At 38.6% G+C, this 1,139,318-nt stretch overlaps 8 protein-coding genes across 21 annotated transcripts; 3 read left to right on the top strand and 5 right to left on the bottom strand.

The window, feature by feature from the left end:
• Nucleotides 1-535: 535 nt before the first annotated feature.
• LOC103821893 (carboxymethylenebutenolidase homolog) lies at nucleotides 536-8,138 on the bottom strand. The gene is made up of 6 exons (XM_009096872.4): nucleotides 7,969-8,138; nucleotides 5,346-5,568; nucleotides 4,461-4,568; nucleotides 3,246-3,388; nucleotides 2,010-2,101; nucleotides 536-1,032 (listed from the first exon to the last, which is right to left on the bottom strand). Exons 2-6 carry the CDS (start codon nucleotides 5,558-5,560, stop codon nucleotides 853-855), a joined length of 738 nt encoding a protein of 245 aa, XP_009095120.1. The 5' UTR covers nucleotides 5,561-5,568; nucleotides 7,969-8,138; the 3' UTR covers nucleotides 536-852.
• Nucleotides 8,139-23,975: 15,837 nt separating this feature from the next.
• Nucleotides 23,976-33,120, bottom strand: LOC103822065 (carboxymethylenebutenolidase homolog). Of its 2 annotated transcripts, XM_009097054.4 has the most exons (6): nucleotides 32,891-33,118; nucleotides 29,194-29,407; nucleotides 28,458-28,565; nucleotides 26,445-26,587; nucleotides 25,972-26,063; nucleotides 23,976-24,372 (listed from the first exon to the last, which is right to left on the bottom strand). In XM_009097054.4, the coding sequence occupies exons 2-6, from the start codon at nucleotides 29,397-29,399 to the stop codon at nucleotides 24,193-24,195; spliced, it is 729 nt and encodes a 242-aa protein (XP_009095302.1). In that variant the 5' UTR covers nucleotides 29,400-29,407; nucleotides 32,891-33,118; the 3' UTR covers nucleotides 23,976-24,192. The 2 variants fall into 2 exon arrangements, with proteins under 2 accessions (XP_009095302.1, XP_050827515.1); XM_050971558.1 differs by lacking the exon at nucleotides 28,458-28,565 and having other exon boundaries at nucleotides 32,891-33,120.
• Nucleotides 33,121-49,757: 16,637 nt separating this feature from the next.
• On the top strand, nucleotides 49,758-92,224 carry MARCHF6 (membrane associated ring-CH-type finger 6). 6 transcript variants are annotated; one of them, XM_050971548.1, is made up of 26 exons: nucleotides 49,758-49,880; nucleotides 54,598-54,694; nucleotides 55,498-55,571; nucleotides 62,264-62,407; nucleotides 63,274-63,346; nucleotides 65,039-65,207; nucleotides 66,574-66,766; nucleotides 66,991-67,124; nucleotides 69,066-69,098; nucleotides 70,145-70,196; nucleotides 72,875-72,933; nucleotides 73,556-73,636; nucleotides 74,816-74,884; nucleotides 75,002-75,076; nucleotides 75,895-76,029; nucleotides 76,523-76,642; nucleotides 78,740-78,840; nucleotides 79,521-79,658; nucleotides 81,185-81,386; nucleotides 82,790-82,859; nucleotides 84,052-84,248; nucleotides 85,595-85,729; nucleotides 87,772-87,861; nucleotides 89,240-89,372; nucleotides 90,526-90,661; nucleotides 91,830-92,224. In XM_050971548.1, exons 1-26 carry the CDS (start codon nucleotides 49,862-49,864, stop codon nucleotides 91,918-91,920), a joined length of 2,820 nt encoding a protein of 939 aa, XP_050827505.1. In that variant the 5' UTR covers nucleotides 49,758-49,861; the 3' UTR covers nucleotides 91,921-92,224. The 6 variants fall into 6 exon arrangements, with proteins under 6 accessions (XP_050827505.1, XP_030094427.1, XP_030094422.1 ...); XM_030238567.2 differs by having other exon boundaries at nucleotides 49,847-49,880; nucleotides 67,063-67,124; nucleotides 84,067-84,248; XM_030238562.2 differs by having other exon boundaries at nucleotides 49,847-49,880; nucleotides 54,595-54,694; nucleotides 67,063-67,124; nucleotides 84,067-84,248.
• Nucleotides 92,225-94,059: 1,835 nt separating this feature from the next.
• On the top strand, nucleotides 94,060-110,973 carry ROPN1L (rhophilin associated tail protein 1 like). Of its 4 annotated transcripts, none has more exons than XM_050971562.1 (8): nucleotides 94,060-98,833; nucleotides 99,870-99,899; nucleotides 100,799-100,948; nucleotides 102,762-102,885; nucleotides 103,056-103,217; nucleotides 105,569-105,744; nucleotides 106,711-106,806; nucleotides 110,830-110,973. In XM_050971562.1, exons 3-7 carry the CDS (start codon nucleotides 100,818-100,820, stop codon nucleotides 106,772-106,774), a joined length of 657 nt encoding a protein of 218 aa, XP_050827519.1. In that variant the 5' UTR covers nucleotides 94,060-98,833; nucleotides 99,870-99,899; nucleotides 100,799-100,817; the 3' UTR covers nucleotides 106,775-106,806; nucleotides 110,830-110,973. The 4 variants fall into 4 exon arrangements, with proteins under 4 accessions (XP_050827519.1, XP_030094459.2, XP_018762638.3 ...); XM_030238599.2 differs by lacking the exon at nucleotides 110,830-110,973 and adding an exon at nucleotides 107,913-108,275 and having other exon boundaries at nucleotides 94,060-98,102; XM_018907093.3 differs by lacking the exon at nucleotides 110,830-110,973 and adding an exon at nucleotides 107,913-108,275.
• On the bottom strand, nucleotides 108,394-116,359 carry SNRNP48 (small nuclear ribonucleoprotein U11/U12 subunit 48). 4 transcript variants are annotated; one of them, XM_050971554.1, is made up of 9 exons: nucleotides 116,240-116,359; nucleotides 116,053-116,166; nucleotides 115,871-115,931; nucleotides 115,056-115,130; nucleotides 112,558-112,746; nucleotides 111,529-111,650; nucleotides 110,980-111,095; nucleotides 109,590-109,765; nucleotides 108,394-108,674 (listed from the first exon to the last, which is right to left on the bottom strand). In XM_050971554.1, exons 1-9 carry the CDS (start codon nucleotides 116,297-116,299, stop codon nucleotides 108,493-108,495), a joined length of 1,095 nt encoding a protein of 364 aa, XP_050827511.1. In that variant the 5' UTR covers nucleotides 116,300-116,359; the 3' UTR covers nucleotides 108,394-108,492. The 4 variants fall into 4 exon arrangements, with proteins under 4 accessions (XP_050827511.1, XP_050827512.1, XP_050827513.1 ...); XM_050971555.1 differs by having other exon boundaries at nucleotides 109,590-109,754; XM_050971556.1 differs by having other exon boundaries at nucleotides 109,590-109,751.
• Nucleotides 116,360-156,208: 39,849 nt separating this feature from the next.
• On the top strand, nucleotides 156,209-200,498 carry ANKRD33B (ankyrin repeat domain 33B). The gene is made up of 4 exons (XM_030239765.2): nucleotides 156,209-156,643; nucleotides 185,152-185,281; nucleotides 190,690-190,830; nucleotides 197,495-200,498. Exons 1-4 carry the CDS (start codon nucleotides 156,209-156,211, stop codon nucleotides 198,343-198,345), a joined length of 1,557 nt encoding a protein of 518 aa, XP_030095625.1. The 3' UTR covers nucleotides 198,346-200,498.
• Nucleotides 200,499-214,380: 13,882 nt separating this feature from the next.
• Nucleotides 214,381-270,184, bottom strand: DAP (death associated protein). Its single transcript, XM_050971564.1, has 4 exons — nucleotides 270,024-270,184; nucleotides 263,153-263,249; nucleotides 218,898-218,940; nucleotides 214,381-217,179 (listed from the first exon to the last, which is right to left on the bottom strand). The coding sequence occupies exons 1-4, from the start codon at nucleotides 270,076-270,078 to the stop codon at nucleotides 217,060-217,062; spliced, it is 315 nt and encodes a 104-aa protein (XP_050827521.1). The 5' UTR covers nucleotides 270,079-270,184; the 3' UTR covers nucleotides 214,381-217,059.
• A 77,674-nt stretch (nucleotides 270,185-347,858) lies between these two features.
• CTNND2 (catenin delta 2) lies at nucleotides 347,859-981,837 on the bottom strand. 2 transcript variants are annotated; one of them, XM_050971546.1, is made up of 22 exons: nucleotides 981,743-981,837; nucleotides 862,186-862,319; nucleotides 735,704-735,816; nucleotides 647,957-647,991; nucleotides 647,347-647,463; nucleotides 624,269-624,441; nucleotides 614,666-615,230; nucleotides 593,372-593,566; nucleotides 573,644-573,896; nucleotides 507,135-507,267; nucleotides 485,388-485,601; nucleotides 470,132-470,315; nucleotides 441,459-441,576; nucleotides 438,280-438,465; nucleotides 428,439-428,612; nucleotides 416,163-416,313; nucleotides 382,522-382,732; nucleotides 379,189-379,273; nucleotides 360,184-360,310; nucleotides 355,935-356,066; nucleotides 349,773-349,846; nucleotides 347,859-348,422 (listed from the first exon to the last, which is right to left on the bottom strand). In XM_050971546.1, exons 1-22 carry the CDS (start codon nucleotides 981,777-981,779, stop codon nucleotides 348,162-348,164), a joined length of 3,672 nt encoding a protein of 1,223 aa, XP_050827503.1. In that variant the 5' UTR covers nucleotides 981,780-981,837; the 3' UTR covers nucleotides 347,859-348,161. The 2 variants fall into 2 exon arrangements, with proteins under 2 accessions (XP_050827503.1, XP_050827502.1); XM_050971545.1 differs by having other exon boundaries at nucleotides 614,666-614,798.
• Nucleotides 981,838-1,139,318: the final 157,481 nt, after the last annotated feature.

The raw sequence follows: 1,139,318 nt of genomic DNA, 5'->3' as shown, positions 1-1,139,318 counted from the left end.
GAAACAGGGTAATGCTCCCCCAGTCACTAGGAATGGGCTGTACCTTACCAATAACAACACCCAAATAAATCACAGCAGAGAGAAACCTCTGATAAAGGAATGATTTGTGGAGGTGAGAGGAAACGGTGGAGGTTGGCTTAGCTCAAAATCTAAACTAGGTTCAGTAGGTAGGGCAACTGCCTGAAACCATGAGAGATGGAGGTTTTGCACCAAGGTAACTGTGAAATGATATGACCTCCTCTAATCTCTTCACTTTAGTAATGGTTCCCAACTTTTTGCAATTCCCTTTCTGTTCACATGCATTTCTTTCCATTGTCTTTCCCCTTCCCTTTTCTAGCTCTCTTTTCATGAATTCTGAAGAGGATATTCTATTTCCAAGAAAATCTCCCAGACTTCCAACCCAGAACTAAATAATAATAATAATATACCTAATATAGTTTAGGTAAACAATATTTACTTAAAATCCTGGAGCTGAAAATCTCACAGCTAAACAATGCTAAACACAGCTTTAAGGAGATAACCTCTCAAGCATGGGCAGAGTTTCAATGGTTTTTAATCATATTGACATTGATGTAAAAAAATTAAATTTTCAGGTGCCAGAAAATATGCCATATGAAATTCTAATAATTATAAGATATACAAGACCAGTGTTATAAACTTTCTTTACATTTTTAGCTTTCAGCATTCCAAAAGCCATTTTAAGCCCCTACTTAGAAGATAAGTACAAATAAGTAGTGTTAGAAGAGTTTTACAAAATATTTTTATGGTTGTAAGAACATTTTAAGCAATACAGTCTGTATTATTTTCTGATTTCCTACAACAATTGATTTTGTTTATTGGCATTATTTTAACCTAAATATATTTATTCAGCCAGTTGATCATATCCTTTCGTCCTTCCTCAATATAAGGTTTATCTTGAGGATTGATATCTTCTCTTTTGCGATGCACAAACCCATGTGTCTGTCCAGGGTAAATTTTAACTTCATAATCAACTTTACAGTTTTGTTTAAGCTTCTGCTCCAGCAAGGTGACCTGTAACACAGAACATTCTATGTTGGCTGAGTACAAAGTTAACACATTCTATATTTACAGTCCCAAAACCATCCTCATTTTTTACTTTCCTGAAAGACAGACATAATTAATCCTTGCCACTCTTTTCTCTTCTACTAATTTTATACCTAAATGCATTTCTTTTACTGCACTTACTTTATTTAACTAGGCTTTTTTTTTTCCCAGTAAAATACCAGCATGCAACTGCATAAAAGGTAAAAAAATATTACATGGATTACTATTAACACCTGTAAAGGTGAAAAACCTACTGCTCAGCACAAGAATGTAGTGTTCATGTAGTGAACACTGTTTGAGTTGCTACTGATAGACCACACATTAAAAAAACTGGGGCAAGAGTTTGAATTAGAAGTTGAGGAGGGGCAGAGAGAAAATCAGCAGTTAAAGGTGACTGGAATTTTTGCTCTGAAAGTTAAAGCCAACATCACTCAAAAATGTGTTTCCCTTTGATCCCCTGGGCAGATAATCGTCTTTCTCCAACCACTCTCCACTCAGGCTCCAGAGAAAGGCTGTTGGCAGAGTGACAGAAAGGAGAATCTCTGCAGGACAGGAGAAAAAGGAAAAGGATAGCCACAGGATCTTTTTAATTCTCCTACAACAAGTGATTCCATTGGAACAGGCAGATTTTATGGACCACTGTTATCACTAAAAAGGGTCTCCTATCTTAAATTTGTCAGAAGGCTTTCTTTGGATTCTTGCTTTTTTCCTAGGAACTGAAAATCACCCTAATTTTGAAACAGGAACAGAAAATGCTTTTAGTGTCATGGTAAAACTTTTTTATTTGTGGATAAACAACAAAAATTTGTGTAGAAGTACTGTAAGAGTTAGTGAAAGAGAAAAAAAAGTACAAATTATTTTTCTACTTTGTGTTGATTAAAACCAAATTACAAAACAAGCATGAAAAGCATTAAAAAGACAAATACCTGTGATGGGAAACCCACCTGCTCCAATGGAATGATGTCATCCTTCTCACCAAAAATGAAGAAGGTAGGATGCAGCAAACTGTGTTTGTCCTCAAAGCGGCTGATCACTCCTAAGGAAGAAGAAAACATACAGACAAGAAGTTATGCTACCTAAAGTAGCTAAAACACTACAAAATCTGTACAGTGAAACTTTGAGACATTTTCATCAGTTTCAGATGATCAGTTTGCAGTGGAATTTAAACACACTCTGCTTAAAAGTCCCTTTTGTTGTGGAATGTTTGCAATGTCATTAAAAATGACATCAGCTGTGTGAAAAAAAGACCAGAGACCACTTCTGCGGGAAAAATCAAGAAAGAATTGTTACACTTGCCCCATTTTTGTGGGCTGTTTTCAGCAACTGTTTCTGACCACTGTCAGAGACACGGTTCTGTGAGAGATGGACACTTTCGAACTGCTCACCTCTTGGGAAGATCATTTTTAAGATAATTGTTACTATGCAACATTCCACATACATGGCTACAATTTCAATGTACATATATTTACATTGATATGATTTCATAACAAATTGACACTGTAATTTTGACTATTCAAATGTATTTGAATAAAAGTTACAGTAGAACTAACCAGCTGCCACCCAAGCTAACCTGGCTACTCTTCATTCTTGAGATTATTACAACAGAAAAGTAAAATATTAACACTGTTGTAACAGCAACACTGTTGAATTGACTCAACTGATCAGCAAATCAGTGCAGCAAAACAATCCAAATAATCCTTCTGGAATAATATCTTCAATTTGCTTTCACCTCTAATTAATATAAGTTGGGCTGGGTTCTGTAGAAGTACAGAGGTTAATAGGAAAAATATCAAAGGCAGCATAAATGCATTGTGTGAGAATACAGGGTTAAAACAGAGAGCTAAAAATGGGTCCTATTAGTAATGAGGGACCACTGTCTAAAAGATGTAAAAGATGCCTCTAGAAGCCCTTTTGTCTTCGCCACAAAATGAGTGAGGCCATGGCATTTGGCACTATGTTCACAGATACGATCCTTGTCATGCCACTCCTTAAATACACAGATCTTGCTGGGTTACACTTAAGTGTAAAAATGTGCAAAATCAAATCACTTATGAATTATTTATAATAAAATCACTTTGTTCCACTAGAAGTCACACTGAATTTTGTTAGAGCAATAGCCCTAAAGAATTGCTTCCTGCACTGGTGTTCTGCTCAGAATGCAGTAGGTATTTCAGGCTCACCATAGAGGGACACTCCAGTCTTTAAATGGGGATTTTTCAGCATCAGATGTTGCACTGCTGCTCCACCCCAGCAAAACCCAATGACACCAATCTTCTTCGCACCACATTGCTCCTTTAGATACTTGAGGACGACATCAACTTCTCTGAGACATGCAAATGAAAGTGAGTTAAGGCCCTAGCCCATTTCTCTGCCTCTTTGGTGGCTGCTGCTCAAAGTCTGGGTGGGCATCAGTCTACTTCTGGGACAAAGAGACTTTCTTGGCATCACTCCTGGTTTTTCTCTTTCCCTTACTCATCAAATTGTCTTTATCTCAACCCATGAGTTTTCTTACTTTGTTTCCCTTATTCTCTCCCCTGTTCCTCTCATGGGAGCAACTGAGTCCAGGTTGTTGGCTGCCAGATGGGGTCAACCCACAACACTACTTCACTATTATTAATTTCTAAAATACAAGACAAACCCCAGAGAAGAAGACAAAGGAGAAAACCAGTCTTCCTAGATCATTGTTACTAGGACATGACGTGATTTTATGAACAGCAGTCCAATTAATTCCACAAATATCAGTAGTTATCATGTAGGGGAACACAAATAAAAGTTTGAGACCCACAGCCAGTCAAGAGCATCCTGTTATCAAAAATGTGACTTACATGCAAAACATCTCTCACAAGGATGACAAATACTTTATAAAATTGCGGAAGCAAATTTCCAATTGTTTTTACTAAATCAGGAGTTACTTTATGCAGTCATCCTATGTGGCAGATAAAAATGGGAAAAATACAGAAAAGTGGGAAAGCAGTATGCTTTGAACTAGCTGTGATCTGATGGGGAGCAGAAGATATGATCCCTTGTTACACAGTGTTTGCATTTGCACCCTATCTAAAATCCATGGAATCTGTGCCTTCCTGAGGGATCCAAGTGGATGGAGTGAGGTGCATTTTCTAGCCTTTGCTGTCTCTTTCCTTTTCATTCATTCATTTTGCTTCTACTTTCTGTACAAATACTGGGAACCTTTATGCTTCAAATGTCTACTTTTATCTGTAAAGCACCACTCACATAACCATGAGCTTGTCCCATGAGCTGCATGAACTTTCTATTTGTGGACATTTAGCTATATTTGACCCACTAATAATTTAGGATCTAATTTTACATTTTTACTGAGGCGAAAATTCCTATGAAATACAGATGTCCCCTTGGTGGACAAGGAACAATGGCTTTACTTGTCTGTTTTGCCAGCATCTCGTGTTTTCACCCAGTCATTGAAAGATGCCCAGTCATTAGAAGGTTTCCAAGCTTCTTGTCCCACAAAAAAATCTGGGCAGATGGCTCTGCAAAAAAAATGAGAGTACTTTATGTCCATGAAATAATTCTGGAAAGGGATTAAAGGTAAGGCCACAACAAATTCTTTTGCTGACTACATAGTACTTAACCCACACCAAAGCAGTATACCAGCAACCGTCAATAATTTTCTACATCTAATAACGAGACTTAGGATGATTTCCAGTTACATTTTACCCTGTTAAAATTCATTACTTAATTTGATAAATAGTTAACTGTAAATGAAAATCCTTGGTCGTTTCCTACCAAACTTAAAAAAGAAATTCAAAACCAAACTAAAGAAAACTACAATTTACATGGTACATATGTTTAGCCTGGAAGGAACACTAACCCAGTAATATAGGAAAGAGGATACTCAATATGCTTTTCACATATTTGAGAATTTGTTTCTCTATTTGGCACAAGCTAGTACACTTTCCCTTCCTAGAAAGAGCTTCAGCATCTTTGGAATTTTTACCATAACAGCCAAGTTACACTGAGGAAGGGAGGAAGCAGGCTGCTAGAGACTCATGAGGATGAAGGATGCAGAACAAGAAAATTTGCTGCTTCTCCCCTTTTCTTCTGTGCTTACCTACTAACTCGTTATGGTAAGACTACTCAATTATTTTAGATTTCTTTCACTGTTTTACCAGGAAGCTCCTTGGAAAAGGGGTAAAGAAAGACTGTGAAATTATTTGTGTTTCTATGGTTTATATGAAAAAAGGGAACAGTTGGTTCAACAAACTTTCTTATTAAAAAGACACTTTGAAAACAGTAATATTTCTTACATGTATCCATTAGTTGCTAGCATATCAGCTATGTATCTGGTGTTTGGGAGTTGCCACCCAAATATGTCATGGATCACAATGACAGCTTTGTCGGTGCTGGCAGAAGGTTTGCAGACGTACGCCTTGATGTGCCCAACTTGTACCTCCTGCCCACGGCCTCCATAGTCAAACCTGTCTCCAATATCACATGGGCAGGGCCTCGATTCGTTGGCCATGTGTGATACTAAGGAAAAAAAAAACATTCAGTAGTGAATACTAAATGCCACACTGAAAACATCAGAAGACAGTAGTATCATTGGCTATTGAATTATTTAATCATTACAATAATAGGATTAACATGCTCATTACTGTTTGATCTAAAATGAAGCATTAGTCAATAAACCCATTGGATTATTTGACTTATATGTTTCTTGTTAGAGTTTCTTATGTTATGAAGTCTTCAGCAGGGACCTGGTACATGCTAGGATTTCCATGCCCTACAGTGAGTAGTACAATAAAAATAAAGTTATGAGCAAGCAGCAAGGCAACCATCACAAACTATTTACATAGCGATGAAGCCAGTCCTTCCACTCTTCATCATGTGTATTTCCTGTCAGGAATGCATAGCTTTCTTTAGTAGACAGTAAAGGCTTAATACAAGTCTCAGCATTTTGAAAGAAAAAAACAACAGCTACTGTGTAGAAAGATATAACTATACATAGATTAAGCATTATATTTTCATCCAGGGACTTTAAATATTACATAGCTGAAATTTTCAGTGTCAATAAATCCTTTTCCTAAACAGCTTTAGCCTCAGGTGTTGCAGACTTTTGAAGAAGGATACTTAGGAAAGATGCAAAATAAAAAAGTACCAGCACTGAACATAAAAAACCAAATTTCTAAAGTTGAGCCAATCTTTCATCAGGAAGGTAAGAGTAGGGTATGGTTATTTTTCAAACTATTGCTTAAATGAAAATAAACAAGTAATTCACAAAGGTCAAAAAGTACCAGCAGAATCAAACACATCTGTAAGTAGCTCCTTGGACTCAAGTTAATGATTTTCTGCCATCAAGCTTAAGTTAACCAACTGAGTGAACAGACCTGAATAACTCCTTTGAATATTCACAGAGCATTTTGAATCAAATTATTCAAGAACATGGAAAGAATTTAGATAAAGCTTTACCCAAGCTGTCTACAGATAAATCATGTGTATTGCCATAGAAACTTTGCTAGTAAGGAAAGAAGGATCTTCAAACTTGACTGTGTCAAAAAGACAGAGAGAAACAGTAAACAGCAGATTACTGAACTGTCCCTGGACAAGCAGGACTTAAAGATTTGTGGCAGTAAAGAGACAGTTTTAGGAAAGCCAACAAACAACTTGGCAGACAGAAAATTTGGACAGAATTCTAGAGACCAATATATACTGGATTTGCAGACTTTAAAATTTAGAATCTCCCAAGCAGTATCACCAGGGCTAGACTGCAGATACCAGCAGATTTCATTTTTGCAGATCAGTTCAGATCAATTGGGTGTATTTGAAAGCTGTATTATCTCTGGGCACACACCTATACAAGTATTCTACCTTTTCTTTTTTAAGGAAGCCTAACCCATAAGAGTACTTTTTTGTCTACCGGTTGTGGTCTCACATATAGGACTTCTAATTTAAAATATGTTTACCAGGAAAAAACGAATGAATGATCATATAAGGCAAAACATAGTGCAAATATATAATAGGAAGAAGTTCATATAAATTTCCATTCACAAACTGCTTCCTTTTGATTAGACTAAATCAGAAAATAAAAAAAAAAAACAGGGGTTAAATATTGAAGACACATATACTTCAGAACTCCAGAAACAAATACAACACCCTTACCCGTATATCCTCAAAAGCTTTAAGTGAACACACTGCATACTATCTGATAAAATGTAAAGCAACACATAGAATATGAAATATTTAAAGATGTAGATATATTCACTGATGAAAACATCTCGAGATGCAAGACTGTGAGGGATAGCATTGGCTTGTATGGTTTATAAACCACATACACTTGCAAGCTCTGTAGCATAGGCAAGACACTTCAGTGTTTTTGCACCTGCTGTACTACATACAAACAGCATCTCTTCCCATTCCTAAGATGCTATTGAAACATTGCTTAAAAATTAATTTCCCCCTCTTACATTTATCAAAGCTATCATTTTAGGAGGATCTGAAAACCCACAGCCTTGGTGTACCACCACTTCCACCTGCAACCTCTTGAGAATTTACTGTAAGACCGAACAAAATTGATTTTCAGATACTTGAATCGACAGCTAGTAAAAATGTAAAGATATTGCTGTGTGGTACCATCACTTTAAACATACTCTCCTGAGTCTTCCTCCTCAGAGGTCTTCCCTACCTCTGGATGGAAAATAACAGGTTTCTGAACGATCATCACAAAAACTAAAAAAAAAAGGGGGGGTGGGGGGGGAGAGAGAGAGAGAGAAGAAAGTAACCCCCAATTGCAATTAAATGAGCTAGCACTCCGCCTGCAAACAAAATGAAAGCGTCCCGAACATGCTGAGTCACACCTCGCAAGCACTTGTTTACGTTTCTGAGGGGAAAAAAAGCCATGATTTTTAAAAACCCCAAGAAACCCGCACATACCTGTAGCCGTGCGGGTGTGCGAGACTCTGGGAGCAGGATGCAGGAGCTCAGCGCGGCTGAGCTGGATCCCAAACGAAGCGCTGACTCCCCAAACGGAGGGGGAGAGCGCCAGGACCGCGTTCCTTTAAAAGAGAGTTACATAAGCCCCCGCCTTTATCTTTGTGCCTCGCCCAGTGACGAAGGGCGCTCTTTTTAAAGCTGTTCATTTCACTGCCGCCCTGGGCGGGGTGTGCTGCCAAGGCTGAGCACCGAGCCGGCTTTTGAACTTGCACGAAATGGTACTCACCCCCGGAGGGCTTTTTCTTTCATGTTTCCAAAACATGTTGATTTAGCTGAACAATCCAGCTAGATTTTTTTTTTTTAAGGGTGTTCCTTTGTTTTTAAAGGTTGGGGTCGATCGACTTTTGAACACTACATTGGCACAATTAATTCCTGAGACTATTTCTCCATGGGTAAAAGGCATATTTAAAGTCATCAGCAGGATGAGGTAGTGAAGTAGAAATGTCTTTTCAAAGCTCTATACTAGACAAAGGTTATGCACTACAGGAAAAATATTTTCTCTTCAGAATGAAAATAAGTAGCATGTAAGAAAGTAATAACTTTCTAGATTGCTGTACCTCTGTGCCATTCAATAAGTGCTTAAAATGGAGACATTTTTATCCTACCACAGGATACTTTATGCATTTATTTTCTTTTTCGTTTATAGTTTCTGCCTGACCCTTGTATCCTTCCCATTCTCCCAAATTTCTTTTTATGGGATTGTTAGGATTATTTTGTAAAGACCTTTAGCTAAATATATTAGCAATCCAAAATTTCCAGTTTCCTCAAAGGTGCATCTACGAAGTCGATAGTGTGTTAGACTAGCACTAAGTGTGTGCTAGTCTAACACACTTTTGCCTTACAGTTTAGTCCTCATGTATTAGGTGTTTGCTCATATTTTAACTTACTTCTTTAGTCCTTTTTGTTTGCAATCCCTAAAATAAACTTAAACAAATGAAAAAAAAAGCCCATCCAAGAGTTCCAGAGCAAAGTCACAAGGCTCAAAACCCAGCCCTTTTGTTTTGCATTTTTTGGCTCTTCCCATTTGTGTGTGACAAATCATAGCACACAAGGACATTAGGTCCTCTGTATCAACTTTAGAGAACAGCAGTCAAATAAATAAGAGAACAATTGTGAGTTTTCAACATTCACAGAAAACAAAAATGGCAGCAATGCTTGCAGAACCTTCTCTGCACTAGAGCTGTTTAACCACATTTCCATCTTTCTTAGTCATGTGAAAATAATTCTTTATATGTAAGACTATTCCACTTTACCTTATTATTAAGGTTAAACTTTGGAAACTAAGCTGCTTTTTGATTTCCTGTTGTTTCATGTTCCTTGATAGGTAATCCATGCTGATTTTTCACTTAGAGGTCATAACTTAATTCAATGCATCCACAATCTCAGTACGTGCACTTGGCTGCACTTCACAATGTAAACACATGCCTCTTTCAGATCTTACATTCCAGCTCCTACTCAGGGACTTACAGTTTTATCATGAATATTTGGCTTTACTTGTAGGAACCATAATATTATATGTTATATATATTATACATATATAAAAAATACACATATATAAAATACACATTTATAACATAACTATGATAATATGGTTCAGTAGCTGCCCACCCTTTCATTTCATAAAAATACTGCATGTCAGTTTGTTTTTTTTTTTCCTTTTTGCTTAGTCACAGTGTTAGTGTTGCAGTTCAAATGCCATTCCGGGATTTATTAATGACTGCTGTTCTCTAAATAGACGTCCTGATCGTCCTCTCCCACTTTAACAAACCTTCCAACGCTAATGGAACACCATTAATGTGGAGTTATCCATGTTTGGCACTGGGGCAAATTAAGGCACAATACACTTCCAGACTTCTGCATTCTTCTCCTGGAAAGTACGTGTTATGACAGCTGTATCACCCAGGAAACAGCTGCATTTACATGTTACATATAGGTGGTGTCACACAGAAATCAACAGTTTCAGGTCAGAATTCTCTGAGGACCTCCCCATGAGAAAGATGGAGGGCCATTAGCAGCATATAAAGTAGGAACACCTTAACAATCCCATTAGGAGAAATACAGGTCATTAGTACTGTTGACTATCTTTACATGAGAGACACCACAATAAATATTTCTCTGATGGTATATTTAATTTGAGAGACTGTCATTAGTAAAATTAAGACTTCCCTAAATTACATTTTTCTCCCCATTTAAATGATATGCAGTCTTTATCTGTAGCACTGAAAAGGTGAAAAGGGACATACACTCATGTTTGGTTTTCTAGTAGCTTTAGATGTGCCTGATGAAGATATGAGGCAGCTGGGTTCAAACTAATGATCACGAGCTCATCTTCTCCCTCTTTAATTATGGGGCATAATTAAGCCATGGAAGTCACAGTCACAAGGTGAGCTAGAGCTCAGCAGTTCAATCAAGTTCTGAAAAGGGTCTGGCAAATCCACAGACTCTTGGTCCACCAGTGGCCATTTGACACAGTTGCAGGACTGGCATTAGAAATTTTTAGCTCAGAAATCCTCTGAAGCACAGGTTGCCAGGATGTTTAGCAAGGGGGGATATTCCTTACTGCTGGTCACAAATGGAGAATGGGTGCTGAGGTGAATGCAGTATTGAGATGATGAGACATGGAGAATTGTGTCATATCACTGACAGAAAAACTAAGGAACAAGATATATCATGCAAAAACATGGATTGTTTTTGAAATGTGAGATTTCTTCTTCAGGGAGCAGCCATGGTTGTAAGCTTCACATTAAAATGTCCCATCTGCACATTGCAATGCACACTTTGACTCCTACTAAACTGGTCAGTTTAGGAATCTATAGTGTTTCACTGAGCCACAGGGAATCCAAGAAAGTAGAACCACCCCCCCTGAATAACCTTAGCCACAGATTTTGAAAGATGTGTGCTCCCTTACATCGCCTGCTAAACACACATCTGCCACCAGGCTACGAGTCAAAAAAGCTTCATCTCTTCAAATGAGCTTCACCAAGCAATGTGTTTGTGTCCCTAAATTTTGAGCTTGTGATTTATTTGGAACATAGATGAACAAGGGCCATAATACACAGATTAATTTACCTTTAGTCTAACTTCAAACATTAATATGAATCTCAAGGAACTGGAGAGTATTTACAAGCATGTTAAAGCATGGCATCCACTTTTGCATTGAGATTCTAGAAAATTTGTTAAAAGGAGGGCTCCCAATTGCAAAGACATGGACATAACAAAGGTATTTCCTATGTGAAATATATGGCAGAGCCACATACACCATAACTGAACAAAAAACCTCTAACAGACACATTTGGGTGCAATTTACCACATCCTACATGGTTTATGGGTTCCTAGGACCAAAGAAAAAGTGTCATACAGCAAAGGATAGGTCCCTAAGTAGAGTACTCCAAATCAGCAGTGGAATTCTGATGAAACTTTTCTACTTGGGTTAGTAACCATGTTTTTACAACAGAAAGAGACTTAAATATATATAGATAGATAGATAGATTTCATTCTTTGCTAGGTTACATTAGCCCTTCTATGTCTAGTTCTATTTTTCTGCTTGTTTTTTTTGATCTTCAAGCACTATTAGGAGGCTCAGTTTTAACTTACAATTTAGGATGGAAATTAAAACATGCAGAAACCAAAGATGATAGAGGCTATTAGCATATTTGATGAAGGGAAATTAAGTCATCTTTTTCATCAAAAATGAAAGATTTAGGGTTCATGAGATTGAATATATCATCAAAATCTTGGATTAGTCCTAGAAAACATGAAAATAAACTCTTCAATTGACATTTTAGGGGAAATCTAGACTCAAATAGAGCATTCTGCTTCTGCAGTGAGAAATTTTCATATCTCACACCATATGTAGCCATACATACAAGCTTTATTTTGAAGCTACTGATATCATGGCTCCTCAAAAGATACATTTCTAGAATAAAACTCTATTTAAGCCAGTTTCTTAGTATAGACAGAATATCTGAATTAAGACTTGAAAGATATTTTCTGTGCATACAAGCTCGAGTTCTTTCAAATTGATTGGGAGAAACAATGTTTTAGTAAGCAGTCCAAAATGTACATTCTGAGAACATCAGGAAAGGGCAGCTCATCTATCCCAGCTTCTTGAGCAGGGCACAAAAGGAAAGCTGTTGTTAAAATAAAGGAAAGCTGGTGTTAAAATAGCTGCAATCTAACTTTACAGAGCAGCTACAACAAAAATAACACTCTCTGGGTGAAGTTGTGGCTCTGCAGTATGCAGAGCAGTAGTAAACAGGAAAAAGGAAGCTAAATCGGGAAAGTGACCCAAGGACAACATGTATGTCTGTCCAGATCCAAATTAAGGACATGTCTGCTATGAGCCCTTCCAAAACTAGGAACGAATATCCTCACCACCCTCTTCTTTGCATAGTATCCTTCCAACTCTGCTAAAAATATCTCTCTTCATCAGGTGATAGCCTCATTTGAAAAAATGATGCTGCATCAAGTGTTTAGGCTACACAACACGCTCATGCATGTGTACCTGCTTGTAGGACATCCTTGGATCTCTACCACAGAGAGATGCACCGGCCTTTAATTCCAAGTGTGTGATCATCAGGTGGCCTACATCAGCACCACCCACTCTAAAACCAGTGACCCCTAATTTCTTTGCACCACACTGCTCCCTCAGGTATTTCAGGACAGCATCAGCTTCTCTGGAACATGTAAGGAAATGCAAATCGAGCAACCATAGTAAAACCAGTATCTGAAAATACAAAAATACAGAGATGCATCTATGACTGTCACTGTTTTATGCTGCTACTATATTTTCTTTTGCATACTTCAAATAATTAATTATTTCAGATAAATCTGATATCATCAGAAAGAGAAAAAAAGATATTTCAATGGGATTCAATTAAAAAAGCAACATAACTACATCAAAGAAAACCTAAAAGGATGGATTGGAAAAGAATGGATATTGATTACACATCTACCTAAGGGGTAAAAAAGCTTGTCATTCTGGGAGAAGCTGGACCAGTTTTTGCTTTGTAAATTTTGATAGAAAACTAGTAGAAACATCTCTAGAAAATACTAATACTTATTAGCCAGTGAAAATGCTGACAATAACTGTAGGTTGTCATCTGGGATGTTTGTTGCAGGGAAGTCAATGTAACAAACATGGTAGATGTTTTCAGAACCTACAAGGTAGCCTGAAATACATCTTGCTGAGATGCTGTGCTATGAAAACACCCGTTTACCCCTGTAGCATGTGTCACCATGCAGAGATAATAAAGAGAAAGTATCGCTGGGAGCTTTGTGGCAGTTCAGGCTTTTCTATCACCTCCAGGCTGTTCCCAGCCCCAGCTCCTCACCCCTTTGGGCACCAGTGAAATTCCCCAACAAACCAGCCTTGAAAACACAGTGTTATCTGCCAACACACAAACACACACAACAAGCAAATTAAGTGCCAAGAAATTCCTTCCTGACCGAAGCTGACACTTGAAACGTGTGAATTGCCTGTAAGAAATGCCAGGCAGCACCCAGCCCTGCCTTCCCATTGCAGCAGACAGGGGACAGATTCCAAGCTAAAATGTTTCCAAGACAACTGACCCCTGTGAGACAGAAGCACTCTGGAAATGGTCCAGTTATGTCTCCCATAACCTTCTCACCAAATACCCAACCTCTGCAACGTTCGATGCAGCTACTCCCAATAATCCAAGATATTTGCTCTCCCAGGAAAGTTAATTAGTTTGGCCTCTAATTAGTCTGACCTCTTCTCAGGGTTGTCTTGCCAGCAGCTTCCCTCTCTGTTATTAAGGCAGCAGAGGCTGGTAGGGAAAGGTCTTTGCTGATAAATGTGCGGGCAGTGCTGCACACAGGAGGGGTGTGATACTTCTCCTGGCTCCCAGCTCCACGTTCCTAGGAAGCCACTGGCCCTCACTCTGCCTGATGATGCAGCCATCACCTCCCTGGGGGCAATTACACGGGGCTGGGAAAGTTCTCTGGCACAATCAATAACTCCTTTCTTCTTTCCATACAAAGCCTTAAAGGATCAGTCTGTTAAACGCAGTGAGACATCAGATCAGAATTATTGTTTCTCATGATTTGAGTCAATGAGCACTTTTAAACTGGGCTTTTTGAAGGAGAGGAAGCAACTTTTCTCAAAAGCAGATGATAAAAAATCTTCACCAAGCCACTACTAAGAAAGTTGTCCATGAATTATCTTCATGGCAAAATCATTGATTCCATCCACTTCTAGGAAATCATTTCAAAAGGCCACTTTTGCTATTGTAGCTAAAATAGCTGAATCCAATCCCAAACAAAACAAAACCAAAAGAAAGCCCAAACCAAACCAAATAAAAACAAACCAAACAAAAAAAGTGGGAAAAGGCGGTTTCTGACAGCAGCAGGCAATGTGATATCCAGCTCCCTGACATTTTACTTGGTATTTTCCTGCCATCTCAAGTTTTCAGCCGATCCTCAAATTCCAATCACTCATCAGAAAGTGTCTAAACTTCTCTTCCTCAAAAAAGTCTGGGCAGCTGGCTCTGCACACACAGACACAAAAAACAAAATTGAATAAATTAATCAAACACTGAGAATTTTTTTGGCCCTTCATTGCATGGAAGGTTTCTATCCAGACGTAATTTTGATCTTTTTTCCTGAGAAAATAATGTTCTTAAATAACATTGTTACCCATTCCACAGAAATACCTATGAGCATTAGAAAACATTAAATATACCTATAAATGCTTTTTTCAATGACTAAACCACAAAATACATTCTGTGATACAAATCTGAAAAATATTAATACTCTTATAGGTAGTATTTAACCTGTTTTTCCTGGGTTTGGGTACATAATTTGAAACAATACATAGTAAAACAACGCATGAGCTTGTAAAAATTCTGTCCTCATTTCAAAAAATTTACATTTTGCATACAACAAATAGCATTTAACTTAAATCCATCATTGATGGGTTCCATGTGAACCAAGACAATTACATAAAATAGTTGTTTACTGCAGAGCACATGGTGAGGCTTACTTAAGAGCTAGGAAGGAACCAAAACAACAGACGCCTGATGGACTGAGGTCAGCAAAGAACAAGTGAAGGGAAACTGTGTGGGAAGAAGGGGAGCAGTGTTTTACCCATCTGGTGACTGGAAAAAGGGAAGTGCAGTAAGAGTCCACTCAGTACTGAGCTCCTCCTGCATCCCGGGATGCAAACCCCAGCTCAGGATGACCTTGGCTGAAATGTGTCTCATGACCAGCAGCAGTTGTGGCTTACTAGTGGAGGGCAAAGTTTCCTGGTGCAGAAGGGACTCTGGAGGCTGCCATCACTGGGTCACCACCAGGTGTTGCTGTGTGTTCTCCCAATCCCATCCCAGTTGGAAGCAATGGGATCCCTAGGAAACAGCAATCATCTTTCACTTATTAAAATGTCTTTGGCTCTCTCCATCCCCAGACACACCTCATGGATGTTATTGAACATGGTGAAATGACTGGATCATTTTGGCCTAAATCAGACAGAAGTATGTTGCAATCATTTCTTTTTTTTTCATCTTATTTGATAATTTCTATAATTTCTATTAGAAGAAAAACAAAAACAAAACAAACCAACAGTGACATCCAGAGCATAAATGTGTTTGGAAATGTATGGGCAAAACTCTGCAGCCTTTGCATAAGAATCTGTCAGAAACACATAGTGCTCTGAAAGTGAACCTTCCCAAACCCACGCAGAAGAACAGTTTTTCCCACTCAAACTGATATAATAAGGCAAGAATAGCCATCAGGCTTAATATGGTCTCTGAAATGGAGCTCCCATAGCTCCTCACCCCATACTGCACTCGGAAAAATCTGTCTGTTTTCCTCTCAGTAAGCATTGATGCACCAGTTCAGCAGCATCTTGGAAGATTCATACGACTTCTCTTCATTCAGACACTGCTGCCTGTAAACGCTCAGTTCTCCTGAAGCCTTCTTCCCTTGACCACCACATTCTTAATGGTTTGGGTGGAGGGAAAGAAGGTATCCCAAAAACAAGTATGGCAGAGCACGAATCACAGGGGAAATTTGCAAGGTGGTATAGAAAAATACCAATTGATGAGACACTGGGCATTTTTGACAGAGCAGACTCTTGCTGTAACAAAGCAGCATATTGTCAAAGCAGTGATTTGCCAGCATCCTGCACAGAATGAAGACTGTGGGTCCAGTCTCACACTGACAACATTGGTGTTTGGTCACCAGACACACAGACTTCAAACATGGAGCAGAATAGGGAACATCAGGAAAGACAGGGAGCAGACAACAGACCCTTGCATTGTTCCAGTGCATCAGTAAAACCCCAGTGCTTGCAAAGGTAGAGTTTTTTTCTCCAGAGACAGTTTCTCCTCCTTGCAGTTCCACAAGCAGATCTCAGCCACACCACACCTGTCTGCTGACATCTGGCTTCCCTCGTGCTCCATAGGCTCAGGGCATTGAAGGCACCCTCTCTCCAAACTAGACTTCTACAGAATCATGTGGAGGTTTGCCTTTTTATACTGCATGCCTGTTCAAACCCCATATGAATGTCTGTAATGTATAAAGCAAAAATTGTACATTGTATCATATACAGTTGTTGCAAGATTTTTCTGCATTTTGGAATTTAACTGTTGCAGGACATTAACTGAAAATGAATGTGAAAGCTTTGAAGGGGGTAGGAGATTGTATATAATATCCATGTGTGCATATGGACCATTCATATGCACATATTCAATAGCATATTCAAAATGTATGACATTCATTCATATTTCTGCCGATGGAAATTTTTAAAAATCTCATCATATAACTCAGATTTAATTATTTTATTTTAACAAGGCTTACAAAAACAGAATACTTACTTGTGTTTCAGAACGCGCTATTTTTAAAAGCCATCTCACTTTGCTGGGAAAATAAGCAAAATCACTTTTTACTGCATCATGTTTTCAATATCCTACACGTTCTACATGTGCAGTCACTTCTTCTGTCATAAGCAAAGACTGAAGGAAGCATGCTATACTCTACCACACTACACAGCAATCTTCCTCTTTGGGTCTGTATTATGGAAATATATTGTTCGAACCCCCCTGGTAATAGTTTCCTTTCACATATAACAGTTCTAATGTAAGGCTAGAAATCATAAAGAGTGGGATTTCTTGGAAAATAAAAGATTTCTTACATGTATCCATTAGTTGTTAGCATATCAGCCATGTATCTGGTGTTTGGGAGGTGCCGTCCAAATATATCATGAATCACAATCACAGATTTGCCTGTGCTGGCAGGTGGTTTGCAAATGTACACCCTGATGTGCTTAACTTGTACTTCCTGCCCCACAACCCTCATAGTCAAATCTGCCTCCAGTATCACACGGGCAGGGCCTCATTCATCAGCCATCTAGGAATCTGCAGGAAAGCAGAAATGCAAACCAGTTGTTATCTGCAATAAGAGCTATGATTATGAGTCAATCTTCATGCAGTCCTCCCCAGCCCCCTCCAGACACCTAATGATATCCACTTGGTATGGCAAGGTTGGAAGGAAATTCCAGGTGTTTATTGTAAACAGGCTGTTGACATGTTTATGACATAAATATTCATAAATTTCAGGTCAGTCAGCATAACCCATGAGAGTGTTAAGGGCAGAGGAAGGGCTTGTGTCAGTCCACCAACCCTAGCTCTGTGCCTGGAGCAATTCAGCATGTGATAGCTACATTTCCATGTGATGTCCCCACACACCACTTCTCTCATGTGGTCTTACAGTTCCTCCTCACACACTGGCACCTGGTAACCTTTTGCTGTAACTCCTGTGGGACCCCACTGTCATCATGCTGTTTTTCTGACTATCATTCCCTTCAAGCTTTCATTCTGTATGTCCCCTTTCCCTTCCTTTTTAGGGACTCCAAAGCTGCTGCTTCCATGCACTTTGCTGGTCTCTTGTACCTCCTCCATGCATAATCCTTTCCCAGGGAGCCCATCATTAACTGGCATCTCTAAAGGTTCTAATGAGTCTACTGAAGAAGGTAAATCAGCAGAGGGTTTCTTTGCAAAGTTATAAACTGTGCAGTCTGAACTGAGTGGTCAGAGGAATAGATACATACACCAGTGCTGTGCCCATAACACATCCTCATACAGCACAGATACAGAACTTCTCCAGAGGTATGCATTTTAAAGGACAAGCTGGAAACCAGTCCATTTCTCCTCAAGTGAAGAAAGGTTCTGTAGAGTTTATGACCGAGGAGGTCTTCTCAGATGAAATCCTCATGCTCAGTTTGGTTTCTTGTATCTTTCAACAGGAGACAGGCCACTGTAGCATCTTTTTAAAGCAAACTAACATTTGGTGATCCCTCCTCTTCTCCTTCACGGGTATTAAGTCATACAAAGGGCATTTATTTTACCCTAGTCTAAGAAGCTGTTTAATACCTTGCTCTGCTATCTCTCTTCACTGATCAAAATGGAACTGTTTGCTTATTCCCATGTAAATGCATGTACTGGAACAATATTCCTTGGTCTGGCTGGTCCCCTACTAAAGTAAAATGCAGCATGCTGGCAATAAAAATCAAATGTGCTCTTAAACGCTGAACTGTTTTTTGTTACTTATTTTAGTTACTTATCCCATTCTAGATTTTCTGACTAATTAAAATAGATACTCAAATACACTTCCAATAATCCCTCTTCAATTTCTCTGCTACAATTGTAATGCAGTAAATGGTATTAAAAGCAGTTTCAAGGTTAATTTATCACATAAACCCTCTCTAGAAAATAAAACCAAATAGCAAAACAATTTGGGTAAGACCCAGTTTGGGCAGAGTCTTATCTGTGAACTCCTGATATTGCAGCCAGAGCATAACAGCATCTATGCTGTTCTCCCACCCACAGCAATGAGCCTGGGGCTATAGCATCAACACAGAAATACATAACAAGACTCCAAACAGAACTAGTTTGAAATGCTTCTCTGCCTCCTCCTTCATCCATCTATCTATTCTTCCCATTGCTCATCAATCCTTGTCCAGTTTTATTCTATGGCATCAAGGTGGCTACTCCCCATTTTCTCATGCAGCACAGGAGTGCCAGACACAAATCTGTCTCCACAATACTTCATTCTGTAGCAGAGGTTTCTCCTACCTGAGCACTGGTGCTGCTTGGATGGCAGAAATTCAGATTTACCAGCTGCTATTCTTTGAATACTACTTTTCCAGTGATAAATATTTGGGCTGCCCCTCTCAGTTGAGTTCTAGTTTGCCGAGGAATTTTAAAGCGATTTTGCACTATTTGGCCAATTAAGTTTAACAGAGAATTGCAAGGAGATTAACTCAGCATTTTGGCACTAATACCGTTTGCCACAGTTAAAATTTCTTTAAGCAGCTTAATGTAACTCTATTTATACTTGCTTATGTTGGAAAAAGAAAGGTCTTGCTCATCTAGCTGATGATGAGCAAGCATAAAGAGAATACCCTTGGGTTAAAATTCAAATCATGCATCTTCCAACTTATTGGCTTATCAAGCTTTAATGATATCCCAAGGTAATTTGATTTTGCTACATACAGGAGATAAACTGATAAATATTCAGTAGTGTGATGATGCTGTATGACAAACCAGGGTTTTCTCTGAATAACTACAGACTCCTAATGAGGAGATGACATTCTGCCTTTTATCACACCCCAACAGGCTGGTGCCTTGCTGCGTGCAGAGACAACATTCAACAACTTTGCTTGCTACAGCTTCCACTTACTGGGAAGCCAGGTTTCCTCTGACACTGGTGTACTTTTACTGCAGGATTTGACAGGGACCATTCAGAGTGTTGATTACTGTAATTAGAGCCAAAGTCCCTAAAAGTCTTTTTGGTGGCTGTCAAGGAAAGGGGCCCCATCTTGTGGACATTTCCTGGAGCTAGTATGGTCTGGCTGTGAAGCTGTTAACCACGGTGCTGTTAATGCTGAAAACAAGCTGTGATAACCAACTGCAGCACATCTCGCCTAAACCGGAGTTATGTCTGGGCTGAGAAGTGCAAAACCGACCTCATTTCCTTCTCTCAAGGCAAACCTTCCTCCAGTTCCTGTAGGTATGAGGCATCCTGCCTCAATACAGCTTTTAAAGAAAGACCTGAAGGGCACTTTTGCGTACTACCTGCAAACTCTTTACCTGCTCACTGAAGAACGGCAATGAGAAAAGAGGAGGGTGAGCAGAGATGAGGTCAGGGCGTCCACCACCAGTGAGATCAACCAACCAACCAACCCAAGGAACAATTTCTCAGGCACCCCAGAGGCCATGGCGCATGTGGCCACATGCTGTGAGCAGCAGGAGAAGCTGGATGCCCAGAATAGCTGGAGACACCCTGTGCCAGCCCTGATGACCCACGTCTCGGTGCCTTTGGAGAAGAGTACAAGCAGGCTTTCACATCTCTCCTATAAAATCTGTTTACACAACATGTGGCTGCATCCCACACATGCTATCCCACACCCACAACACCTGGATCATAGGGACAAGTGTCAAATAAAGAGGCTCCCCACTGAATGCTATTTTTTAAGAAGATGAGAAGTACTTGGGATAGCAGTTTCTATCCCACTTCCAACAGGTTTTAACACCAATAATGCAACCAGCATTTTTCACTTCAGGACAAACTACAGCAGACACTGCTTTTACAGCTCCCTCAAATTGCTATTTTCAAGACCTTCATCACCCTTGTCCTTTGTCTCCTACAAAAACAACATAGTGTTTGGTGCTGCCTTCACAAAGCCATTCACTTGGAGAATTTTTCCGAGGTTGTGTAGGTACAGGAGTGGTGCCAAAGGCCTGGAGCTCTCCTTGGCACACGTGGAAACATTGTGGGACGGGGGCCTCAATCTTTGGCAACATAAGATACAGCTGTGGGGATATCATCTGGGGACCCAGAGATACCCTCTGGGGACACGGGTAACAGACTTGTACTGAAAGCACCAGGTCAGGTCATCATGGGGATTTTAGGGATCAGGGGAGGTTGAAGGCTGAAGGTGCCCTTGGAACTCACCTTGTCCAATCTCCCATGGGCCAGGACAAGACAACACCACTCAAAGTTTCGCTCACCCTGAAGGTCTTGAACCTCTCCAAAGAGGGAGATTCTGTCACTTCTCTGGGGAGGTTGCCCCATGAAGCATCTCAGAGCTCCATGGTTCATTAGTGCCTGCTGCCTCCTCACCTTCTGCTGTGCCCTCCCAACATGACCTTCTCCACTGCAGCCGTGGAGGGTGAAGATGGAGGCAGCCCCTCAGGCCAGACAATCCCAACTCTCTCACCCTGTCTCCACAGGAAAGGTGCTCCAGCCCTCTTGCCATCTTGGTGGTCCCAAGGTTATTTTGGCCCACAACCTGCTTCTGATGCCTTCCTTCATTCCTGAGAACCATGAAGGCAGCCATTGGCTAGGTCTAGTATGTTATTTATTTGTGTCAACACACTGCCAGCCACCATCTTCCCAGGGCAAGTCAGGAGCATTTCAGGACCTGTGTGGCCTTTTTGCAGCAAATTAAGCCTGCTTAGTCCTAGGACTGTGATCTAGGCATGTCTGTATTGCACCCATTTTTCAGTCATCTCAGGCACATTCATCTCCTTTGCCTTTGGAAAACATTCTGTTCCTAGTTTGTCCGGAAAATTTGAGCATTCATTTTCTATGCTGTCCCTAAGAATTAAAAAGCAAAAGCTAAAGTGCTTGAATGTAGCGAATCTAAAGGAAAACAAATCTAACAATCCCCTGCGTGACTATGGACTAAGTGCAAGTATTACATAAATAATTAATGTCTTCAGTCCTAACTCTTCGCCATGCACAACAAGCCAGTAGACCAGGCTTGTTTATTAGTACTGGAAGAACAAAAGAGTCTCAGTTCCAGCATTTTTTGGATGGCAAAGGAGCAAGTCACAGTGATGATACATGTATTGCACTGTACCTTACAGTGTACATTTTAATGTACAGCAGTGACCTTGATTGTGTAATTTTGTCAGTCCCTGAGTTTAAGAGATAACCACTTGTGTCATGGATTTCAAGGTCCCCAATACAACTGAAAAGAAAAATTACTGTGTTTGCATACCTTAAAATGCCCTTATTTACACACACACACACACACAAAAAAAAAAAAAAATCCGTCTTTCTTCTTCCACCTGAAAACTTATTGACTGCAAAGCTGTACCTCAGACTTGGGAAATAAGCAGCATAGATTCCCTTATTAGTTATGTTCATGGATATAAATATTTTCCATCTGAAGTGGTGCCACAATATAATTTTTGTGACAGTGGCACATGGTTACCCAGAGATAGCTCACCATCTTCACCAAAGATGAAGGCAGCAAATAGTCTTAAGAGACACTTCCCTGGCAAAGCAAGGCAAAGCAAGGCAAGGCAAGGCAACTGCTGACAAATCCGAGCTTTCACTGTCAGTGTTCTATTCCATAAAGGTTCTCCAGATTTCTTATGGCACAGTAGTGATACTTCTTTACACACCCACACAAGATGATTGCATATGGATCAAACTGTGTCTGGCTGTAATAGAAGGTGCAAGGAAAGGGGTACTGCAATGTCAGCTCTTTTGCAAGCAACAGAGTGCTAGAGAAGCTCCTGCTCATGTCAGAAGGAATAATTATCAAAAATCAGGACCTCATACACAGAAATGGCACCTTTCCTGTAATTAAACAGGACCAGCTACTGACATATTGAATAAGGACTCTGAAATAATTAAATGCATTAATACAGCTGGCATGCAACTGTGAGAGACTGAACACTGCTGGAACTAGGAATGGTAGCTATACTTGTTCTTTTATATGTCTTTTTTTGTCTCTTTCTTCTTCTAATTCCCTCTTCTTGGAGTTTTGAATAATTTAAGATTAGAGGGGTTCGTAGTTTGATAAGTTGAATAGACAAGTGAATAACACTTAGTGAGATGTTTTATGTTGATAGAATGCTGCTCTAAACTTTTTGCCAAAGTTCTCTGATTTTCTATAGATGCCAGTGAAGTTTTTTTTATTTTGGCCTCTTGAAAATATCTTGTTGGTATTTCTCCCATGCATCTAACTCAGAGTACATAAAAAAGCCCTTTTAAGAGACTCATCAAGCAAGTATTGTTTACATACTCGGTCTGCTGAGATGTTTGGGCAACCAGCATGCCGTGACCATATAGTTACACTGACAGGATAACAATGTGTGAAGCTGCCAGGCTGCCTGATATCAAAGGGAAAGTCATATCAATGTAGCTTACTAGCCTTAACTTATGGCAACATTAACAAGGTGACAAGGTGAGAAACTGACAAATGCAGAAAATAAAAAGGGTGATGGGTTCCTTAGAGAATGTCTGAGCAGACATTAATTACAAAGTCATTACCAAAGCAATGAAACTCAAAAAATAAACAAAGGTAGAGTGTACATGGGGATGCTTTTTTTTTTTTTTTTTATATTATGTTGTTAGGAGGCTATGAGGGTGATAAAGGGGAAGAACTTGAGAGAGGAACAAGGATATAATGTGAAACAAAAAACTTAATCAGGATTGCATGAGCCCTGTGCCTGATCACCATAATTTCACCATGACGTAAAACCTGCTGTTTCTGCAGCGTTCATGTCTGGATACTTCCACAGGAGAGACTGTTGATGTTTTTCCTTGATGTTGATGAAGGAATACCAGAAATACCCTTCTGAATATTGCCAAGGGAATACCTGGAGGGTGCCACCTAAGAGCATAATTTCTTCCTAACTCCTTAGTATAGCCAAGTGCTTGTTTCCTGCATGGGGAATTCTGCCCAGCAGAAAAAGAAAAATACTTTGTAGGTAATGAAAGAAAATATCTGTATGCAAACCAAGGGTACTTCCATGTGAACCAATGACCACCAATCATCATACCAAAATAAAGCCTGAAATTACTCAAGTAAAGTCATGATGAAGTCATGCTTACTAGCAAAGAAAAAGGGATGAGCACTATCATGAGTATCAAGGTCATAATGTAAAATAATGAAGCAAATAAAATGCAAGAAAACTTCAAAAGACTTTTTAATGCCTAATCATCCTTTAGTCTGACTTTTATTTCACAATCTTCTGTAAATATTGTCAAAAATAATTTAAAGCTATAAATTAAAATGTTCCTATTTTAGTTTATGACAACTTTCAAAATGAGATCAGTTTCCCTTGACTGTTTTCTTCTCTCAAATCAGTCACTGATCTTGAAGCCTAACATTTCTTTCTGCTATTGTCAAACAAACATTTTGATCCAATCAATCATATCCCTTCTAGCTTCTTCAATATAAGGTTTGTCATCAGGTTTCATATCCTCTGGCTTCAGTTGTGCAAACCCATGAACTTGCCCAGGATAAACTTTAATTTTATATGGAACTTTACAATACTGTTTCAGCTTGTCCTCCAACAAGAAGATCTGTTAAAAAAAAAAAAATTCCATTACATTATGGGATTTTTTTAAGTTTGCCAAATTTGCTGTTTCTCATAGAGAAAATGCCTCTTTAGGTATAAGACTGACACTTTTTTTTTAAGTATGGGTGAGTCTAACAGCCTCAACAGTTAAGCAAAGATGGTTTGGTAAATCTCATTGCCATAAAGGAACGGGTGTGTTTCTGGTCAGACTCTCAGCCTTGTAACTTGCACTCGAACTCTGATCTTGAGAGAGCATAGACCCTAAACCTGAGTGACCATCAGTCTAAAACATTTTGATAGACTTAGTAACAGCATTTCAGAAAACATGGAGGGCTTTTTTTTCCTTTTGTTAACTGAACAACCAAAAGACATTGCTATTGCACAATGTTTGGTGATTAGTTTGCAGACAAAGTACTAACAACGTGTTCATGTACCCATATACATTTGCTGGTACACTTTGTGCTTTTTTCCACTAAAAGTCAGAAAATAGAAGAATGAGCACTTATTTGCCCTGAAAGCTTACTTCTACCCATTGTGCAGATTAGAGAAAGTATTGTAATTTATTTCAGGGTTTTTTGTTGGTTTGGTTTGGGGTTTTTTCATGCAGCCCTTTTTTTCAATACAGAAAATGATGTATTTGAGGGTTGTTTTTTGTTTAATGCAGGAATTTTTACTGGTACAGTCTGCACAGAAAGAAAGCTTCAGGAGAAAAGGGAGTGATTTCAGTAACACATGACATAAAAAATGCATTTGCCAAAATTGTGCCCCGGGGAGAAAAGCATGTTCACCATAAAATGAGGACAGAGGGTGAAGGATTTGTTTTCCTCTGCAGAGGAGACACATATGAGGTAGAGATGAATATGCTGACTAAAGCAGTTAGAAGTAAATATTGCATGACTTCTGCATTCCCAGAGCACACTGCTGGTTCTCCAGTCAGACCCTACCCTAAAGCCAAGCTGTGCTGCAGGTGGTATGTTATCCTTGTCACTGAAGAAAAAGAATTTATGCACAGAAGAGGGCACCAGTTTCCTACCCATATATTTATCCAGCCTCTGACATATGGTTACAGAAGGGGTTATATCAGAACATAGATGGCAGCCAGGAGTCAAAACATTCGAGTCTATGAGTTGTTGTTGTCTCAGCTAAAGTTCATGCCCACTTTTTTGACACAGGTAATTTTGAATTCTTGTAGCAAAAGCATTTATTCATGGCTCCCCATCATCAGAAAGTTCAGTTATTAAGCTGAAAAGACTTCTTTTTTTCCATTCAGTGTCCAAATTCAGTGGTTTAGCTACCTGATTTCTCACCCATCACAGTAGTATACAAGTTTTTGAGATGCTTGGCTCATACTAAGTTGGATATCCCTGCCCAATTTCACACTCTGCTTATCTAACCACTCAGAGACTGATGACTGTTCTTTACTGTATTTCTTACCTCAAAAAAGAAGCTTTGAATCACCTAAACAAGATAGAGGGGAAGTTGAACTATAAACAGAACCATCCAACCTGTCTATTTTTTGTATGTGAAAATAGTTTCTAACAAGGATTTCTGTGTAGAATAAATGAACGATGGGAAAAAAAGTCTTTCCAGAACAACATCTTACCTGATCCAAAGAAATGGTGTGGTCTTTCTCACCAAAAATGAAAAATGTGGGATTTAGTAAACTGTATCTTTCTTCAGAGTCTCTAACTATTCCTGTAATGTTTTGAGAAACAGTCCATTAGTGAGGTTAGCATTACTGCGAGATAAATGGCAAATCAAAAGAGACCATTTCTATTTAGATTTAAACATTAGGTACATTACTTAGATCAGGACATTGGCTATGTGGATGGAGAATAAGCATTTGGAAAGCATCTTTCCCTGCTCTCCTAAAACAAGGAATTAATTTTTTTGTTTGTTTACAGTATCCTTAATATTTTTATACCAATATAGCTTATGGCTGAAATAACCATAATTAAAATCTACAACTCACCTTTGAGTTGAGTATTTCTAGAAATTGTTACAAAGCAATAAGTAGAATTACAAACAATGCACAGTCATGTGAACCCAAGTAAGTTTTCATGTGTTCTACACTACCATAGAGGGACACCCCAGCGGCTAATTGAGGATTTTTCAGCATCAAGTGATGTACTGCCATTCCACCCCAGGAAAACCCAACGATACCAATCTTCTTTGCACCGCACTGTTCCTTTAGATACTTCAAGACAACATCAGCTTCCCTAAGACATATAAAGAAAAGTAAACTAAGGAATCTATTGCAGAGCCAATACTTGACAATTTAAGAAGTAAATTAAAAGACATACATGGTATTTTTTCTGTGTCTGCACCTTCAATTGTTTAAAACAGAGATTACTTTAAAAAGCACATTTCAGGCTAGAGCAGTGGCTTCTATTATTAAATGAGAGGTAACATCTCTGGTCCTAGTTTAAAGAAGTACAGGTGTAGGCACTTAAATACTTACCTGAATTGTCACCTGCTCCTTTGTTTTCAAAATTAGTAAATTTTTATTTGAATCACTTTGTCTAGGACAGGACAACTAAAGACAAGACATATCTGCAAGTAGAACAATATCTTGCATTATGGACTGTAGGAGTAGATAAGCTTCATTGTACTATCTCTACAGAGCTCACCTATTTAGATAAAGATTTTTCCTGTCATTCTTGTTATATGAGCTAATACTAAAATATCTTACCAAACCTACGTGCAAGAATGTTACGCTAAAATGACATTAACTCAAATTACATTGTCAGTAACTACAATGTTTAAAAAATAACTTTTTCATGAGGTGCAATGAAAAAAAACCATGAAGAATATTTTCATTGTAGATAAGAACAAGCAAGTTTTTTAAAAATTGCTGACCTCTGAGGTCTCAATAATTTTATCTTCTTCATTACCTAAAGAGTTTTAAATTAAGCTTAAATGGAGAGTTCATAAACTATTAACTGCATTTTCGAATATTAGGTAGAGTTGTGTGGTCATTCAGGTTTGGTTAGGCTGACCAAAAAAACCCCAGTGTGACAGTGACATGAAGAGGACATTGTGTCCTGGGCCTCTGGCCATGCTCTCTCAGATTTGGTTTCTCTCTCAGAAAGGATACTAAGAAAGCCATGGATATGTTGGGTTCCATGCTCTCTAAAAGACCAATGGATCTGAACTGGAATGTTCATCTACAAGTGATCCCTCAGAAGACATCAAAGGCATGTCCTGAGATCTTAATTTTTTAAGACAGTGCCCATATATCTGCTCCTCTTTGGAGGGGGATTTTTTATAGTTGTTAGTAATTTGTGTCTTAAAAAATTTGGTCACAGCTTCTGAATTTTATTGTCAAAATCTTTGCTGAGAGACATTGAAGATAGACTGGCTGCTGAATGTCTGGACAGGGTCAGAAGAATACTTGTGGCTTGCAGGATGGTAGCTGAGTAATAGGGTGTCACCATTGCCTCCCTATCATCTGAAGTGTTGAGCTGTGGTGAGAGATGCTGAAGAAACAGCAATGCCTCCCATAATTCAGGGAAACCTTGTTACAGGCACTGTTAAGTTATACAGATAATGATCCCTCTATTTCACAGTGAAAAAAACAGCACAGTTGATCAGATGTGTCTTGGGTTTTGGTCAGTCTAGCAAATTTTTATGTAGTGCTGCTCAGGAGAATCTCATTCGTATCCATCATAATCTGCAAGGCAGAAAGCAAGATGGGCATGTGACAGCTGGCAGATAACATCTGCAGTTGTAGAAGAATTTTCCTCTTTATCTTGAGGAACTGAGGGCAGAATCAGCACTAGTGGGTGAGAGTGCTGGGTATTTTGTAGCCTGTGAAACACTGTGAGACTTTGTGGCCTGCATAAAATAGTCGGAAAAGGGCTCAGGAACACAAGATGGGGACAATAAGCAGAGTGATGGGCAGAACAGATGATCCTTTTCAAATCCCAGCCAAGACAGTGCCCAGAACCACAGAAGAATCATCCAGAAGAAGAAACTGTGGTTGGGCAGCAGCTTGCCCTGCTGTGAGGTGCCATTTCTAACATTTCACATAAATTCTCTTTGTTTGCTAGATGCTTCCTAAAGTTCAAGTACAAATATGTATCTTACTTGTCTACTTTCATAGGATCATGATTTTTCATCCAGTCAGGAAAGTCAGCCCAATGATCAGTAGATGTCCAGGGTTTTGTCCCCTTGAAGAAGTCTGGGCAAATGGTTCTGTGTGAGATATGGAATTCAGTCAATTTTCATTAAAACTGTGCATATCTAAAAGTCTCTTAATATCTTCTAGTCCAGGGTACATGTCTACATGATCACTGTCTCAGTCATGTTTTACTTGTCCTGTTCTGGTAATCAGCTAGCTAAAAGTAAATGTCTTTGTATGGAAAACAAAGACACAAATTGTTTCCTTATTATTTTCTTAGACACACTTAGTACAAAAATAAGGGGATTAAACAAACCTCCTGATTCCATATAAACACATATATACCTCTTTGCTGTTACCAGGTAAAGCAAATGTTCAAAAGGTTTGGTTCTGAAAAGCTTATACAACTTAAAACAGATACCACTGTTTCTCTTTGGACAACCCATGATGCTTCATAAGCACAAGCACAGGCACTTCAAGACTCCTTGTGCCCTTGTGCTCAGCTAGCCATTTTTTCCTGAGTCAGTTTTAGCATCTTTGGTGGCTCCATGGAAATATTTTGTCCATTTTCTTTTGTATTGGCTCAGACTGAAGTGGTATGGTTGTCTTATGTCTGTTGGAAACATAATATGCTATGCCTAGCATTGGGCTTGGTGGTCTATCAGTGCATTTAAGGGGAAGGTAGGAAAGAAAGTTGCTTACATATATCCATGACCTGCTATCAAATCGACTATGTATCTAATGTCTGGGAACTGCCATCCAAACACATCATGAGCCACAATCACAGCTTTGTCCGTGGAAAAAGATGGTCTACAAACATATGCCTTAAGGTAATCAATTTGTACTTCATGGCCAAGGCACCCATAGTGAGACCTTTCTCCAGTATTATATAGAAAAGGATCAGCCATTTGAAAACCTAAAAAAAAAAAAAAAAAAAAAAAGAAGAAGAAGAAGAACATAGCAAGAATGTAAAAATAATTTGTTAACAAAAATCATTTAGGGCAAAAAGGCAAATATGATCTTCCAAAAGTAGTTTAACAACTTCTGTAAATAACATTGACATCCTTCTATGAAGAAAGTAGAAACAAGCAAAAGTAATGTTCCAGTGCAGAATGCCTCTTCGTCTACTATGTTATTAAGCTGAGAATAAAGAGAAATACAAAAATCAAAGTTATCAAACTACAGACAACCTGGACATGTAGGTCTTGACACTCATGTCACATTTGTTTTGCTGCCAGGTGGCTTTGTCAGCGCTGGTGTGAAGCATTATGGCTTCCCATGTCACTGTCTCCTGAGGCGTGGGGCCATCACCCGTGTCCTCATGGGGAATCCTGTGCTGGTTCCTCTGAACTGTTTGCAAGGACCACAGCACTCAACTGCTGCATTGAAGTGTTCAGTGCTTCTCTTGGTGCTGGTGCCTGGTAGCTCATCTGTGCTTTCTGTGGCAGCATCACAGCTCTTCTGAGAGCAGGAGTACAGGGCACAGTTAGTGAAAGGCTGCAGTATGGATTTGTAAACTAGATTCCAGTGCCATGTGCCCCTATGCCCTTGAGAGGGATTGCAAGAAAACAAGCTTATGTGCAAGCCTCATTCAGAATATTTGAGTATATGGTTTTGTCCCTTCTGCAAAAGTAGCAATTAGAGACAATGAGCCAGTAGATGTACTAGACAGATTAAAGTCAAAAGTTGCTCTGACTCTCTGTGTCAGGAGCTTGGAATGGACTCTGTGCGAGAAGTAGATTGTGATCCTGTAATTAAAAGTGGTGTTACAATGCATCTGTACAAGGAACCCAATTAAGTCTGCAGGGGCAGTGATAATAGTAGCACTTCCTAGCCATATACTGACTTTGTACTGACTTTGAGACTGTCCTTGGGCGTGCAGTACACAGGCACCTACACTATGACTGTCTCCACTTCATCATTTCTACATCAACTTATTATTTTAGTTTGCGTTGTAACGTGTACTTCATAAAACTATCTAATCTTCATGGAAGGGCAGCAAATTCCCCCAAAAATACATGCCTTCCTCAGCCCTCCATTAACAAGAGCAGCAGAGGGCTATATTTCACAGAGCAATGGGGAATTTTGCCTAGGCAATGCAGGCACATTTGGAACCATGTACAGACAGACTGAAGAACAGAGTTGATGCCACAGAGACTCACCACTTGCTTATGCCCTGCACAACACTTCCCAGTTTGCATGATTCACTCTGGCACAATAAAAGGATCCATATTTTATATGCATTTAGACTGCTTTATACCCAAGATAACCCAAATTTTATATGCATTTAAACTTATTAAATGCTCCTTAATGCATAGTGCAGAGACAATGTTCTTCCCCATCCTCTCCCAAGCCTGGGGCTGCTGTCATCAGATCTGGCAGGGCCAGCACTGAGTTTGAGCAAATATGCTTGATTACAACCATAACCCTGGCTAATAGTGGTGTAGACATACAAGAACTGGGCAGACATGGCTTTACTACTCTAATCAAGCTCTTTCAGATAAATCCACGAGATGGATGATCTTTCATCATCAGTAATCCCCTGTGCTGATAAATGAGAATTGATTACATGTGTAATTTTCATCCCACCTTTCTCAACATCTGTCAGGCTTGGTTCTAGGAAGCACGAAGTAGCCTAATCTTCAGGATTAAGACCTCCATTGTTTTGGCATTATATGAAAGTGGAAGGTGTGTCACACATGGGAGATTATCTCCTAGTTTAAGCCCCCCCATAATTCCTGAAATGCCTGAAAATGCTTGAGAGAGGTCTGTTCATACAAAAGTGCTTCCTACCTCTCTTTTTTATAACCTAAGGTGAATGAGCTGGTTGAAGTACAGGAGGCTGCTTGGAGAAGCTGCAGGCAATCCCAAAGATAGCTAACACTGCTGCCTTCTGAGATAGCAGCCACAGTCTTACTCCACTGTGGTATTTTGCTGTGAAGGACACAACCTGTGTCCCCTTCAAGGAAGTGTTGCTTAGGAGGCACTAAGCTGTGCAATAGTTGTGAACCAGCCTACTCCCTCTCCATTGGTTGCTTCCCAGAAACCATTTCTTTGGCCTGTGCTGACTGAGGCCGGGCCAGCTGGCTCCTTTCCAGGCACTAGGCAGCAGAGAACGTTAGTAAATAGTCAGCCACACCTGAACTGCTTAGAAGTTTGATGGGATCCTGTTCAGTCAGAAGATTTATTTACTCCCGCCTGCTTTGTCCCACGCAATGTGGTGTGGCAAAGCAACACGCCAGGATATTTCCTACTTTTCCAGTCTCACCTCATTCCCTCTTCCCACCAATTTCATCCATTACACTTTTCCTTTTCCTGCTTTCCCCATGGCACAGCTCCAAGCCAGCAGCATCTCGCCTTTATGTCCCGCTCCTCATCACTGTGCTGCAGCACAGAGGAGGTGCAGGGTCTGCTGGGAACAGGGGGAAAAGTTACTGCTGCTCATGGGGGAAACCACAGATATTGATGAGTCTTGTGATATCCTACTGCTCCTTAAGAGAAAGGCTTCTTACACCTTCTCCTTCTCTCCTGTGGTCCTGCCCTTCCTTGGGTGTCTTGGTATCACTCAGCTTTCATGCAAGTGACTTAAAAACTGAGGAGAGTTATTGACACAACACAAAGGTGGGCTCCACAAAAGGTGGTACGACAGACCCAAACTACTGCATTTTTAGGAGCAGCAAATTACATGGTTACATTCTGCTGAGTCTTAGTTTTCGTCAGGAAAAAGCAAATCTCTACTTGAAAAGTGAGGTTAAAAATATTTTTTAAAACAATCAGGTTAAACAGAGGCAAAGATTCTGCTAAGGACAATCTCCACTTCTCAGAAAGTGAGTATGAGCACGTGATCTCAAAGTGCTGTGCTGTTTGGCAGGACCTTGAACTATTGATGCCAAGATGTGACATCTCTGCCCTTTTCCCGGGTCGAGTGATAACATTTTAAGCTACAGCAGCATTTCATTTCAATGCTAAGAGCTCAGTGGACCAAACCAGGAAAAGAATGGAAATTCATTACCATAAGGGTGAAAAAATATTATAGTCCTTTAATGTGAACTTGATACTTGATGTACATAAATTATCAGTGTCCTCAGAACTCTTGCTGTACCACAGTTTGTAGCAAAGACTCAAAATGAAATTTAGTCTTTCCCAAAGTTGACAGCCTTTATCTTCATCTAATCTGCCCCTTGATACTTGTCTTTGTGCATTTTTTACTGAAAACAAAATAATAGTCTCTCTTTAAAGGAGTAGGTTTTGTTAATTTTGCTTCATTTGTTTCATGCCTTTTCAAAGAGCTATATCAACTTGCTTAGCAATATCAGATTTTCCCTTTCAGCACAGATAAAAGTAGTTATGCTTTTCTGCTGTCAATTCAGTCTGCATGGACCAGTTTGCCCTCACATACCTGGAGTGCAGGATCCTGTTTCAGCCCAGCTCACTTCTTCTGCTCAGTGAGACAGCAGCTAGATTTCTCTAAACAGAAAAAGAAGAAAACCAGTTCTTGCTGACAGTTTTGCTCCTGGTGCTTCCCATCCAGTTTTCAGGTGCTCTTCAACTCTTCTGCAGATTTTGGGATTGGGAAGTGAGGAGGAGAGGCTTCACTCAAGAGTCATCCCGAACGGAAGGGGTGGGGACAGATCATGCAGAGAGGCAGTCTGCAGCAGGCTCCACATCATTGCCTTTACTCCACCTTTCATTTATTTTTTATCTAAGGAGTTTAGAAGGAAAGATGCACCCAAACACTGTAATACACTATGATGTGTGTGATGCAGACATTGAAGACACTGCAAAGGTTTTAGACTTCAGTATTGATAACTGAGACATTTAGCATCCGTGGTGTGTTTGCTGATGCGTTTTCTTGAAGAATATTCATATGCTTTCTTGACTATAATAAATGTCATTAATGAAATTTGAGGTGAATTAAGATGAATCTGTCCTGGTAAACTTGCAGGTTAAAAAACTTACTAAGTCTCCCTAGCACACACATTCAACATATTACAACCACACCCATACGTATTCTCAACAAGTTGAAAAGTGTTCCAGGTTATTTGTGATTAGACTTGCATTTGACAAGCGAGAAAGGCTGGAGTCTGTGGTGCCTCACTGAAATTTTCCATTCCTATTTCCACAATAGGAATTCCTATTTCCACAATTTCCTTTCACTGTATGCAAGGAACATTAACTTAGCCCTCGGTGTGACATACACTTGTTTTCTCTGTGTGTACACGAGATCTGGGTGTGTGTGCAAGTTGGAGGGTGGGGGGGTATGCAAATGAGAGAGACAAAAGAGCTCAAGAAAATTATAATGTAATTTCATGACGAAGGTCAGTAAAGAAATTTTTATTCTTGGTGTACATGACAAACAAGTTCCCCAATCACCCAGCAGATGCTCAGGAGTACTCTGTGAGGTAGGGACCATAATCTGAGGACTATGTTAAATAGGTGATAGATGGACTCAGTTCACCAAACTTCAGACATTTACAATGATGATGTCTTCATGTCAGCAAGGTGTCTACACTCCCACAGTGTCATCAATATTTAGAGTATGACTCATACTCCATGGGTGTCTTTTTTTGAATGAAAATAGGTAGTCCCCTAGATGACCCAACTAGTGCAATAAGATTGCTGTGCTGAGTGCATAATAACCCAGACAAAAAGAGTCCTGCCTCTCTGTGCTCTGGCAGCTGCACACAACTCAAAATTAAGGTTTGTCATGACCAGAAAGAGGGTGTTTGTCCTGTTACACCCGTCAGTAGATTTGCACATCAGGACTGTACAAGAAACCATTAAAAAGATTGCTCGTGTTGCAAGGGAGGGAGTGGGGAGACTTGACTGAAAAGATCCGGTTTGTACTTTGATATGAATGGCATCTTGCTTGCCCTTGTGTAACCCCTCCCAGATGGGGTCACACCTTGTACTTAGATCCACAAGACTGAAGTATTGTCTTCCTACCTTGCCCCCACAGAACGTGGATTCATCCAAGCTGCAGTCCCCTGGAACAGACTGGGTCAGCAGAAGCGTGTACCTGATCCCACATGCATCTCATGACTCTAAACTCTGCCCTGGTGCCCAGCCTTGGGGGTGGTTAGGGTATAAGGAGAGCGAAGGACTCACTCTGCTCTAATGCAAGCCTTTGCCTGCACATGGTGTTTGTGTTTGACCTGCAAACCCTGTATCATTCAGATCTCCCATACCTGATGAGACTGTCTTTTTCCCTGTAACATGCAATCCCCTATGTAATGGACTCAGGATTATGCAGATCATTGCATTCATGAACTTCCTACAGTCTCAAGGAGCTTATGTATTTAATTTTTTATGCCTGCTGTGAACATTTTTATTTTTAGGGTTAAAAAAAAAAAAAGAAAGAAGGCACATAACTGAGTTGGAATGAGCACAACAGATTTACTTGTTCAAACACACAGTGGTGGAATTTCTCATTCACCTGAGGCACACAGCTGGTTTTTGTCTGGTTTGACTTCTTTTGCTCCTTAAGGCTTGCACCAATACTTCTACAACTGCTCCTCCTGGTTTAATAGAAATAGGCATAGAATAAAGCCCAAAAGTTAATCCTCACAGCTGTTGACTACAATTTTAGTTCTATGTCAATAAAAGAAACAAGATCCTAGGAAATGCAAGCCTGCTGCCCTGAGGCAAAATAGAAAGGTATTCTCTCTCAGATGACTACTGATATCTAAAAACCAAGATAGGCAGGTACTCTGGTGGCATCTAGTGCAGAAGTGAAACACTCAGATGGAGAAACCAATGAGCAGGCTAAAACATGCCCAATCTACAGTCACCCCATACAGTATTTGGAGTGGTGCTGGTAACAACAGACTCGCCAGGAAGCTGAAATCATCGCAAATATTGTATTTATGTTGTGAAAAAACCCGTTCAAAACATCTCTGTTGAGTGACAGGATTGCAGCCTAGAAGCTGCAGATGAGGCAAGAGGGACAGCAGGGCTCTCCTCTACTCTTACACAGCGCCAGCCGGCAATAGCAGCCTTGTTAAGGGGTAACCACTGCCCAGGTGTCTTGGGAGGAACTGGTGGGGAGGCTCCTGGGAAGGACTACAGCAGAGGCACAGTGGGATGGAGTCAAAATGCAGCTCTGGGGAGCCAGCTTAATGCCATGGTGACTCTGTACCCAAGATCTGCCTTCATAGCAAAAGAAATCCTTTGGGATTTGGGTCTCTTCAAGAGGGGAGCATAGCTATTCCTTCTAATAAAGTTTCACTGAAAGAACAGCCTTACTAGTGAGCTTGTCATTTGGAGCTTTGTTTGATGCTTTTTCTTTTCTGTATGTTAACCCAAGTCCTTTCCCTCCATCTAGTAAAATGGTTTATATCTAAAGATAGCTACTGAGTCATCACATAGGAGGGAAGAAACATTTTTTAACAAATCTTTTTTTGTTAAAAGATCTTTTTGTTTTGGATTTAATACTCCAGATTTCTGTCTTGAGTGTCCAGTCAGTGTTTGAATAAAGGCCCTTGGAAATCAGGCCAGCTCTTTTTATTGCAAATCAAGGCTTGGCAGGAGGTTTACATGTACAGATACCTTCTTTATCATCAGTGAGAGCTAGTCTTACACTTACAATTCTGTTCTTTACCATTTCCTAGCATGGTACTCTGGAGTTGGCAGCTGCCTTTGTCTGGAGCACAGCAAAAATTCTCCAAGAAATCCTCTGATTTGGTTAGTAGTGAGCCATATCCCCACTGTTTCCCATGTTTTCCCATGTGTCTAAGAAGAAAGGCTCCGAAGTCTGTCCTCTGTGGGAGTGAGTGACCTTATCTGCTCCATCTGGTGCATCATTGGCAGGCATGACCATGTTCCCTGCACTGATCAGAGCACCCGCTGCTCCTCACAGGGCTCCAGGACAAGGCTGATTGCTGCTTCTTCACCATAAATCGTCGCATCTCTCACCATGCTTCCACTCCCTTGTGATTTTATTTGCTGCTAAAAAATTATAGGCTCAGTCTGTCGTCATCTCTCCTTTTGGCCATCTCCCCATTGCATCCACCCCTTCTTCCTCCTGTTCCACTCTGTTCCATTTATGTAAGTTATTTGAAGCCACTGGTCTCAGTTGGTTTTTGATTATCCCTTTCAATGTTCCAGGGTTTTTCTGGGGTAGGCTAGGGTCAGCTTTCAAAGCATACAAGTACTTTTCTATCTAAAAGCAATATTATGACTTTCACCACAGGATGATCTGCAAGTTATAGTTTTCCGTAGGTATGTTGCTAGTTTGCAATGTAGAATTGGTTGACCCAACAGCTTCTGGGTTTCTTACACCTGTCTTGGATTAATTTTTACTTAAAAATAAATTGTTAATGTTTATTCTCAAATTTTCTATTTTTCCTGAAAGAGTTTGTGGGATTACAGAGGGCGCGCATTGTGAACTTTATAGAAATTGGGTGGAGTACTTTAATTATGCCAAGCAATAACAGGAAATCTATTCTAATGTTGTGGGTGACATGCAAAGAGGGGTATTAAAATCACTTATCATTGTGCAGATGTTTCTAGGTTATGCAGTTGCTCTTCACTTTATTAAGGAACACTTTCAATGGATTTTCAATACAAGGCAAATTATTCCAAATAATAATAAATATTAATAACAGTATACAGGGATAATAGTACATTCTGAAGCAATGGCTCAAAAACAGGTACCCCAGATCAAACATGGCATCTGTTTTTCACTGAACACTATAAATGCAGACATGAGCAAGACAATAGAATTAAGAGTACATGGACAACTGTGTGGACTAAGGACGGATTTCCTTCTCTGAAAAACTAAACATCTATTTTGTGCATGATTTAAGAATATGTCTTTTGTCTTTCTCTTACCAAAAATTTTGTCTTCTCTAAAATAACAAAAATTTTAAATCCAGTAATTTTTAAAAAACACTTCTTTTTTTTTTTTCAATTATCTACCACTCAGAGTACTACTTTCAATGATTCATTAATTCAATGCATTTAGTCTTTGAAACAGAATTTTATATCCAGAATTTTTCTCATAAAAGACATGTATTTGATCAATTTTGTTCTAGGGCATAGGTCTTTTTTTTGTTGTTTTGTTTTGTTTTTCTTCTGTTCCTTTATTTTTAATGTGTTGTCACATACAAAACTCATCTGATGTTCATTTTATATTTCAGGAACTTTCTGGGATTAATCAGATGGAAGGGAGGGATTTTGTTTCCTTGTATTTGAGGCCATACTTGCATGGAGATGTCGATACTGTTTCAATCTTCAGTACAAATAAGCTGTCCTGGACAAAAAGCTGCACTTTGTGCCCACTGAATTTATCTTAATTTTCAAAAGAGGTAACTTTCATGTATAGAAATCTGGCTTCTTCTCTGAAAACTCCCAGCATGCACTTGAACAGCTTCATTTAACTGGGATTTTCCAAGACATCCTTTCTGAGGCCAAGAGGACCCCAAAAATTCCACCTGCATATGATCCCCTGATATGATCCCCTACATCTTTCAGATGAACCTTTAGGTTTTTTTTCCCAACTGGAGAAAGGGAAACAATCAGGAACACTGATTGTTCAGCAATCAGTGAAAGCTACTATCACTGACTATTGAACAAATCTGCCATAAATTATTTTACTAATCAGTGTTTTAAACTCCAAACTTTTAAACAGAGTACCAGGAAAAAAACTTTTACCTAAGTTTGCTCTTTAAAAACATGACTTTAAAAGTCCTGTTTTGCAAATATGTCTATGCATTAGTAATCTTGGAATGTATCCAGAGAACTTTGGACTGTATCCCACAAAGTAATACAGACGCCCAAGTGCAACATCAAAGCAACAAGTTTAAGGAAAGTATATTTGAGAGCTTCTAATTATATAACAAGATAATTACCATACATAATTCAGAGCAATCAAGGGGCTTCATTAAATATGTTTGCAGAGAGCACCTGTCTCACCCTTTTTCTAAAATGAGATAATGAACTTTGCCCTAGCATTAAAAAAAAAAAAAAAAAAAAAAAATTACATTTTAGTGTAACCCTGCAAACGCTTGAGACTGTGCTGGAACTATTCTAAGTCTGTGCCAGCTGAAGAGAATGAGTTTCTAAGACTCCCTGAGCTGCTGTAAACATGTAATGGGGCATCTCAGGAGACAAAAGGGGTTCAGGCAGGAATGAGGCCAGCCCCCCGTGTGCATGCTGACCTGCACTGCCCCATGCAGGTACAGGAAGGCACACAGGCAATGTGCATCTCATCTGGAAGGCAGCACTTGGGCCAGGTAAGCCAACCAGATTGCAGTCACTGCCCACCCTACCTGGTTCAGATCCTTGTGGCATCAAACATCATGGTGTGGAAGAGGTTCCCTTCCCCTGCTCACCCGGACAGTTCAAACATTTGCTAGCACTGTGTGTGCCAAAGCAGGTGTGCCAAGAGTGAACTCCCAGGCTTGCTCTTCCACAGCTTGGTTGTGAACTAGCGAGTTTCAAACTGGATGCTACAGCAAGTAGAAAACATGAGCTTAAGCAGGAAATTCAAGGCCTGATCAGATTTGCTCTAAAAGTCTGATATTAGTACTTGCAGATTGCTATTTCCAGCATGGTGCTTCCTTCTGGTCTGAAATTGGATCTCAGTTTCCTGATAGACCCACAACGAGATCACAGAGAGCTGAGGTGTTATAGGCCATGAGACAAAAAGTTTAGGCCCAACTTATTTAACCTTTTGCAAGGTTCATCTCTAAGGTGCTTTGATTTTTCCTTTGTTCCCTGGAAGCTGTGGAGATGATAGCCTGTCTTCACTTGACACAGCAGGTACCATAAGGGAGATTCCTTCCAAAGACCTGTCTTGAGCTGCAGCTTAGACCTCAGGACAAGCTCAAGTGTTCATTACAGCCTGTTCTCCTGGTTCAGGGGGAAAAACCAATCCAAGCCCTAAGCCTCAAGCTGAAATCAAATCCCCAGTCACCTGCCTCTTCAAAGGGAAATTAGTCATCTTCTCTGCAGAAGGAATTCACAATGTGGCTCTACCATCACATACTTTCTCTTGAGTGAGATACTGACATTCATGGGAAGCATTTGTCTGAATGTCCGTACAAAATATAAAACTCAGATATAAAAGCAGGTGGGAAAAACATTTTGAGAAGAAGTCTTGGACAGGCTGGTTCTGAAAGAAGGACCCAGGACTTTGTACCTAAGACATGCCCTCAGTGTAGACCTGAAGATTTAACATAAATAGGCTGGGTCAGAGATCTGTGCTCAAACTACTGCTCCACCATGCTCATTTGTGCAGAAACTGCCATACCCACATGGCAGTGTCTCTGCTTCTGTCTTCTCTGGAGGATTCAGCCTTGGTACAGCCACTTCTGTTTTTATGTGAGCCAGAATCAGAAACCTGATTCTTCTTGTTCCAGTCAGATACCAGTACTATCAGCTATTCCAACACTCCCTCTCTGGTTTTAAGCAGAAATCACTGCCTGCTGAAGATCTCTTCTCCAGAAATTTGTTCAAAAGTGTCACCAAAACTGAATTTTGACTATCTGGATTTTTCTGATGATGCATATTCATCCTAAATAATCACATCTATGTAATTTCAATTCCTCAGGAGTTAAACCCCATGATTTAACTGATCACAACCATTGCTGTGTGTTGTCTAACAATTGTGAAAAGTTCTTTCCTGTGAGAAAAGACAAAAATGTCAGTGTTTTCAAACTTCAACCTCTGAGAACTAAATTAATTTCCAGGGACAATTACATATGTGAATTGAGAGCAAACAATAAGCATGGCCTGACTCAGAAGAACAGCAATGAAACTACACATTCCTCAATGAACTCGTAAATTATTTCTGTAAACAGAAAATCAGAAATTAAACAGGCTCCTTCTTGGCGTGGTAATTAAGGCTCTTGGTTACCATGCAAGATGCTGTTATAATAAAGGTTTGTTAGGAGGCATATTTTTGTTTCCTGCTTTGATGGGATAAAAAGATTTTGTGAAGTTTGGGAAACAACTGGCTTTCCTAAATGCAATCTAGATCTTGCACGTTTCACCCGGGTACGCTTCAAAGTAATTTTTTGTGTTTATGTTCATCTTTCAGGCAGCTGAACTACTGGCAGTTGTGTTGATTACTCCTGGAAACCTCCCAGAGAATCAGTGAGCTTCTTTAAAAGGTTGTTAGGAATTCTTCAAGTATGGTTTCTTTCCAAGGAATTCTTCTTTAAATGCTCTCCAAACAACAACTGAAAATAAACAGCTATAACCTCCTCATCACTCTTGTAACTTTCTTTACTTTTGTACTAAATTACTCTCCATTAAATGGCTCTCTATTTATCTTAAATGCAAATTTTACAAAGAAGAAAATACATTTTTCTGATTTTTATTAGGAGAGGGTATATACATGGGGTTTTCCAGTTTGTTTTCTCCATATTTAAAAGAAATACAAACATGACTGGGATGCTGAAGAAGAAACCATGTTCAAGTCAAGCTCAGAAGAGCCAAGTCAGTACAGGTCCCAGTTTTACAACACACAGCACTTGCCTAAGGTTCCAGTGATTTTATTCCCTGGGCTCCAGGGAGAGCTTTCATTTGTTCATGAGCACAGCACTAAATATATTAACAGATTTCTAAGTACAATGGATCCAAGTGAGTGAGAACTTATAACTTTAAGCTTTCAACTTTCATTAAAATATGGTCATATTAAATAACTGAAAATGAGTAGGCAAATAATCTTATTAAATATCTGTGATTATATATGATACTAAAGCATAGGACATTATAGTTATGCATGTTATAAATACAGATTTTCAAAAACAAAAAGAGATCTTTAACGTCTTCCTTCTCATGTGTCTTCAAGAAACAATCTAAATTCACACCTTTTATTGGTTGTGATAGCTGCTCTGGAATTGATTCCATATCCAAAACCTACAAGCCAATCTGAAGCATGCTGCAGGTCTAAGAATACTTCAGATATAGTCATTAAAGATATGTGAACATTGCTAAATTGGAGTACCTAATATAAATACAGACTTTCAACGCCAAGTTTTGGACTGCAGTTAGAAAATCTGTAGCAGAAAATCAAGCACTAGCACTTCTTGATCTACAGGTTTCCAACTCACCAACATTAACAGATCCTTGTTGCTGAGATGATTGGAGAGTTCTGGGTCACCTCTCTTGGGCCCTTGGCCTTTCTCCTGTTATTGCAAGGTGCAGGCTGCTGCTGAGAACACACCGATTCACACAGGCATGCTGCCCCACAGGGCTGGGCTGACATGCTGCTGGACTAGCTCCCACCCTTCATGTCCAGGCTCACACAGCAGGCTCCTTGCATGAGACCATTTGGTGTGTCAGTGCTGAAGCATTCCCATACCCCTTCCTGCCCATTGTCCCCTTCCTGGTGGAGAGATAAATCATATCTCTTTCCTCTTGGCTTTAGACCATTTGATAGTGCAGACAGGACATTTCAGCAGTTAGCATTTTGCATAGAATTTCCTATGTTTAGACCAAAAATTCACTAAATGTCATTGGAGTGACAGGTACCCCTACCTGGATCCTCACCAATAAGGCCAGCTTAGAGATTTATGACACGTTCTTCTCCACATCCCCCTGAACAGAGGGTTAAGGGCCGGTCCTTGGTATAGGAGCTGGGAATGGTCACCTCTGGGGCTCAAGGAGGGCAGCATTTTCTGCAGCTGAGTGGAGGCAGAGGTCATCAGCCATTGTCACATCACCCCTGGGCTCCCAGGGAGAACCCTAAGTCCCCACATCTTTCTTCCAAACCACTCCAGCCCCAGCTGAGCACAAGGCAGTGACTGACCCAACTCAAGGGATTCTGGCAGTCATGGGATGTGATCTGGAGACTATTCCAGTGATGATACAGGAAGATATGGCAGCCTGAGACAAGACAGCAGATTGGCAGCCCCTGGTGACTCTGTCATTCAGCTGCCACCAGTGCTAGTAGCAAGGTGCAGGGCAGCTGTGCAGGATGCTGCTGTAAATGTTGAAGGCTTTAGACACCTGGAAATGCCCTGGAGCCTCACAAGTAGAAGTCTTCCTTAATCAGATGGCAGCATTCAAGGCAATAAGTTTCCCAAAATCAGCAGCTGCTTGTTTGATGGCCCATCCCATTGTCAGGTGTCCCCAGCCTGGGTGCAAGCCACCATGCTCCCTGCCTGACTGGGCACTGCAGGCCCCAGAGATGCTCCATCTCCTCTGCCACCTTCTTCTCAGGGTCCCCAAACTCCTCCGGGGCCTGGAGTAGAGGTGCCCTCTGGTGGCACCCTTGGAGCTCTGTCACCCCTCTGGATCGGTCTATGCTCCTGCTCCTCGTGTCCCGGTCCCTGTTGCCATGAGATTCTTTCAGTGCACACTGCATAATCTTGCTGCAGGTTGAGATGAGGCTGACTGACCTGTAGTTCCATGAATTCTCTTGTTTTGCCATGCAAATTGTTGTGACACTTCCCTTTTCCTTCTTTCCAAGGATCTCTCCCTATTGCCATTTTTTTACTTCACAGATTCATGGAATGGTCTGGGTTAGAAGACACTTTAGAGATCATCTACTTCCAACCCCTCCACCATGGGAGGGGACACCTTTCACTAGACCAGGCTGCTCAGTGCCCCATCCAGCCTGGTCTTGAACAACACTTCCAGGGATGGAGCATCCACAACTCCTCTGGGCAAATTCTTCTAGTCTTTCTCTTAGCCCCACTCACACTCCTCCCATCTTGCCCTGCTCATCTTGGCCATGCTATTCACCATGATCCTTTTCTCCAGCTCCTGGCTGTTCTTTCTGCACTCTTGCATGGTAGCACCCCACCCACAGAAGAAGCTGTATTTGCCCAACTTCCCAACCCTCACTGGGAGTGAGTTTGAGGGAGAAAAAGAGTTGTCTATGAGCCTTTGCTTTCATTGAAGCTACTGTGAAGTTGAGGCCTTCCAAAGAACTCCCTGCCCTTTACTGTATAAAATTCTCCCCCGCCTTTCCACAGAATCAGGATCAAGAACTTGGCTCAACATGACCAAGAATGTAAGGAAAGCAGAAATAAGTCAATCCCCTCAAGAATCCATAAATAATTTGAAGACCCCTGATTTCCTTCCTATAGAAGATCAGTAAAAGAAGAGGTAAAAGGAGTAGAACAAAACTTGGAGATCCAGAGAAAAATGAAAGAGAAGAGCCCAGTTAGTCACCCTGAATATGTAAGACCTTACTGGGAATTTTGGCAGAAATTTTTGACAGCAGTTTCTGCTCTCAGGGCTGATGTGATAATGAATCAGAAAAAACAGGCTCTCAGAAGACTTTTCCACCTTAAACAGTGATAAACTCCATACTGACTTTTAAGGTAGGAGTTTTCCCAGATGTTCTCGATTGAAAAGTGCATATTCCAAACAAGGTTGTTCTCAGAAGCTGAATGGTGATACTGAATGCTGCTGCTGAAATAGTCTTCAGACCCTCTGAGGACCAGGCCATCAGAATGAAATATCATGCGTTTCCATTTCTCTCTGTGTTGTCATCTTTGTGAGATTACTCTTTCTTTAGCACCTCTCACCAGGCTGAGGCCCTGGCAGAGGCCCATATTACATGACTACGCTTAAAAGTGAGTCTAAAAAAAAAAAAACAAGTATAATTAATACACAACGGGGAGTGAAGAGAACGCACCTTTTGAGTAGCAAGCATGTTTGACATTCCATGCCAGTCATCCAACTGAAAATCTACTTCACTGAGCCAAGCATTTTCTTTTAGGCAGCAAAAACATTGAGTGGTTTCTTCACTGTATTCTTTGACCCTGCATTGAAGGCAGTGCACACAGCAAATACATTCTTACCATAGGGAAATGAGCAAAAGCTGGGGGTTTTGACAGCCCCGTGATGCACATTCTGTGTGCAAGCTACTGTGAAGTGAAAGTCACCACATAAATCAGACAACCTCACAAAACAGAGGTCATTGACTCTGATCAGCCTGTAATAACTCTGACCTTTAGACCATATCTCACAAACATTTGAGGAAAAGTAATGACAAAGTTATTACAAATCCAAGCCCTTCTGTACTTCTTTCCTAGTCAGTGCTGCAGAAGTGCAGGCAGTAACACAGGTGTTGTTACAGAACTTGTAACTATAGTGACTATGTGTATCATTCTCCCTAGCAGATACATTTTCTTTTTGGCAACACTCTCGGTTTTAAATGAAGAACTGAACCTTGCCCTGAGGAATTAAATTTAATTTGGTTGGCAGTCACAACATTTAATAACGCCTGGAAGGTCAAGATAAAGGTTTCTGGGAAAATAAGATTGCTTCTTCTAAATACTGAGGATAATCCCTAACTGCTGTCATCTGCAGGGATATATTCACAGAATTTTAAAGACATGAGAACCAAAATGTCCTCAGAAGCACTTACACACAGTCACTTGACGATGATGATGTTTCACACCACACCCTCTATTGCCCAGGAGATCAAAGTTCTAGAAATAGAAAAATAAAATCTTTCTAATCTAATGACACAAATATCTAACTATCTAAAAGGTTCAGTCGGACATGATGAAAGTGTTTTAGGTGAAGAACTGTATACTTCAAATGATATGACAGGTTTTTGGTTTTGGTTTTTGGGTGGTTTTGGTTTTGTGTTTTTTGTTTGTTTGTTTTGTTTTGTTTTGTTTTGTTTTGTTTTGTTTTGTTTTGTTTTGTTTTGTTTTGTTTTGTTTTGTTTTGTTTTGTTTTGTTTTGTTTTGTTTTGTTTTGTTTTGTTTTGTTTTTAATGCAGGGGGCCTCCATCAAGTAACCACAGCCACAGAGCTCTGAATCCCAAGTAGATTAATAACAGCCATTGGCTCCATTCTCAGCATGACGGCAGCATCCCAACCAAGCTGATAGGGCCTATGTTTCAAATAAAAATCCCCTGCAACATGTGTGAAAAGATCCCTGCTGTGCTTAGGAAAAATAATTTGGTGAAGCACATTCTGCAGATCTTGATAAGAGCCATGAAGTTCAGCAAATACTTCTTTACGCCATGGACATGGTTTGTGTTAATTATTGAAGTATTGCCTAGATTCTTAAAATCTAGACATATATAAACAGCCTTGTTTGTCTTTTCAGTCAGATTCATTAAACAGTAGCATCATTTAGACTGGGTTTATTTACCTCATTTCTCCCTTAAAATGCTAGTGGAAATAGGTTGGGGTTTTTTTGGTTGAAATGTTAATAATCCATAGAACAAACCCCAGTGCATAGCCAAGCACCTCCTCAGAAACAGTTTCTGAAATAAACAGGTCTGGAGCCTATGTCATGGCTGTGACTGATGATGCTTAGCCATTATCCTCATCCTTTAATTTATGTTTGGTGCAGTACTGCTACACATTTCATAGCATAAAACATGAACCACAAGTCACTTATTCATTCAGGAAGTTTGACTCCTCCATTAGCTACTAATCATAGCCCAGGTTTAGTAAGAAGCAAGCACCAGCTGAAGGGAAACACATTGTTCAGTACTTCATATACTGAGGTGTCAGCATCACTATTTAGCAGCAGTGCAGCAGCCTGGGCCAATCTCCTGGTGCAGCAGCAAACACCATTGCATTGACAGTACAACTGAGAGTCCTTCTCTCCATCTCCATTCCAGGAACCCATGGCCACAGCAGCTACCTGCTGGTTAGGGATGGTTCAGGAGATGTCATGGCAGAACAGCCACTGGCCAAGAAGCACATGCTCTAAAGCCCCTGCAGTGCACAGGGAAGATCCAGGCTGGCAGTGTTTTTCACCATGTGTTTTTGTAGTCCACAGACCTCTGTGCTTTCTGATTGTGTCAGGCCAATTTTCTGTGGGCCATACTTTGTGCAACACACCAAAGAGCCTGTTCTGACAGTTTTTCCCCCACCATGGAAGCTCTGGGCGTCCCTAGTGATGGTGCATCATTTAGGTACCAGATACATGTTCACTCCAAATACTGCTTGGTTTGTCAAGATAGGCTGACATCTGCTTCATTTTACTTAAGATAATCCACTATGTTTTCCACATTTCTGCAACTTGCTGTTCATAACTAACTGAATCAATTTTACAGTGAGAGTCAGGTGAACAGCTGAGGGAAAAAACTAGGACAGCACTGGAAAAAATCCAAAACTACTGGTTAAGAAAATAAATGCATTTTGAAGTGTTCATCTACAGAAAAATTTAAAAGCAGTAGAATTGGTTTTTGGTTTTTTTCAATGCTCTAAACTTTCAAAATAACTAAAAGTGTAAGGGAATCATTTTTATGAAGCCATTTTAAAATGACAGGAAAGATGGAAATGTCACAGTAAAAATGCTGGAGAGTTTTCATTTTGCAATTATTATTTTGTATTCTCTTAATAGAACTCTTGAATAAAAATGTATTATCTAGGCATTTAAGTTATGTAAAACCAAAACGAGACCATGTTGAAAAGAACCTTGTCTTTTTTTCTACTCTTACTATCCCCACTTATAAATATGTCTTTCCTTTTGCCATAACCTTCTGTCATTTGGGTTTATATCCATCACTGTCTTCAGTTAACACCTGTACAGTTTCCATATTTCTCCCATTATCTCAATAATAACTTATATGGATCAGAGACTTTGTTTTTTCAGCATATTTGTTCAGTGCCTGTTGGCAGTAATTATTGACCTTGTCGAGAGTCAAAAGCTAACAATAACCTTCTAATGTCCTTCTTTACCAAAAATTAAAAGCTGCATAAGCCATGGGTACTTCTTAAGCAAAAAACACCTAACGTATTACTAAATAGACAGGGCTTAATAACATGTTTGTCAAAAACACCAAAAAGGCTGCTTAATTTAATTTAACCTACAATAACATACTATAGGTATTTTATTTCATTTTTATACTGTTGAAATTATAATGGTCTGCCTCCAACTCACGTTTACTGGTAAGCTATTGTATAGCCTATACGGAAACACTAGGTGTGAACAAAATTTTGGGATAAATTCTCTCTAAATGTTGAGAAGATGGTACACATGTACTGTTTGGTAGGTAATTTAAGTGGCTGAACAAACAGATATAGACAGGAATGAAATTATTCACTGGCAACATACAGCAACTCCTTTCAAAAGCTTTAACTGAATTTCAAGAAGCCTACCATGAGAGACTGAAGTTGAAGAATTATATGCGTTTATCTTGCCATGGTCTTTGAATGCAAATTATAATTTAGAGACTTTTATTGACATGTAATTTACATTTACCACAATGTTGTAATGAAGAATGGTTAAATGTTTGGAAAATAAAGAGTGGGAATTAGGAATATACTTGGAAATTGAAATTCTTAATTTCTTGGCTTTTTCTCCTGTTTTTTTTCCATTGATTTTTCCTTGCTTTGACAAAATTAGTATTACAGCACTTCTCACATCCTCAGTACAATGCTGGCAGATTTTTAACAGGCCAAGATAATTTGCTGACACTGAGAAAAGCGAAGCTCAAAAATGAGCTTATTTTTTAAACACACAGATTTTTTTTTTTTTTTTAAAGTTATAAGTGGGAATTTTTCCACCTTGCCTTTCAGAGCAGAGGGACACAGAAGAGCTGAGTATGGTAGTCTAGACCAAGTGTATTTATTGCAGGACTTAATGTACTTTTTCAGCTATTGGAGAGCCATAGGCCAGTATCATACACTCCACCAGCTTGAAAAATGTAATTTTGAAGGAACTAACACGGTTACAGGTTAGGAAAATAGAGTTATAAAATTGCAAATTGGGCATGTGCCACCTCTGCCCTCTAAGTTCACACTTGAACTCCCAACCACTCTGCTGCTTGCACGGAGCCCCAAGGCTGAATACAAAGGATTTAATGACTGCCTGGGCACAAAGGGTCATGTGGTAAAGAGAGCTGAGGGCTGCTACGACTCATTGATCAACTATAGGGGTTGAAACAGCTGCCACAATGGAACATTAAAACAAGGCACGCATACCTTTCATCAGGATGGAATTCCTCTCTACCCTGAGTAAAATTAAATTGTTTTCTTCCTTACCAATATTCCTGCCAACTCAGCAGGGCCCGAGAGACAGCTCTCAGCGCACGTGGCAGAGTACAAAGTTTTAAGGCATGCTGCCCCGGCTATGTAGGGCAGCAAGACATGGAAACATAAATGATTAAGCTAAGAGAGAATTTTGTGCTTTGCTGAGTGGTTTATTAGCTCTGTTGGAAAGCCCCAGCTCTGGAAGGGGCGGTGAGATTTGACAAACAGCACAGGTAAGCGCTTAACACTGAGCAGGAGGTCAGCTGTTTCCAGGGCTTACACATCCCTGATCCCTGGAACATTGACCCTTCTCAAATTTTGGCAGACTTCACCTAGGGATGCAGCGTTTCTCTCCGGTTTGGAGCGGAACTCAAAACCAGTTTTGGCTACATTTGTCCGACTCCCGTGCTCTTCCCCCGTACTCCCGCTGCCCTCTGCACGGACCCGCCCGCTCCCGCCCGAGCGGCGGGGCCCGGCGCTGGCCTAGCCGCAGGGACGAGTGCCGGGTCCTGAACTCGGGTCACAGCAGCCCCAGGCAGCGCTACAGGCTGGGGGAAGAGTGTCTGGAAAGCTGCCCATTGGAACAGGACCTGGGGGTGTTGGTCAACAGCTGGCTGAACACGAGCCAGCATGTGTCCAGGTGGCCAGTGGCATCCTGGAACAGTGTGGCTAGCAGGACCAGGGCAGTGATTGTCCCCCTGTGGCCACAACGTGAGTGCCGTGTCCAGCTCTGGGCCCCTCAATTCAGTTCGCTGAGGTGCTGGAAAGTGTTCAGAGATAAACACCGAAGCCGGTGCCTGGCCTGGAACACCAGTCTCTTGAGGAATGGCTGAGGCAGCCGGGGTTGTTTAGCCTGGAGTAAAGGAGGCTCAGGGGAGGACACAAATTATAACTCTGTGCAACCACATGAAAGGAGGCTGTAGCCGTGTCGGGGTCGGCATCTTCTACCCAGACAACTAGTGATAGAAGAGAGCACATAGTCACACGATGAAGCAGGGGGGGGGTTCAGATTGGACATTATGAGGAATTTCTTCACCGAAAGAGTGATTAGGCATTGGAATGGGCTGCCCAGGGAGGTGGTGGAGTCACCGTTCCTGGAGGTGTTTAAGGAAAGCTGTAGGTGGCAGTTAGTGCCATGGTCTAGTTGACATGGAGGTGTTCGTTCACAGGGTGGACCCGATGATCTCGGAGGTCTTTTCCAAACCAACTGACCCTGTGTTTCTGTAGATAAGAGCGGGGCACTCCCGCAGCAGAGCCCGCCCGGCCCGCCCCGTCCCGGGCCTCCCAGCCGGTGTGCCCGGCAGGCGGCGCTCGCGGCGGGCGGGCGGCGCTCCGTCCCCGCGCCGCCGCGCTCTGTGGCCGCGGGCTCGGCGGCGCGGCCGGTCCGTCCGCTCGGCGCGCGGCCCCGCCCCCCCGCGGTCACACCACCCGCCCGGCCGGCGCTGCGTCAGCCCGGCAAGATGGAGACCGCTGAGGAAGGTACGGTGCTCGCCCCGCCACCGCCGCCAGCCCCCGAGCGGGGGCTTGCCGGGGCAGCCTCGGAGGGTGGAGGGGCGCGGGGGAGGAGGAGAGTGTCACTGGGCCCGCTGGGCGGGCTGGGGGCTGTTCACGCCCGGAGGGGCTTCTCGCACCGGGGCTGCAGGTGCCCGGGCCCCGCGCCCCGCCCCCACCGTACCGGGCCCGCCGTGCCGCGGGTGTCGGGCCGGGCCGGGGCGGACCGACCCGAACCGAACCGAGGGGGGCAGTGTGTGAGGTGGCGCGCGCGGGTGCCCCTTACATAACCACGGGGAACGGGGAGCGGGGGGGGAAAGGAAAGGGGGGCGGTGCTGGCAACACCCGGAGCGGGGCTGGGATGGGCCGTGCCGGGGCACCGGGGCCCGCCGGAGCCTTCCGCTGGCTGCGGCTTTGCCTGAGGAAGTGGAGGCCCGGGGGAGAAATGAGACCCCGGGGCGGAAAGCAGCAGGCGGGGTGCGCACGCTGGGGCAGCGGGAGAGGCGGCGAGGAGGGCACTGTCCCCGGCTCCCTCCTGGCCAGCGGACCCTGTCGCACCCGGCCGGCCCTGTGGCCCTTGGAGCCTTACATTTCCGCGTTTAGCTGAATAGTAATAGCTGCTCCTTTCGCAAAGCTGACTTTGTTACGTGTGCTGGGCAATCTGTTTGAAAAATTGAAATATGCAAGAGCTGACATGTTTCTCTGTCTCTAATACGTAGTCACTTATCTAACTTTAAAAAGACTAATACGTAGTCACTTATCTAACGTTTAAAAAAAAATTGTCAAATATATCGTAGTCATGAGGTGGGTTTTACGTGTAGTATCCATTTCTAAGGGTATTGCTTTATTTGAGATCAAACATGGGTATGTTTTGTCAGCACTTTTGTTATGCTTAGATAACCACAAAATCACAGAATTTTTAAGGTTGGAAGGGACCTCTGGAGATCATCTACTCAAACCCCCCCCTGCTAAGGCAGGGTCACCTAGAGCAGGTGACAGAGGAATGTGTCCAGTGGGTTTTGAATGTCTCCAGAGAGGGAGAAGGGACTATGTAGTCCAAGGAGATACTGGGGAACTTTGACAGATCAGCACTTCATATTGTAGCGTAAACCAAACTAAATAAAGCATGTTTGTTGTGCTATGTTTCCTGCAGTATTTGAGCTTTGTTTATCATCTCAGACAATGAGTGCAAATACATATTGCAGTGCAAGGCAGTTTCAAGGAAAGCATTTTGTGTCTTGGCCTTTGTTACTTTGGCATAATTTTGAATGTAGCTTTTTATCAGGTGCTTGAGAGGAAAAAATAGAAAAACATGAACCACTGGATGAAATAAGACAGCACCTTTGTAGTAGTGTCCTTTAGGTTGTGCTGTAGACATCTTTAATACCCATTATCACTGATGGCTTATCAAAATATTAGTGTTTCTTATATCTAACATTTAAAATTGCTTGCTGCAGCTCTGTAGACCTAGTCACTTACATCGATGAAATCAACAACAAAGCAAAACTTTGATTGCTTTTCCTCTGATTGCCCAGAAAAACTGGGTTTTTTTGTAAGCTGTGAAGTGGATACTCAGGAATGACCTCCTGATTTTCCACCACTCCAGCAGCTGGTAAATCCATCTCGGTGGATTCAATTCAAACAGCATAGTTGATAATTTGTTACAGGCTGTTACCAGTGGTAGACTTTGATCATACCTGACTAAAGTAGGTGAACAGACTAGCAAGACAAAGAAGAGGTTTATAGTTACATCTTTAAAGCATTGTCTTCTTTAGCTAACCTTTGTGTTAAATTCCTCACTTGAAATTTTGACTTTTCTGGTTTTATATGCAAGCACACACAAAGGCATATATGTATGCAGCCTTAGATATTATATTGTGGCCTTATCAGTGTTGTCCTCAAAAGCTCCCAGTGGTAGCATGAAAGTAACCGGTCTATATACTCACTTTCCATAAATACCACTAGAATGTTACAACTTCTTCTACAGTTTCAAACCTCAGATCCTACTATTAGAACTTCATGCGGCTTGCCAGAGCGCTGAAGAGACTTCCCAAGGTTAGAAAGCTCTGAACACCACCAGCAGCAGCAAAGACTGTTTTAGTGCCTTGAGGAAGAGGAAATGTGATATTACTTGCTTGAGCTTCTGCTACAAGGTGTCAGATGTACTTTCTGAACTGGTGATTGTCTGATAGTGGTGTTACGGCCATTGTGGTTCTGATGGGCTTTGTGCTTGACTGAACTGTATTGTGGAGCTAGAAAACAGAATGGCATGGTGAGAGCTTAGATAAGAGAGACAGTCTGGGGTCATGGTCAGACCTAAGTGTAAGCTGTTTCACTTCAGAACGAATGTGAAAGTTGCTCCTCTGCAGCCCCTGAAAGCACAAGATACCAGGTTTTGCTAAAGAGGTAATTCTGGTTCTTTCTAGATAAATCACTTTGTTGCTAAATAACATAATCTTTACTTTTTCATATTCCAGTGTTGGATTCAGTTGGAGAGATAATAGGCAGTGAATCATTCTTGGGGGGAACAGGAAAGAACTTATTATTCAAGGACATTTTTTTTCCAAAACATGTGCCTGAAGAACAGGATGCAAAGTGTGTTTGCACATAGAAAAATAGTGACTCTTGCACAGTGCAATTCTTTTTGACCATGGCTGTAGGTCATAAAGTGCATAGTTTAACACATTGACCCTCAGCAGAGTTTATTGACTTGAAGTTATCAGTTGCTTACAAGTCCAAACAAGTACACTCATAATATGTTTATTTGAATTTATAAAACAAGTGAAAATATCTGGAAATTATCATAGCTTTGAAAAAATAAAATTTAGGCTTATTTTAGTAAGCTAACAGGCAGTCTTTTCTCAAGTAAAGAATTATTTTGCTCACAGTAATGCAAATTGTTTTCTCCCAAAGCTTTTGACAATAAGTGAACAGTTTTCTGTGAGAGTCAACAGGCCATTAAATGGACAGATTCAGAGAGCCATGGGCATCCTTCATGTGCTTTTAGCTTGCTTTCACTGGTGCCAGTGTATCCTTAAAGCAGTGGTTTCATGTGCTGTCTCGTGCTTGTCTGACCCCTTGTGAGGCTGATCCAGCCTACAAAGCTGTCCACTTGCTGCAGTGATACAGCTCTGTTGGAAAGAATGCAGGAGGAGGTGGGCATGCCACAGCGAGTGGGTAGGGCAGGGCCCGCCTGTCAGTTGGAGAGACGAGACCTGTCCTGTGCAGCCATCTAGAAGTGCTCTCTGGGATAGAAGAATCATTTGTTAAGAGAAGTAGCAGTTCTGATCATTCTTGTCAGCAGAAGAACCAGGGACTCCTGATGTTTGCAGCAATACTGCAAATTATCGCTGCTACACATGGAAGTGCTGGAAGTGCTCTTTATGGAGCATCACTGACATGATACTGAATACCTGTTTTGTTAATTCTAAGTCTTCATGCTGCATAATGAATTCACTCAAACAACACGTTCATAGATAGAAAATTGTTTGAATTTAATAATTTGAATTCCTATGCTTTATGTGTAGAGACTGTCCTAATAGTCTATAAACTATCGATATGGTCATAATGTGACTTCTTTATAGAAAAAAAATATCGGTCTTTGGTGCCTTTTGGAAGTTTTTGTAGAAAAGCATTAACTTTTGAAGATTCTGGCCAAGAACAAAGATAGGTGATTCAGACTTGAAATTGCATATTTACAGTATTCTCTCATCAGCTGTATTTTTCTGACAAAGATCTCTGATAGGGATTTGTTCCACTGGAACAAATATGCATGTTTGCCGGATAGTGGTTGATATAGAAATAATTAACAAAAGATAAAATCTCAAACATATATTCTATAAAAATGGACATTTTATGTTCACTTCCTTAGTAGAAGTAAAAGGAAGAGTCAAGGGAAGATGTCATGCATCTGTCCATAAACAGATAAAAGTTGATTTTTATTTCTATTTAATTGTGTGTTTAAAGCTCTAGCTAACTGAATGGTATTTAAAATAGACATCTGTTTTTTAGAGGGAAAGGTTTATGCTCACTTCTTTATACACAAAACCTCTTGCAACCTTTAGTTTAGTTCAAGAAAATGTTAAAAATAGGGAATAAAGAAGGTGCAGGACATATGGAAATATTACTGAAATTACAAAATAAGAAATAGAAAGTGGCTCTTACTGGACACTAGGCTATCTCCAAGTTGTGTAGCAAATTGCAAAATACCTGTGTCTGTTATTCTGGATTTTTTTCCTTTCATTAAGAAAAATATGTGTGTTAGGTTTAAGAGTAGCAAATTATTTAAGTCATTATTGGACATTATTAAACATCCAACCTGAGATGGAAATTTTCTATTTCAAAGTATCCACATTCAAGAAAATTATCCCGAACAGTTTTTACGTTGTTTTAGTGATAACTCTTAAGGTAGAAAATGCATCCTCTGTAGTTTTACTGTGTCTATTTCCTAGAAATCCTAAAAGTCTTTAAGATGTGTTTTGAGTTTATGTAACATGATCAGGCAGATAATGTTCATGTTGCTCTTTCTGGTGATCTCCCAGTCTCTTGTCTTGCATCAGATGACATCTGTCTTTCATCCTCTTTCAGTTTATTCTGACTTCATTTTGCTACACAGTAAAGTTTCTAGAATGTAATTGTGTAATTTGTCTTGAAAATGTAAGTTCTTTAAGCAGTAGTGTAGTAAGCGTTTTGTCCTTGTCAGCAGATATATGCAGAGTCTGTCGGTCGGAAGGAACTCCCGAGAAACCCCTCTATCATCCGTGTGTGTGTACTGGCAGTATTAAATTTATTCATCAGGAATGGTGAGTTCTGTGTCTGTGTGTTTCTTATTTTTTTTTTCCTAATGAAAACATATTAACATGTTTCTAAAAATACTTCAAGTCTTGAGGTTAACTTCAAGTCTTGAGCGAAAAAAACAATTTTCAGTGGAAACATGTTTGGGGTTTTGATGTTGTTTACATGATAATTTCTTACAAATCAGGAAGAATTTCGTAATTATATATGGAAAGAAAGCACTGATAAATATTCGTGTTTGGGACTGCAGTTCTGATTGTATGTCAGCTTTATGAAAACTAAGCAGAAAAAACAGTATGTTGGGGTTTTTATTTACCCACTTATGGTTGTGAATAGAAAGAACATCAAACCTCACAGAAAAAAAAAAAACAAACATCTGCTTTTTAGGGATTTTGAGGTTCTGGTCTATATGGTCATTTCTGATGGTATTTTAGTAGTCCTTCTTCCACAAATACAGCAGTTCTAAATCTTAACTGTGTGCATCCGTATGTCATATCTTGAAGTATTTATAAGAACTGGTGTCACTGGTGGATGTCCGTGCCAGGATGTCTGCTTTGATCAATAACGTACTTAAAGAATGTTCTTTATCAACATTGTGGCACGTGTCAGTTTGCCTTTTTCTACTGTTTGAAACTTAGTTCATGGCCTAAATGGACTTAATAAACATGCTAATTTAAGTCCTGCTTGACAGTACAAATATCCTGATTTAAGTGTGAATGCAGAGAATTGGTGTGTTTTCCTTAATGGGGGGATGGGGGGATAGGGCTGAGAGATGTATAGCATGTGTTAATGTGATCACTTTTTATTGCAGCTTAGTTCAGTGGCTTAAACACAGCAGAAAAGAATACTGTGAATTATGTAAGCACAGATTTGCTTTCACACCAAGTAAGTATGTTTTACTTGCTCTTATTTTTTTCAGAATTTTTCTCATTTAGTAGCTATGAAGTGATTACTTTTTCATTCAGTGTGGTAGATCCAAACTTGTGGCCTAACTTCTGTATTCTTGTTTTAATTGGAATTTTTATGCATGTTATTGCAGACTGTGAATTGCTTAAATGATGGATAATTTCGTTTTTTCATATTCTTAAGTGAGACACAGAAGTATTATTCTGTATTATACCTTTTTTAAGTATTATACCTTTTTCTGACAGCCTCAGTCCCATTCTTTTCTTGCCAGCATTACAACATGTAATGCATATTTTCAGCTTCATTGATAAATTCGAGTTTTTTGAAGTCTGGATGGTAAAGTGAAACAGTGGCAAAACTTGAATTTGAAAGGCAGTCTTCAGTTATCTGTAAAGGATCTACCTGCAACATTAATATTTGGCTTCTGTCAGTTTCAGTTCAAGTGATCTTGACAGATAATAAAAATTATGATTATTCCACTTACATTTCAGTAAAGATACGCTACCTATGCAGTATTAAATTGCCTTTTATGTTAGATACAGCTAAATAGAATGATGAAGAATATTCATATTATGAATCCCAGAGGATTCTTAATTACATTTTGGCTGATTGTAGTAGGAATAGGTGAGGTGGCAAGCTAGTATTATTTAGTGTTGTCAGTTTATTGCCTGTTGAGCAGATAAAGTGGGTTTTATGCTACATTTTTCTCTTTGAATTTACTGATTTATTCTTGCTCCCCTCTCACCTTTTTTTTGTGTTGGGGTTTTTTTCCTCCTAGTTTTGTACTTTGGTAGAGAAAACTGAGGCTAAGGTGGTTTAGTTCATGTATTTTCTGTTCCAAAAATCCCTTAATGCACCTTCTTTCTATATATTGAACCTTGGTATAATGTGTTTCTGTCAACAATTAATTAAACACATTAGACCACCAGTGAAATATGTGATATTAACTCTGTCTTGGGAGGGTAATATAGTGTATTTTATGTTGAACACAGCAGTGCTTTCTGGTATTATTCTTAAATACTACAGTGACCTGTGAGGAATGGTAGAGATCATCCGCTTGCAGGTTTTTTTTGTTATATATTTTTAAAAAGGCATTATATTACTTCTCTATGGAACTTGCACAAACTAAAAGTGATATGCAGTTCTGAATCTCCCTTCCAAGCTAATTAGCCACTTTAAAAATTTCATACTGTGACCAGGTCCTCTACAGAATTTAATGTGCAAGACCAGAAAATGGCATTTCAGTTATTTATTAGTTGTTAAGAAAGAGGACTTTCTACTTTTGTATGAAAAGGAAAAAGCAAAAAAATAAAGTTTATAGTGTTTTCCTTGGGATCTAGGAGAAGAAGGTGAGCCATTCTAAACTAAATACACTTTATATGCATGTTATTCTTTGATAAGAGGGAGCTTAGTTACTGCCCTTATCAACAGAGGTGTTGCTGCAGAAGTTAATTCTTTACTGACACTGCTGTTGCCAGCACAGCTTGTAATGTACTTGCAGGTTATGAACAGGGGAGAAAACTTAGTTGAGTTAATGTGGCTTAAAAAAATGACCATTTTTAATAGGAGCTTTGAAATTGGTAATAAGCAATCCCTTTCTTCCTCATGCAATAGAGTGTGTCCTCCACATTCAGCCTCTGCTTATCCTCTGCCACACACTTGTCACTCCCCTGAGTGAGCAGTTCAGCTGATAAGGTTTCCTTCTCAGCTTTCCACGTTGCAGTGTGCTTTTTCCTACCAGGCTTCAGACAGTGGTAGCAGGTCAGGCACCCTGCACAGATTCCTCCTGCCCTCCCTACCCATGGGGTCTTGTTTCATTGTTTCCTTCACACCCAATACTCATGCAGTTATGGTTTCCTTAATTTCTCTTATCCCTCTTTCTTGGGAAGATAATGTGGCTGTGCAGTCTGGAAACTGGATCTGCTTGTGGGAGCAGGGAAGGAGTCCACGGGTGCTGGAGAGAGAATGATAAGGCAGAAAAAAAAGGGGACTTATGTAAGTGACAGTCATCCCAAGCAAAGCTGGATCTGGCCTGTAACCATGCCAGGTGAAACATATTTTCAGATAAGTCGATTCACCACCGGATGTGGTCAAATAAACTCGTGCATGTAAATATCTGTGCTCCACCAGACAGGCACTAATGGTGTAATAGAGTATTAGTGCAGTAATACCAGCAACTCCTCTCTTGTTTAGCTTGGTTTGCTTGCTAAGGCTGTTGATGTCATTTTGTCAAAAATGCTCCCTTGCTAGTATAACTTCTCATGTATGGAGTATTCATAAACTATTTCTAGTGCATTATTCTCTAAGTTCTGTAATGTTTTGGGATTTTTTTAGCACCTGAATTACTAGCTTAGTTATTGCTTGGAAAGAAGGAAAAACAAGAAGATTCAACTTGTATTTTGGCTGGAGTACAAAGGAACAAATTTTTCTTTTGAATAATACCATCATTCTCTAAATACGTTTAGTCATGTAGGTAAATTACTTGATTTCAAATGTATTCCTTAAAGCTAATTTTTTAATGTTTAAAAATTGATTCCTTTTCTGCAGTTCTACAAGTTAAGAACTAATACAACTATGAAAAAAATAGGTTTTGACATTTTTTGATTGTCAAGATACTTGTTCATTTTTAATTTGTGAGTTTTCTTCCTGGGTTTTTAAAGACACATGCACTTCATTTTGTCATGTGCAAGGATATGCTTCTATTAGTGCTACACTAAACATAAGCACTGACACATGAAAGATGCTGAGACTGTATTTCCCGAGAAAATACAGTTGTCAAAACTTCTCCATTCTGTAGGAGGTAATGTTAACATAAATACTGTCAGAAGCACAAAAGCAGAAGCAGACTAGGCTGATTTTTGTCTGAGGATTGGGATGGGTTCATTTCTGCTCTTCCTGTGCAGCTTCATTTCTGGTATGTGGTTCATACAATGTCAAAAGCTTAGTTAAAACAAAGACTGTAAAACTAAAGAAAGCCATATGAGTAGGGTGTTCCTTGTCATGTAATTTGGACATTACATTATTGAAGGATATATGAAACTGATTTCTCTACCTGTTTGTTTTGATAAACTTTTAACACAGTAGTCCATAGCTTCAGCATTTCTAGAAAGGCTAATTTAAAAAAATAAACTTCTGGAAAAAAATACTACATGCTGGCACAGAATTCAGTGTGTCTTCTGCCAGCTCCAGTGTGCAGAGTATACACACAGCTGAGCTTTATATGAATGGTATTTCATATATTTGTTAGAGCTGTGCTTGCTTGAGAAGGAGTGGAGTTTTTCTCCTTTCACCTTAGTGGTCTGAAGCAAAGTCTGCATGTGTTTGAAGGGTGTAAAACACAGAAACATAGAATGGTTTGGGTTTGAAGGGTCTTATGAAGATCATCTAGTCCAACCTAAAGAATAACTCACAAGCCCTGTTTTACAAAACCCGTGTTTTCACCCAGGAGCTGTCAAGTATATGGTTTTTATTTACAAGTTGCACAGTCTTATTTCATGATCAGTGCACAAGGATGACTGAGGTGGCATATATGGCTTGCAAATGTAGTAGTAAATAAAGAAACTATGGGTAAGAGGGTTGCAAGTGTGATGATTCTGTGAAGTAGGTTAAATGGCAGCTTCTAAAGGCAGCCTTGTGTTTTTCCTACCTTATTTGTGTCAGTGTAAGAGCAGATTTTTTTGTCATTTTGTCTGTTTTGGAGATGTAAAAATACTAATTGCATTCCTGGAAAAGTTAGGCTTACGGGAGGGGAGGGGTGGGTAGAACAAAACCCCACCTCCTGAAAACAACCAACTAAACAAAAAAATCCAACCTAAATTTAGGATTCACAACTGAATTGGCAGTTACACTGCATAGGTGTGACCTAAGTATCCAAAAAGCTTTTTAGTAGTTTTTCTATAACCTGTACAGCTCAAAGGAGTTGAGCTAAACTTATGAAAAACTCACCTAAAATCTGTTTGAATTTCATGCTGTAATAGAAAAAAAGACAAGCTATTGTTTCAATTGGTCTCTAGTAGAAAGATTTTTATTTGGAAAAAAAAGTGTGGTAAATAATGCAGGAATTTGCTTTCTCAAACTGAGTTAGGAAAGATTACTGGGATGGAGAGTAAGGAATGGAAGTGCAGTGAGGAGAATGCATGTGCAGAAGCAGGTGAGGAGGATGGATGCTGTGGTGGCAGGAGTCAAGGTCTCAGGCCTCAAAGTGGGGCCTGATACTGGGGAGGGGGTACAGGGAGCTGCAGTGTGGGCAGAAAATGGCCCTGGGTGACAGACACAGGTATGGAGATGATAAGCTATGAAAATCACTGGCAGCAAGCTGCAGTGATGTAGGGTGCTTGCACACCAGGGGTTCCTGTCATGCTAGGAATTCCTGCATTTTATGCACCTGAGTGTTGCAGGACATAGAAGGATTTTACCTTATCATCATGGTATAAAGCTTCTAGTGGAAAAAGCTGTACATATTTTGAGGTGTGCACAGGACAGTACACAGAAAAAAAACAGCTTTCTTCCCACCCTCAGCTTCTGAAATCATCAAAAATCACCAAATTGTTAAAATTTGGGGGATATAGGTTGTGTTCTCTGAGTAGTAGCTACAGTGTGCTTTTATTTGAAAAGTTGTAACTCTAAAGCCTTCAGAAAAGTGAGCCCACAAAAATGCCAACCTTGATAAGTACTTTCTGCTTTAAGTTAGGATGGACATTCATTCTTACAGTCCTTGTGTGTGTTCAGTAATTCCTGGAAGATACATTTTTAAATTCTTTAACTTGAAAATATTTTTAACTTAACAACTTGTCCCTAACAAATAAATCAATAATACAAAGTTAATGTTTTCTGTGAGGTCCTTGTTGCAAAGTGTTGATCAAAACATATTTTTTGAAAACGAGAAAGTTCTTAAAGTATCTGCTGAATTTTCTATGAGTGGTACCATAAGTATTTAACAGATATACTCTAAATAGACATTCTTTTGCTCTTTTGCACCTTTGACAAAGCTTTTTTGTCTCCTGTGGCAGAAGTCTTCCAGGATGTTTGTTCAATGTGAGCTGAGATCATTAGTTAGACTTCAGTTGGCATTTTCTATTGTTCCAAATTGTGTACTAAATTCTGTTTCCGTAACAAGAAAATTATAAGATGATGTCAAAATATGCTTGTGTCCTGCGTTCAGTTCACTGCTCTGTTCTCACAGCTACAGTTCCCTAGTGTTATACTTTTAGTCCTTTGTTTCTTGAATTCCATTTCCCTGCCAGATACCTGGCGAATAACAAGCTTTGAAATTTCAAACCAGTTACTACTTGTCTCAGGGGTAGTGTTTTGTTGTTACTTTGTGTCAGTTATAATCCACATATTGCTGAAATGCACCAGTCTCTCCCCGTTCTTTGACTGCTTCTCGATGTTGATACTGTTTGTCTGTGATCTTGAGTTCTCTTTACAATACAGAAACTGAAGGAAATAGCTCTGGAGAGAAAAGAATTTCTTGCTCCTGTAGAGGCTGCTTCTCTGAGACTAGTAAAAGGATGATTGGGAATGTAGGTAAAGGGGCTGCAGGTAGATAGCATAAAGCAGTATTTGTTAGACTCTTAAAGGATTGCTGAGAGGAATCGAAAACTTCTTTCTTTCTATTTGTTCTTATAAAAATTGAGTTTCCTTTTGTAGTTAGAAGTATGCAAGGTTTTAAAAGATAGTCCATAATGTTAAAGTCTTCAAGCACAGATGTTTCCAACATAACAAACATCCAGGCAGAAATGTCTTTGTGAAACTCCCAAATATAGTTTATCTTCTTTATTCAAATCTGTTATTGATACTGTGCATTACTTCTTAGTATCTATGTAAGTGTGTAGGAACTAAGTACATGTAATGAAATTTTTACATGTTTTCTAATTGTTTGCAAAAGAAAACCTCACCACTGTTTTTCTTGACTTTTGAGTAGGGATGGGCCTATGCAACATATAGGTGTTGAGTTTAAAAAGTCAAAATTTAGTATATGAGTATATCTGTGCAGGATGAGAGATTTGCATTGTGCTCTGTAATAGGAGTGCCCTTAGAAGAAATTCTGGCTCATTTTCATCAGATATCTGTTGAAAGTAAGTCATGGTGTGTAAAATTCAATGTCTATGGATACTAAATCAGTTCTCTCCAGTTTTCCTCCCTGTGTGCTGCTTTTGTTTTGCTGGATTAATTTTTTTTTTTGGTCTGTGCTGTTGGATGTCAAGTAGGATCTAAATTATCTAGCACAAATAAATGCATAGTGTGCAAAATTGCTAATTGCTGTTGTTCCTCATGCCCTGTCCATGAACTAGGTTTATAAATAACAGACAGAGTAATCTTTGAGGTAGTGTTGAGAGAAAGTTACACTGACTTTAGAATCTGTTTTTTCTTGAGCTTATTTTGAGGTAATTGGAGTATACAGTTAACAAATAAAGCTATTAAAAAAACTTCTCTTAGGTCAAAAACTGGCATGGAGCTTATTAATTTTCCCATTCCACTCAGTACACACTGAAACAAATGTGTTATGTGAATTTTTTTTGTTGCTTGTTTGAAGTTGTCTCTTGAGAATATAAAATATGCTTATTCTTCTAATAAGCTTTTGTCAGATGCAAACAGTTTGTAGTTGGCAGGACTTTACATAAATGCTTCTCTAAAGGGCAAACTGTTTCATAAGTGCCTTTTCTACACAGTTTATTCCCCAGATATGCCTTCACGGCTTCCAATCCAAGACATCTTTGCTGGACTGGTTACAAGTATTGGCACAGCAATACGATACTGGTTTCATTATACACTTGTGGCCTTTGCATGGTTGGGAGTAGTACCTCTTACTGCATGTAAGTATTAATTTTCTGTCCATAATGCTCTTATACACAGGGAAATGTGCCACTTCCTGCAACAAAGTTTTCTGAGACCATTATTGTCTATTAAAAAAAAAAAAAAGATGCTATTTCATTTATTTTCACTCAGAAATTCTACCTGTTTGACTCTTAATCCAGTAGTGCAATGCAAAAAAGTGTTGAGAAATAGGAAAGAATGCATGAAAGAGCTTTTAATGTCTTACTCCAATAAAATGCCTCTTCTCAATTATCTTCTTTAAAATCTACGTGGAAGGTTTTATTTTATGCCATTTATTATTATTAGGACAGAAGAGTTGTCCTATTTTATTAACCATCTCTAAATGAAAGTGCAGGGGTTTTTTATGTGAAAAGTAAAATTCCCTTACAGTCATGGACAAATTGATTTGTGAAACTCTTAAATCTCAAAGTCATGTAAATAGTAAAGGAATTCAGTAGAAAAGAGAGTGCACATTTAAATTACTCTAGTATCCAGTTAGAAATTTACTTTCCAAATAGATACTTGCAGTGATACTTCTTCTGTCTTTAACTTGCTTCCATATTCTTCCTTAGGCATCCGTTAGTGTGACCAGTGCTGGACAGATCTAGATGAATCTTGGGTCTAATATAGCATGGCAGTTCTTACACTTTGAATGTATACTTTTAAAGATGTGCAGCTAAAATACAGCTTTGTTCCACGTGGTTGTATATGATCTTGAGTTCTGTTCATGCACTGAAAGTTGAGATTTTCTTCCATGTCATAAATTTAGTTGGGCACCAGGTGAAAAGAGGGTACCTGGGGGTCCTTTCTAAGTGAAGCTGTAGCCAAAATCAAATTAATATCAGGCTTCTGTTTATTCATGCAGGTCGTATCTACAAGTGCTTGTTTACTGGCTCTGTGAGCTCACTACTGACACTGCCATTAGATATTCTGTCCACGTAAGTACTTCAGCAGTTTGATACAAAATCCTGTTTTAGTCAGATTATCCTGAAAACAAGAACTTTGGAACTTAGTGTCCCTTTCATCCAGTTACACTTGCTATCTTTTACCATCTTGATAAGCAACTGCCCATTACCCTTTGCACAACTAGATGAATAGACAACACTATTACAATAGAAATAATTTCACTTTGGAGTTCCATTATTCAGGATCTTTGGAGCTGGAAAATAGAATTTACAAAGCAAGCCCTCGTTAATGAAAATTTGTATTTTATGTCAAAAAAACTTATGCTGAAAAATTACACTTAATAATTAAAAAAATAAATTTCCTATGGTTTAAATCAGATACATAGTAGAATATTAAGAAATATGTCACTAATAATGTCAATTTGTTTTCTCTGTTGCATTTTTATTATTTTGTATTTAATTTTAAATACAAAATAATAAAAAGAGACTCATTCTGAGTCTCTTATGTGAGAGGGATTATGTTTTTATCAGATTTCCTTCTAGCTGTTACTTGGATTTTTAATGTTTCAATCACCATCTGCTATTGCACATTGTCTTGCCTTGTCCTTTTTAAATCAATTTTGCCTGAAGAATCAATAAATACCAAACAACAAAATTCCAAGCTTACTTAAATTCAAGCCTCTTACTTTCTCCTTATCTTGAACATGAGGAACTGAAACTGAGTTTAAGTAGAATCAGCTGCACATCAAGCAAATTTGGAATGAATGTTCTCTGTGGTTCATCTAAATCATCTCAATTGGGCTATTTGATTTGAGAAATCAGGACAAGTTGCATTTAACTTATTTTCATTATTGGAGAGAGGTGCTTGTTTCAGTCTAATAACAGTATATTTCCTGTTATCTCTGTAGTGTAGATTCTATTTTTATTTTTTGGAGAAGAAGCTCAAACAACTGAACCTAGAGCACCTCATGTCTATTACAGTCTAGGGAGAAAATAAGAGACTCAAGTATTTGTCAGATTTTAATGGTGCATGAAACTGTGTTTTGACATTTATTTCTTTGGCAGAGTCAATTACAGTAGCCTCTTGAGTCATCTTTTCATTTTGGACTTGATGTCCCCATGGTATTCACTGTGCTGTGAAAGCACAAGTTTGCAACTTCAAGGGAGACCACACTGGTACTTCTTTGGGGATGGCAGAGTACTATGATGCCATCTTTCTTACTTATTTTTAAGAACATATTGTAGTTTTCCAAGGAGGAACTGGAAATTAGGGATGAGAATTGCTTAAGATGATTTAAGTACTTCTTGCATTGCATGAAACCCTAGTTTTGGTTGGCTGACTGAACTTTGCTTTGCTGCTGCTGCTATACAGTTATGTATGATCTGATTGATTAAGATTTTTAAAGTATAGAGACAATATCTGAGGTAAAATGCTACCTGAAATGTAGAGCAGTTGAAGGGGAAGCCCTACAGTTCAATTCTTCTGGTTCAGGTAGCTCAGCAAATAAAATGCTTTCTCTGGATGGCCTGGTGGACTGGATATTATGCATTTTGCCATTTAAGTAAACCTCTTACTATATCAAACCATTTACTTAGTGACTATTGTGTTTCCTTTGCTCTTCTGGAAGATTGTTTTTTCTGAGCAACTCTAGTGTTACCAGCAAAATATTTTCAAAAAAATGTTTTCATTAGGTTTTGGTTTTGTTGTTTTGTTTTTTTTAACAGGGAGAACTTACTGGCTGACTGTTTGCAGGGCTGTTTTGTGGTGACATGCACTCTGTGTGCATTTATCAGCCTTGTGTGGTTACGTGAACAGATTGTCCATGGAGGAGCACCACAGTGGTTGGAACAAAATCAGCAACAGCCACTCAATGGTGTTGGTCAACAAAATGAGGTAAAACTTAGTGCTCATATGTTCACAATTAATTTAGAAAATGTGGTTCTGGGAGTAAATACTTTATCAGAACACAACAGTAATGTTATTTTACTTCATGGTATCTTTATTTATTAGCAGAAGTTGAACAGTCTTTTCCTATATAAACTCAGTGACACCACTGTTATGTTTTTGAAGTTGTTTTATTGTGTAGCATTGCATAGAGTCTTAGCTCTGTATCGGTACCATTTTTTAAGATAACTTTATGCACATAAAGCTGAATTCTCAGGCATAGTCAATGAAGATGCAGCTCGCTTTTATTTTGTCTTTTTCATAAGTGTGCTGGTAGTTCATGAGGTAACAATTCACTGTTCTCAAAGCAAATGGAAGTTTTGTTGACGCCACTGAAGTTGGAGCTTCTCTGCCCTCCTCCCACTCCCCACACACACATGTACGCTCCTTCAGTGCTTTTCGGAGCCTCTTGGGTGAAGAAGTGATCATATAATCAATCCATGCATAGGGAAAAATAATTCAAAATGTTGGTTTCCTTTTAGTAAATGTCAGTTTTTAAAAGACAGAATTTCTCATCTTGGTGACTGACTTGAGCTTGCCTTAAATTAATGTCTTTCTCATATAATGATAGTTTCAGTGAGGGAGATCCCCTCTATTAAGCACTGGTGAAACCACATCTGGAGTGCTGTATCCAGTTTTAGGGTCCCCCAGTACAAAAGAGGCATGGACAAACTGAATTGAATCAGTGAAGAGCCAACAGAAATGATTAAAGGACTGAAATGTCTGACATGATGAGAGGCTAAGAGAACTGGAATTATTTTGTTTGAAAATGGGAGTGCTCAGGGTGGACCTTAACAGTCTGTATGAATGCCTGATGGAGGGCTGTGAAGAAGACAGAGCTGGGGTTGTCTTGCTGGTATTGAGTGACAGGACCAAAGGCAGTAGGTTTAAATTAAAATGCAGGAAATCCCAAGAAAAAAACCAAAAGTGGGTTTTGGCTTTTATTTTAATATACTACTCCTGTGATCACCTACTGGGGAACAGGTTGCTTAGAGAGGTCATAAAGTTTCCACCTCAGGAAAAGGTGGCTCAAAAGCCAAGTGGAAATAGCACTGACCCTGCCATAGCTGACCCTGCTTTGAGTAGTCAGATTGGCTACATGATCCCTAGAGGCCCTTTCCTACCTCAGCTACTCTGTAAAGTTATCTGAATGCTTCTTTCCTGTTTTTAAAGGTTTAGTGGTCCCAAGTGTAATTCTTATCTAGAAAATATATTATTGACTTTTTTTAATACTGTTTAGTTTCATATACATACCAGATAAAAGCATGAAGAGTGCTCTATCAGTTTAACCAAGTACTAAATCCTGTTTCTGCAGGCTCAGGCTGCTGTAAATGGAGGTGTTGAAAATGCTGTGCTTGATCAACCTGCTAACCCAGCTGCTGAGAATGTAGTTGTAGGTGAGAACCCTGAAATTCAAGAGGAACAAGTAGATGAAGAGGAGGAAGATAATGAAGATGAAGAGGATGCTGTAGTAGAAGATGCAGCAGATGCAAACAATGGAGCACAAGGTAACAGGTGACTCAAAGCATTAATGTTCTAGTTCTTACTAAATATAAATTAATTGAATACTGAGCTGTTGTAATTGAAGGAAGTTGTGCAAGTTCCCACTTCAGCTTATTTATCTTGCCTCTGCAATTTTCATGCATTTTGAGTACTGAGGCATCTGCTTGCTGAAAAGCAGTCGGCAGTTACAAGATGCATATTATGCACTCAAGTCTTTTTGTTCATTTAGAACATAACATGGAGTGGTTACATCTTGTTTTGAGTGATCTTACAGCTGTAAAAATGGCCATTGTCTCCTCAGATGACATGAACTGGAATGCTTTGGAATGGGATCGAGCAGCAGAAGAGCTTACTTGGGAGCGAGTGAGTAAGAATCATTTTCTTGAATTTAATAATTCAGGCTCATACTTGAAATTATTTGTAATTTGAAATTATTTTCTGTGTTAAAATGCATCTGGGATAGATTTGGAAATTATTCTTTTCTAAGAGTCTTTAGTGACCTAGAAAAGTTGTTACATTATAAACAAAATGTTATTATGTTCTTAACCATTAAAGAAAGCATTTTTTTTCAATTTTAAGTATAGTACCAGCTTAAGTATAGAGTAGCAGCATAAATTATGTTTTACTAGACTTTTCTGAAGTCTTCCACTTGCTGATGTATACAACTGGCTTGAAGCTTTCTTTGAGGACAGTGGGCCAGATTAAACTACATCTAATGCAAAGATGTTGCATTAGATGTAGTTTAATGCTTAATTTTTGTGCACATGAAAGCATTAGACTAACAAAAAGAGAAATGGAATGTGCTTCTCTAAAAATGATGGAGCATTTTAATATAACATGGTTTCTGTATTGTTTATGGATCATCATTTCCATAACTGGAGTGTGACATGCATGTACACTGTAATCATGGAGTAGTGTAGAGACTTGAAAATTAGGTTTTTGTAGCTGGTCTAGAGGTAGCCAACATCTTGAGTTCTAAGCTCACCACATGCAACAAAATCTGCCTGAAGGTAGTTGCAGCAGCTTCATGGGATTTACCAGCATCACTACTAGGCTGTTGTTGTTGCCTTGATTGCAGGGTAGCAAAAAAATCGAGTTTTCATAATGAGTGGCACATCTTGATATTTATTTTGTATCTATTGAAAGCTTCTTAGTGTGTTTTGAAAGATATTTCATAAAAAAGGACACACATAAATTCAGGTTCCTGAACCATTCTGTTTATTTCAGGATGGAAGTGCTGTATTTCTTAACCTAACTTATTTGCTAGAAAGTGCTGACATATTCCTAACTGATGACATTTTGTTGCTTTTCCATGAATATAGAAGTCAGTTTCAGCATCCTTTCATAATCACTTCCAATGTTATGTGCTGACATAGGCAATAGATGTGTAGTTGACATTTACTATCAAAATGGGGGTAGGCTCTTCTATTATGTCATCTTATAAAAATACCATGCAAGTTTTCTGAATTTTCAAACATTTTTGCATCTTAGTTTGATTTGTAAAATATGGGCAACTCTTACATCTTGGAACTTAGTGCAAAGTTATCATACAAAAGAGCCTTGAACATGGAACTTTACAGCAGTAACTGTGGATTAGGAGTGTCTCAATTGAAATAGTAAGATAGACTCAAAGTGGGGGGAAAGGAGATTTTTATTTTTTTTGTAAAGGATGCTTTATTTTTGATTGCTCTGTGGATGCTTCCCATAACAGCTGTGCTGAGTGATGAAGAATTTGTTTTCCATCTTTCCTAGCTGTAGAACAATTCTGTTCAAAGGTTAATAGCATACAGGGTAGCAAATTACCCTGTTAGTAGTTGCTTTTACACATCGAGGGTAAAATACTAACTTTTCTCAGTGCAGCATAAACTGACATTTTGCAAGTAGAATGAAACAAAAATTTGCCCTTATATTTAAATATTGAGTTGATTAAACATGTACTTAAATAGCCATTCAATCACTACAATATTTTTTAAATACAAAATCTTTGTCAAAGTCTTCAAAGTCATGGAGAGAAACAGCTTATAAATTAATTGATTCTGTGTTTGGTTTGACCAAACACCTATAGATATATGTGTATTCAGATATTCCACATGTATATCACTGCCTTTGAACACCTGAGTTTACTGTGTTGAATGAGAACTTAGTTTCTGTCTTTATCGGTAAGAATTTATGTGCTGAAACTGTTGGTTGAGCCATTCAAAAACTCTTGACTGCATTGGACAATAAAGGTCAATGTGAAAGAGGTTTATTTTAGATTCAGTTTAATTTTTCTGATAAGTAAAAATAACTTTCTTATCTTTACAGATGCTTGGACTTGATGGATCCCTGGTTTTCTTAGTAAGTGCAATCCTGCTTTTCAAGAATTTCTACAGAATTTTTTTAAGTACCTGTATTTTTTAATATGCATAATTGCATTTAACGTCCTTATTTTCATATCATATATATATATTTCTTTAAAGAGAATTTCATATGATGTCATGTTTAAGCAAACTTAGGGATTTTAGGAGTTTCACAAATTAGTGGGGTGTGTGTGTGGCATAAAAGTGGAATTTCTTAAAAGACTTAGGTAACTTGGGATCTCTTACTCCACTGTAAATAAAAACTAGACCTTTTAAAAAGCACACACGGAAAATATATGTGTGTTCTAACCTCATGTTTTGATCTTTGTTATATTAAAATACAGTTCTCATTTAATTTTTTTTTTGTCCTAATACCACCATAACACCACTACATCTAGTGTAGACTAGATTTTCAGTTGACTCTATTTTCAAAATACTCTATCTTAGAATCATTCAGTTTGGAAAAAAATACCTCAAAGGTCATTAATGTCTCTTATTTAAATGTGATGCCTTAGGTTTACAATTATGTTATTAGTCATTTACCTTAAATATTAATACAAAAAGTAAAAATCCAGTGTACTTGTGGCTGAGTCACTTTTTAGCTAAAAGTAATATTAAAAAATGGAGACGTGCTGTCATTTCTAGAGTCAGAGCTGTCAGTTTTGTTAATGCATTTGTTGTGGCAAAGACTAATTGTTAAAAGTTCAGGTGAACATTTTCTCATTTATAAAAAAGTATCCACACACATTTCATGTAATTCTTTTTAGAGATGGAACTATTTGTATAGATTTTAAAATAAAAGCCTACTTTTAAAAAATATAAGCGAGAGTAAGTGCACTTATCTAGATAAATGTTCGTGAATGTAACTGAGCTTCATGTTTGAGCACAAACCTCCTGACTCTAACATGAGATGTGCAAGTTCTGGTGATGATAGACTTTTGAAATAAGTTGAGGTACAAAAGCCAAGTCACTTATTTAAAAGACTGACATTTATGTACTGTTTTCTTGTCATCATCCTTCCTCTTTCCCCCATACTCCTTACAGGAACATGTCTTTTGGGTGGTGTCTTTAAATACTCTGTTCATACTTGTCTTTGGTAAGTATTGTTTGCTCTTAGGTTTTAAAATGATTCTTCTTTGTGAATTGGTAGTGCAGGTCTATTTTAAGGCTGTTCTAGAAAAATGAAGATGTGATCTCTAAAAACAGAACCAAAAATGAGCTGGCAATATGAATAACAAATATTTATTATTTTCTAGTTTTGTAATTTTAATTTCTTTAGGTGAATAGATTTAAAATAGGAAACCTGGCAGCACCTTAGCCATGTCAACTAAAGCACAGAAGATATTTATTTCTAATATTATTAAATTAAAGGAGGAATCTCAGGGAATTTAATTTGCAAGGAAATGCAGTACTTTGAGGAATAGCTAGGATTTTTTTTTTCTCTTCATAGTTTTTACTAGATAGAGTTATACAAATTTTTCCATTAGAATCCATTCTTGAAGCTCAGACTGAAAGGGAGGGAGGTATACAAGAATGTAGCATTTTAGTGACACATGAAGCATGTTACACACTTCAAAAAATACCAGACAAAAATACCACAAAGTTTCGCTTGCTCTGAATGACCAGTTTAGAAAAGAAATTTTTGTTGCTTTGGTGTTTTTTCTGTGGTCGTTCTTGCCAGAAGGGTTTGAGATTGAAAAGCTGAAGTTGTACTGTAGATAAGTTTTTACAAGGTAAAGCTCACAACACTGAACCAGTGATTTGAACATCTAGATACTGAAACAGAAGAGCAAATCAAAAGAAAATAAACATAAGTACATTGTATGTTTAGTTCATGAGAAACTATAACTGTTCTAAAATAAGAGGTGGAAAATACTTGAATTATTTCTTTCTGATAATTATTTTATTTTAATACATAGTTATCATAAGTTAATTGGATTTTTTTAGCTGCTATAATATGTAGGCTTTTTTACAAAGTAGATAATAACCATGGAGTTTCTAAAGCATAGATTAAAATTCAATTATAAGGAAGTAATAAGAATGCTTAATGAGGCTGTTGTATAGAAACATTTTCAGTAGCTGCTTTGCCAAGGGGAAACTCACAAACAGAGAAGAGAATTACTTTCCTAAGTAAGCAGGAGGTCTGGGAATTTAATATGTGCCTTTCAAGCCTATTTTTAGTATCTTTCCCATTAAGTAATACTGCTTAATTTGCAACTGCCAAATCTCTAGTAATTTGTGATTATAGTACTTGTGAGTTCAGATGTCACAGGAGATACTTGATAAAATATAAAACAGAAGGAAAGAGTTTGTAACCTTAATTAGTGGTCCAGAAATTCTCCTTCGACAAATTAATTCATTTCAACTTAATTAATATTTTCTGTAGCTCAGTCTAGTACTCACAGAGGAGTTTGTACTCCTTTGTGCCTTTTTTTTTTTTAAGGAATCCATTAGAAAATATTTTAAATAATGTTATTTAAAAAACATGACAAACTGTGCGCTATATTCTCATAAAACGTCAAAAATGCAATTTTTAAGTTATTAGTCTGATATCTTTAGGAGTTGTGAGAGTGATCTTTTTCATCTCACTTTTCTTTTGTTCTTACTGGTCAGGGAAAGTTCAGTTCCTCCTCTTATCTTTTACATGTTTGCTTCTCCCAATAACTGCTGATTTTCCTAAAAGAGACATAAATTAAAATTTTTATTATCACTGATTAGAGTAATATGAATCCTGCTAAATTTTTCCTGTAGTATTTTTGTTGGTTTGTTTGTTTGCTTCTTGGGTTTTGAAATTGGAATTTATTTTGTGTTGGTCATACAGAAATGAGGAGAGAGGAAATCATCACACTTTTCATTTGAGGGAATGTTTAGACTGTAGTAGTTCCCAGGGTGGGCTAAGATGATATAGTGAAGACAATATAGGTGAAAATAAAAGCTTGCCACTTCTGCAGCCCCTTCACTTTATACTGACACACTCCACTTCTATAAAAAATTGATGTTGAATTCTGTAGTCCTTCATAACTTGCTTGGAAGACAACAGAGTGAGATAAAGTAACTAGAAAATTGATTTTGTTGCAAATATGAATGTTTCTAAAAATGGGGAAGTGCTGTGTTTTCTAATGCATTTCCCCTGAAACCTCAGAATGGTCAGGAGTGAGTTCTCAGGAATAATGAACAGTTTTTAGTGCATTAGTTCAAAGTAACAGACTTCTCATTTGCTCCTCATCCCTTCACTGGGTGTCATCGTTCTCCCCCTCCTCTTCCCTCTGCAGAGCTTGTATTTTTCACAATATTTTAAGTGTTCTTAAGAATTAAAGCACTAGAACTGAAGCCTTGCTAAAGCAAGTCTCATCTCACCAGGCTGTAAAATGGCTACTGAAGTCTTTTAGTGCATGGGAAAGAACGAATATACAGCATAGGTTCCTACAGGAGTCTGAGACAGATGCCAGCCTAGTACATAACTCTGAGAACTCTTGAGAAATGGAATTAATTTACAGAGTGCAATGTGAAGTAAGAAGGAAAAGACTGTCCTCTTATTCTGTGTAGTTTTATATTGTTTTAGTCCTTAAGTGTAAATTCTGATCTGATTTTCAGTGTTTGTAAAATTATAGGAAACTAAAACTTGCAAATATTTGCACAGAAATTAATTTTTGTATTTTTTTATGAAATTTACAAGAGGTAGAATAATACCATGTTATAATATTCATCCTGCAAATAAGGCTTCATTACCAGTTTTCATGGCCTTTTTTTCTCCTTTCTGCTCACATTATACAGCATTTTGTCCATACCACATTGGTCACTTCTCCATTGTTGGCCTGGGCTTTGAGGAATATGTAAGTATTCTTTTATAATTTCAAAATGAAACATAAACTACTATTGTTTATTCAGTCACAATATTTAATCATAATATTTTTGTAGCATCTTTCCACTTCTATTTTGGTTGCAAAAGTAACTTCAGGTCTGTCTTCCTATTAGTCCTTCAACCTTTTTGAGTATATGGTTAGAAATGTTGTCCCACTCTTTTCCACTTCCTTCATTATTTACATCTCAAGTGAGATTTTTACTGTTTATAAAAACTATGCGTGTCTTCAGGGTTTTTTAACAGCCTCTAGTTCCTTGTGTACATTTTAAATTTGTTTACTTATTTCTATAGTGGATGATACTGAGTAGGGGAAACTAGGGGATGAATGAAACAGTGTAAGATGGCACTTTTTGTTTCATATATTGAGGTTGTTTTGAGTTTGAAGAAAGTAGTTGTAATGTAAATATAAACATTATTGATTCTTGGTGAATCGATACAAAAACAGTAATAGATTATTAAAATATGTAAAAACTAGAGAAACTTGTCAATTTTCTTGAAAAGTTGAAATTTGGAATTTATCTTAGTTGCATAAAAAGGAGATGTAATCTTGTAAGAGACTGATAAACTTTCACCTTTTTTCCTCTCTGCTCCAGGTCCAAGCATCTCACTTTGAAGGCCTGATTACAACTATAGTGGGATATGTTCTTCTAGCAGTGACTCTAATTGTTTGTCATGTATCCTTTTGTCAGTAGTTACCTGGTTCAGATTTACATGTAAATAATTTCTGTCTATGCTTTGTGGAGGTGCAGACATAATGTAGTTGCACTTAACTTACCATTTTTCTCTGCTCTTTTGGTGAAATTGGAAGGAAAGATCTCTTCTGTTCTCTTGGAGATTTAGGAGTTGTCAGTGACTGCCTGCTTTCAAATACTTCCACATGCTTAACAACACAGTCAAGGGCTTTTATGTTTGCTTGAAGGTTTGTCTGAGGAGAAGAGTGTGGAATCATTTTTTCCTCACTATCCATAGGCTTCTGCTGTGGACTCTAGTTGCAGCAGAGAGATAATAAAAGGAGGTATGATGGAAAATTTATTCAAATACTTTTGATCTTGCCAGGTTTTTTTTAATAAGAATTATTTTAGTTTCTTTACTATGTCTCTGAACTACTGAGAGTTTGTAGGAAGAATTTCTTTCTCATTATTGCTTTTCCAGAGAAAACTACTTTCTCTTAGTTATAGAAAATAAAGAACTGGAAGCTGGAAGGATATATTTGGTCACAAGTAAGAAGGCTGCATTCCAGCTGCATGTTTTTTTCATCAGCTTCAATTTGAAAGAATATACACTTGTTACCAGTTTTCTGTGCAAAAGTAAACAAAGTTAACATCAGCTTTCTACATCAGTATATTGATGTGCAGTGCAAGTGTAAAACATTTGTAGATTAGCATGTGGGTTTTGCCTCCTGAAAAAAACCCACAAAATAAACTCCCAAAGTGCAATTGCATCCAGTTTTTCTTGGAAAAGGTGAGAATTTGTTTTAGACAGCAGTGAAAGGAAAGCTACTATTTAAAGTAGGTCTTCTATTTTTAAACTTACATATTTGTGGCAGATGTTTTCAGAGACAACTATTTATTTCTTGAGAAAACTGCTGGTTGTTGAATTTAAGAAGGGTCTTATTATTAATAAATATTTATTTACTTTAGATGCATGTTTGGGGATGTTACTCAGCACACCGGATTGTGGCTACTGGAGTAACAGCCAGTTTTGAAAATAGAACCCTGATAATACCCATACTTGGTATTTAATTTTTCTCTTTTATAAAATTTCCTGTTGATAAAAGTAGCATAATATAGTGTTTGATGTTAGACTGTTAAAAAAATGTTTTCCAGTGTTATTTTCTTGACAAAACTATTCAGGGTTTGGCAGCTCTTGTTAAGTTTCAGCGATCACGTCGTTTACTAGGAGTTTGCTATATTGTTGTCAAGGTAATCCTAATTTTTGTGTGTGGGAAAAAAAACCCCTTATAATTTAAACTGACATTATCAGTTTCTTAGCAATTTTTGTTAAACTAGTGAGATGTTATTTTCTGTCTTTTCCTAAAGGTTTCCTTGTTAGTGGTGGTTGAAATTGGTGTGTTTCCTCTCATCTGTGGCTGGTGGTTGGATATATGCTCCTTGGTAAGAACAGAAACAAATAACGATAAAATCTTTTGTAGCTGTTTATATTCGAAGCAAAAAAAAAAAAGTTCTGATGAGAAGAGAGCTGTCAATATGAGTTTGACAGCACTCTTCTGTTTTCAGCATTTCCAGAGGGAAATTTCCAGGGTTTTTTAGGTACTGCCTAATGCTAATTTTGGGGTTTTTTATGTTACTAGGTACAAGTTAACATGCTATTACTAAAATAACAAGATCATAATCCATTTTAGTGCTATTACAAGACCACTGTGATAATGAGCTTGCTTATAGGCAAACTTGTGCTATGAATAAACCTCTTTATGTAGCCATCTTATGTGGAATGGTAATGACTTTGTATTTTAAGTTGTCCAGTCTCTTTCTGTTTTGAAAAAGATCTTTGCTGCATGTGTTTGGAATTGAGGACAGTTTTTCTGTCCTGAAAAATACTGAGTGATAAATTTGAAATGGACAAAATTAGTGTCCTCCAGCCTTGGTAGAAATAGAACTTTACTTAGGAATTATTTGCTTCCATCATAATGCCACTTTGCTTGAATTGATTTATAACTTATCTAGAGTCTGTTAGTGATTGAGTTGACATAATTCTTCTTTCTGTCAGAATAAATAAATTGATCAGATACTGGTCTTTATTTGCTGTTCTTATCATAAATAATCCCTTTTTTCTCTAATTAAATGGTGTATTTATGTGTTAAAGCAAATATTTAAATTATGCTTAGTGTATATGGACTAGGGTAAACAAAATGAGTACTTGTGGATGTTTGACAAACTTTATTCAAGTTTGTTTACTACTTACCTCCTTCTAGGAGATGTTTGATGCCACTCTGAAAGACAGAGAATTGAGCTTTCAGTCTGCCCCAGGCACCACAATGTTTCTGCATTGGTTGGTTGGAATGGTTTATGTCTTCTATTTTGCATCCTTCATCCTTTTGCTAAGAGAGGTGAGTCTGTAAGAACAAGATTGGTTGTTCTAGAGGTGAGTCTGTAAGAACAATTAGAGGCTTACATACAGAACTGTTAACTGTGTGGTTATTGCTGCTACCATTTTTTGTGTGTATATTGGATTCAGTTTTATGTAAAAAGGGCCATGCTGGTACTTACTGCAGTGGAAATATCATGATTCTGAGTACCTTTTACTTAGACATTTTTGTTTAGCTGTTAAATCTGAGTGTTGCCTTCACATGAATCCAAATATGTTTTAGTTGTTTAAGATCAATCAGTACTTGAAAATTAAGCTCTTATTTAGTTATTGATTCTCTAGTTCCCTGTGGTAATACTTTCTTTGTTGTATTTCTGGGCAGTTTTTGGTGAATCTTGTTCAACCAATATCCCTATTATGGTAAATCTTATTTTCTGCAGCAGTGTGGTTCAAAATGAAAAATAAATACAAAGATTATATTGTCCTCATATATTGTTTTCTGTTTCCTTCTTCAGGTATTGAGACCTGGTGTCTTATGGTTTCTCAGGAATTTGAATGATCCAGATTTCAATCCTGTGCAGGAAATGATTCATTTGCCCATTTATAGACATCTCAGGAGGTTTATCTTATCAGTGGTAAGAACTTATCAAAAAGATTTCTTTATTTGGAAATAAAGCTTCATATATAGTGTATATTTAAAGAAGAACATACTCACCATGGAAGTGAACTGGTACTGGAACAGGTTGCCAACAGAATCTGCATCTTTCAATTCTCAAACTCAACTAGAGAAGGTTCTGAACAGCCTGATGTATCTGGGTCTGCTCAGAAGCAGGGGTTTGGGGAGAGTTGGTTGGACTTAAGAGCTGTCTTCTAAACCAAGTATCTTATGCGAAGTCCCAGAAAATGTTTGTATATTCAGAAAACAAATGTTTGTTATAATGGATATTGTAAATCCCATGACTTTCATGATGCCCTCAGTTACTGCAGTAAATCATTGTGTGTCCAGTTCAGCCAAAGTAGTGCAGCAAGGGAGGGTAATTTTCTAGATAGATTTTGGACTGGATTCTACTGCTGTAGCCAGTGCTGGCTGTTAGCAGATTATCATTGTAAGATAGTGAAAACATTGAAAGTTTTTTCCCTTCAGTTGTTTGAGGTTTGCTGAGCACTGCTGAACACGCAGTGACGGAAGGGTCGCAGACTGTGTGACATAAATGTTACATGAACTGCCTAAGCTGACACACCAGAAACATTGTTTGATGTACTGTGTTGTTACACCTGAAGTGCTTTGAGCAGTGAAAGCTCAGAGAGATCCTGGTTCTGTTAGAGAGCCCTTCAGTATCTGAGTGAAGTTGACCTTTCCACCTTTATGAGCATTCTGTCCTTAGATAATGGTAATTCTCCAGCTGCCTGAAATTTCATGGTACATCAGGTGGCCCAAATACAAGCCAAGATCTACTGGTTGCTCATGTCTCATTTATGTTGTCACACATAAGTGTTGAACAGGCAGTTACTTGAATTTCATCTTTTGACTTGCTCAACTAATTACTTCAGAATTTTCACTAGCCTCATGCTAGAATATGGGATCCAGAAGGGTAATCATTTCAAAGAATAAATCACACCTTTCAAGCTCTGTTTATCTTCTGTATTTTAAAGAAATGCCTTGTGTATGACACAAAGTATTATTTTTCAGGAAGAATGGGATTCAGTTTTTCTTTTTGACATAGTTAAACACAATTTTTTTTTGACATCCTTAGTCTCTATTTCATTTATATGAAATGGAGGAATGTGTTTAAAATGTACTTAATTTTTCATCGGGTTCCTTAAGGAAACAAGAATCATAAAAGTGCATTGTCTTCAGGCACTTGATGTCCCCAACTGAATTTTGGTCTTTCAGTCGATTTGAAATGTGAAGAAATAGGAACTGAAAGGACTTCTGATGCTTCAGCAAGTTGCTTAAGAAGTCAGCCACTTAGAAAAGAGAGCAATACAAAATAAGGAATCCTGGTGTTGGGGAAGGGGGAAGAAAGAACTCTCTGACATTGCGCTAGCTGTCAGCAGGGTTATGCTGGTGCTTATTCAGCTGCAGTCCTGTTTGGCGAGGGCATCGTAGCGTACCAGTCTGCCTGGGATGGAATTGATTTTCTTCATAGTGTCTTCAAATGTCCTTCTGCACTTTGAATGGGCAGCTGAAACAGTGTTGCTAACACAGGCCTGTTGGCTATGGCTGGACAGTGCTTGCACAGCATCCAAGCATTTTCTTTGCTGCTCTGCCCTGCTCCCTCACCTCCAGTGAATAAGCTGCAGGCTGGAAGTAGGGTATTCCTGAAACAGCTGACCCAAACTGACCAAAGGGATATGACATCATGCTTTCTCACAGCAGTAAAAGCTGTGAGAAAGGAGGTTGGGAGGGGATGTTCATGGTTATGGTGTTTGCCTTCCTGACTTCCCAGGAAATTGCTGATTGTCTGCTGATGGGAAGTAGAGAGTGAATTCTTACTTTTTGATTGCTTACTTGGTGCTTTCTCTATTAAATTGCCATTATCTCAATTTCACCTGCCTTCTGTTTTGCCTTTCCCTTCAGCTGGAGAGGGGAATAAGCAAGCAGCTGGGAAGGTATTCAGCTGTTAGCCTGGGCTAGCCCACCACACCCAGGGAACATGTCAGAGATGGGTGGGAAACTAGGTTTGGTAGTTTCTACTGTTTGGACTAACTTGTTTACTTTATAATTGCAGATTGTCTTTGGATCAATTGTACTGCTCATGCTCTGGCTTCCTATACGCATTATTAAGTATCTCCTGCCTAACTTTCTTCCATATAATGTTATGCTCTACAGGTGAGCATTTATTTTTAAAAAGATGGGGTTTTTTCAGTGTTTCTATAACTGGAAAAAGTGTATTTGCACTCCCTGAGCATTAAAGTGACACTTTTTGTTATGTTATTTTGTCTTCAATTAATCTAATCTTCATTGTTCTAAGAGAAGTAAAGGGTAAAGGACATGGCTACATCATACAATGTGACAAATTACTACTTTAAAAAAAAGCATTTTGTATTCCTTCCATAAAGATAACTGTTTGGGGCTTTGTGCCGTCAAAACATTTCAACTTTCTGATAGTGAAGTTCCTTTTGTGTTTGCTTTTTTAACACCCTCGTTCCTGATTGTCATTGCTTCAGGAGGAAAAGAATATCTGTAACCGCGTTTTTTTAAATTATAGCAGTTTTTTCCTATTTCTGAATAATAATTCAAAACAGTAATGATAGATGCAAATAGATTCATACTGTATTCTTAGATATAATATTTCTCAATTTTTTTTCCTAAATTTATTATATGCCAAAGTGGCTAACCTCTCTGCTCAGGGTAATATATACGGAAAAACCTTAGCAAAAAACTAGGAATTTTCCTTTTTGGCATCTGATGTATTTTTGTATTGTGGTGGCATTCATAGGATTCAGTGTAAAAGATTTCTATAAGAATGTTCCTTATGTTTGATTTCATGCTCTTCCCATTGTTTCCAGTGATGCTCCAGTAAGTGAACTTTCCCTAGAGCTGCTTTTGCTTCAGGTGGTGCTTCCAGCTTTGCTAGAGCAAGGACATACAAGACAGTGGTTGAAAGGTCTTGTACGAGCATGGACTGTTACTGCTGGATACTTGCTGTAAGTACAGAAATCCAAAATCAGCTACAGCCACTGTGCCCGGTTTGGCCTTTAAACATGAAGGCAGCTTTCCTGAAGGTTATCCCAACAAGCAGGTTTAATAGCTCTTCTACAGATAAATACATTATGAAAAACTTCTATAGTGATTGCTTTCTTCTAAGCAGTAGATGTATGTACTTCTGGACTAGCCTTTGACAAGTAATTCTTTTGGTACACCATTACAGATTTCTTTCACTAAGCAAATGCTGTAAAAGTATGACTGACATCATCTTCACTCCCTGTGATATGAAAATAAGTAGATAAATGTCAGCAGTGTGTTTCCATGAATCATCTAAATAAAATTCATGTGCACCTCTTGGATTTCTTACTATAAGAAGGAAAAGAAAATAAAAATAATTTAGTACATTAAGCTGAAGAAGTAAGCAACTTAAATTAGGGATTTTAAAGTTACAAGTTCAAGCTTAAGAGAAGGATAAAACCATTTCTTTGTCAAATAAAGTAAATTGCCAAGTTATGTCTGAGGAAGTGAGTGAACGAATTAAAGATTTTTTCTTCACATTAATCCAAAATATTTTAGTTTCTCATAAGGAAACTCTGCTCACCGCATCTTCTCTTAGTTTGCATTTTGAAGAAGTGTTTAATTATTTTCCAAGTTTTGAGTGTGTTTAAGTATAGCAAACTTAAAAAAAAAAAGAGAGTTTTAGAGGATACGCTAGAAATGGCTTTTCTTACTTCACTGTTGCAACTCTTTAGGACAATTGCAAATTACCTCTTCAGCAATTTTAGTTTAGCACAGATGAAAATCTTTTGCTCTGTTGTTCCTAAAAAGCAAACTGTTGGGTAAATTTCATTGCTAATAGAATATCTACACAAATCTTATTCTGCTAAAGCTGAGGAAAATTAAGTTCTAAATGTTCATTTTTAATCTGACTCAAATTTTGCTAATTGTGTATGTGGAAAACATCAACAGAATAATTTTAAAGTAGATTGATTTTTTCCTAGGATTGATATTCTTAAAAAGTTGTGAACAGGTCTTGAGTAATTTAGAATCTCCTTGAAAAACTCTGCCTGCCTTGTACTTCTGACAGCACATCCATAGCAATGCAGCACTGTCCTTGTATGGTTTAGGTTTGAAGGCCCTTGTTTCCTATAGAGCTTAGTGACAGTAACATAAAATTTGTCAGTAGAGCTGTCTGTTTACATGCATTGAAATATCTGTGTAATTTTCCTTTCATGTGCACAACAACTTTAATACCAGGTGGTGTTTTTAAACCAGTCAAACAGATGAGTGATCTTTCCTTGTGATTGTATTCTATCTGCATCCACACCAGCACTTTCCTTCTAAATTGCGTTTAGGATGACTTTGAGTACGTTACCAAAAAAAGTTTATTTTACTTAATCAAGATTCTGCCAGTACTCCTGTATTAATTTTGTACAACCTGTATGGATTCTGAGTAGGCCTATATTTCTCTAAGTTTCTCATTCATACCAAACAGAAAAAAAAATGAAATTTTAATTGTTAACAGGGATCTTCATTCTTACCTACTTGGTGATCAGGAAGAGAACGAAAACAATGCAAATCAGCAACCTAACAACCAGCATGCTCGCAATAATAATGCCATTCCAGTTGTGGGAGAAGGTCTCCATGCGGCCCATCAAGCCATACTTCAACAGGGAGGACCTGTGGGTTTCCAGCCTTATCGTAGGCCTTTAAAATTCCCACTCAGGGTATGTATACCTAACACATCAAAGGCATTTGAGAAATTTTTTTCTAAGAAAGATTTGGCCCACGTTGACAGAAGTCACATGGTGGGTCCTGTTTTATATGGTTTGCAGCTTTCAAAAACGTAGAGTTGCAGTTATGCTCATATAAGGCTTTTTTCAGCCTTTAATGTAAGACCTGCAATTACGATTTTATTTATAGATCCCATATATGTTGAGTATTATGTGTCAATTGACATCTTACTTTCTTTACACTAAGTAATGGAGAGAAAGATAATAAGCACTTCTCAAACAGGTAGTTCAGGTGTGCGTCTAACAAGTCATGGCTTTCAAGGGGGCATACTTTGGTCCTGTGGCTGAAGTGTATTTAGAGCTATTTTGCTTCATTAAGAAAATAAACAAAGAACTTCTGTTGCTTCTGCATCTGTATTAAACGTAGAAAGGGATTGTATAATATTTGAAAGTTCTAAATCCTTAAAATTAGAAAGGAAATTTTATTGGCAAATACTTCAATTTCTAGAATGATACACAGCTTGAACTGTGTATCATTCTAGAAATTAGCTGTTTTGGTTTTAGTAGAACTCTTGAGTTAAATATAAGCTTCACCCCAGCTCACTTATTTTACTGTGGTTTCAGGTATAGCTGAAGAATGGAAGTAATGGCTAACATTAGGTCCCTGTGGTATTGCATCTGAAGGTTCCTTCCTTTATACCCAAATGTCCCGTCAAGGAAAGCGTGTGTTCCCGATTGAACTTTCTCTCGGCAGTCTGTTGCGATAAGGTGTTAGCTTTCCCATAGCAAGCTTGCTTGTTGTGTGGCTTTGATGGTTAGTAAAGCAGAACTTCATAGTGCCTGGTGCTTGAGAAATATTTTAAAAAGTCAAGTACATGGTAATTCTCTGGTAAGATGAAAACCTGGCTCAGGAGTAATCAGCTTCACTGTCAGCTTCTGGTCACAGAAACCTGAGCACATCTGGAAGATCTTTGTCAGCAACATTTTCCTTTTAAAACCACTGTCTTGCTCATATAGCATAGAGAGCTAGAAGTATTTCAGGATTAAATGGGAGTCAGTTTCTGCACTGAGCAGCATAAAAGATGGTCTTTTTTTATGTGACAAAGAAGGAACTTAAGTCTTTAAACTTAATTCTGGATTCAAATGTTAATTTTTACTCTTGGAACAGTTAATGGAAAGTCTTAGAAATACACAACACTGCAGGTATTGTGGATGTGCTGTGATTAGGTTTCTTTTTGCTGATTTATTTATACAGTGAAACATCAGTTAGTATTTGAACACCCTAGTTTAGCTGCCTGTCTAGAATGATGTATTTTTTTGTACTGGGATTTCTTGGGGTTTGGTTAAATAACTTTCTTACAAATTTCCCCTCCTTTCTTTGTTTTTCCCTTTTTCAGATATTTCTTTTGATTGTTTTCATGTGCATAACATTACTGATTGCTAGTCTTATCTGCCTTACCTTACCAGGTGAGTCTATTATGGTAAACTGTCATTAAAAACAACTCAGTATGCTGCCATGCCCAACCATAGCAGATGTTTTGAAACCATTGTTTGAAGTCAAAAAGCAAAAATATGGAAACTAGTCTCATATTTAATGATTTGTCATCAAATTGTAATCTAAAAATCTAAATGGCAGAGATTGCCATTCCCTTTTTGTTGTAGAATAATTTTCCTCTGAGGACAGGGCTTCAGGTGCTTCAGTCTCAGTAGTATTGACTGGAAAATAATTGAAACTCTTGCACCTGTTTTACTGTTTCAAGAAGGAAAATACATAGATGGTTTCCAGGTCTTCTACAGTATTTTCTTTAATTAAATATTCTGAAGGTATCATTGTTCAGTACTGCAAGGAGCAGGGAGTTGGATTCTCTGATCCTTAGGGGTTCCTTCCAGCTTGAGGTACTTGGATTCTGTGATCTTGACATGTCACTAGGAGATTTTGTGAAGTGGCATGTATATCACTTTAAAATGTCTGAATAAGTACTTCAAAAGCAATTGGTATTTTTTGAAATAATTTGGAGGAAATGAAGCCGTGTCAACCAGCATAAATTTCATAACCTGTCTGCTGTAATACCATGTAATTTATACTTCTTTCTGTTAATGATCCTAAAGTCAATAATGTGTTGAGATCCAAGTTAAAAATTCTGTGATTGTTTTAGTAGTAGGACATAAAATAATTCCACTGTAATACTAGGGAAATGAAAGCACTATTAAAAAATGAACTGTAGCAAATCAGTCTCCCATTTTTGTCAGAGAACTTCTGAAGCCCCATCAGTAAGTTAAAAAATTACATGAGGCAGTGAAACAACCCAAAGATAGCTCATATAATTTAAGTTCAAGCTTACACACTAATGCATGATCACTGTTGCAGCTCTGAAGATCAGTGTTCAGGCTCTGAACAGTGCTTTGTTTTGCTGTAGCTTAGGTCACATTGCTGTCCTAATAAAAATTTAGGTGGAAAAGGATTTCTATGTGTTTATTTGGCTTCATTTTTGAAGCCCTTTGCATAGTGCTTCACACCTTTATGCATTATGGGTATAGTACCAAAATAACTGTTTTAATTAATAAGATTTATGCAGGAATATTTCGGATAAATTTGATAAGTACTTTTTAAATAAGCATCCTTCCCTAATGCATCCACAAGCATTACTGTATGTAACAGTGCTTGTGTTTTCAGTGTTCGCTGGCCGGTGGTTGATGTCGTTTTGGACGGGGACTGCCAAAATCCATGAGCTGTACACAGCTGCCTGTGGTCTTTATGTCTGTTGGCTGACTATCCGAGCTGTGACAGTGCTGGTTGCCTGGATGCCACAGGGTCGTAGAGTCATTTTCCAGAAGGTCAAAGAATGGTCTCTCATGGTGAGTCTTGAGAAAGGTTCTACTGAACTACCAAAAAATTAGCTAATGGGACTTCTTTCATTTTTTGCTTGTAGGCTTTACTCTGTCATGCATAGATTTTGCTTTTCAGACCATCTGAAACTTTTGCAGCTTACATTCCCATTGCCTAGGCTAACTATTTTTGGAAGGCAAACAGTGTAAATATGCTTGTTTGTTTATATGTTTAAATATATATATGTGTATATTTTTCTGTTTTCCTTTAAAAGTGAATATATTGCATTATTATGACATGTGTTATGTGTTCTCAAAAACATTCATATTTTCACATAAACCTGGAAGCTTGACTATTTACTTGTTTGGTTACAGGAAATTATCAAATGGGAAAACCTAAAAAAGCTGATAGATGATGATGACCATATCTCTACAAAGTAACTTGATGCATATGTTCAGGAAGATCTTTATTAACTGTTGAACTTGCATTGTTCAAATAAAGATATTTTCCTGAAAATATTAACTATAAGGAGTTGAGATTCTCATCATGGAAACAAATTCATACCCCAACTTTTTATCTTGGTTTTGATTTTGAGGATTTCTGCAGTAGATTTCTTGCTAGTTCCTTTAAACATCACTAGCATAAATGTATCTTGTTATGGACTTTTTAATGTGCTTATTGAATTGTTACACTGTACATGTTCTTCATGTATTACCATGTTTCCCAAATACCTCATCCATCATTTTGATTTTAGCTTCTTTAAGATCTTAGCTTCTTCAAGAAAATTCAGCTAAAGAATAATTTCTACTTCTTCTTTGCCTTTTCTTCTTGTCATGTTAATTAAGTCAGGCTACTTTGTATGATGCAGTTAAATTAAGAGAATTTTAGAATAAATTAAGATTCAAATACGGTGTTCTGAGTCATCCATTTAAGTCAAATATTTTATAATGAATGAATTTTTAAGGTTTGTTTCGTTCCTCGGTAAAATTGGCAGTTTTGGAAAATTTTTTTCAATTTCCCAACGTATGAGTGAGCATATGCAATATATTGAGGTGCCATTGGATAGTATTCCCTATTGATAACAGTCCATGTGATTTTTATGGTTTAGAACTATACGAATACTAGTAGGCATAGTCACGATTTTTTCTAGAATTCCTATTCCTATGAAATAGGACCCAGTCTTGAAAACTTGCATTGAAAAACTATGTACATAGTAAAAATTGTTTCTAGGTGTGTATATGTGTGAAATAGAGGTCTGTGTAGTTTTGGGGTTTATTTACCAGAGCTGTGTGTTTATGTAGTTCTAATTACATTTTTGAATGTAAACAAAGAATTCTCTGGTAAATATATTAATTAAATGTCTTGGGTTTTTTAGATAATGAAGACATTGATAGTGGCTATACTGCTCGCTGGTGTGGTTCCACTTTTGCTTGGTCTTTTGTTTGAACTGGTCATCGTCGCACCTTTGAGAGTTCCTTTGGATCAAACACCTCTCTTCTACCCTTGGCAGGTCAGTTGCTCCCACTCTTGCTGCTGTTGATGTAAGGAGTAAGGATTATGGGCTGCCTTGCTTCATGTGGATTCAGTGCTTCAGAGCATTTTCCACAAATATGTTTGTTTGTGGCAGAGAAAATGCAGCCAGTCTGGATGTGAGAATTATTTGAACCAAAAGGATATGCTGAGGAATTTAAACTACAAAAAGCTGAACTGTTGTGAGATAACATCAAAGGTTGCATTTCAGTGATCAGCTGTTTTTCCAGTAGCATAAATGTAAAGTTATGTGAGAAGTTAGTATATCTATATATATGTATGCACAGATATACGTACTCTAATCCTTCTGGAAAGCTTTCTGCATACAGTTATGCAGCAAGAGGTTCTGGTATTTTTTTTTCCTTGTAAGACTTTATTAAGTGATGAGGCACATTATGAATGTAATTTTTAAATTATTTAGGGTCATGCTGATTTTGGCCTGAGTTATAAAATCATTAATACAAAATTTTGAGGTAGTTGTGTTTTATTACTCTTCAGTCATGTCCCACAGACTGAATGCAAATTTCTATCCTGCAAGTTGGGAGATGAAATGAAGATACAGCGGATTGAATGACAAATGTTTCCATCACATAGGCCAAATTATGAAAGAAGTCATAACTCAAAGAAACCCATCTATGGGGACCATAACTCAGAGCATCTAGAATGCCATTACTAAATAACAAGAAAAACAGGGACAGTGACTTTTTAAGCTGCTCTAAGCTTTCATTTACTTTCAATATCCAAATGTTGAAAAGCCATAAGACAAAGAAGAATTTGGCTACTAATTTAATTTTTCCATATTTTAAAATCCAAGTATATGTTTGAGCTGAGTAGCTGACCAGAAAATCAGGACAGAATATATTTATAGTGGTAGATGATCATGGTTTCCAAACAATTTTGGAAAGAGTTTGTAATGCTAGAGATTATAAAAATTCTTTACTTGCACATTAGTTCTTGCACATTAGTTCTTTAAAAGTTTTAAAAGAAGTATACTGAAAAGTTTTATTTTCATGTAGCAGAACTTCTTCAAAATATAGGATAAGTGGGATTTGAGACTTGTTCTAAATGAACAAGGAACTATCAAAATTGAGACTAATTTCCATTTTTCCCAAAAGAGTTATGCAGAGGTTACATCCTTAAATAAACATGAATCAACTTTAACACTGGTGCTTTTTTTGTAACAATTTTTAAAATCCTTTAGAATGGTCATTAACAAAAGTTGTCTTTTTAAATAATCAGTAAAAGAAAATGAATTTCCCCAGCAGGTTAAGAAAGTTAATTTGTCTATGAACTGGTAAGTCTGTTTAGTCTTACCAGTTCTTAGCTGTTTATTCCACTTTATCAGCCTATGTTTTGCATCCTATTTTTGGTGGGTTTTATTGAAAGTCCCTTACAAATATCTGTAAATCCAGAAAGGATGGACTTATGATATGAAATGTTTACTAGAAGCCAGTAGTTATAGTGTTCTAATCCCATGTCTTAATAATTACAGTTTATATTGAAACATAAATTTTCCTCTGACTAGTATGACTTTATTTGTTAAGAGCATTGCCTTGCTTTAAGCTTTTTTCACATCAGGTAGGGTTTTGGGAATAATTAAACTTCAAAAGAAGGAAAAGAACTTGTTTCTTGATGGGTGTGAACATCTTTGCATCTTTTTTCCTATTCTTTTATAAAGAAAGGAAATTAACTTCCTTTTATGTAAATTAGTTGTACCAGACTGTTAGTCAATTGCTTGAAATCTAATGCTTTTATTTTATATTTGCCTTTGGTTTAATAGTAGAAGTGATTTTCCTGGTCCCAGGGAGCTAAATTTATAGATGTCAGTTAATCTTGAGAGCATCCTCTTTTTCATAGGAATTTGCAGAAGATGTCATCTCTTTGGAGCAAAGTCCCATGTAAATAGAAAAGTAATTATATTTTCACTTATAAGTAATATTAACACATTGCTCTTAAAGCTTTTGGTTGTCAGACTTTTTAAAGACATGTAAATGCTAACCCTATAATTTTTTATAAAATTAGGACTGGGCTCTTGGAGTTCTGCATGCCAAAATAATTGCTGCCATAACATTGATGGGTCCCCAGTGGTGGCTGAAAACTGTTATTGAACAGGTAGGGAAAAATTGTTCATATGAATTATCTGTATAATACATTTTTTATGTTTCTGATTGTGTGTCAGAAAACAGTGTTACTCATGCAGTAATGGAATAATTGAGTAGAATTTAACTAGTGTTGTAAAAACCTTTTAAATTGTGTGTACCTAATCCATTAAGGTACATTTAACAGTAAAACAAAAAATAAGAAATCTGAATTCAAGAAAATGCTTTGTATACATATATGTATTTTTCTCAGGTTTGTAATAAAGTGAGAAAGAAACACGATTATTTCTTCAGATGAAGTCTGTGCTTCCAAATCCTTGTCCAAATATTGGACAGTATTTACATCCACAAGTCAAGAACACAGAATTCTGCTTTCTCTGCAGCTGTAGGGATTACCCCATTCATAGATCAGCAGATGAAAGACAATTTCCGTTCACCTTTGATTATTAAGCAACACAGAGCAGTTTCTCTGAGCAGTTCAGAGTCACATGACCTGTTTTGTTAGAAGTATTTTTTTCTTGATTATAACTAAAATTCCATAGTTGTCATCTCAATGAAGTATCTGAGTTGTTTGTCAGAAGGTAATTTTTCAGCTCTGCGCTGTATGTGATGTCTGAGATGCATGTCCCAACCTCTGTACACAAGGTGCCTCTTGTGAGTAAGTCTAGCACATAGCCCATTATTAAATCACTTCAGCTGTCACACTGCAGAAATATAGTCTAAGTATGGGATTATGTTTGATGCATACCACGGCTCCGTATTCTATTCTGAACGCTCTCCATGGGCTGTTTACACACTCTCCTGAGCCTTCCAGGCTGTGGCACAGAGGCCATTGTTTAGCTGGAGCTGGTAGTCATTCAAAACTGGGTTTTTCCCATGCCTAATCTGGTTACATTTTGACCTTAGCCTCCGGTGGAAACTGCAGAAGCTTAAGAATTGCAGAGGCCTTTTTTTTCAAGCACAGACTCTATGTACAGAGGCTCTGGTCTGCCCCACAAGTACAAAATAGGATCCTATTTTCTGCCCATTACAAAATTTAATTATTATTCTATTAGCCTGTACAGGCTCCTCTCCTAGTAAGTTAACAGCACAGAGTGATCCACAGAACCATTGTCCACAGCTCTATTAAATGACCTTTCAGAAGGTCTCTTGCATTCCTGCAACTGAATCACAACTTTCCAGATTAAGTTGGTCTCTTAGGCATTGTTTGAATGGTTTCCTGGAACCTTCATGATGTAAATTGGCAGAGTTTTTTCTTCTTCAGCTGTGGCCATGGGAACACCCATTTCCTTTCATAAGAAGAATTGTGTAAAACCTTCTAATTATTACTGTAAGTGCAAAGCAAGGCTTTCTTAATTGATCTGTTTTACTTCTAACTTGTTCCATTTTAGGTATATGCAAATGGGATCCGTAACATTGACTTACACTTCATCATCCGTAAGCTGGCAGCACCCGTAATCTCGGTCCTCTTGCTTTCCCTGTGTGTGCCGTACATCATAGCTTCTGGTGTTGTACCTTTACTGGGTATGTATGCATTCAGAACACCTGTTTGTCATCTTATGGTTTACAGCAGGGTAAATATGTTTGTGGAAATAAAACTTCAAACTTTAGTTTGTTTAAAAAAAAAAAACAAACCAAAGAAAACCCACAAAACCCAAACAAAAAACTCCTGCCGACAAATGTAAATGTTTAAAGACTTCCAAGAATCACACCATGTTCCAGGAATATTGTCCAAATGCTTCTTGAACTCTGTCAAGCTTGGTGCTGTCCACTTCCCTGAGGAGCCTGTGCCAGTGCCCAACCACTCTCTAGGTGAAGAACCTTTTTCTAATACCCAATCCAAGCCTTTCCCTAACACAGCTTGAGGCTGCTCCTTGGGTCCTGTAACTGGTCACCACAGTGAAGAAATCAGTGTCTGCCCCTCCTCTTACTCAAGAAGAGGGGCAGACACTGATTTCTTCTCTTTGCATTTTAGGTATCTAGCTAGTTAGGGAAAGGAATGATTAATTCATTTCTTCTTGGACAATCAGCCTTTGTTTTTAGTCCCTCTAGGAGCTATACTGAGCTGAGCCATCTTTTTCTGACTTGTCAGATTCTAAATAAAGCTTAGAACAGGTGAAAATCCTGGGTTTTTGAGGTTTTAATAGTATTAAAATGTAAATTTTAAGTATATAGGATTTTTTCAGACTTTCCTATCTCCTCACAATTGAGGTAAATAATTTGATTAGAATCAGGGAAGATAAGCTTTTTCATCAAGACCTGTCTTGTACTAATTAGTTTTGATGTTGACAACATGTTCAAAAAGTCCTATTTATTCTTCAGTCTCACTTGAATGCTGACTTTTATTGCATTGACTTTTCTGATACAAGAAGTCAGTAAGCAGATAAACAGAAGTTAATAGGTAAAAAAAACTGATAAGCTCTTTTATTTTTCTACTGTGGATTTTGACTCTGTTAATGGAAAACTTTCCACTTGTAGTGCTTCAGATTAAAAAGAACAGTAGCTATCAAGCTATCACGTTGGGTCTTTGAAGTAAATGGACGTGTTATTTATTTCACAGCCCTTCTACTGAAGTTACAGTATAACAAAAAGTATGAAAACAAGTAGAGAAGCAGAAATACATGAGTTAGTTCAGCAATATTATTACAATGTCTAAGGATTGTGTCTTGTTTTGTAGGAGTTACTGCTGAAATGCAGAACCTCGTTCAGCGACGCATTTATCCTTTTCTGCTTATGGTGGTGGTTTTGATGGGAATTCTGTCCTTCCAAGTCCGCCAGTTCAAGCGCCTTTATGAACATATTAAAAATGACAAGTGAGTACATAGTGGGTTTTTAAAATTTTTTTCCCCTTTATATATCTATATATGTGTGTATATATATATCTATATATATATATCTATATATATATCTATATATCTATCTATATATCTATATATATATATGTATATATATATAATGTGTGTGTGTGTATATGTATATATATATATCTATATATCTTCAGGTCGAATTCAGGTGTTGTAGATACTTAGGACTAAAAGAGTTTTAAAGAAGTTTTCTAGACAAATGCCTCTTTAAGACAGACAAACTGGTCTTGGCAGATGTTTTATCTGTGGTTCAGGAAGATAAATACAGGAATAGACTGTCGTTATAAAGGAAGACACTCCCCCATGTCTAACATGAGTGTGTTTTCCCACAAATGAAGCTGACTGTTAGTCTCATCTGAAGTCTTGAATGACAGATGAATGTAATTAATTACAACATATCTGGAAGTAAAAATCATGTCTCAAGCTACTGCTTATAAAACCATTTCTTCAACCTTTTCTGCATAATTGTTTTTCTTACTCTTTCTACTTATTAGTCCAACTAACCTGTTAAAGAATGTTCAGTTGTTTTGATAGTTTGTCGTTACCAAATTTTGTGTGATTTTCTGATGTTTTCAGTAATTATTACTCAGAAGCCTGATAACAAGAAAATAATTGGAAAATTACTATTTTTATCTTGCTTAGTTGAGCCTTTTTTTGTGTGTTATTACATTATTTTTGGTGTGACCCTAATTACCTTTTTTTATGAGTTATTAAGAAGATTAGCAACTAATCTTAGTGACTAATTCATAGGTGTGTAGGGCTCTTATACACACCCAACTAGCATGCAGATAGGAAGCATGAAAAGGAATTTAGGTGGCAAAAAGTGTGGAACAATGATATAGAGGAAGAAAAGAACAATGTGAAAAGTATGAAAACTGTTAAGCTGCTGAGATTGCTAAATTCTGTTTCAATATCACACTGAAGGAATCTTGCAGCCCTTAAGTTTTCCATGGAGTAGCATCAGGATATTTTATTTCCCTTTAAGAAAGCTTAAGGACCAGCTAAAGTTCTTCCTTTACAATTTATAGAAGAACTTTTTATGGAAATGAAAACACTACTTTGGCAGCAAAGGAGATAGAGTGGATTTGTGTTAATTTCTGTTTTTACTGTGATCCAGGTACCTTGTTGGACAACGACTTGTGAATTATGAACGGAAGTCTGGTAAACCAGGCACACCAACAACTCCACCTCAGTCTTCACAAGAATAGATGGTCATATTAAACATCTTGACCTTCCCTTTGCCTTTACATGTCCTTTTTTCATAGACTCTTCTCATCTTTGGATATCTCTCCCAATAATACTCTCAGCAGTGTTTTGGCTTCTGTTGGTAGCATCCAGATAGCAGTTAAGGCTCTGTTTCTTATCTGCATTTTCTGATGTTGTAAATGCTGTCTGAGGTCTGTATATGTGTATATAGAAGTGTCCTGACACCCTAAAACCTTGGATTAAAAAGAATGTGCATTGTACATCTTTAAAAAGTATATTAATTTATTAAATCTAGTTGTCACTTTATTTTGGACTGCTGTTCTGTTGACAATGTGCCACAAAGCAATAGTGCGAAGAGGCAAGATGTTTTTATAAAATTTGGAGCTTACTTTATGGTGTTCATAACAGTTCTTATTGTAGTAATACAGTATGATTTTTCATGAGTGGAAAGGCCACGTAGAGAATATCAAAAGTAAATACCTGTCTTACAGTCAGCAATGAAGTTGCTGTGTTGAGAACATAATGAACTATGTATCTTACTGTCCAGTCTTTTTTATTATTTTGTATAACACCAAAGCTGTTGTACATTTTTCTATTGCCTGATTGTTTTTCATGTGTCAGAGTTTGTAATATTGTACAGTTGCTGTTAAATCAAGAAAATATTTCCTCTTCTGAGAATTCAGATGTACTTGTTGAGGCTCAGCTGGATTTTTCTATTTGGTTGAAGGGGGTAGGTGGGTGTTTGCTTTGGGATCAGGATTCCATTAATTAAAACGGTAAGTAAAAATTTACTAAGGCTAGGTGATGGAAGTATTTAAAGGTACCAAGAAAAATTAAATAGGTTCACAACTTAAATTTTAGCCAATTTCTTATCAATATTAGAATTTTTCAGGATCTCAAGAAAAGGGATGAACCTTAACTGATGTGCTTGCACAGCACAAAGAGTGTAGTGTAAGCAACATCCTGACCTGATCCTTAGTTAAATGGCATGAAATCTTTTTTTTTTCTGTAAGTTACCAAAGTTGAAAATTGTAGTATGAATTTTATATTGCACAATTACTTTTAAAAAAACCAAACCCAACCAAAAATAATTCTCTCAGAATTGGTCACTGTGAATTTTTACAGGAATAATAGTACCATTTATGGCATGAGGAGCAGGGAAATACATATGCTATTAAACAGGCAAGGGAAAGTTAGCAGATTTCTTTGCAAGAACACAGTCAAACAAGAGCCACCAAATCAAGTCTGTGTTAATTCTATATGTAGATAGAGTTCTTTTGCAGTAATATTTGGGGGTGGGGGTTATGTAGATAAAGAAAACACATAACAGTATCTCAAAGCTTTAAGTAGCATCAAATCATGTGCTTAGATTGCAGTATCTTTCCTGGACCAATGTGGAAAATGTGAATATCCATTGCAGTAATGAGAAAATGGATGGAACATTTAACTTGCTATTCAGTACACTCTCCTCCAGTATTCTGTACTTTACCATGTGTGTATATAATTAATACTTGAGAACCTGGCAGGTGCTTTTAAAGTGTCATCTCTTTTTATTGATGTTGCATCTCTGATCTGACATGGTATGAGCTAATGTGGTCCAGGCTGTGATGGTGATAGTTCATTCTTTGGTGTCTGGACTCATGTGCTAAGGCAGCGAGCACAAGCCAAATGCATCTGAATCTAGTGGCAGGAGGATTGGGCTGTCACTCTCAGATCCATACTATTTTACAGAATTACTGTTGTCCTGATGGTTTTGAACCACAAATATTACCCTTTGGAGTGATTTATTAGAAAATTTCCAGTGAAATGAAATCATAGAAAAATAGCCAAATATTTTTTTCATTTACTGTTGCTGATTTAATGCTGAACTGAGTATATATTCGCCCCATATATTTTTGATGTGCATAAATATTGCATTTGATTATTTACAGTGGTGTACATTGTGGGACAGATATATTTTCACAATAATAAATTCACTGGTAACATACATTCTTATTTATGCCAAGATTCTGTTTTTGACATACCTTTCACAAACAGTTCCAAAATGGTCTTGCCACGCAAATGTTCCGAGCACTACTGTGCATCATGCAGAACCTGCAGTAGTGTGGTACTTGTAACTGTGTTTTTATCCAGACAAACTGGTCTTAATATTAAAATTTATTAAGAAAAAGCCTTTGTGCTGTTTCTTACTACTGGTATTTTACCAGTCATTAAAGAAAATAGCAAATCAGGCCAGTCATGCAATGTGAACTGCAGCTATTTTGATGTAGCCTACAGTACCTGTATTTGCTTTTTTTTTTTTAAGGGAAACTGGTTTCAAATCCAACTGTTGTGCTGGTATTTGCACTGCTTTACAGATCCAGGTGAAGTTTGTTTCCAGAACTGTCCATTGTGAACTTCTCAGAAATCTCATCTCCTCATCTTATTTTTACACATTTTTGAAAGAATATGGAGGTTGTAGAGAACAGGAATTAAATAACAGTACTTTATAAATTGTTTGAAATTTCAGTGGTTTGCCTTATTGTGTGCTGTGTACTCCCCTGGCATAGAAACTTGATAAGTAAGCTTGTAAGTGGCTGTTTCTGACACAGCTGATGAGCCCTGTACCAGTGGCTTCCATCTGTGCTGGAATGATGCAGAGTGGTGCGTGCTCCTGTTATTTTCAAGCGGGAAACTGTGTCTCTGTGTGTGTGTGTGTGTGTGTGTGTGCGTGCGTGCGTGCGTGTACTCTTCCACCACAATTTGTGTTGACCTAAGTCTTGACTGGAGGGGTTTGAGGTGTGTACTGGCTCAATTGTACCCCCGATGCTGTTGTTAGTTCCACAGACCTTCATCCAAGAACTGTCAGATGCTCTGTAGCTATCTTGTGCATATTGAAAAAAGGTAATTGCAGCATAGCTTTGACTGTTTTTACACAGGTTATTTTATATTGATTAAAAATAGTTAAAACTCTATCTTTTCTGCCCCTTCTATATTGAGTGAAGCCAAAGTTACTTGATTTTGTTTTTGAGAGCCCTTCAGTACCTGTAACTGCTTTGTGTCAGTGACTTCCTCAGTAAGAAGCCAACTCCAACCTATTACAGTGCTCACATCACTTTTCTGCTGAGTGCATAAATTATTTTTTTGCCTTCCCCTATGCTTGCGTAAAGGTCATCATAAAAATCTTCACAGCAGCCGTACTGTTCTTCAGAGAACTCTGTAAAAAGCTTCACAAAGGCATGTACCTCACAAAGCACAAATGACTGGGGTTTGATTGCCTGGCATGCTGATCAGCATCATTGTGTTTCCTTGGACGTCACTGTCCATTTTTTTTCATCCAGATTGAAAAGGTTTTGTGGTAGGATCAGTGTTCTTGTTCTGCTTGCCTTGGGAATAATGGCCACAGTGCAGCCTGGGCAATGAGTGAGGTTCTTGGCAGAAATTATGATACAAATAGTAAAAACAATAAACAAGGAATTGAATATTGGTAGTGTAATGTAGTTCTGGGTGCAAAATTAAAGAAGCTGTTTTCTGAAAGAGATGAGAAAACAACTTTTACAAAGCATAATGGTAAGTTAGAGCTCTCTTACTGTGGCATTTCAGTTCTTAATTAGTAGCTGGAACTAAAGAATTGCATAGTTACCAGCAGTTTTTAAAAACTATGCATCTGTTTTTAATTTCTTCATTAAAAATAACCATAAATTGATAAATTATATGCAGAAATCAAAGTTACTCAATAATGGAAAATTTTTAAAGATTGTATTTCTAGAGGTCAAATATCATTTCAAACTGAATGTTTTGAGTTTAGTATAATATCGAGAGATGGAGCAATGGCAAAATTATTTCACAGCTCTGCATATCAGTTTTTCAGCTTATCTGCTTACCTGCTGTTATCTCTTACCTGTTGAGTACTGGCCAATACCAAAGCTGCAGAGGCATTTTCCCCTATATAAGGTGAAGTCAAACATCTGGAGGTGTCTACATCAGGCATGGGAAGAGGGGGTGGTATTTACCATTACTTGCCTTTCAAGGGCTGTTTGTGTTCCTGAAAAGGACACTAGTTTTACTTAGAATTCCTTGTTGCTTACAAAAGCAGACAACACTGCAAAGCTCTTTTATTTTTATTGGATAGAGTTTCTGTATTAGAACCTAAATTATGCAGAGCTGCACTGGTGTGCCATGTTCAGCAGATACAAATTGCCTAAGTGGCTTGCTAGGGTTAGGTAAGGAATGTGATGGATCTAAAAAATAGTGCTGGATTAGAATGGAGAGTCCATGGGATATTTTAACTAGTTGTTAGCCGGAGTCATGGAAGTAGGAAGCAGCAGAAATTCTAAGGTATGCTGCTTTATAGCAGCATTTCTGGCAGTGCTGCTATAAAGTAACAATTACTTTTAAATGTTCTTTATATACAAGACTTTGTATTGCACCGTGAGAGGAAATACTTCTAGGAAGCAGCATAGATTCATATAAAGAGAGTATTTACAAGAGCATGAAGTGACAGGACAAGGGGGGAGTGGCTTCAAACTGAAAGAGAGTAGGTTTAATTAGATGTTAGGAAGACATTCTCTACTGTGAGGGTGATGGCACACTGGAACAGGTTGCCCAGAAAAGATGTAGATGCCCCACCACTGGAAATGTTAAAGGCCAGGTTGGATGGAACTCTGAGTAGCTTGGTGTAGTGAAAGTGCTCATGCCTCTGTCAGGAGGGGTGGAACTAGATGATCTATAAGGTCCAACCCAGGCCAGTCTATGATTCTATGAAAATACATTTTATTAAATACAGAAAAAATTTCTACCTACATGCTGCTGTTTCCTATAATGCAGTGTGGCAGCTTTATGCATGATTTCACTGCACTGGACCAAATTGCTGGAAGAATTAAGAGTATGACATCTACTTCTGGAGCATTTTAGGGATAGTTTCGAGTGTGTGCAAGGACCACAGATGAGAGATAATATGCATATTGCTGTTTATCTGTTATCACTAGGCACCTTTGAGAAACTGCACAGTTTAATTGAATTATATTCTGTAAACTGCAGGATAATGTTTCCTTCATGTTTTTCTTGCTATAGCGAAGATGCTTTAAAACAACTAAGGGATACAAATGTATGTCATATGTCAGAAGTTTGCTATTTTCATTAGTTACACGAATCTGCAAAGTATTTTGAGGCCAAATAATTAGCCTGTAGTTTGTGCTAAGTATTCCTGGTTTATGAAAGATTAAATAGTTGCAAAAATGTGTGCTTATTGCTTTCCAGAGCCCACCATTTTATCTTTGTCCTGCGTGGCCTTGCATGTTCATCAGCAGGGACATCATGTGGATTAAAAAGGCCTGGCTTCAAATAGGATTGTGTGCTTCTGCTTGGCCTGTTTTGAGCATGCAGCACTCAAGTTTCATGGAGCAATGGCTTTAGAAGGCTTTCTGAAGTGAATAATCCTATTACCAAGTTGATCTGAGTGCTCAGGCTGTGTACAGTCCATTTTAGAAGGTGCAGGAGGGGTATTGCTTTGTAACTAAAAGAGATGTGCTGGCATCTTTACAGGGGATGCCAGTCAGGTTACCTCTGGTGCTGTTTTTATCTGCAGGGGAAAGAAGACTGGCAGAGAGAGCACTTTGGTTCCTCACATTCTGGAGCAGTAGAAGAGCCCACACTGATTTGTGGTGTCAATTTGGACCAGCAGGTGCTGAGAAGCTGCTGGCACTGGCTGTGCTGCTCTCCATGGTGGCAGACTCTCAGTGGTGCTGCTGTCCTGAACGTCCAGGACTGTGGAGCCTGACCAGCAGAGGGTGATTGTGGCTGAGCTGTCCTTGGAAGCAGCAGCTGCTCTGAGTAAAGGGAATTTTTGGGGATACATTGCCCTGTCTCTTTTTCAGTTCACTCAGCATTTCTTCTCATTTCATCCAAGCCAGGAAAGGAGGTGTGAGGATGCCAAAGGCAAGATGGACATGCCACCCTAACACTGCTTGCCCAGTAGAGCATCCTTGTGGGGGCCAGCAGGCTACAGGGAACCCAGGCACCTGCAGGAAGCAGCCTTCCCAGCCACGGACTCTGCCAGTTACATGGGGCTAAGATGTTCACAGAATCAATCAAGTTGGAAAAGATGTCTGAGATCAAGACCAGCCTATGACCGAACACCACCCTAGCACCTAAACCATGTCACTACGTGCCACATGCAGTCTTTCCTTAAACACCGCCTGGAATGGTGATTCTATGACCTCCCTGCATCAACCCTTCCACTGTCTAATCTCCTCTTCTATGAAGAATTATTCTTAATGTCCAACCTAAATGTCTTAATGTCCCCTGCCACAGCTTAAAGAGTGTGCCCTCTTACTCTGTCACTGGTTGCTTGGGAGAGGATGCCAACCCTCACTTACCTACAGCCTCCTTTCAGGCTGTTGTAGAGAGCAATATGGTTACTCCTGAGACTCTTCTCCAGGCTAAACAACCCTACCTTCCCCAGCTGTTCCTCATAGGACTTGTGTTCTAGGCCCCTGTCCAGTTTGTCACCCTTCTCTGCACACCCTCCAGCACCCTCCCATTCCTCCCTGAATTGAGAGGACACAGAATTCGAGGTATAGCCTTACCAGGGCCGTACAGGGGAAGAATCACTTCCCTCATCCTGCTGGCAACACTTACTGCTGTTACAGCCTGGGATGCCGCGGGCCTTTTTGGCTACCTGGGCCCACTGCTGGCTCATGTTCAGCCGCTGTACCCTCCAGCCTACTCCGACCCACCCTGCAGGCTGCGTCTGTGACTTTACTAATGGTGGACTCAGTCCCCTCATCAATGGTTTGGGCCTTTTCGAAAGTTTGTACAAAGCAGGCGTTGCCCTTGCCCTTTAAAGCTCGCCGCCATTAAGTCTTCCCCCGCCCAGCGCCCGTCCCGGCTCGTCTCTCCGCGTTGCCGGGGCAGCGGGGCTGCGGAGCGGGGCAGGTGAGGAGCCGCGTCCGGGCCTTCCCCGAGCCCCGGGGCGGCCTCCGCGGGGGTGTCCGGGGCGCCGGGGCCGTGGGCGGCCCTGAGGCTCCCTCCGGCCGGCGAGGAGCCGCTGTCCGCCGGCGGTGCCTCCCCACAGCTCGGGGCGGACGGGCCGCGGGCAGCCGGGGCTCGGCCGGTGCCATCTGCGTGCGGACACGCCTGGGCCGTGTTTCCTGAACACCTGGGGCTGGCTTGGGGAGCGTGGAAGGAAAAGCACAGAAAATTAGAGCTAACAGGAAATTAAAGTGATGAGCTGATCTTTGTCTCTAGCGAGAGTCACCCATGGTGAAGGTGTGTGGGGGGTGCCTGACCTAGCTGTGCTTTTCCTTGACTATTAGGTGTGGATGTGTGTATGTGCAGGAGGTTCCCCCTGAACATCAAGAAACCTTTTTTCCCCGTGAGGATGACCAAGCACTGGCACAGGTTTCCCAGGGGGGTATGGAGTCTCCATCCTTGGAGATTCTTGGAATATGCCTGGACATGGATCTTTGGCACCCTGCTCATAGGTTGTGCAGGTGTTCACACCAGCTGAACTCCAAGAAGTCTCTGGCCACCTCTGCCCTTCTCTGAGACTCTGTGACTAATGGCTTACTGTAGAAAAGCAACTATTGCGCTGCATTTTTTTTTCTGATTTTATTTTTATTCTTTTATTTGACTACTTCCCAAGAGTATGTGCACACACAGCTGTATTCCTTCCTCAGAGTTTTTCAGGAAGTTGTCCTGAAATCCTCAGCTTTTTTGCCTACAGTTTCTGTTCCTTGGCTAGAGCTGTGTTTTGAATCATTACTGAAAGCATGTGACCAATGCGGTAATTAAATGTGCACTTTGAAGTCTGTTCCTGATGCAAATTGGCTGCATTGGAGTGATGAAGATGCTGTACCCTGTCTGCGTTTAAATAAAGCTCTAAGTATGGTTTGATCCTCAAAGGAGCCTTGAGCCACAGCAGTTCCATTGCTCTATCACTGACTTTTAATTTTTTTCTTTTCCGCTACAGGAAAATTCACGTGAGAAAGCCACCTGCCAGGTACTCTTATCTTTAAGAAGTCTAAAGGAATAGAAGATTCTGTTACACGATTCCTCATCACTTTCTTAATGCTGTTGCTTTTAATGCTTCTCTTTTCTGCAAATAATTAACCATTTTCTTGTTGCTAGATCAATTTACACATGCCATAGTTTGTCCTGGAAATGAAGAGTTTCCCACCAAATGTGCTTCATTGCAATGGGAGAAGAACCATACAATAGCCTATCTCTGTCCCTTCTTTTGGATCCTGGGGAACAGGATTCCTTGCAACAAATGAGTTAAATCCCAAATGAGACAGACACACCTGTGGAGCTGGATGAGCCAAGTGTGACATGTGCTTGCAGCACACAGGAATGTTCTGTTTGTCACTGTAGTTGTTTGATGTAAAGTCTGTCACGAGCACAAATTAGTAACTTTTTGCTACAGCATTTTTGAATACATAAACACAGTACAGACTTGGTCATCTGCGTATTCTGGTATCTGTACAAAAATGCCAAGATTTTCCTTGGCATGCAGTAGTGAGTTGTCAGTGTAGGTACCTTTCATGTTGGCATGTGTGGTGTGACTTGTCTCGACTGCTTATTTTACAAATTTTTGTTGTGGTAAGTTTGAGGAGAAAAATCAGTTTGAAACTATCTGAAGTCACCTGTTAAAATAGTAGTTCTCCTCACCCAGCTGTGATTGGTGCCCAAGCTGACATGTTTTACTTGTATAGCCACAAAGTGTTTTAGAGCCACACAGGGCTTGTCTGTTTACCCTTCCAAGTCTGTCAGCACTCCAGAAGCCCCAGCTATCATGTAGAACAGGAGAGAATCTGGGCACAGGCACTATTCACTCCCATGTGCACACACAATTTTTCATTCACATCCTCCATCTGTCAACTGCTGTTTTATGTCTTTCAGGTCCTCGTGACTGGACACCATGCCTCTTCCAGAAACCATGTTCTGTGCTCAGCAGATCAAAATCCCCCCGGAGCTTCCCGATATTCTGAAGCAATTTACTAAAGCTGCTATTAGGACTCAGCCTTTTGATGTTTTGCAGTGGGCAGCTGCGTGAGTATGATGTTCACCTAACAACAGAGAGTTATACATGTGGACCCTCAAAACCTCACTCTCCTCTTTACTGTATAGTGGACAGAGCTTTGAATATTGCATCAGCATATACATTGCAAATACACTTCTGTGTATTAATGCAGCATGTAAGCCTTTAAAAATAGTGTGGTATTTTATTTCTTTTCTGTTTGCTTGAGGTTTGGGGCTGGCTTACTTCTGAAATAGCTGTATTTCCATACAGAAAAATGCATCTTAATTTGATTTTTGTTATTAGTTTTTCTATCTGAAAGACCAACTCTCTTTTCTTTTGGTTTGGTTTGGTTTGGTTTTTCTTCTCTCATCTGAGGTTCAGTTCTTGTAATTTAAAGGAAAAAATAGACATTAGCTTTCTAATTCTTAAGCCTGGTCAGGTTTCTCTTCTTTCTTTCTGGGAAAAGTGCCTGAAAAATTGCACCTTTAAAGTGATAATCAGCATAATAAATCTCTTGCCTTAAAGTTGATTTTGATGTTTAAATGTTTCTCCTTTAACATTTTTTTTCTTTTACCTCAGCTGCTCACTATAATTTTTTCCTGCCCTATGGGTTGTGTGGGCAGGCTCTTGAAAGGTATCTGTGAGATGTTCTCAGGTGGGGGGATTGGAAAACATCTGTAACGTGTGAGGAAGGGGAGGCTGTTAACACAAGCCAGGCTGGAGTCCTGTTTGTCTGTTAGAAAGAAAATAGTCTGAAGCTGAATTGGTACTGCTGCAGTGTTGGAGAAAGCCAGCAGGACCACCTTTAAATGGTGTGGCATTTCTTAGGAACATGATGGAGGTGAGGTGCAGCTACCTGTGTCGCTGGAGCCTGCTGGGACTGGGGCTGTGAGAAGAGGGGCAGCCCGGCACTGCCAAGGCCTCGGTGGGGGCAGCCCCGAGCTCTGCCTGCACACTGCAGCAGCTCGGCGGGGACAGCCCCCAGGTGGGAGCGCGGCTGCTGCCCCTCGCAGCCCCTCTCTCTGGAGCATGCTTCCGACCTGGCAGAGCAAGATCTGTCCCTGGGAGCCATGCAACACAGAAGCAAAGCTATGGCTTCACACGTGCTGCTGGTGTTGTGAATAATCAGATGAGGAACTGGATCTGGCTGAAAAATAGCCTGGGTGTTATTTGTGCATGCATACTGTGCATCTGTTTCTATAGTCACACTAATTCAGTTCTGGAGTGCTGCTTGCTGTATTTTAGCAGGTATTTGCACAGCATGGGATAGCCTGGACATGGACAGGGATTACCAGGGCGGATGAGGCACGACAGGTGGAGAAACTTGTAAATTAGATGCACCTGAATAAAAACTGAGTTTTCCCTGCACAATTCAGTTTGTTGGCCAGTTAAGGCAGAGGCAGCTCTTAGGGTTGACAGCCTTATAATTAAAAGGATGTGCATCCAATGCCATTTGTGGCATTGCTCTACTCTTAAATTTTATTTTGGAGTGGACAGAAATGCTGAGTGGCAATGTGAATAGGCAGAAGTACATTTTGGGTAGTGCTCGAGGGGAATGTTAAACAGATAAATCCTCAGGCTCATCCATCAAAGAGGTGAATATATCATGCACAAAATAAGTTAAATGCCTTAAGAATTATTAAAGTGTAATGAAAAGGAGCAAGTCTAAAGATTGTGGGTTTTGGGCACAGGAATATGGGAGTTCAGCTTACCAGGTGCTGCTGCTCCTGTGGGGGAGCCTGCAGATTCTTAATTCTTACACTGAACTGTAAGAACATTTGCTTCTGTGCAGTTTGTAATGGCCATGGGCATTGAGGTGTGTTGTTCTTCCCATTCACTTAGGTATTTTTCAGCCTTATCTAAAGGTGAACCCCTTCCTGTGAAAGAGAGGCTCGAAATGCCATTAGCAACAGGGAAAAAAGATGCTGGTTTGACCCCAGGACTCCTTAAGGTCTTGCACAAACAGGTACAAGCCGTTCTTCATCAAATGCACAATGCTATTGAGGAATGCTGATGTGTTTGGGATGGCTGGGGAGAGAGACTGTCAGGTATTTGAAGTATTTTGGGGAGACACTGTGTTTTAAATTCATTCTGGTTTTCAGAGTTCTTACTGTGGTACGATGATTTTGTTCAAAGCTTTCTTCCAAAGGCACGGTGACTGTTGCAGAACTGAGGGAAAAATGGAAGCATTTGGGCTTGCCAGAGGAGCAGCTGGAAGCTATCCTGCAATTGGACAGTTTTGGCGAGCAGCTGGAATGGATGAAGTTCCTGGCACTTGGGTGCAGCGTGCTTGGCGGGGTATGTTCACAGCAGGAGCCCTCATATCCAAACACAAGCGGTTGCCTAGGATCCATATACAATATAGACCATAGAACAATTACTGCAGATGGATTTGGGGAATGGGGATTGCTTTTGCAGCAGCTGGTAAAGTGGCTTGCGTGTTTACTTCTGTTGTCTATCAGATTTTGGTCTAAGGAACTTAACCAGAAGGATGGCTAAGTCCTTGGTGGAAGAGCAAGTGTGTCTGCAGGGAGCTTGTACTGTGTGAGAGAGGATGATGGAGGAATGATGCTAATGGCAGTGTAAATATCCATGAAAGAGAACTGAAGGGAGAAATTAAAGAACCAATTTTTAATTGATTGTGTAGCCAATTAAATTTTCTCAGCAACACTTAATGTTACTACAGCTGTGCTCAATTCTTTTAATGTCAGTAATAAAATCTTAGCAGAGCATTTCAACAGAATGAAAGATTATAAAATGCATTAAGCCGATGTTTTTATAAAGTGTAATACTTCTAATGATTTCTACAGTAGGGAAGAAGAGGTACTAAAAAGAAAATATATGTGAAAGAATTTTTTGTGAATGTTGCAATATCTGGAAGCCCTGAATGTTAACCTGGCCTTGTGATGCAATTTTCTGTCTGTCTATCTGTCTGTCCATCTGTCTGTCTTTATTTCAAATTTGTATTTTTTCATTCCAGTCTCCCTCCCAAAATGATCTTGTCATTTGGGCTCTTTTCTTCATTTAAAAATAGCAACATTATTTATTTAAAAAACAACAACCTCTCTCTCCTGAAAAAAAAAAACAAAACAAATAAACCAAAACTAAGAATGGAGTCACAGGACCATCATTTTGATGGAGCTGGACTGTATTTCATATCTCACCATCCTTTTGGATATTAAGTGAATTATTTGATTTCAGTACTACATAATGAAATGTAGATCTCAGTTTCCTGAACCAGAGAGAAAGACATACACAAGAAATTTACATTCATTTCCTGCAGCTGTAAATTGTGTTCACAGTCAAACAGGGTCGTGGTGGAGATACAAGAGTAGACAGAAATGAACTTCTTAAGAGCACCAGTATGAAGTATCTTTTTTGTAAAGCATCAGTGCATTTTCACAAAAGCCTTTACAAAAGGAGAAATGACCACACAGGTAGCCTGTTAAATTGTCATTCAAAGCTGGCAAAATGGATATGAATAACTTTGCTGTGTTGTGAGAGAGACCATGGCAGTTTGGGGTGGCAGGACCAGAAAGGGCAGTAGAGGGGTAGCCAAATGCAAAATGTAGAGTTGGCCATCATAGAGTCAGCTGCCTCTCTTTTCCCTGAGAAGCCTTCCAGGGGAGGAGATCCATTAAGTAAAACTGCTAAAGGATTATAAAATGACGTTTCTCTGGCGTGTGTTCTAGATCTAAACAGATACTGCATTTATTTTAAATAGTGCTTGCTTGTTAATGAAGATGTTTTTGAAAAAGTTGCAGTTAAAAATATTAAGACTTAGGTGGAAGAAAGCCTGTGTGGGTTTGGTTTTGTGCTTTTATATTTTGGATATATATGGTGCATGTGGTTTTACTTGTTTGTTTCTTTAATGGCATCCAACGAGTCTTTGAATGAAACTCAACGCTGAAATTTTCAACACTTTTCCCAATATATCTCAGCATGCACAGGGCACTGGATTGTCAACACCATATTAAAGGAAGTATTTTTTCAAAGTATTTTTGGAACTAATAATTTGAGGCATTTTTTTTTAAAGGTAACTTGGATTTTATTGGCCTTTGACTAAACTGAAATATTCTTTAAATGCTTTTTGATTCAGTACTTTTTCTACTGACTATTAAAATGGAACTTGCATAGAGATAGGGGAAACAGTAAATATCAGCAAAAATATAATCTAAAAATTATGTAATAAGATATCATTATAAAATCACCAAACCTGTATTCATTTTCTGGGGGTTGTAGATTTGTCTGTCTTAACTGCTGCTGAGAATTCATTTAGAGCCATTGAGGTAATACACACACACACAAAAAGATCTTTTACTAGATACAGTGATGTTGGAGCTTTTACAGTAGCAGAACAGAGCAATTTGGCCCTAATGGAGAGAGAGCTCAGACTACCCTATGCAATCTTTAGCCATGACAAGATTCTGGTAGTTTTTACTCCTGCCTCTACTAGAACTACATTATTGTTTCCATCCTTGGGCCTGCACTAGAGAGTAAATTTAGGGTTTAAAGCTAGGCAATGATAATAACACCTTCATCTCATTTACCCTCCCTTTTAATGGCTTACAGTGTGGAATTTGCCATGATATGCAAGGATGTTCATGGCTCTGATACTTTTCCTTTCATTTCTTGCTGGAACCCTGCAGTCTTTACTGAGTTCAATGAAACAGGCCTGTGAGATCCTAACAAGAGACCCAGAAGGCGGAGCAGCTCGAATTCCCTTCGAAACATTCTCGTTCCTTTATTTGTATTTGGCCAGTATTGATGGAGAGATATCAGAGACAGAAACTAATGTATTCCTCCATGAAATTAAAGAACAAGCGTAAGTAAAAATCTGTGCAAGGAATTTTAATGTATCAATTGCCTTTGGGTTCTCCATAAGCCTTTAATTTCAGGTGAATCGTCCATTTTCTTTTGGGCATAGCCATGATAACAGGAGTAAGGATTGACTAAGATTGTATCAAAAATATGCAGAGTTATTTTTTGTCAACTTCAGTGTTTGCACTGTTAAAAGATAAACTGTTATTTATCCATCTTTCTCTGAAATATTGAAGTCTCTGCAGGGTGGTATAATTTTCCCTGTAGGAAGCTATTATATACAGGCTTGTAACATCTGCATATTCCTGCTTCTGGAACCAGCAGCATTTTCTGGGCTGTTTCTTTGATTTAACAGATCATAAATCAGAGAGAGAGACTGGGAGTTCTCTCATTGTATCCATAGTCACACATAGGTCACACAAAATGCACTTACACCAATTAAAAAACATCTGTAACAGGCTTGTTCTCTGCGAGATGCCTGTGTAGCATATTTGCATACAGACAGCTGTTCCCACCGTCTCTCTGGAACTGTTCTTTCTGTGCATGGCGGGCTGACACAACCTCAGAGGCGCTGCCACCATCACTGCTGGGCTCAGCCCTGGCCAGCAGCAGGTCTGTCCTGGAGCTGTCTGGCATTGGCTCTCTAGAACACGGGGGAAGCTTCTCTCAGAGGCTCACAGAAGGCACCACTGTGACCCCCACCTGCCCCCCAAAAAACATTACTACGCAAATGCCATACAGTGTCTTAGATTGTCACCAGCTCCAAGTCCATGGGAGCTCCAAAACAAGATCACACAAATGAACTTTTTCATCATTAGTTATCAGATTGACAGTTTTTAGTAAGAACCACTTTTTAATCATTGCCCCTTTTTCTTGCATTTCATATAGCCCTAAATTGTATCTTTTCCAGCATACTAGGATTTACCATGTGAAAGTGCCATTTCAAAAATTTTGGTTTATTCCTTTCCAGGGACAAACACTCTGGCATGGTGCTGATCAGACACTTCCTGCCATACTCCTTCATATTTTATTGATCAACCCTACCAACCCTACTCTTCAGCATGAGGTGAGAAGAAAAATAAAAGAAGGAATAAATAAGTTCAATAAAATAATTTGTGTTCAAAGTACCATAATTTGCTCATTCCCGAACATGATCCTCTTCTCTGGCATTTCCTTTTCTTTGTCCTGCTCTTGAGATGGCCCTTCAGGGGATGTTCATTGAATAATACATGGTTAGATTGTTCTCCAGCCTCTCAGATGCTGATGGCCCCCCCTAGGGAGTGACCCCTTCACTCATCTGCTGATATTGAATTGAGTGAAAGTTATTTTGTTACTAAGCTTCCTCCCTACATTTGATAACTGATTAAGCAAAACATGGAATTGAGTTAAGCCAGGGCAGTTGTAACTGGAGCATTTCTCATTGTGCTTCTGGTAGCTATGACTTCATTTTGACTCTGGCACAAATACAGCTGGTCCTCAGACTACCTTGTCTGCCTGGACATGCTCTATTTAAACTGTTTTACCAGGCCCTACTGAAAGAAATTAATGAGAACCCTGTGGTTGAGCTGGTAGACAAAAGCAATGCAAGAACTGCAGTGGTTCCATATTGTTTTCCCTCTAATTAGAAGCTTTTTAGAACTTAAATACCTTTTTTTCATTTTTGGATAAGCTTGTCTAAATAAAGATGTTTTAAAATATATTTTGTTTTCTGTCAGGTAAAGCTACTGTTTTTGTCACATAGATGAGGAATACCTGGCACAGAGTTGTTTGGTTAGACTGCTGTAGCAGAGAGAGAAGCCTAAATCCATCAAAACTAGACCAAATATTTAGTGACAAATAATCACACTTAATTGCAGAAACAACTAAGATATGAAAGAGGATAGTAGAGGCTACAGTAAAACTGGAAAGATTCCCTTTGACTGAGAAGGCCACAACCAGGAGCAATATGAAGTGCCCTCTCTTGGCACACTGAACAAACAGAAATACTTCAGGAACGATGGATCTTGTTCTCTTATAGTTGTTTACTTTGTTGAAGCAAGAAACTTGGCTGGTGGTAACTAACCTTGCTGAAGTAGATTGTGTGAGGAATTAACAGAACTGTACATCCTTAATATCTGCGTGCATGTTTTAAGTCTGTTTTATCAACCTCTATCACAAACACTTGTATGTTAGTCCACAGGATGGGAAGTCTTCCTAGTTATTGCTGGAAGAAAAAACACCTGCTGTTTGAACATGGTACTCAGTCAGCAATATTCCAAGTGTCCTTGGTGCCTCACCCCTTGCTTCTGCGGAGAGCTACATTCTCATCACCTGTGCCAGATTATATTGATCCGAATTTTCTTTGAGCATGAGCTTGGGAACACTAACTTTTGTGTTATTGTCTTTGTAACACCAGCTGCGGCTGAAGATGTTTTATCCTGTTGGAGAACTCTGAAATGTGCCCTCTGGTACATGCTGTAAGTAGGCAATGTCACCTAGAGGTAACATTGTTAGGTAGGAGGGGGAGCTCTCTTTATGCCTTCCCTGTTTGTAACTGATCTGGACTCCAGTGATTAGCTCTGTTCTATATCCACTATTTACAGGCCAGGAAGGCCAGTAAGTACAACCTCTTGTAAGTTTTATTCTTCAGCCTTGTAAGAATAACTCAAATACATGAGAGATCAATATAATTTATTAACAGATGTATAAATGTTACAGATTTACATGTTATCTGAAATATACTGCTTCCATCCTGACAAACTGTAGCACTTTTTCATCTCCAAGCAGCACAGGTGTGATGCAACACCAATATTATGTGCACACCTTTACTGTCTTGGAAAAAACAGCAGTAACAATAGTTCTTGTGGAAGTTATGTTTTGAGCAGCTGACAAACAAAATCATCAGGTTCTTGTTCCTACTTTCTTCTTTTATGATTGTAATACTTGTCTTCATCCCTGCAACAAAATCATAAACATTGTGTAGGCTGTTAGGCTCAGAGTGAGACTCTGAAGAGAAAAAACAGCTTGGAAAATGGAAAGTTCTCATTAAATGCAGTCATGTCCTCCTCTAAGGAAAGAGAGTAAACTGCTTTTAGACAGTTTATTTTCCATGCTGCTTTAATCAAGCCTTGTCATGCAGTGCCAGAGTGGCAATTAGTTTAGGATGAATGGCATCACGGTGTAATGAAGCCAGCTTTGAGACAAGCCATCACTGCCATCCACGCAGTTATGTAATGCATTTACCCAAACACAAGGGGCAAGGCAGCATTTCTTCTGCACAACAGTCCTCATGTCTGCTCAAACACAGGTCCCACACATCTGTGGTCCTGAAGATGTAGATTTCAACTTTGTTGATGGTATTACAAGCTGTGGCCTAGATTTGTTTTCTTTTGCTAAATTGTATGTCCAGCAGTACTGAAGAGCAACAGCATTGTTTTGAAGCATCCAATGTGGAAAGGTTAATAATACTGTTTATTAAGGTCTAGAGCAAACTAGAGCAGAAATCAGCATTAGCCATGACAGGCACTTAGTTGTGGATGAGAAACATACTGTCTCTTTAGCCATATTGACCAAGGAGTAAAATCAACAGCCTGTTACAGTACTGTTGAAGCCCTACAAGCATGCTGCAGAAAGCGCCACCTTTCAGATGTGCCAGTAAATTCTGAAGTCTGGATCACAGTTTGTGATCTCACAGTTATGTTTTGTTTAGTATTAGTAGCCTCATACCACTGGCTTGTCACACTGCACATGAGGTTAGCCTAGCTTTTTAATTGGATGAGACATTTTCAACCTCTGCACTAAATTCTCATAGAAAATGGCTACAGCTGCCTGATTGGGAAGCAGGAGTCAGCTGTCATTGTTTCTGCTCACCTCTCTCTTTTTCTCCGAGAGTCTCTGTCTTTGCCTCTCTCACGACTCCTCCTTCGTTTACTTGGACTCCTGCTGGTGTCTCTCCTGTGTCTTGTGCACTCCGTATCCTTACTGCTCCCCCCAGACTGCCGCGAGTCCACTGAAGCTGACCGCCTGTCTTCCCTTCTGAAAATAAACTTAAGTGATTTTAATCAATAAAAACAGTTTCACAGTCACTGCTTCCAGTACCAGTTCTGTAATATAGTGACATACTACTGATGTAAGACAGAAGACATATCTTTTATTAAGCCTATCTCTCTAAGAAATACAGTACCTCCCAAAAGAGGCCCAAAGTCCATGTGCATATCTCAGCAATCTATTGAATCCAATTATTTCCTATGAACACTGCTCCTTAACACCTCTGCTTGTGAAACAGGAGGGAGTAGAAGGGGTTCACTCTGTTTTGCTTCAAATCTTTAACTCTTGAATCACCTGCCTTAAGCTGCAACCTACAGCTGGAGGACCTAAGTCCTGATCTGAGAGAATCATAAAATTGTTACGGTTGGAAGGGACCTCTGGAGATCTTCTAATCCACTCCCCTTGCCAAGGCAGGGTCATCTAGAGCAGGTTACACAGGAATGCATGTCCAGGTGGGTTTTGAATTTCTCTAGACAGGGAGACTCCAGGAGCTCCCTGGGCGGACTGTTCTAGTGCTCTGCCACCCATTCATTATATTGCTGGGAACAGAGTGTCACTTTCTAGTGTGTTTCAAAAACATTCTCAAAGACCTGCTGAAGAGGCACAAATAGGCAATCCCTAGGTCATGACTCCATGTTTACTTGAGTGACAAACATTTGAAGGATGCTGTCAAGCAGTGTTGCTTGACACAGCAGAAATATGTATAGCTACAACACCCTCCCAATTAGCATACCAGCATTTGCAGGGATAAGAACTGTAAAGCCTCCCCATATTTACTATGTTATGGAAACCTTTACTCTGAGGTGTAATATATCTAGCACGTGTCATGTGGTAGGGAAGGGTATGAAATTGTGTACTTGTATTTCCGTATGAAATTGTGTACTTGTATTTCCAAGTATCCTTCTGTAACCAGCTACAACATATATATACATTTGGGCACAGAGGGAGCACTGTTCATCCCCCAGCTCTGCCAGAAACTACCTGTTCAGCTGAATCACTTGCAACTAACCTATTTACCTTTGAAAGAAAGATACTTATTAATTTTTCTCCATCCTTCATGCAGGCAGAGTTTCTCAAGCAAGACTTAACAGAATTAGCATAAAATAAACCGTGCATATGACTCAGATAATGTTGGTATGTGCTGTTAGAAGAAGGTGGTAAGATAAAATTACAATCTGCTTCATGCCTGAAGAAGCTGTTAGCTGTGGCATACCTTCCTGAGGACTTTGACTTCCCTCCTTCACATATCTCTGCATTATCCAACCTGTTCTCCTCCTGCCACTGATTGCTGAGTTCTTCCATATGCACACCAATCACATCCCGAATCACCTGGGGATTAAGGTATGTTCAAAACAAACATGTCATGGTAGTGCCTGAACTAGCACTAAACAAACTGTAAACATCTCAAAAAAAACCCTAACCTGACAAAAATCTCCCCCAAACCCTGTACATCAGATGTTTGAATGGAAAGTCTTATTTGCAGAAAAATGTTTCAGCATAAATTTAAATAGCACCATTTTATGATAGAGAGGTATATCTTGCTGGCATTTTCACATTCAAACCTTGGCAGTTAGAAATGCTCATTTATTTGTAACTTGCCTGCAACAGACCAAAAACATTCCTCTATAGTTTGCAAAAATAATAAAGCAGAATACAAGAAGCAGAAAAAGACACATTGTTTGTCTTTGAAAGCATATCTAATTGTTTATACTGATATATAATAAACACTTTTGTGCACAAAAGCCTTTTTTTCCCATCTCACCTCAGTGTAGGACTTCTTTGTTATATGAACATTCTTAGCTCTGTATGACTGCCGCCGCCTTTTGTAATCTCGCATTTCAGCCAGAATTTCAAGATGGGACTTTGGACCTTTCTGACTATCATCTAGCAAAAAATTGGGAGTAAAACAAATGGTCATTAGCAGGATGTTACCACCTGCACGTATGCAGGCCTCATACATTCAGGAACATAAAATAATTGTGCTCTTTCTCAAGTTCCTCCTGTATTTAGTAACTGTGGTGAATTTATCTCAAGCTTCCTCCTCCAACCTTCTTGCTGGCTGTTTATACACAAGTAAAAAACCACCAAGCAAACGCTGTTATGTGATCTCAGTCTCCAAACTGTGATCCACACCAACATACAGGCTTGTGATTTGGTCAAACGCCTTCTAAATACAAGTCATGTTTTCAAAGCCAGTATTACAGTACACAGAATGAGAAAACCAGATGCTGTAAAAAAGTTACCTGCATAGATGACAAGCACTGTCACACCTCCTGGGCACAGCAGGGCCTGCAGGGTGACACAGATGCTTTTGCTGCACTTGGAAGTTATAAACTGGCATGACTCAACAGGGATGAGAGGTCCCAGACCAACACCAAAGTATGTTGCTTAAGAGCTCCACCTGGATGACTGCCAACCTCTCCTGTTCAGCTTTTACTCTTAAGCAATCTTTAATCTCATGTCTTACAGCAAATAACTGTTCTAAGCTGCACAGCACATTGGCAACATTAAGCAACCTGGAGACAGCTGCAGCAAAGACAGATACACACAATACATGTGCCAAGAGCAGAGCACTGAGGCTTTCCCTAAAGGAAAACATCATAAAAGAACACCAAACTAGCATTTTGTGATGCCAGGTCTTTGTTGTAGCTTTTAAGAACAATATGCTTTCCACAGGAAAAAAAAAAAAAAAACCAGCAAAGCGCAATCAATTCTGTTTGGTTGGCTATCAACAAAACACATGTAACTGAAAGTTCTGAGCCATAAATTCAACACGGATCATTCTTCAAACCTTGGGTGATTTTTGCTGCTAAATCCACGAAGAGATCACTGTCATTTTCTGTTATCTGCGATCTGGACCTCTGTTTCTTTGTCTCCTCAACAACATAATCGTAAAGAGCAAGGCGGTCAGCCTGGGTCAGGTCACAGGTGAAACGCTTGTGGTTTTGAGGAACTTCTATGGGCAGTAATGAGTAAGAACCTGGAGGTTGGACAGAGAGCTGTTACTTGTAAAGTAGCATAATTATGCAGGAAAACACTAAAAACTCATCAAAAAAATAATGCAATAAACTCCCAGGCTGTTTTCATCCTTCCCCTATGTATCTGTAAGAAGTTTCAACCTTCTTAATTTGAAAAGATGAAAACTGCTCAAAGATCCCTCCCAAGCCCCCCTCAGGCTGTAAAACCCCTCATGATTGCTTACACAGATACAGTTTTCATATGCCAAAAAGTAATCATACTAGATTAGATCGAAATGACCTCTGTAATTTTCCATGAGTTTCAGGTCTTGACTTACAAGCTAAATCAAGAGAGGCTGCAGCTCTAACTTGTGGGTTTATCTTACTCCTAAAGTGTTATGTAAAGTGCTAGCTGAAAAATACCTGTTCTGCCAACGAGAATGAAAGCTTCTAGGAGACTAGATAACCAAGTGCTGTGTAAATCAGTCTCACTCACACTGTCACCTTCTCTATAGAGCTTTTATAGCAGACTGACACAGGAATTTATAGCTGAAAGGACTACAAAGGCACTTTCAAAGTGCTCCAGATCAGATAACTGACTTAAAGCCACGGAAACAAACACACTGCCTGAACAGTCTTCTTTCCCATTCCCCAGTGGAATGGGAAAGAAGAGTGTTTTCCTGCATATAAAACACATATGACTCCAAACAAAATAATCCATTCTCAATCCATTGCAACAGCAGTTAAGTGACTTCCACAAAGATACAGGATGCAATCCTCTAGGATATTGCCAGAACACCATTTGAGTCAAAAACTTTCCATTTTCCTGCAACTATTGATCTGACTTCCATAATCCTGCTTCCCCCAACACAATCCCACATATGTCCAGGCAGACACCACAAGAAGGGTGTATGCAACAACAGCAAACCTAGAGCTTCTCTAGATTATTCAGCTCTTACTGGAAGCTGGGCAATCTTTCACATCCTACTATCATTAAAGACACCAAAGAAGAGGAAGAGAAACCACAATAACTCTACAAACAGACCTAAAATACAAGATTTCATCATTACTGTACTTGGAACCTAAACCAGAACTGTTCTAACATGAACAAAAAAATTTAAACACAGAAGCTAGAAGTCCATAAAAATGCACTGATAATTACATGCTTGTGATTTTAGAGGAATTACACAACTTGTGATTAAGACAAATTTTTGTTTTCAACAATGTAGCTATGCTAATATTCTAAATATGGTTAGAATTGAAAAAAGAAAACAAAGAAAGAAAATCTCTTCCTTTGAGACAGTAACTTAAAAAGGAAATTTATAAAGAAAAATTATTTTTCATTTGTTTCAGTTGCCAAAGCCTTTACTAATCTTACAACAGGCCAAGTTGTCACAATGAAAACCACCAATCCAGTTTTAGTGTTATCCTCAGAGGAAGGCAAGCTTGCAGGGCAATCTGGGCAGTGAACACTGGCATCTAGTGGCTCAATGGTGCACCTCTGCAATGAGCCACTCCACAAAGGGTGTATCTGCTGCTTCTCTGCTTGGATGCGGTTGTGTCAAATTAATGAGTTCCCACTTCCCTTCAGAGGAAATGCACCTGGCATGCTCAAAACACAGTGCTCATGCCAGGAGAACTCCTTCCCAAGCAACTGTCCATTAAGCCTCTATTTGCAATGCCAGAGAAACAAAGAAAACATGAAAAGCTGTCCGAGGAAGTGCTGCTGTATTTCACTGTCAGAAAAGTTTCAGTGTTACTTTTCCTTCTGCCTATATTTGTTTAAGAAACCAAAGTCTAGAGAGATCCAGAGTTCTTTCAGGTGTTGCAGCAATTTCTCAACCATACACTAAAGCTCTACAGATTCCACAGGGAGCCCTATTTTTCTACTTGATCTAAATCTTAACCTTCAAAGACTCCATCCTAGCCTGGTCCCCTGTCTGGTCACAAAACCCACTGAAAAATGAAACGTAAAGAAATTAGTGAGCTTGAAGTAGTGACAAAGGACAACACTGCATTGCAAATGTGCCAGCAGAGTTCTTACACAACTTCTTAGTTCAGTCTTGAAACAGTCCAACATAGCAACCACCATGGTTTTTACAGTCCTGAAGACAATAAGAGATATGGGCACAACAGACTCAAAGTCTCTCATCTAGTCGCCGCAAGTATAGAAAGTAATCATGCTCCAAGATGTGCAGGGAAAGGACTATTAAAAATAAATTAATTCCTCACAGCAGTTCTCAGTGGAACAAAGGAAGCAGCAAGGAGGGAGACAAGGGCAGCTCTCCACATGAGGCTAGTGAAATCACGACAGTATTTGCTTGCTCCTTACCTTCGCTATAGCCTGCACCTTCCTTTGCACTTTGGGCTCTAGCCTGCTTAACAATGTGAAACTGTAGATCTTTATCTGCAGGCAGAGAAGAAAATAAAATCATACCACTTTTACATCAAGTTCTCGAGTACTTGACTGGGTTACTCTTTAATCCCCAACCTCTATTATGAGACTTATGGTATGGTACAGAACATCATTGTTTCATTCACGTACAAGTGGACATTTGAACTAAAAATGTAATTTTCATCTATTACATATTTGAAATGAGGGGAGAAAATTAAGGAAAAAAATTGTATTTCTGGGTTACAAGGATATGGAAAAAGAAATGTATGTACATTGCTCTCTGTACCATTGCTTTGTACCAAATTCTACAGACAGCTTCCCCACCTTCTAAGCATTCATTTTAATACACTTTCTGGATTTGATGCAGAAGTGAAGGCTGAGAACATAGGAAGAAACTCCTAAGAGGACAAAACTGATCTTCCTTCAATTTTAAGACGAAAATATAAAAGTGATCTACAGAGTAGAATTACACAGTGATAGAAGCATAAAAACAGTAACTTAAAGCAAATTGCAAATTACAATTTGAGAAAACTAACCTACTGATTGAAACACTCAATATTTTCAGGAGGTCTTGAGGAATTTACAGCTGCCAAGGCAGCGGAGTTGCGCTACCGTGAGGACCCGGATCCCACTTCTCTGTCCTTCCCCGGGATCTCCCCATCGCCCCTCATCCTCTGCTCCTCCCCGGGGGTCCCTCCTCAGCCCCAGCCGTGTGTACCGCCCCGTCAGGCGGAGCCCCCGCTGCCGCTCACCCATGGCGATGGTGGGAACCTTCAGGTTTTCGTAGAAAAAGCTGGAGTCGTACATCTCGGCCTGCGGGACCAAAGGGCTCGATCAAGGCCCGGCCCGGCGCCGCCGAGCGGTGGTGGCAGCCCAGTGGCGCCGAGGGCAGCAGCGCCAGCCCCGTGCCCCGCTTCCCGAGCCGCGCTCCCACCTCCTCCTCGGCGGAGTATCCCATCCTGCGGAGCCGGCAGGACGCCGCGTGCCTCTCCAGCGACGCGCGGGGAACGCGGTGATGGACGTCGTAGGGGCACAGCACCCATTCCACCTGCGAGGGGACACGGGTCAGCCCCGCCACGCCGGCCCCGCCGCCCTGCCCCGCGCAGCCCCCGCCGCCTCACCAGGTCCCCGCCGAGCCACACGGCGCTGGGAGCCGCCATCGCTGCGCCGGGCGCCGCCATGGCCGTACCGCGCAGCCCCGTGACCGCGGAGGGGCGGCCCCGGCGCCGCGTTCGCTGAGGGGCTCCCGCCTCCGTGGGGGCGGCACCCGGCCCTGCAGGCGGTGCGGAGGGGTCGGAGTCAAGCTTTGCCTTTTATTTTTTAAAATTAGTATCCGGTAGCTGGACAGTTACGATTAATCAGTTGCATTGTAAGCATCGGATGCTTGGTTAGAATTTTAAGGAATAGGGAAGACAATCCCAAATTGGATGGGCTGTCCGGACGAGAGCCACCAGGAGCAAAATCGGCGGGGTTGAGGATTATAATCCCGGCAGTGGGCGATCGCGACCTCCGACTCATTGGCCACCTACTCAGAAGGGAGCCCAGGCTCAGATGGAGGGCAGGACCGCGCCGCGGGCTGATTAACATGAACAGCGAGAGACACAGCCAGCAGATAGGGGTTGAGTAGCAATTAACACAAAGGTTACGTAATTTGCAACCAATGACTGCTGGTGCCCCTGCTTGCTGAAATGTGTAAACAGCGTGAAGTTCCGTCGCTCGGCAAGGCAGCCGTGTGCGGATCACCCCCAGCTGACTGCCTGGCGCGAACGGGAAGGAACACCGGGAATGCCGCGGTGCCTCAGGGCGGCGGGCGCCGCCTGCCGGCGGGAGGCTGCGGGGACACCCCCGGCGCGCCCTGCCCCGGGGGACAGCGGGCTTTGCCTTCCCTGCGCACCGGCCTGCGTGCCCGCCCGCCGCACCGAGGGCTGCTCTCCTGGGCGCAGGGAGCCGCCACAGCCCTCCCCCTGATCGTGGCGAGGCAGGAGGAGCATCAGCCCCCACCGTCACCATCCAGGCCCTGAGGCCCGATTCCCTCTTGGAACACGAGGAATGTGGTGCGAGATGACAGCAGGCTCCTGCCGCAGGACCGTGAGAGGATCCCCAAGGAGCAGGATATGCAGTGCAGAACAGGATGGGTTTGTTCCCCCCGGAGCACAGGGGTGTTGCCAGTGTGGGGGGAGCTGCATAGCTGCACCGGGATACCCCACGGGTCGTGCCCGGTACTTGGCCTTAATTCTGAGAGCATTTCGCTGAGGGACTGAGGGAGCAATGGGGCTCAGTCAGACTGTAGGGCAGGATGAGGAAAGGACTATCATAAGGGATAGATTTCACGCGATTGACATTCGTGCTTGCCTATTTGTTGTCTCTGAAAAGCACACGACTGGATGGAAGAGTGGGTCTATCAAGGCAGGGTGGGGGAGAGGCAGAATGACAGATGCAGCTGCCAGAATGACTTTTGTACATCTGCTTTTCATTAGCAGATTACAGCCCTTCCCTGCACAGTGAATTTGAGACTCAGCTGGGATTTTAGCCCTCTGAGAGATTTGGTGCCTCTAGCTATGTTTGCCTGGAGATCTTTGACATCACGTGATACAGAATACTTGTTATGAAGATTCTTCCCAGCTGCCCTTGCATTTTCATCCATGCTGTACTGAAGTACACTCGTTAGCATTAACACATTTTATCAAAAGAGTACTGAGAAAAGCTGTGCAAAACTGTTTTGACCATCTCCACTGGAAAAATACATTTATTCAAAATTACGAAAGTCAAGTTCAACAAAGTATCCAAGCAGATTTAAGACTAAAGATTAAACAAAAAATTGATTTTGTTTATTTATAAATTAAGTTGATAAAAATTATGGTAGATATTTTGTTCAGCTAAACAACAGCATTTTGAATTATTCAAAATTATCTTAGGGGCATATTTTCCTCTAAAAACCTCAGTTCCTGTTATCATGGAACAATCGTGGCTACAGACTTTACAGGAGCAAACTGGCTGGATAGGAGAAAAATATCATCAGCTTGCAAAAGTTCATAGCACCACTTTTCCTTCCAGGCAAAATCACAGTTAAGTTGGCTTCCCATTAGGCAAAGAGTGGGATTGTCACATTCTCAGCTAAAACTCTTCCCCAGCTGTTGTCTCCAGTCTGTGGCAAACCCTCTTCTTCTGCACCCAGCAGTGACTTTGTCATCAAACATTAACACGTGGTTAATGATGTAAGTTTAACACTCTCAGTCTCGTGGTCCCTTCTGAGAAGGAGAGAGGAAACTGCACAGCTGCATTTCCCCAGGCAGGAATGCTGCCTCGTCAACAGCATCCTGCAGCAGGGGCACTTGAGAATGGTCCAGCGCCTTTGCAGAGCTGCAATTCATGGCAAGGAGTGTGGTGCTTTTGTAGATGCTCTTTCTGGACAACAATGATCTGTGGAAAAAGTCTCTGTGGAAATCAGCCTCAAATATCCTCACAGTGCAGCAGAACAGTCCTAAACTGCTGGACAAGCAGAAGGTACAACAGGGAATCAGTGTATACATTAAGCCAACATAAAGACCAGACAGCCCTTCTGGACAACTCCTTAAATGTACCACCTTGTGCCTTCCTTCAGATGGAATTTATATTGCCAGATACTCCAGATGTTGGCACATCAGAAACCACCACTTAGGACCATACCCTGGGGCACAAAGCTTAACCTAGCTTGAATGATCCCAACCCAAGAAAGTCACTTGGTACCTCCAAGAGTGCTAGGTTGAAACCACACTGAAATTACACAGCTCTTAAGGTCCAAACCTTCCTAATGGTGTTCCAGAGGAGTGGGAGGCTCATCCTATGCAGCAAACCCCTTCCCCACAGCTGACACAGGGAGGAGCATCCCATGGCTTGTGTTAGTTTTTTCCTCCACTACTAAAAAAACCTTACAGACTTTCTGCAGCCAGATATTTATTTAGAAGTATACTGAATTTTTCTCTAACATGAAAGAAAGACATTTTTCATATTTAGCATTCCTTCTATTCCTTAGATTCAAAGCACTACTTAACAGTTTTATTGTGTTCACTGTTACCCCTAGAAACAAGGGAAAAAATGTGAAGGCTCAATTTATTAATTTTTTAAAACATACTTAAGGTAAAGAGAAATAAAACAAGCTTTGTAACAGCTTTCTCGATCCTTACCACCTTCAGCATGCACATTTCTGGATGCAAAAGGGCCATGGAGCCAGGCAAAACAAGCTGTAGAATGAATAGAAACCTCATGGGACTACCCAAAAGCCAAAATGGAAGCAGCCTGACTCACAGACCCAGAAAGCCCATGCAGGCCTGGGAGATAGAAAAGGCAGCTCTTGACCTTCAACTGTGACAGATTTTTGCTGGTTCCAGCCCAACATGTTTGGCAAATTTAGAACAAGATCTGTGCATCTTTGAGAAGGATATGGACTAAGCAGCCAGCACCTGGCAGATCACAGTCTATCCTGCAGCAGGGAATGGCTCTCCCAGGACATATGCCATGCAGATCCCTAGGGCAGTTTAAACTGCAGCTGCTTCTTTAACACTCATCTCTTGGACTGCAGGGGAAGGGGATGTTGAACAGGAAGGTTGGGGGTCCCACCCTGGGTGCTAAGATTGACTGTACTCACCTCAGAGCAGCTCTGGCAGTTGCCACCTCTTCTCCCTTGCCCCTGGAGCCCACATGTCAACCTCATTTTCTCCAGGGAAGGAGTTGTGATATCCAGGCTGGTAGCACCAGTGTCACTCTCAAAACTGAGAGAGATTTGTGAAGATGAAGCACACTTGCATTTCAGACACTTAAATTTCATTCTTTTTTTGGTCACTGTTGGTTTTAGTCTCTTCTACCTTAGACTTCAGCAAAGATGCCACATTCAAAATCTGTAGCGTTGATTCAGCTGAACCAGCTTTTTTATCTAGAGGGACATGATGTGAACTTCTCTAGCACATAAGAATCAATTTTTAGAAGTATCATTTATGCCATAGGCATATTTTCCAAAATTGCCTTTACCAGACCACTGACAAGAGGTTAATTTTAATCTTTTGCTGTCCAAGTTCTAATTTTGTTGCCTTCCAGTTCATCTAAAGGTGACAGTGTGGAGCAGTACAGGTGCTGATGGCAACCAGAGAACTCAGAGAATGCTCAGACCTCACTGCTCTCTCTCCTGGGGGAGTGCAGCTGATTTATTGCTTCAGCTGTGTAGCACTCAGAGCCTGCTGCAACTCCTTAGCTCCTGGATGTTTATTCCTTTGTAACTTAGTCCAGTTCACAATTACAGCCTGTGGTGTATTTTATGAACTGCAGCGCACTGGACAATTCCAAATTGATTTACAGGCAGCAACTCTAGCATCTATTAATGCTTTATTGATTCTTCTCTCTGTATCTCTCTGTGATCTCTCATGGATTCATCAGATTTAGATCAGTTTAATCAGGCTGGTATCATTCTCATCTTTAAAGATATAGCAGGGTGTTCTCACTTGATGGAGCTGGGAGTTCACTATTAAACAACCAGAAGTAAATCCAATGCCCTTTTGCACACTCAAGTTTTAGCATTTATTTTGAAGTCTTCACGGGTTTTTCTTTTTAGGCCCTTCACAGTTTCTGCTCTGCAACTCTTGATTCTTTGCCTGTTCCCTTCTCTGCCCTTGCCTTGCTGTGAGCTTTCCAACAAGCTAGTACCTGCCACCTGCTTGGAGCCAAGGTTTCTTCCTTGCCTTTTCCTCCTTGCTTGTTAATGGTCTGGTGGGCATCATTTATTTAATTATTTTTTCATTAACACCTCTTGTGATTAAACATAATCTGTGAAGAATGAAAGCCTTTTCCATACTTTTTGTTACAAATACTGTTGAGAAGGAAAATGGCTAAACTGAAATATGGCGATGACTGTGGAAAGTGGCAATTTCTGGCAGGTGACTTGGCCCCTGCTTGTTCTTAGCTGTGCCAGTGCCCTGCTTGCCAGAAATGTGGAGACCCTTCCAGCACAGCGCTCCTTGTGTTCTTTGCCAGGAAGCACAGAAGAGCCTGTGCTTTTCTTGTAAAAGCATGCTATTGATTTCTAATTGATGCCTGCTTGAAATGCCACACAAGGGAGCTGAAACAGCACAGACCTTGCCACGCTTGCAGCACTTGCACTACTTGGGAAGTTTTAGAGCAACACAGAAGTCCTGTGCCAACTGCATCTTTCAGCTGGTGCTAAAGTTTCCCGTACATTTATCATGTGGGCATGTCTTAAATGTACCTCATTTTGCACTGGCCTAGGGAACGTCATCTCCTCTGTTGGGCCCCCAGTGTATCCCTTAAGGTGAATCCTTGGCATGAGGCTGATGCTCAGCATTTGGGCACATGGATCAAACCACCTACTTTTGCTGTAACTGCAGGCCTGTGCAGCCTTAGAGGTTGCTTCAAAAATGTGGCCTCTCATGTTCAGCACTGTTAGTGCAGTAAATAATGGTAGCTGTCCCTGGATGCTGCCATTTCTTCTCATACGTGAAACAAATATTACCTTTACCTGAAGCATTTCAAAGGAGGAACTTACGCCCAACAATTTCCTTGGAAATGAGTCAGCAGATGCAAGGACAGGCCAAGTGTTATAACGAGCTTAATATTCTGGGTGTGGATCTGCAAGTGCTGCCTACAAGCATCCTTCCTCTTCCAGGAGGATTAGCGTAGGGGATTACGGAGAATCTTTGAAGAGATTGGCATGTGCTCAAATGGTCACACACTGCAGCTTCCCAAGCTCATGGGGGCAGGGAGGAGAAAGCAAGTGCAAGGGAGAAACAGATCCTGCTCAGTAATTGCCAATGGGGAGAACACACAGTGGCTTTAGCTCTCACAGGGACTCATAATTCAAGATCAGCATATTTGCTGAGCTCATCAGTGATAGCGTTTCATCAGCACAACTCTGTGTATCCCAGTGTCATCACATTTGGAAGCTCAACCTCTCGTCTGAGACACAAAGAAGAAGTGCTGCTTGCTTGTGATCAGAAGTGGTCCTCAAGCACTTGTGAATGTCTCAATTACAATGTCAAATTCCACGCCTTGGCCAGTTTCTCTCATCTCTGCATGCACACAAGTCATTACAGTTTTGCAGTTAAGTACTGCACTCAGACACTGTGGTTTCCACATCCTGCTGTTCCTTGGTGCAGGCTTCCTTCCATCCTGTTACTTTTTTGCAGGCTTTCCCCCATTTCCTCCCCAGTCAGACCTGTGGTTTTGCAGGCATCCCCACCCATTATGTCAGATGCTGCACAATCCCAGGTCTTTCTAACTCCGTTCACTGATACCCAAAACCTTCACTGAAAACCATTTTGCTTACCAGTGTGTCTGCAGATCTGCCCAATCCTGCTGTCTCTCCTCAGCACATGCTTTGTCTGTCCTTGCAAGGCAAAGAGCAGCCTGGCTGCAGTGCAAAGGAAAAGCACCTACCCTCACCCACTTGTCCAGGTGCATCTTCCATTCCAGTGCACACAGCAGCCTGGCACATACTTCCCTGCAAGTGCGCATGAAGAATTAGGTTATTTTCTTTGAGCACTTGTTTGTTCCAGTTTCCAGACTTTCAGGCAGAGCTTTGCATGTGTTGGTCTCTGTGCCTGTCAAACTGCTGTGCAGTGAAGTGCCTTGCCTCAGATCTATCTCTTGCCCTCCAGAGCAAAAGCAGTATAGAAGCACTAATAGGATGTATCTTACATAGGAGGCAAACAGCCCCACTCCCATCAGCAAAAAGCTGTTAGCAAAGCCAAAGCATGTCAATAATCAATCCAGAGTCCACCTAATACACACACACAGTCATAAGCTGTGTAAAAAGAGCTGGTTTAAAACTACATGGTTTAAATTGCAAACTGCAGCGGAGCCCGCAGGCGGTGCTGATGCCTCTCACACCTCCAGCACGTGTGGAGAACACTGCCTGGTGGGTGGGCACCAGATCGTACCTGTGCATGTTGCACAAGGCAATGCCTGGCAGAATGAGCTGAGTGAAGATGACACACACACATGGCTGCGAATTACAAAACTCTCTGTAAGGATGCTGGGCACCAGGATTACTCTGGTCTATTCCTGGCTCCGGCAGCAGACTCTTAATGGGTACAGCCCTGATTAGAAACAGGATAAGCAGGAGCCTACAGCTGAAAGGGCTCCCTCTAAAGATCTTCGTGGCTGCCTCTGGGGAGCAACCATGGATTTGAGGCTGTTCTGTAAGCCATATCTCCAACCCTAAACCTGTCCTGCTAAAGAGAGAGAGGAAGGCTATTTACACACCTTACAGGAATGGAGATACAGCCAGGAAAGTCAGAATACCTCAACTCAGTTTTGCCTTTCCCTGGCTGTAGGCAGCTGCACAGGGAACCAACTAGATGAGAAACTGGGTAGAAACACTGATTTAGAAACAGATACCAGTGCAAGGTATAGTAGCATCACCTGTGCTCTGAAAGTTCCTCACTCAGTATTGGAACAAAACCCCAATGGCTACTGTGTACCAATGAAAAAAACAACATCCTCCAAACCCCGGTTTATTTTCTGGTTGCAGACATGTACCCCAGAGGGGTACCCCTGAAGATCCCATTCCCTGATATCTAGGTTTCCCCCTGGCTCCTCATGGGGTTGCTCAGGTACAATTGCCCAGGCAGGAGCTGCAGGGTGGGATTCAGAGAGCTCCCTAACTACCTCCTCTCTCCTCAGCCTGAGATCTGCAGGGGCAGCAGGGCAACAAGTTGTAAACACACAGTTACTAATAAAAGCCTTTAGCTGTGGCTGCTCTTGCCCACAGAAGGTGAGCCTGGTTGGCTGCAATGGTGCATTTGTTTTACCACAGCAGCCAGCGGTGCAACAGCACACTCCGGGTGGCACCTGGGGTTTGTCACTGTTCACAGCCTGGTCACGCTGATAAATGAGAAGGCCATCAACAGTTTATCCCAGTAAGTGATACTTGGCATAAAAGACCCAATCGATCCTTTCTTAGATATCCACTCTAGAACACGGCAGCTGCAAAGCTAAAAGGTGTCGGGTACCAACGCTGCTCCTGGCAAGGGGCAGAGCCACAGTAGGCAGGAGGGGTGGTACTCACCAGGCATCCCGGGAGGCCTTCCCGGGAAAGCAGTTTTGTTAAGCACAGAGAGAAGGGCAGCGGGGGTTTTGGCATAGGAGCAGTTTGGGAAGCCCTTCCCTGCCGCGGCCCGACACCAGGTGGTGCTGTGGAAAGCAGCGGAGTCCCGTACACCGGCCGGCACCGGGAACACGAAGGGGCTCCTTGTCCCCAGACAAACACAGTCCACAGCTTAGCCTTGCGACCCTGGCTCTTCCTTGTCGCATCCACGCCTGCTGCATGTAGCGACTGGGGATCTTCCGCCCCGCTGCCGGGGATGGAAGATCAGAGGCAACACGCAGTGATATTTCAGTAATGGAACGGCTGCACGAAGCCTTTCCTTATCTCCTAGAGCGGGCTGGTGTCTTTACATCACCAGGGGAAGCCCTCACTCCTCCCGTTATAAACGTGGAGCACATCCTTCACGCTGCCTTTTCCCAGTTTTATTTGGGGGCTTTCTTTACCAACCCCACGAGGAATCCTCTGAACCTTCCCTCCCCCATCGGCAGCTCACTTCTCTCTCTGTCTCACATTCTCCACTGTTCCCGGGGCACGCATCGGCTCCGGGAGGAAACAAGGACAGCAGAGGCCAGGGCTGCAGGCTGGCACCTGTGATCCATCTGCAGGAGTGCAGGCAGGGGAGACAGAGCAACTCTCCGAGCCCCCTGCTAACCCAAGCCGTGCAGTGCTCCCCTCCCAGCCAAAGAGGAAAGGCTTCCAGGCTGACATTTTCCTGCATTTTTCCTCCTTGGGGCTACAAAATAAAGATACAAGAAAATTTCAACTGGAGAAGCTTGTGCCAATCTCAGACTGAAGGCACCACAAGACGGGCAGAGCTGTTGCACTCAGACAAAGCCCACAGCAATAACATGCCATGAGCAGTTCTGCAAAACCCCTGTTTCCTGCAGCCAGCGGGTGGATTTTGTGCTTTGAAAGGTAACATCTCAAATTAAGAGAGTTAAGATTGCTCCTATGCTTCCCAATGGTGAGGCCTATTGCAACTCTGTTGCAAAAGCACAGAATATATTAGAATTTGTCAGCTATTCCTTGATGTGTGCTCATCTCAGTCTGAAATGAGAATTGTTTGAAACCCAGGGGATTGCACAGGATTCTCTTCATTATGACAAAATGACAGGGGAAGCAAGACAGGGCTCCTCCAACCTGACATTGCCCCTCTGCTTCTGAACTATTGCTTCCAAAATCCTCCCCACAGCAGCAATTCCCCATTCCACCATTCTGGAACTCTTGCTCAGAGTCTGAAATTACATTTAAAAAAACTCACAATACAATTTCCAGAAGCAAAAGAGGCCTTCAGGTTCATCTGTCTGGAGATATATTTCAAGAGGCTTCTAGGAATTTTCTAATATCTCTTCATTCCCCTTATGCTTCTCCAGCCTCACTCATGACCTGTATGAATTGGAAACCAAAAGTTTTTAAATTAAAGAAAAATTCCCTAAGGAAGTGAGATAAGTATTTTTATATTACATGCACATATATAATGTGTATTTATAAATTATATATTATTTATGTATAAATTTGAAAGGTCAACAGTGTTTATATATACATATTTATATGCATGAATATATGAACAGATATACCTAAAAGGTCAACAGTATGATTAAAGAAAGTGCAAAATTTTTAGCTTTTTTTTCTATTCCTTTTTTCTATTTTTAGATTTTTTTCATTACCCTCTTCTTCTGCAGGTTTTACAGGCTTACCTGCAGAAATCCTCCAGCTTTGGAGAAAATCCCCACAGAGTCTTTTTCCACCAAGCGTGGTAAATTCAACAACATTCTTCATCATGGAATGTTTTTCATCTAATTGTGGGGGGATGAGCAGGGTGGGACAGGGACAACATACACATGACACAACTGCAGATTATAGTATGATCTTCTACAAACTACCCTAATTGAAATGAACTAAAGGGCTTGTGTGAAACCGGTCAGGGAGAGAAAAAAAAGTGAGTGGATAACAGATGGCCCACAGATAGGGGAAGCTATGAAATGAGCTCAACTGGACTAAGTCATTAGAGGCTTCCAAACAAACAAGCAAAAATAGCTGCTGCTAAATACTGGAATAATTATCAAAGATACAATTGTATCTGTAAATGACACATTTCTGCTAAAAGCAAGGCTAAAAAGTACAACCTCCTTATTGTACAAATTTACCATGCGTGCCTTTATGAAAAGCAGGCATTCCTGTTCAAGCACCAATAGTGAGCTTTTGTAACATATTAGTGTGACCTGTCAGCACAGGTGTAAAAACAAGAAATGCTTGGTTTGTTCTCACTAGAAGGCAGGAAAATCTGGTTGCAGTTCATCTTACTTGTGTTCCTGTGTGCACACCTCATCTGAAGATCAAGGCCCTGATCTAGCAAAGCAGAAATGCACACTCAGCTTCCAGCAGACCTGGCTTTATAGCTCAAATCAGTGGGAAGAACTACTCACTAACAGCAGATGCTGGAGCACATCTGGGGGCAGCCCACCAAGTTCTCATGTTCCAAGATTCTCAGGAGAGCTTTGAACTGCATGGACAACCAAGAACAAAAGCAGTATTCAGCTGTGACTGATTGTGATGGAGGACACAACTTTTAGATTAAGTTTGTAGTCAGAGTTTTCCCCCCTACTGCCAATGTAGGACAGTCAGTGCAAAATGTCAAGTCTTGAATCCCCTTCTTGTTGAAATTTTTACCAGTTTCCTAAGGATGTGTGGCTAATGTCATCCTATTCAGTATATCACTGGTTTTATCTCCTTCCCACAAATATACCAGAGGCAGAATTTGAAATTGAGAAACTAGAGGAACAGAGAGCAAAAAAAAATTATGAAATTTTGTCAAGACAAGTAAAAAACACTGCCTTTGGGCAGGAGTAATTAGTTTCACAAGTACAAATCAGGACCAAATAGTTAGGAAGTGTTGGAGAACAGTTTCTGGGGTTTATAGTGGACCATGAGCTGAAAACAAGCCTGCGGCAGACTGCTGTGCAATACAGGATCATTCAAATTGGAGATGAGTGAAAAAGACCAACAAGTAATCCTGCAAGTATTTCTTGCATTCTGTTGAGCGTTTTTAAGGCCTCTGCAGGAGACATTGCATAGATTGAACACTGTCTTTCAAAAACAAAATGGATCCAGAATAAACTGAAGTCAGAGGCTGTGGAAACTCAAGTGCTAGAAACTTGTAAGTACAATTTAGCTCAACTTTTAAGTACAATTTAGCTAAACTTTTATCAGTAATGTTTTTTTCTGTACTCAGGCAAATGATATCATAGAGTCCACGATACCTCATGACCAACCAACAGGGTGACAACATTCCAAGCTACGCGTGGAAATTCTTGCTTTTAGCTGGTAGTCAGAGCACAGTGTCTTTGTAGCTCTTTGTTTCAGCTTCAGCACAGTGTTATCCAGGTAACTAGCACCACTGTGCTTATTTTAAGGGGGTCAGAGAATCCCTTAAGTGCAAAAGAAAAACATCCCAAGTAAGGTTAAAAAGGAAAGTGGCAAAAAAAATGTATTGTAGAAATCTGAGAGCAGCATCAGGGAATAAATTCCAGAGGGGAGGGGGTGGGGGGGAATGCAATGCTTTATATCTCTTGGGTGGGATTTTTTTAAAATGGAAAGCCTTTAGAGGATAACAGAATGCTTGTGGCCGACCACTGTCTGTTCTCCTTTCTCTATTTCACATGTGATTTGTTACAATAAGGAATAAGGAAGATGTTGTGCTGTCCTCTGCACAGGCATCGATGACAGGGTTCCTTGATCCTCTGCAAAATACTGCAAGTGAAATGCAAAGAAGCAGCAACATGGTTTAGCCAATGAGATTATGCCCTTGGGAAGGGTCATGGGAGATCAGGGACATGCCTACCTGACTGTGCATTGCTAAAGAAGACTGCCACAAACCCATCAAAATGGTTTCTTCACAACATGCCAGTCTATCATTGATAGGCTTAGCTTTACCCTTCTAATCTTCATAGCAGGAAAGAAAATATGACTGCAATTAATATTACTTGACAAATGAAGAGGAAATCCAGAGAGATAGCAGGGTGTGCTGACAGCAGTGATGAAGGTGGGCAGCAGAGCTGGGATCAGAATTCACTCTGACCTGAGTGGAACTCCCCTTGGGGGGCATTGCCTGAGGTGCAGGTGGGTTATACCTCCCTTTGCAGCTCTGAGTAAAACCACCATGAATGCCTGTTAAAAACACATGCTTTTTCAGTTCTTGGTCAACATTTACCACCAACAGAGACAATAAATATTCTTATCACTTTTACAAATGAGTCATTCATGACATACCGAGTTAAAGTGCTGTCAAAGTCTTTTCCTCCCATGCTGCTCCACACAGAGTGGCACTCTGGCTATCTCACACTGAAAAAGAGATATTTTGGTAGCAAATGAGACTTGGTGAACTGACTTAGGGAAATGAGAAAACCAGTCAGAGAAGAAAGCAAAATATTGCACAGTACAAGTAGTACTCAGATCTTGTCTCCTACATATTTAGCAGCACAAATAAGTTCCAAGTTATGAAAGAGAGGAAAAAGTCAATGTAAGAAAGAATATTTTTATCTCTTGTTCATATATATGTGCATAGAAGGGCTGAGATAGAACATCACCATGTAGTACAAAGTAAACTGCAGTAGATTTTTCAGAGGAAACAGACTGGTATTATACCTACACTTTTATGAAAAGACCATGGAAGAACCAACTGCTTCACCATTCATCATGCTCATCTTAACACTTTATTTTCTTTTGAATGCACACAGTTTAAGATACATAGTTGCTTTGTGTACTTTTTACTGGTCATATTGGAAGGAAACTTGCCCTGGAATTATTATCTTACCTGTAAATAGCACAAGGAATACAAAAGTTTTGCACTTTTAAAGCTGCAATGACCAAGGTGACAGCTTTTTCTAAATTGCTACTTTAATGGCTTACCTATTTCAAAACACATTTAACTTTTTGCTATCTAAGTTTTGAAACTCCTTACTTGCCAGCTGAAAATAAAGCAGACTGTGGGTTGAGGCAGGTGGCAGATGGACAGAGAGGAAGAACTGCCATCCCTCAACAGGCTACACCCACGCTTGCTAAGGAATCAGTTTCCTCAAAGCACAGTCCTAATTTAGGTTAGCTGGCATCAATTCAATTTTGAAGTAGTCTTATGATACCCAATGTTAAAAGAAAGAATCAATAAGATGTGTTGTTGCATCTCACACACCTCTAGAACAGCAAAAACCTTACAACACATGATAAACAAAAAACTCTGAGAAATAAAGACACTGATTTTCTCTCCTCACATGTCTTATGTTTTAAGCTATGTACATTCAGAGCTAGTGGAAAATCCCACAGAGTAATTTTTATTTTCACATGATAGCTGCATGAGACACTTAGTATGGTGGAAATACCATTTACTGAAGTCACATTTTCCTGGGGGGAGGAAAGAAGAATGTCCAAGTAATCTCTTTTTTAAAAGAATAAGAAAATAAGTAAACAGGATGGACTTTTGAATTATGAAAGATGGGGATTCCCAAGGGGTATTGTAATTGGTGCTATCTACAACTGCAGCAATAAACAGAGTTTATTCTTCCATGTCATAAACTATTTGACTAGACATCTGGGAAAGAAAATTTCTTGTGTCTATGTGCCCTGCGTCCCAAAATACTCAAGGAAGTGCTCATGATTCTTGTGGGACTTGACTGCACAGTTTTCACACAGGCAGGAAAACAAAGGAGTGAACTGAAGGACCACAAGGCTGGGCCATAAACACCACTGCTGAACAGGGACTACTTTGGTTTTGTCTGCCACTGAATACCCTGAAAAACACTGTCCTCACTGGCCCACTCTTTGTCCTTTCCAAGGGAGGCTTCATTCAGCTGGTGTCAAGCTGGGGTGACAGTCTAGCAAAGTGCAATTGCAAATTTAAAACCTGACAAATAAAACATCAGGTCACACATGACAAAATTCTACTGCCACTGGCCTGTTAGCATAAAAGAATTCAGAATGCTGGGCCTCCAAAAGCATTAGCCACTATGAACAAACAAAATGCATGACTTCTCTTAGACATTTATCCTGCAGTAAAGTTGGTACAGCTAAATTATGATAATTATTTGCTAATGATAGTTTTTTGACTACTAGCAAGGTCAATATTTTAGGGGCTTCTATCTGTCCAGTCAGAGGGCAGAAACTACAGGCACTTTCGGTGAGTCGCTTATTTCTCTGTACCCAGTGTGGTTGCTGGCTGTAAATAACTCTTTCCATATTAAGGGAAAGGAAAACATTCTGGGATTTACAGAGGCTCATCACAACAGTATTCACTTGGCAATCACAGTGAGTTATGGGAGCTGCCCTACACTGCCCTGCACTTCCTAAAGTGAAAGCTGCTTCAACTTTACAATAAAATAAGACTTATTAGCTAAATTAAAAAAAAAAAAAAGCACTGGATCCTCCCAGGCAATATTCAGTTTTGCTCTAGGAAAACCATAGCCTGTGACTGACTGCTCCCATGCAACTGACTGCATTGGCAGTGCATACAGATTAAGACATGCACTCATATACTGCAAATTACAGGACTAGAACCTTAGACTTTAAATTCTCCAGGACAGAATGCCCTTTTTAGCAGGAGTTATATGCAATATACAATAAATATTCGAGGCATAATTTAAAATAGCGTAATACGCCTACTCATTATTATTATTATGATTGCATTACAGTTTAATTTACTTTATACCCAAATTTTCCCAGAAAGAACCTAGGTTGTTAAGCTTCCTAGAAAGTTTTATTTTACCATCCTAATTCGTAGCCCAAATATAGAACACTAAAACCTTGTTAAAAAACAAATCAAAACAAACACAGAAAACACCCCCAAACACTAGCATTCTTCATCCTCTTACTAAAGGGTACTTTCTTGAGGGAGCTTAATTATTTAACAAGCAGTTTAATTCACCTCATCAACACAATCTGCTTGGTCTTTCTTCTGCAGCTGGTTGCTCTGGGCTGCTGTACCTGCTCCCAAACTGCCAGCTCCACACAGCCTCAGCATCCACAGCATGTGGAACTAGGATTTTCCCTACTCAGTGCCAGCCACCAGCCCTGCAAAGTTCCTGCGCGGCTCCCAGCACATCACTCATCCAAAGCTCTGCCAGGCATTGGACAGGTACAAGTGAGGGGCTGCTCCTGGCATTTTGGATGCAGCCATGTGGTTCTGGGTGGTGGGAGGGGAGAACTGTGTGCCTGCGCACTGCTGTGTTAGTTCAGCTCAGAAAACAGGACTTGACCTGTTTTAGTGGCTTCACAGGTGTTGCTTGTGGGTCTCAATGGCCAGCAGCACTCCCTCCTTTCACCTCATCACATATGAGCACACAAACCCTGACTGGAACCCTCACCTTCCCAGATGTTCAAATCTGGGACAACTTCCCAACCATCCAGACCAAAGGATTATATTTAGGCAAGCATTTTGAGCCCCCCACACCCCTAGTCACAGAGTAAAGGGATGGATTAGGCAAAGGATTACCTTTCAAAGAGAAACTGTGGTTTGAAACAGGGTAAGTATTGAGACTCCAAATTAATACCCAAACTGGACATAAATGCGTTTTCTAACCCACTGCACTGTATTCTATTCCTAAACACATTGCAAAAATTATGGAGAGGAAAAGATGCTTAAACAGCCATTATAGACTGTTAAGCATAATTTAACAAGACAGTATTATGCCTAAAAGACAACCAGAGTCCTATGAAAGAATCAAGGGAACCATTAACAGCACCAGAAAGAAAACTTGCTGCTGTGGAAATTGGTGATTAACAATATGGCAATACTGCAGCAGTTCAACCAAACAATCCAATTTGACTGTCAGTCTGCTGGTTATGACGATTTTCAGGATGTGCCTGGTTGTAATAACTGTGGTTTTTTAACACTATAAGTTAAATCCTAGTCACTCTTAATATTGGTAAAGAAATACCATACCTCAAATAATAAAAATAAATTCTTAAAATGTTTAAGATTAATTAGTCATATTTTCAATAGTATCCTAAATTAAGTCTTCAATGTTATTTTTACATAAAAGCACGTTAACTGGTGGTGATCAGAACATTTGTTCCAGCTTAGTAAATAACAAGTGGGCTTGATTAAAGTGAAGATTTCAACAAGTACTTTTTAGTCAGAAATTTCATGTCAATTGTTTTAATACATCAAAGATCAGGAGAAATGGAGATTTACTGATTAGCTTATTAGCAGCATTCAAACCTTGCCTGTGTTGGTGTTACAAGCTTTGCTTTGGGAGATTAAAAAAATGCTTGACTCCTAATCCAGACACTATTTTTTCAAGGAACTTTCAGGAAAGGGGGGCTTGTAACCAGTAGATAGGTTTTATCTGTATTTCTGAAAAGAAGATGAATATATTGTATGACCTGGGGAGCACATTACACTGTAAGTTACTTTACTTTCCTCAAAGACACTGAATAAATATTTTATTTACAGTGGGGGTTATTTCATCAATCCCTGTAAACAAAAGAAATCTTAAGTAGATCCCTCAAGGAATATTTCTTTCCTCTTTAGAAACATTTTGGAGCATAATGATATCAAACTAAACTAAACAGATAAAAATGTGTAATTTTGCTTCTGGATCAAGTGTATTTTTCTGACATGGCTCCATTTGCTGATATTGGCCCCAGGTGTCGGCCCAAAATTAAAGTAAACTCACTGTACCACTGACAATATGGCCACCTCTATTTTTAGGCTACTGTGTGCACAGCCAGCATTCTAAGTTAGCCATACAATGTAGCCTCCTTTCCAGCTGCTGAATTAATTAAATTAACACATGTACCACCATAAGATAGTGTTCATCTCGCTTCTAACTCCAGCCAGACCGCTGGGGCTGCTGAGTGGCTGCCCATCTGATGTGGTGTGGTCATCCATAGCATGTTACATGGGAGGCTGCACCTCTGGGTTTGTGTCTGAGCTTGTGCCATAATCAGGCAAAGGTTTTTAAAATACTCTGAGGACTGTTTTTCAGACACGCTCTTCTCTACAATTAATGGGTTCAGACAGCTCCATCTGTAATGAGCATATTCTCATTAGAGTATTGTCTCAAGGTACCACTCTGCAAATTTACTTTTCTGGTGCAGTGAAAATCTTGCAGTGAAATATCACAGTAATATTTAGACAGTTCTAGTGTTGCCATCAGAAAGCCCTGTGGCAATAATAGGGAGAATCACAGAAGGGCTGAGATTGAAAGGGACCTCTGAGGATAGTTTCATCCAACTTTTCCCCACCCCTATCAAGACAGGATCAGCTGGAACCAACTGGCCAGGACTATTTCCAGGCAGCTTCTGAATATCTCCAGTAAATCCACCACCTCTTTGGGGAACTTCTGCCAGCACTCAGCCACCCTCACAGTTAAAATGTGTTTTCTGATCTTCAGAAGAAACATTCTGTGTTTGTTTTTATGCTTTTCTCTGACTCTCTCACCAGGCACCACTGTAAAATGTCTCACCTCATCTTAACAACCTTCCTCCAGGTATTTATATACACATATTGAGAAGTTCAACCATGAACCTTCTCTCCTCCAGGCTAAAGAGTCCCAGCTCTCTCAGCCTTTCCTGAGATGCTCTAGCCCATCATCATTGTACCTGGACCTTATATGGACTGGAGAAATCCAGTGCACTGATGTCTCATCCCCCTTACACTGAGGAACTCAAACCAGCAGTGTGCCAGGTGTGGCCTCACCAGTGCTAAGCAGATGGGAAGAATCACTCCCCTTGGTCTGCAGAGGAGAGCGGCCAGAGGGTTGGAGGAGTTTGAGCACTCCCTCCATGGCATCCCCAGCCATGGCACAGGCAGCAGACCACTCCAGGTGATGGTCAGATCAGCACATGGCTGCCTCTGTCCCCTGCAGCAGGGAGGTGCCTGTTTGCATGGGCTCATCATTTCATCCCCATAGTCTTGCAAGGTTTAGGGTCAGATGGAGCAGATTCTTTGTCTGAAGGCATACCTGACTCCTCATCAGCTTTGAGGGCAGGGAATGCACCTCCCAGTTTTAAGTATTTAGATGAGGGCAGGAACATTTCCTGAGTGATAGAAGTCATGAACTTCCATCCTTCCCATTCTCCAGCAGTTACACTTACCTCAATATTAGTGGTAGACAGTGCCAGCTTCTCTGCTGCAGTTGGAGTCTAGGGTTCTTCACACTACTGAGAAGACTTTTTTTTTCTTTCATAAAAATGTTAATCTATCTCTTTTTTTGGCCTCTGATGCTGCACAGCTTGCTCACTCCCACCTGTAACTCCTCCATTTGATTTGCATATCTTCCAAGAGAGCACACATCTGGCAAGACAGCAGGCATCAGAGAGAAGCTTCAGGTACTCCCCATAGCCCAGGGCTTGGAGGCCTTCATCTGCTATCCTGAGTCTGCCTCAGGCCACTGCCCTGGCAGGAACAGCTGCTCCAGCACCTGCCAGGCAGGCTGCCCTGTGACACATCACTACCATCGCTGAGGCTGTCACAACACTCAAAACCCCACAGAAGTCCCCTCCCTTGTGGTCTGCTGCACAAACTGCTGCCTTGGAGCTGTGCTCCAAGACAGGGCTCTTGTATAGTCCTCACCTGAGCACTGGCCAAATGGGCTTCACCCTTCTAAGGATGGGCAGCTGCTACAAAGGCTCCAGGCATGCTGGGTTAAGGGCAGCTGATCATGATCAGAATGAATGAATGAACTGCCAGAGTTTCCTTGAGCCCACCCCTGGTAGCTCCCCTTCCCTTGCTCTTGCCTGACAGCAGCAGGCACTCTCTAGTTTTTCTCAGTGCTTCCCAGGTGTATCCAATGATCCTGGACCTTGCCCCTGGAAAGTCCAGAAGCTCCCAAAGCAGAATGCAGAGGCTGATGCCCAAACAGCTGTCTCTGTTGGCTGCACACAAGTATGCATTTAATCTGTGAATAACCTTCAATTTTATTGTGTCTATAGATGTATACATTTCAGGCTCCCTTTGTATTTGAGATGTTAGCAGCCTAAATCACTGATTGGTCTCCCTGATGTCTTTGACTGCTAATTGTTAGAACTGTGCATAAAGAATGCTGGAGAGTGTGTCTGAGTTCCAACATGGCTGAGTACGCAAAAGGTGAAACTCTTAGGGAGTTTAGGCATAGAGGCATCAGAATAGCTGCATGACATCAGACCAGTTTTGCCCCTGAAGATGTCCCATACTGGATACCTAGGTGCTTCCCCTGTCTCCAGAGGTCTGTGTAGCAGAGGGACTCCTTAACTCCATGACCCCTCTGCCAAACCACAGATTCAGGCTGAAGTAAGTTAAGGTTTACTCATAAATTCAGCTTCTTTGAACATGTGAATTACTCAGGGTTTACTGACAGCCATTAAACCCAAGTGAGTTAAATAGCTCAAAGTTAAATAGCTAAAAGAGCTATCCTTGGGGTTTTTAATTAAAAATAGGCTCCTGACCAAAGGTATTTCATCAGATTATCTTTCATGAAAGCATTACTGTGAAAGGATATAATTGCTTGGGAAAGACATCACATAGCATGTTCTTCTATTGTAAAAACTTTTCCTTCACATTCCAGGTATTCTGCCAAGAAACAAAGGACCATACCTGTGTATGTTTTTTTTCTCTCTGTGTAATGTTTTAAGATTATTTGACAAGAATTTGCAAAAAAACATTTTTTGCTTCTTTATTAAAGCAAAAATCAAGATCCTGCCTCTCATGGGAGGCTGTTTTGACCAGGTTAGCAGTGAATCATCAGTAATTTTCTAGAAAACATGGTTAAAAAAACAACTCTAACTTATTTTGCATGTCAGAGGTTTTTCTGATTTTTATTAAGCTTTCTTAAGTAAAACATTAAAAGCACCATAGAGATGGACCCAAGGCTGGAGCAGGGGAAGAGTGTGAGGAATCTTTCCCCTGATGAGGAAGAAGTATCTGAGACAACATGGGAAAAACTGACTGCAGCTTTTTGTTTTAGTACACCTTTTCTGTTCCGCGTGTAGGTTTCAATGTTGAAGGGATACAAATAATTGGAAGGGTCTTAGATTATGCTCATCTGACACCCCTCCTCAGTTTTTACCATCTCTTCCACCTTCACTGCCTGTGGAAGCTGAATCATGGGTCATGGTCCCTGCACTGATGAGCAGTTCCATCCCCTCTACCACTGCCTTATTCTCCAGTGAAACTTGATGCAATTTTTCATAGTGGAAAACGGAATCAGTAACCCAGTTGAAGATGGGATAATTTTAACCTCCTGGGGAGCATGTCATTTGAGACAATATTTTTCCCAGACAAACAATTAACCTCTATGGAGCATGGAAAGCACAGGTTGTATGCACTGAAGCCTTGCTCAGATGTCAGACGCTTTTTTTTTTACATCCCTTGGCTCTTAGCCCATTTTATTATGTTGAGCCCTCTAATGGTGCTAGTCTGAGACCAGTGGGACATCAGGGCTAACACAGTCTTGCCCTAACACAGCCTGTGCTGTGAAGAAATAAGATGTCAAGATCTTAGGAGTACAATGTAGCAAAAGGCATCATTGTGTAACAGCACACCCCTCCAGTTAGGCTGAGACTGACCTGATCAGAAGAAAGAGAGCAATATACATTCATTGGAAAAAAGTTATTAAGGTGGAATATTTAACACCATGACACTGTCCTAAAATGCTGCTCACATTCAGAGTTGTGGCTGAACTGCCTGGCTGGTAGGAGGCCAGATATCCTGGGTACAGGTTCACAACACTCCTGAAGTGGTCTATGCCCACAAGTCATAATGAAATCTGGTTCATAAGTGATTTAGGTATTTTGTTAAAACCTCTCTGAGCCTGTGGGAGCACTTTATACTCTTTTGCTATCCCCAAAGCACTGAATATTGACACCAAAAGCAATCAGCTTGGCTGGTTGCTGTGATTAAGGCATACAACTCTTACAGTAAGCACACTCTGCTTGTTCTCCAGAGAGCAGTACTGTGGATAGCCTTGTCACCAGACCTCCCTCCTCTTTGTATCAGAAGCTGTGAGTTCAGCTACGTTACATTAACCTTGGCTTAATCCATCACCATCACTTGAGTAACAACACAGCTGGTATCAAATGCTCTGTGTGGTCCTGTTTCTCCTGGAAAGAGATTTTTGCTTTCTTAACTGGCCCCTTGGTGGATATAATTCTGTAAGGGCCTGGAATAATATGTTCTTTGCTAAATTTGCTATATAATAACCTTGGCAACATTGCATCAGATCAATGTCAGTTTCCCTCAGTTATCCCCCCAAAACAGTGCCTTTGGGCAAACTGTCTTTTGTCATTCAGCATTTGACAATGGTGACTTTATTCACCCTACTGAGAAAGAAATGCTTTGTTTACTCCATATAAAACAAATATCCCAAGAATTATTCCTACATTAAGCATTAGGAAAGATGGTAATGAAAGATCTTGTTTCACTGGGCAGCTAATTACACTTGCTGGGGATGACAGCTTAAAGAGTAATGTAAACAAACCCAGTGATGCAGCAATTCCCCTCAGGACATGCCTTGTGTTATTCTGTAGTAAATAAAGTCAGCTGAGACCCTCTTGGCCAAAATGTCATTAGTGACATTAAGAAAATGCCAATGCTTGCTGATTTATACAAAGTCTGGGGATGCTTCAGAACTAGAGAAAATGTTCCCTGTAAATGTGAAGTTCAACAAAGCTGCAGTTTTGTTCAATTTTTGCAAGTAATTTTGTCATTCACACTCATTAGCTTAAAACAAACAAATATAATTTTGTGATTTCATACCTGATTCAGCACCTGAACTCAGAATATAACTGGATCAACAGATATCACACTAGAAGGTTGCTAGAAGATAAAAAAATAACCTTTTAAAAGAAAATTAAATTCCATGTGCCTCTACAGGAGATATCTAGTTTCACCATCTCTTATTCACTCACAGCTCACATGTGTAATCTTTAAGCAACTTTTCTCTCTACCCTTTAATGAGTTCTGAGCAGCTCAGACCAACAGTAGTGTTCAAATAAGACAGTGTCCAATGGTACAAGAAATATGTAACTATCCCTCTTTTGTGCCAACGAGTTCTGCAGCACTGGTAGAGCTTTAATGTTCAGGCTAGCTGCTGACAAGCTGGGTAGGGCTTTTGTTCCTGAATTTTGGGTGGCCACAATGCAGTAGCTCTATCTGGGGCAGGTGGAGGATCCATGTAATGCTGTCAGTGGACAGCTGTCACACCCAGTCTCCACTGCCTCCCCTTTTAAGACTCCACTGACTGCAGCTGGAGCCCACACAAGTGTCTCAATGTACATGTAAGAATCTCATGCCCTTGGAGTTTTTTGATATGGACAGAGAGTGCCCCACCTCCCTCCCTACATCAGAAGGGTGCAGGAATGCTGTGGGCCTTGTGTCATCCTAAGCTTCCAGCAGCATGGATTTAGGGACCTCATCAATATTTAGGGTTGCTCCAAGACAGTATGTAATTTTTAATGTTGACATGGCCTATGCTGTTTGCTTCCCTAAGTCAAATTAAAAATATCCCATCTGCCTCTGCTCTATTATCAATCATGTGTGGCCACAAGCAATCTAGAAGGATTTGCCACACCTGTCATTGGAGCTGATTTGTGTGCACTGTGTGGCAGTAACAGGAATGTTGCAGGTGCCCTGCCCTCAGTAAAACATACATATTTGCAAGCAGAGAAAACTGAACCTCAGAGCAAATTTCCAGGTCTTTAAATTCCTGCTCTAGCCCTGTATCCCAGTCCCAATTTGACAGGTCCCACTAGATCATGCACAGCACCACACTGTTTCAAGCCTGAGTAGCTGAGTGGCAAAGGTGTGGGCAAGCCACTGGCCCAGCAAGACTCCAGGCTTCTATGTTTGCAGGTTCTGCCACCTGAGGGGTAGGAAGTCTTTTAGGGGTATCAAACTGATCAAAGCTTTGTGTCTCTTTTTGAAAAACCTATGGCTCCTGATCCAATAAATTTTTTATTCAACATTCATTGTACTTCTTTGTGACTTCATGCCATAGCTTACTTGTTTCTGCTCTATACCCACAGGGCTCAGTTCTTTCCAGATGTTTTTACTTGCCTCTAGACTGACCACTGGACACTTGGCCATAGTGCTCCCACAGTTAACCACACCAGGGACTTGCCAGACATCACTAAACCCCCATCTGACCTACAAAATCTATGGCTATTTCACTGGTTGCTACATATTTTCCTTATAAAAACAAAACAAAAAAATTCCCTTTTCTGTTCAGCTTCTACAACCCAAAGCAGGGAATCTGCTCTTCTTTTTTCAATTTTCTCTGACTGTCATTTACCCATGATTCTGTTAGGAATAAAGCATAGTTAAATGAATTTCTTTTGTCTCTGGTTAATATAAGCAGAATTAATATAATTGAGATGGGAGTACCAAATCCAACCTACGTTTCAATTTCTTTCAATTAAGTTTCATTAAAATTACCCTGTGTCATTGGGAACAGTTATGTCAGGTTTATATGCTAAGGAAAGAAGCCAGCTTCAAATGACAGTTTCCTACCACATGAAAATAATAACATTTCTGTAACTACTAAGCATCTTTATTATCATTCATGCAATTTTCTTATAGATGCAAATTTCTTTATAGCATTCCGGAATAAATGAATGCATTATTCCTGAGCAAAACCCTTGGATGCACCCCTTTCTTTGTGCACAATTTGCTTATAATGTTTTAATTTATAATCAATAAAACACCTCTGCATCTTGGTGTTCAAATGAGAGACTATTTTTGGCTCACAGGCAGGGATTGCACATCACTTAATTCTGCTCTAATAATATTTGAATCATTTAAGGAAATAGTCATCTTGACAAAAACTATGCAAATCTAATCCTTTTGTGGTGTGAGGAATTCCTTTCTAGAGATGTCAAAGTCATCAGAAGATGTGTAATTAGCAACATTGATCATTTTTGTTCTTCATGTTGCTTACACTTTAATAAAAATCTTTGCAAGAGCTCTCCTTAACCTGTTAACAAAACTTACAGGCAATAAGATTGTATGCATGTAAAATGAGTGTTCATTCTATTGTTTTCTCTGGTTTTATCCCCTGAATCCTATTTCCTCTGAACTTTGTGATTTCTAATTTTGTTTACTGCTGTGGTAAATTTTCTCTTTTAATTACTTTCTCTCTACACAGCACAAAGACATCATTGAAAAGCTCAATATAGAGAAGCTTTGCAAGCCATTCTAAGATGAAAACTCTGAAAATGATCCAAAATCCAGTGAAGTCTATGAAAAACCTCCCTCCCCCTGTCCTTTGGAATCTGTCCCAAATGAGGAGCTGCACCTTTGTGCCAGGCTCCCCACTGTCCCCAAGGGAAACAACAGTGACTACCTGGCTCCAGCTTTTGTTCCTCATACAAAGCACTGGAGAAGAGGTGGCAGCAGCTCAGCTTCTCACTGAAACAGTCTAAACAATGAGGCCAACATGTTTATGCAGGAATGTAGGGGAGTGTTTATAGGCCAGCTCTGTTCTTAGAGACTCTCACTGTAGGAAAATGAGAAAATAAAGTACTTAACTGTGCAAGTAATTTCAGCTGAAGCCCATTATCCATCTGCTAATACAGTGCAGCCTGGAAGCTTCGTCAATGACAGATTAAGGTCAAACAAATGATCATTCCTCCAATAGACACTCCTCTTCCTAAATGGATTTTTCTTTTATTATGTTGTGAAATTCTGATCAAAAAGCATATAACAATATTATATTAGTACAAATTTCTTGCAGTGAAGCTACAGCAAGTTTCTTGAGTAACATTTGGGTCCAGAAAAGCCATATAGTATATTTAAGACAGGCACTCTGGACTCAAGAGTTTGCAGGCCAAAAAGGCAAAACACGGGAGGAACTGCATAAAGAAGGTGCTGTTATTTCCTTTTACAGGGGCAGAACCAAAGCAGAGAGCTTGTGGGAATAGGGTATGCAAGGATTGCAGGCACAGAAGTAATAGTGGCAACTTTAAAGCCTGCATCTGGTGTCAGGGTGAGACTGAAAATCCCCCATGATGTGCCTAAAAATATTTTCCCCCAAACATCAATTGGTGCTGATTTTTTTTTTTTTACAGCAGCACTTCTTTAAAAGATTTTTCAAGATCAGCTGTCTTTAAAGATAAAGCTGTTCAGACAGCTTTGAAAATCCTAACCTGCACAGCTGTGCACACACACAGACTACTTGCAGCTAAAGACAAGGTCTTAGTGTGAAGTGTTAAGCAAATCAATCTATAGGGACTGCTTGCTCTGCAGCCCAAAATATAACACATCAGAGACAGGAAGGTAATTAGCAGTATTTAATTTTATGACTGCAAAGTTACACAAGGATAATTTAGGTATGTTTTGGATTCAGCCACAGGTCTTAAGCACTAAATAGATAAGCCTCGTTCACTCAGGCACATTGCTCAAGTTTTTTAAATCTTTACACAAGCTGTCTTGTCTTTTACCATTGCTCTGACCAGGAGAAAAATGCCCTTTCTTCAAAGTCAGACTCAGAATATGTAAATTGAGGATGACAAAACTGATTTTTTTTTTTTTTTTTTTTTTTTAGAGAGCATTTTATTATCTACTGATGAGAAATGCTGCCTGGATGCTGGGTACCATTATGTAAACTGCAGATGTCTCACCAATTCTTGTGTAACAGAGTGAGAGAGGTGGTGCCTGCTTGCCTCCTCCCCAAGAAGCTGCTTTGCACAGAGGATAAGACTTGACTTAGCCTGTCCCACAGCAGCTGAGCCCTGGCAGTGCCCCATCTCTGCTGCACACAGCACAGGTAGGAAAAGCTATGGCATGTCTCTGCCTCATCAGGAGCCACAGCAGAATGCCAAGCACATGAGCAATCATGACTACAAAAATGTTTCAAGCAACACTTTTGAAGGGGAGGGGGGCTGTTAAAAACTGGAGTCTGCTAAAGGCAGTCAGGAAGAAACTCAGATTTTTTTAAGATAGTCCAGAAACTACTTTACTACTCTTCTCTACTTAAATTTCATATTTCCAGGCTAAAAAAAAAAATAAAATAAAACAGTAGGAGAAGTGAAATCTGACTTTTTAAAGAGAATTTTTTTTGCACACTTAAATGGCTTTTTCAAAGGAGATAAAGCACAGAGTTTTGAGTGTGTACTACTTTAGAGCACAGCACAGGAAGGGCTTAGGGCCTGGATTTTGCTAGTTCATACAAGGTAAACAATTTTAATATTTAGATACCTAATACATGTGCCTATTTACCTTCACTTTTCTCTTAAGAATTTCACAGGTGCTCTCCCTGTCCAGCATAGGTATGTTTCAGCTGCAGTAGTGAATGATCAGCATTTTTGAAAAAAGGATCAAGGACTTTGGAAAGAAGAAATCAAGGCTCTCTGAAAACCAGAAACACACAGCTGGTGATCACTAGTCAGCTTGATTCAAAGGGCTGAAATATGATATTGCTGGAAGAAAAGAATTCATCATAATATTTACAGAATAACCACATTCAGTGATGACACCAGTTGTTTTAACATGCCACAAGAGCACAGTTGTTCTGGTTTTTCCCTTCTTGAATGTAACAAAATGAATTAGTTAAAAAAAAACAAAATCAAAGTCACAGAAGCACCCTTCCTAAAATCTAAGGAAGTTTTCCTAAAGTGTAATGAACTTTTAAGTAAGAGTACAGGGTTCTATTTAATGGGAAAATGTTAAACTGACTTAATTACATCAGGCCCCAAGTGGCTGAACCTCTGTCATGGAAAGATTGATATTGATCACAAACTGCAGAAACTTCTCTCTTAAATTCCAGCACAGATCTACAGCTGATGATGCTGCCTCTCCACTAACAAGAGGCTTCTTATGAAATCAGTTTTTTATATCCTTGAGCCACATGTGAAAAACTTCCAATACGGGAATGAAATTTAAAAGCACATGCAGAAAGTAGCCAAGAACTTGTTGGGTTATGGACTGGATTGTCCATTATTTCTGAAAGGTTTTTTTGACTCTGTATCAGAATAATAGGGCAATAAAATGTGGGAGTGCCTCTTGTACTACTAACCTGTTCCTCCCATGTTAGGTGTGTACTTCACAGGTTCCTCACATATCAGTGAGGTTCCAAAACACTGATCCCAAACAAGAAACTTTCAGATCAGGCAGAGTTTTTACTAATTATTTGCTAGCTTGTGAAGTCATTGGGATATTACTGCACTGTATCCATCAGCAAGCATTGGGATAGTGGGATCTGTATCCCAGATTGTAGAAAAAATTAGCTCAGACAGGTGATGAACCTGGGGACTGTTCCAAATTTGTGCATTTAGTAGAAAATGCATGACAGTGGATTCACAGATTTCAAGGACTGCCACACTCAAACTTTCAAAGATCTTGTACTCAGCAACATAAATCACTAGTTTATCTCCAAAATCACGAGCTGTGCAAAGTGACAGATTCACCATTACTTTTACTCATCTTTTTAATTTAGAAGTGACACATAGAGCTAAGCAGATGATTTCAGGGACTCCGGCTTTCAGCAAAATGGGAACATCATGAGACATCAGGAGAAAAACAAGACAGTTGGTTACTCAGGATCATGGCCTATTCTTGTTATTCATAACATATATCTTGTTTTCAAAAGTTACTCCCAGTGGATCTCAAAGCACTTCCGAACCCTTCAATGTGTCTCTCAGCAGCAGCCTTTGCTAAAACTTCCACTGTAACCTAGTTGTGTCAGCAGCTGCCCTGGCAATGTGGACCTGGAAGGTGATCCCTATTCCATAGTCTCTGGCCTGGGCACATTGTTGGCACTGATCCTCCTCATGCTCTCCAGAGGAATGAGGGACTTTGCTCACACCCTGCCTCACTTCCCAGCCAGACCAGAGGAGCACCACCAGAGGAATGTGCCCCTGCTCCACATTTGTAATTAGCTCAAATGCTGATGTAATATTTAAATGTAATTTAGACAGCATGTAGCTATTGACTTAATGAAAAGTCCAAATTCCTTTTCTCTCATACCCTGCTGGGAGTCACTGCCTGGTGTCATTTTGAACTGCAGTGCTGGGCAGAGGAGGCCCCCTTACTCGGCCTGCCCCTCCTGCTCTTCCTTCATCCCTGAAGGAAGCAAACCCACCTGTTGCACAAACCTGGTGATTCTGCTGGGAATTTGCACCATCTGTGCTGAGCTGACACCACCCCGCAGGAAGAATCGCTGCCTCTTTTGCAGCACTGATGCTGGTGCACTTGGCACACACACCCGAAAATGACTCACTGCAAAACCTTCAAATGGGCAAATGATGTGTTGAACTTGGCTGTCACAGCTCTCAGCTCTGTGTTTCTTGCAGTGCTGAAGTGGTTTTAAGTGTTATTAATACATTTGTCTTACCCGACTAGGGATTTACTAAGCAGAGGTAAATAAAATGGGGTGAAGAGCATGCAGGATGTCACTAGAAAGAATCCTGAACCCAGGAAACACCTGCTGCTGTCACCCCAGGAGAGAAGGAGGATAGGCACAGACCAGCGAGGTGATGTGGCTCTCCCCTCTGGTGCATGTGCTCTGCTCCTCTCAGTGCCCCTCACCCAGGCCAGCCCCCAGCCTTCCTCCCCATCCCCAGAGGGATGGTGTTGGCCTCACTCCTCAGCCTCCCAGCTGTGAATCACCTGGAAAGCTCATTCACTCTGCTCACTTTATGAGTGTCAGGACCCTGTTATTCAAATATTTACCGCTGCCTTGTGTGATATAAAACCAGTGGCATCTGCTGAGAACATTCATTTGATCCAAGATATATTCATTAAACAAGACTCTGCTCATTTTATACCTTTACCTCTTGTTACAGAAGTCATTAATGCCATCAGCAAAGGATTTTCTCCCCAGAAAAATGTTGGTGCTTGCACACATAAAAACAACTGAATCTTTCCAAAATTGCTAGTAGCAAGGCTCATTTAAATGACAGTATTTTTTAGTTCTTTAAAGAGCATTTCATCAACTTTCACAACTATGATTATAAACGCTGACTTTTTTTTTACAGAAACACAGGAGCTGGTTTTGGCTCTGACACAAGGAAAAGTTTATTGGTTCCAAAGGTAGGTTTGATGTGGCTAAGCAAAAAGATAATTTGTAAAACTAAATGTTAGATCTCCATGGTTTTTTTTGGTTTTTTTTCAGTATTGGAAAAGCTATTTTTAATTTAGCTAAGAGCAAGAGAGAGGTGCAGCAGAAGGGGTTTTAAGTTGAATGCCATGTCACTATTTTTGATTGGCAAAACCTTATCTATTGCAGTTAGCAAACTGCACAGCAAGATCTTATAGCTGTGCTGATAGGTTTTTTTGTAACTAGAAGGGGTTTCCCTCTCTCAGTACCCTTACTTGTATGTATTTACCTTTACAACAAAAACTAGCAGCAATTTCTCTTTTATAAACATGATGTATCCTCTTATTCCCAAACCAACATTTTCAGCAGTTTCCAATCAAACACAGCTCAATACAGAGGTCCCTGCAGGTAAATATCCTTGCTGGGTGATAAGCAAGATGCCATTTTTATAAACCAATCTACAAAAATTAAAATCAACTTGCTAGCAAGTTCTCAATTCTATCTTAATATTTTATAAATAAAATCCCTCCTGGAAATTTCTAGGAAACATCAAGGCTTATTTTTCTTGTTTGTATTATGAAATGTCTTTTTATTCCAGATCAATTAGCTCACACTGAACCCTTGTAGCAATTATGCTTCATTATGTTGCTTGTAATGCTAATATGCTAACTAGTGTAATGAAACTTTCACCAGCAATATAACTGTGTTCATAATTAAGGCAAAGCATGTACCTTTCCCAAGCTGCCAAAATACCATTCAAGGCTTCTGATCTGAGAGTTATCATCTGCCTCAGCAGCATTCCCCTGCTCGTGCTTCCCATGGATTGGCCACATGTGGGGCAGTACATGATCAGGATGATCAGTGCCTCCAGGCAGGACATGCCTCCTCCAGGCACTAATGAGAAGGGAGATACCTGACTTGACTCCTCCACTCCTCTGCCAGGAGAAGAAATATGCAGCATGAGAGGGAGTCAGATCATGTGCTAAGTTAAAGGAAACACCTGTTTTCTTCCACTGCTGATTACTAAGTTAGGCAGCACATCTGTATTTTCTGTGCCATGTGTGCTGAAAACAGAGAAAACCTCTGCTTTGGCATGTGCCTTGATGTAAGGGAGAGCACCAATCAGTGCAAAACATTCAAGTTTTGCAGTTAACTTTCCCCTCCTCAACTTTTAGGAGCCCAAATTGATGAGTACAAAATCGATGCATTGATGCAATAGCGGGACCATCTGGTCAGTGCTTCAGTAACAAATCACCGGGATGTGGTGCAAGCACCGCACAGCTCGTGGGCTGCAGCAGCACCTGCCCCCATGCCTGGAGTGCCCTTCAAACAGCATGGACTTGGAGAAGAGTCAAGTGTAAACCCTCTTCTAGAGAGCTGCCTCCTCTGGCCCTGTCCCTTCCCTACTACTCTCCTCTGGGAAAGGAAGATGCTCTTTCTTTCCTTCCTCTTTTCATGAGGAAAGTGCCAATTTTCTTCTTTTCCACAACCACCCACAGAATAGATGATAATTTTTCCTTCACTTAGTGTGCAAGTTCCTTCATGAATGTGAGACAGACTGTAGTGGAGCAAACCAGAGAAATCTAAGTACAACTTAACTTTAAGAGCAGCCATGGTCTTTAAGGAAAATTTCCTCATGAGATGTTAATGCTGCGTAAGTGCAAATAAACAGACAGGGCAAATGCAAATGCAGTTATCTACAGCTGTACATAAAACAAAACTCTAAAACCTAAAATGATTGACCAAGACTTAACATTGCCCTAATAATTGGAGCAAGAACTTTTAACTTGGTTACAACACTTATGGCATATAAATAAGTGTTCAGATTTCCACGATTCCTGAAAATGTGCAGTCTTTTTGATTTTGTAGGCTTCAAAAGTTTGCAATTCATGTCATTAATTTAGCCATCGAAGTCCAACCATAAATTTTAAATTGGAAGACGTTGACCTTGACCTCCTTATTTCAATTTCACCAGCTGAAAAGCTGAGATAACAATATTTACCTATCTCAGTGTCTTCTGATTGTTAATTGCTGCTTCTGAAGTGGCTTGACTATGGAAATGTCATCCCTTGATGCCATCCTTTTTACAGGGGAAGTTAAAAAACGTACTTGTTGCTGGACATGCAAGAAGCAATCAAAAGGAAATCATGCTGGACCCATAGGATGTTTCAAAAAAAAATACAACTACACAGAAACATCTGTGTCCTTTCCTGAGTCAGTAGCTGACTTTACACAGAGTTGTAAAGGAAATGCAGGCAGTGAGAACATCACAGGAAGGAGATACTGCCCTCTCCATTTGGCACTGCTTGTTAACTAGCACTGTAAAGGGGGTCAGCAGGACCCTCCATACCTGCCCTCCGTGGCAGAACATGCTCTGAGCAGGGGCAGCTCTTCAGTTCCATGTTCCATATGCACACAGGGGGTATGGGCACAAACAGAACTGAAATGGAACTGCAGAGGATTTACCACCACCATGCAGTAAGAGTTAGCTACTGACTTACCCTACTAATTCCTTCTCCAGCAAATTAATGGGAATATACTTTCTTAAGTGGAAGAATTCTGATAAAAAGGGATGAAACAGAGGGAGCAGAATATTTAAAATCGCTTAAATGACTATCACATGAGAGGTATGATTTCTAAAGGGGAATGTTTTACAGAAAATCTACTTTCACTTGAACATCTCCTGGGATGAGTCCCATGATGTTTGTGATTTGTGAAAAATCACATTATGAAGACACCAAGAAACAATGGAATCATTGGGCTAGATAAGCATCTGTTTATTTTAACTTGTCAGTATGGCAATTTTAATGATTCCAAGATAATATTAAATAACTCATGGGAGAACACTGCATTTCTGCAAAAATGAAAATGAGTATGATCCTATTACAGACAAGGACGCCTAATAGATAATGCACACAATAGGGAAACAATAATAGCCCCACAGCTATTCTGTGAGTTTCTAAAATGTTTTCAAACCACACATCTTATCAGGATACTAATTATTTAAATCACTTAAATACATGCACAACGCTTTTCCCAGAACATGTAAGTATATTTGTCTTTCAATGAAAGCCTCTGGTTATTCACATGTTTACCTAGTCTAGTGAAACACCAATGATCTCAGGATGGGGTAGGAGAGGAAAAATAAGAAATCCTCATAGCATGACTCATTGCACATACAAGGAATCACATTTCCAAATATAGGGCGTTATTATTTTGATACTGTATGAAGAAACAAAAACAGTCTCTGAAATCCAGTACTAAGGCAATAAACTGGACTTGTATCCACACGACCTTGCTGGAGACCACTTTGTATCTTGGTATCCTGGTTTATGTTTAAGAGCATAGAAGAAACAAGTGGAGAAAAATTCAATGCACTGATTATAACAACTCTTTGCCCTAAAGTGCTACTTGTAATTTTCTGGCCAGTGTTCATTATGTTCTAAATAGAGAAATAGTTCCAAGATGACCATTTGTAGCCCTTGATGGAGCTACACCACATGGACTCAGATGGATTTCTCTAATGGTCCCAGTTGGTAACCACACCCTATACCCCATTTGCCTAATTATGTAGGTATATGGATAAGCCATTTGAATCATGAGTCATTTGAAGCATTTGAGTAATGCCAAAATAAGACATCTGTATGTTTGATATATTATACTATGCCCTGCTGCATTTGAGTAGTCTGCAATTCAATTTCAGCATCTATAAAATGGCTATGACATTCACCTTTACAGCATGAGATCTTTTGCTGAAACCTGTCATTCAATGCAAGCTAAAGTCTAAAGCACTCCAAATTCTCACAGAAGAGTGGATAATAAAATAAGATGGTATATATTAATAAATTATGGCAGCAAATTCTAGATTTTCCTTTTGTTTTCTTTGCTTTTTGAAAATATTTCTGGTTTTGCTTTTATACCAATGTTTTTCCAGTACTGGACTGCATTACATAGCAGTGTCCAATCCCCAGTTTGAATTAGACAAAATTGAAATAGAAAGAGGATTAAAGCCATAGTATTTCAGAAATAGAAACTGGGTCACATATGAAGGCTGTCTCTAGGGTTTGTCAGAAAGATTAAAATTAGGATGAATTTATCACTGACTTCTTTACAGTTTCCTGATGCTGGGCAACAGTAGGGATAGATGGACACGTATCTGGGCTATTTTCAAAACTTGAATACAAACATCATCAGAAACAAACTTGAATACAAACATCATCAGAAATGTCCTCAGGTCCCAAACTTCCTAGAAGTAGAGAGAAGTACCATTATTGTTATTCAGGAAAAAAAAAACAAAAACCACAGGGATGGAGAGGCTTAAAGCTCTTTCCAGCCACACAGGAAATCCTGTAGAAGGGGAGTGAACTGATCAGAAGTGCAAGTGTAGACGTGCTACATGCTTTCTCTATATGGAATGGCATCAGCAGGCTTACTCATACCAGCATCAAACCAGCCTATTTTTGGGTGCATAATTTCACAATAAAGGAAGAGGAATAATTTTAGGAAAATGTGAAGCAGATACATAGTTTATCCCCTGTATGTAGAAAGAATTCCTTTAGGGAGGAACAAAAGATTTTGGTATAAAAATAACATTACTTATTTATTCTAGATACCCAACTGAGGGACACATTTTTACACATATATGTGGGGAATCTTCTTCTTCAATAGAGTGCAAAAATAAGATAACAATTCCCAAATAAATTTTCATGTACACTAATCCAGTCAACCCCCACCCGCAGCCCCAGTGACCTGATAATTATAATTTTGCAATGGAATATATATGGGAATATTTTCCCTTATAATTTTATACACGTATTAATGTCTACTATTGTGTTATTTTGATAAAATATATCAAAATATAGAAAAATAAAATTAAACTTATAGTTTGAGAAACATTTTTCTCCCCTTCTCTCAATCTTTGTTAACCTTCCTCCAAGAAAAAGCAATACACTGACATTTCAAGCCATGGCTGTTTCCCTATTATTATGTAGTTTTGTGGCAGTTTAAGAATTAATATGCAAAGTTAAAAGGAAAAATAATTATTTTAAAGAGGTGATTTTTAAAATGTGCTCTTCGGGGACAGAAGACTCCCAGACAAAGATTTTATGCAACTCTCTGGTTTTCATCAATAAAGCAACATTTGGACAACAACAAACTTTCAACAGTTTTCTCCCAAGAAATTCCCTACAACAGAAATTGAGAGAAATGTGAAAACAGAACTTCCATGCTGAAGAATTTTTGAGAAGCCTCAAGGATATTCAGCATCACAGTCTACAGCATGTATTTGAAAAGAGCAGCTCTGTAGGAGCTAGAGTACTCTCTATCTCTCCCCTCTTCACTTGCACAGCCTCCTCCACTTCTACCTACCACATTCAAAAATATCAAACCACACGTAAAAGCAAACTGTTAGCATATTTGGTGTGCCTTTCTTGTTCTTTACAGTCTTGAGGAAATAATCCAAAAATATTTAAGCATCTTCCATACTTCAGTGAAGCTGAACCCCACCAGGCAGTGCTTAGGTGGCAGGTGCCCACCTCCCAGGTGCCCCTGGCTATCAGGGAGCAGCCCTACATGCCCAGAACTAGTACATTTTACCCTGAGAGACCTACCTGCTACTAACCACTGCTGTCCTCAGCACTGACAGGGCTTGCAAGCCTTGGCTACAACTAAGTCGAGATTAGCTAGACCCAAGACCATGCCTTGAGGAAGTAATCCTTTTCTGGAAAGGGCTATGCTTTAGATTTCAGTGCAAACAAAATCCAGGTTCATACTGAAAGCAGAACATCGATTATTTTCAGTCATAGCTAGTGAATGAAATTAAATGAGCTGGTATTACACTTATACTTTTATAACCCTTTATTTTATTAACTGCACAGAGATACCAATAAACTGGTACTACAGATGCTTTAAACAGCAATTAATTTGACAGAGCAAGTGCTGGAAAAATACTAGCAACTGAGAAGACACTAACTTTTAACAAGATTGTTGCTAGTATTTTTTATTCTCTGTCTCTGCTCTCATCATTCAGCTCAAGCCTTTGGTTTCTAGGAAACATATTGCAACTTCCACTCATGGCTCCTTAGCAGCTGTTACTATTGAGATCAACCAGGATTTCACATCAAGTCTTGGCCAGAGCATAGGAAAACTGAGACTCCAACCTTTCTCCATCCAAAGAACTTTTTAAGTGGGGAAGTCTTAGCAAGTGCTGCTGAATCTGTTAGTTTATAAATGTTCTCTACAACACCTCGGATCAGGTAAATATGAAAACAACTCTGTCTCTCTTTGGCTCTTTAGAGTTGAGAGGGATCATTTTCTTAATCATTTATTTAGCTTAATTCTTTACCTTGAATGCCTTCTTCACACATACCTTGCCAAGAGCACACCACCTGATGTTTTTTGACTATCTTAATTGCACTTTGATACTAGCAACTGAGAAAACACTAACATTTAACAAGATTGTTGCTAGTATTTTTTATTCTCTGTCTCTGCTCTCATCATTCAACTCAAGTCCTGCTACAGCCCCAGAAAATCACCCCAGTCAAAAAGACATTATTATTAGGCATGATAAACAAGAGGTTGGATTTATTAGCCTGCTAGCTCTGCCAAGAACTCAGCAACCCCAGAAACCAGTTTGCTTACATGTGTACCTATAAACTCTCTTGAGATTAACTTCAAGCAGTTTTTGAAGATGCAGGCACTCTGTTTTGAGAACTGATGCGAAGCTTGGATGTACTAATTCTGAAAGTCTCTCCCCAAAATTCCAAAGGATGGTATCAGTAAAAAGCAGTATCTTCTCTCTTTCAGCACCTTGTTTCCCTCAGTGCCTACATTTCCTCCATGGACCACCTGTGGCGACCTTTGGCATGGCCCAGATCAGCACTGGGATGATGCTGACTTAGGTCATGCCGCCAAACCCACTCCCCACTCTGGCCTTTTGGGGGCTTCAGCTCCTCTCCCATCTGTGAAGATAGGAGGCTGCTCAAGAGGTTTCCTTGTGCTCTCAGTGCTTCCTTTAGTGGTGCTGGTGGAAATGCTGGGAAAGAGAGCTGCAGTGTCCACAGAAACCCCTTCTGTGAATCTCAGAGTTTTTACCAGCTGCTAAACAGAGAGGGGGTGAGTGAGCTGGCTCTCATGTTTAACACTGTGGTATTGCTACTACTGCAAGTCCTGCCAGGTGAGGAGATGCTGCTCCATCCTTTCACCTGCTGCCAACACAAACCTGCAAAGCAATGGGTGAGGAGCCAGATGGAAGCAGAAAAACCTGCCGGGTGTGCCTCCAAGAGTTTGTAAAACCCCTGGATCACTGAAGTGGCTGAAGTTGCCAGTTGGTAGGAATAGATCAGCAAGGTGCCTAAACAGCCTAAATGTCTTACCAACAAATGCTCACTCAGCCTCAGATTGCCTAAGAGATTTTTCAGGTGGATCAACTAAAGAAGAAAAAAATACACCCTGAATTTCAAAAGAGAGTGTTTAGATGTCAGATGGGTTAAATACCAAACAACCAGGCTTCTTGTTATTCAGAAATTTTAGACACCTGAGTAATGGAAACAAACAAAACCAAACATTTTATTTTATTTTATTTTATTTTATTTATTTTATTTTATTTTATTTTATTTTATTTTATTTATTTATTTATTTTATTTTATTTTGTTTTGTTTTATTTTATTTTATTTTATAACCAATGCTTTTGAAGTTACTAGATTTCATCTTTTAAGAATACTGGTAATAGCTTTCAGTGTGTTATGATTTTTTTTCATTAGGTTAAATCATTGACTATAAGAACATATAAAACTCACTGGGTCTTACTATTTATCTTACTCTTGTATTTATTATTGCACATAACTCTCATTAAATCTCAATTTCAGAATGTTTTATAAATGCAATGGCTTACAAACCTTAACAAGGCAAATTGGGGTCATCCCATGATATAGTCATTCCAAAAATTGGTTTTCTTCAAGGGAAGCTTTGTCTGCATAGGGCCAGGTATCTGCTCTGAGTATTTTAATTTCCTGCCTTGGTAATTCCCAGCAATAGATTTTAATGAGATACGGACGGTGATAATGACTCATAATTCTGGGGTATTTGCTTTGAGATTTTGATTCAAAGTTTAGAAATATTAGCATTTAAATTCAATTGTATTGAGTGGTTTCTTTTCCAGATGAAAGTTTGATGCTGTCCTCATACAAATGCCATGAAAACAGTGAGGTTTTTTTGGATAATTTGAAAGAATCTGCAGACTTACTCTATGGCCTTTCCTCACATTCTTTTGTTTTGATTTACACGCTGAAGCACAAGTGACAAGAAGTCCTGTTTGTCACATACAAGCTGTGTCACTGAAAGAATCAAGAAACCAGACATCATCTGCTTTGCATCTATGACTGTGCCCTAGCAGAGCAGCCTTGGTGGGCACCTGTGTGTGACAAGATAAATGGCTGCATCAGCATCTCAAGGAGTCAGGTAACAGTTTATGCCTGATTAGCTGCACCAGCTTTTTTGTCAAGATGTATGCAGGTTAAATAATTTGAAATACAGCCTCAATACCAGTTGTAAAAGTGAAAAATTCAAGGGGAAACACCATGTCTGCCCTGTTCCAGCCTGACACCTTGCTTTGAAAGCTTAAGCAGTATAGCACTGTTCTTTGAGAGAAGAGATGAAAGTGACAGGCTGAGGTAAGAGAAAACAGTTTTCATCTCCAAGGTCCCTGCAGAATTACTACAACTGTGGGAGAATACGGATTCATTTCTCCTCTATTAATAAGCTGATAAGGTAACCTGAACACAGGGAGAAAAAAGGATGACTTTCCAGAGTCAAACTTTTTTTTCCTGCATGACTGTGTTTTCCCTCTAGTTAGCATTAAGGTTTTTCAAGGTTGGTTTGGTTTTTTGTTGTTTTTTCTTTTTTTTTGTTGGCATTGGTTTTCTTTATATTCAAAGTTACTGGTCCCTGCCTCTTTGCTAATAAATTCCACATAACATTTTAAAAAACAGTCAGGTAATGTGGTAAATATTTATTCTTCTGAATTGGTTTTATAAGAAAGAGACAAAGCATGTATAATTGATTAATGAATTCTTACAGATGAGCTGAATTTTCATAAAAAAATCCCTTTGTTCCCCTGTAGTAGAATTATTTTGGGGCTTTTTTCTGCTATTTGAAGTTACTAGAACCAAGAGTCTTACTGGGCTTTTCTGATGAGTTCAGGCTGAAAAAACTCAAATGCTCCCCACCAGCTGCAGGATCTCAGGCAAAAATGAAGTTTTCTCAAAGTACAAGTGCTATTGTAAGAGGTAGCATTCTGTTAGCAGCTCATTGGCCACACTTACTGAGCAAAAAACAAGAAGTTGAATGAATGGAGTCCCTAAATTCTGTGAATGCAAATACTCAATAAATGGATAGGCAATAAGTGTAGAAAGTGAATCCTACAGCGCTGCCGTGCAGCAGCTAAAGGCAGCTCAGAAGTGTTTGATTTGGGAGCAGACACACCCAGCAGCAGTGGAGAAAGGGCCCGTCTTTATCCAAGCAAATAATGGGAGACAGGCAGCATGAGCAAGCTGGTAATCTACACCAGCTATGATCTCAGAGGTGTCTGGAGGTGAGGGGATAGTTTAATCTCCTTCTTTCCCAGTTTAGCTCCTTTGCAGAAGCAGCCAATCAGGGAACTATTTAATACTAATTCTGCTTACAGATATCCTCCTGCTGGGCACTGGGATAACCCTGCCAGTTAGGATTCAGCAGGAAGCTGCTGGGCTTTGTATCACCCATCATGTCTGGTTTACACAAGGGTTTCTTGTAAGACTGTAAACACCTACTATTTGGAGCCCTTTACTCACAGTTACATTTTACTTTTCCTTCCTATGCTCTTTTAGTGTAAAAAATGTGGCTCTGCCTCACCTCCTGCAGAAATACCACCTCCTTTCTCTCCCATCAGACAGACATGGACATGGACCTTGGACATTCACTTGCTGAAGGATGTCAAATATAGGAGATTCACTTCAAAAAGCTGTTGAAGAAAGCAAATACACTATTTTGTTGGCCAAAGGACTTCTCCCCACTGTTTCCCTGCCAGACAACAGTGCTAATCCGTGGCATTTGAAAGGGAAAAGAGATTTTAGAGGAACTGTGACAAAGCAGGAACTCAATTTATACATTCATTATTCCTCTCAACCTAATCTCCAAATGCTTTCCATAAAAAGTACGTGCCTGGTATCTCTACAGCTGGTAAAGCGTCAGGGCTGATTGAATGAATTACTTGCTTTTAGAGCTCTGATTCGAAGCACGGGGATTCTGTGCAGCCATTCCCCTTAGTTTCAGTGTTTATTTTAAAAGACGAATTCCTCACAGGACGGTTGTATTCCTGAAAAGTTTTGCGTACATCGCTGCAGCCGCGGCTCGGAACCACGCAGTTAGAGCTGAAGGACCAGCGGCAGGGGGGCCGCTCCCGCCTCTGCCCCCGCGGGCGGGCTCGCCGCGGGCCCCTGCGAGCCCAGGAGGCGGCGGAGCCCGGGGGCGCTCAGGGCGCTGCGGTCCCGCACCTGCAGCTCGGTGCCCGCAGGGAGCAGCCGCGGCAGCCTCCCGCTCCCCCCGCACGCCGCCCCGGCACCGCGCCCCGCTGCTAAACCCCAGCCCCAATCTCCTGACAGCGATGCTGAGCGGATTACGGGCCCGGAGTTTGACAACTGCCTGCGCTCCCCAGAGCCGCCCTGCCCGTCCGCAGCCTCTCATCGCTCCCCGCGGCGGCGGCAGCTCCCCCGGGCCGGGCCGGCGGCGGTGACCGGCCCCGCGGACCCTCCCCCGCAGGCGGCGGCATGCCCCGGCCCGGGGGGCGGCCGGGCTGCCGCGGGGCCACCCGCGGGAGGGGGCTGACACTTGCGTGAGGGGGCAGCGGTACCCGAGCCCGGCGAGGCAGAGCCGCGGCTGCCGGCGGGGCAGCGCTCGGCGGGCGGCGGCTGCCGGGCGCCCTGAGCGCCCCGCGGGGCCCGGCGCGGCCCCTGAGCCCCGGCATGGTGCTGCTGTCCGGGCACGGCGAGCAACTGCCCGGGGAGCGAGTCTGCCCCGCGCCCGCCGCCGCCAAGGAGATGCCCGGAGCCGAGGCGGAGAGCAGCCCCGAGCAGGGGGCGGCGGAGGCTGCCGCCGAGGAGCCGGACGAAGAGGAGGAAGAGGAGAAGGAGGTGGAGGAGGAGGATTGCGAGGAGTACGAGGACTTCTCCGAGCTGCCCGACACCTGCAGCATCGCCTCAGACGATTCCTTCTACCCTCCTAGGGGGCTGGACGACGACGACGAGGACATCTGGTCCCTGGAAGGGGACGAGCGCGACAGCCCCGAGGCGCTGAGCCTCTTCCGAGCCTGCTGCACTAACAACAGCATCGTGCTGAAGGCGCTCATCCGCCAGGGCCCCCAGGAAGAGGAGGTGCGGGAGGCCGACCGCAACCGCAGGGTGAGCATCCCGCGCCGCGCCCCCGCCGCCCCGGCAGCCCGGGCACCCCGCCCGGGGCAGGGCGGCTCGGCTGCCGCCGCCTCCGCCCCCAGAGCCGAGCCCAGCCGAGCCGAGCCGGGGGCAGCAGCCGTGCCGGGGCTGAATGACGCCCCTCCCGTTTCCTGGGATGCTGCTCTGCAGCCCCGCGGGGGACGGGACCCCAGGCAGCGAGGAGCAGAGAAAGGTGTGACAGTACGCCTTGCCAGTCCTGATTTTCCACCTTTGGCTAAGGAAGGGTCCGGTTTATGGGATGAGACAGAGGTCGAGATTCCGGTTTTCCCGCGAGCAGTTTTGAATTGAGTCTTGTTTTCCCTCTGTTTATTGGGGACGAGAGTGGCATCGCTGGTAATGGTTGTGTTCAGCATCAAAAAACCTTCCTCTTGTCTGGGCTGTTCATCCCCTGCAATACTTTATGATATTCACCTTGAAATTTTGAACTGATGGTAAATATTTTAAATTTTTTTTTTTATTTTTCTTTTTCCTTTAGCTCCCCCAAAAACATAAGTTTTTTCCTTGTTCCTAGACTGCCAAGCAGGGTTCAGGGTATTCCTGTGTTAAAATCAGCATTTTTCAGAGTTCCCCTTGTATTTATTTTGTTGCTGATAATCTATTTTTGGGGCTTGTATCACTACAAGTTTTGTGGCTCTGTTTTTTCCTGTTACTCAATTAATTGCAGAGACAGAAGTGTACTACTCTAAATCAGAAGGTGAAAACTTGGGAAAGGTTTTCTGGTTAATGAGTTTCTGGGACATTTGAACAGTAGTATTGAAGATTACTAATATTACTACAGTTTGTTTTAAACCGAAGAACTTATTTTGCATAAACAATCTGTGACTAATCCATGACAGCAGTGTTTTGAAAGGAAACCTATATTATTTTAATTGGGCAAGTAACTTGCACATTCTGGTAACATAAGTTGTCTTTGCATCAAAAAGAATGCCATGATTTGTGTTGGTTCTGTCTGGAGAGGGGCTTTTCTTGTGGCTTAGATATGCGTACTTCTAGGATTTTCCCTAAAAATATCTTTACTTCTTCTCCAAAGGATTGATTTTAATACAGATTTTCAGTGATCAGACTTATTGTAAATTTCTTAAAAGGACAAAAAGGTCATATTAACATGTCTGAGGGAGAAGCAACCTATGGAGTGAGGCTGGGAATGAGCAACACAGGACAGAAATAAATTGCATCAACTCTTCTGCCCAAGCCAGGATATGATGTGGTTATACTTTAGCTGGTAACATGTGAGATCCAATTGTACATTACAGGATATTTTGAATATCCTGCAGATACACCTATCCCATATATGAGGGCTGTGCCTGGGCTGGAGCCCAACCCCAGCCCTGCCACTGTGTGGGGTTTGGGCTCCAGCCTCTGCTGAGGTCCATTCATTCAGCATGTCTCAAGTGTGTGATGATGTGGCAGCTTTGCCAGCCCAGACACGTGGCATTATGGGCCAAGTGCCCCAGAGCTGTCCCTTCTGAAAAGGTGGCCTTCCTGCCCAAGAGAGGGGGAGAGGCTGCAGGAACTCTCCCTCTTGGGGCTGGGGTCCTGTAGACCTCAGCCAACAGGAATGACCAAGCTCAGCACAAGCATCAGCCCTCATCCTGCAGCTGCTCTTTTGGCAAAGGGGATCAGATCAGGGTTGTGAAAGCAGCAAATTCTCCTGTTTGGGCAGCCTTCTCTTCACCATCCTCCTCCCAAAAAGCAACTTGTTCTTTATCTCATCAGCTTCAGCGAAAAGAGATAAAATTTTAGTTTGAATCTAGAAGTTTATTTTCTTTGTTCATACTGTAAAATACCAAAACCCAACAAAACAAAACAAAAAGAACATCTACTTTGGCAAATATTCAATTTGACCTGAAATTAAAAATTGGCATAAAATTCTGGGTTTTTTTTGTGAATACAATGTAAAAAAGTTCTGGAATTCAGCACCTTGTGAAGCTGCAGGAATGATGTGGTAGACGTTAGTTCACTTTCTCTCTGCCTTCCTCACAGAAGAGCCCCAGTCACAGCAGAACAGAGCAGGACAGTTGGTCTTTTCCAGATGTAAATGGGGTGGGAGAAATCTTTTGACTAGGGTGCAGAAACTTTACAGGTAACCTGAGCAGGTGACTTCTGCTCAGGGATATCGAGGCAAATTCTCATTATTTTGCAAAGGAAAACCATCTTTTTCAGAGCACTTTACCTAATAAATGGAAGTTTCACTCAGGCCTTTTATCTCCCTTTCTGTGGACTTTTTCTTTGCATTTGAATTTCATTATAAAATCATTGGATGTTATCCATGAACAAGACAATTTTGCTGCCACAGAGTAAAGGAAAAAGTTACACATACCTGTTGTTCTCATGAAGATTTTTAGTTGCTGAAAGTAAAACTACTGTTGGCTTTCAGCATCTTCTTTTGCCAGGATAATGTTTATCTACAATGCTATCTTATATGCTTTTGTCAAAAAGCTCTATTTTTTTTTTCTTATTTAAAAATACTTTTTTACCTTTCTTTTTTAAACTTTTTTTCTTTTCTTTTTTCTCCCCACACTGTGAACAAATAAGCTAGACTTTTGTGTCTTCAAAGTTTTAATTTCTTTTCCATGAGACAAGGCAGAGAATGAAGAATAACTTCCTTTTTGAGAAATGGGGCGGTGAAGGGGAGGGCTGTCCATCTGAGGATATTAACTATTTTCACCATCCTGATCTGATAACCTCTGGTATGTAGGTACATTACAGTTTCATTTTCACAACTTCAAAATCAAGTTTTCTTCAAAACAGACAAAATAAGTAACAAGGTATTGTAGTAAGACAGCACCATATTTTGATTCTGAAAGTAAATAAAATCAGCTCACAAAATGTAACATGAAAAAAAATTCCAAATGCCCTAAACTGGGCACCATGAGCCTGCTTTGTTTTTAATTTGTTTTACCTTGTTCCTGAAGTGTAAGTGTATAAATGTGGGATGTAGAAGCAGTTCTCCAGGAAATGCTAGGATCCAGAGGTACCCTTACCTTTGTGCCAAAACACACCAATTGTCTCTTTAGAGTCAATTTGCCCAGCCTGGATAGTGCCTTTTTGTGTCATTTCTCCAGAAGCATATTTTCCCTATAGTCTGTTTGTGAGCTGCAGAACCTCCTGGCAGGCACAAGTTTTCATTAAATCCACCTTCCTGCAGTAAACCAGACTCCACAACATCTGATCTATTAGTCACCACATGTAGCCTGAAGATCTGTACCTTCCCTGTCTTGTTTTCATTACTGCCAAGATAAAGACAGTTTCTATATCATTGACTGCAGAGGATCCCCAGGTGGTTGATCCCCTCATCTTCTCCTGCTCTGCTGTCTGTCCATGGAATTCAGAAAGACTGGATTGGTGCTGCTCATTTCCTCTCCTTGCCAAACTAACACTGAAAATAACTATGACAGCATATAATATACTAATTGTACATTGTGCAGGGTGACCTCTCATTCTTCAGTGTTTATTTATCCTAGCAGTAAAGAGGGATTTTAAAATGGACAGGGGAAAATAAAATCATGGCTCTGGTGAAATTTCCTGACCTGATTGAGACCTTAGTAGCACCTGGCTAATGGTGCTGCTTTTCACCTTACCACATGGGGGCTGGTTCTCCTTCCTCAATAGCCAGATTTCTAAAATTTCCTTTATTTTATCTCATCATTTTAACATTACTTAATATCAAATTTTGCCTGGTGACCAGGATGATATATATATATATATATATATATATATATATATATATATATATATATATATACTTAGAAAGACAGAGTTTCAAAATCTGGTGTTACCTAACTGCAGAATACAAGCAAATTTAGAAATTTGCCATGACAATAGAGAAAGCACTAAGAGATGGGGGAGAGAGAAAAGAAGGCAAAGAATGTTTCCTTGCCAAATTGAAAATAATCACTGCAGTTGATCTGCAGAAAGGTTTTGTGCTGATCTTACATGTGGTATAGCCCATATTAGCAAGAATATTCTGTTGTAGTCTTTTTCAGTTTTTCTTTTTTTTTGGTTTGGTTTTTTTTTTTGTTTTTGTTTTTGTTTTTTGTTGTTGTTGTTGTTGCTCAGTGAGTCTTTTGTCCAGTTCCATAGTGAGCTATGGACAGAACTGTGGGAATGTTTCTCTGAATGCAGCCTAGGCTTCTTTGTGCACTGCACACTGTGAGGGGATGTTTTGGAATGGCATCACTCACCTGCTTTCCACACTGGATCCATGACAGTATCCAAGGCATCAGACCTGTCACATTGTTCTCCTTTCACAGTGGTGCAGGCTGCTCCTCAGGCTCTGTACTGCCACAGTGAAACTGCTTTGGGAAACTCACCCAACTTAGGGAGCATTACCCTTCAGAATTTTTCACAGAGCAATGCACAGTGAATCCTCCATGGAGCTGACACCTGAATTTGTCTTTGCCAAAGGGCTGGGCTTCTGAAATTGCAATTGGTTGTGAAGGACAGAGAGCCATTGGTTCAATTCCCCCTTTCTGGGTGAGGGAACTTTGTGTTGGATGATGCTTTTCTAAAAAGTCATGTACCACAAAAAGTGCCAGAGCTTGTGTAACACTCCATTAACTCATTTTACATATATATATATATATTTTTAATCTTCAGAATGCTAACTTGTAAAAATAAAAAATCAGGAGTCTAACATTTTCTGGTAAGGGATGAAGTTCCCCCATCACATGTTGCTTTTCAGTTTTCATGGCACATAGCTAACCCAAGTTAACCCATGTCAGAAAAAGGATTTTAAGAACATTATCTCCTACAGTGCTCAAAATTTTTTTTTCAGTATTATTTTCATAGGCAGCTTCAGTTCCTTCATATTATCTTATACAAGGCATTCTTGTGGAAAAAATTGTATTGAAACTTAACATCATGACACTAAACCATGACATGGATTTTTTTTGTGTGAAAGTAGTTTTTTTGTGTGAAAGTACTTTTAAAAAGACAACAAAAGTAATATAATTTAAATCCTTTAAAAAGTACAGAAATCCTCAAAAGCAGTAAAAAATGTCCCTGGAAATACATGTTTGTGCTTAAAAAGGAAGTGAGCAAAGTAAAGAATTATAGATGTCGAAAAAAGGGGGAATCCTTCAAATGCAATAATTACAGCTCAAGATTAGCCACCAGAAAGGAATAGATAAAGCATGGAAAATATGAAGTGAGCTGGCTAAGAGGGAATTTGGTGAGGTAACCAGAGCATGAACCAGGCTGATACAGGTAGGCACTCAGAGGCATTATCAGAAGAGCGTGGGCAGGTTCGCTGTCTGCCTCCTCTTGTCTGTACTCATCTGCAGAGTTAGGTGACTAATGCCTACGTAACCCTGGCACAAAAGATATCCTTTAAAATAACTTCACTGGAGAAAAAGCATGTGCTCAGAATGTAATTTCTACAGATTAAAGAGAACAATTAATAAAGGCCCTGAGTGTGTGCAGACATAAAGAATGGCAATGCAGGTCCTTAGTGTACTGAAGAAATGCATGGCCAGAGCAGGCTGTGTCCTCCATGGAGCTGACAGGTAAGATGACATAATTTGTACTTAGTGTCAAAAGCAGCATTAGCTAATAGATGTAGGTCCTACTGGAATCGACAAATACAGACTTGAAGACCAGATGAGAAAGTTGTACAAGTTTAATCTACTTTCAAGTGATAGTTTCCACTTCTAGAGAAACCAGATGAAGAGTAGCTTCCTTGAAGAATTTTGACAAATTGCTTAATGTGAAGTGTATGGAACAGGAGAGGTGTTTTTAGTCTGACAGTAGTACAGGAGTAAAGGTCACATCAATCTTCTGTTCTGCTTTAAGCAATGTTTCATGTTAGTGTCTTAAATCAAGTGTGTGGCTTGCAGGGCTCCTCAGAGATGCAGGGATGATCCTGGTTACCCATCTGAGCACAAGCTGACTGCAGATATTTAAAAATACAGCTGCATTTAAAATCCTGTGATAGCCTAACAAGACTGGTTGTCCTGGACAGCTTTCATCAGTAATTATGACAGACATATAATGTGTTTCTAGCATAACATGTCCGTAACACATGGAACTTTGGGATGCCTTACTGCCTTTTTCCTAGGAGAATAGCAGAGATTTATTTCAGAGTGCATAAAGTGACATTGATAATGCCTTCAACCCATTAGGAAATTCAAACTTATGTTCTCATGGAGGAATTGCTCAAGAAGGAATATTGGCACTAATTTCATTTTGTAAATCTTCCAAAGATTCCTCAGGGAAAATTTATTGAGGAATCATAGGAAGTTGAAGCAGAGTGCGCTGCTACAAAACACCTGATTGCTCCGAAAAAAATGGGTTCCTGTTGAGTTTCAGCAGCTTATAGGAGGTACTAGGCTTCAAGTCTGCTGGGAAAGGAAGTGGTCCAAAAGCCCCAATATTCCCAAATTCTTCAGCTCCAAGCTAAGTGCCAGTAAGGCAACAGTGGTACCTTGTTTTAACAAGGCTTTAGGTCTCAAGGCAAGGGCTCTGAGGAAGAAATAAAAAATGTTCCTGTCTCAGACACCAGGTTCAAAGCTGCCTGGTGGTGGAAGTGGTGATCTGGGCTGTGGCTCTTGGAGGCTCCCAAGTCAGTGCCGACGGATGGAAAGGCAGGGACAGGGATGTCAGCCCCTCATCAGGGAGTTCCGTTTTCAGAGGTGTGAGACTTGGTTGTCTTTTACTCAGTCTGACTTGTTGGGTTTCAGGAGACATTTTCAAAAGGGCTTTAAAGAGGCATTGATGCTCCCTTTTGTGTGTGGCACAGAACCTCTTGCCATCATCTTAATTTTAGTCACACACTCTTGTGTTTATGCTTGGGAGCATAAACTATGACAATAAGTTGAAAATAAAAAAAGTTGAACAAGGAGTACAAGCAATCAAAACATCTAATTGGATCTACTAATCAAGAAGAAATTGACAGAAAGATAGAACCCCCAAAGCCCCAAATACATTTTGGAAAATGTCACTGTGTGACAGAGACCAACAAAAATCAGGTGTTTTACTGTAATATTTCTGTATGTTGGTAGTACTTCAGCTTCACAGAGGAGTAGTAACTCTTGTATGACTTTACAGGTGTTGGTTACTTCCCACCAGAGGACCCGAATGTACATCAAGTTTATGGCAAATTACATTTCATTAAAACACATTTTTATTCCTCTAAAGAGAAGTGATGCATGGTCACCAACTAAAAACTAATGGTAGAGTTGCTAAGAACTGCGGGTAGATTTTTTAAAAATAGAATAGAAAATCTCTGGAGAATATGAAAGCAATGAAGAATTCCCAGAGGCCTTATTTGAGACAGGAATTCACCTTTCCTTTAATGTTTTCATAAATAAAGTTTCTCTCAGAAGATTACCCTTCTAAATTATTTTAAATATTGTGCCACATTGGTTTGAATTTACCTGTTTCTGACTGTTCTTTAATTAAATACACGAATGGAAACTCTCCAACCTGGGCTAGATATAATCCTGTATATAATCCTGATATAATCCTCAGTGAGTCACAAGAAGAAATAATCAAGTGCTGTAGGAAGAGGATTGTTGTTGCAGTGCCTGTGGTTGCACATCTGGCAGTGAATTAGCAATTCAAATTATATCCACTGTGGGAAAAACCCACTATGTGGAAATAGTTCCCATTTTTCAATTCTATTATTTTCTATCATGTCTGTTAAATTCCATGGGGAGCAATTTGAAAGCAGGATGATGCAAAATGGGAATGACTCACGGTTGGGCTTTTGTTGGTTCACACGTTTCGGATGTACAGTGTTCCGAGACTGATCCTGTAATATCCTCTCACATATGAGGATTGGGGATTTTTTTTTCTTTTGCCTCTCAGTACATGAGCCCTCATCTTTGGGACAGCTTGTGGGTAGACAGACCAACTGCTGGCAGCAAGAGATGCTGCCAGCAGCCACCGGAGCTCAGAACTCATGGAGAAGTTTTGAGGTTTTGTTTCTATTACTGTAGGAGGGAAGCTTATGCAGAATCCTTTGTTATTAGTTTTCTGAAGTTCAAAAGTAGCCGATAATGGGACATATTCAATCTGTTCATAAAAAGAGCCTTTCAGGCAGTATTTGGCTTCTTTTTTTCTTTTTTCTTCTTTACAAAACCTAGATATCTTGCTATTTGGAGCTAATAGTAAGAAGGCTCAGCTCAACTGTTTAGCATTTGATTGAGAAACACAGGAAGGGTACCCATGTATTCATAAAAGTGTCTTTAAGTGTGGATGAAAGGAAAAGGAAGACTTTCTTTGAAAGTTGGTGTGGTACTTCTGTGTATCTGCAAGTATCATATGAGTTTGATAAAGGATCCAAGAGAAGACAGAGTCAAAGCTCAGCTCCACAAAGGAAATAATTTAAAATACTTTTCTTTCTGCAGAGTTTTCTACAGATTTTCTATAAAAAGAATGACTTGTTAGACATAATAACAAGTCATTAAAATAATAACTTGTTAGACAAAGAATGTAGGATAACGTATATTGGCCAGTTCTGCAAAATGAAATATCACAAGTATTAGTGAAATACCACAAACACTAATGAAATATAAGTGTTTAGACTTAAAACACTGATGAAATATAAGAGCCCTTCTGAGCTAGTAAAAAGTATAAACATAGTAGAGGAGTTTTCTGGTTACACTGAGACAAGCTGTAAATGCCTGGAAGCATGGAACAACACCATCCAGAGGAAACCTGTTTCTGGGAAGAAAACCTGTTTTCCCTGCTATCCTACAGGCACTTTGCAGGCTCACTGCTGTGTTAGGTGAGTCCTGTCTGCAGGGAAAACTGGACAGCACAACCATATCAGAGACACTGCTCTGCCATACTGCTTCAGCAGAGCTGCCAGCCTCGAATAAAACACACAGGGCTCCTGGAGGAACAGCCTGGCCAGTGGTTTCAGGGGGGAGTGAAACCATTCATGGCTGACAGGGCAGAAAAACACTTAATTTCAAGGTCTCTGGGAACAGAGTGAAAGCCCCTTTCCTTTACCCCAGGGACAGGTTCAAGGTCCCAGGCAGAGAGTGTCCCACAGCCTGCAAGCAGTGGCTGAGTGAAAGGCTCAGGTGGTTCTGGGATCCCCCATTCACCTCCTGCCATCACCAGCCAGTGGGACAGAGGCCAAGCTGTGCTGAGTCCTGCTGTCATTTCTGTGGGGTGGGACTGAACCTTCCTTGCCACCTATTTATGGCTGTGCTCTCTTTTGTTTTACTGCACTGATGCTGTAGGGTCTGCAGGAATTTTAGAGTCCAGAAAATTCTTCCTCTTGTCAGGATGCAACAAGGGTGCTCCAAGTGTGAAGATAGCCATGAGCAGAACTGCCTGTGGAATAGGAACTGGAACTGAGTACTTGGTACATGCCAATCTTTTTAGTTCCTTACTTGAATTAAAATAGTGTGTTTATTGAAGTCAGATCTCTCAGTGCATTTACAGTACTTCATAAAAGTTCCCAGGGAGTGATCCTTTACATATATGTGGATATATTAAGCAAATATTGAAATTTTGAATACTCAAGTCAAACATTTTAGAAGCAGTAAGTTTCTAAAGCAGCTGAAAGGAGATTGTGGTAGGGTGGAGGTCATCTTTCTCCCAAATAACAAGTGACGGGACAAGGGGAAATGGCCTCAGGTTGTGCCAGGGGAGGTTCAGGTTGGGTACTAAGAAAAATTTATTCACCAAAACAGTGGTTAAAAGGGGAATCTGTGTGAGGAGCTGCAGAAGTCACTTTGTTTTTTCAGCCTAGAGAAGGGGAGACTGAGGGGAGACCTCATTGCATTTACAACTTCTTTGTTAGAGGAAGAGGAGAGGCGGGCAGTGATCTCTGCTCTCTGGTGACAGTGACAGGACCCAGAGAATGGCCTGAAGCTGAGTCAGGGGAGGTTTAGGTTGGATATTAGAAAAGGTTTTTCACCCAGAGGGTGTTTGGGCACTGGGACAGGCTCCCCAGGGCAGTGGTCACATCACCAAGTCTTACAGTGTTCAAGAAACATTTGGACAGGCGTCTGAGGCACAAGGTGTGATTCTTGGGCTGACCTGCCTAGGGCCAGGAGTTGGACTTTATGATCCTGATGGGCCCCTTCCAACCCAGCTTATTCTGTGTGTTTCTGTGTCATTCTGTGATTAAGTGTTGGAAAAGGTTGTTCAGGGAAGCGGTGCAGTCACCATGCCTGCAAATGTTGAATAATGAGTGGGTGTGGCACTTCACAGTGTGGCTTAGTGAGCATGGTGGCATTCCATTGAAGGCTGGATTTGATGATCTTGGAGGCCTTTTCCAGCCTTACTGATTCTATTCTTCTGATAGCAGCAGCCCAGAATCAAAAAAAAAAAAAAAAAAAAAAAAAAGAGAGAGAGATGGTGAAAATATTTCAACCTTATTTTTTTCTTTCTGTGGGGGTTTTTAGCTTGACCTAGTTTATGCTTGTTACAGTCAGCACAGCTGATTTCTGAGCAGAGGCTCCATTCACAGATGGGTGCAGGCAGAGCTGAGGTATTCAGGTACACATCTATGGCAATGTTCACAGATCACAAATGCATTTACCATCCTCTCAGGATCTGAAGTCAAATGAGGGGAAAAAAAGCTCAACCTGGAGGTTTCAAGTAAAGTAATGCTGGTTCCCAGGGCTTCTCATATCTCAGGTCCATCACTCTCTTTTCTGCTGTTGCTAAAATTATGAAACCCATCCCAGCTATCAGGTGTCAGCAAAAAGTGCTGTGATATCTCTTTGGAGCTTCAGTACCTGATGTTAGATCAGTAGGAGCTCCCTCCTGCAGTGGATACACAGAGAGTAACCATGGGGAGAAAGAGATCAACACTGCCAATAAATGTCATAAATATGTGTGATATGGGTGAAGATATCACAGAGAGGAAGGGTTTTAAAAATTACAGGGGTTCCTTTAGTGTCAGTGGAAAGAAAGAGTGAGTCCAGGGCAGGCCATGGCAGTGCAGGAGCAGGAGCAGGGTGCCCAGGGCACAGGCACTGAACCCGCCGGGACGCTCTTGCCCCGCAGCTTCCAGCTCAGGTGCCAGCTGCTGTGTCTGCTGGAGCAGGGGATCATACCCTGCCTTACCTGCTCACCAGGCCACCTTCACAGATACTAACTAGTTATGTGCAAAGCCCACTTTGTCCACCTGCTCTGCATTCGTTCCTGAGGTACATCTCCCCAGCAGAGTGAGCTGAGGGCTGGTGGCTTCAGGCTGGACTGCTTAGAGGGCAACACAGACATTCTCTTTGAACACTGCACAAGCTGGGTGTGCAGAGCAGCACAGTTCACAGTCTTGTAATGAGTATCCCTGGTGAGCTAGCCTACTGTCATTTATCTGTCGGTCTGCAGAGTATGAAAATTTAGGTCAAATAAATCCAAATTCATGCTTTGAGAATTTATAAAAATAAATTAATTGTTTTGAGAATTAAAAAAAAAAAAAAAAGTGCTGGTTTTTCTGTAATGTAAAATAGTGAATGTAATTGCAGTTGTAAGTTTAATGTGTATATTGGCCCTTTTTTCTGTTTACTCCCTGCCATCCACAAAACATATTCCTCTGGGGAAGAGGTTTTTAAAATAGTGCTTCGTTACCCTGTTTAGATTTTGAGAACTTGCCTAAAAATACTGTATTTTCCTCTTTCTCATGTAATTTCTATTTCTAGTACAGTGACTTCATCAGTTGTGATTTATTACTAAATTGTTAGTGTGTATCATAAAGGAACTAAGAACCAGAGCAAAGCCTGTACAGTTTGGCAGCTTATCAGCCACAGGGGAAAGGGCAAGTGAGCATTGTTCATGGATGTAAACCCTTACAAAAACATTCAAGTGTTGTCAGCATTGCTCTCACAAACTTGCTTCTCTTCCCAGAGCTGTGTCCTGCTATTTCCTTTCAGATTTTAAGTTCCCTAGGGAGTGCATCTGGAATGATTCTACTTCATTACTGGTGGTACTGCAACCAGTAATATTCCAAAATACATGATTTTGGAATATTTCTACCTATATTGGTTGAGCTTTCAGGACTATTGCTACAAAGCAATATCAATTAGTATAACCATGTTATTTACAGAAATTCTACGGTAAATTCAAAAATCCAATGTGAGATTTACAAATGTTAAGGGGAAGAAGGTGATTTTTGGCTATAGGGTTTTGATACCAATGTTAGTTAGAATCAGTTAATTGCACTTAGCCTTCATTTTGGATATGTGTAACTGTTTGTTTCTTTCCAGAGATGGATTGAAGGAGTCAGATTCTGAAGGCAGCAGGAAACAGCCTGCCCATAATTTTCAGGTAGAAATGAAAAAAAACAGATCTGGACTTTAAAAGATTTCTATATTACCAAGTAGCATTCTCCCATTTTATGTCAGAGAAATAGAAAAATAACTGCAAACACTGAGAAAAACATTCAAAAATATTCTGCTACTGCTTCTAGGTGCCTGAATACTGAGGGAGAAAAACATGAGTTTTACCATTCTTCCACTACTACTTTGTGGTCTCTTTAGCTAATGGAGATACAGAGTTCTCAGAAAATCTGGGATGAGAAATTGCAGCATTTGGTTAGTAAGTGTAAACTCTCTAAGGAAGTCAGCTTCCACTCCTCAAATAAGAGAAAAGAAAACAAAACCCAAACAGTATCTTCTGAAGTCATGAAAAAGATGAACTGTTAATTGGAACAAGACCATATTTATTCTTAATTTTTTATTCCATTTCTTTTCTTTTTCATAAAAATTTGCCTTTTTCATTGATGTGAGTGAAGGAAGATCTTAGCAAACCTTCCTGTTGCTTTTACTACTACTTCCTGCAGCTTTTCTACACAAACCTAAGTGACCCTAATTCCTATTGAACTAGAAGTAAAAGCCAGTGGAAACTGACAGCTTCACAGCCAACCTCCAGATCGAGGCATTTTGAAAGAGTGAAGAAAATTTTAGCAGTAGTGAAAGGGGAAACTAGGAATTACTTAAGAAATTGATTATATAGTCTCTGAAAAGATCTTAAGTTAAGCTAACATGAGGTATTTTTCCTAAAGCAAATATTTAGGCTGGAGATCTATGATGCAGAAGGGCACATATTGATGGGGTTATTCATGCCACAAAAATGTGATATGAATGAAGATATACAGAAAGTAAAATACTGTAAAACCAACAATTTTCAAATCTGGGTCTACAAGTTTTCCTTGCGTGGAATTTAAAAAGAGAAGGAGATTTTAAGTTGTTAGTCTTCCAGTAGAGGCAAGATCTGGATATTTCCTCCCCGTGCTTTCTAATATTCAGCTGTGTAGGATAGGTTAGAACACACTTTTTAAAAGGGTAGATGGGAGACATGACACTCCTGAATCAAAAATAGAAAGGTTCATAACCTGTAAAAGAGTCTTTGAAGTCATTAAGGCCCACATGTCCTTCAGTTTACTGCTCCATGAGTCATTGCTTTTGTGCAGCTGATGCAATCTCATCTGACCTCTGGCTTCTAACTGAGGTATGGAAGGGGTTTTTGGCTCTCATTTGGCACAGCTGGGCAGAGCCTGGTAGCCTTCTGTAGCAAGTGGAACGTTCTCTGTGGAATAAAGGGCTCAAAGGCTTTGAAGTCTGCACAGCTAGAATATCATCTCTCACCTCTTCAGAACTGAAAGTGTCACTTGTACATTTCTCTGGCCAAAGAACAAGGTGGGAATCCTACCTAGGAAATGAGACATTTAGCACTGGATGATAAAATACACATTAGAGGAATTAAAAAAATGAAGAACAGAAGGTGTAGCTCTCAGTGCCTCTGCTTCTAGAGGCTAGGGCTGAAGACCCTGCACCTTAGTAGATTTGGTGGTAAGGAAGGAGCACATTTGTTGCTGCCGAGCCCTGTGCCCATGCCCAGGGCAAGAGAAGAGCAAGATTTGTCAGCAGACTGTGCTGCTGGTTTGCCTCAAAAGCTCCTGTGGCTGAGCTGCTCTAGTAGAGGGCTCTGTCTGAGCAAACAGGCTGGCAAGCTGAGGCTCCCTGGGGAGTTCTGCATGGAGCTGGGAGGTTTAATGCTGCTGAGATTTCCTGTCCTCAGACCTCGCGTAGATGGATTTAAGGATGCTCCTTAAAGGTCTGCTGCTGAAGGAGAGCAGCTAGTGCTCCTCATTCTCAGTGGTGATGAAATGGAAACAAGTGCCAAAAAAAAAAAAAACCAAACCTGGGCATAATATTTACCATTTAGCATCTTAATTGTGGTTGAATGTATTAAATCATCGATCAAATCTAGAAAAGCAACTCTTCTGGTGTTGTCTTCATCTCCTCTAAAACTGCTTGATTTGTTCTTGAGTATAGCTTGTGAGTGACTGCTAGATGGACAAGGACTAACATTAGAAAAAATATTATTATTCTCTATGGAGTAGGTACAAAGTGGGTTTTGTTCAGTGTAGTGTATGCAATTATATTGCATGGCTAAAAGTCTGCGTTGTCATACACTGCTAGTAAGAGAATACCAAATTTATGATAGAATAGTTAATTACACCAGCATTTACTATCTTCCTTTGAAATATGGAAATAGCTCTTCATCCCAACTTTTTACTCTCATTATTCCTATTTGCCACTAACCACTCCATGCTTATCTAATGGTAAAAGAATTTCCTTCTCTGTCATGCTCTTCATCATTATGAAATGTAAGAATGGCACAAATAATAATGGAATCTTCTTTGTAGTACTTCTTCAAAGCAAGTGTCCTTCTTCTCATCTCTTAGGAAGTTCCATCGCTTTGGAGTTGGGCACCACAAAAATGAAGAAAATTGTGTTTACAAGTCACCTCTACTATTTCAATGAGCAAGTCAATGAACCAATCTTTGCAGTTACAGCTTCCTTGTGAGGGGGAGAGGAGAGGCAGACACTGATCTCTTCTCTCTGGTGACAGTGACAGGACCCATGGGAATGGCCTAAAGCTGAGTCAGGGGAGGTTTAGGTTGGATATTAAAAAGGTTCTTCACCCAGAGGGTGTTTGGGCACTGGGACAGTCTCCCCAGGGAAGTGGTCACAGCACAAAGCCTGACAGATTTCAAGAAGTGTTTGGACAATGCTCTCAGGCACATGGTGTGACTCTTGGGCATGGTGCTGCGTAGGGCCAGGAGCTGAACTCGATGTTCCTGATGGGTGCCTTCCAACCCAGCATGTCCTGTGTGATTCTGAGTTTTAGTTTCCACCTGTACACTGAAAACTTCCTATAAGCCAGCTATCTTTTCTTTGCTCCAGGGCCTGCAGCATCGTTCGAAGGTCCCATCGTGTGTTCAGATACTGCTCTCATTAGTGAGCTGCTATCCAAAAAAATGCCATCCTGCAGTCAAGCAAAGTCTTGACATACCCAAAGACTCTTGTAATTCAGCTGCTGCGGTACACAGAGATCTGTCAAGATCACTGCAAACTGCTCTGAGAAACCTCCATCAGATTGACACGTGCTGGGATTTTTGTAGAGTGCTTCTTTTCAGCAAAAGTTATTGTTTTGTTGAGAAAGCTGTGTTCTAAATGCCTACCATTTCTCCCACAGGTATAGGTCCCTAAATTAGAAAGCAGCACACTTATATGAATTCCTGGACTCCTGTTTAGTAATGTTTGTTTTTCAGTTTAGCTAAGTATTCTCCAGTTTTATGGAGTAGGAGAACTGTTTCTGGATTGCTTGACTGAAACTGTTTTATAAAGTATATGTATTGTATTAATGATTTAGCTGTTTTAACAAAGGCAAATGATCTCTAGAAATTCCAGCTCTTTGAATATAAATGTGAAATTTCTTCTCCTTCTTTTTTTCCCGGATATTTAATTCTGTCTTCTTCAGATTCAATGGTATGTTAATGTTCAATTACTCCCTATGTTTCTTTATTACTTAGGTGAATGGGGTGTATTCATTAGAAGAGTGGGTTTTTAGATCCAAGCACAGAGGCAGAAGATGCTTTCCTACCTTTCATTGCATGGAGCTGGGCTCTCAGCTGAGATAAACAGGGTGGTCACAGGCTCTACAGAAGAGGAAAGACTCACTCTGCTCTTGCCACCAGGCAAGGACATGCAGTAGCAGTGTGTGCTGCATTTGCTTTTTAAACTCAATAATACTGTAGTTAACTTGAGACAGGTATGATGGTGATGCTGCTGTGTCCCACCTGGATATTCCAAACATGATTTTTATCTTTCTTGAACTGTCTACTCACACCCTGATGCCTGGTACCTGTTACAGCTACAGTGAATTCTTATCTAGCCAACTGAGATAATAAAAGGGAAATCCAAAATGGGAATGCACACTTAAGAAAAAAAATGAAACCCAACAGCAAACCCCAAGCCTGCTTTTGAACCACATTATTCATGATTTTTAAAAAGTTGAGTATAAAAATCCAGCGAGCTACTAGAGGAAAAAATGTCCCTCTGGACAGATTGATTGTCTGTCACAGTGTGTGCTTTCTCAAACAAAAAATGCCAGGCTGAGCCTGTTTCAGATTAATAAGGCGGATGAGCCTATTCCCTGAATACATCACTAAATTACTGTGAGGCTATTCACTAGGACCTGCAAGCCAGTAGCAGCAGCATTCTTGGTTTAGCCAAGTGCTAGTCTCTGATCTCACAAAACTGTAATTCTGCCTTTTCTTAAAATAGATGTATTTTTCTCAGGGTGATGCTAAACCTTCAGGAAGGAACCGTTTCTTAATGAGAAGCCCGAGGCTTGCTGGATTTCCTCTCCAGTGGCTGTGTGCAGCCCATCAGTTACTTTGTTACTTAAATAGACAGAATTGCAGGTTTATGGGTTTTATAGTAGGAGTCCTTGCTCTCTAATCAGCTGTGAACATTACAGAGCCAATGTTGTAGGTGTAAGTCACAAGAGCACAACCCTGTTTGCCCTTGACCAGTGAACATTTACATTTAAAACAGAGATCTTACTGAAACACAGGTCATGTGTTCTGCTGTAATTTAAAATGTGATCACAGTCACCAATGATTCTAACAGCTATAAAAGATGAAAACAATGAGAATAAAATTTATAGTGCTCACGAGCCATGCATTACTGCAAAATTGCATACTTTGTTTGAAGGTAGTGCTTTCACCCAGAACAGAAAATCTCCAGGATTCAGAAACTGTGAATTTTTCAAGATTGTGTTTAGAAAAATAGTTATTAGTGCCTCTTTTCTCTCTCTCCCTCTCCCCTTTTTTTTCCCCCCTTCTTTTTATGGAGACTCAGTTTCAGTGCAATTTTTAGAGCACTACTAATAAGCCATGCATCGGTGGGAAAGAGCAAAAAACTTCCTATGAAGTCAGGAACTGCGGTACTTTCCTCTGAGTTTCACACACCTGAACACTAGGAGTAATACCTATAAAAATACATTTTTTTGCCTCCAGCATGGTCATCTGTGATATTCCAGCAGCTGCATTCCATAGAGTTGTAGGATTACAGGATTGCAACCTTTTAGGATCACATGAGTTGACACTAATCCACACATACAAAAATCCACTTTAGGTCTCTGAGTGAAAAACTATCCCATCCATTCACCACAGATGCATCTGTTGCTCAAAACCACTTGTTTTCTAGTTTTCTAATTAAAAAGGAGACTTTTTTTTATATTTATGCACAAAAACCCCAATATTTTGCTTTGTTAGAGCTAGGGAAATAAAAAGAAGGGGCATAAATCAGTGGAAAACTAGTCTAGGTAAAACCAGAAGCATAACCAAGGTGAAGGAAATTTTTCCTTGTGGAAAGCATAATGAAAAGGGCTTTTAAGAACCTGGACCCTTTGACATCCAAAGAACCATTGTCACTTGCAGTAGTTGATGATAAACTGAAGGGCAAGATAATGAGATCCCATCAGTGGGATCTTTGCTTGATAGAAGTAAAATAGTAATGTCTGGTCCAGGTGGAGGATCCCTTTCATATCTACCAGTACTATTTCAACACACCTCTCTTTCTGAACATCAGCATTAACCTTGCATTTCCATGAGCAGCAAGGTTGTTGTTCCCATGTTATCCGCTTGTTTGAAAAGAGGATTTTGGCTGTTGCTATGGGATAGCACTTCTAGACAGAAGGATGTAAGGTGAATCCTGTGGGGGAAATACTAACACTCTCAGCTGAGAACCATGTGCCCTTCTGCTGTGCAAGGGCAGCTGCTCCCTTTCCCCTGGTTTTTTTTTTCACTGGGGAAGAAATTTTACCCCATTTTCCTGGTCCATTGGGGTCAATTTCAGGATCAATAAGCTTATTATCAGAAGATCCAAGACCAAGAAGGAGGTTATTATTAGAAGTGCTAGAGAAAAGGAAGCAATGAGGTTCAAGAGGCGGAGCACAGGATTAGTTGGGAAGAAGACACAATGGGGGAGTTACATATCCACTGATGCCATTATGAAACTCATTGTCAAAGGACACTCTGATATGGAGACTGGGCTCCCAGTGCTCTTGCAGCTTCTTTGGATCAAAGGGTGAGGAAATAGGCTGGCACTATTGTGTGTGGTGTTACTGAATCATACAGCGGGTTGGGTTGGAAGGGAGTTTAAATCTCATCTAGTTCCAGCTCACTGTGCAGCACCGTGAGTAGTGTGTGCAAAGTTCCCCCCTTTGGAGTCATGAGAAGGGTGTACAGGAGTTGCTCTTCTTGGTGAGAACAGGCTTCTGCAAGGAAGAGATTCCACCCTGATGGGTATTTTGCTTCATCAAGATGATTTTCTTCTGAAGAAAAAAGAGCTTTCAGGCTTTTGAATGTTTGTTTTTTGGGTTTTTTAGTTGGTTGGGGGTTTGGGTTTGTTTCCCCCCTTGTGTCAGATTAGCCACTGATGGACAGAATTGCTCCTGGGCGCTTTCATTACAAGGTTTGGGTCTGGTGTGATTTCACAAAAGAACAGTAGCAAAATGAATTTACAGAAGTTGGAGGAAAACTTGGGAAACATCTTGGGAAGGTCTTTCCTAAAGAAAACTACAGTACCTTACTGCCACAAGAGGGCGCTTGCAAGCTCATCACTGGTCAGTTCAGAGACTTTCACAGTGAAAATGTTCTGGGGGCTTTAAAATATTCTTTACAGAAGAGACAGATCAGATACAGTGATAGATTCTGATGGCGTGAAAGGTTGTACTTCCATCTTTTGTTCAGTGTCAAGCTAAAATTTATCTTTATGAAGATTTTGTGAGAGGTCTCCTGAAAAAAACCTGTGCATTCAAACACTCTATTAAGCTTCTTGCAACAGATCTCAACTACAACCTGCCTGCATCTGACAGAACATAACAAAAAGGAAAATGCAGCTATTAAACAGAGAGAGGAGTTGAATCATATGCTTTAAAGCCAAAGGGAGCTCTTTTTGACAGAGTTATGTCAGTGCACACAATGCATTTCACATGGCTTCTGAATGCCCTACAAAATGCTTTTTAAATGATGCAAACTCTCCTTTTCATCCTAAGTGTGTATGAAGGTGTACATATATTTAAAGGCAAGGAGAGAAGTTGACAGCAGAGTTTTTCAGGCACAGGAGCTGAAGTTCACATCTAAACTTCTTTCTGAATGTTCCCAGAGGTCTTATGTGCTGAGAGAGTGCACTGCATACAGGTCACACCAGGTTTGGTTATGCTGTTAGATGACCCAGCTTTGACTATCACTTTGTTTACCTTTTGCCTTTCTTTCTGAAAACAGAGTAAACAAAATGCTTCAGTGACAGAATTCATGGGAAGGCTACAATTTTCACATCAGATTTTGAAGTAATCTGGCAATTGAGAGACTCTCCAAAATGTTTTACATATAATTATATCCACGAAAGGTACAGTTTGAGCTTTGTTACAAACACTCTTTCTTCCAGTGATGCCCAAACCCACTGCAGCTCTTTGCAGCAAGCAGCCAAAGCAGCAGGTGATCCCAGCCTCAGGTGTCCTCAGGAGGAAGCAGTCAGCACTTTCCTGCTTTGAATCTATCAGTAGCTGGAAGCAGCTGTTCCAAGCAAAGCACAGTGAGGTACTGTTTATTTAAGCACCCAGAAATACATTATCCTTGTGCACAGAATGGTTTCCAGCCATTGGGAGCCTTTGTGAACATTGCATATCAAGCCAGTGAAAGAAAAAGAAAAGAAATTAAAATCCTCTCACAGTTTGCTGTAGCAGGACCCTGATGCTGGCAGGAGTCTGTCACCTTGCCTCCCCAGCCCTCTGCAGTTAATGGTTTGAGTTGCTAATGTTCAAAGCACCTTGAAGTAAAGACCTGGGGTTTATGGTAGAAATGCCTTCAGGGTTTATATCAGGATCCCCTCATTAAATAAATTACAGGATCACAGAATGGTTTGGGTTCAAAGAGGCCTTAAGGATCATTTGGTTCCAGCCCCTCTGCAATGGGCAGGGACACCTTCCACTAGACCAGGTTGCTCAGGGCCCATCCAACCTGGCCTTGAACACTGCCAGGGATGGGGCATCCACAGCTTCTCTGGGCAGCCTGCTCCAGTGCCTCACCACCCTCACTGTACATCATTTACACACTTTTCTGAAGCCAGACCTCTCGTTTCTTTTTAAGCAGAATGTCCTGTGTCTAGCACTGATGCCAAAGCAGGCATAACAAAGAAGATTGTATAAATTTGGCTGCTATGGATCTTGTGTTACTACCACCAACACTATGAAATCTGAGCACTAATATTTGACAGTACTAGCACTTGGTACTATGTGCAGTACAAACAGGTAAGCTAGGATTAGTAAAGGCTGCATTATTTATCAGGGATCATCACTATTTATTAGTTGTACCCAACATGACATTCTAAATAAAGTTAAAATATGAAATTTCATCTGATAAAATTTGTGTTGCTTCCCCTATCATTTTCCCACACTACTTTCTCTTCTTTGCAGCCAGGCACCTCATAAACAGAGCAGAGAACTCTTTCTCAAAAATGGAATTCTGGGCTGTTTTGCCATGCTATTGAATCCTGATACAACTTCCTTTTATCTTATATATAATGATGGTAAGCTCCACCTGTCACTTCATCTGAAGGAAAAGTTATTTGTATTAAAAAGTATTTCCCTAAAGTTTCCTTACTTAGTCCTTCTCTAAAATTATGCCCTGTTTAGATCTGCTGTGACCAGAGATCAAGCATGCATTGCAAAGCTTTATTTTGGACTGATTGCACACATCAAATATCACGCTGTGGGAAAATGATCCCAGTTTCCTCTCTTTCCATATAAACTTCTTGATTCTGTGTATTGCTTTGTTGCACAGCATTTGGCAAAAGATTTTTCATGTGATAACATGGATCCAGTTGCTGCAGTTTCAAGAAGTGTCATCAAGTGTCAGCATAAGTCAGAGGAAAACAGCTGGCAAGGCAGCCCAGGCCTCCTGCCACCCAATCAGCACAGCATCCCTTGGCTCATATTTTTTCTGCAGGGTTGTTCCCACTGTTAGATGTAATCCCGAGTGTCCTCTGCTTCTGGCCTGCTTCTGCCATGGAAATGATTGTCCAGAGGATGTGATGCAGCCAGGAACAAAGCAGCCCTTTTTCCTGGTGAGGTGCTGGCCACCATGGGCTGCTGGTCAGGTTGTACAGTCCAAAAATATCTTCTGTGCTTCATCAGCCCTCCAGGACATGGTGTGATTTGGGGTGAGAGGTGGTGGCAGATGGAGCAGATAAAGAAGTGTGAGAGAGAAGTCACCCTGCACAGCTCCTGGAGCATCCCTGGGATGCAGGATGAGGTGTGGGACTCCCGAGCACCCAGCTGTTGTCTTACCTGGACTTTGCCTCATGGGAAGATTAGGACTCCCTGCAGGAGCAAGGAGGAAAGAAGGATCACTATTTTTTGGTGTAATTCTCCTGTTCTCCTCCCATCAGGCTTCCCATGGGCCGAAGATCATCTCTTCAGCTATCCTTTCCCCCAGACTTTGGTCTAGAAAGCTGTGTCAAGAGGCAGCTAGATGGCTGGTGTTGTGTTATGTGGGGCAGAGCAGGAGATGCGCACATGTTCCAGCCTCCCATGGAACAGTGTACAACCCTTAGGTCCCCATCAGCTCATGGGGTTTAGATTTCCTACTAAATTATTTGCTTTTATTATGTATCTTGATATTATTTAAAAAAAATAAATAGAGAAGGGTTAATATCTCATAAGCATCTCTCAGAACTGCCATGTATTTCTTATATATCCCACCCAGTGGAATATCTCTGACTACTCAGCATGTATTTATTTGCCTTGTAAGTCCCCTCTGGCTCTTAGCAGTTACTCACGAGGTTTCTGCCAGCTGCTTGCATCACCAGTGATGCTGAAACTAATTCAGATGATGCACATCTTAGTAAATAAGGAAAATCCCACTATTTTTGTTACCTTTTCCTGTTGTCTGCTTTATTACACAAGTGGCACAGGTTCTCTTTGTTGTGTAATGCAAGCTTCTGCAGGCGTAGTAAAACGAACTTTCCTGGCACTATTTTTAGAGGTGATCATGGGGATTTGGATTAGAGTAGATTAAGTAAGGATTTCTGCAGAGTTGATACATATACCTTTCCTTAAAGACATGTGACCTGACTGATTGAAGAGGTGTTTATGAAATAAGTGAAGCTGAACACATCCCAAAAATTGGAGCAGAAAAATAATGGGTCATCATCTGTGTGTCCACGCACTGGACTGTGTTTTATGTAGTGGAGCGTGGTCCATACTGGGAAATGGATCTGTAAATGCTCATAACTCTGGAAAGCAAAGGTGGCAATTTTGTGCCTGCAGTATTGAGGCACTGGCAGGGGCAATGCCATTTGAACTGGATTTTGGATGCAGGATTAGGCTTTGGGCTACTCTGTTCCTCTGCAGAGCGGGCAGAGAGTTTTGCACACTGACGCTCCGTCCGTGCTTGGATACCCTTTTGTACTTCTCTGACCACTTTCCCTGGCAAAATTAACCTCTCCCCCCTTCCCTCTCCAGGCATGTGGAGTTTTCATCGAGCAACTGTTGGACAAAATTTATTTAATTTTCCAGTTCTTTTTTTTGTCACTTTCCCAATACAAATGTGCATGTGACTAAGCTGTTGCAGTCCTTTCTTTAAAAGGTCAGCCTAAATTATCTTCTGCAGATAATATTAGGGCTTATGTGCTTGATGGATTTCTGTAGCACATAAACACCACTTCTCGTGGGACCAATGACCTGAATAATTACCTCGTCTCTGTCGCTGTTGGAATAATCAACCTAATCCAAACACAAAACAAGCTCAAGCCACTTTTGAAAGTGTCTCAGATTGCCATTTTTATACTGGAAGGTTTTGTGCATGACACAAAAATTAGTATATAGCAGATCATGGTGCTCAGTGCTACATTTTGCTCTTTTCTAATACGACATAAATGTAGAATCTCTGTTAGAGTGAAGTTTCACATAGTTGCAGAGCTTTTAGTGGAGATCAGAATTATCAGAATTACCCTGAAATTATTTTGAGAGATTTGTTTTGAAATACCTGACCTGAGTTTAATTTTTTTTTCTTTGTACAAGAATCATAGTTATATATATAATTCTGTCATTGCACGAGTTTTGTATAAGACAAAATATTAAACACATTAATTATTATTTTTATGAATCAACAAGAAAATGCTTCAGCACAACTTTCTATTCCTTTATTTTTTTTTATTCTTTCATTTCTAATACTTTTAATATTTTTAATATCAAGTTTTTAACTTAAACTCAATTTTCATTGTTGTCCTTGCATGTGATTATGGATTACAGTGAATCATTATCTGATTTAATTCAATTACATGTGGTTTTAATCACTGCTAGTGAACCAGCCTTGCAGAATTGTCATTAGTACTTACAGATGCATGCAAAGCAAACTGGACAGTTGTTTATCACAATGCTTGTGGAGAGCAATGGGTAATATCAATTTAGCCTTTTGCCAGACTCATTTTGTCTGGGGTAATTGGCAAAAAACTATAATAAGCTGTTTTCATTCTCAGCATCTTGGTGGAAAATAAGTTGCCTGAAGAGAACTTTTAAAAAGTTAAATTTATTGCATGCTGTATGTGATTTGCTTGTTATTCAGCTTGAGTTCAATATTGATCCTTGAGTATTTCTTGTGATCCCTATTATCTGTAATGATCTAGCCTACAAATAGCCTTACATCAGTAATTTTGTCATAATATCCGATTTATAAAATTGTCTCCTGAGATATCCATGACCTCACTTAATCAGACATGTTATTATGTCATTAGCCAACACAGCTGAGCAAAACAGAGTTTATTTTCATAGTGGCAGCACTATTCCAGTCTTGCATGAAATCAAAGGCACATGGAGAATTATTATTTTAACAGAATCAGAAGATTCACTGCTTGAGGAAGGCGTAGCAACAGCTGAGTAGCTTCAGGTACTCCCATGCCTGTTATGTTAATTTGTGTACTGTGAGAAGAAAATAAGAAAATAAGTTATACTTTATTTAGAACATATGGAAAACAAGGATTTTGTCGGGGACTGTTTTGTCATATATTCTAAATATTTTTAATTTTGCTGACACTTCAAAGCAAAGGGGGATCTTTCAAAACCGTGATGGTTACACAAAAAATCAGATATATCATATACTACAGAAAAACTGTGGGAAAGCTCTGTGTAATGCCAAATATTCCCCAGAAAAAAGATAGAGCCCCCAACACCCGGAAGTATTATGGCTTCTACTTGGAAAAATCCATTACTGAGCTGACTTTCCACTTCCCCTTCTGTGGGAAAACGACAGTAAATGTGAATGTAGTTGGAGTGATGGATGGCTCACGCTTTCTTGTTTGTCACACAGGGCCTGTGTGTGGTGTTTGAAAGATTAAATAGGATTGGTGGCAAGCCTTGTTTCATATTTTAAGTCTCTTATGCACAGAGGATCTCTTTCATTGGTCTGGGAGAATGATGGGCAGCAACCCTGGCCACTGACTGGGAGAGAGCAAGTCAGATAACAGAGTATCCTTGAAAAGCGAGGATGCTGTGCTTGCACCTTGTGACATATGTACAGTTACACCAATAATTGATGCTTATTATTGTATATTGATGGGAATGGTTTAAGTTTTATTATTATTTAAAATAAGTGGTGTTTGAGGACCTGCAGAAGGGAAGAGAGGGGAAAGGATGCTGTTGAAGGAGAAAAAGTCCTTTTAGGCAGAGATATTCTTTGAATAATTATCAATCATTGAAGAAGATATTCTTTGAAGAATTATCAATCTTTCTTTCTCCTAAAGCCTTCACAAGTAGTGAGTACTTCTGAGAACTGATTTACTGACAAAAATAATGGAAAGATTGGTAAGATTCAATTTAAAAAATACTTTTTTTTGCCATGTACACTGACCATTTCGTAATTGCACTGTGGCCTTTCATAGGAGGAGCAGAATAATGGATGCCTTTGGTAAAATATTAATGTCATCTCTCTTCTCAGGGTAACCAGATTGTTCAGGTTCAGTATTTTCTAACTAAAACTCATTTATTTTAGATTTTGAAAAGACATTAAGTGCACAGCTGTATTTTCCTGCACACTGCTGTGATAAAGGCTGCTGCTTTACTGATCTCTTCAAAAGGCAATTTCCTGGAGGCGATTTTGTATCGCTTATTAATTGAGACTGTTGGAGGAGTTTTTAATATATGGAAGTATTTATTGGTACATGAATTTAAAGATTCTAGACTAAGTCACTTTGATAGTGACTGATTTCACATGCTGGCTGATCTATTTGTGCTAGCTTTCAGCAAGCAGAATATAGACAGGGTCGAAAATGCATGAAAAGGAAAAAAAATAGGAAAAAGAAAAGCAACCTTATAGCACAAATTATCATTGTATCATTGCATGAGGATTTGGGAAATAACCATCAAATCCAGAAGTTTATTGCAACTTTCATCATAAAGCTGCAGCCTCCTGCACCCCATTTCATCATCTGACACATTTGGAAAGGTTATGCAAAGTAAAGCAGTCCCTCAGCAAGAAGTCTGTCTCACCCACCTCCCACAGAACTGCAAAAAGGGTGAAAAAAACCCACATCAGCTTTACAGAAGGGACTTGTTTTTATTTTCTCATGTCATAGATTGTTTTGCTTCTCAGCCAGGGACTGCTGGGCATATACTCCACTGAATATTGGTTTCTCACACTCTTATCTGGCCCACTTCAGATTTGTAAAACTGTTCTTCAAGGATGATTTTCTGTGCTACTGCATCATGTAATCCCTCTGAAAGCTCCTGGTCTCTCTTACCTTTCTTTATCCTTAAGCAAGCAGTCTTTGATAGCATCTTTGGAAAATAAACTTCAGAAAATGTTGACACCTAAGTAATCCTTCTGGTTTTTAAACACAGAATGGTGAGTGAATTTGATTGATTTGAAGATAATTTGTGTCTTGTATCTGCTGAAATCAGAATGCCAGTGTTAGATGTATTAGTTCCTATCTGTCCACTAAAAGTAGGACAAAATCCCTCCATACTGTAATGGAAAAACCTCTTGCAAAACCCCCACCAGCCCAAAAAAAAAAGCCCCAAACCAAAAAAACCTTCTAATGTTTGTTATTATTTTTTTTACTACACTTTAACAATATTTTAACTTTATACTTATACAAAAAGAACAAAAAAACAGATTTATTTTAAGCATCTGGTAACTATTTTTAGAACAAAAATATGTTCTGTGAAAATATATTGTGAAAATATCCTCCAGATATTGGGTGAAACAGGTTGGGTTTTTTTTTTCATTAGAGGTAGAGATAGCTACTTTTTGTTATTCTTACAACCTTTTTGAAACTATCTTCAAAATGCCATTTTTTCCAGTGGATAATAGAATCTCTTTTGTTATTGTCAAAAGCTTTTGATCCCCAAACAATTGTAAACTTAATTTTCTGCTATCGTAAGTAGCGGACATTTTACCGAATGACTGCGTGGTGTTTTAAATCTGCACAGCTTTTGGAGTTGTAAAGACCTATACCCTGATCATCAGGTGAAAAATTAAATTATTAAAGAATTGAAATAATGCCCAAGCCCTTAGAAAATGGACATTGACACATTTTTCTTAAAAGCTAAAAACTATTACATTACAGCAAACTTGGATTAATCTGTACAATCTCACCAGGAAAGTACATACGTTCAGTAAAAAAAAAAAAAAAAGCTGAAAATAAATTACTTTTGGCAGAATCCTCTGTACAATTTCAATAGAAGGCTTTGAAGTATTACAGGTACTTCACAAGGAAATGAAGATGCCCTTTATAAAGCAATGGTAGGTGTTGCTTCATGCTGAGGGCAAGAGTGAATTGAGAACAAAAGAAAGGAGAGTAATTATTTTATTGAGGGATATGATTGAGAAATAACCTACATAGCCTGTGAACAGCCTGAAAAGTAGCTATCATTCCTGTATCTCAGTGAAGGTATTTGCCACCTCAGCCAAGAAAACTATCCAGAACAACAGTGAAACAGGACACTGAATAAGTAACTAACTAGTTAAGGTGACAATAAATAAGAAACCACTGTTGTCATCTGCTGAACGTCTCTGTCTTAGTAATGTCCATAGGGGGAAAATAAATGAAGGGAATGTGTAGGCAAGAAAACAACGATGGAGGAGTCAGGGTGGGCCATTCTGTTTCCATAACCAGGTTCTCCTTGCAAGTCTCTCGTGCGAGTGCCTTTCAGGCAGGCAGGGCAAGCAGGCAGTCTGAGATGTGTGTCTCTGCCCGCATCTTTGGGGCAGCCAGATGCTCGCACCGAGCTCAGGCTCGCTGAGCGGCGCTGGCAGCGAGGAGGGAGCGCAGCGAGCGCTGGGTCGTCCGCGCCTGCCCTCCCCTGCACCCATCCGCCCCAGGCAGATGAACGAGGGCTGCCCCAGCAATCCTGAAGACTGGAGATAATGGCTTTAATCCTAGTGGTCAAGAGAGCAGCCAGGATTAAGCACTGTGGTTCCATTTAATTAATGACAAGTGTATTTTGCAGTATTTTAGGGAAGCTGTCAGTTTGCTGCTGTGGAGTGAAACACTATCTGGGTACCAAGCGTAGTTACAGGGTTTACCTCCTGGCTTGGCTTCCTCCTGGAACTTTTACAGCCTCTAGCTGTTGTAAAACACGTTAAACAGGACCTCTAAAAGCAATTTAATTTTATTTATGATTATAAAAAAAGGAGGCATAGTTCTAATGGGAAATTTGAATTATTTAAAGATAACAACAGGCAGTATGAACACAACTCCTGCCTACCACTTTCCCTTCATGGAACAAATAGCTGTTTTTCAGAGAATTAATATTCAGAGCAGGTCCAGTTCATCTTACCTGCTGGGTTCATTTTATTGTATAATAAAATCAGATTTATTCTCATTTGAGTATAGAGTATATAGCCATATAAGCATAAGCCATTTATAAACAGTTACTTTGCATGTAGTATAATGTAATACCTACTCTCTTAGGTATTTATGAGGAGTATCAAACATTACTTGCCAAAGGGCAGAGATAAAAAGAAGTGTATGGATCTGAACATTGTGCCTGGAGGTGATCACTAGTTGTGCTGGTACCTTTTCAGTTCTTCAGTCTGGAAGAAAAAAAAAAAATAAACAGCTGTCTAGTAAGCTTCTTCAGTGAATTTTTCCCAGTCTGGCAAACCTAAGTCTCTCTTTATATTTTACTTGCAGAATGGTCTTATTGTTGCCTGTTACCAAGGTTATGTGGATATTGTAATAGCCTTAGCACAATGCCCTCACCTCGACGTGAACTGGCAGGACAACGAGGGGAACACAGCTCTCATTACAGCTGCACAGGCAGGTAAGGCTCTCTGTATCACCTCTTACATGCAGGGTCTTGGGAAGAGCGTGTGGTTAGGCTACTTTATTTTAGGATTTTTTTTCAAATCCCTGAAAGAAATTATTCTGTATAAAATAATTCTGGCTAAGCCCACTCCCAAATAGGTTTGTCGTGATTTTCTTTGAACTAATTAATCTACAATAATATTTATCCAGCTGATTAAGGGAGCAAAAGCTATAGGTTTTTAGTAGATGCCATTAATTATTTCAACTTAAAATAAAGAAAGTCTCATCCCAAGTGTGCAGTATTATAGTGCTTTTTTCCTTTAAGCTGATTTTCCAATGTTTGCTCTGTTGAGCAACAATTGAACACTGTGGAGATATAATGTGCTGCATTAGTGCTTTCCTCCCATACTTGCTGCACCTACCTCAGAGGGTCTGTAGGAACTGATGACTGTAGGAAAATATATCACCATTAAGAAATACCTTATCTGCTAAGACATCCTTCATCCACTCCACGGCTGAAAAGCAAAAATTCTCAGCAGGATTTAGGATTTGCCAATGATCCTTTTGTAACAGCTGATATCAACGTTGACCATGTTAATCCTGATGCAGGCTGGAGTTTAGCACAAGGTTTTTCTTTTATCCCACCCAGCATGGTAATATTCAGTGAAGGAGTCTTACGGATCACTTAGAAGCAAGAGAAGCTCCCAGAGGAGTTCCTTGCTTCCAGTGTTCAGTTAGAAAACAATCATTTGATTATTTCTGTTTAAACTGAAGGGCTGTGCTTCAGTCTTTAAGGGAAAGTTTAGATTCCTCTAATGAGTTAAGAAAGTGCTAAAGCATGTAAAGGCCATGCTTTTTGGCATCGTGTCTGCTGACTGGTGAAGAGTCTGGGATGTTTGTGGAGCTCGTGGGACATAGTCCTCACTCCTGGACACTGGCTGCCTGAAAGGAACAAATTTCCATCAGGGAATATCAATGGGGATTACAAGCCACATCTAAAGTTTGGATCAGTTCAGTTTCCACAACAATTTAGTAATAGTGCCACTGGACATTTCTGGGTAGTACCTAACCTTGCTTTGTGGTGCACCAAAAAGTGAACTCCGCCAAAGTTCCTGCAAGATGGGTCTTGAATACTGGAAGAATAGTCTGTAACCACATTCATAGCAGTCATGAGCACAGTAGCTTTCCAAAGAAGGTGGAAAAAGTCCCCAAAACACTAATCTACTTTTATTTATCTGCCCTAATATAAATTTGAACTAAAAAAGGTTTAAGACTGTCTCCTTGACCTTTATAACTCATGATAATGAGCTCAGAATCAATCCAGCGGGCTGACATTGACTTCACAAGCTCTGCCAGTACTTGCTATTGATCCCAAAAGCAACTGGAAATTACTGTTGTCAACAGAAACTTATACAAACCCCCAACAACTTGGATGCTTTCCCCTGCCTGTGCTAATCCTGAGCTACATGGTTTACACCAGTTATTTAATAATTATCACAAGATACTGCTGCAGTGTTAACAAAGATTACTGCAAGGCTAACATTGCAACCAGAGGAGTTACAGTGCAATAGATGCTGCTTAATTATTGCTGGATGTTAAGTAGTAACATTCAGCAGTGTATTATAAAGACCTGAAAGCAAAGCTTATGCAAGCTTGCCTTTAGTGGAGAATTTATTTGTTGGGGGAGGGGTTAACTTTAGGCTGTGGAAGTAATCACACTTTTGCAAAATAAATTATTCTGAGATCACTGTCGTTCATACCAAAACTATGGGCTTTCCTGTAGAAAGTCTAATAGCAAATCCACCTTATTTCATGTATCTGTGACGTGGTATTTGAAGGTTTTGGAAAGTGCTGCCATTTTTGTTATGATCCACAGCCAGGTGGGCCATTGTGTATGGCCAGGCCCCAAAGAGGAGCTGGATGGGAAAAAACATGTGGTCCTGAGGAGCTGTTCCTTGTGTTTTAGACTCTGCATCTGCATTATGAGGTATAGATACGAAGAGAGATGACAGAGAGGTCTCTTCACTTGTGCTGAGGAGTTTAAAATTCACACTTGCCTATGCCACTTCATGACTGCCCAGACATGATGCTCAAATATGAGCACCAGCTTGAAATAAATAGGATTAAATTAAAGAGCAACTAGAGCCTCAGAAGATGAGGGAATTCAGTTCCTCATATTGCTTTTGATGATTTGAGATTCTCATCCTCCAACAAAAGTATCTAAGGCTGAAGTTCTCTGCATGGGCTGACCAGAGAAAGACAGGTTGGAAGGATCAGTGAAAAGCAGTTCTGTCTTAACAAGCTTATTAATATAGAAAAATAACCACAAAGTGCTCTGCTTTGTGTCACACTTGAAAATTGGTCTGTTTGCCTGCTTTCTCTATGTTTCTTATTTCTTATATCCTTTTTCAATGACAGCTTGCCTTCCAGAACTGTAAATGCATTGCAGTCTGCAGCAGGTGATGCCCAGAAATGGGTGGCAATGCTATTGAAGCAGAAGCAAAATCATTAAACATCATTACAAGGACAATGCAGAAAAAAAGAGGGAGATTGATACAAAGATGTGGTTGAAATAACAAGTGGAAAAGGAAAAGAAGGAAAATTACTTTTTTTTTTTTTAAATTCTGCTGCTGATGGAGACATAGCCACATCAGTGTATAGTAATTGGCATGCACTGGTGTTCAGAGGGAGTTGTATTTGCTTACAAAGTATCGATGTTTTATGTTACAGCCACCAGTTTGAGAGCCTTGCTGGGAACACAAAATTGGACGTTATCCCAGTTTCTGTTTATTAAGGAAGACAAGAGAACACAAACACCTAAGACACCCAGAGGACAAAGCCTTCTGGGTGTCTTTGGTTCCATCCATCTGTGAGGAAGCATTTGCTACCCCCAGGCCAAACATAAGCGTTTTTCAGGTACAATTCAGGAGTGAGAAGTTATTTGAGAAAGGGTCTTCCTTACTGTGCAGCTTATCCTTCTGCCTGCATTACACAGATTATTAGGTAATATTGTCATCGTTATGGGCCTTTCCTTTGTGGCAGCAATTAAATGAATTAAGCTATTACAGACATCTGTGCTGATCTCTAAATATGGCTCACAGGGAGAAGAAGGGAGCCCTTGGCATGCCAGTTCTGGTAGGAAGTAGATCTGGCTTGCAAACAGCAAGAACCTGCTTTGAATTCAGTATCACCAAACAGGCTGAGCCCAGGCTCGTTTATTTTAGAGCTGCACAGGGCTTTCATAGCAGACTTTACATCACAGGAGGCTCACCCAGTTAATAAATTAGGTACAGGCTGCTCCTTCACACAGACACAGGAGAACCAAAGCAAACTTCATGGCATTAAATCAAAAGTGCATGGCAGGGTTGTTTGAACTAAAACTTGGCAGCTCTCAGTTTTGCTTTGAATTTGATATCTGTTTGAACTGGAAATCTAAAGCAAAACCTCAGAGGACAGAAGATCCTCCAGATTAAAATTGGTTTTCAGGAATCCCTGAGAAACAAAACTTCTGTGAATCACAAACATCTTAATTTTCTTTCATATTTTACTGCTGTTATTTTTTTTTTTTTTGTGTGTGTGTGTCTAATTTGAGGCCATTTCTAGTCCCCTGGAGATTTGTGGTTAAGGAAGGCTTTCAGGATTAATTCTTAAGATCACCCCAGATTTGCAAAACGTCTCTTACTGTAATTATACTTTTGGCAAAGGGAAGAACATCTTTAGTGATGTAATAACTGCTTGAAAATCTTCAATTTTATTATTTCTGCTTGTTTCAGCTTGTCTCCGATCTCTGCGATCAAAAAGCAGGATATCAACTGTTTCAAAACCTTTATGAAAACACATGTTGTACATCACTGAATCAGAGCATGTCCCACAAAACAATCTGGGCACAAAGATTCTCCCAGTAGCAACTAACTCCTTTCTAGGATTTGATTTTATGCCATAGAATCAGCGAAGCTGAATTCTCTGCATTGAGTAAGCAGGACCAGGTCACTTTGTCCTGCCCTGATCACAGTTCACTTTTGCTTTGTTCAGCTTGTTGTGGTTTTCTGAAACTTTATATTTCATCCTCATCTGAGTGCTCAAGGTACAGGGAGCTTTTTATTTGGTTTTCTCTGGCTCTGGAGTTGCTCATCTGATCTGCATTCTCTCTACATCTGCTCAGGTTTCATGAGAGTCTCCAGTTATGCAGAAAGGTAACAGAGTAAAAAAAAATAGGAGAGAGAGAGTAACACCAGCAACACAAATTAATTGGTGAAGACTTTCTTAACTTGCTTTTCAAAATGAATGGAGGACTGTGTTGGTACAAAGTGGATGCTGGTGAAATCTACAGCAGATGTGATGCTACAGACTTTTAAAATTGTCCTGTATGAATTATAATCTGCTTCAGTAACATTTCTAGATGAATTTGAATGGCATGCATCACAGAATAGTCATCTGGTCTACAGAGCAAAATGAGAGAATATTTTTACAGCTCTTACTAATTAAATTGTGATTGTTGCAGCTGCCTGACAGACGGCATTATTTTATAGAGCATCAAAGCATCATAAAATGATTGACAAGTGAAGGGAAAACTGTTTTGAATGAGTCATAATGGCCCTAGCTATTCATCTGATAGTCCAATTATAAAGATTTGGTGTCAATTGGTCTACCAACCACTTAGCCAGAGATGTGCTCAGTTCCTCCATATAGCCTTGTGGACACCAGTTATCCTGGCATGCAAGGCACATGAATGGCAACAACAGTTGCTTTTAGAAGCAGGACTTAAATAATTTATTTTAATACCAAAACTGAACATCAATCCCATTTCCCAACTGCAGGAGAGTAGACAAGTGGCTTTACACTGTCAGATAGAAAAATAAAAATGTGGGATGCTACACAAAATATTCCTTTCTCTTGTATCAGGCCTGGCATGGTTTGAAAGCATTATTGGCCGGAACAACTATGTGCAGTCATCACTTTTTAATGAAGCAGCATGATTGTAAGGCTCAAATTTACCAGGGGAGGGAAAAAGCTGAACCTTTGCAATCAGTTGCTCCTGGTGATGGGGCATAAGGTGTAGGGATTCCCTCTGCAGTGCTACTCACTGGGTCACAAAACTGGGGCCCCTTGCAACATCAGAGTTGAAGTCCAGTTCTGGTCTCCAATTATTCCTACCTTAAATTGACTTTTCAGAAAGGAGAGCAATTCGAGAGATGGTGGGAACCCAGATTTTCCACCTCTTATCCAAATATTCTGGTCAAAAATCAGGGCCACTGAATCCTAAGGCTGATGATTGCATTGAGTGGAAGAGGGCACAAAGAAAAGATATCTTATTAATCATCTGCATTTTCCAGTTATCAGACCTGCAGGAGTAAATTTTTGGTTAATCCTTGAGACAGTACCTGCATTGTATGACATTTTCTCTGCTTTTTTGTTTCTTTAAAGGGCACATAACCATCACAAACTATTTGTTGAACTATTTTCCTGGGCTTGATATTGAGAAGAGGAATGCATTTGGATTCACAGCCCTGATGAAATCTGCAATGCAGGGCCGAACAGAATGTGTGAAAGCCTTGATGATGGCAGGTATGCAAAGTGCTTTTCGTCTCCTTTGTCACCATCTAACAACTACCAAGAATAAAACTGGCTCTTGGAATGTTTGCTCTGAGAAATGGGTGCAGCTTTTAAATAAGCCATAGACAAGGCAGTGAAGGCACGTGCTGCAGGAGTTTGCTTGTACAACCTCACCCAGGACCTCTCCTAGAGCTCTGAGGGTGTGATTGATTGTCTCCAGGAGAGTCTGGGGAGCAGGATCACCAAAATTTGTACAACATGAGTTGATGAAATTCATGACAGAGGTGGGAAAGACATGCCGGTCGCTGGCTGCTGTTTCCATGTGCAACAGACACTGCAAGGGTGGGATCACAGCCAGACTTCCATTTCTGCCTTGAACTGGGCTGGGGACTGGAAGGCTTTGGGGGCTCCAGTTCCTGTCAGGAGTGTTGGGTGTGGGAGCCACATCCCACCAGGGAACACTGGTGGGAAATCTGGTCACTTACTTTTTTGTTAATGCTGCCTCTGTAGCTCTGAGTTTGGTCTCCAGGTTTATGAGCAACTGGGCACCACCAGGTCTGTGTCTGCTGCAAGGAGGGAGATGTGGCACAGGGAGTGAGCAGGTCTCTGTCTGCCCACCTGTCTCTCCTCACATCTGAGAACAGGAATTATGTTTCTTGCTCTTGGCTCTTGTCTGCTGTTGAATTTCTGGCTGTGTTGCATTGCAAGGTGAAGGGGTCCTGGAGAGGAGATTCAGACCTTGCCCTTGAGGGGCAACAGCCTCTACGAGAGCAGTCCTAACATGCAGCATTTTTCAGCCACAATATTGTAGGGGTTTTTTATATGAAGTAATTGGTATATAAACTGTTAGACAACAATTAAATAACTAGCTTATATTAGTATATATTTTAGTTTTTCAGATGCAAATATGAAAACACAAATATAGTGGAAATAATAGCAAATGGCATGTGAATATTGCTACCGTCTAGATCAAGAGTCCTAGGGGTCCATCTCACAGAGAGAGATCTTGAATAAGGAGTTCATTTCAGTGATTTTGCTGTCACAAGAGTCTAACCCTTCATAATCAGAGTATTTTAAGTCAAATGATTTTATCAAGCACAGTGATATTACTATCATTCATTCCATAATATCCAGTTTCTAGACATTGATATGACACAGAAAACATGATGTGGTAACTGGTGTGTTATTTTCTGCTAGGTTCTGTAGCCTCTTACCCTGGAAAAAAGGCTTAGGAATTGGATCACTCGTTTTAAATTTTCATGACAAAAAATTATGAAACTACTGTCAGAGCTCGAACACTACTAGAAACAGATGCACTTTCTGGACTCACACACACTTCATGCAGATGCTAGTTCAGAATTTTCCAGTGAGTGTTATAAATCATCACTTAAAATGAAACTTCAATCCTATGATTTTCTGACTTGTCAAATTTGCCTTATGGTGTCATGGCCTATTATTAGCACTAGAGATCTGAGGCAAGTTTGTTCTTTCTGTTTGGGTCACTAGAAGCTGTTTCACAGCCTTTCATCTATGTAAATAACACAGTACTTGTTATTATGATTCTTATACTAAAATATTATTATTAAAGTTCACTGCTGTGGTTGCTGCCCCTGGCATCAGAATAGCCATTTCTTGTTTCTGTGATTAATAAGAAAACAGAATACTGGGGAGAACAAACCTTTAGACTGCCAGAAAATGGCTTTTTTTAGCCTCCATCTCGAGTTTGCCTCCAGAAAGCTTTATCAGCCTGTTTTTGCATCAGAGATAGAGAGGATACCAAAGGTCGTCCACCAACCAAAGACATGGCAAGTTAATATACTTTTGATTTTCTAAATTGCAGTTTTGGGGAGTACTGCCAGTTCCTTACATTTTCAGGTCAAAATAGGGGCCACAAAGGAAGTGCAATAAATTGCCTGCTCCCATTTTAATATCTGAGTCACTGCACAGTCTAGTGAAATGGAGGGAGGGAAGGAGGGAAATTCTCATTCAGAATGGATTGAGAAGTAGTTTGGGATTTAAGGGACACTGAGTGGGTGCTGACAAGTCCTAGTGAGCTGAAGAAGGTAAAAGAAGTTATTAAAAGATCTGGTGAAAAAATCCATTTCACGAATAAAGCAGCAAAATTTGATATTAAAATGTAAAAATGCATGGCAGCATAGAGGGGAAACACCCATAATCAGCTGTGGGTCTCCTTGCACAGCTACAAAGCAGTCATGTGTGTTTAGAAAAGTTACAGCCAGGAGGTTTTTAAACCTGGTGTCTGTTCAGTGGCTTGGGTAAGACCTCTGCTGATGGCCAGCTACTTATGGCAATGCAGGAGGTCAGCAAAGCAAAATAACTCACCTTCCTAGCTGCCTTAGCATGGATGCAGCACAGTCAGATGGGGAAAGAGGTAACAGCATCGTGTGACAGATGGTCGGGGCTGGATTGCCAAAGTGACTGCTCTTTCTGAAATTTGAGTTCGTGGAGGGGGGCCAAGGTCAATCACTACAAGATTAAGGCACTCTGAGACACTTGGCCATAGCGCTGCTCTTTCAGAGGGAGCCCTTGGAAGGCGAGTTTGCTGAGTGTGAGCGCACAGCGGGTGCAGGGGCCGCTCTCGCCCCGGCAGTTCGTCACAGGCTGCTGCGCTGCCAGCGCTCATCGGGGCAGCCAGCCAGAAATGCTGCTGGCTATTCACCTGTCGAGCCCTGCTGTAGGCTCCAGTCTAAACTCAGTGCTGCTGTAGTAATGCTGACAGAGTGGCCCTGGAGAGTGGATCTGGAGACTGGGCTGTAAACACCCCCCATAAATGAGCTGGCAACAGATGCCTGAGCCTCCTCAGCCCCATCTTTAAACTCAAGATGCCAGTTCTGCACCTCAAAAGGACTTGAAGTCTTAATAAAATCGGATATTTATATCCTAAAGGAGCATGTGTGTTCAAATTAATTGTGCTGAAAAAGATCTTCAGGGAAACTTCTAGGAAAAGCAAGGCAAGTGGCAAGTGCAGTATTCCTGAAAGAAAAGTTGTAGGCTATAGTTACACTGAAATGACAATTAGTTCAATAAGACTGCTATCACATTTACAAAGGGGCATGACTACTCATGTATATTCCAGATAAGGCATTCTGCTGAATGACAAGTTTGTTCAGGAATGTATCCTGATTTGTGCAGAAAAATCAATAAAACTATGGTGAATTACACCTTAGAGGAGATTTTGTGATACAAGGTACAAAGTCAGCATTGATTTCTGTTGGTAGGTTGGGATTTCAATACTCTGTGGTACTGTTTTCTGAGACAGCATTCCCAAAACACCTGGGGACCCATCTGTCAGAAAGAATGGGATTCTCCTCAGAGGAAGGTGAGCCAAGGGTGACAGCAAGGTCTCAGCCCCAGACTCATCAACAAAGGTGGTCCTTCAAGGAACATGGCAGGGCTGGTGTCACTAACCTGGGTCAGGCAGCACTGCAGGCAAGTCCATGATGACAAAGGCAAGTTCATAGAGACAAGGTAGGTCTGAGGAAAACAAGAAATTATATCTGTGGGTCAGGGTCCAGGCCAGCAGGGCACAGGCATAGCCCAGACAAGGACCAGAGCTGAGTGGAGCCCCCAGTGAGCACTTTCTCACACTGCTCTTTTTGAACTACTCTGCTCCAAATTCTCACAGCTGCACCATATCAGAACTGAAATGACTTTTTCTTGAAGATAATGGTAAACAGCTGTCTAGACCTCTTGCTTGTAAACACACTGAGAATTAAATTTTTTATTTGAAGACAATTCCTTTAGCTGCTGTTCTTCCTGTATTAATTCCTTGCCTGTTATCTGTACATCAAGAAAATAATTTGCCACAGTCACAGTGAGCTCTTTTAGGAAGGAGTTGAGATTCAGGCAAATGTTAAGAAGGGACCATGGAAAGAGGCTAGTGTGAGATGAGAGAAATCCAAAGATAGGAAGTTTGGGTAGGGAGGTTCAAAAAGAGGTTAGTGAAGCAGGAGGTATATGTTGGTATTTCTTTTTCCCTCCCCTCACTGATTAATCTGTAATTTCTGCAGTCATGGACTTCATCAAACCATTCTGCCTCTCAGATCTTGCAATCTTTTTGTCAAATCCATAGCTTGTGACCTCTTTGATTTGATTGCTTCCTCTCTTTGGCTCCTTTCTGCCTTCCAGTCCGGGTCCCATGCTTGACTCCCTGCAGTTCCATGGTGCTCTCTTTCTGAGTGTCCTTTCTGCAAATTTCACTTAAATTACACTTAAACTGTTATCAGCAATTTTGCTTAGGGTGTCTCCTTCCACATCCATTCTTGATCTATGTCTCCAGCATCTTCTCTTTAGGGATTTTCTCAGAGACTTAGGAACTAACTTAATAAAGCTGAGGTTTTTGTCACTTTCCCCATGCTCTCTTTTTGCCTTTGTCTTCCTGTAATGACAAAACATCATTTGTGGGAAAGGTTATACTGAACTCACCACAACCTGGTTTGTGGTTGCTTTTCATTATATCAAGTCCTCCTTATTCCAATTTGAAATGCTGTCTCCAAGATAATCCACCTGGAAAAAAAAAATTATTATTCTCTATACCAGTATTCTGGTAAAAGTCTCATTACCAGTATTCTCTGGTCTTTTCCTCAGATCTCTGGACATCTCCTTCTTGCAAAGCAATGGGATGGACTGTCACTTTTGTGACAAGATCTGTGTAGGTCAGTTTTGTGTTGACTGTTTGAAAATGGTCCTTCATCTGTTAAAGAAGCCCTTCAATAAATCAAATGTTCTTTGTATCCCAGCTTTAAACTCTTTCAAGAAGCCCAGAAACTATCTTCAGGGACAGAGATATGAGTAAACCATGACTAAATGTTGCAGAGCTCAGTATGTTGAAGGCAGCTGGGCAAAGTGCCCGTGCCTGTCCCAGGGAACAGATCTTCTGAACAGTCTGCAGACTGGAGCGTGCAAAGCTCCCTCTGAGATCAGTCAAAGCTCAAAGGCAGAATATAAACCAAAGGATTTTCAGTTTAAGAACCGGTCTGCCTGACACCAGAGAGTATCCCCTCATTCTCCCATTGATTTCATTCTTTCATCTTCATGCCCATGTACTGTGGAGCATCAAGGTGTGTGTGCCCAGGTGGTGCGCCCAGGATCACTTGGATGCAAAGCACAGGATATGGTGCCAATTGTCAAGTCCTTGACATGTCTCTGAGATTCTTTTTAATTGGTGCCATCAAGCCAATTTTTTGACAGGTCTTTTGTATCCTTTATCATTCACCAGCTGTAATCTGCTGGCTATTTGCAACAGTGTCCTGCTAACTTCAGCTTCCAGAACCACTCGCTGCTGTTCATTGTTCTGCAGCAATTCTTCCACAGGGCACTTTGAATTGAGCTTCCTGTGTCCTTTACAGAGCTCTTTTCTGTCAGCAGGACTGGGCCCATGCCACCCTCATTGACAAAGGCCCACAGCCCCACCTCAATGTCATGGGAGGACTTCCCTGCAATTTTCTGGTTGCCAAAGAATGTGGGTAAAAGTACTAAGGAAGTTATAAAGGATACCATGGGGCAGACTAGGATGCCTGCTTCTCCTGATACTACTGTATCCTCTTCTCGAGCACCCAAGTGCCCCCGGGGAGAAGAGTGTAACTCCACTTGAAAACAAAAGAGTGAAGAACAAGGGCAAAAGCCAATGTGTGGGGTCTTATAGGAAGATGGGGAGATCAAAAGAAATGCAAAGATGTAAAAGGATGCAGAAATATGTGAGAAAAAAAAGAATGGTGAGGGGAACAGATGTCAGAATTGGAGAGATAAAGACAATAGACTGGGAATGGGAGGAAGATAGGCCACTTGAAATAATTTCCTTCCAGGAGAAAACACTTCAAATGTCTAAGCCTCTGCTGTGTAACCTGTACCCCAGCTGCCTCTTATGGCTGGTTCACTTAGCAATAACAGAATGTTTTGGCTAACAATTACTTCATTTCCTTAGGGATGGTAATCTCAGGTAGATGAGAACGCTGTTCTGGGTTCAGACTGAAGGTCCATCTCACCCATTATCCACTCTTTGGCATTTATGAAAACTTTCCTTATATTTGATCACCCTTGTTACCATCTTCTCAACATTTCCTAATTCTATGGGGTCATTTCAGACATAAGAGAGCATGAATTGCACATTTTTTACTTTCTTTTTTCCCCCATTTTAAATGGAGATACTTTTAAAGAAATTAATTATATTTTATTTGCTGTTTTTACCCCTAGTGAGCAGTGAGTGGATACGTTCATGGAACTTGTGATCAGTAGTCTAAGACCTTTCTTCCAAGTGGAAGTGACCAGTAAAAAGTCCACTATTCTATATGGGGATGGATTTCTTTGTAGAGTATTGTTTCTTTCCGTGTCTGTAACTCTTTTCTTGTGAGCTCAAGTGAATGGATATTAAAATGGCAATCAAGATTAAATGCAAGGTGAAATTCATTATTTCATTATTTGTAATTTTAAGAGAATTTCATATCTGCAGTCTTAATGTCTTTTACCTTGTTTTAAATAAATAAGGAGTTCATAAAGTCAGGAACCAACCAGATCTATCCTTATTGCATGTTCATTTTGACAGAAATATTATTGTGTATTTTATGTGACATTTTCTTGTTGGGATCTGCCTGACTCACCTCTGATAACAGGAATGTGGGTGTTTCAAATAATTAATGCTAATTGTTTTTCTTTTGAGGGGCAAATGTTCATGCAACTGACCCAAGCCGTGGACTGACTTCATGGGAATGGGCTTGTTTCACAGGAAGATCAGAGTCTGCCTTCGTCATGCAGAAGCTGATGGACAGGCCATGCCCAGAGCAGTTTTCTGATCAATATAAACCAGAATGGCCAAAAATGAAGGAACTTCTTGCCAAGGCTGCAGAGCCAAAAAGCTGCTTGCAGAAAATTTCTGAGTGTGTAAGGGCAGCTGTCTCCTTCCGGTCTTTCTACGGTCCGGAAGAGGACGGGGTCCTCGACCACATGGTGAAGGTGACAACAAGTTTGGGAAGTCCCTTCGTCGCTCTGGGGTGCCGGACTGTGTGCCCAGGCAGCCCGCCTTGTGTGGGGAAACGCAGACTGGCAGTGCAGGAGATCCTTAGGAAGCAGAGAGCAGAGGAGATCCGATCTCAAGACAAAGATCACGCGAGCAGCTACGAGAAGTTCTTTCAGAACTCCAAAGTCACCGTGGTCCCCAAGAAGAAGGAGCGTCGAGCCAGCCTGCAGCCCATCAGCGTGGCCATGTCCCAGGTGACCACAGTGGCCACGAGGAAAGCAAGCCTGCTGCCGCTCCACCTGCTTCGGCGGAGCAGTGTCCGGCCGGGATTTGTCATCCCCAAAGTCCGTGTCAGCAAGGCTCCCCCGCCCACCTTCCAGCCAGAAAAGGCCAGGAGGAGGAGCAGCGCCAAGGAGGACCCCTATCTGCAGATTCCCAAGTGGAGATACAAGGAGCTAAAAGAGGAGCGGAGGAAGGCAGAGGAACTGGAGAAGAATAGAGCAGCAGAAGCTCAAAAGCCCAGGCAGGTGTCTCCTGCCCAGAGCAGGACCTGATTTGCAGGTAGCTGCTGAGAAGGTTCTTGAGCTGCTAGTCTTGTTATCCTAGCAAGGTAACAGACTGAATGCCTTTGTGCATGCCCACTGCTCATGGGGCTGGAATACTGAGTCATGGCCTTCAAGGAGCAGAAATACAGCAAGGGCTATGCCACAGCAAGGCTGATGGTGGAGCAGGAAGGTATTTTGAGCTGGAAGACTTACTAGGTTTACTGGTCTGCTGTTGGCAGGTTGTTCTAAGCGGTGCAGTCCTTTGTGGATTCCTGTTCTTCCAGCTCCTGGTGAATGACTGTGAAACAGCTCGGAAAATGTGTTTGAAAGGATCGTATTTTGTGTTTGTTCATTTTGTAATGGACAAAATTAAGGAGTTGTGCTTTTGACACTAGATATTCCTCCTTCTTCTTCCTTAGGTAGACATATTGCAAAGGTTTATAGTAATAATTAAAAGTTTAAAATTTACCACAGTGTTGGTTGCCAGTGAAAATCCAGGTCTACAATTGTTTTGGATATACTAAGCACTTTATTTCTATTCCAGTAAACAGATTTTAAGTACAGGTCTATACAGTCTCTATGGATGCAGTTCTTATTGCTATTGTTTGCTCTCTTGAACCTAAAAAGGGCTTAATATGAAATATCTGTGCAGTTGAGGTATTCACGTCTTCTGCAAGTATAAATCAGGTGCAGGGACTAATTTCTTTGAAGAAATATAGAAGATGAGAAAATTTTTGATTGCCACCCTCACCTAAGATTTGCCTCCTCCAATAGATTTCCCTTTATCCATTATTCGTTGTCTCCTTTTTAGTCTCAGGGAATATTTTGTCATTGCTTTTGACTGTGAAATAAGGGAGATGGTGAAGCACAGTGCATATTTTTTCAAGTCAATATTTAGGTTTCTTTTCAAAAAACTCACCAGGTTTATAGTCAGCCTTTCCAGAATACATCCAGGACAAGAATATTATGCAGCTTTCAGAGGTTCAAGCAACTTTCCCAGGTGCCCAGTGCAGCTACACGCTGTGAATACCCAGTCAGAGGTGCAGTACCAGGCAGCTCAGCCACTGACGTGGCCAGATGTCACTGTAAGCTTTGGTACCACACATCTGGGTGCCCAAAGTACCTCACCCCCTGTCTCCACACTGGGAGAAAACCTTCCCTAGTATGGAAGTGCATCTCCAAGTGGCAGCTCCCACGGGTTGCTGCAGGTTCTTGTGCTCCACATTAAGGGTTCCTCTGGTTGTACCAGCAGTCAGCCTGAGCAGCAAGCCAAGCCCTGGCAGTTTCTGGTAAGGCAGGGCTGTAAACCTGCTGCTTGCTGAAGAAAGACCACGCTCATGGAAGTAGAGGTCCAATGCAAACAGCATTGAGCAATGCTCAGGGTAAGGTTTTGCTCAGGCTTTGCACACATTTGAACTGAAATGTGCTGCAGTGTGTCCTCCTGAAGGTGTTGCTGGAGCCCAGGCAGACCCCAGCAGCTGCTGCTGTCACCGCTTTCTCCCCTCAGTTAAAGAGAGGGAAAACTTTTCCATCCTTTAGTCTCACAGCACAAAGGCTGGCCACAGTCTCGCTGAATTTGTAATGAAACTGTGCATGTCATGGGAGAAATAAATTCAGTTGATTGAAAACTAGAGCCCAGATCAGCACTGCCATTTCCTGTCTGCGGGGTCTGACAGAGGTTAGGACAGATGTGGGAAACCAGGATTTCTCCATGCAGCCTGTTCTTTGTACTCCTGTGCTGGCCAGACTGCAGTGCCAGGTGGCCTCCTAGGTCAGAGCTGGAGGATTATGCACCTGCCAATACACCTGCCCAGTCCTGGGAATATGAATAGCATTTTAATCTGCAAGTGCATCAGTGCTGTGCAATTCATAGGCACCAATTTTGTAATGGCTTTGGGGTGACCAGGATACAAGCTGAACTCATTTCTTCGGAAAGCAGGAAGACAATCTTCTGGCTGGCTGTGGCAAAGGTATCAGGATGGATTTCAAATTGGTACACTGGATCGAATGGGTTAACTGTTAATTTTTGCTTACTGCCAACCCAGGGTTTTGAAGATTTAGCCCTCAGATTTGGTTCTGAAAAGCAACCTGTGCTACAGCTGAGCACTTGAATTTGCACTTTCAGTACCACCTGCAAGAGACCAACAGCTGACAGGTGCACTCAGGGATTAACGTACAGTATGTTAGAAATAGGGGCTGGAAATTAAGCCTATTTTCTAATCCTTTGTACTTTACTGTGTTTATGTGCATAAATGTGATATTTCCATTAAAAGAGGCACAAGATGTTAAACTTATTTGGCACTCTCATTCTTCAAAGGGGTTTGGGGATGCTGCCTTTCCCTTTCCAGTGGATCTAAAAGCCCATTCTCTTTCACCAAAAGACTCATCAGCATCACCTAAAAGCTGTTTGGTTTCCCTGGAGTTATTGTGGGCTAACTTTCACTCCTTTTGAATTTTTCCCTCGGAGTTAAGGAAAACTATTGCTTTTGTTTCCCATCAGGTTTTCACTGGTCATCTTGCTGGAGAGAGACCCCGTTGCTTTGCTGCCCTGTGTCCATGTTGCTCTGCTGCAAGCAGGTGGTCTCCCAGTGTCCTTGCTGAGAGTGTGACTCCACTTGGGGCATCTGTGTAAAGCTTTGCACTTGCTAGTTTTGGCAGTGCAGGCCAAAGGTTTCTGTGTCCTCATTGCCTTCCTCCCCTGCTGCCTCACTGCCCTCCAGCTATCTTCCCCTCTTCATCATTGTCCTCGCCCTAAAGGCTACACCCCTCTCTTGCTGTTTGTCTTACCTGTCTGAAGCTTGCAGTGGGCAAAGCTCCCACAGAACACTTCCTGACACCTGTGGCAAAGGGACCACAGTGGAGGAGGAGGAGAAGGCACACCTGGCTTGCTTTCAGCCATCTGTCCCCTTGAGCTGCTGCTGCCAAGGAGGATTTGAGTTCTGTTGGATTTCAGCACAAATAGAGTGGCTTGGTCTGTGTTTTGCTGTGGATTTTTTTCCCCCCAAGAGATCCATAACTATGAAATGCCAGGCAATACTGGCTGCACTTCAGGTTGCTCCTAGTCACTCAAGCAGCACAGTTTACCTGCTAAAAAAGAGCAAGCAAACCCTTGGCAGCACCTCCTGGCAGCTGGAGCCCCTGCGGGGAGGCAAAGGAAGATGCTCCTCAGAGGGAAAAGGGACATTAATTCCTAGGGCAGAGGGAGGTTTTCTACCTGCCTTCAGTGCCAGGCTGTAGTGTGGCACATTAGTGGGAAGAATGTCCTGGAGTGTTGTAACTGGAGCAGGGGCTGTTCTGCCAGCACAGCCATTCCTTGTCTCGGTACCCTGGGAAAATGTCACCACCGTGCTCCCAGGAAGCTCCCAGCCCCATGGGCCAGCCTAGTTCTGCAGTAATTGTACTGACAGGGGTTTAATGACAGTGCCAGTGGAAGGTGGAAGTCCAACTGCTTCCCAAAATTCTCTAAAATTATGTTGTTCTCTCATCTCTGCTAAGGAAGAGTTTCAGCATGGGGGTTCCCAGTAGCCTGCCTCCCAGAAGGCACCATCTTCCCCATCTTCCAATGCCAGCCGCTGTGCTGGGCATCATCCAAGTAAGGAAAAATCCCAAAAAGTATTCATAGATACCTCCAAAGGTATCACAGGCTGTCACAGAATTAGAAAAGAAGCCTGGAAAATGAGAAGGGCCAACTCATCTTATTCTGGAGAACAGGAATTTTATTCTGTTTGGTGAATTCCTCTGTACAGCTAAATGTAGCATTTATGGAAAAACTTTGTGAACCCTGGACCCTTTTTTCTTTGGCTGTGAAGCTGCTGTCCACTGGGAAGTATAAATGATATCCACCACCAAATCCATGCTGAGACTGAGATGTGCTTTATAATGCTAAATATGCTAAATAAGGATATCCCAGAGTGGGCAAACTGGATGCTCCAAACCAGTTCCCCACCTATGTAAACACCTATATCATTAAGTTATTTTAATTATACATGGTATTACACCTAACCATACCTATAAAACTGCCTGCAGGTAACACAGGCACACATAAACACCATTCCTACATAAAGCAATAATGAGATACATATAAAACACGTATATATACATACATAAATTTTTAACATATATTATTAACACATATACATATAAAAAGCCTTTTACCTCCTAATGATAATGTGGAGCACTTATATATGTTACTGATGACCATCTCTCAAAAAGCCAGTATTAAATAATTCTTCTGTAAGAGGAACAAATGATTCGGGGTATATTGTGGAGGCTACAAAGGGAAAACAGACCAGCTGCCTTTTCACTGAACTCTATGGAGCACTTGCACGAGAAGAGGCAGGGAAATATGTGAAAATTGTACTTCATTGGATAATTAGAGTTGTTATGCACATTAATTTTGCCTAGTCAGGTTTAAATTTGCCACTTCTCCTGGCACATTTGAATTTACAATGGTTTTGGGTGCTTTTATATCTATAAAATTCTGCACAGGTTTGTGGATAATTAGTGGGCCAAATGCTCCTGCTTCAGTTGTCTCTCAGGGAAACAGAAGAGGTTGGGAAAATGGATTCAGGTGGTTCATTTTCCCCTTCCAGTCGTAGCAGCTTCCCACACGAATGACAGTTTGCTTCTTTGCCCAAGCCCTTCCTCCCAAACAGACAGAACATGAACAGAAACCCTTCAGAGGCAGAGGTGCAAAATCTGGGCTGGCGGGTGCCGTCCTGGATGCATCCAGGGATTTCTCACCAGGCACTGATGGAGCAGTGAGCTCCTGTAAATGTGGATCAGGAAAGGGGCACTGCTGGAACGTGTCTACTCCGTGTGTGTGCGTGCCAATGGGGTTTGTACTCTTGGTGCCATAGTAACTGAAGTCAGCTCAGAGAGGTGTTAACCACCAAAGGTGCTTCCTGAGCCTCTGTGCACAGCTTTCTGCTGACAAAGGTGATAAAATATTTACTTTCACACCACATGCAGCAGCAGGGAGTTAAGGTTTCCTTGTGCTTGCTGCCACTATACTGAAGCCAGCTTTTTGCAGAAGCCAGTAGAGTGGGGGTGTTCTGCATTTTTGTGTGAGAGTGTTAATGGGACACCAATCAATAAGTAAATGGAGAATTTAAGTAATAGCCCCACTAAAAGTTCTGTTCCAAACCGAAGTGAAGTAGTGTTTGAAAAGAATATACAAACATGTACTGAGAGCAGACATGCTGCATTATCAGCTTGGCTGCTTTCACAGGGAAGTCTAGTGGAATAATAGTCATGCAGCATTTACCCAAGTTCTGTGCAAGGGAAATGTGGTCTTTGACCTCCTGGTATCTTTTTCAAAAAGCTGCAGTTGCAGCCTCCTAAGTGTATTCATGTGAGTGAAATAAAATATTTGTTCTGTGAGGAACAGAACTGAACAGACCAGCCATATTAAAATAATTTTTCTTTGTTTCAGTCTCAAAAATTTCTTTAGCAAACAGAGATTCCACTAACATGATCATAAAAATGTGCTTTGTGGGTGTTTTACATGATCAGTTTCTCACCTGTGGCTCTTGAAAAATGTAGGGTTTATTCTTTGCATGATTGACTGCATTATCCTTTTTTTTATGCTCATGGGCACAATGAGCAGTGTTTGCCTGTGGTTTCCAGGTCTTCTGCAAGAGCCTTCTTAGGCTTCTGAAGGGTTTGCAGTCCTCGTGAGAATCTGCATGACTGTCTAAGATACTGTGCTCAGAGAAAGCCAAGGGAAAAGTGCTGTATGTCAGCTGTCCAAAGAAGAGATAGCCAGGCACCACGGCGAGGTCTGGTCTGTACTTAAAAACAACACAAAAAAACCCCAACTGAGCCATTTTAACTTAAAAGTTAAGCTGAACTAATGTGCACGAACTCTCTTGGGATGATTTTAATCAGGCTTATATTCACTTGACTTAAGCAATCAGAAGCAGTTTGTGGTTAAAGAGATATAAATCACTCATCCTGAAACTGGTTTCCGTGCAGAGAGCTGCGGCAGTTCGTGTGTTTAAGTGTGCTGTTTCCAGGGAAGAGGGCTGCCCCGTCACATCCTTGACCCAGAGGAAGGCTCTCACCTGGGATCTCTGATGACCCAAACGGGTTTCTTGCAGCTTCCATTTTTCCAAGCAGGGACTTGTTGCCCTTTTACTCATTGTTGATGAGTTCTCTCACACACAGCAGTCAATGGCATCTCCTGGAGCCGCTCAGTGCCTCTTCCTCACCTTTAGCTAATTACCAGTGTCACTTTCATTAACATGGCTCACAGCTGCCAGGGATCTTCCCTTCACACCATCCCCAGCTGCACGCTGCAGCTTTGCTCTGTCATTTGGATTTGGGAAGATCCAAACCCCCACATGCAGCGCTGGGTAAGAGCCGCATTGTCACCATCCTCCACAGAGAACCGCTCTCTTCCCATCAAGTAAAACACTGGCTTAATCTTGAATTCAGCACTGTCTTTTGAGCATCACAGCCCCTGCTCAGGAACAAAGTGAGCCTGACAACAGTCAGAGGCAGAAGATGAAATATTAATCCATGCTTTCATGACATTCAGGCTGGATTACAGTAATTCCCTGTCTGCAGGTCTCCCAGGGCGGCCTCCTACAAAACACAGTTTGTACAGGAGCCAGCTGTGGGATTTAACCACTGCAGACAACCAGCCCACCTCCCACACTCCAAACCTAGGGCTTGGCTGGAGACCTCTCTTCCTTCTTATCTCCAGGTATGCTCTTCCGTTCCCACTTGCAGATCACATTCACAACTGTAGCTATTTTTAGTCACTAGAAAAAAATCCCAGGTTCAGGATGTGTCAAATTAAAAAAAATAAAAAGGTGTAAAAGCTATAAATATGATAGGAAGATTCTACAAATATGATAGACTATCACTCTGGCTCTTTTTCTCCTAAGCCCATCATCCCAGGGCACAGAACATATTTTATATGGGTCACTCTTCTCTTAGGGCATTGAATGGCATTTCCTCAGGGCAAGAATAAGTTAAATTAGAAAAGCAACAAAATGAGGCCATAGTGAAGAGCTGAGTGTTGCACACCAGTCAGCTCAGATCTGACCAAAATAAAGAGAATGCAAGGTTGAATGAGAGAAAGAAATCCACCACAGAGGGATATAGCTGAAGAAAACACTGAGAGAAGAAAATAAGTTTAAGCCAAGCTCACCATCTGGTATTTCCATGAGCATCAAAGATGCACCTGTTCCTGTGCTGGCATGTGTTGGACCAAGTGCAGGGCTTGTTCTAGTCAGACTTGCTCATTTCCTGTGTGCCTCAGCCTACCTCTCAGTTGGAGAGAAATGTTTTCCTCAATACCAAGTTAATCCATAAGGTCAGCTCTTGGCTATCAGGTAGAGAGGGAAAAGAATGGATGGGAAAATCCACAGAAGCAAAACCATGTGACAAAAACTATGTCAGTCAAGCAAAGTGAGAATGTGTCATCTCTTGGCTTTGCAAAACCAAACAAAATTCTTCAGAGATGCCAGAGGCAGCTGGGACAGCAGGGGCCAGAGTGGAGCCTGTGGCAATCCCAGTGGCAGTCTTCAGATGTCAGGTGATGGTGAGGCTGGACACATCCAGGACACAGATCATCTGCTGCTCCTGGCTGCAGAGTGGCTGAGCCCACCCAGCTTCTGAAGACAAAGAAGGGCAAGAGTGCTCATGCATTCCCTACAGCACAGATATGCAACATTAAAAGTGCCCTCCCTCAGAACACATTTAAAAAGTATGCTTCCCTCAAAGCAACAAGAAGCCAACCGTGCCCTTGGCCTGGTTTTTCCACCAAATGACTTCCTTAGGTAAATGAGTATTTGCTGTGAAGGAAAGCTTAGCCTAAAATGCAAGACTAAGAAAGTTTTGCATCATATACCACCATCATGCCCTACTTTGCTGCTGAAGAATTCCAGCTTTTGAAGATTCCAGTGGGCTATTTAAGAGATTTATGAAGTTATGAAAGCAAAAGTCACGCCCGTGCAGTTTAAATGCCATAAAATCCCTGTGTTGCTATTTCCCATTAGCTGGGTTCTTCTGAAAGCCTTGTGCCAGCTGAGAAGGCTCATCTGAGAATGACACTTAGGGGGAATTTAAATGAACCCAGGGCAGAGAAGAAAAGGAGGGAGAGGTGGCAGCAGCAGCCCAGCAGCAGCAGCAGTAAGTCTAACAAAGACAAGATCTAATTTAACAGTGATCATCCCTCAGTTATTTAAAAATCACATTAATGTATGGACATGAATCTTCCTATAGAATTGTGGGTTTACACACACCCAAAACAGCCTTTGGACTCCTAGACCCATGGAAAAGTGAGGAAATCCTTGTGGCCTGAAGGTCTCTTCCTCAGGCCAGAGAAGGCAACACTGCTCACATTTTCAGAGTAGTGTCAAGAAAACCATAGTGGTGGGAAGGAGTTGAAGTGAGAGTTCTTGAGTACCATGCCACACCCACTGCTCTTCAGGAAGGTCTACACCTATGAAATATTTTGAGAGCACTCATACCTTTCCTAGGATTCCTTGCAAAGTGTTTCTGCTAATTTCATTTTTATCCACATCTTTCATTTGAGAAAATATCTACTGAGTCGGGCAGTGAATGCTGGGATGCTGGCAGGGCATGTAGCTATTTAAGGGCTTTTTCACATCTGTTTTCACAGGCAAACCCTATTAAATTGTAACAATAAACCGCATGGATTTTACTGGTAAGCAATCAATTTCCATGAAAGATAACAAAAGCTTTCACTGAAATGAGCTAGAAATCCAAATCCCTTAAAATGTGAGCCCATATTAAGAGCACCACGCTGCAGGCCCTGCAGTAAACACTGCTTATTGGGTGCTCAGGGTGTGGCTTTCTTAGGTTAAGCATCACCAGCAGGTGCAGTCACCTGTGGTGGGGTAACCCCACACATTCCAAACTCCAAACACATCCAGTGGTCCAGAACAAAATGCTCTTTTTGCCCTCTCTTCCAGCAGCTGCTCAGCGGCACAAGAAGCTCTCACGGCCGCTCCTGGTGGCTGGATGCCTCTGCTCACCAGAGATGCCTCATGGGCTGGGACTCTCTGAGGTGCCTGGCCCCCAGAGATTGTGCAAGGCAGTGTCCTGAGAAGGGGCCCTGGCAGTGGCCCTCCAATCTCCCACGTCAATAACATCTGGGGATAAACCCCAAAGACCCTCTCCAAGGAACTCTGGTCTTCCATGCTGGCCTCTGGCTAAGAGCAAAGGCTGTCCTCTGCATCATCCAGAGAGCTGACTGTGACAGAACAACACCAGGAGACTCACCTCTAATAAAAAAGGATCTTGAGAACACTTAAAAATGATTTCTTATACTGCATAACACCTTCTAGGATTTGTTGATGCTCCAAGGCATCAACATTTCCAAGGTGCATTTCCAAAAAGGCTCTAGCATTTTCCTCCCAAAATATCAAGGCTAAAACAGCTCAGTTGCTGTAACCTCACACCACTGATTTTCATTAATATCTTCCCCAAATTCTGTTCATCAGCTAAACCATCCCTCAGTGAACCTACAGAAAAGGCCCACCTGATGCTCAGCATCCCCTGGCAGTTTTAGGGAGTGAAGATACAAATTCAGCTAGAGTTCTCTCCCTGGATGCTCTTCCAGCCACCGCTTTTAGACACTTCCCCACACCTGAGTAAGTTCCCACCTCTAAGCAGCCCAGTGCACCAAGAAATGTTACCAGTGGCCACATCAAAGTTAATCTGTGGCTTTGCAAGGCACAGGCAGGAGCTGGGGTGTGAAGTGTTGTGACAGGTTGTCCTTGAGAGTGGCAGCACTGGGGGGCAAGAGGCCAGCAGATGACACAGGCTGTTAGACACTGCTGCCCCTCCGTGACTCCAGCACACGAGGACTGAAGATTTCACTTTAGGGAGCATTTCTGTTAAATGTGCTCAATAAAAACAAATTCACCTCTCCTTTTACACTTGAAGAGCTTCTGCTGCACAGCTGATGAAAGGCAAAAAGGCTTCAGCTCCATGGTTATTAATGCCAGCAAATATGGCTGAAAAAACATACAGGGCTCATATTCATTCCTTGTAGCTTGTATTACCTATTAGAACTATAATGCTGTCAAAGTGCTGTTCTCCATTTACATGGGCCCTAGCATTTCACCTTGAGTACAAATGCTAAGCTATCAAAATAGAGTGCTCAAAATGAATATGAAGGTGCCATCTTTACTCAGCCACCTTTTGGAATACTAACACTGGGTCACTAATGCTATTTAGAATTGTTTCTGGGGTAATTGGTTCAGCTCTTCTTGCTCAAGTGCTGCGCTTTAATCTTTTCACTCTATAATCTCAGCCATAGAAATATTTGTATTTTCAGAACATAAAACACAATAAATCAAGAGCGAAGTTCTTGTTTGATTCTGACTATTGAAAGCATTTCAATAGCACCTGCAGGCTGAGCTGACATCTTGCCAATTCTTTTGCAATTTTGTTTGATTATAGGCAAAGCAACAGATAAGTAAAAGAGAAACTGCAGAGCGGTAACCCTGGGACTGCTTTTGTAAATAAACACAGGATATAATTTTTAAAATATACATTTATATATAATGTTTATATAATTCCTCAAAAAGGCTGTGGTTGTGCTTATGCTTGTTGCTGCTGAAACAGACTGTACACTTGTTTACTAGTAAATGAAAAATTAGGATCTTTTCCCCTTAGTTATTAGAATCAGGTATACTGAATTATGCAACATGTATATGTTTAGATGTGCATGTACACCTGTGTGTTACAACATTGATCCCTCCCCTTCCATCTCATAAGCTAATTTACTCTGAAACATTTTGTTCAACTGTTTTCAAAATAACTCATATTCTCACTCATATAATATTTTCTTCTAAACTTGCTGTTCCAGGAAGGAGCACTGCACAGACCTGTGCTGCTTCTTCCAAGAAGCTCTGTTGAATTCCAGCCCCCTATTTTTGAAATCATGGGACCTACACAACGATAGGGTCATGTTTTTCATGACATATTTCATTTCATGCCCTGAAGCCAGAGCTTCATAACACATTTGTGAGTCAGGAAAAAGGCCAGAAATCAATGTTTAAGAAGTGGCCTAGCAGTGACCAAGCTGCAGAACTGAAGATGGGACACAGCCGTGTAACACCAGCAATCCTCTGCAGAACTCCACAAACACAACTCACATAAAGGAAAGGATCTGCCCACAAGTCTTCTCCACCACTTTGCAGGTTGATAGGTCATACAGTGCTTGAAAAGAGGGATGTTTGGAGGTCTCTACCTCATGTAAAATACCTAGTGTGACTCTCCAGTCCTGCAAAATAAATCTGAATTTACCTTAATTCCTTGGAGAGTATCACTGAAGTTAACAGGACTATAAACACAAAGTAGAAATCCTCTAAAAGACCAGTGGCCTGCATGGCATGGGAAAATAACCTGCCTTGAAGGATCCTACACTTGTAGGAATCCTAAATCTCCCAGGGGAGATCTGCTGAGATGACATTGGTAACATTTCCCATAATTTTCAATGTACAGATTCTGCCTTTTAAGATTCTGCCTTTTAAGATTCTTTTTTATCCTGCACCCACTAACAAAGTTATTGCTATTGTAAAGGACCAGCCACCAGAGAGTGACACACACCACAGCCAGGAACAAAACCAGGTGCATAAACAAACTAAACATATGCATCTGGGGGAGAGGAATCTTATGAGTCATGATAAATAGTTGGATGAAGCTCAGTGCTTTCTTGAAGTATTTACCTGAACCACTACTGGCTGGTGGTGAGCCAGCCACCAGCATGCAAAGCACAGTTCTAACACTGTCAAGTTTTCAGTGTGGATGTTGTAGGAGCTTTTTGGGGCCACAAAAAACAAAGTCTTAACCAGGATCCTCATAACAAGCTCAGTTGACAGGCTTATTTAAGGCTTCAGCCTTTCATTCCAAACCCCTCCAGCTGTCACAACTGTCACATCAGCAGCAAGCTAATGTTTATTATCTTCTGGGTTACAAATCAGGCCCTAAAAGGAGAATTCTTGCATTTGCTATTCATTATCTCTTGTCCAGAGGGAAGGAATTAGCTTCTGATGTGGGTCTTTTTTATTAGCAACTCAGATGTACCACTAGCTACCTGCAAAAAGGATGTTAAAGGTGTTCACCAAAACTGCATGTTCCAAAGACTCTGATCTCCCATTGCTTAATACCTCTGGGATGAATGAAATCTTACATCCTAGTTTTTAAAATGGACTGTTCTCTCATTGTAGGGACATAAACTACATACACACACACACACACACACATGAATATTAATTAGGTCTCAGTTCAACTAGAGTATGTCTTAGTTCTATACCCTATATCCACATACATGCTGCCTTTTGCAGTGAAGAGAGATAATATATATTTCTTTATGCTTAACCTTGTAGGCTAGAAGAACCAGAATTTATTAAAATGTATTTGCATTTGCAGATTTCCCTCATCCAAAGGCCTCTTCCAAGCAAAAAGATTCAAGGACATGTAGATTTACGAATCAAAGAATTGTCCTCTCAGTATGTAATTAGGCATGGGAAATTGAGGTCAGTATAAGAAATGGCCAGTGTACAGTTCTGAAAGAATATGACAGCTCTGCTGCTTTTCTCTTATCATCCTCTAGCAACAGCTTTACAGAGCACAACTGAATCCACTTCTGTGCTGATCCATTTACTGTTCTACTTTTAATATTTAAGGCTTTACTTCTCTGATCACAGCTCCTGTTCATCATTGATTTAAGTATACCAGAAAGTAAAATGAAGTGTGCAACATTCCACTGGCATATTCCCCAGTCTGGTGATCTTCAAGAGACAGAGCCAGATGACCTTTATGGCCTCAGAGATACCATTTGAAAAATTAAATATAGCTTAAAGTGAGGTGCACATCTCATCCTAGATATAAGGCTTAGAAACAAAGCTTTTTTTTTTTTAATACCAAGTGAAGTTTTCAGTTAAATACATTAGGTTCACAAGTAAGCATAAAACAAGCTAAAAACATTATGCCTCTTTTCCTTCAGATCCAAACACTGGCACACTTGGTGCAATTTTACTCCAAAAGGCAGTATGTGGCTTCAGTCACACCTGAAACATGAGAAGATAATTGTCATTTCAGCTGCTACCATTTCAGCATACAGAAACAAGTGGCTAACTCTTGCTTTTCATTTTAACTAACTCCACTGTTCTGTATTTTAAAAGGCACTTCTGGTTTAAGAGAGAAGCCAAGTGGGTTCTGTTGTGACCTTGAGATTACCTCAGCTGGCCAGAGCATGGTGCTAGTAACACCAGGGCTGTGGGTCCAATCCTCCTAGGGGCCATTCACTCAGGAATTGGACTCGCTGGGTCCTTGTGAGTGCCTTCCAACTCAGAGTATTCTGTGATTTGGAAACTGATCTCATGGCTGAGCTCTCCAGTTCACTAGCTCCTCTGTGTGTAACAAAGTGATGTCACTACCCATCTTAACCTGGTACCAGATACCCAGTGACACCTGAGCAGCTACCACACATGGCTCATAAGAACCCATTTCACACACCTTCATAGCCTGCCACTTGCTTCTCTGCCAGAAAGGAGGATAAAAACCATTATGCTGAACCAGCTTTAGTCAGGACAATGTGAGACTATACTGAAGGTAACAGGATGTTACCTTACTGACACTGATGTGAGCTGCAGTGTCATTAGCAGCTAACCAATTTTCATAATCCTTAAAATCACTGTGGATTACTAATGCTTTTCTTTTTCTAAAGCTACGAGTGACCTATAGAATGCCAGACACTCACGTTTTCTAAAAATACCTCCAATGTAAGCTGGGCAGCAGGGATTATGTTACAGGGCTTCTTTCAAGGTCACTTGCAAGATCTATGCTTGCTGTGGCTTTAGTATCCTTAAATTCAGTTTTGTCACTGACAGCATTCTGTGTTTTGCAAAAAACATCAGCAACCATGCATGCCTGTGAGCTCCAAATAGTAATAAATTCCATTCCCAGAATGAGGTATCATACTCTTTTTTTTCACCTCTGATCAGCATTCTGAAGGGAAGGAAAACAGCCATTGCAATAGAAATTACTTCTTTGCTCACAGACTGCTTTGTCAAATACAATGCACTCCAACTCTCCTCTCAGGCCTCATATCTGAATGCTAGTGCTTCCATTTTAGGATTCAAGAAATAGTATATACTAGCTGCAGTCTCTTCTCTGACAGGGGATGAAGAAAATCAATAAAGGCACATTCTTGAAGGAGACCCAAAACCACAGGGACAAACAAAATACAAACCTCCACCTTCTTAAGAAACTACTTTTACTAATTTTATATAATAGAATCATGCACAGCACTTACCAAAGGTTACAGCTACAATGCTGATTTATTTTACCCATCTGCTGCAGAAATCCCATGATTTACTGTTGCAGACTTGACTCAGTTTCTTTTTGAGCCAACTAGTCACTATGATCTCCTTATCTGGCAGATAACATTAGCTGTAACCAGCTATATTTAAATGTCTTTCTCTTGTGTAAGGTTTGTGTGCAGAGAATTTAAATTAGGACAAGAGATTTGTCTTAATTCTTTACATCATTGCGGCCTCTGACCAGCAACATATCCCCCCGTTGTAAAAGTAACTGCACCCATACTGGCATCCCCACATTTTCTAAAATGCAATTATGTGTATTAATCTAGCATCTTAAGGCATTAGCTTAGACTTAAATAAATTTTAAACTAATTATACCCAAATCCGAAGTGGCTTACAAAGCCCACACCTCCCTCCCCTATGAAGATGGCGAGTATTCAGAATAAAGTTATTCCAAAGGGATTAAAACGTATGTCTGTCCATTCCCTTCACCCTTGCCTGGAAAACTGCTGGGAGTATTTTCATTAAACAGCCAGGAGCATACAGTGATCACACTACTGTGGAAAAAAGTACAAGCCTTCTGTTTCAAGGCACTGAGTTACAAAAGGGTAGATCATACCATTGACATAGAAGTAAATAATTTCTAATTACTAATAACATTTGCAATACTACTGATAACAAGGCCATGAAATTTGGAGTAACAATGGACAATGCAATCAACAGCATGCTCGACATCACGCACATGTATTGTCCCAAAATTTTAATGAAAGAAGATATCTTTTAAATAATGTAGCACAAAAAGGAGGCTGAGATGAGACCCTGTTGCTCATTACAACTACATGTTAGGAAGTCATAGCAATGTGGGGTTGGTCTCTTCTCCAAAGTAAGTGACAACGTAAGAGGAAATGGCCTCAAGTTGTGCCAGGGGAGGTTTAGACTGGATATGAGGAAAACTTTCTTCACCAGAATGGTTGTCAAGCTTTAGAACAGGCTTCCCAGGGAAGTGGTTAAGTCATCACCCCAGAGGTATTTAAAGATGTATGGATGTGGCTCTTGGGGACATGGTTTAGTGGTGAACTTGATGACTTTAAGGGTTTTTTCCAACCTAAACAATTCTATGATCATGTGAGTGCAGAGTCTAAGGATGAAATGCTGCAATAGTCCCAGGGCAGTAGCCATCACCTCTGTGCTGTATCACACACATTTGCTGCATTACATACACACTACACATGCACTAAACATGACATGCCCAAAGATCAGAAAGAGCCCAGAAACACTGCGGCAATTTCTCTGTATTCCTCAGCAAATCACTTGTGTTATGGTCTGCATTGTGTAAACTGCAGCTTTATGAAAAGCTTGCCACCTCTTCTGATTACAATACTTGCTTTTTCTGAAAGACTAGAACTTGCAAAGCAATGGAAAATGTTACATTTAGTTTTCTTTACCATCCTGGTTCATTACCAGGGTTAAATTCTCCAGCTTCACAGGGGCTGAGCGAGCATCTCCAATTTCACAGTGGAAAACATCTAGCTGGTAGCATCTACTTTTTATTTTACATGAGACTGGACTATTCAAAACAGCTCATCCACTGTGTCATAAAACTTCATAATAAATTTCACTATCTATAAAATGTTGATTAGTCATGCAGCAATCTGTAATAAAATCCCATAAATGCCAAAAATCTGCACCCTGCTGATTTACATTGCACTTACAGAGAAAAAAGAGCCCAATATCCAACTTCATGCTTTATTGTTGCGTTATTGCCACATTGACAATTACAGCAAATTTCTTTTGCAGTTATTTCAAGGTAACATCTGAACATCTCATGTGCTTATATGCTATTGCAACATATTTTAAAAGTATCAATAACCATCAGTAAGAAATCCAGTTCACCAGTTATGATTATTTTGGAAAAGGTAATGCTTTGGTAAGGACATCTATGTATAAACATGGATACCTCCCAACAATATATAGCTTTCATACAGAGACATTTTCTAATCATATAGGAATTTCTGTGCTCTAAAAGCCACTAAAGCTATCTTAAGAGCCATACTTCATTGTACAAATGTACATATCTATCTAAGTAATCAAAGACAAAAATCAAGTATTGTCTATATATGCTGTATATATTGCATTAATAACCAGGAGCAGTAGTTTGCAATTTGAAAGCATCCATGCTCCTAACTTTTACTGTCAGAATGGAGATGTGGTGTGGCTTTCAAAACCATTTTTACCTATTACAAGACATGGAGCAGAGGTACTCAGCCCCACCTCACCGTGTGCCTCCACACTGACGTTTAGTTTTCCACTGCAGTCAGTGGAGCAAAGAGTGACCCAGCTCATCCTGAAAGACTCTTCCCTTTGGGCAATGGTGCCATACCTAAGCTCTGCTGACTCTCCTGACTGCACCACCACTGACTACACCAAGCTCTAGGCACTGCTTCAGATGCAGGCACAGCAGGAGGCAAAGCTGAATCCCCCCCAGCTCCCCCTCAGGCCAGCAGGTACCAGAGGTGACAGCGATGATCTGCTCCATCAGTGACACAGCACACGGACAGCTACGGCGGCACCACCAACCACCTCCTGTCCCATGTCTGCAAACATTCCTGCCAGCAAATCATCTCCTGCACAGATTCCAAGAGGCTCAACCATGCTGCCCTTATGAATGAGTAGCTCAGCTGTGAATTACTTGTACACTCACAAGCAGCTACAAACAAGGCCTCTGCTGCACCGACATCAGAAGCAGAAAGGAGATTTGAAAAGTTATGCGTACTCTAATACAGAATAATTCTTACAAACAGCACTCGTTCCTTAAGGCAAGTATGGTTCCTCATCAAATTGAAAATAAGGAGTGCATATGTAGATTGTACATCCTTCCTTGGGTTTAGAATAAATATGTCCACGCATATAATTTGTAACACATCATTTCCATTTCAAGCCTACGAAGAGATGGAAATGTCAGGTCCCTTGCACCCACACGAAGTGAGTTGTTCCACTTGTGAAATGGGCCATATCTCCCATTATTTTGTTGCTGTTGTTTTAAATTAGCTACACGGGAAATAATTATTAAATCTACAGAATTTTAAAAAATAATAATTTCTAAACTTTCAGCACTGTTTTTTAACCATAAATGAACTGGTAAAGCCCCCAGTGACCTTAAAATTTCACTGATTTACCAGGTGAATGGCTGCAACATTAGCTCCCACTTTTTTGACATCATTAGAAACTTTATAAACCCAGAGGCTTTATAAACCAAAGGCTGTATTGTATTTATAGTCAGTTAAAAACAGAAGGACACTTTAAAATAGGTACAATGTATAAAACTTTTTTCCTGGTTTTTACAGAAGTTAGTTATGGAAGGAAAATGACAGAGCTAAGAGATTTTGAACTGAGAAATCAAATTATTTAATTACCTGGTAAAAATAAAATGATTGCTCTATTTGGAAAAACTTTCTTTTTACTCCCTCATATCACTACTGTATTTCAGAATAAGATGACTAGGAAAAAAAAATGATGTACAAAAGACATTGGATCATAAACATATTTGCTAATGGTACCGCTTAATTTCAAAAGGTGATCTCAAATTCTAAATTAAAAACAGGATTTTTGACCAACTTATTTAAAGTTCAATATGGAGCGTGATGAACTCCTTCAGCTTGTTATTGGAATATGAAATCATCACCTCAAAAATACAGCCCCCAGTGAGACCCATGAGATTACAAATGAGTTGTCTACAGCAGCAGTGTTCTTGTAATTCTGATTTCTCTCTCCTCTCCATGCCCACAGACCACCAGCAGGAAGAATCGCAGCAAGACTGTGCGAGTGCAAAGGGGTGTAAAGAAGACTCAGCTGGATCTCTGCCCACCTGAGAATGTATAGGGGCCCTATCATCATCTCCCTGGCTGAAGCCAGAGGGCACTGGGGTGTAATGCTGTAGGATACTGAAGGCTGCAAGGGTTCTAATAAAATCAAGACAACCACTGACTTCTATCTCAACACACCCAACAAACTCCCTCCAGACAGTAAAGGTACCAGCACAAAAGGGCTGCTCTTCCTTACTGGCTTAGCATAAAAACTACATTAACTATCTGCTACTGTGAGTCCACAACTAAAAGTACAAATTTAAAGCCCATTAATCACATTATTCATACTGAAATTTTTATCTTGGCAATAAGAAAATCTTATAAAAAAGCACCCCTGATCAACAAATACTCAATTCAGAATTTTCAATCTGGGATAACAACTGAACAATGTCTTCATTCTTATTAACCTTTGAGAATTAAAGTAAAAGAAACAGCATATTATTTCAGATGTCAATTTTACAGATTTGACAGTGTGAATACTAAAGGGTTTTTGTCTTCTCTTGACACCATTCACTGAGAGCAGGCTGGCAGAGATCCTGACGGGGAGCTCACTTGCGAGGCTGGTGGATGTGCTGTTTGACGTGCTGTGGGTGAGGAAGCTTCTCCACAGAAGGATGGGGCTTCTGATGAGCCACCTGAGCTGCAGCTGGAGGGAAGTCCTTATCACCCTGTTTGAAGAAAAGTTTAAGGAATTTTAAAAAGTTTAAGGAATTTTAAAAGTGTACTTTCCAGTTCAAATTGATGTAAATTTCTAAAAACTGTGAAAATCAGATGAAAAACAGTGTCACACGTTACTCTGAGGTCTCCCTGTACACATTCCATGTTTTTATTCTTATTAGCCAACTTCAAAATTTTTCTTATGCAAGCTTCACTTCTTCCAGTTACACACACTATCCAATAATGAGGTATCTTAACATGACCATAGGGGAAAAAAATCAAGATATTCCTATCTTCAGATGTTTGGTTTCCAAGAAGCCACTAGAAAAACTGGACTATTTTAAAACTAAGTTAAGGCAGCATGAAAAATACCTACATAAAAAGCCTGCTGTAGGAATCAGAGTTGTAGAATGGCCTGGATTGGAAGCAAACATGAATCATCCAGTTCCAACATCAATGCCATGGGCAGGGACACCCTCTACTAGACCAGGTGGCTCAGGACTCCACCCTGAGGGATGCAGTTAAGTCACCCCAAAGCCTTGTCTTTTCCAAGCTAAACAATGCCAGCTCTTTAGGAAGAAAGCAGGATCTAAAACAACTTATACTCAAATCTTAGGGATGGCTGGCTTTTAAGTTTAACACGCTCTTTTAACCAGGTCTGCTAGTGTTAGCTCTCAGGTGCTGCTGCTGGGCAGTCTCAGCCTAGGTGTAACCCATATGTCACCTAATTACCACTGCCATTTCTAGGGTCAGTCCCATGAGGTTTTCAAAAGCAACAGGAAACAAATACTATCAATGCTCAGTGACAGGGGGACAATAGTGAAGAACACAACTTCCCCCTTCAGAAAGTAGGACAAACATATCATATGCCAGAAATTCTGGGTATTCCACTGGCTCAAAGGGCAACAACCTCACACTGTTTTGTTTTGGTTTTTTTTTTAATCACAATGTTAACTTGTTACATTTTATAATTTCAACTCTACTACAACTTGCTTCCAGTGTTCAAAGATCTGCTCTCCTCAGACTTGACATTTTCTGTCTTCTCTCCCCTGATGCTGCCAATTGCCCATTCCTTATGGGCTAAGGAAAATGACACCAGCTCACTCTTTCCTATGGGATCTGATATAACCACAGCATCTTACAGTAAACCACACTACAACCCCCAGTGATGTAAGGCAATCACCACATGATGCCATGACAAAAACCCTGCCACAATGCACGAATTACTGATCACATGATTAATGGCTAGTTAATACTAAGGATTTACAGGTCCTGGCCTCTCTTAAAGTCCAGGGAATAACACCCTAAATCCCAAGTACCTCAAGGCTCATATGGCAGCTGAAACACAATATCCTCAAATATGTAACCTTACAGGCAGGAAGGCTGCTTCTCATCACAGAGCAAGCTACAGCAGCAATTTAATATGCAGCCACTTCCAAAGGAAATGAATACAGTAATATCTAGCTTAGATATAAAAAGATGATCCAATAAACTTAAAGTGCTAAGATTCAAAGAAAAACGGTGGAAATAATGTCAATGAATAATTTCAATTTCACACAAATCCAGAAAGAATGCTCAAAGGGCCTTACACGAATATAGAAAACACAAAGCCTGCTCTCACAAAAGAGGAAGGGGTATGAAAAAGATTAATTTTGCTCTGATTGGAGGTAATTCTGAAAAGCTTACAGTAATTTTGCTATGACTGAGAGAAATTTACTGATAATCTTACCCTAGCAATGACACCGGAGATGAACACCGCTGGCTTAGGTGGGCTGAAAAAAATAAGAGAGATTATTTGTATCACTTATTTAGAAGGTAAAAATGAATTAGAAGGTAAAAATGAAAAGAGCAATGAAAAAAAAAAAAGAGGCATTTTTGGAAACTGATTAATGTTTCAAACAGACAAGACAAATTTTCTCTTCAAATGATTGTTGCTTTAGAAGTACTTGCCTTAGTGGTACTTACTGCAGCCAAAACCAGACCTTTAGGTTTTGGCTGCTATTACTTCACAATGATTGTGATAGAAGTAGGAGGCTAGTCCAACAATACTGCTTCTTAAAGCTGAGTCTTTGTTTGCATTGGTTTCTTAATCCTCAAATTTTATACACAGACTGCCAGCAGTACTTCAGACTTAGTGTATTTGTATTGCACAATGACAACTGGACTGACTTTAGCTGGACTAAAGTCACTGCTGTGTTAGAGAATAAAATAAATTTCAAGTTTATATCTGTTAATCGAACAAATGAGGATTCTGAGTCTCAGAAAGAGCAACAGACTGTGCTTTGACTCACAGATTTTCAGATTTTTGCAGGTAGTCTACTCTATTACAAGAAAAAAGAAACATGTCTGCAATCAAACAAATATTAAAAAACATAAAGCCTTTCCTGGTTTCTCATTTGCAGACCCTCCATCCGCACCAACAGGAACAGACTCTACCCAGCCAGAATTCTCTGTAGCTTGGTCACAACGAGCCATTGGTTTCCCTGGGTCACTGATCTCCTGAACTGACCACCTCTACCTGCAGGCTACAGCACAGCCACGTCCAACTGCTCGCCTTGTCGGCACTGCCAGAGTCTGAATTACACCCAGCAACCTTAGTGCCTCTGGGGCAAGTAAAACCACACATCTGCATGGAGTCTGCAGAAGGGTTGGGACCTGCGGCTCCAGAAAATCTCCACAACAGAGGTAATTCTCCTGTAAGAGAACTATGTAACCTGAGGCACTAGAGAGGGAAGCAGAGTGGAGAGCTGAAGGTGTCCCTCCCCCGGAGAACATTTGAAACTAAGGACTCAGAGGAGGTCCATTAACCTGGACCACAAGAAGGGCTCTACCCTGAGATGTTACAGCACACACAAATCAAATGACTTATTAGAGGAATGATAGTGATTACTATGATGCACTTTACAACTACACAGCTTGTAAAAATTTATTAACATGATGTTGTGTGAAGTTAAGATAACAAGCAGCACAGTATTAGACTTGTTATAATGAACTCATAAATATTGCCTGAGCCCTGTTTAAGTCATGATATTGCTACTCAGTCTCTGAACAGCTTGGTTATTTAACAAGGCTCAGCATCCCTCCTAGAAATTTTTAAAAATTCAGAAAGACAAGGTTTGGAAAAAAGGAGAAAGGAACAGAGTTCTGCTCTAAAATACTTCCACGGAAGAATAACAGTGATATTTCCTGCCATGAGAAATAACATTTTAATAGCTGTATTAGACTTTTTCAATCCAATTTTCTGTCAGTACAAACTAATAACAAGCAAAGATCAATAGCAAAACACTTCCATTTCATTCTAATTATACTGAGCCAATTAGTATGTTGCAGTCTGCATGAGACTTACTGGATGCTGAGTAACAAACTCAAAGAAATAACTCTGACTGAGAAAATACAGATGCACTGCAGTGGCTCAAGGTACAATTCACACATTTACACCATGACATTATAAAGGAAATGAACATTAATGGGAAAAAAAAAAAAAGTGTGGCAATTTATTCTTCAACTATACGTGGAATCTGCCTTTAGTCACACTCAGAGAAACTGTTTTTTGCTTGACATTATATTATTAACAATACCGGATGGTGAAAAAGTCAAATCAGATGGATTTTTTAAAAATATTCTTAACATGACCTTTCAATGTTCATTATGCTTGGATGATGCATGACATTCAAATCAACATTTCCCCAACAGAGCCTGTATTTGCTGAATGTGCCATGAGCTGTTCACCAACTACCACACTGTATTACCTGCTGTGCAGTTCACAATTCTTACTTTAAAAACAAACGCAATGTTCTATGGCTTTGGCCAAAAACGACAACCAGAAGGAATCTCTTGCATAATGGTCATTTGAAGCACATCTTTTGCCACTGCAAATTACAAAAATCTGCTAGGAAACCCCAGCCTCCTGGTGAAAAGTCATGCTATTCACATTCACAGGGCCCAAACTTGCAAGTGTTAAGTCTCCCAAGTACACGATAGAGCTGGATATGGTTAGACTATTTGGCAGATTTTTGTATTTATTTTAATTGTATGTTCTTTTGTCTCAGGAATTAGGCTGAAGATCCTGTAAAGATCATTGTCATTTCCAGGTAAGCTAAAATCCAGTCTGAGGTTTATGCTGCAGATAGTACTTCAAAAGCAGCTAGCATGTCTTTATAAAGATGAAATTCCGCAGCACTATTTTCCTAGTAAAAGCTGTATTTTTCAGACACAAAGCATTTATCTTGAGTGCTATCACGACATAACATATGCAGCCTTGTTTGTATGCAGTGGGTTCTATGACTGTCTTTAGTTACACTGCCTTGGAAACAGGACACTGATTAGGGCTCTCCCATAGGTGTGTGGTAGGCACCCAAACACCTCACTTAGGGTTCACATGGCACATTCTAGGATAGTGCTGACACACAGAGAACAACCTAACAGGAAATCCGAGTTGCAAACAGTATCTACTCCCCAATGCAGCTGGAACAGTTTTTACCTTGACTTTCCCCCCTTGTTTGTCATCTCCATGGATTTTTGACTCAACTCTCCCTGCTCCACACTGGACTTCCAGCTTTTAAATGGGAGAACTAATGGGAATGCTGACCCAGCTTCCAGCTCAAGCACCTCTACCCTCCATCCACAAAGATCTTGCAGAAACCCTGGCATTTGTTTCTGGCTGCCCCAGGTTTCCATGATCAGCTGCAGGCACGCACGGTAATGAGGCTTCACCACGCTATTTAACTTGTTACACAGGAAAAATGCTTCACTCCTACAGAAGACATACCAGCTTAATAGGAAGCTCATTTCCATGTATTAATTATCCTGCAGCAGGGAAAAAGACCAAAAGCTGGCCAGAAATTGGAATGATTGAGTGTGTCCGTATTTATGTCCTATGTCAAGCCACTGGCTTTCCTTACATTTTTACTAGATCACATTGTTTCAGAAAAAATCTTTAAAAAAATTAATATTGTTCATTATCTTTGATGATCTATCGAACCAGAACCAGGCCAGAGCATATATAATCACACATCTATACTAATGAAGAATTCAACAGATCAGAGAAAGGCCTGGATAATCAGTCACTGATTCATGCTGTAATTTCATTCCTAATGAGAGAAATCTTTCCACAGATGAACTTTGTCATAATAAATTGAATCTCTACTGCCAGACTCCCAAATCATGGGCTTTTGTGGACCCCGATTAGCTGCCAGGACCATAACTCTGTAATTGCACTCTGAGACATCTACTGGGATTGCAGTGCTGCAACATCACTCATTATCTTTCCCAAGAACTTCCTGAAAATAGAAACAAAAATGGAGAACGGGCACAGGCTATCATTGCTACATTTATAAAACACTTTTAAGTGCTTTAAATTCTATTGATGTTTTATACAAGGCACAACCTACATTTCCAGTATTTTGTAAGCTCTGATGGTTTTTCTGAGGATATACTTAATCTGATGAAAATCGGTTTGACAGATGTTGTTTTGGAGATGCAGCATTCCTTTGTCTAGGCATCAGTAAACAAGAAAGCAAAAAAAAATATTTTCTGAAAAAACCTGATTTTGTTTATACATATATGTGCTTTACAGCTATTTAATGCCCATATTTATTTAAAGTTAATGAATAGTCACAGCTGATACTGTGTAAGGAACACAGTTTTGAGTTTGCCAAGACTGGTTAGTGTTTGTGTCAATACTTTCAGAGCAAATCCTTATTTTGTTCTAACATATGGAGAAAAAGAACACATCTGTTAAGATCTAAGTGTTCAAAGAACTTACCCTGATTTTACATGTGCAATGCACCTGTTTAACATCAGATTCTCTACTGGATTTGTCTTGACTGTTCAAATAGAATAGATTTCTATTATTCCATAATACTTAGCTCAAATAGGATCTTTATCTGACATGGAAGGTAAATCACAAAGAAGATGAAATAACTTGAAAAGATCATTAACTAGATGAAACGAGGCATTAATAGTACTAAAATCTTGTGCCTTCACCTCAGAGGGATTGGTTGAACTGAGGTATGACAGACATACTAAAAAGACAAACACAGTGACACAGGAGTCACTGTGAAATCTCCAAGAGGCCACAGAACGCACAAAAGGCAGATGAGTATTTATCCAACTCCATTAAAGCAGAGAACCTGACTAAATCATTTTTCTAATTCAACAGGGAAATTTACAGTTAACTGTATCTATAAATGCAGTGAAGGTGTGCACAGATGTGCAGGGGCTGTGCACGTATGCACACAGAGATGACACAAATTCACAGCTGTTTCAGAGTGGTCCCAAATGCAGAACAAAGCAGAGCACATTGTCATAGTGGGGGGGAAAACACCTGCAGCCACTCTGGTGTTTGGTGTACCCAAACTACCTACTGCATCCCTTATGTGATAGGATGGAATGGATATAATGCTGGCTTCCAGCAGAAGTTTGAACAGCAGATCCAAACCAAAGGGCTCCATTCAGAGTTGACAAAACCAGGAAACACCCCCAAGCATTGTTGCTGTCCACACAAACATAAAAACTCCTAAAATGGGAAGTGGGTCTCACTGCAGCCAGACAGTGCAGAAGGTGAGTGCCCTATGTACACTGGCGATCAGAAAAATCAAAATAACATACCAAGACAAAGAAAAAATGAGAAAAAGCAATAGGAAAAATAGTAGCTCACAGTATACCTCTATTAAAATATGGTATGCAGACCAGGAACACCATTAGTGAGAGCAAGAGCAAAAAATATAGATGGAAAAAATAGCTGAGAGAGCACAAAGAACCCACATAAGGAGACAGCTAAGAACTCTTAGCATACAGTATACAAAGGAGTAGGTAATATTGCTCTCTACACTATAAGTAGAAAGTGTCACTTGCAGAAGACTAAATTTAAGATTATTAATAGCAGATGCCTTTAAAATAGAATTAAATGTAGAACCTCCTGAAAATAAGGCATCAATCTCAAAATTTCCACTACACCAACATTCAGAACAGGTTAGCCTACTTTAAAAAGGACAAAACTACATAGATGCAAGGCTTTTGTTAGACTGGATGATTTTTTTGGTCAAAATATGTTAGACTAAAGTTAAATCATTAAAACTGCATTAAACTAATCTTCTAGATGGAATTATTCATATTTATGATTAAAGAATGGGAATGATTCATATTTATCTTTTCATATTTGTGGCAATTAATGGCATATCTTAACACTGGTGATCACCTTTTGCTCTTTTAAGTAAGCCTGGCAAACAGATATATGGAATCTATAAATACGTGGTTTTCAAAGACTTTGGAACACCATCATTTTTAACGACCCAAGAATAATGCTGGAGTTTGTGACTTGATGTTGTTTCCTTGATTTAATCAAATCATCCACTAGCATGTACTGTGACTCATAGCTGGCCTATAGCTGTGGAAAGCAAAGGAGCAACTTCTGTGACAGGCATGGAGAAAGCAAAGGAGAAATTCCTGCAAACCAAAGAGATTACAACACAGCACCTGCAGCTACACCCAGCTCCCTGACCCTTCAGGCAAAAGTAGCACACAGACAGCAAACCCTTGCCCCTCCAGCACCCCAAAACAGCAAGCACTTCAAAAGTGAGCACTGCCACTGATCAGCTTGCCTTTATTTCCCTGCTCATCTCTAAATAAACACCATTCACTTTCCTCACAATTAACTTAGGTAAGCAAAATGAAAACCCTATATGAAATACTATGATCTGTAGTTACTCATTGATCCCCCCAACTGCTCCCTAATAAGAGCAAGTTTTGTGGGGTTTTACTTTTTCCTGGCATGATATCCACTCCCTGAATAGGTTCCCCAAGTATTCTGAGCACAATTTCCTTTTCAGTCAACAAAATTTCATACTTTATTACTGCTCTTCTGTTTCTGCAATTGAAAGTATTGTGCCCAGTTGTTCAAATCACTCACCTTAATCTTCAAGGTAGTTTGTATTTTCTGGTTATGAAACATGAACATTAACTAGTCTTAGTTTCCATCTAATGCTTCTCTAAAGATGTCCAGATATGTCATTACACGGGTGCTTATTTGAATTTACAGAGTTGCCTTTGATTTTGGCATTGTCTGCAAAAGTAAATTCCAAGATGATTAAAACCACACTGAGATGATTAAAATCACACTTCTCAGCAACAGAATAACACTAACAAGCACCCTGCTCATCAGCTTGCTTGAAATAACTTTCTATTGGTTATAATACATTTAAGTTATTCATTTTCTGGACAGAAAAGTAACAATTAGTCTGACTACCAGAGGGAAATGTTTTAGCTGATTGCATGGGGACATACAGTATCTGATACTCTACGATAATTTATTGTGTTGAGGTCATTTATCTGTCAAAGCTTTTAGATCTTTAAGATCATCCACAGGATGGCACTGTTGAACCTCAGAGTCTCCTGAAGGAGGGAACAACCTCAAAAACATCCCGGTGCTGCAGCAAATACTAAAACAAATCAAAAGCAGCATTTCCCCTTGCTGGCAAATCTTGACGAAACAAAGTGCATACACAAATACACACGAAATTCTTACACATACCTACAGGTGCTACTTTGGGATACATCTTTCCTGTCTGCATGTCTTAGGCTGTGCCCTGATACACCCCAAGAGAATGCAATGCCCTATAAGAAAATATTAATTACTGTTTGTTTTGCTATTCACATACTAGCAAATCGGGTCTTCTGATCTTTTAATGAGGTGGTAAATGACTGGCCATTACATTTAATAGCAACTGATTGACATTCATTATTCTTACATTCACTATTAAGGCATTGCACCATATGGCCTGATTAATCTCACCAGCCTCTTATTCATCTTTTGTTTTAGTTCATGTATAACCTATATAAATAAATTATTTAAGAAAGAGATCCACCATCTCTTATCTATATTGTTGTACATGATATTGCTATCAGAGAATAAATTTCTCTTTCAAGCTGCCTTCTGATCACAAAATGAAGATTTAAGTATCTCACCTTTTCCACAGACTCAGAGGATTTAGAAATAGTCCACAATTCTCCAACTGCTGGTTGATTTATAAAGGTTCCATCCTGTTATTGCAGTATCTCCATTAGCTCTTAGTGAACACCAATGACCAACTTTTCACATTCAGCTACTGCAGCATTAGCCCACTTAATAATCTGTAACTACTTAACTGTGGAAAAAAGAGAGCTATGAAAACTGACATAAAGTAAGTAGTGCTTAAATGGTGATGCAACTCCAAGGAAACTACAAAATAAGGAATGAAATAGGGTAGACTTCAAGCATTTGCAAAATTACCAAAGACCGTAGTTCAAAAGGGAGAGAAGACCAAATCTTCCATGTGTTTGTCAGGTGCCGAAGTGCATCCCTGTGCACATTCCTATGACACCAATGCACTTCCATGCTGAGAATATCACGAGCATGGGCCTGCACTGCAGTGTCTTGGCTACAGAGATGTAGGAGCCAGTTGAGGCACTGTTGTATTCCATCTCTCAGCAGATGAAAGATGGAGTGCAACTGGAAGAACAGCATGATGCTGTACTAGGAATAGAGGATGTCAGTGCAGTGAGAAAAACACAAGAAGATAGAAGCTGAGAAGGTGAAAATCTTATCATTTCTGCCCAGGTGAAGCTGTGTTTGTCTCAGAGCCACACAGCAGTGGCCCAAAATTTCCCAGCCTTTCCCGTTAAGAGTTCATAACCTGAATCTTGCTTTCCAGTGTTTCACAGTATTATCCAGTCAGTAGATGTGCACCTTTCACTCTCCTACTGCTTTGAGCAATTGCAGTATCATTTGTTATCCCCAAAACCAGTGCAGACATGAAGTCACATATGCAGGTGTCTGCACATGCATAAATACCACATCACCTTCCACAGCCATGCAACTGCAGTGGGGAGCCTTCTCAACCCAATTTTACACTGTGCATTCTAAATGGTTTCCATTCTCCAGTCGCACCCTACTGTTACGTGAAGCTCTCCAAAGCAAATGTCTCTGCCCATAGCACAAGGAAGTTCTTGACCATTTCAATAGGCCACTTCTGCGGAAGCTCTGAACACGATAAAGGATGCTGTTGGAAGGTCATGAAGATACTCTGGTAGTATCCAGATGCCAGCTGAAGATTGTGTAAGCTGACTGTTCTTAGCCAAAAACTTAGTTCAAACCCTGCCAAAGTTATTGACACAATTTTCCCTATTCTCCAGTGGCAAGTGGAGCCATAAATCATGTCATCCAGACACAGCGAACATTCTTTCAGTACGCAATTTCTTATTCAGAGCTCACATAGGAGCAACAGAAGATAGAATTAAGAAATGTTTTTAACTTAACAGCTTACTTCTAATAGCAAGAAACCCCCTAGTCCCTAATACACTTAGCCCAGATAGGTTTTTACTGTGACACAAGACAAGGAACGAAGTTCTCTCAAAAGGATTCAGACACGGGTGCATCTTCATTTAAATGAACTTGTTGAAGTATAATTTCTCCACAGAGAAGCTGACCTCCATTGACCTGAGAGGAAGCAACCACTTGATTCCTCTACTACCGTTACTGTGCCTGTGCTGAGAGGTGACAGTTGGAAAGGCAGCATCATTTTCCATCTAGAAACATCCAGTCCCCTGAACACTACCAGAACAGGCTGCTTCTTCCTTCCATATTAATCTTATGGGTTCAATCTGGAAGGTCAATATCAGATATTACTACAATCATCTGCAAAACTTACACTGTCAATGGGACTGGGACTTGGTGCTATGAAAATACACAGAAAATAACCTTCAGGAAATCAATATCAATGGGATTCAAAGCATTGTAATCTGAAGGATGTCAAGAGGAGTTCTTAGACACTAAGCTTTCACTCTGTGTGAAATAAATGTCTAGCTTTGTAAAGTGATAATAGAAGCCATGACAATTCAAATGGATAACAGATCAATGTGCTGTTAAATCTGAATATAGTATTAAAGTAGTACCCATTCATTTAAATGGGATGTAGAAATCTTAAAGCAACTACAAACTCCTGAATGTCAATACCACTAGTGATTTTTCTGTTAATCAAAGAAGAATGACTGCTACTTTTCTAGTTCAATCTCTTAGATCTGCCACTTCTTGGTTTTCTATTTGTTTGAATGGCTTTAGTAACAGCAAAAGCAGTTCATTTCCTTAAAGAAGCACCGTAGCACCTGCAGGATGGCAGCTGACTACCTGGCAGCATTACCTTCTACCATACAGAGCAGGGTTAGACTACATTTTTTCTGTTTGTGATGCACATCTTTGTTTCTTCACTTTGCTTCCATGGGACAAATAGGCCAGCCTCTCTGAGGAATGAAAATAAAACATGCATGCACAGACTCAGCTGAGCTTACATTTATTAAGCAGCAGCAGTACTAGTGGTACTTTATGCTGCGAGTTTGTACTAGTATTTTATACTGGTCATTTCCACACACAGCACAACAGAAAAGAAAAAAGATGCACTAAAAGTTACTAATTTTACTTTATCCACTACCTTGTGGGACAGATCTGACTAGAGTGCTGCCTAAAGCTACATTTCTGTTCTTCCAGCTGAAGGGTGTCCCCAGAAAGAACACAATTTTTACAAAATAACTGCCTGGTGGCAGTACCTTTGGCCACTGTCTGAATGTTATAACAAGTGACAATATAATAATGGGAACTGACTTAAGAAATCATTACCCTGCTCACCTTTGAAAAGTGTACCTATCTAAGTATCAGCTTAGGTTGGATTACCAAAAATAACAATACCATTCCTCTGTATGCTTCAAGAAACTGTTTCTGTCATTCTGTGTCATTCATTTGGACATAAAAGCATTTTAATTAATGGCTGTTTATTTAGTAATGAATTGTGACATGCTTTGTAAAAGCCTATTAACATGCAAATGTAGAGATTTCTCATGATTCAGGTCATTTTTACTTTTATGTAGTTCAATGGAGACCCAGTACATCAGTGTGAAGATTAATGAAAACATACACCACCACAATCAGATTTTCAAATAATTAAAAAGTGCAAATAGCAATTGTCACAATAACTGCACCATCTATCATACTCACAACTAATTTGTAAACACTACTTTTCATAACTTTTCATAATGTGGTGTGACTCACAGCCTATTCTTTTCAAATTTTCCTATCTGGAAGAAACATTTTGTAAATAGGTGCTATTTCTACCATCTTCTATTATTTATCTCTTGATTCCATTACATTTCCTTATTTCCCCTCCCACCTTTAAGACTCTTCAATATGCTGGGACACAGAGCTAAACATGTGTGGAATGCTGACGATTTTAGGAGTTCTGTATAAAACACATCCCTGCTGAGTTTTCATTATGAAAGCAAGTGGTTAGAGGGAGCTCAAGGTCTGCAGGAGCAAGAACCAGAGGAAATTTTTCAATGGTAATTTTTTGGCAGAGGATACAGGGAAGGTAATGATCCTGTCCTTCTCTAACAGCCTTTTAGCCTGCAAGGACTTAATCCCAAACCAGTAGTTTTTGTGGTTGTTTTTAATCGCGAGACATTAACTACGCAACAGAGGCAAGTTAATCGCCAAACTCTTTATCCTATGATGTGATGACTTTGGATAATATATTTCCAAAGTCAGTGCTTTCCTGAGAAAGCATCTCTGTAACTTGCAGCATAATCACTTCACATGTAAATACATCAGAAATTTGAACTTGTAGCAACCAAATTTTGGAGTGTAAGATGATGCACTGCCTGACTCAGCTGAACTCTTCTGAATTCACATGATCTTAGACACAGCTGAAAACCTTTGCAACAAGAAGTCCTAAAAATACTTTAGAGGAACAACAGCGCCAATTTAGATCTTATAGTTCTTCCTCTTTTTTAAATCAAAGACTCAGGGAGAAGACAGAAAATATACTGGTCTGGGATTGCTAAGTCAAAGAACACAGGAAAGGATTCACATGGTTATCCTGTTTTCATCAGAAAAACATCCATGAAGAGTGTGAGACAGAGTAGAAATCATACTGACAGAAATGCACGTATCTGAGAAAGGCCTCAGATTCCATTAAAGCTCTACATTCTGGTTTGATATCTTACAATACAGATAATCTTAAAAAACCGAGCCCCCCCAAAAAATCAAAGTTTTCATTTAACTGAAAAGTAGAGGTATTATTTGAATATTTTATTTAGAAGAGATCTGCAAAACATAAAATAGCAGAGGTCGGCTGAATGCAACAATGCTACAAGTAGCAATAACATATTTTTGGTGTCTATTTGTTGTCACTTCTCAGTCTCTGAGCGACTACCAGAGCACCTACTCATGGCAAGTGCAATTAAGTCATGAGGCCAGACTGCATTTGAGGCTGCTCAGACACAAAAAGCTGTGGTTCAGTGAAAATCTATTCTCTGGACAGGGGCTGAAAAAAACCCAAAACATGCGTTACTACAGGTTTTTGGTAACAACCAGATAGCTGTGACCTCAAAAAGCTCAAAATAAGAACACAAGAAACCTCTAATAAGAACACAAGAACCCAAATCAATGTCTGAGATATTTACTGCTTGTACTTGGATTCACTTATAATCCTCCTTTTACATTATATTCTGAGATCACATTTTATAGACTGATACATGTAAATTTTTGACTAAGAAACAAGTTTGTGCACTCCTTTCACATCAAATGCCTACCCATTCATTCTATGACCACAAAAAAAGCAAAAAGAGCAGGAGTAAAGTGAATGTCCTTAATTTATCAAAAGGACAAATAATTTTCTAATTTTCATCCTCCATATTTATGGAAAAAGTTTCCATTAACCAACATGGCATTCCTATTATTAACCTGCACTGTCAAGAGAGGAGACAGATTCTCTTGTGTATTCTTGCTCTGAGTACTTGCTGCTACCACATTAAAATTGACAGAAGGGTATTGGGCTCCTGTCATATTTATTTAAAATCTTCATACAGAAGAAGCCCACAGAGACATACCCTAGGCACCCAGATGACAGCAATGCTATTGCTGCTACATAATGGCCAGCTGCAAACTGAAGTTTAATTTCATTTTTGCCTATCAGAGGGATCTCTTCTAGCTACTTCCAGTTGTGAAGAAACGTCCATGAATTTTACAGCACCAATGCTCATTCATAACTGTAGCACATCAAAAGGAGTAGAAAGTAAAGCATGCAAGAGCTTTAAGGGAGAATAGCAAGTTTTGTTGAGAAGCTCTGCTACAGAGAACAGCAACACTTCCTGATGCAACACAGAGGGGATAGTAGCACAATCCAGAGCTCAGAAAAAACACGGTGCAATCATGCTACTTGACCTCTAAGTAGAAGTAAGAAGAGAAGGGCCCATTCCTCCTAGGTTCAGGAGTTTTTTGAGTATTGGGCAGAGGTACAGTAGGAAAGAAAACTGCAAGGAGAGGGAACAGAAAGGGAAATGGGGAGGGGAAGGAAAAAAAGAAAGGAAAAAAGAACATCTCCTTTGGCAGTGCTGCTGAATATGCATCAGGAAAAATTTCCTAAAACACAGTGGAAGTGTAAGCTCCTATGACAGGCCACCCACCATAACAGGACAGGAGAATTATCCAGGGATACAGTGGATGTCAAGCACAAGCTATCTTGTTTTAGTAAGTAAGGCTAGGGAAAGCCCATGAAGAGACAATGCAATGATGCCACTGATCCGCCTATAGAGTGCCTTGATGTAGGTACCCCAGGGTATCAGTGACATGTTGCCATGGACTTCCCACCTCAGGCAGACAAAGGGCTTGGCCATGACCTTGCTAAGCATACAAAGAGACACAACACTGGTGCACAAATATTCTTTCTTCTACCCCTCTTCTGTGTGGGTGGGCTAAGTATAATGACATTATGCAGTTCTCATCCCCCATCCCTTTCCCCCCCCAGTTTTATAGCTGTGACATGGAGAAATGATCCAGGTGTTTTGTAGCCTATGCAGAGATGAGAAACACTGCCATTTTTCTGAAAGACCATCAAAAGACATATTTGCAACTCATATGTAAAGCACTAATAAGCTATCAGCAGTAATGAACTACCAGACATGGGTTAATTTTGGTACCTCTGCTATTTCCTGAAGCCCAGTTTCCATAAAGACCACTGAAGAGCCTCAGTCTTTTTTAATCAAGACATTACAACTTCCACATATGAAAGAGGAAGGCTACAACTCTCCACAACAGAAGAAAAATGAATGGAGAATTTCCCACTCTCTGTATCTGCCTGTGCTGGCATGACAGACCACACTGTGTGACAGAAAGCAGCTACCTAGCATTATGTCAAAGGGAAAGCTATGATCACCCTTGGAAGTGGCAAAGTCATGCTGATTTTAGCCTGCATTCGCTTTGCAGAGCTTCAAGTAACAGTAGGGTGTTAACAACGAATGGAAACACTCCAGAAAACACGAGCTAAGGCAATTCACTCTTGCAAAAGTCCAGCTTGAAGTAATTCCTGTCTTTCTCTAGGTATCACAGACTGGCAAGCAGCCCCTCATAACTTTCTCACAAACCACTCAGTGCTCAGAAAGTTTCATTTTATATTTCACCAAATGTTATCCCACTGTCACTCTTGGCACTTGAAGCAATTTCATCATGTTACCATTTCTTTTAGGTATGGTAATCTTGAGAAACAAAATAATTAAAAGCTTAAACCAGACTGACAGGTGTGACTTCAGTAGCAGTTCTTTAATGGAAATGCATATTTAGAACTTCAGGAAGGTAGTAATTATTTCAGGTAGGTCAGGTTTTAGACCAAATCAAAATATTAATATAGCAATGGGAAGATGTAATTTGTTGATGTTTATGTCCTCAGAAAACCTAAGGAAACCTTTTCAGCATCTCAGCTATTGTGCACATAACACAACAGTTTCAAATGCAGTTTGTAAACTTGAACTCTGGCTATTTTCATTAATATACCCTGCCGCATTTTTAAAGGGCTTAGGCCTTCACAAATGTGACTGATTTAAACAGGAACATCTGTACCTCTGAAAATTGAGTGAAGATTATTAAATGCGGTACTTTCACTTGAGAAACCACTTCTGAATTTTCAGTAGAATGTGTGACTGAGCCTGCAGAACCACTATCACAGAAGCATGAGAGAAATGAAATATCTGATATAATCCTCAGGGAAAATATGAAAAGAATTTGAGCACAAATTCTTTAAGCATAACAGGATAGTGCGAAAGAGCTGGTTGTTCATTCTTCTCACATGGGCTTTTTTACTATTAAAAATTTGATTATAATGACCAGGAAATACAGTACTGTGCAAAACGTGGACTTGACAGCCCAGAAGATCATAATCCTTTTAAGCACAGAACAGGCAATGCAAGCAGAGGCCAACTCAAACATCATTGCTAGTGTGACCTTGTCCCCGGACCTGCACTTCAGTGTCTTCCCTAGCGGTTCATCTGGCTGCAGCTCAGGCTCAGTTAGCAGTGCCCATAAACAGATGCCAAGCCACAGATAACAACAGTCCCATCACTGCAGCCTGTGCTGGGTCAGTGCTCAGGGCAGGCTCTCTCTCTGGAGGTTCACATGCCCATGGCAGCTGTTTCGCTCTGAAGATCACCAGCTTTTTCTGCCTTCATGGAACATTTCACTGTGAATGTATAAATTTTTTTTTGCACTCATCTGACACTGGCAGCCTACTGATCAGAACTCTGGTCACTTTGGAACAACACAGCTGTACAGACAGCCAAGACCAGGTTCCACATTGTCCCATCAAATAATTTCTAAGATGTGGGGATGGCTGTACAAGGCCACATTTTGAAAAGGCTAGATGGCTCTCCTGGATTATCTAGTCTCCAGTATGTGCTGCTTGGGTAGCTCCTCCTGGACAGCAGCACAAAAGACAAGGGCTTCCTCTAATATCCCTCTTAGTAGAGGTCTGCCACTACACTTCAGATAGAAATTGAAAATCAGTCTTAGATTACATCACTTCTTCAACCTAAGAGAGACTTGGAAACACTCATTCCTAACCTATTCTCTGGACATACTATATACACAGTTCATAAACCAAAACTGCCTTCAATGATTTGAGAGCTAAGAGAGTCTAGTCTAGGCAGTCTAAAAGTCTGAGACAAACAACACTGAAAAAACTAATAAAACAAATTACAGAACTGTACTTATAGAGCACTCCAGAACAGAACCACAGAAGGGCTGAGGTTGGCAGTGACCTCTGGAGATCATCTGATCCAAGTCCCTGTTCAAGCTGGGCAATCTAGAACACCGGCTGCGCAAAACAATGTCCAAGCAGCTTTCTATTATCTCCAAGGATCAAGACTCAAATATCTCTTTGGGAAATCTGTGCCAGTGCTCAGTCACTCTCAGAAGAAACACTGGGTTTTTTTTTTCGACTGATGTCCAGAGAGAACCTCCTGTATTTCAGTCTGTGCCCATTGTCTCTGGTCCTGTCACAAGGCACCACTGAAAACCACTGTCTCCCTTTGTGCCCTACGCGCAGGTATTAATATATACTGAAAAGCTCTCGCTGGCTCCTTCAACCTCTCTTCACAGCAAAGGTGCTCCAATTTCTTCATCGTTTCTGTGGCCCTTCACTGAGTTGACCTTCTTCAGTAGCTCCAACTTCCTCTTGTACCAAGGAGCCCGGAACTGGACACAATCCTCTGGCATATCAGCCCTTCCTCCCAGTTTTGTGGCATATGCAAACTTGCTGTGGGCATAGTCTGCCCCATCACCTGGATCATTAATGAAGATGCTGAAGAGGATTGGACCAGATCCAGTACTGACCCCACGGGTACAGCTAATAACTGGTCTCTAACTAGACTTCCTTTAAATGATCAGTTCTCTGGGCCTGGCTATTCAAACAGTTTTCAACCGACCTCACTCTGTTCATCAAGCCCATGCTTCATCAGATCCTCTCTGAGGAGATCTTTCAGCTGACAGCTTTGAAGACCTTTCTGAAGCCTAGGTAGAAAACATCCAACTCTCTCCTCTTGTCTATCAAGCTGGTATTTTCATTGCAGAAGTTTATTAAGTTTATCAAATATTACTTCCCTTTGATGAATCCATGTTGACTTTTCCATCACTTTCATGTCCTTCTAGTACCTGAAAGTAGTTTCCCTGATTTGATTACCTGCTCCATCAGGAAGTGAGGTAAGGCTGTAGTTCCTTGGCTCTTCCTGACTGCCTTTTCTGAAGTGCTTATAAACACTAGGATTTTTCTTATTATTCCAAGAGTTTCTGTTAGGTACTTCAGGAAAACAAAAAAGCTATTGTAAGGGTGGGACTGAAAAGTCAAAATTATGAGTAAGTTATTTTATTCTTCAAAAGATTTTAACTTAGCTGAATCTTTTTAACTGTCAAATATAGTTCCATATAAAGCATTCAAAACTTTTAAAGTTGAGACACAGACATCAGATTATGCAGTGATTATTCTGAAATAAATACCAAAGATAATTACAGAACTATGAACTCATGAAGTGATCAAGATATCCACATTTACATTTTATAGTTCAGAATTAACCATGTACATGTACATTCCTCTAGGAAATACAGCCGAATAGTGAATTTCAGCTGTATTACATTTTGCTATGGATACGGTCTTAAGAGTTATTATCTACCAAAATAGTTTTTATATAGCGCCATTGCCGAGTAAAATTCTATTTCCTCCTTTCCTTCATTTATGAAGTCAACTTCTGCATAAAGCAATTCAACCATTCTAATATAATCATCTAACAACTGAGAGAATTCTGGGGTATGGAAACTTCAGGAATTATTATATGAAGCCATATTTGAATTAAGCAGCACATGTAACACTAAAAACGTGTTGTAGCACTGATACAAAGTCTAGGCAAATCTTGAGCTCCTAAAAATGGAAGATTCATGTAAAATTTCTAGAACACAGACAAACTAGAAAACAATGGGCCTCTGCAGTCAACGCTGTTCATCTTCACAGAAAATGTGTGGATTAAGAGACATTAAAAACCTAACAGAAGATTGGTGAACTTCTGACTCGGGAGCAACTTAGTCAAATCCCATGAAAGTTAACTTATAAACTGGGCTTTTTTCACCCATTAGCCTTTTTACCCTAAAATAAAGATGTCCAAAGGTTGGCTTGTTGCTGTTTAATCCCCTTTAATGCAGTTCTGAGAACAGAGAATAGGGAACCGCTGATAAATGTGACCCCCCAAAAATAATTCTGCAACTGCAATATGTAAACAAAGGCAAACAAATGAAATTAGATCTTAGGAACTGCCTTTTATTTCAGTGGGCTTGAGATGCTTCATCCTGTCCAAGCTTGGACACAGGAACCTGCAACATCCCCTTTAAAAGGAATACCTAATGCCCTTTACATCACAGTTTGCTTTGGCTGACATGAATTCCACAGCCAGGAAGAAATGCACATTTCATATGTAAGGCTAATATCAAAACTTCAAGTAACAAGTTTCTCTTATTCTGAGACACAGGGCCAATCTTTTTTCTATTGAAAACACAAAGCTTGTAACAATTTTTCTTTTCCATTTTAGATATCTAAACCTTTTTTACATTTATAGATATCTAGACCTTAGGCCTTCTACTTGTCTGTGTACCCAGGTCTATTCATCTAATTAAAAAAACCCCTCCAATGCATATCTAGAGGGCTATTCCTGTGCTGTAATTTGACAGCATTTCTTCATTCATTGCAGACAATTTCAACCATGAAAGCTTCATCCAAGATAATGTCTGTCTCAGTAAGAATGAACCCCTTATCCATGGCAAGAAGTGCTCTCCAGCTCTCCAGGATGCTGAGCTGCTTGGTTGCAGCAGACTGATGATAATCTCACATGTTCCATATTACTATCCTTTGCATTTAAAAAAAAACCAACAAAATTAACTCTGCTTCTCCCAGGATACCTTAAGACCAGCAACCTGATTAGCTAAAGGTCTGGGATCAACTGGTTCTTGCAATTCAGCTATAAATGCAAATGAAGATCTTGAAGAGAAGCACAGCAGAAGTCACAAAGTGGGACTCACATGACATTACTTATTTGAACACCTATATGTAATTCAGAACATATTTAGCTTATTAAAAATTCATCCTGATACTTCTTGAAATATTCCTGTGTGATAGATAGCTGAACTAAAACAGTTCCATCCAGGACTTGACTTCCTTCACAGCAACAAGACTGTCTACCCTCTGCAAGTAGAAGTATCTACTCCATAAAGTGCAGATCCTCTGGAAAACAGGGATGTAGCCTAAGTCTTTGAATAACTATCTTCAAAGGAAGATCAGCTGCTCTGCCATACTGAGAGTGAAAGCAACTTAAGGAAGATGTGGCAATGCCACAGCTTATCAGGGACTCTCAATTGCCATTTGTTTGTCAAGAACATTCTCTGTGGCATTTGTGCATGCGGCAAAAAAATGAGGCATTGAGGCCACAGTCCCACTAATGGGACCACACATGATGGTTCCAATGATGTGACATAGGTAAAACAAAATGTGCAGGAATCTTCAGGCATGAAACAGAAGTCTGAGTATTTCAAATATATAAAGGTTCACAAGACCAAGTGGTCATCCAAAATTTCAGCTCTGCTAGGAGGTCTAATGAGATACACCATCTGTGCTTGCAGATAAGGTATTTTTGCTTGCAGGTATTTGCTCTGCATGGCTAAGGCCAAGAAAATACAGCTTCACCTGCACAAGATTTCTCAAAGCTTCATGAGCCAAATGAGACTGTCCTGCAATTTTGGCAGACAGCAATATCCCCAAAAACAACACATAAAACACCAGCTATTCTTTATCACCACTGCTTCTATTTGTTGTCCCTACTATACACAGTTACAAAGCAAAGTCCCAGGAGATCCAAGGGCAGAAAATATGAGCTTCACAGGCCAAGCAGGCACAGATGAAGATAAAAAAGACAAAAGATTGGGAATTGTGAAAAAAGAGGTAAGAAAAGCTAAAGCTAATCTGGAAAGAAACTTGACATAGAGTGGTAAATTATGAAATACAGGCTATAGACAATGAGGCTGATGAAGAGATCAGACTAAATTTTACAACTAATATAACTAATTTCTCTCCTGTATTCCTGGTGAACAGCAAGCTGAACATGAGCCAGAGGCATTTTCTAGTAGCCTATAAAGCTGGCTTTATTTTGTGCTAGAGATTAACCCTCTCTGCTGAGTGCTCACTAGACCATGTTTGGAATAATGTGTTCAGTTCTGGGCCCCCCAAAACATCAATAAAGTAGTGTGAGCTCAGGGAGAGCCATCAGGATGCTCCCGGTGTTGGACCACTTATCCTCTGAGGAAAGGCTCAGGGAACTGGGTTTGTTCAACCTGCAGAAACAAAGGCTTTGGGAAAACCCAACAGCAGCTTGCCAATGCCTGAAAGGACGTTACCAAGAAGCCAGGCTTTAAACAGCGGCGCATGGCTGCAGGATGAGACAGCAGGGATAAGCTGGAAAAAGGGAGGTTCTGTGCAATCAAACTTGCCATGAGGACAGTGGAGCAGAAGAACAGGTTGCTTGTAGGGATTGCACAGCCTCCACTGCTGGAGATTTAGAAGACTTGGCTGAGTACAGCCATGAGTATTCACTCTGGTCTGAGCTCTGCTCATCCCTTTGAGCACACACTAGAGATCTCTCAAGCCATCTCCAACCTGAGTTATCTCACGATCCAGAGCCTGGACTGTGTCCTGAGATGCTATGGTTTGTAAGAAGCTTAGAACTTTAAACCAGGCAATCTGCACTTAGCAATTGGTTTCTAATAGCGACCAACTGCAAAAGTTTAGCAAAAGTGCTAATGACTAAACTAAGTTTAAAGTGATCACTTCCCTGCTATTCATCTCACCAACAGCTCTTCCTCTTAATCTGTTCCCATCCATTTGGGCAATTGGATAAGAGATTTCCAAAGTCTCACCATGGTCTTGGGTGGCAACACACATCTGAAATCATCTTCAACTAATGTACACTCCCATCTAGCATGTAACCAGTAGAAAACAAAATTCTGCTAATGGTATGTAAATCGTTTTAAAATGAAAGAGGCTGAGAAACTGAAAGAAAAGTAGCATGAAGGTGTGGATGACCAGATGTTACTTACTGGAATTTACATGATTCTACTTAGTTTGTCTACCAATAAACAGAGCTCACAAATTGTACTGAATGCTCAACTAATTTCTCTTATGTTACTCTCACATAAACACTGCAAACAGAACAGATCTCTGGTTATCAATAAGGATTACACAAAAGGTGCCCTTGCTGTAACAGCTGGAAAGGATTTAGCAAAAAAGCTAGTGAATGCTCAAGAAAGAAGACATCTAGAACTAAAGAAGTCTAGTAATTTCCCAGAAAATATTCCCAAGCTATACTTAGTAAATCACATAATCAAAGTTTTCATAGACTAAACTTTCTTATTTTTTTTTAAATAGTGCCCAACTTGAAATGCTCAATTAAATGCAGGAAAGGCCAATACAAATAAAGGCAATAGGAGCTATAGCTGAAAATACCAAGTGCTACATGCAAACTAAGTATTCTAATATGACTGCACCTTAGGGTCAAGCTGGCCAGCCCATTAATTATACTTTAACTTCAAACTTGACTTCCTTATACCCGAAGAACATTTTAAAAATAAAATTATTCTGAAAGCACCACTTATAAGCACCATCAAAAAGCCCATAAGGAAATTATTCAGAGACTGCTGTGAAAAAAGATTTTTAAAGTGTAATAAATAGGAACTAGAACCACAGGAAATTCAATGGGTATTATAAAAAGTTGGGCAAACACCTTCTTAATGGCATAAATTCTGTGGAATAAAGCTAGTTCTGAAGAAAACCTGGAGAGTTGATCAGGCAACTAAAGCTTTTCATTGAATATATAGATGGAAAGATTTGATCCCAATCCTTAGGTTTGAGGGGATTTGTTTGCTTGAATGAAGTCACACTGTTATTTTAAGACAACTATTGCACATATGGAGCTTCTGATTGGTATAATTTCAGTGTGATGGTCTAATAATTAAGAGAAGTTAAATCTGAAACAGTTGTTATTGAATTCTCAAGTCTGAAAGAACTGACAGGTTTTTTGCAGCCCTCATTGCATTTAAAAGAAAACACCAAAACAAAGATCAGTGAAGGTCAAGTTGATTTCTTTTTTTTTTTGAGCTTAGCTTAGCCTACCCTAGTAATATCATTTAGGCTGAAGTCTTTCTTGCAGCAGGGTAAGGAAAAGGGAGAATTTTGCTTTTTTTGGTCTTCTGAAGATTGCTTTCACAATGGCTGAAGGGCTGCACACAGCTCATTAGATGGTAAGCCTGCATGGGACTAAATCTCCAAGTCTGCCTTTAACAAGTTAAGTTACAAAACAGAGTTCATCATACTGATCATCACACTGATGAAGGTTAGCTACTTAAGCCAGAAGGGTAAGTGATTATAGTAATGAGCCCTCTGCACTGGCTAGCACTGCATGAGGTAAGGACACTGCTGACATCTTGTGTCTAGTTCCAGGCCACAAAGGAGAATGAGCAGAAGCATTAGGAGCAAATACATTTTCCTGCACTCCCTTCTGTTTCTCAAGTTTAATCCCTTCTGCCATTCTAGTAAATCTTGATTTTGATCTCTTCCTTCCTCTTCCTCTTTCTATCCAGCTCTTTCTTAATTTCAGTAGGCCTATCACTCAGTTTTCAGCCCTATCTAGAACAGTTCAGGGGTCTCTCTCACACTCAAGACAATCACCTTCCCACTGTCTTTTCAAAAAAATAGTAATCTTTTCTTCCTAGAGTCTTCTACTCCTTGACCCTCCCTTCTTTGTCCTAGAAAGACATTCATCCCCTCAGGACCTTTAATTCCTTTCCCTTATTGTCTAGCTCTGATAAATTACTGCTTGGAGACATTAGTCCCTGGATGTTTCTACAGCAAGAATCCTCTGCTGATTTACATCTTGTTGCAGGATCAAAAAGGAACTTCAGAAAACAGAACATTTCCCTGCTGCCACTAACCAGTACCCCTCCAGAGATGACAGCAGATTGCAAAATGAGAGGAAAAAATCAATTCCTTAAGAAAGAAACAAATGCTTACACATATTTAGGAGTCAACTCAACTTGAAAGCTTCACTGAAAATCTTTCTGGTACTGTTGCACAGTTTTGGCTGCTGTCAACAAGGCAAGAGCCAATAAATGTTAAGTGACTTCTTCAGAAAATCAAAACAACTGCTGGAACAAAGCAAAGAGAAGAAACTGGTGGCAGCAGTAAAGACAGCTGCCTACAAAGACAGTGCTTAGCCCAGATTCATGCCTGAAGTCCTACCTTCCTGACAAACCACTGCCTTTTCTATTTCAAAGCCAGTCTCACAGCAAGCTGCTTTTAATTTTTGAGAGGGAGACTACATTCTGTGTCTGCCCAAAAGGTAATGCCTAATTACACTGGTCTGAAGCCATAACAATAAAACTTTGATGATTCGTACAATTGGTTCCAAGTTTATCTATGTGATTTGCCAGGCAGTTATTTTCAGTCTTCACTTTGATCAGAGAAAGTGACCTTGCTGTCCTTTTAATACCAGCTGTAAAAAAGCTTGCAATTAGTTCTTTAAAGTTCAAGTGATTCTAATGAAATCTCTTATGACCAAAAATGCAAATTAATTCTTTAGTTCTACATCTTGGTAGTTTAGGGAATTCAGATTGCTCTCTATCCTGGATATGCTTGAGTAGGGAAGTAAAACAGGATAAACATACTAACATTACCAGAGCTAGCAATATTTTTATGCCTATGTTAATTAGCAAAGATTATGAAACAAGAGTACAACAGTTTTTAAAAGCATTTGATGAAAAGAGCACAAAAATCTTGCATTATTTCTACATAAGCAAAACTTATAGGCAGCTGTTCCTAAAAACATTCATGTTTCAGCTCTTCCTTTCTCATTAAGTCAAACAACAGTTAGATAATAGAGCTGAAAACGACTTTTGGTACCAATGTATTTATCATGTTTCCCAGCACATCAAGCTGTCAGACTAACAATTAGTTTCATTTCAAATTAGACCTGACAGGCAATCCCTTGGTGACAGAACACACACTAATTTAACTAAAACACATACCTCTTCTCTTTCAAAATACTGCTTCCATCAAGCACACAGCTTTCTTGATACTCTTCCTGCTAGGTGGGACTGCTCTTCCTATCATTCCACAAATTCTTACAGTGAATACAGGAAACCTTTTAGTTACCCTTAGGTGGTAAACAAAACAAAGGTTTTCTGTGCTCCCTAAAGAAGCAGCCATGAAATCCAGACTTAGGTGTCACCATCTAGTGACCCTGCTAATAATGTACAGGAAACAAGACAACTTCTCCTGTATTACACCGCTAAATAAGGATGGCAACCCCTCTGAGGAACTGACATTCAATAAGCAAAATACCCTCTACACTTCATTGCTTTTCCTCAGACAGACTCTTCATTTATCCACGCCCTTATCCTTTTGCAGCTGAGGTCTACAAAGTGCCTCCAGGCCTGAGGAACAATAGCCAAAGTCACGCAATGGGAACACTTGATGTTTAGCTACCAGAAACCAAAGGACACTGAAGGACAGCTGTCTTCCCATATCAAATGAAAAGAAATACTCAAAGAAATGCCAGGAAAATCATCCTTGAAGACTTGGTATTTTTAATTCAGTATCAGTCAGTGTTCCCTTTCCTTCACAGTCTCATCTTGCCTGAGGAAGAGGTGTCAGACATACAACAGCAAGCAAACTGTACCAGAATCTGCTTATAAGGAAATTTCTTTCTACTGTATCATATGGAGGCTGGTATTTTTTAACGAAAATGGTTTATACATAAATGAGACTATAAACATTGCTACTCTAAGTCTTTTTTTTTCAAACCTTCCATAGCTCTTGTTTGCAATAACACCAAATCTCTATATCAAATGTGCTTCAGTTAAACATTCTTTTTTTGCTTGGACTTTTAAAAATACAGTCATAAGCTTGTCAAGGGTCTGAAATTCCCTCCTCTCAAAATATTAAACAACATAGGCACTACCTGTAGACACAGAACCACCAAATGGCTCGGGTTGTAAGGGTTGTTAAAACGTTATCTAGTCATGTTTAAACATGACTCTCTGCCTTGGGCAGGGACATCTTTAAGGTTGCCTTGAACAGACTGCTCAAGGTCCCATCCAACCTGATTTTGAGTACTTCCTAACAATGGAGCATCCACCACTTCCCTGGGCAACCTCTTCAAGCACCTGATGACCCTCACAGTAAAGAATTTCTTCTTAATATCTAATTTAAATCTACCTTCTTTCAGCTTAAACCATTGCCCCTTGTGGTAAATTGGTCCTATTAAAAAGTCTGTCCCCATCTCTTGTAAAATCCCTTTAGAAGATGAAAAGCCACAAAGAGGTATCCTGAGAACCTCCTCTTCTCCAGGCTTAATAACCAAAACTCTCTCAGCCTTTCCTCACAGGAGAGGTGCTCCAAACCTCTCACCATTTTTGTGGCCTTCCTCTAGACCAGCTCCAATGGGTCCACATCTTTTGTATCTTGGGAGTCCCCAGAGCTGGATATAATACTCCAGGCGGGTGCAGACCAAGGTACAACTTGCCTTCTGGGCAGCACGTGCACATGTTGAGCCCCTCATCCACCAGAATCCCCCCAAGTTTTTCTCTGCAGGGCTGCTCTGAATCCATTGATCACACAGCCTGCATGATGGCAATTGTCCCAACCTAGGTGCAGGACTTTGCGCTTGGCCATGCTGCACTTCACCATGTTCCCACTGGCTCCCCTCTCCAGCCTGTAAAGCCTGCCAATCAACCTCAACTCCGTCCTTCTGCTCATTCAGGCAGAAAGTGCCAGATTATCTGGCAAAGCTCATTCTTTTTTTTAAGAGACTTGGAGTGTGTCAGATATTCATAACCTACTCACAACACTCTTGCAGCATGTTTTGTTGAGGACACTCAAGTTCAGCAGCTGTGTTTATTGCATGCCAGGTAATGAAGAACAAATATGAAGGACTTGCATTTAAAACCCAAAACTCCACAACTGATTAATGAACTTCAATAAGAACCAGCAGAGATCTCAACAGAACAGTGGCACAGATGCAGAATATTACTTCATAAATATTTTAAGGAACTGTGCACTGGATACTGCTTCTCAGTGGGCGCTGACAGAGCACACAGCACCACCTGCACCAGGGGTCAAAGATCCCATGTTTAAAGGCAGGTAAAAAAAAGTTTTTAAAGCTGGTGCCTCCACACTTGCTTACCCTAGGAGTGCAACACCAACCTGACTGCCTTGCAGGGCTCCTCAACAATATCTTATCTCAGCTGCCCTGAGTACAACCCAGCTTGCAGTCTTTAAAATGTGCCTTAGAAGAATTTTTCCATATATTACCCAGAACAGGAAACAGATACCCATAGATAACAGCTCAAGTGGCCCCTAGGGCAAATACCCAATTGTCTGCAATTTCTCTCGGATGATCACAGACAGGCAGGAACACAATCAAACAGTTTTCACAACCAATTTTTTTTTCTCAGGGATTGCTTACAGAAATGAACACTTATGTGGCTTCATTTTTTTACTATGACAAGATCATAAATTTACAGTTTGTAATTTCTAACTCACAGTTGGGCTTATATAAAGCAAATCATTCACCTCTACAGAAACATGAGAGAAGAAGTAGTCAACTTTGTTGCCTCACAAATTTCTTTTCTCCTCAAGAAGGTATTTCAAATTGGAGTTAGAGGGTTAGCAGTATAGTCTGCAAACCCAAAACCACTACAGGCTTGTTCCCGGATAAGTTGATAAGTAAGCACAGAGCTCAAATGCTCTGTAGATAACCTCAGGCAACAGATTATTCCTCCTAGCTGGTGGAAGTAGGAGAAGTAGGTTATTTTTCACTCTGGCTGCAGCCTAGACTTCAGTCATTTTGTTTGTTAACCAGCACAAAACTGTGTTAGCCCACGGCCAGGGCTTGCAACAGCAGCAGAGCTTCCACCACAGAGAAGATGCTTAACTCTTACTGTCTGACCTCACTGACAACATGCTGTCCCCACCTCCACCCTTCTGTCGCTTCCTACCACCATGCCAGAGACAGGAATCTAGTCAAGATGCAAAGGTGCCACATGAATATTTCAGACAGTAACAAGACTGCCAGCAGCCTGAAAGTGTTTCAATCTGCAAGGCAAAGCAGGGATGACAGTGCAACTGAAGGGATTTTCATCTTCTGTTTCTCATGATGTTGTGTATTTGATCACAAAAAACCCTTCCATATCCAAAACTCCTGGATTAAGACTGGGGGAGATTAGCAAAACCAGAATAATGCAGGTTTTTGCTTATCATGAACTTTGTAGGAAAGAGCTCCAAACCAGGGTGGTCCAAGAATGGAAGTGAACGGGAAGGACAGGACTTCTCAAGCTCAGACTAATCTTCCAGCTTCAAGTTGGGTTTACACTGGGTGCTTGTGACCTTGTTCCCTAAACACAGTACCACCTACAGCCCAGGCACCAATGCCACTCACCAGCCTAGCTGACAGCCCTTCAGTTAAATGCCCTACCAGTGGAGAGGAATTCCAGAATGGCATCAAACTCTGCAAAAAAGTTTGGATTACAAAGGCCACTGAAAAATTAATTGAAAATGGTTGGTTGAAGGCTGCTATATACAGGGATACAAGAGGCTTCATGCTTTCAAAAGTCTCCTCTTGCCTCAGGAACTGCTGCTGTTGCTCCAGTTTAAAGAGATTTACTTTTGAGCACTGCAGAAGAAGGGTCTCTGGTCCCAGCTACTGCGTGGGCACGTGACAGACGTCAGTTTTGATCATCTCCGGCTTGCCTGTAATTACCAGCTGACGAGCACCACAGAAGTCAATATTTATGCTGCCAATAACACTCCCACCAAATGTGAACTCTTCCAGGACATTGTATCTAAAAGAACATCTCCTACAAACGAAATATTTCAAGATGCCTAGCAGCAGATGGACCACAGACTTGCATCCTAAATGAAAACCACCAGGGCTGCAGGGGCAGGTGGGTGAAGAGAAGTTTATTACTGAATATGAAAAGTCATGAACACCAAGTACTACACACTGAATTAAAGCAACTCGATTCTGCATAAAGATTTTCCAGGCTTCTTTCCATAAAGCAATACTTCGTATCTTCCAATGGTTTGCTTTAGGGAAGTGAAAGTAAAAGATGGATGCACAGAATCAAATTAACTTTTACAGCAAAACCATCCATATCTTGATATTCATCCATAGATTGTCTGATCTTACTAGAATTTATATGCAGAGACTATGCTAGTTAAACTAACACGTGGTACTTAAATTTTTCATCTATATTTACCAGGTTGTTTTCTCAATTTTCATCTGCAAAAACACACACACTTGTCTGCAAAAATGTCTGCCAAGTTTGTGGTAAAATTCTTTTTTTCTGAGAACGCTTACATTTCCTTCCTTTTCCATATTTTGAAAGCTAAAACATGACTTTTAGGTGGGGTTTTTTCCCCCTCCTCTTTTAGTCAAGCTTATTTTGGCAGATCATGAATCACCAACTAACACTGCAACTCTTACCTTCCTTCATCTTAAGAAAGAAAAAAATCAAACTGAAAAATGTATAAATTGAGGCTCTTTTCCTCTCTTTGCTTTTTATTCTTTTCTTGTATCTGCTAGAAAAGCTCAGGGCATATTTACATCCATGACTATAGTCTGAAGAAACCAGAGAAGAATTACTCATTGAATTTATGCCACATGTTAAAGATAACGGATAAAAATCTAAGGAAAGCCTAGGAAAATCAAGGTGCTAATTCATACACTGTAATGCCAAAACTGAACTTCTGGAAGCACTTCCTGGCAAGGACATGTTAAAAAACAAACAAACATATTGAATTCACCCTCCCCCAAACTAATTCTCAGAATCTAGCCAGGAGACATTTTCTGAGGTACTGTAAACACAATCAGTGCTATGGCTGAGCAATTAAGATTTAGAATTTTTTTCTAGCCCTTTTCGCCTAGGGAATCTTGCGAGATTAAAGGTATTAATAATATGTACAGCAGTGGTGAATCCAGAGAGCAACACTGCTTTGAGTTCTTCCGTGAATTTGCTATAGAGCCTACAGACAGTGCACACAGCATAGGATACAGATAATGCTCATGTAAGGCTGTGGAGGCAGGCCTGTCACTGCTTGAGACTCTAGCCTATTTATCCTACTTCCAGCATGGCTAAGAAAAGCAGCAGGTTATTAGAATAACTTAGAATCAGTTTTAAAATGCCTTCCTAGAAAGTGCTTCTGATTTTTCGAGTCCCTAAAAATCCAGCGTAAACGTTTTGCAATCTAACACAGCAGTACTGGGTTACCTCTGTAACCAACCAATACCATCACAGCTACTGAGAAGAAATTCCCAAACATTTCCCTTACTCAGTTTCACTACATAAAGCTTCCATGAGATCACCACTTCTTCCCATCACATCTCTCTATTGAAATAGCAACTCAGCATTAACCCAGCCTACAATCAGTTGGACAGTGTGGGACCACATACTCCCCTCACCGCCTCTCAGGGGGCAGCAGTGAACACTCAGGGCAGGAGATAAAGATGGAGCATGCAGAAGTGTGCTCCTGAGAGCACCCTCCAGAAATCTGCAACTAACAACTTCCCAAGCCAGAGGCTGTGTCCTTGTATTGTCCTATAGCACCAACTGCATTCCATGTATTTTGTAATCCAAAACTTTTTTTTGTAGACTTTACTGATGCACTTCTGGAGTTCCTCACCATTGGTGTGGCATTGTGGTAAATAGCAAAACAGCTTTCTACCATCAGCACTCTTGAAGATTCACTGTTTACTTCCTAGGTCACTGACAACAATCAGTGCTACTGCTGCATAGATCAATATGTCCACCATTCCCATAAGCACAGCTTTTGTTTATTCATTCAAATCCTAATGCATGACTGTTTGCCCAGAAGCTTGGCTCAGCATTGCCTTCTCTACTGAAAGGTGCGACACACTATGGAATCTCATGGCTGTAAACACCCGCTGAAATTATGGCAGACTAAACATCAACTGTGAGGATTCAGTAACTCCAGTGTTAGCAAACATCACTAAAAAGGCTTTGAAAACCCAAGGGGATGTCTGATGGAAATTTTGCTGCTAGGTTCCTTGCACAGACACTTTGTCCCATTTGATGATAATATTTTTCACTACATTTTGTAGTAACATAATTAAGTTCAAATAAAAACAACTGAATGTCACTTACCTCACAGAAGCTATTTATTTTCCAAGGTTTCTCTCAAGTTAGCTTAGAAAAGGAAATACTAAAAACAAACAAATAAAGATTTCTCTTTTTTTTAACAATATGAATGCTAATTTAGATTCAGCAGATGAATCTATTACTTAATAGCTTTGTTTGCATATTTTTGCATGCTATCTAACAAGTGTAGTAGTATTAGGAAATCTTAGCTGAGGATTTTCTACCGAGAGAATGAGTGTTTAAGGTAAAGTTACTGTAAAATACCTTTTCTAAAATAGGGGTTATATTTGTTGGCTAAATATTTAATAGGATTGGTATTAAAATGATCAAGTGAAAAAAAAAAAGGTCAGTCTATTTGGTGTGCACAGAATTCCAAAAAATGCACACAAGGCTCCTCAGTAGATAAACTGAGTTAACATGGGATATGGCAGAAGACACTCTCGAGAATCACAAACTGAAAACAGAGCAGAGGAATAAATCAAATATCATAATGATGGAGGTTAACAGTGGGATCCTGCAAGAAACTTGAAAACAGGTCTAAATAGATGACAATATATGCTAATGTTAGTGAATTATTCAAGACAAAAAAAGCCTGAATGTAAACAGTTACAAGAGATCTCAGAGGAATGACAGAACAATAAAGGGAAAATAGAAAGATGGCACCATGATAAATGCAGAAAACACACACTGAGAAAACAATCCTAACTGAACCTACATGATGATGGCCTCTACCACAGTTATTAAACCCAATAACAAATGTTGGAATCACTGGGGAAAGATTTTTGAAATCAGCAGTTTAATAGCTAAAAGGCAGTTAAAAAGACAGTTGTAACACAAGAACAATTAAGAGAAGGAAAAGAAGCAGAAAAATAGAAATATGTCAGTGCATATGTCTGGGGCAAGCTTTTACCCTCCACACTGCAATTCTAGTTATGACCCCAAAAAACCAAACAAAAAGATAAAAGAGAACTCAAGAAAAATATACAATAGAGAGGAGAATGTAAATTATTCAGTATTTCTTAAGGCATAATACTTGAGGGACACAGGACAAAGTTACCAGGCATGCAAAAAGAAAAACTTTTTGCAGCACACACTACTTGGACTGTGATGCTGCTATTTCAGGAAGGGGATCATCAAGGTGAGAAACGTCCATATGGTCCTGAGAGGGATGGAGAAACAGGAACAGGTCGAATGGCAGTAATTTGATTAGCAAATTCCTCAGGAGCAATTTGGATTGCTAGATGCTGGGGGAGTTTATGGGGCTCATTGTACACAAATTCTTCTTGTACACTGCCCCAAAGGACCATCTGCTGGGGAGTGCTGCACAGGCAGATATTTGTGCTGGCCCTGCAGAGACATCCATACTCTTTAAAACAGAAGAGAAAGATAGAGACCATAACAAGGTTATTACTCCCTCTTTCCTTCATTGTATTGCTACTTATTTATTGTTTTAGAAGACATGGGAACAGGCAGGAAGAAGTATGAAACATCCAGTGTCTTAAAAAGCCATTATGTAATAAACCTACAAAAATTTTTAAAAAGGTAGAAAGGATGACAAAATCTGGTGCATTGTGAGCAGTTATCTTCCCTTTTCTCCTCCCACGCCAGAGGACAACAATGTGCATTAATTTGGCAATTTTCTCTTCCCAGTAAAAGGTATTAAAACCTGAGGGGAATTATCAAACCAAAAAAACATCCAAAAATCTTCTAGTCTACTTGGTATGCAGAGATTTCCAAAAATGCCATCAAGATCTCTCATTAAACTGAGTTAGCAAGGGATAAAGCAGAGAGAAATGGTAATAGTCAAATACAGAAATGACACATAAATGGCCTTAAAACATATGACTATTACCATCTATTTCTGTTAGAACTCCACAGCTCCTAAACAGCAGATTTATTTATTTCTCAGTCTGACACAGAACATTTTTATAAAAGAGCCAAGTCCTGATCATCAGACCAGCTAATCTGTTAGCTTTGCATAGGAGAATGAAAGGTGTACAGGTCTCTCAACATTAAAACTCTTCTCAGAAGTTAAAAAAAAAAAAAAAGGTGATTTAGGAAAATACAACAAGTTGAGAAAAACTGGTGATCATTAACTAATAAAGAAATCATTTCAAGGGTTGGACAAAACACAAAATAAGAATTTGAACTAGGAAACAAGGTGTCATAAAGAGAGATCTTCCAAAGAACAGCAGAAGGAATAAGTAAGACATTATCAGGAATTCGAATTTTCTCTAATAGCGATTGTTTATGAGACATGAAGGAAAAATATAATAATAAACTTCAAAGCCATATAGAGTTAATCCAAACCATCCCAACACAGGGAAGGAACCAAGCCAACCAGTGTTATCAGCCAGAAAGCCTATGCTTGGAGAAAACAGCAGAACACAAAGCTCCACTCCTCAGAAGCTTTTTTTTGTTCTGGCCTTTTTTTTCCTATTGTAAACTGAAAGAAAAAATAAAATCTTTCAAATGCACCAGCAGAAACAAAATCGTGTAATCTCTGAAAACAGGAAATTAATTCTACAGCAGTTTTCAAAGCAAAAAACAAGAATGCTAAATTTCATTTAGTCACAAGCCTTCTAAATAGCCTTATGTGGAAGAATTTGTGGTAATGCTATTAGTGTCACTGTTGATATAAAACAGCATACACATGGCTAAATACACTTTTCCTCTAGAATCATTGGGTAGCATGATACCAGAAATAAAGGAAGAATCACAGAAGTGAAAAATACTCAGTTCAACTCACTAGAATTTCATTCCATCACCTCCCATACAAAAGCAACATTTTAACAAACAAGCCAAATGGGGTTGTCCCTTAACTGGTTGATAATTCCTTAGTGCTCCACAAAGTCAAAACAATTTTACATTACAAGCAAAAAACATTGCTTATTAGCAACAATAACATGTTGCACATGAGCACATATGTTAATAAGCTGCATGGAAAAATAAAATATTTAAACAAAAATAAAAATCTAGCAATTTTTTACTAGAAACCACTAAACAGTAAACACAGTTTACCACTGCATGTTCTAAACACTCATATAAGGTTGCAGTCTCAGGAAAGTGACCATCAGCACTGGAATGCAGTCAAGCTTATTAGCAACATTAAAGGTGTACAAGGATGCACACAGTGAGTAATGAGATGTTGGTTACTGAATTATTTTGCCCATTTTTGTTAGCTCAAATACTCTCATAAGAGACACTTCAACTTAAACTGTTCTAGCAAAAAATCCAGCCTCGCTCTTCCACTGTAACATCCAGAGCTCTGCATTGACTGATTTATTTAAAGTAAAAAAGAAGGCTTTAGAATAGGGTTTGGAAAGCAATGGGCAAACACTCAGCACTCAAAACTACCTGGATCTCAAGGACTCTGATTCAGTACTGCTGTGTGAGGTGCTAGATGAAGCCAGACATAACTGAGAGCTAGCCTAGTATTTAATTATAGCTCTAACAAGCTGGGGAAAAAAAAGAGAAGAAAATAGTTAAATTTCAAGATTATTAGGGAAAAGAACTAACCACTTTGGTTGTACCCAGGAGCAAAAAGCCAGCTGCCCTTTGAAAGCAATACCAGCTCCATATATTCTAAGGAATAAGTCCCAGAGAAACTGAAATTTACCAGAACTAAGATTTGTGTGAATGTTGCTAAAGTATTTTTACTAACTGCCATCTATTTAACACGATGTCTGTGACCAAGATGAGGTCATTAAAATGTTACAGTAATATCAGAAGGCAGCAAGCCTACTGCAGTGAACACTCCCCCAACAAGCAATGTACTGCAGTGAACAGGACTATGAGCTGCCACAGCAGACTAAATAAGCTCTAATGATGACAATGTAACAAATGCTTTCAGTGTTGTTCTTATCTATCTCCCATGTATCTCTTGCTTCTCGTACCAGCGTTCTGGGAGCAGCTGGGACTGAAATAAATTCCCTCCTGTTTGGAACAGTGACAGTTAAGAAATGATAATTCAAAGTTTATTTTAATATTAAGCTACTTCAAAGTTTGGTGCCTGATGCAGCTGAGGCAGAAGAAACTTAAAGGAGAGAAAGGCGCTACAGGAAAAAGATCCCCCTCCTTGGCACACAGTGACAATCGCACGCACCTCCTACTCATTTTCAGCTCTTAGTGACTTCACTTCAAACAGGGTTTTGATGCTAAATAAATGAGTAGCATCTGGTTCTCTGCAAGCTTTTTCTCGGAGAAATTAATACCTTTAGCTTTAGAAATGCTCTTAGTGTTGTTGAACACTTAAATAATAGAGATTTGGGCTCAGTTAGCATAGTGAAATGGATTTGACTGTACCTCTGGGTTTGGAAATTTTTGTGCTTTATAATGCCTGTGCTTACAGACTGGCATAGTCACCTTCATCCCATGCATTCCAATACTTCAGAAAGATATCAAGAGAAAAGAACTAGGAAAAATACCACACAAGCTATTAGTTCAAGATCATTGACTTTTCTGTACTGACATGGAATGTGGTGCTAACTAAGCTGTGCCATGGTAAAGACACTGCTTCCCATCCATTTTCCTCTCATATATGACTAAGCTGTTCTCACCTTCCTCATCACACGGAATACAAATTAAAAACTTTCATTCTTTTACAATCTTTTTTCTTACACCAGCTTGGCTGACAATTCAACTCAGCTTTCCAGCTAATTTCCTAAGACAGCATATGTTTTTTCAGGACAGAACCTGGCTCTCGCTGAGCTGGATGGTGTTATCTTCTATTCACTTTGAGGGGGAGAAATATCAGATCTTTTTTAGTTCTTTCACACATGCACACAGTACTTCAGGAATGTGAAAAGAACTATCCATATAATGTCATAACTGGCACTTACACTGATGGATTTATCAACTTACTGCTTCAATCATCAAGAAATACTGGAAGCATAAAATAGTCTTTTGGAAGGCTCTCATCTTCCTGTATGAGAATGCTTCATTCATAATATCGCCTAGCTTATTCTCCATTCCCTACATTCACAGATATTTTCAGTTCTTAAATGGAGATATTCACAGCCTATTTTCTTGCTTTACAGTAGCTCTGCATTTAAAAATCAGTATTACACATTCTATTCTCTGTACATACACTTAAGTCTGTTACTGCATAGGCATCTGATAGAGTTGAACACAGGTCATAGCAATTACTTTGCTACTTCTCAAAGTAACTGATCATCTGCAGAAGGTATTGTCCTGAAAAATCACATGAATGCAGCTAATATTGTTTTCAGGCTTTATAACTAATCAAGTTATGTATGTATAAACTTTAGCAGACTTGAGCATCTGCTAATCATAAAAACTCTAGGCAAAAGACTGAGACACAAAGATGAATAATAAAGCAAAAAAATGCATTGAAGGCAATGCCACTTATGTAAAGGAAAATAGTGTAACACTATTAAGAAGCTATTCCCTTAACTGTGAAGCAAATTTAAGTCCAGAACAATAAAGATAAGAATGGGGAAGGGATTAAAAAAAAACCCAAGCACTAAGCACAGAATCTTTTTTGGAAATAAAGATATTTTGGAGAAGGAAGGAAGCCATTTCCCTAACTGTGCTATATTGCTTAATAATGCTTATTATCATGCTTAATAATAGTTGCAATTCTTTGACAGCCTTTTTCCAGCAGAACCTTCTTTTAACCTTTGGAATATTTAGCCAAGTAAAGAAAAAGTTAGTCACACAAAGCTCTAATATGACCATGGGGTAACACCCAACATTTGCTGCAATTTGTATCTTTCCCAGAAACCACAAGCACAGTATTCACAGCCAGGTTGCTTTTCCATCACATTTCCACCAGACGTTTCATTTTTAAGGCCAGCTGCTTCCAAAGTTCTATATCTGAGTAACAAGAGTTCAAAGGCCAAAAACAGGAATAAAAACCTCTGAGTCACACCCATTATATCCATACATTTAATCAGATTTCATTTTTTATGTGGTCAAATGTAAAATGACAATACAATCTGTGAACATACCCTCTTTTGTGCCACAAAGATGGGGAAAAAAGAGATATTAGAAATATAGTGGAAGAAATTTGAATTCTGTCCAAGAAGAGGATGACAGATGCTTTTACAGAGTACCAGTTTGCTCCTTCAGGGCTGCCTCCATTGACACAGTAGCCTAAGGGACCCTTGAAGCAAAAGGGGACTCAGTCAGTCCTCTACCCACCACAATTGTACATTTCCTCTCCAAAAACTTATGCAAAAGGTGTAGCAGTCTGTCTGTCCTGACCTGTCTCTTTCTTTTAACCTTAAATATTCATCACACTGAGTCAATGCCTGCTTACATTTCCAGTACTTTGGTTTTACAGATGCATGAACATAGGTAACAAGATCTTTTTCAGCTTGATGTTGGTAAACTTCATGGGAGGAACACTAATGGGTTATTTGCTCTGAGTATTTATGGAATTTCAATGCTACCTGTTCACATTTGTATGGGTTTGGTTTTCATGTTTAACAAGCTGCAAAGTTTTGGGGGGTTTTTTGTTTGTTTGTTTACACATAGAACTCTCAAGATTTTCTTCTGTCAAACACTTGTTGACTCTACAACAAACGACATCAGAACCACCTGAACTGGAACATCTTCATACACGATCGAAACCACCTCCTAAAGGATGTGCATGCAAGTGAACTCAACACTACACATAATTTCCCAGGTCTCAGCTGTCCCGAAGAGCAGATATTCCCAAGCTAAAGGGTCAGAACGTTGACTCTACACTTTCTATCCCAGTTAAAACAACCTGAACAATAAAATACAAAGAATGAAAACAGTTCCAAACACTTCAGGATGTAAACAGACATACAACACTTTACATTCAGGATGTAAACAGACATACAAACCTTTTCTAATGGCTACATTATATAACCAATTTATATTTTTTAAATTCTGTCAGAAGTTTGGTCAACGTGGGTCATGACAAGGCAAAATCTAGGAATATTTTAATGACAGGAGAATCTTCAGCAGCAAATAAAAAAATGGAAATCATGCCCAAGACTTTTTTCTTGTTAGTTGCAGCAGAGCAAAGTGAGGGAAAGGAAAAACAAATTTACTCTTGAATGAAAGTATATACTCACAGCCAAGTTTTCGAGATTTTCATTGCACTTCCGAAAGAAAAAAACAGTTTTAGCTCAATTTGCATATTCAGACTTAACAAGTAACACTGAAGGATAACAGGGGCCTTTGACAACTCCTCTCTCACCATGTAACTAAGTATTGAGAGTACTCTTTGACATACTGTTATGGGTTAAGCTTGGCACAATACCAGTGCCCCCACGAGAACACCTACTTCTCTGGCACCAACTGTGAGATATGATCAGAGACAGAGCAAAGCAGGCTCTAACTTAAGGTTAAAAGGAAAAAAAAAAAAAAAACATTTATTAACCTACAACTACAAAGGAAGACACACAAAACACAATAGAACATAAGATGAAAACCTTCCAAAATTCTTCCTCCTCCCCCCACCAAATTTCCAATTTCATTGCCACCCTTCAGACAGTCGATTCTCAGTCTCTTGAGGAGAGAGAAGTCCCTCTTGCGCCACACGCCTTCCATGTCCAGTGCTCTCACCACTGCACATGGATCAGAGCTGCTTCTGGGGTTTTTCATTTTAAGGATACTTTGACCAGTTCCAAAGGGAGCACAGTCCTTCTCCTTCTGGGACACTTGTCCCCCCCAAATTTCACCCCCTGGGGCCGAGGGGTCTCTTGAACAGAGATCGTCTTCTTCTTCTTCTCTTCTTCGAAGTGGAGGGCACCACCACACCCTCCTCACCCGTCGTCTCTGTTCACTCCTCCACATCACTGCACTCTCTTGGCTCTGAGCCATCGCCTCCCCCTAGAACGCAGTCTCTGTGGCACAGAAACACCAGTGGTTCTGCCGTGGCTACACAAGAAAAGTCCAGCCCAAAGCCACTCCATCATCTCCTCCCACCTAGAATTTTCTTAACATCTTCTCAATTTCAACAGCTTCTCAATCTCATCAACTTCAGGAGGAATCAGCTTTTGCAAGGTTCTCATCTTCCTCAGAGGGGTTAAAAGTCCCGAGCTCTCTCTCTCTGCCGGTTTACTTCGTCAACTCCCACGCCTGGCTGCCCTGCTGGGCACCCCCCCCTTCTCCTTCACGCCGGGCCACTATCACAGACACCACAGGCACCGGCTCTGTCTCTCTCTCTCCCTCTCCGGGGGGGGGGGGGGGAATGGAGGATGGCTGCCCGAAGCCCTTGCAATGTTCTCCTCCACCCTTGGGCCCAGGCCTGGCCTACCTCTCTCTCCGGCCACATGGCTCCCCTCCCCCCCTGCCCAGCCAGATCTGGGCAGGGGGGGGTCTGCTCACTCTCCAGCGGGACTCCAAGAGGAAGTTCCCCTGGGAGATCACAGCTTTTAACCCCTGTGTTCTCAGAGGCGTATCCTGCCCTCAGTGGACAAACCAGGTGCCAATATTAAATCTGAACACTGATTGGATTGCCCACACCATCACAAAAAACTTCATTTCCTTTCAAACCACGACATTCCACCCTTCGCCTCTGAGAACACATTTTCTAAAATTATCATCCAAATTACAATAGACAAACTCTACTTAAACAATAAAACCTCTATTAATCTATCATCTTAACCTAATACATTACATGCTTTGCTCTTATTCTTCTTGATCACATCTCACAGTTCACCTTATCACTCATCCAAAAATCGATTTCCCGGTCAGGGAACCAAAAATGTCATGGTTTAAGCCTGGCACAATACCAGTGCCCCCACGAGAACACCTACTTCCCTGGCACCTACTGTGAGATATGATCAGAGACAGAGCAAAGCAGGCTCCAACTTAAGGTTAAAAGGAAAAAAAAAAAAAGCATTTATTAACCTACAACTACAAAGGAAGACACACAAAACACAATAGAACATAAGATGAAAACCTTCCAAAATTCTTCCTCCTCCCCCCACCAAATTTCCAATTTCATTGCCACCCTTCAGACAGTCGATTCTCAGTCTCTTGAGGAGAGAGAAGTCCCTCTTGCGCCACACGCCTTCCATGTCCAGTGCTCTCACCACTGCACATGGATCAGAGCTGCTTCTGGGGTTTTTCATTTTAAGGATACTTTGACCAGTTCCAAAGGGAGCACAGTCCTTCTCCTTCTGGGACACTTGTCCCCCCCAAATTTCACCCCCTGGGGCCGAGGGGTCTCTTGAACAGAGATCGTCTTCTTCTTCTTCTCTTCTTCGAAGTGGAGGGCACCACCACACCCTCCTCACCCGTCGTCTCTGTTCACTCCTCCACATCACTGCACTCTCTTGGCTCTGAGCCATCGCCTCCCCCTAGAACGCAGTCTCTGTGGCACAGAAACACCAGTGGTTCTGCCGTGGCTACACAAGAAAAGTCCAGCCTAAAGCCACTCCATCATCTCCTCCCACCTAGAATTTTCTTAACATCTTCTCAATTTCAACAGCTTCTCAATCTCATCAACTTCAAGAAGAATCAGCTTTTGCAAGGTTCTCATCTTCCTCAGAGGGGTTAAAAGTCCCGAGCTCTCTCTCTCTGCCGGTTTACTTCGTCAACTCCCACGCCTGGCTGCCCTGCTGGGCACCCCCCCCTTCTCCTTCACGCCGGGCCACTATCACAGACACCACAGGCACCAGCTCTGTCTCTCTCTCTCCCTCTCCGGGGGGGGGGGAGAAGAATAGAAGATGGCTGCCTGAAGCCCTTGCAATGTTCTCCTCCACCCTTGGGCCCAAGCCTGGCCTACCTCTCTCTCCGGCCACATGGCTCCCCTCCCCCCCTGCCCAGCCAGATCTGGGCAGGGGGGGGTCTGCTCACTCTCCAGCAGGACTCCAAGAAGAAGTTCCCCTGAGAGATCACAGTTTTTAACCCCTGTGTTCTCAGAGGCATATCCTACCCTCAGTAGACAAACCAAGTGCCAATATTAAATCTAAACACTGATTAGATTACCCACACCATCACAAAAAACTTCATTTCCTTTCAAACCACGACACATACAAACACCCATATGCTTCATTAGCATAATTTTGCTTTTGAGCCAACATTCTAAATTACTCTCGTTTCTTTTCCTTTCACCCGATGGATGAAAGGCAAATATCCACACCATAAAAGTCAGGCATAACGTTGGGTTCACAATCTCCAGGTCAGCTTAAGATACAAAACACATACAATTTAAACATATATAGAGAAACTACACTACTGCATTTATCTTGAGTAATTTAATCATGGTAATTACCCACTTTGTTTCAGAAATATAACAAAAGAGAAGACAAGAATCTTTAAGACATAAAAGCCTTTGCAGTTTACCTTGTTTGTTAAAAACAAGCCAGGTACTTTAAATATATTTTTAAATCCAGATCCTGATAGATAATTACAGTTTCTTTTTCTTGAGATCCCAGAGTGACAATTAATGAATCTCTTGTGCAAAACTGAACATGCAGCTCTCAATTCAAATTATCTGTCTTTCAGGAGTATTTATTATGTCTAGAGTCAGCTGCTGGCACAGGAATGCACATGATACTGCAAATCTCAGTCAAACAGGCATTAATGGGCTTTTAATAAAGCCTAGGACTGTGAGTACCCTATTTATTCCAAATAATTTCTATGACAACATACAGTCCTGAAAAATGGTGGTTTTGATTCATAACCATACTTCTATTTATATGATTCACCCTCCTCTAGCATCACAAAAAAAGCTTCCAGCAGCAATCAGTATGACTGTCAATCAATAAAAACTGCAACCATATCCAAAAAGCCAAACCAACAGAAGTGTTAAGAAATTATACAACCCTGAGGAAAATCAGTAATTCATCAGTACAGAAGTTCAGCCAGCCAGCATCCTAGCTCTAAACAGGTTGATCAAAATCACTCATCTTGAAAAGAGTATGGGCCAAGGATCCTACCACACAGCACAGTTTAACATGGACACCCTGACCACGGGGGTGCCACTGGCTTTGATGCCACACATATCTTTAGTTCACCTAAACCAAACTGTACAACTTTCTTTCATTGAGCCTTCTCCACCATACAATCTTATCCAGATATTCCTTTTTAAGTAAAACTATATTTATACTAGACACATAAAATTATTTCTGCTGCAACTCAAGGCTGAGACCTGCCCGGCAGGAAAAGTTTAAATTTGTGCAAAATGGTCTTTATCACATATTGTTTTAAGGGATTGAAAATAACCACCTTGACAAGTCTCCCTACAATTTCACGAAATGGGAGGTTGCCATAACAATTTTATTTTAGGAAACAGAATTGAGTAAAATACTTTGCAGAGTAAATTACAGTAACTGGACTTCAAGTTGCTAAACAACTGAGAAAAAGAAACATCAAAGACCTACCTGGTGAATGTTAAAGTCACCTTTATCACAGCACAATTAGCTATGTCAGGGGTGTTTACCTAAGTCAGCTTCGTTTACATTAAGACTAGAAACACTGATCCAATTCTTTTCCTGCATGCTGCAAAAACCATGCCAGCTGTCTCCAAAGCCACAAATAGTTCTATGAACTGAAGCTTTCTTCCTCAGCAACTGCTCAGATCTGTGCCATTATGGGGAGGCCATGTGCTCTCAGAGTTCCCAGAGAACTCTGGGAAAGACTGAATTCTTCTGCTTCCATTTAATTTGCCAGTTCCACTAATTTGTCTTCAGATAAGTTTACAATGAGATTAAAATAACGACTCATCCTAGCCTCCCTCTTCACACACAAATTACTCTTCTCTGTTTTCTTATTTTCTCACTCCATTGTCAGCTGCCCATATCAGCTGACAGAGATTTCCTGAAGGGCTGTTTGCTTCTTTTGACTTCAGATGCAATGGGAGTAGAGATTGCATCATATCAAACAATACCACCTTAAAATGGCAAAGACTAAAACCACAACTAGAACAAAGTTAAAAACACGGATGTTTCCACATCTGCCTAACAAAGGGACATAAAATGCCAGCTAACGAAGCTGCGAAAGGACATATATATCTGTGCTGGAGAGCAATGCTCACTTCACCCCTCCTGACAAATCCATTTCTTGATAAACCACCCCTCACGCACATCAGAAATACAAGAGTTTTCAAACAGCACCATGAATCATCTGGAGCAAACTCTAGGGGACTGCACCTTCCAGCACAAAAGCAAATGATGTGCTGCAAACCTAATCTAATTTTGACTAGCTTATTCTGTCTATGGCTAAATACCTCCTTGCTCACATAGCTTGTACTGCCACCAGAGCTGTGCAAGTATTCCCAAAGGAGCCTGCAACAGACACATTAAACCCTTTCCCTTACACAAAAGGCTCTCAGTTCTACCAGGAAAACAACTTCTCTTGACTTGTAAACAAACTTATATTATAATTCATATTAATTCCCACCTCACTATGCTTATGTCTGTCCTCCTGCTGCTTTCTTTCTCAAGAGGATTAGATCAAAGAAATAAAATAGTTCAGCTCAATGCTTTCCATCTGATACACAGACTCAGAATAACTGTATGTACAAGTGCCTAATACAATCCAATAATGTATCCTCTACATGAAAACCAAAGCAAAGGGCACACTGAAAGTGCATATTTTGACAATCAACAGATCAGGTGGATGAAGGAATTGATTTTGAGGTACCACAGCTAGTTAATAAGATAGCTCTAGAAGTCTTTTAACTTTCTCTTCTGTCTTAAAAGCATAACCTTTTCTCACAGTATTAAAATACAGTTTGTTTTTGTTAGCATCTACAGATCAAGAGTTCACCTCTCTCCCAATCATTCCAGCCTAGCTGTCTAGGCTTTGTGTCACACTGGGGATTGGTCTCAGGGCACCTCACCTAGACTCCCTGAAGTGATGCTAAACTGACACACACATTTCAAGGGGACACCTAACACATGCCAGCTAGGATTGGTCCTTCAGTCCAGATGACCAAAGTAATTAATCTCTAAAACACACACAGCGTGAACATTAAGTCCTCAGCACCTGCTGCTTTACCCCTACAGATGTGCTTCTACTGTGTCACAGCACCTGCTACAGCAGACACAGCCACAAAAATCAAGGTTAAATTTTAACTTTTCACTGCACTATTTGAGTGAAACAGGGAAAACATAATCTTGTTTGAAGAAGGGAATAAAGCAGGTGCTGTGTTGTAAGAGAGGCTTAGATCTGTGAACAGGCACAAGAAGTCTTGTCATTTGGATCCTAATGAGGCTCCTTGCCACGAGGCTGGCGTGCCAGGGAAAGATAGCAGGTATAGAACACTGTGCTGGGTCTGGCTGAGGTGGTAAATTCTCCCCACAGCAGCTCTCACAGTGCTGTGCTTGCACTGGTAGCTAGAAACACCACACAACATAAAACACATCAGTTTTCGCTACTGCTGAGCAGCACTTCCACAGAACCTAAGCTGCTTCTCCAACATTATCCTCTCACCTGCAGGCAGTGGGTAGACAAGATCTTGGGTGGGGACACAGCCAGGACAGCTGACCCCAACTGACCAAGAGAATATTCCATACCATCTGCTCAACAATAAAAACTAGGAGGAGGAGGCAGGGAGAATTCATTACTATGATGTTTGTCTTCCAGAGCAATCACAAACACATACTGAAGCCCTGCTTCCTAGGAAGCGATGAACATCATCTGCTGATGGGACATAGTGGATACATATTTTATTTTCCTTTCCTCCCACACATGGCCTTTGTTTTTCCTTTATTAAACTGTCCTTATCTTGACTGTCGTGGTTTTTCATCTTACTTTCTCCCTCCTCATCCTGCTGAGTAGAGGAGTAATAGAGCAGCTTGGTGGACATTGGCTGTCCAGTCAAGGTCAACACACTTCAAATAAAAGGATGTATCCCCTACAAAAAGTTTAAATTGACCCCGAGATAAAATTTCTTACTTTAGACAAAACTTTAGACTGCAATACAAACACTTTCAACTGATGTATCACAGTGCAGGATAACAAGATGACCAACTTGGCTGATGAAGAAAGGACACATTTTAATTCTCCAATTTGGTATTTGAATTCATTAATTTAAATTACTTTTCCCTTCTCAAAAAGGTGTTTCCTATTCAAGTAAAAAACACATTTGGGTTTATTTCTAGACATTTTCACAATGCTTATTTGTTACCATTATTTTACATGTAAAATAAATATCAACTAAGTCATTCTACTTACCAAAACACAGGAATGGTTCTCTAGTTTGTTTTTTTAACTTGAGCAAATAGCAAGGACAAACCCATGCCCTAAGTTAGTAGATAAACATTTCAGGTAAATATAGTCTTGGCTGGAAAGAAAAACAGCTAGCTGAGGAAAGCAGCACAAAACCAGGTGGCTTTTGCAAGAACAGAAAAACAGCGAGAGTCCATCAAACCTCCCTGCTATCATTTCTAAACAGCAGTAATCTGATAAATCTAGTTGAATCTGCTAAGTAACTGCTGTCTTAGTAACCTCCACCACCAAAACTGATAGATTCCCATCTAAAAATAAAAGCAAATAATATTAGTACCATATATTTTTACTTGTCTTTTCAAAAGCACCATATTGTCAATGACCTCACAGACACAAGATTTGGGGCCAAAGGGAAAAGGAAACACCCAGCACACAGAAAGACCACCTCATATACGGAGTGCCAGCCTAATACCTGTGTCCAAATATGCCTAGCCTCTATGCTTCTGCACAGTGAATTGAAACATTTTAGGAAAGCTGAGGTTTTACTTCTATTGTACCTTTTTCTCCAGCCTTCTCTTACACAGCAGTATCATTTAAAGAAGGCTCAGCAATATGAAAATTCCCAAATTCCCCAATGGTCTTGAAGGAGTGTCCAACTTGCTGCTGCTTTATGATACAAAAACAACTGCACTTTAAGGAAAACAAACTGGTGATGACGTTCGAGGTCATGGAAATTCACTGTACCACATGCACCAAATCAAAGTGCTCACCTGCTGGTTTCCCAGTCTTGGTCATCCTTATCTTTTTCTTCTTTGGCATCTGAATTGTGTAGGTGTTTCTGCACAATCCGCATCCCACCGGCTTTCACTGCAATGAAAATTAAATAGGTAACAACAAACCTCAGTCAAATTGGAGTCAAGTGAAGAATGTAAGCATTCTTACACCCTGCTTCCCTCCTGATACGTTGTATAGTTGTTGTATTGCCCGAAATAGTGTATTTAGTTGTTGTTTTGCACTGGGTCTGGTATTTTGCACTGAATAGTATGTACACATCCTCATGGGATTTCTCTCTCACATCACATGGTCTTCCCCTTTCCTCTAAGCTCCAGTGGTGGTGGTTTCTCCCCAGTCTACCTTTCCCCTTGCCCCTCTCCTCACTTGTATCCCACTGGTTCTAACCCCTCCCCTCCACCCCCCTTTCCCCTGGGCTTAAAATCTCCTGGGAGGAAATCCCCGGTCTCTTTGCCTCCCTTGGACTTCCCTGGAGTGGTTCCACAATAAAGTGGGACGATCGTCCTGAGAGGAAAGAGCGCCTCTAGTCTTTTACTTTTGTCCTTGGTAAGACTGAGAAGGGGCCAGAGGTCCAGAGCTAGCCAGACTGGACCTCAAAGGCCCTGGAGATCAATCTTACACCTAGTAATTTAATAGTAACCACAGTTTGAAAAAGAGGCACAAAGTGTTAAAAAGCAGCAAGCCTAAAGAACAGCTACTTCAAGACCACATCTGCCATTCTCTTTCACATGATGTCATCTTTACTTATCCCAAGAAGCTGCAGCTCTTTACCACCTGCTTCCAATGACATTTTAGAAAACTCATTTCTGTTTTAATTCCCCCTTCATCCCATACTAACTTGCAGCAGTCAGAAGAAACTGAGGCAATGACTTGCATAACACTACGTGAAAGGCCACAAACCAAAGAAACTGACTTGTCATTTCACGTTAAAAACTACCTCTATAATAATGGTATTTATACAAAGAAGTACTTCACAAATAGTGTAATAAAAAGCAAAATTTAGAACTGTTAACTTGCATTTAGAACAGAGCTTTTTGGTTTGCAAAACATATGAGCATTTATAACATTTTAAATCCTTGCATCATTTAAGTTTTCAAAATGATGCAAACATGAAAGCAGCCCTTTGAAACACAAAACAAGAAGTGAAAGCAGATCCACTTATGTGCATCACTTATCCACTCCAAAGTGCAATCTAAAACCGGAACGAGGCCAGGCTTAGCACTGCAGCTACTAAGCAGAGCAACAGACAGGCTGCTCTTGATCTGCTTTCTGGTTCAATAGTGTACTTTTCTTTTTCTTCAACAATTGCTACACATGCTTACAGGACAGCACAGGATAAGACGATGCATTCGTTAGCTTAATTGGATAAGTTACACTACCATCAGCAACCACATCAGAAAACCACTACAGTGGTCAGAAGTCAATAAAACCACTTAGAGACATTTGTGTTTCACAGTGCCTCGACACAGTGTCTGTGGTGAGCCTCGGCAGAGGTGTCACAGCTGGAGCGAGCAGGATGCCAGAGCAGCACTGGAGAAGCTGAAGCTGGCAGGGACAGGGCAGCCGTGCTTCTGACAGCCCTCCTGTGTCCTGCCACAGGGGGACCAGGGCACCTCACAGATGTTCAGTGCTATCCCAGAAACCCAGTCACAGGTCTAATTCCCAATTCTTAACCAGGACAGCAATGGAAAGGCCACTGCTGTGCATAAATTTTACACCCCGGGTGAAGGAAAGCAGGAAAGAGAAAGTGACCTGCACCAGGAGAAAGAGAAAGCTTTGGCCCTGTCTTTTAAAAACAGATTTTAAGTTCTGAGTGATATTTGAATGATAAACTTCAAATTCAATAAAGGTCATTAACTAAAGACAGGCAACCAACAGTCAAACTCAAAGAAATATCTTTTAAAACCTATCAAACTGTGTTTTCTTATCATGCAGTAAAAAACCCCAAACCCAAATCACTAACCATTTTGTGTTCCTTCTCCAGCGCAGAACTTTAATTGGTAAGAAATGTTTCACATGGGACAAGGAAATAAAGACTACATTTCTTTGTAGAAAACTACATTTCTTTGTTGCCTGAAGTGAAGCAAAAATTAAAATTCCAATTATTTTTTCTTGATTCAAGCGCCTTAGAAATTTAAGTTTGTTTGCAAAAGAAAACACTGAGTTTTGTCAAGTGCAGTCTTCTTTTAACATCTCAATTAATCACAGTACTGCTATGCTTTATTCACATTTATTTGTAAATTATTGATTTATTGTTATTAATTTCTAAATTTAACATCATTGCACAGTCAGGACCTTTTACTTATTTGTTTCAAATGACTTTTCATGGACTATGCTGTCTCCACAGCAACATCTGCCAGGGTTACAAACAACAATTCTGAACAATACACACACTTCCACATCCTTCAACATCTAAAAGAAAACTAGAGAAAATGATACCTGAAGATTTACTGCTAATTTAAATCTAAAATGTCTCTTCTCTCACATTGTGTATCATCAGGCCACCAACCACTCCTTTTCTCTTTATCTGTCACTGCAAAAAATACATACACAGCTAACACATTCCGATTCAGATTCTGCCTGTATGCAGAATTAGAAAGCAGGGATTAAAAAGCAAATAATCAGACAACCAAAAAGGCATAATAGTGACTGATGCAGCAACTTAGAATTTTAAATGTGATTTTTTGAACTAATATAATCAGGCACAGTATATACAACTTAAAGTACTTTGACACATAATTGAATTATATTTAGCAATCCAAGGTTCCTGTGCAGAAGGAATCAGCAAACAGCTGCAATACTCATGTATATTTGTGAGACCAGAAGTGAAATAATTAGATAGCATTCTGTACGTATCTGCCACCCATGACACAGCATGCTCATACCCAATCCAGTTTCAGGAGATTTAGCTTAAGATGATAAATACTCTTGCAGGATAATTCAACTTCCTTTTCAAAAGGTATCAACTAAGATACATTACCTCAGGGTGTGTCATGAGAAGAACTGATTACATCCACAAAGCTAATGAAAAACCCACTCAATTCTTGTGAGATTTTTCTCAGGAATTATGAGGAATCAGTTACTTCCTACTTGCCTAGCATTTACTACATAATTCGATAGATGCTTACCATGGTGATTTTGTCACTTAAAAATCATCCTTAAAAGAGCTCAGATTTCCTTACCCTGCAAACAAAGGATTTAAATGACTGATAAACCACCTTCCAGAACACTGTCAGATAGCAGTGTCCAGAAGTGGATGGTGTCAACGACCCTGTGTTGGGATTAGGAAGAAAACATCTCCTGTGCTGAAGAGCAAGTGCAGAGCTCAGGTGCTAAAGCAGGAGAGGACAGGAAATGGCTCCCTGGAGTGGTGACAGCCAAGTTGCCCTAAACCTTTACTAAAGCGTGACATAAAGGAGGGATCATTTGTCAGCGCACTCAGAAGAGCAACAAGTCTATCTGCTTCACTACTGAATACAAGTTTTGGATTTTAATTATCATGTCATGTTTTCCCCGCCTCGAGAGGCAGACAGGACTACCTTGTCAGTCCGATGAATGCCAGCCTGTGTTCCTCATAAAGGCATGACTACTCCTTCTGGAAATGTATTAAATAACTGTGTTAATCAATTACCACTCAAGCTGATCTGGAGTCAGGAAGCATTCTACTTTTACTTCCCTGCCCCCACTGCTGGACCTCTCTCTGTTTCTGAGACTGAATTCTGAAATAAACCCCACTGAGTTGGAGCAAGTACCGAGTGCCTAGAGAAGCACCAGAGGTCAGGGAGGCCCTGGCTCGCTCAGGGTGCAGACCTGAGGCAGTCCTTTTCAGGGAAACCTTCCAGCTCAGCCCAAATCACCCGCTGGTCACAGCAACCAGACAGGAACTTTTACAAATCCAGAGTACACCAAGAGTCTTAGGAGCATTCATTTTCCTTGAGTGTGTATTCAATATTAACATAAAAATTTATTTCTTATTGTAGTGCGTAGTAACAGATTCCACTACAATGATAAGAAATATGAAAAGGAAAACACAAAATATGCCGTTGTACAAGATTAAAGGAGCATACATTAGTGTTTAACAAAGTAAGAAGTTATTATATGTCTTCATTTCACAGAAATCTCAGCTCAGAGCTATTTTTTAATGAACAAAAAACCACATAACTATTTTCACAAATCTATCATAAAAGTTCATAAATACACTATTTACACAATCACCTTCCAGTGTGTAGCAGATGAACAGCTAAAGCATAATTACACAGATCTCTTCAGAGGAACTGTACAAACCTACTCAGCAATGTATTATGGGCACACTTGATCTCACTGACAGACGGATATTTAATAAAGATTAAATTAGGGCCCTCTTAAATTTCAGAGGGGAGGTCAAAGTCGCTTCCTGCACTGAGGTATTGAGGTTTCTTTCCATTTCATTACCCTTTGTCTTTTCAAGTGCCTTTCTTTTGAAAGTTCAATGCAAAGGAATGCAGTGCAGTCAAGAAGCAAGGCCCAACAGTGCACTTGAAAAACAACAGATTTGTCAATTTTGCTTTTAATTTGATGACCCAAATCCTTCTTAACTTACATGTCCAACATACTCAGTAGGGTAAGATATCTGTAATTACAGGTAGTGCTCTTTACAGAACCGTATGCAGCAAAACCTGGACTTTTAAGCCATTTATCAAAAGAGATTCCCTATTCACACTTTTTCTTTGACAGAAATTTGCCTTGTTATTTATGAATAAAATTCCACCTGTATTAATTTTTTAAAGAATTTCTTACTTTCATTTTATTAAAACTCATCTGCAGACTGATCTATTGCATTATTCTAATAGTCAGGGATCTAAACAAACTTGAGATAGAGGATTAAAATCTATCTTCAACCACTAGAGTAAATATATTCTCTTACTAGTCATAACACTTTTTGTGGGTTTCCCAGGTGGTAAAAGACCAAAGGGCCAAACAATTTAGAAAAATCTTCTTCCCAAAGTGACCTGAAGATATGGTAAAGCATTATTTTTTTTTTTTTTTTTGCCTCAAAGACAGGCTGAGTGATTACGCCTCTTCCAAAGATAAATTTTGTGTGCATGTTCACAAAAATAGGAAAAAACCCCCAATTATGCCTTAAATGACACATAGGTGAAGGTGTTCCTTAATTCATATGTGGGCCCATGTTTTTAAAAGTAAGAAACTCAAACTGAAATATTCTGACGGCAAAGGAAACCTGTACTGTACTCCAGCTGAGCTTTTACACAGTACATTGATAGCTTTTCATGTGGCCGAGAGAGGCTCACTTCAGGTCTTTTAAAAATTTTCACCAGTTTCAAAAGACAGGCTTTGAAACAAAACCCTCAAACATGGAACAACATCAGAAAATACAGTTATAAAGCATATTTGTTTCATCAGTGGTGTAGCTGGAAGGCAGAGCTAAACCAATGTAAGATTTAATGATCCCTCCACTCTGAAGCTGACATGTACCTCAAGACAAGCCAGGTCGAGGAGCTAGGGCAACAAAAGCTGTCAGCACTGGAAAATGATGCTTTGGTTTGCTCCCTGAAGCAGCTCAGCAAGAAGCCAGGTAAGAGCTAATGCCATAATGGAATGACTGCTCAGCCAAGAGACTGACTTACCTGCACTGCTGAACTGTATCTGCCATGCAAAGCAAAGCCATTATTTCTCACTTCTATTTAGAGGAATTTCAGGTCCTCATTATAAAGAGCACAGAATTCAATTATGGTTCAACAGCTGTTTACAAATTTAGCTTTAAATCTCACCAACTGATCTGAATATAAAACTAGAGACCTTAGGATTTTTTACTGAAACACTGAAAAAAAAAAAGCTCACCAACTACTCCACAGGGAAACATTAGACAACATGTAAAGCTGCTGATGCAGGGACCAAATTTCCCATTTTTAAGAAAACTGTAAGAAGCAAAACTAACAGTACGTGAAGGAACACAACTTGGATACTGCGAGGAATTGAACCCCATGTGCAGAGAGAGGAGCTACTGTCTATGGACCCTGGCAGATGTGTTTCCCACTGGAGGTGACACACAGCTCTCGCCATGACCGTCCACTCGCACACAGCAGCAGGACAGCAGGCGACGGAGCTCCTTTGCTGGGCACTTCTCAAGCAGCTTTACCCGTTTCCTACTCTGCCAGGCTCCAGAATCACAGCCAGGAGCGTGCAGGATGCTCTGGCACTCACACCGTGATGCCCACAGGCAAAATGGATGCACAGAGCATTCCTGGTTTGCAGTGTCTGTTCACACTCAGCATACACTCTGTTCACACTCCGAGACCGCTCCGCTCCCCTTCCCACCACACCATCAGCCCCAGGCAGGGTTCTGGAGGCCTCCGCCGCCTTTCGAGGGCGGGATGCCGCAGAAGACGACGCTGCCCGCCTGCAGGGTGGGAGCCTGGAGATGCCAAGCTGCACACACCCGATGAAGGTCTGGCCACAACCGGAGCTCTCCTCGGGGTGAGGCAGGACAGGGAGCGTCGCCCCGTCACAGGGAGAAGCTGCCGGAGGGCAGAGAACGCCGCGGGCGCTCAGGGCTCAGGCGGGGATCCCGGCGCACCGCGCCCGAGCAGTGGAGAGCGAGGAAACCCACCGGGGCTCGCATCCTCGGGGGCTCGAACCTACCGGGGCTCGCAGCCCCGGGCTCGCATCCCCGGCAGGCCGAGGAGACCCGCCCGAGGCCGCCCTCGCCCTCCTCAGCCCCGGCGCGCACAGGAGGGGAATTGGCGTGGAACCGGCGCCCGGCCCCGCCGGCCCGCGGCCGCCCCGGCCCCCCCGTCCCGTCCCCCGGCGTGGCAAGAGAAAGAGCGGAGAGACGGGAATCGGCGGCCGTACCAGCAGGAGGGTGTCCGGCCCGCGTCTCTGCTTTCTCTTTGGGAGGCGAAGACATTTTTACTGTATCAGCGGCCCCGCTCCCGCACCGGGTACCCGCACCCCGACACGGCCCGGCGAACACGGCCCACGCCCGCCCTGTCAACGTGGCCGCCGGGGGGGCGGCGCCGCGCCGGGCGCCGGGCCCTGCCCCGGCTGGGCGGGCGGGCGGGGACGTGGCGCCCGCAACAGGCGCTGTCTCCGTGCCGTGAGGGCAGCGTAGGCAGCTCCGGCGGCCTGATCCGCCCTGCTGCTTCTATGCGGTGAGGGAAAACGGCGCGGGCCGTTAACAACGTGGTTTTGAATCGTCTGCACTTCAAATAATACTTGTAATTAGTGACTAATTGGCAGTGCGCGCCTCGCTCTTGGTTGTGTTCTGCCAAACCGCGTGTGTGTGAAGCGGCATAGAGAGCAGTGCAGTTTTTGGCTGAGATGGAGTTAATTTTCTTGGCGATAGTTGGTATGGGCCGTGGTTTGGAATTGTGCTGGAGACCCTGATAATAACTCGGGGCAGTAAGTGCCCACCTTGCCTTTGCTTCAGACCTCATTGCCTCGCTGTTTGAAATTACAGACCTCTCTGATTCACATAGTTGTAAAAATTTTTCAGACGCTTGAGTTAGCTTTTCCAAGTCATGTGGAAAGGCACAGAGCATAATATCTGAATGAATTATATTAGCAGCAAGGTGTAAACCATGCAGACCATTCTGGTTTTCTTTTATAGTTTGAAATAAGAATGCAAGTACCCCAAAAGATGAGAGTATGATGTTGGAAAGCTGACTCTCTCTGCCTCCAAAGTTGTATAGAAATATTTAATCACACATTTGTTATATGGAAAATAATCTAATAGTGTTTTATTTATTTGTAATAATATTTATTTATTATATCTATGTAGCAACTATATTATCATTGCAAAAATATATGTGATGTGTAAATACACATCTTGGGGTTTTTTTTGCAACAGTTCAAAATATATTCACGTCATGGCATCCTTAACAGCTTGAATGAACAAATGTAAAAATACTGTAACTAAGTTCTTACATTTTGCTGCTGGGTTATTTCAATTTCTTACACATGCAGCATGTTAGAGTCTGAGATTGTATTTTCAGCTCTGTCACCTTCCATGTAGCCTTACACAAATTACTCCAGTTCCCTTTCTAGTCTCTGTCAAAGTCCATCCACATTATGATTTTTTTCTAGAGTAGTATTATGAGATTTTAATACTTTTTTATCTACTGTCCTCTGAATTTGAATTCATTTTCACTTTTTCTTGGTTTTCCCAGGTTTATTTGCCTTGGACTACCGAAGTTGATAGAAATTTTTGCCATTGCAGGTTTAATAGAACCAGCTGTTATAGAAATGAAATTAAAGAAAAATGTGCTATATTACATTAAATCACCTGCAAGTTATTGATTTTTCTCTAAGAAACAATTTAATTTAATAATTTCCTATTTAAGCACAAAGTTTTAGGACATGAAGGTGCACTGAGACGAAGTATTACATCAAAGATGTGCTTGCTACAGCCAGCGACATTTCTTTACGTTATGAGAATTCACGTTGCCATTAACACAAGTATTTGTATGAAGGCTTGCTGTGGCTTTGCAGCTAAAATACAACATCCACCCTGAGTGTTTCTCGGAGACACAGGGCTGAAATTTCCTGAAAGCGCAGCTGTGCATCAGATTTGGGAGCTGAGATCTCAAGGCAAAGCATACTAGTGCAGAAGAGCAAGAACTGGAAGAGGAGAAGACAGATTGAAACAGAATAAAATGAGGAACAGGAGGACTTGGCCTCAGTGGACCAGGAGACAACGTCAAAAAGTTGAGTAGGGGGTGCTGGGGAGGTAACATGAGAATTGTGAAGCAGGACAAATACCATGGCAGAAAGAAAGAAATGCTTTTCCTCGAACAATGAAGTAGGATCCAGAACTGGTTGAGTGAGATGAAGATGGGGACCCCAGGGACAAGGGAGAGAGGACTGAAGGTAGGTCAGGCAGGAACAAGCACACAGAGCATCAGGCTTGTGGCTGGGAGAGGGGAGGATCTTTGCTGCCTTCCATGGTCTGGAGCTTCTCAGACCGACCTCTCTGTAGTTGTCAGTGCACATAATTACTGCTTTCCTCAAGAGACGGCTCTGTGCCAATGCTAAGTTTCTATGTTTGCAGAAGAATTATAGAGGTGTCAGTATGATGCCATAGGATAGAATTTAATTTTAAGATACTGTTCTTAAATTGTTGCAAGAAAAGCAAAAAGAAGACAAAAACCCAAAGTTTAAATAAATACATAAGTAAATAAATTGGGATTTGTAGAATCAAGCACCTAAATGAGAAGATGCCATAAAGTTTGTAAGTGGTACTTCTGCTTTGTGAAACAGTGTGATGGTTTCTTTGGCAAAAGTAAGGCAACATTCATTTTTCCAGCTAGTGGCAGTGCCATAATATTAGTAACAATCACAGTATCAGAGAGTTGTTAAGGATGGAAAAGACCCTTAAAGTCATCAAGTCCAACCATCAACTTGGAAGTGTTCAAAAATGTGTGGACATGGCACTTGAGGACATGGTTTAATAGTTTGCCCTGGGCAATCTGTTCCAATCCTTCACAACCCCTTCCATGAAGACATTTTTCCTAATATCCAGTGTAACCCCCAGCCCTACCCCTGGCAGAACTTGAGACCATTTCCTCTCATCCTGTTACTTGTTACCTGGGAGAAGAGACTGGCACCCACCTGGCTACAGCCTTCTTTCCCAGGTACTTGTAGAGAGCAGTAAGGTCTGCCTCCTTTTCCCCATGCTAAACAATGTTCTGCTCAATTATGCCCATGTGCAAGAAACAGAGAGGCATTCTTAGTGACTGGCAGTAAAATGCCAGGATTTTTCTGTCACTTAGTCATTTCCAGCAGGCCGGTTGTTTGTACCAGCGTGCACAAATGGCAGCAACAGTGGGAAACTTCATCGGAAAACAGGCAGAAGTTTACAAAAAGCTGGCTGTGGAGTCACTTCCTTTGCCAATTCAGCCACGCCTGGTGCTGACACACTTTCCCCAGAGACTGTAGCAAAGTCAAGTCTCTACTGGAAAACGAGTGAATGACAGCATCACAGGGCACTGAAATGTAGCAGCACACTGAGGGAAGAGTAAATAAAACATGTTGTTTAGGATATTTCATGTTTTAACATGTTTTGAAGACTGCTGGATGTTTTAGAATATAAGTATTTTTGTGGAGGATTCCACCACATCCCTCTTCAGTTCATGGGTAAGAGCTGCTAATAGACATCTTAAGTCTCTATGACATTATCCAGCACAATCAAGAAAGAGAATGCTCCAGCTACTACAAAATTTAACTAAAATAGCAAACAGAAAGAAGTTATGTCTTCTGTGGTGATGGTGCAGGCAAAAAAAAAAAAAAAAAAAAAAAAAAGCCAAAAATAGGAGAAAGCCCTTTACAAATCCCAAAGCCTAAGTTAAAAAAAACAGCCTGAAGAGAATTGTTGAGAAAGTATGCAAAAGCATGCATATAACAGCTATTTTCAGTGGCAGTTGGGCATTCACAGCACTTTTGACAGCAATACCAAGTTCTTATTTTTTGTCCTTTATAGCCCAGAGTATGTTCAGTAAGCAGTCTTTTTTAAAAAATAAACAGTCTGTTGAACTATGACTAGGACACCATTTTTTGTCAGTTTTGAAAATGCTCACCAGTATCAAACAGATGGCTGTAGTTTTGGTGCTTTCGCTTGGGGCCTGCAGCAGAATTTTGTGTTCTTTCTGAAAATACTGCCACGCATAGAAAAGCAATTTTTGGGTTCAAGTCAGTGGGAAATTATAGTAGTGCAACCTAGGGTCACTCAGCATTTAAAAGGCAGCTAACTGCTTTGCCACACGACTTCTGCTGTCATTTCCAGCACACATATGTGCATGCATGCTGTAAATCCTGGGAAGCATGATAATCTGCTCTGTTTAGCTACAGGGTAGGCAAAAAAACTCTTTCAGTGAAGAGGGTTTTGCTCAATTTATAGATAGGCATCAAGTCAATGAAAACTACTGATTTTTATAATGCATCCAAGATAGTTTTGCCTCAAAGCAGGTAATTGTTTTGAAATTTTGTTTTATTTCAACAATATGTTTTAAAATTTTGCTATTTTTAAACCTGAAAAACCGTGGGGAAATAAAGTAATTTTCTCTTTTATCTTCTTATTTTTCTTTTTTTTTCCCCCTGCCAGTTAATAAAAATATCAGTTATCCATAGAGTTTTAATCCCTTGTGACATTTTTAGGGTGCCTTAATTTCTGAGAAATGATAAAACAAACCTAAGGGTTTACTTAGAAATTTGATCCTTCACTTTGACTTTTTGAGTTTGCAGCTCTTTATTGGTATATGTTGCTGCCCACTACTGAAAAGAATGGTCTTAGTCTGATGCAGCCAGTTGGGAAAATTCCTTTTTTTACTTATGTGGAAATATGTAAAGCTTTTAACAAAAGTCAAATAATGCCATTTTAGTTCTGTCTCGCTTTTATACCAGACTGAGAAAAGGGTGCTGGGTTTAGGACTGTGCTTTGTTAGGAAATTTTCAGAGATTGTGTGGGATGCCACCCAAAAAGGTGATTTTATTTTAATGTGAAGACTTGGGAAAATAGTTTGTGTAAGTGAACAAGCAAATAAATTTTGGGCAAGGAGTAATTTGCTTTATTAATGATTTTCTACCCTCCCCTTATCAATTGTCATTGCATTGACTCATTAAAGTCACTTGGGTTGCAGTGTTTGCTGGTTTCTCTGTATCTTGATGATCTGATTAATACCATTTTGTTACTCTAACTGTACTCTTATTATGACAAGGAACTCAAATTTATTTGCTTTTTTGATTTAATAATTCAGTTTTCCAGGAAAACCTATGTAATTATTTTTTTTTCTTTGGGGTTTGAATAAGTTTCCATTGGGTCAAACATAAATTTGTTGAGTGTTAAAAGTTTCTGAATTGAATCACAATGTAATTGTAAGACTCAAATGCTCTTTTTTCTTAGTGGTTTATTAGATTTCCTTGGACATATTTCTGATAAAAAAGTATGCTACGGGTCTTTCTCATGAGAAAGGTAGAATGATGATGTTTTCAGAAAGAAATGTTGCAATGTTACATTGCCACTCTTATATTATATTGTCATGAAATTCAGACTTCTAAGCTGTTATCAAATATTAAATCAGCATGAAAAGAAATTTCTCAGTATGATGGATTACTACTGAGATATGAATCAAATTCAGGAGGCTTGTAGCAAATTAAGAAATTGTTCTGTATGCCTTTTTCACAAAAGCAGTCTGTTACTCTGTTAATATCTATCTTAACTATGACTGCTTTTTACATTTGCTCCTCCTCACTCTACAATATTATTTTAGCTGTTAAGTTTTAGACATGGTGCATACTAGAGGGACATAATTTGTTGTAGGTTTCTTTTCTTTCAAGAACAGGTTGGTGTTTGCCATACAGCTGAAGTAAAAATTTATATTGAGTTCATATGAGAATTCTGCCTTTAAGGAAACCCAAATGGAAACTGCTATCACAATACATCCTCACATTAAGCTAAAATTTTTTGCTTTTCATTAAAAGAAAATAAAATTATATAAAAATGGCTTTACCACTATATACTAAAAGGAAAATAAAGAGAATAAATGTGTGTGAGTTTCCAGAGGCTTTGCCTTGCAAAATATTAATTCTTCCTCCAATGCAGTGCACTGCAGTTCTGCTTTTAAATGCTACCCATGATGATACTGCCAAAGAAGTATTCTGATATGGAAGATTACCAAAGCAATTTATAGATTCAATGGAAAAAAGGTAGAAAGGGGGGAGAAGGAAGAAGGAAGAAGAAAGAGAGCAGGGAAGAGAAAAAAAAGAAGGAAAGTAGGGAAGAATGTGTCCACTTCAACAGAGAAAGTAAATTTCATCTTTTGGAGGTTTTTTATCCAAAAAAGACCAATGTTCTGTGTAAAGGCCATAGTTTTCATTATCCACTGCCTTAGAATGGGTAAGCAGAAGTTGCCAAGAAGAAAATTAAGTTGCCAAGACAGAGCTAGTGGCAGAGATGAAAACAGAAGGCACTGCCAGTGCCCCTTGGGGCACAGTTCTCTCTCGATTGTCTCATTAATCTGGGACTTACTGAAGAAACAGTGAATTTTCTCATGATAGAAAATGGGCACATCAGTGCTGCCCACTTAGAGAGGGTCTTGTTCTTCTAGCTCTGTAGATGACAAGGCTTCCCTCCATTTGAGATAAACGTGCAGAGCCTCTTGCAGTTTAGGACTTTCATCACAGCCTCAGGATCAGTGTGAGTGGGGCTGTGATTGCTCCTGGGAGTTACTGGTGTTCATACCAAATGAGGCTCAAGAGAATTAGATGTTGCACTCAGCAAGTGGGTCTTACCCACTCCTCTCTTCCTTTCTTTCCCTTACCGTTCTGTCTTACTGATTTGTACCTGTGCAAGCTGTGCCTTTTCAAAAAAGGAAGTAATGTTGGCTCAAAAATGAAAATGAAAATGAAAAAAGTCAAGCTGATTTAACTTCTTAGTATTTACAAACACATTGGGTTTGGTGGGGGTTTTTCTGCCTTTTATTTTTGAAAACAGTTATCATCAGTGTGGGGGTTTTGTGGTTGTGATGGAAACCAAAAACCTGGCAAACAGCAAGCCTTGCAGTAAGCACTTTGTACAGAACTGATGGTTGTTTACTGTCCATGTTTCATATTTAAAATCAGATACCATGGTAAAGAACATCAAACTTCATTGATTTCAGTATCTTCAGGTTCTTTCTAATCTTTCACAAAAGCTTTGTTGGCTTCAGAGGGAGTTTTGTATGTGCACAAGTAAGTTGCTGCTAGCTTCTAGGAAATAACTTCTCAAGATTGTAGGTTTGCTACAGGTGCTAAAGAGCTGCCATTGGCACAACCTCATCATAGGCCAGCACTTTCAGTACCTGACAGTGTGATGTCTTTTAGCCTAGATACAAACAGTCACTCCTAAGGCAGGCGTGCAGTTGATATCAGCTTCCCAAGGAACCAATACCTGACACAGGCTTAGCCTGGCTCTGCTGTTTAACCTTCTGATACTTCCAGACCTATTCTAAAAGATGCTTTTTCTTCTGGAAGAGCCTTAGTGCCTGGGTTTCAGACCTAAGTTTTCTGTTAATTTTGCAGCAAACATATCAATTGCAAAGTTCTGGTCTTTATACTCTGCATTATCTATGTTCGTTCCAGAGAATGTTAAGTAATATACAAAAAGAAATTATATGTTGTGGTGTATATTTAGTCCAAATGTGTCTTTGTCTAGAATAATGTAGTCATTTTTTAATCTTTGAACTGATCTGAACACATACCTCAATTGTAAATCGACCCAATAATTTTTCTTTAGAAACACTACTTTATGTTTCAGAGAGAACTAATTGCTGAACAGCAAAATCTCTTTTCAGTTGAATTCTAGATGCCAGATTTCCAACTATAATTCTTCACTCTTATTAGAAGGAGTCTCAGTGTGTCAACATTCTTATTGATGTTTTCTGCTGAATGCTTTGTTATAAACTGAACATAATTAAATGTAAGTAGACTGGTATTTCATCACAGCTCAAGGGTATAAGGCTAACACATTTTTTCTCCTGTTATCTCTCCAGTCCTCTTTCTTCTTACATGAAAAGAATGCAAAATATCAGCATTCTTTAAGTTAGGGAAGTTTTATGACCTCTCTTTAGGAAGCTGCAGCATTTGAACAGTGGTGGAAGGGCTGTTTTGCTTTTCATTTGTGTCCCAGAATTATGTCAATTTTAATGAGTATATTTTCAAAGTGCGTGCTGGCTGAGAGATGGAGATTATAAAGATGATTTTAGAGTATGTATCTATATTTTATTTTTTCTTTACACAAAGATTCAGTTTGTTTAGCAGTTTTCATTTTTTTCCTGCTGTCCAGATTACATAATTTAAATTTTCCTTATTTTTCTTTATTTTTTGTTGTTGCTAGTGTTACAATTTTTTATACTTTCCACAGAAGTCTACTTTTATGTTCGCCAATTAACCTGTGTTAAGAATTTATCAAAATATTATTAGAATGTTTTTCATTTCATTCATTCACGGACACTGTGCTATGTCAGTCTGGGATGGTGGTAATTCTCATCATAACTGCCCTTATGGTCCTATGGTTTGGATTTGTGGGCAAAGCAGTGTTAACGGTGTTTGGGCTGTTGCTGTGCAGTGCTTGCACAGCATCAAGGCTTTCTCTATTTCCCACTCTGTGCCCCTCAGTCAGAGGGAGAAAGGGGAGTGGGTGTGTGGGTGCCTGGCTGTTGGCCCAGGTCATCCCACCAGAGTGCAGACTGGGAAGCTGAGTCCCAGCTTTTGCCAAAGTCACCTTTGCACCTTTTGCTGCTTGTGCCAAAGATGACCACCCTGTCAGCTACTGAAAGGCACTGACTTATGATGAGCCTGTGCTCATGGCAACTCTTTAGCACCGGTAACAATCAACCCTACAGTCCTAAGTGGCTTCCAGGAAAATTTGTTCCCCAGCGTCTCCATACAGGCCTGAATGGCCTGCTTTCTCCGGATCTTCCTTCTTGAAGAGGGGTGTGAAATGTAGTTTCTTCTGTCTTCAGAAACCTATTTGTGATTGCCACGCCCTTTCAAAAGTGATAAAGAACTTGCAGTGACAGAAGACAGCTGTCCCAGCACTATGGAATGCACCCCATCAAGTCTCATATGCTGGCTTAAGTGACTCCTAGCCCTGCCAGTTACCCTTTACCATGAATAACACTTAGGTTGCACAGACCATTGTTAAGTTCCTGGCATACCTGAGAGAAGAACATGTCAGTAAAAACTGAGGCAAAAAGAGCATTAAGTACCTCGCCTTCTCTATGTCCTTTGTCAGTGCCTGCCACCACATTTTTCTGTAGTACTGTTCTTTCTTCCCTCCCTTTCCAGCTAAAACCTGAGGACAATAAGATGCCAGAAGCTTTCCACTTGCCATTTCAGTGCCTGTAGTGCACTGTGATGAATTACCAGAGGCAGTACCAGCCACCAGGCAACACACTGACAATTGCTTTCTTGAAGAAATACTGTCCCTGGGTCTTGAATCCCAGAAAAATTGGAATCATGATGCTGGTCTGGTAATAGCTGAACTACCAATTTGGTGTAACAATTTGCAAGCCATGTTACAAGGCCATGGGGAAAAATGTCTGATACTGCCAGGTCAAGGAAAATGTGTATCAACAAGCACACTGAGGGTCACCACCATCATTTATGGACACTGTGCAAGGGTAAGATGTGGGCTGAATGGATCATTCTGAATTCATCACATTCTGTCAATATCTGTGCTAGAGGACTAAAGGGTCCCAAAGTCCTCTTCTCAGAGACCTCATTTATTATTTTTATAGGCCATTTCTTTCCAATTGTACTGATTTTAAATTCTTGGCTGTTACAGTATTCCTGGTTCCCCTTGAAGGACAAGTCTGCTAGAAATATTGTCTCTTAGGGTCATCTTGAAACAGCCTCAAGTTTATGCAGGTTACCTGGGGAAGTTCTGCCTCTCCAAACTACCTCATCCTTCTGTCCAAAGGTTAGTGCTTCTTCCTTGCCCTTATCATCTACTCCTTATCATCCTGCTTCCCTTCTTCCATGGCACAAACTTATCTTGGTTTCCAAACCTGTGTCGAACACAGGTTTGAGAGTTTATACCCTAAAAGACAGTGCTCTGCACTGAAACTGAATGGCACTTCCACTATCATTAGCAGCAGCCATAAGTCATGTTCATGCTACCATCCCCTGTACATCAGTTAATTTCTGTTTAAATTCAATTGCAGGTTAAAAATGCATTCTTCAAAATCATCTATTAGGCATGCCTCTGCTTCTGTAATGCTTGTTGTTGCCACTGGCTTGTCCTTTCTGTGCTCAGTTGCTATCTGTTTCCAGTGCAACAATGAAAAGAGCTCCGTGTAGTCCTCTTTCAAATGTTTTTGCACAAGATTAGCCAGTCCCCCATGTTGCTATTAGTTCCAAACACCTGATGAAAATCCCTTCACCAACAGGTTGTCCAAGAAGAAATGCCCTGTTTCTTTGCTCTTCTCAGCCCCATATATCAGTTAAATGCTGTTGTTTTGCCTGCTTCTGTTCACATAACCTTGGATTTTGGAGACAATCCTGGAATAAAGCTCTGCTGCATCAAACTCACCCTCAGCAAATGAAATATATATGATAACAATACAGCTGCTTTTTAGTCTCATGGGCATTTATCATATCTCATGACTCCCAAGTCTGTGAGGAAAAATGAAAACCCAGTATTAAAAATACCAAACAAAAAATCTCACACAATCCCAAAATGCTTGCACTCTGTCGCTTGGAGTGGTTTTTATGGCCTGTTGCTCATACTCCTTGTCCCACATGGGTATTTCTGCTGTCCTTCAGCTCTGCAAATGCTGAGAATCCAGCAAAGGTAACCTGTGCCTGGAGAGGCTTTGTCTGTTCCTGCAGCGTCTTTGGAGTCCTGTGGCAGTGTCTCAGAAGTGCTGTGTGAGAGCCTACATGTTGCACTGACCACAATTAACTGCAGCATGGACCTGAAATGAATCAAACCCTGTGCTACAAATATGTGTCAGCTAGGGAAACTCTTCAGACATCCCATGCCTGACTTATTCTGTGACTTCCCTGAACTCAGTTGTGTCAGGGATTAGATCTGACAGACAGATGTGGCATAATCCATTGTTATGTTTGTTTAAAACATGGGCAAAGCCTTAGGTGAAATGAATCTTTCTTATTAAAATGATAATATACACTGACTTCCAGAAGGATTTTCAGTTTTGATCAGGTAGGAAGAGAAGTGCACCAGCTGGTTATAAACTCATTAACAGTTTGCTAATACTCAAGCCAATGAGACAACTATATCTGGTTTGCCAGAAAGAAAGCAGCATTAGCATAGGGGCATGGGAAATTAATACTCAAGAAGAAGGTCCAAAGTGAAGGATCACTTTTCATTTAAGAAGTGAAAGTTAAAACTTTTGTGGGAAGATGTGAGGAAATCACTGAGGTTAAAAAGATAATGGCATGGAAGTTCTAGGGAAACATGCAATTGCTACTCCCTGTATGGAATGCAGTCAGCATGTCCAACCCAGCATGTCCAAAATACAATCCAAGGGGGACTAAATAGATGATGGAGCAGAGTGGAGCCCCCATGACCAGGCTCTGCCAAAACCCTTGCAGAGGAGAGAGCTCAGTGGTACTTTCCAGCTGATAAACCCTACAGCAGCTGAAAACCGAGGGAGATAAAGGAAGATGTCCTGCTGTTGCATCGGCAACAGTGGCAAAATCTTGGACTGACCCACGTCCCCCTCCCAAGGTTATCTCTGGTACTATCCTGAGACTTCCAGCCCCAAGGTGTGACCACCATTCACTATTAAGATATATGACTAAAGTCACCCAAGCTCCACCTAAATGTAAAGAAATAGTGTAAAATATAAGAGAGGGAAGTGGGGGAAGACTCCAGCTGGAATCAGTTGAAGGGCTAAACCTGTCTTCTCCCCCACAGGAATGCCTTTTTGGTAAAGAACTCTGTTCTCTGCATGCTGAATGATCATCTTCAGCCAGCTTTTACTGAGGTTTAGTGCTTCTTAGTATATTTCTTTGAATTACTATATAGCTTTGAGTATATACTTGCAGTCAGATATCACCGGCAATTTTAGAACCTTAAATTCTCAGAATTTCATTTATGAAGAGTGTTATTCTGTAAACTGTTAATGTGAGTATTTCGAGGGTTCTGGCAGTCACTGGCAGTGAGTAAAGGTATGGAGACCCATGAGGGGTTTCTCTGCTTGGTGTGTGACCCTGAACAAGTCAGTCTCTGATCTAGTGAACTGCTCACTGAAGGAAACCCCTGAGGGGATGCTGACAGGCTGGTTGGGCACAAGAGTCTGAGCACTCCTGGGTCTTTGCTTTCCTTGACAAATCAGACACAAAGGGTTTGCGTAAATCTCTCTTTTTCATCTGGAAGAAAAGAAATTTCATCCTTAAAATGTGTTTAAATCAACATGTTATAAAAGGTAACATTCTTTCCTGAGCCAAGATCCCATTCCATGACCTCAGCCTGAGGATGTTTTCAGGTTTTTCAAGACTGAATCCTCGGTCAAGAGGATGTGAATTTCTAGTTTCAGCTGCCTCATAATGGGCAAGAAGAAACTTTAGAGCCAACATAAATAATGACTAAAGATCTGCATGCATTTTCTGTTTCCTTTTAGGAGTTAGGCATCAGAAAATTCTGCAAGCACCTATTTTAAATTCTGTAAGCAAACATTTTTTGCCTTTAGTTTAGGCTTCAATTAAGGGTGTTTTCAAGGTAAATACCTAATGACTTGATCCCATAGGTGCAGCTAACCTTAGAACCAGTTTAGTGCAATATTCTTGCAATACCCAGCAGCCTGTACTTTTTTTTTTTTTTCCAATTTTAGAGCTTGTCAGACAGGGATTTAGGTGAAAGAAACATTGTCTGGTGACTTCAGCTAGTCAGGAAAGCACCAGAATAGTGGAGGGGAATATTTAACCTAAGAATTCTGCCAGTTTTGGTGTCAAAGCATTTCCTAATACTGAATGAAAAGATTTTTTAAAATGTTGAGTTTCATAAAGTGAAAGGCTTGCAGCACTGGGAGAAGTAGTAGGAAAATGGTCTGTTATACATTTTTGAACTCTTGCTGAGGTATCTTTTCTCCTTTGTCCTCCCTGGCATAGCTAAAACTAACATCTCTATTCAGCTTAAAGAACCAGGTCAATCAACTATTGAACACAGAGTGTTTGTCACCTAGGGAAATGAATAATTAATGTAGCCTCACTAATCTGATATCAAAGGGAAGGAAATGTAATAGCAAATAGGCCTATGTGTAAGGGGGAAAAAAAGGAAATAGCAACATTCTATCAGCTCTGCTTAAGTGATTCACACACATGAACCTGTGCTGAGGATGCAAACTGAAATGCTTAGTGAAAGGAGGCTGACTGAAAAACCAGAATAATTTCTTTTTGCTGGAAGAAAATTGAGATGAAGCAAGAAAAGGTTTCTGAGCCTGTTCAAAAGAAAGCAAGGAAAGTATTTTCAGCTGAAGATTTTGGACTTCGAGATGAAATCACTGCTGCTAAGCTTGGCTATTCTCTAAGGTAATGAAAGATTCAGCCTGCTTGTATTTCTGTAACTTCTTCAGTATATCCTGCCTCTGAATGTAACTTAACCAAATTGAGAGGTATAAACCCATTTCATTTTCTATTCAGTGTCAGAATATTTCTTTTTAATGGTTCTTTCTCTATTAAAAGGTAAGAATGTGTTGAGGGGATGGTGGGAGAATATTCTGAATATATTCCTAGAAGCTTGGTTAAATTTTTGAAAGGCGATGCTGTAGTCCAAATGTTCAAAATTGTTTTAGAGCCTGTACAATTCACAGAGAAAGTGTGGAAAAAGAAGGGTAAAAAAGGAAACAGGAGCTGGTGAACAGGAAGTGTAACCACAAGAACATTTCTTGAGATTGTTGAAGTCCCCAGAAGCTGCAGTGAAATTGATGCGAGTTTCTGTTTTATGAAACAACTGAAAAGCTTCCAATCAGAAGTGTGGAAATGATGGGGAACTCAGAGTATAGTGGGAAGAATACTCTAGGGGACTGTATATGCTTTTTTCTCATCTTGCTGTGTATATTTTAAAGCCTTTTCTTCATGAGAAAGTTACACCAGTCTGCTTAGGTGTGCAGTTTTAAATAAATAAAATAGACATTCCTAATTAAGCTGAAACCAATTTCTTCTCTCTTTAATTCAGGACAATGAAAATCTTGCATAAGCTACATAGAGTAAGAAGGTCTACACAAGAACCTACATTTGTCAAATAAGGTTGGTTTAAAACTTGGTTTAAATTTAATTTATGTATTGAACTCATGTATTAATTAAATTGAATTCATGTATTTTTCTGTTGTGAGGAAAGGCTTCCTGCATTTGCACTGTCCCCATCAGAGGCCAACCTGATACAAGTATTTCACAGCTGTTGAGAGACAACTGAGGATTCACCATTTTTTGGAGAAGTACTTTGAAAAATAAGTGGAAATAATAAAATTTGTCTGTCTCATAAAAAAAATGACAACAAAAAAATAGTCAAATACCAGCATCTCAAACAAACAGGAAATTCCATATACAGCACAAAATTGGATGACAAAGTTAGAAATAAAATATCTTGAAAGACAGAAGGGCCCGTTCACCAAACAGCTTTAAGGAAAGCAGGATCATTCATAGAGTCAGAGGAGCATCACATTTAGCTTGGTGAAGAATCCAGGTGACAAATTCAGAGAATTCAAAGCATGTCATGTTTAACTCTCAGAAAGGTGAAAGAAGAGTTAGTGACACGTCTTAGTTTTTAACAGGCTGAAGCTAAGTCAGAGAGGCTGCTGTGTTTGCACGTCATAGGCAAAGGGCACACGCAAAGTCATGTTCATCCCTGCTCTGTTCAGCACAGAAGAGAACTGCAATCTGGACTTAAAAAAGATCACTGTTGCATTCTGCTGTGAGGTGGGTGGACCACAGGAAATCTGTTATGAGAGAAGGAAACTGAACTCCTTTCTCATAAGGTTGATACAGAGATTTTCTCTTTTCCAGTAGTTCATATATCTTTGTGAAAGCATAGTAAGCAGTGAAAGGGAGTCTGGGTAGAAGACAGACTGCTCAAATCTAGGAAATAAAGCAAAATACAGAATTTGAGAAGAAATAAATGACTAATTTTGCAGTATTTTTAATGAAAAATTTCCTCCTTTTACAACCATCTGTATGTTGCAATGAGGTGACCATGAGAGAATTATGAAAAGATAAAGTATATGAGATTCTTTCAATAACACAGAGTGGCAGTGAAGGGAGAAAAGCAATTCTGGTAATAAATGTAAGCTAGGGAAAGAAAGAAGGCATAACTGGGAAATAAGAGAATCCATGGACTAAAAATACCTAGTGGTAGTAGTAGGAGACCATTACATGGCTGACTGCAGACTAATTGCATTTGTTCAGTCATTGTGAAAATGGATACAGATGGGATGCACAAGTTTGGAAATATCTTGCTGCTAAAGAGAAAATAAAGCACATGTTACGTGATAAGCCATTACCTAAGATGATGTTGGAGAGAACTCAGAAGATCATATGACTAAAGTAGTCTTTTCTGCTTTAGCAGCTCTTTTAATTAAATTTACTAGTTCTTTTTTCTTGACAAAAAGAAATGGAGGATGGTGATTGGATGAGAAAAAGGAGGCCAATCTTAACTGGTGAGATAGGTTTTTTTTTAGTCTGCCACTGAATAAAGCTTCTTTGCTTGAAACTGAACTGAGTTTTGTTGAAGTGTTAGAATTGGTTGTAGAGTTTCTGTGTCGCAATAAGTGTTTTGCATTTTCTTCGCTGCTGTGGTATTGCAAGTTCTTAGCAGGATGCCATTGGAGGCACAGTCCAGATTTTACAAGCTTTTTCTAAGTAGAAGCAGCTGGGGAAACAGCTGATATCAAACTTAACAGTTCCTCGGAGTTCTGAATACATTCCAGATTAAAAAGGAGAAAAAGAAAAGCCCTGTCTTTTGTATCTGATTTTCATATTCTGATAATACAGCTAGTGGCAACTGAAACTCACAGCTGTTACTCCTGACTGCTCTGATTTTATTAAATGGTTCCTGGAAAGTTATTTTGAGTCCCAGCAAATTTTATGTTGGTCAGAGGGAAAGCAACAAATATAAAAAACTCTTTCTCCAGCTGCATAAACAACACAGTGGAGTCTTACTTAGTTCTCAAAATAGTAGGAGATGGCTGATGGATGCCAGGGAGGAAATCTGCCTTGCCAGTTAGTGTCCATCATTTCCCACAGTTCAGACAGATTTGCCACTCAGAGACACCAGGCAGCCTTTGGGCCAGATGGCTGGTACATCATTCTCTGCAGCTGAGGAAGGACACGTGGTACCCTTCTCTGGAGGAATCATGAGAGGTACAGGGCGCTGTGTTTCTCTGAGCAGGGTGACTGCGACATTTAGTGAGAGTCTTTCAGAGAGCTACTTCACTCTTCATCACTGCACCACAGGTAAATCAGCTTTACTGCATGCACTTTTCACTTTATTTGTCTCTTAAAACACCCTGACACAAAACTAGTACATGGGGTTTTTTTTTTTGCAAAATGCTTTGAGGCCGCTGGATAAAAGCAGAAAGAAAATGCAAAAGACATTTTGTGAATAGATTTAAGTCTGAAGATTAAAATACTTCTGCGTTGTGAGCAACTCTGAGGCATTTATGGTACTTCTTTAGGCTCTCTCAATTACCCAAATAAAAAGGAAGTGTAAGCCCTTGAGCTCTGGTAATTTAGCACAAATTTTCATTCATTTTGACTAAATTGCTACAAACTTACACAAGCCACATTAAGCCTGAAGAACAGGGAACAGCAGCAGGAAGGACCTGTCAGAGAAGACCTTATGGCCTTTGAAAAAATCCTAGAAAACCATAGAAAAGATTAAAATTGCACCACAGAAACTAAGAAAATTGAATTGCCAGGGGGAAAAAGAGCTTGTGAAGAAAGGAACAATAGGGAGGGGAGACTGAGCCAGTGATAGTAGTTTCAGTGTTATTTAGAAGAAAGAGGAGGTCAGGCAGAGCAGTATACACCAAAGAATTGTGTCTGGAACTTCACAAATCAGAAGGAAGAGTGCACATACTTGCTAGCAATAATCCACTTTTTTCACATTTAGCTGACAGCAACAGGGAAGACAAAAAGCGCTCCTGTGGGTACATAACTAAGAAAGTTTAGAGCATTGCTATTCACTCTGAGAAAGATGGATATTAAATATTTAAATAAATTTAAATGCAACTAAGTAAGAGAAAATCCACAAGTGCATCAAAGATGCCTGTGGGTTTTGGAAACAGGTTTTCCAAGGAAAGGACCTGAAAAGCAATTACCTGAGATGTAATACCTAAGCATCTGTTGTGTCTGAAAACCAGGTGCTTAAGCTGGTGTGACAAAACCATTTTCCAAATATATGGGTTGTGGCTGCAAAGGAGAGGCTCTCATTAGTATTCACTGATGTGTGTCCTGTGGACTCCCAGCCTTTGTCTGTTCCTCCATCTGAACCTTCAAAAGACTAAGCAGGGATGCCTATACCAGGTGCATTTCTAACAGTGACTCTAGAACCATGGCTGGTCAGGCCAAACAAGAGCCAGGAGAGGTTAGAGCAGGTTTGAGAGGTTAGAGGTTAGAGCAGCTGTGTGGACGGCATATGTGCCTACAAGTCTGGTTCTCTGTACCTTGATATCAGAGGTGGTCCTAAGCAAGTCACTTGAAAATAATAATTTGGAGAGAATCAGATGAACCATAATTCCTAATGTCACAGCTCTGAAGTTTGACTTATGCAGTTTGATACATTAACCTGAGTGGAAGCTTTTGCTAGGTAACAGAAATCCAAGATCCCATTTCCTCTGAAAAAATGAGTGAAAGATTCAAACCCACATCAGTGATTTTCTAGGAGAACATTCTCAACAATGAACAAACAGATCATTATCCCAGTGAAAGGCAGTAGGAGAGACTGCTCCTGCTGGGACTTGCCTCTTGCCTCTTGTGCTGGAGCACACTTAACCTAAGGGTCCATGTTATATTTAGACACAATTATTCACTTGCAACTATGTCTCTACCAATACATTAAACAGCACTAAAGAGTCTTCTGTGGCCATGAGCTTTGTACATCTGGCATGGCTGGCTTGACCTGTGTCTATTCATGGCATAGCAACGAGCCTTACGTCTCCTCTGTGGGTGTTTCTGTGACTCCAGGATGTAAATACCAGGGTTCTGCCCACCTTTTACTTCATGGTATCTGAGGCAAGGAGAGTGCTGAAAGGCAGCTGGTTATTGCTGAAACAGAAGCCAAGTGTTGCATGCATTATGATGGGGCATGAGAGTGTATAAAAATTGTTTCAATTTCACAGTCCCCTGCAAGTGCACTGAAGGACAGTGCAGGTCAAACGAGTGTGGTACAGTCTTGTCCATGCTGCCTACTGCTCTTGGTCTTTGGTTCAGCTGTCACAGAGTCTGTGGGTAGGTGTGGGCAAACCTGTGTTAGGGACTGTGCTAAGCAACATGGCACAGAGTCAGGCAGGCACAGAGCATTCTTGAACGAGCCTCCAAATCTTGTTCTAGTAAGGCGCACAAGTACAGTCAAAAAAAGATCAGTCCACGTACAAGAGCAAAACTTCAAGCATCTGAGTAGCTTGACTGCTGGAAACAAAAATGCTCAATGGAATAAAAAGGAGCTTTTAAGAATCAAGGGCTTAAATTGTTTTCTGGCCTTTGTGTACCTCAGCATGTCAGCAGTGTGGGTAATCACATGCCCTTCTGCTCAGTGTTCTGAGGATGAATAATATAATGATTTTACAGGATTCAAATAAAAGAAAAAAGGAGGGCCAAACAAGGACTTTGAGCAGTTTGGCCATGAAACACAGTTTGACCACAGTATTATCCTTCAGTGTTGAAGATTCTCTCAACTCTGTCAACTGCAATTAACTGTGCAATTTTGAATTTGCCATGGTATTGTGTTGAATTTTTCCAATTCCAGATACCTCTGTAGCCATTATATGCTGCATAGCAATCTCTCTGATGCCAGCATTTGAGTTCTGTCAGAAATCCCAGTTAGTTGTTTTTCTCTCTGTAGATCAGAGAAAGTAATTTAGATGTCCTTTTGTGTTGCTTTTGCAGTGCCTTGAAATCTTCTGAGTTTTATGGATCCCTTCTACCACAGGCTTTTGGTGCAGTTCTGTAATCTGTTACTGCTTCCAACCACCATTCCCTGTGAAGGACACACTGTAGAAGAACTGGGTCTTTTGCCCCTTTCCAATGAGGACAGGCTGAGAGATCTGGGTCTGCTCAGCCTGGAGAAGAGAATACTCCAGGGAGGCCTTGGACCACCTTCCAGTACCTAAAGGGCCTGTAAGAAAGATGGGGAAAAATTTTAGTAAGGCCTGTTGTGATTGGACAAGGAATAATAATTTTAAAACTAAAAGAGGGTTGGCCTAAACTAGGTATAAGGAAAACATTTTGTACAATGAGGGGGATAAAACAAGGGAGCAGGTTGACTGGAGAAGTGGCAGGTGCCCCATCCTTGGAAATATTCAAGGCCAGATTGGACAGGGCTCTGAGCAACCTGATCTGCTTGAAGAAGTCCCTCCTCATTGCAGGGAGGCTGGACTAGATGACCATTACTGGTCCCTTCCAACCCAGGTTATTAAGGGTTCATTACTTTAGTGTTGGATCTGGAGTCAGTGGACTAGGTTGCAGGGAAATGGGAGCTCTGCTTTTGAGACCTGCAAACTCATTTCCAAGGTGTTGTACAGTTTACATCATTTGTAAGAGTTCTCTGTCCTGTTCCCTGGGCACCCTGGGCCTGTTAGGAAGAACATTGCCAGGAGGTTTCCTTCTGCTCAGCACTAGTGGGGCTAGGTCTGGAGTGCTGGGTTTCCCAGTACAAGACATTGGCATAGTGGGGCAAGAGTGAAGAGCCACAAAGCTGATGAAGGGACTGGAGTGTGCCTCATGTGGTGAAAGGCTGAGAGAACTGCTACAGTTCAACCTGAAGAAGACAAGGCTCAAAGAGGATGTAGATTAAATGGAACTAGATTTTTTTCAGTGGTGCCCAGGGACAAGACAAGAGGCAATGGGTAGAAACTGACACACAGGAAATTCTATTTAAACCTGTGAAGAACACTTCTTTTACTGTGAAGCTGAGTGAGCACTGGAATGGGCAGTCCAGAAAGATTGTGGAGTGTCCATCCACTGAGATACCTCGATATGACCCCGATTAACTTGCTGTAGGTGACTTTGTTTTGAGTAGAGGGTTTGGACTGGAGAGTCTTCAGAGGTCCTTCCAGTTTCAGTGATTGCCTGAAGTTGTGATTCTGTTTTATCTGTTTCCAAGGTATAACAGGGACACTGCAAGAGATGATGAAGGCTGCGAAGTGCTTAAATACTTCAGTAATAGTGTGAAAAAATTACCTATAAAGCCAAGCTTTGAAAATATAGTTTCCCCTGGAGAATACTGAAGAAAGGCTGGTGATGTCTTCATGCCTAAATACATTGCTCTCTAAAGCCTGTGCAGTTTCAGGTGTTTAAAGTGCAGTCATTTGCTATTTGCTCAATTACAGAGATACAGTTCAGACTTCCCAGGCACGTTTAAGAGCTGTATCAGGAACTTAAAATGAGTCAGTGCTGTAACTAAGGTTTTCCATCTTTGTTTTTGTCCTGTTTTAGCAATCATATTGCAGGCTACACTGCCTAGATTCAATTCTGGTACAAAGGGAATTTATTTATTCATTTATTTATTGTAAGAGGAAATTGACTTTGGTGTGTATGCTAAATAGCACAATAGAAATATTCCACAGTTGGAAAAGCCTAGTGTTAAGATGCATTGTTCCATTGTTTTCCTGTCATGGCATATTTAATCGTTGCCAAGCATTCTGGTACATTTTTGTAATGCCAAGGCAGATTCTCAGGGGAATGGAGTTTTTATCTATCATGTTAATGAATGGTTTAATAATACAGCAAGAAAGACTATTCACATAAAATGCTTTAATGATGGATGTCAGAACCGTTTCTAGAATGGATTTGTTTTAACAAAGGCAAATGTGCTTCCTCAGGCATCTGTGGGATTGCTACTAATAAAAAGAAGAAACGTCATTAAACTGGTAACATCATGTGCCTACACTTTTATCACCCTTACTTTTTTCTTTATTACATTTTACTAGATGTTTTTGGAACATAAATTGTAAAATATTTTTTTTGTCACATTGATCAGCGGAGTTGAAGAACCAGTGTTCATTGCAGTATTCCCCACAGCATGTTCCTCTTGTAGCATGTCTTTAAATATATCTAAGCCTCACACACAGAAATTAGAACACTGCCACTCTGTCTATTAGATTGATGTTCCTTGGGAATAATCAATAGCCAATGATGATGCTATAAAAGAATGCAATCACTGTTCTGTATTTGAGAGAGTGTTATAAGCATTTTTTTCTTCGTTCAATTAGCAAGTCATGGCTGCATTTTAAACCTAACAGGAATAAAGTCTCTAACAGGTAATTCAGATTATAACCCTAAAATAGTAAGCACCTAACCTTTATTACCCTAAAATACTAAGCATCAAACCTTTATTCCTAGTGTTTCTGTAAAGATATAATTAGAAAAGTTGTGTTAATTTTTTTCTGATACCAGGAACAGAAACAAGACAGGTATGGAAAGGAGAAGTCCTGAGTAAAAGTAGAGAAAAGAAGAACAGAATTAAGGACACAACAGATTTCTTTACAATACTGAAACTGTTTATATTATAAAATAGCAATTCTTGTTGACTGTTTTCTCCTGTAATATCATACTAATCTCTAGCATCATGTAAGAAACTTTTATTTAGCAGTCAATACCTGCAAAATTTGTGTTGCTTTCAGAAGCAGAAAAATATTGTAAATCACATGTCTCTTTTATAAAAATATATCCATGCTTTTAATGTCTTGTGTATATCCTAGGTAATACACTGGGGACACAGTCTTTCCTCCATGCATGAAACTTAGGAGCATAGTAAATCTCAAATTAAATTATTTATTCAGTCTCTGTGTTTTTGCTGCACTGGAACCATAGAGTTGCAAGCTTATGTTAAGTATATTTCAATTCAAGTTAGAAACTCTGCCAGTGGCCAGCACTTGCTGCATCAGATGGGAGAAGCAAACAAACAAACCAAAATCTGATTGTCTACTACTAACCACCAGGGTAGAAATTTCATCTTCACTCTTGCTAAGATCATTATTTGACATGAAGCAAGTGCCCTAAGTGCTTCTGCTCCTAACATTTGTATCCTATTTTTGTCCAAAAGGAATTTTTTGAAAGCTACTGCAGGTAAAAAAAATTATCTAATGTAGTGAATACATATAACATATGTACATATATCAGGTACACATATCAGTTAAACTTGCATTTGTGTATGTATGTTTGTTATATATGTAGATATATCAAGTAATACACAAGCATAATATGATATAATTTTAGTCAGACATAAGAGATTGTTCTGAGAAATTTTCCAAATATTTAGTTTCATTGATGAAAATAACACTTAAAGGTCAATTGCAAATTGTTTGTATTCTTTTTCTGTGTTTTTTGCCTTGACAGCTGTACTCTAAAGCTCTGACAAGTTTCCAGGGAAACTAATGTCTGCAAATGTGACTGATAATTGAATAACGCAATTTTATTTCCTAATGGTACTACTAAATCTAATTGGCATAATGCACTTCCCTGAGATCTTTGTGTCTTTAAAAAGTGTGTCTTTTTTTTTTCAATTCTATAAAAAATATATAATTAGTGTTCATTATTGCACAGGTTATGATTTGTTCTTTTTTCTACCCCTCTAGAAAGCTGTGAAACGACATTTGCATACAGGCCCACATAACTGTTTGGAAAGGATTTAGATATCTAACACCAACCTTGCAACCAACATTTTAAAGTTGCCTTTTTTTTTTGTTTCTTTTTGATATATTACTGGTGTATTTGTGCTTATGAACAAACTTAGAAGAGTCTGAGTCATTTCAAGGCAAAGCCTCTCCAAACCTATTCATGCATAGTCTTGGGTAGCAGCCATGAGACAGGTACTTGGCCACCTACTCTGCCAGAGGGACTTTGTCACAGGCACTGCCTTTAAATTGTTATGCAAGAAAATTATTGATAGCTATGCATTTTCTCTGGTGTTGTGTTCATCTTTCTGCTGTCCCTCTAGGTGTCAAAATTAAGATTTGAGTCTTCCTCAAGATGAATGGTGAGTCAGAACAAATCTTCAGCTTTCTCAGCTCTCAGCTGGGCACAGTAATGGGGGTGTCCCTCTTTCACTCCTGGAGTTTTCCTATCACAATCTGCCTCCTTCTTTCTGCTTCCCAGCCACACAATGTGCCTCCCCCTCTCCACTCTCCCACAGTGACTAGGCAGGTGTGCCAGCCTCTGTCCTGGGTGCCCTCAGAGCAGGGGAGGCCACGGACATGTGGCCATTGAATGATTGCTGCCACCGCTAAGAGCACCTCATTCCAAGGCAGGACACACACATCCTGGGACACTGCACTGCCAGCCCTAAAGCACAAGCCTCTGGCCATTAGTTTGATGGCATAACCCAAAATTTAGTGAGTTGCAATATACTCATCCTGTTTTGATCAGTTTTTTCCAGTTTTGGTCATTGTCACAAATAAGGCACAGATTGTCGGACCTCTGGATCAACCTAGTACAGCTGCTTTTACTTGCCAGTGCCAGAATCCTTCAACGTAGGGCTGAATATCTAAAGGAAGGAGTCATGAAGGAGCAATCAGATCCAGAAAATTCACACCAGATCCTTTTGTTTCTGCATCCCTAGTCAATAGATAATTTACAGATCACTACCAGTCACTCTTGAGTCTCTGCTAGTTTCCCACAAAGAAGGTAATTTTTCTGTGAAAAAATTATTTTATTTCCTCAGAATGATAGCAAAATAAGTTTTCACTTCCTCTTTGCACGGAAAAGTTCAAGTATGTCTATAGTTATAAGTTTAGGGCCCCATAATCCAGGGGGAAATAATCAGTGATCTGCTGCACTGTTTAGAAATGCACAGGTCTACAGGGCCAGATGGGATCCTCCTAAGGGTACTGAGGGAGCAGGTGGAAAGGCTCACCAAGACACTTTCCAGCAGTCCTAGATGAGTGGGAAGGTCCCAGATGACTGGAGGGTTAGAAAATGTGACACCCATCTACAAGAAGTGCCAGAAGGAGGATCTGGGGAACTACAGGCCTGTCAGCCTGACCTTGGTGCAGGGAAATGTCATGGAGCGGGTTATCCTGAGTGCCATCACATGGCACGTGCAGGATAGCCAGGGGATCAGGCCCATCAGTGTGGGTTTAGGAAAGGCAGATCCTGCTTGAGCAATGTGATCCCTTTCTATGGCAGGGTAACCTGCTTAATGGATGAGGGAAAAGCTGTTATTTTCTGTCTGAACAGTGGTACTTTGACACCACTTCCTACAGCCTTTTCCTGGAGCAACTGGCTGCTCATGGCTTGGATGTGCATTCTTCACTGTGTAAAAAATGGTCTGGATGGCCACTAGAGAGTGGTGGTGAATGGAGTTAAATCAGGTTGTTCTTCAGTCTCTAGTGGTGTTCCCCAAGGCTGTGGTTAGGGCCAGACCCATTTAATATCTTTACAAATGATCTGGATGAGGGGGTTGAGTGCACCATCCATCAGTTGTAAGATGACAGCACGTTGGGCTGGAGTGTTGATGTGCTGGAGGGTGTCCAGAGAAGGGCAATGAGGCTGGTGAAGGGTCTGGAGCACAGTCTGATGAAGGGTGGTGAAGGAGCTGGGGTTATTTAGCCTGGAGAAAAGGAGGCTCAGGGCTTGTTCTTCTTTACAACTCCCTGAAAGGAGTGTGTATGAGGTTGGGGTTGGCCTCTTGCAAGTAGCAAGTGACAGGATCAGGGGAAACTGCCTCAAGTTGCACCAGGGAAGGTTTGGATTGCATGTTAGGGAAAATTTATTCACTGAAAACATGATCAGGTAATGGAAAAGTCTGTCCAGGGAAGTGCTGGAGTCACCATCCCTGGAGGTATTTAAAAGACATGTCTATGTGGCTTTTAGGGACATGGTTTTGTGGTAGGCTTAGCAGTGCTGGATTAACAGTTGGATTCAATGATCTACAAGGTCTTTTTCCAACCTCAAATATTCCATGATTTTATGACTACTTCTGCAAAGCCTCAAGCCAGCTCTGCCACAGGTTAGAAGTGTGGGATCCACATTATATCTTTAGTCAACAGTCATAATTTTTTCTGCTTAAGCAAATTCCCTCAGAAATCAGTTGATTGAAAGCTTTGGAATTTGCAATAGTTGCAATAAAAAATTTGGTTACTAAATAAGCCTCCAGGCCATCCACAGTGCTTTCCAAAGAGATGTGTCTTTCCTCACAATTTTAAACTTGCAGAAATCTATTCTATGGTACAGAGGGGCATATGTCAAAACAAGACTATAGCCTGCCAAACTACTTCATGAGTAAAACTTTCAGAACATAAAATTTTACTAGTGTAAAAAATTAGAGAAGGTAGGGAAGGGGCATCTGCCTCCTCCAATGTGCAGGACAAGTCACCAGATCATGGTGAAAGATGCTTCTGCCAGACCTTGTTCCAAATTGTCCGTGCTCCAACTTTGCTCCTGTTTAGTGTCTTTTGTCATTTTGTTTTTATTCAATCAGCACAGTATGCTGAATCCTCTAGGTGCTGAGAGATCTATAGCCACATGTCCACTGCTGTTCCTGCAGGCCTCCTAGGATTCTAAGCCATAAACAACATAATTCTGCTTTGATACTATGCTTTAACTTCAGTAGTTTGCTACATTGTTCTCCAATCTTTGCTATCCTTCTTTAAAATCAAATTTAAATTTAAAGTGAGGGAAAAGAATAGCTTAACTTTTTAGTTATTCCTGGACTGTTGTCCAGAGTTATGCTGTCAGACTCAGATCAATAATCACATCTGACAACTTCAAGTAAAGGTTTATTCTTGACTAAGGGGAAATAAAATAAAAGTTGGTGTAGATGAAGTTTATTTGTAGAATGACCATTTTTCTCTATTACCCTGTATAGAGGTGTCACGAGATAGACTGCATAGAAGAGACTGAAGATACTAAAAAGTCCACAAAGTGATGAAGTGCTTATTTATAGAGGGATGAAATATTTCCTAGAGGTCTATCTTAACTGCAGCACCCTTTTAATCCCAATCTAAACAGACTCTGATTTTAAAGGTAGAAGTCACTAATATGGATTTAAGTGATTTCTTCAGTTCATATGTAAATTTTTCACAATAATATTTCAACAAGTCCTGCATTTTGCTATCTACAAGCATGGGAATGCCACAATTTCTATTGCTGCCACTAATCAAGTGTTTTAACAGTTGACAAATGATAATAGTAATCCATACTCCCCATAGGGATGGTTTTGCAATGAAGAGTGGTGGTTAGGTTAAAGAGATGGTTAATGCATCTCTGGAATCAACATCTTCCAAAATGTTTTGAAACAGCAAACACAGATACATTTCTTTTAACTGATCTTTATGTTTGCTGAAAGTGATGCCTTTTGAAGGCTGACCTAGAACAGAGGCTAGACAGAGCTAAAGAATAAAGCAGGTATTTATTATAAGACCTCAATGGATCCACCTTGGGCACCATAAGAGCTGCCACAATGAACCCAAAATGGTCACAAAATGGGCAACTGGTCACAGGGTCACACACTTTTATAGGTTCTGGTCCATTTGCATATTGGAGTTAATTGTCCAATTATAGCTTCAGGTTATGAAGTCCCATCCTTCTTGTTTTTCTCTCTTCAGTTCATCATTGTTTGTGCTCCTGGGCCTGAGATTTGGATCAATTGTCCTTGGTCCCCAGCTAGAGAAGAAATTGTTTTGTCTACCTATTCTGTGAAGAGAGCCTACTATCCCCTAATATGAAGCTCAGAAGTACACACTAAAGCAGCACAGAATCTGAAAAATGTAAAAGCTAAAACCTGAGGCATCAAAAGCCATATACATTTTTCTTTTTGTTGAAAGTGTTTTAAAGTTTTTCTGTAGCTATTTGATGTTTGTATAAACATTAATGTTTAAAATCTCTTCTTCATTTCCAATGCATCTACATAAAACCTTTTTTAAAGCAAGTCCAATCTGTGAAATTTCCTGCTTTTCCCATCGAACATGGTGAGAACCAGCTACTTTTATTGGGCACTCTGCTTGGTAACTGAGAAAAGCAGTTCCTATATCAGGAAGCAGTCAAGAATTCTTTCTTCTTTTGAGGTTATTTAAAAAACAATTTATTTTTCAATCACATGCAGGCACTCAAGTTAGAGTGAGGCTCCACTTTAAGGGAAGGCTTATGAAGCAGAAATAGATCCTATATCCTAAAAATATTTCTAGTCTAATGCTTTAGCCACATTGAGATTTATGTTTCTACTTTAGGAGGGCCCTAATGTCAAGCAGATGGAGCAGTTCTTGCAGGATTGAACAAAGCTAAGATTAAAGCCAAAAAAACTCATCATGATCAACAGAAAGGTGGGGAAGACTGGCAGAACAAAACTGTAATCATGTGATAAAAGAAAACATCTGTGAGAAGTAAAATGACTGGTGTTTCTTTCCATTTTAATTGAAAAATACCAGATATAACCTATAGAAAATGCTACAACAAGGAAAAATAAAACATTACTAATGAAAGGCATATTTCTGCTATGAGTTTTATCAAAAGTTGTTACAAATACCTGTCCTTCCTCTAACATAATTAATATTTTTGGTTGGGTGTTTTTTGAGTCCTGGCAGGTACACAAAGCAAATCATAACCACACTGAAACTTTATCCATTCATGAAACTTCTTGCAAAGCAGATGATATTGGAGGTGCCCCAGCTAAAAGGCAGCCAGTTCAATGATTGCAGCACATTGCAATATTTGAGGCAGTCCAACTGGAAATAAACAAGGTGCTAATTCTCCGTCTAACGAATAGATTCACATCAGAATACACTTGTGTTGATAAGTTCTCACTTTTGCTTACCTGTGGTAGAGAAAATTGAATTCAGTCTGAAACTGGTGCTGGAGAGAAGGTCTATTAGAATTATGAGAAAAGGAGGGGCTAACACACAAAATATTATTCAGACCCTTCTTAGGAAAAGGAGTATGAATGTTGTCCAAAGACTTCAGGGTTCAGCATACACTACCAAGAGGGAAAAAGAACTACTTAAAATATTGGACATGTAGGAGAGATATTCCCTGGAGCACTTGACCAGGATTCAAAAGACAGCTTCCACTGCATCCTAGCCCAGTCTGGATAGTGACCTGCATGTTTTTCTGTTCAAGCAGGTAGTCAAATCAGTAGGTTAGAGGCATGTTTATCTTCTGTCTAGTAGTTTCATGTGAAATAGAGCTACTGTTACAGAAGAAACAGAATCTCCTTCACAATATTGTAAACCAGAATGCTGTAGCCTGGCATCTTTCAAATTGTGGTATGCCCAAAAATATGAATGCTCCATCTTCTTCCCAAGGAAAAGGTGCAAAAATGTAGCTGCAGCAAAATATATTCTTTTACACAGCCCTCATCTCCAATGCAACACACTTTGTTTTGGTAAGGCTTGTACTTCTTTTGGGATTTCTGGAGCCAGATGGTGAAAACATTTTCCTTCATAAGAGGTATTTCAAGAGAAAGATGAACTGGAAGATTCTTTTTTTTTCCCCCCCCTTCCTTTTTGGTTAGTAAGCTATCTGCCTGGCAGAGCCAGCCTGCTGTCTTGTGTGGAATCTTTAGGCATGTATTTCTCTGTCTCCATGGTTTATGCAGAGAAACCAAGCCTAAAAAAAAAGTCTGCATTCTGCCTCGTTGATGGCTTCATGACACAAGTATGCGAGTTTAAGAGTATGAGAAAAAAGTTGTGACAGGCAGATGTTAGTGAAATTGCTTCAGGCTCTACTGGAAGGTCCTGTGATGACAAAAATGTAGCCTAGTTAAAAAATTTCTAGATATTCATGGTAGAAATTATATAAAACTTTGGTTTTCCTTGCTTACATAAATCTACCTGGAAATCTTGCCGTCCAGTTGAGTTTATTGTGCAGAATAAATCTTTATTCTATTTTGCAATCTCTTATATTTTTAGCATATATATCTTGTAAATTCAGTGCATGATTTTTAGTGCATCAGTGTTCAGATGACTAGAGGCCAAGATGTTCTGATCTCAGTATAAACTTTTCATTATTTTGTCAAAAAATCTTGTTAATCTAAAAAGAAGACACTGAATACAGTAACACTAGCTTTGCCTTTATTCTTTTTTTACCCCCCGTCCCATTTTTTCAAAACACACAGCAAAGTTATAAAAAATTGAAAAGTAGAACTATTAATGAGTCTCAACCATCATGATGGGGTTTTTTCCTTTCTGTTTATCAAAGAACCACACTTTTTTTTTTTCTTTTTTTCAGCATATCACATTTCCTTAAGGCATCTAATCATAAAAATGTTGGCTCCAATCAAGAAAAGGGAATGAAATGCTTAGCCCACCCTGAGTCAAAACCTATTGCAAAATCCCTACCAAAAACATAGTCTAATGCTGCATTCTTTGACCGCACTTTGTTTCAGAGCAGTCAGCCTGTAGAGTTATCATTTCCAGCCAGATCTCACAATTCCCAGAAGATGGCTGCAGGAACTGGTGAGCAGCTAAAATGAGCATCAAAGATAAAATTATGAACACTATGGTTGAAATGATGTGTGAAAAACTGGAATAAAAAAAGGTAATTAACTTTGAGACTACTGCCAGAGCAAAGGCTTCATAACGAGCTGTGCAGATTATTCAGAATTGGGGGATTTAGTTTTGTTTCTAAAATAGAATACAGATTACCTTTTAAGTGTCTTCTTTTTACAGTCTTGTTTGTGAGTAATCCCATGAACAGCTGTTTAGCCCAACACTTTGAGCAAAGAGCCCAAATGACTGACCTGATGTAACCTCTCTCCAGCTACTACTGCTCAGCTAAACTGCGATCAGAGACTCCCACTGCATTGCAATGACTGTGGTTAATTAATAGATTATTTTCTCTCCCCAGTTGTAGGAATTCGATGAAAAAAATCTAGTGAATAGCCAGACTGCTGCCAAAAGTAAAAAAAGATCTTGCTTCATAAAAGGACAAACAGGAATTGATTCATTATGCCTGAGATGTTCAGGATAGCATTGCAAATTAAACACAAATGATTTTACTATATGATATTTCACATGCGTTTGACTCTTACTTTTATACACCTACAACTTTTGTTTGCCACAGGTTGAGATAAACCTTTGGATGTTGCAATTGTGTCCTTACAGTTAAGTTAGTCTTCTAGATGTTGTATTGTAAGGACATATGCAGTAGCTGCACATGTATATTTCAGAATTAATTCTGCTTTTACTGTCCAAGTCAAGCTGGAATTTGAGGGCTGTTCCAGTTTGTACTGTTACTACACCCCAGTATTAGATTCACCAATGTCAGGATGTAACGTGAAATTCAGGCTTCTGAAAAGAAGCAAGTTTTAGTCTATTTATGATACAGGTAAAGGCTTTTGATGTGTACCAATTTCTGCCACTAAGGTAAAAGGTAAATAGGGTATGAATATATAGACAAAGACAGACGTTCCCTGGTAGACAGACATTTTTTAGATGGATCTGCCCAGCAGTGGAAGGTGTATATAATTGCTCAAGACACAAGAACAATTATCATGTGAAGACACAACTCCCTCAGAATCCTCTTCACCTTCTGCATGTATGTGTACTGAGCCCTCAGTCATTGCTGCATGATCTGGTTTTTGTATATGGAAAGTTGGTACAGAAGTCTGACTTGAGTGTCATTTCCCCTGACATGCAAAGGCCAAAATGAGAAGATGTGACACTTGTATTAAAAAGGACTGGGAAATAATTATTCTGGTTTTGCATTTATTCACTCTTCTCCTGAGTGAGTGAGTGAGTGAGTGAGTGAGTGAGTGAGTGAGTGAGTGAGTGAGTGAGTGAGTGAGTGATTTTAAGGAGCTTACATACAGCTCCATTTAGCTGAGGCTCTGATCCATGAAACAGATTTCTGAATTAGCCCAGGCTAAGAAAGAACAGATGAAAGATGAATGGATGGAACAGAACAGATGTGAAATTCTCCTTTTCCTTCATTGACTTAATAATGGGTAATGACTTCCCAGTCTGTTCCTGAACCATTTAGTAGAGTAAATATGATGGCATATTTCTAGGTTATCAGTAATTATTATCTTAATATTAATTGCAGTTTGTGAAATGTAGTGAAAAACCTCAATGTGTTGATGTGTTGACGAAACAAGGCTAAGCTACTTTTTGAGTCTGTAGCTTCAATTATTCCCTTATGCATTTGGCATAGTATTTTCAGGCTAGGCATATAAAACAAAAACAATAGCAAAGATTGATATGGCTCATCCAGGATAGCAAAGCTCACAGTATAACCAGATTTTTTCACTAAATACATAATATCCTAGTAATATCCACAATTGCTGTAATAAAAAAGCAAAAAAAAATAAAGGAAAAGTGTTGCAAGAGAAGGAAGGAACACAGAGTAATTACTAACTTGTTCTACCTACAACATCTAAATGTTTTTTGTTTTCAGCCTTGATTAGTTATTAAGAAAAATCAAGTATATATTTGTTACTTCATTGATATTGAAATGAAATTATTTTGTAATGTATCGTTAGTTGGATATTTAATATGTTGTACATACATGAGGTTGAAGGCAGACACGTACATACTAGAAGAACAAAACAGATATTAACATTTTCTGGAATCACTCTCATGCATCAAAATCATAAAGATGCAAAGCTGAAGAACTCTGTAAGCTAAAATAATTTATTTTATAGCTAAAGTAATACTTGAAAGATAAAAATAGTAGTGACAAAGTCTTCTTTTCTGATAAGAATTCTTTCGAGGGAGTAGTTTGTCATAGGAGATACTGGCCACTTCAACAGCACTGTGCTGACTGCTTCCTTATTTCAGATGAATCACTGAGGTCTGATCAAGCCTGCCTGCACTCTCAGGACTTGAAAGGATGAAATATGCTGTTTAGCTGGAGTAGCCCCTGGCATTTACAGTTCTTGCAATCAACAAAGGCTGCTTCTGCCAAAAAGATTACTTTCTGTAGCCTGGCTAATGCCTGGGAGCCTGTGTAGAACAATCTACATCCTGCAGTACACACACAAGTCGTGACTGCAATAACCCAGAGAAACCCTCTAGCACTCATGACTTAGTGAAATCTTGTTTCAAGCTAATCTGCAACCAGAATGAGATCATCATTTTCACTCTCAGATGCCCTGTTCCTGATAGAGAGTGCTAGAGACCAGACGTGCACAGCTGAGGCAGCTTCAGGCCAGTTTGCAAAAGTCTCTTCTGCAGAGAATCCCTGTAATGAGAATTTGGAGACTTGCTGGACTTTCTGCTTGGAGGGATATTTTCTCTTGAAAGAATTACTTCCTTCCTTTTGAAACACTGAAGCCGCTATAATGAAGTAATCATCAGAGGTGTAAGTCAAAGTGACAGATGGTCTCAGCTGCTATGACCCTATAAGTAATATATTCAAGGACATTGATGAGTGGGTCTTATTAAATGTAAAATTTAGAAACTGAAAAATTCCCATTGAGTTGATCTATTTGCTGTAGTTTTCAGAGGTTTCAAAATGGAAATTCTACTCTGCTCTTTTGAGACCCCACCTGGAGTGCTGCATCCAGCTCTGGTTGCCCAATATAAAGAGGATATGGACCTGCTGGAGCAAATCCAAAGGAAGGCCACAAAGATGATCAGAGGGCTGGAGCACCTCTCCTATGAAGACAGGCTGAGAGAGTTGGGGTTGTTCTACCTGGAGAGGAGAAGTTCCAGAGAGAAATTTGAGCACCTTCCAGTACCTTGAAGAGCGTACAGGAAAGCTGGAGAGGGACATTTCACAAGGGCAATTTTTATGATCTGATTATTAAGAGACGTCTCTGCAAGGTTAAAGTGCAAACAAGATCATATGTCAAAGTCAATAATATGGATTTTATTCAACAGTGAATGTGAAGAGAGATAGAAAGATATAGGAAAGGGAGTTTGGGAGAGAAAGAGTCAGAGATACAGAATAAGCAGAAAGGTATCACCACCCCATGGATCCAGGTGATATCCTCTTGGTCTTTCTTCTTCTGCTTTTCTCAGTGGTGGGGGTCCCCAAGTTGTTCTTCTGGGGTGTCACCTTCTTACAGTCTTAGTTCATTATCCACAGGGTGTAGATGCCATGCCCATAACTTGGCATGACATTTCTATAAGCAGTTCCTTCCTTTGCCACAGTCTGTCACAGTAAGAATTTTTTCTGGATGCATTAACTAGGAGGTAATGCAAAGCTCACCTCTGCTAGGCCTGGAATCAGTGCCTTCTTGATGCACTTTCCTCTCCTCTATGCTTATCTGAAGTTCCTGCTGTGGTGGTTTATCCTCAAGAAAATTCCTTCTGCAGCCTTGATAATGTTTAAAGGCAATTGTGATCTTTAAGTGTCTTACAGCATGTAGTGACAGAACAAGTGGCAATCACTTTAAACAGAAAGAGTGCTTGTTTATATTAAATTAGATATTAGGAAGAAATTTTTTGCCATAAGGGTGGTGTGACCCTGAAAGCAGTGGCCAGAGAAATTGTGGATGTTCCATCCCTGGAGGTATTTAAAGGCAGGTTGGCTGGGACTCTGAGTAACCTGGTCTAGTGATAGATTACCTGCCCACAGCAGTAGAGCTTGAGCTAGATGTTCTTTTAAGGTCCCTTCCAACCCAAATCATTCTATGATTATGTTTAAAAATGCCTTCTTAGACAATACATTCTACCTCATAATAACTGAGGAACTGTGTTGTGATTCCAGAAGCTACAGCATTTGAGGAAGTTCAGCTATGGCACAGGGTCTTTCAAGAGCATCAGTTTGTAGGATTGAGGTTTTACTGGTCTGTTACTGATCAGAAAGTTTTGAACAGCAGTGCAAATGATATCAGAAAAATCTCATGTTCTTTGCTAGGATACTGAGATTTTATTTTTGTGCTCATTGCTTAGAGGCCACATTTTTAGCACTCTTTGATTTGCCTGGATTTTGTCTTGCTACACAAATCTCTGCTGACAAACTCTGGGGAATTTTCTTGGAGAAAAGATCTACCTAGCAAAAAGCCATCAGAATCTTGTTGCAGTTTAACTGTGAATTTATATCCTTGTGCCAGCAGTTTTATTTAGTAGGCATTCATACATGAAGGTCTCAAAGTAACTTCAGAGTAAATCTAGGAGAAGCCTAAAGAGAAATAAAAATCTAAGAGACTAAACCTAAGAGAATGTGCCTACCAAAACAGACAAGCCCATTGTAAGGAAAGGAAATATTTTTATCCCTTTAGCTAGAAAACTCCCCCTCCCCTTTCTCTTTTTTGGTGTACGTCAATCTTTCTTTTGTAGTTTAGGAATGGTATTCCCCAATTTATTATTCCCACCAAAACACTCCAAACCATGCATTGTTTGCTCACTTCCCCTTGCCCCGCCCCATTCTTCTTCCCACTGAGGCAGGATGGAGAGGAGGATTAGAGGCACAAAAGGTAAAGATCACAGGTTGAGGTAAGAACAATTATTGGAAACATCAATGAGATAAGAAAGCAAATAGTATCAGCTACAACATCAATAACAAAGTGTGCAGGATAGGCAAAGGATTCACACTCAGCTGCTTGGAAACTGTGGTACCCAACCACTCCCTTTGCCACCCTTGACCCATTACACTTCCCCTGGCCTGGCTCAGTGGCTTCCAGGGAAAGAACAAGCTTTTGCTCCATCCAGAGGTTTCTTCTGACTCAGCCTGCAGCAGCCAGGGCAAGGCTGTGGGGTAATATCAGGCATGATACGTAGCAAACCACAAACACAGCAGATGTCAACGGCCAAAGCTGCTCTCTTCTTTCACTTGTCTCTCTGTTGGTTTTGTTGGTCTTTGCACAAGAAATGGCATTCATTATTAGTTTCATAGAATCTTTTCAGTTGGAAAAGACCTCTAAAAGGATTAAGTCCAAACAATATTTTGGCACAGCTAAGTCTGCCATCCCAAACACTTCCACCAAATGTCCCATCAAAACATCTTTTAAATGCCTCCAGGGATGGTGGCCACCACTTCCTTGGGCAGTGTGGTCCAGTACTAATAAATACTAACAGTGTCTGTTAGAAATACTGATTCTGTGGACAAAGGACACCTATGCTAACACATCTGCAATAGAGACTTCACTCACAGAAAAAAAAAGAGAGAAGCAAATGATCAAGCAAATTGTACATAAGCATCTAGAAGACAATGAAGTGACACATCCAAAATGGACTTCTTAATCCATCCAGAATTATAAATCTGTGTATATGGAGGAAGCATCAGAGTTCAAATATCTTGTGTTTCAATAGGCATTGCCTTCCATTCATCTATAATTAAGTTAAAGAAACATGAACTACTACATGAATTAATTTTATGCAGGGGAAAAACTGTCTAGAAAATAAGACACTGTCAGAATGGGAGATATGCAAAGCAGCATTCCAGTAAGAGCTGATCTGCTTACAGTATTTCATAAAATTTTCATGATTAACCTGAGTCAGGAAGTTTGGGGACAGAAAGTGGGACAGTGGAAGCAACAAAGGAGGAAGTATGACTACTGAATCTGCAGATGATGTCAGACTAGGAAGGACCTTAGACAGCAAGCTTAGGATTCCGGATAATTATGTTGAATTGGATGAATATTCTTCAAAGAAGGCTGCTTACCATTAGGAACAAAAAGCAATACACTTAGACAGGAACAGTCCTTCATGTTAACATAGCATGAGTAAGATTTGGCAAGAAATCCTTCTGTGGGGAAAAGAATTATAGTGAAGAATATAAGTCAGCAATGTCATGTTATTGCTAAAAAAAAAAAAGCAACAAAACAAACCGGCCCTAAACCCTCTATACTGAAAGATAATTTATATTTTTATATCTCTATATATGGGTAGAGAAAGAAGGGATTATATCTTAAAAGACTGAATTCCACTGCAGTCAGCATTGCCAGGGTCTCAGCAGGACATCTATGTCCACTTTTGATGACACGCTTCAAAGAGGCTGAGCAAAAAGGCATTGCAGAGAGAACAATGAAAGCACTATAAAATATCACCTACAGGGAAAAGTTGAGTCAACTGAGGCTATTTAATCTAGAGAGGGAAATGTCAAGGAGAGACATAATAACAGTCTTTGGATGTTTAAAGACATTGCTGCTAAAAGCAAGTGAATAAGCTCTTCTCTATGTCTGTAATTCGCAGGGGGATAAAGTAATAGGTTTAAACTCAGGAGGAAAGATTCAGGTTCGACATCTGGATATCAGGCATACTACATGTTCCCACTGAAAGAAGAAAATTTAAGACAATGGAGCTTGATTTATCTCAGCAAGGTGACTGCACATAATAGGGACTCAGGGAATGATCAAAACTTTCCCAATGATTACTGAATTTGATGCTACTCCAAGCTGTGATGTGGAGAGAGGAAAGGTGAAGAGTACAGTGTAAATAACATTGCAGAAGAATGATTAAAGAGGAGAATTAGGAGGAAGTAGGTGAAAGGAAGCAAAGGGAAATGAATTAGGTGGTGAGAGGAAAGTGAGGATGCACCAAGAAGATAAAATGGTGAGGATGGGAGTGAAAAAGAGAGAATCTTGCAGAGAAGATCCAGTCCTAGATTGATCCATTTAGAGGTCTGGGTAGTGACATAGAAAAGTGAATAAAAATATTTATTGCTTCCCAGATTTTTTTAGATAACAGTGCTTTCCAAACTCTTCCACAAATCCCTCTGTTTCCCTTCTTCTCTGCTCAGGAATAACTGTAAAACCACCTGGCAGTTTCATCACTTTCTTCTTCCTAGTTTTCTCACAGCAGTTCATTGCACAGCCCCAAGATTTCTCAGTCAGTGTTCTCAGGGGCTGACACTTCAACAAACCCAACCCTTTCTGTGCTTGACTTTGGGTGCCAGGAGCTAATTACTTTGGAAAGTTTAGTTACCAGCATCATGTAGGAATTCTCCACCAGGAGACTGGGGGATAAAGTACATTTCCCCATGGCGCCATTCTGCTGGCTCATACCTTCTTTTTATTCCTGCAGGCTCCTTCTTTACTCACCCCATACTTCCCAAAGGCTGCAACATGGGAATCAAGGGAGCTGTAGGAAACAATGTAATTTGATGCTTGACTACCTCTTCCATCTGCAGCCTTTAGACATTGCACAGCAACCAAAGCCCAGGAGTTAGACATCCAAATAATACTTCTCAGGATCTGGCAGTAACACGCTGGTATCTTTTACTGTTCCTGTAGTAATAATCACCATAAACCTACAAAGTATAGCTAACACTTCTTGAAGTAAGGATGTATAAACAGCACAGAGATGGTTGCCCCTTTTGGGCAGGTAGTTATATGCTCCCACTTTTTCTGTAGCTATCATCATTAGCCATGATGATTTATTTGTGAGTGCTAGTGTCAGTGACAAAGTAACAGGGAGGAGAACCATCAAACAAGAGGGAAAAATGTCTGAGCAATTTGCTTCCCATGACACAAAGTGTAGTGTTGCATCTTTAAACAGCCAAATATTTAAGATCACACAGAGGAGGCATTTAGAATTGGAAAAAACCCCAAGTTCATTTAAAAAATGTGTTTCCTCATTATTGTTTGTAGCCACATGTCTGTAAATCATTTATCAGCTAATTCTCTGCAGGTGCATTGTCTTGGAAGTATAACTTTTTCCCCTCTCAGCAACACTGCTTAATTTGATGAAAAGTGTTGTCATGATGAGCTTCAATAATTTTCCCCTAGCCAATAATTCATTGAATTACAGCCAGACTAGTGCAACTTTATGAAATTAGAAAGAGCCCCCAACAAATTCTTCTGTGAGAAAAGGAACTGAACACTCTGGTGTTTAATTGCCTGAGAAAGGGGTAAGATGGCTGTGACACCAATTTAAACAAGTCACAGACCTGCTGCAGTTCTTGGGAAGTGGGGGAGTGTTGCTGTAAGCCAGTGTTTTTCAGCATCTTAGTAAAAAAAGTTATACATGAAAAATTCAGGAGGCTCCAGTTTTTATCAAGCCTTCTTCATCATGCTTTTTTTCCCTTTAGGGAATGTTTTCAAACTGGGTTATAATTAGGATCAGTATACTTTTTAAATGTAGGTTGTTTGGATTGGTAGCAATATTCTTAGGAAAAAAAATCCCGATGATATTAAGATCTGTTAAGTTGAAGAGAAAGTCATGAACAAAAATCAAACAAGGTAAAAAGGTCAAACTAATAGCAAACAAGTAGTCTCCAAATCTTGTGTGCAATAATGTTCTCAAAGTCTGAACACAAAGCTCCACTTCTGTCATTTCTGCCCTTTTGGCCTGCTATATCCTCACTTTTAAAATTATTTTCTAATCACAAGGGAAGAGAAAATGAAACTGGACAACCCTTAGGTCCCAGGAACTGCCTCTCACCACATCCTGGACTGACACAGAAGAGCATCCCTAGTGTACAACGAAAATGTTCTAATGAACTTATTTTTCCTTAACTCAGACATAAAAGATAGTTTTCCTGAAGTGAAGCATCTGTTAGTAGGTGCCATTGAAGTAAAGCAGCAGCAGGCAGCAGGTAGCCATTATTTCTGGATTCTACTGAGACAAGTGGAAGTTATTTTCTTGTTTTGAACAACAGACAAAATTCAGAATTTGAAAACAAATTTCAAAAGTCTTACAGTATAAATCTATGCTCCTGCTTTCACTTCATTCAGAAGGTTCTCTCTGCTTTCATTCTCTCCTAAAGAGCAAACACTATTTTGATAAGGTTTCCTCACACAGAGATTCTGAAATCTCTGCTCACAGTCCTCCTTCATTTTTTCAGAAGGAATTGTTTTCACTTTATGCAGATTCAGCAATCCTTAAAAAACAAGCTATGTCTTCTACCCTTCCCTGCAATAGAGAACCGTGCTCCATGACTGGACAAAACCAAATTACTCAAGGCCCATTGCACACAGGTGGAAAGAGCAGATTTTGAAATCCAACACACTGCTTTCCATGTAATCAGACAGATTTTTATAGCAAAGATTGTTCTTGAGGAAATAAATGTGAAATAACAGTACAGCAGCAACAAAATTCTTGGAAGGATGGCTAAGGGGGCTATCCTGCATAACTGGCTACTTAAAAGATGGGAAGCTGAGCAGCATTGCAAGACTGGACAGAGGTACTGGACAAGAGAGTGCAGTGCTTCTACATGCAATTAGGAAGAGAAAAGCATGGGGTGGATGAAGCAACCTTGAGTTCTGTGCTCTCTTGCTTGCCTTGGTCCTGCCAGAGGTTTCCCTGGGTAAAGAGCATCCAAGAGCTGGGTGTTCTGAAAGCTGGTGACAAGGATGTGCCCTCAGTATGGCTTCACTATCCCTGCAGTGCACCCTGGGGCCTGCAGTTCCAGTGGCTGGATCAGGGAATGAAACACCTGCAGCTAGTGCAAAAGAGCTTTCTGAAGTGTGGAGGTATGGATTGCTTATGTCCTGCCTTGGAGCAGTAGGCCAGCTTGCACTCTATGTGCTTCCCTTTAGAGAACCAAAAAGGTTCTCTCTCAGGTTCTCATCCGTATCAGGATGGCTTCAGATCATTAAGCCAGTGTTGGAACTGAGTCAGTCATTTCTGTGCGTATTTGAATCTGTTCTCCCACAGTTCTTTTGGATTTTGTCACTTTTTAACCTGTGTTACATTGTTGGTTGCCTGCATTGTCTTTTGTTATGTATCGTGTAGATGCTGAATCCTGTATATATTGCACAGCCGTACTGCTGTGCTGGACAGAGACTTGCTGGATGCACTTAATATAAAGCAATTGATGCACTATTTCAATACTACTAAAAACCATTAAAATGCAAACTGTAGTTTCAGTTATTACAGGAGACAGTACTGTGAAGGTTCTTTTTTGCACAGAGATGGCTAAAAGTTCAGTACAACATGCATTTCATGTGAAAACAAGAAATTCCTCTGATTTTGTGCAAGAGATTAAAAATATTTTAAAGTTTTGCTTTCTGGTTGGGTGGGAATTTCTGTTTGTTTTTTTGGTTATGGCTTGTTGTTGTTGTTGTTGTTTTTCTCCCCTAGGTTTCACTAGAAGGTAATTAAGGTAATTTCATTCATTTAGGAGAACCAAACAAAGCAATGGTGCTGACAGCCTTTCACTGTCTGGGCTGGTCAGGGGTTTGCAGTTAGAAGGAATTGAGCTTTTGTAGTCTGCAGGAGAAGAAAATAAGGAGCCATGTAATAGCTGCCAACAGTACTTCAGGGAAAGTCACAAAGATGAGGAGACAAATTCTGCATAGCAGTCACAGATGATACAGCAGGGTGCAAAGGGCATCAGTTGTATCTTGGTAACTTCAAATGGAATTTGAGGAAAAGCTTTTCCACTAAGAGGTCAGTGCAGCACAGGAGCTGCTTACCTGGGAACATGGGAAACCTTGAAGGTTTTCAGTAAGTGGCCCAGCAAAGCTATAGCTGACCTGAAAATGAGTTGCTGATACTTGTGCTTTGAATGACATAGTGGACTCAGTAATTTTTAGAGGTCCTTTCCTGGCAACATGACTATGATGCTTTGATTGCTTACCAACCTGTAGTGCAAATGAGAATTATTGTACTATTAGCAATTGTAAAGCCATTCTAGATCACCTATCCACAGGAGGTACAAGCACAATATTAATTTCCCAGAAGAACTATATTACATTTTCCCTGTTAAGGAAACAGTTCCAACAGTTCATTTTTCAATTTTACCTTCTACTTTAGACACTTTGGGCACAAGATGTCCAGAATAAGGGTGTTTTCCTGAAATAAGGACATCCATCATAGCATTTCTGCCTTACCAAAACAGAAAAGTTAATATTGGCCTTCTGTTGATTGTTGTTATATTGACCAAGATTAACTTAGCACTGTTGCTTTTTTTGCATAATGATAACTGCTAGCAGTGCCAAAACATCTTTCACCACTGTGTCTGTTGCTACCCATAGTAAGAGTGAATCACTGTCATAATGAATGGGCAGCCTAGAGCAAATAATGGAAGAAAGGGAGTATATACAGTGGAAAACAGAGGAAGGGATGTAAGCCATGATTCACCAAACATTGCAGAGGATGGGGAAAGATGAGCTATTAGATAAATAATATTCCTTTAAGGTCTAAGTCAGTAATACCAGAATGCAAACATCTTCCAATAATTGTTAAAGCTGGTGTTGATTTTGTTTCTTCCACTAATGACCAGAGTGGAGTTTTCAGAAAATCACATTCTTCAGCCTCCCCGGGAAACTAGACACTTTCATAATGCTTTTGATAAAGTGTCCACGGTCTCTGCCCCTGCTGCTGGCTGTGCAGACAGACAAGTTCCCAGCTCTTCTTTCAGAGAGAACTGGAGACAAGTTTTTATGGCACTTTTATTTCATTCACTGCCTTTGAGAGTATATACATATTGCTCAGGGCAGAGGCACAACTCAGTAGCAAATTACTGAAGTCACAATTCATGTTTGGATTTTCTAACAGCAGAGTCATGCCTGACTCATTTATAAGTGGAGGAAGAAATAAGATCATGAGCAAACAAACCTGTGGATGTAAAGCTCTCTTGCAGCGTACAAATACAGGAAAGAGTCCCCAGTGAGTCCTGAGCTGGTTTGTTTCTTGGGTTTAGCTGATCTAACAGATTATTTGTGTGCTGTTCTGTAGTTCCTGTCAGCCAAGGGTGAACATCAAGGCCAGATATCTCAAATATTGTTTCCTCCTTTAGGAATTCCAGATTGTGTTCAAAGCCGACCTCTTCACTTCTACCTGTTGAGACGAAGTGCTGCCTACAAGGCACAGAAGTAAGAGCATTTCAGCTACCAGTGGTAGGTGCAGTACAAAACCATCACACACTGCTGAAGAATAGCACAGGCATAGAGTTTTGGACATGAGGAAGATGGTGGTATATAATATGAAGCAGAGCAAAGTACATTTTACAAAATACATATGCCCCAAAGCCCTTCTTCAGCTAGCCAGTTCCTGTGAGATAACATAATGTGTGTCCAGCTTTGCAAGACAAGTGATCAGCATTGATGTAAAAAGTGACTGGGAAAAGTCCTGGTAGGAACGAGCCACTCATGGCTGCTAACTCCAGAAACCTGTTGTGGTTCAGGAAGTCCCTAGAGGGATGGCAATTTAGTTGGATGTGCTGGCACTCAGAATCTATTTACACTCCAAGCCTTGTTATTGCCATAAAGGAATAATTTAACATCAGCCCTACTAATATTTCAACAGCCTAATAGTCCAAGTTACTAGTGCATTTACAATAAAATGCACTCTAAGTCCAAATTTAATGTAGAGAAACTCCATAAGTAATACAGTTAAAAATGTTTACAAGAAGATTTATTGACATCACTTTTTTTTCTCTGATGCTCTGAAGAACCTTTCAAGGGCTCTCTCAGGGCCAAGTTAAAGGAGCTGAGTTTTCCTCATAAAAGGTGGAGTGGGACTGCAACAAATAATCAGTGTCCTGATATATTTGCTGTGAACAGTGTGAGGATAACCAGGGATCTCCTTCTCCTCAGCCTTGGGTCTCTTTGGAGATCTTTTTATATAAGGTTTTATCACAGCCTACCTCCTTCTCCCTGTTTCCCAAACAAAGTTTGGAGAAGAAGTTTTTCCCACAGTGACTACATCCTGCCCTGGGCACACCCGGAGCAAAGGAAATGCAGGGATGCATCAGGCACATGGCCAGCAGTCAATCTGATGCCATTGATGCCACAACTAAAACCTGTGTGTCAAAAATCTTATTTACAGGGTTACAAGTATGAGAAAATTTTAAGAAAATGCTGTCATTGTTGTATGTTATCTTACTTTATAGCCTCTTCTGTGTATGTTTGCTGTTGTCTGCTGCTGAATTGAGGGCCCCAGAGTAGACAAATGCTTGGCTTGCCCCAGTGCAGCCCTCTTTATCTCTCTGTATACAGAGGTGGAGCCAAAAGCCAGTATCCTGTCAGCTGTACGTAATGCCAGGGCCTCTAAGCCGTCTGAATTTTTAAAAACAACACCTAAAAAGTACATCTTTAGCAGATGTGCACTGTAGTTTGTGCTTCCTTGAGGATGAGAATCTGACAGAGCACTGGTAGATCTGAAGGAAGAAGGGCAGAATCAGTGAGATGTGGGAGCTTGCAGAGCTGTTGGCATTTTTTGGCTGAGGAGCATGATATGATGCTGAACATGAGAAGAGAGGCCAGGGAAGATGAGGTTAGCACAGGAGTGCTGATAGGAAATATAGGAGAGCTGAGAGGGTGATGATTCCTCGTGCAAACATCATCTGATGTCAAGAAGAGATCCATTACACATTTTGGTAAAGTCTTCATTTCATGCCTGATTGGCTTATCATAGAGTTCCTATTTGGGTATCCAACAAGAGTTTGCATCTTCCAGCTGAAGACAGATAAATGCAATCCTAAATTATATATAATAAAATTATCAACTGAAACAAAGAGACTCCATTATGTCCCAGCTGAGTTCTTTCTTGCTGCCTGCTGAAACATGAAGGTTTTTGCTTAGGAGCAATGAATATTTTTAATGGCACAGGTAATTGTTTTTCTTCATTATTTGCACCTTTGCTGTTGTAGTTGTAATGCACTTTTTAAAGCATACATTTTAGAAGGTGATGACAGCACTTGTTCCGAAACCTGAACCTTTTAAGCATCTCTCTCCTTTCTTCTGTGACAACATTACCAGAGTGACCAAGCATTTGTGTCCTGCTCCATAAACAGGAGTAAACTTCTTTATGGAGTAAGTGCTGACAAGTTATTACTCATTCCTTTGCTAATCTAGTCATTTATCCACAGAGAATGATTTTCATGTTTCATTTTTTCCTCTTCTACAATGCATTGTCTGGGGATGCATCCATCACAAGAATGAGCTGGAGTAGCTCCTGTGAGATCAATGATACAGATTTTGCGAATTTTTATTAATCTGACCCATACTGACTTTTTGATACATTGTATATTAAAATTGTGTATTGAATACAAACATTTATTTTCACAAAACAGAATGATAAGAAACTTATGTCTGAATGCTTTATATGAAAGACGTTATTAGGAACTTGTTGAGGTTATTGATCCAAAAAGAGCAGGATGATAGGTTTGCATTTTTATGTACTACATATTGGATTCATAAGCCAGTTCATCTAAACAATCTGCTTCAACATGAAAACAGTGTTAACTGTTACTTTACCTCTCTTATTAAATTACTTTCTAAATGAAGTATGTCTGATTAAATCATTTTAAAGACCAAACAAACAGTTCCAAATTTGATTAATTTGCTATTCATGAGCCACACTGAAGTCAGAAGAGACTTTGTTTAGCACTAAATTGATATTAAACAGTGCAGGTTCATGTTCCTTCAGTATCACTGAGAACCCAATAGAAAATATGCCTTACTTGAGTAGTTTATTTAAACTGACAAAGAAGAGACTTACAAAGGATTAATAATCACATTTATCAGCTTCTTCTTGCCTGCACTGTAAAAAATTAGGAATATTTACACTGAAATAATTGTTCTTGCTGAGATGGAAAATTTGCAATCAACAGAAGAAGAGGGCCCATACTTGTGACAGTGACACTCAATGGTGCTTTCCACACTCACTTGAACGTCTTTTGGAACGTTTGCTTGGTATTTGCCATAATTTTGTCCTTTTCTCCCTGCAAGAATTTAGCAACATTTGTTTTTTAAATGTCTCTATCTAGGACAAGCATCACCCTTCATTTTATTAACCCTGTAGGGTAAGATATAACATCATGCCTACTGACTTCACTGGCACTGGATATCACTAAACACAATCATGGAATTCACACTTTACCATTCTAAAGTACAGATCCTTGGTTTAAGGACAGCTGTTTAAGCTCCCTTCCTAGTTAGCTGGAAAGAAAATAGGCACCTCCAGAAGTCAATTCATTTTATACCAAGTTGAATCCCTCTTGTATACAAATATACAATACATGGGAAACTTAAATAACTACCTTAAACTAGATGCCTCATAGTGGCTGCAGCTTGATGGGATATGTTCATCCCTTTGCTAAAGAAGGAAAAGAGCTACAACTTCTACAGTCTGGTGTTCAATATGATGCATATTATTCTTAATGGTGAATACTTGAAAATGCATCACTGATAACTCACCCAGAATTGCAACAACAGGTCACTGAGCTTGCTATTTATAGAGAAGCTTATTATCATTCATCCTCCTCGGGTGGAGTGACCTTGGAATTTTTGCACATCAGACCCTTGAAATTTCATTTCTTGCCTGGTATCTGACAAGAGAAGGAGACCATCTACATGCTCTGGTTGTTAATGTGGGAAAATACAGTGCTCAACCTCTTCATTTGGTTTTTTACCCTTGCCCCTTGATGACAGCAGAATGTTGTGTCCCACCTTGTAAAGAAGGGAGGAGTTTCTGCATTTCATCCTAGCACAGGTGATGCTGTCTGGAGTGTCTTCTGCCTTTTACCCACCTCCTTTTAGTTCTTCTTGTCTCTTTTCATCACAGGCACCATGAGCAAAACTTTCAAAGCAGGATGTCACAACCCAGAATGTGGATATGAAGATATAAGCATGGAAAACATAAAACCATGGACAGTGCTGTGAGCTCCCTTCATTCTGATCAAACACTCATAACCTCCCCCTCTGTTCCACAGATACTAACTTTTTTTGATGTTTTCTATCCAGAAGGGGTTTTTTTCTGTAAAATCATGCAAATTCCCACTTAGTGGAAAATCAGGTTCCCAGGCAGTTGCACATGTAGATCAACACATTGACACAGGGCTACAAGCTAAAGTGACAGGGCATTCTGGCTGTGGTTGGCTTAGACTGCCCTGACCTTGCAGCTGCAATAGCACCTTTCTTGTGAAGGCATTTTGTGTACAACTGCCTATAGTTCTTAAAATACCAACGTAAACATAAGAAAACCAACATAAATAGTCCTGCCAGTGAGCCACCAGGAGCATCAGGAGGTTAGACCTACTTTATTATGAAGTTTCCCTGCTTTGAGACAATTTTTTAGTTGAGTTCATAATTTCTGGGCATTCTGTAGTCATTGATGTCTGTAGTCTCAACACACCAATGCACAAGATGAAGTCATTCAAGCCAATTTCACATTCATATTTTATCTCCCAGTGATATATCACTTTTTTCCAGAACTGCAGCTTGCAACTGCAAAATGTCCAATTAATTACTTTCAGCCTTATGTAGTGCTTATGATTAAAACCTAGGTCTGAAAGTCAGGCTTTACATACAAAGAGGAAGCCTTTGTTCCCAGAAATGATTCTAATTCTCACAATCTAATCTATCAGGGCACAAAAAGCAGTTTGTTCCCTGAGTTCCAGTGCCTGATTTAAATGCTCCCAGCTTGTACACTGCTGAGGAGAGCAGTCACTTTTGAGAATAAAAGATCAAAAGGTTGTTCTGTAGGGCAATCTAAGGCTGTATGTAGCTACTTTTCAGAAAGTTTTCTCCAGGACTCTCAGAGAAGACCCTTATGTTTAAAAAACAAAGGAAGAAACTCACAATATCCTTCTCAGCTGGCTCTTGGGTATGTGAACCTGAATCCTTGCAAGTGCTCCAGAGAAGTCATCTGAAAACTTGCATGCTGTGAAAGGCCACTATTGTCTTATTGTTCTTTCCTACAACTCTCATGTCAGCATACCTGAAAGGACAACCTTGCACAGGCTCCCTCCAGCCACACCATCCACCTCATTGTCCCCTCTCAGAGAAGGGGAATCCATCCATCATCTTTTGTCTCCTGTTTTCATTCCACACCACTAGTATTCCTAGGAACTGGTGTTAGTATCTACACTTGCTCTCTACTCTTCACACAGATACACAGGTTAGAACACTAGAAGCTTACAAGTAATACTAAAAGTTTAGATTTAGAAGGGTTTTTAGTCTATTTCACACATCACTCAGTTATTTAATACCTCAAAATTATCTCTTAGCTTCTCCCCTTTTCTTCAATTTGGAATAGATACTGTAAAAGAAAATAATCTCTTGTTAGCTCCAGATCACCTCTCTACATTTTCCTTTGTTGCTTTAAATGGTATCCATTTGTTTATCTTATGCACTGTGTAATACACAGTATCTGTGGACTGCACAAATTATTTTCTGTGATCTCTGCTGAAAGGTAAACTGCTCAAAGTGCTGCACAATCTTTCCAAGACTGATATTCATTTTAAAAAAACATATGTGTAGATAACCAAATGGTAGGTAGCATGGGGCCTATTCATAATATAATCAGGCAGTTTCAATTTTGAAACACATTATTCCAACAGCAGCTTCCATCATTAATAAAAAAGATATTCCAGTTGCTGCTGGATATTATGCTAGCCACGTTCTCTCTGCTTTGTGAATCAGTGGAGAATTCCTGACTCCAGGCACTTCTTTCCTGTCCTGTGTAGTTTAAGAAGGTCTCTGTCAGCAGCTTGTAGGCTGCATACAGAGAACCATGTCTTCAGATGTTGTAGTTGCTCTGTGTTCTGAGGAAAGTCTTCTTGCTTTCTGCCTCTCAGGAGATCCATCCAGGACCTGGGTAGGCTGCTTCATATGTATGAGTTGAACTAGGCAGATAACAAGGTTTCCATATCTCTGGATGCTCTTCAGGTATAATTATATCTAATTCCTCTGATCATTATTTTGAAGGCTTCTATTATTTTCAAACACCCTGCAGTTCTGCTCCTCTGCATCTGCAAATATGTTTCATAAAAACTTCAAATATGCAGTCATGTTGGGAAGGAACTGTGACCCTGCATGGTTCTCTGTTTTCCAATGTACCATATTCAGTGACAGCTTTGAATTTTTCAGTGAGAGCCTTGATTTTTCCCTTGATTTTTAAAAAGTCAGGAATCATGATTTGAGATGAAAGGAAATCAGTTTTATAGGTTTGCTTTATAAATGTAGCAGACCATTTGTATTCTGTCCACTGTAGTACATGTGAAAAGTGTATCCTTGTCCATCTTGCATGACAGCAAACATGCACCAAATTGCATAAATGCATAAATACATAAAAAAACCTTTCTTCACTTTTTTCCTCACTCCTTTTAACCTACACTTTACATGTCCTATTTTTACCCAGCTCCCAGTAACTCACTCTAATCAGAAAAGGTCTGTGCATTGTTTGGTGTGCACCAACCTAGCATGATATTAAGAGTCATAAATGTATAAATCCTATAATATATTAAAATAATTAATCAATATATAAAGCTTTGTGCCTGCTGCTGCTTCATGTGAAAGTGAGTTCACAGTAGCAGTGGCAAGCAGAGACAGGTGCTCTTTATCAAATGCACATGACTCTGCTACCATAAGAGAAATGACCTTTAAATTTACAGCAGCGTGTAACTTGTCGTGTCTCCATGGCACAGATGCACTTGCACATGGGACTGTTCATTGCAGCACCTTTTAGGCCATGTCTAATTTGCCTTTCTCATTAGCCAGGTTACTTGCTTGGTCATTGCAGCTCTAGAATGGTACATGTTTATTGTTCTGACTTTCAATTTCCAAACAAGGTGATAATGCTATAAGGAAGACAATATCCCAAATGAAAAAAAAAATATTAAAAGAATCCCGAGAGACTTATTATTATTTTTATGAATCAAAATCTGTGCTCTGTTCATTTTGGCTTTGCCTTAGTGGCAAAGATAGGTATTTTCTTAATAGGCTTTTTTAGCTCCTAAGGTTAGAAAGAGTTTGACGTTACTCATTTGATTTAAATGTACATTTGATACTATTAAGAGCTGGATGATTACTGCTTGATACTGGGTCCTAAAATTTCCTGTGAAGATCAGTGTAGCATAGTTCCAACACTAAGAGGTAAGAGGGGGCATGTTTGAGAGATGTATTAGTCACATCTTGGTGTCCTGGAAAGTACATCAGCAAATCTTGTTCTGGGCTTTGGTCTTCTTCATAGCGTTATGAAGCTAAATGTTTTTTGCACTGCTGAAAGCCATTTTTTTACTTTGTGTTCATTTGCTTTTCTCAGGAAAGGCGGCATCTTTTAACAAGTAGGCCTACAACCACAGAGCACTTTAAAGAGAAAATATGCTACACATCACCTAGACAGAATGCTTAGCAGTGTTGACAGTAGGTTACTAGCAGCCTGCAAAACCCTTCCCATATAACAATCTGTCCAAAGACCACAAAACAGTGACATTTCACTTGAAAGTAGACCTTTCAACTCTAAGTATGTTTATCATTAGTCAGGAAGATTGATTGGATTTATTGTGAGTAAATTTACAGACTGACTTAACCAGTTTCCCTGTCCACCAGTCTGTTGTTCCATATGTCCAAATCTACAGCAGAGAAGTTTTCAGGAGACAGCAACACAGTTTGTACTCTGAAGCATCCATCACAGCTGTGTCTGAGCTCTGCCTCCTGGAATATTTGCACCAGTGCCCACAACTGCCTTCCTCATCAGTGAAAACCAAATGAGCCTACCTACCAGAGCTGTTCTGCTGCTCCAGCTGAAGGGAAAATGTGGAGCGCTAGTCAGAGGTCTTAAAATTTGTAAGCCTTCCTTCAAAGCCAGCCAGTTGCCAGAGAGATGATAGAAGGCACACAGCCCAGGAGCTACCCTAGACACACTATTAGAAAGCACTTAATGGTACTGGAGCTGCTGCAGCCTCAACAAACATCATATGTCATGCCTTGGTCTATTCTCTAAGAATGAAGACGTGATAAATGAGCAGAAGATCTCTGAGACACAGCAGTGCCATTTGCCTTGCTTTTTCAAGGCACTGAATGAAAGTTTAGACAAGTAGCTTCCTTGGAAGTGGATAGATGTGGTTGCAAACATTCACAGAGCTGCCAAGGGCACTGATTTGTGTGTCTATTTGGTCCATGGTTAAGAGGCCTATACTTGGAAGAAATACGGATCATTCTTTGGTTCTGGCCCAGAAAACTGATTAAAAACCACCAAACCTTCTTAAATTGGCTAAAATATCAATAAAAATACCTTTGTCCCTGTAATAGGTCAGGCCATTCTTTAAGGGATTGTGGGGCTTAAAGCCAATCCCCAGCATGCTCCATGATGTGACTTCTTTAATGCAACAGATGTTTAAAAATGCCACAGGCAAGCTAGAGAAGGAAAGCCAACTGCTTATCAAAGAGCAGTCTCAAACCAACAACAAAAAAATGTCCAACTAACTGCACTGACAACTAATTTTAAAGGGTTCATCTGTTTTTGGCCATTGCTATTTAGTTAGAAGAAGGCTATCAGTATTGCCTCCACTCAGAGAGGCCTTCAAACAAAAGAGCAGCAGATGAGTGGAAGTCAATTTGGAGAAAAAGCACCGTGATGCAATGTGATTGGTTTGCTCCTGAAGGAGGTAGAAAATCTCTCTTGCTCAGTACCTCTTGCAAAACTGCTGCCTAAAGAATGACTTGGCATACATCTTTTAGTTTTTCTGAAATTTAGATTTTGAATATATAATTCAAAAATATGGATGCTGAGCTTTATTTATGTTAATAAACAATATAAAGTTCAAAAATATGTGATATACCATATACACATGATAAGAAATTAGAGCTTGACAGAAGAACAAAAAACCCCCAAAACCAACCAACCAATCAACCAAACAACCCACCAAAAAAATTCCAGTAAAACCCCAAACAACTTTGACATACTCTTCTGCTTTTCAGGTTAGCATTTATCAGTGCTTTTATTGCTTTCAACCTTCCTTGGAAAACAATAGTTAAAGTTCACTACAAACCATGATTTCTAAGACTCAGAAAAATTTTCCTCTCTCTCATTCTCCTGACATTATTCTGTGTGTTTTGGTAACCCCTTTTTAATCCCATCTTCCAAAAATTTCTATGGGTCCCTAGCCCTTAAAATGTTCCTTACTTTCTTAGATAAAAAACTGCTGCTAGTCACACTTTCCTTTTTAAAAATCTCCTTTGCATATTCCTACTCTGTATTGATATATATGTTGTAGCTGGGCCAGGCTGGAGCTGCTTGGGGCAATTTTTATTGAAACCTACTCATAAATTTCATGTACTTGTTCCAGCACATAATTATTTCAAGAGATACATTCTGTGAGGAGTGGTACAGTGTTTGTGAGAAGCCCTACCACCTACAAAACCACTTCTACAGGTAAAGAACAAGGTAGAAATACATAGACAGATGTGCAGCTCCTCCTGATAGACCTGCTTGAGGTCTTGATTGGCTTGGAAGAGGAGAATGAATGAGTAAAAGAGTGCAGCATGTTGTTCCTTGCTTTAGAAATACTTGTGAAGACCTTCAAACTCTATAAAAAAGTAATCATTTGGTGACACCTAAATGAGAAAATACTCCATAGTTTCTGGATATGCTGAAATTTCTTTAAAAATGGGAATAATTTTGAGCTATAAAATGAAGAAGCTGCTTAGGCTATATTTTGTATGTCACATAGTTTCAATGCCAAATAAAATTTCAGATCGAGAAGTTAGAGTATGCAAAGGAAAATGAAGAGTGCAATAGAAAAAATATTTCCGAAATTCCACAGTGCAGCATAGAAAATATTTCAGAAATGCCACATCTTGCTCTCCTTGCCTTGGACAGCCCAATTAGACTTTGTTACTTCGTTACAAAAGGAACATAAGTGAAGCAGAAGCAGTTGGCTTGAGAAGGGCAGCAGATCATCAGGGAGTTTTAGCTGCTGTTTGTGTGAAGGGAGTTGCAAATGATCATGGCTATTATTGGAAAGAGTATTAAGAGAAGATATGATAAGGGAGCCTAAAATGCTGTTGCAACTCAGGACAGACAGCTAAAGCCTAGGAAAGATTTATTGGAGCCATTGCTGACTGTCTTCTAAACTCACTGATCTGTTGTGAAACAGCAGCCAGGAAAGTCAATGAGGCTCTGGGCATCATCAGGAAAAGTGTTGGGAATGCCACATCTCCAGAAGAGCATGGTGGTCTTAGAGAAGGTACAGAGAAGAAAAACTGCAGCAATCAAAGGGATGTAGGGGTTCCTTCATAAGGAATGACTAAAGAGGCTGTGGCCCTTGAGTGATTAGAGGAGGAGATGGATGGGGCATGAGACTGAGGTTACAAATCACAGAGGCAGAAGATGAACTAAATAAGTAACTGGGCTGTTAACTGGATCCCATGAAGCACTGGCACTGGGTATGCTCAGGGACACTGGTGGGAGACTGAAATAAAATGGAGAAATGACAGCACCTTTCTGGGCTGTGGGTGGGGAGCACCTGGTGTTCTTTGCTGTGGGATACTGTGGAGGCAGACACAGTCAGCAGGTCCAGTGGGGAAGGGCAGTAGTCAAATTCAGGGTCTGCAGGTGCACACACACCTGTCAAACAGAACAAGCAGGGCTGAACACCCTCTGGCATCTCTCACACCGTTCTCATTGATGGAGGGGCACGAGGAGGGTGGGCTGTAGATAGTGGCAGCCATATCCCACCTCTGTGAGATTGTTAATCTGCACCCATCAGGCATTTTATATGTTCTTAAATCATAATGTAGTAAAGGCAATGAGGAGATCTCAATACCACCAGTCTATAAAATGTAGGCAAAAGGACACTTCATTTATTGCATATTCAACAAAGTGTAAACAATAAATAGAAATTGTCTTGAATACTCTGAATTAATGGAAATCACTGTGAGTGACACAGAGTTAAGTAGGTCATCCAGCTCAGACATGAGCCTATCTACCAGTTAGGAGAACATCAAGAGGAATACTTGTCAGGCAATCCCTGAAGACAGGAAGAGATTATTTCTGCATGTAATTTGTTAATCACAGTATGATTTGGGTTGGTTTGCCTGTTTTCTGGCAGTGTTTCTCTTCTTGTAGAAGAAGGGAATTGATTCACTGTGTATTTCTGTCACTTTCTTCAAGGGCAAAGACTTTAAAGGGGGAGCAGCCGAAGGTAACTTCCATAAATGTGAGTGCTTTTACTTCTGCTTCCATAACCATGGCAATTAAGAACTCAGGAAAGGCTGGTGTGTTCAGCTCCTTCATTACACAGATTTTGGCTCACAAAAGGAAGCAAGTATATTCATGAACTTCCTGCATGTAAACATTTTCTTAAGTCTGTCTCTCCACTGGTCATGTCTGTCAACTATTGCTCTTTCTTGTTATTGCCTGGCACTGTAGGGAGTAATTTTTCTTTTGCTTTTATATTAGACCAGCTTGAGGACCCAGAGCTGAGCTCCACACAACTGAGACACAATGAACTATGACCAGTGAAATCTCCAGCAGCACGCGTGAAGTCCTCAATCCAATGACTGGAAAATATTTTGTAATTACAAAACAGGAGTGAAACCCCCAGGGTGTGACAGTGTATGTGGCTTTGTTTGAATACACTAAATTGTTCAGCTTTTTACCCTGATAGAAAACCTGGCTTTCAATAGCCAAATTATTATTAGTTATAGGGATTTATTGCTATTTTCTTTATGATTCCAGATGTCACATTTAACAGGGTAGGTTATAAATGGCACTTCTAGCCACTGCATGAAAGAGAGGTATTTAGGGTGAGTTTTTTCTTTTTTTTCTTTTCTTTTCTTTTCTTTTCTTTTCTTTTCTTTTCTTTTCTTTTCTTTTCTTTTCTTTCTTTTCTTTTCTTTTCTTTTCTTTTCTTTTCTTTTCTTTTCTTTTCTTTTCTTTTCTTTTCTTTTCTTTTCTTTTCTTTTCTTTTCTTTTCCTAATTTAATAAAGTCTTGAAGACATGTTTCACTGTTCTGGTTTTCCTCCTCTCTGTCTCCCTCCTGTTAAACATGGATACTGTACTATGAGTGGTTCTTGATCTGGGCTTTAGAAGCTATTGCACAGTAATGCTGCTTTCAGCTGATAGTGCTGAAACTCCAAATTAAAAGGGAGTGACTGAAAACTAACTTAACATATTACTTCCTCATGAAGTCACAACCATAAGAAATGTTTTGATGGAACTTTGTGCTATAAACCTACTCTCCTACCCTAGTCAGCATCCAAAATTCTTGGGAATCTGACATGCTTTTGTGTCAGGTCATGCCTAAATCATGCAACAAGACAGTTCACACATCCTTGCAGCTCTTTGTAGATGCAGGTGCCTTGGATTACAGGATTAGCTGTATCTGCAACGTCCTTGTTTTGTGGTGTCTGTGTTCAACCCATGTCTCAGGATCTGACTGACAGCAGTAAGGGTCAGCAGCAAGTTCAAATTTCAGCATTACAAATAAGACACTGGCTCTCGTTTCTATCCAGAAACTGGGGGAAATTAAATTAAACTTTCAGTTCCTCAATGACCAAATCTTCCTCATTTGTGATTGAATTTACTTTATAAAAGAGGAGAGCATAAAGGAAGAATAGGAAGAATATCCCCACAGATACACTTATACAAGGCATGCTCCAAGGATCTCTTTTATTAATCTCTTCTTTCCATCAGGTGTCAAGAGGAGAGGCTGTTCTGCCTTTCAAGACATCGCCAACTTCAAGCTCCTGTGCACAGAATCTGTCTGCATTGACAGGAAAGGGGACTGTAGCTGAAATGTAAGGAAAAAAAGCACATTCTTTAAATGGAAATAATTGGGTTTTTATCAGTGTCATACTGCTAACTTTGTCCTGCTGGAAAAAAAGAGAGACAGGAAACTTTCCTAAAAATCCTTCAGTGTATTTGCAGTAGAAACAAAAGTATCCATCATAACAGTGGTCCCATCAGCAGGGGAGCAAGTGGTAAATACGCCTGGCCTGGTAATGATGGATGGCTCCTCTGTGTAATCTCAGGTACAACTGGAATATTTCAGGCAGCTCAGCTCTGTCAGATCTCTCCAGCAATCACTGAACCTGGAGTGCAGCTAGGGGGGAAAACCCAAAACAGCACCACAAAAAAAGCCCACCTGGAAAGCATGAGTAAGCACTAAAAATCTGGGGAAAACTGAATCCCTCCAGAAGCCAGGAGGACACCTTGGAGACTGAAAGCAGCCCCTTGCTCGGGGTCTGCAAGCAGCATCTGCCAACAGGAATGACACAGAGGGAGCCTCAGTTTTTAATTCTGATGGTTTTACTACTTTTCAGTTAACTAGGTAGGTTTTACTGACGTGGGACTGGTACTGTCTGTGTTTGCAGGGAATAAGTACCAAAGGAGATAAAAACAAATAATTTGCAACTGGTTTAAGGCTAAGGGACATATTCTGCAATGCTGGCAACAATACCAAACAGCAGAAAAAGAAGTTTACCTCGGCATCCCAGTTACTGTCATCAGCCAAGGAAAGCAACAAAGCATACGAGCAGCACAAGCACTGCAAGGGTTCAGCCCACGTGCAGGTGAGAGAATCACATCAGACAAACCCATTTCACAATGTCACAAACAGTGTCACCTCCAAATTCCTGAAAGAGAAGGGGATAAAGGTGGCTGGTTTTGCCTGACGGGAATTTTATCAACGGCTGTTGTTTTGAAATTAGAAATCCAGAACCTGCTGATGTCAAAGCAGAGTCCATGAAGTTCACAATAGGCTGCTGCACAGATTAGCCATTAGACTCTAGGTAATGCAAATATGTAAGGACTTCAATTTCATAGCGTGTGACAGTTTTTTTTTAATTTTAAATGCTGCTCTTGGATTTGTTTCAGAGAAAAAATGAGAAAGTCTTGTCATGACTCAGTGGGAAGAGGTCGCTGAGTTGTGGGGCTGCTCATGATCTGGATGCAATGCTGTGAAAGAGAGATAGTGCACTCCTTAATCATCCTTCAATGAGAGTGCAAGGTTGGGGACAGGCAGTGGGATGAGTGTGCCTCGGAGAAAGGCTGGAGACCTCCAGATATGTTTCTTGGAAGCAGTGCTGCCCAGAGACACTTAGAGAGCAAGGACATGTAAATTGAAATCTAATGGGACAAAGGCCCTTCAGCATTTACCACCTTATGCTCAAAAATGCATGTGACAGGTCTCCAGATGGTGTACAAATGTGAAGAGGATTTGCTTGGACCTTTTCCTGCAGTGAATTCCCCAAGCAGCTTTTAAACTCAGAAAAGCCCAGGTTCATTACAATACTCCACTGCTCACGTTTGTGAATGGGGGCAGAACAAAGCTACAGACAGGGCTGCAATCCCAGACAAGGCAGAGCCAAGAAGATAGAGAAGGGTAAAGTCCTGGCAGGATTAGTGAGTATTCAATCAAATACCTCTAAGATTTTAACTGTCATAATTGAGTTGGGAATATTCCTCCAGCTACTTCTCAATGTATCAGTAGTGGAGCTGATTTTGACAAAATTTTCTTGCTTTAATTAGTCTTGAAATGTTGGCTTCATGACTGGTTTTCAACTCCTGCCTTCATTCCATAATGCCTTTCTAACAAGCCCTTCCTCCAAGCAGCCTTCATCTCCACATTGTAAGACTGTGGTAATTAGCTGGAGCTTTGCTGAGTTTATGGAAATCTTGTAAAGTGAAGTCATTATAATAGAGTTCAGTGTTTCTTGCTTTTATTTGCAAAATTATTGTCTTGATAAAAGAAACAGATTTTGACCCTGTGATGGCTGTAGGTACTTTAAAATGTGTCTCCAAAATGGTCTCTTAGTTAAGTGTAGGGTACAATCCCTTATTTAAGGGCCACAGTGATGTTGTGGGTAGGACATCCAGGGATATGGTGACAAGTGGGTGCCATTCAGCTTACATAATAAAGCAACACTGTCATCAGTTATCAGGCCCCATGGCAGTTAAACACATATATTTGCATCCTTACCACTTTTTGTAGGTTCAAAATTGCCTTTAGTCTAAAAATGCACAAACAAAAAATTACTTACCTTCCCTAGTTAATTAAGTAGTGATTCTGGAGGTGTAAGGCAAGTGGTGTGTTTCAAAACTGAAGAAATTCAGTGTTATTAATAAAATCAAGAACTTGCAGCCTCTAGGAGTTACATCTTCAGCTCCCTCCTACAAAAAGTTCCATCTCAGGAAGAAAGATCCCTCCAAGGCAAGCTGGGCATCTAACATTGCAGCTGTCTTTGTAGACTGTTTAAAGTGAAATGGTTTGATAGAATAGATAATAAAGGAAGGGGCACAATGAAACCAAAGAAAAATTGGGTATGTTTGCAATAACAGCCAGCTGATGGAAAAGCCAAACAAGTGCTGAGTGAGTCAGAGGCTGGCTGAGAGGCACAGCAGGTGTTAATGGGCTCCAGTGACTGAAGGGGCTTTTGAAATGAAAGGTATGAAAAAGTCAGGCCAGGAGAAGGATGGCTGAGTGCTAAACTTCTGCCTTAACGATAGCTGATGGGGAAAGAAAATGAAAAGAAAAAGGCTCCATATTGGAACAGGAATTGGAAATTAATATCGTGTAACTCCCAGTAATGCTATCCAAGGATATGTAATGGTGTTTAAATAAGGGAATCTGAAGAGCCAGCTTCTTCATGTGTCTTGCTAAGAGGGTTAATGTTGGGAACCAAAGGCAATTAATCAGCGCATCTTCTAAACCTGTTTATTTCCCGTGGGAGTTGATTTCAGACTTGAAATTCTTAGAGTCCTTATGGCTAAATAAAATAACTCAGTGCAACATTTGAAGTATGCAAATGGTTCTATGACAATTGTAGCTCTTTTTCTTTCAGCAAAGCATTTGCCAACGGGCTATGAATTTGAATTTGTTCCCAAACCAATTTCAACATAATTTTAGAATAATTTTTGTCAGCTTGCCATGATGAGTATTCATTGTTTATTTGTGCCATATGAATATTCATTCAAGTTTGCAATGATGTTTCTCTCTACTGATCTGGCAACAACCACATAAGCAAATAATTCATTGAATACATGTAATTTTTAAATACATCTTTGGTCTGAAGTCTACCAAGAGCATTGCAGCACTGAGAAAGTTTTTCATCCGGACTCTCTCAAAAGTATTTGCGTTAGTGCATTTGATGTTTGCCTTTTGACAAAACTTCATGAACCCGTCATCCTCAACTTGCCACCTCAGTGCTGCAGCACAGGCTGCAGTCACAGATTTGCATAACTGCTGAAGTTTGAACTACTGATTTAATAGTTTATTCATGGAGTGAATAACCTACAATATACATAATTTAAGATTTTGTAAACCATCTTGTGGTGCCTATAGGCATGGCTGTGTCAAGTGTTATGCTTATGTAATACACAAGTTTTCATCTAAGGCTATTAAAGGCAAAGTTAGCAAAAGGGATTTCAAGATAATATAGCATAATGAGGATTATTTGTTGGCTATGTTTAATGCTGATTATTTTAACTATCCAATTTTCTGACAGAAAAGAAATTTATTTTCTAATGGAAATGAGAACTTTTCAGTTTTCTATTCACTTCTCTCTCCTTTTTCCATATTTCATTTTATATTTTAAAACAAGAGAAAAAACTAACTAAAAGAGTATTTGGGTGGAATATTTTTTTGGCTGCCATCACATTTTTTTTATGTCTCCCAAGCCCACAAAAAATCATGAGGTAATTGTGACATTTTTCTTCTGACTATAAATTGATAATGATATGCAGAGGCTCAGTCTTACAGTAATCTTTTAAAAAATATTTTGTATCTGAAAAATGTGTTGATAAAAAAAAAAATATAAGTAACAAGTAATCCATAGATGCTGTCAAGGGCTAGTGAAGTTTCTTTGATAAAATTCTCAGGCAGCATATTGTGAACTTCTCTACAGTGATTCATTCCAGAGCTATTTTCCAGTTTACAGTTTCTCTGATTGTTTGAGTAGAATAAAACCTGGGAACAGAATAAAAATAAAGGAAGAGTAAAACTTTTTTACCTTGGATTATATTTAGTGTTTGGAAAATTGAGAAATTTATCATGCAACTGGAATGGCATGTTTCTCTTTTCATAATTGCTCTGTGTGAGATATTTCTGAAATAGAACATTTTGGGTGCAAACCAACTGCATTGCTGTTGCTGTGTTATTTTTTGTCTTTTGCCCACTTTGTTGGTTGTTTGGTAAAAAGGAAAAATCACTAAGCCTTGTGTTCATGTTCATTGCCATACCCTGAAGATAAAAAAGGGGCAATAGGCATGGGTTTACTAATTGTTTATCTTGATTTGCCTTCCACTTGGATTAATGGAACACATTGCTTAAATTCCTGCTCAATGTCCTACTTTATTCTTAAAGCAGGTGGCAACTGGTGCTCAAAGTATGCAGTAGGTCTGGAAATGGCAGTCAGACATCTGCTGTGTGTGGAAATGAAGGGGGGGTGTGTGTCTGTACATACATAAATACCTAAATATACACACATACGTATAAAACTGTGCATTCATATTTGCACCTATCTGTGTACACATGCATGCAAAAGCAAATTTACATGTACATTCTAGATTTTCAAAATAAACCCTCAAATTAACCAGCTAACACATTCTGCTTAAGAGTTTTTCTCTGATTTCACTGCTAATATTTCCATGTGGGGTTTTTTTGTTTTGAAAATAAACAAGTAAATATTTTTCTGTCTGAACCTCCCCCACTCACATTATCTTGCCAGACAACACAATTTCTCTTCTTTATTTTCCATTTCATGCTCTTTCTCAAAGAAGAACCTCTGACTCCTTCTCCAAACTCACCGGGCTCTGACAGCTGTCTGCTCTTAACTGATTTTTTTTTTCTCTTTGAAATACAGCATTCCTGGCAGCCCTACACCCTGTACTGTAGCTGCATTGTAGTTTTAAATTCTTCTCCACCCTCCACACCCATTAGTCACATTCTCTTCCCCACGGTGGATCTCTGTGTTTATCTTGCTCACCGTGATGAATTTCCCCTGTGCTGGTTAACGATGTACTCACAGAGTCAATTCATAAAACCAAGTTAGGTATTTATTAAGAGCAGTGATGGAGAGGTGCAATTGCACCTGCCTTTTAGCAATGGGTACACAGACTTCAAATCATGCCTTCCTCAGGCTTGGACTCACCAATTCCCATGCAGCCTAGTAGTAGATTTGAAAAATAGCTTGTATTGGCTTGGATTTCTCAGTTATTCCACTCTGAGTTTGTCACTGCCATGTCTGTATGGCACTGCTATCAAGCCACCTGTGAAGCCATGTCTGTTTCATATTTTGCACTGGGGCTGTTGGCCTTGAGGCATCATCTCAAAAGCATTTTATTGACCTGTGCAACTGGAAGGCTCTTTGCAAGATAATCTTCTAGTTAATTAGCTCTGCTAGAAATCCCATCGATGCTCCTCCTTCCAATAAAGTAAAATGTCTTGGAGGGACATTTCACCTTCTTTCCAAGAGAAAATCTTTCATCTGTGTTCCAACAGAAGCAGGGAACATTTGGGCAATATTTTATGCATTGTTGTATGTGTAGTAAATGTGTCCTGGAGGAATTGATTGTAAAATCTGAGGAAAAGCTTGCCTGAAACAGTGGCCTCCCACTTATTTCACGACAGGTACAAGTTAATAAGGAAAAATACAACTGCACTCCTGAACTTAATTTAGTCAGCAGTGTTTGAGCTCATGCACAGAGCAATTAGCAATACCCAAACTCTTCCCTTCCCCAAAAAGAAAAGGAAAAAGCCCATCTATTTGAAGTGGTCTGAGTCAATTCACTGAGGGTAGGAAGTGAGTGACTTCTCCCAGCTGCCCCACATGATTGTGCCAAAAGGGACAGCAAACTGGCAGCCTGCTCAGATGAATCTTTCAGTTAAAAACCATGTAGGTTTTTTTTCTGAAAAGAGAAATCATTATCTTTTACACAGTAGTTAATTCTTCAAAGTGTGTGTTCAGAGCAGTTACTATAATCTATTTCTGTGCAAATGATGTGAGACTTTCGCAAAGTGCTGGAAAAATATTTAATTACAAAAGAAATCTGAGAACTCTGTCTTTTCACAATTATATCAGAGCCTTTAGAATTTCATTTACTTAATTACTGTCAAGAAATATTTCAACAGTTTTGAGTGTAGGGTAGACACTAGAGATGATAATTGCTCTGTTTTGCATGATACCTTGCAATAACCAGAAATTTTAGGTTATGGAGAATAAATGAGCAAGAGAAACTGAGGCTGTGTCCTTTGTCAAGCAAAGGCACTTTCTGGTGCCTGCCTCCCATCTCTTCTTATTGCTCCCATCAGAGGTTGTTCAGAAACTGAAGGTGGATTTCCCCTGCCTTTGTGTGGTCCTTGTTTGGAAGGGACACCAGGATGTTGAAGCATCTTCGGGCTGTGAAACAGGAATGTGACCCAGGCCAGCAGGACTGGGGCATAGCAGAGGGTTTGTAGGTTATATTTAGTGCTGTGTCCATTATTGTCTTGTCCTAGAATTGATCTTTGAAATCTTTGTGGTCCAAATGTCATCATGAGTGTTATCCTGAATTGTTAGATAACATGCTTTAAGATCAAATTGGATTGGTTCATTACAATATCACAACTGTGCTACTGAAATAAACACTCATGTACCAAATATGGCTACACACACACACAAACCATGAATATATATAATTTATATCAATGACAATGCACAATGCTTTAATAGCACTCTCACAACATTCTGTTAGTTTTATTTTCACTTTACCTCTGCATGCCACCTTTAACTTTTGATTTCAATGTTTTGGCTTTTCTTATTTCAAAAAAACCTACAACTTTGTTGTAATATTAACAGAATTCGGTTTGGGGGTTAGATTTGTTTCTGCTTTATTTTTTTTTACTTTAGAAAAGAACTTTTGCCTTGAAAGTGAGTTTAGTATTTATTGTTTCCAAGCCAGGTGCTGTAAATAGATGTCAAGATGATGATATAAAATGGAACTAAAATTTGAGAGACCAGAACCTGTTCTTAGAGAACTAGAACTAAATCTTTTAAATATTTCAATTTTTTTTTTTGAGTAGTAGTAAACAAAGTTATATGTTTGTATGTTGGTTATATAGTCAAGTTAGGGCTGACTTTATGAGGAATCTGACTAATTTTTTTGAAATTTAATCCCCTGATAATGAAAAGTCAGTATTTATGCTATTTGTGGGGTTTTTATAACCAAAAAGCATTAGGTTTAAGACATCATTATTTCATAAGAAGCTCTGAAATGATTGTTGTCCAGTCAGGAGTGAAGGTGGCAAAGAACCCTCCAGTGGCACAAGAGACCAGACCACAACAACCTCTCTGCTGAGACAGAGGTCCTTTAATGGAACTTATTGAGTGGTGCTAATTACACAGTACTTACCCGAATCTTATCAGGAAACAGCCATTTCTGGGCGACTGGGCAGAATCAGTTTCCTTCCCAGCAAGTTTCTTGTGGCTTTGATTCAGGTGAATGATGGCAACTTGTAGTGGAAAAGTCAGCAGACCCATACCTGGAGCTGAGCAAAGTCATTTCTATCATACACAGAAAACAGGAATGCCAACTGACCCTAAACACATGAGTCTCACAAACTCTGAATAATTTGGGGCAAAATATTTTCTTGAGCTCTGTATAAAATAAAATCCCATCCTGCGGTCAAATATGCGAGAAGTTTAAAATTTCAGACAAGTAGAACTTGTGCCAAGAGGATGTTATCTGTTGTCTGAATAATGTACATCAGATGTCAGAGAGGGACCTGCTTGGTGAGCCTGAAAGCTATAAAAGTCTCAACAGAGAAAATTACAGGGTGCTTTATGGAACAATGTCCAATATTACAACTAAGGTAGCAGAGAAGCAACACAGGAAACTCCCACTACATCCACATGCACTCAGCTGAGCCGTGGTGCCCTGAATTATTCCAAGCTGGATTTTCGTTGTTGTCTCATCTCCTGCTCATACTCATGCTCATGTTGATGCTCATGCTCATGCTCATGCTTGCTATTAGTCAGAAGAACATTACAAAGTGGGATTGTCATACAAAAGTTTTTCAGGTCTTAAATATAATATCTGGCATTTGGGCTCCAGGGAATGTACAAAATCAGCTCAACTTAAGGGAAAATAAAATAGTTTTAAGCAGAAATTCCACTGATTTACCTGAAGTGACAGAGGAAACTTAGGCCCCTGTTCACCCTCAGGGTGAGGAGGAACATTTTGCACTTCAAAGCCCAAGTGGGAAGTTAGGACTCTGATCCTGAAAATAGTGCACAGTCCTGTGCAGCTTAACACCTACAAATGGTCTTGTGGAACCTTGGGTCTGTTCATGCAGGCAGTGGTACTCACATGCAGGAATAGCTGCAGCATCAAGCCCAAATGAGAAGTGGCAGTCCCAGATGTGGTACTCCTAATTCCCATTTCTCAGGCCCAGTTCTAACCACCAGAAGACTTAAAATGAGAAGGCCTGCTGTCTGAATTGTACAGTGAATTGTGATCTTAAATATTGTAAAATTGTTTAAATCATAATAAGAATAAAACCAAATTTATACAGCTTCCCCCTGCCCTGGAAATCCATCTTATTTTTTTCCTCACTGACCCTGAAAACTGTTAATTTTTGTATTTTATCACAGTCTCTCTCTTTCAGAGAATAATGTGTGTTTTGAAATTAGGAAGACTTGGACAGTCCTTTCTTGCTTAACCTGGAAAAGGTCAGTCTTGGCTTGGGTTCTTTCAAATTTAAACCCTTGTCCATTTCTGTTGTTGCTGTTGTTGAAATATTGTAAGTACACATCCAAAATCTCCTAGAGGTGAAACAAACATCTGGTGCAGGATCTTCCATGCCAACATTTAACCTCATGGCAATGCAAATTTTAGCCCAAATTTCAACTCAAAACAAAAAGGCAGAGGGACAGCAGGGATTCAGGACCTGTCAGGTTATGCTTACCTGTCAGGTTTCTTTCTATCATCTGCCAGCTAATTAAAGTAACCTTGTCAAAAAATTAAATTAGCACCCAAGTGACATGACAGAGCTTTAGATGTTCTGGTTAGAGGTTATCCCATTTCTCTCTTCTTGGCTGCAAGTAGCTGTTGCACACAGCTTTCTGCTGCCCCACTGATATTATTTTCCATTGCACCACTGAGATATTGCAGAGATGATGAATCTTTCTTCTTCAGAAAGCCAACTTCTTTTTTCTCTCTGCTTTCTTGTTTAATTTTATGCACAGCAGCCAGACAAAACAAGGGTTGCACAGTGGAAGGATTTTGGGCAGTAGAAACACAACATAAAGAGTGAGGATGTGGTGCCCATTTTTGCTGGCATTGCTACAAACATGCTGGGCAGGCCATCAGATGTTTGGTAGAAGATGCATTTTATGAAAGAGGGTCAGGGATAAAGTTTTCAAAAGGAACTCATGTTTACTAATGAGATCTTCTGAAAAAAATATCTGTCCATGAAAATTATGTCTGAAGCTTTAAAGTGCTGAGCATTTTATAAACTTTCTAATGCTTGTTAGGTTTATCTCTGTGCTTTGCATTACCTTGGTTCTTCATCCATGTAACAGTGGTTTGCCTCTTGCAGACATCTGGGGTAAGGACTGCCTGGCTGTCTAGAACAACACCACCACCTGAGAAAAATCACTGAGACAAACCCACTGGGTGGGCAAGAGGGCATCCCACTGCACGCACCTAATCCCCATTTTCCACCTCTGACATCTGTGATCTGTTAAACTCAATCAACATAAATGGGGCAGATGGGACCTACAGGCAGGTTTTCTTCAGAAAGCCCCCAGTAGGAATATCAGAACTGAACTGGATGATAAAGTATTTTGTTTATGAAAAACTCAAGTAAAAGAGCCTGTTGAATTGGAAAGATTGGAACAATCTCTTAAATTAGTGAAAATATGACAAGAAAAAAGGAAGCTGAAGCAGCAGTGTCAGCTGAAAGTAGAGTTATCACTGAATTTAATAGCTCTCCAGGGAGGGCAAAGACTCAAGACATAGAAAAAAAAAAAATTGCAAGCTCATTGAGGCAGGAGAGCAAATGACAAAGGATACAAACATACTTGCTTATATAAGAGGTAAATAAGGAATATTGGAAATGAATACTGAATTAATTAGCAATGCTTGGAGCAATTATTTTGCAAGAGTACCACATGAAGAAAATGCAAGAGAGAAATTAAATCATATAAATCCAACTGGGATGAGATAGGCTGTATTTAGAAGGAGCAAGTCATAAAAGCAGGTAGGAATATCAAAGTGAGGAAAGTCTCTTGATGAAGTGCCAATACATTTGCTGAGGTGACTTGTTATGGAAGATATGTTTGATTGTTTTCCCCAGTCTAAGAAAGTACTAAAGCAATGCTGTAAAAGCTTTGCAGGGTATTTATTTAGATGCAGAAAAGTGTTAAGCTCAGCACAAATTATTCAAGGGAAATGGTGCTGCAGAATATGAAGCCTTGGCATAGATTACTGGAAGCATCTGTAGAGAGACTGAAATTTAGATGTGTTAGACAATTTCACGACAGGAGAGAGTGGAAAACTTGCTGTGTTTATTTTCTTGAAAATGCAGAGAAAAAAGACAGCTACTGAAATAGTTCTTATAGAAATGGAAAAGGTACATGTAAGAGAATGAGAACAAGCAAGCTGGTTTGGAGAACTTTGTATGTGTCACCTTCACCAGCAAATGTGCTCAAAAGAGACAAACTATGAGGGGGACTACCACAGAACATGCTATCACATAATGAGATGCAAAAGCTTGTGATGGCATTTCAGCTAAATGTTAACTGTGGCAACACCTTCTTACTCAGGCATGAGTGAGGGTGATTGTTGGCAAGACTGAAGCCTTGGCAGAAAGTGAAAAGCATCCTCCACAAATGACAGCAAAGGACAAGACTTTGGAGGATGCAGTTCTAATACCTCTTTCTGATCACTTTTTCAGTGCACTTTAGCTCTGTGTTGTAAGTGTAGCTCAGAGATTCTTTAAAGATTGTGTAGAAAATCAGTGTGCTTTAATTTCTGGAAATTATGGTCAAATTATGGTTGGAAGTTATGGAAATGGCCTGGAAATTATAGTTGGTCAAATGCTTGGCTACTCTGTAAAAGGGAAAAAAAAAAAAGGAAGACATAAAAGATTTTAGTTCAGCTCCAGACAAGCAGGGGGATTAAAAGAAAAAAAGGCAGAACTTGATCAGGGTTGTATAGATGCACTTCAGGACTGTATTAGTAGGACAGTCCTAAAACAACAGACAGAGACAATTGAGAGAGAGGCCACAGAGTTCACTTTCAGACAGGATTTAGAAGCAAGAAAATTTTCAAGAGATAGTTATTTACAGGCATGGTAAAGAATCATGCAAATGATGCAGACCTCACCCAAGGAGAATTGTACGACAGAAGAACAGTTCAGATTTTTGCCTCTTTTCTAAAAATCTGTCATAATCCAGCAGTGCTGTGTTGGGAACACAAAACACAGGGGAAATGTATTTGGCATCTCAAACAAGGGCAAATATCCTGTATTATAGACATGTTCAGTTTCCTCTTCTTCTCACAGGACAAATGCAGTCTCCACATGTGTGAAGAATATGTCTAGACAGACAGTAGGGTGTTGGTGTCTGGCTCTCCCACCAGCCCTTGGAAGCCATCAAAAAGCTTTGATCCAAAACCTTCACTGCCCAAGCTTATGATCACATTGCTCTAATTATGGCCATCGTTCAGGCTGCATGTTAAATCCTTCACAAGACTGACATCCTATTGCCTACTTTAGCACTTTTATGACTGGAAAAAAGGGGCTGCAAGCTGGTTGTGAAAGCTGGACTTTGCAAATGAAGAGTCCACAGCTCTTACCAAATCCTCAGTTTGTTCTGCATACTGCCACCAAGTATTGGCTTTGGGATTCCTGTTTGTTTTGGGATGTGGTTTGTGTGTGGGTAATCCATGCCCTCCCAGCTCGGCTCTACAGGCACAGCCTGGCATTCTGGTGGTGGTTTTCTTTTACAGACATCTGTTGCCAGATAAAAGCCTTTTGAAGCAGAGCTCTCTCTTCAAGTTGTTAACCCTGTGACTAGCTACTGCCTTGTTAGTTCTCTAGTTTATTATATATTATTTTGAATTCTGTAATCATTTTCTCTAACATTAATCTAGCTTACAGTTGGCATCAAAAGCCATGGATTTTGCTCACGCTGTTTTTCTGCAAGAAGAAACAATTCTTTAATATGCAAATCAGAGCAGCAAAATTAGATGAATGTAGTCAGCATGCCCTTGAAGGAAAGAAAGGCTTTCATGGAAGACTCAAGGTTGCAGTTATGTTCCTAAGAGTGATGAAAAAGCTACTTAACCCTTTAGAACAGATAAGGGGAAAATTGTTTTCTCATGAAAAAGAAATTATTCTTGTGTAAGATATAAGCAAAAAATGGGATCTAATTAGTGGAGGAAACAGAACTGTCATTTTGACAAATGCTGCAGGCTTCTCTTTCTTGTTTTATTGGACATAATGGACATTCAAGCTCTAGTCAACATCCTAAAACAACCTGCCCTCATACACACACTTCAGGCATCCATCTGGAAAATATCTTGGCAAAAGAAGTCTTCTTATGCTAACAGGTGTAGGATTAGGCAAGTACAATTTAATTTGGTTACATCACTATAAAATGATTGTGAGCCCTAAGATTTGAAGCCTGTCATGCAATATGGTCATACAGATTCTTCATGGTTTGCTGTGCAAACCCAGACAAGAGAGATTCTTCTAATGAGTGCAGTTTCCCTTCAGGACTGAAAAGTAATATTCACTTACTGAAATGTTTGATATTGGCTTTGATTGGATGAGTAAGGGAATTCTAGAACTAAACTTGACCCAGGCCAAAAAGCTCTAGGCACCCTCTGATGTAAATCCAGTGTAAGGATCTCATTTATGCATTTATGAAGACCCTTCAGACAGTGTTATAAAGGACAAAACTCCAATGCCTATTGAACTCAATGACTTGATCACTCTTCATTCTTGATGCCTCCTGAAAGCAGTAGAAAGCCAGATATGCATTATTTGATTATCACTGTAAGGCTTCAGTGAATTAATAGAAATTGCAGATAAATAGTCTGTTTCCAGAAAAATCAATATAATCCATATTGTTCTACTTAGCTCTATCAACATTAAGGAAATTCAATAATATTGGAAATCAATTATCAAGCTCATAAAAAGAACATCCATCATCCTTTCAGGAGACAATAATAACAGCATAAACAACACCGGTGAGAACAACAGTATTTGATTTCTTCAATCTACCCTGAATTCTGTCTATATTTTAAAGCATCTGTCCTAATCAGAGTCAGCTTCATCAGGCCATGGGAAAAGGATATTCCATTCTGCTTTAGAAAACTGAGCTCAAGAGGAAAGGTTGGATATAGCAACCACTTGATCAAGTACAACATTTCATTGCCATGTGGAGATCCTCTCTGCTGTAATTAGTCTTCAGCAGACTTCAATCGGACTTTTGTTCCACACAGTACTGAGTCCTTGCCCATCATATTCCAGCAGGCAGGAATGCCATGTGGCATTTTCCTCTCCTGAAAGCTTTTGATTTTTGGATTTGCCCAAGGGAATTTTTCTTTTCCAGTAAAATGAACAAAACCAGAATTGAGCAGTTCTGTGACTTTGACAGCTGAGAACGGACTGAAGCAATACCTTATTAGAATAATTTTTGAGATCCTCACCTATAAATTCACAGTTGTAAATGTGCTAGAAAAAGTAACTCCCCTTCTGATTTTCATGCTGGGACAGACATGGATGCTACACTGCTTTACAGGTCTTGGATACTTGGTGCTGGACATCAACAACTTGGCAACACTTCCTGATTTTTGATGTAGTTTTAACATGATCTCACACATGTGAAGAACAGACACACATTCAGACCTAAGCTCATTTTCCTTGCCTAAGCTTTCCAGGCTTGAGAAATGTCAGGCTAGAGCTCCTTCTGCCCAGAGCATCCTCTTCTGGTACCCCTGCACTGAGGGGAAAGTGCAGAATCTCCTTTACACGTCCGCTGCTAACCAGTGAACATGCAGTTCCTGGTACAGGTTGCTTGGTTTGTGGGCACACCCATGCTCTTTAAGGGGTATTAGCCTGGCCTTGGATGCAGCTCATGTCCTCCTTTCCTCACTCACCACATGCTGTTCATGCCTTAAATCTGCAACAGTTTAATTAGTAATACTTTATCCCTCCAGTATTTGGATGAGTATTTTTGCTCATGCTGACTGCTGACACCACACAATTGTGCAAGGCTAAGCAAAACCTCAGCTAAGACATACAAATACTGAGACAGCCAAAGAAAGATGGATAGCAGAGCTGCTGCTACTAAAGTTTCTAGGATATTTTTTCCAAATGCTGCTAAAATGGATTAAAACCCAGAAAAATCCAGACAAGGCTTAAAAAATTCTGTTATTGTTATTAAGATCAGAATTTACTGTAACAGTACAAATGCATGATTGCCATCAATATAATATTTGTTTGGCAGCCTTGCAGACCTTGGTGTGTCTCTGTCCCATTGTCTGAGTTCAGTGGAGCCTTGGTTCCCATGGCTCCCCTTAGCTCTTGTACCACAGCCAGTGCCACCCATCCATGGGACAAGCCCTGCTGGTGTCATGCTGTGGCCACTCAGACTGTGCCAGAGGACAAGCTGCTGCAAAACCCTCGGCAGTCCCATCTCCTCTGGGTGAGAGTGGCTGGTGCCTCCTGTCCTGAGCACAGGCACTGAAATGCACCTGCAGCAAACTGTGTCCAGCTTGGCAGGCAGCTGTGCAGGGACCTGGCAGACCCAGTGCCCCTCTGCCTCCTCTGCAGGCACCTTGCCTTCCATCCCTGTCTGTGACAAGGGACATTCCCTCTTTTTTCAGGGGACACTTTAAACCATCTCAGGATCCTGTAAGTCTCCTCCATACATCAAACTGCTTTGACTCTTTGAGCCTCAGTTCACTTCACTCCCCAGTGGCATTATTCCATATCTTTCTATTGGACCAGGCTCAGGAACTAGGCAAGTCTGCAAGGATGTGGGTGCCAGTAAGGGGAGCAGTGGGTACATTTAATGAGGTTGCTAATAAAACACTGGTTTCAGCATCCTTAGAGGTGCTGAGGGGAAGAAAATTAGGCTGAAAGCTTTTCTGCATGCAATAAGCTGAACTTCTCCCTTTGCCATGGGGCACCCTTTGCCCTTGGAGTACCCACACCAAAAAAAAAAAAAAAAAAAAAAAAAGAGCTGTGGGGCCATTAGACAGTTTTAGATGCTCCTAGTCCCATGTGGTGATTTATTTCAAATAGGCTGGGGCAGTCACATCTCCTTCCTGCTCTTCTATCCCTGTGTGGGGTGCACAAAGGTCTTGGAACAAGGATCAGGAATTCAGCTGTGACAAGATGCAAAGCTGCTGATTTGCCTCCCAAGTGCCTACTGCTCTGCTGAGATTTCAGGAAAATATTGTTGGCCTTTTGCAGGGGTTCCAGCAGTGCCTTGACAGATGGTCTTGTGAGAGGCAGTAAGTGCCATCAGCAAGGAACAGAGTAAATCCCTGGAAGCAAAAGAGTCCCAGTTTTTCTGGGATAATTCATGATCTCTGGACATGGTATTGGAAAGCCAGTAAAAGACTACATAGTTCATTTCCCACTTTTTACATCCCTCAGCCCAGCAGGTAAGGCTAAGTTGTGACTGAAGGTGTTCTGGTTTATAAAACTAGTTTTATTTTCAAAGTTAAAGTTAATACAGCAGACAAACATAATACTTAAACTGTGGCATGTCAGAGACAAGATGCATGACAGCCATCATCTGTCACTTTATGAAGCAGCTATACAATCTTCCTGTCTTTTAATATTTTAACCTTAATTTTGCTGATTTGAGCAGTCATTAATTAACTATGTATAGGATGCTCTGCTGATAGAACTGGAATTTCACAGTCTATTACAGTATTACATAATTTGCATTTACTTCACAGTGTTTTTGAACCAAATCATTATCTTAAACTACTCATATACATTGAATTTTAGGAAATCAAACCAACTTGTCTCCAGCTTTTTTTTCAATTGTATTTAATAATGCCACTTTTCTTTTTGCTTATTCAAAACATATTCCACAGATGGTTGCATCAAAAATGCTATGGCCCTAAACCACATTAATAAAAGAAAAAAAAAAAAAAGAAAGAAAAAAAAAGAAAAAATGCCCAAACCCCCAAACCACAGACTTTAGCAGTGGGGAGGACAGCTCACACTTTACATAGTAAACAGCTGTGGTGTTAAATCACTTGGTGTCTGGCTCACAGCTTTACATTTCCCTCTGGATAACTTAAAAAAACACTGCAGATGGCTCCATATGCTTTTCTCCTTGGTGGGGACTGTGGAGTAAGCCATGGTCAGGGTGTCCCCTGACTCTGGGGCCAGAGTGCCAGGGTGTCCCTCTGGGGCCAGGGTGTCCCCACTTTGGGCAGTCTGCAGCCGCCTGCCCAACATCCTGGTGCCGTGTGCCCGGCCAGCGCCGCACTCAGGGCTGGGAGCTGTGCCCAGGCTTTAATGCACCAGCAAGCCCTGCATGCTTAAACACCCCTTTGTTTTGCTCAGAACATACAATCTAGGAACTGAGATGATTTTTTTTTTTTACTACATTACAGATAAACTGTGAGAGCAAGAGCAGATTGAGCTGCTGAGATGCAAGCACTGGCTCTGCACCTGGGTTTTGGCAATGGGAGTGGACTGTAACAACTGCTTCATTATTACAAAGAAACTGAAGAGAACAAAACAAACCCAAAAGGTAAGCTCTTAAACCATTCTGACTAAAGGCAGATAGTGATGGGACAAGTGGAGAGGTATTAAACTAAAAGACAGGAGTTAGACTGGATGTTAGGAAGAAATTCTTCACTGTGAGAGTGGTGAGACACTGGAACAGCTTGCCCAGAGAAGTTGTGGATGTCCCATCCCCGGAAATGTTTAAGGCCAGGCTGGATGGGGCTCTGAGAAACCTGGTCTAGTGGTAGGTGTACCTGCCCATGAGAGGGAATTTGGACTAAATGATCTTTAAGGTCCCTTCAACCATTCAGTGATTTTAGGAAGTGCTGCATTGATAGAAAAAGGACCAGAAGAAAAAAAAAAAACAAAACCCAAAGATGTTACCTCTTACACCATTCCAACTGAAAGTAAAACAAAAATCTGGACAGAAAGATCCCTGGTTGAGCTGGAGGAGCAGAGTAAGACAGCAGTGCCTGGTGAGCTCTGAGCCTCTTGAAGCTGCAGCAGCCCCAGCACCCTCAGGCCAGGTGTCCCAGTCAGGGTGTCCCAGTCAGGGTGTCCCACTCAGCCCTGTGGCAGGGACAGCCAGAGGCAGCCTGGCTGCTGCCAGCAGCTTTGCACAGCTCACTCCTTTCCCTCTCGGCTGGGTGCTGCTGCCTCTGTGGAACAGGAGGCTGACACTCTCTTTTTTCCTTCCCATGATGACAAGGCTGCCCTGGTAGCCAGGGTATTGGAAGTGGTGGCTGTCACATTTGGCACTGCAGCTGCTATTTGGCTTATTTTGATTTGCTTAATGCTGCTACAGCCCTACAGTGGGTGGTGCTCTTGCCCACATCCACAGACCTTGGGCAGAAACAACAGCAGCACAACATATTGTTCAAATATTGCAAATTTTAGAATTGTAGTGCAAATTCTGCTCCCTTCCTGCCACCCCAATGCAAAACGCAAACCCCAGGCAGCTAAGGGAAAAGGTTGAGAGGTTTTGGGGTGGTGGTTTTTTGTTTGTTTGTTTTTGGTGCTGTTTTACTGAAGGAAATAGTAGAAGTCTGTTTCAAAATGGACTTGTATTTGCTAAAGAAGATGTTAAGATTCAAAGAGTGGAAGAGGTTTTTTCTCTCTCTCTCTCTCCTTGATGACAGAGGTAATAATTGATATTGCCTGCACACAGTAGTCTGAATTCCATGGCACAAATTTGCTCTTCAGACTTGATGTTATTAAACAAGTTGCTGTCTTGATGTTTTGCTATCAACATTTTCTGCCTATGTAACATTAATGTAAAAGAAATAAATTTTGTAAAAATCAGCTCCCATAGCCAAAGTTACTATTTTAATTGAATTTGTGGGGGAAAAAAAAAAATCAGCAAACCACTGCTATTTTGCTTTCCTAGGTTTAGTGGCAAGTTTCAGATTTTACCTGCTTGGAAAAAAAAGATATTTCAGCACTTGAAACTACTCATCCTACTACTGAAATTAACTGCAACTATCAGTCACTGTGAGTACTTTTTATCTATGTCACTCTCTGAAAGCAGTGAAAGTAAAAGTGCAGAAAGGCAAAGGCTCTAGAGTAAATTGTGACAGATGGGTATTAGCAAACAACTTTTTCCTCCTGTTAGCTATTAGAAGGTTGCAGCTTTTGATATGCTGGCAAGAGTGACCTTGATGAGGAGGTACTCCTTTGAGAAGGTTGTACCAATTCTTCACCTGCTCTCACTTGGGCCTGCTGAAACTGATGGAAACATTTTCAGGGAATTCCATAGACTTTGAAATTGGGTGTAAGCTAAACATTTCCAGGTTGCAAGAGTTTAGCATGTGCTTTCTTTTGACAAAGCTGTAGCGATGCTCACAGACGAAAGAAACTGCTTTTAAAGTTGCATTAAAAATACTAAAGTGAGTTTGATTGGGAATTGGGTTTAAGAATAATGGATTGGCATGGTGTCCTTCTAGAGCAGTGCACCTGACTAGCAGCAGTATCCATGCATGTGCCTTGCTGGACTTGCAGAGGGCTGTGGTGTGCTGCTCTTCTGACTGATGTGTCCCAGCTGAGATGTTGCAAAACCCAGGGGGAGCACTGGGAAGGAAGAAGTAGAAATGTTTGTGTTATGTGGAGCTGCTTGGTTTGGCCCTCAGAGCACAAGTTAGAAGCAAGTGCTCCTAACACAGGTTGTCAGAAGGTGAGCGATAGCCAGTACAGCTCTCCTCTCCCTCTCCCTCTCCCTCTCCCTCTCCCTCTCCCTCTCCCTCTCCGTTTCAGAAAAGCCTGGAAGGTAGGGATGACCCTCTTCTTACAGGTATCAACCACAGGCTTCAGCCCCCTTGCCTAGGGATAAAACAAATCTCCCCCTTTCAGCCTAAATGTCTGACACTGGCTTTAGGCCACTGTGTAGAAACTGTCTAGTCCCTGGGAAAGAGCCAGGATTGCACAGCTCTTTGGCAGATGTTGGTGCCCATCTGTCCTCCAGGGAAAATGCTGGACTTCAAATTGGAAGTGGCTGCAGCTGCTGAACAAGCTCAGCCCTGGCTCTGGCAGCTGTCAGACACACACCTGCACCAGGTATTTTCCAGCTGAGAGAAAAGAGCCTTTGCAAGCCAGCCCTTGATAGGCTTGCCCCCCATGTGCACCATGTGTCTGCTGGGGGAACCCCACTCTGCCATTGAGGATGGTGGGGCAAGGGGCAGGTTTGCAGAGAGCGGCCTCTGTTTTGGCTAATGTGGTTTTGACTGAATCTGAAAGGCTTGGACCTAAAGCTATTCCTCAAGAGTCATCCCTCTCCTTCACAGCAGCAAGCAGTCTCTGCCCACATGCCCAACATCTGCTGACCAAAGCTGGAAGTGACCAGTGGTGACCTGTGACTTCTGTCACTCCCTCCCACTGTTTTAGCATAAAGCTTTGCGTGCATCACACTGCTACTATTAAATGTTCTTTACATTAACTTGATGGTCAGATTTGAAGATCTTGCTGCATAAAATCTCTTGTTGGGTCGGTTCCACTGTTAGTAATTTTGGGTGAGCATCTGTCTTCATGCACACACTCTGGGTGTATTTTTAGGCCCTTCTGTTTCCTCCCCCTGGTTCAGATTGCTGTCTCCATCTCTCCCACTCATGATACAAGCAATAACTCTAAACTCAGGGCTCTTTCTGTCTGCTGGCAGGAGGAGATGAGTAACAGTGACAGAGGAGATGAGAAAGCCTCCCTTGCCATGCACTGGCGTGCACAGCCTGTGCTGTGCCAAGGTAGAAAAAAAGTCAGCATTTCTGATTTGAGCTGCAAGTCTCCTGGCGAGACGCTTCTGCAAGCTCATGGAACCCGGGAAACAAATATTCCTGAGCCTTTATATGCACTGTGTGCTGGGTCTTCCAGCAATGCACAAGTAAATTAATGCTTTGCTCTTTGTTTCTTGGCTGTGGTCGATGTAACCTGTGGCCAAGATCATATATTTTACAGCATGCTCCTATCCATTGGCACCAGCCTTGAGGTTTTCAGGTTTTTTTCTAGGGGTGTAGATAAACTCTCTCTACTAGTGGTGGCAGCTGAACCCTTGCAGACATAATTAGGGGTGAACTGGGTGCTCTCAAAAATATCTTTCCCCTTGGCTGGTTGATGTAGATAGAGCAGCTTGTGCTCATCAGCCTTGTGAAGAGGGAGGGGGCAGTGACTGACTTCAGAGCTGAAAGTTAGGTATCTTATTCATATTTAAAATACTTAAATCACAAGGATCTGTTTGCTGTGTGAAGCTGGGCAGCTTCTACAGAGTCAACTTCTGAGTTTAAACATACTGCACTATGACCAGCAATTCTCCACAATACAGTAGGATTTATTAATAGAAAATACGTCAATATGAGTTTGTCTTTGTACATGTTAGCAACATGTACAGTGAAACACTTTTTTGTTCTCAATCTATATTGTTATAGTTCTTTTGTGTTATCTGACATAACCATTTATATTTTGGGCTTAAATATGTTATTTGTCAAAATGTACTTTCAGTGTTAATATACCTTTAAAATCATAGTTTATCTTTCAAATATTGAATTAATATTATTTTTTTTTCAAATCAATATTGCTCATGTTAGTGCAAATTTGTTAAATCTTGAGATAGGTTAACCATTCCTTCCAGACCATAAACAGCATTTAATAAAACAGTGAGATTTATATAGCTCTACACAGCTGAACAAGATTCTAATACGAAGCTTGTTAAAAAAAAAAAATCCGACATTTTACAGTACATCAATTGCATTTTATACATTTTTTTTGAACAGTTTTTTTTCTTCTCTATTTCTGTGTGTGATCTAGTACAAGAATGAAGGGAACAGCAATAGGTAATGATACTTTCCTCAGTATTAAAAAGAATGCATCATATATATCTTGCTCAGTATGGCGGCAGTGTTGTATTTCCAAACCTGGAAAAGAAGCCAGGGAATTCAACACCTTCTCAAAACCCAGTACAGCAAGAGTGAACGTTATCAGTCGGAGCACTTGCCACTACAGAAAAATGGAAACAAACCAACACAAAGCAGAGACAAAAGGTATTTTATGCCACGTCATCAATCCAGAATCTCTCACTTGAGCAATGGTCAACATTTGACTCCAAGTAATTCCTAAGAGGAGCTGAAAGAGGGCAATGTGGGCATTTCAGGTGTTTGAAGAATGGAAATATATCCAACTTACAATAACCTCCTGTCCTAAGAACTTCAAACAGAACGATGCATCTCCTCTTGGCCTGTTGGCAAACCCGTGCCTGGAGAGCTGCACCAGCCTGCTGTTTGTCAGGCAGTCAAGAAGAACTTCCAGTTGCGAGTGACATTCTTTATTAAAAAAAAGTTTTTATACTGAAAATGTGCTTTGTTCAAAAGAGCACTGCAAATGTCACTTATTAAAATCAATGTAATAAATAAAATATAAACAACCTGTGTCCAAAACTATGAATAGTATTTTTATCTACCTCACTATACATCTGGCCCACTGTGCCCCTCCCACCCACCCTTTCTGAAATTTTTTAAAAATTTTTTTGCATGCTATTTTTTTTCCCCTTGTTTACTACAAAGAGCAAAGGTTACATATCGTACACTGGGAAAAGCTGCCCAAAAGATTAAACTATAGTCCTAGATTACCAATAAACCAATTCTACACCACAATACCTGCCTGCATGAACTACTTGGGCTGTGTCCTATAGAGCAGGTGATGACTTGTGAGAGACTTCTCCCCCTGGGCACAGCCAGAAGTGTGCCAGGTGATGTTAAAACTATTACAGTGACTAACCACAGAAATGTTTGCAACCTAAAACAAATTCCTTATTGGCAATTTAAGCAATTTACAACTACTCCATTAGTGGTGGGTCTTATGCTCTGAAAACTGTATGCTGAACTGTTTGTTGCCTGAATCACGGAAATGAAGAAACGCTTCGTTTTTTTCCTTCCAGCATTACAAGAGCTAAGATAAATATGCCAGCTCTTCTGGCCTCCTAGCCTATGTAGCTGTTGTTTACTTTTAAAATTAAAAAAAAAAAAATTCTCTGTCCCTTACATGTTTTAGAATTTCACTTTAAATGCACAGAAATGGTCTTTATTATATTTGAGGAATGTGTTCTGGGTGTTGGGTTTTATTTTTGGTATGGGTTAAAATAAATGATTGTCCTAATGGTTCAAGAATTGGACTCTTCTGTAGTCTAAAGAGTTTGGAGAGCCCACATAAAAGTCTGATGGGTCTTAGTTTTTCATTCCCTCAGGGAGATGGCAAGATCAAACTCTGCCTTCCTTGAGCACTTACTGGTTGGTGGCTGGAGAGCAATGAAATTTCCTTAAGAGGAGATCAAAAGATGTTAGTTTAAAGGAAATGGCACCTAAGGGTGATGGAGTTGGTGATAAAAAATCAGCTACCCCTTCTTTTGTGAGCATGTGGCCTAGCAATGTTGGATTGCTATCGATGGTTACGGAAGCGAGTAAGAGAAAGCACATACTGGAGTTTCCACTGTTTAAAAGAACTGAAAATCAAACAAAAATTGAAGCTGAACAAGGAGAACATTGGATGAAAAGAAGTCTTACGCCACACAAACACACACACTCAAACACACGCACACGGAATACTATGCATACGTGGACACACACGAGTAAGAATGTGTATTTGTATGGTAGGTTCTTGGAAATAGACATTCTTAGCAAATATGGATGACAGATCAATTGTAATTTATTTTCTTTTAACACTGTATCATCATAAAGAAAACTGGTATAAATGAAAAAAATCTATTTCAAATATCTACATCTAAAATTTTAGGCAGTGAAAAAGCACTTTGTTGACAAGGAGTGTGGAATGATGAATGTTAATTGTCAGAAACTGCTGAATGCCTTTTTTTTTGAGTTGCCACAAACAAAGTCACATATCAGAACAAACAATACTGCTAAATATTCCTTTTTGTTTTTTTGAAATTTTTTTGATTTTTTTTTTTTTTTGTTAAAACGCACCGGGGAAAAGAAAACAAAAAACTGGAAATTCATACATCTTTCAAAATTTGAAATTGAAGCAATATTTAGAACCATAGATGAAGAAACACTGTGGCATTGGTGTAATATACACAATGCACCTTTTTTTTTTTATCTGTAATGTACATCAAATACTTTACAACAATGCATTAACAAAAAGCAAGAAACATCTTGCTGTACAGAGGAAACCCCAAATGCAACTTGAAGCCTAGATTCACAATGAATGAGGATATTAAACAAGGTGTGAGAAGCTGTTCCCCATAAAGTATGTACGCTGCTCAGTAACTTGTGCTTAACTCTTGACCCAGATCCACTGTCATGTTCTTCCTCCTTCCTTCAGCCACGTTCAATAAACAGCACTGAACTTTAGACTCTACAGGCCAACAGTAAAGTTGCCCCACACTGTAAAATATATATATGTATATATATATTTCTTTCTAATTACTCCCAGGTTTAGCTTTCATATCTTTTAGCCTTCTAAAAAAATCTCTTAATTTTTTCCATACTTGTTATCTGTGCCTTCCTATGGAACAGGCTTTAACAAACTAAATTTGCAGGAAAAAAAATGTCTCGTGGTATGCATGCACATGCACAGTTCCTGGAGCTTTTGTATCTGCCCAAGTCTCAAACCCAGGAGTCGGGAGAGGCTGGATAGTGGCTTGTTTCATAGTTAAGTTCACTATAGGGACGAGCAGCTGAGTAGAAGTCGACGTAGTTGCCAGTTGACTTTAGTCCCAGGTGCATGTTGTATTCGCTTGCAGGTGGACGATGATGCACTTGGTCCTCAAAGAAGGACTCGTCATAGTTTCTGGTTGAATTCTGAAATGACTGATATGGTTCATAATCTTTTCTGCTGGGCTCCTGTGGAACTGGCTGTGTTGAAACCTGAAAGACAGCAATACCCACAGCTTCTCAGATACAACTAGTTGTAGGCAACAGGATGGAAGGAGTTAATCTCACATTTCTCATGCTAAAAATTCAAAATTGTGCATTACCTTAACTTCTGCTCAAAGCACTGCTTTAACAGTGAATTAATTCCACAGCTCTGTCTTGTCATTTTATTTCTTTACATTTATTTAATAGCATTGTTATGATCAAATTTATTTATTATTTAATATTATTGCTGCAAAAGATGCTGGTTTATGTCAAAAGTAGTTCATGCAGCATTGCTTATACGTCACTTTTGTAACTACAATCTCTGTGTAACTTGCAGCTGTATAATGCAAATATTGGTGACCAAAACTTAGCCTTGAAGAATGTGAATGTAATCAATTTACACTCCAAACATGCTAAACATTTTGCAGCTGCCTTTGACTGAAGTGAGATTTAGGGGAAGAGGTGACACCATATCCTTAAAATCATTTACTGTCTTCAGGGCACTGACATGAGAAAAGTACCCTGAAATGGGTTCTTCTGCTACTGTTAAGCAGAAGCATCTTCTTAACACCTCCTCAACACTTCATATTGACAATGTTGTGTTGTTGGTACCTTGAAGCTGGAATGTTTCTCATAAGCAGAAAAATAAATCTCAGGTTGCCATACTTTTTTTTCAGATATTCCTAGTGAATCTCTGATTTTATAGCTGAGACTTTATTGAAATCTGAAATGTATAAACACATGCTTACTATCCTAGAAGACTATCTCCTGCTTCATGCCACCTCTCTAAGTTGGGACAGACTTTGTGGCTGCAAAATGATGTAGCCTGTCATTCCTCAGATGGTTATCACTGGGAATACTGATGCCCAGACACCAATGTGAGAACACTTTGTGGATCCTGCTGCTCTGCACATGTTAGTAATGTTCCCTCAAGAGAGCAGGAACAGTCGCACTGATATGACCCAAACTCCTTGATATTTGCTCAGAAACAATATCTATATTGCACTCTCTGAAGGGATTGAAAAAGGCTGCCTAAGTTCACAACTTTTAGCAGTCCCACAAGAGATGTTAAAAGTTTTGGCCCGATATTACAACTGCACAAAGGAGTGTAACTACTCTAGTTTCTAGTTTCTATTTCTAGAACTGCTATCAAGAAGTTCTAGAAATAGAACATATCAATGACCTTCAGGACCTCATTTCAGTTCCCATATTCAAACACAGGTGTTTGATTTGGACACAGGAGTAAAATTCTACATGAAACAATCTGTTTATTTGTGGTGTTTTAAAATTTTCCCCATTTCCATCTACAATGTTGCACCGGTCTTTTGTCATCTGGAACATTTTAGTCTCTGTACTTACCTGGTTATGTTTGATATCTTCAGCAGGCGCACCATACGAATTCCTGTACAAAGTTGAGATTCCAGTGTTCTGAGCTGCAGAGAGAGAAAAAGCAGGTTTACCAAACATACCTCTTTGGCCTCAAAGTGAATTCTTCTTTAAGTACATCATACAAAGCCTGTTTCCCACAACCTAAAGTCTTTAAAAGCATCTGCAGGCTTTTCCTCTCACTGAATGGTCATCATCTTTGCTTTGGTGTACACACATCTCTTTGGTATTCATTTATTAATAGTAACAGGTTCCACATCATGTTCATAACAATCTTGTGCACTTCTTATATGCATCGACAGAATCATTTCATATAAAGCTAGCATTCAATAATAAATCTAAGGTTACAGATATGCTTGTGGAACACGCATGCAACAAACAGCAGCTGTAAATATTTTTAAAGATCTGCCCTATTTTTGTGAAAAGAGGATATAGACAGGGCTTATATTGTGGCTTGATGGGCTCTAACAGCTAGAAAAAGAGACTTTTCACTTCATAACCATGAACTGATAGGGGTGAAACCCCTCTTGTTCCTTGAAGAGCTGGATGCACTAACTATGAAAGTGCCGAGTCCTGTGTAGGAAATGGAGAAGGGCCATGGAGGTCTCCAAGTGCAGAATGACCCTTTTTTTAAGGTGGGAAGAAGATGAACTCTAGTGACAGATGTTGGTTGGGCTCCTCCAGGGCTCCTCCAGTGATAGATACTCTTAATGCTACCTGTAGGCCAATAGGCTGTAACAGATAGAAACAGGTGAAGTCATGGAAAGTAGTGCTTGAGTAGTTTTCTTTGGTTGTCAACATGAAGGCCAAAGAGTTGATCTGCAGAGGTTGTCACTGTTCTGGTTACATTTTGTCACTTAATGGAATTTTGAGACTTGACTGCTATTTCAGTGGGTTTCTTTATATTCCAACTGCAGCCTCTGCTGTGATGTTTGAAAACACCCCTCCTGACGATCTTTAGCATTAGAGAAGTTTTCATCAACACTGCTCTTTATGGTGCATCTCATGACAACACTACTCTCCAGATCTTTCCTTGATATCATCTTTTTAATGCTGTTTTTCTGATTTTCTTGCTTGTCCCACAAAACGCCACAAGAAGTTTTGTTATACAAATTCCTCTTCTCAAGATCTAAAGATATTCAAGTGTTTCAGATATCCATTTTGTGAAGTCTCAGTTCTTGAAAAAACATTGAAGTGACATTCAGTGTATTGGACTGTCATACACAGAGGAAGAACTTCTCGCAACCATTTTGCTTTTATGAACACATGTGCCAAGAGCAGTGGGTTTGAAGTTTCACGCATACCAGGTTCTAGCCAGACATGACTGGACATACTGAGTTCAGATAGGTCAGTGCTGTTTGTAGTTGTAAAAGACTGGTACAAGGTGCAATTGTAATCTGAGGGTAATATGGAGATTCTAATGAAAAATAGCAAACTGGACACATGCTAACTTGCTTGTTGTTCCTTCAGGCAATTAGACATTGGGAGGGAGGTCATGACCTTTCCATACTGAGACATAAAAAGACATGAGGTACGTATGTGCTGCTATTAGCCATGACTATTATGAACCTAGAAATAGTTCAGAGCTGGTGTGTAACTGTCCAGTGCACTACTGTGACATTTGCACTGATGTGCTCACAAATGACAAATACCAGACTGAAATCTTACGGTCTCTTGGATCACATATTCTGCAATGGAAAATGGATAATTTCAGTTTCTGAAAATAGTTGCAAGCTCTGTGTTGCTAATTTCACTGCAGTGATGAGAATACAAATTCAAAAGTTAAAAATATAAAAAAAAAACCCTCAAACTCTTAGTAATATTTTCCCAAAGCAATAAAAACTATGAGACATACAATACTTGAAAATACATTCCAGGAGTTCAAGAATAAGAAATCTTGGCTTAGGCTAGCTTGGAGGTTGAAGTAATTCTGATTCAGGAGGAAATGTAAGTCAAGAATGTAGCTGCTAGCAGTGAATGCAGCCCTGCTCCAGTACCTGCTTCTGAACATGGAGGTGGAATCCCTGGGAACTCCATTCCCATACTGCCATGTTAAAGTGAGCAGTTGACTCTTGTGATCAGAAGCAGAGGACAAATATACAAGAGAGAATGAGCTAGATGAATGGACAGATACTGTGTGGTAAATATCTGATTTTTCCTGATAATATTTCATATTTACCATCATAATAAAATTGTAAAACAAATGGAAAGAGAAGTCAATGAAATATTTTTTTAAATAAAAATGGCAAGAGAAGGGAAAGGAGGGAAAGGAGTAAGAAACAGAGATATTTCTGAAGCCACATTTCTTCAGAGAGATGTGAGAACTAGCTGGAAATTAAATTAATAGAGGAGTGATCAGCGTGTGTTTATGTGTCAATTTTATGCAGTCTCAAAACATCAGTACGTGACAACACTGAAGAGGCACTTTCTGGTAGGCAAAATTGTGAGCATTCTAAAATGAATACTATGATCAACCTGCAGTACTTCATGGTTCAGTTGTATACAGGACATTATAGAAAAACAGCTTTCTTTCTCCCTTCTGTTCAGTCTTCTAGGTGATACTGGTTAAAAAAAAAGTCACATAGTTCCCTATAGCAGTTTTCTTTAAAGATGAAAAAAATTGAAAATTATGTTATTCAGTGGTTTATGTGACAAAGATGTCATTGACCAAATTTATCCCCAAATATCCCAGTCACTTGATTCATGGTTTAACATTCAGCTTTCAGATCTTGGGAGTGCTTATTCTGAACACATTTACAGACACTTTGGAATAACAAGATGCTAGCCTTTTGCCCTCAGGAACACAAACTGATAGCAAGAAAGGACAGCTCAGCTGGACAGGTAGTCATTCTCATCTGGTATCACACAACCTGCTTTTTCTGCTATTAGCAGCAGGTCTCCATTTAAAAAAATTTAGTTCAACACAGTAAAGGAAAATGTTTCTGTACCTCACAAATCTTAGGTAACAGAGATCATACCTGTCACTACCACTGCCACCTTCCTGAAGAGTGAAAAATGAGGTTGAAAAAATAATACAATGCATTACAGTTTCTGAAAGAAATAATAATAATAATAATAATCCTGACCATGTGAAACACCTGATGGTGGTTTTTTTTCGTGTTCCAAATATGCACGGATTGCCAGTAAGTTTAAATAGCAAAAGTATTCATGATTGATTCTCCACAACCAAAGGAAACATAAATTAATCATAAGGTTTTTTTCTGCTGCTGGAAGAGAAGACACAGCATGTTGACTATGATGTACATATTAGTTCACTGAGGGAACTAGAAAAGTAAAAGAAACCTCAAAGAAAGAGTCCCATGATGACACACAGGAATCTTATCTTCCCTGTTCTGAAAGAAAACACCATGGCATAAATAACATTATCATGTGCACTTACAGTTCCTGTTTTCCTAAACGGAATACAATAGTTTTTATCTCAAAGATATACTTTAGGTGACAAAATTTTATAATTGGTTATTATTTTCTACAGAGAGGAGAAAATGGACAGTACATATAAAAGGCATCATAAACCTGTGAAGAGGGCAATGAAAACTTTGATACTGTGCCTCTTTTTTTTATCTATTCTCATGAAATCAATGTAAGTTATCACCTTCAACCAAACTGTTTACTTCATAGATTCTCCATTTTCCCCAGAGGTTCCCTGACAAATCCCCAGCATGGCAGGAAGCCAACATTCCTACTTTGAAAATCCATCAAAAAACCTTCATTTCAGTCTCAGCCCAAAGGTCATAAAATTTTTCAGCTATAAACTGGGAAGAGCTTTGGAGAAGAACATGGAGACAGTCATGGATAAATTGGGACTACAGCTGTGGCTCTACGCTCTGTGTAAAATCCATAAGTCAAAGAAAGCTTTGTGCAATACATCACCTTGGCACAAAAGTAGAAGAACAGATCAAAATATGTGCCAGGTAGAATCTGAGAAAACATTCATCTAAGTCCCATCCACGTGGATGTATCGTCTGCAATGCACTGTCTGATGCACAAAACGAAACGCAGGCATCACAACAAACTTGCTGCATGAACTTGTATTAGACCACTCAAGCAAAGTCAAAATGTCTCACAAAATCACAAATACTGACTTTATGTGTTTTTTTAAAATCAAATATTTATTATTTAATGAGCTACAATTATGTTACACAAATTTCATGTTGAATGTTGACGAGCAAAACTCCTTCCGTCATTTTCTTTTGTTCTTATAATGGTGCTTAATTTGAGCTTACACCAAACGTGCAGAGATTTGGTTATCTGAAAGACAGAAAGTTACTTGTTAATTCCATATTTATTTGTACATTGGTCATGTAAGATTGTGAAATATTACATTTTTTAATTTGAATTAGTTTGATTTTTTTTTCCCCTCACTGAACTCAGGAGCTGGAAAGACAGTTGATAGCTGAGCATGATGCTGAGAGTTTTAAGTCTCCTTACTAAAAGCCCAGCCAAATAATCAACAGAAATAGACAAAATACAAGACAATATTAGAGGAAAAGACAATGGAAAAAATCAAAGTGGAGTAAAGGTTGCTGAGGCAGTACAAACCCCACAATCTGAAAATTATACTGTGAGAGAAAGGAAATAAAGGAAGTAGGAATCAGACAAGAAAAGCACCACACTCAAAAAGAAAGTGAAAAGGGTGTGAAAAAAGAAAAGTCCATTTTTTTTAACGTGTAGAGAGAGGCAAGACTATATGCAAGGAAATCCAAATTGCCAGCATGGAGACACTGTATTTTGCTAAGCTTTCTGACATAATTTGCTAATCTGAATTTACAGATATAGTAGAACAAAATACTATTGTTTCTGCCTTTTCCTTTTAAGCCTGATGCTCTTATTGCTGAGATTCACCGTTTGTGGGTCCTTGACAAATGGCTGAAAAAACGATCAGTGCTGTCCTTCACAATCAGCCCCGTAGAGGCCACTGAACTGTTATAGAAAACTACCTCATGCAGTGACTATGAAACACTCAAAACACTACAGACACATAAAATGCAGTACCTTGACTGAATCTTCTGCACTTTCCTGTAGTACCCCACAGAAGTCATTCAGGACACTCCAAATTTCTGTGGTTTCCAAATGCTCTTGACTGTCATTCTTCTCTTCAGATTTTCACTTTCAGGCTAATTAACATTCCATATTGTATTTTCATACACGTTCCAAAGCTGCCATTTAGGTTTTGATTACATAATCACATTGAACGTGGTAGATACAGTGTGAGTATCTTCACATCCTGAATACAGCATTGAAAGATGGATCTTATGGATGGATTGATGCTGAGTCACCATGTTCCTGGTGAGCAACCCATTCTACCTCTGAGCAAGACCTCTACAGACAGCATGGGAGAAGGTAACAGGCATTCAGACTTCTCACTGGGATTATTTGCCTGCCCTGAGGCAGCATTTGGAGAAGAGGAGACCGTGATGCTTGGTACTGCATAAATGTGACAAAAAGTTGAATAATGATCATATCAGCCTGTGCAATGGTGATGGAGACCAACGTGTATTCTGCAAGAGAATTCATGAAGAGGTACAGCACTGGGAAAAGCAGTCAAAATTTCCTAATTACTGAAATGCTAAGAGATTAATGAGCTCACTGGGGAAGAGAGGCCTTCAGAGAAACCTGTAACAGATGCTACAACACACACAGAAAATTACTGCATTTAAATCAGCCCCGCTAAGAAAGTAACATGGATAAACTTTACAGAGAGCCACACACTTCCTATGAATACTGACATACAAAATAAGGTAACTCATCCTGGAGAGCATTCCCTGCATAAGACAGATGTTAGGGATCACTGCACATGCTCAAATATACCAGTTAATTCTAAGTGATCAACCAACTTCCTCCTGAAATGAAAACAAATGTAAAGTTGAAAAAGACATGCAAAACTGGATTTAGAGCCTTTCTTCTGTGAAGAACCATGGTGTTCACAAATCATTTTCACACAGTCTTGTATTCATTCAAATATATCTTCAGTTGTATTTCTCAAGATGGCTAAAACTTGGGAATTAACCAAAGCAGGCTGACTCTTTTCCACAGAGCAGCAAGCCAGGCAATCCTATAAAATCAGTGTTGTACCACAGCTGATTCTTAATATATGCTATGCAAGCAAAATCTTACCTGTCATGGTGTCTTTCCTAGAAGTGTGTTCTCCCTTACTTCCATGGTAAGTGGCATTAGTTCCAGTTGATTCATAGTCTGTTTTTCTTTCTTTTAGGCTGATCATTTCCCGAGGTGAGGCTGGGGCACTTGCTAGATAACAAAAATTGATTTTTTTTTAAAAATCATACATGACTGAAAGTAGGGTTTAACTCTTGAGTAAGCATTCCTGTAAAGTTTATATCTGTTAGTTTTCTAACATGAAGCTGATCAAGGAAACACTACCACATTATGGAGGACAAGAAGAGATGCTGTTACTGCAAGGCAAATGTATTCATTGGACAATCAACTGCAAACATAATTTTATTTCTAAATGTTAAATTTCTTTTTACTTACATCCAACATCTAATATGATCGTGATTAAAAAAAAAAAGCATAACTATATTTTTTTTTCTCCTTCACTTTTCAGTTTCTTTACCTTGGCAAAACTTTCTGGTATGGGCACTTCCATTTTCCCTCAAAATAGTTACTTTATTTCCATTGAAAAGACTGTTAACTTTCAACTGTGTGGGAAAAACCCTTATAAAATTGTTTTCTTCCCTTTTCTCTTGAAAATAAACCAATTAAATTATTTGAATGGGAAAAGGAAGAAAAGAAAGCCCTCTAGAAAACATATATCAAAGAACGCCTAACGATTAAAGGTCACTCAAATAATTTCTCTGTCTTTGAATATCTCTATGTGTGAATAACTGCCATTAAAGCAACAACTGCTACTTTAAGCTATTTTTATAAAAACTAAATCATTCATCACCTATACTCATGGTACAGCTAAAAGGAGGAAAGCACAGGTAACAAAAAAAAAGAACTGGGTTTTGTACTCAAGTCTCCCATACTAGAGAATGTGGAGGTGATCACTGGCACTGATCATGAAGCCTTAGAGCTTGCAATGCTTAGGAAAAGAAGACAAGCAAAGGAAAAAAATAATGGCTTTCAAGTAAACTGACTTCAATATATTTAGGTGTTGCTAAATGAAATGCATTTTCCCTGTTGGGGAGGGCAGGAGGAGCACAGGGTGAGAGGCAGAGCTCCCCGGAGCCTCATAAGGGCACAGTGGTACAAACATTACTAAAGTACTGGTGCTTACCCCTACATACTTCCCTGCCTCCACCCAGGTATTTGCTATGTAAAAAGAAGCTCAAAAACAGTAACAATCCCTTTGCTCATAAACAAAGGAAAGAAAAAAATTAAAAATATAATACAAATTCTTTGTGAAGCTTGACCTTGAGGCATATCTTCCAGCATGTCTAAACTATGTTACATATTTTAGTTCAGCAACAATTAAGTACTTGCACTCAACTATGGAATAAGGAAGCAAAAGTGATGCTGAATTCTTCTTTGATTGACTTTGCTGGCTCTGGCCTCTGAATTTACAGAGCAAATGCAGGACAGATGTTCTTTCTTATGAAGCCATTAGAATTGGGGATTGCTTTTAAACTGTTTGCAAATAGTGATGTAAATCTAAAGCTGATAATCCGGCAGATATAAAGAAACATGACGTTAAACTACCAAATCAGCTAATGGCAGCTGGAGTCTAAAGGGGAGCAGGCCAGAATGCAAACCTTGAAAAAGCTGCTAGCAGAGAGACACATTTTATTTCACATACTCTGGTAAAGGTTATAAACACTCTGGTGTTTTGAACAAAATTCACTGATACAGATAAAATCATCTCTCTCTGTTCCCTGTGGGAATTCCCTCACTCTTCCCATGAGAGGAAAACTACTTTCTGGAAAGCATTAAAATGCAGAATCACCCTCTTTCAGAGTTTTTACTGGAAGCAAAGCTGAAGGCTTTGGTTGACATAAGACTGAAAATTGATATAATGTTTTCCTTCTCTAATTCTTAAAGGACACAGAAAAGCCTGTTATCACGCAGTCCTAGGGATGGATGGGATGGTGAGAGTGCATTTACTTCAACTCTTTACCCCAAGGTAGGATCCAGTATACCAACACAATTCCTGACAGATTTTAATCTGGAACTAAAGATCTCTAGTGACAGAGATCACATAACTGCTCCAAGCAGTTTGTTCCAGTGCTTTCTTTCCCCACTGCACTGCTAGGAAATGTCTAGCCTGACTCCTTGCTGCTCATTATTTCCATTTGTCTGCTATGAGAGCAGAATAAATTCACACCATTCCTCTTCACGGCTGGCTGTTACATGCTTGAAGACTTGGTGTGTACCTCTTCCCACTGTCTCCATCTCATGTCTCTTTTACTTGAGTTAAACAATTACAGTCCATTCAGTATATTCTCATACCCTAATTTTTCCACCTTCTAATTCATGTGTGTAACTGACAAAAATCCCCAGATAATTTTTAAAGAACTTTTGAAATTAGGAAATGTCACCTAGTCAGACATTCTCCTTATAACTTGTTTTTAAAGGATTGGTTACTTTTTTCCCTTTGAACACTGCCTCCAAATTGTAAGGTTCTCTTTGAATTACAGTAATGCCCATCAAAGAACATGAGTTTCTCCCAGGTTTATGTCACCCACAAAGGTAAGAAGTAACTTTTGCATATTATCTGGGTCATTACTAAAACCACTGAAGAGTACTGGACCCAAGCTAGGCTCTAAGCACAGCATCCTGCCATTTTGGCAATAAACAATACCCTTTCCTTGTGAATGGTTTTCAGTAAGTTTTCTATTTACCACAGAGGATGTTTTCTGAACTGTTGGCTAGCTTGCCTTAGGCTTTTCCATAAAAATGTTGGGTCAAAGAATCTTACTCTTTGATCATAGGATATTGTACTTCCTAACTTTTCCTTCTGCAAATTCTTGTAGCAGGAATTCAGGTGGATTTAATAAGAGCAATTGGTATTGAATCAATGCTTGCATTTGATATGGATACTACCAGACATACAGCAACTAACATTATTATGTAGAAATAGATACCCCTAGAGCTAAGTAATATCTTTTGTTCCTACTACCTTTGAGCTGTTCAGGTTCTGATTATTTGTTCCAGCAATTTTCTAGACTGACATAGAGCTGACTGGTATGCAATGACATGGGCTCTTCCTCCTTCAAAACCAGCCATTACTATTTGTGCTTTTCCAGTTTTAGGATAACTGAGGATGGCAGTAAAATTTCATCTGAAATTTAGAGTTACAGAAGTGAGAAGATGGTTCTGGCAAGAGACAGAGCTAAGATCTCAGGGCCAGACATTTCAAGTACCTTGCACTTATGGTCAAGATGAGATTTTAGAGAAGAAAAAAAGGAACAAGAGCCCTTTATGGACTTGTATAATGGCAGATTTTAAAAACAGAGTAGCAGTTCTCACTGTACTTCTGGCTACATTTTCACATCTCCTCAACTCTTGTTCTGCAGGACTAAGATGCAGCTTCCAGATAATTAATAAAACAATTTTCTTAAAAAAAACCCTATGGCATAATGGTAATAATAAGTTTGGCAATTTTAATCCTAAACTCTTGGTGTTCCTATGGAATGACAGCATTTGATTAAAAAGCAGCAAAAAGGCCACTGAAAGACTGTCAGTGCACTGTTTCTCTTGAAAATTCTTCACTGGGAATGTCTTTGTCTAATGAAGGTATGTTTTACATTAGAGTGAGGGAAAGATTACCCGATTTCTAGATAGAAAAATTAATTTGCACGATGGCATTAGCTGAGAGACTTACATTAGTTCATTGTGCAGATCATAAAAAATGGGTAATAGCTGGTGTAAATATGCTATCAATGTTAGGAAGATGTGTAGACAAATCTGTGAAACTTATATTTGCATATCTATACATACATACCCAGAATAAAAGCTGACAAATAAAAGTAATGTGGGTCTTTTAACTTCTGCTAAGTGTACAAAATGGTCATAAACCACACAGTGGCTTTTATGACTAGCAAAGTGAGCAACAGAATTTCCTGGTGCTGCCAATGGATGCCATTGCCCTGAGATCTAGTCAGGTAATCCCCATCAAGAAAACATTTTGGGAGAATTTATGACAAAATGTTATGGAATAATCTTTCTTCTGTAAAACTTTATGGAATAATCTTTCTTCTTAAAACTTCACAGAATAATCTTTCTTCTCTAAAACTTTACCAGGTGCTAATGAAAAAAAATTTAAATCCTGTTTTGAACAAGTAATTTGGTGACAGTAAAGAATACACTTTGTGCCCTTCCACCAGAGCTAAGAACAAATCCAGATGTCAGGGAAAATGACGGTGATGGATTTTTTACCTCTGGCTCTGCTTCGGCCTGGCCTTACCTGAGCGGTTGTTGGGAGACATGCGCACGGGAGAGATGGAGGGCGTGCGGGATGAGGAGTACGGTCTTTGCCGATCCCTTTCTATTGTTGAAGATGAGGCTACAAAGTGATACTGTGACCATCCATCCTGCAACAGCAAGAATCGTGACAACTGTCAGTGAAAATGCCACACAGCTCCCCGCTTTCAGCAGAGTATTTTCCTCTGTGTTTTCACTACGGATACACCAGTAGGCTGCTGTCTTCTTCCTGCCACTGGGTGGTAAATATAGTTAGTGGTACAGGATAGGATGTGCTGACTGTGCTGATACAGCAAGATTAAAAATAAATGTAGAAAGTTCTATAAAGTAACACATCTCAGAAAGACTCAGATTATTATCACTGTTTTAAGCTATTTGTTTAAAAGTTCTGCCTTTTTTTCCCACACCTCAATTTTCACATTGCAAACAGCATTCTGGCTTGAAATATTTTCCATTTCATAAGGAGGTTTTGGAATAAGTAGATTGGGAAGTTCCAGGATTGCCAGACTGCACATCAATTCAGCTTAGTTATACTAACTGCCCTTTTGCTCACACACGAGAGAAAAAGAATCAATGCATTTTGTTCCAGTTTTCTTCAAGGCATACAGAATGAAATTCTATTCCTTCTATTAAAAACTATGTTCATGGTGATGTATTAAAAAACTGCAACAAAGTAATAAAAATACTAGAGACAACTAGTTCAAAAATAAAAAAAGGAAAGTTTGAATAATTCATGTTTTATTCCTGCACCATAACATAGTGCAATAAACCAAAATAATGCACTTCAGATTTTTAAAAACATATTATGAATAGTCTGAAACTATCATGAGAGCATAAACTGACTTCTGGTAGTGTTCTTATTAAATGACAGCATTTCAACTGCCTTCAGTATTGATAGATTGCAACTGTCTTTATCAGTGCTTAATGTTAAATCTAAATCAGTAACATTGAGATTTCCAGTCTCACACAGTTTTAAACATGCTCATTTTCTGTTGGGCTCAGTGGAAATCAAGTCAAGCACCAGGCATGGCGCTAAAAAAAAAGTTTTTTTCAGCAACAAAATGCTGAAAAAAATAAACACAATAGAACATTACCAAAAACCAGTTGGAATTTTCCTCTTGCTCACAGAAAAATAATTCATGGTTGTGGTAGTAAAGACTATTCCCACCCCCTAACTCAGCTATTCCACACATCCAGCAATGAATTCCACACATCCAGCAAAATGCCTTTGCTCAAGGTATCTGTCTGATTCGTTCCATCCATAGAAACCATGGGCACCTGGCTCTCAGAAGAGAAGATGGGTTGAAAATCCCCTTCACATGAGATTCTTAGAAAACAGAACTCAGCAGGACTGTGACACGGCAGGAGGAAAGAAGATACACTTCTTGCAGAGGGAAATTTTATAAACAGCTTAGGAGAGCCAGAGGTGACACCTAATTATGGGTGCTGAATGACTGTACTCCTCACGTAATGCATTTGTACAAACAGGGGTGTATCTCAGCTGCAATTTCAAAGACAAAAATGAGGAAGAATGAAATCTGGGCTATGGCATTTACAGTACAGTCAGGACTTTCCCTGGAGTCAGCAGTGACTGTTTGTCCTCTATTGCTCCTGTTTAAGACACTTCACTGAGCTGCACCTCATATTTAATCACAGTCACATAAGAAAATATAAGGGAGAAATCTTGTTAATTAATAAAAAAATAGTAAGAGTAATTTGAAAAAAAGAAATACTTGATCTTTAATACAACTTCCTCAAAGCAAAATTTTCTATTTACAACATTTCCAATTTATATCTCATCTCCAAAAAGAAGTTTCTACACAAAGCAAATCCTCCAAGCTAGAGGGAAGGCTCATGATAATGGAAGAAAAAAAATACCTGTGAAGCCCAAACTTCTTAAATCAAATTGGAAATTACTGTACATGATATGTACATATATATAAAATACATCTATTTTAAAGAAGATATAATAGTTTATAGTTAGAGCTATAATGAATAGCTCAAGTCCAATAATATTATCCAAGACTCCAAGTAACACATATAGCCTTATTTTTTTGTCTCTGGTTGACAATAACTTGTGCATTCATTTCTCTATTATGAAACTGAAGGAGCAAACACGTAAGAAGCCCATGCCTTTATCCTGATGAAGAAAAATGGTTCTTCTTTCTCCTTCTCGGGGGTTAAGAATTTCTTACAAGAAAGCAGACGATATGCCATGCTGTTGTTGTTTTCTACAAAACAATTTATTTCTGTTAAAAATAAATTTTCTTTTAAACAGATGGAAGAAGGGGAAGCTATGAAGAGGACAGACTTTAGATTTGACAAAAGGAAAAGGGATGCACTATTCATTACCCCCTGCCTGCAAAAGAAGAGACATCAACCATGCTTACACAGAGCAAGGTAGAAATGTTTCCAGTTTTGTGGATTATGGATACATTAAATAATGGCCAAGTATGCTCTCCTTTTGCACTCTTGTGTCCCTCAAGTAAAATGCTGGCATATTGTTCAGGAAAAAGTGACAAGAGTCTTCCCCTAAATCTTTCCTCCTCTTGCCTATTCTTGGTGTTCTATATTTGGTGACAATAGTGCTTATAAGGAGGTCTTTAAATAAATTCTGCTACAAACTCTCAAGCTGGCAAACCAAATCAGCCCAGTAAGACAAGTGAAGCAAACAATAAATTCTAAGGCAAGTTTTGTACTGGCTTGGCATTGCCTTTGACTAAACAAGGCATACTCCTATCACTGTATGATGACTTTCACGGTGTTTTTCCACAGACTGAGGGCAGCTCCCAGACCTCACAGTATTTCAAATCCCTAATACTTTCTAGTTATTTATCCTTAGCTCTCTTCTGGTGCAAGCAACAAGCTTCTTTCCTTGAAAAGGTAAACAGTTTGTAACAAATTTATTAAAACTATACCCATTAACAATTCCAAAAGCTATTAGTATTAAATATTGAAACTAATTTTTAAGAGCCTAAAGGGGCTATTTTCAATTTAATGGCTAGATAAATACCACCTGACATGATGGCTGCTTTCATTAGTTTGTTTCAGGTCTATTGCCTGTAATGAAATTTAATTAAATTTACTTGGGTACTTAAAGGTACAGTATACAGTAGTGTCCTGCAGACAAGAAAGCTAACTCAAGACCAAAGTATGTGAGGCTGAATTTAAGAAAAAAATTTATTAGCCACAAATATTATCTAGGAGAGGAAGAGTAAGACAAAAGGATTTGACAAATTGGAAAGCAATTCAATGCAATTCTGTTACAGAATGGATGTATTTTTAAAATGTAATGTTAAATGTATTTTGTTAAATTAATTAACAGGTGGCAATTGCAAACTATAGGATGACAGGAAAAAGCCAGAGTACAGAAATACTATTATACATCCTTCCAACACATCTTCTACTGTGCTATATTTTGACTATACTGAATATACCCATTATACTATTATATCAGTTATACTTCATGAAGTCCAAATGTTAAAGCTTGATTGGCAATGATGTGTTTCTGACAACACCCTCTTAAAAAAACTGTGGGATTAAAACTGGGATGGGAGTTGGATGATCACATAGAAAATGAAAGTAATATTGCAGTCTCTCTGAACACTTTGCTGGGCTTTAGGGGTGAACAGGTTCTTTATCTCCCTGCTCAGCTTTCAGTCATTTTGAAAAGAAATCATTTTCATCAGGCCCATGTAAAAATAATTATTTTGTCAGGATGACTAAACTTATTGCACCAAACACCTACTGCAGATATCTCATGAAAAGATAGATTTTTTCCTTTATTTCTTTCCTTGAAATTCTCTTTGTGTTTAAAATGTAAGGACGAAATGGGAATCAGATTTCTATTGTGTTTGCAAGAATTTCAAATTTTCAGAAGTCACTGGTAGTGGAGTCTTTGATTTGAGAAGATTTGTGGAGGTGGATGATATCAGACACACCATTTTCTCTCTTGTAGCACCGTAAAATTGTGAAGACTGAATTAGTCCCCTGATGGGAACTGGCAACATGTTGACTCAACAGTTCCCAACAGGAACAAGGAATGTCCAGGGGTCAGGAAGGGTACGGTGCCTAACTTGGATACCTCACAGCACCCACTCAGAAAGAAATCCCACAGCAGTCCATGTGCTAATAGCCATACAGCAAAAGTGAAAACAAGCCCTATCTTCTGACTGATCAGCTTCTATAACAAGACACTGACTTGAAAAACACTGAGTGCTCTAGAAAAACTGTATGATGTATGATGGCTGTGGGATGACTCAGTATCTTTCAGTGTTGGAGAGCACAGTCTGCTCTGACTCCTGGCCACAGGTGTTTGAACATTGTCAGGAACAGAGAAGAGCAACTTCCTGTACATGGAAAATTTCTGCTAGAGACAAGAGAGAAAAAATTAAAATGATGCAAAAAATCCAATTAAAAAACAACTAAAGCCTGAAAAACTAGAGATAATGTTGTGTCCTGCCTTCCTGGAATTTACAACCTTGCCAGCATGCTACTTCTTACTTCAGGTCTGATCCTCTTGTAACCTAATTTAATAGACGTTTTACAGACAACTTGAAGCACACAGGACCAGACTTGCTTTGTCATCCTACTCCTTTATCCATAAGCCAGCTTTTCACTGGTTCCAGAACATTAATTGAAGTAATAACTGTTCTCGTAATGGTTATAAGCTGTAGAAATGTGGAGTTTTGATAGATAACCTCTTGCAGGGATCAGTAACTAGACCCACTGTGGTGTTAGAAGTAGGTGACACAGCAGCAAGGCAAAGTGCCTGTGAGTATGTAAGGTAGGATCTACTCGCTTTGAAACTCAGCCAGACACTGCTCCGAGTGCTGCTTCTTTCACAAGCCAAAGCAGCACTGTCGGGTTAAATGAAACATCCCGACTGCTGTGCACCAGTGTGACACCGTCTGCAGCAAAAGATAAATCTGATGTGAATTAAGTCAAGGCTCATCAGACTTACATAGGTCTGGGCAATTCTTCAGTGGGAATTTGCTGTCACAACCCTAATAGGACAAAGTAGAAATTACAACTGGATCAAATAATCTAGATACATTACCATTTGATAATTACGTGTATGACTTGACTGTGGTGAGAAATCTGAAATGGTCACTAAGTTGGGGTGATCCACATAAATATTTCATGGAGCTCTACATGGAATTTCTGAAATATTGCATTTTTTACGATCACCAACAACCACCTTTACTTAATAGGATTTACAATCTGGGAGCATATTATTCTGTTTTAATAGAAGAGAAAGAATAAACTCAATTCCCAATGTTTCTCAAAAAAGATACCAAGCCAGCCCCATGGCAGGAAGGGAAGAAGCCAACTAGTCCCCACCAACAGAACCTGTGCACCACTGGAGGGGATGACAAGGAAATGTGAGCTGCTGAGGAGATGGTGAGAAAACTGTTCTCTAAAAAAGCCCCTGCCTTTGTACTTGAAGAGTATTTACTTTGGAAGAGAGACTTAATAACATTCTTACAGCTTCAAAAACTCTAGAAACATTCCCGAAAAACAAATCAACTAGTTTTATATAAACGATCTAATTTAAACCCAAAGGTGTTTTAAAATTTTTTTTCTTTGAATTCACAAATTCAAATTGAGTTTACACTGTCAAATCCTACTAACAGTAATGACTCTTCAAAGTATTGTTTTTTCTGGATTTGCTTGTGTTGTTTCCAGAAAAGAATTCCTGGGCATCGATCTACTTTACTATGTATTATGAATAAACATTTTTTTACTGCCATCAGTTACTCTACAATTCTAATGAGTATTAACATTTTTATTCCTAGGATTTTATCTTTTGCTTCCAAAGAGGTAAATCAAGATATGCTGCCCAAGAGAAGGGATTGAGCCTGGAAGATCCTGGTGTTCTCCCAGTTCATATGTCCATTCGGTTTAAATCCTTCATTCTGGAGCAATTTCAATGGCTTCAGAAAGGCTGCTAACTGCAAGTGTCGTGTTTCCCTCCTCTCCCAAAGAGTTATGAGCCAAGCACCCAGAATCAATTGACCCAAAGTGAAGACATGCATCACTGAAGCTCAGCTTAATTTGAAGATTTTAGTATTTGTGCTTATAGTCTCATTTCCACAACTTATGGAAGCCAGAAGATTATTTTTAGAAGAGAAATTCATCAAGTTTCGGGGCTTTAAAAATGTTACATTAATTTGGATAAAAGAGCAGGAGTTGGTGACAGGATGAGAAGTTAGACAAACTGGTTAAAAGAAAGCACAGCTTGCTTCCCATGCCTTTTCATGATGATGATGAAGCCAGTTGTTTGCTGGTTAAAGGTCATGCTGGGAGTACCACTCCTGTGTGAGCCTCTGAGGAAGGCCATTCCCTCTTCCCCTGCACAAACCTAACTGGGGGGAGAGGATGGAGACTCTGCTGAGAGCCCCATGGAAGCAGTGTCATCACTTGAGCCAAGGCAAAGAGCAGCAGCAGCAGGGCCAGGCAGGGAAGGACCAGTCCAGGCAGGTGGCAGAGCTCCACTGGAGCACCCAGCTCTCCCAGGGACCCTCAGTCCCCTGAACTAGCGCCAGATGCTGGGGCTGCCATGCCGCTCCACAGCTGACACAGCTGTGTGACACATGCAGTGCTTCTGTCTCCTATCCTGTGCAGAGGGCTTGACCTCAGTGCTTCTCGTCTTCTTACTCTGAATTTCAGTGTACAAATGGCTTTTACTTCTAAGTGACCGTTTCTGCATCCCAGACACAGCACAAGTTAACGCTTAAGGAGCCGAAAGAAAAACAGATATTGAAATACGTATTTAGGGCAGCATGAGGCTTAAAGAAGGGCTCCTAGTCAGACAGTCATTAACTGCAGCAAACCTGTCTGGAACTGGCTGAAGATTATTAGGTTTTCTGTAGGCTCTTTGAAGTGACATTTTCAGAATCAGTGGTTAAACTCATTTTTTTCTAAATGAGACATACACCTCCCAGCCTCCATCTCGGCTTCTCTGAAGGCAACACCATTATTCTCCCACTGTCAGCATTCCACCTCAAAATAATCTACAATATTTTCTCTCCCTGTTGTTCTCTTCCATTGCAGTGCTTACTCTTCTAAGACTATCATCCATTTTTTTTCTTTCAAAATACCGCAGATGGCCTTGGTGACTTTTCTCTTTTTCCAAATGCACTTTTTGATGTGCATTGTTATCATCTTCTAATCACAGATCTTGTACCTTAATTTTACACCTCATCCCTTGATTTTAGCTATGAAGAGACACACGATGAGGGAGAGATAAGTGCTAATTACTTGCCAAATCTATTCAAGTGAGAAACAGCAAGGAAACTATCCCCAGTGGTTTTATAAAGTGCAAGTCTTGGATGTTTTAGGCAATCAGTGAGGCATTGCTTTACCTATCCATAATTAATTATTGATTTCCTGTTGTGTGAATTGCAAAGATGACAAGACCTAATCTGATAAATAAAACAGCTGCAAGAAAAGAGAATTGTATGTGAGGCAAAGCATGAAGGACAAGACTTTAGATATGGCAGAGTTCATTATTCATTTTGCTAAGGTTATATGCAGCCAAAAAATAAAACTTTCAAAACACTGCAATGAAATGAAATAAATTCATTTCTCAAAGCATCACTTTGCCTCTTATACAGAAAAAAAAAATTTGTTTTAATACAATTTACTGGAAATGAAGGCAGTACTTGGCCTTTCAGCTAGAATTTCTGTTTTATTTTCTCCTGCATAATATATATGTTATAATTTAAATTGTTAGGATCACAAAAGAAGTATTCTTGCTTGTCTCTTGTATGTACAAAAAAAAAAAAAACCAAAAACATACAATTATTTTTTATTTGTATTGTAATTTTCATTCCAGTAATGCAATTCCACCTCTCTTAACATGTATATGATCTAGAAATGTGAACTGTGGCTCTTGGCCACGAAGTTTCAGGAGAGAGACAAGTACTTTGTTTATGTTCATGGTCAGTTTCTTAAATCTACTGTCCTTCCAAAGGCTAGAAAACAACCAACCTCTTACTTTTCATGCATTAAACCATAAAATCAACCAGATAAAACTCTTCTATTGTACCTATGAGTGTAAAACATGAAAAAATCATTAGCAGAGTGAAATTTACACCATTCTCCCTTATTAGCCATTAGAAGTTTGTGCTTCCCAAACAAGCAGCAGTGCAGCTGAAAACAGACAATCCTTTTGTTCACATGTGGAGCTGTCTGACATAATAGGAATCAGTGCCCCTTCAGAAAATTCACTGGAGGAACTCATGCTGTCCTTGGTTTTAGGTCAAAAGTTTGTGCAGAATACACTTGAATCACAGAGTTAGAGATCTGAGTGATTACTGCTAACCTGTGTGAGTTTAAGGATATTCTGCTCTGAACATGCAGCTTACCAGCACACATGGACATAATTAATGAGAAATGCACATTGTTTCTTACTGATACCCCTTTAACAGTTTCTGATTCACAAATTAAGTATTGCTAACTCAAAGACAAACACACCATTGGACCAAAGATTACAACTCTCAATTCAGAGCATGCTCAACTTTCTCTAAGAGCACTCTGTTCAATTAAAAGTAATAAACCAATTCAGAAACTTCTCATTTCTACTTTTTGCAGGAAGAAGTAGCTACAGCTCTTTCATCAAGAGAAACTGCATCAGCAAGTAAGGAAGTAAAATACTCAGAACAAAGCACACATACTACAAAAGAGACTCCTTTCAAAATATAAGGTTTCTTTCTTTTTTAAAGTCTGAAATGGCAGACATATTTAGGGCATTTCTGAATTCTGTCAGCAGTTACAGGAAGAGAAGGAGGAAGAAATGAGAAGGACTTCCTAGAAGTTTTTCCCCCACCCATTATTAGATCATGTAGAACATCAAAGACATGGATGTAGGACGTTGATGCAGCAGCTTAATATTTCATTGACCTTTGATGGAATGAACATGTACCAGCCACACTGAACCCACACTTTTGATCTCCTTGTAGAACCCAGAAGAACGAGAATGGTGATAGTCAAGTATGGCAACACAGCTCAGCGTCAGCAAAGACACCCACTGTTATGTATTGACTGTCCCAGCTCAATTATTTACCTCTGAGACAGAAATAGGCTGTAATTGACACAGGAATTAACTGATTTCCCTCCCCTCTGTGCTCCATGAGTGTGCTTTTACTGCAAGTAAGAGTTCTACTGGTCTGATTCATTTGCAGAACTGTAAGCAGCCATCCAACACCACCCAACAATCCTGCTCAAGTCTGCTGAGAGGAACCGAGTTTCTCACCCATACTCTTAACTGCACATCTACTCTGGTCTGTGCCTGAAGCTAGATATGCAAATATTAAGAATACAAGTTAATTAAATATGACATTTTGTTCAGAATGGTAGAAATCATATTCCTTGAATGAATTTTGGAGAAAAATATTGACATGATTTAAAGATAGTTTCTCTTGCATACATCTTTAAAACACCTTTGACAGTCTTTAGGAAGATGTCTGGATTCTTTCAGTATTGTACATATGAATCCAGCTAAGCATTGTTTGCCATTAAATAATGTTTATATTAGTTTTAAAACATTTAATACATTATTCAAATGGACTTAAAATTTTCTCAGTAAAGATATGTACTTAAAAGATACCAAAAGATATGTAGTAAATTTTCTTAGGTCACTATGTTCTATTCAAATATTAAAATCCAATTTTATTCTGAGGTACCATACCTTTGAAAAAACATCTGTAGATGTGACCTATGCATAACCTTCTGGATTTTGGATGCCTCCTCACAGCTCTACCCTAAGGATATTTCAGAAACTTCAGTTATACAATTCCCTTCAGAAAGAAAGCTTTAACTTAAAATACTGACTCCTGGGCTGCATTTTAAATTTTCTTTTCTTCAGAAAAGTTCAAAGGGTAGAGTACTCTGGGGACAGACTTTACACAGAGTACTTTGGGGACAGACTTTACACACGTATGAGATTAAATTTCTCTCTTCTAAATCTGTACTTAGAAACCTTAGAGTGGACTTGAGTTCTTAAGTGAACAATACCTCATCATTCCCTCATGAATCAGCTAGAGCTTACCATGAGACCCAGCATCAATGCTGAGGATGTTTTATATATATCACATATATATGGTGCATCCTAGAGAATTGTTTGGATAAACTTTGATTCTTTACTCATTTGTTTAGCACCTCTTGAGTATAGTAGATTTTGGATGAGAATGGTGCCAGCTTCCATGCACTCCTTAGTGATTATCTGGAAGAATTACTGCTAAATTTGGTTGTTGAATTATTGCTTGCTACAATGCACAATGCTGAAGGGAAGTACTATCATGCCCTTAGCACCCTCAGGGGAAAAGCGACAGTCAACTATAGCTGTAGATACTTTCTAAGCACACAATTAAAACCATTAAGGTTCATTTCTTAACACATTCCCAAGGTCACTTTGTTTGGACATAGAATCCCAGACTCTCCTGAATTAGAAGGAGTCAGAATCATCAGAATCATCAAGTCCAACTCTTGCTCCTGCAGAGGACTTCCCCAAGGGTCGCACCATGTGCCTGAGAGCACTGTCCAAACCTTTCTTGAGCCCTGTCAGGCTTGGTGCTGTGGCCACTTCCCTGTTTCAGTGCCCAACTACCCTCTGGGTGAAGAACCTTTACTCAATATCCAACCTATGGGTATTGAGGGCATCATACTTAAAGGCAGCATCTTCTAAGTCTACTCTGTGGTTGTGTTCAAGTTTTACATCAACACAGCCCGTTTGTGTACACATGTACAAGCATGTACATAGAGGTATTTACCACCAAACACACAGATATGTTATCCAACAGACACAAAAGTATTTGCAAAAAAAAAAACCTCAATTAGTTTTGCTTCAATTCTGTTCAGTTGTCATACCTGATTTTTTAAATATATCTCATTTATTATTGAAATAGTACAAGTAAGGGCAGGTTTGTTTTCATGAAAAATGATTGCTGGTATTGAATTTTCAGTTCAGCCCAGAGTATCTTAGATTGCTATCAATATTTTCAATATCATCATAGATGTGGAAAATGTTTTACAGAGAAACATGTAAATACTGAAACATAACTAAAGGAATGAGAGGTGATACTGCATAGTAAAAAAACTTTGTTGATGGCATCACAAAGATTTTGACTATGTAAAATGAAAAATTATTAAAATAATTTGATTATTAATATATAGTAAATTACAGAATCCAACAGGATAAAACATTTGAGAGTGTCTCCTTCCAACAACTGATGTTGAAATGAATAATTTGATACTCCTGCATGTGTTGCCATTGTGATATAGGTAAGAACAGGAATATTTTGCATTGCAAAATGTTTCCTACCCTCTCTAGGCCATGCAAAGTATGTTTTTATAATTGTAATCACTTGCTATCTTTCTAGTACTGTTTGATATTGTTAATAAACTGAAAATTAGATGGACTACATAAAAAATTTACTTGAGATGATGAAAAAGCCAGGGAAATCAGGACATATTCACTTGACACCACTAGTGAAATGATAATTATGAGCATTAAAAGGAAATCAAAACAACATTCAGTTTGACTTAGCATTTTGCAATATTTTTGTCTTTTTTTACATTGTTCTTAAAACAGTGGCCAAAAGATTTTGAATGGTAGTGCAGCTAGGTGAAAACAATATGCATTTTGACAAGTGATGAGATTTCTCTAGTTTTAAAAATTCAGGAGTGGTTTTTACATCACTCTTTTCCTGTGTGAATACTCCTGACTACTTCTGCATAAACCAAAGAGTTTGCCTCTATATGTCACTTCCATTTATTTGCACAATTTCCCCTTTAGGATTCATGATTTTTCTCATGATATGTAAATTCCTATTGTGGAGACAAATAGGGTGCTATTCAAGCAGGCAATTGGCAATCAAAAAGTCAGAAATGTTAAAATTTTCTTGCCAAAGGTTTGAATGATTCTGAAAAAAAACAATCCCTGGGAAGGTTTATGCAATCAAAAGAGGAAGTAATTTAAATGGTGAGTTTATATGGTGATGCTGCCTAAGGAAAATGATGTTGAAAAAGTAACATCAAGGTAAAAACGAAATTCCAGACTCTCATATCATTGCTCACTGAAGAGGTTCTTCTGTCTCTAAGAAATGATGTGAAAAGATTATCATATTATTTTTTGCTCTGCAGCAACTACCTGTTATTTTCTGCAGAATACAAAATATGCCTTTGCTTTAATAATGAAATTCTTCATATTTTTGCATGCATTGGGACAGGCAAACCTATCTGACATGAACACTGGAAAATTATATTCAGCATAAAATGCAGAATTAAGAATGCACACACACACAAATCAGTAATGCTAACATTTTCTTTAGTAATGAATCCAGTGACAATTTCAGGATTCAGTATTTCACAAGATTGCCAATTGATAAAAAGCCATATTTGAAATGCTCAACTAAAGGCAAGTCACATGTTCCTTAAAAAAGAAAAAACAAAAGTATACATTTGTAGACTGTAACTCTTTTGCTATATTGGTTACAGAATCTCTTTCTACTAAAATTAATTACATGATAACTTAAAAAGGCCTGACAGTATTTTACTTCGGCAAAGAATTTCCACATTTCCTTTATTTAAAGTCAAATTAGGACTTTGCCTAGTTCCTAATTAACAAAAGAAAGCAATGTGATATACCAGATGATAAAATGCTGTGTGTTTTAACTATATTCCTGTTAGCTAAAGATGAAAAGGATTTACCCTAACCTTGAAAGATATTTATGTCTGGAGTATTTAAATGAGGTCTTCTCTGATGTCTTCTCTTTTCCAGGCAAACTTAGTACAAAAAAACCAAAAAGATGAAAGAAACAGCATAGCAACTATGTTCGGTGGGGCCAGAAAAAACATGTGAATTCAACTTCCTCTAAATATTTTATCTGAGATAATATACAGACATATATGTATGACTGTCTATATATGTCTCTGTGTGTATATAAATATATATATATATATATATATACACACACACACATATATATATATATATACACACACACACACACACACATACATGCATAATGCACAGACATAAACAGAGCCACTCCATGGACTTACTAGGATGTTGTGCAAACGTATAAGGTATTTTGGTTTTGCCATAATGCCACAAAGTAATATTTTATTATGGAAAAAACCCAACAAAACAGTCCAGCGAATTCTTATCTATAATTCTGTCTGAAGGAAACATATAATACCACTCTTAATAAAGATTTTGAAAATTAGCATTTTAAGAATTTAATTGACTCCTGGACACACTGATTTTTCTATAGCTGTGCCAGTTTATCAGTTTACCTGGGATCCCCTTATTGAAATATCCAGCCACTGCTTTTTTCTTAAGAGATGTCATTGTACCAGAAAACAAAGCAATGTGCTGGTAAATTTAAAATGCTGCTGCAACATAGTGTTTATCAGCAGCCTCCTTTCTCTTTGAAAAATTGAGACAATCAGGAAAGAGATCAGAGAAATGCTAGAAGGATTGTCAGGGAACTGAATTTAATGCACCTGTCTCTCTCACTGGTATATGCTGTTCTCAGAGAGAGCAGAACTCTGCACACCTTTCTTGCAGGTACTCTCCTAGGTGAAGTGAGACACCTTCCATCTAGAACCTACAGGGTCCAGTGAATTAAAATGTGCAACTTAAGAACATATTCTCCAGTCAGGCTTTGTTACTTTTGATTCAAAGGTCTCCTGAAGAAGTGCTTTGAGTACAAATCTCAGTAGGCATGAAACACAACAATTCAAGACTGGTCAGCTGACAGCCAGAATACCTGGGTTGGGGAATAGATTCGGGTTTCTTGGCTCTGGGAGAGAGTGTGCTGAGCGTGCCATGACCCAGAGTCGTGGGTTGGTGAAAATCCTCTGTCATCAGTCACACTGAAGCTTGGGGACGCCCACTGCCATAAATCAATCAATCAGTCAATCATTTATTAATCAGGTACTTGCATTTTCATAGTTAATATAAAAATGGGCTCTAGACAATGCCTTCTCTATAATGATACTTTAGCTTCATACTACAGAAAGGGGTTTATCTTAAATTAATTCATCCTTTTTCTAAGAGGGTGACATATTAATCTGTAAAAGCTTTTGCCAATTGTACAGAAATAAATTAAGCCCCACTGAAAGATCAGCACTGCGAAGTACATATGCTCATGAATAATCTGAACACATGAATAGTTCCTTCAAGTCAAGCCACTATTTTTGAGGAATTATTATGCTCTGGATTTAGAATTTAGATCTTTAATGTAAGGTTTAAGTTCTGCACAGACCTTTTCACTAGATAAATTTAACCTAAACCAGCTTCCTTTTGGGGGATATCTGACTGATAATAATAACCTTACCAGAAGAAAATCCAAATGATGTGTCCCAAGTTTACATGACTGGACATTGTAATTAACATTTTTAAAAGGTGAGTAGGTATATTTCATTTAAGAAAAGACTTTAGATTCTAAAAGTACTTGAGACTAAGATTTTGAATTTTAATGCTGTCAATTTTCATGGAGCATTTAGTCATAAAGGACTTCTCATAAAAGCCATCTTCTTATTATTCTGAAAGTCACATGAAAAGCAAGTCTTTTTCTATATCCACGTGGCCTTAACTGCTAAGAAGACTTCAGGCAATTCTATGTATCTTTTCTAACCAATGACAGACAAGGCCATCTTCAGAGTGACTCTATTAAATGCCTATGACAAAAGTATCCCTGCTGTAAATGGCACAGTACAAGCTGAAGGACAACCCTGAACAGCCTCCCTGGTTTCAAACACTGGATGGTATTTTTATTCAGATGGCAGGTGAGTGGGCCAAACATTTCTAATATTCCGTGCAGAACAGAAACCTACCACAATAAATTGGAAAGAAAAATATTTTCTATGAATTCATCATGACCTCTACTTACACACTAGAAGACAGAGTGAGTGTAAACATAATGATAGAATGTAAACATATTTTGTTGGAGCCTAAATGGTTAGGCAAAGCAAACCAATTAACAGAAAACATATTCTTCCTGACAGTTCCTCCAGCTCTTTAATACTACACACATTTAATGCTAATTGAAGCTTGTTTTTAGCTAATACATTTTCTTTCATGTTAAGCTCATTTAGCACAACCCTTTTTCTCAAATTTCCTCATGTAATTTAACAAGCTATCTGTATTTAAGAGTAGTTGGTTATTTTCTTGAATATTGACATAGAGAAGAATTTACCAGAGAGTGGAAATTTGCTCTCTTATAGTCAGTCACCCCTGTATTTTCTCAGGTGTCCCCAAACATTCAACCAGTGAATACCCTAGAGACTGGAGCGGGGAGTGATAATGAGTCAAAACCAGGTGCTTTTCAAGAAGTCATGTAGTAGCTCTTAAGAGGCTAAGCATAAATGGAGCAGGATGTCTCTTTCTGGATGCTGTAAGCAGCACTTATTTCTCCTGTTAACTCTATAATACATGTTGCCAAGACACTTGAAGGTGAGGGGTGTACCAGGAGTTTGAAGCATAGGAACAAGCTGTGGGATAGCTCCTTTACCTTGTTTTTCTGATGTGTTGAGGCACTGACCCACCCATGGGGCTTTGGGCCATGGGACCATTAAGGATGTTTGAAAATCAGATATTAAGTTATTTGGAACAGAATCATGAGACAGATAAATGGTCATTTATGAATTTATGTCTTGCTTGTAGAAAACAAAGAAGTTCGAAAATGATGATATTGTCTTCAGGAGACCGTATTTCCTATACTCATGAAAAATATTACCACATCCTTTCTAGAAATTAATCACACTACATAATCTAATCACTGTCTATATGTGACTAAACCTGAACATGGTTTTCCTCTTGGTGGACTTTTTCAGACTAGATTTCTGTACCAGCTATTGCTTGTAACTTAAGCAGTATTTCCGACGAGCTCTTGCATGATGAAGGACCTGCAACTTTTGGGGTGGCTGGCAACTCCTTCATTTCAAGACTAAATTAATGGCTTCCTCTTAGTCTGTTAAGCCTTCTTTTTTTTTTTTTTTTCCCTACAGTTTTAGGACCAAAAATATTTATGCATTTTATAACATTTCCTTGTTAGACTGTGTTAGGATAGTGCCAACTTAACCACCCCAGGGAGCAAAATTGATTTTTTCCTGTCAAAGCACAAACCTACAGAGGACTACCTAACACTATTGCCACACTCACAGATGTCAATGCTGTTTACTCTCTATGTCTTTTCCATGCCAGCCCGGCCTAAAGAGTCTGTGTGTCCCAGTAAAGCCACACCACAGCTTCCATTCCCTGGAAATCCCAGGGCACTGGACAGAACCTGCCAGTGGAGGGTACCGGTTGTGGCATGGCTCTGCAAACACAGTGCGTAAGATATTGTGGACTTAAAGAGCATCCACACCAATCCCCAACTCTGGATTTCTGTCAGTGCATTTTATCTTCTGCTGGCTGTAGGATGTTCCTTGCAATGTTGAGCAAAGATAGAAAAATGGAAGAGGTTTTTAGTGTTTTTGCTGATTCAGTCATACTTTGACTAAATATCCTGACTGCTACTGTATCAGGAGTAAACATGTATTGCCTTCTTTGCCCATTAATACAAAGAATAACACTTCTATTGATTTTACAACTTCTTACTTTATTGTGAACATGCAGCTCTAAAATATGCCACAGTTCAAACTATTTGGTTATATTGTTTCTCAAACAGAAGACAAGTGTTGCTGCTTTCACTTAACTATAATGGGATGCTTGCAATTTCCTTGTATTACAATACAAAATTGTGTCTCTGTTGGCCAATTCTTTGAAAGCAATTGTATAGATACTTTGGTATATGGGAGCAAATTGCTGATGGTTATGCAATGGGATTTACCTGCACTTTAAAAAAAGGCTGTGCAAGTGCAAGATACTGCAAAGTGCTGATTGCATTACACTCTACATTCATTCATTTTTACTGGTACAAATATATTTTAATGGGAGGAAACAAAGATTGCATTAATCCAGTATCTTTATATTACGTAACTAATATAAAGACTGACTGACTATTAGTATAATGCAAACTGCTCTAATTTTCCTATCATAAAACCATTGCCATTGCCTTCCAAGCAGTGGTTAAACTAGACAGACAGCCTAAACGTCAGCCTTTTACAGGCAAGTTTAATAAATATTATAATTTTATAAAGATAATTGCATGTACCTCAACAAAAAGGAGTATTCAAAATTAACTATCTGAACATTTTTATTAAAAGAAACCATATTTATACAAGGCTTAACAGCATATATAATGGCATGTAATTAATATACAAATATGTAGGAGAGACTGATCTTCATTTTAAGGTTTTGTGTAGGAGTTAAGTAATATAGATATTAATACAATTCTCTTCCTGATAATATAGATGATCTGCCTGCTGTGAGTGTCAGGTAGCTACCTCTAAAGTTAGCCTGCCCTATTTTCCATATCACAAGTATTTGTGGCCATGGAAAATGCTCCTGTAAGCGTGCAAGATACTTAGTACCTGAGCATGCTTAGTATATAAGTCCATCACCACAGTCACACCAGCAGCCAACAGTGTCTCTTATGTAGCAGTAAACTCAACAGCCACACAGCACAAACATTATTACCTCCTGCATGGAGCAACCCCAGAAATTGCTTTTCCATGATGGCATATATATACAGACAGAAGGCTGGACACGAGCCAGATATTGTAAGAACCTCTAAGTGATTATGGTGCAGAACAGCTCAGCCTCTACAGTGCAGCCACCCACAAGCACAGAAGTCAGGCTATGCACACTTCCAGTGTGTTACTGCCTTGGATCATGAAAAGCCTGCTCATGTTTGTTCCCACCTCTTAATGGGACAGTTGAGGACCAGCTTGTTACTTGGAATGTCTCCACATATGGTATCCCTAGGGCTGCCAAGGATGACTGAAAATACTGGAAATGAACAATGGGAGAGACTCAACAATCTTCCTCATTCCTCAGACTTGACAAAAGCAGGGCTGAGGCATGCAAAAGAACAGCATTTCACACAGAAGGTCAGCTTCTGCCAGCTTGAGATTCGGTGCATACATTTCATGTAACTAAGCTATTTTTTGTGCTGAATACATACTACACAGACCACACCACTGTGAACCTTCCCTCCTTCACAATCCTTATGCCTCAGCCTTACCTAGGGCCTGAACTGAAGATGCCACATGAAGTCTTAGCTTTCTCTGATGAGATTCCAAATACAAGTATCACTTACATAAGATGTGATATTCCAAGCAAGAAGACATTGAAGAACTAAATCTGCAGGCTGATACTCGCATGGAACGTAATTCAATTTGGGAATATTCAGCAAGAATTACTGTAAATGTTTTCACTTACTAAGTAGACACTTATGTTAAAAAAGCTATATAGAATGTTGTTTCACAGTGTTGTATTAATCTACTGCAATTCAATTTCAAGAGGTTAGCAGGCCCGTGGCAATGGCATGGTACTATGGACTCAACAGACTGAAACCCAAGCATGTGATGCCATTGTCTGCTGGTTGATTAGAAGCAAAGTGACAGGTTTCTGCCCAGCTCCATATGTAGCTGTTCCCTAAGCACCTCTCCTTCAGATACTCTTGTTTACAATCTCATGAGGAAATTTGGGAGCTGAAGGGCTGGAAATCTGGTAATCTCCTCAGAAACAGGAGAAGGTGTAAGAAAGACTGTTCCAGTAGGAGACCTTACATATGTTTGTTCAATGATCAGAGGATTTCACTCTCCAGGGCTGTTAGATCCAGCACCTTTTGTATGAATTTACTTCAAAATCAAATTCACATCCACTCTTCACCACCACACATATTTTCAAAGGGCATTTTTATGTTAAAAGTAGAAATTAAGGAAAAAATAAGAACTCCAAGTATCTGAAAGTTTAAACTACAAGTGAATTTCCAGTTACATAAGCAAATATTTTGGTCTAAAGTCTCTCAGCCCCCAAATCTGGGTAACAGTATGAAAGATGATAAATCTAGAAAAACCCAAGCCTTACCTTCTTGTAGAGACTTCTCAGGTCTCTGTACTGCCACATACTATTGAGGACCTGAGATGCTGCTTTCACCACTTTGGGCGAATGCCTGTTACATACATACATTAAAAAGGGAGAGAGAGAGAGAGAAAAAGAGTGAGAAAGAGACTGTTAAATAAAGGACACCATTCATTCCAATTTTCAGATGCACTGCTACAGATTTAAACCCACAAATGAAGTATGTTTCAAGTATACTGTAAGATCTTTGCTTGGCATCTTGGAGACCAAGATGTTTTTAGGCAAGGGCAATATATCTTATCTCTATAGTACTAATCAATCAGTGAGGGGAAAAAAACTTGTGCATCTCAATACACACAGGGATTTCTGCTGAGAGCATAATAAGAGGAATAGGAGGTAGCAATTGGCAAAATTGTTGAGGACCAACTGGCATTATGTACATCTAAGATATGCTAAAACTTTTGGCACAAAGGACAAGAAGCAGAATTTCATTCTTTGCAAGGTGCTGAACTCTAGCTCAGGACAGTGTGCTCAACTCATTTAGCTCTTCTCAGCACTGGCCAAAAGAAACTCTAGATGGGTGATGAGCACTGGTTTTGAAATGCAGAGCCAAGGTGCAGAAATACAACTGATTACAAAAAGCTGTGATAAATTACATTAGGAATCCAAATGTGGACTAGGATTTTGCTCACACCATTATCCTTTAATGACAAGAATACAATGTGGTGTTGAAAACCATGTAACTTCACATGGTATTTCTCTTCAGAGAAGTTTTGAAAGAAGATCTAAACTATTGTTGCAATCAGCTGGTGTCATATAATCCTGCTGGAATAGGTAATTAAAAAATCTAAAAAAACCCCAAAACCAAAAAGGGGTCAAATAGAAATGGACCAGGAAGATAACCCAGCCCATTAAGGAAGCATACATTGTGCAGGATCAAAAATACATATAAAGCAGTAGAGCATTAGAAAACCTTGCAAAGGCCAAAGTCCAGGAGTTTGGGGCAGTCATTGAGGTGATTTATGTTTTATTCAAAAGAGGCATATGGTTTGAAACATCAAAGAGAAACCAGAAAACCAGCAGCAATCGTAAGTTGCTGCTTTGGGCAGGGGCCAGGCTTTGGTTCATTCTGTGACTTCTGAGAAGAATCAGTGGTAGGCTGACATGCAAGCTGGTAAAGTGCTGTTATGACACAACTGGTTTATTAATACATTTCCCTAGTAATTTATTTGGTGCTTTTTTCCCACTTCTATTCCATTTCTCACCCAGAGTAGAGCAGTAGGTGGGTAATTGGTGAGTAAACAGGGTTTTGATAAGCCCTTTCAAGCATAATTGTTTCTATTATACTTGCAGCTGTACTGGCTAGTGGGTGCTGGTAAGCATGGAGTAACCAGGAAAATAACTGTGCCAACCACTCCATGAATACTGAGGAGAGGCAGGAGCTATGTGAAGCTGATATGGGCTTGGCCAATATAAAGAACCTTATGAACACCAGTTCTCTCATGTAGTCATACAGAGAGACTGTTCAAGCCCTGGGCATATTCCAAAGACTATCACACTACTGGCACTGATACACACCAGGATGCATGGCCAGTTCAGTATCCTGCACATTCAGAAGCAGTTGCTTCATACTGGACAAAATGACTTCATACAGAAGTGATTTAGTGCATTAAAGTGAGCATGTCAGAATTTTCTATCAGTGCAACAAACAGCAATTTTGGTTTTCAAACAATGAACTACCTGTAAGAAACCAAACCAAACCAACAGCACACAGTACTGACATTTCTGAAAGCTGAAAAATGGAACTTTTACTTAAGATGGGCATTTGCAGCACTGTGTGTTGACAAGTTTTCTTGTTCTAGAACTGTGTAACCTGTAAAAATAATAATACAGGACTGCAGGTCAAAGTGCTTGAGAGGAGGGATACATATCATGACTTGGAAGGGCATTTTGGAATTACTCTGCTCTAGATCAATTAGAGATAGATGTCTTTCACAGTTATGACTTATATTCAGACAGGGAATTATGCCCTTGGATCCTCCTAAAACTGCCCATGATGCTTCAAAAATTCCAGACTCAACAGGTATTAGTATTCTTTACCAGATACTGAACAGGTAGACAGATGCATTATTCTGAGGAAATACACATTCAACTTGAGAGAAATGGATATGAACCTGCTAGCAATGTCAGTACATTTGATCTAGAAAACATAAATAAAAAATTTAGGTAGATTCAATAATAACAAACTGCAAATATAATTAAATTGGCAGAGCATGGGAAGCTCCCACAGCAGGAATCACATACTTGGTCACACTACTTTTTACCCCTTACAATTTGAATGCAAGAATGTTTCAATAATGAATTTGGTATGAAAGGAAAAGGGTGACAATAGAGGAAAAGAAATGTGATTAAATTATATTGGCAATGCTCTGATCACAGAGGCGAGCATAAGTTCTCATACCAAATGTAGGGTGCATAAATCTTTCCTTCAGGTTGTGGCCTGGCTTTGTGGGGCTCTTTAAGAGCTCTGATGCTGCAGTAGGCTGTGTGATGACAGCTCCGAGTAGGTGGACTGATGGGTTTTGTACACTACAATGAAGGCTTTTTGTTTTCAAACTGCCATAGTCCCATTGCACTATACTTCATCAGGTTGACAAATATGAGAACCAGGCTATCTGTTTTAGGCAAAAGAAGGATAAAGAGTGAACTCTTTGTGAAGAGTGTGTACATAGCCAAACAGACAAGATGAAACCATAGCTGTTCTGAAAATGTCACAGTTGTGTGCAAGACATTTTTTTGCCTCACAAAGCAGCCTAAAGGCTCTCTCAGAAGCAACCAGTCAGAAAATCCATCGATCTGCTACCAAGCTGGTGGCAGGGAAAAGGGTGCTGTGAAGAGGGACATTGACTTAAGATTCTTCACTCCTAGATCAAGAGAAGCAGTACCAGAACTGTGGTGAGGTCCTTCCTTTCAAAGGATCCCTCCACCTGCATGTCATGCCTTGTGCAGGGTGCAATCCAACCACTCTGATCCCTAATGATTATCGGGATCTTCTGCAATTGCTTAGAGGTAGGGGTTACTGTAGATAATTACTCTTCCTTAAAATGCACACGGAGTGCACTCCCTGCACCGTGGATGGCACATTCAAAAATAACCAAATCAGAGGGAGATTTTTGATACTGGCATTGTTTGTTTCTGGTCACCCTTCGCACTGGCCACGTGGTATCTGCTGAAAGCAAAGGATTCAACTTGCGATTACACAGAGAAGGCAAACACATTCAGGACTAGGAATAACTACTGGAGAGGTTAAAAAGGTGCAAGGTGATTTGCAAAACATACTTGTCTCCTTTACTCTTAGATATGCCAACCAGTTTCTCAATGCCGCCTGCATCTCGTAAGGCCTTGGCATTCTCCATGTTTTTAGTGATGACTTCGTGCAGGGTGCAGCAAATGGCAGTAACGGTGTCATCAGACATGGCCTTGCTCGCTGAGCTGTTGCTGTTGTTAGCGCCTGGCAGTCGGTGGACCAGATCCCTCATGGCATACTTGCCTTTGTTGAAAGAAAACAAAGGGAGAATTCAGAAGGTACAGCAATAAAGGGTGACGGAGAAGTACAGGGAAGTATTAGTATTAGAAGACTAATAGCACCATTTGCATCATTGCAGGCAATCTAATTGGATACTGATATTAATTTGGAGCAAGAGATATTTACACGATTGCATGTTCAAGCATTTCACACATTACAGACTGTTAATACCTCCACACTGCACCAGTCAGAGCATTCCGATATGGCCACATCACACCCGTAGGAGAATGGAACTGTGATGGTAAAGGCCAAGTGTATGCACAAAAATAACCTGAATACCACAATTCACAGAACATGGCAAGTCCTCATCTCCCACCAAAAAACTCACAGCTTGTCACCATAAACTGAATGTGCATCAATTGTTAAAACCACGGCAGTGAGTGCAAACCCAGTGATGTTGTTATTTGTAAAAAGGCCTTCTCTGAAGACCTCTCCCCTGTACAAGGTTAATTCTATTCTACATGCAGCAATTGAAATAGCTTTAGTAGTGTTTCTTAGACTATATTGCTCAAGAGAATACCACCTTTTTCACACATCCTTAGTTGTACGCACAGTACCGATGAGAAAAGGAGTCTTTCTGACATCTATTCCAATCTGGCCTTTTGCAAGGATTTAATGAATAAAACACTAACCTCCAGAACTTAAAATCTCCTAAAATGAAAAGAATTTTTAAAATGGTCATATCAAACATTTAAATAAAAAGAAATTCTGTCTATTATGTTTGGGCTTGATGATCTTTTCAACCTAAGTGATTATAAGATTATTATAATTTTTTCATGCTTAAATAAACAGATTTCTTTTTCAAAATTGCACTTAAGAGTCATGCAGTGCTTGTAAAAATAATAAAAAGCCAGCTTCTGAGAATATATATATATATATATGGCAGGATTAGCAGCAGCACAGATACACAAGAAGCCTCACATCAGTTCCAGAGGATTGCTATTATGGTGAATGCTCAATTCTTCAATGTGATAAAGAGAAGATTAGAGAAGGTGAAGGCCTATGGAGTTATTACAGAGGTCAGTGAAACAACTCTGAATCACCTTTAGTGCAGATGTGCTAGGAATTTGCATACAGCAATCACCATGAGTGTATCATGCAGGATGAAAAGGACAGGAAAATTGGGAAATATAAACATAATTAGTAATCTAATCTACATTGCATTTTGTGAATGATCAGGTATGATTATTGTATATAATATGGTAATTTAATCAGATTTTTTGACAACTTAAAATGTTTACGCATAGTGTTTATGCATACTTATTAAAAATCTTATTTCTGAATTCATAAATTCAGTTGTTTGTAACCATATTTGAAAGCAGAGGCAAGAGGAAAATCACATCTTTTAACTATCAGACATTGAATAATTTTTATTTCTCACAGTTTTGCCTGATGTGGTGGAACTACAGTCAGTCATTTGAACAGAATATTCATAATACAGATAAAAACTTAAATTTCTCTACTGAACTGTTAAAGATTATCAAATAGATTTTGTGGTAATGTGAAAATACTCAGTCTATATTTTGTAAAAACAGTCCTGATGATAAAAAGCATTAGACTGTGTACAAAATGTGTATTGTAGGATTTCAATTTTTCCAGTGTGCTGCAATACAAATACAAACCCTGTCCTCAAACATTTTTATTTCTTTAAACTTAATATTTAATTTACTTGCACTGTAATGATTTTAGGCAATATTATTATTATCAGATGTAGAACAGTTGTTAGCACCTCTTTCTCTTTCAGAAATTATTTGTTTGAGCAAACTGGAAATCTTTTCCCCCACACATTTATGAAACAGAGTTGCAGAAAAGTCTGAAATGCTATTTTCACCTGCATCTGTCTGTTCTGTGCAACATGAACACATTAATAGCTGTATATCACTTACAGTGAGTACTTCAGTTTGCAACACATATCAAATTAAGCTGGTGTTTCAAAAAATAAGCTATCATTTGATGTAGCTTTTACTACTCTAGTCCAGTGTCTGCCACTGGTTGGGAGTAAGCACAAGTAGATAAATCAGATCACTGAGACTTTTCTGCTTTATACTGTGCACACATCCAGAATAGACCAATATCCCTTTTTCTTTTTGGACCTCACTTAAATTGCAACAGAGCATCTCAGCACCTCAGTCCTCTGGTGGAATCAGTTCATGATGATAATTTCATTATCAGCCAAAGATTACATCCCAGAACACTGGGTGTAAGGAAATCTGGATGGCTGCCCCAAGCAGATTTCTTTCCTGGAACTGGTCTAGCATTCCAGGCAGTAGTATTCACACCAGTACACGTGCCTAGACACACAAGATACTTCTGACAATAAATAAAGGCTTTAGAGCTACCAGGGAAAGCTCAGTTGGAAAACTTTAACAGACACAACCAAGCAGGTTATAAGCATTCTGGAAATGCCATTGCTCAGCAGTTCTAACAATTCTGCTGTGCACACCCTTCAGTAAGGCATGAGAAGATCAAGTCAGTATTAAATATTTCAAAACAAGAAAACAGGCTTTTTATACACAATGTGTAACAGTGGGATAGTACAGCATTCCTTATTCTGAGCAGTTGTAGTAATTCTAGCCCAATATTACCATTTGATTCTTAATCAGAAGCACATTTAAAGTAAAGTATATTCTGAGTGGTTTTGGTAGGGTTTTTAAATTGCTTTCTCCTTTCTCCCCCAAGAATTGCATCAAATTTAGCCTTTGGATAGCAGGTACCATAAGACTCATATTTTGTAGATCTAAAATCTAGTCACTGTATTTCATCTGTGGTAGCTGTGCAAGCTGGTGTCCAGTTTGGAGAGCTCCCTACCAGAACCTGTAATGTCAATGCCAGCCCCCCTGCCAGGAGTAGCCTGTTGGGGATACAGGCCTCCCTCTCCCTGCCCTGTCCCCAGGAGGCAGCAAAAGGCAGAACTGCTGCTTCCAACAAAGCTGCTCACTCATGTGGGTAAAGAAACTGACCACAATCCAACAGGCATCATGGTCAAGGAAACCAAAATGTCCTTCCAGAGGTTCACCAAACACAGCTGGCACACCAGCTGGAAGAAGAAGGGAGTGGCTGAGATACAGAGTTGATCCAAGTCACTGTTCACGTGGGTCTTAAAACCTATTAAGGAGTGTAACTGTTAGCAATTTTTCTGTGGTTTAAGTACTTCAAGCACTGTGTTAGCTGTGTGAAAATATATTGAACAAAGCAGGGAATTTGCCTTAATATAGAATGAAGCCATGGAAGTTGAAAGTCAAGTATAAATAAAGTATATTCTTTATAGTGCAAGATGTTTTTCTAAAACTATCCATATAGTTAGCTAATAAAACACTGCAGGACATTCACAGAAAAAAACCTCTGTTAGATATTGGTTAATTTCTCTTATCTCAGTTATGCTTCTACTTCTTTACAACAGAGATGCAGAAGATTCATGTTTTCTAGCATGAGCTATAGAAGAAACCTTGCTCTACAGTGGTGTGAGTGTGAAGTCCTCTCACAGGTACTGTTGCACCAGCCCAACACAACTGTGATCCCTGACTTCTGCACTGGTGTGTGTTACATTCTGCAGAGCATTTGCACTTAGAATTTTGTTTCTCCATGTTAAGAGCCTCTTCTGAAAGCAGACTGAAATGTGTAATGGAAACCAGTGTTGGAATGTCAGCAAAATGTTATCTAGCACTACTATTATCTAGCACCACTAGTAGGAGAGCTGGGCAATTCAGCTGGCAATACAAGAAGCCTCCCTGAATGGAAGAAGTGAGAACTGATGGGGATGCTAAGAAGAGAGGAGGATTTTTGTGAGGATTATATTAAAATTAAATAGCCTTGTTAATTTTCATTAGGGGCCATGCAGAACTACTTTAATCTGCAAACAAATTGATTTTTAAAACTTATTTTTTGTATTTGAACAACATTATACATTGTAAGACCCAAAACTGATTTGAAGCTTTTAAAGAGGATTTACATAATATGATTAAACATAGCCAACAGCTCGACAAGGAAAAAAGAGAACTTATTTATTTGTCCAATTCTACTCTTAAAGAAAGGAAGAAAGACATAAAATAGACATAACAGGAAAGGGATTATCTTGTGGGTGCTTGGAAGAGCATTTTTCTGATACTACATATTTAAAAGTTATTTTTCTAAGATAAGACATCCATCATTTTCATATTAAGAAGGTGATTCATCTAACAGCATGCACGAAGTCTTTGACTGTAAGAGGATAGCATCTGCTTATTATTTCAACAATGAAGATTTAATGTCTTTTCCTTTGCATGATAAAAGTCTCAGCACCCTAATGCCTGCCTCCATTACTTAATGCAGGAAAATTTTCACATCAGAGAATCAAATAACTGTCCTAAGAATGATTCTGCCTTCAGAGCCAAACAGCACAGCAAACTATTCTTCTGGCAGATTAAACCAGAGCAAAATCATCACAGATAAGGTTCTACTTCTGGAAATACTTCCCTACTATTGCCTTGAGACAAATTCCCTGCTGTTGTAACATTGTTGAAACCACTTCCATTTTCACTCACCTCTGAATAATGCCTTTGACACATTGGCAAATTAATTAAATAGTTGTGACATGGTTCCTAGTTTGAGAGTACAAGATTAGGAAAACTGACCTATTCAAGAAACAAGACATCCAAACAGATATTAATTCCAACAAAGACTCCTGTCCTAGAAATAGATCTTTTTCTATAAAAGTAATTGTTCACCATTCCTCCCCTCCAAAGATATTAATTAATTTATATCATGTAGCTAGGTAATACAAAAATGGAAAAATGCCATCATACTTTCTTGTAAAGGTGCAGATATCCTATCCCAGAACTACTGGTGCCTGTATGCCAGAATATATCTGAATTTTCTTCTCTTCATGCCAACATGTGCACTCCCCTTAGACTTATGTGGTTTTGGGCACTTTCACCACCCCTGTGTTTTTAATACTACTCAACTTCAGTGTTTCACAGACTTATGGAAAGAATATGACTGGGAGAGCTTTTATTATTACTTTCAATCATTACTTAAGAAATGTGCCAAAACTGTCAACTTAATTTTTATGGAACAGATTTTGGTCTTAAGTCAGTGTGTTACTCAACTGGTAGTCTAATAAATTAGAATGTATTCATCATATGTCAGCAGAGGCAGAAACATGGCTATATTTGATGATTCATTCCTGCACCATGCTTTCCCTGTCAGATACCACTGTTCTAAGTGTAATATATTACCACTACTGGCACCTGTGTAGCCCCTGGAACTCCCTCACAGTCCAGCTGTTGGTGTTCCAGAGGAGCCCTGGGCATACTCTGAGCACTGGAAACTTTCTAGTGCATCCTGAGGTGCAAGAGGGGGTGTAAGAGCCCATAAAAAAAGAATGATTATGCTTATTGCAATATGTAGCAGACTCTGGACTTCGACAATACAAGTTATAGTGCAGGCATCAGAGCAGCAGTCAACCTCATGACATTCTGGAGGGGAAAGGTGTGTTAGTTTGCATAAGGAGATTTTCTATCACCAGAGAAAGACTCAGGGAGAAAACTATCCTGAATTTTAAAGACAAAATAGGCTCAGAGATAAGAAATGCTGTCACACTGGGTCTTAGAGCCAAACATGTGTTTTTATTTTGAGGGGCAGAGTTGGAAGCAAGCCCAAAAAGACGAAGCAGGGTAATGCCAGAGCTGCTGAGCCAGGAGTAAAGGCAGCAGATGGAAGGAGACACAAACCTATATCTTTCAAAGCAAAAAAGACTGCAGTACTGAGGTTGAGAGACACTTGACCCACTGAGTAAATGATTATTCCCCAGACTTTGGGGAGCAGCAGGAAAGGTGAGTGAAGAGTAAGAAAAAATCCACCTTATGAGGTAATGTTGGTTTATAAAGGTTTGTAACCTTTTGAAAGAAGGTTTATAAAAGAAGACAGAGCAGCACAACCTGAAATAAGGGTCATCAGGCAGCACAGAGTTTAATGCCCTCTCACTCACCACTAAATGACATGACTGTCTCCAGACAGGCTTTCCATTGCAACCACCAACCAGTGACTTTGCTCTCCACCTGACTCTAACATACAGTCTGTGGCAGTGCCTGCTGCAGGGTACCTTGCATGTGAGGGACTGCAAGCCCCACATTTTGCATACAGCAATGCTCTCTTCCCTCCCTCTGGGGCCCCTCATTTGGCATGACTTCAGCTGTGGACAGAGCTGGTTAATGATACTCCAAGGTAGGGTCTACTGTCAAACCCCCACGGCCTGGCATGTGCTGGCTCATGGTCTGTGATGCTGCTCATCACAGCACATCTGCTTCTTATTCCTGAGACCACTGTGCATGAATATGTACTGAAGAAGAAAGCAGAGAAACTCTGGAGCAGTAGGACTGAAAAGCATGCCCCAAACAGCATGAGACCAACCACTTCTAGCAAGTGTCAGAGAATGGATGATTCTCAGTCACTTTGGGATGGAAATGTAAAAAAAAAAGATCAAACCATTTTCAGGTAAATAGGGGGAAATTTATGTGTCCAAACAGATGGGGGCAATGTGGTTTCAAATTCCCTTGAATACTTGAGATACCTGTACAGGTAGTAGACCTAAGCTTCTGGAAAAGCAGATGTAAACAAAATTGGATACCCTTTGGTCCTTAAAGTTTAATGCTTATCTCTAGGCCCCTAGATATCATTCTCAATGTTTGGCCAGAAATGTTGACAAGTCTTTTTACTTCTTATGTTAGTGACATGCACAAACATTTGTAACCTCTGGCACTTCAAAATAAATACATATTGCACTACATAACGGGAATTGAGTATAGTACTGCAATTATCCCTATCCTAAAAAACTATCACCTCAGCCAAATCATTTATAAAGGAAAGAGTGATGAGTTAACTTAAATGTGTTTTAGTAAGCTGCTCAAGCCTTATGGGCTGGAAGCCACTGTTTCAGCTGCTTCACATTAAGCATCACTTGCCAATTAAGTTTGGATAATGAGAACTTTGAGCTAGAGAACAATACCAGATATAATTTCCTTGCTGGTTCTTTTTAAATTTTAATTTTAAGAGTCTATAGAGATAAATTCTTTTTTGAGAATAAAGAAAGAATAAAAACCATTACACACACATGCCCTCCTGTGCCCCCAAGGATCCAGGTGCACTTTGCTGATGGCTGCTGAGACAGAACAAAGAATCAGGTGGAGGTCTCAGATTCCCTCTTCACTTCAGATAAATGATACCCACTTTCAGTTATTCACCATCTCTGATGACAGGCAGCAAGATTTCCAGACATAAGATTGGTATTTGTTATGGACCACAACAAAGAGGAACAGTATCTTCCCAGATGCATTATATGCAATGTGTCAGTCACTGGTTTTCTTTTTTTAAAAATCTTTTTTATCAAGAATAAATTCAGCCATCAGCAGTGTAGCATATAAAGCCCTACAGGGAGCAGGAATAGTAATCTTTTACAGTTTTAGGGAAGAAACCCTCAAACTACCACAGAGTGATGAAAGCATGTAGAACACCAGTAACTGCGTGGCAATGTCAGTTGAGATTTGCTTGTAAAAGAATCAAATATCTAAAAGGGTAACCAATAAAGAAGCTTTTATCTTTTGAAAAAGATTAAAGATGTTGGTTCTATATTTTGAACAAGGTATGAGGAGAACAAGGAATGACAAAGGGCACATCCATAACAAGGATGAAAGAGCAGTATGTATAGAAACTATTAGCATTGCACAAAGACAAAAGAGAAGCACTCTGGTATTTTGAACCCGAACATGCCGTGGGAAATCACAACTGGGTGCAGTGCAATCACCACTTTTCAGCAGTATGCTTTCTCAGACCCTTCACAGATTTTCTTTCCTGTAAGAGCATTTTCACCCAGTTACCTTCCTCCTTCAGCCCCTCTGAAGCTTCTCCTTCTGCTTCCAGAAACGTAACTTTTCCATGTCGTATGTTTCCTGCCTCCCTCTGGTTTTTCTTGTGTTCAACTCATCTTCTCAGGGCTAACCCCTCTCCCCTGTACTATATCACTAATAATTTTTCTTCCTTAAGCTGCATCCCCTTGAACCTTTGGGTCTTAACTGTGAAGTTTTCATTGTCCTTTGCCATGCCTTGTAAATCTCTGCATCTGCCTTGTTTGCCAAGCTTTTCCAATCCCTCCTCATTTTGTTTTAAATACCTACACTTTGATGGACAGCTAGATGCTGCTTTTGTCACAGCCCTGCATTTCCAGCCCCACCCCAACTCACCACAGACTCATGCTTTTTAATGTTCTGAACTAAAGGACATTTTAGCTAGTTTGCAAGCACAGATTTTAGACTCAAAAGTACCAGTGTGTTTAAACACTATTGCTCTTGTACTACTCTTGTTGCCTCTCTTGCATATCTCAATTCCACAGCCAGCTATTTAATCTACTTCTAATACTGATTTTACTCCTTTCTCAATGGCTTTATACCAGCAGTTATTGTAAAACCTATAGATTGAGGAATCTATAGGGCTCTTTGGCAGACCATAACACGCTGATTCACGTTCTAACACGTGCTTTAAAGGCTACATGCATGTCTGCACTTTGCATGCAGCAGTACTTCTGCTGGCTCTGCCGGAGGTAATGCCAAAGGTAGAGAACTGCACTGAGACCCTGCTGAACATCTCTGCCTCTCCCATCTTTGCTGCTGTCCTTTTGGCAGTTTTCATGAGATGCATGCTGCCTGCCACGTGGATTTCTGGGGCTTATATGTTTGCAGCAGAACAGTCAGAAGACTAATACTGAAGTGGATTTATGTGTACCATGGCCAAATGGATTTTCTGTTTCATAACAACACCTCTCACCCAGCACAGTGGATGGCTTCTGCTTTGAATGTTCATCCATGTATCAGCAATCCTCCCTCTCTCATGCTGGAGAAGCGAAGCAACCGTCAAATGCAACCCAACTCAAGGGTGTGCTCTCTGACTTGCAATCTGGTTTATGAAGATGAATTTGGGAAGAAGTGCAAGCATTAATTTGTTGACTGTCTCACTCATGCTGGGACTATAAAAATGAGTCAGTTCAAGTTCAGCGTGACCTGTCTAATTATCTACTGACCTGGTATGCCAAACAACTGCTGGGTCCACAGAAGGAGAAAAATCTCCACTAACAAGACTCTATTTGTCACCCTCAGCAGTGAAGAAAGCAGATTTTTTTTAAGGCAATCAGAGGCATTGCTACTGTTCTGCTGTTTCTGCTCTCTTGGCCAGAAAAAAGGATTTGAGTAGTGGCTTTGGCTGTCTCCCTTGCAGACTTAGCTCTGGAGGGTTGTCTGAGAAGAAAAATGACAACCTCAGGCTTAATTGTTGTTGGACACAAGGAATTTATTCTTGCATGTTTGGGTTTTATATCCAGAATGGATGGAGTCCTTGTGTGCAATAACTCAAATAATTTCCTTTCTAATTAATTTTGATTGCATTTCCTGCCAGGTATACAAACTAGAAAATGCGTGGAGAGGAGTTGTGAGCCTATCTATTGATTCAGGTAGTGCAAATATATCCAATTAACCAGCTCCTTTACACACCAACAGATCTATTTCTTAGACTGAACTGTCATCTTTCCTTTCATCTTTCCACTAGCCCAAGGTAAAAAAGATTCTGCAAGGGAAGTGATTCCTCAGTTTAATTGCTGCAGGCTAAGTTTTCTGATTACTGGAGCTGGTTTTAGTCCCTTGCTATGCTCTTCCCTGCTCCCTGCAGAGAACAGAGCTTTTGGAAAGCTGAATTTTTTAGAAACTATAGTAGTTTAATTAATGCTATGATTAATCACTGATGCTAAAATGCTTCGAAGAGGAAAAGTACTATGTGAGAGTTGAGTGGAATTTTAGTTTTATCTGCATTATTTTCTGAGATAGGATAATATTTTGTTAATAGTCTGATTCAAGGGACTTCAAATTAGGGCATAATGGAGAAATAAAAATGTTATCTATTTTTAGAAAAGGAAGTTTAGGCTTCCAGATCTATAGCCTGATCCAACACCCACTGAAATTAATGAGCCTGTCTACCAATGTTAAAGGGTATGAAATCAGATGCAGAAAAAAGTAGCTTTTATTTTCCACTCTGATTTTTATTTTGTGTCCAAAACAGAGCGAGATTCTGACAGGGGAAGGCAGAGGAAATTGCAACTAGATATTACTCTGTTTTAAGTGTCCATGAAGGAATTGCAATTTATTTGCCACTCTTTTCTGCCTCATGTGCTAGAATACTGCCTGAAACTCAAGAAGAAATTTGTCCCAGTGGTACAGTCTGAAAGACTGATTGTTTTTGCACTCTTTTATATACAACACCATGGTGAAAACATGAAGATTCTTTTACTTCATATTTAGAGAAATAAAAGAGATCCTCATGATCTACTGATATTAAAGGTTAAATAAAAAGCAAAAATGTAATACCTGTAAATGTATTGGTTCAATAAACAAAAATCTTGGTAAAGTGGTAGTGTCTTTTGAAAGCAACTCTTCCAACAGACATCAAAACCACTTCAAGTCACACTGCAATGTTCATCTATTTTGCAATTACTTCAGTGTTCAAATATTTCTTAAGTCATCACCATGAAAAAGCTACATGGAATAGTTAGGATAATTAATCACGATGGCATAACAAATCTGAGGATATGTATGAGCATTTCACATTGCTTTATTGTGCACCATAAAATAAAATAATTTATATTTCAGTTACAAAATACAGGTTCGTAAATAAGGCTCAGTGAAATCATATACTAATTTTATAGATTTCAGCAGCTGGGAGAAGGAATTAAGGGAAAAGAAAAAGAACAAGTAAAAGAAAGCATCAAAAAAAGTGATGGGTTTTAAAAATTATTTTTTAAAACTTTAAAGCAAATTAATCCATGAATAGGTAAGAATATAATACAGTATTTGATTTTTTTTCCCCTTGCAATTTGCAATTGTTAGTAAATACCTCATGGAAACAGTGTCCATCTGTTGAACTATTAATGTATCACTATAACTAAACCAGACCATCCAAAGGTCTGCTGGGGTAATGAAGCTATAAGCACATTTATTAGAAACAGGGCCTCTCATTACTTATGGAGAAAGTGGACATGTTCTACAGGTATTTTTTAGAGGTCAATTAATTTTGCAAATATTACTAATGTTCTGACTCAGTTAAATTCCTGTTCCCTACAGTGTTTTACAGCCACTGGAAAAGAGCAAAGTCTACTGTAGTTCTGTATCTTAAATCACCTAAAGCTACTACAATATAAGTACAGTAAGTAGGTGAGAAAGGATATGTATGATGCAGAGTCAAAGTAGGTTCTGTGTTCTCACAGGAAGGCCATAGATGCATCCAGCTAGTTCTTGCATTTCTCATAAAAAAGTTTCTCAACTCTTCTAAGATATACAGCTCACTATTAGTTGTGTTTAAGGAAATTGTGTCAAATAAATCCTAGTCCCAACTGATCCATCAGAATACAAATCTACTGGAGCACAGATCTGTTTGTGCCTCCTCAGGAGGTGGGAGTCAAACAGTTCATAACGTGACTTGGTTTTGGGTTGTGCTACTGCTGATCCTTTCAAAGTAACAGCTCCAGGCATCACCTTCAGGCTAGGAGCTGATCAAGTCTTCTCTCTAGTGGCCCACAAAGAAACCTTGCCTCCAGACACTCATTTGAGGTTGCTCAGTATCATTCAACTGTTGCTTTTTTAACCCAAGTCACAGCTGCTCACCTACAACTCAGAAACACATGGCAGGAGGATTCTCAGGACTGTGTACCTACTCAGTTTCCTTCTCTTACCTCCATGGAGAAGCAGTTGGCCACATGGCAAGAGTGAGAGAGTCTATATGTTAAACTTGTTATGCTGGGCTTCATCTCCTTCTTAGAGATAGGCTGGACAGAGGAGATCAACTTAAGGCAAAGCCCAAAACTTCCTAGATCCTTCCAGTTCACTGACTTCTGCAACACTGGCTGACCTCAGTTACTTCCAAAGAGAGTGGGAGAATTTGGCAAATATTGCAAAAGACTTCTTCCCCCTCCAGATTCATGGAAAAGACAAATCTGGCAGAGAGCAGCTGGCTCCCAGGCTCCAGGGCCTTGTTTTAAATGATCAGAGTGCTCTGAAAGACTAGGGAGGAGTCAGAGTGAAAATTTTACATGTACTCAGCAGCCTAGCTACTTCCTTGAGATGTGGCAGAATATAAACTACACACTGCATTGCAGGGGAGGGATGGGGCACCAGGCCTGGAGTGCTGGAAAAGATTTGACATAACAACAACAGAAAAACAAGGCTGAAAAATAAATGTTCTCAGCTAAACGAAACAGGTCAGATGCAATGCTGACCTCCTAATCACAGGAGATTCAGAGGACAATATTACCAATGGTAAAATATTTCTTCATAGACTGCTCCTCTGGAAACCATAAGTCTGCAGAATGTTATGTTCCCTTTATGAGAGCAACCTTTAAAAACTTTATACATGAATATATGACTTTGCATATTCTCACACTAATAGAAGCATTTTCCTCTAATTAAAATTAGCACTGATGATTTGCTAAAATAATCCTGAGTTATGAAATCCAAATAATGTATGAAACATATCACTTTAAGAGCACCCTGAGTAAGCACACAACCTAAAAGATCCTGTAACCTTTCTCATGAGAGGAGTAAGTAATGAGACAATTTATTTTTCTCCTATTGCACATTAGATCTACCAAACAGCAGGTGACCTCCAAACACCACCATGGCACATTCTTTTGGTACACAGAGCTTATGCTGCAAAATCTGTAAATCTGGACTAGGAGCATTTTTATCTTTCTTAAGGTTGCAGAAAACTTCTCAGAAGAAAAGGTTACAGCCTGCACCTTGAATAAAATACAAGAACAGCCATAAAACAGCAGGGTCACTCACTGATTAATTAATTGACTAAGTCCCTAAATTAGAAAGATTAGCCCACCTCTGTTTGGATTCCCCAAAGGACTAAGTGTGTAAAACTGAAATGCAACCATGAATGAATGAGGCCCCTAGCATAGTCATGCTTGATTGTGGATCTTGACACTTCTAGCAAAAATTAAATAAAAATTTATGCAAATAATTTCCTTATTTATTAAAGAACAGTCAAGGTAGCCAGGATTCTCTAGAGATAACCTACTCTGCTCAATGTATGTTCAGCTCAGTGTTCTCTTATACTCAGGTGGAATTTCCTGTATTTCAATTTGTGCTGATGAACTCTTGTCCTGACACAGGGCATCGCCAAGAAGAGTCTGGCTCTGTCCTCTTTATACCTGCCCATCAGGCATTTAAACAATGTATAAGATCTCACTGAGCCTCCTCTTCTCTGGGCTGAACAGTCCCAGCTCCCTAAACCTTTCCTAACAGGAAAGATGCTCCAGGCCCATAATTATTCTTAGGGCCCTTTACTGAACTTTCTCCAGTATGTCTGTGTCTCTCCTGCACTGGTGAGCCCCAGAACTGGATTTGGTGCTCCATGTGTGACCTCCCCAGTGCTGAGCTGAGGGGCATGATCACCTTCACTGGCCTGCTGCTAACACTCCTGACAGCCCAGGAGGCTGTTGGCCCACTTTGCTGCTGGGGTGTGCTGCTGACTCCAGGACTTTTTTAGATTTGTCTTGACAATGAGTGATGGCAACGTAGTGGGTACAGCAAACACAAGAGCACACTGCTGAAGCCCTTACCCAACTCTGGGCACTAACACAAAGTCCATGTAACCTGACCCCTAAACCTCACCCCAGCAACCTTCACTAAACCCTAAGCCCAAGCTCTATCACAAAGGCCAAAAACCAAATCTGAAATCCTTTCCTTTATCCCTACCCCACATCCTTGTTCTGATGGCAGCCCTAATCTGCTGTCCCTAATCCTAATCCTAGTCCTCACTGTGTCTCCACCTCCAACCTCCAATTGCTTACCAAAAAACTCTTCATGGAAGTCCAAACCCTAACCCAAAGCCCTTCTGTAACTCTAAAGGCTAATCCCTCTCCCCAAAAGGCAGGCTCAACCCCCAGCCCTAACCTATGCAGATTCCCAAAGCCTAAGCCCTCCTTCCTGACCCTGCACATTCAGGCCCTCTCCTGACCCCAGCTCAGTGCCAGTGGGTGCCAGTGCCCAGGAGGTGGGAGATGGGCAGAGGTCAAGGAGGACAGAAAGCTTCAGCTGGAACCCTGGGGGTCCTCATGCCTCAGCACTTGAACAGGCAGGACCTGGAGGCTGCCATGTGAAGTTCACACAAAGGGTGTGAGAGAGCTGGGCCAGCAAGGAAGGGTTGGTTTTGAGGCTGTAAGTGGCCTTTGGGTGTTAGACCATGCTTGTTAAGCCTTTACACTAACTCTGACCACTAACCCCAAGCCTGACTCCTAGCTCCTACCCCCACCTCCTACCCCAATCCCAAACTCTAATCCTTGACCCCAACAGCAAAAATGACTTCTGAAACTATAACATAACCCAAGACTGAGTAAGACGGTAAAAGCAGAAAATAAGCTGACACAAATGTTTATAATCGTCAAAAAAGAAAACAGTTCTTTTGTCATGATCTTGCTCTCATAAAGCTGAGCAGGAGCAATGAGGTAAGGCTTCATTCATCACTGTCTCAAGCAAACATTAGCCTTCACTATATGAGAAAATTAAAGATTTTACTCCTGTTAGCCCTGCTTTTCCTGCAGCTCAAGCTGATTCCCAGCTTGATTTAGCAGAAACACCCAATTAAAATTCCTGCCTATGAATCAAATGTGATGCAATGCACCAGCAAGTGGCAGTGGTCTTCCCTTTAACAATTATGCTAAATACTCCATTTAAATGGCATCATTAAGCTAAATGGACCTTAAATATCATAGTGCTACTCCCAAAAAAATCCACTCAGATAAAATGAAACTTTTGTGAAAAAACATGAGGGAAGGAGAATACTAGCACTGGCATCTCAGCTTTTGAGTGAGACACAGTTAACAGCAATATTGTGCAGCCACACATTCATTTGAACAAGAGCTCCTTATCTAATACAAACAGCAATACAAAGCACATTTGCAGTCATGTTGTATCAAATTTATAGCGGACAAACCATACTGAAAAGATCCTTTAAAGATCATTAATATAAAGCACTCTCTTACCAATTATGATATATTCTATTGGGTAGCTCTTAGCTTCCAGATTTATCCACACACATATCCTTGTCTTTGAAAATGTCTGAAATATATCCTTAGCACATATTTATTTCAAACATTAACAGTAAGTATACTGAAGAATATCTTGGCACCTGGCCCACTTTTGAGCTACAAAATCCTCTTCAGAAAGCAAATCAAAGTAGATAGATCTGCCATTTATGTTCAAGTTCTCTTTATCCTGGAATTACTTCTCCTTTCAGAGACTGAGTCTGAAAATGCTGTCCTTATAATTCATAGAAGTATTTTACTTTATGCAGATGCACATGAAAAAATGCTTTTATTAATATTCAGTAAATTTAAAAATTACATGTAGAACCAGAATAACTGAGGTTGGAACGGAACATCAGGACCTTGTCTAACCTAACTTCCCTGCCCACAACAAATGCAAAACCATTGCAGTGCAAAACCATCACGAGACAACTGCAGATCAGTAGAAAACTGTTAAAAAAATACATGTATTATATCTCATATAGTTGACATAACACACTAGATGGCACATATAGCCCCTCTGCTGCTCTCCTGTCAAACAGATTGTTATTCATAATGGAAGAAACATTTAAAGACGATGAATGTGTGTCTTCATGTGTGCACATTTGTTTAGTCTCTTCTCCCACTACAAATTTTACCTGCATAAAGAGGACAATGGACTGTATTCTTTTTGATATGAATATATTCTGGGATATGAAGGCAGCAAGAGTATGCAAGAAAGTTTAAGTAATACAGAAGAAAAAATATGTATTTATTGAACAGGGATGGAAGCTAAGATGGAACTGGTGCAAATAGGATGAGAAAATGTTCGCATGGTGTTACTCAGAACAGGTACTAATGGTTCATCATTGAAACACAAGCATTTATCAAAAGAATTCTGTAGAAAAACTATAAATTAATTTCTGTAGACAATCTTCTACCCTAGATCTCTGTCCATCCTGTGTGACTGTCTGTTGTATCGACAGAAACAAGGACAGAGGGTGAGAAATGTTTGAGGATTGGTTTAGATTTCAGTTATCTTGTTTTTGGAAGAAGGAATTCATTAAAGTCAATGGGTAATATTATTACACAGAAGCAGGAGATTATTATCTGCAAAAATACAGAATGAAGAACAATTTAATGAGTAGCAATTCTGGAGGAAAGGATCAGGCAGCCAGAGAAGATCATAAGATAGGCATGTGTTACAAGATGGGTTGCTGTGACAAAGACAGCTATTCAGGAGTGTATTAACCACTGGCAGAACATACAGATGATGTGTTCCTCTGTGCTTATGGAGAAATACCACAACCAGTCTGAATGGCAGACCAGCAAACACAGGGACCAACCAGAATGAGTCCAAATGAAAGCAACAAGAGTAGCTAGGAAGACAGGCTGAACTGACTGCCATCTCAGCTTTAACTAGGTATTCAGCTACTCAACCCCTTCAACCAGCAAACAAGGAACAATGCTGTGTTCTTTATAGTAATGCACTGCAGTGGCACCATTCTTACTCAGCGTCTTCATGCACAACATACATGGCAGAGGAGGCTGCTACTGGATACAGCAGGTCACCAAGAGACAGCAGAAAAAGCAGAGTCCCTGGACATATGGCCCCACTGCATGTTTAGGATGAGGTCTTCATATGATCTACTTAAAGAACTGAAACAAAGAAAATTGGAAATCAAGTGTCCAAAATGGAAAGAATGAAATGGTTCATATGGTAAATTTTATTGTTTATGAATTTATGCTTGCAAGCTGCTCTTATTGGCCTTCAAATAGAGTGGTTCACCTTACATGTGAGGTCCATCTCAGTTTCCCATTTTTTATTCACTGAGCTAGCTTCATATTTATAAAGTGTCAGTTAGGACTGAGAAACAGTTTCCTTCAATGAGATAGTCTGGATCCCCAGACTATCCCCTTCCCTTCCAGGAAGGGACGTGTTCTGACAGGTTTTAGGGTCACAGTACATCACAGTACCAGTGATTTCAGGAATGTTAAATCCATGAGCCCTGAGATTACTGAGGGGCTAAGAAGCATTTTATTTTTTTCTTTGACCAAGAGTGGAAGGGTTGTTTTTTGCAGACTTTGAAACAGATTTCTTGCTCTAGTCCATCTGGAATATACCCTATGGTACAAAAATACTACCTCCAGACCCTATGGAGCTGAACACACCACCATAGCTGTTAAACACACCTCTTGCTGTGGTGGCAACAGTGTGTCTGTGGTCTTCCTTCTCATCCTTGACTGCTGAAGGGCTTATAGGAATGGCTTTAAGAACAGCATCAACATTATTGGGTTGATAATTAGGATTGTTGGACCTGTTCACTGAAGGTATTTAGCCATTCCACTGTCAAACTTGGGAAGATGCAATAAGCTGTGTGCTTTTGAAACAGCTTAGTGGGAATTGGGTTGGTGAGAACTGAGAGATTTTGATGGTGACTGTGATTTATCTTGAACTTCACTTGTCAAGAGATTGTGTTTGGGTTTAGGATTTCCAAACTTGTGCTTAAAGGGCCTTGCAGCACTAGTAAGGTTTTATTGTTAAGCAGTTGTAAGGAGTGAGTGTTTTCTGAATCTTAGTTCCTTTACCAGGGCCTTTGTCAGGGAAGCTTTTCTGAGGATAAGAAGTGAACCGCACCATGTCCTCTCTAGAGGATCTGAAAATTGCTGGCTTATTCTGAGGTGGAGGAGGGTCAGGCACAGAGTTAACTTCAGAAAGTGGAGACTTGTAATGTGCTGGGAGAGAAAGGACAGGACTATCAATTGACTGAGTTTGTGTATGCTGTATGTTGAAAGAGTGGAAGGTGGAGCTGTAGCTTGATGGATTGGCTCATAGTGCTTTTTACTGACAGGCCTATCAACTGATTCAGCATCAGTTATTTCCCTACAGAATAACTGGGGAATCTCAGCTGATTCTGCAAATGAATTGGTTTAGTGGGTTCAGACTGATGGCTGGCAGGAAACTGCACACAGAGCTTATTTTCAAAACTCCTGCAGTCAAAATATGATATCAGCTTTTGATAACACTCTGTATCTTCTTCAGGATCATAATGGCTTGAGACTTTTGCTTGAAGGCTCTGTGGTTCAGGGCCCTGTAAATATACTCCTTAGATGAAGTACCCTTTTACCTTGTGAACGAGTGCAATACTCGGATGATAATCTGATCTTGCAAAAGGAATGACCTGCTTAACTTCCTGGTATTTGGAAGAAAGGGAAAAAAAGAGATCCAAGGCAAAAACCAAGATGAAAAATGGCAGATTCCCAATATGAATCCCCAGATCTAGGCCTCAGAATATTTTCCTTAAATTTTCTAATTGCACAGTTCCTTGAGTACATTTGACCACCATCCTTCTTTTCTTGCTTGTTGTTGTCTGCTCCCTTTCTTTCAGAATCAGGCAAAGCAGAATGCTGAGACATCTTATCTTCCACCGCTCCTTTTCATAATCCAGGGAATATTCTTTCTCTTTGTTCACAGCCTTCAGTGAGTTGGCTCTTGGGTCAGCTGCTGCCACGGCCAGACGGCCAAGTGCCTACTCTGGCTCACCCATCCTGCAAGAGTTATGCACACATTGATGGGCCAATACTCAAAAGCACTGCTCTTTCCAGAAAGATTAGTGTGTGCAGAGGTCACCTTGGATGCTTTCTCCTGGGTTCCCACTGCAATCTAATCCAGGCTGTGCCCCAGGACTGGTTAAAGAGCCTATGCCATCCTAACTTTCAAATTAGTACCACTGCTTCTGGAAGTACTTCCATCATTTTGTAGTAATGATGTGCTTTTTAGAATTTCTTTTAGTGGGTGATGTCTAGACATTTCCTGCACACTAGTTGTCTCTCACAATGACAAAGCCACACATGATTATTCACTCACAGTTACAGAAACCAAGGCAAGATAGGCCAATGTCCAACTCAAGAAGCCACCAAAGACTTAGTGTTTTTCTCCTCAGGAATAACTGAAGCAAATGAATTCTTCCAGCTTCAATGTGAGGTTTTTTAGTATTTGCTTTGTAAATAATTTCATTCTCTTACTTTGTTTACTTTGGTGGCAACTCTACAACTAATCTCTAGCCACAGGGCTCCAAAGTGCAGCTTGTTATTAATACTGCCAGACTAATAGTCACTGATCTCTTAAGTTTTAAGTAGATTTTAGAATAAAATGGGGAAGAGACATTTAATTTTCATGAGAATGTGGGAAGGGTTGCAGTGAAGCTAATCTCTGACTCTTAATCGATTTGTGTATTGTTTGAAGATTGAACTAGAGGTGCAGTTCTTTTCTTTCTCTTTTAATAACTTTGCCTCCGCTTTGAAGTTTCTGTAAGCTGAGCACAGCTTATCAGAAAAGTCCTGGTGAATGAAAGATGCTTGAACAGGGCTACAACGGAACAAGATGAATTTCAGTCTCCCTAGGAAGAAGCTGAGCCTTTCAGTATAAGGCATATACATATTCAATCCCAAGGCAGAAGAATGGATTTAACTACAGTGGATAATGCACGAAAATCCACCCTCAGAACACCCTGTCTCAAAGGCTTTGCTTGTGATGTACTTGGTATTTCAGATTGTTAGTGGCTCACAAGAGAGAAGGAGACATGGTCTTTTCTTTGGGGCTTGATTTAGAAATTGTGGTGCAGAATTGTACAGCAGAGGATAACACCTTTAGCTGCTGAAGATTTAATACCAATGTAGAGAAATTATACATGCCAGCTTGCCAGCCTATCTGATCTCATTATATTCGAAAGGACCCTGCTCTTGTCTGTCCAAGGAACACAGCTTCTCAGTTTTGCTATTCTAATTTTCCAGTAAGACATGAAGGAATTTCCAAAACTGGTTGTTTTGTTTTGTTTCATTTTGTTTTGGGAGAGACAGAAGGAGGGAGGGAAGGAAGAAGGGGGAGGACAGGTTTTTAGTAAAGCAACAGTTTACAGTAGTGCAATATTAACACAGGCTGCATGGTGGCTGGATTCTAACAAAATAAAACATCTTTAAGGCTGTGGGCAGACCTCCAGTATGCAATTGTGAAATGTATAATTTTGAGCCTCATAAGCACTACTGAGGCAAGTCAGAGTGTTTCACATCTGAGGTCGGCTGCTCATCTGACTCATTTGAGTTTGTTGTGTTTAACAAAATTTGTCTGTAAAAGGAAACAGTAATCCTTTTGCTCCCCCAGTTCATTTTGACAGATTAGTCAGGCAGTGCTGATTCAATGTAGATGTGACATGCTAATGAGGGGCTGAATAGAGCCTAGAAGCAGGAGGATATTGTGTCACTGACTGGGTCATGGTGGATTACCATGGGTTAGGTTAGGGAACTGTAGTTTCTTAAATATGCTAACTCAATCAGCTGAGAACCTATAATTTTCTGAGTGAAAAGAAATTCCACTATTAAAAAATGAACTGTATTATGGAATATATTTAACATGAATTTATTTCTATTAAATATACTTAATGGTGTAAGTACAATATTTTCAAAGGATCAAAGTGAATTAACTGGCATCCAAGTCTGGTTTTCATAATAAACTATTAGTCCTTTAAAACAGTCCATTTAATGCCTATGTCATGACTGAAAACAGAAATACAGTTCTTAATTTACCATCAGGCACCTAAGAATTTTACCCTGATGTTTTTAACATGGTAAGAATCACTTGTACTTTCACTTTACTCTCCTATTTAATTTATTCATTTAAAGTAGACTTTACCATTGTTTGGCATTGTATGGTGATTAGTACCTATGCAGCCTACTCACTCTATCTTAATAATGCTGCTTTGTTACTCTGAGTTGAATCCTGCTTCTCAGGAACTTGATGGAAAAAATCCTTCTAGCTCCCATGAGATGATTAAGCTGACAGGAACAAGATTTCCTTCTAGTTGTTTCAACTGTATGCCATAATACAATGTGTGTTTTACATGAAGGGAGTAATTTTCTATATGCACGTGTACTCCTTGGCACAGCTTCTCTTCCTCTTTGGTGCAGGTTAAAGGCTGGAATAAAACCTACCTAAATGCATATGAACACACACTACCACATATACAGTGGTGCAGTGTGTATATATGAACACAAATTAAGATTAGTTTAAAGGCACTCTACATCAAAGTATCTGCAGATACTTTTGCAGATGATTTTCAGAGGTGAGTTTGAAAAAAGTTATTTTAAAGGACAGAATAAAAATGCCTTTGTACATAAGAATGTTCTGATTACACTTCTTACAACCATTTTTTCCATGAGTCTGAAATAATTTAAAATTCATGTTATTGCTACACAATTGAATTATGTATCAAATCAGAATCTATTAGTCTACATGTGATAATTTTAATAATAGGCATCTCTGTTGAAAACTAGAGAAATTACATTTATTTCCACTGATTTGAAAGTATCAATTCCAAAGACAAACTTAAATGTTAGGAAAAGGTTTTTCATCCAGAGGATGGCTGGGCACTGGACTAAGCTCCTCAGGGAAGTGGTCACAGCACCAAGACTGACAGAGTTCAAAAAGCATTTGGACAATGCTCTCAGGCACATGGTGTCTCATGGGGATCATCCTGTTCAGGGCCAGGAGCTGCACTTGATGATCCTTGCAGGTCTCTTTTAGCTCAGGAAATTCTATGACATTCCACAGTATTTCCTTTTTAAAATCTGCAAGTACAGTGCCTTACTAAAAATGCAACAAATGGAGTTACTATTACAATTCCCTCTGGTAAATAAAGCAAACTTTTGTGTTTAAGTGAATTTAGTTACAATTATCCTATTATGGCCCTGATTCCACAACAAGATGGTTATTCCCTGGAGCTTCTACACTGTCACACTGAAACTGTGGTTTAAAATTTGGTGAACCTTGTCCTGAAGTAACTTAAGTATCTGCAATAATGTCACTGAGGTTAAAGACATTTAAATTGCATTTATCCACTTCTAATTTAGGAATTACAGACCTTAGTCTAGCAAATGTGCCAGTTTACCCTTAGTCCATATAGTGTCCTTACTGAGATTTTGACCAGATAAGTAGATGATATGGTGGGCAGAAAACTGGCTGGACAAAAGGGCTTCCTTCATTGCCAGTATGAAACCCAGCTGGCAGATGGTTACTTAGAGGTGCCCCATAGGCGGTGGTACTGGGGGCAAGACTGTTTCACATCTTGATTAACAGCCTGAAGGACAGGACAGAAAGAAAGACTGTGGACAGTGTGATGTTGGGAGGAGTAGTCAATATACTGGAGGGCAGGACTGCTATTCAGATGGACAGCTGAACATCAAACTCAAAGTTCAACAAAGGCAAATGCACTCAAGATTAAATAAGCCCCTGTAGCAGCACACAGATGGGTGCCAACTGGTTAGAAAGTAAGTTTTAAAGAAAAAAAACTCTGAAACCTAGAAGTGCTGATAGACAAGCTGAGCACAAGTCCAGAATGTGCCCTTGCAGTGCAGAAAGCCAATGACATCCTGGGCTTTAGTACATGGAGTCTAGCCAACCCAACAAAAACATGATTCTTCATCTCACTCCAACAGCTCTGCATCTACACTACACCTAGAGTGTCACATGCAGATTTTTTTTTTCCTGCCCAGTACAAAAAGGCATTGCAAAATACTGGAACAAATTCAGTGGAGCACTACAAAGATGCAGGGGGACTGGAACACATGGCAGACAAGAATTGCATCAGCTGGGCCTTAAAGGAAGGTTATGGAGAAATCTTGCTATTGTTCACTTCTACTTAATGGAATGGTGTGGAGAAGATGGGGTCAGGATCATCTTAAAGAGTTCCACAGTCTAAGAAAAAGAAGCAAAAGACATCCTGGAATACAGGAACCTGATAGAAGGAAGACTAACTTTGCTATGGTGGTGGTCAAACAACAGAACAGGTTGCCCAGGGAGGTTGAGGAATCTCCATCTCATCTGCTGGATAAAGTTCGAAGGAACCTTCTGTTACTGGACCAGCTTGACCTCTAGATGTCCCTTCCAAGCCAGACAGATCCAGTAGTACCAAATTTTGTCTTTATTGCACTTGCAGACTGAAGCCTTCCCTAAAACCTGCAAAAGTTACTTTATTTTTAAGTGTATTTTCCAAAGTTACCCAGTAAACTTAATTTTCTAGGCTTATATGGACTAAAGGAGGTAAACTGGCACAGTATCATGTAGTGACCAAAGGAATTTCATAGTAAATATATCCCAGACTGTTAGCAATTACTTAACAGCTGAGACCACAAAGAAAAGCAATTTTGAAATTCATTGTTTCCTTCCCTGCATATTGATAAAAGTTTATGAAACATCAGCAACAAGGTAGGTTTTATTTCCATTTCTTTTTGTAAGGTAGGGCTTGTCAGTCTACTAACAATTCTCAAAACTTTCTCCCTAAAGGTGTCTCTGAATATGTTTGCTTGAAATTTTAATTCTGGAATATTGAAGCAATTGTATCAATTATTTAGTTCATTTTTTAAGCAATAAAGGCCTTCAATTTTAAGTGCTAACAACATGCTGTTTTCTTTTGTTTTAACCTGGTCTTTCAAACTACACAACCCATATTACACATCTATACCAAAAACATGGATTTAAGCATTAATGCATCTTAATACTTTCTTAGGTTAATTCCTGAAGTCCAATCTATCATTATAAAATATCATACATTATACATATATAAAATTGCTAACTCTAGGGGGTAGTCATTGACTCTTTTTCATGTTCACACAACCTCTTGCATAACACAGCCACAAGAAAAGGCAAAAGGAAAACTGTAAACATAGTAACACTGAAGATTGTATCAGTAATACCAGATTTCAAGTAATTTTATAGAGATACCATGGAGAGATCAATGGGGCTTTGAAGCTGATTCTGATGGTTCTCCAGGCTTTCCCTGGGAACAAAACTACATTTTTTTTTTACTTTTGTTTAATTGAGCCCATCGAGATATTAAGTAGAAGAATCACAGTCTTACCTTATGGAATTATGATAATAAGGCCCCTCAGCAAATTGATTATTCCCTTACTTATCTCAGATGATGAGAATTTGTTACCCTTTTAATATTTTGTAACTGTGTATTACAAAACTGCTGCTGTTCAATCCCACCAGTTACAAGCATGAAACAGCAGATTTTGATTTTGTAAAATACTGCTTGTTAAGCAGGGGTGGAAGTGGATTTCTTCTAAGACTTATTTAACCAATAAAAAAAATAAGAGCCCATAAATGACCAGAAACTTAAGATATAGTGACAGTGCTACCAGCCAGTCCCAGACAATGTCTTTTGAGAGGTACTACACGAGCATAAAGGTACAATATTCATTTGCAGCCTTTGCAAATGAATGCTTGTGTTTACAAAAAAGGAAACACAAGCATTCATTTGCAAAGGCTGCAGCAAAAGACCATCATTCTGCTTTCTGTAATTAAGAGGATATTTGAAGTTTTGCTAGTGCTACCTGAAACAAGGGCCTTTAACATTAAAACCCATAATAAATGATGGAAACAACCAGGGTATGACTTGGCTCTTACAAGCGAAAAAATCCTACATCGACGTACTTAATGAAGACAAATTAAACTGTCAGAAAACAACAGCCTCTGAAGATGGCATGCAGAAGCCAACAAGTATGACTGACTGCCTTTTTTATATCCATCAAAGACTAAACCAACACATGTTCACAGGTATTTTGGCACAGAGTGCATATAACCCAACAAAGAACTACCATCACCGTCTGCCCATACTGGGCAAGTTCTACGAACCAGAATATTGTGTAAGCATCTAATGGTCAGGAATAGAAAGAATAACTAAATTCAAATTTACTGCACTGAGATTTAGCTAAAATGCCAGTTGTAAGAATGCAGACATTCACAGTCTTTGCTAATCCTGCATTCTTTGAACACTAACTCTCTGGTATCTTCTACCTTTGCTGTTGTCCGAATTTCAGCCAAAGACTGAGTTATTTTCTGCAGCAGCTGTGATGGGGCAGAGCCTGGAGCTGTGTGGGAAGCCTGAGGGAAAAAGAAAGCATGGACATGGACAGTCTGCCTACTGCTTTGTTCACTGTCCTGGTTGGAGAGCAATTTCTGCCTGTAAAACAGCCTCTTTTTGTATCAATTTTGTATCTTTTTCTTATCAACTTTGTTGCTGTTCATGTTACTCTTTGTCTTCTTATCTCATTGTGGTTTCCAGTAAATTGTTCTTATCTCAGCTTGGTATGTCTGCCATTTGTCTCTCACTGGAGGGGATGGGGACAGGGAAGCAGCTTGTGGTTTTTCACTTTAGTGGGAGCACTAAATTAAGGGATACCATTTCTAAACCCTGACAGTCACATTTTTATCCAGTGAAAATGAGACTTTCTACAGTGCAGTTTTTAATCTAACAGATGATGACAAACTTATGGGTTGCATACTTGCAGGTATTTTATTTCTGTGTTACCCTACAATTAGTCCTCCCATGCAAGGACATAGCTTAGGTCCCTGCAATCAGAATTTTCTACCAGTGTCACTTTTGTGAACGGAGTTTGGGTTTTGTTTTTTCCTTTTTAAGCACTCTAAAACATGAAGAAAACAACTTTGGGGACACTAAAATAGAAGTGGAAGTATCTCTTAAAAGCCACACCAGGTGAGAAGGACATTGTGTGCTTCATCCCCCTTAAGAGGACTTCACCTGTCAACATCTAACCTGGGAACTAGGATTGTATGCGATTTTGCAGGAACAACTGCACTAATTTACAGAGTGCAAGGATGTAGATGCACAGAGAAAATTACTGTTAATATGACTGAAAGCCATCTCTAGGAAGTTTGAATTTAATCAAAACACATTCATCCTTCCTTTTATTAATAGTTAAATTCCTCAGATCCACCTTCAACTTCTTTTGGAAGTCCAGTGCACCAGACCCATTCTCAGTGCCTTCACACGTGAGAAGAAAACAACATTCCTTTAACAAATGCTGATTCCTGCCATGTTCTACTCTCTTGCACTGACGTGTCAGGAATGGGAATTTGAATTTATTCAAACAAAAGTGCTTTTAGTAAAAAATGCCATATATGTCACAGTGAGAAAAGCAGATGCAGTTAAAGTTTAATTGCTTGCTACCTTGTGCAGGTCAGGGCACTTTCTTATGTGTGAAATGCACATCAGTGAAGTGAAAAGGTACATCCCTCAGCTGTTTCTGGAGGTGGTGGTGTTTTTGGCAGTCACAATTAATCTAGGCTTTCTTGGGCCACCTCTACCTCTAAAGATTTTGCAATTTTTATGACTTGCATTCAGAATTCAATCTTAAGTAATACCGAATGAATACAGAATGATAAAACCTATAATAAAGACTTCAAGGTTAATAAACCTTAAAGAACTATTTGGCATCATTTAATATTACCATCATCATCTAGAGAAGCTGTCATGGTGCAATACTGAAGATGATTCTCTTGATTACAGCACTTAAAATAGAAATACAGGCATTTTACAGGCATTTCCCCACAGTTTATTCTACTAGAAGGAACAGCTGACCTATGGCTGGGTTGAGGTTACGATTTGTGAAGCATCTTGACCTTCCTATGTCAGAGATGAAATGATTCTCTGACTTGGCATTACAAGGGAAAACAGATCTGTGGAAGTAGTATCCCCCATTATCCTAGATTTGAATCTGCATGCAGCAATTTCTGCATGAAAAATTGTAGAGCTTTTTTACTAATTGCCCTTGCCAAGTCTATTGACCTAATTAAAGGACAGTGCTTGGTCTATATTACAAGAACAATTTATGATGGGATACTATTTCCCTATCTTCAGTTACACAAAAGTTGGCCACTCAGTCTCTGGCCACTTCTCTAGGTTCTCACACAGGACCCATTAGACTGTAAAATCAAATGTTGTGTGTGATAGAGATAAGTGGGATGAACACCTAGAGGTGCCATTTTCTTTCTACTGCTCAGAAGCCCAGCTGACTATTTGAAACACCATTTTTTTCAGATATTTCATGGAAGAGAAAAATCCCTCCAAATCCAGACAGGTGTACACAGGCAATAGCAAAGTTCAGATGTAGGAGAGTTGATAGAATTCTCACAGTGCTTGATCTGGAATTTGACACTAAAAAAAGAATTCAGTTTTACCAATGTTAGTTTTCCTCCTAAATCTCTTCATGTGAGAGTGTTTTGAATTAGAAATGACTGAGATTGAAAATCTTTTCTAACCTCTGTAATTACCAAGTCTGCTTGTCACAAATATGTTTGAAGAAACACAGAGCAAAAAGCAACATGCAAGTGGCTAAGGCACATGAAAAGTCAACATCTCCTTGACACAAGGCTTTTACACCACAATGGAAAAAGTACTTAACATTTAAACATTTATCAGGTTAAATTCTCAGCTAACTTATTTATACAAGACTGAAAACCAGAGAGTTCAGATGTTGCTGTACAGGTGTTATAAAACATCATAGTTTATTTACTATTTTACTAACTTAAATAGCATCTTTCTCTTCACTGATGAAGAGTAAGGAGCACCAGTTATTAATGCATGACGATATGTTCCATTTTGTAAATCAACTTCTTCAACTTCTGGATGACAGCCTGTTCTCATTCAGGTATCTGTTTATTGTTTTGCCCAGCTCAACTATCAAACACAAAAAATGAAGTGCAATAAAAATTGACACAAATTTAAAAATTGCAGGATATATTATGTCTTCACCTTCTGTGGAACAAATGCCTGATTAGTACTTTCTGGAATCTTCTGCATTGCAAATTTATGTCAATTTAACATTCCAGTGACTATGATACTTTATACATCAATTAAAAATTCAATAAAAAAAATCAGTGTCTCTCACTTGCATGTGTGAGAAATTCAGAAATGCTCACACCTAAAAAAAAGAGAAAGCTGCATGTAAGCCCTCCTAAGGGGGATGAAAGCTGTATTTTTGATTTAATCATCTCCCAACACATCCCCACATTCCTTATCAATGTATATTACTAGGACTTAGCTGTTGTTCTTGTAACTACAAAACTGGAAACTCTTTTCACTTGGATTTATTACTAATTCTAAACCAAAATGCAACCATGCTCTAAGACAGGAGGACCCCATGTAGCTGTTAATGTACCAGAAGAGCCATGTTCTGCTCTGAGAATGCAAATATTTGATTCTGATCCATTTTCAGCCTCATAGCTAAAAAGCAGTCTTTCCAAACATTGATATTACACTTTGAAATAACATATCTGACCTTTCTTTGAGTCCAAAGCTAGGCAAGGTGACCCTGTGAGGCTCCTTCACATGAATTATTCTGCAAATCTAATGATTCATTGGAGTTGTGAACTTCTGATACATCATTCAGACAAACTTTCTCAAGTTTATCAATAAAACTTTGAAACAAGCACCAGGAACCCACACAGACTCACACCGCTATGAGATCAGAAGACACACACTGACAATTTACACACTTCTTAGATAGTTTTCATCACTAAACAATAGTGATAAGGAAATACAGGGTAACTTCTGTCCTCTTACATTTTAGACAAAATAAGTCACTTTCTGTGAGTCTCTCAGTCACCCATAAGGGCATCCAATACAGGTATCTTATCACAGACAATGAACTTCTAGACACCTAGCAAAAGTAAGCAGTTTCCAGCACCCATTAGGTAATAATTTAATGGACGTGCTATTGTTGAATTTTGCATGTATAACTGCATTACTGACAGATGAACAATGAAGAGGATAATTCAGTACTGACACACAGTCCCCAACTCAGGAACCATTATTTAAAAATGACCCCTGCTACAGGCTCTGTTTTGAAACCTAATTCAAAACCTTGTGCAGGCAGAAGAAATCGTACCACTAACTTTACTTACCTGAATCAAGCTTTTACAATGATAGCCACAACAAGAAAGTTTTAATTATTATAACACTTCAACTTATTCCATCAAACTCCACAGAATCTAGAGCCCTGAACAGACACCTGGATTCTCTAAACATTTTAAGGGTGTAGATATGCAAGGACTTCTTTTCTACATAGTACATGAAATCAACAAAATTTTAAGTGGAATTATCCTCCTTTTTTCCAAGGGATTAAAATACTACCAGTCTCTAAAAAAGGAAAAAAAAAAAAAGAAATCTTTTATTTAACTTCAAAAGTGCAGACCAAGAGGCCAAGAGAAAGAATGGTTCTTTTCAATTACTAGTACAATATTCCTCTTAATCAACACTGACTTGGAATAGCATTAGCAACCACTGTCAGGATAAAATGAAAGTGACAGAAAGACTTAAAGCACAAAACTGTGCATTGAAGTTTTATACATTTTACCTCCAGCTCTGCTTTCTCTCCAAAGCCTGTACTCTGTGGACTTACCACTGAACAGTACTCATGCAAATTCCAAATTTTCCTTCAAGAGAAAAAATCCTATATTGTACATATTTTGCTGTACATGAATAGTGACAAATTTCTCATCCGGGGCAGCTAGAAAAATCAGCGTAACTTGCTTGAAAGACCACTTACTGCACTTTAAAATACCACAGTAAATGCCACGTAATATAAAAGGTAAATGCTGTGCATACACAAGAACAAGGAAAATGCAAATTTTGGGGATAGTCATCCTTCAAAAATTTCAGACAGGGATAGTCTGTACCTGCTTGTTTAGGTAGAATAACAAATGACATCATTTTTCAATTACCTGTACAATGCATAATCTCTTCTGGCAAAGAGGTCATGGACAGCAGCAGAGAGGAAGATGCTGTCTGTCTTTCAGAAAAAAGAAGGATGAAGCTGGCTTGTCTCCCAGGACTGAATGGGGAACCCTGATTTGGAAACCTTCTCACATGCAGAGTGGGTAGAGAAGGGAGGCTGCTGCACCAGGGCTGGCTGGGAGACTCCTAAGGACACAAGTGTACAGTGCAGACTCAGGTAAGACACAGAAAGTTCTTTAAAGTCCAGAGGACTGTGTGGAGAGTGTTTGAATCAGAAAGCCATTGAAGGTTGATGGGGCAGACTGCAAGGAAGCAATTCATCCTGCAAAGATGCTGTTTACAGGAGATGGGTTTACTTTCAAGCTTTTCTGCCCCATCCAGCTGATCCAAGCTTCTTCTAATTAAAAGAAACTGTATTTACTTATCAATTTCTGGTACCATGCCAACAAAATGTGGCTTTAGAGAATGGAAGTTTGTAGGTGTAGGGATGACAGTGGGACAACTTTGGTGTGAGGTCCTGGCCTGACTGGCACTGCCAGAAGCAAGAGATCTGCAGGTAACCCTTAAGTTAAAAACTGCATTCCCAGCAGAAAGAGAATAATGTCATATCCTCAAACTAAGGTGCCAGTATAGCTCTGAGGAACACAGAATGCTGGGTTTGTTATTCTACTTTCCCTTACCTTTTTTTTTTTTTTGAGAGAAAGGGACAGATGAAGAAGAGGGAAAGAACATAGGAATGACATAGCTGTAACAAAGGTCATCAACATAGCTTTTAGAGGACCTGTGGGATAAAAGTAATTTTCTTCTGCCTAAGTGAACAGTAAAAGCAAATAAAAGTGATTTTTGTCAACTCAGTGACAGCTGCTGGGGCTGGGGGAGAAGCTAATGGAATCATGAAGTTAGCAGAGACACAACCTGCTTCAAGGAAGGAAAAGAAGCCTTCCAAAATGCAGAGCACATGAACAGAAGTGGAAAAATGTGGTACCAGAGGGACATAGGGATGCTCTGCAGCCTAGATCACTGAAACCAAGGAAGAACAAAACAGGCAATATCAGTAGTGGATCCTTTCCTCAACTGGGAGACAGAAAAGGCTGAGAAACCTTTCCCTTGGGTGCTCTCTTGGGAACAGCAAAGACTGTGTATCACTTTATGCAAACAAGGGTCCTGGAAGTCAAGTGAAAATTAATGTGGTCTAACCTGTGACCAGGAATGCACCTGGGCAGTGTGTTCAAGAAGAGGAAAGTGAGTGTTGCATTATCTATTCCAGTACTAAGCAGGCCAAATTTACCATGTTTTTGAGTGCAGTTTAATTTTGGGAAGGAGAAGGATGACTATATCTGCTGTCTCAGCCAAGGGACACAGGGCATAATGCAAAAGCAACGAAGGAGGAGAAAAGAGCAGGTCCTTTTAAAGACATGGAGCATGCCTGAAATGAAACCCAGGAAGAAGACCTCAATATGAATAAAGAAAATGTTGCTATGGGGATGGCTCAGATAAATTATAAGAGAAGCCTCTCACCAAGCTTTAGCAATATAACATCAGAGTTGATAGATCTGCGAAAAACAAAACAGACTGGTCAATTCAATGAAGTCTAGTATGAAACTTCTGGCCATTGAGAAAAGGGTCCTCTAGTTTGTTTGGTAGCTCAGTACAGGTGAGCCTGGATTTTAGCAAGCTTTCTAATATATTTTCCAGGATCCTCAATACTGATTTATGGGCTGCTTGGCAGCAGCAGGATTAAATATATCATTCTCTGGCACATTTCAGTAAAAAAATGTCAGTCAGGAATGGAACGACAGCAGCACTGAAAAGAAAGCTTCACAAAGGCATTAAACCCCCTCCCAGGCAACTCAATTGTATGTAAAGCTCAAAGCTATGTAACTTTACTATGTATACAGTTGGACAATTATCCTTTAGGAAAGGTTATTTTATGGGGAAAATTCCAGCTTGTGAGGCAGAGTGTGGCACCACTAGAACCTTATGCACCAACAAAAATCATAAAGAGAAAAGATAAATACCATGTTGATTTTGCCTAGGCAGAAGGATGCCTGAGGAACTACGCAGATTAAGCACAAGCTCCTTTTGAGGCTTCCTTTGCATAACAACAGCTAAGGCATCCTGCAATAAATATATAACACAAGGAAGTGCCATATCACAAAAATGCATGGACTACAACATGAGTTGAAATCCTTGACCACTGCTGATGTTCAGCATTTCTAAAAATCAGCTCTATGATAGGCCCTATTTGCTAAGAAATACTCGAGAACAAGAGCAGTAATGACCGCTATTACTGTTTCTTTGAAGTTCAGTGATGAAAGCCAAAGAAATGAACATACAAAGATCACAGCTGAAATGGTCCAAGAATTATAATCATAACTCCCCTGTCATATTGGCATGTTTGGCCTGTTTTTAAGCTGCAGCAAATTACTATTGCTATTATGAAGTACAATTTCTCAGAATAACCCTACAAATAACATAAAGCAGAGCAGCACTCTACAGCTATTATTAGCTGGCTACATAAATAAATATATTAGGTTATTATATTCAACAGATTCTTCCCACATTTTTAAATTTATCTTTGCTTTTATGATGTGTTATTTAAGAATTTCATAAAATACTAAAACGTTGAGGTTGTGCAAATTTACTATCCATAATTTTACCAGTATTTTGAATGGCACACCAGAGTAAACCAGCACAATTTTAAATGTATAGTGTTACATTCCTAAATGAAATTTGCAGATCCAGGAACATTAGTACAATAAGACACTCCTCCCAATATGAGCGGAGAGATTGTCTTGTCTTAACAACTCGCAGCAGAGTACTGCTGTAAAGAAGCATTAACCCTAAGATAGCACTGGATGCAAATAATAAACATAGTATAAACATGATCACAGTATCTATTTACATAGTTCTGTAATTAAAAGCAGAGAAGAAATATGCTGTAATGATAACAAATCAACAAGTTAGGAAAAAAATAACAGAAAATATGCTCTTTATGTACAGAAGTAGAAATAATTTGGTTATGATTGTTGAAATAGTTAAAAAACAAGGAAGTCATTATTTTTCAAAGACAGAACATGAAAATAAAAGCTCAGTGACCCACAGTGTTTGGATGAATTTCACCTAAAGAACCCCACCAAAAGCCTGAACAAAATAAAACCTCCAGATGTGTGCTTTCTTTATGATCAGAATTCAGCTGCAATAATGATTTACATAAATTATTGTCCTTTCCTTAACTGTGTATTTGTGTGTGAAGCAAGAGAATCCCAGTTCTCTTGCTGGAGCTACTAATGTGCCCCATAAATTCCTGTAACCTTAAAATTTTTAAGACTTCTTACTTCATGACTCCAAATTTACTTATAATAGGTAATCTGAGGATCAGGAGGGGGTGCTGCTCTGCTTACATCCTTGCTCTGGAAGATGCAAGAGCTACTGCCAGCCTCAGAATGAAATGCTAAAGCAGAACAAAGCCATTGCTTTTCTTACAGAGATTACAGCCTGAGAGATCAAGAAACATTGCATGATGTTTAATTAATTTAACAATTCCTTGATATATACTAGCAAGCAGTCACATAAAATCTGAATACAACACACTAGAGAAAGAATTCAAGAAATTGTTCTAGAAACATGAGAATAATTTTCATTGTACTCATTCTGCTGCAAACTGGAAAGAAACCATCCCCAAACCCACAGTATATATATAGATTGTTTGGAAAGAACATACCTATTAACTCTTTATTTCTGACATCTAAGGCCATGTTTCGTAAAGCTGTAGCAACTGCACATACCACCCGGTCATTGTCTATCCGGAGCAGCTCCACCAGGATGGGCAATCCTTTCTCCTTGCGGACGGCAGCGCGGATGTACACTGACCACTGCGAACACATGGGAGAGAGAGGGGGGACAAAGTGAGCAATCCACCACAGGCAGTGAGGCACCTGAGCTCACAACAGAGTAAGGGCTAGCAGAAGCATCTGGATGCAAAATGCAAAGGAGTGGAAATAATTGCATTGATGATGCCAGGCAACCACTTGATTTGGCAATCAGCACTTTTTTTTTTTTATGGTGACAGAGTAATTAAATGATGAATTGACTTCTCTCCCAGCACACCTGGTTACCTCTTCATGGCCCAAGTCCGCAGACAACTTACTTTTCACCAGCGTTTTGTATGCAACATCTAATGATGCTTGTTTACTGCTAAGCTAACAATATTTATTTTACAAAATATGTATTTGTATTACAAAGCAAGTTCAAGAGGTCTGAGTATTCTTTGTTGTTACCATTAGAATTATTCAGTCTACAAACATGAAAACACTATTATCGTTTCTCCTGTGATTGTTAACTTGTGCAGAAGGAAAACTGAGGATAACTACATGCCTGGTTTTGGCAGCTGTAGTGATCCTAACTGGAATACTATTGTACATTGAAGTGTTAGCCATTCCCTCAAGAGCTGACCTGAGGGCAGTGTGTGCCTGTGCTGTGCCTGGCTTCAGGTATCACGTGGCTGCAGGATAAACCCAGTGGCTGATTCTATCAGAGAAGCCTGTAGGCATCTCCCACTTGACAGCTGGTCACGACACCACTGGCACGGCCTTGTCTTTGTATCAAAGCGAGCAGTATGTTTTCATGTAAACATCCTTTTATTTGACAGCAGAAATGATGAATGGAGTTGTTTACTTCTAAAAAACTCTTCAGGAGCTCTAAAGATTATCATGCCAGTGAACAAGGTATCTGTGCAGTGTGCTGTAATTTATTTAGGAAATCCATCCAGAGCTGTACAACTTGGGGTTCTCAGCAAACAAAGGGGTGAAAAATCAGCTATACTACCCTGTTTTCCATTCTGCTGCTATCTCCAGCAGTTGCAAAACATGTAAAGAGGACAGCAGCTGTGACCTTGTGGGTTTAAAGTGTATGGGTACTGCCAAAGTTAAGCTGTTTGGACATCTGCAGATGTACAGGTCTCCTCAGCACAGCCCACTTCAAAACAAGCCATCCACAGCACACATTCTTTTCACTTCATGATCTCTTCTCTGCAATTTTCATAAAGTTCACATTCATGCCTCTTGTACTGACAGTTGAAAGGAAATTATTGAAGCAGAATGTCTCCTTCCTTTCAGTGCCATGGCATGGACGCTTATCTTGCCATTGTACCTGGAAGGTGAAGACAAGTTCTGGAAGACCTTTGCTTTTGAAATATTTCAATTATTTCAGAAACTACGATGAAAAGTCCTAGGATTTTCTGATCTAGATGGCTCTTCTCTTTTGCCACAGACATCCTACTGTAAAGAATAATTACATTGCAATAGCATTACTCCATAGCCAGGCAGAGTAAAAAAAAAAAAGGTTAGCAGATTTACTGTAAGCAGACCATGCTTAATCCCTGCATACAGCCTCTACTTACCACAGCTAAAGAGCTCACTTTAAAAGCACTGTTTATATAAGATATATGCCCTGAATAGCAAAAACCAGAATATATATTTATGATAAAAGCAGCAGATGTGGAGATAGACAAGAACCACAGTGCTGCAATGTCTGTAGTGCTAATTCATTCCAGGTGATATGATTCAGGGGATATTGGGAAAAAGGAAAACAAACCAGAATTTAAAGAGTATTTTCTTACTGATTCTCCTCTGTAGTAACTATGCATAACAAAAGCCTGTTGGCTGGACTTTGCTGAAGATGAAAGTGGTAACAGTTATGATAAGCTATCTAGTCAGTTAAGTTGGACAAGGGGTTCTCAGCATCCCTGAGCACAATAATGTGTCTAAAACATAAATGTGCTGACATTTTGAGCTGCAAAGCAAACAGCATAGGGGAGATACGTGATAGCAGAACTCATTGTTGATCTTATTCTATGCTCTCTCCTCCAGTCTCTTCTCTAGAACCAGTGTGTAGGATGATCACCAGATAAAAAACTAAACCAGATCTTAAGGATCAATAGTTTAACAAGAAGTATTTTGTGAAAAAGTTTCTTTCCTACACATCAATTTTAATGGGATATTAAATACAAAGGATGCTATGGAAACAACAAACGGATATTTCTAACCTTCCTGGCTTAATAAATATGTATTTACCTGCCAGTTAGATTCATTCTAACCTGCAGCTGGGAAATGAGCAATACCTCCTTGCACTTAAAAAATGCTGTATTTTGTACATCTCTCCCAGGGGAAGCATGTGTTGTGTCTGCTGTGATTACAAGGTGACTGCCAGCATGAGAGTTCAAGATAGCAGTGAGAATATTTTGAGAAAAGAAGTGAGACTGTCTGGTTGAGGTGAGAGTTCAGGCTAGCTGAGAGTATTCTGAAAGATGCTGCTGTTCATTGCAGAAGTACATCAGAGATGTAGCATCTCCAGAATGGGCTACATGGGGAAACAGTGGGGGTGTTTGTTTTGAGTGAAAAAAACCCTTATCTATGTCTATTCAATACCAAGGAGAATCAAAAATAATCCTTTATATTATTCAGTATATTTTAAAAATCTCCATACTAAAACCTCAGTAAACAGTTTTCCTTTGATTTTTTTTTTAGCCACCTACCAAGAGAAAACATAAGTACTTGTTTCATAAAGCCAGGTTTACAACAGACTCCTTGGGATGTAGCACTTTCATAATCCATTCTAACCCAAAAGTTTAAGAGGAACAAATTAGGGAATGTTTTGCTTTTAAGCCTAGGGAGAGTAGGAGACATTGTAGGAGAAACACTGAAACAATTCAGTATGAAAAAAAGAGAGAAAATATAAACCTCCTTACTAAATAAACAACATGCAAAAACCTCCAGGATCTGTAATGAACCAATAATTTGATTACAACTGAAAAGTAGAGCTCCAAAGCTTTCACAGGTGAAAGATCCAGATATAATGTTTTACAGATGCACATATGCACACATACATATAAAACAACGGGTGGAGTACTACAGAAAAGTTATGTACAAAACCTCTCCTCTCTCCTGTGTACTCCTTCCCAAGCTGTCTTTTTCCAGAGGACGTCATCCACTTTTGGAAAAGTTCACAGACTCCTCAATGTGAGATTTGCTATAATTTAATCTGCTGTTTCAAGTCATGAACCTTAGGCAGAAAGAGAGAAACGCTTTTAATTGTTTCAAGGGTCTCTGGAGAACTTTCCATGTGGAAAGGGATATGAACTGTCTGGTCCTCTTTCCTTAAGCTGCCAATTAGGACAAGTCTCTGCAAGCAATTCCGCTGCGCTGTGCAGATTTCAGGAGAGCTCAAATGGAGGTGCCTCAAAAGGCTATTTCATTCTTGCAGAGAATGGAGAAATTGATTCAGCCTTGTGTACACTGACAATCCTTCCGTTCGCCTAAAGCCATCCTGCGGTGCCTGCATTTCCACATGTTGGGTCACTTGCTAATATGAGCTCAGTGAAGTATAAAAGAGAAGAGATGAAAAATCATAAAAAAGAGACAAAGGGTTTGTTGCCTATCAGTAAGTAAATGAGGCACGCTGCTAATACACTTAATCATCCTGTTACTGCACAAATCAGTGGCAGTGTCAACTATCGAAAAGCTGCTCAGTTTGTAAAGCAAAAGCGTTCCTGTGGGAACAGCAAACACTTTAGCAAGAACAAACAGCTAGAAAATAAAAAAAAAAAAAAAAAAATCATTGTTGTTGCACCAGATTGAAGCTAAATTGTCAGAGACAAGCACAGGAGCCGAAGTCTGTGCATGAATACACTTTACCAATAGTGGAATTTGGGGGGCATAACCACTACACATCACTTTGAAGGTACACAGTAGTGCTCTATGTCTGCCTTCATTAGTAGCTTCCTTTTTATTTTCATCACAGTAATTAGGTAGAAAAATAGAGTAAACATGCAAATTATTTCTTTGTTTGTCAGATACCGTCTGTACAAGTGAATGTCTCTGGGGATTTAAGATTATATTAGGCTGAAACTCAAGAAAAGAGTAATTACTCTAGATAAAACTCATTTATATTTTTCAGAAAAATTAAAAAGCACTTATTCACTTAACTCCTTTTGGTGTTTCATATGGTTTTCTGTATTTCCCTATGAAGCAGCAATACAGGAGACCAAACTGAACAATGAAGAAATTTCCATCATAAAATGAGAAAGAAGAAAACTACCAAAATAAATCCCACCCCCAGCCAGAAAAATGCAAGAAATACCAACAACTGTATACAATTGACATTTTGAACGGATTCACTTTCCTGACATTGACATCAGTGCTCCCGAAGTATCTGCAGAATATTTCAACTCATACTTCAGCTTTGACTAGAATTTGGATTGTACTGGTACAGTTCAACACTGTGACCCAAAGACTGTTGAGTTACTGAATACTAAAGGGAACTACTGAGATGTAAACTACAACATGAGAGCTAAATCAGGAGAGCAGGCATGACCAAGCAAACTAAATTACTCAGCAAACTAGAGTACCAGGAAGATTAGAGAGACTTGAGGTCTGTTAGGAAAGGCTTAGAAAGAGTCCATGCTAACAGTAGTAAAATAGCAGACCATGAAAGAGAACTGAATGTTGAATAATCACAGATCAATGAGTAATTAAAGATTAATGTTCTTCTCTGTCTGATCAGACTCAATGTAATACACCTATCAGAAAAAAGGAAAATATTTTTATATTCAAAAATTACAGATCTACTTTACTCAAATAACTCTATTGGGATCCCTAAGAAGTCACATGACCTAACAGAGAGCAAAGCCCTGAAATCTTGGTTAACTCTCTGCAGTTTCTGAAGAGAGCAGAAAGAGACTTACCAAGGACTTTCTGCTCCTGGACTGTGATGTACTACTCTCAGAAATGATCCTATCTCATATACTACCAGCAAGTTCTCTATATCTTTGTGCTGGGACAAGAGAAAAGTATTAACTGGTTACTCTTCTCTTGCTCCACAACCTCAGTCCAGCTTAAAGATAAAGGAAAACAATCCAGGGTAAAGGGTAAAGATACAAAGTTAAGTAAATAAATTAGACAAAAATAAACCAGTGTTAACAGAAGTTACCTTAAAAAGGAACTCAAAACTGGTAAGGAACTGCCCTTGCACCTCATCACTCTTGGTTCTGCAGTACAAGTAGGTATTTTGTTTCTAAAATGATCTAAGAACTTTCACTATCAGTTTTCCAAACATTGTAACCAATATAATTAAAAAATAAAAGTTTTGGGACAAAAGTGACACATCTCACAGGAAGAAAACTGTTGACAGTAAGGGATTACCTTGAACATGAAGGCACTATGAATTACTATGCTCCCATTCCATATACTGATGGCCTGATGTCTGTGATACAAATATTTGCAGCAGCAGGTCTTGCTTTTTATATATTGTCCTGTCCCTTCAATTTTGTCTTCTGTCCTCTAGAGCCAACACATCTCTGATGTATTAACAATTTATGTACTTATACAAGCCAATGTATTTAGCAACTGATGCTGCCTCATTTATGGTGTTTCTACGCAGGTAAGAATTCCTGACAGAACAAAGCATTGGAGTTCCTGAGAGAATAAAGCATTGGTTATTTAAAAAATTGACTTTGTTGATCATATATTATATTATAAGCTGCTTTCTACATCCTATCACATAAAGATTCATAATACTACTGTTTTAGAGAAAATGAAAGTAAGCCTTTTCACTGTAATCCAAGAAAACTTTCTCCTGATGAACAGCCTGATGAAACTTCAAAGGGTTAATACATAAATAACTAGAGTCATCAGAAAAGTCTGGCAAGGAACCCACAATATGTCCTTGCCTGATAAGAGAAGATTGATAACCTAGATGTCTGCTGCTTTAAAAAATAATTACTCATTATCTTCAAGAGTCTGGATGGTAAGGAGCTTGAAACTCTTTCTCATACTACTCTTTGAAGCAGCTGCACTGACCTTGTGTCTAAAATGGTCTCTTTTATGTTTTCAGTTTCCTTATCTAATAATTTACTTAATGGAGCTCTTGCTCCTATGAGAGTCAGATTTCCCTTGCATGGAATTAACAAAATAAATGCAGCTGCTTGCCTGAGGAACAAAGACTGAGATAGCATCTAGCCTATCTCAAGAGATCAGGCCAATGACCCATAAACACCATTCACATGGGTATTGTACCTGTATATTAGGGATCAAAGGCAGGGACATTCAGTAGTCTGACCAAAGAGCACCTCATTCCTTGCTGAGTATGATCAAACATGGAACAGAAAGGAGAGGCACTAGAAAGAACCAGCCAAGGAATGCTAGAGTTTCATGAGACTGATATTGACCTCAACAGAGCAGCACTTGCTCCTCAACTTACAGTCAAGGGATTAGAGAGGAGGAGGCTCAGCAGAACTGCTACCTTGGACTTGCAGAGGACAAACTCTGGTCTGTGAGGGAGACTGGTTCACAGAGTACCTTGGGAGACAGTACTGAAGGGCAAAGAAGTCCAGGAAGGCTAGACATTGTTCAAGTAGGAAATTTTAAAAGCTTGTTCCAGTTGTTGAGAGGAACAAGTCATCCCTGCATGTTAAAAGATGAGCTGGTGGGGAAAAGCAGCAGCCTGGTTGAACAAAACTGCAGCTCAGGAAAAAATGAACAGAGTTTTTCCCTCCCCTTCAGAAAAAGGGAGCACAGGAGGAATACATGGATGTTCTGAGGTTTCAGGGAGAAAATCAGAAGGGCCAAAGTCCAGCTAGAACTTAATCTGGCTACTGCTGTAAAAGACAACAAAAATATTTCTATAAATACAGCACCAACAAGAAGAAGGCTAAGGAGAATCTCAATCCTTTATTGGATGCAGGGAGAAACAGTGACAGGGGAGGAGGAAAAGGCTGAGGTACCAAATGCTTCTTGCCCTTGGATCACAACAACCCCAGGCAGTGCCACAGGCTGGGGAAAGAGTGGCTGGAAATCTGCCCAGGGAAAAAGGACCTGGGGGTGCTTCTTGACAGTGGCTCAACACCATCCAGTGTGTGTCCAGGTGGCCAAGAAGGCCAGGGGCACCCTGGTCTGTATCAGCAGTGGTGTGGAAAAGGAAGTTGGCCATCCTGTCATTAAAGCAGGTGAGGGAGTTCATAAAGTCTGTAAAGTAACTGAGACAGAAGACTGAGTGCACAGAAGGGACTAAGCAAGGCCCAGGGCAGGTGTGCCATCTGCTCCAATGTAAGCCATTGTGCTGCCAGAAGAAATAAAGTATATCTTGTTTCCTGGTTTTAAAAGATAGGTATTGCCTAGGTAAGTCATGATAGTATTTTTTTTTAAAGAATCATACGAATGAAGCATTTATTTTTAAGGGTTTGACAAAACTAAGGAAATGCCACTTGACAACACTGTATTACCAACCACGTGTAGCAGCAAAGGTGATGTAGGACCAGAGGCAATGGGCAATAACTGAAACACAGGACTTTTGTAAAACAGCAGGAATTGCTTCTTCACTTGTGAGGGGGACTGAACACTAGCACAGGTTGCCCAGAGAGGCTGCAGAGTCTCCAGTCTTGGAGACATTCAGAAACCATCTGGACGTGGTCCCAGGCAGCTGCCTCTAGGTGGCCTTGCTTCAGCAGGGGGTTGGACCAGATGACCTCCAGAGGCCCCTGCCAACCTGAGCTATTTCGTGATTCTCTGAGTTCACAGCAACAGGTCTGGCAATATTACAGTAATGTCTGGCAGATAAACTGACATCAGCCTAAATTCAGCAGTCAGATACATACACACAGACACAGTAATAAGGAGATATCCTAATATTTCCTTCCTTCCTGAGAGGGTAATTTTATTCAGAAGGGACATAACCTTGGATGCTTGACATTGTTAACTCGAGGACATTTTGCATATAACTTTTTACAGGCTCAGCAGATTTAATGTGTTAATAGCCAATTGACCAAGGTGAAAACTAAAAAAGAACTTGCCACTTTTATCTTTACCATCTGAGGAGAAGTACTAATGCCAGACTACATACAAAAAGATAATCTTTTACAGGATCACTCTTGTAATTTTAAACCATGTAATTTTTTTCAATCCAAGGCATTAAAATAAAAAAAGGTTATATGAGGTTGCAGAAAGAGCTTCTGATTTGAAGAGTTATAGTGGGAGAGATTTCTTAATAAGCAGGCAATTTACTTCAGAATAGAGCTGGGAGAGTCAGAAAGTCTCCTTTTTTCTTATTCTACATTTTTGCACAAATTTGGTTAAACAAATTAAGTGGCAAAGAAAAATAACAGTGCTCCCAGTGAAAGGTAATACCTAATGGGAAATAAAGAGTTTGCACTGCTTCCAAAGGCATGTCTCAAACCTTATTAGTTCAGGGAAAACTCCAGCTAAGATTGATGAGGAAAGTGTTTCCCTAGTTTTATTATTTCATATTTCTAAGCAGATTTAATATTCAAGTTCACATCACGTATAATTACAAAATGACTACTCTTTGGAAAAAAAAAAATCTTAGAGAGGCAATGAGAGGAAGCAAAGCCTAACCCAATGGCCACGCTTTTCACGTGCTGCTCCTTCTGCCGGCAGGATGCTCAGGATATGGTGAGGTTACCGTGGTTATGATCTGATGGGACAAAATGTTTTGGGAAGCAATGACTTCTCCAAAACAGGAACCCTTCCAGCCCCATGTATCAGCTGAGCTCAGCAGAAGGTGGTAGGTGGGAGCAGATCCAGGTAGAAACTGCCCCATTGCTGTCAGGTAGCAGCACTGTGCTTAGAATGTGTATTATGGCAGCCACCAACCCTGTCAGGTGGGGGACACACAGTGACCCCTGGCTGGTGTCACAGGTCACTGTGCAGGGCAGCAGCTGGACCTTAGGCAATGTGATACCCTGGCAGTGATGAGGAAAATGTCAATTTGTCCAGTCTTTCCAAAAGATTAACATTTTGGCTGTGTCCAAAGGTATTGTTCCAGAAGGGCCAATCCTATTTTTCATGGATGTATCAAGTAAGCACATGAACAAAAAAGATATCTCTGTGCAGATATGCATTTAATTTTTCATGGCAGAGATGTTCTTCAGATCCTTCAGATTCCAATACCAGCGTCCCCCTTATGTGATGACATCTTGATACAGAACAGTGAGATGAACAAATGTCTGTGTTTATCTGAAACAGCCTCTTCCAAAATGAGTTCTGCTTTGTATATAAGCTGTCAATCTTTTTCAAAACCAGAATATACACTAAAGTCAAGATATGCAGTCATAAATTATGCCAGGTTAAATTTTCACATTGAAAATATTCTTCCTCATGCCTCAAAATTGGGATCCTGTTTTATTGACACACCTTCATTTGGATCTCTTAATGTATTTGCCACCAAGATGCTCCTTTTCTGGTTTATTACAGACTGTGCTTGGAGTAATAATAATTTCACTGACCAAATATTTCATTAGTCATTATAAAAAACTCCCAAGTTTTACTTTGCAGATGGGTAATATATGTCAAGACTTTAGTCCTAACCATTTCATTTTGACATAGAAAAATTGTCTGTAAATATAAGTATGTCCCACTTTTTTTTTTTATGATGGTATTTGGCTTTAGAAGGAATTCCTGCAACTGAAGCAGTGCTAAAATTGTCCTACAGACTATGTGTTACCATGTGCATGTGTTGATTTTATGTGTATGAATCCCTGAGAAACTATACTTCCTGAAATAATGAAAACTTTCAGCCTTTCTGAGCTATTAATCCTTAAAGCTACATATTGCTGCTTTCTTTTTGTGCCTGAAATTCTCCAAAGCAGTCTAGAGGATTTAGACACATATTGTCTGTTAATTCTAGTGGTAGACATTTACCTAAATCCCCTACATAACTTTTTATTTTTTAAAAATTACTCAGGCTTCCTTTTATCTGCTCACTTTTTCTGTGTAATAGCACTGGCTAAGCACTGCCTGTGTTAAACATATTACCTCTTGGCCACCCAAGAGGATTAGACAGCTTTGTACCAGAGGAACCAAAAGGGTGAAACAGCTAGGAAAGAACTGTGCAAGTGTATCAACTGCATTGTATTTTTTTCCAGAAGAGACTGTCTCTTCAGTAGGGTGTGAGCACACCTGGTAGGATGGGTGCTTCATATAGTCTGTGATTCTTCTGGTATTAAAATAATGCTAATTGGAAAAAGCCCACAACTGCTATTGCTATTCATAGCAACATTATTTATCTTCATACAGTTTGCTCTTCTCTCTTTCAGTTCTAAGTTTCAGTATTCATAAAGTTCTTGAAAGAATTCAAGTAAAAAAAAATAATATCCATTCTTTATACAATTACCATTGGTTGGAGGAACTAAAAAAATTAAAATCTCCCTTAGGAATAACCTCTTCTTTTAAGAGTTTTCTATCTTTTATTTCAGTCATTTTATATCTGGACTGCAGCAGTGGAAAGGAGAGGTCAAAAGGTGGAAACATCAATGCTTATGTAATCCCCAAAGAGGATTACTCCCCTCACAAAAATGGCTAGTATGACATGTGAAATTAAGGATATTCATTCTGTGTCTGCACATCCCTTGTAATAGAATTGGTGAATCTTTAGAAAAATAGAGCAATATGAGAACAACCCAGCTTTTCCCATGGTATCAGCACAGATAGTATTAAAGTCCAAAACCAGTTTTTCTAAGCCAGCACTCGCCAAGGAGCTCTGCAGAGCCTCCCTTCCTCTCACTGTACACTTCTGCCAACTAAAGGATGACAGGTATGCAGATTTATTAGAAATGGGAGAAGGGACACCACTTGGATTTTAGCACTTCTATTAGTCCTGGCAAACATGCATGCATTGTTTTCTCATTTGGACCAGGGCTACACCCATTCCCAGATGGATAGTACACATTTATTGCCTTTCACTGCCAGGATTACACCATCTGAAGCAGTCTACAACATGAGAATAATAAAACCATAATGATTTTCAGGCACAGTGGTACATAGGACAAAAATCACCGAACAGATATTTTGTTAAATCATTTTACATGCCACTGAATGCAACAGTCAACTACATAATATAAGTCTGGTGGAACACCAATTTAAAAAAACCCCAAAAACATAATATGCCTTGGAAGAGCTTGTGAGTGTGCCAACCCAACTTCTAATAAAACTTTTTGTGAAAAAGTGAACAATTTCTTAGTGTCAGTGCTAATATATCAAAATGAATGCCTAATTAAATTGGTATTTACATATCACATACAAATGCCCAACTGCTTAAAAACCAACAGGATACCTTCTGAGATATAACTTTGATCAGTGCATTTCCCTGTACATGACTGTTTTCATCGTAAATGAGAAAAATCCCTGCTGAGAGTTAATTTAAAATCAATGCATTATAGTTACACCATAGGATTACACAGTTAGCACTTTCAGCCAATTAAACCAGTTTACCACCAGGAAAGTTGCCCTAAAAAGTAAACAAAGTTCAATGTTGAATTTTACTGATCTGTTCTAAATTTGCAAGCATTTTCTTAAATTTTTTACTTGACATACTGCAAATAATATATAAAAGAAAAATGGTGCTTTTGAATATAATTGAAAAATAGGATTAGCTGGAGTAGAGTGCCTTGATTGCACATTTCCTCACTCATTGTATGTAATTAATCATATTATGAATGTATTTTAATAATGCCTAATTTTTTAAAAAAGTAAATGCTAAGATTATTTGGTGTCACATCATTTATATCTTGCTCTGCCATGCCCTGCCTTCTCCTAAGGGACAGAATGTCAAACAGTTTCTGCGGTGACAAAACAATATGGTTTCATTTGATTGCTACTGGTGGCATTTTTGGCTCATTTTTCATGGCTCTGTCAGCCAGGTTCATAAAGAACTGCTTCTCCTCATTCTCCATATTTGGAGATTGGTTTTCAGTGGCAATTTTTCATACTCGACTTGACCGATGTGATCTTCGCTGCTGTACGCTGACATTTGCTATGATATGACCACCTAGGACTTGAAATACTGTCTCAGATTTGACTTCAGATAGTTCTATGAGAACAGAAGGTTATTCCACTACCAGAAGCAATTAGATGCATTTATATCACCAACCTGCTGTCAGCTGTAGGTTTCAGAACTGAAGAGGAAATACGCATTGGGTTAATATTCCTACCTTCCAACTCCCAGCAGCCAGGTTCTGCAGTGCCCCTGCTGCCCCCTCCAGCGTGTCTGGATTTGAGCACTCAGAAAGAAGTGTGAGGTAGGGTTTGACTATTGAAGGGTGCCACAGCATCTGGATTCCTTTGGGTGGTTCTGCACAGTCTGGGAGAGGTCCTACGCCATCCCACTGTTGGAAAGCACAAATCAGATTGTCAGCAAGGAACAGTGAAACACGTTTGAGAATTGTCTCATTTGAAACTAGAACATCTGTGAAGGCATCTGCCCATAAACAGATGTTCTCAATTTTTGCACATCATGTGATTCTTCATGGAGGAACCAAATTTCCTACTCAGCATTCCATACAGACGAGCTATAAGATTGGCAGAAATCCCAATGTTTTAACTAGCTGACAAAACTAAAACACTTTTCAATGTATGTATTTTTTGTGTGTGGGAACAGGAGCCCAGTGAACGTTATCTTAAGAGGCAAATCTAGAACTTGCATGGGGAGAAGAGATTTTCTTTTCACATCCTTCTCAGTTCTCCACATTCTCTCTCTTCCCATGAGAGGAAAAACAACACAGAATGCCACTATGGAAAACAAAATCATTCAAGGCCACGAGCCCTCTGTCCCATGAAAGGCACAAGTGTGGCAAGACTTCTTCAATGGCACAGCTTCTGGCTTCTCACAATGAGAGTGCAGGAGGTATCAGCCAGCCAGCTGTGTGGTCTGAGACTCCAATGCAATTGGTAGAACCAGCCCTCACAAAACATGCTGTTCCTCTCATCACATACAGAGTTTTGCCATGAAAAACAACCCAAGTCTGATATCCAAAATGTGCAATATTTAAACCTTAATAAATGGTAGGTTATTGCACAAAATCAACTCTTACCAGAAATAACTACTTTATTCCAGGAGGACAGGGATTCTCCTCTCCAGTGGAGCACACAACACTTGCACATATGTATGAAACATCTCAAAGGAAAATACACAGACTTTCTTTCTGCCTTTTAAACAAAAGTAAGATGTGGAATGCACTTTCAATAAAATTTTAAATGGAAATCTACTTATATATTTATTGTATATTTTGTTTTGTTTTGTACAGATAAATAGATTTTAATAATTCATGGCACTAGTGCAACTGTTAGGAACAAGGCTTAACTTTTTAATAAATATCTTTTCTAACACTTCTGCTATGTTCACATTGTGTAATAGAATAAAAAGTGAACCTTTTAATTCCTTGGGTGAGAGGTTACTGTGCTTATATAAACAAAAAAATCTGTACCATAACATTAAACATCTACTAAACTGATAGCAAAAGTCAAATTAACTCCTGGTTTAAATCTGCACCAGTTAATTTAACTAGTTATGAGTGTACAATAATACTTGCACTGGGAAAGACCTTGAACCTCTTGTTTTCAGGAAGTATCAATCATAATTTTATTTACACTAACTTAAAAACCATATATTTTAAGGGACAATCAATCAAGTCTTCCCTAATAACAACTAAGCCAATTTCAACAAGGTTTTGTGTGATTAATACCTTTAGAAATGAAACCTGCTATTCTTTTCTAAATTAAATCAGAACAAACACCAAAGTGGAAAGCTAGAGGAACCATTTCACACACATAAGCAGTTCCCAGAAAGCAGCTCAGGTGTGAAACTCACTACACTGGACAAATGCTATCACAGTTTAAAAGAACTGGCATAGCAATGCCCAGTGGTGGTTGAGACAGTAGAGGACAAATGCCTTCTGGAGAAACAATGCCTTCAAATGACACTATTATGGGGCTGTGTCTTTGAAATTTTTAATGCATTTCTGCCTTTAAACCAATAGATTGTTTTCAGTGCATGTGACTCAATTCTTCTTTTTCCTCCTTATAAATCACCAGCCTTGCTAGAAATGAGTTCTCTTCAGCTCATAAAAAATACATTAAAGCCTGCTTCTTATTTTAACTCTCAGAATTCAATCATTCATACTGTCAGATTTTTTTGAAAACAAATGAGAGACATATCTTACAGGTCAAATCTGACTTCACACCAAGTTTAGGTTTTGCACCTTAGTAAGTCCACTAACAAATGACTTGTGATGTCCAAGGGCACCAGTTCAAGTCTTCACTTGTCTCATTCCAGCTTGCACGAATTATGCATTATGCAGCTGAAGAGTGTTTGTACAGGGTATATTTCTTCAAGGACAAAGCACATGAAATGCATCAAATGTAGCAGATTTACCCATATGAGGGGGTATATGGCTATGTGGGGGTATGATTTTGTTTTATGCTCAGCTATTTACACTCGTATGATCCCAAGGAGTACTGAAAATCAGCTGATATAAGTAGAGCTCTATATACATGTTCATGCTGTGCTGGTACATATAAAGCACTAGAAACGATCTAGCAGATAAATTAATATTTAATGTTGTTTTGCCATTCTGCCCAGTAATGAGAAAACATTAAAAAAAAAAAAAAAAGGAGACAAATTACTGCATTTCCCTGCCCTTCTTGCAACTCACTTTCAGCATGATTGCATTAATTTATCACCAATGTGTGAGGGAAGACCTTTTTCCCAAGATGCTGTGATGCCTTAGAGTCCATGTAATAATGATAAAAATCTTTGGTACCACACATGCATGTGCAGTGAAAGCACAGGAAATTCAGTCACCCTGAAAAATGTCCTGCAGTGCTCTTCACATGTGGTGTGTGTGCCCAGAGCAGCTGAGTGGCTGCACAGGGAGGGTGTCACTGCTCACCACGCTGTGCTAGTTTTGGCTAGGGTAATTACCTTCACAGTAGTTGGTATGGGGCCATGTTTTCAATTTGTGCTGGAAGCAGTGTTGATATCCCAGGGATGTTTCAGTCACAGCTGAGTAGCACTGACACTCACACTGAGTAACACAGCCTTTTCTGCTCCTCATCCCACCCCACAGCGAGGAGAACAGGGATGCACAGAGCTGGGAGGGAATACAGCCAGGACAGCTGACTCCAGCTGACCAAGGGGACATTCCATACCACATGGTGTCATGCTCAGAATATAAAGCTATGGGGAAGAAGAAGGAAGGGAGGACATTCAGATGGGGTTTGTTTACCCAAATCACTGTCATGCGTTATGAAGCCCTGCTTTCCTGGGGATGGCTGAAGATGGGAAGTGTTCATGCCTGCCCTTGGGAAGAGGTGAATGAATTCCTTCCTTTGCTTTGCTTCCATGTGGGGCTTTTGCTTTCCCCATTCAACTGCTTTCACCTCAACCCATGCATCTCCTCACTCTCACTCTTCTTCGCCCCCGCCCCCTGGGTGAGGCTGTGTGGGTTTGCTTGCTGGCTGGGGTTAAACCACAACACCTGCTGCGTCTGGGGCAGCCTCTTCCCTGGAGGGCTTGGTGGCTTCTGTTGTCTCCTGTGTAGCTGAGACCAGTGCCTGAAGCTGGGCAGCCCAACTACTGCAGGGTATGCAGAACTGACACGGGTAAGCAAAGAGGCTGTTGCAAAGGAGATTTGCCTGATCTTCATCCATTTATTTCAGTTTTCATAAACATCAATGGCCTGAACAAAAAAAATAAATAAAAAATTCCCCAAGTGGTATTAGAGTCCATATCTAAAACAGTGGTTAAGGCATGGCAGAGGTTGCTTTGCAGTTTGCATTACTAAATATTAATGAGCTGAGGCAGCATCCTCACCCAGTAAATTACTGGAAGAGTTACTGCACTGTTGCTGCCCATCAGGAATGATCAGGAAGGTCTATCTGAAATAGACTGATGCTGCAGTAGGAGCCTCTGAAACAGAGGAAAACATGCAATTACTCTTCCTAGCTTATACCAAGGAGGAAAAAAAAAAAAAAAGTCATAAACAAATATTCCTTCCAGGCTTCCCTCCTTCAGCTGAAATTACCCACATATATTGTGGTTGAAGCTGACAAACTGTTTGTTACGTGGGTGAGATACAAATCTCTCATTTCCTGAGACTGGTGCAGAAAAAGAATGAAAGTCTAGAAAAATAAAAAGCCAAATAACAAGATCTTTTAAGAACAACAGACTTTCGATAGTAAGAGTACTCCAATATAATTTCCAAATTTTTATAATTGTAAGGAACTTTGAGTGGAGAAAAAGATCACTTATCGAGATGCTTTCCTGTGCTGCACAATAGATTATCTACCACCACCCTTCTCATTTTAATGAAAGTAAATCCATATTTATAGTGCAATTGTACTAAATAACTGGGAAGGCTTCAGCTCAGCAAGAGAAATATACTCTGCAGTTTAACAACATCAAATTGGTGGGGTTTGCTTTTAAATAGGTATCACATGACCATAAGTTTTCCAGTGATTAAAAAATCCCAGTGTTTGATTTCAATCTATGACATATGAATACTTCCTTTACCCCAGTCTGTACAAAATACCACTACTAAAAAAATCTAGGGAAAAAATAAACAAACAAACCCCAGCAATGCCTAAAACCATCTAGACCTCTCTCCAATGATCCCAGACATTTGGGATAGTATGATAACACTGTAGCTATGCTCCTTGAAGCAGCAGTGACAAAATTCATATGAGCAATTACACAGTGCTTACTAAAACCATTTCTGAAATGCCAAAAACTCTTAAATTAAGAGGTCCCCTAAGAAGACACTGATATCTCATCCTGCATGTCTTAATGGCTGTGACAGTCTCTGCCAGGTCTCCCTAGACAGGTCAGTCCAATAACCTCTATTGGACAGCTTTGTCCAACAGGTGAATTGGCCAATGCTGAAAAAAGAGCAGAAATCAGAAATTCAGCAACAAAAATACAACCAAGTCACAGAGCTTGATTTCAGAATCCATGCAGCTGGCACTAAGCAGGCAGGAATACCACTGCTTCCATCAAGTCAAACTTCAGTTTAGATATCCAGGCCTAAATAAAGGTAGTGAACATAAATGCAGGTGTTAACTGACACAGAGACTAGAGGAGCATGGTGGGAGAGAACAGAGATCATTGCAGAAATAAAGGTACCATTCCCAGTTTGATGCAACAACATTTACAATTATAGGAAAGGTGTTTGAAATGCTTTCAAAACATTTCAGTGTATTGAATCATTATAATTAATCTCAGATATTAATAAATCTAAATTTTACTTTACATTGCACATTACACTCTTAAAATAATTGTCAATGACTTTATTCAACTTTTTAATATTATGCTTAATATTAGCTAAGAAAAAATATTAATTCAGTTTGTACATTTTCTCTTTGCTAAAAACAGACCCTTCCCAAATGAAAGGGGGGGGAGTTAAAGCTGCATGCCCTTCTCCTCTCCATAGAAAGCTGAAGCCAATTGCAGTATGTTCCACAAACTGACAAATACAAATGATATTAAATAACTCTGCAGTTTTGACTTTGAAAACAAATTGGCCATACATGACACTGAGAGGCTCACAGAGTATCTGGGAAGATGCTGCATTGGCAAGCAAGAAAGCAGAACCGGTTTCCAAAATGCTCTGTAAGGAATCGCTCAGGACAGCTGATCCTTGCTACTCAACATTTGACATAACCACCTTGTGCAAGATGAGGAAGCAACAAGTGGAAATAATATTCCTTCTGAGCAAGAATGTATTGGCAACACAGCTTTTCATCCCTTATAATTCACGTTGTTGGTTAAACCCAGGACTTGTCACCATTTCTCTGTTTCTGGCCTTATTAGCTTGGTGTGGCTTGGTAGAGTATGAAGCACACTTGGTAAAATAGTGGTCTCACCACATGAAGACATATCTGGCAGGTTTATTTTTATGCTTTCTGAAATATTATTGCCTTAAACCTTCCATTTCACATAGATAGAAGAATTTATAGGCCATTTAGCAAGCATGCTAAAGAGGTGCGCCAATCTATTCTTAATGATATATGACTTGAAATGTTGCTGTTATAGCTTAAGGCTCCTGACAGAAGGTGAAAAAGAAGGTCAGGCTCATTTCAGAAGTGTCACTTCCAATCAAAAAAACAGACTTTGGGCTAGATTCTGGTTTGACAGGAATGATTTCAGATGGGGAACTCTACATAAGCATGAAGCCAAGAAGTCAACCTGTTTCTCTTAGAGAAGGCAGGAAAAGAAATGAAATTGTGCCACATGTATACATAATGGGCTGTGTAACAAGAAATAAATAAGGATTAATGACAACTCCCTGGTATTTTTTTTTACTGAAGTTGGACCACAGACCTGATTTGCCCTAACTGCTTTTTGTCATAACCCTTGTCTCTCATACAACTCAAAGAATAAACCTGTTGGCAGCAGTGAGCATGCCAGCAGCATGAAGAGCATTTCCAGCAGTGGAAGGATCAGTTTCCATTTGAAGAATGACACAATACAAGGCAGAGAGGTTGATGTCTACAAGGTCCTAGTCAGAGATGAAGGGGTCTGAGGCTGGAGAGCTTATCAGGTGAGGGTTCAGTACCAGCTGATCACAGGTAAGCAGCAGAGAAAAACTAACAAAACAGCAGAGAATTACAGTCCTAGAGTTTGAGATGGAAGCCAAATGAGCTTCACTTATTTTTTCTGAGGCCTTAACAGAAGCTTTGCTTTCTGTGTTTCCATAGATAAAACTAGTGCTATACCTAGATATTATCACAAACCTTCAGAAGGTTTGGGCCTCTTCTAAAATTTATTTTGTGCAACAAAGCAGATGCCTCAGAAACCTCACTCAGCTCTGGTAAAATGATTGTGGGCTCTTTTAACTCCACCCACCTTTATTCTGAAATGTGGAGAACACTTGTTTCCTCTGATCCTAAGGGAAGTCCTTAAGTAAAGTAATTTGCAAGGTGTCATTAGACCTATGATCTGAACAAAGACACATCTCTTACTTGATTTCAAGATGCATAGAAGTTGCCATTATAAACAACTGATAGACAACTGGTGTCATTAATAAAAAATAAATTCCAGTTTGTTCTTGAAAAGCCTTTGAAATAAGCCACATTTTATACTACCCCTCAATTCTGTTCTTTAAGTAGTTTACGTGTGACTACACTTGAAAAATAGCTTAAAAAAATTGGGATACGTGTTCCATAAATCATAAACCAAAGAAATTAACTTGTACTTTCTTTCTAGAGAAAACCCATGAGAAAGTGACTTTAATATCAAGCTTCTCCTGTTTTATGGCTTAAGAAACAAAATCCCCTGTTCTGTGAAGGATTTTTTGTAAGTACAGAAAACTGCATCTTCATCCACATTCTTTGTCTAAAATGATACATCTGTTTTTCTTTTTCAACTACAATAGTTTTGCTACTATTTTTTTAAAAAGACTTTTATCCAAAAATTAAAGACCACCTCATAAATGCACAATGAAGTTCAAGTAAATACACATAAAAAAGAAGAAACTAAGTTACAGCAATATTGTGAAATAGGAAAATTTCAAAACTGCATTCACTTGAATCTGAACAATTTTCCTCCACACTGTTTTGTACATCTTATACTCTGAGAAGGACTGAAACAGCAATTTTGTAATTCAAAAACCCCATGGGCTGCCAATAAAAGAAGAAAAAAAAACCTATACCCTGAACACATATCTTCTGGGGGCATAAAATGTAGCAACACAAAACTCATAAATATTAAAGGAACCACAAAGACAAAGAAGCAGAAAGAACAGGTCTTTTCACACAATTAGACAATTGTGTCCACACTGAACAAGTACCTCTGAACATATTTCTGTACTTATTTTTGCAAAATAAATGGACAAAAAGGTTAAATTTACCCTTATCACAGTTTAAGTTATTTTATCCTATTAATATAAATGTGGTTACATAAAAAATATTGCTTTTCTTTTCCATTTTTGAGGGTATGTTGGGACAGCTGTTTCTGGCACAGTGATCTTGCTGCTATTGTTTTTAGTGGCACTCTAGTTAACTTGATAATATATTAACCTGATAATGTACTTCAAATCATTTGGAATGTTCAAAAGCAAACAAGGATTATGGGGTGAAAATAATCTGCAGAAGGCTCACAAGGCCTGAAAATTTCTGAACTGAATAATATCCACATGTGAGACCTTCAATATGTCAAGATGAAGTAGGATGTCTGGATTGAGAGGAACTAAGATGAAAGAAGAAAACACCATTAGAAAAATGTTTCTAACACTTGTAATACAAAGCAGTCCTATGCACAACAGAATCAGTTCTGGAAAGAGTAAATTTATGTCCTTGCCACAGAAAATCCTAGTGATCATAAACTTGAAAATATGTGTGTAGTTTTATTGCTCTTTAGACTTTAAAAATTATATAAAACTCTTCCATGAAGCCAACACTAACAGCTCTAAGGAGATCTTTACCATGCAACATGCTGATAATGAGCACTCACAGAAACAGACAAAAAATATCTAAGAGCAGGCAAAAGCATGCACATTGTAAAGATATCAGCCAAAAGAGCTCAGCTCTTTGGCCTGGAGGAGCACAAAAATGTTTTTAAGGGAACCATTACAGTACAGAGAGGCCCTATGGGAACTGAAAGAGTCAACAGTACAGAGTTAAAAGTATGACTGTGAGATCCAAAAGTCACAGAAGAAATAGAAGAGGAAGACTTAAAGAGCCTTTAGCTAGTGAGTGTGTGTGCATGTGTTAGTAAACAGAGCACCAGAGAGCAAGCCAAGCTGCAGTGTGACGCATTCATACCCAGACAAGCTATTTTTTGCTCCTGCACTTTGAATAACTGCAAGCACAGTGTGTGAGAACTGTTAATTCAGTAACAAGGATGATGACTGCTTCATGGGGTAAAATTAGTTTGCTTCAACACTTCTAATCTCACTGTAGCCTAACACAGGAATCCCAACAAAAGGCCATAATAAATTCAAGTTGACTGATGATAGGGTGTTTAACCACAAGAGTAGGTGAAATAAGTCTTACTAGTAATGAGTGCTGCATTTTTCAGTATCCAAGTTTTAGCTTAGTAATGTTGCTAGAACCTTTCCACATCAACACAATTTGGCTCTAGGAGCTCAGGAATATTTTCAGTACTGGCTGACATAATTTATTACCCTGTGCACTTAATTGCTTACTCAAATAAATATTTTCTTCGAGCAATCTGAAACAGAAATAGACTACAATGCAAAAAAAGTGAGTAAGTGCAGGAAGAGGTAGAAAACTCACTACTGCCAGCACAGGCTGTCTGAAAAAGCCCATAAATCAGTAGCCATTCTTATTGCTACTTGCTGTGTGTACAGATACAACAGTGTCTTTTCTCTGCAATACAGCTGTCAGTATTCCCCAAATTATAAGTTCTTAATGGGATAAAAAAGGAGATAAATACACTTTAAAAATCAATCCATCCAAAATGATAACCTGTCAAATAACTTGAGGAAGCAATCAAGGCTTAGCTTTTCAATTTCTCTTTGGTATCAACATAAAATATATCAAAATATGAATGCTTTTAAACATTCATGTATATTACTTGATTCAGTCCTGTACAGTTTTCTCTCAATGTGCAGAGACATGGTACAAGACTAACTCTGAAGCAAGTGAATGTATATATACAAGGCTGATGTTTGTTTGCATCAAAGCCTATCTACACACACGTGGCTCTGTGGAAGTGCAGTGTAAAGCATATGCAGATTACACTTTTCATTAGAAATGGCTTCTTTTCAAAGAGCATTTTATGGTATTTATGGCATTCACAGTGTACCCATGACTACAGTTTCCAGGTGCACCACATAATGTACAATTTCTCAAGCAAACATATTTTATTACTCCAGAGCCATATTCTACTTTAAGCTCTCAGCTAATTAACAAGGACAACAGTTTTGTATATTCTGCATCATGCATTTAATTTCTAATACAGTGCATTAATTATTTATATTTTAAATGATGGGCACTTCAACTACTCACAACACAGCTGCAAATAACTTTCATTACCTGATCTTGTGATTTCTTTTTCTTCTTCTTCTTCCCCCAGCACCCTGAACTCTCTGCATCTTTTCCATTGGCATCACCACAGAGTAATCCATCAAGTTCATCTGTTCCCATCTGCTGTCCCTGAGATGTTTCTGCAGCTAGCCTGTATGAGAGGTTCCTCAAAATGCACACACAGTTTTCAACGGTCTGAAAAGTATGACAAAAAGAAAAATACAGAAAACAAAACCACAAAAAGATTAAAATCCTCCCCTTGCTCACTCTGAATACGAAGGAGAAGGAATTTCATCTATCTTTGCACATGCATTTTCCCAGCACAATTCTTATGTGCACATTTCTGAGTGCTCCCCAGTTAATCACAGGTTAAGAGATTCAGAAATTTTTATGGTAAGAAATCAGTAGTCTGGACAACACTTTTCTGGGAGGTTTTTTATTGTTGTTCTGAATTTCACACTGGAGCCCCATGTGAAACATGTCGAGGTAAAAAGTGATCAAGAGAACCTGAACACTCGGAATGTCAGAAAACTCCCACCTCAGTGAATAGAAAATGCTACAAACAGAAAATGGCAATAGATCCTGGGGTTTGTCCTTTTAAAACCAGAAATAACCTTTTTTTCTGGCAAAAATTCTATGTAAATTGCTATAAAATTGGGATCTGAGTTCCATTTCACAAGTCCTGGTAGCATGAACAGATGATGTTTCCCCAGTCCCAGAAGTAGGACTTGAAATCTGTCTTGCTGCTTTTACTGCTTCTAGACAGGCTGCAAACAGATACCTTGTGTGCAGCATTTCCCTTTCATCCATTTATCTCCCTAATAGGTTGTGCCTTCTATAGAAGATGCAAGCAAGAATCCATAAATGGATGAGAAGCAGTGGAGGAAAATTCACTTGTAATTCAACCTAATTTCTCCAAGTCTACAAGAAGTTCAGTTTAGTAATGAAACCTACTCATTTAGTTGGTTCAATTTGGTTTGATTATCCCTAATAGGAAGGATATGAGCCTAATTTTCTGCACACAAGGAAAGCATGGTTAAAAATGCCATTCTCTATCTATTTATATTTATTTCAACTGTTTCTAATGCTCTATGGAGATAAAAAGCAACAGCCACTACATCCCAGCTCTTTTGTTCCATTAACCCAGAATGGAATGACTGTGAGGCGTTCAGCTCTACCATATTCTGCCATATTCACCAGTGAGGCAAACAGATGGGACTTCATTTACCTTCATGTATGACAGGAGCTTCTGCCAGGTATGCACTCAGCACACGTGTTTTGTGATAACACAAAGCTCCAGAGCTGACATCAAATTCAGATTCATCCATACAGGAATATTTATATACATGTGTTTTAATATAGATGAAATGTCACAATTTTCCAACACACTTGTGCTAACTTGAAATTTCTGCCAAATACATAAACACATGTAGAAATATGTATGCATGTGTGTGTGTCTGTGTCTAGAAAGTGTCCTTAGTGCAGCTGAAAGCTTTGCAAACATCACAGTGACCATAATTATTTTTGAAAGTTTGCTACTTCTTTTTTTTTTTTAACATTAATTTCATTTACTTTTGATATATTATGCTGAAGTTGAAGCTTTGAATTTTTGATTAGAATACTAAACTTTTCCTTTTAATAAATCATAGTTTTTGCATTTAAAATTCTCATTTTGTGGAAAACATAAGCTGAGCCATCACGAGGACAATGTTACCTTAAACTAAAAACTGATAAGCAAACTTCCAAGGCTCAAATTCAATGAACACCTTCCCTATTAAGGTGAACTCCTACCAAGAAAGCTAGTTCTAACCATACAGCTAGACAGATGTCACTCCTCCTTGACTTTCAAGGATGCTTGAGTTCTTTATTCTGTTTTCAGTTTCATCATAAATGGGCTAAGTACAAGCTCACTAGTTTTTCTGCTCCAGCTACTTTTAAGCCACTCTAAAGCTAATGAAGTTAAAAACACCCCTGTGTTTGGGGGCTGCTCTGCAGGAAGTGTCTGGGGTAGTAGGGGCTGGCAACAGCCAAGTTTGCCCCAAACCCTGCTGCCAGGTGTTGTGCCTGCCTTGTGGTTTGGTGTCCTTCAAGCATCCCTCTACTAAACTTCTATTAATGGAATATTGATTACAGGGTAATGGGTTGTGAGATTTTTTTGGGTGTTTTGAGGGTTTTTTGTTTTTTTCTTAAAAAAACCAAAGCCATGCTGTTAGCCCAGCACCTCATGCTATGAGCCTCTCCTAATTCCTCTGTCTGTCCCCTGAATTCACAGGCAAATTTCCCCTATTTGATTCAGATGGAAGTCAGAGACTCCTGGAGATTATTCCTCTCAAATCTATAAACCCATGGGGGTCCACAGACAACTCTATGAAGTAGTATTTGGAAATACAAGCCCAGTGGGCTTTAAAACCTTGCTGCATAAAAGGCTGCTCTCCTGCAATTCCTAGGGGTTTACAAATGGACCAAGGCTGCCCTAGAGCAGCAACTGTAATTAATTTAGCACCATATACTGAAAGCAAAAGAAACTGGCCTTTTTCTTCTTCTCCAGAATACTTTAATGCATTACAAATCTTCAATTTGTAAATGCTTGGAGTCTTTTTAATTAGGAAGTGCCTTTCACCTCTGGAGAAGCTTGTTCATATCCTAGCATTTTAAGAGAAGTAAAGTTGACATAATGAGGCATCTTAACACAGTTGTTATTGAAAGCATTCATTGATCCTCTTCAAAGAAGAAATAATGTTGGTTTTACTGCAAAACTGCCTATTAATTGCCCAATTCTTTTTTGCTTGTTTGCCTTCTAAGCCTACCTCACCCTCATTAGCTCTCATACTAGGTACTAAAAATCAATTTTAAGGTAAAACTGGTAGAGCAATATAAAGAACTTTACATGGAATAGGATATATTTGCTCCTCTTAAGTCAGTATCATACTTTCTACTTCAATAATTCAATAGAGAGGATGACATGCTTACCTGTGCACACTACACAGGTACAAATACAATGCTTAGCACATGGAAATAAAAAGCTCAGGAAAAAAAAAGAAAAGGAAAAGATGGGTTAAATAATGCTTTGCTAAGACATTCCTCACAATGCAATAAAAAAAGAATATCATGAAAAAAAATGGTCTCTTTATAGTCCCCGTGTACCGTGAATACCTGTATTTGCTGCTGAAAAGACAAAGACGACAAACCTTACTATCAATTTCACTGCTCCCCAGAGCAGACTGGATCACGTACAGCAATGCATCTGTCAGGCCATCACACTCCCTCATTCTTCTGCGGGCCTCCTCTCCAGCAGAGCTGACATTCCTGCAAGGCAACAGCAAGGGTCACTATCCCCACAGCTCCCTGCCCACTGCCCCGCCTGAAACCTTCTCACTGTTCACATACAGAGAGAACACGTGCTTTCCTTCTTCCTCTCATCAGTTCAGAGCTGTGAATAATGGAGACAGCTGCAAATGAGCTCAGGAAATGTAACGCAGAGGGGAACAAATGGAAGACATCAGGTCCTCCACAGGATGGGGCTGAGTGGCCAAGCAGCATGCGCCCGCCCACCTGCATGGGGAGACTCATGGACCGCTAAATTTGGAGAAGGGCTGATAATTTCCTTCTTTCCTTCCTTTCCTTCCTTTCTTTCCTTCCTTCCTCCCTCCCTCCCTTTTTAAAATATGCATATGTACATATAAATCAGGATTTAAAAAGTCTAGAGGCTTTAACAAATACATCTTCTAGGAATTGAAGAGCCCAGTAGTTAGGGCTCTTAACACGAGAGAAAAATATTATCAGAGCATAATATAAAACACCTGCTGTTGCTTGCTTCTCATTTTTTGTGAGTGTTTCCTTTTCTCTTTCATTTTGAGAGAACGTTAATGCCTCAATCTTCTCTTTACATAGTTTATTTTTCATTGTAAAACTTAAGGCCTCAGATTATTATAATAATATTGTAATTCTTGTGTTCCTTAGATGGGGCCACACGGTCTTCTGAATACATTTATACATATCCAATTAAAACACAATCCACTGCATAACATGTTGTGTCATAAAGTTCAAAGCAGTGATACACAAAGAAACAAATATGTATGAACGAGCATTTACAAACAGAATCTGTATTTGCTAACATCAAGTCTCCCAGAGAAAAACTGCATGCAAATAAGCATAGCAGGTTTGATTTGGAAATGGGTGAATTAGCAATCTCAAGAATAAGGTAAAACTTTTCAGAGTCTCCTTCAGTAAGGGAAGATAGCCCTTGGCTGATATGGCTTGTCTGTAGCTCTTCTTTCCCCACTACTAAAGTTTATACATATAAAGAACATAAAAAGCACACACACCAGACCTATGCAGCTAATGCTAATGTGTGGAAATGGAAGGGAGGACACTGGCCCTTGAATTTGGGAAGAAGGGAAGGCACTTTCTATCTTTTATGCCATTTTCAATGACCTCTGCACTAAAGTTGGAAAAAGCACGGGAATCCTGGGAAGGGGGAAAGAATTTCAGATGGAAGAAGATGAGAGGACTTAGGGCTAGGTTTCCTTTCAATTATTTTTCTGCTCTATCTACTTCATCCTGTTCTGCCTCCTTATTACTTTAAAAAAACTGAAAAAAGCATTTTCATTTCCCCAAAGCAACAAAGAGTCTTATAACTGGACAATCCCCCAGTTCCAATGCAGGTTCCTAACTGACTCTGCCCCTTAAACATATATGATTTGCCGCTTATACTTGCATCCCCACACAGTCCTAATTAGTGCTGCTCTCCTACACACAAACTGGCCCCATTAATTCAATACTGTTCCCTTCACCTCAGCAGACAGCTTGACAGCAAACATATAGCCCTGGAGCACCAGAATGAATTCTTGTATCTCTCTAGCAAACAAATTCACTCTCCTTGAAACCCCTCATTTTTTGCCACATTACACATCAGAAGCCTGCCCTTCATAACAGCTTGCAAGTTTTGTGTTGTCTGGTTCCTTTATCTCTCTGCTGCTATAAGATCAGCAGGTGAGGGGTTTTCCTCCAGTTCACGGGGAAACTTTCTTTTGTAATCCAGGAAGTAGGGTCTGGACAACATCAATTGAAAAACTCTCTCCCTCAGAAGTGATGGAAACTTCTGACTTACCTTTGTGTGGCAGAAATAAGAAGGTAAAAATATAGAGCATGGTTTTCCCCAAACAGTGCCTGTGCTCTATATTTGCAGGGCTGGAGACTCCACCTAAAGTAGAGTAGACCACCCTCTTTTAAAGGTAAGAGCTCCACTGATATTCCAAAAGGGCAGCACATGTAGGAAAAGCAGAATCATGGACTGGAAAAGCTCATTGTGGGCTTTAGAGTGAGGATAAGAAGGATTATTTGAGTTCTTTCTGAAATTTCATTCTCTTACCCTCTAGGCAGATAAAGACAGCAGTAGGTAGATAAACATAGATGGAGAGAGGGCATTGAGGCACTGGTGCAGGTTACCCAAAGAAGTTGTGGATTGTCCCATTCCCTGCTAGTGTTCAAGGCCAGGCTGGATGGAGCTTTGAGCAATCTGGTCTAGTGGAAGATGTTACTGTCCATGGTAAGGTGTTAAAATTCAATAGTCTTTAAGATGCATTCCAATCTAAACCATTTTATGATCCTATGACTCTATGATGAAGAAAGTTGTATCCAGCCCTAGAAGAGCAACTGCACAAATTATAATAGGAGGATGTTAAGGAAGAGTTCTCAGCATGGCTTTGTGCCTTCTTTGCACCACTAGGGGAAAAAAAAGCAGAAATACTCCTGAATTCTTTTAAATAGAGACAGATCTTCAAGTCTGTACTAGAACAATGTGTAACTAGAATAATAAGGCTTCTTTATATGCTGAGTGCAAACTTTCAAAATAGACTGATTTAGACACCACCAGAAACAGAGAGATATAGTCTCCCTGATCTTCTAATTGAGGTGATTTTTCCCTCTCTCTATCACAGCCAGCTGCATGTGAACTTGACTGTCCAGAGCCTGCAGAGACTGTCAGCCTCTCAGCTTCTCTTCAAGTTCTCCAGAAACTCCTCCTCACCAAGACAGCAATGTAGACAACCTTATAGTCCCTGAGCTGCGAGCTATCTGCCTCATTCATTTCCAGCAAACAACGAATACGAGGCCTTTGCACAAAGCAATACAGACACACCAGGGGCACATCTTGCACAGACAATGCATTTCCTGGCTCTGTATGGAGGAGCTGTCGAGTCGGGTTCTTCTGTTTATCATCCTTCCCCATTATGATCCAGCTGCTCCTTTAATCAAGAGATGGATATTCAGAATTCCCATGACTGCCTTTCTTTTTCTTACAAAAGTCACTGTTTACTTTCTGTACTGACTTGTAGCTACTACAGCCCTCACTGAGATATGGTGCATTTATTTACATAGGAAACAGCTAAAAAACAACACAAATCCAAACCTTGCATCAGCATTTTGGCAGAAATAATCAGTCGATTATTTCAAAAGAAATACATCCCAGTATCTAGCTAGTCTCATGTCACCTCTACTGAAGTAATCACTGTTAACTGAGATCATTCACAGAGGGTCTCTAATACCACCATGTTCAGGCTATATGGTTCTGCAAAAGAGAAACAAGTTCCAGATTAAATGAGTGGTCAGAGAAAACACACTGTCGTTTAAATTTTATTTCTCACTGTGAACTTGGACATGCTGTAGCTGTCAGCATGACAGGGAATAAGACATGATTTGTCATTTGTGAATTTACAGGTCACTGTGCAGAGGTTAAACTGGAACATTAGTAGTATCTACTGTTGGTAAGATGTCCCACTAAGTCAGTGTATATTGCTCCAGTGTCATTTTTCAAACAGGCGAAACCATGTTTTCTGGATGCCTTACAGAACGTGGAGATACAATGCAGAAGTTTTCAGGGAAAAATACTTCTCCATTCTAAATGCAGCCCAGCTTGATCACTCTGTAGACTTTGATTCTTTGTGTAAGCTCTACTCATGGTATACATCCTTCAGCCTGCCATAAACCAGTAAAATGAACTTCAAATAGAATCCAGTCATGCAGGAATACCAAGAATACAGAGGGCTGAAAAATAATTCTCAGTTTATTCAGAAGGTTCCAGTCAGACCTCTAAAACCCAGCTAACGTAAATAGCTTTTTCTCACGAGAGGAAGACTAAGGACATATTCTGATTTTTTATCATTTGTACAGTAAGACTTTTTAAAATCATCTCTTATTGCTGGAAACTAAACTAGCTGATAAGACTAGCTATTTCTCAGACAAAATAGAAATTTAAACAAAGCAGTGAGACAAAACCTAAGAAAACACAAGTAGATTCATTCTTCATTATCAGCGTTTTTAAGTGTTAGGTTTTCAGTGACTATAAAATCAACTTATAGTTTAGAAGTTAAAATAAATTAAAATAGATTTTTCAGTCACTGCCACAGATATCCCTTTAACTTTTCCTGATTCGAATGACAGTTCAGTGCAGTATCACCAAAATCATCACAATTTCTTCTTCATAAGTATTCTTAGCACACTTACACCTTTCTTTATCTATAAGCTGGCTGTCAGAATTTAGCAATCCTGCATGTCAATTAAATAAAACATAACTTTTGGGTTCAACTTGACTTGTATTAGAATAGCTCAACTTAAAGAAGACCATTCTGTATCAACAAGGAACTTGGCCTAAGTGAGATCTTTCTCTCTTAGGTATCACTTTTACTTTAAAAGAATACTTTGCAATTAGACAAACATCTGACAGTCTAATATGGATACAATCTTGGTTATTAACCATTCTATCAAATGCTATGACAATGTTATTTAGCTTTGGTTATTCAGTAGTACCTGTTGTTTTCAAAGCATCAGAGCAATTAGCCTATCAAGTCAAGCACTCAACAGGTGCCTTTTACTGCTGTGCTTCTGCATGTCCAATCCTAAGGCTAAATGAATTGCTTTTAAAGGCTGCTCTGTGTGATTTGTGAAGCAGTTGACTACTAACATCATTTTTTGCTATTTCGATAGTTTTAAATGATACATGATGGGACAGCACATGAACTGCAGTAAACCTCTTAAAAGAGACTGTCTCTGTAAAACAAACCTAAAAACACCCTGAGTTTTCTGGCAGGAACAATTTTGGTAAGATTTCATGCTATAATCAACCATAGCTTCATCAGAAAGAAAAAAAAAATTCTAACTACCCCTCTCCTCTTTTGCTGTTTTCATTTGATGTGCAATTCTATTTAACTACAATACACAGAATTAGACAGAGTGTATTGAGGGAATCTTTTAAATTTTGGTATAAAAAAATACTACCTGCATTAAATTTCTGTTTTGATATTTAATTTCTCTGCCACATAGTATCTGGTTTCATAAAAAATCACTGCACTCATTAATGCTCATCTGTTTATACAGCTTTTAATATACTACCTGTTCATTCAGAAAGAGCTGAATATTGAGTCACTTACTGCCCTTGGGAAGACCTGCTGTGGTACAGACTCTGAAGGTCAAAATGGGAATGGTTTAAACACGTCAGCATCAAGACACTTTTCTCCATTTACAGTTGTCATGTTGCTAAATGGAGCTCTAGGTGTGTTAAGACTGCAAGAATGCAAATACAGCAGCATCAGCTTTTGATGATCCAGCATTAAATACCGGCATCAGCTCAGGCACTTCTGTCCTACAGAACCACTGTCCAGAGGACTCTGCAGCTCTTACTCCTGGCATGGACTGAAGAGCAACAGGACAAATTTGTGGAGCAGGATGGCACTGAGGCTGCCAAATGCAGGTTTCACTCCCCCCCACCAGCACTCAGTGAAACACCTATGTGGCCAGTGGGAGCATGCCCTGAGGAAGTACTACTGGTCTCATTCCACATTTCTTCCCTGGCTACCTGTTCTGATCACTGTGAAAACTAAAAATTACCGTGTCAGATGCTTCAGCATTGGAAAGTAGTCCATTCTTATTTTTCTATTCAGCTTGTTATCTCATTCAGAACAAAACTGAGCAGACTTAAACAGTTTTCAATTAACCTCATCCTACCTCTATTGTTTATCAGGTTATTTTCTTCAAATGCTTATCTATTGGTCTGTTTTGATGTTCTTAATTGCCTTTCTCTATATTAACCATTCAAGCAATCTCTAAAGTATTATAACTCAGATTACTTGTGCATGTCTATGTCTACTTTTTTCTTCTCCACTTAAAGATGAAGCCTCTATTTGTCCTGTTTAGGACTGTAGGAAAGTCTTTGACTTGCATGAGCTGCCCTAGCAAAAACACTTCCACAAGAATAAAAATATCCCCACTTTTATCTTTTGTAGGCTACAGTCTCAGGAAAAACCTGGTATTATGACTGCATTCTTAAGAACAATTGAAAAGAAGCAGACAAAATGCTTTGGAGTTTGGAGTAAGCATCAAAGAAATACACTATCTGAAAAAGGCAGTAATTTTCTGTGTCTAAAATATTATTCTGAGTGTACCAGCATGCCTTACACTGCTGAGATCTCTTTATAAAATTATTTGAATGTTATTTCTCTAATATAATTTTAGCTGTAAAGAAAAATCACTCTCCTAAAGTCAAAATTGTAACATACACAACAGCTGGGGAAAAGGATTTTCATTTGTACCTGAAACTTGGAAAAGGAATTTAGCCAACTTCTCACAGTGTGTGAAATTTCTTGCCATCCTTAGATATATTTGACTTTTTTTTTTTATTTTAAGAACAACTAGTACTAACAAACAAAAACATAAAGTCTTACTTTTGACAGCTCTTTCTCCTTGACTTAATCCCAGTGTAGCTCTTGTGCTTTTCAGGAATACATGCAAACCTCTTTTCTATGCACTCAGAAATATTTCAGCGCCTGAGCTGGTCATGATAAAAGGGGAACTTCAGAATCCAACACAGGACCAAAATACATTCCTGACCTGCTGCCAGGTTTTACCTGAAATTGGTCAGTACTAGTCAGTACTAGTGGGCACATTCCACCTACAGAAGACTTATTTGACTATAGCAGTAGAAAAGGACCAGACCATCACATATAAGCATGGTGCTTTTTCTAGAAGACAAGTTTTCTTATTTAATGAAACTTCTAAACAACAACTAAAAAATCTATGAAAAAGTTTTACAGGTATAATTTCTGTAATCAGAAAAAAACCCCAAAATCTAAGGGCAAAACCTACGAAAAACAGACTTTGGGCTATACTTTCCTAAAGTTTATTTGTTAAATACCTTGTGGTCTTAAAGAACTAAAGACATCCTTTCTCCCCTCTCTCAAGTAACGATTGTGCGAATTTTTCGTCACTTGGGGTCACCAATTGTGATGGTGTTCACAGGGGTCCCATGATGAGGGAAGAGATGAGAATGTTGACTCTATGTTTCAGAAGGCTTGACTTATTATTTTATGATATATATTATATTAAAATTATACTAAAAGAATAGAAGAAAGGATTTCTTCAGAAGGCTGGCTAGGGATAGAAAAAGAATGATAACAAAGGCTCGTCTCTGACCGAGACCATCTGGACAGGCAAACTGTGATTGGCCATTAATCAGAAATAACCAGATGAGACCAATCACAGATTCCCCCTGTTGCATTCCACAGCAGCAGATAAGAATTGTTTACATTTTGTTCCTGAGGCCTCTCAGCTTCTCAGGAGAAAAAATCCTAAGGAAAGGATTTTTCAGAAAATATCATAGCTACAAATGATGAGCTCAGTACTAGAGATTTGGTACCCTCTGGAGCCATCCTCTGCTCCATTCTAATAAGGCACTTAGAACTGGGTCTCCAGGACACAGAAGTCTTTGTGCAAAGAATGTCATTGCACTACATCACAGAAGAAAAAAAGGAAGTGGTTTGAAGCCCAATATCTCTGCATTTGAGTGTCTTGCATTCCACTTTCTCAGTCATTTGAGTGTCTTGCATTCCAGTGAGTCCTGTTGTCCCTAAATTCTCTTAAATGACAACTATGGAAGAAAAAGTGCTTCAATGTGTAAATTGTAGGTCCCTGTCTTGGTCTCCTTTGTGGCTCATACAAACAAATGGAACAATAGGAAGTCAGTTTGCCAGAAAAACCAGCCCATCTAAATATCCAGTGAATGCCTGTTACATGGAAAACAGTCCATCTGCCACATAGACCCACTGGCCATACAAATTCAGTTTAAGAGCAACCACACAGTTAGTTAAAAGCCAAGTGTCACAACTGCCAAACTCCTTCTACTACATGATGCAAGAAGATAAATCTGTGATTCAGGTATCAACCCAGTAATTTTATATTTCCAAATAAACAGACATTTTGAAAGGATAGGAAGCTGAAATGAGTTCTCCTAGTTTGATGATAAAGGAATGTGAATGCATTTCTAGGCAAACATCTTGAAAAAAATTTAAAATAAAATTAAAAATTAATAGAGCTTATTTCAGACATAGCAACTCAGGAGAGCATCTGAGTATGAGGAAAAAATACTTTAAACCCTGGGATGGGATACCATGACACTGTAATTCTGGTTTCTCACTCTGTTAAAACAAGTATTCTACTTGGGCTAAATGACAGCTCAGATGTGACTTTCTAGTTGGACAAATATGAGAATAAATAATGGCATTAGAGATGAATTTTGGATTCCATTTTGACATAGGATATACTTTTTATGCTCTGATTTTCACTTTTCCATTGGGTATGTTGATTTTTAAGTTGACATTGGGTATGCTGATTTTTAAGTTGTTACTAAACCAAACCTAAAAGTTTTGCATGAGGTATTACAACACATGACATATTCTTTTTATAAACTTTGGTAGACATTTAAGCTCAGTAAGTCTGTTTCCCTCTGCCCTTAAGTTTGAAACATGTAAAAGCATTATCAGGAACGCAGTTCTCCTCAGGTCTTACAAATCAAAGTATTGGAAAGTTATACTGCTCTCTTGCTTTGGTTTTAGAACTCAGTGGAAAAGATAATTGCAAAAAATAAGACCAGAAACAATGTAAATAGGTATATTTAACAAAGTTATCACTCTGAAAATCCTATGAATAAAGATTTGGTTCCCAAAAAAACCCAAGCAATATACAATCCTATCATCCTGGAGGAACAAACAAATAGGATGGTGATTGCTCAAGTAAGATGATTCCCTTAACCTACAAAGCAATCTCCCTGTCACATCTGAGTTTCAAGTGTCCTCCTGCATCTATTTTGCAGTCTTGAAAAGCCATTATCAGTGCAGTGCCTCCAGAAGAAAGGAGGGTAAATCAGCTTTGGTTGTTGACTAATCAGATGAGCACAATTAATTATAACACCAATCAGTTCATTAGATTATTAGCTTCATTTCTTTTTGATCAGCCACTTAGAAATTTTAATACAGAGGACAAGAAGTCACAAAGCAGAACACTTATTAAAGTATCAGAAGTATGAAATGCTGCTCTGAAACAAATTAAGTTAGAGCACAGCACAGCAAAATAGAAGACATGATTTTCATCTGTGTGATTGCCCATGCTCTCAGTGAATTGACTGCTATGGACATTTCTCTGGCTGGAGTCTCTCTCCAAATCTGAGAGGCATCTTTCTTCCCTACCAAACTAAAACTCTTTAGAAATGCTGCTTATTTGCCATTTCTCCCTCTTCTTTGTCTAAACTAGTTTGCAGTATGTAAATTCTTTTACTGTCATAATCCTGTCATAAATGTTCTGTGGAAGCTCCCTCTTCCAAATTTTCAGTTAGGTATCTCAAAATTAATTTATTATTTGCTCATATTATTTCTTTCTAGTCATATAATTAAATGATACTGTTCCTGTGAAATTGCATTTTCTTATTCCTAGAACAATCTCAACCCCCAATTTCGTTTTCTTTATGCTTTAACTCCATTAAAGACATAAAGGTATCTATGCTGCTTACCAGTAATAGCATCTTATTATGTTATGAATGTGTTATTGTGTTATGAATTTTTGAGCTAAAGACCTGTAAGAAATCTCATTATCATAAATTGCCTAATTGTAAAAAACATATAATGTGATGCATAATAAATTACAGTTCTTACGCTTTGTCCAAATGTGCCTTTAGAAGAAGAAATAAATATGTATCTTTGCGTCCTATTTTCATGACAGTTCACCTGAAATTGCCAGTGAGCATCCTACCTCAAATTATGTCACATTATCCCATCTCCAAACAGCTTTCTGTGCACACTGAGGGATGATGAAAGAACTGACCCTCTAGCATGCCCTTCAGCCTAATGAGTCCCTGTGCATCACTGCTGCTTAGCACCATGCTCTAACCAACTGAGCTCATCTCAGGGTCAACCTGTGCAAAAAGAAGGGGATCACTCAACCACAACTCTACTTACCCCCACCTAATCCATGCCATACAGAACAATGAACAAACTCTGCTATGAGGGTTACTGTCGATGCTCTGCACTCCTTTGGCTGATACTCCAGGATGGCATCTGACAACCTGGATCTTCTGCCAGAACAAACTTCGTGCAAGACCCTACAGTGCCTTGTTTTGATGCCTGGCTCTCTTGTATGTCACAGAACTGCTCAGAAGGCAGATATTACTTATTATCAGAGATTTAATTTTTCCCTTTTCATTTTAACACATACCTTTGAATCAATTTGCTCATTCCTGTTAAACTAAATGCTAAATTCAAACTTTGCATTGGTGCCTTAAGATGCTTGCAAAACTCTTGCATATATATCAGACTCTTTGTTATTTGCTTGGCCATGAAATACACTATTATGCTTCAGATATTTCCCCCTCCCATCTGCAAAGATGTGCATTTAACACATTTACTGTATTTGTCTCATCCTGATTCTTTCTATAAATTGCACCAAAACACTTGTAGGCTGTGAAAGAAGAGGACACCTCACCCTCAACCCTTCCTCTCCCCCAAAAATATAGTTTGAAGGAGCTGTGCGTATCTGATTGAGTAGAATTTTCTGCAGAATCATTGTCTCCTTTCTCTCATGATGCACCTTTGTGCATCCTATTTCCATCAAGTTTCCCCTTACATAGGAAGACAAATACATAGATACATGTTTCTTGTGCCAAGACACAGAATGTATTGTGTTCTAGAAACCCACAATTCACCAACAATAAAAAAAAAGAATGGGGGAAAAAATTATTCAAACTGAATAACCAGAAAAAGGTGAGAGCTGGTTTCAAGTATAAAGTTACTGGTGCTGTGAAAAACTTCATCTCGGTCTCAAGTTAATTATTCCTTTGCTGAGGAATTTCTGCAGCTGTTTTTACTTTTCAGCTGACAATTAGAATTCCCTGAGCAAGAGATACTCAGCACCATCAGTACCTGCTGCCATGGGACCTGCCATTACAACAAACGTCACCTCTAACAGTGCTCTGACTGCAGTGCTGCTATGTGCGGAAAAAGAATCATCCTCTGTATGCTTTGTTTGCCAGTCAGACCAAATTAGCAAAAAGATAATTACAGCTTATAAAGGTGCCTGTTCTCTTATGAATAAACACTCATTCTAATTTTGTAATTATTATTTTACTATTCTCAGTTAATTGTCAGTTACTTGAAAACATAGCTTCCTCTGAAACAGTGCAAACACAGTTCCCTGAATTACAGTAAAATTTCCTGTATTAAGTATAAAAATTGCAAATTATTTAATAGAACTTTAGGAAGCTTAATACTTAAGCAAAATACTTATTTCTCAGCTCAGAGAAGATTTCCACTGCCAAAACCTAGCTGAAATAAATTTGTCAGTAGCAAATATGAGAGCATTTTTTCTTCCTTTCTTAGCAGGCGGCTCTGGTAAAATGACACTCCACCAAGACAGTAAGTGTATGAATCAAGTATTGCAATGTTTCAGTTCCTTGTCCTTGAGCTATCTTTCTGCCCAGAGCACACTGTCTTCATGTCCCTCCTCTGGACTTGCTCCAACAGGTCCACGACCTGATTTTGGGGGCCCCAGCGCTGGATGCAGCACTCCAGCTGCTCTCTCAGGAGAGTAGAGCAGTGCAGGAGAGCCACCTCTCTTAACCTCCTCACTACACTGCTTTTGATGCAGCCCAGGATAACACTGGGCTGTAAGCACACACTCTTGGCTCACGTCCAGCCTTTCATCCACCAGAACTCCCAAGTGTTTCTTGGCAGGGCTGCTCTCAGTGGCTTCTCCCAGTCTGCACTCACCTCTGTGATTGCCCAGACCCAGCTGTGGCACCTTGCAGTTTGACTTGTTGAACGTCATGAGGTTCTCATGGGCCCACTTCTCAAGTTTGCCCAGGTCCTCCTGAATGAGACCCCTTCCTTCTGTTGTGTCAACTGCACTGCTCAGCTTCATGTCATCTGCAAATTCACTGAAGGTGCACTTGATCACTGATAGTGAAGAGCACCAGCCTCAAGACAGAGCCTTGAGGGGCACCACTCATCACCAGTCTCCCCCTAAAGATAGAGCAACCGACCACAACTCTCTGTCTGCATCCATCCAGCCAATTACTTATCCACCATACGAGGCAGAGGTATTGGAAGGGGCCTCAGCTGGGGCTCACCCTCTCTCCCCTACTGCAATCAGAATCAGACAGTGATTGGGCTTTGCTGGGCACAAGCACCACTCCCTGTATCCTTGGGCTCTGGCAGCTGGTGTATCTCAGATCACAGCTCTGGGAACTTCTTGGCTGTATAAAACCACATCAGGGTTTAGAGAAAGGGAAGAACTGCACACCTGCACTCCAGAAACACCCCCAGGCACCAATGGGTGCCACTAAACACCTCAGGAACATTCAGGCACTGCATGAACTCTCCTACTGGAGGAAGCTTTGGAAAAGTTATCAGTATTTCATATGCAGTATTTATCCTGCACTAACTTCCTCTGGAGACACAGGGTCTACCCTGAGATAATTCACTGAGAGAATTACTGAGAAACAACTATTCTGCAGTTCTTTGCTTTATGCTATTCCGCAGTGTAGTGAAGTCCCTAAGATAAAACTCTTGGTTACAACAGACAAGTAGTAATCCATACCCAGCTTCAATTTTATCTGCTTATTCTGCCTGCTTCTCACCAAATATATCTTCACTCTTGCCTCACCATTTTACCTAAAATTTTGCCTTCAGCATAATGGTATTAAGCCACACAACAACGCTGTCAACCATGTCATCTGTTCCCTTGAGAATCTCCATGGAAAGCAGCACCCTGGCAGATGGAAAACACAACTTCAGTGTTTCCCCACGTTTTTGGGGATGTGTGGGGCTTCTCCAAATACTACGTGTGCCGGGCCGTGGTACTGCTGTGATGACTGCAGCCAAAGCCACTCACATGCATGTAGATAATGCCTGAAATTCAATCCACACCATGAAATATTTTCTCAAAACATGCCTAATTAAATTGAGCTGTTAAGCATTCCTAATTCAGGCAGCAAAACCTCATACACCTGTCTTTGCTATCCATTACAGCCTCTTACAGGAATCACATCACGACTATCAATATGCCTCCTGTTCTCTTTCCCCAAATAAAAGTTATATCACCTAGGTCTTCAATTTACACATTTATAACCCAAAGTCCACTTGAAAACTGGTGCTATAACCTGCCTCAGAAGATTCAGGCAGTCTGCTAGGCTGTAAACTTGATTTACAAATCTGCCCTGTTAACTGAACAAAACATGACAGCCAAAAAAAATAGCAATGCCTGAGAAGTTGATCACTACTATAACACCAGAAGGAACAGCAGTAACAAGCAGAACCTCTCAAAGCTTACTTTATAGATTAAGTGCAACCATCTTTATTTATTTAGACCAATGGTGAAGTCATTCGGAACAAACAGCAGAGAGTTCTGGAAATACTTCAGTATACAAGTTCAGAGAACTCCAGTAAAATATGGAAGTACCGATGAGATTGAAAAATAAGACTTAAATGTCCCAAAGTTGTACTAGTAAGGTAAAGTGATTAACAAAAAAATCTACAGTGTTTCCTCTATGTCCAGTTCCTAAAAAATTGTAGTAATAATATTTTGCATAGAATTCTAAAGTTTGGTTGCAATTTCAAGGGGATTTAACTGAATTTAGAGACTTACAAATGGCAAGACACTGTAAATGTAATGGTCAATACTTTTTCTCTGCAATTTCAGCTTAATGTAAAGAATACAAAAAGCAGCTTGCAACTGCAATTCTGAAAGTGTCTATTTAAATTAACATTAATTAAAAATGTCCAATATTGTAACTGCACATATCAATTTAAAGTACCATCAAAATAGCACTTATTTGCTTATTTATTAAGAGAACCCAAATTAACACTTATTAGCCTATGTAACCATAACTGAAAAAAGATTTTCAAATACAAATCTTCCTTGAGCTATTTGGCTGACATTTGAAAGTAATCATACTTGCAATTGCTAATCAGCTCATCCTTGTAACATGCTTCACAGAACAGTTAGAAAGTCAAGCACTGAAAACTCACATAATATCTAAATTATGGCCTCTGCATCCTTCATTCAACCCCCTTTTACAGAATGGTTGTGATATGTTGTCTATGCTGTCACTTTTCACCCCTGCAGGACTCGCTCTTGTGTGGGACTTCACCGCACACAATGGATTTATTGGATGTGACTGACAGTTTCACTTAGAAGGGTTTGTTGGGGCTGTTTTCCATTAGCCTGCTCGCCTCTGTCAGCAAGAGCTCCATGATCAATGCAAGGGAAGACGAATAATGGCCCTGACATGAGAAAGGAGGTAAGGGAATTTTGTTCTTTTCCAGATTTCGTCTCAGAACTTGTACTTTCTGTATTCCCAGTTTTCTAGGGACTTGACTTGAAACTCAAGTCACTCATGTAATCTTAGACTCACTGGTTGGAAGAACCATCAGGAAGCCATCAGAGTCCAGCCTGCTGCCTATGGAAAGATTACCAAGACCAGATAAGGTCAGCGGTTTTGTTGGAGAGCCTTGAAGTGATCAAAGGATGGACATTCCACCACCTCTCTGTTCCAGCGTTGCACTGCCTCCCTCCTAAAGTGCAATGTCCAATCTGAACTTCCCAGACTGAAACTTGTGACCTCTTCCCTGAACCCTCTCCAGATTCTGAGAATTCTTATTGAATGGAGTAGGCCCAAAGATGGAAACAGTGTTGCTCAGGTGTCCATAGCAGTACCAAGAAAAGGGAGATATTCTTCCATGCACCTGCTGGTCACAGATGAATCCCAGTCTGCCACATACAGGAAGAGAACATATTGTTGGCTCATATTTGGATTGGTGTTCTCTATAAACCCCAGTTGCTTTTCAAATGTGTGCTGTTTTAGTCAGGATTTACAAATAAAACAATAAAGGAACAGTATATTCCATCAGTGCTCTCCTTTCATTCACGTGGACAAACACTTTATTACACAAGGCAATCACGCTCACTAAACATGATTTGCCAGTGGTAAATCCATGCTGACTGTTCCTCCATCATATGCTTTGAAATGGATTCTAAAAAGTCATAGTCCGTGTTTTTTCTGAGGTTTGAGATAAAAGGTGATCTTCAGACTATTTCTGTTCTCCTCAAAGCCAGAATAATTTTCAGCCTTTCTCTAGTTCTCAGTCACCTCCCCAAAACAGCAGTGTGATAGATGCCTCACAACTGCACCAATCAGCTTTTTTTGCAGTACCCTTGGGTAAATTCCATCCAGTGTCATGGATCCAAATACATATATATATATATGTATATTCTCCAAATAGCCCTTATTCTGTTGATGCCCATGCCTGCTTCTTCTTCTTGCTCTTCTTAAAACACACTGAAATATACAGGAGTCCAGGAGCAGGATTTGCCTGATAAAACTGTGGCACAACAGGTGTTGAGTTCTTCAGTCTTTTCCCTTTTATCCATCACTAATTTGTCTTCCCCATGCATTAATGAACTTATATTTTCTCAACTTCCTTCTCCTTTTAGGATACATATGCTTGTAAAATCCCCTGCTGTGACCCTTTATATCCCAAGTTATCTCCTGCTGGTCTTTGATCTTCCTCATTTTATCTCCAAATGCAGATTTTCATATTCCTTTAAAGGAATTCTGGTTTCTTCCTGTGCTTCAGGAGACTTTCTGTTTACCCAAGTGAGTGGTTCTGCCATAATTTCCAGTCTTCCAGTATGGGAGCATGATTTGCTCCCAAGTTCCCAGCAGGATGATTCCTTTTTGTTTGGTGGTTTGGGGGATTTTTTTGTTTGTTTGTTTGTTTTTTGTTTGTTTTTTAAATTCATGCACACCTTTCTCCTCTGAAATGGATTCACAAAGGTTTCAGAATCCACTGAGTGTGTGACTGCCATGGATACCTTGATGCTGCAGTCAGGAGGAATGATTAAATACCTAGGCAGGGATGCTTAACAATCAAACTTAAACTTAGAAGAATGCCACTAGACTTAAGAATAACAATCTAAATGTAGAGTGAGGGACCACAGGAAGTGGATATCAGATGCAATAGTCTGTACTGCTGGCTGAACATGCTGATGTGAACCTGCTGCAGGGATCATGTACCCAGTGCTGCAAGTTAGCTTACACTTGCACTGCCAGCATCATTCCTATTTGCTGCCTGGGTATCAAGGACTGCAACAGCAGTACTGCTTCAGGTGAGGCAGTAGCAGGAGCTGTGCTGAGGCCCCTAACTTCACTTCACTTCACACTAACTATGAAAAAAGCAGAGCAAATTCCCAAATGACATCTGCTGGATGCCATTCTGTTTCTCATTGCAGATTCTAGACTTGAACAAATATTTATTATTGATAAAATTGATTAATAACTTGTTTCTTACTGAATACATGAACTTGAAAGAATGAACAACACAAGGACAGACCTCCAGCAGAGAGGAGTAAATGTGAAATGATTAAACAGGAAAGGCATGAATAAGCTTAGATGCCTGCCAAGAGACCCATTCCCAATACTGCTGCATGTCTGCAGCAGTGAAAACAGGCAGGTATTCAGATGTCACTATAAACATGATCAATTCACCTTTCTTTCCTTATCTAAGAATAAGAAGTGAGGAAAGAAAGAAGGAAATGTTATTATTAGTACTATCTGAAACCAAGAAGAAAACGGGTGGGTAGTTTCACTGTTATCCTCATAACACATTCCTGCACTTGATTTAAGAATGGGGGCTATCAGGGTAACTTAGACTAGAAGAAACAGTGGAAATCAATTTCTTTTACTGTATGGCAGCTACCTCAGAAGTTTTTGATAGATGAAGGTCAGTACATGACAGTTACCACAGTATTTAAAAAACTCCAGCTCCTGCATATTTTTAAAAGTCTATTACATCTGATACAAGCTGTGGCTTGCATTAGAATCCTTCAAACTGTACTAAATGGAAAATACCTGAAGTACCCTCACACAAAGTAAAATATATTTACTTTGTTAAAGTATGATCAGTTGAAGGTCTCACATATTTATAGGGGAAGAAATATAAATATAAAGGGTTATGCTACTTTCACTCTGTAAACTCTAATCTTTTTAGTTTATAGTACAGAGATAATTTACTATAATGGTCTATCCAAACCATTGAAGAATGGCTGACTACATAACACATCCACTAGCAATAAAACATAATGATAGAGCTCATGCTATGAAAAACTAACATTTGTTTACATAAATTAGCCCCTATTTAGTAATTACACTGCATGTCTGCCATAAGGTCAGGCAAAATGTAACCCCAGCAGAAGCGACACTGAAAGCATTATAATCTAGACAGAGACACGTCGGAGAATTATGGGGGATAATTAATCAGTTAATGCTTTCCATGGTGTTTCATGATATGTGGAGCCATGATTCTTGAATAAAATATTTGTGCTAATGCAATCACTTCCTACTGCCTTAAAACAAATTCTACCAACCCCATTATTCAGACTGAAGAGTACAAAAAAAACCCCATACAATCCCCTCTAGAGATGCACACATCTTCCTGTTTTATTAGCAAGTAATTATGCATTTTCATTACAGATAATAATACTAGTGAAGTGCTTAAAGTACCTACATATTAAGGGGAAAAAATTGTAAACCAAACTGATTATTTACAGATCATCTTTGTATACACAAATGTGACATACATACAGCACTAGTATGCCTCTAAACAACCAGTACCTCACAGGTGTCTAGTTAAATAAGACACCTAATAAAAGTCATAAATTGCTTTTATAATCAAAGGAGGACAATTTGTTTTCCTGAAATCCTTCAAGGTGGAAACACTGCCTATTTATGCACTCCAGTTTTGATTTATTCAAGCCCAAATAGAATAATATTAATAAAAAAAAAAACCTTGGAAATCTTGGAGTAATTCAGTGCCCAAGGACTCTTTTAGCTGACTCTTCTATAACCTAGGTGAAGGCAAAATCAAAACTTCCAATTCTCTAAAACAAAAAAAGCAAACACATTGTTGTAAAAACAATTAAAAACTCCCATGTAATTTCAGTATAAAATTTAAGTTCCGAAAATGGAATCATTCATGTGAATTTCCCTCTTCCCTGTTTCAGTGCTGGTGATTCCAGTGGCAGCCACACTCCTGCTGATTTTGCTGGTGGAGCCTATGCCTTGTGTGTGGACCAGATGTGCTCAGTAACCTCTGCAACCTGACAGGGAAGGGGGACACAATTCCATCTCAGAGTGGGCTAAGGAGGACTACACAGTTTCCAATGCAGATTGACATCCAGCACAGAAGATACCACCCTAGTTATATCATCCTTGATATTAAATTAATAAAGCTGCACCCTGTTTACTGAACTTGTCTCAGTTGGTTCTTCTCTCAAGCTGATCCTTCTGGTGTGCACAGCAAATACTCATACTAACTCACAAATGTTTGGTTTTGGTCATGCTGTTGGTGAATACAAACCAACACTACTCCCTGCTCTGCTCCCTTTATCACATGGGCTATGAAAAGGATGACCTCCTACTGTGTTTGTTAACTAAAAATAAGATTGTCCTTATTTCTGTGGGTTTAAATACTTCTGAGGTGATGAGCTGTGCCCAAGGCCAGGCAGCTGTAGGTCCCTCTCCTCACTGACTACAAGTGCCCACCTGTGCAATCAGACCACAAGCACAGGCAGCTGACTCTAATGCCTAAGTAACTAACAGGAGTGCAAACAAAATTGTGCATTTTCTCATATTTGCATTGATTAGAAGACACTCCTTCTTAACATGAAGTCTGGCAAGCAAACACAGCAGGTCTCAAAATCAACCAAAGTCAATCAATTTGACTAGTCAACTAAAAGACTTCCTCAGCACAAAAGTGAATCCAGGGAATTAAGTAAGTTTTTTGTAAATAACTATTTTTATTATCCATTCTAGTGGGTATTTTTACTTAATAAGGGGATTAAAAAAACCCCTAACCCTAAACTCAAATTTGTGTGGGCATAATACCTGTATTGTGCCCTCTCGCAACCATCATTTTTAAACACTTTCCAAATATTGTTCTTTTGTGCACAGGAAATCCAACGCAAAGATGGATGAATGACAGCAGGGGGAGAAGAGGAGGTGTTTCACAATACTACTGTCCTTCAAGAGGAAACGCTGAAGCTGGAACCAACTAACTGTAATAAACGACTACATGACAAAAATAAATGAGCTGTGAATGTAAAAAAGCTACACTAGGACAAATACTTCAAAAGTACTTTGTCACAGAAATTGTCTGCATGGAGTGTGCAATCCTAGCTAAAAATACTACTGTAGAATCATAAAATGGTCTGGGTTGGAAGGGCCTTATAGACCAACTGGCTGCAGCCTCCCTGCCATGGGCAGGGACACTTTCCACTATCCCAGGTTGCTCAAAGCTCCATCCAGCCTGGCCTTGAACACTTCCAGGGATGGAGCATACACAACTTCTCTAGGAAACCAGCTCCAGTGCCTTACCACCCTCACAGTAAAGAATTTCCTTCTAACATCTAATCTAAACCTACTCTCTTTCAGTTTGAAACCATTCCTCCTTGTCACTATATGCTCTTGTGAAAGGACATCTATCAGGCAGATGTTAAAGGGTTTTACTACACATGCTTATGCATTTAAAATACTGGATTCTTAATTTTTTTTACTGAATGTATGTTCTTTCCCAAGAAAATTTCCCCACCAGTAATAAAGACATTGAAAATACTGTATATGAAGCTAATTTAGGGAAGACAATCGGGAATAAACACCAGAAATACAAACCCCCAGTATCTCTAATTTTTGAAAAGGGCAGTGTGCCACCTTGTTTTCTGTATTAGACAGAAACTTAGCACAGACTTTACCAGCAGAACACACAAAAATCCTCTCCTTTAGTGCTGCTCTTGCCTTTCTGAGGCAGTGTTTGCAAGGCTGTGTGTGTCTCAATAAGCTGTAGCTGGAAATCAGCACCATTGCCCAAGCCTTACATCATGTTACTTCACTTGTGTGTTAGTTTTTATTATGACCACAGAAATATTCAAATTGGATAAAATCAGTGAAATTGAATTGGATTAGTGAAAAGCATCACTTGCTTTTTACTTCAGTCTTTAGTGAAGCATCAATTTACCCTCGAATTAACTGTCCATTTTACTAATCCTCTCAGAAAGGGGGGAATCCATTTTATTGCAAGTAGCAGTCTTCATCTCCTTTTTTCAATGTGTTCTTACCAGACTGCCCTTTCTTCATCAAAAGAGACCAACAAAAAAATCTTCCAAACTGCTAAAACTTCTCTATGGAGATTTTCAGTGATGATAAAAAGAACACAATCCCAACACTCACTAGGCAAATTTTCACAAAATACAATATTCTGAAAAGATCTTCTGCTTTTCAGTGTTCAGCTCAGGCATTCTGAGTGGACTGCAAACTAAGCAGGCCTGGCAGTCTGCATGTTTCATCACACTCCTCAGGAGCTGTATTTTTATTTATTTACTTACTTCACCAGGACAGTTCTTGGCAAAATATTTCCCAAACAGAAAACAGTTGCAAAGTTTGTGCATGTGATTAGTAGGGACTGCAGCTCTTGGGGCTTCAGTGCTACACTTACTGCTGGAGAGCATTTCTCACCAGCTCTCAGTAGCTCACCAACTTGCAGACATGGGAAATGCCATCAAAGCCTTCTCTCACAAAAAAATTTGAGTACTGCCTCAGCTTGGGTTGCTGGCATAAATTACTCCTGTGCCTGAAGTCCAACAGTTCACATGCCCACAACATTCTGAAAGGAGGTGATAAAATGTTTACTCTGTGATGTTGGCTGGCTTATTCAGAAGGCTGAAGCAAGCTCAGCATACTTCAAATACATCTCTCTACTGCAAATCCTCAGACTGAGCAGAGACCAAATGATCTCCCACTCCTAGGCAAAGTTTCTCCAGATTTGAAGCCATTTATCAAGGGAAAAAGAGGGAAAGTTGCAGAAGTACACCATGCTTTCCTTCACTATTCAAAGCCATGTGTTTTCACATGTTAATTTTTCATATTGCCTAGTAATGCAAACAGTTTTAGGAAGAGAAAATCTAGTCAATATAGAAACCCCACAATGAGGACCAAAGAACCCAAACTTACTGAGTGTTATTTTATTACCTCTGGGGAAATTGAGTGGGCATACAAACTCTGAATGACTGTGTTTCTCATCTTTCTTGGGTAAATAAAACATCATCCTCTATCATCAATCACTGTGACCATGAGTGGTGCCACAGAATTGTCACTGTCAGCTTTTCTCTCATGCTGAGACAAATAATATTTTCTGTGGAGCCAGACTATATGAGTTTTTCAAAGTACCCATTCAAACAGGACTATTTAGGATTTTTGATGGTCAGCAAAGCCTCAACAGAGGTACACCTTGATTCCCAGTGACACTGGTGGTTATTCTTCTCAATGGGCCCAGAAAGCCAAGAAAAAATTGACTCCATCTCTTTATCTTCTCACACAGTGACTGCATGGATGAGCTCTAAAATACATCTGGTACCACACAGGCTTAGGGGGCTCTTCCCTAAAAGAAAACATCTGTGGCACTGTGATACTCAGCTCTGCAGCTGGTCAGTGAGAAGGAGACCTGTTATTGTCAACTCTATTTAAGAGTCAGCTAAATTCAAGCCAGCAGGACACTAAGACTCAAATCATACTTTCTTACAGTGTCTGCCAAGCCTACACTTGTTACTGTATAAATAGAAACAGTTTTGAAATGACAAAAAACCCAAACAACAAAGTTGAAGCCATTTCACAAATGAAACTATTTACTTTCTTCAAAGCATTCACATCCTCAAGGCTTAAACCTCTGGCAGAAGGAAATGTAAATGAATACTACCTAACTATGCAAAAAAGAGTGGACATTTAATTTTCACACTAGGCACTACTTAACAGTAGGCATTCAACCTGAAAGGAATTAAAATCATCAAAAGCTGAAAAAACAGTCAGTCCTTCTAATATACTTGAGATATTCAACACCCCCCACATTTAAGGCTAGGGTACATGATAAGCCATTCAGCATTAGAAGCAACACTTTATAATTTTGTCACTGTTGCTGAGCCTAAGAATATCATCAGATGCAAAAGGCATCTGATATTTCATTCTTTTCACATGTAGGTCTCTAATTTCCAGAAACAGTAAATTACTTAAATACAGGAAGAACACACTCCTGCCATGGCAATTAGTAAATACTTCTAATTGTATGACACCCAGTTAAGCTATGGACTTTTTTCCCTGAAATAATTCACGTACATTCACGTTAAAGAGAATAAAATACGTCAATTGAAGAATAAGAACTAAATTTCAGCTAAGTCCTCAAATCTCAACATACAAGTCCAGTATTTCTATTTGGTATCCAAACATGAAGCGCCACTGACCCATGAGTGAGTTTCCTTGTTTGCCCAGGAACCACTTACACAGTATTTTGAAGATGTATGTTGACAAATCACGTTTTGGGTAACTCTGTGACAAATCAATACATTGGGAGTTTGTTCTGTGTTTGGAGGCAGATTTTTGCAGAGCATATCAGCATCTCTTTTATCAGATAAAATTATGCAGGAAGGAATTATGCCACCAAAGCTTCTATGTTTTTAAGTACAGATAAGTAAAAAGTGGCTGGAATTATGTTGTATTATTTTTTAGACCAAAAATGAATACAAAGAGCATTCCATAATATCAGCTTAAAATCAAAATTTCTGTTTAACATTTTCATTAGCATGAGCTCAGAATAAACTTCCAGAGCTATACAGAATTTGAAGCATCAATTTGATATGTTGAAATAATGCTTTTACCAGGAATGCTGAAGAAGCATTAAAAGCACTATACTTGAGAGTGCCATTTGAATGCCACTGCTATAATTAATACAGTATGACCTTGTATAAACCTTATAAATTAGTTCATGAATATGCAAATTAGGAATAACTACACTGTGAAGAAAAAAGTGGGGTGCTTAAATATCTGACACAACTACACATTTAATTCTGTTGGTACTTTTCCCTTGAGTATCTTCTGAATAAAAATATTACAGCAGTAATCAGAGGACACTGATCTATTCCTACTAAAATCTCCCTCTCCCCCCGAGTCTTAACATTAGACTTTTATTTCAGCTACATTTCTGAACAATTGCAGCACTCAGGAAGGAACAATCTCTTTAATATCTTGCAGAAATTCACCTTCAAAACTTTCGGCATAACTGGGATGCAATTGTTGTGGCCTCTCAATTGGTTTGTGACTCTTTTCTCAGCTGGAACCTAGATTCTTGAAAAGGTGAAATACACATTTTCCTGCAGACTGACTTTTTTATTTCCTGTGCTTTTTCCCGTTTTGGCTTGTGGGACCTGCTTGAAGCAACAGTCCCTCCTTTGAGGAGGCTGTCTGTGGAAATACAACATTCATTTGAGTTTTGTCATAACTTTCCATCCTGACAGGTTTCTTTCTGACAGAAAACGTGGGCTTGCCGTGGACAAAATTGCACGGTCAGAGCCTGAGAAGAGCTCTTTGGTTCTAGAAAAGCATGGGAAGAACTGAGGTGGGTTGCTAAGTCTAAAATCTCTGTATCCACCACAGCATCAACAGAGATGGACAAAACATGACTGCTCTGTTAACAGGAGAATCACAAAATAGCAACAATGGTCCTGGACCTACTGGAAGAAGCCAGCTGCATCTGTACTCAACAGCAGATATTCAGAGCTTGCAGCAGTCAGTGAACAGAAAGGTGTTATGGCTTCCATAATCATCCTTTCTATATCTGAGTGTATACAACACAAACACACCCACACCTATGCACACACATCCATGTGTCACTTTAGTCACAAACATGTTTCACATACATGTCTATACATATGTATCCCTAAAAACTGAACAGATGACAGATAATACAGTCTGAGTCATTTATTTGATGCTGTTCCCATGTCTTATTTTGTCAGTATGCAGCAGAATGTTCTATTGAAAACAGAGTACAGAAGTTCCTAAGGACAGGAGGCAATAGACTGTGGATGTTTAGAAGAGAACTGGAGAAATAAGACAGTGAGACAAATGCACTGGATGTAAATCTCTGTGAGATACATCACTCACCCACAAACCGGTTGAAAACATTTGATATTTAGGTTTCACAGCTAACAAAAATTGTTTTAACAAGTCAATTTGTTCCTTCCAAAAGCTGATCTATCCAGAAAATACTACTGGGTCAGTTATTCATGTTTTAAAAGCACCTTCCCCCATTGCTCCACTACTTTGAGAGTTTGCAACATATTAACTCATTTGAAAAATAACTGAAAATTATAAGGTATTTTATTAAAGGTTTCACAAGTACGAAAGTTTGAAGTATGAACCTTGTAAAGATACGGAGCTTTCTAAATAAATAACTTCTTGAATTATACTCCCATACAATTTCTAATAGACTAATGGGGTAAAGAAAAATATTTTAACAGGTCTCTGATTTTCACAGTTTCCCCTGTACTTTCAGTGTATGACTAAAGATTAAATAAAACATGGAGCAAGGAAAAATAATCGAACAAGTCTGTGTCTAAACCCACATTAGAATTTTAAAACAGTCAAGTCTTAAAATTCATTAAAGTCCTCAGACTGTATTCATTTAAATTGAATTCATTTAAAAATAATAGAAAAACAAGGTTACAAATTATACCTGAGGCAAAAATTTTTGAAATTTTTTTGTCTGTGATTTTTTTCAAATAAATCTTAGGACAAGGATTTATAGTTTTGTAATAAGTAAGCTTGACATTTCAGGTTAAAACAATGTCTCTCCTGTTGATTTTTAAATTTCAAACCCCCTCCAATTAACAACTGGGATTACAAATTCAGTTTTCACCTGACTATCCCTAATTTGTTTAAGTGAATCAGAAATTATAAATCAAAGATACAGTATTTCCCTAACACAAGTAAAAGAGTCACAGCTAAAAGGTAAAAAAGGTAAAAGGTAAAAAAGAAGTCTAACTTTACCAGAGCTTAATGAGGGTAAGGTACTAGTATCTCAGTGGGGAGGCAACTAAATTGGGTGATTATTCCAACGTGTCATACTGAGGTCTGGCAATTTATGAAAGCTGAATATTTAGATTAAATTTGCAAGTGATAGCCATAATGCTGTATTTAGATCTTTGAATTATCTAAACAATTTCAAAGTGTTCCAGCTTTAAATTTGTTTCAAAATTAATTTGTACACTATTGTAATAATTTTTTTTAAAATGTGAAACGTATGCAAAGTGCAGTTTGTAAATAACATCTTTAAGGAAAAGAGAAAATAACAGGAGAAAAAGGTCTGATATTGCTGCTGCATTTTATGTGATTTCAGCTGCATTACTGGGTGACTGGAGTTACAGACATAAAAATGTGGTTATAAAAGATAATGAGTAAGCCTGACTACAACAAATTGTAGGTAATAGCCAACTTTTAAATTTAAAAATCATAAGAAATTCTCATCAATAAACTGAGAAAACAAAGATCAGCAGAAAGAATAATAATTCATATACTGTTGTGATAAAAACACAAAACAAAGATCCTACTCTTCCTGTATTGTCATTGTAGACTACTTAATAGCATTGTATATGGGATGAATTATATTACATCACCTCTCAGATATTATTTAGCGTTTTCAGCAGTGAATACGTCAGACAATGAAAGTCACAGAAGACTGAAAAAGCCCTCAAACCAAATCCTCCTGGCATATTTGTTAGCATTAAACCCATGTAATACAACCTGAAGTCTCTAAAATCTGTCAACATTAGATATTCAGAATTCGTCAAGTATCCTGAACACCACTAATCTTCCTCTGATACTGAGCACTGTCACTGGTAACCCCGATGCAAGTGAATTTTAACTGCATCCCCTCAAAATGAGCTCTAGCAAAAACAGAAAAAGAAAACAGCAGAGGACAACCAAACCAGAGTCTTAGAAGAAATTCCCCCATGGAAGATGACAATGGACTTTCCATCTAGCAGATAAGCACAGCACCACCTCAGCCAGCAACCACATTACATCTTCTTGATTTACCTCCCATGTCCACTGAGATCTTGAAATGGAAATACAGGTCTTGTAACTAGACCCAAGTGGAAAGTGTGAAAACTGTTCAGTTTATTGAGGGTGGTGGGTTTTTCACCTGAACAGAGCAAGACTCCAACCATCTTCATATAATTTTCTAATCTTTTCATTCTGACACCTGCTGTGTCCTCCAGTCTACAGTCCCAGTATATTACATGAATTCAAAAGAAGAAACCAGTTACCGTCTCAGGGGTGAGCTTGCACTTTTCTCTCTTGCACAATCTCAGATTTAACATTTGACAGAGAGATATTTTCAACAGTGGGGAAAAGTAAGCAAGAGAAGTTACCACTGGTGTGAAGTAGAAGTAAGTTTCAACCCTCTCCAAATGTTCTTGCTCTGCCAAAGAGCATTCACACAGACTCAGTGGGATGGAACTATCTAAAGAAGATGGATGAAGGCCAAAAAAATATCTGAAGCCACTAGGGAGGATAGAAAGATGCATTTGGGAAATAGTGAGAGTTTGATTTCAGAAAGATATTAAAAAGCTGTACTATGACTGAAGGGCTTAGAAGGAAGACCAAGCTGCTCAGGACAGCAGTTTGAGCTGCTGCCACAGCTAGCTGGGAAGGATTCAGGAGCTATAATATGCACAGTCTTTTGCAGGCAGATATGAGCTTATTTTGCACGAGCTGCCCAGAAGCCATTCTGCCAGGAGAGCAGCCCAGCAAGCGCTCGGCAGTAAGCCTTGCTGCAAAGCAGTGTGTGTTCCATAGGCAACGTACCCTTCTCCCGTGGCCCCAGTCCTCAGGCTGACCCAGGCTGCAGGCTACAGTAAGCTCACATCAGTTTGCAAATGGGCGTGCACACACACTCACAAGAAACAAAACAAAACAAAACAAAAAAACAGAAAGAAGAAAGATTTCAAGACCAGTGTGCAATGAGAATCGTCAACTAAGAGGTAGGAAAAACGGAGGTTTGCAGGATCAGGGATGAGCATTGGTCCCTGAGAAGCAGTTGAGAAAAATTAACAGGAAGATGGAGCTTATGGTGAGGGGAGATCAACACTGGACATGCTTACTCAAAGGGTGGACACTGTGAAGCCCCAAATTTGGACCAGAAGTTTCTTTCAGAGGCAGCTCTTTAACTGAGACACATTAAATACTGTAAATGTGAGACTTTTAATGTAGCAAAGGTCTTCATGTAACACTTTCTTACATCTCCTAGCGATTATGGCTACTTTTTCTGGTAGTGATTTGAATTCAATGTGACACAATTATATCATAAACTCTTTTCAAAAGAAGTCAAAACAACTCAGGTAACAAACACCTGGCTTCAGTCACATACCCCAAGATAGCTGGTATTCACATAATCACAGCTGGTTGAAGTCCAATACTGCAATACTGCATTTAATTCCATATTTGCAATATGGAAGTTATTATCTACTATCTTTCTCTTCTGGTTGCATTTAAACTGTCAATAATATTTATTGTTTTTTCCCTTAAACTTTTCAATATAACATTGAAAAGTGAGACATTTCATTTGATGAAAGAGCACAAAGACAAAAAGGTGCTTGCTACAGATACATAAAAATATTACTGATTTACTTTGCCTCCTATCACTTTTCTTTTTTATTTAGCTCTTTAATGTATATCTGCTTGGGATGCAGCATACTACATAGATTGCCTTACTGACACTTACTATTCACTATGTTATTTTCTGTGATGAATGTAAAAATATTAACTAATCTGCTTTTATATCTCTGGGACAGATTATTTTCTCCAATATACCTGGAGAAAAAAAATCTACACGTAAGAAGAACCTGCCTATTATCTTAAAACATTTCATTAAAATGATATGCATTGGAATTCAGAAATTGCTATGACTCTATCCTTTAGTAAGATTTTGTCAAAACTGAAACTCTTCTTACTCATTCTGTTTTCATTCTCACATCTACAGTGACTTTTAGGAATGGACAGATCAAATTGCACATATTTATATAAATGCACCTTTGCATTGCATATACAAGTTTGGCATAGAAACACAAACATAAATATGTATCATATTTGTTAAGGATTTATTTCAGTCTTTTGGTTGAAAAATGTTAAATTGATTGGTCTCCTATTGAAATTCTCATCTTCCCAGAGCATAAAAAATCTACTTATTTTTTTATCACAACTCCAGCAATAGCATCTGGAACCTTTAAGACACGTTACTTTTTGTGAACATCTTAATTCTTTTTTGTACTGATTGAATTTGATGTAATAGTGAGAACATATCCACTTTACTTTAGCAAATGGGGAAACACGACAAATCTACAAGAGAAAAAATATATGTAATGTACAAGCTTGGATGAAAACAGCTAAGAAAAGAAAAACAGAACCCCCCAATAGCCCTTCTAGAGATTGTTTTTTAATGACCTGAAGCTTGTATTCTAATTAATTTCCAACTTTAGGTTTACATCACTGAAAGTCATCATCTTTCTTGAAGGACAAACCAATTATTTAGTTCACAGATGACTAAGAATGAGGAATACCAATTGAAACAAAAGCAAGATGATTAAGGTAAAGCTCAGGTTTTGAAGTACTCACCTTAGGCACCCAGTGGCATTGCGCAGCACCTGTGATGAATGGAGCTGTATTTTATGATCATCCTGGAGTGGAGAGTTTTCCCATCCAGAGTGAGGGATGATCACTGCATTGGTCAACACTGCAAGGGCATCCTGGATGATTGGCATTTTCAGTGCATCACAGGAGGACAGATTCCAGAGAACTCCTACAAAAAGGAAAATGAGTAATAATTAACACTTCTCCAAAACAAGTTTGAATGTTTTTTTTGTTTAAAAAAACCCCAATCTAAACCAATATATTTCACAGCACTGGTGTGTTTAATTTAGCTGTTTCTGTCAAAAACAAAACAGACCACATTGTAGATGGGGCTGAATGACACCTGCAAACTTTTGCAGTGGGAATACAGCTTTAAATACAAAACACATAGACACAGGAGCACTGGAAATTTCTCAGAGCACTGCCTAAAAACTGAGCAGCTGGTTACGATGCAGGCTGTGAAGCACACATGGAATGAAGGAGTATCACAAGGAATTTTTTAGGGCTTGGTCTTCAGATATCTTCCTTCAAAGTAAAATTAATAAAAGCCAGTAGCAGAAAACAGATTCTGATTTACACTAAAACTTTCACTGTTGATAGATACACATGGAGAGAACAAAACCTCCACCCTGTGATCATCACTGTAATGGAAGTAACTGTCCAGGCTTCTTGGTACTACAAGCAAAAAGACTTCCTCTACAATCTGATACAGTAGTACTTTCAGCAAGTAATATTGTATTTCATAAATATTTAGCTATACAAAGTTAGAGAATACTGTAATTTTTACATGGAAACAGCAAGCTTAATGGTGCAAATAACAAGGACATTTACTGGAGCTTACAAAAACCAAAATCCCTTCCTCTGCAACACGTAATGTGCCAAAGAAAAAGAAGAGAAATCAAGAGCCAAAATTTTCTAAGCACATCTGCAAAGATCAAGGTCACTGCAATTGTGCCACACAGAAGGCAGGCAAGAAATTCTTAGGAGCAGAAGACACGCTGCTTTCCATTCCAATATTTATGTATTTGTGTACTTGCTGGAAAAGCACATGGGACTTTAGTGCTGTGCCAAGCTCCTGCTGCTGCCAGGCAGCTCTTAGTGCTGGGGGAAGCTGGAGGACAATTTGCTGTTCTAAAGAACCAGTGGCCTTTATTTTAGCTCAGCACCCTCCCAGGTGTAGCTGGAAGAGTAAGCCTGCCTCATCATGCCCCTCCCCTTGCCAACATGCATCCTCTTCTGTAGAATCCAATCCTACTCCTCCCTACTCTCCTTCCCAAAGGAAGTAGCCTGGCATCATATCTGACCTTGAGGGGCAAAACTGAGTTTTGATTTTTACATCCATCAAAGTTTTCAACCAAAAGAGAAGAATTACTGCCATCATCATCATTGTACATAGGTTACAAATACACTACAAAAAATCCAAGTGAGTGTTTTGGGAAGAAAATGCTGAAGGAAGGCCTTAGAAACACATACTCAGATATTTAAAAATATAAGCAGCAAGAACACTATTTGCTCAAGATTTTCCTTAGCATTCTGTGCTTTGACAGAGCAGTGGAATTAACAGGAATCAACTTACATTTTGGATTTCCCTTTAAAATTAATTACTTCTATAGGGAGACTTTCAATTGTACCATTACATGTTTAAATTATTTAACATGTAACTATATGCAAAGGTAGTTACACAGTTTAATACAAAACTTGCATCAGAATAGTAGAAAAAAAACCCTATTAACATGATCTGCATGAGGCAGACCAACTTCAGCTACAGACAAAAACCCCCAGAAATAAGAAAAATGTTCATTTTAATAATATTAATTTTTTCATTGACAATTGCTAATTTAAAGGGAAAAGGGTCTTTGTTTGAATTCTGTTCTGAATGTCTTTATGAAAAGGAATTCCATATTTAAAGGAATAAAGACCTTCATAAGGATATTTATACTTGCTTTTCTATGTCTTCTTGCTCTTGGAAAGCTTTAATGGCACATCTACTATTCTTGAAATACCTAGCATTTTGCTGGGTTTTTTTTCAGTAAAAACAACAGTACAGTTGCCTCTTTTTTTTCTTTTTTTACATTTATCTAGACAAGTGTAAATGATGTGCATGGTATAAAAGCAGAGATTCACAATGCAAATCTTTCCCCCTCTAAGGTTCAATTCAGTTATTCTGCAAGACAATGTGCTGTAACTTTGTGAAGAAGTCCTATTTTAAAAGTGAAGCAGAAGAGAGTGTTTTGATGGCAAAAAACCAATACTTTGGGTTTCAAGAAGTACTCATGAACTGGAAAAGAAGAAAATAATACCAGAGAAGCAAACATATGAGCCCCATTTTGCAAAATGCTTAAAAACATGTATGTCAAAACTATTTTCTGTTCACTTCAGGGTCTTGCTAATTTAAAATAAACTCACATAGACATTGGGGTATTCAGCAATAGTTGAGACTAGAAATATATAATCTCTCTGATTTCTCGAACTGGAAAATTAAACCCTCAGAGTAAGAGGATGATGGGATCACCAGGCTAAAATGGCTATTACACCTTCTCCTAAAATGATTTTAAGTCAAGGCAGAAGCACTGCCCAGTAAGCCTGATGCCTTCTTCCAAGCTTTTACTCCTCACAGTTTTAGAGAGTGAGATAATCCTTTTCCAGCCCAGAACAATGTGTTTTATCTAATTGTGATACTAAATACTACCAACCACATGAACCTAAAATTTTCTATTGACATATTAAAATGTATTCTCACAAGCAGTGCAGTCCGCTGCATGCTGAGGTTGGCATTCTACACATCTCCTTGTAGCCTTCCTAATTAAGAATGTGCAGTTATGAAAGGGCACTGGCAATTCACTCCTCACTGTTTTTACTGGGGATAACCTGGAGCTAGATTTATGTGGGGTTGGAGAAGACGATCCATTGCCTTGACTTTGCATGGGAGAATGACAATAATATAAATCCTTTACCTGATACACCTTCCATTACAGAGCCACCTTTTTACCACATGATTCTGAACATTTTTTTTCCAAGCACGTATTCATGCCATGCCCTTTAGGACTACTGTAAGAAGCTTTCAGAATACTCTGAAAGCCTTGCCTGAACTGGGTTTCTGAGCACAAGAAGCAACTCCTGCAATAGCCTCAGAGTGCCTTGACTGACCCCTACACGGTCATCAGCTGCTCACAGGAAGGTAAGGGACTGGACCCATCAGTGGTTGATGCCAAAAAGTGGGATCCACCCAACAACCCAACAGTCCAACTGAATTGCTTGCCATCCACAGACTGACTCTTGGGAGAGGTATAAAATAAAGAACTGATCAGTGTTGAACATCTCTTAATCGCTTTCATTCATCTCCTTCTTGCTTTTAAAGCTGTGAGGCATTCAGATTAAGCATACTGTGCCCCCATTTTCAGATCACTTCTTGGTTGTATTGGAAGACTTGTAGAAAGACAAAAAGACTGAACAAGTCTTTTTGTAGGTTGAGGTTTTTCACTCTTCCATATAAAAAATGGAAATACAGTGAAAAAGTATCTTGCAATCACATTTTAAGTTTAAACTGAGGAGAAACTGGTATTGAAAATATTCAGTTGATTCCAGGTAGAAGATGAATTAGTCTGAGTATTAGTCTAGCAGACATCAGATGAAGGATTCTTAGAGAAGACAACAGGAATGCTTACTCTGGAATGCTTACTGCATCAAGTTGCATCTTCTGGAGCAGTCTATCAGAGACATGAAACTGCTATGGTCAGTGGGTTGCTCAATTTATTGGAGCAGTCAGAGTGAAAACCCCATAATCTCAGAATCAGGCTGGAGCTCAACCTCATGCTGATTAAACCCTTCAATGCATTTTCGTGCTGGTGTTTTACTCAGAACTGGTATATGTATATCTGTAGTCAGATACAGCTTAAGACCTGATAAGCCACATGCTATCCTTATTCCATTCAAAGTTAAGAACATAGATATCACATACATCTATGCAAAAAATGCCATCATAGCAAGAGAACATATGCAAAACCAGGGAAGTCTAAACAACTAGTTAGCTCATGTTTAATGCAACCTCAAATTATGACTTAGATATAAAAAACAAACCTCTCAGAAAAACTTAGACTACAAATATGAATGGAAACCAAGAAACTGGAAAAGTCATCTTTTCCAAAAAGCATCGCCCCTGTTACTATGTTTTTAAAAATAAATTATATATTAAAAAGATTGTAAGTAAACAAACACTGTTTGGAGAAACAAGACTTTGATTCTTCTCAGTATGGATGTTTAAGTCAACTTTCATATTCCCTGTAAAAATAAAAATCCAAAAGTATTCTAATACATCCAGGTTCTTCTTTTCCATAATTCTTCCATGATAATTTAATAGTTTGGTCATGGAGTGATGCAGAAACCCATTTGATATTGCTGAGAGACTGCATCCCACAAATACAGACCAAAGCATTGGCAGGCATTTTTGTTTATATGCTGAAGGCACAGAAATACTACAGAGAGTTTCCCTCATGAACGTGACAATTAAGATTGAAATCTGAGTGCTAAATACCCTGCACAGAAGCCAAACACAAGGGATCTTTTGCTAGAATCTTTAGGAAAAACAACTTCTAGCCCAAGCTCCCAAGTGCTAGAAAAGTCATTTGCTGGCTGCTGCTCGGAGCCCCCGCTGTAATTGCACGGCTGCTCTGCAGAGCTGGATCTGCTCCCTGGCAGCAGATGTGGGCTCCTGATAGATCACAGCAGTTCTGCTGCAGAGATGCTGAATATCAACCACAACATTTCTTAATACAAAGTGCAGTAAGACTTCACAACATGCTCAACCGTGAGAAACTGGCTCAGTAACAGACTTTCTGTAGGAAAGAAAAAGTGAAAAGTTCTGGCACCTGAACAACACACAGCTCCGAAGGAATCTCCTTAAAAGCACTCTCTGAAAGAAAGTTAAAAATTGGCATAACAGATGAGGAACTTTCACCAATTTTCCTGGAATATTTATTATCTGGTTTGTGAATGAGTACCTATGCATGCCTTGCTGTAATTCACTGGTTGACATGTACAGAGGTGGTTTGCTGTCTGTGTACCAGCTGACACAGGAAAAGTCCACATTGAGAAATACTGAGTTTCAGTACAAGCCAGAGCAGGCAGGAGCTTATGGAACACTAAGCAAAGTTGAAGCAATAATGTTTTTGCCTTTGCATCCACTCATAGCCTTACAAAGCCATCCACTCTTCTCTTTCACAGAGGAGAAGGATTATTATGGTGTGGGGTTTTTTTGTGTTTTATTACAAAAAATACAGCTGATCTTGACTACATAAAAATACAAGACTACTCAGAGTATAAAAGGTATAAATAATTCCTCTGAAAACCTAGCCCTTTTTCCCCTCAATTGCTGCTCTTTTCATCTGAAAATTACATCTTGGATTTTATTCCAACAAAAAGGAGGGGCCAATTTTAGTACTGATTAAGATCAAGTTCCACCCAAATGTTATTGCAGTACTGTATTTCTCTAATGGGACTGAATTTTGACCTAAGGGTGCTCCTCTTTTTTTGCTGTACACTGAAAATTAGCACATAAGTGTGGAAGGGAAGAAGTGTCAGGCAAGAATGTTAGAGTTATTAGCCTTCATGTTAAACATCAGAGGAAATACTAGAAGAGTTGAGCAAGGTTACTGCGGAAAAATCAGTGGCTCCTGCTTAGCTTCCTTTATTGGCTGATAAAATTCAATGAGTCCTATAAAGACTGAAGCCAAACCAAAACCAGATCATTCTAAGTGACAGAAGGACAGAAAAAATATATCAACTGCTTTCAAGAAAAGTTTTATCCTAACACATGACTAATGGCAATGCCATTCCAAATTAAGTACTGTATTAGAAAACATGGGAATCTAACAAGGATGGATATATATGAATGGCAGGAAGTTTTTCAGTGCTTCCACCTATATTAGCACTCAAAATCAAAACATCTGTTTGATAACAGACCCTAATAAAGAGAATAAAAATGTTATAACTAAAGCTGAACATTAAGTTCAGAATTGCACCTATGTGCAAAATGAAAGGCTTGGTGTATAGTTGCTAAAAAAGAAAAAAGAAGGAAATATTTACTAACCAAATTGTTGCCTAAGAAAAAGGGACCACTGTAAAAACCATTAACGTAAATAACATTTGGGAGGGAAGAAGGGAAGTTGGCCTTAGAACTTAAAAACAACAAATAAAACTTTAAAAAATAAATAAAAATAATAAAATTACTGGGCATAGTGAAAACAGTAATTGACTACAAAATGAACATGTTTCACCATAACCTCAAACTTTCATTTTGTATACGAAAAGTGAAATACTCCAATCTTTTTCTAAACAAAAAAATTTTTCAAAATAAATTTTAAGTACTTTGTGTGGCAAATCTCAAACACTTCAAACGACAAAGTGGTTTTAAACTGTAAGCATTTTAATACTCTATCATTCAGGCAGGCCCATCAAAACTGTATGTCCAGTTGACTTTTTCCAAAGAATTGCTGAAAAAGTTCAATGCAGCTCTTATGTCAAGGCATATGCTGCAACAGATGTCCTCTATTTATCACTCCAGATTACCCTGTTTGATATTTCCTCTTAAAATTTGACTGAAGTAAAAAAAGAAAAAAAAAAGAAAAGTATTTATGTAGTATATTAGCAAGCAAATTATGAAATCGATTTCACTGCTCCATGAATTGAAAGATGGGCAAAACTTGAATGAATTTTCTATAGAAGATGCATCTCACTGTACAAGAGAAAAACAGTTACTTCTCACTTAGAGAGAAAAGGAGAGCAACAAGGGACCACCTTGGGTTTCGTGTTGGTACTGAGGGTGGTAAATGCAGGACAAATGAGTGTGAATTTGCCTGGGAAATAAAGAGAAGGAAGCAGGCTGTGATGAGAAAACAGAATAAACCACCCCCAAGCAGATCCCTAAGAGAGAGGAGAGGGACTCCCCTACCAGAAGCATTGCACTGCTCCCAGCAGAGACTTCAGCTCCCAGTGACTTGTTCTGCTCTGCCACATTCACCTCCAGGGAAACAGGCACTGCAAGCCTGGGGAAGGTTTTGGATTGCTGGGTAACAGTACATTCCCTTCTACCTCTAAAAATCCTTTGGATTTAACACCTTACACGATAAATCAGTACCCCAGCCTGTTGCTAAGATAGCAGGGTGTAAGATTTGAGAAAGTATCTATTTTAACACATCTCCTGATTTAACTGGGAGCAGCAGGGGGTGAAGAAGTTAATCTGATGATTCAGAAAAAGTTGAGAATAACTCTTCATGAAGACAACAGATTCTATCAGCGGGTTTTCCCATTTTCAGAGCCAAAATAGTGACAGCATATTGAGAAAGGGGACAAAGATTATTTTATAATTAGAGAGTAAAATTGTAATAGATATGGTATAAAATAATCCAGTTGAACTGTCAACTTTGTTTGCCTAAGTGTTATTTGATAAGACAGCATCATTTCTGAAAAAAAATTACACAATTTATTAAATTATTTTTAGATTTGCTGGTACATACGAACTATAAATAGGATGTGTTTTGAATGACTCCGGAATTTCTTGAAGATGTCAGAGCCTATAAGCTAGAAATCAGTTTCCCAACATCAGATGAGTGTAAACTGTAGAACCTTTTACCTTCCTGTTTTGCAAGGAAAATGATGGCAGAGATTTGGTATTTTGGCGAGTGGTTCCACACTGGGTTCATATGAAAACTTCATAAAATGCCAATTAATTCCTGGTCTGAATTTGTTTGAAAATCACTTCCACATTTCCAGAAATGATGGTAGTATTTTCTGTAGGTGATGTTAAAATCTAGAATTTAAACTCTGCCACACTGTAGAATCATACTGTAAAGTAGAACACACAGCTGTGCCTGGCTGTAGCCCATCCACTGACTATGAAATGTCAGGCTATTAGTCTGGAGAAGTACAAATAGTACAATATACAAAATTTAAGCATTTAATTAAAATTATGATGATGCAATAGTGATGTCTGGAGACTGTCTGTAAAACCTTAAAGTAACTGATGACTGGTGTGGAAGAAGAGAGTTGCCATGCAGCCCACTAACCCCGCCATAGGGTTTGCACTACCTTGGTGGAGTTGTCTGAAGTTTTGTTGGGGCACTTGGACCTTCAGTGAGATTAACTTGAGCAGCTGCTTCTGCAGACCACATGCATTCGTTTATTTTGCTTTTGTTTATCTTTGATAATGGTCTGGATTAAGCCAAATTTTATCAAGGTAGCAGTAACAAGTAGTCTTTCTGAGTTAAACAAACCCTTGGTTTCCTTTTGTCCCCCCAAAAGATTTTAGATGTAACAGTATAAAATGACTAACTAGCTGTGCAAAGTTTTGGCTGGGAGATGAAACAGAGTGTTTTAAAGGCAAGCTGAGACTTGCAGGGGATTTGACAGAGTTTGGCTTTTTTAAAAATTCTCAGTGGTTCATAGAACTCAGGCTGGAGGTTGAAGTGAGGAGGTTTGCTTAAAAGTATCTCAAGCAAAAGGAGGGGATTAAATTACTATGTAACCTCTGGGAACTGAAAAGGCTCTTCTACTTGAAAGAAATACTGAAGAAACTACAATATGTAATTCCTTATTCAGCCACTGGCATCGATCCACAGTAAATAGATAGGAATTTTCATTACACAAATAGTCTTGTTAATGTTGAAAACAGCTTTTATTTAAAATATCTAATTAGAAGTAAATTACTTCATAAGCTTTAATCAACTTTTAAAACTGATTGGGGTAGAATATTGTACTTGCAATTACATCCATTTAACAAAGGAGTAGGAAAGGTTTATTAGAGCTAATGCCCTTTAAATCTCCATTTTCAATAAAAATCATTTAAAACATACAAGCAAACTTTAGTGCCCAAGCAAGTAGATTTGTCATTTGTTAATCTTATCCTAAATCTGCTGGTGGAAAAAGGATTCAAGTCTGTAAGGCACCTGCCTCTGTGCTTGGCAGAGTTCCTCAAAACACTTGTTTGAAGTTACTAAAGAGAATTTGCTTATGTTCAGGGCAGACACTAAATAAAAAATGAATGAACATATTTTCCTGCCAAAATCAAAATCATCACTTCTGAAAGCAATGTTCTGTGCTAGCAGTTATCTAACTCCACGCTTAACCTTTCTAATTTCTTTGACTTCACAGGACGCAGATACTGGAGGTGGAGGAGCTGCATCTTAAGAGGCACTTATGTACTTTCTGCATTTATCCCATAACTCCATTCTGTTTTGCTACATAGAATTATGGGCCCCAGAGGATATTTGGTAGTCCTATTCTCTTAGCTAAGCATATATTAGATCAGAGCTATGTTAACCTTGTAGCAGCAGTCTTAGAGCACAATTATGCCATCATGACAATTCAAGCACACATGTATAGCTGTCCATGCCATCTGTTTGAAAAGCTTGTGTTAGGCAGGATATGTACCTGAACCTAAAACATGTATCTTTATGATCTGTTTTTCAGTTTGTGTAAGGCTGAAATCATCTCTTTGGTTACAAGAGCAAGCCACTTTGTACATTTATCTTCCTACTTATCTTTTAACATTACATATCAAAAGCTGCTAATTAATTAGGCCTTTCTCTGGTCAGGCTTCCTCATACTTGCATTGCTTCATTACAAAACTTGAATACAGTTAAGAAATGGGATACCTAATATAAGCAATACTGGAGCAACACCTAATATAAACCTGCAAAGGAGAAGGGATATAATAGAGATTTAAGGAATTACATCAAAGTGAAATACTATAAGAATACAGAACTCATAGAAGAGTTTGGTTCTTTTTTACTTAAGGCTGTGGAAAAGTAATTTCAGAATGGGATAAAAGAGCCTTTATTCATTTTCAAATCAAATTTCCAGAGAGCAATAAGGTTACAAATAGGTGTCACCTCCAAATGAATGTTTATATCACAATAAAATTTCACATCTGTGTTTACACACTCCAGTAACTAAGGTATGTTAAGGTCACATTAGCAGAAAACTATTAAATTATTAAATTAAACTGCTTCAAGATCCTAAACACTAAACAGTCAACCCTTTGCCATAATTTTGTTAAATAACATTTACTATACAAAAAAAATCGCAACTTTACGAAGTCCAATTAGAAAATAACATTACAAATAGAAAAAAATTGCAGGCATGTGATTTTGACTTTGGGAGACCCCAAGAGAAGAACTGCCATGGTACTAGGAAATTAAAAATTCTAAATAATTGGCCAGATTTACTTTTAAAAAATGAAATGTAATTAAATCTTCCACTGAAGTGAGCTAAAAGGTCCATTTAAACAGAATACTCCCTTAACCATGCTTTACATATCACTGCAGGCTCACTAACTTACAACTACACAGCTCAGTAAGGGCAGATACAGGGCTCAAAGGGGCCTTCTGGAGTGACTTGACCAATCTGCCAAAAGGAGCTTTTACCTGCACTACTTAACTCAGACCAGACAGACCTAAGGTGAACAACATGGAACTGCTTTCAGTGACACTGAGAGTTTATCCATAAGGTCATAAACCCCTCCTTCTAAATATACAGCAGCTACTAAAACTGAAACAGGACTGTGCAATAATATTCCATACCATGGGGTGAAAACAGGGGACCAACCCGGCCAAAACACAAACTGGCCACAGCTGAAATTAAAGGTAGCACTAATGAATACTGGAATCCAAAGTCTGGGAAGTAAATGAAATTTTTCCCTGTCCAGCTTGAATGTGGGCTGGGGACACTTGAAGAACTAGTGCTCCTTAGAAAGAAACATTTTGTACACAGTTATCTGGTAGTGTTTTGCAGGAATGGAATATATGCCATTTAATTCAGTGAATAAAAATGTGAATGAAGTACACAGAGTCAGTTTCTACCTATCTACATTTAGTATATATCTAAAGTGCTAGTTCCTGCTTTCTAATTTTTTTATGTACTAATTTTTTTAATTTATATGTTTTCAGTAGACAATAGTTAAATCTCTGACACTTTATTGTCAACCAAAATAAGCAGGAGACTGGCTGCTAGCACAGTTTCTCCTGACATTATTTATAGCTACAGCTCTTTATCATCATGTACCTTCTAAAAGTGGATTATCCACTTTTACCTTTCAATCAGAAATGGTATTTACAGATTTTAAGCAGGTGATGCAGTCATATAAGAGCCCTCTTTAAAAGGAGTTTCTTAAATCCAGGTACCTCATTGTTCATAGGCAGAAACTGTCATTCTAGCTGTGAAGGATCTTGTTTGTCAAAACTAAGAATAACAGTTTAAACCATTTTATCTGAGACAGGTACCCAGTCAACCAATCAAGCAGATGGAAGAAGGAGCAAGCATAAGTTGAATCACAGGATCATAGAACAGCCTGAGTTGGAAAGGATCTAGCAACAGCTGCTTGACCTCACCTTCTGCTCAAGGCATCCATGGGATTCCTCTGTTATCCTTGCTAAAATGTCAGATTTTTCCATGTATTTTTTTCCCGGACAGTAAAACAAATAGAAAAAATTATAAAATAGAATTTTGTGGAAGGGTTCATAATTAACTTGTTAAAGGCAAGAGAATCAGAAATCAGTTACTCATTGCCATTATTATCAAGTGAAAACATTCCTTTCTACCATCTGCAGGATCTGTGCTAATTTTGTACTGTGTTCCTCTCTATTTATATTTATTAGAAAAGTGTTAACATTTAATTATTTTAAAATAGAAGGCTTTTATTTTTTCCCATTAACAGGTGCTACTGTGGAAACTGACAGCACAGTGCTGGGGTAAAAACATGGCTAGATTAAGTGAGGTGCATTCAGCTTACACCTATTTCTTTTCATTTACAGACTTACATTGTGATTCAGGTTCTCCTTGAGTCTCAGGAAACTACCAGAGGATGTAGGCCAGGCCAACATCTCTATTTCTATCAAAGTATTCACTTTTGCACAAATGTATATATTCATGTGTCCTTCCAGTAAAAACCTGTAACTCTGGAAGTGTTTTGTATGAATAATTAACTTTATCTGTGTCCTTCTAGTAAAAACCTGTAACTCTGGAAGTGTTTTGTATGAATAATCCTTCCATATCTTAGGACATATTTCCTGGGCATTACACCATTTAATTTCATAACAGCCAGGCAGCACACTTCCCTCTGAGCTTCTTCATGGGAGCCTGCACTGAAACCATTTCCTTGACATAAGACAGCCTTGAAGCTCTAATACTCTGCTATAAGGTTAAGTTTGTGCAATCCAAAAATGTGAGCATGGTAAAGTTTTCCAGTATTAGCCCATAGTTTTCCAGTATTAGACCTCTGCTGCTGAGGAGGAGAAAGACAAGATAAAAGAAAAAATAAAAAAAACTCTGTTTTGGAGAGATTATGGCAGAAAGAAATCTCTGGAAAAGAGGACAAGCCACAAATGGTGCTGAATGCAATCCTGACAATCAAGGAGCTACTGAGCTAGAAAGCTGGTCTGCAGGTTTAAATACCCTTCCAAAACCAGGCCTGAGATTGCCAGAAATTGAAGTTATAATCTACTTAGAGAAGAGCAACAAGAAGGGAGAGAATGTGCATGTTTGAGGAAGAAACTAATATCAGAACTTTCGCTCTGCTGGGCAAGTGCTTCACGGGACTTGGGGCAGGCAATGAATGCTTCACTACTGCCAGACAAATTGAGCTGCTAAAAAATCTCTCCAGGCCATATTTCTTCCCTTGCAGCTGGGTGCCTACTCAGAGTGATTCACACCTTCATCTTGCCAGATTTCTGGACAGGTCATTTACACTTGATAGGCTCAGGTCCCCATCTGTAAGACTGAGATAATGATACTTCCCCACCAAAGAGAAGTGCTCTGCAGACAAATGTGGATGACTATTTAGGGGCAGCCATGTCAGAGCCTGTATGAATTCCTAAGGCATGAACTTTGAGTCCTCTCTAAAAGTAACAAACAAGAGCAGCCTTTATATAGACAGGATGCACAGTGAACATGAGATGGAAAGGCTCAAGGTATTATGTTTACTCCCAAAACAGACATTTGTTATTATTTTCTCTTCATCTCCTCCAGGCTGTGGAGCCCCTACTGAAATAATTATCTTCCTGCCACCTCAGCTCAGGAAGGCTGATGGAAAGCATGAGGAACTTTTTATTCTTCCTTATGCCTGCCACCAAGTCAAATCTTTTCATTACCAAGGGACCTGCTGCAGGAGCTACCTTTCATTCCCCAGAAAGGACAGAAAGAAGGAATTCAGCTGTCACACTACAGAACTTTACCAAAATGAAAAGGAAAGGAGAACTGATTCAGATGCACGACTTTAGCCTGTTTCCTAAGAGATGCAAGATGAGAGCTGCAGCAATGAGCCTTGCTTTGGAAGGAAGCTTTGCAGAACACTACCACAAACACGTCTGCATTTTGAAAGCAGGGGCCAGTGATCTTCATTCTGAAAGGCACAAAACATCTGCCTTTCAGAAAACATGGTACTGTGTGCCAGGGCAAGCAGTGGCCTTCTGGGATGTACTGGCTATTAAAAACGAACAAAAACTCCAATACAAAAACAGGCTCAGGAATAAAATCTTGAAATACCACTGACTTTGACTGCATTCCTCAGGGTCACCATCTTGGTCTTCTCCCCTTTCATCTAAGTCCAGCACTCCTGATATTCACCATCCCTGAGAGCTGCATCTGCCTGCACAAAGGCAGGCTACTGCCCACCACTGATGGACAGTACCTACTCCTCTTGGTAATAACACTTTGAGGGCATACTAGAAAAGAATCCTTTCTTTCAGTGGGAATTTGGGAATATTTAACAGCATACTGTGCAATGGAACCAACAAAAACTGTAGCCCAGCATATATTTTTTAAATGACCTAATGACATTGTGGGTTCCATCTACAGTTGCCATGGGAAGTGCCACGGTGACTGCTGAGGTGTATTAGCAATTTGCCACTTACTACTCAGAATAAATAGGCAGAATGTTCCCTGGAGCCAGGATACTGACAACATAACCAAGAGCCAAACAAGTATGCTGAATATGAAGCAGTGGTTACACTTTATTAGATCTGTCAGTAATTCTGTCACTCCACAGGAGGCACGATTCAAGCTCGTGTAACCTGTATCTCTGCCCCATTAATCCTGACTAACAAGTAGGAGGTGATAACTGTTGTAACTAAGAAACAAAATTAAATATAAAACATTTACGTTTAATAAACAGCATGCAGTTTATTCAAACACCCTCAAGGAAGAAACCTGGACCCAACCAAAGGATGATAATCTTATCAACTGTATCCTAAATGAGGCCTGATGTACAAGGCTAAGTAATTTCTGCACAAACATAGATGATAACATGTACTCTGATGATTCGTGATAGAAATGACAAATTTTCTTACATATTTTAGTAGGAAAGTTATAATGAAAATACAACGGAAAACTGGAAACAGGATAATGAAAATATTTTTGATTTATAGTGTAAAAAATCACCAAACAGAATGAAATCACAAAGTGAAAAATAAAAAAACCCATCTATCTCACTTCTGTTTTACATATTAAATGCACTAGCCTAAAGGCAAGGTGAAAAAAATCCAAACATTTCATATCAGTCCTGTTTGACAGCATTCCTGTATTCCTGAACACCACCACCCCTCCCCCCTCCCCCCACCGTGAATTTCAGAAAAGAAAAAATTCACACAATCCTAAAAAGACAAGATCCTCCTACATCAAGAAAAGAAATAAACTACCACTACCTGCATGCTCTGTGTGCAACACATCACATAGCATGCCAGCAAATTTCAGACAAAAGGCTCCAGAAGATGGTGTCCACCTCTCCAACACAGTTTTCCACTTTCCTGTAAGAATCCTAAGGCAGGCAGAAAACCCCTGAACAAATCCTCCCTCTCACAACATCACCACACAGGATATAAAAGCAATGAGTAACAGTTTCTAAGTAAATTCAGTAAAATATGGCTCTTGCCTGGCCAGCCCTACACCAGACAGGAGGGAGAGCAGAGGATTCCCACCACACTGTATCCATGTGTGGAGCCTATCTCCCACATGAGCTAACCAAGAACAAAGTGAACCAGCAAGGACAGGCATAAACCATACCTACATCTGTAACTGCATAATATTGAAAGCCATTCATACATTACATAAATCCAAAGGGCTTGAAAGCTTTTTGTTATGGCCAACAAGATGGTCATGAAATTACCATTACTGATGGAGCAAGTGGCATGTGGTACAGAACTGTGCTTGCAAGAATGACAGAGAGTTTGAACAAAAAATAGAGACAAATTCAAACCTGTGACCAGTTCTCTGATTTCCAAATCTGTAGTCTTGCGGAGTAACCGTACTAATGCTGGGATACCACCACAGTTTTTCAGAGCTATTTTGTTGTCATCATTTGCCTTCCCATATACCAAGTTTCTCAAAGCTCCACAGGCACTACGGTGGACTTCTGTCATCCGATGGTCCAATAGGTCCACCAGTAATTGTATTCCGCCTTGTCTTCTTATCTGAAACAGGCCAAAGTGATAATCACACAGTTAGGCAACGAACACCAGTATGAATAGATGTGTCCAATGGAATGAAGCTGTGTTTTATGCAGGCTGCAGGCCAGCAAAGGTGTGCTGGTAACACCACAGAGATGCTACATTTCACTGCCTTGATTCCCAGTATTATTCTTTCAGTGGCAACCTAACTGTACACTGACAAACCAGCACTTCTGTAAAAGCAGCCAAAAATTAGTCAAGTGTTGCCTCATCAAGGTTTCTCACGGTTCATCAAGGTTTGCCCTGGCAAGCGTTTCTTCTGTGCTGGAGAAATGTCATCTCCTTCAGAGTGTAACACATCACAAGCTAGAGAAAAAACCACAAGGCTACAGCAAACAAAAAAAAGCACTTAACATCATAAAGTTTTTAGGTGTCCTGCCTTTACATTTTTTTACTGGGAATGGGAACAGCTACTGTGGTCTCAGTAAGGACATTATATCAACTAAACTGGGATGAGCAATGATGAAAGGAAAAGGAGGAATCACCGGCAACATAAAGATAAGGATATGAAATAAATCGTGGTAAGCTTGTTCTAATAATATTGGGGGAGACCATTAAGTGATGCAGGAACAGAAGTCTTATGTGTACTCTAGGTGCCTACAAAATAAATTTCTAATGTGATATCTCATATAATAAAAAATCTAAAAAAAGCATATCTAAAAAATATTTGAGACAAATGATCAAGAAAGTCAGGAATACTGAGTAAAATTTATTATGAGACCATTTCAAACAAATACTTCTTTATTGTTCTGTGGCATTATTTGTTCCTCAAAGAGTAATCATTCTTGGATCTAATTTTAAGAAAACACACAGGTTCATAACTAACATCTGAAGAGTACAATTCTTTAGCTTCAAGCAAATTACACAGACAACTCTGAAAAGGTCAAGAAGTCTCCCCATACATGTAGCTGGCTAAGGCCCAAATCAAGCCAGGCACTTCAGCTGGCTATTTTACATTTAGGACAACAAAAAATAATTTGAAATATTTGTGAAGCAGTTTTTGCATGGCCATGTGTTCTTGGTTCTTGGGGCTCTGCACGGGGAATTCTTGGAAGAAAGACACAGTTAAAGAACAATAAAATTGATTAGGAATTCAAGTTTCATTTACTAACTTAAAATCTTTATGTAGAGCCAGTTTATAGCATTTCATAGATCAAACACAAGCTTAAGCAAGGTGAAGTGCTGTGTCCTGTGTTACTGTCACGACAAGCCCATGCAATGCTACAGGCTTGGGGAAGAGTGGTAGGAAAGCTGGCTATTGGAAAACCAACTGTCTACAGCAAGGTGAACATGAGCCAGCTCGTGCCCAGGTGGCCAAGAAGGCCAATGGCATCCTGGCCTGTATCAGCAATAGTGTGGCCAGCAGCATTAGGGCAGTGATCCTCTCCCTCTGCTTGGCACTGGTGAGTACTCAAACCCTGTGCTCAGTTCTGGGGCCCTCACTACAAGAAGGACATTGAGATGCTGGAGCAAGTCCAGAGAAGGGCAATGGACTGGGGAAGGGTCTGGAGCACAAGTCCTGAGAGGAGCAGCTGAAGTTGCTGGGGTTTACCCTGGAGGAAAGGAGGCTCAGGGGTGACCTTTTCATTCTCTACAACTGCCTAAAAGAAGTCTGTAGCCAGGTGGGAGTTGCACTCTTCTCACAAGTAACAAGGGGTAGGACAAGAGGAAATGGCCTCATGTTACGTCAGGAGAGGTTTAGGTTGAATATTATGAAAAAATTCTTCACTGAAAAGGTTTTCAAGCACTGCAATAGGTTGCCCAGGGAATTGGTGGAGTCACCATCCCTGAAGGCATTTAAAAGGTGTACAGATGTGGCACTTACTGGTGGAATTTGCAGTGAAGAGTTAATGGTTGAACTAGATGATCTTGATTGTTTCCAACCTAAATGATTATGTGAATTGACTCACCTCAAAAAAGACTGAAAAGTGATTCAGGCTTTAGGGTTCCAAAATTGAGCTAGATGAAATTACTTACTGCTAAACCAGTTCTCCTTTTCTTCTTCAAGCTTATCTGGCATAGTCTTATTTTTTTTAGTAACAGGAAAACCAAAAAATAGCGTGTGAACAGCTGTGTTATCAAAAAGCATATACACCATGATGTTACAGTGTTAAATTAAGATGTTTTAATGTCTATACAGTTACCACACAGCTTTGGTCTAAATGCCAAAGTGATAGTGTTTAAAGATAAAATAGGATATTTTTCCTTAAATAGGCATTATATCAGTACTAATGAGCAACTTTCTGAGCAATATGCAGGTCACCTCAAAGACTACAGCAGTTGGCACTACAGGATGCATAAAGAGATATGAATGGACATTGGTAAAATATATCAATTTCAGGCAGAGAAGTTCACCAATTTTTTGCTGCTTAGAGAAACCATGACCTCTTTCCTTTTAGAAATGAGAAGAGCAGGGCAAAGAGAAAAGGTGCTGCAAAATATATCACTAGTCAGATATTTTCCATATGAACAGGATGACTTGCAATTAAATAATTAGCTCACTTCTGAGTCAGAAAAAAAAATTATCAAATTAATCTGGGAGAGACAGGGGATGAATGTTGCTTGTTTTGTTTGCTTGAGTTTACAATCCATTACCATTTAACCTTCATATAAAAATACATTTGCTTCCCCTACTAACCAGATTTTTAAAACCAAGCATGCTACATGAAGAGCCACCTACCTGACAAAACAGATGACATTTACTAAAAATACTAGGAACAAAAATTTATGCACCAGTTCTACAAAAGGTGAATCAACCACAGAGCTTCACACTTCAACCTTGGAAAAGAAACAAGATCTGATAGAAGAAAGAACACAGTTAAAAAATATATGAGTTGCCTGGTGTGATGAGTAATATCAGGAACGACAGAATGAAAACATGCCTGCTGATCTTTGTGAATTATATTTTTAAACCACAATATGTTGAATGAATATTTTAATTGCTTTGCTGCTAAAAAAAAAAGAGTAAGAATGAGAAAAAGTATTACTTAGTAGAAAAAAAATCATTCTGTGTGCTACAATTCAGCTAAAGACTCAGAGGGCTCTGTCTCCATTCAGAAAGACTCTGTGCCTATGCAGTTTTTCCCACTCTTTCCCTTGCACACAATCAAGTGGCATCTCATGCTCCCCAGCAGTTTATCCTGTGGATGCTCTCAGGTGATAGGCTTTGCTATCTGCTGCTCATTTCTAAAGGGAAATGTGTGGTTCTGCTACACTGAGACAGAATTCCTGAGCTGCACCTTCCCTTTCCAGTTACGGTAGCTGACAGCACACTAGTGTTCAGCTCATGCAGCTCCTCCTCTCCCAGGAACCTGAAGCCAGCAGCAGATTGAAGTGATTCAAAGATAGTTTCTTAAAAGCAAAGGCATTAAATATTAATCTAAAATGCATTTCTGTCAGGAAAAAAAAAAGGGTAATATAACAGAAATGAAACAGTTGTTACATAACACTTTACATAACTTGACAAAATTTCTTAGATTTTACTGAAGAAAGAACCTATTCTTACCTAGGACATAGAAGATTTATTTTACAAACTTTCTTTGAATTTCCAAGCTCAGATATTTGGCAGAGTAACTGTGTCATGCAGGGAGGGATGGAGCTGATTGCTCACAACTAGGAGACCAGTTTCGGATGCTGATTTTTATCTGGACTCCTCTCTTGCTTTGGTTGTTTTTTTTTTTTTGGTTTTTTTTTTTTTTTTTTTATAACAGGCTTTTATTCACCACAAGTCTCACCCCATCTTCGTGCTTCTATCAAATATCTATATAGATGTTAAAAACTATACTCTCCAGCAGCTTTAAGTATGCCTGACAAATTGTGAGACTGTGATGGATGTTAACAGGATCTACTTAAATGTATGGAAAATGAGGCAAAGGAAATGAAATTATTTGTTCAAGTCCTTTAGGGAGCTAAGAGCCACAGCCTAGAGGATAATTCTGACCTAGTCTCCTGGGGCAGATCTCAGCTAAGTTAGACACAGCTCCAGTGAATTCAGCGGTGCTACTGCCAAATGTCTATGCCAAAAATGCCTGGATGGATGGATAAGCAGCAGTTTTTACCAATGGGGCATCAAATCCCAAATCCCAGTTTGATACTTCTGGTTTTTTTCCTAACTTAAGATGAACAAAACATTTCTTAATATAATATTTACTGACATACCAGGGGCTGCTGCCTTGTTACCTCTAGGAGGAAAAGAAAATAGAATATGTCAGAGTCTGTTTGCCTAATAAAAACAAACAGTGGAGTACCAACTTGTCAGGAGATACAGAGGACCAACTGTATTCTCACACAGAGCAGCCCCAAAGCAGCCACTTCTGATCTCAAAAGAATGACCTTAAACTCTCCAGCAACTGAGTATGCTCAGTTGCATCTACCCATGTCCCAAATGCATTGTCCCCTTTTTACACCATCTTTTCTCAAAAATAAAAAAATAGGATCAGAAGAGAAGGATTAACAATATTAACAAGGCTGGGTGAATCTGTGCTGTGTTGTTTCTCATGACTCTCTTAATCCATGGATATCAGTAATTTCTGAAAGTTATTTTTCTTCCTTTTTCTCACTGAAAATATCTTGCGCATATCTTTGGAAGACACTGTTAGAGAGCTGTTAAATAGAGAGCTGTGATTAAGAATCTATGCCAATTAAAGTGAAAACTGAAAGAACAGAGATTACATAAATCTTGGGAAAAAAAAAAACTATTTCCATTGAAAAATGCATCTTCCTTCTTTCATCTGAGGAATCATGTGTTTTCTTTTACCAGGATATTTTCAAACTTTCCTTTAAAGTTGGCTCTCTGCCATTAGTGTCACTGTCTACTTGCTGGCCACAAGCACTTGACTGGCCCCATTGATGCCAAAACACAGGCAGACAGGACAGGAATAGGTGCCAGACTCTCTAGTACACAGACTGATAAAAGTGCACTCATGTCAGCTTGATGACAGAGTCTTCTCCTCTGGCATAATATGAAGTTTTTTTTACATTGCATCTGAGAATATGTATTTGCATCCATATGAAAATAAAATTTAGATTCAAGAAGGGGTTCAGGCTGCTACTGGGGGCAGTGAAGATGTCAATTATGTTCTTAGTAAGGACAGCTTCTATACCCCATGCCAAGAGCCTATGAGAAATTAACTTATCTGTTTCAAGGCTTATCTTTGACTTAGTGGTGTTTATCAAAAGACACTTAATCTACCAGGAGTTACATGTGAACAGGCTGAAGCATACGTGCTGATAAAAACAAGACAATAAGACATTGACAATATGTCTGAAACTATATCTGTATATATCTATATGCTTGATTACTGTAAGATTTTACCATATGAATTCTTGATAGTTTGCTTTCCCAATTCAATACAACAGATTGTCTGCATGTGTGGAAGGAACTGAAATGTAGGATGTGAAGGGTATGTAGATACTTAGAATGTACAGGCACCTGTTTTGTGAGGACATCTGCTCAGTGGCTGTCCAGCATATAAACAGAGATAAGACAGGAAGAGTAATAAACCCCACTGATGTACACAAACCCTGCAGAGCAAGGGACAATACCAAACACAAGGCCTGGGAGGTCACTGCTCGATGGGCTGCTGAAGGAACCACTCCAAGGCCTGGAGAGGTTCAGCCTGAGCTTTGCTAACTGGTAAAGTGAGCACACAGGGAGGAGTGAATGGAAAGGTCCTACGGTAAAGAGCATGCTGATGGGATTGTGGCAGTTGCCAGACTCACAGGATGTTTAGCAGAAGGGCAAAGATAGGAAAAGGGAGTCATTCCAAATGCATGGGGGAGGAACAACATGAGGAAATAGAAAAAGGGCATGATGAAAAGGATTGGTCATTTGTAAATAAGTTGTGCTTCAGCATGCGTGTCTGGTCACACCCCTCGTTTGATCACTGCACTCTGTTTTACCTTCTTATTAATTCTAATTGCTAACAATGGCATAACATCAGTGAACCTTTAGCTGGAATAGCTGAGAAGAACAGGAGATGTGGGAAAGAGCTATCAGAGACACTGTGGTTCTCAAGGATACATACCGGTGAGACCAGAGTGAACAAGATGGAGGTGAGCGACCTCTCTTCATATCAAGCTATGAGAAATCTGGCCCTGGAACCTGGCTATTGCTTATGGCTTTGCAACAGCAGAAGCAAAGTTAAAGCAAATAGATATTATCTGTTTTGAGTCTCACTAAGGCTTTGAACCCAATTTTGAAATTTATTCTTTGAAATCTGTGGAGTGAAAATTATTTAATTCCTCCCAGCAGCAAAGAAAAGAAGCAAAACCCTTTCCTCCAATCACTGCATAATGGAAATTACCTCTTGCATCCCTTGGAATGTTACAAATATTAGAGCTAGAGATACAAAAAAAAAAAGAAAAGTGAAGCTTCAAGTTTTAAACAGTTTAGCCAAAGACTGTTAGATAATGAAGTATTCCAAAACAGCCTAAAAATACTTCTGTGACAGAAACCAAAACACCCTTCCTCTTCTATTTATACCCAGCAAGTGGGTATCTGAGATATTGTTCAAATTTTGCCAGTAGGTATAACTGAAACATCCTTTTCTGCATTTAATTCTGAGTACCCTGCCTAACAAAGTAAAATATAAAGGAAACAGAAGAGAGGTAGGAATAGGTAAAAAAAAAAACCTGTTAGACTGACAGAGTGATAAAGAGTGCTGCTAAAATAACACAATCTCCTCTTCCCAGTAAGACATTAAGTGTTCCACTATTAACAGCTCCACATTCCTAATTCAAAGATTAATTCATGGTTAGATGCTTACTTTCCACATTTTTCTTAATAATCACTATTGAGTAACTCTTCATCCAGAGGAGGTGAAGGAAATCTAACAATCAATCCTTTCTACACGTCACAGATATTAATTGCCAGTTTAATTGATGTAACACACTGCATCATCTGCCACTTATTCCGTGACATTTCTGCTACTAAGAAAGAATGTTTTAATATATCAAAATACACATATATTTAAAGACATGGAATTATTTTTAATGCCACACTGTTGCATATAGAACAGAACTAAAAAATAACTGCCTGCTAGCACAGGTGATGTTATGTATCCAATAAACACCAAATTAAAAGGACAATTCAGTTTGTCTGCTTCTGGAAACAATTAGTAAGAATTGGTTTTAGTGTTGTAAGATACTGGTTTTCCAACCAGCAGGGTAAGTGTGAATGGATTTTGAGCAACTTTGCTCCTCCAGCACTGGAAGGAGAAGCTACAGGAGCCAAACCAAATTCCCAAGAATTTTTAAATGGTAGCAGGCTGTGTAGTGGGGCACTCTTTGACTAGAGCCACCCTGTTCTTCTCAGGCTCACTGTGAGAGCTGACTGGTTTGCCCACATGGACCAGGGCACTGCAGCAAAGGCCAAGACGGCTGCACAGCAACTTGACTACACTGACTGTCTATCCACAGTATCCATGAAACGATTACATTTCTTCATGTTTTTACTGCAGTTACAAATTCCCTCAGTTATTTATCTTTGCCTTGTTTACATTACTAAAATGACTTCCATCTAAGAGGGAAAGAACCATACTATTTTTTTGGAGAAGGGTGTGGAAGACCAGCAGCCCCACTGGTAGCTAGTTTCAGAGGGTTGACTCCTAGAACTTGAAATGGATGTGGAGTAGGGAAAACAACTCATCAGAACAGAATATGGGAACAATATTTAGTGCAGCAGATCTATTTAGACAAATATACTGGTTCAAACTTTAAGTCCTCTCCATTATTTCTTCTGATGTGCCTATGGAACAGCAGATAGACAATGCAAAATCTGTACATTGCAAATGCACGTGAGATTTATTACAGACAAATTTACCTGTAACATCACAGGGTAATTTAGCCTCATTAGTGAAGTAATTTGCTACAGGTTTAAAAAAGTGCTGAGCAATTTTAGCTGAAAATAGAGCAGAATGTTATGCAAATTGCGGCATTAACTCCAAAGTCTAATTTGTTTAAGGAATCTAAATCAGGGTTTGGATGTAGGTCCCATTTAAGAATGGCTTTGTCATTAGGACTTTTTGGATCAGATACAAAGGTAACATAAAGCTGTGAACAGGCACAATGTAAATAAATTCAACTACCAGTATATATACAATGTTCTGCTTAAAATGAAACAAGGATCATTCCCCTCTGTGTTAAACTGCACTGTGTGGGGAGGGATGGGGATCTTTTTTTCTGTGTCTATAGAAACCAGGTGGGTGTTTGGTGGAAAGGTTGTGTGACGTGAGGATGCAAAGCATGGGGTCGATACTCAGGAGCTTTTTTTTCGGGAGTGGGTATCTTATTTTTGTTACTGAGCACAGTTTTTTTTTTTTCCCCCTGTGTCTCTTCAGTGACCTCTTTAGATCTTGGGATCCGTGTCTGGGGTTGACAGAGGGTCAAAACCATTTTCTGAACAGGAGGAGACTAAAAATCATGTTCTAAAATTGTCCTGAGAAGGTATGAATAAATGCGTTGCTTTCTCAGTCAGTATTGTATTGTAAGCCTTAATGTATTCTGCTCTGTGACACATTTTGTTTTTCATGCTTAGTAGGAAGGCTATACCTATCATAAATCAAAGTTTTCATGTGATTTGAGATTTTACAAAAAAAAAAAAAAATCCCTGGGTAGGCATGAGTTACAAATAATTGTAAAGCACTCTAATACTTTCAAAAAACATTACATTTGAAGGACAACACAAGTATCCTACTCTAATCATGAAGGGCTAGTGGGATATTCCAAATAACACTTCTAACTGCAAGCACAGAGCTGACCTTTAGGGCTTGTCTGACTGAGAAGGCATCAGAAAAGCAATTTTCAGTCCCACTGTTAAAAGCTGTATCTCCTAAAATTAACAGATTGGCACTGACCTACACTATAAACTGAGGAGCACACATAAATTTGATAAAATACACAGATGCCCAAGCCCTTGGTAGATATTTTAACTGTTTGATATTGATTCAGGGTCTTTATTTTTCAAAAAATGCACAATTCCAAAGAAGGTTCAGCAGCATGCACTTCATAGACAGTCCAACAGCAATATTAATTTAGGAGGCAAAGACACTGGCATTACTCAATCAATCAACAGATTTAGTACTGTCTGACATTAAATGAAGAATTATGATTAACACCAACAGTTTGGATCATTTACTTTCTGGTATTTAAAAATGATTAAGTATCTATTTGAGAATGAAGGTTTATATTTATTATTGATGAAAAGAAGTGACACATATACTTCAACTAAAAACATCCTGGTATTCCTATAACCAGATAACTAGTGAAGTTTAACAAAATAAAGAAAATTCAAATTTTTTTTAATGTAAAGCAAAAGTAAGTTTTTTAGAGACAGCAGTATGGCACTTCAAATATTTTAAAAGCAACAGCGGACATCACCTCAGTGATATATGAAAATTTCTGAAGCTGTAGTTCACTCTCTTCAGTTAAGGGTATCATATATGGGATTTAGTCAATGTGAGCACAAGACCAGAGAAATTTTTTTTTCCAGTCATTTAAGCCCAAACAACAAAACAACTCTGACATTTCAGCTATAATTGGAAATTCAAGATGTTCCTTTTTATTGATGCTTGCTGGAGTTACTTCAGTTTACCTCACAGAATAAACAAAAGGCCTCTTCTCAGATTAAAAATACATTTACAATTTCTTATGTTGAACATCATACTTGATGACCTCTGCTCACAGGACATTCTATACTGTGATTTGAATGTGAGGTGTTCTCTTCCCAGAAATGAGGTATTATCCTTCAAAGAATCTCTCAGGCACATGAGAATTTTCTGTCCTGAAGTATTTTGGGAGCAAGCTACTCCCTCAAGAGCTAATGAATGCATTCTAACATCCCTCTTTGGTAGGAAGTTTTGCTAATAGAAACCCAGGGATATAAAATTTTAACTTTTGTCAGAGTTCACAAAGGCAGGCTACGACCTGCAGTTTAAGAATTTCAGTGAAGCAGAAAGCTGCACTGCAGAATCTTTCCTCAATCCCCCCATCTACATGAGTTTTATAAATGAAGTAAAAGTCAGCACAAGGCACCTGCCTCACAGCTAATACACTTTGTATTACCCACAGATCAATATGCAAATTTTTATATATATATATATAAATAAAAGTATGTATTATATAATAAGTGAACGAGTGTATAAACACACACACACACACGGATGTATGTCCTGGTTTCAAGGTAGGAATTTCTGTTTTAGAGCCTTAGGTGTTCTTATGTCTCTACAAACCTGTGCCTTCTGCTGCCACCATTCTCAGAAGCTTAGTAACAGCCATCTCTTTGTATGTTTAAACACATTTTGAAGATCAACTGATGGTCCTTACCTTAAAAGTTTCATTTGGCAGGTCCTTTTTATCAGGACTATGATTTTCCTTATTGAAATAATTTTCCTGCCAACCTTTTTAGTAGAGGTATGTTGAGAAAGCACCAAATTACAGATATTGATATCAATCTAGGTTGTTTTATTTCTATATATATATTGTGCAAAGTCTTACCATGGCTTGGCTGGATGATGAGAACAGTAATAAAAAATATGCTCTACAATAGGAAAGTGATCCTTTTCATTCACACATCAGTCTAATAAATCAGAGAAGCAATTGGCAGGAGAGTTTTGAATAGAAAGAAATACATAGCATATACAGGAGAGAACTATACTGCTAGAAAAAGCTGCAAATATATTTATTACCCTTTCAAAATGTCCCACTACCTATGCCAAATGACACTGTCTTTCAGTGCATTACCCTTCCTTCCCTACCACCAAGTATTTTCAAATACAAAATATAAAGCTTTTGCAAATGTTTTGATACAACTATGACATGCTTTTCTCAGAGCAGAGGAGAGAGGAACACTACAGTGCAATGCTCTTTCTGTGTCTGCTACATACCACAGAAAGTAGCTCAAAGGCATTCATCTTGCACACATAATACCACTTCTTTTTTCTCTTCTAACTGCATGAAAAGCATTTTCACCAAATATTCACATCTGAATTTTTCTGCTTATCAAATTCATTGCCTGAAATTCTTTTCTAGATGCTTATTCTGGCTGTCCAGAGATGAAAAAGATAGAAACCTTTAGCCAGTATTCCCATCTCCAGTGAGGCAGACACTGTAGGAGTGACTGCCCAGATAAATGGGGAATCTAGACAGGTTCTTGTCTAGACTCACTCCCTTCTGCCTGCAAGAAGACCAGAACCAGGACCCTAAAGAGCAGCAGAACAAAGGTCAAATTCTACATCCCAAAGATGTTTGTGAACAGCTGCTACCAGCTTCCAATGTACTGAATAAACAGCAGAGTCCAAAGAGCAAAGTTGCAATTATCCAAAAAAACACAGACATTTGTTAACTGCTACTATTACTTAAATATATACAAAATTTTGGCTCACTTTCACTGTAACTAATTGTTGCTGACTATTACTATAATAGAAAAACCTTAGAGAGAAACCACTTGAAGAATGGGAAAAATACTGTCCTTTTGGCTATTCGCTGGAGAGGGAATAACTGGGCAGTGGGAGGGGAGGAACATGAAAGCAGTGTTAAGCAGTGTTGAGATGAAAACACCGACATACATTCTCAATATTAAGCCCACGATTTTGTAAAATAATATTTTAAGTAACCTTGTAAATTTGTTTGATTCAATCTCTTTTCAAGATGAGAAAGAATGGTATGTTACAAACAACTGAAAACAGGAAGGCAAGAAAAATGTCTAATTTTTGCTTATCCAGAATTAACTCCAAAAAACTCAACCACAACTAGATGTTCCATTGCATTTATGAAATCATACACCCCTAGTTACTTCTTTTTAAAATCGTGACACTTTACATGACTAAAGCTTTCTTCCAGCAGAAATAATTTTGAAATGTGAATACTATAAACCCAAAGTATTCATCAAGATCCTCAGCAGTGCAGAAGATTAGAAGACAAGAACTGGCCCCAGAAATCTGCCATTACTTTGTGGCACAATCTTCAGTTAACATCCCAACTTAACATCCTAAATCTGCCTTTCCCCCTTTTAAGCAAATGTTATTCCTGCGAGGCTTGTCATTAATTCATTTATTGAACAAATGGAACATTTTCCTAATCTTAAGTCAAGTGAAATATATGCCAGGTACACAGTAAATCATTATTATAATTCAGGTACAGTATCTTGATGATGAAATCAGGAATAACCTTGGTTTAATGATCCCAGAGGGACCCCAGAGTGTAAAATGCCACTTTAGTCCTACAGAAAGCATATATTATGGGGACACAGCACAGCACTCAGTGACAATCATTAATACTTAGTCTCCATCAGTGTAAAGACTGTGCACAAAACAGAGATGAAAAGAGAAATACCATCTCTCATCAGAAAAGAGAACTCTAATAAAATGGTACTGTATAAGTAAGATGGCAAAAAGAAACACAGAAATGCATTCAGAATTGCTTTTGAAAGCAAGACTGTCAGTGTAATATTTAACATACACTTTTATGCCTTTTCTCCTGTGAAAAAGTGAAAACGCCTACCACTTTATAATTTTTCTGGAAGTTACTAGCAAAATTAAGACAATATATTAGCAAGAAAAAAATAGAGTGATATACTTTCATAAATATTATTTAGTAACTCAGTGTTGGTCTCTAGACTGAGAAACATAATTACAATACTTTACGTGAAGTGAGTGAAACTGAGTTTTTATTGGCATTGTAATTAAGACCACTCATATTTAGAAGGTCTTAACAGTGTTAGCATAGACTATTGTGTCAAGACCAATGTAGCCCTTTCTGCTTCACCTGTTCTAGTTAATATTAAAGAGGAAAAATTTTCAGCCACAGGCTTGTACTATATGCAAAACTGAAAGAGGATTGAGGGCATCCTGGAGATGGCATAAGGGGACATCCAGAGCAGACATATGAGACACCTCAAACTGGCACTGTAGTTATTGAAATGCTGTCATATAAACTCTCTTGTACACCTGTCAATAGAGAAGAGCTTAAAGCCCAGATAGCACTGCTTTGCTCAGGAGAGACAAAACATTTATATCTGCCTGTCTTAACAGAGAAAGAGAATTCAAGCTATTGACTGCTGGAATTAATAAAATGGAAGGTAGCAAGAGTGATCACGCAGTGCAGAAGATGGTATCAGGAAAAAAAAAAAAGAAGAAGAAAATCAAAACCAAGTAGAAGTAGCAGAAAACAAAGGCTGGTCTACTACTAAATTTTCTCAAAAAATTCTGCGGAAAGAAGGTGGGGCAAGCCATAGTTAGCGTATCCAAATGATGGGATTTTGATCATGTGAGAATAAAAGGACATAATTTCTATTTCAAACAAAAAGTGGATTCATCTTTCAGCTGTCCCAGGTGTTTTAGAGATCTTCCAATAGGACAGGGGAAAAGATATCTTCAGCCCCTCCATCCCACTTCAAATAAGTGGAACTGCAAGAATACCAAAAGACGCCTGATGCCAGGCCAAGCACCTGCCCATACAAAGTGATAGAATAGGAAATTCCTTGTTTTGCTGTGATAAATTAATTCCTTGGTTTGCTTTCCTAGTGTGTGTGGCTTTTGCTCTTCTTATTAAACTGTCTTTATCACACCTCTTGAGTGTTTTTACTTTTACTTTTCACTTTTTTCACTCTTTTTCACTTTCACTTTTCACTTTTACTTTTAACTCCTCCATCCCACTTTGGGGAAGTGAGCGAGTGGTTGCGTGGGGTTTAGCTGCTGGTTGGGGTCAAACCATGACAGAGGAACAGCCCTCAAAAATGTTTTCATCCTGAAGTCATGTAGGAGTTGATACTGACAGGTTGTTGCCAACTTAGAACACTCAAGAAGAATAAAAGGAAATAATAATAATAATAAAAAATTACCATCCCCATTTACAAGAGTGCCCATCATCATGCAGAGGTAAAAATGGGCCATGGGTTTAAAACTTAGTCAGATGCTTTCACTGTAAACCCTTTTTAATTCAAGTACATTCATGTGTACAGCTTTTACTTAACATGTTCACTATTTGTGACACTCTCACATATTTACCCCTTTTTCTTCTCAGTCTGATGATAATGAAACATAAATATGTGGGTTTTTTTTCATGTCACAGCATAACAGGAGTGTGTTTGAGCCATAGGTGTGCTAGAGAAAGCTACAGCAATGGATACTCAAATTGATCAAATCAATTGTTCCTGTCTCAATTTGGAATTATCAACTGCCCAGTTGACCAAATGGCATGTAGTAATTACAGGAATTACAGGTCAGTTATTTTACACTCAAAGTTACTTCTCATGTAAGGTATATGCAGTACACCAGAAATACTGTAACAGTGCAGCCTCTCTTGGCTGAAATGCATTCTTTAAGTAGTTCAAAAGCTCTTTGGAAAACTAACATTAAAATATAAATAAATTTTGAGGTAGAATGAAAAATGGCATTCCTCATTCTAAAGAACAAAAACCTTGGACATAGTGGGACTAGAAGTAATCATATATCTATTTGTATGCCTTGTCTTCCTTGTCTTACTGTGAAGAGTGAGACTCCCTGGTGCTGTTGGTGGTTCTGCGTGGAAGTGACACCTAGCTTTCTCTCAGGGTAAAATCATCTTGAATAACAAGATGCTAGGAGTGGAAGGCCTTGTTGCAAAAACTATTTCAACAATGCAAAATAAGACAATTTACAAAAGACAAATTAAAGGATCATTTCTAAAAATGCTTTGAGAGTAAAGTATAAAAAACTCCAAATAAGCAGTATTTTGTCTTTGAATATTTGACAGTAAATAACCCTTCAATAAAATCTCTCAACCTTTACTGCAAAACTATATACTATCTGTTGACTGACTTCTTAGAAAACAAAGCAGAGATCAGTGAGAACCTGAAAGGTAAGTCTTGTAAAATCGTCAACGAGGCTTTAGAAAAAATAAAAAATAAAAATTCAAAGACTGTTTCTAGGTATGCCACTGGGCGCTGCTTTACTTCATTTAAGCAATTTCTACCAGTAAAAACTCCACAGAAAGTGTATTGACAATGGATTGCTTGGTGTCTGCCTGCAGAGATGAACACAGCTGCCCAGGGGAATGGGGGCAGAGACCCAAACTGTGCTGCAGTAATCCAAACACAGCTAAGCAAAAGCATGATCATCTTAGTGCTCGTTTTAGTAATCAGGTGCAAGCAAGTACCTTTGATTATAAAAAATCATCACTAAAATAGGAAGCTCCTTGTGAAGCCATTGAGGGAAGTAATTTTTCAAACTGTGAGATTTTACCCATCAAAGTTATTTTAACATATGAAAATTACGGTTATCAAAGTACTAACATAATGTTTATGACTAAACAGGGAAGTAAAATTTCTCCAAAGGTATACAGGTGTTGTCTGCACTAAAATGCACTCTCAACAAAAGCTGTAGAGTCTCTTTGCAATTACTACATTACTTTTCAGTATCACCTGTGAGACACTTCTTTCATTTAAATACTATGCCTATATCTTCTTGTATGCAGAGATTAGAGTTCTCATACTGTCTTTAATGGAAAGCTGACAGGATCACCAGTGTACAAGCAACATTCCAGCCTTCAACTGAAGACATTTTAGAAGCAAAAGGAGAAGGGCAAGGCTATGTATGGGAAAGAGAATCCAGAACTATAATTCTTATTCAAACACATTGGGGAAAAAAGAACATATAGTCTTTTGGGTTAGAAAAGACCTCTAAGATCATCAAGTCCAACAATTAACCTAGCACTGCCAAGTCCAACACCAAACTATGTCCCCAAAGTGGCACATCTACATGACCAGCCCCTTCACCTGCTGCCCTTCTCTAGCCACTCTTTGGCACTTTGATGTCCTTCTTGTAGCGAGGGGCCCATAACTGGACTTGGCACTCAAGGTGCAGCCTCACCAGTGCTGAGTACAGGGGGACAATCACTGCCCTGCTCCTGCTGGCCACACTACTGCTGGCACAGGCCAGGATGCCATTGACCTTCTTGGTCACCTGGGCACGTGCTGGCTCATGTTCAGCTGGCTGTTGACCAGCACCAGGTGGAAATCTTCCTGCTGGGCAGCATTCCAGCTTTTCCAGTAACTCTCTTCCCCAAGCCTGCAGCATGGGTAAGATAATCTGTTTTCTCTGACTATCCTATGGAAACAGAGGGGAATCTTTCAGAACACTGTAAAATTCAAATCAAGATACCCTCTCAGGATGATGTGAGCACTTCCAATCAGCCTTCTGGATCCTTCAAAGATTATGAAGATTTCTGTCAGTCAGCACATCTAAAAGCAACTGTTCCTCCAGCACCCCATACTAAGTGCAAGTATTCCCTGGGATAAAACCATGCTAGAAACAGGTATGTGAGTATCCTTGATCATCAGGAATCTAGCAGTGGATGACATCAAAGTTACTACGACACTGCAACTATGTGAATTATAAAGAAGATAAATGAGGGGCTAATAGAGTTTATGTCCACTGCCTGACATGTACAGGCAGGATACTGTGTTGGAAGGGTGCTGGGCACAGTCTAAAGAACTCACAGAAGAAGATGTAGAAATACCTTTAGTTTAATGACAAAATGACTGTGAATGATGGGCTTCAAATGAGTTGGGAAAATAGATGCTTTCAGTGTGCAGTCACTCAGTTTTTACAACTCCATGTGATAGCGTCTGGACTGATACTTTACTTCTGAAGGGAGTTTATGGAAATGCTCTCCAAGATAAAGAGGACACTGTCCAATTCAGCAGTATTTCTTAAGGATGCAAGGGAAGGCTTCAAGCAGGACAGTTCAGCAGTTGCTGCTCTTTTATTTGGCATCTTTGAATTATTTTCCTGAGACGAGAATCTCAAGTGTTGTGACTTTGCTGGCAAAAATTAATTTCCTAGCTTGAGGAAGGGAATCACTGGTGCCAAAAGCCCTGAGTGAACAGTTACACCTCTGCAGCAGATGGCAGGCTGCCATTTTCCATGAGGGCAAAATGGTGTTGGCATTGTGTGTGAAACTGCACAATTCAATCCTTTTATATGGTGACCTCATACAAAGGAGGAAAACGTCATTATAGGAAGAAAAGAATGCTGTGGAAGAATGAACCCTGTGTTTAACAGAATGTGCTCTTTTAAAGAAATGTTCTCTGCAGAGTATTTTAAAATGCTTCTCCTTTCCTATATCCCCTGTCTGTTCCTTCTTAGCATCCAGGAGCAACCAACTCTGGCCCTGCTCACAATCTCACCATTTTTGGTATAAGAGCCTCTCCTGAGGAGAAAAATGCTATCTAAAAGGGTCTTCTTGTGCTCTTCTGCCTGACAGGCTTTTCATTTGCTTTCAAATATCGGATCAAAATTTCTTCCCTCCTTCCCTTCTGCCTTTGAGTTACATTCTTCACTGTTACTAGTGAAAGAATAATTTGTATAAGAATTTACTGAAGTATTTTGAGAGTCTCAATTTTGGAATTATTATGTCTAACTGTAATGGGCTGCCTGGCAATTTTTATCATCTTTATATTATGACTTCTGCCTCCTATGTCCCCTTGTATTTATGTGAGTGATGATTGGTCACTACTCAAAGGAAGATGAAAAATCTATCAAACCATAGCAAAAACAATCCAATTTCTTCAACTCCATTCTAATGTCTGCTGCAGCACATAAGCACCCAGCACAGGGAATAAAAATAAAGGCACAGAATGAGAAGCACTACTGAGAACATGTATAGCACCTGCCTTGCAGTCAGCAAGACTCAAGGAGACTCAAGAGTAGCATTTGGGAAAAACTTTCAGATTAGAGCAGCAGTTACAACTGTACTTTGATACAAAGACTTTCAATGAATGGTTTTGAGCAGCATAGAAGTGGCAGCACCTGCAAGAAGTAATACCACTGTCTTTATCAATGGCCAGTATTTATTGCATTTGCCTATAGCTGTTCTGCTGTGATCAGGGCTGACAAGGGAAAAATTGAAATTCTTCCAGAAATACAAAACCTAATTCACTCCAGAAGCTGGGCTTATTCTGTGAGAAAGAAAATTACTTCTGATAACCTTAGCATTCAGCCTGGGACATCTTCACAGAAACAGTTCCCAACTTTGCAGTACTTTAAGACAGAGAAGGGGATTTGCAGACTCATTGGTACATAAGACTGAGTGGGACATTTACGCTGATGCAGCAATAAAAGCACATTTCCAGTGACATCACCAAATTCATAAGCACATCTGGGATCAGTGGGCTCTAGAAATAACACCTACTATAAAAAACATGGTCAGGAAGGGAAAAATAGCCCTAGTTTCCCTAGTCATGCATCCAACATTTTTGACCAAGCAGCTTTTTCTCAGATGTTTTCTGGAGAGTATTTCCACTTCCTTTTTTTGAAGGGAGGATTCAGAAGAAGAAAGGCTAGTGTTCCACACTTCAGCCACAGAAATTGAAATATTTTAGAAGATAAAAACATAATGGTAAAACTATAAAAGATACTAGGAATCTCAGAAGTGCATACAGTCACAGCTGCTATTTTCTACTTCTGTCTAAATTTTAGGTGACGCTCTTCCACAAAAGGAATATAAGGTAGGCCTTTGTCCAACCAAGTACATGAGAAGAAATTTTATACATATCCCACTAATTTATGAGAGTAGGACAAGTCTGCCACTATACAAAAACAAGACTGAAAAAACGGTCAGGTTCAGAGGAAAGATCATCATCTTTTTGGATAGGTGATACAGTATAAATTTTTTTTAAAAGAATAATAAAAAAAGAAGTATTTCAGAACAGTTATTTCCAAAAACTCTGGATGAAATAGCCATTAATTGCAGTGTGAGAATTCGATGCTCAGTAGTGATAAAGGTAAGAGAACTTTTTTTCCCCATCAGGTAACTTCAGAGTTAAAACTTTAACAACTGCATTACATTTCAAATTCAATACAACCAGGTAAACAAACTAAATTGTATAATATTATTCTTTCTGTGCATGCATGACTAAGTGTACATTAAAGATTAACACTTAAAAAATTATTTCTTGAATTCCATTTCCCTTTTCCTCAGTGGCTGTCAAGAACACAAAATAGCAGCAGCTATTCTTTACTTACACATATTTATATTTGTCCTTTCTCTAGGATTTGAAAGACCAGGACAGTTTCTTATCTTTAGCCCAAGTCCTTTGCTCTATTAAAGCTACGTATTTCGTCAAAGAGCAGTTTTCTCTCCTTCAAAATAATTTTTTGCTATTTTTTTTGCTCTGTAATCTCAAAAAAAGAGATTGTAAGGAAAATATACTGTATCCTGGCACTTTTTTCCTTGTGTCAGAGATGGCAAGATTCCCTGCAACCATGTGCAGCAGGACTGGAATACTGCTATCATGAAGAAGGAATTCAGTATTAAAGGTGGCCATTCTCACACAGAGGAGAACGGGCCACAACACACAACTACAACACAAATACTTTGCAGAAAAGAGAATTTTGGTATCAGTGTGTATTACTTAGGTGTTAATTCAACTCGTAATTCAGATCCATCCTTAACAGTTATTACAGGAGTTGTCCCAGCAGGTTTAACAGGACTGCTCAGGTTCCTCTGGCTAGAGATACACCTACGAAGGATCTGAGGTATCTGTTGTGGTATCTCCTTATCAACAGGATTTTGAACTCTCACAAAAAAGGCTCCTTGAGAAACTGACTCAGTGGAAGGTCGAGCAGGCCCTAGGCACACTGCTGAGCCATCTGGGTAGATTCTGATCCCAACAAGCAAACACAGAAACTGTTTCAAGTGCTCTGTGGCAGCATGAGCTAAACACAACAGGACTTGCCATTAAATAACAGGTTGGTACATAGATGGATACAGAGAGAGATAAAATAGTTTCATAATGTTGGGCGCTTTAGACTGAAAAGCTCCACAAAGCATTAGGAAAGTATTACAATACATCCCATTATTTCATCATCTTACGAAAATCCAAAGTACCAGAAGTTTGAAAGCATATTCTTAGATGAACTGTTTTAAGAAAGGTACTTTGGTTTGTTTACATAGCAGTTTATGTTATTACATAGTGAGGGGTATATGAAAGTCCTGAATAATTACAAGTGAAATGGGGGAATCCTTGTTTTATCTGCTATCCTCTCTCACAGAAGAAGCTCAGAACGCTGCCTAGTGCTCTACTGTTGTACTTATCTACCTTCACCCTTCCAGCTCATGAGCCTGGAGCTTACAAAGGCTGACGGGACGGGTGAGATCAACAATGATCAGACCCCATTTTTCTAAATGGGTAGCAACAGAAATTAAACCATGTGCCTCCCTCAAATGGGACAGCTACTTGAGGGGTCTCAATCTATGGCTAACAGGAGCCAGCAGAGATTGTGCAATGAGTAAACTTCTCTAATAACTTAACTGACTTTCTCAGAGATTTATCAGTTCTTTTAGTGAAAAACCTATTTCTGAATAAGGATGAGAGTCATGTACAGAGAGAGCACGGAGCTAAAATTTTCAGTGATACCTGTACCAGAGTTCTCTTCTCCAATACACAAACATTCTTCACTTCACATTCATGCAAATAATTTTTTTATTACTATATCTAAGTTTTTTGAGGTGATATTTGCAACCAGCGCAGTTCTGCCAACACCAGCAGACTACATGCTTACCCACTGAGGAACTTCCACGGCATGAAAAAGTCTGCAAAGGAAGGTTCTATAGTGGGATAGATGCACAGACTGGATTGTGCTGAGGGTGAGGAAGATGAAGCACTGGCAAGTCAGAATCACTGCACAGTTCTGACACACAAGCAGTAGCAGATCTTGATCTCAGTTTACCTTTACATGCCAGGCTAAAAGGTGCCAGTAGAGGCACAGATTTATGTGCACACGTGTCCCTGATTAGCAGTGTCTCTGAGAGGGCCAGGGGAAGCAGCTGGGGCTGGTAACGGCTTCACTCATTCAATTTTAATTGACTGCTGTGTGTTTGTCAGATCCCTCAGAGCTGCCTTCCTTCTGTTTAACTTGTGCCAAAAGCTGTACTGGTCCCATTAACCACAGGCAACAAACAAGAAAGAAGTACCTGTCAGGTACAGAACAAGCTCTATACTGATGTCTGAACTGCATTTTAGATACAATCTGCACTGAATTCCAAGATCATAGACCAATGAAAACCATTCAAGCTGCAAATACAGCCAAATTAAACCTATTCACACAATTATGCATTAAAGGATGCTTTGATTTAAAACATTCTTGCTTAATTTTCATATTCTGTGTTTGTATTCAGTTCTAGATGCCTCTCAGAGAACCCTAAGGAAATGCCCATATGTTTCAGAGAGATCAAGACTACACCGCTAGCTGATTACTGAACAGCTATGATACAGTGTTTTAATAGTATGCAATCAATCAAACTATTCCAAAGAAAATAAAACAATGAGTTACAACAGTATTTTATGCATATTTTTAATTTTGTAACAGCAACAAATTACTTAAGTGAGAGCTTTAGTAAAATGGGTCTGGGCATATATCCATGATGTCTCTTTTAAGTTTTTTAAAGCACACATAAATAATTGTTGATGATAAATAGCAGACAGCAACACTGCTGGGAAAAGGGTTTATAAATCTTACCTCTGCTTTTATTTTATTGTCTCCGAAACAGAGGTGTTGTAAGTAGGCTGCAGCATTGGACTGTACTGAGGGAAATTGATGCTGTAACATCTGTATAACTTCTGGAAGCTCTGGATCCCGCCATCCAAACTCTCTGTGTGAAAGCAGATACAAAAGATTCATCAAAAATTCTGCTATGAGTGGATAAATGTGCCAACAGTTAGGTCAACAAAGAAGACAGAAATGTCTAAATAAGTCTTTTCTGCCCCCATTATTATCAAAGCAAACATTAAAATCAAAGATGAAGCTATTTGTCATTTTAAACTGTACTCCTCTGGAAAAAGAATTATCCCACAAAGTATAACTAGACGAAGTAACTTTGTGGAATTAGTCCTCTAACTGATTAAGTTTTCTAAACAAAAAGGCTATATGAAATCTTAATATTAGAATTCACATTAAACATTAAATACAAAGAACCCATAAAGATATAGTAATAAATCACATATGGACTATTCCAATGAATTTTTAGATGACACAGACTGTTGGAAATCTCTGCAAGAGACATTTGCATAGGTTCAAAAAGATTTTAACATTTGATTGATATTTTGAAAAGTCAGAGAACACTGTAACAAGTATCAGGGAAGGCTACAAACTTCAGTAGCCAAGGATTGTGAACATCACATTTCCAGCTAACCATAACTCTGTCAACAGGTGAAGAGATTCACTGGGTGCCCTTTTTTATGTTTGAATTGCTAGAGATCATAGAAACAATGTTATCTGACAGGGTAGCCTCCTCTTACATCTGCTTTCTTTCAATTAACAATATTAACACTACCTAACAGGTTCTTTGAACCTATTACACCTGCAGTCTATAGAAACAGCTCTAAACAAACCAAAGACAACTTCCAGATATTTTGTTTAAACACAAATAGAAAATGAAAGCAAAATCCAATAAAATAACTAAAGACAAATTAATTATCCTACCTCCATTTCTTATTTATTCTCATTTTCAATGCTAGATGCCAAATGCAGGTGTGGGTATTTTGGAGATCACACAAGATACCAGAAGAAAACAGCTTGAATGACAAGACTACGTATGGAAGAGTGAGTACTTCTACCAACAAATCCTCTCGAAAAGGAGATCTCCTCCTTCTCAACATGTGGATTTCTTAATCCAACCAAGAAACAAACCAAACTAAACCAAACTAAACAAAAGGCCCATTATGTGCAGTGGTACATTATGGGCTCTAACCATCTGCTCAGGTTCTTCTTCCTCATGTCCTGGAATCCAGAACAGAACAGGAAATAAGGGGGCAAAAGGAAAAAGGTCTCTTCATCAAAGGAAGAGTTAATTGTTCTGAGGAACCTGAAGCCTCTACATGGTATTTAAGTATAAAAACAAGGCTCTCCCTACTTGTACCCTCTGATCTCCTAAAGCAGTCAGCATATGAGTGAAGTATGACTACTTGTTGCAAATGGATGTGTGCACACTGGATGTAAGCAGAAAACCAATTCAGAAAATAAGCCCTTAGCACTGAATACTGAGATTGTTAAGTAACCAGTTTTTGGAGAGACATGAACAAAGCAGGAAAAGAAGTTTAAAAATTTAGCCCTACTATGCACTGCCATTTTAAGCAGATGGTCTCTAAGAGGATTTTATTTTTAGTAGTTTCTAAATGAAATACAGTAGCTACATAAAACAAACAAAAACTTCTGTCAGCAGTTAGGGCTGCCTGGATAACTGTGAGAATTTTAGCCACCTTCAGGGCAAGAAAGAGTAGTTTCTAGGAGTTTAAATTTTTAATTTGTTTTATCTAAGTGTTTTATAGGTGGAAAAAAGTGAGAATGAGAAAGAGGATTTTTTTTTTTAAGAACAGCAAGTTTGCAGCTCTATTACCATTTATTTAAAATTTAAATATGGATTTTTTTATTTTTATTTAGCCTTATTATGAAAAGTTAGAAAGGCCACTTAATGAAGTCATCTGGCAGACACCTGGAGAAGGAAGGAGGACTGGTATTCCTTAAAGACAAAGGCACAAAATGAATGTGGAACAATTTGCATAGATGTGGGGGGAAATCAAGGCCATGCCTCCAATCATACTTACCTAAATGACAAAAAAAAAAGTATTAAAATAGAGAGCCAAACAAAAGGCAACAAACAGTAGGAAAGAGCTGGAATTAAGTGATCTTTTACTCCCTACCAACGAAAAGCAGTAGGGTCAGTATTTGACAGAGATGAGATTAAAGAAAAGTAGAAGGTTAATGAAAATCTAATCTACCTTGATTTCTGTGAAACATCTGATACTGTGCCACATGCAAATTGACAAAACTTGCATTTAGTAAAATTATAAAGTACAATTAGGCAGAATTTGAGATCACAGTGAGCATCCTAAACAAACACTATCTAAGCCTGTGTCCCTTCTTAAAACATCACCATGCTCACAAAATCTGAGCGAAGCAATCCACACAGATGGTGAAACAAGCTGAAAGGCTAGAGTAAATCTGAGGAGGTGTGTGGCATTTTGAGAATGTTAACAAACTATCTGTGTGGTTGATCCAAAAATGAAGAGTAAGGTAGTAGCTCTACATGCAGGATCTTTTCCTAATTTACCATTTGCCTATGATTTCCTTGCAGTGAGAGCACTAACCCATTTAGGTCAGCCAAAGGCTTCTGCTGGCAGTGTGAGTTTGTCCACAAGAGAATCCCAGCTGTGAAACAACTTCACAGTTTGTCTGGAAAGCAGCATTGGCCGTGGACTCCAAATATTTTGGCAGGTTGTAAAAGTGCATTTTTTCTAGGAAGCATCCTCATCTGAGGAGACTGACTGGAACACACCAAGATGTCCCAACCTCCTTTCTTTGATGAAAATTGTGCTCTAGGATTGTACGATTGATCTAATTTTGAATCCTGCAGAAGGTTTTAGCTTGAAGTGGTGACTAAAGCAGATGTTCCATGGATTACACCAGACTTCTGCTCCTGCCGTGAAAGAGGACCCAAGGGGGAACTCAAAGCTCTATGTAAACTGGCAATACATCTGCCTAGAGTTATCACAAAAGGCTACGTCATATTATGAACAACTGAAGAGAATCAAGGAGGAGTTCTACACGAGACAACTCTGACACAGAAGCAGTAGCACTGAGAAATCCAGGCTGACTTGGGTACTCCAAGCAATGCACTGAAAACAGGTCCAGCTCCTGCTATCGTATCACATACAAGTGCCAGGAAGTAAAAGAGATGCAAACTTAAAAGAGATGTTTGTAATACAGCTGGGAGCATTGGCTTTGTGGGTTCACTTAGAGGTGCTGCTGAACAGAGGATGCACTGCATCTGAATATTTGCTTTAATTATGCCAGAATTTTCTTCTTCAGCTACTGAAAATGCTGATGGTACACAGAAAAGCAAAACCAAAAATCCTGTTACATATATATATCTGCACTGATTTTAAAAAGGCTACTAAATGAGCTTCAAAAACACAGGTCTCCAGCTGGTAACTAAGGATACTGGTTGCTTCAACAAAGCATTGCAAGAGCAGGTGTGATGGCTCTGTCTAGTCTCCAGCCATTGGTCACAGTGAATCTCACAAGAGCTTGGGTTCTCATTTCTGATTTACATTATTAGAGCAGAACATTCACATCTGATCAGGCAGTTGGCACAGGCAAGCACTGACACCCAGAGCTATTCCTGTCTCCGCAGCATTCCCCAAAGGCAGTGCTGTGAAGACGCCCGCTATAAAGAACCATATGCTTGACAAAGACTGAACTACCACCAAGCATTTATCAAACAAAGAGAATGCACAAATTTGTTTTACAAGACTGCTTAAACCAAACTCGCCTGTGTGTTCCTGGCTGTCTTAATATGCACATGAAACAGTCTTAAACTGGTGAAGGAAAGTTTTTCATACATGAAGATGTGCTAAAAGGCAAAGGCAATTCAATCTGAGCTAAGAATATTTCCTCAATTTTTACCCCATATACATTGTGGCATTGTTAATGCCAGTCTAAAAGACTTTCTGTTGAATTTATGCCTACAGACATAGGCCCTTCTGTTTACTTCCTCCCTCAATTCAATAAATAAAGTCTGAAAATCTCTTCTCCCTCATTTCAGAAAGGAGAGCTGAAAATGGTTTTCTGGTAGTACTAAAAGAAAATAAACTACAAGTAGCTCAGGATCAAACAAGGAGAACTAATCAAAAGCCAAGAGAAGATCAAAGAACTAGCTTCTGTGTTTAAAGGGAGAAATTAACTTCTATTAAAATATTTGGAAGGCAATAAACCAATACTTCAAGAATCTCTCTCTAAGGACTTGGTACATTAAAAAAAAGCAAAGATAGGATGTTACACCCAAATAGAAAAAGAAATCAAAAATACTTAAGCATTACCCACAGAAAATGAATGTGACATAAAGAGGAAGGAGCCATCTAACAGCTTGTTTTCTTATTTTCTTTCTGTGGTTCTCTGACAGTCGGTCAAACACAAGAGAACACAGACTTATTACACTTAATTTATTGTGAGTTAAACTTGAAGTGCTTCCTTGAAGTACTTTCTCTTTTTCAAGCACACTTTTCCATATACACACACACAAATATGCAGAGATTGCCAGCCTGCTCCAAATGATCTCTTACAGTTTAAGAGGAGGCAGAACCACTATACTTGCTTTGAAAATGAAGCATATGAATACTGGGCAACTTCAGCACACAATTTTAGGAAACAAAATAGATATGTCAATCTCTCTTCCTCTCACCTTGGAAAACCCTCAAAACTCTTCAGCATACTCACTTCCCCAGTCAAACCTGGTCAAAGGAATGTACAACAACAAGCAATTGATTGTCATCCTCAGACCAATGGTGACACAAACAACTCATAACCAACCACAAGCTGCAGTAATAGCCTGTTTGAGCCTAATGCAAACCCCTTAGGACAGAAATGAACCCTTATCAGCAGACAGCTCCCTATGCTTCTCTTTTTGTCCTTTCAAATTGAATAAGCCAAACCTTACTGAAAAAGTAAGTAACAAAATAATCTGACATAGTTTAGTCTAAATTTGGAAGCACCAGAAGGACGACAGAGAAAAGGCACTGAAGATGTATCTTCTATGAATAAAAACATTAGGGTCTTATGAAACAAAGAAATATGTTATTGTTTATTCCAATCTGAAAACTGTAGCCTTTGTGGAGTGCTCCTTAAGGCTGGTCACAGGTAATCCACCATCACACAGATTGAATGTGAACATCTCACCAAACCTCTAATTCCGGAATTTTGCAAATGTTCACCATTTCTTTCTTCCTCTAAAAGAGTTCTTTACACTTTGTGAAAAGCTGCTCTTGTTAGAGCTTTTCAAATTTAACATGACTGTATGTAAAAGAGACGAAAAAGTATCTGGCACTCCTGCCAAAAACTTGGATGTTGCTCTTGGGTTATGACACTTTCCTTTGTTTATGCTTTCATGTGGCCTAAACTAAAACTGCCATGCAGTAGAGCTTACACAGATTCAGCACAACGTGGTTTTTACAATACATTTGTGTCTGCTAATGAGATGCAGAGAGGGATGTGATGTACCAGATGCACAGGACTCTTGTACAGCTCTGCCAAGCAGCGATGGAGGGGCTCAGCATGTCCCAGGTTCTTAACATAACCATAAACTTGGGGTCTCAGGGTTAATCCAGTACTTCAAAAACTTACATCTTGAATACAGCAAAGGGCTAAAAGTGGCTTGTACAATGGCAAATATACCCTCCTGCAGTTCTGCCTTTGTATCCTTTACATTTTCTCTGTTGAGGCATCACTCTTCTGCTATTTAGATTTTAGAATTAAAAAAACCCTAAGAAGTGAGCGTGTTAAGAGGCTGAAATGAGAGCTACTTCAATGTAACAAAAATGGCCTGAAGCAGAACCATCTTTAGATTTTGTGAACATTTCATTTAGGAGGAAAAGATTTTAAAGATGATTCAGTTGGGTAAAGATTATCCAATGACACTGGACCATGTGTTATTATTTACAGCTCCAGGTTACTGCCTTCAATACAACATGATTATATTCAGAGGTAAAAGTATCATCTATTCAAGGTTACCCTCATTTCATTTACAAATGTCTTTTTAATGAGAATGTTTTCATGAACATTTATGAAATATTTTTTCACTCTATATTGGTACTGATCTATATAGTAATTCTCTCACACCTTGTGAGGGAGCTTGCATTTCTTATTCTTATAAGAAAAGTTGTCTGTACTGTAAGGTAACCATATCCTCATTGATCTCTCTTCTAGACTGCGTTGGAACAGGGACTTCAGTGCTTTAGACTATCTCTTAGTTTCCCATTTGTATTACTGGGTTTGTTTAGTTTATTAGTTAGAAAGCGGTATTTGTCTTTTGGGGCTGTTGAGCTGAAAGTCTTGAAAAATTTGTTTTATCTGTTCCTTTGCAGGTATTTGCATATCCAGGGACTGCCTCTGCAAAAGCAAGTAAGAGGCAAATTAGTTAAGTTATCAAGATGTCTTTAAGCTGCCTAATTTATCTTCTTTTTCCCTGTGATGAATAACATTTTTCTGACCTCCAACTACCAAAGGGCCTTACAGTAGCTTAATACATTGCAGCTGTGAAAATATGCCAAGTTAACCCTTCCCTGGAAGACCAGCTTACATTTGGCCTCCCCCCATCTACACGAGTTTACACGTCACAGGGCAGATTCCAGGAGATTGTGAAATGTTATTCACTGGCAGCAGTGCTGTTACAGATGCAGATATGATTTCCTCATAGATCAGAAAAGTGGAAACGTAGGCAGGAGATTGGAACAGTACACAGACCTAGGGGATTCCAGCCTTGACTCTATCATTGACTTACACTGTCAGACAATTATTTACTTTAATGCCTTTCTCTGAGGTTTGAGAGATTTTCCACCTCCACAGACCCATAAATCAAAGCTGTCTCCTTTTCTAGAACTACTGTTTCAACAAAGAGGCTCCTAAACCATTCTGTATTTCAACAACAGGGGAAAAAAAGGCTTCTGAGACTCTGCTCCAATACAGCCATATAGAAATATATCCTTTCCAAAGAACAAATGTTAGTCCGCAAACCCCTGATTTCCCTAGGAAAATGGGAGAAGCATTTTAGAAAGGAAGATATTTATTTTATTTCCCTACACGTATGATAACACCTAAACATTGCAGCTATAAAAAAAGAAAGTGAAAAAGAGCAGCAGGAGCATTCAAACATTAGCCTAAGAGCACCAATGTTTATGACTGAAACCACATTCATCTGTGGGAGGGGAAGATGGCACACACAATGTTCCCTGAAAGGCTCAAAGCATCCACATCACTTTTTTTAATAACCAGAATCAAAAAAAGTTCCCAAAAGGTTTTGAGGCATTGCACCTCTCTCCAGTCAAAGCTTTTCAATGCTGTGTAGTAAAACAGCATGAGTTTCACAATAAGGGATGTGACAACACATGGTTTGTCTCTCCCTGCTGCTCTCTTTGCCTGATCAAGCTTCTGGCTCCAGATCCCAAGTTCGATGGCAGTGACAGGAAAACGGCTTCTACCCTTTTCCAGCAGAGATGACAAAGTTAAGCTTTTTAACGTTTAGGCAAACCAAGAAACAATGAAACTGGATATTTCTCTCATGTTCTCAAATGTAAAACTTGGACCTACTACTGCCTGGGTAACCTGGAGACTGCCACAGGAAAGCAGCGACCACCAACACCAGAAACTGGGTCTTATGTGTGCAAATAGCAGAAAACAGGAAATTCCAACAGAGCATACACTTTAGCACAAGCTGCAAAAATACTTTTTACAGTTGGGGTGGGGCACCAGGAAAAGGCATTAACCTAAACTAACAGAAAGTCTTAATCCTAAATATCTCGTGTTATCTCAGTCCTTAAACGATTACTCCACTGAGTGCACTATTGCCTAGATTTCTTGCTGCACAGCAGAAATCCAAACCATTCTCATCCCCACGCATACATACCAGGCATCATTCTTATCTATGCAACATTTTCCAGCACTCCCTGTTTTCCTGAGCACAGCAAACTCTTTGTATTAGGCATTCATTTGATACTTAATAATGAATATTAAGCAGTAAAACTTAACAGTGACTCAAGCTATTGATAAAAACAATACAAATTGGTAGGTCCAGAATTTGCCCTGAAACACCAACTCTGAAAAGCCAAGAGAAAAGCTTACATAAATAAGCTAATACTGAATTTAGCTTATACAAAATTCAGTCTAATACTGAATTTTAAAAAAGAGAAGCAACAAACAGTATTCATTTTCTTTTCTTACAACTAGACTCCTATTCAGTCTTTTGGAAAAACTGAGGAATTAATTCTGTTCACCAAAGTTGCAAGCTGAACAATACTATGAATCCACTGAAATTGCTTTTCTTGTCAAAGGGCAATATAGACTAATGGTCTTCCTGTGCTGCCTTTATTTCAGTTTTCATTAAGCATGGAAAAACTGATCTCCTGCATGCTAGCTTGATGTACCTCAATGTACAACCACCAAAACAACGCAATAATGCAAGACATACTTGATTCTCATGAGACAGAAAGCTCATGGAGTCAGTAACAGAGGAGTTAAATTGTTAAAAACTTGCTCAAATAAAAGCTGATGGATTGAAGAAAACATATCTAACAGCAATGAGTAGGGATACTCAAATACTATTGCTACTTCCCATCACATGCTTTTCATCTTCTTCAAAGCTTTGTAGAAATTCTAGGGAACACTCCTAATGCACTACATAGATATCATCATCTTCATGCCAAGCATGGGTAAAGAGAGACAGGGCTTACATGACTTTATGATAGAGGGAAAAAAAATTGGCAAAAGCTAAAAGAGTTTCTATTAAATCCTCAGTCCCGGAACCCAGACACACTGATACACCATTAGCTGACTGCAAAAGGTTTTCAAGTATATAAAAAAATGCAGAAAATCTGGACAGCACTTCAGGGGAGTGCAGGGCAAGAGGAGACCTTCTGGGCTACCAAAGCCAACCTTTGACTGTGACCCTCCTTCTCTTTGGCATGGATGCTCCCACCTCCATTGCTTAAGCTAAAGGTGGCTTCTTGTAGCCATCCACTGGCTAGAATTTAAATCAATCTCAGATTCTGTTGATATAAACTAACAACAGTTTCAGATAATAAATAATAACAATAATAAAGGATGACCTGTCACACATTCTTTCAGAAAGAGTGATTTTTTTTAAAATTGGTATTTCTGTTTCTGACTGTGTACTTTGATTTCATTCTATTCTATGCAAAGCACCAAAAAACATCATACATGTCCCACTTTTCTGAATAGTAAGAAAATAAGTGCTATACTTCAGCACTTAAAGGGGGAAGTAAACAGAGAAAGGATGGTTTCTAGCTGGCTATCTAGCATAGTAATGTCTCTGATCTCTATTTGGGCCACAGTATAAACCAGAGTTTCTCCACAATGACTCAAAAGCCATCAGAAGAATGATGAGTTTGTCAGTGGTTAAAGTAGTACCAAGTCCTTGTTAACACCAGAGAAATCCACAACCCTGAACTGATGTGTCAGCAACAAAAGCAGACCAAGAACAGTGAATCTTGGCTGAAACCAGGAAGTATCTCACTAAAATTAATGCAAAAGCTCAATCAGAAAAAAAAGAAATGCACACAGATGATATTCAGATATGATATGAATATGATGTTTAGTGCAGAAGTAGGCTGTACCTTTTAAAAGAACCTAAAATAAACATTTCACATGTATATTTGATAGTTTTATCTGAGTAAAATCCAGCTCACAGAAAAACATCCTTTGAATGAGGAAAAGTAGCTCCTCCCTTAATTGCCATCCTATCAGAATACAATAGGGACATAATTCTCCTATTCTTGAGTAAAAGACTGAGGCTGCAGAATGTGCTGTACAGAATTTCTACTGCAACGTTTCCAGCTGAACTGTGAAACACTGCATGTATCCAATAAATCCACTGGAGACAATAATCATGGTACTGACTCAGGGCAACTGCCCTTATTAAGGAATGACAGATATACTGCCAAGGATCTGCCATTTGGAAATCAGAATCAATATCTTAAAGAGGCCTTTGAAACTTGAATATATTAAAGGAAAATATGTGCCTCAATCTATCAAAAATCTTTCCTCAGCTGGTGAAGTTCAGCTATTGACAGAAAAAGAATTAGTTACTTGTATTTTACTCAGTTGCTACTTTTATGGTACTTATTTCCATGCAACATGTTCTGGGTGGATTTTTCATCTGATATACTAAATTCCAGTGCCCATTACTTTCACTGATCCAACAATTTAGTTGATGAGTGACACTCTGCAATATATTTTACCAGCAGCAAGAAGTACGGACTGTGAATTGTACCTTTCCCTTTTCACCTCAGAGCTGATTTCTTTCAGACTTTGCTAATCTTTCCCTTCATATTTTCTTACTGGAACTGAAAGGACAACACCACTCCATCAAACTTTGAAACTGTTCTCTCTGTGCTCAACTGATAGCATCAACTACAGGTATAAAATCCTTCAAAGCAGAAAAAAATATGGTTTTTACACATCCTTAATTTTACATTTTTGGTCATATTAGGAAAAATATGTTTGATTTGGAAATTCATATTGCAAATTCTTGTTGCAAATTCTAAAGCCAATTTCAAACATGACAAAGTTCACAGATTTTCAGCTGCGCTGTCTGCATGAGGGAGACTGGAAGTGGGAAAAGTCTGAGATCATTTAGGTTTGTGTCAGTACTTGCTGTTCATAAGTTTTGTTCTAACGGCAAATACAAATTCACATAGGAGCTAGAGTTCTTGTTATAAGTTGATAAAAATAAAACTGATATCCAATTTCATTAAAACTCACTGTGAAAAAGCCATGGAACTATTCTGCAACAGAGGATATTATATATGGTATTATTTATTTATTAGGGGAGAAATCACTATGTAGGTATTGAAATTATTTTTCTCTGTTTCATAAAAATAGGTCCCTCTTCTGTGTTTTTTCATTTCAGCATAAAGAAAGATGATCATACAGTAAAGCTCTGTAGGCAACACTGCCCATGAAGTTCAGAGCACACCAAACTTCTGTTTGAGATTGCACTTTTTAATCACTACTTTAATTTATACTGGAGTCTCTTTCACTCCAAAATCAATGGAAGGCATATTATGCTCAGAGGTGGCTTAGAAAAATTTCTATATATGAATTTATATGCACAAATCAAATTACTGCCTTAGATTTTCCCAGAAGCTGATACTAATATACATTAAGGAGAATGTTATGCAGCCTTCCTTTCACACTTGTGAGCACCTGAGACATACAGCTATAAAGGGTATTTTTGGAAAATATAAAATTACTTGTTTTCAAACACCTCACGGCTTTCAGTCTTTTAGATGGGGGTCAAATTCTTCAGTTTTCAGGACTGTACCATGACTACGCACTGCAGTACTCCAAGAGGTATTTAGTGGAGGTATCTGAGCATGAAAGTACTTCATTCTTTTCTTCCTAAAGCCATGCTAAGCACTAATGCCAGCTAGCTGATAAATACAAAAATTAACGTTAGATATACACAGAAAAAAGTCTCTATCTTAATTTGCTACACGACGAGATCCAAAGCCATTTAACTTTTGTGAAGAGTACAAGACACGGATGCTGTAACTGCTTTAGTATGAAGTACAGATATAACTGTCAAACTGGCAACCACATGGTTTACTTGCAGAATATATATTTTAAGTAGAAATAGTTTGTTAATTAGCTACTTGTGTCCATTGCAAGTTCAGAATAGGAAAACTAAGAAAAAATTCCAGCAAAATAATAATTAAAGAGAGATTCGGAGTACTCTCCCCATTGGCTTTGCAATATATTCATTTCTCAAGCTTTAGTATAAGTGATTATATCTTTTTTTTAATTTTTACGAGTAAATAGCAAAACTAATTAGCTGCACACTATTAAGTTAATGCACATTTATCTACAACAATTCAATTCTGACTGTGAAATAATCTTTCTAGTCCATAATTACACTCCAGCCTAATTGGCATAATTTCTGCAGCACATTCTTTAATAAAGAAGCTGACACAAGGGTTGTTCTAAAACACCAAGGATATTCTAGACAAGTAGAAAAAGGGAGACAGGCAGAGCTGCATTAAACACCTATTATGTTACCAAGATAGTACACATAAAACAAGAGTATGAATTCAATACTGTCTGTACCAGCACAAGCATCTCAAGATGCTTTCACTAAAGATAAGCAAAATACTTGAAGGATTTGAGATGTCGCTTGTCCACTTCACTAGAAGTGGTTCCACATCCTTCACAGCTCCTTCCTCCCCCATCACTGCATCTCACCCCCCTCACCAAGGGCAGCCTGCAGATTATTCATTCTCCCACTCCGTGCATTAGTTTCCTACAGAAAGAAAACACCTACTGTCTTGCATTTCATACACTAATTTAAGCACAGGCAGTCAATTTCCACTGAAGAGAGTCACTGTAGGTGAAGACACAAATAGGTCTCCAGGCTCATTTAGTCTTTGGTTTGCTAGTGAGGATTTAGCAACTGGGACTCATGGACACCTATTTCCCTGGTACTACCACACCAAAATAGCTTTCTATGGCCAATGCAGACAATTCATATGTGGTCAATGGCACCTGAGTACTGCTGTGGTTGATATTAACACTGAGTTTAGAGGAGAGGCTTTGCCTCCCTCAGCAACCCTCTATTCAACTTGTTCTTCTCCTGCCAAAGCCCACAATGAGCTGGGTGTCAGAGTGTATCAGATTTATATATCTGGGCTACAAAATGTAATCTCAACCATAACACAATCACAAAATCTCTCCTGACAGTAAAGAACTAAAATTTAAAAGAAACATGCAAACAAATAAATTTTCTTGTGTCTTCACCTAACTGTTAATTCATTTAAAATGAATTGTTATTTGAAGTGCTCTTGGGTTCTGTGAAACATTTTGACTAAATATATGCTGTTGGTGAGGATGTCCTTGTACTCCTCCATAGCTGAGAGTGGTGAATTTCACCTGCAAAGGATTACCATTTATTGTTCGAGATGATGAAAGACTCTAAGATTATCAAAATCAGCAAGGTGATTTAAAGCCGAAGTTCTATTTTCATGTAACCTCATAAAGGATTTTAATTTAATCAGGTTTCCAAAATGCCTAAGACTCTCCTGAAAAAACGTAGACTTCAGCTTTTAAATCACACAGGCACTTTTAATAACTTCACTTGCTCTAATTAACTTTTTATTTTGAGGTTAGTACTATTAGGCAAGACCAGGACCAAAATGATCTCTGCATACTGATCAGTCATGGACTGCTGCTGCTGCAACATAACATAGGAGGAGATGTCCTAGAAATTCAACAAAAATTCAGAGCAACTGATAAAACAGCTCTTGGAGAAAAAAAAAAATCAACAATACCTATTTCAACTAACTGCTTTCTTCAGAATACGTACAACTAGGCAAATTCTGCCTGATTAGAATTTAAGATAAGGAAATACATCCTAAATTAGCTCCTAAAAGAATTTTTATTCAGACATATAAATGATGCATCAGCTACTGTCTCGACACTATATAAACACAGCCCATTCAACAGGTTTCAAAAGCGCAAGGAAAACTGAAGATGCCCCGTGAAGCTGCAAAGCTGCCCTGTCTCAGAAGTGATGCAAACCAGCACTGAGGGAGCCCCTGCTTTGGCAGAAGCAGGGAGAAAGGGAGGGAGGGAGGGCACGGCTAACCAGTTCTGCACCTGCAAAATCTGCTTGACTTTCAGGCCCAGGGCTGCATAGGAGGATGCTCCTGGGACAGGTAGCCTTGGGTCTAACCCAGCACCAGCCAGGTTTGCTCACAGCTGCAGCTGTGCAGTTTCGACCAGTCTGCATTGCAAAGCCAACAACAGCTGAGCCTTCTGTTGTCTTGCCTTTGAACTGGAGTTCCACACAGCAGAAATTAAAAGCTGGCTTGTCAGAAGATAAGTATTACCTTTTTTTCGAAGGTAAACTTGGCTTGTTATAATTAAGATTAGAACACATGAACAATAAAAATAGTCATGTTTTTCAAAAAACTGAATTACCTTTGGAAATAAAATTTTACTTAAGCCAGCTGTTTAAAATCAGGTTATCTATAAAGATAGCACGGTAGCCAAGTTTATTAAAAGATGCTAATGGTTTTGGCTGCCGAACTACAAGGGCCTGGCTGTGAGTCTTTGTTTGTCAACTGCAAAACAAAATGAATGCACCTAAAACTACTAGCCAATTTTGAAAACCTTGATCTGCTGTGTTTGTCTTGTTCTTCCTCTTTGACAGTTATTTACCTCTGCCAAATTCTCCTTGCAGAACATCAGAGCACTGAGAAAAGAAGAAAGCAAATCAGCTTCGCCTTCAGTCCTGCAGCTTTGAGTTAGGAGATAAAGAGTTATGGCTTGAAGACATGAGATAAAAGCAAAGCAATATACTCACAGCCACAAACTCCATGAATTAAACTAAGGAAAAAACCCCTGTAGGTCAGGCAGAGATCATGCAGAGTAAGCACAGCAAGAGACAAGGAAATAGGAGGCATAAATATATTGTTATTTTTTTCCATGTCACTTCATATCTCTATACATCTGGTTTGCTACCTATTAAAAATAGCCCTTCTGAATGGCCCTTCTGAAAGATTTTTGAGACCTTGCTATAAAAATCACCGACTACAGGGCAAAATGTCATTATCAGCACTGCCACAGAAGTGCAGAGTAGTCACCGAGACCGAAATGGTTTAAAGAGGGAGAAGATCTAAGACAAAAAAAAACCCTATCAGCAGGCAAATTATTGACTACCATTTGTTAAGCAAGCACAGTGCAAAAAGAAAATGAGAGAAGCTTAGTAAAATGCAATTTGTTTCACATGCCTAAAGAAATTCTGTTTCTCAATTATGTTGTCAGGTAGTTTGCCCAAAAACTCCAATTTCCTTGGAACAGAATCCAAGCATCCCAGTTCTGAGAACTGATGCTGACTGGAGAAAATAGGCACTACATGTATCTAAAGAGGGGCTTAAGAAAAATTCCTCACCTTCTTAAAAATAATCCCAGTGTATGCAGCTGCAAAATGGTAAATTACAAATACTGAGGACAGCCCTTAATAAAATGACACTTTAGGTCAGCATTTTACCTGATCTGTTTCCACATTGCTGACAAAATACATGAATGAGTCTCACAGCTGAACAATTGAAACTGGGTGGTTTGATGACTGTTTCAGCAAGTTAGACTTGCTTTTGATTTTTCCCATGATAATGGAATTACTCAGCAATACAGAGGCTGAAAACTTGGATTCTGCTTTACATACACTCAAGAGTAATTTAATGACAAATCTGGAACAGACCTGGGATGTACACACAATATAGCTGAGTATTATGTGATACTAATCACCAAACTCACCAATACCTATCAGACTTTACTGCCATCTGTTCAGCAGTCTCAACTGTTTACCAACTGGGAAGCACCTAAATACTACTCCCACCATCTTCCTTAAAAATACTCTCAGCATCCACTACAACCAGATAAGAAGCTTACATTTCTAGAGAATGATGCTGGCCTTGGAACTTCCACATCAATAAGGGATAACATTTTTAAGAGTCAAAATTTTACTTATCAACGTGATCTCTCAGCACTAGATTTTCTTTTCAGATATTTTGGTTTTTACATTGTAGCCACATACCTAGATGGCATCTTTAATTCTGCTATTACTTAAAATGAAATAAAAGTATCAAGTAGTTTCTTTGTTAACTGAAATTCACTGCTGTGTAATTTATTAATTGCATTTTATGTGTTAATAATTTGGCATTGCATTTTATCCAATGCTTTTCTTCTCATAAATGGTATCTACAACCATACAAAGCACAGCATCAGTCTCTCAGGGGGCTGCTTCATGAGGAAAGTCAAATGTGAATGAGAGAGAACCAGGAATGTGACAAGCAATTTTCCATTATCCCAGAGAAGACTTTTGAGAGTTGGACATCAAATAAGCTGTGTGACTATTTAATGAGTAATTAACTGATCCTGGAAGGAGGACAAAAGTTTTGTACAAGTGCCATGAGGTATTGTAGGGAGGTAAAACTCACCCAGGAAATGAGCAACTGAACTAATCAAGCCATTTGCAATCTTTCATTTGCAGTTGTGTTGAGTAATGGGTAAGAACAGCTTTATTGCCACATTAAACCTTCCATGTCTTTCCAAGACTATCTTTGGTGCACAGTAAAACTCATGAGCCAAATGTTTCTCTAAGAGTTTATTGACACACAGCAGACCTACTTTCTTCCCAACTTCTACACATCTCAAAATAAGGACTTTAAAGGAAAACCTCCTCTAAATCAGGTGAAGTCATGAGCCTTGCCCGTGTAAAACATGCCCACTGGCTGTGTCTTTGGTAGGCAGACAACTGGCCATGATCTCCAGGTGTGACTGGACTGACTGACTGACAGACAGTTTCTTACATGTCCAAGTGTTAAATCAAACAACTATATCACACTTCATTGTGATGATTCAGCATAATCTAAAAACTCCAAAGCCCTGTTTAAACTCACGAGCAGGCAACAGTAAGATAAATACCCTCTGTGACAACCACGTGTCATATGAGCCCCAAAGAGGACTGCTCATCCAGAAGCCTGTCCAAGCTGCTCAGCATTCCTTTGGCTGTATCTGTCCACCTGGACTGTGACTGGATCAGGGTGTCCAGCCCTTGGAGAGGTACTGACTGAAGTAGCTGCTGAAATAACCAGAACTGTTTCAGCAAATCCCACTTTGTAGTGGTAACAGCTCGTGGATTTTTAAAAAGCAATGCATTTTTAATGTTTGTAATGAAATTCAGAAGTTAAAAGTCTGTGATAATTCAAACATTTCCTAGAGCTGTAATTGAGGTAAAAAGCAATAATTATCAGTATTTTCATGTGATACATTTTGAACAAGAATGCATTATAATGTTCTAAGGCTCACTATTGCTGAAATTCAGATGGGGCCTCAGGAGTGAATAAGATCATCCAGCACACAGCTCAGTGACAAGGAGAGTGATACAGTTAAACAAACCTTATGGCTCTCTGTGAGATTCATTTGATAGTGCTGGAAGTTAAGGACTAGCCAAAGGAATATACAGAAAAACTAAATAATGACTTGCTTTCTGCAAAGGCTCGGTTTAAGGAATATTCAGAGCAAACTGGCCTTCAAGTATCTGCTGATATCTCAATTTCCATTTCAAAGGTGTGCATAGACATGGTAAAGAAACAAAAGAACTCCCAGCTATTCTCTCTTCCCTAAGAGAAAGCAAAACCCTTATATAACTATCTGCTCAAAGAACTTTGTCCTAACACTGGTAGATAAAAGGACATGGAAAAAATAACAATCCATCAGTGCAGAGCAGGGAGTTACCAGATTTAAACTCAGCAAGATCCAGTGAGAGAAGCAGCAATTAGATGTGGAACACTGCAGTCAGGGGACAGCTATCTGAGCTGAGGATGCACACAGACACACACAGGATGCCAAGACTATAGCAGCATAGACACAAGAAAGTGGTGCCATAAAACACCCACAAGGAGCACTGAAATGTGCAGTCAGGCTTGAAAATGTGTGCTGCTCAAAGGTTTGTTCACTTAATCACTAGGATTTCTGCATTTCCCTATGACCTTCTACTCTAGCTTTTAGTCTTTAAACAGAACATTCACTTTCCATATAGGAGATCTGCTGCTATTTCAGTAAAAGATGTGAAAGCAGCAGGGATGAGTTTTTTTAAATAGTGATGGATCCTAGGTACAGATACAGAAATCCTTAAAAGTTACACTTTTCCCTTTCTAAAATTTCTCCATGCACATTAAAACTGACAATTAATATTGCTAGATCTTGTAGTGAAATGCACTAGAAGATAATGAGGTCCAGCTGTCCAGATACAGAAATAGGGGGGAAAAATAGAGGATCACCAGCTTTAGAATCACCAGCTTCAGAAAGCACAAACATGCACACTGAAGTTTGAGCAAAAGAAGCACAAAACCAGGAGATGTCTTCTGCACCATTCAACTGGACACTGAAAATCATAAGTTCTTCTAGTTTTTTAACATGTCTTTTCAATTTTACCAGAAAAAAAATTTTAAAATTTCATTTCATTTGTATATGATACTGATGTTCAAATAATTTACATATTTTTAAGCTAACTCAGGAACAGAGAATTCTCTGAAGTGGCTGAAAAACTGGCAGCTAATACATATGACAGTCTTTACATTTTCAAACACGGCCATTTAAAAAATATCTTTGCAACAGGAAGGAGGTCAAGCTGACACTGCCACTGTACTGAAGAGCCATGTCCATACAAAGCCTTCTAACACGGGTTGTTGACACTTGGGAACAAGTGAGCTGTGTCCTGCTTCACAAAACAAGTGAGCTAAGAACAGCCAATTTTTAGAAGGATAGCACAGCCTTGTATTTGCACTATCTGTTAGAGTATTCTGAGTTTGGGATATATCAACTGCCTGCTGTTGATACAATACGTGCTTATGTGAGTCTTCTTATATCACATGTAAAACAAGATGGACAGTGTATACAATTAACATTTCTATATGCAAACGTTTCTTTTAGATTGTACATACATTCCAGTGACCATGATTCAAATCAGGTTTAAGAAACTTGCACAAGGAGCTATTTTTACCTCAAAAATGTTTCTTAGCCCTGGCTATATATGATGCAAAAACCTGCAAACACTTGCAGTTCTTCATAATAAAATTAAAAGTCTCCCAATGAAACTTTTGCTTTACTTCTCACTGTAACAGAAAGAATACAGAAAACTGACACAATTAATACTTTAGTTCTTTAGCAAAAACCCCACAAACTTTTAAGGTTTTTAAAAACATTGTCATTAAGCATAGTACAGAATATATCAACCTATTTATTTGAATCTGTGAGATAGCATCAATTAGCCACAGTGAGGCAGTGACTAAACTTGGCAGATTTTAAGATTCTGACAGGTTACCAGGTATTTTTCTTCATTTTCTTCAGTTCAGTTGTTTGGCCATACAGCTCTCTGACCACCCAGTGCCACAGAAAATTTGGGATGAATGCATTATATTACACTGAAGCCCCCAGTGGGGTAGCTGCTGGCATTCTGGCTTAATAGGGAAACATGGGTATTTCAACTGCCAGAGCGACTCAACTCTGAGCACATGCCACTCGTGCACAATGACATTCTGTCAGTAAACTGCACCACTGAGCAATCCCAACGTTATTAGATTCTTAAATCCTAATTTGTTTCAGGTTGACATGACATAGTATGTTTCAGCTCCTGCTGTTAGTGATATTGTTGCAATGAAGAAAAAAAGCCCATCTGTATCTTCCCACACAGTCAATGACTGTGAGAATCTGTGCTAATGGATTTTTTTGCTGCTCTGGAGTGTGAAGACATTAAAATATATCTCTACCACAAACAGCATGAATGAGTATTTAGATTTTCTAGTAAGTTTTTTGGTTTTTTGTTGGTGTTTTGTTTGCTGTTTGTGGGGGGGGGGCATGGGATAGTGTATAAAAGTACATTTTTTTCCAAAATCTTCAGTTTTCTCCACAGTTTTAATTTTTGAACAGTGCTTTGGATCATGTAGCTCCATCACTGTATTTGTTAATAAATTGTATGTTTTAAATTAGACTGGCACTGTTGGGAAAGAATGGAAAATGGCAATTGGTCGTGGAGACCCAAAGAAGTGATTTAAAAGTCTATTTGAGACACACTTCTCAACATCATTTATGACTCAGAAAGCAAAAGATGACTGATGTAGGGTTAGCATTTCCACAGAAGAAAGGACAGCATGTGGTAAATCTCAATAATTACACTTAATAAAAAAGGTCTAATTTTATGAGTTGGAGGAAAGAATCTTTAGTAAAAAAATGTATTTTACTGCTGGACTAGATGTTAAGAAGACTGTGAAGAATTGCATGTGGATTAAAACATTTTACTCCACCAGAAATTAAGGTTTATAGTAGTTCTGACTACAAGTGTAGCAGAAGAATGGGCTCTCTCCGATTCTCGATGCATGATATGAAAACAACATTTTTTGTTCGTGTCTCAAAAACAGTACAGAATGCATAAACTAAATCTCTGCTTATGCTACTTAAAACCAGTAATATCAACCCACATCATGTTTTGAATTGTTAAATGGCTGTCATCTGGGTTTTTGCTCTGAAGAGCTTTTTTTGCTCTGAAGAGCTCTTTCAAAACTAAGATCTCTGCTTACTCTTTGAAAGTTTTCAGCGGGAACTTCTGATGAAGATAAACAGATCTAAAACAGGCAGATGCTACTGGAAAAATGTGGGAAGCAATTCAGGACTCACTCTCTCAAATAGCAGTGAACTTGCAAAGCTGAACCAAAGTTGTCAGAAATGCCACTCTGAGTTATATGCTACAAAGTAGGAAAAGCCATTCTCTGGACTGAGCTACCAGGTCATCTCAGACACTTCTTCTCAGCATCTTGCTACTGACACTAAACAACCATTTTAATGGAATGATCCTGTTATCACCACATGACCCTCTTCATGCCTCATTGGCTTACAGTGCATCACATGCCTATGTGAAGTCATGACTTTTCCACATACATCACTTGATACTTACACAAAATCAACTTAAAGTGATTTCAGTGTGGCATCACAATTTCTTTCTTAAAAACTCAGGGTTTTTTCTCTCGCACCACATTGTATTAGTATGTCAGCTTATCAGTTCTGCTCTTGATTGCCTCTTCTATTAGTCTGATGCAAATGTGATACAGATCTGAGTTGCCTAGACCTACTTGGAAGCCTATCTGGAACACAGGCATCCTATGAGACATTCTGGGGGAGCTAAAAGAGAAACACTATAGCCTTCAGTTTCGCTCTTTTGTTTCTGAGTGTTCTTGCTACTCTTGGATGAACACTATCTAGTCCTGGCAGTCTGTTATTCCAAATTTAGTATTTGTTCCCCAATTTTGCCACTGATACATTTTGAGATACTTCCTATGATAAGTTCTTTTTCTCTTCTCTCAGAAATGCTTCTCAGAAGGAGAGAAAGCCAAAGCTTTTCACTTGCTCTTCAGTGAGCAAGTGCTGGCAGGGAAATTCAGGAAGAAATAAATGTTCCTCTAGTGTAACAAACACTGTGATTCACAGGCTGAACTAACTATTGGCAAAGTCTGCACAAGCAATCTGACACCGAGGGCATTTTCACTGTGCTGCTTCACGACATTCTTCTTGCCTTCATGCAAGCTCTTGTCACTTCTATGCTTTGCCTACCTTGACTTCAGAACAAAACATCATTTTACATTATGACAGAGGGCACTTTTCCAGGTTAAAAGCTGGCCATCAATTGGGAATGGGCATATACATCTAAACCCTTAAAAAACTGTGAGAATCAAATGGGAGGCAGCACAGGCTAAAGGGGGCAGTAGGTCATTAGGTAGCACGTAAAGATGCGTCTCAAAGGTACATGAGCAAATGTCTCACCATCCCTAACACAGTACAGGAAATCCAGAAAATTTCTTGGCAAACCACAGCGTATGAGAGAAGGGGAAACCTGGAAGTCTACACACCAAGATTACCCTGTCAGTCTTCATCACGAGAGAAGGAGTAAAATGAGATTGGCAGATGCTGTGAGTAGGCTTAGGAACTTCTATACTGCATTAGGGATGGTAGGATGTAAAACCTCACACCAGATTCACTGAATCCAGCAGGTTTACATGTTTTGGACAATCCCTTATTTAAGAACAGCAATTTCATTCATGGCACAGTGTATATCAGAGAAAAAAAGATCAAATTTAATGCAGTGTCTCAAAATTTAAATTTACTAACATTTTAAATTAAAAAATTTAGAGCAAAATTTAAGGATAATTGTTAGATAGTGAAACTTTAAATTCTAAACACTATGAATCAGAACTTACTAAGCCAGAACACCATACCAATCTTCTTACTTCTTGTGCTTCTTCACATAAAATTTGTAATATTTACAGGGAGGAGGAAAAAACGTGCCAGTTGGGTTGAGGCACTCTCAGTTTTCCATGTTCTTCTGTCTCCTCAAGGAATTATGTAGACACAGATCAAATTCAGCATGCAATCTTTGGCAAACTTTGGTGTATTAATAAGAAGCAGATTATTTCCTGACAGCAGGTATAATCTGAATTAACCACAAGATGGAAAAAAAACCAAAACAAACTAGCTAAGAGAACACACATACAAGACTAAACATTTTGGTAGTTTCTGGAACAACATATTAAAATAAAAATTAAAAAAAAAATCTGATTTTCAGAGGAGCTACAGTCCCTGTATTGAGCTGCGCAAGCATGTGGCACTTCTGGAATGCAATTCCCTTTAAATGTATTGATCATCTCTTTTCAGTAGTAGTTGACTTCAATATATTGAACTTTGGCTTTGTTTTTCCTGCTTTTGTTATTTCATTGAGAAGATGTTATAAATTGGATTGTGACAAGGTAAATTACAAAAGTAATTCCAATTACATATTTTAATATTAATTTTAGGTTAACGAGAAACTTCATAAATTTCTTTTTCACAGCAATAAAAGTTATGTGATCTGCTTCTTTATTATTTTCAGATTTTGCAATTTACTTCTCCAATGAAGAGTAAAATTTGATTTAGATAAACACAATTATTTACATTTTTTCAGCAAATGCTTCTCAGATGAACTAGAAAACAATTACACTCTACATACCCAAAGGAATAGAAACTTCTTGCAAACAGCAACCCATACAGAAAATTTTAATTAGCTTTTTCTTTCCTGTGTTAAATTTAGCACAGGTGCTGTCCATCTTCTGACTAATTCTGAACATCTTCCTGCATGTTATCCTGATTAGCTTTCAAATCATACAATTCTTTGCACTTAACCATAGAAGAGTCCTGTAAACTACTGTAACTCAAACATCACCTAAAATATCTGATTTGCCATCCACTGTCATTCGTCGTAATTTTTTCTTCATAATTTTTTCAAACACATTATCAGTTTGAATGTAAATACAAGGGTTTTACTTACTGACTTTTCTAGGTCTCTTGTGTTTCCCTGTTTTTCTGAGGTACTGTAAGGCAGGCTTCCAAAAAAGAACTGCTTATGCCTTTTATTGTTATACTTCCTCACTTCCTCTTTGGCTTTTTTTAATATAGACATCTCATTTAGAATGATCACGCACAGATAATATTTCAAAACATATACATTTTTCCACAACCTAAGCCAAAAGATTTAATAATCATGACTAATCTAAAGCCTTTAACAAGCTCTTGGAATAGATAACAACATTCAAACTGAAAATATGTGAATTAATTTGGGACATATTTCATGTGACACAGTATAAAATGCAAACCTAAATCCTAACAGATATCATATAAACCCCCCAAAATACTAATTAAAATTGCAATAAGAAACACCAAAATTACAGATGTCTATTCTGTTTTCTGTAGTACAAAAAAAAAAACCCAAAACAACAGGACAATCAATGGTCATAGAAGATTTATGACTGCTGGAAATTTATATTTGAAGTCTGAAACAGCCCTTTAAGAAAACATCCAGGCTACAAAAGAATAAATACAGCAGGAGAAAACAGGGATAAGTAAATGAATCAATGCTGTAAGTCTTGCGTACTGGAAAAGCTCATGTCATTTACACATCTATATGTCAAAGTCTGTTCCCTTGGAACACTGCTGAATCATTCAGTGCTCAGCAGCTACGTATCCTCCCTTACGCCAAACTCATTCTGACACAAAGAACCTCTGAAAACATAAGTCACCTATCCTACAGAAACAGAATAATGCATTTTTATATTGCTACCAAACACAGATATGCAGCCAAATAATGGGAAACACAACATGACTTTCTAAGATCAGGAACAGTTTATGTGAAATACCTGAAGGACCACAATAGCTACTCACAGATTAGGATGCTTTAAATCCATTGCAGAATGAACTCACAGAACTGCCTTCAGTTAAACCAGGAATTTCTTGGAATAACGGAATGTGCGTTCACTTTGCTTATTTTTGTTTAGGATGATGAACTTCTGCTCCAGCGGTCCAAAGTGGTTAAAACTATTCAGCCCAGTGAGACTCAGCTCACCATTTCTGGGATCAATTCACTGTCCACACACAGAGCTAATACAGGGACATTTTGTTTGGATTTTTGTTGGCATTGGTCCAGTCAACAACCTGATGCTCTTGCTAACAACTTATTTAAGAATCCTGGTGTCAGTTCAGACAAAATTATGGGAATTGGCTAGGGATCAAATCTGGAGATACCCCAAAGAAGGCAGACATACCCAAGCTTTGCAAACTCCAAGAAAGCCCTCAAAAAATGGGGTGATCATGTAGCAATATGCATGTTATGGATAAGGGTGGCAAGGTCACCTCAAGCTGTGACCTGACTCTCCCTTGAGCATGACTGATTCCTGATCAGAGGATGTAACTAGTTTTGGCCTAATTTCCCTAAACTAGTAAAAAATAGATGATATATGGAAAATTTTCCCTATAGAAAATAGATGACAGATGGAAAATTTTCCATATTTTACTATTTTGCATATATTATAATTGATGCTCAAAGACAAGTCTCTAATACAATTCTCCCCACTAAACCGCTCATTTAAATTGAAATAAAAACTATCAGAAATTCTGTTTTGACCATAGCATATTGTTTAATGCTCTTCCTTTTTTTTCAAAGACAGGAACTAGGTTTCTCTCCAGTAATTTAAAATATGTTGCGTGAATATATTGCTTTGTGCAAAAATATTTACATGGTTTTGCTTTGTCCCTCTTGCATTAATAAGAAATCAGTCAAATTTCTTAAGATCAAAACCAGGTATTTACTCAGTAATGCACTGCATGTGGCAGGAGGAAGGGAGAAAAGAAAGATACAGCTAAAAATCTGAAATTAGAAATGGGGCCCTTGCTGAAGGTAACATGAGTCCATTGAGTGAGCAGAGCTCCTGGAAATATCAGAGGAAGTGAGCTGAGAAGATAAATGGATTTGTGGATCCAGGGGCAATTTAGCAACATCTGGAAATCTGCCAGTTAGGTGAATCACTGTGATACAGAAACCATCTTAAAGAACTGCTGTTACCCACCCAGAATGAAAAATAAAGATAGAGCTTTAGCAAAGAAATATCTGTTCAACATCTCCTGTACAAACACTGAACCATAGGAAAGCAGCCTTGATGCACCATGATGAGGACAGTATCTCTGGGAGCTTTTCTGAGGGGGCTGGACCAAAGGAACTCAAGAGAAACACAATCCACGTTTTAGAGGCAGTGTTTTCAGAGACACTGGTGAGCAATCTGCTCTCCAAACACAGAAACCAAGTCATCTGAGAAAGAGGATGATCAGCCTGGACAGAAGATTTTCAGGAAGTTCAGGGAACAAGATCCAAGTGCAGGCTAAAGCCCATGCCATCACATGGCAAGAGGACATGGCAATAGACCACTGACAGCTGTGCTGAGGCCTTTACATCCAAACAAACACCAAGCATCCTTCTGTCCTGGAACCAGGGACTTATGATGAAGGGGAAAGTGGGATTGGTACTGAGGAACTAGGGGTTTTCAAGACCAGAGAGCACCACACAGTCACTTACTTGCTAGAGGCAAAGGTCATATGAGGGGCACAAAGGTTGTGGATCACAAGGGAAGAAGCACTGGGTCTGAGAAGCCTGTACATCTGCTTTCCATGGCTGCCAGTAGCACAGGGAAAAGGCAAGAGAAAGATTTTAGAGAGAAAATCTAGGACCCTACAAGGGAAGCTGGAATCAAGGTCTTCAAGAAATTATGTACTTGTATACCATGGAGGACTGCAAATGGACAAATGTGCAAGGATGGTTGGCTAAAAACTGGGGTTTCCTATTCATTATGAAGTGGAGATCCCTTTGTATGAGACATTTAAAGCTAGACACAAGAAGCTCATTTGAATCTTAAGGGAATCAGCCTGTTAGCATTTCAAACCCAGAAGGTCATGAATGAGGTTCTTACTGACTAGTGGGGGCTGGTGGCAGCAGGGGTAAAAGATGGACGGTACGGAATAGCACACAGTCTAGGGTGGGTCTTCTACTGATGAAGAGAAACAGTAAAACTCCTGCTTAAGGAGTCCATAGCAGAAGGTGCAACTCTTGCCTCTGATGATGTGTAAGCACTTGTTTGAGCTCTTGCAACTGAAGACACATTCCTCAAGTGACTAGAATGTCCCTTGGCTCAACATCCCAATGTGACACATGAAGACCATAATATCCTCCAGTCTCACTGAACTTCAGAGAAGGGAGCTACAGAAGGAAGAGAAGACTGTCTTCATAAAAGGGGTAGTGACAATACTTAATGTTGTATCAATGCTCCCTTACAACACTCTAAGGAAAGGACAATAGTACTGTGAATCATCTATCTGAAGGAGCCTGACAAAAGGGAAAAATGAGCAAAAAAGATGAGGAAAGTTCATTTATAAGATGTGTTTCTGAGATCTTCGGAAACACAAGCCAGTGAAGTTGAAGAATGAAGGCTAATCAAGAGAAGGCTTAGATCTTCAGCTCACTACAGGCATTGTGAAATGATGTTGTTCTATCTACAGTGATTGCATCAAATCCATGAGATGTGTCAGTAATGGAAGAAGCATTTGCATAGAGGTCAAGGATAATAGCAATGTAGTATTTAAACTGTTTTGTGATGTGCAAAGTCAAAAAGAACCTATGAATGGAGAGCCTGAACAATTTTTGTGCTGTTTTCATTTCATCCTAGGAGCTAAAAATAAAATTCAATTTCCTGAGATGGATAAAATGTCTGGTTTAAGAATGAAGTCACATCTGAACTGGGACTTAACAGTTACTGAACACAATTTCCAAATGCTCAGAAAGAGCATATCATTACTTCAGTGTAAGGCTAGAACAGGAGCTAGCTAATTATCTCACTGAAGGAGCAAATAAAACTAGATTCTGCCAATGAGAAAAGAGTCAGGCCTTTGGATATTCTCTCTCTTTGCTGGCACTCCCCTACCATCACTCTGGGCTCCGAGGCTGACCCAAAAGGCAAAGCCACCCTGCCCTGCTGCCCTCCCAGCATCATTCGAAGGTTGTATTTGAATGTGCTTTTGGCACATTCCTGCAAAAGTGATAAAATCTGAAGAGATGGAAGCACAAGATAGGAGGAGGAGGAATCTACACTACAAGTTAAGGTGAGAGACACATTTGGAACTCTTTGCTGAACTAATCATTATCTTTTAATCTTTGTTGCATAAGGATATATAGAGAACAACTCTCTGGACAGTGATTAATGAATACCTGCTATTTGCTACCAAATCAGCAATTGTGAAATCTTTACAAACAAATGATTCTCAAAAACTGAATACTATGAAACCTTTGAAAAAAAGGTTTTTCAAAAAGCCTTTTTTGAAAAAAAAGTACTGCTGTGAAGAAAACAAGGGGAAAGGGAAAATATGGGAAGTTAAAAGAATACCAAGAAACTCTAAAGTAGTAAGTCAGCTAGGGAATTTACCCTCTGGATCCTTTCCCTCTCAAGATTTTGTATGACTTGTATGATCATTAGACTATTGAACTAGACAGTTCATTAGTCAAAATGTCTCTTGTTCCTCAAGAGCATCATGGCCAAGAACCACTACCTAAATTCATCTAAATCTGTTAAAAAAAAGCTTGAAGCACTTAAAAACGTTAATTGAGTTTATTATAACTAGTGACAGTGTTTAGTAAAATGAGATCAGTGGTATATTTGATTTAGTGAATATAACTTAGAAAAAGACAAGCTGAAACAAATGTCTACTGACCATCATCAATGACTAGTTGCAATAGTATTTTAGTGACTTTTCCAACCCTCTAGTAATTAATTTTTATTGACATCATACCCATATACTTTGTGAAACTCAAACATATGCTTCCAGGAAAATTACTGAGCCATTTCTGTGGATTTCCAGCACTGATAACACATTTATCAAGCTGATGTTCACCAACATCAATTCAAAGCCAGACAAAAGACATCAAAATCATTATGCCTGTTCTTGAAAGATGAGTGCCATGTCTTGTACTGCAGCTGAGTTAACTCCAGCTCAGTACCTGGAACCCTCAGTACTGAGCTGGCACACATTTCCAGAGTACAAAAACCACACTGATTCAAAAGACTGTGACCTTTTGGATACAGCACTTGATCTTCTGTATTTCAATCTACTTTAGTGAAGTATGTGGACATTAACTACACATATGTAAACAACTAAATCCAAGCTAAATTTTGAAGACTTTCTATTGCACAGAAGTACCACGGCTGCATGATGCTTGGTTGCCAGCCTGGGTGAAACCACAGCTTAGCACATTTTTATTTTTACCCCAAGTAAATCACAACACATAGAAACCAGAGAAGTAATTCTAACCTGGGTCATTGCTTGGACTGTTATTATTCCTTTCCTGTTGAATCAATATGGTGTGATCTGATGTTCAACCACAGAAAATATGGAGAGGAGACTCTTGGAGACTCCAGAGAAAATATCGTGAAAATTCACCCGTAGCAAAACTTGAGAGAACACTGGGTCTCTGCCATTCTTTGAACTGTCTGGATAATCTCATCCTGAAGGGTAAAAATCTTACAGATACTTTAACATTTTCATAGTGACTGAGCAGTACTGGCTTGAGGCATTTTTGAGAGACAACTAAAGAGATTATAGAAAAAGTCAAACTAAGAGACTGAAAACAAGCATTTTATCAAGCAAGTTTCTTAATCAGACTGGGGAAAAAGAATTTTTTAAAGCCTGCTTCAAAAACTGTAAAACTAATGAAGAGCAATCTCAAGATTATCTGGATAAGGTTTTAAAATAAATGCGATTATCTTCATTAATCAATTCATATGAAGCTTGTCTTCCCAATAATTGTCCATTGTTATTGCAGCTGATCAATTTCTTTCACTTATTTACTATAGTCCTAGTTTGTTTAGGTACATTTTCCAACTTCTTCATGTATTATCCCCACTTAGATACAAACACAGCAAGATGTTTTAATATGCCAAGCAACAGCTCCTCAAAGAGCAGCTTCAAGATTTCAAGCAATGCAGGACTGTATGTAGTGAAAATGAAATCACATCAGAAATTTATTATTAAATCTGTAATTTAAATGTGTTTTCCTAGACATACACTCTTGAACATGTACCTGCATGTCTTGTGAATTAATTTTTTAAGAGAATGGTTACTATTCCAGAGCAATCTCTTTATGAAGTAACTCACATAAATGCTATGTTACATATACTATGTAAACATCTGCCAAGCTTACTATGCAGTCACTGTTTCTTGAAAAACAATCTTCAGAAGAAACTGTAACAGGAACACTGTAATGACTGCGGAATTTTCCTGCAGGATTCACTAGAAATAATAAAAACAACTTGGTATAATATCTTGGCATTATATCTTAATTTTCTGAATTTTCTATTTATTACCATTAATTTAACATTTAGTGAATTCATATTTTTAAAATATAAAGCTAGCATTACTTCCTAAATGTTAAGAAGTACTTTTTATAATATGTATTATAGAAGCAAAGTTTTAATATACTGTAGAGACTAAAACCAGCAAGACATACAAGCAAATATCAAGGAAATGTCATGCATAATCCCATATGCAGCAGAGGACATTACTTAAATATTCTCTACTTTTTTGAGACTGGTTGAACAGATATTTCAAAAGAAATACATGAAAACACAGGTGAAGAAAGTAAATCTCAGTGTTTCAGCTCTGAAATTATTCTACTATTTTTTATTGTTATTAAAGGATAAAACCCAAACCACTGTTCCACTCAGAATGAAAGCAATAAGGAAGAAAGTCAGGCACAAAGATACCTGTTGCTGAAATAAATTTCACTTCCCAGACAGCAGATGTAAGAGAAATGCTGGTTTCTTTTCTATACACCAGTTTCATTCACCACACTGTTAACAAGCAAGCACTTGCTGCCTGAAGGAGTATCAGTGCAAGAAACACACCTGGCATTCTGAGCTGCTGTAAAACAACTCCAGTTTTTCTGTTCCTGTGCTGATGAACTTTTGCATGACAGATTTTTCAGTTTTCCTAGTAACAGTTTATGTTTTTCAATGTATTCAGATGGCATTTTCACACTGCAAAATGGCCATATTCAAAGGCTGCCTGTAGCCTCTGTTTTGCTTAAGAATCCATAATACTTTAACCATGCTCCCAAGCTTTCCAGAACATCCTAGTGACAGATTAAGCCATGTGCCAGTTTTCTTTTTATCCCTGTGAAGTTTTAAATCAGCCCTCAATCTGCAATTTAAGTGCAGAACTGATTACTCAATTTACTGATTACAAATGATTAAAAGCAAAAGGTGCACACTTGCTCAACACTTTCACAGATTCTAGCAATTTTCCTTAAATCCCAATTTGACCTGTTTTTCCCCTCTCTGCCAAACAGCCACATATCTTTGCAGGAAAGGGCAGCTCCTTCTCCCTTCACCCATGAGTGGAGGCCTTTGTAATACAGCTCTCTGCACTCCCATCATGCTGCCAGGGAGAAGGAATGCCAAGGGTCTCTTGTAGTACCATTATTTCCTACATGAGTGTCTCTGTCTTTAAATAAATGAATTGGCCTCATTTTCCCTTAATTACATTAGTTTGTAATTTCCAAGTCAAATACTATTCTGCCTTTTTTTTCTTTTTCCAATTAAAAAAATACTCATGCCAAATCACATTATGCTCTGTCCTGACTGGTAAAGTACAAGATTTTTCAATTCATAAGGTTCCATTTATGCAAAGAAAAATATAAAATAAAACTTAACATATGTTTTCATTCTTTCCAAATTAATGAAGATAGAGAGTGGGACTGTTCCCAGCATCAAGCTCTTGGCACCATATGCTTTGCTGTCTATCCACACATTGCTGTCTTACCTTCTAAACAGTGTTTAGCTTATTTTTCCTTATGAGATCCAGCTTTTACTTCAGCTGCTTTGAATTTATGACAGGCAATATCAGCTGTTACACAGACAGACAAAGGCTACATCTCCTCTAGCCATTTTCTTCCAGTTAGGACATATTTTTCTAATTTTTCTCGGGATTAAAGACTACATTGATAGTCTTCAATTTTACAGTAAATTAATATTACTTGCATGAACTTTACACAAAACGTGGATGAGTTTCAGTTATCACTGGAAACCTAGCTGAAGCTTCTCAGAAAATTCCAGATGTGTGTTCTAAATACTGATTTATTTGTATTAGGGCTAATTAACTGATTTAGTTTTTGCATTTTATTCTCAGCTTTTGTCACAGGACAAAGTTTAATCCATCAGAAAGAAACCTCAAGTTTTAATACTGAACAGACCACAAGCCAAGATTATTTATGTTAGTGTACCAAGTAAAAAGTCTGAGGAACTCACCACTGAGCTCCAGAGTACCAAGGACGGGTACATGGGATGCAAGTGAGGACAGGATGTGGAAAGAGGAAAGCAGAAATACTCCCTGAACATGCATGGGTGCTGTTAAGAAAGCTAAAAATGAGCCTAAATTGAGATGTGCAAGCAATGTCGAAGGCAATGAAAACGGCTCTTATTGCAACATTAACACCAGAAGATGAACAATGAAATCACAAATTCATTGCTAAATCAGTAATCACACTCATGGACAAGATCAAGGTACCTGATACCTTAGTCTTCCCCAACAAAGTCTCCCAGAGTTTTATGTCTGAAGAGTTCAAGAAGGATAGGCACTGACAGAGAACAATTTGCAAACAGCAGAAGACTTGGCAAATCTGATGCACGTGATGGTGCTGAGAGCCTGCTGGTGACCCTGAAAAGTCTGCCAATTGGCATGGAACGAACATTGGCTAAGGTCTTCAACAACTGAGGCAAAAGGACTACGCTGGTATTCAAAAAATGACAAGTTGATAGGATAGTAAGTCTTTCTTTGGCACCTGGAAAAACCATTGAGGAAGCTGTCTTGAAAGCCACTTCTAGACACATGGATCAGAAACATAAATCTTTGCACTTCATCTAAAATTCCTCTGTTCCAACTTGTGTCTGCTGTCTCTTATTTTATCTGAGGGCAATTTTGAGAGCTGCGCTGAAAAACTTGGGGTCAGGCTGGAGGAACAAACCAGCAGGAACCTCATGACATACAAAATGGAAAAATGCAAAAGTCCTGCTTCTAGGAATAAACCCCTGCAATGGTACAGGGTGGGAAATAATTGTCTGGGGAGCAGTAACCTTTCTTTATGTAAGGGGAGGCTATACCGAAGGTTGACCTAAGCTCCTTACTGAGATCCGTGGCTGAACCATAAAAGACCATGATCAAAAATTAAAACAAGGGAGGCTCTGACTTGGCATAAAGAAAGGAATGTTTAAAATCAGGAGAATTAAGCACTATAAAACATTGCCTAGGGAGGCAGCGTAATCTCTGTTCTTGGAGACTTCTCAAGGCACACCTAGACAAAGCCTTCAGCATTCTGGTCTAAATTTGGTGTTGAATTTTTACTGAGAAGACCACTGGATCAGAACTTCCCAAGAGTTACAGGGTGAGAGCTTCTACAATCTAACTAGCTCTTTTCAAGAAAGCACTAACCTGGCAATTAAAAACAAAGAAAAAACACACCAGTCCCCTGACAAACAAACCAAACCAACCAAACCAATCCAATCCAAACCACAACAATAAAAAAAAAAATCAGCACCAGTAGCATAGGCACCTTCTATTTGGCTTACATAATGTTTTCCTAGCCAGTTAAAATTGACACTGGATTTACAGTCTCAGTGTTCATACACTGCAGATTTTTCAAAACAGTACTAAGTTGTTTCCACTTCAATGATTCAAGAATTTAATAATGTTTACTTCATGAGATAGAAAACATTTACTTCTTTCTATGATGGTGCATAATTTCTACAGCAACAAGCAAGTAGCAAATTCAGCTCCTCACCTTTTTAGATGTAAACACAGTGGGAATAATGCCATTTTTCCTGCTCAATAAGACAGATACAAAACAATGATTTGTTTTTTACATGTGAGATAACAGAAGATTTTCTTACTGTAGATGGTCTGTGCAACCATATCACAATGTAACCATATGTATGCTTCTAGTTTCTTGGCCAGCACTGGAACAGATTATAAAACTCATTAAATGTGTTTCACTTACCCTTAATTTTAGAGAACTATGTGCACCAACTCCAAAATCAGTATTAATGAGCCTTAGTAGAAGCAAATCTCTTGAACTGATAATGACTAGTTGTGTAAGAAAGGACTATTCCCATGAGAAAGGAACAGCAAATACTTCCCATCTCAAATATTATACCTTAATAAGTATGTTTATTGTGTCTTTGTATGATGACTGAACAGGAAAAGAATTTGAATTTCTCTTTTATAGTTAAGCTACAGGCTAAGCAACACAAACTGCTTCTTCTAATACTAAAGATTATTTTAACAATCTAACCAACTTAAACCATAAAGTTACTAGGAACCTGTAATTACAATTACTTATACCTCTTAAGTGACCTGTTCAAAAGGATTGGGGGGGGAAAATGAAAACAAAGTAGTTTAAAAACCTTTGTGCTGTAACAGTTACTCCTCTCTAAAGGATTCTCTGACCTCCTAAAAAAATTTCAGCAGTGACTAATACCTGCCTATTCTCATATAAATAGGAAAGAAAACAACATGTACAGGATGATTAAGTCTTTCTTTAGGAATATTTAAGTACTGGAGTATTAAAAAAACAACCTGTGTTTATGATACTTGAGGTAAAAAAATAGCAAATAAAAATTTTGTTTCAAATGAGAGCAAAACTCCCATTATGACTTTTTCTTTGATTATTGCCAGCATGAACACACAGAACACAATAAAATTATAAACCAATTATCCTTCCATAATGAATTATTGTAAGCACTTTATTTTAGAAACTCATAATGCACATTAAATATTAACTCAAATAAACAATGCACACTGATTACTATTTATCTTTTTTTTTTAATGCAAAAAGAAGGTTACTCAGAAGTTTCCCACAACACAGATACAGGTTTTCAGCCCCCGAGGCTAAAACATGGGTAGTAGAGATAGAGATATACATAATACTCTAATTGAAAATTTCTATTTAGTAGTGTTTGTCCTTAAAATTAAACAGGGAACTTTTTTAAACAGGGAACTAATAATTCTTTTTATGGTATTTACCATTAAACTACTAAATCCCTTATGAGATACTGGGCAGCTTTAAGTTAGACATTTATACAATAGGAGAAGTTACCAAAGTGCTTTGAACATGTAAACTATGATGAAATATTACACTAGTATTTTTCAACTTCATTTTGACTTCTCTCCAGCATCTGTCCCACACTGTTGCAATAAGAGCCCAATATGGTTTTCTAAACAGTGTACAAATTTTTATGTCAAAACTTTGTGACCAACTTCATCCTTTATGGATGATGAAGGAACTGGATGTGAATTATGAAATGCTCAGCTAGCTACAGAAACAACTATTTTGTCCTATGTGCCTTACATGTTTTCCTTAGTTTGCTCCCTAGAGATTATTAAGGATTTGCAGTCCCATAGATTTACAAAATCACAGAATATGCTACACTGGAAAAGACCTACAAGGTTCATTGAGTCCAATCCTGGTGCGGTGCAGGACACCCCAAGAGTCATACTATGTGCCTGTGAGCATTGTCCAAATGCTTTTTGAACTCTGTCAGACTTGGTGCTGTGACCACTTCCCTGGGGAACTGTTCCAGCACCCATCCACCCTCTGGGTGAAAAACTTTCCCCTGATATCCATCGTAAACCTGTCCTGACTCAGCCTCATGTCATTTCCTCAAGTCCTGTCACTGGTCATGAGAGTGAAAATATCAATGCCTGCCCTTCCTCTTCCCCTCACAAGGAAGCTGTAACTGCAATGAGATCTCCCTTCAGTCTCCTCTAGGCTGAACAGACCAAGAGACCTGAGCTGCTCCTCATATGGCTTCCCCTCCAGACCCTTCACCATCCTTGTGACCCTCCTTTGGGCATTCTCTGATAGTTTAATGGTATTCTTATATTATGGCACCCAAACCTGCACACAGGACTCGAGGTGAGGCTGCCCCAGTGAAGAGCACAGTAGGACAATCTCCTTCCTTGTCCGGCTGGTGATGCTGTCCCTGATGCCTCCCAGGACAGGGTTGGCCATCCTGGCTGCCAGGGCACTGCTGACTCATGTTCAATGTGACATCTACCAGGACCCCCAGGGCCCTTTCAGCAGCACTGCATTTAGTTGCTAAAAGTTTACTTAAAAGAAATTTGCCTCTCCTTTAATCCCTAAAAAGAATTAGTATTTCGGAATAAACAGCTAGAAATGGTAAAGTAAACATCAATGAAAGCATAGCAGTACCCATTCCTTGAATTCTTTGCCAAATGTGAATACTGACTTCACAGCACCAGTTTCTCTTGGAAAAAACATATATCCTACATATAATTATGTAGGTGTAAATAAATACATAACTGTATGTATATTAAAATATATGTATTCAACAACATGCTAATAAATGCATATATGTGTCTATGTACATAAATATACACAACTTCTTGCAGAACTTTGTATTAAGAGGAGCAGAGTCATCACACCCTGTGGTGTAAACAGATTTATGCATCTATTTACTCTTAATACACAAAAACTGGATTGCTCAACTTGATCCCTTTCCTTTCACATGCAATTAGGATTCATGTACTATTTTGTGGAGTTTTTATAAATACAAGATTTTTAACAGGTGATTGTTATCTGCTACAGTCCACAAGTAGAGGGCAAAAAACCCCAAACCCTCTATGAGGAAAGAAATGCATTTTGATACTGAGTCCAGAGCATACACCAGATTTTGAAAATTGCTCTGATTTGGCCCCACAATCAGATTAGACTTGCACTGAATTAAAAGTCTTATTTCTAAGGAAAACCATATGTTGTGATCCTAGAGGAAGGTAATGCATGTCTAGCTGAAAGAGCAGAAAGGTTTATTCTATCTCTGTTTGAAGTGCTGATCACAGCTGCTGAGACTTGTCTTGCATTGAACATACAAGAGTCATTTAGGTTGGACAACAAAAATTGGGTTATCTTCTACAAGACTAAATGCTACAGCAAATAGTTATTAATGCTGGCAGAAATGTTTTGTTTGCTATTTTTTTCAGAAGAGTCCACCTAACCTCTGATTCAGCACTATTTGATTCATAGTCGTGCTCTTTCTATTAAAGGAAAACTTTGATCCACATATTGATCCACAGATCCATGCATTCCTTCACAGATGTTATACTCCTAATACTTTGTTAAACTAGAAGATGCAATTTCTCTGATGTGAATACTATGTTGTGAAATAACTACCATACTAACTATTAGATATATACTTGGGATAGGCTCTTAAATAGATTTGTAATGACTACATATGAGACTGAAAATCCTGACAAAAACTGCAGTGGAATAAAGACATCTGTAAATGGTGAATTAAATCTCAGTTCATCTTAGTTCTGTGGAGTCCTAATGGAGATTTTGCTTTTTCAACTGATGTTAATGTCAGCACAGAGTGGAATTATCTTTCATTCTCAAAAATGACAACTGACTCCCAGCTCTTTGGGCCATCCCGTAGTCCCTGTGACAAATGTCTGAGTGGCAAGCCTGAATGGTGACATTCACACTAAGATGCAGGGCAAAAAGCTGTCTCTGGTCTTCCAAACGTGACCTGAAGGAACCGAATCTATGGCTCAGAGGGCAGTTCAGAAACCAGATCCAGTCATTTCTTGTATGTTTCCTATCCATTACCCTGGAGAACGTTGCAATATTGTGTCTGGAACTGAACACCTATTCTAGGCTCCCAATACTCGACCCTTGGAAAGCAGCTGTGATTCCTGATGTCGTGCTGTAACCTCTGTGCCCTCACCAGCAAGAGAGGGTAGAACATAACAGTGCTGTGGCCAATCCCCCATCAGCTCAAACGCTTGAGCACAGAGCTGTACATCCAACAATTCCAAGCACTGGTACTAATTCCTGTCATGGGACACTGACTCTGTATGAGGGAAGCCCTCCCCTACCCCTGCCAACATTAAAGATAAAGTTTAAGAAATATAACTCCAAAAACTATTTCACTGAAAAGCATGCCACAGCCTGTATGCAAACAGCCAGATGGAGAAAGAAGGCAACTTTCATTTGCATAACGACTTTAATTGGAAATGCTTTGCAAACACAGAATTAACAGCTTGTAATATATCATTGTTACTACAGTGGCATCCCCAAATAGCACCGATGGGATCTAGGCCTTGGTAGAAGATGTACTCTATAAATGTATATGTAGAGACATAAACCATACTTTTAAAAAACCTTTCATGTATTACAGAATATCATCTACCCCAACTGACTACAGCGCAAGGAAAGGCAACAGATGGTTCAGATAGCAACTGTAAACAAATTTTACAGATAACTAAACTGCTCCTAAATATATCAGTTTTGAGATCTCCTGTCGCACCTTCAGAATTCACAGTGTGTGCCCTCCTTAACCTCTTCATAAAAGTAACAACTGACTCCCTGCTTCTAGTTCAACACTTTCTCTGTCAACTGGAGTTTTTCCTTGCTCCCTTTATTCCTCTTCCAGGAGGAAATGAAAAAGGTATGGAAAAGGGTTTCCCTTAGCTATTGCCTGAATTAGGAAAAGACTGGACAAAATAGCAGCTCAAGCAAAATTCACAGTAGGGGTAAGGCAATGTTTCTATGTGGTCTTGCCTTAATATTGCCTCCTTGTGCAATAGTATCTGGTAGAGTCTTGACCAGCCTCTCAAAGGGCCAAGGAACAGAAGCCTCAGGTCACTGAGACAAGTCTGTTGCCGTGGATAAAGGTGGCAGAAGGGCACCTGTCTCCTCATCTGGATATCACTGCTCCCCACCCTTCAGATGCCTCATGTTAGTGGACAGTGTCTGGTTAGTTATGATAAACTATTTAAGCTCTCCTTATTTTCACTGCTTCTCTTTACAAAGGAATATCTAAAGCTAATTGCTATCTTGTAGAGAAAAAAAAACGGATCTTTTGTTACCTACAAGAAGCATTTCTAAGGGGTCACCATGAGAAAAGTGCAAAAAAGTACCATTCTATTTTGAGAGCTTGAGTCTGTTCTTAGCTTTTAGAAAACTGAATGTCTAAGTGCCTCATATATTGTGGTTGTAATCCCAGGATTCATGCTCTTTTTCCCCAGAATAAAAGGAATGTGCATGTTAACAGGAAACACACCCATGGATTGAAGACATAAATATGCTTCTTTCTGTCCTCAAAGTCAGCTACTATCTACACCTCTTCTTTGCAGTATGGACACAGAGCACCAGTCACATGTAAAAAAAAGAAACAGCACCTACACCCCAGGTCCAAATGGCATCCTGAAACAAGATTTTGCAGAGCTCATTCATTATCATACCTATAAGAGGACTGCAGTTCATTTTGGTTAATAATCGTCAGTCTAGTTTAACAACAGAAGGGTTTATTTTATCTGTCATTGTGAAAGTGTACACAATCTAAATCATACTTTTAAATCTGAAATGTTTCATGAAGTGAGAGTTTCTTTACTTTAAGTCCAAGTTATAGTTGTAATACCTGTAACTTAATTTTCAGAGTTGTGTTCTAGCAATATTTTTAAATGGAGATGTTACACTAATGGATGTATTCAACACTGATTCCTTGGGAGAAACACAAGCAGCCCAGCCTAAATGAAACAGACACATTAGGGAAAAAGTACTCAACTACCTTAAGGCAAGCAGAACAAATAAGTGCCATTCATATACACCAGTACTTGTGTTAGGCTTACTTGATTTCTTAGCAGGCATATTAGGAATTCTATATACGTGAATTGAGTTTTAAACCTAGTAAATCATAACAAATTCCATCAAAACCTCAGTAGCTTTGGGCAACGTTTTCTTCCAGGGGAAGAATTGTAAAGTATCAGATCTGACTCTGCCTCAGGGACCATTTGTCTTCCTGTGCCAGCCTTCCTAACAATGAGTTGGGTTCAGATTGCAGCAAGGTGCATTCAAAGTCACCTGAAATTTAAACTGCTTTTACCTCCAGCTAATTAGAAAAAAATCCAATAGATATAAATAGGGAATTGAGACAGTATTTTAAGAGTGTTGAAAAATGATGATCCAGTGGGAAACAGAGTGCTTTCACAAAGAAATATGACAGAACCAGTAACTGTGTAGGGACCAAACAATGCTACTGATGTTCAAAGTGAGCTCTCGGTAAATTTGCTCACTGCTTGTTAATCCCAAGCTTTCCATCTTGTTCTTCCTTTTAAGAAAATCTACCCTGCCTTTGAGTACTCCACATAAGAATACAAAATACAGCAAAGACACCTTTGCTTATGGAGCAGTGAATTAGTAACCACTCTTTAGAAACAGATTGCAATACCCACAGTATTGCTCACACCATCCCCAGTACTTTCACTCCTAAACTCTAAAAAATCATTAATTCATCTCAAATTCTTCATGTTATGTATGTATGCGTATGCAGACAGACACACTTGTAATTTTTTTCTAAAGGTCCAGTCAAACAGCTGGAAGAATGAATGGTCATCCTTGGATGAGTTCATAAGCAAACTCAGAAAGTTAAGGCTGGAAGCAACAATCAAAGATCACCTCCTCCTACCTTCTGTTCAGAGCAGGGTAAGCTTCAGACTAGATTGCCCAGGGTTAAAACTTGAGATTTTCAAGACATGAAACCTGACAAGGATAAAAACCACAGCACCTCTGAGAGCAACCTCTTCTCAGCTTGAGCTGCCATGGGGTAATAAAGGTTTTCTGTATGAGATCTACATCTCTCCTGTTTCAGCCTTTGCCTTCCTCCTGTCCTACCACACAACACTGTGAAAACACTTCTCAGTAGCATCCTCCTAGGCACCAGAAAAGACATCACCAAAGTCTTCTCCATAAGCTCCATTCTCTGAGGCTCTCCTTTTGGGACTTACATCTAGCCCCCTGCCCATCTTCAGGGTCCCCTTCACAGAAGCTGCTTTGGTTTGCTGATGTCTCTCCTCTGTCACCTGGGAGGACTGTGCACAGTAACTTACATGTGACTCAACAAGCACTAGCCAGAGACAGATCATTACTTCCCTTGCTGTCCTGGCTGTGCCCCTGTTGACACAGCCCAGGGTGACAGCCAGCAGGCTGTCCCTGAAGTCAGGACACAGTGCTGGCTCCTGCCCAGCTTGTGCCCGCCAAGGTCCCATGTCCCTTGCTACAGAGCTGCTCCCAACCAGTCAGGCACCAGCCTGAGTCACTGCATGGCCTTATTCCTTGTCTGATGCAGTACTTGGCACCTGTCCACCTGAAATTTCCTAAAGGTTCCTTTGCTAACCCACTGCCACATCCTTTCTAGGTCTCTCTGGATGGTGGCCTTGCCCTCACGGGTTATCAATTGGTCACCCTAATCTGGTGTCATCTAGAAATTTGAATACAGTGTTCTCTATTTTTTCCAGCATGTTATTGATAAAGAAATTAGGCAGAACAGGTCCCAGGATATTTCACCTGCTACTGGCCTTTAGCTAGAGGATGTCCTTCAATCAGCCTCAGAGTGTGATCATAAACCCATCTTTCCACACAGCGATCTCTTGTCCCATCAAAACCATAATATTGTAACGTGGACTAAAGAATACTGTGGGAGTAAACCCTTGCCAAAGTCAATTACATGAGCTGCTATTCTCCCACCCTGAAATCTAGTCAGTTTATCAGAGAAGCCAACTGGTCTGGTTGGGCACAATTCCCCTTCAGTAAATCTACAGTGACTGTTTCCAATCATCTTTTCTTTCACATGCCCATTAACTTATACCAGAAAAACTCACTACAGCAGACATTCACTTTACAGTTCCATTTAATTAACCTCATGGGTGCATTAATTTTAAAAATATTTAATCTTAAAAATAAAAAGAAATTAATATTCTGATGTCATTGGATATTCTGTGAGGTGAACACTCACCCCAAATAAATCCACTGTTACTAATTAGATTTTAGACATTGGCACAGTTATTGCATGGAAGGGCTCTAATCTTTACTAATGCATGCAAGAAATACAATGCTTATGTTGGTCCTCACTTGTGCAAAGGTCTAGTTCCCAACATTGCAGTAAACAAACCAGCCCAAGAAATCATAAAGAATACACAGATAAACATCTTTGTGGAGCAAAACCCCAAAGAAAGCACTACAGTTGTCTTTGATTTCAAGGCAAGAAATCACATTACAATGAAGCAGCTTGCTAAAAGGAAATTAGGAAGAGCAGCTAAATGCTCTCTCTACCATCAGTGAAGATTTAGCAATATTTAGTACACTATACTTAAATCTGAGAAAAATGAATAAACCCTAAAGATAAGTTACCATGGCTAAAGAGCAGCAAAAAGGGCATAACTGGAGATTAAGAAAAAGGTTGTCAGAAAACTTGGGGTTGTGCTTAAATGAGGAAATTAAAGTATCATGATATGGGAAAATGACTCAGGGTAAATTAGAAAAAAACCTGGGAAGTTATATTACCATTCTAACAGAGGTTATAACAATAGAGACATTATAGGGTGAAATGCAGTTTCTGCTCCGTGGATGGGACGCAGTCAGCATGCCTGACTTCCCGCACACAGTATGTGCCACAGGGAACAAAATGAAGGCTGGAGTGGAGCAGAGACACTGTGGCCAGGCTCTGTGGAAATCCTTGCAATGGAGGGAACTTAGTGGTACCTTGCAGCTGATAACTCACATAGCAAATGTCAACCATGGGAGCAAAAATATGTAATGCTGTTGAAACAGCAACCATGGCCTGATCCCAAATGTAATAACCCATCCCTAGCTGACTCCAAAGCACCACCATACCTCACAGAGCATGCGTTGCATATTTCATTGATTATGCCTTAGAATTTTCACCAATAAGTGACAAAATTATGTATGACTAGAATCACTCAAGCTGCCCCTGAAATGCAAAATAGAAAAGTAATTTAAGAATGGGGAGAAATTAGGGAAGATTCAATCCTAATTTCTGGGCTGAACCTGCCCTCTTTTTCCATAGAAATATCTACTGACTAAGAGAGAGTACTTTATGTACACTCGAGATTAAGTATCTCAAGATATTTTTTGTTAAGAATCAGATTAATAAGATTTTGTTAAGAATAAGATTAATTATTTGTGTATTGCTTTGAGTAAGTTTTTGCAGCCTGGTATTACCACCATCAATCTTCAAACCTTAAGCTGTCACAATTTTCTGTTATATAGAGTGGTATTCTGTAAACTGTTGGTGTGACTCCTTCCAGGGTGCCAGCAGTGGCCAGTTAACAGGCAAGATACTCAACTGTGGAGACCTGGGAGAGGGCTTCTTTTGTGTTGTTGATGTGTGCCTCTGAACAAGACATTTGACCCACCCTCCGACCCAGTGGGACTGTTCAGTGTTCCCCATAATGCCATGCTGACAAGACAGGTCAGGCACAAGGATCTTGGCTCTCCTGGGGTGCTGATAAACTGATCAAACACAAAGGGCTTGAGAAGATCTCCCCGTTGCATATGACAAATAATGGCAAATATGACAGGTGAAATGTTGAAAATCAGGTAGGCCAAAGGAATGGCCAAATAAGTAGGGGAAGAAGTACCTTCACACATACAAAATCCAACGCTAAATTTTTTTTCAAGCACATTTCAAAATTTGAAAACATCCCTGAGAAGTATGTGAAGGAATTGGCTGATGTTGCCCAGCCAGTCTTCATGATGTTTGAAGAGTCATGGCAGATGGATGAAGTCCCAGCTGAGTGGAAAAAGGGAAATATTACACCTATAAAAAAAACAAAACAAAACAGTAGAAAGGAGGCCCTTGGGAACTACTGAACTGCTAGTCGCACTTTTGTGAAAAAGCATGGAACAGAATCTCCTAGAAGCTATGCTAAGGCACATTGAAGACAGAGAGGTGATTTGACAAAACCAGCATGGCTTTGCCTAGGGCAAGACCTACCTGACCAATCTAATGGCCTTTTGTGATGGAGTGACTAGATTAATAGACAAGAGAAGAGCTCCAGATGTCATTTATCTGGACTGCTTTAAGGCTTTTGACATGGTCCACCACAACATCCTTTTCTTTAAGTTAGAGAGATATGGATTTGATCAATGGACTGTTTAGCAGATGAAGAATTGGCTGGAACGTTGGTAGCTTCCATATGGCAGCAGTCAAGAGCCTGCTGTCCAGATGGAGATAGATGGTGAGTGGTGTCCTTCAGGGTCCATCCTGAGACCAGTCCTGATTAATATCTTCATGAATGACACAGACAGTGGAATCAACTGCACCTTCAGCAAGTTTGCAGATGACACCAAGCTCAGTGGTACAGCTGGCACTCCTGAAGAATGGAATGCCATCCAGAGGGGCCTAGACACCCTTGAACACAGTTCTCCTGGGAACCTCATGAGGTTTAACAATGCCAAGTACAAGAGGTGCTGACCCTGAGTTGGGGCAACTCCCAGTTTTGATAGAGACTAGAGGATGAACGGATTGAGAGCAGCCCTACCAAGATGGACTTGGGGATCCTGCTGGATAAAAGACTGGACATGAGTCAGCAACATGCATTCCCAGCCCAGAAACCAAACTGTATGCTGGGTTCCACCCAAAGCAGAAGGGACAGGAGGGTAAGAGAGGGGATTCTGCTCCTCTGCTCTGCTCAGACCCCCCTTTGCAGTGCTGCATCCAGCTCTGGGGTCCCAGAGGACAGAAAGGACATGGAACTGTTGGAGCCAGTCCAGACAAAGAGCACAGAAATGATCAGAGGACTGGATCATTTCTCCTATGCGGAAATGCTGAGAGAGCTGGAGCTGAGGACCTCTTATTGTGGTCTTTCAGTACTTAAAGAGAGTATCTTAGAAAGCTGGGGAGAAAGTTTTTAGCAGCTTCTGTGGCAACAGAACAAGGGGAATTGTTTTACCTGAAGGAGGGTAGTCTGAGACAAGATCAAAGGAAGACTTTTACGATGAGGATGGTGAAACACTGGAACAGGCTGCCCAGGTAGATGCCCCATCCCTGGAAACATTCAAGGTCAGGTTGGATGGGACTCTGAGCAAACTGGTCTAGTTGAAGACCCCTGCCCGCTGCAGGGGAAGGGAAGTAGACTAGATGGCCTTTAAAGGTCCCTTCGAACTCAAACTATTCTATGATGGCATGCACAATGAAAGAAATGTAAGAATGAAATAAGAGAACCTCTAGTTAAAACTGTGCAACCTCCTGCTTAAAATTATATGTGTATTAAGTAATGGAGGGGGGGAGATAGAAGAATGGTAATTGAAAAAGAAGATAGTTGCAGGGAAAGGAATATTTGGGAAACCACAGGCCTGTAAAAACCTGGCCAAATTTTTAGAAACTATTTTTAAAAACTGAATTAATGAGTGCATGCAAACATGTGAGCCACTGGAAGCTTGTGAAGAAGCCAAGGAGTGCATTGTTTTTCAAAAAATGAAAAAAAACTTGGATTATGACAGTTCAAAGAAAGTATCAGCTTCATACTGTTTAACATCTGTGAAGTCAATATGTGATTAGAAAAACAGTGTAAGACAGGCACCATTGTCATTATCTTTACTTCCATATCTGTGGTACACACCTTGAATGCCTAGTTGTAGCCTCTCTCTTGCAAAAATAATTAAGTAAACCATAATGAAAATAGAGAAGACTGTAAGGGGGATATAGGACTCAAAAGCCCTTTGAGCAAACTTAGAATGACAATCCTGAAGTTGCATTGCTTGCTCTTCCAGATTGCTATGAGTGTACAGACCTCATTTAAAATCTCAGATCAAAGTCAACAGGAATTTGAGAGGAGGGGAACAATACTTATATGTTCCTTGCATGCTTAACAGTGGTATTAATAAATAAAAAGGCATGGTGACTTCAGAGCAGAAAATCACCTAACACACCTCCACTGAGGAGTCTCCTTTGAAGAACAGTTATCTCTTAAGTTAAGAGGGCTTTTAGCCACCTTAAGGTAGCGGATGATGTGACCTTGTTTCAGACAGACTATCAACCTGAAAGGACAGGCTCATCTCCTCTATTGCTACATAACATTCTTTTTAATCAGTAATATCCTTCCTTGAATCAGCTACCAAAGTACAGAAGCATCTGCCTTTGTATAAAAACTGTATCTAGTTCAACTATCTCTGTTTCCCTGAACTGACAGAAACAACAGACACAAAGAAAATGCTTTGAAGCACTAATTTCTTTCATTTTTCTTCATTTTTAATAGCATTTAAAAAACCTAGACTTCAACAACTTGCACCATCCAGCATTTCCTGACCAGACTTTTTTCTTTAGTGGCAGTGGCATTCCTGGCTGCAGCTGAACTACCTAGGACAAGGAGTGCTTCGAACTTTGAATGAAGTATGTTATGCCATAATTCTACTCTTATATTTTACCTGACTAAATCTAACTAGAGGATAGTTACAATTCTAGAGATAAAAAACCCTCAAGAATGTTTGGCCTAAAGACTATTGTTTTCATTGCTATTTAATGTTGAAAATAGGCAGTTCAGATAGGCAGTCTAGAAATAAATGACATATTAGAAAAACTGAAGTAACTTGAAAAGGATTTTCTAGCAACATCTTGTAAGAAGAAAAGAGGAGGCCACATAGCTAACAAGCTTCATGAGCAATATCAATCTAAAAGCCACCTTCCAGGTTGTACAGTGTGATAAAAATAACTGATGTTTTTGAAGTTTATAAACTACTTTAACCTATATAAGGTAAGAAATGCTCAGAATTTACACAAGCTGTCTCCCTTTTGGATTTTATGTAAGTGAAGTCTGTAAGCAGAGCACAAAAAAATATCATAGTAGGAGGGTGTAAAAAAACATGATGGGGAAGCCCCACCTAGGGAAGTTGATTTTAATACAGATCTTGCACTGTACTCTAGAATATCACAGTATTAAGAAAAATAAGTACATTGTTTTATCATCTAAAAGCACAGATGGCCACCAAGGAGCTGCTATTCAAGATAAACTCTAGCATCCCAGAGGATTTCCAGTTTAATTATATGAAGTCAATTATGCATCTGAAAAAGTATGGCAACACTTTTTTCCATCTCAAGTCTAGTTAATCTTTTTTAATGTATGGAGAGATAGGCCAGCAGTAAAAATTAGCACTGTACAGCTCTCATGGATAATTTCCAATGTGCTATATGACAAATCTCTAAGTGTCGTGATGTCTACTTTTCAAATGAGATGATTTTCCCCTGCTGTACAGAACATGTTCTCAAGCATGTAACAGGAAAACAACTAAAACTGCTGGTTTAGGTTGTGGTTTGTTTTTACTTCTTTTTAAATTCAAATCACAGTGTTCAGCCTTCTTATGTTTAGAATTATTTTTTTTAAATGTTTGCATTTAACCTCTGGCTAAAATGAGAAGTGTATCACGAACCCAAGAGGATTTTTTGTGGAAGCTGAGCAACAAGATTTCATATGCACTGCAGCTGCTTTTTCACTAGATGATTTTATAATCACACATGGTTGAACAATGCAACTTCAATTTGGAAGGCTACTCACAACTCATTTGTAAAAAAGATGGTATTCTTACTCACAAACCTTTATGGAGACCTAAAGCAGGTATTCAGTCACCATAAAGCAAAGCAGACACAGCTGATAATCAAGTAATCTAAAAAACTCCAAAAACACAAACAAGCACAAAAATCCCCTAAGAAAAAACCTTTAAGAAAGTATGCTCAACCATTGAAAATAAACCCAAAAAAAATACTCCTGGGTCAATCCCTTATGCCACTTCTCTAAACACAATTTACACAACTACAGGATGAGTTCACCTTTTACTCTCCCGTTAAAGTTCTGTACATGAACAGAAGAAGTATGAAATAATATTACTTACTACCTGTTAGAATGAATTGGGATAATAGTACCTCAAAAAATGTCCAAGGATTATTTCAATTAGCAGATAAGGGGATTAAGGAGAGTAGGGTAAATACTCTGGGCCTGAAGCAACTGGTGGCAATACAATAAATGTGAATCACAGCTTTGCATGCATGACTGTAGAACAAATACCAAGAACACATGAAAGGGATCATGTAAAAAACCTGACTTCTCTCAAAGTAGTGGAAAACTACAGTCTGTCCAAAATTAGTGTTTATAACTGAGAAAAGCAGCATTTTTCTTCATGGGTAAAGCTGAAACAGGAAAATACCTGAACAAAAACTATTACAGACTGTTTCCACAAGCCACACTGGACCAATATTGCTGGAGATGCACAGCCACTGTGACAGCCATCCTGTGACATGACACAGGCTGAGTTCTGTACTAGCTAGTGTAAGTGAAAGATAAGGGATGTCATATGCCTTTTTATTCCCACTTTTCCTTCTCTGTAACTACTATCCATCACACCTTTTATTGGACTTTAGGAGATTAAGCCTGTTTCTGTAATACACAAGCAGCTACACATGTATCACCTCCCTTAGGACAATCTGCCTTCTCTTGAAGATGACAGTGGACAGTAATGTGGGTAAAATTTTAAGACCCAGAACTAACCCAAGCTAGAAATAATGTACTCTGTAAACACAGTCATGCATTCAAATACTGTCCTCAGAAGTCCCAGAGACGGGTATCTTTCGTTCCCATCAACAAACAGATTTTCTTGACAACCTGTGACAATTTTTGTTGGAGAATTCAGTAGTTTCAGTGTATGTACAAGCTAGGCAGAGTTTATGCTGACAATTCAATCTAGTTATAGCTGCCTCACCTACCCACTGAGATAGAAACTGATAGCCTCATTTTTGGATTGCTTTGCAGAGCGATCTTGGTTCTGCACATTATTATCAACACCCGGCTGCCTGGCTCCAGTTCACAATACAATATTTATTCTGCCTGTGTAAAACTAACAGTACTATACAAACACCTTTAGAGATAAGGCATCACCCTCAACACTAAGAGCTTAAAGAAGTGTTTCAAACAGTATATTGTAGAACATTTATTGTGAATCAGATACTATACCTTCTGCTAGAGATTAGTTAAGACCAAGTGTCCAAACAAAAAAAAGGAAATGTTGTAAATAAAATGAAGAAAGCTGTTTCACGTGAGTGTAGTAAAAAATTTCCTCCTCTCAGCATTTTCTACTCCAGATACTCCTTCCACTCAAATTCTATTAAACAAAAACTTTAATTCACGTATTTGAAAGCATAACTTTGTATCTTAGAATGCAAAGACCTAAACATAATTTCATGCCTTCTCTATTGATAAAAAGCTCAAGAAAGGCACTTTCCTTTCTGAAGGCATCTATGTGCTTCTTCAACCACATAAAAATAAAAAGGGAAAATACAGAAAATATTGAATTTTGTCTGAAATAATTTAGAATATTTAAACTGTTTTGTAAATTCAGAATGAAGGCACTAGGACAATTCACTTAGAAACACATTAAAATAACTTTAAACAAGCAAACATTCAGTATTGACATATTTCAGTACTTTACAGGTTCTTATCATCTTCAACTCTACTAATCTGTTGGAACGAGAACCCTCAGACCCCTCAGTCTTTTTTGTGTGGAAAGGCAGACTTCATCCCTTGTTCTTGTTTTCTTGCTGCAGAATTACTGAGGCCATTGATATAACCTGCAAGTAACTGCAACAAATCACAGCTATCAGGTCAGCCTTAATTCTAAAAATATTCATTAGCTATCCATGACAGAAGATTTTTGATCCTTGCTTCCCTCCTCATATGGCATTCCATATGGCACACCATAAATTGGACTGCTGCAGTCTAACTACAACTTGTGGAGGAGACAGGGGCATGGAGGAAGGCAAAAAAGGCACCCTCCTCTATGTGCCTCCAACTAGTTTGAAAACAAGTTTTTCAATTATACAATTCACGTCCAGTAACTTTGAAAAATGGAATGTAGACCCGGTTTCCAGTGTTGTTTCTGGAAGTCTGATATACACAAAAGGCTCCTACCACTAGCTAGTTAATATATAATTTCTCAGCAGCAACTTTCTATCAACCCTCAGAGCTTCTACCAACTGCAACCAACATGGTTGTGCTTATTAGACCTGTTCTTAAAACCATCAGACACCACCAGCTAGAGAGCTGTCAATAATGACAAGCCAAATACTAAACAATAAGTCAAACTGGTATAGCCTAGGCACATTGTGTGCAGTACAGCAAGGAATAAGCCCCTCAATGAATATGTGTCTCTTCTACCACCAAATTTAAGCCGTAATTTGCCCTACGAGCTATTCTGAATGAGGAAGCATTAAAGGCTTACATTTCACAGCTGAAGTATCACCACACTCTCTCTTCTACCCTTCCCAGCATGTAAACAAATAAGAGCTCAGCTTCACTCTCTCAGCTACCCACAACACTTTCTGTAACCATAATAAAACTCTGCTCTGAATTCTTCCTCTTTCAGCAGAGAAGTTAGTAGTTATCCCAGTAAAAAATTGGCCAGCATCCTGCTCTGTGAGGAGAAAAAAATTTAAAAAAAGGTGTGTGCATGAAGTAAAATTCCCACTCGCATCAGGGACCACTTAAAAGTCTAAACTCACATGAGATGAGATAGCTGCACATCCAGGCACACAGCACATCACTGGAGGCTCTAAAAATTATTTTTAAAAAGGCAAAATAAAGGAAGGGACCAACTTCCATTCCAAGAGAGTGTTATTCGACAGGACACATGTATGCTACAGCTCCCAAAAACATTAAGAGAGGAAATCCCGAATGATGACTTACACAACAGACTTCAAATTTGAAGGTTTGGAGGCCTAGGAGCCAGAAATGCCTCCTAGGATGAAAATAAGCAGGCAACAATTTCACAACTAGGATATCACTCTTGGAGTTCTCCAGCAAGTCTACTTTACTGTAGGTCTTAAATTTTTCTGCTTCACCCTTTAACAAATTTAGAAGAAACACATCCATGTCAATCTTCTGACCATTTTAATTCATACTAGTTTTATATCTGCCACTCTCCTACATATTTTTAGCTAGTTGTTGAAAAATCACTCAGCTCCGTCTAGTTGAAACGTCAAATAAGAGAACAGGAAAGGAAGAAAGTACCTATTCTAAGGACTTCAAAGACTCAAGAATTTGGTTTGGAAGTGAGATAACATGTGAGGGGGAATTTTCACTTGACTCCTACTAGATTTGTATTCTTGCAATGTTTTTGAGATTCCCCAGAAATAAAAAAAAACAAAAACCAAAAAAAGAATAAAAAACCCCCAAAAACTCAGACAATGTACTACTTTTCCTAGTTTCTTGAGGTTCCATGGAGACCAGTCTTATGTAATAGGCTATAAAACATAAAGCTCTATTAAGCACATAGAGAATCTGCTTCCTACCCAAAAGAAAAAAGCATCATCTTATTAAATATAACATTTAATCCTTTTAAGTTATTTTACAGATCCTCAGCAAATGCAATTTTGAGTCTAAAAATTTAAATTAAAACACTATTCAGGGATAAATGTTCATACAAAATTCCTAATAAAAAGCAAACAAACAAATAAACAGTACCACAACAGCCAATAATTAAATCTCATTGAAAACTTGTTACAACAAAGAATTTGGTCACATATAAGTAAAATATTTGCATATTTCACATATATGTAAATACATATACTTATTTAATATTAATATTATTATTACTCTATAAAAAAATAATACCCTTAAGTAGTACTAGTTCTCTTTAAAGTTTAAGTAAATCCAGGTCTCAGTCATTCATCTTCCAGGAAGAGCAACATCTCCTAGCAAGCAAATTAGCTAGAACTTTAACAAATCCTACTTATTCCTTTACCTTTTTTGAACTGGAAAGCTTCTTTCCATCATAAACTTAGTCATGAAACAAAGATAGAGAACTTCAGTCTCACAAATTGGCTCTACTTGGGGAGAGCTTCCAAACATCACACCCTAATAAGACACCTGCCTTTCCTAGACATACCAGCTGATGCAAACCAAGTCAGAACTCTTGTCACTTCAGGATTACACTACCTTGTCACGTATGTTGGTTCTTCATATAATATCCCTGTGGATGTAATTTGGTGCAGCATGCGTCAGCCTGGTTAACCACTGAACTGTATTTGTGTTACTATCCAAGGTAAAGTTTTAAGCTACAGCAACTCATTAAGGTGAAACCCAGGCAATATATTGCTCTTTTTTGAATACTCAGATTCTTTTCTTTTTGACAAAACATCCATATTAACTCTGTATTAGAAACCATGGAAATAGAAGAGATTCTCTGTAACTTGCCTATAACTTAAACACTAAAAATGACCATGACTGTTCCTTGAGCTGTCAGTGAAAACCATCACAAATACCTGAAATAAAATGATACTGCAGTTTCCACTTTATAATCAAGGAAATCCCAATGGCATAAATAAAACTAGCTGCTGCAATTGAATTTGCATACATCAAATTTGCACCTCCTCAGCTTGTAATTTCAGACAACAAAGATACTCTGGGGAGACCAGCATGAAGACCATTAGGGACATGGGCAATGACTCTACCTTAAGCAGAGGGCACAATGAACATGTATCTTTTCTGAAGGTGACACAGAACACACCATGTCCTTTGAATCTGAGGTTTCTATGTGAAGAGTGCTGGAAAGCCTGGGGTCTACATCAGGCCAAGTGCTTATCAGCATTTCACAGAATCATAGCATCACTGAATGGTTTGGGTTGGAACAGATCTCCTAGTTCCACTCCCCCATGACCACCTTTCAGCAGATCATATTGCTCAAAGCCCCATCCTATGCAGACTTGAACACTTTCAGAGCTGGGGCATCCCAGCTTCTCCTGGCAGCCTATTATAGTGCCTCACCACCCTCACAATGAATAATTTCTTCCTAATATCTAAGCTAAACGTACTCTCAGTTTGATTTACACAAGGAATTTCTGCAGCAGCCAAGGAGATTCCACTCATGCTGTTCTGATCCTACTGTTTGTTATAAACCAAAGTAATCTCACATGCCTTTGAATAAAAATTACACCCTGCTCCTGTGCTCCAGTTCCCCACCTACGCACACTTGCTGTCAGCATACAGATTTAAGCCAGGCAAACACAGATTATGGTTTCTACATGTGCATACATACTACATATAAAAATTGTATTTATTCTATATACAGAAAGACTGAAGTTTCCACAGGTCTTCCACTGTCTTGTCATTGCTAAAAACCCTGTGCTCTGTGCTTTCTCTTTTCCAAACATTGCATGGCCAGCACATGCTGAAGCTAAAAGCCCTACTTAATACTACATACATAGATAAATACACAAAAAATATATGTATATATAATAAGCTATGATTAGCAAATGCCATGTGTGGAGTAGGAAAGAAAACACTTTTTTTTTTTTTTCCAAGTTAGTTAACCAGCCTTAATAGTCATGCAGTTAAATTGCTACTCTGCCTCAAAGATGTGGGTTTTCATTCCAGCAATCAAGCTTTCAAAGCAATCTTGATTTTTACAAGACGGTATCATGAGACTGTTGAATATAGTTGGGTACATTTTCCACAGAGTTTTCTTAGATGTCCAAAGTCCTGCAGAGTTCTGCCCTTCGCTGCAGTCTTTGAAAAGCTCATTAAGCAACAACCTTGAGCATGTATTTGCCCACATTTTCCAAAAATATTTTTGCAATTTTCACATGGCATCCTTTCTACAGGCTTTAACAGCAGACCTGTCCAGAAAGAAGCTGCTGATTCTTAATCCTCGGCATAACTAAACAATTTAACTCTTCTTGTTTTTAAACCTGCCTTTTTTTTCTCTTGTTCTTCATCAGTCCAGCTTTTCACATCTCATTTCAAATTAAACATGAGCTTTTTGGAACTGAACATGTAGAGCAAAATGAAACCACTGGACCATTTAAATGCTAGCAAGATGTACAGAAACAGTGGCATCAATCCATGTTTTTACTTTTGGTTTGCATGTTAAAAGGGGATGCTGGCCAGTAATTCTCCAGGCACTTTTCACAGCCTTGATTCCAACTTGCATCTTCTCAAGAGAGAAGATGCAAGTTGCATCACTATCACAGGCACATACTGAGAGAGATACATAAATCTTCTCACCAGTCTCCTTTTCAATGGGATCCTAAGAGAATTCAGTATTACAAAGACTAAATTTTACATAGCTGTGGGGAGAATGAGGAAGAAAATGTTCTTTGCCAAAATGTTCTTTCCCCAAGGTAAAAGAAACAAAAGGCAGAGATCATATTTTTTAAAACATTACAACACTCATGTAAAACCAGCCATCTCTCTTCCCTCTGAACTTTCTAAACACTCAGCCTTTAAATTCCCAGAAAACATAAAAGCTACATTTATTAATTTTAACATTCATTCTTTTTTTTCCTGGCTTCTATTTCAAAAGAGTATTTTCTTCTGAATTCTCCAAACAAAACCAAACACCAGCACATGAAAATTTTACTTGCTCTATTAAAAGTTTATTTGCTTTACATTTTTACCACTGAAAGTTCAATCTTTAGGTCTTACAAGAAAATCTAAAACATGTCTCTCCAAAAGATTAAAAATTTTTAAGCAGGATGCACAACATCCCAACTGAAACAAAATTCTTACTTCAGAGAGATGCTGACAGTAAAAAATACTTCTCTTGTTGCACTGACATCTTACAATTTGAGTGATAAGTTATTAGACAGTTAATATCCAAGAAATGTTATTTTCTTGAATAAAGCTGCTTGATTTAAACATCTGAAAGTATGAAAAAACCCCATCCCTGAACTGCTTCTAGCTTTTGTGAACTTGCTGAGAGGCTCAGCTGTCGCACATAAGAGAGGTATAAATTTTAAAGGAAACAAGATGAAAATGTTTTCTCCACATATTTCTTATTGCATGTATTTTGTGAACTTGAGAACAATGCCTTTTAAACATTTTCACTCCCACATACAAGATTTATGAAGTGGAGAATAATACAAGCACACTCTGCTTGTACTGTGAACAAAAGCTGAACTTCAAACTATCATCACCAAATTCCTGAACCTCACTAGTTTACACTACAATCTAACAAATGTAACAGGACAGTTTTATCCTCTTATCCTCTTTTTTTTTTAATCCAAAACTAAAAAATTGCCTCTTAAACACTGATGATCAAAACCCATGGTCAATATTCCAGTAGAATAAAAGTTTCTTTGAATTGTTGCACTCACTCATTCAAAGTCATGTCACAAAGTAAATAAAATTTCCTCTTTGAAAAGACTGCAGGGTTTAGCTTATATTGCTTATATTCAGCACAACTGGGAGCACCATAAGTTTAGCTTTCCCAAGAAGCCTGCAACAGCAAGGAACTAAATCAACACCACATGCAGAGAATTGCATTTTCCAAAGAAGTTTAAAATGTTAGAGACGTGAGCTCATAAATAGTTTTTCTTTAAAATGTTTCTGAAAACTTCTTTGTGCATTTAATTATCCTTCAGGCTAATTAAAGTTCTCAATACAAGTGTAACAGGCTACCTTCACTATTCTGCATGTCTCAGCTGTTACCTACCAGCTCTATAATTTCTCTGCCATTCATTCTCTTCTGAATTGTAGAGAGGCAAAATAAATAAATAGTGCTCTGAAATGAATTTTAGTGAGATTGATACATTTTTTCCCTGACAAACTCTCTTTTGAAGGAAAACAGCTCCATCAGTTCTTCCCTTCACCCTTCCAAAACACCTTTTTTTTCCTTTTAGCAATGAAGTGTACACTGTTTCTCATCACATGTTCTTGGAAAACAGTTGAGAAGCTAATGACTTCAACCCAATTTGTAATACTAACTAAAAAAAAAAAAAAATTACCAAAAAAAGCCCACAATACAAACACTGAAACAGAATGAAACTTAGTTATGTTTAATATTAATAAATAATAAAATCTAAACCAAAATCTGGGATTTTTTTAGAAGAACAAAAGCAAAGAAGATGTAAGTTTGGTATCAGACAGTTTTATGTTGATGAATATGAAATGAAACAGGAATAAGGCTTCTGCATTCACACTGCAGTTATTAAGTTATTCTGAGACGCTGTCTGCATTATTACTATGAGGCAAATCTGGCTTAGTAATAAACCTACTGTGGATTAGGAACTATTAGGCTCAGTTTCACTGCACCCATGTGTACAACTGGAATTATTACAGGCATATAGAAGGTGATAAACAGGCTTCTCAATGAAAGTATTTCCACTTCAGCTGACTTGAAAATTGAGCAGCTTGATCTCATAACTGGAAAGGAAAAGGTGGAGAGGTGTTCAGTGTGCATTTCTCCTGAATTGCTCTGTGAAAGTCATGCACACACTCTTTTGAATGAGAAAATTTCATGCAGGCCATTTCCCCTGGTGCAAAAGCAGCCCCTTCCTCCTGTGAAGCATAACCAAATTGCTCTAAAGCCTCTTATGAGACCAAAGAACTGGTCACTCACACTTACTGACATCATTTATATAATCTTACATACTTCAAACAAAGTTTTTGTGCAACACTTCTCTGTGGTTTTGCTTTTGTGGTTTCGTTTTGTGGGGTTTTTTTGGTGGTTTTTTTTTTGTTTGGTTTTGTGGGTTTTTTTTTTGTTTTGTTTTGTTTTTGTTTTTTTTTTAAGGGGAGATTCTGGTGTGTAAATCATGCAGCAGCAGAAAGGTAACAGATGGTTGCTGGAGCCATGCCACAGAAAAAGCAGTGGCTGACAGGATTTGTTATCCCTTCACAGCTGCAGATAAAACCTTGACAGTTTAAGATAAAATTTCATTTTAAAAAATGTAGCTGCTGACAAATGAAAAAACAGCCACCAGAGAAGACTACGCAAAGAAGATTTCATCCTGCAGAGATGATTTCATGCATTTAAAAGAATTTCTAAACACATAGAGAGGAAATGCCTTGCTGAAACAGAGGTTCTGCAATTCAGCCAATCATGGCAAACTCAGGTAAAGGCACAGGAGAAATCAAATGCCTGTCTCCCATTTTTTCCTGAAAAAGATAACAGCAAAACATCTAAAAGATCCCCCTGTGTGTCCATTTGTGTGCAGCCAGAGCTTTACAAGACATTTGACAGGTATTCTCATGCAGAAAAACGTCAAGCTTTCTCTATTAAAAGGTACTGGACAGAATCAGTACAATGCAGAAACCTAAAAAAGTGTCAAAAGGGTAAGCCCTTAAAAGCCAATTTCTTGCAGGATAAAAACAAATTCCTTTTATTTTAAGGCCATAAATCTAGCCATAGTGTAATGTAATTCAGACTATGTGTGCAATTACAGGATCATTTCGCCAAAAAAAGAGGCTGCTTTTCTCCGTGATTCATTGGACATGAATTACAACTGACTAAAACAGTTCAAATATTTTGTGTCTTCAGCTGCAATAAACTTTACTGGCAGCAGACAACCTGCTGTGAGCAGGCCCAGACATCCTGGCTCTCTGCAAGCAGGGAACTCCTGCTTCAGATCTGCAACTCCAAGTTCTGAACCAGAACAGGCACGGCAGCAATATCACACAGCTAACAGGAAAGTACCAATATCTCTGAAAAACAAACACCTGTAGGTTGCTCCAGGCTCACCCTTTGCCTAGACACCTAGCAGCCATCTCCTGGTCAAGAAAAGGGACCACTTTTCACACTAGCAACAAGAGCTGGAGTGAGTGAGGCTGATGGATCAGCACAGATTCTGAGAGAGAGGCACAATGAAATGTTACACAGCCCTGGCTAATGGAAAAGCAATGGAGTTGCTTTTATTAAGAAACCTGTTACACCTACCTGTGTTGTCCATACTCATTCCTCTCACCAACACACACACACGACCACTCTTCTTAAGCTGCAGCTATTAAGTGCAAACTTTCAAACTAAGTTTTTACACTCAAGATGCTCAAATTTAGGTAGGTTCAGAAAGAAATGACTTTCAGAAAGAAAAACGTAGCATCAAACAGAATAAAACCAAAAATCAGCACTCATCTTCAAAAAGCAATCTATGAAATAAACACAACATGTCTTCACATGGAATGAAAAGATTATCAAGCTAACTTCAAATGATTTCTAAAAGGTAAAAAACTGTATTGAAAACTTCACTTAAACCTGTGTAGCTTTAGGTCTTGGGATGATTTGTCTCGGGACAGAGTTTACACAGCTCCTCCTTCTCCACATTTTTACCTTTGGTATGTTCAGGAAACCTAGATATTTCACTCCTAGCCCTTCTCTGGGCTAAGAAAACCCATGCATTTCTTTCCAGGTCTTCAGCTATCCAGTAGCTATTCAGGTATCCAGATCCTTTCACTTCATTAAACAGTGAAGACAAGCATGACCCCCAAACTGTTAATGGTAAATGGCAAGCTAAGCAGCAAGTGGTCCCACCAATGCTGCAGCAACTTAAAGAAACTACCCAACCAAAACCAAATATTTCACAGTAAGTCTAGAGACTAGGAGTTTCCCTGGCAACAACAGCTGCAGTTTTCTATGGGATCAGTGGTATTTTTGCTCCCTAGGAAACTGCTTGCTTAATGCTAAGAACTGGGGTAAATCTGTGAACCTCACTTGTTCATTGAGTTCCTAGAGTGGGGCAGTGGAATGGGCTGAGAAAGAACAATCTCAGAGAAGCTGGTGGAGATCAACAGGGAAACAGTGATGCAATAAAAGCTGGAGTCTGGACTTCACACCAGGCTCTGATCCCAAAAGAGGGCTAGGAAGATGAAGGGCCTTGAGGGGAAGCCGTATGAGGAATGGCTGAGATCACTTGGTCTCTTCAGCCTCAAGAAGAAAAGACTGAGCTGAGACCACACTGCAGTTACAACTTCTTCATGACAGGAATAAGAGGGGCAAACACTGATCTCTACTCTGTGGTGACCAGGGACAGGACCCCAGGGAATGGCCTGAGTTGTTTCAGAGAAGGTTTAGTTTTGATATCAGGAAAAGGTTCTTCATCCAGAGGTTGGGCACTGGAACAGGCTTGACAGGGACCTCCACAGGTCACAGCACCAAGCCTGACAGAGTTCAAGAAGCATTTGGACAAGACTTTCAGGCACAGGATGTGACTCCTGGTGTGGTCTGTGCAGGGACCATTCTATGATCATTCGATGATCCTTATGGGCCCCTTCTGACTCAGAATATTCTGAGTTTTTGTGATCTTGAGTGAGCTAGCAGAGATAGGTCTATTACCATCTAACATTTTAAATCTACACAGAGCTGAAGTTCTTAAAGTCAAGTTTTTAATTTATAAAAGCTAAAAAGTTCTGCTAGAAACTAATTGTTGACCATTCTTTCCCTTCAAACATTTTAGCTCTGCACTTCACTAGAGATATTGTTTTAGCAAACACTTGATATTATTATCTTACAGTATGTTCTGCACGCTCAATGTTAGCTCTTGTTTCCTGCTTATAAAATAGCTATGGTATATGACACTGAGGTCCAGGTTCTGAAATCTGCATGGCAATTTATCTCACAATCAAGGATGACTTTCAGTTGCTTTTTCTAATGAAAAAAATTGAGACTATGCATCCTGATCTCATATCACTTCTTTAAATTTTCCCCCGTTCATCTTCTCCATCTATTTCCCCCTTCTTGCTCCCATTGTATTTCCCATGAAAGTAAAAGCAAGGATATCCTTTGAGCTTCAACGCACCTTAAAAATGTAACTTATTCTCAATGTCCCTGTAAAAAGTAAGATCATTATTATCCATTTGGCTGATGAGATGTCCAAGAGCTACTACTGAGAAACTACTTATGCGGTTTATCTTGCCAGAAGATCATAACAGCCTACATGAGTATGATTCTTCTCCTGGTTTTTAATGTCTGGTTGGAAAATATACTTAGAACATTTCCTGGCTCTTACAGTCTGTCATCACAGAAAGGCACCACACAGATTTTTCATCTGTCAAAGTTTGCAAATGAGCCACAGGATGCTTAGCAAAACGTGTGGCAAACAAAGGCAAAACTGCACTGAAACATATAGCTGCCATTAGAAGCTCAGTAATGCCATTCAAAAACCAGAAATGAGCTATGAACAGTATGAAGTACACTGTCCACTTGTTCCTTCTTGGATGAATGAGGCCATTAAAATACACAAGAGATGAAGAGAGAAAGAGAGGGAAGTGCTTTGTTGCTGTTCTTCAAGTGGCAGATCAGCACTGGGGAGGAAGGGAGGTTAGAAATCACAAAACTTCAAAAAGGAAACATCAGTGCTATCTCCCCTGAGCTCTTATAAGTGCCTTTACCACACTATGTGGCTCCCCTGCCAGCATCCTCCTGAACTCCCAGCCTCAGTCACAAGTACCTAAGGAGCATTTCCTTTCCCTCCCTTCAGCACAATGGAAAGGAATTCCTTTCCAGTAGAAGGAGAGGACTGGAAGAGCTAAACCTGTAGATCAAAACAAGAGACAAGGTATCACCTCTCAAAATTATACCCTGAATAACCTGACAAATAAAATGGCTGCACATAACCTCTCCTACTCTGCTCATAGGTTAGGAACTGTAAGCTCTCTGGTGTGGGAACTCAGCGCATCACCTCGGATGCTCTGAGTCCCAGGGAGACTCCTTGGGGGGCTCAGAAGTCCTGGAATGTAGCCAAAGGCACCTGGTGGCTTGATTTTGACCCTTCAAGGGTCGTGCTATCAAAGCATGAGGGTATGGAAGTTTCAGAGGTTTGAATGGTGTAGGGCAGGTGTTTTTATAGAATAGAATATAGGTTTTAAGGTTTTGGTACAGGGGGGTCTAATGGAGGCAAGATGGAGGATTCAGGCCCGACCTCGTGGCTTTTCTCCTTCTTCTTGTCATCCATCTTCTCTGTGATGTGTGCATTTTAGATTGGTTCATACTAAAGGTGCACTGTTTAATAAAGGTGATGGGTATTGGAGAAAAATTGTAAATATCACATACGCAATTATCAGTATAAGAATGTGCGACCGCCCTAAAGGGGCAGAGAGTGCTTGTGGCTGCCTTGCTGGTCAGATCTCGGCTGGGCAGAGCAAAAACCTTAGAGATAAGCTTTAATAAACAACCTGAAGACTGAACTATAGAGGAGTCCAGACTCGTCTGTTCATCGCGGGCTGCCTGCGAACCGTCCCACGCGAACCACCCTACGCATGTCCGACAGAGACAGACAGCCGATCGGACACTCTGGGACATACTCATTATTCAAAATTCATGGGCCAGCATCATCCATCTTACTGCAATATCCTGAAAGCGCGTTGTTCCGTGAGCATAAGAGAGCAGATTTTCTAATGACAGGATTAGATTTCTTGAAAGACAGGATGGCAACATTACTGAGTGGCCTCCTGCACCATCAGTAAAATGGTACCAGTCAAAAAGGAGAGAAAGAGGGTAGTAAGTACTTCATAAGTTAAAAGCAGAGACACTTAATTCCTGTAGTTCTAAACAGATTTTCTAAAAAATTCTGTTTCTTTGTTTCAGTTTGGTTGGTTGGTTTTTTTTTTTACTACCAAGCATTTATCCTAGAGAAAGAGGGTTGCTAAATGATATGGGGCAAATTCCAGTGAGAAAAAATAGCAAATACAGGTGGATAATCCTGTACACACAGAATTGCATTTGCTGTGCTGTAAGATAGTTCCACCTGTTCCCAACGCCCAACGCCTCCCGCACCCCCAGCCATTTATAAACCACATCAATGTAAACAGTGCAAAGACAGGAACTGCTGGCAGATACCACAATGTGCTCAAATACACACAAAAATAAATTTTACAAGTTCTCCATATCAATTCTTTACCTCACCATAAGTTGACACTTGCAAGGACAGGTTAGATGCTTGTTTATTTTGCTATGCTCAAGCTGGAACTAAATACTCGCTGGGAAAATCTTTTCCAGACAGGTCCCAAAATCCCAAATTAAAAGACAGTCTATGGATTCCATCCCCATCTATTTTAAGGAAGCAAGATTCATCCTTAATTACCTTCATCAGGAAAGGAAAACAGATAGCAGTTTATTTTATCATAGCTGCTATGCTTTTTAAAAACTAAGTTGTGCACTATGTAAAAACTCCCACCTTCCATGTAGAAGAGATCTCTCTGAAGAATTGCAATGTACTCCAGACTTGCTATTCTTGAACTGTGTGCATCTTTGTGCTGTTTAGACTCTTCAAATTTATTCTTCTGGGGTCAGTTTTTCATACTGAGGAGGAGTATAGATTAAATCCTGAGAGACTATGATTTGTGTGTAGGGAAAGTAAACCTAGTTTTTCCTTCCTGTATGAAAGAAATACTTAAACACAGACGTACAAAATGAGCACTCTCAAACACCATCCAGTTGGTTCTACCAATACCAGGGGCCTGGCCTGAAAAAATTTGATGCAAAAAAATCCCCAAAAACTTAGTGCATTCACAAGACCTAGAAAGTTGAAACATTTGCTTCTAAAGATAAGCCTACACTGCCAAAATTTACATTATCTGATTCATTAAAAGTGTGTTTCCCATGGCTGCCCTACTACCACCACCTCTGGAGAAACCTTCCCCTTTACCCTTAATTCCAGGTAAAGGTAAGAGGGACCAATTAAGAGAAAAGGAGAGCTGCCTATCATGCCTTGTGTCACATAAAAGCAGGAAGAGTATCTGCAAGCTCTGTTCTGTCTCATCCAGACTGCAAATATGAACTTCCATCTTCTACACCTTCCATTAGAGAGTTAGGCCAGAAACCCACTGATGCCACCACCAGTCCCTTGGGATTATGAAAATTCCAGCCAATGTCTCAGGCCTGAAAACAGCCGTGTTGCACAGTGCTGCCACCAACTATACCACCAGCTATACATAGCAATGCCTTCCATCTCACCAGAAGTTTCTTTCTGAAAGTGACAACCCTTCCCAAAGAACCTACCAGAAATGTTCCCACCAAGATTGCCAACATCCCACCCGTGCAGGATTATACTGTTATGTTCTTAATTCTTTAGACTCAGTCTGCTTTAAGTCTGAATAGCAGCCAGGCACTCTAACACCATTAATACCAAGACAATCCTTGTAACAAAGTGAGATTATGAATTTGGAGAAGACCCCTTCAGAAACATTTAACAGGCCATGCTCCAAACTCTGTGTGCTAATCTCATAAGCAGTTTTACAGGAGCACAGAAATTAAACTAGAGTTTACTTTACTTCTGTCATTTTTCCTACAGAAAAATAATGCTCTCTAGCTTGTATTTTGCAAATAAAATAGATTTCCAGGAAAAAAAGAAAAAGACAAAAAAAGATAAGTTTTGAAACTTAAAGTTCACACAAAATGTTCTGATCTAATTTACACCCTTTCATAAGTGAAAAGAAAGCTAGTTTAGAAGTTTAGAAGATAGACAGCACTGTTGTTTTCTGCTTAGGAGGAAATTAAGGTCAGCAGAGGCAATGAAATGAGAAGTTGACTCTGAAAATGCAAAACTGACCAGAAACATTTCAGAGTATTACCGTTAAATCATGCATGTCCTGGAAAACTTTTGTCTCTGTGCTTACACCCAGACAGTTCTAAAGGTGAGCTACTAGACAACTTGGTTTTGTTTTTTTTTTTTTTCTTGTGAAGTTGCAACATGATTCTCTAATGATAATGTTTTTTTTCTTTTTAAATAAGAGCCAAATCATTACTGCAGTCTGTTCTATAATTAATAAGGGACCTTTTACAGTTCCATTCACCAAATTATCCCACTTTTTTCTGAATAAATAGTTCTAAAGGTTCTGAGACAAATGGAAAGTGAAGCCATAACAAAGTTTTAAGTGCAGATCAATAATTTCAAGGCAAAATGAAAAGGGACAGTGAGCTCTGAAAACCACTTTGGTAGCTACAGAGTGTACTCCACACAATTACTGCTGTTACCTCAGCTTTTCGCCAGCTTCTTTGCAGAAGATGACTTGTGTATACGCGTGTAAATAAAAACAGGTGGGATGAAGAACACCTCATGACTGAACACATCAAACCACACAGTTTGAGTTTACAAACCAGCAAAACCACTGCAATCCCAAAACCTCATTGATATGTATTTAAATGGAGGAGATGAAAATGTTCTATTTTCATCTGTTGTGTAGCAAGTGTAACTTAGCCACAGAGGTACACATACACAGTTTCTTACTAGGCTAAAACTTCAAAAATTAAGTAATTTATACACACTTGGCAAGTGTGGAATTTTGAATTAAATCTGGAAGGCACACATACTGACAACTGGATCCCAACATTTCTAGGATTCCCCATTTTTCCTAAAATTTAGAAACAGACAATATAAAACTGAATAAAATAATAATAAAGTAGTAATAATAATAATAGTAAGTATACAAGCCACAGGTAACTTGTTGGTGCCAAGAGACAGATTAATCTTCCTTCATGAAAGCAGGCTGGAAAATACCACACTAACATGTACTTCCAATACCTTAAAACACTCAAGACTTCTCTCACAGCTCAGAAGAAACTAAATAATTATAAAATAAATATTGTGGTATAAGGAGGGAAATAACACATCTTCATATAAGAAATTATGGCATGAAACAGTTGATATCACAGCCCTAGAACATATTTCTTTTCCTTTTTTTTTTATATGAAGGAAACATAAAAGAATGCTCTGGAAAATCAGTCTGCAATGATATGAACTTTTCCATTTCCCATATGCAGAACATCAGTATAATTTCTGACAGTGATATGGGGCTTATTTCCTCTTCAAACAACAAAGCCTCACTCTCCAACAGTATAGATGTGTAAAGTTTTCACTACTTATCTATCAACGCCTATGAGCTAACAGTCTACCTGCATAAATTAAAAATTATCCCCTGCCACAAACTTCACTGTAAACATCTTAATACCCCTTTTCTTAAAATGTTTTTGTCCTAAACTTAAACTTAATGAACACTGAACTGCATTTTATGACAGCTGGATGATTCAGAACAGATGTTGAGCTAAAATTTCATTTGCCAAATGTCAGCTCAGAACACATATTTAAAATTAGGAGTATCAGTAAGACAAACTACATGGTGAAAACAATGGAAAAAAAGACCAATTGCATCAGTGTCTGCCAACCATTTTTCTGGGCCTGCAGACAGAAATTCTGTCTGAATTGAAGATTCCAGAAAATTATGTTCAATTTTAGGAATGCTAATTGCTTAAAAGGGTGAGTACTATCTCTTCTGGATATCTACATTTTCACCTTGAGCTGAATGATACATAGGCTAATCAAAAGCCTACTAATAGTGTGCTTTTGGCTTGCAGATCTTCCTCTGCCCCTGAGCATTTTTTTGGACCTCTAGTTGGACAGGTAGGTTTGGTGTCTGAAAATGATGCCTACTACTGCTCTCTACAACTTGTGACAGTCAAAAAACACTCTGACCTCTAGCCAACAAAAGCAGCAACATGTCTGTAAGGACACTTGTGACTCATCAGCTGACAAAGTGCAGCTGCTGACCAACCTGTGGACTTTCTTCTTGCTGTGTAAGACATAACTGGTAACCCTCTGGGGCATACAGCACAACTCAACAGAGCCACTGAAAACCTGTATTGCATTTGGGTCATTTTCCTTTTCCTGACTGTATCTCCCACATTCTACCCAAAGTAATTTCAATTCTTCCATACTATTTTTTTGAAGTATCTGGGAAGTCTTTCATTTTATCACTTCTGCACTTGTAATATATTGGCATTTCTGTAATCTATTCATATAAATCACTATGTTAAAAGCATTCTGATTGCTTTTGTTGCTTTTTTCCCCTAACTCCTTTCAAATGTTCAATGTCTTTTCAATAGCTGAATGATCAGCAGCTGCTGTAGGCCACAGACAGTTTCACAAGTCAGTCTGCCTTGGTGGAGTATGGTTTCTGGGGATTAAGGCATAACAATCAAGTGTGTTTCTGACATTTCTTTATCAGAATTATCCAAACTGACATGCAAGGGTAGAAATACTAATATATATCACACACAGCCTACAGATCAAATAAATGAAATCAAGAGTAATGCAAACCTATTTACCAAAGTTTTGTACAAATTTTCAATCCAACCAACACTAATCAGTAATAACATTTAATGATCCCCTCTAAAGGATTTATGAAGTTCATTTTATACCTAGATGCCTCCTTGCTCCTATTTTACCTACAGAAATCAATACTCATGAATGTACAAATGGCATGACAAGGAAGAACCAAAAAAGAAGCAAATGAAAAATACTAGCACATATCCTATACATTAACATTTGCAAAATGATAGCAAAACAATTGAACAAAAATAACCTTTTCTTAAAAAGGTATTATGTCTAAGAGCTGTAGAGATACTGTAAGTATGTCTTTCCTGTTTAAAGGGAATAGCATTTTCAACACCATCATGTTTCTCCTAAGAACATTTCATATAGATTACAGTCATTTCTCATCTGGCCTAGTGCACTCCTAATGTAAGTTCCCTTAACTTTGAACATAACACAATTACAAGGCAAAGCTCTTTTTTATACATGGGCTTTTATAACCTGGAATAGAAATATAATACCACCATTTCAGAAAAAAACCTTTCCCCTCTCGTTACTAATGTTTGCTTTGGCACAGGGGGAAGAAAGGAAGCAATTAAATACAAATTTTTTTCAAATTTCTCCAGTTAAAGCTAAAGGGGGAAAAAAAGGCTAAAGACAGAAGTGTTCCCAACAAGTAAAACCCTGCAAGGAGTGATGTTTCTGATGCGCTGTAAAATGTTATCTTATTGTTCTGTTCCTGGGTGGAGAGAGAGAAAGCACTGCTTTACTGCTAAACAAGCAAAGAATCAGTTTATGAATTATTTTTTATTTCTTAGATTTTGGGAAAGAAGATTCTTCAAACTGTTACTTAAAAACCTCCAGCATTTTTGTTGCAGGCAGATTTTTAGACTGTCCTATCATTAAATTACACATTACAACAAACAAAGAAATAAATCACACCATCGGCCAAAGAAAAACGTTGGTATACACTAACACTTTCAACAAGGTTAAACTCAAGTTACCAAAGGGAATTGCTTTATTTTCCCTTAGAAAACTGAACAGAACCACAAAGTGCACTGAGGATTCTAGCAAGCATTTCTGTTGCTGTTATCATGGAAGTCAATTTCCCAGAAAATTCTCTCTCTAATCTATGTGCCTGCTTGGGCTGTAAAGTTTCCACCTTGCACCTTCCCTGAGCAGATTAGGATGTTCACCAGCAACATTAAAAATTGTGCTAAACATTCAAAAAGCATGCACAGCAATAACTATTTCTGCAAAACTGTAATCAGACAATCTTTTATCACATACTGGCACTGCAAGCCCATACAAAACACGGGATGAAACACAACCCTGGTTACATGTCGTTTTCACATTGCTCAGTCTCCCTGCACAACACTGAAATATCCTTTTCTGCAGCATTTATAAACATTACACGTAGACAAACCAAGAACTGCAACAACTTCTGCCCAAGAAGCAACTTGAAAATTCAATCCACAATGGCTACAGAGTCAACAGTCACACCACTCCTCCCATTTCCAGATAAAACTACTTTTCTTAAGCTTTTGAGGGGTGGCACTACTGAAAGCAGGCTAAACACACACATTCAAGACCACACCTATCATTTCATTGCACAGAACAGCTCATGAGAGCTATCCAAGGTGAAGCATTATCACAATTGCTGTCATGCAAACAAAGTCTTTCATGTACCACCATAGGTCTTTTCTTTAATATCCAACAGCAGAAACACGCAAAGCAAACCACAATTACAACCCTCAGCGCGAGCAGGAAATAAAAGACAATGAAGAAGGTTTCACCCACCTGGGGTCTTTCTGAATGCTATCAATGGAAGGTGACCTAGCCAAGGTCCCTTCAGGTGGGATGGCTGGCCCAGATTTGCTGTATGGTGATTCAACAGAAGGACAATACTGCAGCTGTCGGTAGGGGTCTGCGTAATTGGAGGCTGGGCCGGCCGCATAGCTGGCCCTCTGGAAGGTCGCGGTTGCGTTCTGTGTGCCGTGTTGACTGCCTGTGCGCTGTAAGGGTACGGAGTCGACACCAGGGGAAGATGGGGCTACGACAGGAAAGTAGGGACAAAGTAAAAAATTGAGGACCTGTTCACAGAAATGGTTAACCAGGTCTAGGCAGAGGAAAAAAAAAAAACACACACATATAAAACGAGGGTTCAAAAAGAATGAGAAAAAAAACAAACAAAAAGAAACAAGCAACATTGTCATTTTCCAAATTTTAGAAGGAAATAACCATCAAACAAGTTTCTAAATGACATGCCAGTTCTGGACTAGAAGACCTTAATTCCTATTAAACAGATTGGAGAGGTATTTTCCCCTGGGGTTCTAACTGCACTAACACAAAATGAAGTGCAGAAGCAGCATGGGAATATTCAAGCTAAGGTTCAGAACCACCACTGAGTGAGACTTTTGCAGTCCTTACAGGGATGGAAGTCAGTCAGATCCACCAACAGGAGGAGGATCAAAGCAGGCTCAAGAGTCCAAAATGAGACAGATGGCTCTCCAGCAGAAGAAATACCCAGCCATCCTAGATTTGTAGCCATGATATCCATAAAGCAGGTAAAACCAGACACCTGCTACTGAGAAGCACTGCATATGCTTTGTTAACCCTTCTCCTGGAAATTCACCTTAAGACTTAGGAGAGTGCTATTGCTAACTCAGTCTGAAAAAGAGCTAAGCACAAGGTGACCATGTAGATGTCTTAATGCACACCAGCAGCGGCTGCACTCATACACCACAGCTCAAGATTAATGCATTACCAGTTCTGAGCAGCTTAACCAATAGCTTTAAATTGGCTTAATGCTTTTGCGACTCAAAAATCTTATTAATCTCTCTTGTAGCCCATTATCTTTCTGTTACAGCACTGGGTAGTGGAGAACCAGTCCACTGGATTAAACATGCAGTATTTTTGAACCAAAGTCCAGTTAATGGCAAATGGATTATCACTGTAAGGGCAAGAGGACCAATACCCACACGATCTTTGGCATGGAGACAGATACAAATTAAATGCTGGCTCTGCTCAGAAGAAAATTTGGACTGCTTGAAGTGGCACATGAACTCATGGTGGTTGCCATTTCTTCCTATCCCAAGACAACAAGAATACTTTTGCCAAAAGGAGTGGCCCGAGTCCAGGGCTGTTTTTAGCTGGGTCAAATTCATGTGCGAAACTGCAGACAAAACCACATACTGAAGAGACAGGTTTTTATAACAGATTTACCAATCATTTTTCATCGGCATGCACATTTAAAAATAAATACTTTATGCATTATAGGTTCATGAAATGGATTGTAAGGATTTTATCTCAAAGTGTCAGCAAATGAAATACAGTGAGCTTTAAATACAATTAACATGGTTTTGTATGACCTTGTACTTATCAAAATTACAACACCTGAAAATTTTAAATTAATATTGAATTTTTTTACTTATTTTAATTTTTTTCTTATGGTCCAAAAGTATTCAATTTTACAATAGCAAGTATCATAACTTCATTCCAAACATAAGAAAGTGGGATTACCCACTTATCTATAACCCCATCCCTGGAAGTGCTCAAGGTCAGAGATAGAGCTTGAGCAACATGATCTAGTTGAAAGGTTCCCTGCTCACTTCAGGAGGCTGAAACTGGATGACCCTAAAGGTCCCTTCCAACCCAAACCACTATATGATTGTACAATCACATTTACTCACATATATTGTAATATTTTACATGTATTGTTTTGGTTTAATTACTAGTGTGCATATATACATATACCTCCTTAAGAAATGAGTAATTAAGACACACAGACCTTTTCATAAAACTGCATCAGTTCAAATACATTGACAGTATCAGCATATTTATACAACCCATGCACAAATCATGCTAAATTCAGTGTTAGAAAGAAAGACAAACATCACATTTTAACAGAAAATACAGATTTCAAAAGCAAAATCAGGCGCCTTGTGAGAAAACCAGTAATAAAACAAGTTAGAGAAAAATATTAGAAATATTTTCAAGTGAAAAAGAGAAAATGTAATTGTATACTGACATAGCATACTCTTAAGCACTGTCATTCCATGGAATATGCTACTACCTTTTGATAAATTGTATGGGGAATTGCAAAAAACTCTACAACACCAATACTGCTGAAAACAAGAACTTCATTGTAATGTTTATTGCTTTGTAAAATATTCCACTGTATTTCCTTCATCTTCTTTGCAAGACAGTTCAATGAAAATCATGTTTGTTTTTAAATTATTTGAAAAGTTTTCTTTGTATTTTCTCCTCTGTCTTATTATCAAAATAGGTATTTGTATAAACCTAAACTGGCTGTCATCCTAACACCTACAAGCTTATCATGTCACTCTGATTCATTTCTCAAATTACCTTCCTAGCAGACTATTACTTCCTTTTGAATTTTATCATTATGAACACAGAAATGCCATATTCAGAATATGAGACACACAAATCTACGACTTAAACATTCACAGTTGTGTTTATTTGAACTGTGTTATCCAGACCAAATAAAAGAAAAACAAAAAACCCAAACAACTACACATTAGAAAAATTTCTACATCTAACTTCCACTGTCATTGACTGTACATGGGCTATATTTTAGCAGACAGACATTTTTACAAAAATAAGTGTATGTAAAACTGAAGAAAAGTCATCTTCTACCAATGCACTTCCCTTGCTTAAACAAAACCCTTTGGCAGCCAAACCCACTGAGTGAACTGTGGCTCTTTTAGGCTATGGCACACTATTAAGATCTCCCTTCTATTTAGCTATTCAAACAGCAAAGCCAGAGTGATTATGTCTAATGAAACAGATTTAGAAGTTGATTTCCTCACCCAGCATAGTAAATCTTCTCTGAGCACAGGGCATCCAGAAAGCACATAGCTGGACTGAACCAGAAAGCATTCACATACCAGGTACATTTGCAGATGGTCATGAAACCTTTTAACCTGTTTGTCAATTGGAGACATCCCTTTCTCTTAACTTCTGCCTTTGACTGTCCTGTCAAATCCAAGCCAGCTACACTTTGACCAGAACCAGGTCAGTTTAGGCGAGCTGACAAGGATAGGGAGTTTGCCCCAGCAAGAGAAGTGAGGAACATAATGGAATTGCAATAGAACTTTTTCTGGAGAAATGGGCTGTCCTTCCCTCTCCCACCAGCCTGAGATCTGGCCTGGCTGAAGCAGAATCACAGTCAAGTCATGATGTTCCCCTGGGTCTACTGCTGACCCTATTCTGCCTCTACATAAAGGTAAAACCAAAACTCACAACCACCCTGTGAAGAAGCAGGTTTAGTTTTGTGAAGCTTAAGATACAGGTGTCCACAAAACCAGACCTTCCTCTGGTCTTCAAAGTCCCAAAACTCACAAGGAGATCAAGATTAAAATCAAATAAGCAGAAGGACTCAAAACCTTATATGTCCTGTATTGTGTCTTACTTCAGTGAAAACCCTGCTTTCAATAGTGACTGCTCTCCTCACTTTTTAGGAATTGACCAGGTAATTCAGTGGATTCTGAATGTCAGGTAAGTTTCTGAAGCTCTGCTTGCTCCTTTCGCACTGGTTGGCCTTCCCACAGCTCCTGCTCAGGACAGTGGCCTTGCAGAGACACAAGGAGAGGGTGACTGAGACCCAACCTGCCCTCCCAAGTGCCCCACTCCAGACACGCAGAAGGGCTTGCACAGTCCATGACCTGCAGCTGAGGCCAGCTCATGCTGGAGGAAGAACCATAGCACACACTCTCTGCTGCAGCCAGAAAAGCCCCAGCACAAAAAATTACATACTCAGTTGAAGGCCAATAACTCTCTACATATTTTTAATCAACATTTTGAACTGCAATGTAAGAATTATCCTTGAAAGGGAGAATTTTAATTTTGGGTTGAGAAAAGGGTTTCACTGAAAATTTCTGAAATGAGAATTTTCCAAGTGAGCATTTCACACTGAAAATCAAGCACTACTGTCTCAGTGATCTCAGTTTGTCCCCTAAGCATTTAAGATCTTGCTTTAATTTGTCATGTCATTAATACCTAAAAGACACTGTGTCATCTCAGCCCCTCACTACTCCAACCAAAATCACATACCCAGTGAATAGAGTATCTGGGGGACCACACAGACATTTAGTATGTTCTTACAAATGTTTGTCAGAGAGAAAAAACTGCTCCTGTTAAATATAATGAAAACCCTCTGAAAACCTGATATATGCCCTAATTATGGTTCTCTTGATTGCAGAAACAGCATACAGAACAGCCAGTCTTTATCATTTTCTTTCTTTCTTAGTAATAACAAAGGTATCAAAACTTTAATATTAATGCTGAAAACTTAGGTGTATCACTAAATATGCTCATAATGTGATACTCAGAAGCTGACTTTTAAATGTTCTTCTCACATCTGTGGCAGATGTTAGGAACCACTAATGTAAAAAGCAAGCATGTCCTGATCTATGCAGGGATACTATTGCACCATACCTGAGTATCTTAGGGAGATCAAGTTTGCACATGAACTGCTAAGAAGTTCAGACTTTCTAGAAGCCAGAGGACAGTTTTTGCCAAGTTAACATAAGAAAGATCAGACCTTCAGAAATTATAAACTCATCAATAAGAATTATCTTGCTACACCTGCTTGCTGAAAATTACCTCACTGATGCTGCTGTTTTATTTGCAGGTATTGCCTTGTAAAATTTTCCTCTTATTATTTGATATTAGTCATTCAGTTCCTGTGCTAACCTTCTCCTAGTTTCTTTCATGGAGATTTCAAAATTGTTTTCTTTGTTTTCTCCCTTTATTTGTTTTCTTCACCGATTTGCACTTGCAGTTGATTTACATCCTCTGATGAAAGTTGGAAATTGGATCCCAGTGAGATATCTTTTCAGTGCAAAGTACGTCCACCATCACACCATAAGTTCATAAATTATATAAAAGCAGTGCATTCTGTTGGTACCAAATTTATAGGAAGATTTATAAAGCGGATCCTTTTCCCACCTAATATACCATAAAAATAACAGTGCCTTCTCTGTCAATTATGAAAAAAAAACTTCACCAAGCTTGGGACATACAAACAGTTTAACTCAAAATGCTGAAATGAGTGTTTCAAGGAAAGTACCAGCCTTTTTGGCAAAGAAGTTTAAGAAAACAGATGTTAAGCAAGCTAGTAGCGAACTGGCAATCCAAAGGAAAAAGCACAAACAGTCATTTTAATACTGCTCAAGATGCATGGTATTACATATAAAAAATAATAAATACTACTAATAATAACTTGCTTAGATGTTACTTTTAGAAGAATTTTTCCACATGGGAAGCATAAAATTTTAGAGAAATACATGGTTGAGGGGAACTGAAAATATTTACTGAAAGAGGGGAGAAATCCCTCCCTGTAATTGGTATTATCAACTAGCTCTAATGCTGTCAAGATTTGATAAAGGCACTATCATATCCTCTGCTTAAAATACACATACACATGCAATTTTGTACTTCTGACATGCAAAGTGAGAACAGAACAAAACAAAAAAGCAAATGCTACAGGATTTCAAGATACAAGGGTTCAGTTTAGATTTAAAATATTTAGGACCTTCTGAAAATACCAAATACCACAGGAGTTCTGTGGAGGCTGACATCTTTGCTATGTGACTTCTCATACTCAAACCAGAAAAAACACCATGAAAAGAACTACAACTTTCTATTTCTCTTGTTTTCCATTTGCTCCTCCCTCACTTTTCTGCACTCTCTATTTTGACCCATCTAGTTTTTCTTGCAATCAAAATTCCAGTCTCACAATTCTTAGCCAGAGACAAATGAAAAGGACTTTTCAGCATCCTCATGAGATGGGCTCTTCACCAGCCAGCCAGCCTTTGATTTCAAACACATCAGCCCTTTAGGGCTTCCAGGATTGTTCTGCCTAATTCTTTCTGCGGGCTCCAGCTTTCTCCAGATGCTCCTATTTTGTGTATATCAGGGGAAATAAAACCTCCTTCCCCCCAGTCAGCTTCCCCATGCTCAGCTCTGTGCTTTAAGTAGCTGGTCATGGCAAACAGGTCTCCTTCCTGCACAAGTATACCTTTTAAGGGAACACAGCACAATGTACAGGGGAAACACAAGCAAACTAAAAAAATTAATACAGAACAGGATGGTGCATAGCAAAAAAGGCCTCTTTTCCACCCACAAACATGTTAGTCATAATTTCCTCAAGTACTGGTTATACCTAGCTGTCACACCTACTTGTAATTAGTATGTCTACAAGCTGGTGCAAGTAGGTATTCAGTAATATTTTAATCATCAGATGTTTTCATGACATGGTGAGGAGGAAGCCTTTTTATCAAGGCAACATCCCTGTCTACCAGACATGATCACAAGAGATTTATATTTTTCCTTACTTTTCCATCACATCTTAAAAACCACAGGTGGCTGTTTAGCTGCTACACTCCCACTGCTATGGGAAATATTCAGGGCCTCTCTGAATTATTTAATAGGCTCATTGCCATTGCTGGCAGCTGTAAAGTACTAATCCTAATGAAGGTCATAAATATATTCAAAGTGAGTGTACGCTCCAACCAATCATCTCCTTACCATTGCGATATCTACATGCCATTCTTTTGTAGAAGAATTCTTTGTTTCAGGGAAACCAAGGAAACATCACTTGTGTTCTGTATATTGTGCTCAATGAGTCTTTCAATACAAAAAACTGACAACATTTGAAGATTGAAGAACTGAACTTGCTACTGCACTGAGGTGTCCTTCTAGTTCCATTTTCTAAGAGTGTTCTTTAGACATAACACTAATTCTAACAGTAAGGCTGAGCATTCCTTTGCTTAGAAACCGGTGTTTTTTCTATAACGCAGAAAGAGTCAGTCAAAGAAAATACTGCTTCCTTGGTTTCTGACCTATTCCTCTATTTACATTACAGCTGTTACCTGGTCACTTTGAAGGCTTTTGTCTATCTTGTTCCACTTTAGTTTGCCCATTTTCACCTTGAGTCTTTATTCCCCCCCTCCCCCGACTTTTTTTTTTGTTGGGGGAAGTTGTATAATTGCCACTGCCTAACCCTCAGCGTGGAAAATCATGGAAAATCATTGCAAATTTAGACTTGGCATTTCTTTTCTACTAATTAATTTACTAATGGGTTCATTAGGCAAGTAGATTTCAGCGTCAATCTGAAATCACCTGATACCACCAGGGTTGGCAATAGAAGCAAATGACTTTATGAATGAAGTCATTTATAAAGATTTTTGTACTTCTAAGCAAATGTTAATGCAGAAACAGGTAGATGAAGTAATTCAGTGAGCAGCAATGGTGGCAGAATTTATATTTTAAAAACCTGTATTTCTGTTCAACAGATATAATGGCTGAGATGAATGAGTTCCTGCAACAGTGCTTAGTGAGTCTTCACTGAAGCCTGAAGTCCAAACCTGAATGCAGCCTCTTCCACAGCTGGGTTTGTCACAGGCTCCACTGATGTGCCCTATTTCACATCCCCACACCCATAACCTTCTCCAATTCTACATGCTTCCCTCCAGTCATTTACCACCATGAGATTCCAGAGTTATGGGGTGTCCAACACAGTAACACAGCCTGCATCTCAAAGGCATATATCTCAAAAGCACATATAGCTAAAGCACAGCTTTAAAATCCATCTAGTCCAAGTGGACACCAGAGTTTTATGCAGATACTAGAATTTCTACTGTATATTTTCAATTATTTCAGATTTCCAACTCAAGGCTGGAACAAGTTCCTTGTTTACAACCAGAGGAGAAGCCTCATTTTTCAAGTTATCAGTATTAAGAAATATAACACTCCTTTCCACCTCCAGAAACTGACTGCATTTTAAATCTGCCAGATTTTATTCTCAGTAATATATGCAACTTTCATTTTCAGGCTCAGCTTCTACCATGTTTCAGTGATGCTGCTCTGCACGTAAAAAATGGTGTGTACACATAATGTGATAATCAGATGCCAACTTTGGCTGCTTAAGACGTTATTGCCAAGATCTTTTCTCAGATTGTGTCCTCTCTCTCTGAGCTCTATCCCTCTGTTTAGGAAGAACATGCAGTTTAATTCATTTGTTACATGAGCATTTAAACAGAGAAGTCAACAACTGCCATTCCAGAATTTGACATACTAAAATTCATCACGGGATTTTCCTCACTTAAGATAAAATTCAACCCTGAGCAATGGCAAAATATAGGAGACATATACATCACTCTCCTCTTTGCAGTAATACATGATTTCACATTCTGTGCGTGGGACAAAATGACCCAATCGCAGCAAATCTGCAAAGACCACACTGCCGCACATAAATGAGCCTACTGCAACTAAATCTCTGCTTCCACTCCTAAAACAACCTTCTCTTGAAATTTCTGAAGTTTCCTGTCCATCTGGCCAGCATAAAGCTGAACACATGGACAAAAGTCACAGTTAATATATAAAAAGATATATAAACAGTATGAGACAGTAACAGATTAACAGACTGCACTGCATCATGCTACAGCCATCAAGCGCATGGACATCTTCTTGAGATTTTGACTTTTCCTTATTTAGGGCACTATAATCCTAAGTAGTAAAGTGGCTACTAAATGGTATTTCTTAGAACACCCTAATAAACTTCAGCTATTTTAATTAGTAGCTTCCACTCTGGAACAGACAGTTGTTTTGTTATTAAGGTAATCACATTTGTGTTCCAGGGCCAGACCACACACTATGTTCCCATTAAACATTAACCTGACTTCTGCAAATGATAGTTTAAAAGTTGTTGAACACATTTAAGTAAATACTACTCTACTTGTATGCTTGTACTCACAAAAACTACAAGTGAACTGCTGAAATTACAACAAAGGGATTGTTCTAATAGTAGCCAATCTTACACAAAAAAAAAAAAAAAGTACAGCCTGAGTAAAAAAAAAAAAAAATAAAAGGGCTGGTGATTTTTAAGAGTGCCTTTAAATGTAATATTGCAGAAGGAATGATACCCTAATAAAAGATTTAGTCATCTTAAAGACATGACTGGGTAGTTACCTGAGGCACAGCAGTGTTTTTATGCAGCAAAGATTTACAAGAATGAGATTTATCAAAGGTGTTTGAATTGAATTTTTATTTCATGAATGACAACCTTGCATTTCTATGCAACACTGAAGTATATAAATGAGAATGGATGTCCTGCATCACTTAAATCTAATGTGATGAATCTTTAAACAGAAACTACACCTGTACAGTAAATAGATGACAAATGCACCTACAGTTCCTGGCACAAACATTGTATTTTCTCAGTAGTGGCAGATGAGATTTACAGAGTATGTACTCCCCTGAGCAAGATTTTATAATCACAGCTCTCCCTCAACAGGTGGCAAAAGTCAAGGGGCACCTGAGAAATGCTCAGACATGTTACAAGTCACTTTTCTGTTAAAAAAAGGAGATCATAAGAACTAGAAAATATATGGAATAAAATACCAGTTTCTGGAGGTATCCTGCTAGTGGGACACAGGAAAGAATTGCGGATACTAACCATTCTAAAAGGTTTCTATTCTGAGGGCAAAAATCTTGTCTGTATTCATATGGGTGCAATTCCTCTATGGAACCCAATCATGGGCTCAGTACTTTGAAACTACAACTATTTTATTTGGAGAAATGCTTCTGCACTATAAGGGGGGGAATATTGCTTTCAGATTACAAAGGTGATTCTGAAGGGTTTTAACCTCTGGCCCCTCCCTCTCCATTCCTGTCCACAGGATACTGCTGAAATTGAAAACAGTGCATTTTGTTATTCCTCTGCCAAATTTTTAATAGGAAGGAAATAAAATAGAAAATTCTCTCACAGAATTAAAAAAAAAAAAGCACCTAAAAACATATATGCAAGACTATGACACAGGTAAAACTACACAAGCGAACCAGGATCTAAGAAATGAAATGAGATTATGACTTTATATTGCTTTGAGGTGATTTGTTATTCTTTATGCAGATTACCAAGGTATTTTCTGCTCAATTTACTTTGTACTGAAGATTTGTTCCCTGCTTGCTTCCTATAATTCTCTCTCCCAAAACAATGTTATCAAGTGGATGTCAGTTAGGAGTACAGGTCTATTATCACAACATTACCAAACTGAAAGAGATGCAGTTGTAGGAGTAATTCTTCTTTTTAATTTCTCTGAAAACATTATGTCCTATAGCCAGAACTCCATGCTGTGTGATTTATCAGCATGATCCTCAATTAATCTACAGCTGTGCTATCACAGCACATCCATGTACAGCAGCTTATGACACAACAAAACAACCTGTCCCCCAGCCAGGAAAAAAAACCACAACCTAAGCAGAAAGAAACAGTATTTGGTATTTATAGTCTAACTCTTTTAGATCAGGAAGAATGAAAAATTAAATACAGATTTGTGAAGCAGCAAAAAGGACAAAGGGTTTAATCTAAATGGGGCAGTGAAAGCTGATATTTCTGCTGCTCCTCCTTTTCCCCTGAACTCAGAGTTTTAGAGACAAATATAGAAAAATGTATATTTGAAACCAAAGTTCCTTTTTTCTTTTAAATCAAGTATTTGTAATACAGGAAAGAACACGTAACAGGTAACTTTTCATTAACAGATGACATTCTGAAATTAATTACTATATCTATGTATAGTAATTAATTGGTATCGGTGCTCCCTGTAAGAACTTACAATATCTAAGTGCTTGTATACACGATTTTTTTCTCCTCTAAGCCCCTTTAGATTCCTTTCACTCATTAATCTGAATTCTATGGAATTAGAAGTTATATATCTGGTTAACTAAATTCCAGTTCCCTGCTGAAAAGCAATAGTTAACCAGAGAAAGGATAACTGTCCATTTACTGGGATATAAAATGCCCTTTGGAAACTGCCATTGGTAATATGCAAGGATCAGACTTCTGACTCCCAAAGCTGAAGTTATGTCTGCACACCTTACAGGTGCAGAAAACTGAACTAACCCCTCTGTATGTGATTCATCATGACATTAAAATTGCAGTTCCTCAATGTCATTTTACATAATCTCATTTTATTTCATGCTGTGTTAATTTTCTAAATTTTCTTCAGCACGTTTAAATCATAAGAAAACTTCAGTGATTTGAAACAGCTAATAACAAAGAATTTACCAAGGGACCACGAAAAAGATATAACTACAAGTAAAGCTTAGAAAAAAAACCCTTGTGTTTGTTTCAGATATCATCTGAATGTTGAGTATCAAATGCAAGATGCAGAAAACCTGTGGCATCAATACAGGTTGGGGGATGAAGGGATTAAGAGCAGCCCTGGCCAGAAGGACCTGGGGGTGGATGAGAGGCTGGACATGACCCAGCCATGGGCACTCAAAGCCCAGAAACCAATTATATCCTGGGCTGCATCCCTCCCCCACCCTGCAGCAGGGTGAGGGAGGGAATTCTCCCCATCTACACTGCTCTGGTGAGAGCCCACCTGGAGTGTTGCAGCCAGCTCAACACAAGAAAGACACAGACATGTTAGAGCTGGTCCAGAGGAGGGCCACAGAGATGGCCAGAGGGCTGGAGTACCTCTCCTATGATGGAAGGCTGAGAGAGTTGGGACCTGGAAAAAAGAAAGCTTCAGGGAGACTTGAAAGGGTACCTGAACAGAGCCTGAAATAAAGCTGGGGAGGGACCTTTCAGCAGGGCTGTTGCAGTAGGACAAGAGGCAATGCTTTGTTAAACAGAGGTTAGAAAGAAGGAAGGCTTTTTCTACAATGAAGTTTGTAAGGAGCAACTGGAACAGGCTGCCCAGAGGCAGGTGGTAGATGGCCCATCCCTGGAGACATTCAATGTCAGGTTGGAGAGGGCTCTGCACAGCCTGGTCTGGTTGAAAAAGTCCCTGACTACTGCAGAAGGTTTGGACTACAGGATCTTTGGAGCCCCCCTGCAACCCAATCTATTCTATGACTATCATTCTGTTTTAAACTATTTCATAACCATTAAAAAATCCCAACAAATTTTAAAGGTCAAAATATTAAGGTTTAAAACCTTAAAAATGGTTCAAGAACAGTTTCTCTGTAAAAGCATACAGAAAAACACAATCCATTTGTGATAAAACACAACTACAACAAAGTAGCTTAAGTGTTCTTGAGAGAAGAGTAAATCACTCTAAAGGATTCAGACATCTAAATTTTTCCTACGTCAAATTTTTGAGTATTTGAAAATTACTTCACAAGATGTATAAAATACACATTGAAATAATGACTTCTAAAAATTTCAAAGATATTCACTACTTTATTACACACCAAGACAAATATTTATGGTCATGTGAAGATGATGTACTTTGGCTCATTTCATGCATCCTTTGTAGCCTAATTCTCCTTTTGTACAGGACAACAAAGGAGGTAAGAGACAGGACAAAATGTTGAGAACCAAAGAAAGGCTAAGCTGGACCAGCATAAAAAACATGCAGCAAATGAAGCCCTTGGGTATTTCAAAGCAGCATTAAGAAGCCCATGCAAAACCCCCCTGTTCCTTGCTGTAAAAATGTGTTTAAAAAAATTCTTTGGACCTACTCAGTAATCACAGTTCCCACAGACCTGTGGCTCCCTTGCTGGCAAGGCAGGGCCATCGGGCAGCAGAGCAGCACTCCCTCCCAGGACAAGGCAAGGTCTCTGCCCCACCGGGCCAGCTGCTGAGGGAGGGCAGGGCAGAGGCAAGGAGATGGTGGCCAGTGCAGCTTTCCAGAAGCCACCCCACAATGTCAGACTTCTGTCTACCAGGTCAGTGAGATGGAAGTTTGAAGAGGTCAGGCCTTTCATACTGGGAGCCCCCAGGGAGCAGGGGCAAATGACACATGAACCTGGCTCTGAGAACCTGGACTGCCTCGCTTCACTTGTGCAAAGCAAATGAGAAGAGGAGGAGGTCAGAGCCATTTGAACACCCCCAAGAACCAAAACTAGCAATGTCCCCTCCCTGCAAAAAAACAGAGTAGAATCCATTTTGTATGGGCTGTTCCTGCCTGGGGCAGAAGAAAAATGGGCATTTGGCTACTCCCTCTCTACTTCTTTAGGTCATGAATAGACACATGATCCTCACCACAGTCACCTCATTAGACAGAAAAAGGAGGCAGCTCAGTTATGTTGTGAGAAAGCCATCAGCCCAGAAGAGGCAAAAGAAGGACTAGGTTTTCTTGTACACCTCCTTGGACACTGCCTAAACTCCAGGACAGCAAAAGCCCAGGCCAAGTGCAGCAGGCATAGAACAGCAAATGCTGCCAATGCCATCTGGCTCCTCTTCCCATCCCTCCAGCAGTATCTAGTCCATGAAGAAAGACTGGACTCCAGAAACAAACACTGCTTCTACCCTACTAAAGCAAAACACACTTTTACAGGAGAAATGCAACATTACTACAAGCAGCACTTGAGACAGAGCATCCCTTGGTGCAGACACTTACTTCAGCAAATGAAGTACAAGGCACGAGTGGGATGGAAGGCAGAGAAGAGGACAAGAGCATCTGTCCAGATACACAATGGCAATTCTCACCTTCAGCAGCTTTTCCTGAGCTGCATCACAGGACAATGAAATATTGTGTTTATCCCTGCCACTGGCAAATGGCCAGAAGCAGATAACTCTTTCCTTTGAAAAGCAGCTGTCTTGGCTATTAACCACTCTCCAGTCAGCATTCTTCCTCCACACAGAAACCCAGCCTGCAAGTAGAAATATTTCTGCTTTGCACCTGCCATTACAAATTCCACAGGCCTCTTCTCTTGGATCGGTACTCTGTGCCATGATGCCCAGGAAGTGGTGCAGCCTGTGGCAGCACAGCTTTTGGGAACAGACATCTTCAGAGGTGCTGGTGTAATGGTGGAAGCACTCAAACATCAGTGGGAGGAATCTCAGGGAGACAGACCTGGCCTGAAGTAATGGAGGCCATCAGAGAAGACTGAGCGCAGCCTGGCAGCTGCCTGCACACACAGGGACATTGGGCATCTCTGAGGGTAGCACAGGAAGCACTGCAGGAGCGCATCTGCAACAAACACATTCCCTGACAGGTAACCCATTGCAAGAGCATGCCTGATGAGCCCTGCAGATCCCACCCTAAGCAACTCTTCAGAAACAACACAAACTTTTACTGCTTAGTTTCTACTATCCAACCTCCTTTCAATAAATCCTTCCTTCCAGGGTTCTCTTTAATTTCCGCAGATCAATCAGACTCCTCATTCTCCTAATGCTCTCTGCACTACCTTACATGCCCTGTTTTCATCAAGGAGGCAGTTCAGCTCTATGCACCCAGCACTCCAAGGAGCACCAACCACATGAAGCTGCTGGACTTTGAAGTCCATTCAACTACAACTGAACAGTGTCACAACACGTTCCCCATGGTGACCTTCTGGGGACTGAGACAGACCATTCTCAGGTTGTGTTAATCCTAAGACTATCCCTAAGCTTTCCTCCAGGCTGTCAGGGTTGTCCTGATGCCAGTGAGATGCACATACCCTTCACAGAGCTGAGGAGGACAGGTTCATTCCTCCAGTGCACCCTTGTCACTTTTGTAAAGTTGGGTCAAAAGTATTTGCCTGCAGCCCTTGAAACCAGTGAGTGCTCTTAAAGCATGGTTTAAGATCTCTGCAGATTTTAAGATCTAAATGCTCACAGTTCACCAGCAGCACCAGTGCTCTCACACAGCAACACTTACTTCATCTGATAAAGTTGCTTTGGAGTGAGTTCAGAACAAGCACAGCTCTCCCATTTCTCATCCCTCCCTCCCAGGCCACTGGGGATGGTACTCTTTCAAGGCTTTTACAAACTTTATCTGAAAATTATATCCTTTTTACAGAAGAGGGCTCATCTGTTTCTCTGAGGGACTGTAACAGAAGCATGAGCTTCCAGACAGTGATGCCAGCCTCTGGAGGGTGATGACAACTGTTCACACAGACCCCACAGCTGACAAAGCTGTGCTCCTGAGCTGCAGCTCAGCACTGACAGCCCACAACCAGAACAGTGAGGATGCTTTGTCCTCAAGGCAGCTACAGAGATCCCAGGCTTGCAAAATAGCGTGGTTTTGCCTGTTTTCATGTTTGATGTGGATTAAACGTCAATAACTATAGATTAAACCTCTAGTTCAAAATCCTAATTCTGCAAATAAGCAAACAATCATTGATTCCATGTGCCACTCTGGCTGAAAGGCAACCCTTCCTCCCTCTTAATTAACAGCCCTGTTCAAATTCTATCAGTGCTCATGTAAACATCCCATCAAAGAAGCTTATCTCTACTATATGAATAATTCAAAACCTTTAGGTTTATGAAGGAAATCAGTAATGAACATGCCTGAACAAAAATTATTACTGTTATTTAGTTTAGTTACAAATACAAGCTATAAGTTGCTATTCAGTAAATAAATTAATTTGCTTTCTGTATTGTGTCTGAATACTCCCTCCAAGCACATCCTTTGAGGCTTCCCATTTCAAAAGGAAAATTTCACACTTATTGCTTTTAGTGCAAAAGTCTGGGCTGGTACTTTTTATATGAGAGAAGGCATTACCCTTTGAAGAGCAAAAGGGATTGTTAAGTAAAAGCTTAACAACCAAGAGAGCTTTTACAGCTACTGCTGTCAAATTTAAAACATTATTTTTAGCTTAGACAGCATGACAGTAACACACCCAGTTATAATTTACACCACAGGTACAGGCTGGCTGGAGAATAGAACAAGATTAGACCCAGGGAGACGGACCTAGGAGGGTTTGTGGATGAAAAGCTCAACATGACCTGGCAATTTGTGTTTGCAGTCCAGAAATCCAACCACATCCTGGGTTGCATCCAAAGCACCATGGCCAGGAGGGCCAGGGAGAGGATTCTGCCCCTCTCCTCTGGTGAGACCCCCATCTACAGGGCAGCATCAGCTCTGGGGTCCTCTCCACAGGAAGGATAGGGAACTGCTGGAGCAAGTCCAGAGGAGGCCAGCAAGATGCTCAGAGGGCTGGAGCACCTCTCCATTGAAGACAGGCTGAGAGAGTTACGGCTGTTCAGCCTGGAGAAGAAAAGGCTCCAGGAAGACCTTAGAGCTCCCTTTAGTACCTGAAGAGGCCCTACAAGAGCTGGAGAGTGACTTTTCACAAGAGCACTAATAGGACAAGGGGGAATAGAGTTAAACTAAAGGAGGATAGGTTTAGATAAGACATGAGGAAGAAATTCTTTATGGTGAGGGTGGTGAGGCACTGGAACAGGTTGCCCACAGAAGCTGTGGACTCCCCATCTCTGGAAATCCTCAAGACCAGGCTGGATGGGGCTCTGAGCAACCTGGTCTAGTGAAAGGTTTCCTGATGGTGACAGAGAAGACAGAATGTGATGATCTTTAAGGTCCCTTTTTCTACAAACCATTCAGTGGTTCTATGAAGAATTCATCATCTCCAAAGGGGTGATGTTCAGACATGTTTTGTACCTTCTGCAGTATGTAGTGCAGAATTATCACCATGCATTTCATTTTCAAGTTAAATACAAAGAAAATACTAAAGTTAAGAACCAAAACATCACCCAAAACACAATGAGTATATAGAACAAACTTAGTCTAGTTCACCCCACAGAGAAATTTTAGCTTATTGCATTTACTAGAATGTTCATTCACCTAGAAGACAAAAAACTCTTGAGAGGGCTTTAGCCTCAGTTGTATAATCATTCTTGAATGCAATATATATTTAAGTGTTCATAAAATTGAAAGATGTGATGTTTATAGTACGTAACCAATCTTGGTTACTTTTCCAAAGAAAGTGAAATTTTCAAATTCAGGAATAATGTTCTTTAAAAGCAAACAAACAAACCAAACAAAAACCCCATAAAAATCCCCTCAAACCCTACAAAGTACAACAAAACTAAAAAAAAAAAAAAAAAACCCAAAACAAACCAAAAATAAACCCCACTAAAAAAAATTAAATGGCTTGCAAGTGTAACTAGCCTAATTTTTATTTCCAATGGGCAGTGTAAGCTGCAGAGAAAATAATCCTTTGGCCAACATCTTTATGTCACTGTTATTATATTGCAAAGGTTCCACATTGCTAGAGTTTCATACCTCCTTGATATTTCTCGCAGCTCCTCTAAGCACTAACTCTTCCTTCTCCTCGCAGTTGCCAACTGACTCCAAGTCCCCCCTCAACCAGCCAGCCCACTCTTTTATAACACTCTTCTTATTGGCTACAGCTGTGGCTTGTAAAAGTCAGACCTGTTCCTAATCTCTAATAAGTAGCTCAGCTGCAACTCCTTAAGGGGTAAGATTACTTTCTATACTACCTTTAATTTCTTATATTGTATCCCCCCACATCTCTAAGTTTGTCTTCCCTTTTCTTTCTTTTCTTTTTTTTCCACTTTCAGAAGTGGAAAGGCATTCATCATCATCATGATTAAAGCTATTTTTGTCATACACAAAGGGTGAGAACTATGGTGTACGAAGGAGAGCGCGCTTAAGTCTTAAAGCTCCCCACTCTGCCATGAGTCATACACACAGAATATACAGGCCATGAATCCTTGGCATGTATCTTCATGGAGTACACAGTAATCTACATCCCCCATATCTTACACCAAAGAGCAATCTAGTCCTAATTAAAATAAACAAACAAACAAAAAAAATCAACACTTAGGAAAACCTAATAAAGAAAAAAAAACCTGCAAACTTGAACTCCTTCCCCACCTTTCTGTTAATTTGAAAAAAATTGTACAGTCTCCATCAGAAAGGATAAGCTCCTATTGGTATTTGTGCTAGAGGCAGGAGTCTGAGAGCTGATCCAATCCAGCTCAAAATTCCCTCTGAGCACTGACAGCTCTTCAGCCTGGCTGTGTGAAAAGCTGACAGCTACCAACAGAGCAACTGAGTGATCGGACTGGCACACATCCATCTGCTTTCATTTCCCCTGACCCTGATGGTAGGGGTGCAGGGTGGAAGGCATGGGAGGATCAGCCCAACACAAAGCTGGACTGATGGGGTCTTTCTTCAGAGTGAGCCTGCAGCAACGTTCAAATCTGCATCCCAAGTAGCAAAACAAAACTCACCTTCACAGGGCATGTTTCTGCTACCATATGACTGTGGGGTTTTTTAATTTTTTTTTCCTTTTGAAAACCCATCTCCATGTGTAACCAACTAACATCCCATGTCCCAATTTAATTCACTGTAATTGTTATCTGTTGATTAGGTTTCCTTCCTTACTGAGGTGCTGTGAGCACTACAGTCACAAGACAGCCTGCTACTTCAGCACAGACAACCAAAGGGATATTTTGCAAGTGAAAAAAGAAACCCTCTTCAGGGCATGTCTGGGAAAGAGAGCATCTTATAGGCAATATGAGGCAGCCACAGGTGGAACAGAAGGCTTAAGTTCAATAGAAACAGTAGTTTCAATCACTATCACTGCCTCCACAACTCACTGATGTAAGCAGAAGTTTTTCTCCCTTTCAGGCAAAGAATAGTAATTTTTTCTCATATCCATGTGTGATTCTGTACAAAACATGAGACTGTGATAGTTTCTTTAACAGGAGAGAAACGGTGCAATGGTGCTCTTCAAAAAAGCATAAAGCTGATAAAGGTATTTTGCTATATAATTCTCTGGTTAAATTTCCTTTTTAAGTTTTCCTCTAGTATTCTTAACACCCAAACTTGCATAAGGCAGTAGGACATGCAAAAACTGCCAGCTTTTCCCTTGGAGAAATGAGTTTTTAAAAGAAGTTTAAAAAAATAGCTTTAAAAGAAAGCAAAGTATCTTGCTCTGAAAAGTGCACATGGCTTTTCCTTGATGAAAATAGGAGTGATCTGAAATTGGACATAATCTTCCTTCTTTGATCAACACAGCAAAGATGAAACACCAGAAATACTTACAATTCCTAAGGCAAGTTTCTTCTACATCTGCTTTAGGCTATTTTGGCTGTAGTATTTAAATACTCTAATTATTTTGTGCATTAAATACCATAAATATCCCTGTTGATTTTGATCTATTTGTGGGTTCCAACATACAGCTGTATTTCATTTGGTTGAGAGGACATTCTGCAAAGCAGGACTTGTACACCAATGCATTTCAGGGACAATCATTATTATTTATGAATAAACCAGTGATGCTAACAGCTTTTCCCTATGTCATCGTTCAATTTTATGTCTGTGTACCTACACAAAAGCATACCTCTGTGGGACAGAGGAAGAAAATTTACTTATGATTTACTTTGAAAGCAAGGGAACAATCACTTAGCTTTATGTGGCAGGAACTTTGCAGTCCATTTGCAACATAAAAAATACCTTTGTAAGCAAAAAAAAATCCTAGCAATTTTTTCAGAGACAACAGATCTTTCTCCAAGACAATACACTAGATCAACAGAAGTATTTTTTCTCTCTTTATGAATGAGTCTCCTTCCCAAATTAGCTTAACCTACTGTATATGTAGCACAACACTAAGTATTTCTCCCCTTTCTGCTTGTATCTGAGGTTCCATTGGTAGCTGCCATCTGCAAAAGGTATTTTATTTGACTGGCATGCACAGCATACATTTGGTTAAGCACATGAGGAAGAGAAGAAGAGTTAGTAGCAGAGAGTAAGTTACATATCTCATGGAAAGACAATCATGCAGGTTACATCCACCTACCTGTACTAGTGCGATATGTGCCTGTGTGTGCTGGTTGCAGAGGGTCCCCCTGACTCTGGCTGAGACTCCTCATAGGGGGCTTCTGATAAACTCTGTCTTCGTAAATAGGATCTATGTGGTGTTCTGGAGACTGCAGTGCCCTTAACTCGGAGCCAAGGTGGCTGTGCTGGCTGCTGTAAGATGCACGAGACCCAGCTGCAAACAGATTTTAAGAGATGTTTAAGAAGGAGAAAACAAGACACAAATACAGGATCTGACTATTAAAATTTTACTTGAAAGTAGGATTTAAACACAAAAAAAAACCCCAAACTAAGTAGTAAGTGTTTTTAACATGCAAATAGAAATAGCAAACAAGGGCAGCTACAGCTCCATTTAACCCCTTTAGCTGCATCATTCAGCTGCCTGCATCTACACAAAAATCCCATTTCTTCCAAGAAATTACATATTTTCGTGAGATCGATATCATGATTATCATCTCTTCTTAAACAGAGACCAAAACACCCACCATTTCCTCTCAAAAAAAAAAAAAAGAAGAAAAACCCCAATTCTTCCCCCCAACAAAAAACAAAAAAATCTTCAAACCAAACTAAACTAAACTCAAAAAAACCAACACCCCCCCCCAATAAAAAACTCCAAAGAAACAAACAAGAAAAGGTAAAAAACTGTACAACCCAGGAATGTCCTCATCTAAACGGGTCCAGGACTGGGGGAGGTAGGAAGGTTGGGGAAAAAAAAGCAGCAGCAGTCAGAACGAGTTTCACATGTTATGCCCATATCTGAAGATCTACAAATAAAATAAGCTGGAGTTGATGAATGGATGTAGATTTACATGAAGACCGATCTTTCAAATGCTTCTCAAAATTGCAAAAGAATGGTTTTGCCTTATCAACATTTTGTGTTCAACACTAAAAAAAAAAAAAATCAAAAAAAAATCTGCTAAGACTTTCTACAACTTAAATATCCTTTGAGAATGATGAAATTAAACACACCTCCTGAAAAAACCATTTTAAGGATACAGCTTATTTTTTTTTTGTAAATAACAAGATCAATTGTCATTTTATTAAAACATCTTCTTATTCTACTATTAAAAACAGATTATATTAGAACATTCAAAAAAGAGACTTATATACTTGCAGCTGTGATTGAAGTTGTCACTTCAATCCTTTTGCCACTCAGGTACTTCAGCTCTGTGGTCTGTTATCAAGACTGGCAAGAAGAGTCAAGGGGATGCCTAACACACATTACACATTTTGAAGGTAAGAATAAAGTAAAGTAGGCACTAAGTATTCAAGTGACACTTTGCAAACATCAGATCTATACCATGAAGTTGTAACATGCTACTTAAGTGTTTAGAAAAGCAATCAAAAATACGACTATTCTGGCCCTTGCTGCTAGTTCTGTGAGGTTGAAATCCTGGATGTAGGTGATGTTCCATTGGCTGAGCTTGTACTGCTCAGACCATGGGTGTAGCTATTTCTGTTGAAAGCCTCTGCCACAATCATTGTGTTCCCACTGGTTTTGTGGCATAAACAGACACTAAATACTTTTACACTGCAAACCACAGATATAAACTAAGATGAGATAGCAACACAGGATAGAAATGAGAAATATACACTGACACAACATTACTTAAACTTTAATACAAATTGTCTGGAGAAAAAAATAATTTATTCTCTTTCCTTCTTCTAATCAGCTTGTGCTAAATACATGTTTTCTTCTGAATTTTTCAACTTTTGTGAATGTTTTTAGTGGAATGTTCCATTTGCATATTTTTCCCTTCAAACATTTTTCAGTCTGACTTGCCATTAGCACTCTGCTGAAAGTAATTCTGTTGCTCCCTTTACTAGAAAGTCTGCCAAGAATCCCAAATATTTTATCTATAACTACAGCAATTATCCAGAAAGTTGATATTACTATTACAGAATTAAATTCTTCATGGTCTACATTTTCAAAGTGCTCTTTAGCCCTGCACCCTTGAGACTGATTTTCAGAACAGCTGAACTGCTCCCACCAAAGTCTAGTATTCTTCAGAGTGGCCTGAAAAACAGTCTGGTGTGATTATGTCCAAATTTCAATGCATATTTGGCTTAATCTGCATCAGAGGAAAAAATATAGAAAAATTGAGGAGAACATTTCAGACATTTAACAGTGTGTCAACAAATCAGACTTGCTACAGAATAAAGAATTACAACCCCATTCTAGAAGCATTACAATTCTATTGCCCACATACAAGTTAACAGTGGTTTTCGAACAACAGATTTTCTTCCTAACTCAGCTTCCTGTAAGCCAAAAGATTTTTCCCATTGGACTCAGGAGCAGTATAACCCAGATATTAGCATGTTATGGTAATCTTTTGGTGAGGTGGGCTTAATTCCTTCTTCACACTCTACCAATAGTTCTGCATCTGCAAGTGCTGATACTAGTCTAAATAGAAGCTTAATATTAGTTTATTATGTTGATACTGAACAGATATTTATTTGCAAATAATACTTGAACTTAAGACTTTAACGCTACTGTACTAAACAGTAAGCACATGTATAACCAGAGAAACTTCTTGACCAATACATTTAACCAATACATTTGACTGAAAACAGTTAAGTGGCAATCTAAAAGCAACTTCAAAGTATCTCAGTAACAACATTATGACTGAACATCCCCCCCCAAGAAGTTCAAGAGTTAAAACCCTATCAAGGAGTAACTGCCACTATCCTTCTAACATTTCAAGAAAATGAAGATTTCAATGGGTAACTAAAATATTTTCATTTTAAAAACTAAACAACTCTCAAATCTCAGAAATTAGGGCCATTTTAAAATCATGCCTCTTAAACACCTTAAGTTTTAAGCAAAAATGATAGTTTTATATATGCAATTTTACTACTCTTTCCAAATTATCAGGTATCAAAATTTAAACACAAAATACTACTACCCTTTAAGGTTCTTAAATCTAGCTAAAAAGACAATAAATCAGAAGATCTAAAAAAAGATGTAATGCTATCATACTTTCTAATGTTCCTATTAAGTTGGTATTTAAAAAACTAGAACAGCAAGTTGATTTAAGTTAAAATTTCTTTTCAGTTGCTCCTAGAAGTTTTTCTATGTATTAATTTATTCAAGTCTAAACTAAGGAGCAATAGTTTTTTATTGCATATTTTATTTAAATATTAAAATCAACTAACTAGTAGCTGTTACACCAAGAGTTGTATCCAGGAAAGGTCACACAGATAACTTGGAAATTTCAGACAACTGAATCCCACCTCATCTACACACTCAACCCTCTACCATATTCTGCTGCTTTGAAAGGCACTGAAGAGACAGTTGAGATAACTGATCAAAACAAAGACCATGAACTCAAAGAACTGATGTCACTGAGAATGAGAGGGGTAACAGGTCTCCTGCCTGTATCTCGGGTTAGCAGCCAACAGCTACATCCCTTCCTATTCAAAGCTGCAAGCTGATCTGTACCACTGCCTTCAAAACCCCTTGCATTAAAGCAGTTTGAAGTTCACAGAGGCTGGAAAAGCAAGCAGGTCAGAATGGAGAAACCAGCAACCAACTACTATACTACTAGGAAGCAACAGAAGATAAGATCAGCAAGGCCCAGGAGCAGTCTCGCATCTTTAAGGAAGCTCAGCGCCCTCAAAAGCAGTTTCCCTAAACACAGAGGCATCATGAATGTATGGCTCCCCCCAGACTGCAATTGCCAAACCTTCTTATCCAGCTGCCAGCCCTTCACCCCACTAATAGCACTGCACCTCTCTGGCTCCTGACATCAAACCAGTGATGTGCATCAAGGCCACACACCTTTCTCCTACATGCTCTGGAAATGGACTCATGGGTGTAGCTATTTCTGTTACTCCCTGGCCAGCCTGCCCTAACAGAAACGCTATTTTTTTTTCAGAGACGTAATCAGGCATCAAGCCCATTCACAGACAGGTCTATGCTCAAAGAAAACTCATTATTAAACTTTCAGTCCTGCTAGTTGTTATTTCCAGATGTATTCAGTAACAGAGCATAGCCAGAACTCTCATGGTCATGGTAGTGAAAAAGTGGGGTAGTATATTAATTAAAAAAGCCCAAACAAACCAAACCAATCCAAAACCACTGAGAAGAACTAAACCATTATTTAGGGGTTCAAGAAACCATCCATTAATCAATTATTCCAATAGTCCAATCGTGTTTGACAAAAGACTGAGAAATTATTTGATTGCAATGTCACAGATACATCACAGCAGAAGGTATATAGAAGACTATATAGCTCTAAAATAGCTGTGAGAGGCACCAAAATAAAGAAAAAAAGTTAAATATATATTTTTTAGAACAGAAACGGATCAACTATATGAACAAAAGCATATGGTAAGGAGAGTCTTCTCTGTCTTCTGAAGCCCCCAAGACTGAAACCTGAAAGCAAGTGGAATGTCCTATCTTCTGTGTCACTGTGGAGCTTTTAGAAGTCATCTGTGGCCAGGTTCCACTGGGGTATCACATGAGCCCCCAGGCAGGTGAAGAGGATTAGGGCAACAAGGATAACCTAGAATTGTCCAGATGAAAATACACATTCCTACATGTGGTATTTCCTTTCTTCCCACATTCAAGAGGGGCAATAGAAAGAATACATGAAAAGTCAAGTCCTACCAAATTGGATCAAAAGGTCAATCTCCACTCTTTAAACTTGAAAAAGGCCCATCTTACTAGTGAAATTTTTCCATGTTAGTTTGATACGTTCCTCAGCAGCATAGGGACAGTTGTTTCCTAGGAAATGCTCTTTTTTGACAAAGTCTCATTTCCCACAGGAAGATAAATACCATAATCAGACAAGTGTAGCATGAGAGAAATACACCAAATAATCCCTAATTGCTCTTCATAGCTGGTGCAGACTGTCAAGAAAATAAATACAACAGACACGTTTGAATGACACTGCTAGTCTGACAGTTTAGGTCAATAAAGTAAACCAATAGATTGGCATTTGTCATTGCAAAAAACTAAAGACATTAAAATTACTGAAATTAATGGATCATGGGCATTGGGTATGGTCTAATAAATCTTGGACAGTTTTTTTTTGTGCCCCTTTTGAAAGGCTTTAAAACCTATCATCCTGCCTTGCTACACCTTTAGGAAGAAGCCCTATAAAGTCATGAAACTCTCTAAACATCCCTAATAGCAAGAGCATACATTACTGTCCTCCTGTCCAGGATTTAAGAGCTCCTTAGAAACACAAAACATGCTAGTGATAATCTCAGTGTTAAAACACCCATTCAGATCTGACCAGGTATACCATTCAGCCCTTACTCAGAAATCCTAGATCATTAAATACCTTGATCAAGAGTCCTGTTAAACAATATCCTTATGTATATGATGGAGGAACATCATTAGTGACACATGAGCTGAGGATCAGCAATCATTGTACTACCCCCTATCAGTTACATGTTAACAACTTAATTTAATTAATTAAACTTTGTTGCAACTCCACACCTTTCAACACACAGCAGACCTCTGGCTACTTGAGGCTTTGAGTACCAAAATCAGACAGAACACACTACAACACTTTGCACTTAGAAGATGCATCTTTCTGACAAGGAAGATGAAAGATCTACAGCTGGCTGCATCAATTCTTAACTTTAAATATAATGACAACGTTGCTTACACTTCAAGTTTAAAAAAACCAACCCCAGACTATGGTAAAATTGCAATAAGCCCATCATTGAGATAAGAGCCTGCAGACTCGGAATCTGAAAGAGAATCATAGGAATTCTGTGGCTTTGATTTGTTGCATGCTTTTCAGAGGACTGAAAGAACTTTTTGATTTAAATAGCACATCATGGCTTCAAACCCTTTTTGATGTAACTTTCTCTTAGATGCTTGTCCTGAAATGCTACTATTAAATAAACAGTAGCATAATAATAATTCTACTTATTAAATAAATACATATATATATATATATATATATATATATATACATATACACACACACAGTCAATCAGGTCATAGCTTCACTGCACTTCTGAAAACACAACATGTGAGAAAGAGCATATGAACAGTGGGATTTTTACTCTGAACTCATATGTTATAAAACCTGTTTTAGAGACACTAACCTATTTTAATTTACATAGCAAAGAAATTGATGTGAACACAAGTGCAGAATTAGAAGTGAACAGGAGGAGAAGTGGAGTCAAACATTCACAGCTCAGATCTTGATACTTTGTTTTGTGCCAGAAATTTAAGCAGAAACATCTCCAAAACGCCTGCCTGAATGTATGCATCTTCAAGCCATAACATCGTAAAAAGAAAGTATGATCTACAAGTAATATGATTATAAATAAAACTAATAGAACTCAGATAAGGGAAATGTAACAGCACTGTATGATGAAAATTACCAAAGAGAAGAAAACCCTTCTTACCTGACTACTGAAAGTGAATACAAATTGTTAAGACATGACAGATGGTTAAATTACCAGTAAGACATGACAGGCCATATGGCAGTTCCAGCTAAAGCACACCTTGGTACATCAGCTTGGGCCCCTAGCACACCAAAGACCTGCAGTCACTAAAATCAGAACACAGTCTCCAGTGAATTATTTTTAATAATTCACTGGGTTTAGGATTTTTTAAAATAGAGGATTCTCACCTCTTCAGACTTTACATACACACAAACACAAATGTATCATTTTTTTCTTTCCCAAAATACTGGAATGAAAGATTAACTAATGAAAGCTCAGAATTGAAACTCATTTCTGTTTTTACACTTTTTCCATTCTCACTTCATCATTCTCTCTCTGACTCAGGACTATTTGTACAGATACAGAAAGAAATGATGCCTTCAGTGAATTGACTAATTACACATGACATCTTTCAACTGATATCAAACTCTGGATGCCTGAAAAAAGCCCTACAGATATGCTACTCTGGCATCCTCAGCCCACACTACAGGAGCTCACCACCAAACAAAAAGTCTGCCCCAATATTCAAGTCCCCAGAACTAAAAGAACAGCCTTGCCTCACCTATCAGTATCTTAGATTGCTTTTCCCCAGGTTTTCTCCTTAAAAGATTGAAGTACAATACGATGCATGGTCTGGAGTGTTTCTTGCAAACTCTCACTGCACTGTCAAACCTATTAGCAGTGTCACTGTCAGGATACTGCCACATTCAGCTCACACTGTGGAATTTCCCAGACATAATTTGTCCATTAACCAGATTAAGTATCTTAGAAAAGTCTCCTCAAAACAGATTGGCTTTGGCTGCTTAAGGGACACCGCAAAACCCAACATCTGAACTAAGGCCAGCAGTTTTCACATTAGTGCTAAAAATAGAGAAAGGAAGGAGGAAAAAAAGGGATTACACTTTTATAAGTGTAACAAGCAGGCCCCAAATAAACTTTAAAAATCATTCAATAAAGTTTAAATTGTCTTATAAGAAGTACTCACATAATTTTTATCCTATTTAAACTCACGAAATATTAAGTTAGTAAGTTTTTACCCAAATATTGGCATCCATTGCATTTCTAAGCATGTTTAAAAAAAAAAAGGTAAAAATATTTTTAAATAGTCCATGATTTTAGCCATGCAATCTAACTTCACTATAAAGTATTGTATCAGTTATTATAATTCTAAGAATCTAGGGAAAACAGAAGGACCACACTATAACTTTGGACCTCAACCTGAGCATTTTCTTTTTTCTGCTACTGCCCTCATTCTGTTGAAGCACTCACCTGCTTACAACATTTTATCAAAAATAAATTGCTAGTAGAAAAGAAAAGTTTGACTGGGAGCAAAGATATAAGGAGCAAATATAGCCGGGAAGAAATAGCAGATTAAATGTGACAGACAAGTTCAGGGAGATAATTCCTATTTCATTTCTCATTTAGGGTACTGTCAATGAAGAAAAAACTAAAAACAGAAACTGCCCCAAAGCAACCACTACCATACACCAATTTGCCTTCAGCTGGGAAGAAAGTAAAAGGTAATTTTGTTGGGTTTTTTTAAAACCATTTAGCAAATTATCATCCTGTGTGTTACTTTGTGTTTGTTTGGTGTTTTTTTCTCTCCCCTCTCTTAAGCTCTGGCTCTTCCATGCCCCTCAGCCCTGCCAATTTCACAAGAAAAGGGAAGAGAAGTCCCATGCAGAAACGGGAACAGATGCTGCTATCTGGTTATACAAATCACTGTTCCTAACTTTCCTGCTCCCTACCCACTTTGAGTGAGGGCGAGTGCCTCAGCAACAGGATGATGTTACTAAGCAACACAGCCAAGCAGCTCTGCAGAAGCTGTTTGGATAGTTCACCATAGCTACATGAGTACTGAAAACAATATTAGGCCTTTGCAGCAGCAGAGATCTTTGAAATTTTGCTTATCTTGATCTTAGAAAAGATAAGAAATTATTATTTCTAATTCTGAACGCTAATAGTTTGTGTTGTACCATGGGCTCTGTGCTGATGCAAGGGTTGTGGCAATGCATTCAACTCAGCAAGTAAAGGAATGAAATGCTGGTGTATGAATACTTGATGAGACAGGCCCCAAAAGCAAATATCCAGGAAAAAAAAACCCTCTATGGGATGTCTCTGTAGCTCCACTGTGAATGTTTCACTGACAAGGATTGCAAACCAAAGGGAAGTAACAGTTCATCCTTAATTCCCCAGGCTGTGTCTTCCTTCTTTCACAAGGCTGTACCTAAGCAAACTTGGAGACCCAATTTCTGCTGGTTAAGCAGCAGTATAGGCTAAACATCCAAAACCCTAAAGGTCTTTGGAGGGCGAGTGACCATTTCCAGCATCATGAATGATTTGCTAAGAAGCACTGCTGCCTCCAGCAAAACAAATCAGGCACTACTGCACTAATGCCTGCTGGTGAAAATTTAACTTTCTGATCGTGTTTAACACTGTGGAAAAGTACAGCAGCTAAAAACCCCAGCAATTCTGGCGCCTTCCCCCAAAACGAGCATCAGCTCAGTCAACCTTAAACGGAGCAAGTTCTCACAGCAGCTCTGGTGCAGGGGGAAGGGGAAAACCTTTCCACATCAAATCCCTGCACAGGAAACAGAAAGAATATCTAGAGCTTAAATCCAACTAGAAGTGAAATTCCCAAGATTTTCAGAGAATTTGTTAAGTTAGGTACTTTGTGAAATAGAGGTTCCCAGACAAAAAAAAAACAAAAAACCAAAACACTCACTCTGCAAAGCTCAGCAAAAGATAACAACAGAAAACAAAACTCAATTGGGTAATGAAGTGTTAAGTCTGCCCAACTACAGTATCCTGCAACTGGCTTTTGCTGGGCGACCTGAATTCCTTATCTAATTGTAATATCCTTCCTAGAAGTTCACCGTTCCAAGAGGAGGTTTTCCTACTAACAGGGAGAAAGGCAAACATAATTCTAACCAATCTTCATCACACATTCACCTTTTAAAAAGTATTAACTTATTGTGAATATTCTTGTTTTGAAAACCTGCGTTCCAGTTTCTGACAGACAAAGCTGAACTCTCAGACACTGCATCTGGGGTTTGCTCACAGAAAAGTGTTGGCAACTTATCTTTTGTAATTCCTTTTATAAGAAGATTGAACATTATTAGAGGTCTGAACAATACCAAATTTGGAAATTTTATCTGTAACTCTTGGTATTCAAACTTGCCTTTCATTAAGAGAATAGAGAAAAGCATTAGTAGTATTTGTTCTTTCTTGTAAGGTCATCTTTGATAGAATGTTAAAAACTTTCTCATCCTAGAGGCTTTCTCCTCCTCAGCGAACACTTAACTAGCAGTCCCTGGTTTCTAGACTTCACCAAGACATGAAGCATAAGTATGTGACATTCCAGGAGAAAAAAATGGAGTTCATTATCTTTGCTTTTTCTCAATGTCAAATTCAAGAAAGGGAAGATATTATCTGGATATTCTGTGATACTCTAGTACTCATCAAGTTTTCACCATCCATTTGAGACTTGCTGCATTTAAATACTGGAGTTAAAACATGGACTTTTTATTAAATGTATACAAAATCAATTTGAATACAATCTAACTAAAGTATTTTGTTATGCCTGGAAAGAAGTTTAGACCAATAATTACCCACGTTTAGAATTATGCTCAAAAGATTATTGCACCATTATTCAAGCTGGTTTTAGGTTGTTTCCATTATGTACCTATTGAGACCTCTGCTAGAAAACTTAAAATAATCTCCTATTACTAAAGTCATTATAATACAAAGCAACTCTAACAGGGATGCTCTAAATAAAAGAAATGCTGAATGTAGACACAAAGAAAAGGAATACTGTTAACACCAAGACATGAGTAGCTCAAGGACTTAAAATTTATGCTGAAATAATCATTGCATCCCATAAAATAAAATTCTCTTTTCATTCTTTATTCTTACTAATATAGCAATCACTCAATAGCATGCATTTAGTATACAACTTCCAAAGACTCAGAAAAATACCTTTAGTAAAACCTTCCACAATAAGCAAAAAGCAAAGGAGGAAATGGATGGCTACAGATTCTTTTTAGCAGGAACTTATTGTAAGGAAAAAAAAAAAAAAAAAAAGAAAGAAAAAGAGCAGAGAAGAAAAGAAACAAACACAGCAAAACAGACTTTGCAATTAACCGCACAAATTCAGATTTTTGCTGAAAAGCATGGCCAGAAAAGGACCTTAGGCTGAAAGACTGCTGTCACACCAGCAGAGAGTCCATGCTAAAATGAAATGGCCATGACAAATGCTGCAGGAGACAAATGGTGTAAGAAGGTCACAGGCAAAAGGAAAGCAGATCTAAGATAAGGAATATAGCAAAGTGTTCACAGCAGTTAGCATCAAACTACTGGAAGTGTTCAGCTTCAAGAATGGCTTAACAGTAATTCCAGCTAGAAGAATGCGATTCATGTAGCCCAAAGGTGACAAACACTTGAGGCATTCTGAAGTGTCACACCATTAGTTACTGGTTATTCATAAATGTAAATTGACACGATTTGCATGTCAAATGGCTGCCCTGCCTGCGAAGCCAACACTTCCATGGCCATATGGCTGGCTGAAGACATGAGCATCATGTTGTGCCTGATTTTACAAAAGTGATCCAAAATCTAATGCTGACTAAAAAAAGCAGTGGCATGCAATCACAACTTTGATAAACTTCAGAGAAAGAGAGTTTTTCAGCTAAGACAATTAATTCTTGAATTTCTTAAGATAGGATCTTAAACATGGTAGGATGCAAACTAGATCACTTTGGAGGAGATGCTCAGTTATGCTCAAGCATTAGCTAATTCTTGCCAAAGGCATCTCAAGATGCAACACAGAGAAGGATGACATGAGCTACACAGGAACTACAACTCCAGAGAGAAAGAAACACAAAATTTCTACCTATAAACCTGGAAAACTGAAGTTTGGTCAGAGACCACACAAAGTGCAATCATGGCTGGGAGGTCACTGCATTCACTAGGGCTATCGGGTTCAAATCTTTTGAGGGGAAATGGAGGAGCACTAGCTGACAAAGATGCTCCAGTCAAACACATCATGGCTGGTTAGTCAAAGCCCTAAAGTCAAAGGCTGATGGTGAAAAGCCCCTCAGAAGATACCTTTAGCTCTCACTCCCTCCTTGGTCAGATGAATTACAGAAATAAAGAAAGACTTGAGTTGGAAGGAACCTTACAAATCATCTAGTTTCAAACACCCCTCACCATATTTCATCAGAGATAAACTATCCTAAAAGCTGCCAGGGACTAAACTAATCCTGTATTTTTTTCAAAGAAAGTAAATCCTTCATCAAATTAATTATTCTTATCAGGATTCAGCACTCTTAACAAACAACCTCTATTTACTATAAGAGGCTATGTAATCTAGCAGCCTTTCCTCTGTTAAGAAATGGAAGGAACACACTAAGTCAGGTCTGTGTACAACAAGCGTCTTTATTTCTTGACAATCCATGCAGGATAGTTCAGAAGAAATGAAGGCTAGAATGTGTCTGTTGCCTACAGAGGGTCACGCTTGTGTACAGTTCCTCAGATGAAGTCTTAACCCTGTGTAACACTCCCAGTTTTGTTTATTGTGTGAGGCCTGAAATATTCTATTATGTTCCTAATAGAGGTGGCTGAGATATGCTGTACTCCACTAGGTCACACAGGTATTTTCCTCCTCTTCGTTTCAGCCAAAGATGCCGAACATGTAACCAGTATTAAGTGTATTATTACCTCAGCTCCAATCCTGTTCTTCCCTTTCCATCTTTCTTTCTTCCATCTTTCTAGAGGATTTATCTTCTTCTCTTCAGAAAATGCCTCCTAATATTCCACTATCAAGAAGTTTCCTTGGCTTATTTCATGGTTTTGTGCCAAGATAATAAAATGAAAAAGTATTTTTCAAGTAGCCAAAAAGAGTCCTCCTTGTGGAACTTTATTAGGAGTACCCTTCCTTTCCATTACTTCAGTCTTCAAAATGACAAACTGAAAATGTTCCTTTACCCAGGTCCCTGCCCAACTACACTCTTGCAAGAATATCCATCTTCTCTAGCTTAACTAAATATTTCCCAAGTGGCACTACAGAAAATCCATGCTCAGAGCCCTGACAGGAAATACAAAGACATCAAATATCATCTAAGAAAAGGTCAGTAAGGAGGTCATTCCAGCACAATCTGTTTTGGAGAACTCCTGTTGCAAATTATCCCTTTAACTATTTACTATCTTCATGTCTTATATTATCCTTTCTATCAGTTTATGTTGTAATGTCCAAAGAGCACTGTGATTAACAGGTCTGTAATTTTTCTTTCACTCAGTCCTCCCTTTCTCCACAGTATATTAGCCCCAAACACACAGAGGGCTGTCATCTTGTCCCCCTCCACTTTCTTTCCCCTACAAATATCTGAAAGAGTCCATCTCACCCTCCTTTACAGACCATACTCCCAGAACTTTGAAGAGCTCATGACACCTTTTGGTGATAAAATGTAAACAGGACTGCATTCCCACTGAACTAGGATGCTCAGGAAAGTAGTGGGGTGAGAAAAAGACCCCATGGAGAGGTGTCATTTTGCTCTCCAATGACAGGAAATCTGCCCTGGTATCAGAGGGTCACAGCTCCTTCTCCACCCTTACTTTCCTCCCAGTCAACACTCTTTAAACCTAGGGACAGCTTTAGCCAGATGATCAAAAGCTTTTACTGCTGGAGAGCAGCACAGCTGGCTAGCTGATAAAAGGGATGCTTTGCACCTGGATTGGACTGAGAGGATAAGGGGCCATAAGGCAAGACAGACATACACTGTGGAGGAAGCAAATATAGGAAAGCATATGCAAAAATTTCCCCAGTAAAGGGAGGATTGCATGAGATTTCAAACCACTTGTATTCAAACTAACATAGCACTTTTTCATTACAGCATCACAGAATGGTTTGGGCTGGAAGGGACCTTAAAGATTAGTTTCAACCCCTGCTATGGGCAAGGACACTTCACTAACACACTCTAAGTTGCAACTTGATGTACTTATTAAAAATCTATGTGATCCAACTGGCAGTTTCATATGCCATGCCTTATAATTGTAAGATTAGTCATCACTTGGTCCTTCTCATTTCAGCATATTAAATTGTGACTTTTGCTTCTAACCACTTATGATAATGTACAGTTCCATGAATTCAGTATCAGTAGACAATATCTCTCTGTCCTCTCCAATATCACTTCTATAAAACCAAAAGATATTCTGTTCTAGGTCCACATTTATATGATCTTCAAATTTTGACCCTATGATTACTGAAAAATTGCCTCATTTATTTCCCATGATTTGCTCATAGAGCAAATTTGGCCCAGTGTAGCTTCTGGCAGCTGTCAGCACTGACAAGTAATGTGATTCACCCATGAGCATTTGCATGTGGCACAGGCAGACATGGGCAACCTCTCCACACAAGCTTTGGCCTTAATAAAGGGGCCTTCCACAACCGCCCATTTTGCCATCTTCTTTCTGCCATAATTAATTATTCTTGATCAGAGGTACCTGCACTGCTTTAAAGAGTGTGTGTGCACACAACAACCAAAAAGCCATTAGATATACCAACAAATGAATGCTTATGTTACTGATGAGCTGCATGCCAACTTCCTAAATCTGAGCTACTCCATCTATTACTAAAAGTTTCTGTGCCACAGCAACTGGGAAGGATCATGTTCTCTGCCACAGTAAAAATGAAGGGCTTGTTCTGACATCCTTTAAATACCCAAAACCCATGATGAACATAAGATTTCTGTCATTTTTTATCAATACATTTGCAAGGCTACTGGATAATGCCTTGCAGCAGGGTTTGAGACTGAGGAAGCTGCAGCTTTCACATGCGCCTTCTTTGCCCAGTGCACAAGCAAGACAAACATCATCCCATTTCAGACTGTACAGCAGAAATAAATATTTTCACTTATGCCATAAAAGACTGAGTGTCAGAAATTTGATAGAAGGGGATCTTGCCTTGTCTTATACTCCCTATCTCATACAACAGCACTCTCCTCTGCTCTCAAGGACTAAGTTTGAGGCCAAAATATAGCAGAGAATCACATTCCTGGCAGTTGAAGAAGACAATAGGTAGATGAGGACACCACTGAGACCTGAAGGCAAAAATAGGTTTGTAATAGGCAAGGATGAGACTGAGCCTCACTAGCATACCCTTAAGACCCAAAAGTTTGGATGTATAATTGTTTATGAGGCCCTATTCTCTTCCTGCAAACTCATACTAAACAGAACACAGATCAATATAAGCAAGGCAAGCATAGGAACTGTAGTGCCAATACTGGTTAATGTATTTCCATTGCTTTAACCCAAGTTCCATAAACCATTCAGAGGTTCCCAAAACACTGCTCTTTGACTTCATACATTCCACTGGATTTAAGTGGCCAAGAAAAACTGGCAAATTCCAGCTCCTTGGCTTAACCATCCTTCTGCTAGGGACAGAGACTCTTCTCTGTTAGCTTTTTGTCAACTTCACCTCCTTGTCCTCCTGCTCAACAGGTGTATAAGCAGAGACATTTCAAATTCTACTCTGATGCTTAAGAAATTTCTTCTAGTGACTTGAATGCTTAAATTTGAAACCTGGCCTTCTTAGGTACACTGCTAAAGTTCAGGACCAGAGGCCAGAAACCACATTTGTGGTTACCAAGCAACAGCACAGGCCTCAATAGTCCGCAGAAGCATGTCTGATGTTAGATTCGCCTAAAAAATCCCAGAAACAGCCCCTGCCATACAGTTTCCGAGTCATTTGGTTAAAATACTTGGAGCTTAATACAAGTTGAACCCATTTTCAGCAATATTGCACACTGGTGCTCTTTGCCCAAAAAGCTTGTTAGTCTGCAATATTATTTGATTTAACACCCCTCTGAAAGATCATTAGGAGGATCAGGCACACAATGTCCCTTATCAAGAATGGGAAGCAAAAGGAAAGGTGGTAATCAGTGAAAGAACAGGACCCAAGTTTAGGCATATTTCTTGTGTTTGCTCACATTGGGAGCCAACATCAAGTTCATTAGCTCAAAGATGCATATGGGGCTTCTGTATTTGGCTCTTGTCAATTATTCCTCCCCTATGAGCAAATTAATTTCATGTCATCTAAAACTGAAAAATACAGGAGCAAAAATCATGGCAATAATTACATATTTCAAAGTCATCCACCTTATTCCTTCTGCTTTCTTGCTGTATACTGTATATTGTGGATACCTTTTCCAAACTGGAATTGAGCACTCTTGTAAAAGTTCCAGTTGTAACAATTAGAAACATAAATACTGCTAAAGAAATAGGTAGAGTAAGTGACAAAGAAAATCAAAGTGAACATTTAGTTGTATATTTGTATCAACTCCAAAGCAACACCAGCAGATCTAAACTCCAGGTTGCAATGGGGAAGCAAGTAATTTTGTATCAGAAAGACACCAAGTTCCATGTTCTAATTAATATCTGATATATTGCTGGATATTACTCAAAATCTTCCACTTTGTTTTCAAGAGTAAACGAGAAGAAAAAACTCCTAAGATTGCAGTGTCTGTCCCAGAACAAAAGAGCATTAACAGTGTTCTCATGTGTAAAGGCTCTGGCAGCAGATAAAGGAATTTTCCAGCGAATAAAAACAAAGAAAAGAAAAACTTAGAAAAAAAAACTATGGAAAACTACTTTGGTTAAAATTAATGAAGCAATTTGGTTTTCTCTATAAAAGAGATACTCACGGGATTCTGTAAAAATACAGAATAGTTACGGGAAACAACTGAGTGTCCTTTCTGTTATGATCAATCATATAGATGGTCCAAGAGTTTATCTTAAAGCCAAAAAAAATTTTTAAAAAATCAAATATTTTTCTTCCTTGCCTGTCCAAAAATGTACAATGGCACAACACACCTAGACTATTTTATTAGCTCAGCCCTGTGGCTCGGATGGGAATTTAAAGGCACAGAAAACTTTTAATTCTGGGGTGATTTAGATTCACTTTGGCTGTAAGTTGACAGTAATGCAGCTCTTCTAGCACAAGTACAAGTGCAGTGTGATTTACTGGAGACCTCTAATACGTAACAAGATAATCTTTATAAAGATGGCAATGAACTAGTGATATATAGATGATCCAACATTTTCATGCAATCGAAAGGAAACATCAATCTATGTATATCAGTTATCCCAGAGAAAGTTGCTTAAGATGCTCTGTGCCCCTGTGACTGACACTGACATGCTTTAACATGTCAACACTCACCACCAAATAGGAGTCCTGCCATAAGCCCCAACAGGAAACCAGGGTTCAACACATCATATACAGTGAAAAGCTTACAGAAGGAGAAAGGATAAAGGAAGGTCCTCAGCAACGAGAGAGATGAGTGAGGTAAAACATATGAAGGAGCAGAAGGAACCAATTAAGCCTGATAAATTAAGAACTCTTTGATCAATAAGGAGTGGAAAGCATATTTTATGTATTAACCCATGCCACATTTTTATAAACTGGTGTTATTTAAATGTTAGTACTACATTTGCATACAAACAGTCCTATTCAGATAGGAAAAATTATTTTCCATTTTGATTTTACTTGAAGGAAGATTGTAAACACCAGGCTGAGCACTGAAGTTTTCAACACTGGTAGCAGCAGAGCTGTCTAGAGGAATGCTGCAGTTCTTGTTTCAGTGAAATGTGTCACCACTACATGAAAGATAGCTGTGTAATATTCTTTCCATCTAACATTATATCAAGTGATTCACACCAACACTCATTTCTTAAACTTAACCTTTCAACACAGCTTAGGAAACATGGCACAGTCTTCAAGCAGGATTAGTCTCCTTTGAGTTTTTTGTAATAAGGAATTACATGTAACTACTCTTCATTGCTTTGCATGTCCCTAGTCTTCCCTAAACCTGGATGGAGAGGAAGGAATGGCTTTGTAACATTGGGGCTGCTCCCAGGGACATAACCTGAGGCACAAACCACATGAACAACACACTTTGACTGCCTCCTTCCCCTTTGCTCCTAAATCAACTCAGTACTCCTCTAGTACTGTCTGTCTGATTCTGTCCACCAGAAGATGCTTCAGAAGAGCATGAAGAGTAGGCACATGTGCCATGACCTGCCTCCTGAAAGAGTTTTCCCGTGTTTCTGTTGCTTGCTGCCCTAAACACTCCTTCTTGCAGGCAAAATGGGCTTGCTTTGGTGAGTTTAGCTCCCAGCAGCACTCCGAAGCTCAGTCCAGGTGTGGAAGCTGCAAGAAAGTATTTACAAACTGTGCTTTCTGGATTTGGTTTGCTGCTTGAACAGACGGTTGAATATGCTTTGGAGCAGTGCAGAGCAGAAAACTACTTCTAAAACTGTAACTGCAGATCATAGCAATGAAGCAGCTAGACTAAGAATAAACACAGCAAATGTACACTCACCAGAGCCACTATATACACATGTACACACACACCCATACACACACACGCTTGGCAGTGGCAGCAGCTCAAATATAACTAGACTAAAAGCCATTTCTGAAGACGTTTCTAAGGTTACTCGGTTAAAACTGAGTCATTGCACACTGTTGCATGTCTCATTTGAAATTCAGGATGAAGTCTAAGAATTGCCATTTTTAAAATTTCAAGTTGTTTCATAATCAAATTTATAGGAAATTAATATAAATAATGCCAACCCTTCAGTTAAGTCTCACACAGGTTATGTTTTGGGTCATCTATGTAACTTTTTACTATTTTTTTTTTTTTAATGGATCTTATCTGAATGTTTTCTCTTTTAAATATCTAAGTCTGGCACTGATACAGTTTGGCTTGTTCAGCACACTGAAACCCAGTAGTATTCATGAACTAGATAGCTCCAGGACAAATTTCTAGTATAATGCAAAAATAATTAAAACAAATGCATCATTTGTGTTTCTAGTAATTACTACAAATACTTATTTTTTTATTGCCAGATATGAAAATGATTACTTAGTATAACATCATCCCTGTGATGACATATACATGCCAATGCAACTTCACATTAATCACAGCAGGCAAACCATCAATCAGTGCAACATGACAACTGCTCTCCATTCTTCCTCCTCCACCCCCAAAAACTTTGGATGTTTTAAACAAGAAGAAAAACCACTATTTATTGAACATTAGTGTTTCAAAGTACAATTGCTTGGTTTCCTTCTCATTGGGTTTGATTTCTAACACAATGACTGAAAAATCCCTGCAATAAATGATATACTTGGAGCTCAAATTACAAACCTATTCTGAGCAAAAATATTTACAGAAAAAAGGAAGAAAGTAAGATTACCTTAGTAGTATCTGTAACATCTGATCCTCCCTAACTCTAAAGCATATGCTAATTTTAAGCCTCTGAGTAGTCCATTGGCTTCAGTGAAGCCAGTGAAAGTCTAGAAGATTAGTCAGGCACTTAACACTGCTAGCAAATGTGTAACTCTGGGATGGCAGTCAGGCCACGAGGAACATGCATAAGAATGGCAGTGGAAAATAAGGGCAGGAGCACACAATAGAAAACCTTTGCAAAAGAATGGATCATGTGATAGAGCTCCTTTCAAGGACCACTTGAAAGGCACATCACTAAGGGGAAAAAAAAAAGAAATGGTATTTACTAACATACTGTTGCTTACACAGAGTCTTTGAAGTAGCAATACTTTCTCTCTCCAGGTCTGACACCTAATACTTATTCAAGTTACACGATTTTCCATTTGTTATAAAATAAAACAACGAGAGTTTTTACATGTCTTAAAATCAAATCCCTAAGGGATGAGTGACCCAGCAGACTGTAATGTCTGCTCTGATCAGCCCAGCACTAGGCAAAGTTAGTGCTGCTTTATCAATTTTTACAAACTCAACAGCAAACTCAAATGGTCAACCGCTACTTCCCTCCCATAGGAAAATCCACATAAAAACACACCAGCCATTTCTAAAATGCATGTATCATCTATAGGCTTTTTATTTCACCAAAGCCATAAATCAGTAAATCAGGCAACGCCCTGCAGTAGGCTTTAAAAAGATGCAGGTTATGCAAGATGCAGAAGTCTTATCAAAAGCTTTTATTTAAAAACAATCCAAGAAAATGAATGTCAGTTCCTGAACTTTTATTCAAAACAAAGTAGAAAATTCTGATAGGAATGTCTATAGAAGCATTATTGGCCAAGAAGGCCAAAAGAGCCTAAATCCACATTTCAACTTGGATCTAGCTCAGGACAAACAGCTTCTGCAGCACTTCAGAGTCATTATGATGGACCTTAGGCCCTAAACAGAAAAGTTTTGGACTAAGCTATCATTACAGACTTGATGCTGCAATGATTTAAACATGCCTTCTTAAAAAAAATCCAAAACCAAACCCCTAATACAACACAAATATCAATGCTAACAGTCCAGAAACAGAAAAAAGTACTTTGCCTGTTAGAAACTTTCCAAAGCAAAGACTTCTATCCTAGAATAAAGGTAAGAAAAATCAGGAAAACACTAGTAGCTCATAGTCACAGGTATACAAATTTTAAATAGATTTTTTTTTCTCCATTCCCTTGATGATGACAGTTCCATCCATGCCTTTTTAAACTCAAACTCTTGCTAAACAATGAAGTTAGAAAACTCCCTAAAATACAAAGTCTGTGGCAATCCTAAATTTCCACCTTACAAAGGCAGTATTTAATACTTGTGGCCAACAGTGTGTTGGACTACAGCAGGAAGCAATTGTATTTATATAAGAGGTAAATAAACCACTTAGTATCCTGAGACTCCGTATTTGACAACAGGCTTGATACAAGCATCCCGAGATCTTGAATTTCACCTTAATTTAATGATACTGTCACTTTACTCATTCTGAAATTAAAATGCACTGTTATATATATATATAAAGATGTAAAGTTTTAAAACCCCTGCCCTTTAAATATGAAAAAAATTCCAACAAAGAGTTTTTACAAGGAAATAGATCAAAACAGTATTTTATTATTAGTTAATTCCATCTGTGTGTTTAGACACACAGGAATTATATAGGATGCTGACAACAGCTGGAGTGGGGGAGGGGAGGTAGGTGAGAGGAGAAAGGGGGGTGAGGTCTTCACTCCAGTAAGAGACTTGTGTACCTGACTGATAAACTCAGCCTAACTTCTTTATGTATCCTATTTATCTTCAAATCTATTTATGTCACACAAGAGAACATATGAGCATAGCAGCTGTTACTATAGCAATGAAACTGAAAATTTTGAGAACACAAAAAACCCACCCCTGAAGGATGCTCAGTTTAGCAAAGAGATGGTTTAGAGAACAGCGCACCAGTATCTCACTTCTTGGATCTGCTCAAAGTCTGCGTTTACAGAGACATTAAATCAGCTGTAACAGCCTGTTCCCCAAAGAGCACTCGGAGCCAAATCACCGCTACCTCTTACTCGGCACGACTCGGTACACCGGGAGTTCCTGCTAAGTAACCCCAAACTTGTCAAGTACGCCTGAGCCGCCTGTAAATCCGGGGAAAAGCGATTCCCTGAAAAAGGCTCAGAGGTTCTGATGGCGGCAGAGAAGAGATTCGCCATAGTAACAAACCCCCCACCCGCACCGCGGGGCACAGCGGGGAGCGCGGCGAGCCCCGCACCCCCCGGCAGCACGCACACCTGCCCGGCGACGGAAGGCGGGACGAGCCGGGAGAACTCAGGTACTTTGCTCAAGCAGCGGCAGGCAGCCTCCCTGAGCAGGACCCGGGATAAAACCCACCAGCAATTCCCCCAAGTGCCGTTCTCCTGTCAAACGCCCCCCCGCTCCCCCCCGTCCTCGGCCGGCGGCCCTGCACCCCCGCCTCTCGCCCCTCGCCGCCTCCCTCCGCGGGCGCGGCGGCACCGCACGGCCCCGTCCCCGCCGCAGCCGCGGACCCGAGGCGCTGCCGGCCGCGGTTTTACCTGCGAGGGAGCCGGGTCTCTGCAGGGTGGCGGTGGCGTACAGCTCCTGGGAGTGCTTGCTGTACTGATCGGCAGCGTGAACAAGCCGCTTGGTAGGCGACAGGGTGGCGTAAGTGCCGATGGTGGAGCTTAACTGGTGGATAGGAGAGGAGGAAATGTTAGACTGGACGGTGGGCGGGGAGGTCACTCGGATGGGGGACGGCGACAGTCCCGCCGAGGAGACGACGATGTTGATGGGCGAGCTGGTGCTGTAGGACTTGGCCAGGCGGCTGGGGGACTGCTTCGGGGAGGAGAGGCGCTGCGCGGTGGCGTAGGCGGCGCCCTCGGCGGCGGAGCCGGCCCGCGGCAGCTTTGTGGGGGAGCCGCCGGGCTGGGCGGGCAGCGGGGAGCTCACCCGCTGCGCCGGCAGCGTGGAGCTGGCGTAGTAGAGCGCGGCGGCGTGCTGGGGCTCGGGCAGGTGGAAGGCGCTGCCGTGGCTGGGCGCGAAGGGCTCCCGCGGAAGCGGGGCGGCGGGCGGCGGCGGCGGTTCCGGGCCGCCCGGGTGGGCGCCGCGGCCCCCCGGGCCCTGCTGCGGGAAGGAAAGGCAGAGGCGTCAGCGGCGGCGGGCACCCGGCTCCCCCGGCCCTGCGCGGGGCGGTGCGGGCCCGCCGGGCGGAGCAGCCCCCCGGCCTCACGCAGCCCCCTCGCTGACCTCGAACCAGGCCGGCACCCGGCGCTCGCGGGATTACGGGAGTCGGTAATCTGCTAAAGCATTCCCGGCCTTTCAGGGAGAAAACAGCGGCTGGCTCAGCCCGAGAGGTGTCGAAACTCCCCCCGACGGCTGAAGCCGGCAGCCGGCCGTGGGGCACAGCGCTCCGGGGCGCCGGCTCCGGAATGCGCTCGCCTGCCAACCCCTAAACCAGGCAGGGTTTAGCCCCGGCTCAAATACTTACGTACGTACATATACACAGATAAATACACCCGCGCCCCTTTATTCTGCATACATTAGAGAAGAGCGGCCGAAGCCTCGGAAAAGCCTTTAATCGAGTAACTTTCCTCGGTTTCCAGCAATCTGTGTGTCCCTGCGAGGAGAGGCACCGCACCAGGAGCTCGCTGCTCCCCACGGCCCCGACCTGGGGCGGAGGAAGGGGAAGCCCGGGCCGGTGCACGCCAAGCCCCCCTGGCAGCACGGCAAGCGGCCGCCTCGCACTCAGTTACGCGGCACGAAAGGGGCGGGGGGTACGTGAGGAGCTGCCGGGGCCGGGCGCTTCCCTGGGCCGCATCCAGCGGGGAATCTGCATAGAGAAGGAAGGAGACAGCTCCCTGCCCCCCTGCGCCGACCCGCTAGCCCCGGGCAAGGCAGCGCTGAGCCTCCTCTAAGACCAGTAATTGAGGGGGGCTGGGAAAAGGGAGCGAGAGAAAATCCTCGGGAGGTACTGCCTATGAGAAATTTCGGTTCTGTGCCCGAGCCGCTTCTGAAGCCGCAGAGGATGGAGCTCGCCCTTTCACACAGACGGCTCCCCCCCCTTTTTTTTATCGGGGATCTTAGGCTCAAGAGATCATCTATGAGTCTGGTAACATTAAAATCCTCTCATAACTGCACCCCGCAGTGAATGAGAGCTCAGCGCTCTGTTGGAAGATGCGCTGTTGGATTCAGATACTACTTTTTTTTCTGGTTAGGCAGGGGATTTACTTGAAACCTCAGAAAGTGCCCTGAATCCTCGGAGTTGACAGCATAGTTTGAATCTGTCTGACCGGTGCTTTGCCCAAACACATGCACACGCCTCTCAGCTACTGATTTCCTTAGGCAGAAGAAGCTTTAAAATGTGAATAATGAATTTTGTGACTCAATTCAAAGAGGTGTTGTGAATGCCAACAGTAGCATTGTTATACATTGAATAGCAATGTGGTTTTTCAGTAGCATCCTACAAAAAAAAAAAAAAACAAAAACAAAAACAAGTGGGCAAAATCGCCATGTTCCTGGTATGAAATTTGATTTATTTGCACTAGGATACTCAATAAAGGATTTGGTCAAGAACTGAGGACAACATAACTAATCAGAGCAGAAAATAAACAAGATTCAAAATGCCAGAAATCTGTACTTCTTCCTCTGTTCGCCCACTGGAAATGTTTCTGTCTTTTTTTTTTTTTTTTTACTTTTGGAGCCTGCCCTTCATATTAAATGCTTTGTGTCTGGAGTAAGAATATGTATTTTCCTAGACAGAGACAAGAAACAAGGCTTCTGAGAAGCTCCTCCTGGAGTTTTGCTCCCAGTTGCTAGTAGCATGGAAGAAGCTACCAGCACTGACATTGTTCAGGCTTCTTAAGAGAGCACTGCCAGACCCAGACCTCCCTGGCTTTGAGGCTTTGCAGCTCACAGAGCAATGGCTTTACACATAAATGAAACATAAACTGTTCCACTCCAGGTGCTCTGCATGGTGACTGCCAGGTGAGCAAGGGGCTCACAGATGGAAGTAGCTGCTCTCTTTTGAGCTGGACTGTTCAGATTGCAGCAGCAAGTAACAAACAGCACAGCTTCAAGTAAGTCTTGACATTCTCAAACATGGCCAAGAAGTTGCTCACCTGAAAGGCTCCTAACAAAAACCATGAAGGAAAACTGTGGGAACATCAGTGAACTTTTAAAAGCTACTTTCACGCTGAGCTACTTACCGTATATGCGTTAAAATGGAAAGAAGGACTAATCTTCAGCTGACTGTCCAATCATATATTTGACAGAAGTACAGTTTTCATTTTCCAGGTTTAGACTATATGGTAACAACTTTCATTAAACAAAAAAAAAGGTCGGCATGATTTAAGACAACATGGGCAAAGCAAATTTTGCACTTAACAAAATGTCTTTCAAACTAGCTACATTATCAATTGAAATTTGTTAATAAATTTTACTTTTTGGACTGTTAAGTGGCATAATAATAACAATTTTTTAATAAACAGTGTACCAAAATACAGTCTTCTGCAGTGTTACCAGTGCACCAGTTACTTCTTCCATGCACTGGTAACACATTGGTAACTTTAACAGTTTGCTGTTGATCCTAAGGGTTTTAGGCAAGTACTGTCATCATGTATACAAAATTTCTTTTTCTAATCTACTTCTACACTGCTTAATGTGTCAAGGATTTAGAGTAATTAATTTCAAGTAAACCAGTATTATCCCATATTCCTAATAAATCTCTATAAAGCTGCGGGCATTCTGCAAGCACTAATTCAAAAAAAAACCCAAAAATCCCATTTCATGATGATTTGTTATAGGGAGCAAGGTGTAGTGGTGGGGACACAATAATTAAATGCTTAATTAAAAATGCAGTATATAGCACTTCCTAAAAAGCTAAGCATGTGCTCTGTGTGAAGGAGAGAACTTATGGATGAACAGATTGCAATGAAAACACTAGCATGCAGTATTTTCTAGGATGTGACTAATCCCAGACCTGTCTTAAATGTACCGTGAGGTTCTTAGGTTTTTTCAAAGGGCCAAGTGTGCAGTAACATTCTCCACACATCTTTTCAGAGACAAAATGTGGTTTAGTTTTTCATTGTGTTTCTCCGTGTCTGTGACTTAAGACAGACATAAAGACACGTCATTGTTCACCCTGCAGTGTGACATACTTCATATGGAAGAAAAAAATACAATGGTATTTTTCCCTTATTTTTTTCCATTTATCCATTATTTTTTTCAACCTGATAACAAAACTGTTTTTAAGATAATAAACTAATAGTAAATTTGCTTCTCAGTAATTATATTCTCTACCATCATCCTATTTCTTAGATGTGAATAAAAATCAAGGACTTTTTTTACTACAGCCCTATGAATATCTATTCCAAGACACAGGGGTTTCATTTCCCTGGTATCCTAATGAAAAGTAGTCTTGCTTATTTGGATTCAATATATGGATTCTGCTATATCCTTTTTAGAAACAGGAATGTGTGAAAAAAACATGAGAACATTAACACAGCTATAAAAATAGTTTCTTTCCCATTTAATGTTACTAAGAAGATCCTTTTCTACTGATTCAAAACAGTATCTTTAGAGCTTCATACAGAAAATTATTGGGGGTATTCAGTTAGGTTATAGGAGACTAGAGAACAATCTAACTGTTGTTTGCCTGTTCATTCAAGCATTTAATGCTCAAAATTCCAGGAAATTAGTTTTTTGGGGGTTGGGTTTTTGGGGGATTTTTGGTTATTTGGTTGTTCTTGTGTGGGGATTTTTTTGTTGTTGTTTGGTTTTTTTGTGGGTTGGTGGGTTTTTGTGTTATTGTTGTTGTTTTTTTGTTTGTTTTTTTACAATCCAAATGATATTTAAATTGGAACTTTAACCAAGAAAGAGTACATAAAAGACCGCAATATAAGATTTTTGTTCTACAGAGTAGAATCGAGAGGGCCAAATAATTGTGTTGACTTATTTATTCTGCAAAAATTTTTCATGGATAAGGAATTACAAAATGGCTAGACAACTTTAAGTGAAACTTTGGGGTCAGCTGCTAATATGAATCAGTATATCCCTTCTTGGAGATTGCTCCCAGAGGTTTGAGTAGGTTTGCATGCCCATCTTAGGTCTGGATGAACTTTAGTTTAGCAGTAAATGCCAGAGCCAGTTTTCAGCTCATTTTGCTCTCTGGCTCTCTTTGCCTTTATAATCTCAAACAAGTCATATCTGATGAATACTAACATAATTATATACAGTACACTGTGGTCCATGAGAAGACCCTTTCTCTTGATTTTAGGGAGGATTTTCCAAGTTGTGTAGAAAACCTCCCTCCAGGCCCCTCTGGCTTTTAACTACGGGTGTGTGTTTAGCTTTAGGCAGAAAACTTGTTCATCCTGACTAGGGTTTTCTAGAGACATTCCACGGGTGCAGCTCCGTTTCACAGTCTCAGTGATGCTCTGAGCTTTTTTTTAGAGACTGCTAGACTTGCCAGTCTGTTGAGGGCTACTTTTTTCCTGTAAGCCCAAAGAACTTTCCATAAGGCTTCACTCAAGGCATCATTCTGCTGTGGTCCAATGCCTCAATCAGCACTCTTACAAAGGACAGAAGAGGGCATGGAAATTGCATAACATTCTCTAGTCTTGGAATGCATCTTTCAGTCTTTGGCCAGGACCTAGAGAAGGGCCTTTCTTCTGCAAGACAGCTTTAATGTAATTTTTAAGTTCCCGACCAGACTAGAAAGATGCTGCCTGTGTTCAAATGCTCTTATTCAATAACAGATACCAGTCTATACCTCTGAATTCCTCAAATATGGCCTATTAAATCTCTTTCTCCTGATTTTGTTCCATTGTTTCCTTCCAAAATTTCAACACTGTTAGGAAAATCTGTCAGCCTACCTGATCCTGCTCTCAAAGGTCATTCATATAGATGAAGGTAGGTAATTGTAGTCTTCTACATTCACAAACAGAATTGTGTGAGATCTTTTCAGAGTGTCCAGAGACAGGGTTGCATCAAGTGGGTGGCCTGCTACAAGTAGGATTCCCCAGGGATCTCTGTTGTTTGGTATCTTTAACAAAGACTGGACAAGGGGATGGAGTGCACCCTAAATCATTTTGCAGAAAAAGAACAACAAGTTGGGGTGTTAATCTGCTGGGGGGTAGATCCCTCGGCAGGCTCTGCAGAGGGATCTGGGCAGGCAGGATAAATGGGCCAAGGGCAGCTGCATGAGGTTTGAAAGGTCCATCTCTGGTTTTAAAGCAGCAGTGAATGCTACAGTCATTACCTGCGGTAGAATCAAAGATTTCAGCATCACAGAATTTCACTGCCATAATCTCTACTAGTGAATTGTGCTCCAAGTGCTGTAATAAGAGTAATCTGCCTTAAGATTTCATCTTGTTTCCTTTATGACAGAAAGATTCTTATGTTGATATTTGCAATTAGGTTTTAAACACATTGTCGTTGGCCATACCTACCAGAAGGGAAATCTTTATTTTAGCTTTTGTCTGGGTAGGTTATGAAGCAGCCTGTTACCTTGTGGCCAGTACTCAGTTTCTGCTTAAAAACTTACGCATTTTAGCACTCATTAGAACAGTAACTGTAAAACGTCTTTTCAAGACTTTTTAATCACCTTGAATTTCCATATACTTTTTTGTTTTTAAGGTTTTCCAATTCTGTGCCAGCTTGTTCAGTCCAAAAGCATCAGGTGCACAGGATAATACACAGTAAGGATTTACCTGTGTTGCTGCCACAGCCTCTGAAAAGACTGCAACATTACCAAGAGTTAAACAAGTCCTCATCCAGAATGTAAACTTCCTTTCCTGTCCCCCTGCAAACACATGGCAGAGCATGCAGAAAACCGCTCTTTTTAGTACATGCTATACTTTATACTCCTTTGATATCTCTGCATCATACGATGATCATTCTCAAGGTTGCACTAAGCCTGGTTGGGCACTGAGTTTGAAAAGCAGTTTTCAGTGGGGAAGCAGAGTAATTCCCTGCCAGAGGAGCAGTTTTTGCTAAGAAATCCTGTCCCAGTAGATTTAGAAGATAAAAATTTTGTGTTCTAAAGTAGGCAAAGCACTGGAAAAAACTCTATGATCTACAATGAACTCCACCAAATTGACAAAAATGTTAGATTGCACTTTGCAACACTATACAGGAAGTCCCAAGACTAATTAGTTTCTCTTTTTTATACAATTGCAGTTTCAGAAATTGTTCTTGCTGTCACAGCTGGCCTTGGGACTATTTACATTTTTTTTTTGCAAGCATTTGGACTATCATTCATGTTGAGAGATAGCTATATTCCTTGCACAAAAATACCAAAGGAAATTATCACAATCTGAGAAGCTTCAACTCCTGAGGCTTATTTTAATTATAATAGGTATAGCAAAACCTTAGGATTGACTTTTTTTTCCCTGTAATTGTGGGATCAGCAATGGTCATATTCAGGATTTTTTAATTTTGACTTTTGCATTTTCTTGTTTACCTCTTTTAAAATCCCTTTTATATACTTTTAATGGTATTAATTAATAGTTTATATGGCAGTTTGTTAGTATTTTCAAAATATATTTTAATTCATCTGAAGTTGTCAGGCATCTTTTGCAGCATCATGGTTTGAAAAATTATTAAGTTCTCTGAGTTATTTTCCTGTAGGAATATCTATCCTACAATGTGTATGAAAGTAAAAAGAACATCTATTTTCTGTCCTCTCACACCATGAAAAACAAAGGATAGGAAATGTTGCCTTTCTAACCTTACTAATTACCTTTCGGAAGGAAACCAGTTCTCTCTGAAGTGATGGTTCATGAGAGCTTCTCAGATCTAAGCAATGTCTGATCAGTGTAATTCCAATGAAAAAAAAATCTAGGTCATTAATTTTTCCCCCTCCATAAATTCATCTATTTCTATCAATGAATATAATAGAATTTATATTAAGAATATATCTCTTTCTAACCATTACAAATCTGCATGACTTTCTTTCCTGACTTTTTGTTTTATAAAAAAGATTATCCTTCCACTCTCACTTCTACTTAGTTTTTGTTTCTGCTGCTCCCATAACCTGCTCCATTTCCATCATCTTATTTTCCCAGCCTCCTTAAAGACACATCATAGTCTTTCAGGCCAACACCCAGGGTATGATGCTTTTCAAAAAGCAGAACTCCAGATGATGCTGTTTTCCACAAGATTCACCTGGAGAAACTGGCAGCCCATGGCTGGGTGCACTCTTCACTAGGTAAAAAACTGGCTGGGTGACCAGGCCTAGGGAATGGTGGTGAAAGGTTCCATCAGGTAGGTAGCCTGCCACAAGTGGAATTCCCCAGGGATCTGTCTTGTTTGATGCCTTTAACAATGACCTAGCAAGGGGATGGAGTGCACCCTAAATCAGATTGCAGAAAAATACCAAGCTGGCTGGGAGTGTTAATCTGCTGGAGGGATGGCAGGCTCTGCAGAGGGATCTGGGCAGGCAGGATTGATGGGCTAAGGCCAGCTGCATGAGGCTCAACAAAGTGAAGTGCCACGTCCTGCACTTTGGCCTCAACAGCCTCCTGCAGCTCCACAGGCTGGGGGAAGAGTGGCTGGAAAGTTGCCTGTGGAGAAGGACATGGGGGTTCTGATACAGGTAACTGATCATAAGCCAGCATGAGCCCGGGTGGCCAAGAAGACCAATGGCATCCTGGCCTGGACCAGCAATAGTGTGGCCAGCAGGACCTGGGCAGTGATCATCATCCTGTACTCAGCACTGGTGATGCCACACCTCAAATCATGTGTACAGTTTTGGATCTCTCAATGCAAAACAGACATTGAGGTGCTGGAGCATGTCCAGAGAAGGGCAGCAGAGATGGTGAAGGGTCTGGAGCAGCTGAGGGAGCTGGGGTTGTTTAGCCTGGAGGTCGCAGGGGAGACCTCATTGCTCTCTACAACTGCCAGAAAGGAGACTGTAGCCATGTGGAGGTCGGCCTCTTCTCCCAGGCAACCACCAGCAGGAGAAGAGGAAATGGCCTCAAGCCGCACCAGATGAGGTTCAGGTTGGACATCAGGAAGAATTTCTTTCACTGAAAAGGTTGTCAAGTCACCATTCCTGAGGGTATTTAGAAGACATGCAGATGTGGCACTTGGGGACATGATTCACTGATGGCCAGTACCAGGTTAATATTTAGACTCTGTTCTTACCTAAAAATTTTGAAATTTACCTGTGCTTTATTTCATTTTTCAGTCATAGAGAATAGGGAGCTTTCCTGAGAAAATTGAGAGAATAGAATATTGTATGTCTCTCAGTATCTCACAAACTGTGCAATGACTCTAATACTTGAAATCTCTTAGCAATTTAAGGCTTTGAAATTCAAATAACTACTACCTTCTACAGAATCCTGAACTGCAAAATGTCCTGGTATCACACTGAGATGATCTGCTTTGCTAGGACGGTTAGCATCTAAACAGAGAAAATAACCAGTGCTGACCGACACGACCCAGTCAGACTTTGTTTAGGTACAGAGGCATGAACGTGTCTTGTCTAAATTGAAGCTTAACTTTCTCCTGAGAGGCTTTGATATCACAGTGAAAAGCACAGAAAGCGAGAGGGTTACATGTCAGAGGCAGGAGAGATAGTTTAGACAGGTAGAGGGATTTACAAAGTTTTCATGAGTATCTGAGACAATCTTTGAAAATGTTTCAAATGTAGAGGCAACAGTCCTACAATATGTGATGAAAAAATGTTTTCTACACTTGAGATGAGGCCATAGCACCATGTGATGCCTGGTACCCCAGGCAGATTTCACATCTGGTGTCAGCCTGGCTTTGTTTGTTTCCTGGAACTTACTGCTTTCAGTAATGGGGCAATGCTGGCAGGTCCTAGACTTTAGGATGGACTCCTAATCAGCACAGGCACAGAAATTTGCTTTGAAAACTAAATGCTTGAACATGCTATTACCAAAATATATATGCAAGCAAGTAAGTTAATCTGGTATGCAGATCTCCTTGTTAATCAGGATTACTTTATTACTATGCAAGTCAACCCACCGGAGATTTACAAAAATCAAGATGGTAACTCCACCCTGCTGCAGGTGTGTTGAACCAGACAGAAAGTAAAGGCAGGAATTCAGGTGTGGGAAGCACTGAACAGCTCTTTCCTTGGAGCAACTCCACACAATTTCATATGTGAGACCACAATTGCTTAGGACACATACCTGGCTGTAGCTCTGGATGGCACCTCTGGCCTGACTGCTGCGGGACGGGAGCTGAGCAGATGCTGTTTCGCCCAGGGCGAGGGTCTGGTTGCTGTGGTAGCTGGCTGAGTACTGGAAGGATCCTTCAGGTTTGGAATTGAGCTGGAGTGCACTCTGGGAGAGGAGGCTGGGCCCTGTGGGGACAGGATTTGAGAGCAGTCAGAAAGCCTCAGTGAAAGAGCATACCTGCATTCTTTGTCAAGGGAGTCTTGAAATTATCAGATATATCTGGCTTCAGATTTTCAGAATTTGACTTTTCAGTAATAAAAATACATGCATTACTTTGTTTCCTTACCGTAAAGTCAGGATGTTCAAACAACAGACCACATAGCTTTCTTTGTAAGAAATACATCATTTTGACTGGTGAAAAAATTCTATGCCTGAACAAATCTAACCATACTATTTGGTAGGGAACTCCTGCTTTTCAACTCAGAATAGCTGATGAGGGTTTTTCCCCCTGAGGATAAGCCTTGTTTATTTCTCTTAATTATATGTAGTCATTCTGCCTGGGAAATGCTAACTTGTCCCTCCCTGAGCCCCCAGCATATTAGATCTATTGATTACTGCCACTGTCCTGTACACAGAGTGATGTAATACTTTGGTGACTGTAGGGATGGATGGCAGCCTTTAAAATATTAATTGCTCTTCTCATCATGCAGGACACACCCAGATCTCAGTGAATCTTTGACAACTATTTTTCAGCTATCTTATCTTCCCCACCACAGCACTCACTGCATAGCAGGAGAGCCAAGTACAGGCAGTGAGCCTGAACTGGGGCTGCCAGACTGAAGGGCATGTCAGGACCATGAACACTTTCCACAGCTATTTAGTAGTTCTGTGAAACTAAAACATGTTGTAATCTTTATTAGGTCCACGTACAAGTGATTTAGCTTATCACATGCACATAGGAAATTCCCCAATTTTTCCACACAGGAATCAAGTGCACCTGCAGCAAATTTGCAGATGACACCAAGCTGAGTGGTGCAGCTGCCACACCTGAAGGATGGGATGGCATCCAGAGAGACCTGGACAAGCTTGAGAAGTGGGTGCATGGGAATCTCATGTGGTTTAACAAGACCAAGTGCAAGGTGCTTCTCCTGGATCAGAGTAAACCCTGGTATCAAGCCAGGCTGGAGGATCAACAGATCCAGAGCAGCCCTGCCCAGGGTTGGTGGAATGGCTGGACATGATCCAGCCATGGGCACTCACAGCCCAGAGAGCCAAACGTGTCCTGGGCTGCAGCCAAAGCAGCGTGGGCAGCAGGGTCAGGGAGGGGATTCTGCCCCCCTACTCTGCTCTGCTGAGACCACACCTGCAGTGCTGCATCCAGTTCTGAGATCCCAGCACAGGAAGAACACAGGAAGAACACCTGTTGGAGCAAGTCCAGAGGAGGGCCACTAAGTTAGATGGAGCACCTCTCCTATGATGAAAGGCTAAGAGAATTGGGATTGTTCAGTCTGGAAAAGTAAAGGCTTTAGGGTGACCTAACTGTGGTCTTCCACCACCTGAAGGGAACCTAAAAGAAAGATGGAGAGAGACTTTTTATAAGGGCATGTAGTGGCAGCACAATGGCTTCACATTGACAGAACAGCTTTAAATTAGCTATTAGGAAGAAAATCTTCCCTGTGGTGGTGAGGCAATGGCACAAGTTGTCCAGAGAAGATGTGGATAATTAATCTCTGTAAGTGTTCAAGGCTAGGTGGGATGGAACCCTGAGCAACCATGTCTAGAAGATGTCCCGATCCACAGCTGGGAGGTCAGAACTAGATGATCCTAAAGATTCTTTCTGACCCAAGCCATTCTGTCATTCTATGATACACAGAGAGCTACATTAAAGAATACACAATTCTCTCTCTGTCTTCACTGACAGTAGTCTCTTTCAGTGTCTGGGCCCAGGAAGTAAATTACAAGAGGAGGAAAAAGGGCTATACCTTGGCGATTGCATAGGTTACCTTCAACACAACAGCTGTCATGTGTAGCACACTCAGTGGCTCCACAGGGATGACAGGTTCATCTTCTGGTTAGCACTAACTAGCTCATGAGAGCACAGAAGGTGACACAAGCTTTAAGAGATGTGAAATGATTACAGTGATTTTGCTCCTACAGAACATGTGGCAAGTTCAGTTTTAAACAGACTCACAATGGAAAAATTCCAATGAATTTACCAGAAATAACTTCCAGTACATTCCTGATACAAAGGCAGTTTTTATGACCTTTAAATCTTTGCTATGAGGATGTAAAGCTGTTCCAAAAAGATTTCCACTTAGAAAATGTGCAAACAACCCCACCCCCGAATTACACAGAGAGTATTTTTTCCTCTAGCCCATTTCTCAGAAATGGCTGAACCATTACAACTGCTATTTTCCAAATCCAACCTGAACTGCTCATATTATAAACAAATTGTAGTAGGCTATGTAAAGAGGAAGTGTTTGCATCTAAATGCACACTGGATTTTGACACTGTTTTACATATCAACACAATTTATACTGCAAAATCAACGGCATTCATCAGAACATTCGAGATACAGGACAAATTTACAACAAAAGTTCTGGTCCCTGTATTTTCCTTACAAGTACAGAAGGAGGTAGAACTCTATGTATGCTGTGAGGCCAGTAAAAATGTATCACATCCACAGGAGAGCTGAATTTAATCCTCTATGGGTGTTTATAAATCCAGCCTTTGGTACTTTCCATTGCCTGGCTCTGCAAATAGGGTTTATTAAGCATTTTCCATTTAACAGGTTTTGTTGCAAAATTTCTTCTTTAATGGAAGAAATACTTTCACAGATTTTTTTTTTAATTTTAAGAGCATAAAGAAAATACATACTTAATTCTAAAAAGATCTGTAGGGTTTATTTCAATCTTTTGGATTTTGAATTTTCACTGAGAATTTTTCTGTGATCAAGAGATGAACAAGATCAAGTTCAGAAATTTCACAAAGGCATAAGTTTCCCATGAGAAGCAAAAGTTGCAAGAAGAAAGAATTTTTTGTGCATGAAAGTGTTTGTACTCATTCTGAAAGTAATTATGCTGTGACATTTCTAAAGCTTAAATAATGATTAAACTATCACATGCTATGAATGCAATATGTTTAAATTTTCATTGCATCTGGCTTTCAAGTGCTGCTTTCACATTACTGTGGCTCACTAGGGGATTTACATTGCCAGCAAGAAACACATACATGGGTTCCCTGCACCATGTAGTTTAAACACTTCCATGCACTTAAAGAAACTTATCCAACCCCTTGAAAAAAAGAATGTAAAAAGTTTGGCACATAGTTTGAAGTTCACTAAAATATTTGTTTTATTCAGCAGTTTTTATTTTTTACCTTAACAAGCAGTAATGAACAATTAAAATGAACATACACATCAATAATTACAAAGTAATTTCAGAGAGACAGACATATATTTTAAATAAGCCTAGAATTTTAAATAAGCCCAAGCTTATGTAGAATAGAGTAGTGGCTGCTCGCCTGTAAATAGCAAAGCCCTAAATCAAGCATACAAACTAGCAAATACATTTTAGATCAATCAAAGTGACCATGAGAGAACACGAGTTTGTTTTTTAGGGACTACAAGCAGTCCCGCCTTGTCTGATAGGGAAAAGATGGATTGCTTTTCTCATTAACATTCTTGAGATTTCAATCTGAAGGTAAAATCAAACCTTCTAAAGAGCCTGCAGTTCACTCAGAAGAAAAGTTTGTTTGTGTCCTGTACACTGATGGCTCTTGACAATAATCTATCATTTCTTCCTGGCTAGAATTTAAACTCCGTTCATCCAACTGTCTTTCATTTGCTTCCAGAAGAGTTAAGGCAGCTGGAAATTCTCAATTTTCAGCTATGCACTGGAAATCACTAGTTAACTGCTAGCACAATTCAGTCTTACTGGTTCCCTTAATGAGACATAATTACTGCAATTGTTCAATTTAAAACAAACACTTCGGCCTTCATAAGATTTAGTGCAGCAGATATCAATGACCTGCAGTATTGCTTTAAAATTTTGTACTGTTTGGTTTCCATTTGAGGCTGTGGGGTAGATATAAATACCTGTTCTCCCTTATGCTTTCACCACCACATTAGGAAAAAAAAATCCTCGTGAAAGAATATTGATATTGGATTTTATTCAGGGCTGATAGTACAGATTTTTCACTGATTCAGTTAGTGCCACTCTCCTCCTTAATTAAAATAGTAGAGGTAAGTGAAAACTCAGGAAACTGAGTCAGAGCCATCATACTGCAAGAGACACCTCTGTGGACTGACTCAAAATGATGGAGCAGGGTAGAGCAACCAACTCTTTAACTTGTTACCAGTTTGGAGGACAGATACTGCAAACAATACCTTCCTCTTCCTCTCATCCTTGAGCAGAGCAGTGAGCAAGCCTCCCTACATTGCTCACCTTGGCCTCTGTAACCCAGCTCAGAAAGGAGCTGGAAGGAGAGGGAGAGGGTGGTGTCTTGCTTGGGACACAAAGTGCACTTAGGTGGGGGAAAGCTTCTGGAGCAGAGAGAAGACCAGGCAAGAAGAGAAAAGATGTAGATGGAGGATATGCTTACATCAGGGAGCCAACCCACAAAGAAACTTCAGAGGTGATGGAGAGCAGAGGACTTTTCTAGCATCAGAGAAGGGAAACTAATTTCTTCTGTAATTTGGAGGCCCAGGTGCTGGCAGGCATTGACAGGGTTAGAGGAAAATGACTCTCCCATTCAGGCAGTGAGGAGAGGGGGCTTTGTGTGAAGCCCTTTTCCTTAGTTTCTATTACCACCCCTCTTACTGCCAGTTATGCTGGTTATTATAACACAGCCATAACAATATATGGCTACTATTTTTTGTATTTCTAAACTTACTAGTTTAAGAGATGTGGAGGACCTGGGAGTACCTTGCCCACGTCAAGCCAAATGGGGAAGAGGAGCAGAGGCAGTGCTCTCTTACTAAAGAGAGCGGCACTGAAGCCCATATTTGCTGTCTTCCTGCCACACTGCATTTGCCAAAGCAGTCTGATATTGCACTGACCAGCCTGGTTCTTGGCACTGAGAACACTGCATGTGCCATCAGTGTAACCCAGTGAGCTCCAGGCTCCAGACAAACCATAGCAGAGAGCTTCCACAGCAGCTGCCTGCTTCTGCCAAGGGGGAGCTGGGGGAAGCACACCAGGGCTGCAGGGTGAGCCCCGTGGCACAGCTGGGGCTGAGCTGTGCCCCCTGGCCTGGGAGGGACAGGGACTTGCACTGGCAGGATTCCTGCAGGGGCCACTGCTTTTCCTTCTGAAAATACAATGCACAATGCTGCAATAAGGTGCAGTGTAGCTATTTAAAAACCAAACTGAGGAAGTGAGTGGCCTTAAATGATGAGACTATTATTAATTCAAGGACCTCACAGTAGGAGTTGATTTCGGGAAGCAAGTGATGCAAAGAAGCCAGGCTACTATCATAATTCATGACTGGGTCAAAAGTGAAGAAAAAAATTGAATTAGGAAAACAGTTGTCTTTTTAATTTTCAAGAGCAGTATTTTCTTTGAAAATAAAATATCCTGCTTGTCATTTCTGCTCTCTTCAGACCATGTCCTCTTCCTTCTTACATCATTCAGGGTAAAAAAAAACAAAAATCAAACTAAGGAAACAAAATTACAACCTAAAAATTGAATTTTTAATTTATGTTTTAAATAAATTATTCTTGAATGGCAAGTGTTTGCAAGTAAAACTATTTTAAATAGCAGAAAAACAAAATACTAAGATATTTCCCAGTACCTGCTTATATTGTTCTAGCTAAAAAAACCCAAATCGAACCAAAACCAACAAAGACCAAAGTGCATCAACACACTGAATTTTGATTCAATGAAAAGTCATTAATGCTGACTGAAGCTTCATTGAGAGATTACAAAAAAAGGCATCAGCACCAACAGTAGTTGAAAAGACAGGAATCTTGTTTGGGAGTAAGAGCTGGTGAGTCATTAAATGTTTTCTTCCCTTTCACCTTAGGGTAAGAACTTGCTAGTGACCACACAAGTAGCAGACCTCACCTGAATCATAGCCCATGGTGGTCATAAGCCGAAGAGTATCTTATATAAGAAAGTCAGTAGGAACTTGGGCTCCAAGGAGATAACCAGTGTCAGAAGATAAGAAATATTCTAAGTGCTGAGAGATTAATTCAGTACACTGACACTGATTAGAGATGGGGGGCAATGAAGCTTATCCTATTAAATTTGTAATATTTCTAATACTACCAGATCACGAGTGAGGTTTTAAAAACAAACACATTATGGAATCATAGAACTGTTAAGGTTGAAAAAGACCTCCAGGATCATCGAGTCCAACCTTTGACTAAACCACAGCACTAAGTGCCACTTCCAGTCATTTCTTGAACACTTCCAGGGATCGGGACTCTACCACCTCCCTGGGAAGATTCTTCCAATGCTTAACCACCCCTTCAGTGAAAGAAATTCTTCCTGATGTCCAACCTGAACCTCATCTGGTGCGGCTTGAGGCCATTTCCTCTTCTCCTGCTGGTGGTTGCCTGGGAGAAGAGGCCGACCTCCACATGGCTACAGTCTCCTTTCTGGCAGTTGTAGAGAGCAATGAGGTCTCCCCTGCGACCTCCAGGCTAAACAACCCCAGCTCCCTCAGCTGCTCCAGACCCTTCACCATCTCTGCTGCCCTTCTCTGGACATGCTCCAGCACCTCAATGTCTGTTTTGCATTGAGAGATCCAAAACTGTACACATGATTTGAGGTGTGGCATCACCAGTGCTGAGTACAGGATGATGATCACTGCCCAGGTCCTGCTGGCCACACTATTGCTGGTCCAGGCCAGGATGCCTCTGACTACCTGGACACACTCCTAGATCATGCTCAGCCAGCTGTCAACTAGCCCCACCATGTCCTTCTCCACATGCAACTTTCCAGCCACTCTTCCCCCAGCCTGTAGAGCTGCAAGAGGCTCTTTGGCTGTTGAGGCCAAGGTGCAGGACGTGGCACTTCACTTTGTTGAGCCTCATGCAGCTGGCCTTGGCCCATCGATCCTGCCTGCCCAGATCCCTCTGCAGAGCCTGCCATCCCTCCAGGATTAACACTCCTGCCCAACTTGTTGTCAACCATGAACTCGATGAGGGTGCACTCCATCCCTTTGTCCAGATTGTTGATTAAGATACTAAATAGGACTGGCTCCAGTCCTGGCCACAACTGACTGGCCACCAAGTGGATGCAGCAACATTCACCACCACTCTTAGGGTCTGGCCATCATTCCAGTTTTTAACCCAAGTCCAAGCCATACGCTGCCAGTTTTCCCAGGAGAATGCTGTGGGCAAAAGCTTCACTAAAGTCCAGGTAGATTAAATCCAGTCTTTCCCTCATAATCAAGGCAGGTCACCTGGTCATAGAAGTAGATTGGGTTGTTGAACAGGACTTGCCTTTCCTAAACCTAATCCTGACTGGGCCTGATCCCCTGATCGTCCAGTATGTGCCATGTGATCACACTCAGGATAATCTGTTCCATAATTTTCCCCAGCATGGTTGGGCTGACAGCCCTGTAGTTCCTCCTTCCAACACTTCTTGTAGACAGGTATAACATCTGCCAGCCTCCTGTTGTCTGGGACCTCCCTGACCAATCATCATGATAACTGATGATAAATGATGGGGAGTGACTTGGTGAGCTCTGCCAACTCCCTCAGCACCCTCTGGTGAATCCCATCCTGTCCCATATAGACTTGTGAGTGTCTAAGTGGCACAATAGGTCACTCTCAACTTCCTCCTGCATTGCAGGAGGTCTATTCTGCTCCCCATGTGTTTCTACCAGCTCAGGGGTCTGGTTGCTCTGAGGATAACTGCTCTTTCTGATAAAGAGCAAAGAAGACATTAAATACCTCAGCCTTGTTCCTGCTCCTGCCCAAATCCAATAATGGATGGAGATTTTCCTTGGCCCTCCCTTTGTTGTTAATGTATTTATATAAACACCTTTTATTATCTTTCACAGCAGTTAACAGATTGAGTTCCAGTGAGCTTTTGCCTTTCTCATTTTCTCTCTGCATGACCAAATGACATCTTTGTAGTCTTCCTGAGTTGCCTACCCCTTTTTCCAAAGGTCATAAACTCTCCTTTTCCACCTAAGTTCCAGCAAAAGCTCCCTCTTCAGCCAGGCTGGTCTTCTTCCCCATCAGCTCATCTTTTGGCTTATAAGGATGGCCTACTCCTGTGCCATTAAGATTTCCTTCTTAAAGTGAGTCCAGCCTAGCAGGACCCCTTTTTTCCTGAGGACAGCTTCCCAAGGGAAACTCTGATAAGATTTAAGTACAATCAGTACTTGTGATACATATTTAAAGTACAGGAGAGCAAGTAAATGTTGCAGGAGTGTGGATTAACTCTATTACACACTCAGAGATCTTTACAGTTTTTCTGTCACTTTGTAGCACCATTGCTGGGTCACTAAAGCTAAATAGTTAGATGAATGTGAGTTTCTTGTAAATGAGGAACTCCCAAAAAGAAACAACAGAAATTGCTCTCTTGGGGATATCAAGGACAATCTATCTCTAGTGTCTGCCTGTCAAACATCTGAAAAGTTGCTCCCATTTCCTAATCCTTAGACCACAGTATCTTAGGAAATACTTCAAACATTTTAGTTTCACAGTATCTAACAGTTCAAGATAATGCTATAGCAATAGTATGGTCGATCCTTAAAACAAACAAACAAAACAAATAAAAAGGCTGATTTATGAAACAAGATTAATATATTACACCACAGAGCAGAATTTAGTGTGGAACAAGTATTCAATAGTACGTTATCTGGTAGTATTTCCATTATAAAATAAATATCAGATAATGACAAGTTACATACGGCGCTTTATTATTGCAAAATAATGGTATGATTAATTCAGTATTCCAAATCTGTGCAATAATTACCTCTGAATTGGCTAAAATAATTACAGTACAAACAACAGAAACATCTACCTAGTCACCCTCTGTGAGGTAATTGCATGTTTGTTACCCGAGTTTTTCATATGAAGTTACAAACAAAAATAGCAGGCAAGTGAAAGGAGAAGGGTTTTTTCTTCTTGAGATTTAAAGTCAGCTGGCTTCCATTTGCTTTTCCAAGTAAGTAGTAAAGTGTAGCACTACTATTGTGCTATACATCTCCATTTGGTCAGTCATCTATTACAATGCCAGTTCTAATTGACAAAGGAAATAGACCAAAACGTGCTTGAACGACCACTTAATTAGCTCCCATACCAATTATAAACAACACTTCACTCACCTTCGATCAACTGACAAAAGTAGTAATGATAAATTATAGAGTAAGTGTAAATAAAGTGTTTTTAATTAGTGTAATTAATCACTTCACACATTCTTCAACCTGCTTTGCTCATTTGGATAACAGTTGAAAGAAAAACACCGGCAAAACTCCTTTAATGTCCTTTAAACATTCATTTACAGAGTTAATAGGTTGAGGTGCCTCACATCCCATCGAGAGGAACCACCTCCTAACTGTTAGTATATGCCTAATTAAGGATCTCAAATACCAAAAAGTCATCACTTACTTGTTTCTTTTTCCTCCCAGGTCATTTAGTTTGAGTGCAAAATATCGATTCCTACCCTACCACCTACTTTTTTGTTAGTTCATTAAAATGTCTGTACTCCAACTATGCAGTTGCCACCCCCTCCTAAAGCTGAGTTCTATCTGTTGCCCAGTTTTGCAAAAGAATGGATAGTTTAAAAAGAACAGCATAACAAGAAAGAGAGTTTCTGATAGTAACCTGCTGTTGTCCTTCCGCAGTATCTGAGTGTGGAAGGACACCAGCATCTCATAGTATTAGAGAAGAGGTGAGGATAGTTAATGACAAGGTGGACAGACCTATTCCTGGTGATACCAAATTCTTTGGCATCTCACTCCTACATCCTGTGTTCTAAGTCCTGCTCCCAGAAATAAACTGCTCCATCTGGAAGGAGGAGTGAACTTTCCTTCCAAATTAGAAGGGTAAAGAACACTTATTTGTCTGTTTTAACCCCCTCCGTTGCACTATGTCCTATTTTTGAGGTCATCTGAAACATTCTTTGAAGAAACTCTCTCTTGCCAAGATGATTTAGGATGGTTTTGGAAGTGAAGGAATGGAGTGAGCAGAAGGGAGGCCCTGCAGGTACCACAGAGGGTGGCAAAAAGCAGTGACAGTGCCACATAGGTGCAGACCTTCTCCATTTTCCAGTCTCCAGGGAAGTTGTGAGAAATGCAGAGGCATGGGGCAATAAGGAAAGTCCTTGGGAACTAGATGACAGAACTTTGTGGCAATCATAAAAAGAAGGCATTTTCTTAATTAGAAAAGGAAGAGATTTAACCAAGGCAAAACTGAAGATCTGCAGTTGGAAACACAACTTGTCAGCTGCAACTGGTCAAAGAGATTCTGTAGGAAAAGAAGGGTTTTCAAGGCACCTGTTAGACTGACCTCAAATAGAAGATAACACACAGCTCTCCTATAACAACAGTAATAAGCATAGCACCCATTCTCTCTCCAAATCTTAGACTAGCACTAGAATAGGTCTAGGAAAATATTTCAACATTTACCTTCTAGGAGATATTAAATATTAAATTCAGTAGCTTTATGTTACAAGAAAAAATGCCAAGGCTGCAATATAGCAAAGGAATTGCATACCCTGAAATTAAGAAAGTTGAAGGGCAAAAAAAGGCAGGGGGAGGGCAAGAGGGGGGACACCATCTGCATACATAAAACGAAGAAATAAATGGTAATACTTTAAATGCGTAATCACAAGCAGCTCTCTTGTTATGAACCAAACACATCTCTTTAGATGAGAGGCAGCAAATCTTAAATGGGTACACTGAAAACAAATCTGTTTTACAAAAAAGGAAAGTAATTTATATGCAATGCCATGCTCTACCAGCATTAAGAGGGCTATGTTCTACCTACAAATACAGGAAAGGTCTTTAGTACTGCTATAGAATGTATTCTTAGGTATCGGAAAATAGGATTTTGTGGAATTCATTAACAAGTGTGGAATAAGTTCATTTTCAACCAAGAATTCTATAACTGATATTTATATATGGAGAAATGATGCAAAAAACTAGACTGATACCATTATATAAGTGAACAATACAAGGATATCCCTTCTAACTCTCCTTCTGACCTAATTACTATTGGAAAGAAAGATGAAAAACACTTTATTTCAACAGTAAGTGAACTGGAAATAGAAACTAGTTTCATAGATGCTGATTAGATTATGCTTTTTACACAAGATAACACTTCTGCCAATCCTGTAAGAAGAAAACAGGCATCTTCTAGGATTTGAAATAATAAATCTCTGCTCCAAGAGATAGCAAAACACCATAAATGTCCACAAGAAGTAGTAGAAAAGTATAAGACTTGAAGGCCATAAAAAAACCCCAAAAAACAGGTTTGCATTCCATCCCAACAGTAATTTTTATTTTTTTTTTGATTCCTGGAGGATTTTTTTTTAAACATAATGGAATAAGGTAACACAGAAAAACTTAAGTAATCGTGACATGATAGGGTAACTTCAGATAGTGAGTATTTTGCTTTTTATACCCTATCATGTGTAGCATTACTCCAGATGTTTGTATGAAATGTAAAACCAGCCAGATCTTCTTTCATAAGCAATACTGGGTAATGTTTGACAGCAGGAAAAATCTGGAGTTCCATTACTAATGAGAGAAATTCCTCAAGATGCTGCAGACCAGGACTGAAATACATGCACTGAGCAAGAACAGATCTATACATATTTAAGCTTGGAATACAGAAGCTGGCCTCATCTTTGTTTTTCTTCTGTTTGTTTGTTAGTTTTTTAACAGAAAATCTATCCTCAACTGAGTTTAAAACCAAGGAGAACCATACTAATGCAAGTTGTTAATTGACCCCAAGATTAAACTATTTTTTTTTGGTAGAAGATTAATCATATTTTATGAAATTATTTGCTAAACCCTGCAGATATCGAAATCAGATAGTCTCTGAACAGGATAATTTATCATTGGCCATTAGGACAATGAGCTTTATTGGAGCAATAGATAGACACAATACAAGAACACAATGGGCAGAAAGGATGATAACTAAATTACATTTCTGCATTACAAAAGACACAAAGAGGAAAAATAATATCCTCAAGCCTTTCTGATGCTACTTCTGTGACACTGTGCAACACTAGGAGTGGTAGAACACTTCGCTGTAACAGAAGCATGCTCTCTATTAAAATATCACTGTGGAACCACAGGAGAACAGTACCTGAGTGGGACTCCTTAATGGGATTAGATACATTTGTGAATGTGACCACAAGAAGAAACTCATGTACAGGAGGCACTGTACGTTGCAACACAGACAGGAAACTCCAACTCAGAAGAAACTGCCATGTTTCCATTAGAGAAACACGGGGTTTTGGCATTAAAAACTTGTCATTTTTTAATTTGTGTTTTCATTATCAGTGTCCCAATTTTAAAGGAATAACTATATTTAAAATAGTGTGTGGGTTTTGTTTACAGGAAAAAAAAAAGGACTATGTTAAGAACATATTTTGCATTATTAAATCCTAATTTTTTAAAGTGTTTTCTACCTGTGAAAACCAGCTGCGAGCATCAAGTGTTTCTAGTCACCCTCTGTGCCTAGCACAGCCTAAAATTGCTATCAATAGTACTTAACTAATGTGTTCCCTTTTTATTATTAGGAAATACAATCAGATGTTTATAGACATCACACAAACATGATGCACATGGAAGCTGAATGCATTATCCAAAAAGAAAACGAACCGACAAATCTCCTCTGATGGACCTAAATTAGACTGCTGGAAAAAAAAAAGGTGCCCAACAGCTTCTGATTATAAAAGCCTATAAAACCCTTCACAGATATATGGATCTAATACAAAAGACATCAGCAGATCTATTACACTATAATGTTGTTCTATGAACTTAACTACTAGCACAAAACAGGTTTCCTCTTCTTTTGCAAAGCAGAACTCAATTTTTTCCAGACCTTTGACAGACTTAAATCCTGCATCTTTTCTGTCCACAAAAGAAAATGACTATTTGGTCTCTGAGGTGAGGCAGTTCAGAATGTGTTGAGCTCTGCTGCAGAAGTCAATTAAAAAGTAAGTCCAAAAAGGTCAAAATTTTATTACAATCTTTTTCATCTGCCAAAACCTCCTCTGCTATAAAGCAGAAAGTATACCCTTCTGCTTTCTTTCTCTGTGTCCACACAAATGTGCAGCATTCTGTGCTCTCACACTGTCCTGAGAAAATGCATTTCTCCATTTATAAGGCTAGAATGAAAAAAATGGAAGCAGCTCCCTAATCTGCGTTACCACAGAAGTCACAAAAATCCTACTTGATTGAGAGCTGTGTAAACTGCATGTAGCACAACAGAAATCAAACCCAAATTCATACCTGCCAAAATTTTATCTTCCACATACATCATTTTGCATAGGCTAACAAGCCAACTACCTCTGTTTCCAGGGCTGCCTCTCCACAATGCTTACGCTCACAAGCTGGCATAGGCAGATCCCAGAATTATGCGGCTCTTGGCACTCCTGACTGAGCCAAGTGTGCAGGCACTGGCACTGCCACTGAGGCAGGAGAAGGGTGAGTGGTTTATCAGTCTGTTGTGGGGATGTGGGTGCATTTGTTTCCTGGCCCCTTCTACAGGCACAATATTTACTGATGTTCTTTTGCGCTGTAGGTTCAGATGCCAAAAGCCTTTCTTTGTTCTGCTCCATTTCTGTTCAGATGCTACTATAAGTCACTGTCATTTCCTAACAAGTTTCAGTAGCTGCTTCCTGCAGTGGATGAGGAAACACCTGGCTGCCTATAAAGGATTTGTGTTTGACACAGACTAAGCATTACAAACTGATCATTACTTCCTATCCATCTTTGATGTTGCCACTAATTGTTCCTGCTGTCCTGGTCTTGACTCTCATCTTTCCATTTCCCCCCTCCACGTTTGTTTTACCTGCTGTTACTGCTTATTTTTTTTTTACTATTTTGTACTACAGTACTAAAGCTAGATTGTGAGGGGTTGTTTTCCTCAGGCATGGATTTTATGTCAGGTGCAGAGCATTAAATGACACCAGATACCAAAATCAGATTCGTCACAGGACACTTCATGTTCAGAGACATGAAGTAATATTGTCATATAAGTATGGAATTTATATATAAACACATTTTTCATCTTGCAGATATAAGTAAACTCCAAGAAAATCCATGTTACAGGTCACAGCACATTGAAAAAAAAATTCAGCCTGTAGGCTGCTGTGCAGAAATTGAGGGAAATTAGCAACTCATTAGTTGCAATGTTCTCATAATGCTACCTCTGGACTCCCAACATGACACAACAATACACTATCTGGCTTTGCTTCTAGTTAATGGGAAAGCACGTGAAAAGTCAGGATAGCAAGGTCACTTATATGCAGAAAATGTGTGTGTGTGTTTTGGGGAGTTTTGATGGATTTTTTTTTTTTTTTTTTTTTTTTTGTCTCTGAGGATAAATGATCATCTGTTTTAGGGACAAGCACTGAGGCTTTACTGCATGCCATGTGATAAAATAAAAGATAAAGGAAGAAGATAAAAGAAAAGATGTGAATTAAACAAGGAAGGAGGCAAAAGATAAGGATGTGGTAAGACAGAAATGGGTGTGTTGGGAAAGATGGTGCACTAAGAAAAGGTAAGAGAGCATAGGAAGGGAGAAGGGTGGATGTTAAGGTGGTGTGAGTGTCACCAGCTGAATAACTTCCTCAGGAGAGGAAATTGCAAGAGGCACCCTGCAGAAGTTTAGGTCCAACAATAAGAGCATGTACTGTGCTATCAGTTTTGAACAGCACTTCCGCCAGTGGCTTCTACTGCTTTTCCCCTAGAAGCCTGTAAACTCACCCAGGCACCTACCAATCTGCAGAAGGGCTGCAGAAAAATTGAGATGATTGAAGCCCTGCACAGGAGGGTGCCCATAGCAACTTCTGTGCCACCTCTGAGGAAACCAGGGAGAGCATGAACTGCTTCTCTTAACATTGCTTCCCTGAACACTGATGGTTCATTCAGCCTTCACCAGGTTTCCTGCTTGCAACAATCACACATGAACTTGAAGACAGGCAGCAAACCAAAGAGTAACTGGACCTGAGTCCATCCTGAATAAATACCGAAGTCTGACAGGAATGCTGGTGGTGAAAGCCCATACTGTGACTCTGCTCCTAAGTTTGTTCTCCTGCCTGCATAAGGAAAGCAGCCAGAAAGGAAACTTCACTCACTCTTAAAATAAGAACAACGACATGAATTCATCAGGATGTGATATGTCAGTCACAAAGGTGTGCCTGTTATACCACACCAATACCCAGAAGGGCAGAGGTGATGGACTTCTGCATGGCAGTGTTTGAGCTACATCTCTTCTTCTGGTGCTATTCTCAATGCCTTTGAGCTCTGCCTGTTAGAGAAGGAAAATAGTCAATAGAGTCCAAGCTAAGGATGCTTAGTGCTGATGGAGCATTTCCTGAGGCAGCACTGGTTGTAAAAACACTGATGCTGAGATGTAAGAGCTGGCTCTCAGCAGCACTAGAGCCGGCTTCATTTCATCAAACCCTAATGTCTTAGTGGGGTGTAGCAATGAATCTACAGGAGCTTTTCATCGTCAGCTATTTTGTAAAGACATTCATCTCCTGCTGAGGATTGCCCCTGGAAAGCAGGTCTCTGTTTGTGATCAGCCAGTGGCTATTACAATGTTAAATGACTTAATAGTTATTTCATGCTCACACTTAGGGTGACTAGGGCCAAGAAGGGGAGATGGGTAAAGGAAACATCTTATCCCCATTTCTAACAAATCTACATATTTAACAACTACTTTAAAAGACTGAATTTGACTCACAGTTGAGACGATTCCTTTACAACTTTCTCTGTGAGAACGAACAACTGTAAAACCACCCTTGGAAAATGGTGTCCCCCTTTCAAAGATTTACTCCATGACAAACTGGGCAAAGACGACTTTAAATCCCCAAAGTTTTGAAGTGAAGATTGGCCAAAGGCTTGTTTTAGAAGAGATGAATGGAGTAAAGAGAGGCATTCAAAATGTCCAACCATAAATATTTACCCTAAATATATTACAATACTGACAGAAGTTTCCCTGATAAATCAAAATTTCATCAGACTTCATACTCTGAGAGATTTATCTGGAGCTATGAACTGTTGAGTCAGACACTGCCAGGTTTGCATTAATGCAGCAGACAGAAAGACAGTGTACCCTGTGTTAGGCACTTATGCCACTTCTACTCCTAAGACTCTGATCCTGAAATGCAGGAGGGGCATGCACACTTCCTAGGGGTTTTTCAGCTTGGAAATATGCTCAAAGAGCACATGATTTTATTAGTGTGTATGTTTATCAGGAGATCCCACAAGAACACCTCCTTTGCGTGCACAAAGAATGACTAAACTGGATAGCCCTGGCTCTCAAAGCAGATAATGAAATGGAAATAACTTCATGTGTCAAAAACTGTGATGTCCACCATTGCCAAATTTCATCTCATTGAGCATGTCCAGCCATCTGACAGGTGGCAATTTCACAAAGCAAGAGCTATGGGATGGAAAACACATAAACAGACATCCTTTTACACATTCATTGTGTAAATAGTGCCTTTTTGTTTCAATCCATTTTCAGTACCTATAATAAAACCAGCTGATAAAAGCTGAAAATCATACAGGTTGAACAAGAAGTGCTTTTTTCAAGCTGGGACAACTGCTTTCCACTGGGTAAGGAGGATCTCTCTTATTACAAAAAATTGCTGAAACAAAAGTGAATTAGGAGAATAAATTAAGAGTTTAGCTACCTTTTCAGCCTCATAATTAGACAGGGGTTTTAAGTGAAATCCACATCTGTCTAATGCAACATATGTACATAATTTCATGCAGTAAAATGTTCTTGTAACAAAATCCATTTTTCAGAGGGAAAAAAAACCCCAGCATCTAAATGGTACTGCTACCTATTTGTGCTGCATTTGGGGCAAATTGTTTCCAATGACTAAGAGTTAATATATTGTGGGATTGAGACCAGAGTGGTAAACCATTATTTTTCTTCCCCAGAAGAACTTGGACACTCTTAATTGCTTGCATTTCTGTCAATATGTAGCATCTGTGAAGTGCATTATGAAATGGCCTTAGCCAAGAAAATGGCATTATTAAATCTGGATTGTATTTATTCCCTTATCAGTGCTCTGAATTCTACAATTAATCCTGAGCACCAGGACAACAGGGTCATAGACATAAATAAAAATATGTATCCAGAAAATGTGGGGGAAAAAATTCATCTGGAGTACTGGCAGTGTTGTGTGGGAAAACTGCAATCCTAATGAAACTGCTTGTTGTAAAAAAAATTAAAAATTGAAATTAAAAATGAGCATTTAAAAATTATCAAGACAATTGGGAGAACTATTCAGAAAGTTTTCTGATCCATGTCAATGAGAGCTCAGTTCCTAAAGTCTGTACTGTTGATTTAGAGAGCAAATAAGGAAGGTTGCCAAATGAAGTGATAAAGCAAGTGAAAAATAATGAAAATATTCTGTTTTAGTTAGAAACAAACACTGAAAGCTTCATAAATCTGCCCAATAATCCTTTAAAGACCGGTCCTATGGTTATGTTGTGGAGGCTGAAGCAAAGGAAAAAGTGTGGAAGATTTAAGAATAGATGAATTAAAATTAGAGACTTCTGAATTAGCAGATATTTGAGCCTATGGTTTAAGCTAGGAAGAAAGTGCCAATGGATTTGCTCAGTAATCTTAGAAGTCTGCTAACCCTCCTTTTGCTAATGCCATGACAGAAGGAAAAACCACAGCCAGTCTCCACTGCTGTAGACTGTAAGGATGCAGTGTATTCTGTAAAGACTCAGTGATCTTCAGGTAATTATCTCAGAAATTGTTTTTGGATGTCAATCCTCTAATGTGGCATGCTAGTGTCCCACAGGAATAGGGGGACAGAGAAATTAATAGATGGGAATGAAATACAGAACCAACTTTTCCTCTTGTTCCACTTTTACCTTACACTACCCATCTGTAAACTGCAAATTTACAAACATCACCAGGAAAAGGTAGTTTGGTCTCAACAACTGCTTAGAGGACTGCAATTTCTCTGTCACAGAGGATGGACATCTGGGGGCCTCAGGCAGTTCATCAGGACCTTTCCCACTCATCTGCAGGCCAGACTGCAACCTTATTAAACCTTAATGACAAACCTCAGCAACCAATCTTCTTATTTCAGACAGCTGTTTATCTGTGTTTACTCTCTTTCCTCCCATGCAGCTTTCCACCTTTTCAATTGTTCTTACATATAAAGTGAGTGGAAAAAAGGAAAAAAAACAAAACCAAAACAAAAAAGGAGGTGCATTGACAAGACAGTAAAAGGAATGGATCTGAATTAGTTGTGTGATTTTGAGACAGTGGTTCAGTGATGGGAAGAGGAGGAAATAATGTCTTGCTTCTTTTATCCCACATTTTTCCAAGATTTCTAGTCAGAAATATTAACTTTTCATCTCCACAGTGCATAGTCAGCCCTCACAAAATTTATTTTCACATGCCTTTTCTCACTAGATTAAACCATTCTGCCATGAAAATACCTTTCCTGAGCTACATTCACGTTCAGTATTGCTGTGTCTCCCAAAACATCCTTAATGAGATAGCTCTGTTCTGAACTAAATTTTGTTCCTCTGCATGCTTCCTCACCCAGCGATTTCAGGTCCTGCAGTTACTGTGCATTCCCATCCCTCTTCCATGACTCGTTTCCAGTATCTTATATGTGATTACATTGGCTCTCACATGTCTGGTCTTTCCTTGACACTATTTAAGGTGACAGTTACTTATCTTCATTTATGCAAAAGCAGTGCTTTTGAGTTCCTGTTAGAAAAAGGTAATGGCAGAAGGAAGAAATGTTTTCAGAGAGGAGCAGCCAGGCAAGCTGGGTGTTACAGCAATGTAGAGCAGGGAGGAGGATGGATTGAGTGCCCTCAGGGTGAACTCTGGACCCTCTGTACCTGACACTAGCAGGAGCCTGTATGTGCCCTCCCTCAGTCCCCGAGGGGATGTGTGGACCACTGTTGTTCTGATGATGATCCCTAGGAACGCTCAGGACAGGCTGAACACCCTCTGAGGCCACAAAACTATGACATGCTTGATGTAAACTGGAGTGACATAGTCCTGACAGATCTAGAGCTACACAGAGATAATGAGAAATCACTGCAGTATATGGGGAACTGGACCATGGAGATGCAGGCTCAGGGCTCTGGTCAGATGCAGTTTCTTGCATAATTCTGGAAGTTTCCTGACTCTTTGTCTGCCGGTTGTAGCTGGAAGCGCATGGTTTGAGGAAGACAACTAAGACTGAGTTGGGACAGAAGAAAGAGGTGGGAGACAGTGAAGGAGCTCTCCTTGTTTGTATATAACCTTGTCCCAGGGTCAGCTCCACCACAGGAAGCTTGTATGAGAGCTTGCAGCAGTTATGAATGCATCTGTCTGATAATAATTACTTTAAAACAAGTGATCATTCTGCTTTCACTTCACCAAATAAAGAAGTTTTATAGACAAGGTTTTTTACATTTGCTGATTCACACTCAGTAAAGATAATTAGTGAGGATCTCTATTAGCAATCCAGAGCCCCTCCTGTGTGAGCTCCTTTCATGTGACTTGTCCCATTAGCCTTTTTTCCATGGCTTTTATTTGCTACTAAAGGAATAGCACATGTGAAGTGATGTTAGGGATTTAGAGTATTATAACAGCTCACTGCTATGTGACGACTTTTTAAAACTAAGTCTGAGAAAATCAGAGTGCATGAAAGCAAATTGTAAAGATTCTGAGTAGAGACACACTAATCCTCTACAAAGGCAGGGCTACTGATAGATTAAGTCATTAGACTAGATGCACACAGTTCAGAAAAGGAAGCTGTGGTCACATCACTGGGCAGGCTTTCATATGATGATTTCAAAAAATCTGCTTCAAATGCTTGGCAGGCAGGAAATGCTTTCCTCAGAGTCAGTCTTGTTACTTAAAACACAGTTTTGCAGTCAAACTGCAGAGAAGTAAACATAAGTAAAATTGTCAAATTGGGAGCTCAAAAGTTAGAAAATGCCAGACCAAGTTTCCTTTTCTGAGTCATTGCTCTTCCCCTCCTTCCATGCCTAATGGCCAGTGCACACAATGCAAAATGGTTCTGTGTTTTTCACTGCATCACATCAGGTTTCCATTGAAAAACGTTCAATAAAAAAAAAAATAGCACCCTAGTGGATAATTCTACAGCACTCAATGTTTACTTCAGATACATCACAAATGGTGATTTTTGGAATACCTGTAAAGTGAGACATTTATATAGATCTCATTTCCTATTTCAAAATTGAAAGGATTAAGAACTGAAGTGTCTAGGAAATGCAAATACTGTGTTTGAGACATTACAGAGTGAGCTTTAAACTTCCTTTCTGTATCATACATATGCTTCAAATATTTGAGACTGTGCTCCCACAGTGGTCTGTTACAACACTTTGTTCTCAGCACACTTAACTGGGTACACCTAAAACCATGTATCAGCAGAAAATGCTTTGAATCATTTCCCAACTGTAACAGGAAAGCTTTAGGACACAAAGGAGGGACACAACAAAATTTTAAGTAAATACAAAACTTTTGTTTTCATTGTGTATGTGTGTTCTACTCCTTGCTTACAGAAGTGAGAGAAACTATCCCCCCTATAGAGTGCTGTTGCAATTTGAGCCTCAGCTTGGGGTAAATTAGGCATGGACAGAAAATGTACAAAATAGGGCATGATAATAATTGTTTTCTAATGCATTCATAAGAAATTGAAATTATGCTGTACAGTCTTGACTTTTGTACTTTTGACTTTTAAAACACTAACATTTTACCTGTCTGATGTGTTTGTAACATTTTACTGGAAATTCAAAAAAGACCTCCAAACCAGAAAAAAAAAAAATCCAGTATATGACATCCTAATTATATTTATGAGTGATTAGCAGAGCTGCAACTGTTATCTTTGGCATATAGATCTGATTCTTAATTAAACCTATAAATGGCAAATAGCAATCTAGTTTTATTACAAGCTGAGCCCAGAGCAGAAGAATAAGGGCACTGTGACAAAAGGCTTTATAAATATTTCCTGACAATGCAGAAGATCAAGCTTGTAGCCTTGTGGGGAAGCCTTCTTCCCTGTGAGCACATGCACTTGCCTGTTCTCTCCAAACCAGTATTTCTTAGGGACAACTACTGTCCTGTCCATAATGATACCGCTTTTCCTTTTCTTAGCTGTCATTCTCACCACCCTGTTGTTCCCTTTCTTTGCACTTAGCTCTTGCTCCCACAAACAAATCATCAAGCCTAGCAAATTCTGCTTTCAATATTCTGTATGGATGGACATCCTGCTTCAACAAACCTCCGTTCCTCTCCTGATGATCCCCTACAAATCCATCTCCATTGTTCCTCTTCTCTATCACCATTTTCCCTTTGCCCATGTTCTTTATTTTTCTTTTTATCTACCTGCATTCCTATTTGTCTTTTAGCTTATTTTGATGCTTCCCAGAAATGTCTTTAGTATTAGTTTTCTTCACATAGACATACTCTATTCCATGTACTATCTTCATCTTTCTCCAATATTTTTTCCTTAGTTTCCATCTCTTAAGCCAGTTTTTGGCAGTTCTCCATACAAATTGGCCCCACTCTGCTCTCAATCTCCCCTACTGCCATCTACCCAGTTTCATTTTTTTATCACAGTATCACATTTTGAAGGCAATCCCTATCATGCTAGTCTGTTTTGTTTCTCCTCACCCCCAAATGAAGAAAAAACCAAGGGCTTATGTTGTTTCATCATTTTCCCATTTTGTTCAGATCAAGCAACATTTTAACAGATGTCAATCATAAAGACTGTGTTCAGATTAAGCAAAACCATAACAAAGGTGTTAGTGACACTGTTGGCCCAGAAATATTGTGCACATGAAAAATGAAACATTTTCTACTCTCCCAGGATTGTCAGCTTTAATTTGACAGCAAACCTTGTTTTAAAATAATGAAAAGTGTTCTGGAAAAATAAAATTCTGTATCCAATGTGCAATGTCTTCCTTCTGTCACCTGATGACCATACTGCAGGTGATCACTTGTCACTGCTAGAGATGCTTTGAAGAAGGTGGCTGTCACAGTTCATCAACCTTCTCAGATGAAGGAGAGATTTTCCCTTTTGATATCAAGAAAGCTGAATTTGGGCAGCCACCTCCAAAGATGTGACTCAGTCAGAAGGCACTGGGTAGCAGGGATCAACTGAGAAAAAGGGAACGAGATCTAGAGGAATACTAAAAAAAAAGCAAAGCCAGTGTCAGGAGCTGCAGAGGCCGGGAAGTGAATGTGGGTTCATACTGTGGCAGATGGGGACAGAATATGAGATAGGAGCCTGAGAAAAAGAAAGGAATCTAGGGAATTAACCTGCTCTTTCATCATCTAGTGCTACATGTGATAACAGACCAGTTAACATGCTGGAACACAGTCTTGGTGTGACTCATGAGCACAACTCTTGGTAGACATCTGCACTACAAACACACTGAGTGGCATGTCCCTTGATCACTTTTGCTGCTCTGTAGCCTTGATTCACTTCCCCAGTGGTTGGTTCTAGCCAACAATCCATCCACTCAGTGCACAGTTCTGCCAACAGAAGGGCTGATAAGTGACTGGTGAGCCAGCCTTGGAGGAAAGACTTCACATTTCTTGCTCCAGCTGCTGTTCTGTTCATCAGCTTTAAGTTCACTTATTTCTGTCTCTGTATCCACAAGAAAATTTTAGCCTCACAGCCACCCAGCATGTTTCATTTTATTACCATTGGATAGTGAAAAATTGCTGTTTGAATGTTATTTTTATGATGATGATGCTGAAGTTTTGTAACATGACCTTATAGTAATGCAACATTGCAATTAGAAAATATTTTCCTTAAAATATATTTCATGTGCTTGTTTCCCCCCAAAAAAAACCTAGCAGCACTTAAAGACATGCATTCAGTTTTAAAGCAAGAAATTTTTGAGTTCTAGAAAATATATTTCTAGCAACTTACTTTCACTGGCTGAATAGTCCTGTGGATCAAGTATCCCTGATTCCTGCAGTGATCTAATACAGGAATCCACCAGCTCCAGACCAGTGGTGAGTTCATCTTCTATATCCTTCTGACCATCTGTAATGAAATTAACAACACAAAAATGTAAAAGAAGGCCAAAAAGGTAAAGCCACATACATGACAAAAGTTAAAACCAGTTATATATGACTAAGCATTCACAGCTGATGAAGGAATAGAGGCCACACATTCCCAGGACGCTGGCCATACTGAAAATTGTGCCATTCTTTGAAAGTGTGGCCTTGGATTAATAAAAGCAAAATGAGAAGATGTAGGTCTAGTAGTAAAAAAAGCCAGAGACACATTTAGCAATGCCCCTTCTCAAAACTCTATTTAGTTTCAGTGTACTTTTTGTCAATCCTAAAAACTTTTGCCAAATCTTGGCACTTTTAAAGTACAGTTTTCACACACTAACAATGAGAAAAAACACACAAAAACCCCAGCAAAAGCTTCCACATACATCAATGTGCTTTTCCCCTCAATCTTCTTTAGGTAAAAATGATCTTTCTGGAAGAGAATGTAAGTAACACATATCTGTAGATAGGTACATTACCTTGTGTTTGCCAGTGGAACTGCTCTTCTGTTGAACTGGAAAGAGAAAGAAAAAAGTGATCATTTTTAATTAAATTGTTTTGTAGTGTGCTATGAATATTCAGATATAAATCTATTCTGAAGGAACCTATTTAAGAGAAGAACACACTTAAGAATAAAAAACGTATTTAGAATACATAATTTGATATATATTTTTAATTACTTGTACATCATTGACTCAGCTGGAGGGAAGCATCTTTATTTCTTTATCAAGTAATTTGAATCCTGCATCTAGAAACTGGTCTCTTGGTCTTGATAGACAAACTACACTATTTCAAAAAAACATTAGCATTCTTCAACCTTTTGGATCCTTCCATTTGTCTGATTCTCCATGTTTATCAAGAAAATTATAAATTGCTTTCTCAAGTGAAAAGTTACATGTGATTTCTGAAAGAAATTATGAGTATGAGTCCTGGTTCTACTGATCATTATGTGCATTTTTATATTATTCAAATGTGCAGCCAAGTTAATTCAATTGGCCTACACAGGAGAGTAAATTTAGATGTGTTTGTGCTTCTATGTACAAGCACTTAAGCAACAGAAGGTCTTAATTTTAAAATAATGAGCATGCACACCAGAGGATGGGTTAGGTAGGTGTTTTTTTTTTCCCCCAAGAAAAGGAAAGATACAGTGAAATGAATGATAAAATAAATTGTATATTCAATTAGGCAATAACTACACTTTCCTCCAAGGCATGTTCTGTTTATGCTCAATATAGGTTTTTATTCTTTCTCACGTGACAAGAATACAAAAAGGATTGAAGTTACTCAGTACTACCCATTCTTTTGGTAACAGTGAACTGATTATGACACTCATGACTGAAAGACTTTTCTGTACATTTCTGTAAGATAGGGGAGAAGAACATTATCTGTTGCATCCATAAGCTAAAAAAAAAAAAGAAAAAAAACAAAGACTGAAATTATTTTAACTTTTCCAACAATTATATTTATTTTTTCATTTATTTTCTTATGTTGAGACTAAATGCTCTTTTGGATGAATAAAAGGATTTAAATCTCTAATTGTTTTCCCTTTTCCCAGCAGATGCTGGATCACTTATGAATATATCAGTATACCTCTCACTGTCTATGTTCTGAACAATAGTAATGTAAATGAAATTAAATGCTTCCTTATGAAGGTCTATTTTTACAGTAAAGAACTTGTGTAAATTATTTACCAGTTTTGATATTGCGTAAAAAAAAATTATTGTTTAATTTACATAAAAATAGTTCTAAAAGAACTTTTAATTTCTACCTAGCATCATAAATGTTAACATGGCAAGTTCAAATCTATACATCATCATAAATTTCCTGATATCTATGGTCTGTGGTTTATATTGACTCACAGTAATGAGAAGCTGTAGATTAAGAAGCCAGTCCTTGGATGAGATAGTGAACTAAAATTCTTGCATTCAAGTCCACTGAAATTAAGAATATTGAAGATAAGTATTGCCAGAGTCCTCAGACAAAAAATAGTAACTGCAAAGTGCTGGACTGGACGAAATTACTTTAATTTAAATTACCTTTGAAATGAAGTCCTTGTGGTGACTAGGGACAGTGACTTCTTTTTTGAAATAACACTTTTTCCAATTTAACATTCCTTTTGTCTGATTTTTAGATGTACTAAATAACTGCAGCTTCATCTGACACACTGGGACTTTAGAGCAATCTTCCCTTCTGTAATTAGCGCAATCCATAATAAGTAATGTACTACTTTCCACTCTAAAGTCCCTCTTCCAGTATCCAGATTTCTTTGTGATAGATATCACCTCACCAGCCAGAAAAATGTAATATCTCAGATATTCTTTCTGGCAGAATGAATTACTAGATGTTGCTGGCAAGTACACCACGATGTAAAAGCCTATGCCACCTCATCCAAATAAGTTAGAGAAGAAAATCAAGTCGTGCAGAAAGAGTGAATTACCACTTCCAGGAATTCCAGCTTAGCCCTTTTTAAGTACCAAGCTTGTACAAAATTTAACAAAGGTCATTATGTTCAATGAATCACTTGTGGTTGATTCATAGTAATCCCCAATACCACTTGTCTGACTTCCACAGAAACACTACAGTATCCATACTAACCTCAAGATCACAATGAATTTTCACTACATTTTGACTTTTCCAATTTTAGTCACGCTTCTCCTCACCAGTATTGTAATGGTCTTTCAATAAATAATGTAGCTTTTAGAGTCATGATGGCAGATCCACTATGAAAATTTTTATCCTAATGCTACCTTTGTATTCAGCATGTGGAACATGAACCAGGCTGAGCAGGGCAGTGGTGAGTCCCCATCCCTGGAGGTATTTAAAACATGTGTAGATGTGAAACCTGGGGACATGGTGGACTTGGCAGTGCTTGGACTCAGTGGTTACTAAGGTCTTTTCACACATAAAAGATTCTATGATTCTCTATTAAAGTTGTATTTGCTACTACAAAGATATCGTTATATTCTAGTACGGAAAGAGTTTTCCTTAGTTAAATTCATGTTCTTTAGGTTTTTAACAATCCAGTGTAGTTGGATACTGAAGCTGCCATTTCTTGGTTGCAATCCAATGCCAGAGCCTTGCAAACAAACATTTAAAGGGTTTCAATAGAAAACTTCATTAGAATTTCCCATAGTTTTAATCTAAATACTCTCTATTTTTCCTTTTTCCCTTTTTTTTAACCAAGTTTTCCCTGCTTTTGGCCTGAAAAAGATTCCTGACTGAAGCAACCTGACTTATTTGCACAGGAAGCCTTTAGGCTGTCACATGACTGTGCCAAATCTGCTTGAGTGAATAAAAGGGCACACTTTTCTGTCCTTTTCTTTCAGGTGTTTCCCAGCTGCACAAGAGATCAGTGCAATATCCATTTGATGTATCGTTACATCAAATGAATCAAAAGACAAAAAAACAATAATTAACAGAACTATTATCCTAATAAATTTTTTCAGCATGTTCAGCAAAACGTATTTTTGCTTAATATTTTTTTATAAAGAAAAAGTGCATTAGCAACCACTTTTCTGAATATTCCTATGCCTCATTATGTAAGTTTGCAAATGTTAGTATCTTTGACTGAGGAAGATGAGCAATAAAATTCTTTATCAAGCTGTTCTGAGGCATGGTAACCTGAGCCCACCTTTAGAGTTTGAGGAAGAGATTTCAACCAGAATTATATTAGTATAGCATTAGAAAATCCTAGCATAAAAAATTACTGACATGAGAACTCAAGCAGGTAGAATTACTATGTCCCTTAACCCAAACTCCGAAAAATAATTGCAATTTATTTATTCTTTGATTTTTGGTAGTCATTGCATCCTGTTTATACTTCAAGTGTTCTAGATACAAATAAGACTACTGTTTTACTTAATTCTACGTGACTTACAGAAGGAATCCTCTATCACTATTCAACTATGCAAAACTTGATTCTTCTAGGCCTATATTGCCTTTGAAAAACTCAATGTATTGAAAGAAAATCACAAGGAAGTTGAATAAATTAAGAATGAGAAGATAAGATAATGCTAAAATCCAAACAAATGAACAAAACACTAAGAAGAACATTGTTATATGTTTAGTTCTTGATGTTAGTGTTTAAGCTAACGAACCTATCTTCTGTAAGGATGCACTACATTGTGCTTAAAACTTTACCTTTAATAACTGCCTAAGAAAGGAAATATTCCAGTAAAAATTGTTTTACCTCCCTAGGCAAGAATAAGGAAAGGAAATATCCACAGAACAGTCATCTTGATTCCAGCTTAACTCACACATGCCCATTTCTGCACAAATGTCATAAAAGCACCAAAGCAGTGAGAACCCTCTGTGTGTGCCCTTGCATAGGGGGAGGGCAAAAGGCAAATGAGCACAGCACACTGCAGGGAGCTCGTTTTGGGGAGCATCACCTGGGGAGCTCTACTTGCCTCTGCACAGTGAAGGAACAGCAGCAGCACAGAGCATTGCAAAAACAGACTTTCTACAGCCAGCTGAGGATGTCTGACTATTACCAGCAGCTCTGTATATCAAGTTTATCCCTTTTCAGGCACAAATAGGAACATCCCAGACTGACCTAAAGTTTGTCCATAAACAAGCAACAAGCCAGGCCTTACGGAGCCTTCATTTTTTCCTGTGCCTCAAGTCAAGTTAAACAAGAAGCGGGTGTCCCTTCATGATGGACTTGATAGGAATCCACCATAAGATCAGCCAGCACCTGCATAGCAAGGTGAGTTACAGAAGACCATCAAATGCCTCTCCCAGCAATTTACAGGAGTCAAAAGCAGTTTTGGTGGTGTAGCAGTGAATGCTCCACGTGACACCAAAATAATGCTGTCCTGGATAACAGTCACCAGCCATATTTCTATTAGAGCAACCAAATTCCTCAAGGGAGGTAAGCCAGAGGTTACCAGGGAAATACTACTGAGTATTTTGGCAGAAGGAAAGCTGCCTGAGACATCCTCAGACTCTGCTGCTATTAGGGCTTGTACAAACATCCAAAGATTCACTTCCAAAGCAGGTGCTGGGAAGCAGCGAGGGCACCTTGGACTCAGCTAAACTCCTAGCAGGTGGATGTGTGCCTGTGGCACTGGCAGCAGGGACAATGGTAGGCAAAGGTAAGTTACACCAAACCCCAGCCCAAGACACATTTTACACACTACTTGGCCACAGCAGTACTTGCAGCATCACTTGGGTTTAGTTTGAGACATTACATAGCCTAAAGTGAGACCAGGCCCACTTCAGAGGAATGCCTTGATAGGTTCAGAACCATTCAGTGCAAGAAGGAGCTCCACTGCCCTGCACACACCTCTCCAGCAACAGTGTTTACTATGCAGCCTGCAGAAATTCATTGTTCTTATCACATGCACCAAAATACATCAGTGCACATGCACAGCAGGCCAAAGCATTCACTGCCTTGCTGCTCCCCAGAAGAACACCACAGCAGAGAAACTCACTTCTTGTTGGGAAGGGAGGCAGGTTTTCTTTCATTCACTGTTTCTGGCACACTCCTTGCTTTATCACTGAGCCTGCATACAGGCTGCCAGGAAAAATTCACACTTTTGTATTCCTCTAATTATCCAAGAAGGGTTTGTGTGCCTCTCCTTTGTGTGAAGTCATTCAGTTTACAGTTGTCACTCATTTTTTGAAAAAGTGCTATAGCTATCTGCTACACCAAAATATTTTTCTTGTTTTCTAAAACAATTAATGAAATTATATCCACAACAATTAATGAAATTACATATAACACTACTGTAGAAAAGCTATGAAAGGATTTTACAAGGAGTTGTATCAGCACATGATCTTTTAAATTATTTCTACAATGGAGCTACACAACCATTGCTGTATATAATTACAGGCAGATATTGTCTCATTGATTCTCATTTTTTTATTTTGTTATGGAAGGTGGAAGAAAAAAGATCCAGAAGCATTTCACAAAAAGCAAGGAGGCTAAAAACTATATTCCATCTAAAGCAAAGGAGAAGCAAATATTAAATCAGCAGTACATTTCAGGTAATCTGCAAAATAGTAAACAATTTTTAGGACCAACTATCTGCTGGGGAAAAAAAACAACCTAAGAATAAATTTTACATTAAATAATCCTGCAAAAAAGTACCAACCCTTCAATAAATTGCCATAATAGAAAAACAACCCTCAAGAGCAACTTTTGGGTTTTGAGGCCAATTTAAAATAACATCAAAATCTATGACATTGGTAGGCACTCCCTTCACCTCTATAAATGTGACACTGTAGGCTCTCTCAAATATTGAATAGCACTCTGTTAATCAGCTGTGGTATCAACTTGGCTACCCTATCAAGGAGTCCTTTTTTTTGATGTTCCAACAAACCTCATTCAATTCCCTACAATGATCCTGGAAAATGAAAAAAAACAGTCCAACAAACCAAAATAAATAAACAATACCCCCACAAAACCACACATATTTTACTGATGGCTGTTCTCTTGTACCTTGGAAATTTCAAACTGATTTTTAAGATGATGAAAAAGTTCTTAGCTGCAGATGCCAGGAAACCATTCAGGTGGTTAATTTCCACCTTTATTAGAACAGCCTCACTTCAAACCCTGCAGGGAAAGAAAACTGTCTAATTTTTTTCATAGAAAAATGATTGTTATTCCCTAGGTTTTATGAAATCAATAGCAGAACTTTGTGGCTGTGCTGTGAAAGTTTTGTACTTCTTTCTAATGATACAGGGAAATATTTGCAGCCAAATTTCCAAACGGGTCTAAAAAATCAATGCTTCCCTCTACATTTAATACTTGCAGAAATTTGCAGACATGATTCTCCTTTAAAAAGACAAGTTTTAAACTGTTCCAGTCCTATTTATATTCAATTTCCTTATGCTGATTGTGCTTAATAAAACTGTTCTGTTTCTTCTTATTTAAATGTGATTTAAAGTTCAGGTGTTCACCCCTAAGAACACTGTTCAAGTACACAGCAAGCATGGAAAGGCAGTAGCAGCCTTTCATTCCACACAGTGCCCTGCTAAAGGGCTTGCAAAGCAGGCGCCAGAAGCTGTTATTTAATGGACAAAGCATAACACAGCCTGTTTCCCTGTAGTTTTTGACCATCACTCCTGAAATGGTCTAGAAGAGCATCAATTGGGGTAAATTTTATTTTGTTACTGAATTAATTTCACACAGACCAAACCCTCAAAACCCATCTACTTCAGTTTTGAATGAACTTGGTCACCTAGGGAGAGAACACTTGTTGGTTCACTTGCAACCAGCCAGTTTCCTTTAGCTTCAGTTCTGCAGACAGACCTGGCATGACAGTGAACACAGAGAATCCTTTCAGAGTGGAAGCCTTCGAAGCTCTGCTGCTCTAAGGAAAATAATTTAGAGGGCAATAGGTACTTTTTGTATTTATTTAACTTTAAACTTGGACAAGATAACAACATTAGGGAAACAAGCACCGTGTGATTGTCCTGTTCTCACTCTTCCCCTGATGTTCCTTTCATGCCCTTAAGCATTCCAGCCAGGATACTGGGCTAGATAGACCCCGGTTTTGAACCAATGCAGCCACTCTTCTGTTCTTATTTAGAGAAGCCAACATCAAAGCAAATTACTTAATTTTGTAATTTCCCATTATTAACTAATTAAGAAAATAGATGGTGGCACACAATAAGAAGGAATTAGCTCAAGGCTGGATTTCTGCTAATACTGTTAGTTCTTCTGGTTTGCTTCAAACCTATTTTTATTTGAGAAAAGAGCTCAGTTCCCAAACTGAACATAGCTACACAGGAACACATTTAGAAAAGAATAGAATTAGAATATTTCAATTGCAAGGGACCTACGATGACCATTGAGTCCAAATACCTAACCAGGGCTGACTGAAGCTTATAGAGCAGGTTATTAAGGTCATTGTCCAAAAGCTTCTTAAACTGACAGATTTGGGGCCTCAACCACTTCTCTATGAGCCTGCTACAGTGTTTGACCACCCTCTTGGTAAAGAAATGCTTCTTCATGCCCAGTCTGAACATCCCCTGACACAGCTTTGAACTGTTTCCGGGTGTGCTCTGTCTCTGGATCCCAGGGAGAAGAGCTCAGCTCTTCCCTCCCTCCTTCACCTCCTCAGTCAGCAATGAGCTCACTGGTCAATTTTCAATTTTGCCGCTTCTGCACGGAGCAGTTTATACAGCAGTGTACTGTGGTATTCCTTCAGTCCTAGTGGTGGTATTTGGATCTGATCCAAACCCAACAAGCATCTAAAATAGAATCAGAAATGGCAAATTATAGAAATCAATAGTGGATAGATAGAATCATCTCTGCCCTAAGGCAACAGAGCAGTCTGGTGCCTAAATCACACCACAGTCTATCAGTACCCACAAAACTGCTCTTCAGGCATGCCTTATTGACAACATTGCATAAAAAGCAGAATAGTTGTTGCCACGCTTTAAAAAAACAGTACCGTGCCCTAAAAGATAAAGTGAGGTCTAGTTTCTTCTTTCCCTCCTCCCTCTTATTCCAAAAGTTTAGCTTTTAAAGCACTTGTGCACAATATGATGGGACCAGTTATAATATTTTGTGAGAAATCAAAGCAGTGATTAAGTTCAATGTAACCATCAGGCGATTCCCTGTCTTTCCTATTGAAACCTCTATTCTGTATAAAAAACAATACATTATTTGGTTAAGAAACTCCATTATAAAAGACACCACCACAGCTACATTTTCTTTACACCAATTTTTGAAAGATGCCTTCAGGGAAAGTGTGCAGACAGTAGCATTGAGGAAAGGTATTTTCCCCGTGGAGCAGAAAAAGGTACTGAAAACCAAGGAGTGAGAGTGAATTTCTTGTAAGGTACCTTAAACATCCTGTGTTTTGATGCTGGGTAAGAAACCTTCAGTGAACATGAGATCGATTCTTTTCTGAGGCACATAGTTCCCCATGCATTGTATGATCACTGTGGTTTGGGTGTTAACTCAAACCATGGATGCATGGAGACCGTCACTTAAAAATAAGAATTACAACATATTTTTTCAGTATATTTTAGTTCTGGTCCTTGGTACCATAACATTCATTTCCAAATAAATATGGTATAAAGCAAATGAAATTCCTTTAAGGAAACCCACTGCTGTAAATGAAGATAATTCAATATTTTTTTCCTAGGGACAGCTAACTACTAGAGCAGGTAAAAAAAAGAAACTTCTTGTCTTCTAAATACCAACAAATTGCACAAGGATAACCCTTCTGCAGAAGAGTTAATCCTTAACATGAAGATCAATCCAAGAGCCTCTTGCTGACCACTGTTTTAGGTAAATTATGTAAAGTATGATCACACTTTATATGACTATTTCAGCAACAATGTTTGTTCTGTGTTGTCCTTGGTAAATAATTGAAAGGGATTTTCTCAATTTTTAGGTAAATTATGTAAAGTATAATCACACTTTATATGACTATTTCAGCTACAATATTTGTTCTGTGTTGTCCTTGGTAAATAATAGAAAGGGATTTTCTCAATGTTTTGAGGGGATGATTCATTTTAAATTCAGCACTTCCTTAGGGAAATAAAGCAGACAGAAGCCAGACAGCCTCTACCTTGAAGAAAGTGTACTCCATGCAGGAAATTCCCAATACATACACACAGAGCCTGTCACTGTGTGAAATCACACATCACAACCCTTCCCAGTTTTTCTCCCTTACAGCCTCTTCAGATTAGCTTCACTCAGCTGCTTCTAAGAAACCTCCCTTCACAGGGCTCCTCACCTTCACCTCTTTTGTTGTAAACAATTCTTTCCTTTTCTTTGCATTCCTTTTCCCCTCTACAGAAGAAAATACAGAACCAGGATGTTTCTTCTTTTTATTTAGCTACTTCCTTCCCTGCAGCTTATGCCTGCTGGAGCCAAGGAGCAAACTCCTACTGTGCCTCCACAGCAGTTGGAAGGTCCCTCTAACTAACAAAGAATAGTCTCAGTGTCAATATATTGTCTGAATTTGGCACTGAAGAGACTGCATGGTGGTCACCCACACCTTATAGATTGTCTTTTGTTTCTGCATTCTCCATCAGATGTGCGAACATGAAACACTCCCATAAAACATTCCCATGAAACAGAAGCAGATTCTGCAGGAAGCAGGAAATTTTTTTGATCTTTAAGGGAGAATTTGGCAACATTTAGTCCAGTCGCACTTAAAGCGGGGCTACTTTCAAAGTACTGTTCTTGGATGTAATGCAGCATGGCATGTGGGAGACTCCATCAGTATTCTGCTGTTCAGCATTTTTTAATTATCTTTTTTTAAAAGAGAAAATAAAGACTGATAAAAGCTGTCATCAGGAGAGTTTGGTGAATTTAGATGAAAGAACTGAAGTCTGAGAAGGGAGCACCTGGCTTTTATAATTTAGCAAGGCTGAAGAACAGGAGAAAAAGAAATAGTCAGAGGAAGCACATGTGGGACAAGGACAAAAAATTTCAAGCTGGTCACTGAATTTTTTGATGGAACTTTTAAAAAGGTATTAAAACATCATGGAAGCAGCCAATCCCACACAATTTGAGTTGAGATGTGAAAAGTATGCTCACTCTGCTCTTAGAAGGTTGCTTGGTAAGTTTATTAGAAAGAGCCAATATTAGTTCCAGCTTCAAGGAGCTGGAGGACAGCCCAGGATGGTGCCTCCAGTTCTGTATTTGAAATAAACCTAATCTGTGATGCTGGTAAATTGATGATTGTTACAGAGCAGTATCCACACATAACTGATACCACCAGAAACACAGGCAACAGAGTTTTCTAGAAGCAGCCAGCACCAAGAGTAATGTATGCAAGAACTGATGAGTGGAACATTTACATTTCAGTGGATGAACATAAAGGCAACAGAAAACTACTTCCTAACCAAAAATGTTAGATGAATGTAAAGGTAATTGGGTCTGTTAGGTGGATGATAAGCAGCTGGATCAATCCATGAAAAATTGCTATTGGTTTATGATTTTAACAACAGGAGTGAAAGTTCTTATTTGTAAACTGTCTGTTTGAATGTAGAGTTGACAAATTATCCAAGTAACTGAAATGGCACATGGTAATAACAGCTATTTAGCTATATGGATAACCTTTAATCACACATTTATTACTGAAAATTACTAAAATTATATTAATACAAGCTGACAAAAAGTAAATGTAACCTTTAGACAGACTGGGAACATTGCTGTAAGCACAGATTCTTTTTATTCTGGCTTTTTCCACCACTAAGGCACAAAGGGGAAAACAAGAATCAGTTCCCTATGAAAATAGTATTTCTTCCATTATTAATTGCCTACCAGAAGAAATACAACACAGGAAACATGACACAAGTAGAACCAGGTTCATAGGTCAGACATTTAGCAAAGACAGATGTAAGAAATATGCTGTATTTTTAAAAATTATATGCAGGCATTAAAAAAAAATTCCTAAAGAGTAAAAGGTGATTTTTTTTTTTAGAATAAACAAGAAAATATCTTACAGATATCATACTAGTGATGCTGAAAAAAATATTATTTTAAATCATCTTTATTCTTAGAAGAATATTACAATATAAAATATTGTGAAAGTTACTAGACAACCAAACCAATCCTTTGAAATAGTTTTAACAAAAGGATGAAATCATCTTTCTACTTATATATTCTTTACAACTAGAACATGAAGTCTCACAAGATATATTAAATTAAAAGATTTAATATTTAACTATCATCTACACATTTCAATACCCAATTACTTCTGTTGCAATTACTTTGCAACAAAACTCTACGTCCTGATCCAGTCCCAAAGGTTTGCCAACCAGGTAAGCCATGAAGGGATGTACTCTAGTAGCCAGAGTTAGGCTAAAACTCTGATCAGATCCAAAACAAGTGCTCAGTCAATTTTGGAAATTCTACACACAACTTCTTTGTTCTTTTTGGCTTTTCTATAACCCCTCTTTGCTCACTGTCTGCATATTGAAGAAAGTACCAAATTCCCCATCTGCACCTATTACCATGCAGCTGATATTGCTACAGCTGAATTGCAAATTTTTTCCTAACACTTGTGTCCTCTTTTGGGCAATCTTACCAATACTCATGAAAAACAAAAGCCTACCCTCGAATTCTATATCAATGCTCCATTAAGCTGCAAAAAAGACCATCTTTCTCTCCACTAAATGGGGAGACCAAAGCAGAGTGTAAATTGGACAAGAAGTGAAAGCCATCTGTTACTTACTTATTGCAAAGTTTTCCAACACAAATGTGGCAAATATTAAAGAAGTGACTATATTCCCAAATATTAAAGGTTTTCACGGCGCATTAAAAAAAATGGAGCAGGCTTAGCTATATGCTTTTATCACTTGTAAATATTTAGGAGACCAATTAGTCTGTCACTTCTGGTAGCACTGAGTTCATATCTAAGAACTCTTTCATAAAAGAATTCAACTGCTGAGATGGCTTGTTTGGTAAAACAAGATTCTACCTACTGCAGTCCTCAAAGCACTTCAAATTTGAAACTTGTAAAACTTTAAAGTATTAAGATAGGACAGTGATCCTCATCCTGTGCACAGGACCATCAAATGCTTTCTGCAACGTCTGTACAGTAATGGAGAAAAATATTAAACTATATTTGGTTAAATAAAATCACTACTTTCCTCTGCTGACTCTGCTGAAACAGCAGACAAGGGAATGAAACCCAGACCTCAAATAACTAGCTGAGCTTTACATTGGCAGATACAATTCTTTGAAAGTTCTTTGTTTTAGTGAAAAGGTTACTGAACCATAAGAAAATTGAGTTCTTGGCTACCTATGCAAACCCCTCTCTAGGATTCCTCAACATCACTTGTTCAAAGCAATGAAAATTCTCTCTTTCCCATGCCATGTAGATCCAGAATCCTGTTAGTGGCATGAGCTTTAGTGAAAACTAAGTAATATTTTCCTCTCAGTGCCCATCTAAATCACCATGTTCCATGTTCAGAAATACTACATATACACAGAAGTTACCAGCTTTGCATTCATTTTAAGCTTTCTTTAATTACACTAAATGAAACTTTGTGGGGTTCTCAACTGAGTTATGCCATCATTCGCTAACTCTCTTAGCTTCTTTCTCTTTGAATATCTTAATCCAGGCTTAAAAGCTGATTGTAAAATTTGGATTTTATATTACTTATTCAGTGCATCTTGGAAATAGTCCAATCAAAAAGCTAAATCTGTTCTCACTGCAAAACAGAGCTAATATGAAAAGCAAGGAAACCGATTTTTTTTTTCTCTCTGAATATGAATCACATAAAATCTGTTCTAGACTTCACAAAATTAATTTTTCACAGATCAGAAATGCTAAAGCTAAGAGCTGAAAACAATAATTTTGTTTAAGAATGCAATGAGTTTTGTGACCATTTTGAAGAAGAACAGTATTTGCAAGTTAGCTTCAGGGCTGTCAATGTCAAGCGCAGAGACAAATCTTTACTGCCCATCACGTAGTACTGCTCAAAGCCGGATCAATGAGTGCTGGCTGGGAGGCATTTATAGCCTTCCACTGTAAAAATGTAACTAGATCCTAATGGGGTTTTTTTTTGTTAAATAAAAAAAAACCCAAACAGTGAGTAAGCAAAAAGTTTGTAAAGAAAACATGAAAAGACCCACTGACAAACAAAATTCTAAGAATCTCAATTTCAACAATTTCTTGTGTTGAGAAATATTGTTCGATACAACCCTGTGCACAACAACTGGATAGTTTAGACTTCAATACAAAACAGCTTTCTGTTAGGATGGACTGGAAGAGAAGTGACCTGTACAGAGAAAAGCATTATATCTGGCCTGTTTTCAACAAGAATGCTGTTCTACTCAGGGATAATGGTAAGGAGAAATTGAATAATATCTCTGTGTCCCACAATGAACTATATTGTGTCCAGTCCCTATGTGAAATAAGCAGATATAATCACACATTTTGTTATTCTGTCAAGATTTGGTGGGGGGGGGCAATTTCTAATTAGACATTACAAAGTATCATACCTATTTAAGAAAGAAGATAAAAAAATCAAAACTAACAACTCAAGCCTAGGCTGGCTTCTAAAGTTAAAAATTTGCTAATAATTTAAAAGGAAAAGAAGTAAATGCACTTGCTTATATTAAGGTTTCACAGAGCACAATTTCTTTCACTGAGTAAAAAAAAAAAGGAAAAGTAGATCTAATACATCTGGAATTCCATTGGGCATTTGACCCATTATCAGATGACATTGCCAAGTTAATAGCTTCAAAAAGAAAGTGAGAAACAGTACAAGATTCAAACACTGTGCATAGAAAGAGCCAGACAAGAGACAATTGGCAGTGTTAAACTGAAGCTGAGCAAGAGAGACACAACCCAGCATTTTCCAAAAGTCAGTCTTGGGGGAATACAGTTTTCCACAGAAGCATGCAAAACAAATTCAGGCAGTTTGAAAATGACACACGATCAGTACCTGAAAAAAGGTCTTAAAGCAGTCCTTTTGTATTAGATGAGACTGGACTTCTTGACCTCTGTCTGAAATGAAATACTACTAAAACTGCATGCCAAATGTCGGTGATGCACACTAATAGCGGCCAAAAGCTTTCTGTCCTATTTTTCTAGTCACTCTTTTCACCACTGAGGAAAAGAAAAATTTGAAAATCTATTCTTCTACAGCACGGTGAGCCCATAACACCTTTAAAATTTCCATATTACACGTAAAGACTGCCTTCTCAAAATTGACATGTTCTGTGAAGTCCTCCTTACAAGAGCAGAAGCGCTTTCAAGAAGTAATACATAATTAAATAACCTACACAAGAATCCAGGTTGCACTCCATCACCAAATGACTCCCCTGTGTGCCAGGTCAGTTCCAGACAGCTGCAGAGCACAGAGCTGGAGACACTGGCAAGAGGTGACCTTGGTGTGACAGCAAGCACCCTCACCTGCCTTTTCACAGGGTGAGCTGAACTGGTGCTGGGTGGAATCCAGAAATACCAAAGCACATGAGCGAGCACATCATCAGTAGTAGGAGAAAAGGATCGAGGATTCCCTGGTGTGTCTATGTGAGGAAAAGCTCTCCTACGGCACACGGTGTTTGTACACATGGTGGGTGGCCCGACTGCCTAGTTAATTCCTCTTCACTCCAACCCCAAACTTCTATGCTCCTGCTACCCAGCACCTGTACTCAAAGAGTTGTATTTCTGAAAACCTTTAACATGAGTTCCTTGGAGTTTTTTATTTTAGATTTTGTTCTGTTGCCTTTTTTCCAGAATTATTATGTCCTCCTCCCTATTACAATACGCATTAATGGAACCTGTGACAAGACCAAGAACACTGGAATCTCAAATACTATTTATCCAGTGAATAAATATATCTATTGCAAACAATTAATGGATCCTTTTATTTCTTCCTAAGCAGCTCTTAGATTCAGATTTTACTCACATTAGTAGGAACTGAAGAAGGTAGATTACTATGCAAGCGAGGTTATCCATAAAACATGAGATTAAAAATGTTGGTATATTAAGCAACTTGATTCCAAGCACATAAAGCAGGTATATTTGCACATACCAGTACTTAGATTCAACACACAGATTTAACCCCTGTAAACCCAGAGCCAATGCTGCCTGGAAAAAGCATGTGGTTTTTTCTGGCTTGTACAGTGTGCTTGGCATTACTGTCGGTGTCCTCCTAACCAGGACATCATATGTAAGAAGGTCTGGCTGCATTTAAAATCCAGTCTCAAACCGCATTGCAGACAGGGAAAAGAGAAGGTGAATGCAATCCCCATGTTTGCTTTGCACCTGTGAAAGTATAACCTGGAGTCACTAGGACAGCAGAAACAGCAGACCATGGTACCATCTTCTCAGGGCTGAGTTACATTTTCAGAAATGTATTTGAAAGGAAAGGATTCTTTTAACACTTCTTCAGCTGAAGGCAATGAGACATATGTGGCATCACCTGAAAACCAATTGAAACTTGTGACCAAAAAACTGCTTTCACAGAAATTCACTCTTTAGAGGGCTGACACAAGATAGGCACGTGGCAGATAGGGTCACCTTTATCACAGCTGCAGAACAACCTGCAAAGCAGAAGTGTGGCATCAACTAAGTGAAAGGCTATCTTACATAAGACGGGCACCTTCCCCTTTCTCCTTCAAGCCCTTTGTTAGTGTTCATTTGAGCAAAAAACTCTTACTTCTGAAAAAAAAAAAAAATTCATTGTCAGTGTAAAAGTAGCTCAGGACACTTGACATAATTACTATGTGTGGAAAATTCAGCTTTATGGGAGCAGCTGACCGCACAGTTATTATATAGTTTTCATTTTTCCCCATAAGACTCAAGCTTTTCTGTTAATCCAAACAAATTTGTAACATCAGCCCCATTATTTTATGAAAGCCTTGACCACCTGAATGAGTCCATAAAAAGCCAGGCCCTACAATGACATGGATTACACCTGCCCAGAAATCAGGCTTTCTCCATATCCCCCAATGCCCCAGTCCTATTTTACATCAAAAATGCCCCAGCAGGAATCTCCAACAGGCGGATTCCACATTGCTCCACTGCAGCGTATGTCACCTGTGTCTAACTTACTGTATCAGAGCCATCAGCCAAGGGTGATTACAGCTCAGACTCTCCACTATTGCCACTACACCTTTCTGAGCCTATCACACTGACTTCAAGTGCATTTCCATTTCCTTCCTGCTCAGTGACAAACTGAACGTGGTTAAAATGCTCTGCATTGTAGTAGCCAAATAATACTGCCTTCTTTAGGAGTACAAACTCCTCTCAATTTCTCAGGCAAACAGACTAGCCAGGGTCAGCACACCTTGTTGGTCCCACTTGTGTACCAGCAGGTGATCCACTGGACAGCCACGCTCTTTGGCTGCAGAACTTACAGGCTACTGGACCTATCAGAAAACGACGTCCCCTACAAATTTGCCACATCTATGTTGCAAGTTCTAGACATACTTACAGCAGCAAAAATATTTGAATAATTCTATAAGGCTAGAATATGACCCAATCAGTAGCTAAGAGGTTTATTTTTGTTTTATTTATTTATTTAATTAAAGAAGCTACTCTCACTCCTCACATCACAGTGTGAATCACATTTAAAATTAATTTAACCTTATAAATATTCCTGTCATAAACATTTTTTCTACCCTTCTCTAACTTCCATGTTTAAATTCTATTCCACCATTTTATCAATTTTCAGCTCTAAGGTTGTGAGTAATACTTTGATTTTTATACAAATGGATTACTGGATCCACAGCTGTCAGTACAATTACAGCGAAGGACTTTGTAGCCTAAACAAAACTACAGAAACATTTAAAGAGAACCTAGTTAAATGAATAACCAATAAACCAATATTCCTGGTAAAAATAACATATTTCCAGGGAGAAAGTTATTAAATATGTTTTTATTGTCCATTAAGTATGAAATTTGAAATTGCTAACTACTATGTAGAGACATATGTAGAAAACAGATTAGGTACTGTGGCAGTAATTTTATGATGCTATTATCTCCTAAAAATTTGATAAAGCAATACATAAAAAGACATTTAAACAGAATGAGGTATGTACTTAGGGATCAAATACAGATAACAGTAAATTTAGGAGATGTTACATGTGTAAGGTAGAAGAGGTAGTGAAAATCAGAAACACGTGCTAGAGGTTATTTCCCTTCCAGTGAGCCAGACCCAAAATTAATACATTTGGTGCTCAAAATGAAGTCAAAATGAGGCCTTGCATCTGAAAATGCTGCATTTCTACAGTATTCATAACTAGACTCACCTAGGTTTCCAAGTGCAATATCCTTTCCATCTGAACTGTTGGTCTGTAGCCCCTTGTGAGGCTACAGGAAATTAAGAAGTGTTCTTTTGTTGTTTGTATACAGCACATATACTCCCTAACACATATTCCCTCTCTTCATCAATTCAAGGGAAAGGCAGCTGGGTGAAAATACCACATGAATTATATCAGTGTGGAGATGAGCATTTTGAGCATCATAATTTAATTGTGTAGATAACAGGACAGAATGCAGCCTCAGCAAGTTTAGAGATGATGAAAAATTGTGAGAAGTGTTTGAGAGACAAGGGGACTGTGTTGCCATTCAGAGAGATCTCAACAGACTGAAGAAATGGGCTGACAGAAACCTCACAAAGTTCAACAAGGGGTTAAGGAAGAACAATCCCACCAGTACAGGCTGGGGTCTAACCAGCTAGAAAGAATCTTTGCAGAGAAGTCCTTTTGGGTAGTAAGTAGCATACAAACCAACACTGTGACCTTGCATTAAAAGGTGGCCAAGAGGACCCAGAGCTGTATTAAGAAAATAATTTCCAGTGAGCTGAGGGATCCTTTCCCTCTGCTCAGCCCAGATGAAGCCACATGTTGTGCACAGTGGGCACTTCTGAGCTCCCCAGGATATAAGATACAGAGAAATTGAGTCTGCATTTGCAAGGAAAGGCTGAGAGAGCTGCAAAGACTTCAAGAAGGAAAGGCTAGGAGGGATCTTAGCGATTTGTGTAAGGACCTGATGGAAGGGTGCAAAGAAGAGCCAGGCTTCTCAGAGGTAGTGAGTGAGAGGGCAAGTGTCAATGAGCCCAAATTAAGACTGAAGAAAATCCACTTAAACATGAAGAAAATTGTTTTACAGTTAGGAACTAGAACAGGTTGATCAGAGAGGTTGTGGAGCCAACCCCACTGGATGCAATCTTGAGAAACCCGCTCTAGCTGACCCTCCTTTGAGCTGGCACCAGACACTTCCACAGGTGCCTTGCAATCTTGACTGTTCACTGGTTTTACAACAGAATGTCAAAAAGATGGAGCATATTGGTGTTATCATCTTATTGCAGGGGTTCCATACTGCTGTCTCCTATCACAGAAGTTTCCTACCTTCTTGGTGTTTTCTCATGGGCTGCTCCTCCAAGCACTGACTCTTTCATCCCCACAAAGCTGCCAACCAACTCCAGTTCCCCTCTCCAGCAGCCACCCCACTCTTTTATAGCACTCTTCTTCTCACTGGTTACAGCTCTGGCCTGTTAAAGTCAGGCCTGTTCCTAATCTTTGATAATTGGCCCAGCTGCAACTCCTTAGGGGTAAGATTACTTTCTACACTATCTTTATTTTCTTATATTCTATCCCCCTACATATTGGGATCTCAATGTGATTTTAAAAATACTCATGTTTTGTAAAGGAACAGAGAAAATGTAACCAATTTCTAGATTACCCTAAGACAATGTTACTTAGATCAGATAAATTATAAACCAGAATTTAAACCTGGCATGCTGAAAATTGAAAAATAAATAAATTACCAAAAATGCTAGAAGATCATTGTTGTCAACCTTTACATGCAACTTTGTAGGCACAGAGAAAGTATGAACTTTCTCTGTTTAGGAAAGCAAAGCATGAGCCTGAAGTGCAGCTCTGAGCCCTTAACCACAGCGGTTCCCCTGGCTGAAGTGCTGTCTGTCCCGCCTAACATGTTCCTGACTGTACATCAGAAGGAGTTAATGAAAATAAAATGCACCTGCTTTTGGAATAGAGGGATGACACCAGCAGGTACAGCACTCTCTGACTGCTTAACAACATATGGTTTCATTTTGATCTAGTCTTGAGGATGCATATATGGGGAAAAAATGTCATGTAACTTATCCTTGTATGCCTCTCCCCTGCTGCTTGCTATCACAATCAGAGACCTAATTAGGAAGACTCTGCATCTTTATTTTTCAAATTAAAAGTACTTTGAAGACAACATAGACCCATTTTTCAGAAGAGAGAAAGTGACATTCATATTTGCAAAAGAAAGTACAACCACAAAAAAAATTTTTAAAAGAATCTTAGCAGAACCCCACTGCCTTGGAACTCATATTACTTTTGAGTTTCAGAACTCAAATGTATTATGGTCCCATCATCTAATGGTCAGCTAGAGGAAACTGAGATTTGATTTAAAACTGAAAAGACATCCTGAAAATAAGAAATGTTTGCAGCTCCCAAAACCCTTTGCCAGCACATATCAACTTAGCTGGATCATAAGCAAGCATCGGAAATACCACTTCTATTTTCAGAACATCATGCATCCAGGATGAAAGCTGGGTTCCTCCCACATCTAAATTGCTCAGTAAATCTTATATTTCAAGAACAGTCTCATGATAAATGTCAATTTTGTGCTAACTGCATTCTGCAAATATTTAAATCGAGACGTGTACAAAAAACAGATATGGCTTTTTGAACTGAGGATGCACCTTGACCAAGCAAGGAAAACATTTAAGCCATGTTTGTGTGTACCCTTAAGATGAGCTAAAAATAGAACTTTTCATACAAGTGGAATGATTAGATATGAAGGTATGTGATACTACAAAATAATTACTGTTAGAACTTGGGGGAAAAAATTAATAGACAGATGGTCTCCACTTACTCTGAAAAGTTAAAAAAAATTATGATCATTCTAATCCCTGCACAGCAAACTATTTTTAAATTCCAGATTTTTGTGATGTATTAAAAAATAATCTGTTCAAATCAGACAGACATGAAAAATAAAAGCCTTGTTCAAATTTTCTGCCAATGTTGATTTCAGTTAAAATTATCATTATCTGACACTTGAACTATTAGAAATCTTTTATTTCATGAAAAGTGTGATGCCAGTGCTCCTTCCAATTAGAACAGGGATTGCTACTCAATAGCATCTTTTATATATGAGTTATATCAGTATAGAAAAAAGAAATTACAACTCTGAGATAAATGACTAGCTTATCATTCAAAAGAATCAAAATTTTCCATTACTGGGTTCTAAATTTCAGAGCTGAATAAATATCTACCACGACTACACCTCTAAACTGCTTGATTTTTTATAGTTATGTTCTTCTACTGTACTCAGCAGAGCACAGACAGATGATAGGATAAGGACCTCTTCTTATTGTCTAAACTGGAATCCAAACTGGAAAGACTGTATCCTCAGCTAGCTGGTGGTCTGTGGATTAAAATTGAGTGGGTAGATAGTTCAATTTTTCCACAGACAAAACCAATAATAACTAAAGAAAGACAGTTTGGTTATCAGTCTTAGTGCAGTAAGGGGTAGACCTGGAGATGATCACTATAATGTGATATCCCAATATGTACTCTTGAAAATAGGCCTAAAAATCAGTACCTGAATATTCACAGCATTTTAGTCTTTCCTGTACTTAATATCCTCTTTATGAAGTCAATATATTTCACTTATTTCTGGATATTTGTCATGCATTAAGAGAAATCAGAGGCCCTCAAAGCAAAATTCTTAGATTGTAGCTGTATCAAACAACAAAGGGAAAAATCTGAGCAGTACACAGTAAGTATTGCTGCTAGAAAGGCATCTCTAAGAAGTCTGGATAAAGCTACTGAAAATGCAAATACTGACTTTCTCTCGCTTGCAAAATATTGTCAAATCATTATGACAGTGCATGCACAGCTGTACATAAATGTTTAGTAATGATGATGGTATCCATGCAAGAAATGAAAGAATGAGGATAGAATAAGTGGCTCCAGAGTCAACTCTGGAGAAAAAAGCTTCTTCTGCAGAGATCTATAGATAGTAAATAATATAACTGGTTACTGAAAGCTATTTTATTTTTAAAATATTTGAAGACATTTTATAGTGTAATCATAATGAGAAGGCCAAGGAGAATTTTGGCTAAAAAAATTCAAACTGCATAATAAAGTGGAGAATAATACACATAGATTGAAAGAATGTTTCTAAATGGAAACATCATGGGAATATATTTTGAATAACATTACTCACTACGCAATATTTCTTAGGCTCCAGCTGCAAAAATCTGTAACATTTTTATTTAATAGCTGAAGCTATTGCATTTTACTTGCTCTAAAGAATTCATGTATCTCCTTGGTTGTCATTTCCTGGAGTAAAAGATTAAGCTAAAAAATTTGTATTGGAAATAAATGTTTCAAGGGGCAACTCTGAACAGAATATGAATCTTGTACTTCCCTGTCAGCTAGAGAGAACAAACACCTAGAAGAAGCCTGAAGTAGATAAAAATTTTGAAGGGAAGAAGCCAAACTCTGTCAGTGTTTAGAAGCGTTTCCTTAAAACTACGGAACAGTGAGATATATTCTCACTGTATGGCAACATTCACAGAAGTCACAAAATTGGCACAGAAACTACAAGTTGTTTGACAAAGGCAAAAGGCCATTCACTGGGCAGTTAACAGTAAGCACATACAGAAGGAAGGCAGCTGTTTTCTCCTGCTCCTATCTCTGAATATTACATATTTTTGAATTACTCATTGTGAGTGCCATATAACTTAATCAGGCTAATCACCAACAAGTGTAGCAAAGTGCTGTGATGTTGCATTGTTCTTCCTTATGAGCACATTTGCCAGGAAAAATGAAAGTGATTACATGTAGAGCTCACAGCAATGTGAACTATATGCAAGCATAAACACTTTAATTTTCATATTGTATTTTTTGCTAGAACTGTAACATTGACACATGCATTATCTACATGCTCCACGTTCCTTAAGTGTTTTGGACAATTTCACACAAAAATAAGAATGGCACCTCATCCTGTAAAATTGACACAATTGTGATGCTATTTTTTTTTTTTTTGATGCTGAACGAAGAATTTAATGGAAAAAGGAGAAGAAAAAGGTCTTAGCTTTATTATAAATGGCTGTAACAACTGCTAATGTCAAATACAGCGTCACTCACCAGACTTGGCAAAGACATGAAAATCTTTGTATTTACTGTTTGAGGGGATCATCCCCCCTATCAGCAGGCAACCAGAGCAGTGCCTGTACCTTCTCATCTCCAGCTCTTACACTGTGTGGTAATCCAAGCCATATGGCTCCTACCTACATCTCCTCAGCTGAACCCCTGAACAGGACAGTCAAGTAAGGAGAGGCTGCTTAGGTCTGTGAGCCCTTCACAACAGATTCTCAAGTGGAACTTGGCCACCAGTGAGCACTGCTACAGGGGGTAGGAGCTGCTGAGCTCACTGCTGTCTCTCTGTCAAGCCTGGTGTAGAAAGCACGGTCTGATACTATGTCTGATGGTTAAAAAAAGAAAAAAAAAGAAAAAGGGCAAAAGGCAAGCTACCCCACTTTCCCCTCTGAACTGGGCACTGTCACAAACATTTTGAACATCCTGCAGACCTGCAGGCATATTAAAAGCTATAGAAACAGTTTTGTCTCAACTGAAAAGTAATTGTGACACTGCTGTGATTCAAATGTTGGAGTCTAATATATTATACAGTCCAAACTAGTTAACAATTTGAAAAATGGAAAAGAGAAGATTGTGAGTTTTTAATGAAAACAAAAATTTAATACAGAAAACCCTACATTAAGTTAATAAGTTAATTTATTCCTGGATCCTATAAAAAGAATGGTGAATTATTTACAACAAATAGGAAATGCAACACCTTACAAAGCATGTGAAGGGCAGTTACAACAATTCAATGAACCAGATGAACCAATACTGGTTCATTTGCCCATGATCTCAAATGCTGATTCCAACACCCTTTTGTCTCAATGAATTTAAAAAAGGTCAGGGTTAATCTCTTGCACAATTTACACTTAGAAAATTATAAGATTCACAATGAAATTTAAGTCACACATTCTATTTAGCAACTTATATTTAAGCCTGTATTCTGGTAAGACAATTAATTGTAAACATATTGACTGGCTGGACTAAGCATGAACATTCAGGTACTATTAGGTAGTCTTGCTTATTTTCAAGAATACACTGAATACTAGACTGTATAGCAACTTTGTTCACATCACTTGTGATCCAGTTATCAGACTATATGTTGGTTCAAACTGTAAATTGTTTTAGAGAACTCTGGTCAACAAAAAAAAAAGTATCTTGTTCTAAGCATAAATTTGTCAATAAATCATGCCTGAATAACAGCCACGGAAGCTGAAATTCTTTTGAGGGGTTCCATGCAAGAGGGAGGAGAAACAATTTTATGAAAGTCTTTTTACAATTTTTGCTTTAGTCCACCTTATTATTCTTTCACTTCCTGAATCAATTGGTGGGACTATTAAGTATTTTATCTTTGCAATGAACAAGAGCTGGTCCCAAATGTCAGTCAATACCAGTTTACCAAGAATCATTATTATCAAACCAATGTGATTGCATTCCTAGATCTAAAGTTTCACTTTTTAAAATTAATCATAGATACAGTTTACACAATGCCATTCTGCATAATATTTTCAGACAGAAAATAGGACTGGGCAGAATCAAAGCACATCTAGAGAAATGACTGACATCTCCTGTAGCAAACGGGACAGTATGTAGGACAGCTAACACTATTTTCACTGATGAGCTGGAAGAAAGTATTACAACGACTTTATAAAGCTTCCTGATGACTGGAATTGGAAAATTATTAGATGTGAAGGAAACAACTGGAAAGAAAAATTGTGATTTCTGTCCTAGGTATAAGTGTGTTTTATTACAGTCAAAAGAAGAGTAATTCATTAAACAATAAGGAACTCTGATTTTTCCTCTACATTTTCCATTCCTGAAAAAATCGAGAATGTATCTTGAAAAAAACAATTAAAAAGTATTTTTGGTGTCATGGTTAAATATCTTTTTGTTAAGCAATATGCCGTGGCAGGAAGAGCAAATTTAAAAACATTGGATGTTAAAAGGGCATAAAAATATTGGAGAAAATTCTGTTTTGGTAAAAGGCTTCCAGAAATAGTCTCGATATTCAAATATTGCTTAGAGAGATAAAATTCAAAAGGGGTCATTGAAAGAACTGGAGAAAAAAGTGAAGAATAGTACAAATTAAACTAATGAAAATGCCTCGGTATGACCTTTATGATTAAAATGCTTCTTTTGATCAGTTAATCAAGAAGATTGAGAGGGTTTCTGATTACAATATATGAAACTTTCTCCCAGTCAAAGCATTAGAGTTTTCTCCTAGTACAGAAAGCAGAACAGGAGAACATTACAATAGCAAACTCTTCCTTTGAATAATCTGATATAAATATTTATGAATGTATGTAACCACTAGAGCTGCAAACTACCAAGGGCACTTAGACTCTCCATTCCTTAATGCCTATAAACAAAGAGTTTGCATTTATCTGAAAATTATGTGAGGTAAACACATGTTATTCAAGTACATTTAGGTTGGCTGAAGGCAAATGAGAGGTCAGATCTGAACACTCACAGGGTCATTTCTGTCCGCGATACTTTTAAAACTGCACCCAATTTTTATCTAAGTAACAGGGAAAGTAGTCAAATCCATACACAGAAGTTAGTGATTATGTTGAAAACCAGAAAACCAACAGCAAAAGTCAGACATAGTTTCAACTATTGACATTTAGCAAGTAGATTCTTGAACTCCAGTGGGATCTATAATGTCCTGATGGCCATGGCCTAGACTTCACAAGCAACTTTTCTCCTGCAGCTCCTCTACCCTATCAGAATTCTGCTCCACTTGAAAAACCAAGAGCATGAAACTGTGTCTTTAGAAGCAACTGCAAAAGAAAGGCAATTAGTGTGTGCAGCATAGTGCTTTAGGAATGCCAAAACAAGCTAGACTTAGTTTATTTGAAAGCCAGTTTCTGCTCTATAAAGTATCCAAATAGTATGATGATGGGTGAAGAGGTAGAAAAAAATGGGTGCCCTGAAGTGGCGTTTCTTATGTCACATGGGCTGTCTTCCAGTTCTGACAGCCTTCCAGTTCTCAATATCAACCTGCTCTGTAACCATCAGAGAGTGCTTTCAGTTTTATTCAGTGACTGTGACAGAGTATACACTTACCTTTTGCAGCCCCCCCTCACAAACACAGAAGACATCTGATCCGACAGCTCGGTGAGCTGAAAATTGACTTTGGACCTCAGCAATCAGCTTGTCCTATTCCTCTGTAAGTCTCACACAAACATTTTTAAAGGGTGAAAGTGCAACACCGCATATGTGGGAATCATTTAGGTCTTGTATGCACTTGCTTAAGAGGTTCAGACTTTTTGCATCAAGTTTTCTTAATTCTCAGCAAGATAAAGAATGAATAAATGTTTTCAACTGCCATAGGCAAGAATTGATGGGAAATCAGAAAATAATGAACAAACGAGGTGCTGAAATTCATAGCTGGAGATTAAGTGTTTATTCTTTATTTCTGATTTCACCTAAAGCATTATTATAATCACAAACACACACGTATGCTTTTCCATGTTGCTCATGAAATTGCCTGGATGATTACAAAGACATAAAGATGAAGTGCACTACAACAGATTATTCTAACACTTGATTGGTTTTAGATAGCTGCAGGGCTTTGACAGCTGATACTTGGCAGATGTGCTTCCATTTTAATACTGTTTATCTCCAAGTGATCTACTTCAAGACATTTGATCTTTTATTTGGAATGTGTGATTGTCTTCAACAGGATCAGGCAAACCCTATGTAACCATGGGACTGTGTGCACTGAACTAGAACTGTTAACTGTACAAAAAAGTGTACACTTAGCTTGCAAAACCTTAGAAACAGGATTCATAAGGATAATTAATCTTGTGACATCTGGCTCAAATGCTAAGACTCAATATTTTACCAGCTTTGTTTCTCTTTGTTCATGCTAGAGATTTGTGTACTGTCACATGAGCAATGAATTGAACTTTGATGTTCTTTCCGTGAGAGCTACTACTAACTTTGTGGTTATACCTCTTCTCAATGCAGAAAAAGCTGGTGGTAGAAGGAAATTACCATTCCTTCTCATCAGTCTTCTGCTCTCTTAAGAAACTAAAATAATTTCTTAGTTAATTCATATCTACAACCAACACAGAGCTAGGCATACTTGCAGATAAAAGGAACAGCTCTTGTCCTGGATTTCAATAGAAGATGTGATTGTATGAGTTACAGTTCTTTCTTTTTTTTTCCTCCCTAAGGTTCACAATACCACTGGGATATTCTCAAAAGAGAAGTGCTCAAGTATGACATTTGTGTGTGCTGCCAACAGCATGCTAGCAGTGATGCGCAAGATCATATCCACAGCTCCATGGGTACTGATTAAAAAAAAACAAAACACAAACGTTTTGAACAGAAAGCTGTAACTTTATAAAAAGCCCACCAAATCTGATATATACTCTCACCTCCCTGTGCCATTCTTATTGAACAACCTTCAACAATTTCAGTTACACAAACTGTATTCTCACCTTCTCATAACAAAAGATCCTATGCTTTTTTTAATGCCAGCAGAGAAATGACAAGACATCTTTCCATTTATGTTATTGCATTTGTTTACCTCCAAAAAAAAAAATCACTCTTAGCAAATGTGGCATGTGGTGGTGATAAAGGGAAAAAATAAAAATAAAAGCTTTATGTTTTAAAGGCTGATTTTTCAGTCCATGAAACCACAGTACAGAAACAGTCCTGGAAGCACAGATGGAAATTCAGGTACCTCCCCAGCTGTCAGAATAATGTTCCTTGACCTCTTTCCACTCTAATGAATCTTCAGTTCTGTGCATAGTAGAACAGCCATCATAGGAAGTATAAAAATAAATCTTAGCCAAAATAATTTATATTTCTTGTCATTAGAAAATTCTCCCTGTTGGTTGGGGAAATGAATTGAACTTAGTTTTCATACATTTTCTACCTAGAGCATTCAACACCTTTTGTGGTGGCCTTTTGGACATGAGTGGAAGACACCTGGCACATTTTTTTATATACCAGAAAAGATTTAGGCCAGCATGCCTTAGCTGGATGGAGCTGACCTCCTGAAGCTTGCAGTGATGGACTGAAAATGTGACTAGCTGTGTGCAGCTGTGTTCTAATCTGCTGTTGATTCAGGTGGTGCCATATTCAGTATGCTGGCTGTTCCACATCACACTGACAAGCTCTTAACCTCATGTGGTTTAGCTCATGGTAACAGTAAATTAAAGACAAGTTATGTCTACTGTAGCCAGTATTTGAACTCTATGGTGCACAGTGCACTTGAGAAAAACTCCAGGCATACCACAGGACACTCAGCAAATGTCTGGGAGAGCAGTAACTTCACTGCTCTATGCACCTACCTGTCCAAACCACAAATACCAGAGATGAGCTCACAGAGTCTTACACACATGGAATTGAAGGTAACAACGTAAACATGAGCTACAATCAAATGTAACCACACTAAAAGCTATTTATCTTTCCAGGATTATCCAAAAGATAGGTTATGATTATTACTGTCGACCTTAAAAATATTTGGCTACAGGCCAAATGATAACAACTCCTTCAAGCATTTCATGATAAATCTTGAAGGCAAAACTCAATTTTTACAGAGCTAAAATTCCAGTCTTCCCCAAAGATTTTATCAAAGCTGTAGGACTTGACTGTGAGATAACAGATGTCAGAAGAGATATGTGCACAAATTTTCAACACAGGAAAAGAAGACAGGTATGTCCATGATGGCTAGGCAGGACCAAATAAACAGATCATCCCTTAAAAGTGTTTCAAGAATCAAAATGGAAAAAGAAAGAACAAAACTTTTATTTTGCTTTATCCTACAAGTTATTAAACATTACAGGTAATGTTATGAGCACTTTAAAATCAGGAACCATATATTTTGTCTCAAACTTGTGTCCTCTATTGGTGTGACAGTTCTTGCATCTGCTGCTTATTGTTTTTAACTTTCTGTGTAAAAGCAGTATTTAGATACCAGAAGATTGGTAATTCAATTTATGTTAAAGGAAATGCTGGGAGGAGTCGGTGCATTGGATTTCATTATTCCAAACCAGTATTTGAGTATTATTACACATATTTTGGATAACACATTCTTTTTCTATCTAAAATTCCTTTACAGGTGGACCCTCTACTACTTTCACTTGATTTTCTAGTGCGGTAGCAATGCCATTTAGATTTAAATCTGTGGCAGCTTTGGCCGCCTAGACTAAAGAACCTTTTTCTTTCTGAAACATAAATGCATGAATACCACATATCGTGATTTTAGTCTTCAGCACTAATATCCAAAGGTCCTGCACTTGAAATGGTGTTAAAAAGTGCTCTGAATTTCAAATCTCCTGTTGATTACAGCTGGTTGAATGTAGATAATGAACATTTGATTCCTATTAAATGCTTTATACCAAGCATTTACCTGATGCTCAGTTACGTTATTTCTGCCAAAATGATGCCTCATAATATTACCCCCAAAATGAAGTAAGAGAAACCTTAAAGTGATTACTAATGCTGCTGTCACTTCTGTGTTTGCTATAAAAATCAGAAGTTGCTATACATCTGTTCTCTTAGGTGAACATGTAGGAAAGTTAATATTAGGAACCAGTGCTTACCTAGTAATTATTAAAATGAACTTATAACTAAGACTTTGCTCTGGTTAATGATTTTTCTTTCTAAAAAGAGAAGAAAAAGAATTTATTTGAACTGATAACTTCCAAGGGATTTGGCACAGGATTTTTTTCGGCCTTTTTTTTGTTTGTTTGCTTTGGTCATGAGAAAAGTCGCTCACATGTACTTTAGCTAAATGCAAACAACAACAACCTCACCTCAAAAAAACCATCTTTTGTTTCTTTGCATGTAAGTTCTAGAGGAAAAACACTGGACCTTTGACATAAAGAGCAAAAAATACCCATAAACATATTGCCCTCTCTACACTTTGGCTGAACTTGACAGTTCATTTCCAACAAACTTTCTTGCATCCTTCCCCATCTTGCAAGTCTTAGACCCCATCTTATCCCTACATTTATAGTTAATTTAGAACTGTTGTAACAAGTCTTTTGAGGATTAAGACAAAAAACACCAATATAGCCATTTTACTAGTTTTATTTATATGGAAAGATTTTAATTGTAATGGAATATAATTGCACCTTCCTGCTTCTCATCAATTTACAATACAGACTAATGTAAGAGAATCATCCAATATGGTAAAGTATATTGAAGACAGAACTTCCATAATTTTCAACATGTGAAAAATGCATATTTTGATCTAATAAATGAATAAGAAATATTTAAAATTGAAAATAAGCTACTACATTGGATAGACAATTATTTAAGCATTTTTTTTCATGCAGTAGTTTTTGTGTCTTAGATAGCTGTATTTATAGAATCATGGAGCAGGATTGTTAAAACTGGCTTGCAACAGTCAAATAATGCCAACTCAATCCAACTCGCTAAATTAGTTACCATCTTGCCACACTACAAAAGAGAAAGGTTTTAAAAAGTGTTCATAGTTAATATTTCTCAAAGAAAACAGTGACCACAGATAGAAAGTTTGACTGTTATGTACCAGCAAGGTTTTTGTTTCTGTCCCTTCTAATAGCACAGTGGCCCAGCATTCTTACATCTTGTCCTGGAAAGTCACTATTCTTCCCAAAATACTTTAAGCATTTACTCACTTATACACGGCTGTTCCTTAAACTTAACAAAGTGAAAATCAGATCCAAGAGCACATCTCCTTTGGCTTTAAAGGGACAGCATTCAGACACAGCAGAACAGTTTCTCATTTCTTGGCTTATTCAAAGAATAAGAATAGGTGATAACTGTACCTTAAACCCAGTGCAACATTTTTCATTAGAGAAGTAAAGTAAATTCCAAACAAAAAGCATTTGGCAGCACAGATTTTGTACTGCTTGCCATGCTGTGGTCTCTTCTACTAACACAAGGGACATCTACAGGCATGGCCATGAATATGCACTGCTCAATCTAAACCATTTTCATACTTTAAGAAATAGAGATTCCTACCCTAGTTGTAAACAAACTACTGTCTGTAGAAGGGAAAACTAGAAATCATAACTTTTTGCCTTCTTGCATTTTCCTAACATACATCAGTTCTTGCCTCAGAAAGTGAAAAAGTGACATACACTGCAGCAAAGTAGAGCTGGCAAACCCTACAGGGGATTTAGGGTTTTTGTTGTGGTGCAAATGTTTTCACCTCCCCTTTTTAAAACTATTTCTTGGTCTCGCACATAATCAGCCTGACACTGCCATCCCAGTATTAACAGGAGCTGCAGACCAGAGGAAAAAAGTAACAAAAAGAACAAAAGCTGACAATGCAAGAAAGCCACAAGGAAGTGTGGCTGGGACAATAACTGTTGCAAGTACATGGTTGAAATTTGAGCTCACAAGGGTCAGACAATTTGTGAAATTCAGATCATGTTTAAGCCCCAAACAAGGTGGCATCAATTTGAAATGCATGTTCATAATTGTAGAGGGAGAGAAAATGGAGTATTGAGGTTCTACAGCTTTTTTATGTCATTACTCTGACAAATACCATATTCTGTGACTTAATAACCCTGCTAACTGTATGGCTAAGCTTGAAGAAGAAAATGATTCACAGGATATCTCACTGTTATGTACCAAGTGATGTACCTGCCTAAGTAAAATCTACTGAGTACAAATGGAAAATACGACTAGAAAATAGTAGATCAGGAAGCTTCAGAAATCATATCCAAAGTGAGTGACTATGCAATCATCTTTTAAGGAAGAGATGAGAAGACTGCCATGGAAGACATAAGGACACCAGCTTTTGTGTCAATTTTAGACCTAAATTTCATCCTCTAAACCATTCAGACCCTACAATGCCTGTTTTTCTGCATTGCAGCAAGGCAGGCTTTGACAGAGGAGGCAATTTATCAGGACAGCCATTGCAGATGGCACACAAGCCCCTTCTTCAAATCCTGCACTACCACAACCATTTTTTCTTTTCTTCAAAGAACCTTTCATGTTCCTGGTGTAATTCCAGTTAGTAAGTTTTAAAATTGCCAACAGAACTTCAGTTGTGGACTGGATGATTTCACTGACAGAACTTTCAGAACATAACAGAAGTATACAGGAGATCTTAGATGGTCTTCACATTATTTGACATTTCAGCCCTTAAAACTGGATTTAAACAGTAAAATTCTAAGGAAAACAATTTTGGGAAAGTCTCAAGTCTTCCATCAGCTTTTTTAGACCGGACAGAAAATTGGTTTTAAGTAAATAAAGATTAGGAATTCCTGAATTTCCATACTAATTGACTTTGAAGATGTACTAACGTTAATCAGCAAATCAAGACTTAAGACTAAATCACACTTTGATATATAAAAGCCAATGAAAAACCCAATAACTTGCTTGCTGCTGATCAATGTTCAAATTTCAGAACAATTTTTCAGTCGTTAAGGATGCAATGCAGTAATCTTAAGGGAAGCTGGTGAGGGATAAATGCACTTCAGTTGTTTATTGAAACAAGAATACTTCTCTAATTTTTAACACAGTACACTTCAGTTTGGGAACTGAGTACATCACTAACCATGACTGCAACTACTGATCATCTGTGATTGATCATGACTGCAACTATTATAAATGGTGATATATTTGCCAAAAGACAAAAAAATATTTGAATAGAAAGTCCATGTGTGATGTTTTCATCCATGGCTGAATAAAAAGTGAAGGAGGATTTGTTGCTCAGTTTACTAAAAAATCTGAGACACTGGAATGCAATACTCTGAGGAAGTGATGAGTAGTTAAAACATTATAAGATCATGTAGTAAGCAACTTTACTACTACTCAATTGATTAAGGCTAATAATTACTTCCCTCACATTGACCTATTGAATTAGTTGTATGAGCAACTATTACATTCAGTAGGATCTCCCAGCCTAGATAAATAATTACTTTTAAATGTTTCTTTCAGTGTTTGCATATAAATTACACGAGAGACAACAGATGTTTTTACTCTGTAACAATTTCTGGCTATTAAAACTTGTAGAATATCTTGATAGTTTTATTGCAGATATAATGTTACTGATTTTCTGACGTCTACTTAATGACTTGTTTCTTACAGTTTTTTACGCTGATTTTACAGCATTTCTATGCAAACAATGTTTCCTGTATCTTCATTTTTCATAAATTCCTTGTTCTCAAATGATTTTTTTTTCATTATTTTACCAACTTACCAACCCTTGGATTGATTAGTCCTTCAGGTAGAATGCACACCTGTGGCCAGTTACAGGATTTCAGTGTCCTTAGTTAAGGACACTGTCCTTTAGACAGTCAATGATGAGCTTTCATTAGGAAAGGTAAATTGGATTATGGATTATCTAATCTCCTTCAGGACTAGCCCATTTTATTTCCATAGTGAACAGATCAGCAACGCTTCCCTGACCCCCACTCCTCCAGTTCAATAAGGCCAAATTAAAAGTGGAAATTACACCATCAGACAATTTGTCACCTAAAGCAATACAGGACTCAAGGAATTTCCTTTTGAGAGACTAAAGCCACGTGAAGTTTGTCTGGCTGTTTGTTTTTCCGCTTTCTATCCTTTTTTCAGAGCAGAAACAGAATGGAAACTGTGTAGCAAGACAAACTTCTACCTGCACCAGCAAAACATTTCCTTTGGTCAGATCGTTCCAGGAAGCTCTCTGAGGAAAATGTTACAGGCTTCCACCTTCAGTGCTTTACGGAAATGTGCAGAGGCCTTCACATTAGCCTGAGACCTCAAATCTTTGACCAGCTCTTTCCCTGAATGGATGGTAACATTTCAGTACTCATCAGTCTGCCCTACATGTGCCTTACATCTCTTTGTGGACGTACTGTATTACAAATAAATCTGCAGCTTATCACTTTCTCCTGTAAGACTCTTCATTTCTACCTTGGCTTGCACCCCCATTCCAGGCTCTCCCCTCAGAACCTTCCTGTTGCACCAAAACACAAGGATAACTTATTGTATCAACACAACCTTAAGGAGGACACCACTTCCTGCATCCCTCACTTAAACTGGAAGATGAATGCAATGCAGGAGAACCCATGGCAGTTGCTATGTCAACTTGAAAGACAAGTGAGGAGAAAAAAAGTCTCAGGAATTTCAGGTTAAAAAGTAATGCAGTAATTTTTTTTAGAATTAGTTGGTAAATGGATAAATTTCTTATTGCTGTCTATATATATTTTTTTTGCCATAAGGAGATGATTATATATATATATATATAAGCATCTCTTTTCATGTTATACAACTGATATCTACATAACTTGATGCTGACTGCTCCATCTTAGTAATACATGTGCATGTGAGTGTGCAACTGTGTCTCTTCAAGGCCTGTCCTGATTCCACAGTGAAAAATATGCCAAGCAAACACTGCTCCATAAAACAATAAGATCTTACATTCAGTTAATTTTACTCTTTGCTAAGGCTTCACAGCTGAGTTACAGTAGATGTGAGACATCACACAGATCTAATTCAAAGCTACTTAAACAAAGACTCTTATAAGCCAGGAAGAAGTAGATAGACCTACATAAAAGCCTTAATTTGGAGACGTGCTTCCTGCTGTTATCTTTTCCCATTCCTCTCAAAGGTGTAGGGAACAAAGCGAGATGGCAGACACACCCACTGGGTCCTGCCTTAGGATACATCTAGTCCCTGCAAAGGTCAGAGCTTACAGCTGTAGTGATCAACAGCAATGCATACTGGAGGATTGCTACTAGGCAATCCAAAATAGTGTGCACCCAACCAACTTTAGCTACTTTATGATCATGAAAAAACAGGTTTAAGACCAGGACCCTAAAGGCATCTTTCCTGATGACAGACATCATTCCCCAAACCTGACATGCATCAGCTCAATACAAGATGCCTCAATTTATTTTTTTTACTGGCATACTTTTTAAGAAGGCTTTTCCAAATGTGCAAGCCTAAAGATAAAGAAATCACAGCACATTTTTGTATTCTGTAAGATTTTGCAACTTACCATATTTTTCTCACAATTATTTCCCTTCAATCATGGCAGCTATTTAACTTAAGATAAATGGACTTAGCAACTCCAAATCAGCAGTATTTAATTTTAATGTAGCTATCTGCCATGAAATCCAAACATTAACTATTTTTGTGATACCACTGAGGAGAGTGACTGTATATGTATTTCAGAAATAAAAGAAATTCACGTGTATCAACTCAAATATTTACTTCTGTACCTTACATCACAGAAATTTTTCTCTTCACAGTTCAGGTATAATCCATATTTGAATTCTTAACTAAATTCTGCAAAGAAGCCCTAGAGCTGCAAGAGAGAGGATCGTGACTTCTTCCAAATACAACAGATTAAGTGCCTGAAAACAAAAGGCATACACCAGGAATAAAAGGCTGCTTTTAAGGAAAGTCCAAGATCATGCATACATACATACAGAGTTCTTTCCATTCACTGAGACTGCACTACTAAGATTTATATTTTGCAGACAAATACTATTAGACATTCTGGGTAAGTAGCCATATAAATCTAAAGAAATGGAGGAAATAATTTCATCTTATCACTGTTCCTCACAAAGGTGACATACAATTTTCTGGACCTGGAGTGAGAAAACATGAATTGGAAATCACACATTTGGTAAAGAGAAACTTGAGAACTTGACTTCCCTAAAAAGCGTTTACATTATGGCTGATTTAACACATAAGATTATGTTTAGAGGTGTTACTATATTTTTGTTTTAATTATATTATTTATTTTTAGACTGGCTGGCCAAAAATTGCAAGGAGTGCCTGGGAGACAGAAGGAAGTGTGGCAATTCCAGAGGCATCCAATAAGATTTTTCCTCTCAAGTGGCATAGTTCTGCTAGATTGAACAATACAGCATAACTGGATTAATAAAATTTTAATATATCTTACAATTAAATAACTTATATGGAAGCTACATTGTGGATAAATATATTTCCCACTGACTTCAGCATTACTTTATGCTGAAATTTCTTTAGCCTAGTGACATTTGAAAGCAGCAAGTTTTATTTCTAAGAGAAATTGCCTGAGCTTACTCTATTATGACTTGACATTTACATCGCAGTCACAGCCTGCAGCTCCAGCCAAGATCAAACCTCACTGTTCAAGCCCATATAAATGTATGGTCCCTGCTCCAGGGAATTTAAATCTGAGGTCATCTGCTAAGCCAGCTACAGAAAACCAGAGAATCTAAATAAGAAATTACTAAGGTGGCCATTTAGACAACTACAACCCTGAGGTTATAGTTAGTGACATACAAAAGCCTGAAGGAGGATCTTTGTTACCCACAGCAAAACTACTTTTTGCATGCAGCCCACATAATCTGGGTAAATATGCTTTTTGTGATGGAAACCAAACAACATGGATTTGTTGTGTGGTCTAGTATTTGAATTCAGCAGCTTTTCTTGTGCATTAACATCATGATATGCTTCAAACCACTGAGAAAGAGTCATTAATTTAGAATTCAATTTATTTTACTTGCACATGAAAGGCCTGCCTTAACAATTTCACTGAAGTTTTATTATGCTTGCTCAGATGAAAGCATACTTTTTGGAAAGGGTTTAATTTTCCATTTAAAAAAGAAGACCTTGTTGAAGTCTACACTTGGGTCTTACATTTGATTGTAAAATGCACCTTAACTTGATTTCTATGTCACCAAAACTGGACAAATGTTGAAGGGCTAGCTATAAGTCAAAGAGCTGGACTTTTCTCTTAATGCAAGGCAACTAAACAGTGCACTGTTTAGCTCTCCTTCTGTATGAGTTGCTCTTAATCCCTTCTAAGATTTCTTTCTCAACTCCTACCCTACAATATTCCCACCTACAACAAAAAATCAAATTCAAATACAGATCATTAAATACATATCAAACAGACAGCTGCCAATGCTTAATCTTTTAAGTTATTTTACCTGGCCTAATGCAACTTACCTGCTTGATGTAACTGTGCAGCCTGCCAGTGAACTGGGAGCAGCTGGCATCCAAAATTCAATTTTATCCTATTTGGGAAGGTCACACAATGGGACATTGATAGGTTTCTCAACCCTCTCTCATTCTGTCTCCCCTGCATAGGAGTCTTTAGCAAGAAATTCTCTGGTGTCAGATAAAACACCTTCAGGCACTAATAGCATTACAGAGACAAGGCTTTTTCAATCAGTGTGGCAGCAATTGCTGGTGACCCAGCCTGTTGTAATACTGCAACTAAAGTAAGACCCGTTCTCTCTTACAAGACATTTCCTTAAGCATGCTTATGAAAGATTTTGCTATCTCAAACACTTTTTTTTTTAGGCAAAACCTATTGAATCTATTGCTTCTTTCCTTGAAAACATTCTCCATATAGAGGTTCTTTACAGCGTGTGTTTCCAGCTGTTCAAGACTCTAAGAATACCACTACATCCAGTATTTTCTTCTATGCTCAGCTTGTTGTTTACACGTGGAAAAGTAGTGAGCTTCTTTCACAACTGTACTAATTTTTTGTAATTTATTTGCAAACTACTTCTCTGAATACTTAGGAAAAACAAAATACTTGGTTTTCATGGCTGGAGAGTTTTCACTTTAAATTTCTCTGTCTGAGTAACTGTTTTCATATGCTGTATTTGACATTTCTTCATCACTTTGGATCAGACAGAGGAAAATTAAACAGGCAGTTATTTTGCTCAAACGTAATTTTGTAGGGGTTTATAATTTTCTGAAGTGAAGAAGCATAAATATTAGAGCTGAATCTTAGGTGTTAAAAAGCCTAAAAGACAAAAAATTACACAGTAGAATACACGATGTGAATTTCATTATTAGAATTTCTTTTTCTTCATCTTCTTCTAAGTTTTCACATTTTCTGTTAAAAGAATGCTTTCTTGTTAATCCAAATCTGAATTAAATTCTTGAGTTAACTTTTACTATTACACTTGGAATACCTTTTGCAATGCTATTTAAATTCTTTTACTGCATGACTTCATATCTCTGTTATGAAGAACTTTATTGGTCTGCTGGATATACTTCAAGTGCTGTTAAAGATTACTCAGGATTTTGTCATGTTTCACTAGTAATTTTCCCAGCAGTGAACACAAACTATTTTGTTGCACCTTTCACCAATCTTGATTTGATCAATTTTATGCTTTCAAGGTTTTTTTCAAGTCACTTGCCAATAAATTTGCTCAAATACCTTATTTATTAGAAGTGGCTGCATCTTCTGCTTGGTTAGCAATGGTGGATGAACCTATCATGAGTAATTATTGAATTAAAACAATGACTGAGGTTTTAACGATTATTGTAACTTTCTCAGATTGGGATTATATCAACATTCATATTATTCATAGTGGTATCCTTTGAACTCTGAAGGCAATGAAGAAACTTAAATGCCACTTTCAAGTTAGTGAAGTTCTAAGAGCTTTTAGGCTTCATGAGGAATTTAAAATCCAGTATTACTGTTACAAAGCTTTTTTACTGTATGGTTTGGATACATTTCTAACAGAGCCACAGAACATGTCTCTGTCCCTGGCCCAGCCTACAGACCTGTTGACCATCATTCAGATAAACACCTTCCAGTGTGCTCCCACTTGTCTTCATTTGTCAAAGTCTACTGGACTGTGAATTCCTTCAAAAGGTTTGAATTCTGCCAGGGTTTCTACTTCATTAATGACAGCACTCTCCCAGTCACAGAAGAGGAAAGGGAGACTTCAAGAGCAAAGTGAAGGAAAAGACAGTATCTCTCCAGCCCAACTGCAAACAATTCTTTTTTGAAAATTACAGTCAGTTTGAAAAAAGAAAATACAGGTCAATAAGGAAACCAGAGTTGCTCACATCAGCTGGCTGCCCTAATGCCATCCCTGTGATTTACTCCACTGGACTCTCCACATTCCCATAGAAATGCTAAGCCATCATGACCTTTCTTTAGTGTTGTCACTTACCAACACAGATTGCACAACAAAGTTTTTGCTTCATTTTCCCCTGTAGCTTTTGAAGGTATGTCTAAGGTGTACAAACATTTTATGTTTGTATATTACAGGCAGTACAAACATTTTGTACTGCCTGTAATAACTACTTGCAGCTGTTTAAGGTATCTGTTGTTTGTTTGGCTTTTTTTTACCCTAGAAGATGCTGCCAATAAAGACTCCTGTTCTCATGAGTGGTCAATTCAAGAGCTGCCCAGATATGTCAGGAACCCATGAGCCTTGCAGTCCCTGCCCAGTCTTTCTTGGTGCTCCCCAAACCTAACCACAGCCCAGGACCCTACATAAGTCCTCCAGGGCTGTCAGCCTCTACCCCAGTGATGCTGCAGCAGGACCAGTCTCCAGCTCCTCACAGCCCTGCCCAGCCAGTCCCAGCCTGACTTTATCCCATCCCCAGGGAGGTGCCCAATGCCAGGGCTGGAGCTTCCCCTGTGCCTCCCTCAGCTGCCCTGCTTTATCTGACAACTATTAAGTTCAAGCCTAGCCCTAAACCATTGCCTTTTTTGCTGCCAGCACAAATCCAAGCCTGCCACAAACAGCTCATGGGCACTGTGCTTCTCCTCACAGTTTGTGTCAATGGAAATAGCCATAATGCAGCAAGGCACAGACACTGGCAAACAGTTATTGAAAAAAACAACTCAAAACTTGCAAATTTATATGCTTTGCCTTGGGTAACACTCCCAGACATAGACAGATTTCACACAGAGCATGGCCAGCTGCTGTCTGAGTGGCAGCAGCAGCCTCTGCATGCGCCCCTGCAGCAGTGGCTGCACAACTTGGGTGAGATCTCCAGACTGTTCTGCGGGATTCCCACCACCTGTCTGTCCCTGTGCCATCACACAGGCACACGGGCACCATGTCTCCTAGCTGTCTTACCTCCTGGCATCACCATCTCTGCATCCAAAGAAATGGCTTACAATGGATCATTTAAAATTACCCACATGCAGTTTGGCAAATTTGATGGTTGAAGGCTCCTGGTGATGGCCACTTCCAGAGCAGCTGCAAAGAGAAATGCTGAAATAATACAACTCTAATTCTGAATATGGATAATCATTTAGGTTATAAACTTTCCATATAAGAAAAAAAACAAAGTGCTTATTTTAAAATAACGATGGTCTAATTCATTCAGCAGCTCTGCTGTAAGACCAACCCAGGCGACTACTGGAAGATCAGTAATGCCAGAAATAGGCTCATTTTCTCATGACAACACTGATTTCTTAGCAGAAACATGGCAAGTTATTTTGTCAAATAAACACCAAGTTCAGGCCCATGAGCTTTTTGCCTTTTTTTTTGAATATTTAAGCATACATAGATAAACAATTCTAGATCCCTTTGAATCATCAAATTCAATGGTTCTGGGCTGGAAGATGCATGTAGTCTACATGTTATGGAGTCTTTCTTGGCAAGACTGAAGATTTTAAAATGCTAATCACAACCCACCAAACTCAAAAATCAAGCAGCACATTACCAAGACACAGTTGGAGGTGATCTCAAAGTCAGTTTGCTAGAAACAGATGCTGATTCCTAGGAGGCTCAAGCTAAATTTTCTTGCTTTTCAACATGACCAAATCATTTTGACATTTGCAGCCATATAAATGTTATTGACTTCTTTAAATACAAAATGAAAAATGCTCACATTTATATGTAGTGTATCAAACCTCACACTGTATCACAACCTATTTCACTTAATATTCAAATACTTAATTTGTACTTTCAATCACCACATTTATACTGTGTGATCTTTTGCAGATGTCTAGTTGCTAAAAAAAATCTTTAAAAACACAGTATGAAAATTAGTTCATTAATTTTTTTGAGTCTTTGTATATACATAGTGACATAACGTGACCATTACAGTGCAAGAAACAAAGTGACTCTATACAGCCTATGAACGATTACTGAAATGCTAATAATCTCCTGACAGTGTTAATAATTCTTTGCTGGCTATGTCCCCTTGAGGCTTTCTTTGGATTAAACTGAAGTGATTGATGTTCACTTTAGAAGGGTAGAAGGTATTTAAGCACACTGTTAAAAAGAAAACATTAAACATGGGCAGTTAGTTCAGTATCCTATAGTCCAAAACACTTTGTCTGCTGAAAACAATTTTTTTCTGGAATAAAAAATGAAAGATAAATCATTGCAAGGCAAAAAAAAGAAAATGATGAAGCAAGATTGTTCAGTGACACTGACCAAAGCCCTTTGGCACTTAAATATTCCCTGGAGTTCCTGTGTCTGTTAGGCTTTTCCTGCTGAAGAGATGAGACAGCATTATGCAAATTTGCAGTGGAAAAAGACAATTTCCATTAGCAGTAAGGCCCACTAATTGTAACAGGTTTTCTCTAAAGAAAGAACTACTCACTGAGTGGGGAAAGCATGAGCCAGGTACAAAGGGAAAAGTTCCAAAGTTTTACTGCAGTTGTACCACTTAGTGCAGATGGTGCACACCGAATACCAAAAGCAGTGCTGCCATCTCTTGGTTGCTTTTGGCTGTAGTAAATACTGCATTTGCCACATAAGAACAAAACAAACAATGAAACTGCAGAAATGAATGGCACAAGGCAACACTGTTAAGCAATGTCCGAATGACAGGACATGAAAGGGTGACATTCAAACATTCCAGTAAATGGGGCTATCCCTACAGATTAGGTCTATGCCTCCCTATTTGCCACGTAGGAGACATATATACAGTGGTAGGTGTTTTTCCCCTTCCTCTTTTTGCCTTTGGGGTCATTTTACTTTCTGATAAAAGATCATATTTGGGTTGGACAGAAACAAAATATCTCAGGAAATATTTAGGACATTATCTGTAAAATACTAAACCTAAAAGTGTATGAATCCTGCAGGGAAAATTTTTGCTGGGTTTCATTTTTTTACTCAAGAGAATACGTGTTCTACATTTCTATCTTTTTATATGTATGCATATAAGTTTTTACATAAGCAATACAGTTGTCCTGTTACCTTGGAGGAATAAAAATCCATTTATCAATACTGCACAGATGTTTGGTGTTGCCCTTCTGGCAGAATCCAAAATGCAAGAATTCCCAATGAAACATCAGAGTTATAGCCTTGGTCTTCTCTTTCTACATTTAACTTCCTTGATTTGTAAACAAAGATTGCATTGTATTTCCTTCCATCGGAAAAATACAATAAATCATGGCGCAAGAGAAATCTACATCTCACTCTCTTATGATTTAACATTCCTAATATTCTTAAAGTAGATGCTTATTGCTGTGGCCCTATTCACCTAAGTTTTGCTTGAATATCAGATTTAGAGACCCTGAATATAGTCCTGTCTAACTTAATTTTTAAGATACTCCAATGAAACAGAACTTGTGTGTATAAAATACTGGCATGGAATATTTCGTCCCTACAACTCCAGCCTTTCATAAGTTCTCAGCTGAAAATCTAAAACTTGAGTCAGTCACTGGTCTGTCCTAAAAACTAGATTAAAATGTTGTTCAGAGTAAATTCATTAGACATAGTGCAAGTCACAAAATTCAAAAGCACTTTCTGAAAAATGTACCTCATTTAAGTTTGATTTTTTTCTTTGAGATTGAAAATTATATACAAGGAAGTAAAAAACATCATTTGTATTCCAAATTCAACAATGAAGTTGCTACATTAGGTACATTCTGCTACCCTTGCAGGGCTCACCCTGGCTTATCATGAAACTATAGAGAAATTAAGGTCACAAAGCACCTCTGGAGACCATTTAGCCCAGCTCTCCGCCCAGAGCACTTCCAAGTAGATCAGGTTCTCAAGGTTGTATTTGTGTGAGGATTCAATATTTATGAGGATGAAATTCCACAACCAAAGTGTGCACCTGTTCCCAAACCTGACTGCTCTCGTGGTGAAAATAAAAGAATCCACAATATTTAATCAGAATTGGCTGTGCTGCAGTCTGGGACTGCTGCCTTTCATTCTGTCAGTGCTGGTTCTTGTCTACTGTACACCAGGGCCCCTGAGAGGCTTCCACCCAGGCAGCCCCAGCCCTGCTTTTGGATGGGGTTATTCCATTTCAGATGCAGAACTTAAATTGTGTGTAAAATGGAGAAAACAGGAGGGCATGAGACAATTGTCACAAGTGAATAAACGAAGCAGAGGGTGGAAAGATAATACTGAAAAATATTCTTTTCAATGAGTACCCACCTCCAGGGTTAGTTTTGTTTGGGGATTTTTTTGCTTGTTTTGTGGGTTTTTTTGGTTTTGTTTTGTTTTGTTTTGTTTTACAGCAGCTATTTGGCAGCTAATTTCTTTGTCACCAGGGTACAGGTGCAGGATGGGAAAGGCATCAGATTATCAATTATCTGATATAGCAGTACAGCCAAGTAGCGAATTGCAATTTATAATATAACTCTGTCACACACAGCTTCCTGCTGCTTTGCTCCTGCATGGATAACTCATGACAATTCAGCTGCCTTTAGATTTGGATGCAGGTAAGCACTCTGTGGTATTGGGGTCCCTCTGTAAGTAGCATGGGAAGAAAAGAAGAAAAATGAGAAGCCAAAACACAGAAATGAAAAAACCCTAACCATGATAAATAGAATTTAAAATCTGCCATAGATCAAACTGAGACATTCTGCCTAGAGCTGCAAAAGTATGCTAGTAATTAATATGTCAGGTAAACAAGGGAAGAGAAATGCTCTGGTACTAAGCTGCATGGAAACTAAACAAAAACCTTCAGTACACTGTACAAACTTAACTGAATAAAATTATCTCAGTATCAGGAAATCCTGTTTAATATATCAATATTGATACAGTCAAGCAATTCAAATGGTGCATTCAGATGTTCATATTTTTTCTTTTAATATCCCAGTGTTTTTGTCCAAGGGGATATAAGCAAGAATAACCTTTACATGAAGAAATTTATACTTAAGGCTGAATGGATATCCCCACCTACTTAGCTGTAGTTTGGCCAGATGTGTCCAAAATAAAAAAGAATCTTTAAGTCTAAAGTGTGCTTAATTATTTAAAATTGGAGAAGTTGCAATAAAAACCAAGAACCACTAGAATATACTATTCTGAACCTTCTTTCCTTATATTACTGAACCAAGTTTTTAACAATAAAAATGATAAATGGTTCTTCATCAGACTATATGGAGTCACAAACATGACGAGAAACAGACAAGCTGTGGGAGATGTAATATTATGTTATGCTACAAACAAATTTTATCTCTCAGTGACATCAAGAAGAATACAGTATCACTTTTTGTACTCAAATAATGCCAGTTTAGAATTGTTTAAAATAATCTCCAAAGAAACCACAAATAATGTTATTTAAGATATTATATGCCTGCTGCAGTATTTTTACCATATAATTTAAGCATCATTTGCCAGGCAAACAGTGTTTCAAATTAACTAGGGGCATCCAAAGGGCACCTTGTAGTATGGCAGTCATCAGATGTAAGAGCTGGGACTGCTCAGCCTGGGGAAGAGAACACTCAGGAAGGATCTTATTAATGGCTATAAATGACTGAAAGGAGGTGAAAAGAAGATGGAGCTAGACTATTTGCAAGTGGTGACCAGAGACAGAACAAGAGCCAATGGACACAAGGTGAAACACAGGAAGTATTGCATGAACATCAGGAGACACTTTTCTACTGGCCACGTAGTGACACAGCTTGCCCACAGAGGTTGTAGCATCTCCATCCCTGGAGACATTCAAGAGCTGCTTGGACATGGTAATGGACAAGTAGATCTAAGTGGTTCTGCTTGAGAGGTCCCTTCCAACACCAGGTCTTCCATGAGACCAAGCAGGCATGAGAATAACTTGCACATAATGTGGCATTGCTGTCACAGTACCAAAATCAATCATCCTGCACCAACTGTAGGAGCTACCAACCATAGCTATCAAAATATTTGAAAACGTTCTCCTAGGTCTTATGCATCATTTCTGTATGACAGTTGCTCATGTAGTTTTCGAGGGCATTATGTTTATTACTTTCAATAGCATTTGTGTCATAAATTAACCACTTTTCTGCAGACACACACTTTATTAACAAGAATGGTAATTATTATAGTGTTTTATGTACTATTGACCTCCCACAAGTATATAATCTACATAACTATGAATTTTTATAACAGTATCAGTCTCTGGCAAGGCTTTTATTTATCCCTTTCTTAGTTACAGCATCTAACCCTGGCAGTTTATCTGATGGATCCAACAATAATCTGGAACCAAGTTATCTACCTTTTCATGTACCTCTCCTCTCATCAGTGCAGCCATGTATTGTTGTTATTGTGACTGACGGATATTATATGGAATTTTATGGGTGGGACAGAGGAACAGAGGCTAATGCCATAATCACCTGTAACTTTTTTTCCAGTACCATTCCTATGATTTTCCAGGCTGCTATACAGAAATGCTTGTTAGTTACTATGAATTACTATTTTCACTGAATTTTGTTTCTTGTTATATATTTTCTTAGGAATCTTACTGATACTATTTCCTACTTAAATTAGAAAAATAAGAAAAATGAGGAGAGACCCTAACTCAAGGGACATTTTCAGAAACTAAATAAGCAGATTTAATTATGTAAGACAAACAATAATAGAGGCTGAGGTTAGAACTGTTGAGAATGAAATGAAACTCTTTTACTGCTGTTTTGCTCACAACAGGTACTACCTGAATGCTCTTTGCTAATATACATGCATGGTTTTCTTATCTACTTGAACTTGAATGGCCTTGCACAACATAAAAAGTTTTATTAATTATGGTTTTGTCTCATATAAACTCAGAGAGAATATTGCTCTTCCTAAATAAATATGTCAATTCCAGTGAGTTTAAGGGCTTAAAGACAGCAGCACTTTAATCATTCACAAAGGGGCCAACAATAGTGGCTTAGTTATTGAAATCATTAACACATATGAGAGAAGAGACAGAACATTATCTTCATGAAAAAAATTCTTTAGTGAAGCCCATTTCTCACCTTAAATTCACAAAATGTTCTATTTCAGAAAACCAGCATGACTTCCAGCACTCAACACAGCTCTTGGCTATTCTGTAAGCTGTATATCCACATGCAGCCTCTGAAACCTCTGCCTCCTCCAGTGTCATGTCCCACAGGAATCCAGGTACTATCAGATCTTCCTATCCATCTGTTAAGCATAAAACTTGCCTTAAAAAGAAATCAGTTGGTGTGGAGACAGCTATAGAAAGGAAAAATTCATCCCAAATTCGTCTCCTTCTTTCATATTGCCAGTATAAAGATAATAAAGTGGTACATTCTGTACTATTTATCTCTATCCCCTTCTATGAACTTCTCACAAGAGAACTCCCTAGCTATAATGAAGAAAAAGAGGTGCTCCTAGAAATTCCAAGATCAAGGAGTTTGTTATGCAACTTTCTTCAGTTTCCAATGTTAACCTGTTGAAATGTACTATGTGAGGTCAACTCACTTTCCTAGAATATCTGTGAAGCACATTCCACAGCTAGAAACCTTTTACAGACAAGTTTCCACAGGCTCACCACCTTTAAGGATGAGCAATAAGCTTAAGAGTTCGTGTTATCCACAGCTGCGATAAGGATAAAAGCAAACTTTCTATCTGCCAGGTACTGGTCTTTGATAGTGGCCCAATGGCAGATTTTCTCCTAGGGCCTCATTTAAAAAAAGATCTGAGCCTGTCTTAGACAAGGTTGTTATCTGTAAGCCAAAGAAGAAAACCTACAAGGAGGGAACTGGAAACATTTTCAGGAGGGTGCATGAGACCCATTTTACAGCAACATGTGCCTCCTTCATCCTCCAGGAGAGAGAGGAATGTTTGCCATGGATGTGGCATTGATTTCAACATATCAATACATTTTCAAGATGTTTCTTCTACATCTGTCCTATCCTACTTCCCTCCAATGCTAATGTAGGATGTGCATTTTCAGGAAGGGCCATGTGTCGAGATCTATGAAGTTTAAATCGTAACTGTGAATAGTTACGAAAGACAAAATAATAAATCAGTCATGCCTGGGTATCAGGGATTTATATGCGTGCATATCCAGGATGTCAGCCATAAGTTCCCTGGGTGGGCCAAGACCTGCCATGCTTGGGTGAACCATAAGTGACACCCTGGACTGATCTGAGCCACTGAGAACACTAACAGATCTCCACACTGGCTGTTTTTCAACAAGCAGCCTGTCAGTGAGCACATGCTCCATGCAACAAATATATCCAGCTGATCAGACACTCTGGAATCAAGAAGAAATGTTTCTCAGGGTGAAAATTGATAAAGACTATTTTCCCTGCCCCTACCCCACCTTTCCTGAAGAGGAGAATGCAATTAAAATTAATTAATAGAGATATATTACCATGTTCAACCAATGGTTTGTCCCTTACTGCTTATACCCTGTACAGAAAAAATAATTTACCCTGTACAGAAAAAATTATTCCTCAGATGAAAAGACTGCCCAGGGTATTGCTGAGAGAGCTCTCTGACTGTCCAGGGAGAACTTCAAAGCATCACATGGCAGAGACTTTTTCATTAATCAAAAGGAAATTGGTCACTAAAAGAACACAGCACAATCACATTAAGTTTGATTTTGAGAAAATCCCAGTACTGCTTAAAACCTATGTTTATCAAACGTTTCAAGTCTCCCCAAGTCCAGTGCAGATTCTTATCCTTAAATATAAATTGGGAGTCCAGGTAGAGCCAGGAACAGTTGTTCTTCACTGAGGAGCTGGAATGTGAAGAATGTGAGCTGGTTAATTCAGGTACACTTCAGATACAAGAAACCCATAGCAAGCAGCTGTCCACACAGAAGCTAAAGAATTACTTGAGGAGTCTTAGCCTATAATTTCCTTAAAAAAGATTGTTCAGTCAAAGCAATACTAGGTGAAAAGTGAACCCTAAACCAATATGTTACCCAAAACACAGCAAATATTATGTTTACACATTTTGTCCAGAAGGAGTTGAACTATGACTGTTTGACAAGTGATATCTGCCACCAAAATGGCCACATAATCAGTGGAGAAATAAAATCATGACATGACCATTAATGAGAAGAGGTTAAAAGAACATCTGGACTAGTAGACCTTCCTACATGCAACTTAAGTTGTGGTTGTAGCATTATTAGGCACTAACCCACTTTTGTGCAGGCTAGTGCCTAAGAGATCTTCATCTGTGTCATCCTCTACTGTGCCAGCAGCTATTTTATCTTGCAAGACTTTAATAGGTATTGTAATCACAGAAGTCTTCATTTTATTTCTAAAGGGTGTGTTTATAAATATCTATAGTGAACCTATAATGAAACAACTTTTTTAAAAACCACTTCCATTCCAATTTCTAATAAACCATTTTTATTTCATGCTTTACTACTTACCCATCATCCTGGAACATGTGAGATGCTTCTACTGTTTATTAGACATCAATTGACCTTGGCATAACATCCACATCAGAAAAAAAATCAGTGAATGAAATTCTGTTTAGCTATATGTGAAAAACCCAGACAGTTCTGATGAGAGAGTATACAGTTTAATAGAGGTCCAGGCTTTGGGAATTGCATTACCACTTGCATCAGCCTAAATGATCCTACAACAAGCATCTCACATTGACACAGCTTGCAGATTTATGCACTGTGTAGCAAAGAGCCAGCCTTATCACAGCTCATCCTCTATCAAGTGCTTGGAAAAGATAAGAATTCATTTGCATTTTTAATGATAGTTCAATGTCTTGACTTCTTTGCAGATGCTACATTGACAAATATAAATTATAGCTGCAAAATTTCACTTCCTCTAAGCTTACTACATATATTTTGGGGATGTATTTCTTCAACAAAGATCAAGTACTTGTATGGCACCAACTGACACAGGTGAATAATTATGCAGTATTTAAAGCTATATCAATTCTTTGATGGAGTATTTTAATATAACCTACAACCTCCTAGATCAGAGGATTGCAAACCTTATTTGCATTCCAAGTCCACCCTTTCAGTAAGAGAAATCACTGAAAAGGGCTGCCAATTGATACACACAAGACAGAAATTTTTTCCATCCCTTATTTCCATTCCTGTTCTGCCCTCATCAGGAGAATATGCATGGAAGACTGAAATAATCCACATTCATTTGCTAAATTACCTAATTATTAATGATAGGTATTGGCAGACTTTGATAGAGTTATCTCCTTTGTTTAGTTTGAATAGATACCCTTTATCTCAACAATGTCCTTCCTCAAAAAAGTATAATATCCTGATAGTAAAACATTCCCAAAAAGACAATCTAAGATACTGTTAATGAGCTATGCACCATGTCTTTGACTTTAAGACCAACATATGACCTTCTTACTATAAAGATTTCAAAGAAGTGGTGTAGATCTGAGAAGATAAGCTGAGATGAAGAATAACTAGCAAACATAACACAAACCATGTTGCAAGTCATTTAATCAAACATTTAGTTCTGATACATTTCTAGGAATGTACACTGAGTTTATATGACTTCTTAAGTCTGTACCCATAATTCTGTATACTCTGAATTTAGCACTAATCATTCACTTTCAAGATGTTAACTCCTTATACTGTGTGACTATGGAACATCAACCATCCCTGCTCAAATCTCAATTGATTAACAAGGCCTCAGCTCATCTTTTAAGGAATTCGGTAAGGCATGGTAGATAAAGACATTTAGATAAATTCTATGCTGACACACATAATGTGCAACTTCACTGAAGGATTTGTTTTTAAATCAGCTGAAGCATCTTGTATCATCATCACATGTGTTTAACAGCAACTATTTAAAACATGCAACAGCAACCTCCTGGAGGACCTTCCACAGGAACAGCAACAGGAGAGGGAGGTTGCAGAGTGCTTCTTCCACAGGGTTCATTTATTTACAATTCCATCATACACTACAGCATGTTCCACTGTAGTGACAGTTATATGTAATTTTCTCTCACACTAATGCTTTGGTTATATACAAAAGAGAAAAAGTGAAAGTAAATCACTGTTGACAGTAAATACGCTGTAGAAGACTCAAATATGTTTTGCTGTAACAGTGATGGATGGACTGTTCAGTGGATAAGGAATTGCTCAGATGGTCATTTCCAGAGAGTAATGGTCAATGGCTCAATATCTGAACAGAGATCAGTGGTAAGTGGTGTCCCTCAGGGGTTCATACTGGGACCAGAACTGTTTAACACAGACAGAGGGACTGAGTGCACACCCTGCAAGCATGAAGGTGACACCAAGTAGCACGGTGCAGCTGACATGCCTGAGGAATGGGATACCATCCAGAGGGATTGGCACAATCCTGAGAAGTGGGAGCATGGGATCTCATGAGCTTCAGCAATGCCAAGTACAAGGTTGTGTGCCTGAGTAAGGCCAACCCCTGGTATCAAGAGTGGCTGGGAGATGAAGGGACTTGAGAGCAGTCCTGCCAAGAAGGACTTGGGGCTGCTGGTGAATGAAAAGCTGGACAGGAGCCAACAATGTGTACTTGCAGCCCAGAAAGCCAACTGTATCCTGGGCTGTATCCAAACAAATACGGGCAGCAGGTTCTGTCCCTCCACTCCATGCTGGTGAGACCCTGCTTTGAGTACTCCATCGAACTCTGGGATCCTCAGCACAGGAAAGACATGAAATGTGTTCACAAGACAGTCACAAAGATGATATCAGGACAGGCTGAGAGAGTTAGGTTTGTCCAGACTGGAGAGGAAAGAGTCCAAGGAGACCTCATTGTGTCCTTTCAGTACTTACAGGGTGCTTCTGACAAAGACAAGGACAAACTTTTTAGTGGAGCCTGTTGTGATAGGACAGGGGGTAAAGATTTCAAAGTAAAAGGGAGTAGATTTAAATTAGATGTAAGGATGACATTTTTAACTAGGAGGTTGGTGAAACATCAGAGCAATTTGCACAGAGAGCTGGCAGATGCCCCATTCCTGGAAATATTCATGGTCAGGTTGGGTGGGCCTCTGAGCAACCTGACCTAAATGATGCCCCTGCTCTTCAGTTGGGGTTTGGACTAGATGACCTCTAAAGGTCCCTTCCAACACAAACAAAGGAAATATATCTATTATATAATTCCACAACAATGAAAACTAACAGCTGGAAGTGACTTGTGAAATTTAAGAAATTTTCTCAAGCTATGTCTGAAAATACAGGCACACATAACAATTTTATTACCGTATGAAACTTTTTTCCAGTATTACCTACTCTGTTACTAAACACAATATTTTAAGCAGCAAGAGTGTTATTTCACAAACCCAGAGCCAAATGTAAAACTTGGCAACACACAGGCTAATTAATGTGTGTCCATCAAGAGAGCATAAAAAGAAGTATGTATTTGTTGGACTGCATATTTAGTATTTGCTAACAATTTTGTTAGCAAACAACATACTTGTTTTCTCAGACTTCTATCTCTTAATTACTAGATTTTTCCTCAGAAGTGAAATATTTGACTTCCATTTTATACCATTTCACCCTACAACTCAATTTTATTTAAAATTTTATTTGCACTCTCAGACATTTCACATTAAGAACTTAATATTTGTACAAGTATTTTGATTTTTTTTTTTTACATGACAGAATCATTTGCATCTAAAATGATAAATCTAATTCTTCATCTTTGAAACAGGTTTAAAGTAATCAGGCCTGCAACTCTTCCTTAAAACCACCAGGAATTAATAACTTTATCAAGGCTTCTTTGAAAATCTTAGTCAGAAAATCAACTTACTAATTTTAAATTTTTTTCTTCATTTACCTAATGTACCTTTTATATACAATTTTAAGTTCTTGTTCGCATTAGCCATAACCTTTATGTCCCATATTTTTACAACTCTGTGTTTCTATTTTACATGAACTTCTCTTTGTGCTATCATATATTTGCTATGTTCATATTTCACTTAGGCCCAAGACAAGGGCAAACGTAGCTATCACTTGTGCATGCAGTACTTGTGTGTGCCTGTGTGAGGCACAGAGTATGCTCATGCCTTTTAGGATAACTGAGAGAAGCATTCTTTGGCTCAGTGTTCTCAGCTCCACACAAAATGAAATCACAATCGAAGTCTCTACCCTTATACCTCTTGCAAGCAATGATTGGACAGAAAACTTACTGCTGCAATGAAAAATGTTTCATCCACAGACACCCTGCAAAGAAAAGAAAGAACAAAACAAAGGGAAGTTCTAACCCAGGCCCACAGTGAGTTACAGACTTGGCATTGCAAAACTGAAGTCAAATTGCAAAATTAATTCCATCTTGTAAAACCAGTGAAGCAATCTCAGGCATTTTCTTCAGTCCCACACTCAGTCCTCTCTTTAGACATCTATCCTGCTAGTTCATATATTCTTGGTTGCGTTTTACTACCATTGCACTTAATTTTACTAATTTAGTGAAGTCAGAGATTTTTTCAATTAGTAATTTTTGCATCCCTTTAGCTGGATGTTAAATAAAGATGACAGGCAATATCCACAGCACAGTATGTATTACTGCATGCATCAGAAAATTTCATCTGTAAAGTAAACTACTCACAATACACTACTGACCATGTAAAATAAATCTGAATCAATGCAGCAATATTAACTCCTTATTTTGGTGAAAATATTTTCATGCAACATTTGAACTATTTCAAAAATTCAATCAAAGTCTCTATGTATGCCGTCAAAACCCTGGGCTTTTAGCAAAATACAGATGTGGTCATCCATTGCTGTTTATCTGACCTGACAGGCGACAAAATTACACAAAGCTCTGGTGTTCTGGTGTATGAGAAAAAGGTTGCTTGCTTCTGCTGAAGACTCCACACTTACCACTTCATTAACTCATAGGTTTAAATAGGATTAGTCTCTACACTCCAGGAGCTCTTTGAATTAATTCAATTTCTTCCCTTTGACCTCTATGATGGAGCATTACTAAGTCTGCAGGTGGTAAGACAAAACATTAGTATTGCTCATTGACCATTGTTATTTTTCAAGCAATTTTAGATAGGCAACCTTAAGACTGCAGTAGCTCATCTTTCTGCATTCAAATACAAGTACTGTACACAAGCACTAACAAAATACATTGATGGAACAGAATAAAATTTGACATTTTGGAATGTAGAATATGCTACTAAATCAAATTTTTAGAGTGGTATAAAATTCTCATTTTATTAGAAGGAATCAATCAACCAGTGCATATTCTGATCTTTGCATGCCCTGCAGCACAGCATCTGCGCACAAATTACAGTTTTACTGGGAAACAAGGAGCAATTTTCAGTAAACACAAACAGTTAGGAATATAAAAATTGCTTATGGAGAAAGGGAATATACACATACTCAAGCTATTAAAAATGTGGTAGAAATGAAGTCTCCTCCATAGTTTTTAGCAGTATTCTGATTGAGACAGTTTCAATGTGGCCCACTCAATAAACAGGAATCATAAATATCAGCTAAAGTTTTCAAAAATTTAAAAGTCCTTGAAAAAAATTTCATAATTTTTCTTGTCATGTCTTCCCATACTCCCTGATGTAGTATTTCAGAATTTAAACTGAGATGTAAAATATATATGTACAGTTATCTTCTGTTTTACTTGTGTACATCCTCTAGAAGAAGAGCAAAATTTTAAAAGAGATGCAGATATGACAAAGCAACAGAAAGGAGAAAATAATGAAGTAACAGGATAATAAACAATCTCACTTTCTCCATGTGCTCTTTAGAGCCTTTAGAAAATTGAGATAGCTTAAGAGTCTACAGTGGATTACCAGTTTTCTATGTCAATCCTTCAGATTCTCAAAATGAATGTTTGTTACTGCAAAGCTATGATTTTCAAACAAAAATCCAGGCAGTCTGGGAATTCATGCTGAGCACATACACACCAGTGCTGAAGTTTTGATTAACTGATCCAGAAAAGGGCTCCTAAGCAGGTCAAAATAACTCTCCCTGTCTGATGAATTTACTTCAAGGCTATAGACTCAATGACCGTCAACACATTTAATGTCAATAATTCAATTCAACAGGCTCCCAAATTCACTGTTGTCAAATGAAATCCTCAGACTTCCATTCAGTTTTCAGTGGTTAATTTGTTACCTAAAAAGAGGAAGTGACTGTTGAAACTTGACTGAGTTTGGCAATGTCCATCATTAATGACATTTATGTGCCAGCAAAACTACAAAGCGGGATTTCACAGTAAATAACATCACAAAAACTAAATATTTCTCGCGGTAGTGGAACCTCTGTGTACAGAGAACAGTGACAAATTGAAGTCAAACAGTCATGTGTGAAATTTTACTATAGTTGATTTCTCAGAAATTGAAGGTTTTCCTCTTTCTTCTCAGCACAAACGCATTGCTTCCATTACAGTCCATGCTCATACCTTACACTTGCCCTCTCTTGAGAAGCCAGTCAGAAAATGTCTTTAATTAGTTTATGGGTTAAAAAAAAAAAAAAAAAAAAAAGTGAGAAAAAAGAACTAGGAGATCTAAAAATCTTTATTCTTTAATACTTGGCAGTTCTGGAAGTCACTGCTAGCAAATAAATTGTCTATTCCACTCAAGGCACATGAGCTGAAAAGCACAACTTTGACTAGTCATCTGCAGCCTCAGGAGTTGTTATTGAAAGATTTTCAACTTTTGTTTGATTGCAATTGCAGGGTTAAACTAGGAAAGGTTCAGTGCAGAAATAGCAGTGAAAAATATGCTTAACTTGAAACAATTGTTATTAGCTCTTATCTTGAATTGAGGCCTTACTGTTCTACTCTTCAATTACAGAAAGGATTAAATGCAAGTCCTTTTGCTGCATCTACACTCCTGGAATGTTTCTTGTCAGTTACAGTTGCAAAGCAGCAGCTAATCTTTAAAGAAAGCAAAATTTGTCAAAAACTAATGGCATTCTCCATAAATACTCATTTTTCCTTCTCTTCCTTCTTTGTGGAAGCACCTCAAGTTGTGTGACTTATGAAGTTACTCAAATTGATTTAGTATCTATGTCACACATTGAAAAAAAATATATAGGAAGCATAACTTTGGGGTTGTATCTGATGTTATACTGTAGCCATTTTCAGGTTTTTTTCATTCTAACATATAATTGGAGTAGTCATCTATAAATACTAGAGCTATTTGTTTAAACATTAAATACAGACATGCACTACTATCCCAACATTTGTTCTTTTGAACTAGACATTTTGAATAAATGTTTCTTTCTCAAGTCAGGAAAAATACTAAAAAAGAACAAGCATAATCAACAAATTAGGTAATTGCAACCTTTGTGACTTGTCAAGATGGTTTTCAGTCAAAGATAGCTTCCTTATGTCATAGAATTGTTTAGGATGGAAGGCACCTTTAAAAATCTTCTAGTTTCAATTATGTGACAATGAGATGGATTAGATGTCCAAACTGAAGACAGCTACTACTGTCAAAATTACATACCTGGATATTTGCAGAGATTTAAAAGAAAAAAAATTAAAATTTTCAAAATTAGTTCTTTAAATACGGGCCATCTTTTATCAAATTTTCCCTTCAATTTTTCTTGCTCATCTCTTAATCTACGTATTTTTCCTTCTCTACTTCCTTTAGTTCTTGTCTTCCCGACTGATTTTTTTTTCTGCATATGGAAGTTCTGATCCTGTTAAATAATGAGGTTTATTGACATACATGACCAGATGAAGTGGTCATCTAGTGCAGGTATTGTCAAACAGAAGGCAACCCAATTAAAAAAAAATCACCACTCTTCATAAAGGTGAAATGCTGCAGATTATAAACATGAGAGCCTCCCTGGACCTCTACAGGCATGGAAGAAAACATCAGCACCGGAATTTAAAAGGCAAGTCAAACCTTCTGAACTACTGTCATGGGTGACACACATTAGTTACTTCTAACAGGATTCTTTTTTCCTACATATTTTTAAGCACTGATATTTTTCTCTGAAAAAGGTTCAGAATCTCAGTTTAAGATGACTAATCTGATTGCTGGATGTTTACAGTAGCTGTTTGCTTAAAAATCCAAAGAGCTCAACCTGTTCAGGGTTCTTTTGAAAAGATTGGGCCCTACTACAAAAGTGTAGAGTGTAGATGAGACTTCATGTATTTGGGATAGATACTGTGTGTGACCTAGTCTTGATGAAAAGATAATAATGCTAACTAAACACAGGAACCGTCACTGAAGCACAAAAAACCATGCAATGTGCATTCTCTAAGCAATCTTGAACAGCATTATCTTTTCCAAATGAATGCAGAACTCTTTTTATTCATTAGGTTAAAGAGAGTATGAAAAAATAATGAAGATTAAAAAGATGCAAAAAGTAGCAAATTTAAATGCTTCAAGCCTATCACTGAAATACTTGGTAAAACTTCTTCTGCCCTTTGAATTGTAGTATGCCTTCATCTTTGCTTTAATTTATGTATTGGATTTTAATATCTTTGAATCTTCAGCGAGTCATGAACCTACTATGGGGTTACAGTGAGTATTTAGTTATTTTACCATGGATAACCACTTGTTCAAATAAAGGTGGCACCAGATAAGCTTGTTGCAGCTTTCCAAATTGGTGACTGAAGTGCTGACACTCCAGTTGACAACTATTTGCCAATGGATTTAATCTCTTCCAGAGGATGCTGTCACCTCAGAAGACAAAGATTTTGAAAAAGCAAAGACTACTTTGGTAATAAAGCAGGACAAGGGAAAAAAAAACCTGGGTAGAAGTGGCCTAGTAACCCATGCTATTAAGTACAAAGCCCAAGGGCTCCAAGCTGATCTGTACAGTAAGGAAAGGTTAATTTCTTCTGTATATTTTGTATTCCATTTTTTCCTGGTCTAGTTTCAGAAATCACCTCAGAAAATCTGAGCTCTAATTTTTTAAAAGCCACAACTGTTGCCTTCAAAGAGTAAGTGTCTCAGTTCCCATTTGGCCACTTACAAATACCTGGATACTTCTTTAAATTTCTAGTTTAAAACAATATCAAATAGCTACTAAAAAAAACAAACAACAGAAAACCCTTTCAATTGATCACTTGTTCCAATTATGTAGCTATATATAATTTCTCTTGGACTCAAGAAACCCTTTCTCTTGTACCTTGCTTTTAAATAAACTGGAATTACCTTATCTTCAGCAAGGCATTGTGAACTAACTGTAAAATGAGGCAGTTGGTTTTAATCTGCTTTTGTAGTCCTCTCTTTTGCTCAAGATTTTATGCATGCAAAAATTGTATTTTAGCAGAGGAAAGAAAAAAAGTTACAGAAATTTAAACAAAAAAATTTTTGGTTTATTTTTCTTATAGTTCTCTACTTAGCTTTGTTCCCCTTTCTTTGCCCATTCTTCTGCACTTAGAGAGTTCAGCTAAAGCTTCTTTTTATAATTTTATACATCAAACCTTGGTGATGGAAATCCCAAAATATTTGGCCAAGAGTATGGAAAAATCAATCTAAAACAGGACACTGAATCACATACTAGTTTGAATAACTAATTTGTTGTTCAGAATATATACTAAACCAATCATATGGGTCAGTTATCATCAGTATTGCACACACAGTCTGTAAGTGAAAACAGAATGAAGGAAACAAGCAGGGAGCTCAGGTGTCCAGTGCACCTTTAGAAACAGATACCTCAAATTACACTGTGGTAAATAACTAAATTTTTACTTCAACTATTTACCAAGGCTAAATTCTCTGGATATACAATATCATTTAACAGTGCCATGTGTCAGAATATAAAAGGATCTTTTCAGCACTTGTTTTAGTGTTCTGTTTTCAAAACATTTTGGGGGTGGAGGGCATAGGCAAATAACAGGACAGTGCTAAAAACTTAGGTTTCTATTTTATTTTTTAAAAGCATATTCAAATATGAAGGTTTTTAACAATAGGTAGTAAGATTTCCAAAGTTAAAAGAACATTGTCAAACTAACAATGTGAAAATGTGCAGACAAAATGGGGCTTGTAACAGTCTCTTTATTCACAGGCAACTGTAAACCAATAGAAGGGTAAAAAGCCAGACAAGCTGAAAAGACATGTCACTTGGAGGATTTCCACACATTATTTACTGGAAATATATTTGACAAATTCACCTTACTCAGCTTGTGAAGAGGTACAAAAGATTCAAAACATAATGTAAGTGTCAGCTTTTTAGTGAAAAACCCACCAAGCTGCAGTCCCGACAGCCATTCAGTGTTTCTTCCTGCTCTGGTGTGACACTTGGGAAAGCCACTCAAGCAACCATTCAGTAAAGGGCACCTTTTCTTCTTTCCCTGCACTTGTCCATTTTCATATCACACAGACCCTTATCAGCAGGTGTGGTATAACACAACAAAGAGGACTACCACTGAGAAAAGATGCCAGAATTACTTTGAGATGCTGAGGAAAACTTCCTCAAATCTTAAGCTTGGAATTAGGAATTTCCCTCACTCGTATATTGTCTCCAGAGAAGCAGCACGAAATTACACAAAAAATAGGGAATGTTGCTCAAATGAAGAAATATCAGCTTTATTAAGACCTGGTTACCAGCAAACCCGTATCTCTAGCAGTATTAAAGCACTCTTCCCTTTGATTGTCTAGTGCTAACAGTAAGCCTTTAAATTCCAGAATAATTAAGGCTGCAGGCTGTTATTCCTTAAGTCAAGGGCAGCTTTGTTTTGCCTCTGCCCGAACTGTGATTTAGCAATTGCTGGAAAGCAGCAAGCAGCTGCATGCAGAGTAATTCAGTGTCTGTGGGGAAAGCTCTCACCATCCACCTCGTTGAGGTCTGGGCTCTCGGAGGAACGCTCCCATCCCTTAAGGGACCAGGCTGCAGGTTGTGCTTCCCTGCTGGGATGCCCAGGGATGCCAGTAAAAAGCAGGTTGCCTGCTGGGGCAGGTGGCCACGGTAGGATGTGAGGTGTGGGGGGAAGAAGGGAAGCCAGAGGAACTCTGGAGCAGCTGGACATCAGGGGTAAGCAGAGAGGAAATGCAGCAAACCATGGCAGAGGAAGGGGGAGAGGGAGAAAATGTTCATAGTTTGCAACTCAAGGTCACTAGCTGGCATAAAACAAGCCCAGAAGGACTAAATCACTGTACCATGACACAGTAGGAACCACTTTCATCTCTGTGCTGTTTTCTTAGTAATTTGGAATTTTTCTGTATTTAAAAGATAAGTTTTCTACCCTCTTTTTTTTCACCCCTCTGCCCCTTCTGCACTTAAGAACCCTTCTTATCTTCTTTGGGCAGCTTATTTTTAGGAGGAAGACTAAGCTTGCTCATCTCACTTGAGATCTTGTCACAACTTCTCACATCTAGCAGCAAGGTAACTTCAGTAAGGTTCTGGTCTGAGGAATGGTTTTCAAACCAGCTGCCACATAATTTTTGCCTTACTGTCTTTTCCTCTAAAGAGCCACAAATACAAAGATAGGGTGATGGGTTCTACTGAAACAGAAGTTGGGGTAATAGAGTGGTATCATCTCATTGTCAGAAAGACTTAAAGACTATATACTGTATATGTATTTCAGATCAATTTTCCTTGACAATAAACTACTATGCCTATAAATCATTCGGGTGTTCTAACACTTTCAGATTTTGTAACATTTTTTCCAAAGATAATTAGGGCTGCATATCCCTTTTCACAAATTAAATTCAACACAAGGTTCTTTATTAACTGTACTAATCCAGGAATTTGGCAGCATTGCTTGAATGCACTTGCCATTTCAAAATAAAATTTTCCAAGTGTACTTAAGTTGAACAGTTGAAAAACCACACATAGCAAAAATATTTTCATTTTGCATACAAACCATGTGCCATTCAGAACAAGAACCTACACAACAATTTTACAGTCACAAGTTAAGTTTTCCTCATGCTTTTTCTTTGCCTCTAGGGAAAAAAAAAGTCTTTTTTTATTCCTGACAAGCATATATTAACTTAAGTACCAAAGTAAACTTTACTTTATATATATCTTGAAATTATTTTCTTTACTACAAAACCTCCAGTTTTCCTACTCACTCCTTTCCAGTGCACCATAAATCTAGTCAGAAAAATAAACAAATAAAAATCAGTAAACAAAATTACTGAGCCATCAAATGTAGCCTTCCCCAGCCATACAGACAGTTTTGATTTAAGGGACTCTGTGTTTTTCCTGAATCTCTCTGTTTTGTGTCATTGCTCTATGCTGCGTTTGGCTGCTTCTCACTACATTTCTACATGACAGAAAATAGATCCTGACACCTGTCAGAGTGCCCATTGATCACAGAAGTTCAACAATGTCCCAGAACATTATGAGAATAACAATAAATCTCTCATTAAGTTAATTATTTAATTGCAGAGAAACAAAATCAGAGAAGGTAAGAAAAAATAACAAGCCTTAATAGCAGCTGGTGCCTTTACCTGGGGTGAATGCCAGAGAAACTTTGAAGCACAAAAAACCCTCAGCAGTTCCCTGCAGACTCCCTGCCGAATGTCCCCATTATGCACAGAAAGCTTTGCATAGGCTTTACATAAAACACTGCCTTGATTCGAGTAATGAGGTCCACAAAAACATAACACTAAATATCTATTCTGGTATATTCTGCAGGCAGGTCACAGTTGTAAGCAAGTGCCAGAAGAGACAGCTTTCCACTTCCTAAAGTCTGCCCACTAAATTGTGCCCAGGATCCCATAAATCTTCAGCAAGGAGAGCTAAGAGCATAAGTTCATAGGGACAGGTGAGCCCGCTCCAGCAGGGAAAAAATACCCCATGCTTCACAGTTATGGAAAGGGGAAGTCTTTCCCAATGGTAGTGAGCAGAAGAAATTGCACAGAAGGCACAGCTTGCTCACAAAACTGCAAGGCATCACAGCTACCTTGCCTTGCTCTAAACAGCCACAAGACACTTGCTAAAAAATACTTCCAGCAGCTTTTGCTGCTTCACAAAATTTGATACTACAATGTTGGATGTGAGGGGCAAGTCCTAAAAGAAAGAAAATAGAGGGGGCCTTCATTTATCCTTTTATTATATTGTTTAAGACCACGTGAATGATGCTGTCACTTATGCTGATCATAAGGTTAGCATCTGTGCCAGGTAAAGTAAATTCAGTATTTGAGCTCCTGTTAATAATTTACAGAAACTTTTTTGTTGCAAGTATGTGAAATGTAAATAAGGAGAGGAGTCCCTCCCTAAGCTGAGCTTTCCTGGGTTGACATGACCTCCATGAGTCAAGGAAGTGATAATCAGAGACCCTCACAGAGACCACCTAGCTTGCCTCCTGTCATTCCCCACCCACTACCTTCCTATGGCAGAAGAGAAAGAAATAGTCTATGGATGTGACCTTCTGTAAGAAAATTAGATACTCTTTTGCTGATACTGCTTTTTGCTAAAAGCACATCCAGAGGGCTGAAGATTTTAAAATTATTTCCCTTAGATTTGCTCTGTGGCAGGGTTTAGCTGCTCTCCTACAGGAACTTGAAAGAAAGAGTCAGTCTCTGAAAGCAGACTTTCATGTCTGCCTCGTCACTGGTTGACATGTACAGTCTGCCTCCAACATCATAGAGAGCAGAGATTAAGTGTCATAAATCTGTGGATAAACAGTATGGACAAGCATTCCTATATTGTTTTTTAAAACTTTTGATAATTCTAGATCATTCCATGGGCTATGGACGATATCCCAGTAGGCTGTCCTTGGATGTGTATCAGAAATGTTCTTACTTTGTTAAACATTGATCAAAAGAGAGTATTTTCATATCACTGTCATATGGGAGACAGAGATGAGACTTCCCAATGGCTGTCTAGACAGCAACACACCCCAGCCCAGCTTTGTGTGGCAAAAGCCAGTGTGAGACATCCTGGCAAGCCTGAAAGAGCTTTTCAGGAGGAAGCTGGAAGAAGGTTTGGTGGCTGCCATATGCCTTGTATAGAAATGGCTGCAGAGCTGAGGCTGCCACACTTGGCCACAGACCACCTGAGCTCTGCTGCCACCACACTGCAGGCGCCTGTGCCTGGCCATCGACCCCACTGACCCAGACTGACTTCCGAATGTGACACAGCAACTGCCTTGTCCCTGGGATCTCGCCTGGTGACCTCTGCACTCTGGCTGACCCAGCTATGGCCTCTGGGCCTGCCTTAAGCAGGAATCACTGACTGGTGTTCTGGGCTTCACCTCAGCCCTGCCTCATCACCAGGAACTTGTCTGACCTCTTCACTGAACCGAGGTGAACTCCTTTCTCCTCTGAACCTTGGTCCTGTCTCCAGACCCACCCTGCTTGGATCCTGAGGGACAGGGCCCAGGCTGGTGAGCCCCCCATGCTGCCAGGCTTGTTAGCATGCTCTGCCCTGACTCCCCAGCGCTGATGGCCAGCCATCCCTGGCCGGGGCTGACGGTGACGCTGGAACTGGGAATACAGACCGGATGCCCACAAAATAAAGGTCTGGCACCGTGTTAGAGCCCTGCTGAGTTGGAAAAAGAATCCAAGAGCATCCTGTTAAGTGGTAAGAAATACTATTTTGTACTTGAACACTGTAGCCTTTGTGAGGGATGCTGGCACAGAAGCAAAGTAAAACCTCTCCAACAGTCATTCCAAAAGCAGAATTTATACTCCTTCAGCCTGACATTGGGCAAAAGAGAACCTCAGCTCCCCGCAACATTTTGTGGTGGGGGATGATCCCACACAACAGGAACAGACTGCCAATGTGCTGACTAGTCTGATCACAAAGGAAGTTTTCTGGCCATCAAATGTTAGTGCTGGGCCAGTTAAACACAGTTGAACAGAACCGGTAAATTACAGTATCACCCTCTAGTGATATTAAAAGCAAAGTCACGTACACAAGAAAACTGTACAAGATTTCCCACACCATGACTGAAGTTTAACATTAATGAGAAAATATACTAATTTTGACAAGGAAACAAGTGGTACACTGTAATACATATACAGAGATGAAGACAATCTCCAAAATGCTCAAATGCTCCATTCAATCAACATATTCTGAACACTGTAAGTTCTTAACAGTTTTTTCAGAGAGAGTCGTCTAGAGGCAGTGTGATCCTGAGCATGAACTGAGAAACACTCAGTGCTGTGCTGTATCTAATATTTATTGTAGATTATAACCTGTATCTTGACACTGCCATTTGACAAGTGAGCAACTTTATAAATTTGCATTGTCTGATACTAAGTTGCCAATTTTAAAGTTGCCTCATACAAGATAATAGAATACATTCTTTTCTTCCTTCTGTTAGTCCATAACTTAAAATAATATCATCCATCAAATCCTGATACTTGACCCAGCCATCAAAACCTGCAAGTGATCCACCAAGTTCTAAAAAGCATGGCCTGACAAAAGAAGGGTAAAATTGAGGAAAATAGAGGCCAACTAATTGTCCCTCATACTTTTCCACTGCAACACATTTAAGCTCATTAAGTACATCACCTAAACCACTCTTGCTACATGAAACGAGTCAGAGCCACAGGCGCAGAGCCCTGCAGACAGCTGTTGCTGAACTGATTGTGTAACCTGCCTCTAACACTGCCCTCCCAGAACAGTCTGTGTCTTCTCCTCTAGCGCTGCACACAACTGCACAGCCAAACACAGCACAGAGAAATCCAACCTTGCCGAGCGTCTCTGTAGTCAGGAAGGACATGAGAAAGCCCAGCTAGCTCACACAAAAGGCATGGTAGCCCCCTGGGTAAGGTGGCCCCTCGGCCCCAAAAACACAAACAGTTCAAGTTCCTGGGCAGCAGGTCAGCAAAAAGAAATGTCTGCAAACACTGCCACAATAGATTTTGAGTTATAATTTAAACTTTCTCCTTCCCCCAATCTCAGCATTTCAATTGCAGCTCAATAGGAGCTTTTTTTTTTTCTGCAATTCCAGACCTGAATTAGTCTATACTTTCCATCCCCAGAGCAAAAAGACCTAGACAGGAGATGAGCCAGAATGTGCTATGTACATGCCCTCTTTGGAGTTAAGTATTGAGTTTGAGCAGTGATCCCTGAATCACTTACTCTGCCACAATAAGAATCCTTGAGATTAATCAAACCATGGAAAAAAAGCTGTGTATGCACCAGGCTTTCTTCCAAAAAGACACAGCACTGACCTTTTCCCAATAAATAAAAATCAAAAATTAACAAAGCCTCCCCATCAGTGACGCTTACATTTCTTGGTATGTTCAAGAGAATATAAAATATATGTGGGTACTGAGTTATACTTTTTGAGCTCAATTTACCAATAAATTAGATTGATGACTGGGTTGAAAAATTAATCTTTTCTGAAAGATAATCAAAATACATCTAAGCTGAGCACATACTTTACTGTACTGATATCTAACAAAATTGTTATTGCTTTTGCCTGCCATTTAATACAGTGGAACAAAAATCCCTGCTCTATAGCCTCAACACACAACTTGATTGTCTCATTATAAAGACATGCTTTGGCTTCATCCTCATCTACTATTTTTGTTAATAAATTCTTCTGCACCTCGAAAGGAAAAAGCTGGCTATTTTCAAAGACTGAATATCCAGTTTAACTGTTTTCTCTTACGTATATCCAAAATACAATAAAAGCACAGACAAAAAATGTTCTTCCATTAGACTGTAACTGGCACCTTGATATGATACAACAAAACTGCAAGTGAACAGGAGTGAAGTCTGCATGCTTCCAGAGATATATATTGTGTGTGTGTAAAGATAGATAGATAGATAGATAGACAGACAGATAGACAGACAGATAGATAGATAGATCGATAGATAGATAGATAGATAGATAGATAGATAATAGATTGATTGATTGATTATTAGGAATAATCTTATTTTTGAGAATACTGAGCATAATACAACCCATTTAAATATATTAATCCTTAATTTTAATACCTCAAACTGCATAATAATGATGAACTAATTTAAGAGCTGATCCATCCTGTTTGCAGAATGACACAGATGATTGTAGAAAAATACCCCTGATCACCCTCTTAAGCATTGTAACTAAAAATGTATAAAATACAATTAACCTTGAAAATCTCCAACACAGATACCTATTGCACAGTTTTCTCCATAACTATGTCATCATGCTGAGATCCATGCAGATCAATAGTATGATGAGAATTGGTTTTGAATTGGTTTTGCATTCTGTATTAAAAGAGTAGTTGGCAGATTTGAAGGCTGATAAACTTTGCCTGTAACAAGACTGGACATACTTCCCAACAGACACTTGCTGACAGCAAGGATGGAAACATGCAGGATCAATTCTGAACTCAAACCCACTTTCCTGGAGGACATTATTTCCTACTCCATAAGGCTACCTTTTCTCTAAGCCTGACCTCCTCTGCTTTATAGTGCCAAGCTGTTTTGCCAAGTCCTGCATCCACAAGTATTCCATAAACATAATTCTGGCATCCCTTTCTTGGGTTGGAGGGAGTCAGACTCCATCTCCCTATACAGTGACATGTAGGTTCACTTTCTCCAGTTTGATTATAACTCCAGCATGCTTTTCTTTTCCATCAGCCTTTCTCCCTTAGCTATGTAAATACAGTTTTGGCTATCACTAGCACAAGGTCAGAGGCTTGTTGTTCAGCCAGGAGCACAGGATCTGTGGATGTGTCTGGCTCTGCCTTGGTGGAAGCTGCTTTTAGCTGTGGCAGCAGTTGTCTCATGGCCACACAGCTGTGTTTCCCTACAATGGCTTTGGTTTGGGGGCACCCAGAGCACTGGGCTGGCACTCCTATGTAATCACTATGTGACAAACAGCCCCTCCAGAGTAATGGGACTTGGGGAGGCAGTGTGCAGCTCCCCGGTTTGGAAAGCAGGGGGAAGACAGGCTCTGGGAAGATATTACATAAAAATATCCCAAGACTGAGGAGAAAGGGACTGCCTCCATGAACCTTGCTCAGCAAAGCCCTCACACTGCTGAAAAATTGTTCTAATTGCCCCTGTTCCATTTAAGAAACAGTGACACTTTCAGCTCCAGAACCCAGAGGAACACTGAAAGAATACACACAGCAGCAGGGTGAAGGGGCATCTACTTGAAAGCGTCTCTTGTATTTAAAATTTAAAAGCTATTTCCAATGAGGGGTTTTCTTTTCTTTAAAACTATTTAAACTTTTAGACAATTTAAGTATTTATTTGCTTTGGAGAGTTCCTCTTTACATTCCATGGTATGTACCCTTTGTTGATAATAAGATTTTAAGTCTAACAATCATCATTTTGTGCTGAAACAGGTTTTCCTTATCTTTAAATGGTTTACCCACTTCCTCTGGCTCCCATCGACCTAGCCCAGTTCCTTTTATAATCTCAAGTTACTCTTTTCTCAAGTTATGGTACACCATTGCCTTCCTGTGTTTGCTCATCCAGTCCCAGCTTGCCACTCACTCTCTTCTGCTCCTAACTTACTCTCCTTACCTTGCCACTAAATTCCTGAGCCTCTCACCCTTAAATATCCGTTTAAATTTCTCTGCCACCTTCTCATGGTTTATTTTTAGGTTTTGCTCTGTTCTGTTCCTACCCTCCTCCTTTCTCATAAAACAGTAGCAAAACACGAGGAGAACCTTATGAAGACAAAAGGGAGAGGTCTGGAGGTTTACAGTCTCTGCACAGAGCGGACCCTTCAGAAGGCCAGAAGAGTTAGGGGCTGTATCCACCCTCCTCACATTTATCAAGGACATGCAGAGAGAAGGCACATTTGCCAGCTTCTGTCAAGAAGCCATAGCTATTCCTGTGGAGGTTCAAGAGCTGAGGGAAAACAGAGACTGACTTGTTTGCTTAGGTGAGATATACAAAGGACTTAGGAACAAGGAATTCACCAATCCTGCCTCATAAGTTTTTAAAAGATGAAATTTACAGAATCATGGAATATTCTGAGTTGGAAAAATCACTGAGTCCAATTCTTAGCCCTGCACAATAAGTCACCAGAATCACACTACGTGCCTGAGAGCATTATCCAAAATGCCTTTTGAACTCTTGTGGTTTTGGTGCTGTGACCACTTTCCTGGGAAGCCTGTTCCAGTGCCCAACCACCTTCTGGGTGAAGAACCTTATTCTAATACCCAACCTAAACCTCCCATGACACAACTAAAGGCCATTCTCTCGAGTCCTGTCACTGGTCACCACATAGAAGGGATCAGTGTTTGTTCCTCCTCTTCACCTCATGAGGAAGTTGTAACAGCAATGAGAACTCCCCTCAGTGTCCTCCAGGCTGACCAGACCAAGTCACACTCCTCATGCAGCTTCCCCTCAAGGCCCTCACCATCCTCATGGCTCTCCTTTGCATGCTAAGAGCTTAATGTCTTTTTTTTATTGTGGCACCCAAACCTGCCCCCAGCACTTGAGGTGAGGCTGCCCCAGTGCAGAGCAGAGCAGGACAATCCTCTCCCTTGCCCAACTGCTGATGCTGTGCCTGATGAACCCGAGGAAAGGGCTGGCCCTCCTAGCTGCCAGGGCAGAGTTGACTGAGATTCAAGTTGCCATCAACCAGGACCCCCAGGTCCCTTTCTGTGACACTGCTTTCCAGCTTCTCACTCCCCAGTGTGTCTGAACATCCAGGGTTGTCCCATCCCAGGTGTAGAAACCAAAACTTGCCCTTATTAAAATTCATAAGGTTGTGCCTTGGATTAGTTTTTGTCTTGGACTATTCTAGACTTCCTTATGCTGTTTTTTCAGTTGGATGAAACTCAGAAGTGCAACCAGAAGAGACACAATCATTTCACCCAACATTATGGGGAGAGACAGGTTCCTTGGGGACCATAGGCAAAATGATGAAGGTAGCAGGGGTTAGGAGCAGGGAGTAACTGTGACAAATATTTGTGGGTCCTCCTTGAGGTCAGCAAAATTTGTGATAAAAGGCCATGTATGCAAATTCTCTGTAAATAATTACTGTAAAGCTTATTCTAGCACAATCATTAAGCACTCTCCAGAAGCAATGACTTGGTAATTTCTGTCTAAGTCTTCAACACACAAACTTACATGTTTCAATATATCCTGTCACAACCTTGCTGGACATGCTCAGATGTGTATTTTTCACAGCAGAAAAACCATTTTGGTTTCATGAATAGTAGCCATGGAATTGTCAGTTCAACCAAGGTCTTCGTAGCTAGATTTGTTTATCACACTTCACTTTCCCAAAGCATGCTTAATATAATGGATATAATAAACATCAGATACCTTAAATTGTTCAACCATTCAGTTGTAGTCAATTGACACACACCTAGTGCTAAATCTGGACTGTCCTAGCTACAGGCTCACAACAACTGCAGGATTTAATTGAGGCCAAAGGATCTTCCTTGGTATCTGCTTTTGTCTTCATAATTTAACAGTGTGTTGGGCAAATTGTGCTGTTGAATGTGATGCACAAACATTATCTTCTATTATTGCTAAAAGTGTGTGTGGTCAGCTATGTTTCCTGGCTGTTGCACTCAGAACAATTATCCAGAGGGAAGAGGAAGGGCTTCCAGGATGAGGCTGAAAGGCAGAAATGCCCAGAAGGGAGAAGCTCTGCTCAGAGTAGAAAACAGACCTCAGCCATACTGCAGAGCAACCTCTGGAGAAAAAAAGCCCAGACCCTTAAGAGCCTAGGAGGAAATGCATGGTACCTGTTCAATCTGGAAAAATCTCTGAAAGCTGTGAGTGTACAAAAGTAGCAAGAAACAACTTACAGTACAAGAATACAAAAGATTTTATTTTAGAACTTCCACCTTAATCTGCCCATACATCAGCACTGAGACTTCCCAATTTCCACAACTAATATGCTCTAATTAGATAACCTTATTTCTAACAAAATGTATATTTAGGGAATAGAAAACTCTCCCGCTGCTTCCGTTCAGTTTAGTTCAAAGTGAGCTGAGAGTAGTTCCAGCAAGAGACTCAAAATTCAATCCTAGACTGAGTGGTGTTTTAATATGGCATTTTAATGAGGGTTGTTGTTGGTGGGGTTTTTTTAGAAAAAAAATAAATAGATTGGAAAGGAAGCAGATAATATGAGTTTTGCCAGTTATAGGTAGAAAAATACAATACAAAATTTTTATCTTTATCATCATCCAAGTACAGATACACAAAACCATATTAAAATTTGGAAAAATACTGACCTCGTACTAAAACAGATTTTGGAAAGATGAATAAAAGAAGCATGATCTTAGAGCATTAGCTACTGTATCAGCCTGTGAATATCATACTGATTATAACAGTTCACTGTTACTTTCTGAATTTTTTTCATTCTTCTGAGAAGGTCAGAATAAAAGAAGAAAACCAAACACAAATCCAGTGTTTTTCCATTTGTCAAGAAAGACCTACATGAGACATCTGACAATATTTGTTATCTGCTGAAAAAAAATCTCAGGGATTTGGGGAATTCCACCACATTTTTTAAACAGTGACTCTTCAGCTGTGTGAATTCTCAACCAGTAGCAACAGTGATAATCTTCTCTAAATAAATTCACATGCTTCTCCTTCAGGGTGTATTTTCATATTAGACTTAATTCAATCTAACAGCAGGCGGAGGCCAGAGGGGATAGACCCGTGTTTTCCCTGCTTTTCTGACTCTTCCCTTGAGTTAAATTTAGTAATTGTGCAACTCTCTAGAGGCTCTCCTCAGCTTGCTCATCTGAGGGAAAACTCAGAGGTTTTCATGAGTTAGCTTTCCCTCCAAGCAGGGAACGTTTAGTGTGACAAGTAGAACTCAGAAGAGGAAGCAGAAAGAGCACACAAAAAGTGATGTGAGCACGAGACAACTATTGCTCCTTTCAGTGGCAGGCAGTCATGAACCCATGTCCTAAGGCTGCATCTATGGCTCTCTTTTCAGCCTTGAGAAGTAGTATCATTTTGAAGCAAATCCATGAAGTAAAGACCCTTTGGAATGCCAGCTCAGCTTGCAGAATTGGTACAGTGCATGCTAACTAGATCCTTTTATGAAGAAATTTAGCTGAAAACATTGTTCCAGAGGTACACCAAATACTCAGTAAACACTCATACGCCATCCAAAAGGCTTAGGGGCTCAGAGGTACTCTCTAGTGCTTCTTATACAACACTGCAATGTGCAAGCTGACCAAGTGCTGCATTGTCTTCATGAAGATGAAAACTTTCATCTTTGAAGACCCTAAACCACCACCAGATTTTGGGGGTAGTAAAACAGACATGTCCCTGTTACAAAGATCCCGAGCTCATTTTCACATGGAAACACAGCACTTGAGCTTCGTTCTCATTTGGATATCCCCACCCACAGAACCAAGATCATCACATGGGAGAATCCTTCAGGATAGAAGTTTTCAAGCCCCAAGGACAGAAGACCCTTGTGAAGAAGGATCCAGGGACACACCTTTGGTCTGCTCAGTGCCCCACACTGTGCTCTGGATAACTTCCTCACTCCTGCCAAGGAACAGAGCAGACAGGGTATCAGTGGTATCAGTCTACCTACAGTTCCTGAAACAGTGAAGTAACTGACTGGGTCTAGAATACATCCAGGGGCTTGAGTCACAAGCATCCAGAGTCAGGGCTGGGAACAGACGTGAATACAAGATGTAGTGCATATTCAAGAGGTCTATCTAGGAGAGAAGTTACCCGTAATATTTATTCAAGGTCCCCCTGGGTGACAAAGCAATGCACAAGGCTGAAGACATGGCTACCTACAATGGACATGCACTGCTCCTCAACGAAATGGGACTGGAAAAGGAACACGAACTGGCTCTGTGCCCTTAGTGCACCATTCTGTAAATTTATCTTTCGGGGGGGCAAGGATATCCACACTCTTCATTTATTTTCCACTGGCCCCTGAATGCCTTACCAATACTATGTTGACAGCAGACAAAGAATGCTATCACAGATAACTTAAATTGCTCTGCGTAGGGTAATGAAATGGAAATGACATTAAAGATACCAGTGTATAGCAAAGTAATGGTGACACATTCATTTCAAGCATGACCTGCCCATACGTTTATGAAGTAACATAAGCAAACTGAAAAGCAAGTTCTGTGTCACTGTCACTCTCATAGCCAGTCTGCAAGTGCAGTCATCCTGTACCTATCTCAGAGAGAACAAATATATTGCCACTTGGCTGCAACACTTGGTAAAACTGACAACACTATCTATCAGAGAAGCAGTATACATTTTCTGCAGGTGAAGCACTGGAATACATTCAGAAAGGATCTTCAGGTATAATTAGTTCAGAGAATGCTTAAATAGTCCCCCATTAAGTAACTCCTGGCCTTTTTATTTGATATAGCTTTTTTTTTTTACAGATAGTCTCTAAAATATCTGTGAAAGCCTTATGTGTATACATATATTTATAGCTTTCATTGAAATGGGATTGTTTCTTAACACCACTTTTATTTTATTACACAGTTATCCTGTGTACAAGGGAGCAATGGCAGGTGCCTTGCTACAGTACATCAACTGTCCCTGGTATGTCATTACCATGACAAAAGAGCAAGCATAAATTTAAAGTTTCAAGTGCACAACAGATTAAGACAATGACAAATTCATAAGTGAAGTAAGAACCAAAAGGCACAATTGGCTTCCACTTGAAAAGAACTTGGCTAAACAGACAGTGATGGAGCTAGAACCAGACGCCCAGAACTCCATGTCTGGACAACTGGTGGCCAAGTGCAATGAGATTGTAAAACACGTAGAGCCAGTCACTATAGAAACCTTAAAGTTGCCTTTATTCCCCATGTACCAGTAGAACAACTCATAGTATCCAAAATATCACAATTTTGAATGTAATGAAGCACTATCTTTAATAGTTATAAACTCTTTGGAACACTTCAGCTTTTAGGTTTTTTACTTACGACGTGTTTAAAATCTCAGAGAAAATCTGGAAACCATGAAGAACTCACAATAGACTTTCAAAGAATTGCCAAATATAATTTTCATTAATTGAAAACATAATTTTGATTCTGAGGAAAAAAACCCAGCTATTTACATAAAATATATTTCCTGTAGTAATTATTCTACAGCTCATGAATTTAGATGAAATATGAAAATAATCATATGCTGCAATATTGAAAAAAATTAATCTGAGCAGTAAGGCATTTCTTTTCTAATAGTAATAGTCAGAAATCCCTATGGTTGCTATAACTTCTAATAATATAGTGAGCTTGTTTAAACTTATTTAAAAAAAGATATTTTGGGAAAATAATCACACTAATTGGAATACCCAATACAGTCAACACTGGCATTTGAAGGCATTTTGAATTGCACTCAGAAAGTAAGCAATGCCATTTTAGATGCTATATTTCCCATAAGAGGCTGTGTGTCCTCATGTATTTGAATCTTTTTTTCTTAACGTTAATAGCTTTGCTCCCTGATGCTACCGAAAGGCCATCAAGATGACAGTGGAAAAGATAAGAAAAGTCACACTAACTGTGCTTAGTGTCCTATCAAAAAAGTAACACCACATTCATTGCTTCTCTCCTCTCTTGCCATTTCTTTGACTGCAAGCTTTCTGCTCAGAGAGAACTGGCCAAGCTTTTCCAGGCAGTAGTTAGTGGTGAATCTTTCCCATCAGGCTTCACGCTATCACACTGCAAAACCACAGACCTAAAAGATCCTAGTTTTAGAAAGTCTCCAACTTAAAAATAAAGGAGGTATCACAGTGTGACAATCTTGGCAGAGTACTGATGCCACAGAAGAGAATGGCTGCCTTGGCAGAACTGAATGCTTCATTCAATCCCTGCCCTTCGTCCACGCAAATAAAACTCCTTTTCACTTTTTTTTATTTCCTCTTTTTCTTTCCCTTTTTCTTTTTTCCCGTTCCCTTGCACATGGGAACAAAAGAACTGAATGAAGGAAATCAACATGTCTCCACAGGGTACATTACCTACGTCCCTTCCTTTTAAAAAGAAGCATGACAATTCAGCAGAGAAGTAAAACTTCAATATTTATCTCTGCTCAAACTGTGTTATAAAAAGCAATTAAGATTTCACCTTGGACCATAAAAATGGTCCATTAGGAAATAACCTTGAATTTCTGCCCTGATGATCTTTATAATCTTATTCCTACAGATATGCAGGGGTCTCAAGTTCCACAAAAGAGAACTTGTAATTTAATACATACTGTTTAAATTTAACTGTGACTGTTTAGGTTGTTTTGAAGCCTCTGCCTTCTCTTGCAATTTCATCTTAGGAAAGGACAAATGCCAACCCAATGCTGTAAGGTGGGGATTTGTTTGTTTTTTTCTGTTTCGTTTTATTTGAGATTAACCCTTAACCATGACATAGTAACTTAAAGTAAATGTATTTTAAGTTACTACATACTTAATGTACTTTCAATTATGCATTTACTACATTTTGTTCTACATCCACAGTTCTTTTCCATAAGAATGATGCAACATTTAAATAGGCAAAATCAAAGGTCATTTTCTAACTTCTTTGCCCAAGCAATACCATTGAAATTATTGAGCAGTCAATGAATTGAAGACTGGCTGCAAGACTTGTATCTTCACTAAAAGGCTTGCTGCCTGCTTACAAGTTACATTGCATGGTATCCCTCTGAGATTTGTCTGCAATAAAATTAAACAACAGTCAAAATGGATTTATTGGATTAATTTTTTAATAGATTGCTTGCAAACTTCAGCAACATTAGTGGAAGACTTTTAGACTGAGCAGTTCAAGGAACCCAAGGTAGGAAGGCAAGCATATTTCATTGAAAGTCCTGAAATTTTAGCTGCAATAAGTGCATGTGTTTGATTATAATATTCTATGTATCATGACTACCAAGAAATGTAGCACTTAGTATTTCTGACAGGCCTTCATGAAAGCACTTTTTTCAGACTGCTAGTATCAATGAAAGCATTACCATTTTTTCCAAACTACACTACCTTTTGTCTTGTGTCTCCTGATTCCAACCCAAGAACCATTATTGAATGGAATATGTTAGCAGAACAGAGGGGTCTATCATCATCATCAAGTGATGGAAAAGCTAAGGGAGCAAAGCAATTGATTGTTCTTGCAGAAGCAAATGACAAGATACCTCCAAAGCCAAAAAAGAAAGTGGTATGGAGATTCTAAAGAAAGTAGATTGGAAAATCCTGTATGTCCTTCTAGATTGGCTGAGAACCAGAGATGATCAACAAAGAAAAAAATTCTCTGTCCTTTTAGACACACCTTGTTTTTCAGAGTGGGTTAATTGGTAAGGATTTGCTGTCATTAAGACTTCAGGGCCCTTGGGTCTTGAAACTCATGAATATGACATCACTCCAGTAAAATAAATTATTTACCTCATCAGACATTCTAGGGTGGTAAAACCATTGAATGATACAGGACAGATCACTGCTTATCAAAAGGCCTACACCTTTATAATATCAATAAAAAAGGAGAGAGAGAAGAAACTGCTATAAATATGACAAAAATCTAAAGCAAAACTGAAATGTTAAGAAAAATACAGAAGTGATTGAAAATATGAGATTTCAAAAAGTACAAAAATGACATAAAGAATATTCTTGTTGTTTCTTTCATGAGATCTGCTGTACCTCACAAGCTAATGCAAGGCACTTGAATTCTGAACAGCAATAGTAATATCAAAACAACTTATTCCTGTGTATAATTTGAATGAAAAAAGGAAAATAAACCTTTAAAATCCTATCTTAATAACTGGATTAGATTACAAATATTTAGCATTATTACTGCTTAGCATCACTTAATATAGCTTTAAATCATAACAGGATAGAGTAAAAAAAAAAAAAAATTAAGATCCAAAAAATTGTACCCCTGGCTGGCTGCACTCTTAACCAATGATGCGCTACTATCAAAACATTCAGTAAATGCAGTACTGTTTTTCACTAAAGTCAACATTAATGCACAAAGCTGTACATTAACCATAATATCTTTCTAAATGACTACCCACAATTGTATCTCTTCACTATGTGTATCCTGCATTCTTTTGAACAAAATAAAAGTAATTCATAACCTACATTTTCAGTAAATGCTTTAAATAATCAAAAATGCTTTAATAATCAAAACCTGACAAGGGTTATATTATGCATGGTAACAGGGCCTTCTTTAACTTTTATTCATCAAGGGATGAAAATCATGCTTATTGAAATATCCTTGATGTTAGGCAGTTCCTGTCACAGATTATTTTAATAGCATGAAAAAGGGCATTTACTGTAATTATATCAATATCCCTTTTTTGTTGTTGGGTCTTTCTTCTAAGCTGAATATAAACTGTCATCTAAATTCACTGCAAAGGAGTAAAGCAACATAGTACCAGTGTCTCGCTGCAGAAAAAGAGATTAATATTGAAACAGTTGTTTATTCCAAAGCTACTAAAATAAGTCTATTTTTATGTTTTATTAGTAGAGTTGACTATAGAAAGATTTACATGGATTTAAAAACCAGTTCAAAATCAGAACAAAAGTGACTTGTAGCACAATTAGATTCTTATAGTGGTAAGGAGGGTAGTGCACAATGTCCTCTTCAGATTAGTGCCAAAGATAAAGACCCAAGGAAGGTGAAAGTCCTAAAGTCTTTCTCTTCAAATATAAATAGAGTGCCTTCTTAATTGAGAACATGAGGAGGATCTAAGTCAGGAAGAAAGGAAGGGAGAAGAGGTGGATGAGAAAACACTCAATAATAAAAGTACTAGTCTTCCGCCATCTAAATGGAGGTATTTTTTTACCTTGTAAACAAAAGCTGGGATACATAAATGCTGCTACAGAAGCTGTTTCAAACTGACTTCTAGAACCTACTGCATAAAGTACACTCCCCTTTTCAAGAGCAGATTTATAAACACCATTATGTATGGATAAACTACATCTTTAGCTTATTTCTTCAACATGATTAACATGGCCTGGATGGAGGAAATCAGAAAGCTTTTTGCAAAAGCCTTTCATAAACACACAGAGTTCCTTATGCCCTTATGTTTACATACCCCTAGGAAGCAACATGTAATCTATTGTGATGCAATATATTTATCAGACTAAGAAAGAAAGTGGAGCTGATGATTACTTCCAATTATTAATAGGGTCTTCTGTTCTTATCAGAAATTTGCAATGATTATTTCCTCCTAACAGCTACATTTACCAATTTACATCCAATACATTTCATTGACAAATTATTTGGCCATGAGCTTCCAAAGATCAACCAGAGCTTTCAGTGAATCACCAAGAAGGGGAAAACTGGATAGCTGAACTACAAAGCACTGATTATAACTGAATGGGTCCTATGAGTGTAATAAAGAAAATTCTTGTAATGCTCTCTTATTTACTAGTCTGGTGTTCTGACTAAAAGTGGCTCCATATAGAGTAACACTGTCAGATCAATGTTGCTGAAATACTGATACTGTGTTAGCTTGAAGTGGTTGAAATGGGTTTAGATTTAAATACTACTTACTACTGCTTTTTAGAATAAACAAAGTTATTCATGAGAGATATAAAAGTGAAAAGGAATGGCATAATAGCACCCCATCTATACATGCCTCAGCTCACAGAAGGGAACTTATCCCAATACAGGCAATACATGCCTTCAAGGACAAGATCCCTTAAGTACTGGGAGCTACTCACAAAGTGTGGCATGAACCTACTGTAAAGATAATTGTACATATTATTCAGTAAAACCATAAACCTAGGCCAAAAAGTAAAATATTAATGACATCTATTTTTCACACTGTGAGAATGGGGGGAAAAGGCAGTGAAAGAAGGGGGAGAAGAAAACTACAACTTTGATGTGGTTGCTGCTGCTGCATTCCCTGCACAGTGCCCAATACTGTGAAAGGAGGACTGCAGCTCTCAGATGGTTTAGGTGAGGGGGAAACTCCCATCTGCCCATCTACAGCTCCCTTGCTTATCCTTGCCAACACTACTGTCTTGCACACTGTTCTTGCAGAGCCTGACCTAAAGTAGGACTGCTTCTAAAAGTCTTCAATCAGACTCCACAGCAGAAAAGTTATTACCACTGTGAGATTAGTCCTCCATCCCAGCACTCTCCCAAGTGGAGTACAGATACTCCAGGCATTCCATGAGACAAGTCACTGGAGTGCAGGAAAAAATTCTTTTTGTACCATTAATACATAAAAGAAACATAATTTTTAAAATTATGTTTATTTCATTTTTATCTCATACTTTTTTAATTTCTGGGGTTTTATGGTTCTAAGGTTCATAATATATTGATACAGTAGAACACAAATGTAATGGATAAATAAATAACCATATATTGTGGGTGCATGCTCAAAAATGTTTTATTTATAGGGGTTCATTAACAAATAGGTTTGGAGAGCACTGCTCAAACCCAGAAGGGAGCCTGGAAATACTGGCCAGAATCCATAGAACCTACTACCAAGTTAATCCTCTTGAAACTATGGATTCACTGGTGGGGGGAGGAATGCTATGGCTGTGAAGCTCTTGAAGTCGCCCTGAAACTAAAACTTTTCTACCAACAACTGGTGCCCTATATATATATATATATTTTTTTTTTTTTAATGCTTTTTCTGATAAGCTTTGAAGAAAGCATTCTTATCCAAGATAAAGACATTCCTTTCAAGTTAGCCACTGGCTCCTGCTAGCCATTCATTAATAAGTCAAAAAAGTCAGTAGCTCTATTGGGAACATTTAAGGTAACTTTCATAGGATATTTGAAATTAGGCAAACTTCACACCATATTCAGTTCAATATTAATTCTATTGCAGCTGCACTCACAGCCAGTTTTGTGATAATATGTAGGTTGAAGACTTTCAAGAAAAAAATTCAGAAAGTAGATTTAAATGAAAATACACTATATAATCTTGATCTAAGATAGCAGAACCAACATAAATACAACATTTGTACTAAATTTTCCTTCTCTATACCTGGGGAGCTGGGGTACATTCCTCTATAGAAAGTGAAGAAGCAGTGAGTTGATGTGTGCAAAAGTTTTGGGTTTTTGCTTGGTTTTGATTTTTTGTTTGTTTGGTTGGTTTTGGTCTTTGAATTTTTTCATCATTTGTTGGTACAAACAAGCAGGGTAGAGAACAAGGTAAAAATAGAAGGGGTAAAGGAAAACCAGCAGGAGGCAGAATATTCACAATTAGCAATAGCTGAGATTATTTCTATGAGCTGAAACCATGAGGGATTTAAAAGCCCCTCTAAGTTTAACATTTAAAGTCTATAAAATATTCCTTAACTGCTGAAGTGGCAACATGCCTAGAAAGCATCTAAAATTAGCCATTTAAAGTACACTGCTATCCAGTTCTGAGATGCCAGTGGAATAGAACTGTGTCCATTCAAGCCTTTCATTCAACTAAATATACTAGTAATACTTCCAGAGCCCTTCTGGTAGTCAAAATACTTGAGTATCAAAGAATGCATAGCTCAGTTGCCACTACAGAGCAGTCACAGTTGCAGCAGCACCATTAAGAAGTTCACATCAATCCAACAGAAAAGTATATGGACAACACAAAGGATAATCAGGACCAATTACCACATATGAGCAAGGAGAGAATACTTTAAAATTGAGAGCAATAGAACAGTCAATTTCTAAAGTTAGGATAAAAGAACAGAAAATAAAAAAAATCACCCCCACAGTGTTTTCTAAGTGAATTGGTAAGTTTTAAATTTGCTGTATCAAACACTACAGCTAATACAACAAAATTAATCTTTTTTTTTTTTTTCATCAAGACAAATCATGGCAAGATACAGGATCCACTTTTGCTTTGACTGCAGAAATTACTGCTGTCAAGAGTAGTATATCTTTGAGAGCTGTGACTAGTGGGAAGTCTGTAACTTCCACCAATACATTTCTATTGAAAATCAGTTTCTTAAGATTGCATTGAAAAACAACTCTGGTTTTATTAAATCAATAACCCAAAAAAAGCCACCTTAATAAAAAAATAACTTACTAGGGACAGATCAAGTAGCCAGGATGAGCCTTTGGCTGGGACCTTTAGTAACTGTTCCCGTATCTGCAATGAAAGGTAAGCAGGACTTGCCAAAGCAAGGAAGTACTGAGAGCATGAGTAAGAGCTCTGTTTTGTCAAATTACAGTGTCTAGTGATTTAGGTGGAATTTAAATTTAGGCAGGGTTGAAGAAGAAAGATATCAGAAGAGTGGATGCTCAAGACATAATTCAAGGTTGTCTACTCAAGGTCTGATGGTGAGAAGCAAAAGGTAGGGGTGGTAAAGGGAGAGAAATTACCATGCCTGACTTCAAAAGTTCTTTGAACTATTTATTTGAAACTCAACATCAGACTTTCTTTTTTTTATTTTTCCCCTCAAGAAAGCAATAAGATAGGCTTTGTTTTCACTGGAAGAAACACACACAGGAAGAAAAGGTATATCTGGAATTCTGGGACACCTTCAGTTGGTTGCATTTTGACTTAGTCCTTGTACAAATGCACTGTTATACAACTTCTGTTTCACAACTGCTAAATTTCTAAACTGCTTGAGGGATAAGTCATGCTTGTCTGGAGGGACACTGTTGTTTACAGGACCAATAGATCTCATAACTTGCAAAATGTGCATTAGGAAAAGAACTATCTGTCTGCTTGTAATAGCTGAAGGCAATCCAGTTGAACTGTACCTGTGGAATTGCTCTCCTGCCAAATGCTGCTAATGTAAAGATTCATTTGAATCCCTGTCAGGTATTCTTTGCTTCTTATTTCTCTGTACAGCCTTCCAGACATGAAGGGATCCTAATAATCCGACCAAGAACCCATGTGCAGATGTGATGACTGCTTATAGCAGCAAATGAAGCCAGTAGGATCTCTTCAGCAATTACTCTGAGATTTCTCAGACTGAGTAGCCAGGATAAAAGGGTATTTTCAACTCTAGTCTTTGATCCTCTTGCTGTAAGGAAAGAGCATAGCTCCCTGACTCCTCTGCCTTAGCCACCTCTTCTGCTCTTCTCTGCTCCTGTTTTTTCCTCATCCTTCTTCAACCCACTCTTCATTTCTCAAGTCTCCAATTCTGACCAATCTATACTTTATAGACTGAATCTGCATTCTACCAGATATCTCATCCACATTTTGAACAAAGGTTCCTCCCCTCTTACTTTCCCCCATACATGCATTAACTGGGATGTTAAATGCAGCTGGAAATCTGCTTCTTAACCTCTTGCCCCTGGATTCAAAGGACACATCCTTACCCTGACAACATGGAAGGAAGGATGGAACAACACTGAAGAGACTTCCCTCCAAGCTCCAATATTCTGCCCCATCATACATCACATTAGATAGAAGACAAAAAGCACTGTAGGAAAATAGGGAACTATCTCCATAACTCTGTGCAAAGCTATGCTTAATTCCTCTGATAACAGCAATGTCTTTTGGTGCAAATTTATAAAAACACCAAGAAAGTTGCTTAGCTGAAATGCCCTTCAAAATCTCAGTATGTGCATTTTGGAAAGGAAATACTCAGCCTGGGAAGTGCAGCTTATCAAAATGAGGAACAACTGAAATCCTGGTTCTATACAAAGCAGCAGGCAACTTTGATGACAGATAGCACTTTGGTCTCTGTCCACAGTTTCTCAGAACTGACTCCTTGAAGTTCCTTGGACACCTGGATTCTGTTTCAATGTTTGATGTCAATTGTCCATGGCCATTTTTTACTGGCACCATGTTACGGGATTTGTTCTCAGCTGTATTCTACATCTAAGACATCACAAAATCACTATCTAGTACCTTTGACCCACAAGCAGTAAGCACTAAAAATGAGCTTTCCTGGAGAAGTTTTATCAGACTTGCCTTCAAGCACTCTAACTTCAAGAACTTTTAATAATAAGACACTTTCAGTATATTTTTAATTTTGTCTTTGTCCTAATCGATCCAAAACCATTTTGACATACAATAAGGAAGGATGGGAACAAAAAGAACATTGTCAAATTATTAAAGCAGTGCCCAGCAAGGAGAGCTAGAAGGGCTGTAGAGAAATAGACTTGTCACTTGTGTCCCATTCTTGACAGATATTCTACATAGCCTTAAGTTTCAAATGATAGTTTTTATTATTGTGTCCTTGGGCAAACTGCTACAGAGCTTATCAACCCTTTATGATTAACTGAAGTGTCCTGATATTTCAACAAACAGCTTGTGAACAGCAGGTTGAACACAGAACCCCACTTTGTAAGACATAACCAAGTTTTACGTTAACAATATATTTCCTAAGATCTGCAATTCCATGTATATTTCATATTAGCCATACCCAAGTGTCAGGTTTTCAAAAACACATTGAAATTGTGACTGCAAAATTTGGAAACAAATAACTTAGTAATATGCCAAAAATCCACGAAGGTAGAGAATTTACTGTTAAGTACTGTCTTCATTGGCCCACATATCAGTAAAAGCTGATATGTAAAGTATCAAAGTATCAACTTTGTCTGTTGTCATTCTGCTTTTTTGTGGTTTTGCCGATGTTCTTTTTCCCATATTATTCCTGTATGTTCTGTATTAATAAAACAGAAGACATAATGAAAAACTTGAGAGGGAATATAAGTGACAATTGGCAGCCCCATATAATGCTTTCAGACTTTAAGACCCTTTCTTAGGGCAGAAAAATGTCCATATCCTTACTGGCATAGCTTCTCTTTATTGAAATTAAATGAAAATCTGAAACTTGCTTTCATTAACATGCTAATGTAATGAATTTGGCAATGCTGTGTATTACTGGGTTACTCCTCTCATGGAGATGGTATCCCTGGATGGTGTTCAGCAAGCAGAAAAAGAGGAAGAGTATCTGTAGAAGGGGTGTTTTAAAACTCCTGTTGTGCCTTCAAAGACATATCTATCTGGGAATTATATGATCCATACTACTGCTGTAAAAGATATGGATGTACTGTAAAAAACAAAATTACACCAAACCTGATTGTTTGCACATATGCTGGAAACTTGCCTTTCAGCAACAGAAGCTTATCTGTTCCAATACTATGAAACTACTTAGTTTTCTTAGTTTTTGACAGAGGATAACAGGACTAATCTAATAAATGCTTTCTTGATATATCTCATTGTGGAGAATCAGCACAAAGAAGCTACAATTATTCTTGTAATGGAAATACAAAAAAAAAAAAATTGGACAACCTTTGACTTCATCTCATTTTTTTGCTCCTGTACCAATTCCCTGTCTCAGTGATTTTTAAACCATTTCCTTCAACACTGGACGTACTATAAACTCAGTCTGATACTTTAATCCAGTAAAATGTAATTCTTCAGAATAGAATTAGGTAGGCACCAAAAATTGTGCCAACTGTTCCAGCCATAATTTATTTCCTAGAGTGACATTTTCTTCAAATCTTCTTTATTGGTGGATTCAAACTAATTTATTGACCAAGCCAAATAGTATACAGAGTTCATCACATTTCAGGTCTCTAGGTCTCACAATCAAAAGGTCAAGAGGTACCAAGTACAAGGTGATACTGAAGTATTGAAAATACTATCCTCAGTATTTCCCCGGGTTCTAAAACCTTTTCTCTGACTCAAACACTCTTATATGTGGTGGTAAACACAACACCAGGAACATTAACTATGGATGTCAAACTACACAGAAAATCAGGCCTGGAACACAGTTAAAACAACAAACAGCATCTGCCTGTTCTACTTCTGGACAACTTATTGTATTCCACAAAATTCTGATTCCCAAGATTTCAGACTTAGAGAATAAGCTGAGTTGGAAGGGACCCTCCAAGATCACTGGGTCCAACTCAGGCCCTCTGCAGGACACCCCACGAGTCACACCCTGTGCCTGAGAGCATTGTCCAAAAGCTTCTTGAACTCTCAGGCTTGGTGCTGTGACCACTTCCCCAGGGAGCCTGTTCCAGTGGCCAACCACCCTCTGGGTGAAAAACCTTTTCCTGATATCCAATTTAAACCTCCCATGGCTCAGAGCTTCATGTTGTTTCGAGCCTCATCACTGGTCACAAGAGTGACCATCAGCACCCGCCCCTCCAACTTCCCATCATGAGAAGTGCCTAAATGCTGTGACTGGGCATGGAAATCAGCAGCACAATTTTTAGAAGTGCTTACAGCTATTTTCAGAAGGATTCCAGCTATTACCTAGCTGGGCACATATAGCACAGTGACTATCAACCATCAGCTAGCAATCCCAGCAACCCAACAAAGTCACAAACATTTTTTGTGGTAGCTCAGTCGATTATCGGAAAAGATGAATGGTATGGGGAAGAATCCCTCAATGACTTAGTTAAGCTCTAGGCTGAAAACTGACACGGGAAACAAACAAACAAACATCAAAACAACAAAACAAATCAAACCAACCTTTTAAAAAGTGGCAAGCATTAAACCGACATTGTTCATTCTAAATTATGGTCTGACAAAGGCTGCTTCAGTTTCTTTTCTTCTGAGATAATACAAATGAACTCCTTAAGGATTTCGAATGTAAGAAAAATACCATCTTTTCAACTTTTTCTAAGAAAATCTCTATGTTTCACTGGGGTTTTTTTTGTTTGTTTTTTGGCAATGGTGGTGTTTTTAAAGGTATTTTTTTGGCTTCATGCCTTCCAGAGATAGCAAAGAACTCATATAATAATGCAAACACTTCAATGAAAACCTTCTGGTACAACAAACTCTTGCACATTTTCCCATTGTTTTGCTCTAATTGAATGCTTCCTTCCAGCTAATTTCATTTTCATTCTGGCTTAACAGCATTATAACCAAAGCAAAGAATAGTAGGCTGTTTTTAATCTCTTGTACCTTGAAACCCACAACATATTTTTACTAGGATGTTCAGCTTTATCACAAGCCCACACAAGCTTTGCACAAGATCTAGAAATGTATCTGATAGTACCATGCTTAACACTGACAAAGCCCTTCAGGAGTAGAGCAATCCACATCTTTTTGACATGTTCTACCTGACCTGGTCACTTACAGCAACACAAAAACATTGTGAGATAAAGAAGGAGGTGGGGGGGAAACACAACAAAAAAAACCCTACAAAATGTTCTCTTATCACAGATGATTAATTCTGACTTGCAGAATTTGTGATTAATATTTTCACAATCTTACACTTTCAAAAACCTGCATGCTTTTATTGCCATTTTTAATTTTGTTTCAGATAAACTTTTTAATAATTCAGTTGACAAAAGTTCATCCAAGTATTAATTGTTAGGCTTTACACAATCCACAATGATGAACAACAGTGTGTGAAAAAACTTAAAGCTTATTCAGCTTCTGAACTACTAAGCAAACACACATTGCAGAATGAGATTAATTTTAAGCTACAGCATTTGCTGACAAAAGTTTAGTAAAATCTCCTCCTCCCACTGGTGAAGTGCCCATTTCTTTAAAGAATATGACTTCTTAAAATCCCGTTAAAAATAGCCATGCTATTGGCTTGCTTTAAAAAAATAAGTACAAACATTATAATTGGCATTTTCATAGGTAATGATAAAATACTGATCCTTTTTAATTCTGCTCTGCAATAATTGTTGACTTTTTTTTTCTTTTTAAAAGTTAGCTTTCTAATTTACATTTAATTTAAAGGATTTTTTAATTTTTGTTTTCAAGTAAGAAACTTCCCAGCAGCATTTGGAGATATTACTGTAAGCAAACCAATGTGAAACAATTTAACACATTTAACTGATAAATCTTGGGTTGACAAAGAACCACAATGCAGGCTAAACTATCTTCTAATATGTACTGAAATGTATGTTTGATATGTATGATGGTGTATAAATTTTACTGAAAGTTGAGTGTTTTTTTACACAGGACTGTTGATCAAACTCTTTGCATTAAAAAAAACCCTGTTCTGTCCTCATAATATGACAAACACATCTTTGTCTTTTGGCTCATGTTTTGTTCCAGAATCCACACTAACCATGTATTTTTCAACTTTAATACCTATATTCTTATTTTAACATCCACATTCACAGGCAAAAGCAAACACATTGACCAGTCCAGGTAAGAGAGGGATTTTTTTTTTTCTGAAATACTTGAATAGAATCATAGAATATCCTGAGTCAAAAGGGACCCAGAAAGATCATCATCTCCTGGCGCTGCACAGGACAGCCCAGAAGAATCTGACCATGTGCCTGACTTACTTAAATGTTTTTTTCATTCTGGCAGCCTTGATGCTACAACCATTTCCCTGGGGAGCCTGTAATTTTGTGGGAAAAAAAAGAATGCTAGAATACTAATACAATTCTATTACCAGGATTTATGAAGAAATAGCAATAAAAAACACAGGAAAACTTAGGTGGAAACAGAAACTCTTTATTATTTGTACAGATGGAAACGCTAGAATCTATCAGTGCAACCTGTGACATGTTTAACCAAATTCATTCTGAAAAACATCTTACACCTAATTACAATGCTCTGTGTTCCAACTTCCATCTGTCATTCTACCCCAATGCACATCAGAGAACACTCTTGCCCTGACTTCTGTATGTCCTTCCTTTACCTGGTTGCAATCAGAAGCTGGCCCCCTCCTGACCCTTCTCTTGTAGTTAAAACCCCTTGTTTCCTCAGCCTCTTTTCACACCCCAGGTGCTCTCTAGCCACCTGCCTTCCTGGCAGCCCTTCACAGAACCTGCTCCAGAATGCTGATGTCTTTCCTATAGAGGAATGCCCAAAACTGGATAGGGCACTCAAGATGTACCCCCAAGAGCTTCAAACAGAAGGGATGAATCACTTGTCCTGATTTGTTTGCTACACTTTCGCTGCTGCAGCCCAAGGTGCAGCTGGCCTTTGCTGCAAGGACTCACTGCTGACTTAGAAAATCACTAAGTATCACAGTAATTCAGATAAACACTTAGGTTGGAAAAGACCTGCAGGTCTTTTCCTGCAAGGCTGTTTTCTATCCCTGGCTGTGTTGTAACAACAATGTGTACTCCATCCCAGATGCATTTGCAAATCATTTATGAATTTCAACTTGATAAAGTTCCATTCAGCCCATCTCTCCAGTCTGTGCAGGTCTAGCTACCAGCAGCCTCACCTCTTAAGAGGCTACTGGACTTGACAATCCTTAAAATTAAACATCTACAAAGACTACTATATATCCTTTCACAATAAGTAGCCTAAATTAGATTGAACACTGACAGCTGTACAGGAAAACTCTAATTGCAATTTTATTTACTTGACAACACAGCAGCATTTGTCTGCCTATGTCACAATACATTCCAGCTATTTCTTCCACGTTCTTGAAATGAAGGATCTTATATGTTTATCAATTAGACATGCTGTACTTTTATTTTCAGTGAATTTGCAAAAATTTTATCTAACTAAGGAAAATATAATTTTCCAGGTAATAAAGTATGAATAACAGAGGCATTTCTAAGGGAGAGAACTTAACTGAAAAAAAGCATATACAAAGCAGGTATGTTTTCCATGCTATTCAGTTTATTAGACTGTATTTTCGCTACTTTTAAGATACAGAAACTTCAGCATATTGCTTCAGGAACTCAGGCACAAATGCCAGTCTATTCAAGAGACTTTCAATAGCAAATTGCACATCACTTCTACCAATTTCAGTAGAGAGTAGAAATTCAGTTGAGAAAAAGTCTGTTGCCTGACCAATTTGCAAACGCTGTGTTCAAAGACGAAAAGTAGGCTAGGCTTGAGCTATGCTCCTCAGTTTGAACACTAAGGCTTTTTCAGAAAAAACCTCAAAAACAAAAAACCAAAGAAACCATTCAAAACAGTGATAAAGACTATGAAACAGAAACTTCAAGTTTTAAGGATTTGCTAACAGTACATTTCTTTAATATGTGCTTAAAATGATCAGAGACTGAAGAACTCCAAAGAGATGCTGGCATCTAATTGCCTTCCCCAACACCAAAGGGAGTGACAGACTGATAGATCTGTCCCAGAAGGAATAAGCACTTCAGCCAGAGGAATGGAGCAGCATAAAACATGACTTGTCTCCTTATGGAATGTATCATGAAATTTTAATACTCAGCAGGCTGAGTAATGAACTGTTCAGTATCTGCCAACAGGGAAACTGGGGAAGTGAAGAGTTTACAAGTTTTGTCCTAACTCATAGTCTAAACATTTTATTCAATTTTATCAGAAGCAACTGATTCTGTCTTTGGTTCACATCCAAGTACCTGTTCCTGAAAAGAATGCACTCAAGTTTTTTTTTTAGCAAAATTCCCATTGAATACAGTCCCCAGTCCCCTAAAAAAATGACTACAAATCAAGTATATGTCAAAGAATACAATGCTAAAGAAACTTTCTCAAATCTAGATGACCACTGGAAAGTCAGCACAGTAGTCAGAAAGATACTTGACTTATTTTGTAGTTGTGCCAATTCTAAGCCCGCCCCTCTAATGAGGAGTTAGAATTTTTTGGACAGAAGATTACTCATTTAATACATATGGGATAAACAACAACCCAACAAAACCAATATTAGATTGTTATTTATTTCCTCTTTACATCACTTGCAAAGTCTAAGGGCAGCTATCTATCTGTAAACTTTCAATGTTATCTTCTGCAAAACAGTATTTCAAGGATTTCCTAAAGTGTTTTTAGTTTAAATGCTAGAAACTGCATATGTGAAACATTTCAAGGGCAAGTTACAGATGTCAAAAATTTGCATAAAATCTCTTCTGTTATTCTATTCCACTATTCTTCTGTTATTCACAGACAGACTAGCAGTCCAATTATTAAACTTCTTGAATAACTGGAGTCTCAGAACTCATTCCAAGTCATCAGACCTTGATATCACTGATAGCTCAATAGTAGAAATTTATCAATAAGAAAAAAGTTCATCAAGGAAATATCTCCTGCATAACAAAAAATTTCCCAACCTTCATACCACTGACTGGAATAATCCTAAAATACTAGCAATATTTAAACATACCTCAGTATTACTCAGACATATTTCAGATAACTTTCTTGAAATGCAGTCATACCATTTTAAAAATTTAAAGTGCTAGAGAAGCAAACTTGACATGCCAATATAAGGCCATGCTTAAATAATTTTAAGTAACTTTTTCTAATGTTAACAAACCTAGATGGTGACATCATATAAAATAAGAGTTTATCTTATAGAGTTACTTCTCACCTGACTTATTAAGAATGCTTAGATTTAAGTCAACTTCACATACAGCTTCTGCTGAAATAGTGAAAGATTTTCCTCACTTCTGCCATTTTTAATTGAACTTGCATTCCATATTTTTGTTATATCTTTGGCATTCTACTGAATAGTTATTTCTTACCTATGGAAAAATCGTTCACTTGATTGAAGTATAGTTTGAATTGCTTAAACTGAGGAAGTGATCAATGCTTTTTGTATTTTTGCTACTATTATCACATAAAAATTGGCACTAAGCTTGCCATGTTATACTTAACATTATCTATTCATATTTCCACTGATTAAAAAAAGAACACATGCCTATACAACTTATTTTTTCTCAATTCTTGAAACTCAAGTAGCATCATCTTCCATTTTTTAGGTTCACTGAGAAAACAAAGAAACACACTTACCAAGAAGCTAAAAAATGCAAAGTCTTCACTTCCACTAAATTCACCAAGAAATCAGTTTCCTTTTGTTACAATTTCTTAAATAAACTTATCATCCTTCAAACAATGCACCAGAACAATTTCTTAAAGTAAACCAATGTTTACACAAAGAGAGGCACTTGTATCTCCTCATAAACATATAAGATATACCTGACATTTTGAGGACAGGTCAGCAGCTTTACATAATTCATTCTAAACCTTTTAATACCTTGAATGATAAAATTATGGTTAAAGAGGTTCACAAACCTTATCAATACATCTCTGCAATTAGGAAGCTAAAAATCTTCAGCTGAAAATTACAGCTGTATTGGTGGTGGAAACAAGTTGCTGATAATCCATTCCAACTCCAGCAAATCAATGAATTCCAAATGTGACTACTATTTTGTTACTGAACAAAGAAGATACAAAATTGCAAGAAATTTTCTTTTTAAAAAGCAGGTCATAATGCAAATTTTCAAACTCTACTAAAGTCTCACACTCTCTAGTGTATATTATTTTTACCAAAAAAAAATCAAATTTATTCTTGGTGATAATTCATAACAGCAACAAAACTTACTAATTATAAAGATATCAACAATTTGTACATTACCTAATGCTGCTCATGCTTCCAGTTTCTGATCCCAGCTTACATCTCTCCAGCTGGCTCGCCACAATCTGACGTTCAGCCTCAAGTTCTCGAGTCAGTCTCTCAAACTGCAGTTCCTAAAAAAAGAAAGTTAAACAATTTGCTTTGACTTCCCTTGAGATTAAGAAGGAATTTCAGCACATAAAAATGAAATTTGTGCAAGAATTATTAGCTTAATATCTTATAACAAAGTTTTCTTTTTTTCCTTATTTAACACATTCAAAATTCAGATTTTTGTGGTGACACCTACTTGTTCCTTCATTTATTCTAATGACGTATGTCACAGAATAAGAGAGTTTATCAGGAAAGGAAATTCTAAGTATATTTAATAATTTCACTTACAGAGTGAAATTCATGCAGGTCTCTCAGTAACACAGAGATCTTAGCAAACTGACCAAAGTGTGATCATAATTAAGTATAATTTGTGTTACGGAAAAAAAGATGCTAAGTTCTGTGGAAAATTTAATTTAAGTTTCTGCACTTAAAAAGACAACCATCACAGTATACACCAGCAAAATAAACTAAATGGAAGGTGTGCTGATATGGCCTGAGCACAGTTTAATTTCTGCAGTTAATGACGTGCAGAAGGGAAATTCAAGTAGTTTTGGACAGAAGCTGTGCTTAAATTCCTACCACTAATTTAATTTATTTTCTTTTATTCTATCAAGGAAACCAAACCTACCAAATAAGATTTATCCACAGAGCTTATAAAAGTACTTATAAAGTTTTATTTTTAATACACAAAAGATTCTTTTTTTATTGAAAAAAAAAAAAAGAAAAGGAAAACCAATATAACTAAAATCCCCACTATTTCTCAAAGGGCTACATTCCTCACATATTGTAGCAGTAGTTTTATCAAATTAAAAAATTAAATACCTCTAGGGAGCTATGGTTATTGTAAATTTGTCAAGTGTTGCTGCCCTTTCATTTTGATCAGTAACATTGCATCATTTCCACAGGTAAACAAAAACATCTCTCCTGCCTCTTTTATTTAGGTTTGTTGAAGGGTCAAGGAGAAATATCTTGAGAATCCACTTCTTAAATAATTCCCTTATCCACACCACTGAACCCATTATCTTTTCTTACTCTATTTTTTTCCAAAACAACCCCCTGTAACACAGAGGTATGGGAGGAAGTCCCTTGAATAACTCCCCAGCAAGGTCCTGCTGGGCAGAACAGCACTGGAAATTACTGGAGTCATGACTTATGCCCACCAAGTGACATTGAAGGACTTAGTATTTGAGAAAAAGGAAAAAATGGTAGCAGTAGAGTAGGATTTGTAAGTGTTCATTCTAAGTCTTACATAAAACCTCTGACCAAGTAATAAAGGGTAAATAAAGGTATTAAATTTTTCAAATCTCTGAAATTAGGCAAATGATAACTGAAATGTAAGAAGGAACTGGCTGGTCGTCATTCTGCCTAATCCAGCTGGATTACACCTTTGTTTCTCTTGCTATTGTCATGGAATAATTTCTACCCTGCACTATGAGTAAAGGGAGACATCTACATAGGTTATATCCAGCATGAAATAGCTGAATACTTAAATGACCACTGACTATATAAAAAAGCCTGCTTAACTGTGAATTTATTATTCCAAACAAATCTATACAGACTACAAGAATACCGCTGAAAATCAGATTGGTGTAATGACCAAAACATCACTGTTCATTAAATGGCAACACTGCTGTAGTAATCAATAGTTAATAATATTCTCTGCACATTTTTGTAGTGTGCAGAAACATCTTTTTCACTGTTGTCTGAAGATACGATGAATAAAAATCACCTGACAATAACCATTTATTTCATATATGCCTCCTTCACAGAGAGCATTTCTCTCACCTAGAAGAATCAATTGCCTGAAAGGCTGAAAAGACAGTTTATCGGCTTTCTAAGAGTTATTATTCAAATCCAGGTCTTGTTTGCATAAAATAAAACCCTTAATGCAGTAAGGAATGTAATAGAAATATTACTAAATTGTTGAAGAATGAAAAATCAAAGTGGTACAGTATTTGCCATGCCAGCATGCTTAAATCAAAGGGTGTAAGCCTGGAGAAATTTTGATAGTATAAAATACCCAAGAAAATCTAACCCAGCATTATGTTTACTTTCTAAGTACAAGCAGAACTTTAATGGCTACTTTGTGCCACTGCATTTTTTAAGCCACTTGAATCTACCTCAACGATGCAATTTAGGTGCTTAGCATAGATTTTCACCCAGTCACTTCAGCTCTCACCATCCCAGGTGAGGCAGGTCACAAGTGGTCTTTGCATGGCTCAGCACAGGCACTTGCCTTACCTGTCTAGTGAGAAGGTGCAGCAGTCCCCTCAATGATGCTAAGAGAATGTTAAGCACCAAGACCTTGGGAACAAATGCTCCTCACTCTCTATGTTGTCCACTTGCCTTTTCCTAGACAAAAAAGTGCAGCTCCCTGTGTTTTTTAAGGCTAGCAGGGGTGCAAACAATGGTTCTCTAGTTTCTCTGCTTTGTCCATGCTATCCCAAGCCAACTAAATACAGAAATGCCTCAATCTTATTTTACTGAAATACTTCAAAAGTAAATATAATTTTGCTTTTTTTTTCTTCAGCTCTCTGGATTGTATGTCTTCTCACATCTTTTCTATGCTTTCTATTCCTTCAGTTAATCACTCTGGTTGACAACTTTTTCAGAAACTTCTGCATTTCCTCAACAAACACCCTTTTGCTATGATTACTTTTTTTCCTCATTATTCTAGTCCCCAAAATATACTTTTCTACTCTTCACTCTTTTTTTTTTCCTACTTACAGCTTTCTGTTCTCTTCTGCCTTCCATCTTTCATTTCCTAGTGTATTTCATGACTCATCCTCCACTAAATCTCTTTTAGGCTTATTACACAAAGTGCTACTCCAGCAAATGCCCTAAATTGATTGGTTTAAGGAGTTTCTCTCATTCTCTCTCTCCCTAGTTTCTTTATTGAGGAAACTCTTCTGTTCTTAAGATGTACAAATTGATGTTTTCTGGTTTCACTGCCCACATAATTTAAGTCCTGCCCTGCAGAGATGATTAGAAAAGGGCAGTTGTATCTACGTTACTCCTCAAGCAGGAAGGAAATATGTACTTGATCACTTAAGAAAGAAATAACCTGGGGTTTCTAACACGTGAAAATGGCTAGAAAACATGAAGAGGAACTTCACAACTAGCTTTTTAATTGCTACTATTTCTTACTTAACTATCTTCTGTCAGGTGCCCCCAGAAGACAGAAATGAAAGAAAGGAAACTAAAGGTGGGAAGGTGGGATTTGTGCAGAGCCAAACAATTACAACTTCAAGAATTGTCCTCTACATTTAATTTAATAAGCAGTTTTCTTTGGTATTCGTTCATGCCCATGAAAAAGGTACAGGTCCACAGGGTTGCCTTTGGACTGAAAAAAGGAAAGAATTCAAGTAAAATTTGTGAATCTGTTTTCCCACCATACCAAGAAATCCTGGCAGAAAACAAATTAACAAGCTTCCTTGTCTTTGTCTGGGAAGCAGTGAGATTGACAAATATTTGAATAAATCCATATGTTTAAATTTCAAGCAGCTGTCATACCACAAGAAGACAGAAACCAGAAATAGCGTTTGCTTACATTTTATAAAAATAATCACTGAACCTGACTCCATCATTTGTATTATTTGTTGTGTTTACAGTCATTCCCACCAGTTCACGCCACGTTGTGTTATCTTCACAACTTTCTATTATTTATCTGAATCAAGCTAATCAGAACATCAAAATTAAAACCAAATTCCCACTCACTGATTATGCAAATCTGTTGTCAAGACAATAGCCGAATGAAGAAGAGCAGAAACTACAATGCAACATCAAAATTAATTTACATGATAACGCGTCAAGAGCAGCCTCAAGGACTGTGCTGCAAAGGGCAATAATGCCAAAGCAAGTGCCCAGGCAAAGGCACTACAAAGTACAGTGACCAGCTTGGCAGTCCTAAGCACTTGGCACCAGGAGGGGGTGTGGGAGTGGGAAGCCACCAGAGATCAGAGATAATGATGAGAGTAATCCAGAGAAATCACTCAAGAGAGCAATTTGGAACGGGAGGAACTTCATGATAACCTTATCAAATTGTTTTGAAGTGATACAAAGTATTTATCTGCTAGGGCCAGAAGTAATTTATGTTTAAAAAATGTTATTTGTCCACAACCATGGTGGGGTCTATTTTGTAAAAATAATTCATTTTTACATAGATGGCAACTCAATGTACTTTTATTATCAGCATGAGTTTTGTATTTTAACTATCCTCTCCAGCCACCGAAGCTTCAAGCACAATATAAGACTTGAGTCAGGTCATAACATTTCACAGTGGTCCAGACATTAAACAAGCAAGATGGAAATCTCCACAGCCTTTGGACAAGTTAGGAACTCCTGAGCACAGGGCACACCAAACCAGAGGGTCTTTCGTTATTTTTATCTTTTACATCTGATGGGCCATCTAGTGTATTGACCCATTTGAATGTTGGGAAGGGTAAAATCGGGCAAAAAGAAATTTGGCTGGTATTTGGAGTTGACCTCATTTTACTTTGTCCTTTACAATCTTTAAGTAATCCTTCAATCCTTTCACAAACAGATGTGTATCAACACTAAGCAAAAGACATAGCAAAATCAGTAGTGACGGTAAAAAGCAGCTTAAAAAAAAAAAAAAACAACCTAAATAAAAGAACCTAAAAATATCTAAATTTAGGCACAAGAGGCAAAACCATTGGGTCCCTAAGAATCTTTAGGTCATGACATTAAAAAAGGAGAAGTGTCTAGCTTTTGATTGTGAATATGCTATATAAAACCTAATTGGGGCACTGGTGATCATTTGAATCTTCAAATACAGACAAATAACAGCAGTGATAACCCAGGTTGGGAATCCCTGGTGAGATGAATACAGGAAACCTGATTACAGCTACACAAACAAATAAATTGTCTCTGGGATCGAAGACTTTCAGAGGAATATGTTAGAAACCACACAACTCCAAAAAGTACACAGGCTGTAAAAGTGTACAGCATTGGCTCTACCTTTTTGTAATCTGTTAAACAAAAAAAAACTTACCTCAATTAACATCACAAGTATGTGAATATTCCTAGGCACATCCTATAGCATCATGCACAATTCTATATATTCCACATCTATACATTCCACTGAACACCACTACTCAAGAGTCCCATTGGCAACAAACTATTTTTAACCTACAGTACCAACCACACATGAGCAGCAAAAACTGGAGCACATACTTCCTAAGGAAAACAGCAAAACCCAGGAAAGTCTAACTTGGCAGAAATATAGGGACAGATATCATCAGACATAAACCAGACCTGACAACCCATCCTGTAAACAGAAGGAAAACAGAGTGTCTTGATGCTTTCAAAACAGGAAAAAACCACCACTAGCAATGCTCCGAAACATCTGACACTAAATGTTGTTTAAAAGCTTTAAAACTGGGCTTTTGAATGTACCAATCAATACCTTTCACATTCTCTACACTCTCCATTGTTGGACTGCATTTTCATTTGTTCTGTTCTTATCCTTTTTCACTGGATTGTTTCATGCTTCCATTATAGTGAATAAAAGGGGGGTGATGGAAAAAGCTCACAGAAAGGTAATTATGTAAGCAGGGAGGCAGAAGATTCAGAAACTCAGTGGTAGGTATGTACGTTCTTGGAGAATCTTAGTGGAGAGATGACTGCACCTATAAGCAAGTCCAAGTTTCCAGGTAACCAACCTGAAGGAAGCAATTCACACACTGGAGGGCAGGACTACCATTCAGAGGAACTTTGACAAGCTGGAAGAGTAGGCCAACAAGAAGCTGATAAAAGAAACACAAACAGTCCTGCAGACAGGATGAAGTGCCATGTAACAGTACAGCATCTCCCCAAGAAGGACCTGGGGGTGCAACAGACACAAAGTTATGACTTAGCAGTGCATTCCTGGGGGGACAATGGCCAACCACTCCTTTCACTGCACTAACAAGAAAACTGCTAGCAGAACAAGGAAACAATTGAACTAATTATTCCCCTTTATTTTCTACTCCTTAAGCTTCATCTCAGTGGTTGGCTTTGGGCCACCAGGACAAGACATGACGAGATTCTGAAGCAAGATCACCAGAGGGCCACAAAGATGGTCAGACTGAAGCACACATTATACATACAGAAAGTGGAGGAATTTGGTTTGTTTAGCATGGAGAAGAGACCTTCTAGGGAGGATGTATTTTATAGAATCTCCAAGGCTGGAAAAGACCTCCAAGATTAAAAGTCCAACCTTTGACGAAATACTGCCATGTCAACTAGACCATAGAACTAAGTGACACATCCAGTCATTTCTTGAACACTTCCAGGGATGACTCTGTTACAATGCTTAACAACCCTGCCGGTGAAAAACTTCTTTCTGATGCCCAACCTAAACCTGCCCTGGCACAGTTTGTTGTGCTCGTGATCTCTCGCTGGCTGCCTGGAAGGGACACTGATCCTCACCTTGTAATATCCCTCCTGTCAGGCAGTTGCAGAGAGCAACAAGGTCACCCCTGAGTATCATTTTCTCCAGGCTAAACAACCCTAGCTCCCCCAGCCACTCCTCATAAAACTGACCCTCCAGACCCTTCACCAGTTCTGCTGCCCTCCTCTGGACACCCTACAGACCCTCAATGTCCTTCTTGCAGGGAGTGGCCCAGAACTGAACACAAGATTTGAGGTGTGCCCTCACCAGTGCTGAGTGCAGGGAGACAATCACTGTCCAGCTCCTGCTGGCCACACTATTACTAGTAGAGGCCAGGATGCCATCGGCCCTCTTGGCCACCTGGGCACAAGCTGGCTCATGTTCAGCTGCTGTCAATCAACACTCCCAGGTCCTTTTCTGCTGGGCAGCTTTCCAGATGCTCTGCCCCCAGCCTGTAGCTTGGTTGTCACAGATTCTCACTTCTTTAAGATGATTATAGTGAACACATCACCAAGCTTTTGCCAGACATATGCAGCAAGCAGACACAGGCAACAGTGACAAGCTGAAATGAAGTAAATTCTAACTGAACAAAAGGTAGAAGAACAAACACAAAAAACAAAAACAGTTAATAAAAAAAAATCCAAAACCAAACAAAAAAATCAAGGGTAGTGAAACACTGGAACAGGTTGTACATGTAGAATCTCCATTCTTGGAGATTACAAAAGTCATCTTCGTATCTGATCTAACACTGAAGCAATGCTTCTCCACTTGCTTGGAGCAGACCTCCAGAGTCTCTTTTAACCTATTTCCTCCATGATCCTAGAACTGATGAACTCTGAATGTTTTTTCAAGTCTTTATACCAATATTATTGCTTAGATCAGAGGCTACCAAACTCTCTGATCATGATGATTACATAAATACATATTTCACTTTATGGATATGCTTGTATTTTATCAGCCTGAATTTCTCTAGCTTATTCCTTCATCTGATTTGAGTGTTTTAGTGATCCCATGCTTCTTTACAAGACATTAGCATGGCATCTAGGCTATTATGCATATGGATTATTTATGGGATAAAGAACTAGTTTGGCTGATTACAGTGTTTAAAAATAAACTATTCCTTCATTTTCATGTAGGATTACTTCAAAGAAGTTCCTTTTATGCCTTTTTCAACTTTTATAGAAATAAGTCCCTATTTTATTTTCCATGTTTAGGATCCTGATACAAATATGGTGACAATTGGATTCCATGGCATTGTTTTAGCTCTCTAGGCATACTGCCCTGCTCCTCTGCGAATTGCAGGCAGGCCTTGCTCTCTGAAGGCACACTGCCCAACAGCCTGGACTCTGTTCCTAGGAAACTGCATTATTTCATTTCCAACATAATCACCAAAGTTTTTAAAATTTCAAATAGCCCTTTTTTATCCCATTTTTTCTTCTCTTCATTTTATGTTCAGCTTCAGTCTTTAAGCTAACTCCTTTCTTCTTCTCATTAGTTTTTACATCCCTTGCCAACATTCCCAATGGTTCATCACCCACCATGATTGCTGTGCTATTCCACTTCCTCCCATGCAAACTACTTCTACCCATAAAGCAATAAACTCTAAGTAAAAATTTAGAGTGTTAGGACGGATTAGGACTGTGAGCTTTCTGATGTAAGTGCTGTGCTTCTCCACCCTCTGCAGCAGCAATTTAAGGAGGATGCAAGATAAAATTGACTTTCTACCTTACTAACTTTGACCTGCTTTAGGGCTTACTGTTATTATTTGTAAAGCTCAATGTGAGAGCAAAACAAATTGTTAAAGTGGTAGGCCTTCTCCAAGGAGAGCAAGAGAAGTAGAGCTGGAGTTTAGTAACAGACCCTGACTCTTACACTGGCCCAAACTTGTAATTCTCATTTACTTCTCAGCTGTCCAAGCATATATCTAAGTGGAAAAGGGTAATTCCATTTACAGTAGCAGCTCTTGAAGCCTGACTTTACATTTTCAGCATATCTAATATACCAGACAAAACTGTGCACTGATGGTCTTTTACCTTGATTTTCCAGTACATATCTGCAGAGTAATTTTATTGAAGATGGAAGATGATTAATTATACATACATTTGTATCTATGTTTATATAGTTTAAAGACATGAGAAAAGCAAAGGAAGTTGAACAACATGGTCACAAAATGTGAAATTTCTAAAAATGTCCTAGATGTTAAAGCACTAAAAAAGCCTTTTTTGGTTCTGACCTGGATGTTTCCTCAGGTTCTAGTTTCCCCTTTCTTATCTGCTTAGATCTGTACTCTGTTGGGCAATGTGCCAAGATGCCAGCAATAGCTGCAGAGCTGTCAGAGCACACACCAACACACGTGCACACCAATGACATACACAACTTCTTGACCAGTCTGTCTACATGCTTAGAGATCTAAAGTCTCCTCCAGCATTTTATTCATGGAGTTCTCCAGTTCCCTATCTCTATGCCTCTGAACTAGTTCTCCCTCCCAGAGAACACACATCATCCTAGGCACTGGGAACAGATGGAGAACCAGCATGATAAATCATTAGCTTTACATTTGTCCAAAATGGTCCAAATGAGCAGCCAACTATTCCCTTTCTCTTCTCCTACTTAAATTGAGGAAATTATTCTGGTGAATAATTTTTTTCTATTGATTTTCCTCATCTTATAAGAAAGTGTTATTTCACAACACAGACAGACTGTAGGTACAGCATATCCAAGAACACGCTCCATAATTTACAACAATCCTTGAATTTCTGAATTAATTAGGATACTAGATCTGAATATTGCCATGAGTAGCTATTAAAAAGCTGGTCATTAGCAAGTTACTAAGAGATTCAAAAGTTATCTAACAAACCAAGATGGGCCTTTTTTTGTTTAAGACAACCTAACACATGCAAATGAATATCTATATAATTTTTTTCTTGTCTTGAGACTAACAACTTAGAAGCTTGATTTTCTGCACACTTGAGACATGCAGATTGCTACACTAACTGAATGTGGATGGACTTTCAAATAAATAAAGGATTACATCACAATTGTAAATTCAGCTCAAATACAGAGATGTTCATAAACAAAAAATTCTAGTATTTTGGCTGACAGTACGCTGATTAGTCAAATAATTAATTTCTGCTACTAAGTACTATTAAGTGCTAAAGAAAAAAATTCCCAGCAAGGGCTAAAAAAAATTTGAACTCAAGGACTGCAAACCCTTGAGATTTGCACATTTTCTCTCACAGATGATTCTATGGCAGTAGCAGTTAACTTTAATAGCTTTTGAATATTTCCTCTTTTATTATATCTTTTATTACAAAGAAGAGAACTAGTGAAATAATTAGGCAATTCATTCCTTTTCTGGCTACCCTATGGAAATACCACAGTTTCAGGAAATTCCCAACAGATTCATATTGTTCCTTATGAAAGAAAAAAGCAATTAGTAATGAAAATGTTAGTTTTAAGAAGTATCATTATGGTCTTATTCTCCTAATTTCTGGTATGAATAGCTCATCTTTTGAACAAAGTAAAAATGTTTTCATAATGAAATTATAGACTAAAAAATCACCTGTTTGAAAGCAAATAGGTAAGGAACATGTACTTCAGGGTAACATTTGTAGTATGGGCAAAGATAGGTAGGGAAAGAGCATAGAATCAGTAAAACAAACAAATCTCACTGAATAAAAATTCCTTTTATGAGCTGACATTTGGGTTGATTCAATATTGAGTTGGCAGAGATGTAGTTTGAAAGATGGGTACAAAATGCAATAGTTCTGGAAGTCTTCAACCCCAACATTTAGTACAAAAAAAGAAATAAAGTAACACGACAATGTGGCACATAAGCTGCATTTTGGATAATGTCATACACAGATGCTTGGGATGCCCACAGGAAAAAAATTAAATTCTTGAATTGGTCAAGGAAGATTGTTTCACATCTTGCAGTTGAGAAGCCATCCTTAGTGATCATTCTGTCCTTGAATCCAACATCCCTACAGAAAGCAGAGCATCTGCCAGTTCGGAGCCACATAAAAAGAGAAAATTGTAAGAAAAAAATATCAAAAAACTTGTGTAAAGATAAAAGTTAAGTATTTATAGACAGCAGGGAAACTAATAATTGGAAGTGTATGATGAATATACACAATCAAGGCAGTGTATCAAGAAAAGGTCAAGACACAAAAAGTTAGTGAGGGCAAAGGAAGCTGTTACTAAAAAAACCCTTTTTCTGAAAGTTGAAATCATCTTCAAGTGAAGAAAATATAATAGCATAAATGTTGACAGGTTAAACATAAGAAGACAAGACAACACAATATGATTTTGAAGGACAAATAGCCAAAAGCATCAAAGCAACCAACAAATATTTCTCCAAATGCATCGGGAGCAAGAATCTGTCTGGAGAGTCTATAAAACCACTGGTGAGGATATAAAAGGGTTCACTGAAGAGAAACCAAATGAATCCCTCATGGAAATTTTTACTATTTTATGGGAAGTTCTTGTGCTCAGAAATCACTGAGGGAGTCTTACAAGAGGATCTGCCTGAAATTGAAGTGAATAGGTCATGAAACAAACTGACAAAACAACCTGTAGCAAAATTGAAGATCAGATGGTATTTGCTCAATAATTCTAAGAAACTAAGAAATACACAGGTTAAAATTGTAAGACACTGAATGTAATGCCAGTTTCAGGGAGATCTAGAAGACCATAGACCAGCAAGCCAGATAGTCTTACTGGGCAAATTATCCGAGTCTGTAACAGAGAAGAGAATTCGTGGCCTCTAACATAAACATGAACAAGTTATCTAGAAGGCTTCTGCAGGGATAAGTTCTTTCTTAAATTGTGAGAGCCCAGGAAATTCCTCTGGCTGCACTGGAGGGCTTGAGACCCTGCCCAGGGGGCTCGGAGACCTTGGCACAGAACCCAAGACCCCTGTGCCTTTGATTTAGCCCTTGGAAAAAACAATTACCAACCTTTATATGAAGAATTACAAGCCATGACAGTTTAAGTAGAATCATAGTGAATTTACCATTGGGTGAAAAAGTAGATTTTGGGGTTTTTAGTATGGGGGTTCAGGGGGCAAGATGGAGGAATCTGGGTGTGTCCAGCCTTTTTCCTTCTTCTTCTTCTTCTTCTTGGCCTCCATCTTCTGCTGTGATTTTGGCACTTTTAGATTGGTTTAGAGTGGAAGCTCACTGTCTAACATAGGTGATAGGTATTGGAAAGTAATTGTAAACATTGTACACATAGTTTTTAGTAGAAAGACATAACACCGCCCTGGGGGCAGGGAGAGCGCCCTGGACTGTCTTGCTGAGCAGACCTCGGCTGGACAGGAGAAAATATTTTACAGATAAGATACAATAAACAACCTTGAGACTGAGAAATGAACAGCTCTGACTCCTTGTTCAAGTGCTGGGCTGGGAAAAGAGACTTTTTAACTTTTCTCGGGATCACTCAGACAAGTGAGAGACCCCGAGACATTAAATAGGAAGTCGAATCAGGAAAAAAATGGTAAATTCTTCCAGCAGGAAGGTATTCACCATTGAAGTTCTGGTGCCGTGTTCCACACTGTTTAACACATATAGAATGCCTTGAAACAAGGAATGAGCAACAGGTCAACAAAGTTAGGCAACAATAAAAAGTTATGGAGGACAGTAGGGCTGAAGGGCAACAACACTTGATCCTTCTCTATTATCAGTGGTTTGCCATTTGCCTTGTTGTTTCTTTCTGACACAGAGTTTTGGGGCCTGACATTACCCAAGATGAAAGGCTGAGTGCCTCAGCCTTTTCTGTGCCATTTTTGATGAACTTGCTGGCCCTTTGCAGCAGCAGAGCTATATCTTTCTTGTACATCTACTTGCTAACATACTTGCAGAAACTCTCACGTTATTCTTATTATCTCTTGCTACTATGAGTTCCAGCTGAGCTTTTGCCTTCCTAATTGCATCTCTGTACACTGAAGCAGTACCTCTCTATTCATCTTTGGAAGCTTGTCCCCTTTTGCACTGCTCCAGTGCTCCTTTTCTCATTTGAGCTCTTTTGGTAGCTTGGTGCCTTTCCAACTGATTTCTTTTTATGTCTGCTCCTTTTCCTGCTTAGGGGCATAGACTGCTCTTTTGTACTTCAAGAAGCAGCTGCACTGGGAAATCTCCCAACATTCCTGAACTTCTTTGCCATCCAAGACAGGTTCCTGTTGGATCCTTCCTAGAAGTTCCCTGACTGAGTTGAAATCTGCTTTTCTGAAGTTCAGGTCTTTATTTGATCACTTGTTCTCCTCAGGTCTTTGGCCTCTATGCTCTTACAGTCTCTGCAGCTGCTGTTGATATTTTTATCTTCCAACAGGTCTTTATTGGTAAACATTCAGTCCAGGAGAGTACTGTTCCTACTTGGTCCATCCACAACCACATGAAGAAGCTGTTCACAGCACATTCTGGAAATGTCCCAGATTACTATGTATCACTGTGCTGTTTTCCCAGAATCCCTCTTGAGAACCAGAGCCTGAGGCCTCTTGGAAGCAAAAGCTTGATCCTCTTTTTCCTCACCTAGGTCCATAGTAGACACCATGAGATTTCACTCAATAGCTCTGATTTTGACCCAGAAACACTGTACTGACTTGAAAACAGATGAAAGATAACTCTTGATGTAACAGGCATGCTTTTGATGGTTACTAAGTACATAATAACTTCACTGGGTCGTGGAAACCTGAAAACAGGTGGCTTTGGAGTGTTAGAAGACAGTATCACATATTACAGCCCTGCTCTTACTCTTTAGTCAGCATATACTTGATGTCATCAGTGAAGACAGTTCATCAGACCAACAATGGCTGTTCTTGCTAGTGAAACATACATTTATTGTCACCAAACAGATACCAGAAAACATAACGTATCAGGTTTTTCATCAGAACAACAGATTTTCATCTTTTAAACATCCAGATTGGGAATGCAGGCTATTCTTTCAATAAAACACTAAATAGATTTTACTACTGAGTTCTCAGACAGTCAGTCAGAAAGATTCCAGATTTGTACTACTCATGATAAGTAAAGCAATGCATAGAACAGAATAGTTATATATACTGGACTGGATTTGTGGCTATGCCTCTGGGAGATCAAACACACAAACAATACTTGCTGCACTCCAGAATTACCATGCCTCACTAAGACAACTGTGCTGCTTCCACAATTACAGCACAGATTTCAGTTCAAAGACTATTCAGCTGCCACCAAAACAATGTCAAGGAAACTGTCAGTAGACAAAAAAAGAGAGAAGCATCTCTACAGGGATGCTCCTTACAGAATGAATATCAAAATTATTCCTATGATACAATTATAAAATGAGAGCCACAGGAATAATTGTTGCTTTCATTGATTCAGGGGAAAAAAAAAAGAGGGAAGAGAGAGTGAGTAGAAATAATGAATGAATAAATTTGTTGTATGACTTCAATCAGAATATTTCATTGATAGTATTGTGAAAGTCACCTGAAATGTATGTCTTTATTACAGCAAAACATAGTCATCAAAACTGCATCTATCCCTGTGGAACTGGGTTCCTGCTAGGAACCTTCTAGCAGTGTTGATAACAGGTCCAAGACCTGTCTCAAACAATGCATATTACTAAAGACCCTGATTCCAAATGCAGACTAAGCAGGGAGAAGTTGCAGCTCCCTTTTCAGGAAAAAAAAAAGGTTCATAATGTCACAGTATTGAAAAGGAAAGGGAAGTAAATGGAAAAAAGCCATGCATGTAGAATTTTAAACTCAAGTGTTTTAAGTGAATTTAATGGCAGAGGGTCAATTCAAATTAATTCCCAGAAACGGTTTCTAGGCTGTGGTTTAGAGCCATACTGTTCTTTACCCTGCCTCCCCATCTTAAATCTGACATCTCTTCCCCCAGTGGGAATTCGGACTGGGTAAAATGAGGCCTCTCTCCTCCCCACACCTGGCAACAGCTGAATGCCACACATATTCCTTCTCCTGTGACTCCAGGCACCGTTTCCATGACAGCAACAGGAAAGCCATTTCAAACTGGTCTGGGAGGGAAGGAATGAGAATCACCCCTCCAGCAGAGCTCCCTCTCACCTCCCTGGACAAGGCATTCTGAGAAACCAGGGACAAGAGTGAAGCTGATCGCACAGCCTAGGAGTGACAGAGGGCCTGGCAGCATTATGCAGCCTGAAAATCTCTCTCTGTGCCTGGTGAGAGCTGTTGAGGTTCAAGCCCATGTGATGTGGTGGATGGAGTGCCTAGTTTTGCTGGCATGTAGGAGTAGGTCTGGGATGGGCAGAATGCATTTGGCTCTCCTGCCCTCCAGGAGCACACTGACTGTACAGCAGATGGATTTCTGGCCATTCCATGACTGAGGGGAACTAGAGGTATGTACTTGCTATGAACTGAAGCAGCACAAGGGGAGCCTAGTTTTTACTTCACAAATCAGAAATACCAAACTCATGGTAACAAGGGTTTAGCTGGATATTTAAGCATCTCAGAACTGTGCATGTGTTGAGATTGCTTGTCAAAGCCATATGATTTGCACAGCCAAACATCTCAAAGACAGAAATGAGACGCGATGTGACACTTTTGAATGATCTTCGCTAGCCTGAAATAATGAGAATCTGGAATTGCAATCTCTGCTTACACAACACAACTAAGATGCAAGATTACTCTGTCTGTTTCCAATCCCCAGCCTGCTCCCAAACCAGGATGTAATGCATCAGCAATAGACATATGCCCTAATCATGCATGTCAGGCACCTTTAAAGGATCACAGAAGTGTGGAGGTAGGCAGAGACCTCTGGAGGCCACCTTGTCCAATTCGCAGAGGGCCATGCTGAGCAAACTGTCCAGGACCACATCCAGGTAGCTTTTGACTATCTCTAAGGAAGAAGAATCTACAAGCTTTCTGGGGAACTTGTACCAGTGTTCAGTGACTCTCCCAGTAATGGTGTGTCTCCTGGTGCTCATACACCACCTTCTGTGTTTCAGTTTGTGTCCACTGGCTCTGGTCCTGTCCCTGGGCACCACTGAAAAGAATCTGACTTCCTTTTGTTTGCACCCTCTGTTCAGGTGTTTGTACATATTGATGACTTCCTTTCTCAAGCCTTTTTTACCCAAGGCTGAACAGTCTCAGCTCTCAGCCTTTCCTCAAAGGAGAGATTCTCCCTCAGTAGCTCTTTCATCTTAGCAGCTCTTTGCTGGACCCCCTCCAATATGTCTGTATCTGTCTTGAACTAAGAAGCCCAGAACTGGCCCAGTGCTTGAGGTGTGGCCTTACCAGTGCTGAGAAGAGGAGAAAGATCACCTTGACCTGCTGGCAACACTCATCCTCCTAAGGCAGCCAAGGACACTGGTTACCTTCTTTGCCATAAGGGCACATTTTTGTCTCAAGCTCAACTTGGTGTCCACTAGGACCCCTCAGGGCCTTTTTTGGCAAAGCTACTTGCCAGCCAAGTGGCTCCCAGTGTGTACTGGCACACGGAGTAACTGGGCACAGCCCTGCCTGAAACTAACCTTATCAAGGTTACTGAGGCAAATACATCCTCTCAGAAACAGCAAAATTTAACCAGACAGTTGTCAGGCACACTGTACTAGGTAACCTTTTTTGTGCCATCAAAATTACTCTCCCTCTCAGAACACTTCTGTAGTAAAAGAGAGATTTTCCAGAATTTTTCTCCGTCTAATAAGAGTAACAGGTATAGCTTCTTCCTAGGGCTAGGAATGGATAAGATATCAGATTATATCAATATGGGGGAACATTGTTTTATTTTCTGAATTGATCATAGATAGTTCAACTTGTCTCACCTTACCTTTATTCCTCTCATCTCACAAACACTCTAATTTAAACAATAGCCTGTGCCATGCAAAACACTAACTTTCCCTAGTCTAACAGCTGCACTGGATAGAGTCCTATGAAGCCTCTTTGCTCAGTAAGTCTGGCTCCTTGGATTCAGATCCTTTCGAGGAGAGTCTCACCAGACTGGAATACACAAGTACCAGAAACATTTGCAATGCTAAAATGTAAGAATAAAAGAAAAGCTACTTAATTTTCTGGACCTGTTCTGTTGTCTATTCCTTGTGTATTTTACATTATCCAATCATGTGACAACAAAATGTGACATCAAACTAATTTAGCAAGTGCTAAAAATTTATAGAGCAAGTTCCTCTCTGTCTTAAAAAGGGAAAGTATATATTTAGTGTACCAAAATCAGGATTTTGAACCAAATTTCACCTCTACTGAAGCTTTCTTAATATTGTGTTACTTTCCCATCCCTAAAGCTTGATTCCTATTTAGTACAGACAGGTTTTTATTATTACATGGCTGGCAAAGTGTGTATCCTTTCCAAAAGCAAAGTCACTGAAATTAGAATGAAAGAAATAATTTAATGGGATGCACTTTACTTCATTTCCTCAAACAAGAGACTGCATTGACCAGGAAAGACATTTCTCTGGCTCACGTCCACTGCAGAGAAAAGCCAGAAAGAGAGAGACAGAGAGAGAGAAATACAGCATACCCTCCCTTGAACACATTCATGAAAAGTGGGCAGAGACCTTGCAACAATGTTTGGGATGTCTTTGACAGCATCATTGGAATATAAAGTGCTTCTAACAACTTTTCATGTCTTTTTTTGGAAGAGCAAAGTCCTCCAATGGTGTAATGTCACTTAAAGAAGAGGACTTTGAAAATTAAAGCCTTATAAATCAGTTTCCTTCCTTTTAAGCAGCTTCACAAACACTGCAGACAGTTTCTACCTTTTGTTCCTCCAGCTCTTGTTTGATACAGGAGACGTGCAAGGAGCCCTTCTGGATCCAGTCCTTGCATAGGGTACACTCTCTACAGACAATCCTAATTGAAGTTTGGCAACTGGATTATTGTCAGGACAGGACAGAGGGGAACATAACCTCCTGGAGGCAAGCCAAAGTGCATAGGGTTTGGTTTTTCAGGATTTTACCTTCCTTTCCTGAATTTACAGAACACATCTCTCAAGCCAGTGACACAGGTTTCGTACCTGCTAGCGAATTTTCTGCACGCCACTGTTTTGGGCATGTTTGGTGCCAGGCTGGACTATCACTTTTCTTGGAAGACAGGATGACAGGTGTCTCCATAGCAACTGAGTACACATGGCTCTGGATACAGTACCTCACATAAATAACTTGCAACTATGTGCTCCCTAAAAGAAAATACTCTACAGTTAGAATTCCACTAAAATGGAAAGTACAAAATTATTTACAGTGAAACAAGCTTAAGCTTGAGAAGCAGTCATGTGAGAAATAACACTCCAAATAATGGTTAGCATAAAAACTATGTGACCTAAATTATAATTTCAAATATTTCTAAATGAGAAAGCTTTGGATAACTCAGACAACTACAACCACTGGAAATGCTAACTTTCTAATGACAATGACTGTATGCAAATGATCTAATTACAAACATCAACACACAATGCCTTGTTGAAAAACAGGGGGAAACATTTTGAGCAGCTTAGGAAGAAGAAAAAATTACACTTTGAAAATATTACTATGCATATGGAATAATGAGGCCTCATAATATATGCTGCATCTTATTTACTAAAATTTCACTGTTTGATTCAAATGTTAATTTTGTGCTGAATTAAATGAATAGCAGATAAACCCCCTTTCCTTTAAATGTTCACATCAGCTTCAAAATTATAGTTTAATACATTTTTGAATTAATCTTACAAAGCACTGAATTTAAATTTGCAAGCTGTGTTGATTTAGAATTTTAAGGAGTTCTAGTAGTGGGAATGAAAAGAGACAGGAGCAGATAATAGAGATAGGATGCCCTACCCATGCCAACAGGACCTCCTGATGATAGAACAGCTGGATACACCAACACTTTCATTATACATAAATGGTTCTGAAGAACAATGACTCATAAGTTAAACATCTGTCTAAATATTTTCCGTAATTATTGATATATTTTATATTACATAGATCAAGTTGAGTCAACATTCTATTTCAGTAATTTTAGGAGTAGACATACTTCTGGCACACACAGAGCAGAATATAAAAATCAAAATTAAAAGTTATTCAGTTAGATAAACCTAGAGGCTTTTTTTTTTCCTAAGGGTGACATTTGAAAAGTGTGCAATTTATCTTCTGCTGCCTATGAAGGTCTGAAGTATCCAGTTGCACTGCAAGAATACCCTGTTGTATGTCAAAACCATAAAGCATCCCACTGTAGTCAAACCTAGCACTTCAATATATTTGGAAAGATAGAGTAGGGGAAAAAAAAAAAAAAGGTTAGAAAGAAGGTAAAACATCCTGCAGCTAAGGCTGCAAAATATGGCTGCTGCAACAGGTGAACTGTTTTGCAAGATTAGCAGCCTGCCATAAAATCCTTCTTTGTAAGAGAGCAAACCACAACACGACAGTAGATAAACTCCATTACAGTGAACTTAAGTACGTGTAACCATGTAGACAGAATAAGCCAAACATCTGCCCATGTTTTTTTCTATACTTTGTTGATGTTGCTATCATCTGGACACATTATCCACATGTCCCCTGAAACCATGTATTGCAATTTCCATCAAATGGTATTACACCTGCTGAAGAGGGCAGAACTGATCGACTACAGCTTCTCCTGCTGTTGAGCTCAGCCAACAAGCTGTTTCTGAATCCTGCTCATGTTTTGGTAAACTGAGCCAAACTGATTTTGTTTGTAAACTGATTTTTTTAATTAGTTTTCAAACTAAATTTTTTTAATAGTGTTTTTCAAAGTTATATTGTGCCTTACTGGTACATGCTTCAAAACTTCAACTAAATCAGTATGAGGTTAATGACAAAAATCAAAATGAAAATTAATTCCTTTACATATAAAAAATAGTATGTCATGCACAAAGATATTCTGAAACAATAAGGACAATGCTGCCAAACAGTAATGACTGAGCCTCCCATTCCCAGAAAAACTTTCAATCTGTTCACAATGCTTGTATATTATTTTTTTTCCAAATTCCCTTTCAAATATACTGATTTTCAGATGCAAGAGTGTGTTTGAGATTTTTTAATAAACCTACTCTGCCTTTCAGAAAAATCAATCATGAAATGCCAAGTCCCAATGCTGACTGTCTCAAATCTGCATCTGCCTTCTCCCTTCAAAACACAAAACAGCTAATTCTTCTTTTAAAGCATTCAATGAATATTAACAAAAAAAAAAAAAAAAAACTTAAAAGGAAAGGAAGAAAGACAGCAACCCACACAAGGAGGCTGTGTTAAGAGCTTGGAAAATGCACCTATGTCCAAATAGGAATTTGACTGGTTTTATGGACAGCTGTTTTATAAGAGCCAGTACTAGCTAAAACTTAGGTTCTGTCTCTTTCCTGTCTTAAAAATGTTTAAAGATTACATTAGGAGGCCCATGTGCAATAAAAGCCCAATCATAAGGCATTTTAGAGTTTGTCTAAACAGATATCCAGAGTCTATCTGGAGGTCACAGCCAATTAGGCAGTTTCTTTATCTGCTCTATCCTGCAGCTATGTCACAGCCACCCCTATTTGTACGACATCCTAAGCCAAGGCAGTTATTAACAAGTGTCCAGGCATTGCCTTTACATTTATCCAAGCCTATTTTCATTTTAAGGCATTATAACACTGATGCCAAAGAAGTAAAAATAAGAAAACAGTTGAGATTATTGCTACCAGACTTTCTGACTTGAAGCACCTGAACACACTACAGAAGGAAGCAGCGTAATGAGATACGGACAGCCAAAAAATGTCATAGATTTTAAATACGTAAAACTGATAGCAGGGCACTAACTAATAGTATGATTCAATATTACCTGAAATCTTAAAATAAACAAAACAGCAAATAAATCACAATTTGTTTGGAAAAAGAAAAACAGAAACTTTAATCTTCACACATATATAGACAAAATAAACCCTTTTTAGATGGATGCAGGTGCTATTTGTACATGCATTCCTGTTTAGGAGTAAATGAGTCCACTTATATCTAATGCTGCATTTACCACAGCCAAAAATGTAATTTCTAACCATTTCAATAACTCAAAAAGAACTCAGAATTTCATTATGAAATAAATTTCAGACACACAGTTCTTAATGAAAAACAACAAATAGTTCAATATATATTATCAGACAAGAAAATTACACCCGTAACTCAGAGAGCTCTTCAAGAACATAGCAAGACCCATTCATAACACACCAGTACAGAATGGCAGGAGTGAACACAGAGCAGAAGTTTGAGAGAAGAAAGAAAGTGGTGCAGCAATGCTAGAATCACTGCTGTACTTGTTTACTCCCAATGCACAAATTATTCCTGGGGAAAAAAGAAAAGAGAAAGTAGTGACAAAGAAAACCACAGGAGACAACTCTCAGAGCCAGGAGACCCAATGGAAGTAAGGCCATCCTGGAGCCTGCCAGAACAGACACCCTTCCTACTGCTCCAGACTTCCTGAATGGTCTCAGATCAACCAGGGAAACTTTTAAGCACATAAACACTTAACCCCAATCCGATTTTAACATCACCTGTCTCCCAGAAACACTGGCTGCTTAGAACACTAACCAAACTTCTCAAGGTGCTTCTGGATTTTACTCTCTAGAAAAGCACAGAAGTGCAAACTCAAGTTAGGGATGTCATGATTTTTCAGCTCAGATGCTGCCAGCTTACTAGCCTGGTACCTGACCCTCCAGTTAGTAACAGAAATGGCCTCAAGATGCAATGCAAGGTGCTGTCCTCCACTTGTGAGCACTTGAAAATGATGGGCAGCTGCTTTGTAACTTACTTGTCTACAGATCATAGCAAACACACTTCAAAGTACGTAGAATTTTGCTATTATTTAAAACAGTAAGAATCTTGTCCTATAAAACACCTTCACCTGTGTCTTCATGTTAGCAGTGCAGGAACATGGATGACAAAGGAGCCACAGCCAAATTTAGTCTTTCTATTTTTCCTCAAATATCACCAAGCACCTTCACAAGGATGAAATGCCTTGTGTCTTTCCAGATGGCAAGGCTATAAATAAAATTTCATATACTTGAAGTAGACTCTTAGTAATTCCAGGATATTATTTCAGGTAACATTTTCTGGAAAGAGATAAATTCACATGTGTAATGCACATGCTCTGAAGCAATGCTATTGTGTCTGTGTGCAAGTCATCACCAACATATGAACAAACTGGCAACGTTTAAAAAAAAAAAAAATCTGTCATGATAACCTAAAGAAAGCCTAAGGTTACAAATGTTAAGAAGCTCTCATCACAAGAGTTTATCCATTAAAGGAAATCCTGTAACTTTTAAGGATGTTTTCAGGCAATCCAGCAGATAGTGTATTGCCATAGTCCACAGGAAAAAGATGAACTTTGTCCATTCCATCTGAGTGTAACACAGTCCTGAGATGCCTACAGGAACATTGCAAAGGTGCTCTGGGTCTCGTTCAATATGTGATGGATCTATAAACCCTTCTGCTTTACTTTTTCCTTGAAAATGTCTCTACATTTTTACTGCACTGTTAAAATAATAGCAGCCTTTTTTCTTTAGTTGGAAGGACCAATATATCAGCTAGATGTCCAAATGAAAAATATCATCACCTTTTAAGACTTTACTTTTTATTTCCCCCTTCCCCTTACCTGCCTCCCTGAAGCTATGACAGTGTTAGCTCTCCAGCACAGCTACCAAGCAAATGAAGTTCTGGCCAATGCCATCAACTGAATCAAGGAGCATGTGTCTGATTTACAGCAAGTTCTTATTGTACAAAATTTACAGTATAAGCCAGACAGCTCATAGGATATTAGGAATAACTTATTTATGATGTGCTGCACAGGTTCATTATGATAATTTAACACTAATTTAAAAATATACTTTACCATTAAACACAGTGAAAATAAAAGATCATCCAGCTAAAAGATACTGCAAAAATAACCATTTGTTAGGACTAATGTTGTGTGAAATGCCACTCTTCAAAGACAGACAACTTGTGCAAAGAGCACTGAGGGAGAATACAGATGCACATTTCTGTATTTAAATACAGAGCTAATTTGCACATGGCTAATTTTGATATCATTCTTCATATAATTCAGCACTATATGTGTATGTACATGACTTAAAAAAAAATGCAAAAGCTTATTTAAGGGGGGCAATGGCACTTGAAAAAACCCACTTATAGGTATACTAAACAAACAGTAAAATAACTTTATTTTGTGGTAAATACTTATTAGAAACAAAGTACATAGGGTACCCAGAGCAATATCTACATTACAGTTGAAAAGTGAACAAAGTAGTTATTTCATCTATGAAACAAAATTTAAGCAATAGTTGTAAAAACACAGACAAAAGAACCAAACAAAAAAACCATTCAAAACCTCCACAACAAAATAGCAACAAACAAAGAAAACAAATGCAAAGACCATCACCCAAAAAACAAAAACCCAAACCAAACCAAAACCATGAACTGCTAGCACATTACAATAGCAGCAATGGGAGAATGGAGGTATAACATGACCTCCTCAGAAGTAGATGCAAGTAACTCATATGGCAAAATGACTGAGAAATCTATACACTCCATTATGCTATTGCTGAAGGAAAATTCTCCATCTCTGTAACTACAGTTTCAATACATTTAGTATTTTGGTACTGAACACACAGTCTCTGTTATTTGGGATGAAAATCACAAATCATTGCTGGACCAGAGTATATATATAGCCTTACAGTGAACTGAGACAGAAAAAGAATTATGAAGAAGGAAAAATGATTAATGCTGGGGTTACTCAATACTCATTTTGTAGCATTAATCACATACAGGAACAATTATATTAAAATAAAATTGCTCTAGATTCTTTTCTATATGTTTGTTCAGTTAATAGATTAGGGAACACAAGTTATTCCTCAGATCCTAGCACCAGCAAATCATTTACTGGAAACAACTTTTTAGGCATCTCTGCTTGGTTAAAATTAAACCCAAAATATACCAGTGTTTGAAACTTAATGAATGTCAAGCACATACCCTTCCAGTACAATGTCTACCCTTATGACTGTTTAGAGGGGAACAAATATGGTGAGGATCCTGTAAAGTTATTTAAAAAAGCCCAAGGGCTTTTGCAGTTTATATATTATTTTCTTTCCTCTTTTAATTACATTCTTCTGAGCACATAATTTCAAATACAGTTTATGCAGATAAAGCTGGTGACATTTCACTTCTTCCACAGGATATGCCAAGATGTGCTGTAGTTTACTATGGCTGAAGTTTCTTAAAGCAGTTGTGCAGCAGTTTCAGCAAGAGCACAGCAAAACATACAGATTCCATCAGGTCAGGCAAGTCTTCCATAACTACAAGGGCAACATAAGGCAGCCCAATACAGATCCACCTCCTGGTAAGTAAGCTAAATTCCACTAATTTCAGCAGATCTTGATACCTCATTTTAAACCACCTAAGAACTTCTGGCTTTGACTGTATATCATCAAGTTCATTATTAAAAAAAAAAAAAGAAAGTACTAGAGACAGATCACTAAAAATATTTCCTCTGATTCAGCAGCCACAAACTTCCCTCCCTAATGGCTCCAAATTTCACATGAGAACTAAGGAGCATCTCTCTCCCCAGCTAATGGCAGGGACTGGGCTGACAGGGGCTTTTTTGAAGGACTTTACCCATGTGACTATCAATTAGGTGGGAATTATTTAAAAAGAGTCATAGCTCAGCAGTATAGAGCCGTGAATACATAATGGCTTTGAATGCCACAGAAAGACAATGAAAAACAACAGAGCCACTGTGCAGACTGAGGTGGAGAAAAGGAGCAGAGACCAAGGACAAAGACGAGAACCCGCTCCTTACAGAAAGCTGTCATGGAGCCATTTGCACGCTTGACTCTCAATTTAAAATTGGACCATTCAATTTTTATCACATAAAAAACAAATTGAGAGGGTCAGCTGGGGAGCCAAAAGAAATCTAACCTGAAATCAGGGCAGGGAAGACAGGTAGCACAGTAACCTTTAGAAAAAAAGAACTGTAAAACTGTTTATTGGGATTTGAAGAGTTTTGTTTGTTTACTTAAAATCTCTGCAATCCTTCTATTTTAATTCTTTGTCTTTATCTATTGTCAGTTAACAATCTCTTGCATTAGAAGAATGGTTTAGGTTTTCTAAGATAGTTCCCAGCAACAGGCTGACTTTTCTATTGCTTAAAGGCCACCTTGTGACAACTAAAGGTCTCAAGACTTTAAAAGATAAAAGCGTGATTAGAAGGTTCATGCTAGAATGGGCTCAGCAATAAAATACTGATCCTTCTGATGATGGCCATTAACTGCAAAAAATAAACTACAAGTGTGTAATATTTCCTCTTCACTTTTTGTCACTGTCATATTTTCTGAAAAATCCCTTCACCAGGATTTCTTCTCCTGGGAAGCCGAGAAGCCTCAGAAAATAATGAAAACAATAATGATCTGATTGCTTCTGCCTGTTTTGCTGCATTGGAATGTGGTCTGGAGGTTGTTTACTAACTGGTCAATGTTTCATTGGTTTCACGTGAATTGTTTTTAGTTAATGACCAATCACCATCAGCTGTGTCGGACTCTGAGGAGTCACTCACGAGTTTTCATTATTCATTCTTGTTAAGCCTTCTGTCTGTATCCCTGTCTTTCTTTGATATAGTTTTAGTATAACATTCTTTATATAATATAAGATCATAAAATAATAAATCAGCCTTCTGAGAACATGGAGTCAGATTCTCAATTCCTCCTTTGTCCTGTGGTCCTCACAAACTTGACAACTTTTATATGATTTTCTACATTTTAATCAACAACACCCCTCTGACATTACTGATGATGCAGTCACTTTAATCCTCTGTGCAAGAGATTTGCATCACATGTGCCCCTTTTGCACATTCATGAACTCTGTCAGTTAAGAAAAGTGGAAAAAGCTGGAAACACAGAAAAGCAAACTTATTAGACCTCAGATTTACTACAAATTCCAACTGTGCAGTGGGTTCACAAAACATGGCAACCAACATCACCTTTGAGCCACTGTGCATGCAAGCCTCACAAGGAATGGGTATCTGTGCCAGGTGAAACAGCCCTGAGCATATGCCAGGATGAGAGCCTATACATACTAGAAAGCAAAGGCAGCTTCTGCCCTCAGTTTCCAAATTGACTGCTTATTACCACGCCATATGTAGATATCCTTACAAAACACTCGTACAAAGCTAAGAGAATGGCAATAATCAGTACTAATTAACTTATTTATTACACAATCAAAATATCTTAGCCACACAGTGTACACCTGCTCAGTGGTGATATTATTTAGGAGAAGTCAAGTTTTCTTTAAAAAAAAATCAGTATTCATCACTATCAGGAAAACTGATGCCACAACAAGGGAAAATCCCCAAAAATGTGATGACATCTGAGTTCCTGCTGATCACCAAACCAATGTAATGCTCAATGCACCAAATTTAATGTAATTGCTCAACAGTTTAAAAAAAAATACTTCTCCCTATAGTTTTAGAAGAAATTGTCAATAAATATTTATTTCAATCTGAATAGACATTTACAGAATTCCTTGGCACAGAAAAGAGAGGTGTCCCAAGACTTAGCTTCTCTGACAACTGCTAAAGCTACAAAAGTTATATGACTCCAACAAGTTTCATTCCACTAAGAATAAAAGACCATACAACTGGTCTTAACAGGAATTACATACAATGGTGATAATTCCTTAGCAACATCCTAAATGTATAAGTGTTTTTCTTATTGACTCCCAAGTTCTGATTTGCTCCACTGTGCTGTGATAACAGGAAGGACTTTTGCTGAATAAGATAGCTGTGCACACTAGATTAGAAAATGTTAGACACAGGGTGTATTAAGTAGACCCTTACTTCAACTGAGTGTAATGAAAGTTGTGTTTCCACCTACTTTTTCTTCCAAACCCCTAAAACTTTTTGCACATTTTTGTAGCACTCATCTCTAACAGAGATGTTTTCATGTGTTCACACCTGGGAGGACAAAGTTTCTGCTTTAATTTTCAGGTTAGCTTTTTCAAAAGCCAATTACGGGAATGAGCATTCTGAGAATGCCACACAAAGGCCTTGATCTCTGGCAGAAATTATTCATAATAACATGAACCCCATGCTAAGGATCTTTTGATAGGATCTCTCTGGATCTTAATTAGTTATTAACTATTAATTAAATAGTTAAATTTAAATTTAAATTTAATTAAATAGTTAAATTAAAATTTCTTCAACGTCATTCTCTTTTAAAAGAAAGAAAGAAAGAAAGAAAGAAAGGAAGCTCCCCCACAAACAATAACCCCTTTCATATACAAATTTAAATGTAGGGATAGTAGCGTCCATCAAGTGCATTATATACTCTGTCACATGAATGACCTGCCCAGAGTCAGCATTTTAAATCTAGTCCAAGCAAATGGATCAAGGCTTTTCATTTTCTGTTACTTCTGTCTCTCATGGTAAGTTAAAGCAAGTACCTGGTCATTTAAAATGTACAGCTTGTACACATGCACACACACAAATGCAGCACATCAGTATCATGGACCCAGGCATGGAAGGCTGCTTAAAAGAGGCAGAGAGATTGGATCGTGGTACAAAGAAGTGTGTCAAGAACTTCTAAGTTAGTAGGTTATTAGGATGAATTTTATCAATGACAGAAAGCTGGTTTATCACATCTCTCAGTCACTTCAGCAACTAAAACATTAACCATGGGGTTTTCTTCAGAAAAAAAGAAGAAAAATTAAATTCTGCTTACAATTATATTAATGAAGAAATGCTTAAGCTACCAAACATTAATAGTTAGTGTACAAACAACTCTTACCTGTATAATAAAATCACCAAAGTAATTCCTACTTTGCTTTGGTCTTCCAAAAAGCAAGATGTACACATATGGGTGAATTAGTTCAGTTACTCAGAAATCAGTGGAGTAATACCAAAGATAGATTTGGCCCATTATCTACCTGCACAGCACAAATGAATAATGCAAATGTGTATGCAGAGGACCATGAAGTATCTCAGCTTAGCAGTGCATTTAAAATGTATCACTAACTTTCAGCTTCTTGAAATATTTATCAACCGCAGGAGGTTCCACTGAGAGCACACTGTATTAGGAACTTCACTGAATTTTTATTTCTACACCTGACTCAGAGGACTTCAGTAAAGGAGACTGGAATTAACTACTGTAACAACTTCAGGTACTGTTCTGACACCACAGGTTTCAGGAGCACTTCATGAGTGTTCCTAAGTCACTTTAATGTTCTTCCCACCGTTGAGACCAACTGGGGTCTTCATGCAGCACATTTTAAGAGGGAGAGGAAGAAGGTACCCAGTTTCTGCAAACGACTTCAGAAGGCACTAAAATTAAACTGTCTGCAATTAGAAAGCTACTGAAAGAATCCACAGTAAATGGGCATCCTTTAAGATGCCACAATCATTTGAAAAATACCACAGAACAAGTTAAGCAGTCTTAGTAGTATAAACTTGTTAAAATGACTAGATGGAGCAAGTGGGAAAAAAAGCTTGGATCAATTGCACGCAGCACTTAAACTACTGAGCACTAGTGAAATTTGTTTTACAAAGCTTTTTTTGAAATAAAATTTGGTCTTGAAGTAATTACAGAAGTTCTATTGTCTAATAAAGATGGGAACATCTGAAGAAAGATGAATACTGTAGATTACCAGAAGAAAAAAAACCAGGAAAAACAAAGAAAGCAAACCCACATGACAAAACACTCCAGCCCTTAGTTTGAGTAGTTATACCATTTTGATCTAGAAAAACTTTTGTTTTCTACTTTAACTGATTAAAACTAACTATACCAGAAAAAAAGAATCCCCCAAAGTCATGTATTTCAGTCCTTACAGACTTTGGGAGGATAAATGTTTACTCCTTTAATTGCACAAATGCAGTCATCTAGTAAACACATTAAGACATTCCTGCAGTGTTTTGATTCAGGAAAAATACATAAAAATAACACGCTCTAAAAACACTCTCGCTCTTTTTTTATTGTTAGCAAAGAGTACTAGACATAAGGAAGGGTGGTTTGTTTTTACATTTCATGTATTTCATTTATCCAGCCAAAACATAAAACTATTGAACTGTTACCTTAACAAGTATTCAGATCTGTGTAAAAGAAGGCTGTCGGGACTTTTTCCACACTACTGACTTCCACATGAAATTCATTTATTTAATCCCCTGAATAGTCACTCACATTTCCCTGGGACTTGGGCAGCACCAGATGAAACTAGCAAGTCATAACCATGCATTATTTTTACTATCTGTAATGAATTTTAAATTAGCAGATGCATCTAAAAAAACAAATCTACCTGAAAAGCCCCCAGCGAAGTCTGAAAGGCTAAATATAATTCTAAAAAATGCAAATCCCATTCTCACCTACATAAGACTATAACTTGAAAAGAGATACATCACTACAGCTGACTATATGGTATTTTACTGAGAACATTTTCTAGGGTGAAAGTACAAAGCAACAGGTCTGCGAACTCAAAGGCATGCATTCACAGAAATACATTTTTGCACAAAGATCGGCTGGTTGAATTATTATAAGTCAGTGGAAGTGGTGAAAGCTTTACTTTAGACGGGTCGCACCAAGAAATAACCGCGGTCAAATCAAGCGCTGCTGAATAGGAACACGAGGCATTTGGGGGAAACAAGGTACTGAAGAGTAACATTTACTTTCTTGCCTTTTCTGTGAACTCTAAATTGTGGCTAATTATGCTACCTATGGTAAAAGACTTACAGCATTTTGAAGTAGAACACCATCCGAAAGACATTCAAAAGTGACGTTTTAAGACTAGTCATAAACCTTTCCACGAAAGCTCCCATTCCATCTCACACAAGGATCCATCTTTCAGGCTTTACCTTTTGTCGCCCACTTGTAAATTAATCTCCTGAATCAGTACTCTGCTCCCTGGGAAGCCTCCTCACCGCCGAGCCGACTTTCCCTCCTCTCCGGAGCGGCGGCTCAAGCAGCTCTACTCTTCTTTTTTAATCCCCCCCTCTCCTTTTAACACTCACAAAAGGAAACTTGGGGACAGCAGCGGCGGCGGCCGCTCCCAGCGGCGGGCAGAACGCGGGGCCGACAACAACAGGCAGCGCGCGCCGCCGTGCGCTGAGGCGGGCGGGGGCCGGGGGCGCGGCCGGGCCCGGGGCAGCGGCGGCAGCTGCCGGGCCCGGGGGCAGCGCGGGCGGGCCGGGGGAGGCGCTCCGCGGGCACAAAGGGCTCCATGGCAACGGCGGGACGAGCCCCCCGCGCCCCCGTCACCGCCGGACCCGCCCACGCCGCCCCCCGCCGCAGCGATCGCGACAGCGGCTCGGGGAAGCGGCCCTCGGCGACACTGGCCGGGAGCCGGGCGGGGGCTGCAGACCCTGGCCCTGCCACTGGCCCACACACATGTCTTCAGTCATTTTTTTTTTTTCCCACCAGAGTGCAGATCAATCTTCACACACAGGTATAGTCATTTAGGTTTCCTAACTGAGGGAAGTCGATAAGCTTCTAGTGAACAAATTGGAGGGCTGGGTAATCGCCAACCCTGCGAAATTTAAGCAGGGAAAGTGCCGGATTCTGCAGCTGGGACGGGGCAATCCTGGGGGTATGGGCAGACTGGGGAACCAGAGGCTGGAAATCAGCGCCAGGGAAAGGGACCTGGGGATCCCGGTCGATGGCAACTTGAATCTGAGTCAGCAGAGCCCTGGCAGTCAGGAGGGCCACGCGTGTCCTGGGGTTCATCGGGCACAGCATCACCAGCCGGGCAAGGGAGGGGATTGTCCTGCTCTCATCTGCTCTGGGGCGGCCTCACATCGGGTGCTGGGGGCAGGTTTGGGTGTCACACTAAAGAAAAGACTAAGTTTTTAGAGACCATCCAAAGGAGAGCCACGGGGATGGTGAAAGGCCGCGAGGGGAAGGTGCACTGAGGAATGTATGGGTCACTTGGTCTGTTCAGCCTGGAGGACAGTGAGGGGAGACTCAATTTCCTTGTGAGGGGAAGCAGAGAGGCAGACACTTCTCCGTGGTGACCAGTGACAGGACCCAAAGGAATGACTTGAAGCTTTGTAAGAGGTTTAGGCTGGATGTTAGAATAAGGTTTTTCACCCAGAGGCTTCTTGGGCACTGGAAGGCTCGTCAGGGAAGTGTTCACAGCACCGAGCTTGACAGAGTTCAAGTGTTCAGACAATGCTCTCAGGCACATGGTGTGATGTCTTGGGGCTGTCCTGTGCAGGGCCAGGGGTTGATGTTCCTTGTAGGTCCTATCCAAATCAGATATTCTATGATTATGCATAGCATAACTTCACACTGAATGGATTTAACTTCACATCAGTCTTACAGGTCTTACCAGTCTCTTATAATACATAACATTACATTTTGGGGCATACATTCTTTTTTTAACTTTTCTTTTAAACTTCTGCTTTGAAGACTGTATGGCCTGAAGGTGTGAAACTTTAAAATATATAAAAATAAAACTTACTCTTGAATTTTTAGATGTATGCACAGCAACAGGTGACAAGGTCACAAGCTAAGGGAGAAGTGCCTGGCCCAGCCTCTCCAATGGGGCCAAGTCTGAGGCTCCAAACCACGTTGCTAGGAACAAATCCATGTACAGCATTACCTGCCACTGAATGCAGCAAGACTTTGTGTGTACCCTGAATTCTGAGAGCTCTTGGGTCAAGGATCAAGAAGCCAAAGGTGGAAATGAAACTCAATCAATATTCATGACAAATTTCTACAACTGCAGGCAAGACCCTCACAGGTGTAATTATGCCCATAAAAGATTGGTGGTCTTTTTGGCATGGTGCAGATGTTAAAGTGCTTCAATTATTCTGCTGAAGTCGAAAAGATTTAACTTGCTCCTAAAAATTTCTTGCTAAAGTGCCTTATCCAGTACACGCATTTCCATTGGTCAACACCTCTGTGATCTGAATGCTGGTAGAAAACAACTGTTCCATTATTTTGTATATAAAGAGCCTGTCAGGCAAAATAGCCTTCTCTTTCGCATAAATATTAAGTTTCATACTCAGATACTTTGTGTGAATAAACTGTCAGCTTAGACTCCAAAATGGGCCCTTCCCAAGTTTTTTTAATGTAATTTTAATATCCATTTTAATTTTAAAAGATTTCCTTGCACACAGCCTTTGTTACTTGCTGCCAATGATTAGGTAAAAGGCTGCAGGAGTGGACTAGAGGCTTGCATTTTAGCCTTTTCTTAAAATTCCATATTCAATACAGATCTTAAAAAAACAGCTCTTTTCTACTTACAAAGAGCCACCCCTTTCTCTGAACCCCAGTGACCATGTATTTAACATACCCTATCATTAATATTTACTATTTTTGATTAGGAGTCATAAAATTTCACTGCACACTTCAGGAGCCTTCTCTAAAAATGTCACAATGAAGTTGAGGTCACTTTTGCTTGATTTGACAGGACACGGCATAAACGTTGAGGGAGGAAAAGCAGCATTTCAGGTCCTGAAGGGAAAAAAAAGTAGCTGATTTGGCTTCTACCAAGCTTGCCTGGGTTTGTGTGTGCTGCCAGGTGCAGGGGTTGCCCTCAGCTTCCTCCCAAAAGGGAGGGAAGAAACAGATAGCTTCAAAGAAGTTTCAGAGGTTTAGCATTAGAAACTTCTTTTAAACACCTGCTGGGGCCAAATAAATAATAATAGAAGTAACAACTACAATTATTATTATTATTATTATTATTATTATTATTAATAATAATTATTATTATTATTTTTTATTATTATTATTATTATTATTATTACTATTATTGTTATTATTATTATCATACAACATCAGCTACTTATCCCAGAAACTTTTGGAAGGGGAAAATCCAGCAGTTAATTGTATTTCTAAAATTTCAAGGAAGTAAAATGTTGCTGGGAGCGATGGATAAGTCCTTTATTTTAGCTCCTGAATGGCAAACCTACCAGCTTCCTTGTAACTCTGCCAAGCTGTAAGTGTCATTTAAGGAGAGCAATACAACAGTTTATTGTTGTGCTCCAGAGCTGCTTAGGATGTAGAAAGAAGACTGTTTGTGATACATTAAAGGTCACAAATAAATGGCAATTTAATAGGAAAAAAATCTAGTCTACATGCAAGAATATCTCAAAGGCATAAGTTAATTACATAGCAGCCTGAGCATGTTCTCTTTTATTAAAATATTGTGATGGGCCATCCTATTTCATTTCAATGAGCTAATATGCATCACCACCTCAAAAAACCTCTTTTAAAAAAATAAGAAAACAGGTACTATAAAATTATTGCATCTATTGCAGCACTGCACAACACTCAGGCCATTTTGCAGTATATTTAATAGAGAAATTGAACCTCTCAATACAATTCAAAGGGATTTCACTCTCATTGCCAAAATCAATGATTGGTATTAAAATGGATTGCCACATATTCATGAAAGAGTTGTTCAATCATTTGACATTTGTGCAGATTGCTATCTTTATATAAAGGGATTCTATCTCATAAAACTGATTGATGAAAAGTGGAGGAAAACCATTCCCATTTCAAACCCATATACTGTTACTGTATATGGGTAGAATACCTGCTTTTTCTGAATCACAGAAACTCCTACGCACTTAAAATTGATCAACTCCTTAAGTGCTCTGTTGATATTTCACCCATTGTATGCTGAAGCTGTGCAAACTTTGAGAGTTTGAACAGAAAGAAACAGAAAGAAACCCTATAATGTATTCCTGAACTACTGGAATAAAAGGAAAACTGTGTGTTGGAATGATGAGAAAGAAGATCAGGTGTATGATTTTTCTTTCATTCATGCAACACATGAACAGTTATCTCTGAACTATAATTCAGTGCTTTTATGCAAACATCCACACCTCACTTTAATCTACACAAGTACCCATTCCCCCTTTTTCATGTTGGCTCATCAAGAATCATTTGAAACATCTCCAGACATCAAGAGTGTAGTGCCTAGGTGGATTCATTGTAATTTGACTGAAAAACATCAATACTGAAATCTATGTTTTCAGGAAAGATCCATCTGTTAATATTTCAATGCAGGTGTACTAAGGCCAGAGTTAAGGTTAGCTTGTGCTATCCTTAAGTGTGTAGTGAGCCAACACTCATGCACAGGATGAACTGCTGCACCTGCTAGAAATAAGACTATTTCATTTAAATGAAATAAAGTAAATAAAGATATTTACTGAGGTAGTTTCTGTACTGAGTTGTGGTAGGGTTTTTTTCCTCCTAAACCCTTTCTGGGGGACTCTTTGTTGTTCTTCTGCTTGACAATCTATGTATATCCAGATGGAGATTACTCCAGAATTTTTTCTTTTACTCTACTAACATTTTCTGGGACACTAAGTTGCCATGAAATAGTCCTCAAATGCTGCAAAACTTCAGATGTTTTTCAGAAGCTCAGGCTTTTTTCAGAATATCTTACTATATTTTACTCATGTTTCTCTCTTGATCTGATAACCCTATGGGGACGATCACTCTAAGAATACTGGGCTTGTGTGATACTGGGCATGGTGGCCCTGCAGATCCCTACGATTTTTCTTCCATTAAATACTAAGTTCAGGCAAATTGAATTAACAGGGAATCTTGTTCTTGCATAATAAATGAAGAAAGCCTTTTTCAGGGTCTGAATAGACAGTAGTAGATAGCAGTTATTTTCACCAACTTTTGCTCTTTATGTTCTGTAACACCAATAAACAGCAAAATTATTTTAAAATTATATTACAGGCCACAGAGTCTTTAAGACTTACTCTGTTTTCCTATTTGGGGGAATAACCAGTTCAGTAACAGAAAGCAAGAAGAGAACACGCCCATTTGCTAGCCAGCTTTGTTAAAAGAACTACTAAGAATTTCCTACTACTATGTAGCAGCTTTGAGAACAACATTATTGCTGAATGTTTTGAACATTCAGCAAGAACTTTGCAGAATGTGAGCCACTTTTAAGTCATAGAGTAGAAAGCAAAACAATTTCAGAAGGCATGCTGAAGATAATCCTAGTTTCTTGGAGAGAACATGAATCACCTGGGCTATGCAGAGCCTTCTACACAGAAAGCTGCTCTGAGCTTTGTATTAGAGAAGTGGGATGGGACAAAAAACGGCAAAAAAGAAGTAGGTTATTCTACAGTGTAATCTGCATGGTTTTTTCTGTTGATTATTTAATCACCATCAGAAACATGGGATCTGATAGATAACCTCATTCTCAAGAAACCAACACCACCCACCTCTCATAGGCAGTGCTCAATGGTCAGTACTATTCTGTGCTACTTAGTACTCCTCACTATCTTAAAGATTAAATGCAAGCATAAGAAGAGGACACAGAAGCCATGACACTGGGGATTTTTTCTCCCTTGTTTTCAATTCTTGGTTGTTGACTTATGCAGAGAATATAGGATAAATTGAAGAAATTCTCCCTCAAAGGAATATTCTGTTTCTACCATCTATGTGCATTTATGGCTATTTTGCAATGAGCACAAATGAGACTAGTTTGTAGCCTGCCATTTTTTTATAATATTTCATCTTGAATATCTATAGTTAAAACAGAAGAAAATTGGTGCACTGGTAGGCATTACTGCTAGGTAAGTCATCCAGAATAGTTTCATTGCCTCTTAACAACATGAGAAAAATCTACTAGCTGCCCAGCAATGCAGAATACAATGCATTAGGATAAGAAGAAAGAATCACAAATTTTTAGAATAGTTTTGGTTGGAAGGGACCTTAAAGATCATGTAGTTTCAACCCTCCCTCCATGGGCGGGGGCACTTTCCACTAGACCAGGTTGCTCAGTGCCCCATCCATGGACTTTGAATACTTCCAGAGATGGGGCATCCACGATCTCTCTGGGCAACCTGTTCCAGTGCTTCACCGCTCACATGGTAAAGAATTTCTTCCTAATATCTAAACTGAACCTGCCATCCTTCAGCTTAGGGCCATTCCCTCTTGTCCTGTCACTACACACCCCTGTAACAAATCCCTCTCTTGCTTTCCTGTAGGCACTGGAAGGTGCTATAAGGTCTCCCTGAAGCCTTCTCTTCTGCAGGCTGAATAACCCCAGTCTTTCAGTCTGTCTTCATAGGAGAAGTGTTCAGGCCTCTGAGCATCTTCAGGGCCTTCCTCTTGACTCAATCCAACAGGTCCATGACTTTGTTTTGTTTGGGACTCCACAGCTAGATGCAGCACTCCAGGTGGGGTCTCACAAGAGCTGACCAGACAGGCAGAATCATCTCTACTGATCTGCTGGTCCTGCTTCCTTTGATACATCTGTGGATACAGTTGGCCTTCTGAACTACAAGTGCATATTGTTAGCTCACATCAAGCTTCTTTTCCAGCAATACCCCCAAGTCTTTCTCCACAGGGCTCCTCTGAATCCATTCTCCACACAGCCTGTATTTGTGCTTGGGATTGCCCCGACCCGGATGCAGCACCTTGCGCTTTGTCTTCATGAACTTCATGAGGATTGCAAAGGCCCACCTCTCAAGTTTGTCCGGGTCCTGGATGGTATCCCTTCCTTCTGTTGTGTTGATCATATCACTTAGCTTGGTGTCATCAGCCAACCTCCTAGGAGTGAGCTCTGTCCCAGTGCCCATGTTGCCAACAAAGATACTGAGTAACACCAGTCCCCATACCATACAACGATGAACACCACTTGTCCTTGGTCTCCACTTGGACTGCCAATTCACTTCCCTCACATCAAGTTGTTAGTAAAGATTTCCTGATCAAAATTTTATCTTTCAAGTTTGATGCCTGTTCAGAGTTTGTGTTCACATCATTCTAGGACAACTTTAACAAATGTAGAGAGGGAAGGTTCTTTAGTTACATGTGTATTCTTATTAAACTTCAAAAATACAGAATTCTGGAAAACCAAATAAATGAGAGAATGTGCTCAACTGTATAAAATCTTGGAGGACTGGGTAATGTGGGCTATTTTCACTTGAGCTATAAGGTCTTTTTTAGTTAGTATTTACTATTTGAATGGAGAAGTCCTCAAAATTTGCTGCATTTAACCTCAAAGAAAGTCTAAGGCTGCATTGGAAAAAGATTAATCAATATTGGAACTAACAAATGGAATGTGAAAATGTGTTATTACTCCATTGCTGGCATGGTGATCAGTGGCAGAAACAATTCATCATCACAACACAAAACAATGTCTGTAACGCAGCTTCACTTGCTTCTTCTTGTATGATGTATACAAGCATCAAGAAAAGTTCAACATCTGTGATGCTGAAGCTTTGTAATAGTCAAACATTATGATGGGTTTTCTATCAAACTAAAAAGAGTTCAAGACTCAATACTTTGCACAGAACAAGTGCACAGCAGCGGTGTGTGTCATAAACAGTCTTACACGGTGTCACTTCTTCAGCCTCCAAGTCACTTTGAACAAGTAGAAGGCTTTTGAAGTCTGACTTTGTGTCACAAGGCAAAGAAGAAATATATCCTTTTATCTAGGAATTCGTCTCTGACCAGAAATAAAGACTTTCTGCTCGCAACAGGTTGTTTTTCTTCTCTTTCTGAACATAAAAATACAGTACGGGTCAGGTAGCATGAGGCTGCTTTCTGCTCTCAAAAAGATCTTTAAAATGAGACTACACATTTGGAGAATGAAGATTTAGGTTTTCACGTAAACCAGAATATAAACAGGTCAGGAGCTGGTAATCAAAGTAACAACGTAACAGAAATCCATAAAGGGAGTGGAGAATATTGACAAACATGCTTTTAATTAGAAAATACTTTTTTGCATCAATTTTTGAATTAAGAAAATCAATCAGAAGTGAAGATATACTGACAGCAGCATGAGGAAGCAGCAAAAGTTCAACAGAGAGAAGCAGTGCAATCAATTTGACCTTTTGTCAGACACTTTACCAACTCTACAGAAACTGGGTATTAAGCAAGTAGTCATAAAATAGGTTGAATTATTTAGCAAGTGTGGGACTTCTAAATCAACCCAGGCCATGACCTACCTGTGTCAGCAAATCCAACTGCACTGGAAAACTGAGTCCCCCAGGATGCAGCCATGGTTTGATGGGAGAGCAAGAGTAAGGAGAAGTTCTTCAGGACAGAAAAGCCAAAATCTGTGTTAAATTCAGTTAGCTAGCAGATGCAACTAAAATTTTAGAGGGAAAGACAGAAGTGTTTTTAAAATCAAACTGATGGGAGAAAAAAATTGGGGGAGGTTATGAATGAGCATGAAAGGTGTTTCAGGCTTCTCTTTTCATAGTTAAAAACTCCACTTTTTGAAAATTACTGTATGAGGCTGACTTATTTTTTTCTATGTGTATTTAAAATGGACATTATAAAATCCTTGGGCAGAGACATAATAATGTTAACAACAACTCTTTTTTCATGCAAAATTTCTTTGACAGCTTGGCATATAGTTAATCACTTCTTAAAAACTGAATGCACCCCAATGCAGCAGACCTAATTTTTTAATCTGTCAGCCAGAATTTGTCATTAACAAACTTTAAAAAACTGATTAAATACTTCGTTTTTTTTCCTCAAGCTTGGGCCTTGGCAGTGGGCTGAATAAAATGTGTATTTCCAGCAAGATTAATGAGCAATTATTGGTTGAGATTAAACTGCTATATAGATTTAATGGATTTCTGTTTTGGCTGTAGAAGTACTCAGAATAAACTGATGAATGATTGCCACAAATGAAAACAAGTTAACTTGATCAGAAGGGAGCTGTGGAGGCTGAGGAATAAAAAGAGAACAGATAACACTGGGAATGAATCTGATGTTCAAAAAGGTCTATGAGACACTGATACTACCAGGAAAGAGAGAGAGAGGCACATGTTAATGACTGCACCCATTCCTTTAAAAGTGACAGCCATACTAACCTTCCCTTGCTACAGCAGTCATATCAGGTAAAAATTAAATCTATTTCAGGGAATTCTTTTGGGCAATCATGACTCCTTGGCTACTGGAGTTTCAGTTTAGGTTTTTAATTGAATAAGGATAGAGCTGTCGTTTTGGTTTGGTGTGGTTTTGGTGTGGGGTTTTTTCCTCCTAAAAGCACACAGTGCATCTGTTCCATAAGTTTTATTACAGATACATTGATTTTGTAGAACAGAAAGTTATGAAGTATAGTCCCATGTTACCATAGCAAATTCTAAAAGCCTCACATTCTACCCGCTGAATATTTGCGGCAAAAACCAAAAAACAATGTTATGTATACCCAAGAGAAAGCAACTTGGACAATGATTAACAGACCAATTAATTAAGTTGTTTAAACTTCTGCTAACATTCTCCAGTCAATAAGGCATTCAATCTAATAACTTAACAATGCTACATTTAAATAACAACCTTTTCACACTTTGTCTTCACTCTGCAGCTCCATATTTTTCTTCTCAATCAGTCCTATTCTTTCTTGACATTTTGCTCTCCTTACCGTAAATCCACTTCCCTTAAGGAAAAACAAATCCCAGCAACACTCAAGCACACAGTTCCTTCCCTCTGTTGGCATGTTATCTCTCCACCTGTGTCCTCAAATAAATGAAAAAATATTTTGTGAAGAAACAACACCTACTGCCCTTTCTGCACACACTCTTGGAGACCATGTTGCTAGTTACTTATAGTGCAGTAAGCATGAACTGCAGTAGTATATTTTTTTAAATCCAACTTGCCTTCAAATATGGCAGGAGGTTATCAGCACCCCAAAAACCTCAGTGCCCCAAAACCACACAACTATTTCAATTCAGCCTGGAAGCCAGACCCACCATTTCCTGTGCAACACCAACAGGCTGCAGTGCCAGACCTTCACTGCCCAGCAAGGGCACACACCCCTGACCCTGTGTGAAGGGGCTGAATTCCAGCTCCGCTTTGAGCACCAGGTGCTGGCTCCAGTGACCATCAGGGAACAGCAGAGCTGAGCTGCACTGGAGCAGGGAGAGGCATGCCTTCACCATGGCTAGAGCAGTGTCCTCCCCTTGCTGGGTGCTGTCCTACAGCACCACTTTTATTCTTCAAGTGTGGCAATACACCTTACTACCTACAATATCTTTCCTCCCACCTTTATGTGCCCAGTAAACCACAAGTAACTTTGACCTAGTGGACCATTATTTCTCTGTGCACAGGCTGCTCCATCACAATATTTTCTTCTCCCTCTTCAGAGATGCCAAGAGGTTTTGGTCATTGCATCTTCCCATGCTGTGATGCAAATTTATTGTCTCCTTTCTTTTCATGGCAACACATTGTGCAAGAATTTCTGCTTGTGTCTTGGCCCATGCTGAGCTGTCTGTCAGTCTTTACACCTTGCCCACAAGTGTTAAATTCAAAATATGTTTCTAAGCTTTTTGAGTAGCTGCCCTCAAGTGATATAAAAGGTATCAGTAAACCAAGCTGATACACTGGGTAGAAAACATTAGTGGAAACTACCGAGTGAATGTCCAGTCTAAGAACTTATATTTATGACACGGCATAATCTCTATAAACTGGAAAGTGAAAAGTTACATTGTGTTGACCCACATAAGAACTCAAACTCCCTTCATTCAAAATATTTGCTGGGAATGGGCACAGAAAGGTAGCAATACATTTCCCAGGATGTCTTTGTTGAGTAAGGAATTTAACCCATCTAATGAGAACCTTATTCATGCTATCTATCTTTATAAGAAGAATGGCTAAAGTCTTCCCTAACTCATGTCTCCTGAAACAACTTTGAATAGCTGACAACACCATGTCTCAGGGAAGACTGTCTCCTTCCCTTGGCCTCCAGAGTAAAAGGGTTGTCTTTGGGGTGTGTTCAAAAACTGGTGGATAGGGCCTAGTTACTGTAAATGAAGTTGCCTTTATGCTTTGCTAGTTAAGACAGAATTTCTCCCAGTTAGGATGTTATGGAGATTAAAACCAAGGGCATGACAGAGAACAGGGACTTTCTGCATGAATACAAGCAATTTTATCTGCCTAAAAGAATCTTGAAACCTCTTCTGCAGGCATTTGTATAAATTGTGTAAATTACAATTGAAATTTCCTTCATGATGAGGTAAGTAATGCCTACTGCACATTTCTAAACTAAAAACACCTAACTGCACAAGCACATGCTGGGTTTCTTCCACCTACAGAGTGGGTTGTGTTCTCTGTGACCTAGGGAGAGCAGTTCTGCTCACACACATGCAGACATACCCCATACATGTCAGCTGGAGCTGTTTTGGAAAACAAAATCACTGATTCTAATAGACCTGCATGTCCTAGATAGCATCCAATTTGGCCTTTACTTATTCTAACAATAAAAATAATTGCAAATAAATGTGGAATTATGGAAGGAAGTTGTACTTGCTCATGTTGAAAGGTCTGAAACAGCTAAATGTTTATGCAACACTGGAATATGTTGCATATAGCTGCAACATAGCTACCATATGCATCCCAGGAGTAAATATATGAGCAGAAAGTGTTGCACCCATTGAAATAAGCTTTTCCATACTTTATGCAAATCTTTATGCAAAAGGTACCTAGAGATTAATCTGCTTAGAACTTACAGAATGTTATATTACTTATAGCTATAGGTAGTACAGTCTTCTAGCAAGTAATATGTGACAACCACCATTTTCTTAGAGACTGCAAACCACCATTTTCTTAGAGACTGCATTAATAAAGCAAGATGTACCAAAATAATAATAAAAAACTTCTGGTTTTTAATGAAAAGATTTTTCTCATATTCAGTAAAACAAGTAGTCTTATCAAGCATCTAGAATTTCAAGCAGATGTAAATAAGTGATAATCATGATTGATAATCATGTCCAACTTTCTGCTTCTTTGTTTTACTGAAGACAATGAGAAAATGAGATATGCTTCAGTAAAAAAACAATTCTTTTGCCAGCTGTTTAGCACTAAGTAGTGAAATAAAGTCAGTCTGGAGATTAATTCACACTACTTCATAAGCCTAAACCAAATTATTTAGACTGTGGGAAGGCAATTGAAAGCAGTGAGTAAGGAGAGCATAGAGCCCAGTGAGGCGATTTGCCCTGCTCTCACAGCCTGGGGGGATGTTCACTTTTAGCATTGCAGCAGGAAATCATGAACAAGAGCCTGTGGCAGTGTGCTCATGGGTAGTCTTCCACTGAACAGGACAATGGCTTGGAAACACCACATTAGAATCAGTTGTATTCCTTATACCAGCCACCAATTCACATAAAACATTCTGGTTTTGGGGTACATCAAGGACTTTGAAACATTTTGGGACCTTGATAAGAAAGGCTGTGGAGCATCCTGGGGAGAAGCGTGAGTGAGTATATCTCAGTCATTCAGAAGGGTAAGGCCTTTTCTGGGGTGTTTGTCTCTTGTTGACAGCTGGTACTGTTAATGAAGCCAGGAGGCGGTGAAGAGGTAGAGGAAGTGTTTAGCACTGAACACAAGGCTTGTTGCAGAAAGTGTTTGCTTGCTTGGTTTTTCTTGACTCTCTGCAACCTAACATTTTGAAGCTATTTTTCTTAAGTTGCCTTTTCCAGTTTCTTTTCTCCATCACTCACAGCTTTTGCTCTTTTTATTGGAGTGTGTCTCTAATTATTTTCCTCCATGCTAAAGTAAGGGCAACTATACTTTTCCTTTCCTCAAATTTAAAATTGTATGAAGTTCACATGGAAAATAACCGAGTTACCACACAGTATTTTTCCTTTTAATTAAGATAACTACTTCACAAATCTACTAAATTCTATTTCACCTAAAAATGGCAGGTAATTTTTTAATTCAGGATTTGCATAAAACAGAGAAACTGCAAGCCTCCTACTGAGTGTTTAATTAAGGAAAAATTGATATGGCCTAGAAGCCATGAAAAATTCTCTGTGCCCCAGACATTTTGTCATCTGCTGCTCTACCACTGGAGCTATAAGCATCAAGTACCTTCAGAATTTCTCCTATAACAAAGATACTTTGATCTAGCTAAGTGAAATATCCAAGAAAAAAAAAATCACAGAAAGTACCACATGCCAAATGTGTCGTATCTTTCTCAATGTGAAGATATTTTTAATTTGATAAACTTAACCATGACCAATCTCCTAAAGTAGATGCTGGCTGTATCAAGCAATTAAAGGTCACTAAGGAATTGTTTAAATGTTGAGATTATTAAATGGCCTTATTATATGCTTGACTTGTTGACTTAGAGAAAATGCATGAGTATTATTTATTAGATCAAAATACACTGACTCTTTTCTGGAAGAACACATTTTAGGAACGGGAATAAGTTCATAAGTCCAGAGTAATCCTATACATTAAGAATTAATACTTTGTTATTGAAGACTGAAACAAGTCAGACTCATCCTTATGGGCTAGAGAGAGTATTGGAATATAAAAATATAAAATTATTTGAAGATAAAGGCAACAATAACAAGAACTGCATATCAGTTTGGAGCATAATAAAAAAGGAATACATGGAATTTACATAACAAATTTTAAAGTACAAACAATGACACTTCCTTTCCAGTTTACCATGATTTTATATATTTATAACCAAATGTGAGAAAAACAGACACACAGAACGTAATACTTTATGTAAAATTGCATCAATGAGAGAGAAGTTAGGACTAAATGGCTGTGCAGAAGTTAAGGAGTATTCACTTTTTGTTCTGTTATCCAAAGTAAATCACTCCCCAAACACAAAATGCCCACAGTGGCTTGGTGTCACTATAGGCACTAGGAGGTGCTAATATAATTTCATGTTTTCAGTTGATATCACTAGTGCTACTCACATGTATTTGTACAGTTCAAAAGTTAGATATCTTAGCTAGGAAGAGTTACACATTTCCTTGTTGTTACATTAAAACAACAAAACTTTAATTTTTTTTAGTGAGAAGGAATTTGGAATGAAATTACAAAATGCCAGTTAAGAAGAATAAAGGCAATAATACCCTTAAATAGCACACGATGTTTTCAGCTTTTTAAACACTCTCAAAATAATTACAGCACAGTACATGTATTATTTCAAAAATGCCTGAGATATAGTACCATAGCACTATGAGAATATGATACATGCCACGTTGGGTTTTGTCTGTTAGGAAACAAAACGTTTAATTTTTAAAAGATGTTTATATGGCTTTAGCAGTGTATTAGCCTTATAGATTGTATGTTTTGCATCAGCACTCAACCAAAATGGCACTGCCACGCACTGTATTTGAAACCTATTTTGTAGAAGGTTTTTGAAACCAACAAACCAGAAAATCTGTTGTTTGATAAAGGAATAAAGCTTTAGTAGAGTATTAACCCCCCCCAAACAGTAGGTATTTGAGACTTGCTCTTGGAAAGAAGGAGAGAAAAGAATTAAAACTCCCTTGTGTATGTATCTCTTGCATAGAAAATTTGTTGCCTGAAGTCCAATGATATGAAATAAATAGAGAGAAAGGAAAATTTATTTGTATGATGGAAACAGTATTCAAGCCAACATCAAAAGAAAAGTGTACTGTGAGGCGATCATTTCCTAAAAATTGAATCTTTCCTTTTTTTCCCTTATTTTCCTCTTACAAACTGACTCAAACAGCCTTGAACTCTCACTCTCTCAAAAACAAACACTACAACACTGTTTCCTTGTATTTACAGGATCAGTGCTGCTATAAGAGATGAAGTGCACTACAAATGATGAACAATGTCAAAAATTTATCCTGCACAAGATACATTTAAATCATCTAAATATTTGCACCCAGTCTCTGGTTGGTTTTTTGTTTTTTTTGTTTTTTTGGGGTTTTTTTGAGGGTCTTTGAACCTCTGCTGTGCAATCTATACACACAAATCTGTCTGAGAAGGTGAACTCCAGAAGTGTGATAGCACATGGCCATTCACCTCATTTGCACAATGTTTTACAGAATCACAGACTCACAGAATCCACTATGTTGGAAAAGATCTTTGAGATCATCAAATCCAACCTATGAACTAGCACCACTGTGTCAACTAGACCATGATACAGAATGCCACAACCAGTCTTTCCTTAAACACCTCCAGGGACAGTGACTCCACCACTTCTCTGGGCAGCCCATTCCAGCATCAAATCTCCCTTTCTGTGGAGAACTTTTTCCTACCTAAATCTCCCCTGGCACAGCTCAAGACTCTGTCCTCCTATCCTACTGCTAGTTGCCTGGCAGAAGAGACTGTCCTTCACCTGGCTACATCCTAATTTCAGAGACTTGTAGAGAGTGATAAGGTCTCCCCTGAGTCTCCTTTTCCCCAGGCTTAACAGCCCCAGCTCACTCAGCCACTCCCTAGAGGACTTGTGTTCCAGACCCTTCACCAGCCTTGTTGTCCTTCTCTGGACACTTTCAAGCATCTCAACATCCTTCCTAAGCTGGGGGCCCAGAACTGGACACAGCACTCAAGGTGTGGCCTCACCAGTGCTGAGTACAAGGGGGCAATCACTGCCCTGGTCCTGCTGGCCACACTATTGCTGATACAGGCCAGGATGCCACTGGACTTGGCCTCGTGGGCACACGGTGGCTCAAGTTCAGCTGATTCAACCAGCAACCCTAGGTCCTTTTTCACCAGGCAGTTTTCCAGCCAGTCTCCATGCAGCCTGTAGCACTGCAGGGGGTTGTTGTGGCCCAAGTGCTGGACCTGGCACTTGGTCTTGTTTACTCTCATATTGTTGGATTTGGCCCATCGATCCAGCCTGTCCGGGTCCCTCTGCAGAGTCCTCGTACCCTCCAGCAGATAGACACCCCCTCTACTTGGTGTCATCTGCAAATTTGCTAATGGTAGACTCAATGCCCTCATCCAGATCATCAGTAAAGGTATTAAGCAGGACTGGGCCCAATCCAGATCCCTGCAGGACACCGCTAGTGGCTGGCCACTCCAGCCAGTCCACACTGCAGGCTGCCAGCTTTTCCAGGAGTATGGTGTGGGAGACGGTGTCAAAGGCTTTGCTAACGTCCAGGTAGACAACATTCACAGCCTCTCCCTCTCCCACTAGACATCTCAGCTGGTCATAAAGGGAGATCAGGTTGGTCAGGCAGGACCTGCTGCTCCTAAATCCATGCTGGCTGGGTGTGACCACCCCAAACACCCTGTAGGTGCCATGTGATGGCACTCAAGATGATAACTGTTCAAGTTATGAATGAAAGACTGAGATCGTAGCGAAGACTGAGGAAACTGGGAAAATCTAAGTTCTGTGAATTTCATAAATAAAAACTTTTCCATGAGAATGATAAGTCCTATGCTGAATAAGGGCCTCTGGCCTTTATGAACTCACCTAACAAGAAAGCCATTATTAACAATCTAATTTCAGGTTTACAGATAAATTTAGAAATTAAAATAGTTACTAGTTACCTTGCAACATTTTCTTTCTTTGTATCATACATTATTTTGCCTTAATAGCGTTGTTTTCTGCCCTAAGACAGAATAGGAAAATGTGTCATGTGGACTTTTCATCTCTACTAATCCCCAAAGTCCTGCTCTAGTGTCAGCCTGACTTCTCTGTACTTTAATGTATTGTTGCTTTACTCACAAAGGTGAGTAACACTGGGACAGACTCTTTGTGAACCTTCTGCTGACTTTTTTTGCTTGGTTATTATAATTGCAGTTGAAGATGGAGAGTAACGCATTATTAATGTTGATGATGCTTCCAATTGGCATTGCAAGCTTTATGACTGGGCAGCCCATTCCAGCTGCTGAGCCAACCTGGACAAAGAGATTGACAGCAGCAAGGCAGTGATGCATGTACTAATCACAGAAACCAAGGGCCGCACTGCCTCAGAGGCTAATTTTGCTTCCCAGCATGTCTCAGAACATTCCACTGCACAGGGTCACATAAAGAAATAGTACAGCACTGGGACCATTCCTGATGTAATTCAGCGCCCCTTTGTTTTCCCCCAGAAAGCTTTTGCTTGTGTTTTAGGAAAATCAGGATGCAGCTGGGGGAAAGAGAAACCATCCTAGTGTTCTACCCTTCCATCTTCTTCAGCAGCATAAACAGAGTAGAGAGTCTTGTGATGCTGCTGCTCAGTGCTGCAAGACATTACAATCTTCAGAACTGTCACCAGACCTAGAACAGGCTAGAAAGACAGAATTTAAGGCAAAGGCCATTTAAGCTAATATCTCCTGAATCCAGTCCCCGTTTTCTGTACTCAGTTTTGGTCAGAAAAAGGATTTCAATTATTTTCCATAAGAATTAATAAAACTACTGTAACACTGTGATAATAATCAGGAAGTCATTGAGTACTGCTTCTTCAGAAGCATGAGTACACTGGATTCAAAATACTTTTTCTCTATAGCCCCTCCAGTATTTACTCTTGGTGCCATCTATAGGTAGCCCTCACTGAAAAACATTAGTCCACTAAGACAGTGAAATATGTTATAATCACCAATACATTTTTTTTTACTGCAGAAGCCGTTGGGCTCTTAGTAAGTACAATTAAAATTTCCCTTGTTTTTAAATTACATCTAAGCATCATTAATCTAAACTTAAGACTCCAACTTATCTTCATTTCTTTGTATTATTAGAATTCACTCAAATAATCACTGAATGTCTGAAAATTAAAATTTTCATGTGATATGAGCAGAAAGTCAAGACAAAAATCTCAGTCTAAAATAGCTATAAAAGTTACCAACAATTTCTTCAGCCAGCGTACAATGCAGATGTAGGATTTTGTGCAAACACTGTTAGGCTGATATAAAGGCATAACTATTTTGGAGTTATACCTAGGACAGGAAAAGAGAACCTTCTAATCTTCCTTTCCAAAAGTCTTACACAGAAAAAAGTCATCTTCCTTTGACCCAGCAAAATAAAAATGGGAAAAAATGCTTTATTAATAGGCCATGAAGAAAGGAACCTATGAAAAGAACTTTAATATATGCAATATTATTGCACTAATATCTTTTTTGTAGTATCTTTTTCTTGTCTTGCACACATGTACTATCATGATGACTTAGCTCTTTTATGATGCAGGAGAGGAGAAATCTATTCTTGTAATCTAAATGCAAAACCTATATTTGCCATAACCTAATACCAAAATTAATGGTTCATATGCATATGGTGTGTAGCACACTTCAATTTGTTTTATTAAATCTAAAACACTTAAAGGTAAAATTAATAATTAAATCCATGGTGTTTCTGCATTTTTCAGCTCAGGATCATGCTTGGTTTTGGTCTCCCAGTTGAACTAGAATACTCTATACAAACCATGAGCATCACCCAAGCAATTATTTTGAATTGTAACCTTTAGGAATTGCCTAATTTAAATTATTACCAGAAAGAAATAATCTGAAAAGCTTTAGCTATAGTATATAAAAAGGATCTACATGAGAAAGAAAAACCTCTTTATTTAACAGTTCAAGTAGGCTTAGGTGAAGAAAAGTAAAAGAAATTGATAAATAAGATGAAAAGTTTAAACAATAAAGGAAACAAAATTTTGGAGTAACTTTCCAGCATTGTACTGGATTATGCATCACTTCCTCTTTTTATACTCTGTCTTTCTAAAACAATTGAACAGATCAGCCATGGCTTTTGAAACAAATACTAGGATTGTTGGCTGAAATCTTATGGCCTGCAAAATATATCACAGACTATCACAGTGTCCCCCTTTATCCTTACAATGTATGAAATAAAAATCTGAATGGATGACAGCAGAGATATCAAATGAAGACATTGCTTATAATCATAAATACAAGTCTTTTTAACCTCACGTTACACCTTTAGAAGGTATATCAGCCTTAGAATGTGAATATACTCATACTCAATTATTGCATGTGCTCTGAAAGGTATTGATGTAAACAGTAGTTTTTTCATGTAAATGCATAATCAATTTAATTCAAAGAGAAATAATTCAAGATGTGGTAGAAGTGGAAAGAGAAAACAAACCTAAAACAAAAAAAAGGGAAAATAAAGGATTTTAATATTACCAAAAAAAATCTGAAATTATGTGTTCCTTTATATCATAGCAAACAATAAATAACTGCAGTATTTCATTATTAGAGTTGTAAAGTATTTGCAAAAGATAGGCAAAGGTATAAGACATTCTTTTTCTACATATGATAGTGTCTGCAGCGAACTGATGTATTTACACAGTGAATGACAAGCCTCTACCAAGATTTACATGGCTTCAACGAGCTCTGTCAAGTACCCTCCTCTGACATCCTTTCCACCTACCATCCATTTCCTGTTTTATACTTACCCTGGAGTCCAGACTATTTAATTAGCCAATAAATGCTATCAGGAAAAGGTTTGCCTGATGCTTTTTTTGACTGTTCAACTGCATGTTATAAACTGATTATTTGTTGCCCAGTGATGCAAACTGATTACCTGAGATAAAACCCTTAATTAAATAGCCATTCATTAAACTTACAGTTAAACAGAACACATGATACTTTGTAATTAAATTGTTGTACACAATATCTTTTAATTCTATGGATTTATGACCTATTAACAGTATATGAAGCTTGAATACAAAAGTAGCCCTGTGACTGAAGTGAAAAAAGGCATATACCATATGCTTCAAATGGGAAATAACTATATAGCAAGCAATAGTTATTATTTATTATAGCTTTTATTATTTTGTATCACATTTAAACTAACTCACAATTATCTCACTCACTGGGGCCACTTTTTAATGCCTGTACATATACTGTGTGTTTTGCATGAAGTGATCACTGCTCTTTAAACAGAACATTTGACTGGTGCTGCCATCTACTATTATTAGAATATAACAATTCAGGTTTTCTTTAGCAGAATATAAATAAGCACAAAATCATTCCAGTTCAACATTTAAGGATTTGAAGATGTTTCCCTGACCTGGTAAACCAGTTTATTTCTGAGGCTTTTCCCAATATCACCTATATTTGTTTTTTGAGCTCCAGCATGGCTTCCTTTCACCTCATGAAAGGTGAAAGGAAGCTTATCCTTAGCCATCTGAGGCTAGTCAGGTCATCCTGCTCTTTCAGAGAGGAAGCTATTTCTTTTTCATCCTCCCAGGACAGTACAAGGACCACTTGGACTAGGCTAAAAGAGATCTGGAAAGGAGGCGATTTTTATCACAGCAGGGTAAAAGGTAAGATAAAAGCAGCTTATGCAACTCCATACAACAGAGAGAAAACCACTACAAAATATCTGGCTGCCTTTGCCAAGGATACATATGAAAAACCATGGCCTTTTTCAGGGTAACAGTTATCTTCAAATCACAAGGCTTTTGCTGGTTTATTCTTCAACAGCCCCTTCACCGCCCTGTTGCACATAGGTAGATTTTCACCTGCTTATGGAATAAACCCAAATCAACACTGTGAATTCTGTCAGTTTTCTCAGATCAAGCGGTAAAGGAAAAGAGGAGGAAGAAAGTATAACTTCTTCATTCTTCACACTCCAAGTCCTCATATAGGGAATAATGACCCAAGAAATTGAAGTATGTTCTAGGTGAATTTTTTATTAGAGGGCCCAGGAAAAAAAAAAGAAATTGAATAAAGTTTGCCCAGCATGATCTCTGTATAATATAGAATACTCGGGTTTTTTTATATTCAAAGTAGACAAATAATTTCCCGGTTGGAAGCTTCTGAATAATGGCACTTCCCTCTATTTTGAGTTCCTCTAATTTTTTTTTCTTCTGTCAATTAAAAATAACTTGATAAAAATAGCTTTATAAAGAATAACTTAATAAAATGCTTATAGTTTAATCCTTTAATGAGAATCAGCACATAGTTCCAATTTTATTCAAGTGCATTTAAAAATCTTACCTACTTGCTGCTAAAAACTGAATTATTTGAAAGTCAAGTCAATGTCAAATTAAATCTTACTTTTATCCTGCAAAAGAAGGCTCATGAAGATCCAAAGAGCTGCAAGATTAAGGCAGCATAACTAATAACTGAAAGCTAAGATAACTCACTTGGCTTTACTTTCAGAGTACAGTGCTTTGTGTGAAGCATGGAATTGGTCTCGCACCTTGTCCTAAAATTTCAAGTTTTTATCAGCATGGCTGCCTGCACTGGGGTGAGAGCCATGATCATGAAGTATAGATTTCAGTTAGTGGTAACCCATTCTTACAAAATGGAAATAGTTTTTCTCACTTACATAAAAATGAAGGCAAATCTCAGACAAACAGTTGTAAAGAAAGGGTTACAGTCAAGAACAAGCATTACAAAGTAATATTAATAGAACAGAGTATTCACAATCTCTCTTGACTACTGATAACTGCTATTAAGTTGCAGGCATAGTGCAACTCTGAACTTCATCAGTCATCATGAAGCCTACCCTTTTCTCACCTTTAGCTGTGAACATCAGCTGAAAGGTCTTGCTATGTGCCCTTTATTTACAATATTCCAAAGCAATCTTCCAATCCTACTAGACTACTTATCAAGGAGATACAGATCTGCAGTGATGAGACATTTGTCTGCCTAGGCATCAGAGTCAATATGAGGTGACAAGTTCTGCACTCATTTTAGGAATCTATATAATACATGTTTCTAAGTTACAATATTTATTTCCACACAAGAAATTGTTCTTGGAATATGCCAATTCTGTTGGCAATGGCATATATTACTTAATACTCCTGAAATTGTGGCCTATGCTAAAAGAAAAACAGTCTACTTCTCAAATGAATTTGTTCTTGTGTTAGTGCTGTATTAAAAATGGTACACGCAGTACTAGCAAAATCAAACCTTCCCTGAATCCTAAACCCCTGTCCTTCACTGTACCACTGCACCACTTTTATCACTCAATGTTTTTTCCTGTCTACCATTATCTCTCTCCCTCTCAGTGTTTGCCCCCATTCCACTGCCTTTCCCACTCAAATAAAACATCATCACAGAATTTCCACAATATTTCTTCTATCGTTCTTGTTTTGTGTACCCATCATGCTACATATGCAGTGTGTGTCCACTAAACTGTTCAGAGTAAGATGGAAATGCTACAATGTTGTTTGCCCTGTACCTAGAATGACTATGTTCAGCCTTGATTGCTTAGTCAATGTAACTAGGAAATCCAGGATTATGATTTATGTGGAGCTAAATGATTTCTGTTACAGTAATATCTGATATCCAACCCTTTTTCATCTTTTTCTCCTTATGTACACCATTAAGTAGGAAAATGTGGAGAACTGGGGAACAAAGAAATTCAGTGTCATGAAAGCATTAACAAGAGGAAAAAAAAAAGTAAGCATCTGGTATGTATTGCCCTGTCAGTTGTGTCTCACCACCAAAATCCATGAGAATTGTTACCTCCTCTCAGGATGAAATTCAACCTCTGTATCACCAATATCCTTTTAAGTGCTCCCATTGGTCTTGCTGTTGATGCCATAGCATCTAAAACTCTAAATACAGGATAGCGTATCAGTAACCACTCCGCCTCCAGCTATTCCAATAACTGTCACAATGAATATGAGGAGCAGCTGAATTGACCTACATCACTACTCACTCACACAGTTACTTTATTTTCACAGCATTGGAACAAAGGGTTTGTTTGCTGGATTTTAAATCTTTGTTTTGTCAAATAACAAAATCTTTGCATTAAATTTTTGCTTATACATGCACGCAAAACAAAAGTCAAAGGCCTTTGTTATCTACAAGCATTTAAAAAAATTTCAGTGCATTCAATTTCCAGTCTTCTCAGAGTCTGAAATATGAGTTGCAATTCACATCTGAAATCTCTCATTGATTCTAAGTGAAAAATCGATAATGTTATAGTGTATTAATACGGTGTTCATCAGGGAAACACAGAAATCAAGCAAAAGTAGTGACATAAACTTGCCAGCATAAAGGGATGATCAGAGTTTTTTCATAACAGAAAGGAAAATATGCCTAAAGCATGAAAAAATAAAGCATAAACCTTAATGAGAACACTTTTAATTTAATGAGAACACTTATCTGTTTTTTTCTGGCCATCTGATTCTGAGAGAGATACAAGGCCAAAAGTCCAAGAGTATAGATTAGAGCAGGACTTCTTGGTAAGGTAAAAAATGAAATAGCATTCCAATACCATAACTTTTCAGAAAAATTGCCCAATGCGTTTTTAAAAAGTAAGGGATCTTGCTTTCCAGAATCTGACCTTTCAGGATACAATATGTACTAGAAACGTGACAGCAATACAGATTATGAGAGATTTCTTTCACAGATGATAAACTGGATTTAGGATTAAATGTCAGTTACATCTTACCCAAGTCAAAATTAGGTGTATTTATATGACTAACACATGTACACTGGCAGAATTTTTTTTCAGGGTCCAAAAAATGGACCTGTAATGGGAATTGATAGTGTGTTTTTCTACTTAAAAAGGAATGACACAACTTATACTGCTAGATGAACTTAAAAGGGAAAGCACATGAGAGACAGAAGACAAGAATTGCCTAAAAACTGCCCTCCCACCTACAGGTATACATTCTCAAAAGTACCTTCTTTGCACGTCAAAAGACAAAGTTTTTGAAAGCTTCTAACTAAAGTAACACAAATAGCACTCATTTTGGTCCTCTACTTTGCCCCCATTCACCACCAGAGGAAAAAAACTGTTAAGGATGCACTGCTGAATCCTACTCTAGCATTCTTTGCCAAAATGAATTGTTTACGTGTAGTAAGCAAAATGTGTACATTTGTGTTCTGGAAGAGCTGAGCATCTTGCCAGCTTGACATTGGGTCAGGAAGGGGTGAAAAACTTGTCTTGACCAAGCAGACCTGCATTGTGACAGTCTGCTGACCATAACCTAAGCTTGTTATATTGTTCAGGGATTTCTTACATAACACAGTCTAAAACATTAGTAATTGTCAAGAACTGGCTGGAGTCAATTTAGCGAGCAATTTAAATAACAGAATTTTTTAAATGATCCCAATAGAATTCATTTATAAGCCCAGTGTGATTCTCATCTATAACAAAGTCTACAGAACTGCAAGGGGGATGTTGATAGAAAAAGTGTAAAGACACCCTAGGAATCAGTAACTGTCCAAGCCAGCACATTCTGCCATGGCTGCAAAGGATGACAACAGCAATTAAAGGGATCACTCTGTGCACTCTATTAGATAATTATCCAGATAAGGTCAAGGCTCACATTCTCCTCAAGTGCTCTGATAATGGTTTATTACAGCAGCCCATTTCAAGTCACATTAGGCTGACAGCTGGTGTATGGAATACATTTCAGCACAGCTGCAACAAAACAGTCTGGAGATTAATGGGGGGGACTGGTAGTCAGAATGACAGGCTTCTTCTCTCCCCACTTCCTCCCCAAGGGCTGGGAGAGTGGCACATAAGGCTGCACTTTCTGTGCAATCCCAACAGGATGCACACCCCCAGAGTGTGTTCCTTCCTTAGTCACATGAGACCTGGGCCTTGAACAGGCAGCTTCTGCATCCAGGGGTTTCTACTGAAGGGCTTTGAAGACAAAATGTCTTGCAGCGTTAAGAGCCCACCCCTGGGATTCTTGTTATTTGCACAAGCCCTGCAGAGATACCATAGCCAAGCCCTGCAGTAGGAGCTATTTAATTGTTTTAGTTAAGTCCTCTTTTCATTTATACTTTATTTTTAAACCTGAATTTTCAAAACAATATTGTAATGATTAAAAAGCACTTTAACACTGATTTTAAAGATATAATTTAAAAATTACCAATGCATATATGCCCTTGTAAAGCTCTAGCTAAAATAAAGAACTTAACAAAAATATAATTTTTTTTCTACTGATGGTAATGAACTTTAAATTATGCCTATTAGTGCCACTCTTTGACTTTCAAACACCTGCTGTAGCTGCAGACTCTATACATTTGATATTAAGCCCTGCTTACAAGAATTTATTTATGGATGAAGTCTTCAGAGAAGGCATATTATGATTTCCCTATATAATGAAAGCCCTTCTTAAATTTTTTAGTATTCTGAGAAGACAAGATAACCAAGTTAGCTTCATAATTCTATACTTGAAGCAGCTGTTTAAGTGACCTCATTTAAAAAAAGATAAAAAACCCAAAAACTTTGCACATTTCCTCTTAACTTTACTGAGAGACGCTGAGTGCTCAGAACTGAAAATAAAGTTACATTTTCAGCTTCTTTACTTTGATTTAATTCATCATGCCACAGTTCGGAAAATATGGCCAGAAAGATTTTAAATCAAATTTTCAAATGCAAGCTGCAGAGGTTTTTCACCTCCCAGGATTTTGCTTCCTAGATTAGAAAAGGAGCTTGGCTCTCTGACATAAATGAGATCGCTCAGATAAAAACCAAATAGATTGTACTCTCTTGTGTCTTAGATTTAACATTGTCCTATTAACTCCTCTTTGAAACTCTCTGTAAATGCCAACTAATTAATCCTTAAAACACAGTGGGAAGAAAACGCTGCATTTTACAACTGGGAGAAGAGAAGCAAGAACCACACCTGCCAAAAGAAGCCTGTAACAGCAGGTAGGAAAGCTCAAAAGTTCTGTCCTCCATCCCCATTACTAGATCTGGGCATCCTGCTGTACTGTGCACACTGACCCCATAGGCTGTCTGGCTCAATCATTTATCAAGAGCACAAAGTAAGTGGTGACGGTGCACATGCATCAACAGTCTTGCTGTTACTGCATAATCTTTTGATTACACCACTCTGTCAAGTGACTAAAATAGCTGTCTTGAGACAGCATGCTATCTTGCAGCACACCTTTTGAGGTCTCATAGTAATTCCCTTTGTAACAAGAAAATTACTCACTCCCTCCAGTGATGGGATACTACCAGAACAGGTGGGCCAATGAAAGGGCTGGCTTCAAATAATTTCATCAGTCAGCTCTTTTCTCCTGTTGGGATTTCATGACAGATCATGAGTGTTTGTTACTTCACAGTAGCTTTAGGCTTTTGCTCATGTGCCTACAATGCCAGCTTGCCTAAATTGTAAAAAAATGAGTAAATATTATTCCAGCACAAGAAGTTAAGCTGCCTGGATATAGTGGCTCTAACCATGTACAGCAGGCATCTCCACTGGATGGCAGAATGCTTGAGATTGGCAGGGGCCTCTGGAGCTCATCTGCTCTAACCTGCCTGCTCCTGCTGGGACACATAAATAAATCAGCTTGTTCAGGACTGTGTTCAGGTGGCTGGTGAATACCTCCAAAGAGGGAGACTCTGCAGCCTCTCTGGGCACTCTGTGCCAGTGCTTAGCCACCCTCATAGTGAAAAAGTGTTTCCTGATGTTAACAGGGAACCTTCAGTGTTTCAGCTTGTGTCCATGGTCTCTGATTCTGTCGCTGGCCATCAATGAAAAGAGCCCGGCTTCCTCCTTGCTGCATCCTCCCTTTAGGTATTTCCATACATGGATGAGATTCCCTCTGAGCTCCATCCTCCATCATGTAATACTTCAGCAAGCAGCAGTAAACAAAAGTAGAGGTTTCAAGTGTACACATTCAGAGTGAATGCAGCATGGACAGAGGTTGATGCATGCATATATATCAAGAAGTAACATTTCTTTCTTGAAGCTTAGGAAACCTAGCCCATAGCAGATTTTGACTTTAAAAAAAAATTGGTTTCTTTCCTTAAATTTATGATTGTCAAGCAATAATTCACTATCTAATTCACTAGTTTTATTTTGGATTTGAAAGCAGGAGTACAAAGCTAAGTTCTTTCTGTGTTAAGCAATACATCCAGCAGCCATGCCCATGAGGCACCATTTTGAAGATCAATTGCATCAAAATTTTAATGCTATCTGTTAATAAAACCTTTCAAAAATATTTAGCCATTTCTTTTCTCAGATCTTAAAAATGAAATATTTAGTCCTTACAACAGTGAAAGGGTGTGAAAGCCAGTGTTTAAAATAATTCAAACCAAAAACTTAAAACAGCTTTTAGACCAAAGTGCTTTGTATTTTTAGGGTCTCCTTCCTCACTCTATCAGCATGTACAGCTCAAGACATTCTCTTATAGGCCTTCTCCTTATAAAGCACACCTGCCTACCCACCAATTATGCACAAGATGAAATGCTTCTAAGTATAGCTGCTCCCTTTTGCAACTAAGACCTTTAAAAAAATGGTGTACAGCAAGCCAGCTTGCCTTTTAGACTTCTTAGATCTTACTCTACATCTCACTCTTATATCTTACTCTTTTTCTACAGAGATTTCCTACAAACATACTACTATTTAGTTTCCCTTCACTTCTTTAGAGAAAAATAGTAAAATATAGTATTTTTCCCCATAATAAATCATCTTAAGTGAAAAGACGTTTATCCTTATAGGAATTCATTCACATTACAAAGTGTTGGAGATGATCCAGATTTTCATCTGAGAAGTGTTTGCAGTAATGATCTACTGCATATATTAAAAAAAATTAGTGAGAAACAAAAGCTAAGCTGCATTTTACAGTGAAGATAGAGCTGAAAATGCTGTTGAAAACCTCTAGCATTTCACTGATAAAGTAAAAATTAGGGGGAATTATATGATCCAGCATATTTAAAATAGCATGATTAGTTTTCTCTATCCTAAAATCTGGTGCAAATCTTTTGCCAAAGCAAAACTCATCAGGACAGAGTTCCATAACAGTATGTGCTGGGAAGGCAGGAAGGAAGGCGGGAAGGAAGGAAGGAAGGAAGGAAGGAAGGAAGGAAGGAAGGAAGGAAGGAAGGAAGGAAGGAAGGAGGAAGGAAGGAAGGGAAGGAAGGAAGGAAGGAAGGAAGGAAGGAAGGAGGAAGGAAGGAAGGAAGGAAGGAAGGAAGGAGGCAGGAAGGAAGGACGGAAGGAAGGAAGGAAGGAAGGAAGGAAGGAAGGACAGGAAGGAAGGAAGGAAGGAAGGAAGGAAGGAGGAAGAAGGAAGGAAAGAAAGACAGGAAAGAACGAAGGAAGAAAGAAGGAACGAAAGAAGGAAAGAAAGAAGGAAGAAAGAAGGATCTGAATTAGGCTAGGACAAGAGTGAAGCTTAGTTTACTTGCTTTTTTATGGACAAAATATAGCTTGAAGACATGGTTTCAAGGAAATGGAAGGATGGAAGGATAATGCACTTTCTCTAATTTTTCTCCTGTTAAGAACCAATTTTTTATTTGCTTGTCTTCTAGCAGGCAGAATTTCAGACATTCATTGCTATGTGAACAGAAGCTGAGAGTAAAGTTGTTTATAATTATTAACAGAACAATCTCTTTCATACTGAAATAAATCATCTAACTTTACAGAAAACATTATGTTCAAAACCTCTGCTGATTATCATATCCCTGTATTATGTGGTCACGCTACCAACATTAAGGTTTACATTTTTATTATTATTTCTTATTCCTTAGCTGAAATACTTGCCATTGAAGCATAAACTAACCTACCTTTGTTTTTTGAGAGTCTTAAATACAAGAAACTCCCTTTTTACATCACTATAAAGGCTAGTGTGTATCTTACTTCCCAACAGTGGGATATTGCAGGATAAATAATATCTGGTTATAAAGCTAAACTCTAAGACTGATTTTTAGAGAGGAGTCATGTGTGAGTGTAGAGAGGAGTCCAACATAACAACAAACAAGCAAACAAACATGAAACACCCCTAAATCCTGAAACTCACTGTTCTCTCATCTATTTTGCTAAGGTGGAAACCACACCAGATTATATGGGACTTGGATAAATGCATCAGCAACAAGTAGGAAAGACTGCTCTTATCCAAGTTCTCATCCTACTTTGGAAAGGAATGAAATTCATTGAAGTCAATTAAATTTTTGACAAGAAAATTAACATTGGAAGTATTATGGGTTATTTTTCATATTTAACATGTACCAAGGAAAAATGTTGCATCCCAGCTGATAACCCTAGTTAAAATATTCCAACAAATAATCATCTACAGTTGGTTACAGTTCAAACACGCTGTAAGGGTTAACACTATTAGCAGTAGCTATGGCATTCCCTCACTGTAAATTCACGAAATAGAGAATACTGGTTGAAGTGATAGTAATTATAAATTTGAATGAACTGCTAAAGTGGATTTTTTGCATAGATCATTGAAATGTCAAAGCAATTAGAACAACTTTTTTTCAGCGGATTAATTCAGGAAAAATTCCAAGCAATGGTAAAGTAGCTCTTGGAAAATAAATACTAATACAGTTAATGGAGTTCATAATCAGTAAAGATGCTAACTTAAAATGAAGCACAGTTTCCTCCTGAGTAGATGGCATGGCATGTCACCTGTTTCAGTGGGTTCAGTTTTGCTCAGCCTGGTTTTTGGTAGCGGGGGGTGGGGGGCACAGAGGTGGCTTCAGTGAGAAGCTGCTAGAAGCTTCCACCATGTTCAGCAGAGCCAATCCCTGATGGATCTGAAGATGGACATTCTGCTGGCCAAGGCTGGGCCAACTAGAGATGATGGTAATGCCTCTGTGATACCATATTTAGGAAGAAAATAAAAACAAAAGCACACACAGTATTTTCCTAGCCAGAGAGGGGGAGGAGGTGAGAATATATGAGAGAAACAACATGGAGACAACAAGGTCAGTTGGGAAGGAGGGGTGGGAAGTGCTGAGGTTCCTCTGCAGGCCGTGGTGAAGACCATGGTGGAGCAGCTGTGCCCCTGCAGCCCATGGGGCATCCATAGAAGATCCACTCGCAGCCCATGGGGGAGATGCCCATGCTGGAATGGGTGGATGCCTGGAGGAGGCTGTGATACAGTGGGAGATCCGGTAGAGAGAGGGGTCCTTTGCTTCCAGGATGGAGCAGCCTATTCTTGGAGGACTGCACCCTGTGGAAATAGAGTCACGGCAGTTTGGGAAGGCCTGTGTGCCTGTGGGAGGGACTCATGTTACAGCAGTTTTGTAAGGACTGCTGCTTGTGAGAGTGGATCCACCACACTGGAGAAGTTCACAGAGAACTGTCTCCCATGGGAGGGACCCCACAGTCTCACAGGGGAAGGACTCATCTCTCTGGGCAGTGAAAGAAAAGCTCCGGCAATGAACTGTCCAAAATCCCCACGCCACTGTCTCCTGCACTGTCAGTGGGAAGGAGGGAGGGGTTGGGGGAAAAAAAGGTATTTTTAGGGCTTATTTTACTTGTCATTATCCTGCTCCGATTTAGTTGGTAATAAATTCACTTTTTACCTTTAAGTTGAGCCTGTTTTGCCCTTGAAATGTTTTCTCCCAATCCTTATCTCAACTTGTGAACCCTTTGTTAATTTTTTTTTCTCTCCACTGCTGAGCTGTGGTAGGAGAGGGTGAGTGAGCAACTTTCCTGGGTGCCTGGCACTTGGCCAGTGTCAAACCACAACATCACCCTAACCAACCTATGTGCAGGTCACTTAAAATTGTATTTTGAGGAAAGAAAACAAATTACTACAGGAATGCTGGCTCACAGATCACATTTCTGCTGTAACTGCTTTAATTTAGAAAAACTGTAGCTACTCATCACTGAAATGTAGCTTCAACACAATAAAGGACATAGTAAAAGGAAGGAAGAAAGAGGACACAATGTTTTAGTCATGGTAGTATAATGATAGCTATGAGGAAACTACTTCACTAATTAGTTCCAAATGCTCATCTAAGTAAATGCTCAGACAAACTTTACACAGCAAGAATTTGGGGCTATTTGGAAGGGTAAAGCAAGGAGAAGAGATACATGGCAGATCACATTAGCTCTCTGAGAAAAACTAGGATTTTTGGAGCCATTTTGTGGTACATTTAAAATCTATTTTGTTACAGATCACAGATTGCCATATTGTTTAAAATCTGTAGTGGCATTTTTTTGTTACCATCTAAATACATCTTGGATCCTGCCTTTCAGAATATTGCAGAGTTTTGAATCTCTTAATGTATCCTAAAAAGGACAGCCCAAAGTGCCAAGGCAAAAATGTCACACCTGAAAGGCAGGTTGCAGTATTTGATTCAAGGATACAGGGAGGACTAGGGGATATTAAACAGGCTGCAAGTTTATCACTTTCCAGTTGAGAGGGGTCCTGACAGTCAGACCCAGGTTGCACCAGGAATCTGCTCTATTGCCAACCCTTCTCTATCTCAGCTGGATGCCACCATCCATGTCCCTAACTGCTGGTCATGCTACAGCGCAGGAGTTCCACTCAAGATGTTGCTAGTCTATTCAGTGGTTTAAAAGTCTAAAGAGGCCAAGGCAGGAGAGCCGCAGGCATGTGGCCACCAGACAGCTGCTGCCCTCCTAAACCTAGCTCACAGCAAGGCAAGGTCAGACATGTCCTGAGATACTATCAAGTCTGCACCAAGCCTGTGACCTCCTATTGTCAAAGCCAAAACTCTACTTACTGGATTTCAGAGTGGGAAGGATGATGGAGAAATCAGCACCAGCTCCTGTAACATCTGCTTTTGGTTTACTTAGCCAAAACAAGACTTGAAATCTTGTGCAAAACCGAGAAAACATTAGTCTGATTAGTGGTTTTAATTTGAAGAGAATGCCTGGCAGAAAGTCTGCTCCCACAGCACCTTGGCTGTTGAGCCAAGTTCTTCATAGGGGCAAGGACTACAACAGCTGACTACAACCTCTGAAGGGGAATGTTTTTCTGGAGGAGACACATGAAGGACTTCCTAAGAAGACTGCCTAATGGGATGTGGAACAATTCAGAACTGAGTGCAAGTAACAGGGTAGGCACTAGGCTGGGGCTTTTTCTGGCCAGAGGCATATGACTACAGGCTCATTTCTTCATGGACAGCTCTTCAATGGCATCTCTGTCAACATTCCTTCTCACTGGAGTGAGCAACACATGCTTAGATGGAGACTGTAGCTGCTAGAGGGGAGGCTTCAGCATGTAGAAGCCACCTAGGCCCTGGCAGATGACAAGAGTCACAAAGAACGTACTCTATCATGCCAGACTGAATGAAGGCTGGCCAACACTGACAGAAACTGGACACCCATTCTGCATTTCTGGGATCTGGGTCAGTCAGTTTCAGTTAAGAACAAATTGTTAGGGTTTTGGGGGGTTGTTGTGGTTTGGTTTTTTTTCCTTTTTTTTTTTTTTAACTCAATTGCTCCAATATGATTTAGCCAAGCAAATTTTGGCAAGGTATTCCTGTTATCGAAATACAGTATATTACAATATGAAGAAAAGAAAAAATAATTTGGAAACTATGGAAAATTTGGCTTCTTTCTTTTGTCATATACAAACATACGAGGGGTTAAATCTTGCCATTTCATCTTTATCTTTCCTCTAGGAGAAAACCAGAAGTAAAAAATTCCATAGAGTTGGAAGAATAAGTGCTTTGGATGCTCTTCTCTGTAACAGAAAAACCTTCATTAATAATTAAATCAAGAGATGAATCAATGAAAGACAGTAGAAATGACATGATTAATAGAATATGGAAGTCTGACAGATTTTGAAAAACCAGCAACAGGATACACATAAAGTACCACTTCACCTAGAATGTAACCTATTTTGGTTTTACTTAGTTTCTGTCCCTGTATCAAATATGAGTATTATTTTTTTGGACCAAAATGTCTGCAGTGAGATTATCCAAAAAAAGTCCTGCTGATTTCATGAAACTTTAATTGGAACAGTATTTGCAAAGGCTTATCATATTTTAAAAGACTATTTTACTGATCCAGTTATGCAGAAATTAGAAAGTTCATCCTGAATTGTTGTAATAACTATTACTTACCTCTGAATCAAAACCAGGAATAAAGAGCAAGAAATATGGAAATAACTGTAGCTTAATCCATCCCTTTGAATTGATGAATGAAAAGGTTGAGGTTTTTTAGCGAACTGTTATGCCAGGATAAGATGGCACCTGTATGTTCAGCTTTCTGAATGGGTGGAAGGATTATTCATGTTTATTTAAGAAAAGACTCTGTCATCTTCATTTATCAAGGTAATTGCTTTTCTAGGCAAGTAGTCCAACTCTCTCAGCTAGGGCTTTCATGTGGAATAAAGTATAAGACACTGTGAATAAAGATGGTAGGAACTGGCACAAAGTCAGCATTTTCATTTCCTTTTGTGAGGAGCCAGTTCGTTTACCATATAAATTACCAACCACTTTTTTAATATGCTTAGAAATTCATCAGTTTTTTTTCTTTAAAAATCAATTGCAGCTGAACAGTAATGACTGAAATAAAAGTAATTTTAAGTGGAAAAGAACTTCATTGACATTTTTGAATAAAATCTTCACAAAAACAAAGTTTTACTGCAGAATACATGTTCTGTGAAACCTAATGACCTTCTAGCATAATAAGAAGCAAACTTAATATTCATAAATTTGGAATCAAGTTTCAGCACAGAATTCTTTCTCATTCTTCTAACTGAAGTTTTTCAAAGATATAATCTAATGATCAAACACATTCCATAATCTAAATTCATTAGAGGTTTTCATTAATATTCATTCATTACATTTGAAGCACTCAGGTAGAGAACTGCAAGGACACTCAATTAGCAAGTGATCAGAAAGCAAAGAAGTTTCACTTGTGCCACATTTCAAACAGACCAGATATTCTTAAAATGCAGAAAATACATTAGCTCAAATTAACCCCTATCCACCACTCAGGAACTGGAATCCCTAGATGTGGGAGGCTGCTGGAGGGGGGACTTCCAACTGGAATCCAAGATACAGACTGCAACTTAGGAGGCAACCAAAAAGGCCTAATCACAAATAATTACTGTAGTTTGAGCATTATCTTCAAGGCTGAGAGGGAAAAATAGGAATCTTATTTCTGTTTCAGCACTTGCACTTTTCACTCAAGTATCTACTTCATTCTCCTTTAGAAAAGATGGTTGGTATTCACTCCTTCTAATGTACAATCAATATATAAGAAGTTCTGTTTAAAAGGCTTACCTTCAGTGTTAGGTTGCACCTTGGGATAGTGAAACTCTTAAGTCACTTCACCAAATATTAGGTGAGAGTATTATTTTTGTCACTGTCTTGCTAGGTAGCAATCCCTAAATAACTCAGGAAATGCCCAATCCTAGCCTGGTGTATGAGCTTTCCAGATTACATATCAGCTTGTGTGTTATTTCACACATGCACATGTATGTCACACATGTTCAAAAATGAGTTCAACATGTCAGTTGTCACAGCTGAAGTACTGCAATTTCTGAAAATCTAAAATAAGAATCCCAATCCATAGATTTATTCCCCCTTGCTGTGGTCAGTTTACTTAGCAAGTGCATCTGAACAGCCCCACAAAAACTGAGAAAGACAACAGACTTTACAGATGCATTATCTTTCATGAAATTACTTTCTCAGACCAGCAACACTTTGACCACTTCTTACACAAGTAAAGTTTTCAGTTATCCTTGCTATAAGATGGCAAGAGGTACAGTGTATAATTACTAGAGTTAAAACACAAGTTGCTAGGCAGGAAGCCACTTTCCATGGGCCTCCACTCCTAGGGAAATAAAGGTAAATAAATGCTGGTTACTTTTGGACTTTAATTTGTATTGCTGAGCCTCACAGCTGAACTGCAGAGAACTGCATTTAAATTGCTTTTGTGATGTTTTGTTCAGATCAGAGCAACTTTCAAGCATCCAGTCTGCCTCTATTTCTTTAGTCTTCGTTGCAGGAAAGAATTTGAGCATATAGTTAGTTTCAATTTCCTTTATTGGGATTTAAAGGTGTGTTAAACTACTTCTAATTGTATTCTGACTTGGCATCTCAATGATTAACACACCAAGAATATTGTCTGTTGCCCTTAATGGGAACCCAAATGAGTTTTAGACAATGGAGTGGCCTGTCATGAGGTGAGAAACTGCTTCTCAACACACTGGAAGACATTTCAAGCATGACATTTTAAATCCCATCACTTTAGAGGTCTATCATATGTACCAAGAGAGCAACAAACATGGCATTAGTTTTACAGGCTTTTGAAATACCTTTTATGATACAATTACTTTTTAAATCAAATTAGAAAAAATGTTGTTGAAAACACTATTCACTAATTTTAACCCCCTCCAAGTCAATTACTGCCATGCTTCTGCAATTTATGTGATCTTGTGTAAGAGAGAAATCACTAGATTTGTATTTGAAAAAATATGTATTTTATAATTACAAGAAACAGCTGAGATAATTCCAACTAAAAGGGATTTGGGAAAGACTAATTACACAAAGATATGTAGTGATTTTACATCTTATAGCTTTTTCCCCCCAGGAAGGTGAGCTCTTACAACCTCTGCTGAAGCTTTTTTATGGAAACAAAAAGAATAGGGATTTTTAATTTTTTTTTTTTTTTAATTAAAAAAATCAAAATATTACCATGAGGGAATACTATTTCAGGTAAGGACTAGTGAAATCTATGGCTCAAGGCCAACTAACAGTATGAAACTCAAAATCATTATTATATAACACTAAAGGTGTTTAAGAAAGGCATTCAAGGAGGAAAATTCCTGTTTCATTTTCACAAGATACTCCAGTTAAACAAATTCCCCACGAATAGAAATACCTAACATTAGAAATTATTTCTGACTGCCCAGAAAAAAGAAGTCTTTATGACTGAAAGATAACTGATGTCTTACTGAAGTAATCAGGCTGTTCATTAACCTGAGACCTGTCACAGGAATGCTACATTACAGTCTGAGACTGCTACATTTTAAGACCCTTGCTGCGGTTCCTCATGTAGGATTACCCAGTATTGCAGTGGATGGGCCAAAGCAGCTCTGTCTTTGCTCCTTGCTCCTGTAACAGGTGAGACTTGTTTATAATAATATTAACTTATTTTTAGACATTACTGAAACCTCCACTTGTGACACCTGCAGGTGTAAACTTAGAATCCAGATTTTCAGGGATAACATGTAAGGCTCAGATTCAAAAAAGCACTTAAGTAAATATTTTACATGCGGGTCAAGCTCCAAAGCATTCCTGCAATTGTTAATGGGCTCTGAAGCAGATTTTAAAAACATCTTCTTTACTAAATGAAAAAAACCCCACCATGTGGACATTAGCTAGCAGAAAAGAGTGCCCCTGTGGAGTGAGAACTGCTCTTATATTAAGCTCAGCAGGAAAACTCTCAAGTTCCCTGGATTGCTGGTACATTTCTCACTTTTTGCCAATAAACTCCCATTCATTTGAAAAAACAGATAAAAATAGATCCACATTTCTAAAATAAACCACGCTAAACTGATTCCCATCACAAAAGCCCTATGACAAGGCAAGCAGTTAGGTAAATTTTGACAAATTCTTGAAATATTGGCCTTGGTTGCAAGAACCACTCTGTGCATGGAAAATTACTGCAACAAGCTATTTCTTCCTGATTACTACCACAAAAAAATCACTGGTTTCAGCCATCTTAATATTCAGCAGCTGCCAAAGTTTTCCATGTAACTAAAAATCAGTTATTTAAGTATCTACACGAGGCTGAAGTATACAGAAAACTTTCCTTACTTAAATGCTGGCAGTGTTCTTGCACAAGACATTTCCATCAAAGACCAGAAGTTTTGAAAAGAAAGTTGTATGGATATCATTTTATTGAACATCCTCAATGCTCAGATAACAATGGGTTGCAATGACATGGAACTAAATAGGGCTTATCTGTTGGGGAAGCTGAGCAGGGCCTCTGCTGGAGCCTCTGCCAGGAGCACTGGTGTGTGATTACGAAGTCAGAGTCTTTAGCTCAGCTCAAGCAATACACATTTGCAACTTCTATTCAGTTGCAGGCTTGTCATACTGCTCCTGCTTGTTGCTTCTGAATGACCTCTTGCACATTTGAGTTGTGCATCAATTTCTGCTAACTTTAGCAACCATTCATACCCAAGATGGCTCCATTTTTCTGAGCCATTGTCATCCTACTGCCTCTTACTTGCTCCAGAGGTCCACTTCCCTTCACTATATAAAAGAGGCTTATAAGCAAGATAGAGAGAAGCTTTTTACCTAGGCCTGTAGTGACAGGATAAGGGGCAAAAGTTTTCAATTGAAAAAGGGTAAATTTAGATCAGATAAAATAAACTTTTTTTTTTTTTTAATGATGAGAACATAAAATATGTTCTATGGAACAGGTTGTCCAGAGAGGCTGTAGATATCCTGTCCCTGGAAGTTCAAGGCCAGGCTGGATGAGGCTTTGAGTGACCTGGATCATTGAAACATGTCCCTGCCCATGGCAGGGGGGTTGGACTGTGTGATCTTTAGAGGTCTCTTCCAACTGAAATGAAACTATGGTTATAAAATTTCATTTCTGTCTCCAAGGTACATATGACTGTAGGTCCTTCACACATGAAGGTTTTTAACAACACATTTATTAGCTAAAGAAGGATAGAAATTTTGGCCTCCAAATGTTTTATTTTTAATTATTGAAAAAAAAGCACATATGTCAAATTAATTACTGTTGTGGTAGGTTTTTACTGTCTTTTAGACCTGGTCAGTCCCTTTTCTGTGTGTACCCTGGAATGATGCTGAAGCCAAATGGGTGCTGTCTACTCATCCAGCCTTTTTATTTGTTCAGGTTCTTTAAGCAAGGGGTCAGTATCAGCTACACCTATTCATACCAATCTTAGTTTTGGTTCTCCCTTGGCAGTGATAGTAATGAAGTTCAATCAAATTCTTTCCTAAAAAACATATTTGGAAATAAATACTGTAATTACATTTTTCTGAAATACAGTAAAATAATTTGGTTTCTTGCCGCAGGCAAGAGTTAATAATTTTCTAAAATCAAAATTGGTACTGATGGAAAAAGTCATCTTCCTTTCTAATATTCCTAAAGACTTTCTCTATTAAAAAATAAAAATCCTCTTATTTTCCAAAGGCTCCCTAAAGGCAAATTGTCTTCTAAATTTCAAGAGTTTCTTTTATAACACAAAGATTACATTCTCAATAAAATCTTCCTTCTACACTCTAAGTTTCTATTCAAATGGACATATTCCATCAAGCAGTCTCCAAAAATTGACTGGAGAAGAGGCCCTTTCACCTGACTGAAGCTTTCCAGCTCACCAATTTCATTGCTAAAACTCATCAGGTATAACCATTTTTCTTATTTATAAAGAAAGGAAAAATACCCTCACTTTTTACTGCTTCATCCTTGAAGAGAGCTTTACTGTTTAAGCTTTAGTGTCTCATCCCCATCGGCTGCCATCATCAACCCATGTAGAAAACAACAATAAAATGAATTCACCCATAGAGGTCATTCTTTTTGTCCTGTGATAATATGAAGACCCAGAAGCCTAGCAATGAATTCCAACACTTTAACAACCTGAATAAATTGTGAAGTACAAACCAGAATGAATATAGGATATAACAGTCATTTCACATGAGTCAGTGCACAGAGGTGCAGTCTGAAATCTGCAAAAATATCCTCTTGTTTTTACAGAGGAAAAATGACAATGAAAGGAAATGATTGCTTTTTATATACATCTTTCTCAATAAGGCAAAATCATTTTTTAAAGATGTAAAAAAAGTGTGAAAGACTAAATACATCTGAATGAAAGCACTCAAAAATTGAAACGTAGGACCAGTGACTGACCCAAGGCTTCTGATTTTTCCAGTTCCTTTCTCTCTCTCTGTCTTTCCCCCCTTCTTTTCTCTTTCTCTTTCTTTGTTCCATTCTCTCTTTCCCTCTTTTCCTTCTTCTTCCCTGCCTCCTTCCCTCCCTTTTACTTCCTTGTGCAGTTTGTGACAAAACCAACAAAGCTTAACTTAATCCCAAAATCCATACCTAAAACTTGTTACAGAGCTAATTCCTGAAATGGACTTGTAATGACTCAAGCTGGATGATTACAACACAAATGCTTATTTAACAGCACCATCTTTTGATTGAAAAAAGCTTCAGTCAAGCCTGATCATCAAAATGATGATCTGACTGACAATTTTCATTCATGGAGTTTTATTTCTACTCTAAAATACTAGCATTACTTATGTGATAGCACAGAACCCAACATTAAAGAAACATAGAAATAGTCATATTTTCCAAGCCCCCAAGATGATCTATTGATGACTCAGCTTCAAGAACTCAAGCATGATTGTCACCTTAAGGTTTTGAGATTTATATAAAGAATTAAAAACAATACATTTTATAGATTCAGTAACTACAGCATATTGGATATGATACCATCTTTCAAGTTGCTTTCAAGTTGCTATTTCTTCCTCACAATATGATCCTACATCTCTTTTTCTTTTTTTCAAATACCTGCAATTGACACCTCTGATTTATGTCTATTTCAGAAATACACATTGCTTTCTGTCTGTTCATTGTTGCCAATTTGTGATTTTAAGACTGTTTGGTTGCCCCAGGGAAAAATCCATAGCAAATATGCCTCAAAGCAAGGGAATACAGTAAATATAAGCAGTCATAAATCTAACATATATCTGAGTAGTTCTATGTTTACTACAGATTTTTTTTCCAGAAAATGATGCTTTATGGTTTTTGATTCCTTTGTTTATTTTATAATTCAGTTCCTGCATTAAATAAGTAAGCCGATATATATGACACATAAATGAAAAAAAAGTCATGCCTTATTTAGCCTGTTATATATTGCAGTAAAATGATATTTGGCAGGAAACAATCTCTCTCGTGACAGAACTCACTCAATACAGAGACAAAGAACAATTTAAATTGGACAGATAAAGATTTTACAACAAAAGACATAAATTAAGTGACAGTCAAGGAATAAGTATTCATGACACAATCTCTGAAGCTTGAAGGAGAAGTGATCTCTTTGTTTATACTGCCAAATCCAATGTTAACCACAAGCTACAATCACATGACATGAAGCTTCTAAAGAACTAAAACCCCCACTCTGGTTTACTTGTTTATGTTTCCTGCTCATCCTGTGCTGACATAACAACAGCAGTGTGATACAACACTTTTATTCTATGAGTTCCAAGGGGCTCCAACTAAAATCACAGTTCGGGTTTACCAGATTCACTTTAAAGACATGAGCTTCTTTTTTCTTCCAGATGTTGCACTCCAATCAGACAAAATCTACAGACTTATTGGAAGGGACAATCACAAGAAAGATACAAGATTTCAATCAAGTTAAGCAGAAAGATTTTAACCAATATCGTAATGCTAAAAATACTGCACTCTTCCTGACAGGCTTAAACTTCAGAGAGGAAGATGATGGTGTCATATCCAACAATTTTTCTTTGGAAATAAGAAACAGCAGCACACACTCATTATAGAAACTGAAAGAGATTACATCACATTACCATGGGACCACTTATGCAAAGTGTGCAGGAATAACAGGAGAAACAGTAATCAGAAAATGTGTCATTGACTTTATAAAACCCAACGTTTCCATTTCCTCTCTCTTCAACATGCAAAAAAGCTTGCTATCAGCAGTGATTTTATGGCTCTTTCTAACTTTAGAATTTTAATACTATGCACTTCAAAAACTGTATCACATTATCCTTTGAAACAGAATGCTGTATAAATTAAGTATAATAAAAGGTCATGTTGCAGGAACCTCAGAATGGCAATGCAAAATAAGGAGACACCTTTGTCTGTAATTGCTCAGAGCCTCAGTTCCCCATCACTGAAAGACGGAATCTGTATTCTTCCACTGTAGTAAAGTCTGTGCTATAAGAAACTGTCATGGAAAAGCCAATGAGGAATTTAAAAAATCTATCTTAAATCACAAGGCAAGTGGTAATAATTAATAGCACCCAAGGCTGAAAGAGGGTAAAACAAATCACTAAATAGCCAAGTGAATACTAAATCCTTTATACAGTAAAGAAGGCAAATGCTGTGGAAAATTGTGTTGTGATCATGTAATAGGAGATTTTCTGAGTGGGAACATAAATAGTTTCCTGACAAATCTGAATCCCAATGACTTGAGTTTTGAGCAAACGGTTATTAAATTTAGGTTTAATAACCCTAAGTTACTTTTGATATCTTTCTGCAACCCTTTTAAAAATTAACAATATCATATTTGGTCCTATTGTCTAAGTTTCATAAAACAGAATGACCAGGACAGTGTCATTCAACTTCTCTGAAATTCACAAAGCATTTCCCCACTTTCAAATAATTTTTTACCAGCATCTTCATTTATTTCCTCCTCCAGAGTTTTTTTCCGTAGGCATTTATCTCTGGTGTGAAAGCCTGTCAAATTCTTTTTGAAATGTAAGGATGCTACATCCTCTAAATTTTCCTTATCTTTCTTACCGCTAGTATCTTCAAAGAACTCAAACAGATTAGCTCAGCATGACCTCTTCTGCCTGAATTCATGCTGGATATCCCTTATCAAACTGTTTTATTTATTGGTGTTATTCTGCCTCATCTTTCTCAAAATAGGAGCTTTGGGATATTGTTTTTTTTCCTATCACTCTCCCTTCAGACAACTATTGTGCCATCTAAGAAATCTCAAGCATTGTATCAAATATTTAATTAATCTTCACAACAGCAAGTGAGAGTTGAGCTCAGGGGTTTTTTTAACATTAGATACTTTGCAGATAATGCATATATTTAATAAAGGCTATATCTATTCTCACTGTACTGCATCTCAGGTCTCTGCACAGAATTTCTATACCTGTTCCTTGCCTGTTTTGACAGCACCATCTAGTTTCAGGTGGTAAGGAAGGTGGCCTATGTTTTGATAAATATCCAAGCCCTCTGACGCAGAATTTCTCCACATACACTTTTTAAGCAGGCAAGGCTATTAGAGTTAGTGTTAGAATGGGAAAGATCCATACTCAGACCAGCCCACAGTACCTGAGATTTTTTTGAAACTTTTCTCCTGAGCTGCATTTCACTACAATTATACTGGACTGGTAACTATTCTTAGCTATTTCTAGCAATAATTTCAGGGCAGGAAAACTTCCTTGACATACCTCCCACCACATGGAGAAGCCCATCAGCACAAAACTGCACACAAGGAGGGAAGGTAGGATAATCAGGAGCACAGACAATGAAAAGAAGCAAGACCTCTGATCTTACAGAGAAGAGCAAGTGTTCCTGTGGGAAGCCAAACCACAGAAACAGTTGTGGTTGGGACTATAAACAACTATAGCTCTAGTTTTCTCTTTCATTGTGTGACTTTTTCTTACATAATTTAGCCTCTCGCCTCTCAAAAATCCCTCTCATTTATAATTATCTTGTATAAGGAACAAGCATCTCACACCTTATTTTCAGCCATAATACTATACATTTAGGCCTTCTTCTGTGGTGATTAGGTTCTGTTTTTCTTTGCTTCTCCTTCCAATTAGAAATTCTTCTTTTCCTGGTTGCTGCCATCAGTTTACTGAATCTCTCTATTTCATTCTTTATGTTAATTCTAGAGCACTACTACTAAGTGATAGTTTTTAGTCACTTTCTTTACTCTTCATTTTGATATTCTCAGTGTGTTCTTAATTATAATAAGCTACAATTGCTTATGTTCCTTTTCAGGATGACTTTTGGGTATAGGTTATTCCACACTTACATATCTCTTTACTTTCCAGCACAGACCTTTCAGATGTTACAGAGTTTTCCTCAAATCATTCTATTTTCCCTCAGATTCCTTTTTACAGAAGTCAAATATTTTCCTACTACTGCTTGCAGAACCCATTTCTGGCGTAGTAAATTCTAGGTGCTCTCCCAGATGAATGCATTTATCATACTTGACTCACAGCCAGTAATTTTCCATGTCCAGTATAGCTTTTGACTGTATTGATTGCTCAGCGTTCTGCATTTGACTGAAATTGCATTTGCAGCTTAGGTTATACTGTCAAGATGTCTGGTTCCCATTTCTGAGAGGGAATTTCCTTACATAAGAGGAAGTGCTTCTGGCCTTTTGTGCTCCTCAGTATCTGACTGCCAGAGAATTCTGCCAGCTTCGATTAGCACAGAGTCAGGAAAGGACATTCATTGGCATAGCTGGAGCTGAGCTCCAGACCAAATGGCAAAGCTTGTTTATTCTCCCCTCATGTGATTCTCTCCCTCAATCCTCTCACTTTCTTTTCATTGCACTGTTCCTTTTGCACACTCCTTTCTCTAAACTTCCTACTTCCTTTTTATCTATTTAAAACCAAGGACACACTCTTTCCAGCTCTTTCATTCTGTTGGAAGAGGATGCTATCCAGCATCCAATACTGCCATAAGCTTTAACTCAGTGTCCCACCTTGGGGTTCACTCAGGACATCTCACAGGGAAGCGGAGGAGGCTGACAATGCCCTCGCACAGCCCTTGGGCAGCATATTCTTGGTACCAGCTAGATCCTGCTGTGTGTACTGAGAAGCTCCTGCTAAGCTGTTGTGCTTGTGAGATCATTTGTGGGAGCACAGTGAACAAGAGTTGCTTGTCTTTGTCCCTGTTCTGTATTTAGCTGTCACCAATAACCTTTTTTTGTGCCAACTGTTCAGTCTTTGAAACCATTGTTCTTTTTTCTGCTTTTGCTTCCTGCCAGATTTCTCTATTACCCTTATAATTACCTACTTGAATGAATTTTTTTACTACCAATGTAAAATGGACTGGTTTAAATGAGTAAGTCATTACACAGTCCAAAGATATGGGTTAAAGCTAGATTTTATAATATCAGTAGTTACATTTGTTGATGATTATGCTTATGTTTCATGACATGAAAAAAAAAAGAACTATAAGAACCTCATAATAGTATCTAATACTGAAGAATGGAAGTATTATACTATTTTCCAATCAACTTTACCTAAATCAAATTAATCTGGGCAACTAACCTGGATGTAATGAAATGTTTTACTTGCAGGTAAAGTAGGCCTTTTGGTATTATTCTCTATCCCTCTGTTTGGCAGAAAGCTATAATAGTAATGCATTCCTTCATTTCTTGCCTTTGTCAGGCACAAGCTCATACATTTATAAATGGTGACACCACCCTACCCCTGCCCCCCACACTCCCAGCCCCCTAAATGCACCTTCTTTACCCATTTAATACGATGACACAGCCTTCATATCACCAGCATAGTTTTTTTCAATCAGTTATTTTTGTTTTTTATTTCTGGGTTGGTATGCTGCAAATAAACAGCTGAACTAACTGAATTTATATTCTAGAGCAAAATCCGAAATTGGATCTCCAGTGGGGTCAGCCTGATTAAAGGAACAATAATACTCTGATTTCAATGGCAAGCATCACTCTTCAGTTCCATAGAATTCAAGTGTTAAAAAGCAAGCTCCCTACTATACATGTAGATTAAATTCCTTTCCTTGCCATATTTTTGTTTTTATTGAGGAATTTGAAATATCTAAAGTCCCAAATTAGAAAAAAAACAACAAACCACTAAACAGAAAACCAAAGCCACCCAACCAACCAACCAAAAAGAAAAAAAAAAAAAAAAAACCAAACCAAAAAACCATAACTATGAAAAAATCTTGTGCAGAGTCTATTCAAACTTATTTTTTGGTAATCATACGAGAGGTAAGATTGCAAAAGCTAGCAAATCTTTTTAAAAAGGATTTCCTCCTTTCTAAAGATTTATAATATTTTTTGTATGGAGAGAAGCACTCTGGCAATCAGATAATTCTGTGTAAAAATAAGAGCTGAAATGTAAATTTTAAAAAGATTTATTGTTTCATAATTTATCATATTCAAATGTAAAATTCTTAATGTACTCACTGACTCAAAATCCAACAGTAGTTATTTATTTATTTTTCTTGTACAGGCTTGTTTGGATTTTATTGAATACCTGCAGCAGTTTCTGAATCATGCATGTAAAAAGCAAAAAAAAATCCCTATACTCAGTGACCATCCACACATCCACTCATACACAAAAAACCCCCCAACAAACCAAAAAACCCTACACACCAGGCTTATCACTTCTCTACCATTCGCTGTGGAATAAAAAGATAAAATGCTCACTTCTGTCTCAGCCAAGATTACCAATTCAGCTTATAAAATCTAAAAACACACTCATGTTTATTTGAAGTTCTAAGGAATTATTTAAACTGCCCTTTTAATGTTCCCTCTTAGGCATTCTACATCTTTCAAACACCTTCTTGCATAAATATTGATTGTAGTATATAAAGATGCTTTTTGTTCTTGTTCGTGGTTCTTTGATTTAAATCAAAATGAAAATAAGTCACTAAGTTTTAAAAGTCTTTTTCTATTTTTTTCTATCCTTCAAAAAAATTTACTTCAGTCAGTAATCATTAAGCCATATTTAATTTCACTTTTAAATGGCTGAATATGGATACAACTTCTAACTACAGAAATGAACAAGGAAGGTCCTAGTGAGGTTGGGGACAAAATAAAGGCTATCAATATATGGCTCAAGAAGTAAATTAACAATTCCCTCAAATTTCAGAAAGGAAAATTGTTTAAGAAGGAGAATGACAAGTGGAATGGAAACAAATAGCAATGTCCAAATTAGAAAAAGTATTGAAGAAAAACTCATGGAGCTTATCTTGTTCAAACCAAGACATGATAAAATTTAATGACTGAATTCTAATGCAGCTAATATAATATTATTCAATGATGAATAGCAGCCAGTGCATTGACTGACTGTAAAACATCATACTAACTTTCAGAAAGGGAAAAACATCTTATATATGACTAGAGATACATAAAACACTTGTGTTTATGACACAGACCAAGAGGTATTTTGTGCTTTTCATGTCCTGCTTTCTGAATGGTCTAAGAGCCCTTCAGCTGGGTGTCTTGATCCCTTTGCTCAAGCTGTGATGGGAGTGCTTTCTAGAGCCTCAGTGGCAGCATTTGCTCTGCAGTTCTTATCCAATCACCCTTGTGGTGTTATTCCTACAGCCTTTTACCTGCTGCAGACCTCAACAGTGTTCTTGTGGTGGCTGTCAAGGGAAGGAGCTATCACTGGTCACTTCCTCCTTCCCCTCTTTTCATTGTAGCTCTTGGTTTACATTTGGGCAATCAATATATTCATGCAGAGAGCTTAACAGCATGGTGTCCCCCCACCACTTCTCCTCCTCCTGCCTATGGGGGAGTTTATCCTTTCTTTCTCGTTCCTCTCCTCCTCTTTTTCCATTTCCCCCAAAAGTAATTGACCATTAGAGCCAACATGGGGCTCATTAGCCACACATTTCTGCATCAGTATATATGAACTCTCTTGTATTCCTTTCTCTACACACATTCGTCTAACTGAAGACAGGACACTCAGGTGGGTGGGTCTTTGCACTAGCTTGGTGTAACATTGTTTATATCAAGTACAAATTGAACTGCTATAAATCAGTGAACCTAATCTTTTTGTATTATGAAGGATTAAAGAGTAATAGAATTGTTTTTAACAGTGAAATTTGAGTTATTATTATATTACTTCCTAAGGGCTGGCAAAAATATTTTGTGGTAAGTAACTATATCCACTTCCAAAAGAAAAAGAACTTCCAAAGGCTTTTCTGAATTAAGCATTCATAACGTGTCTCCGAACTAAGCATTCATAATGTGTCTCTGAACTAAGCATTCACACACAATAGAATAATCTTAATGGTATATATGTGATAATTCTTATAACAGTTTATCAAATCTTATTTAACTTTATTATTAATTTATTACCTGAGTCTGTATTTTCATAGCTTCAATTTCCAGAGTTTGGATGATTTACTTCTGGCGGACTACAGATTAACCCTGTTATCAGATATCTTTTTTCTAGGCAGGTCCCTCTTATCATCCCCTTGATAAACTAATCAGATCAAGTTCTGTGAATCTTTCACCACAGAGAAAGTTTTCTTGATCTTTGGTCATTCTTATTCTGTAAATACTCTTAAGTTTATCAGCATCCTTCTTGAACTATTGACAAATAAGAGCTAGTTAGTAAACTCCTGTAGGATTTGATTTAAAGACACTCGTAAAATGTTCACTCCAGTCCAACGAAATAATATGCTTGGCTTTAAAGTCACACTTGGAACTGTCCCATTCTGGCTTCCAGTCATTTTCCCAACAAAGCTGACTACTTTAAGTATGGTCTGAAATCTTTGTGCATACAAGATAGAAAGGTATATCTCCATAATGACATCCATCTATCTATCTTCCATGACATCTTCTTTGACCCCTCTGAGATAATACTGATTAACCTGTCTGTAAATTTGTTAGCCATGACTTGCTCCCTTACCAACAATAAGCCTTTTCTAATCATAGCATTCATCCTTAAGATACATGCAGTATCTAGCAGGTAAGCAACAGTCTTATTTTGTAATCTGGGACACTACAAAAAAAAAACAGTAAAAAGAGAAAGTTTTTTGCTGTTGACTACACATAGCTGCATTTGAAGGCTTTTTCCTGATACATCTGAAATTCATCAAAACCCTGGTTTTTATAATTATTTAATGCATGCTATTTTAATTTCTTAGGACAGAGGTAATATTAAATCAAGTGTATTAGGAAAGCCTATTCTACTATTTCTGTCATGTTTATTAATGCAATTTGAATTTAATTAAGAACAGGTATAATCATCTTGTTTCTTCAGTTCTTAATTAAACAGCAATGATTCTGTTTCTTCTTTGAACACTGTAGTAATAATACTAATAACAACAATAAACCCCCCATTAATTAAAGTAACTTTTGACTGTTAGTATGCTGTGCAATATCAACTCCTGTTATACTTAAAAAACCACTCTTTTGTTGCCTCAACTTTCCTTATTACAATTCTGTTTATAGTTCTCACCAGCTATTTTCTAAATGTTTCAGATTCCATCAGATTGTGTTTACATCCAATGGCTTGAATTGTTAATCTATTTGTGTGTATACACATACAAATATATACATATTTTTAAACTGACTTAGATTGCATTTTTCTGCATGCTGCTCTTTTCTATCCCAATTTATTTCTAACTGGCATTATGTTCTAGTTATCTTGAAAATTAATTGCTTTCCAAATATTATTTCTTCTTCTTTCCTAAATACTTCCTTCCAGATAATATGCCTTATCATGTTGAAAACCATTATAAAATCAGCTATTTGGAAACAGCACCTATAATTTCTGTTAACTTAGATTTTAATCCATCTCAATGCAATAAATAATAATCTGATATTTTATAGAGGTCATTTCATTAACCTTTATTTAACATGTCAGATGCAAAAAGGATCTTTCAATTATTAACTTAAGCTTAAAAAGTAACCTCTTCACACTTATGATCTGAGAACTCTAATACTCTCTCTTCCTTTTGTCAGTCATGATTTGCTGTGGCAAGATGGGTTTTTTCAGTTGTGATTTTCTGAGCTACTTCTAACTCTGGAATATGACCACAGATTAAAGAAACCATGAAATAGATCTCATTCACTGATAGCCCAAGTCTTTCCATTTCTTCTGTGTTCTTCATTTGTCTTTCTCATTTTTTCTCTTAGCTGGTATCACAAAACGCTGCTCTTGTTTTGTGCCATGGAGTTCTGATGTATCCCACCCCACTGACCAGCAGGTTTTCATGTAAGCAGGTTACAAATTATTCACAAGAATAAGAAGCAGGATGGCATAATTGGGAATTTCCATTCTAGTACACACAGCTGATACAAAATGCTTCGCCATTCTGGGGAATCTGCTATTAAAACAAATCCAGCTCTTAGTGAATTATTTCGACAAGGAATATGTTGAAACACCAAATGTAGAACACATCTTGGTTTGTCTAAACCATAAATATGGAAGATAAATCACAGAGATTTTAATAAGAGTCACAGCCAATGGCAAATCTCCTGTATAACTCTATGAAAAAAAAACCCTAATGAAACTGCAATAATTTTTTTTAAAATAAATAAATAGTAATAAACAAGCAAAGACTTGCTAAGGTCACCATGATGGATAGAATTAAGCCAACATTTTACGGACTACTGCAAAAAGAAAAATAAAAAATAAATTGTGACAAAAGAGATGGAAATATTTCTTAGAAATTTATTTCTGCTCTAGAGTGTTGCATCCAAAATATAGAACTGACCAGTTATTCTCCATGTGAAAAATAAAAAGAATTAGGACTGTTTCACTTCCATTTTACCACTGGAAAGAACAAAACGACTGAGGTGTTTTTTGCACTCCTCTCTAATATACTGATAAGCTATTGCAATTGTTGTATTTCACTTCAGTTGATAATCATTACTTAATCCATATAGCTTAATGAGTATGCTTATTTTGAATTTCTGTAGCTGAAATACTGCAAAAATCTTCCAAATCTGAGAAGAGGAGGGGGAAGCAAAAATAAGTTTAAGCAATTTTACATTTATTCCTATCTTCTAAAGGGATTTGAGATGAAAAACAGTTAGAAAACACAATGTGGGATGAAAGAAGATCAGTGAAAGCTGAAAAAAGATTTAATTGATTATCATTATAAGCTGTAGTAAAACAGAGGTCAATTAAATGAATGAGTTGCAAATACACTTGTAATATTAATATAAAGCATTTCTTTAACTCTTATCAGAGAAGTGCTTTGCAAACAATTAGTAAGTCTATAAAAAGAACAAATTACACTGACTGCGGGAGAGCACGGTTAAGAAGGCCAAGAAAGTTGATTTAATTCCATCTTTTCTTTTGTCTTTGTTTTGAGCCAAATTCATTCTAGTGTATTACAAAACAAGTTACCTTAGAACAGGGAGTTAAGAAGACAAGGACAATTGACTATGGCTCAACAGGTTTGAACCACTATCTCATTTTAAAACACTTTTTGTCTCTTGATTACTAGCTTACACACAGCTGATACTGTTTTATTTAAAAAATGGAGAAATTCAAGTGGCAGAACAAAGATGTCACATATAAATGAAGTAACCTTTTAAGCTTGCAAAGAAATACCTCATGTTTGTTCCATAAACTGTTAAGATAAAAAAAGAAAAATTTATGTAAATGTAGATTTTTAGTCAAGCATATTATGATCTGTGATTAAAATTTAATTGGAAGCTGTGTAAATCCATTAAACAGCTTAGATTTCTGGAAACAATACACTGAATGCAAGGGTAAAAGAAGTAAAAGCTAGGGTGGTGGAAGTCCAATGCCTGAAGATGCATTTCAGAAAAATGGTATCTGGAAAACCTAATTAAACAGAATTGTTTTCTGCTTGTTGGATGTTTAGGTGTTTTTATTGGGTTTTTTGCGTAATTTTTTTTTTTTTTTCAGGAAATGGTAATTTCTCCATTCTTCTAGTAGAATACAAGCATACAAGCAGAATATGCTTTTTTTGCAAGTTTTGTCCCCTTTTTTCAGAGAGGCTGTGAGTACATTAGCAATCCCATTTAAACACTCTCAAACTAAATTCTCTGGTTCGCTTCACTGCGTTTCCTGTGTGCTTGCTCAGTTCTCAGAGCAGTTTTGAGAACAAATTAGATTTTACAAAAATCAACTAGGAGCACTGCACCAAAGGGCTCTACAACTCCGATGGGGATAATTAGGTCCAAACTCCTACAGAGCTGAAACTGCCACATGCAACCTTCAGCACCACAAACTTTTACAAAAAGTTTGTAAAGCACAGCAAACATGAGGAGGCTCCTCCACTATTTCAAGTGGCTGAAAGTTCTCAAACTATTCTTCAATTCTGCTGTTCCTTCTTCAGTCACACACATTTTCTGCTCTGAAAGCCTTTCTTTTCTTTACCTGCACTTTCTTCTACTGCAATCACCCCTGGTTAAACTAGTTTTTGTTACTATTACCTATTATAGTTTTCTACATTTAGCCATCTTCTGTCTTACCAGTCAATGGCTACCCTTGCCACTCTTGGAAAAAGAGAAATGACTTCATGAATATGACATTACCTTATCTATCTTAAACTCTAAAAGAGGACTACAAGTGTCTTGGACAGTGGTTCAGTTTGATGACAGCATCAGCAGGTTTGTAACTTATGGATGCAGTCCAGTGTGAGAGGAATATTCCATTAAACCAAAAGAGGTGATGCCAAGTTTCTTGGAAACAAGGAATAAGAATCATAATACAAGTAAAACTACTTTAAGTAAGACATTAATCTACTAAAAAGGGGGTTCAGACAGGACCACATCACTGAACCCTCCAGTTTATAAGGGATGAGCTGATCTCTGCAGGTTGTTTGAACCCAAACTTCCAGGCTTGCCATAAGGGAGAACCTGAAAAGACCACACCATCCATCACTTAAGTATTACTCCTACATGCATTCCTTACATGTTTATCCTTGGGGGTTTGGGGACAATGTGGGTGACACAGTAAGCACAGACCCAGATGCATCAATGGATCGTCATGATTTGGGAAGTGCTTGGACACTCAATGAATTGCTCCCTTTAACCTGGTGGTAGGTACACCAGGGCACTTGGTCAGTGACTGCTCCTTGTGCAGAACAGAGCTTGGAGAATAGAAAAGGTTTCTGTGTGAGGTCTGAGGTTCCTCAGACCTTTTGCATGGTCATTACCCATCCAAAGGTAGAAGACCCATATCTACTCATAGCAGAGAAAGGTGATATCTCCTGAGAGTTAAATATAGTGTGGAAAATAAGATAGAGGCTCTTCTCTCTCTGGGCAAAGAGAGACAAAAAGATTTTCTTATTGAGAGGGGTCTCTTCCACAGGCACAATTAACTACTTCTGCCCTTGGTTTAACTCTCACCCTCTCTCCCAAGCCATGGACACATTCACACCCTTTTCAAGTCCCCCTTCCATTCTGTCTCACAGCACCTACATGCAGCACCTCTGCTGACAAGCAAAGCCTCTCTCCCTTGCTCCTGAACAGGGACTGCTTCTCCCACACTTCCTTAGTTCACTTTGCAGTTCCACCTCCTTTCCTTGGGCAGTGATTTGCAGAGCCCTAAGCTAGCAACCAGCTACCTAGATCCTCTACTGATACACAGAAAGTGTGAACACTGAAAGCGTGTGACTCTGCCAGTGGATGCTGTTGAGGCTTCAGGACCTCTGCACTAAGAGGTAGGGAGGCAAGGAACTGCCATCAGGTAAGGAATTAATCATGAAAGCTCATCAAGTCTGTAGCATCTGGTGCACCTCATCATCCAAGGCTGCTGCAGAACTGGCTGAAGTCTTAAGAAAGCCAGTCAGCCCACTTCAACCGAAGAGAATATAGTGGAGCAAGTTCTCTTGGAGCAAGTTTCTGGGATATGAAGAACAAAGACCTATTTCAGTAGGAGGCTGGCATAAATTCCTACTGAGGTGCCTTTCAGCCTGGATATCATCTGGAAAATTTTCAGAAATTTATGTCACTGACAGTGTTTCCTGTATAGAAAAATAAAAAGGCACTGGAGCAAGTGTCCAGAGAATGGAAGCATGACCTACCATTATAAAAAAGATTTAAATACACAAGATATATGGAGTGCACTGATGACTATAATTGCTAAAAAATATCCAAGTATAAGGTCATTTTCTACAATCTTACTAGCAATGTGCATAAACCAAATCACAACTAGAAAGAGCACATCTGCATGTATAATGTTGGTAGGTAATATGTATGTATTGCCAAGTAATGTAAAAGCTTGAAATTTAAAAAGACACCCAAGAGTTATAGCTTTTTATTCTTATCTTACAAATATCAGATATTGCACTTCATAAGCACAAATAAACCTTTTTGAGTTGAAATTTTCACTAACAGAAATTATAAGCACTGAAAATTCTGTATAGATGAGACTAGATGACAGTAGCAAAGGAACACTGAGCACTTGTATAAAGCTAATATCAAGACGCCTCAAGGCTCCTGGAGACTGTGATATGACAGAATGCCACTCCTAATGTGTGTACAGACAGCTGGAGTACAATGACAGCAGTCTCTAGAACCACAGTTTGCACTACTGACTCTAGATGGCTGAAACAAAAAGTGGAACAAAAATAATGAAGGAAGGAAAAATAAGCAGGGGGACAAATCCAGTAAATGCCAAACCCCTTTTTATGATATCCAAAACAATAACATCCTGCATATTAGGAGGCTTCTCATTACCACTTCCACACACTACTTGAAGTGGAATTACATGAAGATAAAACTGAAAAAGAAATTTTCAGCTTATTCCTTGTCCTTTCACCAACAGAGTTACTTCATCTTTTAAGTTCCCTGTGATATTATAACCTAAGACAAGACAAAAACTGTTCTACTTTTCAGGGAGATTCCTCCTTGGATCAACACATAAAGCTCTCTGCTTCAGCAGCATATATGCTTCATCTAGCAGCCCCACTCAAGAACTTCTTATACTAACAACTCTTTTGAAAATATAAAAACTTCAACACATCAAAGTAGTTTGTTTCTTCATTCCTCATTTGACAGTATCTCATGTTATATATTTTTCCTTGTATAACTAACATATTTTCCCTCTTGAGTTTTTTGGGGCTTTCATTAGGTTTTGGGAGGTTTGAGTTCTTTCATTTTGTTTTGGCTTTTTCTTGTATGTATTATCATGCCTCTCAATCTCTCTTTCTGAAACCAGTTATTGGGCATTTTTTTTAAATACCTTATGTTAAAAATACTGCCTTTTTCTCCTTGGCAACAACGTCTTCCTTTTTTCCCTTTCTTCATTTGCTAAATTCAGAATTGTTTTGTTTGCCTTGAGTAAATTTACAACATTTGGGGAGACATCAAGGTATGGGGTTTTCTTAGTATTTTATGAAGGGTTGGGAACAGAATGTCACTGAAACAATAGTTATTATAAGAAGCCCTGACAACTTAATTATTATGTTTTTAGTAGTATTAGTATTAGCATTAACATTAGTATTATTATTATAGAACAGAACAGAAGAGCTTAGGTTTGGCCAATCATTAAAAATATAAATGCTCAGATTAATTCTGTGTTCCCCTAATAATTTATTGGAATATAGAAAGTGAGATTATATCATTCAGAGTGCAAGATGAAAACACAGTTGAGCCAGATTAATCTAAAACTGCAGTACTGCTGACACTTTTACATGTGAGAATGAACATGCAAACTGCTTATGATTAACTCAATCAGACATTTGAAGCAGGGAAAGCTTGAACTGAAAAATGACATTTTACTTAATGGCAATAATAATTTAGCGGTAGAGTTACTTCCACCTTTGGACTCTAGGGATGAATGAGATGACCTCACAGGTCTTCTCTAGCTTAAATTTTTTTAGTGATTCCATGAAGCAAACCAAATGAAACAATGTGAAATGACAGATTATACTAATCTTTCGATGGACAACAGAAACTGTTTCCAGGACTGTATGGAATTATGTTAATGGAGAAAAAGACATACAAACTAAATACACTGTGAAAGCTTATAATATTAAACCTATGCCAAGAGCAGCCTCCCTTACTAAAATGAGCTGTTGGGATTTCTGATAATATGTCTGATTATAGCATATCTGTAGGAAGGGTTAAAGGAAAAATAATGACCTTCTTTTGAGAACAAGCTATCATACTGCATCATCTTACTTGGATATTGCAAATGAGTGTTGATGTTGGGTTCCCTAAAGCAATCCAACAGAAATAATCAAGCCTAATGCTGTGGAAATGCAAGACAAAAAAAGTTTGAAAAAAGACTGTGACCATCTGCAGCAGCTTGGGGGAAGCATTTTGATGATGGGGGGAGAAAAGTAAGAAGAATAAGCTTTTTTAAAAATCAATCATTTTCCACCATTTGAAAAAGCTTTTTCCATTTAAAGTCATTAGCTACAGCTAACAAGGCATCCAACTGATCATCCTCTCTCAGTCTTTATGCCTTAAATTGTGATTTTCAAGACAATAAAGTAAAAGAAAAGGCTTTAATCCACAGTAAAACATTAGTTACTTTTACTCCAGTAAAATAAAATGCATCAACAATTACTATATGCATCTGTTTGGCTCAATGTATTATGCAGAATGAGGAATTTGGGACATGTGCTTAATAATAAATTCATACTTAAACTATGTAATCAAATGTGTGAGTGACATTTCTGAGTAAAAAATAAAAAGAATATGAGCAGTCTTCTACTGTCAGATGTTGTTTACAAAAAGAGTTCCCAACAACAATGAATTATTTAAAGAGATAAAATTTGGGTGCACCTGTTGACATTGAACAGGACTGTGTAATTCTGCTACTTGAATGAACTTGAGGGAATCTGAGACAAAAGACATTCACCAGGAGAGACAGAACTGCACAGAAAGTCAATAAAAACTACTAAGTGAGCAGGCTTTCTGCTGTTTTCTAGCATGGAAAACATCCCGAAATGCACCTTGGGGAGTTGGTTCTCTCATAGACATTTTACAAACAGGTAGTTGAAATGTAAAAAAGAAAATGAGTTTGTGTAATTAATTTCTACCTAAATGTTGAGATAAAATGGATTAAAATTATAAGGCACAGTCATCAAAATACATTTTAAATGATGTAATCTTCCCAGATAATTGCCTAGGTGTTATTTTTAATTAAAAAAACCCATTGCTTTCTTACTCAAGTATAAATTGGGTAAGGATAATTAAAGTTTCTCCTATAGTAACTGTAGCTTGCTTCATACTCATTTGATCCTTCTGATGATGAATTTATATGTGAAGTGCTTACCTATACGGCAGTTAAATTCTAAATAGAAAAGTACACAACAAAGATGAAAATGTAACAAAGATGATGAAAAGGACAAAATTGTATTTAGTCCTTTAGACACTCGAGCTAAATTCTAGCAAAGCATGTTCTTCTAATTTTTTTTCCTGCAAGAAACTCCTCACATCCTTGTGAGGTGCTACATACATGGCTATGATCTCCCATGCAAAATGGTAATTTTGACCATAACTGTTTACATACTGCCTGGAATTCTTGGTATTAAAGTAGAAATTTGGAGAATTCCCTTGACAGACTTATTTTATTCTAATCCAATGTGCAAAGGGTTTCTTTTTCTCAGTTGCATCTGATAATGAGCAAGTGAACAAAAAATTATGTTTAGTGTGCAAAACAGCAAGGCTGCCTCTCAGACAACTAGGTCTGAACAGCTTGCTGGCCCCTGTGCAGGTAAATGCCACAAGTATTGGCCTGGCCTTCCCACTGTTACTTAGTAATTCAATAACAGAACATCTGCAGCTCAGTGCTAGTGAATCATCTTGCATCTTAATACATTTTTTGAATTATCTTCATACTACTTAGTAGATGTGATGCAAAAATTATAAGCAAAATATTTAAGAAAGCTGGCTGGGTATCTGAGTATCTGCTCCTTACATTCCTAAAGGACGATTTATAAAATAATCAAAGCCAATCTATTTAGTAGAAGCATGGTTCAAGAGAGAATGCTTCTACATAGCCATATGAACTACTTGCTATTAATAAACTGATGGCAATGAGATGATATTGCACTTCCCCTACATCACCAGGAGTTTCAGAGATGTCCTTGCAAAGGAAATATAAAACAGCAAGTGGACAGCCAATAAGTTCTCAAAGCAGCCCTTGCCCTGATACCTATATCAGAGGCCAATCTTACACCATGCAGTCAAAGGCACCAGAACAGTGTAGTTTTTCTTTAGGTACCACCTCTGGGGCAAAAGGTGAAAGGAAAATGGAAAGGAAAAAAAGCCCCACAACAATAAATAAAATAGAGAATAGAGAAGTTCCTTTCAAAAACTTAAGCCATTAGAAGCAAGATTTTTAACAATCTTTTTCCAAAACTTGCTAACATCCTTAAGAAAATATCAACATACTACAGAAAGCAAGAATTTTTCAGGCCTACATCTTGTTTTCAAATTCTGCTTGGGATTTTGATCTCTATTCTTATTTAATTCAAGTTTTATGGTCCTATTTTCCACTCAATTCAGCTACCCTCCCTGCCACAGTATGCATTTGTTTAACACGGTAATCTTGTCCTCTGTTCTTTCCTTTTAAGCATTTCTTTCCTTCAGAGAATTGTGTAAGTGGAGGGAACAGCCAATAGTTGAAATACATACATATACACATACACATATATATAAAATACATACATATACACACCTACAGATATATACATTCCTCAGCAAATGCTGAGAAAAAAACCCCAAACTTTAACCTCAGAAAGGTCCATCAACAAGAGACTAATAAGGCTAAGGTTAGAGTATTTGATTTCCTCCCTGTTTTTAATCTACAAATATGAGCTTTCAGGCATATGCATATCTTAAAACTGTTTTGAGATTTTTTGGGTTTTTTTTGGTTTTTCTTTTTTTTTTCTTTAGGTTATTTAGAGAGGTTGGTTGCTCTTTTTCAGCAGTCCTCATAAATACAAAAAAATCTGAAGAATATTAAGAGCATATATCCTTTTCCCTTAATGATAATACATATTGTTATACCAAGGAAACACCAAAGACCAATGGACCCACAATACTTTGGAGAAGCAACATCTGTGGAATATATCGTGGGAAGAGAGTAAGAGAAAGGACCATTTTGCTAGAGGCTGAAAATATTCAGTTTGTATCCTAGTCTACCTTGCTGAACTCAGGGAGCAACTTTGTACTCACATAGGGCACACACCTCCTCTTTCCTTAACTTTTGTTACATCATTCTGCCCCTTCCCAGGGTCACAGTTCCTCTGTGACTTAGGAAATCTAGAAAAGTCTGAATGCTGTGAATTACCCAGAAAAGTCAAGGTTGTATTCCATGTATCTCTTGTACTTCCTATTCTGTTTCATATGCTGTAGGGATCAGCAGGAGAAAGCACTTCTGTCAACCTCAGCTGTTTTTCTCCACTTCCAAGAACAAAAGGCCTTCTAACATTCACTGGAAACCTCGAAAATGTAACCTAAAACTTTCCAGGATTCAATGGCTAGGGAACAGATGCAAATATAAAACCCCAGGGAACATATGTGGAAAAGGCAACAGAGAGTTAGTGCCTTGTCCCCCAGAAAATATCAGGTTTTTTGTAATTTTTAGAGGTGATAACAGGTAACAGCAAATGCCTAAAGGGGAAGGGAAGGCTGTGTAAGAGTGTTAACACTGCTGAGAAACTCCTGAAACAGAAGCAGTAACCAAAAGGACACCAAGCTCTGGAGAAGTCCGTGTGATACCAGGAAATAACGTGGCTTCAAGCCTTCTTTTGGAGGCCACACTGACCACTTACTGAGACACTGAAGCTTCCATGAGTACAAAGTGTCTTCAGAAGCTCCCCAGCTCAAAATAGTCTTCAGTTGGTGAAAGTCAGTGAAGACAAAAGCTCTTCAGATTCACCTTCAGCTCCAGCAGCTTTCCCACTCAGGCACTTCATGCCATATCCTTCCGCAGAGGGGGGGCGGCAGAAGGACATGGGTGACAGTGACTCCCAAAGACAGGGCTCAGGCCCATCAAAAAGTGGAAAAAGTGAATCTCCCTGAAGTAACATCACCTGATATTCCACTGAGGCCAGATTTTCCTCCTGTGTGATGCAGCTCAGTGTCACTGTCAGTACCAGGACTGAACCTCCCTGCCTTTGCGAGACACTGCCCCACAAGTAGATGACAAACTGGCGCCTTCTCTCTCTCAAACTTCTGCAGCACACGCTTTCCCTGGAGTCATGCTTAGGCAGATCAGGCACTTGAAGGAGCAGAGCAGCAAACTGGGCAGCAAGAGCAGCTGTAGGCATACTTGAGTTAGCTTACCCATCAGTTTTAATCTTCATACTTTTTAAATGGCACTTTTTAAAATTGGTATTGAGCCACATTATTTGAGACTTAAAAATCAAAGGCTTTTTTCCCACCAGATTAAAAGAACTTTGCATCAGTATAGAAATAAAGCAGTTTTCTTATGCAATTTGGCCACAGAATTAAGATACAGGCTCTTGAATTTACTGCTTCTTCTCATTATGAAATGAGGAATTAAAATATCATTCTTATCCCTACTGACTTCTAATTATGAAAGAAAAAGTAGTTTCATATAAATTTTGCAAAGTTTTAAAAAGCTGGGGGTTTTTTTAAACAAAAAGACCCCCCCAACAGGATTTACCACTCAACAACATGCAGGGTGCAACCTGACATATTTTGCTTTCAATCTGGCAGAGTGAATATACAAACCAGCTACTCCTGGCTTATTGCTCTTTTCTTAAATATGGGTCTCAAATAGCAGCAGTTTCTCAAAGCCATGCTAAGATGACACCAAAAGAATTACAGTTAATTTAATGCAGAATTTCTGAAAGGTTTAATAATTTTTACCACATCTAACCTACTTTATGATTACACATATGAGGCTTAAACCCAGGTTTTCTTTTTTTTTTTTAAGTCATTTTATCAAGCACTTCTGTTCTAAAGCTGAAATTTAAGCCACCTATGAAGTCACACACCAAATCTTTTTATTTGCATATTTAGAGAATTAAGATTTTCAAGATTGCATAATATAAGTAGATTTTAATAAATCTGTGGTTCAGAGATATTTTACCTCCCACTTTGATTTGACATTTTGCTTAGAGATGATCTGAAAAGGTATGATTTTCTCTGTTCTGAAGCCTTTTTATTACCTTGTTCTATCACTCTACTTCTTTATCATTTGCAATTGTATTCAGCTCTCTCCTGAATGCGCTAAAATTCTTCGATGACACATGTTCCTTGTATCTTTATTGAAATCAACACACCCCATTTCTCCCCTTACTACTATGTCAGGTTTTTCCAATAATTTTCATACATCAAAGGTTTTGGTAACATCTCACAATGTCCCTATTTATGATTCCCATTGTTATTCATAGGTCAAGGGTTGACTTCAGTGTTTATAATCTGTATTTCATCTGAAGCAGTTATACTTGCAAGGGGAAGCTATATATGAAATAATTTCTATGTGTTTAGGAAAATAATTAGTACCTAGGACAATTGCTTCTGGCAAATTATGCAAGCCTAACCCAAGAATAGGCATCACAATGCCTTGAACATCTGTGTCAACTGACGCTCAGAAAATTTGAAGGTAATATTTCAGAAGGAAGTTGTATGGAGTAAGATTCTGGAAGATATGCTGAGGCTGAGCTATCCAAAATGTGTAAGACAAATATATACGATATGAGGTAGCTAAGACAAGGTCAAAGAGTATTATGTCACCTGATTGGAAGTGGAAAAATGGAGGAAAATTATGACCAGCAGACCTAAGTTGGACAATATAGTCTATCAAAATATCCAGGACCTAATCTGGTTGATGCTAATAGAAAGACCAAAAGAGAACCAAAGGTTATGAAAAGCAGAACAAAAAAACAAGAATGCAACAGAAAGCTGCCTAATTAAGATGCAAAATAAGGAAAACCTTTAGCAAAATAAAAGAGTTTTTCCTTTTTTTTTTTTTTAAACAACTTTCAGCAAATTCTACCTACATGAGGTTCGGGGCAGAAAAAAATAAATCACAGACCACCTAAAAACATAGTGCTTTGCATTTCTGAGAATGAAATGCTATGATCTCTCTGAGAAAAACATGTTGATGTGTATCAGATCATTGGAGTGTTAAAATTAAAGCACATCTTTCAAAAGAAAAGGGGCAAAAAAACCAATTGTCCCTAAAACTCTCCCTCGCTGTTTCTTCTCACTAAGTATTTTAATTTAAATGGAACAGGTGAAGTAGACTTTTCAATGCTGTTTTTTCCATACCTTTCCAGGTACCAGCACTACAGTTATATAAATTCTGTGTCTATTACAAAATAAGCTTAAGGCAGATACAAATTCTGTATTTTTCTTTATCATTTGCTACTTTTTTAACTCCAAATTCTATGGATAATTGCTGGCACTTAGGTTTCTATTCTCCTTTACCTTTCATTACAAACAAAATCACTATGTTCCATAATTCCCCAGTACAATGCCATCTGTGTGGGCTACAAAACAGGACTGCAGCAATCTATTTCTGTTGGAAGACTTCAGGTGTGTTCACAAACACACCTGAAGTCTTTTTATTTTGTTATAGGGGTTCAACCTATCTCTTACTTTCCCAAGGTTTCACTGGACTGCTACTGGGCAAAATACTGACAAAATACAGAGCCCTACACAACCAAGGGTTCTCTCCATAGGCTGATAGAACAGTTTTTGTTTGTTTGCTCACTGGGTGGCCTTTTTTAAGACACAGAATGGCCAAGAGCAATCCCTTCTTGTAGGGTGGAGAGATATATGACATGGCTGCACTGAACAGTCCAACAAAAGTGTCCCCATCTCAAGAAACTCCCTCTGAACTTCTTGAAGCTTGATAGCTGCCTTATAGCATGGTCAGATATAAAGGAAGTTTTTCTGTGGGAAGCAACTATGCAGTGAGAATGGGATCTTCCTTTTTAACTAGTTCAGGAACCAAAAATAGTACCAGTAAAAAATCCAAGCTATTTGGAGCATTACTATAGAAGTGACAACAAACAGAGGGATCATGAAGAAATTTCATTGAAATCAGTCATAAGCAAGATGCTGATGCACAGCATTTGTAACTTGAAAAAATTGTCTATTCCAATAACTTTGACCTATTCTTGTTGTGACAAGTTTAAACACTGTAAGTGAAAAGGGGTTTGGAGAGGGAGGGATTTATTTTTAAGAAAAGCACTCTCTCCTGTACAATCCTGTAAATAAAGAGAGTACTATAGGCTATCCAGATGTCTGTACCACACATAAGGAATCCCTTAAAGTGAGACAAAACCTGACAGGCGTCCTACAGGTTGTGCCTATTGTTTGTTTCTTCCAGATCCATTTTTCTTCATTAATTTAAAATCATCAAATGAGAATAAAAACAGTTGGTATGTTTGACAATGAGAATTAACACTTAGCTTAAATTGGTTCATTAGTGGAGAAGACACACAAAATATAGGGATGCACATAATGTCTTTTTAGTTATTCAGATAGAAAGAAAATCATGTTTCCTTCCTAAAACAAGTTTCAAAGTTATTTTATTTATTATGCTATGCCATAGGATACTGGCCTTTTTAATTCACAGCTATTTGACAAGGACAGAGTTCAAGTGATAATTAGATTCTCTTTTATTTTTTTGGCTGGTAAGTAATCAACATAATCTTGTTACATTCTCCCCTAACTTTGAGATCTTTTATGATTGACTACTCTGGACACATATTTGAACTGTGGAGCAGCAGAAGTAAACATTACTTATATTCCAGCATGCAAATTAGTGTTATAATTCAGTCACTCTACTACATAGGTTGAAACACTTGCTTCCAGTGTGCACATCTCTTGCAGGTACACAAGAAAGGGAACCTGTATCAAAGAACATTCAGAAAGCTTTTGGGACAAAGCCATTCTTTCTTTCCGCTGCCTTTTACTCTTCCTTATTTAAGAGAGGATTCAGACCATACACAAACTTTTAGGATGCCCAAAAGCAGAAGGAAAAACTTTACCAAATGATTGAAATATTTTGTAATGTGCATAGTTTACATGGTGAAGAAAGGCCTCTTGCTGCTTCAGATGTGGAGTTGTACTTAGTAACAATCCTGAGTAGAAGGAAGTGAAAGATAAACCACTGACAGCTAATAAACTCTGTTTCATGGGATTCAAAATGATATATTAAAGGAACTGAAAAACATATCTTCATTCCCAATGAGCATATCACATGGAAAGGTGCAGCCTCCCTTTATAGGATGGGATAGTTACACAGAGATAAGACTCTACCAGATGATGCAAGAGCATCTGCCATACCAAACAGTGCCAACAAAAGGCAAAGGCACTGTCAGGCAAAATCACTGTAGCCTGTGTGGCAGACCTGTGTCTGTCTCACACCTGTTGTGCCATGCTCTTGGATCTCAAAACTCCAGTCATTATTTAGAAAATTATGTTATCTTATACTTAAATATAAATATGTCATATTCTTCTTCATCAAAGGCTATAAAAATAAAGAGGCAAGAATTTTATGAAATTATTGAGGTGTTTTCTGAATCTGCTTCCAAAAAGTTGAAGTGTCTGGCATTCTTCCTGAAATAAGAAAGCCTCTCAGGAAAATAGTATTCACCATTCACCATAGTATTCATCATTACAGGCAAACAGCAACAGCAACTAAAACCTATAACAGAAAAAACCAGAAAAATTAAAGACACTCCTATGCAAATTTTCAAAGTTGAAAGAGTTGCATCTTTTCAAACCTAGGATGCTGAGAAACCATTTCTAAGATAAGTGAACAAAGAAATGGGAATTACTTTTTCAATCAAGCTTTAAAACTAATTGGACTTCAGCTTACTGGCAGAAATTCTGAACATTCAGAAAAATCCTAAGGCTATTAATTAATCTAGGGAAAACTGACCAAAACAATTTCTGATCAATCTAAGATGTAAAAATAATTTAGAAATCATTCTTAGGTAGCAAAACAAAGCACAGTTCAGCTACAATAAACTTTATATAGCTAGATACTGTGATGACAAAACTTGATGTAATATCAACTCCAACGTAGTCTAAAGTACAGCATTACTGCTGTTAGTTCATAAAATGAAATCTAAATAATATTGAGTGGGTATTCAGTGAGGCTTCTAAACAAATTCACTAACAAAGAAATAAGATTATATGCCTAACCAAAATACAAAGACGACAATATGGATCTATTATTTCATTTCTTGGTTCAGTTAAACACATCTTTCATAAACAAAAAACCCTAAATAACCCTCATGTTTTCATTATTGCCAAGACAAATACAAAAACTACCAGAAACCAGATAATATGAAACTATTTTAAACCTTTAATGCAAAGACAGGTAAGACAACTCCCTTAAAAGCAACCCCTACAGAAACATCCAGTATCATCATCACTTGAAATACTATTACAGCTGCACGTATATTATACCCTCTGTTTACCTCAAATAACCTCAGCTTGGAACTCTATATATGAAGGAAATCTATCACATTCAAACAAAGGAACAGAATAAGCATTCTGCCTCAGCATCATCAGGAACTGATGTCTCAGCCTTTAAAGACAATATGTTTTAGGTGCAACACAGAAGCAAAGGCCGCTTAAACTTTCCAGCTGAAAGCACTGGTCTCCCTTTTTGGCCACAAAACAAAATATTTCTTAGTAGAAGGAGTTAAGTGATGAGGTAAATTAAAACATATTAAAATTAAAAAAAAAAAATCATGATCACTGAGGAAAAAACACAATACACCAGATTAACACTTCCTCTTCATTACTGCTTATCTTGTTTCCTCACACTATGAAATCTGTCAGTCAGTGCTACAGAGGTAGGATTTACTCTTTAATCCCATTTTACTCCAAACAATTACTCAATGCCACTCTGGGGCACGTATTTCATATCCTCCCTTCTCTCACAGAGAGCTGAAACATACTTGCTGAGATCCAAGCTGCTATCCACAATAAGGCTGCAGAAGCATTTACTTAGTATCCTCCAAAATAACTGTACTCCATCTTTCACAGATGGGTAAAGAGAGTGCTCTTTGCCAGATTTTAATGACATGGATCAAGATATGAAATGAAAACTTTCCATACAAAATTTTATGTTACATCTTCTTAATAACAAACCTAATTGCTCTGTGAATACTTTTCAAAAATGTTGGAAACAGGAACCTCTATGTAATTACTGTCAAAATAACAAATTGAATGGGTATGCCTTTTTTAAAAAAACAATGTTTTTCTTTGGTTTTTACCATACTTTAGTAAGTCAACTACAAAATCTATATATAAAGTATAAATGTAGCCTTTTTAAGCTGGTTTCCCCTATCAGAAGACTCATGGACAGGGCAGGGATTCAGAAACTGGAAGAAAAGCCAGGAAATACCCCTACAAGAGGTATTTGTTTGTCTGGTGAATCTGAAAGGAGCAGGGATCAGTGTGGGATTTGAAGAGTATGTTTTCTCAGAATGTGCCTGTAGCTATACAAAGACCATAAGATATGAAAAGAATCGATATTATCTTCAACCAGAATTTTCAGAGCTTGATGTCTGAATTTAGGCTTGCAGATCTTTTTTCATTCACCAAGTGCCTAGTTGCTTGTAAAATGTGGAGCACTTGCTGTAACCACTAACATCAATAACTTAAGAGTGTTCACTAACTAAAAACAATATATCCCTTTCTTGAAGCAAATATTAAATGTCTACACAGAGGCTTAGGGCTTTAGGAACCAAGTTTTGAAATTCCCTGTTTTCCTTCAGTTTTTGCAAAAAAACTGAATGTTCTCAGTTAAATGAATATTTCATTTTGCTCTTATTAATGAAATTATATTACTTTGAATATCCAGGCTACTTCTGACCACTATGGGTAACAGTTGTGTTTTCTTACCCCTCACGCAAGATTTACCTGTGTATAGACTAGACAGCAAGTTTTAGCAGAAATATGTAAAAACATATATAAAATATGAATTTGGGTGTGCTAAGAGAGAAATGACCACTTTACAAGCCAACATTATAGTTCATGTAGTGGAAATTTAAAAGGGAATCTTGTGAGGCTAAACCTGCACTCTATAGTCTCACAATATTACAATTAGAAAATTGTAGTCATCAATAAACGTTAAAAATATCAGGACAATAAATCTGACTTCTTTTATATTTCAAAACCAAGAACTTTTTCCTCAGGCTTTTTAATGGTACAGAGCTTGACAGCCCAGAAATGAAGTGGTCTTGTTTCTCCATGATCTGACAGAGTTCAGATGAATTAATTATCAACTGGATTTAAGGTATTCTGCAGCTGACACATACAGATACTCACACTTCAAGAATATTGGCATATGCAGTGCAGCTCTAAAATTACTGCAAGTAACTCCAAAGGGAATAGCAAGGATCTACCTACACACTTCCTTGCTTTCATGCCCACTCCTGCAATTAATATTTGTAAAAATAGGTTGTGACATCCACTTGTCTGCTCAGCAGTGTAGCTGCTCAAGGCGATCAGCAGGGGAGTTAAGGATTCTGGAACCATTTGGTGCCATGCTGCCACTCTCCAGGTCATCCATTTACTCAAATTAACACCTGTATGACATTTGAGAGGTACACCCCAACAAGCTCTTTGTCCTTTCTTTTACAATGTCTATCCCATTACTGCAGTACTCTGGTCACATGTCCCAAACTGTGTAACACCTAGCTCTGATAGCTGCAGGTTGAAACTGCAATCAGGCTTCCAAACCTGTATTTAAAAGCATAAAAGCAGGATACCTTCTAAGTAGTATGGATGTCAATGACTTACCAAAATGTTTTCAGTTATATAACAAGCAACTTCTAAGTCTGACATAAGCTTTGCTATGCAAAAATAGAATTATTTCTGTGTTCAAATATATTCTGCCCTGAAGATTTCAGTGAAATTGAAGTGTGCTTTTGGAAAGCAGCTGTGATAAAGCACTTAAGGTTGTGTGGGCATTGGTGATAGGGCTGTTAAAGTTACATGAGTGCCCTAAGTGTACATTTCCATATCACAATATGGCTCACCTAATTTTAGAAAAAACATAAATAGCTGAAACTTCATGTATCTAAATAAGGTTTGTACCTTGCCATATGTAATGGGCTTGATCTGATTCACTGAATAACTCTTCTAAATTACTACCTTACCTTATAACTCCCCTTAAACGATGAATTTTGGAATATTCAGTAACACTTATTGTCCTCTCTATTTCATAACATATAAACAACATACTTTCTCTGTTGTGAGTGGGTAGTAACAAGACACTATCAAAAGAAAACATCTGATCATCATGTGGATTATAACTGTAATCATATTGAATATCACAAGATAGTAATTGAACATTGCTTAGATTATTATAATAATCATTTGGAACAGAATAACTGGTGATTCTTTCAGATAAATGTGTTACTACAGTGGTAGGCAAACTAGGTAAGTATCTAAGCAAAATGACTACAGATGCACAGAACTGATAGTTTTCAGTGGTTCTTTTTCCTTTTTAGTATAGTCTATATTTAAGATTCAGTAATCAAACAATATATAAAAGACTTGAGGCTTAGTGAAAAATTGTTTAAAAAATCATATTTTCCATACAGGTTTTCTGAGCTATATCTCCTTATGAAATCTCTTTATTTTATGTAAAATCTCCAAATAAATATCAATACCTAAAGCATTAACTGGAGAAATCATATTAAAAAAATTCAGTTGACCTCAAGTCCTCAACTTCCCTCCCCATTAATACAAAACACATATATAGAAGTTTTGAAAACAGAATCCAGAGAAAGACATCTTTTTCTCCAAGACAGTTATCAGTAGAGAGTTCCAAAAGTAATAGAACTATGATTCTGAATGTTTTGATTACTGCTAAAAGCACTAGTCAAATGCAACTTTTTGTACTGCATCTATAAAAGAAACTGGGCCAAATTACAGTCACTCCAGTGGTGTTGAGGATAAATGATAACAGAAAGCAAAGATTTCACATTGTGTATATCACATCATTCCTACAGAAGCATTTAATAATGTTTTTCCACCAAGTGACTGTCATGTACAAACTGATGAGAGGAAGCCTACGTAGAAGTCTCCTGTGTACCTCTGAAAGCACAAGCTTCAACTGCTTCTATTTATATGCAGTTTCCCAGTTTTCTCACACATGCAGTGAGCATTCACATAAACTAAATACACATTGAATAAAACTCTTCCTCCGTCAGAAGATGGAAGCAGAGACAAGCTATAAAGGAGGAGTTTGAAAACACTGCCTAGGCATGCAGGGGATGTTATTAGAAAAGGCCAAAGCTGAACTAGGATAAGATTTTCAAAAGAAATTGAATAAAACAAAGAGACCATTAAATTAGTGGTAAAAGTGAAACAAGCAAAATGTGGGACTATGAATGAATAGGGTGGATGATTTAATGACAGCAGACATAGATACACACTGAGATAACTGATGCGTCCTCTCCTCCTTCTGAAGGTGAAACAACAAGGTCTCCCAGTTCTCTATTTCCATAGGAAAAGATAGGAAAGCAGAAGAATTACTAGGCATGAAGGAAGACACAGCCAATGATTACCTGAGAGATCTTGACCCACAAGTAGAACATGATTGGCTTCACCCAAGCATGCTGAGAGCTGTCTGATGTTCAGATCCAGAAGGACAGCTGGACAGTGGACCACAAATTATTGGGAAGGATATACAGGGTGGATACAATTTGTGTCTTTGTGTTCATCAGAGGGTAGGGGAAATGAATGTCTCAGACCTGTCTCAGAAGCCTTTTCATTTCTGCTTCAGGGGTCTTGGATCTGACACCCCTATCTTCCAAAGCCACAGGTTCCTTGTTAGTGTACTGGAAAGGCGAGTTCCTTGCCCTGTCCTTGAATATTTGATGGAGCACAGCCCTGTTGCACTGTGGATGTGATAATTGCTGAGATCCAACCTGCTCCTCTGAGCAGAGCATGAGAGGCCTGCTGAGTGGGACTCTGGTTGGTAACTGGGATGAAACATGGAAAACAGGCATGGCTGGTGCCTGAGACAGGTGAACACACCACTGGGACAGGTGATGTACAACCACAGAGCTAAACAAGCCTTCTTATTTTCTAGGTATCTGATAACACTCTCATCCATCTGAGAACCTTTTGTGCCTCTGCCTTTAGTAGAATCAAGATTATATTTAAGGAGGATTTATAAAGCTTCTAAAAATTGCTCACTAAAATTCAAAAGGGTTGTGTCAGTGATCCAAATTTGGGAGGGGGATGGTGAAGGAAGGGAAAGAGGGAAGCAACAAAAGGGAAAAGAGACTTTAAAAAAATGAATTGTCTTTGGATGTGTATTTTTTTTTCTTGTTTACTGGATTTGGAAGTTTGTGTTGTTTTATTTTACTTGAAGGCTTAATCAAAGGCTCTCATCATGTTCTAATTACCAGGTACATATTTTAGACACTAATATGATACAGGCACTATAATGAATGAACATTCAACAAAGAAATATGGCCTACGAACCAGTGGGATGTTACTATATGCAGATTTGCATTTAAGCTCTACTCCCTGTTTTCCTCTCTAAGACTTTAGTCTCTCCCTCTGCCTTTCTTAACTCAGTTGTCATATAACAATCACAATCCTCTACAGATTTACTGAAGTGAAAGAAATGGTCAGAGAGATTACCATATCCTAAATTTTGGTTGTGAATGAACAACTGAAGACAGGTTAAATAGAAGAGCACAATTTAATATATAAACTGAGCTAAATGACAAACTATTTCTTGTTGTCCACTGAAACAATGTTTGAGATACAGAGAGATAAAGAAGGACAAAGTAGAAAAATGGCAATGTTTGAGTAGTATCAACTTCTAAAATTACTTTAAAATGTTGTGGGTAAGGGAAGAGGTAGAAGTGATGGCCTATATGTTGAAAGGGATGAGCGATTAGGGAGTGGAGCAGCAGAATTAATCAGCTTAACCTTAAGAGTTAGATGCTTAAAATTACTTTTCCCCACAGATGCCTTAAGCTGTTAAGGCTGAAATGAAAACTGTGATTTCATTCACCAGTCTCATTAAGTAGTTAAGCTGAAAAAATCCAGCTTCAGCCACTCCCACAGCAGTGCAGAAAAGTGGGGAGAAGCCCTTTGCAATTGTGTATTATCCTTGTGTATTATCCATGGTGAGAGCAGTGCCAAAACCGCTGGCTGCAATCCTCACATCTGCCCTGTGTGCTCATGGCCTCCTGAAAGAAATACTTGCATTACACTTTGATTAATTTCAAGACATATGGTTAAATTCAGTTGAATTTGTCAGTGCTATCTATTGTCTTTGCAACCCAAATTCAACTACTTGAATACTCAGAAATCTAGCATTCGAGATACATGTCTGATAGCCAGTACTGTTCCCTTCCTCCAGAGACTGCTTCCAAACTTGCACAGTTTTACTAGAAAGCTGCATTGAAATAATGATTGAAATGCCCAGTTTACTCTGTATAAAGAAAATAATCTGCTTATGCTTACACTGTTTCCAGCCTACGCAATCCCCCCCATCATACACACGATGCCATCCACCACCACACTATTACACTATTTTATTGGCTAGCATGTCGCTTAAAAACCTCATTTAACTTTCACTTCACTGCTAAGGATCTCTAAGGAAAAGGACATATACGTCTAAATTGTAAAAAAAAAAAAAAAAAAAAAGAAATTGAGAGAAAACTTCCATTTACATTTGCTTGTTTTGTTTTTGCTTTATTCTGACCAGCACAAATAGAGGTATATCCATATGGCATTCTCCTAGCAAACAAAACAAAGCTACAAAGTATTAAAACACTGTTTAAAGTGAAGTAAAGCTCAGTAAGGTGAAGAGTCCAACTCTTCTAGATTTAACTCAAAATGTGAGAGTCTATGGGTGGTGTTTTAAATCCTTGAAAGAGATCAATGCTGAGATTACTTCATTCAGAGGACCTGATATGTAGGATGCTATATAATTATGATGTGAAAATTTTATATAGCAAACTGTCAACAGGCCAGAAGGAACAACTTTATAAATATTCAAGGAATATAATTTTACTAATAATCATAGCTTTTGCCTTTCTACCACTCCTTCCTAGAAAACTGAGTCTCAGTGAGTAAAACTACTCTCAATGAGTAAAATAAACTTGTATCCATTACAAGCCTATTTGAGTCTAACTTCTTTTACAAAATATCACTTCTTAATGAAACAGTTCAAATTTTATAAAGCTGCCACTCACAGTTCAATTTTGTACTGGTATTTTAGGTTCCACTCCTTTCCACAAAAAATATTTCAGTAATGTTCCCTTTACTTACAAATCAATGGAATAGGTATAGAGTTAATATCTCATAAAGTACAGTGTTTTACAGGGGATGGCCCAGAGTTATTGCACCAATTTTCTTTATGAGAGGATTAGTGTTTAAAGGTTTACATAGTCTATGAAGCACGGAAGGTTGAAACAAAAGTTTTATCTTTTAGTACTGTAGTTGAAAAAAAAATCTTCTTAATTAGAAATAAAGAAGTTTGGTGTTCTTTTCCTTTGTTTTTTCCTTTTCAAAAATAAAAAATATTTTTTTTAAATTGAAAATTAATGATCTCAAGTTGAAACAGAGCCTGGAATAATTTCAGCCCCTGAAAAGCACTTGAAGTTACAAGCATTTAAAAATCTATGGGTTAGGTAATGAAAACTGCATTTCAACATGACATTTGCTTATTAGCAGTGTCTTCCAGACTTTCAAAAACCATTTAAGCAGTGTCTGAGCTTTGTAGCTGTAAGCTACAGAAATGCAAATCTTCTCCTGATTCCCAGCAATGCATCATGAGCTAGACACACAGGTGAGATCTGTAGCTGTATTCTTTATGGACATATGGACAGGTTTAGATTTTTAAAACTGTAAAGATAGAAGGCACCTTTTTGAGTCATCTCAGGATTCCATGGCAGGTTTAGCTGTGTCCATTGGCACACAGCACTTAGAGAGATCCAGCACACAGTAGAGATCCATAAGAACAAGAACAAGGTGTTGACTTTCTTTAGGGCCCCTCTACAAAGGTTAGCCCTGCACCAGCGTGGCCAGCACAGAAACAGAGCCAACAAGGTGCCTTATACCCAAGCTGAGTCCTAATTAACAAGTTAGGTACTTGAAGGGTGAACCCAAAGCTCATGTCCGCAGAGATTTACCAGAACAGTCTTGTTGCATGTACAGGGAGCCATTTAAGTTGAAAAATCATATGTGTGCTAATAGATTTTTCTGGTTCACAGACCACTCGTGTGTAGAGCTTTACACACAAATGTAGGAGTTACCTCAGAATTAGCCAACCCATTTTTGTGTCTTGTTTAACACACACCATTGTGCATATGGGTGACCCTATTCCTGGGCAGTCACCAGGATGTGTGTGTGCTTAAGATTCCTGGAATCTATTTCTAGAAGTGTTCCAGGAGACAGCTGCCTTTCCAAGGGTACTGTGACACATGGTATTCCCATTGCATCACAGGTTACAGGAAGCTGACTGTATTACAGAAAACTGCATGCTCCAAAATATTTACTGAAGAAGGCTATAAAATAGAAAAAGTAGAGAACCTAGAGTACCTAGGTTTAAATATATATCTTAACTGCCAGAGTAAAGATCTGGGTTACAGTAAAAAGGGAACAACCAGAGGTGACAGCAGATACTGATTTGGCTTTTGTATTTATTATGTTCTTGAGGTAATGCAGTCATTTGAAAAGGTTCTAGTGAAGAAGAACACATGAAAAATGTGAAGCCTGACCATATATTAAGTGGACTATAAAATAAATATCTAACATACATTTTATTTTAAATATTAGCTGATATGGATTTTTAGGCAGGAATGAATTAAGAGAAAAACTGTTGTGAAATCTCAGTGTTTACAGGGATCACATGGGATCAATGCACTAATTAAGAATGAGGTGACAGTGGGAATTTCACATCCTCTTAGTCTCAGCTACCTGCAGAGCTGGCTGGGACTGGGTAAACAAAAATTGTAAACTGAATCACTCATCAAAATAAAATATCAGTTTGCTTGTATAATTTGAGTTGTATTTCAAGAAAATTACTCCTTAATAATCACTTCTAACTATGACATGACCATAGACTTCAGCTGGAGGTAGTTTTCACTTTACTCCTTATCCTGTCATCAGAAATACTATGTGGCAAAGCCATACTATTACACTGCTCATTCTCTTGCTGAAAGGAATTTGACACACTCCTATGCATATTGGTGCATTTACCCCACACCAAAATAATTTACTATGACATTTTTTACAATTAGAAACACTACATTTTGCACCCCCATTTTCACTAATTTGTTTCTCCTCTCTCACACAGGAATTTTGCAGTCTGCTATTTTTGTAATCACTTTTTTTGTAATCACATTCTTTAAACAAGGAAAGTCTTTATACCTCAGTATAAATCTTACTGACTGTGGTGACATGACAAATCAAGTCCTGGGCTATTCTACTGCATCATCAAGGCTCCTTGATGTTTACATTTTCATATGTATAAGTTCAGATGAAAGTAGGTGTCTACTCAGTTTTCAATGTAACTTAGTGCAGGACTAGGGTCTAGAGCTGGGATGTGCCCAAAAACAACGGGAGTATCCAGTACCACTTGGACACTACCCTGTGTCAGTGAGAATCTTACAACTTCCTGCTACTCCTACCAACCACCATCCTTACATGTGCTGGGTCACTGGGGTAAAACATCACCCAAAGCAACACAAATTGCTTTTAAGCTTAATCAAACTGACTTTGACTTCAACAAGGATTTAAATACTCTCATTTTGGTGACACTCAAAAAGTGCCCGGCTCCTAATTGTGATTCTGAAAGTTGGACAGGCTGAGGTCTATCATTCCCCATAAACCATTAGCAAAATGGCATTGGCCAAAACTACCTATAGCCATTTTCAGCTTGTTTAATTATTTTCTAGTCTATGCTGAACATGTGTCAGGAATTTTGATTTTCTGCCCATGTAAAACTCTGCCATTTTACTCAACTTTTGAGATTTCTGCACAAGCACAAGAGTAGCCACAAAAGTGGATTAAAACCTGTACCCGTGCTGGTCTGTCAGGAATTCTAAGAAGGCTGTTATTTAAATGCAACTTTGACAGCAAATTAAATATTAGTTTAATTTGAAATTACACTCTAAATCAAATTTTCTGGTAGAGGCTGTGAACGTTTGCTACTGAGTGATGGTTTAATTTATTCCTAACAGGGGCTTAAAAGACTTCTCTCGTAATTGTAACTGAAAAAAAAAAAAAGTGGAACAGAGTAAATGAAAACAAAAAGTCTTTTGTAGATATTAGAATTTTGGGAGTTATAAAAATGGCAAGTTAAACTCTTTTAGAGACTCATAGGCCATGAACTTTCAGACCAGAATTATCTTTTGAATTATTTAAACCATTAGGGGAGAGGAAGGGATTGATCAGTAACATTTGGGGGATTGCTTTTATATTATATTTTAAATGGCTTCCTGGAAATAGTAAAAAAAAAAAAAAAATCCTCAACAGTTTCAGTTCCTGTTGCTCCATACTGCTACTACAGATATAAAAAAAGACTGGAGTCACCAAAATATTCATACATGAATTATTGATTTCTAGTGACTGACATGCTCAAAACAGCTGGTTTCAATATGTCCCACCACTGAATATTAGGTCATTTATTTACCCACATGAATTTGGTAGGCCAATATCAAGATTAAAACCAAAACCAAAGCCAAAATCAAAACAACAACACACAGATATACAACTTGACCCCAACGACTCTCTAATGAAGGAATGGAAGCAATAAGGCCTCATTCTTATCCTTTCCAGAAGCCAAAACCATATTTCAAGTATGCACTATTGCTCAATGCTTCTAGCTCCAAGTTTCTGCATCACAGATTCTGCACTTCAAGGATTTACAATGTGATATCACTTTGGCAACCTGGCATCTGAAGAGTTATCTACTGTGTTTTTAAAGCAATAGTGTAATTGCCAGTGTTCTGCGAATACAGATATTTAGATCAGTGATAAAAATATGGAGAGAGAGGCTGGGAAGAGTATTCTTTTACTTACTACACTGAAGACCATGTTTATAAAAAGCACCAAAAGGTAATGAAGAGACTTGAAAACAGCTTAAAATACCAGGGGCTCCAGTGGCTGTTTTATCTTTTTTGCCCTCAGCATTCTGAGAAACTTTGACAAGCAATCACAGTAATTTTGCTTTACGTTATTTTCCCATTGAAATGATTGTAATTCAAATAATATGTAGTATCCATAAAAATACTTTAACTGAGCTAAGGGTTTGGGTAGACTCGTTTGAAACCAAACTAGGAATTACTTCTTATTAGGAGCTTAATTATTTTATTGTAAAGCTATGAAAAACTAAGTATTACTTCTGACAAAGATTTAGTAATGCTTTTTCATTTACTCCTCGTACTTTAAACTGAAGTAAATGTTAATTTTATCCCTTGTGTTTAATGTAGAGAAATGAAACTTTTCTGTATGTTTACATTTGTACAATCTATTAGTATTGTGACTCTCAAATGAACCTGAGTGGCTTACTTATAGCTCAACAATGCTCAAATTCTACTTCAAAGAAATAATTTTAATAAACACACACATTAGTGGATTGACTATATAGTACCTGCTTATTTGGTATGTCAATCATCATAAATGGAGACAGTTATTCTACGAATTCCAGAACTTAGGAAACAGTAGCTAAATTCAGACAGCTTTACAGGATATTTCTTAGCTTTAGATCCTGTAAGGAAGAGGTATTTTCCCTGAAATTCAGAATTCTCTCTGAAAAACTCTCAAGAGTAATAAGAAACCATACTGTTATTGTTCCTGAAGGGATGCAGCAAATTTTTCTCATACTTTGTCCCTACCTACTACAAAAGGTAGGTAATAAAGGAAGCCTTCAGTCATTTGTTGTCATATTTCCTGAAACTTCTGCCTTCTTTGCTCTCTGGTAGTCAGTAAGAAAATCTAATTTTTCATCAAAAAAAAAAAAAAGCCTATATTTATGTGAAAGCATGAAAGTAAGTGAATTCCTATGTTTAAAATCTGAAGGATTAAACAAAAGCAAACCAAAATAAAATAAAAAGGACTTTTCTTGGCCTGTCTAGTCACATGTTTGGGACTAAAATCGTGTCTGAGGAATGCACTCCATTATGATACAGAAAAAGAAATCTTTACAGTCTTGTTTCTATAGGTACCACCAGAGTGGCTCAAGGTAAGAGGCCATCCTGCTTCCCTTTCCTACAATGAAAAGTCTTGTAGGAGTCAGAAGTTTCTCTCATTAGAAGATATAACAGTAACTCATCAGTGCCAGTGAAAACATGGTTACTTTCTAAAATAAGTTTAAAGTATTTTGAAGTTCAAATCTTTGCATTGTCTCCCCAGCATTCTGCTTGGTGTTATAGAAGAGTGATATACAAGTATTTATTGCAACAAAAGATTAAATTAGGTGTTTCCACATGTGAATCATGATGGAAAATATACTTGTTTCAGCATATGCCAAAAACTACTGTGTGTAAATGATTAACCAAACCATGTCAATTCCTTAGGAATATTTTAAAACTTACAAGGGCTTACAACTTCAAGTCAAAACATTTCAGTTCTCCTTATCCTGCAGACAGCCAGCAGCATATTGATCTCTCCAGATATAGAAGGGCTGCTCCTTCTAGGCTGGCCAAAGAAGAGACAGTGCTATAGGTTATGTTGGAAAAACAGGAAGTGCAACCCTCAGTGCAACCCTCAGACCTTGCCACAGTCCTGCTTCGTCTCAGTTCACTGTCCTACAGTGTGTCAGCAACATCCAGAGGCAATGGATTCGGCAGGCAGAGCTGAGCACTGTAGCACTTATTCCCACAGGACTTGAAGCACCCATCATGCCTTACTCCAAAAAAGAATAAAATTCCAAATTAAAAAAAAAAAGTCACAACAATATTTTCCCCCTCTTGAAACTAAAGCACATCATCTGTGTAAAATTCAATTTTTATTTCTATACTCATATATGAATAAATTTTCCCCACTCTCCAAGCAAGGGAATTCAACAACATTTTTCCTACAGTGGAATATTTTCTTATTCTAACAAAAATAACAAACAAAAATTTATTTTAGCAACTGAGAGCTTTCACCTTTTTAAAATCTGACAGGTAAAAGGAAAGAATTTTTAAAAACTGTTGCAAGATTTACATGGAGGGAACACAGGCACCTCAGGCAAGAACACAATTAACTGCAATCAGATCAGAAAATATAATTTGAACTTTCCTGTTTTACTAAGAGCAAAGATAAAATATTTATATATTATTGCAAAATGACTATTTTTTAAATTGTTTTTATATTTATTTGTTTTACTGAAACTGACACTTAGCAGAGGAAGTATAAATACATACAAAACCAAAAAACCCATAAAAAATACTGAAAATATTTGAATGGCAGATTTATTCCTACAATCCTCCTTTTCAGTTTCAAAACCTGCCATTAACAGAACTGCAAGGAGGGAAGAATAAACAGCTGCTCAACTAATTGTTTGTTTCTTAAAGTACTAAAGAAATAAAATATTCATTTACTAGTAATTTATTTACCTTGGAAATCAAAACCAAAAAGCAAGTAAGAAACTTGTATTGAATTGAAGAATTTCTTTACAAATAAATTCATGAATAATGTCAGATTTGATCCTTAATAGCATTCAGGGGAGTGAAATGCAGAAATCCAAAATATATGTTAAAAAAACTACTTTTAAAGCTATCTTTTAAATACTCCATACTGACTATCTGACTGATAAAAGCTGATTATGAAACATTAAAACTATTTTGGAATGAAGGCATGGTATTATATTTCTGAACAGCACAGCCCTTCAGCAGCTTTTCATTACGTTCAAGTGAGGCTGGCTTTACACCAAAAGCATCTTCTATCCCTTTGTGCCCATACAGACCATACAATCCTTCCTGCCTATGTCAGCTGAAAGTAACTGTGCTCATGACACATACCCAGGCCCACGACTTCCCTCTGCACACTTGCCATTTCATGTTTCTGTCAGCTCCTTGCACAGCCTAACCTGCCCTGTGCCTTTGTGCCCCTTGGAGTCACAGGCTGGTGCAAACAGGACAGACACACGGCACGTGTGAAAGCACACGCTGCCTCTGGAGTCAGGCACAAGAGCTCCCTGACTGCAGTCTCAGGAGACAGATTGCTGCTCCCTGTTTACAACACTGCCTTGATCTTAGGCCAACCTGAACTACTGGGAAAAATCTCAGGGCAAATCAGCTTGAAATCTTCAAGGCATAGTTTTTGTGAAACTACAGAGTAGGAACAGCAGAAAACAGTATTTACAAAACAAACACATCCTGCACTAAATATGAATTACAAGCAGCAGTTCAACAAGTACAACCCCACTAGAGAGATGTTCCCTCACTCCAGTCTTTATGACTGCTGTAATACTGTGAAATTACCTAACTGCAGAGTACAAAAGTGCTCATTCTGGAAGCTTAAAATACATACTTCTATGTACACATGATAAATGGTTTTATTTTGATAGCCAAGATCAATATTCAGGCACAGCTGTTTCTGCCACAATTACACACACTCAACTAGAGTGCATTAGGATACACTTGTGTTACAGTAAGATAACTTAAATATGAGCAAAAAATTTTTCCATTCCGGTCAAACTTTTAGAAGACAGTGGGAGCCCACACCTCTCACTGACTTGAAAAGACAAAGAATGCAAAGTATCTGAGAATTAAAGAGACTATATTTTCTTTGTTTGTTTTTTGGGCGGGATTTTTTTGTTTGTTTGTTTGGCTTTTTTGGTTTGTTATTGTTTTATGTTTTTTTTTTCTTTTTCTTTTTTCCCCCCAGGTTTTGTTGATTTTTTTCCCCCCAAGATTCCCAGTGCAAAATGATTCCATTTTGAGAGAATCACTTGTATATTGGTTCTGGCAAAATTCCTGAGATCTATAATCAAGCTCATTTTGTCCTGCTTTCATATCTGCAAGTAAGGATGATGAGGCAGTTCAGACTCATATCACTGCAGCTGTGCAACTACTTGTATTTCATTTAGCTTGCAGTGATAACTAATAAAATTCAATGAGCTTGCAAAGGAGTAAATGAAGACAGAATGCAAACATTCAGAGCTCAGAGAAAAAAAAAGACAGTAGATGCATGAGAACAAAATGATCACTCTCACAACTCTACTACACCAGCAGAAATAAAATAGCTTTGCAGTTTTCACTATATGCATCAGATTTTGTGCATTTAATGAGTAAGAACTTTAAAAATAGTTTCTTCTTCATGTTAAATAAACAAATGCAAATTAATTTGTATCTGTAGGTTGGTAATATTTATAATTTTCACTGCTTGTCATATTGGAATTGGGTTGTCAAAGTGGTCCAGAATTGATCTGCACACTGATTAGGTAATATTAAAGTTTTAGCTGTACTTTCCATTAGATTCCCTTTAAAATATTCTGCTGAAACTTTTTTTTTTTTTTGGAACCTTGCAATAGAGAGAACAAGAATGTGCAGGGTGTAGTTCTATTTTACTATATAAAACCACAGGAAAACTATCCTTGTTAACTTGGTTAATAAGTAATCCTCAAAACATTAGCCACACCTACACATCACACCAAAGCCTCCAAGTCCTCAATTGTACATTATCTAACTTTCTACTCATACAGTTATTTTTATTAATAATCTCCTAAAGGTTATTACTAAAGTTATATTAAGTTTACTTTAACTAATTATTTGCTTTCAAATATTTCTCTCCAGTTGAAGATATCTATTTCTGGTCATTGAAAAAAACCCCAATTAAAAAAAACCACCACCACCACCACCAACCAACCAACCAACCAACCAACCAACCAACCAACCAACCAACCAGAACACCCTGAAAGACATAAAAGCAAATGTGCTTTTTACCAAGAGAGAAATAGCAAAAACTCTAATGAGGATTTAAATTAATTTCTCAATTGAGACTTTTTCAGCACCTGACAAGACTTTTAACATTCCATCGACCTTTTAGTATTTTAAAATATAAAGGAAATTTTCCAAATCCTTGTACAAATACATAGCTCAGATACAGATGTCTTAAATTTGAAACCCATCTCAAGTTTGAAATGTATGAAAAACTAGACAAAACCCTTCAATAAGCCAAATAACTCGTTGCATACGATGTTGTTAGTATAAAATATTCACATACAGGTTATTTGCTATATTTAAAATCTGTGTCATATTATGCAAATATATCCTGTTTCCTTTTAAAACAGGAAAGTAAATTCAAACAGTAAAAAAAAAGAAAGCTGCTGTAAAAAGTCATAGGATTGGGATATTATATCACTTACACTTGGAAATTTATATGCTAAAATTGATTTGTACTTCCATATAAGTATTTATTTTCAAGAATTAACTTAAACATCACTTGAACCCCAGTCTTCAAAGCCATCTCTTCAAAATTAAAATCAGGATTCTACTCAAATCTCTAAGCTCTCTGACTGGCAAACAATGCATACAAGTAACTTCACCAGCTGTATTATGATGCTCAGGTGAGCACAGTTATCCTCAAGGATCTGCAGGATTATTCCCCCTTCACTATAATATTTACACAGAAATTGCTTGAAAATTTAACTTCTAGCTATTCATATGAATACAGCTACATCAGCACACAGGAAAGGACTCCCCAGATGCCAAAGTACAGCAAGAGTATGACAGGGAGGTCACATGAAGAACTAAATCTTTCCTGCCCAAGAAGTAAGATAACTTCATATTTACCATATCCACATAAATAGATGTGCTTTATGATCTCCTTTTGTATAATTTCTTTTTGTATCAATTAATTTTCTAGCACCCCTGTAGGTGCATACCTTTAGTAGCTCTCCTAGCTCAGAAGACTGAACACAGCTTGGTCTAACAAAGGCAACTTTGGAGCATGGAGAAAGTAAAGTTCAGGGCACTGAATCCCAGCAGACAGCAACGTAATAAGACAAAGTCTTGCGCCTAGGGAATTGTGGAGAGATGAGATGTCAAGAAGAGACAGGCAGAGCACCAAGCCTCTGTAAGCCATTCAGCACATGCTGGGATCTAGAACAATCCATTTATTTCATTTTGAGACTACAACTGCTCAAAACCATGGGGAATTCTGATCACAAGAAGCCACCTCAGGTCTTCCTCAGCATATTAACAAACACAGTACTAGCCCTCCCAGATACTGACTGACAGAGAGCTACATACCTGTACTATTTATGTTGCTCTATTACATAAGTGTGCAGATAAAAAAGTCTTGTTTACAAGAACGTGCTCCTAGAGATTTTTCCTAACTTACTATGAAAGTGTCAAAGATACTGAAGATTAAGTTATTTTAATTCAAAAATTGCATTACAGCATCCATAAGTCCTAGCAATAGAAAGAATTTTACTGTGTTGGGAATGAAATGCTAATGGAAAAAGTAAACTTTTTATGCACTATGCAAGTCCCTCTGTCAATAAAATATGTCATACTAAAAAAAAAATATTGAGCTACAAACATGATAACTGCATAGGAATTCTTGTGCTGCAGAACAACAACTTCATTAGGGCTAAAGTTAACTAGCTGAAACGCAAAACCTACTGAAAAACAACCCAACCCCAGATGATATCTGTAATCCAAAGCTAGGCAGTATCTTAGTCAGAAAGCATCTTGATTCATGTAATAATCAAGAACACTATGCCAAAGTTACTTTAAACTGCCAAAATCACAGAAACTTGCTGTAGACAGTAAGGCTTTACAAGTATATGAAAATGCAGAACATCAGTTTTACTGACAGTGATGCAACAGAGGGAATTGGAGAAAGTTAACTGTGAACAGACTGCTGTAGAAAATACTTGCACATTAGATAATGCACATTAGCTGCAGCAGATTCTGCAGAAAATTTTATTATTACTACATCCCCCTTCTGGACACTGCTCAAATACACTGGATTATAAGGTATGGCCCAGAATTGAACAATACTCATGAATAGTAGCATAAAAGGTAAACCAACACTGTTGAATAGCATCTCAGTAAACTACAAGATGCTCACAAAAGCCCTTAAAGTACAGATTTTCTTTGAAACACCATGTGTTTCTAAGGATTTAAGAAAGGAGGGCAGGAACAGGTATGGGTATATGTCTACTGTATAAATAGTCTGATAATTTAGGTAGAAATAGGCCACAGTCACACTTCTGTTGCCTGCAATCCTCATCTGGCATGCTGATACTGGAACTTCTTTTAAACAACTCCTAAAAGAACAAGAACTGTGTCTGACTTGAAACAGTCATGTATTTTCATGCCAACCAGTTCAGTATTAGAAAGATAACAATCAACAGACTATATCCTAAAAATACATCATTACAACAATTACATTGTATTTCTCCTTCAGCTCTAGGAAGAGCTGAACAAACACCAGGAAATACCTTGCTAAATCTGAGGATTAACACAAAGAATAGTCTCCTGCAGAACTGATCATGCATTCAAAAATTGTTGACTGTTCTCCGTGCCACTGAGATCAAGCAGTCACAGACAGCCAGTTTATTGCAGCAACATGAAATCACTCAGTTTCCTTTATTAGCAATATCTTGCTCTGGTTCCCAGCCTAATTATGTATATGCTACACACAGCCTATGAGGTGATTAATTTTCCTGCTGAAGGCCTAACTGACTTGCCTGGACTTATTTTCTGTGACCCGAGGTCCAAGTCACATGGGGAGATCCAAAGTCTCTATGAATTAGCTCTGAATCCTCTGAAGGGAAGGTTCAGCCCTCATGAGATAGGAATCTTTGCCATATTAAAGTGTATAACATCGTTTTCATACCTGTTTTGCTCTTCTCCAGATATTCAACCTGACATAAGCAACTGAGAGAAAAGTGCCCTACCTCCCTTAAGGGACCTGTGCTGTCCTTCTTGTACATTTACACGCAAGCTGTCTGAAAAAAGGTAAATGCTACTTAAAAAAAAAAAAAAAATTAAAAAACCTAAGGCATTGTGAAAAGATTGGTCAGTCATACAAAGTTTGACAGAAATGATATCAAATCTGAATGTGAGGCTACCTTTACACTTTTATATTATAACATCAAGAAAACACTGTTTATTTATTTCCACATCTTTATCTCTCGCAAATGCTAAGTTCTGGCAGAGTTTGAGGATTGATAAACTTGGTATCTAAAACCTATTTAAAAAGATAGATGACATCTCCAGGGTTGCAAAAAGGTAAATATTTTCAAAATCTTCCAGTATTCCACTCTGTGTAAGCTAATTTTCCTCTTTATCCACCAGTTCTTTTAGCTGATCTATTTTACTGCTTGCTACTTAATATAAACAGTGAAGAGTATTGAGATTCTACTAATCAGCTATTCTCAGTTTCTATCCTATTTTTAAAGCATTAAAAGCTAAGCAATCACAATGAGGGAAATGTTAAGCTACACCGTCCTCCCTTTCATTTTATTTTCCATGGTCTACATAAGAAATATTTTAATCATAATTTCAGTAATATTGTATGTTATCAAAGAATCAATACAGAATCATAGAACTTTTGGCTGGAAGTCACTTGGTCTCACCTCCCACTAAAAATATTATCATTTCCAACACCAGATCAGAATTTATGTAGTTGACTGAAAAAGATCAAATAGCCTTTCTGGTCACCTCTTCCATTACTACAGTAACCTCTTAATGAAGAAATTTTTCCTGCGTCCAGTCTGAACTCCCCAAGCTGTAATTTATGGTACCGCCCCCTGCTAAACTGTATACCACTACTGAGAAAAGTTTGGTGCCATCATCTTTGTCTCTCCTGTTGATGATACTGTGACCTAACCTAAACTCACATCCTCTGCTTCACCTGGCCCAGCTCCCTGAAAATCACAGCTTCTTAACCGCTCCCATTACATCATGTTGTCTATGCCTCCAACCAGTTTATTATCAGACTCAGGATTTCTCAACATCCTCTCTGTATTGGGGGGTACCAAAACAACATACTGTTGTGCAAGAAGCAGTTCCAAGTAGGGATGGTAACAATTTCCTTCAGTCTGCCAGTCATGTTCCTCCTTCCTTCTAATGCAGCTCACTATGCTGTGAGTTTTGTCTGCAGCGCTGGCTCCTATTCAGCTTGACATTCCTAATGATTATAGGTCCTTTTCAGCAGGACTGTGATTCAGACAGGTGCTTCCCAGCCATGGTGTTGTCCTACCTCAGATGCAGGATTTCAATCTGTTCTTTTTTAAATACATGGGTTTCCTATTGGCTAAGTCCTCGGTTCATTCAAGGTCTCAGAATGATTTAAGACTGAAGCTCAATCTGGCTTTCCAAGCATCACCCTAATTTAGTATCATTCATAAATTTGCTGAGGGTGCATTCTGTTCAGTTCTGTCATCCAAGTCACTGCCGAATTGAGTAGCAGGAGTGCCAGAATCAACCCTTGAGGTATTTTCACTTCTTACTGTCTGATAGTTGGTCAATTGGTTAGTTGGTAATATTGATTACTACTCTTTCAGTGCAGTAGTCCAGCCAATTTTCAACCCACTCAACACCCAGCCCGTGCTTCCTCAGCTTACTACTGACAACAGTGTGGGAGAAGGAATCGGAAGCCTTAATAAAGTTACAGTTTACATCACACCACATGTGCTCCCCTCATTCACAGTCAAATAAAACACTGACTGCACTGCAGAAATCTGTTCTGACTCTTTCTAGGCATACTTGCCCTTCTCATGTCTAGAAACAAGAGGATGATGATCTCCATGATCCTCCTGGAGACTGACACTGACCTGACACAGCCTGTGCATCCCAGTACCATTCTCCTTACTTTTGTAAAGGCTGCTGTAAGATTAGTCTCCTAATTTTCAGGACTTTCCTCACTGACCATGTTTCCTCTTGGATGACAGCTGTCTTGCAGTACTATTACTTAAATGAGCTCTTGTCAGTCTTGGCACAGACCTCCAAGAAGCAGAATACATCCATTTTCTACTAAACTGTCCTGAACGGGTATCTCTGTCATGGTTCCCTTGTCTGGGAATCACTGAAAAAACAAAGAAAATTTCTCTTTTTTCTATGTTTCTAGGTCCACCATTAGATTGCCTCCAACATTCAACCATGAACCCGCAAATTTCCTGAGTTCCCTCTGGAAAATACTTGAAGAATCCTTTCTCGCTATTCTGTGCATTCACACTTAGCTCCAAGTAGGCTTTGGCCTTCCTGATTTCAATTTCCTTCCTTCAGAAATAATGGAGGAGAAATTAAAGGCATTATATGAAGCACTAGAGCAAACTTGAATTCAACTTCAGGATCATAACAAGGTTAGGAACAAATTCTGTGTTCTTTGAAGGAATGGTGTAGGCTTTTTCTTCAGTGACATAAGGCATCACACATAGAAACTTTTATCCAGTAGGTAATGCAGGTGAAAAATTTCTTAGAAATCTGAGGGATCATTGCAGAAAAAGAAATGAAAATAGATGAGTTTTTCCTGCTATAAATCAACTAGTCTGACACCGGTGGGAGGGGGAAAGAAAAGCATACAGCTGGTGATAACCTTTGTAATTTACCTACCAAAGTGAATGGAATTGAAGTAATCTTTCCCATATTATGCATTTTAGTAATGAATAGAAACATTTTAAAATTTGCACAGCAATTTTTATCTAAAACAATTAATCTTCAACTCCAGAGAAAAAAGGCAATATTAGACCACAACTGCAAGGACATCCTGGTGCCACCATTTGATGACTCTTTCAAGTACATATATAGAAAACATATCCTAAAAATAAACACACCCAACTAGGAAGGTCTATGTCAAGAATATTCAAATTAAAATCAGAATTATTTTAATTTAAGTCACTTGTGCATCTTTGTTATTGTTAATACAATCCTTATCAATGTTAACCTGAAGATTTTCACTTTTCTTTAGTCTGTCCATTCATGCCTCACCACAATCATTGATTGAGAACAACCTCTCTCCCTATTTCTCCATTTTCAAGTAATGAAGATTATTAATGCAGATTACAGATCAAAGAAGTCAATTTAAAAAAATCAAATTTAAGTTCACAATGTGGAAATCTTCACAAATATCTAAAACACTGAACAGAACAGACACAAATTAATATTCTTGTTTTTAAAATACTTTACTTCTCTGTATGCATACCTGTGCACTGCTACGCTAAAAGGAACCATTGACTGCACTAAAAAAAAATAATGTAAATATTGCGGTGCCTAAGTTAGACCACAGTAAAGGGTGCAGCTGGCCTCATAAAAGTTGTTAATTATACCTATAAATCTTGCATTATGGCTACAGTAACACAGTCTACCTTATTAAATAAAAACCAACAACAACCAAAAAATCAAGGGACTCTATGTACCATTCAAATTTAGTCTAAGAAGCCACAAGGCAGCTCTTTGCATGACCATAGATTGAGAGGGAGTAGACAAAGCTGCCAACGCGAGGAAATAAAAAGCAAAACTCCTTATGTGGTGGAGAAAACTGAGAAGAATAAGCTTCACATGAATCTCACTGTAGACAAAAAAGATGTAAAGAGGAGGGAACACGCTTGTTTCTGTTCTGACTAAATTTATGACAACCAGATGGATTTCTTTAAATCCTTTAATCCCAATGCACAAAGGAAACACAATTAAGTATGGCCTATGGCCTTTGCAAACCAAAGTGCACCAACTCTAGTGACAGTGTAAAGATTCTCTCTCTCACCCAAAAACAACCTAGCAAAAACTCTAAGTATTGGACAGTTTCTCATGTTAAATATGGAAACTGACACACCACTGGTGCAGAAAGTACTTTTTTACTTGTTTTGAACTGTGGAACAGGCTGTAGTTCACTTTCTAAAATTAAATAAAAAGCACTTAGTGGACTTCTCATCAGCCTTTAAATATTGATGTATTACTAAATAAATAAGTAATTTATTTAAGTTATTAACACAGCTCTTCTGCATTTAGATAGGCATCACTGTGGCATATGCTATCCATTAATTTATATTTCTGTGTCTGACAGTGAATCTGGCAGGTAAAGCACAGCACCAGCAGCAATGTGAATTCAGAATCAGCCAACAGGCACTGGTTCAAACCTCAGTTTTAGTGGCTATCAGATTTATTATGGACAACTGTTCAGGTTCCAGCTGGTCAGTCCCTCATGCAGCCTCAGTGTGACAAACCTCCAGGCTGGTTGCTGGTGCTGCCTTTCAGCTGGGGAGGAGCATTGTGGCAAATCCCTACAGCATGAGGTCTGTACTCCTACCTACACCACTTCTCAACCCAGTGAGCACCCCAGTGGGACACCCAGTCCCACTTTCGGAGACAGAGGCCTTACCTAGTGCTGTATCTGGATCCATAATTCATTTGTTGTGCACATAGGATGAAAACACATTGCTAATTTAATCTCAAGAATTTATTCACTGTTTATATAAGCCTTTTAGGACCAGTACAGAATGTGAAAACTGCATAAATTTTGGATTTTCAAAGCTCCAGCAGCATGTACAGTGATCAAAGGTTTCAGAATGGTGCCCATGCACATTTGCAGACAGAGCTGCTCCTAACTCCATTCCTGTGGCTGTGGCCATACAGAACACAACCTATTCCCAGGTTTTTCCATGCCTGAAATTTTTTAGCCAGTAGAACAGCATCTTGGAGCTGTACCATGCAGCTACCTTTGTGGTAAGAATGAGTACTGTTTGGCTGGTCCCTGACACAATTTGTGCTAAACTAAAAAACAAAAAACGAATCCAAAGAATCATCTATTTTCACAGTACAGGCTACTGAAAGATAAAGTAAGAGAAATAGTATCCTCTATTTTCTAAGATCTGGAACGAACAGAACAGCATAAAATGTGTTGGAACAAGTTTTCTTGTGTAAGCACTGCTTACACTGTGAAAACAAAAATAGAAATTTTAAAAAACATAATTTAAAAAGAGATCATTTAAGGAGTTCATTTCACCCTTCTAAACAAAATTAGTAATCCTGTATTAATTCAAAATTACTAAATTCTGGAATGTCACAGTTTTGAAGATGTTAATGAATTAAATGTGATTATGTTACTGGGTGACAGAAGAATGCAGTAGATCCTCCATTTCATCAAACCTACTACAAAGCTGAGAATTTCCAAGTGAATCTGCTGACTTACTATGAAGAATCAGCCCTATTTATAGCATCAGATGTACTTACCCTCAAGAGGTCTGTCAACAAAAGCTTCAAATAATGACCTAGATTGACAATGAGCTGAACAAAGATGAATCTAACTATGCAAAGGAAAAATAAAAAAGGAGGAAAAAAATCTGGAACTACTTTGAAACATGAAAACAATATTTTCCAGGGGTACCAGCTGTAAAACCTAAAGCACTGAGCTACTTCAGAAAATAACAATACACTAAAAATATAAACAGGATTTTACCAAGATGTGTTACTCTGCTGGAATCAGACAGGGGGTGAACAAAATATTTACTGCTTTCAAGACAATATACAGTCTAATCCTTAAACCTACTCATCTACATCAAGACTCTGAAGATTATGAAATATGTAGAAGTGAACCGATAAAGTTGGAAATTTTTCCCATTCTGAGCTTGTTTTTTTTTTTTTCATTTTTCACTGAAAAAAATGTGTTGAAAATTACCTAGCTATGTGAACATGAACAACAATTTTTCCTGGACGAAGGGGCTGGCAATGGTATACAAACGGCTCAATTTAAATCTCATTTACAGTCAGGCACATTACTGCACTGTGTTACTGTTGGGGTAGATGGATAATCATAACCATGGGATAGCAGTCCAACAAGAATTGCAGGTTAGAGTGATGGAATACCACACTAAGCAGCAAAATGTCATTCCAGATTACTCAGATCATTATGTTGAAGGGCACTAGAAATCCAAGCTAGGAAAGATCAACACAGACAGGAGCTAGTAATGCAGAAGACATGGGACTGTCTGAAAAATGTAAAGAATAATGCCTTTTGATAAATCCAGGAAAAACAAATGTGGTAACTAAAAGTACAGCGATGAAATTTGAGAAGTACAGCTCACATTTTGAAGCAACTAAGGAAATAGACTACAAGCAGCTATCTGCTCTGTTACAATCCAGACTGAAGAAACTGAGGGAATACTAACAGAAACAGAAGTTTTACTCTGTATGCTGTCGAGTAGATGACCAGTGTTGGGTTTTTGCTTACAAAAACTGGTGTCATAAATGATTATTATCCAAAAAGGTAAATTTCTGCACAGGGGAAAACAAGATTTTCCAATCAGGTATTGTAAAATAAGGGGCCAAAGAGCTTTAGCAGATCAAAGATACCCCTTCCCCACACAGCCCCCTACACACTCACAGCTTAGACACCCACAATGAAAGAAATGCTCTGAAGAGATAAATAGAGGCTACATGACCTGAAGGCTCAGGGGAGAATAATGGCATGATTGATCACGAACTCTGAGAAGGAAGCCAGACTCATCTCCCTGCCAAGGGAAACCCAAGGGTGCCTTTGTTTTAGACAAACTGACTGTATCAGCAAAGTATTTTGACTGTTTGCCTAAGAGCCTGTCCCTGAATGAAAGGAATGCAGACCCAGAGCAAAACAAAACTAATTTCAGGGGTTAAGTTAGTTTTAGCTAGTTTTAGCTTCTGGATGAAATAATGCAACTTCTGTATGTACTGGATCTGCTTATAAATTATCATCCTATAACTCTAATCAAGGGTATCTTTTACTCATATAATAGGTGTTTAGATTATTGTTTTATGCTTTTCTGCAGAGCCCAGTCATGCCCTCAGCAAGTGACTTTGTCTGCTGTGATTCCATCTGCAGTGAGTGAATGATGAAGTCCCAGTGCAACAGCAGACTCCAGGCAAGTGGGATGAGCTGGAACACACCTCCTGGGAGACCTGCCTCACTCCCCTGTGGCTGCCAGCCTTGAGCTCCAGGCATGCAGGACAGCTCATGCTATTGGACTCAGAGGGTGATGGAGGAAGGAATATGGTCCCCAGTGGGGAGCTTGCTGGATAGCTTTATGTGAATTATATGGAATTCTTAATGAACCAAGTAACTCCTTTCTGAACAGAGTTGTAGCCTTCAGCTGACTTCGACAAACACATCCATTTCTGGGGACTTGGAGATGCCCATGATGCTGAGCTTGTTCTAAATAATTAAATTCCATTTATATTGTATCAATTGTATGGTGCAATTGCTGCACTTCACTAACTCAATTGTGATTTGAGTGAATTGTTGTATCACTTTCAAATCAAAATCCCCTGTAAGTGCAAGTAATATCAAATTAATTAAACTTTTTACTATTTATTAGAGTCCTCTACATGTATCTAAAAGAACATGGTCAAAAAGTATTGCACTATGACAAGGTTTCAACAAGAAAAAATGTTTAAGCTGCTGTCATCTCATATCTACCCCTTAGAAAAAAAAACAATGAAACCTCTTAGAAAATAAAAAGGAGAAAAACATCTTTGGGCCTCAGGACTTGGATTTGCTCCTTGCATAGAAAAAGAAAATTCATTTATAAAAAGTAGCAAGGAACCCCCACAAAAAGTCTGGCTCCACTATTAAGCATATCATAGGTTATACATCTAATGCCTTCCTCCAAAACAAAGTGAGTGAAGTTTTACCTAAAATGCAATGTTAATGCTTAGGAAAAGAACTATGAACTAAGCAATTCATTTGTCTAGTACTTTACTATGAATCTTCAAAGTATTTTTTTAAAGAATAATGTGCTTTACTGGCCTTTTACCCCTGTACACTGGAAAGATCCGCATCAGAAGCAACTAGAATTCACCAGAAATTTCAGAGATAAACACATTTTCACCCCAGAGGAGGAAAAAGAGAAGTACATGCTCCACATGTTGAAATCGATTTATTATGTTATTCTAAACTGGTTTATTCTTATAATAACTCTGTAACTCACAGCCTAGGTTAAGGGTTTTTTTGGTAGTAAAGTACCTTAACTCTGGGGCAGACTTAAGTCTAAACTTAGTTTCGCATTTCCAGTGTTCTAGTTTTCATGTATGGGGATAAACTAAATTGTAGCTTATTTTATCAAAACATAACATGAATAGAATTCAGCCTACCCCTAAAGTAGTTTTACCTAGAAACACAAAAGATTTAAACTACCCACATGAAGATATAGTTTCCTTTAGCAGTAAATGCATCAGGAGCAGAAAATAATAACATGTGAGAAAACACATAGAAACAGATGGGGAAACACAACAGAGGTAGTAAAGTTTTCAAAATTACATACGGGGAACAAAAATTGCTAAAATAACTACAAAAATCAAATCTCCTTCAAAAATCCCATTTAAAATGTAAGTTTTAAGAGCAAGCTGCATGAAAAACACTGGCAAGACAACTAAAAGGAAACAGGGTCACTGTGGAATCTGGAAAGTTCTCCAGTCATTTTTTTCATTTCCCAAGAAGACAGAAGAAATAAAAGCAATCACTAACTGAAGCCTTCAGAGTTTTGCCTTTTAAAGGCACCTAATTTTCTCTGTAGAAGAGGTGTGATGGTTTTGAAAGCCTTGGAACTCAAGCCTCAAATATTCTCTATACAAATGAAAATTACTGTTGATGGATATTGCCTAATTCAAGTGTAGAAAGAGAAAAATGCTGAAAACAGGTTAGATAGCTAAGTTTCATAAAGACTGTAATTTGCTTTTAGAGAAAGAAGTGGAGCAGATTTGTGAGAGACACATCCAGAACTTCCACCCCCCTGAACACTTATATAGACCTTTTATGCTGGGCTTTCTGAATAATTCCAAATATTACAGCAAAGTTGATTAAACTCATTACCTGAAGTATATGTTTATATCAGCCATGCTAAAAGAGCCCAATACTTGCAAACAAGCTGACACATTGACCCATCCACCCTTCACCAAAAGGGAAAGCAACACACTCGACCTCCAATAACCCAAAGCTTCCATCTCATCTTTTCATATTTCCAACCCACTCAGCTCCCCAGCAGCATTCCCCACATGGCTGCAGAAGTACATGTTTGCCAGTACAACAGAGGGAGACGCATCAGAACTGGAAAAGGCACAACTTGACTTGCTTCTTGTAAGTATTTTAAGCTCAGGTCTGTCTCTCAAGTGACTCTGAGGTGAAATAAACACTCTCTTCCACTATACTGGTTAAAAAAGTCAGGTTTAGGAATAAAAATATGTTATGTTTAAAGTAGCCCTAATGAATGATACCAGAGAGAAAGTAATCAATGATCTTAAAAAGTAAAAAATGTAATATATTAAAATGTCAAAAATGTGATATACTAAAATTTAAATTATGTTGGCATTGAGATCAATATTATCTCTTTCATAGGGTATCTTTATTCCAAGCTTGAAACTATTCCACTACTAGCAAAAAAATAATCTAAGGCAGAAGTGCTTTTGGATTACCAAAAGCATGTTCATATACTGGCTGCCTGATAAGAAAGGATACTTTGCCTTTCTTTGTGATGGCCTTTATTAATGCTTTAAATTAGCATTAGGCAGAGCTGTGGCTAAGTAGCTTTCTATCCAGCTTCTCTGAAATTCCTGGCTTTGAGATATTAATTTTTCAACATTACTTCAAGTCAAAATAGTATCATATTTAACTCTAATTTTATTCTGATAATTAGCATTTTCTTCCCTCTCTTCAAAGATGGTTTTGCTGGGAGGATATATTGCCTCAATACTCTTCGATCACAGTAAATCTCTGCAGAAACCTTTCAAACCATCCCAAAAATGTTTTGGATTATCACTGCAATCTTTTATCAATGAAGCAATTTTTAGTTTCTTCATACTGTATCTCCTATGGCTACTGTGCCTTTGGCACAACATAAGAGCTACAGGGTCCTGAACACGAATAACTGTTGCTTGCCGAGTTCTCCAGTCCTGTTAACTTCTCTTGCCTGAGAAGCACCACACAAATAGACTCCCAGTTCCTCTAAAGAACTGTGTGAAAGCAGTCCCAAACAAAATTAAGAGCCTGAGAATCTTGTGGAGCAGGGTGGATACTAACTACAATACACGATTTCCTGTCACTGTTAAGACAGTCGTAACCAACACAAGAACACCATGCATTTGAGAAGTCTTATCTCTTATTTTTGCAGCATGCCGTCTTTTTATACCTTCTCACAGAGTAAAAAATAAATCAACATAATGTTTATTGGTGTAAGGCGGTCTCCACCACTGTTTTCTGCCAAAATCTAACTGCAGGCCCCTCGTTTATCTCTTCTTCTCCTCCCTTTCCACACCAACGACCTTGATAGAGCTCCTTTCAGGGAAAAAGACAATTCTCATCAACTTCTCTTCTTCAACTAACTCTTTCTGACTCACAGACCAGCTGTGAGCCCCTTCCACAATTTCCTTCTTCAACAGGCAATGTGATGGTGTTCTTCAAAACTTCTCCACTCATCTTGCCATTTCCAGTAGCAGAGTTGTACATCTCAAAAGCAATTCCCATCAACCTGAAGATGTATCTGGGAAGCACCAACTGTACTCCAAAGCTTCATATTTCAATAATGTGTTGGTCCATTCAGCAACTTAGAAGCATGATATCCACTGTACAGACCTGTACTATTCCAGATCATATAATAGAGCAGGGTCCAGGTCTTAAATCAATATATTACTGAAAATAGAAGAGGAATATCTCTCTGGAATATTTTAAAACCCAACTGGAAACAAGGGACTTCTATAACTAAGGAAATGAATATATTGACATGCTACTTAAGGGAAATTATGAAAGAAATATCTATTGATCGAATATAATTACATTGGTTTGAAATAGAGTTCCTAGAACTTTAAAAGTCAGAAACAGAGCCTGTTGTTTGAGGGGAAGCAAGACATGAATGTATCATCATTGAACCTATTTAGAAAACCTGCTGAACACTTGATACCACTAGAGAAATTAGTGGTATCCATAAGGCAAGAATAGAGTTTTATTCAGTGAATATTACCTATTACAATATGGCATGCATTATATTAGGGAAAACAGTGCATATGTCGTTCTGTAATCAGGTTTGGGGGCCAAAAACTAGGATGACTCTATGAAATGTTATGACCTGCTGGTCAGACTAGATGATTTTACATCTCTTCTGGACTTAAGAACTCAAAAAAAAAAAAAAAAAAAAGTCTGAATTGAAACATCAATCACCATATGTGACTTTTTTTTCTAAAACTTCAATCATGATATAAAGACATGAGAAACACAACCAGGCAGGCCAAATTAAAAAAAAATACTGCAGTTTTACTTACATGTACCTGTATAAGATGTGCACGGCACACATAACCCTGTTTCCAAAGTGTACTAACACCTAATAAAAAAGTTTACTTAAGTCAGATATAGTGCCCTTATTTAATACTGACATGAAAAATAACACTTAGTAATTACTGCCCTGTATGTGATTTTAACATAGTTTCAAATCATGATTTCTTGACAAACAAGTAGCTTTCTAGTGGAAAAACATAGTAAATATTAAAAGAAACATAAGCTATTTTAGGAACAAGACACATCTTACAAAGACAAAAAACCCCCAAACAACCCAACCCAAAAAGCCCAAACCAAAACCAAAAGCCACCAGCAACCACAAAAGCCAGACTTCTGGATTCTCTGGAATCAGCAATATGATTTAAAGAACACATCAATCAATACTTATTTGAACCATGTGAGAAATATTTCAAAAGGATTAGTCTAAATGTTTTTCTTGAAAGGATGCAACTGGAAAAAAGGATCTTTATTCAAAAAGGTACGTATAAAAAAGATTTAAAAGAAATATTAACATTGGCACAATTTGTTCTTCGCATAATTTTTCTGAAAGTGAAAGCTGTTCCCTGAAACAGCCTACTACTAAGATGCTAAAGGAATCTAGAGCCACAAGGAAAATAAAAGAGATGCATGATACTATTTCTGAGTTGAAAATAGCTGTCCATACTTCAAGATGGCTCTTACTCCTAGGAAATTAATTTACCTCATCTTTTCCAAGTGTTCCTATAAAAATAAAATCTGTCAAAACAAGCCTCTGCTAGGTCACAGCAATCATGCTCAGCTTCCAAGGGAGCAGTTTTCTGTATGCCAAGAACCAAGTACTGTGAACCACATATGCCTTGAGACTTCTAGGAAAAGCATCAGCTTCATTACATATTTACTCAAAAGGCTCCCCAGCAGCTATTTCCACCTTCAAAAAAGCACCAACAATAGCTCTCCTCCCAGGATGCTTTTTAACAAGTGGGCTCAGAAGTCTCTTCTGCAGGTGGAAATTCCCAATCAGAAGCAAATCATACTTTTTGCAGAAATAGTTGCATCTATCACATATATTCTCACAAATTAAGAATCCTGATACCTCACTTTTTGTTGAAGAAGTTTTCCCATATTTACAGATACAAAACCAGATGATAAAATGCCAAGAGAAATGGCCTTATGTTTCCTAAAACCTAAGAAGCATTGGGCCAAAGGTGTTTGCCACTAAATCATAAGAAAGAAAAAAACTCCTTCTTCATACATTTCATGGAAAACTGAAATTATTACTTTATTGGTTGAGTTCTCTTAAAAGAACTTGACACTGTCTAAAAAACCACAAACAAATAAAAACCACACAAAATAAGCCCCAAGACAACAACTCTTATTTTCACAGAAGTTATTTACTATTTTTCTTCATAAGGACTGCTCAAAGAGCTAAGCCATAGGTTATTGCCTAGCATCTCATGGTTTCTTAGACACATGGTGAATCATTCTGACCAGTGAATCACTGCTGGCCTCCAGCAGTGCCGTCTAACCTTAAGAAAGTTCACAGCAAGGGATAAAGAATGGATTCAAGTTCTATATCTATCAGTTCTGAATAGCATCTCTGAAGTCTGAAACCCAAACATGAATCAGCATGCTTGTCCAGAGGTAAAGCACAAATTAAATGGCCTGTATTTTAAAGCAAGGAGTTTTGCATTTGCATTTCCCAAAATCAACCTAACTCCTAAACAGCAAAATTCCTCTTTTTGACAGATATCCTCAGCTTGAAAAACATGTGGCTAAATCTTCTTATCAAGTCATGACAATCATGTGTGTCGCTTTACATTTCATATCAAGCACAATTTTTTGCCCCAATAAACTTTTTAGACCCAATTAGTCAGTTCCTCCAAATGTGACAGCACAGGGATATGTGTTTTTCATACTAAGCACAGCAAAACTTTAAATTTTCTGAATATATCATTTAAGTTTCACATAGGAGATTCAAGTAAAACAAATAAATACAACATTTATTACCACTTCCCTGTGCCTTTCATGTATCCTGCCCTCTTTGCAGACAGACAGCAAACTCCTTTTACTTTTTTCCATATCATAGATACCACAGTTTACTTTATTGCCATCAATCAGTGACAATGTTCTATTTATTTTATGAGAAGTAACACATGAAGTTACCCCAAGTGTTCCCAGAGAAAAAATGCAAGGGAACCTTTTAAAGCTAAACATCGGCAGAGAAAAAGAAAATGAAACAGACTTGATTTGTTGAAAACCATTTTAATTATGACTGATATGTTGAAAAATACCTTAACTTCGCAATATTGACAGTACTTTGGAATAATTGTTATCTGTGTAACTCTAGTTATATTTTTGGCTACAGTCAAAGACCAGGATTGTGGCATTACCTAGAATTTTTCCAACAGAACATTAAAAAATGGAAGTGTGCCAAAACACGCAGTCTTGTTTGGTTGTGGGGGGATTGTCTGTTATTATTGTTTTGTTGTTGTTGTTGTTGTTATTATCATTATCATTGTTATTATTATTGTTATTGTTATTATTATGGCTTAGTTTTGAGCTTAGTACAGTCTTCTGGCTTCAAGATAGGTCTGACTAGAGATACCTGCCAAGAAGCAAATTTCCTTAAGAGAACACCTGTTAAATTTTGGTACCTTGTATCACAATAGTTAAGACATTACCTTTTTAGTCAGCAGTACCTTAGGTTAGCTGGTAAGGCTGATCTTGGTGATAAGTGAATACAGAACTACTTTGTTATAGGCTCCTTTCTGCTGTGGTTCACAGGAATCAGAAATAACTTTGCTAATATATTACCACTTGTGGTAATAGTGGATTCAGCAGCAATTTCCTCTGGTACTCGATTTATATGGGTGGGAGGTTCATTTGTAAAACACATAACCAGGTATAAACTAGTGAAAATGACAACACCAAACAACAGAGAAGTTCTTGTCACTATTGCATACTGCGATTCACATTCCAAGACACAGATATAGCTTCTATCTATGTAATCTCCCTATACACTTTTCCACTATCCAAGAGTCAGAATATAAGGCAGGTATTTTTCTACAAAATAATGCAGTGATGCAGGCTGAAACACTGGTACACACCCAAGAAATATCACTGACATTGAAGAGAAAACATCTAAACCATGGACAATTTTCAATTCCAATGATGTGCCATAAATCTCTAGACAAAACTCCACATTATAACATTTCAGTTTTGCACTCCTCTTTTCAGAACAGAAAATATGACTAACCTTCCATCCAAAAGAGAGAATTGGCATATACCAAAAAAACTAAGGAAGAGCAAAGTTATAATTTTTATAAGATCTCTAAGACTAAAAAGCTATTACCCCAGTGCTGAGAGGTATCATAAGCTGAATTCATGCACTAATTTAAATCAAGAACCAGTGAATGTCTTTGGTAGGGAAAGTTCATACTTGATAAAGAAGAACCAATTTAAACACCTTCAGCAATGAGAAAGCTGCCTAAAAACAGCTGATTTTAATGTCTCTTCTTGGAATTCCTGTTGATGCTGTCAAACCAAAGGAGGTAGCAACAGAGACCAGTTGTTTGCATTAACTGAAATATTAACCATCTCCTAAAGTACAAAAAGCCACTAAAAGCAAAATCTCTGACATTCGGCCCACAAAAACTACATTAAAATGTCCAAACCTGTCTTATTAGCATCAAGCAGATCATCACACTGAAGACCTTTTCCTTGAAAATTTCTAATATTTTTCATTTAATCATCCAAAACTAAATGCCTGTATCATACTCAGGTTTCCCTGAATTAATCAAACATCAGGTTTTAGACAAAACTCCAAAAACACGTATATAAATTTTAAAATCCTAGGGCTCTTACTAATCCTTTAAAAATTCTACAATAACACATCTTCTCCACAATTCATTTGTCTATAACTCTTACAGGCCAGTATACTGTAACTCCACATGCAGACTGCCAACAATAAAAGGAGAGACATCAGAAAACCACCATCCACAGTAAAGTGTGAAAGTGGAGAATAAAACAAGCAATTCAATTAAACTATATTAAATTTACTGTAGGAAAGCTTACAGAAGTATATTAAGGCATGAAGAAATGGTTAACATTCTTTGGAATATGCATTTGGAACTAAATTATTCAGATATCAGCTATAAAACATTTGTAAAAAAAAAAAAAAACACCCAGTAAATCATACTATTGTTTTCCAGCCTACAGATGCATCATTTGCCTACCTGTTCTTTGACGGAAGCTAGAATGGCAGAGGTTGTCTCAGTTTCGGAGCCATCTCCATTGGATGTGTTCAACACAGGACTAAGGGAACTTGTCTTGTCAGAAGACGAGGGCTGGTCTGGAACAGGCATAGTTTCTGCAGTTCATGGAAAAATAAAACAATGGATTTGCTATCATAAACCTGATAAATATCAGACTCATATAAATACAAAAATAATAACACTTATTTAAAGCAAAAATTATATAATATGCCTCTGTTCTTTACTGTAGAATATATCACATATTTAAAATATAAACAATTTCTTAATTAAAAAAAAATTAATTTATCTCCCAGTCTTATTTTGAAATAGTTACCATCGGTACATTTGAGAGGATTCAAATAACTTATAGCTGTGATTTTTGTAGAGTATTCCAGTGGCAGCATACAACATAAAATTATAGTGTCATGAAAGTAATGAATCATGAAACACTTTGCCAACAGAAACCCAACAAATGATACATGAGAGAAACATGAGCTATCTAGTGTTTACTTGCTAACACATGTTTATTTAACATGTATTATATTTTAAGCCTAGGTAACTTTCATACTCTTTCTTCTAGTCCAGAAGGTGATTTTGCCAACATTTTATCTGAGTATTTTTATGAAAAACAGCACACCAGTTGCTAAGCCATTTTTAAGATCTCTTACCAATAAAAAAAAAAAAAGGAAAAAAAGAAAAAGAAGAGTCTTGGCATTTGAAGGCATTTCTAGCATTTCTTTTCAGAGGGCAAAACAGTGGTGTGACTGTGGAATGATTTATCTTTCTGAAGGCTAAGCTATAGTGCAGTATCTCTGTTTAAATGTCACTATAGGCACATCTCCAGAGGCAGACACGTTGTGCCACATTCCAGAAGTAAAGGAGCAAAGAGGCAGCTTGCATGGTTATGCACAGGCACGGTAGGATAAAATGATGTTCATGTGGGAGCTGGCCAGAATTATTCTGTGCAAGTGAAGTGGCCCACAGGCTGCCAGCTGAATGGGCCTCATAAAGAGCAGTGGGGATATTCAGAGCAGTCACCACTTGCATAAGCAGCAAAACTCCTGCCTTGGCTCTATTCTGCTAAAATATATAATAATACAGCTTTTTCTGGAAGAAGTGAGAAGGCTGAAAACAGTAGGAAAGGGTAGTTGGTAAAAACAAATATAAAATTCAATACCCAGCCCAGGGCATCCCTGCGTCAGTCTGCCATGGAAATTAGAGTTCTAAAAGAAGGGAAAATTACATTCTATAAAGCTTTGTCTCTGAAGCCACAGTGCCGCCCAAGAAGACACAGCTAACCCAGCTGGGTAGCAGTTTTCCAAAGCTTCCTGAAGCTCAGGACACTGGCATACATATTCAAGACAAAACCATGAAAACACAGATTATTCATAAAAAAGCCAGTTATTTGTTTGAAGAAAAATCTCCCTAAATCTCAGGCTAGGTTAGTTTATATATTGAAGAATATGATTATAGATAGTTTTAATTAAAGAAGCTACATATTTTCATACAGCTTACTTTTTGTAAGCGAATCTTGCTGATAATGGTAAATACCAAATCTTTGGCTCTGGTAATGCCCTTGCTCCAGACCCTAACACTATTTGAAGTTAAACTAGAAAACCTTAGGGGTCATACCTGCCTTCTTTTATCACAAGTACAAGCAGACCAAACAAAACTTCTTAACAATTCCCATACCTCAATCTAAAAGGACTTCTTGGATTACATTTTCTTGGGTTTTTTTTAACAAAAGGACTTATGTTATAGGAATTTAAGTAGTTTGTGACATACAATTAAACTTGCTGCTTTCTTGTAAAGAATCAGAGAAAAATCATGCAGGCACACACATATTAATCGTTATTATGTTACCTTGCTTTCAAACCCTCTAGTTATTATATTTTCTTAGTAAATTAATAATTACATTATCATAATAGAAACAAGAGTTATTTTCTTTTTGATGTGGCTATTTACATACCAAAAAAAAAAATTGCAAATGGCCTAATAATTGATTTTGTTGCCTGACAGTTAATTTTGCAGAGTGATATTTGCAGAAATCACTGTAATGCAGCACTCCTTGCTATCGGCTCCGTAGCCTGTGAAGTCTGAAGGAGCCCACGGTATACAAGCGCATGAGCAAGGACAAGTGCAGCAGTCCCACCTGCCTTGGAATGCACTCGCTCCAGGCGCAGGGAAGCCGTGCCTCCCGCTCGGGGCAGCTCACCGGGGAGACACGTGGAACTACAGCAGCAGGAGGCTCAAAGAACTGCATCCCGAGACTGAGCCGGGCTGGGAAGGAACACCGGAGCTGTGAATGAGGCGCCTGGTGGAATGTTTTCAGGCTCCCTGGCTGGCAGCAGCTCCTCTGCTGCATCCCGCTTTCGGTGCAGCGCTGAGGAAGCTCTCTGGGAAAAGCCCCTTTGTCTGCTCAGCTCATCCCCTCGCTGCCCCAGGGCAGCCTGACCCCCGGCGGGGAGGCTCTGCTGAATCGGCTGTTTCATAAACAACACTCGCCCGAGGAGGTAAAACCCAGCAAAGTAAACGAGACTTGGGAAGCCAGGACTACACAAATTGTTAGCCCTAGCACAAACGGCTCAGAATATTTAAAGTGCATTTGGGAGTGACTGCAGGGCTGCCTGGCCAACGGGGAAGCCGCTCTGGGACCAAAAAGATGCTACTGGTACAACAACAACAACAAACAAAAACAGTGAGTTCAAAACAATCACATCCATGAGACACAGGCAGCAGCTGCCTGCTGCTATTATTAAATTCTTTTAGGGTGATATTCAATTTCAGTAAATTTTAATTGTTAGGCCATAAGTTTTTTTAAACTCTTAGTTTTCACCAAAGAACACTTCAGTAACTGTTTTAGTAATTTACATTTGCAAGCAAGTTTAAATGGAAAAAAAAATCTGATTACACAATCAGCTACTGTCATAAATTGTACTTGCTTCAAATAGGCTCAATATCTGGACAGTAGCCAACATTCTGCAACCATTGCATGTTTCCATATTTTTTGTTTGCTTGTTTTTAAATATAGATATTAAAAGAAGGGGGAAGAAAAAGATAAAAAAAAAAGGCATGCTGCACATGTCCTCTTCATCTAGAAACAGAGAAATCAAAATAAATGTGTTTGACATTAAAAGGAATGTTTTGTGCCCCTATTAAAATATTTCTTCTGGACAGAGAATGTAATTTCAAACATCTAGCATATGAGTTCATTTGTTACTACAGTTCTTCAAGGGGAAAGGTTGCAGCCAATAGCACTTAGTAGCCCAGTGTCCCTGGATCTACAGCTCTGGGATATCCAGCTTAACTGTTAACAAAACAGACTCCAACAGCTATTTGTTCATTACATAAATCTGTATGAGAGATACCATACAGAAAGGAAACACAGAATGAATTTTCACAAGCTACAGAGACACTACTGTACTGAAGGTACAGTAGATTAAAAAAAAATAAAACAAACAAACATGACTCAGCAACATAAAACAGTGTTTCAACAGAAAACATCAATATAGCAAGCACTCGCATTTGCACATCTGTTCAGAAATGAACTTTTAATTTAGTTCAGTATAAGAAATTTTACATTCTCAGGTTTCAGTGGTACCTAAAATGGCTAGCAGTGTAGAATTACAGAAGAATAGGGTTGAAATGAGCCTCTGCACCCCTAGCCCACTACAAAATCCCTAGACAAGGCAGAATTTTTTTCGTGTCACTTCACATATTTAACACACAGAACCAGTCCTGCACAGCATCTCTCCCTGCAGCCTCTCTCAGCCACCTCCCTCTGCTCCAGGCTCCACTGGCCTTATCAGTAGAAAATTTGTTTTGCTGTTTAATATAATACATTTAATCTCCCTGTTTCCTCCACTATTCAGCATGGCCACAAAAAACCTAAAAATTCCACCAGTTGTCTTTAAAAAAGCATTTTCCCACATAATGATAATGATCATGGTACCCTTCCTTCTTCTCTGGCTTCCCTTCTCTAAAAAAGCCACCCCAAAGCTTTTCATTTTTCATCATAAGGTAGGTTGGCTGATAGTCTTTTTAACCCACACTCCTGGGAACTTAGCACCAAAGACAAAGTTACAGGGAGTTCAGGAAGAAAAAGAACAGCTAAGCAGCTTAAGAGAGTACACCATACCTGAGAAACTGCTAGAAGTAACTTGGCTACATTTAATTTCCTCAACAGCAACACTATTTTCTATCTGTGCCACAAAAACACAGATGAAATTCTGTAAGTCAGAGCATAAACATGCTCCTGAGAGAACCCAATTAAAATCTTAGGCGATCATAGACAGATGAGCAGGGAAAATACTACCAGCCTTTTGGGAACATCCTGGGAAGTCAGACATAAATATTTCATGGCTTCCCGTATTCCAAAGCGCTGGCAAAATTCTGCCTAGAGTTTGACCCTTTAATTTTTTTTTTTTTCGGGACCTTCTTAGAGCATCTCAAAACTTCGTCTCAACTTAACGAAAAAACCCAACAACCCTGTAAATCCGGACGAGACCATCCTCTCCCAGCCGGGCACAGTGTCCCGGTGTTGGCTCTGCGAGCGGCCGGCGCTGCCCGGGCCGGCCCCAGGCGGTGCCAGCGGCCCCAGCGCAGGGCACGGCTGAGCCCCTGAGCCCCGGGGAAAGCCTGGGCAAGGGAGGGCAAAACGCTGCCCGGCAGCCAGGGCTGAGCCAGGGGAAGCGAGCGAGAAACAGCGCTGGGAGCCCCGAGGGGACAGCGGGAGCAGGGATGGGGCGGGAGAGACCCGGCAGGGATGGCCCTGCGGCCTGGAGAGAGCCCGGCCGGGCTGGGCTGGCCCTGCAGTTCATGGGAAGGCCCCTCTTTGGAACAGGGCAAATGTGAGGAGGAAGCCTGGTAGAGAGCTGCCTGGCAGAAATGGACCTGGAAGCCATCCAAACGTGATCCACATGTGCCCAGGTGTCCAAGAAGGCCAATGGCATCCTGGCTTGTATCAGCAGTAGTGTGGCCAGCAGGACCAGGGAAGTGATTGCCACCCTGCACCAATGAGGGCACCACGAATCCTATGTCCAGTTCTGGGCCCCTCACAGCAAGAAGGACACTGAGGTGCTAGAGCGAGTCCAGAGCACGGAGGTTGAAGGGGCTGGGGTTGTTTAGCCTGGAGAAAGGGAGGCTCAGGTGACACCTTATCATTCTCTACAACCACCTGAAAGAAGCTTAGGGTTGGTCTCTTCTTCCAAGCACCATATGATACAACAAGAGGAAACGGCCCCAAGTTCTGCCAGGAGAGGTTTAGACTGGATATTAGAAAAAATTCTCCACCAAAAGGGTTGTCAATCATTAGAACAGGCTGCCCTGGGAACTGGTGTAATCATCATCCCTGGTAGTGTTTAAAACACATGTGCATGTGGTGCTTAAGGACATGGTTTCATGGTAGACTCACAGTGCTAGTTTAGTGGCTGGACTCTATCTCAGAGGACCATCAGTTCGTACCTCTGTGATCCAAATCTTTGTTACTAGATCACACAAGTATCTGGCAAAAGTAATAGGATGACATTCAGAACCGTAGAATAAAAGATGGCAAGACCACATTCCTTCTGTGATTCTTGGGATGGCAGTGGATGATGGATGGCAGACACCCTTCCTTGTAGGAGGATTTCATGCCTCCTCTGAGGTAACACATCCAACGTAGCTAGTTCCAAGGTCAAATTGCAAAAGTCTGTTCAGGCTAAACTGAGGCACAGAGGTCAATTCTACACCATAAATAAATCCTTAGATAAAACAAAATATTTATAGGTTTTAAAAATGCATATGAAAATGGTAATGTCAGATGTTGAGGTTAAAATTAAACTTAAAAGTTTAATTTTGCACACACACTTTGCATAGGTTATAGGCAGAGATTTACTACATAGGGAACTAAAGATGTATAGCTGTGAAGATGTCACTGGTGAAAGCAGTTTAGTTGCATAGTTCTGTAATTACACATTGCCAGTCTTTCTGCTCTTTCTCAGATGGGGTAGTTATATCTGCCTTTCACTGATCTTATTCTCCTCCTCCACATCAGAACAAAACAAGCTTTATTCACAGAAAAAAAATCTAGAACTTAAGAAGCCGCAGCATCAATGGTTAATGTTGCTTAAAGAAGTAGACTTTCAGGTTTAAATATCAGATTGAAGTTCCTCTAAAAGCAACTTTGTTAATCATGTTTATGTAGTCTAATGTTTTATCACTTTTTTATGGGTAGAAAGTACTTATAGGTTAAAAAAACCTCAAACCAATCAGCTCCACAATGTCTGAGAATCCATGGCAAAAGCCAAGTCAGCCACTACACTAGCACCTGCATCAAATCATGACACCAGAAAATCCAAATATCTTTAATAAAACGATATTGTGGTAAGAAACACGTACACGGCAGTGAGTTCTTCCTGTAGAATGAACCATTAATCAGTGAGTGCATTCATTATAGAAGTGTAAGTCATGATGTCTTACTGCACAGTTATCAAATGTGGCATGTTACTGAGCTCATCTGGAAAGACACAAATGATACTGAAGTAACCTTGGATAAGAATCAGTCACTTAAAATAATCCAATATGCAATCATGCATCAAGAAAACTTTTTTCTTCCTTTCTTCTACCTTACACATTCTGTGTAGAGATTACTGTATGACTAGAATTTAATAACAGGCATTTCTATTGATCATATAAGAATTGCTCCTACCTTTTTTCTATTGTTTCAAATATATGAGGACTTACTGTAACATAAATATGATTTTTCTTTTTTTTTTAATCTAAAACTATTCCTACACTTATATTTACTGTTTATGATATCTAAGCTAATATCATGATGTCAGAAGGGCTAATGTTGATCCGATTTTTACCTGTTCACTGAGTCATTCTGATAAGCTAAGAGTTCAGTGGGTATAAATGATGAGTCAGAATGACACAGAATTAAATAGGTCTGGTCATTCTTGCAAATTATTATATATATATATATATATATATATATATATATCACTAGTCATATTAATTAGGTACAGATATGAATGGGAAAAAGTACCCAAAATAGTAATTCTCACTATTACATATTGTGAAGTCAATTCAAATATTATCACATACAACAGGTAGACTAACAAATACATTTACATTAGATTTTTGGAATAAGATTCCAACTGGAACAAGTAGAAATTGATGCTGCTTGAGAATTTAGATATGCAAATTATCACTCCCTGTAGAAAGATGACCCATTATTCCTACAGTAATCTCAAACTATGGAAGTGACTGAAGGCTGAGATAGCATTGGCTCTAGACAGCAGGACACATACCTACTAATGCTGCATTGAAATTTTCTGCAATGAATCTGAATTCTGCAGCTGTGTGACACTGAAACAGGGTAGAGAGTCTGTAAACATAGGCCCTCCCTCCTCCTTCACAAAACCCCTTTGAAATTGCAGATTTCTGTTACTGTCCTATCTTAGCTGACAAGCCTGGTTCAATTTGTGTCTGGGTAAGTGTTCTTAAAAATAGGTTGATAATCTCTTGAGTCAACAGTAAGATAAGAAAAACTGCCAGAACCTGCCAAATACCTTGGAGGCGAAAATGTCTTCTGATTGCCTAAGTAGTTATCACAACATCCTAAAGCATATATCTTCTGTGTTGAAATTACTAAGGCAGGAAAACAGATTAATTAAAGGAGACAGGATATCTTAAAGACCTTTGGAAAGGCTTAGGCTCAATTAAAGATCAGGGATATGTGGGATCAGTCAGCACTCCTCTTATTCTAGCTAACCTATCAGGAGGGCTTTCCAAAGAACACGGGCTGTTTTCTTTCTTGGATTGTTCTTTGTTCACAGATTCATCCATCTCTCTGCTCATTAAGACAGATGAGCTTGGCTTTTGTCTTCTTTTGTGACTTCAGCTTGTTGCACTTAGTTATTTCAACCATACTGTATAAGTATTTAGGGTGTTTAAAGGTGTGAAAAAGAATTCTCTGGTTTAAAATTTAGGCAAAGTTGAGGTTCAGGTTCATTAGATCATAAAATTTCTTTTTCTACCCTCCTTCTCTTTGCAGAAGTGTGGTAGAAGACATAAAAAATCCTCACTAAAGTAAAGGATAAAGACAACTATATTCTAGAACCTGACAGAAGAGAAGCTATACTGGAAAACTTCCTCCAGTATTTTCATTGACTTAACCTGTTCTAAAGTCCGATAGATAAATATGAAATACCTAAAAGTTCCTTCTTTTCCACAGATGCCTGACTCAAAAAGGCATTTCCTGAAACATTCCAAAGACTAAAGCCCAAGACAAAAAAGGTTCTTCCTCAGGAACTCTCTACTTCTGCCCTGAGTCTTGATTAAAATATCTCTATTTTCCTGCTCTGCATAGAGGAAGCAAAATGAAGGGTCTTTTGTACAAAGCAGCCTGAGGCCTCCACAGGCTGTATCAAATATTTTCCTGCCACTGTCTATATTAACCAGTGTAAGAACACTGGAGGCTATATGAAACCTGAAGTCTTGACTAGTGCTTAAGCCATCTGCAATGATTCCAAACTTTTTAGTTCAATATGATCCTGCTAAGTATTTTTTTGCTCAAGTAATATGCCATAAAACATGGCAGCTTTGTTTTTTGCTGTAATATTCAAATACTTCAAATTACTTATACAGCCAGCCTCCTTAAAAGTAAACAAAAATTCTAAGTCATTCCAATCGTTTTAGCAGGATAACTCAGAAGTGCTTATGAGAAAAAAGGTACAGCATTTAGCCCAAAGGACCTTTAAAAAAAGGCAGACACAGTCTAATTGAACATCCTTTGTTGTTTTTTTTCTCTCAAACCAGGGCCTGAACCACTGCTGACCAGTGCATGAAGATTTAAAGATCAGACTCAAATCACAGAGCCAGAGCTGTGTCAGTTCACTCCCCCCAGCCCCCTTCCATGTAAATTTATTGTAGCAACTGAGTAAGTGATTAATCAGAACAGATCAACCACATGCTGCTTCTTCCTGCTTCATTGGTCCTGAAACCACCATCTTAATCTGTAAGGATTTACCCTAACCAGCTAGCATGACCATCTGAGAACTGAGGAACCTCCTCAAATTCTTATTTTCGTCAAATATTTCATTCGGAGTTAGTAATGCAATCATATAGAGAAACCAGCATAAAAATTCATCCTCCTCTCTGTATTTTAGAGACCTCAGCATGAGGATTTACAAAAATGTATTTCAGTTTTGCTGAAAAATCTATTCATAAATCAAGCAAATTTGTTTCATTCATGGAATCCAATGAGAGTATATTGTTTGCTGCTTTTATTGAGGGAACTGGAGTTCTTACTTCAGTGACGATGCCAGTATCCTCAAGCATCGAGAGCAGAATGCACATCTACAAATGAAAGCCAGAAACAGTCCTTCCAATGAATTCTTAAAATCTTGTATTATGTAAACACCATATGAGTAGGTGATACTAACATAATATTTTGTTGCTTTTTTTTTTTCACAGTTGGTCCTTTATTGCCTTGGGGTGAACTGAAAAAAAGGTGGTATTATGTTTTGTTCATGGTGGAATGGAGTTAATTTTCTTTATAAAAGCTCATGTGGTAACACTGTGATTAAAAAACAGTGTTCAGCTACTTTTGAGTGGTGCTTGCACAGAATCGAGCCTTGTCTATTTCCCGCTCTACCCCTCAGCAGGGTAGGGAGGGGACACAGCCAGGACAGCTGACCCCAACAGATCAAAGGCATACTCCATACCATACAATGCCATGCTTAGCATATAAGCTGGGGGAAGTTTCTCCAAAGTAGCTTTAGCCTGGGGGCTGGTTGGGCATTAGTCTGATGGTGGTGAGTCCTTTTACATAATTTTTAACTTTTTTTTCTCTTTTATGTATTAAGTTGCTGTTATCTTGACTCACTAGAGGGTTTTTTATCACTTTTGACTATCCAGTTCTCTCCCTCATCCTGCTGTAGTGAGTTACCAAGCAAGTGGGTGAAGGCTTAGCTGCCAGCCAGAGTCAAACCCCAACCACATCACGGCTAGTTCCTCCAAACACCACCAGCAGTAATCAGAGGAAAAAGAAGTTTGTAATGAAAGAGATAGAATGGAAGAAACACCTGAGGACACATGTTTATTACAAAAACCAGAAATAGCAAGGCACAAGCACAGCCCTATGACTCTGAGGCAAATAATCCACTAAAGTTCTTGCCAAATTAGACTCTTTATTATGTCTACTTTAAATTTAAATTGCAGGCTGATTCATGCTGACTACTCTTGATGTCTCCCATGGCTCTGAACCTGAAGGAGGATAGACAGTTCTGGTATTGGTGTAATCTCAGGACTAATCTACTTCCTCACTAATTCCTGCAGTTAAGGAGCTTACTTATATATATCATACTGAATTGCACAATCCTCTTTGCCTCACATCTCTCCCTTTTATTAGAGCCAGACAGCAGAATGCATATTTCCAAGCCCCATACCACACTCTGCAACCTACCTCCAGACTGACCTTCAGAGACACGTCTGGCAGGTAGGGCCACCCTAGGGAACCAAGACAGCAATAACTGGGGGGTTCTTTCCATGGCTGTGCCCCTTAAATAAGGGGTTGGCAGATGAGCACAGCATCTCCTCACTTGCTCACAGCATGCTGAATAGGAATCTGCTGAGTTATGGACTCAGAGTTATCTGCTTTGTAAACATCTGGAAGCACCTCCCCAAGCCAAAGATTAGCATGACAATAAAACATTTCCTGACTTTTCCTGAAGAGTGCTGTACTCCTAATGGGAACTGTAGGTTCTTGTCTTCTCATTCCTTTTGATATGGGCTTATGCACACAGCCCAGGCCCCACAAAAAGTAGCAAATCCCAAATCAGATTCCTCTGTGAAGCTGGGATGTCGTATTATTCTTGTTCTCCATATATATATCATTTCAAGTTTATCCACATAAATTTTTTGTCATCCATTATTTTGATTTTTTTGCTTCATAAACTCTTTACAATATTTTGAGAGTCTAGGGCATCTCCACAAATAACACTGCAGAATGGGAAGCTCCCTAAACAGACTTTATGACCAAGAAAGTTGGGACAAAAAAGACAAAAAAATACAGAACTTAGGGGTTTTTTCTTCACTCTCTGGAGCAATTAGCATGATTTATGTCCAGACAGGATAGCTGTTAGCATAAGCCAGTAAATGGTAAACAGCTCTTTACTGTTGCAAAAGCAGATGAAATACAGTCAGCCAGCTGTCCTGAAAAAGAGAATCGGTTTTGCACTCTGAAGAAAACAGGTAGCCAAAATATGTAAACTGCCCGATGATTCTCAAAAAGTGCAAAGACTCAGTACTAGCAACAGACTGTGAGCAGCAAGAGCAGCAAATGCAAATCGGGAAAGATCAAGATCAGAAAGGACTCATTACCAACATGATATTCCCTGCCTAGTCCTACAACTAAGGATATTTAATCTTGCAGGAAACCAGAGTACAAAAGTGAGAGGTGAGAACCTCATGATTCTACAGCAAGATTAGGAACCACCTCACCAACATGGAGAGGACCCAAGAGCACCAGAGGGTGCTCTGGGGGACCCCATTACTCCACACCAGGTCTGCACACCATTCAGCTTGAAACACTGTGCTGACCCACCTGCATCTTTCCTTGACTTCACTGTCACCCTGCAGAAAAGACATGTGTGAAGCAACCATTGCACTAACCTGCCCAGATTTTCTCCTGGACCAAATAATCTCTCTGACAGGATATTAAAATCATGTGTCACTTAAAACTGCATACATGTCTATAGAGTCACAAAGAGGCAAGGTATCTCACCTAAGATACAGCAGAAATCTAAAGGGCATCAGAGTTGAATACAGCTCTTCCAAGAGTCAAACATCTTTGATCTATATGACAGTATGTACAATTTAATGGAGAAAACAAACCAGAAATTCTATCAGTGCAATCCTAGCCATTTTTCTAAACTCTGTACAGAGGAATATTTTATGTGCTTCTAAGCATGAAATCTGGATTTTCATAGAAATAAATACTGACAGAAATTTCTGCTGAAACATCAACTAATAAAGTCCATTAGAAACATAGTCATAAAAAAAATTCGATAGAGTAGATCCGTTTCTGCATCTCTGCTTGCCAGAAAGCAGAGGCAGAAGTCCTGGCATTAATGGATCATTTTCTGCCAAGTATACTTTACACACCCAAAACAAGTTTGAAAGTTTGGATTTAACTGAAATATACTTAAATCAACAATGACAATCTTTATAAGAATGTGATGACAACTGCATTTTCTTCACAGTTTGTCTGAAAGTTTGGAAATTACTAACCCCCTCACAGTTAAACTGAACCCAGTGTCCCTTGACAGTATGTATCTTCTGTTTGACTTTCTTTCTAGCCAAAAATTATACTATCCAGGAGATAGCTTCTTGACAGAAAAGAATAAAAATATGTATGTTTAAGTTGTGTAAGACTGTAATTAGTCTAACAGTTTCAGCCTTCACTCTGTCACACTAAAGGGGTATCAATTTAGAGTGTTATCATCATACCCATATGTTGAGAGCATTCTTAAAATATATCAGTTAAGCATCATTTGCAAGGCTTATAATGGACTGGCTATGTTAAGTCTGTCTTCTTCCTCTTTTCTATACAACAAGTGAGATAATCTGTTAAATAGTAGTAAAAATTGCTGGGGGAAAAGTATGAACAAACCTAAACCTTTGTACAACTCTCTCAGAGCCAATTGTTTTACAGTTGTTTTATGGGGCAGAGCAACCAACATAGTCTCCTTGGATTTACTCAAAGTTCTTGACACTGTCCTGCATTCTTGTGCCAAAATTGGAAAGACATGGATTTGATGGATGAACCACTCAGTGGACAATGAACTGTCTGGATGGCAAAGGGTTGTGGTCTGTTTCATTGTACAAGTGGAGACCAGTGACCAATTGTGTTCCTTTAGGGGTCAGTACTGGGACTGATACTGTTCAGCACCTTTGGTGACATGGACAGTGGGACTGAGTTACCCTCAGCAAGTACACCACCAGGCTGGGTAGTGTGTTAGACACAGGGAGGGAAGGGAGGCCATCCAGAGGAATGTTGACAGGCTGGGAAGATGGGCCACTGCTAACCTCGTAAGGATCAAAAAGCCAAATGCAAGTTCCTTACACCCAGGTCATGGCAAGCCCAGGCAGACCAACAGGCTGGGTGGAGAAGTGATTGAGAGCAGCCCTGTGGAGAAGGAGCAGGGGGTGATGGTTGATGAAAAACTCAACATGATCCAGTAGAGTGCACACACAGCCCAGAAAGCCAGTGGAATCCAGGGTTGCATCAAAAGGAGCTCAGCCAGCAGGTCAGGGGAGGTGATTCTTCCCTTCTGCTCTGCTGTTGTGAGACCTGCCTGTACTAGGACAAGGGGTAATAGGTTCAAACTGAAAGAGCGGAAATTTAAGTTAGACATTAGGAAGAAATTCTTTACTGTAAGGGTGGTCAGACACTGGAACAGGTTGCCCAAGAAGATTGTGGATGCCTCAACCCTGGCAGTGTTCAAAGCCAGACTGGATAAGGCCTTCAGCATCCTGATCCAGTGGGAGGTGACCCTGCCCATGGCAGGGGCATAGGGAATAGATAATCTTTAAATTCCATTCCAACCCTTACATTCTGTGATTCCAAGTGCAGAACTAGTTCATTCAAATATTTTTGTTGCTAAGCAGTAAAAGACAGGAAGCAGATAAGGACTCTGCTGTTGCTTAAGAAGTTCTCTTCAAACACAGACTGACTAAACTTAAGCAGGAAGGAGGCTCAGAATGACGGCTTGAACTGTATTTGTGAAGAATGGACATCATGTCTTGCTTATCCATGGCCATTTTGCCTACAAGACCACAAGTGAAAAGCAATCTCACATGGCATGAACTGATTAATCATTCATAAAACAGTAAAGTGTCACCATAACTTGCCCAAAGGAATGGTCCTATGGTACCATCAGAACCTTAATCAAATTCCATATTTGCAAGGCATGTTTTGCTTGCAGAACCACAGACTCTCCCAGAACAGAGACATTGGACCATTTCCCAGTGAGGATTAGTAGCTAAACTAACATAGCAACATAAATTGACCTTTAATTATGATTAGATTTTTATTGCAACTACAAGTATTCTGGGCAAGAGAACTTGCAATAATTTTCTTTGCAAGCCTAAAGCTAGGGCCTTCTTTTACAATATTATCATATCACTTTCTTTTATTGAGGGCCTGTTTACTTTTGCAGGACTTGTCAAGAACATGAAACAGTACAAAATTTGTTTACTAAATCATGGGCCCATTAAAGGCTATGCTAAAATATCAGAAACAGTAATTAAGTTGCAGTGGCAGTTAAGCATAGGAAGAAAGTCAGCTCTCACCTCAATGACTTGGGTTTAAACCAGCTAGCTAAACACAGAACTGAAAATCACCTGTGACTTACATGTACTTGAATTTTATTATACACTGTGTAACTCTGTTTTTCCAAATCAAAGTTATTAGCAGTAACAGAAAAGAAATCAATATATTCAATTCAGTACACATCCTCCAGCATCTACTTTTTCCATTTGTGTAGCCCTACAAAGATACACTACTCCTTCTTTTTTCCTTAAACACACTCACGGACTGAGAATGCATCCCAGTCTTCATGCAGATTGACTTCTTTTATTCATTCTTTCTTTTGAGAATACTATTTTCTGAGTCTTCAACAGAATTAAAGCTAAATTACTGCACTATGGAAGTCCTTAAAATTGCCTTCTTTGGTTAAACTGGAGCGCTGTAATAATTATCTCCCATTTTCATTCTGAGGTTGTTTTAAGACAGCACTGAATTCCTTTGCACTGGCTGGAATGGCAGCAACATTCACTCAAAGCAGATACATCTGAGTGCACATGGAAACACACACACAATTGTTTTAAGTTATACACATTTTCCAGTGTCAATTTTGGCTGCTTGCATTACCTAGTTTTAACTTCCTACACACATACTTTGAACGTATATACAGTAATCTTTAATCTACTTATATCCATAGAATCTCAGTTGTTTTTGTGATTCTAATTGCATGCTCATCCTGTCAAATTACACATCATAACAGAAAATTAAATTTCTTTGCCATAAAAAATGTTTGCACAAGTTAAACAAACATCATGTTCAGGAATATACTGCCAGAGATATATCCCATGATACTGGGGAGGAGGCCAAGGATGTGGGCAGGAAGCCAAGAAAGAAGGTGCCACTCCTCCCTGTGCCTCTTCTTCCTTTCCCCTCCCTTGACTAAGATGAGAAGAGCTGCTTCCTGAAATAAAGCTGGTAAAGAGGGGGAAGGTGAGCAATGCAGACCTGAGACATCACAGCTTCTAGGAAAGCAGTCAGCAACAGCAGGAAGTCAAATTTGGTGGGAGCAATTTTTAAAAGCAGTTCTGGTGGAATTCCATGATGTAAAGCTGGTGAGAAAGTTTCACAATTTTCTTTTTGGTTGCAGACAGAGTTAGCAGTGTTTAGCACTTCTCATTTTAAGATCCTATTTTGAGCCATTTATACTTTTCACAAGCTCACTGTTTGGGCTGAAATACTCTATCCAAGAAGCTGTCTTGTAATTAAGCACACACACACACACACTCCCCCCTGTCTTTAACTGTTCAGGCATTTCCAAGACTTGTGTTTCTGGAGAATATCTTTTTCTGTTTGCATTATAAAAAAAATCTCTCAAGAAAGTGGAATCTCTGGAAATGTTTCTGTTCTACAGGGCACAGCAGCAAAATAATTGTTTGTACTGTAGGAATATCTAGAGCTCTCAACTGCAAATGAACATCCATTGGCCTGAAGACTGTATAAATTACAAAAAGACTAGAAAAGATATCATGAAACCCTAATATGAAGATCTCTACTGAATTCAATATTGTCAATCAAACACAGAATTTAACACATGTAGGTATTTTCTGACTAAAAAATAAATTATTCACAAGGATTATTCATAAGTTATTTGATACTGTTATTTGATAAGATACTTGGGGCTTGTTAGTCCAGACATGCACAGGAAAAAAAAAATCTACTGGAAGTTTACCTGTCTGCAGTAAAGCCAGCTATGAGAAACCGGGAGATTAAAAGTGACTCAAAGCTGAGGTAATTAGAACATCATGATCTCTCTAAAATAATTAAAGAAGCACTCTAAAATATTTTAAGTAGAAAATCATTAATTTATGACCAGCAAACATATCCAAGATTTACAGAATTAAAATACTAAACATAGTGACAGTAGAAGGTTAGAAATAGCACTTCACTGGCTGTATTCATGATTACTCATTTCTTTTAATAGGGGTGTCAAAATTTGCCAGAGATGTTTGAATGTGCAACCCCAAAAGAACAGTCATTCTAATTAATCCACTAGACTTAACACTTACTACAGTGTTGCACACAAAAGAGAAATCTTAACAACACAGACAGCTATTTCCTGTCCTGCACTTTAAACCCTCAGATAAATTCTATATTTTGAGCTGATTTGGCATTGCTTTCATTGTTCAGCTGCAGGCAGTCTTTGAGTGCTAAGCATTATTGCTATCACCTTTAGCCCAGGAGTTCAAGTTGGGCTTTTAGAAGTGCTTATCAATTACATGAGTTTTCTATGAAATACACACAGTTCTGCTGCTAGAAGAATGAACTTGCTTTCAATTACTTTCTGAAGGAAAAGAAACAAGTAATACTTCAGATTTCATCTGGTTTAATCTGAAGTAGATACAAACCCATGTCTGACTTGTCCTGAAGAGGATTAATGTACTGCTAAGGGAGAAGAAAAGAGGTATGTATCTAAGATCAATCTGCTTTTAAGTCTAGCTAGCAATCAAGAAAAAGAAGCATAAGAATAGGAAATTCCAGTATAGGTTTGGAGTCTTATTTCACTGACATCACTTCTAGAGTTTCCAGAGTCTCCCAATGCTACTGTGGTGGGTTGACCTTGGCTGCATGCCAGGTGACCACCAAGCCACTCTACCACTCCCTTTCCCAGATGGACCGGGGAGAAAAGATGGAAAACGACTCCTAGATTTAGATGAGGCAGTTTACTAAAGCAAAAGCAAAAGTTTTCATGAGCACAAGCTAAGACAAAAACAAGTCTCTCTCTACTTTAGCAAGTAATGTTCAGCCACTTCCCAGCAATCAGGGCTTCGGCACACATAGTAGTTGCTCCAGAAGACAAACATCACAAATAATAAATGCCACACCTTCCTCCTCCTTTTCTTAGCTTCTTTATCTGAGCAGATGTCATCTGGCATGGAATATCACTCTGGATATTTTGGGTTAGCTGGCCTGGTTGCATCCCCTCTCAGGATCTTACTCAAGCCCAGCCCCTTGATGTGGGGAGTATTGAGAGACAGAGCTGATGCTGTGCCAGTGCTGCTCAGCAGTACCCAAAACACTGCTGTGTTATCAAAGCCTTTCCAGTTACTCATGTCTCCTGTGAGATATCCAGAGATGGGGAAATGAAAAAAATGCACATATACACACACACAGGCACAAACACCCACAACAAAAAAACTACAACCTAAATCAAATCCAAAAACCCCAAATAACCCCCAAACCAAGCATCACCACTTCATCGTGTCCTGCAAAAAACCCACTCTATAGTACAGATGGTGCTGACTTCATGTTCCCAACAAATCATACCAGGTATGTATCTGCTCCAGAATGGTCTCCAGCTGAGTTATATTACAAAATTCTACACTCAAATAGACACTTGCATCAGCTACCATATCTAAGGATAGCTTAAAGCAATTTTTTTTTTTTAGTTGAGCTCACTTCTGTTTCTTCCAAGTATTTCTATGATATTTGAGAAACAAAAAGTGCCATAGGATGAGTCTGAATATAGAGATTTAAAACATAAGCATAATAAACTAGTTCTCCTGGAAGAGCTAAGTGCCTAAAGTCCCCTTCTCGTTAATGGGTAAAAGAGGGTGCTTTGCAGAGTGATTAATTTTATCACAAGGCAAGCCTCTGAGGCAGACAGCATGACTCATGTTTGGGGATAGAAAGAATCATCTCTATTACCTGTAGCGAGTGCCTAGGCAACTATTTTAAACTCAGTGCCTACCTTTTCAGGTAGCTAAAATTAGGTAGATGAATTGCATCTGAGATGCATAATAAATATACCAACAAACAAGCTCATCAGGGAAACGCTATGTAATCAAAAGGTTATTCAAAACTTCTTCTGGAAAGATGAGTATAATTATCCAGGACTTAGAAATTGTCCCTGACATGAAAACATCCAAGCCCTAGCTTGTCTGTATCTTTTTTTTTTTTTTCCACACACAGAATTAGGCATAATCTGAGATTTTTTAGTACAATATTTTCAGCAGAAATATATGCACATGCAGATTCGGTACAAAAATAATTATGCTAAGTACGCAGCATTTATGATAGAGTTAATTGTTAAGGTTTTTTTCTTTGGAAAAGGAGATAATATAATACTCCTCCAGTGCAGGGGAGGAGGATTTATTTCAAACTAAAATCCCTTACAAAAATGATATTATTTTTGCATATTTTTAAGTTATGTCTGCATATTGAAATGTAAGAATTCAATCATATGAGTGCTAAATGACAGTATGAACAAATCTGTTTTCCAAAGTATAACTTTTTTTAGAAACATTACTTTGCTTTAAGCTAAGAAGCTGGATTTTAATAAGCATGCAGGTAAGAAGGTGAATATTAAGAAAGAAGCAAGTATAAAATGAGCAATGACCATACAAAATTAATTATTCAGCCCAGAAGGGATCTCAGTAGACTTTCTGATCCAACATCCCAATTAAAGCAGATCAGGATTTAGCCAGGTGATCAACATTCAAGACCAGGTTACTTAGGCTTTGTTCAGTTGGCTCTTGAAACAGCCAGGAATGAAGATCCTGTAGCTTCTCCAGGCAATCTCTTCAACTGCTTCATTACACTTAGGGTGAACTTTTCTGTAAGTCAAGCCAAAATATCTCCCCTCAATTAATGAGTCAGCCTCCAACCATACATCTCAGCAGAAGAGCCTGCCTCAGTCTTCTCCATAACTTCCTCATGGACACAAGAACGTGGCTGCTATGTTCCCTCAAATCATCTCTTTTCCAGGCTTAACAAGTCCCATCTCTTTGCACAGAGCAAGTGCTCCTGCCACTGGTCCTCGTGGAGGCCTCTGCTGAACTCGCTCCAATGTATCAATGTCTTCCCTGAGCTGGGCTGTCCCCCCCACCTGTGCATGGCAGTCTAGGTACAGTCTAATGAGTGCTGACTATCAGCGAATAAACTCTCCCTCAGTCTCCTGACTTCGCTGCTATTAACAAAGCCCAGTTGGCTGCCAAGGCATCCTGCCAGCTCACGCTCTGGCTGCTGGCTACGACAGCCTGCAGGTCTGTTCCAGCAGAGCTGCTTGCCAGTGACTGCCCAGGATGTACCAATGGCCAGAGTTTGTCCATCCGAGGCTCAAGACTGAGTTATCTGCCTCATTTCACATGGTCTCTGCCAGCTCTCTCATCAAGCCTGTGCAGGCTCCTCTGAATGGCAGCCAGGCCTCCGAGTGCTTTGAGTGCACCTCACCATTTGTTGTCATCTACAAACTTGTCAACAATGCCTTGCATCTCTGCATCCATCTCACTGAAAAAGAACTAAAGAACTAAAAAAGTAAAGATACACCTCTGGTCTGATGTTCCACACAGTTTTTCATCCATCTAGTAAGACCAATAATGTTCCAAGCTGGATAAAATGATGCTGTGCAGCCTGTGCCAAAGCCTTTCTTAATTCCTTCACTTAAAGTTTTTGGGAAAACTGTAGAGGTATTACAGAGGATAGAATATTCCTTCATGAGTGACTAATTTCATGAGGACAAACAAAAGCAGAGAGTAAGCTCTTTTGGCAGACACCACAAATTCCAGGAAATAGCTGGGTTGCAAGCTAGGTTTTTGTACATGTTCATACTGCTCATTCTTTTTTTTTTTTTCCGATTACAGGCGGTAATGAACCTGCTAATGATATGAAATTGAAATATTACAGCAAATGGTCAGTTAGGGAGAGCAGCAGAAGCCCTTGCAAGACTAAATGACTGGTCAATAAACAGCAACTTGCATCTTGAATATTGTGAGCAGGTCTGGCTCCCCTTTGCTTAAAGAATACAGCAGAACTAGAAAGCCAGAGTAGGGTGACTAAGACAATCAGAGGCAAGGAATGGCTCCCACATCAAGAATAAGGATGCATGTCAGAACTCCTTGGTTCGGAGAAGACATAGTTGAGAAGATGAATGAGATAACACTGAAAGTCTGGGTAGCACAGGAAGGGTGGATTAGGAACAAACAGGGATAGCAGATGAAGTGAGTGAGTGTAAATTCCACACAGACAAAAGGAAGAGGCTCTTTGTACATTGCTGAGCTGTTGAAGTCCTCGTGAAATGCTCCTGCAGTTGCTAAACACATACATGGTTTCAGGTGAGAAAAATGCACCAAGATTACTAAATAAACACACTGAGCCACACTTTTTGTGGAAAGTGCCTGAGGCTGGCACTGTGCTGAAAAGATAGGTAATACACACTTGCCGTGTTCAGACCTTTTTCCCGTGATCATTTATATTTGGCAATTTTTGGGGCAGGACAGTCAGATCCCATAGAGCTGTTCTCATCACAATACTCAATTTAAAAAATGAGTAATTACATTAATTACATGAAAGGTAACCAACAACAGGTGTCTACTGCTGCTTGGGAGGCCTTTGGGTAATCCTGCTTTGAGTCCAGGCACTCAGGAAGAGTCTGTTGAAGGTCCTGTATTGTATTTGCTATACTGGAACCCCAAAAACTTGGGTTGTCTCAAATGTCACTAACCATCTATGCTGAGGTAACTGAATTGAACCTTTCATTCCTAGAACTCAGTGAAACAAGAGAAAAACACCACATAAAGAGCTTAATGCAGGGAAAATTTATGTATTTTTTATGGAAAGCCATTGTCTTTGCAATGCACACATGATTTGGAGAAACCAGAGCTTGCTACAGAAACAAGACATTTGTTTTCACTCCATGCTGTGGAGCTATGGAACAGGTTTAATGCATAACCAAAGCAGCACTGCAACCTCTCAGCAGTTGCAAGTTACATGAAATTTAAGCACTGAATTATGAAAAGTTGCAAAAGCTCAAAATAAAACCTTACTAAGCAAATGTGATAAAAAAGCCACAGGAGCTCATGGAACAGAAGTCAAATTGAGCAATATGGATATGGTGAAATAGAAAAAGTAACCTTGATACTGGCAAACAATTTAACATCAGGACTATGCCAGTGATAAATTAGCCTATTGTAAGCAAGGAGACAAAACAATTTCTATGAAATAAAATACAGGCATTTATCCCTCCTTTTTTAAAGGGTCTGACATGGAATTTGATTATAGTTTTGGAAAGATCCCACACAGTGATGAAGTTGGCCAGTTTATTTATTTAAAATTGCTTTTAATAGAAAACATGTTGCTTAAACAGAATAAGAATCTCTGTAAATTCAAGAATACTTAGAAAAATACTATTTCCTTTCCTTCCTAAGTCATTTTATTAAAACTCTGTAACTTAAAAGGTCTACTTTTAAAGATCAAAAGATCTCTCATTTTGTTTAAACAAGTTATTTTTCACTTTCCTATTTAGGCATGCAATAATGGCCAGCATAGAAGATCCATGACCTACCAACAAATGCTGGTTGTTGCAAGTACACCAAAAGGAAGCAAAAAATATTCCTAAACACTCTGTGACCCAAGAATCAAAAAAGTGGCCAGCAAATTACTCAGAATTACTGGCAGGGAGCAGTGAAATGTGGCCAGAGCACTCACTGAGTGAACTGAAGTAGCTTCCTTCAGATGGGCTGGTGTTCAGGAGTGACAAGGCAAAGTGCCATCTGTCTGTCACATTAGACAAGCTCTCTGACTGCAACAATCACACAATATTAAGCTCTGTTTTAGCTGGTGAATGTGAACTGAACTCTTTCTGGACAAAAAATCCTTGACACAACTTTGCATTCCATGTTTTATTTCTGTGTTCAGGTATAACTGCTTTTGAGTCACATATCACAGGATGATGTGTATAATTTTTAAAAAATAAAAATTAGAATAACATTTGAAATTAGGAGTGGACACCTAGAGACTAAGATGCAAACCAAGAAATCTGCAGGAAAACAGGTAAAAAATCTATTTTTCCATTGCACATTTAAGATAAGTTATATGTACAAAGAGTGGAAATAACAAACTGATTACACCATGTTATTGAGAATACAGATTCAAATTGGTAGTTGTAATACCAAAGTCCTTCTCAGAAGTGAGGTTTTGCTTGACTATTTGCATGAAGGATTTTTTTACTGAGCAGGAAGGCAATGAGGCCCACATAAATTACATGACAGGCTGTAGAAAAACAGACTCTTTGTTTCTCTTTAAAACTCCAGCTGTATAAGAAAGCTTCTGGCTACCTGAGATAGCCCACATCCAGTACAGAGGAAGGCACAGTATTCACTGGGTGTGAAAACTGTGCTGCCTACTGTCAGTGAACCTGTGGCCTCTTGAACAAGATTGTAAGAGAGGTGCATCAGGATCAACAGTGGTGCACAATCTGCTTCCTGCTCTGTGCTGTCTTACACATGCATTCATCAACATCTGCCAACTGATAAACGATGGTCAGCTAGATCTAAACTGCTGGCCTGAAAATAAAACACCATTTCAGCACCATTATCAGCACTTTGTATTTTTCTGTTTACAATGGAACTCTCCTCTTGCCCACAGCAGATAGCTCAGTATAAATAAAAATAAATCATTTCTTGAAGTGATACTGCAATGATTTTCCCAGCTATGGAATTTGTACTGTATGAATTATCTCTTATAGAACTAAAATGTTCCCTTTTACAGTTTAAAGTATGAAATCAGGTACATGGAAAGACACATACCCAAGATGATGTACAACAAAGATGAGTAGATGCAATGCAAGTTTTATCATAAATCTAGGCTTTACAATTTCCTGTGTACATGTTTTGCAAAGCATTTACAGATTTGCAGTATTATTATTTATCTTAACCAAACACAATTTGTAGTGCAACACCACAGTGCTCTGCTTCAAAATACTTTCCTTTTTTTATTGTGACTTGGTTAAGAAAAAAATGAAACACAGGTATTTTACTATGCTTATTGCTTGCTTTTTGGCATTAACAGTGCTTCCTTATCCTTTACAACCACAAGCCTTGAGATCAGCTGGATAGGCAGACTACCTTGAATAGTAAAGAGAATTTCAGGAAAGTCCAAACAAAAATTGCTATACTGGAAAATGGAGGAGTGATTTTTAAATATCTTCTTTAACACTGACCTTCAAAAGCAACACAAAGCAGCTATTTTAGAAAAACGTAAATCCTACAATGTACTGCAAACTGTGCAAAAGCCTTCTGAAGAAATTCTTCCACAGATATCAGATTTTACTGTAAAACTTACTATATATTTTATTTTAAACAGAGAATTCCATTATTCTGTGAACTGACAAAGTACCACACAAGTTTCGAAATCCTTCATATAATGTATATTTTTTTAAATGGCCTTTTTCTGAAACTGTGCATCTGTAGGGAGCAGCAGTTTTTCCATACTATTTACAGTTTTTCTCCAATAGAGACAGGTATTGTTACGTGCAGAGTTAAAATTCATACAAAGATTATCTGAACTTCATCCAAATATTTCTGCACTAATTCTAAGCTGTGCATTATATTTATAGCACATAATGATCACAAAAACATTGTTGTACATGGCTGTAAGAGTGAAGCTTACATCCAATATGAGTAACAGCAACTTCGTCTCATGGAAATCAGTGTTATTAGAGCTCAAGAAAAACAATACATAGCTCACTTGAAAACAACTAACTAATATGTATTGGCAAAGAGCAGGAGAATATTAATGAAGTCTAGTATTTCAACACCTATAATCTCAATTTCTTCAAAAGATATGAAGATAAAAACATTACTGGATAGAAATGCATATCTTTCTGTATCTGAAACTGTACTTTAATAATTTACAGGAGGTGCTTAGTGAGTAAATTTTGGGTGAAAAATCTAGCAGTCCAGAGATTGCAGAACGATAAAGGAGTCCACTTGGGCAGTTTGTCATGTCCAGTTGGAAACCATATGCCAAATAAACCATTTACTGGAGTAATGCAGCACTTATTACTGCTGTGAGGTGACTTGTGTGTAGTGTGGTCAACAGATTGTCACAAGACACAGACAAGTAATGACATTACTAGTGACAGCAGCCAGTCTTTTTGAACAATGCTAACAAGACCAGGCAGAGAGCAGGACTGATTAAGTCAATAAACAAGGCAAGATTTCCAGCAGAGCTGACACACAGATACAGAAAAGTGCCTCTCTACCGAGGACAGAGCTGAAGCAGGATGCTGTTGAGAAATGCAGCTCTGAAATCAATTCAGAGACTGTTAACAGAGATTGAAAGACAAATCAGAGAAGGAATAGAAGCCATAGAAGATGACCTTGTGATATTGACTCATATCCTTTCACTGCAAAGGATCCGCAGACACTGAAGTTGGAGAAAATCACCGAAGAGTGGGAATTTGTCTCTGTGCCTCCAACAGTGAATAAGATACACTTTCACAAAAGCTTTGAGATCTATTTCAATTCCAAAATGTTCAATATGCTAAATATTTTCTCAAGGAAATGCTGAGCTCTGGTATGCTGGGTAGACAGGCCCCATTTCCATTCACTATGCAGTGAGAACCCCATTTACATTTACTAAAAGCATGCTAGTTTTCATGTATTCATCTTCAAGGAATATTTAATCTCTAAGTATCTTCTCAATGGAAATAATTAACAACTGCAAATTCTAGTGCTTTGATTTAACCTTTTTGAAACATTTAGCTCTTGCACATAGTTGCAAGGCAGATCTAGTGAAATGCAATGTACAATAATGCTATTTCAGCTGGCTACAAGGAATCACTTTTCTAGCTTAATTAATGCAATGCTAGTGCTTCCCTTCCCTCTATCACTAAGACTGATAAAAAGAAATAATTTTCTTTATCCACCTTCTTTCACTCCCTCAGGATATAGATGAGTCATGTAATTTGCACAAAAATCCATTTTCCAAGGTACCTCGTACATACCTTACATGGAAAAGAAGCTTGGCTTGGAAATAAATATTTTCTGCTTTTTGGGATTTTAATTACCACAAAGTTATACTTCTGTCCTGTAGAAGAAATGAAATACACTAATAATTTCTTTTGCTCTTTACAAGAAATAATTACTTGTTTTTAGAAAGGTTTCCCTATTATTACATCATTGTATTTAGAGAGCTTGTATGGGTTTGTTAACTTCTTTGTCTTATTTCCCCTTCCTCCTTGTCTGGGTATAAATGCAATACTTTCTGCTTTTGATCTTTAACTGACAATTCCTTATTCTGTGGCTATCCCATATTCTGTCTGCTTCAAACCTGTGTCTGTGAGCTGCAGTCATATTTTTACTTTTTCATGATTTAGCTGCATCAATGTCAGCAATTTGCTTCATGAAGAAGTCCATTACCGTGTTGTAGGCTAATAGTCCCTAATCACTTGCACAATGCCTTTTTACTGTCTCTCTTGCCCTGGTTCTCAGTTTGTGAATTGTGCCTCGTCCTCAAATCTGATAAATTTTCCTTCTCTCCCAAAATGACAAAAAAACATTTTAAAGTTATCCTTAACACAAAGGGTTAGTTTGATTTGTTTTAATGAGTCATTTGTCAGATGCTTCACAGAGACAAGAAAGATCCTCAAAGGCTTTCAGATAAAATTTCCTTGGAAGGTTTTCACCAGTGGGGATGACCAAGCCTATTCATATCTTCACCACAACAAGCTGATCTACAATGTCCCAAGTCCCTGCAGTGTGGAGATTTGGGGCTGCCTTTTAGATCTGCTTCACAGCATCACTACAATGTCATTTGCTTTTCATTTCAACAAGATTGCTTAAACATAGACCTGCCTATCATATCTTCACTGTTTTTTAGGGTATTTTTTCAGATGTGATGTTTACCTTTGCAATCCTCCTACATTTATTTATGAACAGTTCTGAAGTATTGAGAGCAAGCATTGCTTTTCTAAATGCCTCATTACTTCATTACTTTCTAATTCAAAGATTTTGTTTACCTTATTCAAAGGCCCATGTGCATTTGCCTTTCCTATAAACTTTTCTACAGAATTCTCCTCAGCATTTTAGCGATTGATGCCTCTCCCTTCACTTTTGCACCTTCTTCTATCAGCTCTCTTTATGCATAAGCTTATCTAATGTCTGTAATATCACCTTACATCTTTAACTAAAGGCACATCCAGTAACAGGACACAAAGTGGTTTCTAAAAACAGAAAAGTATTAACACAATTTGTACTTAGCCCAAGAAATAACTTTCAGCTTGATTAAAATTTGTTCAGAGCCTGTTTAATTTTTCTCTTGTGAAACTCAAAGGCAAGAACCATGCCGTTCATTTCATTTGGAATGGCATAAGCAAGGTACAAAATAATTTCCGTTTGACTTTAGTATTCTTTTTCCAAAACATTTCACTGATATTATATGCAGTAGTATGGTGGTTCTTTGCTGGTGGGTGGCTTTAAAATTACTTTGGCACTACTCTCTTATTTTCTGACAACAAGTGGGTAAGAGAATACATGATATCTGTGTCTTATATAATTATAGATACTTTTTATAGGCTAACAACTTTATTACCCTTAGCATAAATTTTATCCATGAGCTGTGGTTCAAAAAAAACCAGACGTGATGTCCTACTTATGTTAAAATCCACTGGAGCATCGCTTATTGGTGCAAGCACAAACAAATATTTCAGGAAGGCAATGCATTAAAAATCTAACTTCAAAATCAATCAGTGTTATGGATCTTAATATACCCAGTACTATCAAACATATTTAAAGGGCAGTGTCTCACATACAATGGATAGCAATGATCCCTTCCAGAGGCATATTCAAAAGGAGAGAGGGAAAGAAAAAAAAAAACAAACTTCCTTTGGACATAATCTCAATTGAAGTAGAGAATGTCAGAGATTTTGCCTTCATTTTCTACTTTGTGTAAATCCACATCTCTTTACTGCCCTTGTCCAAACTCCAATGAACATTAAGTTTTGATTTCTGCATAATTTCCTATTTCTATGCAAATTCTCCAATAATCAGATACATAATTTACTTCTCTGATGTACATGATGTTCTCTTTACACCAAATCCCTAAAATTTGCTTCACTAAGCTAATTTGAATAAATTTGTATTTCAGCCTTTTCCAAAACTGTCTATGAATTTATTCCATGAGATTAGAAATACTCTGCTCAGTGCATAACATCCTACACTGGTTCTGCTAGGAAATAAAAGTCTTATGAAATTACAGGTAAAAATAAAAATGTGAGCACATGATAATGCTACACACAAAGTTGCTTTCTTAATAATGCTGAATTTAAGACTCTGACTTAAGCAATTTGAACTGCAGCTCCGCAGTACACATACTCAAATGACTTCATTTTTTTACAAATTAAAATAATAACTCACTAATTACTGCTGAAGGCTGAACAACCTTCTCTTCTATTTTCCTTTTGCATTTCCACTTACTTCATCTTTCCTTCCCCCAGTTTTAATTTCCCTGCTCTCTTGCTGCCTGATGCTGAAGGCACTCTTTCTCACTCACAACAGAGAAGGTACCTATCAACCTCCATTTGCAAGGGTGGCTCAGAGCTTTGATTTAATGCAGTAATGATTACAATGCTGTAACTCAAAGCACTGTGAGGCAGGCAGCTGACAAGCTGAAGTCTGTTGACACCAAGAGAATTACTTGAGCGCTGGTTAAGCTTTTACATCTACAAGGCCATGGTGGGAATCACCTCTAAACAACAGGAGGTTATGACACTTCAGGCAGATAAAGTAATAATTTTCTTTAGCTGCAGTGGAAACAGCACTTAGACTAGGCACTGATTTTTACTGTTCACATGCAGAATGAACTTTACCATGGCTTTTTGGCAATAGAACCAGGTAGGAGTAAAAATAATGTACAAAGAAGAATGCCTAGATCTACACTTTGAGACACAAGTGATGAAAAATATTCTTGAATACTCTTACCCAAAGTTCAAAATAAAGCACTGAAAACCCAGTGCCCAAAAAGAATACATCTCAAGTGAAAACTGGTGGGAGACTGGCATGACACATGGACCCACAGGGACAGGCCACAAACAAAGCAAAACTAATACTAGAACTTCAAAAGATTGGTCATATGTATTGCATCCACTGAGGTAAATTATGAACTCACAATTATTCATGAATTAGCACAAGTCTCTTTTCTGCAAATCAAAAACACACCTTAAAGTCTGGCACAGAATTCTAACAAACAAAAAGCAAGTATCATCAGATTTTTAACATATCTTAAGAATCATTTGCTTTGTGTATATTTCTGCACCAGTGAGGAGAGATGTAGCTACAAATGCTGGACAAAATTGTTCCTATCACAAGAGTAGCCAAACTGGGATCTTTAAACTGCCTCTCACTTGGATACTACACAAACATGCAAGACACAGCCAAATTCTCTCCCAGGAAATTCAGCAAGAATAGAAACTGGTATCAAAGGAAATTTCAAAAGCAAAACGAAAAATTCCCCAGCAATCAGGTTTCCTTTATTACAAAAACAATTTTTTTGTTCTGTATTGCTGTGCCAGTTGGTAACTGGACTAGATGGACAGTGTTACAAAGGCATCTCATTGTCATAACATTAAAATTCCAGTAGATATACTGGAAGTTTACCTCCAGTTCATTTTTGAATGAATTTTGAATGAATTTTGAATTTTCTTTCAGTTGAAGAAACTAATATCTATGATTACACAAAGAAGAAAGAGTGATGTAGGATGTTCTAGGAGGATGGAGAAGGGAAAACACAACTATTACTTAAATAAAAGTGATCAATGGAAGATTTTGCTAGCGGTATTTTTTAAACTCTGTGTAGGTGACATAGTAAGGACTGATATGGTTACTTTGCATCAATTTCTGACTGATAATAAAAAAAGCACAGTACTCTGACAGATGTCGGAGTAAATCCTAATGAAGAAGCTGCAGGTTTACAACAGCACTTCCGAAGGCAGAAGAATAGTGCTTAAAATTCAAATTTTGAACAGACAAGCTCAATCCTGGAGCAGATGTGTGTACAGAAGGACACAGTCACACTCATTCATTTCAAAGGGGGAGGGAGGGGAAGAAAAAATGAAATATTAAGAGTAACATTCTTTCAATTTCATATATTCTATTGGTTTAAATGCCATCATGTTATTTTGAAGCTCCCACAAATAGAATACCTGCTGTAGGATGCACATTTTAGCACAAAATAAAACTGCCTCTCCAAGGCAATTATTTTGAATGAGAACCACAATTTCAGCTTTTCATCTGGCATATATTTACAGAATATAAAAACAGAAACAAATTGGGCAGATGCAGATTCTTTTGCCCCCTTTAGACAGGATATTGTGGCAAAAAACCAGTGAACTAAAGCATACTTTTCCTCTGGCCTTGCCACCTAAGCTGACATTTGCAGTATGCATATGCAGTACTAATAGGATAAAAGCATCACACATGCACCATTAATTCATAAAAGCATCACTGAAAAAAAAAGGAAAGTGGAAAAAGGAGGGAAATTGTTTCAAAGCAGTTGATGGTCCCAGCCTGATTGCAATTTGGCAGGGATTCCCTCCCCAGTTCTGCTTCAGTTATGCAGTAAATTTGCACTATTTCAACCAACCATATCAGTCTGTCAAGAAACAGATGCCCCTTTTTTCAATAGCTTCCACAGAGTTTGAATAACTTTGAGAAAAAAATATTTTGAAACTTGGGGAACTTACAGTAAAAGACTGCTGGGGGATAAAAACTTAACCACCCTGTTTTTCTCCTGTTTTGACCAGAGGGAGAATTTCTCAGCCATAGAAATGCTGGTACAGCAGGACTCTATTGGGAAGCCCAGCATGGCCACCATCCACAGTGCGCACTTCTGTCTGGGCTTCACTTGGCTGTCTGCTCTTTTCTTATATTACTTTGTCTGCTTCTTCAACTACCAAACTCCATGGCAACATTCAGCAATGGCACAAGGATGGCTTGCTAAGTGGAAGAGATTTTAGTATGACTTAAAGCAGAATGTTTAGACCCTGTTTTCACATAATCAGATTTCCTTCTCATCATGGCCATAGCTACTATGCTTAATATCAGGAATAAATTAAAAGTCACAGGCTTATACACTTAAAAAAAAAAAACATTTACAGTATACTATTAAGCCTTTGCTTTCTCCTTCCACTTTTTTCTTTTAACACTATAAATTAAAAAGGAAAATTAGCTCTGCAGTTATTTACAAATATGTACTCTAGATAATTCATTTTCTAAAGATCTCCCATTGATATTACTTGAATTTATTGCTTGGCAAGTGTATATTTATTTTTAAAATATATCTAAAATGCTTTAATTTAAATAAGTGTATATTGAAATTGTGTGTGACTATAGATTTTGTTGCTATAATAATTGTAAAAAGGAAATTAAACTTAGTACAGTCGATCAGCCTATTTCATTTGCCATTTGAGGAAAAAAAAGCATTTTCCAAGATTATTAGCATCCAAAATTTGTCAGATACTATGATAATGAACAACTTCCCTATGAAGAAGTGCTGAGAGAATCGGTGTGGTTCAGCCCAGACAGAAGAAGGCTCAAGGAAAACCCTGCTGCAGCCATCCATTATTGAATGGCTTATAATAAAGAGGGAGGTTGGCCTAACAGCAATTTCTGTAGGGATTGAAAAAAGGCAACAGTTTTAAAAGGAAAGAGGGCAGATTTAGATTAGATATTAAGAAGAAATTCTTTACTGTGAGGGTGGTGAGGCACTGGAACAGGTTGTCCAGAGAAGCTGTGAATGCCCCTTCCCTCCAAGTGTTCAAGGCCAAGCTGGATGAAGCTCTGAGCAAGGTATCTCTGCCCCTGGCAGAGGATTAGAACTGGATGATCTTTAAGGTTCCTTTCAACCCAAACCATCCTATGATTCTATGACAACGTGAGTCTGTTCCTTCTCTGAGCTATTACCTCTGCCATACAAAAAAAACCCCAAATTATGGACTTACAGCTTTCCACAAGGGCAAGTATTTTCCCTAGCATTTATCCTAAACATATACCTCTCTCAGTGCACAACAATTTTTGAAATATATTTATACCTTCAGGTAGCAGGCAAGCACTCCAACCTTTGCCCTCTCTAGTAATATTTTTTCTTAAAATTGAACAGCCTATGCTTTAGTTTCAGGAACCAGCTCTCTCATTCCACCTCCTGTGTTTTAGCTGAGGCAAGGTATGGAAAGAAGGCAGCTGTTTCCCTTCCTCTTGGGCGTACAAGAATTTCATCACCGTACAAAGCTAATCCTTGCTACTGATGGCTCTCTGCCGCCTTTGATTATCTGGTCATTCCAATACTCCACTGGAAGTACTTTGAACTGAATATGCTGAACAAGCTGGATCTAGAATCCACTCTTTTAGGACTAGCTACATCTTAAACCGAACACCAGATGAATGCCATACCAAGCCTCATGGTCACAGAGCAGCACTAAGAAAACCTTAAGAGAAAACCAACATTTTCTAATTTGATGCATATCCAAGCTCTTGAATTACCGAGGAAAAAGAAAAAAAATAGGTAACAAAAGAAAAGGAAACAGAAGGTGAAAATGTATTGTTTCCCAAAAGATAAAGGAATGAAAGAAAAGGAAACAGAAGGTGAAAATGTATTGCTTTCTGAAAGGCAAAGGAGACAAAAGGAGGTGGTATATTTAGAGGGACTCCTTAGGATCTGAGAATTTCTTATAATGCTCTTTTTCTTGAGCCTGGGGGCACGTGAGGGAAGCCTTCTTCAAGTATTTGAGATTGCGAATTTATGAGTTTTATTTAGGTGTTTTTCAGGGAGCAGATTCCCCACAGGGTCTAATGTTTCTCCCCTGGATAGTCTAAAACACAGTCAGCCTAGTGACATGGGATTCTCCAGGACAACCCACCTTGCCAAATCCTGTGAAACTCGTATGGACGATGGCAAGAGCAGCACTTCAGGCCTCACTCCCCCTGCATGACAGGGAATGCAGTGGAATGCTGAAGTAACTCACAAGTATGAGACAACTACTAAAGGGTGGGACGCAGAAAAAAACACTGACCAAGGACTGAGCCAGCCCAGCACAACACTTCACATTCTGCCACAAGTCCTCTACCAGTTTTAGCATGAGAACTTTCAGAGACACTGCTGATGAAAAAGATAAGCAAACAAAATTTTAGAAAAAGTAATCAATCCATAACAGCAAGACATACATTAAGTAAGTTGCTTCAAAGAACTCTGGACAGTCAGAAAAAGAACGCAAAAAGGAGTATACAGTATCAACCACAAGAAATATCTGGCAGCAAGGATGGTTTTCCTTCTGAGTTACTCTATATGAGAGTGAATAAAATGCAGACACAGAAGAGAAACAGGAAGGAATGTTAGCAGAAGTTCACCAGCTAGCAAATCACAACAGAATAATGCTTGAAAATATACTGTAGCATGTCTATTCAGCTTATATGGGAGGAAAGGGAAGACACTAAAAGCTGAAATACATCCAGAAGAACACAAAATTTTGCAAGACTTTTTCCAGACAATAAATTAACAGCAAAGGATTTTTCCGTATTAGGAAAAATAATAATTCTTTTTCCTCAATAAATGAGACTGCTGAGTGCTTTAGATGCACATTATATATATTCTTGCATATAAACATTAAATAAACTGCTAAAATATAAGATTCCAGTTGATCATGCTCAATAATATTTCAATATCTTATGAGGAAGAAAGTTGTTACAAGTAGTTTTATCAGTGATGCTCTTGGAAGTAACTCAGTAATAAAGTTACTGATAACTTCCATGTAAAGGTAACAGTTGTAAAAAGGTCTTACAGCAGATGGGAGTCCCTGTAAAACCACATTTTTCTGATGAAAAATGTGTAAACAGACATTCTTGTAGTACAAGAATTACAGAAATTTGAACTTACCTCCAAAAATGGAATGAGAAGTCCCACTTCTGTTTCTCTCTAAAGCTCACACTTTTGGCTCCACCAAAGCTTTCCCCTCTTTAAGAAAAAGCTTTTCCATAGGTTTGAGGCATGCTGCAAATACTCATTATTGCAGATGCGTTTCTACACTTGCCACTCCTATACTCAGAAGTCCTTTACTTTTTGCAGAATCGCAGAATCACAGAATGAGCTGAGTTGGAAGGGACCCACAGGGATCATCAAGTCCAACTCCCACAAACCATCCTGATTATTGATTTATATCACACTAATTCTTTCAATAGGTAAGAGTATGGGGGGAAGCTGGGCCGACCATGATGTTATAGACATTTTAATTCTAACATCTATATCATTCAGACTTCCATGATGATTCTGAAAACAATATTTAGAACAAGTGAACTGCATATTTCATAGTACTTACTCAAGATCAGCTAATTTTCATTGTTTTGTCTTCTTTTTCACAATTTCCTTGGAATTTATATATCAGCAAGCTTAAGGCCATTTTAACAGAGGCTCTGAAAATAATACTTGGTATGGACACATATTGAAACACTTCATTGCAAATTATTCCAAGCACACGTTAATCACATGCAAAGGTTGTTCAAATATATTCTTTGTTCAGTGACTACCCTTGTCTCCAAAGTGAATGATCAATAAAAGAAAGTCAAGACCTTGACCACAAAAAATCCACATCGTAACGCTAAATCAACAGTCATTCAACCCACTTTGCATACATTCATTTATTCAAAATCTTGCTTACATAACTTAATGACTTTACATTTTTGGTATTTTCCTCTACAGGAGAACAGCAGTCGATATCACAGCAGCCCAGCCAAAGTACACACTGAGATGATGTGCTAGACCGTGACTTAGAGGAATGGGAAGATGATGAATGAAGATTTTGAAGGCACAAGAAAGAGGAGCAAAAGCAAGACATGGGGTTTTTGAAAATGGTCCAGGAGTTGCCAGGAGTCCCTTGGTGAGGGATGTTCTGCCAGGCAATCTTGAGGAGCAAAGAAAACAAGCAAACAAGACAAAAGAAAGCAACTTAGTGTCACTTGTCTGAGCCAAATCTCAAAGAAAGAAAACTCACATTGTACCTGTTTTTTTTCTAACGGGGCCTACGGAGGACTGTTTTCTTCTTATGAGCTCACCAACTTGCTGCAAGGCAGCTTCCCGTATTCTGTGGGACCAAATCTCCTAGGCTCTGCAGAAGGCAAAGCTTTTCCTCTTCTAACTGCACTAAGTGCTGAGGACCTACCCAGCTTGTCACAGAAAGCACTAAACTTCTCTCTCATCACAGAGGGAGAAGTTTGAAAGTTTTCCCAAAAGAAGGGTAGGGCACAGTGTAACAACAACCAAAAAAATTCACAAGCCTGTCTAAGCTGATCATAGGATAAAGTTTAGATACCAAATTCCAGTGTATCCTGTTTACTGAAAGAGCACAACACTGATAATGATATTACCATTTTTTTAATATTAAATGTCAAGGAATTTAAGTTCTGCTTACCATGCACTACTCAAAGTGTCCTTAACTAAAGGAGCATCAGATACTATGGCTTTGAAACTAAATTGTATCTGCCATTTTAGAAATATTTCAGGTGCTATTTGGGAAGAAAACATTTCTATGGCAAATGAAGAAATAGTAATACTATTTAAAGTCAACTTAGTAAAGCAGTTATCACTGCTAGTGATAACTAGTTTAGACTACCAGTTTTGTTACTACAGAGGGAAGAACAAGTAGTCCAAACTCATATCCACACATAACATTACGGACAAAAGTTTTAAATTTAGAAACGTTTTATAAGGTGCTTTGAATATTTGAATACTCATAAAATACAGTCAAGTTTATAACAAAAATCATTGCCCAAACATAACAAAAACTTAGGAAATATCAGGATATTGATTCACTGCTCTTGAAAGCTTCCATGTACTGCTTTTATAACTGATATTTTCTCCTCTGCTTGCTAAAGCCAAATCTGTCTCCTCTACCTTGGAAAGGAAGGCAGTGGATGAAAAATCAAGCATTACTCCATCCTTGGTGACTACTTTTCAAGGACCTGGAATTTCAAAACTTTCTCATACATTTGAGAAGAGTGTCTGACAGAAATTTGTTGTTTGGACTGGGAAAATACTGACAGGAAACTGAATTTGTCCAGCCTAGATCTATATTATATATAGATATATCTTTTTTGTTTGTTTGTATTTTTGGTACACACAGAAGTCAGTGAAATCTTCCAAAGTCCTAGACTAGGACTTGGCTGTAAAAACCTGTATCATGCTTTCCATAATATGCTATTGTATGGGAGGTGAAAGCACAATATATGTTTTAGGGTGGGCTGCTGCTCTGTGGCAACTGGCAATATTCCATGTGCAATGCCCAGTGCTGGGTAGTCAGTCTAGCTGGCAATTCCCTGGATGCAATGCTTTTTTAAAGACTCACTGTCTACCCTTCTCTAACCCAACCACACAAAGTTTGATGGGTTCCAAGCATTTGGGTTTCATGCACCCAGAAGGAGGGAATTCTTGGCAGATGATACCTCTCTCTGGGGTTTGCTACTGGCAGAAATTAAATCAAGAGCCAACTTGGCTATAATCAGAATGAATCACAAGACTTCTCTTCCCTGGGTTTCCTTCTGACTAGAGGCCATGACATCCTGAAGCTACATTCACTGAACAGATGCTACTCACGTCCCCATACTTCAAGCTGTAGGCAATGTGGGCAGTATCTTAATTTTTCTCTTTTTACAGAAAGTATTAACACCTCAAATGTGTAGCACTGAGAGGTTTACACAAATAGTGTGGTGTCTGTAATTTTCTAAACATATCCAGCACACATCACTTTATGAGATATTGACTCTTATGAAACGTCTCCCAAAGATCCAATTATCTAGTTACATTTTACATCACAGATTGAAATAGGGGAGAAGCATGGTTACTTCCAGAGAGATACTTCATCTAAATTACATACTGCCTCCAAGGAAAAACACAAATGCTTTGCAAAACATTTACACTATTTGGAAAAGAAAAACAAACCACAAAAAAATCCAGCACAAAACCAAACACCAAAAAGAAAACACACAAAAAACTCCTTAACCAAACACAAACAAAAAAAAAATTTAAAACCAAACTCCTCCATAAACCACACTCAAGATTCAAATAGCTAAACTGCATGCCAAACCAGTTTTACTTTTTTCTGGTTTATATAAGCCAAAACAATCAAAGTAGTTATTTCTGACTTATGTTTTTAAAAGAGATTAAAATATTCTAACAATGAACTTCAAAACTTAATTTTATATGGCAATATTGTATAACAAAACCTCATGGAAATCAAACATATACAGTAATTGTCAATTATAATTATTTTGAAACAGAGAGAAATGATGCTGCAAACTGGATCTTGTGAAGTAATTCTTACAGACAGTATTCTTACATAATGGTCTGTAAAACTCTTTACATTCTATTTTTTTAAGTTTACCTTGAACTGCAGGAAGGATATCTCTGAAAACACTTAAATAAATTAATAGGAAACAAAGTTGTTTTGCTAAGACAGTCCTTCCCTAAAAATGTCTTTTCTGTAACATGGACATGTTGTTAAAGGTATTTAAGTCACATTATGAAGAAAGCTCTTTCCCCCTTAAATCCAATTGATCAGATTATGAAATTACCAGGAACAATCCAATAATTTATTTTCAACCAAGAATATCACTATTACTTCAAACTGTACTTTGTACTGCCTATTAATGATGAAATATTGTCACAGTGGTTTATAAGCCACAAGCTTCCAGCTTTTAATTAGACCTCTGACTTTCATGAAAACTGCCAGTCCTGCACTACCACCTCACTTGCTTCCCAGTTTGGCTGCCAGCAGAGGATGCAATTTTTTATGGAAGACCCATACTTTTATGATAGGCAAGTCTTTTGCCATATGTACACTGCACTTTAAGCATGATACAGAATCTACACAAGATTCAAAATTCTCCCATCACGGGAGATTCTCCCATACCCCAAGGTGCACTGCCTAGAGAAACCAATGGTCTCTCCTGGGTCTGGCAACCACAGAACTTGAGAAAAGAACTTCAGCCTCCTTAATCACAAAGGCAAAAAGAGAAAGTAGCTTTCCAAAATATCCTCTTTAGGTGCTTAAGGAATCATCATCTTAACGTGCTTAACCTCAATGCAAAAAGAAACACCCTCCATGCTCCTGATGAAATACTTTTTTGGATAAATATGCATACAGCTGAGGCAGGATATTTGTTTTTGATAAATGTCTCATACTGTAATGACATTTATCTGGCAGCATCATTAGCTATAGCAGCATCTTTATCAAGCAGGAATCATGTTGCTACAACATTCTTTTTTTGCTGGTCAGCATTTTTTGTAATAGCCATCACAAACAGTACAGCCTGCTAATTTTATATCCTTGGAATTTAAGTGTCTATTAAGGGGTTGTTTTAATTTAGATGGAGAAGAATAAAAGATCATAATAGCTACAATGACATCAGAGCTTAGGTGAGAGGATGCTCAAAGTAAAAATACTGAGAGAAGAGGTTTTATAAATAGAGCAAAGTCTGGGCTTGGCTAACATAAGACCAATAATAGGGACATTATTATATATAAATAACTTAGGAAAGGGTTTCAAGTAGCAGGAATGCTGAATTACTTAATTACTTGATTTTTTCACAATCCAGCATATACAATGCAGCAAAGAGGAAGCATAGCTTGGAAACTCATTGCTAAACCCACCCCAAAGCTTAACTTCTGCAGAGTTTGTTCCCTTTGGCTCGAGCTTATTAATATCATCATGAGTACCTCCTTTTCAGTTTCACACCCACTAATAAAATCTGATTCCAGTTCAAACAGAGATTGAATTTTGCTAATTGACTTATTTTTCTCTTCTTGGGAAACTGTTTCTTGACTTTGTTCCTGGCATCAGTAGTCACTTTAGAGCAAACATAAAAATATTTAAAACTCTGAGGAAGTAACACTGTCTTACGAGGGCAGAGTATAAATGGACATGTTCACAACATCACCTAGAAAGACACACTGTTCAGGAACTGTTTTCTTTGTTCTTGCAATGAGTTGCAGGACTTGGCAAGATTTCAGATTTATTTAGCTATACCTTTAAGTGGAACCCCTGAATATGGAAAGTGCTTTCTCAAAACACAGCTTTGAAAGAAAAAAAATAAAACTTTTTTTTTTCTCCTCCATAAAAACGAACCTCTCATGAAAATCTCCAAGAACTGCCTACTTGATAACCACGGTGTTGCCAGGAGCTGAAAAATTCCCAAATCAATGAGAAGATAAAAAGCAGAATAAATGCAAAATCACAGTAAGTTCATGATCATTTCTATTAAGAAAAGCTTGTGTTATTTAATGATCTACCATGAAAACAACAGATACTTTCTGTTCTTTTGCTGGTCTCAAAGCAAACACAGCCTAATTAATGCATTAAATGCACTATTGTTTAAGGTAACAAAAGACTTCATAATTTCATTTTCCTTTTTAAATTACATAACAATGAGGTGTCATATCCACATATATGCAGATGACAAATTTGTTACAAGCTGCAATTATTGGATTTCAACATTATGACACAATTTTATTGCATCTGCAATAAGATGCCATTCTAGTATATACATAGAGGTAGGACTTTTAAAATTTTCCTAAGGAAACATAACAGTTTCATTTATCATTGTACAGAGAAAAACTGAGTACTGAGGAGTGCATATTAGTGATTAGACTTTGAATTAAGTATCAAATTATCAATAAGTGCCTCTTTCTTTAGGGATTGTTTTCAAGCCACATTATCTTTTTACTTTTTACATTTTAAAAATAGGTAAAATTTATTACAGGAAAGAAAGAAACTAAAATGCTGTAAAAAAAAAAAAAAAATAGAAAAAGCTCCTGAAAGAAATGAAGGGTAACTGCTGCCAGATTTCAAATAAGCATTTTTAGGAAGTCTGGGCAGGGGAGGGGAAGAGCTTGGCAGGTAGACAAAGGCCATTTTTCCCTCTAGCTTTCAAATGAGCAATAAACTAAAAGCTATTCACTTCCATCTCTCACTTAACATAGCCACAGTCAAAGCAATGATTTCTTTGCTCAGATGAAGTGCCCTTTAAGCATGCCCTAGATTTGCAATGAATTCCGTGTGATTTTAGCTATACAACTTCCCCTGACTAAAACGGAAAATGCATGACAAAAAGAACCAAGCAATTTCATCTAGAACTCCTTGAGATGATCACTACACTCACAAGTCAGGTTTTGGAAACCTAAGGACATCTCTTTTTTTCCAGTTCCTACCACTGGCGAATTGTAAAGACATGGCTTTTTAATTGAAGTACATGCATATAAAGAATTACAGTAACGGTACTTCACCAACAATAAATACACACATTTAGATGATTAAATAAGGTGGGATACTTCTACTCACTAACCAAGTAGTTTGATCAATTTATTATGTAAAATTAGATCTGAAATAAAATTAGCTTCCCTTTTTAGAATTTAATTCTATAGAAAAATATGGTATAAATAACACAGCAGTGGTTTCTTGCATAGATCCCAAGAGAGAAGCTTTCAAATCCATCTTGCACAGCTAACACCCCATTGATGAAATGCCTCCATATTACTTTCTTTTTCTGTTGATGCTTTTCAGGAACTATGATTACTTCAGTGAAAATATGGAAGCTTTAAATAGCAATAAAGGAAAAGTAAGTGGAATTTGGGTTGACTGGTTGACTTTTTTTTTTTTTTTTTTTTTTAAGTAACACCTTGGGAAATGATTTAAAATGAATAATACTATCTGTTTGGTAGTGTTCAGCTGAAGCTGAAGAAGACTTTGATGTGAGGCCCTGGTGAAGTCAATCAAACTCCATGCATGAATGAGAGTAGCATACCCAATTTGCTAAAGGAGATCATTTATTATAATTTTTTATACTTTTGCATAAGGTCAAACACTAACTATGATTATTTAATATTTTAAGAAATACATTAAATACTAATTTTTTTTTTCAAATCTATTGCAGCAGTGGAAGACATTTGATAACAAGCCTTTGTTCACTGCTGAAGCATTAAAGAAATCTTAAAACTTCCCCTAAGTTGCTTATCTTTTACAAAGTTTCCCATCAGAAATGGAAATACTTTAAGACAGAAAGCAAAACCTTAACTGGAGATGAAGAATAATTTTTCATAACCATTATTTAAATGTATATGTCCAATATTATTTTGTCTAACATTTTTAAGAGTTAGACTGAAAATAACTAAGACACCATACATCTGCAGATCAACACCTCAGTCTTGCTGTCACGGCTGTCAGTGTTACCTTTGAATTTCTGACGGTAGAAAATCCTATGAGAATTGTACAGCTAATGCTTTAGAAGAAAACTATGAAAGCATCACTTTTATCTGTTAAAAGATGGAACAACATAATGAGAAATATTCCTTCTTTTTTCATCGCTTCAGCTTTGTAGTTAGAATACTTAAATACCAGTTTGGAAGAGACCTCAAGGATAATCTGGCCCAACCTTTCCTGGCAAAAGAACAGTCTAGTCAAGATGGCCCAGCACCCTGTCCAGCTGGCTCTTCTAAGTGTTTGACACTGGGGAGTCCACCACTTCCCTAGGGAGATTATTCCAGTGGGTAATTGTTGTCATTGTGAAAAAGTTTCCTTTTATGTTCAACCAGAATCTCCTTGAAGAAACTTGGATGCATTACCCCTCATCTTTTCCATGTGATTCCTGGTAAAAATAGAGTTTCCATGTTCTTTTTAGCCAGCCTTTAAATACTGGCACATAGTGATAAACCTTCTTTTCTCCAGGCTGAACAAACTCAGTTCTCTCAGCCTTTCCTCATATGGCACACTTCCCAGTCCTTTGATCATATTTGTGCATCCCCTCCTTCTGTGCATCCTCTCCAGCTTGTGCACACTTTTTTTTGTATAGCAGAAATCAAAACTGAATACAGTATGCAGGTGTGGGTGTTGAGCTTGTTTCTGGAAATACTAACAAGTGTAAAAACACAATAACTAAGAGACAAAAAAGGTGTCTAAGGAGGGGCAAGGGTGTGTATTGATTAAGCAAGAGAATTCTCAGTTTAAAAAACCTGCAAGTACATATCTGTAAATACACCCTACATATTACAGCCACGTTTATGTGTGCATACATATATGTACATGCCTGCATATTTACTTTAAAGCACTCATTGCATAGTAATTCATATCCTGTGAGCCTTATGTGACAGAGATGCATGGGAGCCCTTCATTGCAGGCTGCTTCTTTTCTTTCTGTGCAGTGGACAAATTCAAATAGGTACATATTAATTAGTACTAAGATCTTTGAATTTCACTGTTCCACATAAAGAAGGACACTGTGACAAAGGACTACTTTGTGAGAAAGGAGTCTCCCTCACTTACAAAATAGTGGGACATCTCATCTGGGCAACTATGGGTTAGGAAGGCAGTGGTTTGGAAAACTGCAGTATTGGTGTCCCAAATCTCACAGACATGTTGACAGGCAAAACTTTGCTCTTCAGAAGCTGTAGGACCGCACTTGAATTCCTCAGTGAGAAAAGCAGGTCACTGGGAAAACGACTGTGTGGAAATGGTTGTCAGAGGCTACATTGTTCCTTTAATCAATATGCTGGCAGATTTACTTTCCTCCTACATCTACTTTCAGAGCCTTAGGGATACTGGTCTTAAAATAATAGCTGTACAAGTTTTTAAAAGGCATTGGGGCACATGTTCTCAGCTGTCCCCAGAAAGATGGGGAGAACACTGCAAGTGTGTTTTTCTCAGTTCAACAATGGAAAGCAAATTACTTTCAGTAGCAAAATATCAGTGAATTTAAGAGGTAGGACCCATGCCTATTAAGGCTTCCTCCTGTGTCATGCCAGGTGCTAAATTCACCTGGATGAATGAAATACATGTTCTTTGGAAGAAACTTTCCAGTCATAAAAGAGCTGATATCCTGGGCTTTCATATTATGAATATCCTATGGTAGACAGGGTCACTGTAAGTTTCCACCTCATTTTCTAATCATACTGTAGCCTAGTTTTCAGCCTACCACTAAGGACTTCATGTTTCTACCTAGAGAGCAATGAAGCTGATGAAATCTCTTCCTGAAGGGATCAGATCAAGTGAAACTAAATGGAAGCCTAAGTAAGAGCTCACTCCTTGCCTGCATTAGTAGCTCCCTGTGGTCAGGTTATAGGGAATCTGTTGATGTGAATCTGATTCATTTTGAATGCTGAGTCCAAACGAGCCTAAATTCTAAAACACATGGAGAGAGTCCAAAATAATTTTTGCACTTTTTGAAGTACACAGATTTCTAATTTTTGCATATTTCCTGACTAGAAAAAGAGAGCGTGTGGCTTCATCCAGAAATCCCAGTGCAGTGTGTACTTTAAACACAGCTGAAGGCTGCTCAGAACACAGCTCGTGCTTGCAAGGCAAATAGAGCACGTGTTGTGTGCAAGTGTCACTCTTGGTGAGAGTTCCATGTCACTCCAGGAGGTTTTTCTTGTACATGTAAAAAATGCATATCCTATCTTTAGAGTGAGTAACAAAAAGAAGAGGGGGAAGTATTGCTTAAATGCAGCCAGCTTGCAGATTGAGAAATAAGAAAGGGAAAATGCCACGACAACAAAGAAAAGCAAAGGGGAAGAAAAGAAAATACAGTTCATTGAATCATTTCTTCCTACAGCATAGTGCTGAGAGGAAATGCTTAAAAAAAAAAAGTTTGTTCGTTTTTTTTTTTTGTTTTAGTTTTTTTTTTTTTTTTTGTTGTTGTTTTTTTTTTAATCGATGTACAGTTTACCCCAACCATTCTTGGATTTGAACTGCAAGTCCTTCCATAGTCCCTGGCTCAATTCATTGGTGCTGGAAAGCAACAAGGCAAATTCCTTGGGCCCCAGATTACCAAAGACATAAAAGAAATGCCTCAAAACAAGAGCTCTGCAGACAGTGAAAGCAGTGAGCTGAAGAGGATGAAAGCTGTTTGATCCCCTCTAGGAAGAGGGAAGGAACTGGCCAGGAATAAGGCATATTGGTGAGACTGCTGAACAAAGATAACACTGGCTCTGCTCTGTCTCCAGAGAAAAACAGTACAAACCAAATAAACAAACCAATGTTCTTTCAGGACACATCCTCTGTCCTCTACCTCTCAGATGATTAAAGTCAGCTGGAAAAATAAATTGAAAAGAAATTAAGGAGACAGCTTTAACTTTATAAATTTCACAGTGACTGCAATCAATTTTAAATATATGAATTCAGGGCAAAATACCTGCTCAATGCCCACCTTGCCATTTCCTCCTAGCACCTGTACCATTTCCTGTTACCATAACTTAAAAAAAAAGAAGTTACCATGTTGGAATGCTGTTTCTACTCTTGAGAGTGTTGTGAAAACTGAGTGGACATCAATTAGTCATCCCAACACACAAGCATATGCTGCAAATTTCAAAACACTGTGTAATTAAAGAGACTGCTTTAAATTGCTCACATATGGTGCTGCAGTTCACCTCTAAGTAAAAATCAACAGTTTTCAGCCTCTTGGTTTTAAACATTATTACAACATTATGTTTTCTCCTCTTCCTCCCTGTAGAGACGTGTTTACACCATCGTGTAATTCTCTGACCTGTCTACAAATCCCTAATGCAGGATGGAAACCTGAAACTCTGAACTTTATTGTTTGCTTAAACAAAAAAGCCCCACACACAATAGAATATCACATAAAGAGAAACCTGATTCAGGATGACAGTAACAATATTTTAGCTTCAAAAGAGAACATCTGAAAAATTACTATTTTCTAGTTGTCCCAAATCATTGAAATCATAGAATGGTTTCAGTTGGAAGGGACATTAAAAGTCATTTAATTCCAACCCTTCTGCTGTGGCCTGGGACATCTGCTATTAGACTAGTTTGCTCAAAGTCCCATCTAATTTGGCCTTGAACACTGTGAGGGAGGGGAAATTCAAAGCTTCTCTTAACATCGCATTCTAGCATTTCACCATAATTTCTTCCTAGTATTTAATCTAAATCTACCCTCCTCCAGCTTGATGCCATTCCCCCTTGACCCATCACTACATGTCCTTGTAAAACGTCCTTCTTTGGCTTTCCTGTAACCCTCCTTTAGGTACTAGAAGTCTTCTATAAGATGTTCCCAGAGCCTTCTCCTCCAGAACAAAAAACCCTAATTTTCAGCCTTTCCTCTCAGGAGAGGCTCCATCTCTCTGACCATCTCAGTGGCCTCCTCTGGACTTGCTCCAACAGTTTCCTGTCCTTCCTGTGCTGGGGTCCCCAGATCTGGATGCAGCACTGCAGGTGGGGTCTCAGCAGAGCAGAGGGGCAGAATCCCCTCCCGCCTCTGCTGGCCACACTGCTTTGGATGCAGCCCAGGGAATATTTGGCTCTCTGGGCTGTGTGTGCCCCTGGCTGGGTCATGTCCAGCCTCTCATGCACCAGCAGCCCCAAGTCCTTCTCAGCAGGGCTGCCCTGATCTGTTCACCTTCCAGACTGGGTTGGTACCGGGGGTTACCCTGACCCAGGAGCAGCATCTTGCACTTGGTCTCGTTGGACCTCATGAGATTCCCATGGTGCCAATTTCCAACTAGAGACACTTCAGTCAAAACTTGTGTGGTTTTTCCCAGATATTGAGTATTAAATTAAGAATTTTTCCCCCCACAATTAAGTTTTTATGTTTTGTTATCTCCAGACCCCAAAAACATTTAAAGTGAGATGAATGTATGGACAATTTTTTTTTTTATAATTTGGAAGGCTGCTTTAGAATACAACCAGGATTTTTGTATTTCAGAAGGGTTCAATAGAAACCAGTGTCCTTAATGATTAAATAAACTGGGATATGAAATTGCATTATGGCTTAGAAACAGAATTTAAGGTCCTGCTGAAGGAACTCTGGCATCCTTTTCTCATCTCCCTAGTTTCTTAATGATACCTTAATGAAGCCTAGAGATAGGACTAGTTCTATTTAATTAAAACTAACATTGCTTGAAAGAGAATTTGATTAGGAATAAGGAAGGTTATATGGCTGGGACTACAGACCCTTGAGTCCTTTCACTGACCACCTTAATTCACCTTGAATGAATAACATTTTCTTTTCTCTTATCCATTTTCCTGTCTGTAAACCTGGGAATTAAAGAGAAGGAAGAAAAAAAATATACTGGCCACTGTTACAAAGTGTTTGAACAATAAAAAGAATTTTTTTTCTTTTAAATGGTAAAGACATGGATATTTCAGATACCAGGGGTCAGAATGGATTTTAGACACATCAACTTGTATATCCAACTACTAACATATGCATTAACATATGAACATTTAAATCAATGTTATCAACAAGCATAATGCAAGGCTGAGTTCCCTTCAATGTAAGGTTAAAGCAGTTCAAACAATTTCAGAGGTGCTCCCTTTATTTTCATGCTCTCTGCTGTAAACTCTATGTTGCGTACAACACAAATCCATTTTCTTTTCTCTGTCTTCAATAATAATTATTTTCCTTAATTGAAGATAAAATTTACATATTCCAGAACTGGAAATAAAAAAACTGGCTTTGTATTCTCTTCTTAATCTATAGAATATAGTGCCCTGAAAATATAATTTTTTTCCAATGACATTAAACACTGTACAAAAATACAGATAGATCAACTTCATTGTCATGTAAAAAGTTCTATAACTAGAAAGCAAGTTGTATAAAAAAAGACAGTAAACTATAGTACTGAGTCAACTAGTAAGAAGGTCTAAATCCCCCCTAATATTTTAATTTAAAAAATCATACAGGGTGGAATTTAAATAAGAAGCATCAAAAACACTATAAAGTTTTTAAAATATTTACAGTCTTTATTTTACAAATATATACTCTTAATGAAGAAACCTAGATATTAAAACCTTCTACAGAGCTGAAAAAGATATTTCCCCTAGACAGTGCATTCTGCTGGCCTTGCTGTATACAACAACCACAAGTCGTGATTCAGATGTGAAAATGGTACCCTTGGCAGAAACCTTAAACTTTGCACTAGATGAAATCTGATCATCAAAGTCTGGCTTTTGGCTCTGGAAATCCTACCAGCTGTTTAACCACACAAGTTTCAATATCCAATTTAAAATATGATTTCACTGTCCAGTAGGATCTAGTAAATCTACTGAAATCTTCATAGTCCTGGATGATTATATAAGCTAAATACTTCTATTAGCATGTCCTGTAAGTGATAGTGTGCAACCTTGTTGTATTTATTCTCTCGTTCAAAAGCCATGTCTGAGCAATGCAATGTATCTTTGCCACTAATTCAGATGAAAAACTCTGTTTCATTTAAGGGAGATTTTGCACAAGCAGCTCTTAACTTCATGTTATAAAAATTACAGCAGAAGAGTATCGAAATTCCAAACTGGAAAGCTTTTACACCTTCTCTATAAGGTCACCTTCACAAAAATAGCACAATGGGCTTGGTTCAATCCATATCATTTTCCCGTTAAGATTTTGAATTGATCCCATAATCATATAAAACCAAGTTCAATACACAAGTAGAGCTGTTGCCCTTGCAACTAAAATGCACACAGTAATTTGTAAAGAAATAGAAAAATTTTTTTTCTTTTCTTTTCTGAGGTTCACTTCTTAGAAAGGTATTTTCTACAGTAAGTGACATTTCTCAGCATAATTCTGAGAAGTAATCAGATTGGTTTCAAGAAAATGTCAAACCATTGCCCCAAGCAATGTTCTGAAAATTAAACTTACATTTCATTCTGTTCAAAAGAAATGAACTCCTTTTTTCCTAATGAACACTTTTCTTTATATTAAAAATGAACATATTTGCTGCTTAATATAAATATGCTTTCAATTACAATCAGCTTTATTGTCTTGGATATCTGCAATGTGATAACCAGAAACTTTGATTCTAATGATCCATGTAACAGGTGAGCAACAAGTGTATTTGTGATACTGATGCATTTAAAGAAAAAAAAAAAAAAAAAAGTCTTTTACTTGACAGGCAGTTTGGATGAAGTAATTTTCATATGAATTGATAGCTTTGCTGTAAATTCTGCTTAGCATTTCTGAAGGACACAACTAGAGACAAAACCATGGATTTTGAGCACACTCAATGAGCCAGAGACCTCAGGTGGCAACACCGTACATCAGAGAAGACAGGGCAAACCAAAGAGATATTTTACTCTCCCCTCACAACAAAAATGGAGTTAGAATCGAGTGTGGAATAGGGAGAAAAAAATGGGATGTGACCAGATCCCATGCAGACAGCTGTTGGATTCCAAAGTAATAACACAAAAATGAGAAAGAAACACCAGAATCAGCCCTACAAAGAAAGGTGAAGTAGTTACCAGGAGAACCTGTGCTCGGTTCAGGTGTCTGTCTCTTCTCCCATGTCACAAGGAACAGGGCAAGAGGAAATGGCCTTATGTTGCACCAGGGGAAGTTTAGTTTGGATATTTGGAAGGGTTTTCAAGAATTAACGGGCTACTCAGGGAAGTGGTGGAGTCACCATCCTTGGAGGTATTTAACAGATGTGTCGATGTGGCAGTGAGAGACACGGTTTAGTGTTGAACTTGGCAGTGCTGGGTTAAGTGTTGGACTTGATGATCTTAGAGGTCCTTTCTAACCTAAATGATTCCATGAAGTTCATTCATATGATTATGAAAACATCATGCTGACATGTACAAGCAGCAGCACAGCTACCTCACTTGCTTCTCAGAGCAGTAAATTGTCATCTGGAAACATGAACATTGTCAGCAGCTTCACCTGGTTCACCACTAGCAGACCAGATGAAGGTCCACCAGTGGGAAAACTATGCTGTGCAACTCTCCCATAACTGACCTGACATTCTCAGTCTGCCCTGCATCTCATGTCTGAATCCTCTCGTCTCCAGCGGCCTCATGCACAGACACTGCCACCCCCACACTCTGGGAGTCTCTCTGGACTCTGGACCCTCTGGTCACTCCAGCAGCCAACTCCTGATGCTCAGCACACCTTCCCAAAGCCCTCAACCTCCTCACCAGCTGGAGTAATGTTGAGATGCCCTTCCATTGCAAGCCATGATTTGCCCCATACCCTTGGGCAGTGAGTGCACACAGACACTGCAATGGGTGCTCACAGAAATATGTGTCAACCCTAAGCCATTAGGCTGAAATTATATGGTTTCCCACCTGCCATCACAACTTTCTTCATGCATGTGAAGATGTGTATTTTCTTATATAACTTCCTATTTTGAAAGAGAGTCATCAGATAAAGAACTATAAGTATGTGTATGGAAAAGTGAAGCGTGGAATAACAAATCTTGTGTGTCTTGTATGAAATATCAAATATCTAGAACCAAGTATGAGGTGAAAGACACAGTTGCACTTTATTTAGTATTTAAATGTTTATAAATACCTGATCCATTGTTTCTTCCAGCTAGTCAGTCTACTGAAGAAAATGCAGTTTTCATGGTTTTCAAGTTCAGATTTGCTAGAAACCAAAGGTATTTCTTGCCCCTCTTCATCAGTTCTCAGCCCACCCCATTTCAGCCAAGGTATTGGTGACTGTCATGTTCTTGATTTTTATCTACTTTGTTTGTTTTATTTTGTTTAGGAAAGGGAAGGAAAGATCAGTGCCTAGAGACATGTGTTACTCCAGCAGAACCTTTATTTGCTCAGTTTTTCTGAGACTCTCAAGCGTAGGTCTGTAATATTTTCAATGACAAATGGGAATGGAGATAAGGAATGTAAGATGCCTGCTAAGTTGTAGCCTCCCACATTTTCATGTCAGGGCTGAATTCACTTCCCACAAGGAATTGTAATGGAATAAAGAATACTCCAAGAATTTTTGCCACTATCCAAGACTTAGCCACAGAAGCAAACAATTAATTTCCACACACAGCCTTCCTCTCCTCTAGTACTTAGACTCAAGTATTCTGGCCATTCAGTTTTAAATGCTCAAGTGTTTAAAAAGTTAAAATTCTTATCAATCCACCAAAGGTATCTCTTATTCCTTGACATGGAATTCTACCAACTGAAAGACATCAATGTCTCTCACTAATGTGCTCTAAATTAAAAATAAAAATTAAAAAAATCATTGTGTTGTTTTACAAGAAGCTTGAAAGTCCTTTTGCACAACTGCTAGGGAAATCCAACGAGGGCTTCTGAGAAGCACAGCACTCTATAGAAGTAATAAGGCTTTAGGACAAAGGCAAAAACCTTTTTTTCCTAACCAGTGGCATTTTACTCTTTTTAATATGCAAAAAAACACCCTATCAAATATTTTCTCATCTGAGCAATGAAAAAACTTTATCCAAATTGTAAATGTGAAGACACTATTTTCTCTTCTCTGATATAGGACAGCCAGGAATCACACCAGGCATTTCTAGCAAACAGGCTAGACAGCTCATTACCTTGAGAAGCTAAATGAAGTACACAGTTGCTAGATTACCTTATCCTACTAGATTGATCTCACTACTTCAGGTAGCAAAATATTCTGAAAATCCTCTGGTGGTTCTATATTGTGCAATAAATATAAAGGCCCTTAAGAAGCATACACACAGACTGATAGGACCTGTCAAACGTGAAGCCTGAGCTAAGACTGAGAGTAGACATCAAGATTTATCCTCGGAGAACTTAGAACTTCTGTAGTAATTTGCTCAGAAATACACAGCAGTGTGCTGGCAAACACAAAAGTACCTTCACATTCCCAAAGCACACAAGCACCAGAGTGATGGGATGGAGCAAGACAAGGGGCTGTGTACCACTCTGTGCACAGCAGCAGCTGGCATCTTCCCAGACTGTCAGGGGAAAAGAAGATGGGACAGCTTTTGGGTTATGGGGATTTCTTATCACCCTTCCTACTCAAAAAATTCTTCCAGTGTCCCAGTAGCTGTCAGGGGGAGGGGTGAAGGGAAGAGAATGGAGAAATAAAAAAACCCAGGATGTCCTGTTTTCCTCCTGTTACTCTATACCCTACCACAAACACTATACTAAGACCAGCAATACTTGTACTAAAAACAAAGGCAATCATGATCAACAAAAACAAAAAGCAAAACCTCACAATCAACCCTCTAGAAACTCTTCACTGCCTCTGCAGATAGCCTTAGACATTTAAACAAAAGAATATGAAGTAATTTGTTTTAAAGACCTATTATGCATATTGCCATTGGTACCAGGGAAAATTAAGTAAAGTTTTACACTGTTCTAAATATTCTATAGCCCAAGATCCAACTGCTGTCCTGTTTATAAGAGAAAGGCTGGTGCTAGACTGCAGGGCCAGTAAAAGCAACCTGTAAACATTGCAACCAAGAAAAACTAAACAAGAATTGCTAAAAACAGTATTTAAAGACCTTAGAAAGCAACTCCATTCATATCAAGTACTCAAGTGATTTTCCAGGCCTTTTCTGGTCATTATTCTGCAGCAAGCTCTTTGAGTTCAGTACATCTCTTAGTATATAGAAATTCATTACTTTCCTTCAGCTATATCTCAATTCCTATGTGTTTCAAGTACAGAACACATTTTTTCACCACAGATCTGCAAAGACAAACCATGACCACCTGTGACCAGGTATCCTTTCAGAAACTGGGAATCAATAAGCTCCATGTAGTTGCGTGATATACTGCAACATTTTGGGGCTATCAAACTTCCTTGATATCAAAAGGGAAGGGGAAAAATCTAAATATTCAGGGATGAATGTTTTCCTGCACTACTCATTAAATCTTGTTTCTTTCATGATCTTTATGCAAGGTATGACTGATTAAAAGAGACCTGTATTTTTACAACACAACTACTTCACTTTTAGTAGCAGCAGGTGACTTCAACTCATTTTCATAGAATCAAAGGCTAAAACAGGTTGGAGAGTGTCTCAGAAAACATCAAAGAAAAGCTTCTCCTCAAAGCAGTGTTGTCAGCCATGAAATCTGACCAAGTTGCTCATGGCTTCATCCATCTGGGTCTGGAATGTCTCCAGGGTTAGGAGGCTGCCTAACCTCTCTGGGCAACCTGACCCACCTCCTTGCTGTTTTCATGGTCAATTACTTTTTCACCAGAAACAAAATTTTCCTAAACTGTGTAAATAATGCTGGATTTAATATTTGTGGTCACACTGTATAAATGATAATTAATTTTATTTATGAAATCAGTAAGGTTTTTATATAATAGCGCATTTAAATAATTTTCTTTTATCTTTTTTCAAAGTGTATTATTTTCAAACTTTTTATTTAAGCTACTCATCTTTAGGTGACAGAAAATAATACCTTGTTTAGAAGCTCTTGTTGAGAAAACGAATCTGTCACTATCATGGGATGATTGCATGAAAAGTTCTAAAAATGCCAAATGTAAGATAAGTTGGAAGACAGAGAGATATCTTAGTAATGCTTCAGCACGCACATTCCTCTGTGCCAGATACCATCACACAAATGAGCTTGAAAACAGTGTTTCATGTACAGCTCAGGAAAAACCTCCAAGAGCAGCCTAAACCAACAAAGGTTGGAAAGGAATCAGTAAAAAATGAAATTTCTACAGCTGTGGAGGCAGGGGAAACACTTGGAAATCATCAGTTTTAAAGGTTGTGTGTCATGCTTGTAACCATCTGGACTTATGGCATCCAACAGCAGAAATCTCCCACAAGAGAAAGGAAACACTGCAAAAATTATGCATGCAACTTGAGAACAGGACAGCCCTTTGCAAACACAGGCTTGTCCTTCCACAAGTTTATCTGAATTCTTCATTGCTGCCAGCCAAATGCAAAACCAAAATCAAACACAATCGGAATCATCCAAAATATGATATCTCATCTACCTTGCTAAAAATACACCACTTCAGCACTGACCATTAGACTGTGCACCTGAATAAAAAATGCAGCAAACAAAATATAAGAAGACACTTGAAGAGCAAATCCTTCTATTTATAAAATGTTTTTGTTAGGTTATCTATTGTAACTAGTAAAAAATAAAAATCAGAAAATATGAAGTAATTTATTTTGAGTTATTTATTCACAAAGATAGACAAAGAACCTGTCTGCAAAAAAAGACTAGAATAAAAAAAAATTATATCCCATAACAGTGAAAATGTTTGCTGCTGCACTTATTACTCTTTACCCTAATTTATTTGTGGCAAGGTCAAATGTCAGTAAATGGCTGTGGTAGTGATCTCTTCACACTAACTAATTGCTGAGAAGGTTTCTACTGTCATAACAAAAAAAGATCAGTGAATGACCAAAACCTGAAAAAAAAAAATCACTCATTCATTAGGAAGAAAAAAATGAAGGAAAGAGGGCACTTCTGTGTTGTTTGGAAGATTCAGAGACTTCACTGAAGACTACAAATGTAGTAGCCACAGAATGATTAAAAATTGTCTCTGATATCTATAAAAAAATATGAAGGACTAAGGTTAGAAGAATACATAGTGTCACCATTTCTCCACCGCCCCCCCCCCCTTAAAAGTGGGTTGGAAAATATATGGTCAAAATATATGGTCAAAATATATGCTTCAGCTGTAGCTTTGCTTAGCCATTTAAATAGAACATGCAGTAAAATTCTCAGAGACCTTAAGATCATCTCTTTGTGCTATGAATGTTTTTCAAAATAAGGATTTATTTGATTTTAAAAGGTGGTTCAGGAAAGTTAAGATACACCCAGAAAAATTATTCAAAATTCATAACCCGGAATGAGAACATACATATCTAACAATCTACAAATGCTCTGAAGAAAAAAAAAACATTATAAATCACATTATGCATACAGTTATGAATAAGTATATGTCCTGATCTATGTAAACAGATTTTTCTTCAAACTTATATAATGACTATTATTTGTCTCATTTATAACCAAATAAAATGAGAAATATAGCCTTAAATGGCATGGGTTTTGCCTTTTTTTTTCCCATAGACATTCAGAATATAGATTGGCACACAACCAGGGTCCCATTTAGGATATGGATTTGGAACTTTCTCAGTTTAAATTACTGGAACAAAGTTTACACCCACAATTTGATTTCAGTAATTTCAGTGTCTTTTCATTTGAGTGTCCTCCAGAATACTGATACGTGGACATTTAAAAACAATTTAATTATACTTAAGACCTTGAAAAGAAGGGATTACTCTTCATACTTACAAAATGTGACTAGCAATGTGAGTAGTAATAACCATAATTAGCAGTCTTAGTTTACAAGTGAAACACTGTATGAAACTTGCATGTTATTACTTTTACTACAAATTTTATTGATTGAAACCTTACAGATGTAAGCAGTCAGCTCAAATATGTGCAGGACTGAGGTACATTACAGACAAGAGGGAGCAATGCCAGATTTACAGAGGCACTTACATACCTTAATCACTAGCCTGGGAAGAATTATGTACAATTTTAACCCCCCCAAGAGCCAGGACAGATCACCTCACATACTCTCCTAGTGAAGGCTGTCTGCCATCATACGCTGAGGGAACCCTGGACACAGACCTAAATCCCAAATCCCTGCCTGCAATTGCAATGCAGAGCAATCTCAGGGCAGCATACCTGCTCCATATAATAGATCAATCAATAAAAAAGCAAGAATAGCTGGGTAAGTTGATAAGCACAAGTTAAAATGCTACTTAGAATTCTTTGCTGATAGCAGATTAAATTTTACTTTGCAAGTGAAATTACAAAGAACTGTTCCTAAAATATTAAGTAGGCTGAATAAAAAGAATACCCCCTGTAAATGCTCCATTGATAAAACAATTAAAGCAATTATGTGTCTATCAAGATAACATTTTATATTAAGTAAGGAACAGAATACAGAAGAACAATTTTCCTCTGCTGAAAGCAGTAGTAATATTGGAGTTCTTCTCTTAGGGCATGTTTTTATGTACATTTAAATATTCCAAAAATGGATCCCCATGGTACACACTGAATTGATATCTACAGGTATGTACAGATGTGAAATTTTCTGTTCAGTGGGAAAGAACACAGATGACACCTGTGAACTGAAATGACAGTGGAAAGACAGCTAATAAATCCAAAGACAAGCACATGATAAGTGTGCTAAATTGTGATATCCATAGTACAAAGAAGGTGCGCTGAAAGAGAAGCAAGACAACACTTCTATACTGAAAAAAAACCCTTTATGTTTAAAATCAATTATCAACAACCTGGTAGGTTACAGAAAAAAAACTTGATTTCTGTAAATATATGGGAAGGTATAAACTAGACAGAAATATTACCTTTATTTGCTAGACTAAGAGTGGTACATTGATATTCTGAATGCATTTCAAGCCTTTAATGAGAAAGCTAATCATTCACAGCAGCAGTTTAGCAGGATGTTTACTCATAGTGGACATCTTGCTTTACAGGTAAAATACTGTCTAAATAAGTTTTCTGAAAATGAGAATTTTCTTATTTTTTTTCATGGAAAAGAGCATTTTTAGTGAAAGACAAGTGAACTTAGTTTTCCGTCCCCAGATTGAATTTATTTCCCTAAACTATTTCCCACAAAAGGTTTTTTTCCAGTTTTCCTATTCTTCTGATGCACTTCAAAATAAGAAGGGGAGTTTAAAATAATAAATTTGAAAAAATTAAGGAAAAAAAAAATCTAGACTACAGAATGTCCCAGACCTTGGCTTTATTTAAAGAATTTTAGAAAAATTTACATTCTTTCAAGAAATAAAAAAACCCCAGACCTAAACAAAAAAACCAAAATACCCAAAACAAACAAAAACAACACAAACAAAAAAACACAACCAAACAAAACTGAGGACCAAGTGAGACTATGCCCAAAGCTACAAAAACTTGGGTGTGTGCAGTGCCCTTGGAGGAATTAGAACATAAGTATCAAAGTCTTTGTGAGCAAGACACTCAAGTCCTGGGCAAAATAAATGCATTTTAATGAAGGATTACATGATTACTCAAGCTCAAAATATTTCCCCCTCAAGCTACATCAAATAGTCTTTGCTTTAATAAAAAGCAGAGCAAACAAAGTTCCCTCTTTTGTAATTATAATATTTCAACTGATTTTAGGCAGGGCTTACCAATAAAAGTTAAAATAGCATTCACACAGCCTTAAAAAAATCAGCAAGAGCCAAGAAAGTCAAATTATTTCACTTAAGTCTATTTCATTCTCTCTCTGCATTTCTAATGTGGTGTGCAATCCCATGAAGGCATATTCTTGAAAGAGATCTGAGCTACTGATTAAACGAGATCAAGGATAAAAAGAAGGATAAATTGTGGGCTCTTTTGAGGTGTGGTTCCAGGGTTTTTTCATTCCTGCTATTGAGCTTATTTGTTTGGTTTCTAAAGCAGGCATGCATCATATAGCTATACCTGCCCTTGTTTCATCTATACCTACCACCTGAATGAACAGAACAATCCATTATCCCAAAACCAAGTATTTTAGGATTATTACCAATGCAAACATTCATTAAAATAATTTTTGCACCACAAAAAGCAGATTATGGAAAACCGTTATATTCTACCTTTGAACAGAAAGAAATTTGTGCAAATTCTATTGGGTCTTTTTCACTCAGAGGCCACTGATTCAGTGCAGGTGTTTCAGAGATTTATCCACTTGAATTAACTCTTTGAATAATATAGTTTACATTTTATTTTTTTTTTCCTGAGAAATTACAGTGATTTACTCTATTTAGCTGGATTCAAGTTCACCTAGTGCAACCTCAGACAAGTCATGTTTGTCTCAGAGAGACTAGAGAAAAAACTGGTTTGTTGCTTGGTTGATTTAAGGAAAAAAGGGATACCTAGCAACACTTTTGTTTCTTTCAGCCATAAATTCTAAGTGAAACCATCTGCAAGGTGCCAGGCAACATTCCAAGAAATCCTCTGAAGTAGGAATCATTGTATCTTTCTTGGAGCTGTTGAGTCACCGGCCGTGTTGAACATTTAGAACAGATCCCATCCTGTTCAAGGTATCTATGCTTCTGGTCTAGTCTGTTCCCTCATTTAACCAATAATTATAAAATACTAGGTCATGGTCAAGAACATTTAACTTCATGTTTCTCTCAGAGCAAGGATAGATGCCTGAAGCCATCATATAAGACAACTGAGATCTTTCATAAAGTGCTTAACATGCAAAAAGACAAACCAGAATTCCCATCACTCCATTTTCCAATGATGTCTTTGTACTGTTTTGGTTTTTTCTTTCCCTGTAACTGCCAGCTAATACAACTGTGATGTTTTCATATTGTGTTCAGTCACAGGTAAGGATAGCACGATTCCAGATGCTTTGTTCTCATGCTTAATGCATTCTCTATCATCCTCTCACTGCTATCTTTGATTTTTCACATTCAGTGCATCCAGTCTTGAAAAGAAAAACAGAAAACCCACACAACCACAGTTTGGAAATTTGGAATAACAACTATGATTTTTTTATAGACCATAAGGCTGCTGAAACAGTGAAAACACAGATGAACTCCCTAAAATACATTCTGACATTTTTGTGTACATACTCATAACAAGAATGAATAATTTTTCTTACTTAAAATTCTTCTGTGATTTTAGAGCAGAAAACACAATTGTTTTACTTAGGGGGTGAATCAAGGGGAAAAGGGAAAAAGATCAACCTCTTTCCATAGTAATGTTTGAGATTATTATCCTGGAATTTAAACTGAACTAATACAATTCAGCCCACTATCACACAAAATTGATGAAAGCACTGATTTAAGACATGCAGTACAGTTCTGTTTCCTCATGAAAAGGTATCTGTATTTGGTACTCATTTTTCTGAAATTTGCCAACAATAGGAAAGGGAAGTAAAGTTTTGAAACCAAGTCCATTCTGCAACAGGAGAAGAAATAAGAAAAGAAGAAAATTGGACAAGACGATATTCACTATATCAGCAACCTTCACTTTGAATTTGAATCTTCCTCACATAAAAGCAAAGTCTGGAAAGTTTTATCTTTAATACAGACTCATTCCTGTCATCTTCTAATTAGCCTTCGAGCTGCTTTTATGCATCCAAGTTCCTTGAACTGACATTAGATAGAAATAAAGAATGAAATTATCTCCATCACCCCTATGCCCAATTCTTTTGGCATCCTTTGCTCCCTCCTCCAATAACATTTCTGAAAACATTGAAGCATTGTCCTGAAAAGCGTCATAGGGAAAGATTTGCAAAGTCTTCCTTTTAAAAATGGAATCCCTATTACTTTTTTTGAGAGCTAGAAAGCCTTCAGTGCTGCATTGTCCGGCATCCTTTTCTTCCCTCTTTTGTTATTCATTATCAATTTGACAGATACTGCAACATCTTGTCCCCTTTGCTCTTGATTTATTTGCTCATGGTCAATGTAGTGTCCACTGGAACCCCGCATCCTTTCCAGAAAAGCTGTTTTTCAGATGGGTGGCAACCAGCATGTACTGGTGCTGATGGTAACTTTTCCTGAGAATTCCTTAGCCAGGAGACCTTTATGAAGTCACACAACAGCCTGCTCAAAACATGACACAAGTAACTGGAATGGTCTTCAGGAAATAACTGTGGGGTGACGAACCAGACATTAAGTGCATTGTTCTTGCTTAACATTTCAGGTTCTGTTATAGTTTAGCAAGTCCTACTTCGTTTTTCTCTAATAAATGGGGTGCCTGCAGTCATGTAACAGGTAGCCCTAGCTATGCATTCCTCATTGGTTTGTATCCCTCTTTCTACTTGCCCTTGATGCTTTCCTTCTAAATACTTCCACTCTTTCAGCTGCATTCATGCTGGCAGGTAAGGTAATGTAAACATCTTGTTCCCCCCAAGAGCAACTTTTCAGTTGGAGAGGGAAATGTTTCTACTATGAAGCAGGAAGTAGAAAAACAGACATGGCACCAAACCCACAAACCCCATCTGTGGAGAATGCAGAGAAGCTTTCCACTTCCCCAAAAGAACTCACAGGATTTGTCATAGCAGATCACATTGCTGCTCTGTAAAATTCAGTGTGCTGCCTCCAGCACTGGCCAATACCTGATGCTACACAGAAAAGTGAGCAGCAGCACATTGCACCTGGCTAATCTTGAGAGATTTGCTCTTTAATTGCTAAGCAGAGCAGAAAAAAAACCAATGCCCTGAACTTCCTCTTGGGCTGTGTAAGTCATTCTGCTCATGTTTAAATTTAGCAATATAGACACTTTCAGGTGACACTGCATTAAATGCAGTCAATTAGAATTAGCTTCTTGCATTTATTTGATAGAGTCAATTTAGATAAATGTTTAAGTAGCTAGAAATAATATAGCACTGTCTCTCATAAAAGCTAACTTACTAATGTGACATTCCTAGTCACTGCATAAACAGGTAATGCTCAGGAATTTGTTTCATATTTCTTTTCCCCACAGACAAAAGGAAGGGACAGGCACTCAGGACTGCTAAAATTGTGATCTGAGCTAGTATAAAATTACTGACCTTAGCAATAAGGAGGTTAGACTAATTCCAAAAACCCAAAAAATATTTCCAAGAGTAAGACTGCAGAAAATAACAACCATAACAAATAATCATTAGGGGTTATCATATCTGGTGGTGCAAAATTTATCTCATCTGTTTATTGTTGCCCTTCCTTCCCCTTCCATCCCCACCTTGCCCCCAGTCCTTCTTATCTTCTGTTTCTGTCTCTACCAGAGAAAACTCTGAACAGATAAATTTCCACAGAAAATATCACTCATTGTATCCTGAAATAATACTCAGGCAATGATAAGAAACAATGAGGACAGAGGAGCCACATTTTTGTAGTGAATGGTTACAGCAACTATCTTTGACAACATGATATGAAAGTCATTTATTCAACCCAGCACCAACATAATGGTTTCATGGAAAAAAAATGAGAACCCTTCATAAATTACTTCTTATGACTAAATTATGCCACATTCAACTCACATTTTTCTCAAGTTATCTCATTTGCTTTACAGATTGATGACGGTCTTCATCCCTATGCCTCCATATTCTACAGGATAAACATTTTCAACCTACTCATCAATCTGTCACATTCCTCACATTTTATGACCCTCTTCAATTTAGGGAAACTACTTTTGTTGGCAGAGTAAGGTACAGTGCAATTGGTTTTCTCACCATTTGAGATAAACAAGATGGACTTTAGCCTTCTTTTCTCAAGTCTTTCAAACACTTTTGTACAGATATGATATTGGTCTTGGAGGCTGCTTGTTTGTTTTTTTTCTTTTTATAGGACTAGCTTTTGTAAGTTTTAAATGAACAATAAATAAATTTGAAGCCAAAGGAAAAAAAAAATTAACGTATTTTTTCAGGTCAATCCCACTGCATTTCCTCTTACAATTAGCCCCTTACAATAAAAAAGTCCACTTCATGTGGATCACTTCAGCTGAGATCCTTAGACTCAGGAAAGCAAAATTCAAAGTTTTAAAAATTCTATGGACTGTCTTTAGTTTTCTGATATTGGCATCAGAAGAGGCTGCTGGCATGGAAAAGACTGAGAATGCCTACTAGCTTAGGGCAATCTTATCACACTCTGATCTTCCTCAGAAGGAAGTGGCAGATAGTATGTGTCCACATATAAAGGGATTACTATTTGGCATTGGTGGGTTTATTCTCACTGCTGGTAACATTGTCTTAGTTGTCAAACTACTTGCTTATTCTTTTTTTCATTGTATTTCTGAAAAAGACATTTATTTTTATATTGTATTAGTTATGTAGCAATCACACATTGTCCAACCCTTTTAGATGTTTGCAATAAACAGAGGACTTTATATTCAGCCCATTACAGAAACAAAAACTCTTATTTGTAAATGCTTTTATCTGCGAAGTGTTGCACTAAGGGACAACAAGCTACTTGAATACACAGAGGAAAACTGAAGAAGTTTCCAGGAACCTCTCAACCATCCCCACCAATACGGGGAATTTGAAAGCAGGATATGGTACTTAGACAAAACAGAACATTTTGAATAACCTGAAACACCTTTGGCTCTGGGTTTTTTTAACTTTAAAGAATTTCAGAAGTTTCATATTCATCAGATTTAGTGAAATACGAGTTACACGTAAAAATCAAACCAAACTAAGGAGGAGTCCCAAGGAAATTGATAGAAGTTAATCCTCACATCTTCACAGATGTCAAGACTTGTTTGCAGAAATCATACAGTCTGTACTTTTCTGTATGGGTGAGTAGCAATGCTGTACAAGCCAAGATAACTAACTAGCCTTTTTAAGATGATGTCCACCCAACAGAACTTGAACATGTTTAAATGTACAGGAATAGAAACTCAGTAGTATAGCCTAATGTCTAAATGTCTATTTGCATTGAAAACACATTTTTTTTGGCTGATGAAAATCATAGAATCATACAGTATCTCAACTTGGTAGGAATCCATAAGGATCCTGGAATTCTGAATCTCCTTGAATTCTGTGAGACTTGGTGCTCTAACTTCTTCCCTGGGAAGCCTGCTCCAAAGGCTGACTGCCCTCAGTGAAGAGCCTTTATCTAATGTCCAATCTGAACCTGCCCTGAGTGAACTCAGATATGATAAGGTGATGTGAATAGACAAATTCTTACACCTGTCTAAAACCCACTGGTCTGGCATGATCTTGTGTCATCAGGTAGAAATGTATAGACCTTATCTGCCAGGAGTCTATAACACACCAGAGTAGTTGTACTGACAATCAAACATTCCAAAACAGTGGTGGTGTTTCAATACAGTGCTCAACATGGCTCAGTCTGCCTTCAACAGGATCAGGCAAATTACAGCTTTACGCTGCTGAATTTCTCCTTCTCCTACATTCCTTCTGAGCTGCAGAAAGAAAGACAACCACATTTCAACTTTTCCAGCAAACTCCATTCCCCACCATCATTGCTCTGCTATTTTCTTTCATGGCCATACCCATCTCCTTAAACTGATGTTGTCAGTTTGGCTGTCAGCACTGATTATGTCAGATACCCTAGAAATGGGTGCATTCAAGGATGGTGAAAAATACAATGTTACAGGATGGGATACTGCAAGAAAAGGACTGCAGGACACTTATATTCTTGGAAACAGAATCCTAAAGGTAAACATTGAAAAATTGTCTCTGAAACTGTAATGTCTCAGGCTTCAAGTAATCCTTGTTTAGAAGTGTGAGGAGATCACAATTTTGTGGCACAGCTTGATCTGAAGCAGGATCAACACCGCTAACCAGATCTATCATGCCTCTGCAGTGGAAAGTTACCGAGGTACAGTACTTCTGAAAAGATGTTCACTTTTCAGATTAAAGAGTGACTTAAAGACTGAGGCTAATTAACATTTTAGAGGGGCAGGGGATGAAGAGCATCAAACACTGTCAGAAGTGTTGTTTACAGGCTTGATTCCAGCAGCCGGGGGACTGGTCCAAGACTGACCTCTCTTTTACACAACAAACCTGAACTAGTTCCAGTGGGACAATGCTATTTATGTAAAGGCTGTAGCACAAAAACACAGCACCACATTTTGCAGCAAAGTGCAATGCATCATGACATGTTACAAGAAAAATTTGGAAACATTAAATCCAGTGAAAAATCCCCATTGCATTTCTTAACCTGGAGACAGGCAAAGGGCAAAGAAAAATCTGACCATGGTTATACAAAAGATGATGAAAAATAAACCTTTTTAATGTATCTACTGTTTTCTCCCTTCTACTGGACTGCAAAACTAAAATTGTAAAGACTCCTACACAGCATTCAGGCAGTTTTTTTGATTTCTAGTTACATATCTTGACATATTCATTAATTAATGTATAAGGACAAAGTATACTGACAGGGATCAAAAAAACACCCTAAAATGGTATCCATCCTAAGTGCTCCTGCCAGCAGAAGAGATGAACATGCCATACTTGAGCACCTCTGCAACTGCACAGCTAACAAGGAACTATCACTGTGACACAAACAGCAGGAGCTGCAAGGCCACTCCAAACTGAGCCAAGGACTGAAGAGGTCTGTGATACAGATGAGTAATAAAACCACACAGTACTTTCCCTATTGCTCTTCATCATCATTCTGGAGTTCTCAGCCTTGGAGGCACTCATGTTCAGGATCAGTGAGACCCAGTCTTTCTCTCGTCCCATTGGGCTGCTGAAGTAACTATGGGATACCTTTTGAGTGATCAGGATTTCACACCATGCAAAGGCAGCTTCTCAGACAACTGATTCTTAATTCTGCTACACATAATTAAAACTGTCAGACTTGACCTTCACCTTTCAATTTTAAGTTCCCACCCTGTTTTATTCCTCTTGCAGTTTTTCCTATTATAGAAGGATTTGTATTTTTCCATATCATGGTTATTCAGCAATTCAGCAGCTCCTTAAAAAGCTAATTTAGGATTAAATACCTCTTTTGACAAGTGTTACATAACATTTCCTATTTAAAGGCAGTATCAGTGCCATGTAATTTATGATTTCAGATTATCAACACTTCGAAAAAATGTCACCATTAAATTCCAAACTCATAAGCTTTCTTGATCTCTTTGATAAACTTGCTATAGATAACCTGGAGTTCTCCTCTGGGTGGTAGCAGAAAAGAATCCTTATTCCTCATCTTATATGCACTGTTTCACATAGCTTTTTAGAGGTGATCCCTGTGTGATGATGGTACCAAAATATGAAATTTGACATCAATGCTTCTACCCATTGAATAGAGCACAGTAGCCAAACTGTAACAGGGAAAAATGCAAACATTTTGGTGTAAATAACTTTTCATTTATTCTTTTTGAGTAAATAAAACTCAAATACCCAAGTCTCCACGAAGGTATGCATGAATAAGTCAGTGTTCTGCCACCAGCTACCACACTAACCTCAGCTGACAGATACATGTCATTGTAGCAGACCATATTCACTAAGTCCTTTACCCCAAATGAATTCCTATTTCACTGCCACGACATATGCGGACAGTTCCAAAATCGAATCAGAGCCACGTTCACACTAACATCTCTTACCACCACAGGTTATTTCCACCAGAACTGAAGCAACAAACTGCTGCCATTGTAGCAGCAGCTACCCAGGCAGAGTTGTGGTTTTGACAGCGTTACTTATTCCACAAAGGAATATGAAATAAAACTTCAGCCTAAGGCCAACTCGCCAGCTATGTTCCACTGCTAGAGTCACATCACAAAGCTTCTTCAGCTTAGACATATCCTTGGAGACTTTTTAGCTGAAAAAACATAGTACAGGTGGTAGCCATACCCAAGCCCCTTAGAAATTTTCTTTTTTCTTCATCCCAAGATAAGGGCACTGATTTCAGAAACTCAGTTGTTTTGGGAATGCTTTTTTTGGGGGTGGGTTTTTTTTGGGGGGGTGTGACTGGTCGGGGTTTTTTTGATGCTACATGTGTTTCATTTAAATTAATTTTGGAAAAAACAAAAACAATTTAGCGGAAATGTTTCACTTGATGGTGTTAACATGTTCCAGCCTCTTGCTTGGGATGTAATGGGGAAGTTCAGAGAAGGAAGGAAAGGAAGAAGACTGAAAAGTAGACTAAACACATAACACCAATAATTTAGGAATAAACATTTTTTTTTAATCAAAACATGATAGTGCTTATATTCAGTTCTGATTTTTGAATTCTGGGAATTTCGATACTATTCCAAAAAAAAGCTAAAAAATTATTCACATTAAAACTCACCTGTGAAGAATAAGGTTTATGCATAATAAAGGCATGTGCAAAATAATCAAATACTCAGAATTTCTTAATACCATACTTCAAATGCTTTAAAAGAATCATTCTGGTAACAAGTGTGAGATTCTGGGTGGGAAATGATTTTCCAGCTTATTTAGAGATGTTCATTAACCATCACAATTAACACTTCATTCTGAAGTTGGGTTTGGTTTTTTGTCTTTTAATTGAAGCTTTTAAGCATCAGTGACTCGGCCCACTCCTAGTATTTTTCATTATCTTAATCAGTTCTGGGTTTTAACCTCTGAAACATAATTTCAAGCCTTCTATTATTGTTCCTTAATTTTTCTTTCCTTTGACTAACTGGTTGCAAATATACATTCCACACCTACACACATATGCATCACCATAAAATCCGAAGGACATAGCAAAAAAACTTTTTTTTTCTTTTTTAATATATTTAAAAGCTTTGCAAAGGTATGGTATTAGAGCAAATTGATTGGGAGGGTACATATTCCCTTGGAAAAGTTAGGTTAAAGTCAGTTTTCCAAGGTTCTAGACCAAGAAGGGGGAAATGGACTTGATTAGGTCTCAATACTATATAACGCCATCTTTGCATAGCTTGGGGATGGAGAGTAAATATAAAGAATTTTGGGGACTTCAATTAAGACCTTGGCATTTTGATGTTTAAAGAATATCTGCTTATTCTGTTTGTTTAAACAAATAAAAGCTAAACTGAATGTAAGCTGAAAATCTGTTAAGTGCTAGTAAGCTAAGGTAATTATTCCACCTGCATAAAGTAATGCAAATACTCCTTAGATAAGTCTAATTTGGAGCATAAACTCAAAAGTTACTAATTTACAAATTTACTGGCTAATTTGTGGTTAAATGATGAGCCAATTAAATTAAGATCCTAGACTATCTTTTCAAAGAGTAGTACTTCCAAGTCAGAATGTTAAAGTAATCTGGGATGGGAACTAATGAGGTTCAGCATCATAATAATGCTTAAGTGACTTCTGAAGGAAAAAGTCCAGCTGTTTTCCTGGTCAGAAAATCAGGCAGACACCTATAGGCTATATGTATTAAATGTCTGCTGTAACGTTTGAGCTTTTTAACACTTTATTATTGTACAGTTGCATGGGGAAAGATACCCAGAAACTTACTGCCCAGTCAGAATGAACAACTGAAGCAGTACAAACTCCATGCAGGGATTTCTGTATTTAACCTTCAACATTTAAAGCTTTCCAAGGTGTAGAAGAGTTTGCACTAGTCCCTCATGAGTAGCAACTCCATAACTGCTGCAATACCTGCCTGGAGCATCACTTGGTCAGATCCACAAGACTTAGGAGACCCTGCTGTTGGCTGGAAGTCTAGCTATTATTGACAGAGGCTTAAGTGATTTCCTTCTCTAATTTCTCCCTGTAAGTGTCAACACGTGCTGACTGAGATGTCCTGAGATGTATCTGACCTCGCAGACAAAAAAGAACCGCTGAAAGCCATGTCACTGCAGGGCTGACCAAGTGACACATCAATAGAAAAACAGCTTGCTATCAATAACATGATGCATTTCCTTGAGAAGCATCACATCAGCTGTATGCCTGTGACAGAACTGAGCTTATCTTTCAAAGGTATTTGTAAAGGCAGGGGAAACGAGTTAAAAATGGCACACCACTCCACACGTCTCACACCTGGAACCAGCAGTACAGTCTGATAACTACTTGTGAGAACTGCCCCCAGAAAGGGCCCTGGGTCTACACCTGAGAGAGATAACTCCTGTCCCAATGACATAACAAGGTCATTTCCTAAAAAATGACCTTGAAAACTCTAAAATTAAGAAACAGGATATTTTTTGCAGGGAAGACAGAGAATGAGAGCCATAGCAACCCAATCAGCTCCTTATACAAGGATTAGAGATTATACATAATTGAGTAGTGCTTACATTGATCAGCCAGAGATACACCACTGTTTTGGGCTGCTCTGCAGAGACATCCTGACACCTCTCAATCTCTCATTTTCATAGGTCTGTTAAAAGGGAGAGGGCAAATGTTTTCAACTTGGCCCTTTTAAAATAAAATCTTAAAATTAACAGAATACAGCTGATACAGAGACTTATGCAGGCTTTTTAAAGACAGCTTATTTAAAAATTAACTGGCAAAAATTGGTTATCAGGTAATTCAATGAGGTAGGGAGACTGAAAGAAAGAAGACCAGGGAGGGGGAGATCAATATAGTCTACTCAAATTAACCTTTATTTAAGACACATTTCATTAGGGACAACGTCTCATTTTCATACTTCAGCTCCATAGACTTTTTTTCCCTCAGTAGTGGATCTGAGGGGGAGGGGACAAAAAGACTTAACAGGATTTTCCAAGGTTTGGAAATTCATTAAAGTAGACTATTGTAACAATTTAGAGCTCTAAACTGCTAAATCAAGATTGCTGAAACAAGATTAAGTTGACAGACATTTGGAAAAAAAAATCCACTAATGCCTCAAATGCATTTGGTTAGGGAAATAAAGCTTAGATCCAGATTTGGTTGTACTCTCTAAAAAGTAGAGAAGGAAAAATATATTTCTCAAAGAACAAATATTAGTCAATATTAAGTCATGGCACTAAAAAACATTTTTCTTCTATCACATTTGTAGAGAGCTCCAATTAAAGACTTATTTAAAGCAAAAGATCTTATTAACGGGTTGTTACTTTCTATAAAATCAATTTCAGTTCAGTAGCCCTGATTAAGTCTCAATTTATAAAAGTGGAAGGAGGCCAACACAGAAAATCGGTGTAACTCTCTAACAACATAGATTTTTTTTTTTTTAAGAGCAGTTCTGAAATAGATTACAAAGCCTTCTAATGAAAATCAATGACATTTTAAAGTTAAAGGCTTAAAGAGCAATCAAAGATTTAAAATGCCAAAAATGGAAACATGTGCTCAAACTCTGATTTTTTCTTGTGTGCTCAAATTGGCTTGGGTCGTAAGCTTAAGGCAAAAAAGGGACTTTTTGAACTGCCACTATCTGACATAGGGTAAAGAAAGATCTCCACAGACCCATGTGTGGAGTGATGGGTAACATCTTCTGATAGACTGTCCATGGCTGATGTGAAGCTGTACTTTGTCTGCACCCACCCTCAGAATCCTCTCCCTGGGCACCTCCTCTCCTCAGCTCACATGGCATTCATGCCCCAGCCCACGGTGCTTCTCCCCGCTGCACCTGCAGCCCCAGCAATGGACATCAGAGCCCATCAGCAGCTCCACTGCTGGCCCTGGGGCCTGACCAGAGATTGCTTTAAATGGTTATGGGTCTGCTTTAGCTGCCACTGCAAGTACTGATAAGGATCAGGAAAGGATGGGAAGATTATTTCCTAGAACTGGACAAGGACTCTGGATACTGAGAGCAGTCCTGAGGAGAAAGTCTCAGAGGTCTCGGTGGACAAGAAGCGTGACATGAGCCAGCAATGTGCACTTGGAAGCCAGAAGGCCAATAGTACCCTAGGCTTCATCCAAAGCAGCGTGGCCAGCAGGGTGAGGGAGGGGATTCTGCCCCTCTGCTCTGCTCTGGTGAGACCACACCTGTGGTGCTGCATCAGCTCTGGGGTCCCCAGCAAAAGAAAGATGTGGAATTGCTGAAGCAAGTTCAGAGGAGGGCCACAAAGAAGATCAGAGGGATGGAGAACCTCCTATGAAGGCAGGCTAAAGGGTTTTGGGCTTGTTCAGCCTGGAGAAGAGAAAGTTCCAGGGCAAATTTGGAGCAGCATTCCAGCACCTAATGGAGACAGCTGGACAGGAACTTTTTACACAAGGGCATGTAGGGATAGACATGGGATAATGGCCCTAAGCTGAAGGAAGGTAGGTTTAGATTACATATTAGAAAGAAATCTTTTATAATGAGGTTGGTGAGAGACTGGATCTGGTTTCCCAGAGAAGGCAATGGATGCCCCACCCCTGGCAGTGTTCAAGACCAGGTTGGATGGAGCTCTGTGCAACCTGGTCTATTGGAAGGTGTCCCTGCCCACAGCAGGGAGGATGGAACTATCTTATTTTTAAGGTATCTTCCAAATCAAATTCCATGTGAGTCTACAAATACCTATTTTCTAGAGCTTGACAGAAGATTCCTTTGCCACTGCTTTGTGCCAACTGCCATGGTGTTGTGATAATGGTCTGAGTGAGTCCTTGTGCAACCAGCCTTCGAGTCATTTAGAAAAGAAAGAGTGGCTGACTGCAAATATAGAAAGCCAGACCTAAACAGACCTGAGATCAAGGGGAAAACTTGCCCCTCATGGAGACAGTATCTCACCACTCCCAGAAAAGGGACAAGGACATCAGTGCTGCCCTGCCCCTCTGTCCTCCATGCCACTGACCTCAGGACCCAGGCAATGTTCCATGAGCATGACACAGAAGGAGTCAGTTCAAGAAGGAGTCAGTTCAAGGACATTTATGAACAACTTTAAACATAAAGTTAATGAGTTCTTTTGAGTCCAAGATAATCTGGTAGTATTAGCCCAATTAAAATGATGCTTCTTTATTAGACTGCTACAATTTCAATTAGACTAACAATAAATTCTTGTCTTTGTGTGTAAGGTGTGCTTCTCTGACCTACAAAAATATATCAGGTGTAGTGCAACACTGTACATTTCTAAGCATGATTGCTTAACTTTGGTTTCTGTGTTCATGAAGAGCACAAAGCCCTGTTTTCTCCCAACAGTGCTCCTCTTCCCTGCTCTCTCTTATAGTGGTAGAATGGATGCCTAAAGATTATTGCTTCTATATGTTTCAAATCCTATACTGCATTAGTGCATAGCTCTAAACTCCATATAATGTGTAGTTATCTGGCATTACCTTTTGGTTAGACCAAACAATCCCTCTAGGCCAGTGATAAGCCACAGCATCAGGCCCCGAAAAGGAGAAACAAAAGTGAGTTGCGGGGGGAGGGAGCAAACTGGGGGGGATATGACTTCATTACCTGAAGCTGTAATTGGAGAATTAATCCCTGATATGCAAATAAACCAGTCTTATATCTGCATACCTGGCTTGTGTCTAAAAAGCTCATGACCACTGTCCATGTTGGTTGTAGCCTCTGTGAAGCTTTTGACTGCCCAAGGTATACCTATTGAAGGCCTTTAATAAATACCCACATTATTCTCTTAACTCTGCCTAGCCTCTGCTCTAGGTAGCCAGTCCAAAGCATCAGAATAACTGGCACAGTAACCATAGTGTCTTCCCTGTGCCTCCCCCCTCCCTGTTGGCCAGAAAAACCAACCAACTAAAAGAAAAACGACACACCTCCTCCACCACCATGCATTTTTCCATGCACAGCTAGCACAAGCACTGATCCCAAGGTGCTGTCCAACAAAACTTTACCAGGAGAAGAAGGGATGGGTGCACACTGCATTAATGCAGTCAAATGTAACACAGGGGTGCAGTCTGTGTTAATAGTAGAGATGCTTTATTGATGTTTCACTGCAGGGAAAATGTATGTGCTTGCCTGCTCTGGATAAACATGCTAACTCCATATCGTGAGTTCTCATCATTCTGAATGAATGAATGAATAAGTGAATGAATGAATGCCAAAATGAAGACAGAATACTAACAGCGCATAGAAAATTAACTTTCAGGAACCACCTTCACATCAATATTGGGAACTTTATGCAGAGTGCTGCATTCTTTAGAGCTTCCTTTTCAGAATCACAAATTTGAGAGATCAAGCAAAATGTTTTAGCATAGGATCACCATTCTTCATGTATCATAGGAGATCAGTAATGTTAGTCTATCAGCCTAAGACAGAAGTAGTTTTTAATCTCTACCAAATCTCCCACCTGCAGAAATAATTAACATTTTTGAGCTTTATATCACAGATTGAATTCATATGAATTCAAAGGGACTCTTCTCTGTATAACCTAATAATTTCCTTTTCTTTTTGACTACTTAATGTATAACAATGTTATTTTATACAAAATGTAGGTATCCATTACCTAACAATAACACTGAATTAAGTTAAATTTCCTTCTGCTTGCTAAACCTCTTCATGCACACACATCAATGTCTGAAAGTAGACTACATGAAATTTCACCTTCCCAAGATAATAACTTCTATGTTTACAAAATATTTTAAGTCCAAGCTTATGAAAGGGTAACAAATAAAATCCTGAAGCATATAGAAAATGCTTTAGAAAATAAAGACCAAAACCACCCCTACACCAAGTCTAAATAATCAAGACAATTCCCAGATGAGGAAGAGGCAGGAGAAAGAGCTGGAGAACAAATTATGTTGAGTAATGACCTCATCACCTCCACCAAAAACAGAGGAAAGGAGAGGACAGGGAAGGGAGAAGAAGGGAGAGGAGGATATAGTTCATTTTCTAGGGACCTACAGTGATCATCCAGTCCAACTGCCTGACCACGTCAGGGCTGACCAAGAAGTGAATCCCATTATGAAGGGCATAACCAAATGCCGATTGTTTCTTTTTTTTAGGCACTGACAGACCTGGGGCATCCACCACCTCTCTAGGAAACCTGTTCCAGTGTCCATCACTGAACTTTGGTCAGCTATAGAGTGATCAGGTAGTTGGGCCAGATGATCATCCAAGTCCCTGGCATCTGGAATAATTCTATGGTATTGTATGCTCTTTTTTGTTGTTCATATAGAAGACAACCCTTCAATTTTCCAACAGAAAGAGTAAATACATTTTTCTAAAACTCTGGAGTTCACATTCAGATTCCACAGTCTTCTCACGAAGCTGAGCAAGTTCAGCACTGTGTATCTGTTTTCAGAATAGATGTAACTAGAGACGTACAAGCTGTTTACTCTTCATGTCAGATCAGCCTGGTGTTTGTTAGCTTAGATATGCCTCCATGCATAAAACTAACTACCAAACTTATTCTCAAACCTAATGGTTCCTCCTTCAGCTTTCCACTTCTGTCCAATGGCTTGTGGCAACTCCTACCCCCACCTTCAGCACATGCTGCCAGTCAGAAGAAACACCCCAAGCACCACTCCAATTGTCAATCTCATTAAAAAACACAGTCTCTTCTGAAGAGGATTGTTTTTCAGAAGCAAGGAACACAGAAGAACATGACATTCCTAGCAAATTTCTCCACCACTTAGACAAAGAAGTCATGCATATTTGCATTTTCTAAAAAATGTGATCTATTTTAGGCTGAGGAAAAAGCAAAAGATTCAAGCAAATCATTTTTATTTGACTAAAAATATTTGATAATTAATATTTTGGGATTTTTTTTCTCATCTGTATCCTTATTTGCAATATCTCCTTGTTCACCAAATAGGTTACTATATTAAATGGAAATTTCTCATAGATGCTCAGCCTGCCAATTGTGCAGAACTGATTTTTCTCTACAATTACATTTCACAGAAAAAATGCTTTGTTTTACCATTTAGTTTCTATTATAGTAGCAACAAGGAAATATTAATTATATATTCCCATTGCAGCTATGAAATTTAAGCTCTTCCATTCTTTCACAGAAAAATGCTCCCTTTTCCACAGACAAATGCTCCCTTTTCCAGGTGGATAAAACATTTTTAAACTATTTTACAAGCTGTTAGTACTAGAATAAATGCCTCTGTAATGGTTTTTATAAAATAAAAGCAAGTTTCACAGTCATTGTGCATCTTTTCTTGGTCATGGGGAAGTCTGAGTCAGGTAAAAAGGACAGAAAAAAATCCACTAATTACTGAAGCAATCCTGTAACTAGGTGTTTGCTCAGAAAGGTGTAGCTTTTCAGCCAACTACACAATCTCTTCACCTGCTCTTTCTCTCACTATGCCATCTGTCAAACAGAGTAAAAAATTCCCCTAAACAACAGGATGGTGTTTGTCATACCTGTGCAGTAACTGGCAACTTAAGTCAAGACATTTCTGATTAAGACAAAAGTCCTTCAGCAGCCTGTGCTACACATATACAAATGCAAGACATGATTTTCTAATGATGAGGAACAAAAAACACCTAAAGAAGTGATTGCTAACAAAGAAAAAGAATTTTGTCAAATATTTAGCAAGGGAAAGAAGGCAAAAGAGCACAATGAATTAGGTTCTGAATATAAATTTCAAAGACTTTTCTCTATTGTATTATTTGAAGGTTTATTCCTTCAGGTCATTCTCATGTCAGCAATCCCACTGTTTCTTTAATGTCTCAGTTAATGCAACCAATTCCTAAAACTTGATTTAACAAAGTAGGAAGCAAAGAAACATCAGGAAAAAAAAGAGAAAAAAACACAAAGAGAAACAAAAACAGGAAAAGGGAAACTCATTGCATGCAAACTACAGGAAAGTGAATGAAACTAAGAAATTTACCCATATGTATTATTCCTTGATATGAGAAAAAAAAGATTCTTTTGTGGTATAGCTAAAGTACTATGTTGATTCCAGCAGAATGCATCTTACCACTAGAACAAAAAAGCTTCTTTCAAGATTGAAGGAGCAACAAAAAAAGAGATTAATTTCCAGTTCTCCTGTTACATGTTGAAGATTTTGCCTTGAAATCTTGAAGTATTCCTTTAACCATATTTCTGCAATAAGTCACTGTTTTCATAGTCATATTTGACATCAAGGAGGGAGCTGAAAAAGAATTTGAAGCCCTGATACAACAGCAGTTTCTGTATGAGCTCAACTATGAATATTCTCATGTGCATGGCTTTGAAGTTTCATAAAATTATGAAACAAGACATGACCATGTTTAACAGTGAATATATTTTAATAATTTTTTTCAGCTGATGGTTTTACATATTCTAAACAGCTTTTAAAATGACAAAAAATGTGGAATAATCTGATCTAGGAAGGATGTTCTGTCTCCAATATCTTCGACTGCAAACCTTTTAGGGTTTGCGTTCTAAAACACCTCTAAACAAATCCAGCAGCTGACAGAAGTTCTGATGGAGGCATATGAATACCACACACAGTCATCCTCTCCTTACATATTCACTGTAACACAAAAATTCAACCCATGCCACCACAGGACTTCAAAGCATGTCTGCTTTGCTTCGACCTGGATGGTCTCAGAGAGCCAGTTCTCAGTTCTCACAACTGCAACCATAGACTCCTGTGTAAAGTGGACACAGCCATTTTATTCTGCAAGTACTATGATCATTTTGAAAATTAGGAAGGGAGCTTGGAACACAAATAGAATTTCTCAGAGTCCTCTAGCAACTAATTTCTAAAGGCAAACCAAAACATATTTAATGAGTGCCCCAGTACCTACTGTTTATCTTGTCTCATTGACCCTTTTCTAAAAATGGGTGTTAAAAAACTCCAAGGAACTGCCATGGGCATCCAGAATGATAGTCTTCATGACAATGACTATGGCTATGTTACTGAAACTGGTCACATTTCTGACAACCAGTAAATACAGAATCACTGCACTGACTGATTAACTTCATTGTTAATCAATTGCTTAGCCGTGCCTTCCCCTGCATTCTAGAGCAGCACTTGTGTTATTTAGGACTACATTAAAGTAAATTAATAGGCCCTGAAAACAAACTACATTTTCTTGAGTTAGAAGTCATCTTCCTGCACACAGTGATGTCATTTTTGATCCACGCTAACAAATTAAAATAAAGGTTTTTTTTGTGGCAGATAGATACATTCAAATGTCTCTTGTTGTCTAAATCAGCCTGTTAACCTATCAGCAACACTCAGGAGTTTGGTAGCTATTTTGCCATTTAGCACATGAACAAAATACGAACTAGTTCAGAAGAAGTAGTCACTAAGCACATCTGACATTACCTGTCTGTCACAAACATCTCATCAACTCCATTCTGATACTATTTCATTATCCCCAGAAATGTTCCAAAACAAGCATTTAATCATTCAACATTAACAGACTGCATATGTGAGACATGACATTGTTCAGAGTACTTAATTTTCTTTCTCTAAATGGTTTCAGAGTATTCCCACAAATTCCCATTACATCATTCAGGCTACTTATTAAATTCTTTTTTTTGCTGTTTGTGTTTGTGTGTGTGTGTGTTTGCTGGGGGTTTTCTGTTTGTTTGGTCTTTTTAATAAAAGCAATTCTAATTTATGAAAACAAATAAAACAGGACCATCTGAGTTGAAACACTTACCATTACATGTGGAGGTTAGGGACCACCAATATAGAGACAGATAAAAGCAATTCAAAATCTTTAACACATTCTTTTATAATGCAGCTGCATAAAGGATGTCAAAATTAGAAAGGAGTTGAGTGTTTGCCAGTTGATTATTCACAGCTGAACACAAGCATCTGAGTTTACAGCTTTAGGAAATAACCTTTTTATACAATTTTTTTGTTTAGGTAAAAGATGGTACAATGCACATTGAATATTTTGTTTCACTGCGAATGTTTTCAACTAGCATAAAGTAAACAAAATGGACTAGCTGTATTTAGGTGCTCTTATAGATACATAAAAATAAAACTTTTTTAGTTATTAACTTCTGTGATCAAGGAATAGACATAATCCATTGTTGCTGACTAAGTCTCTGGGTTTTTAAATGGATGATTAAGTATGTAAGACCAAAAGCAGCTGAACAAAAGAGTGTATTTGCTTAATAGCATCACATTTTTGCTTTTATAGTATACACACATAGGTACTTGTTTCTTCCAAGTGCTGTATCTTCTGCTTAAAATACAATATATCATTGCTTTTTGCTGTGCCATGTGAAGATCTATCTAACAGTAGCTTTGAGGACAGTTTAAAACTTGGAGATCCAGAGATGCTTTCTGGCTTCTCCAGATGTAGCTCAGTGCAAAGAGTGCAGCACGTGGGAAGCAACCATCTTCCAACTACAGGCACACTGTGGTGACTACTAACATTTGTTTCTGCACTGAAGGGGAGATGAGTACTGTGTGTCAAACACCAACAAAGAGCATGCCAAGACAGCCTATCCTCACTTGGAAAAGTTCATCTGGTGTATAATCCCCGTTCCAAGTTTTTGTTTTATAAAACACGTTCCTGGCAGATGTAGTCAGGGGTGTACTTCCCTTTCACTGTCCTCTGCATCCCACCCACACACTTCTCTAAGGCTGAATGCTGTATCCACAAAACAAATTCAATATACATCAAATCTGAAGTGGAAAAGAGTGCATAAAGCTCTGGAAGTTCATTAGTATTTCTGGAGTTCTGTTCCTACTTCTGAAGCAGTCATCACATATTTGCTATTAACATAAATTTATTCAAATATGAGGAAGCTGTTACAGCAATTCTCTATCTGCAGTTCTTGAAACATGTTGTGATGATTAAAAATCCCACACGCATTGAGAAAAATTTACAGTGCATAAATTTGTTGCAATACCCTCATATCCTATGCTCATTTGAAGTGCCCAAAGCACACTATGGTAAATTACACACTCTTGACCCTGTACTGGGTATTTTCTATAGATTATTGCATGCTGCCATCAACTACACTGGTCAGAAGTTTGCTAATTTAAAAAGCTTGCTTTCATGGCATTTGAACTTCAGTTGCCTATGTGGATTGTCCAGTGAAGTCTGGACTTTGAGTATTATTGAATGTGATTAAACACTGGATACTTAGTATGTGCATGCACACATTCCACTCCTGCTTGATGTGTTGCCCAAAGGACAAAGTAGTCCAAGTATAATTTTTTTTCTGTCTGAAATAGTTTCCTTCTGGCCTTATTACATCAAAGTATCATAAAGTTACTGCTCTAAATACCTCTACATATATGATATGCCTATTGACATCTTCAAAGGACGGGTTTTTTTCTTAACCAGAGGAAAATCAGCTTACAAGAGGATGAAAAGTCTGTGGAAAAGATCCAGTGATAAAACACTTTTTCTCAGACTGAATGGTGAACGGTTCCTGAATGTTAACAAAACCAGCAGCAAGGAGGAAACTCTCAGTACCCTCTTCCAGTAAATACATCCTTTTATTTCATGTCTTTATGACCACTCCAGGTGGTCATATCCACTCAGATCATTGGTATTAATCAATCAATTATTGATCAGTTGTCAGACTGTGACATGACATCATTTTAAGGTTTGCAAAGATGGGAAATTCCGAGCTGGTACAATTCCCACTTAGGTAATAGACTATTCCTTTAATCAGAGCATAGCAGTACTAAGAGTCAGGTACAGAGTCCTCTCCCGTCTCCAGTGTTCATCAAAACTAGATTTTTTCTCTCACATACCCTTGTCAAGTCTATGGTAGACCACCTGCAACTGATTTTTTTAATCTTCCATTATTTTTTTCATTTTAAAAAAGCATATTGAAGGTTATTTATTTATTGACTTATTTTTAAAATAACAGCTGCACCAAGCAGTCCCACCCAACTGCCTTTATTAGGGGCAAACCACTGGCTTGTATTTTTGACCTGTGTCTTGTTTGCTGCATTTGATGACCACGTTTGCCTGCTAGTGGAAAAAAGACATGAGCTCCAAGTTCATATCCTGCATATTTCCTGTGATTTACCTTACACTTGTTCAGTTATCCATTCTCTAGCCTGCAGATCCCAAACATATACTACCCCTCTCAGGGAAGTTGTGCCCCACCCTGATAATTATTTCAGCCTTCTGTACTTTCTTGATCACTGCTATACTTTTGGAGCACTGCATAATTTTGGGGGCCAGAGGGATGAGTCTCTGAAAAACCTGAAATGTGGGCTCTTGAAAACTATTTGAAATCTTTTTCTTGATCAGCTACAAGGAAGCAGGCCTATCTTCTATAAAGCATTGTCTTTGACAGCAAATATTCTTCTTCCCAGGATCTTCCTTGGTGATCTTCCTTGGTTTATAGAATCAAATTATAAGTCATGTTGGAAAGGAATTAGGTGGTCATCCACTCCAATCTACAGAAAGCAGAGTCAATTCTGAATTCAGATCAGGTTGCTCAGGGCTTTGTCAGGCAGGACTTGAAAAATCTCAAGGACAGAGATTCCACAGCCTTGCTAGGCAGCCTCTCTCAATGCTTAATTATCCTCACAGTGAATGGATATTTCTCCTTTAGACTGAGCCTCTTATGTCTTGATTTACGTACCCGGTGTCTCATTTTCTGGCCAAGCGCCTCAGTGAAGAGCCCAGCTCTATCACTTGATTGCTTCCTTATCTGTAATGGAAGGCTGCCATCAGGTTATCCTCCCCTTGAAGCATCTCCTCCAGGCTGAACAAGCTCTGTGCCCTCATCTTTGCAAAGGATGTATGCTTCAGTTTCCAACTGTTTTGGTCACCCTCCATTGAATAGATTCCAGTCATTCCATGTCTGTCTTGAACTGGGCTGGCAGAAAGAGGGGAGATGGTGTTGAAATCTCAAAACAGTATTCCAGGTGGGTTCTGACAAGTGCTGACAAAAAAGGGGAATGGAACACTTCCATCAGTGTTCTGTCTAACGCAGTCCAGGACGCTGTCAGCTTTCACTGCTGCCAGGGACACTGCAAGACACCACATTTGTCTATTGAACTTCTAACAAATTTGCCCATCCCTTGCCCACCTCTGATGACACGCGTGGCACAGTTCCATGGAAAAGCTTCTCTCTTTCTTATGTGTTTGTAAAACTATCCTGAACTTGACTTCCTAGATGCCACCACAAAACCAATTGTTATTGCAAAAAATGAATTGAAATTTCTCCTTACTTTGTGGCTTAGCAATGTTTAAATACAGAAAGAAAATATATAAGATACTATCCCAGTTCCACTTCCACAACCACATCTGAAATGCTGGAAAATGGCTCAACTTGATCATTAAGAAGAGAGGGAGAACTCACAGGCATTAAAAAAAACTCTCCCTCGCCACAACAGCAATCCTACTTGTTTTCCCTGCAGTCATGGAGAAGTAATTCTACTGTTCATGAGACTGAGAAAAATGAGATAGTAGAAATTTGATTCTGGCTCTGACAGGTATTTGATTGGGGAGATTATAGGTTCTAAAATGTTTGGAATAGAGATTGTACTTCAGCATTGCCTATGCTTAGGGAATACATTCGCCAGACAGTAAACACTACAGAAGAAGAAAATCACAGCTAAATAAAATAATAATTTAAACAGCAGAGATGCTTGTCTGAAATTTTTGTCAAAAATGCAATTGCTCACTGTAGTCTGACACGTTAGAGGCTAAGTTCTATTGCTTGAACTGTTCTTGACAGATTTTAATGTTAATTGGTTTGGGGAAGATGCCAGGCAATCTAAAACATTTGCTGCAAAGCAAATGTGAAGGAAATATGGCTCAGGGTGCAGAGTCTCACAATTCACTTACAACTGCAGAGAACAAGCGCCATTCTCTACAGAGAATGACAGAGCAAGACAAAGAAAAAATTAATTTTAAGAAGTGGCAAGTAACAAGCAACTGTGCCACAAGATTTACATGCTGTACATTAAGCAGCAATAAAACATTAATTTCACTATAGTAAAAGTGCTGACTATAAACTCCAGCAAGGTCTCAGCAAAAGTACAAAGCTGTTGCAGTCAGCAGGATCTTTTCTGTATACAAATTACCATTTATGGCTAGCAAAAAGAAAATACTCAAGAAGGTAAAAGTACTGGAAATTGAATTGGGAAGAAGTCCCTCAAAGAGAAGACAACAAAGGTTGTCTCATCCCAACTCAAAGCACTCATCCCTTTTGCTCATTCCCCATGCCACAGCTGCAAATGCTAAGCAAGAACAATGGAACTACACACCACCCAACTTTTATTTTGGGATCTAGCAATCTTATTGTACCTCAATACAATTAACAGACCAACAAGGCCACTATTTCCAAAGGAAGGGAAATTTGGCATGCATTGGCGTGCAATGCATCTTGTGAAGCAGGTAGAACCTCATGTTTCTCAGGGCCACATTCAACCAAGAGATCTGCAATTTCAGGAGAAACCCTTCTCAAACAAGACAACCAGGTCTTACACTTCCCAGAAGGACTTAGCATCCCAACCTGAACTGGAGGCGGGAGGAGCTTTGAATCACAAAATAGTCTGGATGCCCAGTTCTGGTTCATTTTCATGAACAGTGTGCACTTTTCTATTTAACAGTCTCACAAACTGACAAAAAGTTGAAAAGACATCTTTGGGTAAAGCTGCAGAGACATGGAGGTTAGCCAGGCAGATTTCTCTGTCAGAATGGAGACCTACTTCCCAGATCTTTTAAGGACACATGAGCACATGCAGTCTGCTGCCAAGTCTTTGTGTAACAAAATTTTAGTTCAGCATAGTCTCCACTTGCACTTTGTCTGCTTCTAAAAACCATCAAGAGTGCACTTTTCCTTCAAAGTGAATGGGTAAAATACTCCAGTATTTTACCAAAATACCAAAAGTGCCCAAAAAAGGGGGAAGGAGTGAAAGAGAAGGAGTCTTCATGTAGTACTTTTGAGTAACAGCTAAACTAAATCTATTTCTCCAATGAGTAATCAATAAATCAACATAAAGAGAGCTCTGGCCAAAAAGAAAAAGAAAATCTCATTTGTGCTTAGTGCAGGAGCAGTGAAACACAGACATAACCAACTGCAAAATATCATCCTTCTCTTTCACAAGAACAAATAGGCTACACCAACTATCAGTCTCTCTACCATTTACAGAGAAACCCCAGCTATTTATCCAAACACAAAGTCTCAAGGGTAACCCAATGTTTAGCAGATAAAGGAAACAGAGATAACAGAAAAGGAAAAAGAATTTTGTAACAGCAGAGAATGCAAACAAAATTGAACTTCTCTTAAGAACAATTGAGGACCCAATGAAAAAACCCCAATGAAATTCTTCCATATCTATTTTTTTTTAAAGTAATAGATCTTCCAGTAAAAGCAGCTTATTGTAAACATTTGTTGAATTGATTATCTGTGCATACACTTCCTACATTTCTTTGAAAGCTAAAATTTATCATTAGAATGTTGCTAATTTTTTATCCTCTGAAGTTATTTCCATCTTTAAAATCAGCATAATTTTTAAACCATTAAATTAAAACTTAAGTTTAAAAAAAATAGCAATTGAAGAATTTTGCACAGAACCACTGACATCATGCCATCTGTATTTATAAAAAATTTATATAAGAAATTGTAGTGATGACTTTCTAAAGCCTGGTACAGGTCATACTTCTCTAATTTATTCTTTATATAGTACCAATTAAGCATTACTACTTGTCAGTATAATGAAATGGTATCTAAGCATTGTAAGAGGATCATCTTTATCATAGAAAAAAAGTTTTACATACAGCTTACTTCATGAGACTGCTACTAATGAGCTATTATGAACTACTGTAAATTCATTAATGCTATTAATTCCCCCTGCCCCTCAACACTGCAGCAGAGACACACCTGACCTTTCCTTCCAGGACCATGTCCTCAGAAAAGGCATTTTCCCTTTAAGTGGGAACTAAATGCCTGAGGCTAAATCAAGAAAATACCAGCTTGCTCAATGTGCTCTTCCATAAAATATCTCCACTACCACCCATTTCAGGCTGGTCTGCAGGAATTGGTCTGAAATATTAAGCAGGTTTACCTGTGAGGTACAATTATTGATTATAATGGTTATTTAGCTCTACGCTTTCTTTAGAAGAATATTTCCAGATAACAGTATCAAGCCCAACAAATCACATCTTCTAGGGGAGATGTAAACAGGATCAATTCTGTTCAGGATTTTTCAGAAGAGAGACTGGAAAACACAGAGATCTCTTTCATTATTTTCCTTTTTCTGGATGCAGTTTCTACACAGCTGCTGCAGAAGCTTTTAAAAGAATTACAAATCTCATATACTTGAAGACATACACACATATTATATTGTGACAACATTTAACTCTGTGCCCTGACATGTGAGGTTGAACAACTGTGCTGGCCCACGTGTTGCCAAGCTTGCAAATGTTTCACAAAACCAGGCTACAAATCCAGAGAGCAGCATTTCTAGAGCTATGTGCAGACAGCCGCTTCAGAGAGGTCTCTCTGATCAGGCTGGGAATTCAGCCTATTACCCATGACATTCTTAATGCTCTGGTTTACATGCAAGTTATGAAAATCCAGTTGTTCTTTCATCTGCATGAGAGAACCTCTGAACTAGAGAGGCACAAGCCTGAAAGAAACTAGTCTGCCTCTGGAAGGGCAGGGGAGCAGCAATGGTTTCATTTCCTGTACATTGAGACTGCAAACCAGGAGAAAATAACCCCACCAAACACACACCTTCAGCAAAATGACCTAATACCTTTCAGGGCTTTTTAAGAAGCCGTTGTAAGAAATACAGCACCATATACTGCTATAAGAAACCTAACTTATTTTCAAAGAAATTAGAAATACCATACTTAAATTTTCATGACCTTCTCTGCCCCCAGCATAAAAATCCCCTAAGTATTTATAGGCTTCCACAGTAGAAAAATGAAAGCAATGTTTCTACCCAAGATTCAGTCCAGATATGCTTTTTCTCAGCCAGCTAGTCAAGTCTGCCAAGGCTAAGCAATTTCTGTCAGCCTTGGTTTTCACTAAGGAAAGTGTTTATTGCACGTGCAGTCACTCAGTGCTGTTCTCTACGATTAGGGTTGACTGCCACAGGGGGACAGGCATGCTTTACATGTCAGTGGTGTATCCACCCTTCTAAAAAGCCTGTACTTGAAGAAACAGAACACCAGTAAAATGTTGTCTAAAGTTGTTAGCATGCATACTCCATCCCAAAAAAGAGCAACAATTTTTTAGCAGCCTGGATATGATAACAGCAGACTCCCTCCCACTTAGCATCCATGAAGCTCAAGGAGATATTTCATTCCTTTGATATTTCCTTAGAACAGCTCCTAGCATGTCCCTTGTGTAGGGCAAATAGATGCTTTGCCTAGTATTGGTTTTGATTGCAGTTTTTTTGTTGTTGTTTTGGGATGTTGGTGGGTTTTCTTGGAGTTTTGTAGTTTTGGGATTTTTCGGGGGGGAGGACAGTGGTTGGGTGTTTTTGTTTTGGTTTTGAACTTCTAAGTTGTTCAAGTAGGGATCTAACAGAACTGTGGCAACTACTTTACTTGAGTAGGGCTGACTGTTCCATGGATTTAGATTCTGTTATTTAGCATGCAGTCATGTCTGCGTAAACCCCTTGTGCCTTGATCTCCCAGATTCTCTGCCTCGGATACAGGCTCCATAATTGATCAGATGGGAATTCAAGAGCAAAATAAGTTTCAATCAACTACCTCCCAAGAAATATTCCTGTAATGGGACTACTGTATAGGATATATTTTTGATGGGGCTCTACAGTTTATTCAGCACTAGGCAAGTACATTATCTAATGAACCATGTTGATGTATCACACCTTCAGCATTTCTGTTTTACTCTGCCCAGGTAAGAACCAAAGTTCAAAGCCCCATTTAAGCCAGGCTCAATGGCCCTAATTAGTCTGCATGAAATAAGTCAGCAGTGCTGAATAGCATGAAAGCTACAGTGTTTTAGGTAACACACATCATTCATAGACACTGCCATGCCTTTCCATTCAAAGGCATTCATAGAAACTGCCATGCCTTTCCATATCACACCACTTTTTATTTTAAGGATTTAGTAGAGGTATAAATTATATTTCATCAATTATTTCAGAACAGCCAAAAGGAGTAATTAGAATAAAAGGATTCTTAGCATTTGTTGTTTATTTTGGATAGCAAAAGGCAATGATAATTGCTTGTGGTTTTTGTTTTTTGGTTTGTTTTTTTTTTTTAATACCAACTGTGTTTCAGGCAATTTACAAACATTAGGATTATTTTAAAATGAAATGACCTAACATTTGCCAGATTTCCACTGCCAGAAAAAACAATTATGTGCAAAAAAGGTTTGAGAGATTATTATTAAAGCCCGTAACAGTCATAGCATTAAAAGAGTCCAAACACAGCTCAATGTTTTGCAACACAGCATTAAAGAACAAATGGGAAAAAAAAATGATACCACACAGTAACAAAGACACTATTACAGCTTTCTGATTCTGAAAACACATCATGTACTCAGAGCTTCATAAAACTGCTTAGCAAAACAGGTAGTCCATAAGAGAGGCAAAAGACTAACAAAGACATACTGATGAGTTTCACATGAACTGTGAGAACAGCTCAACTCCCACAGATTGGATGTGCCCACGTGGCGCATCCAGTCTCTGCAGCCAAGAGTCCAGCACATAAATAAAATCTCCAGATCCAAAAGACAGCAATATCAGGTCAGTAGCTGTGCAATATACAGTCACTGTTCAGTCCCCCAGACCATGAAGAGTAAAGAATATAAAGCATGGAAGAATCACAAGCAAGAGCAAGATTAAGGATGTTAACACTCCTGTCCACAAACCCGTAATTGTCATAGAGAGATAGGATTTGCACATCCTAAGAATCAAAAAGACAGGACTGATTTTAAGTAGTATTTCACATAAAACTCTTTCCCAATTAATAAGGCCAAAGATGTTCTTTTCTGCACAAAGCAGGGCCAAGAATTACATTTGTGGGGAAATCTTCTCTAAAATCCAAAATTGTTTTGTTTTTCTCCCCACTATGATGTATCTAGGCTTACATCTTATACCTTTAGCAAAAGTAAACACAATAAAAAAACCATTTTAATTAAACTAGATTAATTAAATTAAAAAGTGAATGGAGTCAAGCATATCAAAATTCTGGCTGCACAGGATGTTTCCCACCATGTTTGGAACTCATTTTGCACTTCTTGTGATAAGCATCACCACAGAGTATGATATTTTTCTCATCTTCAGCTGTCACTCAGTATCACTCAGTGCAGAGAGTCAGACATTTACTTAATGAGAAGTTTATTCATTCTGTATCAAACACAGCTCCATATTTTCCTGTCCAAGGCCATTGGTGTCCACCACACCTCCTCTCCCTCAGGTAAAATAATCAGGGTCCCATCCCTACAGACTGGGACCCTGAAATTAGTCAAGTTTAGTTGCAATAAATGAACCACACTCTGGATGCTTACACTCTTCATCAGTGGGAGCAAGCACAATTGTCAAAGCCTGGAGTTAGTAACTTTCTAAACTAAGTTCTGTAGCACACCGTTTTCTGAAGGAAAATAAAGAAATAGGTGTAAGCACTCAATTGGGTAATGATTTATTTTAACCTAAATTTTCTCAACTGCTGAAAATTAAAAAGCATTTAATTTTACTTTCTGAATAAAAACTTGACTTGTTTTCTAACCCTGTGAGAAAGCAAGCCTTTGTCACTGTTAAAATGTGGAGGAAATAAATATAACACTATATCAGTAACTGTGGGTTATAAAGCATAAATCAACATTGTTTCAATGCCAAATGCATGTTAAATGTTTTTTCTATTAACAGCCATATTTTATAATTATTTGATGGCCGTGTTTTATAGTTATTTTTCTACTTATTGCAAGACTAGCCTGTAAAATGTGTATGCAATTTACATCTTACATCACTATGTAAGCATTTTGGGAGAAAAGCTGTGCTCACAAAGAAACACAGGACTCCCTTATTCTTTTACTAGTCTCCTAGTCACTGGTTTGTATCTTCATTATGAAATTCAAGTATCTTAACTCTATGGTGAGAGTCCACTTAGCATAGGAACATCTGGCAGGAAGCCAGCTGAACAATAAACTTCTCTATTCAAATAAAAAAATGATACATTGACTTAACACTGGTTCTGCTTTGTCTCTCATCACCCTCCTCCAGGATCTAAGCTAAATAATGCAATGCTTCTTTCAGAATCCTGGTGAATAATAAATAGTAATCCTGATGGAGAAAATTTCTTTGATGTTGTAGGAAATCGTATTTTAATTGAATTTAAATAAAATACGTTAATTTGTGGCAAAAAATTAGAAATACTTGAAAAACTTATGAAAGCCAGTAAGCCTGACACTTCATAAGGTTGCCAGCATGCTAATTATTCATTTACCTTGTAATATTTACATCTTCATAATCAATGCAGTACTGGATGGATTATCCATAGCATCTTTCAGAAAACTGAATTTGTTCACCATGAGTTGGATATACTTCCAATAGAATGACTTAAAAAGATCTCTCTCCTACTCGAGTAAATTTTCAGCCCACATCCTTGCAGCTAAAAGAACAGATGACTAGACTCAGACTAATAAATTATCAGTTTACTGCTGGTGAAAATACATTTAACACTTTTAAGAATCGAATTTCAAGTTAATTTCGTTACAGCAAATCAAAATCAATTCATGTAAACAACATATATTTTTTTCCACTGTCTATGTGCTTCAGTAAAATCTACTCCTCCAGACTGATGTATGAGGCCAAACATTTTTCTGCCTAGGTACAATGTGGCTCACACAGGCATCCCACTGAATGAACTTTCCTAGTACTATTGCTGTGTTACAGTCACCAGCCTCTCAGACTTCTTCCCTACACCAGCAAGTGCATCCACAGCACGTGCTCCAGCAGCTCTGGGGGATCAGTGTGCACACCACACCTTTTACCTCTCAACCACACTTATTATGAAGATGTAAAGATCACAAGGTAAATGAATAATCAGCATGCTGGCTCAGATAGAACCATGGCCTTGTTGTGACCCCTGTACAGACCTGGGACACTTCTGCTACCATGAATCCATATTATAAACATCAAACTACAACTTGTGTTGGCAGAACAAAGCATCTTACGGCAATGAGAGAACCTTGTGAGGGCCCAAGTTAAAGAATAACTGAGAAACCCCCAAATTCAGAAAGACTTCCCAGAGCCTAACACCAATGACAGAAAAGGATTCTTCATGCATGAAGAGTAGCTTGCTTTAATGATGTTATTGAATAGAGGTACAAGTCAAACCACTGATTTCTTTTTCCTGTTAATTCACCAGTCTCATGACACGGGTGGAAAAACAAAGCAAGAAATTAACAGTTACACACTGATTAGACCAGTGACGGCTGTGAAAGACATGAGTGTTTATAATTTCTTTCCAGACTTAAATTTTCAAGTACCATTCAAACAAAAAAAAATGGAGTCCTCTAAACCCCACAAGCAATCCATGGCTTTTTTTTCCAAACATTTGAGGAAGATGAAGCAAAAGCTCTGCCTTTCTTTTCATTTACAACAAAACCCCGGGCAGCTTTTGTTACTGCTTTGACCTGATACCTATGGCATAAGGGTCTCCTGCAGGAAGACACAAACCAATAAACCCCCCTCCCTCCTCACACCCCACTCACACCCACCAGGCAGCACCACTGACACAAGCAGCGCTCCAGGACCAATGCACTGAAGAAGCATAATAACATCTCGGTGATTGAGTTTCTCTGTGTGTGTTTTTCTCCTTTCATTTGTGTTTCTAAGTGTTTTTCCAGTACTTAACTGCTCACAGATGGGATATTTGTGAAAAACATATGCAGCACCCCAGCGAGACCCCATAAGAGTGCCATAATCTTCAGTGACGTCAGGAGCAATGCATGCAATGGCTCAGTGGTGAGCAGATGCCAGTTGCTATGGAGGGAACGCTGCTCCATTATTGCGGTGTTCCTGGAGCAAAACTTACGGGCAAACAAGGCGGGTTTGCTTTTAAACAAAGCTGCCTTCACTCACTCACTCACTCACTCACTCACTCACTCACTCACTCACTCACTCACTCACTCACTCACATTCTTGCTTTCATACCCAAATATTCACCAGCACCAAAACTCACTGGTGCCCAGTGGTGAGGCTGCAGGGTCAGAGTGTCACCGGTGTCCACCCATGGCCTCCCAGGATGATCTGGGAGCCAAGGTGCTGGCAGGATGAGTTCTCTTCCTGTCAGATGGCAGCCGTAGGTAGCTATGTGTGGCTTCCTCCAGCCTTCAGGAGCTGCCAGGTATCAATCTTTCCATCCTGAAAACCACCAGGGCCCAATCACTGCCCCTTAACCCAGGGCTCAGGAAAAGCTGCATTCAGATTTGCCCCTTCCTCAAGCCCCTTTCCTGCAATTTATTCCTCCTGGTGCTCTCATATCCATACATTCCTAAGCAAATCATCTTTAACAATACTGCTGGAATTTTCTGCACATGCAGTAGGAGGGATCAGACCCCACTGATTTTTCCAGCTACATCTCAGTCTGTAGCTAGTACAGGAGACTACAGGAGGATATTTTCCGAAAAACAAAATCCATTCTGGGTCAGCATGGAAAAACTAGCCTATCACAGAATTTTCTTCCTAATCCCTTTGTACTTTGCAGGCATCCTAAAGTATAAGGTCGTATTTCCTGTCTTAATCCCATATTAGGAAACATTTTTGTGTACTTACAGTTTTTTAAGGCCTGGTAATCTTTTTACTCTCCAAATCTAATTTATTTTTTTAGAAGTTTATAGCCAGCTACTTAATCCTCATAAAAATAAGTTAATCAGCCTTTTCTTATATGAGATAGGACTTAACATTGTAAGGTCCATTATTTTTTTCCAGAAATATATCAGCCAGGCATAAGAGCAGAGAGACTTTCCCAATCCCATGCACACAAATCTGACTCCCACTGCATTCACTGCTTGCAGGCTACTTACTGCACATTAGGGGAGCAGAGGCCCAAATACAGGACAGAGCATTATACTGGAAGAAGCAGCAGCTTTATATTGAAAGCTTTATCACCATCTGCAAATTTACAATTCCTAGCTATGTATGCATTTTGGCTCATTTGATTCTTTTCCAAGCATTCCTTGATATAATTCAGAATCAGCCTTCCAGCTGAACTGGTTTCTTGTGCAGCTATAACTGATGCATTTATTCATTAGCTTTGGTAAAGCCCTAGGCACAGTGACAGCATAAATAATATACAAAGTAAAGCCCAACATGCTCAAGAAACATCATAGTTTATTACAGAAAGCAAATAAAATGGGAATGGGGAAGTGGGGTGTCTCCCCCCTTTCTAAGAAACATGTGCAATCTACAATCTCGATGGGCAGGATTAGCAAGTTCCTTCCTTTTCCCTAGATGTGTGCATATTGGAACATAAACGAAATACATATGGCATGTTCTATTCAAACACTGCCATAAAATTTCATAGACTTCTATTAACTTCAATTTAGAGGAATAACTACTTGCATTTTAGTTCTAAAGTTTATTCATTCTCTGTGATCTCCAATAATTTTGCTCATAACTCATACAGAGGAAAGGAGGTCACACAAACCTTGTCAAAATATAATTGGAAGCAATAGTCTGAATTCATTAGTCCTATAACATTTTAATTTAATCCTCCAATACAACATAAACAGTAACAAGTATTCTTATCAGGCTGAAACACCTCTAAAACTTTCAACCAAATATCTTTCATGCATAGTGGGGCTTGTCCTCTACACTAAATAAAAAGAATCCTCACCTATAAGACCTTCTCTACCTCTCCTTTGCCTTATACAGAAGTTTATCTAGTATTTTTCAGCAAAGTTCAGGTTGTATGGTCATTGCAGCAGTATGAATTCGGTGAGTTATGGGGTAGCAGGAGCTTTGTGGTGGGAGGAGAGCTTTCTAGTGTGCTAACATTTAACTCTCATTTAAGGGGGAGCAAAAAGGCTGCCAGGCTGTTTCAGCTTCTACTAATGCCTCAATAAAATTAAAGATATAATTAATATAAAGACTAATATCTTAATAAAATTAAAATAAACATAATCCTTTACTAAAAGCTAAAGCCATATATAAAAGGTTCTGTAAATCTATCAGGAAACACAAAGGGTTCTTTCTCTTTTTTTTTTTTTAATTAATAAAGAGAAAGAAAACATTTTTTACACAGATCATGTAATATACCAAGTAATTCACAGGATTTCCCATTTACCTTGGGACCCATGTTCATGGTAGAATTACTCTTAAATAAATATTACACCATGAGTTTTTGTTATTTATGTTGTGGTGTTCCTTTAGTCAGCACTGTATAAAATTCAATTTAAGAATTATACAGCAGGGTTAAGTACTTAGCAGGAAAATTAAGAGTCTTGATGACCTCCATACCACAGTGTTTCACAGGTTCCCACTGGACACCGAAATCACTGACAAATAAGCATTATATTTTTCTGAAGTTCACAATGGGAACAGAATAAAATCAATGCACATAATAAGTGATGAAGCTGGCTATTGAACCAGCTATTTCAAGTAATATTTTAGTACTTTTATGCTAGTTTTTATCTATATGAACACTGCATGGTCATATCAATATGCAGTTTTTTCCTCCATAATGTCATATGTAGGATTTTTTTTTATTTTTAAAAAACATTTGCAGAGTAAATAGCAACACCCATGATTAAACTGAATTGACTGAGATCATTAGGCAGGATACAGTCACTCCTTCATTAGCTCTCTCTTTGTGTAAACAACAATGGAATTTATTTACAGATGCTAAAAATCAACAGCAGACACTCCTTACTTACTAAAAAGTGTCACCATAAAAATAACTGTACAATTGCAAACAGAAGAAAGAGAGAAAGACAAAACATTAAAAAAACCTGGAAGAAATAAAATTAAAAGACCTCAACACAACAAAACCCTCACATCCAACCAAACAGAAAAACCCTTCACCACACTACTAAAATATCCAGTAGGAACAAAATTAAACATGTATTTTATCACAGATTAAAAAGCTGGTTCCTTACTTAGCCTCATAACATCTTGTCTGAGCTAATCCAGTGCTCAGACATTTAGTAATGACCTATCAGGCATCACTATCTGATCCTGAAAATCCTTATGACAAATGGTATTCCTTCCAGGATTATAGAATGGAAAAATCCTCCCCAAATCCAATGCATCTATGGAGTTTGCTGCCATGACACCTATGCCCAGCCACAAGGGCTCTCCCTGCCAGGACACACTGGAACAAAAGTTATTCACAGTCCTCCTCTTATATTCCTGCCTCCCACCCATCACTTAGGCTTTTTTAACCAAGGAAGTCTCTTCCCCCCTGGTAAAACCTGATGCTTTCTTAATGTGAAAATCATTCAGGCTTCTCTGGGGACCTCCTGAGAGGGGAAGGTGCAGAGAGCTGTATGCCAAAACCTCTTGTCACTCAGAGAAACATGGTCAGAGCAGGCACTTTAATTCAACTCCATGAGTTTTCCTCACTGCTTTCATCCCACAAACACAAACAGCTAGGCAAATGCTCCTGGCTTCACTGTAGGTAGAAGCATGCTCACAGCAGATCATGCCTACCTTGGAGGTGCCAGAATTCCAAGGATACATGCAGAAACCAATTCCACCATCAGCAACAACCTGGGATCCCCCAGCAAGCAATATGCTTCCATCTCATACCTGAGCACTGTCTGCAGTGGAACAGGACATGGAAGTGGAAAGCTGGGCACAGAAGCCAGAGAATGTCCAAAACCTGGCAGTAACCTAGTAGAACAGATGGGTAAATCCTTAAGAGAAGACCACCAGTCCTGAAGATAGCCCATACTACCAGAACCTAGTGCAAGAGGATGAGAACTGGCACATTCTTTCCAGCTACAACAAAAAATTATTTCCAAAGAATGGTTTAGGTTTGAAGGAAAGTTAAAACCATCTAGTTCCAGCCTCCCCACCATGGGCAGAGATGCCTTCCAATAGACCAGGCTACTCAGAGCTCCATCTCATCCAGCCTTGAAGGCTTCCAGGGATGGAACACCCACAGTTTTTACAGCAATCTGTTCCAGTGCCCCACCACCCTCATTGTAAAGAATTTCTTAATATCTAACCTAAACCTACCCTCTTTCAATCCAAAGACATGATCCCTTGTCCTGTCACTACAGGACCTTAGAAAAAATCCCCCTCCATCTTCCTTGTAGGCCTCAATAATTATGGAATGCTGTGATAGTATCTGCCTGGAGCCTTCTCTTCACACAGAACAAACCCAGCTCTCTCAGCCTGTCGTCACAGGAGAGGTATTCCATCCCCCTGATCATCTTTGTGGTCCTCCTTTGGACTTGTTCCAATGGGTCAATGTCCTTCTTATGTTGGGGGCCCCAGAGCTGGATGCAGCACTGCAGGTGGGGTCTCAGCAGAGCAGAGGGGCACAATCCCCTCTCTCACTCTTCTGGCCAGGCTGCTTTGGATGCAGCCCAGAACATGTTTGGCTTTCTGGCCTGTGACTGCACACTGCTGGCTCATGTCAGGTTTTGTCCCCCAACACCCCCAAGTCCTCCACAGGGCTGCTCTCAAATCATTCTCCACCCAGCCCCTATTGTTCTTGGCATTGCCATGACTCAGGTGAGTTTTGTTTGTAATACCTGAAAATACAAAGACTTGTTTACACCAATTATATACATCCTCCAACACGACCTGAAAAACCATATCACTAATATGAAGGCACCTTTCACACTCAAAGTGCAATACACCTCAGCCAACGGGCTCAGCAGAGAGCTATAACTTCACATCAGCCCTTGTAGAGCCTGAAAAATTTTAGCAAGTTAGGATCCATGCGATCCATACACTTTCTGCTGAACATATGAAAAGGGCATATTTCACAGCTGCAGCAGAAACCCAAGCTCCTCACATCAGCAAAAAAGCCCAGCAAAACACAGAAATGCAGAGCTGGCCTTAGCTGGAGTCAGCAAGCAAAGATGCCTGGTTGCATTGATGGACAATGTAATAGGCTTGATGCTTTGATGAATATTCACCCTTACAGACCTTTTCTTCACCTTCTCAGACAGCTTCCAAAAATACCATAGGAAGTTATTTGCAGCAAAGTGCCTCTCCTTTGCCAAAGTTTTCTAAAATACTAAAGCCTGATATAAAATTTTGAGTGGGGGAAAATCTAGATAATGCTGAAATATTACACTGAAGAGAGAAGCACAGACTAGAACAGTGTTTCAATAGCATTTTTTCACCACATTAAAATTCATCCAATATATAAAATGGAATGGTTCTGCAAATGAAACAAATGTTTCATTTAACTTAAATTTTCTATTTTATCAAAATTTAAGCAACTCCACATCTCAAACGTTTGCTGCTAATATAAATTTTATTCCTTTTCAGCACTTGTGATACTTAAACTTACTAAAATATAACAAGTCAATATCTGGTAAAGATCATTTGAATTTAACAAAAGGTTGAAGGTTGCGAATGAGTGAATTTATTTAAAGGTATACTTGAAAATTTACATTGACATTTGAACTTGAGTTTATTCTGTGCTCACCAAAATAGATTGGCTCTTTTACCTAGACACCTGAGAAATTACCCACTTCTAAATAACAGCAAGCAGATGGAGTAATTTCTAATTTCCCAAAATTAGCTGCAGAAGCTTATTAAAGCCCTGTAGTAAATGTGCAACTTCATGTTCTTCCTCAAACTTCAAGATAAATATGACATTAAATGAAAGGACACATTTTAATATAACATTTAGGAACAAATTTTGACTAATTTTAACTGACTTCTGAACCGTGTCTGAACTGGATGCAAACGACAAATAGTTGGCGTTTATCTGCAAGTGTTGTTCCTGCATCATAGATATACTCATCTGAGCCTGAAAAAAAACACACTCCATCTCTTTCACAGAGTGGAAGCAGCTGCAATGACAACTCATTTTTGGCAACTTTAGTCCCTATCTACTTGTAGATAGCAGAAGCAGCCTCAATCACATATTAAAACTAATTAACAAACCCACTAAACTACACCATAGCAAATACAGATGCCAGCTTCATCAGCAAGAGCAAATATCTCTTACACTGCATTTCCACAGCAATTTTGAAGAATTTTATGGCAAGGATAGCAGGCCTGTCCATCTCAGATCTTCACAGGCATCTCTCACCCCATTTTTTTCAATCCATTGTAAAGGCAGGTAATCTGGACTGTGTGCATTAGACCACGGTATTAAAATAAAACAGAATTAATTATTGCAGGAGGAGCATTACAATTCAGCAGATGCCACAACACTGAAAATAGGATTCCATCTCTTTGCAGTGGTACACAAGAGAGATTTATGCATTTTCTTCGAAGTTTCATGCTAGGCAGGAGAATTTCTGTGTTCATTACAAGACAGCACACTGTGATTGAGACCCCACAATAGGAGCAGAAGCATGAAGTGCTGTAACAGCAGCATTAGCAGTACAAAGCAAGCCACAGTGCAAAACAAATCTTTTGCATGTGACTTGCTTGCTTTGGAAGTGGAGAACAGGGTTGAACAGATCCTGGTTCATGAGGAATAAAAAATTAAAATCTTGTCTAGTGGGTCTGAAACTCATTACACCTTGAAATACCCAAAACCAATGGGTTTTGGTCAGTCAGCATGGAATGCTCCAAAGGCACATTAGAAATGAGGCAACCACTGTACAGTGAGACACCCTGGAAAATCCTGCTCAGACTTTTCCTTTTGTAGCCTTCCTCCCACTGAGAAGGGAAATACGAAGCAAGAAAAAGCCAAGAGGTCAGGACATGAATGCAAGACGACCTGAAACCTGAGAGTGCAATAATCTGAAAAACTAAGATCTTTTCTAAACCACCAGCAGCACTGCTGAGGATCCCATACAGAGACCAGCAGAGAAGCCAATGCTGCTACAAAGGGACAGCAAAGGCAGCTCCCATTCTCAGGAGTGGACTTGAGAAGGACCACAACAAGTTTTCTTTTACCATGGACCAGCAACAGCACATACACCCTCACTGCTTAAAAAATGAAACATTCTTAGCAATGTTTAAATTAAACTAATGTGGCTCAGATGCAAGAGGACCTTTTCTTGACCCAAGCCCTACTCTATCTGGGATTACCACTAGCACCACCATCCTAAACCCTGTTATCCTGGTAGGAATCAGATAAAACACTTACCTAGATCAGACTACACAGCACGAAAAGGTTCTTAAATTTATATATTACTTTGCTAATTATCAAGAGGTAAAACCTCCCAAAGCATGTCAAACAGGCTGAAAGCTTTCCTGTTTCAAATTATTCCATAATAATAATAATAATAATAATAATAGGAAGAAGAAGAAGAAGCCCTACTACATGATGTAATACTAAATCTAAACTTGGTAATGCAAAGTGCTGTACTGCTGTCCCAAGCCAGCAGACGGAAAGCTGAATTAATCTCCGCTGTTACACATGGGCTTGTTAAACCGCAGCAGAGTGCAAACAAAAAGACCATGTTATTATCGCTCAGCACTGCCACTGAGAGCCCAGTGGGGAGCCACGACACCTCACATGAACCACGCTTATTTCACAGCGCTGCTGTTGGCAAGACCCTGTGAAGAGCATCTGAAACAAGTGGTGCAGTTATTCATGAGCTAAATGGATGCCAGAAACACCACAAAGAGGATAAAGGGATAGCGAAAGAAATTTGCACCTCTCTTTTCGTCTGGCAGAACCAGTAGGTGGAAGAGACAGATCTGTTTCTCTCTATCCTGATGTCTGCATTGGCACGGAGGTTTTGGCCAAACCAGGAAACAGCTTCGGCTCTCACATCCACTCTGAAACTGGGCTTGAAAACACTCTCAGTGCCAGCAGAGAAAGAAGGAAGCTGAGGACTTTTCCTACAGCTCCAGGGATCAATGCATGTATCCTCTAAATGATGAAAAACAAGCAGCATAAACTGGAGCAAAGTCATTATACAGGATATATCCTCAAAGCAGGGACAGAGTGGAGAGACTTTCTGTAACAATGACCTAGACAGATATTAAAGTAGCAGGTGTGGCATACATCTGGGAGACAGACAAAGCACTATTAATCTCAAAGAAAAATAATGCAGCGTGATAACATGACATCTGGTCATGCACAATAAACACACTGTAAAACATTTATTCCTCCCTATTTGCTATGTAAGCAATGACTCTTTTAATTATCCACATCAAATCCAGGTTCAGAAGACGGCAATGAAAACATTTGAAACATCTGGAAAATGCTTACACATGTATTTTGTACTTAGTAAAAAAGGGTGTTAGTGCTTGTGAACCTGATTCTGTCCATGTTTATCAAGTTTCCCTCTTGAAGTCAATGGTTATCTGTGCACAGGAGAGAGCACATTTTTTAAAGCAGGATTCTAAAAGTGAAAATAAAGTTCTACCAATGTCATTTCAAATCATGTTTGAATCTGGCTTTGTTCTTTTGTTCTTCATTTGAGAATTTCTGTACCCTTTTTGTGAGTTAATTGCCTGTGTTTAGTCCATTCCAAAAGACATGGTCTTAAAATGTCTTAAAAACCAAAAAAATCACAAGATTCCATGACACTTCCCAACTGCACAGAGCAAGTGCCAATGAGGAATTAAGCATGTTTGGTCAGCAAGAACATAAACATTAACTGTTCTGAGGACAGAAGCAGTTATTCTTAAAGTAAGCTAAAAAAAAAAAAGTCAACATCATCAAACCCAAACCAAACATGCGCATACAAAACCCACCCCAACACTTCCATCTTAGTCAAGCTAAAATGTCTTTCTGAACTAGTCTGAACTCCACTAATTCCTACATTTATGGGTGTTTATTTAAAACTATGAATTGGGTTCCATAAAAATCCTTGAAAAGAATTCAAATTCTTTTTATAGTCTATAATGTTCTCCTTGCTGAATTTTCTACCGTATCTCCATATGCTGACAAAATCCTGCTTAATGTGTTCTAGAAGTCAATATATTTCACCAGTTCCAGGAACAAAAAAAAAGTCATACTCTCACATTGTTAGGCACACCATTTCACTCTGAAGTGAAGCTGGTGCTATCAAATTACCTGCTAATCACTAAGTCCACACCCTCTTCTGTTAAAAGTGGAGTGAAATTTAATGGATTTACCATAAGGAAGGGTGCAGAAAGCAAACTGTCAGCAAACTGGGCTGAATCTTGTCCTGATTACTTCAGCTTGGAGATGTTTCAAGACCCATTACATAATGCTCTTTTATTTCACCTGACATGGCAATTGCTCTTTCAAGCATGATTTATATAAATCGAGAAAGCATCTTGAGTTTTCCTTTCTGAAAGCCTTATCTTCAACACGGCAGTTCCACCCCCTGCTTCAGAGTGACGGTTCTAGGCCCAGATCATGGTGCAAAACTGGTCCCTGCAGCTGTCCAAAGACTCAATTCATTCAGAACACACAGCCCAACAGCAGCATAAAACCCATGTCTCTCTTGACAAAGCCCAAAGGAAAGGCTCAAGGAAAGCTGCACACCGTTTGAGTGATTTCACAATTTATCCACTGCTTAGGAGAGAACCTTTGATGCTTTAGCCAAAGCCCTCAGAGAACACTGTAAGAGGCAACAGAGAGAATAAAAGCTTGACTTTCAGACAAGCAGGTGGCTGCTCAAGGTCCACCAGTAAAAGTGGTATTTATGTAATGTTTTAAAACTTCACCTCTGCCTCGAGGCACTAGGAGATCATTATTGTAATTTCCTCCAGACTCTCTGAAACAAATACTAATACCAGGAAAAAAAAATCTATTATCTCTGGATTTTAAGAGGCCAACAGTCCGACAATCCAAATAAAGTGATTACAGGGCAGTGTTAGCATCCTCTGAGAAAAAGGATCCTATGAACAAAGACCACTTGAGTAACAAGCTTGAGGTTAACCTAATACAACTGAAGGCAATGCCTCATCTCTCCAGGCAAAAAAGAAGCAGTGAAACATGGAAGAAGTAGTCCAAAGTGAAAACAGACTCAGAATTTCATTCTTGTGATAAATAGCCCAATGTATTTTTTAACACCCCAAGATCAGTAGTGCCTTTAAGCAAGGCTTCTAATTAGCCACACATAATTGAAATATGCAGCTGTTAAAACTCTGAGGATAAAAATAAGCACAAGAATAATTTTCTACTTGCACGTGCATTTCTCTGTCAATTAGTTATGAGATGCTCTATTTCTGAATGCCTAAGTTCACTAAAGATCTGTTACTACTGTAATTGAGGGAAAACAGAAAGAAGTCTCATTATCATCTGATCTATTTCAATTTAGAAGTGGAAATGATTGTAAAAAAAGTGACATTTGACATCATTAAACTCTTACAAGAATTACTTTGTTCTGAACTATGTATCATCATATAACAAATAATTTCTAAACCATTTGAAGATGCCTACGTTACCCTGGTCATCACTCTTCAGAGAAAACATCAACACAAATTGCAATTATATTATGAGAAAAACCAGGATATAAAAGACTTATGCATGCTGTCTTGGAATGAGCTGGACACATGGAGCTCATGGAGCCCACGCGTTTCCTCTATTTAGGAAGTAGTAAAATGCAACACGCTACAAAAAATAAATTGTTTGGCAACTCTCCATTTTTAATAACGGCTACTATAATTTCCCAATAAACATTCCTAACACAGTTTTACTAAATGCCCAGAAAAGTAACAAGTCTCACACTTAACAAGTAACAAAATAACCTGTGCTCGATATAAACACAGGGAAATGGACAAGAAGTAGATACAAAACATTACATATTAATCAGCACTACCAAGAGTAGAAGGCCAGGATACACCGGGATACATGCCAGGATAACAGTAGACTGATATGACAGGAATGCATGAGAAAGAGCATCACTTTCTGTTGCTAATAAATCTAGCTCTGTGAGTAAAAATTGATACAAATTACCCTTAATTATCTATCATTAAGAACAAAAAAAAGTGGCATACTACACAATACATCAAGGTTCGGAAAAGTGGAATTTTAAAACTGAACTTGTAGGTGTCTGCATTGTTAAAACAAAAAGCTACTCAGTAGTCAGCTGGATTTTATAAAGGTTATCTGTAGTTTTTACTGCAACCTTAGGAAGAGGTCTTTATTTCTTATGCAAGAAATTTGGAGAAGAACAAGCTAGAAATATCAATCCCTTTTTTCCCCTCTCTCTTTAAAACATAAACAAATGCTGTCTTGCTTTTTATAACACGGTTAAGGCATTTAAAATTAATAAAGTTCAATTAGCACACCTGTGAAACCTAAATTAAATTTCAGAAGTGCCGGTCAGGTAAGAAGTCAGCTGCAGGAGACACATGCTCACTCTCCAATTACAAACCCAAGCACCACCACACTTCAAGGGTGCTGGAAAATTGTGTTCTACACACATGGAAGAGTGTAAGCTTCATAACTCTAGTTCTTTATAATATTATTAAGAAACTAAGTAGCTGGTACCTTTTAAAGTATTTGGATATCCAGATATTGCCAAGTACCAAAATACTCAGTAAGTCTGTGTTGATTGTAGAGTCATGTTTAGGAACAAGTTCTGGAGTTATGACAGAGAAGGTTCCCTAAAGGCCAGCAGGACCAGGGCAGTGACTGACCCTCTGTACTCAGCTCTTGTGAAGGCACCACTCAAATCCTGTGTTCAGTTTTGGGTCCCTGTCTGCAAGAAAGACATTGAAATGCTGGAGAGTATCCAGAGAAGGGCAACCAGGCTGGTGAAGGGTCTGGAGAACAAATCTGATGAGGAGCAGCTGAGAGCTGGGGGTGTTTAGCCTGGAGGAAAGGAGACTCAAGAGAGACCTTATCACTCTCTACAACCACCTGAAAGGAGCCTGTAGCCAGATGGAAGTCAGCCTCTTGTCCCAAGCAACAAACAACAGAACAAGAGAAAACGGCCTCAAGTTGCACCAGGGGATGTTTAGATTGGATATTAGGAAAAATCTTCACAGAAAGACTTGTCAAGCATCAGAACAGGCTGTGCAGGGAAGTGGTGGAGTCACCATCCCTGGAGGTGTTAAAAAGATGTCTAGATGTGCTGCTGTCCAATGGGGACATGGGTTAGTGGTGGGCTTGACAGTGCTGGGCTGACGGTTGGACTCAATGATCTTAAAGGTGTTTTCCAACCTGAATGATTCTATGAATCTGTAACAGAAATGCACAATACAGAGCAATCCTTATGCAAAATCCAGAGGTACTTGCATTTCTTTCTGAACAGAAAGTCATCATTTTAAGGCTACCTCACCAAAGCAGTTTGTTTTAGAAAATTATTGTAAACATTTATTACAAAAAGAACCCTGCAGAATTTGGCTGTCTTCCTGTGTTCCTCAGTCCTGTTTGGTGACATCATACGCTGATAAAGTTGTTCATTTCTGCAGTTTTGTAAATAACCATAGCAGAGACAAAACCAACTCCATCTTCTGCAAATGTTCTCACCAGTTAACACTTTTTAAGCTTGCTTTCTAAAAAACCCACATTCATCATGCAGAAAGTCAATTAGCCAAGATTTGGAACAGACATTTATGACCCTTGCTATTCTAAGACAAATTCAAATCAAACAGACAGACAAACTAAAGACCAAGACAGAGAATTATCAATAGCCTACATCCAGTATCTTTTACATATTATCTTTTGTATATTAACAAGGATCCGATTGAAGCCAAAATCTCCCTTGTGTTTTTGAGAAGCAGATAGAAGTAAAAACCTAAAAACACTGAAAAAAGGTAATCAAATGCTATGATTTGCCTTCTGCTGCTAGTTTTGTGGAACATTGCAACAGTAAGATGGAAACCTGATTGTTCATGAATTTCAGCTGGTGAAGGAAGCAGGTTTTTAGAACTGCACAAGAAATTTTGTTTATGATTTTAAATTTGATAAGATTCTTACATTCCACCATCATGAAATGAAAACAAATTAAATCAGGGTTTACTCTACCTATAAATATATGGTTCTCTTGGAATCATCCCAGAACCAACCATAATAGAAGCAGTAAAGATCAAAATCTTAACCAGTAGTATTACCTTTGGTGATTTAAGTAGAAATAAATGAGCCTCAAGTGTTCTTTCAAAAGGAAGGATGGAGTAGCAACCATCACACTGAGCTAGTCAGCAAATGAGAACAATTTAAAGAATCTTCTTAAGTGCATTAGCTCAGTAATGAATTCAGTAGTAAGGCCAGAATATACTATCATTTGATATCCACAACAGAGTAGTTTACCAGACTATTTATTATGTATTTTAAATATATATGCAACGTTCAAGAAATATATCCAGACAATTGTAATTTGATGGTTTTATTTCCATTATAAACTACAACAAGTATTAAAAATCTAAATTCATTTCTAAAATCAATTTTTTCATATTAGCAACTCCAAATCTCATTGTTTTATTTGCTACAAGATCAAAAAGCCATCCAACAGAAACCACTTTCCCGGGAGGTACTAATGGTCTGCAATGATTTGATTGACCTGGCAAAGGAAAACAGCTTGAGCTTCTTTATTATCTACTGCAGGTATGCTTCCTGGGTCATGATTCGCTCCAGAAAGACCCTGTCAATACACCTGCAGTGTCTCAGCTGACTGCACTGAAGGTCAAGAATCCTTAAATTTTTGCTGTTTTGTGGTTTTTAGGTTTGGTTTGGGTTTTTATTTTTTTTTCAGATCATTCAACTAATTTTTAATGCAATAAACCGCATGTGATTTTGTCTGGGACAGACTCATCACACTTTCTTTTTTCTTAATCCCCAAGTTTTGCTCTTCCCTAGAAACTACATCTGATTTTCCCTGCACTTGCATGATTAGCTTCATAAAAAGACATTTTTGGTAACACCAATTGATTTTGTCAATTGTGCCCATTAGCCTTGCCATTCTAACAAGTCAATTTTACTGGGACAATCTTTATTTTTAGATAGTCTTTTCATCATGTTTTACCCTATTCAAATATAGCATATCCAGTTAGGAATAAATGCTACCCTTTTTTAAGAGAAGTTTTTTTCAGACTCCTAAGTCTGCAATGTTATTAAGGTCCTCTTTAGGCAGGTAATGTAATTAATTTACGTCCAGCACAATTTCTGTAGACTAAATATTGATCTTGATCAAGAACTGTAAATGTTGTTAATACATGAATATTATTAAATTCCTTTGGAGCAAATCCCACTGGTTTCGCTCATGTAAAGAGTTCCACTGATGTCAATAGATTTTTGAGAGTAATTATGAACAAGACTTGATTGTGTTGACCAAAATACAAAGATCTTCCGTACCTTCGAGGGTGGGGGCAATGGTCCTAGATCATATACAAATCCCCTGAACAATCATATCTTAGAGCAGAAGCTTCCAAATCCCTATAAAACTCTTGAGAACATTCTTCCCCAACTTTTAATTAGTGCTGGTGGTTGGAACTTTGATATAGCACTTTATGTTTAAAGGCACATCATTACTGTCTATAACCTCTCCAGCTGCAGAGGTTCTGTGCAAGGCTGCCATCCAGAAGAACTCCGAGCAATATTTCAACCTAAAATACATGAGCACACCCAGGTATTTTTGGCACACCTACACAGAGAGAAACAAAGCATATGTCATGTCTCTTACAAGGTGCAGCAGGAGCAATTACAAGCCAATTGCTTCTGATAGTGTCCTCATCGCCCCTAGCTAGAGATGATTGGCATTGATGCAGCTTGATCCATTGTTCAGTTGGCAATACTTTGTCATGTACATGTTTAACTGCTAGAAAACAGTGTTTCTTAGGAAAAAAAACCTGATCTAGTTTTTCTTAAATTGTAGCTACATGACAAGAAGTCAATTAGAAGTAACTGCTAAGAGAATCTGTTCCTGGAGCTTCTAGCCTGCACCAATTGCCACTATTTAACTCCTCCCCTTCCTCCTTGTTCTGTTTTGGGGCTTTGGAGTGAGGGGGAGGTTAGGCTGGTTTTAGTTTTGTTTTGCTTCCCTTTAAAATACAGAGTGTTCTTAATGCTAGCTGGGCCTTTTTAAAACCTGGCAATGGTGAAAGGCAAGATTAAGAGTCACAAAGGAATGGGAAAATCTACAATTTGTAGACATCTTGAGCTGGCTGGTACAAGAAACCTTGGTCAAAAAAACACTACTTATCTTAGTGCATGCTCTGTGTGACATTAGAAACATGATGTATTATTCCCATGTGGAGAAATTATAAATGAAGATTAACCAAGTTTTTCTTAAAAAAAAAAAAGAATCCCAGTCCTGTCAATCATACAGTGCCTAGTATAAAATAAAAAAAGCCTACAAAAAAGATTAGTAGAAAGACTTCAGAATCAAATTTAAAGGAGCAGGGATTTTAAAGGTACCTGAGTTACTGGGAGCAAGAAAAGCTTTCAGGGCCCAACCTGTGACCTGGACTTCTCCACTTCTGACATTAGTAATGCAGGACACAACAGCTTCTTTAACCAAAACCAGTTTTTGGCACCCTCTAGAGGTTTTGGTCCCACAAAGAAACAATTCAGAAGATAGATAAAATAAATTTAAAAGAGCTTACAACCCAGAACTCAAGCCTTGAACCAGTGAAGCTTTTTACAAAAAGTTTATGCAAGAATGCAAAGCTGATACATCATAAAATCAATTCTGGTTTCATTCTTTGTGATCAGATTGCTCATCTCAGTCCATCAGCCCAGGAATTTTGGATTTGTAAGAACTAAAAAAACAGATGAAAATTAATTCTCCCCTTTTAAAACATAGGGAATCACCACATAACTGTATCTTTATTAAAAATAATGTTTCACTTAGTTTATGAGAAAATTAACCTACCAGGAAGCCAGCTAGCAAAATAATAGCTCACCCATCTATGCAACACTGTAAAATAATATTCCAAACCTCTACTGTCACATGGATGTATTTTTATAAAGTGGAAGTTAAATTTGTTCATGTTCTCTGAATAAAAGGAGAATTAATAGTCAATTTTGCCATCATTTTTCCAGACACCTTCCCACAAAATCCTGTCCATACAAAATGTGAAGGGAAAAGAGCTTTCTGTTGCAAACCTGTCTTCTGACTTTTTGACAAAGTTAGTGCTAGGATGCCATTTTCTATACTATATAACTAATATAACTAGTTCTATACTATATAACTGTTCAGATCTCAGTAGATCATGCTCTTCAGGTCCAACACAAATATGATCAGGAACGAAGCATACATTTTCTGATATCATCACTTTATATCCAAAAATAGAGGGTATTTCTAGCAGATTTACACAACTTCCTAAAACAAAGCAGAAAGCATTAGCTCATTTTAGATGCTTCATTATGAATGAAAAAAGCCCCAATAAAACATTCTGCAATCTGAATATTGAAGAAGCATTTGTCATCATCAATTATATCACAGAAATACTGACTGTGAAGTGTTTATTTTTAGAATCATTTGAAATTGCAAGCCATTAATCCAGAGCTTTCCAACCGCTGGTCTTTTGCTGCAAATATCTCGCCTTGATTTCCTTAAGAAAGCAAATTTAAAAAATCCCAGAACACATTAGGTTGTCCAGGGTATCCCAGGAGTAAAAGAAAAAAGAAGGAATGCTATATCCTTGGCCCAGCTCTTTTCAACATGTTCATTAAGCATCTGGACGCAGGACTCAAAGGCATACTAAAGAAGCTTGCTGGTGACACTAAACAGTGAGGAGCTCTTGACTGCCTTGATGGCAGAGAAGCCCTGCAGAGAGATCTCAACAACCACCAACTGTGTGAAGTTCAACAAGGAAACGTGCTGGGTTCTGCTCCTGAGATGGGACAGCCCTGGATGTATGGACAGACTGACTGGAAACAAGATGCTGAAAGCACTGCTATAGAAAGGGCCCTGGGGGTCCTGCTCAGTGGCAAGTTGAACATGAGCCAGCGTGCCCTGGCAGCCAGGAGGTCCAACCCTGTCCTGGAGTGCCTCAGGGACAGCACTGCCAGCCAGGCAAGGGAGGGGATTGTCCCACTCTGTTCTGCACTGGGGCAGCCTCCCCTCAAGTGCTGGGGGCAGTTTTTGGTGCTACAATAAAAGAAAGGCATTAAGCTGTTATAGAGCATCCAAAAGACAGCCAGAAGGATGGTGAAGGGTTTGGAGGGGAAGCCATGTCAGGAGCAGCTGAAGTCACTTGATCTGTTCAGCCTGGAGGAGACTTGAGGGGAGACCTCATTGCAGTCACAACTTCCTCATGAGTGGAAGAAGAGGAGCAAGTCCCAACCTCTTCACTCTCGTGACCAACGATAGGACTTGAGGAAACAGCACAAAACTGAGTCAGGGGAGATTTAGATCTGATACCAGGAGAAAGTTTTTCACCCAGATGTTGGTTGGGCACTGGAAAAGTCTCCGCAGGGAAGTGGTCACAACACCAAGACAGTCTGAGCTCAAGAAGCATAAGGGAAATGCTCTCAGGAACACGGTGTGATCCTTGTGGTACCCTGCACAGGGCCAGCAGTTGAATTCAATGATCCTGACAGGTTCTTTCCAAGGCAGCATATGTGTTTTCTATGATTCTATGCATAAACTTACTTCTCCAGTTCCAGTATCAGACTAATTTGAGACATACTCTTCACTTTATTCAAATTAGACTGCCGTATCAGGGACTGGTGAAATGAAATGAAGACCAATTGTTAACAAAAATCATACAGCATCTGCTTCAGAAAAACTGCAACGAGACTCTTGAAACATCCTGATGATGGCTCCTAAGGGACACAGGTCTAGTGAATTCTGAATTTCAGGAGACTAGCTCTTGAATGTAGAAAAGGCAGTCTCAGACAAGGCGGAATGGCTCTGCACAGGAACACTTACTGCAGTCTTTTGGGCTCTGCTGGAAATCATGCAAAGCTCCTTTACAGCCTGAAATGTCTAAGTCTTCAGGCAGCACTAGAGTATTTCCTTTCCATCTGCCTGTCAAGAAACAATCCATGGTAACTAATGCAAGTGACATCCTTGGGATGACCACCACATTCAATGAGCAGTCTGAAGAGCACATATAGATTCCCATTGGTAGAGAAACAAGTTGTCTATTGTGTTAAAAGCAAGCATCAATGGAAACACATCAGGCCCACACCCAAAATTCTTCCATGGTCCTAAACAGTTTCCATTCCTGGTTTAAAGCCTTGTTCTTTGTTCAATATTACGTAACAGTTAAACTGATACAACAGTCCATTAATACCTGAATTTCTTTGAGACAATGGAGATGTCAATACTTAAGTCAAAGAATGTGAATTATGAAATACAGCAGAACTGTGCACAGTTGTCCGGACATGGCTTCATCAGTAATGCATAGAATGAAAAAGTCCTTTCCCTCTGAGGCCCAGGAAGTTGTTGGATCTTTTCTGCCCTGAGAGCACACTGTTGCCATCCACATGAAACTTTCAGATCGTTCTCTGCAAAGCAGCTTTCCAGCCAGCCAGCTGCAGCATATGCCTGGCACAAGAGGTTATTCCAACCCAGGTGCAAAACTTGGCATTTTGTCTTCATTGAACTTCACCAGGTTTTCTTCTTCTCTTTTCTCCAACCTGGTAACATGTTTCTGAACAGAAGCACAATCCTCTGGTGTATCAGCCACTACTCTGAGTTTTGTATCAGCTGCAAACTTGCTGAGTGCAGCTCAGGGTCCCATCAGTGAGATCAGGAGCAAAGATGTTCAACAATACAGGACACAACAGAAACCCTTGGTGTATACTGTTAGTGCCTGGCCTCCAGCTGGATGTCATGTTGCTGACAACAATCCTTGGGCCCAGCAGATCTGACAGTTTTCAGCCCATGTCACTGTTCATTTATTTCTTCCATACTTTTAAAGACTGAGTATGAATACATTATGGAATACTGTCAAAAATCTCCCATAAAGTCAAAATAAATTACACTTGTTGCTCTTCCTTCATCCCCCATGGCCATCCTATCTCACCATAGAAGGCCATCAGACTGGTAAAGTTTGTCTTCTCCTTCATAAATCTATTATGACTGCTCCAAATCACCTTCTTGTCCTTCATAAGTCTGGAAAGTGTTTCTGGGAGGATTTTCCCCATCACCTTCCCAAGGACAGAGGTGAGGCTGACTTGACTGTAGTTCTCCAGATTATCCTTCTCGACAGCAGGGATGATGTCTGCTTTCCTCCAGTCCTCAGGAAACTCCCATGATAGCCATGACCTTTCAAAGATAATTATTAGAGGTTTTAAATCTCACATAATTAGTAGGTAAGTAGAATTTTTAAAGTAGATGATGGGCAGATGCCATGATAAAGAGGATTGGTATAAACTCCTCCACTCTTCAGTGAGCAAATATGGCAGAAATGCATGAGAAAGAGAGAGATATCACTTTCTGTTGCTGGAAGAAACTATTGTCTAGAAGATAATACTGAAGCTCAAATCAGCTGTTTGTTAGCACTTGATCAGATATGTTCTTGCATCTGTAACAAAGTCCACACCAGAATAAAAGGAAAGGCCCTACTTGAAACATCTTGAGACTGCTTGATAGTCACAGACCAATAATGAGATGGCAAAGAATTTCATGTTACCACGGTCATGATGAGAGGGCCCAGGTTTTCTGTCACTAACAGCAGCCTGTGCCCTAAGTCAGGAAAAGCAGAATCAAAAACCAGCCAGATAGTAGCTGAAAACACAGGAAATAAAGCCTAGAGCAAAGCTTATTAGAGGAAACTAAGTGATGTCAGGGAGAGAAGCTGAACTGTGGAACAGTCTACTGGAAGCAGAAAAAAACAAAAGATTTGCAGTCTAACCATTCTCAGAGTACATAAAAAATCCCTATACCATGGATAAAGGAGGCAATGTACTCTACTATATTCACACTCATAGGTAAACAAACTTATGTCCTAGAAACCATGGGTTTTACACTGAATTTTCTCTTCAGATTATATCTGTAGGAAATGCTGTTGTCACTGGTGCTGTAGTTACCTTTCTGAGGTGTAAAGGGTTTGTTAACTCCACAAGCCTTGCTGATTGTAATCTGACAACCTAGAGGAACAACGGATAAGAAAAACAAAGACATGCTTTCAGCAGCTCCTAGAATAGAAATGTATAAAACCATAAGGAGTAATTGCCTTATGTACATGCTTTTAGGATAGTGATATTTAGAATAATTAGAAGGCAGATGTTCTAAAATTCACTGTGAATTTCAATAGACCATGCTATCAAGGCTGACTAAAAGTATATAAATGGATCAGAGTTGAGTAAATTAGATTTCTCCTGTAAATTAAATTAATTTTGCTCAGCAAACCTTCTTTAATTATTACTTTGACTGAAAGAGCAGCAGCCACAAAAGTTACAACTAAAGTTTCATGGAATTTGTTAGGTTTAACACATTTTCTTTTTCAAATTAATATTGCATTAACTATGGCTTTGAGAATGTATTCTATTACTACCTGTAAATGATTCCAGAACAATAAACACAATCTATAGTATGTCCAAAAATACTATTTATTCTTGCCATCAAAGTAATTACCTATATTTGTTGAGATATTTTACTTTATTTAAAACTCATGAAGTGATAAAGACAACTTTTACCTAATAAACCAACTACAAAGAAAAATCTATGATTACCTTCTGAACCACTGAGCCAAAGCCTAGGGTGCTCCACCACCTTGGCCCTTCTCTTTCTTTTTCATTTCTTTTGTATTTTTTTTTGTTTGTTTATTTCTCCTTACTAAATGAACACCAAGAAAAGAATATCAGAAAAGACCACTTGTGAGAAACCATCTAAAATGCACTGAGATATTTTCAGACAAATATTAGAACAGTTTTAATGTTTTGTGAGTGTAAAAAAAAAACCTGAAAGATTATTCAAATATTCTAGGGCTTACCTACGCTAGTTATTTTGCTGAAATAATCTCTAATTACTCCAACATCAACTTTACCCTTATTAAAAGAAGAAAACCTACAGATGAAGAGAATTCAAGCATTTGTCCCTCATCTTCCTGCTCTGAAATGGCTCCTTTTTGCTTGAAGCAACAAAGGACTGAAAAGACTGCTGTTGGTACCCCAGCAAGTATTGAGCAGAAGTTGTCTGTCCACTTCTCTCTCAGTACATAATGAACCAACAGCAACCTTTGCCTATAAGTGAGTATGATGCCATTCCTTACACACTCTGTTAGTACAATAGAAGTAACAGTGTAGTAAGCCACCAGCAGCAGGGTATTTGCTGATGCCTTCTAGGGCTTCATTATTCTTGCCAAAGCAAGTTCCAGTTTTGTTCTTTAAAATTCTCACAGACAAGGGATCTAGTACAGCTAACTTCTTTCCCCCGGCCCCCACCCCTGCCTTGTTTACACCCCGCCAAATTACTCTCTTTTTGCTTTTCTTCATTTTCTTAAAGATGTAAAAAAACTCACTAATGACATTTTCTGTTTTAGAAAAAAAAAAGCCTCTTACATCACATTAAATATGCTTTTACTTGTTTTGAAAAAAAACAGGTGAAGTCAAACAAAAGTTAATTTTTATGCCACCCATGCACTGAGAGCAGTGTAGCAAGGTTTTTGCTTAAGCAACATGGAAAGGGATACATGCTCTAGGAGACAGAGTACATAAGCAACCAGGATCCTATTTTCATGCTTGTTCCTGACCTATTTTCAGCCTCTCTTGACTTGTTTTCCCTTCAGCAGTCTTGTTAGATAGGTTTTTGAACTTTTCAGTGTAAGGACCATCTGTGAGTGTGTTTTGGACAGCACAGGTTCAACAGGGCTGTGATCTAAGTATGGTTGTCAAAACACTGATGTAACATAAAATAAAGAGCCACCACTATGTTTGATTGCTTAGATGAGTCCAGTCTGTTCCTCCATCTGCATTCTTGCATATGGTCTCTCATACATGGTGCAGTTAATGAAGCTGCAGCATGCAATTTTCTAAGTACACCCAGGAGGGAATTGGTTACACACCACTCTGCAGAGGCAGAGATTGCTGGAGCACAGTCCAGCCTGTGGTTCTGTTTGTTATTGTTAAGAGTCACACACGGACTCAGGAGTGTTGAGCTCACTCTGTGTTTCAATGTGGGAAACACTGGGATATTTACAGCTAGTTTCAAGGTCCTGTTCTAATTTAGGGCTAAGGTCCAGCTCCCCAACAAAAGTCACCTACTGAAATTCAGTATCAAGAAGAAGCAAATACACTTCCACTCGAACACTGAGAAGATTGGTTTCCTCTAGGCAGAATGGTAAGAAAGTTTGAAACAACAGCTGCAAACAGGAATACTGAGGGAGCTTCCTGAGGCTTCCACTGTGAGCTAGCCTGCATCTAGAATTAGCAGCTTCAGGACCTACACAATATCTTTTTGCACCATAAAATTATTTCAGGGGTAAAATAGTACCATAAGCTGTTGAGCTTATCAAAACAGTAAAAAAAAAACTCAAAAGGCAAGAACAGAATTCACAAGGCCACAACAATTTCCATGATATTCTATTTAACCCATTAATGACCGTTTCTAGACAACCAAATAAAAAGTCTATTCAAATGAAGGAAGCCTGCCTGGAAAAAATAAATAATAAAGAGATAGAAAGTATTGCTTTATATGCCTGTTACACTTTGGGTAATATTTGAATGTCATATTTAGGTATTATTAAAAGCTCTGCACACATCTTCAAACTTCAGAAGTTTTGGATGTATAAATGCTCAGACTTTAAATTGCAAGTCCCTTTTATTCTTCTCTTCAACACTTGTATGAAAAATGTGAAGATTAAAACATCAGAAATATTGAACAATGTTCTATAAATTCATTCAGCAAGGTAAGTCACCTTTTTGAAGGAGCTTCAGAAGGATTCGTCTGCAAAAAAGAAAAAGCTTTGTGCTGGCCTTCCTTTCTTCAACTGTTCCTGTGAAATGCAGATATATAGCTGTGCCTCAGAAACACACTTTATATCTAAAAACTGGTATTGTGAAATCAATCACAGTCTCTAACCCTTTCCTTTCACAGACTATGGACAGAAGTGCAAGCTTTGGATACTGACAACACACTCAGATATAACCATTCTTCTCCGTGCTTCTTGAATGCACATATATTTATTTGTGGGATATTGCTATTCAAATAAAAGTTTTAAGATAAAAATGAGAGAGAATTTGGACTCCATAAATTTTCCATCATGTTATTAGGAAGTGTGGTAGCCACCAGAAACTCAGATTAGAGGAAGTTCTTTACTCTTTTTTAAGCCAAAAATGTTTGTTTTCTTACAGTGAAACACTACAGTAGTTCATAATAGTATTTTTACAACCAACTTAAGTAGAAGGTACAAGAGAGACAGAAATCCATCAGGGTCTGTATCAAGGTGCAGGAACATACTTAAAGGTAGAAAGTACATAGAAGTGGTAAAGGTTTTCACTGGTTGTTCCCATTCAGGCAAAAATCAGCCTCAGCTAAGTGGTAGCGACAGCACCTCAGCTCACCCATAAAATTCATCCAGAACCTTCCATGCTGGAATATGGATATGACTTGAGATGTGTTTTGGGTCAGCTAATGGAGGCTATATCACTGCAATAAATCTTCTACTATTTCCATGGAGTTTGAGGATGGCTAAAATAATTTTATTTCTGCATCTTATTCCCTTATATGTGCAACTTACTATAGATGATGGGAAAGAGTTAGAGACTCGTAATTCACAACTCTAGGTTTCAGACACAACATTTATTTCTGAAGCTCAGCTATACATCTGCATTTCAAGACCGTGTCACTTTTCCATTTTTTCCATTCCTCCTGGTCAACTTGTCTTTTTAATACCCACCCCTCATTCTCTTTTGTTTAGCAAAAACATGAATGCATTGCATAGTATATACAAATTAGACACTCCTAAAAAAAATATGACTAAAACCCCGCTATTTTTGTCAATCTGCCAATACTATTTAGTTATTAAACCTAAAGGGGAACCAAAAGAGGCCACATTGAAGTAAAGATTTATTAGAAAAGTATTTGAAAAACATTAATACTTGAATGTTATGATGAGAATATTAAGCTCTTCAAAAATCAGGAGTCCTTGCTCCTTTTATACAGTATTTTACTGGAGGCATGCTAAATACCTTATGAAAAAGTGAATTTAAAAACAGCAGAAGGGGAAGAATAAATTGCTTTATTCCCAAGAATGCGTATTACCATAAACTCAGTCACTTGTTTTAGGAGATCTGTACCACTTCCTAGAGAGCAATTCCATTTGATGACTAGCATACTGCACTATCAGGTAAACAAACCTTATAATTCTAGAACTATACTGTTCTACAGGTTAAGAAGAATCTTTCAATAAGGTAAGTTAGCTAAACCAACTTCTATTCTGATCTTTTCCTTCTCTTTCCCACTTCACCATTTTTACCCCCACCAGTAACTCATATATTGACCAAATAGTATAAAAACTATTAACTGCTACTGAGTTTACTTGTCCCACATGTTTATGATAACAGTGTAATAACTGCAATTTTTGTTAAAAAAAATGACAAGAAACCCCTACAAAACCTCCACCAAACAAAAAAAGCTCAACCAACAAACCAACCAATCAAAAAACCAAACCAAAAACCACAAAACAAAAGCCACTGAAAAAGCTCACCCAGATGTTTCATGACAAACATTATCTTGTGGAGTTACTAAAGAGTCAAGTGAAAGAAGGTGGAATAAATAGAAAAAATATATTTTTGCTAAGGGACATCTAGTAAAACCCAGGGGTCCCATGGAATCAGTTGGATTTCTGTTACCAAATTCAACAAGAGTACAGCTGGGTTTTGCCTGGGGGAGATGACAACATTACATTGCTTTTGAGATTAATATGCAAGTTGTGTAAGGTGCATGCAAGAGAGGAATTTTTACGTTTGACAGAGGTGCAACTAATTCCATATGTGTTTAATGCACAAAAATAGAATATATGCATGCATGCATTTCTTAAACATGTTCAAACTCTATTTTGCTTATCTGTGCAAGGTGCTATGTTAGAACTGATGCACTTTAGTAAATAAAACACTCCCAAAATGTATTTCTAAAAGTATTTGGTAGAAATCATCAGACTGGATCAACTACCTGTTTTAAGAGATTGAATTAGCATCTTTCCTATTCATTGACAACAGGAAAACATAGCAGGTATGCTTTCCAGTCTGTCTCCCAGCTCCCATATTCCCATCCAGCCTTGTATTGGCCTGCAATAACCAGTATCTCAGATCTCTTCCTTTGCTTTGGACACTACATACAGTAAAAACAAAGAAAAAAACCCAAGTGAAAACTGTATAAAACAAACCCCAAAATGTAAAAGAAATTTATATTGTAGACTCTTTGGCTCCTTGACAAACGTTATTGCTCCAAGTCTGTTCTGTCAATAGATCACCAACAATCTGTCATTTGGGGAGCTGAAATATTTCCATCACCACTGATCAAAAGAAAAGTAGTTCCTCCCTGGATATCTTTAGAGGGAAGAACCTCTGAGGCAGAGCAATCCATCAGCAATGTCAGCCTGAGGACTCCAGTGGGCAGAACAGAGCTGTGAAGGAAAACCTGCTCCCCTTCACTGGCCACCTCCCCTCTGAGTAACTAGATATAGGGACTTCACACACAAACAGGAAAATCAGGTTCTTTGAATTGGTTTTGTTCAGCCAGCTTTCCAATGAAATGACACTAGCATGTCCAGGAGTCAGAGATGCCAGGTCTGAAAAATCCAAGATGTTCCAAAATCCTAAGAGTAGGTCAAGTTTATGTTGCACCTAACTGTCACTGTCAGGTATAGCATATTCCTCAAATACCAGTGTTGCACTTGCCAAAAAAAAAAAAAAAAAAAAAAAAAAAATTAAGTACATAAACTTTCTTCTGGAAATCAAAATAAATTACTTTACATATCTGTGTAAAATTTTACCACTCTAAGCTAAGTTGAAGGCATTAAACATGATCAAAACCTGGAATTTTGGGTTTACCATACAAAACCAGATGTCTCCTCTGCTGAGTTCAAATACTGTTTTTCTAATACACATGAAATAGAAGAAATATTTATTATTCACTACAAAAAATTCACATCTCTTACTGACTGGAAAAAAAAAACAACACAAAACAGCAAGACCTAGACATGCACTCTATCTCCAAGACTTAGAGATAGAAAAGTAAGAATTAATAAGCAGATTACTCTTGGCTACTTTTATATATAAGGTACTTATGGAGAAAGAACATGGAAGACAACTAATGAAAACTCAACCTCAAGAAAAGCAAAGAAGAAATGTAAAGCTTACATTTTACTCCATAGCTTTCCACTTCATTCACATATAGTACTTGCTGAACAGATCTATGCTACAGAAGTTACATGGAATGTAAGGAAATGTTTGCTCCTTGCTGAAATGAGAAGTATTAGTCATCCTTTGGGTGCTCATTATGAGAGTCTGCATTGAGAATTAAGTGCACAGGATCCCAGTGGAAACACTCAGGGCTAACAAACTTCCATGGTTTGACCAGAATTGCATGCTTTGGAATTTTTTTTATTGAAAAAAACTATGTAATGACACATATTAGGAAGGCCTACATACCTGAGAGTATTAAACAATTGCTTATCAGAATAGTGCATTATGCTTCACAAATATACCATGGCTTCACGACACCAACGATTTTTGGTATCACGAGTCTGCTTTTAATGCCAGTTCTTAAAATGTGTGATTCTAAATTTACCCTTTGATTAGACATGCATGTTTCTAATTAAGCTCAACCTGTCCATTCTTCTTTGAAGAGATTAAAGTCAGAGTCCCCCAAGACTCCTGAGGCTCTGTGCAATAATTTACTTGTTCTTGGTAAAGGCAATAGAAGTCAGAAGTGAAAAATAAGTGCAATAAGCTGCCAAGCTTGTCAGAAACACTTTCAACTAAAAATACATACTACTGAATCTATAAAATCTGTAAGGGACTATCATATTTATTATGGCAGAAAAAAGAGGAATTGGTGTTGCCTATCTCCTATGCAGTCAACTGTAGGATGATGTAAGTCATCAGTAAAACAAAATTATGTGTAGTAGCTAATCCTCAAGGTCTGTGGCAGATTACAACCCCCCCTTTTTTTTTTTCCCCAGAATGGGCCAAACTTTATCATCTGAAAATCATACAGACATAGCTGAGAAAGATCTGGAATTAACCTGGTGAGCTGTAAGCAGGACAGGACTTCCAAACCTTTTACTCAAAATCCTTCTGTTGGGAAGATTAACACAGTTATACATCATAAGTAAAGAAAACAGAAGCCACCAGTCTTGTGTTGCTTTAATTGCAATGAAAATTTTGAGAATGCATTCTATATTTTTGACACTTATAAAGAAGAAATGTGTAGCAGCAGCTCTCTGCTATACAGAGAGAAACACAACTTTCCTAGGCATCATTCTGGGAACAGGCTGTGAGAAGATCAGAGAGAAGAAGAGAAACAATTCTTATCTTAACTTGCTGCACCTGGTATTGTGAACATGTGGAATGTGTAATGGAGATTTGCTTACCAAAGGGTAGTTTCTTAATTAGCCAATGGTAATAGTGTTTTAATTAAAGGACCAATCAAGTACACCTGTAGAGAACTAAGATATAAAAGAGTAATGGGTTTCTTAATAATAATAATAATAATAATAATAATATAATAGAGATTAATCAGCCTTCTGTAATACATGGAGTCTATTCCCAGCTGGGGGCCCCTGCAATGATGGAGATGCACTATCACACTTCCAAGTTTTGTCCTTTGTACCATCAGATGACATACATCAGCATTGCAGTGGAAATCCATGTATATAATCACATTATTCTTTTAACTCTGGTTTCAAAACCATTTGCAGCAAGAATTCTACAACTCATCAATTACTGTCAACCTCCTTCATTAAAACACAAACTTTTTAAAATACCCAGAACTTTTTTGTTCTATTCATTGCATTTCTAAGCACACTAGGTCAGACAAGGTTAGGCACTGAACTGAAGGTTCAGGTTACCATCATGTGGTGATCAAGGATACAGGCATTTCATCAGAAGTACTCAGAAAGTATCAAATATGACTAATCATTTTATTAAATTTTTTCAAAATGCTCAGAGACTAACCTAAATGTTGATTTGTAAGAATTCACTAGATGTACCACTCTGAATTTAGTACCAACACTTGTTAGCAGCCCCAACTCCAACTTCCCATGAGACTTCGATTTCTCCATCACACAGAAGCTCACCTACTAGGGTATCACACCAAGCACAAATTAGATGATGCCATTAGGCACGTTCAAAAAGTTGCCCTGAAGCTTGGCTGGCATAAGAAATGTGAGAAAATGATGGTGTAAATAATGTTTCCAAGTACCTGCTTATATAAAGAACTGACTCTACAAATTCTGGGTGTACAAGACAACAACAAGGTTTGGCAAGACTTACATGTTTAATCCTATGAGGCATTTAATGAGGCATTTTCATTGTTTAAAACCTTTAAGTTTTTGTTTCCTTAGATAATCATTCTCCAACTTAGCCCTCTGCATTCTCACTCTGCTTTTCACTGAATATGAGCATCCATATCTAATGCCATGATATTTTTCACACAAAAGGAAGAACATGAAAAAGCTTTTGCCTTCCTATATGCCAAACAGGTAAAGCAACAGTCAACCTCTTGTCAAGAAGAGCAAATTTTTTTGAATAAGCAAATTTGACTGGGACAACAACAACAACAACCTGCTTTCAAAGAAACCTGATTACTCCCCAGCCAACATGCCAGGATTCAATTCATTTATGCCATCTTCAGAAAAGTTACACTCTTTGGTCCCAGAAATCTAAAACCATGTATACATTTAAAAAACAAAAAACCAAAAAACACCAGGAACAAACAAACAAAAAACTATAGCCACTTATAGATCAGCCAGCATATCAGCCAGCATACAAATTCATGAATTCCAGCATTTAGGTGGAAAACTGTTAAGAAAAACTAAAAAGTTCACATGTTCTGTTTATACACATCCAGTGCATGCTTTCTTGCCTTTCAGATACACAGCTTCCAAAATAGTAGAACTCTCTTGGGAAGCAGGAATTAAAATACCTTGAAGCTCACTGTCTGGAGCCTTGAGCTACCTCTCAGACCATCCTTGCCAGTCACCCTTCCAAAACACTTGCTGGTTCTGATGGAAAGCACGTACTTTTACAGGATGAAGTTTACAACCTATAGTCATCCTAGTGGAGCTAAAAGGTACAGTAATTTTCTACCAGCAGACTGAAAGTTGTTTCTACTTATTTTCCCAAGCATTTTAGTAATTTGAATGAAACTATCTAATATAAATCTGATATAACTGAACATGTAAGGGTTAAGTTTTATTCAGTGGGTTTAAATCAAGAATCTCATCACAATATATATTTACACTACCTGTTTATATCTTTTGGCTCCCTTCAAAAATTCAGCCTTGAAGGGATATTTGGCTACTTAATTGAATAACAACTGACAGTTTTTGAACAGGAGAATGTAAACATGGCTGAAAAAAGAAGATGTTTATGTTACATTAAGCAGGCAAATTTAAGTTACACTGTCAGTAAAAGTAATTATCTTGACCAAAAGGAAGTGGCTCTACTGTGAAGATTTTTGGGAGATGAAGAATTCAGTTTTAATTTGGCAAGGAAAAAAGAGTGGAAGACAAAAACTTGGAAAACATAGGAGGGGAAAATGCAAAAAATCCTCCCTTACAGAATGTTTTACGTAAAGCCCCTTTGAATATCAGATGCTCTTGATTTTGGATGCTACAAGTCAAACTGTACATATTTGTGGCTTCTTAAAATTAAAGTAGAATTAAAACAAGTGGAAAATAATAGTTCATTATATAGTAGAATTATTACAATTAACACAATAAACAAAACCAAAATGTAACATCAAACATGGCTTTTTTATATATGAGTTTTAACAAGTTAACACCATTTTGGCAGCTCTGAGAAGTTCATTAGAAACCTGGGGGTTTCTTGGGGGAGTTTAGGTTGGGTGGTTTGTTTTTTTGGTTTTTTTCCAGAGGCTTTAATAGGCAGCAACCAAAAGGACAACACAATACATTTTGTTCCATGCTTTATATGTCTTGAAGTTATTGTTTATTATTATAATAGAATTTTGTAAAGTAGAATAGGCAGATTAAGAGCCAATAGGATGCACTAGAAGTTACCAAGCCAAGAACAATTTAAACAAATATTAAATGCTTGCTCTCATAGATAATGAAATGTTCCTCTGTTTCTTAGTTCTAGACTAAACCGGCAGTTTATATAGGAAAAAAAATCTATTAACATGGCAACTGGTTTACATAGAAACAAACAGCTTATTTCCTTTTCAATACTATTGAATTTAAATTTTGTCCAGCATAATGCCAGACAATCTGGTCAGGCAATCTGCTTTTACAACCCATTCACTACACAAAGTTAGCACATCCCTAGGGGATTGAAGAAATTGTTTCAGTGTGTCATGGTGCATTCAGATTTCTTTTCAGGTGAGCCTAACTACCAAGAAGCCATCTAGCCAAAGGGTTGTGTGGTCTGCAGTTTGTGAGCAGAAGACTACTTAGCTGTCCTGCATGAAGACTTCCTATTCAAAAATACTTTTCCCAACAATACTTTACCCTTGTTACAAAGGCCAAAAATACAATGTTTTTCCTGGTATATCTTCTGTCATGACAAAAGCAATCTCTTCTTTAAGAGCAAATGCAGTTTAATCCTATTTGAGAGTCATTCTATTACTTAAGAAAATAATTTTTCATATTCAAAACTGCTGCCTCAATTAAGGTAGGTTGTTTATTTGTATGTTATCAATAATTCTACTACTAAACTTAATATTGTGCAGGTAAATAAGCATCCAAAATTGATCCTCTAATAGGATCTTACTGGAAACTTCAAAGAGAGAAAACAATCACCTTAATTTTTGTCAAACCTCAGCTGTAACTTCAAATATCAAACTCTTCCTGACTTACAAGCACAATCAATGAGCATCAAAACCACAGGTCCTTATTTAAGTGAAGAGTACTGTAATAATGCATTGTCCTTATCTTGCTGATACTCCTGAAAACAACTGTTTCTAGGATAGAAACATATGCTTGAAATCCTAACTAAGATATGCTGGAATTTCCACAAGTGATCTGCTCTAAAAATCATATCACACTGAACCATGAAATAGAAAATGTACCTGAAATTTAGTGCAAAATTTAACACTCATGGGTTCCGCTGATTCTGTTATCTGCTCCATTTAAATGCCAATCCACACCCCTACCTAAAAAGGCTTTTTTTAAAACGCTTAAAATAAACTACTCCAGCACTTCCTTCATAGCATAAGTTGATTTTACACGTGTCTTGAGCAACAAATACTCAACACCAAACCATAGTCATTAAATTGCTACCATCCATCAGCAAAGCTAAATTATACAAATCATAATTATGCAAAAAAAATTTTTTTTTTAGTTGCTACTATTTCTATTTTGGGCAACTGTCTGTTAGAGTTCATTATATGAGGATGATATTATCTTGGTATTGCTATCAAAAAAACCCCATAGCAAAAGTGAGAGGCTTGTGTCACTGATGAGCTATTTATTGCTTTTAACATCTGTTAAGGCACCTGACACACAGAACTCGAGAATTGTTGCTGGAGTCCTCTCCCAAATGCATCTTTCTTACAATCCACAAAAAGTGATGCAACTGGCATTTGGAAATAAATGCTTAGCTTCCTACTAGCAGCTTTGTGGGGGTATTTCCCTCGGTAGGTATCCATAGCACAGCCCGCTACTCCTTTTTTTTTCCCAAGCCTCTCTTATATAACAGACTGCAAAAACCATCTCTGAACAATGTGATCAAGATGTGATCTCCTCTTTTGCAACTACAACATTCAACATAATCACATTCAACCCAGTCCCGAGCTATTAATCAACTTCTTACTAATGATGGTGATCGATCGCAAGTTCTCTGCAGTTTTGCAGCTGATAGTCAGTCAAGGCTCCCAAAGGATCATGTCATTCACAGACTGAAAGGAGACAGCTTCACCAACTCAGCTCAGAAATTAGTCTTACAAGGGTATTTGATCATCGTATAATGTTTTGCTTAAACATCACAGTCATTCCAGGTGGTTTGGGTATAGTGTTGGGGCTCCTCCCCAGATAACCTGTGTAAAGGCAACAAAAGCCCTAAAACCCACTCGAGTCTCAGAGGCCCACAAGCAGGGTATACAGCAGCTTTCTCTGGAGACCTGCCCTTAACCCCTTCATGCCACATCATTTATACACTGCCAACTAACTAGGCTGTCTGAAAAAGATAAACCCAGCCTACATGAGTTACATAATCAGTTTTTTTTTTTTTAGACAGGATGAATACATCCTGAAGTACAGAATGATTAAAGATTTTTTTTCCCCTCTCTTGATTTTGCAAGAGACACAACAGACTTACATAAACTCCGTTTAATTCTGGGTTGTCCTCCCTCTGTCTTGAGGTACGTAAGTCTTGACGTACCCTATGGAAAGGTTTCCTACAAAGCACAGCCCAGGCTGACTCACTGTTTTCACTTTACATATAGGCTACCTATAAAGACTTGGAAAATAAACCCGCAATATGAAGTTTTTACTTTACCTTGTTATTGCCAATAAAAAGGCATACATGTTTTAAGGGGCACAGATACCAGTTACTACAGCCACTAAAGTTAAGAGCTGGGTGTTCAATAAGGGACCCTATTCATTTCTAAATATTTCTTCGAAATTTTGGATTTTTCTTTTCTGTAAAGCACAGGGTTAACTGTGACACCCTGAATCCAAACAAAGCACACCCTAACAAAGTATAACAAAATGTAAAAGCACAAGATACTGTGTTACACTCTTCAGTGTATTCGTCCTTCCAGTCCCTCCAGGGGAAATTTACCATGGTTTCTAAAATTATCCCTCTAACGGGTTTTTTCATTTTTCTCCAAGATCCCTGGCCAGATGAATTTGTGTATTACGTGTACTGCCTGTGCCGCTGCACCTCCTTCCTCTGTGGTGACTTGATTCAGCTGAAGCTACAATTTGACCGATCGATGCAAGCACATTACACACCAGAATAAGAGTAAGGTAAGGGTAAAGGAAAGAAAAGCATCTCTTCTTTCAGCCATTAAATATAGATCAACGAAACATCACAGCGCACATCGCGGCTCCCCTCCCCACCCCCTCCGCCCGCTCCTCGAGCTCAAGATTTCGCAGACGGTGGCTTCAAAGGAAGAGCACACACCCCACACACCCCTCCGCGCACACACACACACGCAGAGACACACAGAAACACGCAGCACAGACGTACAGAAACACGCAGCAGCCGTCGCTCGGAGCCGCCCCAGGGCGCGGGCTCCGCGCAGGGCCGGGCGCTGCCCCCGCCCGGGGGTCCCCGAGCCCCTTCATCTTCTTTCTCCTCTTCTTCCTTCTCCCTAGCCCATGACTTCACCGCCGTAACGAGCACATTAGTGCAGGGCGTCGGGAGACACTGTGCCGAGGATGCCCTACATAAGCAACCACTAACGTAGCAAGAAAGGAAGGAAAGCGATGGAGGGGGGAGGCCCGGGAGAAAGAGCCATGAGGAAATATCTCACTTTGTTACCTATCGGCTGAGGGCATTAACACCGCTCCTTGCCGCCCAACCCAGCCTCGCCGAAGGGAGCAGCGCAGGACCCCGCACCAAGAAGAAATATCACGCAGGCGGGAAGGGTGTGTGGGGGGGAGGGGGACGGACCTGGCACCATTACGCTGCCTGTCGTACTCACCGATCGGCGCCGATTCAGCTTGCTTGCTCCCAAACATATACCAAAACCCAAAAGCAAATCCTCAGTCCGCTAAGCGAGAATGAAGCGGGGGAGCGGGGTGGTGGTGGGGGGCGGGGGGGGGCGAGCGACGGCTCCGGGCTTCACCGCAAGGTCCTGACCTTGCCCAGCTGCTGCATCTTCGGCTTGCCCCCCCCCAGGGCGTGCGTGTGAGCCCGTGTGTCCCCGTGTCCGTGCGAGCGCGCCGATCCGGCTCCGAGGGGCTCGGCCGCAGGACAGCTGCCCGCTGGCTGCCGGGGCGAGGAGGGCTCGGCATCCACCGCCCCGCTGCTGGGGCGAGGCGCGGGGCCGCTGCGGCGGCGGCGGCGGCTGGGGCAGGCTGCGCGGCGGCGCCGTAGCGCAGCGCGCCGGGCGGGCGCACCGGCCGCGGGATGTGGCCGAAGGAGACACAGCCGCCGCCGCAGCATCTGCCGCCGCCGCGCTCCCGCCCGCCCTGCCTCCCTCCCTCCCGCCTGCCTCCGCCCCTCCCTGCCCGTCCCCTCCCCAGCAGGAGCGCGCCCGCCGCGGCCGAGCAGCCGGCGCTGGGGGGGACAGAGGGGGGCGGGCGGCCCCGCTACCGATGGGGCGCTGCCGCCTGTGCCGGGCGGGGCTGACGTAGGGCCGGGCCGGGTCCCCCAGCCTCGCCGCAGAGGGGCGCGTCCCCGTGTTCACTCAGACCCCCGCGGCCGGGGGCTCTCTGATTTACTGGGGAAGGGGAGGCAGGGCGGAAGGCACAGGTGTGGGAACGCACCCTGGGGCGGGGGTCGTCTGTGGGGAGCAGCCCCTCGGCGCGGACCGCGGCTCCTGCTGTCGTGGGTTGGGAACTTGAAGTCGGCTAGCCAAAACCGTGACAGTAACAGGGAAGCCAGAGCTCGTTCTCCGGCTCGTGTCTACCTCGGGTCTCTCTTCCCATGCTTGGGAGAAACCTAGGTGGAAATCCTACCGTGTTTTCAGAAGTATTCTTGAGAGCAAATAGGGTAAGGAATATGGAAGTCGTGTTTTACTCCTGCGCACGCTTAACCCTTCGTTGAGAAACTTGTGTGGAATGCAATTGCAGCACTCACCTGAAAGTTGCCACTCCACGGCTCCTTTCAACTCGCCGCTCGGAGTTTTGGTACCTGAACAAAACCAAACAATTTTTTGGGGTTGTTGCCCGGGGTAACCTCTGCTAATTCACGCTCGCAGCGGGCTGAGCATCAGCGCAGCACTGGGGACAGCTACAAGCGCGGCCGAGGCGCCCGGCCAGCGCCTACAGCCGGTCCATGTGTTGCCCAAAACCGCGGTCCCAGCCCCTGCCCCGCAGGGAGAGACCCGCCTCTTCCCGGGCGCTATGGGTGGCCAGGCGGGCCGCTCCCGCGGGACACGGCGCTCCCATCCATCCTCCCTGCACCTCTCCAGCCCCGCACCGCGCGGATAAGGCATGCCGGGCCCCGCAGCCGTACCTGCGGCCGGGCTGAGCCCAGGCGGCCGCGTTGCGGGCCGACCGCCGCCACTGGGCTGCACGGCGACTCGCTGCTGCCACCTCTCGCTTGGCCTTCTCGCAGCTTCCTCAAACTCGGCTGCGAGCAGGAGATTCACCGGGCTGAAGATCCTGCTTCTCACCGACGGGTGTTTGCGGCTGTTCCCCCTCCCTTAATGTTACGGGAAGGCCGGAGGCTACGTCTTCCCAGTGCCAGAATGTCTTGTTTTAGGTCACTTCTTAGGGGAGCAAGGGGGTTTATTTCCCTATTAATGGACCATGTAGATGACTAGTATGTATCCTTTCCCTGGGTTAGGTGAAGGTAGCCCATCCACCTGTTACAAAATCAGTAAGTTACAGCTCAGGGTGATTCAGCCTGGCAGCACCCCTCAATGCCAATCCAGATTTTGCCCAACTACTAGGATTACTAGGATTTGTAAAAAGAGAGCCTCTAGGCTCAATCCTAGAGTAAGCCCAAAGCCTCATTGTCAGGTTCTGGTCTGGCAAGGCTTGATGCCTACTGAGTTGCAACTATAGAGGGGAGCTTGCTGGTGGCAGAACACAGTGGCCAATCCAGTCTTGACTCGAGTCGAGAAGCGACCAACTAGCCCATTGTCTGAACATTTGGTTGGACCAAATGTTTTTATTGTCTAATATGTGCAAAACCCTGGGTTTGTGATTCCCAGCCTGAGACAGACATGTAACTCTGAACTAAAAGTAGTGGATCACTCAGTAGTTATCTGGAGTCACTGTCTTACAGTTAAACTTCAAGATGTACTTGATAATAAAATTACTGGGTACCACAGTATCACGTGATCCACCTTCTGAAGCCCAGCCTCTTTTTCAGAGCTGAAAGGTCTTTCTGCCAATAAAGGTAAAGGAGATCAGATGACTACAAGTAGGCTGTGTCATCCTTCCATTCCCCCTCAAATATTCCCATGTAATAGGGACGTTTCGTAGCTCTGGGGACTGTACACATCTGACCTAATTGTAGGATAAGCAGTGTGGGCTAGTGAAGAATGAACCTAAGACATCTGATTCTCTCCACGCTGCAAAGGTTACCCAGCTGGCTATACCAATCTAAGTAGTATGGAAGATGTTTGCCTGGAAGTTAAATATAGTAACAAGAAAGATATATAACAATGTAGACCCTCCGAAGGGAAAGTGAAGCCTGGAGGCATAAGGGTTTTGGAAGAATATGGGAGGTGTCTGAAATCTATTTTCCTCTCACAAAGTTTCCTCCTTTCACATCACAGTTTTGCGTGAGAGGGATTTCATGTCAAGATGCTGCAAGATTCAAAAACATTCTCCTGTTTCTGTCACTTTGCTCCTTGATTCTCCCTGATGCATCACATTTTCAATGTTCCCTGATACCATGTGAGGTCAGAGACAGGGCCAGGACCAAGCCCTGTTTATGGATATGGAGAAACGTATCAAAGGAATTAAATCAGTTTCCATATGACTTTTTACTGCTGTTGCTGCTGTCACAGAGGAAGAGTAAGGCAGATTAGTGAGGGTTTAGAATGTGGAAATCAGTGAAATCAACTTCTGGTAGAGCTTGCATTCCACACAGCTTCTGGAAGAGGTCTGCCAACTTCATTCCCGGTGACTAAACCTCTTCTTCTGACAAGCCAAAAGCATACGTAGGTGGAAGCTCTTCACTTTTTTTGGTCAGCCCCAGAATTCTTGGATATAGACAGTCTGTTTTCTCAGGCTTCTCAGGTCTTTACCCAGAAGTGGTGTATCTATCCTAATCTTTAGTTAACTTCCCTCTAGGGTTTGTTCTAGTTGGAGGTTTTTATTTTTTCCTTGACAAAGAAGAAAACAGAAAAGGAAATTATCATATCAAGGCAGAAATTTTATAGCACGGGTCCTGTAAAAGCATCTTAGCCATTTATATTTGCCTGTTAGATTTGCAAAGGTTCTCGAACCTCCAATTTTTATTTGGTCAAAGTAACAGCAAATAAAAATTTTAGAAAACAAGAAAAAAAAAAAAAAAAGAAGTGATAACATTAATAGAGTTAAATGCAGTTATAGAATTTTCAGATAATTAGTTCTCCAAATGACTGTATTATGAAAAACAATGTCAGTAACAAATTTTTCAAGTTTAAGCTCAGGGGAATAGCTGGTTACCAGTGACATTTTTCCCATCCTGCTAACTAAAAAGATACAGTTTTCTCTGTGAAAAATTTCATCATGAGATAAAGGATGAAGATAGCAGTGGAGGAACCCAAGGAAAAGTCCATTAGTCAACAGCTGAGTCAACAGCCAGGATGAGTAATCTAAAATATGGGATACCTAGATACTAGTTGCGTCTGCATGTTCTGTCTCAAATCATATTTATTTTTTGTTTGATCCCTCTTGGAATGGAGTTTGGAAGCTTGAATTTTTGGACAGAAAGGAAAACATTTCTTTTCTGTTTTGGCTTTCTTTAAGATTATGTTTAAATTTAAATGTATACTTCATATGAAGATTGTTGAGACCCCCTGTCATGTCCAGGTCCAAGCAACTTTTTTTTTTTCACACTGAAGTCAATAGGAACTTTCCATACTAAAAATGTAACTGAAGTGAAACTAGCTATATATAATAGTTTCATGTTTCAGAGAATCTTTAGCAAATCTAGAAAAAAATTGGGAAAACTTTGTTTTGCCCTTTTTTATAAACTGAAAAATCATTCAAGCATGAATAGTTTTTAAGTTTAGAGCAGTATTTCAAAGAAGTTCTTGCAATTACTGTCTTATCCCTTTCTAAGAATTATTTCAAGGTGAAATTATTGAAAGACATTGACAACATCCACCAAAATACATTTCAGATAGGAAAGAACATGCTTCTTGAGTCATGCAGTATGTCTTAATGAAACTAAGCTGGCAAAGAATTCAAATAATTTGTCCAAATTTCTTCTCTTTTATTTGACTTTGATATTATTTTTTAAAAGTCAAATCATCCTTGAATTATAGTAATACTATATGCATTTTCCATTTCTCCTATATTTTTGCACAATATTGTATAACAACAAAGTACCCATAAATCCTGGGATGAGGATTATTTTCTATGCCACAATGATGACATGACAAGAGGAGGTCTGCATGATTGTGTTCTCAAAAGCTTGCATTCTGATCTCATGAAAATGTTTTTTAAACAGAAGTCTCCTAAAGAAATATAAGGTATTTTCAATTCTGAGGCACAGCTGGCTTTGTCTCAGTCTGATTATGAGTAAATTATTGTTGAAGTGCTAAGCTTGACTGGCAATGGGAAGATACAATTGAATTTGTAGTACCTGCAGATTTTGCAAATGAATCTGTATTTGCATTGGGAGAGTTGGTTTTTATGTACTGAAGAAAACTCACACCCCTAGGACCTGACTCAGATTTTCTTATTCCCAGCTTCATCCATTGATGACCAAATGGGCAATAATGAACAAAATCTCTCTGAAGCAGCTGTATTAAAATATTTTTGGGACCAACCTTACTTTAAAAAATCATTGTAAAAATTATTGTTTAGTGAATAGCTGCCTTTGGTTTCCTAAATAATTTGGCATTTTGAGCACGTCAGATTTTCACAAGAAATTATACAAAAGGTTAAAAATTCAATTGAATTCAATGGTGTTTGTCAGTCACGATCAACCAGAGCTCCTATTCAAGGTATAGGAAAGGAACTACATTTTTAATAGTAAAACTTCTTTTATTTTTTCCTGAATAAGGAGTTAGTTGGAGCTCCTTCCTGGAGTTAACTTCACAGAAAAACATGGTGAAAATATTAAGAGGGTAACAGACAATGTAGGTGGTTTTTTCTGATAATTTAAAGAAATCTGATTTGAAGAGGGGTTGGGGTTTTCAGTTTGTGGGCTTTTTGTTGTTTTTTGGTATATTGTTATTTGTAAGATGGAAGGCCAGGAGTTGAAATGAAAATTAGCATAGTGTAAAAACTGTTCTTTTAGCATAGAGTAAAACAAAGTTTACTGTTATAAATTCATATACCCTGTACATGAATAGGTTATACAAAGAGCCGATTGTTCTGAAATAATTTGTAAACATTAACCCCATGAAAGAAAGTAATTTCATTTTGTCTTCATGTTACCCAGTATAACTAGCAGTACAATGCCAACTCGGCTGCAAATTGTAATCTATAGATTGGATATCTTTGAATGTTCAAAACAAGTTTATCTCTATTATTGTCAACTGAAGTGACAAGCCATTCTCAGGATACATCCTTTAATACATTTACAGCTATAAAAGCATTTAGGATTAAGGTATAACACTTACAAAACTATACTGTACTTTTGAATTCTTTTTTTCTATTTTCTGTATTTGTAGATTTATTAAGTCCATCTCAACAAAAAAAAAGACCATCCTGCAAAAAGTCAAGCAGAAATCTTGACACAGATTTAGAAAATGATACTGCTTGAATAAAAATTAGTGAAACCTTGTTACAATTCAGCCCTTCTATGTCTGGGTTTTACTTTGTATCTTTCCACAATGTAAAAGACTGTCAGAGTTCAAGGAACCAGTAGATTGATTATCTAGTTAGACCTCATATTGCATAAGACTGAGATATTACCTACCCTGAAGTCAAAATTAATGACTTGGCATTATGGAATTATGGAATGCTGGGCCATTTTCCAATCTGGGCTCTATTATAATTAGTAAGTATCAGGAAAGATAAAGCTAGTTTTACTTCACTGTTATACCCCATGAACACCATGCTCCAAAAGTGACACACATTTACCTTTTCCAACCAGTGTGATTTTAATTTTCTGGAGAGCCTTGGTGTGTTTTCCCAGTGCTCAGAAGAGCTTCTTGCCTGACCCTTTTTCAGAACCTTACTCTAAATTTAATTTGCTAGTTTCACTAACAACTCTTATGAAAACCCGCACCTCTGAAGCTCCATGGGTATATAGCCATTAGCAAGGACAACTTAAAAGAATTGTCTCCCTGTGAGGCATGCACATGAGTGTTTCAGTGTACAGGAAGACACCTGGTAATATTCCCCATACCTGAAGTTTTTTGGGTATCCCACTGGTGCATTCAAATTGTTTGCCCCACCCACCAGTGGCACCAAGGCTGAAGTCACAGTGGGGGCTGTCTGGAGAGCCCTGATGCCAGTGTGGACACAAGGCCCTCCAGGATATCCCGTACATTTTGAGGCCCAAAATACTTCATTTCATTTTGTTACTCAGCTGAACTGTTCTGACTTTATAGTTGTGAAGACATTGCTTTACACTTTGACCTGATAATTTTCTCTGTCAGGCCTCAGTTCACCTCAAAATAGGTTTGACTGTGTCAGATCATCTGGTTCATGCCTGCTACCCAGATTTACCATTTTTTTCTACAGGCTTTCTTGCATAATTGCCTATTTCTGGTCCTATACATGATTTGTAAAGAGGTGTGTTTGTCATCAGCCTGTAGAGTTTTCAGCAGCAAGCTTACTTCTACAAACTAAGTTGTTTAGAAAAAATAAATTTCAGCAACGAAGGAGGACCAGTTGCTGCAGTGCAAAAGGGTTGAAAGTCTGACTGTGCAATGGATGAGTACAATACTGAATTTTTCCTATGACAGTTTACAACATCATGCTTTTCTGTCTTGGAAACTAGATATTTACAATGATGTTTTAAAAATGGAAATAGTAAAAAAATCTGTGACACAACATTTAAACAATTATAAATTGTTCAGCTTGGTAGCATTCTTAAAGTCTGTTGCTGTCTCATGTTCTTTGTGATAGTTTCCAGCACATTTTTTAAGTGCATCAAGAAAATACATGGGCAGGATGTGTTTTTTCTCATTTCCTGTTCTACTCCTGTTCTTTCAATTTCAGGGTAAAGGATTTTGAAGGAAAACTTGAGTTTCTTACCCTATGCTTTTTCAGCAGAAAAATGAACTGCTTATTTTCATGTAATCCTGTTATGTAAATCTCTGTATTACTGCACACCTGACCTCCCTTGTGGTATTTTTAACTTAGGGAAAACAGAAAGATATGTTTTATCAGCACCACCTGCTAAAATTACAAAGGAAAAGATAACTGTGTTTAGTATTTTCTTACCTTTTATGAAAGAAGAAATAAATGAAAGTAATAAGCTGTAAAGCAGTACCAATTTCAAAGAGAGAAATAGGATGTTTTATGATCCTAATGTAAAAAGTTTATCATCACTAATGTCATTTATCAATTACTTATTAAAATACATTTATATAAATTTATGTAGTCAGTAATTTTTGCTAAATTTTGAAATTTCCACAACTTCTACTGTGGCTATACATTATGAAAACAACTGTTGCTGTTCAAAAGTAACATAGTCAGTCCCAGCAGAAGTCCTTTTGGAAAGACACTGAAAGTATACTGTGACAACTCTGATGAGCTCAACAGCAAGAATCCATTTAAAGGGGTAAAGCCTTTTAACCGAGTTACAAAAAATCTTTGACATTTCCCTTGTGAACTCTGTCCCTAAAGTAAATTACTTTTGTTGCATACAGAGTTCAGATGGTAAGTCTTCTCTTTTTTCACTCTGGGATATCAACTTAGAAATCTGTATTAGATTCAGTGACCCTTGGTTATATTTATGTTATTTGTGATGCCTGTGAGATTTTTCAGCTGCTATAAAGCAGCTGAGAGTGGTACTGTGGTTTTGGAAGTTTGAACATATTCTATAGAAAAATACAGGTGAGCAACTATCTATCTTTGGATTCTTTTTTCCTGTTGTTTATTCTAATGAGTGACTGACAATGTAGTGGCCAATTTAACCTAATACTGCATCAAGCAATTGTGTGACACACAGTAGGCTTTGATCTTCAAACACTTTGCATGAGTTTTATGGCTAGACTGTACTTGCACTTTGTTGAGGTAGCTGTTTCTTGTAAAACATGATTAAACCACAAAACAAAATGTAAGAGATGTCAATATGCTGTTATTTCAGTAGTACATAGTGGCTAACCTCCCTTTTCAAAAGCTACAGCTTTCTTTTCATACACAGAGCTCAAAAAAAGAAGAATCATAGAATCACAGAATGTTAAGGAGTGGAAGGCACCTTAAAGATCATCTAGTCTCAACCCCTCTGCCATTCACCTCCCAACAGACCAAGTTGCTCAAGGCCTAATCCAGCCTGGCCTTGAACATGCACGATGCATCCTAATTTCTCTGGTCAACCTGCTCCAGTATCTCACTACCCTCACTGTAAAGAATTTCTTCCTAACATCTAGTCTAAATTTTCCCTTTCATTTTGTAATCATTACTCCTTGCCTCTTTATAGAATGCACTATGGGCTTACAATGGCAAGCATTAATTTCAGCAATTTGTAAATTTTTTCCTTCACTTAGGTTTCATGTGTAGAAGTCACTGTATTACACTGAGGAAAAATACTTTTATCTGTAAAGGATATTTAATTAGTGGTTATTTAGCGACTTGTTCTTGAGATATAATATTACATTAGTCTATTATGAAAAATGTGATCTGGAATCTTTACAGATCTAATAACAATCTCAATATGGTCACAGTCATAGGGATAGCAGACAATTTGTGTGTTTTATATATATATATCTGTATGCATGTATGTATATGAAGTGTTCATTAAAACAGAAGGATGAGGGTCTGGATAGTCTGTTACAGATCCTCACTGAGATGGGATATGTCTGTAGATTCCATACAAGGGATTTCTACTGTTTCACTCATTGAATGGATGTATCAAATGTGTTAGATTAGACTGAGGTTTTCGGATAAGGAGCAACATATAAGCATGATAGAAAAACTCCCCCAATATAAGCAGTGTACTCCAGAATGGGCAAGTATAAAGAGCCATCACAAAATAAACATCTGTGACAGGCAGAATGCCCTGACTATGACTGTTTCACAGGCTTCTCCTCTCCCACTCAGTTTCCCCCCTTATGAGTAACTGGCAAATAAATATGATGTTACTGGAAGATGTAAAGTTGCCCACCAGATGCTGCAGATTAATAGATTTTTTTTTATGAAGAATGGCACAAATTAGGTACTCCTGACCATTTTAGTGATAGTCCTGCCTGCTTTTTCAGCTTAGGCAAGCAGTGGGTGTTCATCATCCTTCCAGAGCAAGAGGGAAGGTTATTCCACTTATATATCAAAGGTGCCTCCTTTGCCCTTAATTTCTTGTCTCTACAGATCTATGCTCACCTGATTTCAATGTTATTGTCTACATCAGCCAACTCTGTCAATCTTTGTTTTGAACTCCCTAACATTCCACTGTCTGTGTCATCCATGGCCTTAAAGCCCCTTAAAGATTCTGACAATGCTTGTTCTTTTCTGAGACATGTGAGACTCTTTCTCCCTATCTGCACCCCTTCTTATCAGTTACAAAAAGTTGATGGAACATCTCCAAAGCCTTGAGTGATTTGTTCAGTTGTGTTCCCTCAATCTGTGAGCTGGGAGATCTGGTTGTAGATATTATCTGGTTGTCTCGCTTATCTCTTTTTCTGGAGGGTCTGTGTATCGAGGTGGGGTTTGTTACTTTTTCTGGTCTTCTCTTTGTTTTTTTCCAACAATATTCTCAAAAAAATGTCCTTACATTACAAATGTCACATATCCAATTATACTTCACACAGCTTATATCTTCTACCCATCCTTACAGTAGTTATCAATATTAACACAATGTTTGAGCAACTGGAGCCCATCTTCTTAGGGTAACTGATTTAGATAAAAACTGTGCCAGTTCTTTTTGTTCAAGTCATTTGTTAAGGGGATTCTGAAGGTAACATCCCCTGGTGCTCTTTCAAGCAATACAATGTATTTTTTGCAGACTCTGAAGAGAGCAACAGCTACATAAAATTACTTTGATTTTACAAAGTATTTTACTGGTAGAAGAAGTGCACTGATATGAAAAGAAGAACACCCCTGGTAACAACAAATAACTAGCCACTTCAATTATACAATAATTTAACACGAAGACTCAAAAACAACTCCAGTCCTGTGAGCTTTAAAAATACTCAATAATCTTCAGATCTTTTAGTGTTGCTTTGACTGCTTTTTTACCACAGCAGCTGAGAGAGTCTGCATATTCTGCACAGAACTCCCAGTATTCAGCAAAAGCTGATAAGCCAAAATATTTTAGCTCCAACCCTCTACTTTTCCCAGGGTATCTTCCTGAGCTCTTCCTAGGTAATCTCCCTGCTCTAGGGCATTATGTAAGAACTTGCTCATGTGACTTCATTTCACTTAATGTTTTTTAGCTGTGACTCAGAAATTATTGAAAAAGCTCAGTTTTCAATAATTATGTTTTCCCACTGAAAGAGAATCCTTGAAGAACATAAACCATTATGTGAAGGAAAAAATAAGACAACAAAGGAACTGGAAAAATTCATCTCAATTTTGATTGATTAAAGTATTTTGACCTATTGTAGACAGTCTGTCAAGATATTCCATGTCCCTCAGCCCCTTCCCAGAGGCAGTTTACCCTTTCTTGTTGTGTCTCCAAGTCACACAAACCAGAGTTGCACTCACCTTAAGGTGTTCAGACTTTTGAATGAGACAAAAATTTGATAGACTTCTTTGATCTAGAGCTCTAGATAGTAAAAGACTGGGGAGGTGGGAATTAAAGTGATTTTGGTCTTTCCAAGAATTACAGCAGGAAAGCAGCCTCCATCCTAGATATAGGAAAATACGTGGATAAATAAAAATAATTTCTGAAAGACATGGCATAGGCCTTTACAGCCTACAAACCTTTAAAACTCCTGTGAAATAATTCACATTGCATAGTACAATACAAAAAAGAACACCTTCCTAGAAACTGGTGATGATTTTATTTATGGCAGATTCCTAAGAATTCAGAGACTGAAGTAATTTTCCTCTAAATTTGATCCTCAAATGCTGAGCCAGCCAGCTAATCTAGAGATCAAATATCCACCAGGTCTACTGCAGATACATTTCAAAACCTCAGGGAAGGAATGGTTGCTTCTGGAGGCAATAGTAAAGAATTATTGTCTAGATAACTATAGTTTTCTGGCATGGTTTACCTACAGAGTGGATATCATCCTTTTCTGAAGTGTATTTAAAACCATTAAATTCCTCCAATTAGATTTTACCTTACTTAAAATATTTAGTGTACATAGATGATATTACATTTCCTCCTTTATTCTTGGTATATGGACAACAGGACTAAGTAACAGGTGCACAGTGTAGGCACATGGATGGCTTAAAACTGCTGTCTTTCAAAAATGATCCTCTGAGAGCAACCTTCTCATGCTTACATAGTTTATTTCTTCCCATAGGACTGACTTCTAACAGGTTGCTTTTCACCTTTTACATGTACAACTGCACATTGCATTTCTAACCATTAAAAACTTTTTCTTAAGTTGTAGGATCATCTCTGCAATTCATCAGTCATTTTGAATTCTAAGTTTATGTTTCAACATGCTTGCAGACTTACCTGATTTTCCATCATCTGTGCATTTAATAAGCTTGTTTTTACTTTAATATCAAATTCATCCATGACAAGATTTAAGTAAAACCAGATTCTGAGAAGACCTCTTCTACTGTGGGCGGTAATTCATTGACAGATAGCCTTCTGATTACAGGTTTCCAAAAAGATTTACACCCACACTGTAGCTGATTTATCCAGATTGTCCTGTAATAAATTTTATCTCCATCATATCTCCCTAACCTGCCTTTAGAGTATCACATAGGGCACCATTAAAAGTTTTTATTATCCTTGTGATATGAAACATATATCTATGTTCCTGTGTTTCCATTCTATCCACAGGTTTCATCACCCCACTGCAGGAGAAAATTATATTGTAATTGACACATTTTATTTTTTTTACAAATCCACATTAGCTGCTATTAATCCTGTAATCTTTCTGTCTCTTGTCTGCTTGGAAATGGTTTAGTTGCTTGTGTCAAGGTGCTCAGGGTCTATTATGAAGCTGAAAAATCTGCAAAATCCCCATTAAATTGTCCAGGTCACTTCTTTAAACTGTTTTTAGGGCATTTAGGCCACATTTTGTCCCTATACATTTTCAAAAATAACTGCTAATAAATGTGTTTATTTCAGCCATAGAATTAAATGTATCAGGCCCAGCTGACTTCCAAACACTTATCTAAATGTATTCACACCTCTTTTCCCCTTGTTCTAGGCTAAGATCTTATCCCACTGGTGTGAAGTAATCAATTATGAAAGCCAGTGATAATTGATGGGGAATTCTGGAAAGGCAAGTTTCAAAAAGGACATGAAATTCATGGGCTTCCTTCACTGCTGGGCAAGGAGCAGGGATTTTTTTCCCACTCTTCTGCTAGCAAGCTGTGCATATGTTATGGGGATAGGTCTTGTCAGTTTCATGGGGTTTATACTTTGGTCTTTTGTTTCCATATATCTCACCTACGTTGTTTTGCATTAATCTTTAGCAATCTGATTTTGTCTTCACTTCCTGGGTTCTTCTTTTGCTTGAAGTAACTGAAGAAGCCATTAGTTACATCGATCGCTTCTTATCCTTCCCCTTCACTGCACTGCAAAATTGTGTGAAAATATGACTACAGCTTAAAAGTCATGTGTGACATGACATTCTTCAGAAGAGGTGATGCCTACTCAGAAGTGAATGTGAAGGATAAAAATGTATCAGAGGGAGATATACAGCTAATAAAGAGCTAATTAGCTTTTTCCAAATCAGACGTACATTTGATTTACATAGCACACAGAAACATTGGAATTGTTGTAGTTTATCAGTAATGTATTTTAAGATTAATATAAACATATTTTCTAGGAGAGCATTAATGCCTTTTTCAGTTTTCACCTGTTTTATAATCCTACAAGTCTGTTTTGCAAACAATGCTAATACCAGTCAATTATACTAGCTGGCATTTGACAAGACCTACAAACACCTAACAAATTACCAACTGAGTCACTACACAGGCAGGCATTTACAGCTATGAACAATGCTACTATTTCTATTTATAGGTGTTTCTGACTGATTTTGTTTTGATTACTTACACACACATGCACATAAGCGGGGCTCATCAGCTCATTGTGACCTCACAGTTGACTCAGTCTGGCAGCTGATGCATCTACAGCAGATCAGCTGTTCCTTTGTTAAAATCTGTCACTACAGCCTATAAAAATTATTATAATTCACATTTCAGAATTCAGTATTTCTGGACTAGGGTGGATGCCCTTATACAGAAAGCATTAAATAGTGTCACTGTTTACATAACAAATGACATCTAACAAGGCACCATATCTTGGTCCTTCACAATTAAAAATACTAATTATACATATAATATGTAGTATATTATGTAATATTAATAATATTTTCAGTTTGAGAAGAAGGGCTTTTAGGGTCCATTTGTCCTCCCATTCTTTTGTGATGTCATCAGAAGAGAGAACTCAAACTTCTGTGTCCTGAGATCCACAGTGAAAGTCCCATAGCACTACAGCACCTCCTTGTAGCCAACAATTTCATTTACTCTATCTTTAGACTCAAGACCATTTATATCTTTCTTTTACTACTGGATTCACCTCTGATGCACTTGATTCAAGAGGTGCAGTTGCTCTTATGCAGAGAAATTCTTTACTATTTCAGGACAACTTGCACAAAACAGCTCTCTACCACACTCCAGCTCCTACCTCATGAAGCTTTTCCCATGCTGAGAAAAACATAAGGAAATGTTACAATAGTGAAGGTCTAAGATGTGTTTCAAATTCACAGAGCTTAGCTTTATAGAGTGTAATACTCCCACAGGCACTGACTGAGAGGAAAAATGAGCCAGGTTCAACTTCTTGTCTTTCTTACTTAGACACTCAAAGACTATGCAGGGGAAGCTAGTCACTAGCTGGTCCCTGCTTTGCTTTTGGGAGGAGTCAGAGCAGAGGCGGTGCTCCAGGATGCTGCTTGTAGCACCTGTGTTGCCTGCTGCTGTCAGAAGCTATTGCTATCACATGGCAGAGCAAATGGGTGAGCCAAGGAAGGCTGGAAATGTCCATCAGCTGACCTCTTCTGTCCTACTGGCAATGAAGGAAGCTGTGGTAAGGGCTCAAAAAGGAAACACTGAGCACCCCAGGAAAACTGGAGAATGCCCAGCACTTCAGACAACTCCCACCTCTGGGAGACCTGGACCTCACACATCACTTGGGCACTCTGGCTGTAACTGCAAAAAAGATAAATGAGCTATGACTGGGCACCAGAAGGGCTGGGATGGAAAAATTGGTAGCACATGTTCTGGACATAGTCAGATGGTGAGGAGTATGCAGCATACACGTAGAGCTGCTTCCACCCTTATTGCAAGGTCTTTTCCCATGTTGTCTGCCTAATTTTTGATGTGGTAGCAAGACTTGGCTCTGATTATATTAGAACAGACATTTTTGTGTTGCAAGATACACTCAGGTATCATTTTGGACACCATTTGGCAGCTCCTAGAAAACAAATAAGGATTCGCAACCTGGACACAAAAATGAAGCTAGCATTATTTTAAAAGGCAAAACATGCTGAAAGGTTTTGCATTTTATGTTTGAAAGCCATCTTATCAGAATGTGCCAGTGGTTAATTTTCCTAGCATTTTATGTGTGTAACATGAAGGGACAATAAAACATTGGGAAAGGTAAAAACAATCAGAGGTTGTAGACCATATGGTGAGGGCAGATCTAGAAGAACAATAAAGTCATCATCCTCTGGCCTTTAATGTTCATTTGTTTTCTGGTTGTTTGTAATGTGCCCTGTGGCAGCATTATAAATCTTCTTCCTGGGTAATAACTCTTACAACTTCTTTTCTTGCAATTACAAAAGGTGTTTTATTTTTATCAGCCATTCCAGACAACACAGATCCTATCTAATGTATATTTGGAGCAGTAAAAAGATTGAGTGTATATGTGTCTCATATAGTGTGATACATAAAATCAAACATTAATAAAGGCTTTTGACAACCTCCATCTGTTTGATCTTCACACTTCTCCCTCTGCTTTTTTTAAGAGATAAAGTCTTGAAGTATTTCAGCATTTCCTCTAACTCATCTAGCCTGCCAATTTTTTGCAGCAACTTCTCAGTTGCTTAGTCCTATGACCAAATCAGAGAACACTGTTTTTGTTGGGGTCACAGGTGTTACTTTTGTGTCTGTGGAAAACACACAGGAAATATCTTGGAGCACTTCTGAATCTGAGGATGAGCTGCTGCAAAGCATTGACTGTGGGGTCATGGAAAGTGTGACTACATGTACCGAGATGTAGGAGTAAAAAAGACTGAGAAATTCTTGAAGAGAGTTTTATCCAGTTATAAAGCTACACTTGAGCTAAAAAAGGAATTACCATTTTCTTGTTTCAAGCATAAAGTATCAGGATGGGTTTTCTTGATGCAGTTTGTTGGATGTCCATGTCAGTAGCTGAAGCATGGGAAGTGCAGATCTTGATCAAAAGAATTCTCTTATTGTTGTCATCTTATCACAAGAGTTCCAAACTGTTGTCTCCTTATCACAAAGGTTTTATACTTTCTGGGTGTTTCTCATGGGCTGCTCCTCCAAGCACAGACCCCTTCTTCTTCACAGAGTACCCAACTAACTGCAGCTCCCTCTCCAGCAGCCACCCCACTCTTTTATAACACTCTTCTTCTCCTTGGTTACAGCTCTGGCCTGCTAAAGTCAGGCCTGATCCTAATCTTTGATAATTGGCCCAGCTCCACATCCTTAGGAGTAAGATTACTCTCTACACTGTCTTTATTTTCTTAAATTCTATCCCCCTAAATCTTATCACCAGTTCAACCTTCTTTTACTCAAATTAGTTACAGAAAATGAAAAGTAGGTACCTAAACTGGTAGTTCTGTCTCTACACTTAGACCCTCTGACAGTGCAACTATACTATATAATTCTGTCCTGGAGTTCAAGCTAAAATCCAATTTTCCCAGCCTTAAAAAAATCCCATCACCAACAATAAAAAACCAAACACAAACATCCCCCCAAAATCAGGAAGTATGAATACATAGGCTGAAAATGACAAGGTTCTTGCTTGTCTTCCACATATGATTTGCTGCTTTCCTGTAAGCACAAACATTAGGCTACATTTTCATGCTCTCAGTGAGTGTAATGTAGGTGAAATACATTTAAGATTCATACATAAGAAAAAAAATTAAAACTATGTATCTTAATGTGTGAGGCAATAGTCTGACAAATAAATACATCTCAGGAGTTTTCATATAAACCAGTGAAGTCCTTGAAAAAATTCAACCCTTTTCTTGTGTGTTTTGTTTAATACAAGTAATTTTTTTTCCATTTGCTAGAAGTGATATTATTCTATTTTGAAAGATGATATAAAAATGAAAAATATTATAATCAAAACTTGTACATATCATGCCATGAGCGACCACTAATAATGTGAAATTTTAATGGCCTTAGCCAAATTCAAAATTTCTTCTTCATGAAGATGTATTCTCAAGTACCAGAGAGATGAAAAAACACCTAAATGATTGTTCTTTGCTGTGTTTTCATAGGTGATGCCGTATATGGTGTAAAGAAAATATTTGTACCAATTTTAATTTTTTTGTAGGTCCTAATTCTAACATACACAAGCAAGGGGAAATGTGTTTTAAGAAGAAATAATAGAAGATAATATAAGAAGTTAAATCTATCTGTTGAATAAATGTATTACAAATTCATTTTCATAGAATCAAATTATTTCTATGTTTTCACAATGTAGCAAAGCACTTCTTACAAGCATCAAAACCAAGTAGGACCAAACCAAACATCTGCCTGCTGCTTATGAATAAAAATTAAGCAATTTGTTCATATCCTTAAGGAAGAACTGCTTCACTAAAATTTTAGCCCATGGTTGTACCAATAAAACAACTTCAGAAAATACTTACCAGGGGATTATGACTTGATGTCAGTGCAGGAATCACATCTTGTTAAAATAGAAGCTGTGAGTATTTCTGTAATTTCAAAAGGAGCTCCACTAAAACCTTGAGAGATTAAAAAAAAACAAAAAAAACCAAACAAAGGCAGGTGTCTAACAGAATGTTTCCACACCAGTTGTTGGTTTTGCTTTGTTCAAAACCAAATACAATCAGGAAAACCAGTTAATTATTTTCATTCCTAGACTGTGACAATCATTGCAGTTTTGTTACAATTATATAATTTGGAAAATTCCTGAGGAACTTTCTCAGTGAAGTATCTCTGAGGTAAACTTTTCCTGGATCAATACAGAAGGAAATGGTCAAGGAGTCTTCACAGGACTTTTACTACAGCACAGATGTCTGAAATAGCTTACGGAGGTTTTCAAGAGCTGGTTGGACAAAGCAGCCTGGTCTGTGCTGAACACTGACTGTGCTTTAACAAGGGAATTGGGAATAAGTGATCTCCTAAGGTCCTTTCCTAAACTTATCAGTGACCTCAGTGTGATTTTTGAAATGTCTGTTTATGGCAAACTAAGCTACTGTGTGATAAATATTCCATTACTTATGAAGTAAAATTAGTTTTAGCAGCATTATTCACTTTTATCAGCTTAGTTTAAAAAGTGACTTCTGGACCAGATTGGATGTTGTGACAGATTGCTGGGCACCTACAGAAGAGTGAATAACAATTGTTCAAAGGAATCAGTTCCACTAAAACATCCAAATACCTCCATATGTATTTGATCTATTTTTCCTCTGTATAGCAGTCTGTCTCTTCTGTCTCTTTGTTTTTGTTTTTTTTTTTAATATATGCTGTACTCAAAGGTCTTTTGTTCTGAAGTGATATTTCCATTTATTCTGCAAGGTCAAATTTCATTTTCTTGTTCTACTATATTATGATCCTTGAAAATCTTTCATTTTTTAATGACTGTAAAGAAATTAGAATATTGTCATTCTGTCTTAGAAACTGTATTACATTACATTTCCTTTAAATTCTATATCTGCATATTTTTTGTATCTGCTAGGACAAAAATTTTACAGTAAAATGATGGTTGAAAAAATATAGAACCATGCGATACTGTAACACAGACAAAAATATTGTTCAAACTCATACTTTTTTTTTCTTTTCATACATAATTTTGATTGCAATGTAAAAAATATAGGCTCTGGGGAGCAGGATTGGGAAAGGGGGAACTTAAAATTCATGGGTTTTTCATGAGGTGATGTGGTAAAGCCTCAGATATTATTCTGCTGTTGAGGCTCCCATCCTTTTTCCATACATAGGCTGGCAAAGATCAAACTGCAGTTTTCTTGTGGAGTAACTGATGTGTGCTTGCACTTATATAAAGCCACAAGGAATTCTCCTGGTAACAAGATCATTTCTCCACAAGACAATGAAACTTCATAGGCTCTTTGTCCATCATCCACCTGGATAGTCCTCCCCCAAAAAAAAAAGTAGAGAAAGAATTTCTTGTGTTGTTTGGACAGGCTCCTGGTGAGAATAAATGCATGTGGCAGCACACCAAAGGGTCCCTACTTCTATCATCCTGGACACTTTTACCATCATGCTTTAGTACAGGGCTCACAAGTGGATTTTGCTGTCCAATCCACTCGTTCCTGTTATTTATTTCCTTCTCCTCTCTGTATACCTCATACTCCATGACTCTTTGGAAAGACTTCATGCCTATATTCTTTCTCCCAATCCTTTCCCAACAGATGGCACAGGATAACTCTGCTTATTTTCTTTAGACTTCTTCAGACTAAGCAAAGAGCCTTTCCAGTCCTTTCCTCCCATTTTCTTGCAATCACTAATTCTAGGATTCGTCAGAGGGTCTCTTTTTGCACTACCATTCCCAGGAGTGCTTAGAATATGAGTATTCCTGACTTACCTGAAATCAATCTGGAATTATTTGTAAATGGACCAGTATGAACAGATGTGTGAGTGTTTGTACATGCATACATATGTCTCTGTGTTAGAGATATAAAGGGAGTTCCCATTCTCATTGGACCAACAGCATTTTAAAGTTCTTGAAAATGGAGAAAAAAGAAACAACAATGATTTTCCTGAGCAAAAATAAAAAGGTCTCCCTTTTTATTTTAATGAATGCTACTTTTTGTGTAGAATCCCTATCTGCAAAAAGACAACAATCTCCTGCTAATTGCTAATCTCTTTCTTGTTTTTAAAACCAAAAGAAGACTAAGAATAAAACCAATAACTCTCACAGAAGAGTTTTTCTACGTGAATGTTTTCTTTCTGCTCCCTCTGTACTTTTTTTTCAAATTCAGACAGCCTGTAGCACAGTCTGAATTGTGTTAGAAAAAAACTGCATAAATCCCCTCTGTGTTTTAGCAGCTGGTTGCTGCTTCACCTTTTTTCTTACACATGATGCTTTGTCCATTTTAATATCCATTTTGGCCAGATGGATGTAAGCCTGAGGATCCCTATCCACGAATGTTTACCTACAGCACCATCATTTGAGTGCACTGTTGAATCAATGATCAGAATTCTTAACGAGAATCAATATGTTGTTTCATTTGATCTGAGATACCACCTTAGTGTCCATTTATGTAAACATCAAAGGTCTCTGGAGATTACTTTGCGAAACTGTTCTTTTCAGAATATAATGAAAAATTAATTTAAATTGGCAAGCATTGTTGGGATCAAAAATTTGTAGAATTTTATGTATAGAAGAAAATGCTGTAGATAAACTCCAGGTATGAGTGTGGCTGGTCATTCTGCAAAGAATGATTTTTCCTTATTTTTCACTCTACTTAATTCGTTTGACTGTACCATATCTTGCAAGTGTATTGTACTGAAGAAAAACAAGTTTAAAATAAAAACTCAGAACCAATATGAAGCATTTAGTAAGGAATTTAGTTCTTTAAAGAATATAATCCATTTTGAGTAGCAGAGGCTAAAAAGGGGTATGGAATAATTTCAGTGCAAAAACTTCCACAGTGATTTAAAAACATTACAAAATAATTCACAGCTGGCTAGTACTTGCATTTTACAGTACTACATACCTTCAGACATATGAAACCAAATCACCTTAGTTTCAGAATACAAATATACCAGTAACTAAATATATTATAGTTCCAGTTGGCAAGGAAATAATTTATATCCAACTTAGGGAAGGTTTTAATAATCAATATCTGTGCTTTTTCACTGGTTTGAACAGCCAGCCAATGGAACTCCCTTCAACCATATAGCAAGCTATCACAAAGCAGATGCCTTTATTTAAATACTTGTTAACTCAGGATTTTAATAGTTGTTTCATCTAAGGAGAAGACAAGCTGTATGTTCCTATAATAAAGAGAAACCTGTATTAATATAAACCAGTATGTGATGTATAAATTGCCAAGTGATGCGGCTGACTCAAAACTCTCAAACTTTACCTGCTGAAATATAATTAAAGTCTTGAGTTGAGTCATATACTCTGGAATGAATTCTGTCTAAAATGAAATATAATAAATGTTTGAATGAGGTAAGAAATAAGACTGTGGCAAGACCGTGGGAAGAGCATGATAGTGCAAAAGGAAGGTGAAATAACCTGAATCGTGTAGGCAGTAGAGAACATGTCTAAGTAACAGCAAGCTGTAAATAATTCATGGAGAAATTTCCTAAGTGTTAACAAGATCATATGATTTCAGAATAATTTCATTTTGGGTTGTGCTGGTAATGCAGTCCCACTACATATGAAAAAAAGAAGGATTTTTCATATTCTGTGATAACATTTCACACTGCAAAATTGGACATCTCCTTTATCCATAGAAATTATTGTTCAGACATGATCAGGAAGACCTTTAGTGTATTGCGCTATTCATGTAATAGCAGATATAAAACACATAGCTGTCCATAAGCCTCCCCACCTCTTTATCAAATTAAACTATATTTTAAGCTACATTGGGCTATTTAAAGAGAGCTTGTATTTCAAATATCTTCTCTATCAGTAGTCATGGGGGGAGCATAGTGTCCGTGGTTCACTTTCAGCAAAATGTGATTATTCTGAGCAGCATTCATTAGTCAGCAGCAGCTGTATTCTGGCAAGGAAAGCAAGGGCAAAAACTTTTCCAGGAATGGATGAATGTGGATTGGACAACAGCAGCTGCAGAGTGAACAGTGCTCTTTGTTTCTGTGGTCCAATGTCCTCCTATTTCTCAGCCTAGTCTCAGCTCTTCAGCCCTTCTGCCACAGCACATGAAAGGGAGTTTGTTTAATGGTATGATCGAGGAGATCTGGAGTCACTTGGGATTGTCAGTTATACTTGAGCTTCAGCACAACTGCCTTTGTTCAAAAAGTATAAATAAGCATAGTGAATTATCAATATGCATATGAAAACTCCAAAGTAACAGTGTGTCAAATAGTAAACAAGTTTTAAGCAGAGGTACTTATTTACTGTTTGTAGGAATCCAGAAAATACATGTTAAAATGAGAAATAATTATTTAAAAGAAAAAAAAAAAGAAAAAAGTATCACACCTGATTACAAAACTGAAAACTGTGGTCATAGATCTGCAGAGAGCATTTTTTACATGTCAGGATCTAGCAGTAAAAGTAATTTGTTGCTGTTGGGACATATTTCATAGGGAAAAAAAAGCTATTTCTGTTTTTCAATTCTTTGAAAGATGGTAGTTTTCTTACTATTTTTTAAAGGAAACAAGAACAAAATAAGGAAAATGGTATCTGGTAGCAGAGGAGAGCTCTGATCTTATTCTCTTTTTTTTCCCCCATTTTTTTAGTGCTTTTTACTGTCCGAGGCTGGAGCTCAATCACCGTAAGTTCTATCACCAAATTAATTTCCCAGAGTCCTGGGCAGATAATGGAGAAGGAAGGCTTCACATTAATCAGAAAGGGGATTTTGTTAATTTTATAATGAGCTAATCTGGAAACACCCTTAGGGAGATGAGTTCAGAGATCAAAATCAAAGGCTGAAGTCTCAGGAGTGAAAAACCCAGTTATTTCCCTACTTGATGGTTGAGTTTTGTGTCCACCTGTTCCTTTCAAAGTGCCTCTTTAAAGACCATTAAAAAGGCAGTGATTAAGGGCAGATGTTGAACAGACTGTGTTCCCAACACACCAGTTTGCCTTCATTCATTTCTATGCTGCTTTTTTTTTCTGGGTAAAGACGGTTTCAGGGCAGTCCTTTTATCATATCCATAGACAGATATAATTTGTAATTTTTAAATACTTTTTTTCTCTCTCTTTTTAAACTTTTACTCCTCAGTTTATATTACTTACAGCTATCAAAACATTTTATAAACTTCCATTGACTTTGCAACCCTTCAGCTCACAGCCAGAACAGACCTCATGAACCACAGTTATTACAGTCGGCAGAAAAAGATCCATTATTTTCTCAGTGTAAAGCTGATTCAGAACTACAGTTAACAAAATTGAAAAAAATGAAAGTACTCACTGCTGCATCACTGGGCTTGACATTTCTAAATAATCTTAGTGTTTCCCTTGTCATTTCCACCGTCGCTCACAGATCCAGGCTCTGCAAAGTTTTTCATCAAATTACACCATTTTGCAGGAGACTACATAAAGTGAATAAGGGTCAAAGCTGGACCAAAAGGAGCTTCTAATATAAAGTAAATATTGATGGTTATCTCTGTGTTATTGCATAACTATAATCCTCAATATTGTATCTCATGAATGCAAGCTGTGTTTGCTGATGACTAACCCCTTGAGTTAGAAATAAGACTTTGGTGAAACTTTGGAGTAGTGCCTGACACTGGAATTTTGCTGAGGCTTAGCAAGGTAATGCCCTCATCTCTTTCTGAAACAGAACGGATCCAGTAGTGTAGTCATCATGTTAGTCCTGTAAGGAACCCTAGAGAATTAACAAGTTGTTTAAGAATGCTTGTTGCAGATGGTGTGGGAATCAGTCCAGATACAAAAGAGATGAAACTCAGCTATTGCTTCTCTTGTACTTGATCTTGAACTCTAGAAAGGAAAAACTTGCAGAAAAAGTCACTTTGAAAACTCAGCAGGCGGCTTGCCTGACTAAAGCCTGCACTCTTAGGCCTGTAATTGCATAAATGTTAATTAAATAAGACAACTAATGAGAACTGACTGACAGGAGCTAAGCAGAAGTAAAGAGCAGCTGCTTTCTGGGATTCTGCCACATGTAGTCTTCATCCCACTCCAGCAACAATTTTCCATATTTCCCTCTCTTCTCTACTGAATGCAGGCTTAAACCAATATCCTGTTTGGCTTGGCTAATTCCCAAGATAAACAAGACTTTTTGTTCCCTGAGGAACAAGTTCAGCTGTGCTGGGGAGGTGAAAAGGGAATCACGTAAGAGTCAGGGTGACAAGGACAAGGAGAAAGGAGATTCATTCCATCAGAGCAGGCAAAGAAGAAAATGGGAGTGGATAGGGGCAGTAATGGCCCCAAAAGGTGAATGAAGCCAAAGAGACTGTAAGAGAAAACTGAAAGTGAAATACTTGTGAAATACAAGGACCTGCTACAAATATCACAAATCTGTTTGAATTTTTCTAGTGGGGACTGCTGTTAAAGAACTTCCCGTCCTAAATCCAAAGAAGAACCACAGAATGGAAAAATGAATTGCCTGCCATATAGAACAAGATAGGTGGAAGTAAGGTGAAAAAAAGAGATTCTGATAGAAACAAAGAAAAATATACAAATTGCTATCCTTGAGGTAAACTATTCCCACTGAAATGGCCCAGTCATAACTGAGCTACATGTGGAGGAGGAGAGGAAGAACAGAGGCACTGAAATAATATGTTAGTCAATTTCTGCAAAGGATTGCAACAAATTAGTACCACTGTAACAACACAAAAATATTCTAAAGATTCCAAGAACTTAAATCAGTGGATCTTTATATTATAAATACTACAAGCATTTATATTTCTGTGCTTACCAAACTTTAAATTTCCTAGATATGGATAACACAAAAAAATTATTACAAAGAATAACAGTGTCATTTCTGTTTGCAAAGGCTAAATGATTTTGTCATTCAAGAGAGATACAAAGTCAAGAAATAAAGTTATTCTGGAAGGTTTGTAAGTGCTAAGTACACAAACCAGTATCTTAGAGTTTTCAACTTAAATTAAAAAAAAAGGTTAAAAATCCAGGCTACTACATAATTCTTTCTAGTTCAAAATCACAGATTTGAGTTTTACAAAGGAATTCAGGTCAAACTGAGAGGATTCATGTGTCCAAGGCTCTGGAAGAATGTGAGGGAAACATTTACAGTACTTGGAGTTTGTTGTCAAGCACAAAGGAAATTCTGTAGGGCTCTAGATTTAGTTGAATACCTAGGCAGCTGGAACAGGATGGTAATAAAATCCTGGAAACTTGGATCAAAAAAATCCTGAGAAAATATTGCTCATCAAAGAATCTTATCAGGAAGACCAGGAAGTCTTCAGAAGAAAGAAGATGATTAAACAAAGTTGAGCTCATCCTGATCAGTGATGAAGGGTCAAAATAATCACAGGGGTGGCTGAGTTAAAGCAGCATTCTGCTCTTTGCAGAAGATGGGACATCACTGTTGAATATATAGCAGGAGTAAGATAGCTATGAGGATTGTATGCACGTGGAAACTGAGACATAGAAAATTCCAGGAAAAAATAAGGAGGCCAGATCCTCCTCATGGATTCTTCCTCAATGGGGGAGGAGGAGCGGCCTACCTGTTAGGATGGTTTATCTCCAATTTTTAGATTTCCAAGTTCAGAAACATAGCAAAGTGTGCAAGTGAGTCTAGTAGCAATGATTTTTTCAAAAACCCTTGATTTTTAAAGTATCAAAAATAGTTCTTGAAGCAGTAACTTTTCAAAAAGAATAAGTTATCTAGGCAGCTGCAAATAGATGACTTTGACCTCTACAGAGTGCAAGACTTGGAATATATTGTCAAAGAAAAAGCAATTAAGACTAGAAAGGCAAATAGGAATTGGTATAAAATGCAAGAACAAGAAGGTTTTGATACTATGGATTGATAAAAGAATTTTATTCTATAAATGGAAGGTTCATGAAAAGGAAATGAACCAGTGACAGTGGAAAAGAAAAGTCTGAGTTCATCAAGATGAGTCATAAGTTATCAGTATGATGTGGTCCAGAGAAAGGAAATATAATTAAACATATCAGAAGAATTGGCAGGAGACGAAGAAATATTGAAAAGTCCTAAAAGAAAATTATCATGGAGAGTCCCACATACATTGTGATCATCCACATTCAGGAAAAAGAAATTTGCATTAAAAGGAGTACAGAGACTTCTCAGAGAAAGGGCAGAACTTCCTGCAAACAGTGACTAACCGAATCTGGTTTAATAATCTCACTAAACAAAGACTGAATGACACACACTTGATCCCTCTGTGAGAGACATTCACCTCCCTCTCTACTTTCTAGACCAAAAACTGTGGAGGAGTTTGCTAAGCCAGAAGAAAATATTGATACAGGAAAAGTAAAAAAGCTCTAAGCCGTGCACAAATAAGTTTAGATTACAATTAGCAATACCTTCTTTAACAAAATGAGACTTTGAACCATCTTTTCAGTAAGAAGTGGGGTGAGAAAATGAAACAGTTGTAAGATAGAATTGGTTGTTTTGTGACACAATTAGACCCAGCTGCTTGGCATAGTTGAAAATTCATGATCATTTCTTTGTGATGTTTTTGTGACCTGCTTTTTATTGTACAAACAAGTAATTTAATTGGTGTGCTATATTTATTAATTAATTAAATATAGAAAAAGTTGAATTCTCATAGGTCATCAATAAATGAAAATAAATAAATAACAAAATATATCCAGCAATATATGTTTATCAAACTGTCTCCTAAATACTTAGACAGAGATATACTGATTAAGATATGCATCTAGGAAAATTCTTTTGCTGTACCTTGCCATCAGGAGTCACACACTTATCATGAACATCCTGACAGTCACAGAAAGAAGCATCCAGGTGTCAATGAGATTCTTATGAAGCCTTTTTCCTAACAGCAATAAAGACTGACTGTTGTGTCAGTGGTGAGCATAAGGAAGATGCATTCCTTGCTGAAAAAATGAAATGAAGTCTTCTATTGCTGTGCTTAACATCTTCCATTCCCCAGAAGGCACTTTTAGTCGTTCCAACAAATCCCAGTGATATTGCTTGCTATCAAATGGTGAAAATGAGTTCAGAAGCCAAGCTTGACATAATGCACTTCTTATTGCAGCATGTATACATGGTGGAGAGAAGCATTTTAGATGCAGTCTGTCTTTCATTTTTTCTTTTGGCAACCAAGCACTTGGATCTCTGCACCTGATGGCTGGGCTTCTGCCTTGGCCCTCACAGCTCATTAGAAGGAGATGGCCAGGTCTGTCCAACACTGACAGGTCAGGGGCTGTGTGCACAGCAAGTACCCCTGGCTCAGTGGGGAGCAGATATATGCACACACAGTGTATTTATATGTGCCCACAATGTATGGACAGTACACCTGCAGGTGCTTATACACACATAGACACCAGGTATGTCATTCAGCCAGAGGTGGAGAATTGGGTGAAGCTGCTCCAAACCACCAAAATACTCACTGAAAAAGTTCTTTCAGACTGTATGGTGTCACAAATTCTTACAGCATTGGTGTTACCCAGGGTCTGAAGCAGCCAGCTCTTCACTTGCAGCAGTATCCAAGGCATCTAAACACATTGGGAAGCACTTGCTGCACACCTGCAGAAGCCTTATAAGCCATTTCTTGCTTTCTGAGTCCTTGTTTGCTCAGATCAAGACCTGAGTCATAACTCAAATGTTTAGCCAGACAGGATTAGGTATACATATATATTTTGAGAACTTTCAAGTTGAAAACAAACAGAAAGAAAGCTCCAGCAAGCTTTGCTTGCCCCAAAAGCTATCTGGTCACGTGGGTGTAAAAATCTGCCTACACTGGTTGCAGACACTTATAATGGTAAATTAAAATCTGAACTGCATTATGAAAAAGAATACTGCTTAAAAATGAGTGAAAATATGTACCTTTCCCCCCTTTAAACTTGTAGTTAATTTACATCCATCACAAGAAATTTATTATGGAATTCTTGCATTTTATTTCTCTTCCTGTTAGTGAAATAAACTCTAAATAAAAATAAGGCAAAAATAATAGAAAATTAGTAGACACTAAAAGTAAACTTCTGAAAAATAAATGTACTGTTCTTTGAATAATTTTTATCTAATTTTTCCTTTGGAATATTATTAATTTAATATAATTGGTAAGAAATATCACAACTGTTTATTGAAACAAAACCAGTCTCAGGGGTAGATACATTTTTAGATCTGAAAGAATTTATGTCAGCTGAGACTTACACTGTGTTTTTAGCAGGGGATATGTTGAACCTCCTCTCTGTAGTTGTTCTGACATATGAATTCATGGAAAGACAAGCTTCATGAAAAATTTCAAGTCTTTTAAGATGTCAGATTAGAAACCTCATGGTATTTAGTGTAGAGATGCAGGGGAAAATGCTCTCTTTAATTAAGCAGAAGCATTTGTAGCAACTACAAAGTGCAGCAGCTTTTGCATTGCTCAGGCCCTAGATTGTTTTTTTGTTCGTGAGTGTTTTTTGTGACTCTATCCCTAGCTGACTTCAGTGGCTGGATAAATATGTGTGTTACACCTCTTTTAGGGAAAAAGCTATTTTTCAGTGCTTTCAGTAGTCTCTCTCTGCCACCTCCACAGATGTGCCTTAATGATATAGTCTGCCCTGCAGTGCTGCAGCCTTCAAAACCTGAATTTTGACATAGTAGTTGTTAATATTAGAATCTGCTCTGTGTTACATTGAATCCTCTTACATTTTACTGTGTCTCTTTTTCTACGGTATCTCTTATTGGGGTGGCTAATTTTAATTTAACACATTTATCCAAAACAAAGAGTGGCATAAATAAAAACACAAAACAGAGAGACATATTTATAAACAAATTAGATAATGTTTGCAAAGCACTTCAAATATGGTTTGCTAAATCAGCACTACATTTTATCAACCTGAAATAATTAAATCATAAATAACCAGGTTTTCTTTAATTCTGCTTCACATTTTGTAGCCTGGCAAATTGTCAAGAACCATGACTGATTCCAGCTCTTCACCAAAGCAAGGCATCTTCTGTTCAGCAGGAAATTAAGTTTTGTCTATTTTTCACCCTCAAGTGGTACTCTGAATTTCTAAAGTCCTTAAAATATTCATATTGTAATATGTATTTTACTTCATGTGGAACTTACTTTTAGGAAAACTACTTGGGAATTAAACTTTTTTCCTTTGGCTAGCAACTTTAAATTACCATCTACTGAAAAAAAAAGAATTAAAAAAGGTTCCAATATATATATTTAATCTGAATTTTTACCATTTTGTTGGGATTTTTATGGGTCCTCCAAAATATTTTTGCCTGCTGCAAAGCACAGCTGGGTATTCCATCTGGTCATGATCAGCTATCCACATACAATCTTCAATGTCCCTCTTTTCCCTGGACAATCACATTGTATCTGGTCCAGATTCATACAGATTATGAACCCTCCCTACTTTGTTCAGTTGCAGAATGCCTATTGTTTGAAAACAGCATGATCTTAAGAACGAAAAGATTGTCCAATCCAAAACTCACCATTTGCATTCATTAAGTAGAGCATGCAGAGGGAAATAACACATAGCAAAGTAGAAACCAGAATTTTAACTAGAAATCAAAGGTAAGAATAATTGGAATTTCAGTTTTGATGTAAATTGAGAGTAGACAACATGACACTCAGAATGATGATACCCTGCAAAGCATTCCAACTTTGATGTTACAAACTCAGGAGCATTTGAAAATGCCAGCTGCAGTAAAATTAGGTATGTAACAATTGTTTCACACTGACAGGTCACTCATGAGGAAAAATAGTTTAAATGGACCCTGTCCAAAATAAAATTCTTGCATTTCAGGAGAGGGACTCATATTGTTCATCACACTTACACTGAGAATTTAGTACACTCCCTTGGTTCCTTAAATTTCAAGGTTAGATTGCCAAGAAGATGTGTGCATTCAGATGGGTATTTTACTGCTCTTTGCTTCCATGAATTTTGGGATTTCAGGTGTAGACAATCATTCATAGGCACAGAATGATGAAGCATTCAATATTTTTGCAGTCCCTGAGGTCCCAGGGCAGATTTTGGTTGAAATTAGCTTATATTTTAGAACTGAAAAGAGTAGGATGATTTTAAACTAAGGAAAAAATAAGCCAAACTTGTAACATTACACTTTTGATTTATTGTCACTTTTAGAAACCATTCCATGTTTCATAAGTAATTGTATTACTGATTGAACTACAGAAAGTCATTCTCAATAGTATTCTGTTTATGAGACTTCATCTTTTATTTTAGACAATCACATGATAGATAATTCATTAATTCTGTCATTGACCCTAAACTATAAAATAGGGGTGTTCAAGAAATTTCTTTCTAAGTCTATGATGGTCATTATACTTGTGTTCTGCAATGTAGTAATTAAGGTACATGACAAAGCTCTCATACACAAACAGATCCACTTCTAGCTCTCAAAGTGTCTGAGTCTGAATTTAGGGATCATGGGCTCTATTTTCAGTGTATGTGTAATCACTGAGTTAAATGCTTGTGCATAAGGTTGCAATAAAGTAATTTAATTGTAATATTTGCAGTCTGCTTGTCTAAGTTTGTAGCAGGAGGAGAATCGAGTTCATGCCAGATCTACGTGAATCTTTCAGGGGTAGTGAAGTGTTTGGTGATTCATGGAACAGAGTAGACTTGCTATATGCTTAAATACTAAGGAATCTGTCTTAAGTTTCTGGCAAGCTGGGGCAATCTTTTTCATCTCTTTGGCATGTGTGATAAATATTAGACACATTCAGCACCCAAAGCATCTTCATACAATGCAGTTTAGAAAAGTGTACTACTTTGAAAAAAACCTGTGGCTTTAAAAGCTGGGGGTTTGTATTGTTCAATCAGTCTTATTCTTTTTGATCTTTTTGGCACTTTTTGTTTTTTCATTAGATAGAAATGTTCATTGCTAAAAAAAAGACGAAAACCACTGATATCTACAAAAATGTACACTAGTTTATCTGCAGCTGATCCTTGATATCACATGACATAGCTACTTGTAGTGCTTAGAAACTTTGGTTCCTTTCAGCACCTCTACTATGAGCTTTCTGCTAACATGAATGCATTTTCAGCCCAGTACCTGCTGTATGCAGCATATAACAGACTATCTGCTTGGAAATCAGATGGTTAGCTGAGTTCTCACCCTGTTTCCAGTCTCCTGTTGCTGTCTGCACTGCCAGGTTTCATGAGGATACTGTGATTTTCAAGCTATTACTTCATTTCTGATCTCTCAGCCTAAGCTGGAAGACATCTGTTTTAGCGGATGCTTCACAGAGGGAGATCTTCCAAGGCAAACAGCAGCTGAGAATCAAGATTCCCTGTAATGACTAAGATATCATGTGTAGTTTCATGAGGGTGATGTACAGAACTTCAGAAAGAAAAGGAAAAGCACAATTCAAGAGAGTGATGGCATCGAAATCTCTCAGGTACTGAGTGTCAGTAGAGGATAATGCAGGGAAAAATAATCTCAGGGGAAGTCCTGCTCTGATTTTCCTGTGTTAATTCCAGTTAACTCCAGTAGTTTTGGTATCTGTATTTCATCATATCCTAGAATGTGACGTTTGATAGGTGCAACCAAGACAAAGCTCTGGTTTGTTTTTTTGTTTATTTGTTCATTTGTTTTGATGGGGTGTTTTTTTGGTTTCTTTTTTCTGTCCAGGCTTATCAATTGCCTTGACTATCCAGCAAGATTTTTTTCAAAAGGTCTTTGAGATTCTGTTTGTGTTAAAATAAACACACATTTAGCCACTACTTAAGTAGATAAAAGTACCTGCAGCCAACTAATGATGGCCTGTGATGAGAGAAATGAACTTTTTTTTCACTATCTCTTTTTTTTTGAATGTGAATTTTCCTGAAAAAGTAAGGCTATTTTTCTCTGAGATTTTTAGTTGCTCTGGGTTCCTCTTCCTTGCACATCCCTGAATAACCTTTACAATGCAGCAGCTCTTTTACCAAACTTTTGTTTCTTATTAAGAAAAGTTCTTTTGAGAAGAAGAATTTTATTTTACATTCAGGTGTACTCTTCTTATGTAATTGTAGTCCATGTAGTCAAAAACAATGTTAGATGAATCCTCATGCATTTCCCAAAAATATTTGTATGAACATTAGTCTTAAAATTGGATAATCAAAAAATATGCAAGAACCAAGAGGTAACAAAACTTTTAATCCTTGAACATGCAGACTATATCACAGTTCTGTAACATATATATGCTGTTCTGTAACAAATACCATTTCTGTAAGTTCAGTGTTTTCTTGAGCTCTTTTTATCAAGTGGATTAAAGAATAACAAAATCAATCTTTGTTGGTGAGTTGGTAGTTTTTGCTTTTTTCTCATGGGGGAAAATCTATTTCACAACTTGCTGAAGTTTATTAACATATATTCCAGAAAATTTGGAAAATTACCCACCAACAAACTTCTTGGTAGTAGACCTAAGTACTGGACATTGTCTTAGAAAAGATCTTGAAGGAAAGTGTGAAAAGGGACAAGAGAGAAATGCAATTCCACCTTTTGAGGTTTTTTTTTAATATTTCCAGTTTCTCAGAGAAGGGATCTAATCCAGATAATGTCTAAGTTTAGCATCTGTATGTGACTTTTGTAGATTAAAAAAGGGAGGTGTGGATGATAGAGATTGCTAGTGGATTGTGAGGTAGATAAAAAAAGCTGGAGGAAAAGGGACAGTTTAACAGTTGTCAGAAAGGATAGGGATCATTTTTTGGTGACACATGGGAATGGGATCCTGTTGAATAGACGCAGTAGTGGCCACCAGGTAAGGACTGCCATGGGTTCATTTCATCATGGAAACAAGAAATCATTGTGGAGACATAGGAATAGAATGGTATTAAACAATGGAAACTCAGGCACAGGGGCAGCCACAAACAGCTCCTGTAGTTTGATCACTTGTCCAAAGGAGACAACAGATTACAAAGGGAAATCTTTGTGCACGGTGATCCGGAGAAGGCATCTGAGCCAGCCCTGTGAGTCGTGTGTGAGAAGTGCTGCTGTTTTAAGATAAGTTTGGCAAAACAGGGCAGCAGTGAGTTTGGAGAGAAAACTGTCATCTGATGGGGATTTAGAATTATCAGAATTCTTATTTGAGACAATGTCAGGACTTCCTCTGAAATAACAAAAAACGCTTACATTAGTGGTTTTCAAGTTACAAAATGCCTATCTGAAAGCAGCCTGTGGTTTACTAGATTAAACAAAGGAGAAGACTGTCCTAAAGAAGTGGAATTAAAAGAAGTTGACTTGTTTTGATTTGCAGAACAGAGTCTGAGGGGTTGTTGACCATTTAAAAAAACAAGTTTGAAATAAACAAGTAAATTTCAGGGGAGGAAAACAGCCACAGAAATACAAAAAAAATTTAAACTCAGTTGCCAGAATTGTCATTGTCATCATCATCTTCACTTTCTTTCTTCTTTCTTCTTTCTTCTTTCTTCTTCTTCATCTTTCTTCTTCTTTTTTCTTCTTTATAGGTTTATGCTCAAAAAAAATCTTCCAAAACAGCATAACAGTGAAGAATCATCAGAACATGTCAAGTTCATGGAAAAGATGACAGAGTATTTGAAAAGTGAAGCAAATCTCTGCCTATCTGATGTATTGATATTTTAGGAAAGTGATTGTTCTTTTTATATGCTATAAATAGATAGTTACATTGATATGCTTCAGAAATTTTGTCTGTTTCCAAATAAGACCAGCTTAGTTTTTTATTCCATGAATAATGTAGGTTGCATTTGTGTTTGTGTTTTGTTGCTTCTTGGGTTTTTTTTTCCCCTCCTTAAAGTATCTTCTTAATTGAGCACAGTGGCAAACTGGAGATTAGTGCTCACTAGTACTCTCAGTAGCATCAATTTATCAGGTACTGTGTTCTTGAGCCCTGCTCACATGCTCAAGGTTGGAGTGGAGACCCTACTGGAAATCAGGAAGACTGTTTTCTTGCATGTCAAATCACAGAGAGCATTTAAGTCCTTTTTTTTCCCTTCTTCTTTTGTACAATGCTGTCCTTTCCTTTTTTTTGTATAGTCTGATAGTCTTTTTTTTTTTTCCCTGTAGTAGTCAGTATAGTTATGCTATTGATTATTGAGATTATTTGAGTCTTCTTAGGTTTCTGTGGATTACTGTTTCCTGTGAAACTTTCTGAGATTAATTATTTCATTGCTCAGCTGCTATGGTACTAGAGTGGAACTGACTACAGAGGTGATTTTCTCCAATTCTGCTTGAAATCTCAGACAGGGTCTAGGTAGGCACCAAAGTTTTAGAGTCGCCACAAATTTGTTTTATTTAATGAGTCAAACTTGTAAAATAGCACAGAATTATTTTATAATAGCAAAAGAATTGAGGCTCTTATAAATATTTCATTGGCAGCAGTGGAGAATCATCAGAAATCATAGAAACATTTCTTTTAATTTGATTCTCAATATCTTGTAAGGAAAGTTAGGCTCCAGGTTTCCAGTATGAAAATTTTATAATATCATATGAGTATGACCTGCCTTTATGGTAAAATGTGTAAAAATGTCTCTAGTCCAAAGTATACCAACAGAAAAACATAATCAAGTCAAAAAAGTGAAAAATGGGAGCAACAATATCTAGAATAAACTCATACTTTCACAAAAATATGGTTGTGGCATTTTACATTCCTTCTCCTATTCTGTAGTGTTTGGTTATTTGTAGCTGTGATTTCAGCTGTTGATCTTTCAGCCCCTCCTTTTGTTATCCTGAGCAATCTGGATATTTCTTCCATGATACATATTGTTTTTCCATTACTCTACCCTCTCTTTTCTTCCTTGAAGCTAGTATCATGTTTTAATATTTGGGTGTGCTTCATTATTTTTTGCTTTAGTTTTGTGTTTTCAGTCTGCAGTACATTGGTTTTGCAGTTTCTGTTTACTTCTTGCTTTATGGCTAAGGAGAACATTAATGTCGTATTTTCATTTTCTTTGCAAGATCTAGGTCCACAGTAGGCTGTTGGTCTTTTGTAAATCTCTAAATTCCCAAGATGCAGAAAAGTGTTACATTCCAATTTCCATATTTGCATGTTCTATATTTACTCCTCATCTCTGTAGGAGCTGCTTAGTCATCCCAGGAAGTCTGTAACCCTCTCAAGGTTCTGGTTTGTCGTGGATTTTCCCCCTGAACCTCAAGCACTGAGCTAATACATTGGACACAGCAGGTTTCTGCATCCTCTTCAGTTTCAGAGGTTCAGAGGTTCCTGGACTCATCATTCTAGGCAACTGTGCTAGAAAATTTTCAGTATTCCTCAAAGTTTGTTCTTCTGAAATTTTAACTGAATTTACTGACTCAAATTATAAACTGAAGTTTCCTATTGCTTTGGTAAGATTTATCTCACTAAAAATAAAACCAGTATGATATTTTATTGCTATGTCTTAACAGTTTAAAAAAGAAATACGTTTTGAGGTTTTTTATCATACCAAAGAATGTGATATCTGCTGATACTCTTGCATTAATTTTCTAGAAGTAGGTTTAGAAAATTAAAATTATTTAATAGCCTACCATTTTGCTGTTTGTTTTTCTAATTTTATAAACATTTCTAACCCAAGACTCAGTTCTCTATAGCAAACTCTAACTTTTGGGAGATTTTTACCATTTCTCATAAAAAAATTACTAATTTTGTACAAGCCTTAAATTCAAAGCAATCAGTAATTGATACAAAATATCCCTTTGACTCTATTTTCATTCATGTCTTTCCATAAAGATGGTACAGGCACAGGTTTGTGTTATACAGACCACAGACCTGCTTTCTGTCTTGGCTGGCAAAGAACTATTTTTACATGACAGTGTTATTTGTTTAGGACACGTTGCATGCATTTGTACATTGATATGCATTGTACTGTAATGTGCAAGAGCATGAAATAGACTGCCCAGGATATATTGAGAGTTTGGGCTAAAAATCAAGTTTAAACAAAATATTACTAAATAAATTCTTCTTTCCCGATTTCCTTTTTCTTTTTTTTTCACTTAATAGAGGCTGTTGCCTCTATGTTTATGTAAAATTATTAAATTATGTTAATATTTTAATATTATTAAATTAATAAATCATCAACATAATAATTTAATTATTACATTTATTAAAACTTGGTCTCAAATGCTCACAAAATCCTGATTTTGCAATGACCAGAGATCCCTGATTTTAGCTACTGAAAATAAGATTAGTTAAACTCAGTATGATCTCATTAATCTACCCAGTCAGTCAAACCTGATGCTTTATTCAGGTCTCTTTCTCCCTTTAATTTTAATTTCCTATGCTAGAGCTTTGTTCTTTAAATTTTCCTGTCTGAAAGCATTAAGAAGGAAGGTACATTTTGTTATTTTGCCCCTCTTAAAGTGAAAAACCCTGGCACTGTTGCTGTCACTGACATTTTATAATTGACTTGTCTGAAGTAGGAGGGGTTGAGTGCTGATATAATTTTCCTTTAGGATTAGCAGTTCTACGATACATTTGTCTTGTGAGTCCTTGAGAACTCAGGCCTGTACCTAAGGAGGGGTAACAGCTAATTATCCAACAACCTAAACAATATTCTTAGCAGAACTGAAGAATATAAAAGGAAATTATATGCAATTCATTATAGCTTTTTTTTAACAAGCAAGATCTTACCTCTGAGGGAGAGTTGGTGAAAGTTCAACTGAAAAAAGTCTACCACCACATAGTAATTTACAAGTATTAAATATGTGTATGACTAAGTAAAGATATACAGAAGATTATAATCTATTGTGTGTTCTAATATTCTAAGTAAAATGTACTTGAAATCCAAAGCACATAAAATGCATAGAGTGAAAACAAGGACCTAATAGAATGATTTTACAGAATGCTAATATGAAACAGGGACTGAAACTGATCATATGATTAAAAGAAGAGAGGAAGTGGGAAATATTTTTTTTTACCTGCTAGGTGTACGAAGCAGAGGTAAAAGAATTGTATCTTTTGTATTTCAGCTTTTCGAGTTTTCAGTTGCTTCTCAACTTTCAAAACACAGTGTTCAAATCAGTTGAGTTTGTCAAAGATAATTTCATATGCTTAAGCTTAATGGAGCTAACATGATAAATCATATTTATCTCCTTCAAGTGTTGTATTCTATGTATGTATGGCTGCATAGTATCATATATACATATATTTGAAGTCATTTGCCTATAACTCCATAGTTATTACTGGATAGTGCCAGTATTTGAAAAGTAATATGAATTAAAAACAGACTTCACATTTGGGAATGGAGTAATTTGCTTTTCCCTTTCTTTTTTAAAAATAATTTTTGTTGTGTCTTCCACCACCATTCATCTGGTATTGCCCTAAATCACATATGTGTTACCATGGATGCTCAATTATCAGCTTGCATAATACAGCTCTGTAAATGAGAAACCAAACTTGCCATTGTACCTAGCAATCTGAAGCCTTTAATTCACTGTATATTTGCCTAATCCTTGTCAAATCCATTCAAACAAACAAACCAAAAAAACAAAAAGGAAAATTGCTCTGTCCTGAAACTTGTGGTTCCTGCCTGCCTGCTGTGTTTGCAGCCTCTTGTTTTTTTCACAATGCTCTTCCTTAGGACACTGAGGAATAGAACATATTTAAGGAATGAAACAACAAATTATTTTGTTCTCCTTTTTTCAACGAGGGGGAAAAGGGAGACTGAAGTAGGATAAAGACAGAAGGAAGAATGAGGAGGCCAGATAAAAATAGGTGAAAAATTAACTTTAAACAGTCTGATGAAAAGTGGGGAAAAGTGTGGTTAATCGTTGTGCACCACTGGTTGTAAATAATCCATGAGCAGTTTAGAAAGAATCTGTTATCTTGTGCAGGTGATGTCCAGCCATCTCATGTGACAGGAGAGGCCAACCTGTTGAAATATGGAGCATTCTTTCAGACAAAATTGCAAATGACAAGCTAGTTTCTATCCATTCCATGAAAGATTTTTGTTGGACCTTGAGACCAGAATCCTTGCTATATCTCTAGAGTGAGTAGGATGGAAGGGAATAGGACAGGAAGGAGCAGAGGCTGACAACCAGATGAACAGGCTAGAGAGTTGAGGGTATGATGGAAGGAAAATTGCTGGCAGGCCACTTCTCCCTGGGGCAATTGGGCAGCACACACTCCCTCCCTACACCCCTGGCCAAAGGAAGGCACACGTTGAGCTTTTCAGGGCCCACACTGGTGGCTTTGCTGTGAAGCAAGGAGGGCTACATATGTTTTATAATGTCAGCACTGGTGACAATTAAATCTTTAGTGACTTCATTTTTAAAGGTTCAGAATAATACTTTGGCATGTGATCAGTGCTGGTGCTCACAGCCAAACATTTTATAACTGCTAGTTTATGTATTTGGGTTTGCTGAAATGATATTTTTTGTTCTTGTTTTCTCACAAAAAAATTAGAGTGTTGGTTATTCGGGTAGCTGAAGGTGGGTTCCTGTGCCATTTTAGTACAGGGTGTGCTGTTTAGCTTCTAGCTGCCACTCCAGAAGAAAAAAGGCCCTGGGCTTACCCCGTCTGTCTCATCTATATTTCTCAGATACGCCATGTCATATTAAAGGGGCTAGATCTCCAGTACAAAAATAGCTCCTCATTACCTGTCTCCAGGATGGGCCAAGATCATTTATCAAATCCCTTATCAAGTAAATTGTGGATTTATTAAATGTTACTTTTGCTTTTTTCGAGAATCAGAGTTACTATGAGAAAACTAAAATATGTGCTACTGCAGCTCCTTCACAAACCTGCATATACAAGCATACTCAGGCACACCCATTCCACCCTGAAGTGACACCCAGCATGGTTAGTCTACTGTGAAATAAAGGAGTCCAATATCATTTACAGGTCATGTAAATGTCAGCCTCAGCAGTTCCCTCTGTTATGAAGTGTGCTGGGATAGATTTACTGCTCCAGTGGGAGACCTCTGCATGCTCTGCTGGTGCAAAATAATCTACTACAACTGGTTTATCAGCAGATGAGATGGAATGGGAGATACACAGCTTGCCCAGTACCAAGAGCTGCAGGCTGCTTTTCCCACTTTTTTGTCATAACACCCATCCATAACACTTTAGGGTTTTTGGAATTAAACAAACCTTTTGTCTCTCTCCTCTGGGCACTGTCTGGATGTCTCTGCCATATGGTACAGTGTGAGTCTGGAAGTGGACATCTGTTCGACCTTGGCTTCCTTCCTCTGCTGGGTGAGTCCAAAGTGATACAGAGCACGTATCCACACGCTTTTTGACTGTTTAGGGCATGCTCTGTTCCAGCTGAAGACACAACATGGATAAGATGAGCAATCTGGCTTACAATTTTCTTTTGTTGACAGTTTTCCATTCTTAACAATGTTTTTATTTGACGAAGTGTGTGATTACTTTCTCATTAATGTCTTTTCCTGGTCACAAATGGAAGCTTTCTCCTCCTAGTGTTGTATTTTCTGAATCTCGATGCGTCTTTATTCAAAAAATGCCACTAAATTTGTATTTCAAGACATTGATCAATGAAATAACTCAACTGAACTTAGTCATGTCAACACTTCCTTACAAAGATTTCATAATTTCTTCACTGAGAAAGTCATAATCTTATCTGGGTGTTTGCTGTGCAGAAGTAATAAAAATGTCAATTTTTAAGCTTTATTCTTGAATGTTCTGACTCAAAGTTGTCACCTGTTCCAAGTCATAATGCTTAGTTGAGTCCAACAAGTTTCAAGGCATTATCGGAGAAGAAAAATTTCTTGGAATTACTAGTTGGTGATAAGTAACAGACAAAACCACATCTTTTGGCAATATATACTCATTTATACTGTGAGATGAGAAATATCCATGAGAGGGTCCTTCTAATCTCATTACATTTGTTCAGTTCAAAAACTGCAGTGAGGTCATTTACTGTGAAATCAGTCTCATGCTCTGCAGATCATAGGATTTTTGTTTCTGAAGCTTATTAATGCTAATGCATCATTTTTCATTTGCTTAGTGAGCTTTCAATGAACCCAGAAGCATCAGTTCAACAAATCAGTCCAGTACAATCTTCATTCTGATCAAGCCCAAGGAACATGGTGTTTTGCCCATGTGGGCAGCCTACATGGAGATTCGGCCTTTCTATGCTTTGCTGCATGAAAGTCCAAATACATTTAGCTGGTTTCCATTTCTGGTCACCTAGCAAAGCTGTTTTTCCTTTGGGAGCTACACAAACATGGTTTCTGCTCAGTGCTCGGCAGAAGTTTTAAAAATGTTAATCCTGCTCAGAGATGTTATTTACATCCTGGGAAGTTTTAACCCAAGATGTACTGTACAGCAGCTCATCTTTCAGCTTTGGCCCTTTCTTATCCTATCGTAATTCTGCAGACTGGCTAAAGCCTGACACAGCTGCAAGTGGGTAGGGAGACTCCTTGGCTTTACAAAGAATAAACATAAACAGAGGGCTGTTGCTTCCCTTCCATGTACACCCTCCCAAGTCCTACAAAAAACCAAAAAAAAACCCAAACCAGGAAGATCTTCATTTTCTAATTGTAAAACAAACCTAATGAAGTACTGCCAAAACAACTTGAAAGCATGTAGTTTTTCAAAGGCTTTACCTTCCATTAGGAGACATGCCTGCCGTTTAGAATGTGCTTTTCATGAAGCATTTTTAAAGATAATCAGTCCACAACACATGACTGAAAAGCTTTCTGCTCATCTTTGCATCTGCTGGTTCATAAGAGCTCTGTACTTAAAAGGGTAGCAAGCATTGGATGGTTTAGTGCAAACCTGAAGGGCTGTTAAAGAAAATGTTTGATTTCAGAAATATTTTCATAAGAAACCCCAGAATTATTAAGGTATGTATCAAAAACTGAAAGAGGAAAACTCCTTAACATGGTTCCATTCAGAAATCCCATTTCAGAAATAATGGTTAGAGAACAAACCAATTTTCCTCTTCTGTTTGCTAATAATTTAGGTTGTGATTTGCATAATTTTCCCAATAATTCTTTGAATGCTTTTGTTTGCTATTTAAACACTAAATATTATAATCTTAAGGTGGACTAGTTTTCCATACCTTTTTCTAACTTTGTGCTTCTATTTCCATTGTGAACACCTAATATTTTTTATTATTGTTGCAATGTTATTTGTACAAACGAAGATCTATTTTCCAGAAAAAGTTAAGATACACAATAAAAATCAGTACTTGGAGGTATTCCTGAGAAAATAATAGCTAAATAAATGCTCTTTAAGACTTAGCATAGTGTGATATAAAAGGCATCAAAATTATCACAATAAAGATGCTCTAAAGAACAGTCAAAAATGGGATTTAAACAGTTATGTTTTCCTGGCCTTAAATATAAGCTGCAGTTTTTCAGTTCACATATAAATTATATAAAATGCAGGTTTTAAAAGTGGTATTACAGAGACCTAAAGGAAAATCTCACATTCCAGAGATCTCTACTAATTTTAAAGGTTTAGAATCTTCATTGCCTAGACCTTTTCCTGAAAATCTATGCTCCTGATCTCTGTTAAAATCATATAATACATTATCCATACTTAATTATTTCATGCTTATCATGTTACAGGGATGTAATTAGTACTGTTCATTAGCCTCATTTCTTGTGATTATAAATCTGAAATTAATTCTATTTTGTTCATTTTGGACATGTACAACATAATTGTGATCCTGCACATTACTTTTAATCTGTTACTGTAATTCTTTTGAGATATTACCCTTATTTGTTCTGCATACAGATAGAAGAAGGAGAAGGAGTTTGTTAGCTGAGCAAAAATGAAGATGAAAAGGACTTGTGATGGAAGTATTAATGCTCAAGAGCACACAGACACTTTGCCCTGGAACAGTGGTGCTGCCACGCCCAACAAAAATTTTATTGTGTAGCTACATATGTTTCAGTAAGGCTTTCTACAATGTCTCATGGAGTGGCCATCTGATTTAAGACCTTTTCTATCAGACATTCTCCTACTTCCTTATGTCAGTCTGAAAGGCCACTATGTTTTTAGGGTTAGAAAACCTACAAGTGAATTTTAAAATGAATAAAGAATCTTATGGAAAAAAGGAATGTAAAAAAAAAAAAAAAGGCTTAAAGACCAAAACTGATAATGTTAGAACTAGGATTTAAGAGTACTACATTTGCATTTGAATGTGTAATCAATAGCATGTACTATTTGACTTGATTTAAAAAAAAATAAATCTACAGGGTCTGATCCATAAAGTCTTTTCTTTGCTTCCATAAGCAAAACAACAGTCCCACTTTTCCAACAGAGAAGAAGAAAAAGCAATTTCCCATAGCGTGCCTTTAAAGACATGAGAATACAGGAAATAAAAAGAAGGCATGTGGTTACTTTGGAGTAAACAGACAAAAAAAGTCATAGACAAAGGATGGCAGGAGCTCTACACTTGTGAAAAAAAGCAAAACAGCAGTAAAAAACACATAAAAAGATCTCAGCTTCTATTAGCTAGAAAGAAACCTAAATAAGAAGAAAAAAGTAAGTAGTTTTTCCTAACAGCTTCTCAAATGCAAGGCTTTGAGGATTCCTGAGTTACCAGATGATTACATAAGTGTTCAAAATTTTTCATTGACCTCTTCATTTTTGTGGACCTAATTTTTTCAACTGTAAAAAATGTAATTTTTGTTTTCTAATTTTCTTCATTCCTCAGGCCCTTGTTTTTTAAATACACAAAGGATCTACCTAAGTGGGAATACTATTCACCATTTTGCAGCAGGATAGGGCACCTTTTGGTCTGTTTACCTCCCTTCTTTTTGTTTTGTAAGGAAAATGTGTTTTGTCACGTTCATGAATTGCAGATCAGTTTCTCATGAACTGGCAGAACTGATAGCAGTAGTTCCTCTTCTCAGCAGTCTAACATTCCACTTCTTTCTCATTGTTTGTCTTTTATGTTTCCCCCTTATCAATTGCTTTCTCCTCCGTTTATGGTCAAAGCTGCCTGGAGTATTTGATGGCAATCACATTCTGCAGTAGATTTCTATAAATTGCTTTACTTTTCAAGCACTAATAAGCAAAATTATTTTTGCTGAGAGAACATCAACTTAGAAAGAAGAAACATGTATATTATTTACATGGTAGAATATACAGGCTCAAGATGAGAATGTGTCAATACTATTTACACTTGTTAGATACTGTTATTCATCTTTGTTACTTAAAAGTATTTTTAGCAGTCTTATTTTTTCAAAGCATAATTTTTTAGCTAGTACTTTTTTCCCCCACTTAATCTAGTTGTCCTCTTCTTGTTCACTCTGTATTTAACTATCTTATTTTTCTTCATTTTTAGCTGAAATAAAATATGACAAACAGATTTCTAAAAATGCTCAATCTAGGTTGGTAATTGGTAAATCTGGAAGAGGTTGTACAAAAGTGAGCATCTTGGGAAATCTCATTATTTACAAATCTTTTGTGTGTCTCATCTAAAGAACCAGAGTTCTTGCTTCACTGTAATTGTCACTTTATAGATCATGAAATAATACAGCCATGGAATGATTATGAAAAGGATCTCTACAGATCATCTAGTCCAGACACCCTGCCGTGGGCCAGGATGTCTTCTGTCAGATGAGATTACTCAAAGCTCTATGCAACCTGACTCTGAACACTTCCAGAAATGGAACATACACAACTCTTCATGTCTTTGCTCACATTGCAAAGAAAGTCTTTCTTATGTTGTCTTTCAACTTAAAACCACTAACCCTGTCCAATTAGTACAGATCTTCATAAAAGGTATCCCTCCATCTTTCTTGTGAGCCCCATTTTACAGACTGAAAGGCTGCAATAATATCTTCCATGAGTCTTCCCTTCTCCAGGCTGAATAACTCCGGCTTCAACAGCTCTCTCAGCCTTTCTTCATAGGAGAGGTTCTCCAGCCCTCTGCTCATCTGTGTGGACCTCTTCTGGATCAGTTCTAACATGTCCATGTCTTTGCTGAACCCCAGACCTGGACTCAGCGCTCCAAGTGGGGTCTCACAAGAGCAGAGGGGCAAAATCCCATCCCTCACCCTGGTGCCCTGGCTGCTTTGGATGCAGCCCTGGTTACAGCTGCCTTTCTGGGCTGTAAGTGTACATTGCTGGCTCATATGCAATCAGTATTCTGAGGTCCTTCTCTGCAGGGCTGGTCTCTATCCATTCTCCACCCAGCCTGTATTTGTGCTTAGGATTGCCCTGACACAGGTGCAGGATCTTGCACTTGGGCTTGTAGGACTTCACAAGGTTCACGCACGCTCATTTCTCAAGCCTGTCAAGGTCCCTCTGGTTGGCATTGCTGCCCTAAACCATTGCTGCCTCCTCACCACTGAGCTCAGTGTTATCTGCAAATTTGGTGAGTGTGTACTCAAGCCCACTGTCCCTGTAACTGGTGAAGATATTAAATAGTATTAATTCCAGTATGGACCCTTGAAGGACACCACTCATTACTAGTTCCCACTTGTCTATTGAGCTGATAACTGTGACTGAACTTCAGATGTAGTCATTCAGCAAAGTTCTTATCCATCTAAAAGTGCATTTATCAAACCCACATCTCTCCAATTTATCAAGTAGAGTATTGGGTGGGGGGACATGTCAAAGGCCTTACAGAAGTCTAGACTGATGACACCCATAGTTCTTCTCTTGTCCACTGATGCAGTCACTACATAATAAGAGGCAGCTAATTGCTTCAAGACCCTGAGATGCATCTCATCAAGTCACATGGATTTATGTACATTCAGGTTTCTCAGGTGGTCTTGAAAATTATCTTCTAGATCCAGAGAGATCACTCCCTCATCCCCTCTCTTGAGGTTTAGGGATTTGAGAGGTGTGGGAGGAGAGATTAAAACTGAAATTTGAAGCAGAAAAAATTTGAAGTACCTCAAGTCTTCTTCATGCTTGTTGCCATCAGTTCCCTTGTCTTACCTACCAGGGCAGGTACTTTTCTTTTTATCTTCCTTTTCATATCAACATACATATAGATATCCTTATTATTCTTGGCATTCCTTGCTTAATTAAGCTCTAACTGAACCATATCTTTCCTGATCCCATCCCTACATATCTAGATAACTTGCTATATTATAATCAGGAAACCTGTCCTTGGTTCAACTGCTTGTGCATTTCTTATACTTAATTTGATTGGGAGGTCCTTGCTCAGCCACACTTATCTCCTTGCCTTCTGTGCCTGATTTCTTTAAAAGGGAAATTGAAAGTTCTTGTGCTGTGAGAAAAATATTCTCTAAGCTCTGTTCAATCCTTTATCCCTGAGGGCAGCTTCCAGGAGGGTCACACCCACTAACTCCTCAAACAGCTGAAATTTTGCTGACACCACTCTTGACCTCTCTAGTTCAGCTATGTTCAGATATGTTTGTTACTCCCAATACCTAAAACAATCATGGGACATAACAAGCAAATATGCTTCTAGAAGCTCTGAACATCTTAAATAACAGCATACACTTTGAAGGTTTTGCAAACAACAGTAGTCAACTAAACAAACAGCATATACATGTTAGAAGAATTAATATTTGACATTCCATTTTAAAATTAGCAAAACTAATAGGGCACCCTTTATTTTTAAAATTATTGAGCAGCTTAGTATTTTCCTTTAATATCTGAGACCCTTTGTCCAATCTTTACTAATTTATTTGGAGAAAATGAAATTAGATGACTCAAAATGAACAATATTGCAGTTCTACTGTTTAAACTCCTCTGTTAAAGTTTTCAGTATTTTCCCTAAATCAGGTGGATTTTTTTTTGGTGACTACTGAATTTGACAGACAGTCTGAGTTGAGGACTTATTGTTCATGACATTGACAAACTCATCAAACTGAAAGACATTTTAAAAGTAAGCTGATTATTTTGGGATGATAGCCTCTACTATTTTTGCATTATATTTCAGGAAATTTCTCTAAATTATAGTTAATTCAAGTTTTGCAAAACTGTAACTGATGTATTTTTCAGTGAAGAAAAAGAGAGATGAAAAGACAGAGAGATAACTGATAAAACTATTATTTTCATTTTATTTATGGCATATATTTACTTTGTCATCTAAAGTCAACTTATCTTGTGTCACCTTTAATAATTATAAATTTTATAAAGGCTACAAAAAAATTATACAAATTGATAAGACAAATGAAAAGCTGAAGTACAAAAGTTTTATCATATTTAATGCAAGACAGCCAGCCATTTTTTAAGCCATTTAAAACTCTGTTAGAAGCTTGATAAGGTACCTGGCGTACTGACATGATAGTCAAACTCTCTTAGGTTTGCAAAAATCTTCAAGAGATACAATTAATTGCACCATCAATTATAGTGAAATTGTTAAAACCTCAAGACTGAATTCAGTGGCCCTGCTATCTTTTCTTAAAATTATTTAAAATTACTTACTTTTTTAAACAGATGATTCATTTTTTCAATCTGTTAACATTTTTTTCTCAAGAGCTACTGAAATGATTCCTTCACATATGGTTAGACTCAATGACCCTAAATGTCTTTTCCAACCTAAGTGATTCTATGATTTGACAAATCTTGCTGATTTTATTTATCACTTTGAAATAAGTGAAAGTCTTGTGCATCTCTGCTAGAGGTGGGGAACCGGCGTATTCCTACAGCTAAAAAATCTGAAAGAGGAGTTAATTAAGAGTTGCCTGAATTTTATCTGCATCTCTGAAGAGAGAGGCAAGTTTAGAAAAGAAACTAGAGAGCACCAAAAGATCATTATACTACAGCTACTCTGCTGCCTGGAACAGGAAAAACACCTGCAACCACTGACATGTGTAATGCAGACAAAATTGAAAGGATATAATAAATAGAAAATGCAAAATTTCTCAGTATAAGAAAAGAATCTACTTCTTCTATCAGTCCCAGGAAAACAAAACAATAGACAGAAAAATATGCATGAACAACAGTTTCTATGAAGTCATATTGACCAAAGAGACCTGGGGAAGAATAGGTAGAAAGTTTTTCAGGTTTATCTTTGGGAGACTTTTACTTTCATTTGTGTTCATTACTTTATGATATGTATTAGGCTCTCTAAGTCTTGGCCTGGCTTTATAAAGCAGTTGTAATATATTTATTTTAAAAGATCATGAAAAGTTGCAGTAGCTTGCTGGTAATTGACACATTATTTCTGGATCTTTATATTGGAAACAGATACCAAATGGTTTATCTTCTTGTAAAATAAAATTAAATCATAATATTACATCAGAAGTTTTCATAGATGGATTTTATTTAATGGAACATTAATCAGATATTTCCTTCTCCTCCATTCTGTCTGAAACCTGAAAATCAAGGGAACAATAACCACAGACTCAAAAATGTAATTTGTAAGTTCTGATTCTGAGCTAAGACAGTATTTTGGAGAGCTAAGGCTACTATATTGTTTCTGAAATGGGTTGATGACTAATTTTATATTTACCTTCTGTAAATTTCATTTATCAAAAGATAATTAAAGCACACTAAAGGTAATAAAGTGGGCTTCTGCTTTCTCTTTTTCATTCATCCACCATTTTGTCACCTAGTCAGTCACTAGGAGGAAGTGCTTTTGTGTTTTTCACAGCCATGGTCAGATATGTTGTACCAAATAACTTATTAACTTTGACAGACTTTTCTACCTCACTGCTCAGCATCTTTTCAAGATCATTAAGGACTAAATTAAGAATTATGGAGTCAAGTGCAAATCACTAAGGAATACTTCTGATAATCTTCCTTCCGTGTGAAATCTAACTATTTTTGCCACTTGTTTTCTACCTCTTAATAAGGAATTTATTTATTCATTTTAGTCCCTTCTCCAGAGTCATCTTCATCTGTTTAAGTCCTTGTTACAAGACCTTGTTCAACACCTTTTCAAGGACAAAGTGCACTTTATCAGCCTTCTTTCAGCAGTTTGGAGGTGTGCTGATTACTTTAGAGAACTGTACATTTGTAAAAACCATTATTCATTTGCAAAAGCCATATTGCTCTTCCCTAATTATTCCTATTTATGAATCATAATTGTTCATATTTATTCAGATGCACATTAATTTCATTTTTCAGGCAGCTTCAACTAATTAACATGGTGGATGCATTGAGCTACTGGTCAGTCCTCGGGTTCCCCTGCAGCTTTCTGAAATAATTGATGTCAGGATGTGTCAGTCCTCTTCTTCCACACTGTATTTGAGACAGAGGTTTAAGCTTTTTGTGTTTTATCTTAAAGTCTCCCTAGAGCCTAAAAAGAAATATCAATTAGACTTGCAGATTTTTTATTCCTAATTCTACTACTTCAGTAACTTCTGCTGACAGAGTATCCTTTAATGAGTCTATAGCTAAAAACCATGGTTCAGCTTAGAAATCAGAAATTTACCCAAGTTAAGCAGGGATATAAACAAGTAATTTTTCTTCTCTGTTGTGGCTTCCCTTCCTCTGCATGCTCTTTTCATGCTTTGATTCATTTCTGTGTGCTACATATTCCCTGGAAAGTTTCCCCTTCATCCATCTTTCACAAAAAATTACCCTTAAACCTGAGATTTCCTTTCATTGAGACAAAACTGGTTTGGCTTTCTTGGAGGGGTGGGGGAGGCTATGGTTGTTGGTTTGGGGTTGTTGGGTTGTTGGGCTATGGTTGTTGGTTTTGTTAGGTTGGTTTTTTTTTCTGTTACCCAGTTGGATTCATCTCCTCTTTAATAACAAAAAGTCTACAAAAGCCTAGTAAAACAAAGCAGAAAATTATCTTGGGATCAAGGGGGAGTTTAACAGGGAATGTCCCCAATGTCTTAAATCTTAGGTTTCCTGGTATTAAAACTATTTGCGCTTACTAATTTAGTCCCTGCACAACTTTCAACTTCCACAGTTCCCTAACTTTGCTATACAGTGATGTAATTCATAGCATCTCTTATCTTTCCCTTGAAGAGTTAATGAATTAATTGCTGCTGCAGAGCAAATACTTCTCTTTTTTACCTTTCCAGCTGTGTCTTTCTTCATTCACTGGTTTCAGATGAATAATCTTTGAGCTGAAGTTTCTGTGAAATTTCCAAGGAGTTTACAATTCCCAAAGGATGCCTGTAAGAACAATATCAGCTATACTATTGCAATTGTTTTTTCACTAACTTTAAAGGTAAGAGTTTTATTGTTTGTTTATTTTGTTTTTTGGGGGGGTTGGTTTGGGTTTTTTAGGTTTTTTTGGTTGGTTTTTTTTTTTGTTTTGTTTTGTTTTGTTTTGTTTTTTGGTGTTTGTGGATTTCTCTACTTGTTGCTGACTGCTTTAGAGTCCAGAGAGAGCTAAGCTGCTTTGTGCTAGATTAATTCCTTGGCAGTTTCTTCTCTCTTAAAGAAAATTATGACTAAGAGAGGGTGTTGCATTGACAGGCACAGCCTCTCTGGAGTTGCATGATGCCACAAAGAGATGCAAAATCTTTTAACAAATGGTTAAAACTACATGTGTAGATTATGGGCTATGATTGGAAGAATGATAAATTCATGTCATCTCCACAGGCATTTCATGCAGACAATGCTTATTATTTCTTGATATTTGTTCATAAGGCCAGTTACTTTTGTAGGGGAAAAACACCAAAGATTTTGAGGGAAGGGGCTATAAATATACAAATTCACTGAAGAGAAAAGAAAGATTTTTTTCCTTTCATTATATTTTGTTTTTCCTTCGCTTTTCCTTTGAAACATTGATGCTGGCCACCTGTGAATGCAGGAAACCCCACAGAAGACAGCATTAGTGTTCAGATGGCATCAGTAAAACCAATGCCCCCAAATGTCAGCTATGCTATTCTTGTTCTTCTGCTGTCCTGGAGGGAATCTGAATCAGATGGATACGAGAACAGAACCACACCACTCACAGTGACACACAGTTAAATTTATGTAATAAGGTAAAAAAGGTGAGTAATAAGTTCTATTCTAAGATTTCTGTTCCACAGCACTCAAGTAATTCTCACATAATTGAGGCCCTGCAGTGCAGGTCTGACGAGCACCACAGATCTGGGGCAGCATGACACTGGTCTAATTTCTCAACTTAGGGCAGGTTGCCTGACCCCTAACACAGTGGTTCACCTTGGACTCAGTCTTCAAAGTTTAAGATTTGAAAACACTAAATGTCTGTGTTAGAGTTCCCCTTGTCTCCCCAGAATTGTCTTCACCATTTAGTGTTTTCTAAAACAGATTTAATAAGCTGCCAATCATGTAGCCCAAACCAATTTCCTTGAGTTTCCTTATATTGAAGGCCTTTTAACATTTTTTGTCTTGATTAACATGACACTCTGGTCTCTTGCCCCACAGAATGTTAAAAGGGTGTGAATTCGGCAGCAGAAATTTAAACTTTATCTGGCCTTTTTTGTTTTCCAATGTCTATAGTGGATTGATGGTAGTGGTCAGTCAGGGTTGTGAAGATATAAACAGGATCTCGTTTATGTGAGCAGTGCTTTCAGGTGAGCTTCATCCCATAAGACAGACTCTGGAAACAATGCTGGCTGGCTTTGGAGTGAGGAAGGAATTTTCTTCCCAGTCAGACTGACTGAGACTTTGGGCTTTTGTTTATGTTCCTCTGTGGTACTCAGCAGTGGCTGCTGCCTAAGCCTGTCAATAAAAGCCTGTGTTTCTCTAAATGATTTCTGCTGGAGCATAAACCAAGGGTGTGCTCTTGCTTTCCCTCCTCCTAACAGGGCCTCTGGAAGCCTCTCTTGTTTGTGGCATGATAGTCTGCACTGCTGAGACTCAAAGAAGAACTGGGATCCTTTCATATTTTTGAAAAATATTAAGCTTAAAGGATCCCAAAGAGCCAGAGGAAATGGTGCAGAAAGTGGCTAGAACCCTGGGGCAGAAAAGCTTGGCTTATTTTTTTGGGAAATATAATAATCCCTAGGTATTCTTATTTGCTTTTCCAAGCTGAAATAATTAATTGGAAAATAAATGGCTTTTGCAGAGATGACAGCTCCTCCTGATGGTAAAATATGGCAAATAACCCTGGTAAAAATCAATATGGGCATGCTATTAAACCCCAAACTGTATTTCTTATTTTAATATTTTTTTATTATTATTGAAACCTTCTCCCTTGACCATACTGTCACTTAAAATACTTCTGTAATACAGGAGAAATATGGTTTTTCTATACTATTGATTGTGCTCTGCATGAGTATTAATGGTGTCACCAGATGGAAGGCAGATCAATAGGTCAGAACTTACTGATGATATAAAAATTCTTCCAGGTTTCAAGATAAATACATCAATTCTTTCAAATATGGTTGTAAAAAACTGCCCATTTTCTTTTTACAAGTTGTCTTTAGGAACTAGAAAACAGTTACGTACCTTGCAGTCTATTCTGCTATGGCAGTTTTATTGTCTTCTTTCTAGTATGTGATGGAAAGGGTGTATATTTTCAGCATGGAAAGGTTTAAGATATGAAAACACTAAGCCCTGAATAGCCCTTCATCAAAAAGAAAATCTCACATCTGAGCTCTTTTAAGGGAAACAAAACACTGAGGTGCCATTGGAGCAAATGGATGCATGCAAGTAGGAGATGAAATAGATATTTAAAAGAAGACACATAACTCTTCTACCCAGTCCAGTAGTGAAAACTGTCTCTACCTCAACTCTGGCATCTTGCCTCTTATTTGCACTTAGCAGCAAAATCATCACCAAAACTTTAGATGAACAGCATTAGATGCAGGACTGCATATCATAACTCTGTAATCAAGAAAGCCAATGTAGTGATAAATACTAAAGGTTGGCTTTAGACATAAGGTCAGCTCACCTATAGAGTATTGTTTTTAGATTTTGTCCACAAAGGATCATTATGGTACAATAAGCCCTCTCCAATGATTTAAAAATCTCTTTGTTCAGTATTCCAACTTTCTGTTTGTTATGAGAGAGACTAGACCAGCACAAGGTGACAAGGGCAGAACATTTGAATCCATTATTCTAGGGGTCTGTTGCCAAGCCATTGTATGGGGCTATTCATCAGCAAATAAAAAAAAATCTTTTGAGCTAATGGACATGCATTAGTAATAAAGAGATGAAAAATAAATCACAAAAAAGTAAGAATAATAAGCGATAATAAGTAAGAATGGCCAATGCCATTTTAACTAAATGGAGAGCATGATTAACAAATCTATTTCCTTTTTTTCACCGCTACTCTTCTCCCAGCTCAGCTGTTCTGTGCTTGACAATTGCAAGAGAAGAGAAAAAAGATCAAAAAAATCAAGTATGTATGACTTCTATTGATGAGAATAGATATCTTACCATTAGAGTAAAGAAGAAGAAGATTGGACCCCTTTTCTAGCTTATGGCTATGTTACTGAAAAATATGAGATACAGAACTCAAAAATAATTCATTACTTAGTATTTAATCAAAAACATTAATTTAATGGTAAAGTGTGGTGATGTTGGCCCAAATTGTACCCGGATTGTAATTTCAATGCCAGCAATGGGCTCTTCATCACCTGAGCTTTGCTTCAAACTTCCAGCAGGGTCTTCATCTCCCTGAAAGGAAAAGAAACACTTGGCAAATCCATATTTGGGTAAGTTGTCACAGGCCTTTCTTTTAAAACAGTAAATAATCTAATCAGACAAAGTATCTGTAAGTTTCCAGAAAGGTAACTTGCTTTTGTTCAATGCTGCATACATTATAATCTTGATAATTTCATCAGAATTGGTTATTTTTACAGGAAAATATTCTTCTGCCTCTAGATAAATGTCTATCTGTTTACTGAAAGAAACAATTGGTATGCAGAAAAGATGGATTTTAAAAATTGAAGTGGTTGAAGGAAACCACTTCATGATCTGAATAAATATTCATTTGAGGAGCACAGTTAACTTTAATGCCTTTTTGTGTTCCAGCAAATGACCAAAAGGACCTCAAGGTTTTTTTGATATACTTCAGAATCAAGTATTCACTTGATTCTCAAAAAGTGGCATCATAAAATAATTGTGAATGACTTGTAAGTGAAGAGCAACAAGGCTGGTGAAGTGTCTAGAGAACAAGTCCTGTGGCAGTGGCAGAGGGGACTGGGGTTGTTGAGCCTGGAGAAAGGCCCTGTGGAGAGGAGGCCTTTTTGCTCCCTACAGCTACTTGAAAGCTAGGTGTCAGTCTGCTTTCCCAATGAACAAATGACAATTAAAAAAAAAAGCAGCCCTGGGTTGTGCCAGAGAAGGTTTAATCTGGATATTAGAGGAAATGTTCTTCACCAAAGGAGCTGTCAAGCCTTTGACCAGGCTGCCAATGGAAGTGGTGGAGTCACTATCCCTGGAAATATTTAAAATATGTGTCGATGTCATGCTTGAGGAAACAGTTTAGTCGTGGTCATGGCAGTGCTGGGTTAACAGTGTACTCAATAACCTTGCAGGCCTTTTCCAAGCTAAACTGTTCTGAAGAGTTCAGTTCTGTTGGATTGAACTACCCAGCATCCCTTATCATGTTTCCAGCTGAATTAATAGCTTTTGTTTACAGACCTTGGTGGAGACGACTCTAAATGAATATTGAGATTTTTGTTTTGTTGTGTTATTTCTTCCAGCTACAGTCAGTTGGTAGCACATATTCAACAATAAAATTTTTTAAACAGCCATTAAGAATGAGTGGCATGCAGCAATTTTACAGGTAGTCAGACAAGAATAACAGTTATAACCATTATATACCTTCAAACAGCCTTAGAAGTATAGTACTGTAATTATGGAAGCTTTCTTAGTGATTCCAGAAGTTTCCTAAAAAGAAAAGTTTTATGCAATCACGTTGTCCATGGCCATTTCTCTGTCTGTCAGTCTGTCCGTCTACCCAACAACTTTCAAAAAAGGTATGCGATTTCAAAAAAAAATGTGAAAGCACTGCTAAGAACTCAAAGCTTTTAAGTTACCACAAGCTTCAAAAAAGTAAACTATTGCATAGAACTGGAAGGTTCATATTAGTGGTCCCTTGAGTATTCATTCACTGAAAGAACTAATGGCCACACAATGGCACCAGGACAAAGTTTAAAGTTGGAGGGGGAAGGGAGTTTGATGCTGACATGGTTGGTGAGCACTACTGTGGTTAAATCCTAGAGAGAATTTTAGAGAAGCAAGGTTTATAAACTGACACTTCAGAACAAAATGTCAAAGGTGCTTGTGTTACCTCGTTCACAGTGGTCCCAGGATGAGGGAAGAGACGAGAAAGTTGACTCCATGTTTCAGAAGGCTTGAATTATTAATATATGATAGATAATCTATAAAAACTATACTACAATAATAGAGAGAAGGATTTCACTACAAAGCTAAGCTAAGAATAGAATAGGAATGTGAAAACAAAAATCTTCTCAGACCGAGACCGGCCGGACAGGTGAACTGTGATAGGCTCTTAATTGCAAACAGTCTGACGGGGCCAATCACAGACCTCCCCGTTGCATTCCACAGCAGCAGATAAGAATTGTTTACAGTTTGTTCCTGAGGTCTCTCAGCTCTCAGGAGGGGAAAAATCCTAAGTAAAGGATTTTTCATAAAACATGTCGGTGACATGCTTGTATCATGCCAGTTTTTCTAGATTTGGCTTTCTGGATTATTTGACACTTTCAAATATCAAACACAGAATTATCAGACTATGGTTACCATTATAGTTCATTAATAATTGTCTCCCAGCCATTTTTCTATTTTCTGAACTCCTCTATTTCTAGGATGATCTCAGATCACAACAGCCCCTTTTGTACCATAATTACATTGAAATTAATCTGCAGCATATGAAAAGATAATTCCATGAGTTATAGTTGTAGGTCAGGTTTCAGCATGGAAAAAAAAAAAAAGTTAATTTATTTCAAAATAGCGAATATGCTGATATAAATGATATGCTGGAGCTGTTGAATGACAGAAATTCTTAATTCTTTGTTAGAATCAAGAAGGACAAAAGCAGGGAAGCAGGTTGTTTCCTTTTTAAATTTTTTTTTAAGAAATGGGGAGGTTTTGTGGCTTGATATGGCTCTATATTCTCTTTACCTCACTGAAATAACTTGTAACAGGCATTCAGAGGATTTAAATGAAGATGTTAATGGGCCAGTTGCCAGACAGATTTCTTGTACTGAGACTGTGACCTTGCACTCAAGTCCTCCAGACTTGCTCCAGCAGTTCCATGTCATTTTTATGTTTGGGACACAAGAACTGGGTGCAGTACTACAGGTGGGGTCTCATAGAGTGGAGCAGAGAGGCAGAATCACCTCCCTTCACCTGCAGGCCAAGCCCCTTTGAATGCAGCTGTGAGAGTCTGTCCGAAATATCCTTCCATTTGCCTCACAACTGCCATTGAGAGACCACTCAGAAGACCCCCTTGTCCTAAGATCTCTGGCTTTGTAGGAGAAAGTTGCATTAAGGCCCTGAGGCCTGAGAGCAGTGCTAAGCTATTTTTTTCACAGGTGTGTTTGGCTGTATGCTACACTGAGCCCAATGAGAAGAAGGGGGCACTGTGCCCTTTTTGCAGCAATACCCTTGGCAGCTCTTCCATCTCTTGGCCTGGCTGGACTTCTCCTGAGCTTTTGGGTGGTCCCCCACAGAAGACCCCTCTTGCTCGTTTGCAACCACCCTGACAGACAAACTGAGATGACAGAAACCTTTCCACCAGAGAAAAAACCCGAGACATGAAATCTCCATGTGAAAAAGTCTCTCTCACACTTTCCAGGGACTGGGACTGAAGCCCCTGGCCGGGGGGGTGTGCGGGGGGAGGTGAGCTGACCAAAGCAAGACGGATGTTGTAGGTGGGGGCATTGGACCACGAAAACAATGGCCCTGGCCCACTGAGATATGGACTGTGTGTACCCTTTTCCAAACACCATTCTTCTTACAATAGATGCAGTTTTGAAATAATCCCCTTTCCCCCATCAAAAAGTGTATAATTGGAGTCCAGATGGACTGCATCTCTGAGATCTCCCCAACGTAACAGGCGGATCCTCGACTGGACTGGACCTAAGGACTTCATCTCTACGTTTGGTAGCTGTATTCCCCTCTTTCTCTCTCTCTCTATCTCTATCTTTTTCTCTCCCTTAATCCCTCTATTGAATTTTTGCTGTGGTCATTCAATAAAGCTGCATTTGTGTTGATTATTACTGCCAACGCCCTTGTACCGTGTCGATTTTTTGCACCCTGAGATCCCCTACGAACCATCACGAATCCCGTCCGCAAGGATCGTGACAGCAGCCCAGGATTCCACTGGCTTTCTGGGCTGTGAGCGCACACTGCTGGCTCAGGTTGAGGTTTTCATCAACTGTTATCTCTAAGGCTTTCTCCACAGGGCTGCTCTCAATCATTTCTCCTTCCAGCCTGCAGGTATTCCTGGGATTTCCAAGAGCCAGTTGTAGGACCTTGCACTTGACCTCGTTTTTTGCTTTCACTGCCATTGCAAGGCTCCAGAAGTTTTGTTTCTATCCTGCAATGAGGCATGGCAGGCAGAAGAAGTTACTGCAGTGCTTTACTCTTGGCATGTACCAACAGAGAGCCATCACCTCTGTCTTTGTAGCCTTTACTTCTGTTCAGATGCACCTTGATGGGAGCAATGGAATTACTCTGGAGGTCCTGTTCCTGCATGCTTGGACTCATGACCTTGTAATTTGCTTTGAAGTACAAGGATGTTGTGTGAGCTCTTCTTTCTCCTACTGTGCTTAATCACAATTCAATTATTTGAGTTTATATTGATAAAACTTGAGCTAAGTTTCCATAGCAACCATAATGATCAGAACATTGTAATGTGGTATACAAAAACTGCTCGTTTTGGAAACTTAAAATGAGATGAAACCAAGTAAAGAGCATAAGATCAGTGGCTTACATTCACTAATTTAGAATTGGATACATCTTGCTGACCTTTACTTCAGCACCGAGTATTTGTGGATCTTAACACTACCTTTACATCTCATGGGAAGAGACAGGACCTTTCAAAGAATGATTCATTTCTCTCTACAGTAGCTTAGATTTGATATATGAAGTTAAGGAACAACCAGCCTCAAAAATTTTTCATATCATTGATAAATATCCTCATTTTTCACACTGCTGCATCCTTTGACTTCTAAATGATAATGCTAGCAGACATCTACCTCCTTAAAATTAGACTTCTGTTCTATGATCCACAGCTAATAACATGCAAACAAATATTCAGTTTTCCCATCAGTTAAATTATTACAAAGGAAAAAGGAGGGTAATTGCTATTTTGAGGGCAGAGGAACACAGGATCCCATTAGGATCCTATATGAGAATAATCATCCCAAATGTGAAGTGATTATATTAACATAGCTTGTATAAATATTAAAATTTACATTAGATCATCATTAGCTCTTGCATCCCAGTTTTCCATGCTAGTGGCTTAGACTGGAAGAAGTTGTTAAAGCCACAGTGTCTTTATTTAATATTGGGATGCAAGCCTTTTTCTTAGTTGCCCTTTTCAATTCAGTTAAAACGAAACTACATTTACAGTTTATTTTAGCATAAATACAACCAAAGAAATCACATTCATGGTTTTATGTACAACTGCTCATCTTTCTGTGTCAATTAAGATTCCTCCCATGCTGCTCTTTTCTCTCCATGCACTCTTTATACATATTTCTGAATTTATGACCATTTATCAACAACAAATTCCATGCTTACTTATAGATTTTCTATTCTCAATCTTGAACTGTACTCTTTAGAAGCTTTTATTTGATTTAAACAAAAAGATCTTTAAAGGGCATCTAGGACTTTCTTCAAAATACCTGTTGATAATCAAGTTGAAAACTTGTGAATAAAGATGCAACTAATGACAAACCTGTACCTTTCTCTGTATTTTCTACCTTAGTTATACTTATAACCAGTAAAAAGTCAGTAAAAACTTTGAAAAGTTAAAAAGGCTTTGCTAAAAGCGTTTAGCACTTAGTTTCTGAAAAAAACTATTGTTTTCCTTGGCTGTCCTTTCCTTGCTTAGGGTTTTTTTTGTTTGTTTTTGTTGTTGTTGTGGTTTTTTTTTTCCCAGAATTGCTTTATGTGAGCATTATTTCTGAAGTCACAACCAAGAATGTTTCAGGATTCCTAGAACAGACCCTGGAAATTCTGAGATGTTAGCTAGTGTCACCAGTTTGGACAGTATAGTTCATGGATATGTATGCTCAGAATTTACAAAGAGAAGAAAGTGAAATGTGGAAACTATGATTGACATAGTTGATTACAAAACTTGATAGCAATAAACTGAGAATTGAAAAAGACATGAAGTGATAATTAAAGAGATTAGAACAGATGAATTATGAAAATTTTGGAGAAATTTCTATTCTAGTTGTCTAATATTTTTGAAAACTTAATGACAATAGGCTTGAAAAACCTATTGACAATAGTGGAAAAGAACAGAAGTGTTAATTGGTAACAGCAACAAGGCTTGACTCCAACAATGCACATAGTTGATTCAGACAATTCTAAAACATCCTGATTAGGAAACATTAACATCTGGACACTATTTACTTGTGGGAGAGTACCAAACACAAAAAAAGTCAGCAAATAAAATGAAATATCTTGAAATTCCACCTCTCTTGCAAGCAATCCTCAGTGAAATTATGCCAATTGAATGTTGTCTTATGTGTCGCCGACATGTTTCATGAAAAATCCTTTACTTAGGATTTTTCCTCTCCTGAGAGCTGAGAGGCCTCAGGAACAAACTGTAAACAATTCTTATCTGCTGTTGTGGAATGCGATGGGAAGGTCTGTGATTGGCCCCGTCAAACTGTTTCCAATTAAGGGCCTATCACAGAACACCTGTCCGGCCGACTCGGGCTGGGAGGACACATTCCTCTTCTATTCTTAGCATAGCTTGGTAGTGAAATTCTTCTCTTTATTCTTTTAGTATAGTTTTTATATATTATATATCATATAATAATAAATCAAGCCTTCTGATGCATGGAGTCAACTGTCTCATCTCTTCCCTCATCTTGGGACCCCTCTGAACGGGGTAACACTTATGTACACTTTAGTGAAAAGAAATTAACACTCTCTAAACTTATACCGTGCCAGTTTACCTTATAGACTTCCATGCAGAAGAATGTTTTTGTTATAGTCCTTGTTATCCTGCTGATAGAATGTTTTCTGCCTGTAATTTTGTTTTTAAGACTGATAAATGAGATTACATTTAGGAATGGATGTGGAGGAAGAAGATAAAACTGTATTTTACAGTTTGTTCTTTGAGACAGCCAAAGAACACTTGAAAAAACAGATTTACACACATATATATTTAGTTTTCCAGCAGAAGAAGAAGAATTGGCACATCAGTCCTGGAAGAGTGTCTGACATAATTTCTTCCTTTGAAAAGATGACATAAATATGTTCCTTAAAAAAAAAAAAAAGCTAAACAAGAAAATTAAAAAGGCAATCCATTTCTCCAGTAAAAGTCAAATGAAACTAACTAAAACATGAAAACATGATAAGCAGAGTTGAACATTTTATCTAGCTCTAAGGACTGATATGTGGGTATTTTGCAACTGTATTCCAAGCAAAGAAAGTATTTAAAAATGAAAGATACAGAATTCACATTTTGCTTTCCTATATGATTTACATTTTATTTCATTATAAAAAGAATTCTTATGATGAAAGCCTAGAAACATGAGGGAGAGTTGAAGCAGATTCATCACTACTGTGAATGATTGCATTCTGGTTCAGGCAACACTGAAAATAAAGGCACATCCCTCAGTCATGGAGTTTGGAAAGCATTTGTAAATATTTTAGCTTTTGCATATGGTGGGAGTAGCACAATTGGTTTCAGTAAGTTTTCTTTTTTATTTGATGCAGTTCCAGTGAAACCCTGTTAAAATATACCAGATACATTGGAACATCAACAATTTTCTAAGCTTCTCATGATAAATCTTAAGTAAATGTGTAGGGGTGAAAAGTAAATGTAAAAGAATAGGTGAAAATAAACGTTTTCCATATTAGCTGAATCTCTATAATAGTCTTCTCCAGCATACGCAGCAAAGGCATCAATCAAATTTGACAGAATTGTCTGTATATTATGTACTTTGTTTATGTTGTGTATTCATGCACATTCTACTGGATGTGTTCAGTGATGATAAATCCGATTATATTTAAACTCTTAGTACATGGGGGATGGGAGAAAAAAACCCCATGTGGGTTATATTTGAACAGTCTTTCTTTGAAGCACAGCTAACCACAGAAAAACATGCACATTTTTAGGGAGAATAAGTTTGCTTAGACAGAAATTAAATAAATGCTCAGAGAATTAATTACACCTTATTTCTGAACTTAATTAATTGGTAGTGTGTTATCCAGATCACCATGAGACTGAATGATGCTGTTGAAAATTGAATGTATTAATTTCATATGCAGGCAGTCATAAAAGACTCTGTGAAAAGGTACTTAGTGTCAGCACTGAAAGCTATGGTATTATTTTTAAGGAAAAATATTTCCCATTTCAGAAATCATGTCGTGTCCCTGCCCATGATGCTTCAACCCTGAGAAGAGAGTATTGGATTTCACCTTCACCTGTTCACAAAATGTTTTGTTGTTTTGACATCTGGCCCTGGAGATGGACAGCCATGCTCCACTGACCTCAGTCTAGACATTGGCTACATTAGTCCTTATGTCTAACTGTGCTATTTTCAGTGGTTTCAAAATAGTCAGATTAAAATAAGCCAAGTGTCATTTGGCCATTGTGCTGGGAAAACACACAAAAATCTAATTTACCTTGGTATTTTCTTTCATTAATGGGCACGTGTGGAGGGACAGAATGTAAGAAAATAAAGATAGTGCAGAAGGCAGTCTCACACCTGAGGAGCTGCAGCTGTACTAATCACCAAAGATTAGGAACAGACCTGCCCTTAACAGGCCACAGCTGTGTCCACTAAGAAGAGTGCTACAAAAGAGTGGGTTAGCTGGCTGAGGAGACCGTTGGGGTTTTTGGCTGTACTGTGGGGCACTGCCCATGAGAAATCACCAAGGTAGTATGGAACTTTTGCAGTAAGATGACAACAGGCATATAAGGTAAATTTTTTTTTTTTTTTTTACAAGTGTTTGCCTAAATTGTACTTTTGACTACAATTACACATTTCACAATTTGTAAGCTTGTATTTTCAACGCACTTCCATAAGACTAGCTCTTGTTTGTTTTAACTTTATCTTCAGATTTATGGTTAAGCTTTTTTAATGCCCTTTTCCTCACTGAAATGCTTTGTTTTTCTTTTTATCATGTATCTTCTCTGGTCACACAGATCAGCTTGACCTTTAGGAGACTATTAAGCAGACTATCAAGGGAGAAATACTTCAAAATGTTTCTTCTTAATTCTTCCTTTTGGCAGAAGAGGAGGAGACTGTGTGGGATGTGAAATATTAGATTTCGTCTTCAAATCTCCATGGACGACTGTAATATTGACCAGTACTTCCAGGGAGTCCTCCTGAAAGTCAGGCATCAATGCAAACGTCCTGAAAGAGCTTCCCTTGCACCTACTATTAGCTCTTCAAACCAGATCAAAAGGCAACCTGACTTTTTTTTTTTTGTCAGAGGTTTGTAGAGGATGCCTGGTAAAGAACATAAAATCAGAGCAATCTTAAAGTGATGCCTAACAAAATGCCCAGCACTCAGTTGGATAAACACTTATCTTCATAAATGCCTTGGATCAGCTGGCTCTCAGGCTGGCACAAAGGGTTACAGTGACTGACATCAGAGTGGGAACCCGTCACAAGTAAGATTCTTCAGGGCCCCATCCTTGGCTCTGTGCTCTTCAAGATCTTCATAAATGCCTTGGATGTAAGACTGGGAGGGATGCTGAGCAAGTTGGCAGATGATACAAGTCTGGGAGGAGCTGTTGACTCCCTCCAAGGAAGGGAAGCCCTGCAGAGAGACCTCAACAAAGAAGAGGGATGGGCAATCACCAACCAGATAAAGTTCACTAAGCAAAAGTTGGATTCTACACCTGTGACAGGGCAATGCTGGGTATATGGACAGACTGACTGAGGGCCTTCGTTGTTGGCAAGTTGAACACTATTCAGAAGTGCCCTGGCAGAGCCAAGAGTGTCCTGGGGTACAGCAGATCAGGCACAGCATCACCAGCCAGGCAAGGGAGGGGAATGTCGCACTCTGCTGTGCACTGGGGTGGCCTCACTTCGAGTGCTGGGGGCAGTTCTGGGTGTTACAATATAAGAAGGACATTAGGCTGCTAGAGAGCATCTGGAGGAGGGCAACAATGATGATGAGGGGTCTGGCGGGGAAGCCATATGAGGAGCAGCTGAAGTCACTTGGTAGGTTCAGTCTGGAGGAGAAGGGAAGACCTCATTTAGTTACAACTTCCCCATGAGGGGAAGTGAAGGGACAGGCACAGATCTCCTCTCTGTGGTTACCAGTGGTAAGATCCAAGGGAATGGCCTGAAGTTGTGTTGGGGGAAGTGTAGGCTGGATATTAGGAAAAGGTTCTTCAACCAGAGGGTGGTTGAGCCCTGGAACAGGCTTCCCAGGGAAGTAGTCAAAACACAAATTCTGACAGAATTTAACAAGGGTTTGGACAGTGCAGTTGGGCACATGGGTTTCTTGGGGAGGGTCCTGTGCAGGGCCAGGAGCTGGACTCAACGGTCCTTATGGGTGCCTTCCAACTCAGTTTATTCCACGACTCTCTGACTCTCCAGTGTATTACTGCAGACCAGTCTGAAACCCAGTGAAGCAGATGAAGGTTTTCAAAGTTACTCTGTAAAGCCTGAAAAGTTTTCATTGTTCCTTGCTCTCAGACTGCAAAGTGCCAGAACAGGACTAGAAGACTGTTTTTTATGTACAATTTAATCTATTTTTCCCGTTCACCTGTTCTCAGCTTTCTAGGGGCTGATGTAGTGTTAATCCAATTTTTACCTACAACAGTGCATTCATCTGAAACAACCTCAAGTCCATATCTGTCTGGGTTTTTAATCACGTTTCCTATAGTCAGACTAGAAGTGTTCTGGGTAAATGTGTTGAAGGTTGTGGTGTCATGAGACACAGAAGGGGTACTGAAAAAGTGACAGTAGCAGGACTGTCTGGACATTTTCCACTAAGCATATGAAGGCATTTGGATGTCCTTGGTCTGCCTAAGAGTAGAAGCACATTCACCACATTATTTATGGGCAGAATAACAGTTCTGTTTTGCTGTGCTGCTGGGGGTAGTAATCAAGCACCAAGACTATTAGCTGCCCCACCTATATAGCTCCAACTCATCCTTAGCTGCTGCTTTCTTTCCCCTTTTTTCCTCTCTCAGGTTTCCCCCTTTTTACTACTGTTTCCTACAAAATAAACATTATGTCCCTAATTACTTTTCATATCATGTTCTGGTACCTCTATCTGTACTCTAATCTTGTGTTTCTGCCCCTATTATGGAGGTGTTCTCAGCTATGTGCTACTGCTGATATGATTTTCTCAGTATCTTGGGCCTTGCAAAATTCCCTTTCCCAAAGGTCCTTTTCACCTCCTGTCAAGTTTGTCTGTTTTCCTGCATACCTACTCCTGAGCTGTCAGTGAAATCCAACTATCCCCTCATGGCACTCCTGTTACTGTTGTTAAAGTCCCATATATCCATCTCATGTCCGGGAGTTTCTCTTGTCTAGTAGCTTACCATGCCCTTTCAAGTGGGTAGGTCAAGATTCAGTCAACTATCACCTTGCAGTCCTAGGAAAGTGGGGATAGCTTGAACGACAAAAAACAAACATCAGCAGAAGAGGATATCTCCTCAATAAAAACACACAGAATATCAAAATGAGATTCAGAAAAAATGCTTAAGGATGCTAATATCTGTTTTAACAAGCATGGCAATGCATTTTAGATCCCTGTCTTGTTTAGAAGGAAGAATCTAATTTGTACTATGTTCACGAGAGCAATCCCCACTGACAGAATAAAGAGCCAAAGGAGGAATGATGCAGGTGTCCTTGTTTACTGAAAGGAAAGGATAAAAGCAATGTGCTCCATTTGCCTTATTCATGATGCATCACTGCCTTCATAAATAATAGCCTATGTGATTTAGTAATTAAATATCTTTACTACTTTCCACCTTATGTAATCACATTTAGTTTTAGGACTATAGAGCTCAAGAAGACCTTCTGACCCATCAAATATACCCAGCTGTGGATTACAGCCATCCATTTAACAAATATCTAATCTAGGAGGGACCATACTGACACACCCTGAATCACAAAGCACTTCAGTGCCTTAGAAATTAAGAACTTTAGTGTAAAAGATCACAAAAATAGAAGGAGGGCAGGAGCAATCAAGTGTATCAGCAATCCCCGTATTGACAGAATAGCAGATAAGTTTTTTTAAGTGAATGTGCTCTAATAAGCCAATGAAACCTATGACACATGGTAATACAGAGGAAAGTAAAAATAACTTGGGTAACACACCAGCAAAAAAATAACACCTCATCAGAATGATGAGTTTTTCCATCAATTTTGTATCCATGTAGTAGAGTACATAGAGGGGGTTCAATAATACCATGAAAAATTATAGTATGTACCTGAAAGAGCAGAAATAAAGTGATGCGAGGGTTTTAAACTTGCAATTTCTCTCCTTTTAAATTTACTGCATGGTGATTTTATTGTTTCTTTTAGATTTTAGTTTTTCTTGAAACTTATGAAATTTGATGTGTTGAAAGATATTAGACTGATAAAGCCTCTGTAAGGGTATACTTACAAAGGTAAACATTATTTTAGAAATTCTATCTTCTGTAGGGAAGCTTTAAATACTGCAAGCATTTTTTGACAATATATTTGAATTTTCAAAAGAAATCCAGAACTTTGTTATTTACAGTGCTTTCACAGCTGATATACAATAAAGACACTAGCAAAATTTAAAAAAATATATTTATTAATTTTTCCTAAGTTTTCTAACCTTAACAACTATTTTTACTGTAAGTAAAAATTATGTTGTAATTTTGCTTACAGTTATATTTGTTTCAGTATGTCAAGCATGTAGGGGAGAACAGTAAATGGTAACATCATTTGAAGACCAAGAGAAGGACATACCTTTCTAAGAAACATTTTCTGTTTGAATTTGCTTTCAATGATGCCGTCATGCACTTGTCAATTCAGGTTTATAAAGCAGTTGCTTTGCTGTAGTTTGTATAATTTAAATGCAAAACTCATAAATTAATTGTTAATAAACTATTATAAGTAATTAAATATAACTTGTTGTTTTCCATGATGGTTTTTGAAATAATGAAAAATCTTTGCAAACATTTATGTATAGCAGACATTTCTGTTATCAAGAGAAATATGATTCCTCTAGGGGATTGTTGGGATCAGGAAATTTTCAATACTTCAACGCAATGCAGTTTCTTAATCTCTTTTGCATTACATAGATAATGAATCTGTGAAGGAACAGGATCATGGTATAATAATGTATAATGGTCATCTCTGCTGTGTAGTGTTAAGGTTTGTTGAAGTGGATCTTAGTCTGGGCATTTCAAATACTGTCTTGCCATATCTCACCCTAATTGTACATTTCAATTACTCTGAGGAGTTTTCAGTTAAGTGTATTTTGTGTGGAAAATTATTCAGCTCCCATTTTTTTCATATAAATAACCTGCAATTGCTGTCACCATTGTTTATGCTTATTTCACAAATATTTAGTTAGACGTGGGACCAGCTGAGGAGTATCTGTTATTTGAGTTTACACTGCAGTTTTTTGTTTTTCATAATAAGCTTCCAATGCTTCATTTGCTTTTTAAGTTGAGAAGTTTTTAAATAACTCATTCAAGAATGACAGAATCTATAATGGAAAATATGATGATATTTTACATAACTACTTGCAGGATTACTTAGTTGTCATCCCTTTAACTTGATATGCAGATGCATCAGTTGACTTTAGGAGGGGAAAAATTAGGTGCTTGGATTCAGTGAGTTCCTAAGATATACCCTGGTCTCCAATTATAGGGTTTCTTTCCAAAATATCTTCAGATGTTAAATAAGGAGGATTCCGTTGTACAGGTTTCCTCTCTGCTCAAAAGGTGGGTTGAAATAACTGCAGTCCCAATGGTTAAATTTCCAAAGAAAAAACCTGAAGAATATGCTAAAGAAGTCTTAATTATGAATCTGAAGCTCACACGCATTGCCTCTGTAGCTTTAGAAACACGCCAAAGCAACCCATCTTGTACAATCAATTTCTTCCAAACATGTAATAAAGAAAGCATGGAAAAGTCACCAAACCTTACATTCAGAAGTATCTGTGCTCTCTATACTATAATACTTATCTTGCAGCCATGACAAAGTTTCTTGAGGATAAAGAGTAATGCTTTAGCCATGATACTCCGGGAACAGTGACACCAGAATTCAGATTAGAGGTTGTTTATTCATAGTCATACTGGAAATTGGTAGTGCTGACTGGAAATTCTAGAAAACAGTGAGAAATATTCACAAGGGCTAGAAATTGGATAGTGCTGATTTCCTGCACATTATGACTGTATCAAAAGTTAGCTTTTGACTTCGAGCACGTGCAGTGCAAACACTGAAATTCCAGAAGACTCTTTAACTTTATCCATCTTTTGAGATACGCTTTTCAAAAGCATTGTCTTTTATGATTTAGGAACTCCTACAGGTATACATAGGGAATGCTTATGTAAATATAATTAATATAGACAACAAGATAATATAGATAACAATTACTTATTTATTTTGAGAAATAAGATTTATGCACAAAAAAAAAGAAAACTAAAAAGTCCAAAACCTCAAAAGATCAAAGAGAAGAGTTGGTCAGTGAATATTTGTATTTTTCTGAAAAAGAGACTTAATCTTTGTGAATTATGAAGACTAAGCAGGGATAAACTTGATATTTCATTTACTTTTTTTTTCTACCAATATTTACTTTTAATCAGTAGTTTGCTAACAACATTTAAGCTATCACAGTAAAAAGAAAAACTGGGCAATTATACCTTGTTAAAGCACCTCTGCTCCCTGTTCAGATGAGGCAGTTTCATTTCAGTAATAGAATGGCCAGCTCTCAATGGTTATGTTTGGGACATAAACCTAGACATCTCCACGAGAAGATTAATTTTTTTGGCAGGTTTGATCAAACTTTCAACACAATTAGAAAGAATGGGAAAATAGTGCAACTTGTTCTTTCTAGATCCTTTTCATTCAAATAATTTTGAAGAAGCAGACCTGGAGAAACAAGAAATCTCAGAACTGTCCTTTAGAAAAACAAATAAGAAATTAACTCATTACAGTCACTGAATATAGTCCATATTACTGAATGTTTTCTGTTCTTGATGCTTTAAGGATGACTCTACAGACCTCTGAAATGATGGAACCCCATTCATAACAATCTTCAGAGCATCTCCTAATCTAAGGTATTAATATCAATTAAGTTTGATATTATTTAATTTAACCCTGATAATTGTCTATGACATCATATTATCAAGATCTGTCTTACTGCAAACAAAGAAACTTGTTTTCCTCTCCTATCCCGCCAATTTTTCCCTCTGCTCAACAGGAAACATATATATATATATAAATATTTCCACATTCCCCACAAAAAAAATCCGTTCAGGTCAAAAGAAGCTTTGGGAAAGTAAGAAGACATATAAAAAGGGTGTCTATTTTTTCTGCTGATGTAGAATGTTGTTTCTTAGCAGCAGTGGGTAAAAGGAAAGAATGAGAGGGTAGTAAAGTAAACATGGCTAGGAATGAGAAAGGCCAAACAGAAAAGACCATATTTACTTCCCTGTTTTTTAATAAAAGCTGTTCTCTCTGTGGTGGACTTTAAGGCAGGTACTCAATGCCTTGAGAAAGAGAAAGAAGCAGACATGCAATTCAGGTGTCAATAGGCACTAAATTTGGCACAAAAATTGCCTTTTAGAATACAAAGTGAGATGAGTGCTGTTTCACTGAGTGGGTCTGGTTTAAGTCCAAAATAGTAAGGGTGCTGAGAATTTCCCCCTCACAATCTGTGAAAAGTTGGAAGCATGAAGTTCACTACAACTATAAGGCTGTAATCCACACTTGGTTATTAGAAGTACACTGAAAAACAGGCCAGACAAAGGTATGAGGAAAACCCTGCTAGCTAATGATATGAAAAACTGCTGGTTGTATGTTTATAGGATAAATCAGGTTGGAAAGTATCTCAGAAATTTCTGGTCCAAATCCCTTCTAAAGGGGATTTGGGCAACCTGTTCCTGTCCTCAATTTTTTTTTTCATTTATCAGGCTGGATCTTCTCTAGTTCCTGGCTTTGTCTGTGGTCTTGTGTTCTCCTATCATACACCACTGTAAAGTGTCTGACTCTCAGAAAAAGGAGCAGAAAATGCTACATTGCCAAAAAAAGATCTGTGATGCTTTCATGCTGAATGTTGGCTAAAAGACTGAAAAACATTTTCTGTTTCCTTGTAGTCTACACTCATGTTGAAATTGCCTTCTCAGTCCTGAGAAGCCATTATTGTCATGTACAAACAAAACTTCTGCTCAAAAGCAACTCTTTTAAGAGGTCTTTTATATATTTTTTCTGCTCATTTTAGAAGCAGGATTGTAGGCTGCCCATGGCTAGAAAAGTAAAAAGCTAATTTATTTTACTTCCTAAAATTCACTAACCTTAGTAAGCAGTATATAAAATCACTATTAATTTCAATTTTTCATTTGTAGAGGACTTGATTAAAAGGCACAGATAATGTTCTGAAGCTCTTCAAGTTGTTGATCTGGAATGGCTTCAATTTTTTCTTTTTTTTTTCCTCTGATGTTTATAAGTTTGCAAGAAATGTTGTGCAAAGCCAAAAGTGGCAGAGATTGAGGTAATCCTTTCATTTGGAAGGAGAGGGACACTGTTCATTGGATCCAATGAAGAATTCACTTTTCTTGACCCTCCCCAGTAGATCAGACCCTCACCTAATTATTGTTTCTGGATTTCACTCTCACATCCAATTTGGATCTTCTGAGTATTCAGAACTCCTACTACATTTAGCTTTGGCAAGTTTGCAGTGCTGTTATGAAAGTTTGATAATTAATTTGCAATTTTTGTTACTAACAGTTCATAAAGGCATTCTAAGATGTATTTTTCTAGTTGGTTGTATGAATTTCAAGCCATATGGTGCAATCAAAATATTGCTGAAATGAAGTTGTATCATATTTACTTTATCTTCCATTCAGTAAGCCTCTGTTCTGGTGATGAAGAACATTGAGTCTCAGCAAATTTGTATCTGACATTTGTTCCAATCTTGAATTTATGTACGCACACCCCAATTACTCAATTAGTGCTGAAATCTTTCAAGGCTAAATAGCCTCATATTTTCATTTTTATTTCCCCTGCTTGAACTATAGGTGTTGTGCTACAGCTCCCACACTTCCAAGACCAGGGCCATCATCCTGTTAACTCCCAAAATCAAACAAGTATGAACATTTCCTTGATTGACTCTTAAACACCTCATTGTAAACCCTGAAATGTGACTTATTTATCTATCACCTTAACAATCTATTCTTTCCCAATTTTGTCAGTGTTTCATATCATTGCCACTACTGGTAAGTTGAAAGGTTGGGTTGTGAATATCCTTCTTTAGCTGAACATTGAAACAACAAAAAAAAGAGACATTACAATTCTTAAGAAAAAAAGGCATTGGCCCATGTCATTACAGGAAAAAAAAAAATCAATATCTCATTGCCATAATGAAAAGCTATTTATAATTCTGATTGATAGCTTCTGAGAAAGGTTCTTAAATTAGAATCCTGGTCCAAAGTAACACATGAAGCACCAAAGGACGAGCTTTTAGCTTACTACATTAATGAATTCAAGAGGTATATCAAATTTTAACTAAGCAACATATACTGGTTTAAAGATGCACGGTTATAATACAGATGAATAAAAAATAGTACCTGGCATATTTAAAGTACAGTAATAATTTTTCATGTTTCCAGTAAGACATAACTCTTCCTGCTCTTTTTTTGTTGTTGTTGTTATGTTGTTTAGTTCTGTTTTGCTATTTTCTTTTCCAAAATATACAAGTGGTATGCAGGGACCTGATCTCTTAAAGAAATTCAAAAAGATCAAAATAAAATGTCCTTTTAATGAGCTCTGAATTAAACCTAAAATTGGATCCTCATCCCTGTGAAGTGTGAAGGAAGAAAGTAGAAATTGAAGTATTATTAACTAGGAATAAAGGATAGCATATATACAATCTTAATGTGAGTTAATACTGAAGAAATGCAAACTGCAATGCAGAATAAGATTTTTCTAAAATAATGTAGAAGACTTTGCAAAAAGCCTTACCTAAACATGACTAAACCCACATTCTTTTTCACTGCTAGTATTAAAGATTAATCAATCTAATTAACAATAATCTGTCTTCTAAAGCTTGTATTAACACAGGAGAATAATGTTCAATGCAGAAATAACTATCAAAATTGTACATAAAGCTAATTTTATAAATTTTCACCTAATTCTATGCTTCAGCTATGTAAATAAAAATGTGAAGGAAAATTACATAGCTAATAAGGCATCTAAAGGAAATAAAGCAAATGGATTCTTCTCTGTGAATGGTTTTTAAAAGGATATCTGCTTCAAAATATGATCATTAAAAGAAAAAGGGGAAAAAAACAATGTTTTGATGATACCAGAGTTTTCATGTCTTAGCCTCTTCAAGATATCTTTCAGTGGCTGCTTCAGTAGAAGAATACATTGTAAATTGATTTTCAACCTTTTGAAAAAGGGCAGTAGCAGAGAAAGAAGAAAACCATTCTATTTTGAAACAGCTTCTACAAATACTTCCCACTTTCAGGCTGTGATGCTGTACAACAATAAGGGTGTGGCAAAAACTACATTCTCTGGAGCCATGCACTTCCACAGCTTTCCTGGCTGGTGTAAAGATGGGTAGTTGCCAAGACAATGTAAATTCCATAGAGATTTCTTATCTTACTTCCTTCTCTTTTACTTCATAAAGAAATGTCATCTAGGCCACAGAAAGAATATAAAACAGAGTGTTTCTTTATCTTAGAGTAGATCCTGTTATCTAAGAATATGTGACTTTTTGAAAAAAATTGTAAAATAAACACACTTTCAATTTATAAGATAATGCAGTTTCCTTTTCCTTAGTGGAAGACAGCACATCCAATCCACCCTCTTACATATGGCAATTTTTATTCCTTTTATTTTTCTAGTCAAGAAATAATTTACTGGGCCCTGGAGCTATAGATGCTTCTGAAGCCTTCTCTATTTTGTTGGATAGGCTGTGAACAAAAGAATTCTTTTGTATGTGATGCTCTAATATAATTTGAACTAAAATAGATGCAAGACTCAGCAAGCAAGCAAACTAAATAACTGTCTGAATAGAAAACCAAGTCCATAATTCTAACATAAACAATTGCAGAGTTGAATAAATAGATATCTGAGCAGTTATCAGAGCACTTCCAATAATGCATTTTTAATACTTTAAGAAATGAGTGCAAAAAGGAATCAACATAGTCCCTCAGGCTATGAAGAGCTTCAAGTGGCTTTTATCTTACATCCTGTTAGATTATTAAAAGTTTGTAATTATAACTATATTAATATTTCAAGACTTCTTACCTCACAAAACCTTCAAACAAGTAGAAACGTAAGAAAAACACATGGTAATTATAAAGAAGATTGAAAATGTTAAATTCCATTTATGGCTTTCTGATCATACCTTTTTGTATGCTATTTTAAATGGAGGGGTAGTTATGATTTTATGGTTTTATGTCCACAGAATACACATAGTAAGTACAGAATACAAAACATAAAATCTGTTACTGCAGATTCAGTGCAGGCATGAGCAATATATAGGTGGCATTTATAAATTATCAGCCTTGCTTGAATGGTTTTATGTTTGTGAAATAATTTTGGAAGTCTCAATAGAAGTATGGATTAATATGACAAATAATACACTGTTTTTAATTCTGTTCAAGAGCATGAAAAATTCTGTAACAAGATGAATGACAATTAAGACTTGATACAAAACCTGATAGTCTTCATGTGACATCAATGCTTTTGTGCACATCAAACCATCGCTGTCAGTCCTCAAAGTTTCCTGCATGTAGTGATTGCTGCAATACACAACATGCTATGCAGACAAGTAATTCTTCATTGTCACTAACATCTTACCACTCTCCTAGAATGAGAGAAATGAATAGGAATCCAATGTCAGCTAAAATTAGTGTGTCTTGATGGCTCAGAGGGCAGGGAAACTGGGAAAGATTAGTCCTGTCTTTGCAAATAGAAAGAAAATCTGATGCTAACTCTCAAGTGCTGGAACTGACTTCCCTCCAGAACTAACTTAGATTCTGTTTCACTTGAGTAAAATTCAAAGTCAGGCCCAGGTTGGTTCTGAACCCAAGGAGAAAGAACTTGCATATGTGAAGGGGCAGAGCTTTTGGTGGTTGTGGTCTTATTTTCATATCCAAACAAATGGTTATATTTCAGAATAGACTAGTACATCACATGCTAGGTTATTTTAAATCTGCCATTATGGTCTTTGTGGGTACCAAGTATGAGGAAAAAATGATGGTATTTAATTGTCTGAAAGCTTTGCTGTGCTTTTTGAAAATCTGCCTCATCTGTGAGTCATCAGCACTCTGGAAACAAAGTACTGCTTCATTCACACTGCACTTCATCAGAGAATTAATAATGCAACAAATGTGTGTTTGAAAGCATATGCTGTTCACACCTACTTCTTCCTATGAAAAAACACTTGCATACATAAAGAGTTAAGCACCAAAGATAGGAGCTATCCTTTTTTTATGCCATGCCTCTTTTACTCTGAGGAGCTCTGAGGAGCTATCCTTTTTTTATGCCATGCCTCTTTTACTCAGCTACTCACTTTAGCTGAGTGAGCTGTCTAGAAGCTGACATGCAGTGTGCTACATGTAGTAATTGGATTAAATACTTCTGCTGCAGCTCTTGGAGATGGATTTCACCTGCTGATTTCTGATTAATACCATGTTAATGGGAAACTAGATAAGTATTGGATTGTACATAGCTGGTAATTTTTTTCTGGCAAAAAATATATTATTTACACCTCTTTAAAGAATGTTTTAAAATACAAATGAGAATCTAACACAGTTTAGTAACTTCTATAGAGGAAATAAAAATTAGTAAATAACATAACTTACTGCACAATAAAAGTGAAATACAGATAAATGCAAAATAAATATGAAAATCAAACATTTTAAAATCCCACAAGAACTTATATTTACTTCAGAGTCTGCCTCATGCCTTAGTGTTACGTACAAGAGTAAAAGAGAATTCTATTCACTTTTAAATATGTGGAAGATGTGAAAAATACAGTGTAAGGTATGACTAGAGTGATATTGCTTTTTTTCCTTAAATGAAGTGTAAACTTAGGATCTTCAAAATAATGGCCATAACTCAAGGCAAATCAGTGACCCTCTTATTAGTATCACAAAACACTAAGAGAATCTAGAATCTCTGGTAACACTGAATTCTGATCATTGCTATAGTTCCTGGCTATCCAAACCTCATCCTGGTTTCAGAGAGAATTTTGGATTTGCAAAACAAATCCATCGTTATCCAAATTTAATCTTATTATGTTTTTATTCTGCTGATGTATTAAAGGCAATGTATGGCAAAATGTTGATATTTACTGTTAAAATGTGTTGGAAAATAAGTTTTTAATTAGAAGTGCATATTGAAAAAAGCCATGACTTTTTTCAATATTTGTTAACTCATTATTCTTTTATTATGCAAAACAGCAGCATAAGCCTAACTGCAAGACTAAAAATCTGTCTAGAAAGAAAGGAAATTAAAGATAAAACAGCAAATTTCTTCACAAAGTGTTCTCCAGAATTAAAGAGGTTAACAAGAAAATTTTGTGATCCATGATCCTTTGTGTAATCTCTGAGTTAAAAGAAGGAGAAACAAGGTGGCTCTGTTTTCTTCTGACTGGGTGAATTTACACCAATAACTTCTTTTTAAATCATAGTATTGCTGCTGCAATGACAGTTTAGGCCTACAGGCAAGACAAAGTTTACAAGTGGCATTAACACTTCTGTTACATCCACTGCCATAGATAGAAAAAAACAGAAAAGATTTCAGGCAAACAAATCCTTCAGATCAATGAACAGAGGGAAAAAACCTGAAAACAAATTTGGAAGAACTAATGGGAATTTAATTAGATATGTGTCAGTTATACTGTTTCTGAAAGATAGTGCAGCTGCTGCCTAAGAATTGGAAAAATATTTGGGATGAGGGCAGTGACTTCTAATTCTCAAAAAGATCAGTTTCTGAGAGCTCAGAAAATACCAATCTCCTAAAGCAAGGAAGGAGACAAGTACTTCATGGTCTTTGTGGTCTCTAGTTTTAGACTGTGAATCTCAGTACTCAAGGCAAATTTTGTACAGCAGGAGGCTGCCAAATATATGCTCTTAATTATTGATATTTTTAAATTACTTATTGGTGCTGCTCTTAAACCCTGGACTACTTTCCCTTTCTGCAGTGCAAGTACTAACTGTAGGACATTCCATGTTAGGTACTTATAATTTAGATAGCTCTTGAGTGTTCATTCAAAGGACCTTCAAAAAAAGGCATTGGCAATATTTTTCATAAACCTTAAAAAACCCCAATAAACAGGAGGAGGAGTAAAACTACTGGCATGTCCAATAATTATTTGTAGGATAAACCCGAGGAAATGAGATGAAGTATTCAGCCCTTGGAATAGAGGGTGGCCAGCAGTGGGGTTCTGCAGGGAACTGTGCTAGTTAGTTTAATCTCAGATACCCATGAAGTGATTAAGCAGTGAAAGACAAAAATCTGCAAATATACCCTGTTATTCAAAACATAAAAAGGAAGGGTTACTTGTAAAATTGCAGGAGGCAATAGAATGTCAGCTGATTCTCAGTGTGAATGAATGTAAAGGAAAGCATGTGAGGAAGGTGTTATGAAACTACAACTGGGAAAGTGAAACTCTGGGTTTATGCTGATGACCCACCGAATGGCCATACGCCTCCCTCCCAAGGCAGAGGCATATCCTCAGTGAAGCTTTAGCATTGAGAGCCCCTGGTAAATGTCCTTGGAGAGTCTGCCTCCAAGGAGATGGACTCTTAGACTCTGCCAGATAGGCCATGTTGAGGAGTCAGCAGGGTGATTGCTTTGGGGGTGGTTTCTCCACAATGCATATATCTTTATGAATAATTCTATAGCTTCAGTCAGGTGCATATGATTTGCTCAGTTTCTCAAGCTACTATGAAAGTACTCAACACACCAGATGAAGTAGATTAGGTAACTTATTTTGCTTCTGAAGTGCCAAATATATCACTTGAAGTAGAGAGAAAAGAATAAAGAATAAAAGAAAGTAAGGAAATGCCACTGAAAGTTACTAAGAATCTAAAGCTCCTATAGGATAAAAACATAGACAGAAATTGTTGAGATTGGCAGTATCTCTTCTCATATTTACAGTCAGTGTGTTGGGTTGACCCTGGCTAGCAGCTGAGCAAGTCAGTTGTTGGCTTATTTCTAACTCATTGGGATGGGAAAGAGAATTGGAAGAATAAAGCCGATAAAATTTGAGGATCAAGATAAAAGGACTTTAATAGGTATAACAAAGCTCACATGGAAGCAAAATAAGGAACTTTTTCATTATTTCCCATCAGAAGTCCCTTTCTCTCAGATGTTACAGCTGATCATGATATCCTGTGGTATGGAGTATCCCTCTGGTAAGTCTGGGTCAGCTGTTCCTGGCCATGTTTCTTCCCAGTTTTTTGCACACCCCCATCCCACTCATGAAGGGGAGAGAATGGGAAAAAGATTAAGCTTTGTTGCTGTGTGAGTATTGCTCAGCAATAGGCAAAACACTGTAGTGTTTTTCTACACTGGTTTAGTCACAAATCCAAAACAGAGAATGACACAGGCTGTGAATGAATGAAATCAACTCTGCCCCAACCAGACCCAGTAAAGTCAGTGAAAACAAGGAGTACAAAACCATGCATAGTAAGCAGCAGCCTATTCTTAAAAGATACTTTTACTAAAGATAATATAAACAAAATTAACCAAACAGGTAAGATTTCTCAGGTAAGAGTTAAAAAAAATAAATTGAGTGCTAGATTTAAAAAAAAAAAAAAAAATTAACTGCTATGTGTTGCAGTTTGGAAGGCAACAAAGTGACCTAAGAATGAATTCTAGTCTATTTCTTTTCCTGCACACCCTGATGGTTTTTGAATGTTTGTTGCTAGAGATAAGAAGGAAATTGTTTCCCAGTCTCACCATAAAGAAAATATAGAAAATAGTATTGACATTTAATTGCAGGATAAAATGAGATCTCTCTAGACATAAGGAATGGTGGAGTGACTATCACTGGGAATTTTTAAGAAACCTGGATAAGCATGTGTTAAGAAGAGATGGGTATGATTATATTCATCCTAGGTCATTTTCTCTTTCCTCTACCCTCCTAATTTCACTTTTGTTATGGTTCATGATTTTACTACTGATGCTCTACAGGACTGTTTTTCCCTATAGTTCAGACAAAAGAACTGTCATTGTCAGGAGGTAAAAACCAAGACATACACACACAAAAAGCTTTCCACTATCTTTGAAGTAGCTACTTAAAAAGTAAAATAACTTATGCAAGCACAAAGCTGCATAAGTTTGACACATGTTCGTACGCCGTATTCCATGCCATTTGTTTTCAGGCTTTCATTCCTACATTTCATGTTCCACGTTACTTGAAATAACTGTCATTTCCCTTTCATGCTTTGTTTCCAAGGTCTATCATAGGTTTAATTTATCCATTGAGAGGATAAAAGGTGTGCTTTGTCAATTGCAGCAGTAATGTAAACATGCTTTCTTGACATTCAAATGTGTATTTGATTTGCAAGTGGCAGGAAAAGGTAAAAAGACCACAAACAGGGTAATCCTTGCAATGAGAGCTCATGAACAAGGAGTTCAATAAATCAATACAAATACAATTGTGAGTAATTAAGGTCTGGAACCTTATTTCCTTATCCTGTTTTCTGGTGCTGTGCTGACAGATGCAAAGTTGAGCATAGCAATGACATGGCTAGGTAAATTGGTCTGTCCTATGAAAGTTCATGAGGAATTTTACATTAAAATAGAAACTGCTAAAATAGTGACATTATCTGTAATGGGAAGTGCAGTATATAGGGTATATTTTTTGGGTACAAGGTTAAAAATCTTATTTATATCTGCAATTATTGAGCAATAATAACAGACTATTACTTACCACCTTTCTAATTTCTCTTTTGTGTTAAAATCCTCTTCTTCTAACTCAAGCTCTTGGCATATGTTTTTTTTTTGCTGCCAGGTTCAGCTATCTGAGGAGCAAAGGCAAAACAGAATACCAAGCAGCAGAGAGGAGGAAGCAATTGCTATTTTTCCAGATCCCACCAGAGGGATAGCAGATATCATGGCACAGCAGGTGCACAGAAGGACACAGAAAAACCACTCAAGGCTCTGTGAGGCTGCTTCTAAACTATCTGATAGTGGTTTTAGCATGCTGAGGGTACATTCTTTGATATCAATTGGTACAATTGCCATTGATGCTTTGGAGACCTTTTTCCTGACAGAGCTCCAAGGGAATTATATCCATGTCCAGCTGCAGAGCTCTGGGGAATGCCTGGTCCCAGAGACCTCCCAAGTGTGAGATGTGCTTAGCTTGAGGCACTGAGTCACTCAGTGGAGGAGGTGAAGGAAGAGGTGTACAGGTTGTGTACAGGGAAAATATAAAGGTGGGTGAGTGAGTCTTCACTGAAAATTGGCAGAGACAACAGCATGACCCATAGAAAGCACCAAGGAAAAACAGTCTGAGGTCATGATCAAACAAGCAGTGGAGGTTCACTCTCAAGGTGGAGAAAGCTGGAAGTTTACGAGTTCTGGTTCCTGCTTCACTTGCAGATCTGAAACTTAAGAAGACTTTTAAAAGTAGGTGGCGAAAGCCTCAGAATCCTGGGTCACATGCTCATGTGTTAAACTGCTAATATATTTTCTGGAAGAGAAATTAAGTGAGGTACAAGAGAGCTGGGAGATTTCTGAAATGTACTTTTTAAATGTCAGTAATCAGTGAATCAATTCAAATGCTTCCTTAGACCAGTTATTTATTCGCAAGGAAGTAAAAACTGGTTTAAGATATTAAGGTTAAGGACAACCTTGGCTGCAGTGACTGTGAGACTATGAAGTTTATAATCCTGAGAGAAGTAAGCGACACATATATTTGAATTTTAGCCTTGCACTCAAAAGAGCAGATGTTCAGCTCCTCATGGACCTGCTTGGCAAGTTTCCCCAGGAATCTTGCCTGGAGTTCAAAGAGCCCAAGAAAACTGCACAGATTCCTCTGGGGAAGATTCAGTGACAGCTTACTTAAAGGGAAAGAATGGTCCATTCCAACACACAGAAAGTTGAGCAATCACAGCAGTAGGCCAATGTGGATGAACATGAAAAGTCTGTCTGATAAAAAAAAAAAAATACACAGGAGGTGGAAACAGTCTGCTCAGAAGGAATAAAAAGGTATTGCCTTTGTGTGTAGCAATTTAGCTAAGAAAGCTAAAGGTTAGCTGGAGTTGAGTACAGGGATGGAGGTAACAGAAAACAAGAAAGGATTTTGTAAATACATTGACAGTTTAAAGAAAGGCTAGGAAATGGGTCTGCTGCTCAGTGGAGCAGGGGACTTCACAACTAGGGATGCGGAATACATTTTCTTTGCCTCAGCTTTCACTGGTAATATTTACTAGTGAAATATTTATCATATTTACTCAGGCATCCCAGGTCCCTGAGCCCACTAGCAGTGTCTATAAAAGTGAAGCTCTGCTCACAGTAGAGAGACAGTCTGGAATCACTTAAGCCAGATAGAAATTGAACAGCCCTTGGAAACCGATGGAATGCCTCCTCCAGTGCTGATGGAGATGGCTGATAGCACTTTAGGGGTGCTTTCTGTCATTTCCTAATGGTCATGAGAGCTGGGAAAAGTTCTTAATGACTGGAAAAAGGCAAGTGTCATACCCATCTCAAAGATGGGCCAGAAGGGAGATTCAGTTAGCAAGCTGATCAGCCTCACACCAGTCTCGTGAAAGATTTTGGAGCAAGTCTTCTTAGAACCCTCTCCCAAATATGTGAAGGACAACGGAGTGACTAGCAACAGCAAGCTGAGATTTACAAAGGGCAAGCCATGCTTGAACAATCTCATGTTTTTTATGATAAGATGCCTAGTGTGACTCCCAAAAGGATCGTAGTGAATTCTTTATACTTTGACTTTATTTAAAAAAGCTTCTGACACTGTTGCCCATAGTTTCTTTGAACCACATCAGTTAAAACATGGCTTGGTTCTCCAGGTGGGTGGAAAATCAGATAGACTGCAAGTCTCAAAGGGTTGTGATCATTGGCTAGTCCATCTGAACATCAGTAGCTAGTGGCCATCAGGTCTGAAGAAAAAGACATGCTCAACTTGTTATTCGTGTTGGATAACAAGCTGAGCATGAATCAGCAGTGAACCCTTGCAGCAAAAAGACCAGCTGCATCCTGGACTGTATTAGTAGGAGTGTAGCCCAAAGTTTCAAGGAAGTGATCCTTCCAACTTATTCAGCACTTATCAAATTATATTTGGAGTTCTATGTCCAGTTTTGGATTTACCAGTACCAGGAAGATACTGACATCATAAAGCAAATCCAGTGGGGCCCACCAAGATGGTTAGGGTCTTGGGGCACATGATGCACTAGGACAGACTGAGAAAATATTGTTAGTTCAGTCTGGAAAAGAGAAGGCTAAGGGGTGACCTTATTGGTGTCCAAAATTTCTTGTGAGGATACAGAGAAAACAAAGCTAGACTCTTCTCAGACAGTGACAAGTCAAAATGAATGAGGAACAAGCTGGAACATGGAAAATTCTGATTAGATACAAGGATTACTTTTTGCTTTCCACAAGGTGAGGTAAAATAAAAGAACAGGTTGTCTAGAAACTGTCCTTGGAATTATTCAAGACTTGACTAGACACAGCCCTAAGCAACATGATCTAATGAGACTTTGAGCAGTGGGTTGAATGAGATGCCCTCTGGGGCTCCCTTTCAATCTAGATAATTGCCTGATTCTACAGTTCTACAGTCCCATTAAAAATAGATGCAGCCAAGAAACACTCTTCAGCTGACTTTTGTAGATGATAGAGTAGCATGCACAAAAAGATGAGAAGGGGACAACAGGAGAAATAGGGAGGTACCTTGGTACCAGTGGTGAGTTGTTAACTAATGGTACTTCTGTATTTTGCAGTTCCTGCTTATGCACATGATGGAAAAAATTTGAGGTACTTGGTGCTACAAGAAAATGTTTAGGCCAAAGGCTGTTTTTTTGTTTTTTTCCCAAAAGGCAATACGAAGCAGGATTTAACATTGCAGATGACCGGCAGGTGATAACGTGATATTTCTTAGATACAACTTCAATGCAGAAAGAGCTTTGAGGTAAAATACCTGTCATTTATCACAACTCTAAATTTTCATCTGTGTTTATGCTTAAATGCTATGCTGACTTGGCTTTCAGCTTCAAGCAATTATTGCCTTTTCATTGTTTTTGCTTCACTTACATTTTTTTCTCATGCATTTGTGTTTTAAAGAAGGAATAAAGTGGCATTGTCAGTCTTCATTTATCTGGAGTCAGGAATTTTTTCCTTAGTAAGAAATAGCAATTTTTTCCTTAACTTCTACTTTGAAAGTTCATTTTGGAACCTTAAAATCAAGCCCTAACTTTCCTTGAATATTAAACTTTGTCAGTGATTTGAAGGAGAAGCTCTTGCTCTGTTTCCTCTGTGACCATTGAATGCATTTGCAGAAGAAGTGATTAAGTAATTAAGAAAAATTAGAACTTGTGTAAAAGTCATCATTAATAAAAAAAAAACTTATTCCTTATTCCTGAGATGTTTTTGTTGAATTATTAATAGAATATGGTTGAAGCTGAACACCTGACTAGAATTTTTAGTGCCAAAAGATTGATGAAACTTACTTGTGTGTAGGAGTCCAAGCAGACAATCTCCATCTTTTAGTAATAGAGAGTTATGACTTTTCTACCAATAAGCTTTCTACATAGTGAAGGTCTCTTTCTCATTTGCCTTCTTCCTTTGAACGTCTTTGTCTCAGTTTTGCTTTGACTTTTCTTCTCATATTCTGTGATTATCTAGAAAGAGAATAAAAATAACTTTTTTGGTGAAATAAAAATGGATTCCGCAGGGTGTTTACAAACACAGAGCAAATCTGAGCAACTTGCTACAAGTTGGCAAATGCAATCTGAGTGCCAGCCAAGAAAAATTTCAAGCATGTTCACAGTGTGAGTCAAAATCCTCAGATTGTTCTGATAACACTGCCAGTTGTTTTCCCCTTGCATTTTATCTCTGCTACTTTGTGGTGCCTTCTACTGAATGATTGCAGGTTACCAGAAGGCTTTAATTTTTTGTTATGTAAATTTTTTGTTCTGAAAAGCTGTACTACTAAAAATCTAAAATTACTCAGCTATCTTTACAGGCTATTTTGCCCATCTGAAAAATGGAATCAGTGCGTTAGACTTAAATGGCTTCTGCCAATGGCTCACCAAGCCAGTCTTCCCTTTACCTAGGACTTAAGGAGAAGGAGAAAAAAGGGAAGAGATTCCAGAGTTATTGTGGAGGGCAAGTTGTTTTTTTCAGACTTGTAGTGTAACTTCCCTGTTGTTTCTAATCACTGCACTGTCACTGGATTTGTGTGCTCTAATTGACTTAATCGACGTGATGCAGGCGCTCTTCCCTGGTTCTGTTCAGTTCCAGTCTCTCTCTGCCCCTCATCATTGTATATATGATCAATGAAAGGATTGCTTTAGACTGCTACTTTGCTCCAACTAGACAGGTTTCTACAAATCAAATCTAGTTAGGAAAAATCACTATTTCATATATCCCTCTCTTCTTCTTCTTAACGTACATTTACAATGCTAATATGTACCCTGTACTGACTTTGTTCTACAAGTTGTATGTGTTTATGAGACTTTTTTTAGATTTTGTACCAACTTGTCTTATGTTGCCACTAGGTTAAAAAAAAAAAAAGGATTTCACTCAGTTTTAATTTGCACATATTAACTTAAAAATATGATGTAACTATTGTATGTAATAGCTTTAGAGATCTGGAAATATATTTATATACATACAATAGATTTACTAATCCTACATCACACTTTATAATCCTCCCCTAGGCTTATAAATCCTACCTGATATATGTAATTCCTATGATTAATTTACAAATCATCCCAATAAATCCCAAATTAAAATGAGTAGATTTGTAAATCCTTTCTTTGCATTTGAAGTACAGAATGAGCAGATGACTTGCAAATGAGGTCTTCAAAGCTTGACAGTTCAACTAAATCTATTCTTATTCATCTTCCTTCTCTACCTTCCCAACTTTTCCTGTAAATCCTGGTGCACTGGTTCTTTCATGAAATTAAGTTTTATTTAAACAAGACAAATGGTGTAAATCTTCATTTGCTTCAGTTGGCTTAACCACCTCACTATAATCACACCAGCTTCAAGCCCTCCCAAACTGAGCTGTACTGGAGAATGTGGATTGAACCAGAGACCAAAGAGAGCATTCAGGATGTCTAAGGAAGTGGTGATGGAAATTCAGCTGAAAGCGTTTTCTTCTGAAAAGAAGCATCTGCATCATGCTCCATGGTGATGTATGGTTATGCTATGACATTCCAGATTCCATTCTCATAGCTCCCAAGGGTGTTATTCCTCCAAAATGTAACAGTTTCTGTGCCAGAAAGTCTTGTTTTACATACAGGTAAAACTCACATAATTTATAAACACAAAAGGAAGAGCGTCCCACTTCTGCCATATATCACACAGTAGCTGAGAAACAGGGAAGATGTTCATGTCTCTGAAAGCCTCAAATGTATTATCCAAATTACTTCCCTGTGTCCTTCAGGTCCACATACATGTATTATATTGCCCACACACTTACACAATCCCCCAGTGTCCAACTAAAGACATGGACAGCTTCAAACTGAATCAAAGAAACGACTTTATGTGAAAATCGGGTTTGATTACCTATATATATGCATTAAGTGGCAAAGACTCCTTTTTTATTTTGTCAGGATTTTTGCAGTCAAGGTCGTGTTTGAGTCTTTCAGCCTGTCATGCGGGGAGTGGTGAACATTTAACAATTCATTGGTTCTCTCAAGTCCTCCCTCCAGCCAATACAATCTCCATAGTTTGCTGAAAATTTTCTTCCCAGAAGAAGGGTTTTCCAGTACCCCTTTCTCCACAAGTGCATAGTCATTGAGTGTGGCTCTTCCCTGCAGCCACGGGAGCAACGCAGTCCCGGCTAGCAGCTGCCCAAGCTTGGCTGGAGGAAGCCACAAGATTTGCCACCCCCAGGTTCCCTTAGAGGACCCCAGGTGGTGGTGCCGTCTGTGGCGTGGGTGGCACAGGCGAGGAGGAGACCACGAGGAGTCCAAGGCAAAGGAAAAAGAGAGGACACTTGCGTAGCTGTCAAGGAGACTTTATTCCGTAATGGTTGCAGAGGCAAATGACAAAGCAGACAGGCTCGGGGGGGAGCTGATACAGGGAGTGGGTGTGGAAGGGGGAGACTCAAAGTAACCAATAAGGATAGGGTAGGGGAGGAGCGAACAACTATTTGAACCAATAAAGATCATACATGGGAGGGGAAAAGCCCCAGGGGCAAATCATACAGCACAGTAAGGGTGACTGACATGGAAAAATCTCGAACAAAAGGGGGGGGTTGGTTACAGTGAGTGACAAGGGGAATAGGTGGCACCACTGGGAGGGGAGAGGACTTATAAGGGCAGGGAGGGAGGAGGGAAGGATCACTGGGTTTGATGGGCAGGCAAGTGGCGGGAAAGGAAAGTAACAGACAACCTGGGACAAACCATCATGAGGGGAGAACATGGGGGGAACTAAGGACCAAACCATTTTCTTAACACAAAATAACTAACATAAATAATAATAGCAAATCTTTAAAAACACGATGCCACAATTGAGCACTTTGAATTTCACTCAGCCATCATTCCTCTCAAAATTCAACCAACACCCTGCCCATTCCATGCCCCAATCTCACATTCATTTTTTGTGACCACCTCCATGTGCTATCACTGCCTGACTGCAGGGAGCAGCCTGAAACTCCACTTTTTCTTTCTTTCAAGTCCTATAGCCTGTCCTGCACAGATCCCTTTGTATTCCTCTGCAGGGTTTTCTTGCCTTTATTCCTGATTTCTGAGAAGCCATTCAAGGAGCTCGAGGAGACAGGGTAGTCGCTAGCAGGCTGGAGAAAAAGAGCTTAGTATGTTAAGAACTTTCCTAGCAGAAATGAGAGACTTTGAGAAACGTGAAAGTTCTATTTTTCAGCTTTTTTTGAGGGAGGGGTAATTTTCAATTCAGAAATGTCTGTATTTACACTTCTATGTGCATTTGTATGTACAAGGTACGGCAGGGGATCTTGTAGAATACTCTCCCTAAAAGGCCCTCCTTTATCTGAAGTCCATTGCTTATTCAAGACAAATTAATTTTTAAATGTTTGTCAGAAACCATTTGACTAAAAACTGTTCTATAAAATTTATCTGGCTAAAGAAGGATGAGTAAGTCTAAATATCAATCTTGAAAATTAAATATATGAAAGAATTATTTCACTTCTACTTCATATAGTAGGTATCTTGTTTATATAATCTTCTGCATAGGTCTATAATTCCTAAATTCCAAATAATGAGCAGTAGAAATTTTCATCTTCAGACTGAGAAATCTGTTAAAACAAATGGAAATCTCTAAATTGGTACTGCAAGGACTGTCTAGCACTTGGAGAAAAGGAATTGTTGAAGGATGTTCTTTTCTCTCTTCCCCTTCTACATTAAGATTTAGTCACTTCTGGTTCAGCAACAAGCTGCTGGTGTAGATCATGCACAAAATTTTAATTAGATTAGATTTTTGGACAGGTGATGTCCTTAGCCATTCTGATATCTGGAAATTTGAATTAACTGTTGCTAGCTATACTTTCAAAGGCAAAACTGTGCCTATTTCTTTACATATATGTAAAGACATGTCACAAGTAATATATTTATGTTAGTATATGTATTTTGCACGTGTACATGTCTGTGTGTATATTGACACAATAATATTATGCTAGTAGTAGCTTATGTTATGCTTTACTAATACACACCCTAATATATGAATCTCTGTGAGTGTATCTATACTCATGCATACAAATAGGTGCTATCACACACTGAAACTTAATTCTCCCCAGGTGTTAGAAGAAAATTATTACCTCTTCATTGGTAATATGGGCTAGTGTCAACAGCTCAGGGGGATGCAGTATTTTCTCTGGGTCTGTGTTTCTTGGATACATATAAGGAGAGGAATAGCTAGACAATGTGTTTTATCCAAACTGTACTTGTCTGTGTTATCCCTTGCCTTTTCCAATCAGTTTCTAATCTCCTACATGACTTCTTAATTATCCAGCTACACGTTTGTATCCCCTTTTACATCTTCTATTCCTCTTCTTGCTAAGCTGTCTTCAAGGACACTTGTGACAGGGGCTTTCTTTGTAAGTAGTCAGTCTCTTTGCAACATATACTTAGGAATGGAGAGAAGTTTTAGGGGGTGTCCACACCATGTCCAAAAAAGTGAAAAACAAGTTTAATCAGTGCTACAAACCAAAGATTAAATCCATTCAAATGTTTTTTAACAGTGGAAGAAGCAGCTAAAAGAGAAGCCAGGAGCTAAGTTTAAAATCTTGCCTGGAATTTCAGGAAAGAGGCCTGTATTTGCCATAAAGAAAGTTTATCAGGGCAAAAGGAGAACAGTACATTCAAAGAATAAACCACTTTTTGTCTTTTTGCATAAAACAGACAAGAAATAATATTTTAGCCCAATTTTCCTGACAAAGCCAAAGAACAATTTAACAGAATGTTTAGATGGAAGTACAATGTACAAATACTTAAGTATTCAACAGTTAATTACTTATATGAAACAGATTATTTTACACTAATGGCTCCCTCAACATATTGGTCATAGATAAGGAAGAATATTAGTATTACAGTATAATTATAGTTCCAGGCTAACTGCAAGAATTCTCCCATCTCTTTTTTTTTTCCTGTAGTTTTCCATAGTTTTGTTTAACAGGTTTCCAAGAAGAAAATCCTAAAAACCCGGTTCTGACATGAAAAAAGATGGCACCTTCATCATTGTATCTCTAATTTTGTGTCTGTTGTTTACCAAATCTTTTGACTGGTATTACACTTAAAAGTGAAAACCTAATTAAATGATGAAAAGTGAAATTCATTTGAATTTAGTGAATTATCCTATTTATAATACGGCATTGGCCTATGCCAAAATCATCCCAACCTAAAGAAGAAAAAACCTCTCCACCAGAGAAATCTCTCCACCGGAACCACCAAAGTCACAGTATAAAGTCCAGCTCAATTTTATAATGAAATTGCTGTTGCTATAACCACAAATTATAGTTTATTGCATCCTTGTCCTTGTTACTGACCTTCATAATTGTTAAACTCTTTCAACTCAGTCAGTAATACTAATCGTGAAGCAGGAGAACCTAATTCCTCACATTCTAATGATTTGGTAGCTGCTTTGACAGAGGACAGAAATACATCTTGCTAAGAGAAACGATATGTAAAAAAGCCAAATCTGTTAAAGGAAAAAATACCTCTGAAAGATAAAAGAGGATTTTTACAATACAATTGAAATTCTAGCTTTCTCCATGTTCTGCCTGTCAATATCATTCTTTTAAACAAACTCATGATTTAAATATTAAATGTTTGTAAAAATATATCAACCATCCCAGACTTTCTTTTATTTCTGATTTGCTAGTGTAACAGAAGCAAGCTCAGCATTAAGGATTATAACAAATAATATTTGAAAACATTCCAAGGAAATGAAAGACATTCACTAGCACATACAATTTCTAGACTGAAGGTCAAAAATTCACTGTAAAGACTAGCAAACAAAGAGAAGATATTAAGTAAGAGCCCTGGATTCATCCTCTCTCCTGCAGCCTTGACTGCTGGAACTCAGGGCCAGCTCAGAGGTAATGCAGCTGAGGCCTGCCCCCTTCCTGATCAATTCACTGGGGAGAGCATTTCCAGGCCCATTTAACTTCCTACGTGCTCCCAACTTGTCCCCAGAGAGGGACCTGGTACGTGGAACTCGAGCTGCCTGTGGTACCCTCCACCCTTCCCTCACCATGCCCATGAAACACTCCCACCATGCTCCTGCTTTGGTGTAGAACAATTTCCAGACCTCTGCTAGGAGAAAAATACTGCACAATTTGAAGGGGAGAGAGGGTAAAGCTAAAAGTAAACATAGGTAACGTCTTAATACCAATAACTGGTGAGTGTGAAGGAATTTCCCAGTTTTGTACCCATCCCATGAAATGTGCTTCCCTCAATTAAACGTACACGCTCATAAGAGGGTCAGACATTATCTTCCTCGTAATTAATAAGCTGCTTAGCATCTATGTACAGGAAAAGAAATCAGATCTTTGTACAAAAAAATTCACTTGCAGATTCTATTCTACTTTCCTGGGATGGTTGATCATAAATGTGGAGGAAACTAGATTGAGATCCATCCATTGAGAGAGGCTTAACACAACCAGAGACAAAGCACTGAAATCTTCCCTGAAACTTGGAATGAGGCTGTGGTGTTCCCAAGACATTTGGCTTCTCCCACACTCTTTTTAACCATCTCTTTCTAAATGTTTTTACAGAGAAAAGGAGGTTCATGTGAACCATGTGGACTCCAAATTTCCTCAGCCATTTTCAGCTCAATGAGTCCCTTTATCTGCTTAGTCATTTTGTATCTAATTAATCTCAAGCCATTCCTAAATTAGATTCCACCCTGCTCACTTTTAGTGCAGTCTAACCACTGTTATGTTTCCTACTGCCCTCTGCAAACCCTTCGGCATTCTGTATTTTCCACCTTGACTGCTGGCTTGTTTTCCATATGTACTGATGTCAGTGGAGCAAAAGAAAGGTGTTTAAAGTGGCAAACTCAGATGGTAGTTCCTTATTGCTTTCTTGAGAGCCAAAATATTCTACTTCTCTTATCGAGCAGCAGGGAAGACTAGGCATATATTCAGATGGAAGACCTTTGACAGCAAAGCAAAGTTGTCATACCACATTTTTAGCAATTTACATATACTGGAGTGAAAGCTGTCATTTCATCATGTCATGAAACACTGTATTTACGAATCCCTTTGTCACAGTCAAGAGTTTGCATTACTTCAGAATATTATTAATGCTTTTGAATATAAACTACTTGGTAATAAATCACAATTGTTAAGAGTCTCATAAGTATTTGCAATTATCTTTCAAGTCAAGCGGATCTTCAGACTACTTTACACTGCTGCTTAGCTTAGAAAATTGAGTGTCACATAAAAAAGGCAGCACTTTAGTGTTTCAGTCAACTGTGAATCCATGGGACACAACTGTAGTGTGTATTTATGTTCTCATATAAAAATAAAACGAAGAATCCATTCAGTGCTTTTATGCCCCAGTCACAAATGAATAAAAGAGAAATAGAAGTAACTAGAGAATGAACATTAAAGTCAGGTCTTTTTCTCAGGAAGGCAAATAGTTTTCTAAACAGTGGAAATGTATAGATTAACAAGAATTATCTCTCTCACACACACACTTATGCTGGACATCATGTACCAGTCTTCCCATCTAGGCAGTTAAAATGTCCTAGCTCTAGCCAAGAAATTGGGGTCAGAATTACCTGAAAAGTATAAAACAACAAAAAATTAGGGAAAGACTACATATGCTTCCATTATTACTGCTGAGCTGGCAGCAAGCATAAGTTTTTCTTCTTGCAAATAGAAATGTTCTTGGGTCATGTCCTGATTACCTTCATGTACATATCCAGAGATGATCCTTTCCTATGACTGTCATAGAAAGCATTTCAAATTTTTGAAACCTGAAAACTCTGCTTTTACTTTACCTGCCTGAAGCATTTCAGTGTTCAAATTTACTGAGGGAGAGGTTTAATTTGAATAATGTCTAAAACTGCAGCAGCAGGTGTCAAAACTGTGGAAGGCTGTTACTTACTCTAAAATAGGAGGCATAATATGATGGGCAGGTATTATGGCTTGTACCACATGGGAATAACCCAGCTGGAATCTTTCCTCTCACTTCTGTCAGTAGATGGTAACTCTAGTCATATCCAGCACCAAGAACTGAGATACAGAATTCATGAGTGGAAGAAACACAGTCAGTTACAAACTTTGAGGTCTGGAACCCAGACAAAGACTTTTAAATAGGCCAGGGACAGTTCTTGGGCTCTGTAATCAATAGGGAAGTCCATACTGCTGCGCTTCCTGGGAAGCCTTACAGAAAATGTGAGCTGGAAATAGTTCTTGGTCCATACCATGCCATGAACTAGGCATTGACATAGACAATGCTAGCTGGCACAGGCCAAAACTGTGTCAAGGAATATACTAGAAACTAAACGGTGAAGGTTATTTCGTGCCATTCTTTCACTTTTCCCCTGGCAAGTTCTGGTGTAAATATAGATGGAGGAGTAAGAGTGGGATTTTGAAAGACCTAGAGTTGTCCCAGCTTAGAAGAACAGAGACAAGGACTTCTTATTAGGGTAGACTCACAACATGTCCATTATCTCAAAGAGCAAAGCAGGTCTGTGTTACACTACTGGTTATTAATGCTCTCTAATTCTTCTGACAGCACTCGCGCAACTGCAGATCAATTACTTGGTTCTTTCCATTGAGTAAAAGAATACAAGCCTACACATAGAATTTTCTACAAGAATGCTCTAAGTAAATAATAATGTTGTTGTTGGGTTCTGGAGATATTTTCCAGCAATCTATGGTTGATTTGACACTTGTGTAGATAATCCAGTGACCAATCACAAATGAAAAGAATGTTTTAGAAAAGGGAACTATTGGTAGAGTTTTCTGATTCAGGAAGTTCATCTTTTACCTTTTTACCCTTTTACACTTCATGAAACATTCATACTTAAATGAATGAATTCTGGGTTTTATAGCCATGTCCTTCTGAGGTGTTTCACTACACATGAAGAAAAGTTCCTAGAATATGAAGTTTAACTGTGAGATGAGGTTTCAGAACTTTCAAACAAACCTGGTAATTTGGGTGTACATCCATGAAGGAATTCCCTGTTCTTGTGTTTGCAACAATTCAAGAGGGGCCTGAAAAACTCCAGATTTTGGACTTGTATTTTAAAACTTGGAATACCTATATTGTTTTTTGATCCCAAAAACCATAGAGAGTTTTACTCTGTGCTGATGTTGTCAGCTGGTGCGGCTCCTTGCTTACTTACTCAAGTCCTGTTGAACTGCCATTATCTAATTCCTTCTATTTCATAAATAGAACAGAGAATTTTTTGATTTTTCATAAGTAAACCCCAACTGAAACAACTCCAAAAAAGGTTCATTCCTGTTCCTTCTTCTGCTGGCAGGGATATGGACAAAGAAGAAATCTGTGCACTGGTCTGGACTATGGCATGCCACAATCATAATAAATATGATACATGGAAAAGAACTTTATCCTTCAATTCCATTTGTAGCAAAACACTTTTAAGAAATAGTTTAGACGTATGTGAACATGATTCTAAAATTCTAAAGTAAGGCCATTAAAAAATTTCTAATGAACTTCAAAAAATCCTTATCAGGCAACCTGTTTGCTTAATTAATTTGTTAGATTGTGCACCTTGGTAAATTACCTGGATTCCTCAGAAAAGCTCTTTTTATTCTTCTGGTTGACCTTGCTAGAATTGTTAAAAGAAGGAAAACAAATACCCAGGAAACAGACAACTTATAAAAAGTTTAAATTTTTTCAGACAGCAAATATGCCAGACAGGTACTGCACTTTAGAGTCTTGTCAGATAAGAGACCTAGATGTTCACCTGAGCTTTTGCTTTCTACAGCCAACACTTTTAGAGAAATAAACCTAAGACTGTCTTAGTAAAGTCACATAGATTTGCTTGGTTTGCATTTGGTTTTGCTTCCATTTGAACATTAATTACTCCAGGGAAAATGTTGCTTCCAGAATAAGGTAGAACAGTTCAATTATTTAATTGAATTGCTGATACAGGTGCAGGCACCAGCAGATATCATAATTTTTTCTTTCATTAAGTTATTGCCTAACCTTGAAAGAACTCTCTGTTTTAGAGTTCAAACTGGGAATAAATTTTGATTGCTAAGTATATTCAATTTGAATCTCAGTTTGAAGCTCAGATCTGTTTTTTCTTGTACTTTCTGTGAGTACAGGAGAAAAGTTAGCTGTGATGAAGAGAGGGAAGGAGCAGCTTTTCAATTTACTTTGGGACTTTGGCTATATAATATTTTCAGGGACCTAGCAAGACATTTCAACCATAATCTTGGATAATGCCTTATTATGACTAAAACAAATGCCATTTGTAGAATTAATCCTATTAAGGCCTATGAAGGTTATAAATACTTGTAAATCCCATTTTCATTGGAATTTAGACAATTAGTTTTCAGTAATTAGCAATATCTATATAATAAAACTTCAATGCTTTAATAATTGGACAAAACCTGTCACTGAATATTGGATACCACTAACATTTAGGCCATTTAAAGCTGTAACCATGGGGAAAAAAAGAAACTCACAAGATTGATCTGTACTGTCAACATTGCCCCAAAATTGTTTTTTAACATAACAGAATCACAGAAGGGTTGAGATTGGAAGTGACCTCTGGAGGTAACATGGTCCAATTTCCTTGCTCAGGGAGGGCTTCCAAGACCACATTGCCCAGCACTAGGACATCTTTTCAGTGTCTCCAAGGATGGTGATGTCACAATCTCTCTGGTCAAACTGAACCAGTGAGAAAGTGTGTCCTGAAGTTTTGAGAGAACCCCTTGTGTTGCAGTTTATGTCCTTTACCTCTGGTCCTTTCACTGGATAGCCCTAGAAAGAACGTGGTTCTAACTTTTTGTCTTCCTTCAGATACTTACATACAATGATGAGATCACCTGAAGCCTTCTCTTCTCCAGTGTGAACAGTTCCTGTTCCCCCAGCCTTTCCATGCAGGAGAGAGGCTGCAGTCCCTTCATCATCTTTGTGGTCATTGACTGATCTCTCCCCAGTGACTCCTAATCTCTTTTGTACCGGGGAACCCAGAACTGGCCATACTGTTGTTCAAGTATACTTCATAGAAATCATAGGAAAAAATAATTTTGAAAGGATCATTCAGGCTTGTAATGCAGGACTAGCTTTACAGACAGATTAGTTTGCTCAGGACAATCTCATTTCAAAAACCTCTGAGGATAAAGACTTCACAACTTCTGCAGTCCCCCTGTCCAAGTCCTTGACCGCTGCATTTATTCATGAAGATATTTTCCTTATATCTACCCAGAATTTCTTGGCTGCAGCCTACGAATATGGTTCATCTTTTCATTGTGCAGCCCAGAGATTATTTTGTGTCCCTCTTTTGCACAACCTAACCTCAGTGCAATGGACAGCTGCAGTTACATCTCCCCATATTTTCTCATCGCTATCAAATAAACAAAATAAACAAAACTTACTCAATTTCTTTATGTCTATATGATGTAACCATTTCCGTAATAATTCATTGGACTGTTCTTAAATACTTTATTTTGTTTGGTCTTTCAACTGTGTTGGCTTGCGTCTGTTGAACTTAGTTTGGATAAACCATATCAGTGCTTTCTTTGGGCTTTTTTAGCTACTTGAGAAATGTTGATGAAGTTGCTGAAACCCAAATGTTGATCAGTTTCTGATCAAGTTAAAAATTAGCAGGCTGACAACTGGTCTGTACTCAAAATTTGAACCTTAGGATCAGTACGAATGTTCAGCTCACACTGTCTGGCCTACAACCCATAGCTGTGCAGAGCTAAAAATCCACTGCAGGCTTGGTAACACCAGCTATGAAGACTGCCCATTGAGATTTCAGGTGTGAAGGGAAAGAAAAAAGTACATAATATCACTCCCACTACATTATTAAATAAAAAAAAAAGGAAAAAAGGATGAACAACAAGTGCAAACTGTCCAGCTAAGAAATATACATTCACAAGGGTTATCTGCTAGACTTTTTTTCAGCTAGAATTCAATAAATGTCTGATATCAGGGAATACTATTGTAAGTGTAGGTGATTACACCACCTAAGTGTTTTCCTGATAAGCAACCATTTGCAGTAGGCTACAACTTGATTGAATTCAAGGTTTTGGAGTTAATTTTTATTTCCTGTGCTTCCATCTGCCTTTTCTTTCCATGTATTTGCCTTAATTTAATTGGTGAGATTTCTGCAGTTAGAGAAAGCAGGAGCATATGCCATTCTATAGCAGACATTTCTGAGAGGAAAAGTATCTTATCCTCAGCTGTTCTGTTACCACACTGAATGTTGGCCTAGGTCCTATGGTCCTCCCTGTAATGTAAGGACCTTGCTGTCAAGTTGTAGGACTCTTGCAGGATTAAATTTCCTCACACATAAATGAATTTACGTGTCAGCAGTTAAATTTTTCTGCAACCCATCTTCAATGGGAGGGTGCTCCATGCCTTTCTACCTAATACTGATGACAAGGGTTATTTAAACTTCCTGGCCTTCACTGAAGAAAGATAATATTTATTTAAAAAGACGCTTCTTAGGAAGAAGGGGATGAACAAGTGATTCAGTCTTTTTATCTGAGTTATGTAAACACAGGATAAACTTTTCCTTTTGTTAAAAAAAATCTTGCAAGGTGTACAAAGAATTAAATCTTTGCATGGGTGTTTGTTTATTAGTTTTAGCTATTCTTTCTGAATGAGGTGATTCACTATGTTTACCCCATTTTGCAGAGCTATAGCACAGTCACAAACTTCTATCAGCTGACTATTTCTCTCAGATAAAGCAAATATTTTTTATGTTAATTTATGTTATTTCTCAATGGAGAAAAAATGACATTCTTGATAAAGAACATTGGAAGTTCTACCTCATTTGAAAAGAAAAATATAACATTCACCTCAGGTATAGGAGTGACAAGTGGACAGAAACTGTCTGCTAAAAGGTAGTCTTGAAGTAGAATTTCAGATGCTCTATGATGATAATAAAATGTGGCTTAAAGATAAGAAGTAGTCATGCTTTTGTAATAAACTCAAAAGCAAAATTCTTTTCCATGCCAACTACTACTGCTGGTTTTCATGTCTCACATGGCCTACTCAAAACTTCATTACACTGTGATATTTTCTGCCTTAACCCAGATAAAACTAACTGCACAAAACAACGCAAATTTAATCATAATTTAAAAATGTGAATTTGGGACTATTTCCTGCAATTTTTCTCCATCCCAATTTTTCTGCAATTTTTCTTCATTTTCAAGAACAATGCCCAAAATTAAATTGTATCTAGTATTTCCTGGGTAGAAAGGAAGGGGTATTTTGAGACAAATTTCTAGTATACTTCCTTCAGGTTCCACAACATGTAACATTTCTGAGAACTGAACTAATAAAATCTGGGGCTTTGACAAGGTTTTGCTATCTTTTCACTAACTGAAAGGCCTTTCCATTATTCCTCTAAAGGTAATAGCCTGAAAAAAAGAAAAGGGATATTACCTAGTTAAATGGACATGAAATTATGCAGCTGTATGATTTGAAAGAAGAAATTAATAGACTGATCATCTGTTCAGGTCCAAATAAGCACGTGATCCTGTTTTTCTTAACCTTATTCACAGCAGTGGTACCAGAAAAAAAATTATTCTTATCTTAAATTATGAAAACCCAATGGGGTGAAAATTAGATGAATATCTACTTTATACAATGAAAGAAAAGTTATTCCTGAACCACAAAGCAATTATTCTATTTGGATCTGACTTCAGTTTGCCATATGATATTGTGGATTTCTGTCCTTCCAAAGTGTGCAATACCTACGGGATTCTTGCAGCTGAATCCATAGCAATTTTTAGATCTCTTAGGCATCCTCAGTAAGATGCAATATGTGATACTATAATTTTTAATTTGTTATCCCAGTACTGAAATAGCATTGAATAAGCATTTCACAGTGACATTTTCTGGTTTTAGCTGAGATTTACACTCATTGCCTAAATAAAACTCCAATCTCCATAGACAGAACAGAAAGGAAATGCTTGTTCAGAAATTACTATTACAAGAAGAGCTTTTTTTTCTGTTGAATTCCAAGGGATGATGTCAGTTATAAATAGAGGAATTTAGAAAGTTGACATTAGGAAAAAGCTATCAAAATGAAATTTTAAAAGAGAGTGAGTGGATGGGATTCTCTAATACAGAAGCCTTATTTACTCTTGAATTATTTAAATGCAGCATTATTGGAGTTACAGCTCGCAGAAAGCAATAAATTCTTGTTTTTCAATATTCCTAGTTCTGAGTGATCTATTGATCACTCAAATGTGAAAAATCCCATGTGAAAAATCCTGTTATGCCACAGAACAGCAGAAGGCTACCATGTTAGGACTATAAATGACATACAAGAAGCCAGGAATTCAGTCAGCAGTAAGACCAAAAAGAAGACAGTGAACTAAAGGTTGGTCCTAAGAGTCTAGAGAATGTAAGGAGCCTTTAAGACCAAATTGTGAATAGTGAAACTATGAAAGTGAAAAGACTTTTAAGATGTCACTGGCCAAATTTTCTTTCTGCACCGAGAAATACTTGAAATAATTGGCCTAATCAGAGAGGCAGAAAAGGAAATCAGACTTTGAAATTAGAAAATTGGCAGTCCTGGTTGAAAAAAATAGATACTGTTTGTAAATTAATGACTTGGGACTGTAGCAGGTGTAATAAGCACTAGGAGTGGTGTCATAATCCATTTGAACCTTTTAAATTTAAAGGACAATATAGGACAATATACTCAGTAAATGAAACTCTACTTTTTGAGGAAAGGAAGACAAACACTCAACCTTACTTGTACAGGCTAGCCAAACTTGAATTCACTTCAGTAATTCATGACTCTCAAATTCTTTAACGTTTGCTCACATGCCAATGAGCAAACCCCTTACCTTGCAAACGGTGGGAGTGCTCATTCTTCCTCCTCCCTCACAGCACAGGTGTCCCTGTGTCACACAGGAAAGAATGAAACCTCAGCAGTCTGGCTGCTATGGGATCTGCTTCAAAATCCCTTAGGTAAGATGATGCATTTATAACCTCAGGCTTGGAAATTTGGCCCATGCCATTTCCATAAATTAATGGATACAGAAGAAACTTCAGGCCATTAATATGCAAGGATGGAAGACACAATGGCTGGAGGAGACAGCAAGCAGCAGGTGACAACAGCTGCGTGATGACCTCTGTGCTGCCCTTTCTATCCTGCCCTGCCTACACGTGGCTCTCCTGATGACCTAGTGGTCCTGCTCCCAGCACACATCAGGTCTTAGTGTGAGCTGTGTACCAGGCCAAAACCTGGGCAGGAGCTGAGTGAACAGTCAGAGGGAAGAGATTTAGATTTATATTTCTTTAGGGATATTAATAGACTGCTCCTAAGCAAGACAGGCACTTACATCTCATTTTCATTTTCATTGTAATGCTGCTGTCCTGAGTAAACAGTGTTTTTCTTGGGGAGAGCTCACTGATCATTAACTGAACTTATCAGTGCTCTCACAAAGGAAAAGTGCAAGTACCAATCTGAATTTAGATTGGTTGAGACGATTCTAGCATATTGCAAGAGAAAATTAAATCATGCAATTCCCCTTTTTCTCTGCCAAAGGCTGACCCCAGCTATACCGCAAAATACAACTCTATCTCAGAATCATGAAGCTTATTAAAAACTTATTTTTTCCCTCTAGCTATGATATTGCATTGTAATGCTTTGGGCCTTTCTGCCCTTTGATGAGGGTACCATATGAAGTCCTCAGTCTTTCTGGCTGTCAGACTCCATAGAATCATGCAGGGCATCCCTGCTTTGCATCTGTACCCCAAAGCCCATGTTTTAATATGTGGAGCTTGGTTTGAAGAAATGAAACAAGTGCATTTGTTTGCCTGTTTGATTGATCTTTTTTCCTGAGAGAAGGTTTTGGATTTATGCACTTTGACTTTTGCTTAAAACTTAGAGAGCATTTTTCTGATTACCAAAGCAATCAGATATTCCTGTCATGGCAAAGATCCTGCAGCTAGGTGAGCTCTCTGTGTACAAGCAGGGCCAACCTAGGCAGCTACAGAGAGTCTAAGCTTAAGAGAGACCTTATTCAAGAAACATTAATCACTATGTCATGCTGTATATTTTAGTATTGCTATTGTTTTTGCTGTATTATAGACTATATTATAGTACTGAGGATGCCTGTCCTTGGTCCTGAGGCTTGATGGGATGCAACTCAGATCTCAGCACCACCTATCTACTGGTTGAATAATGGAGCAGTAACCTCTAATATGTCCTAATTCCACATTCTAGTTTTTTCATCCAAACATCACTGAATTGCTTTCGCTGAACAATTTCTTTTACTTTTCTCCAACCAATTGTCCAAAATATGTAAAATTTTCCTTGCATTACTTGTGGTTTAGTCGTAGCAATGGCAATACTTTGCAGTATTGCAATAACCATGCTTGCTACTCCTTGAGTTTTCAGATTTTTTTAAAACGTTCTTGTATTTCATGTATGCAGACCCGGTGGGCACTAGGGGCTTGTAGTATATACAGATTTCAAAAAAATTGTCTCTCCTGCTATTATAACATGCTATATTAGTTTCTTGTCATACTAACTGGTCCTACAAGTAGGTTTGTCTAGGTTAGGTCCAAATGACATACAACAGTATCAAATGAAGCAGTTCTTACAAAATACCAGACATTAATAATTTATTACTTTTTTTCTCATTCTAACCAAATGGCTGTGCTGGTGACATTTTGCCTCCTGAAGGGCCTCCTAAAATGCCACATACACACATTCAGAAGTGATTCCTACATGCTGTTTAGCAACTGATTTTAACATTTAGAGGAAATTAGAAATTTGTTGGTGGTAGAGGTCTGAGGAAAAAAATACAGGTGTTGTGAAAAGAAGAGAGCTGCATGCCAGGCCATGAAGAGAAAGTACCAGATAAGAAAAGGTCACTGATGCAGGAAAACAAAAAGAGGATCAAAAAAGAGATTGCTAAAAAGAAAAAGATTGACAAGTAAATATATTAAGGCAGAGATACAAAATATTATAAATGTTTCTCTAACCAACTTCCAGGAAGTCAGCAAGAGATGCTGATTGCTGGGAACTGTTAAACCTGTTTTAAAACATTTGAATTTGTGAGGTGCAAGAGGTGTAATTTCCAAAGCTTTTGCTAACTCCTAGTATATAGAACACTCATCTAGATAAAAACAGAGACCGAGAAAAGGTTTGAATTTCATCTGCAAGATGCAGAACAGGATTTGCACATAACCCGACTATCCTTGTCTTTGGCATAAGCACAGGGTTTGTGTCATTTACCCTAAGCTCTTTTTGTGCCAATTAAATGCACCTCTTACTTCATTGTTGAGTTTAGTTTTTAGAGAATATAAACATGGTAGCTGAGAAAAAGAAAAATTAACTGCATCTAGCTTGTCTCAAAGGGATAGCAGATCCTTAATTCAAGAGCTGATGTGTATGGTGGATATGCAAATTTGTTTAAGTATTTGTTTAACTATTTCACTAATGACCTTCTGAAATAAACATTTTGAGCAGAACCTGAGAGGGTAGGAAATGTATCTGTTTCATAAAATACCTTGATTTTTATGAACTAAGCACAGAAGTAATTATTTTCCTTTAGGAATTAAGAAATCTCAGTCATCAAACCAGGAAAAATATGGCAGGCTGTCAACAGTTTGGAACTCAAATCTTCAACCTTACAAGTAGTATGAATGTTCAGCTCACACTGCCTGGCCTACAATCCATATCTGTGCAGAGCTAACATATCACTACAGGCTTAGTAAGACCAGCTATGAGGACTGACCATTGAAATTCTGGGTGTGAACAATTAAGCTTCTGGAAGACAAAGTAAAAATTTTAAATTATCAAACTTTCAAACATATGTCAGTGCAAATATACGTATATATGAACAGAAAAATCTCCCACAGACTTGATTTACAAACACCCTTGCAAAAAGACTCAGAAAGTGTCACAGCTGAGCACTTGAAGGAGAAAAACCACCATGTGCTGACCCTAATTCCCTGGCCTCACTCTGCCCATATCCTTGCCAAAGGGGCTGAAGCTGGGGCACTAACGAGGGTGGAAGTAGAGGAATCGAGAATGAAGGAGTGAAGTTGAGACTTGGAAATGGGGCAGGAAAGGTGTTGTTTGTTTTTTTTGTTTCTCACTGCCAGTTTAGAATATTTAGTTTAGTTAGCAATGGGGTAAGTTAATTTTCCCTGAGTTGAGAGTGTTTTTCCCACATTGGCATTTGGTAAGCAATATTACAGTCTTAAGCTTGACCTGTGTTCTGGTTTGAGAGGAAGTGAGTTTTTTAGGATGCTGTGGTCAATGATCTTACTCATGCCTGTTCTTCCTGTTTTCTTTCCTTGTTCCCCTTCAGGTGCACAAGCAACTTGGTGGGTGGGCGTTTCACTGTCAGCCACGTTAAATCCTCCACATTCAGAAAGGACAGCATTTATACTTGTAGAATAAGTACTGAAACTCCCAGAAGTTTTCATGGCACCCAGCTTTCACACAAATCATCAGTCAAAATCATTCTACTTAATTCTGTTAATTTTTTAATGTATCATATCCTCAGTCTCAGATGGTTTAAGGAGAAATATTAATATGTGCATTTGGCAAAAGAATGAGAGTGTTAGGTAGACTCTGATACAGGAATGAGTAAGTTAAACTTCCCATCTGGTATTTTTAATTGTTTAACAATATGCTTTTTCTCATCCCAGTCCCTGAATTATGGGACACTTAGTATGATGATGTGTTTTATTTCTTGCATCTAGACTAATCTATCTTCTTTTAAAGGACACCATGAAGGACAGTGCTTTGACAAGTACACCTGATTTTTCTGAATTAAAATTGAAGGTACTAGGTAGAACCTGCTGTAGAACCTTACCCTGGTCCCTGGCCAAAAAAGCAGAATGCCAGCCCTGTGGATGGTTGCTGGCCCTATTCCCCAACAGACCCATTTCCTTGGATCCCCTGAGATTCTCAGGGCTGTTGGGCTGTGGGGGATGTTGGGAGACAAAGGCCAGGCAGAGCACACAGGATGCTGCTGTGGTGCACTGAAAACTGGCTCTGAAGCCTGTCTACAACAAGCCAGAGCTGACTGTTCCACACGTGCAGGACCTGGCCCTGCTTCCCTTGGTGGTGAACACAGGTGAGTCCTTGCAGGGCAGGAGGTCAGAGGTACTCACTGCCATTTTAGCTCACTAGCTCTCCACTCCTATGGTAACAAAAAGCTCCTGTCTGCAATAATCCTAACAGGCTCCTTGCTTTATTACTGGAAGGGTTAAAGCTCATGTTTTTCTGCATGGTATAAAAGAGTTCAGATAGCACAGTTGAAAAATATTTTTTGTTTCAATATTCTTACTCGTTTGCTTTAGTAAGCAGTGGCATTCAGCTATTAAGAACCGTTCATATCTCTCAGTTATAAAGAATTCATGGTTTTTCAAGCAGGAAAATAAGGAAAGACATACTCCACACTTGATTTTCTTTTCACTTTGCTTTGCAAAACACTTAATTGGTGTAGGAAATGTCAGTCTTTGCAATAACAGGGAGATACAGCTTGTACACTGGCCATTATTTTGTACTGTGTTATATCTTTTCGGCCTCCATGCAATAGATTTCAAATGTTTAAAAAAATAATTCTGGTATACCTATTTTGCCTTTTCTGGGAGAAACATTTAGCTCAATGCTTCACAACTACCTGAGTCATGGAAATATAACTGCAAAGTTTGCCTTTCTAGCTTGTCAGTGCTTTCTGTTTTCAAAAGCTCACACAGAATTACAGACCAGTGCTAATGTCATTGAGAATGGCTCTTCTGTCCAAATGTGCCACATCCTCATTTTCAACAGCAAAACAGTGCTCTGTGGCAACTTTCCTACAGCTAATGCTTTGTGAAATGAATGTGCTAGAAGATCAAGGGAGACAGTTCACACTTCAGGACTGGTTCCTGCAGTTCTAACTGTGTAAGTTTTGAGCAAGTGGCTGCACAGGTTAAGCAGCCAAGGAAGCTCAGTTATCTGCGGGGTTTTAATTGTTGGCAGACAAAACAAGCCTTATTGAATTTAAATTCTGGGTTTATAGTGCATTTTTTGTATAAAATGCAGGCATTTTAAAAGTCTTTCACGTATGAGAGGAGGTGTTGTTTTGTCCCTTTTTTCTCAGATGTTGATCTGAAGCCCTTTTTAATTATTTGTTCCTCATAACAAATAATTAAAGGCAGATTTGAAGCATCTAAATGCCTATAAGGCATAGAACATGCTTCCTTTGAAATTTTGTCCCAAAAAATAATAAAGTTGTCAAATGGTTTTATGCTGTGAAAAAATGTATGTAAAATATGGAAGCACATGGCACCCACGCATGCGTAGAATCCTAATGAAGTAGATGTATATGGCATAATCAAATATCAGTTTTGATCCTTAAAAATTCATCATATACACTAACATAACAAATGCACAATTTTTGGTTTTTTTTGACCACATACAGAGAGGGAAGTCAGGATAATCACCTAATGATTCAAAGAAGATAATGCAGAGATGAATACCGAATCTATGAGCAGTAAATTTTAATGTAGGGCAATAAAAATCTAATGTACAAATACAAGCAAAATGTAAATGTGCACTCTTGTAAAATGAAATTTGATGGAAAGCAATAAGGCATTTACAGCAGCTGGGAAAACTGAAGAATGTCCTCTCTGCTCTCAGAAAGGAAAAAAGTGAGACTCTGAGGATTTTCAAGGTATCAGAATGATTGATTTCACTCCAAATGAAATCAGTTGGAGTTGCTCTATTTCATTACAACATTATGTTGACTGCTTGTAGAAGTATTTTTATCTGCAGCCTCGTATTTTTAAATTTTCTGGCAAATAAAAAATAATAAGAGATTATGAAATGTATTCTTTAGAGAGATGGAAAACAAAGCAAGGAAGAAAAAGAAAGAAAAGTTTACAAGAAATGGAGATGCAGTCAACTTATTGAGTAAATAAAAGCAGACAGAAAATCAGCAAAAACTAAATATCCCTACAGTTAAGCTGTAGCCAATTTGAAGGAAAAAAAAAAACAACAACCAAGATTAAATCAGATTTAATTATTTAAATGCAAAAAGAAAACAGCAAGACTATTTCATATCGACTTGCTTCTCCCACACCTTGACTTCTTCTTTAGTGCTTGCTGAAGGTAGTTTGTGTCTTGTATCTTCTAGAGAAGAAATGAAGAACTGTAAAATCACATGATAAAAATGACATTCTGATGGGTGTATTATGTGCTGAGGGAATGTGATGACTTCTGCTTGTACCTGTCATTATCTTGATGGATTGCATCTTCAGTAGTGAGAAAACTGTTCTTTACTATGAAATCAAATAGATTTCCAGAAAAATAATTAACTCAGAGAGGCATAAATTGTAAATAGGGTCTAACTTGCACATATTATGTAAAACATGTCGTAGCTAAGCTATACTGAAATGAGTGTTTTCAGCAGCTGTGATTTTCAGATCTTTAAGGTGCACACTCAGAAGGAAGTTTAGACTTCAGCCTTTGTCTGAGGCCAACAGAATAAGTTTCCAATTATAAACTCATTTTAAGTCTATTAAAAAAATCTAATATTGTGTTCACATGCATCTATATAAAATATTAAGGTTTTAAGAAAGGTAATTATATTTAAAAGACCAAAGAACACTTTATGCTGTTAAGCTCCACCTCTCATTTTCATCAAATTCATTTTGGTAGAAGTTCATTACCAAATTAAACTGTACCTGTCACAGTAAATCTTGAGGAGTTCAAAGCTATGCCACTCCATATTTATTATGATTAGACCTCTAACTGCAGCTTTACTTCAACATTTAGGAATTGATGGCTAAGAGTTAAGTCTTCCTCTTGCCTTTCTTTTAACATATAGTGAACCCCATCAACTAATAAACCCGAGAGTTCTCTGAACAAAAAAAAAAAAAAAAAAACCAAACCCAAAACCAACCCTACTCTGTGTATTATTGGAAAAAATACTCACTTTCTTAAGTATCTGGAAGTGGCTATAAGCACACTGAAGATAAGACTCCTGATTGTGACTCAGAAGACATGACTGGACGCTTCGTATTCTGTACAACTCAGCAAAAGTCCTTCTGTCACCACTGAAATTAAAATTTATTTCCAGACTAGGTCTGTTCTTCAAAATTATGATTGTATATATTCAATGCTGGTTTTATTTGTATATTCTTAATTTCCTGCTAGGTGGAGTAGATATTGGCATACTTCATGGTGGGGTAAATATGGCTTTTGCAGGGCATTGAGTTTAGGGTGCCATATCCCAAAACACTATCCCAAAACAATATCCCAAAAGTGATGGTAAGCAGAGAGAATAATTGATCATGTAAGAGTGGTAAGAGTGTACTGAGATGTTTCATGATCCTTTAGAGGTAATGGTTACAGAAAGTTTTTCATTGAGACAGAGGAGGTTTCTCCATTGCTCATGGTTAATTGTCAAAATGCCAGTGAAATACATCATGAAGCCAGCTGCAAAACAGCTTCTGATAACTCTGGGGCTTTTTTTTCCTCCAATTACTATACTCCCCAGTTGTTTCCCCACTTGTTCCCCCACTTGGATAAGTTAGAACTGACTCAGAGAAACAATAAACTTTGATCAAGCCAGTCAAAATGTGATAATAAAATAATGAATTAAATTATAATTGGAGATTTAACTAAAGCTAAACTATGACATCTTGGTAGTACAATATGGTAACTACCATTTCACTTGAGTAGAACAGAGGTTTAAATAAAAATGGCATGTTTTTGTCCAGGGCAACTCTTGCCACAATCCACAGAAATATTGTTGCATTTCTGATGTTTGCTTACTGCTGAACTTCTGGAAAAAAGAATTAATTATTTCCCATTTGATTGTTTTATGGACAGAAGTTAAAGTCTATTAAGAATTTTTAACAACAACTGCTGCACTGCTGCTTCGAAGACCCTCTACTCCCCACACGGTGGGGAGGAGGAAGCGCCGGCTAGCGGTGGAGCACTCGCAGCAGCTAGCAGCGGGGGGCACTACCTAGGCGAGCCAGGGGCGTCCAGGCAGCGCCTTCGGCAGGCTGGAGCAGCGTCAGAGGAGCAGCGAAGGTCGGAGGAAGCGTGGAGAAATGTCGCCCTGATTTTGTAAAACTTTGTAAAGCCTTCTGATGTTTATATTCTTTCAACAAACTTTCTCACACACCATTCTGTAAATAACCTATGTTTTGCATTCTTTCATGGAGGTGGAGAGAATTGATGGACCCTTGGTCTGTCCAGTGGCATTGGAGAGGTGGCACTGTCACCCTCCAATCCACTGTCACCTTTGGAAAACTATAAATGTTGGAGTCAGAAAATAAAGGTCCTCTTTTTTTGTTCCCCTCGAGAGCAGCAGTGTCTGTGTCATCATTTTGTGCCTTATCTCAACAGAGAAAAGAGGACCTTCACCCAGTTGGTGCAGTTCGGAGGGCTTTATTTGTCTCCAAGGGAAATCCAACCGGGCAAAGGCAAGGGGGGACAGTGACAGCAACTTATAAAGGGGGTGGAACATAGGTAGAGATACATTACATGAACCAATGAGGGAAAACTGAGGAGGGGTATTGAACATAAGTGACACCAGAGGCAACAAATAATATACAGACTAGGGAGGGGCCCAGAGCACCTGCCCAATCATTCCCTGGGGAAGGGAGAAGTCTCTGGAAGAATGGGCAGGGCCCTGGGAGACGGACAGGGCCTGGGAGGGGAGGAAAATGTAACAAATGGGATAGTTGCTAGGGGAACGGGGGTGGAGACAAGGGGTTGGCAGCGTGCCCAGACAGGGAGGATACTATCCGGGGAAAGGGGGAACCAGGACTGAACCATCGAACTAAATATGGGGTTGAAACATTACATAATGGGGAGAACAGTACAAAACAGGGGAGATAACATAACTGGAAATTGGCCGCACACTGCAACAAACAACAACAACAACAACAACAACAACAACAACAAAAATAAATGCCAGATTCAAGTTATTTGAAGCTTGACACTCTGTCTTTATCTGATAAAAATTTGAAGTTATCTTTCAGAGGGTGTGGGAGAGTTAGGGATTGCAGCCGGAAGATTTCGGGCTGTTACGCATAGACAGGAAGACCCCTCCTCACCTTCAGTCTGACCTTGGCTACCTGGCTGCACCCAGGACAAGGGCAGAGGAAGTGACACAAACTACCTAAGCCATAAATACCCCTGAAACCTTTGAATAAACGCCATTTGCTATCCACCACATTGGTGTCCGCAGCATATGGACCGAGTGACTCTGTATTTGGGTCACCGTGCCGTACCCGAGAACCAGGTCGCCTCGTAGCTAGCTGCTACAAGAGGGGTCTATTATGAATACCTGAAAAGGGAAACCAACCACTTACTTCCAGCTATCTCTTTTTAGGTGAAAAAGAGGTAAATAAATTCCAGACAAGTTATCATTCAGAGATTTGTGCAATGATCACTAGAAAGAAATGGAAGTTGAGGGTTTTTCTGTTATTTCTTTTCTTCCACTAAATTCTAAATGTATTTTCAGAAATTCTGGAGATCCTGCCTTCATCTGCCTGATGACAATGGCATTGTGAAGTACATCCCCTACCAGAGTGTTATCTCAACACACTGACATCAAAAGGTCTTTGAAATAGTTTCCAACTTCCTGAAGTTTAATATAATAACTGAAATTCAACAGATGCAACTGCAAATTCTACATATTGCATATTGTACAGGTTTTGAAAAAAAGATATTATTAGCAAGTAAAAATGTGGCTATCTCTTCAAATTTCCAATTGTTTTTCACATTCCAGTTTTAAAATCCTATCCAGTGCATTTTCATATTGAAGTTTACGATGCAATACTGTAATAGTGCAAACTTTGTAACTAATTTTTTCAAAGCAGTTTGGAACAGTGGGTAGGGGGAAAATGTTCTCAGCAGTAAAGGTTTTCATTTACCAGAAGCAATATTGAGACTGAAATATCCGAATCTTTAGCCCAGTGCAGTTGCTTCCTCTGGGTGAAGGTGCTGACCTTTCAGGAAAACACAACTCTACTTTAAAGTTTTCACCTCAGCAACAAAAATGTACAAAAATTGTCTATGTGCATAAAATATAAACTTAATAGTTAAAATCACTAGAAAATGACAAGGAATGGCCTATATGTTAATGGTTTAAATTATTTACTATTTTTGAGGTTTAAACATGGCTTGTGACTGCTAGAAATTATTGTCAGTTCTGCTCCTGTATAGAGAAATATTTAATCTCAGCAATAGAATTGTTTAGATAGACATGATGTTTTAGGAGATTCCTAGAATAATAAAAAGAAATTGCTACCTTTGCTATTGACTCTCCATTTAAATAGAAAGATTGGAAAGATACAGCAGTAACAAGAGTTGACCCCAAGGGCTACTTGTTTGAAATTGATGCCTGATACACTGTGATCTATTCAAAGGAAATAACATGCTGAGTATCTTTGAAATGAACAAAACCAGTCTTAAATAAAGGGAAATGAAAATACTCCAGTTTCCTCATATTAAAAAAAAAGACAATATATATTACTGTTGCTTTGGGAGTAATAAAATCAGGGAACAACTCTGAAAAACTATTAAGAACTGTTTTGTTTGAGGATATTTTTTTTGGCCTTGAAAACAATCTTAAAATATCTGTGAATCTGGATTATAGTTTGCCTAGCATGTGGTATGCAGGTTGCCTGGGGATCTTGTGGATGCCCCATCCCTGGAAGTGTTCAAGGACCTATTGGATAAGGCCTTGAACAACCTTAAGTTAGGAGATGGTCTAGTGGGAGATGTCCCTGCCCACAGCAGGGGATTTGGAACTAGAAGGTCCTAAAGGTCCCTTTCAGTCCTTAACATTCCAGGATTCCACAAAAACTTCTCTTAATAACTGAACACCTTTGATAAATATCTATTACCAGCCCTCTCTCTAAACAAAACAACCAACCAACAACAGAGAAAAACTGACTGATCATTTTGAGCAATCTTTTCTTTTCTTTTTTTTTTTAATATAGTAGAACTTGATCTTTTGACTCAGTCTTTACAAGACAGTGTAGCAAATATTTTACATTGCTGCTTATGCTCTTTTTTTGTTCTCTTTGCTGTCAGTTTCTCTATTCTTACCAACCTAGACATTGTATTTTGGCAAGGTGTTGGCATTGACAAGTAGAGGAAAAAAATTATTCCATGCTGCAACAATTCTGTTAAAACTTTTTGAAAGTCCAGGTGTATTTTTTCTCCATCTTGTCATTAATCTAACACTTGAGTATATGGGGCAGTGTAGTATGCAAATTCCCCAGTTTCAACCTACTGAGTCCCAAGTGTCTAAGATGTGGAAAAGAATTAATAATATGAGCATGGATAAAATATGTTTAAAATTCCCAGTTACTTTTCTGCTTTGAATGCTTGTCTGTGTATGGATTCACACTGTGGGTTTTTTCCTTTCCTTTTATTTTCTTTTTCTTTTCTATGGAAAGTATGCTAATAGAGATATCACTCATCAAGGCACCTGCAGCAATATTGGCTCTGTCAGAATATACTTTGATCAATGAAGGCAGATCCACTTGGGTCTTAGATATTTTAACAAAGTCCCTGATCCAGATTCTCTTTGTGCAGAGATCTCTAACTATTGATCCAAACAGCCAGTGAGGCTTTTCAGAACAGTCAGCACTTTTGCAATATGAGATAATTCCTGCCTTTAATACCTGTAATCAGGTATTTCTTTGTTGGCAATGGAAGAGTAGACTACAGACTTGCAAATGTTTTATTTAAAAAATAATACAGGAAGTCTGTGCAGTCAACAGGCCGTAGCTTATTGATCAGCTGATGCTTACATCAGATAGCTAACCCATCTTTGGAGGATTGGGCTTTATGGCATTCTTTTCTTACAGCCTCTTCTTGCTGAATTTCAGGCAAATCTTTTTGTCATGCTTCTTAATTAGAAAATATTTTACCTGGCAGGTAAATAGATTGATCCTCTTAGCAAAATATGGTCTGCTCTATTGACCTTTACTACTAAATTAATGAAATATACTATTATACTTTTGCTGTACTCTATTCACTCAGTCCAAACAGCATGAGAAAAATCTCAGTGTCTTATTTCAGTTTTTTTTTAAATAAAGCCTCTTGTTGATTTCTACTTCTCACAAGTACAATTTTGGTACAACCTTTTTCACTATTAGCCACTCAAGAAAAAGGGTGGAAATTTGTTGTATTGACACAGAAGACTGAGTCTATGCAGGAAAAAACAACCCTTGAGCTCATAAATATAAAACTAGAAAAAAAACCCTGTTTTCAATCATGTTCTTACCAAGTCACTTTTTCAGCTTAGGTAGAACCTTAGCTAAGTTGTGACAAAGGTCTCATTCATCAAAGAAATAATGTAAGAGGGATTACCACCACACAGATCTCCTGCTTCCTAGCAGAAGAAATATCCTCAATAAAAACTCTCCTCACAGACAGAAAGAGTAAAGAGGAATTTGCAACTGTATAAACTGTATAACTGTGTTCTGTGCAGAAATAAGATTTCTGGTTAGCTGGATTAGATTCACGAATCTCTAAGAATCCAGTGAGAATAATATTGGAATGAAATGAGGAAAGAAAGGAAAAGGAAATGGCTGACCCAGAATTTGTACTTCTACCCTGACCTCAATTTCAGCACTTGAAGGAAGATGCTTGTGTCAATTAGAAGGCTATACCAGCTACCAGGTGTTAATAAAATCAGTGGTGATGATCTTCCCTCCGGCTGGTCAAGGGGATAGCTATTGTGCTTGGGATTTAGAAGATCTAAATTGGCATTGTGGCCCCTTGTATGGTAGCACAGGCAGAACCTCTGGAAATGGTCATGGTGTGTTATCAATAACAAAGGGAGGAACTGAATCAAATCTGCAATTTCACCACTCTACTCCTGAGCCAAATCAACTCTTTTCTCTAGCAACCCAGATCTTCACAGTGAAAAAATCTCCAACATCTTTTCAGAGAGACACAGACAACTCACAGCTACCTTACAGTGTTCTTTCTTCAGTGAGAGCAGATATTAAAATCCAATAGGAACATGCATAAAATTACCTTACTGCAATATTTATAACGACTAATTTCGACCTAACTTTGCTGTGGTTAAGAAGAGATTGGTTGCATACTCAGAAAACTTTGCCTTCAGGGGCTTTTTTCCAACCTCTTACTGCCCTGTGGATATTTCATTCACCATTAAGAGAGTGGTAAAGGTCAGGCATAAAAAGAAACATAGATTGTGCCTGCAAAAGGAGTAAATCCTTCTTATTGTTCTACCTGCTGTTCCAGGAGTCTGGATGTGCTAGATTCTTAACCTCTTTTTCAAGTAAGAAAAAGGATTATTTTATCTCTAGTAAAAAACTGAAGAATAACCATGTGAGTGGGTTGTCTTTGTAACTTACTCTCTATTCTAAGGTTGGAGCTGTCTTCAAGTAATTTTGCAAAACCTGGGAGGACTTTTTTCCAGACAAGAGGCACCAAATTTGCAACTCTGAGCAACCTGTGTGGAATAAAGAAAACAAACAGCTCCTTTCTAGGAAAAATATATAAATATATAAAAGCTGACAAAAACTAACTAATAGTGTCCCTGTCCAAGTTTCCATTCAGCAGTTGGACTTAGATGCCCAACGTGCTTCTGTTGAGACAACATAAGATATTTTTTTGACATCTCAGCTGAACAGTGACAAGACTCTTTTTTCAGATAGGTTGTCTGATGTCCTTTTTAGCAAAGTACTGGTTGCTCTTAATTTATTTTGATCTTGGGAATATCAGATGCATTTTGAATTATCATTTTGTTCTTTGAACTGGAAATTCCTATTAGACTGGCACTTTGTGCAAGTCTTACAAACACAGCCTTGATTATTTCTTTCTTTAAAGCCATTAATGAAAATATCATTTAGAACTTGGCCCAAGCCAGAACCCTACAGGCATCCATCTAAAAAAATCCTCAGCTCATCAGTGAACCATCACTAACCACTCTTAGAGCATACACACTGACTTGGGGATTTGGCTTATGCCCATAATATATAACCTGGCTGTCATTATTTTCAAAATGCCATGTGACTAGTGCCAAAAAGAAGGTAATCATATATCTCAAATATTACATCATCCTTATCTTCTATGCCAGTTACATTGCCAAAAAGTAATGGCAATGATCAGAAACAGTACATGTTTTTTGCTGGTGCTTACAAATTGATAACTCATTGAATTCAGAAGGCAAGTTGAAGCACTAAATCTATAATTTATCAATTATACCTTTTTTACATTGATACAATTTCCTTTGGAGGTAAATTTCCTGATGTAGCAAACCTAACTATTTCTTCAAGAATAACTGCGATATGGTCTCTATTACTTTTGAGGTACTCCAGAAAGAATTTTATCATTCTCTGAACATTTGAACCTCTCTAGCATACCCTATGCAAAGTTCCCTTCCACACATTTTGTAGGACTGTGCCCTACATACTCTTTTCCAATAAATAATTAAGTACTCAGTCCCACATTGCTTTCTTCCTTTGGTTGCTGTTGTTGCCTGATCAAAAATTTCATCTGTGGCTTCTTTTTGATAGGAGCTTTTGTTTTGTTCTTTCTCCTTTTATCTTCACCTAGAGAAATGCAACAAATTTGCCTCTCACCTTATTCTCAGCTTCAGAGAGTGACTTCAAAGCATTCTTGATCTACAGTATAATATTGGTCTCCTTTTCTCCTGTTCATGCTTCCTGAATAAAGTGTTTCTGTTTTACTAGACTTCCAATTCTACTAATTTGTTTTACCAGCTTTCTGTGATGTTGATTAACCAAGTTTTTTTGGTTATAAAGCAATATTTCAAATATTTTCTGTACAGCTCCTCTGCTGTTCTGAGTTTCTACAGATAGTTATACAGACAATTCCTAGGTCAGCACATCAGGAAGGAGTGTGCTTCAAACTAAATGCTGTATGTGAAGTGTTCTATAGTGAAATCAGTTTTGATGCTTTTGTTGACTGTAACTGTTTACAGTCATAGATCCCAGTCTGCTGTCTGTACCTATATGTGAAAGCCACACCTTAAAGATAAAAATGAAGTCCAAATCTATGGCAAGTCTCTGGAAATATCATGAAGCAGTGAGTGTCCTTAAACCTCTCATTAAAATGACGAGTGCTAAGGATGCCAAACATTTTATTATATCAGATATTTATTCTTTTTTTGTTGTTTCTTTCAATGGTTTCTGTGAGAGATTTTACTACATCTTCTAGCTTTTTAAGAATGTGAGTTTGAAAGTTTTATTTAGTAGGATAGTGGTCAAGAGTCCTGATAGATATCAGAGAAAACTGGTGTCCATCAGGAGTCCATACTGAGACCTGTGATATTTAACAAATTCATCAATGGCATGGAGGGATCAAGTGCACTCTCAGCATATTTGCAGATGATACCAAGCTGAGTGATGTAGTAGACACTCCAGAGGAAAGGATGGCACCCAGAGGGACCTGGACAAGCTCTAGAAGTGGCCCATGGGAATCTCATGAGGTGTAACAAGAACAAATGAAAGGTGCTGCTGATGAGTATCAACACAGGCTGGGAGTTGAAATTATAGGGAGCAGCCCTGCCCAGAAGGACCTGGGGGTGCTGGAGAGGCTGATCATGACCCAGCCATGGGCACTCACAGCCCAGCAACCAATTGTATCCTGGGCTGCATCCAAAGCAGCACAGGCAGCAGAGCCAGGGAGGGGATTCTGCCCCTCTGCTCTGCTCTGCTCTGGTGAGACCCCACCTGCAGTGCTGCATCCAGCTCTGGGGTCCCAGCACAGGGAGGACATGGAACTGTTGGAGTGAGTTCAGAGGAGGCCACCAGGGTGATTAGAGGGATGGAGCACCTCTCCTATGAGGAAAGGCTGAGACAATTGGGATTGGTCCCAGGTGGAAAAGAGAAGGCTTTGGGTGACCTAATTGTGGCCTTCCAGTAGCAGAAGGAAACCTGCAAGAAAAATGGAGAGGGACTTTTTCCAAAAACATGTAGTAATGGGACTGGGGAGTGGATTCAAACAGAAAGAAAACAGGTTTAGGTTAGATATTAGAAAAAAAAATTATTTACTCTCCGGGAGGTGAGGCATGGGAACAGCTGCCTAGAGAAGCTGTGGTTGCCCCATAATTTGACGTGATCAAGGCCAAGCTGCATGTGTCCCTGAGCAATCTGGTCCAGTGAAAGGTATCCCTGCCTGTGGCAGGGGTTTAGAACTAGATGCTCTTTAAGATGCCTTCCAACCCTAACCATTCTGTGATTTTGATGCAGAATTGAGATATGTCTGTGGTCACAACTCCATGGAAACTCAAAATATGATTTACTACTCCCTGACTTCTGAAGATTTGGCGCAAGAATTTCAACTTCCACAGGTGAAGCTTTGGTTTTAAAATTTTGGTAACATATTTCATGCCCTAAATCTGTCACTATATAGTGATATGAAATTTATATCACTAAATGAAGTGATATAAATTTTAGGCCTAAATGCAATGCAGCTTAAAACATTTCAGTGGTAATCTTTGGTGTCAGAATAGAAACAGAAAGCCTAGCATGCCTCAAACAGATGGAGATATCCATCAAGTTGTTTAAATATTTATACTAAAATACATATAAAATCTATGTGTATATTAGAAAACAGTAGTTAGGGAATGCAGTTTCACTTAAAGGCTGTGTAAGGCAGAGGTTCAGTTTTATGATAGCTCTCTGACTAATGAGTTGTTTTCACATCATTCTGCTTTTCTAGCTTACATACTTTTGTAAAAAACACCTTATAAGATGAATCTATCTCTATGAATTACCTCATTAATTTCAAGCTGATTATTTTCAGGTGCCACTTTCTTTCAGTGTAAATGGCACTTACGATTTTGTGTAACAGTCTACAAGGTCAAGAATTAATAAAGCCATATGTAAATCCTAGTCTACCCCATGGCACAGGCATGCATTTCCTTTTGTCTGCAACATGAGGAATAAAAAAAAAAAAAATCTTGGATTGAGATAAGAAATTCAGGTACAATCCATAGTTTGGATATTATACCCAGTACCACCACCTCACTCCTCTTCTTGCATTGACATTTTGTTTTATTGGTGTCTTTCATTCTAAAAGCTGCCTAATTGAGATTGTTTGCCACATCCTCTTCTTTTCTCAGTCACACAGGAAAGCAGAGAGAGATGCACCAAAGCCCTGGACCACTAGTAGATTCAAAGGAGATTTTGTGAGCTCCCAAGCAGATTTCCCACTAAATATAACAACTTGCTGGAAAAAACCACAGCAAACCAAACACTGTGACTTTAGCATTTGCCCAAAGGCTTACGTTCACCCGAGTTGGAACAAGTTTGAGCTCACATTTCTGAAGACAAATTTCATTGTTTCTGGAAAGCTCAGAATGTTCAGGCTGCTTCTCAGCAGCAGCTGTGCTACTACTGGAAAAGGGGAACTTTCAAGATTCATGGCATCAGACAGAATAAAGGCCATGAGAGCCTGCATCTCTAATCTAGTAATGAATCAACTTGCTATTGCAATTTGCATTAAGTAGTTACTGAATAAAAATGAAATTAAAATAGAGAATGCTCCTAAGTTACATCTGCTTCTAATTCTCGGTGAGAAGAAGGTTGTTTCCAACACAGTTCAAAGGATAGGCAGAGGTAATTGGTCTTTTTTTGATGCTCTTTAAGAAGAAAAAAATGTTAATACTATTCAGATATGTTTTCCAGATTTGAAGTAGAACATGATTATAGTTAAAATTCTTCCATAGGGTTTGAGAAGGTATTGTGACTCCTAACTTGCAAGGATGTGGAAGTCCTTCTCTGTCAATGATGCTGTCTTTATACCAAATGCTACCACACAATTCTGTATATTATGTGTAAATTATCTTATTACGGAAAAATGATGCAATACCTTATCCTTATTTCTACTGAACATATGTGCATATAAATTTTTTTTAATGTATATATATATATATATATATCAGCTAGAGAACCATCATGATTTAACTACAAGAGTGGTAAATCAAGCCAGTTTTAGAGTTCGTTCATTAGTAGCAGATTTTTTAATGGTCAGATTTTAATAGTCATCATCAAGAACATAAACACAAAACTTTAAGTCTTTTGAGAGTCCCACTCTAAATTAGCTGTCAGTACATACTACCAGGGAGCACATGCCATATAGTTTCTATCAGTGGGTGGAGCCCCTGGTGGGTTTTAGTTGCAGAGATCCCACTGATCGAACTTGGAAGTTACTCAGCAAGAGAAGTCAGGAATGAAACGAGCTTGTCTTCCTTCACTTTCTCCCATTCTCCAGTTCTACTCACTTGTGTTCCATGTGCTTGTGCTAGTGCTGTCCTATCACAAGAGGAAAGGCAATTTTATCCCATAACTTTTGTCTTGCCAGTCATCCACAAGTATTTGGATGGATGTCCCTTATCCTTATCTTGTTCTCGCTCTGGCAGCTTTAGTTGTCAGGATGCTTTTTATATGCAAGCAGACCTAGATTTGTTTGACTATTTGGTGAATGTATTACTCAAATATTTAGGCAAAGTTGTGTCCAGCCATGCTGTCACAGTGTTATAAATACATACTACTGTTAAATATAGCATTTATTAGTTTAATATTTTATAGTTTAGTTAATGTTGATTATATCTTCATTAGTCCATTTATAGCTTATTAGTGTCACAGGCAGCTGCATTGGCTTAAATCCTATTTGTCTTGATTTATTTATTGTCAGTTGTTTTTTTTTCATTCTACCATGAAAAGTATGTGGCACAAACCTTTCAGACCAAGAGAGAAAAACCCATCTACCTTCTGACTGTCTGCAGAGATGACTCAGCCTCTTTTACACAGTGAGCTTGCCATGGCAGAACAGCTTTGCTTTTCCTCTCATTACTTACAGTGGGGCACCTGTGGACAAAGATTCCATTTCCCATACAAGTGATTGTATCATTGTCTGTATAGAAGGAAGTATCAAGTTCCCACCAGGATCAGCACGTTCGATATTAATGCCTCTAATGCTGAAGTGGTTTGCTTATTTCTTTAATCAAACAGCCAAGAGAAAACATAATCATAATAGTACAAGTGTGAATGGCAAATTAATCAAACCTCTTTAAAGTTCTGATTTTGCAGCTGGAATTTTGCCTGCTGTAGCTTAAAAACCTTTTGCCAAGTACTTAAGGTGCTCAAAATTTACAAACCAGGAAGGATGGGAACTTTTTTGGCAAATGTCCTCTGGATCTACTTCAATTATATTTCTCCTAACTGTCACTCCAGAGTAACAGTGCTTTGCTAGTTCTCAAAATATATGTTTTACTACCAGAGAAGAAGAAATGCAGTTAGCAGTTTCTCAGTCTAGATGTATTTCCTCCTGACCTGTTCTGAGTTGTTAAATTGAAGTGAATAATGAAGGCTATCCAAAGCAAGGATTCAGTAAAAACTGCAAAGTAAATGAAAGTTTGCTTCTGTTTAATAAATGGTTACTCAGCAAGAACAAGGAAACAAGTCCCTTCTGTAAATACTACTCACTTTTCCAAGTGCAGCTTTCTGACTGCACCCCCCACCCCTTGATCCTGACACACAGACTGCCCAATGAACAAGCTGTTGTGGAGCCATTGATCACATCTGTGTATTTTATGATAACCCAAAAACATTTATTTGGACTTTACCCAGTTCATCTCAACAGCAATTTTACCATGGGAGAAAATTAATGTCTCTGAGGAGGCTCTTTTTAAAATCAGTCACAAATTACATTTTTAAAAAAGCAAACCAAGGGAATGTCAACAAAGTAGTGAGTCTGGGATCAATCCACCAACCCTGACTCACCTTCTGTGTTAAGGTGGGAAAGGGAATGTTTCTGCCCCAGAAAAGAGAATTAACCTTCACTAAGGTTGTTGTAGACACTGTTTTAAGTTCTAAACAAAAACTGGCTTGGAAATCTGCCCATTGGTGCAAGCAGATTGAGACTGCAAGTGACTATTCACTCATCCTCTCCTCTCATCTCCCTCTGGTCCTCATCACTTTCAGTATTTAGACTAAAAACAGAGAACCTGTTGTCTACAAGTCCTTCCAGGTGCCTTGTAACAAGCAACTAAGTCTTCATTTTGGTATTGCTTTTTTTCCTGTTTTGTCTGTCTCTATGCAAAGAGATCCAGAAGAAATAAATATCAAATGTAAATTAAATTAGCATAAATCTGAATGAAATAAATGCTATTCCTACTTTCACCATACTGTAAGAAAATAATATAATTGATAATTTGAAATCTGGGTGTTAGTCGGCATTACAGTTATCTTAGGGTTCTTTTTCTGCTTTTAGTTCTCTCTGTACAGAAAAAATTATGGAAATGGCATAGAAAGAATGCATTAGTCTTTTTTTTTTTTTTTTTTTTTTTTTTTTTTTTTTTTTTTTTTGTGTAGAGCATATATCATTTAGCAGGGGTCAGCAACTTGCAAAGGTTTACACCAAAGTACTGAAAAATCAGAGCGACTAGTAGGATAATGCTTTAAAAATGAAAATTTGGATCAAAAATATCCTTAGCATTCATCTGTAAACCAAGATTTGGACAATACAATTTCTAGTGATCTCCAGCAAAAAGTTTCTTTAAATGAGTTTCTTGAAATAAGTAATTCAGACAAATAACCTTCATACAAACAAGGTCAGGTTGAAGTTAACAGGTACCTTATTGCATTACAAATCTCATATCTCAGGCTGGGTTGGCAAGAAAAGTTGGGACAAGGACAACACACACTGACTTTTTTCCAAAAAACAAAACATTCCCCAGTTATTTCAGGGGAAAAGAGAGTCAACAAGGAGAAACATCCATAAAATTCTCAATAACCAGATGCTCCAGAGTTACATACCGTAGAGCTCAAGTGTGAAGGCAGTCATAGAATGGGTAGAATGAAAGGATTTTATGTCATAGCAGGGCCCAGAAATGGTATTCATACCTATTTGGAATATACCAAGGATGGAAAGAAACCAAGGCTCACCTCTGCAGTCATGTGGACCGTAAAGACTTCCTTCTACAGTGCTCAGGGGATCTATCCCTGTTTTATCTGGGATAAGAAACAGAATTAAAAACAAAAGATTTAAATTTCTTTTTAGATGGGTTGTGCCATATCCTACTGTAATAGGTAAAATACAAGATTGAGATGTGAGAAGAGTTCTGTAAAGAAAGTGCCTTGGCCTTTCCTCATGTTGTGATCCCCTTTCAGAAAAGCCCAAAGTGAAATGATGATCCAGACCCAGTACTTTCTCTGCTCATCTGCTTAATTGTGTACTCATTTCAGTGAGACTGCTATGCTACCCAGGCTTGCTGCAGCTCAACAACAAAGCAAACAAATCACTTTAAACTTTCCTCTTTAACAACCTCTTTTTTCCTGCTCAACTATAACATATAGTGTTTAGCACGAATAATTTTGCCCACACTGAAAACTGATGGAACAGGACAACAAATTTTTTGTGCAGTGCTTGCAAATCTGGCACAATACCCAGCTTTGCTTTTTGCACTACGTTTGTCACTGCAAAGACACTACTGAGGTGAAACAAAACTAGATCTTTGTATCACCTTTTGCAGTCTCATTGAAATAAACACAATGCTTTCTCCCACAACAATGTGATTAATTCTTTCCATCAAGCTGCACAATATAATATTAATGTGATGAAAACTATCTTAGTCTACTCATCAAAAGTATAACTACTGCAGGGAAAGAGATTTTTCATTATTTACATAACACTGAAGACATTAAATTGTGTCTTTAATTTATCTATTATACTCTACTAATGAATAAATGACTTAATTGAATACCTCATTCTGTAATTGCAATTAAAAAAAGGAAGTCATCACTCAGGGATACTACTAGAATAAACCTTCTTCTGTGGTTAATTTAAACATATGCAGTACAAATAATCTTACTTGAAGCAGATGAACAGCTCAGAAACATTCATTCTGTTTACCAAAAAAGATTTTGAGTTACAAATACAGAAATGTATTTATCTCAGGTTCTGCTGTAGCTAAATTGGGAACTTGTATTTATTGCACATTTAAAAATTACATTTCTTTTCTATTTCTGCAATCAATAACAAAGGATAAATAAATACATTGATCTCAAACAAACAGAGACAAAATTTTTTTAATGTAAAAGAGAAATTTATTTTAAAATAAAAAATAATATATTTGGGATAAAGTTAATTAAATAACAGAATAAGATTTAATTTGTGGTTTTTTCCTATAAATATCATGTTGCAGATCAAAGTCCAAGTCCTGCACAGTTCACGTTGTTCTTAGTCTGGCTCACTGCACAGCAAAGCTCTCGGACCTCCCAGTTTGGGTTTATATTGGAAGAAAATTCCCATGGCTCAGGTGATGGTAAAACCAACTGACCACTGCTATTCTTCTTCTATAGCAAATCAGTTTATGAAAAGAACTCACTTAGGCCCAAGTAATATCACAGGAAGGCTCATGGCAAGCACTAATCTCAATCACTCACTGGATCAATTACCAAATGTTCTTGGGACTAGGGAGCAAGGCTAGGCTCTCTCTCCAGATGAGGAGTTGAATAAGTAAATATGGTAATGTAAGGTTTTAGATTTCATGAGCATGAACTTTGTGTCCCTGTCTGACCTGCTGAGTGAGATCCTTTGCTGTGGAAGAGCAGAGCTTTAGCAGGAGCAGAGGGATTCCCTGACCCATGTTGCACCCCAGACACTCTCTCCACCAGCAAAAGAGAGGGGTAAGGCATGCTGTGGAAAAGGAAGGAAAGGGAAGTGAGGAGGGACAGCAGTGAGCTCACTTCTGTTAGCTCAGCACTGACATGTGCTGACTTCCAGTGCACACAACTGTTGTGCAGTATGTCAACATGGATTTAAAGGTTTGAGTCACTGTCAACAGATCAGCTAAGGTTTTCACATTCCTACCCTAGTCAAAATGCAGTTTTCCAATTAACATATATTCCTTGTTGTTTTTTCTTCTTTTTTTTTTTCCCAAGTGAAGTGGTTTTGCTTTCTTGCTTTTCAGTTTTGACATTTATTTGTCAAAAAACATAATATCTTTCTTTTTAACTTCCAAAGCACTAGTAGATTATTTCTTATTTCATGTAGAACACAATATACATAACAAATTTGACCCAGCTGGCAATGTATCTCCCTTTACCCACAGCTGTATCTTTCAAATTCAAGGATGAACAATGAGGGTAGCTTTAATCCCCTAGAAATCAACTAGTTTATCATCTGGCATAATGTATTTGAGACTAATAGAGTATCCTAAAGCAAGAGAGCATCTCAAAATTTTATTATTTTCCTTCCAGCAAGCGTCTTCAATTCTGTCATTGTCTCTCTTTATCATAATGTCCATGTGGTGTATGTTGAATTTGCATTCAGGTCATGTTCCATGTTGGAATATGGACTGGCATCAAGTAAGTATAAAGAAAATTACAGTTTCAGCTGACCCAGAATTTCTCCAAGTGAAAGAAAAGATCAGTGCTGACACACAGCAATCTAGTATTTCCCCTTTTCACAGATTAGATCTTTATAAAGCATAATGCCCACTGACATGCAGATAAACAAGTTTTCTCTCAGTGAAGAATTTTAAGCTTTTATTCATGATCAAAATAAAATATTTTTTATTTCTGGACTCTGATTTCTGGAATTTTTGATTGTGGACTTTGTAAAAATAGTTGAAATTACAAATTGCATTGCACGTGTATAATAATCTTACAGACATTAAGAAAATAAAGGTATTTATGATCCACCAAATGTAAAGCATAACTCATCAATTAATGAAGACAGAAAGATCTCTAATCTTTCTATTAAGTGTTTCTGTATCACCTGCAATTTTGCACAAAAAATTCCATACATGACATGTAACATTAACAGAAATATGTCAGTAACTTAAAAGAAAAAAATTCCTGTGATAATCTCAATTTTAACATTTGAATATTAGATTTCTTAAATAACACAGTGATGCAAGAATTGTAACATGCTTTTCAGTAATGTTTTTCATCATATTTGAATAAACATTCTTACTCTGATGCTAAAACCTAATTTAATATCTACAAGCTGCAAAGATGGCACTTTCATCAGCAAAAATATTAAAAAATCTTTAAAGGCCTGTAGCTTACATGCATATTACAAATTGTATAATATAGGTTATATGAAGAGAGAACAATTTATTTAAACAGATTTCTCATTCTTAGTTACCTAGAGCCTGCAGTTTTCATCTGGAAGATACTTACGATTATGTAACATTTTAGAATCTCTGCTTATGCCACAGTATTTTTTAATCACATGGAAAATGTGGCACAAATCTGCAACCTCTACAGCTGTGCAAGAACAGAGAAGGCTGCAGACTGTGCTTCACTGAATAGCGAAACAAGATGTACAGGATGGTCAGAGTGAAATATTTCACACACAGCTCTAATTTTCATAGCACCTTTAGATTGACATGATCTGTAGTTTAGAATAAGGACATTCCTTTGCTTTTTGGAATGGGTGTAGTAGGGATCAAAGAAGAAGAGATCTCTCAAAGCAAAATATTGTTTTAAAGCTAGGTCAGTGAATTTATTTCCTCTATGAAGATGCAGTAACTGGTGAAGCCTTGTGTCTTCTTAAGAATTAATTTATCTGAGACTAAGAAATTGCTTTTCTTAGTTTACTTTTTTGATGGTTTTTTTGTGTTTTTTTTTTTTTCCTCATTAACTGCCCATTTGTTCTTTAAGGATCTATGCAGGATCCTTGGGAAGGGAGCAATGATAGCAGGCAGGGCAGATGCTGGTACTTCTAAACAGCAAGAAAAGCTTTTGATATGACCAGGGGCTGCTACAGCATGCTCTGCTAGACTGCAAAATCATCTGAAATGTATGCCCAATCTTCTGAGCAAAAGCCTGACAGAGAGACCTTTCCAATTCTCTTTTCTAAGTGTTCAAAGCTAAGCTTTCAGGAAAGCTATTACAGTATGCTTAAGAGAAGTCCTTTGGTTAAAAAGTATCCCTAAAATATACAATTCACAGGACTTTAATACAGATTGCTGTGACTTAAAGCACAACAAAAGGTAAAGCAGATTTAAGAATATTCAGTTTTTCTGATAGGTATTACAAATGGCCACATGTGATCAATACGTCCTAAAAAGATATTGTTGCTGGTTCTGTAGTCAAAACTGAAGTTTGCATTTCATCTTGGAATTCCATGACAAAATATTTTCTCTAAAATTAAACGTTTCACTTATATTTAAAACACTGTATTGAGATTAATTCTAATTTCTCAGTGACTATCAAAGTTATTTAATTAGATGCTTTAAGAAACATAGCCTGTTGTTGGAATGCTTTTTTGTGAATGATAGTAATTGACTGCCAGAGACGTGTAAACTTGATACAGAGTGCAGTGCAAATAAGCAAGTTAAAAAAAAAAAAAACAAGGAAAATAAGGAGGAGAACAAATGTTTTACTGGGGTAAACTAATTTTTTAAATTTTTTTTTCATGGTAAGAAAGGATTCTGAAAATGACTGGGGGTTTTAGACCATTTTTTGTTAAATTCTTCTAATAGCTATGATAACTTTATTTAAAGACATAAGTTAATACATAATCATATGCTAAAATGCAGTGAAAGGCTAGTAACAGTTCTAAGCACCTTAGCTAATTAGGATGGCATAATAAGCAGTTCAGGATGAAATTTTAAAATTTGAAATAATTTCAGAACAGGCTTTTACTTTTCTTTAAATTGACTTTCCTGTCAAATCAATTCAAAAAGAACCTGTGACAAGTTTGGCTGACTTGAATCTTTATTTGTGACAGTTTTTTTGACTAAAAGAAAATTATTATCTACCATCTACAAAATTTTAATTAACTTCTTATGTGCTAGCTACAAATAACATCTTGCTTTTTTGTGTGTGGTTTTTTCCCTTTTTCCTTTTTATGAAAGGAGTAGGGCATATAAATTTGTTGCTTTTAAAACTTGAAAGATCAAAAATAATTGCAAACCATATTCTTATGGAATACTTTACACAGAAAAACACAGAAATATTTATCTTAGCTATTCCTTGTTGTATTTTGCTTTTATAACTTCTTATAACAGGAATACCCACATAATACTTGTAAAGTATCCACTCACCAATAAAAAAATCTCATGTTATGAGAATCTGAAAATTACTTCCATATTATCTAGTGAAAATAAACATAGGGACAATGTTCTTTTATTTTGTTATTGGATTTGACACTCAAATTTTTTCACGAAAAAAAATCAATTAGAAAACCAAGCAAATTATTTTATCATATATGTCATTAGGAAGTATTAAAAAGTTTAAAACCTGAATAATAATAATAATAATAATAATAATAATAATAATAATAATAATAATAATAATTTCATCACTGTTGGAACTTGTTCCTAATTTTTCTTTTGAAATTCAATTACTAGAAATTTAATCTGAAGGGAAGATGTAGGATAGATTGAGCAGTATCTGACAGGCCTCTATCAAAGTATCATCTTCACCCATCCTCTGTACTTATTTTGGCACAGTTCAATTGGATTACTCACCTCCTCCTGAATTCCCCATGTAAAGTAACAAGTTAATTCTTGGCTACCATTTCTGCTTGACAAGTTTAGAATGTTTTCCATGCTTTTGACTTTATTGCCTTTTTCCAGTCCTTTTCCATCAGAATAAACAGGACTGTGCACAACCATGGGACAAGATGGTACTCATCTCCTTTATTCCATAGTTCATTTATTAATTTATTTATTTCATATACAAAGAGTGAAATTAATTAAATAGAGACTCTGATAAAGAAAGTACCTTCAGTAAACCAGTCTTCAGACTTTTTTTATTACTGTCATTTGCCTAATAAATTTTTACCCCCCTCTAAAAACTAGTAGCATGTCTGGTGTCTCAGACTGGCATGTCTAATAACATATTAAGATGTCTGTCTTTCCCAGTAACATCAGCTGAGCTAATAAAAGGTATAACTTTCCTCCACAAATTTTGTTGTGTCCAACTATACTGAGGAGAACACATTGCTGCAGAAGAAGAAACACTCACACTTAATTTTTTATTTTAAAACACGTGCCTGTATGCACATGTCTTTATGACACTCTTCTGATTACTATAGTTAAAATAATCTATTCTGTGCAGCAACACTTGCAGAATTCAAATCATCAGGCTACTAAAAAATCACAATCTGAGATCTCTAATATTATGGAAATCCATGCAATTAATGTTTTTAAAGGTGCACTGAATTTAAAATCACCTTCATTAAGGGCATAGTTTCATTCCAACTGCCTTTCATGTTTTGCAAGTGTGATTAATATTTCTGCTCACTAGAAAAACTTCTTATTGCCATTCCATGAAACAAATTTGAAATGCAAAGATTCAATTATACAGGAAGACATGTTGAAGAATTTCACCAAAATGGCAAATACTCACAAATAATGGATTTTGAATATTGGAGTTTCTGTATTATGTTATGTTTTTCCCTGCATAACTGGTTATTCACTTATAACGACTCCTACTTCTTGCAACAAACCACATTGATAAAGTGTGTCCATTATGGAAATGCACAAAGCCATCTACTGCAACATCAATGGCTATAGGGAGAGACCTGAGGGGTGCTCAGACAATGGCCTGTACTGTCATGGGTGGCTTTATTGGGTTTCAGAACTGAAAAACTTACTAAGAAAATGTCTTCATTCCATAGAAGATCTTATGGCTGTTCTTCTGACAAAGACTCATTAGTTCAGAACTAGTAAGTTTGGTAAAAGCAAATGATCGCGGTGAAAAATTCAGAATTTCTGGCACTTAATGAATCTTTCTTGCTTCAGAGTTTAAAAATGGAAAAAAACCCCATTAAACAACAGAAGGCGTTTTATTTTTCTTTTTCATTGGTTTATGTACTAAATCTTTGTGCTTTTGTCCTACACGTCTACTTTGTGATATGAAGAAAACATAGATTTTACATGAATTTGCCTGAAACATTTCCACTTAAGTGATAAGGTATTTAAGATTTTACAGCTTTTCCACTGTTACTTATGTTATAGGAGTTTTCTGAAGTCTACTGTCATCCTTCTGATATAAAAACATGTACTATGCCACCAAAACTACAATTCTCTTAGCTTTAACTACAGGTGTTGTGAGATAAGACAGCCAATTGCCAACCATTGTCAGACTAAGTATCTATTTTTCCAGAAACTTCAAAGCAGATATTTGCTACTGGCAACGTCCTGGGTTTGTCTCATAGCAAATGCTCAGGGCCTTACATCAAGTACAGCTGAGTACCATAATGGTAATTCTGCCACTGTGTTTTACTGATAACCCAGCTGCCATGGTTTCTGGATGAGTATCAAAACTCTAAAATTCTGCATTGTTTTGTCATTGTTTTGGCTTGACAGCTGGGATAATGTCTGAACCAGGTTGATTTCGCCCCCTTTCCAGGATTTCAAATACATTTGGTCTCTTATCTGAAAGAAAGCTGCATCTTTGCCTTGTGAATATGAAGTGGTTCAGATGGGAGTGCTCAAGGAATGTGGGAGACTCGGGGGAGTCGTGACTCCTTGAAGAGGCACTTCTTCACACATTCACATGGACAGAAAGCCTGCAGAAGGCTGAATATCGTCAAAACAGGTACTGCCAAATCTTCTTGATACCACTGCCAGAGCCTCCTGCCAGCACTAGCGTTTTCAGTACATCTCTCTGCTCTGACCTGTTCAGAACAAGGTTTGAAAACAGCTACAATATTTCCTTTTTCTGAACAGTTTTGAAACACCTTAGCTTAGAGGGTGTGATAGCTTCAAACAGCTTCTTGAGTTTTATATAGTAGCTGGCCCCTTGTAACTAAGGTGGGTACCAAGAGCTCTGTTCAGCTAAATAAGAATGGCAAAAAAAACCACAGAGACAATTTTTTTTTAAATTTTGTTTTTTATTTTTAAGCCATTTCAGCCCTATCACCTCTGTATGTTGCATAAGACACAAGAACATGCCCAACTTGCAATTCGTTCAAAGGTTATCGTTTTGTGTGACACCATTAGACATTTGCTGAGAGTTTGCTTTCAGGGAGACACCATACATTACACATCACCCAGTCAAACTTAAACTCACTGTCAGCCACACATCAGTGTCTCCACTGTGTTGTCCAATTACCTGTGTCATTGAAAAGTTGCAGAAAAGCTGTGCCCCACCATACTGTCTCCACAGACTACTGCATGAGCCATTCTTTGAAACAGACAGTTGAATATCAGTGACTGTGCCTAAATCTTTTAAGTGTAGATCTCAGTTAATGCTTTCCTTCTCCATATGCAATTTTGTTTAGATAATCCTTTCAGTCATTGTGCCTCCTCATTTTACTGTTTTATAAAACCCCCAATATTATTTCTGCATGTCATGGTACAAGGAAACTTTTCTCCACCAGTGAAGTTTCAAGTTTTATTGCAATAATTCTCTAAAATTTTTGAAAAATCCTAATGGCTCCTACTTTGAAATCTCTTTTTTTCTTGGATATGAATCCAAGGAACGTATCTTAATTTATTAAAATTATCTGCTTCAGAGTTTGTTTCATTTTTTATATATTTATTTCATATATTTGATTTCTCTGTGTCCTTTGTGTGTTTTTAAAACCTCATTTATATGGATTTTGCAACTTCACCTGGAACATTAGGAGGTATACTGAACAAAGATACTTAGGTTACTTAGAGTATCATAAGATATTATCTGTATTGCATGAGTCACATGCCAGGGAAGAAAGTTTCTAGTCATATTTCTAGTCACAACCCCAAAAATCATGTAGGAGAGGAAAAGCTGTTTATCCAGAGTATAATGGACCAACAACCTGCAAACTTCAGTCTTCCTTTTCTGCCTGAGTCCTACAACATTTTCTTCCAAAATTCCCTATGACCTAGTGATCCCACGACTTCAAAAAAGATATAAAAACCACATGTCTCTTGTGCTGGAAAGCAACAGTCTCCTGCAGAGCATTTTGTTACCTGCAGATGCTACAGAAGAGAAAGAAGATGTTGTAATCCCAATCCTTGGACCCCAGAAGGATAACCTGGGGTCTGGAATAAATTGAATTTTTGGTCTGATTATGCTGGAAGAAGAGATGCTGCCTGGAGAATTTCCCACTAGGAACACCTGGAGAAACACGGTTGAATAACTTTTGACAGAAACATAGCTTAGTGCTGTTTCAGGGAAAGGAAAGCTGGTGGAATGAAGTTCAAGGAAAAAAAACCACTAGCCAGGAAATATTTGTCTAATGTACTCACATTGTAGTGTTACCCAAACTTCATCTGAAAAGACATCAATGTACATCAATGTTCACAAGTACACTGGGTGTTGTGAGGCAAATGGAGACAGTCTGCACCGTGGGTCAACAGTGAAATCTGGATAGGAACACAAGGAAGTGGACAGGGAACCCCATTCCAGGGCTTTAATATTTTTCACCTCCCTTCTCTGGCTTCTTGATAGTTTGTCAAAGCAAACTATCACAACTTGTCTTTAGCAGCTCAGAGAGAACCTGGCAAAAATAGTCTATGACTGCTTCTGGAGAAAATGAATAATAAGTGGCCCTTAAAAGAAATATGTGCCCAGTCTGTATGTGGAAGCACATGTACAGCACTCTTACCCTTGCCAGTATCTCACAGACCTTGTGGTACTACAACTAAAAATTGCCATGTAAAGTGCAAGGTGCTGCCACGGAGAGTGAGGAAGTGACATGCCAAGCTGACAGATCTCACATCTCTCACACCTTACAGAGAGCAATGATATTGTCAAAACTAATCTCTCAGGTGTAGAAGTTCCATTTCAATATGCAGGGATATGTCTCAGCCACAATCCAAACCATGGATCTAAAACTGTGTAGGGCATGCCAGCTTTCCCCCTGGATGACATCCTATAAGCCAGCAAACATCTGGCTGACAGCCATGATAGCAGCGGGATGTTCATTCCCAGGCTTGTCTGGCTCTCTCAGAGGAGACCCTTACAGTTTACACAGCAGGAACAGAAGTAATGATGTAAGATGCAATAGAGAAAATCACCTCTGAATATATGGCAGGAGGACTAAGATTAAGTTTCCAGAGTACCAATTTTATGTATATATAATTCTGTTATGACATAACAAGGTATGTAAGCTGGCAATTGTAGAGCAGTGTAAAGAGACTTCCATTATGTGATTGCAAGGGCCAACCTAATGAAAAAGTTTGGAAATGTAGCAATTTAGCAATGATCAGTTGTAGGGGTTTGTCACTGGTTAGACACCAGGTACTCACCCGTCCTCTTCTATCACTCCCCTTCTCAGCCAGACAAGGAAGAGAAAAAATAGCAAAAGATTCATGGGTTGAGATAAGGACTGGGAGAGGTCTGGTAAGGACTTACCAGATACCATCACGAGCATAACAGACTCAACCTGAGGATATTCGCTGAATTTATTCCTAACAAGAACACAGCAGGATAATGAGCAGTAAAATAAATCTTAAAAAACAGCATTCCCCACCACTCCTTCTTCCTGAAGTCTATCTCCTCTGCTGCAGTGTTACAGGGAGATGGGAAATTAAGGTTATCATCAGTTCATGAAATGTTTTTCCTGACACTTCTGAGGGAGAGGAGTCCTTCTCTGCTCCAGCATGGGTTCTGTCCCATGAGAGACAGCCCCACCATGCACTTCTCCAGGGTGAGTCCATCCCAGGGGCAACAGTTCTCCATGAACTGTTGTAATGTGGGTCTCTCTTCCATGGGGTCAGTACTTCAAGAACAATCTGCTTCAGAGTGGATGCTACAGAGGGCCACAAGTCCTACCAGGATATCCTGTCCAGTGTGGGCTCCTCTCTCCATGGGTCTGCAGGTCCCTGCCAGGATTTTGTTCCAGCATAGTCCTCCCATGGGGTCACAGCCTCCACCTAGGCATCCACCTGCTGTGGCTTGGGGTCCTTCATGGGCTGCAGGTGGATCTCTGCATTCCCACTGGCTTCCATGGGCTGCAGAGATGCAGCTTCTCCACCATGGTCTGCACTAGAGTCTGCAGGGAAATCTCAGCTCCAGCACTGGAGCACCTCCTCCTCCACCTTCTATACTTACCTTGGTGTCTGCAGAGTGATTTCTCTGACACATTCTCACTCCACTGGTCTCTGTCTGAAATTGGCTTTGCACAATATTTTCTGGTTTTCTTTTTGACTATTTTATCACAAAGGAAATATTATCATTCCTGATTGGCTCAGCCTTGGCCAGCAGTGGGTCCATCCTGGAAAGAGCGGGCAATGGCTCTTCCAGTCATGGAGAAAGCTACTGGCAGCTTCTCACAGAAGCCACCTGGGTAGCCCCTCTGCTATTAAAGCATGGCCACACATCTAATCCACCAATTTAATCCACTGTGTTGCTTTAAAACATGAAGAAAAAAATGAAGTATAAACCGCATAGTCTATTTCTCATCCTAATTTCCTGCAACACTCAACAGCTTCAAAAGGTCTGATAAGCAACTTTGTCTCCAAGGCAAAGGTCAGGAAAAAAATTGTTTAGGATTTCAGTTGTTAATGTCCTCAGTGTTGTACGCTTATTGAAATACTCCCAATAAGAGCTCATTTCACACAATTCACACTATATATTCCTCTTCCCCAATCAAAAAAAAAAAAAAAAAATAAAGAAATCACCCAGGACACATTCAATCTTTCAAATATATTCCCATTTGGAATTCCAAAAAGGGATTTTATCTTGGTTCTATATGAATATACTCCTACTACATATACCACTGGAGACCTAGCAGGTACTTCAGTTTAGCTCAGGGTGGAGTGGGGAGGAATACCTCATGCCAAAATGTTTCTTGCTAATTATTTTATTGCACTGTGAAAGGAATATTTTTATGCTAATCACCACTACACCACATGTTTCATCTCTCTGGGCCTTGCCTTGCCCCTGACCTGCCGTCCTCGTGTCAACCTTTCTCCATCTCTGACTTTCCATGGGTCTAGACATATCACTGGAACAGAAGCAGAGTCCTTGGGGAATTGAGAACATTACAGATCTGGAGTGTTACACACAGCCATTCCCTGTGGTTCACTGAAAATCCTTGAGAAAGCAAAACACCTTTAAAAAGCTTAGACTCTGCCATCTACCAGAGCACTACTGGATTTTGCTGGACAGTAATTAAAAAAAATAGGAAAATAAAACCTTTATTTTATGACACTATAAGCTGTGTGGTGGAGTCAAAAACAACCATCATGGAAGAACCAGTTAATCTTTAAGTTGATGTCTAAATCACTGCTTCTCAATAACACAACTAGAAATGTTAAGGTTTAGTGGAATAGGGAAATATCTATTGAATTAGAATAGAGAAACTGTCTACTGAATTAGAAGTGGAAATGCTTTTGTGTTCCTAAAAGAAGAGCAGCAGTGCAAAATTTTAGTGGTTTGCAACATTACTCTGTGTCAGTGCATCACTGAGCCCTGAGAAGTGCTCTGCTGTCAGAGATCATTGTTGCAAAACAATGTGCTTTGCAGGGAGCTTCAGTGTGACTAAACTCATAGGGAGCCTAAGGGTGTGCAAGTCCACTCTTTGGTCACTAATATTGTCATAGCTCCAGGTTCCATTTCCACAATCCCTTTTTACCCATCCTGCAATTTAATTAAAAAAAAAAAAAGTCCTATAGTTCATCAATCCTTTTTTTTCTTGCTGTCATTCTGCTGTCAAACCCACAGATCCATCAAGTGCTTATCTCAGCCTTTACAGAGATGCTCCACAGAGAACACAATAGAAGAGATATCGAAATAGGTTAGATCTGAGATTTTTAATTATCTTCTCTTCTATGCTTTCAATATTCTATGCTTTCAATCCCTGCATTAAGTAGATTCTTGCACTGTTCCCACTGTCTCCCTCTGGAAGCTTTCCAGTATTTAATTTGACAATGTATCCTTTCTCATGAGAGTTTGAGGGGATCTTTTAACTTTTGTAGTCTAGGCACTAGGATGAAATTTAGATTTTTTAATATTCTTTTTTTCCTCCAGAAGCTCCTAGTGATCCTGCTGGACTTTAGGATGAATGAAGGGGGAAGGAAGAGAAAAAAGTTCAAAATAGGGCCGGGTGTATTTCGTAGTCTCTCTGAAAGGACGAAGCCTTTGAAAAAAAGTCATAGAAGCTCAGGAAATTACTCCAAATGGAGTAATTTCTCCAGATGGAGCAGCTCTCCATCCCACATTTGAAGACTATACAATATATTAGTAAATGAGAACCTGTTTAGTATTATAGATTATGAAATGAATATTAAAAAATATTTCCTTTCCACAACATTTTATATACATCTAAATGAATTATGATTTTCATTAGGTTATGAAATGTTTGACTCTGCTTTAGGAAAGTATTTGTGCAGATATGTGCCCAGTAGAGACAGAAATTATTTATAATTATTTATAAACTATTTTATTTTTAATCTATAAAATTTCGAGGGTTTTTTGCTATGTATGTGCATTATTCATAATATTTGTAGGAATTAAAAAGAATTTTGTAGCTCAAACCAAGTTCTTTCTTTATCCAAAGGAACTTTAAAATTTATCGGCTATAAGAATTTCATGGCAGAACAGAAATTTCATTGGAGAACAGTGGATATGTAAACAGAGAGGTATAGTGACATTCTCATTTTCCATCTAATGAATAAGCATCAGATTTCACCAAAAAAACCCCTAGGAACCTGAGATAATTCCCAAAAGACAGCAATTTTTGAACATCCTATGGTTTTCTATAACAAGAAGTAAATAGCTGATTCTACACTTAAAAAGATTGCCACTAAATAGAGTAACAGTTTAGACAATATTGAAGAAAATAAATTGAAGAACTTCACCTTTTGAATTCTCCTGGAAAGAGTATAGAGCTTGGAAAATTTGAAAATTGACACTAAAAACCAAACCACAGGATTTATCTCAGACAGACCTCAGAATACAGGAAGTCTAACTAAAAAATCGGAATATCCTGAAGAAGGATATTCCAAGGAGGACCATGCAGTCTCCAACTCCTCTCCCTGCACAGGACACCCCAGGGTCACACCATGTGCCTGAAGGTGTTGTCCAAATGCTTCCAGAACTCTGTCAGGTTTTGTGCTATGATCGTTTCCCTGGGGAGACTGTTCCAGTGCTCAATCACACTATAATATCCAACCTAATCCCCCCCTGGCACAACCTCAGGCTCTGTCACTGGGGAGAAAGAAAAGTACTTGCCTGTTCACTTCCCTTCGTGAGAAAGCTGTAGACTGCTATGGCATCTTCCCTCAGTCTCTTCTTTTCCAGACTGGATAAGTCAAGTGACCTCAGCCATTCTTTGTATGGCTTCCCCACAAATATTTAGTTTTCAGTCTTACTCTATGATTTAATGAGCAGTGGGTGGAAGCATAAATGACCTGAAGTCCCTTCCAGATTGCATTATTCTGTGTTTTCAATCTTCACCTTTGAGAAGAAGATGCTGATTCAGAAAAGTTTGGATGTTCCAGCTCCAGTTGGAGACCCCATATGCTTAAAGAATAAACACATAACTATGTCTGAGCTGAATTAACCAAAAAATCTTAGAACAAACTCAAGCATTGGGGAATTTTCTGATACAGAAACTCGGATATCTGAGTTAAAATATGTTAGAGAGGATTGGTTCTTGAAGTTACACAGTTCATAGCTGCATTTTTGTTAAACTTTTGTAAAAGCAACAGAAAATAGTAGCACTTTCACAGAACTTGAGGATGAAGCAGGTATAGGAGTCTCAAAACTTTTTCTTCCTGAAATTGTTGAAGAGACACAAAAGTTAGGGCAGTGAAAAAGAAACAACTATTCATTGTTATCTCTCCAAGGAAAAGTTGGAGAAATCAAGAATGATCACATAGGAAAAAGTCAGTCCTTCCTATGTAACAAATGTTGGCATCTGTGAGATGGATAAAAGTGGTTATCTTACTGTATGCCCTTTTCAGATTGAAAATCTGTGTCTTTACTAGATAGCTTCTGTGAATGTTACTTTCTTGCCATGGAGGGGTAATACAAGCTTCTAAGTTTATCTTCTCTTTATTTACCTGATGTTTCTTTTAGACCTCAAAATTGTCTCAGTTCTAGCAAATAGTGAATATAAAATATTACTTTATTTGGAGCAAAAAATGTGCTGAAATTAAAACTGTCAATAAAGGAAACTTGGAAAAAAAAAGGGGATGTGCTGCACATTATGATAAAACAAGAAATCACAGCATGTATTTTTCATGTTGCTCTTTCCTGGAATAGGGAAAATAAAAAGCTCACTTACTGCTGGCAAGATGCAAGAAAAGCTCATACTGGGCTGCTCCTCATCATCCAACAGCCACCTAAGACTCTGAGAAGGAAAACACAAAGGGCACAACTGAAAAACCCCTCTGATTTACATCAGTATTGAAGTTCAAATTTCTGTTTTCAGCAAGGGTTCTTCTTTAATTCAGTGCTGCAAAACATCAAGAAGATGTTGACTTTCCATCAAACAGATCTTGAAATTTACTAGCTGTGGTTGTTACTGGAGAGCTTCATGTAACTGATGGTGGTATTTGATCTAAAAGATTATTGATGTACAATGAGTGATCTTTAAAAAAATTCTCTGACTGCAGCAAGCAAGCTCTTCAAAGACAGCAATGTTTTCTCTTTTTTCGTAATACATTATTCATTAATAATCTGAGTGTATTAATTGGCATATAACTTTGAAATAACCAGAGATTTTATATGAATTATAGGTCACTGCGATCTTCATATCACTGACATTTAAACTTAGTGAAAGGGCTTAGATTTTTTCTGACTTATGACTAGTCCTTGAGTATTTAGTCAGTCTTCAGACATAACTGCTCTGAAGAATGAAGAAGACATTGAAGAGAAGAAGGGCCAGTGAAGTCTTCTGTGTGAATATACCTTTTAAAATTTATTTTTTAAGTTCTGAAAAAATTGAGTGCTATTTTCATAGATGAAAATTATGGCTTAAGAGAAGACTGTAGAAAAAGAATCATGAATTAAGTACAAGGCAGTACTCTGGCATTTTTAAAATGGAAAAAAATTGTAAATATTTAATGCATTTTAAAGTGTCAGGTAAAGAATATAATGTCTTCAATACTGACAAAAATGTTTGAAATATGATATCTGAATATCTTTTAGCTACTTAATTCAGTGTCATTATTACTCCATGACATAATTGCTCAATAAAACATGTGATTTTACTTCATCACACTGATGGGAGGGAATATTTGAAAAGAATGTTCCATGTTGCCAAAAAGCTAAAAGTTTTGTGTTAACACAATTACAAAGAAATGAAGCAAAAAACACAGTTTAAGAAGGCAGGTGCAGGCAAAGGGAGGAGAGAGCAGCACAATGATATGTAGTATTTTTTAGGAGGCGTGAATTACTTATGGCTTGCAAAAAGCAAGCTAGTTGACTTCTATATTGAATTTCATTATATGAAACTCGTGAGATATGTACTTTTCAGTCACATAATACAACGTAAAGGATGTAAAGTAAGTTTTTAAACACTTTTGACCTCAGGTACTTCGAAAGCAAAGAATTTTATTGAGTGCAGGTGTCAAGGTTTTGGTGGCAGAGAGTGGCTTCAGGGTAAGTATTAGTGGTGGGGGAGAGTGAGGGATGAGAGAAAAAGGGTGATAAATGACCCTTTGAGACCTGAGGGGAAAGGAGTAGGAGCAGAGGAGGTGCTCTAGGAGCCTCAGCAGATACATCCCTGTGGTCCCTTTGGAGTCTCTGGTGGGGAGGATGGTGTCCTGCAGCTCCTGCAGAGGCCCCATGGTGAACTGGGCATTCCCACTGCAGTGCCTGGAGAGCTCCACTGTGTGGGTGGATATTCCTGAAAGAACATGGCTCATGGAGTCCATGCTGGAGGACTTCCTAAACTTTCCATGGGTCTTCCTAGAGGACTTACTAAACTTTCAGGTTTATGCTTAAAGATTGCAGCCCATGAAAAGCATCTTGATTCTCACATCAAAGATCTAAATGGCACATTGTGGTGTTACCAGTGTTTAAGAACAGTCATCCTTTTGGTATGACTGCAGTAGCTTTGAGCAGAAAATGAAAAAATCATTCTTCACACACTTTCTCTATATTCATGATTTCATTACAGCCATCTGTTTTCAGCTTTTTAAAGAGAAGTACTGCAGTTGGTTTCTTGTCTTCTGTAGAAAGCACTTCAGACCCCCGTTGTTATCTTCTCTGTAGCCCTGGTCAAAGGGGAAAATAGGTAATCAAGAAGTGCAAGTAGTACACAAGTTGTGGTAGCAATGAATTTACTTAGTGGGATATCATCCTTTCTGTTATTCTCTCTGCAATTATGTGATCATTCTGTGAAGAGGCAGATGATAACTACAATGATTGCAATCTCTCTCTTAAGCAGTGGCGGCTAGTTCTGAACATTAATAGTCTGTGTATGGTGTTGTCTATGCTCCCATGTTTTATTTTTCTCATGTGGATATGAAATTTTATTTGCAATTTTATTCAGCATTATAAGATCCTGATGCAGTTTTCCAGAGAGTTTTAGTTTGGAATAACACAAGGTTGATTTTTCTTCACTTCAAACTCCATAACTTTGTTATCTACCCTCTTTTTCAAGCACTTGTGAGTATACTGACTGCACAATTTCCTTCTTTTCCCTCCCCATCTTTGTCCCTCCATGAGTCAACCTTTCCAGCTTAACTAGTGCAACAAAGAGCCTAAAGAAAAGAGTAAATATTTACTGCTCTATGGTGGGCACATTGGATTATTTCTGGAAAAGTGTGAATTACTTGCTCCCATGCACTCTCATAAGACAGTGAAATATCACTGATATCACTGATATTTTCACTGTCAATGATATTTCACAGACAGTGAAAAGACTATGAATGTTGCCCTGCACTTTAAGACTGTAAGAAGTTCTGCACACATCAGTATTCCAAATGTGCAAGGTATAACATTTTTATGAAACAATTAAACATTGTCAGAATCTTTATTCATGCACAAAAAAGTATAGATAATATTTCACTTTTGGATACAGTGGTGATACAGATAACCATCAAGAGAAATACAGCATCATTTTTTACTCATATCTTAGAGGGATCCTTAAGTCAAGTACCACTAGAATGAAAGCTAATAGAATTAAAATACAGAACTTAAACACCTGTGTTAATGAAGGAAATACTTTTGAGATAGCACTGGAAAACTAAACCTGCCAGACTAAATACAGTTGCAATATACGATATTTGTAAAGTTAAAACATTCAATTACTCTTCTATTGGACTGTGATCTACGCAGGGAAAGGATGAGGTTTAACAGCTCCCCTTCTTACAAGATTGTCTCTGTCAGTTTAAACCCTACACTCTGAAATTCACTAAATACCAGCCAGTCTCCAGGAATCCCCCTTCAAAGGAAAACTTTGGGCTTTCTTTAAGTCCAAAGAAAACCCCAGGAGATTGCTACATTTCTTCTCCAGGTAGAACCAAAGAATTGCAAGAAGAATCTGTTTATACTGCAGAATCCCTTTGTACAGCAGAAAGGATCCACATTAATTAAAAAAACCTAAATATTAATAATGTTATTATCTAAGCTACTTAATAAGCTTATTAATATATCATGCCATTCCAAATAATGTTGTGCTCTATCCCTAGGTTCAATGGAGTAGCATTCAGTTAATTTCACTCTTTCTTTCTTACTCTCCTTCATCCCAGAGATAAATTTGACCACAAAATGAAATGTTCATCCTACAGCAAGGTAGAATTAATTTGAAGAAAATGAGGCTTTCCAAAGATTAGGGAGTCTTTCCCATTCAGGATGATTCTGGATCATGATATTGCCTATGTTGCACATAATTTCCATCAGTGTTTTATGCAAGGAGAAGATTTCCATTGTCATTGTCAATCCTAAATCCAGAAATTCTTTTTATCTTCCCTGGTATGCCCTTTTTCTGAATTTCTGTAGAAAAATTACTGTATTAATAATTTATTTAGTATCACTCAATAACTAAAAAATTTAAAAGACTGAGGGAACACCTAGGAAGAATTTGAATTATTTCAAATTTGAATGGTTGACAGAATAATTTGGACTCCACATGAATGGCACATGCTTTGGTGACTCATGCTACAAGGGGATAATGCAGATATGAAAATTTGGCTCCTGGTGAGAATCCATGGGCTTAAGCTGTTAATCAAAACAAGGAGATTTCAGTAATTTTAAAGATTAAGTATTTAAAAGAGAATTTAAAAAGACAAGCTTTAGACTTTTAATAAATAAGAAAATAAAAAAAATAAGAGAGGACAAAACCATAATACTGTTTATTATAACATACAGAAAATAACAGAAGAATACTCTATGAGCTATCTAGGTGGATAAAAAACCCCCCACCTTGTCAGTTACAATGTCTTTAAGCCCAGTAATTTAAGGATCAAATGAAACAAGAATTCCATTGTGATATTTTACAATAGATTATTCATCTCAAGGGCCTTTCTGTGTGTCAGAGCAACACCACCAACTGTAAGAGCTTAGTGTTCTAAATCTAAATTATTTTTTATCATTCCTGATTTAGGACCTTGTTGTAAGACTAAATTTTTTTTTTCCAAAATAAATCCTATAATATATTTTTAGCTTTAATGATACTTTTTCCCTATCTAAAGATATTCATTCACATCTAACAGAGGACTGGGGTTAACAAACATAACTGAATATGTATATGATTTATTGAAATATGTTCAGGGATATTTTTTCAGGGAGCTTTATTGTATCACAGTCTGAAGTCCAAACTTTTAAATTACCCTCTCATATTAGCATCATGTTAAAAAAATGCAGTGTATATCCTACCCTTGGGGCAGAATACTAGCATGAAAGTTAAAAACAAATTCTGAACTGTTCATCTAAATGCATTCATTTTAAAATGCTGATTTAGAAACGAAAAAAAATTCCATAATGAAATACATATTCTCTTTGAAATCCCAGGAATGTTGTAATTCTGTTCCCCTTGTAAATCACCTGAGCTAATCACCCCCTAAAATTCAGTAGGGAGGTTAAACCATTCTTTTTGGTTGTTTGCATTCTGGACAGACAGATATGTTCCCAGGCACTGCAGCACTGTCATGTGACGTGATGATGAAATTATTCAATCTGCCCTTTTTGCCTACAAAAAAATATGCCCATCATGCAAGTGACTCTCAGTTCTAATTGTCATTAGTGAAAAAAGATTTACAAATATGTTCATCTATATACGAAGACAATAAAGGGAAAAAGTTCAGACTCTTAAACTAGATCGGATTTTTTTAGTAATGAAAAATGAGAAATTTTTTTAACATAAATTGAAGACATTGCATGAAGATCTTCAGCTATTTCTATCTCCCCTAGACTTAGAAGACATTGGAATTTTCTTAGAAATCTTGATTGTTTGAAAAGCTAATTGCTACAAAAGAAATCTGAGTGTTTTCTGATTTTCTCCTCAATGCAATAAAGCCTGGTGACACATTTCATCTTCTTGTTTCTTAAACCTACTCTTCTCCAGGAAGAAATTTTCTTTTCCGTCCTGTAAGCAGGATTCTGAGTCCTGGATGTATCACAATCACCTCAGAAATACCAGAACCTTTCATTTAACCTCTTTTGGATAAAAGTTCTTCACAATTCATCAAAGTCTGCCTAGAAGAATGCTTTTTAAATGGGAAAAAAAAGTAACAATGATATCATGTGACATCTGTAAATGGGGTTCTGAAGGTAATAATTGAAAACTGCTGGTGATAAAATCTAACCTGCATCATTAGGCACTCTCATAAACAGTACATTTTGAATGACATCTATGACAGCATTCAGCTGGGATAATCATTCTAGTTTTGAAGATCTGCTTTCAGTAAATTTAAACTTTCATCCAAAGAAGTCTGCATTGCTTAAGCCAAGGTCATTGGTAAATGCTAAAGAAATGAATACACAGAGTGTGCAAGGAGTTCTCAGTGTTTATGATCTCCAGTGAAGCAATTCAGAGCTTTGGTTTAGGCACTCCAGGGCAAACTTGGTCAACAAAAGGCTCTCCTGTTTGTACTGGTGAGCAAAGCAATACTTTTCTAAAATCTCATCAGGTCTCTTTGTCTGTACAGGTTAGCAATTTCCTATTAGCATTTTTCTCCACTAGAATGACTACAGACATGCTTTTTCCAAGACATTCAATGGCCTTCCAGATGAGCCATCCAAACACAACCAATATCATTTGACAAATTTGCTAAACCTAAAGATTAACAATGTAAGTTTCTTTAACACTTAATTTAGCAACTTATATAATTGGGGTAGTAAAATCCTGCAAATAAGGAGAGACTTGACATTCTCTTTTTCTTAGTACTTGTGAAACCACAAAATGAAAATAGCAATGATAGGATTTATTAGACCAGAACTATTGGCATAGATTTATTTTGAAAATCTAAAACCAAAACCAACCAACCAAAAAAAAAAAAAAAGCCAAAAAAACAAAACCAAAACCCAAACAAACAAATGAAAAAAAAAAAACCCAAAAAACCTCAAGTAAAAAGTAAAAGACAAACACTGTACATGTTGGTTTATGACACCAATGTTTGCATGGATTGCTCATGTGCAACATGTTCAAGGAAATATATTTCAGCTGTTAATGTCTCTAAGATTTGGGATAATTCAATCACAAATACTGGCAAAAAATTACAGCATGTCCAAAAGCAAATAAAATATTTTTTGACATACAGTAATTCAGTTCCTTAACATTTTCTTTCTGGCTCCAAAATAAAAGAAATGTAGATTTCATAGTTTCAATCATTTCAATGCCACTAAAGCTCCAGTATCTGCTTCCACAACTGCTGAATTAACTTAAAACAGAAAACATTTGTTCTAAATATAGAGAATGACTGCTAAACTTCCACTCTTTATTACCCATAGCAATCACTTGTAACTCCTGTGTACCACTTTGAGACCTAAATCAGCATGCATTTAAACATAGGTTAATAGTTTTTTTTCACAGCATCTAATCCTGATAGGCTTTTTTTCTGCTGATTTTACTTAGGCAGAAAATAATGTTGATTAAATCCTGAAGTACCACAAAATAAGAGTGAGTCTTATTCAACATAACTTCTTTGACTTTTAAATTGTTTGCAGTTCTGTTAATGGCTTTATTTTGAACACACTGTTACTGTGTGGGCAGGCTCAAGAAACTGAACATTTCCAGTAAAAGCTTGAAAGTTTTGCAGGGATTTAAGAGTTTCCTAGCAGAACTACCTTTGCAGCTCCCAGTTTAAGGTGACCAGAAAGGTCAGAGCTGAATGGCACTTACACAATGCTCTGGTAACAGCAGTGCAGTGGGCATTAGCCACTTGCAGGCTCACTGGGGAGCAGTGGCTTGTTAGCAGAGAGCCAGTCCTGCTCTCAACAACAGAAATGTCTGGAGAAGGATGGCACAGGATGCTCAGAAGCCTCAGCTAAAAGGTATAAATGGGTGAAGAAACTGAAGAAAATGGAAGAGAGTTGCACTTCTACGACCATTTAGCAAAGGAAATGCCGAGCCACTGATTTTACACATGGGGGATAGAATTTCATCCCATTATAAAGGGATCATTCCTACTCAGATGGGGGAGTGTGTATGGGAAGAGGGTGGTGAGATAGAGAGAGGAGAGAAGGAAGGGAGAAATCTGACTAATAAACCTTATAAGTTAGCTTCCTAACTCCCAGCTTTTGGATGAGTCTGAGAATGCAATGTGGAAAATGGTGACAAACAAGGGGCTGAGGGGAAATCCCACAACTAAGTCTCCAGCAGTGGCACAGTCATGAGTGTAGTAGGTTTTATCATCTGTATCAAAGCCAAACAGCTAGCAAGGGAGAGTGGGAAGTGTTGGGCATGATATATTTGAGCAGTGGGTTTATTCTACACGTGGTACCCAGATGCCTATCCTGGAATGTCAAATTGTAGACCTTTCTCAACACAGCTTTTTTGCTTTTAAGTTTCTGAGTTTTTCTTCTTCAAAGCAGAAAGCATCTTTCTTTCCAGGCTAATCCATTTGTTTCAGACCAATCCATACCCTTTCTTAGAGGCTCATAATCAAGGAACAAATCATAAATTAACTGAAGCAAAAGAGCAGCTTATAGCATAAAAAATTGGAAAACAGGTAACTTATGTTCTGCTTTATCCTTGAAATAACAGAAGTCATGGTAATTTACATATTTAATTTTTGACCAATTAGCATTAAAACCCTCTCTGTTCCACTGGTTCTCACCTGTTGCATTTGTATTTCTCTGTAAAGGGAGGAAGTGTTGGTAGTGATGAAAAATGTGGCTGAAAAGGAAAAAATAGAGGAGGTAAACATTATTAATGGCTCAGTAAAATCATACATATTATGAAACTGCTGGGTACCTCATGTTCTCTCTCCCTGGCCATTGTCTTGCAATCCTGACTTGATTAAATGTTTCATGACTATATGTACCTTTTGCTCAATGATTCTTTGCCTTCATTTCTTGAAAACCTTGTATTATTTCCCCAATCCTTTTATGAAGGTAAGATTTTTAGCTACTGGAATTTAAATGTTTACTGGTTTTGGTTTTTTTTGGTTTTGTTTTTTGGGGTTTTTTTGTTTGTTTGTTTTTGTTTTTGTTTTTTCTGAATTGCAGAATCCAAGTAAGAAACAAAGTAAAAGAAAATTACACTGTGAAATTTACCAGTTTAATTTTTTTTTTTTTTTTTGTGTTGCAGGTGTCCTGATCTCAAAATTGTGTTGTTGACTGGTTTTGCTGCCACATTCTGAATGGTTACATTGTGGGAAAAAATAAAATCCTCTCAGATTTCTTCTATTAATAATTTCTTTAATTGAATATTGTGAATTGAGAATTTACATGGATTCAACTGCATGCCCTAAATAGTTTGAAGCACAAAAACTACTGTGAGAACATATTGCATAATAACCTAGATGATAATTTTAAAATATAAATGTATTTGGTATTCAAGACAATATCTGTGTCTCTAGTCTTGTGTGGATATGAGATTACTTTAGAAATTGCTGTAATAATGATTATCTGATAGACTAGGAAGACACTGTCATTTCAATTTTACGGGTAACACCAATTAACCAGAAATAAATTTCACTCAAGGTTTTTTTCAACAAAAATGCATGATATTTTCTTGAATTTTGCTAATTGTATGACTATTTTAAAAATGTTTTAAGTAAAAATTTCTAATTTACAGAACTCTCATGTTTAAACATTAGATCAGAAAATATATGTGCTTGTATAAACAGATAAGTTATATCCATAGTATATAAATGAGATTTATACTGTTCCTTTGCACATACATATCACATGCATATATAATTTTCAACATATATGACACATAATATGTGCAGTATTCATAAAGTAAGTGTTATTTGTAATAATGCTTTTGTTATTTAAAAAAATAGAATTTCAAGTTCTTTGTTCGGTAAAAAATACACACATTTAACAACATGTACATGTTTGATATGTTTTCCAATCTTGTTTCTTTCCCCTAGTTACTCATACAATTGCATGCTTGATCATTTATTCTCCTAAAAGACATCTATATCAGTTCATGTACTATTATTCATGACAAGAACTTGACCTTTTAACCAGCACTTATTTTGGTAATCAGAAAAATAGCTATTAAAACAAATTTAAACATTATTTAAAAGCTAATATTACAATTTATGTTCTCATTACTGTGCTCTCTTGTAGCTTGTTTTCTTGTTATTTATTCTAACTGAGCATTTCTGGTAGCTACCTAAAAAGAATTGCAGTAATAAAATGTAAATCAAAGGGCAATCCTAAGCAATTTTCCATGCCAATAAATATTACATATATATATATATGTGAGTACCTGCAAAGTATCTGATATGTGTATATAAACACTTAGGATTATTTCCTTTCCTATGTGTGGAATAACAAATACAGAAAATCTTCACAATTACTGATATAAACCACTCAGAATGGTGAGAGATGAGTCTTCAGAAGGGAAACAACTTTGTCAGTGCTGCACTGGCAAAACACAAACAGATGCTCTTCAGCATATAGGTGTAGTCCCAATAAATGATTCTGCTTTGTAGTGATAACACAACATCAACTCTTTAGTATTTGACATTACATCAGACTCTCACACAGTCATATTTTTCTGAACAGGAAATCATCATACACATTATATATATACTAAAAACAAATGTTTAGTGGTGGACTAGGAAGTGCTAAGTTAATGGTTGTACTTCAAGATCTGAACTTTTATTCCAGCCTAAACAATTTTATGATTCACTAGGACATAAAAATGCAAGATAAAGAGTGCAATCCAAAGCTCTTCATACACAGATTATGAGCTTTGGCTTCGCAATGCAAGGAACTGAGGTAAAGGTGGACAAGGGAGTAGACTTCTTCTGTTTCCAGCTATTGCTCAGGAAGAACAAACCCCTTTTATGTCTTACCCCAAATATACTCCAAGAAAAGCCACCAGGGTCATCCCCTTTCAGACTAAAAAAATCTGAACTTGTGTGATGTCTTGTGGACTGGAAAGAAGGAAGGAGGAGAAACTTTTACAGGAGAGTGGAGTTCACCTTCTGGGACAAAGTCCACTGTGAGGAACCTATGCAGGAATGGAGTAGAAGAATAGGATTTTTCTACTGTAACTTTTCTTAAAGCAAGAGGGAATTTGGGACTGACTTCTGTGGAAGGTGTTTGTCCCATGATCCTTTGGCAGGAGCTTCTGCATTTGCCACACCTTTGGTGGTAATGTGCCCACAATTATCAAAAGCCTCCTCCTGCATGACTTGAGATAAAGGTTGCTATCCTGGAGTTCTGACAAGGCTGTACTGGATCTTACCTCAGTGCTACAGTGCTACAGTCGCTTTGACCAAGGTCAGCAGTGTGGCCAGGGTCTGAAAAATTGGTGGTCCTACCTTTGTTGTTGATCAATGCTTTTTTTGATTATTTAAATAATTTTATAAGAAAAAGCTGTTGTCTTGTCCCTGAGCCTTTTACTTTAGCAAGTAGAATATAAAATGTGTGAATATTCCATCAAACTCAGCATATGTTTGTGCATTTCATCAGTCCCAGTGCTAATATTTTGAGTTGAGAAGGCAGTCAGGGCTGAATCCCAGCTACAAAATTATATGTGAAAAGATGTATGTGCAGCAGCTTTGACACTTCTAGTTAGGAAAAGAATTCATGGCTTTTTCCAAGCTCCTGGCCTCTGCAGAGTACATCCACTGAGATAAAGGACAAAATTCAGAAAACAGCATGGCACTGAGAGGAGTGCTTTTAAAAGGTAAACAGTAGGTGTGAAAACAAAGGCATGTGGTCTGTCAGAAGCCTGGGGAGAAGAGACAAAGTAATGGTGTAATATGCTTTCCAAACAAGGAGAGAAAAGTTGGAAGTAAAGCAGATTTATTTGTTGATTGGATTTTTTGCTGTTGTTTGGGATATTGTTTCTTGTTTATTGGTTTGGGTTTTTTTTTACCAGACAGCTCAGCTATTACACTGATTGAGGTGTCTGTGCTGAACTAGGCATGGTGCATGCTGTGAGCTGTGGGGGGATGTGAGAGGGGAGCCTTGGCCAGGGAACCAGCTCTTGCAGGGAAAACTGAAGCAGAACCTTGCACAAGTTCTTAAAGGATAAAACTTTTTCAGGATACTGGCATGGGGCAAGTCCTGCAGGCTTCTCCATCTCATAGCCATCTGGCTTAGGGCAGTCACTGTGAGATGTTGGGGCTGAGGATGGGGGAGATGTCAACAACCAGTGTGTTTTCTCCAGCAGTCCTGAGCTGGCCCCATCCATGTCACCAAACACAGTTACAGAAAGTGAAGTATATATTTATTTCTTCTGCCTACTCATCCTTACAGAATCACAGAATCATAGAGTCATCTAGGTTGAAAAAGGCCTCCAGGATCACTGAGTCCAACCGTTAACACAGCACTCCCAAGCCCACAACACCCTGTCTCCAAGTACCACATCTGCATGTCTTTTAAATAACTCCAGGGATGATGACTCAACCACTTCCCTAGGCAGCCTCCTCCAAGGGATGGACACTGTGGAGTAAAAGTTTTCCAACCATTGGAAAATTGACTTGGATTAAACATAGTTCCCAGAAACACAACTCAGATGGTAATAGCAATTCTCAATTGCAGAACCAGCAAAAGCAGCAGCACCCTGTCATCCCAACAAGAGCTAAACAGAGATTGCAGTCACAAAATGACATGACAAAGAGTATTCTCTCATTCTATTTGATCATGGTAACATATTTAATGATCTTAGTAACAGCTCACTCTTTAAATTCTTCCTATATAGGTTAAAAAAAATAGGCTGAGGAAACTAATGGATTAATGTTTCACTTGAAGAATGATGAACTTCAATACTTTAATTTCAGTATAAACAGATGTCAGTCTGCCAGCTCTTATCCACCCTTCCACATTTTTCAGCCTATAAGGAAAAAATTATATATGCTTTTAAATTAGGGCAGTTGTGTACTTCAGAGCTGAATTGAACTGTAAGTCTGAGCTGAAAAAACACATCTGTCATGATACCTGCATCAGCTGGAATGCAAATACAAAGCAGATGAATGTCATTGAAATTTCATCTTTGCATGGTCTTTGCAGTGTGGCTGAGAGCTGAGAGGTGAGCTGTGATTTTTTAAGTATGGACCATTGCTCACCTTGACCATGGCAAGGCTTGATCACTACATAGAAAAAAATATCCAGGTACCAAATGGGGTAGCAGATTTCCATTTTCTACAAGGTTAAGAAAAAAACCCCATAAAATATCAAAGGAGCCAGTTTCTGGGTTTATGGTTGAATCAATTTCATAGTGATAAGAAGGGGTTTGCTTCTCTTGGGAATATCAAGAGGAAAAAAAATCTCTGAAAACATGCCTAGGAAAAAAAAATCAGAAAGAAAATAGAATTTAAAAAAAAAATCTTTTTTTTACATTCTAGATGGCTTCTTAGCACATTCTAAGTTAGAGATTTTGGCTTTAATTAAAAAAAAAAAACTTAAAGATTGATAGCATTTTTCTCTGATTGACCAGTTGAGGCTTCCAAAAGTTTTCAGTAAATTGCATGATGTACTGCTATTCTTACATAGCACAATTACTATGAAGTGAGCACTGGAAAGTTGTAAAAAACAATTTGAACTCAGTAATAACTAAACCAAACATTTTTTACTGAAGTAAAACCACACATAAAGTGTGGTCCATTGCAGCAGGGCCTTATTTTTAATTGATTATGATGCAACTCATTCTTAGACTGCAGTACAGTGCAATTTCTTGGAGATAGGTTGAAGAGCTGGAAAGTTAGGTGGAAAGAGATGTCCTTCTTTAGGTACTAACAGACAATGCAGATAATTTTCAGGTTTAGCAATTGTAATGAAATTGTGTTAGAAAAAATATTCTATTATTGAATGATAAGGATGTTTAAAATTTTAGAGGTGTATTAGGATTTTTGCTATTTCATGTACTAAATAATTTGTAATTGTACTTTCGCCTTACTTCATAGAAATATTTCAAGACAGAGTATACTGTCAGAGAAATGTCAGCTCCAAATGAACTTAATTCTTAAGCTATTAAAGTGAGTTGAACTTTGCCATTGATCTTTGTATGTGTTATTCTTTCCCAGAAATTGAGTAAGAAAGATTGTTTAGGAATCTCATTAAAAAAGCTATTGAGGAAAAAAGTTTATAATTTTCTTGGCTGTTTAAAAAAAGACCCTTCCTATTTATTAGGAAAACAACCTACTGTATCTCACCTGCATTTCAAATTTAGGCTGTCTTTTTAAACGTTTTACCAATTTCAGATGATATTTTCTTTCAAAGACCTCTGCTCTTTCCTGGTACCTGTCATCAAGGTACTTGCCAGGTATTTCAATTTTGAGAATCCTGCAGATACAGAATTGTTTTTAAGGCCCAGATCTAATTTCCGCCTTACATTGCAGGTGTCCAGCATGCTGAGAGGAGGGAAGTGACATTTTCATGTAGCTTAAAGGAAAAATATTCTTATTTCAACAAGTCCAGCTTTCTAAAAGTTCACACATTAAGAATAATTTGTCATCTGAGACAGAGGATGATATTCAAAAAGAGAGATGTTTAACATCAGTTGGCGTCTCTGAACAGCTATTTTGTAGAGAAATAGTCTGTGATACAACTCACTGCAATAAGCCACACAAAATTTTCTAGCAGTGTTTTCCTCATGCCTTTAAGAGAATTAAAAAGCAGTAGACCACTAATAATTTTCTTTCCTATGAAAGTTTATTGCATAAAAATTTTCAGGGAAGTTTCTAGATGTTCCTGTGAAGCAGTGATGTAGACAAGGTGCTGGACGGGACAGCTGCCTGGTAACATTTAGACTCACCCCATGCATCTGTAAGAGAACAGCCAGAATCAAGCCCACAACATTGCACCATCCCCCCACTCATTTTTCATGTCACATAAAGAAGTGAGTTGTCACTAAGATCTGTGGCAAACATCTTTTGAGTGGGGGTGATGCAAGGAAGATTTTGAAAAAGTTAAAATCAGAGTGACTTAACTTCAATATAATTTTAAAATTGATTTCAACTGTCTTCAGACTACGCTCAAATTGTGAAATATCCTGAGGTCTGATCTTATGTGATCTTTTTAGATGTGGCTTTACATCATATCTGTAACTGTGCTCTCTTTTCTGTTGTGATGCATCATTTTGATTCATCTAAAAATTACACCCCACTTAATAGGTAAACTTCCCCCCTCTTCCCTCCAATAAAGCTATGATATATATGTGAAGTTTTATTTAGAAGCATTACTGCTACTGAGAATACTGAAGAAAGATTAACTGAAAAAATAGAGGGATTTTACAGGAGCACATACAGATTTATAGCTCTCTTAAATCTGTCTAGTGCACAAGTACAGCTTTTAAAATTTGCATTTGGATATACATTAAAGTTCTTTGATTTAAAAAAATTGACCTTAACTAATCAATTTCTTTTTTGTCCAGAAGCATAAATTCAGGAGACGTAGGAAAGAATGCTAGAGAGAAGAATTAAGAAGATAATATCTTTGAGAGGAAAAGAATGGTTACTAGCACGATGAAGAGGCTGGGAAAGCAAATGGCTTGATAAAATGGGAATCTGTAAAAGAGAAATGAAGTGTCACAGATAGAAATGTGATCTCTGGTAGGGTGATGTGGGTGAAAGAAGCAAAAGTATCAGCACTGAATGGCAAGGTGTGGATAGTAGAAATATCAAGTTAAAAATAAGGTAGGAAAAACCACCTGAAAGAACTTTCACCTGAAACAGAGAGGGATAAGAGAGGAGTGATTATGGTAGGCTGTAGTTTATTCCTGAACTTTACAAATCTACTCTGCCCATGGAAAACTGATTTCATTCTCACAATTTTGTCAACAAACATTCAAACAAATTTTACAAAATATTCCAAATAATAGCTGACATATATTCTAATCAATAGCTGACAAAATAAATTTTTTATTTAAATGTTAAAGCTTTTTTGTTTTCTTCTCAAAGAGTTCATGAACCTCCACCTGCATTTTTATGACATAACAGGCTACACTATGCTAGAATATATTACTGCTTTAAGTACTACTCTGCTTTACCAGCCATGGTCAGCATTTCAGAAATTAGTATCTCCAGAGAGTATTCTGAGCTAATATTTATCCTGAAAGTTTTCAAAAAAAAGCCCTGGCAGTGGCTTTCAAGAAGTAGTTCCTTGCAAAGCCAAAAAAAAAAGAAAAAAAAAGTACAAAAAAAAAAAAAAAAAATCAGAAAGACAGTGGCCCTGTTTCTAAGGAACCTAAATTATGCAATTTTTAGATCTGCTGTTTAAAACTCACACTTTATATACATATATATAGATACACATATAAAGATGTCTGCATGTCATTGTGTTTTCAGTTAGTGTGCTTGATAATTGTTATAAATGTGTAGGTTTTGATTGCAAACTTAAATCTCAGATATGATATATGAGAGATAGGCACCAACTATTTATAATCTTATTTGTCTTAACAGGAATATCATTTTTTCAGCCATGTTTTGGGCATTCATCACAAGTACTGCTATCACATCTGTGTGACTGCTGCACATAAACTTAATGAACTAGTTTCAAGGCATGGTGGTTTATAGACATAAATTGGAAGCATTTAAATAGGATAGACAGAAATCACTCTGTTGTAAGAAATAAACTACCTGACAGAAGCCCAAGGGTCCAGGCTGCAATGAGTCAGCCAACACTGCCAAGAGACACTTGCCATGGCACTACTCGTGGTTCAGAAATTCAGAGTAACTCAGAGGTAGCAATTAGCATAGAGATATTATTTTTAACTAAAATAAAATTTAAGGAAATTAAGCAGTGCTGGAAGATCTAATGGCAGCTAGAGTAGTTCAGAGCAGCAGATTCCTGTAGTGTGGCACATGTTCACTCTGTCTTCTGTCCACTCAGAACACCAGTTTACTGGTACTGTAAAAAAGTCAGTTTCTTGGAAGTATTTATATTGTATACTTTTGGCTGGGGAACTTTCAAAGGGGTCTTACCTATCCTGTGCCTTTGCACTTTTCAGAAGATGTTTACAGTGTTGTATTTCAGTCAGTTTTCTGTATTCCCTCTGTTGAAGTTTCAGAACTTGCCTCACCTCTTTTACAGAAGCAAGATCTTGAGAGATGAAACGTTCTTATGACATTTGACTGAGTTCAGGCACTGAGCTCTATGGAAGAGCAGAAAATACATCTGACAGATTTTGTCTTCATATCTGATATGTACATCAACGGGATGTTTGGTGTCTTGAATCTCTGTTTCCTCGGTATCTTTCAGCATACTGAACAGCAAGAAAGACACCTTGAGGCTGACCTCCTGTTCTGGTGACCTGTATGTGAAAGATCTAGGATACTCAATTTAACAACATACATTCAGTGTATTTGTTAATCCAAGTCTCTAAACCATTTGGAAGATAACCATAGTGTGGATTATTATATTCACTCCAAACCTGAGTGAATTTACCTGTGTTTCTTTTCCAAAAGTGGCTTTGATTAGTTGATGAACAAAGAGCACTGGAAATTAATAAAAAAAAAAACTTAATGTTATTTGCTAAACATGTGGATCCTTCCTAGTTATTTACATGTCATTTTGATGACAATTTGATTAGGCAATTGAAAATTATTGGCAGTGCAAGTACCTATCAAGCTGCACGTGGTTTGTCCTTTAGCATGTAGAATTAAAATAGCAGCCACTCACTACAAAATGTAATGATTTCAGTGTAAAATACTGTTTACTTATCACTATCAGAAATGTATTAATTTTTAATAATCCTGCCCTTTGTTTGCTATTTGCTTATACATCTTCTGGATTTCCCAATGTAATGGATTTGAGATTAAAATCGATCATAGCATGGTTTTTCAAAAATGGTGTGTCCATTGAGAAAGTCCTACAACTTTTCTGAAATTTTATGTTCTTTCCCTTGGTTCAGCGTGTGGGTGGAAGGGAACAAAAACCTTCAGGAAAAAGTGGTGTCAATCTAGCTTATATTAAAGTACAAGTGGAATGAAATTTAAAAAATATTGACCATTGAAAGCAAGTAAAAGGTATTCTTTAATTTCTTCAGAATCAAAGCGGCACAAAATATATGAGTTGTAAATAAAAAAGAACCATTACAAATCAGAGCAGCTCAAAAAGAATCACTCAAAACCTAACAATGAAACTGAGAATTATTCTGACATTTTAGTTTTTTGTGTGATAGTGAGGTGAATCTGGAAGCCTATTTGGCAAAAATTTTGACCCTGATTTTTGAACCTGATTTTTTCAGATCTGGGAGTTTTTTCAGAGCTTAGTTATTTTGCAATATCTGTGCTCAGTTTAATTATAACCAGTTTACTCCCATTTGTGTTTTTGCCAACACTGATGTTTAGCTTTAACAGCTTCTTTCCTAAGAGCTTCCCTTATAACATATTCCAAGACAGTAATCATACCCCTTTTGAATCTTCGTTTTGCTCTTACAAACAAGCTGTTCTACCAGAATCTTCTCCAAGTATGAACTCCTCATTCTCCTGATTGTTCCTTGTGCTCTAATATGTAGCTCTCCTTATTTCGGTTTCTTTTATTGAGTATGGCTGACTAGAACAGTTTTCCAGATGATTTTGGTGTGGGACCTTGTACAATGGCACAAAAACTTCCTAACTTCTCTTGGAAATGTTTGCCCTGGAGCATCTTAGAATTGGATTTGCCTTCTTCACAGATGCATCACATTATTTCAGGAATTTGATTCCACTGAAAAGAACAATTAAATTAAAATGACATTGAAATAAGCTCATTCTCACCCTGTTGCTATATTGACTCAGTAAACAAAGTAAATTTTTTGCAGACATCTTTCCCTCATTATATATCAGATTCCATCTTTTCGTCATAAAACCAGACTTTCCAGTTTAACAGTTTTATTTTCCCCAATAGATCTAACATGATGATCCTCCATATGTGAAATTCAAATGTGGTTTAAACAAAAACGTTTAGAAAGCATAGAATGAATTTTTATGGAGCCAATTCGGTCTGTTCCAAAACATTATGTTGGATACATTGCCTCTGTGGAAAGTACAGTTTTCAGAAATATACTGCAAATTACTTTAGGTTGATAAGAATATGTTGAAAAACCAAAAGAGGTTTCAGTTGATCAATTTGATTATAAGAAACCATAAGAACAGAAGGTATCTCCTTTGAAAGTACATAAATAAACACAGTATATATATTTTTTTAAATCTATTAAAAATATTAAAATACTTATTGAACTATATTAAAATTTAAAGTACATACATATCCATTAAAATCCAGGGAAATTTCACTAATGTGGAAGAGAAACAGTTCTGAAATGACTCATCCTAATAAAATGGACAAAAAAGACACAAACTCAAATTACATGATGATAGAAAAACATAACTACATGCAAATTGCAGAAGAAATTCCTAGAAACCAAAAATATTAAAATGGGACAAGGATTATGGTTTTATCAAAATGCCAAACAAATATATTGGGCTATACAACAATATTGGTGACAGAGGAAACAAAGAATACGTGAACTGGAGACAAATTGAGAGAGAAAAGCAACTGCCACATCAGTGATTAACAAAAGAAAGACTACTTTTAATGGTTAATTTCTCCTTCTGTAATATTCAGATTTCTGATAATTTTATTATGATATTGTGATTAAAAAGCTTCTTATGGAAATGATCATCATAACAAATTTAAGTATAGCTAATTTGAAAGAACCAGGACAGAAGGAAGAAATTCAACTCAAGGTAGGTAAATATACAGTTTTATAAATTAATTTGTGAGCAAATGATTTCTCCTTCAACACACTACAGAAAACAGTACTGAATCAAGGAAATGCACCAGACTACTCAGGTTTTATTGAAATCTTAGGGAGTATCACCTCACCATTTTTAGTGTTATTTGTATCATTGCATCAATGTATCCTTACATTACGAAGAAACACAAATATTGTTAAGAGTTCAAAATGAAGTATAATGATATAAAACAGTAGACAGAAATACAAGAACTTCTAAAAGAGCCTGAACAGCTGTTTTTTGATCTTGATGTATGCAATAAATAAAATATAATAGGATCAAGAAAGGTTTGCATTACGGTTAAAATGAATAAACCAAGAGAACTAGTCACAAGGAGAAAGAAAAGGAAACATGCTTTTTATGGGAGATAGTAACTGGAAAAAACAACAAGAGGGAAGCAATGACCAAGGAGTGTAGTACAACGTATATTTAAACTGAAATCTGTCAGCAATTTATTGTGAATAATAGGAGGGATGCAGAAAATGGAAAAAAAGAGAAAATGGAAATCAAGAGGTAATATCCAAATTTGTGTTTATTTACGGTTTTTTTGGGACAAATAAATGCATAGTGACTGATGCAAAAGTCTCTAGCACCATGAAAGCTGGATTAAAATCATCAACAGAGGGATGTTCATTCCTCCTGTACATAGTAAGAAGTAGAAATCCACACTGATTGCGATGCAAAGTTCAAATACTTATTGAGTGTTTTTAGATTTAGGACATGAAGGGTCAGTTAATTTTACTTTTGAATTCTATTTTAAATTCTTCCAGCAACTCTCTCTGCATTGTGCTGCTTGACAGCAAACATAAATTTGGTGCTTGAAACCAAGCCGAATGCTCAGTGGTTCCAACAGGACAGACTCAAGAACCCAGGTATCTCATCTGGAATTGCTACTGTCAACCTTGCTTATGAGCTTGTTTAAGTGGGCTGATTTTACCTTATCTGAAATTCCCTTCAAGATGGAGACTAATAAAAATAAAATAGAATGAAGTATTGCATTTTTAAATACTGTTGTTACTTAAAAAAATATTGTGAATTATAAAATTTCTGAATTGTCTAGTCCAAATGCTAACTATTATTAACTAGATTTTGAGACTAAAAAAATCCTTATAACAGCTTTTTCTGTCAGACTGTAGGATGTCACTTGGAGATACACAAGCAAGGCTTATACATTGAAAAACACTGCGTAGTGTAATCCTACAATGGGGAAAAAGGACAAGACAAAGGTATTGCTGAATGAAAACTGGGTTGCAGGGAGTCAGTGACAAAGTATTCTCAATTCCATTTTCATGAACACTTTTCAGAAAATTTTCAATAGACTATAAGCAAGGATTAAATCTGCCAAAAACCTCAACAAAACAAAATAATCCCACCAAAGCAAATTATTCCTGCTAGATATGCATAAAAAACTTGGCCAACAGCAGAGTTTTACAAGATTGTTTAAATATAATTTTTCCATTATCTTTGTTGAAAATTTCCAGACAAAAATTTTGGTATGACTATTAACTCTGATTTTTTGAGGAACATGTTAGTTGAGGCTTTATTCTGCACACCTTATTATTACACAGTAATATGCTTCAGTGCAGTTCTTTAGAAAACCTTTCAATTCTACAATCCCATGTTCATTTGATCCCAATGTATAAGTAATGTGAAGATCAATAACAACAACAACAACAGCAACAACAACAAGTTTAATTACTTGCTTTTAACTAACTGGATGTCCTGGTTCACTTGAATCACAGAAGAATGGTGTTTGGAACCTGATTCTGAGCTAGATATGATATCCTAGCATTTACATCTCCATGTAAGCAGCAGCATGTTCCTGTGTTACTGTGAGTAAGTTTGGGGTTTTTGTGGCTGACAATACAATAAACAGAAGTTAAGAAGATGAATAAAATGAGTACTTAAAATAAATAAAGTTTAAGGATCTTGTACAACAGAACCTTCCTACTCCACTAGTAAAGCAACTAAGCTTTAAATGCTTTCAATCCGAAGCGTGTTATTATTATAGTCTATTGCAATTCTAAAGCTTTCTGGTATGAATCAAGAAAGAAAAAAAAAGGAAAACGAGACACAAGGAGAAGTAATGTTAAATAGAATACATCTCATTCATGAAAAACTTCATTATTGCATGTCTGTTCAGCAAGTAAAAAAATCCATAAGAGCAGTTTTACTGTCTGAATGTTATAATATTAAAGAAGTGTAGTCTTAAAAAAGGGCAGTTTGTGCTGACCTAATGATATTCTGGGATCAAGAATATCAATGCTGTAAATTAAAGTGAGATTTATTAATACCAGTGGAGTATCCAGGTACATCTTTTTTATTATCTTGGCTATTTCACACATTTTCCAGAGAAGTACATTAAAAGGAACTGACCTCCCCGAGTCACTGAACAAATTTTACTTACCAGTCTGCAAAAATCCCAATCAATCAAAAAAGGCCTAAAGATCTGTGGATAGGCATATCAACCACTTGTAACAGGTACCTGCATAACCAGGGAATGCATTTACACATCTGCCTCAGCTTCACAGTACTGCTCCTTATTCTCTTCTAAGACAGAAGATCCTGTTTTGGTGCAGACAACAAAAATCAGGTTTCTCATCACAGCTCATTCAGCCTGCAGGCCCACTGTCGAATGTGTCAACACACACACTTTTGCCAATGTAAGTGCTCTCCCACTGGGAACTGTTTTGAGTTGTACATGGAAAGCAGACAGTGCTCAACAATATGAACTCATAAGCCACTTCAGCAAGTAATGCAGGAATGGGTCAGATCAAGGATTCCTCCACCTCAGAATCTTCCTTCCAGCTATGTCCATCAGCCGGCTCCTCAGACTGCTTCCAGGGAGTAGAGATGCTGCTGGGGGTGTCCCTGTTTTTTCTGGTGAGCTTCTGGGTTCCTCATTTCTCCAGTTCTGAGACTTTGACTTTCAGTTCATTATGTTTCCCACTCCCACCAAATTTGTGGTCTTGAACCCTTCCTGACCCACCCTTCCAATATCTTTTTGTAACCTCTTTTTAAGGGGGGCTTTAAGTGCATATTAGAGATTTAGGTATTTACAATATGCAAAAGAAAACTAACTAGCAGAATAAGTATGTACTAATGATTCAGAATGAATAAAAATTGGGCAAGAGTACAAGATGTTTCATCTTAATACCTTCCAGCCCTTCAAGTGTCATGATCTCAGTGCCCTGATAGGATTTTTCTTCCTACAAATGACTCTAGAACCTATGCAATCTTCTTATTTTCACAGCAACCTTTGGAAAGGTTGCTAAATGTTGCATGAAGACTCACCTCCTTGTTTGCTTTGACTTGACTCCTAATGGCTTCATTAATTGGATTTGAAAGGATAAGTAACAGCAGACAGCATTCTTTATGTTATTACATTCAGCTCTTCTCTAAAAGTGAAATCTTTATCACAGGCTTCTCTCCCAGCAAGATAAGTTTTAGTTTGCACTAGTTTAATAATCATAAGAATGTCTTGCCTTATCTGCTGAATTTGATTCTTGCTTTTCAATGAACAGAGTTTCAATTCTGATTAATATGTCACATTGCCTGGTTACACTTCTGTTTCATGATGCTAGACTGGCATAAAAGAAAAGCCAATTCAGAGTTAATCAGAAATACCAAAAATCAATTAAGGAAAAGCTATATTTGTTCTGTTCAGTATTATTTCTAGACCAATTATCAGTCGGAGTGATATGAATTAGTGTGCTGCTGCTTTTGTCTTGCATATTTACTTGTACAATGCTCATCTATTATACACTTCCAGGTTAATGCCTTTGAAAGAGGTTTCATTTTCTTGAACTGCAAAAGAAAGCATGTGTTACTTCTTTAGTGAAATGTGTTTACTGGTACTTTAAAATGTGGAAACAATTAAAATATAATAATAATGATTTTTTATTTAAATTTATTACTGAATTTCCTTTTTAAATTTCTGGTACCTAGATTCGGTTATTGTGGAGCTGTGGTACTGCTGTTTAAAATGCACTACATAATACAGACTGTAAGTAATTACCATTAAAGAAGTAAAAACATTTTTGTTTAAGAAAGAAACAACAATTTACCTTGTTTTATTGCAATTGTTTTCCGTCTAGAAAAACATCAGATAATGAACATATTATGGGAGCAAGAGTGTGAGAAAATTCATGGTGCTTTAGCTGGATCAGTAAAATTCCTTGAAATGCTTAACTCCTATCCACTCACAATTCTGTGAGACTTCTCAACATGCATTATTTATTGCTAATAATTTACTTAAATAATGTACAAAACATCTCCTAATTACTTAGCTCCACAGAGAACATTTATTTGCGCTTATAGAGGAAATTTTTCTGACTCTTTAGAAGTCTCTGACCCATGTATGGTGCAAATAGCCACATCAGAAACTGTGAATCTCTAGGTGGGATGTGTGTCTCTGGGATGGCCAGATTCTTCACCTAGGATATTAATTTACTCACTGAAATATGCATATTGGTTTAGGTACAGCAGGAGCTGCATGAGATGGATCTCCAGAACAGTCAGAGAGTTCATAGCAACTGCTCAAGTACATAATTATGGAGGTTGCTAGGGGTTCAATCACTTGGTCTGATTTTAGTTCACTGTGCAAATTACTCCATTGCCTCATTTATGCATAGGAATAACTGGGAAGTTACTACCTGAAGAAGTTAATTACTTTAGTGCACTACAGTGAAGATAAGCACAACACTGACACAGCTATGCCATAGTTAGAATGAAAGGACAAAGTTTAATTTCATCCTTAAAACTAATTCCCAACTCAAGTTCCTTTTGCCAGAGGGACTAAACCACAATGTGTGACAGAATCACTCTGTGCACATGTGCTTACTGTATATGGCACTTATCTCCTGGTTTGATTACAGTCATAATTTGCATAGACCATTGTGAACCTTCACACACTGCAGCATGCAGATGTACCCATTGAAGTAGCAGGTCTTTTGAGTCCTACAACTAATGAGCTGTATAAATAAGAAGTTGGAGAAATAGAAAAGCTCAGATTATTCAGGATATTTTTTCCACAATTAATAGATCTTCGTAATCCAACTGAGTTTAAGCTTCTTCTAATACCATGGGAAGTAAGAGGGTTAAGAGATTTATTTGTACCTTCAGTTTCCATCAAACTGCTTCTAAACGAGTAATGAAATTTGGGCAACCTAACATGACTGGAAGTTTCACCACCCTCTCAATAGCCCAACAAAAGGCCTTAATTGCATATTGACCAAGCAGTCCATCACAAAACTTGGCTGAAATTGTTGTTTAAGAAATAAGGTTTATGCAGACTTACTCCACTCTCTTGAAAACTGTTTTATATCAGCCACTGTACTTTCCTAAACTAAATGATCTAATAATTCCCATAAAATCCAGTCAGGAGTGGAAACTCAGATATGCTTGGCATGTATTAAATACTTTCTTTACTCACACCTACCTATCTTCATGCACGCAGAAGTTATAGTGTGCTTTGACTGATATTCTTATTCCTGTTATCTTCTGCCAACAGCCAACAAAAACTCTTCCAATTTTAGAACAGACACTTAAATGTGGAGCTCATGGAGCTTAAGAATAGCACAGAATGAAAACATAGATGAAAGAGATTCTGAGCAAGGACTTTCAGCTCCCTCCACCTATACACTTGGATCTAAGAGACTCTCTCATTTTAAATTTAATCAGGCAAAAGATCATGTCAGAAAACAAGTGAATATGTCACACTGTAATGGTTTTTTAATAAATGCATGGCAACTACAATAAAATTCTCAAGTTGGTTTTTTTTTTCACCTGAGCAGTCCATTTGGTATCAATACCTTACACCATCAGTTTCCATGTTGCTTTAAAAATAGGTACAGAAAATTTTCCAGAATGTAATTTGTCTCAAAACCAGTTAGGTCAATGTGCAAATTTTCCACTTTAAAACTATACGTGATGGTCATTCCTGTGTCTGTCTCTCCCATGGCATTTTGTCTTTTCACAGACTTTGAGTTCCAATCAATAAAATGAAGTAATTTGCCAGTGCATTCTCTCTACTTTACAGAATAAAAAAAACAGGAAAAAGCTCTCAGAGATTTGCATTTTTGCCATCATAAAATTATTCTGATAATGGTTAGATACTAGCACGGTCACCATTAAGTGAGTCACATTTGCAACTGATATGAGTGAAGAATGAGAGGAAAAGATCAAATCATCCTCATGCTTTCATAGGCAAGCTTTAGCTTAACTGCTTGTTCCTCCTTTGAGTTTTATGTGTTTTCTACCACATGAATAGGGATCAGGTCAGAGAATCATAGATTCACAGAACGGTTTGGCCTTGAAGGCACCTTAAAGATCACTTAGTTTTACTCCCACTGCCATGGACAGGGACGCATCAAATGCCCCACTCAGACTGGCCTTGAATTCTTCTTGGAATAGGGCAACCAAAGTTTCTCTGGGAAATCTGCTCCAGTGCTTCTCCACACTCACAGTAAAAAATTTCTTCCTAATATTTAATCTTAACCTACTATCTTTCAGTTTAAAGGCATTCCTACTTGTCCCATCACTACATGACTTGTAAACAGTTCTTTCTTTAGGTCCCCATTAGGTATTGAAAGGTCTTATTAGGTCTCTTAAGAGCTTTCTCTACTCCAGGCTGAGCAACCACAACACCCAGCCTTTATTCATCACACAAGTGCTCCAGCACTCTGATCCTTGAGTAAATTCATTTACAGTCATTTTATGACAGCTACAGCACAGGTATGGGGTTCAGAATTTGAGAATATGGAAGATGGATCTTCAGGGAGACGATTTTCTAATCCATGCTGCATTATTCCTGCTGCAGGATAGAATTTGGATATTTCAAGGAAGGTAGTTCAGGCAGGGATTTTTTATTGCAGTTTTCTACACTGGTTTTCAGCTTCACTTCAGCTCTCGGTAATTTCTTTTTGAAGATTTTACAGCTGAAAATCATCTTTAAAATCCTGAATAGCTTAACAGAATCAGCAACTTTGTTGCTGATGTCCCTTTTCCAGAATGCATGTGAGTATGATGAGCTCCAAGGAACACATCATAGATACCCATGGATTTTCTGCACTGAATTGTCTTTCACTACATATGTGGTTAT

This window comes from Serinus canaria, chromosome 2 (genome assembly GCF_022539315.1).
Source record: "Serinus canaria isolate serCan28SL12 chromosome 2, serCan2020, whole genome shotgun sequence".
Taxonomy (NCBI): domain Eukaryota; kingdom Metazoa; phylum Chordata; class Aves; order Passeriformes; family Fringillidae; genus Serinus; species Serinus canaria.
Note: the sequence above shows the minus strand (reverse complement) of the source record. Positions and strands in the feature narration are given on the sequence as shown.

Bases quoted from the DNA above. Each gene is read 5' to 3' on its own strand.
- ROPN1L (XM_050971562.1), top strand. From the start codon at position 100,818: ATGCCTCTTCCAGAAACCATGTTCTGTGCTCAGCAGATCAAAATCCCC. The intron at 102,886-103,055 runs GTACAAGCCGTT...TTTTGTTCAAAG, and splicing joins TTAAGGTCTTGCACAAACAG to CTTTCTTCCAAAGGCACGGT. The intron at 103,218-105,568 runs GTATGTTCACAG...GGAACCCTGCAG, and splicing joins GGTGCAGCGTGCTTGGCGGG to TCTTTACTGAGTTCAATGAA.
- DAP (XM_050971564.1), bottom strand. From the start codon at position 270,078: ATGTCTTCGCCTCCCAAAGAGAAAGCAGAGACGCGGGCCGGACACCCT. The intron at 263,250-270,023 runs GTACGGCCGCCG...TTTTCATTGCAG, and splicing joins GGCCGGACACCCTCCTGCTG to TGAAAGCCGGTGGGATGCGG. The intron at 218,941-263,152 runs GTGAGCACTTTG...TATTTTTTTCAG, and splicing joins CAAGACTGGGAAACCAGCAG to CCCACCTAAGCCAGCGGTGT.
- CTNND2 (XM_050971546.1), bottom strand. From the start codon at position 981,779: ATGTTTGGGAGCAAGCAAGCTGAATCGGCGCCGATCG. The intron at 735,817-862,185 runs GTAGGCAAATGA...TTCTTTTTTTAG, and splicing joins TAGCTTCCGTCAAAGAACAG to GAACTGCAGTTTGAGAGACT. The intron at 441,577-470,131 runs GTGAGTACTTCA...GTTGCCTTGCAG, and splicing joins AATGCCACTGGGTGCCTAAG to GAATGTCAGCTCTGCTGGAG.
- LOC103821893 (XM_009096872.4), bottom strand. From the start codon at position 5,560: ATGGCCAACGAATCGAGGCCCTGCCCATGTGATATTGGAGACAGGTTT. The intron at 3,389-4,460 runs GTAAAGCCATTG...TGCATGTCTCAG, and splicing joins GATGCTGGCAAAACAGACAA to AGAAGTTGATGTCGTCCTCA. The intron at 2,102-3,245 runs GTGAGCCTGAAA...CTTCTTCCTTAG, and splicing joins GACTGGAGTGTCCCTCTATG to GAGTGATCAGCCGCTTTGAG.
- MARCHF6 (XM_050971547.1), top strand. The intron at 73,637-74,815 runs GTATCCTTTTGT...AAAACTATTCAG, and splicing joins TGACTCTAATTGTTTGTCAT to GGTTTGGCAGCTCTTGTTAA. The intron at 90,662-91,829 runs GTGAGTACATAG...ACTGTGATCCAG, and splicing joins GAACATATTAAAAATGACAA to GTACCTTGTTGGACAACGAC.
- LOC103822065 (XM_009097054.4), bottom strand. From the start codon at position 29,399: ATGGCTGATCCTTTTCTATATAATACTGGAGAAAGGTCTCACTATGGG. The intron at 28,566-29,193 runs GTAAGCAACTTT...TATCTCACACAG, and splicing joins ATAGCAGGTCATGGATATAT to AACCATTTGCCCAGACTTCT. The intron at 26,064-26,444 runs GTAGTGTAGAAC...AAAACATTACAG, and splicing joins CGCTGGGGTGTCCCTCTATG to GAATAGTTAGAGACTCTGAA.
- SNRNP48 (XM_050971554.1), bottom strand. From the start codon at position 116,299: ATGGCGGCGCCCGGCGCAGCGATGGCGGCTCCCAGCGCCGTGTGGCTC. The intron at 112,747-115,055 runs GTAAGGAGCAAG...TCCAACCTCCAG, and splicing joins AGGTGCAGGCTATAGCGAAG to GTTCTTACTCATTACTGCCC. The intron at 108,675-109,589 runs GTGAGCAGAAAC...ATTTTGTTGCAG, and splicing joins TCTCGGAGAAAAAGAGAGAG to GGATGAAGACAAGTATTACA.
- ANKRD33B (XM_030239765.2), top strand. From the start codon at position 156,209: ATGGTGCTGCTGTCCGGGCACGGCGAGCAACTGCCCGGGGAGCGAGTC. The intron at 156,644-185,151 runs GTGAGCATCCCG...TTTTACTTGCAG, and splicing joins AGGCCGACCGCAACCGCAGG to AATGGTCTTATTGTTGCCTG. The intron at 190,831-197,494 runs GTATGCAAAGTG...TTTTCTTTTGAG, and splicing joins GAAAGCCTTGATGATGGCAG to GGGCAAATGTTCATGCAACT.